We start from the raw sequence: 1,005,065 nt of genomic DNA on the forward strand, positions 1-1,005,065 counted from the left end.
TATCAGTCCATTTCAGATAGTACTCAAAAGCAATTTTATTTGAATTATTTCATATTTACTTGAATTAAACTGGAAAAAAAACAAACAAACATGAGCAGCCCATCAAACTCAAGTGTGTTCATTGTGGATGCATTTGGCTTTCAGTAACCGAAAACTCAACCAACAGTGGCTTAAACAAGTAAGGGGGTAATTTTTTTTCAGTTACTAGGATTTTTGGACATCAGCAGTCCAAGGCTAGTGTAGCTATCCAAGGATGTTGTGAATGATCCAGGCTCCTTCTAATTTCCTGCTTTCATTCTTGGCATGAGGCTTTTATCCTCATGGCCTCAAGATGGTTGCTCTTCTCCAGGCATTGCACCCTCATTCCAGGCAGGAAGAGAAAGAGGGGGAAGGAGAAGGCTGTACCAGCTGAGTCTGTCTACCACCACCACCATTATCGTCATCATTAATTTTTTAATTAGGAAAACAGAGTTTTCTAGGAACTCCACCTAACAGATGTCTGCCTACATTTCATTGGCTAGAACTGAGTTCTCTGGCCACTCCTAGCTACATGGGAGTCTGAGAAGGCATTTTTAACTGGGCATATTGCTTTCCTGACAAAATTGGTACAGGGACTGTAACTTCAGACTTAGCTTAGTGAAACAAAAGGAGTAGGTTTAAATACAAACACCAAATGAACAATAATACTGCTGGAACCAAGTCCGAGATACCCCCACTCCCTTTGCTCCATTCCTCTGTACTTATCTTTATTATCAGAGTTATACTTTGTTTAGATTCTTTTCTTTCAGCCTCTGGTACCTGTGGACTTCTTTTTTTTTTTTTTAATTTTTTTTAATGTTTTATTTATTTTTGAGACAGAGAGAGACAGAGCATGAGCAGGGGAGGGGCAGAGAGAGAGAGAGCGAGACACAGAATCCGAAGCAGGCTCCAGGCTCTGAGCTGTCAGCACAGAGCCCGACGCAGGGTTCTAACTCACGGACCGTGAGATCATGACCTGAGCCGAAGTCGGATGCCCAACCGACTGAGCCACCCAGGCGCCCCTGGACTTCTTGAGGGCAGGGCTGTGTTTTACTCAATATTGTATCCCAAGCACCTAGCACATTGCCTGGTATCCAGCAGGTAGAACACATATTACTATTCATTGTTTCGTGTATTTGTTATTTATTATTCATCTTTCTCAGCAAGGTGCTAAAACACTTTGAACCAAGTTTTATGACTTTCTTAAAATAAAAATCAATCAAAAGTATTATACTGGGTGAAAGAAGCTTTATACAAAAGAGAATATATGGTATGATTCCATTATATCTGGAGTTCTAGAACAGGCTAGGCTAACCCATAATGAAAAAAATCAGAACAGCCGTGTCCTCTTGGTCGAGCAGGTGTGGGTATTGACTGGGAAGAACAGGAGGGAACTTTCTGGGCTTGGTGATGATCTGTACCTTAGGCTTACACGGTTTAGACATTTACCAAAACTCAAAAAATGACATACAAGTATTTGTGCATTTCACTATACTTCAAGTTCACCTGAAAAAGGGAAAACAAATATCGGATTTCTGGTTAATGACACACAGGTTGGAGTGTTTAAGAATGAACTGTATAATGCCTGCAACTTACTTTGAAGAGAGGGAGAGAGAAGGATGAATGATTAGATGGATAGAAGGATAGAGAAGTTGATAGCCATGTAGTGGAATAAATGTAACATAATGTTAATTGTAGAATGTAGGAGGCGGATACATGGGTGTTCACAACTCCTACTTTTATGTATGTTTGGAATTTTTCAAAATCAAATATCGGGGGAAGAAAAGACCAGAAAAAACCCTCTGCCAACACTGAAGTAAGATTGATGAAGGATGCTGCATTGGTTAGGGCTGCTGTCACAAAGTACTACAAACTGGGGCAGTTCTTACATGGTAGCTCAGGCCTCCAAGCATGAGGGTTCCAGGGAATAAGGGGATTTTTTAATGACTCAGCCTCAGTAGTCAGAGTGTCACTGCTCCAGACTCCTTTGGGCAGAGCAATCACAAGCCCATCCAGATTTAAGTGGAGAGAACAGAGGAACACCCCGTCTTAATGGGAGAACTAGGAATTTGAGGTCACATTAAAAAAAAACAACACATTTTTAATGTCTATTTTTGAGAGAAAGAGCGTGAGAGGGGCAGAGAGAGAGAGGGAGACACAGAATCAGACGCAGGCTCTAGGCTCCAAGCTGTCAGCACAGAGGGCGACACAGGGCTTGGGCTCATGAGCGGTGAGATCATGACTTGAGCCCAAGTTGGACACCCAACCAACTGAGCCACCCAGGCGCCCCTCGAGGTCACATTTTAAAACCACCACCAATCTAGGGTTATCTGCCACCTAGCCCGTTTCTTTCAGGAGAAAAAGAGGAGGAAGACGTTTCTTATCTCTGCAAAGAGAATGAAACTGGGTGCTTACTCAGTAAACACATCGCTCTGTGACTTGCTTTGACTCGGGCAGGGAGGGCTTCCTTTGGCAGGAGCCGAAGCTAAGAGAGCCGGGAGACAGCAGGTCACAGCACTGGACGTGGCTACAGCTGATTCCACCCCCCCCCCCCCCCCCCCCCCCGCCGACCCTCCCCGCTTCTGCCCCATCTCAGTCCCTGACCTTTTGACTTTGAGTGTACCACCCACCCTTCCGTATGGTTCCTCCCATCACTGTTCCACCCAAACCTCCCGCCCTAGCCCTGGGTCTCCAGACAGAACAAACTCTCTTACTTGGGAACAATGGAAGCCTTTGTCATCTTTCCCTGCCTCGGGTGGGCCACCATCTGTATGAGAATCCAGATTACTCTTGCAGGCTGTGCTGGCGATTACCTCTGAGAATCTCTTCATACCAACGTCGCCTGGCAGGCTGGGGGTAAATCAGGGCTGCACAATGGGAAGAATGTTATCACGGTAAACCAGGACGGGCCGGGCTTGGCTCCGTTGCAGAAAACACACTTCACTCATGCAGAACACGCCAAATTGAAAAGATTGTGGGTTAATCAAATCCTTTTCTCCTCTGTTTTTATCAAACTCAAGAGGGGCTGGCCTATTAATTAGAAACGCTTTTTCATGTAAAACACGGGCACTTTGGAGATAAGGAGGGAAGACCCTTGATTCTACAGTCACAATGACGTTTTAGTTATTTCATTACAAGACGCCTCATTCACTACTGGCCCCATGGACACAGTGCAGACCTCCCATTGCTCTCCTGGAAACACTCCCTGAGACTCAGAAAGTTTCCTTGCCAGCAGACAAGGGCAAGGGTTTCTTTTCCTGAAGTCAGGAAGCATCGAAGACCTCACATTTCTATATACTGCCGGCAGAAAAATTGAGCACGCTTTTTATTTTGTGTTCTCCAATTATGGTAGCCACTAGCCCCATGTGGCTGTTTAAATTAAAATTAATTAAAATTTAAACTTTGCTTTCAAGTGCTCAATAGCAGCATTGTGGCTGGTGGCTCCTGTACCAGACAAGCACAGAGAGAGAATATTCCCATCATTGCAGAAAGCTCTATTGGACAGCACTGCGTCTCTCAGTGAGCTCACAAAACCTCCTATTTGTCATTTGGAAGCAATAAGAAGAGAATGTGAGGATGACTCAAGATGAGCCATCTCCTCTACCGGAAAAAGACAAGACCCCACTATATTTCTGTAGTGACTCTTGTCAGTGCCTCCTGTCTAGCACTATTCCCCTTCTTCTGGCAAAAGCAACCTCATTTTTTATGGGATGGAGACACCCCCTCCTCTCTGCTATTCACCCACTCTTGTATACACTCTTGGGTACAGGTGGAGCTGACCCATATGGAAGGCCCAGGACGTGAGCCTGAACAATTGGAATATTCTTTTCCCTTGGCCTTGGTGATCAGTTTAATCACATTGCCCCGATAGAAGTAAACTTTGGGACTTTGGCTGGAATCAGGGGGAAGAAGTGCTCTCTTCCTGTTGGGGTTGCCAAGGTGGTGGGATATAAGGCAGGAACTGCAAGTGGCCATCATACCTTATCCTGGATAAAGGCAGTCTGAAGATGACCCCACTGCAGAAGAAGGCAGAGCAGGGAAAGACAGGCACAGAAAGAGACTTGGTGACACCTGTCACCTCTTGGGTCCAGCTGTATTTGATGACAGAGCTAGCCTTCAACTTCCCAGTCACATGAAGCCATCATTATTAACACCTTGGTGCTGCTGATTGTTCCAAACCCTCTTCCAAATCCTCATACTTAGGCCTGTTTACACTGGGTTTCTGTGACTTACAACCAAAAGACTTCTGGCTAATCTATGCTCTGAGAATGGAGATCTATCTACAAAGGAAAAGGAGCTGTTTTTTGGTTTTGGTTTTGGTTTGTTTTTTCCCTTCTATTGACACGTTTCTAGTCCCAAGCTATTATTAAGATCTACTTCATGTGTTAGGAAGGTATTAGTTCCATATAGGTCTCCCTGCACCTACCTGGTTCCAGGTAGGCTCTAGCTTAATCATGAAGCTGCTGACTCAGGGGAGCCAGTTCCTTAGGCTGAGTCTACACCAATCAGATTCCCCCTTTCTTAAGAATTTGGATAAAGTTGGGGCATCTGGGTGGCTCAGTTGGTTAAGCATCTGACTTTGGCTCAAGTCATGATCTCACAGTTCATGAGTTTGAGCCCTGGATCAGGTCTGTGCTGACAGTGTGGAGCCTGCTTGGGATTCTCTCTCTCTCTCTCTCTCTCTCTCTCTCTCTCTCTCCCCCTCCTTCATTTGTGCTCTCTCTCTCAAAATAAATAAATAAACTTAAAAAAAAAGAATTTGGACAAAGTTGAAATGAAGACTGAGTTGGCGGTGGGGGGGCCACATCAGTGGGAGCACTAGACTGAATGGCCACTTTGGGTGCTGAAAGCCTCTAAAGGCTCTGCTCTCCCCTGTGCCTAAGACACATGTCCTTTTCATAACCCACACTGAACTTGAGCTAGTTAAAGCAGGTGTCTGTTCCTCACAACAAAATATGGCTGGTTAAGGGAGCTTGAAAGGTGTTGTATTTGGACCAAGCAATTTCATAGGAAATTATTTCCAGAAGGGGCCAAGGTATATGTGCAAAGATTTAGCTATGAGGATATTTAGGGCAATGCTTTTTATCCTACTAAGAAGTCGGGAAGAACCTGTTTACAATAATAGAGGCTCAGCTAAATGCCTTCTGAGACACGGTTTTAGGCACGTGGTAAATACTTTCTGAGGGAATGAATGAAATGTTAGGTAACCATAAATTTCTGCTGGAAAGAGGAACCTGTTAATGTGGAATATAGTCGTGAAAATATTAAATGAGAAAATGTTAAGAAATGATATACTCTGTATGATCTCATTAAAAGAGAAAATCACCATATGCTTGCATATGCATTGAAGAGCATTTGGAAGAATCATTAGCACCAAGGTGTGAATACTAATAGCTTCTGAGTAGGTGCAACTGTGGTTTTTGTTGTTGTTTCTAATGTTTTCTTGCTTGCTTGCTTCGTTTTCATTTCGATTTTTGGTAATGAATATTGCTCTCACTGTTAGAAAGTACCAGCCTTCTCCTCTCTTATATAAAATAGTCAAGGGGCATCTGGGTGGCTCAGTCGGTTAAGTGTCTGACTTCAGCTCAAGTCATGGTCTCACGGTTCATGAGTTCAAGACCCACTTTGGGTTTTCTGTCAGCACATAGCCGGCTTCAGATCCTCTTTCTGCCTCTCTCTGCCCCCCACTCACTTTCTCTTTCTCTCTCAAAAATAAATAAGCATTAAAAAAATCATCAAATGGTGATGTTTCTATTGAAAGAGTATTAAACCTTCAGGTGAGTTTAAGTTCTGGGACTACCAAGCAAGGATTCTCACTTGCTCCTAACAATCACTGGGTGAACAGCACTCTCAGAAAGGGGGTCTCCCCCACTTGCCTCCCATCTCCCTTCCCCCCATCACACCATGTGATTTGGGAGGAAGGCTGCCTGTCATGGTTAAGAACATAGACTCTGGAGTTTAAACTCATGCTCTACTACTTACTGGGTGTGAAATTTGGGGCAAGTTGCAGAACCTAGCTAGGCCTCAGTTTCCCCACCTGGAAAATGGGGATAATATGTATATATACAGCAGAAAGCTGCCAAAGGCTCCTATGAGTTGATGGCAGGTAAAGGTCCCTCTGTGCGAGCACAGAGCCAGATCTCTACAGACAATGCTATTGCCACTTGAAAATAGGGAGATAGGAACCTAAAATTCCTGGATGATCTGAAATTCTTAGATATATACCCCAAAGAACTGCAGACAGAGACTCAAGCAGATACTTGTATGCCAGTGTTCGCTGCAGCATTATTCTCTATAGCCAAAGGGTAGAAACAATCAAATGTCGGTAAAGTGTTGGATGGATAAACAAAATGTGGCATATCTAGACAATGGAATAATCTTCAGTCATAAAGAGGAAGGAAGCACTAACACTTGCAACAATGTGGATACACCTTGAAAACATGATGCTGGGTGAAAGTAGACACAAAAAACCACATGCTGTGCGATTACACTTACATGAAATGTCCGGAAGAGGCAAACCCATAGAGACAGTAAATTAGAGGCTATCAGGGGCTGAGGGGAGGGGAAGGGAGAAATTATTGCACAATGGGTACAGGGTTTTTATTTAAGGTGATGAAAATGTTTTGGAAATTGATAGTGGTGGCGGTTTCATAACATTGTGAATGTACTTAATACCACTAAAGTGTATCTACTTAAAAATGGCTAAACAGATTTCATGTTATATATATTTTGCCACAATGAAATTTAAAAAAAAAAATGGAGTAGGGGTGAATTCTGATTCCTGAATGCCTGCTTCAAATAACTCACATATCCTCTTTGGATTTCACATTCTGTTCAGTGACCAAATCGGCCCTGATTACCAAACGCAATCAGCACGTTAACTTACTTCCAAATCAGGCCCTAGAACCCTGGCCAGGGTTGGAATGGGGTAGAATTGCATGTTGCAGTCTCCCCATTCAAAGCAATCTTTATTGAACACCCACGATGTGCCAAGCACTGAGCCAGTTGCTAGAAATGAGGTCACTCACACCATGTCTGCCCTCCTGGAATTTATGTGCTAGATAAAAATTACTGCATGATCATTTTGGCCTTAGAGGAGGCATCAGGAGCTCTGATGACCTAGAGGAAAGGTCTTACTAACCTTCATGGGGGGCAGAGCGTAGTCCCAGGAGGTTTCCCCAGGAAAGTTGCCTTTACTCTAAAACCTGAAGAGTAAAGAGAACTAGCCAGAGACAGAGCCAGAAACCAGGTCAGGTCAAGACCTTTACCTGATGGAGCCCTATGTAGGGCTCAAAAGAGAAATAATACTACACAGCAAAATTAGTACAAGGGAACTCTAAAAAATGTGATTTCCTCTGTGTTCAATACTTTTTCAGCGAAAGATAAACATTGCAATTATTTCAAACACTTGGAGCATCTGCTTTGCTGGTGCCCTACATGTGAACTGAATCTTTTCACAGTGATCAGAAGAATATTCCAGAGGGAAGAGTCAGTTCAAAGGCTCAGAGGCAGAGTGGGCATGGCTTTTACAGGAACTTTTCAGTCCTTGAGTGGTGGGATCATAGCATGGGAGGGAAGAGCACCAGGTGTGAAACTGGATAGGAAAGCAGGGCCCAGTCATGAAGATTCCTTGCAGGCCATCTGAAGAGTTTCAACTTGATCTTCAAGGCCATAGAAAGTCACTGAGTTTAAGCTGGGAAATGATATGTCACAGTGTTTTTAGAAAGATCTTTCAGAGTTAACAAAATGAGATATTATTAGCCATAGTGGTTAGGGAAATTGCTTTAAAAAAAAAAAAAAAACCCTGCAGGCACAATTTTTAACTTGACAGTGTTTCATAGACATTCTGGAGTGGGTTTTTTTTTTTTAATTCATTATGCTGACACTAACTATCAAACCCCATTCCCTTGAGCTCAGCTGTGTTGTAGCTGAAAACTTGTTCAGTATGTTTACTCCACACACCACCCAATTTTCCAAATCTCTGCAAATTTGCCCTTAACAGTAAAATACTGGGTACAGAGCATCTTCCCACTCCACCCAAATTATCCCCCTTGGCGTGTGCTAACAGTCTGATGCTATGATAGCTGTTGTGATGGAAAAGATTGGAGCCATTTCTTATTTGTAAGCCTTTCTGGAGGAACTTGTGGGAGTTTTCTGTTGTAACTTTGTGGATATCACAGCACGGGGTCATTGGCAATTCATCAGCCCTCTGTAACAGGGGAGACTGGATATGCTGCAGTAACAAACATCTCTTAAGTCTTCATGGCTTACAACAACACAGGTTTATTTCTCACTCATGCTATATGTTGATCACGGGCATGTTCCATGTCTTCTTGTTGGGGTTCAGGCCAATGGAGTGGCCTCTATCTGGGACATCACTGGGCTTGTGGCAGAAGAGGAAAAAAACATGGTGAACCATGTTTGCTCTTAAAGCTTCTGCTGAAAAGAAATGTGAACTCGTCATCTCCCCAACATTTCACCTTCCCTCCATTGGCTGTCTTTCAGCCATTGTTAATATTATCCTGAGTAATTATAATGATAATGAAAAGAATTATGCTAAATCTCATTTACTGAGGACCTAATGAGTCCCAGACATTATGATAGTGCCTGCTGGGCCTCATCTGCTTTAATCTTATGCAATAGGTACTCTTATTCTCATCAATCCAAAGATAAGAAGATGGAAAGCTTTGTGAAGTTAAGAGATTTGCTTAAAATCAACAGCTAGTATGTGGGGAGAGTTTGGGTTCAAGGCCAGGCAGTCTCACTCCAGAGCCCACGTTCCCAGCTGCCATACCTTTGTTTCCTCCTTTTCATCAACTCCTCTCTCCTCCTTGACCTCTACACCCATTGATCATATTATTTTTGGTACCTATCACCTAATTTCTCTACTATCTTAAGCCCTATTACTTGTTGCCTGGACGATTGCAGTATCCTCTTAGGTGGTTTCTCAGCCTTGAGGCTTTGCCTCATCTTGGTCACACTGCCATATTTCTCTTCGGGAAGCATGGGATTGATCATGGTCCTCTTCTGCTCAAAAACCCCAGCGGATCCTCATTGTCTAGTAAAACAAGCTATAGCTTAGCATCCAAGGCCTCCATGTCTGACTTCAGCCTGTGGAATCCTGGTTTGTTGTTCTTCTGTGGCAGCTAGATTGGACTAATTGTGCTAAGAACATTATTTGCACTCTTACATCCATTCTTACAAATTCTCACCACCCCCACCCCCTAATTCCCACTGAAATTCTCCATTACTATTACTTGAGTATGAGTCTTATGAGTTAGCTTCCCATCAGGATCTTGAATTCTTATGGGAAGTCATATCATGATGGGGGAGGGCAAACCATAAAAGTAACTTAGTGTTCTGTGAAAATTAGTTGACAGAAGTAAAGAACACTTTTCTGCCAATAAAACAAAGCCAATAGGACAAAAGACAGAGAAAATGAGAAGTCTTATACTAACTTGCATTAGAGACTAGCCATCATGTATTTTTTTTAAATTAAGGTATAAATGTATAAAGAGCACATATCTTAAGTGTACAGTTCAATGAATGTTGGCAAATGTATACCCTTCTGTAACTGCTGCTCAGCTCAAGATACAGAACCTACCGAGCATCCCAGAAGGTTCCCTCAAGATACAGAACATGCCCAGCATCCCAGAAGGTTCCCTTGCCTCACTTGCCCATTAATACCCATCCCTACCTTACCAGAGGGAATTGTTATTTTAACTTTGATTCTTTTTCCTGTTCTTATCCTTCACGTAAATGAATTCATAGAGTGTCTGGTTTCTTTCACTCAACATAATTTCTGTCTCTCATAGTTTTCATTACTGCATAAAACATAAAATAATTTGCACAAACTTAAGAGAAAAAGTTAACATTGAAATGATGGTTTTCACCAAGAAAAGACATGGAGGACCCAAACCAATTTAGTACAATGAATCCCACCCCTGAAGCATGAGGATGCAATGATGAAAGGAACCAGAAGTTTGGCCCTCATTTAGTCCCAGGGCAAAGAAAACATTAGCACATTAAAACTTGTCCAAAGGAGGTTAAGGGTGGGAACTGGGTGGAGGAAAGGAAGGGGACTGAAGAAGGAGAGGTTTGTAGTTTGATGTAAAGCACATGTGTTTGGGGTCTTTTTAATTAAAAAAAATTTTTTTAAGTTTATTCTTGAGACAGAGAGAGAGAGAGAGCGCGGATGAGGGGCAGAGAGAGAAGGAGACAGAGAATCCCCAGCAGGCTCTGCACTGTCAGCACGGAGCCTGATGCAGAGCTCGAACTCATGAAACCGTGAGATCATGACCTGAGCAGAAACCAAGAGTCAGATGCTTCACTGTCTGAGCCACCCAGGCACCTCAGGGACTTTTTAAACATTACAGATCTGTAACTTTTCTTCCTGGCTCTCGTTGGGTCGGCATCTCTATAAATCATCACGTTGCCCAGGTGTCTGCAGGATCTAGGATTGGCCTCCTGACCACTGCCGTCACCCTGGAGATCTGGGGGAGGTGGGCAGGAGAAGGGAAAGCTTCCTGGGGATGTGGAAGTCCTTTCCCACCTTTGCAGCACCGTTCCTAGCACATGGCCCATAACAGGTGGGACTGTGTGACCCCAGAGTTATCCCCAACCAGGGAAGGAGCCAGAGTATTTATACTCCAATATCATCAGTTATTGGTTAAGAGCTGGATTCGGGATGGGGCATGGAAGAGAGGGGACAGGCCGTGTAATAAATTCCCAAGAACTTTAGGCGCTTCATGTGCTCAAGCTGAGAGAGTTCTGGAAATCTGCAGGCAGTCCTTGGTCAAAGAGAACAGATGCAGGCTGACAGGAGTGAAAGCACATGGCGAGATTGCATGCGTAAAAATGGAGAAGGGCTATGAAGGTATACAGGTGGAGCCCTGACAGCATCTGCTCCATCAGGGAAATGGGAATACACCAGTACGTGCCTCACGTGGTTGCCTTGAGGGTCACACGAGAACCTGCTTATAAGGCATTTAGCCGAGGTCCTGGCATGCAGTAAATGCTTGGTAACCGGCAGCCTACTCTTAACACCATATACCGAACTGATGATTTGCAGGAGTGGCACCTCCAGATGGACCCAGGGAAGAAGGTGGACATGAGACGTGGACTGTAAAGGAAAGCATGTAATCCCCAAATCCCCTGTGTTGCCCAATGACTGAAACAAGCTAGGGCACTTAATGCCTTCTGCATAGATCGTTATTTGGATGCTGTGATGGAAGGAACCAGAAGTTTGAGCCTAACTTAACCCCAGAGCAAGTAACACATTCAGACTTTCCCAAAAGAGGTTAAGGGTGGCAACAGAGTAGGGGGAAGAAAGGAGCTAGAGGAAGAGGGGTGGATTAGTCAGGGTTCTTTGGAACAACAGAACCAGTAGATACATAACAGGAGATTTGTCATCACATACTGGCTCACAAAATAATGGAGGCTGAGAAGTCCCATGATGTGCCATCTGCAAACCCAGCAAAACTGGTGGAGTCATTCAGCCCAAGTTCCGAGGCCTGAGAACCCAGGGAGCTGATGATTTAAATCCCAGTTGGAAGGCCTGAGAAGATGCATGTGATGTCTCAACTCTTGGAGTCAGGCAGGAAGCAAAAAAAGGGGCAAATTCCTCCTCCCTCTGCCTTTTTCTCTACTCAGGCCCTCAAAGGATGAAATGGCATCCCTCGACATGGGGGAGGACCATCTGCTTTTACTGAGCTCACTGATTCAGGTGATAATCTCATCAGGAAGTATCCTTACAGACTTACCCAGAAATCATGCTTCCTCAGCTTTCTGAGTGGCCCTCAGCCCAGTCATGTTGACACATAAAATTAACCATAACAGAGGGCTTTGTAGTCTTGTGTAAGGCATAAGTGTGAGTCTGACTCAAGGTCCTGGAATAGAGCATTTCCTTTACCTGAGCCCCCAGCTATCCTGGGTGGAGGACGGATACTGCAGCCAGAATGATGATCCGGGATGAGCGCTGGGGCAACGATGAGCAGGCCTTGTGAAGTGAATCCCAGCCCTGCTGTCCCCTGAGGTCCCCTACTTTTTGCAGGCTCATCAGAAGGCTGTGTCTCCTGCTCACTGGCTTGTTCTTAAGCATAAATGACAGTATTTCAGAGCTGAAATTACCAAAGAGGGACAAAGTTCAAAGATGGGGTTAGTTTCCTGGCTAATTTTATGGCATTGTGTCTGGAGGGTAATTATCATTAGGCTTGCAGAACTCATTGTAGTTCTTTACTATAAAACCCTCTATAGATCCGGAAGCTGCAATGGGAGACAGATGCCCCAGCATCCAGATGAGTGAACTGTCACACTCAGGGCCAAGCCTGGTGATGTGCACACAGTAGGCACTCACTATAAGCTTCTTCATTGGAAGAGAGAGCATGGACAAGAGAGAAGGAGACATGGACATGGGAAAGGGAGAGAATAGGGAAGAACAGATATGAGGAAGGAGTGAGGCAGAGACAGTGGTGGGCCCCACAGAGGGATGGGGGTCTCTGCTTACCTGGGGTGAGTGACTGTGGACCAGTGAGCCCAGGGACAGGTCTGTGAGCCCCAGGCCAATGGCTGCTCCACCTCCACTCCTCAGAAGCACAGACCTCTCCTGCCTCCTTGCAGAGCTGGCAACTCTGTCAGTTTCCTTTGAGGAAGCTTCCAGAATGAAGAAGCAGCTGCCCTGATCCACACCACTTTGAGACCTGTGACAGGTCAGTCCCCTCTCTGCGCCTTTGTTTCCTTCTCTGTACAATGGACATCAGGGGGCCCAGTCCCCCATTTCTTCTCAGCTTCCTATCTTACACTTGACCTACTTTATCCACTAACAATTCACAATTCTGCTGGCCCCTAAAGGCATTGTGGCCTGGGACCCCTGGTCCAGGACTTCCTAGTGTTTTTATTCTCTATTGAGTGAGTGTCAAAGTGTTATTTCTGAGCTCTATAGAGACAGGCATCTGATTCCTGACACCCCACATGGTATCTTGAGACACGTGCAAAGAGTAGTAGCAATGCTGCAGATTCTACACTAGAAACTTCTTAGCCTTTCTTTATTATTTGTTAGTTAATCAAATATCAAGAAGCTCTGTTATTTGGAAATATTGCCATGAAACAGAGAACACTCAGTTTGTTGGCTTTCCAATTCAAGAATCCTTTGGGATTCACTTCCTGGTTGGTTGGTGTTTATCTTCAAGTAGGTTTTGCAAAAAGGTCACACGACGGGGCCTGGGTGGCTCAGTTGGTTATGTGTCCGACTTCGGCTTAGGTCGTGATCTCACGGTACATGGGTTTGAGCCTCGAGTAGAACTCTGCTCTGACACACGGAGCCTGCTTGGGATTCTCTCTCTCTCTCTGCCCCTCCTCCACTTTTATGCTCTCTCTCTCAAAAATAAGTAAATGTTTAAAAAAAAAAAAAGGATCACATGAGTATTACATTTGTTGAGTCTTTATCTTAGAATGTCGTTATTTATTTATTTATTTATTTATTTATTTATTTATTTATGAGAAAAAGAGAGCTTGAGCAGGGAAGGCGCATAGAGAGAGGGAGGGAAAGAATCCCAAGCAGGGTCCACACCCAGTGCAGAGGTGAACATGGGGCTCGATCTCATAACTGTGAGATCAAGACCTGAGCCAAAACCAAGAGTTGGATGTTTAACCAACTGAGCCACCCAGGCGCCCCTAGAATGTCTTTTTGTTGCCTTGTCACACGAGTAATAATTTGAGTACATAATTACTGGGTCACATATTATCTCCTCTATAATTATGAGAACATTGTTTTAGCATTTCGGGTTGCATGTGAAGAATCTGATTTTTATTTTTCTCAGGTAACCTGTGTTTTGCAGCCTGGATCCTTGTAGGTTTTTCTGTCAAACATTGTCAAGGGTATGTCAATGTGTGTGGGAGCTTGTCTTTAAGATGGACACTATCAATTCCTTCCTTCCTTGTATGCATGTCTTTCCCAGATTGAGAAGTAGAATCTCTTTCTTCCTCCACTCCCTTGATATGGCCAACAGAGCAAAGTGAAAAAGACTTTGTGACTTCTGAGATTAGGTCATAAGAAAGTCTTAGGCTTTGTTTGGAGCCTCCTGGCATGTTCGCTCTGGAGGAAGCCAGCCACCATGTGAAAAGTCTAGTAACTTTGAGACTGCCATGCTGTGAGGAAGCTCAAGCTGGCCACACAGAGAGGATATATGAAGACAGAGACAGAGATGCTCAGCCAGGCTCCCAGTTGTTCTAGCCAGCCATTCCAACTCAGGCACCAGACATGCAAATGACCCAACTCCAGCCACCAACTGATCGCAAATGCATGAATGACCCTGAGTAAGAACACTCAGCGTAGCCCAGGGCACCCACAGATAATAAATTGATGGACTTTGTTAAAAAATGATAGATAACAAGAAATATATGCACTTAATTTTGCCCAAATAAATCCTTTCCTTTTAATAAATCCTTTTTTTCTGTATACTTGGGCCCTTTTCTCCTGACCCAGATGGCTTCCTCATTTTTGTCCTTGCTTGGTATTTGTCTTTAGTCCTGTTTTCCCCCTTTGTGACTACCCATTATTCTTAAGCTGCTCTATTCCTGAGTAATCTTTCTGGTCATAACTTTCACAGTCTTGCCCTTCTCCTCTTTATTCTGGAAGAGCTTCTCAAGTCTGTCTTCCATGCTACTGATTTTGGTTTTCTACAGGGTCAATTCTGTGCTTTAACTGCCTCCATGGGGGATTTAAATTCAGTCAGTGCAATTTTAGTTTTCTTTCTGCTTTTTCAGTTCTGTCCATACTGTCCTTAGAACTACCTGCTCCAATTTTTATTGAAAGTATGCCTTTTTCACATTGTATTTAGTATGCAAAACAAGTGTTCATTTTTTTCTTCTGGGACACGCAGCAATTTTTTTTCAGACGTAGGTTCTTCCTTTTAGGAAAGCGTTTCCTTTCCCTCGTTATGTACTGTTTTTTTCATATCCTCTGTTGATTTATTTTTGTTTATTCATTCTTGAATATGCTGGTCATTATCCAGGTCCTGTGCTTGCCAACAGACGGGGTGTGGGACTTGTCCTCAGTACCGCTCATGGTCCACTCTAGTACTGGCCGATCCCTGCTACCTTATCATCTACACCTGGAAAGGGAAGGTTTGTCTGTGTGACAGCCACCGCATGTGTCAACCAGGCATTCACGTGCTACACTGTGGCTGACTGATCATCTTGTCCCGCTGCACGATCAAATCGGTTCCTGGCCATAACGGGCTAAGGGAGAACATTAAAACTGCAACCCCTACCCTGTCTCTGTTCCTCCCTCACCTGTAACACTCCTGGAAGCTGTTCCTCTCAGGATATAAAATGCTTTTGACATTCTTTGCTCCATTTCCCCTGTCGTCCCCCGATTTTTGCCTTCTGGAAACTTCAGTCTCTAAATAGTAGAAGCATGGGCCAGCAAGAAGGAAGAGTATTTTGCCTACAGAATTGTCCCCTATACAGTGGAGAAAACTCCCTCCCCTCCTCACTACCTTGATTTTCTGGTTGGCACAGACTCTGGATCTCAGAGTCTGGGGTTGCAAGTGGGGAAGGAGTTGAGTATTTCCCTCCCTCCTTTTGTCCTGGAGGGGTGCCCTGTTTCAGACGATAAAACTTGAATAGGTTCCCGATTGTTTATCTCAATCCGGCTCCATCTGCCTTATATTTATGGAAATTCCTCCCAGATTCTGGCAACAGGCGCCTGTCAGTCTTGGGTGTCAGCACTGTGAGTTTTCAATTCTTGCTGCCTTCTTAGGTATTTTAGTGGAAAGCTGGGAAAATATGTCTCAGGGGCTGCTACTCTGGTGCCAGTTTAAATCAATGACACCCAACCTCTTCCTTTCACCTACTTTTTTACTCATTCACTCATTCACTCAAAAACATTCATAAAGCACCCAAAATGTACTGGATACTATGCCATGCACTGGGAATAAGGAGGTGAATTGAAGCTCCATCCGGCCCTTGAAAGGGACTATCTTTTGGAAGAAGCAGATTCATAATGACAGCATTAGTACAAGTGGTGTGTGGTGCTGAGACCTGTATAAACCAGAGAGGTTTGGTGACCTATACAAGGCTGCACAGTAAATTGGAGCAAGATCCAGAGAAGAGGCTGGTTCTCCTGGTTCACCAGTCCACATTGCTGCCACTGTGCCTCCCGGGCTCTTCCTTTCCCACCTTTCCTTTTCCAGTTTTCCCACTGCCAGAATGACCCATAGCCATTGTTCCCATCCTCATAGACATTGTTAAATTTTTTTAACGTGTATTTATTTTTGAGAGAGAGAGCACAAGTGAGGGAGGGGGAGAGAAAGAGACACACACACACAGAATCCGAAGCAGGCTCCAGGCTCTGAGCTGTCAGCACGGAGCCTGATGCGAGGCTGGAACCCACAAAATGTGAAATCATGACCTGAGCTGAAGTCAGACGCTCAACTGACTGAGCCACACAGGCACTCCCTTCATAGATATTTATATGTGGAGTTCTGTCTTCTCCCCAGCTCTCAGCCCAGTCCCTGGTCTTTCTCACCCTAGAGCTCCTTCCAGGCCATGAACATCTTGTTCCACAAATTAGAGGTATCCATAAGTCTCTGCTAACCCCTCCCAATTTGTGGCTTAACTCCTTTGCTTTTCTGCTTTGCCCAGAGAGTCCTTAGAGTGCACAGGGTGAAGTCTGCGGCTTCAATATCCAGAGAACCTGACTCAAAGCACTACTAGGCCTCCTCTTTGCTGTGTGCCCCTAGCCAGGTTGCTTACCGTCTCTTAACCTCCCGTCTTCACTTGTAAAACATGAATAAGAACACTGGAGTCCCTACTGAGATATTTAAATCAGCTTATTTAAATAAGCACTTAGCACAGTATTGAGCATATAGTAAGGGCTCAATAAATGATACCTGCCGTTATTGGTGTTACTGTAATTATTGCAAGTGTTTTTCCTGTTAGGTTATTTCTCCTGGAGGGAAGGGACTATGTCTTTTCCAGGCTGCCTCTCCAGCACCAACAATGTAAGCCACTGATAAATGTTGATTTGGTGTTTTGATTGACACATTTAAGTCCAATCAAGATGATCAGGCTGCACTCTCAATTGTAAGAAAGCAAACATGAAAAGAAAGTTGTAATCTAGTGGTTCCCAAAGTGAGATCCTTGAAACCCTAGTTTCCTTGTGCAAATCAATTTGGGAAACACTGACACCCCTCTCTTTCTGGAAAAGTCAAATGAAGCTTAGGATATTAAAGGCCCTGACGATTCCTGCATGAAAGAAACCCGTGGAACTTTGTTGTTCCCCTGTTGCCCAAACTTCATTGACCCATAAACTCTTTTCTTATGAGACATCTATTATCAGCTGTGCCTTGGATGCACATCTTTACTGAACCCCATCCTGTAGCTACCACCCTGGAGGAATATACCACCAATCTGATTGCCATTAGCAATATTTGGTAGGAGCTAAGTGCACATTCAATATATCCTCCATGAGGCACTGCTACAAAAAAGCTTTGCCAACATCTCTCACGAGGCCAGTAGCCTATGGGAAAACCGAAGGCACCATGACTTCTATCTTAACAACAGAGTAGGCATCAATGTGTATTTAAAAAAAATCCTCCATTTATTGTACAAACTACAATGCATAATTGGTTTTCTATAAGGACAGAATGGATATGGTTCATGTGCACTTACCAAAGGTTACTTGGAACAATGGGACATTTGCAAGTGACCTTGCTCTTATCATAGTCCCTTTCTAAACATCACACATCTTCGAGTTCCTGGCAGAATGACTGTTTTCCTTGTCTGGTAAGAAACATGACATGGAAAGTAAATATTTACTCTTTGCAAAAAATGTTATGGTCAAATAAGATCTGAGGACTCCCAGAATTCCCTCCTAGCATGGTAAGTTGGCTCAAGAGAGAGGCTTATTTCTCACACCTTCCTCCTCACACCCACGGCATCTCCAGCCCAACCAGTCATTTTTCAACTCGTGGCCTATGCCACATCTCTGCCTAGTTCTCTGCTTTTGCCATCACTGTTCTCTTGCCCAGAGCACCTTTCGCCTCACTACCAATAACCTCTACCACCAGACATTTATCACCTACTATGGGCCAGGCTCTGCTAGGAAGTTTACAACTATGACCTGATTTAATAGAAATTTAGGACCCCAATTGACTGATGGGGAAACTGAAGCATCAAGGGGTTACATAACATGCCCCTCTTTACACAGCTAGGCTGGGTGGAGCTGGGATCTGAACCTAGGAAGTTGGGGTCCAGATTCCCTGCATTTACCCTTAAGTGTTCCCAGTTGATTTTTGTTTTTATTGAGGTGAAATTCACACAACATGAAACCAACCATTATGGAGTGCGCGATTCAGTGGCATTGAACACATTCACAGTGTTGTGCAACCACCACCTCTATCTAGTTCCACAACATCTCATCACACCGAAAGGAACCCCTGTGCCCATTTAGCAGTCACTCCCCACCCGCCCCTCCCACAGCCGCTGGCACCCAGCCACCTGCATTCTCCTACTTATTTTGCCTGTCCTGTTGAGCAACCAGTTCCCTTTCTGGCACAGTGCCTCATTTTCCTGTGGGGAAATCATTCTTCCCTCACATACAAAACAGCCAGGACTTGGGTTCCTGCAGGATAGTAACTGAGTCTTGCTTACTTCTGCGTCCCCGGTGATCAGACCTGAGCACAATGCTTGTTGAAACAAGGCAAGCTGGAAGTTCCACCTTTTTCCACTTGTTCTTTGCCATCTATTGAATTTATTGAGGACCTACTATGTGCCACTGTGTGAATGCTCAGAATACCTCTAAGAGGAGGCAGAAAAGAATACCCCTCCTATACCGATGAGGCAACAGAGGCTCAGAAAGTGAAAAACATTTTTTTGTTTTTCCTCTGGGTCTTTCTGTTATTCCTCTTGCCTTGAAAACTCTTCCCCCAGAATTTTCTGCTGCTCTTGTCACTTCTCCCCTGTTTGTTTGGAGTCTGAGCTTGCCCCTGTGTTAAAAAAGCAGAAACCCAGCACACAAAGGAAATTCATGCCTTTGTCTTCCATAAAGCCCCAGGCTCCTTCGGACACCCAGCTCCTCTATTTTTGGCTGAGATTCTCTCAGCTTCAGGAGCCTCCTGCTAATTGGAGGCCTTGGTCTGCAGTTTGTGTGTCTTTGATGAATAAAAAATGGAGACACGAATTAATTATTACTTAATAAATTCAGTTTGGTTAACGACAATCTTTCAAAACATAAGGCCCCCAAGTTGGAGCCAGCCCACATGTCCGTCAGGGGGTGGCTGGTGAAGTTGGTGATGGCATGGTGGTGTGCCAGCGAGGGACATCTATAGGCACTGACGTGGAAAGATGGCCAGGACGTGGTGCAGGAAACAGAAAAGAAAATTGCAGAAGAATTTGGACAGCACAAACTCATTCTCTTAGAAGAGAAATGCACATGTGTGAGAACGTACATGTAGATGTATTCACAAAAATTCTAAAAGAACACTATTTTCAGGGGCGCCTGGGTGGCTCAGTCAGTCAAGTGTCCGACTTCGGCTTAGGTCTTGACCTCACAGTTCGTGGGTTTGAGCCTGGTGTCGGGCTCTGTGCTGACAGCTCAGAGCCTGGAGCGTGCTTCAGATTCTGTGTCTCCTTCTCTCTCTGCCCCATCCCCACTCCTCCTCTGTCTCTTTCTGTCTTAAAAAGAAATTAAAAAAAACATTTAAAAAATTAAAAAAAAATAAAAGGACACTATTTTCTTATTGTGCTAGGATGCACATAACAATTTGCCATCTCAACCATTTTTCAGTGTGCAGCTTAGTGGTATTAAATACATTCACGATGTTGTGTAATCATCACTACCATCCATCCTCAAAACTTTCATCTATAAAGCTGAAACTCTGTCCCTATTAAATACTAACTCCCTATTACCACCCCCACCCCCACCCCCTGATATCCACCATCCTATTTTCTGTCTCTATGATTTTAACTACTCTTGAGTACCTCCTGTAAGTGGAATCATACAGGATATCTTTTTTGTGCGTGGATTCTCCAGTTCAGCATAATATCATCAAGGCTCATCCACGTTATAGCATGTGGCAGAATTTCCTTAAAAAAATTTTTTTAATGTTTATTTTTGAGAGAGAGAGAGACAGAGCATGAGCAGGGGAGGGGCAGAGAGAGAGGGAGACACAGAATCCAAAGCAGGCTCCAGGCTCTGAGCTGTCAGCACAGAGCCTGACGCGGGGCTCGAACTCACGGACTGTGAGATCATGACCTGAGCCGAAGTTGGATGCTTAACGGACTGAGCCACCCAGGCGCCCCTCCTTCCTTTTTAAAAGCTGAATAATGTTCTATTGTATGGATATGCTACTTTGTGCTTATCCATCCCTCCACTAATGGACATCCACACTGCTTCTGCATATTAGCTATTGTGAATAACACTGCTAGGAACAGGGGAAAACGCCAAATTTTTAATGAAAACTAATATTTGTGTAAGAGGATAGAATTATGGGGAGTTTTTACTTCCCTTCCCTCACTGCAAATAATTCAATTACCAAATGTACAAAAATATCTAAAATCTAGAGAAAGCCCTGTCTCCTCATATGCATCTTACAGAAGTGTAGCCACAGTTTGGGGTATATTCTTTCACATGTTCTTCTCTGCACATGTGAACATATAATACACATATAAATACTTATAGAAAATGGAAACTGAATTGTAGAATTTTGCAAATTGCTCTGTGTACATTGTATTGTGGGCACCTTTCCAAGGCAGTTCATGGACATTTACTTCATTCTGTTTGACTGCTTCTTAATATTCCATTATTTATGTGCTACAGGTATATTTAACGAGTACTCAATTGTGTAAACTTGGCATTTAGGTTGTTTCCAGGTTTTGCCGTTATAAACTATGGTGTAACGAGTATCCTCGAACGGTTATCTTTGTACGAGTGAGTGTAACTAGTTTCAAGGCAAGTTCCCAGAAGCAAAAGTGTTGCTCCAAAGGGTATATACACTCTTAAAATGTGGCCAGGTATTGCCCAGTTGTCTTACAAGATAGTTTGCTCTGATTTACCCCCATCATTAGTATGGATGGGGAACACCTTTCCACACATTCTAAATTAACATCAGATAATCTTCCCCTTTTCAATTTAATAAAGACAAAGCTTATTACGGTTTCAATCTGTCGTCTTCAATTATGACTACAGTTGAATTTTTTAAGTTTAATGGCAAGTGGTTTTTCTTCCGCGAACATTTATATGTTTTGCTCACTTTTTGTTTAGTGGGGAGGCTTTTCTGTTTCCTTAAGGCATTCCCTTTCTACATGATGTCATGTGACTTTTTATTTCAACTAACAAGTTCAAGCCTACAATTCCTTATCTGAAACCCTTGGGGAAGATGTGTTTCAGAATTCAGAATCTGTTTGGTTCTTGGAAAGGCATCGGGGTCCATGTGGCTTATCTAACATTCCCAGGAAGTCTGGGGCAGCCCCGTTATACTCAAACACATTAATATTTCGCAGTGCAAAGTATAAACATTGCCACAAAGTGGGATGAATAAGGAATATAAATAGCCTCACATCCTTTCAATTCAGGTTTTGCCACCAAATGTGTTAGCAATGAAAACTCACAGTTTTCAGAGTTTTTTGGACTTTAGAATTTTGGCTAACAGGTTGTGGACCTGTTTCTATCACTTTCATTTGCAGGAAAAAAAATAGTAAAGATTACTTTTAAATTAAATAAATAAGGCTCATGCAGGGAAATTAACAGGCAAGGGCAAGATCAGGATTCCTTCTTCCATCTCTAGGCTTTGGGAGGATCTGGGCAGGTAGGATGAGGCATGGATGGTTATGTTAGCCTGAGCTCTTAGGGACAAGAGCACATAGATGCCCCTGTCACTGTCAGCTTTACCTAGCTACCTTCTACCTTCTCCCTTGCCCACTTTTTCCTCTTCCAGCCCAACGGCCCTAACCCCACCATGCATCCCATACTCCTCATGTCTGCCTCTTGTGCCCAGCCCAGCCAGGACCACCTTCCCAGCAGCCCCTTCTTTGGTGTGACTGCTGCATGCAGTTTCCTTTGCTCCACACTGGAATGCAGATGAAATTAATTCAGTCCCACGGAGTAGCCCAGCTGGAGGGGCTCTCACTTTCCCGCCATCCAAGAATGTAAGTCAGTGATTTCCATGAGGAGGCCCTGATGCTAATTCTTCCCCCAATATATAAAACCAGGTGCTTCCAGGAACTGTAAATATGAATCTACTTTAGGCTTTTAGAGCTACTGTGGCATTGAATAATCATAAAAGATACTTCTTCCGTGGAGATTTATGCCCTCCACGCACCCCCACCCCCAGTTCCCAACCGATAAAAAAACCATATTTTACCAAAATATATCTCCCATCAGCGGTCCTGGAACACCTCACTAACTGACTATATTTATTGGGAAATGATTCACATTAATTTCAGGCGTCATCCTAATATTATATTTATGACAGACTGTGTGAGCTCCGGCAAGGGCCCTTGCCTCGTTCCTGGCATACATTCTCTGTTTCTGCAAATACATATTGTAAACACTGCCTGGAGAGATAAAATCATAAAACCAAAATAGGTTATCTTTGGAAAATCTGTTAATCCTAATCAAATAAGACAACTGCTTGCCTGATTTGAGAAGCTGAGAGGCCGCGCCCAAGGTCTGTGGGGGTATTTCCCTTGGAACTTTCTTATTCCAAATCTCAACTCCCCCTCCCCCAAGATGTGATGTGACTTTTTCATGCTGGGGAGACCCTCACAGAGAAAGAAGTTTGGCTTACAAATCCTGCCAGTGAATACTTGCTTAATGAGCAGGAGAAACCAAAGGGAGAAAGGAGATCCAAACTGGGATAAAATGTAAGCAGGTTTGTCCAGTGAACCCGTCTTGTGTGGCCAGATGCAGCAAGTGTGGGTAGGAACCCAGACAGAGAAAATGCAAACTGTCTGCTCCTAAGGATATTATTACTTTGGACAAACCAGAGAAAGAGAAGAGAAGGGGCCATTCTTTAATGCCTGGAGAGAAAGACTTGAGGGTTTATAAGAATAGAGATCTAATATTTCATTTTTAATTGTAATCTGTGCAATGTGATGTACACACACACACACACACACACACACACACACACACACACCATTGCAGCTGTCATGTCCAGTAAAAGCTACTATCCAGGACAGCCTCCAGTGGCTGTTTTGGGGAAAAGAGACAAAGGGCTTTGTTCCACTTTGGGGCCATTGTAGTCTGATGCAGCTGTTTCTGCCTGTCCTCCATACATTCCTGAATCTGAGAACAGCACCCCTCACCCCTCCCTCACCACAATCCCAGCTCTTGGGTGAAGTCTACTTGAATCCTTGGCTCCAAGGATGGGCACATGACTTACCTGGCCAATCAGAGCATTCTATTCTACAATGATTGTTGTCAGCCTGGCCAGTTAGAGCTTGCTATCCTTCTGGCTATAGCAGTTGCCTCAGACTGGCACATAACTCGGGACTGGCTAATAAGAATAGGTCAGGGACTCCTGGGTGGCTCAGTTGGTTAAGGGTTTGGCTCTTGATTTCAGCTCAGGTCATGATCTCATGATTCATGGGACTGAGCCCCAAATTGGGCTCTGCACTGACAGTGTGGAAGCTGCTTGGGATTCTCTCTCTCCTTCTTTCTCTCCCTCTGCCCCTCCCCTGCTCACACTCACTCTCTTGTGTGCTTTCTCTCTCTCAAAATAAATAAACATTAAAAAATCTTTAAGCAAGAACAGCTCAGATACTTGGCCCCCGAGAGTGGTCCACAAAACGGCAGAGCTCAAAGCCAGGTTGAAGAAAGCCACTCCAGGATTTCTGCTGGAGTTTTAGGGATAAGAAAGACAAGCTTTCTTTTAGACTGGGACTTTTGAGGGGTGGGATGTAAACTTGAGCACCCAGTGCCTAGCAGGCATTTTGTCACCATGAGGGAGAACCCTCCTGGGAATAAAGACCATAGACGAAAATAGAGTGGAGTGATGGAAAGCCAGATTGCTAATGCTGATAAAGATGATGACAATAATTCTAATACTAATAATAGCTAACTCTTATATTGTGATACTCTTCTCTAGAAACTATACCTATAATGATTCATTTGGTCCTCTTAACTCTAGGATATAGGCACTTTTATTATTTCCATTTTATAGATGAGGAAATGGAGGCAGAGAGGTCACCCAGTAAGTGGTAGAGCCAGAATTTGAACCCAAGTTATCTGGTCCAAGTCCTTGTTCATAACTACTATGCAACACTCTACAAACATTTATTGAGAACTTACTGTGTGCCAGGCTGTGTGGGGATATGGAGATGATCCAGCCCTGATCCCTGGTCTCCAGGGATCTCTGATCCCAGGGTCCAGGAGGCACATCAGGAAAGCAGGCAGTCTGGCCCACTGGATGTGACCAAGAATGACTGTGGAAGCTGCCCTCAGCTTGTGACTGCTGCACCACCTGCTTCAATTTGCAGAGAGACTCATTCTCTTCAGGAGAGCAGCTCCAGCCCTAACAGTCCTTCAAAAATGTCAGTATTTTTAGCCTGGAGAGTTGGTAAGTTCAGTGGCAGATTGGAGAAAGGAGACTGTGCTCTGAGGAGAAGAAACATGAAGCCACAAGAAACTCTATTTCAGGAGGGGGGCTGGGCTCAAGGGAGGCCTGGTGGCTTCAGGGAGACACAAACAGAGAAGCCAGGCTGCTGGGCATCTGGAACTGGGAAGGAGAGTCACACGCAAAGAGCCTGGGCCTGGGCCTGGAACTTTCCCTGGTCCACTCCCAGGAGGGAATGAAAGTGCCACCTTCAAAGGTAAACACAGGAAGTAGCAGCAAGATGGCCAAGTAAGCACAAAACAGGGGAGGGGGCCCTTTAGTCATTCCACAAACTTATGTTGCTATTACCCTGGAGCCTGACATACATACCATCAGTGCTCAAAACATTATGTTGAATGAATGAGCACCCATTCCCTAAGGGAGCGTCCACGCTGGCTCAGGACTGTGCTAGAAGCCAGGAATACGAAGGAGACAGCATAGCCTCCGCCTTTATTAGATGGAAGTGGGACACTGTACAGTGATGTGGTCAAGACTACTGCAGTTTGGTAGCCTCCTGGGCTGTGGGCTTTCCGCAGGGGACCACTTAGCCCGTCTGCAAGGTCAAAGAAGGCTTCCTGGAGGAGGTGACCCTTGAATTAGAGGCTTGAAAGACCATCTAAAGGGAGCCAGGCAGAGAAGAGAGTCTAGTGCAAAGGCACAGAGGTGTATTGAGAAGAAAAATAAAATGAGAAATAACAAATTAGGGGCGCCTGTCTGGCTCAGTCAATAAAACATGTAACTCTTGATCTCTAAGTCATGAATTCAAGCCCCACATTTGGGGTACAGCTTACTTTAAAAAAAAAAGCTAAAAGAAATAGCAAATTAAGGGGTGCCTGGGTGGCTCAGTCAGTTAAACCTCTGCCTTTGACTCAGTTCATGACCTCATGGTTCGTGAGTTGGAGCCCCGCATCTGACTCTCTGCTGTTAGCGTGGAACCTGCTTCAGATCCTCTGTCTCCCTCTCTCTCTGCCCTTCCCCTGCTCATTCTATCTCTCTCTCTCAAAAATAAATAAATAAACTTAAAAAAAAAAAAAAGAAATAGCAAATTAAAATAACATCTCCCTTTTCTTGTGCCCTCTCTGAGGGCCAGGCACCATGCTAGGTATATAAAGGCCAGACCTCATTTAATCCTTCCAACATACACAGGGGGAAAGAGCTATTATAATCTCCAACTTACAGAGAGGAAATCTGGCTCCCAAAAGTTAAGGGCATGGACTCTGGAGCCAGGTGGCCCAGACTTGAATCCTGGCTTTGACACTTACCCACTGTGTCACTTGGGGCAGCGACTTTTCCCTGGGCCTGGGGTCCCCCATCTGTACAAGGGAGACAATAACAGTACCTATCTTGTTTAGGGTTGTTGTGGGAGTCATATCAATGGCTACAAGAAAAGTGCATAAAGTACTGCCCAGCATCGAATAATTGTTCAGTAAGTGTTGAATACATGAATGGAGACATGAATGAATGAAATTAGGGCTCAGAGAACTGTAATAACTTTCTAAGGCCACACAGAAAGCAAAACCAAGGTCAGAATTTGAATCCATGTGTGATTCTGGATTCTGAGCCTCTCTTCTTTATTGCCAACTGAGGGTTTAGTAAAATCAAATAGTGAGCAAAGTCATAATGCCTGAAGCTCCAACGTATGGATGGAGTGATTACCTCGTGCTGGGAGCTGGCCTGAGCGCTTCCCATGCATCATCTCCTCCCTTAGCCCCCACACAATCCCATGGGGCAGATCAGAATACTTTCTGCATTTTACAGATGAGGAAACTAAGGGTCAGAGGGACAATGAGACTTGCCTGGGCTGCATAAGTAGCAAGTGTCCAAGCTGGGATTTGACTCCAGCTCTGTATGGCCAATTCATGATCCAGGCACACACAAGCCATAAAGACATTGATAAATGATTGTGCTGGAATGCACAGGTGGCTCACACACTCCTCGTTCTGTTCTCACCACAGCCTTATGAAATAGCTGCTGGGTTGTCAGTCCCACTTTAGAGACGAGGAAACTGAGGCTGAGAGGCTAATTAATTTGCCCTTGTTAGCTGCAGTGCCCTGGGTACAGCAAGACTCAGGGGCAGATGGGCTATTCCTCAGACCAGCAGCCTCCAGACCTGAGCAAGCCATAGGCCCCAGCCCGCCATTTTCACAAACAGCCTCGCTGGGCCCAGCTAGGTCCAGAGCCCCTCTGTTCCTCCTCTCCTCTCACCGCCCCCCCTCACCCCCCTGCCCGGCTGACGCTACCAGCCATGTGCTCTGTTCTCTGCCCCTAAATGCAGTTCCATCCCTACAGCCACTGCAAATCATCTGTTTGCTGGTGCACACTCCTTTGGTCTCCAGCCCCCTGTCAGTTAATTCCAGGCTGATTTCCAGGTGGGTGGTCCACACTGAACACAGTTCCATGCAGGCAAGGGGCGGCTGCAGCAGTCAGCAAAGCCTCTGGGGCTTCAGTCAGTTTCAGGGCCCCACATCTGCTGGCCACAGCTAGCAGGCCTGGGAGAAGAAAGCCCCTTCACCTTGTTCCCCCACCCGCTTCCAAAACATGTCCCTGTCCATCCCCTGCTTTCCATTTTGCTGATGTTGTCACAGTCCACGCCAGTGGGATCCCTCACTTTGATGGCTGCAGCAGCCCCCCTCAGGTGTCCTGCTGTGATGCCTCTTCCCCTACCCTCTCTGCACAGAGTCCATTCTCCCCTGGTAGCCGCCCCTCAGCTCGGCTTAAAACCCACTAGTGCCACATACACTCAAGAGGATTGAAAAACAGGGACTCAAACAAATATTTGCACACTATGAACACTAGCTGAAAAGTGGAAATTACCCAAATGCCCATCAACACATGAGTGCAGAAACCAATTGTAGTCTGTCCACACAATGGAATGTGATTGAGCTGTAAGAAGGAACGATAGATGCTACACCCTGAATGAACCTTGACATTATGTTGAGTGACAGAGACCAGACACAAAAGGCCACATAGTGTATGATTTCCTATATGTGAGATATCCAGAATAGATAAATTCAAAGAGCCAGAAATCAGATCGGTGAATGCCAGGGACTGGGCAGAGGAGGAAATGGGGAGTGACTGCTAATGGGTATAGGGTTTCCATTTTAGGTGATGAAATGTTCTGGAACTGGATAGAAGTCGTCATACACATTGTAAATCTACTAAATGAGACTGATATTTACTTTTAAGTGGTTAATTGCTTTGGGACACCTGGGTGGCTCAGCCAGTTGAGTGTCCAACTTCGGCTGAGGTCGTGATCTCACGGTTTGTGAGTTCGAGCCCTCCGTCAGGCTCTCTGCTGTCACCACAGGGCCCACTTGGGATCTTCTGTCTCCCTTTCTCTCTGCCACTTCCCACCTGTGCGTACGCATGCATTCTCTCTCTCAAAAATAAACATTAAAAAAATAATTGTGTGTGTGGTATGTGTGCAAAAGTCTCCAAAATTTTTTGTTTTTACTGTGGTTACAAGATACATGAAATTTACAATTTTAACACATTTTCACCATTTCCATCACTCCCAAAAGAAACTCTGTACCGATTAAGCAGTCACTCTCCCTCCCCCCTCCCTCCAGCCCCTGACAACACTAATATACTTGCTGTTTCTATGGATTTGCCTATTCTGGACATTTCATATAAACAGAACCACAATATGTGATCTTTTGTGTCTGGCTTCTTTTACTTAGCATCATCTTTTCAAGGATGACCCATGCTGTAGCGTGAATCAGTGCTTCGCTCTTTTTTATGGCTGAATATTAGTCCATTATCTAAATAGACCACATTTTGTTTACTCATTAATCAACTGATGGACATTTGGGCTGTTCCCACATTTTGGCTACTGTGAATAGTGCTGCTATGAACATTCATATACACGTATTTGTTTGAATATCTGTTTTCCAGTTCTTTGGGGTAGCTACCTAGGAATGGAGTTGCTCATCATATAGTAACCTCACGTTGAACCTTGAGAACTGCCAAACTGTTTTCCACAGCAGCTGCACCATTTCACATTTCTCACCAGCAGTGTGTGAGGGCCTAGGGTGACTCTCAGGTTTAGATGCAATAATACACGTGGAAGCCTTATCCAGGGCTTGAAACATAGTAGGTGCTCCAAAAATATGAACAATTATGATTATTCTTGCTAACAATCAATACTATGCACCTCCTCTAGGCCAGGCCCTGGTAGGTGCTGAGGGTACAAAGATGAATACAAAATCATTCCTACTTTCAAGGAGCTCCTATTCACCTGAATGGCTTCTCTTCGGGCTCTTCGAGTAACTGGTTTGATTAACAGCAACAATAATAATAGCTACAAATCTAATGACCACTTATAACATGGCTGGCGCTGTATCAAGTTCTTTATTCATTTCCCTCATGTGACCCTCACAACAACCCGGGGTATTGGCAATATTATCATCCCCTTTTACAGAAGAGAAGGCTGAGTCTCCAGAGGGGGTGAATATGTCTGAGCTTCACGGCTGGCATTGAGCCAGGGTTTGAAGGTGAAGCCTGTGCCTTACCAACTGCCCTCTCGGGACTCAAAGGGTGAATCTGTTTACTCTTGATTTTGCCAAAATCCGAGAATTAACTCAATTTTGGCTTTTGCACAGACCCACCTGGATTCTAGCAATAGATTGCATCATGACAGGGGCCTCCAGTGGGCAACTTCTGGCACCAGTCCCAAGCCATAGTCAAGGCTGGGCCCTGAAAGGACAGTCTCTGTTGAGTTCAAGGGTTCAAGGGGCCACTTTTTAGACCCAAGACCAAAGAACAGGTGCTAAATTGCATTCAATTATTCCTCTCAGTCTGCAGGACTTTCCGTCAAAAGCACCACTCCCCAGCCCCCTACACCCTCACCGGCCACCAGCCACCTCCTTGGTGGCCCTGCCTTTTCATGCTTTCATCCTTCTTTGCCAGACTCCACCATCCAGTCTGTGTCCGGAAGAGCAACACCCGGTCTGCCTTCTGTGTTGCCCACACATCGATTCTAGGGGGGGTCAGGAGGGACTCTTTTTGCAGGACCCCAGTCTATATGGACTGCTGGGTGGGTTTCCATGAACCAGGATTCACACTGAATTTCTGGAACCTTCCAGATCAGCTGGTGGCTTCCCTAGCAGTGCCAGCGGGGGGGTCTGAAGTAACTGTGCTCAAGGCCACGTCCCCAGGCTGCAGGGCCAAACAGAGGCCAGGCACGGGGTCTGTGGGCCTGGGGGAACACCAGACACCACAGAATACACCCTAAGGCTCTGAACACCCCAGGAATGAGCCCCCTCCACCCCTGCAGCTTAGCTCCATCTCTTTACAGTGGCAGTTTCCACACTTGTGCTGTGTCCCTACAACAGCCATTTGAGCACCACATGTCAATGTATTTTGCCACATCCATGAACCACCTCTGTTGTCACTTATTTTACACTTTTTTCAAATTGACTCACTTTCCTTTTTTTTCACTTTTTTTTGAGATTCCTCTTTTTTAAGTTTATTTATTTATTTCGAGAGAGATCACGCAAGTGGGGGAGGGGCAGAGAGTGAGGGGAGAGAGAATCACAAGCAAGCTCTATGCTGTCAGTGCAGAGTCCAGCGCAGGGTTTGATCTCACAAAACATGAAATCAAATCAAGGGTCGGATGCTTAACCGACTGAGCCCCTTTTTTTTTCATTTTTAGTATGTATTTTGGAGAAGGAAACCGCATTGCTACTGTAAATGAAATAGCAATTTTCCTTTGCAGGAACAGAATATAACATGAAAATAAATACGTAAATATTCAGTTTTTAAATGTTTTAATGTTTAACTTGGCACAGTCTTATCCATAGTATCTCCCCCACAGGTTTCTTGCTAATTACAAAGGGAAAAAATTATAGTGCAGAAACCTGGCAGACATGCCCCCATTCCAAGAGGTCAGAGATTGCACCACCAATTGTCAATTTTAGGACAACTGGTGAAATTGGAACATGGAACCTGAAATTCAGATTCTAGAACTTCATTAATGTTAAGTTTCTCGAATGTGATAATTGTATGGTAATTACATAAGAGGATGACCTGGTTCTTAGGAGATACATACCGGACTGTGTGCGTAAAGGATTGTGGTAGTGACTGCATTAACACATAAATGGTTCATTGGGGAAAGTGTACACACACACACACACACACACACACACACACACAGAAATAAAGCAAATGTGGCAAAATGTCAGCATTTGGCAAATCTGGAGAAGTTCAGAGATTTCATTGCACCCTTCTTGCAACTCTTCTGTTACAATTTTTTTTTTTTCAAGTAAAAAGTTGTGAAAAATGTCTACTTGAGGAGAACAAAAGCAGCTCACACATCACAAGGGATGAGGGGGTCTCACACTTTGGGAAACACTATTCAGCTGGTACAATTTCTCCATCTCTAATTCTCTTTTCCCTCTTGTAGTTCTGACCTTCACAGCTCAGCCTCCTCCTAGATTCTGCCTACTCCTTCCCCTCTGAGAGATTCAGGGGCCACATCAGCATAGTAAAGATTCTGAAGAGTCCGGCAGCCACAAAAATACGTTGAATGCTTTTTGTTGGAGTGAGGGTCTACTGTTTGTTGAGTCTTCTATTTTTTTTTTAATTTTTTTAAAAATTTACATCCAAGTTAGCATATAATGCAATAATGATTTCAGGAGTAGAATGTTTGTTGAGCCTTTACCATGTCCCTAGTATGCTGAGAGCCCTAGGAGATGGATGCTGTTCATTTTACCCATTTTACAGATGAAGGAACCGAGGCTCAAAGAGGCAAAGTCACTCATCCAAGTCCTTATCCAAGAAAAGGAGGCTCTTAGGAAAACACAGAGCAGGGGTTGGGGTACCTTCCTTAATTGCCATGATATGACTGCTTTGGAAGTCACAAAACAATTATTGGAGGTAGTCTAGTGGCTGAGAATGGAGACTCTGGATTTAAATCTCTGATACTTGCTAGTTGTGTGCTCTGGAACAAGTCACTTACTTGTACCATGGGGGTGTGGTGGTGATTAAATAAATCAGTACATGGACAGTACAATACCTGGGAGAAATGGAGACTCAGAGAAGTTAAATGACTTGGCCAAGGACACAGAGGAAGTATCAGGCTCAGGGTTTGAACCCAGGCCTGGTAGACCCCAGAACCCTACCTATGATCCTGTCCTGTTGATCCTGAACTCTGGGTCTCTAGCTCACCTTCTGGTTCTGGTCTCCATTTGCTCCCAGATCACAGGCTCCTTTCCAGTTCCTCTTGCTGTAGTCAAGGCCTACAACATTGTCCTGATCTAGGGATGGCTCCAATCAGTCCTTACAAGGACAGGACATATTACTTCTGGGCCCTTTGCTTGGATCTCCAGCTCATATCCCACACTCAGCCTCAGTGGGGAAGATGAGTGTCCCTTACATGCCACTAAGGGAGTTTTAACTGCTGCTGAAGTTGACACATCCATTCACAAACCCATGGGTTACCAGAATGTTCCTCAGGCTCAGCCACCCGCATTCCTTCAAGTGAACTGGGCCACACTAAAGCCAGCCTGGGAGATATTTATTCAGAGAAAAAGAATAAAACAACAACAACGACAACAACAGGGTCAGAATCCATTTCAGCCTAACCGATATTTTACACAATTGGATACGTTTGACTAAACTAATACATATGTATGCAGACTGGTGCATTTCCATTCAAACCAATGTAAATTACCTTTGACCAATATATTTTCCTGGAAATCAATGCATTTTAACACGAGATAATATTTATGAAATTGAATTTTTTATTGAAGCTAATGCAATTCTATTCTATTTTATGCATTTTTATTAAACTAATGCATTTTAAATTAATCCATTGTATATTAAGTACAACAGACATTGGTACTTACAGTAAAATAATATATGCCCACTGAAATCAATACAGTTTCAAACCCTGGTGTCTTCCATTTAACTGAAGGATGTCAAGAATACGCAGCTATGAGTTCAGGGCATGTGAATGTGAAATTGTGTCTTTTCTTTCTTTTTTTTTCAAAATCATTATCACTTAAAAGATATTGTGCCTCAGGATATGGCCAGAGGCCCAAGGATTTAGAATTAATTCATGATTCTAACAGCCAACTCAACTGAACATCCCACTTGACTGACTTTTTGACCAAGTGGACTGGTGATTCTTAATCATGAGGGGTGACACAAGTCACTTGTCACTACTAATAAAATACTGAAGTTTGCAAACAATTTACTTTGGAAAAAAAGCAAATGTTTTGAATCCATCAGGGTGCCAGCAGGAAAAGATAATACAATCAAACTGGTATTTTGAGAGGAGTTTAATAAAGAAATTATTTATTAAGGTGAGAACAGGTTTAAGAAAAGCAACAGTGCAGCCCCTGGGACTAGTAACCTTGGGAGCTGTTACCATCTGGGCATTACTGGAACCTGGAGGGAGCAGCTAGCAGAGGGAGAGAGGAGCGGTGGCTCTCAGTAGAGAAACTCAGCCCCTTGGCATCCCACAGAGAGGGAGCTAGAAAAATAGATACCTGACCTTTCTCTACTCCCTCCTCATCTCCTGTTGACACTCTCCATTGGCCAAATCAACCAGAAGCCAGAGGATAAGGAAGCCCGTTGTTGTGGTCCTGGGGCAGCACAGAATAAACAGGAGAAAGGTAAAAAAGGATGAATCTGGACAGACAAAAAGAAGATACCCACATACCTACTGAGTGTTTATTATACATGATGTGCTTGCTCATATAATTCTTACAACACCCTATGAGGAAAACACTACTATTATTCCTATTTCCAGGATGGGGAAATTGAAGCTCAGAGAGATTAAGTGGGAGAGCTAGGGTTTGAACAGAAGTCCACCCACCTTTGTAGATGAAGGGAACAGTTTCTGGGAAAGAAAAGAAAATTTAATAAAAGAAGACAAGGTTCTCTTTTGCCCCATCATACCCTTTTCCTTCCTGCTTGGGACCGTGACATGAGAACCTGATGTCTGGAGCTGTGGCAGCCATCTTGTAACCACGAAGGGAGATATCACAAACACAATGAGTAGAGCAGGGCAGAAAGAACAAAGGTATCTGGGTTCTTGTTGATATTGTTGAGTCCCTAAACCAAGCCCAGAACCTCCTACCTTCAGGCTTCCTGCTAATTAACAATACACTCTTGTCTTTTAAGCCCAGTTTACTGGGTTTACTGTTACTTGCACAAGTAGCCTTCCTAACTGATACACCATTACTTATGTATTGCTTGAATTTTTAATAACGAATATGTAATTTCTTTGTTAAAAAACCCACAAAATCAAATAATAAATGCTTAACCACTCCCCTCATCCAACTGCACCAAACTGGTCATGGAATTTGTGTTTTTGCCCTTCAGGACAAAACCCAGATGCACATGATTTTTTAAGGCTGATTTCACAGACCTATTTTATTACATTTTATACAAGGTTTTTTGTTTTTTTTTTTTCATTATGCACATTTAGATGGCAGAACATCTTGAGCATATGCATCTCTGTATTCCCTCTTGCTGAGGACCCCATTTGCAGCTCTCACAAGGCACAGCACTGCTATTGTTCCATTTCCTGTGAGAGTCCCTTAAAAGCCTGCTCTCTCCCACCTCTATCAGTTCTCAATTCAGGGAAACTTCCAGGATTTCCACATCCAACCACAGACCATGAGGGTCTGGGGTGGGGGAAGGGAAGACCTCATGACATTTCCTAGAACTCTTAGTTGCCAAACAGCATCTTCCTTCTATGAGGGGAGAATTTTGTTCTCAATTTCCATCTTGCCCCCTTCTCTTTGAATACAGACTTGGAAGATTCTAGCACTTCGAGGGCTTTGGAAAATTTACTCCTCCCTCAAACACTTATGGTTGTGAGATTCCCTCATTTCATTCACTCACCCATTGCTTTAGTCCCAGTAAGCCTTAGTTTTATCATCTGGAATATGGGGTGATGCTAGGACTTAACTCAAGGGCTTGTGAGGGGAAGAGAGTTAAAACATGTGGAATGACTGGCACAGAGTAAAGGCTCAATAACTGCAGGCTCATGTAAATAGCAGAAGTGATATCATTGCTAACTCTTTGAGAGTCAATAAAAATTCTTAATGCATCCATTCATATCACAGCCAGCTTCCTCAGTGGCGGCTGTCCTTATCATGGAGAAATCTAGGTCATCCTAATGGATGATACTCATCAGCTTTGGATGAGTATCTCTTTTGTGAATCCATGTATAGCACTGATTAGCCAAGGAGATTCAATGGGGGTTAAGAACTTGGACATTAAAATCAGAGGGACCTGGGTACAAATCCCATCTCCACTTCCCAGCTGTGTGATCTTGGGCAGGTCCCTTTGTCACTCTGAGCCTCTCAGCATCATCATTTGGAAAATGGGACTAATAACGGCTGCCTCGTGAAGTAGTTGGAAGATTAAATGAGGTTATACATGGAAAACTCTGAACACAGGGCACTTAAGAGCATCTGCCATCTCTTTATAGCTGTCATTTTTTTTTCCTCTTGGCATGCACGGAAATAAGCATGGAGAGATGGATGCAAAGTTCTGTGGTCTACGTGCTATTCTGTTTCTAGAGACAGATGGAGAGAGGAAGAAAGAGCAAGGAGGTTATTGGTTGAGTTGGAAATTTCTTTTCTTAAGTAAAAGGGAGCTCAAAGTTTACAGAGAAGATAGAAGGGATCCATTATTAATATTTTAACATTGCTTTTAGATTCCAAACTCTTTGTGGGCTAAGACCCAGCTAATGAACCTTAGTATCCTGCACAGGACCTGGCGCTCAGCAGGTGCCCAATCAATGTTTGTTGCTCTAAATCCATCCCTGTATTAGTCAGCTTGGGCTGCCATAATAAAATACCATACATTTAAAACCAGGCATCTATTTTCTCACAGTTCCAGAAGCTGGATGTCTGAGATCGGGGTGCCAGCATGGTCAGGTCTGGTGAAAGCCCTCTTCCTGGTTTAAAGACAGCTTCCTTCTTGCTGTGTCCTCACATGGCAGAGAGGGAAAGAGAGAGAGAAAGCCAGCTCTGGTTGTCTATTCTTATGAAGGCATTAATCCCATCTTGGTCGCCCTACCCTCATGATCTCCTTTAAACCTAATTATCTCCCAAAGACACTGTATTAGGGTTAAGGCTTCAAAAATAAATGGGAGGGAAGCACAGTTCAGTCCATAGCAATCCCCTAACATTCTGTACTTCAGCTGCAAAGTAGACCAAACCTCAAGGTGAGAAATGTGGGTGAGCCTCATTTGGAGAGGGAGGTTAGGGAGTGAAAGAGTTTGGCGTGGGCATTATTAGGGAATCACAGACCCACCCATCCTCCTGGCACCCAGTGAGGGTTGGTGTAATGGCTAGGCATTCAGGGGCTGGAGTTCATGACTTGGATCCACTGCTATGACATCTAGTGTCTTACCCTTTCTGGGTGTAAGTTTCTCTCCCAGTAAAATTAAGACTGTAGGAAACAGTGTTACTTTTGCCCCAATGCCATTCCCCTTTCTTGTGAAAGCAGCCTCGGGGTTTTCTTTTGGCCAGTTTATGCCCTTGGCCTCCACTCTACCCCAGCTAGGGAACTGGGCGGGCCATCTGGGCCGCGTCTAGCAGAGTCAAGGTGATTGGCTCAGGCACAGGCATGTGGTCTCACCTAGACTAATGAGAATCTTCCCTAGGTTTTCTCTTTTCCCCGGGGACAAGAAGCTGGGAGGACGGAAGCTTGGGCTAATGGCAGCCATCTTTGCCACCGGAGGGAATATGTCTGTCTGAGGATGAAGCCAACACAGAAGAAATCAGGAGGAGAAATCCCAGAGAAGGAGGAGTGTCTGAAATTCAACCTCCAGGCTATGCCTGGGCCCATCACACCAGTTAAACTTTCCAGTTAAATAAGCTAATAAATTATTTTTGGCTTAGGCCAATTTCTGTTTCTGTCCATTGTCACCGGAAGCATGTGATTAACTCAAATGCATTGGCCAGAACTATTTCAGTATTTCCCACCTGTGCCGATGTCACCTGACTGTCTCAGGGTTGGGAAGATCTGCCCGCGCCACATTCCCTCGCAATGTCGAAGAGAATTGCAACGTGTCTGAATCCTCGCAGGTACCAGGAGCTGACACCTCCATTGACCCTCATAACACCCCCACGAGGGAGCCGAGCTGCTGTTCTCGTGGGTGATAGGCACTGTGGGTGCCCCGCCCCCCTCCTCTGCTACTCTGTCGGGAGCGGGCACGAGACTCAATTCGGGCCAATGAGATACGAGGAGAAACTTGCTGGGCGTGGCTTCTGGGCAAAGTCTCTTGAGCCCTCGAAGAAAACTTCCCGTCGACGTCGACGTCGACGTGGTGGAACTGCCGCCGCCATCTTGCTTCGCCCTGAGGAGGAGACCCCGAGGCGCCGCAGATTAAAGAGGTGGAAAGTACCAGCCTCCGGTGTTGAGCCGCCAAATCAGCCGCCTCGTGATGTGCTCCACCTCAGGACTCCCCGGTGTGTGAGAAAATTCTCGTCTTTCTGTCAATTTTGTGTCAAGATTTCCGTTATACTCAAAACCGTTGTGAGCAATACACTCCCATTTTATAGACGAAAGAGGTAATTTTCGAGAAAGGAAGTGACTTTCTCCCGATATATGGGCAAGATTATTTTGGTTGCAGGTGACGGAAACCCGACTCCGACAGCTTAAGGAAAAGGAATGTATAGACTCAGGTCGATTCAGAGTACGGGAGTAGACAAATGCCCCTCATGTGGTGAAAGCGTAAACTGAGGTAGAGTCGTACGGTATAAAGGCGTGAATTATGGATATGCCCATGACGGGCTAACTTCAGATGCGTTATGCCGAGCGAAGGGAGTCAGAGTCACGAGGCCACATACTGTGCGATTTCACTTATACGCCATTCTGGAAAAGACAGAACTTCACACACAGAAAACCGATCCGTGGTTTCCAGGAGGTTGGGGAGGAGAGCAGGGAGCCGCCTGTAGGGAGAACGTGGACTTTGGGGGCTGGGGTTAGAACTGTTCTGGATCTTGATTGTGGGGCCGGTGAAACGACTGTGTGTGTTTGTGAGAACTCACAGAACCACCGTAAAAAGGGAGAATTTCACTGTGTGTATATTATACTTTAAAAACATTACACTGAGGGGCGCCTGGGGGCCTCAGTCGGTTGAGCGTCTGACTTCGGCTCAGGTCATGATCTGACGGTCTGTGGGTTCGAGCGCCGCGTCGGGCTCTGTGCTGACAGCTCAGAGCCTGGAGCTCCCTTCCGATTCTGTGTCTCCTTCTCTCTCTGCGCTCCCCCACGTGTGCTCTGCCTCTCTCGGTTTATCAAAAAAATAAACGTAAAAAAAAAAATAAAAATAAAAACATTAAATTGAGAGTCCTAGGGTAGGATGGGGAGTTACTCCTTAATGGGTACAGAGTTTCTGTTTGGGGTGATGACAGCTTTTGGAAATAGTGGTGAGATGGTTGCATAACATTGTCAATGTAATGAATGCCAGTGAATTTTATGCTTATACATCGTTAAAATGGCATTTTACGGTAGATATATTTTACCACAATTTTTTTTTCTGTAGTGGACCTAATATTATATTAGTTTCAGGTGTGCAGCATAGTGACTTCACAAGTATATACATTACAAAATTCTCACCATGATAAGTGTAGTTACCATCTCTCACCACACTGAGTTATTATGATATTATGGCCTATGTATTGCCTATGCCGTACTTCCCATCCCATGACTTATTTATTTTATAACTAGAAGTTTGTAACTCTTAATCCTCTTCACCTTTTTCTCCTACTCCCTCTTCCCTTTCCCTCTGGCAACCACTACAATTTTTTTTTTTTTAAGTGGAAAATAAAGGTTCCAGGGATAGATTTCAGGCATGGCTGGATCCAGGACTCTCTCCATCTCTCAGGCTCTCTTTTCCACTGCCTTGGTTTTATTCCCAGCAGGCTTTCTTCAAGTGGTGACAAAGATGGCCTTGGGAAGTTCCAGGTATACCTGCTCTCAGATTAGCAATGCGAGCAGGAGAGAAGTGCTTATTTCCCAATAGTTCCTAAAACTATTGCATGATTGAGTCTCATTGGCTTGCCTTTGGACGTGAGCTTGCCCCTCAGCCAGTCACTTGGGCCAAGGGTCTAGAGTGCTCAGTTGGCCAGCCCTGGGTTATATGTCTACTCCTAGAGCTGGGGTGAGTATTCCCACCCAAACCCCTTGGAGGGAGAGTGGGGAGGGATGGATCTCAAAGAGAACCAAGGAGCTTTGCCAGCAGCCCCTACACCCAAGTTAAATGTTGAATGGCCCAGCCCCAATTCTCAGCCCGACATTTATGCAGGCTGTGCCATTCTGTCCTTACATTCTCTCCAGCAAAGCCCACGTAGGTACAACATACACTCATCATTCCATCCCTGGGTTTGCATAAAAACCCACGTCCACGAAGTAGCAACTGCAATGTTTTTCAATCACACAGCAAAGATATTTAAAAATATCACCCATATGTGTTTTAAATACAGGCAAATAGCTGGCAAGGCAGTCGGCTTCACACCCGCGTGCCATTCTGAGTTTTAATCTTCTCGTTTCCAACTCTCAAAATCACACGTTGAAGGCCAGACAAGCCCAGAACACTGCTAAGGCTGTGCGTCTACCCAGAATCTTCCCAACCTGCCCAGCCAGCTTTCTTTCCTGGTTGAGGAAATATCTATGATTCTGGGAAGGAAATTGGGGGCTCCTAGGTTTGAGCTGAATCATTTGCCCTCCACGGAAAATACAGAAGTGGAACCAAGAAATTTTTAGTGAAGTTTGAGGAAGTTTTCCAACCTCCTTCATGAAACCATCCTTAGGCAGTTTGGCCCGCACCAGCTTTCTCACTACCCCTCTGCCTGCCTGCCCATTGTGCTATCTATCTGGTATTAAATTCTTTAAAATCTGGCTTTGCTTATATGCAATCTTATAACTTGAGACTCCCCATATTTTCTCATCTTCCATATTTATACTTTCTCTTAATAACAAAAATAATATCCTTCCACTGTAAGTAACAGATAATTCCAACTCTAACTGGCTAAAGTTATAATAGGTTTTCTTTATCTTTTACAAGAAGTACAGAGGTAGGTGAGTCCAAGTTTGGTGTGATCAGTGGCTACATGACATCAGCTCTCTACCCTGGCATCCTCTGTGTGGTCTTTACCCTCAGCCTGCTTCCCCTCATGGCCTCAGTATGGCTGCCCCTATGCCAGGCATCACATCTAGGCACAGAATTGTCCACAGAAACCTTTCTTGTAAGCACTTCAGTAGATCTCCCCTCACATCTCATGGGCTAGAACTTAGTCACATGTCTACCCTAAGGCCAGACACCAAGAAGGGCAATGGGAGGAGCAGCACCAGCAAGAGAAAGAGGAGGACGAGGAGGAGGAAGGGAGGGTGTTGGGTCATAGGGGAGAAGAAATCAAAGAAATCTTGGGGAGCTTGTGTAATCTTTTCTTTATAATCTCTCGTGAGATTGGTGCACATTTTGCTGATTGCCTCTCTTCTCTTCCTAAATGCTCCCTCCTAGCCTCTCTGGCTGCTTCCCAATCTTTTTGCCACCTCACTGCATGGGCTTGACTAAGGCACCTTAGGTTTCACTAGTCCTGTCCACTCCCTGTCCGGGCTCATAGCCCATTATGTACAATCCTTAAATCCCCAAGACTCTGGAATATGAAAGTTTTTATTTTCATGTTTGCGCAAACATTTGACCACAAAATCCGCCCGGGACTGGTGCAATGTGTAGACTTAAAAAACCCACCCCACTTAATGTGAATAGTCAGACATTTTGCTGCAGGAATATTAATGTGCTGGGCCACACAATGCTGCCTAACCCTGAATATAATATACAATGTATGGTATTCTGAAAATCTGAGTGATTCTGAATTCCAAAATACATCTGGTCCCAAAGGATTTGGATAAAGTGGATTATAAAGTTTGATGATGAGTATCATCATTCCTTCCTCATACAGATGAGGAAGTGAGACTCAGGTAAGTTCAGTATCTTGCCTAAGTTTACATAGTGTGGCTTGGATTTAAACTTGGGACATCTAGTGTCAAAGCCAAGGCCATCACCTAACACAACTCTAATCTTTCACAGCCACATGCACAATTTTTTCTGTATCTATGTACCATATATTACTGTTTACTTAGTATTTTTCTCTAACCTAGCTCACTTTTTACTTAATTAAATGTCTTTGTAAAAGGGAACTTTCTATCACCATTCTAAATGGAAATTTGGCATCTCTTGCCATAAATAGAAAAGGGCTACATATAAATGCATGCATTTAAAACCATGAATGCACTCAGCCAGAGGAACTGAGCCTGAGACCTGTTGTCTATTTTAAAGGGAGATTTTGGGGGACGCCTGGGTGGCTTAGTTGGTTAAGCCTCTGACTTTTGATTTTGGCTCAGGTCATGATCTTGTGGTTTGTGTGTTTGACAGACTGCTTGGGATTCTCTCTCCCTCTCTCTCTACCCCTCCGCAGCTCATGCATGTGCTCTTTCTCTCTCTCTCAAATTAAATAAATAAATCTTAAAAATTTGTTTCAAAAAATAAACAAGTAAAAGGGCGATTTTTTTCCCAGAGACAGAGGTGTTATAGATGTGCTAGCACCTCACTGAGTCTTGGCCTTTAGAGTGATAGGAAAGACTGAGAGACATTTGAAAGATAGCCATCTTCCTCCCCATGGGACTTGAGGTTATAGAATGTTCTGTGAATGATCTAGAAATATCTGGAAGGTCATAGACACACTTTGGGATGTCCAGAGCTATGTAACTTGGGCCCAGCTCATAACCACCCCATGGTGTCCATGCGTGTGCTACCCACTTGCTACCCTTGGATGACAGACCCTATCCTCCGTGGCCCAGGCTTGGCTGATCAGCCCCTTCCCTTTCGCTTTTAGCCATTGACCCTGTAAGGATGTGCATCCAGAGCTACGAGAGGCCATGATGTCAGACTTGTGGACAGAGTAAAAAGAGCAAATTCAAGCTGACACCCAGACAAAATCAGACGAGAGGCAGGTTAACTGAAAAAGCCTTGACACAGTGACATGTGCTGATCCATAAGCTGCGCCAACCTGGAGGGTGCTGCGAAGAGCTTACAGGGGACATGTGTGATGGTCAGTTTGACGTGTCAGCTTGGCTAAATGAGAGTGCCCAATTATCCACACATTAATCTGGATATTGCTGTAAGGGTGTTTTGTGGATGTGATTGAAGTTTATAGTCAATTGACTAAGAGAGATTATTCTGTATCATCTGGGAGGGTCAGATTCAGTCAGCTGAAAGGCTGAAGAGCAGGGCTGAGACTTACCTGAAGAAAAGAAAATTCCTCCTGTGGACAGTAGCTTCCCCCTGGACTTTCAATCTGTTCTTCCTGATGGAAATCCTAAGAATTTCAGACTTGACTACTCAGCCCCACAACTGTATAAGCCAATTCTTTGCAATGAATCTCTTAGTATGTATGTCTCCTACTGGTTCAGTCTCTGGAGAGCCCTGACTGGTAACAGTAGCAAAGGAGAATTGTGTGGAAGGGTATGCATGTTTAGACCGTTTTAATAAGTAAATGTAACTGCCTTATGTTTCTTTCATTCTTTGCTACGTTAGAAAGGGTTCAATACCTTCCTGCCATCAAGAAAAAACAAATAGTTTTTGGTGGATTTGACCATCCCAGTTTATTGTGGAAGAAGAGGGGAGAAGAGAGATTGTACAGGACATCAAAGGCCTTAGTCTAGAACATGCTGTGAGCAGGGACTGCATCTCTTTTCAGCATGGATACTCCCACTTGCATGTGTGTTAACTACAAAAATGAGCACTCAAGTACAATAGCTTCTTTCTTGCCCTCCTCAACACTCTTATTTTGGGGGACCCCAAGGCACCTTGCTTTAAGAAAACTGACATTTGGAAATTGGAACTTACCCAAATAATCAAACCGTCATCTTCAACAATTACTGGGTACTCACTGTGCAACAGGTATATTCACTACGTGACTTTACACCCTCACAGTAGCCCTGAAAGGAAACCGAGGCTCAGAAAAATGAAATGTTCCCAGGGCCACATGCTAAGTGGCACACAGCAGGTTTAGCACTGGCTTTTGTCGTAAGACCAAACAATGAGTCCTTAAACAATATACAGTGTAGTGTTGCCTGCATTTAAATTTTACATAAATAGTATTGTACTATTTGTATTCTGCAACTTGTTTTCTTTAAGAAGTGTTACTATGAGAATCGCCCATGTTGAATAGTGTGGTTCTGAATCATTATTTCCCCCATTTATAGATTTCCATTGTGTGAATACAGTACAGTTTATTTTATCCAGTCTACTATTGATGGGCATTTGGATTGTTACCTTTTCCCTTTGTTTTTGTTTGTTTTGTTCTTTTACTGTTATGAGCACTCTTCTGTAAACAATCTTATAGAAAGATACAAATCATTTATATCCTGCTGGACGCACCCGGACAAGAGTTCCTGGTGAATATATCCCTAGGAATAGATTGGTGGGGCATGTGGCATGCGCCATGCATGTCTTCCACTTTGCTAGATTATGCGCAGTTGTTTTCTAAGCTAGTTGTACCGATTACACCAGCAGTGCATGAGGATTCCAGTTGCTCTGCATTTTTAATAACTGTTAGTATTATCTGGCTTCAAAATTTTGGCCAATCTGATGAGTGCATGATGGTATCACATTTTGGTATTAATTTGAATTTTTCCTAACTACTCTCGAGGCTTAGCTTTTCAGGTATTTATTGGCTGTTTGAGTGCCCTCTTCTATGAAATGCCTGTCTGGGGCTGTCACATGGAACGCTAGAAAGGAATCTCTTTAGGCAAGGCTATCTTAGGATATTTAAATCTTTGTTTCTTTTGAAGCATCAACTTGCCAAAGAAGTTGACATTCAAAACCTTAAAAAAGAGAAACAGGGTGAAGGCTAAAGGGAGGCTGAGGCAAAGGAAATGGGATTCTTCTCAGGTTCTCTCAGTGATGCCCCTCAAGAGTCAGCATTGAATGATGGATCACGTGACAGCTCCTGTTTCAACAGGATTTCTACTTTTCACAGTTCATATCTCCATGCCACCACTCTTGAGCCAAGAAGGGAGCAGCACTCCCCTTTTACAGGTGTGAAGAATGAGGTATGGAGGTGCTAGGTGGCATGCCCAAGGCCAGCCACATGGCATCATGACTGGCTGGCTGGGGTGCAAAGCCTGCTGGGGTCCCAAAACCCAGAACCACTGGTGGAGACCACCAAGAACACTTAGGAGGTCACCAGAGAACCTCACTTATAGGCCAAGGTGGGTCCTTTCAGAGCAGTTGGATGATCTAATGGGGGAACTCATCAGATTTCCAGGAGCTTGCAGTCTTAGGTCATGCTGAGAGCAACAGCCACATGGCATCCAAGCTGGATGATTGTGGGGAGAAATTGAAGTTGGTGAAACCACAGAACTAGCTCAGGAAGGGGTGCAGGGTCTGGCCTTTCAGTGGGACAGCACTAGGTCCACTTGCTCTAGTGATAATTAGGCCCCAGTGGCTCACGATATGGGATGTGTGTTTTGTAGCCATGGGATAATCCTTGTCAGATGTTCTTGGGTGAGAGCTGCTCTCCTCCATGTGTCATCCAGGAAGTCAGGCTCCTCCCTACCCTTGAGTCTTGTATCCTCCTCCTGGGGCCGGTGGGCTAGCCCAGGCATGTTCTTTCTACAGTGAAAAGCAACGGTGCAAGAGGGCAAGTGGAAACACAACATATCTTGAGATGTAGGTTCAGAACTGGCACACCAACAATTCCACTTCATTCTGTTGGCCAAAGCATATCATGTGGCCAAACTCAAACTCCAGAGAGGTTAAGCACCTGGATCTAAGCCACACAGCCAGGCAGCCACAGATTCAGGCCTCAGACATAAGCAATGCCACGTCAAAAAGTGACTCCTTTGTCACCGGTATCATCAGGCAGCCATTTCCCAGTGACTGACTTTTAAATAAAACACGGAGCACACAATTTCCTGTACCTAAACTCTCTTTTACATTCGTCTCTTGTCTGAGCCACCATCTGTCCCTCCACTCGGTGGTGATGCTTCAGCAGTGGGGTGAGGCCTCGCCAGCCAGGTTCCCTCCACCTTCATGCCTCTTAGCAACCTTCAACAGATGCAAGTTTTCTGACACAGGCTCCCATGATTAGCAGATGCTCTTTAATTAGCTTTATTTGCATTGCATTTGTTGCCTCCCTGAGATTATCTTAATTCCATAGTCCTCCAGGATACACATTTTGTATGTGGCCATTTGCCTCCCTGAGGATTGGGAGGAAGAATGGGACTGTGGGGGACTTGCTAGGGAGGACTTGCCCTGTAAAACCAGACTTCAGCACCTGAGAAAATTTCCAGACTAAGGAGAGGCCAGGAGGTTAGAGCTGATGGGACAGCTCTGTAGAATTAGGGAATGGGAGGTATCCAGAGGACTCTGCCTGGATCTTAACCCACTCTTTAGCTCTGTGACCCTGGGCAAGTTACATCATCTCTGTGCCTCAGTGTCCTCATCTGTAAGATGGGAATAATAATAATGTCTACCTCATGGGGTTGTTGTGACCTTAAATGAGTTAATTCCTAGAGAGGGCTTAGAATAGCACCTGGCACATAGTGATTAAATTATAGTTAGTTATAATTATATACCTATTATATGGACCTCCTGACAGTCATCTGTTACCCACCCCTCCAGATATCACTTGTTTCCCCCAAAAGTCACTGCTGACAATGGCAGTTGGCATTTGTGGAGCACTTACTGATGCCAGGCTCTTTGCGTGTGTTATCTCATTAATTCTCACCCCAACACTAAGAGGTCCCCACTGTATAGATAGGGAAACAGGTTGGACAAGGGAGTGACTTGCTCAAGGTCACATCTCAAAAGTGGCAGAACCAGGATTTGAATCAGAATTTAAACTGGGGTCCCTCTGATTCCAGCCCTGCTTCTATCACCCCTACACTATTCCTGTCTTTGGTCTGAGAGAAATGGAGACAGTAATGGACTTCACTTCCACGATGCAGTTTGCTTCTTCAATCACCTTGTTGGAAAGCCCCCACTTTACAGTTAATGAAAGCCATTTGGAGGAGAGTGACTTGCCCAAGGGCACACATCTAGGAAAGGGAGAGCCGTGAGTTTCATCTCCATTTATTTATTTATTTTAACACTTAACTCATTTTTGAGAGAGAGAGAGAGAACGTGAGTGGAAGAGGGGCAGAGAGGGGGGGAGACCGAATCCGAAGCAGGCTCCAGGCTCTGAGCTATTAGAGATCAAACCCACGAACCACGACATCATGACCTGAGTGGAAGTCAGATGCTTGATCGACAGCCACCCCAGGCATCCCAGTTGCATCTCCATTTACTCCCAAGTCTGACTTTAGGCTCATTCCACGCTGTCCGACCCTAAGATATATAGCAGTTGATTTTGTGCCCATGATGTCATTTGCTTCTTCCAAATACCTGTTTGAGGATTCTACCCTCATTTTATAGCTGAGCATACTGAGACTTGGGAGAGAAGCCAGCAAGTGGCAGAGAGGGGATTTAAGCTCCTTCCCCTGGACCCAGTGCTCTTTTCCCTGCCTTTGGCCAGGGAAATTGTTGCCCAGGGAAGGGAATAGGGGGAGAGAAGGCAACTCTAAAGGGGTAGGGGGTGCCCCAAAGTCTACCTTTGGACTCACTCTCTTATTGCCAGCCAGCCTGGTTGCTAATCAGAGCCTCTCAGGTCTCAGGGACGCTCAGGCTTGGAGTTGGGGTTGGTGTATACACCAAGTGTCCACCAGGTGGGGCTTTTGCCAAAGGCCGGGCTCCAGGAGGCCCCAGCAGAGGCCTTGCTGCCCCACCTTGGAAGGTAACAGCAGGCACACACAACCGCATGGATCTACACAGTATGCTTACCCGCGTGCACACATGGGCTATGTAAACCTGTGTGTGAGCACACAGATGTGTTCCAGAGAATCTGTTTATGGCTTGTGTTTAAATGTGCACGAATGGATGTGTGCATGTATGTGTGTGTATGCATGGTGTGCAGAGAAGTGTATGCAAACAATGTGAGAGCAAGCGTGTATACATGTGTGCACATATGTGCAAATATATATGTGTGTGTATGTGCACAAAAGGGAATGTGGTACATGGGTGGTAGTTTAGACCCTGGCCTGAGGTATTGAGGATCATTTTAGAATCTCTCTCCTATGCTGTTTTCAGAGGCAGGGTCTCGGACAGAAACTGAGATGACATCTCAGGGTCCCTGATGCCTGGCACATTTGCCAAAGACCCTGAAGGACCCCAAGGATTTGGAGCAGGAGAGCTCATGCAGGAGGGCTAGATTTGCGTCTTGAGTCATGGTGTTTGAATGTGGAGGGGTTGGAGGGGGAAGGGACTTTGCTCCTCCAGACACTGAGGGGTCCACAGAGGTTTCTGGGGTTGAAGGGATGGGAACCCAGCCTTCAAAGGAGAGCTTCTAGAGCCTTCATCTTGGGCCCCCTGAGCTTTAGAGCTGGAGACTGTAGGTGCAAGGGAGAGAGGGCTTTGGATTTCAGCCCTGACTGAGCCCCTCACCAGCTGGGAAATAAATTCAACAATTTAAAGTGGAGGTGCCTGTGTGGCTCAGTTGCTTGAGCATCTGGCTCTTGATTTCACCTTGGGTCATGATCTCAGGGTCGTGGGATCAAGCCCCATGTTGGGCTCTGTGCTGAGCCTGGAGCATGCTTGGGATTCTCTCCCTCCCTTTCTCTCCTCTTCCACTCCCCCCCATTTGCACACGCTCATTCTCTCTCTCTCAAACAAACAAACAAAAATTCAAAGTGAATTCAAAGCCCCACAGAAATTTAGAGGCCGCTGAGAAACAGAAGGGAAGGAAACAGAAGGGTGTTCAAGGTTAAGAACTTCAACCTTGACATCAAACAGAACAGGATTTGACCGCCAGCTCGGTTGCTTATAGGCTGGATGACCTTGGGCAAGTCACTTACCATCTCTGAGCCCCTATTTCCTCAGCTATTAAGGGGAGGAAATGGCAATACTTACCTCCAAGTGCTGTTACAAGGAGGAAATTAGATAATGGGCAGAGCGAGCCCAGCTTGTGGAAAGCAGACCATAAATGGCAGCATCACCATTATTTTCCTGTCTTGTGGGGACAAGTGGATCATCTTTTGATTTGTGGAACTCAAGAACTGAGAAATCAGAAGGTCCAAGGAGACTGAGAGAGTGGTAACTTAGGGACTGCTCCTGGGGCGACAGAGACCCCTGTTGGCTATGATTTGTCTGAATGGCATCTTCTAGAAGTACCTACATTTCCTTCCCTCCTGCCCTGAACAGCGGCAGCAGGAAAACCTAAAGCTGGGGTCATTAGTAGCAGGGCTACAAAGGGTGAGTTTTCCCACTCTGCTTCCAAGCCATTGTCCTATTGAGTGAACTAGGGCAAGCTATTCAGTTCTTCTGATCCTCAGCTTCCTTACTGGCAGAATGGGCACAGTGATGATAGAGGTGAGATTTAGGGAGAATGTTAGAGAGGTCCTCGGTGCATAGTAGGCACCACTATGACAGTGATGATGACAGTGCAGCAATAGAACAGGGACAAAATGAAAATTGTAAGCATTCATATCTCCCTGTTTCTCCAAAGGAGCAAAAGAATTCTTTTTTTTGTTTGTTTGTTTGGCTTCCTATTTTGCTGACTAGATGAAATGTGAGAACCTCAGATTTGAAGAAGGAGCAATGAGAGAGGGAGGAGGGTGGAAATGGAGGAAGAGAGAGAAGGCACTGGGGAAGACAGCAAATAAGAGTGAGTGATGAATGAGAGAAGATGGACGAGCAGTTTGAGGGGAGAGAAATTAAAAATAGAGACTGGAGTGGTTGCTTTAATGAAGGGAACTTCAGGGAAAGAAAGAAGCAAAAAGGATTGTTAAGGTGTTAAGTGCTCCGTGCCCTGCCCCTTAAGAAACCTGCAGTAACAACCTATACTCTTCATCAGGTTTTAGGGGTACAGTTTGTGGAATTTTATTTGGGCAGGTGGAGTGCCGGTAGGGGTGCTCCGTTCTTCTCAGGGCACAGGAAAGACCTATGGCTATCCTTGGGAGCTCATAGTCTTGGGAGCTGATGGAGTAATCAGCGTCCTAGTGGGCATGAAGCCAAATGGGGACACTCAAGCCAGATATGTGGGACCTGGGAGAGATGGAGAGCCAAATGTGTTCCCTTAATTCCGTGGTGTTTGTCTTGGAGGTCTTAGGTCCCTGTCTTGTTTGCACACTCCACTGCTAAAATAGGATGCAGAATTGGAAGGCCGGTTCCTGCCCAAGGGCCAGCTTCTCAGGGGCTCAGCAAAGCTGTGTGCCTGAAGAAGAGCCTGTACCAGTGCAAAGCAGAGTCCTAGAAACTCTAATTAGCTAATGTTTCTAAATCTCCTGGAAGCTGCCAAGTGCCAAGTGGTGTTTCATTCCGGGGGTGCTCAAAGAAAATTCAGTCCTAGTTCTGGCTATAGATACAGCTCTGAAAGGGACCCTTGGCTATTACATGAGCAGAGCTATTAGAAAGCTGAAAAAAACAAACAAACAAACAAACAAACAAAAAACCCAGACATGGCATAGTAAAGTGAGCTTAATAAGGATATAATTTTCAGTTAAACTGTTTTGTGCTATTGATTGTAAAAAAAAAAAAAAAAAAAAGGAACATGTTTTTTTCTTTAAATCCATAGTGTGCAGGTATCTCTACCTGGGGTTGATTTTTGTGTATGGTGTGAGGTAGGGATCTAATTCTATTTTTTTTCCCATATGGGTAGTTAGTTGGCCCAGCACCATATTGAAAATGAAGTCTGTCTTTTCCCCACTAGTTTATAATGCCAGCAACAAATGCCATGTATTTGTGTAAATCCATTCTATATTTGTGTAAATCTATTTCTAGGCTTGTAATTTTTTCCCCAGAGTCTATTTGTCCTTCTGCCTCGCTGTCTTTATTATTATAGCTTTATAATTAGTCTTAATATCTGATAGGAAAAATTCCCACATCTTATTATGCTTTAAATACCCTGACTATTCTTGGCCCTTGCATCTCCATAAAAAATTTAAGATGGGATTGTCATGTTCTGTGAAAAATCTTATTGGGATTTTGATTGGAATGGTCTTAAATTTACTGATTAATTTGGACAGAAATGACATCTTCACCATATTAAATCTTCCAGCTCATGAACATGGAATATCTCTCTATTTAGTCAGATCTTCTTTCATGGACATCTCAGATGGATGTGGTATTCTGTGGTGTCAGTCAGGGTCCCAGGAGAAAATAGATTCCCTCCCACCCCAGCCAAATGAAGATTCCTGATGATCATAAAAGAAATTAAGATAATGATGTGGAATTATAAGTGGCTTCTAAACACATTTTCCAGATCTAGTGTCTATTAACTATATGATACCGAGTATTTTTTAACTTTTTTCGAAGTATCACACTTTAAGCAGAGGTGGGATTATTGCATAATATTCTATAACCTGCTTCTGTTCACTTTACCTCATATCCTAGACATCACTTCACTTCAACACATATAAATAACATTTACATTTCTTAATAACCGAATAGTGTTCTGTGGCAGGTTAGGGTCCCAGAAGGTACACTCAGCTGGGATTTTTAAATGAGACTATTTACAGAGCCGTGGGCAGGAGAATGTTGAGGCACCCAGATGCTAACAGGTGGGGAAGCCATTTCCACCTCTGATCTGAAGGGGAGTGAGAAGGGAGAGAGCCCAGTGAGAGCAGAAAGACAACTTGACCAGGACTATGGCTGTAAAAGGACCTAACCACTGTCACAACTGCAGTCAAGTAGGGAGAACTGGAAAATAAATCCCCAATCTTTCTCTCCTCCCACCTTCTTATTGCCAAGCAGGGCCTTCCATTGGCCAAATCCAACTGGAAACCAGAGAGCAAGGGAGCCTGGGAGATGTAGTCCATGGAGGTCAGCTTCCTGGAGCATTGAGGGATGGGAGTGAATGGGGAAGGGGGGCAAACATGAGAGTAATCAGCACATTATGAATACACTATCATTTGTTTAACTTGTCCCCGACATTGGAGTGGAGTTAGGCAAAGGGAGCCTGTCCTTCTTGTGCTGTTCCTCTCCAGTTTGATTGATCAATCAGAGTTGGCACACGGTTAAGGCTGCAGCTCTTGCTTTCTGGGCATCTGCTTTTCCACCCATTTTTCTCCCATAAGAGACAGGGTAAGCTCAAGAGCCTCGGACCTGATGTGAGTGAACCTAGGTATCAGTCCTGGTTCTGCCCCTTCACAACCGTTTGACCATTTCTCTCTCAGGGCCTTAGTCTTTTCACCTGCAGTTTGGGAATGCAGATCCCTGCCCCATCCATTGTGAGGCCTATTACAATGATAGCCACTTGATAATTGCACATTTACATAGTGCTTCACATAGATTAAACTCATTTAATCATCATCATTTTGTACAATTATTAGCACCATTGTCCACCTGAGCAAAATGAGGCACAAAAAGGTAAAATAACTTAGTCAAGGCCACAGAGCTTCTAAGTGGCAGAGCTGGAATTCATATCCAGACAGTCTTATTCCAGAGTCTTGCTCCTAACAATATATTGTGCTAAAGATTTATTTATAAAGCATCCAACAACCAGTAGGTGCTTCATAATGGTAGTGGTTGACAGCATTGTGTCAGGAGTTTTGCACACAAGGAATTGGTGGTTTGGTCCTTATAGTCAGTCACTTCAGTCTCTGGATCTGGGACCTAACTATGAGCCTGCCTCCAGGAGTACACCCAGTGTCAGCCAGACACTCCCATATCCCTTACTCCTCTGCAAGGGCTCTCTAATGCTTCCAGATGAATTTGGAGTCTCCAGTTGTCTTTCTCCCTGCCTGGCAGCTGCGGTGGGCAGTGCAGAGCTACCGAAGGACATTTTCTTTTGTTTCAGCTTTGATGCTGGGGATTTCGCATATCATTATGTTCATGGCTAAGGACCTGCCATTATCTTCCCTGGGATTCTTACACAGTTTATGAATTTCCTAAAGGATCCGTCTCTCTGTCTGCTTCTGCTTTCAAGATAGTCTATCCCAAGCCACGCTCTGCTTCCTCTGGGGTGGAGAGAGGGTATCTTCTTTTCCATTGTAATTTTTTAAATACTCATCTTGATGTATATAGATCTTTGAGAATCAGGAATCAGCCAGGAACTTGTTTAAGTTTTTTATATCTGTGTGTGTGTGTGTGTGTGTGTGTGTGTGTGTGTTTATGTGTGTTTGAGGTAGAGAAAGTGTGTGCTAAGAATATGAAAAACAGCTTTTCACAAAAATATTTAATATTTTAGTCCTTTAGTTTTCAAATCCAAGGCTGATTGCTGAAAGAGTGTTTTCTGGTTTACCATCTTTCATTAAGAATCACCTATAATAATATAATTTCCCCAGCTAACTGTTTAGGGGGGTAAACACTTAACTGCTTAATTCATTATTGCTGAGCTTGAGACGGTAACAGATACCTTTGGAATATAAGCCCTCACATCTAATAAGGCACAGGCTCACAATGCGCTTGGAATATGGTGGGGAGAGACGGCTGAAATTTATTTTGTGAATAAAGCAATAAGCCACTAAGCAAAGCTAATATGTTTCGGCCCAGGCAGAAAGACACGATCATTCAGTATTTATGTAGCAACCCATTCCTCAGTGGGACTGCAAGTTTCTACCATTAAAATTGTCGGAATTCTTCAGAGACCCACTGCATTAAGTCATTTAAAAATATCACAGACTTAAAACAATCTGAATTATTGGATTTTCTTGCTGCTCTTCAGTAAGCATGTTTGCTGTGGCAATTTCCTGCTCGGTCAAAGGTGCAGCCTATGTCAGTCAGGAAAGTAGAAAAGTTCCATGCAGAATTTTTATTCTGAAGCCCAGTAGTCTATAACAGCTGAAACAAAGTCAGATATAAATTTATTTTTCTTTCTTTTAACTTTTTCTTTTGATATAATTTCAAATTCCCAGAAAGGTTGCAAGGAAAGTAGGAAGAATTTCTGTGTACACTTCATCTAGAATCCTCAAATGTTGCATTTTGTAACATTTGCTATATCATTCACTCTAGATAGATAGATATAAACAAATATATGCATGTTATTTTTGCCTGAACCGTTTGAGAATTAGTTGGAGACATGATGTCTGTTCTTTACCCCTAAATACTTCATGTTGTTCTCTAAAAACAAGGCTATTTTGTTATATAGCCACACACCAGGAAATCAACCAGGAAATTAACATTGATACAATCCCATTATCTAATCTATTGACTTTATTCTAAGTTTGCCATGGGCTCTAATTAATGCACTGTATAGTAAAAGAAAATCCAGATCATACGTTTTAATCACTTGTGGAGCCTCTTTTGCTTCTTTAATCTGGAATAGTTCCTTAGTCTTTCTGTGTGTTCCATGTGACATTGACATTTTTAAAAAGAATGGTCTATTTTGTAGAATTCTTCCTCCATTTGGGTTTGTCTAATATTTCTTCACAATTAGATTCAGATTATACACTTTTGGCAGGAATATCACAGAAGCAATGTTGTGTCCTTCTCGGTACATCATATCAGGAGGTACACAATGTCAATTTATTCCATGACTGCAAAGTCAGACATAAATTTAAAATAGTCTTTCATCAAAACCTTGGTTTGTTAAAAATTGCTTTGAAGGGTTTCACACTCACTCCAGATTCTCTATTACAGGTCTTTAAAAAACAGACTCAAAGACAAGGAAGCTGAAAGCTTTACAGATGCTCAGGAGGAACTGTAGCCATTAAAAAAATTGCAATGTGATAGTTATGAAATTTCCCTAAATTCATTTTGCAGAATGAGAGCTGTAATTTAAACGTGAAGTTATCGAGAGCTGAGATAAACCACACATCACGTGCAATTTAATCTGGCAAGGAAACAGGCCACTCAGAATTGCTAACTAGGCCTAATTCATTACATCTTGGTGAATGCTGTACTTTTGGTCTTAGGAGTCTTTCAAATTGCGCATTAATATATTTACCCAGGCCTCATGGAAAATGTATGGGGATGGTAACAGAAATACTGTATCCTTGTTTAAATCACATTACATTTTTTAAACAGCTCAAGTGATTGCTCAGAAAGATCACACCTTCTTCTGAAGCATTTATGAAACAATTATTTACATTACATTAAAAACTTTAATTGCCTTGAAGCACGTGCTCCGAGATACAAATATTGGAAAATCATCAAAAATATCCATCACAATTCTCTCTCCTTTACAACTCTTCTAAACTTTATCTTTTTTACAACCTTCTGTATTGATCTATTGTCCCAGACCAAGAGTGATGTCAGAAGTCCGAGCTGGGTCATAAAAAGAGAATATAATTTCCATTTGCTGTCTATAAAAGCATATCTTTGACCAGAGAAAAAGGGAGGAAATGCCCTTTTGTGGGAGAGGGGGAGGGTGGGGTGGGATTTGGCAGGGGATATGCCAGAGAAGGAGAGTGACCCCAAGGTCAGGAGCAGGAGGTGGGGTAAGTAGGTTGGTGATGGAGGGGTTTAGGGGGTCTGAGATCCTCCTAGGTGTGGGATGTTGGGAGGGGACTGGGAACCTCTAGCTTGCACAGAGGCAAAATGAAGGAAAAATGTAAAGGAAGAAACTTAGTCACCCCTATTGTCCAGGGTCAGAAATTGCAAAATACGGGAACCTCCCTCTAGCTAGGCTTAAGGCCATCTCCCAGAAGACCATCATAATAAAGGAGCCTCATACTGTAAAGGACCTGGGGTCCCCAGCTAGAAGGGCCCCTGAATAATAATGATAATAACACTAGCAGAAACATCTGTAGTCGCTGAGAATTCAAAGCCCCCACAGCAGGGCTAGGGCTCCCTCAACAGATCATAACAACAAATGCTAACCCATTCAACACAAAAGCCAACCCACTGCGGAGGGAAACGCGCTCCAGATATTTGGCTAAGAATCTCCTCCAAACAGTGAAACGGCCTCCCATTCTAAAGTTGTGAGGAGCCCTTATAATTAGACCCCCAAATAATAAGTTGTAAGAATTCCTGAAGCCCGCCCCCACCCCCTCGCCCTGCAGACTCCTGAGCTCTGGCTAAGGCGCCGCCCCCCAATAATAATCATAACAATAATGGCTTGGAAACTGCGCGCGGCAGTGGTGATGTTTCCCACGACTCAGTGGCGCCCCTGGGCGGCTCCCACCCGTCGGCAGGCAGGCTCCCACATGCCCGTCCGCCAGCGAGTCTTCTCGGCCCTACCTGCGGGCTGCTACCCTCCGATCCGAAGCTTAGCAGGCGGAGGAGCGGTGGCAGCCCGAGGCACGTGTTGTGTGTCCTCTGATTGCAAAAGAAAAAAAAATGCATCGCAAACTATTAACTTTTTTTTTAAGTATGCAATGTAGGGAGTGGGGGGTAGACAGGTGCGAAGCAGGGGGGTGTAGGCGCTCCTCTCGCCGGCCTCCCGCAGCACACCCCTCCCAAACTTCCCTTTGCATTGATCAGCACGTTACGTCAGTATTGATAAGTTTGCAAAAAGCCAAAGTCAAGTGCAATCGCGCGGCACACCGACCCCGGACTTGGGGGGGGAGATGCAGCGAGCGCTCCGCGGGCCCGGGAGCCGGCTGCAGGCAGGGCAGCGGCGGCGCCGTCGCCTCTCGAAGAGGCTGCCTCCCCCCCACCCTCCCCTCCCGCTCCATCCCCGGCCGCCTCCCCCGGGCGGGTGCCGAGCTCCCCGCCCGGCGCGCTCCGCCCGCGCCCTCCGGGGGTCGGGGGGGCGCACGGCTCCCGGGCCCGGCGGCGGCGGCGGCGGCGCGGCGGCGCCGAGGGGCAGCGGGTGGCAGGAGGCCGGGGGACGCCCAAGGGGCCCCGGGCGGTGGCGCTCAGGGCCCGAGCGGCCAGCGGCGGCCCCGGGGCTGGGGGGAGTCCAGCCCGGATATTGAGTGCAGCCATTGAGAAAAGCCAAACTCTTGTGTGTGTGCGCGTCTCGAATAGCCCCCAAGATGGCCGCCAATGTGGGATCGATGTTTCAATATTGGAAGCGATTTGATCTACGGCGACTCCAGGTTAGTGCGGGCAGTGCCGGCCGCGCGGCCGTGGGGAGCCCTGGGGCGCGCCCTGAGCGCATTGGGGAGGTCCCCGGGAGGGTGGGCGGGCGCCCCGGGGCGCCGGGCGGCGGCTGCTGGGGCTCGCTGGGGCTCGGCTGCCCGCTGCCCATCGATAGGTATTAGGAATTGATCTCGCCGCTGCTCTTTGTTCGGTTCAATCATCGATTAGCCGCCGCGACCATGGAGAAGCGCTAGTGAGCCCTCGGCCCAGGGAGCGAGCCGGCGGGAGAACGGCCGAGCGAGGCGCGGGGAAGGCAGAGGCTGCGGTCCCGGGCAGGGGGCTGCCGGCGGGACCCCCGGCAGCCCCCCTTGCTCTGCACTTTGCGCGCCTCCCAACTTCGCGGCGCCCGGGGAGGCCGCGGAGCGCGCCGCGTGCCGGTCCGCGCCCGGCTGGGGCTTGGGCGAGGGAGGGAGGGAGCTGGCGGGCAGGGAGGTGGAGGAGGAGGAGGAGAAGGAGAAGAGAGGAGGAGGCGGCTGGGGTTGGCGTGGAGGCGGCTCCGCGCCCCGCCGGCCGCCGGCACCTCCGCCGCCGCCTGCTTGGCTGCGCAGCCCGGACGCGCCGCCACCCAGGGGCTGCCGCTGTTGCCGCCGCAGCCACCATCGCCGGACTGGCCGCCTGCGCCGGCAGATCTCTCCTCGGTCGGGCCGGGTTCTTGGGGTTCGTCTTTGCTTCTTGCTTTTTCCCCCCTTCCACCTTCTTTCCAAGTCTAAATGGGGACGGGCGGTGGAGATGGGCCCGGGGCGCGCGCAAGTTTGCGCTGCAGCCTCGGGGGCCGTGGAGAGCTGGGAGCTGCGCAGAGCAGGTGACTCCCGGCTCTCGGGCCCATGGGAACTTTTAAATGGGAGATTCCCTCACTGTCTTCTGCCTTCTGCTTTCCCTCCCGCCACTCCCCCCTTTTCTTTTTTTCTCTCTTTTCTCTCTCTTTCCCCAGGGCTACTCCCTCCCAAACACCGGCACTTTATCCTTAGTCCACCCTTCTCTGGGAGGCTGTATGTCTCCCCCAGATTTGGGGGTGTTCTCCGCTGATACCCTAGGAGGTGGAGTGGAGGTGGAATCTCAGAGAACACCCGCTGGAGGTACAGCTCTAGCCTCCGTTCTTTCTGGGGTGCCCCAGGACGCTCCTGTCAAATCCCCCCAAACCCCAGAGTCTTGCAAAGTCTCGGCAGGCAGTGGCAACAAGGGGCGGGGAAGTGTTGCTGAGAACCAGGCGATTAGAACATCTTGCCTTGGCCTTGACATTCGCCTTAGAAGTGAGAGCATCAATCTGGAGATCAAAAGGGACCTCACTTTTTTCTTTTTTGAAAATCCGCTTGGAGATCTCCTTAAGTTTCTTCTGATAAGTCGTTCCTATACTCCCCTCCTCCTGGCTGGCCTCTTCCCAGCCCCCTCCTTCCTAACTCCCTACTCCCCACTCGCCCCCTCCCCCAGCCATTGAGCTGGAGAGAAAATCGGGGCACTCAAGCATGCAGTTAATAACTGCGAGTGCCTTGCAATTCCAGGTCCTCACTCGAGTTGGGGCTACAGTTTGGTGGCCAGCTGAGGCGGGCCAGGCTGTGAGCTCTGCTTGCTGGTTTAAATGATGCTAAAGTGGCCTTTCTGGAAGAGTGGGGGTGTGTGTGTGTGGGAGAGAGGAAGGGAGGGAAAGGGAGGGGGAGAGAGAGGGAAATAGAGAAGAGAGAGAGAGGGAGAGAGGGAGTTGGGCAGCCACATTGGGCTTGGCATGAAGGCCAATGGTAATCGTATTCCCTGCTAATGTTTGTAAATGAGACCGGGGCACGGCTGGGGGACAGCGTCTTTATTTATGATTGATGTTCTGTAACATAAGGAATGACAAGAACGTGGCAGACAAGAGGAGAGGAACCAGAAGGGCTGGCGAAAGCCCTTTGCAGGGTCCTATTGTTATTCTGGGCTGGAGAAAATTTCCGCGTCGAGATTTACAGCGCTGGTATTTGCTCCCGGTTGGCCAGAATGTCAGTTAACACAATTTTCATTAGATAACTCGTTTTCAATCCAGGGAGCTGGAACTGCAGTAGGGAGGGGTGGGTAGAGCTGGGGCTGGGTGCTGAGGGGTGGGTGCGGCTCCCAAGGGGCTGATTTCTGAGCTGGGGGAGGGGGTTTGAACCTCCCTTCCTTCTCCAGCTCTGGGGTCTAACATGGAGCTGTTGAGGTCACCCAAATCTTGACTCCATTTGGACTCCCATTGATCTAGGAACCCTTTGTTAGGGTGTTAGAAGATACTGAGGTGGCTGAGGTGGAAAAGCAAATTTGAACTGGAAACGATGAAGGTGGGAGATAGAGTCTTGTTCAGGTAAAGGGGAAATGGGGCCAACACCCCCACCCCCACAAGGGTGGGGGTGGGGGTGTTTATTAAGAAAATGGCTGGTGTGTCTGGCACAAAAGGAGAAGGCTCTCAGGGAAGGGGGTAAGCTCATTTACATGGATATTAAGTGTGGGGGGGTGTCCCTGAGGGAGTTTGAAAGGCTGCACACTTCTAGAGAGCAGAGAAATAAACGAGGCAAGCTGAGCCGCATGCAAACATTGAGACCCTCACATCTGCCACGGTCATCATGAAGTGTTCAGTGGCTCCGCGGCCCAAAAGTCCTGCAGCTTCCCCCCATATTCTCACTGATGGCATTTTTGTTGGAAACGGATTATGAGCCTAAGCACTTTTGCCTGGGATCATCTCTTGTGCATAATGCTAATGACTCCTATGCCACACTTTTATTTTCATTTTTTTCCCTTCCTCCTTTCCTCTTATAGGGGAGATAACCAGAAAGGAAAACTTCTGCTGGCTTGCTCTGAGATCCGGGTGGGAGAGGCGGGCCCCCACCCCAGGGCCTGTGCAGGCCGAGAGCTTTGAGCCCACTCATCACGCGGCCCAGCTGCCTGTGAGTGTGAGGAGGTGTGTGGCTTCAATTCTTGGTTGTTCAGGTTGAGTGGTTTCTCGAAGCCTGGTTGCTGAGCATTAAAGTGGCCGAGGCAGCAAAGGTGTCCTGTGTTCCCGGCCAGACCATGCTGCTGACGCCACCCCAATCCCAGCAAGAGAGGTGACCTTGTACCGACCCAGCATACAGCCCTCCGGAAGTATATATTTTTTCAAATATGGAAGCAGTCCAGTTATTCCTTATAGCGCTGTCTCTGAACACAGCAGTGCCGTTTCCCTAGGAGGGAAGTCAGTCAGCAAGTCTTAAGGACTTGTGACTGATGGCAAAGATGTTCTGACGTGTGGTACCCTATTCCAGGACCCCCGAAACTGCTTCCCCCTTTCCTTTCTCCCTTTTTTTTCCCTCTGCTGCTAGCAGTCCAGGAAATGAGAAGAAATAAAATTCTATCCCAAAGATAATGCTGGACATATTTCATTTGGTTATAAGATTGCTTTATGATGAACATTACTAATGCAGTATTTTTTTATGGCTTTTCTGTGTATAATCATTGTAACTGAATTCATACCTTTATGATTTTCTGCTTTACTTTGCCACTTTTTTTATGATGCTCCAGGTCCAGTCTCCCATGCTATCTTTTAATTTTTTTTTCCTTTAATAGTGCCAATCAAGCTAACCAAGAGTTAAGGGTGTCCAGTTGAAATGAGGGTGCCAATCCAAATTGACATCTGTGTTTTTTGGAGGAAAGAGATTGGCTAGAGAGACCACATAGTACAAGTTTCAGAGGAAGAGGTAAATTCTGCTTAGGGTTTGAGCATTCAGGGAGGAAGACTGACAGGGCAAGTGAGAGGCTGGACTTTTTTAAGGAGTTTGGAGAAACTTTTGGGAAGATGTTCATGGGAGATGGGGCTTGATGGAATGTTTTTGCCTGCTTAAAGTTTAGTAAAGAGCGTGGATGTGATTAAAATATTATAACCTTATGATATTCTGAAGTGCATAAATTTTACATATCAGCCACAGAGAGTTTAGACATCCATTAGAGTCTCTGACAGCTTGACTTATCTAAATGTGCTATCATTTAACAATGTGTCAAAATTCCTCTTTCTATAGATGACAGCAGTAAATAAGCTATCAGCCCTGTTGGCGGAATCCTAACTTTGGAAACTTCGCTGTAATAGAATTGCTGCTGGGGTGGGGAGCATGAGCAGACCAGGCTTGCCATAGCCTAGGGCCATAAGATGGGTTGGCATTAGGCAAGGGCTGTGGGTGGGTTGGAGGGGGGAGCACAGGGGGTGAGGGAAGATTTCTAATGGTAGTTCTGTAAGACCAAACAATTGGACAGCCCCCTGGACCCTTACAAATCCAACCAGTGGGTGACCCCATTCCATCTGCCTCTCCCATTCGTTGGAACCCACACCCCATGGGCCTTTTTTTGCAGAAGGAGCTAGAAACAGGTGTTAGAGAATTTATTTAAAGAACCTAGCAGTCTTTTCTGGGCATCCCCAAATTCTGAATTCTCAACTAGACAGAAATTGCTTCCCAAAGATGAGTTCTCTCTTTGCTAAAAGAAAAACAAGCAATGTCTCATCTCTGACCACCTTTGCTGTTTGAGGTCTTGAGGGTTTTTTTTTTTTTTTATAAAAAAAACCTGGATTCACTGTAGAAAATTGAGAAACCACAGACAAGCCTGAAAAAACAAATAAGCATCTGAGTAGGTTATTGCAGATGAACATGATGCTACTTTGACCAGAGGGAATAGCTTTTGTAGTGGTGATGGTGGTTTTTCTTGTATTCCTTCTCTCTCCCTCCTTCCCTTCTCTTCCTTCTCTTCTTCTTCTTCCTCCTCCTCTCTCCCATTAAAGAGAGGATTCTGTCTTTGAACTTGACATTTTGTCATGGTACTCTTTCTTCCAGCAGATGGGATTTTAAACACGAGCACCTTAGCTGGTGCTAAATTGGGTCCTGGATGTTGGTGGACATGGCTGTCCAAAAACTGTGGCTTTCTCTGCTGGTTCCTGAAAGGCTGAATTTCTGGTGGCTTCCAGTTATCTAATTCAGAGGCCCAGCCTGGCAGAGGTTGAGTGTGGGAAGGGGACTCAGGTGATGGCTTGCCTTTGTTCCTGGTCTTGGAATTCAGGGTCCAGTCTCCTGTTTGATTTTTCTCTCTGGGGTGTGCTCTTTATTTGTGACAGTGGTTTATATTGTAGTTGTCAGGGAAGGTGGAGATAGTTGGCAGAGGGGAAGGGCCCAAGAGCTTTTATCTTTATAGCCTCTGGCACTCATGGATGAATCACCGAACATCCCAAGTCTCCTGTTTCTTAATCCATCTCACAGGTCAGTTGTGCCCATCTGGTCTGCTGTACCAGGTCGTTGTAAAAGGTGAAGGGAGCTGACATACTTTGCATGACAGTTAAATGTATTGTCTTTTAATGACCTTGGGGCCCACTGTGCAGGTGATGGGGGACTTTTGGCCTTTTAAGCAGTTTTTGAGACAAGCAATTATGTGCAGGACAGAGTTCTTGGTTTCTAAGCCTTGATGAGCCATTCACAAAAATGACTTGTAGTGTTTTGCAGGATGTGGACAATATTCCCATTATATGTAGATTAAAATCCCAAGTCCTTTCCCCTGATTGCAAGGCTCCTCATGATCTGCACACACCCGACCCCCCCGGCACCCCCCCCCCCCCCCGGCCTTATCTCTCTGGCTTCATCTCCAGCCTCTCTCCCCTTATTCACTCTGCTGCAGTCACAATGGCCTTCTTTTTGCCCCTCAAACACATTGAGCACATTCCTACCTCAGGGCCTTTGCACTTGCAGTTCCCTCCACCTAATACTCTTTTCCTCCAGATCCTCCTATCCTCTTCTAGATCCTCCTGTGTCTAGCTCCTGCATTTCATTCAGTCTCAGCCCAAATATCAAGACCACTCAGCCTAAAGAAGGCTGAAGAAGCTTCTACAACCTCTTTTATCCTTTAATATGCAGATGTGCTTCTGTGTCTCTAAAGGAGGTGTTTCCCCTGAGGTTTTTGACCTCATAACCTTCTCAGGGTGTGGCATCTTTATACATTCTAGGAAATCATCTAGGTCTGCCATCAGAGGTGGCAAACTTTTTCTGCGCAAAGTCAGGTAATAATATACTTTAGGCTTTGTGGGCTGTATGGTCTCTGTTGTAAGTACTCCATTCTGTCATTGTAGCGTGAAACTAGCCGTAGACAGTGAGAATGGACAGGCATGGCTGTATTCCAGTAAAACCTTACAAAAAACATGCAGAGGGCTAGATTTGGCCTGAGCGCCATAGTTTGCTCACCTGGTCCTCTGGTTTTATGTGACGGCTGTTATTACTGGCTGTGGCATGACTGAAGTTTTACACTTTTCAGTTAAGACTATTAAGATGGATCAAAGTTAATTCTGTAAACTAGTTCTTTACTCTTTACCTCAAGAGGGAAGTATAAGGAGTAGGATGATGAGGGGCCCCTGCCTGACTTGCAGTCCTGGCACTATCACCTGCTAGCTGTGTAACTTTGGATGGATCACTTAACCTCTCTGACCCTTCCTGTCCTTGTTTTTAAATAGGACTGGGGTACCTGGGTGGCTCAGTTGGCTAAGCATCTGACTCTTGACCTCTGCTCAGGGTTGTGAGTTCGTGGCCCACATTGAGCTCTGTACTGGGCGTGGAGCCTACTTAAAATAAACAAATAAATGACATGGGATTAATAAATCTCCATCTTTTAGGTTGTTATTGAAGATTAAAGCAATTTGAACATGAAAGTGCTTAGCACAGTGCCAGGCACACAGTTACTGTTATGCAAGTGCTTTGCTTTTATTGTTGGTGGTATTTTCAGGTTGTGAGACAGGGGTGAAAAACCAAATAAACAGCAGCTCCTAGAACTTGCTGGCATTGCAAGCTGTTTCAGAGATTTCTGGGCAAGTTTTCTTTTCTTTCTTACTCTACTGGGGACTCACTGTATTAACACATTACTAATATTATATGTAATGTCTTATATTTTGGGAGCTTGACTACAGAGGTTGCAGACTGGGAGCTATGTCTGGCTCATGGATGTGTCTGTTTAAGTTAGTGCAGTATCTCAAAACACTTTTGTATAAGTTGTCAGCATTTAAAACACAGGTGATGTTACCTATGGAATCCAGATGTCCAGTGTCCCTTACAAATCAAGAGCTCTGGCCTCACTGGGCAGGGAGTGAAGACCTGGGAAGGGCATGTCTAGCAGAGGGAACAGCCAGCGCAAAGGGCCTGGGTGGAAGGTCTGCAGAAGGTTAGGCCAGCTGTAGAGGTCATGGGACGAGTCACAAGGAAGGTGGATGTCAAGGCTACTGGCTGCCTTTCTCTGAGTCCCTACTGTCAGAAGAGGCTGCATCTCCAGAAAAAAATGAAAGGCCCTTGACCAGCTCTATGAAGGTACATGATTAGGAAAGCACAGGGCCTGCTGTCTCTGCCTCTCAGTAGCTCAGGTATCCCCAAAGTGGGCCTGCGGCTGCCTCTCCCACCTTCCCAGTTCCTTTACTACCTACCCCCAACCCCAGCCTCTGCCATCCGCCAGTTCAGTCAAATGAAACAGCAATTCCAGGATATGCATTTGTCATTAAAGAGAAGGAAAGAAAGATAAAATCAATCCTTTGGCCTCTTTGGTCCAAGCTGGTCGTCTGCCCGAGACGCCCGGAGCCGAGCAGTGCTTAAGACTCTCCGAGCCGCCGTCGCTCAAACTGGATGGGGTGAATGGCTCCCCAGGAACCATTACGGTCAATTGACTTGTTCAGCCAGCTGTTTGGAGTGTGGGTGCTGTGGGCAGGGAGACCACAGGGGTCACCAGGGTGGCCCAGTTGGGGCCAGATTTCCCCGAGCAGGTGGTTGCTCAGAGGCCACTCTGCTGGGAGTGCATATTTGGGATGCCTGCTGTCTGTTTGTTATGAGCACCCATGGGTCCAGGTATCCGAGGGGTTGTGGCGTGGGCTGCAGAATCAAGCCTGGCACGCTCCTACTCCCAGAGACATTTAGTGTGGACTCCAGCCAGGTGGCCTGGGTTCAAGTCTCCGCTCTGCCATTTACCAGCTATATTACCTTGGGTAAATCACTTCTCTGAGCCTTAGTTTTCTCACATGTAAAATGGGGATAGTAGTATTATAACTTCCTTAAGGATCATTGTGAGGATTAAGTGAGTTAATGCATATGAAATGCTGAGATCTGTGCCCAGCATGTAGAAACTCTATATAATATTAACGATAATTGCTGTTGGCCTTTACTTTGCAAGTGTATATTCACTCATTCATGGTATAATTAATAATTATAACTAATAATTATATAAATAATGCTAATTAACAACAAATAGCATAAATATTGTAACCAATAATTATATACTGGAGATGTCATGGTGAACAAAGAAGGCAAAGTGACAGCTCTCACTGAGCCTGTAGACAGCAGGGAAGGTGGAGCACGGACAGACGGGTATGTAGTCACATGCTGGGGTTGAGTTCAGAGATTCTGAGATTATCCCTGGAAGAAGTGACCCTTCAGCTGAGATCTCAAGGATGGGTCAGGGAAAAGCATCCCAGCAGAGGGAATAACACGTGCTAAGATCCTGAGGTGGATGTAAGAATCGTGTGTGCAAAGAGCTGCAGGAGGGCCGTGAGGATGGATTGCACGAAGACTCTGAGTGGGTTGGCAGACCCACCCCTGTCCTCACTCTTGTCATCTGTCAACTGGGGGTAAGGATGGAGCATAAAAGAAGAAGATGTTGCTGTGTACATGGGTGGCTCAGAGTGAACGCTCTGTCAGTGGGCATTTTGTATGGGTATTGCTTTTATTTTTGTAACTAGATATTCAGCCCAATTTTTTATCTGTTGCAAAATGGCTGCCTCTGACTCCCTTCTCTTGTTTCTGTCTTGTGATTATTCACAGGGCAGCCAGGATTCAAATCGCAGCTCCGCTCCTTCCTAGCTGTGTGTCCTTGAGCAGCTTATTTCCCCTTTGTGAGCCTTGGTTTCCCCCTCTATAAGATGTGTATAGTAATAGTACTTTCCAGTGGTGCAGGACAATGTACCTTGCAGATCCCTGACTATAGGAAGTATGGCTGGCTGGTGCCCCAGGTGCTGTTCTTGGAGATCCAGCCCCAGCCAGGGACTGAGTGAAGTTCTAAAGCAGACCTGTTCCTGGGACACACAGGACTCCTCTGCTGGCTCCAGACTCCTCAGCAATCTAGGACAGTTCCACCAATCAATCTTCCTTCCCTCTCTTCTTCCCTCTGGCTCCTTCCTGCAGGCATAAGCATTGACCTGATAAATCTCTTTACCTCTTATTTTTTATTATTTTTTTAGAGTTTATTTATTTATTTATTTATTTAGAGAGAGCGCGCACGCGGGAGCATAGAGGTGTGAGCGGGGGAGGGGCCTAGAGAGAGGGAGAAAGAATCCTGAGCAGGCTCCACCCCATCAGCGCAGAGCACAGTGTGGGGCTCGATCACAAACTGAGATCACGACCTGAGCCGAAATGGAGTCGCTTCACCAACTAAACCATCTAGGCGCTCCTCTAATCCTGCCTTTATGTCTCCTTGGAGGATCACAGTCTCCAATAGGAAAGATGAAGTGAGATTTGAACATCTACTCAGTGCATGCTCCCCTCCGTACTCAGTTGGGGTACCTTCTGTGTCTCAGGAGCCTGGGGAGCTGTCACTCTCGCCATTGCCTCTTCCTGGTTGTTTGTTCTCACTGGCCCACAGGCTGCGCATGGTTAGCTCCCTTCTTCCCTGTGTCATCCTGCCATTATCTCTCCCTCTCATCTCCTGCCACTCTTCCCCTCTTTATTCAAGCCCCTCTGACCTCTTCACTGCTCTGTGAACATTCCAACCTCAAAGCCTTTGCACTTGTTCCCTCTATGTGGGAAACACTTTCCCAGACATCTCGATAGTTCTCTTTCATTCAGCCCTCTGCTTAACTATCACCTCTTCACAGAGGTCCTCCCTAACTTCTGTTTCCAAAATAGCCTCCCCGCGTCTCCTTAACCCCATCTGCTTTATCTAATGTGATATTACGTATTTATTTGTTATTTGTTTACTATCTGCCTCCCCCACCCTAGGGAGGGCAGGGAATAGTAAGTTTTCAGTCAATATTTGAATAATTGAGGGGATGAATGCCACAGGAAGGGTGATGTGGGGCAGCTGCCTTGACTCCACCTTGGGGAGTGGCCCTGGGAGACCCAGCTTCTCCTAGAACCCCAGCTGCTTCACCCATCACTGGCTCTTGAAAATCGCCTGCTCTTCGCCTGGGAATTGAGCACAGGCCTCAGGCCTGCAGTGAACTAGGGTTTATCTTTAGCTCCGTCAGTCTCGCTTTAGAAACTGGTGACCCCAATTCCAGCCTGGGAGGCTCCCATCCTAATTAATAAACCCATTAATTAATTGCCAGCAGGCTGTGGACCATTAACAGTGGTTTGGTGGCCTCAGTCACAGACAGCTCAAAGCTGGTCCCTACAGTCTGTGGGACAGCTGTTATGGGGGACACAAGATGGCCAGTTAACATTTTTGGACCCAGAAGACATCTTCTTCCAAAGCCTGATTCACAGGTCTACCTGATCAGCCCAGCAGGCATCAGAAAGGCACCAAGGTCTCTGGACAGCGACCTCAGAGTTGAGGGGGTTTCCTTCTCAGCATCTCCCAAGATCCCTACTTTATAATAAGGTAAGGCCAAGTCTCTCCTTTCCTTCTGTGGCCAGAGGACCCTGTCTGGGCCCCACTTTTTCTAAAATAGAGCTTCCCTGGGCTGTTGAGACAGGTCATTTGTTCATTCACGTGGTGAACATTACTCAGCACCTGCAGTGTCAGGTGCAGCATGAGGTGTTGAGGGCACAGCAGTGAACCAAACAAACCAAGTCCCTACCCTCATAAAGCTTCTATTTTATAATTGTTTGGAGACAGAAGTACTTTTCTTTAAGGATCTGAGAAGTAAAGAGGGACAACCCAGTACAAACACTTAGCCTAGGGCTGGACACACTATAAGCCTTTCTGAAATGGTGACAATCATTATCCTTATTAACAATGATGACAACAACAACAATAATTACAATGTGAAGGCGTTGCCTGTTGAATTTCAGGTGCCCTGAGAGCAACACCTGAAATGATTGAGCATGGGCGTCGAGCAGTCAGACCTCACTTTGGACCCTGGCCTTACTGTTTCCTAACTGGGAGGCCCTGGGCAACGTGACTAGGCTTTTCTAAACCTCAGTTTGCTCTTGTATAAGATGGGAATTAAATACAGCTTCTACCTCATAGAGACATTGTGAGGGTTTGATGAAGTGAAACATGAAAACCCTTAGCACAGGGCCTGGAACATGGTCATTCCCAAGAAACAGCTATTAATACCTTTATTATTATTGTTTTCATCATTGTTGTTTGTTATTCACCTCCTGGGCCTTACAGGCCAGTAGCCAGGTGGACTAGCTCCTTGCAGAGAAATCCTGGGTAGGACGTCAGGCCCCTCCAAATGCCACTTGGCTGGCCTTAGCAAGGCCAGACCTGGCTTTTGCAGGCTTTGGAGTGTCAGAAGGAAGGCCTGGCAGTTCTTTAGCAAATATCTTTATTGCATCCTAGACAATATTCAGAGCCCTTAACAAATAGTATCTCATTTAATTTTCACAACATCCCAGGAAGGGAAAACTACTACTGTCCCATTTTACAGCTAAGCAGACTGAGGCACAGAATGTTAAGTCCAAGGCCACATTGCCAGTAAAGAGAGAGTCTGGACTCAAGCCCAGGACCCAGGTCTTTTGGTCACTCACTCAAGTCCCTGCTCTTGACCCACTCCTGACTAGAGGTGCCTCTTCCAGAGCCCATTCTCCTCTTCCCTCTTCCCCACCCTGGGGTTCCCCATCTGTAGTCCCTACGCTTGTATTTTTTCCTTTATTTATTTTTTTAAACCTCTTAAAACACCTCACCACTGTCAACTCATAGAAATGAATCCAGGCCCGTAAGCCTGAGAGGCATGGGTGGGGTTGGGGGTGGGGATTTATTAATAACCAAGAAAGACTCCCTTCTCCTGGCCTGGAAAATGAGCGCCGCTCAGCCATCCATCCCCAGCCTGCCCACTGGAGTGCAGAGCCGCGTGGCGCGCCCTGTCGTCGGGCCTGCGTTCCACAAGATGGAATTCTCGGCCTGGGCTGATAATAAGCAGGTATTGATTGCTGCCTTGGTCATTATCAAGATTTATTTAGTCAATATGGCCTCCCCGGTCAATAAATTGTGTCGTTGATAAAGAAGGAAGGGTATAGACTTGTAGGCTTTATTAAAAAAGTTTTTTAGGTTTTTTTTCTTTCAGCAGCTAAGTCCAGCCCCCATTTCCGTGACCATATCAGCTACACTCTACATTTTGTATCTGGCTCCATAAGCTCTCTCCTTTCATGGTGGAACTTTCCCCTGTCACTGTGGTTTCTGGAAGCAAAGACTCAAGGCATGGCTGGGTCTGGAATGGCCCCTAGGAGACAGATGTCTCCTCACGTTTCTGTCTCCCACCCATTGCAGGCTGAGAGTCCAACTCCCTGGCTTGTCAGTGCCCCACTCTGTCATTTCCTTCTCACAACAACCTCTTGGAGTTGTTACCCTATTTTGCAGATAAGGAAACTGAGGCCCAGGGAGGTCTAGTCACTTGTCTAAGGTCATACAGGATTTGAATCCAGTCTGGCCAGTCTTTGCTCTGAACCTGACATATACTCAGCAAATAGCAAATATTTATCGAGCATGTGCTTTGGGCCCAGCACAGTGCCAGGTGCTGGGTGGGTATCGAGGGGCAGGCTGAACAAATACATGTGTCATTACAGAGACAGAACAGAGAAAAGAACTCATCAGAAGCTGAAATCAAGAGGAAGGAGGCACCTGTTTATTGCAGATGGTCACGGAGGGCCATGCTTAGTAGTTGACATTTAGGCTGAGACCTGAATGATGAGGAGACAGTCAGGTAAAATTGAGGCAGAAGAAACTTCATAGCTACAGAACGGCTTATGCCAAGGCCCTGAGGTGAGAATCTGCTTAGCATATGTAGGAACTGAAGGAAGGCCAGTGTGGCTGGGACAGGGTGGGCAAAGAAGGGAGGGTATAGGAGGAGATGAGCTCAGAGCAGGAAGGAGGGCCTTATGGACAATGGTAGGCGATTAGATTGAGCTGGATTCTGTTCTCAGGGAGGCTGAAAGATGTTGAGGGTTTGAAACGTCGGAGAAACAGGACCCAGTATATGTTTGGTTCCTACTGGGTTCAGCCTGATAGAGATCATTGAGGGAAGGGAGGGGATATTTGGAAAATAGGTAAAAGAGAATGTCCATGACAACTGATGTGTTATCTCTGCCCAGGGAAGATCTTGGTGATGGGAAGGCTTGGAGCACACAAGTGTTTTGAGGACTAGCACCATTCATTGGTGGGGAGTGGGAGAGAGGTATATGGGGACATGCCTGATGCCTCCCAACAAGGTGATGGTTGCTGCTTCGCCTGTGCAAGCAGCCAGCTGGTGTGGGTTTGGAGGCCTCTAAAGTGGCAGGTATGCAGTGGGCAAGTGGTGTTGTGTCCCCCTCTTCAGAAATAGAGTTGGTGCAAGGGGGGCCAGGGCTCAAGTTATGGTCTGAGAAGGGCTCTTTGCACACTGGCCTTGTGGAACTGGTTTTTAGCATGTTCCCAAGCGTTGCTCATTAGGAAGGACCATGAACAGGTGAGGTGACCCAAACCATATGAGGGTGCTGTGTCCAGCCATGTCTTAGGCTTCATATGTGGAGATGCTGTTGGGTCGAAGAAAGGTTGGATGTCTACCTGGGGGACTGTAGAGGATGTGGTCTGGAGTACAGAATAAAGAAGACTTTTTTCCCTCTAGTTTTCTCTAGTCTGTGAGCACCCATGTACTGGAAGTCTAGCAGGGAATGGGTGATTACCTGCCTACCATCCATCCACCATTCTTCCATCTCTTCATTCATAAGTTCGGTCACTTACCCATTTATATCCACCCACTCAGCAATTCATCCAGCTGTCTGCTTTCTCTTCCTACTCACTCCATCCATCCACCCATCCATCTGTCCACATCAACCCACCTGCCCATCTATCCATTCATCCCCTTAGCCACCCAGCAACCCATTATGCCCCAATCACTTCTGCCCTGGACTTTGGTCTCCAGTTTGCTTCCCTGTACTGACTCTGGCCTCTCCCACTCTTTTTTTTGGCACATTGACAGCTAGTGAAATTATTAAAAACCTGTTAAGAATCATTTACAGTCACTCCCCATTGCCTTTGGGGAAAAGGCCCCAATATGACCTTTCAGGCTCAGCACTGCTGACCCTGCCCACCATTCTTGGTTTAAAGTATTACAAGTTTTTTCTTGTTGATCTTCTGTCTAGTTGTTCTATCTACTGTTGAAAGGGAGATACTGAAGTTTCTATTATCGTTGAATTATCTGTCTTCCCCTTCATTTCAATCGATTTTGCTTCATGTGTTTTGGTACTATAATTAGTTGCATGTATGTTTTTAATTATTATATTTTCCTGATGAACTGACTCCTTTTTGCATTATAAATCTCTTTTTATCTCTAGTCACATTTTCTTTTGTTGTTGTTTTAAGGTCTATTTTGTCTGATGTCTGTATACCCACTCCTACTTTCTTATGATTGCTGTTTTATTTTCAATCTGTTTGTGTCTCTAAATTTAAAGTGTGTCTCCTGTAAGCAGCATATAATTGGATTTTGTTTTTTTTATCCAGTCTGAAAAATCTCTGTTTTTGATTGGATTTTTAATCCACTCACATTTAATATTATTATGATAGAGTTAGATTTATGTCTACCATTTTGCTTTTTGTTTCTTATATGTCTTTTTTTGTTCCTCTAGTCCTCTTTTCTACCTTTTCTTATGTTGAGTGAATATTTTTCATGTAGCACCTTTAATTTCATTAATGATTTTTAAACTATTTTTTAACTATTCTTTTGAGATTTTTGTTTTTTTAGTGGTTACACTAGGGTTTAACATATACATCTTAACCAGAATCAGCTCCAAATTTATACTAGTTTAGTGGTGCCTATGTGGCTTAGTTGGTTAAGCATCTGACTCTTGATTTCAGCTCAGGTCATGATCTCACAGTTCGTGAGTTCCAGCCCCACATTGGACTCTGTGCTGACAGTGCGGAGCCTGCTTGGGATTCTCTTTCTCCCTCTCCCCTGTTTGCATGCTCTCTCTCTCTTAAAATAAATAAATAAAAATAAACATTGAAAAAATATTTTTAAAAATTTATACTAGTTTAATTCTAGTATGTCCCCTGTTCTTTAGTTTGCTTTTATTTTTATTTAGTATGTCCTCTGTTCTTGACTTTGACCTTGAGCCACATTCCCTGTACTTTCCATATTGTAGATGTCTTCCTTCATTTTCCTCTTCACCACACCCCCCTGTACATGACCTGCTCCCCTCTGGTTGGGACACTTCCCACATGTCTGTCTGTCTTTCCTCTCAACCCCTACCCCATTAACTCTTCTTCTGCCCTGGGAGCTTGCCCAGTGTCATTTCCCTGGGCAGCTTCCCTGCTTCCCCTCTGAGATGGTGGACTCTCTACTGTACTTAGCCATGGCAGGTGTCAGACATAGCCCTGTGGATTATTAGTTTTGCCTGCCTCCTTCTGTGATCTCTAAGTTCCATGAGGGAACATACAGGTCAGCTTGTCTCCAGAACCTGGCAGCAGAGGGGTGAGCACATAGTAGGCTCTCAAAAAGTATCAGTAAAATGAACAGAGATGGATGTGAATGTAGTGCAACTATATTTATGTATTTACATGTGTACAGCTGCACCTTTACGTGTGCATATCTGAGTATGTCTGTGTGTCTTTGCACATTTATGTCAGTGTCTTTGTGTGTGTATCTTAGCATGTTTCTGTATGTGTGTGTGTCTCAGTGTGTGTCTTTGTGTTCTTCTGAGTGTCTTTGTGTGTCTGCACCTGCATGTAGGTGTCTGTGTGTGTGTGCTCATGAGTGTGTGAGTGTGTGTCTTTGTCCATGAGTGCACCTTATTGTGTATATGCGTACATTTGTGTGCTCATGTTCTCAGGCAAAAGCTCCTTTTAGCATCTCCTTGCCATGCAATTATTTTTTGACTAGTGTGATGTAGCATTTAATGATTTCCCCAAAGCTAAGCGTGGCCCCCCAAGTATTGATCCTGCTGCAGTGGAGGTTACTCGGGGTAATGCAGGGCCCGCTGGTGGACACTGCTTTCTCAGAATTGGCTGCTGCACCTGCCGTGTCTCTCCCAGCCCTAGCTTGATCCCTTAGAGGGAAAGACTGCAGACTGGTAGCTTGTTGCAGGGGCAGAGTGGGGCCCCCGCCAAACAGATTGGCTCCCCTCTCAGCACTGTGCAATGCAGCCAGGGGATTGCCCCTTTTCATGACTCAGTTTCTTTATCTGTGAAGTGGAGGTAGCAATAAGTCACCTCATGGGGTCATAGTGTGAAGGAAGTGAGATAATCCATGTGCAGGGCCCAGTACCAGGCTCTCCATAAACGTGTCATCTGATGTCATGCTTGCTCCCTGTTACCTCTCGCTTTGGTAGTGGGAGAGATGATTTGAGGCCATGGCATGGAGGCAAATGACTCAGGAACTCTCTTCAAGGGTCCCCTTCCAAATGACTTTTCTCGGGCTGTCCAAGGGCTGTGCACCTGCCCCAGTAAGAACAACTTGCTAGCCCACAGGTACTCAGAGAAGTTCAGAGGCTTCCCCTAGACATTCGCATTTCCCAAGTAGCAATGGGATTTTGCCCCAGGAGTTTCTGGCTTCTAGGAATCTTCCAGCTTCTTTCATGGCTCTCTGTCTTGCTCCCCACACCCTTTTCATCCTTCTTGTCCCCAAAATGCTGTTACTACACTGTCCAGTCTTTGCATTTCCTATTCCCTCTGCCTGGAACACTGTTCCCCTGTTCTGTCCCTGATTCTGGTGAATGGGATACCATCCTATCTCATGCCTGGACATCCTTGGCCTGGTCTCCTTTCCAGGCTGCCAGGTGATTCCCTGGTTCCTTGTTGGTCTGTTCCATCAGACGGCGAGCTCATTACTCTATATCACAGCTGCAGGAACTGATGTGGCACTTGGTGAACATTGAATGCCTAGCACCCTAATCAGATCACATTTTAAGACCTCAGATTCCTGGCTCTGTTCAGTGGAAGAGCAGGCATTCCTGAGCCTGCATTTCATGTAGGGCAACAATTAGTTGAGCTGGGTAAATGGGGGTGGGAGTGATTGTCCCATTGATGCTCTATGTGTTGCCCCCAGAGGTATGTAGGGACCAGCTGTGCCATCTTTGTGACTGGTGTGGAGGTGATTCTGCCTTTACTGGACTCATTGCAGCCATTCCAGAAAATTGGCAGAATTTACATGACCATTCAGGGATGAGAGGAGCTCTGAAGTTTTTTTTAATTATTATTATTATTAATATTTATTTATTTATTTACTTACTTAAAGTTTATTTATTTATTTTGAGAGAGAGAGAGAGAGAGAGAGAGAGAGAGAACGCACACGTGCACAAGCTAGGGAGGGGCATAGAGAGGAGAGAGAGAATCCCAAGCATGCTCTGTATCACCAGCACAGAGCCCAATGTGGGGCTCAAACCCATGAACCCTGAGATCATGACCTGAGCCAAAGTCAGATGCTTAACAAACTGACCCATCCAGGTGCTCCTATTTTATTTATTTTTAATTTAACAGATACTTATTAAGGGTGGCTATGTGCCAGGCACAACTCTTAGTGCTTACTTATTTAAATGACTTAATTCCCATAACAACCCTATGATGTAGATGCTATTAATGTCTCCATTTTGCAGAGAACGATGCTAAAGCATAGAGAGAGGTTAAGCGACTAACCCATGATCACTCAGCAGAGGCAGCCTGACTCCAGAGCCTGACTTTATAGGTCCTCCTGCCTCTTATTATTTCTGTGAATACCCAGAGTAGATACCATGCATAGTTAGCTATGTGCAGGTTTGTCTCCTTATGTGATAGTATTTTGCTCGTGGGCGGTGCTGGCTGGCAGGAGTAGGAGCCTGGGCCAGAATTCCTGGGAGTGGACACTGGCAAGCATTGGGATGGCAGGATCCCAAGGGGCAAGGTCAGAGCTGATGACTATGCCAGGGATTCTGGGAGGAGCCAGGTCTATTTCCTGTTCTTCACTTCTGGGAGTAGTTAGACCCTGGGCCTCTTGGGCCAGCAGCCTGGAAGCCTCTTTAAGCCAGTGCCATCCCTCAGAGGGCATCCTCCTCAGCCTCTGTGAACAAGGGGGTTGGTCCCACGGCCTGCGGCCTACTTTGTGAAATTCATCTCCGGAAGAAATTATTTCTGAGGATAGCAGAGCATCTTGGCATCTTGCGTTAGATGAGGTCTTCTGAGGCCTTCTGCCTCCCTAGAGTGGGAGGAAAGAAACCCAGGCCCAGCTCCTGCTTCCCACTTGGCTGCCACAGTGAGGCACTCTAAGGGAAGGCAGCTCCTCCAGCCCCCCAACCCCAGAGCTGCGTAAATGCTTCAGCTGCCCCATCAGTGCATGTTTTCTTGTGCCCTGCCTGGGATGGCCCCTTTAGTGGGTTAGGGCTGGTCTGGCAGCCAACAGTGAGTGGGCTTGGGCCAGAACCTAATTTGTTTCTCTGGGATGTATTGATGAGCTGCCCTAATTAAGCACCTTGTTAATGAGAATCAGATCACTTCACTGGGAGTTAGGTGGATCTGAGCTTGAGCTTGGCTCTGCAGTGAATCAGCCATGGGTCCTGGGCAGACCACTCAGCTGCATGGGGGTCTCAGTTTGTCTTCCATAGTGTAGGGCTTCCTCTGTTCTCTCCCCTCCACACCACTGTCTGCTGTATCCTTCCTGGCCCACATAGCGTGCGCTTGGAGAACTCAGGGGCTGTTGAGAGCTGCTTAAAGAGGCATAAGGCAGAAGCTAATGATGGTTTCCTGTTGAAGTTCTTGTCACAGGTGGTCATATCCATTGACCGTTTCTTATGCTAGGCCTTTTCGAGGAGTCTGTGAGGAAAGGGAGATAGGTGTTGAGGATGAAGGCAGTTCTTAAAATGTGGGCCTGTTTGTGTCTGTGTTAATGTGTCAGTCATTTATTGCTGTGTAATAAACCACTCCAAAACATAGTGGGGTAAACAACTGTTTATACTCACAGAATCTGTGAGTTAGGGAGTAAGATGGAGCCCAGCTGACTGCACTCTATGATGTCTGGGGCTTCAGCTGGGCAGATATTCAGAGTTTGGGGCTAACTCAACAAGTCACACATTTAGTGGTTGATACTGGCTGTCAGCTGGGACCTTCAACTATCAGCCAGAACACCAACATGTGGCCTCTCCATGTGGTCTGTCTGTGTAGGATACTTTGGGTTTCCTTATAATACAATGATCGGGTTCTAAGGGTGAGTGTCCTGAGAGAGCAAGGAGGGAGTAAAGGTGTTTTCATGATCTAGCCTTGGAAGTCGCATAGCATCACTTCCGTCTTTTCTGCTGGTCAAAGCAGTTACAAAGGATCACCCAGGTTCAAAGGGAGAAGCTGTAGACACCAGCACTCATTGGAACGAATGTCAAGGTCACAGTGCAAGAAGCATGTGTGTGATGAGAGATACTATGGTAGCAATCTTTGGGAAAAACTATCTGCTGCGGTAAAAATGGTCATAGTGATTCAGGGACAAGTGTGACAGACCGTGAAGAGACAGGAGGTTGTATGAGGAGGGTGGGTGTGACAGGAAATGGCCATATAGGGAGTAGGTGTGACCTGAGGTTGTGTGAAGGGAGTAGGTGTGTCAGAAATGACGGTGTGAGGGGAGTGGGCATGATGGGAAGAGCTTAACAGTGAGATCTGGGTTGGCCAGAGTCCACCATAATGGATATGAACCTCATGGTGGCTGTGCCATCTTTTCTCACTTTCCAAGCTGTCCCCTTGAAGACCTTGGATTGACCAGACTGATTCCAACATGGGGACCCAGGCCTCAGGTAGGCCAGGCCAGTGTCCTCTTTAATTGGCTCTGTCTTGCACCCTGCCCCAGCCTCCATCATCACCCTCTCTTCCTGTGGGCCCCCAGTCTCCCCACTCCAACCAGCAGCTTCCCATTCTTTCAGAAAGAGCGACTCCCACCTCAATAGCCTGGAAGCGCTCCAACTACCGTACTTTTCTTCAAATAAAAGCAGCTAATTAACATTATTCTTTAATTATTGCCTTTATCAACAAGGGGTCTGATTTGTACCAGCAGGATAGTTGCTTTCCCTTAAACTACCCAAGTGAATGCTTCAGTTCCTGGTGCTTTTGAAATGAATTTGATGTCATCTGCCCAGAGTCACTTAATGGGAACGCCTGGGTAATGACTGAACGCGCTAACTCCGTTAGCAGCCCTGGAAGCATGTAATTTGGCCCCTCAGGCAACAGCACTTTTGAAATCTCTGGATAGTTTTGAACTCTCTGTTCTTAATTAAATATGCAATTTTTCACGGTAACCAGGTTAATTCTTTTGTGTTGTGTTGTAATACTGTTAGGAATTTTCATAGTTCTTATTAAACATTATTCAGGCATTGTGAATTCCATAATTAAAAAAAATGAAAAGAACAAAGCTTGATTCACTCCTTTCTTTTCCCTGGCTAATTTATCAAATGAATTTTGCAAATTTTTCTTTCTGTCCCCAGACAGTGTGGCAAGTGTTTTAAAGGGGAAGGATTTAATTGCCCTGTAGGGATTGGCTGGTTATGAAGGATTTGGCTGTTTGATTAGTAAACCCAGTTGGGAATGGTCTAATGCTCCATGATCTTAAAAATTGTCTGATTGTACCCTCTCCAAGGAGGCTTCTCTTTTCGTTATGTAGAGCATCAACTTCACACAAGTGTGGTTATTAGGTAGTGAGGAAGGGGAGAGAAAAAGATCTGACTTTATTTTAAATTGGGGATCTTGGGAGGTTTTCTCCCCCCATTTCCCTGGCTGGGGAGGAAAGGAGAACACAGAGGAACAGAGACACAGAGATAGAGCAATTCTCAAACAGCAGGTACTAGAGAAGGTGGAGGGTGGCTGAGAGACTGAGACCTGAGGGGATGTTTTACTGCATCCTTGTAGATAATGGCGCTTGCCATGCTGGCCAGCTGGAGAGGTGGCTCATAAACTGAGGAGGCCCCTCTTTACAGGGGTTCTGAGTCAAGAGGGTTACTTTTCCCTTTCTGGAATTGGGCTTGGTATCTGAAAAAAATGTGCACAGCTCCACTGAGCATATTGGGTGGTAGGTGGAGAGGACATGCACCCCCAAATGTCCTAATAAGGACAGACCCCTATCAAGGGGGTTCTAGTTGGAGATAGCTGGCCCCTCCCAATGAAGGAGTAGGACCCTTGGCTGATTCCTTGACCTTTTTGTTTCCAGTGAGGGCCTCATTTATTGTGTCAGCTTTCCCCATCTGCAGAATGGGGCAGCTAATTCCAACCTCTTTTTACTTTCCTGGGTCCCCCCCAGTCTTAGCTTTCTGTATCTAGGGGTGGGTAGGCAGGATGTAAAGTTAGGAGAGGGTGGCAGGGGCCAGATCACATAGGGCCTTGAGGGCCACAGCATGGAAGTGAGATTTTCTTAAGGGCAAAGCTCCCTAGATATTAGAGAAAGGGAGGGATGATCTGGAAGGGATGTTACCAAAGAGAAAGTGGTTGGGGGTGGGGGCTGCTAGGACCAAGGACGAGGGGACATTTGTGCCAGAGGGTGGGCTCTGCCAAGCAGCCCCTCTGTTCCCTACCTGCCCCTTACCCAGACTTAGCGTCTTTAGCTCTGAGCTCTAGGAAGCTCCCTACTTTGGGGTCACCCCCCAGATGGTCTGACAGTTGGAGCTGGGGGAGAAGACATGGCTCACGCCTTCAGGGGTGCTCATGGGGCGGCACAGCAGTGGGTTTAAGCAGATGGTTGGGGTTTTCAAGAGAAGCCGGGAGCCTGGGTTTTATGAACATTCTTTAAAGATGTAAATGTGGGAAAGAAATTGAAAATGATAAATGCTGGGCAAACAGATCAAACCTATTCATAAGTGCCAGACAGGACCTGTGGCCCTTGGGTGTCCATGTCTGTTCCAGTGCTTACGGGAGCTCTAAACTAGTGAAAAGAATCATCTCAATATCCATTATATATGAACTACTTTCCTAGCACCAAACACTGTGCTGAGACCCCACCTCGTTTAATCTGCACAATTTGAGGAGGTAGGTGGAGTGAGTCTTATCTCCATTTCTCAGATGGGCAAGACTGAGGGTCAGAGAGTGATGCCAGGGATGTGAATCCTGGGCCTTGATTCCCAACTCGTGTGATCTTTGTGGCAGGTCGTAGGACTCCGTGTAGAAGGATCCCCAGGAAATCATGGCAGGGAGGTGGCAGTGACTTAGGTTACATGGCAATGCCTGTGTTTGATTCTGAGATTAAAATCAAGAGCCATAAACCCTGAGCTCCACCTTGAGTGATCTTTATAAGAAACCAAAATCGGGTCACCACACCCTCTCCTCTAGTTAAAAACTTTCAGAGACTCCCTGTTGCTTATAGGATGAAGTCCAAGCTTTTACCTTGCTTTACAAGGCCTGTTGTGATCACCTTCTCCCACTCTGGTCTGCCTCTACCATCTCATCTCGTACTAGATTTCCTTGCCTCCAACTCCCCCAGCCAGACTTAAACTGTTGTCTGACCCACAAATGCCTTATGCTTTCTTACTTCAGACCTTTGCAAATGCTGTTCCCCCTGCCTGGAACTCACTTGTTGTCACTCTACCAGACAAACGTCTCTTACATCTCTAATCTGGAAGGCTTTTCTGAACCTCCTGGCTGGATTAGGGGCTCCCCCATGATTATATCATAGTTCATTGAGATTGTTTGCCTTGTCTTTTTTATTTTAAGACCCCTGAGGGCAGTGTTTTTGTCTGTGTTGTTGACTCTTGTCACAGGCACAGAGCTTGGTACATATTAGAATCTTAATAAATATCTGTTGATGGCACCACGCTTCTGCTTGCTGCTCCCAGAAAGTTTTGGGAGCAGGTGTCTCACCCCTAAACTTTCTGGACTCCAGCAGGGAAGCAAGAGTTCAATTTGGTTTGAAGATGCTGAGAGGAGCAAGTTGTACTTCCCCCAGGCCCAGCCCGGCCTACAGCTCTGGGAAGGTCTGTTGGAGCCAGTGACCTCCCATGAAGTGAAGACAAGACAAGGCTCCTCCTCTGAGGGCCAAGGAAAGAGTTTGGCTGCTCCAAAGCAGAGAGAAGGAGGGCTGTCTCATCTCCTTTCCTCCCTATTATCAGCTTAATCCTTTGGGTGGCCAGGTGTCAGTGATAAGGATGAAGGTGAATGGCACAGTTATCTTCTTCCAAGAAGGGCTCGGCATTTTAGAAAGAAAGCAAATGGTGACACCTGCTGCTTCTTGGCTTTGGGATGCCGGGGCCTCCGGCCTGCCCTGCTGCCCCCTTCCCCCCTTCCCAGGGAGGCTCCGGGAGGTTTCTTCACTGTGGCCATGTGGATACCAGGCTTTGGTTGGGGAGACTCTGCTTGGTGAGCTACAGGCCAGTGGCATCCTCAGCCCCATGAACACACACATGCACTCACACATATTCACATGCACACACATGCACACACACACGGAGGAGGGAGGAGAAGCCATTTTCCTGGTCCTGCATCCCCAGGACCCATGCACACAACGGCACCATGGCTTCCCTTACTCTGCCTTCTTGTCTGTTTTCATTCCAGAGTTGTTAGGGGACCAAGAGGAGGTGAGGAAAGCTTTTTGGGTTGCAGGGTGGGCAGGGAGGCACAGACACAGAATCCTGTGACTGGAAGGAAAGGAAGGGATTTAAAAAATTAATTTTGTCTTGTGAAAGCCATGTTGCCACATTATTGGAGGGTTTTGAAAATACAGAAAAGAGGGAGGAAGAAGATGCCAAGAACACACCCCCTGTTAATGCTTCTGTGTGCTTCCATTTCCTCTGTCTCCCTGGTTTGCCATCATCAGTGTGTCCGATTCTATTTTGTGGTCTCTTCACTTAACATTGGCCTTTTCCACATCATTTTGCTGTCTTTAGAACAAGCGTTTTACCAGCCTAATATATTATGAAGCAAATGGATCATTCTCCCCTCAGCCAGACCTTGGGCATCTCCAGGTTTTTTTGCTTCTAAAACTCTGCAGTGATGGAAAACAAAAACGTGTTTCTGGTTTTATGTTCTTGGCCCTGTTCTTGGCAATGAGGGATGGAGGGCCTTGTGGCCAAGAACCTGTCTCCAAAGTTGGGAAGACAGGGTTCAAATTCTGCCATGTCATTGAGACTTCAGACCAGTGCCTTTCCATCTGTGCCTCGGCTTCCTCATCCATGAAATGGGTACCCTCCCTCTCAAGAGTAGTGTTAGGATTAAATGAGTAGATTTACCTGAAGTGTTTAACTGGGGACTGGCACATAGTAAGCACCTAGTAGGTGTTAGCATCTCTTTTGTAGCCACTGATGGGTCTGTCTTATTTGCTATTCTTCCTGCAGGGCTTGTGCTTGGCATGTAGTGGGTTCTTACTTAACCCTTGTTGAATGAATATGGTGGGCACATTCATACATAGGTGCTTTTCTGCCTGTGTCCGTGTCTGTTGGGAAATCTTGTGTGGAAATATAGATATGTGCACATACACACGTATACACACAAACACACAGAGCTAAACCAAGGGGAGGGCACACGGCTATTCTGGTTGGGGGTCTGTGAGTATTTTATTGTGATTAAATATTTATCTGGTGCTTGTAATGTGAGCATGGCACTTTGCAGTAGATAAAACAGGGCCATGTAGCAAAGCCCTGAAAAGCTATGGGGCTCAACTCAATGAAGAGGCAGCCAGTTGAAGCAGCAGACTGGGGAGGAGGCTGGGGGCTCAGGGAGTCATTCATTCCGTCAGTGATCCAGTCAGTCATCCATATTTCTCTGGCACCTGCTATGTGCCAGGTCCTGGGCCATGTGCTCGGGATGCCCTGGTGATCAACACGAATGTGCTGTCTGCCCTCATGGCACTGTTGGTCTCCATAGTGTTTAGAAGTAAAATCCCTTAAGAGACTGACATTAATCAAATAATCACACATATTTGAAATTACAAACCTTGCTGAGGGCTGTGGAGGAAATGAGCCAGGAATGATGAGATTGTATAACAGATTTAGTCTGGAAGTTAGGGAAGGACTCCTGAATTAGCCAAGAGGAGAGGGGCTGTCCAGGTAGAGGACAGGAGTAGCACATGCAAAGAGAGGTCCCAGGATGGAAGGACACACTTCTGGTTCCAGGAGGTGAAAGGTGGTCTGTATTGCTGGAACAGAAGGTGAGGGGCAGAGAGGTGGGGTATGGCTGTGGAGGGTAGACAGGGCTGGCTTCAGTGGGGCTCGTAGGTCTTGCTGAGGTTTTTATTCTGATCAGAAGGGAACAGTGGCTGGGGAGGGGAATTGAAGGGATGAAAGAGGAGGAGAATTGGAGGGCTCTTAAGGCCTAGAGCCTGGAGTGGGAGAGGTGGCTAGACAAGGAGGCTCAGCTGCTCCCACCACCATCTCCTAACTGAAGACTGTATGCCCTGCCTCTCCAGGCATTTATAAAATTCACCAGTCTACAGGATGGAGCAGGTCAAGGAAGGGATAATTTCCTGGGGCGAATGGCTAGGTGGTTGGGGAGGGCCTCAAATATATGCTTCCCTTCTGCCATTTATCATTTATCTAGGGGCTTGTGAAAAGAGAAAGATGCCCCATCTCCCACAAAATCCCACAAACCCCCAAATCTAACATTGCTCCAGGAATGCAGCCTGAGGGAACAAGTAGTTCTTTCCTCCAACATTGGTGTGTGTCTGAGTGTATGAAATGCCACGCTGCAACTCTAGACCCCGCCAGCATAGGGGGTCTGGGGTCTTCAGGGCTGTCAAGAGGAGGCACCTTCTCTCTCCACATCCCCAGTGAGGGCCAGCATAGCAGGGCCCGCCCTCTGCAAAATGGTGGGCTCTATTTCTCATCTGCTTTGTGTTCTGGTAACTTAAGCGTGGCCTGCCTTGGGGGCTGGAGTTTCTCAGGCAGGCTGGCTTCTGGAATGGTGGAATTCTGGATGAGAGGTTGGGAGGGAGGGAGTCCAGGGGAATTGGCGGCTGCCCGTATCACAGAATAGTGATATTCTGTGCCTCACACATTCTTATTAGCATTGTAATCACTCCAAAATACTGATTCATTATCATGCTCTGAGCTGCAGACTGAGGCAGTGGGGTTTAATAGTTCCATATGAACCATTCTGGGCTGTTGAGTAAATATTGCTCATTCTGAAAAATTGGGTAAATGTGTGTTTATGCTGGCAACGAACAAGGTACCAGCCAAGTAGGTAGTTGGTGTCTGGACTGGTGCCAGGTGAGGTTGTAGGGGACAAGGCCATGCTCACTCTCTAAGAAATACCCAGTTCATGTCTGGCTGGCCTTGGAGATACTCCTCTGGACATGGAGATTGGGATTAGTAATGGGGCTTTGCCCTGAAGTGCAGGTAGAAGGACCCTCATGTTTCTTGTGCATGTGGAAATGTTCCCAGGGTAGATAGGAAAGACCCTAGCCCTCCATGCTTGTATAGACAAGTGATTGGATTAAGAACTGGAGGGCTGGCTACTGCAGGTAGCAGGAGGTAGTTTGGCAGAGGTTAAGTATGCAGGTGAGTGGGTTCCACTCTGGGGTCCCTATTCTGCCACTTGCTAATTATGGGACCCTGGGCAAGTTATTTGACCCCTCTGTGGCCTCAGTTTTCTCTGTAAAATGGGGATAAAAGTACTTCCTCGTAGGGTTGTGTGGGACTTAAACAAGCATATACTTACAAAGTTCAAATGGTATCTGGCATTGTGTACAAGAAATGTTGTTAACATGATTCTGGTGTGGTGTGGAGCAATGTTATCCATTTGAAACTGGCCATTTCTGGGGTTCTTTGACTTTGAGAATCTCATGAAAGGTATGGATCTTCTCTTCCAGAACATGATAGAGACACATAGTATTTTGCATATAGTTTTGGGGGTTATTGGGTCCCCTAAACTATGAGCAATTTACTCCAAGTTAAGAGCTCTTGATCTCTGTTGTAGATCACCTTGTTGTAGAGTGGAAGTGAGTCATAGGCTCCAGAACCTTCTAGAACTCAGTTTTAGCCAAGACCTGGGTTTCATCCTGGCTCTGCTTCATATTTGCTGTGTAAAGTTAGGTAAGTGAAGAGACATCTCTGAACTTTAGTCTCATACTTGATGTGGAGCTCTTTATATGCAAAGGATTTGGACCATATGAATGAGGTACTTGATCCCAAAGCCTGGCAAACAGGCCCTCAGTAAATATCATCATCTTCAGTATTATCATTCTCTTTGATTGAAGACCTGAGAGTTGCTAAATGTAGGCTTTGCCCTTTAGTAATGTTTATAGTCTGTATATAATAATTCCATTGTCTGAAGTTCTTGGATCTGATCCTGCTGGTTGTTGTGTCTGTTAATTCTCACACACAGTAGACTGTTTCCCTGTGTATTTTGTAATTTTAGATTGAGAGCTCATCTTCAGTAGGATTGAATCTTTGGGGATTTAGGGTGGCCTGGATTCCCCCAGAGTAGAAGTCGGCAAACTTTTTCTGTAAAATGCCAGAACCTAAATAATCTTGGCTTTGCAAGCTGTAGTCCCTGCTGCATCTACTCGGCTCTGCTATTGTGCAAAAAAAAGCAGCCATAAATACATCAACTAATGAGTATGGCTGCATTTGGCCTGCAGGCAGGTGGGATTTGGCCCACAGGTCATAGTTCACTGACTCCTACTCCAGAGAGATCTTGTATTTGCTTTTGCATAATGTCCAGGGATATTACCAAAGGAGAATGATTTTTTTAATGTTAATTGCTTGGCTGAGAGTAGTAGTTCTCCAACTATGGTCCCTGGACCAACAGCATCTGGGAACTTACACATGAAAATTCTTGGGCCTCATCCTAGATCTTCCGAATCAGGAATCCTGGGGACTGAAACCTATTAATCTGTGTTTTAATAAGCCATCCAGGCAATTCTGATGCACACAAGTCTGAGAACTCCAAGGGTAGTATAAAATTGAACTTCAAACCCATGTGAGGGCAGACTCATGGTTACAAATTCTCAGGGGAGTCTACTTTTTGGTTATCCAATCTGGAGGCAAGGCTAAAACAGATCGAACTGTCTCCTCTTCTTCCTGTATTAGTGGACAGAAGTGCTCCGACCCACTCTCACTGAGGGTGCTGGACTATCAAGATGGGCACCTGTCCCACCCCTTCATTACCAAGGGCACTGAAGTTTCTGTTCACATACTTAGCAGTCTGATTTTGAGTATCCTCCTCACTTTTGCCCTTGGGAATTTTTCTTACTTTCTTACTGAACTGACCTATATATTGAAAGGGATGCTGGTATATTTTATCCAGCATTTTCAGGTGCTTTGTAGTGGAGAATATTTTCAGGTTATCTTTTCTCCCACATTATTAGACATAGAAGTCCTCTCGATGTAATGAAAGGTTGATTAGAATTCTTTAGAATGTCTGGCAGCACCATGCTTTATAGGTGAACTGATACTTGTCACTTGCCCTTGGGCTCAGGGCCCGCTTTTTCACTCCCAGGGACCAGAGGCTAAATATCTTCTGGGGATCTCTCCATCTTAACCTTTGCCCAGGGCTTGAATCCAATTCAGCCAACATTTGTTGAGCATCTACTGGTGCCAGGCCCCGGCTAGGGATGGAGGTTCAGCTATGTAGAGGTGACAAGTATCTGTGCTAGAGAATGCCACTCCATGGTCATTATACTTGGGGCCTTCCTGTATCCCAGCATGTAAATCCCTTTGTGCCACTCCAGGGGAGCTTAATGTTAAGTGTTTTACTCTGGGAGTCAGAATGGGGTCACGATTAAGAGCACTGGCTTTGAGTCCACTAGAAGAATGAGCTCAACTCTCAGCTCTGCCTCTTACAAGCTGTGTGATCTGGGGTGAGCCCCTGAACTTCTCTGAACATCAACTTTTCCAACTGGTAAAGTTGGGATGACAAAGGATTGCCAAAAGGAACCAATGAGATCATTCATGGAAGGTGCATGGCAGAGTACCTGGTACCTGGTGCACGTTCAATGAATGTTCCTTTTTGTGACCCAGATGGTCATAATGAGTCTGCTTCTCCTGATAATGGACTTGGAGAAATCAGCTTGGGGAGGTGACAAAGCCCTCAAGTGCTCACGGAATAGCATGAGGTCAGGCAGTGGGGCAGAGACCATTGCTCAGTGTATGTTGCATTATATACCTTAGCATTCCTATAGTGGCCTTCTTCATGCTTTCTGCCTCTTCCCCTCAATCATCTCACCCCACCCAGGGAGAGGAGATGCTGCTACCCATAGCACTCTGTCCCCCTGGCCATGTGATTAGTTCAGAGGGAAGTCACATGGCTCGGTCTGGACCAATCAGAGAGCTTCTCTGGGATTTTTCAATTAGAGCAAAGAGGGGAGTCTGTTTTCTCTCTAGCTGAAATTCTGGAAGGATGGAAGCCTAGAGCTATCTGTAGTTGGGGTTGCAGACAGCCCCATGGGGACAGAGTACAACCAGCCTGCAGAGAGGAGGCTGAGCCAAGATATGAGAAAAGACAGAAGGCTGGTTGAATCATTGTGGAGGCTGCCTTCTCCTCTCTCTCTTTATACTTTGATCACAGGTGCCCACTTTGTTGTTTTTTGTTGTTTTGTGTAAGCTCACTCAGATTAACTTTCCACTACCTACAATGAGAAACACCCCCAAAAAATCTCCCTGTGGAAGGTTCTGGAAACTTCTGGCCACTCCATTCCACATAACCAAATTTCTACAGAGGTGAACCAGACACATGTCATGTCTGCCACCGACCTGGTACGCTAGGTGGTGCAGGATGTGCCCGGTTGTTTGAAGAACATCATGTGGAGGACAAGGGGACAGAGGGAGGCCGCATGATGTGCCAGGACACAACCCTGGGCAGAACTCCATAGTCTGTGGTTTTTTGAACACTTTTTCCACAGGAACTTTTGGAGAGGGGCTGGGCAGTGATTTGGCCATGGTCATGTCAGTAAACCTCCCAGAGAAATAAGGTCCCACAAGAGTGTCAGCAGATGTGGACTGTTCCCATCTTCTGTGTCTTAGATTTACTTCAGGGGAGCCTGTTGGGACCCCCTAGCAGAGGTCATCTAGCTCTTCCCCAGTCATACCTGAGCCCAGAAGGTGGCTCATTGGGCCTGGATTTTGCCCATTTAAAGTGTGGCCCCTGGGGGCACCTGGGTGGCTCAGTCAGTTAAGCATCTGACTCTTGACTTTGGCTTAGGTCATGATCTCAGAGTTGTGAGATCAAGCCCTGCGTTCTCTCTTTCCCTCTCTCTCTGCCCCTCCCCTGCTTGCACACACTCTCTCTTTCTCACAATAAATTAGCCATCTAAAAATAAATACAGGTGCACCTAGGTGGCTCAGTCGGTTAAGCATCCGACTTTGGCTCAGGTTGTGGTCTCACAGTTCATGGGTTAGAGCCCCATGTCAGGCTTGGCACTGACCATGCGAAGCCTGCTTGGGATTCTCTTTCTCTCCTCTCTCTGCCCCTCTGCCACTCGTGCTTTCTCTCTCTCATAATAAACAAACTTAAAAAAAATAAAAATAAATAAAATATGGCCTGCAGACACCCACAAATTACCACAATGTCTTCCTGAGCCTGCTGCACCTGCTGATGTTGAGCACAGTTCTCCCCGCTCATCTTTAATCTCAAAAAAGATCATCTTGAAAAAGATTGTTTTGTGTGCAGTTTAGCCAAACGCCCCTTTTTCACATTTTTCCTGAGTTGCTCTCACGCCACCCCCCCCCCTTCCTTTTATTTCTTTCTTGGATTTGCTCTGGGGTTGGCTTCTTCCAACCAAAATAACTCTCACAATGCATGGCGCTTCCTGTGGGTGAATGACATCTGTATGAAAAGATGGCAAAGCTGGCCGATTTCTGTCCTTTGAAGACGCTTGTCAGCGAGTCGGTGCTGGAGTGTCAGACGTCACCCGGGGTGACTGTGGAGACGCCAGTAGCAGTGAGCTTTTTTCCAGAAAGCCTTCAGCCCAAACTTTAGGCTCTCCGGGGACCCAGGAGCAGCATCCATTTTCTGAAGAGATTAAAGGCGATGCTGGTTGGAGCAGCTGGTATTTTCTACTATGTTCCCAGCAGGGCCCTGCAGCAGTGCTTTGTAGCTCACCTGCTCTGCCTTTCCTGGTTCAACTCTGTTCCCTTCTTTGCTGACTTGTGTGCCTCCTCAGGGGTCTAGTAGCTCCAGGCAGACCCCTGAGAGGAGAAGGGAAGGGGTGCTGACATTGCCACCATGGCTTTCTTGTGGGAGGGGAGGGGGAAGATCCCAGGGTAAAGAATGTGGCTCATTCTGGGTTTAGATCCCAGCTCTCCGTCTGCACTGAGCCAATCCTGTCACTTCTCTGAGCCTCAGTTTTCCCATCTATAGAATAGTGTCATTGGGTTTAGCGAATACAACACAGGCAAAGCACTTCCTTAACGTGGTGCCTGGCACATAGTGCTTAATACATTTTAGCTGATGCACGCTTCCCCAGATGCTCCCTGGCTGAGCCTCCCTTATGGCCTGTGCACCAGCCATATTGAAGTTAGTGTGACTTCCAGAGAGCAACATTATTTCCCCTCCATGCTGTTTTCCTGTCCATAGTAGTTTTCCATACCTGGCCTGTCCAGTGGACTGCTATTCCTCTGTCAACATCCACCTCTCTTTTAAGTATTCACTGTTGGCAACACCTCCACCCCAACCAAGGTCGACCACAAACAAAGCCCTGCTTTATTTATATAGTGGTATTTTGTCCATATGCGTTTGTGTTCTATCAAGAACAAGTTCCCTGCCCCTGGGCCTCCTCACCCCCATACATTTTTGTTTCCTTTCTTCCTATAACCCCTCGTCCCTCTCTCTGTCAAAGTACAGTGCTGATTGCAATATCTAATTCAGGGAATGACAAACTCCCATGAGCAGAGGAGCAGACGGTAACATTAATGATGGATTCAATCCTGGGTAAGCAGAAGGAAGTTTGGTGGGGAAGTGGGGTGCTGGACAGGTGGGACGACGTGACCCTGCCCTGGGAAAACCAAATTGATTAAAACACTGGGCTGTGCAGGTGAGAGAGCCGGCTGCTGGCCAAGACTGTGAGCTCCTTGAAGTTAGGGATGCTCTTCCCTTGCCACCCCCAGTGTCCTGTGCTGTGGGGCAGTGACATATGGCAGGAGTCGGCAAATTTTTGATGAGTGAATAAATGCATTTGCTGTTGGCCTACTCACTCATTTAAAAAGTAAGACATATTCAGTGTGGCAATTCTAGAAAAAACTAATAAGCAAAAAGAAGAAAATAAACATCACCTGCTTCTGAGATAAATATTTATCACCATTTCTTTAGACTTTCTGTCTGTATGTAACATACAGAAAAGGACACAGATCAGATGTGCTCACCTTAACAAACTGTCACACACTGAACACGCCCATGGCATCATCACTCAGATTAACAAACAGAACGTCCCTGCCCTCCCCCCAGAAGTTGCATCATACTCCCTCTGGTCACTGCCAACCTGCCCCCCAAATGTGACCCATTCTGACTTCTAACAGCACACATTAGTTTTGCCTGTTTGTGAACTTTATGTAAAGAGACTCAGCCAGCACCTACTATTTTGTGTCTGGCTACTTTCACCAACTGTGTTCTGGAGATTCCCCCACGATGTTGTGTGCAGTTGTGGTTCATTCATTCTCGTTGCCATCTAGCATTATTTTGTGTGAGTAGACCACAATTTGTTCATTCATTTTCCTGTTGATGGGCATTTGGGTGGCTTCCAGTTTGGGGCTCCTACGAAGAGTACTGTTAGGAACGTTGGTGCATGATTGTCTCTTGGTGTACAGATGCACATATTTTTCTTGGGAATATATCAGGGTTTCTCCATCTTGCCACTGTTGACAATTGGGGCTGAATGATTCTTTGTTTTGGGGATTGTAAGGTGTTTAACAGCATCCCTGGCCTCTACCCACTAGATGATATTAGTGTCTCCCAACTTGTAACAATCAAAAGTGCCTCCAGGGATTGCCAGTGTCCCATAGGAGGGGGGGCAAAATCACCTCTGGTCGAAACTCAAGGGTATGTATCAAGGAGTGGAACTGCGGGGTTATAGGAAGGCATGTGCATAGCTTTAGTAAAGTGGTTGTACCAGCTTGCCCTTTCTGCCAGCTGTGTGTGACCTTCTGAATTTCTCTAATGCCTTTATATATAACTTATATATACATTTTATGGAATGAAACCATGCTGTAAATATTGCTCCACTTTATGCTAGATTACATGATCTAGTTTTTTCCCATTTATTCTCCCATTAGACAGTAGTGAAGTGATTGTCTATACTTAACTCTGGAATCTGACTTCCTCTAGTTTATAACCCAGCTCTGCCTTTCCAGCTGTGTGGCTTTAGCCAAGTGACTTCACTTCTCTGTGCCTCAGTTCCCTCTTCTGTCAAATAGGACAATAATATCTGCCTCTGTTATTTGGAGGATATTATTTGGATGATAAATACTTGGATATATACGTGAGTTAAGTAATATATATGAGGCCTGTGGAACAGGGCCTGCATGGCAAGTGCTGTGTTGATGGTTTCCTATCCATTTTAGAGGCTGTGTAAGATTCTCATGTGGATGAGCTACCGTTTACATCAGTAGTCCTTTGGTGTGGGATGGCAAGTGGTTTTTAGTTTGGGTTGCCAGATTCTGCAAAAAATAAAAATAATTCTGATGCCTAGTTCAATCTGAATTGCAGATAAACAACAAATGATATTTAAGTATAGCCCATACAATATTTGGGACGGACTTATACCACAAAATGTATGTTGTTCATCTGAATTCAAATTTATCCGAGAGTCCTGTATTTTATCTAACTGTCCTCTTAATTACAGTTTTTTTCTCTTTTGAGCATCACAGTAATTAGCATCCTGGAAACTACATCTTTGCACATAAATTGTGTTTCCCAAAGTTAGGTTCCCATTTGAATCACCTAGGGGTCTTGTTAAAGTGCACAATCTCCCTGCTACCCCACATCTTTTGAAATTGAATCTCCAACGCTGGGTTGAGAGCCTGAATTTTTCACCAAGGCCCCAGGTGACTCAGAACCAAGACTTTAGGGTTGCCCATGTTTGTGATGTGCTAAGTGGAAGGTGGAGCAGGAAAAACTCTTCCTTGCTGCCCCCTGCCTGGTCAGCTCTGCCCACCGGGTAAAGGTAAAGGGCCTGGCCTTGGCTAGCCTTTCCTGGGACTCTTCTGCCTAAGGCCTCCAGCCTGGGTCAGGAGTGGAAGGAGTGTCCTTACCTCATGCTGCCCCTCAAGCTCAGCTCAGAGCCTGCCCCCAGCTTTACAGGAAGTGACACCGAACTTTGGCAGCAGGAGGGATAGGTGGGGGTGGGGGTGTGGGCACTAGGACCAGCTGCATTGATTTCTGTCTGCAGTTCTTGGAAGGCCTGTCATGAGGAAAACAGACAGTGGATAAACAGTAAAGGCGGCATCAGTAGCAGGGAGGAGTTGCTTGGCCTGCGAGCCCATTTCAGCTCAAGGTGCCCAGCAGTTTCTGGCCAGCACTGTGAGGGGCATGGTGCCCCTTGGGCCCAAGCCCAAGCTCTCCAGAGATCCCACCATCTCCAGGTAAGGTTGGGGCTGGCCATGTGGCAGGGTCTGGGCTCTCAGAACTGCTGCCTGGCCAGAGCCTCAGGGACTCACGGTCCATTCATTCAGTCCCCATGGGTCTCCTCTGGTCCGGACTGGGCCAGGCTGGGCCTGAGGGCAGTGGTGGACAGAGGCGATGCCCACTGCTGGCTCCCATCCCCTCCCTGAGTCCTGCCTGCAGGAGCAGCTGCTCCTCTGACTTTGGAGGACAGATCTGATTTCTCGTTCATTGCAGCCACTCCAGGCACCCTTGGAGCCGCCAGGCCACAGTCAGCTGGGCAGGCCATCCTTGTCTCCTCAACTCAAAGCCACAAAATTACAGCTCAGACGGGATCAATATGATCAGGTCGAGGGGCCTTCAGAGGATGATTTTGCTTTGAGGAGAGGTCAGAGGGGCCGCAGGCTTATAAATATATTATTATTTAAGAGAGGATTCCTGGTGACCTATAAGAGTTTGTTGGCTGGGGAGTCAGCCTCTCTCTGACCTCCTGGGTGCTCTCTGAGGCAGAACCAAAGTGTCCAGGCAGTTTAGGCTGGAGTAGGTTAGGTGCTTCCCCTGCATTGAGGGGGTCCTCAGGTTTGGGTCTGAGGAGGGAGATAGTCACCTTCTTTCTACATCTGTTTGTTGCTGGCAGCTTGTGCTGGGCACAGTCATTTTGGGGGGAAGAACTGATCAAGCACATATTTTAATTATAGTGCTTTCTTTCTTTTTTCTTGAAGTGTTTGTTGTAGGCTGGACATTGTTGTAGACTGAAGGAATAGTGTTGTGACCAAGCCAGACGAGGGCCTTACCCTTCAGAGTTTGTAGTTTTCCTTATTCACCGTTATTGGAGAGGAACCCAGGGCTCAGAGAGGTGGAGTAACTTGCCCAAGATCACTCAGCAAGAGGCTCCTGACAACTTGAATTCTTGCTAGTAAGTGAAAAATAAATAGTCTCCACTTGATTAAGTGGGAAACTGAGTCTGAGTTAATAATGATGATGATAACAGCCAGCATTAACTGAGGGCTTACTGTGTACCAGGCACCATGCTAAGTGAGTTCCATGAAGTTGGTATTATCACCCCATTTTTTTTAAAGTTGTGAAAACTAAGGTTCAGAAAAGGGGATTCATGTTCCCCAAATCACACAGCTATCAATTGGCAGAACTGGGATTTGAACCCAGGACTTGGGCTTTGAGACTCAAACACTAAAGAGGCAGGTTGGAATCTTCACTTTCATAAAGGTCAGGCGTTTGGGTGGGAAGCATGCCATTGAGGAGGTGCCAATCCAGCTCTGACTTTATCGTACACTCCTCTAGGGAGCGCAGAACACGTGGCATAACAATAATATTAACAATAGCAACGGGTGCTGTCCATAGACCATTTGAGTAATTCCAGTATGCCCCTCACACAGGGATCACCTGGAGAACTTAAAATGCATAGTGGCTCTGTTATTCCCATTTGGCGAATGAGAAAGCTGAGAGGCTGAGAGACTGAGAGGGACTGAGTCACTTGCCTGTGATCACACAGCTACAAAGTGGCAGAGCCAGGATTGGAATGTGGCTTGCCTGCACAGCTCTCAGAGCCCTGCTGGCTCTGCTGGAGGCTGCTCCTCAGAGCCCATGGTGGTGTGTCCACTCCACCCAGGGTCTCACGGAAGCTCAGAGCAAGGAAGTGGCTTACCTCAGTCCCCTTCATCACTCAGCAGTGGTCTCGTTCTTCCAGTTCCCAGTCTGCTTCCAACCCTGCCTGAGACTTGCATTTTTCCCTCTGAAATCATCCTTTCTAATCAGGTCAGCTGTGGAATATGGGCCCCAAAATAATAATGCCAGTGCAGCCTTTGCTGCCACTGGATTTCCTGCTTGCTTAGCAGGATGGAAACTTTGGCATGGGTCTGTGTGTGTCCTTTAAAAAAAAAAAAACCCTTTATTTACTCTGCTCTTGTTTTTATAAGATATGACTCTTAACGAGGCTTTAATTCAAGGTCAAAGAGTCTAGAAGTTGGCAAGAAAGCCCATCGCCCCTCTGGGCCCTGCCAGACACATAAACAGCCAATGGCTGGCTTTTTTCATCTCCTCTTTTATACAGTCCCATTGCAACAGAGCTCTTCCTTGCACGAGGAGGTAAAATATTTGAACGGACTGTATTGCCTGTTCCTAACTGTTTGCCAATGCAGCCAGGCCCCCTCATCTTTGTTTATTTTTTCCTTTTCTGTAGTTCAAGGAAAATAATTTATTAACTTGGGAATTTAAGGATAATATTGTTCCCCAGCCCCACAGCCCCCTGAGGCCCAGGCCAGCCCTCCTGCTCTGCTTGGAGAGTTGAGAGTGGCTTTTCCGTCAAAGGCACAGCCACGGCAAGGCCCAGCCGGATGGAGCTAATGTATTCACAGTCATGATACGGAGACCCCAAGTGTCTGGAACCCTAGCCTCCCGGGACCAGCGGGGCCACGCCATCGACCTGAACCCCCTGGACTGCGCCCCTGTCTAAATCCATCAGGCTTGCTAGCCCCGGTCTTGGACCACTGAATAATTTACGGTCCCACGGAGCGGCGAGCAGCGGGTCACTGGAGTTCATGGGTTAATAACAGGTTTGGTTTTCGATGTCAGCAGCTCTCTTGATAACGTATGAAAGAATCCTATTCTGTTGATTAGATTTTGAAATGGATCAATTTTTAATCAGCCAAACACCTGACTCACTCAATAAGAGTTGCATTGTGGAGACAGGATGGAGGCCGGCTTTATTTACAAGAGTGTTTGTTTTTTGGGGGCCATACGCAAATTCCCACCCAGATCCCTCCTCCTGGAAGAAATTGACCAGATTATCTCCCACCTCAAATGGCAGCATTTGATTCACCTTCTGATTAGTTGGGAAATCCATGGGTCTGTTTAAGAGATAAGAACAGCAGCTAAAGGTTTGATTTAGTCATCCGTGGTTATTGATGGAAAAAGCATTTATTTGCCAATGGAGAAGTTTTGCTTAATGTAACAGCAAGAAGGAAGGGAGGAGACAAAGGGAGTCTGGGCAGTAGCTGGGAGTGGCAAAGGCAGTTTACCTTTGGAGGTAGCTGGGTTTCCAGCCCTGTTCACAGATTTTCAAAACAGTGGTACGGAGGGGGGCAAACGAGCACACTGGATGCATATAGCTTCACTGTGGAGGGGAGTTCTGATCATTTTATTTATCCATTGAGCCCACACTGTGTACCAGGCTCTGTGCTAGGCACCGGGATGAAGCCATTATTGAGACACAGCTCCTGCCCACATAGAGCGTATGTTCTGGTGAAGGACTAAGGCAGGCAGTGAAGAAGAAACAAGGTGTATAATGTCTGAAGTGCTATGAGGAAGCTCTGAAGGAAAATGACAAGAATACCTCATTTTGACTGTGGTCTAGGAAAGTCTCTGAGTGAAAAGAAATGGAAAGTGAGCACCAAGCAGGAAGGAGAGCAAGGGTGATGGCCTAGAAGCTGGCATGCTGGGGGAACCACTTAAGACCAGGTGGCAGGTGAGTGGATAACAGAGGGTGAGAGAGAAAGAGAGAGGGAGAGGGAGAAAGAGAGAAAGATAGAGGGAGAGAGAGAGAGAGAGAGAGAAGGGAGACTGGAAAGGTAAATGGGCTGCATTAGGTAGGGGAAGGACTTTGGGTTTTACCTGCAGTGCCGTGGGGAGCTCTGGAAAGGTTTTGAGCAAAGGAGTGGCTTGTTCAAGTTTTGCCTTAGAAAAGGTCACCCTGAGGAGAGTGGGCTGTAGGAATGGCAGAGTGCTGAGGGGTCTACTGCAGCCATGCAGTGAGCAGTTATAGGGGCGTAGGCCAGGGACACAGCGTGGCGTGAGGTGAAGGGGATGGGTTCTCCAATTCTGGTCCGTGGCCAGGTGGCTAAAGAAGGGGAGGTGGTGCTTGGGTCCTGGCCTGGCCTGATGAGGCCTGTGACCCTAAGCCTGCGGTAGCTTGGTCCCATGAGAGTGGATAACACTGCCCATCCTTGGACTGGTCCTCCAGACTTTTCCTCACACTGGAAAAGGTGGGAACAGGGTGGTACAGAGGTTGGGGACTTGGGCTGTGAAGTCATGTAGGTATGAGGGCTTCTAGTCACAGCACTGCCTTTTTTAAGCTAGTGACTTCAGACAAGTTGCTCTTTGCACATATAAGCAAGTGAGAATATTTCTTGGTCTAGAACTTTCTAGAAGGCCTCATAAGAAACTGCCATCAGTGATTGCCCCTGGCAATGGTGTGGGTGGGAGATTGACTTTCTCCTTTATAGCCTCTGAACTTGTAGCTCTGAACTTTTGCCATGGGCAAGTATTCTGGTCAAAATTGTCCACAGTGTTTGTGACACACTGTGACATTCATTGGGGTGGGCCTGCCGTGGCATTCAGAGCAAGGATTGGTGTTAGCACCCCTGCTTTATAGATGAGGCTCAGAGAGGGACAGCCGCTTGCCTACAGTCACACAGTTATACCTGATAGGCTCTGGCCCCTTCTTGGGCCCAGACCCCTCTCTCTTTCCAGCTCAGCTTGTCTTTCTTGTTGCTGTTGATTGAGGTCATGGATTTGGTAGGACTTGGAGGAGCTGGACTTTCCCGGCATGAGCAGTGATTTCTCATTCCCCAGTGCTCTGCTCCAAGAACCATCGATTGGGTGGCTTTATTTATTAGTTTAATCTTTGCACATCCCTTAGCACCGCTGTTCTTGTACCTGCATTGTCTGACTTTCAGGGTGGGGCAGAAGGGCCTACATGCACACCTGTGTGTGTGTCTCAGGCCTGGGAGTGTCCGTGTGGCTTTGGGACTGTGGGGGAGGATGCCTCACTTCCCAGCTGTCTTTGGTGACAAGGCAGGCTCTCACAAACATCTTAATCCAGGCATTGCATGCAGTAATTACTTGCTGAGGGATCTCAGTAGGAAGAGCCATCTGATCAAGTGCCAGAAGTCCTGGGGTCTAGTTCTGGCACATCTACTAGCTTGCTGTGTGACCTTGAGCAAGTGTGGTTTTTAGGATCTCAGTTCCTCATCTGTAAGATGGGAATAATGTTAATATCATCCCCTTGTTTCGAATAGGCGGGGCACACTCCAACCCCAGGACCTTTGCACTTGATGTTCCCTCTTTTCTCATTTGTCAGCATAGCTTCCTTCTTCACTGGTGCCATCATCACTCATAAGTTACCTTCTCAGGGATGCCTCCTCTGGCCACCCTAACCAAAATTTCACAACACACACACACTTAAACACATATCATTCCTTCCCTTTCTTCTTTTTGCTGCTATGTATTTTTTTCTGCCTTAGCACTTAACATGATTGATCATAGTGTATCTTTTAACCATTTATCTTGTTTACCGATTTCTCCTATTAAAATATCAGCTCCAGTAGGGCAGAGATTTTTGTTTGTTCTGCTCACTTCCTAGCATAAAATCAGCTTGGCACATAGTAGGTGATCAGCAATTAACTGTTGAAGGAGTGAATGAAGTAAATCAATGGAAGACACTTAGAACAGTGCCTGGTACATAGTAAGACTCAATAAACATGAGTTATTATTAGCTAATATTACCTCTAAGCTTTCCTTAGCCTCAGTTTCCTACCCATAAAATGGAGGTTCTGTTGATGATACAACTGTAGAGTTGTTGTGAAGTTTCAGTGATGTGGATACTGAGTTTGGTACAACTCCCAATATAGTAATTCTTTAATAGTGGAGCTATTATAGTTATAAGTACAAAATGAGTAACAAAGGCCCTCTGGCTATGGCAGCATTTCTGGGAAGTGGAGTTAGTGCCTGGGACCTGGAGATCAGCCCTCACCTCCCTGTGACTGGCCTGATTAACTACACACAGTGTGTGTGTGGGTGGGGGGGGGGGGGCACTATCTTCTGGTTGACCTAAGCTGCTATCTACCCAGTGTCCACTCAAGGTTTGCAAATGTCCATGATTCTAGCTTTCTCAAGGAAAATTCATTTGATTTTGCTTTCATGTTTTAAAAAGTGTGGGAGGTGTTTTTTAAGAAGGGAAAGACCAATTGATATTTAACATTCCAAGGAAGCATCTTCAGCACATTGCTATGTGGCTAAAAGCCAGTGCTGAGCAGCACATAGTGTGTGATTTTTGTAAATCCAAAAAACAGAGCCCACCCCGGCCAAGGGAATAAGATTTGTTCACTGGCTTAGGCCCAGGTCCTGAGCTTCACTCCCAGAGTGGAGGAGGGACTCCCGTTCAGGACTCTTAATTGCAAGCAGCAGAAATGGACTCAGCCCTCCACCAAGACTCATGTAAGGAGGGACCTTTCCACCCACAAGAAGGAGCTTCTGATGCTGCCTAGCCGAAAAGGCATGACAGATGTTCATAACAGTTGGGAGGAGTAGGATGGGATGGGGCGGGGATCCCCAGCTGAAAATAAGGAGTGACTGTTAGATGCATTGGGAATTGGTGCTAGGGCATTGGTCATCCACTATGTGGCCTGAGGCAGAAGTAAAAGCAGATTAGCAGATGCTGTCACCAGTCCCCTGGGACTTTTCAGTGTCCTCTGTCAGGTTTCCACTTGCTGATGATGCATCTCTGTGCCCTGGGGGATTTTGTCCAAAACCACAAGACCACTTTGCCTGAGAGACCAGAAGTGCTGGGATGTACCCCTGGGAGTAGCCCTCAATCTCAGGAATTGGCGAGTGAATACCCCAGCTCCCTCACCCCTGAGTGGAATAGTTCCTGGGTCTCTTTTGCACTTTTTTTTTTAGGTGGTGGAGATTATAGGTGATTTTTGCATTTGGCTTTCTTAAGGAGGTTTCTTAGGTTTCCAACATTGGGAATCTATTATTTTGAAATTGGCTCAGTCCTTTGAAATTGACCCATTGCAGAGAGCAGCGATGTCCTCAAAAAGGCTTGGGGGGTGGAGAGGGATTGCATGCAGCCTGGTAGCATCTCTGTTTCTGTTCACACTGTGGACAGAGCAGTTCAGGCTTCTTTCTGCATTGAGGTCAGGAGAAAGGGAAAAGTGGAAATCACAATGCATCATTTAAGGCAAAACTAAGACATTGGAATCAGTCCAATAAAAGGCTGATGGCCTGACCTGGTTTGCATTTGGGGAGTTTTCTGGATTTGAAACTTCAGTGGGAAAAGAGTTTTGAATTAGTTCAATATCTCTTGAACATCTGCTGTATGCCAAGTACTGTGCTGGGTACTTTTTGGGGAGAAATGAGTGAGACCAAGTTTTCCAGAATCTGAGAGAACCCACAAACAGCAGTGACCAAAGTGGACAAGGTGGCAGGTGGCCCAGGGGGAACTGAAGCCCTAGGAGCAGAGGAAAGACAGAGGTTAGATCAGTTGGGGAGCCTTGGAGAAAGGATGGGGCACTGATAGAAGCCTTGAAAGCTGGAAGGCTTGACAGGCTGACAGACGGAGGAGAGTACAGCATGGACAAGGGCCCAGAAGCATGAAGGCCAGGGCCAAGCCTGGAAGAGCGCTGAACAGGCCAGATTGGCTCATGTATGGAAGGGAGATGGGGAGTTAGGCTAGGAGAATGCAAGGTCCTGAATGTTAAGAGGGGCTGCTAGATAGCTTGGTGAGCCATGGGGAGCCGTAGAAGGTGTTTGAGCAGGAGAGTGAGATGCTTGGAGCTATGCTTAAAAGATTGTTTTTACCAAAAGATTTCTCAGCCTCAACACTATTGACATTTTGTACCATTTGGTTATGGGGGCTGTCCTGCGCATTGTAGGATGTTTAGCAGCATCCCTGGTCTCTACCCACTGCTTCTCTCCTAAATGTGACAACCAAAAATGTCTCCAGATATTGCCAAATGTCCCTTGGGGGGCCCAGTATCCCCAGCTGAGAACCACTGTGTCAGACTGAGTGGGAGCAGGGAGTCTAGCCAGAGTGTGTCCAGCATGCAGCTGAACAGTGATGCAACCCAGAAATAGGGCAGAAATGCAGAAGGAGGGCACACGTGCTCGAAGCCTTTGAGAACAGGAGGAGAAGGCCAGGGATTAGAAAGTCAAGGAGGCCATGGAGGAGAGAAATGTTGGAACCTGGTCTTCCAAGGGCCAGGACCCAAGGCCCAGGGCCTGATGGGTCTGTGGGGCTAGGTGAGGTGGGTAGAAGATGCTGGGGGAATCCACAGCCCGTGTGACTTGTAGTATCTCTAGGGCTTAACACAAAGTGGGTTCTCGGTAAGGGGGGAGGGTGTTGTTGAATGAATGAATGAATGAATGAATGAATGAATCAGTTATGAGGCATTTTATAAGGACTGTGGTTTAGGAGGGAGCTAAGAGACTATTTTCTGTGCCATTTAGTGAGTACCTACTGGGTGCACACAGGTGGGTCCTGGGCACCTGCATGGCTTCTGATCTCATAAAGATTATAGCCTAGGTGAGGAGGGGATGCTGAACAAGCAAATGCACAGATAATAAATAACGTGATTACAGATGGCGCTCAGTGCCAAGAAAGAGAATCATGAAGGAGTTTGTGTGTTGGGTGCCAAGGTTTGGGGGAGGTTCCCCCCGTGGGCTGCCATCGACAGGGTAGCCCACGTTCACCCCAGAGAATCTGCTCATTCAGGGTTGTTTTGGTGGGAGCAGAGCGACAAGCCACCAATGGTATGGGAGAACAGTGAGAGCAGACCAAACAACAGGACTATTTCCTTGAGTACTGGGCATAACCAGGGAAAGCTTCTTTGAGGAGCTGAGAACAGAAAGCTGAGTAGGAGTTTGCAGACGCAAGTGTGAGGGAACAGCATATGCAAAGGCATCATGGCTGTGCTTGACAGAGACCAGGGTTTATGGGGAGATAGAGCCTTGACCCATCTCCTTAAGTCCTACAAATAAATACGATTTCCCTCCTGGCCTCCGACAGTAAGGACCCAATTAGTGGGTTGGTGTGGTTGGTGGTGTCTGGGTGGTGAATGTTCTCAGAGCCCTGAGACGTAAGATTTTCTCCTTCCCTTTCCTCCCATTTCTATCCAGTCTGTGTTTCCAAGGGAGCAGGTGGAGGGACCCACAGATGCCCCCTTCCCCCCGACACCTTAGCACTTGGCAACCTGTGGATATTTTGAGAGTGTGATTTTTTAGTTCCCTCAGTGCACTGCTGGAGAGAGCAAACTTTTTCCCTTTTTTTTCTTTATAAGGCCGATTAAAAAAATTTTTTTCTTTTCCCCAGAGCAGGCCACCGGCTATTTCAGAAATAGTAAACAGGAGTCAGTGTCAGGGCATAAGTGGTCGGTTTTAATTAGAACATTAAAGTATTTTAACGCTTACACTTTATATTTTTGCGAACTTGATTATATAGCATTTTAAATACCTGTGAACATTTTAAGGACTCTTGGCGATGAATTATTTGCAATTTCACAGGAAACTTCTATTTTAAAAGCAAAATGGTATGCAAGTGGCTGTGGAGGCTTGGCAGTAGCAACTACACTGTATAATGAGGAACCACGTGATGGGGGGTTGGCAGACGGCCTGCCATTACCCAGGCTTCCTGGCGACCCCCTTCTGGAGAGGCTCCTGCTAGGTGCAAGGGATTCATGGAAGCCTCAGGGTCCAGCTCGGGTCCCCAGCACCTGAGGATTCTCCATCCCCAGAATGTGTTTCAAGCGTATCCCTCGATTTCTCCCTCTCTCTCTGCTACTTGGGGTGGCTGTGCCCCACCCAGCATTCAACTCTTAAAACACAAATCAGTCTTGCCACTCGGTTGCTCAGAAGCTTTCAGAGGAAAGTCAAGGCTCTCATTAGAGTCTGCAGGCCGTGTGCATTCGGCCCTGCTGACCTAGCCCCATCTCTTCCTGCTGTCCCTCATGTCACCACAGCCCAGCCATACAGGCCTCTCACCATCCTTTTTTGCTCTGAATGTTATTGAGTGTCTGCTATGTGCCAAGCATTGTTCTGGACACTGGTGACGTAGCAGGGAACGGGCCAGCAGAATTCCTTGCCTTTGTGGGGCTGCCGTGCTAGTCAAGGGAGACAGGTGGCAAGGAAACAGATGGATACCAAGTGTGAAAGGATGGGGAGGGGTGCTGGTTTTGACGGGGGTTGGCGGGGGATCGGGAGTGGCGGGGATTAAGATGGGATTAGGAGGTGACATTTAAAGGCTTCCATTGAAATGGGAGGGCAAGCCAGTGGTGTGCTAGAGTTGGCTTGTGCAGCCTCATGAGAGCCAATTGCCCCCATCTCTTCCCAGCTCCTATTTGGTGACATCTGGTTAGTTGCTTGAATTCTGCCATGTTGGGAGTATTTACACCATGGAAATGGTAGATGTCACCAATTAGGGCTTTTTTTTCCAGAGAGCTGCTTGTTAAGTACTTATCAGCACACATCTGGAGTAGGTCATGCAGAAAGCCTGGGAGGTGTTCCATTCCCCCATAGGGAATGTGTTTGGAAGACATGAGGAACATTATGAATGGGACTGAGTGAGTAACAGGGAATGTGAATGAAGACCAAGCCAGAGAGTTCCTTAAATGTTTTTGGTTTCTGAAATAGTCTAAGCTTGTTTGTGCCCCAGGAACTTTGCACATGCTATTCCTCTGCCCAGGATGCTCTTCCCATGGCTGGTTAAATCAATTCCCATCTCCTCCAAGAGAAGCCTTTCCCAACCAGTTTTGCTAAAGTACATTTACCCCTTTATTCTTATATCAGCACCCTCTGGTCCCTTTCCTGGTATTTGTTTCAATTTGTAATTGGATATTGGGTTTATTGAGTTAGAGTCTGTTTCCCCCGTTGAAGTGTAAACTCTGAGAAGTCTTCTTGCTCCCTGCTGTCTTCCCATCTTCTAGGAAGGGCCCACACAGAACAGATGTTCAGTGCATTATTGTCAAATAAGTGAATGTTGATTGGAAGCTTTTTCTGTGCCCAGCATTGGTGTGAGAGATGTGTTAATCACGTGAGGTCAGAAATCAGGAACGGAAGCAGCTGACAGAGAAGTCAGTTCCTACTTTGTGCCCAAGCTGATTCTGGTAGCATAATTCCTAGGTCCCTTCTACTTAACCTGGAAGAACACAGCAGCAAGTTGAGGCCTCTCTAATAATGGGCACAGTAATCGTCCCCCAGCTGCCAACCCCTGCCAGTGAGAAAGAACAAGCTGTCTGCTCCTGCTGAAGACTTTGGAGACATTGGAGTTTAAATATTCCTATTATATCATGGATGGCATTTTTATTGTCACAAGAGCAATGGGTGTCAGGAGTTCAGGACTTAAGATGAAGCTCATTTCATGATGGATAAAGTACCAGTAGGGCATCTGGGACCCTGTGGCCAAAGGTGCATTGAGGAGAGAAACATTTTGGTCACAGGGAATAGGTTTGGCTGACCTGATTATTTCATTTTACAATGATGAGAGCTTAGAACAGTGATTGAGGTGATCAGCACTTAGGTCTCTCATAGTTAATGAGGAACTGTCCAATTTATATTGGAGACAGTTACTGCCCAGGGCCCCTAATGAAGTGTGTGGTATGCGAGAGAGGAAGACCCTTAACATCACAGAAGTGGGTGTGGATAAAAGGGGAAGATTTAGTCCATTGTTTAGTCCATTGTTTAGTCCATCAGAGCACCTCCCTCTGTCCTTGAGGGTTCAAATCCTGCCCCTGTTTTTCTCAGCTGTATGCTCTTTGGCAGGTTGCTTAGCCTGTTGTAATTCAGTTTCCCCTCCTGTAAAATGGGCTAATAGTGCAGTTGTCTCAGGGAGTAATTTATGGCTTAGGAGGATTTAAAGTGATGATGTATGTGATAAATCTCAGAACAATGCAGAACATGGTAAACACTCAAGAAATGTTACTGTTATTTGAGCTGTCAGATAATGGTATTGGTGCTTCCAAAGCCTGTGAAATGGGAACATTGTAGGCTTATTCCAGTATAACAAGACCTTCTTAAAGAAGATACCCTGAAAAAAGTTTCTACAGAATTTTCTGGCTCTTCATCTTGAGGCAATGCAGGTTTAACCAGAAGGTAATGTATTCAAGTGCTTAGCACTTGACCCAGCTTATGGGAGCAGCCACTAATTTTATCATTAATCAGAGAACTTTGTCCATTTCTGTGTGTATTACTGTAGACTTTGCTAGAAGTTATCTGCCCAGTTTTTCAGTTTTGTATTACTGGAGAGGGCAAGAATCTGTGTCTCATTTGCTGCTCTGTCCTTGGTGCCGAGAAAGCACCTGCACATAGTAGATGCTAAATAAATATTTGTTGAATGAATGAAATTATATGCCTATAGGGGTTTAAAACTGAAAGGCTGTATCCCAGAGAAATGAAAACTTAAACTCACACAAAAACTTGCACATGAGTGTTCACAGCAGCTTTATTCATAATAGTCCTAAAATAGCAACCCAGATGTTGTTCAGCAGGTCAGTGGTTGAGCAAACCGTGGTATAGCCATACCATGGAACACTATTCAGCAATCAAAAGGAATTAACTATCGATACACTAACAACTTGGATGAATCTTGAAGGAATTCTGCTGAGTGAAAAAAGTCTGTCCCCAAAAAGATGACATACTGGATGATTCTATTTACATAGCATTCTTGAGAAGACAAAGAGAAATGGAGAACAGATTAGTGGTTATAGAAATGGAGATCAAATTAGGGATGGGAACAGGGAGGGAAGCAGGTGTGGTTATAAAAGGGCAACATGAGGGACCCTTGTGATGATGGAAATGTTCTGTATCTTGACTGTATCAATGTCAGTTCCTGGTTGTGACTGACTACGTACTACAGTTTTGTAAGTTATTACCATGGGAGAAAGTGAACGAAAGGTACAGGAGATAGATCTCTGTACTCTTTGTTACGATTACATGTGAGTCTACAGTGATCTCACAATAAAACGTTCAATTGTTAAAAAGTGAAGGACTAAATGCGTTTCATTAAATATTAAAAATACAGTGGCCTTAACCCCTACTATGTGACACATTAACTCAAATCTTTTCAACAGCTGAGTGAAGTAGGTGGATGTGATGTCACCATTTTATAGGGAAGGAAACAGTCTCAGAGAGGTTAAAGGACTTGTCTGAAGACACACAGCAGGCAGATGGTAGAGATGAGACTCAAACCTGGGAGTGTCTGGCCCCAAACCCTGAGTTCTTTCCCCTAGTCATGCAGCTCTGAGTCTCTGTGGTTTGGATGCTGAGCAGAACCAAGAAGCTTACCTCCCTTGTGCATCGTCATATGATATCTGACCACGTAGTTGGGCACCGTAGATGATCTCTTAAGTGACTGACAACTCTGTAAGGAAGAAATAGCCAAGAGTCTGCCTGGGTTTCCTGCCTGACTGCTCCTGAATGACCTGCTGACCTCAGGGGTCACGATCCTTTCCCAGCTCCCCTTCTTTGCCTTATACAAGGATGTCAAAGTATTCATTTTTGGTGTTTTTGTGCCCATTTTACTGTTGGGGAGACTAAGGCACAGGACAGAAAAGGAAACTGGGGGTTATTTCAAGTGGAACAAGTGTGGCCTCTCCAGCTCTAGCACTCTCGGGTGGTGATCATAGTTCCTTTGATTGGTCTTGCACATTTGCTGTTCCCAGGACATCTTCTGCCTGTGATGCGGTGGCCTCGGGCACAGGTTCTGCAGGTAAAATCTGGCAGTGTTGAGGTCAAGTGTTTGCTCTGTAGATCACCAGACTTTGGCCTAGGACAAGTGTTTTCTCTTCTCCAAACCTCACTTTTATCATTTGAGAGTGGGATAATAATGAGGATTAAATAAGAAAACAGGTAACACTTTGTAGGGAACAAAAATCACTGGCAGTATCTGAGGTCTAATCGGGAACTCTGATCTGTCTACCTTGAGGCTCAGAGCTCTGAGCAGAGTATGCTAAGAGGAGCAAAGTTCCCTCCCTAGATGAGTTTCCCTGACATGGCTCCTTGGGGCCTGTGTTCTTCTCCACCTGAGTTGTGCTTAGCTTTTGGTTTCATGAGCAGGATGGCACATGCTTTAATAGGGGCCACCCAGAGCTCTGATCTGGGAGGCATCCTGCAGGAGACACCACTTAAGCTGAGAGCTGAAAGATGACAGTGTTGCCAGGTGAGTAAGAGGAAGGAGAGGGAAGGGCATTCCAGGGAAAGAGAACAGCAGATGCAAAGACTCAAGAGTCAGAAAGTTCGTGTGCTTTGGGGAAGCTGTAACCAGGGCATGAATGCTTGAGCATTAAATAGGCCCAAAGCAGAACCCAGTCAGTCTGGCCCTCAGTCTCCTCTGTTAAAACAGCCCAAAGTAGGCTGGAGGGATCCCAGGGGGCTCGTGGCCAGGTGAGGAATTTAGACTTCATCTTGAGGACAAAGGGGAGCCATGGAGGGTTTAAACAGAGGGGTGTGATACAGCTAGACATACACTTGACAAAAGTGGCTCTGGCTGCTGTGTGGAGTGGAGGGATGTGGAGGCTGGGAGGCCAGGGTGGAGGCCGCTGCAGCATCTTGGTGAGCAATCATGGGGGACTGGAACAGGGTTGTGGGAGTGCATCTCAGTAGAAGTGCATGAATTCAGGACATTTGTCTATGTGGAATTGACAGAGCTCAGCAAGGGACCAGATGAGGGAGCATCTTGGGTGAGCCAGATTTCTTACTTGGGTTCTAGGCTAGACCACTTGGAGGAGGCCCCTTTATCTCTCTATTCCATGGTCTCATCTGTAAAATAGGGGTAATCTCCATCTCCCCATCTCTTGGCATCTTTGGCCTCAGTGAGGGTCAAATAAAATGTTCCTTAAGGTGTTGCCTCACAATAAGCAACAAAAATCCCCAATTCCAAACCTCACCCAGAGGCCATGATATCCCCAGGGGGACGTGATGTTAAAGACACAACTCCCTTATTTTGTCCATTGGTTTTCCAAAGTGCCACAACTTGATCAGCTTAACACACATATGCCAACTATTGTTTTTTCTTTTCTTTTCTTTCTTTTAATGGTAAAGACCGGCTTTGGGCTCTCCTCCCTTCTTATGCTTATCTCACGAGATGTGCTGAGAAACAGTATCATCACCAAACAGCAGGTTCCAGAGCAAGCATGAACCAGCATTTATGGAGCACCTACTGTGTGCCGAGTCCTTCCTGTTTGTTAACCTCCTTTTTCTTCCGGATTAGGAGTGATGGAGTCCAACAGACCTATATGTCTGTCTGTGCCACATTCTAGCTAACTCCAGCCACTGCCAGCCTTAGTTCACACATCTGTGTAAGGGATCACTCTAGACTCACCTCAAAAGGTGGCTGAATAAGATAGTGAGCCCACTCTGGACAGGGACCAGGTGACTGGGCAGAGTGCCTGGTACAGAGAATGGCCTCAGTAAGAGGCAGCTGGCAATAAATAACCCGTAAGGCTAGCCTTGCTGTTCCTGTTTGCAGGAAGGAAATGAGATTTACAGCCCCAAAGCCACCATAGTGGATATCCTGACTCAGCCATGTCCTTTCCAGGAAGGCCTGGAGGAGACACAGCTGGGATTATCACTGGCCAAGGTCAAATGTGACTGGATGGTCTATGTTCCTCGCTGTGTTAGCTCCTTGAGAAACAATGAGGACACTGAGGGGTATGAGTTGGGCCACCTTGTCCTGGTTGCCCAGCCAAGAGGGCCCATTTTTATTCTCACCCCAGCCAGTTTGGAACCTTCTAAAAGCCTAGACAGTTGTTGCCCACAGTTCTGTACACATTCTATAGAATAGGCACTGTATTAATTTCCATGACAAAGTGCCATGAACTGGGGGCTTAAAACAACAGAAGTGTATTCAGTCATGGTTCTGGAGTCCAGAAGTCTGAAATCAAGGTGGCAGCAGGGCCGTGCTCCATCCCAAGGCTGTGGGGGAGGATCCTTCCTTGCCCCTTCTGCCTCCTAGTAGCTGCTGGCAGTCCTTGGCTTTCCTTGGCTTGTGGCTGCATCGCTCCAGTTTCTGCCTCCCTAGTCACATGGCTGTCTTCTCTGTGTGTCTGTCCTCTTTTTCATTAGAGTTAAGGCTCACCCTAACCCAGTATGACCTCATCTTTACTAATTACATCCGCAAAGATCTATTTCCCAATGAAGTCACAGTATGAGGTTCCAAATGGACATGAATTTTAGGGTATCCTATTCTTCCCAGTACAAACTTCCTTTAGAAAATGTTGAGAGTATCCTTTTCACTCTGATCTTTGTGTGGAGTTCTGTGAGGAAGTGAGGAAGAGGTATGGGAATGACTCTCCTGCCCCCTCACTCCCCCCCCCCCCCCACCCCCATGGCCAGGAAGTATTAGTCCTAAGTGTGAAGCTGACAGCAAAGCTGAGCCCTGAAGTCTTTGTTGCAGTCAGCCAGTGGGGAAGAGGAGCAGAAGCTTCTGAGTGGGGCTGAGCTGAGGTCTGGGGCCGTTCATGCTTCCTTGGTCTTCGACAACTTGTTCTTCCCCGAGCCTCAATTTTCCACTCTGAAAATTGGGGATAGTAACAGCACCTTCCCTACTAATTGTGAAGACACCACATATATGATTTTAATGCTAGAGACTGCCAAGTCAAGGCCTTATTGTTTGGACAGAGAATCTGGGGCTGGGAAGATGGCTGTGACCTTAAGTGGTTGGCCTAGAATCAGGGCTGGCTGTGCTGCTCCAAGAACACTGCTTCCTCCTATCAAATCCAGCCCTAGTCTCTGCCAGCACTTGGCTAGGAGGGTCTGAGCCCTTTAACAGTAGAATTTAATGAGTATGAATGTAGAAGTCCATCTTCTCAGTGACCCTGTGAGGCATAGACTGCTGCAAATCCCCACTTTACAGAAAAGGAGACTGAGGCTCAGGCAAATTTAAGTTACCTGCCCAAGACTACACAGCTAAAGGTGGTGGAGCTGAGATTCAAGTACAGGTACATTCAAGTCCACTTTCTTGATTCCCTTTCCCTCTCTTAGGCTCCTCCATGCCTCAGCTTCCCCATCTCTAAAATGGCATGTCCTCCAGGTTCCCAGCTTAGAGGATCCTTCCTCCGGCAGAACTGCGCTGAGTCCAAGGCCCAAAGGGTTATATAAACCCTCATTTGCCCAGGAGGGTGTCTCAGCTTCCCCGTCTCCTGTCCCTCACACCACAGCAACTTGAGATTTTTACACAGACGGGAACTGTGTGTGGGGTGGTGAGCGAGCAAGTGTGTGTGTTTGTGTGTGTGTGTGTTTGCAACAAATATTTTATAATAGACAAGCCTCGTCTGCCACTTCTAAAAGTAGTGAAAAAAAAAATACTTTGAGAAAGTAAAAATAACCCAGAGCCTGAGTCACTGGAGTCATTGAACTCAGCCAGAACTGGCTACTCTAGCTGTGAGTGCTTGGGCACACTGAAGGGCAGTGGGTCAGGGCCAGAAATTTGGGGGTGGACACCTGGGCTTTTAGGGGAAAAGTCCCAGTGGTTATTTTGCAGGTGAAATGATTGTCCATCCACCCTTTTTTCCCCACGCATTAGGAAATGTCTCCCTGAAATGCTGTGTCTTCTTTCTCTTTTAAAAGTGACTTGACAATTGATAATTTTGCCCTAGTGACGGGCACCTTAGAGCTTTTATTTCTTAGAGGCCAAACATTGATGTTGTGTGAAATGGGAGCTTGGTGGAGCTTTTGTGCGGATCTCAAGCTTCCTGAAAAATTTATTTACTGTGACTGTGATCCGCAGGAGCGAATTGATGTTTATCTATAGCCGTTCACGCCAGCAAAGAGGGGAAAAATGCATAACTGCACTTTCCTCGGAGGTCTTGCGAGGCTGTTTAAATAAGTATCTAATAGTGAACTTTCAATAGCAGACAGGCAGCTTGATGGACAGGGTACAGTGTATTATTAACCATAAGCAGGCTTAATCTTTCCCCCATGTTTTAGAAGAAGCTTTATAACCTTCTGGCCAAGGAATTCATGAGAACCAGGTATTTGAAGCTAAGCAAAATTATCCTGGCCGTTCCAGTGGCAGAATCGATAATTCTGAGAGCCGCATGAAGGAGGGGAACCAGAGGCTGCAGCTGGGCCCCGAGCAAGCAGCTCCGGCCACCTCCTTGTGGCCAGAAGGTCAGGAGAAGTTTACAGGGGCCTAGAGCTGGCAGGGCGAGGCAAGGATCATGCCGGGAGCCTGGCTTTCCTGCCAGGTAAGTAACTTCTGTTGCCTTCATCTTGGAGGGTCCGTGGGGATGTGTGTCTTCCCGTTGGGCCCTGGTTACGACAGCGCCCAGCCATCTGGTGGCACCCACCATTTTTAATAGAAAGGATTTATGTGATTGTCCAATGAATGTCTGTTTTGCTCCTCTGTACAGAAGTCTTGTGTAACCAGGAGGGCTTTCTTGATCTCTGGGAGAAGGTGAACTCTCTTTTTTATGAAGTCCTCTCCTAGTCACCCAGCTGGCCTCATCACCCTCGGTAGTGATAGAGCCTTCAGTGTCTGTCTTACCCCCATTAGCTGGTCAGCCGCAAGAGCACAGGGACTCATCATGTTCACCACAGTATCCCCAGCCCTGAACACTACCTGGAGTTTCTTACAGGCTTGGCCACTCTTTGTTGAACGATTGGTGTGGGTTTTGTGAGGAGGAAAGTGTTGTGGTTAAGAACATAAAGGTCAGATAACCTTGGAATCAAATTCTGGTCTGTTACCTGCTGTGTGTACTCAGGCAAGGGGCTTGCCCTCTCTCGGTCTTTGTTTCCTGGTGTGTAAGATGGGTTACTGGGGGAGATGACTTTACCATTTTAAATCTCAGTTTCCTGTTTATAAAATAAGCATAACGATGCTACCTTCCTGAAGAGACTACTGAGGAGTAAAGGAGAGAATGCTGGTGGAGGAGCTAGCGTATAAGGTCCAGTATAAAGCTGGTGTTCAGAAGTTACGGCTGTTACTGTTATTAATGTTTTATTAATATTACTTTTGCTCTCGAGGCACCTGGGTGGCTCAGTCAGCTGAGCATCCAACTTCGGCTCAGGTCATGATCTCATGGTTCGTGGGCTCGAGCCCCGTGTCGGGCTCTGTGCTGACAGCTTGGAGCCCGGAGCCTGCTTCAGATTCTGTGTCTGCTTCTCTCTCTGCCCCTCCCCCACTTGCGCTGTCTCCCTGTGTCTCTCAAAAATAAATAAATGTAAAAAAGATTTTAAAAAATATTACTCTTGCTCTCCATGACCCAAGGGAAGTCATAGCCTCTGTCCATTTTGTCTGCTTTGAGCACCGTTGCCCCCTTTCAGGGTCTCAAAGCCATCATGGGGGAACATGCTCAGGCCTGTGCGGAGTCAGGAAATGCTGGTCTAAAGTGCTTGGCACTGGAAGTGGCCTGGGATAAGCCCACCCCCACCACCCCCATAAACTGTGGGAGCTCTCTGCTCAGTGCTGGAGCTGTGATCTGCCTCCAGAGCTCAGGCCCTGAGCCCCCAACCCCCCAGGGTGGTGCAAGGGTGCAGGGGCTGAGAAATTTCACATCCCCCAGAACCAGATAGAGCTGGCAGCAAATTGGGGGCAGGAGGCAGTACAAGGGGCTTGGCGACACCTGACAAGAATGGCTTATGGATGAGTGACAGCCCCTGGATTATCTGAGCCACTGAGCGTGCTCTTCCCGACCCAGCGCTTGTCGTACCCACCCCCCCCCCACCCCCCGCCCCCAGTGTGGAGAATCAGGAGCTGCCAGGCCCTCAGAGCATTATCATTACCGGAGGCTGGTTAGCACTCTTGTCGCTGCCTGGGGAGTATAAAGGGGAGCCTTTCTCGGTGAGTATAGGAGGGTGTGGGGGAACCACAGTGTCAAGTTCCCTAACTGCCTGGGCTAAGGCTCTTTGTTTGCCCTAGACTCCTCTCTTCCCCGCTGGCCTTTCTTCCTGCTTTCCAGAAGCTAGTTAGGTTTGCCCAAATTATCATCATAATGCCCCTAATGTGTGGAGCAGAGTAGGAGGCCAGGCCCCATGCTGGGTGTTTCCTGTGTGGGACCTCAGGAGTTTTTATTACTTGCACACACTTTCTAGATGAGGGAACTGAGGCTCAGAGAGGTGAAGTCACTTACCCAAGGCCACGTGGCATTCTCAGCACGTGTCCCTCTTCTATGATGTTTTAATTTCCCGCTTCTGAGCCCAGCTGCATGTCCGGCTTTGGAAGGCAAGGCCAGTTTAGCCCCCGGGCTGGTTTATGAGCGGAGCTGGAGTTATTCAGGAGACGCAGCCAGAGGTAGTGGGGGGCAGCAAAGGTCTTGCCTTCAGAAAGCAAGTCTGTTTCTTCAAGATAAAGTATCAGGTCCTAAAAGTAGGGTCTTGCCAACCCATTGGGCAGAGAGGATCCTGTACTGAGGATCTTTTCTGTCTCCTTTTTAGGGTCCCATCTGTCTTTAAAAGCCTACACAGCCTGCCTCATGCTAACCCTGTCCTGACTCCTGCTGTGACAGAGCTCCAGGAAAGTGATGGGGTTGGGGCACGGGTAGGGGAATGTGACACAGGACATGGGACTCAGACCCATGTTGTTCTGGGCTGAGTGTGAGAGTCTCAGATACTCTCTGAGATGATCCCTATCATGACCTCTCTGCTTCCTGTGTCATCTCTGAGGGACCTTCCCCACCACACTGCTCATATGCTGATCCCTAAGCCCTCTATCTCCAGACCGGAGCATGAGGAGTTAGGGAGCAGAGGCATCTGGATCTCTCCTTTTGGCTTGGTTTATTAGAAACAAACTAATATGAGAGCTTATAGCAAGGCACGAGGCCACAGGGAAGCTTAAAAATTATATTCATCACAGCAGTAATCACTAATACATATTAATGTGCCTACTCTGGGCCAGATCTGCAGAGCCCCTGGTTAAATAAGATGGGACTCCTACTCTTAAGAGGGTCACCAGGGAGAGATGACCACCCATGACAGCATAAGATGGAGGTTTTCTGTGGCACAGGATATATACTATACAGGTTCACAGAGAGCCAGGAGCTGGGAAGGAGCACCAAAGGAAATGCTTGCAGCAGGTCTGGAAAAATGAGTTTTCCAGGCAAGGAATTAGGGTAGCCATTCTACACCAGGGAACAGCATCAGGCATCGGGAACAGCATGGGCACTGGCACGAGAGGTTGAGAACCAGGGGCATTGAAGACTGGTGAGTCATTTAATTGGAGATCAAGGTGAGCTTGGAGCGGGTGGTAGGTTTCAGGTCAGGCCTCCTGGGCCACTGGGTTCAGTTTGGGCTTTTCCTGGAGACTCAGGGTGAGGATTCTGGGGGGTCAGTTCTAAGAGGTACAGGAAGCCTGTGACAGGATCCATTACCCTTTGCGAGGAGCCCTCAGGTCACTGCAGGGAGGAAGGATTGTCAAGGTAACAACTGTCAGGGAGTTTGGTTGGGGGGAGCTCCTGCTACCATCTAGACCTGTATCTTAAGGGGGCCTGGGCCTGGCAGTGGCCCTGGGGCTGCCCAGGAGAAGACCAACGTAAGGACATTTCAAAGGGAGATTCAAGAGGCCCTGGAGGGAGGCTGCTGTGAGCCATCTGCTGACATTTCTTTTTCCCACCCCATGTTTTTATGCTTGGGATCTGTGGAGCCTCAGTTGGTAATACAGTGATGTGTAAACAGTTGGCAATGGCTGGAGGGGGCTGTACCCCCAGCCCCAGGGCAGAGCATACACGAGGTGGGAGCTAATGTCATGTCCTGTCTATAACAAGGACTTACCTAGGTCTCCCTTTCCTGGTTTCTCTGTGTGATTCCAGAGGAAGAAGACCACAAGCCACACCTTTGCCAGCATGAACTGTTTGTTCATGTATTCATTCAGCATCCACCTATTGGGCTTATGCTGTGCCCCGTGTGGGGAGACCTGGCGAGTATGGCATATTGCTCCCTGCCCTTGGGGAGCTCCTAGTCATAGCCACCGGAGACAGACTGCAGACAGGCAGGTGAAACCAGCCTGTGAAAAGCTGTCCCCTAAGCGGGGAGCCCAGGAGCCTGTGGGAGCTGAGGAGAGGCGCTCAACAAAATCTGGGAGGCTGAGAATGCTCCTGGGAGGAGGCTGCCTGCATTATAGCTCAGTGAAGGTAGGAACTTGGCTGCCCCCTTCAGTATGGGATCCTCAGACCCCAGCAATGTGGGATGAAGTGACTAGGAAGCTGAGACCTGAAGGAGAACCAGGCACAGCTCTAGGGAAGAGACTGGAAAGTGTATTCTAGGAGGAGGGAACTGTGGGGCCAAAGGCCTGGAGGTGGGCTTTGCGGAAATCACCTGTCGAGAGTGCCTGGGACCTCAAGGGTGAGCAAGAGCTGTGGGGCAAGAGCTGAGGCTTGAGGCTAGATGCTACATTTTAGGGTCTGGGCCTCTGAGCTCATACAAGTAGCTCACTTTTCCCCCAGACTAGCGTGTGGTTTCCCTTCTCCCTTAAGCCCTCACCAAGCCTGGAAATTGGATTGGGTCACTACCAGAAGGTGTGAGCTGAGACTTGAGTTTGCAGGCAGGGTGAGTTGTGGAGAATGGCACCCCAGTTCACACCGAGCCCCTTGTTTGTTGGGGGGGGCAGACCCACCATTTGAAAGCTGCCTTTCTCATTGTGTGGTGCTCATATTGGAGGGCAGGATTGGATTCTCAGGGGTCCTGGCTGGAGTGAGAGAGAGTTCTTCAGGGGAAGTTTGGAGGTATCTCTTTGCTTTATCCTGTGTGCCCTTCCTGGGATCCCATGAAGATGGTATAAAGTAACACCCAGGTGGCCTGCAGGTCCCCAGGTCGCACTCATCGCACAGGGTGACTTGCACACGTGGGGTTCAAAGCCTGGGACCCTGCACCCCCTCACCACCCAGGGCGGCCTGCAGGAGGCCCAGCAGGCGAGTACCGTCTGGCTAGCTGGAGAGCCAAAGAGGTAATGCTAATGTCTTTTAAAATTAGAATGAAAATGTTTATTGCAGAGAGCAGAACCTGCGTCAGCGCGGAGTCCTGTGGGAAGGGGACTGCTTTATCGCAGCCTTTCGGTTTTATTTTTGCACATTCGCTTTTTATTTGCTGTTGGTGCTGCTTGACAGGCCCTTAGTGTGGGCTCAGCTGCCAGGCCAGGGCTGGAAGGACAGCACTGCCGCCTCGCCTGTGTCTGGACAGTCCTGCCCAGGGTGAGTGGCAGGGTCTGCCTTCGGGTGGGAGATCTTCGGGATGTGAAAGCAGGAGGCTGTGACTTGAGTGTGTGTGTGTGTGTGTGCGCGTCCTGCCCAGTGTGTGTACCTGTGCGGGTCCCTGTGTGTTTTTCTCTGTGTGCATTGTGGCTCTGGGGGGTTGTCCACATGCAAGAGCAAGTGCGAGTCTTTGCGTGTGTCTGTTCTTGAGTTGTGTGTGTCCTTCTGTGTCTTTATGTGTCATGTCCGTGGGTGTGGTTGGGTGTGGCTGGGTATGGGTCTGGACAGGTTTCTCTGGGACTCTGCCTGTCATTTTCTGTGTGTGGATGTATTTCAGCATCTTGGAGGGGCACAGGAATGTGTGATCATGGGTCCCTATGCCTGTGTGTGGGGATGTGCACATGAGCTGGAGGAAAGTGTGTGTACATGTGAGTGTGTGGGAATGCATTTGAACATGTGGGTTTGTACAGAGGAGTGTATCACATGGGGGGGTATGTTGTATGAGGGCATGTGTGCATGTGAGAGCATGTTGTGTGTGAGCACGCATTGTGTGTGAGAGTGTGAGCCATGCTATGTGTGGGTGTACATGTGTGAGAGAATGTATGAGAATGTGTGTCATGCATATGTTGCATGTGAGAGCATGTGTGATGCTCTCCTGTCCTCTTGCATATGGAGCCCCCGGCAGAGCCATCCTTGGGTAATAGCCTGTCAGGAACCTCCCTGGGTTTGAGAACACAGCACTGCAATGCCATCGACAGACAGCCAGGCTCCCCGCTGGCCTCAACGTGGGTCAGAGACTCCGGAAACCTCCAGATGCCTATGAGGATTGTGCCATTTTTAACCCACCCTGCTCCAACTGGTGTTTTGACAAACTTTACCTCTGCAGCTTTGGCCATACAAACAATGGGTGTCTTGTTTCCAGAAGGGGTGCTGCTTTCTAAATATAAAGTTACTTTATGGTACAGAATGTGCTTTTCAAGGCACACCTGCACCCAACAATGGGAGCCCCTGGTAGACAATTGCTGACCTGGCCTGGAGCAGGCTGGTACCCTGGGCTTGGTTCCCCTGAGCTGGGTGGTAGGGACCCTGGCCACAGCCCAGATGGCCACACTGCATGATGCACTAAACTCTCCCACCCACATGACGTAACCTGCCACGATCGTTTCTCTGGGGCAGAGAACTCAAGCCCTGCAGGGAACTTGGTGGCTGTTGGGCTTCTCGTGGGGTCAGGGGAGCCTCCTTTCAATCCCAGTCCCCATCTGGCTCACCTTCCTATCACTGGGCTTTGTCTTTTGTGGTATCACTCTCTGCAAGATGAAGCAACTGGTGTGGAGGAGTCAGATTTTACAGAGTAGAAACAGATGCAGTGCAAAATTTAATGCGATCAGGAACCAGTTCTGAATGCAGATCTGAAGCCTGGCTTCAAATGCTGTGTGGTCTTGAGCATGTTTCTCAGCTTCTCTGAGCCTCAGTCGTCTTGTCTGCAAAGTGGGAAGTGTGACAGTGGCAACCTCAAGGCTGTCTCTCACCTGTTTCCTTTCTTGAACACGGCAGATTTGTATGGGCTGAACAGCCTGGGTCCAGTGTGTCCCTCCTGTGTGTGATTGTGGACAAGTCATTTTGTCTGTGCCTCAGTTTTCTAATCTGTAAAATTGATTTAATAATAGTAACTACTGCATGGAGTGTTGTGAGGGTTAAATTCCTTACCTTACATAAAAGGTTAGAGTGAGTGCTATAGAGCGTGAGCTATTGTTATTTCTGGAATGCCTGAATCCAGATTAAAACATCCCGTCAGCACACAATATCATCATCATCTTTTTTTTTTTTTTAAACACAACTTGTAACCTACTCTTTCTGCAGCCTTGCCCAGCTCTATGTTGTCAGGCAGCTGCTATGTGCCAGGCACCAGGCTGGGAATGCCAGGGGGGATATGGAATGGGTTATAGGGCGCATGTCCTGTGTGGGTGGGCTGGGCCACATGCTATGCTCATCTTTCCTCCATCGATTTGGCAAGCAGGTACAGACTTGGGTTAAGTCACTCTGGGCAGTAGCCAGGGGCAGGAGCCAGCCGGCAAGAGAGCCACCTGGCAGTTCTCCCTGCCAGGGTGGATCCAGCAGGCTTTGGGCACCCAAAACTGTTTTGTGCACTTGTCAAAAGGCGACTGGCATTTGAGCATCAGTGGCAGACAGCAGAGGGAGAGCCGCATATGGAGGGGAATTTCCGCTGAGCTTGGCCCTGCACGGTGCCCTGAGCCCACCTGCCTTAAACCATGTCAGACACACTGATGATGAAATAGCCAGTCTAGCCTGGAGAAGCCCTTCACACGGGCAAGGCCATGTGCTAAAACACTTTGCATGCATTATCTCATCTAGCCTTTGTAGAAACCCCTTGAAGTAGGTCCTACTTATTTCTAAATTAATAAAAAAGAAAGCAGAGGCTTGGAGATGTTTTGGAATCTTCCAGATCTGTGTAGAAATCCTACTTCCTCCAGTTTCTGTGTGACTTTGGGCTACTTACCTCTCTGAGCCTCCAGTTTCTCCCTGCTTAGGGTTGTAGCAAGGATTCAATGAAACAGTATAGCTAAAACGTTTAGCTTGGCATCTGGCATGATAAATGGTTTTTTTAAAGGTTGGTGTTATTACCATTTTATCTTTTTGCAAGGGAACATTCCTTGCCAGTATAACAGAGATATCGACAAGACTCAACTTTGATGCCTTGATGTTTATGGGGGTGGGTGGGGGGGATCATTTTTTAGGAGTTTAAAATGTTTTATTATTATTGACAACAGATAAGTTTTGAGTTTCCTGCCTAGCAGAGATACTACTCTTATCTTGAGGGTCTTATTGGCTTGTGGGGGGGTGAAGCCTCTTCTTTTTCATGGAAAAGAAACCCCCCTAGGTTTTGCCCCTGTGCCCAGTCCTGTAACCAGACTCATTCAGACACTGAGCAAAAGGTCTGGTGTGTAATAGTGTTCAACACACATTTGTTGGATGAGTGGATGGATTGTGCTCTTGAGCTTTACTGCAGCTAAAGAAGAGATTGGATTCAAGTGCAATCTGGTAGCTTCCCACAGAAGGAGGGGGCCTGATCTGGACATCTCTCCTCCAGCAGAGAACACTTTGCAGAGCTGTGGGTGCCTGGAACATCTCCTAGAGTTAATCACCTAACTGTGATTGTGATGGCCAGAGGTAGAGGAACTGGCAGAAAATTGAGACATTATCACACGACTCCCAAGACCAGGGGATGGGTTTGAGGCAGTGAATGTGACCTCGACAGACAGGTGGTGCACTGACTGTGGGGCGGTGGGAGAGCGTCATTCATCCATTCAATGAATGTTTCTGTGCTCAGTGCCCAAATGCCTGGAGACACTTTGTGGGACAAAGTGAAAGAGAAGAACAGATGCATGAATCTCAAATAGGCTTTTCAGGGACTGTGCCACAGTGAGAGAGAATCAGGGGCACTCTCTACTGTAATGGGTACAATTCTTGTGGTTGTATGTGAGAGACACTCACCTGGAAACAGCTTACACAAAAAAAGGATTTTTATTGGCTCACATGACCTGAAAGTTTCAAGTCACTAGCTTCAGGCATGGCGGTATCCAGCTGTTCAAATGATGTTATTCATCCTGTTCATCTCCTGGTTCAGCTTTCCTCCATGTGAGTGCACTTTGTTCTCAGCCAGGATTTCCTCCTGGTACCTCTGTTTCGCTAGTGTGACAATTCCCAGGGAAAGAAATCACCTTTTTCCCAGTAGCTCTAGCAAAAGTCCCAGGATCCACTATACTTGAACGACCTTAGGTCCATGCACTTGCCCAAATGTGTCCTCCTCCTCTTTTCCACCTATCTCAAACCTTCCTGCCCTTGAAATCCTGCCTGAGTGCTAAGCTACCACCAAGAGCCTCTGTTTCTTTTCGCCTTATTGTCTTTTGTATTTTTTCTCTGTCTTAGGGCATCTTTTTTTCCTGCTTTGTATCTAATTCAGCTGTGTCCTACCTGCACTGTGTTCATATCAGGCCAGGGTCCCTAGCAGACCAGAGGTTCATTTCTTGCCTTTCTTCCCCACCCACCCCACCATACCTAACATAAGAGATACGATAGGTGCCTAATAAGTGCTTATTGATGGATTTGGGGCATTAAGAAGTATTTAATTTAGAAGCCAAACCTCAGGATGGCTGATGGGCGTCATGGGTCAACAGGGTCCAAAGGGAACCCCAGGAAATGAGCCCATTCACTTTTGTTTGGGTCCCGAAGCCTGGACCTCACCCAGGCCAGTTGGGGAGGTGGGAAAGGGGGAAGGAGCCCAATTCAGAGGCCAGGCTTTCCCAGTTTCAAATCCCAGCTCTATGTCCTCTGGCTTGTGATGTGGGGCAAGTTGCTTCACCTTGGTGTGCTACCAGTTCCTCATCTGTAAAATAAGATAATTCACACAATGCATTTAAGGAAAGGACCCATCCCACAGTGAGTGCTCGTTAACTTCACCATTATCAGTACTATTAACTGCTGTGCTGTTTTTAGAATCATTGATAGAAAGGAGGATTATAGGGGCACCTGGGTGGCTCACTCAGTTAAGCGTCCTACTCTTGATTTCGGCTCAGGTCATGATTTCATGGGGTCAAGCCCTGTTGGGATTCTCTTTCCCTCTCTCTCTACCCCTCCCCTGTTCGAGCTCGTGTTGCACGTGTTCTCTCCCCCCCCCCCATAATAAATAAATAAACATTTTTAAAAATAAATAAAGGTATTGGGGGAGGTTTAAAAAAGGGGGATTATAAACTCAATACCTGTTTAACAGGAGGAAACAGCAGCCCAGTGAGCTTCAGAGACACCCCAAGATTACAGAAGGGATGGACCTCTGCCATACTTCTACTTCAGCCCTTGCTGTTCACCTTGGCTGTCCTTTTGGGGACCACCTGAGCTTGCAGCCTGCTGTGGCCCTCAGAGAATGTCGTTGCATCTTTAAAAGGAAGGAGAGGGAGTGTGGGAGCCATATGGCTCTTACAGAAGGTGAATGGGACCTCAGCCTTGGTGGCTTCTTTTGAAACATTGTGCTTCTCCTGGCCAGGTTTTCACTGCCACATCTTGTGACCTGCTGTCCTCTAAGTAGCTGCTTTTGGCCAGTTAGCCCTGTGAGCAGCTCATCACTGCCCCCCAAATAGACCTGGGAGCCACGCTGAGGGTCGGGTGGTCTCCACGGGGCTCAGGGCCCTGCACTGAGATGCACCTGCTGCCCCTGCACACTGCGCTGTGCCCTTCTGTGTAAAGATGCATCATCTACTCTTCTCCCCAGGCAGTCTTATTTCTTTCTGCCACCTCAGAAATATTTGGGGGTGATTAAAAGGAAATGTTCTTTTAACTGTAATGAAATGGGGTTTGGGGGTTTTGGAATAATCAGCTGTGGCCTCGGGGGCTGATGCTGCTTGATTTGATAACCGAGTTGATGGGCAATGAGTATTGATTTCTCTCCCCCTCTTCCTAGGAAGGTGACTCAGTGAAGGGGAGATGTTTTGAAATTCAGGAGAGGGCTACTGTGAGAAGCCAGAAAGCTGTGTGCCTGTGTGTATACACTCACACGTATACCACTCTGTTTCTCCTTCCACGGCCTGTTACTCATGACCTCCAGGAAATGGGACATGCGGGTTCCCACCTGAATGGACACTCATCGGGAGTAGAGTAAGGGCTTTGGAGCCACATAGACCCAAGGTGAAGTCTGTCTCTGTTGTCTCCTGGCTAGGGGACCTTGCACAAGTGGCTTCACCTCTTTGTGACTCAGTTTTCTTGTCTGTAAAGTGGAGAGAACAGTAATACTTGCTGCATGGAGTTGTTCAGAGGATTGGGAATTTCTCTTGGTGGTAATTAATGGCAGCTCCGATTACAGTGATGATATTAGCAACTGATAATTTGTATTACTTGCTGATAGACAGAGGAGCAAGGTGCCATGGGAGCACCAAGGAGGAGGTGATGGATTTTGATGGAGAAAATCCCGAAGCCTTCTAAGAGAAGGGCCTTGAATGACAGCGCTTCTGACGTGACAGAAAGGGGCAGGGGTGAACAACACTTCTGTATCAGGAATTGATAGACCCAAAGTCAGGGAGGTATGGAAGCTTCTGGTGAGATGTGGAACCAGCTGCTGTCCAGTGTGGCCCAGAGAGGCGAGGGGGACAAGGAGGGGCGGGGATGTGGTAGAAGGGTTGTTCCAGCAAGTCAGATGAAATGGGTAATGGATGAGCTCAGTGCATCACATTTGTCCCATTTGAAATTCAGAAGCAGTGATAACATGTAACACCCCCTCCCCCTTCACGCTTTGGTTGAGCATTAATTACGTGCTAGGCATTGTGCTAAGTGTTGACTTACACCATCTCATTGAATCTGCACCTTTCCCTCATTTTACAGGTCGGGAAACTGAGGCCCTTTGTAACATCTACTGGTACACTCAAACGTATAGCTTCTGGTGACTGTCATCCCGTCCCTTGCATCAAGGTCTGGTGTGACCAGGCAGTCTTCCAGTTCTGTGGCCAAGCCTGCAGACCCCTCACACAGCCCACTTACTATACGTGGGCTGTTCAAGTCCTTGGGTCACATAAGTTTCTCCTCTGTGGGAACTTTTTGGGCGTTTGACTGGGGCACATACATCCTTCCTCAAGATTCCCTGCCTAATTCAGTCAGGCGAAGATGTCATGTAGACGTCACTTACAATTCTTTTCTCCATGTTCCCTGCTGAGTTCTTTTGTTGCCTCTGGGAGTTCTGGCGGGGAGTTCCTGGGGAGAGTTCTGGGGGAGCTGTGGGCTTCCCCTGGGCAGGGCCTGATGTTGCAGCTGCCACGGTATTTCCTACATTTGCCCTGGCTCGGGGAAGTTTAGAGGATAGGGGCATCTGCCCTGGCAGGTGGGATGCTCATTCTCTAGGTAGGGGCCAGAGGGTGCAGGGAGCCAAAAGGTCTGGGTTGGAGCCTGTAATATCTGAAATTAAAAATAGACAAAGATGAAAAACAAATAAATGATATTCTACACAAAACCCCTTCGTGCCAAGCAGTGCCAAAGGCATTGACAATGCAGGGATGTCCCTGTCCTTGGGGGGATCATCTGGGCAGCACAGGATCTACCCACCTCAAGGCTAAATTCAACTCCAAGGATCCTTGTCAGACCATCCCCTCCTACCAGATTCATTCAGTGTAATGGAGAAGCCAGTGATTCTAGAAGACCCCACAAGATAAATGAGGAGAATTTAGATGGAAGTAGCATCTACTGTCTACCAGACACCCGCTGTATGAGCTTGACATTCCCCAGTGAGTCTCGCAGCACTGACCCATTTCACATATGGGGAAACTGAGACAGGGAGCAGTTCTGTACTTGCCCACAGTCTCTGAGGAAGTGGCTAAGCTGGGATCTGAACCCAGTGCTCTGTAACTTGCATTTACAGACCACCCCCTTGCATTTACAAATGGGGAAACCGAGGCCCAGAAAAGGAGTGGGACTAGCTTGCTTTTCAGAACCCATATCTGCAACCATTGGTTACCTCGTGGGTTGGTGGGAGAGAGGGTTAAGTTGGCTGTAAACCCATGAAACAGAGGAAAATAGAAAACAAAGTATGATTAAGTGCTAAACGCAGTGGCACAGCCGATGGGCAAGCTATTCTTGGCCGCTGTTTCAGGAGGTGCCTGAGTGTCAGAAGCAGGTAGTCCTCAGCTTATGAGGCCACATTCATGTCAGTTTCTTTGCTTTTTGGAACATGAGCACAGTAACCATCTTTGGGGGAAATGTTTCCATGCCTGCCGTGGAGTAAACCGGGGGACGGGGATATACTAGAGGGGCCTTGCAAGAGGTTGGTGTGAGGTCTAGGGAGGCCTAGCAATTATCTAAAATTTGGCAGCTGTTGTAGAAATGTCTCTTAACGTCATGGGGTAGGGAGACCTGCACAGGGCTGGGTATCAGGGGACTGGGTTCTGTGAGGGATCTAAGGCCAGTGACTTCCTCCTGCCTTTTGATCTTCATTCCTTCATCTCTAAAACAGGTGGTGACTGAAGCTTCCATGCGTTTAGGCAAATGCATTGTGTACCTGTTTGGCCAGGCTCAAGGGGAAAGAGTTCTGGGATCAATTAACATGCTTGGTAAAGGTGCTGGCAGTAGTGGTGGTGTGAATGCCATTCATCCATTTATTCATTCAGCAGGCACTTCTTGAATGCCAACTGTGTGACAGGCGCTGGAGACAGAGCAGGAAACAAAGCAGGCATGGGCTGTGCCCCATGGAGATTTCAGTCTGATGGACACAGGACAAAGGTGTGTGTGTGATCAGATCACCCCTGGATTCTCAACATCTAGTGTTTACCTAGCACTCCTGTGTCCTCAGGTATTTATTGACTGGACAAATAAATGAGCCAAATGCAGATGAACATGTAATTAAAAAGAGTAATAAAAATTGCATGAGAAAAGAAGGGAATGGTGAAGGGAAAACAGTGATTCCCTCTGATAAGAAAGTGCCTTTGGTGCAGAGGACCCATGAGCCAGGGAGAGAGGATGCATTCAGCAAAGGAGCCACGGGTGAATTTGTATTTCTGAGTGCTGTAAAGTAAGAGTTGTTGTGAAATGCTGTCTTGAGGGAACCTCCTGAGATAAGGCAGCTGGGGAAGGCTTCACATTTAACTTATTTAAACATTTTATTTTTTAACTTTATAGTTTAAAATAGTTTCAAAAATATTTACAAAAGTTGCAAAAATAGAACAAAGAATTCCCCATATCCCCTTTACCCAGATTCCCTAAATGTTAACATTCAGCATACCCACAGAACAATTACAAAATCAGGAAATTAACATTGACACAACACTATAGTCTTGTGTGCTGATTTTACCCAAATTTTGTCAGTTTCCCACTGTCTTTTTGTGGCCCAAGGTCCAGTTCTGGATCATGCATTGTATTAGTTGTCATGTCCTTTTAGTCTCCTTTAATCTGGAACAGATTCAAGTGCATGTACGTAAGTTGGTCCAGAGTGAATCCTAGGATTTTCACTACAACTACTGGGAAAGAGGTGATTTCTTTCCCTAGGAGTTGGCAAGCTGGTCAAACAGAGTTTCCAAGGGAAACCCTGGCTGAGAACAAAGCCACTCACACAGAAGAAAGCTGAGCCAGGAGATGAACAAGAGGAGATAACATGGTTTGAGCAGCTGGATACAGCCATGCCTGAAGCTAGATGACCTGGCATTTTCAGGTCATGTGAGCCAGTACAAATCCTTTGTTTGTTTGTTTGTTTAAGCTGGTTATTATTCATTGAACTATTTATTCAGTGAGTATCTCTGTGCTCAGTGCTGGGATGCAGGGAGATTCCCTGTGGGACCAAGTGAAAAAGGAGGCCTGTTTAATGTGTGAATCTTGAATAGACTTCTTAGGGACTGTGTCATAGTGAGGGGGAATCTGGGGCCACTCTTTACTACAATGGACAGAACTCTTGTGATTGTACGACCTTGACACTTTTTGATGAGAACTGGACATTTATTGTATTTGTAGATTGTCCTTTGATTTGGGAATGTAGGATGTTCACTCATGGATGTAGGATGTTTACTCATATTTACCTCAGGTTATGTGTTTTTGGCAGAAATGCCACCAGAATGATCTTGTGCCCTTCTCAGTGCATCATATCAGGAGGCACATGATATCCATTTGTCCCATTACTGGTGGTGTGAATTTGGTCACTTGCCTAAGGTGAGGTCTGCTGGGAATCTCCACTGTGAAGTTATTATTTTTCCCTTCATAATTAATAAGTATCTTGTGGGGAAATACTTTGAGACAATGTAAATAAATATTGTGTTACTCATCATTCTTTTGCCCACTATTTTTAGCATCTGTTGATGTTTCTTGCCTGAAACAATTATTGCTGTGGTGTTTGCCAAATGGTGATTTTCTCTTTCTATCATCACTTCTGCATTTATCAGTTGAAGAGCTTTTCTTTCTCGCTCCTTTGTTTATCCAATTATTTATTTATATCACTAGGGACTTACAGATTCATATTTTATTCTGTGTCCTCCTTCCTCTCTGTCCCCTGGCTTTCCTCCCCCAGTCTCTCCCCTTTCTTTCTGTCCCAGCCTCCTGCTCTCCCTCTTTCCTTTCCTCTCTTTTTTTCTTGCTGGAGCAGCCAGGCTATTTGTCCCAACGAGTTTCCCTCCACTGACTCTGGCTGAGCATGTCCCTGTGGTGTCATTTAACACTCTGTTCCATCACCTGGGTCTCCTGCGAACTGGAGCAGTAGCCCCAGAGGCTTGATCAGATATTGGTTCAATATTTTTGGCAAGTCCACATCACGGGTGGCAGTATGCCCTATCATCAAGAGGCACACGAGGTCTGGATGTCTCCCTTTCTTTGACATTGAGATTGATCAGTGGGTTCAGGAGCTGTCAGCCTAATCCATCCATTGTCAAGTTCCCTATCAGCTCTTCATCCACTGGGTTTCATGCCCACTGATGATCATTGCCTAGGTCCATTAATTCATTAAAGGTTGCAAAATGTTCATACATTGACTCTGTCTCTCTCTTTCTTAACTGGAAGATGTCTCTACAGAGAAACCGCCCCTCATCAATGATTTGCTGAAGGAAAGTGTGTCCAGAAAAGGAAAAATAAATGTTTCATTCTTTCCCTTTATTTGCTAGTTTTAAAAATGAAGAGTTGGTTCACTGGCATCCTCTAAAAGGGACCAATGAGAGGGTTTTTTTGTTTGTTTGTTTTTTGTTTTTATCATTATAAAGCCACGGGTGCAAGCATAATTGAAGTGTTTTCATCCATTTAAGTTCTTATCCTTATTTATACTCTCTGATGGGACATGGGCCTGGCATGGGGGCCTCTGCACGTCGGCTTCTGAATCCTTTGGATTCCTCCCATGATCTTGCACAGCCTTCTTTCTTTCCAGGAAGACAAGATGTCCCAGACTCATCCTGTACATTTCCCATTTCACCTGTGGACTCAGCTGTGGGAGTCCTGGATTCTTTTAGTGGAAAATGGTATTTAAACATCGCAGTCTGGGTGCTGAATGAATGAGTATACAAAATATCTCAAACAATGCATCTGGGGACCTTTTCAGTGTCCACAGTGGATGGGATGGTAGGGAAAGGGAAAGGCAGTGGTTTTGAACTTGGATCTCATCTCTTTCCCAACCCTGTCCCAGGTTAATGACCCCACTAGGAGCCTTTTACTCACTTTTACTCCTTTCCCCAAACTTCTTCATCTAGGAAACAAGGGTGGGTCTCGTCAGTCTCCAGCCCATCCCCTTACTTGAGATTGGCATTTTCTTGGGGAAGGTCTTTGAGGTCAGAGAACCCTTAGAAGAGTGAGGCCACTTTTGCCCATGGATCTCTGTTTGCATCCTCCCATGCTTTGTTTAACACTCAAAGTGATATGACTTAGCAAAGGAGGATTGTCACTGCAATTTCCCTCTTTGCGTCTTTGGGAGGTGGCGGTGGGGTGGTTTGGGGGAGGCAAGGAGAGTTCACTGAAGGACCATCAAATACAGACCAGACAAATGATAGATAATATCCCTTCGCCAGAGCAACTTAAAAATTAATATGGGCCCCTGAGTGTTATCCTTGCCTTTATCTGAGCAGCCTGAATGTCTGTGTTTGAGATTAAAACTCACATTTCATTTTTATATGCTGTGCTTAATCCAATAATGATTTCATGTTACAAACAGCAATAATATCTTTCAGCATAGTTAATCAGAATAGACTTAATGCTGTCACTATTTATTAACCTTTGTTGAAAAGCAAGAAGTTTCTCTCTAATCTGTGATTGTTGGTCTTGTCAGGCTCTATCAAGTGAAAAAACAGTTTTGGCATTCATTAAAACGGTGCGAATCCTGAAATGACAATTGGAGCCGGATGGTATTTGGTGCATGAAATCTTCGTTGCGTTCACCAGGATAACTGAGAAGGCTGGGGAGGCGCAAAGGGGGGAACCCACGTATTCAAAAGACTGTTTTATCCCTGAGTTCCTCTTGGATAAAGAAACTGTTCGTGTGAATTGGGAGAGTGGGGTAGAGGATGGGCCACAGGTAAGGGGAGGGTTTGAGCCTGTTGATGCCTCTCACCAAAGAACTCATCGTTAGTTCAAGGCAGTGGCTTTGAACTTGGATCCCAGACACCTCATCACTTTCCCAACCCTGTCCCAGGTTAATGACCTACTGAAAACCATTTATTTACTTGTACTCCTTTCTCCCAGATTCTTCGTTTGGAAGACAACAAGGGTGGGTCTCCCCATCTCTAAGACTCACAATGAGTTGGAGTCTGGTTGAGGGAGTCCATTGAAACAGTACAGCAGCCATGAGATGTCAGTATGGGACTCAGATTTCCACTTCACTGGAATCCTTTTGACAAGAGATCTCAGTCAGCAGTCCTCAAACTTTGGTGTGCATAAGACTTTCCTGGAGAGCTTCTCTCACTTCTGGGGGAGTCAGAAGGCCTGGAGTGCCCTGGGTTTTGGCATGTCTTCAAAGTTCCCAGCTGATGCTGATGCCATTGGTCCAGAGACCACCCTATGAATAGCACCAAGGGCTTCATGGTTTGGGGTTTTCTGAACCATACCAGGACATCATCACTGGATCATTGACCGATGACTTTAGCTGGTGGCCTAATTGGAAGGTTTTGTCTGAGGGCTATGGTGTTTCTTAGAATGGCAGGGCTGGATGTCTTAGCCTAGGGCAGGCAAGCAAAAGGCATTCTTACTCTCCCAACAGATATGACAGTGGTCTTTCCTCATTGTTACTTCTCTGAAACAGACAAATTGAGCCAGTGCTTCTCAAACTTTAACATGAGCGTGGATCACCTCAGGATCTTGTTTAAATATTGATTCTGATTCACTGGGACTTAGGTGAGGTCTAAGATTCTGCATTTCTAGCAGACTCCCAGGTGATGCTGAGCTACCTTTGTGGACCACACTTTGAATAGCAGGGCTCCATCGAATAGCAAGAAAACCCGTGACAGGGTTAGCCAACTCCTGTGCCTTCTTGGATTTGAATTACAGAGTGTAAGCCTTGCTAAATCTGCCAAGGATTTTTAAAGAGACTTTACCTTTAAAAAAAAAAAAAAAGGGGTGGTTTTCCATTTGCTAAAGCTTCTTCCAAAGGCAAATGGCTCTCTCCAGGGGCTTGCTTTTCCTTTTTTCCCCTCGAAGGACCCTCAGACATCTTTCCTAGGAAGTCCCTATTGGGTCTTTACCTTCCAAAGATGATTCAGAGAAAAATCTAATCCATCAAAGAGGTCCTGGTGCTGGGAAGTGTGGAGGAATATTCCACTAAACAAATATAATGATTGTTCAGGATTGGGTGGGGGTGGACGAGGTTGGTGGCCAGGTGATCTCTCCTCTCATAAGAAGGAGAGTCCACTTGGGTATCAAGCAGCACAATGAGTTTTTGCCCATGTAAACGGGAGGTGAGCAGGTGCTGTTAATTATTTAGGAAGAATTAAGCAGTCTGGGTGGGTGGGTTTTATGCTCTGTTTAGTAATAAAGGTTGCTGCAGAAAGGAATTTTAAAATTCAGTATTCTCATTTGCCTCATCTTGCAAAGAAGCTGAGCCTCGGTTTGACTGGTGGGAGCATCTGGAATTAATGAACCAGCCTCTTACAGTGCAGAAATCAATGTTTGCTGCATTAATTGCACGATGCTGAAACCCCACTTTTTATTTCTGACTCACAGAGCCATGGCCTAAGAAATCTCTCTTAAGCGGTGTTCTGGGGCTTCACTGTTGCCTTCATCTGTCTGGGCATGGGGAAGGGACTGCTTCTTCATTGTGGGCTTGTAACACAGGGAGACAAGGGGACATGGGGAAACTTAGGACAAGCTGTGTGCTTTGGAGAACTCAAAGGGGCAGAACTTAAGGATCTTGAGCAGCTGGGCACTGTCCAGACTTGCATCTCCTGAGTTTCCAGCTCATCATTTCCTTCAGGTTAAATAAGGTTTATTAAGGAATGTCTGTTTTTCAGCTGGACAAATGTCCCTTGCCTCTCTTGCTTTTCCCACATGTTAACCCTTTTTGAATATACACAACCTTGACCCAAGATGTAGTTTGGCCACCACTTTGGGCAGAATACCCAAGGAAGTGGCATTTGAGCCATGTTTGGAAGGAACAAATAGCTTGTAAGAGAGGGAGGGTGGGAGAGATGGAGGGACAGAAATAAGACCGTTCCTGGCAGAGGAAGCAGCATGAACAAAGGCCCCGAGGCAGAGAGGTCCTGGACTAGAGCCAGCTAGAGTGGAGGGGAGAGCCAGGGAGAATGAATGGGTAGAGAAGGGCTTGGAGAGAGCCTGGGAAGGTGTTTTAAGGCCTTGAACATCTGGCTAAGAACTTTTAATTCCCTCTAGTAGTGGTGGGGAACATGGCAAAATGCTAAAGTAGGAGATAAGAATACCAGTGAAGTTTTATTTTTAATTTACATGAGGTAATTTTTTTGTTTTAATACTCAGTCCTATGAGCTTTGATCACAATCTGAATATGGAACAATTTCCTCACTCCCTAAAATTTCCTTATGCTGTTCCCTTATATTCAGACTCTTTACCCACCCTCTACACTTGGCAACCACTGTTCTGTTCTCTGTCTCTGTAGCTTTGCCCTTTTCAGAATGTCCTATAAATGGAATGATGCAGGCTATATAGATGTAGATACAGATATAGACATAAAACTCCATACAGTTTCTTAAAAGAATCTAGCTTCTTTCCTTTAATGCAGTATATTTGAGATTTCTCCATGTTGCTCTGTGCATCAGAACTTTGTTACTTTCCATTGCTGAGTAGTACTCCATCGTATGGTTATATCACAGTTTTTTTATTAATTCACCTGCTGGAGGATGTTAGAGTTGTTTGCAGTTTCTGGCAGTTATGAGTAAAGCTGCTATAAACATTTGCATAGAGGTTTTTGTGTGAGTATAGTTTTTATCTCTCTAGGGTAAATATGCGGGGGTGGGATTGCTTGCTGATTTGATAAATCTATATTTAACTTTTTAAGAGGCTGCCTAAATTTTTTTCTAAAGTGGCTGTGCCATTTGCATTCCTGCCAGTAATGTGTAAGATTTCCAGTTGTTCCACATGCTCATCAACTGTTGGTATATAAGGGGCTTTTTCTTTTTCAATTTTAGCCATTCTAATAGATGTGTAGTGGTATTCCATTGTGATTTTAATTTATATTTCTCTGATGGCTTAATGATGTCAAGCTCTTTTCATGTCTTATTTGCTATGTGTATATCTGTTTTGGTCATATATCTGGTCATAGTTTGCCCATTTTTAATTGGGTTGTTAAGTTTTGAGAATTCTCTGTATTTTCTGGAGGTAAGTCCTTTGTGGATACATGAGTTGCAAATATTTTCTCCCAGCCTGCAACTTGTCTTTTCATCTCTGAAGGGGCAGGTTTTCTAACAAAGATCCCTGCATCAGGTGGTGTTTCTAGCCCTGCCATTCTCTTCCTCACTACCACATGCCAGCCATGCTGACCTTCTTTCAGTGCCCCCCCCACCCCCCAAGAAAATTAAACTCTTTCCTTCTCCAGGGCCTTGTGTCCTGCTGTGTCCACTGTCTGGAATATTCTTTTCCCTGTGTCCCATGAAATCTTGCCTACTCCCAAATCATGCATCTATTCTCATATATGTTTTTTAGAAGCTTTGTTGTTTTGGGGCTCCTGGGTGGCTCAGTCAGTTGAGGGTTCAACTTTGTCTTAGGTCATAATCTCAGTTTGTGGGTTTGAGCCCCATGTTGGGCTTTGCACTGGCAGCACAGAGTCTGCTTCAGATTCTCTGTCTCTTTCTCTCTCTGCCCCTCCCCTGCTCATGCTGTCTCTCAAAAATGAATAAACATTAAAAAAATTTTTTTTAAAGCTTTGTTGTTTTAGTATCCATGTTTAGATCTCTGATTCATCTCAAATTAATTTTTTCTTATGGTGTGAGGTAGAGATTTGAGAGTCATTTCCTCCCCACGTGGATATCCCATTATTCCAGCACCATTTGTTTAAATGAATTTCCTTTTCCCTTTAGATTGCTTTGATGCCTTTCTTCAAAAATCAAATAAGCATCTATGTGTGGATCTGTTTCTGGGCTTTTTATTCTGTTTAATTGGTCAATATGTCTATCTTTAAGCAATACCATACTTTATTGATTATGTCTTCACAGTAAGTTTTGAAGTCAGTAAGTTTTTCTGTTTCAAGATTTCTTCAGATATTCTATGTCCTTTGAATTTTCATATAAATTTTAGAATTGGCTTGTCAGTTTTTACAAAAACAGAAACAAAATCTCCTGGGAGTTTGATTGGGACCCTAGATCAATTTAGAGAGAATAAAATTTCTAAACACTGTTGAGCTTTCCAATCCATGAACATGGTATATCTCCATTTTCTTTCTCCAGCTCTTCCTTTAGCTTATTTCTATTCTTATTTTCAGGGGCCATCTCCTGAAGGAGGTCTTTGTTGCCCCTGATTAGGTGATGTAGCTCCTGTTGTACTCTCTGGTGCCCCCTCTTCTTCTTCTTCGCACTAATCACAGTGGTAATAATTATTTGCACAATTATCTATTTTATGTCTGTCTCCCTCTACTAGATGATAAGTGCCATAAGGGCAGGCATCAGGTCTGCCTTGTTCACAGACTGACACACAGTAAGCTTTCAATAAAGATTTATATATCTTTATTTATATATCTTCAGTAAAGACTTATAAATGAATAAATGCCTTCTTGTTCTTATGACATAGATCTACAGGTCACTGACTGTTGTCATTTACAATTTGATGCACACCTTGGTCTCTGCTTGATAACGGAGAAACCAAGTCCTAATCCTCCAAACACTTTCTAGGCCTTCTGCCTAACTCTTAGTTCCTGCTGACATCCAGTGTATGTTAAGAACTTATGTTTACTTGACAGGTGGATGTGTATAATTATGATTAAAAAAAATGAAAATTTCAGGTAATGACTATAATACAGAGGATTAATTTATTTGGGGTAAAAGGGTATTGCTTTCACTGCATCAGTTGGAGCATTTGAAAAATCAGTGGCAGAATCATGATTGGATCAGGCTGTGCTCATAATTAGGAAATGCCAAGGCCTAGAAAAAGTTGGGAAGTGGTGAAAACAGTGATGAAATTAAGAACCTCTTTTTTTTTTTTTTTTGTAAGGTTTAAGAAGTTGGAAGTTGAGGGGCAGTGTATTAACTAATTGGTTTGTGGATGTCACTTGTATATATAGATTTCATTCTGCATTTTGATTATAAGTTGATACGTAGGCCCTGGTGTTAATTAAATCCCCGGGGTAAGCATTTCTAAGGAAGACTTTAGGAAGAACTTTCTGAGAAGGAATGAAATTGTTCAGACAAGTGGACAAGGCATGTAGTAGAACGTCAGTGATTCAGAGCAAGATGAGGGAGAAAGATATGCAAGAATGTAGACTCCTCTGCACTCTCTCATTTTACTTGCACAACAGCCTGGAAAAGCAAGAGCAAATATGATCATTGTTATTATTTCCATATCACAGATCACAAGCTGAGGTTCAGAGAACTGACGTGATTTGCTTGAGATTACAGATCTAGTCAGTAGCAGATTCAGCTGTAGGTTTTGGACAGTTAATACCATACATTGTTCCCTGCATCTTGCCAGTGAGCCAACACTAGTTAAAGTTTCCTGTTAAAGACATTTGATCCAGGTTGAGGATAGGGTGAGAGTTTTGGGGTGACATTTGTGGTTTTGGAGACTATGGAGATGTGCTTAATAGTAGCAATGAATGCCATTTATGTAGCCATGTATCAGTTAGTATAGTCTATATCATATTGTAATAACAAAAGATTCACAAATTTCAATGGCTTAACACAGCAAAGGCATGTTTCTTGCTCACCTGATGTCCAGTGATTTCATATCCATTGTGGATGGGCATTGGGGTTCTGCTCATCACAGTTATTCAAGAACTCAGACTAATGCACTGCTATAGAGCTTGTTGTGGCAACAATAAAATGCTCCATCCTGGAAGTGACACATCACTTCTGCTTTCAGTTCATTGGCCAAAACTAGTCATATGATCTTGCTCAATCACAAATAGCCAAGGAAGTGGATACTACCTTGTGCACAGAAGTATTTGGCAGATAGCATTAATGACTGCCATACATGCCCAAGCAACAAGTACTTCATCTAATCCTACACAAACATGGAAGATAAGAATGAGACTAAAGTTTATTGATTATTTACCATGTGCCATATACTGTTTATCTCGAAAAGAACATTTAATCCCTACATCTGGTAGATACTATAGTTATCTCCATTTTATAGATGAGGAAACTAAAGTTCAGAAAGGTAAGTTACTTGCTCAAGGTCGCACAGTAGGAAGTGGTGGAGCCAGTATTTGAACCAAAGCTGCCTTGGCTGCAGAGCCCATATTGTCATGACCCCATTGGAAAGGTGAAAAATCTGAGGCTCAGGAAATGAACCAACATGCCCCAGGTCATCCTGCCAGGAAGCAGCGAGCCTTACTTCCTCTTACCTTACCATGTTTGCCATGCGGATTCTGTTGGCAGCTACCAGCTCTCTCCCTCTCCTCATTGCTTTCCTGTATAGACAACTCCAAACTCTTAGCTGTGTGAGTCCCTGAAGTGACTATTGTGCTAGCCCATGAGAGCCGAAGGTTACATTCCCAGGGCTTTTGCAAGACATTATTGAAAGTAAACTTACACAAACTTACTCTAGGTAAATAAATTATATTTATTTCAAACCAAGATAATAAATACTCAAAACTCCTCACTGACTAATTACTTTGCTATTATTTGCTCTGAAGTTTACTTACATCTGTCACATCTGTATAGAGGAAATACTACATAATGATGTGCTATTGTGCATCTCTTCCTGGTTCTGCATTCAGTTATGTCCAGTGGTAGGTCGAAAATGGCCATAGTGTGAATATGATTTATACCACAGAAATCAGCAAGCGCGAACAATCAGGGCTTTTTTTTTTTTTTTTTCCCAGTTGTTAAACATCCTCTAGCATCCCACTGCCTGCAGCCTGCCTGCTTTCCCCATTGGGCAGCACCATCAACGCCAGTCCAGGACCAGCCGGCCCTGCCAGTGGTTCAGTGCTGCTGCATTGAACTAACAGTCTACATTCATCCTTGGCTGTCCGTTGGAATTACCTAAGAGAGCTTTGAAAAATACAGATTTTCTACAAGACCCACCATCAGGGGATCTGATTTAATTGGTCTGGTGTGTGGCCCTGGGCATGAGGATTTTTTAAAGCTTTCCAGCTCTAGCCAAAATAGAGATTTATAGCTCTAAGCAAACCCAATGTGTGAAAAACCTGAGCCACCAAAGAAAACCTGGAGGATGGGTCATTTAATTCTAGAAAGCTTTCTTGATTTTCCCAACAGTATTCTGTAAAGAACACTACAGGGCAGGAGATGGCAAACTTTATCTTTAGAAGCCAGATAGTAAATATTTTTCACTTTGTGGGCCATATGGTCTGTGTCTCAGAATTCAGCTCTGTACTAGTGTGAAAGCAGCCATAAGCAAGATGTTAAAGAATGAACATGCCTGAGTGCTAGTAAACTTGAGTTACAAGATGAGGTGAGCCAGATTTGACCCATGAGCCATAGTTTGCCAACCCGTTTGTGGTGTTTCTTTGAATGGTGGCCATGCCTGTGCAAAGAGTTCTTAAAATTTGTGCATACAATCACTTTGAATGTTCCCACCAAGCTAACAAGTGGAGTACTTCTCCAATCCCCTAAAATTCTTTTAAGTTTTAATTGTTCTCTCTTGTCTGATAGGCAAAAATCTCCCATTGCCAGATAGTTCTTTTAAGGTGAGGATCCCTTCTGTCTTGTTCTCCTGACATAGTACTTGACCCTTGGGCCCCACTTAACAAATACTTGTTGGATGAACACATTGGTCAAATAAATAACATTTCCAGGGCACTGGATGGCTCAGTCAGTTGGGCATCTGACTCTTGTTACCAGCTCAGGTCATGATCTCGAGATTTGTGGGATCAAGCCCTGTGTCAGGCTCTGCACTGACAACACAGAGCCTGCTTGGGATTCTCTCTCTCTCTCTCTCTCTCTCTCGCCCTCCCTCATTTGCTCTCTCTCTCTCTCTCTCAAAATAAGTGAATAGACATTAAAAAACTAAATAACTTTTACTGTTTTTTTTTTTAACAAAAACATTATAGAGAATTTCAGATGTCCATAAAGAGAGAAAATAGTGTGGGAAATCACACACCCATCTCACAAGTCCAGCGCTGCATTGAATTTGCTTGCTTGGTTGAGCTTCTCTAAATTCCACAAGGCCTGGGACCATCTCCATTATCTTGTATATTGCTGTATGCCCTGGTGCTGTGAACAGGGTTAGGCATGCAGTAGGTGTTCAGTGAATATTGTTGGATAAATGAAAGAGTGAATGAATGACAAGCTGGTGCATTTAGATGCGATTTATAGACTCTTAGCAAGTTCACTAGCAATTGCATAGTGAACTTGTAATACTGTGGGGTAAATCATGACTCCTTCCACTTAAAACAACAAGTTGTCATGCCTCAGCATCTACAGGGGATATCAGAATCCCTGGAGATCTTAACTCTGTTGGTTCCCAGGCCCCCCCTGCTAGGTGTTGGGCTGTTGAGGAGACTGACATGTGGGGAAGCCTGGTAGAATCTAGCTCCCACCCACCCCAACACTGCCCAGTGCTCCTTTGACACTTTAGCGTCTTGAGAGGAAGGGAGTGACCACAAAAAAACTGGTCTAGTTTAAACTAACCCTTTAAAAGTTACCAGGCTTACTGGAGATTAGCTTAGAGAAAATATGTCGGGGGTCTGCTTTGATTTGCAATTTGAGATAAATGTAGGAAACGTGTTTTTGCTTCCTGGGAGAGGATTATGTTGCTTTGCAAGTTGGGTCTTTGTCACTTTTGATTTTAGAACACTTACTCATGCTTCTACTAATGAGCAAAAACCAAACCACACTGAAACCTGCCCAGGAGGTCCTGCTGTCTCAGAAACCCAAAGTATTCTTTTTTCCACTGAACTCCTACGTCTGGATTCCTGCCTGTCACCTACCAGACTTTTAAGGGTTCGTTCTGCTCTTGGGCTGCATCAACACTGCTGGTTTATTTCAGATATAAACAAATCTTGTTAAAATTGTTTAAAAACACAAAACAAAAAACCCTAACTTAGTACCTTATGTTTTGGGGTAAATTGTTCTTTATCATACTGATTTAACGTGGAATGTAGCCAGTGCTCAGGTAACCTTTATAAATCACCTGGTAGTCCTCAACCAGGGTGGCAGTAAACTTGGTCAGATTTCAGCTTCAGTAAACATAATCATGGAGCTTAAAATGGAAGGCAGAAAATGAAATAAATGTATTTCCTATAAATAATTCCTTCTTACTTTCCCTGTCCACTAATTGGTCTGTTAAGAGAGGCAGGGTTTTAAGAAAATTTTCCCAATTGAAAAACATTTGTGTAAGTTACAACCCATGGTTGCTTTAATTAGAGGTGTCATTATAGGTATGAATCAGACACCCCTTGAATTGGCGTCCCAGATTCTTAGGTTTACTCTTTGCACGACTGGCAGTGAACCCCTTCCACTGATATTTTAAAAATATGTGCTCTTTCCAGGTGCTATATGTTCCTCAAAAACAAATCACTACTGGGTGAGTAAATCACATTTCTGCAGCTAATATCAAAACACCGTCCTCCATCCTACATGCAGTCCCCTGCTGGAAGTTTCTGGTTGGACTGCCTGAGTGCTCTGGGCTCTAAATATAGCCTTAAAAAGAAGATTATGGCCCGTCCACTTGGGACTGCTAAAAAGCCTTTCACAATAACTCTTGAAAGCCTGATGCCTTTAATCCTTAACTTTAATTTAAAGAAATCTCAACTTATATTCCATTTCCCACATTCTCCCTCCTCCCACCGTTGTCCTCCCCTACAAATCTGTTAATTTCCCCCCTTCCGTTAGTGAGGAGTAAGACTCTACAGTATAGTAGCTTCTGGAGCAAAGATGGGCTAAGCTGCTTTAATTTCTTGCCAGGATGTTTTTATAGAAGAAAATCAAGTCAACACTCAAGAGTATACACAGCCCTTTACAGAGATAGGGAGAATTAATCAAGCCAGAAAGTTCAGAATATAAAAAGGGGGGGTGGGGTGGTAGGAAGGATGTTTCATCAAACTGAACTGCTCTGGGAGATGCAAAGATAAAAGGATTTCCCTCTCCAAGTGCCTTAAATATTGGCAGGCTGTGGGGTCAAGATTTTTTCTTTTGTTGTTATGGAAAGCCATACAGATAATTAATGCTGTTGAAAGAAGATTGTTCTGTTGGCGTCTGTGAGGCTGGCCCCCCAGTCTGGGATCTTCTGGAAAGAAACAAGTCAGGGAAAAAGTTATGTACCGGGGGAGATCTTGCCAATTTACACCAGCAATAAATAATGTCCGAAGAGCAAACAGCCACTGGCTAGTTCCTCGTGGCTGCAGATACTTGATAGGGGGACACAAGTCAGTGTTAGCAGTGAACTTTAAATGGAGTGGAGGACCCATGTACCCACCCCAGTGTGTCCCAGACTTCTTCTTTTAAACAATAATTATTTAAGAAAGGAAGTTGCAACGGAAGCCCAGGAAGGTTATACATCGGCTTTGATATTTGCAGTTTTTATTTTTACCTATACGGACAGCCTTTGCTTTAATTTAATGAGCAGGAAATGTTTGATCCCTTCCTTGGATGTCAGATGCAGCTGTGGGATCTGGGAGTCCTGACCAGCCCTACTGGCCCCCAGGAACCTTCTTTGCCTCTGGCTGACCCAGTCCTGAAGGAACTGAGGGAAACAACCCCAGAGTAATAACAGGAATAACTAATGTTCACTCGGCACTCAGAATGTGCCAGATCTCATGCACTTTGTATACATTAGCTCCCTTAATCCTTATAAGACCCATGGAGAGTGGTGCTATTTTTGGTCCCATTGTGCATGTAAGGAAACTGAGGATCAGCAGAGTGAAGCTCACAGTAGCAGATGTCAGAACCGGGATTTGAACCTTGGCAGCCTGGTGCCTGTTGATGCTTTTTTTTTTTAATTGAGGTGAAATTCATGTAACATAAAATTAATGATTTTAAAGTGAATAATTCAGTGGCATTTAGTACATTCACAGTGTTGTACAACCACCACATCTATCTAGTTCCAAAACCTTTTTATCACCCCAGAAGGAAACTCCATACCCATCAGCAGTCACTCTCCATTTGCCCCTCCTCCCAGTTGTTTTGGAAGGGAGCTATGTTGGTGTGTGTTCGGGCACTTCTAGCTTTTAGTCCTGGATGCAGAGAACATCCATCCATCCATCCATCCATCCATCCATTCAATGAATCCATTCATTCAGCAAAGGTATTTTAAGCACTAATTTTGTGGCAGACACTGTGCCAGACACTGGAGGTGCATTGGTGAATACACTCATGGTCCCCACACTTGAAGCCTCACAGTCTAGAGATGGAGGACACACGTGAGGCAGAAACTGCAAATTCAAATTCCTGCAAGTGTCTAGTAGGTAAGATTAATGAGGGAGGAGGAGCAGATGCAAGACTACAGGGAGTGCTAGAGACTGTAGCTAATTAACTAGAGAGTGGATTCTGAAGCTAATTAACGATTGCCAGGCAGGAGTGCAAGCACAGTGTGGTCAGATCTCCTTAGTTTTAAAATTTTTTCTAGGGGCACCTGGGTGGCTCAGTCGATTGAGCGTCCGACATCAGCTCAGGTCATGATCTCATAGTTTGTGAGTCCGAGACGCACATCGGGCTCTGTGCTCACAGCTCATAGCCTGGAGCCTGCTTGGGATCTGTGTCTCCCTCCCTCTCTGCTCCTCCCCTGCTCATGCTCTGTGTCTCCCTCTCTCTCTCAAAAATAAATAAACATTAAAAAAATTTTTTTTTAATTTTTTTTAAGTTTATTTATTTATTTTGAGAGAGAGAACACAAGCAAGGGAGGGACAGAGAGAAGGAGAGATAGAATCCCAAGCAGACTCTGCACCATCAGCCCAGAGCCTGATGAGGGGCTCAAACTCACAAACTGTGAGATCACGACCTGAGCCGAGATCAAGAGTCGGACACTTAACCAATTGTGCCACCCAGGTGCCCCAGATCTCCCTATTTTTAAAAAGCAACTGGAAATGTGGATCTTTGTATAAGGCCCTTGATATTTAAGATACAGCAGAAACTAAACAAAACACATTTACAAAGGCCAAATGGGCCACCAGGTTATAAACTATGTTAGGATTCTCCAGAGAAAGAGAATGTGTATGTCTGTGTGTGTGTGTGTGTGTGTGTGTGTGTGTATAAAAGACATTTATTATAAGAAGTTGGCTCACAACATGATGAAGGCTGAGAAGTCCCAAAATCTGCAGATGGCAAGCAGGAGACCCGGGAGATCCATTGGTGTAATTCCAGTCCAAATCCAAAGGCCTGAGAACCAGAAGAGCCAACAGCTTAAGTTCCAGTCTGTAAGCCAATAGGCTTAAGACCCAAGAAGAGCCAGTGTTTTAGGCTGAATTTGAAGAAAAAAGCCAGTGTCCCAGTTCAACACTCAGGTAGGGGGAGTTCCCCTTACTAGCCAGAATGTGGGCCTTTTGTTTTGGTCAGCCCTCCAACTGATTGAACAAGGCCCACCCACCCTTGTGAGGCAGTCAGCTTCACTCAGTCTACCAATTCAAATATTAATTGTATCCAAAACACCCTCACAGACACACCCAGAATAATGTTTGATTGAATATCTGGGCATCCAGTCAAATTATGATAAAAATTAACCATCATAAGTCCACCCCTTGTCAACGTGGCACCATACACATTTCCTTTAAACCATATTTAATCTCCAAATAAAGGTAATAACAAGGTCATAATTCCATATAATATGACACAGCTATCTTGTACACAACCAAATATGCACTAATCCCTTCCCTAGAAGAGGAAGTAAAGTTGTAGGTGAGGTTTACTCTTCTCTTGTTCCGAGCCACACTCAAAACCAGAAGCTTTTTAGGTCACTTGGTAAATTGGCCAGAGTACTACGCCCACATGAGGAGTGTGCTGCCTCCAGAATCTAAAGAGACACTAGACATTGTGCCCTTTTATTTGGCTGTAAGAAAGGGGCCAAATGTAACAATTATCCTTCACCTTAGATAAGATACATCAACATGCCCCACACTACTGGACCCCTAGAAATTTCACTGAGAAAGAAGACCCCTGGATTAAAAAAAAATTTTTTTTAATGTTTTTATTTATTTTTAAGAGAGAGAGCGCGTGCGTGGGGGAGGGGCAGAGAGAGAGGAAGACAGAATCTGAAGCAGGCCTCAGGCTCCATGTCAGCACAGAGCCTGACGTGGGGCTCAAACTCACGAACCTTGAGATCATGACCTGAGCTGAAGTCAGACACTTAACCGACTGAGCCACCCAGGCACCTGGATTTTTGTCAGATTTTATTTTCCACCCTCTGACACAGAGGTCTTACCAATAAGTGTAGAGTATTGCCACTTCTTGCTCATTAGATCCAGTTAGCATAATGTCATCAATGTAATGAATCGGTGTGAAATCTTGTGCAAGATTCCTGCAAACTGAATTATGACATAGGGCTGGAGAGTTGATATGCCCCTGAGGTAGGACAGTAAAGGTGTATTGCTTGCCTTTTCAGCTGAAAGCAAACTGCTTCTGGTGGGCCTTATTAATAGGTATGGAGAAAAAGCATTTTCCAGATCAATAGCTGCATACCAGGTACCAGGGGATGTGTTAATTTGCTCAAACAATGAAACCACATCTGGTACAGCAGCTGCAATTGGGAGTCACTGCCTGGTTAAGCTTACAATAATCCACTATCCTTCTCCAAGATCCATCCGCCTCTGCACAGGCCATATAGGCAAACCGAATGGGGATATGGCAGGAATCACCACCCTGCATCTTTCAAATCCTTGAAGATGGCATCTCTGCAGTCCTGCCTATATTGCTATATTGCTTTGGATTTACTACTTTTCTAGGTAGACGCAGTTCCATTGGCTTCCACTTGGCCTTTCCCACTATAATTGCCCTCACTCCATAGGTTAGGGAGCCAGTGAGGGGATTCTGCCAGCTGCTTATTATATCTATTCCAACTATGTGTTCTAGGACAGATGGGTTTGGGAACCACTAGGTTCACTGAGACAGGCCTGAGCTAAAATTCCATCGATCACCAGACCTACATAAGCCCCTACTCTGACGGTGGAACCTAATGACAGTTTGGCTCTCCTGGAATTAGTGTCAGAGCCAGTATCCAGTAGTCCCCAAAAGGTCTGATTATTTTCTTTTCCTTGTGTGTAGTCACCCTGGTGAAAAGGCCAAAGGGTCCCTTTAGGGAAAGCTAGGAGAAAGATTTCACAGTATAGATTTTCAGTAGTATGCCAGAGTCCTTCCTCAAGAGGACTTAGGCTCCCTTTCATTCAAGGGATTCTGGGTCTGTAAACTGGCTCAAGTCTGGGAATTGATTGAGAGGCTGTGACTCTCTCTGTTTTTATGATTTGGGTTAGACTTGTGTTAACTTGACCTAAAATAAAACTTTCTGTTTACACAGATCAAGTTAGAATTTAGTTAAGTTTCCCATCTGTTGCACTTCTAGGAACACCACCATAGTCCGGGTGAGCCACACTATTCTGATTGTAGCTTTGACTCTGCTGTCCATTACAGTAACCACACTCATCTTGCCTTTGGTGGTTGAGTGCCATCACTTGGCCTTTGCTGCACTGGGATCCAGTTATTCCCATTGCATTCATGATTCCCAATTCGGTGACTACAGTTACCACTGTGAGGTTTGCCCTTCAGAGACCAGCGATCGCAGAGCTCCTCAAGATTGCCAGGGCGCCCCTTCCAAATTCATTTCTCACAGCTGAAGTGCAAAGTGTGTCTTCTGAACCTTCCCAGGGTGGGTGTGTAGGTTTTAAATGACAAATCCACTCTAACATTCCAGTCTCCTTAAGCCTTTGAATCTCTTCCACTACATTAAACTAAGGCAAGTCTGGCATTTCCAGTTCACTCACTGTGGGCCACTTTCTGGTCCACTTTTCAACCAGCCAACCAACCAATTAGAGCCCTTTCTGACTCCCCAAGCTGCAACATGGAATCTAGAATCTGTTTAGTAAGCCCCTGTCAATAAACTTGGCCTGATCCAACTTTATGTACCTTCCACCATCGTACCACATTCTTAATTTCCATTCCCACATACATTCCTGAGATTTCTGTCTGTATAAATTAGAAATCTCAAGTAGTTCTTTTGGAGTTTGGCACACCTCTTCATGGGTCACAACTTTGTACCTCACCTTTGGAGGCCTGTCGGGACTTGAGCCTAGTTATAGGTCTAGGAGCAAAGAGGGGTGGTGGAGGCAGGTCCTGGGGAGAGTTAGCTTTGCCTCAAATGACACCTGCTTCAGGGGAGGCCATTACTGATTCCTTAGGCATTGCAGGGTTGATCCCCTCAGATAAGGGAGAAGCCATTGCCACTGTGGGCAAGGAGGTCCTCTTTCAAAAGCAAAGAAGCCTCATCAGAATTTAGGGGCTCAGGGTACCTGGGTGACTCAGTCGGTTGAGTGTCCAACTCTTGATTTCGCCTCGGATCATGATCCCAGGGTCGTGGGATCGAGCCCCACATCAGGCTCAGCACTGAGCATGGAGCCTGCTTAAGATTCTCTCTCTCTCTCTCTCTCTCTCTCTCTCTCTCTCTCTCTCTCTCTCTCCCTCCCTCCCTCTGCCACTCTCCCCCACTTGTGCTGTCTGCTGGGGAGTTCACCTTGCGTTGTAATTCAGCATGTCGCAGGATGAAAATTTGGAGGTTGATTTTCAGCAATCTCAGCCCTGCAGCCACAGGCTTTACGGGTCTCCTTCTGGGAGCACATAGAAGCTTTCAGATCATTTATGTGGTGCTTGAGCTGGGAATTCAAATCCCTGAGCTCATCCTTTTCTTTCCCACTTTGTCTGGCAATATTAGGAGCAACTAACTCATCTCATTATAATTCATTATTTTGCCCAAAATATTGAAAGTATTATGTATACAGTCATTCAGATCCCTGCTTCTTAGAAGTGGTTGATTAGGAGTACCCAGTGGTGATATTTTGTGTCCCTCTATTTTCAGATCACACCATGGACTATCAGTGTTCTTTTGACCTCTGGAAATAGAGTCATTAGAGTCCTTAAATCTAATCGGGTTAGTCAGCCAGTTCTGGGAAGCCCAGTGTCAATTCAGAAAACTCAACTTTAAAATTCTGTTTATTTAGAACCACACTCAGTACCAAAATCTGCATTCTGCTTCTCCAGAGAAATAGATCCATCCAACAGGAAGTGTGTGTGTGTGTGTGTATGTGTGTGTGTGTGTGTGTGTGTGCGCGTGCACGCGCGCACATGCGTGCACGTGTGTGTTTGTGTGTACATGTGTGTACACAGATTTATTATAAGGAATTGGCTCATGGAATAACAGAGACTGAGAGACCCCACAAGATGGAGACCCAGGAGAGCTGATGGTGTAGTTGAACCAAATATGTCCAGAGTGATGCAGACTCTGATAGAGATGTAAAGGAAATGTCTGGGGAGATCAACTGAAGTCTGCTTGGAGAAGTCAGGAAGGGCTCCCTGGAGGAGGTGATACTTGAACTGTGTGTTGTGAAGGATAAGGAAGGGTTTGCAGGAAAATTAGGTGGGAAAGGGAACTCCTGGCATAAAGAACATGCATGCTTGGGTTCCTACAGCTAGTTCAGTGTGACCTAAGTGCAAGAATCAGTGTGGGGACATGATAGGGACACATGGGGACAGTGAGGTAGGCAGGCCACCCTGAAGGGCACAGGAGCTAGCTAGGGCTTTGAGCAGGGGAGTGTCAGTGTATACTAGAAAAACTGCTCTGGGAGTTGTTTCTTGAACACCTGCTGTGTGCCAGGCCCTGGGTTTTCAGTGGTGAGAACAGAGGAGGTCCCTCCTGGAGCTGAGATTCTAGAGGGAGAGTAAGACCATACATGATGGAAAAGTGAAATATGTGGTCACTCTGTGGTAATAAGTGACATGGGAAGGGAGATGGGGGTGACCGGGTGTGTGTGTTGGCGGAGTGGAGTCAGAGTAGAGCTAATGTGGTTTTAAATAGGGGATCATTGAGAAGGTGACTTTGGGGCCTTTGAAGGATTTGAATATGGCAGCCACGAGGATCTCTTGGAGAAAGCATTCCTGGTAGAGAGAACCACCAATGTGTTATGTAAAATGACACAGCCACTATGAGAAACAGTTTAGTGGTTTCTCAGTAAGTTAAACATAGAATTGCCATATAACCCAGCAATTCCACTCCCAGGAATGTACCCAAAAGAATTGAAACAGCTGTTCAAACAAAAACATGCATGTGAATGTTCATAGCAACATTATTCACAACAACCAAAAGATGGAAACAACAGTGTCCATCAACAGACAAATGGATAAACAAAACATGGTCTATTCATACGGGGGAATATGATTCAGCCATAAAAGGGAATAAAGTATTGATACAAGCTACAACATGGGTGAACTTTGAAAATAGTATGCTAGATTAAAGAAGCCAGTCAGGGGCACCTGGGTGGCTCAGTCGTTTAAGCATCCAACTTCGGCTCAGGTCATGATCTCCCAGTTCATGAGTTCAAGCCCCACGTTGGGCTCTGTGCTGACAGCTCAGAGCCTGGAATCTGCTTTGGATTATGTGTCTCCCTCTTTCTCTCTGTCCCTCCCCCACTTGTGCTGTCTGTCTGTCTCTCTCTCTCTGTCTCTCTCTCTCTCTGTCTCTCTCAAAAATAAATAAACATTAAAAAAAATTAAAGAAGCCAGTCATAAAAAGCCACAGAGTGTATGATTTCATTTCCACAAAATGTCCAGAATAGACAAATCCACTGGGACAGAATGCAGGGTTGCCAGGGGCTGGGGGGAAGAGGAAATGGGAAATGAGTGCTTACTGGGTTTGGGGGTGATAAAAATGATCTGGAACTAGATAGAGGTGATTATTGTACAACACTATGAATGTACTAAATGACACTGAATGAAACACTTGAAAATGATTCAAATGTTAAATTTTATGTTATATGTACTTTACCACAGTTAGTGCCTATTGAAGGGAGGGCGAGGAAGCTGGTGTGCATAGAGCCCGGATAAAGACTTTAGCTTTTACTACCAGTAAGCTGGGAGCCCTGGAAGGCTGGAGCAGAATAGTGAAGTCATGGACTTGAGTGCTGGCTCTAGCTGCCTTTGGAGAATAGCCTCAAGGGATTGTGGGTAGGAGACCCATGGAGAGGCTATTGTAGCCATTCATACATGTGGTGAGGGGGATGAGAAGACAGTGGAGAGGGTGAGAAGGGATGAAATTTCTAGCTATAATTTAAAAGTCGGGAATGAATGAATGAATGAATGAATGAATGAATGAATGTCGAGCCAATAGGATTTGCTGATGGGCTGCACGTAAGATGTGAGAGAATGAGAGGCATCTGGGGTAATTCTAAGATTTTAGCCTGAGCCAAGGGAAGGATGAAGCTGCCCTTTCCTGAGATGGAAGCACCTGGGAGAGGACTAGGTAAGTGTATGGAGGAGATCAGCAGCTCAGCTTGGGGCCATGGATTTATGGGTGAGCAGGGCAGGTGTACCAACCTTGCCAGAGCTGAGGACAGCCAAGGTCTGGTGGTGAGGGGAGCAGGCCTGCATTGAGTGGCCTCAGGCAAAGCTGCAAGGGCAGTGGGGTCAGAGAGTTTTGCATCCAAAAATAAAGTGATAGGAACTTTATCAAGCCCTCATCGGGAAGAAGGTGCTGAGCTCTTTCCTGTGTCATTTCATTTAATTGACACAGTGACCCCTTGAGCTTGCAACAGTTGTTAACCCATTTTACAGGTGGGTGTGGAAGGCTCAGAGAAGAGACTTGCCCAAGGTCACGCAGCATGTAAGTGGCTGGCTGGTATTTAACCTCCCGGAATCTGGTTCCAGGACCCAGCACTTGTTTTTCAGGAGGTCTGTCATCCAGGGCAAGAGCCAACACATTTGAAGGCAATGCAGGAATTTGCAGGTTTTTGCTGTCAGGTGGGTGGGAAGGGGGTCAGGATTTGGTCTAAGAATTCTCTGCTTAAGGGGTGCCTGGGTGGCTCAGTTGGCTTAAGTGTCTGAGTTTGGCTCAGGTCATGATCCTGTGGCTCGTGGGTTTAAGCCCCACATCAGGCTCTCTGCTGTCAGCACGGAGTCCGCATTGGTTCCTATCTCCCTCTCTCTCTCTGTCCCTCCCCAGCTCGTGCTTTCTTCTCTATCTCAGAAATAAATAAAACATCAAAAAATATTTTTAAAAAAATCCCCTGCTTAAACTAAGGCAGTGGGGGCAGCTCAGGGCCAGAGGTGAGAGACTTTGGTCCAAGGCAGTCCCATTGCCCTCCTCCTTATTCTGCTGATATTATTATAATTGTTGTTATTATCAAGTTGAATTAAAGTCCATCACTTTGGGAAAGGGAAAATTCTGGAAGGGAAATCACCAAAACTTCAGTAGAGGTTGTTCCTGGGTGATGAGGTTTTTCAAAAGTTTTTATAGTGGAAAATTTTAGACATCCACAGAAACAGAAAAAAATACAATGAATCCCCTTGTCCCAGTCACCCAGTACCAACTGTTACCAGCATCCTGCTGTTCTGGTCTCGTTTATCCAACTGTCTCCCTCCACTTTTTTTTTTTCTAGAATATTCTGAAGAAAATCTCATAGGTGGTGGTGGATTTTAAGTGATCATTATTTTTGATTCATCTGGATTTCCTAGTTTGTGTAGAGAGATTTGTATTTTCTGTTGGCTTTAAAACTCGCTGAACTTTTAAGGTGCCCAATCTCTGGGCACCTCTGCTTCCTCGTCTGTAAAATGGGCCTGCTAACAGGAGTCAGTGAGTTCATCTCTGTAACACATGCCACAGCATAGGTACTGCTGTTTGCATTATTATTTTGAATGAAGTATATTTTTTAAGGCGCAGATTCTGCTTTGGGGCTCTTGACCACAATGTGAGCTGCTCTGCTCAGAACCACCATCCCCTTGCCCTCTCAGTCTGCCCCACGTGTCAGGTACATACACATGACACAGTGAGAGCCCAGGCTCTGTGCCCCTGGCTGGGAGACCCTGTGCTGGCGCTCAGCTTCTCAGTTTCCACATCTGTATGTTGAGATTGTTGCGGCACCCATAGGGCTGCCCCGTAGGCTGCTTTGCATGGATGGAAGGAACTAGTGTGAATAAAGGTACAACGCTTGGCATACGGTAATTGTTGATTGGCACCCGCTCTCTAGACTTTGTTTGGGGATGAGAATGGGGCCAGGGCAAGAATGAGGTGTGGAGCCACCAGCCAGTGGAACAAGCTCTGGCCACCATACCATACAGTCAGGTCACCTGGGTTCAGCCCTGCTGTGACATTTGAGACAAGTGTCCTGACCTCCCTGGGCACCCACGTGAAAGGCTCTAGCCTGGGCTATAGAAAGCCACAGAGGTTGGGGCTGCAGCTGCCGGGACTCCTGCACCCCTCTTTTCCTCCCCTCCCCTAACAGCAGCCACAGCCAGGCAGGCTGGCCGGCGGGAGGGGCTTGGCATGAGGACCAGCAGATGCCAGTCTCGCTCTGTGCACAGATGTATCTGCCAGTTTCTGATGGGGAGAAGCGATCTGGGAGTCGCTCACTTCATTGATAATTAAATTCAAATTAAGAGAGATTTGCATTTATCAAAAGCCTGTTTGACAAGGTGTCACTGTTCCCATCCAGCACCCAGGCAGGCGCTGGGGAGCCTGGGGAGTGGGCAAGGGGAGGTGCAGCTTCGTGAAGATAGGGAGGGAGCGATGGGTAGGGGCAGGGAAACGGGAAGAACAACAGAGGGCCTGTCAGCCCTTCCTTATCACAGAGGGTCATGGCTCAGTGGTAAATGGGATGAAACACTGTGTGGCCTTCATCAGACTGCTTAACCTTTCTGAACCTCACTTCTACACGGTAGCCCCCAGGGGCTCCTTCCAAAGAGATGGACTGCTGTTTGGCATTGGGTTAGGCTAGGAATCCCCAACCCTGCCACCCTTCTCGGCTGGAAGCCGGAGGGCCACAGATCTACGGGGATTGTTGGTGGTGCCCCCCAGCTCCCCTCCTCAGCTAGTGCTGCCAGCTGCTGGTGAGTTGGCTGATGGTAGCTCCCTGCTGTTTCCTTGCCAGGGGATTCTCAGCCTCCAGGAGTGCTTGCCCAGACACGTTCTGTCCCACCCCGCTCTGGGGGCTGACCAACTGATTCAGGGGACCAACAGCCCTGCCCCCTTCCTTCCAGGCAGGACTGTCCTATGGTACCATTCACCCTTCAGAGCTCCCCCTCTGAACCCACCTCTCTGCCCAGCTTCTGCCCCTGCCCCTGCCTGCCTCCCTCACTCCCTTCAGCTTCCTTCTGAGTGTCTTCCTTCCATGAGTCATCTGTATAAGAATCCCCACCTCAGGTTCTGTTTGTAGAGCACCTAACTCAGGAAAGAACTTAGTCTGGGCTCAAGTCCTGTCTTCAGTGTTGTGTGATCTCCAGCAGGCTGTCAGCCTCCCTGAGCCACATGGGGCACATGAGGATAAGATAGGCCCCACATCTGGGATGCCTGGGTGGCTCAGTCAGTTAGGTGTCTGACTCTTGATTTCAGCTCAGGTCATGATCTCATGGTCATGGGATTGAGCCCCATGTCAGGCTCCACGCTGTCAGAATTCCTGCTTGGGATTCTCTCTCTCCCCTTCTCTCTGTCTGCCCCTCCCCTCTGTCTTGCATGCACATGCTCTCAGTCTCTCAAAATAAATAAATAAGCATCCAAAAAAAAAAAAAAAAAGGCCCCACTTCTTAGGGTTCTTTTCTAGGATCACAGAAAATTGTGGATGTGACATCCCTTCTTGTCAACTGGAGGCTCTCTTCAGAGACGAAAAGGATCCTGTTGGTCTGAGGGGTCCAAGTGTGCTTGGTAGGAGGAGAGTGGAGAGGTTTTGGGGAGCAGAAAAGAGAGAGGTATGTGCTGGGACATTTTCTGCCTCCCTGGGTTGGGATAGGCTACAGAGAGTGGACGTTGCAGGCCTGGTAAGAAAAGAATAGCAAATGGCATTTGTGGCAAAGAGAACTACACGGGCAGAGCCTGGGGGTGAGATACCCAGAGAAGGTCGTGGAGGTGGAGCGTCAAGTCAGGTTAGGGGTTCAGTGGGAGAGGGAGGTGGGCAAGGCCATGAGATTGTGATGGGTGGCCCAGACTTTGTCTTGAGTGCAGTAGGGGCCATGGCTGGGTTTTGAGCAGGAAGTAGTACTGTGTTTTAGATTTTAGAAGGGAATTTAGATTTTAGACATCTTGGTAGAGGCATCCCTCCTTCTGCTCCTTGAGGGAGATACTCTTTGTGGTTAAGTGAGCAGACTTTGGATACAGACACCTATGCCTGCCACTTCTTGTTCAAGAACCAGATAAAGTATTTGCCTTTTCCTCAGTTTCCCCACCTGTAAAATGGGCATGATGCTATCTCCTTGGGGCAAATAAGACTATTATACAAATGACTGACATTTGCTGGCCTGCTGCATGGAGAAGAGTTTAGAGGGGCCCAGCATGGAGGTGGGAGCCCAAGGAGAAGCTGGGCCCATGATCCAGGTGAGACATTGTAAAGGGCCCAGTGAACACAGCTGTGAGGATGGGGGTGCACAGTGGGGAGATTCAAGAGATGTCTAGGTAGCAGAATGTTGGGGATTTAGTGACAGATATACAGAAGAGAGAGCGATGGTCAAGGACAACTCCTAGCATTGGAGGCCTAGGTAGGGGATGGAGTCCTTCCTGAGATGCAGCAATGTCCTCACACCCCTTGGAATCCTCCAGGTAAGGAGGTCAGTGCTCATGTTGGGGAGCAGTATAACCTTCACTTGCTGTGTGATTATGGGCACATAATCTCTTCATCTCTGGTCCTTATTTGGTCATCTAAACAATTGTAACATCCCTCCTGCCACTGACCGTCAAAGCGTCTATGTGGTAGGCAAGATAAAGAAATGTCATCACCATGGATATTTCTCTAAGGAAGTGAAGTCTGGCTGTAGCAAGAAACACCAAAGTCAGACTCCAGAAGGAACAGTCTATATAGTGGGTCTCTGGGCAGTTGTGAAATTCCCGTCCCTGGGAGACCCAGTGATCCAGGAAAGGAGCCCCTGGACACCTGGTTCAGCAGCAGGGTTATGTTCGGAAATACTGGCTGTTGAGGTCCTTGTTACTGAAATTGTTGCCTTTCAAGCTCTGCGTTGGGGCAAAGCCTCTGGATCCTCCAACGGTGCTCTTCTGTGGCAGTGGGAGGTCCTGGCTTTATCTGATCTATTTCCCCCCCTCATCTCAAGACCAGCCGAATTGCTTCTCCTTCCTTGGGAGGCTGTTGTATTGTGGCAAAGAAAACCTGCTATAAGAAAATCTGTTATACAAAGTGGATAAACAAAGGGATGGCTGTAAGCATTGCACAGGCTCATCCATTCCTTCCACAGTGTTTAGCTTCCCAAGGTCATTTCAAAAGGATAAGATTTGAGAAGAATGGTTTCCTGTAAGAAACTGCCTACTGTGTTAAAGGCATGGGCCCACCTTCATTCTGCTGAAGGGTTGTTCATAGTTACAAGTCCTAGGTGTCAAAATCAGACAGACTTGGGTTCAAATCTTGACTCTGCTTTGAATTAGCTGTGTGACCTTAGGTAAGTCACTTGACCTCTCTGAACCTCCATTTTCTTAAATGTAAAATGCAAATTTTACACAGGAGTTGGGAGAAGCAGTGAGGTGGTCTTGGAGCCAAGTCTAGAGTAAATGTCAGTATTTGGCATTTCCAGTAACTTCTCTGTTCTTTTCATCCCTATTCTGGTTCAGCTCCCTGTCCCTCACCTTGCTCCTTGTAGAAAATTTTCTAGTCTTGAAATGGTCTTTGTCAGCTGTGCTTACAAAAGCAGCAGAAGAGTTGGGGTGAGCTGGAAATGTACTCAACAACTTCCGAGCACCCATGTAGGGCTTTCGAGGGGCCCGATTTCCTGAGCAGAGGAGCAAGAACAGCAAGTCCAGGATTGTGTTGATCGGGGACAGTTGGTATGGAGGCAAGTCTCACTTTCCCATCAATACTGTAGATTGAGCTGGCAGCAAAGAGATTTTTGGAGTTTTACTGAGGCTTTTCTTAAAAAAAAAAAAAAAGGTTTATAATACAACCTGTCAAATTGAGAAGTCCCTCTTGATACAGAAAAATGTATACAGAAGGTAATTTTGGTTTCCCAGCCATGGTGAAGGCAGGTCTTCAGAAGTAGTCAGCTATCAGCTTTGTGGCTGGGTGTGCCCTCCTCTTTCATATTAATAGGTTTCATCCAGTTGATGGTCTCTATTTACCCACAAAAACAAAAAACAAAAACAAAAAACAAAACAAAACAAAACCGCCACAGCTAAATATAGCCCCTGCACAGGTAGCCTGAGACGGTCTTAAGTTAGGGGAACAAGGAGGGCAGGATTAGGGTGGAGATTTTGTGCATAATTGGAATTGTGAGAATTTGCAGTTCTTGTCCTACTTGGCTGGGGCTCCAGGGCTGCAGAGATCTCTGAAGTGACCTCAAAAGCTGTGTGACCTTGGGTGGGTTATACCTCCTCTCTGAGCTTCAGTGTTCTCCTCTATAAAGTGGCATCATATCTTTTTATGATGTTTCAGGTTTGACTTCCATGGCTCAGTTTTCCACCTGGGTACAGTGCCTGAGAAGTGAGTAGGATCCTGTGACACCTGTGGGACATATTTCTCCATTTTCATTTTTATCATCTCAAGAGATGAAAGGAGGTATTACATGAAGGGAGATCTTCTTTGTTGGTTGCCAAGCCTTGATTTCTTAGATCCTTAGAATTAAAATTATAACTTAAACCTGTATCTTAGGTACAAATTAGGGCTCAGGTGCGCTTAGTTCAATGATCTCCCCCCCCCCCATCACACACAGACACACTTGTCTTGGTAGAAGTGTCCTTCCTTCTCTCTTCAAAGGAGACAATCTTTTTTTTTTTTTTTTTAAGTAGGCTCCACACCCAATGTGGGGCTCAAACTCACGAACCTGAGATCAAGAGGCTCGCGCTCTACTGACTGAGCCAGCCAGGCGCTCTGCAAGGGAGACCATCTTTTGTAATTATTAAGTGAGCAGGCTCTGGACACAGATACCTGTACCTGCCACTTGTTTGATAACCCAGGTTAAGTGTTTTCTTTCTCCAAGCCTCAGTTTCCCTATCTGTAAAAGAGGCATGTTACCATCTCCTTGGGCTAAATGAGATGATAATAAAAATATTTATTGAGGACTTGCTCTCTTTTTGGCCTTGTGCTAAGTAAGCATCATCTAAGTATCTAAGTAAGTATCTAAGAACAGTCCTGTGAGATGGGTACCTATATTATCCTCATCTTTCAGGTGGGGGAAACTGAGGCTCATAGTGGTAAAGTAATTTTCTCCAGGTCACATAGCAAGTACATAGCAGAGTTTAAGTCCCAGCTCTGGGCAATTTCAAAGTCTGGGCCCTTGAGCTCCCCAAGTTATGTGACCTCCTAATAAATGTCAAGGTCTCAGCTCCATGCCTGGTATGTAGTAAGCACCCAGTAAATGTTGGCTGCAGTGACCATGGCAACGGTGGTGATGCTTGGGCAACCTTTGCTTGGGGGCAGGGGGACAGAATGGAGGATGGATTTCCCGGCGAGTTCTATCATGAATTCATAAATTTCCATCAGATTTCCAAATGGGAAGTCTCACACTGAGATGAGCCACATGCAAAGTACAGCCTTCCCATCTAGAATAAAAGGGATATATTTATATATACACGCTCACACTTTGGTATCTCAGAAGCCAGGCAGAATATTGTAAAGCAATGTACAATGGCATAAAATATCGTCCCAATTTAATCCATCTATCTAGTGTTCCATCTAATTACTATATTAGAAAAGTCTTCAGACCATGTATTGAACATTATAAATGGGAATAAAATGATTCTGGTAATGGCTTAATAAAACAGGTGAGGTAGCTCCGTCTGTCTGCCTGTATCCTTGGACCATGGCCAGATTGATTTGTCAGGGAAGGGGGAAAAAAAAAGAAAGAAAAGAAATGGGCTTGTGTTGTTGCACTTTGGAGATTGTCTCCATTAGGGGCCTTTGATTTTATTCTTGTTTTTCCTGATGAGAAGTGGTTATCGGTTCCTTTTGTTAACAGCAAAATATGTAGAACTGATGGAAAAACTGACAGCAGCCGTTTCATATTTTATAAAGCCGCTCCCAGCTTGTAATTTGCCGGTTGGGATGAATTGAGGAAGTCTGAAACTCCTGGTGAATTTGCAGATGATGGCTGCAGTCTTGTCTGAGGGCATGTGTAACCGTCGGGGTTTAGCTGCTCTGAGAAGCCGCACATGGGGGAGGTAGAGGGAGCCCAGGGTCAAGAAATTATATACCAACCATTTGGAACTAGAGTTCACCAGGCAGAGGAGATCTGGGCCTTTTGTACATCAAACGGTCTTTCTTTGTGCCTAGATAGGTGTTTGCTTTTTCAGAATCTCTGAGGCTTTCAATATAAATCATAAGATGACTTTCCCTTCTTCTCTCTCTCCAAATGCTCATTGTCTTTATACCTTGAGTCCTTGTTCCCTTTCCTTAAAACTGCCATTGCTATTCAGACTTGACACATCTCGGTCTGAATTTGCTCCTGGCTTTGGGGCTGGTAACCAGCAACTAGTGACAGGTGAGCCACACTAGCCATAGTTGTATATCCCTCTCCCCTTCTGAGACACTGCACCATGATGAAGGAGAAAAAAACACCCCTTCCCCCAAGTGCCATGCTTTTTTCCAGCCCCAATCTCTAATTTCTTGCTCCAAGTAGACTAATATGCGGGTGTCGGAGGTTAAATTCCAGTGCACCTAGGAGGTGCCCATCCTTCACAGAGGTCTAGCATTCACACCAGGCGTCATCTGCGTTGTCATGGCTACACGGGCCCAGGACCCCAGAGACGGGAGCGCAGAATTAATGGCAGTCCCGAGTAAAGGATTCCTGTCTTGGCGAGGTTGATGGATTACATTGATGTACCATTTGTCATACTGTAATTGTTCTGGCAAATGTAATACCCACTAGTATAAACATTGTACTGCTTTGCTAATAAAACCCAAAATAGGAAGAGAAAGGATGATACAGTGTTATGCTCACTTAAAGAGACAATGCCTCCTTTCCAAGTTGGAGCCCACTTCTTCTTCCAGAAGCCTCGGCACCTGATGCCTTCTCCATCGATGTGCACACATGTGCTAAGCAGCTGTCCAGCACCCACCTTTCCAGCATGTGTGGTGTGGCATGTGTGTGCAGACATATTCTCTATGTCTCCCTCTCTATCAGCATCTCCCGTGATTCCTCTTCTTGAGGGTTTCATCCAGTCCAGCTGGGGACTGACTGATGAGTTATTGCTCAAAATCTCCTTGTGTTTCCTTGGTGACTGCCTGGCATCCCTGATGGAGGCTGTTTGTCCAAATTGACTTGGCATTCAAGGCTCTGCTCTAGCACAGCCACTGCTTCCGGGAAGTCTTACCTGACCAGCCCACCTTCACTGAGCTCACATCTCTCAGGCCTGTGTGACTCATCTGGTGCCCGTTCTGCCTTATGATCCCTCTCTTTAGATTGTGAGGTCCTTGAAGGGCTATTCCTGTAAGTAATGCACTCAGCTGCAAGTAACTGGAAACTCAGCCAGTGATGCCTTAAACTTATGGGTGTATTTTTTTTTTAAGAAACTTTATTTTAGGACACCTGGGTGGCTCAGTCAAGCGGCTGACTTCAGTTCAGGTCATGATCCTGAGGTTCATGAGTTCAAGCCCCGCATCAGGCTCTCTGCCTCTCTGCTGCTCATGCACACATACTGTTTCAAAAATAAACATTAAAAAATGTTTTTAAATTAAAAAATAAAGAAACCTTATTTTTAGAGCAGTTTTTCATTCACAGAAAAATTGAGCAGAAAGAACAGAGTTCCCATATGCTCTCTGTGCCCCACCCATATGTGTAGTCCCCTCCACATCAGCATTCCTCACCAGAGTGGTGCATTTGTTATACTTGATGAACCTACATTGGCACATCGTCACCCCAGATCCACAATTTCCATCAGGGTTCACTCTTGGTGTTGTATATTCTGTATATTTGGACAAATGTACAATGACATGTATCTACCATTAGAATACCATATAGAGTATTTTCACCACCGTAAAAAATCTTGTGTGCTCTGCCCGTTCATCCTTCCCTCCTGCTAACCCCTGACAACCCCTAATCTTTTTACTGCCTCCATGATTTTGCCTTTTCCAGAATGTCCTATAGTTGAAATCATACAGTATGTAGCCTTTTCAGATTGGCGTCTTTTACTTAATAATATGCCATTAAGTTTCTTCCATGTCTTTACATTACTTGATAGTTTTTGGTTTTTTTTTTTTTTTTAGCACTGAATAATACTCCATTGTCTGGGTACACCACAGTTTATCTACTTACCAACTAAAGGGCACCTTGAGGGTTTGTTTTTCTCACATAACAAAGTTCACAGATATGCAACCCTCAGTCTTTTCATTCCACCATGTTGGCTTCCCCCTTCACAGCTGTAAGATGGCCTCTTCCCCTCCAGGTCTCATATCTGCAGGCCAGGAAGGAAAAGAAGGGAAAGCCAAAGGGACAGAGGGCAAAAGGTTTTCTTACAGTGAAGATTTTACCTTTGAATTCAGGAAGTTGAGCCCTCTTCAGGGACATCTAATCTTCATCTCGTTGTCCAGGACTCTGATTGGCCACGTGTAGCTGCAAGGGAGGCTGGGAAATGAGACCCTGTAGCTTTCCATTCTCTGGTAGAAGGTGGTGTTATGGTTGAATTCTGTCTCTTCAAAATTCATATGTTGGAGTCCTAACCCCCAATACCTCAGAATGTGGCTATATTTGGAGATAGGTAATTACCTTGACCTAAAAGGTAGTTAAGTTAAAATGAGGTCATAGGGGTAAGCCCTAATCCAGTGTGACTGGGGTCTTATAAGGAGAGGAGATTAGGACAAGCATACATGTACAGAGGGAGGACCATGTGAAGACACAGGGGAAAGACAGCTATCTACATGCCAAAGGGAGAGGCCTCAGAGGAAGCCAACCCTGCCAACATCGTGATCTAAAACTTCTAGCTTCCAGAATTGTGAGAAAAGAATTTTCTGTTTAAGCCACCCAGTCTGTGGTATTTTGTTGTGGCGGCCCTAGCAAACAAGTGCAGGTGGTAAAGGGGAAGGGGTTTGGAATAACTTTTGGGGGAGCAGTCTATAATGCCTGCCACAGGTGGCTTCTCTTATCATCCCATTTTACAGTCAGGGTCAGTAACAAGTTCAGTGCTACATGGAAGTCTAGTATAATGATCAGAGTTTTGACTCACCCCCTCTGGGTTTGAATCCCAGCTCCACCACTAACAATTCTGTGCAACATTGATAGAATTGCTTCTGCCCCTGAGGCTCAGTTTTGCCTTCTATAAAATGGGGCTGACGATAGCTCTGGTCTCCCAGGGCTGATATGAGAGTTATAAATGAGGTGAACTATGGGAGTTATCTACAGAGTGCCCAGGGTGTAACAACCATTTAGTCTGTGCTCACAGAGGTGGCATTGGGGCCAGATCTGTCTGATTCCCAGGCCTAGCATTCTGTTTCCCTGGGAAGGTGGCCTGATCAGAGCAGCACAAAAACGCCTGGGATTTATGCCCCCATGATCCACTCACTGTGTCTGTCCCCACAGCCTGAAGTACTTCCACCATGCTCTCTCTGCCCAGAGAAGCCCCCTCTTCCCTGGCACACCCACATCTGGAGTGAGGGGCTAAGCAGAAGCCTAAGGCCCTCTCACTCTCCCAGCTCTTGATTCCAGCTCTTGGAGGCTGGGGGCCCCGATTCCTAGATCACATGGAGCCAGGTTTGGTAACAGACCCTGGCACTGAGAGGAGACAGTATGAAAATAGACAATGTGCCCACTTGGAACTGAGCACCTACAAGACTGTCATGGTTGGGGGGGGGTCACCTGGCAGAGGAGTGGGGAGGCATAGCTGCTGGCCTGGAGAAGACCCCTGAGATACTGTAGCCAAAGGTGGTGTAAAAGGCCCAGGTAGGGGCATCTGGGTGGCTCAGTTGACTAACTGTCCAACTCTTGATTTCGGCTCAGGTCATGACCTCACAGTTCATGGGTTCAAGCCCCACATCGGGATTCATTCTCTCTCTCTCTCTCTCTCTCTCTCCCTCTCCCTCTCTCTCCCTCTCTCTCTCTCCCTCTCCCTCCCTCCCTCTCTGCTCCTTCCCTGCTTGTTCTCTTTCTCTCCTCCTGCCCCCACCTCTATCTCAAAATAAATAAATAAACTTAAAAGAAGAAACAAAAGGCCCAGGTAGACATGTCCAGAAAGGTGATATATCCAGTAGGGCTTGGTTGAGTGAGACTTTTGGGTGGTGCAGATCCTTGAACACATTCTCCACCCAGGACCTGATCCTTGGCCTGTCCCTAAAAAGTACTTCTTCCAATTCAGTGGTGCATCTGCTGTGGAAAACAGTATGACAGCTCCTCAAAACATTAAAAATAGAATTACCGTATAATCCAGCAATTCCGCTTCTGTATATACACCCAAAAGAATTGAAAGCAGGGACTTGAATAGATATTTCTACACCCATTTTCACAGCAGCATTGTTTACAATAGCCAAAAGTTAGAAGCATCCTAAGCGTCCATCAACAGATGAATGGATAAACAACTGTGGTCTGTTCATATAGTGGAATATTATACAGCCTTCAAAAGGAAGGCAATCATGACAAATGTAATATGGATGAATCTTGAGGACATTAAGCCAAGTATAATAAGCCAGTCGTAAAAGGATAGATACTATATGATTCTGCTGTATCATACTGTATGGTATGATACATACTTACCCAAAAGGAGTCAAATTCACAGAGACAGAAAGTGGAATGGTGGTTGCCAGGGGCTGGGGAGTCAGTATTTTATGGGTGCCGAGTTTCTGTTTTGCAAGATGAAAAAGTCTTGGAGTTGGATGGTGGTGATGGCTGCACAACTAATGCCATTCAACTGTACACTTAAAAAGGGTTGAAAATGGTAAATTTTATGTTATGTGTATTTTACTACAATAAAAATACTACTGCTTTCGTTACCGCTGCTACTACTGATACTAGTGATAATAAATGATGTGGCACTGCATACTTAACACAGAATATCTCATGTAATCCTCCCAATAACCCTAAGTAGATACTGTTAACAAGTAGTTAAGGACTGTACTGAGGTTCAGAGAGGTTAATACATTTGTCCAAGGTCACACAGCTAGCAAATGGCTGAACTGAGCCTTGAAAACACAGGTCTGTCTGTCCAAAACCCAGTCTCTCAACCATACCTAGACTGCCCCACACTTTGATTAAAGCACAGTTGAACTTGACACTATTGACATTTTGGGTTGGTTGTGTAGCAGCATCCTGGTCTCCCTCCACTAGATGCCAACAACACACACTTCCCACCCCTCAAAGGGAGATGGCCAAAGATGTCTCCAGATATTACCAAATGTCCCCCATGGGGCAAGGTCACCCCAGTTAAACCCACTGGTTTAACAGGGGCCTCTTGGCAGCACAGAGGATATTGGACAGTTGCCGTCGCTCTCACCAAGGTGGATTCGCCAGCCTGCAAGTAGCAGATGTTCAAGCTGCTGCTCACAGGCTTGTGAGAGCCCACATTTTAAAGCTACATCAGTGGCTGGAAATTAGCTTGTGCACAAAAGATCACTGGGGCGGGAGGGGGGGGTCATAAATGCTTTCTTTGCCTGTTAAAAAGATTTTTTTCACAGGGGACCCCCCACTGCCTGCACCCCCTCACCCTTAAACTGCCCAGACAGCTTGAACATCCCTTTTGGCATAAGGCTGGCCCACCTTTACTTGTAGCTTGAGCATTGTTCATTTGTAAGATGGTTCATATTAGCAGGAAAATGTCCACACAGGCCTGGGTACGTCCATACATGGTCCATACATGCACATAGTGGAATTATAGCCTTTCAGTGAAAGGTGCCAGGACACTTTGTTGGATGAATAAAGAAAGTGGTAGAATAGGATCCCGTTTTTGAGAATAATTCTACCTATGAATGTACATGTCAGTTGATGCATAGAGAAAAGCCCAGAGCGGACCAACGGTTTTGTTCCTATCTGTAGCCCCAGTGGCACAGCACACAGTAGGTGCTTAATCATTATTGATAGCTGAATCAGAGTGGAAAGACTGGGCTGTCAAACTTTCTTCTTTGTGTGCTTTTCCATCATTTGAATTTTTTATAGTGAGCGTATATTAACTTTGTGGCTAAAGGAAAAAAAAAAAACTTCCCCCAAAGAAAGGAAATTAAAAAAATAAAATTATGCCTTGAACTTGCTTAGCTCTTCCCTTCCTTCTACAGAGCTCAAAACCCACGTGCCCATCTTGCCTGAGCCATGGGAAGAAACAAGCTTGTGCTTTATGGTCCTTGTTTAGTCATGCATGATAACATTGGACTCCTGAAGAAAGCTGCTTCTTTATTTATTTCTCTCACTTTGGTTTTTCCCTTGGGCTTTTGAAGGGGGAATAAACCAACAGGCACTGGGTGTGGACAAGAAGGCAGTTAGAGAAGGGCTTGGGCCCTGGAAAATTCAGTCTTGCCGCTGCACCTCAGGTGGGAGGCCGAGGGCCGGACCAAGTGACCTTTAGGTGGGGGAGGGAGCTTCCATTCCTGTGACTTTCTTTCTCTGTGGCTTCAAGATCCTTCCAGAGCTGCCCAAGCACTTGGAGGAGGTGGGGAGCATATGGAGGTCAGAGAGGAAGAACAAGGAATAGATCAGGGGAGGGGGCGGGGGAGCAAGTTTCAGGACCACAAAGAAGAGGGGTATGTCATCTTTATGTGCAGTGATGGAAGAGGGTGAAGAAACACCCCCACCCCCACCCCCACCCCAGCCTTCTGATTTCCAAATATTCGAAAGGCCTTTGAGTTTATACAGTTGCATCTCAGATGTTTTTTAAAGTTTACAACTGACCCGATTTGTAGAAAAAGATAAACACCCTTCCTATGTTTGGAGTCATATGTAATTTTTATCTCTTGACCTTTAAATGTAAGCAGCAGTAAAATGAAGAACTATTGCAGTCATTTAACACTCTGGCTGTACTAACTGGTTCCTGCCTGAGAACCGTGGTTTTAAATTGGCTAATGCAGAATACTTGCAGAGCTAATAATAATTCAGATTACTCCTGTCAGCTATTCCGGTTTCATGGGTAATTTAGTAGTTGAATAAATTTTTAAAAAAATTCATTCGTTACCATGCACTGTTATGAATCAGTAGATGGTTTACCATTGGCAGCAGTAACTGTAAGAAGATTTAAATTGCTACTGAAAAGGATTTGAGTGAAGGTAATGTTTTATAATGTTCTAAGCCATATGCACTACTTTCAGGCCTCATCAGTTTTACATTGATTCCTAGTGAAGTGTTTAATTGCATCATGAATGCAATATAATTCAGTTCTTTCTGCTAATATGGTATATATCTCAAAGTGATATACAGCACTGACAGGGAGAATTCGCAGTTTCGTCCGGATTTGGGAGGGCAGTGAGAATTGGGCGCCTACTGGATGCATGGAGAGCAGGCGGCAGAGGGGGAGGCTACAGTCTGGTGCCATCTTGCTAAGACTGGGTGGGAGGGGGTGTCATGAGCTTGTGTGGGGAGGGGGAGGCTGTGTTGTCACCAGCCCTCAATGCTGACGGCCAGCCAGAGAGGCGTCTGGTGCTGTAGGCCTTCCCTAGGAGGGCAGGGAGATCTCCTAGTGGGCTTACTAGTCACATAAGGCTGGCCAAGCCCACTCCCGCCGTCAAATGCTCATGGATTTCGCCTGGCCATCTCACTGGCCGTTTCTAAGTGGTTATCAGAAATTGGGTTTTCTGGGGCACCTGGGTGGCCCAGTTGCTTAAGCCTCTGACTCTTGATTTCGGCTCAGGTCGTGATCTCATGGTTCATGAGTTCAAGCCCCACATCAGGCTCTGTGCTGACAGTGTGGTGCCTGCTTGAGAGTCCCCCTCTCCCTCGCTCTCTGCCCCTCCCACACATGCATGTGCATACTTGCTCATGTTCGCCAGCCTTCTCTCTTCCCTCTCAAAATAAATAAATAAACATTAAAAAATAATTAACACAAATTAGCCTCAGATACTATTGATGGCTGCCTTCAACTGGGAACCACTTGATATCTTGGTTCTGAATTTTTTTTAAAGTATGTTTCAGTGCATTCATTTGCTCAGGCTGCCATAACAAAGTACCACAGACCAGGTGGCTTCAACAACAGAAATTTATTTTCTCACAGTCCTGGAGTTTGAGATCAAGGTGTCAACAGCGTTGATTGCTTTTGAGGGCTCTCTCCTTGGCTTGCAGGTGGCCATCTTTGTGTTCACCAGGCAGTTCTCCTTCTATGCCTGTCTGTGTCCAGATTTCCCCTTTCTCTAAGGACATCAGTCATATTGGACTAGGGACCTCATTTTAACTTGATCGCCTCTGGAAAGACCCTATGTCCAAATAAGATCACATTCTGAGACAATGAGGGTTAGTACTCCAACATAGGAATTTTGGAGGACACAGTTCAGCCCCATAACACCCTGTATAGAAAGAAGGCGCGCGCGCGCGCGCGCGTGTGTGTGTGTGTGTGTGTGACTGTGGCAGGGTGGATGAGGGCTCTCAGTGAAGGGAACAAGGGAACAGTGCTAACTGCACTCTAATCAGAAGGCTCTTTCTGTCAACCCCTGTGAATGATGTGAAAGTCAGACTTGCTTGTCACGTCAATCCCTTCTCCAGCAGGACCTTAAAATCAGAGTTCATGCATTTTCAGATATCTGATTATTGTGCAGCCACAAAGCAAACGCCTAGGACCCGGGGCTCCCCCCTCAGCCTGGCGCCTCGATGTAATCAGAGCCTCCTTTTTATCCCCACTCTTGAGGAAGGCCAGCCAGGCCACCTTTTTGATCATTGTAACCTTGATGCAGAAGAATAATTTATCCATGCCCCCGGACAAGGAAATTGCAAAATATTATTTATGAAGGTGAGCCGACACGTCGTAATTCTGGCCCTGCATTTCTGGATGTGGCTGGCCAAGATGGGGGAAATGTGGGTGATGTTTGATAATAAAATGGGACAGTGTACCCATGAGATACAGGTGTGGGAGGAGCAGGGAGTCAGGCATCCCACAAGAGAGATTTCAGGGAATGAGAATTACTCTAGAAGCTGACCCAAACTGCCTTTCCATGGACTCTCAGGTCAGAAGTGGAAGGAGAAAAGTCTCCAGGATATAGAGGCTGGTGTGAGAGGGGATACTGAACAGCACTGTGGGCAGAGAAAGTCACGGGGATCTTCTTTTGAGGATTGTGACCTTGGTTTGGGGAACTTGGGAGGTTTGCAGTACAGTGGTTATGAGCCCTGGTTTTGGAGCTAGCCAGCCTTGAGTTTGAGTCCTGGTTGTCTATAGCTTTCTTTGTAGTTTTGTGACATTGAGCAAGTTAGGTCACTTTTCTGAACCTGTTTGTTCATCTGTACAATAGGATTAATAACAAATCAACCCAAGTGTTGCCTCGAGAGTAACATGAGATAATGCAGGTAAAATGTAACTGTCTTTTCAGTGGGCCTGACTCCTTACCTAGCAGCAATTAAGTTGAGTGTCTAAGGATGCAGCTCTGGAGCCAGATAGCTCTTAGACCTTAGACTAGCCACTTCATCTCTCTGAACTTGCATTTTCCTCATCTATCAAATGGGCACAAAAAAGATTACAATTTCGTAGGGTCCTCTTAAGGGTTGAATGACTGAATGGAAGGAGAGCATTTAACAGTGCTTGTCTCATAGTAAATGCTCAGTAAATGTTGGCCATTAATATAAGTTCCTAGGACATAGTTCTTGGCAGTCTTTCTTCTGAGAAGCCGTTCCCAACCTTGACTCGGATTTAGAGGCAGCCTGTCTCCCATCTGCCAATGCTGTCCTGTCGAACAACATGCTTAATTTAAAAATCCAAATGGATTTGCATTCCTTATGATTTGAAAAAGTGCTCTGAGCACTGAGAAGTGCCCCATAAGGGGGCAGAATATATGTTCCCCGGGGGAACCACTGCAGCATCTGTCCACCACAGAGGAGATGGCAGACCCCAGCAGACCCCAACATCTCTGACTGCCCAACTCACAGACCGGTTGTGGCAACTAAGCACCACGACTCTTAGGCATCAGCCGTGGGAAGTTCAGCCCAGTAAATGTTTTGCAGTCTCTCAGCAATTTGGGGTTCTACCAAATTAGCGTTTGGTATTGAATTAGTATTCATTTTCTCTAATATGATATAAAAGTATAATCACATTAGTGACTTTTATAGCATATTAGATTATACATTTGGAACACGTCCCCGCCTGAAGCAGCTTTAGGCAAAAAAAAAAAAAAAAAAAAAAGTCCCGCCAACAACAATAACAAGCAAACCATCTTCCACCCTGGCTCGCAAGCCCGGGCTTTTCCAGCTGGGCTGCAGCAACCTGGATAGAAAATTCTCTGCTCTCTGCCTCCTGGTCCCTACAGAGAAAGAATTTTCATTCCACCGCCATGATTTGTGAAGCATTGAATTTAAGACCTTAATAGTCGTTCCAAATGAATGTTTCTTTAATCCCGGGGCAGAAACGCAGGCTGTGGTTGAGATGTAATTAATAGCACTAATTACTCTTCTCTCCCTCCATCCACTTTTCCTCCTGCCAGCATCCCCGTTCCCCAAGAAACCTGGCAGGAACACCAGAAATATTCACCTTTTGCTCCAAAATGTCCCTGGACAGAGAAACCAGGGCTCACCCCAATAATGGCTCTCTGTTTTGAAAGATTTTCCTTCTGCCTCCCAATGGTTCCTCTAGTTCTGGGACTCCTGGGCCTTCCAGAAGTTTAGATTTTTTAGGACCTGTTTCCAGCCATCATGGTGACTCAGCCAGTTGTGAAGGGTGATGTCCTAAGGAGACAGCAGCACATGGCCTGACTTTCCTGAGCATTTTTCTCTGGACTGTAACCTCATTGATGCATTGGTTCAAACATAGATGATGTTGCTTACAGACTCCCCAGGGTGCCTGCCTTCAGAGGGACCCCATCAAACCATTTTTCACTACAAAGAATAAAGGATGAAATTTTTTTTCTACGTGTAATGAAAGCAAGTAAACTGGTCAGGAGAGCTAAAATGATTTATTTATACATTGCCTCGTTCCCAAATAATTGAAGGCTGGGTAGACTCACCCGGATAGGCTTTGAACGTAGGTTGCATCTTGCATGCGAACTCTGAGAATTCAGCTGTAGTAGCTTCCTGGAATGTCACATTGAGAAAGATTCTTAGACCACATTCCAGATCAGCAAAAGAGAGTCTCATTCAGTCTATAAACATCTGATGTGCCAGGCACTGCTGTAGGCACCAGTGCCACTGCCTCCAACTGGGTAGCCAAAATCCCTCCCCTAAAAGATTCACATTCCAGTTGGGAGAAGCTGACAAAAAATACCAATAAAGCCAGGTCATGCAGGGCTTGAGCACAGGAGAGAGTTGGCACATCCTATTCTAATTGCAATGGAAAGCCATTGGAGGATTTTTAATAGGGAAGTGCCAGTATCTGGTTTATGTTTAAAAGATAAAAGCTTTTTTAAAAACAATCACTCTGGGAAAGGAGACAGGGGGGAGAAGTTAGAAGGAAAGGTTCAAGGTTTTTGCAGGTGTCTGAACAAGGAATGGTGGGGGATGAGTAACAATTGATTTGATTTGAACTCTATTGTAGAGATCCAGCTGACCAAATGGGCAATCCATTAGTAATGTCTGCCACAGACGTGAGAGGTGACAGTGAGCACTTGGATGCTATATTTGCCATCTCTATAAGTCATTTTTAGGCTGGTGAAGGGAGCTAGAGAGGATGAAAGGGTCACTCAGAGATAGTAATCCATGGCTTTAGTAACAGCTACAGATATTCCAGGGAAATTTGAAGGAGAATATTCACTGACTGTCCTTGCAGACATTATGGGGAACTTAGGCATAAGATGCCATATTGTCTTAACTAGAGATTGTCCAGGGATCAGTAAAGCAAATGGGACCTTCAAAAGACCAATATTAGACCAAATCCCTGTAGAGATGTGCAGAGGACCAACATGATTCCATAGAGACATACTCAAGGAGGTTCAAAGAGAAGAAGCTAGGCAGAAAGCCATCAGTGGAAACAGTTAATAGGAAAACAGGTTTTAATTATCTCAGGTGAAAACAGAGGATCAGAGACAATCCCCTCTTCTCTCCACCCTACAAATAGGAAGGACTCAGCAGTGTTGGTGGGGGGCAAGAAGATAAATAGCAAATAACCAACTGGTGGCCCCTTTGGGTTGTTTTCTCCTTCTCCTCTTCCCCTTCTCCCACCTCCTCCCCACTCCTCCTCTAAAGCTCTGTCTTCTCTTAAGATCAGACACTTGGCGAAAGTCAGTCATCATGTGATTTAGCAGGGTGAAAAGTCAGCTTGGCATTGGGCAAGGAACTGGATTTGGAGAGGGAAGAGCCACTTGAAAAGCCTGGAGCACCTACATGATGCTGCAAGACTGCAGTATGGGGAGCCCCGTGAATCCTGTTACAAAATATTTTTAAACCATTCAGAATAAGGGAAATTTGGTGAGATTATGATACTGAACAGGGCTCTATGTGTAATGTATAACTTTCTATTTTTAAAAAAGGTATGAGGACAGGCTTTGTGGTTATAGTCCAGTCTCTTCAACATCCATTCCTAGGAAGAGTCTAGAAAAACTGTTAAACTATAGTCTCTGTCCTTGTGCCCTTGATTCTCACAGTTGGCTGTGTGGCTTCAGGAGCATCCAGCCCTAGACAAACTTAATTTCCTTCTTTGACACAGGCTGGCCATGAAGATAGAGGGTGCAGGAAATAGGACCCACATGAGGCCTCTACCCCAGCCCCTTCCCCTCAAGCCTGGAGCGAGTCATGCAGACCCCTGGCTCTCAAACCCAACTGATGTTTGGACCCCTTGCTCCTACCCAGAAAGGTGCTGACAGCACCCACCTGGGAACTCAGCCTGGCCTCTCGAGCCAGAATGCTGGGCCAGCTTGGAGAACCCCTGGAGTATCCTATTTTAAAATACTAATTTTCAAGGATACATTACTCTATAAGCAATATACACATCATCTTTTAAACTGAGACATTAAAGATGAGCATAGAGTGAATGGTAAATCTCCTCAACTTGTAGCCCCCTTTTGTCTGCTCCGCATTTATTTGTTTTTCCAGGACACTTTAACCATAGACAAGCATACAAGTATAGCCCCTTATTAAAGTAGAAAAGAGATTAGGGGATTATTCCTTCCTTCCTTCAATACTTATAAAGTGCCTACTGTATGCTGGGTGCTGAGAATATAGCAATGAACAAAAGAAAAATTGTCTTTCAGGATATGAACAGTCTAGGAGAGGGCTGGGGGGAACTGATGAGAAACATAAACAAATAGAATAAAAGAATCGCATATTGTGGTCCTACAAAGCAAATCAACAACGTGCCATGGTAGAGCAGCAGGGGAAGGGGGTATTTAATGGATTATGAAATATAAGGAGTCTGCCATGGAAAGAGGTGTGTGTCTGGATGTGAGGTGTGTTTTCGGTGTCTGGGTAGTGTAGGATGTATCTGGGTACGTGTGTTTTTATCTCTGTGTCTGGGTGTGTGCTTCTTTACCCCTGTGAATATCTGAGTGTCTGGGTTTGTGTGTGTGTCTGCATGTGCACGTGTGTGTGGATCTTATCAGAGAGGGTTGTTCTGGGACTGAGAGCTCTTGTGACCAGAGCCAGTGGAGGTTGGAAGTGCAGGGGGAGAGCAGAGCTACACTTAGCTGTGCAGGCTCCTTAGCTACATGGGGGGGTCTGGGTTTTTGACTCAGTACCCACAGAACTGACAGAAGGCCATCCAAAAGCATTATTAGGGATCTCTCTGAAACAGTATTATGGGGGCAAGCACATGGCCTGGAGGAGGCTGGGTGGGGGTGGAGAATGGTTTGGGCTTCACTAAAAGTGGAGGTGAGGGGGCTCACTGGTAGGTGATTTAATGTGGCAGAATGGAATGAATGGAAATGCCTCCCGGGCTCCTGGCCTGAGCATCTGGATGGATGTACCACCTTTTCCTGAGATGGGGAAGATGCTGGGAGAAAGAGTGAGGAGCAGACAGGAGCCCAGGGTTCCTTCTTGGCCATGGCAGATCTGAAATGGCCTCCCAGAGGGATGTCAGTTCTTCAGGGGGGTGGGCCATTGGAGCTCAGAGTCCTGTGGCCTGGAAGTGAGTCCTGGGCTGGGTCCTTAGAGGACCTGGCCATGTCCAAGGACCAGCTAGACCACCTTTCCCTGGCTCTGAGGCCCTGAGCAGAGCATCGAAGGCCCCCATCAGTTATGTTAGCACAGCCCTGGGGGGGTACTGATGCAAGAAACCATTAGAGGGATGTCTGCTCTGGGGACCTGGCCCCAAACCTTAGCAGCAGGGAGCTGTTTGGAGCTGGGGTATTTGTGGGCCTGGGTCTCCCAGCATCCGAGCTATGGAACAGTAGATCACCTCCCCAGAGGCTGGGACAGGCTTCCCAGAGGCCAGTTTCTGTTACCCTTAGCTCAGAAAGTAAAGGTACATTGCATTGCTAAGATGATCATCTCTTGTGTGCCTTGGTTGAACGTAATCTTTAAAAGCTAGAGCTGATCCTTTCGTAGTTCTTAAGCATGATGATTGGGTGTTCACACTGTTATGTGACACGTGCCTCCCTCAAATCTTGTTAAGACCTTGTCCCATTACCCATCTGACATAAGAAAAAGAAAAAAGCTAAAGCTGCTGAGCATTTTACTGTGTCAGTCCTAACGACCCATAAGCTGAGTTGATCCTCACAACAACCCCTAAGGCAAGTTCTGCAATGATTCCCATTATACAGGTCAGGAAACTGAGGCTCAGCAAAGTCGTGGTTGCACAGCAGTTCGTAGACAGGATTTGAAACTAAGCCAGTCTAACCGCAAAGCCCGTTTTCTTAGTTTTCACATGCTGTGCCAAACGCTTGCTATAAGTTATCTCTTAAAGTCACAGGTACTCTTCAATGGGGTTACCATTGTACCCATTTTGCAGAGGGGGAAACTGAGGCTCAGAGAGAGGAAACACCTGGGTCAGGATCACACAGCTTTTAAGTGGCAGCACCAGAATTTGAACGCAAGGATATAAGAAACCCTGAACTTTCTTTTGAATATGGGACATGCCTCTGACTACCAACCCCTGCCTCCCTGTCTCTGCTGGCAGTAAAGGTCTCTCATCCCCCCAGCCCAAAGTGTCCCAATGACCCACTGAGGGCAGGAGACAAGACTCCATCCTTGGGGCTGCCTCAGCAACGTCCTAGGCAGGGCTTTACAAATTAATGAGAAACATCAGAGGTTCGTGGGCTCCTTAGATTATGATGGGACCTGATAAGACCCCATCTCAGTGGGTTTATCACTGGAGTTCCTGCCTGGAGCCCTTGGTGGGCAGGGGCTGGCACTCATGTTGGACTTAAGTAGCGTTAAAGCCCCTACTTCTGGGACATGAAGTCTAAGCCAGCTCATGGGGGTTTGGGCCACTCTGTCCACTGGGAGACCCCAGTGATTCATTAGGACAGTTCTTTCCATCAGAGCATTGATGGGACAACGCTAAACAGCTCATGAGCAGTGGGGACCCGGTGTGGGATTCACCATTCACTTTAGCATTTATACTTCAGAAAATACGTGTGCACGCATGTGTGGGTGTGTTTCCAACCAGTAGTTGGAAAATCACACCCTGATTTAGAAAATCTACCTACTGAAGCTTCCAGAAGACCCTTGTTTGATTAGCAGAGCTGTTAAGAGTATGGGATTTGGGGTCATGCTACTGAATTCACAACCCAGCTCTGTTGCTTGCTGGCTGCCTGGCCTTGAGCTTGACTGCTCTTAACCTCTTCAGTTTTAAGTTTTCCCACCTCAATGCATATTTGAAGAAACAAACGAGTGCCTAGAACTGAATCTGGTATAAGCTGTGCACTCAGTTTATGTTAGCTAAGTGCTACAATTGTTGCAATTGCAGTCTAAAATAAGTTTTTCTGGAAAGGGGCAGATAGTAAACATTTATGCTTTACAGGCCATGTGGTTTTTAACTACTAATCTCTGCCACTGTAACAGGAAAGCAATCATGGACAATATAATATGTACATGTGTAGATGTGGTTTCATCCCAATAAAACTTCCCTGTGACTTATGTATGAACATGGTGGGGAGAAAAGTCATTTTTCTTCTGGGAGAATGCGACCCTGGGAAAGCCAGACCTGGTGAGAAAGAAGAACACCTCAGAGGGAAACAGGGCTAAGAGAAAGAAATCAAACCTTGTCAATATTGTTTGAGCTGCTGGATCTAGCCATGCCTGAAGCTACTCCTGCATTGTTCAGATAGGTGAGCAACAGTTTCCCTTTTATGCTTAGGCTACTTTGAGTTGGGATTCTGCTGCTTACAACCAAGAGTCCTAAATTATCTAAGCCTCTGCCCCAGTCGGGTATAACTACTTACCTGCTGGTATCTACTGACTCACTCCCACTCTTCCCTGCCAGGATCAAGTTTATGACACTACCCAAGAGCATCCTTTAGTCACAAATATATAACTTTCTTTTCCTGTGGGGGCTTAAATAGTTTCATTTTCAAGGTTACAAAATCCTTAGCAAGTAGGTGACTTCATTTTCATAAACTTTAGTCCTCTCCTGTAAAATGAAGTTAATCACTGGACCAGTGATTAGGGTGTGTTAAAAGGGTTAATATTTATAAATGCTTGGAACAGTCCCTTGTACCTACTAAGTACTACCTAAGTATCTGCTGTTGCTACTACCTGGAAACGGAGCTCACAGATTCTAGGCATTTTCCTGACAGATGAAGGAGACTATCAGGCAGGGATTGGTCTTTCCATATTCCCAGCACCGGTGCAGGCCTCGTATTGAGTGGGCACTTGGTATTTGTTGAATAAGAGTTAGAACAAGACAAGGCAGTCATGGAGAGTGGAAGTGAGAGACCCGCATGGATTGCGGCAAACTCTGAGGTGTTTGTGATTAGGAGTCAAGCTGTAATTGCTTCGGGGATTTATAAAACCTTGAGACACGGAGGAATGTTAGGGGACGCACAAGCAATTTAGGGATTTGAGTGTTTGGGATTTAGGCCTTAGCTACTTAAAGTGTGGTCCACCATGGACCAGTATCAGCATCACTTGAATGCCTGTTGAGAAAGGCAGGGACTCGGCCCCACACCGGACCTCTGGAGTCAGAATCTGCACTTCGACAAGATCCTGGGTGATTCTCGTGTGCATTAAAGTTTGAGAAGTGGAGAGGACAGGCAGATGCTGCGGACGTGGTCTCTGTGTCTTGAGGGGCTGCTTATGGAGGTGAGGATGTGGGGCATGTGGGCCTGTCAGCTGTTTTGTTAGGAATGCGTGCTGGCCTCTGCCCTTTGGCACAGTGGGTCACACCTGCCCAGACACACTGCTGGCCCGGTAAGTGGTCTCTGACGTTGCCGCACAGTGGTTTGAGAAAACTACCACCCAGCTTCACTTCTTAAAAGTAAAATGAAAGGTTCCTTGTCCTTCACTCAAACAGTCCCTGCTTTGTAGTCTTGCTAACTTTGTGCAAACAGTAACAGCAATCAGCGATATGTAGCTTGTGATATCATACATGTTGTGATTTCTTTTTCCTGATCCTCTTTTATCAACTTAATCCTGACGAAATGTGGATGACTTCTTAAAAATCTTCTCAAGGTGTCTGGCTGTCTGTGGTGGGGAGGTCATGGCGGGGGCCAGGTCAGGGTGGGCACGGTGGGTGTGACTGCAGGAGGATCCACAGAACCAGAGCAGAGACACCTCACCAGGAAAGTGGCCTCCAGATTGAACAGAGGTGGGCACAGGTTTGAGGGGGAGGACACACACTCACTATCACCCATCTTTACCAAAAACTGAGTATTGTGCTAAACGAAGGTTAGGGACTGGGCCACGTGCAGAGAGCGAGCTTCAAAATCCACATGACCTGGGTCCAAATCATAGTGCTGCTGCAGCCTGCTGACTGTGTCATCTCAGGCAAGGAAGTTTGTGTCTCTGAGCCTTGCTATCCTTGTCTAGAAAATGGAGCTAAAATATCGCTGACCTCATAGGGGATGTAGAGTCAGTGAATGCAGTGGTGACCAGAGCTGGCTGCTAAGAACCAGCTGTTCTTCCCAGTTCTAGGTGTAGGGTGACGTCACACTGGGAGCTAGAAGTTGACCATGGTAGAAGAATTTACACACAGAAATGGTACACATCAAAACTTCTCTTTTTTTTTCCCCAGAGAACTGGTTGTTAAGCATTTACCAGCACGCTACTTGTTAAATGACAAGTTGTATTTAAATTGCTATGCGCAATGCTTGGTAGTAGTGGTTATTACTATTATTAATTATAGAACCACAGGGCACCTCCTTGGCTCAGTTAAGCATCTGCCTTTGGCTCAGGTCACGATCTCACAGCTCATGAGTTCGAGCCCCACATGGGGCTCTGTGCTGACAGCTCAGAGCCTGGAACCTGCTTCAGATTCTGTCTCTGTATGTCTCTGTTCCTCTCCTGCTTGCGCGCTCTCTCTCTCTCTCTCTCTCTCTCTCTCTCTCTGTCAAAAATAAACATTAAGAAATTTAATTATAGGACCCTAATATTATATAAATATTAGGGTGGTTTCATGATTGGACATTCCATGTGCTGACTCTGCATTTATTTTAACTGCTTAGAGGCCTTTTCTGCTAATCCTCTGGTCCCTAGCCCTGTCCTGGATAGCTGATATTATTAGTCAGCTGAGTTCCAGATAGATGAAGTATCTTACAGGTGCCCCAAATGAACATTTATTGAGCATGGACTAAATGCCAGGTGTTAGGAAAGCACTTTTCATATATGATCTCATTTAATCCCCCAACAACTCTGTGAGGCAGAAACTGTTATAAATCACACTGTGTAGGCACAGATGGGGCTCATAGAAGTTAGGTGACACAGGTTGCACAGCTGCTCAGTTGAAGGTGCTGGGCTTTGAACCCACGCATTTAACTCCGGAGGCTGTGATTTCACCAGGTAGATCCTAGAGGTTAAATGTGGAGGGGGCAGGTGCTTGGGTCCTTGGGGTGTGGACCCTCCTTCTTGCTGGGAGGCTTTGGGGATGGGGGTGGGCAGGGTCGAGAAGTCCTGACTGTGTCCGCTTGGCTGATGGCAAACAGTCCGATTTTACTAGATGTGTGCAGGCCGGGTTCTGATTGGCAAGAGGATGTCTCTGTTGGAAGGGAATCTTGGCCACTTGCCTCTTGGCAGCAGGCTCTTGGCTACCACGTGGGCTGCCATGCTGAAGCAGTGAGAATTATTCGGCAACCTTGCCTGGGATAGTTTACAGTGGGCTGGGGGCTCTGCCAGTCTCTCAGACAGGCTGGCAGAGAGAGCAAGAAAGTGAGCGCTGCCACAGAGAAGCCCACACTCAGCTTCTTCGCTGTTCTTCTGCCCCTGTCTGTCTCCATCTCTTGCCATCCCTCAGCCTCTCCCTCTGCCAGGACTTAAGGAGCCAGTAGTACGACAGGTGGTTTGGCAGCAAGGGAAACGACGTCTCCTGTCCCCACAGGCCTGCATTCCCTCAGCTCTACTAAAACTTGAGGCCTTTTGCTTCCATGGCTCCCAGTTTGCCTGAAGATGAAGTTCAGACTCCTTGGTTTGGCTTGAAGACTTCTCATGGTATGACCCCTGCCTCCCGGTTCTTCATCATGCCTCCACAGGAGAGACTCAGCTTCTTGTTTTTTCACAGTGTCTAGCCCAGAGCTCACTCAGAACATGTGGTTGAACTTGACTTACTTTGGGATTTGCATTCCTCGCCATGACTGTGTCTTAAGGCTGATTTTTCACATGCCAAGTGCTATGCAAGCTTCTAAATATTTTCTGTTCATATCTCATTGACTCATAACAACCTCACAGGTAGGCCCTGTTTTTTCCCCCATTTTACAGAGTAGGAAACTGTGACACTGAGAGATTTAAATTACATGACCAAGATCATCCAGCTAGGACATGGCAGTGATAGATTTGAACCCAAGTCAGTCCAGAGCTCAAGCAGGCTCCAGTGGGATTTTCCTTAAACCACTTTGTGAGAGCCTGTCACCAGTTCAGTGTCATCACCCCCATCCCCGGCGGCCTTGTCAGCACAACAGCCCGCTTTGCTGGCTTCTCACATCGCCCTAGCTCTGCTGTGTCTACACATCCTTGATGAATTAACCTTGGCAATGCCAGCCTTGCCTTGTCACACCAATAAAGTTAGTGCTTCAGAGAACTAGGTTGTGGAAGGTATAATGGACCCCTCTCTCTACCTGTCTCTTTTTTCCTGCAGATTCCAGGGTTCCTTGGATGTTTAGGAGAAGAGCCAGAATGTTCCTTATGGGAGTAGGGTGGGTGTGGAAACAGGAGAGACCCCCACATTGGTTCCTTCTAAGGGAGACCTCCTCCTTTGGGGAGACCCAAATCTCATTCCATCTGTCGAGAGTGGCCTGTGTGACTCTGCTCACCAGGGGCTTGATTGTCTCAGCATGCCACCACATTGCTCAACAACAGGACGACATTCCTGTACCAAGGCAGAGGGGAGTCGGATTGCGGTAGAATTCTCCATCAGACTGTGTCATATTCGGATTGCATTGTGTTAGGAGTTGTTTCCACTAATGTGATGAGAAAGTTGCTAATCTGAGAAGACTCCTGCATTGTATTAGGGAAAACAAATATTAATGTGATGCGATGGGAAGTGGCTAATAAGAAACTAAGTTGCTAATATGACACGATGGATGGATCGGTGGGAGGAATTTGGGTCGGGTGCTTGAACTTTTCTGGAATGTGTGATGGGCAGGGCCAGAGGAGGGCAAAATGGCAGGAACGTCGTGTTACAGTCACTCAGAAGTAAGGCTCCATATCTGAGCCTCTTCCTCCCCCACCACACCCAGACCCTCACCCCTGTACTGTGTTGAATAGTGTCCCCCAAAAGCTCTCATCCATGCAGAACCTGAGAATATGACCTTATTTGAAAAGAGTCTCTGCAGATATAATAAGATGAGGTCATACCGCATCAGAGTGGGCCCTGAATCCAATGACTGGTGTGTGAGGAGAGGACACATAGGGAGAAGGCCCTGTGACTATGGAGGTAGAGATGGGAGCGGTGCAGCCCCAAGCCAAGCAAAGCCCAGGACAGCTGACCGCCACCAGAGGCTGGAAGGAGCCAGGAAGCCTCCTCCCCAAGAGCCTTCAGAGGGAGCGCGGCCCTGCCAACAGCTGACTTTCAGACTCCCGGCCTCTAGAACTGTGAGAGAATAAATTTCTGTTGTTTTAAGGCCCCCATTGATGGTACTCTGTTATGGTGGCCTGAGGACACTAGCCCCAACCCCTTTCCCAGTAACACCCTCAAAAAGGAGAGGCAGGTTCGGCAACATCCCTCTAACTCAGAGACAGCAAAGCAGCTTTGGGGGGGTTCCTCCAGCCCCAGGGCTGGCCTGGCTGCTTGACCAGACCCAGGGGCAAAGGCTTGCTATCTTTTTCTGCTTTGTTCTTTGCTTAAAGGAAAGAAGCCTCCTCGTTCGCAGGGCGGTTGGCATATGGGCTCCACAGCCTGCTTCGCGGCACGTTAATATGTGATTAAAGGGGTCTTAAAACACCCATTAGTCCCCCTCTGGTATCTAATAGTGCTTTTGGATTTAGAACAGAATATTATTTACTCATTAGCTGATAATAGATCCAGAGTACACGCCATATATATGGGGACAATTATTAGAACGTGGGTCTGCACAGAAACCTGGTTCTGCTGCTGTGGCCGGTGGCAAGACAGCAGGGCCCAGAGGGCAGTGGGGTGAGGGGTGCAAAGTGACCCATGGGCCCTCCAAGGAAAATAGAGAGCCTGCTAGATAGAGGTTGTCTGTGGTGGCTTGCTGCGGATGGAAGCAAATTCCAGGTACAGACGGTGGGGGGGCACTTGAATGCCTCAGTGGAAGGGGAGGGATTGGTGGTGGTTAGAATTTGAGGTAATCAGTTCCAAGAATTGGGGTGCCAACAATAGCAGGCCCCCACAGTGGTGAAGGATTGAACCTGAGCTTTGGGCCTAAGCCTCCCAGGATGAGATTATTAGTCACATGGCAGCCACCCCCAGAATCACAGAAGTGGGGTGACGTGCCCAGGACACACAGCTGGTAAGTGGCTGCAGTGGAAGCAAACCCAGCTCTTCTGATGACCAGACCTGGGTTCTTTCCAACACTTCTTTGTACCCGCTGCAGAAACTTCTTGGTAATTCAAAGTTTCCCTGTCTCCAATGGGAAGAGGCACTTTAACACTGTTTCCTATAATGTTTTGTTTGTTGGAAAGGCGAAAATAGTGGCAGATTGTCCCTCTACAGCGTTTGGGTCCTTGATCTACGGCCAAATGCACTAGAAAGGCTTGGGTGGAGGGAAACAGAATGGAAAGGAGTGTAAATGCCGTGGGAGTTGTTTGGGCATCTCCCAGGAAGCAAGAGGAGGCCCTGGTGAAGGATCAAGGAGTCACAAGATCAGGCCTGTGTCTGGGATCAGCAACTCTGGTGGAGGTCTGAAAATCAGTGGAGGAGGAGGGAAGAGGCAGGGAGAGGCCCGCAAGAGGTTTCACGGTAGCCCTGGTGAAGCCTCACGGGTCTGAACCAGCAGGTGGCAGTAGTATCAGAAGGAGGGAATGGATGCTGGGATACCCCCATCCATAGCGGACATCACAGGTCTCAGTGGCTGGTTTGACTTAGGGGTAAAGAAGATAGCAAAGTCAAGACAACCCCCAGTTTGATGGACAGAGTACAGTGTGTGGGAAGGAAAGTCTCCAGTTTGATAAGCCTGATTTTCAGGTCATCGGTTTGTAGTGATTCTGTGAGTAAATGCATGAACCTCTTATGATGAAAGGCACAGCATAAGCCTGCAGTACAAGCACCAAAGATAGGACTGAGAAAGCACTGAAAAACCTTGCCTTTAACTCAGACTCGTCTAGGCTTTTCTCAGACACGCCAGATGGAAAGACAAGCCGGGCTTGTATGAAGGTGGAGAGGTCTTTCTCCAGCCCAGTGCAAGCAGTTTGAGACTTTCTGCCTCCTGGTTTCCTGTGCAGGGGCAGGTAAGCCTCCACCCATGTCCCTGTTTTTCACAGGTGGCCAGGGGGGTTTATATTGAACACATACAGGAAAGGAGCAGGGTGCCCTCTCTGGTGAGTCGTTTCATCATGTGCCCACAGAGACACTGAAGAAGTCAGAGATGTTTCCAGCAAGGTCACAACTAGAGGCCAGACATAACCTATGTGTATTGCCCGAATGAAGAATAGGGCTCCCTGATGAAAGCTTAGCAGGTCTCTCCCCACTTCCCTGGGAAGGAGCCAGAGAGAAAGCAGAGCTTGGCAAGTTTGTCCTTTGGTCCATCTTCTCTAGATGCGTGGGTCTACACCTCAGCTAGATAAATAACCAAATAAGTAAACCACTTCCCAGTGGGTGTGTGGCATATGCGTGAGTGTATGTGTGTTTGTGTCTGTATGTGTGTGTTTTAATAAAGCTCACCATGAGCCAGATATCAATTTCTGTCAGAGAGACGCAGAGCATCTGAACCAGAACTAAATAAAAATAAACATTAAACAATTATTGGAATTTAGGTTTATTTAAAAAATCAGCAGGGTTGAGGGAACAAGCCACCCATTAGCGAGGCAGAACTATCGGGCCTTTTAACAACCCGCTGGTTCTTGGCTGCCAGGGAGATTTGGGCTGTACAAGCTGTGGAAACTCCGGATCCTATTGATTAAAGATGATGCGGTAACAGGCCAATTATATCGTCGTGGCTGCTTGCAGTGCTGGCCGACGCTGGCTACCCATTTGTCTTTACAGAAACGGCTTTGTTTGGGGGGCTCTGGGAGGGCAGTTCAGTGTCCCCATCCTGAGCAAAGTATTCTTCCTCCTCTGGTCCCTGCAGTTGGTAGAGGCTCCAATGCCCGAGCTCTCCCGGATTCTTGCATTTTTCTCCTCCCTGTCCCCTCCACAGACATCCATAGTTCATAAGGAACCTGTGTCTTGTCAACCAAATCAATGCAAATAACCGGTGAGCGTTTCTCGACTTTTCAGTAATAATTGATCTTCCCAGAACTGATAGCATTTGGAAAACATAAGTAAGGAGAGCAGCAGCGAGCCAGATGTCCACGTTAAGAGAATATAATTGCTCTGAGTTATAGGAAAGGAAGTGATTTCCCTTCTAACTTTAGCTCCAAGAGAGCAGAACAAACTGCCATGGAGCATCAAGAAGCTTCCAGTAAACTCAGGGCTTCATACAGACTCCGTCTCTCAGCCTGTAGATTCAGACGACTGTGGGACAGGGATCTTCCAAGCTGACAGGCAGATTTCCTGCTTGCAATTTTGTCAGTCTCTGGGTTTTTATTTGGAAGCTTTCTGCACAGTCACTGTTGGGGAAGGAGAGAGAGGTTTGCTGTTCTTCCAGGGGGTGGTCCAGTTTAGCCACTGTGCTGTTCATCCACCGGATGGGAATCTCCTCTCTGCTGGTTTGCCTTCCCCCCTCCCCCGCCTTCTTTCTAATTTGATGGTCATTTCCAGGCACTGCTGTAATTGGTCCCTGACTCGACTGGAGTGATATTTAGAAGGTCAGACGTCAGATGGGGTTGGGGGTATTCTATGGATTGGTGGATGGCGAATAGGATTCCCAGGGTTGTTTTCTTTATGAACGTCTATCATTCTTCCGGGATGCCTTCATTTGTTCTCCATGCATTTATTTATCTGTTCATCCAACACATAGCTACTGAGCACTTGTTCTCTGCCAGGCACAATTACTTGCTGGGGCACATTGGTACCTGCCCTCATGGAGGAAGCTTCTAGTCTAGCTATGAAGAGACACAGACGTGAAACAATTAATTATTACATCATAATTGCAGTAGTGCTTCATAGAAATAAGGAGCAGGGAGTGGGGACCCATGACAGTAAGAACCTGACCTTATTTTGGGGGTGCTGGTCTTAAGGAAGTAATGCCTAAACTGAACCTTGACACAGGGGGTAGGACTGACCTAGGCCAGTGGTTCTCAGACTTGAGTGTGCATCAGAATCGGCCGGAGGAGGACTGGTTGAAAAGATTGCTGGGCATCGCCCCAGAGTTTCTGATTTATCAGGTCTGGAGCTGGTCTAAGAATTTACATTTCTAATAAGGTCCCAGGTAACACTGCTGCTGCTGTTGTCTAAGGACCACACTTTGGGAACCACCAAAGTAGGCAAAAGACTGGAAGGAGAGGGCGTCCAGGTAGTGGGAATTGTGGAAGCAAAGGCCATATAGTTGGCTTGGCACTTTCCAGGCCCAGAATAAGGGGCAGAATGGTAGGAGCAAAGTAAAGAGGACTGTGGAGAGATGTGCTAGAGGAAAGCATAGGGTCCTGGCCCCATAGGGCTTGCAGGCTGACCTGGAAAGTTTGGATTTTATCTGAAATTGGACGGGAAGCCTGGGCAGGTTTTAAGCAGGAAAGTGCCAGCATCCAGTTTGTATCTTGAAATCCTCTCTCTGGCTGCCAAGGCAGGAAGGGGATGGTGGAAGAGTGGTTTGCATGAAGCCAGGGAACCTCACGAAGAGGCTATGCAGGTATCCAGCTGGGAATTGGAGGTCGCTAGACCCGCTGGTGTCACTGGGCATGGAAAGCATGGACATGTCTGAGAGTGTTTGAGTCCAGGCATCCCCTTCCTGGAAAGCCTTCCGGATCAGTTTGAATCCACCCATCAATCCCTGAAACCTGATTTCTTACCTGAAGAAGTCATATGTTGACACTGACCTTATCAGTTCCTTGAGGGCAGGTCTGTGTGTGTCATATCTGCTCACACACTGAGGCATGGTTGGATAACAACAAATACCTTATCATAATTGGCAGGTCATGAACATTTGTTTACCAGCTAGGGTCACATCTGTTACCTCATTGGATTTTCCAAATACCCTGAGCAAAAGGTGGAATTGAACCCATTTTTCAAATGAGGCAAATTGAGGTTCAGAAAGGACAGGAGATGCTCCCAAGTTCACCCAGCTGAACTGAAAGAAAGGCAAGATTCTCACTCAGGCCCAGAGTGCCCTCTGGTGAACAGACTAAAGGAGCCATGACACCTCAACCTTTAGACAGTCACCAAATTTCCCTTAGTAAGTATCAAGGGCCTTACTCAAGGTGACAGGGCCAGTCCACCAGAAATATTAAATAGGTATAGAAGAAATTGGCATTTTTTTTGGAAATAAAAAATGGTCAAATAGCAGTTTCCTATAGTTCAACCTAAAACAAAGCATGCAGGGGAAATGTTGCATTTCTAGAAAATTCTGCTGCAGCATGAAGGATAGGAGTTGCAACGTAGTCTAAATTGTCTCTGAAAGCAGCTTCCCACACACACGGAAGCTGATGAGGGGGCCGTACAGGGATGCAGCATCTTAGAATCAGTCTATAATGCAATCAATTTTGTATATCCCTGGTGAAACAGCAACATTTATTTAACGTCTTTTATAGAGCAGCTGAGTTTTATCACAAATCACATTCCATTTCTATTCAGCTGGGACTCCTTGAAGGCTAAAATGCACTTACTTTTCTCGGAGGAAATTTACCAATTCCTCAATAAAGACCCATTTGCCTCTGTATGTAAAATTGACACATTTATTGAATATTAAACATTTAAGGTTTTTTACCCAGCTCCCCCACCCCCTCACCCACACCTTTTTCCACTTTTCCACAAAGCTTCCCAGTCATTAGGGAGTTCCTCAAAGTGGCAAGAAATGGGTATTTTCGTGCAGAAATGGCTGACATTTAAATTTGGGTCATTCTTATCAGTGGGAAATGGTCAAGTTATGTCATAAATGTATAGGGCGACATCCAGTGCCTCGGAGCAGCCCCTTTAAGCCCTGTGCTTTTCCCCTGTCATTGTGGCTGGCTTGGTAGTCTTGGTCACGCAGCAGTACTGTGTTGAGTTTGCGACAAAAGTTTTTTTGTCCATACTTGTAACGTTTGCAGAAGGCAGGGGCAGCCTCCCTGACAATAAATTGTGCTAATTAGCATGAGGGCCTATTAATAAAGCGAGTTTTCTTTCATCCATGTTCCTGAATGGTCGGGGACATAATTAAAGTGTGCGCTTGGGACAATGTCTTTTCACTGCCGGTTGCAGTGTTTTTGTTTAAAAAAATAAGCAGGGGGCTGGGCCATTTAGGGAACTTGTTTTTGTGTCCTTAACATGGGAGAGGGCTGAACTGTTGAACTTAGGTCTCAAATGCTGGGTCCAGATTTTCTGACTGATTCTAAATCAAGGCAGTGATAAGTCGGGTGGGTCCTTGGCCCTGGGGTTGGGGCTGTGCTTTCAGAGTGAAAGGAGAATTGTTGTATTTGAGGAGTATCTTCCAAATGAGGTTGAAAACCCGCCAGACACGGGTTTTGAACTGGTAACTTGCCCTCTTCCCAGCTTTGTGAGCTCAGACAGGTGATTTACCTCTTTCCACCTCAGGCAGCGTTAAATGAGATAATCCATGGAAGGTTCCAGAAGGAACCTCAAACTTCATTGCTGTCCTGGGAACTTCATCCAGTGTCAGGTTTGTATGGAAAAAGAAAGGTCATTGCATCCAGCTCCCTGTTCTAGGCTTGATTTCCCTTCCACAGAGCCCAGCAGTTAACCATTTACGCGGGGAATCCTTTAAGGACTGGGAACTCACTTATCGCTATCAGGGCTGTCTTCCTTACGGTGACCTGAAACCTGCTTGTGTGTAACTTCCTCTGCCCATAGGGGTCTGAGCTCCTCTCCTGTTTTTCAAATATGTAAAGGTGCCCCTTCTCTGAGTCTTCTGTTCTCCAGGGTAAATTTCCCCCCAGCTCTGGGTGTCTCAACCTCACACACGACCGACATTTTGGACCATATAATTCCTTGTTATGGGCTGTTCTTTGCATTGTTAGATGGTTAGCAACACCACTGGCCTCTACCAGCTAGATGCCAGCAGTAGCACCCTCCAGTGTGATGACAGTGCAGAAGTATCTCTAGACCTTGCCAGATGTGCCCTGGAGGCCAAAATCACCCACCCACCCCACCCCCCCCCCCACACACACACACAAACACATTGAGAAGCATTGTTCTAGAGTTTCTGGTTCTCCCCATCCTGGATGCCTGCTAAAGGCATGACACCTCACCTAGGAGGCTTTCACATCCTTACGTTTGAATCCCCTCTGGCATGTCAGCATTCCTGTGGTTTCTGCCTCTGAAATGTTTTTGGTGCCGCTGGGAGCAGAGCCCACTTTTGCCTGGCACAAGCTGAAGCTGAAAACCCAAAAGCAAACATCAGGAGAAACCAAAATAAAATCATGCATTTTTTTTTTTTTTTTTTTTTTGTGTCTGCAGCTGTCTCTGCAAAAGGCACATACCACCAGGACTGGAGGGTGACTGGGCCTTCCTTGTTAGAACCTCTCTTTTGAGAACAGGAATGATAAGGTCTGAATGTATCCCATAACTTTGATCTGAACGGGCAGAGCCACCTTTTCAGAACAGAAGGTCAGTGAAGGTTTCTCACTGCAGCTGGTTCCAGGTCTGGGTTAGCATTCTGGCCTTGCCACTGACTGACTACACCTTGGAACCTCAGTTTCCTCATCTGTGTAATGGGTATAAAAGCAACACTGTCTCAAAGGGTTGTTGCCACGATTCAAAGAATTGACTCATGTGAAGTGTCCAGTGAATAGTAATCAACCAATAAATAAGAGCTACTATTTTGTGTTATTGCTGTTGTTTGCAAATAAGAAACACACATCCAAGGAATGAGAATAATTCACTTAAAGTCAACTGGCAGGTCAGTGTGAAAACATTGGGTTGAGCGTCTTTTTTCTGAAAACTCCAGGGTTTTTTGCAAAGTCTGTCTGTGCATATGAGGAGATTCGAAGATGATCCATTTTATGTGATTCTCACCCCATTAACAGCCCGCGGTTTTGCCAGAATATCCTCTTTTCACTTTCATTTTAAAAACCAGCCAGTGTAATAAATCTTGCCCCGAAATCTCAGCAGCACATCTTGGCTGGAGTGTATGATAAATCTAATATACTGTGGCCTCTCTGTATGAGATACCCCTTCACAAATCTGTATTTTTGGTGGACAGCCCCATGGTCTGGCAGGATTATGATTTGCTCTTGGTTTGACAAGTCCAGCCCTCTGACTGGGTTATCTTTGTTTCACAACTTCCATGGCTCCAGCGTGGACCCATGACCCCATCCCCTCTCTGTAACCTTTCCTTCCTTCCTTCCTTCCTTCCTTCCTTCCTTCCTTCCTTCCTCCCTCTCCCTCTCTTGCTCTCCTTCTCTCTCTTTCCTACAAAACCACAGATTTAGCTACCCACCCCTGTCCCCATGTTTCAAACAGGGAACATACTTAGAACTGGACCTGAATTTGAAGAGTACACATCTGGAAAGGGAAAAGGACACTGGAAATTCAACATGTACCTGGATTCTTTTCATGGGGAGTTGGAGCACCCCATGGTTCTGCCACATGGTTCTGCCACATGTGGACCATGTTGCCTTGAGGGACACTGAAAAGGCAGGGGTCCCCACTTTGATCATTCAACATTTCTTAAGTGCCTACTCTGTGGCTGGGTATACAAAGGTGAATAGAGTTGGGTACAATGGGAGAAGTAGACGTTTATGATATGGTTACCTTGTAACAAAGTCAAATTATTTATGCCTGTGCTGAGGGTTCTGACTGGGAAATGCAGGGGCTCTGGAGCCCCAGCAGAACATTCCTGAAGAAGTAGCATCTTGGAAATGGTGGGCATTTACCAGGCTCAGGAAAGAGCTCAGGCTCTGAGGCAGGGAAGGACACAAGGAGATCAGTGGTCACTGCAGGGAGACTGAGAGGGAAGCTGGGCAAAGCCTGTGCAGGAAGTTTCTCTGACTGCCTAGTAATAGTGGAACCTGGGAGCCTTGTGAGGACCTGTGAACTCCCCTCGTCTCCTCCCCTCCTGGCAAGGCCCCTGGGAGGCCAGGAAATAGCCCTCAAAGGCTTCAAGGACTGTGGAATGTATGTTAGTCCTAGCTCCACCCCTACTGATCTGCTTAAATCACTTTCTCTCTCTGAGCCTCAGTTTCCTCATCTATAAAATGGTAGTAATAACAATAAGCCCTCCTCCCTGGACAGGTGTTACAAAGATAAATCAAGAGAATGCATATAAGGTGCACAGATCAGAGATCAGTTTCTGGCATTAAATAAGTACCCAAGAGGGGTGCCTGGGTGGCTCAGTCAGTTAAGCATCCGACCGTTGATTTCAGCTTAGGTCATGATCTCACTGTTTGTGGTTTTAAGCCCCGCATCAGGCTCTGTGCTGAGAGTATGGAGCCTCTTGGGATCCCCTCTCTCTCTCTCTCTCTCTCTGCCCCTCCCCTACTCTCTAAAATAAAATAAAATAAAATAAAATAAAATAAAATAAAATAGGACCCAAGAAATGTTAACGATTAATTCTGTTTACTAGCATTGTGACTTGGGAAGACTAAGTTTATCTCTTTGGGTCTCAGTTTCCTAATCTGCAAAATGGGGATGATAATTATACAACTGGAATAAATGAGTTTGAACAGTGACTGGCGTAGAATTTGGGCTAATAGCATTGGCTGTTACCACTGCTACTATTACTGTTGTTGTTGTTGTTGTTCTTGTTGTTGTTACTATTCTATTTCTTGTAGCTTCACATATCATGTGGTTGATCTTCAGGGGGCCCGTGATTTTTATCCTCGTTCTGAATGCCACCATGTTAGACATGTCTCCCCAACTGTTCCCCTCCACCATGTGCTCCACCTTCCAGACCCTCTCATGTGCCCCACTGCATCCCACACAGAATTCCAGCCCCACAGCCTGCCACCCACTGGCCCAGCTGTCTCATGACCCTCTTGAGTCAGTGTTCTCCCTCCTCTTGGACACTGAGCTCATCCAAATGAGAAGGATCCTAAGGGACCCTTGTGATCACTCATTGAAGAGGACCTTTTCTGCACCACAGCAGACCCCGGAGATGGGTATCATCAGCCCCACTTGGCAGGTGGGGAAACTGCGGCACAGAGGGGAACCATCATGCTCTCAGTCTTTCTGGTACTTGCAGGCTGCTCGCCACTGCAGAAGCATGCACTCCCCTCCTTTCCCCTCCTCTGCTTTCACAGAGGCCAAAATGCCGTCTTCCAATACATCTCTCCTCGGGCTCATGACAAGAACAGATCTTTTTAAAGAGATAGAAACAAATTTTGCAGATCCTTGAGAGTTGATTCTCTCATCCCTGGAGTCTGCAGACCTCTGCCAAAGAAGCCTTGACATGTGGCATTCAAATCTGGGCCATGAGATGATCTTCCAGCTGCCAGCTATCTCTGAAGAAGAGAATCTGGGCCTTCACCACAGACCAAGTTATAATTTCTTTGGATTAGTGTCAACATGGAAGAGCAAAAGGAATAGTCCAAGGGACCCTAGTTTGAAAAAATGCTGCATTTGGCTGGCATATTCCAGAACTTTCTTCATCTCTGTCTTGCAGGATCCAGAACAAAGGTCTGGTGGAATGGAGGCCTCCCAGGCCTCCCTTTCTTGGACCTCTCAGCCCTTACATGGCTGGGTTCTGGGGAAAACAGTCCTCACCCAGCCTTCCTGGGCACTGGGGCCACCTCGTCTCCTTGAAGTGAGAAGGCCAATGGGCGAGGCTCTTCCGTGTTATTGAGGGAAGAAATACAGCCCAGAACCCTTTCTGTAAAAGTAACCTCCCGGCTCCTCCTTTATGGGTGAGGCAAAGTGCTTAAAATGCTTAGGGGGAATAAACAGCTTTTAATGAAGTTACATTGCCACATAATGGGCATCATAAAATTGCCTTCATACTGCAGGGTCCCAGGATGGCATTTATTATCGACTGTGCCGGAACAGCCTTTGCAGAGCTCCGGTAGCTGCAGAGAGAAGACTGCAAAAGTCTCCTTAAATTACCTGATTGAAATAACCGGCGGAATATTCCGTGGGGCCGCCGCGTGCCAGGGAAGCCGCCTTTGGGGTGGTCTGTCAGAGGCGGTTTGCGCATTCTGAAGAACACAGGAGTTTCATTGCAGCAAAACAGATGTTCATCTTGTTTCTCCATCGGCTGTTTGATGAGAAATTTATTGCTCTTCCGCTGGGCAGGAGCCCCTCTCGGCTGTGGAGTCTATTAGGCAAGCCAGCAGCTGGCAGGAAGCCAAGGTGAGGCTGTTTTGATGAAACCCATGAAAAGCCTTGGCTTGGAGGCGCCGGTAATAATGCACTGGCTAGACTCTCCTGATTGGGCCATTGATTGGCCTGATTTGATTTATTGATCAATACCCTCAAATTTGGCGTCTGAGAAGCTGCACTAATCTTTAACTGTTGTGAACATCTCTACCTGCTGGAGAATTAGACCCTGATAAGGAATGTATGAAAGGAATCGGGGCTTATCTTAATCACACACCGGGCCCCAGCACTGCCCGCGCCGGCAAGGGCCCCAGTGCACCGCGCCCCATCGCCAGGCAGGCTGGCGCAGATCTATAAATTGATGGAATTCAAAGCCTCCAGCATCGATTACCGTTATAACAAACAGTGGTGCACAGAATGTCTGATTATTTTTAGACAAAGATTCTGTTCTCTCAGCAGCAATTTTGCTGAGGCTGTCACTGTGTCAGATGTCTACTGTTGATTGCAATTAGATGCAATACAAAAAAAAATTAAACTATCTGTATCCTTAGTCTTATTTCCAGTTATTAAATCTCTCTCTTTGTTTGCCGTTTCCTCATGATATCTACAGCTGGATGAAATATTTGGTTGGCAGGAGAAATCCTTGTAATTCAGCAGGGGTGCAGTGGCCCGCCGGCTCATTGGATTATCTCTGATGGGGTACACATAATCTCAGGGGAAGGGAAGTTGAGTGTGTGTGTGTGTCGGGTGTTATATCTGTTTAAAAGTGTACAGTGTGAAGGCTTGATGCAAAAAAACGTTTCAGGGCAAGGTGGGGTATAAAAAGCAATCTCCAAAGCTCTCCAGAATGCCTGTATTTTTAGTTCTCCTTGTTTCATTCCACATCAGGCAGGTCCTAACCAGGGATGCATCCCCATTGATGAGTGGGGAGGGAGGGAAGGTTATCCAAGCAACCGAGCTCAAAGGTTGGCGCCACTTGAAATAATTAATTCCTCCAAACAGAGACCGCACTTGGGACCCCTTCCGCACTCAATCATACCTGAAGAGCAGGCTCCAGGTAATTGTGGGTATGAACAAATTAGGCATTCCCTTTTACATGCAGCGCAGCGGCCAGCATCCTGGCGTTGGGCACGTGCATCCATCATCTTGGCGCTCTCCAGTTGATCTCTCATCTCAGAGCCATTAGCCCCAGCGTCCTTGATGGTGGAACAGCTGTAAACCTGAGACCATCGTGGGGTGGCCGAGTCTGATGATTCGTTATTTGATGGGATGGGGAAAAAGGCTCAGGCGCCAGTGCCAAGGCCTCCCAGTTCCCAGAAGCCAGCTCTGCTTGGAATTGGCAGCTGCCAGCTAATTTTAGAAAGTTCATAGTGGAGGATGGTCTAAGCTCCCCGAGGGCAGGGCAGAGGTCGGTAATAGGCAGAATAACACCTGCCCCAGATCCTATGCCAAGCACTTCCTTCTAGATGCACCTTTCTCCTTCAAGCTGCCCGATTACCTTAGGAAGTTGGTAATAACTATACCTGTTAATAGATGCAGAAACTGAGGCTCCCAGGCAGTGGGTGGCTTCCCCAAGATTACAGAGCTAAGAAGTGGCGAGGCTGAAAGTCAAGTTCAGGTTGGTTTCTGGAGTCTTGGCTCTCAGCCTCAGTGGAGAATACTCAATAAATATCTGTTGAATGAATGAATGAATGAATGAATGAATGAATGAATTATGCATGTACCTCCAGTGGGGACTCCACTGGGCACTTGGATAGCCAAGGATGGCAGGCCATCTTTCCAGGGGAGAAAGAAGAAACCAGAACTATAGAAATTTCAATGATCTCCATGGGGAGACCTGGTGTTTGGGCTTCCAGGACTCCTGGGAACAGCTTCTGCTTTATCCTTATGGGCACAGAGTTGTGCCCAGGCTCCAATTCCTTCAGTTAGAGGAACAAGTTTGAGGTCACCAGGAAGCTTCCATGCAAAGAAATCTCAGGGCTGAGAGGTCCATCAGTAGGAAGGGGCAATAATGGGGTCTCGGAGGCAGGAAGAGCTCATTGATCACCTGGCTGGGAGCCAGTCAACCTCTGACCAGGATAACACACTGGTTAAGAGCTTGAACCCTGAAGTCAGGTAGACCTTGGTTCAAAGCCCAGCATCATCACATTCTTAGCTCTGTGTGACCTTGGGCAAGCAATTGAACCTCTCTGGGCTGCACTTCCCCAGTCCTCAAATAGGGCTGATAATAAGACCTCGCTATCCAGGTGACTGTGAGGATGAAGTGAGGTAATACATGTCAGCCCAGACAGTGTGCCTGGCACAGGCTGTTTGATGGCGATGACCATCAGTCTAAGGCATTCAGAAACACCCAGCAGCCACCATGGACATTTGTGACCAACAAGCTCATTTGGCTCAAGAAGAATTCCAGGCCAAGGAAAGAGGTGTCAAGTAACTTCTCTGAAATCACAGAGCAATCTTCCTTGTCACCTATTCACCCTCTTCTGGGCATATTCCCATTGTGCGTGCCCCTCCCCTTTTTCCCTTTCACATCCCTGCTGCCCCGACACTCTGATAAAAGTGTGCCTAGTAGTCTCGGCATAGTTGTGGGGACAGGCAGTCCCTCATGTGGTTGGTGGGAGAGACAATCAATGCGGTGCCATTGGAGGGCAGGCTGGCAGCCTCTATCACATTTACAAATGTGTCTGCCCTGTGACCTGGTCCTTCTCTACCTGAGAAATTACCCTCTGACATAACCCACACAGGGGCACCAAGATGAATGTCTTCATACATTGGTGCAGTGTGGCATGGGTAGTAATAGCTAGAGCCCAGAAATAACCTAAGTGTCCATGAGTGAGGGACCAGCTGCATAAAATAAGGCACCTCCACACAGAGTACTCTGTGGCTGTAAAAACGAAGCCAGATGCTCTTTACGTACCGATGAAAGGAGCAGGCAAGATAAATTCAGTGAAAATGGCAAGTTGCAGAACATGGTACGTAGCATGCTGTATCTGAGTAAAACAAAAGAAGAGAAAGGTTATTCTTGCTTGTGTGCTTGAATATGAATAGAATATCTTTGAAAGGACACAGAATGATGGTGGGCACCTCTGATAGAACAGATAGAACACTGTTGAATATTAAACCTTTCTGTGCTGTTGCAGGTTTTATCATATGCAAAGATTACTTTAGCAGGGTGAAAATTTCCCTACTTAAAGAAATTAGTATAATGGAAGAACCTAGATTCTTAGAATCAGACTTAGGAGGAAATACCGGCTCTGTTACTTACTGGCTGCTGACTTTAGATAAGCAATAGCAACCCTCTATGCCTCAGTTTTCTCGTCTGTAAAATGGTGACAGTGTGAGGTGATGACAGGTGGAGGTGAGATTGTGCACGTAAACCTATAAGCTGGTCTGTGCCGTCCACAGATATTAGCGGGTATTGTTACAGCCGTGAGGCTGAAAGGAGGCAATGTTGATGGCAGTGCTGGGCACAGAGCTCTCTGTGGCAGCACCAGCCCCGGTCTCATGGGCCAGGTGCTGAGGATGGAGGCGGCTCCCTGTGCCCCTCAGGGGACACCCCCCGACACACACACACACATACTGAGTGAAGTCCCTGAACCCATTCACCTGGAAGGCTTGGTAGCAGAATCCTCTTCAGAGGCCTAGCTCCTGACGCTCACAGCTCCTGTAATGAGGCCTGATCACCAGCTTAGCCCAGAGAGGAGGGACAGGACAGGAGCTTGACCAGCTGCTGCCCACATGGCTGCCATGAAGGGGCAGTTAGGTAGTTGTTTCTCTCTCCCCCTCCATGTCTGTCCCTCTCTCTCCCACTGTAATATGCCCTCTGCTACTCTCCCTGTATCTCTTTCTCTCCCTCTCTTTCTCAGTCTCTGTTCCCTCTCAGTGAAAGGCTCTTCCCCCAGATAGCCATTTGTTTGGATTCTCCACCCTCTTTAAGTCTTTCCCAAAAAGTCATCTTTTCCATGTGGCTTCCCCTGGCCATTCTGTGCAAAATTGCCATTCATCCCAACCCTCGCCCTTCTTCACCCCCTTCCCTGCTTTTTTTTTTCCTCTCTCTCCATCTCCACACTTAAAAGCACTTTAGTGACTCCCATTGCTCTTGAGGGTAAAGATCTGGGTAGGGATTGGGGTGCCTTGCCCCCACCAACAACCCTTAGAGAAGGCTATCCTCCTCCAAGTCGATGGTGCCCAGAGTTGCCTCTATACAAGACCAGCTGGGTGGGTCATCTGAGCATCAGTCAGCAAGTCTCCTACACAGCGTCTGTCCACACTGGACTCTAGCTGGAATTGTCTTCCATAGCCCCCTCTTCAAGTGACAGGCTTGGCCTGCTCTTCTCCACTGGGCTCAGCTGCAAACATACATCCTGGAGGTAGGGAGCACAGTAGTTAGAGTGGTAAGACCTTGTGCAGGTCACGCCCCTCGCTGAGCCTTCTTTGGCTGCAACTATAAAATAGAGAGAGTCACACCCACCTAACGGGTATTTGTGGGCCCTGCCTCCTGGAAGTCTTCCTGCTGGCTAGCACCACAGGCCTGGCTCAGGGCTTTGGCCACATGCTCCCCTGGTGCCCCAGCTTCTTACCACAATGCCGTTGATCCTTGTGTCTGTTCAAAGCGGGCAGAGGGCTATAACTCAGTGCTGGAGCCCGGCTGCCTAATTTTCAAATCCCAGTACTGGCGCTCACTTGCTGTGTGCTCTTGGTCAAGTAAGTTGACCTCTCTTTCTTTAGCTCCCTTGTGTATGAAACAGAGAGAATAATACCACCTTACAGAGTTGTGAGGATGAAATGAGCTAACATGGAAAGCACCTGGAACAGTGTCTGGCACCAAAGTAGGCTTTCGGTATGTGTTTGGTGGAATGAGTGAGTGTTGTCAGGATTCGACGGGGTAACTCACGGCTCCTCAGGGGCTGCCAGATGGCGATGGTCTAATTCTATTATTCCTTACTGTTATTTAGCTGGAATGTATCTAATGAGAGAAACTTCTACTCCTCTGCTGTTTGGTCACCCCAGGGTGCAGTTTGCACTTTAGTAAAGGCAAGATGCAAGCTTGATTCTTTCCTTTTATTTACCAGATTTCACAGCAATGAGTTGGTTTCCCAGAATCCTCCAGAGTGACCAGTAAAGGTTTTTATTTTATAGTATGAACTCAGATTTAAACCTCTTTGATAGATTCAGTCCATTGCAATTACTTTCCTTCTTTATTCTCAAATCATCCTACCTCTTACCCATGAGAGCGTCCTAGTCCCAGTGGTCTTGACAGTGGCCTGCCATTAGGGAATCACAGCCCATTTGCACAGAATCCTGTGAGGCAGGTGGGCAGGACAGGCATTGACAATGTGGAGCTAGGCATGCTCAGGTCTGGGTTCAGCCTCTGATTCTGCACATTTCTGGCACTACAGCGAGCCTTCTAAGCCTCAATTTATGCATCTATGAAATGGACTTAATAACAGTGAACGGCATCATGTATGTTAAGCCTTCACCACAGGGCTTTGCACACAGTAAGTGACCAGTATATAAGATGACCTGTGGGAAAGCCTTGCACAGCGCCTTCCTGCCAGTTTGCAGGAAAGAAATGTTCCTTTCTGCGTTTTTGATGGAAGGTTTCTAGGGGTCTCTAGACCCTCTTCACCCTCAAAGTTGGGGCAGGATTTCTCAAAGGACATAGTAAAAGATCTTACCTATGTCACACTTTCTAATGAAACTTGCGAACGAGAGAAAGAAAAAATTATTTATAGAAGTTATTGTCCTGCCCTCTAATATAGCTTATCACTTCCAGGGCTGAGCCCTCAGGGGAGGGCTGAGGCCCCTGAAAAGCCATTTCTAGCCTTTTTTGTGGGGCCCCTGTGACCCCCGGGACCTTAGTGAAATCCCCCTCCCCCCGCTTCCCTGGCCCTTTCTCAGGTTGGCTAAGGACGCCAGGATCCACAGAGCCAGTCACCCCACAACCTAAAAGCCATCAATCAGATATTTTCACTGAGTCACTCTGTTTTTAAACTTGGCCTTTCTGTCTCATTTTCTTATGTCCCTCAAGGACATATTTTCAAAACTTTAACAGTAGGCCAACCAAACTGTGCCACAGCCATTAAAATCAATGACAACTGCATGACAGGAGGTGCCTGGGAATGCTTTGTAAATATGTCTTTTAGCACTTGAGCCCGCCTCTTGCCTTGTTCCTTTGGCAGGTATTTATTGAGCACCTGCTGCATGCACCTTTTTGAAGGGATGTTCTACCTCAGTAAATAGATTACTAACTCAAAGTATCCATAGCGTCAGAAACAAAGAGCAGATGAGAAATGATGAAGAAGGAAGAGGATTATGGAGCATAGGGGTTGAAGCAGTGGGAGGGAGGGCCAGCTCTGTGTCTTCTGCCCAAGGAGGAAAACATTGCATGTGCCAGGTGTCATTACAGCCAGGACACAACACTGAATCAGACAGACATGGTCCCTGCCATCAACGTTGTGCAGGGGAGATGGCAAGAAGCAAACAGAGGCATATCAGGAGCACTGTGAAGGAAGCCACCAGGGGCCAAAAGAGAATAAGAACAGAGTCTCATTTAGTCCTGACAGTCAGGGAAGGCCTGAAGAAGCGGTTGTAGGAAAATTTAGGGGAAGAGAAGTCCATGCAAGGGGGAATAGCAGGTGCAAAGGCACTGAGGTAGTCAAATGTTTGGCCAGCGAAAGAGTGGCTAGATCATAGAGAGCAGGAGGCATGAGGACAGAGAGGTGGCAGGGCCTGACCACACTGTGCTCGCTGGCCCTGGGTAGAATCTGGGACATCAGCATCAGAATCAGTGGGAAATCATGGGAGAATTTTCAGCCTCGGAGTGATGGGATCTTATTCATGTTTGTGAAAACACTCTTGGGTGCTGTGGTAGAACTGATTGTTGGGAGGGAGAGGCAACAGGAAGTCCCTGACTGGCCACTGCACCAGTCTAGGCGAGCAATGATTAGGACATGGTGGCAGCGGAGATGGCAAGAGTGGGCAGATTCCAGAATATTTTGGACAGCAAGAAAAGAGCTGGTCCTCTCTCCCCTTAGCTCTCTCCCTCTTCCTACCTCATCCTCCCAGAACACTCATTCAGAGAAGTGCACAAATCATAAGTATACAGCTGGACAAATTGCCACAACTGAACACACCCGTGGAACCAGCACTGAGATCAAGAAACAGAATATTCTCAGCCACCCAAAAGTGTCCTTTGTACCCCTTCCTATCACTACCCCCCAGATATAACCACTCTCTTGACTTCTAACCACACAAATTCATTGTGCCTGTTTTCATACCTTATATAAATGGAATCATACAGTGTGTGATCTTCTACATCTGGCTTCTTTTGCTTTACATTTGTAAGATTTATCAATACTGTTGTTTGTCTTTGTAGTTCATTGATGCTCGTGGCTGTAGTATTCCACTGGGTAAATATATATTTCAAATTTATTTATACATTCTATTGTTAATAGACATTTGGATTGTTTCCAGTTGGGGCTATTATGAATAGTGCTTCTATGAATGTTCCAGACCAGCACTTCTCAAACTTTACTGTACTCATGAATCAACTAGTGATCTTGTAGAGCTACAGACCCCAATGTAGTAGGTCTGGAGTGGCTCCTGAGTTTTTTGCATTTGACACAAGTTCTCATTAAAGCCGTGCTGCTGGCCCATGACCATACTTTGAAAAGCAAGGCTTTATTTTGCTGAACATATTTCTCTGAGGTATGTATACCCAGGAGTGGAATTGCTGGGCCACAGGGCGGCATGTTTAGCTTTAGTAAACACTGCCAGGTAGTTTTTCACTTGACACGTGCACCGTGTAGGCCAGTTCCAGTTGCCCCACATTCTCGGTATACTTGGTATTGTCTGCCTTTCATTTTAGCCATTCAGTTGTGTGTGTAGAGGTATCTTGTTGTGGCTTAAATTTGCATTCCCCTGATGACTACTGAGGCTGAGCATCTTCTCATGTGCTCATTACAGTTAGAATCTCCTCTTCTGGGGGAAGTGCTGGTTCAAGTGTCTTGACCATTTTTCTATTAAGTCATCCCTCTTTTTCTTAATGAAGTTTTAGGAGTTTTTGATTCTGGACACAGTCCTTTATTAGGTAAAGTGCACATTCCTCCTCCTGCTCTGTGGCCTTTCCTTTGCAGTCTTATTTCACTCGTTCTTTTTAATTCAACAATTATCACTCAGGACTTGCAGGGAATGGAGACAGATTCCCACTCTGTCCAACAAAACCAAGTTAGAGTCTGTTACCTGAAGGATCATCCTTTCATCTTCTTGCTCATTCACACGCTCACACTCCTGTCACTGACCTTCCAAAGGGAGGGCCTTTCCCCGCATTCATGGTAGACATTCTTCTGCCTGCCCCCACCCTCTGAAGCTGCTCAAATCGGGATGTGCACTCAACCCTGCTATTCCTTTGACCTCTGATTTTTTTGGCCACTAGATTAGTTCTTTTTTTTCTCTTTTCTTTTCTTTTTTTTTTTTTTTTTTTTTTTTTTTTTTACCATCCAGGGAATTGCCTGGCATTGTCAGCCAGTCATCTGACCCTTTGTATCTTCAGAAAGAAGCACCTCTGAAGGTGGTGGATCCCAGCCCCACATCCTGGAGGAGTCCAGGCGAAAGAGGGGCAGGTAGGCTGTGTGTGTCCATGTGCATTGCTCGTGAGCCTGACTTAACTCTCCATCTGCTTAAGAGACTTCAGCCTTGCACTTGCTGTGCCCCTGCAGCCTAGTGCGCGGCTTTTAGTCTGGTGTGTGCATTGGACCCAACACCCTCTGGGGTCTCTCCCCACACTACTACTCAGGTCCGCATGCTCACCCCGCCACCTCCTCTAGCCAACCACTCACTGCCTTCACTCCCTGCCCCTGCAGCGCTGTGAGGGAGAGTCCCGGTGTCACAGATTCACGAGGAACCATGCTTCTAGGAATCAAGGGCCTTGTTTCTCCTGCCCCATAGCAGCACTCTACAACAAACAGCGAGGAGCCAGGCCTGCAGCTGCCGAAGCCAGCCTGTGCAGGTTTAAACAGCGCCAGCCTTGGGCAAATGCGGGGCAAGTGCTGACTTGCCAAGGCTGCAGTTTCCCCAACTCTACAGCAGGGATAACAGTGGTATTTAGCTAGTGGGGCTGTTGGGAAGGCTACATGATGTAATAAATGGGAGAAGCTAAGAAGGTGTCCAGTCCACAGTGGACTTAGGTAGCCATCTGCTGTTCTTGATTGTTGTTATCGTTACTGTGTTGTTAGGATCCTCAGGCACACTTGGTGCCATCATCTCTCTTCTCACCTGCTGAGATCTGCCATGTCTTTCCTCACCGCTGGGCCTTTGGACTTGCTGTTCCTTCTGCTTGGAGTGTGCTTCCCCTGTTCTCCACCTGGGGACCCCCACTCTTGATTCACTCCCCAGGGCCAGCACTATCGCCTTCCTTTGGGAGACCCCCATGACTTCCTAGCACTGGTACAGGTCCTGAGACAACAAAAGTCTGAAAACTATTGTGTTAAATGAAAAAATGAATGAGTGAGTGAAGACAAGAATGAGTGAATGAATCAATGAGTGGGTGAATGAATGAATGCAGTGTGTGCTAAGGAGTTTGAGACCTGGCCTGTCTTTAAGGGATGGTGATTAGGGAACAGCATCCTGGTGGCCCTGTGGAGAATGGGTTGAGGGAAGAGGGAGAGGATGCAAATGTCCGGCGGGGGGGGGGGGGGGGGGGGCGGGTCATGGGATTACCCAGGCTGTTCATCATGGCCTCCAAACATGCTTTGACTCGGCATAGGCATCCCTGGCACGGCCAACAACTGACTCTTCCAAAGGTGTTTTCTACAGTGGAACAATTTGAAATAATTAGAACTTTACAGAATGTCTTTAAACACGCTAGTAATGGGTATAAGAAAACACTTGTGAAGTATAATCAGTTATTAGCAGCTGATCAATTATCCTCATGGATAGCTGGGTGGGGGGAAAGGAGAAGCAATAATAAGCCCCTTGATTAACTAATTTGAATATCTTTGGAGAACAAATTCTGAAATTTCTTTCTATTTTCTCCCTGCCATTGTAATGGCCGCACATCTGCTAGAAAAAAGCGGGATGCAAATGGTAATGAGCGTTTTGCTGTGAACCCGCTCCTTGGCTCCTTGTTTGGGATCCTGGAAGGAAGGAACTGGAGGTGTGGGGATGGTGAGCAGGCTGGGCCTGGGAACCTAATGCTGGCTGGAGGGCAGAGTTCGTGGTCAGCCCTACCTTGTGGCTTAGCTTGTGCCTCCCACCCCCATAGAATGTTGAGATGGGAGGGAAGCTGATTCCCACGAGCAGGTGGCACAAACTGGGGACACTCATCTGAAAAGCCACATAGATCCTCCTAAAGACCTGCTAGGGTCAGCTGGGCCTGGGGCAGTCCCAGGACAGAGTGGACAGTGAAATAAACCTACATTCTGGATGCTGCTCTCAGCCTTGGGCTCCTCCCCAACTTCTTTGGGCTTATACAAGGTGGGGTTGATGAATCTGGCCAGTATTAAAGACCCCCTCATCTCCAGGGATCTCTCATTTCAGGACAGCATGGACATGTCACACCAATGGTCACATGGCTTGCAATCACTTTGTGGTTAAAGCAAGGCTCTAGAGCCAGACTCCTGGCTTGAAGTCAGCCCTGGCACCTCAGTTGTGTGACCTTGGGCAAATGACTTAACCTTTCTGTGCCTCCATGTGCTCCTCTCTAAAAGATAAATAACAGTGCCTGTCTCACAGGGTTGTTTCAGCACAGGGCCATGAACATCATAAACGCACTGTAAATGTAAGTCATCGTTGTTATTATTCTCTCCATCCCATGTAATTAACAGGCTAGACCCGAGTTTGCAAACTGGCAGGCCAAGGTCCAAATTCCCCAGTAAATCTGTTTTGTTTGGCACAGACTGCATTGTTAAATTTTTTTCTGAATTTGTTGCCAACAATTAAAAATCGGGGGATTTTCAAATTAAAAATCTGGATTCGGGCTCTTTTGTAGAATCAGACTCTCTCACCCTCCTGGGCCCACAATCCCATGTGACACCAGCCAGAGCTGAATATTGCTGCCCATTTTCACATGCCCCCCACCCCTTCATTCCTTAATACTATCTGAGTTCTGCTGGGAACTAGTCAGCACATTTGAATGAATGAGCATTCAAATGAGAGTCTGACTTAATAGGGCAAGACCCTCAGCACCTAGGTGGTCTTGCCTGAGAGAGAGCAGAAAACGAACCTTGGTTGTGTTTGCCCTTTGAGATCCCCGCCTTCCCGTGTCCTCCCAACTCTTGAAGAAAGTCCTTTTCTCTGCCTTCTTCCCCTCCCCCACCTACTCCTGCTCCCAACCCTTTCACTTGGGATGTTCTGGACACCCTTACACAGAGGTGTTGAAATGCTCACCTTGAGCAGCCAGACTGAAGCCCAGGACACCAGACAAAACCACATACCATCCCATGGCCAGCATCTGTAGCCACTGTTCCACGTTCCTCTCATTCAGACAAGATCTTTTTTATATTTAGTTTGAAGCTGTTCCAAAAAAGCCTCTGAAATCACCTTTAAAATTCCTCCCTCCTCCTCCTGCCCAACAACTTTTTTTTTTCCCCTCTCCTGACTGTTCTATCGCTTAAAAATGGCTTAACCAATTTGGGCTATTTTTAGAAAAATGCCTGGCATGTTGGCTGACAACCTGTATTCTAAGTTTCAACCTGATACAGAAAAGACAGAGTTTATAAACCCCAAGGGGGGAGGGGGGAAGAAATGCACAAAACATTGCTTTAGAATAGAAATCATCTGAAACTGACCCCATGGGTCCCGGCCAGGCCGGCAAGGTGTCAGGTGACACAAGGGAGGGAAACCAGCTACCTGCTCAAGATTTCAAGGGCACAGAATGGAATTTGTTCTTCCGAGCTTCCACAAGCATTGCTGGGAAAACTGGATGCTGCATACTGTGGATTTTAAGAGGCAAGACAGACACGAGTTTGAACCCTGGTTCTGCCATACTCTGTCCTTGGGCCAGCGTAGTACCTTCTATGAGCTCTCAGTTTTGCTATCTGTCGTATGGGGATCCTAGTAACCACATCTGGTAAAATGCTGACCATGGGGCCTGACACCCAGTGACTTGTCCATAAATGTCTGTTAGTGTCGCGATGGTCCAGTACTAAAATGAAGAGAGCTCCAAAAAGAAAGCTCCCATGAGCTTTATGATTATAAATGGTAGCTTTCCCTACTTCTTGATTTCTTTTGAGTTCTTAAAGACCACTGTATTGAGGTATAGTTCATATAAAATAAAATATATAAATATAAAATAAAATATAAAATAAAATTCAGCTATTGTACATGTACATTTCAGTGGTTTCTAGTATTTATAGAGTTGTGCAGCCATCACCACAATCCAATTTTAGAACGTTTCCATTGCCCCCAAAAAGGTCTTTTGTGCCCTTATTGTTACTTCCTGATTCCACTCCTAGCCCCAGGACACCATGAATCTATTTTCTGTGTCTATAGATTTGCCTTTTCTGGCCTTTTCATATAAATAGGATCATACAGTATGTGGTCTTGGGGTCAGCTTTTTTCACTTAATATTGTTTCCAGTGTTCATCCATGTTATAACAGGTATGAGTACTCTGTTCTTTTTTATTGCTAAATAATATTCTGTTGTATAGATAGACCACACTTTGTTTACCATTCATCATCAGTTGATGGACAGTTGTGTTGTTTCCACTTTCTGGCTATTGTGAATAGTGCTGCTCTGAATTCACATGTGCTTGTCTTTGCGTGAACATGTATTTTTAATTCTCTTCGGTAGGGGAGTGAAATTACTGGGTCATACGACAAATTTATGTTTAACTCTTTAAGAGACTGCAAATTGTCTTCCAAATGCATTCCCGCCAGCAGTATTTGGGCATTCCAGTTACTCCACATCCTTACCAGCATTTGTGTCTTCTTGAGATTTGAGTATGTATTTTTGGTCCCTGGTTTCACTCAGATTTTGACCTGGGAATTCTGGGAGCTGCTGGAGCTTGAAGAGATGAATGGCAGGTGGGGGTTGGGGGTGGGGGAATGGGATGCATGGGACAAAACTGCACAGCTTAGATGTTACAAAGCAGCACTTGTCCAATAGAACTTTCTATGATAATATAAATGATGTATATGTGAACTGTCCAATATGGTAGCCATTAGCACTTGTGTTTATTAAGCACTTGACATATGGCTTGTTGAACTGAGGAATTGAATTTGTAATTGTATTTCATCCAAATTACTTTAGATATACCGAATTTACATAATCACAGGAAGCAAGTGACTACCATGTTAGCACAGTTCTGGAAGTTCAAGATCATTGCTCAGTATACTTTAGGTCCTTGATGAATCTTTCTGAGAAATGGCAGCGTTCAGCTCTGTTAATCACAGATAGCTGAGATATGCATGGGGCTTGGGGGTTACATATCTGCATGTGTCCTGGAATATCATGTCTAGATAGTGCACAGTACCTCAGGATAGAGAGGAAAGTGCCAGAAGTTGCTCTGGGGATTTAGGTCAAGTATACTGTGGGATCAGGAAAAGAGTATGAATGGTCTCTGGAGCCAAAAGGACCCAGGTTCAAATCCCAGCCCTGTCACTTGAACCAAGTCTGTGACCTGGGACAGGTGACCTATCCTCTCTGAGCTTCAGTTCCCTCATCTGAAAAATGGAGTATTGACATCACTTTTGAAGAACTGTTGTAATGCTCAAAGAAGAATGAATATAAATCCCCTAGCACAGTGTATGCAACTGAGTACATGCAGAAAAATATCAGCTTCTGTTATTGTTATCTTTATTCTTGTTACTCAGCCTGGTCCCCAGGTCTATGTAAATACTATGTAAGTCCTGACTCTACCTCCTCTTCCATGAAAGCTAAGATGCTAGACTGTCAGTACCACACAGGCAGTGAGTGATCTTGTACCTGGCACAGAGTAGGTGCTCAAGTACATGTTTGATGAATGAATGAATGAATGAATGAATGGATGGATGGATGGATGACATTGGCTTTAAGTGAGCAGAATGTAAACAACATGAAGGTTCCTTGTGTTGAGGAGAAAAAAATTTTACTCTACCCTTTAAGGTTCTTCTGGCTGGTGTAAGAATCAAATTGACAGCCAGATTAACAGGAGAAAAACAAGCAAAAGTTTAATAACATGTATACTTCCTGTATACATGGGGAACACCCCGGAATACTGAGTAATTCCCTGAATATCCAAAGCCATCACCTTAAATATCTTCAGCTAAAAACAAAGATGTTGGGGGGGGGATGGGAGAGGTAGTGGTGAGGAATCAATTATGAGAGGGGAGGTGACCAGGAAAAGCTCAGTAAAGGAAAATGAGCCTGTTATGCATTGCAGATTTATGTTCCTGCTTTCTCCACTGATAAGTTTCTAGAGATCGAGAGTCATCCCCCTCTTCCTGGTACTGAAACAGAGACACCCTTACAACTAGAGATTTCCCTTATAAGTGTAAATATCTCTTACAAAAGGGTAACTTGTACTCGGTTTTCAGACCTTCTCTTGTGTCTTCAGTTTCTTAAAAATAATCAGCCTAAAATAATCAGTATGCCAAAGAGGCATATCGTGGGGTGGCAAACTTTGCTTCCTTGCATCTAAAAGAACACTCCCCTTCAGAAAGTGTGGCTTAGGGGCACCTGGGTGGCTCAGTCAGTTAAGCGTCCAACTTTGGCTCAGGTCATGATCTCATGGTTCATGAGTTCGAGCCCCCCGTTGGGCTCTGTGCTGACAGCCTGGAGCCTGCTTTGGATTCTGTGTCTCCCTCTCTCTCCACCCTCCCCTACTTACGCAGTCTGTCTCTCAAAAATAAATAAACATTAAAAAAAATTAAAAAAAAAAAAAGAAAGTGTGGCTTGACAACAATACCAGGTTCAGTGTCAGCAGTGGCCTGTTTTGCATGAGGACAGAGATGGCTTTCCCATCCTTGGACAAGCACGTCATCTCAGCAGGAATGCACCTGCACTATAGGCCACTCTAGAATCACCCAAGGTAGGTGTGGAATGGGTGAGCTCTGGCCAGTCAGCCAGGCCAGACCCATCTCCTGCCACCAGCCCGGCAGGTTTGTCTGGGGGACAAACTGCTAGTTCCATCTCATTAATCCTGAATTTTCTCCCACCCTTGCTTTTCCTTGCCTTTTCCTCCTAATTCTTATCACTCTTTCTTTCCTGCCTCTAGGTCCCAAAGTAAGTTATTTCCATTCTTACGGAATTGTTATTTTTGTTTTGTGTGAAATATTTTGTAGTTATCAAAGCCTTTTCATATGTGTTATATTCATCTGAAGCACAAGGAAACTCAGGTAAACACTCATTCAAGAAATATCCAGGGACATCTGGCTGGCTCAGTTGGTGGATCATGCATGGGACTCTTGGTCTCAGGGTTGTGGGTTCAAGCCCCACATTGGGTGTAGAAATTACTTAAAATCTTGAAAGAAAGAAAGAAAGAGAGAGAGAGAGAGAGAGAGAGAAGGAAGGAGGGAGGGAGGGAGGGAGGGAGGGAAGGAAGGAAGGAAGGAAGGAAGGAAGGAAGGAAGGAAGGAAGGAAGGAAGGAAGGAAGAAAAATGTCCATTAAGCTTTGCTCTACACCAAACACAGGCCTAGGTGCTGGGAATACTAAGAACAAAACAAACCAAGTTCCTACCCTCCTAGAGCTTTTAGTCTTGGAGACGAGGCTGATAATAAAATGTGCAAATAAGCTTATCTTTGCAAAAGATGATGTATGCTATGTGGAAGAAGAGCAAGGAGGGGGTGGATCTACTTTAAAATTTGGGGGAGTAGGTGCGGGGAGGATCCCACTGAGAAGATGCAGGAGTGGGGGGATGGGAATGGATTACAGATAAAGGGAACAGGCTCTTGTAAATGCCTGTGGTGGGGTAAAGTCTAGTGCACTGGAAAACTCAAAATGCCTAGAGTTGGGGAGAGATGTCCCCCCCACATAAGGCCTTAAGCATTGGCTGGACTCTATAGGCCCCAGTGAGGAGTCTGTATTCTAATCTAAGTCCATGGCAGATAAGTTATGGAAGAGTTTCAAGCCAGGGAGAGAGAAGAACTGATTCACATTTTGAACAGCTCACTCCAGCTGCTGCTTGGAAATGGGACTGTAGCAGGTAAGGGTGGGAGCAGGGAGAGAAGGAAGGAGGCCCCAGAAATAGTCTAGGCGAGGGATGGTGGCAGCTTGGACGAAGGCGGCACCGGGGGTGGTTATTATTTCTGGGCAGTTAGAGCTATTTAAGATATTTGGCTGGGATTCATTTAGTATTTTTATTATCCTCATGCTACAGGTGGGGAAACTGAGGCACAGATCGATGCAGTAACTTGCCTGGGTCAGAGCTAGCAAGTACAGCACGCAAGATCTGAACCCAGGGCTGCATGGCTGCTGCAAGGCCAGGGCTCCACACTGCTCCTTAGTACTCTTACTTCTAGGTGGCTCAGCTTGATGTCCATCCCCCATCTGTCCAGATCAAATGATGCTCACAAAGCATCGTCCCCATTTTACAGATCAGGAAGTTGAGGCTCAGTCATTAGGATTTCCCAGCTAGAGAGTAGCAGAATTAGGATTCAAACCCAGACCACATTCCTAACTAGGTCTTCATCTTGGTCCAGTGCTGGGAAAATGTGTGTCCTGGGTCCTGGGCTCCTCTAGGCTCTGGAAAACAAAAGTAGACAAGATAAGCAAGGAGGAGGAGGGAAAGGGGTCCACAGTCTCTAGTCTAGGACAGGCCCGTCTGTCATTCTCTAGTTTCCTCTTAGTAAATACAGTAAAAATCCGCTTCTGTACAGACTCTGTGTCTTTTGGTAGAGGGAAATTCTGTTCTGCCTCAAAGTACAGAGATAAAGTCTCCTCTGATGTGGAGAGGGAACATTTGGGGAGAAAGGTCTTATCAGTGTTGTTTTTGAAAATGGCTTTTGTGGTTTGGGGACAGAGCAGGATACCCTGTCTTGCAGTGAGGGTCTGAGTTTCATCTTGGAACTTTCCCCATCAGGTCAGTGCCTGCCTCATGCAGGTGTCTCTCTATCACTTTACTTATGGTGCCAAGGAGGCAGCCGGGGGTCCCTGGTGCAGTTTCAGGTAATTAAAGTCAGCTTGGTGGGAATTTCACATTAATGTTAATAATAAACATTTTAATGAAATACAGGGATGTAAAAAGAGATGTTGATTTCAAAAAGTTGTTTTTCCTCTTCCTCTCCCTCCCCTCTTTCTTCCCTTTTATACTTTCCATTCTGGAAGTGGAAGAATTGTATATTAGTACCCTACACAGTTTGGTGTTGAAATAAGACCTGAACCCTGAACAGAAAGCAGCCAATTAGATTGTTTATTGAGGTGTTGGCAGTCTTGGACAGGGGATTTAGTTGAGGGGTCATCTGAATAGTAGGAGGCTTGCGGGGACACTCAGGTGATTCTGCTTACGCAGGCCCCCTTCAATCAGGACCTCCTTCCTGGAGGTGGCATCTCAAGTAAATAAATATCTTTCAATCCTAAAAAGAACAGCCACACTATATGGAATGCAGCCAAAGGATGGCTGGCCTTCAGAGATGTCCCTGGGAGTCAGGTACACCAGCAGAATGGGGGGTGGTGGGGGCAGGGTGCATTTACTTTGAACTCTGGCTCCCTCTTCCTCCTACCACCCTACAAAATATTTTTCTTTGAAAATGTTTCCATCTTCACATTTACAAACTAGACTCCACCGGGCATTTATTAACACTAATTCCTCCCATTTGTTTAGGAAGAAATTGTATCTATAAATTTCTTCAGGTCCTCCCAGCAAGCCCTGGAGATATCTTGCCTTTATTTAACCAATGAAACAGTGGGGCAGCAGGAGGTCTGACACTTGCCAAAGTCAACAGCAAGTTAGGGGATGAGCCAGTGTAGGGCCCAAGGATTCCTGGTGTGAATTACCCTAACCATGCCCAGCTGCCCCCATTTGAGCACTCTCTCCCTCTATCTTGCTTTCAGCCCCCCAGTTGCTGAGTAGCATCAATTCCTTTCCAATAAGTCCTGAAAATCCGTCACCTCTCTCTCCTATCCATTGTCCCCAGTCATCCTTGCCTACCTGGCAGGTGGCGGAAGTTGGTGTATCTGCTCTCCCAGCCCCCAGTCTCTTTCTCCTGCCAGTGTGGCTTTCCAGACTTGCTCGAAGCAAGTGCCCTCCTCTGCTTCAACAGCTTTCTCTTGTTCCTAATTGCTTTTTCCTTTAATATCATGGCTTTCCGACCCCAGTTCCCATTAGTCCATAATATGCTTCCAGGTGGTCCCCATCACAGTCTGGGTTTTCCATGCCCCACACCTTTGCCCATGGGTCTTCCTCCCCAGGTGCCTTCCCCCAGATGCCAGCACCCAGGAACTGTTAGCTGCAGCTTTCTCCAACGCGCTTCCCTTAGGATACCTGTGCTTTTGTGTGCCTGTCGTCTTCCACCACTGAGCTGCGTGAGACTCCTAGAACCCCACCTAACGTACAACAGGCCCTCAATAAAGGCTTCCTTCTCCACCTGGATTAAATACACCTGTCATGGGGTGCTTGGGTGGCTCAGTCGGTTAAGTGTCTGACTTCGGCTCAGGTCATGATCTCATGGTTCGTGGGTTCGAGCCCCGCATCAGACTCTTTGCTGAACGCTTGCTCAGAGCCTGGAGCCCACTTCAGATTCTGTGTTTCCTTTTCTGTCTCTGCCTCTCCTCCGCTGGCGCGCTCTCTCACTCTGTCTCTCAAAAATAAATAAATTAAAAAAAAAAAGAAAAATTAAATACATCTATCATCATTTTAGCACTGTACATCAGTGAATTTTTCCAGAGCTTTCTTTTTTTTTAATGTTTATTTTGAGAGCACACACAAGTTGGGGAAGGGCAGAGAGACCGGGAGAGAGAGAAGCCCAAGCAGGCTCTACACTGTCAGCACAGAGCCTGACCCAGGGCTTGATCTCATGGTTCATGAGATCATGACCCAAGTCGAAGCCAAGAGTCAGATGCTTAGCAGACTGAACCCCTTTCCAGAGCTTTCTAAGGTTCCCACAGACCTTTCTACACCCAGTACACCCCCACTTCAAAAGAGAGGCTGCTCAGAAAAATGAATTTGAGAATGATTTTGAAAATGGCACAGACTTTAGAGGAGGTACCATGGTTTGGAAAGAGGGTTTCAGGTTCGAGACCCAGCTTTGCTTTTGCCTGACAGTGATGAGAGACATCATTCTTTGAGACTTGTTTTCCCCATCTGCAGGAGACAAGCTGAACCAAGACATGAAAAATGACACCACATAGTAAGCACTTAGTTCCTGTGGTGTGATGAGTCATCACCACTATGGCCAGTAGCAAGTGCCTGGCACATAGTAGGTGCTTCATAAACACTTGACTGAATGAATGAATGAATGATTACTTGATGTGATTCCCCCTTTTTAAGAGAGGAGGGTGGAGTACAAAGATCAGCTGTCTGGCCACCTCACCCAACCGGACCAGCTGTGTTAGGCCTAAGAAAGGGGCCCTAGGGGTCCCTGACTCTTGACCTGATACCGCCAGAGTGACGACTACTTTATTTTCCTGGTGCTGTGAGGTTTTACATTCTGAGAACTCCGGAATATAAAGCAGCAATCAAGGGCAGAAGGAAGTGATCGGATGTGGCTCCCGGTTCGTGGCAAGATAATCAGGTATTTGATTGGCATCCTCTCTTAAGGACAGCCACCTCCAGGTCCTGCCTGCTACAAGAGCTGGCTTGTTTTCCTGCCTGATGTTTAGGAGTGGGGGTGGAGCCCTGAAGGTGGGGCAGGGCACTGAGTAGGGGACAACTATAGCAGGGAGGGTGTTTGGGTCCAGAGTTGGCCAGTCCATCTTTCATTTGTTCATTTATGTGTACATTCATTTATTCAACAAATATTGAGCACCTACAAATGAGCCAAGCATTGAGGATCCATCTGTGACCCAAACAGACAAAGTTGTGTCCTTCTGGAGCTGACATCAGAGGGGGGTGGGCATTGGAAACAGGCAATAAACAAATAGAGAAGTAAGTACATAAATGTGTCGATAACAAGTGGCATGGAAAAAAATAAGCAGAGAGAGGGACAGGTGAAGTAAGAAGAAGATGCTTGCTATTTTGAATAGTATAATGAGACAGGTGAGAAGGTGATATAAGAACCTAGACCAGAGGAGGCAAAGGAAAGAACCATGTGGGATTCTGAAAAAAATGGCATTGGGGGCAGAAGGAACAGCCAGTGCAAAGACCCTGTGGCAAGAATGTGTTTGATGTGTTGAAGAGCCAGCAAGGACCCCACATGGCTGGAGTAGAGTGAGCAAAGCAGAAATAGAAGGAAGTGAGACTGAGATGAATCACATGGAGCCATGATGTTATGGTGAGCACTTTGGTCTTGGCTCCGAATTGGTGGGAGCAATGGAAAAGTTTTGAGCAGAGGAGGGCCAGGATATGACTTAGATTTAACAGCATTCCTGTGGCTGCTGGATGGGGAAGGGACTGAGGATGACAGTATGGAGCCCAGTGAGAAGGCTTCTTTGGTCACCCAGGCAGGCAATGATAATGTCCAGGTCCAGGGTGACAGCAGTAGAGAAGATGAGAAATGGTTAGATCAAGCTGACAGGATTTGCTGATGAGAGCAACATCCCCACTCCAGCCCTGGGCCTCATCCCGATACCAGGGCATGGAAAGTTGCCACTCCCTTGGCGCGTTAGGGCTGGCATTGGCTCCAGCCCAAGCAACACCCTAGGCCGCTGAGCACCCAACCACTTCTTGCAGCCTAGACCCCCTGCCAACCACAAGCCTTTCATACTGCCTGCCCCACCAAGAAGGGGTGAATGCTATGACTCCATTTAACAGTGGTAAACCTAGATGCACAGAGGCCAAGGGTCTGCCCAAGCTCACAGAGCCAGTAGGCTAGAATGTCCGAACTTGAACCCACTCTGCCTGCCAAATGTCACTTGTTGGCCTGACTCCAACTAAAAGCAAATTGCCACCTGGATTTTCTGGAAGCCAGAGCTGTGAGCACTGCTAGGAGGGCCTGATGGACTGCAGTCATAATTGTCTGTGCTCCCTATGTGACCCATCACTCCATGCGGGCAGGATCTGGGTCTGGCTTGTCCTAGGCAATGTTGTAGGTGTTTAAATAATAGTTGAGTGAATGAGTACAAAGGGATGATGGATGGATGGATGGATGGATGGATGGATGGACGGACGAACAGATGGATGGAGAGACTGATTAAGCCCAGCCAGACTTCTGGTCTTCAGGCCACTTGAGTCCTTATTGACGACAGACAGGTCAGAGAAAGTTTGCCCTCTCAGTATCTGGAGGAAAGAATCCAGAAAGACATAAGTTCAAGTCCCCATGACGCCACTTCCCAGCCATGTGACCTTGGATGAGAGGCTTTGTCTCTCTGCAGGTACTATGTGTAAAATGGCACCTTGCATCATAGACCATTCATTTGCTCTCCCAACAGATGTTTCTAGAGGATCCACTGTGTGCCAAGCACCATTGGGAGAATTAAATGAAATTTTGTGTGCCAATTAGCATTGACTTCGTATATGTATAGTAAGCCGTCTGTTGGGCAGTTATTATATTATTGTTATCACTGCACTGGGAGTTACTAAGAAGTGTTGGCAGCCTCACCCACACACCCAGGCCTCGAGGTTTGGCCACATTCTCCTTAATGGGCTCTTTGACCTGAATATGAACTGTCTATCACCCCCAGCCCAGCTGATGGAATGCAGTAAAGCTAGCTTGGCTGGGAACTGTTTCTCTTAGGCACCACCCCTTGCCCCAGCCTCGGATAATTGGCCCGATACATCTTGGCATCTGAAATTTACATACGGTGCAGGGAGTGATGGATGGCTCTGGTAACCGGGCTGTCTCTCAGCTGCGGCTCAGTTATCCATCTCGGTGGGCTGCAGAGCCATCCGTCTTGTCTCCTTGTTCGTGGCAGGCCGGCATGTACCCTCCATCCCAGGTCATCCCGCAGCACCTCCCGGAGCTGGCCTCTGAGGCCCCTCTGAAGGCAGCACTCCCACCATACCCCCACAGCATCCCCTGAAACCTTTGTGTTCAACCTGAGACTCTGATGGCCAAGCTCTAAATAACTCCATGGACCAGAGATGCAGAATGAGACATTTGGCGTGCACAAAGAGGGTCCCGCCTTGCTTCTGCCACAGAGGACTTCTCATACTTATATCTGCTAACAGTCATTCATTCACAAATGTTTACTGAGTGCCTACTATGCACCTGGCACTAGGCTAGAACCCCTGGCTATGGCTGTGAACGACACAGGCACAGTCCCCACCCTAAGGGACTGACATTCCATTGGAGGGTGTGAACGCTGAAGATCCTAGACATTCTGCCAAGCACTTGACCCACTTGCAATCTGGTTCTCAAAGGATCTTTATAATAACCCTATGGGCACAAATTTTTGTCCCCATTTTACAGACACAGAAACTAAGTTTGAGTCATTTGTCCAAGGCCACACTGCTAGTGAAGTGTCAAAGCCAGATTTGGATGTAGGTCTGTGGTCTCTAAACCATGTCATTGTTTCCCAGATAGACCAGGCTCTTTCAGAGCTTCTGACATAGCATTGTTTCATTCACTCATTCATTTGACCAACAAACATTTCTAGAGTACCTACTATGTATCAGGAACTGTTCATGGAGTTTTCATCATCACAAATAAAATAAGTGAAATACAGTGTGTTTGATAGTGATACATTTTAAGGAGAATAAAACTAAAGACAGGAATAGGGAGACCAGTTAGGAGATTATTGCAACAATCCCATTCTCTCTGCCTGGGATGCTTAGCTTCTATCTGACACACTCATCCTTCTGGACCCAGGTCAAATGCTCCCATCTTGGTGACCTGTCCCCCGAGTTATAGGAAGTCACCTTGTCTCTGTGTTCCCATTGTACTTTATTCATACTTCTTATATTTTACTTAGGCACACAGTGTTGGAATTGACCTGTCTTCTCCACTGCACTGTGAACTCTTCAAGGACAGGGACTGTGTTGGTTGGTTACTGTATACCAGTACCTGGCACTGTACCTGCCACAGAATTGTGGCTAAGTAATTTGTTGGCTGAATAATTGGATGGAAGTGGATGGATGATTAATTAGATGGATTTTGGATGGATAAGTGGATAAATAGATAGGTGATTGGATGGATGTGGGATAAAGGGTTTCCATCTTAGGTAACACCTACTGGGTACTGGCAGCCCCTGCCCAAGTTGAGAACCATTAGAAGAGATAGATAAAACTCTACCTCTCCCTTACCCCATTAGTTTCCATACCCCCTCAGGCAATACAGGATATATAAGGGTTTCACTCATCTAAGCCTACATTGGAGGTAATGTCTCAACATGATGGTCTTTGTTCCCTTTTACCAGAATTATTTATGTCCTAGCTTGTTTACTTTGGTTTCTGAGCTCTTGTAGGATGCAGGCCATATCTGATTCATTGCTGCCCTCCCCTTATTCCAATGCCTAGCACGCTGGAGATCATGGATGGATGACGGACAGGGGAGTGGATGGATGAGGGTCCAACGTCTCTAATTGGATCTCCCTACAGTAAAGAGAAAGCAGAGTTCCATGTGTGTTTTGAGGGTAGTTGGTGACTGTATTACAAGTCATAACCACTGCTCATCCTGGTTTTCCAAGCCTGGCCTAGAATCTCAAGCATCACTTCAGCCATATATCCTTATAAGAGATAATGTACATAAAGTACTTCATACGCTCCATAAATATTAAAATAAATATACTAATAGGAACTCATAAATGTTAGCTATGAGCTCTTGTTTTCTATAAGGACCTTCTGTGTAAGATTTCATTTTAAGACAGGTTCTAGGGCTTTAAAAAATAAAATCTGATAATGTTTTATCATATATTTTCTGACAGGCAAAATACCAGAAAAGATTAGCAGAGGCACAGTGGAGATGCCTGGACTTGGAAGGGAAGGTCCATGAAGCCCTCCTGGAAGGGGGGACATTTAAGCTGAGACAAACTGATGAGTAAGATCAGCACAAAGAATGAGATCATCTGAGCAGAGGGAATGAAGTCTGTGGGGCCGTAGAATTGGGAAACCCTGGTGCATTTGGATTCCTGCAAGGAATTCAGTCTGGCTGGGAAGGAAAGGAGAGCAGAAGATGGGAGGGGCTGACAGGGACCCAGTGACACCTGAGGTCCTCACTTCCTTAATCCCTGATCCCCAACAATAACTGCATTCTTTTTAGAAGGTCTCTTTTCGGAGTTGGTTTTGGGGGGGCATGTCTGAGTGTGGGGTTGTCTTTGGAGCTGAGAAGAGTGTGCACATATGATGAGGGAACTGACATGCATATACACATGTGATCTCTTATGTGTTTCCCCTGTGAGAACATAGCATCTAGTCGGGAGCTGTGTATGTAGTTGACACTTTAGGATCAGGTGTTAAATTTCAAAACCAAGTATTCTTGTAAGATTCCCCTTCCCTCTTTCATGAAGAACATGGGTTAACTGAGAATGTTCAACCTGCCTCCCTGTAGATAACCACAGTTTTCCTTCCCTACCCCAGACCCACCACCTTTCTCCCTGAGGAAATGCAACCTCTTATGCAGCTGTGTGACTTGGGCAGGTAGTCTAGGCTATGTTTCAGTTTCCTCGTCTTTAAAATGGCAGAATCGGGGGCACGTGGATGGCTCAGTCGGTTAAGCATCTGACTCTTGATTTGGGCTCAGATCATGATCTCATGGTTCGCGAATTCAAGCCCCATGTCGGGCTCTGCACTGACAGTGCGGAGCCTGCTTGAGATTCTCCCTCTCCCTCTCTCTCTGCCCCTCCCCTTCCTGCTTTCTGTGTCTCTCTCAAAATAAATAAAGTTTAAAAAAAATTGAAATGGCAGAGTCAGATTCAATTGATTTTTGCTAAAGTGTGGTACATACACTTACTGATGGACATGAGATGATTGTAAGCAATAAGTAGACCTGACTTTAGAAGGATCAACTCATGTCAGGAGGAACAGTTATTCCTTCTCAGTGCTCTTCCATCCCTTCTCCTTCTAACTAGAAGAAAGTCAGCCTGGTGCTACACTCCTTTTAACACCTCTCTAATATTTGGTGGTCTCCTTTTATAACAAAGAAAGATAGCAATGCTTTGTTTTCATTGTAATTTATTTCAGTGGCTACCATCTGTTTATGACCTAGGATTCTCTAGTGATAAAAAATTTTCCTTTTCAAATGCACTTATTCAGGTTAAAAAGAAGGGGAGGAAGTCATCATGAAGGTCAAGAACAGGCAAATTTTATCTGTGATGCTAGGATCAGAATAATGGCCACCTTTAGGCTGTACTCAAAAAGAGGAGGTACCAGGGATCCTTCAAAGGTGCTAGGAACGAACATGAACATTCTATATCTTGATCTGGGCAGTGGTTGCAAGGTGTAAAAATTCAGTCTTAAAATTGAACTTAAAGCTATACATACCTCAATCAAAAAGAAAGAGTCAATTTGAAGATAAATATTAAATAAATAGTGATTCACGTGGAATATCAATATGGCAAATGCATGCCAGAAGGGTATGTATGATTGAAGTTTGGACAGTGATGGACTGGACAACCTCAAAGTTTCCTTCTGGTTCATACATTCTGAGACTCTGAGTGCTTTGGAGGTCTAACTCTCACGTTTGTCCAGCATACTGGAGTGCAGACCCTCTCAGAGCTAGGGGCACTCGCCAGGCAATGGACACAGTGGGCTGGTGGTTTCCATCTTCCCCAGAAGAGCCCTTCCTCCCCAACCCAGCTTCTTCCTGCTGTGCCTCGTCCTGGGTGCAGCTCAATCCCCACTTCCTTTTTCTCTGCGCATTGGCCCGAGCCTCAGCTGCATCCATCATCTGCTTCAAGCTCATTAAAATTATTTCTTTTTAGTTGCAAATGGGCTGTTTATGATGATCATTATTTGAATGGTCTGCGCCGGGCTCCGGGCTGTCTGTCTGCTGCTGATGGCAGGTTAATCAGATGAGTCTCCTCCCGGCCTGGGCCTGGTCCAAAGTCTGGGGCTGTGTTAATCATGGCTCCCCTAGGGCTGGGGGCTGAGGGCCAGCGGGGGGAGAGGAACCGAGTTCTGCTTGATCATCAAAGGAGAGGCCCTGCTAGCTGTGTATGTGTGCAGTGGCTCAGACACTCGTTTCTAAAATTCACCTTTAGACCAATGCTGGCTTATGCTTACGGGAGTTTTTCCCGTCCCTTCAAAATAAATATAGTGCTGTGAGCCTTTTTATTTTAGGTGTATTTATTTTAAAAGACTCTTGTTGATTCTGTTGTTGGCCCTCTTGCTTTGTTAATGTTCAAATATCCCATCTTTTAGGGTGAGAGGAGGTTGTTTTTAATGTTTTTCTTTGATGCAGTAAAACTTGGCCATACGCTGTTGGTCCTTTATTTATTTGTTTATTTATTTTTGGTGAGATTTTTATTGACCTGTGAAATCCAGAACTCTTAGAATCACTGATCTAGCAGGATGTTTTCTGAGCTCTCAGTTTATCTAAAAAAGCAGAATAGTATCAGCCAGTATGTCTTGAACACTTGGTACTGTGCTTAATGGTTTATACAACTACAGCATTTAAAACAAGCTCCCCGAATATCCCCCAGCCAGTGGGGAAGTGGAGCAGAAGCCCTATGAAGAGCCAGGCATTACAATTTTGCCTTTATTATCCACCAAGGGGATAATCCACACCTGAACTATTAGAATTGACTGTAATTTATTTCTTAGTCCCTGCTTGAATCACCTAGTAGACACATTAATGTGCTTGTTACATGAGATAATGTATGTAAGGAGCTTAGCATGGTGCCTGACATATGTAAGCACCCAATGAATGGTAATTATGATTATTATTTACTATTACTATTGTTATTGATGGTGTTGTTGTTAGTGAGCTTACCAAGGAAACGTGGCGAGAATTCAGGGTTGAACGATGAGCATGGAAGCAGGCAAAGTTGAGAAGAACATGGATATTGTTTGTTCTTCTAGGGCTCAACAGGACACCATGAGCTGGGCTTGCAGTAGGGCTGGGCCTGGGGGTTTGCCGATGTTCCTTGGCCTGGTCTTGCCTCTGCTGTGTCTGCAGTAGAGAGATTTACACCCACCAGCAGCCTAGGAGGTTGTGGTGAAGGGCCCCAGTGCAGCCACACAGCATAATTATCTGGTAGAACACGTCAAGTCATTGGACTTATCCTGCTGTGAAATTTCTTCTCAGAGCCTGGATTTCATGTTTTAACTGAGGAGTCCAAGTCCAGCACCAACCAGGTATATTGGTTGCTGTGGTGTGGTGTGGGGAGGGGCAGTGTCCCAGAGATTAGAACATAGTGTCAGATACATGATAATCCAAAATCAAGTGATGTCAACACAAGTCACAGCTCTGCTTGTCCTACAGCAATGTAAAAATCCCATATTTGTCTTCAAGACAGATGAGAAAACCTAAAGAAAACTGAGAGCATTCTGTCCACCTGGCTGCACCACTTGGTTGGATTTTATCTACATTTGATCAGTCCTTTTCCTACAAACACAGACTTCTCTCTGGTCACTCAGTATTTTGATTGTGTTTGATTGTGTTTTCTTTATTGGAAACTATGATTATTTTAAAATAATGATAAATCAGAAGTCTCCTTTTTTTCTTCTGTCACTTTGGTAGACTGTCAGAAACTGTTTCTGTTTCTGTCTCTCCTAATGATACCTTCTTCCTCACCTGACTCAAAATTCCATGAAGTGTTTGTACTGGAAGCTCCAGTGCCTTTAAGTTGATGTACCTAGTGCTGTGGCATTGGATTGACTTCAGCACCTTGGAGAGCACCGCATTTCCCATTCCTTTGCCCCTCTATTTTAATCTCTGCTTTTATGCCTTGACCTTCTCTCTTCTAGTCCCATGGTTTTCCAACGAGGTTAGACATTTCTCCAGAAATAGAAATTCCCTTGCCAATTTCTCCCTAAGGCACCATAGGCAGAGACAGTTATGCTGGGCTTAGGGTAGGCTCTCCAGCCTCCAATGGGTATGAGGTTTATGGTGCTATGGTGAACTGCTATAGAGCAGATTTACCGACTCAGACACGATATAAGACAATTACCATGCATTTCGTCTCTTACAGGGAAAAGGATTTGCAGCGGGTTAATAGTACTTTTATTTCATTATCTAATGGTAAAAGTGTTTCATTGTGTGTGCAAGATGAATGCATATTAGCGATGACAAATGGGGTCTTTCAACACGGTGCCGGGCCTCATCATACATATGTTAGATTAAAGAGTTCACCCTAGAAATACACTCTTGCATCTGCGTGTGTGTTTTTAATAAATCTGATTGCAGAAATTTATTGCATCACCGGATTTAGGAAATTATGGGGCTTGATTGCTGCAAATATAATCGGGTGATATATACAGAAATGCTCCTCGAGTTATGGTCCAGAAAAAAAGCCCATCTCAGGATGGTGCAAGAAAGCAGCAGACCACATAAACAGCATTTCTTGAATTATGCAAATGAAATCCATGACAACTCATGGTGAATTGTACTCCCCTTGTGAAACTGCCACCGTTAAAGTGAAGAAAGCGGAGAGAGGGGTGATCAAATATACATGTACGACCAGCAGATATTGTCTGTGATGTGTGTAAGCTGGGGTGGCCCCTCCTTCCATCCCTCACTCTCTTTTTTTCCTGAATGGTACATCCTGTAAAAACCTGGTCTGGCTCCTTCATTGCACATAAGCAGCCAAGGCACCTTCCAATCCATTTCTTCTGAATCCAGGAGTCTTCAGTGAAATATTTCTTATACTTGAAGTGAACCTTAAATGATTTACTGCAGAATACACAAAAGGTCAGCTTGCTTCTTATTGGCACCTTCATTTTTCCAAAATCTACTGAAATTAAAAAGCCATCTATATCTTAAAAGGCGTATTTATGAACCCTTAAGTGTAAGTAAGTCATAGTTGGAACAGTTCCCACCTCTGATATATGAAAGCTGTCGACAGCACTTTCTTACACTATAATATGCCCATACAATATGCCGCACTTTACTATTTTGACACGGTTTGGAGATGTTTTCTACAGTTACTGACAAGCTTATGCCATCACTCCTTTGGAAATTTAAGAGGTGGGGCAGGGGGGTTGGGGAGAGGTATAAAAAAAATAGCTCCACCCAACTTTATGGGAGATTATTGATCTTCCGATGAGCAAAAAAAAGCTGTCCTGGATTTTTTTCAGTTACATCCCCAGTTTTGTAAATTATTCATTTGTGCCAGGAGTCAATATCCTGTCTTTTCTCAGCTTTGTAAATTAAGAAAACTTGTTCAGAATGCTGTTTTGTATGATGATTAAAAAGGAAGAGGAGGGGGAAAAAATCTTTTTCTTTTCTCTCTCTCTGTCTCTCTGTCTCTCTGTCTCTCTGTCTCTCTCTCTCTCTTTTTTTTTTTTTTTTTATTGTTTCAGAAGGAGCTTAATTCCGTCGCTTCCGAGCTGTCTGCACGGCAGGAGGAGAGTGAACATTCTCATAAACATTTAATTGAACTCCGCCGGGAATTTAAGAAAAATGTACCTGAGGTACAGTATATTTGCCGTTATAGAATTAACTCAGTAGGAATGCAGAGTTTTCCCTGTTCAAACTATATTTTGGAAACTGTAGACATAAGTGACTAACAAGAAAAGAAGCTAATTAGCCACGAAGAAAAAATTACAGCCCCCAACCTTTGGGTGTTTCTTGCTCTAGTGGTGCTCAGCGGTGCTGTCTAAAGTGAGGGCACGTTGCTTCTCCATTGAAGTTACTCTTTCTGAGGTTCTCTAAAACATCCATTCCCCACCCCCACCCCCGCCCACATTCATATCTAGTCAAACACCTGGCCTTGACAGCAAAGACAATGTCTCTAGGGTTCTTGATTTTATTTTACTTTTCCATTGGTGTCTGGGAGAGGACAGCTATAGGCTTCCCTACCCTCTCTGGGCCTTCCCTCAATCTCCTCTGAAACTGCCTCCCACTGACATAAACAGGCCTCATTCTTCCCCTTCACCTCTTGCCTTGTAGCTCCACCCATCTGCTCTGCCTTTCCCAGCTGACTTGAAGTGGTCCAGATAATGACAAGTCCCCTCCCCCCACCCCCCATACCATAAGGCCCCCCCCCAAGGGAAGAGACTAGAATGGACTTGTTTTTGTTCTTTACAGGGGTGAATGTGTTAATTCTTTTACTTTCTCTATCAGGCCCCCTGTTGCTGCTCACATTTAAAAAAAAAAAATGGAATAAACACGATAGGAAAAATAAAGCCTTCTGATTGCATATAATGTCATCAAGGATGTGACACATCAGAGCCACTATGGGAAACAGAGACCTGACTGCCCCCAAAGCCAGTTGTGCTTCTCTGTGTCATCAGAGATTAATAGTTGACCTCTATGTCCTAACCTACTCAAGTGGCCTGGATCTTGGAGGAGGGTTGGGCAGCAGCTGGCAATTCTGGAAGTATCAGACCTGGAAATATTGATCCCAGTCTGCCTGTTAGAATCACCCAGGAGTTCTGTTGCCACCTTGCTGATGGAGGGAGGGGGCCATGGAAAGATGGAGAAGAGGCAGGCCTACCCAGGAATCGGGCTACATGAGCACAGAGGGTTCGGGTCTTCTAGCTGTGAAATCTTCCTCACACAAGTCATAAGTATGTTCGGTTCTTGAAAGCAAGAAGAAGAAGTAGGCTGCAGCTAGAACCTGCCCATGGAGCGATTAGGGAAGGAATCTTAGGTTTGAGAGCTGAGGGAGGGTGCTCCAAGAGAAGGGGCAGCAATCTCAGATCCAAGTGTCTCCCATGTTGCGGCTTCAGAAGGCCAAGTCAAGTCCTTGGTTTGACTCCTGGAGCTAGGAAGGCATAGGTAATGCTGAGCATCCTTTGTTTCCCTCTAAGAACAGATAGTGGCTTATTATTTAAACTGATTTTCTGCCTAGAAAGAGGACACCAGAAGCTTCACCTCTGACTCTCCATTCTGTGGGAAGCAGAGATGAAATGGCCCTAGATCTTCCCAGCCCTACATGCTTTCTCTCCGGTCAGCACAAACCCTCCATCTCATCTTCCTCCCCGGGGGCCACATGGGAGCCCCCCGGGTGATGAGGGAAATCCAGGCCAGGTTTTAAGCCTCGGAGTTCGGCTTACATAATTTCAATACTGCATAATTATGCAATTATGTAATTAGAAGGAATAAGTTTCCATTCCTATTATAGTCGCGCCTCTGAAAATTCTCATTTTTGGAACTAGTCTCTCCTGATGGGGAGAGTCATGCCAAGGCTTTATTTAAGAACATCATCTGGCTGGTGCCCAACTCACCTCCTGCTGGTGCCTGTGCTCAGCTTCCCCCCCTAAGGGTGAAGCATACAGGACAAGGAGCTTCTAGAAATGGTCAGCATTGGCCCAAAGTTGGCCCTCAGATTTGAATCCCTTAAACGCTCTCAAGTGTGCCGACAGCTGGTTTGGGTTGTCTGTTGACCTGCATTCAGATGATAGCTGAGCCACTCGCGCACTGTGAGACTTGAGCAAGCCAGCCCCTCTCAGCGCCTTGGTCTCCCCTTCTGGAAATTCAGGGGACTGGAGAGATGGTTTCTGAGGCCCCTTCCAGCACTAATGTTTCCTGAACCTGGACCAGAGGTTTCCTACTGGTGTGTTTTATTTGGTCTGTAAACTCAAGTTTTACAGTAAGTTTACCAACGTTTAACATCTCAGAAGATTTCACCCAAAACCTCAAATTTCCAGTACCTTTTGAGATTCTTTGGTAGATCTGGTCACACAGAGGCTCATGCCCACATGGCAGTCACCAGCTGGAGCTGAACAACTGCCACCCCCATCACACAGTGCTTGAGTTCTCCCAAGATTTGCCACGGGACCTCCCAGCCTGCCTCCCTCATGTCCACTTCCCCCTGGCCTCTGTGGACATTTGAGTTCACAACGTGGGACCTAGGTTTTTGTGCATTTCCTTTTCCATGGCTCAGCCCATGCACCCCATAGTTCCTTGTGATCAAATCCGCTAGATAGATTCACATGAACTCCTGTGTGCTTCCTGAAGATCCCCAGCATGCCATCACTATATCACTGGCTCTGAGGAGCCCTGGGAAACACCCAATCAGTGAGGAGGGGTGCCCAGGACCCAGAAGAGAGATAATTTCCAGGGACAGTAGCACAACCTTATTTCGTAATTAAGGGATTTATTCTTCACCTAAACTTAAGTATCTTGTGCCCACGTCTTCCTTTCCACTTCTCCCCACTGCCCCTCTCTCCCCCACACTCTTGAGCCCTTCACATTTCCTCCTTCCATGGGAGTTTCTTGTGGGCCATGGCTGACAGCAGTCATGGAATCACCAGTGGGTCTCAGAGGAAACTGAAGCATTTAGGGTTGGAATCTTGCAACACTAGGTTCTAAAAGGCCTCCCTCTTGTGTGCTGGGGAGAATTCACAGCAGCCAAGCAGGGAAGCCCTTGGGGCTGGGAACCTCAAGGCAAGGTCGTTTGTGAAAGACAGGAAATTGGGGTCCAGAAGTAGGATGCTCCCTTCTGAAGATAGCCCACTGCCATAAAGTTTATTAAACATTCACAGAGCCCTTCCTCTGATCTGGGCACCATGGAGGTGCCCCTGCCAAGTTCCCAAAAGCTGCACATTCTGGTGAAGAAGGAGAGACAAGTACAGAAGTTATGTTGCTAAAATGCAAAGTGAAGTGTTTGCCAGAGAGGGGCAGTTGGGTGAGGGGAAGCAGAGATGGCCACCTGGAAGAGACAGCCCTGAGCAAATGCTTCAAGGACAGAGGTTTTTATGAAGAGACTTCAGTGACATGGTGCTGAGTGTGGAGAGTTGAGGCCACCTGTCCATCCCCCCCGCCAATCCCCCACTCCAAAGAGTGTCACATGATGCACCACCAATCCCCATGAGTACTTTGCATAAAAGAGTATTCCACGATCAGATCTATTTGGGAAATGCTATTTCCTTCCCCCTCTTCCAGAAATGCACAAGGTGCATTATACTAAAGGTTCCAAAAAGTCTTGCAGGGAAGAAACTTGATGTTGGACTTTCTTTCCCAGTCTGATTTGGCTTGGCACCATGTGTGTGTGTATGTGTGAGTGTATCTGTGTGTAGGTGTATATATGAGAAACCCTTATGAAATCCCACAGATGCACATCCCACGGGACACATTTGGGAAATGCTGACCTAGGGGACAACAGTGCACTGCAAGCAGGGGCCATGGGGGTATCCCACCTGGCACTGTAGTGAACTCTTCGCTGATCTCTTTTTCAGGAAATCAGAGAGATGGTGGCTCCTGTATTAAAAAGCTTCCAAGCTGAGGTAAGACCCAAGGCCAATGGCATGTCACAAAAACATTCCCTGGTTCCCTCTCCTGTCCCACCTGGAATTGCCAGAGGAGGCCAGCAGCCTCTGGAAGCTTGGGAGAAACCTGCCTACCCCCATTGCAAACTCTGCCCCATTCTCTCTGGATCAGCCAATGGTGACATAGTAAGAATGGGTTCTCCATTCTGTTTGATGGGATTCCAGTGTCTGATCCCAAGAAATCTCCCTCTTCCTAGACTTTGTCCAGCCTTACACCAGCTCTGCTATACATAGTATCTGTGACCTTGAATGAACCACCTCACCTTCCAGGCTTGGTTTCCCATTTTTTAAATCAAGAGGTTTGTCTTCAGTGACCTTTGCTGTCCCCGGGCATTCTGCTCTGCTTTGATTCTCTAAGGCAGTCTTACAGATAAGTCCAAACAGTTACCAGCCCACCCTGAAATCCTCTCTACTGACCCACCATCTGAGTATAAAATCAACACTGTTCATGTTCTTTCCTGACAACCCACCAGACCCTGTTCCTTTGGCAGCAGCTGAGCTGTCTTCAGCCAGTTGTTTCTCTTGCCTTCCTGGAGCCCTGTGATGAGGCCAAACCTCCTCCATTTCTCCTCTTGACTTGACTTTGTGACCAGGATTCTGAGAATGTCCACTTGTCCTGCGGGCAAGGGAGGCGGGCTAGGAAGAGAATGGAATTACACTGAGGCAGGGTAGTGGAAGGGGAAGCTGTTTGTCAAATGTTCCATCTTTAGGGGGCTCTTCTCAGTCTCCCCTGGATTTAGGCAGGACCTTGGAAGGGCTGGCCCTTCTCAGAACTCTCCGATGGTGATGCATTTTAAGTCTGTCATCCGCCAAGCGCCACATTACTTTAAATCTGTCTCTTTGGAACCGCGTAAGCGCATAAGGCAATATTAAAGTAAACAATAACTGGATTTACACAAATGTCGCTGATTTCCATATTTTTCATCCCTTCATTTTATTACTGAGTTGACTGATGTGCTTATTTATTTATAGGGCCATCCAGTATTGATTCATTTGGTTGTGAGGTGCCTGAGCTGAAGGGGGAAAAACAAACCAGAAAGAAGACCAATAATGTTGGGAATTTGTTGTCATGGCTTTGTGTTTTTTTAAAAAAAGAGGTTCCCATCTGCCAAGCCCTGGTCCCATGAGGGATGCTCAGCACACAAGACCTCTCAGGCAGCTGATTTCTCTGCCCAGCCTGAAGACAGGCACTGAGCAGCGCTTTTTCAGCTGTTCCCTTGCTTGGGCTGTGGGCGGAGCTTCTCTTAGCCACTTAGAGCCTCAGTTTCCCTATCTGTTCATGGGAATAAAGACACTCCAGACGTTTTTGTGTTGTTTTATGGACTAACTGAGATATATTGCAGGGAAGGGTTTTAATGTAATGCCTAGCACATTGAAAGCTACTGGGTGATAAAGAGCAGACTCTGGAGCCAACCTGGGTTTGAACCCTAACCTCTGCCAGTTCCTCACTGTTTGACCTTATGCAGGTTACTTAACCTCTCGGTGCTTTTGTTTCCTTATCTGTAAAACTGGGTAATAATTGTACCTCCTTCATAGGGTTGTGATTGAGGAAGAGCAAAGTTAATGCCCATGGAGTGCTTAGAACATAGCCTTATGTTGGTAGTCCTGGTTATTTTATTATTCCTGTTATCAGTCACCTCCAGTACAGGTTTATTTGGCCTCTGCTATGCATGGGCTGGAATCTGCCTCTTTCCTAAGTGGGTGTTCAAGGCTTTTTTCCAGAAGAAGGGGGCTTTCTGTCCCTGTAGGAAGCAGGTGTGACTTACATCATTTTTTCCATAGGAGAAAGAGTTCAGTGTTTCGTTTGGATGATGATCCAGAAAACAATCAGTGCAGTATGGCAGAAAGCATGTACAAATCAGACTGAGGCAGGCCTAGCTTCAGTCTCAGCACTGCTGCTTACCTAGCTGTGTGGCTAGGGAGAGGTTCCTTAACCTCTCTGAACTGCAGCTTTCCTCCTCTGGCAAATGGAAGTTAATAGTAAAGATTCAAAGAACTAAGGGTGGAGGCAGTTGACACAGCGCCTGGTACACTGTTGGTACCCAGTAACTTACAGAGGGAGAGAAGGTTTTAGTTGGTCCAAAAGGGAAGACAAAGCTGAATTCTCATTTCTAAATTCATGTGGCATGTTGAATTCACACTGTTTTAATAGCTGAGGATCTCCAAATAACTACGTTAATTTTCTTAAGAGGGCTTTCCATCGTCCCTTTAATGTACCAAAAAGACTACATTTATCTGGAGTTTTATTCTTGAAACCCCTGCTTTCCTCATGATCTATTGACTAATCCATTGCAGCCGCCATGTCCCTCCCTGCGCCTCCAGGGAGAAACGCCGCCAAAGAAAGGTGTTAATAAAAAGCATCTTCGTCTTCGTCCAGAACAAACTGCTCATGCACAAGCCGTTCATAATCCAAATTTGATTTTCATTTTAATTTTTTTAATGAGGGTTCATCCTTTATGCCACTTCCCTCTCCCGATCCACCAGGCTCCAGGCTCAGAGCGGAGAATTCCCAAGAGGGCATTAATCACCTCCCAGGAATATTCCCTGAGGCAAACACCATCTCAAGTCACATAAAGTAGCCCATAAAACGCCGGGGCTGAATATTCCTTCTTTCCCAGTATGGGCCTCTTGTTGAAATATAACATGTTCAAGTTCATTCTTTAATTTCATTTCACCAGCCCTGGTATATACTGAATCTGGGCATCCTTTTTATCTTTTTATTCTGTATATGTGTGGGCTTTTTTTTTTCTTTTTTCTTTTTTCTTTTTTCTTTTTCTTTTTCTTTTTCTTTTTCTTTTTCTTTTTCTTTTTCTTTTTCTTTTGTGTGTGTGTGTGTGTGTGTGTGTGTGTGTGTGTGTGTGCATGCGTATGCGTGTGCTGGTGGGAGGGGTGCAGAGAGGAAGTGAATTTGCCCTGCTGTGAATCAAGGAAGCTTTTTCTCTCTGCCTTGATTGCTTAAAGGACAGCCTTGATTCCCCCTGCTCAGGGAAACAAAGACAGCCAGAGAAGGTGGCTTAATGGAGACAGCTTGAAATGGCCAAAGTTTGAATATCCTTGCGCTCAGAGAAAAGAGCAAGACGAAAGCCCCGCTAATTACAAAAGTTGCTTTATGAAAGATAATTCAAAGCAATAATTTAGCAAACATAATCAAGTCGCACAGATGGGGTTGTTGATGGATGGATTGCAACATGCAATTAGCAGCTCTTGCAGTTACATATCATTAACCCTCCGAGCACAAAAATTATTTTCTCATTATTAGTTGAAAAGGTAAAATTAAGCTGACTAGACAGTAAAGGAACAAACTACAATTAATTACCTTCATTTATTACAGTCATTATTTTAAACTTATTTTTACTTGGAGAGAGAGATGAAAACATCTAAATTAAAAGTTTTGTTATGCTAAACCAGAGGTGAAACTTTTCTAAGGAGTGTGTGTACTGGCCCAGCCAGGAAGATGGCAGGGCCACTGTGAGATTTTTTTCTCTCTGCTTCCTTCTTCTTCCACCAGGAAGGACATGTAGCCTGAATGATGGAAAACCCTTTGGTTGAGTTGGAACAGACACATTAACCTGGGCCTGATGGAAACACTTCAGTTTGGGAACCACGGGGGCTGATGCAGAGCCTCTAATCTCCAGGGGAGACAGGAGAGCATGGCCATCAGACGTCCAGGGTCTGAGTTCCACCTGAACACTGACAAACTTATGTGACTTTGGCCAAGTGACTTCATGTCTCCGAGCCACTGTTTCCTCCACTGTGACAGCTCATAGGATTGCATGAGGTTCAGTGAAATCCTCTGTCAGGTGGCTGACGAGTCTGATTCTCATTGTGGTGGGTGTGTTTGGTGGCATAGGGCCAAGATATTCTCTCTCTGTTCTGTCAAGGTCTGAGGGAGCTTGTGTGGCATGACCCCCTTCTAGGAGCTTAGAAACGAGACCAAGGTGCCACTTGTGAGAGACATATTCATCATCTGTTGAGTCCATGCAATCATGCGTTCACTCAACAAACCTTTACTGAAGCCCTACTGCATTCCAGGTGGTATTCTAGATGCTGGGCCTAGTGAGGGTCACGACCTCGCAGTTAACTAGACACCTGTTGATGTGGGGAGGGCAAGTATTTGTGCAAGCCCCAGAAGGGCCTCCTTTCTGCTTGGAGCCTTGCAGGTCCACTTAACAGATACTTGTGAAGCACCTACTATGTGCCGGGCTCCAAGTGAAAGCTGTGGAAGGCCCAAAGATGGTGAGACACCATCTATGCCCTCAAGGAATGTCACTAGGAGTTCGGTCCCTATGATTGAAATAATGTCCAGGAGTCATGTCAAGAGCTCACGGGAGACCTCTTAGTTTCCTCTTAGGACTTCTGCTTCTTTTCTGAGCTTCACGTTCACACTCATCCCCTGCATAACTACAATGTGTCTGGCATTACCCCCTCAAGAAGTGGAGCCTGTGTCTTCCATTCTTTGAGTCTGGGCCTGTGTCCACTTCAGTCACTAGAATGTGGTGGAGGTGACCCTCTTCCAGTACCAGCTGGAGGTCTTCGCTGGACTGGTGATTCTGCCTCCTGCTGCTTGCAGCCCAACCTTCGTGTAAGAAGTGTGACTTGCCCGCGACCACTCTGCTGTGAGAAGCCCACCCTGTACAGAGGGGGCCTGGGGGATGACGCTCCACGTGGGTGAGAGGGGCTAGGAGCACTAAGGTACCAGGCGTGAGTCAGGGAGCCACGCTGGCCATCCAGCCCAGTGGAGCCATCAGGCCAGTGCGGCTGAGCTGCCATCTGGCTGTGGACTGCCTGAGAAATAACAAGAGAACTGCCCAGCTGAGCCCCATCAGCCCACAGAGCCATGAGAGACAATAAGAAGTCATTGTTTTGAGCCACACCATTTTGGAGCAGCTGGTTACACAGCAACAGATCACCAGAACAGCCAGGATCTACAGACTGCCAGTTCTTTCCCTCTTTCCCCAGATCCTCAGCTCCCTTCTCCCTTTCTCCTCTCCCCTCCTTCTCTCTTCACCTTCTCCCTTTTCTCCTCCACCTCAGCTCCCTTCTCTCAGCCTTTTGTCAGATTTCCGCCCTCTCCAGACATCTTCCCCCAGCACCAAGTTCTTAGGCCTTCATCCCTTCCGAGTGCGGCCATCTCCCCTCACTCCAGAGGGAGAGTTCTGGGTGCTCCTGGAGCAGAAGCCAGGGCACACAGAAGGCACACCGCCTGCTCAGCTTCAGGCCTGGCATTGCCCTGCAGATGCCCAGGGGGGAGGGTCAACAGTTTGGATGATTTTGTCTCTTCTCCTTGTGTTTCTTCTGATGGGATTGGGGCACAACTCTGAGACAAACCCCAATGGCTAAAGGTCAGAGCAGATGGAAGGTCTGTTTGCAGAGGAGCAGAAAGGTAGTGGTGAAACAGGGATTTGCAAGGAAGCAAAAGGTGGAGTCTCGCTGCCTCCCCTGTAGGCCATTTAGGTGGCAAAGCAAAGCCCGGTGCCCCCCAGCTTGACAGCTCCACCTCGGTGAGTGTTTGTTGGCTGAGTTGATGACTCAACCAGTCAGCCAACCAACCAACAAATGGATGTATTTAACTCTAGTCCAGTTAGATGTCCTCCACTGTGCCATCTGTCAAATGGGATGGGGACGCTTTTCCCCCTGGTTCACATGGGTTTCGGGGGTGCCACCATGGTTGGAGATGTAAGATATCATAACCTGCTGTAGTTTGAAGCCTTACAGACCCTTCCCTGCAGACTTCACCCAGCCAAAGGTGCCCAACACTCTCTACCCTGAGTGCCTCTCACTTTCATGATGGGCAGAGAGCTGGGAATTCTCTTCTTTTGACCACATCCACCTACCAGGATCTTGTGATTGATCAGACCCAGGCCAGGATGCCCACAGTGCCCCTTCCTGATCTGGGTATCACTAAGCCTCATTGCCCACTGTTGTCAGTAAGCAGCCAGGCTTGGCACCGAAGGTGGGCCTTGCCTTTGTTAGAGAAGCCTCCCGAGGTGACTTTTATTGCATGCTACTATATACTGCATACTTTCTAATGGTTATATCATGTGTTTTTCATAAGATTTCTAATCAGGGAGAGGTTCTGTGATTAGTCCCTTTTACAGATGAGGAAACTGAGGCACAGAGAGGAGAGGACCAGCATTTTATCTAGAGCCCAAGTCTGTACCTGAGGCAGGAAAAGAAGCTAGGGGGCATGGATTCAGGCCCAGGAAGGTGGTGTGGGATCAGAAAAGTCCTTAGGGCAGAAACCCAAGGCCAGTGGGCCCCAGCATTATCTGGCCCCTGCCTGCCGCTCACCTCGAGCAGCAGGCAGCCTAACTTGTTCCTAGCTCAGAGTGTTTGTACTTGCTATTCCCTCTGCCTAGAATGCTCTCCCTGGACCATCTTTTTGCCTGATTCACTCCTTTCAAGTGTCAGATCCTCGGGGAATAAGGAAGCCCTCCCTGACCAACCCTGCACCCTGGTCAGTCTTGGACACAGCTCCTCCCACCCCTGCCACCTTTCACAGCACAGCCCTTGTACTTGTCCACCATGACACTTAGTGTAAGTCATCTTTACAGGCGCCAGATCATTCAAGGCCTTGGGGCTACTTTAAGGGCTTTGGCTGTGACTCTGAATTAGGTGAGAGCCATAGGAGACTTTATAGTAGAGGGGGGACCAGGTCTGACTCAGGTTTCAGTAGGATCCCTCCAACTGCTAATCAGATGGCATGGAGGCACGGTGACTGAGAGGAGGGGGCTGTACCCCTCTTACACCACCTCCATCCAGTGCCCAGAGCCTGAGGTCATCATTGGCTTTGACATTGTCTGTTCCAGCCCTGAAAACTGGGGATCATTTTTCCCTCCCAGGCAGTCATGGGCAAGGAAGGGAGTCCTAACCCAGGACAAGATTCTGAACAGGTCAATCTGTGTTCCTGCAGGCAAGCTGCCTGAGAAAGACATGGAGGGGGACCTCACAGTTCAGATCACCTGAGACAGACATGTGTCTTCCTACCTAGGCCACAACCCCCCAGCCCTACGTGCCATGTCCTAATTTGGTCCCTGTGCTCCCCTTTGTTTTGCACGTGCCTACAGGACTCCTGCCATTCCCTTTGAGCTGAAGTTTAATTTCAGGGCCTTTTTTTTTTCTTTTTGCCTTTTTACATTATTTGCTTGTCCAGCTATTTTTGATGTCTTAACTCTCTTGCTCCCCAAACTACCCTTTCTCAGTGGCTCCCAGCACTGTCATGACCATCCTTTGTAAGTGAGGCCTCCTTAGGGTGACAACTGACATTAGACACATGTAGTCCTGACCAGCCAGTAAGACCAGGAGGAAATTGCCTTGCTGACCAGAAGGACCCACGGGAAAGACAAGCACTGGGGGCAAGCATAGGTTCTAGAGCCAGGTTGGCGCTGGCTTGCATCCTAGCTCTCTGCTTCCTGGCTGTGTGACCCTGGGCAAGTCACTAAATCTCTCTGGGCCTTGGTTTTCTTGTTTTCTAAGTGGAGATAATAATAGTACCCACCTCATAGGGTGCATGTGAGGATTAATTGAGTCAATACATGAAAAACCCCAGGAGCAAAGCCCAGCATATGTAGTGAGTGCTCCTTGAACTTAAGTTGGCATTTCAAGTGGACGAGTTGAGACTTGTCTCATCACATTTATTCCTCCCACAAGCCTCATGAGTAGGCTTCTGGTCTCACCCATTTCTCGGGTGAGGTAACTGAGACTCAGCAGCCAGCATGTGGTGGTGAATAGCTCAGTCTGGATTTTTAGCCAGCAAAGTTTTTTGAGCCTTTAGTAAAGCCTCTCACATTTCACTGCCTCTCAGCGACACAGTGAGAGAGGTGCTGCTGGTATCGTCCCCTCTTACAGGTGAGAAATTGGGGCTCAGAGAGGTTGGCCGCTGGTCTAAGCTCACACAGCTCTTCACCCACAGAGCAGAGTCTGGAAGATGGAAACCTCAGTTTGGAGGGCTAAACAGAGGCATGGCGGTACAGGAAACACCAAGGATGTGGACTCTAGATTGAAGGCCAGAATTGGACATTTGCAGGTGGTTAGGGCTGGGGAGGACCTCATCACTCAGCCGGATGCATGCCTTTCAGATGTGACTTTGCTGAGCTTTTTCAGACAGAATCCACCAGGGAAGCCCAGCCCATAAAGGGAGCTGGGATTCAAACCCAGGTCTGCACACTCAGCCCAGAACTTGGCGTATAGAAGTGGCTCTGTAAACAGGGTGTCGCTCGCAAGATGCAATGAGAGGGACTTCTGTCCCTCCCACTGCCCCCAGCTTGCACATGTACACACACTCTCTCTACTCCCTCCTCTTTGATGACTTAATAACTTTGATGGCACAAGTCTCCTTGGCTTCCATAATGAGTCTTGCCCCTTTGGTTTTACCCTGACCAGCTTGGGGTAAAACTTAGAATGAGCTGAACATCCTTCTGAATTTAATATTAAGAACCCACCAAAGCATCATTGAGCCTGTCACGCTGCATTACAACCAAATTAAGAACCAGCAGCGATCCTCTTTCATTCGGTATCATATGCCTTATAAAGTAAATTATTAATGCTTTTTTCCCCCCAGTTAAGCAGTTATTTGCAGTTGTTCCGGGTATTTCTCATTAGAAATAACATCATCTAAAGAACGATATTGATTGATTTTTTTTAATCTTGGAATCATGGACGTGAATCACATATTTATATGACATTCCCTTTAACTAGAATTCTCATGCTTTATTTTTATATTATTGATCTTTTTGACACGAATTGCTTTTTGGCCTTGTGTGAACGTTGTAAGCTTTCCGCCTGCAGAGGAATGGGTCGGCGTCTGGGCCAGGCTGGGAAGAGTGATCGCTCCAGCGGTGTGGCGGTAACATTCCCGCACATTTAACAACAATTAGTCTATGCTGACGCCATGGTAGGCTTTCGTGTATGAAAATTTACAAGCCTTTTAATGGACTGCATTATGGAAGGCCATGCGGGGCCAGTCGGCGGGGAGGTGAGGCCGCCAGGCGCGCATCCATCTCGTGGCGCTGTCAGCCAAGTGTCTGTTAGCGCTCATGTCTGCCTGGGGGTGGCAGGGAGCAAAGCAGAAGCTACCGCAGCCGCTAGCCCACAACACCAGCAGTCACTCCTGCATCCATCCAGTAGATCTTTGTTGAGCACCTACTATGTGCCAGGCATGGATGGTGCAAGATGCCGGGGCTGAGGTGGTGAGCATTCTTATTCACTCATGTTCAGAATACAGTTGAGCACCTGCTGTCTGCCAGGAACAATGCTAAGCACGCACAGTGAGAGGGTGAACACAAATTACTTATTCATCAGGCGCCCTTGGTGGAGTGGAGATGACAGAAACCTAGATTTGCACCTGGGTTCAAATCCCAGCTGTGTCCTTTGGCGCGGTTTTTAGTTTCCCTGACTGTAAAATAGGGATGGTAACAGTCCCCACCCCCAGGGAGGCTGGGAGGATCCATGCAGATAAAGAGCTTGATGTGGGGTAAACCTCCCAGAGGCGGGACTGTAGAATCATGATCATTTAGTGTTGTTGCCCTTTACTCTCCAGCCAGCAGTCCCTAGAACACCTATGCACACCCCTGCTTCCCTTTTCAGTTCCACTGAGACCTTCACTCCACAGCAGACACTTATTTGGCACTTGTTGTGTACCAGGGTGGGTGCCAGGCTCTAGAGATATGGCAGTGAGCACCCCAGGTTCTGTTCCTCATGACACTCACGGCCTAGTGGGAGAGACATACAGATGGACACACACCCCTTGGTGCCGCTGACAGTCACGGCTGTGATTGAGTTTCACATGACCAGAATGTGGAATGGGAGAGATTAAACTAGCCCACTCATTCCCTCATTCAAAAACTATTTCCTGAGCGTCTGCTATGTGCAGACCCTGTTCGGGGCCCTCGGGACACTACAGGTTACAAGAGAGACAGGGCCTGTGTCCCTGGGGAGCTCAGAGTACATTGGGGCACAAGGCACATTTGCATCGTACACATAAATTACTTGAAAGGCAGCATAGTGCAGTGGTTAAGAGCACAGTTCTGGAGCCAGACAGCCTGGGTTCAAACCTCTGCTCTGCGGCTTGCTAATTGTATGACCTGGGGCAAGTTATTTTTCTCTCTGTGCACCTTGATTCCTTCATCTGTAAATGGGACTCTTTATAGTCCCTATCTTACAAGGTAAGTGTGAGGATCAATTGAAGTTATAGATGGAAAGGTTTAAAATAATGGTGCAAAGAAAGTGGAGATGGGTATCAGAGGCTAAGCCCTGACCGTGGTTATGGCGACGAGTCTGATTCTGATTCTAAAATCATCCAGCAGTGTATTAACTAACTACAGACATGCTGAATGCTGCCAAGGCAAAATGCAGTTGCACCCAAAAGGCCCCATGCTTGCCTTCCCTTTGTTCTAGCTCAGAGGGCTGAACTGCATGACCCCCTAGGGTTATTATTACCATGGTGGGGCCCTTGAAGTGCCATCCCCAAGTTTAGGTACTACAGCAGGAACATTCCTGGATGTGAGTGTCCTCTGTGAGGTGAGCCCTGCAGGAGGCCCTCATCACAGTATCACAGTCAGCCCCTCCTTTTGCCCTGAGTGGCAGGAATGAGGCCCAGAGAGGGTAAGAAACCCCCCTAGGGTCACACAGCCAAGAAAAGGACCCGGATGCATTTTCAGGTCCATGTAATCCCCATACCTAGAGTGGCCTCAGTCAGGCAGCTAATGAAAGCAAAAACACTGGATTTGGAGTCTCGAAAAACTGGGTCCAAGCCCCACCACTGCCTCTTGGCTGTGGGACCTTGGGCAGGTCACTTCACCAGCCTCAGGCTCTTGCCCTGTAAAATGGGTTCTTATAATGCCCACCTTGTTTGTTCGGGGGGAAGGTGGGAGAGACAGGCAGATCACCACATGGTCACCAAGCATAAAGGAAACCGTTTCCTCTAAGTAACTGGCAGCATCCTTCCATCTAAGGCTTTGCTATTTAAAGTGTGGTCCATGGACCAGCAGCATCTGCATCACCTGGGTAGAAATGCAGTCTTGGCCTCCCAACATCCTCCCCCAGATCTCCTGAATCAGAATCTGCAGTTGAACAAGGTGCTTTAGTGTGATTTGCATGCACACTGAAGTTTGAGATGTTCAACCTTAGATCAGCCCAATGGCTTTCAACCCTGACTGCCCAGAGGGATCTCCTGAGGGCTTTAAAAAAAAAAAAAAAAACACTGAGACCTGGGTCTCACCCCAGAGAGGCCAGCATTCTTGGTCTGGTATGAGGCTTGGGCATCAGGATTTTAAAAGCTTCTGCTGGAATTCTAGCGTTTGAGGAGTTCTGCCCTAGAAGCTTACCATCTACTGGAGAAGCCAGACACATGGAAATAACCAGTGGTGTGCTGATAAATACTGAACAACAGGCAGGGGTGGGGGTGGGGGAGGGAGGTATTTGGATCATCTCCCGCTTTCCATGGTGTAAATACTTCCACTGTGGCCAATTTCAAGCTGCCAACATGGAATTGGGAAGACATGCACAGTGGCACTCATGTAGTATCTCACCACGCAGATGTAATAGATGTAAGGAACCTCAGAGCACAGAGAGTAGTGAAATGTAATCAAATAATTAGGAAGTAGTGAGTACTGAATATGTATTTCCTTTTTTCCCCCAATTTTTTTTGGCAAAATACATGTAACTTCAAGTTTATACCGTCTGAACCATTTTTAAGTGTAGAGTTCAGTGGCATTAAGTACGTTCACACTGTTGTGTAACCATCACCACCATCCATTTCCGTAACTTTTTCCATCTTCCCAAACTAAAACTCCATACCCATTAAGACAATAACTCCCCATTCCCCACCCCTGGCAACCACCATTCTTGTTTCTGAATCTCATTTTGGCTACCCTAAGTAATTTATAGAAGTGGAATCATGCAGTCGTTGTAGACTTTTTGTGGCTGGCTAATTTCGTTCAGCGTAACGTCCTCAAGATTCTTCCATTTGTGGTATCATTATTTTTAATATAAATTATTTATTATAATTGTAGGTTCATTTGATTTAATTTTTAATAATGGCTATGTTTAACAACCAGCTTGCAAAATTCCTGAAAATTTAGCAGTCGGCTTTTGCAAGCTGCTACAGGCCAGCCCCTAGCACACCACTAGAAATAATCCTTGTACCACGTGAGAACAGAGTCACAAATGGCAGGCTTTAGAGGTCAGCAAACTATGGCCCTTGGGCCACAGCCTGTTTTTATAAATAAAGTTCTATAGGAACATAGCCATGCTCATTCATTTATATGTTGTCTGTAGCTGCTTTCCTATCACAACAGCAGAGTTCAGTAATTGCAACAGAACCTGCAAAGCCAAAAATATTTATTATCTGGCCCTTTGCTGGAGTAGTTTGCTGACCCCTGCTTTTAGGTGTACAGGGTGTAGAAGAGAGTAAATTGACTTATTCATTTATTTAGTCGGCAAACATTTACAGAGCACCTTCTGTGTGCCAGGCACTGTTCCAGGTACAGGTGCAAAGAAGACAAAGTCCATCCCCTCCCAGAGGTGACCTTCTGAGGGAAGACAGACATAATTCAGGTGCTCACACAACAAGTAAATATAGTATGATTACCATCTGCAGAAGGAGCTGTGACAGGGAACTTCATGGGGCTATGAGAGCATCCTGGGATGTCAGGGAGGGCTTCCAGGAGGAAATGAATTATGAACTAAAGCAAGAGTAGGAATGTTAAGATGTGGCTAAAACTCTAGGAAAGGAGGAATGGTATTCCAGGTAAAAGAAACAGTATGTGCAAACGCCCTGAGGCAGGAAGGAAGTGAGACTTTCGTGGGCTAAAAGCCAGGGAGAGGTATCCTAAGTGCCCAGGCCCTCACCTGTGCCCTGGCCTCTGTCACCCCCAGATTCACCCTGCCAAGCACATCATCACCTTGAACTAGGCTCACCCTGGCACACTGGCACCCATTACCTCCCCACCCTCAAAGGCCACTTCCTAAAGTCTCCTCTCTTTCCACTCTCCTGGCGCTAGAGCCCACACTACAACAGACAAAGGTCTCTCATTTACTTCTCCTCTGAGGTTTAAAACTCCTGCCCTGTAATAAAATTATTCCCAGCACAAGAACAAAATAATAACAATTAAAATGCATAAAATCAAATATTAGTAGAGACCAGCAAAGATTAAGATTATCCAAATCCTATGTCCCAGAACCAACCAGGGACCCTGCCCTGAGACCCAGGGACTGAGACACAGAGATGAGGCCAGGGGACAGGAGGATATTTCCATTGATTGAGCACCTACCGGGTGCCACACTCAAGGCTGGTTGTCTGATATCTGGGATGTTGTGGAGTACTCTAGAGAATTCTAAAATAGAGATGATTGCATTTCTTTTATAAGGAGGAGACTGAGACTCAGAGGTTGAGACATCGTGATCAGCTAGCCACCAAGTAGAAGACCTGGAATTTGAACCCATGTGGGTCTGCATGAGTCCTCGTGGGCTCATTCCTGCAGCAACATGGAACACAGTTGGAGATTCTTTCTCACTCACATCACAATCTAGTGCTGGTTGATGGGGGATGGGGACTGTTCAATGCAGTCATTCAGGGATCCAGACATCTCATGTCGTCTGGCTCTGCCCTCCACTGTATCCTGGAGTCCCCTTCGTTTGGTTGATACAGGAGGGGGTGGAGAAAACATGGCGGGTCTCGGGAAGTTTTCAAGGTCCAGACCCGGAAGTGGCCACATTATTTTTGCCCACATTCCTTTGGCCGGAACTCAATTATAACACTATATACAATTTCAAGGGAGGCTGAAAATAGAGTCTACCATTGTGTGCCTAAGGCGGGGAGAAAAACCCAGGATTATGTGAGCATATAACTCTGCTGCACTGTGGACTCCCTGCTTGATGGAGCACCTCCCTCATTAGCTGTTGGCAAACAGGATAGAGCCCAGAAAACAGCTTTCTACACAGTAGGCCCATACGTTTTGGACAGATGAGCAGAAGATGGAATTCATGGGCCTGCCAAATCCAGGGGTGCAGCAAATCAAGAGCAAGGAAGCATTTTAATGGTTTGTCCGGTGTTATATCCTATCGTGCATCCTGTTCTGTGCTGGACTGGCTAAGGAAAGAAGTGAGCTCTGTCCAACAAGAAGGCCAGGTCATCCATTAGCAGCCCGCATTCACTGTTCACTAAGAAATAAAGCAAATGTGAAGTAGGAGGAAAACGTCCTACATGTGCCATGGAGAAAGTGATTATTTTGTAGGCAGGCAATAGAGAAGACTTCCCAGAGGAGGTGAAGTCCCCACTCAGGTTAGGAAGACGGATAGAATGGAACACGGAGGATGAGATGTGGCGGTAAGAGCACAGGCCTTGGCATCAGGCAGATTTGGGTTTGAGCCCCAGTTTGGTCACTGGAGAGGTGATCTTGGGCAAGTCACTTACCCTCATTCCAAGCTTCAGTTTCCTTATCAATAAAATGGTGCCTACTGTACAGGTTTGTCATTATGTTTAAATGAGATGGTCGCTTAGCTAAGTGCATAGCACACAGAAAGCTTAAAATGAAGAGTAACCATTCCTCAATGGCTGTTGAGCAGGCAATGCCACTAAACCTATCTGGAGCTACAATATGCAGAGATTGGAGGAGAAGACAAGGCTAGGAAACACATTTGGGTGTGACAGAGGGGCCCTGAATGCCAAGCTGAGTCTGTGCTTTGTTTCATGGGCAGAGGAGGTGCCACAGAGTCCCTTTTGGTATATAAGGACAGCAGCACCAGAAGCCTTTTCTAGAAAGACCCCTCTAGAGGTGTGTGAGGTAGAGAGGGTTGATTCAAGATTCTAGATTTGGGGCATTTGAGACATAAAACAACGGTGTCCTGGCCTGAGGCAGGGGCAGGAAAGTGGCAAAGACAAGCCTGGTGTGAAAGAGCTTGGAAGTGGGGCCCAGTCTTGACGCGACAGATGGAGATAGAAGCTCTGGAGGGCAACAGGGTGTGACCCCCGTTAGAGAAAGAGGTGGAGGCAGAGCTGGTTTTGGGATCTTGGGAAAACAAGCCCCGTTGGTTTGAACACCCAGCTTCTAGGAGCCAGGGACCTCTGGACTCAACCCCAGCTCTGCCTCTCACCAGCGGTGTGATCTTGAGCAGGTGACCTGCCCTCCCATGCCTCATCTCCTTCACCTGGAAAATGAGGATAATTTTTGTCCCTCCCTAAAAGGGTTGTTGCCAGAGGATTCCATAAGACTATGCCTAGCACATGGTAGGTGTTCAACAAATGGTCCCTTTTATCCCCATCCTTTTTCCTATTGAGTCAGACCAAAAACTGGATTAAGAAAGGATGGATGCTGGACCAGCAGGTTCCTCAGAAACTCTGCAGGCTGTGAGGATACTATTACTAATAACAACATCAGTAACCACAGCAGCTGCCAAACCCCCCTATGTGCTCAGTATGTGCCAGACATTCTTCTAGACTCTCTACAAGTACTGGCCTTTAACATCATTGCTACAACCCTCTGGGATAGAGATTGTTTTGTGCCTATTGTAGAGATGAGCATACTGAGGCATGAAGTCTAAACAACTAGGAGATTGGGTGAACAGCCCAGGAGCTTCAGTTTATGAAGATCAGATCTTTCTGGGAGGTGTACTCCGGACACCAGTCCCAGCTATTAACCCCTTGCCCTGGGGTGAGACGGGAGAGAGAGCATCTCAAAGAAGACAAAGGGTTAGAGGTTGCAGCCTGATTGATATTGGTTCAAGAGAAATGCCCAGATTTTATTTTATGGTCTACTTAATTGTGTGAGACCTGGATTCACATTCTGATCTTCCACTTGACTAGCATCTGTTTTTAATGTTTATTTATTTTGAGAGAGAGAGAGAGAGAACGAGTGGGAGAAGAGCAGAGAGAGAAGTAGAGAGAGAATCCCAAGCAGTCTCTGTGCTGTCAGCACGGAGCCCAACACAGGGCTCAATCCCATGAACCATGAGATCATGACTTGAGCCAAAAATCGAGAGTCGGATGCCTAACCAATTGACGACCCAGGCACCCCTAGCGTCTTTTTTTTTTTTAATATTTTTTATTTTTGAGAGAGAGAGAGCACAAGCGGGGGAGGGACAGAGAGAGGGAGACACAGAATCCAAAGCAGGCTCCAGGCTCTGAGCTGTCGGCACAGAGCCCAACGTGGGGCTCAAACCCATGAACTGTGAGATCATGACCTGAGCTGAAGTTGGATGCTGAACCGACTGAGCCACCCAGGTGCCCCACCCCTAGCATCTTTGAGTTATAAAAAGTGTTTTAAATCTCTGTGCTTTAATTTTCTTTCCTATAATAATTGCGAAGATAATTGACAAATAATTGCCAAAAAAAAAAAAAAAAAACATTGCCTTGTAAAAGCAGCAAAACCTTTCCATCATCCAAGACAAGGAAAGCTCATTGTGTTCATTCCTGTCTTCCTGACAGCTTGACTCTGAGTTATCCTGGACAGAGAGCTGTTGTGCAGGGCTTCTGAGCCTTTGCACATTCTGTTCCCTTCTCCCAGAATGCTTTTCCTCCATAAGCTCCCAGGCAAATCCCTGCTTGTCCTTCAAGGCTCCACCCAAATGTGACCTTGGCTGTGAGACTTTCTGGTCCTCCAGGTCCCTATCCTCACCTGTGTCCCCTAGGCCGTTCTGCCACCCCCTCTGGATGGGCCTCTTTCATTAGACAGGGATGTGGTTTTGACATCTCTGTCTCTCCCGGAAATGAGGTATCACAGAATCCAGCTCCATTGTTTTCCAGATTAATTTACCCAGTGCTCTCTGCCAGCAGCCCAGGTGAGCTCTTAAGAAGGCAGACACGTGACAGGCCTCTCTGCTTATAACCCTCCAGTAACTTCCAGGGAACCTGGAATGAAATCCAGACCTCTGACCACCACCAGTGAGGCCTTCTGCCACTCATCCTGTAGCTTCTCTCTCATCCGGTCCCCTTCCCTCTTTGCATCCTTTACGCACTTTCTTGAAAGCATGCTCTCTCCACCTCAAGGCCTTTGCACCTGCTCTTCCCTCTGCTTGATGCTCTCTCCCCACCTATTTTGTCTGCTTAATGCAGGGGCTCTCAACCTCAGCACATCTGACATTTGGGGCCAGATAATTCTGTGTTGCGAGGGCTGTCCTCTGCATTGTAGACTGTTGAGTAGTAGCCCTGACCTCCACCTATTTGATGCCAGTAGTATCCCTCTCCTCAGGTGGACAGCCAGAAGTGTTTCCAGACAGTGTGCCCTGAGGGGCACAATTGCTGAGAACCACTGACATAAGGCCTACACGTCTTTCAGATTGCTGTTCAAATGTCACTTTCTCAGGAGAGGCTCTGTGACTTCCCAAATTTAATCAAGCCTCCTTATTACATACGCTCATGGCATCCTACACAATATTTAGCCTGACATATATATATATAATATATATATAATATATATATATATTATATATATATATATATATATAATTATATTCAAATAATGCTTGTTGCTCCCTAACCAAAGGAAAGAGGGCGCACTTTGTAGACTATTTTGTTCCCAGGTCCAACACAGAGCCTGACACACAATCGTTGCCACATAAGTATTTATTACATGAATGTTGACATATAGTAATATTGGCAAACATTGCTATGGTGGTTTCCATGTTCCAGGCAGCATTCTAAGCACTTTACAGATACCAGTTCATTATTCCTCATGACCACCTATGGGGCAGATGCTATCAAAATTTTACAAATGAGAGGAATGAGGCACAGAGAGGTTAGGTAACTTGCCCAAGGTCACACTGCTCATCAGAGGCAGAAACAAGATTTGCACCCAGGCAGTCTGACTCCAGAGTCATTTACTTTAACCATTATTTACTAAGCACCTACTATGTGCCAAGCAATGGGGATATAGCAATGAGTAAGAGGTACATAACGTGTGTGTGTGTGTGTGTGTGTGTATGTATGCAGGTATCCCACTCAGTTCCAGAAAGGTGGCTCTGTTTACAGGTGCAGACACAGAGATGCTGAGATGCTGAGCAAGGTCACACGGCCAGTTGGCAGCAGAACACCTCTCTGTTCCAGGCCTTACATGCTTACACGTCCATGGGTAGGGACACTTTGACAATTTAACCAGTCAATTATAATAATATTTTTCTCCTGGAATGTTTAAACAAAAAAAAAGTTGGCTTGCCAAGGTATAATCATGGCTCAGAGGCCAACCTGACATTAGTTATTAATTAGGCCATTATGCATTCCACAGTGATAATTGCTTTGCTGCAAAGTCACCAAGCATGAAACGGACCCGGCACAGAAACGCAATCTATCAATCTGAGAAGTCGCAGCCTAGTTGTGTTCTCTCACCTTGAGTCGGGTGTACACCATAGCAGGAAACAAAAAGAAATTAATGATACATCGATAGGCAATAGCAAGCCAGACCCTTCCCAGTCCCACCCCAGGAGATCAGATGCCTGGGCTCAGGGACAGCATCTGAGTGAGGTTTTATCAGTGAAAATGGCCATTTCTCTTTGATCTCCTAGACGGTAGAAATCTGTTCATCTCCTTTCCTTTTTTTTTTTTTTCACCTTGTTATTTAGGAGGAGAGGAAAAAAGCCATCTCTCTGCCATCTGTTTGCCTCGCCTGTTGCTTTTTGTAATGAGTAGGGTGGGGGCACAGCAACACCGGGGCTTCCTGGGCCATCAGGAGTAATCCCGTATGTCTGTGTTCTGTCTCAGTCTAGGTCTTGGTGGGGGAGGGAAGGAAACCCCCAGCCCCTTCTGAGCCCTGGAGTGGGAGGCGTTGGTGTTGAGGGCAGCTGGAGGCCCGTTTTTAGAGAAAGCCTTAGAGTGCAAAAAACAAACATCCACTCAAGCTAGCCTTCACAAAGAGAATTTATTACTACGTTAGCTGCGATGATATTTATGAGACATCTGTTGTATGCCAGACACACAGTTGTGCCATTTAATCCTTATAGGAGTCTATAAGGAAAGAATTGGTATTCTCCCCATTTTACAGAAGAAACTGAGGCTCATCAAGTTGAGGTGACTTGCCCAGAGTCCTTCAGCTAGTGATGGAGCTGGGATTTGAACCCAAGTTCATGAGCACAGCACTCTCCTGAGACCACATGAGAGGCCAGAGAAAGCACAGCTGGACTGCCCAGAGGTGGACAAGGAACCAGGTGAGCCAAGAAGCAAGGAGGGCACTTCTGCTGCAAGGGGCAGAGTCCCTTATCCTTCCCGCTCCCTAGGCTGGCTTTCTTGCACATGTTAGAAAGTGGCACCTGTTACAGCCATCTCAGCCTCCGGGTTCACCCCACAGTCACTGAAGCTCAGACAAATCAAAATCAACCAGTCTCAAATTCAAACTCCTGGGGTAATGAAGATCATTAGCCTAGCTTGTGACCAGTGTCAGCCGGGTGCAGTCAGCTGTGGACAGGAAGATGCCTCAGTACACCATCAGCCGCTGTGGCCCATCTCAGGTAGAAGAAAGACCATAGACTAGCCAGCTGGCTCTCAGGCCTCATCCAGCCTCTTACCAGTTTTGTCCATCCATGCTTCCCACCACCCGCCTCTCCCTCTTACCTTACCCCTTCACATCGTGGAGCCACTGCTAGGTTCCTGCAGGTGTTTGTGGTTTTGCTCTTGGAGGAATGGTAGAGTGATTCTCAGCAAAACAGAGAGGGAAGACAGGTGTCTACCTCGGGGTGTAGAAAGCCCTGAAAGTGTGCAGATCTCCACCACCCTAATCATCTATGTATTTTGCCCCAAAGTCAAGACAAAGAAAATCATGCAGCTGAGAATGAATTGCTCCTAGTTCTTGCCCATCAGAGCCAGGCTCTGTTGCCATTTTGTTTCATTCTTTCACGTGATTTGCCTACACCAAGACCTTACATACCCCCTAGGTTCTCTGTGGAAGGAGAGTCAAAACCAGCAAGCCCTGCTCCAATATTTGAGAGTTGACTTCCAATCCAAACAAGACGGCAGCCAAGACTGGATGAAAACTTCCCCCGTTGGCTCAGCTTCTCCATGGCACCTCCAGCCCACGTTGCAGTCTCCAACCGGGCCCATGAGGGCCAGGGGGAGCAGTTTGCTGTTTCTGTGACACATTGACCACCAGAGCTTGGGATGGCCCGCTTACCTGGACCACCCCTTAAATTAAGCGATCACACTGAAATGTTCCTGACTTTTTAGCAAACTCAGCTACACAGCCTCTTGGGAAGTTCTTCTCAGAAGCTGACTCCTTGTAGTGTGAAGGAAGACTTGGATGTCTCCTTCTAAATGTTTCCAAGGTACAAGGTGGGGAGACCTTGACATTGCGAAAAGTAGTGAGAAGACCATATTCTCCTATCCATACCTTCTTCTCTTAATGGGGGAAGGCATAATCATTCATCAATTCAACAAATATTTGTTGGACTTCTACTACATTCCAGACGCTATTTTAAGCAGTGACCAAAATATTCTTGTAGGGTATGACAGATTGATAACAGTCTGCTGTTTGTGGAGAACCTGTTCACTGTGATTTAGACCCAGCTGCATTTATTCATTATCTTATTTAATCCTTCTAACATAGTTACTATTATTATCACCATTTACAGAGGAGGAAACTACTACTTGGAAAGGTTAGGTGACTTTTGTAAAGTCACAATAGCAAGTAGGTAGTGGAACTGCATCCAGCTGGTATCCTTCTAGACCAGGGACTGGCAAATTACAGCCCACTGACCCAATCCAGCTGGCTGCCTATTTTTGTAAATAAAGTTTTATTGCACACAACCATGCGCATTCACCAGGGCAGAGTTCAGTAGTTGCAACAGAGACCATTTGTCCCACAGAGCCAAAAATATTTACTCTCTGGCTCTTTACAGAAAAAGTTTGCTGATCTGTGTTCTAGATCAGACTTGTAAATTTCAGGTGTTCAAATTTGGCTCCAAGAATGTGTATCTTCCTACAATCATTTCTTTCTTTCTCCTTCCTTCCCTCTCTTCTTCTCTGTCTTCCTTTTACTCTTTAGTATGGAAAAATTCAAAACCACAAAAACAAAGCAAATAAAATAATGAGTCATGTGGACCCAGTTTCAACAACTGTTGGCTCATAGGCACTTGCCTCTCACACCTCTGGATTATTTTGAGGCAAGCCCAATTCATTGGATCATTTCACTTCTAAATATTTTAGTGCATACATCTAAAAAATAAAAAAACCTTTTCAAACATTACTACAGTATCATCTTACATTTTTTTAACAGTTTTTAAATTGAGATGTTATTGACACGTAGCTTTATATTCATTTCAGGTGTGCTATGTGTAGCTATTGCTAAGAGATGACCACAATTAGGTGTAGTTAATGTGCATAACACACATGGTTACTCTTTTGTTTAACAGTAGTTTCTTATTATCATCCAATATCCAGGCAATGCTTCAGTGTCCCTGATTGGCTCCTCAGTTTTAAAAAAAAATTTTTGATCCATATCAGGACTCATCCAGGACCCACACATTGGGATTGGTTGATGTACCTCCTAGTATGGCAACCCAGCTGTCCTGGTTGGACTGGGATACAGAACTTCTGGGTTGTAAAGCTGGGAAGGACCTGAGGTATAAAACTTTTGGGGCTAAAACCGGGAAAGCCCCAGGCAAACTGCGACAAGTTGGTCACACTACTTCTGCTAATCTGTAAACTCCCTTTCCATCCCGCACCTTTGTGTGTGTGTGTGTGTGTGTGTGTGTGTGTGTGTGTGTGTGTGTGTGTGATTTATATGTGGGAGTAGTTGGACCACTTTTCCTGAAGACTCCCTGCTCACTGCTGGTTGCCAGCTCCTGATACGTCTCCAGCAAGGCCACTGTACTCGTTATCCCAGGAGTTTGAGTTTGAGATCAGTTGAGAAGCTGAGAAAGCCGGCCTAGAGAGAGAACAGGATGACGGACTTTGCCCCTTGCAGCAGAAGTGCCCTCCTTGCTTCTGGGCTCTTCTGGTCCTTGTTCACCTCTGGGCAGCCCAGCTGCGCTTTTTCTGGCCTCTCATGTGGTCTCAGGAGAATGCCGTGCTCATAAGCTTGGGTTCAAATCCCAGCTCCACCACTAGCTGAGGGACTCTGGACAAGTCTCCTCACCTCTAGCTGAGATTTTTCTGATTGTGTCACCAGGTGTGGTCTAATTTGCCCCTCTGTGCCCTGTGTTTTGCTATGCACAAGCAGTTGGACTAGAGGCTTGGTCACATTCAGGTTCTGTGTTTTTTGATAAGTCTTTTCATAGGTGGTGCTAGGTGCTTCCATCACAAGGTACATAACGTATCTCCCAGTCAATCCCAGGGCGGGGTGGGATCAGCTGGAGGCAGGGACCAGTTTGATCAGTGACAAGCCTGGTATGGCTGCCTAGGGACACCTAAACCCCCTCCCCCAGTATGTCAGGAAACCTCAGCCAATGTCCTCTGATAGTTAACATTCATCATTAATAATGGAAGCGGAAACCAAGAGATTTCATAGCTGTGCAAGGTAATTAAATTATTTACATGAATCTAGTCTCACTTGATTATTTCCACGTTTCCCACCAAACATATGCCTTTCTCTCATTTGCTGCCATCCTAGGCTCTCAGCTGGGAGGATGAGGGTTGTGGGGGCTTCACAAGGGCTGCTTGCCTTTGAGAAAACAGCAAAGAATATGGGGTTCCCCATCTGAGCCCCCTTCCCCTGATAAATGGAAGTGCTTCTCCCAACAAAGCACAGGGGATACAGCAACTTTTTTCATTTCTAACCTAAGGTGAACTGTTTTTTATATTTTGTCCCCAATAAATCATGTTGTTTCCAAGTTTTGTCATATGGGATAGTGGGAGGCGAAGAGGGGAACAGAAAAATTGCTTCCATTAAATTGATGCTGTTAGTGCTCCTGGCAAAGAGAGAATGAGAGAAACAGGGGAGAGAGCATTTGAACTAAAAGGTTTGCTCTGGCATTTTGTGCCAGGTACTAGGAGATGATGTTAGGAGAGAGGAAAAGAAGCTCGTCTCCCCGCCCTCAACACTGGGTGCCTTCTGTTTGTGCCCAGGTACCTGGTAAGGTTCCCAGTAGAGTAGGGGGACAGTCTGGGGGCAGGGTGCCATTTTATACCCCAAAGCAGAGATACAAACAGAGATACAGGGGCCTTACAGTTAAGCTGCATGAGCAATGCAGGCACAGCTGAGATGACAGGGGGGAGACTGAGGCAAGCCTGGGCTCTGTGTGCCACCTAAAGAGTGGCCTCCGGCCAGCTCTAGCAGACTGGAAAAGTCGGGTTTTGCAGCATATAATGGAGGCTGAGAGCACAAACTTGGAAGCCAAGCTACCTGTCTCCAGATCTGCTCTGCCCACTCTCCTTGCTGTGTGACCCTGGGGAAGTCTCTTGACTTCTCTGTGCCTCTGCTTCCTTATCTGAGGACTAGAAATGATAATTTCACCTACCACTGATGTGCTGGAGAGACTCATACAGTGCACTCCTTCATCGGTGATATTGGTAGCTTGAAATCTGCCACTATGGGAATATTTATGCCATGGAAATGAACAGGGCCTTTACCAGCATATCACTGCACCTACAGTACAGGGCTTTTATGAGGATTTTTAGACTTCGTGTGTGTAAAGCACTAAGAACAGTGGCCAGCACACTAAGTGCTCAGTAAATATTCACTGTTTTCTTTATGGTCTTATTATGCAGGAATGTGAGTACACTGTGGCCACGTTTTCTGATTTTTCCAGACAAGCTAGAAATCTCGATTTTTATGTAAAGTCTCCTGATTTTTAAATGTTGGCTAAAAATGAACATTTTTTTAAACCTGAACAAAACCACGTTCATAAGGGGATTTGAACCATGGGCCCCCTGTTTGCAGCCTTGGACTCGGAGGGAGGGGCAATGAGTATCATCTGATTACACCAGGCGGTTTCTCACCTCCCACCTTGACACACACCAGCTTCTCCCTCTACTGCAGATCAACATCCTGCTCATCTTTTGTGAGCCAGTGTCTCCTCCTTGAAGCCCTCCTCTAGTGCCCCTGCAAGATAAACCACTCTCTCCTTGACTCTCTCCTCAAAATGCTGCTTGCTTTCTGCCCTTTTCCATAGTCTCTCTCTCTCTCTCTCTCACTGTAGGACTCGTGGGCTGGGACTGGGGCATATCCTCTCCACATTGTGCATGGCACATTGAAGATCATAATAATTAATAACAGTAGAATCAACATCTATTAAGCATTGTCTGTTTGCCAGCCTGTGAGCTAAGCAATTATAACGCATATCAGACACCTTTAATCCTTACCATAACCCTGAGATGTGGAAACAAAGGCTCAGAGAAGGCCAGTGGCTGCCCAGGGCCACAGAGAAGTGAGGGGGGCTGGGAATGGAATCCGCCTACTTCAGGAAGCCGAGCAGCAGCTGAGAACCGCAGCCCCTGGCTACACAAACGGGGCAGCAGACAGAGTGGTGCCCTGAGTGTCCAGCTGAGGTTCTCATGGGCCTGTCTCGAGCCACACTCCTCAGAGACATCCAGAAAGGACACTGCTATATTTAAAAGCCTAGGCAGGGTGGCGCTTCGTGACATTTGGGTGGCCGCCTCTCCATAAAGAGCATGTATGCTCTTTTAACTCTGCTCTTCTGAGCTGGCATTTTGGAGAACTTGCATAGTCTCCCCTCTCACGGCCACCTGGGACCCCTGCAGTCCTCTCTCTAGGGTCATGGATGCCAAGGCACATGGCTGATTGAGCTCAGGGGCCAAGTCAGGGTCATCAAGCCAGCTCAGAAGGCAACAGCTATCATTTGAGTCTGGCACACTGACCCCTGGACCACTCTTTGTTTCAGAGGCTGCTTGTTGTTTCTGAGGGGCAGGCTAGGGTGATTCTTGGCATCCCTGACCCTCTGCCCGCACTGGCAATTTGGCTTCGGCCCTCACGTTCCAGTGGCTCCCACCTCCCCACATTCCCCATGGAAAGCACCAATTTCTAACACTGTTGGAACCCTTCGCCCAGAAATCCCAAGAGCCATCTGTGACTTAACCACCCTAATTCCGTATTAACAGTGAACGAAGCATATCTTTTAACTGCTGGTGTCTCCACACCCAAGCTGGTCTCTAGGTGGAGAAAGGAGGCAGAGAGAGGTCAAGGAAGGATGTTCATTTATCCACCCCATGCGCATTCATTAAGTGCTAGCTAATTGGATCCCCCCACAGCTCTTCATATCATTGTACCCATTTTACATTTATGAAAGCTGAGACTCTGAAAGCTGAGTGACTTTCTCAAAGTCACACAGCCAAGACACAGGTTTCAGACCCCGGTCCCTGAGACTTGCCCATGTGCTCTCTGGCCCTTCCTTGAAGCCACAGGCCTCTATTAAACCTCTGCTGCATGTGCCCCCTTGCTCTCCTCTCCCCTCACTCACCCCTTTCTCTCCAGGGCCCACTTTGCTTCACCACTCCCACCACAATACACAGAAAGCCCTGCTAGGTGTTTCTCGACCATGCCTACAAGTTTTTCACCACCAGGAAAGTAGAATCATCCAGATACTCTAAATGGCCTCTTTTCTCTGAGCCCAGGCGGACTTGAGTGGGAGGGCCTAACCATTCTGTATCTATTCCATGGAGGGCTCATACAAAGATCTTGTTGCAGTTTGGAAAGGCAGTTTGCCAGCTCTGTGGAGCTGCCTGGAAGTGAGAAGGAGGACGAGTATGGGACACTCCTCTCATCACTCCTGATTTTCATCAGGACTGCAAAATCCCTATTTGAAGGGGCAGAGAGGAGGTAGGAAGCTGACAGAACTCAAGAAGAATGTGGCGAAGACAAGGCAAGGAGAAAAGGGATGTCTGTCTAGGACAGAGAGAAAACGCTGGTGTTTATGGAGGTCCAGATAGGCCCACACCTGTACTGCAGGAGCACGGGAGGCTGCGGTGAATTGCAGACCCCCAGCCTGTCTCGACAGAAGACAGCTAGTTGGCTCCAGGCGGTGGTTGGTTGTCAGTGGAAACGTGGGCCCAGGGTAGCCAGATACTCTGATTTTCCAAGAGAAGCCAGTAATTTGGATCTCTTCTGGTTTTTAAATGCTGGCTCAATATATATGCACATATTTTCATGCTCACAGTACTTTATGGAGGTGTAATTTACATACGGTAAAATGCACAAATCTTAAGTATGTAACTTGATGAATTTTGATGGCTCAAATATTTTTAAAACACTACAGGGTCCAAGAAAATATGTCCTTGGGGTGCAACTGGCCCTAGACCCCATCGTTCATGACCCCTAGTTTAATGCACTGTGTGACACCCATGAGCGAGGTGGAATTCTTACACACAACTATATCCCATGGACAAGGGGAAAGACTTTGGGTGGGAATGCAGTGAAAACCCCATTACTCTCATAGCTAAGGGCACGGGCTCTGGAGCCCAGGGTATGAATCCTAGCTTTGCCACTTGCTGTGTGACTTCAGACAAATTACTTCACCTCTCTGATGTCTTGTTTTCACCACCAATACAATCAGAAGGATAATGACACTGACCTCCTAGAGCTGTTGTATGGATTAAATAAGCAAATGTGTTAAACACTGAACAGGGCCTGGCACATAAGTAACTGCTTGATACATGTTCACTACTGTCCTTTTTTTTTTTTTTAATAGACTTTTTTAGAGCAGCTTTAGTTAGGTTTAGAGAGAATTTGAGCAGAAAGTATAGAGCTCTCATATACTGTCTTCCCTCCCCCAACCAGCCTGTTTCCCCTAACATCTTCCATCAATGCGGTACATTCGTTACAATTGCTGAACCGATATTGATAGACTGAAGTCTGTCCTTTACATTAGGAATCACTCTTTGTGTTGTACATTCTATAGGTTTTGACAAATGCATAACGTGTATCCACCATCATACATAATAGTTTCGCTGTTATTTTAAATCAAAAATCTTTGTTAGTCCGCAGGGCTACTTTAGAGAAAGACCGGCTGTGTCTTATGAATAACTTCTGGTGGGCTGGCAAGAACCCCATTTTTTACTCTCCCACTCAGAAAGTGCAGCACATTCAGGCGAAATAAGGGAACATTTTAGAGGTGAACCTGAGTCTGTTCCAATTTACCCATGATGGAAGCTACTCTCCCACCTCAGGTCGGGAGTCACACAAATTCCCTGCCACACAGGTGGCCCTGAGTCCAAAGATCCCATTCGCGCTCCAGCTGGGCCCTTCCTGTGTGACTTGGAGCCACTGTATCAGCCTCTCTCGGCCTCTGAAACAACGATCCTCCCTGCCCAGGGCCACCCCTGGGAGTGTGTGGAGGCTCAGATGCACCAATTTCTATGAAAGGTCTTTGTAAATTATGAAAAGCTCTAGATTAAATTTGGAAGTATTATGATTATAATCAGTTAGGCAGTAAAACGGAGCTGTTGTGAAGCAAGTCTGGCCTTCAAAGGCTGAGCCACAAGTCAGTTGCATGCAGGGGCTCCGTGACAGTCGTCCATGGCTTGTCCCTCTGGGGTGAAGTAGCCAGAAAGTCAGACACACAGCTGGAGCCTGCCTTTAGCTAGAACAGCAAGGCCGAGCCAGGGCACCCACTCCTGGGTTGCTTCTGCTTTCATAGCCTGCCAGCCAAATGCCAATCAGCACGGAGCTACGTTTGTGGTATCTGCAGCTCCCAAAAGAGGAAATTGGACACAGATGCTTCCAGCGCCCATGAGAATGAATTTCAATCATCCAGCTTCATCCACTGGCCACACCCTGGGCAGGACAAGGAAACATAACTTCTGTCCTGCCCTCACATATATACGGCCTTGATAATAAGCTTTTTGGTGTGTTATATGAGCATACAGTTGATTTTTTTAATACTCCAAAGCAAAATTTATTTATAAGGCACTAAAGAAAGCCTCCTGTCCCTTTTATGCTGGGAGCCCTCCGAAGAGAAGTGGAATTGTGTATTCGCTGCTAAAAAAAGCCCTGGCTTATACAATTTTAACAATAGAAAAATGATCTTTGTGCTCCAGTGCATGGATGCTTAAAGGAAAACAGGCAGTCTGTTCAGGTGGCTGGTGAATTACAAATGAGTGGTTCGCCTTTGTTTTGAGTGACAAGCAATTTAAATGCAGTCTTACGTGGAGGCCTGGAAATTCTTTTCCCCACGAGAGAGAGAGAGCACAAGAGGAAAAGGAAAAAGAAAAAAAGCTTCCTTTTTGAACTGAGAGATTATATTAGTTGCCACTGAGCAGAGGTGAGAAGTTGGAACTTCATTTGATAATTATAAAATCAGTAGTTTGAGATTGGACGTAATTGATGATTATACTGTTGCTAATAGCCAGCTTGCCAGCCTGCACTTGTGGGACATTTCATTTTTGCGCTGCTTCCAAGCCATGAAAACCAGCCCGGCGTGGGGCGCCGCTCATGAGATCTCAGGGAGCCTGACATAAATGCGTTTGGGGGCCTGTATTATGTTGGATAAAAAGTGTTCATTAATGCCGACATTTGAAAACACTTTCCTCTGTGCCTTATTTTTAGCCTGGGAATAATTACAAATATTAGAATAAAATTGCACAGTGTTTTTCTCCCCTGCCTCGTCCTCTCCCAGCAGGTCCACCCCTCAGTCAGAGCCTGGGTGGGTTCCTAGGCCTTGCACTTCCTTTGATTAAAATACCAGTGGGGTGGGGTATCAGTGTGTGGAGAGGAGGGTGTCTGTCTGTCTGTTTAGGTGAATTAGAGCCGTTGCACAACCAAGTAGGAAGAGAACTTAAGCCCAGCACCTTCGCTTTACAGATGGGGAACTTGAGACTCAGGGAGAGGGTGAGACTTGCTCAAAGATGACTAGAGACTCAAGGTGCCAGCTGAAACCAGCACCTGGCTCTGCTCACTCTCAGGTTCAGCTTCTCCTGTTTCCTTCCCTGATGTTGACTTCCCCAGGACAAGTGCCAGTACCACTCCTCTGGAGTGGATCCCGGGCCTCTGTCCCCTTCTACCTTGGGCTACTCGGTTACTTCATCAGAGAGCCTGCAAGGGACCTCTACAGAGCCTCTGAGATCACAGCTCAGTTTGGGCTACCTGGGGGGCACCATGCTCCATCATCATTCTTTTTTTTTTTTTTTAATGTTTATTTATTATTTTTGAGAGAGAGCAGGGGAGGAGGCGGGGTGATACAGAGGCTCCAAAGCGAGCTCTGCGCTGACAGCAAAGAGCCCAATGCAGGACTCAAACTCACGAACTGTGAGATCAGGTCATGTCCTGAGCAGAAGTCAGATGCTTAAGCCACTGAGCCACCCAGGTACCCCTCTCCATCATCCTTCTTGATTAGGGGTTTTATTTATGTTTGTGATTTGTAAGGATTAGCTCAGAGAGCCTTTTAAATTACCTCCTTATCTCATTCGTTCATTCGTGTTTTTTTTTTATTTTTTTTAATGTTTATTTATTTTTGAGAGAGACAGAGACAGAATGCAAGTGGGTTAAGAGGCAGAGAGAGACGGAGACACAGAATGTGAAGCAGGCTCCAGGCTCTGAGCTGTCAGCACAGAGCCCAACGCAGGGCTCGAACTCACGAGCCGTGAGATCATGACCTGAGCTGAAGTCGGACGCTCAACCGACTGAGCCACCCAGGCGTCCCTGTTTGTTCATTTAATTAGTGTTGGTTTAGTGCCCACACCCGGCCTGGCCTGGCCTGGCCTGGCCTGGCCTGCAGAGGAAGGAAAAATATCACAGCAGTGGCCATTTAAGATCATCCAGTTGTTCATGCCCCAGACTGTGGAGTCTTCCTGACTTCCCGTTACGTCTCACCACCGCCACATTGCCTCTGTATTCCTAAGGAGCAAATCTGGTGGTTCAAATTCAAATTCATGCAGACCCGAGCATTTCTCCCCCTTCCACTGCCACCACCCTGCTCTGAGCTGCCATCTTGCTCACCCAGACTATTACAGTAGCCACCTCTCTGCCCTCCTTGCTTCCACCCCAGCCAGCCTCAGTCATTCTCCACACAACAGTCAGAGGGATCCTGTTAAAACATTTATCAAATCATGTCCCTTTCTCTGCTCAAAACCCTATCATGGTTTCTCATCCCCCACAGAGGAAAAAAGTCCCAAGACATCACAGTGGCCTGCAAGGTTCTAACCCTGCCCTTTACCTCCCTGACCTCCTTTCCTTCTCTTCCCTTTCACTCACTTTCTCCCACTATACTGGCCTCTTCACTGTTACTCAAACAAGCCAAACACACTTGTGCCCCAGGGCCTTTGCACCTGCTTTTCTCACTGCCTGGAATACTATCCTTCCTCCAGATCACTGCACAACTTACTCCCAAGGCCTTCCTTGGCCCTGCTAGGCAGCACACACCCTGCCCCAGACTCCTATCCCTCTCCTTGCTTTAGTTGCCTCCCCTTAGATCATTTTCAGACATTCTATACTATGACTTATTTTATTGCCCACCTCTGCCTTGAGAGTGTCAGCTCCTCAAGGGTACAGGTTCGATTCAGTCTTGCTTGGTGCTGAATGCCCAGTGCCTAGAACAGCCCGGTCTTTAAGAGGTGGTCTAAAAGGAAGGACTGCCACTTCCACTGGTTTCTCTCCAGCCTTAGGATCACCCCCAAGGATGACACATAAACACTGAGCTCGTTTTTCAGCAGTCATTTACTGAGCACCTGCTGTGTGCAAGGTTGCATGAAGGGGACACAGCAATGAACAGGTAGACAGACTCTCCCATGGTGGGACTCACACCTAACAGTTGGCCAACCCCAGGTTGAGAAGGTAGCTTTTGGAGCTGGACAAGCGTAGGAATGACTCCTCGGAAAGGGATGACTCACCCCACCTGTGCATTCAATGGAAACCAGCTGGGGTTAAAAGTATAACCTGCTGCAAGAGGACTGGTTTCTGAAATCTCAAACCTCTGCTGTTGAACAGCTGCTTTCCCCTTTGGCATCTGTCACATGGCCCCCATTAATGCAACCATTTGTCCATCCTCTTGGTAAAAGGGCCCAGCCTGCTGGTTTATTCCCACCTCCTGTCAAAGTAATATTTTAGTCCCCAAGAAGGCAAATTGCCCAAACCCTGGGCCTCCCTGGAGAGCTGCTGTATCCTTGGCTGCTTTTTAAACTCTTTGTGCCTCAGTTTCCCATATTTCCTTCTATGGGAATAACCATAGAGCCCACCTATCTTAGTTCAAGCTAATAGAATACCACAGACTGGGTCTCTGAAACAAAAGACTTTTATTTTCCTGTGGTTCTGGAGGCAGGAAGTCCAAGATCCATGGTGATGGCGGGGTTAGTTTCTGCTTGGCCTATATAGACAGCTGCCTTCTCACTCTGTTCCTCAGTGCTCCTCCAGCCCTGGGGTCTCTTCCTCTTCTTGTAAGGACATTAGTTCTGGGGTGCCAGGCTGGCTCAGTTGGCAGAGCATGTGACACTTGATCTCAAGGTCACAAGTCTGAGCCCCACACTGGGGAAACAAGATTACATTAAACATTTTTTTTGAATCTTTAAGAAAAAAAAGGACATTAGTCCTATAGGATTAGGGACTTGCCATTTTGACCTCATTTAACTTTAAATACCTCTTTAAAGTCCCTGTCACCAAATACAGTCACATTGGAGGTTAGGGCTTCAACATACGGATTCAGGGGAACACAGTTCAGTCTGTAACACCACCTCATGGGAGTTTGGCAAGGATCAAGTGAGTTAATGCATGTAAAGCACCCAATATGTATTTGAGGGACTTGGGGAGGAGGCAGGATGATTCTCCTTGGGCATGCACATAGTAGGTGCTCAGTAAATACCACCTGTTACTGTCATAGTTACTGAGCTCCTGCCTGTGTCCATCACTGTTGCAGGTTCAGGCACTGAGGGGAGAATCTAGAAGCTGTACTTTCTAGAGTGGGAGGCAGGGGGGGGTGTCTCAGATCTCAAGCATGGAATTTGAATTAGTGACTTACACCTGAGGATTCAAAATAGTAACATGTGGCCAGATACATTAATTCTGTTCCATCCTGTCAGGATCTAGAAATATCTGGTGCTGGCTCCTAAGCTGCTAGATGAGGCCTCTCCAGAATCCCCATGACCCTCGCGGAGTGCCCCCACCTCAGAAGGCCAGAGTGTGTCAGCCTTCTGCCCCCCATCCAGGCAGGAGCTGAGAAAGCGCAGATCAACAATAGCCAACAAAAATAAGAGTCAAACTCTTATTTCTTATTTAAGCCCCGACATTAAATTGTAATTTTCATTTGCTCTGCCACATCAATGATTTATAGCAGACAGAGCGTTAGCGCTCAACCCGGGAAAGGAGCTCCCAACAGACACACCGTGTGAGGCGGGAGAATCAGCTTCTGCTGAAGAGCTGGATGCTCGGCTCCTCCTGGCTTCCCAGTCCCCTAACCACCTAGCTCCTCCAGCTCTTTCAGAGAGTCCAGCCGCCTCCACAAACCCCCCGCTAGGGTCAGTCCCAAGCAGGGGTTAGAAGTGTGGGCTTTGAAGACCAGCTAAGCTGAATCTGAGGCCCAGCTCCCACATGGTGTGGCCTTCTCCCTTCCGTGCCTCAGCGTCTTCATCCATCAAATGGGAGGTGACACCACCTCCTCAGAGTTACGATTAAATGAGATAATACGTGTCCGACACTTAACACAGTGCCTAACACAGAGTTAGTGCTTAGTAGTCACTGTTATTATTAGTGTTAATAACTCTTATACCAGCCCAACAGGATACGTGTTATCCCATTTTACAGGTGGTAGAAAATCAGAATATTACTCTAAAGTAAAGGGATCTATCACACAGACTCTTATCTTAGAATCACGTATAAGCCTTCTGGATAGTCTAGCCAAAGCCCTGTGTGCAACTCTCCCTGAGTGTCTTGACAGTCTCACAGATACGTGGTCATATACTGGATGCCTCTCCTGATGGGGAGCTCAGTGTCTCATAATGTGGCCCATTTTGAGAACTTAGAGCTTTCTAAGACTGCGTCCCCTTGAAATGTCCACCCTCCTCTCACCCCTGGTCCACTCCTACCTATGGAATATTTATGGCTCAGAATGAATGCATCTATTTCTCTCGACACAATAGCCACAAGGATCTTTAGCTGGTTATAGACTGTTCTTATGTGTGTCCCCCTGAGTCTGCTCCTCTCTCTTGACTAAATGCACCCCGCACCCCTCCCCACCTTCAGCCTCCACCTTGTCCCGAGTCAGGAGTTTATCTCCGAATCACTTTTCAAGTCTGTTCTTTTGTCCCCCTCTCCAGCAGCCCCCTGGACCTGGGCACCAACACCTACCCCAGACCCTGCACCCTGCCCGGAGCAGCCACCACAGTGAGCAGATTACTCCCCCATTCACAGCTGCCGGGTTTCTTCTGCCCTTCGTTCTCCACATGCCCCTGCCCCCCCTCATTCTCCATGCACCCCCCTCCACTGTTAGTGCTCCCCTTGGGTTCTGTGCCCCCACCCCTTGCTCCCCCTTCATTCTGACCCCTGGTTCCATGCTTCCCCCGATGTCTGTGCCTCCCTGACTCTCCATGACCCCCTTCTGTGTTCTTCCCTCAGTGACCATGAACACTGCAGCTCTCCGCACCCCTGGCTCTCCGGGCCTCCTTCCTCTCTGTGCCTCCACCCATTCTTCCTACCCCTCCTTGCTCCCTATGCAGCCCCTCAGATTTGCACACAAGGCCTCCAGAGGGAGAACCAGGCCTCAGAGAGCATTAAAGGGCACCCCCCACCCCTCGCCATCCCGAGCTGATGCCTTTTTCCCCAGATCTCCTGCCTTCTGCGTCCTCCTCAGAGGTGCTGATCCTGAGATCTTTGGAGCACCCACCTCCTCCCAATTGCCCATAAGGCTTCAGTTTCTCCCAGAATCCTGCCATATCAAACACACCCACCCTATCTCCCAGAACCACTGCACACTACCCTCCCTGGAGCCCAGGACCCAGTGGTAAAAGAAAGCTGTTTTCCAAGTGTGTTCCACAGAACCTTAGTTTCCAGGTTTATTCTCTGAAGGGAAAAGTTCTGTGGCCTGAATGCATTTGGGAAAACACTGGGCTAAGCTGAGTTAAAGGGGACTTTTTCCTACAGCTCTTGTCTGAGCGTCCATTCTGTACATACGCAGGCAGAAAGTGTGTGCAGACTTAGCCACAGGTCCTCCTTGTCATGGCCAGGGGACTGTGCAACATGCTTTGGGAAGCACTCGTTTCTAGTTTAAGCCTGAGCCCTGGAGTGAGAGGACTCTGGGCCGCCTCTGCCATTAACTGGTTCTCTCAGTTGGCCAAGTGATTTGGCCTCCCTGAACCTCAGTTTCTTCCTCTGAAGAATGGGGGCATAACAGTGCTCACATCTGAGCACCGGGGTAGCCGGGGGGGGGGGGGGGGGGGAGAGATTCCAAAGATAAGGCACTGAGCGCTGAATAAGGATTCAGCTTCCGAAAGCTCTGACCATTCTTTGTAGAGAGCTTGGACAGAGAAGTTCTTGATAACCAGTAGATGTTGTCACCACTAGCTCGGATAGCTTATGGAAGCTCAGCCTCGAGAGGCCCCTGAATTTGCCACTTTTAACCACTTGACAGACGAGAGCTAAGTGGCTAGAACAGGCTTTTGCCTCTCCCTTGACTTAACTGGTTCCGCACCTGTTATTTTCATACTCGGGGGACCAAACACATTTTCACCCTCGTATTACAGCGGGTGGTGTAAATGCCACGTGCTCCATCAGATGCTGAGCTATTTCTGATGGTGACCTTCTTGGTGTCTGTAGCTGGCCGCCACCTCCTCCTCCTCCTCCTTCTCCAGATGGCCTTCAAAGATCTGCCTGTCACAAGCCAAATCTGTCATTCTGGACACTTTCTCCCGCCCTTCTGTGTGGTAGGGCCCCGCCATGAGGCAGAGACACATGGCCTTTTATTTGTGCCAAGCTCACCTGTCTGGGCACATGGGTGAAATGCACTAGAGTTGCAGACTTTGGAAAACACATCCTGTGTGATTGGAAGAAGATTTAATTAACTGCTTTATCAGAAAGCTTTTTGCCAACTTCTATGGGACCCTTTGCCACATGTTAGCTCATTCCTCCCCAGCAGCTTCTTGCCAAATGGCGATCATTCTTCCCACTTGATGGATCAACAAACTGAGACCAAGAGATTAATGACATTAGGCCCAGCACCGGATCGGGCTCTAATGCTATTAGGAATTTTGACCTGGTATTCTGGAAACAAAGTCATTGCTCTAAAACAAGACTGAACAGGCAGGGCATCCCCATGGCTACTGTCTTCAAGTCATATTTACTGTGGGAAGTCCTAAACTTGAACTGATTAAAACTGAGGGCTGTTCCAAGATGTTTTTAGATCTCTGCTTTTGAAAATACTATCTAGCCATTAGATGAGTCTCTGAAGCAGGGATCAGCAAACATTTGTATGAAGCACCAGATAGTAAATATTTTTTTATTTTATTTTATTTTATTTTATTTTATTTTATTTTATTTTAAGTAATCTGTACCCTCAACATGGGGCTCAAACTCATGACCCTGAGATCTACTGACTCTACTGACTGTGCCAGCCAAGCACCCCAAATATTTTTTATTTTACAGCCAGAGTCTTAGTCACAACTAGGAGCTCAGCCATTATAGCATGAAAGCAACTGTAGACAATAAATAAAAGAATGGCTGCAACTGTAATCCAATAAAACTTTATTTACACAAACAGGTGAAGGGCCAGAATCGGACTAAGGACCATAGTTTACCACCCCTTGATTTAGACCAACACTGTCCTGTAGAAATGTAATGCAAGCCCCATATGTAATCTAAATTTTTGAATAGCTACATTAAAAAGTAAAAAGAAACAGGTGAATTTAATTTTAATAATATATTTTACTTAACCCAGTATGTACAATGTCATCATTTTAACATAAAATGGGTATAAAAAATTAGATATTTTACAACCTTTGTTCATCCTAAGACTTGGAAATCCCATATTTTACACTTACAGCCCATCTGAATTTGGAATAGTCACATTTCAAAGTGCTCAGTCACCACATGTGCTAGTGGCTACTATATTGGACAGTGTAGCTCTAATGGGCAGACCAATAGTATAAGGAGACAGTCACACAGATAAATAACACTCCCCTACAAACTGATAAGCACCATGAGCAGAAAGCAGAGGTTACTATAGGCAAGGACAGGGAAACATTAAAGGAATCTTCTGGCACTTGCCTCACCCCTGCCAGAGTTCCTTTTTAGAAGTCAGTGGAACATTCTTAGACTTTTCCCCAAACCCCATTCACCACACATGCTCAGCATGGATGACTGTAAAATGAAGCATTCAGACTTTGCGGTCTGATCTTTGATAATTTTCCATCTAGGGATCAGGAAATGAATTGCTTCCATTTCTCATGGCTTTTCCTGGGCTGCAGATCAGCAGCACAGCAGTCCGTGTCTTGGTACAGCCATAGATGATGTCATAAGATTGCACGTGGAGTCTGAGTGACTATCCCCACTGGCTGAGGGTTTTTCTATCCAGGAGAAAGGGGCCAGCATCTGGATTCAGAGTAGGAATTTGAACCCCCAGACCTGGCATGAATCCTGCTCTGCCATTTACCTACTGGGTGATCTTTGGCAAGTTATTCAGTGTCTCTGATCCTCAGTTTCCTCATCTGCATAGTGGGGATAATGACCTTCAATGATTGGTGTGTCCGTGGGGAGAGATGATCGTGGATAGTAAGAGCATCCGGGACATGGTAAATGCTGAATGTTATAATTTTATTATTATTTTATTAGCCCATCAAGGATGCCCCCCCAAACTCTGAATTAATTGTTCCCTCATCACATTAGAAACTCCAGCGTTTGCATCACCTCGTCTCTTATTATGGTTCCCCTTGGGTGTAGCTGTGTCTCCCACTTAGCTCTGAGTTCCCAGAACAGAAACTGTGTCTTGTCCATCTCAGCAAAAACTAAAATCTACCTGCACTTGGTAGATTTTCTACCTTTCCTAGATTCTGGAACATTCTTTATGTTTACCATTGCCTTTTCTTTTCCAGGAGACAGTTCCTAATGTTCCACCCACCAAACTGGGTCACCCCTCTCAAAGTGGGGTCACCCTCCCCACTTACACACTCTCAAAGCCCCCTTGTACATTTCCTTCGAAGCATTTAGCACTTGTAGTTAATGAGTTATCTGGAGTATCTGCTTTGATGTCAATCTCCCCACTGGACTGTGAGTCCCATGAGGGTAGGACTCAAGTCTGCATTATTCATCACTGAGTTCTCAGCCCACGGTGCTTGGCACATAGCAGGTGCTCAGGAAATATTTGCTGAATGAATGAAAGACTGTCATTCACTCTGGAATTTAAAAGACCAGAGACTAGGGGCACCTGAGTAGTTCAGTTGGTTGAGCATCTGACTTCAGCTCAAGTCATGATGTCACAGTTCGTGAGTTCACAGCTCACGTCAGGCTCCATGCTGACAGTTCAGAGCCTGGAGCCTGCTTCAGATTCTCTCTCTCTCTCTCTCTCTCTTTCTCTCTCTGTCTCTCAAATTAAGATAAAACATTAAAAATTAAAAAAAAAATACTGGAGGCCGTTCTCAGAATAACAGCAAGAGACTTAAGGAACTTTTGATACTGACCTTTTTGAAATCATTTGCTCAGGGCGCCTGGGTGGCTCGGTCAGTTGGGCATCTGACTTTGGTTCAGGTCATGATCTCACAGTTTGTGAGTTCGAGCTGCATATCAGGCTTGCTCCTGTGAGTGTAGAGCCCACTCTGGATCTTCTGTCCCCTTCTCTGTGCCCCTCCCCTGCTTGCACTCTCCCTCTCAAAAATAAATAAACATTTAAAAAAATAACGCTTATAAAAAAATAATAAAACAAAATCATTTACTCAACATGAACCATACATTTCCCTCTACCTCTTAAATAATGAATTCTCTGTGGACCTTGTAAAACCTTCAAGCTATGCTGTCCAATAGAAATATAATGTGATCCATGGATGTACTTTTACATGTTGTAGTACCTTCATTGAAAAACAAGTACAAGGAAACAGGTGAAATGAATTTTAATAAAAAATTTTATTTGACCCAGAATATCCAAAATGTTATCACTTCAACATGTAATCAATATAAAAAATGCCGATGAGCTGTTGTACATTTTTTTTTATTATTATTTCTACTAAGTCTTTGAAACCCTGTGTGTATTTTGCACTCACACCACATCTCAATTTGGACTTGGCCACATTTCGAGTACTCAGTAGCCACATGTGATTTCTGGCTGCCATATTGGAAGCTTTAGGGGAACCTCTGTGGTTTTTGAATTCTTCCCAGTGTGCTGTGTGTGGAGGCAGGGCCTTCTCAGGTGGTCTTTGTATCACACCAGATAAGTGCACCTGAGGCTGATCATCCGGCGCTGGACAGAACCTGTCCCCATTAACAGGCAAGAAGGAAGGGGTCGGTCATACCAAGAGGTGACATATATGCGACTTAATGCATCCCATGAGTTTTACAAAGGGCGTTACATGTGTTAAGTCATTTGATCCTCCAGCAAGGGAGGGTGTGATGTTATTATCCTCATTTTACAGAGGAGGAAGTAGAGACATAGGGATTGAAATGACCTATCTGCTCCAGGACACAAAGACAGTAAGTAGTGGGGCTGGAATTTGAACCCAGGTGACCTGATCCCAAAGCCTGTGCCTTAGTTGGCCACTTCTTTGAATGAACTGTCTCAGAATTGGCCCCTCTCATTTCCAGGATGGCATCACAGGCAGGACCTTGAGTTGGTGCAACCCGCTTAGATTTGTTCATTCAGCAAATTCTGTTGAGTACCTTCTGTGCACCAGACAATGTACTCACAGAGCTCACATCGAGGGAAGGAATTTGATCACAGACACTCCTCCAAATGACATCACTGGGATTCAGAAGAAAAGCGCAACTTTGCAAGAGGGTGATTTACAAGTGGATATTCCCCATAGATTCATCATTGAAGAAGTTGGCACCAGAGGGAGAGGTATATCAGTATCAGAGAATAAGGATGTTCCAGTCCAAAGGGGGATACCCAGCCCTGAATATTCCCAAGGATGTAGGGATGGCGGCCTGTGGATAAGAAGCTCGCTCTAGCCATGTGCTGGGATGACCCAGGACTATGCCAAGGGGACTGGCTACCAAGAGCCAGCATCAAGGCCACTGTGAGGCCAGAGCTCAGAATTCGTAGCCAGGAGCAGAGAGGGATGAGATGGCACTATGTCCCAGAAATGTCTTGCTGAAATTCATCTTATGGAACCTCACCGGCAGAGTGAAGAAAGTCTGTGAGCAAGAGAACAAATGCATGAATGAACTCTTCACCACTGGGTCATTCAGCCATTTGTGTTTTCATCAGTCAGGAATCATGTGTTGAGTTATTTGCCATCTTATGAGAGCTTTAACAATTTCTCTTTAATTCTCAGTAGCTAGGAATGTTCCCCAGATGTGTCCCACTTTCCCCCAGAACATGTGTCATATTTGAATCTCCAGCATTACCCTTTAATAACAGCGATAATAATAATAGCTGTTAGTAAAATACTCTGTTGCAGGCCCTGTGCTAAACACTTAACATGCAGCTTCATTCAGTCCCCATAAGAGGCCTGGGAGGCCTATTTATAGGAGGTTCTAGTTTTCACCCATTTTCCAGCTGAGGAAACTGAGGATCAGAGAGGGCCAGTGATGTGCCCAAGGTCATACAGCTAGGATCCAGTACGGCCAGGATTTGAATGTGGACTTTCTTTTTTTTATTTTTTAAGTGTCTTTATTTATTTTGAGAGAGAGAGAGAGAGAGCACAAGCTGGGGAGGGGCAGAGAGAAGGAGAGACACAATCCCAAGCAGGCTCCACCCTGTTAGCGCAGATCCCAGTGCGGGGCTCGAACTCACATACTGTGAGATCATGACCTGAGGTGAGATCAAGAGTCAGATGCTTAACCAACTGCACTACCCAGGCACCCTTGAACCTGGACTTTGTAATCTCTACACTTTTGACTTTCATTTCCCCTCCTCCTCCCCATCCCATGTTTGCAGATACAGAAAATGATCCTATTTTCTTCTAGACTCAGATGCCATGATTACACATGACTCTTTCTCTTGTTTCCAAAGGTGGTGGCCCTTAGTAAGAGAAGTCAGGAGGCCGAGGCAGCTTTCCTGAGCGTTTACAAGCAATTAATTGAAGCACCAGGTAAGAAACACTTGGCTTCCATTAACTGAATAATTCATGACAAGAAACAGCCAGCCATTAGGTCATTACACAGGGACCGTCCGTCAGTGGGATCTAAGAACAGGCCAAGATGCCTGGGTTAGGCTAGGCCCTGCACAGGTGAGGCTTGTAGGGGTGAGACGGCCCACAGTCTGGCGTGACATGTCCCCACACACTCCTCCACCTTCCCCCACCACCTTCCAGTATTAGCCAGGGAGCTAGATCTCCCACCTGGACCTTCTTGGGGAGCCACATGTCTTGACTGCCAGAACCCCCATCCCATTGCCACGAAGGACAGAGGGTGCCAGAGGAAAGACCTCAAAATGTTTCCCCAACCTCAAAAACTTTATGTTCAGCGACAGCCAAACCCAAAAGAACCCGTACTTGTGTGACTCTATTACATAAAATATGAAGAGGGGAAACAACCCAAGTGTGCCTCAGCGGGTGACTAGCTAAACTGGTTCATCCATACAGTGGAATACGAGTTAGCCATAAAAAGGAACAAAGCCCTGACACCTGCTATACCGTGGATGACCCTCAAAAACATGACGTTCGGTGAAAGAAGCCAGACACAAGGTCACATAATGTAAGATTCCACACATACCGGGATGTCATAAATGGGCAAATCTGTTAGAGACAGATCTCAGATTGGTGGTTACCAGGGGCTGGGGCGGAGGCGGGGGTGACTGTGGGTATGGGGCCTCCTTTTGGGGGGATAAAAATGTTCTAGAACTAGATAGAGGTGGTGGTTGCACAGCATCGTGAATGTCCAGTGGCCACTGAGTTGTTCACTTTAAAATGGTAAATTGTATGTTCTAGAAAGTTCACCTCAACTAAAAAAATTAACCTGTACTGTTAGAAGTCAGGAGAGTGATTTCTGTTGGAAGAGGGCGATAGTTCCTATCAGGGGCCTCTGGGGGCCAGAGATGCTGTTTCTTGATCTCGGTGTCAATCACAGAGCAGTGAGCAGTTTAAGAACATTGAGCTGTTCACCTAAGACATACAGATACATTTCTGTAAAAAGTTTCCCTTTTCCAAAATGGCCCATCCTATGCCACCTTCTCATTCCTTGACTCAGAAAAGGAAGCCCATAGAAGTGTAGTGATTTGCTTAACAACAGTGGGTCTGGGAGGGACTCTCTGTGCTAACTCCCTCCACCCAGACAGCCCCCCAGGCCTTTCCGGGCCCCTCCACACAGCCCCAGGAATCGGTACTATCTGGTGATTGGGGCTGGGGTTTATGAAGAGGAAAATGAAATCCCAACTAAGCCAAGCCATGGATAAGACAAAATCATTTCTACCCGAGGTCAAGGTCGTTTGTGGAAGCTTTGTGTTCATGGGGTGAGAAGGTCCCTCACTCCATCTGTCGTGGGCAACCACAGTAGCTTGAGTAGTGTCCTCTCCAAATTTACGTCCACCCTGAACCTCAGAATATGATCATATTTGGAAGCAGGGTCTTTGCATATGTAATTAGTTAAGGATCTTGAGATGAGACCATCTGGATATGACTAGCATCCTTATAGGAGGAAGAGAAGACACAGAGAGACAAGGGAAGAAAGCCAGGTGTAGACAGAGGCACAGGTTGGAGTGATGTGGCCCCAAGTCCAGGAATTCTTGAGGCCACTAGGAACTGGAAGAGGCGAGAAGGATCCTCCCCTGTGGCCCTTCAGTGGGAGCAGGGCCCCGTTGACACCTCAATTTCAGACTTCTGGCCTCCAGAGCTGTGAAAGAGTAAATACCTGCTGCTTCCAGTCACCCAGTTGGTGGCACTTTTTCACGGCAGCCCTAGGCAACTGACACAGCAGTGCTGACTTAAGGCTGTCCCTCATGTCCCATGGTCTAGGAGAAGAGGGAATCCTTCAGCCTGTTTACTCAAAGTGTGGTCCCCCTGCAAGCTGGTTGGAAATCCAGCACCTCAGGCCCCAGTCAGCTTCTGCATTTTCACAAGCTCCCTGAGCCCTGTGAACATGTCAGAGTTTAAAAAGTACTCCCCCTGGGGTGCCTGGGTGGGTCAGTCAGTTAAGCATCTGACTCTTGGCTTTGGCTCAGGTCATGATCTCACAGTCATGGGATCAAGCCCCACATCTTGCTGTGCACTGAGCATGCAGCTTGCTTAAGATTCTCTCCCCCTCTCTTTGCCCCTCCCCTGCTTGCTCGCGCTCGCTCTCTCTCTCTCTCTCTCTCTCTCTCTCTGCTCTCTGTCTCAAATTGATAGATAGATAGATAGATAGATAGATAGATAGATAGATAGGTAGGTAGACAGACAGCAAGCACTTACCTGGAAAAGAGATTGTTCTGCCCTCTGTGTGTTACAAGCCCCAGGGAACAGATCAACCAGTCCCCTTCACTGGGGTACAAAGAGGTTGAGTCTGATGCCCGAGGAGCAGCGAGGCTCAGGTCTCAGCACATTCAACAAATATTTCCAGAATGTCTGCTCTGTGTGACAACTTGCCTACACAAGGGAGTCTGTGTTCATTTACTAAGGCTACTGTAACAAGTGGGGGACTTCAAACAACAGATATTTATTGTCTCATAGTTCTGGAAGCCAGAAATCCAAAATTAAGGTCCCTCTAGGGGAGGGGCTCTTCCTTAACCTCTTGCAGCTTCTTGAAGCTCCGGATGTCCCTTGGCTTGTGGCCATATCATTCCAGTTTGTACCTCTGTCTTCACATGGCCCCTCCTCCATATGTCTGGGTCCCAAACCTTCAGCTCCTTATAAGGACACTGGTCATTGGATTTAGGGCCCACCCAGGCAATCCAGGATGATCTTCTACCAAGATCCTTAACTTAATTACATCTACAAAGATCCATTTCCCAAATAAGGTCACATTCACAGGCTCCAGGCTTTAGGGCATGGATATATGTTGGGGGCCACCATTCATGTAGAGGCATGTGCATACTACAAACACCCTCCTTGCCCTGGTCCTGCCCTCTAGTCCCAGGAGAGCAGAATGCTGCGTGGGTCTTCTCAATGAGGATGTTTCAGCAGCAAGAATGGCTGAGGCTGGACCATATGGCCCTTAGGGCTCTACACCCACTATGGGGACATGGCTGTGGGGCAAGAGGCCTAGACAGCCATGTCCACAGCCCCAGCAGGTGTCACCCTCACTGAGGACCATACCAGGCATGTGGCTGAGAGGCCCCATTCATGGCAGGCACTTTGCTTATGTCTCTGCTCTCATCAGAGGTATCTGGGAAAATCATGGGAAAATAAACCCTCTTAATTTCCATCATTCTTCAGTCTTTAAGGTCTCCGTGACTAATGACTTTGGAGAGTGACCCACAGCAGACCCCACAGATGTCTCCCAGGAGTTCCCACACAAGGCTCATCCTCTGGGCCTCATATACCTCCCCTGTAGCATCAAGGGCAGCACTGAGACAGGCTTGTTTTCCAGGCTCCAGGCTAGACTCAGGGTGGAATCCTACCTGGACCACTTACTCGCTGGGTGACTGTAGACAAATTAGTTCGCCTTCTGAATCTCAGCCTCTTCTTGTAGAAATTGGGGACTGAGCTATTCTCATCATCATGTATGTGTCTGGCTTCCCTAGAAGTGAAATTCTCTAAGCCTGGGACTGAGTCATACTGAATTTGTATACCCAGAATCTGGTACCCAGTAAGTACCTAATAATTGTTGTAAATCACATGTTGATTTACTCAGAGAGCATTTATCAAGTACCTGCCATGTGCCTGGTACTTGCTAGACACTGCAGACCTAGCCGTGAGCCTGCAGATGCAAATCCGGCCTTCAGGGAGCTTGCATTCCGGTGGCAGTGGTGACCACATCATCGCTCGAATGATCATCGCTAGTGGCAAACCTCGGGGAGCACCAGCAAGTCTAGTGCTTGAGGGCGAGGAGAGGCTATGGCCCTTGCTTGTCAAAGAGCCGTTAATTCCGGGGTTCACTTTACACAATCACAGGGCCACAGTGCCAGCCAGGGACTGTGAGAGGTCCCAGGACTGGTGCGGAGCTTTCCAGAAGGCCCTCATGCCCTCTTGCCCTCTCCCCAAAGGGTCGTTCCAAGTCTGGTGCTGACTCCACACGTCTAATTTCCCAACTCTGCTCCCCAGAAGTGGAGAGGCGAGGGAGACGCACGTCCCTAGCTGTCACTGAGTTGGAGAAAAGGAGCCTTAACTGATGGAGACATACCGTTCGAACGGCCCCTTTAGGGGCTCTAATTCATTTTCGAGACATTTAAGAATAACAAAATGTTTTAATGATTTCTTAGGGGAATTAGGAAGACATATTTTTGTTCTCATTAAATTTTATCCTCAGACACAAGAACCAAATGTCAGATGTGTTTTTGGTGCTCGGAGCTTCCCTGCTCGCTATCCCCCCCACACACACACACTGCTCCAACCCCCTCCAGAAAAATAACACTCCTAGAAAATTTGCCAGGATGCACACTCTCCTGTTTTTATATTTCTTGACAGGCAAATTATTTGTCGAAATACTTTCCACCCCCCTCCAAAGCCACACAAGTCCTGATTCAACATTTTTGTTTTGAATGACTGCTGCCAACACAAATCTTTGGCAGAGAATGCGATATGGCGTGATTGCTCAGCAAGTATTTTGATAAGTGTGCAGCCTGTATGTCTGTAATTACGAAAGAAAACCGTAAATCTTTTGGATATTGTTCACACAGATGTGGCGTGAAGTGAGAAAAAAAGCAGTAAAACGTGTTAAAAGCATAATTAATGTCATTGTTGTGGAGGATGATTTGATTTAAACCTTTCTGACTTCTGTATCGGTGGCGGCTGATTTCTTTATCACGCTCACAGTCACTAGGTACCGACCTGAGCTTCACAAAGCTAACTTGTTAACTGAGTGATTAGTTAAAAGGAAAAGGAAAAAAAAAAAAAGGAAAGAAAGAAAAAAATGAAAAAAAAAGGAAACAAGGAGAGAGCAAGTAAGAGGGCAGGCAGAGGAACACTGCTGAAGAGATAAGAAGAGAGAGGTGAGTGCCCCAAAATGTTTTTTCTGCTTTACTTTGGTTTTTAAAAATCCAGTGCAGGAGATGGCAGCTCCTGACAGGCGTTTCTCTCCCTGCTGCTTCTTTCAGGAGGCAAGTCTGGTCAGCTTAGGTGCTCAAGCTGCAGGGTCACACACAGCTGGGTAGGACTCCCAGCTTGGTGGTTTTGAGCTGTGTGACCTTGGGCAAGGGCCCACACCTCTCTGAGCTCTGATTTCTATGTCTTTAGCAGAAAGATAATACTAGAACCTACTCACCATTTGACATAGGATTCACCATGCTAGGCATGAAAGCATTTGGCAGGGTTTAATAACCAGCCCATTGTAAAGCTGGCATCAGAATGTAAGTTACATGGATCACAGGTCTTTGCTGATAATCTCAAGGCTCTGTCATTTATCGAGGACATGAGGTGAGCAGTTTAGGCAACAGAGTTACTAAGTCTGGAATAGGAAAATGTTTTATGGTGTTTAGGGTTTGAAAAAAATTTTCCCCAATTATAAAAGCCACATATGCACAACTGTCAACTTCAGAAAATACAGAAAGGTAGAAAGAAGGCAAACTACCTACTGGAGAAGCAGTGGGAACACCTCTTCTTTCTGATCTTTTCCCTGCGTATTTTTTCAAAACGGTCGTTCATTCTGCTTGTACCATTTTGAATCGTCCTTCCTTTTACTAAACCAACATGAGCATCTGTATTTCCCTGTGTTATTAAAAGTCCTGGGTAACTTTGGTTCATCGTGTGTAATGGTCTCTTGTGTGACTGTGCTGTAACTTACTGGACCCCCTCTCCAACATTGGGCATTTAGGGTGCTCTGGAATGCACAGCTTACTGGTACTGTGCTATAGTTCTGAGGACAAGGAAGAAAACTTGGGAAGGAAAATATATCATAGCCACGCATTGACCACAAACCCAGGATCAGTGATCAGAAAGAATAAGAATTTTTTTCTCCTTTTTGATTTATTTTGTGCTCATTCATTTATTAGTTACACTAAATATCTTTTCATATGTTATGAACCACTCATATTCTTTTGTGAATCACCCATTCATGTACATGCAACCCATTTTTCTGTCAGATCATTTTCTTAATGATTTGTAGACACTCTTTGTATATTAGGGATAATAACCTTTGTCCTGATAAACATGTCTCCTACCTTTCCCCCCTAGTTTGCCTTTTGTTTGTAATCTCTTGTGTATGATACATAGCAGGCATTCAAAAAATATTTGCAGAAAGCAGGGAATCTTACCAAACCTTTGCTTTATGGCTTCTGGATTTCATGTCATACTTTTAAAACCCCTTCTTGATTAAAGGTTATAGGGGCTTTTTTAGTACTTTTGTGATCTTAATTTTTAAAAATATGAATCTGAACCATCTGAAATATAGGTTGATGGAAGTAGTGAAGGAGGTTAAGATTTTAGCTGTGCATTTGTCCTAAATGACTTGTTCTACCGCCATCTAGTGGATAAGCCACTTTCACAAATATAGGAAACAAGGATTTTAGTGTAATGAGAAACTGTTGTTTCTGCTTGCTCTCACTTCCTTCCCTTTCTCCCTGAATACGCCTCTGCTCACTTGATCCGGTAGGGAACAAGGCCAGATTTTCCCTAAAATGGTAGTTAACTTTAGAAGGTATTACCCCACCATCTCCTGCCACACCTTGGCCCTTGCCACTTCCTCTGTCAGAAGTGCTCTCTCCCCACGGCCACCTGTCTGACTTTCACTACTCCTGGTAACTAAGGACTAGAAGAAGATTAAATGGAAGCATCTGGCATGACGCTGGTACCCAGTAGGTGCTCAATACATGGCTGTTCCCTTTCAGAAGGAAAGACAGGCATTTCAGCTGTGGCTTTTCACCAGTTCACTCTCTGAGCACCTTCTAGTGCTGAGCCCTATGGGAATTCAAGCTTGAAGCTTCCTCTGCCCCCAGAGACTCGAAATCTGGCAGGGACAACATAACCCAAAGACAGATGGCCAGAACACCCAGCAGAAAAAGGGCTCCAAGGCAGGACAGCCAAAGAAGACACTCTTTGAACTTGGTTCTAAAGCGTAAGCTACCATCATTGTGTGGCTGTTTCTCGGGCGCTTCCTGTGTGTCAGACAGTGAGCCCAGCCCCCAACAGAAACGAGTTCATGATCCCCAAAGCCCCCTTGGCAGTAGGTACCACCGTCCTGTCCCATTGTGTAGCTGAGAAAATGTCGGCTCAGAGACTTTACCCAAGGTCACACAGCAGAGAGTGGTAGAGCCTAAATCCTGACGCTTGGCTCCTAAGCCAGCTGAGGTTTAATTTAAAAATTGATGGGCTGCCTGGGTGGTTCAGTAGGTTGAGCATCTGACTCTTCATTTCGGCTCAGGTCATGATCCCAGGGTCATGGGAGCAAGCCCTGCATCAGGCTCAGCACTGAGCATGGAGCCTGCTTAAGATTCTCTGTCTCCTTCCTCTGCCCCTCTTCTCCGCTCGTGCTCTCTCTCTCTAAACTAAAAATAATAAAAATTAAAAGGATCTGGACAAAACCATTGGAGGTTTGACCTCCAGAGAGAGTGACAAACAGCCAAGTGTCTTTGTTGCCAGTAGATTGGGAGGTTCTAGACTAAGAGGGTGAGCCCTTTGCTGAAATGCAATGTGTTACCCGAAAGAGGAACAAGTTAACCCCCAGTGGCCAAGAACTCCTTGTTCTTCTGGCCCCGGGCTCCAAATCCTGGTACTTTCACTGAGGGGAAACGGAGTCACAGAGCTCCGAATTCAGGGAACAGAGTGATGTGAGGAGGAGCACCAGCAGGACTCCAGGCTGACGGACCCGCCTACAGAGCAGGACCAATCCCCCGTTCTGTGCCTCCCATTTCATACTGCGCTCGATCCTCTGTTTCCTCATTTGTAAAATATGGATAATGATCTTATCTAATTATAGGCCAGTTGATGCATTTGGAGAGAATGGAGAGCCCTTAGCATGGCGCCTGGCACAGAGTAGTAGCCCCATGCAATTCATTGAGCACCTACTGTTTGCCAGGCACTCCACTCACGACCAGGAGCACAGTGTTAAGCAAAACACACTGTCCCTGGGAGGAGGTGGGCACAAAAAACAAACAAACAAACAAACAAACAAAAATACACAGTATCTAGAATTTGTCTAGAATTTGTGAAACTCAGGATATGGGAACTTTGTTTTTATTCTAATGGGAATGGCTTTGAGTCCTAGCTCTGCTGCTCCTGGCTGGGTGACCTTGCTTGAGTAACTGGTTCTGCCTCTCAGCCTGTCTCCTGTTCTGGAGAAGCACACTTACCTCCTGGTACCTCTGAAAGGATTAAGCATGGTGAAGAGTGTAAAAGTCCTGTGAGTGTCTGGCACCTAGTAAGTGCTCAGTAAACAGTAACTGCAGTTATGTTGCTAGTGTTGTGATTACCACCACCACCCCGTGCCAAGAAGGAAGACCTTCTCCAGCCCCTCTGTCCATGCTTAAGCCAGAAGACCCCCAAAGCAGCCGGTGGAGGGAAGAGGGGGTGGGCGGACACATGGCTCACGGCTTCGTGTAAGGGTCCTACGCCCCATCTGCTATGGAAGAGTTAAGATTAAAGGATCAAAGTTAGTCTCGCTGCTGCCGCCAATAGCCTGAGCCTCCCACCCATGCAGGCGCCCAGAGCCTGGGCCCAGATGGGAGAAGGCTTCTGTCTCAAAGATATTTTGGAGGGGCACACGCATACTTCTGCATATATGTGTTTCTAAACAGCCTCTCGGACAGCCTTCGCGGCTCCAGCTTTCCTAAAAAAAGCTCCGAATGCCACTTTCCTTCAGATGGACACAGTGGGAGGAATGAGACAGCTTTTCCTATCTCCCCAGCTCCCCCCCCCCCCCCCCCCCCCCCCCCGCCAACCCCATAGACACTTTCCGAAAAAACACCAACAGCATCAGCTAGTGGTAGAAGATGGAATAGATGATGTTTTAACCATCTCCTTCGACAACGCCTTTGGAAAGCCTGGTGTGGTATTAAAATATTACAGATCCGTTGACAGTATTCTCTAAGGGATTAGATCCAATGTAACCAAAATGAATTAGTCATTCTATTAAGCAGTTTATGCATAAAGAGCAGGTTGATGGCTGTAAGACAAAGGCACCCCACTTTCTGACGACGTTCCCCCTCCCTGCACGCCCGGCAGGACCTGCCCCCTCGGATGGTTCACATTTGATCTTCTGTGTCTGCCAGCGTGCTCAATTAATCCAAAAGATTTGTTGTAGTCAAACATTTCTGATTCCGGGTCCCCTGTTTTGGGCTTTTTCATTCAGGTTGGATCTAAGGCCGTTTGATTCCCAATGCCGCTGCCCTCATCTATATATCGACTGTCTGTATGTCGCAGGAGTGAAGTGGGGAGTCCCGGCCCGGCTCTGGGCAGCTGCGTGTCTTGGCTGAAAGGTCTCGGGTGGAAGTGCTGAGCCCGGCAGAAACCGGGGCTCCCTGGCTCCAAAGGAGGAGTTGTGGGGATGTTTTGTCACTTTCCCGGACACCAGGGTATGAGGCTTGCCAGATGCCAGAGAGGGGGACACAGGTCGCTTTGGAGATTGGGGGCTGGGTGGGACCCAGTGCTTCCCCAGGTGAGGTCGCTTGACATAGGGAGCAGCTTCAGTGTACCTGGCACAGCACTGAAACTTTGAACACATAGCATGCCAGCTGTCACCTTCCTACTTCCTTCTAGATGAAGTTGTCGTCAGGTGCCAGAGCATCTTAAACACCTATGGAATGCCTGTGAATCTCCCCTTTTAACCAAGGGAGATCCAGCCTTGGGCAGAAATGGCATCTAACTAGAATTTAACAACATCAGTTTTCTTGTTTGTTTTCTATGTGTTTATTTTTTTAAGTTTTTATCTGTTTATTTATTTATTTTTAGTAATCTCTATACCCAGCGTGGGTATAGAGAACTCATGACCCCGAGATCAAGAGTTGCATGCTTTTCTGACTGAGCCAGCCAGGCGCCCCCTCTTTATGTTTATTTTTTATGATTTAAAGCACCTCCTGGTTATGATGCAGGGTCCCAATTATGTTTACAATAATGTAACAGGATATTCCTTTAAAGTATTTTTAAGTTAAAAAACACTGAGTTACAGGAGTGCCTGGATGGTTTAGTCAGTCGGTTAGGTGTCCGACTCTTGATTTTGGCTCAGGTCATGATCCCAGGGTCGTGGGATCAAGCCCCGTGTCAGGCTCCATGCTGAACGTGAAGCTTGCTTGAGATTCTGTCTCTCTGGACGCCTGGGTGGCTCAATTAAGCATCTAGGTTTTTCTCAGGTCATGATCTCACGGTTCGTGGGTTCGAGCCCTGCGTCAGGCTCTCTGCTTCAGATCTTCTGTCTCCCTCTATCTCTGCCCACCCCCCCCTCAAAAATAAATAAACATTTTTTAAAAAGATTCTTGGGGCACCTCAGTGGCTCAGTTGGTTAAGTGTCTGACTTTGGCTCAGGTCATGATCTCACAGTTCATTGAGTTCAAGCCCCGCATGAGGCTCTGTGCTGACAGCTCGGAGCCTGGAACTTGCTTCTGATTCTGTGTCTCCCTCTCTCTCTGCTTCTCCTCTGCTCACACTCTGTCTCTGTCTCTCTCTCTCTCTCTCTCTCTCTCAAAAACAAACATTAAAAAAAAAGATTCTCTCTCTGTCCCTCTCCCCCACTCATTCTCTCTCTTAAAAAAAATTTTTTTAATTAAAAAAAAATTAAAAATTCTGAGTCGCATAAGGACAAATGTTAGGTTGGTAATCTTTTAGGGGCAGGTGGATGCAGCAGTTGTGAAGTGAGTATGCCAGTGCCTGGCATTTGGATTGCACTAGGTTCAAATTCAGCTCTGCCTTTTTCTAGCTTGGTGACCTTACTAGGCCTCAGTTTTTTCATCTGGAAGATGGGGATATAAGCATCCCTCAGGTGATTGTTTTGAAGATTAAATGAGATGTAAATATATGCAAAGCGCCTGGCATACGTGAGTGGAGGGGTGAGGAAATATCAGTTCCCTGGAGCTTCTGACTAAAGATACTGGCAGGGCGTCTTATCTACCCCATGTCCTAGCTTCCCAGATATGGGTGCCCCACCCATTCCAGGATTGATGGTAGCTGGAATTTGGGGAACAAAGACCAGAAACTAGTGTTTGGAGAGCCAGAGTCTGCTCTGAACCCACCTACCACCCTCGGCAGCAACACGCAGACCAGCCTACAGGGAAGGGGGGTGAAGCTGGCACCAAAAGTCCCCAGACATTGCCAGCCTCTCTCAGCCCCACATTCTCATCTGTAAAATTGGTCAGTTGTTGTGAAGGTCGAGCTAAGTTGTGTTTCTAGGAAAGTAACTGGGGCAGGGGGCAGCTGGTCATAAGGGTCTACTACCCTTTCTCAGACTAATGGGGCCTGTATCTCCCAGTGCTTCCTCATTTCCTTCGAGGTTCTGTTCAAATGTCCACTCCTTCAAGAAGCCTTCCCTGACCAGCCTGCCTCAATTAGCACCATTCCCCCACCACACATGTCAGGCCACTCTCTGCCCTGACCCTGCCTTATTTTTCTTCTCTACCCACTTACTGCCATTGGTTTATTTGTCCTTTGTCCATCTATCCTCTCTAGAATGTCAACCCCAGGAAGGCAGAAATTCCCTCTTATTCACTGCTCTATCTCCAGGGCTCGGAAACTTCTCTGGCAGACAGCATATGCTCAGAAAACAATTGGCAAGTGAAGTAATAGTGTCTGACACATAGTAGGTGCTCAGTAAAAATGTACTGGTGAGGGGCGCCTGGGCGGCTCAGTCGGTTAAGCATCCAGCTCCTGACTTCAGTTCCGGTCATGACCTCACGTTTCTGCTCTGGTAGTGTGGAGCCTGCTTGGGATTGTCTCTCTCTCTCTCTCTCTCTCTCTCTCTCTCTCTCTGCCCCTCCCCCGCTCACGTGCTCTGTGTCTCTCAAATAATCTTTCCAAAAAATGTAGTTATGAATATATGGCTGCATTAGAAACTATTCGTTTCCTGATGTTGCTATAATAAATAGCCACAAACTTAGAAGCTGAAAACAACCTGCATTTACTGAGCACCTACTATGTGAAAAGCCATAGCAGGGCCCCAAGGGGAAAGAGAAGACTGAGGAATGAAAGCAAGATGCCCCCAGTTCCCCGCGACTGTCAGGTTCTCTGAGGAACCTCTTCCAAACATTTTAAAGATCTGTTGTCACTTCTCTCTCTTTCAATTTGTGTTTGTAAGAGCAGCCAGTGACATTTAGCTGATGGATCGAACCATGCTGTTGGATAAAGTAAGCGGGAAACCCTTGGATTTGCCAGCCACCACAGCCAAGCCTTTTACCTACGTGTAATTTGGCAATCTTCCAGTCGTCTGGATGCTAGTAATTTTTTTCCTCCCTAACTCAACCCCAGCAGTACAGCTCAGGGCTCTGTGATTTCTCCCAGATCGGGGAGGTGGGAAGAAATGGGTTTCCCACACACCGTAAAATCTAAGAATTCCCACTATGCACCAGCAGGGAGGAAATAAAGGGTAGAAGATGCCCAGGGAAGTATGACACCATCATTGCTGTGTGCTTTTCAGACACAGATCCTCCTGAAGCCATAGCCCAATGCCTCCACAGTTGGGGTGGATAAACCCGCAGGAGAGTGAGAGCCCAGGAGCTGCTGCTTCCTCTTACACAATGGGCTTGTTCCCTGGGTGCCAGGTGAAATGGGTACAGCAGGAGAGAAGTACTACGTTTAGACTTCAGTGAGGACTTCCTTCCTTTGGGACTTGGAGTCTGGGCAGCCCCTCAGTCCTGCCTCTCTCACAGTTGGTATCCAGTCAGTTACCATGTATTATGGGTTGAATTGTGTGCCCCAAAAAGACATGTGGAGGTCTTAACCTCTGGTACCCATGAATGTGACCTTATTTAGAAACAGGGACTTTGCAGATAGAATCAAGTTAAGAAGGGGTCGTTAGGTGGACCCTAATCCAGTATGCTGGTGTCCTTAGAAGAGGAGAGAAAGAGACACAGAGGAGAAGGCCATATGATGACAGAGCCAAAGCCAAGGAACTACAAGCCAAGGATTACCAGCAACACCAGAAGCTGGGAGAAAGGCATGGAACAGACGGAGAGAGCACAGTTCTGTCAACAGACTTGGGATTTCTGTCCTCCAGAGCATGATGCATTAGTTTTCTGGGGCTGCCATACCAAATCACCACAGACTATGTAGTAAAGCCACGGAAATGTACACTCTCAGTTCTGGAGGCCAGAAGTCCAAAATTGTTGGCAGGGTCAGTTCCTTCTGGAGACTCTGAGGGAGAATCTGTTCCACTTGTCTCTCCTACTTCTGGCGGTAGCAGGCCATCCTGGGCTGGTAGACGTATCACTTCAGTCCCTGCCTCCGTCCTCTCTGTGTGTCTCTCTCTGTGTCGTCTTTTCTTCGGAGGACACCAGTTATTGGATTAGACAACCCTAACCCAGTGGACCTCATCTTAACTTGAGTTCTTCTGCAAAGACCCTATTCTAAATAAGGTCAAGTTCAAGGGGCACCTGGCTGGCTCAGTCAGTAGAGCACATGACTCTTGATCTCGGAGTTGAAAGTTTGATCCCCGTTTTGGGTGTAGAGATTACTTAAAACATAAAGTCTTTAAATAAGGTCAAGTTCCAAAGTTCTGGATGGACATGAATTTGGGGGGGACACTATTCAACCTAGTACACTGATAGGAAGAACTATCAGTTCCTCCTGTCTGCCTCTGGAATCTGAACACTCTCCCCACCCACTTCAGCCACCTCCCTGATCTCAGCTGCTTGGACCTTCACAGTTGCCTCCCCTCTGGCTCCCTCTACAGCTGATTTTTCACACAGCAGCTTGGATGAGCCTTTGAAAAAGGCAAATGGAACATGTCACTTTCCACTGTCCTTAGGATAAATCCCCATCCATATCCTTGTGACTGGGATATCAGTTATACACAGACAAGGCATCACCGTGCCCCCCACAGATGCTCAACAAGCTCGTGCCGAGTGAAGCCTGTACATGGACTTGTATGTACCCCACCCCCACCCCGTGAGCTCTAACCACTCCAGACTCATCACTGGACAATGCCAGCACCATACTGTGTGCTTCAATTCACATCCACAGGCCCTGCAGATTCTAGCAGCAGCTCCACAGGGGAGGCACTGTGGCTGTCCCCATTTGACAGATGGGAAAACCAAGGGTCCAAGAGGAGAAAGAGTAGTCACATATTGGTTTGGGTCCCATGGAAGCAGACCGATGCTAAGATGGCATTAGATATGCAAGAGGTGATGGGGGAGATGCCTATGTAGGATGAAGAAGAGGAAGAGGAGGAGGCAGGGAGAGCCTTTAGATGGCAGTGCTGATCCGAACCTGGAGGGGAGGAGGAAGGAGGCTTGGTGGGAGGAACCTCAAAGAAAGTCCCAGCTAGGCTGACAGGCAGCCCCAAAGCAAGATGTACTAGTCTGCTCAGGCTGCTGTAATGATACCACAGACCAGGTGGCCTAGACAAAAGAAATGTATTTCTCACAGTTCTGGTGGCCGGAAGTCCAAGATCAAGGTGCCAACAGAGCTGGCTTCTGGTGAGAGCTCTCCTCCTGGTTGCAGATGGCTGCCTTTGCTGTCTTCACATGGCTTTTGGTCTGTGCACATGCAGAGAGAAAGAGAGCTCTGGTGTCTTCCTCTCCACATAAGGACACCGCCCTGTGGGATTAGAGCTCCAACTTTATGTCCTCACTCAACCCTAATTACCTCCTTAAAGGCCCTGTCTCCAGGTACAGCCACATCAGGGGTTAGGGCTTCAACACATAGATTTGGGGAGACACCGTTCAGTCCACGATACAAGAGTTGCCTGTTCCAGCATCAGCAGGAGTGGCCTAGCTCTGCAACCACTGTCGGGCCCAGTTGAGGGGAGCAGCCCCAGGCAAGCATGGCCTCTGAGCTGATGCCACAGCAGATGGCAAGTGCAGCATGTGGTATGTCACCAGCTTCTTGCAGGAGGTTTCCACGGCTGCCACAAGTCATAATTATAAGCATAAAGGCAGCACTCACTCAGCCTGCTGGGGGCCAGGCATTGTCATGGGGCTCGGCGTGCTCCCGGAATCCCTGCACAGCCTCTACTGTAGATCCTGTTATCCCCATTTTACTGACGGGGAAACTGAGACACACAGTGCCTAAGTGGCTTTCTCTGTAGATGTCACAGCAGGCTGATCCTCAGCCTCCCAGCCTGGCCCCCTCTCCCTTTGTCTGAGGCTGCTTTGGGAATTCACAACATTCATACCTCTTATGTCAAGTTAACCTGTGAAGATGTTTGAAATTATCTTTCTGCCTGTAGATCCTAGCTCTAAGGGATAAGCCCAGGGCCAAAAGCACTCACTTCGGCAGGACTCCATCCCTGTCTGATTGATATATGGTGTTGAAACACATGTAATAGGAATTTGAGCGGCGAAGAACCCAGAGACCTCTGGTGCTTTAGTTAAGGTCACACAGCAAGCCAACAGCAAAGCCAAGAACAGAGCCCTCATGGGTGCCTGGATGGCTCAGTCAGCTGAGTGTCCCAACTCTTGATTTCAGCTCAGGTCATGATCCCAGGATCATGGGATCCAGCCCTGCATCAGGCTGTGCAATGAGCGTGGAGCCTACTTAAGATTCTTTCTGTCTCTCTCTCTCTCTCTCTCCCTCTGCCCCTCTCCCCCATTCGTATGCACACTCTTTCTCTCTAGAAAGAAAGGAAGAGAGAAAGAAAAGAAAAAGACGAATAGAGCCCTCAGCCTCATGCTCCTGGCTAGAAGTAAAAACTTCCTATGCCCTGCCTCAAGGCAGTTTGGCCTACTTACTACAAAGAATGGCCTGGTACCCTGAGCTCAAATCCCACCTCTGCCACTTCTGAGCTAGGTGACCTTTGGCACATGGCATCTCTTCTCTGGGCCTTTATTTTCTTGTCTGAAAAATGGGGAATAGCAGCATCTACCTTACTGGGCCTCACCTTGGGGAAATGACTTCACCCTGCCCCCTGTGCCTCAGCTTCTCTGTCTAAAATGGGAACATAGTGCTGTGGTGAAGTTTGAAGGAATTCTAATGCATGCAGAGTGCTTTGGTTGTTAGATTCGGTCACAGCCTAATACCCCCTGCCACTTTCTCCCCTCAAACTGGGAACCAGAAAGGAAGTGTGGGAAGAGGAGGCCCAACGGCCTGTCCCAGTCCTGCCACCAACTCGCTGGCCAACTTCAGGGAAGTCACAGGACCCCCACTTTAGCCCCTCTGTGCCCTGGGGTGGGGAGCGTTGGACCCTTTCAGTCCCTCCCCAGTATGACTTTCCATGATGGAATTTTTGGGTCCCAGAGGACAGTTTAAAGGAGGATTATTGGATTCTGCATCTCCCAGGGGCTGATAAGAGCATATGAGGCCCTGCCAGTCCCGAGACTCCACAGAGCATTTACCATGCAGACAGCTGACCTCCAGGTCACAAGACCAGGCGTGCTGCCTCCTCTCAGGTAATAGCAGCAGCCTTGTCACATTTACCAAGCCCAGCTATGCACCTAGCACTGAAAATCTATCTACGTTCTCTCTTCCAAACATCACAACCACACCCTACACACGTGGCCCCATTTTACAGATGAGAAAATAGAAAATGGAGGCTCTGAGAGGTTGACTAACTGTCCAAAGTTACTGGCCAATTTGGAGCCAGAATCTTCCCAAAAGTAATTCCAAGGAATTAGGAACTGTTGTATTTTTCCACTTTATTAGTGGGGAAACAGGGCTCAAGGCTCCTTGGGATTTGGACCCAGAGCTGGGCTTCAGATTCTGTGAGCTTAACCACTATGTCCTACCTTGTACCAGCAAACAAAGGCAAAAAGCCAGAGCCTTAAAATCTGCTGAACATGTGTTGAATGGGGATCCAGCCAACCCTGGTCCTCTAGCCTCTCCTCCAGGGGCCCACCTGAGGTCAGCTTCCCCTGGATGGAGTGCGCAAAGCAGCAAGGAGTGACCCACAGGGCCCCCAAGCAGAATGAAGTGTCAATACCTGATCCCTGGAAATGGGGCGGATGATACCCTTTATCACCCAAGTGTAATTATTTGGCTTGGGCAGGCTCGTGGCCAGCAGGCCCCCAAGCCACGAGCTGGATCTTTTCCATCTTCTTGGAACCAGAGTGAGCCCTCCATGGCCCGCTCGGAGCTGCACCCTCCCGTGTTTATCTAACTTCCCTGACCTCGGCAAGTGCTTGTCGCCTTTCTCTTCCTTTCTGAAAAACCAGGACACAATAGGAAGCATTTTCTTGAACTTATTAAAAAATCCAGACTTGTAAATTAATTTGTCCGTGTTGTACAAAGGCAGTGCAGATGGACTCATTAGCATGCACACAACAAATAATTATAGATGAATTTTTAGCTGGCCTGCCTAATGCGCTTGCTGGGTTAATTATGTCAATGTATAATTACATCAGCCCGGGGAGACATAATGGCATACCCCGCTGAGCAGGCCCTGCCTAATGACGGGGCGTGGGGGGAGTGCTGACAGACGAAAGACGGCAGCGTTCCCGCGCACCTGCGTACCTAGGCACAAACGCCCACTGTCAGAGCCTCCCGCCACCTAAGCAAACAGGGGTGGGAGGGGGTGAGGGAGAGGGATAAAACGCAGAGGCGACCTTGTTCCAGCCGGACCTGAAGGCTCCTATGTATAGGCACTGCCCCGTTTCTTCCATCAGCAGATGTTTATTGAGTCAGGTTGTGTGGCAGACTTCGTTCACCCACGAGGGGTCCAGAGGGGAGCAAAGTCAGATGCAGTCCCAGTCCTCCCTTGTGGAGTTTGCAGTCCAGTGGGTGATAATTAGGTGGACTTGCTAATCAATGAGAAGTGTAACTAAAATGAGAGCTGTGAAGGAAAGGCGCAGGCAGCTGAGAGAGCTCCTATTGGAGGAATGACTGGTCAAGGCAGGCTTCCTGGAAGAAGTGGCATTTGAGTTGCAATATGAAAGGTGATTAAGCATTAACTAGCTGAAAGAGGTTAAAGAGACAGGGTGTTCCTGGCAGAGGCTCTTTCTTGTACAAAGACTCCACAGTAGGGAGGTACATTTGAGGGACTAAGAGAAAGCCAGTGTGACTAGAGCTCAGAAAGACAGGAATAGCCAGGGCTTCTATTTGTTCCAGATGACCAAATGCCAGTCGCTGTGTTGAGCACTTTATGTGCATGGATCCTCATCCCAGCCTTATGAGGTCAGAACTTTTTTTTTTTTAATTTTTTTTTAACACTTATTTATTTTTGAGACAGACAGAGACAGAGCATGAACGGGGGAGGGGCAGAGAGAGAGGGAAACACAGAATCGGAAGCAGGCTCCAGGCTCTGAGCCGTCAGCCCAGAGCCCGACTCGGGGCTCGAACTCACGGACCGTAACATCGTGACCTAAGTTGAAGTCGGATGCTTAACCGACTGAGCCACCCAGGCACCCCATGAGGTCGGAACTTTTATGGTGAGGCACAGAGAGGTAGGGTTGCTTGCCGGAGTCACCCAGCAATCCTAAAAAGCAAGTACGGGATTAGACCAGGACCCAGGATCCATGCTCTTAATCCCGCTGCACCCCCGCAGAGAACAGTGGCTGAGCGGGTGGTGGCAGGAGACTCCAGGAGAGTGAACAGCAAGAGAGAGGGCATTTGAAAGGACTGTGGACCAGACCCAGGCCCCTTTGTCTGGGGCAAAGAGGCTCTGGCTTTCCTGGGCCCCCATGAATACCCACCTGGGCTGCTGGGTTGGAAATGTCCACATCTCTGGGACAGGAAGCCTTTGCGGCATCTGAGAAAGAGACCCAGACTTGAAACTCACCTCTGCCCTTCAAGTCACCTGGCTTCCCTGAGCTGGTTTCCTCATCTGTGAAAATGAGTTGGATCCAAGCCAGCCTCCGGGGGATGCTGGGAGCATCACGGGAGCCCATGCCCGTGAACAGCTTTGTAGCCTAGAAGATGCCACACCAACCTCTGGCATTACCCGGGTGTTTGTAGTACCTGCCGAGGGTGGGGAGTGGGGAAAGTCACGTGGAAGAAGTGCTGGCGTCTAGATCTGAAGGAAGAGGAAGTGCTTCCTAGATGACAGGGTGGGGAGGGAAACAATTCCAGGCAGAAGGACCTACACATTCCTCATCTTTTAGCTATTGAGAAATTGGGGGGTATCTTACATCCAGGGATGTATTTCACCCCCAGAAAAGCCATTGTTCAGTCAACCTCACGTGCAACAAATGGTGGTGTGTTGGTCCAGGTGCACTGAGAGGTACCGCCAAGGATTAGATAGGTAGGTAGGTGGATGGTATTGAGGAAACACAGGGGAAGAAAAATGGGGAGGGAGGTGGGAGAAGTGTCAGAGGAAGGAGAGGCAGGGAACTGGATGGCAGCATCCACACAGGACGGCCTGAGCAGTCTGTGCAGTGCTGAGCAGGCCCTGGGGGAGTCCTTGGTGCTCAGAGCAGTCCCGTGGCCCTCAGGAGTCGGCCCCATCCTGGCTGCCTGCAGGCCTTGTCTTAGAAGACTGGCCTCACGATGGATTTCAGAGTGAGGTCCTCGTTTAATGACCTCCTGTGGTTGGAGGCACGCAAGACAGTCGCATGGCCGCCACAGATGGCACCATGGAATCCAGAAAATGCACTTGCTGTGACAGTTATCATCGTTAGTAGTATTCCAGGTGGGCAGGACACGCATGCCCCTGGGGATGGCACACGCTCCACTGAAAGGGTACCTGAAGTAGACGGCTCCCTCATAAAGCAGAAATTCTACATTGGTCTCCTAAGCCATCAGAGCAACTCCAGAAGGCTCTTGTGCATGGTCCCCTCCATGCCAGCATCCTGAGAGGGACCCCCCAGGCCCTGCGGGCTTAGCCTGGGCAGCCCTCAGCCCTCAGGGCCCCCACCACTCCCGTGCTCCTCTCTCTGTGTGTGCAGACCCTGTGCCTGTGTTTGAGGCAGCGCGCGGCCTAGACGACAGACTGCAGCCCCCCAGCTTCGACCCCAGCGGGCAGCCGCGGCGAGACCTCCACACTTCGTGGAAGAGGCACCCCGAGCTCCTTGGCCCTAAAGGTACTGATAAGGCCTTTCACGGGATGTCCATAATGAAAAAACAGGCTGTGGATCTTCAACAGCCAACCTTGGCCGCCTTTGGAGGTGTCGGGGGGCAAGGAACTCAACTTTATCATTTTAGATGTAGGATGGGTTATGGGTACGTCGCTGCAGAAACAAACCAACGCGAAATCCCAGAAGCTTAATATATTTGAAGGGTGGGAAGTTGGAGAGGATGCTCCATGGAGTCACTCGGGCAACCCAGCTGTGGTGGTCCCACCATCTTCAACACATGACATCCAGAGTCACAGTGACTGTGGACAACTTGCCAACAGGCAAAGAAAAAATGTGGAGGGTCATACTGAGGTTTATGGATCCAGGCTCAGAAGCGGCCCGATTCACTTCCACAGCCACTTGTCATTGGCCAAAACTCATTCATATGGCCACACCCAGTTGCAAAGGAGCCTGGAAAATCTATTCTGTGCCCAGGAGTAGAGGGAAACAGGATATGAATACAGCACTGTCTCAGCACCAGATAAGACAAGTCAAAAGACTAGAAAAGCTAAAAATATAGTTTAGGTATACATATATTGTGATAAAAATGTTTAAAATCAAGAAAATGATGAACAAAATTCATCATGGTGGTTACCTCTGGCAGGCGAGGTAGAAGGTCTCCATGGGGAGAAGCAAATGTGCACTTGAAAGCTCTTGGTAGCCATCTAAAGGTGTTCATTGAGCTTCAAGCCCAGCACTGTCATAGGCACTGGGGACATAGCCAGGAGCAAAACAGACAAAAATCCTTGCCCTCGTGGCACTGACCTTATAGAGGAGAGACTGACTGTCAACCAATAAATGTTAAATATATAGTATTTCACATGGTGAGAAAGATTAGGAGGAAAATTAAGCAGAGAAGAGTCAGGTTTAGGGATACTTGTCCAAGGAATAAATGAGGAGGATTCACCTCAAAATTCAGCAAGATTACCTTCTCTCTCTTTTTTTTTTTTTTTTTTTTTTTTTTTTTTTTTTTTTTTGGTAAAGGGCCAGAGAGTAAATATTTCAGGCTTTGTAGGCTTTCTGTTACAGCTACTAAACACTGTTAAAAAAAAAAAAAAAGCCATAAAACATAAATGAGTGGGTGTGGCTATATTCCAGTAACACTTCATAAACAGAACAGGCAGTGGGCCAGATTTGGTCCAAGGGCTGTCTTTGCAGAACCCTGGTCTACCTCCTAGAGTTGTGGAGAAGATAATGGCCTGAGGCATGCCAAATCAAAGTTTGACTGCTGTGGCACACTCCCAATTTCACAGCCCCCTCCCATCCCCCCAGTGCCTAGTGGACACCTGCTATATGCCTAGTCCTGGGCAGAGTCTTCTGGGGAAGATTTATGGTGACTAAAATACAGCACTTTTGCCAACTCTCTTCCCGTACCCAGAATGCCCTTCCAGCCTCCCTGACAAGCCAGCTTGTCCCTCTAGGTGCCTCTAGGGTTTGAACTTCCTTCTATCAAATAATAGTAGTTGTGGGAACTGCCTCTTCAGAGCATTTGCTCTGTGCCAGGTGCCTTTCACACAGTGTCCCACTGTCATCTTATATCAACCTTCTGAGGTACCACTGGCCCCATTTTACAAAGGGGTAACTGAATCTCAGAAGCAACAGGTGGCCAAGCAGGGATTCAAACCAAGGGCTCTTGCCCTTGGCCCTAGGCTATGTCTCTCCTTGAGAGTACTTGTTACTCTGCATCGTAAGGGTCAGACCTTGTTTGTTTGTTCACTTCTGTGGCCTCAGCCCCTGGAATATTCCCAGTGTATGTGTGCGTGTGTAAGAACGAGCCAGGCCCTGACTGCTCTGTCAGGCCCTCACTCTGCACACTGCCCAGCCCTGCACTCACCCTGCTGTGCCAGGCTCACAGTAGGAGTTTAACAACCAGGACTGAACTTAACTGACTGAGGCCCAAGGGCAGGAGCCCAGATTTTGGAATTCTTGAGACATCCACGCTTGATGGCCGGCCCTTGAGCAGCCTTTCTCTCCATGAAAAATTCAGTACCAAAGGCACACACTGATCCCCTACAGGAGCCACCAGGGGCTTGCAAAGGTAGAACTGATGTGGGCCCTGCCCAGGGGCACCTGCAGGTGAGGTCAGCTATGACTGAGCATCTGAGTATGTGCCACCACCTACGGAGAGGGGAAGTTAAACCTAGAGTTACCCCATGGCCCGGCCATTTCACTCCTAGGTAATATATACTCCAAAGAACTGAAAACAGCTCAAACAGAAACGCATGTGCACATATTCACAGCAGGGCTATTCACAACAACCAAAGGTGAAAACAACCCAAATGTCTACCAGCAGATGAATGGGAAAACATTTATGACATATCCGTAAAATGGAATATTATTTAACCATAAAAACAAACCTAGATGAACCTCAAAACAGTTTGCTAAGTGAAAGAAGCCAGACACAACAGGACATACATTATGTGTGATTCCAGTGATATGAAATATCCAGGATATGCAAATCCCCACGGACAGAAAGCAGATTAGTGGTTGCCAAGGGCTGGGGGAGGGGGAAAAGGCGTGACTGCTTAATGGGGACAGGTTTCCTTTTGGGGTGATGACAGTGTTCTGGAATTAGTGCTAAGGGTTGCACAATACTGTGAATGTACTAAATGTCACTGAATTGTATACTTCAAAATGGTTAAAACGGTGAATTTCATGTTATGTATACTTGCCCATGACTCTTAAAAAAGTAAGAAGGCCAAGGAGGCTAGAACAGGTCCAAGAGGGCAAAGGAAGCACCTGGGCCTGCTGTCTGAGGCTGGCACTATGGGGACTTGACTTTTGTGCACACACACCCCCCACGGCTACAACCCAGCCGACCATGTGATGGCAGGTCTCCACAGCCGCACTCTCTCTAACACTCGAGTTTGAGAAATCAACTCTTATCCCAGCACTGCCAATCTGTCCAGTTTGCAGAAGGCGGCTCTGGCTGCCATGTCGCTTCCAGCGATGGGCGGTTTTCCCTCTTTTCCTCCCTCCAGAGCAGAGAGAGGGGACGTCTCCGGCCGGACCCACGCTGACCGAGGGGAGCCGCCTCCCAGGCATTCCTGGCAAAGCCCTCCTGACAGAAACTTTGCTGCAGAGAAATGAGGCAGAGAAACAAAAGTGAGTGGGGAGGAACAGGCGGGGCCCTGCTGCCCCACCTGGCTGGGAGGTGGGACCATCAGGGAATCTGGATTCAGGTTGGAGATAGAGATCCAGGCCTGGTTCAGTGGCCAGCCCTGGGCAGGTCACATCACCTGTCTGAGCTTCAGTTTTCCCAGCTGGGAAATGGGATCAATGGTGGTATATTAGGCAGGGTTCCCCAGAGAAATAAAACTGGAAGGATTTTTTATTTTAATTAATTAAGACGTGTATTTCAAGGACTTAGTTCACACAGTTGGGGCTGGCAAGTCTGAATTGGTAGAGCTAACCAGCAGGCTGGAAACTGTCAGGCGGGAGTCAGTGCTGCAGTCTGGCGGCAGAATTCTTCCTCAGTTTTATTTTTAAGACTTGCAACTGGTTGGATGAGGCCCACCCACAGTATTGAGATTATTCTCCTTTACTTAACGCCAGCTGACTGCAGATGTTAACCCCATCTGCAGAATACATTCACAGCAACCCTGAGATTCGTGTGTGATTGGACAACTGGGTGCCAAAGCCTGATCAGGTGGGCAGGCCATATCAACTCCTAGTCTCCGGTCAGAATGAATGTATGCACTTAGCTCAGTGCTCACTGGGAATATGTCAGTAGATGGTTGCCCTTACAGCTGATGTGGGAGCAGTAATACCTGGATTATTATAATTTCTGGATTCTTGGGGCTTTTCTAGGCCAGTTTCATGGTGGTCATTACATTTAGCCTTTCATTCACTTATTCCTTTATTCATTCATTCCATGTACTTATGGGACCACCTGCTGTGTGTCAAGCACTGATCTAGGGACACAGCAGTGAACAAATGGACAAACCTCCCTGCCCTCCTGGAGTTTACCTTCTCATGAGGAAGACACAAGTTAAACAAGATAAAGTCTGCTACATGAAGATAAGGGTCGTGAAGGAAAAGAAAGCAGAGAAGGGGGGATGACACTGAGGCTGAAGTTTTAAATAGGGTATAAGGGGAGGCCTCACTGAGAAGGTGAGGAAAGCCCTGAGAGGGTGGGGGTGAAACTTGAAGATATATAGGGGAAGAATGTTCTACGCAGAGGGGACAGCCAGTGCAAAGGCCCTAAGGTAGAAACATGCCTGGTGTGTTTGACCAGCAAGGAGATGAATGTGGCTGGAGTGGTTTGAGTGAGACACCCACTTTGCCAATGTGTAACACACACCTCACCCTCAGTGAGAGGGTGAGGGTGTAGGATCAGAGGTAAAGTTCCTTCTCTAGAGTCTCTGATTCAGACAACATAAGACCCAAGCTTTGTATAAACCTTCCCCCAGTCCAGCTAGGGCCCCTGTTTCTCTGCTGAGACACTTGTATCACACCTAAGCTCTAGGCTATAGTGGGCTGGATGACCATCCCCAACTCCTGACACAGAGAAGGGAAAAAATGCCTCCCCGGGGACAGGAATAGTAACTAATGATATTGAGGGAACACTGGGTACCAGGCATCATACTGAAGGTGTTTCACAACACTCACAGAGGCAAACCCCACTAGAAACCTTATTGTACAGATGAGGAAACTGAGGCCCAGAGAGGCAAAGCCACTACCTGATGTAGGTCCACCCAAATGCTGCCACACAGTCAGCAAAACAGCAAAGTGGCCAAATGCCTGAACGTCACGTTGAAGGACCCTGTAAAAAGGCAGGGGTGTAGATTACAGAGAACAGGTGAGAGGGGTAGGAAGACAGGAGGGCCACCTTGGGGACCCAGGCAGGGCCCATCCACACAGGCACGAGCAGAGCCATTCTGAGCAGGCCCAGTCTCTCTGCAGGGGCCTTCAAGAAGTACAAATCACTTTGGCAGCCAGACTGGGGGAGGCAGAGGAAAAGATCAAAGTCCTACATTCAGGTATGTATCTGGCATGTGTTCCCTGGCCCCGTGCAGCTCCCCAGCCCCGTCAGACCAGGAGGAGGAGGAGAAGGGGACAGTGACACTGTGAACACAGGCTCAGGTATTCTAGAATCAGGAAGGCAAGAGGGGAATTTGGGAAGGAAGTGGAAGTGGACCCAGTGGGGGGTCCGAGCCCCGTCCCCAGAGGCCATAATGCCGTGGAGAGAGGCCTTGAGAAGTAGAATTAAATCAGGGGTGGCAAAGGCAGTGCCTGTAGGGGCCAGACACACAAACAAGCAGCCAGATTAGGGAAAGCCGTAGGAAAGGGTGGGATCTGGAGCAAACTAGAGGACCTGGGCCTTGACTAAGAGATGGCCACTGCTGAGCACCAGCCAGCCACTGCCATATGGCCCAATGTCACCAAGATTTTTTGGAGATTCAGAAATCTGGAATTTTATGAGAAATCTCCCATTTATTATAATATACACATATCCGTTGACTTCATTGCTCCTCCCTGTCCCCCTCACCTGCCAGGTCCAGACCTCGGGATGGGTGAGCTCATGGATGGATGGCTCCACCCAGGTCCTGGAGTGACCTAAGCATGTTGGGTAGCTCATACCCAAGGCCATGGGATAGACAGACCCCTACCACTTGCCTGGGTCCCCTGAGCTTCATAAACTCCTAGAGGGTGATCTCATCTGCCCTCCGACTGGCTTGAAGCCCCTCCAAGGGCAGGAAGCTCTACCTATCACTGGTTCTAAAGACCTTCAAAAGAAAGGTCTTCCTTCACTACCTTGAACCTCATTCTACTTTCTGGGCCCTGCAGCAGGAGTGGGTTCCTGGGGAAAGCAGGGGGCACTTCACCCTGGCTCTTTACTTTTTCCCAGCGTTAAAGGCCACACAGACAGAGCTGTTGGAACTGCGGCGGAAATACGATGAGGAGGCAGCATCCAAGTAAGTGAACACCCTGCTGAGGTATGCCTCCTCCCTCTGACCCTCCCAGACATGCCTCTTCCCTCTGACCCTCTCAAATATGCCTTCTCTTTCTGAGTCTTCTCCCTCTGACTCACCGCCGGAAGCACCTGTTTCTTTAAGCACCCTGTGTTCCCCACCCCCATAGGCACACAGCTGTTCACCAGTCATTTGCTGTGCCATTCATGCACCACAGAGTATACATGACATTCTGGGTCGTGGCGGAGCAGGGTCTGCTGGGCAGGGGCCTCCCCATCACCCCAACCTCCTAGGACTGTCTTCACCACAGCAACCCAGGCCAATCCTCAGCCGAGTGTCATTCACTTAAATTACTCTGGACTCAACGTGGCCATAAGACATCACTTATTCCACAAACACTTATTTAGCACCTACTGTTTACCCAGTGCTGTGTTGGGTCCCTGGAAGAAACATCAGAACGTGGCCCTGACCCCAGCTAAAGAGAAGAGACAGATGATAACTGATGATATACAGTGATAAATTCGCTCCTTCACAGATACTGTTGAGCACTTACTGTATGCTCGGCCCTGTTCTGGGCACCTGGTGAACACTAAGAAGGGAAGAACTGAGAGCAGAGAGCAGCAAGAGAGAATAACAGGGAGGGCGGGTCCTATTACCCAGGGTAGTCACGGAGGACTTCCCTAAGGAGATGACCTTCAGAATGCAACCCAAAAACGAGAAGGAGATGACCACGTGAAGAATGCAATGCCGGGTTGAGTGCTGGCGGCAGGGGGACAGCTTGCACGGAAGAAGGCCCCAAACATGCCTAAAGCATGCGCGGCTTAGAGTCACCAGATACTCCCCGCAGGCCTCTTGTGTCCCCCACCCCACACTCAGCCGAGAGGCAGCCAAGGTGGATGAGGCCTGTCCTGGCCCCCTCGATGCTGGCAATCTGGGGGTTGGAGGGCGACCACCCTGGGGGTAAGTTGAGAGAGGCCTCCCAGGAGGACACTTTAGAGCTAGGTTTTAAAATTTTCTTTTCTTTTTTTTTTTTCTACTCCCACCAATTTTAATACAAAAGGCTGGAGGGCACGGTGGTGGGAGGGGGGCAGGCATCCAGCAGGGGCCGGGCCGCCAGTGCCAGCACAGCAGTGACCTTGCAGATCCTGGATGCCTGCTCTCTTCGTTTCCACACCAGTTTGAAGTGGTTTGTCATACGCTTCCTGCACGACATTTTCTTCTCTATCCTTGAAACTGGATTACTGTGGCTTCCTGGTGGCATAAAACTTTTTGCAGTGTTTTATACCCTTGGAAATATTGCTGCATTAGCCAGTACGTGCTTTTTTTTTTTCTTTAATTTTATTTTATTTTTAATTTACATCCAAATTAGTTAGCATATAGTGCAACAATGATTTCAAGACTAGGTTCCTTAATGCCCCTTCCCCATTTAGCCCATCCCCCTCCCACAACCCCTCCACCAACCCCCAGTTTGTTCTCTATATTTAAGAGTCTCTTCTGTTTTGTCCCCCTCCCTGTTTTTATATTATTTTTGTTTCCCTTCCCTTATGTTCATCTGTTTTGTCTCAAAGTCCTCATATCAGTGAAGTCATATGATATTTGTCTTTCTCTGACTGACTAATTTCACTTAGCATAATACCCTCCAGTTCCATCCACATAGTTGCCAATGGCAAGATTCCATTCTTTTTGATTGCTGAGTAATACTCCATTGTATATATATACCACATCTTTTTTACCCATTCATCCGTCGATGGACATCTGGGCTCTTTCCATACTTTGGCTCTTGTCGATAGTGCTGCTATAAACATTGGGGTGCACGTGTCCCTTCAAAACAGCACACCTGTTTCCCTTGGATAAACACCTAGTAGTGCAATTGCTGGGTCGTAGGGTAGTTGTATTTTTAGTTTTTTGAGGAACCTCCATACTGTTTTCCAGAGTGGCTGCACCAGCTTGCACTCCCATCTTTTTTTTTTTTTTTTAATGTTTTATCTTAGAGAGAGAGCTCGTGTGTGAGCAGGGAAAAGGCAGAGAAAGAAGGACACAGATGATCCGAAGTGTCAGCTTTGTGCTGACAGCGGTGAGCCCGATGCAGGGCTCAAACTCATGAACTGTGAGATCATGACCTGAGCTGAAGTCAGATGCTTAACTGACTGAGCCTCCCAGGTGCCCCAGAGCTGGGCTTTAAAGCTCAGGGTCCTGTTCTCTTAAGGAAGGGGATCCTGGGTAGAAGGCCCAGCAGGGGCAAACACCTGGTAGCTCTGTGGACAGCTTAAGAGAATGGACCCCTGGGGGAGGCGGGAGGCCAGGCTGCCCGGAAGGGGCGCAGTGCTGAGGCCCTGTTCCCATTCCCCCAGAGCCTGAGCTCTTTTCCTCCCAGCCTGGTTTCTCTCCAGTAGGAAGGGTAGGGGGGGCAGCCTCCTCAGCCTTCCATTGCAAGACCCTTAGGTTCAGGCAGGGGCTGGGGCTATCAGCCTGGTGGCTGCCGGAAGCCCTTCTCAGGGTCTTATCTTTCTGTCTCAGGGCAGATGAAGTCGGCCTGATCATGACCAACTTGGAGAAGGCTAATCAGGTGAGAAGACGTGTGCCAGGGTGGGGGTCTCGGGTGAAGGGGGAAAGGGACTGAACCCAATCAACATGTATCGAACCGTGTGCCATGCTGAGTGCTAGGGCTGGGAGATGTTTGGGACCCTGAGCTCCCAGAAGAAGGAGGGGGGATGCTGGCAGAACACTCAGAAATAGGGTGACTCAGGCAGCAACAGTCAGGGAAGGGGCACCTGACCAGACACAAGGGTCAGGGAAGAAGACGTCCTGGAGGAAGGGCCATGTTGCTGACACCTGTCGAATAAATTGAAAATGTAGAGGGATGGCATTCCAGGCCAGGGAACAGCCTGGGTAAAGGCCAGGAGGCTGCCTACAGAGAAAAGCCGGTGCCCTTCCCCGGTGGCTGCTGTGCAGGTGACATTTTCCAGGTGTCTCCAGACAGCAGGAGGAAGGCAGCAGAGCAGTGACTGGTGAGCCCAGCCTGCAGGCCAAGCTGGGCGGTGGGTCTGTCCCAACCAGACTGTATGAGGAACCATGTTCCACAGAGCCTGGGGTGGTGACAAGGGACAAGCCCTAGCGGCTTCTTTCCCTCCCTCCCCACCAGGGGCCTCCTGCAGCCTTCTCACTTGATCCCAGCCACACCAGCTGAGCACTGAGTGGACCCAAACTTCCTTGGGGCCCCATCTTCTAGTCCCAGCCCGGGTCCTTAAAAGCCCTTTAACCTCTACGAGTCCCCGTTATCACTTACGTAGAAAGGGTCCTGCGCTCTGCCTTCTGGCCTCAGATGTGTTGCTGTCTGGTAGACAAAGCTGGCAAGACTCTGAAAGGAGGCGAGGTGTGGCCATGGGGTCTTGTCTGGAGTCTCAAGGGCCCAACACATCTCTACTTGCCCCCGGGTCCCTGCAGTGCCAGCAGCCAGGGACATGGCCAAGAGGGGCCAGCAGGATGACAGAGCAAGTGGTCATTTCCCCAGAGGAGCACACTTTGCAGCTGGGTCCTGAAGCCCAGGGGCCGTTCTCTGGAGGAAAGGCATTCCAGGAGAAGGCACAGCAGGAGCAAAGGCCCAGAGGATGGCTGTGCAGGCATAAGGGCAGCCCTGCTCCCGCCTGTAGAGGAAACTTAGAAAAGGGTAGCATTCGTAGGGTGATGTTTTTGAATAGGCAATACATTTACATAGTTCAAAACTCAAAAAGTTTGAACTCCCTTCTCCCTCCCCAACTTGGCTCTCCGGTTCCCCTCCCCCTGGCAGCCTCTCTTACCTATTTCTAAGGTCCCTTCTAGAGATCCATTCACAAGCCCATGAATCTATCTACTTTTACCCCTTTTTAAAACACAAACTATAATATATACTATACCCACCCTTCTGAGCCTTATTTTTTCCGTGTGTATATCTTAGAACTCATTCCATATCTGTATAAAAGTAGTCCGTCTGTTTTACTGCCTGTAGCATTGTAGTACATGGACGCACTGTCTCCCAACCCAGGGATGGCAGACTTTCCGTAAAGGGTCAGAGCCTAAGTATGTTTAGGTACGCGGGTCTCTGACACAGCTGTTCAGCTTCGCTGTATGTGAAAGCGCAGACGGTATGCAAGTGAATGAGTGTGGCTGTGTACTAGAAAAATTTAATTTACGAAACAGGCATCAGGCTGCAGTTTGCCCACCGTGGTCTAACCAGTCCCCCGTTGATGAAGATTTATGGTATTTCCAATCCTTTACCATCATCATCGGTACCACAGTGAACGCCCTTGCACGGATATCTTTTCACACGTGCGTGAGCCACGTGTGAATTTACATAGGGTAAATTCTTAGAAGTGGAATTACTGGGCTGAGGATCTGTGCGTTTTTATTTGACAGATGTGGCCAAACTGCCCCCACCCCACCGTGAAATTGTACCAATTTACACTCACTGTAGCAAGTTAAAAGAGGTCCTGTTTCCTTATAGCTCGCCAGTATTGTGTGTCATCAAACTTTTGGATCTTTGCCCGTCAAGTAGGCTCGAGAACAAAGCTCTTAGAGTAGTTTGGATAGGAAACAATTTTTTTAATGTTTCTTTTCTGAGTTTAAAAGTAAAACTTCATTATAGAAATTATGGAGAAGAAAATAAATGTCATCATATTAGGGTTTTTTAAATCTGTATTAATATTATCCAGAATGTGAACAAGAGGATTCTGGAGCAGAGCAGGTTGATATTACTAGTAATAACCCTGCCAGTTCGCCCCAGTTCTTACCCCTGAGGTGACAAGAATCAGCACCCCGCATGCACCAGAGTTTGTACTGTGGGCAAGGAAACCCCTCCCCCCACCATGTGACTCTGGGTCGTTATATAGGAGAGGAACTTTCTGAGAGAGGGAGAAAACTACCTCCCAAGTGCCAGTATGAACAGAAGGGTGAGGATCCTGGGTTCTTCACATGTGGAGTGCAAATGCTTCTCTCCAGGGGAAGATAAGACTGGTAGGTTTCTAGCAACTTTAAACCCAGCTTTCCAACCCAGGGGATGTCATCCGCCATTGACATGTAGACACATGCCTTCAGAGAGGTAAATCCCTCTGCAGTTCTTCCTGGCTAATCAGTCACAAGCTGATTTCCAGGCTTGTCATTTTGCCCACATCCTAAATTTCAGTCAGACTTGCTTGGAAAGCCCAAACTGTGCGGAAACATAAAAGTATTTCTCTACAGCCCCACACACCCAAAACCTTTGCCAAAACAAAACTGTCTTGAACCATTTCTGTAACAAGGCAGGATACCAGTAAGTAAATGAACAAATCCGTTAAAAAAATAAATTACCAAAATGTGAACATGGATGTGTGTGGGTCTCCATGTGCATATAATAGGCATAGCATCTTAATTGCCAAGGTCAGCGTGTAAGTCAACCATAATCAGTATAACCTGCACCACCAGCTGAGGGAAAAAATAGTCACAGCTCTTCCAGTTTTAGTAAAGTTAACCAATTACTGACACATTTATATGTGTCAAGCACCTGGCTAAGATACCTAATGAGCTGTATTTTACCAGATCACTTACTTTGCAAAACAACCCTAGAAGGTAGTTACTTTTATCATCCCCATTTTACAAATAGGGAAACTGAGGCTGGGCAGATGAAGTCTCTTGCCTAAGGTCACACAACCAGGGAGTGACAAAGTACAGATTTCTTTCTAAAGCCACAAGGCTACATTGTTAACTCTTGGAGTCTCTCTTCCAGGCTTTTTTCTTAGAAATTTTTGAGGAGTTAAGATCTACCATAGACCCAGTTCAGTAAACTGGCATTCTGATTTAGATGTATTTCGGAACACCTCTGCAGTAGATGTATTTCATTGCCCCATTTCACAAGAGGAAAACTGAGACCCAGAGAGGGGAAGTGACTTGCCCAAGGGCCTGCCACAGCTCATGGAAGCCACCTCTGCAGACCCTCCATCCAGGCCCCATTCCATGCTAGGTGACATGGGAGCTGGAGACAAAGGCCCAGCCCTGCCTGAGGCATGCAGAGTGATGGCAGAGGGCCATGGTGGGATCCAGGATGGCCCTGTTCACCTCTTAACTGCGCTTGCCCCAATTCTCCCCCCCCCACCACCACCCGCAGCGAGCTGAGGCTGCCCAGCGGGAGGTAGAAAGTCTTCGAGAACAACTCGCCTCAGTCAACAGCTCTATCCGCCTGGCCTGCTGCTCCCCCCAGGGACCCAGTGGGGTAAGGATGGTGGGAGAGTCAGAGGGAAAGGTTGGGAAACGCCGTGTTGGTGAGTATGAATATGTGGATGACGTCTTGTGAGTCAGTCATGTGCATCTGTGTGAAATTATGCACATGACTGTATGTGGATACAGTGGGCATAGCATTGCCCAGGTCAATGCATAGTTTACTATAATTACTATGACTTGCTTTACCAGCCGACGGTCAAATTACAGCCAGAGCTCTCTTCAAGCTCAGGCTTCCATATGTGATTAATAGGAAGTCCAGCATCCTCCTTTGGAGGCCGTTCTTTACTCCAAATTGTCCAAAAATGCCAGCAACTTACTCAGGCCAAAGAGGACCATTTCTATTGACAGATGCCTGGCAAGAATGGGTGGGAGGGAGGTAATTGGAGCTGTAGAGTGGCGGTGCGGTTTGGCGGTTGCCACCAGGTGTCGCTATTGACCACTGGTTCTCAATTCCTGCCAGACCGCAGTGGGACCGCTTAACTTGAGATGGGAGACTGACACTCCCGTCAGCCCTTAGTTCCGAAAACATGATTCCAGGAGGGCTTCCCAGACAGCCACGTGCTACAAAGAACCAGTCTTTAGTCGTCAACCTTGAGGTTCCTGTGTTAAGCCTGCTTAGTTAGTGCATCTTTTTCTTTCCTCCTGGTTGGTGCCCCTCTGGGGTCCTGGAGTCATAGAGATATCATTCAGAGCCACCCCAACCTACCCTTCTGTCGTGTGTTAAGGTCTCCATTTCAAGACACCTGGCTGGCTCAGTCAGTAGAGCAGCTCTTGATCTCAGGGTAGTGAGTTCAAGCCCTATGTTGGGCATGGAGCCTACATTAAAAAAAAAAAAAAAAAAAAGAATCTCCATTGCTCCTCTCCCAGAAAGCCTCGGGTTTCTTCTGTAAGCTGGTCCACCTTCTTTCCAGATCTCTGCATACCAAGGGACTAGATTCCCAATTCCTTACATAATAACGGGTCTGCTCCAGGGTGATTTGCAGTCTCCACCCATGAACCTGAAATGGCCAGCATGGTTTTCACTTCAGCCGACACCCTGGTACATAGACCGGTGTGCCTGTGTCTGTCTTTCTGTTTAAAGATTGGAATATGTCTCCATGAACATGTGTTACTATGAATGTGTGTGTCTGTTGGTGGCCTTTGGGCAAATAACTGTATCCTTAATCTAACTGTGCCTCGGTTTCCTCATCTGTACAAGTAAGACCTGGACCTGCCTTGTAGAGCTATTGGGAGGATTACACGTAAAGTACCTAAAACAGGGCTTACCCTGTAGTCTCTGCTCAGTGGATATTTGATGATATTATTCGTAGTAGTAGTAGTAGGTTTGGGGTGTGTCTGAGGTGTTTTTGCCCACGGCTCATGTGATCTCTGAGCACATACGTGTCTCTGTGTGTCACAGTGACATGTCCATCTGAGTATATCTCTTTAATACCTGGGTATTTCTGTGTGTCTGCATGTCAGCAGGAGGACTCCAGCAGGTCCTTGTGTCAGTGTGTGCTATGTCTGTAGGTGTGTCCCCCTGTGTCTGTGTCCCAGGAGGCAGTGTGTATATGGCAATGTGCCTGTATATCTGTACAACACAAAGAGTGAGCACAAGAGAGGCTGAAGGCAAGAGAGCTCATGAGGACACCTCAGAACGAATTTGCCAGTGGTTCTTAATTAACCCCCGTGGAACCCAGCAAATGCCTGTGCTAATCAGCCATAGGGAATTTTGCCGGTTTGGAGGGTGAGTTTTTCTGAGCACAACAGTGGCGCTCGATGCTAATTAACTTAATGTGTTAATGGCATCCGCTTCCTGTTTTAATTGGCATTTATCTCCCTGGAAGAATAGCCAGTATTGGTAGTGGTAGGTTGTGTTTTCTGTTTTGTTTTGTTTTGTTTTGTTTTGTTTTGTTTTGTTTTTTCTAACGCTTCTTAGATTCATTTGTAACTGAGCTCAGGACCAGCCCGACTTCAGGCCCTCCCAAACATCAACCTCCTTTGTCTTTTTCCAGGACAAAGGGGCCATTTCCTAAAATCTGGAGGAGCCATGGGGCTTGGGGCTGAGGGCAGTAGCTGCAAGGTCTCACATCTAACCCTGAGGGTCTGCCTGGAATGGAGCGGAAACATCTCGCTGGGATAGGAACTGTGCCCAGTGTAGAAACCTAAACCTTTATCTGTGAGGTAACCTCTGCTGGGAATACCCAGTCCCTACCACTTCCTCACTGGGTATTGCCCTTTTTTTTTTTCGTTCCTTTTTAACAAATGTGTTCTGAAGTATAATATATATAAGAAAAAATGTGCTTATCAGCTTATCATAAGTGTATAGCATGTTGAGTTTTTCAGAGATACTGTAACCAGCAACCAGTTCAATAAGTAGAACATTTCCAACACCCAGAATAATGCCCTCCTGTGTTCCCATTCGGGGGCTACTCCCCAAGGGGAACCGCTCTCCTGACTTATAACAGCACAGCTGGGGTGTGCCTGTTTTCATTACCTGATCTTAATTGGAACACACACACACACACACACACACACACTTTTGTGTCTAGCTTCTTTCACTTCATAGTATATCCGAGAGAGTGATTCATGCCGGTGTTAGTAGTTGTAGATTATCCATTTTCAATGCTGTATAGTGTTCCGTTGTGTGGATGTACCACAACCTGTTCATCCATTCTCTGGTTGGAGGGCACTTGGAGGCATTTGGAGCCCAATTTGGGGCTGTTACAGAGAGAATTGCTATGAATATTCATCTTGGTGTTCACATGTGTATCTTGGTGCATAGATAGCTGCTTTTCCCTACACATACCAAGCAGAAACACGTCTGCCCTTGGTGAATGCTGCCAAGCGATTTTCCAAATCACTAACTTGTTCTTAAACTTCATCACAGTTTGGACCCATCTTTCTCCAGAAAACCTCCTCTGCCCATTCCCCCTCAGTTTGAATAATAGAGGGAAATCATCCAGGCTGGTAGGACTGGCCTGAGCAAAGGCTCAGAGGTAAGAAAGAGGAAAGCCAGAGCCTGTAAGGAGGAGCTGAGTCACTCTGGGGTGCGCGGCGTGGGGGCCATGCCATAGATGGATTTCCCATTCTGTTTGGGATTCAGGGGTGGAGCCCTGCAGCCCCCTGCCCCGCACCTCCCAGCCCCTCAAAGCCCCACTCTGTCCTCAGGATAAGGTGAACTTCGCGCTGTGCTCAGGCCCCCGGCTTGAGGCTGCCCTGGCCTCCAAGGATCGGGAGATCCTGCGGCTGCTGAAGGATGTGCAGCACCTCCAGAATTCTCTGCAGGAACTGGAGGAGACCTCTGCCAACCAGATTGCGGACCTGGAGCGGCAGCTCACGGCCAAGTCTGAAGCCATAGAGGTAGCCCTTGGGAGAGGAGGTGTGCAGATAGGATCTAGGCAGGGCATCCCCAGACAGAACGACGCGGACCAGCCTTGAACCATCTTTATTTTCTCCTCTAGAAGCTGGAAGAGAAGCTCCAGGCACAGTCTGACTATGAAGAAATTAAAACAGAGCTGAGGTACTCAGCAGAGGAGGGCTCCACAGAACCCCCAGCCCTCTTCCTTGGCAGTGCGGGGCCCTTGGCAAAGTGCATGATCTTCCTCCTCCCACCACACCCCATTTTGTGATGCCCTTGTCTCCTCTCCATGGCACCTTGGGTATCAAAATCTAACCATGCATGGCCCTTTGCCATCAAGAGCCACCTATTGGAGAGCACGCAGGGTAGCCTTGTGGTCAGTGCTGGGATCAGTGCCTTGTGATCAGGTTGGCTGGGACCCGCGAGTGTGGGAGTGGGTTAATGCAACACCTCTCCAGGTATCGATGGAACCGGTTCACAGGCCTGCTACTCAAGGCCTGTCGTTGCCCTGAGTCCAGTGTTATGTAGGGTCCACGGGGTGGGGCAGTTGTTCTCAATCGGGGAAGATGAGCTAGAGGAAGTATCTCTCAAGACCTCTCCCGAAGCCCCGAGAATGTGGCTGGCCTTGGACTCTCTCCACTTTCTCTGGCAGCATTCTGAAAGCCATGAAGCTGGCCTCTAGCACCTGCAGCCTCCCGCAGGTGAGTGTTCCCGCCACTGTCCCTGCGTTGCAAGCTGACCTTGAGAGCCGTCTGCCCACCATGCCCTCTCAGCCCAGCTTCTTGTCTCCTCAGGGCATGTCCAAGCCCGAAGACTCGTTGCTCATGGCAAAGGAGGCCTTCTTCCCCACGCAGAAATTCCTTCTGGAAAAGCCTGGTCTTCTGACCAGCCCTGGTAGGGGAGGCAGGATGCTCTTGGGGCCAAGGGGCCGGGGTGGGGGCTGTTTGTGGGCCTCTGGCCTTCTCCACTGCCTCCCATGCAAGCAGGAGAGTGATGGAGAAAAGGGTGCACATTGATCGAGCACCCGCTGTGTGCCTGGTGCTGAGCTGGGTGCTCTCCATGGCCAAGCCAGCTGGCAGTGTCCCGCACAGTGTCCACACTTGCCTTCCTCACACAGCTCACCCAGGCCCTCCCAAGGCCCTCCAAAAGGCTCCAACTCATCCCCGATCCTTGGTGAGCAGCAGGAAGAGGTCACAGGGCACAAGGAGGGCATTCACATTGCACCCCCCACAGCAGGCTGCTGGGAATGGCCTGTAGACACTGCTGTCTCCCCAGATCACCTCCTCAGCTCTTCTCCCCACACAGTGGCTCCGTGACTTTGTCGCCATGTGGCCCCAGCCAAGACTCTCTGTGCTGCCTCTGTTTCCTCATCTATAAAATGGGGTCAATAATGGATCCACTTTGTGGGTGCTGTTCACACGGGGAGTGCAAACACATAGGATGCCTAGGACGAGGAGGGCTGGAAGGCAGGCACCAGGAACGGGTATCCTGCTGAGGTGGGCATTGATCTGAACTCCCCACCTCGGGGCCAGGTGCTAGCACGTAACAAGTGCTCAATGAGTGTTCTTGATGGGGTGGGGGTGGCTGCCCAGAACTGGAATGTGGGCCAGGCCTGCACAGGTAGGGATTTCAGAATCAGAAGGGTAGCTTTTAGTACCGCTGGATGCCTATAACACTTCTCTCCCCCACCCTGCTGCCCTCTCTCCCCTCGTCCTCCCCCTGAATTTCTCCCTCATGTGTGTGTCTTTCTGTCTTACACTGTCTCTCTGCCTCCCACTTTCTATCTCTGTCTCTGTGCCTTTCTGTCCCTTTCTGCCTTTCACGCTGGCTCTGCCTCGCTGCCTCTCTCCATGTCTCCCCTGCGCATCCCTCTTATTTCCCTCCCCTGTGCATCCCATCTCCCCTGTGCATCTCTCTTATTTCTGTCTGTTTCCCTATCTGTTTCTCTGGTGTCACTCTCTGGGTGTCACTCTCATGATTTCTTTCCTTGTCTCTCTTCCTCTCTCTCTCTGTCCCTCTCTCTTTCTCTCTCTCTCTCTCTCTCCCCACCCCCATCACTGTCTGCTTCTGTCTTTCTCTCTGTCTCTCCTCTTTTCCTCCATCTGTCTCTCTTGGCATTCTAGAGGAGGACCCTTCAGAGGATGATTCCATCAAGGACTCCCTGGGCACAGAGCAGTCCTACCCATCGCCTCCACAGCTCCCGCCACCGCCAGGGCCTGAAGACCCACTGTCCCCCAGCCCTGGGCAGCCCCTGCTGGGCCCTGGCCTGGGCCCCGATGGCCCAAGGACTTTCTCATTGTCCCCCTTCCCCAGCCTGGCGTCTGGGGACAGACTGGCAGGGGACACACTGCTGTCCAAACATATGATGCCCCCGGCCACCTTCAAGGGGGAGGCGGGTGGCCTGCTGGTGTTCCCCCCAGCCTTCTATGGCACCAAGCCGCCCACGGCCCCTGCCACCCCAGCTCCTGGCCCTGAGCCACCCGGGGCCCCCGAGCCTGTAGATGGGGGTGGGGGCAGCACAGCTGGGGCAGGGGCCGGAACCGAGGAGGAGCAGCTGGACACGGCGGAGATTGCATTCCAGGTGAAGGAGCAGCTGCTCAAACACAACATCGGGCAGCGGGTGTTTGGCCACTATGTACTGGGGCTGTCACAGGGCTCGGTCAGCGAGATCCTGGCCCGGCCCAAGCCCTGGCGCAAGCTCACAGTGAAGGGCAAGGAGCCCTTCATCAAGATGAAGCAGTTCCTGTCGGATGAGCAGAACGTGCTGGCTCTGAGGACCATCCAGGTGCGGCAGCGAGGTGAGGGCCCATCCCGAGGTGAGGGGCTGGGGCCCAGCCTCCCCAGCCAAGCCCAGGGCAAAAGGCTGGCTGGGGGCTGAGAACACAGGCTCTGGGGTCATAGCCTAGTTCTGCCACCTCCCAGCTTTGTCACCTGGGGCAAATGACTTTGCCTGTCTGTGCCTCAGCCTCCCCCTTTATAAAATAACGAAATGTATCCTTGTCCCTCCTTCCTGGGGCCTTTGGCTACCTCTTGCTCCCCACATGGGCCTAATGGGACAGCTCAGGCTGATCATTGTGGGGAAAAGGCTGGGCCCAGGAGCTGCCCTGGCAGGTATTTCCTGAAGACCTCCAAGCCTCAGTTCACCCATCCATGAGATGGCCTGGGTTCCTGCCAACCTTGCCAGACTTGATTTTTAGGGTAATCCATGTGAATGGCCCAGGCTTTGACCTCATAAACACCTGAGTTTTGAGTTCCAGCTCTGCCATTCACCCACTGAGTGACATGCCTCAGTATCCCCATCTGTCCCCATCTGCCAGCTTCCTATGAGGGTTAAATGAGTATAAGCTACTTAGTACAGCACCTGGAACATAGTAACTGTTTGAGAACTGTTAGCTATGGTAGTGGCAGCCATCATTGTTATCATATTATTATTAATATTAATACTAATACTATTTCAAGTCAGAATCATTTGTAGATCCAGTTTGTTACACAGACTGGCTAAACAGCGGTCTTGCCACACGCACTCAAGGTCTGGCCTTCCCTCTCCCAGCCCTGGCCCTGGAGCCCTCGAGGGAGGAGGGGACCAACCCTTCACCCTGCCCAGCTCCAGGGACTGACCCCCAACATGCAGGTCCCCCTGACAGATGCCCCCTTGCCTCCCCCAGGCAGTATCACCCCAAGAATCCGCACACCAGAGACAGGCTCAGATGACGCCATCAAGAGCATCCTGGAACAGGCCAAGAAAGAGATCGAGTCCCAGAAAGGGGGTGAGTGTGACCACAGCAGGTGAGGCCTGAGGCCTCCAGGGACTGCCCAGAGCAGGAGGTAAGGCCTGGTCCACCTTCATCCACCACAGCGGGGATTCCGAGCAGGTCAGAACTGCTTTGCCAGCCAACCTGCACCAAGCAAGGTCTGGGCCTGGAAAGCACCAGGTCCAGGTTGGCACGGCAGCCACCAGCCATGTGTGACTATATCCATTCAAATTGTTTAAAGTTAAATAAAACTACAGCTTCAGTTCTTCAGCCTCACTGGCCACATTGCAAGGTGACAAGTGAGACGCCGTAGGAGACACCCAGTGACTGCTGCAGCACTGGTCTGGATTGTCCGGATGTCCTCAACTTTGAGGAGACACAGTGACCAGTAGTCACACAGGAGCTTGTCAAGAACAACGCTCTAAGCCTCACCCTCCTTCCTGCACCTCCTCCACTTTCTAGTTCCCAAGAAGACCCTGTTTTCCTGCCTTCCTCCTACCTCCCAGACTGCACCTTCTACACTTTCCCAGGGCCCTATATTAGCCTCCTCGTGCTACTGTTCGGCCACAGACTCGGTGGCTAAAAACAACACAGTTTATTCTCTCACAGTCCCAAAGGCCACAGTCAGCCTCACTGGGCTAGAGTCAAGGTGTCAGCAGGGCTGTGTTCCCTCTAGAGGCTCCAGGGAGAATCCATTTCCTTACCTTCTCGAGCTTCTGGAGGCGCCCACATTCCTTGCTTCACGGCCCCTCCTGCATCCTCAAACCCAGCATCATAGCATCTTCCTCTCTGTCTCTGATCCTCCTACTTCCTCTCACAAGCACCCTTGTGATGATGTGGGGCCCACCCACAGAACCCAGGATCTCAAGACCCCTAACTTAATCACATTTGCAAGTCCCCTTTGCTGTGTGAAGTCACGGTTCGGGTCCCAGGGACTGGGACGTGAGTGCCTTTGGGAGACCCTCATTTAGCCTACCAGAGTGTACATTCTCCATCAGCCCCTCAAACGCAGGGTGCCCCCCAGGCCCTCTGACTTTAGTCTGATGTTTCTTAGGTGAGTTGGTCCACTCCTGGAAGTTCCAACAACAGCCAAAACATCCCATCTCCGGGCCACACCTCTCTCGAGAGTTATGGAGCCATAAGCCAGCTGCTGGCTGGGAATGTCCACCAGGGTCCCGCACTGACATCGAAGAGTCAGTGTGTCTGAGACAGAACTCCCTCTCTGCACCCACCCTCCTCCCCCTCCCCGAACCCACCAGCTCAGGACTGGGAACCTGTCGAAGATGGTGCCTGACACCCAGGCGGGGTGAGAGGCTGTCCTGGACTGCCACCATCATCACTTGCTGGGACTGTTTCATTAGCCTCTTCACTGGTCTTGCCAGTGATATTCTAGGTCCCACTGCAGCCCATTCTCCACCCAGAGGCCAGAGAGATCTTTCTGGAGCATACACAGGGTCATGTCACTTCCACAGCTCCTCCCCATTGCCCTCAAGATAAAAATCCCAGATCCTCAGGGTGCCTGGGTGGCTCAGTTGATTGAGCCTCCAGTTCTTGGTTGCAGCTCAGGTCGTGATCTCAGAGTCGTGGGATTGAGCCCCATGCCCCTGGGTGGGCTCGCACTGTGTGTGGAGCCTGCTTGAGATTCTCTCTCTTTCCCTCTGCCCTTCTCCCCTACTTGCTTGCACTCTCTCTATAAAATAAATTTTTATTTTTTAATTAAAAAACCCCAGCTCCTCAACAAGGCCTACAGGCCCTATGGTCTTGACTCCTCCCAACCCCCAATCCTTCTCGAATGAAATGCTTATAGCCATGTCCATTCTCATGCTATTCCCTATGCCCCTAATGTTGTCCTCACCCCTGGCCAATTCACAATTCAACTCAGAAGTCACCTCATCCAGGAAACCCCCACCTCAATCCGGATGGAATGGATACTGATCCTCCTTGGACCCCCTATAATCACCTATATTGCTTGGTGCAGTGGAGCCAGAGTGGCCTGGCTGCAAATTTTGGCTCTGCTGTTTATTAGCTGTGTGACCTTGGAAAAGTTACTTAGCCTCTCTGTGCCTCCATTGTCTTACATTTAAAATAGGCACAGTATTAGTACTCCTTTCCTATTGTTGTGTGAGGATCTTGTGTGAGAATAGGACTGGCAAGCACTCAGCCTGAGGGCCTGGCATGTCGAAGGTGCCCCTGAAGATCCAGCCATCATCATAGTTAACATCGTCATTATTTTTCTCTCTCTTGTTGCATTTGTTCATGTTACACATGCCTCTGCTGATATGTCTGTACTTCCTATCAGTCTGAGGGTTTTTTGCAGCCAGGGACCAACTTGCATCCCTGCACCCAGCACTGTGTAGCACAGCACAGTGTAGACTGTAGCGGACTTTGAACCTGATGCTGGCTTCCATGCTCCCGCTTTGTGGTGTCTGCTGCCCCCTGGTGGCACCTCCGAGCAAGTGTCTCGATTCCCAAGCCTCTGCTGCTGGAGAGCCAAGGGCCCTCCCCCTGCCTGGTCCCTGGGAGGGGCAGAGGATGCTTACCCTGCTAGGAGCCTACACTGCCCCATCCAAATAATCCACTGAGGCCCATCTATGTATACCTTAGTTTCTTTCTTCTTGATCGGCTCCTGTAGCAAGAGAGGCAGTCATTCAGTAAACATTGGTTAAGCACGTACTGCATACTGGAAACAGGTTACAGCTGTGAACGAGACACAATAGTGGAGTGAAAAGAACCATGAGAAAAAGACTAATAGAACTCTTCTATTAAACAACAGGACAGCTGAGACCAGAGAGGGAGAGATATACTCACAGTTACACAGAGGCCAAGGGAGAACCCAGGTCTCCTGGCTCCCTGTACAGTGCTCTCCCATGGGGGTGGAAGGGTCAGAAACAACACACAAGACAGCACGGAGATTAAAAAGGCAACATCACTGCAGAGCGGGCCAGCCAGGGGCGTTCCATGCAGGGTCTGTGAGGAGAGGGCAAGGGAAAAAGTGCCCGGGTTGTTGCCCCATGCCCCTGACAAGAGTGAAAGCAACTAACAGCCCCCCAGGGAGGAGACAAATATGGCTAACTGCTAGCTCGAGAGTTCTACTCTGGGAATTGAGGGAAATATCCAGGATGGGGACAAAGATTTATATACAAGCTATTCCTTTATCGTTGCTCACAGCAGTGACAAACTAGAAACAACCTAACTGTCCAGCAGTGGGGGATCAGGTAAATAAAGCAGAGACTATACCTTCACGTGGCATAGGCAGCCATGAAAGATAGAACTTCTCATCATAAGACAAAATACTCATGTTGATACTGGGTGGGGGCAAACCGGGCTACACTCCCACATCAAGTATGATCGCCCCATGTATGAAGTTAGAAAGCAGCCCAAAGGAAATACGTGAGGAGATTTCACGTGGTTGCCTTTGAGAGAGAGATCAAGGGGATTTTTCTTTTCATCTTAAGTTTTGCTTTCTTAACTGTCTGCAACAGGCATGCAGTACTCTTTTATTTTAATTGAGGCAAAATTTACTAACCGTTTTAAAGTGAACAATTCCATGGCATTTAGCATATTCACAATGTTGGGCAGCCACCACTGGATAGCATTCTGTTTGTGTGACCATGTCACTATTCATTATCCTTTCTGTTCTCCGTGAGCATTTGGGCTCATGCCATTATTTTGCTATTAGAGTAAGTGAAGCGGCTTATTTTGTGTGCTGTAGTGTTTTTCTTGTCTTTGACATTTGCATAGATGGATCTTAGCACATTTAAAAGACAGGTCTTTTTTTACGTTACATTTTCCCCATGAGCACTTTCTCTACATAGGCTAAAATCTCTGTCTACCTGGTTTGTGATGGCTGTCTAATAATTATTCTGCCATACGGACGGACCATAATTTATCCAACCCCCGATTGTTGGACACAGAGGTTGCTGCCAACGTTTTGCTGGCATAAACACAGGCATACCTCTTTTGAGTGCATTTCGTTGTGCTTTATAGATGTTGCTCTTGGTTTAAACTAAAGGTTTGTGGCAACCCTGTGTCAAGCAAGTCTGTCAGCAGCATTGTTCCAGCATTTACTCACTCGGTGTCTCTGTGTGACATTTGGGCAATTCTCTCAGTATTTCCAATGCTTTCATTATTACTCTATTTGTTATGATAATCTGTGGTCAGAGATTAGGGCTTCCTGAAAGCTCAGGTGATGGTTGGCATTTTTGAGTGATGAAGTATTTTTTAGTTAAGGTATGTACGTTGGGGTTTTTCTGAGGCATAATGCTGTTGCACACCAGGTAGACTACGGTGCAGCATAAACATAATTTTTGTATACACTCGGAAACCAAAAAATTCATTTGACTGGTTTTATTGCAGTATCTCCACAGTATCTCCAAAGTATACTTACACAGATGCCGTGAACATCTTTGCCCTTGAAACCATGCCCCTGACCGTGGGCCTCTGGCCACCCTGTCCTCCTCCCCACAGGTGAGTCCAAGAACTCCACGGCCCCACTGGGCATCACCAACGGCACAGCCCCCGCCAGCACCTCGGAAGATGCCATCAAGAACATTCTGGAGCAAGCGCGCCGCGAGATGCAGGCGCAACAGCAGGCCCTGCTGGAGATGGAGGCCGGCCCCCGGGGCCGCTCGGTGCCTCCCTCGCCCCCAGAGCGGCCCTCGCTGGCCACTGCGAGCCAGAATGGGGCTCCGACCTATGTCAAGCAGGAGGACAGCAGCGGTGGTGGTGGCGGCGGGGGAACCAGCAGCAGCGCCACACAGACCTCCCTCACGGTCTTGTCCCCTGCTGCCTTCGTGCAGAGCATCATCCGGAAGGTCAAGTCGGAGATTGGCGACGCCGGCTACTTCGACCACCACTGGGCCTCGGACCGTGGCCTGCTCAGCCGCCCCTACACCTCTGTCTCACCCTCCCTCTCCTCCTCCTCCTCCGGCTACTCCGGACAGCCCAACGGGCGGGCCTGGCCCCGTGGGGACGAGGCCCCCACGGCCCCCGAGGACGAAGCGGCGGGGGGCGAGGATGAGCCTCCCAGAGTGGGCGAGCTGAAGGCCGAAGGTGGCGTCCCCGAGGCGGGCAGCGGTGGGCGGCTGGCCTACTACCCAGCGTACGTGCCCCGCACACTGAAGCCTACCGTGCCGCCCCTGACCCCCGAGCAGTACGAGCTTTACATGTACCGGGAGGTGGATACACTGGAGCTGACGCGCCAGGTCAAGGAGAAGCTGGCCAAGAATGGAATCTGCCAGAGGATCTTTGGGGAGAAGGTGAAGATAGTGGGGCCCACGGGACCTGGGGCGGGTGGACCACCGGAGGACCCAGCCCCCAGTGTTCATGGTCTTGAAAAGACAGGTTGTGTGCATGAACAGGAACAAGGCAAAAGCAGAATTCAAACCCAGGTCTGCATGACCCCCAACCCTTTTTCCTGCATCCACTCGTCCCTGGGCCCTGTGGGAAGGGAGGGCTGGGCTGACATTCAGTTCTATGGTTGTTAAAGCAGTGAAATGCTTCCCTCTGGTTAGGAGTAGCCACTTACCTCTCCTCCTCCAGAACCCTCCGTTCCTCCCAGTGGTCCAGCCACTAAAGGGTTAAGGCTCAGCCCAGCCAGGGTTCCCCTGCAATACCAGTGGTTAAGTAGTTTTGAACATCACTTCTGCCCTTGGCAGAGGAGCAGGTCAAGAGTCAGGTGAGTTGAGAGGAGGAGGAATGACGTCAAGGGAAGACACCTCTTCCTAGAGGAGGGGGCTTTTGAGGGGGCTTAAAATCAAGAAGGATTCTTACACGTAGGGATATCTGGATGGGCACTGCCGATAGTGGGGGGGGAGTGGGGTGGGCACAGCACAGGCACACAGCAGGCACCTGGGAAATGAAGAACAAATCAAGGCAGCCCTGGCCTCCCAGGGAATCAGAGTGAACAGTGGGCCAAGTGTCCTGCAGAGAGGGAGGGAGGGGATGGCCGGGGTCCCAGGGGCCTGCCTCCCTACACTTCCTGCTCCGCCCATCCCCAGGTGCTGGGCCTGTCACAGGGCAGTGTGAGCGACATGCTGTCCCGGCCGAAGCCGTGGAGCAAGCTGACACAGAAGGGGCGAGAGCCCTTCATCCGCATGCAGCTGTGGCTCTCAGACCAGCTCGGCCAGGCCATCAGCCAGCAGCCCAGCGCCTCTCAGGGTGAGTGTGGTCGGGACCCTCTCGTGGGCTACTGCCAGTGTGCCCCTAGATGGTCTCCCTGCTTTTCGTCCTTCCTTCAACCAGAGGGATGACGTCTGCCCCGGTGGTTTTAAACTCTAGGTGGCGCCTAGGTGCCTACAGCAAGCGGAGAAAATCTTCTTTGGATGCAGAGCTGCCCTCCCATCCCCTGACCAGAATCACTGACTGATCTCTTTTTCCAAGCGACCCAGCATTCAGCCTCAGAATCCTTAGCACAGACATTTGGGCTGTTATCCATCCATTAATGATGCACAGGCAAGCTGGAGTCTGAATGTTGCCTGAGTGAGGAAACTGAGGCTCAGAGAGTTGCCCAAAGTCATAGAGCTAGAAATGGAAGGATGGAGTCAGGGGAGGGACTCTAGGAAGTCTAGGCTCCCTCTGCCATGATGAGCAGTGGGCAGGTCAGTCAGTCCTGGTGAAGTGCAGGGATCAACAAGAATGCTACCATAACACCAGGCAACAAAATCATCCCAGGAGATGGTGTTTATTTTAGAAGTTCGTGTCCACAAGACAAGACCGCACATTGTTGGAGCATTGGCTACAAGCCTATCGATTAAAATATCAAAAAGAGGGGCACCTGGCTGACTGAGTCGGTAGAGCAGGTGACTCTCGATCTCAGGGTCGTGAGTTCAAGCCCCATGCTGGGTGTAGAGCTTGCTTAAACAAAATGTTGGGGCACCTGAGTGGCTCAGTCGGTTAAGCGTCTGACTCTTGATTTTGGCTCAGGTCATGATGTCTTGGTTTGTGGGACTGAGCCCCGCATTAGGCTGCACACTGATAGCAGAGCCTGCTTGAGATTCTCTCTCCCTCTCTCTCTGCCCCTCTCCAATTGGCACATGCAATCTCTCTCTCACTCTCTATTAAAATAAGTAAACCTTTAAAAAAATTTTTTTAATGTCAAAAAGAGTCACCACTCACCAGCCTGGGAAGAGGGGTTCCACAGGGAAGGGGACCAGGAAGAGATCGGGAGGGGAGGGCTCTGGCTGGCTCTGTTACTTTTTTTTTTTTTTCTTCAGAGAGAGAGCGAGCACAAGTGGTGGAGAAGGGCAAAAGGGAGAGAGAGAGAATCTTAAGCAGGCTCCATTCTCAACGCGGAGTCCAATGCAGGGCTCAATCCCATGACCCTGGGATCATGACCTGAACCAAAATCAAGACTCAGGATGCTCAACCAACTGAGCCACCCAGGCATACCTGTTGCTTGCTCTTTGTCTTTAAAACAAACAGGGAGGGGAGCCTGGGTGGCTCAGTCGGTTAAGTGTCCGACTTCAGCTCAGGTCATGATCTCACGGTTCATGGGTTCGAGCCCCACATTAGGCTCTGTGCTGAAAGTTCAGAGCCTGGAGCCTACTCCAGATTCTGTGTCTCCCTCTCTCTCTGCTCCTCCTGCCCCCTCAAAAATAAACATAAAAAAAGTTGGGGAGAGGGGCGCATGGGTGGCTCAGTTGGTTAAGCATTAGACTCTTGGTTTCGACTCAGGTCATGATCTCAGGGTTCATGGGTTCAAGCCCCAGACTCTGTGCTGACGGCACACAGCCTGCTTGGGATTCGGTCTCCCTCTCTCTCTGCCCCTCCCCTGCTCGCTGTCTATCTCTCTCTTTCAAAAATAAACATTAAATTTTTTTTTTTTAAATAAAAAGAGGGAAATTTGAAGCAAATAACAGAGTGTTAACATCTATTTGGGTCATGGACCCAGGGAAGGGAAGGAGGATTTACATTTTCTTTTTTGTATATTTCTAGACTTTGAAATATTTTATAATTAAAATTTTAATTGAAAATGCCTGCCCCACCAGGCTGTTTTAAGAAGCACTCCAAGAGTTCTAATGACCGCTGCCGTTTGTCACACACACGGCTGAGCACCTGGTACTTTCATCTGTAATCCTCACGTCAGTCTTGACTGGAGGGACTGTTTGTCATTCCTACTTTCCAGAAGAAGAAATGGAGGGTCTGAGTAGGACAGTGATTTGCCCAAGGTCACCCGCTGGGTAGTGGCAGAGCCAAGCTTAGAACACAGGGCATTTAGCCATTAGGGTCCACAAGAGTGCCCACCCCAGAGCCCATACCTGTGGCAGAGTTCCCGTCCTTGTGCTGTGTTGTGTTGTATTTTAATTAGTTTTCTTATTCTGGTAAAATCGATATAACATAAAATTTACCATTTGAACCCCTTTTAAAGTGTATAATTCAGTGGCATTTATTACATTCACAATTTTACACAACCACCACCTCTGCCTAGCTCCAGGACATTCTCATCACTCCCAAGAAGAACCCTGTGCCCATTAAGCAGTCATGCCCACTCACCCCTCCCCCAGGCCCTGCAACCACGAATCTGCTTCCTGTCCGCATGGATTTGCCTCTTATCCATGGAATCGTACAATATGTGGCTTTTTGTGTCCGGCTTTCACTTAGCATATGTTTCCAAGGTACATCCAGGCTGTAGCATGTGTCAGTACTTCATTCCTTTTTATGGCCAAATGATATTTCCTTTAGACCACCTTTTGGCTACTGTGAATAATGTTGCCATGAACACCCATGTGCATGTTTTTGAACACCTGTTTCTGATTCCTTTCGCCGTATACCTCAGAGTGGAATTGCTGGGTCATATGATTTTTTTTTTAATGTTTTTATTTATTTTTGAGACAGAGAGAGACAGAGCATGAGCAGGGGAGGGGCAGAGAGAGAGGGAGACACAGAATCTGAAGCAGGCTCCAGGCTCTGAGCTGTCAGCCCAGAGCCCGACGTGGGGCTCGAACCCACACACTGTGAGATCATGACCTGAGCTGAAGTCGGGCGCTTAACCGACTGAGCCACCCAGGCGCCCCATATGATTATTTTTTTATAAAGTTTATCTATTTTGAGAGAGAGCGTGCACTCACATGCACGCATGGCAGAGAGAGAGGGAAAGAGAATCCCAAGCAGCCTTCATGCTGTCAGTATAAAGCCCAATGCGGGGCTCGAACTCATGAATGGTGAGATCATGACCTGAGCTGAAATCAAGAGTCGGACACTCAACCAACTAAGCCACCCAGGTGCCCTGGTTTTATGATAATTCTACGTTTAACTCGCTGAGGAGCTTCCAACCTGTTTTCCATAGCGACTGCACCATTTCACGTCCCAGCAGCAGTGTGGTGGGAGGGGTTCCTATTTCTCCACCTCCTCACCAACACCTGCTATTCTCCCTCTTTGTAGCCATCCCAGCGGGTGTGAATTGCTATCTCATTGCAGTTTGATCTGCATTTCCTCTATGTCTAATGGTTCTGGTTTTTAAAAATGTCTTTGTTGTGTAGGATAGGATTAGGCAAGGACAATCAAGAAAGGTGTTCCTCGTGGAGGAAACAGGACAAGCAAAAGCTAGGAGGATCATTCACAGATTGGGAAGGGAGTGAGGCCCAGTGAGCGTGGCCACCCCTGTCCCTCCACAGACCAGGAAGCCAGGGCCCAGGTTCATGGAAGCAGAGATGTGAGCAGTAGCTGCTGGCTTGACATGGTAGGGGGTGGCCGATCCAACCAAGGCCACCACCTGTCCACAACCTAGAGGCAGAAGAGGTATCCACTGCCCATAACGTCCCACAGAGTCCAGCCATCGGGTTGAGTATGAACCTGTTCCGGCCCCCATTTTGTCTTTGGCCCGGCGACCTGAGGGTGAGCTGCTTGCCAAAGGCAGGTTCCAAAGCATGGCCTCCCTCACACCAGCTGCCTGCCACAAAACCTGCTTCAAATCACCAGCCCTTCAGCAAAGCCCACAGTGGTGGGCATGGGTACATGTGTCTGAGGCTTCTCAGAATTCTCTAGCAGTTGAGGAAGCCCTGTTCTCCCCACATCGCCTCCGACTTTTCTCCGAGTCTCTCCGTGTCATCTTTTCTCTCCCCTCTCCCTTTTCTTGCTGCCTTTCTTACTGTCTCTTTGTCCCAGTCTCTCTCCCCGCATCGCCTTCTTTCTGCGTCCCTCTCTCCCACTCTATTCTGTGTCCTCCGTCATCTATCCCTCCTTCCATCTCTCCCTCACTGTCTCTCTTCATCGTAACCAATTGTCCCGTTTGCCCGGGGCATGGGACTTTCTGTACGACAACCAGGAAAGGCCTGGGCAGACAGACCAGGTGGTCACCTCCTCTCCCCACTCTGCCCCGCTCACATTCCTGTCCAGAGCCCCTGCTCAAGCCCCCGCCAACCTGACTGTCCGTGTCCAACCTCTCAGTGCTTTGTATTTAGTGTGTTCCTCCTGATAGAGTTGATTTCTGAATCTTTCAGTAATTTTGTCAGAAGCAGTCCTTGAAGTCAGAGTAGTCAGAAGAGGCCAGTGTTCTGCCTGGAGGCTGGCTGGTTTCAGGCTCATCATCTGGGTTGCCCTCCGTCTCCTCATCCCGCTCCCTCTCTGGTTGGAAAGCTGGCCCTTTAGGTGGGGATGCAGGTTTTCCAAGAGGCAGATGCCTTCGAAGACCCTAGATTCTCCTCCAGCGGAACCCAACCCCTCTCCCGTGGCAGCGAGGGAAGGACTCTTGAAACAGGCTCTTGCTTCCCCAGACTGGCCCTTCCCCACCAGCTTTGCCTCTCTGATGGTGACAGTGATGGGGGGGGGGGGGGGGACGTGTTAGCTCCAGCATCACGTTTGCCACCTGGATGACCAGGATCACCCCAGTTTGGGGGAGGCGGGGAGCAATAGTGTTCTCCTGACACCAGATACGGGCAGCCAGCCCCACAGGGCCGTGATGTCACCACTCAGAACTTGGAGGCTTCACTTTGCACCTTGCAGGGATAAGCAGAGGTCCTGACTCAAATTTATTCATTCAACAGGCTTCTGCCCAACACCTCCTTCTTCCCCAGGCTCCAGACTCACCCATGACTTACCTGTGGTCCCTGCCTCCAGGGGCTTGTCATGGATAAGAGGAGAGTGATTCAGGGACTGGGCTTTAGCAAGGTCATCCTACCCAACCTGTCTTCCACTTGGCTTTTCTAATATATATTCACACAAACATCTTTTGATAAATGAAAACTGTGGCTTATAAACTCACTTTTTAAATATGCCATTGTACTGTGGACATCATTTCAGCTTTGTTGAGATAAACTTGACATATTAACATTGTGGGAGTTTACATGATGATGATATATGGTGATGATATGATATGCCTATGTATTGTAAAATGTTTGCCACAGTAAGACTAGTTGCCGCATCCTTCGCCTCACGTAATTACCATTTTGTTGTTACGTTGGGAATAGTAAAGTCCCTCTTTCATAGGCAGTGTCGAGTATAAAATACTGGATTGTTAACCAGTCACCACACTGTACATTAGATCCCCAGAACTTACTCATCTTATGTGGACATCTTTTCATTATGTTGTTTTATGTTTATTTGTTTATTTTGAGAGAAAGAGAGCACAAGCAGGGGAGGGGCAGAGAGAGGGAGAGAGAGGATCCCAAGCAGGCTCTGTGCTGCCAGCACAGAGCTCGATGTGGGGCTCGATCCCACAAACTGTGGGATCATGACCTGAGCCGAAATCAAGAGTCGGACGCTTAACCTACTGAGCCACCCGGGCGCCCCTCATTATTTTTAATTGCTTCAGGAAATGACCATATTTTATTTTGCTGATCTCTGATGGTTGAGCTTAAAGGGGTTGCCAACTTATTTTTTTGTAACTTTTCATTTCCGAAGTAATTTCTAATTAACTGAAGAGTTGAAACAATAGAACAAGCTCTCTGTACCCCCGACACAGGCTCACCAACCGCTAATTTTGCCACATGTGCGCTCTTTCTCTCCCGACCATTTGAGGTATTAGTTGACAACATCATGTCCCTTTACCCCTAAATGCTTCAAAAAGTTTTTTCCCCCAGAATGAGAAAGAAATGTGACGATGATACAATACTGTTAAGGTAGCCCACCATCTATATTCAGGTTTCTTTGGTTGTCCCTATAATATCCTTCACATAATTTTTTAAAGTAAATTATATGCCCAGCATGGGGCTTGAACACAGAACCCCAAGATCAAGAGTCACGTGCTCTACCGACCGAGCCAGCCCGGCACCCCATCCTTTATAAAATGTTGTTTCTCCCTGTCTAGGATCAGATCCAGGACTCCTTGTATTTAGTTGTCGTGTCTCTTTAGTCTCTCAATTTGAACAATTCTTCTGCCTCTCTTTGTTTCCCAATTTTGACATTTTTGAAGCCAGTCATTTAATAGACTGTCTCAGTTCAGCTTTGTCCGATGCTTCCTTGTGCACTTTTAGGAGGAATATCACGGAACTGATGCTGTGTCCTTCTTCTCAGTACATGGCATCAGGAGGCATCAGTGTTCATTTGTCCTTTGATTGGCGATGTTAACTTTGATCATTTGGTTAAGGTGATGTCTGCCAAGTATCTATACTGAAGAGTTAACTACTTTTCCCTTTGTCATCAATGAGTGTTTTATACAGAAATACCTAGAGACCGTGTAAATACCCTACTCTTCATCAAATTTGTATTCACTAGTTTTTGCATCCAGGATGGTCCCTGCCTAAGATATTACTATTGTGGTTGCAAAATGGACTGTTGCCAACACTTGGCCCTAACAAACAAGCCATCCAAACCATATTTGTCTGTTCCAAATGGCAGTAACTGCCTTCTCTGTCTCTCTGTGGCCCACAGCCAGTCCCACGGAACCGAGGTCCTCGCCGTCCCCACCCCCTAGCCCCACGGAGCCGGAGAGGAGCTCCCAGGAGCCCTTGAGCCTGGCACTGGAGGGCAGCAAGGAGAACCAGCAGCCGGAGGGACGCTCCAGCTCCTCGCTGGGGGGGAAGGTGTACTCGGGCAGCCAGGCCACGGGGGGCATCCAGGAGATTGTGGCCATGTCCCCCGAGCTGGACACATACTCCATCACCAAGAGAGTCAAAGAGGTCCTCACAGACAACAATCTAGGTACAGCGTGGTGGGAATCAAGGATGCTGCCTCCTGCCTTGATTGGCTCTTATTTGCCTTAAGCAGAGTGTCCTCACTGAGATCCCAGGGCCCAGAGTCCAGCCTGCAGGTGCATCCAGGACTCTGACCTGGGTCGGGTCCCTAGAATAGGACAAAAGGGAGGTGAGGGCAGGTCTGACGTGACCTGAAATCCTCAGCCCACAGTTGACAGTGAGACTCTGGCACAATCCTGACCCAGTGCCGAGCCCCTTGCCCTCTGGGGATACAGGGGAGAAGCTGTCCTAGAACTCTTACATTCTTTGGATCACAAAATCCTCTGAGTCTCCAGTGCAGGTCATGCCCCTCTCCCAGAGGGGTGCACACGGACCCCAAATTTTTCACTGCAATTTCTATTATAAAAATAAGACATGTTCATTATTTTAAAATACCAAACAGTCCGGGGGGGGGGGAGCTAAAAAGTAAATAAAATTCCCCCAACCTCCCAATCATCCTCCACTGTTCTTATATCTTTGATACTTTCTGAAAACCTGCAAGAATATGTGTATACCTTATTTCTTCATTTTTTTCCCTATGTAGCCGAATTTATATACGTACTGTCCTATAATTTGCTTTTTAGAAATGAACACTGTTTTGTGGATGCCCTTCCACATTAGAATGATCAGACCCCCTGCAGTCTTTTTCCCTGTTGCAGACTGTTTCGGGCCAGGGATGCCCCACATTTTTTACCCAATTGATGGGCATCTTGGTTATCTCCAGTATCCCACCGCCTTTGAAACTACACCCGTGTGCATCTTTGTGCCTTTGAGCAAGTACAACTGGTGAATAGATCCCAGGCAGTGGAATTGCTGGATCAGAGAATATGCACATTGAAATTTTGATAGAATCTGTCAAATTGCTCTCTAATGAGGTGATACTAGTTTGTATGCATGAAGTTTTCAGACATGTTCAGGGAAGCTCCTACGAGGAAAGAAGGCCTAAATTATGAAAGCGTTTTTGTGGGTAGCTGTCGGGTCCCCTAACCCCAACCCCCTTTTTACAGAAAAGTCCCCTCCAGATTCACACCTGGTGTGGGTTCCCCGGTGTGTATGGTCCTTCCTTCTGAGTTAGTGGAGACATCCCCGGGTTCTCCTCTTTTTCTTGTCTCTTGAGAGCACTCTTCCCAGCCTGGGGGTAACAGGTTGCCCTCCCCTGTCCCTAGGGCAGCGGCTGTTTGGGGAGAGCATCCTGGGACTGACACAGGGCTCCGTGTCTGACCTGCTGTCCCGGCCCAAACCCTGGCACAAGCTGAGCCTGAAGGGACGGGAGCCCTTTGTGCGCATGCAGCTGTGGCTCAATGACCCCCATAATGTGGAGAAGCTGAGGGACATGAAGAAGCTGGAGAAGAAAGGTGAGCACTGGGTATTCCGGGTGTGACTACAGGCTTTCCCTTTGGAACCGTACGTAGTGGTAACACAGATAAACCCAGGGCCCCACCGATCCCACCTCAGCCTGGTGCGGGCTGCAAAAATAAAACAAAACAAAACAAAACACAGCAATCCCCCAGAATATAATTGAAAGCAATTAAAACATTTACTATATTTCCCGTGAAAATCCCAATACCTCCCCTCTCCCAGCATCCTTCCATACACCCAGAGCTGCTTCAAAGTCTTTGCCAGTCCCAACTGCATATTCCCCAGAATGCGCGCTCTCTCTCTCTCTCTCTCTCTCTCTCTCTGATCCCTCTTTGCCTATTACCCAGATTCTGAACAACAAAGCACAAAATTGGTCCAGCAAACAGGAGTCCTCCCTTGTGGGTGTGGAGGCGATTGCAGATTCTTACACTATATCCCTGAAAACATGAGCTGGCATTGAGCACCTGCCGCGTGCCCACCCAATCTCATGCTGTGCTGAAGGGATTCTAAAAAGCTCAAGGTTGGGAGATGAGCTACAAGGAACTGAAAAGTTGTCACCCAGGGCACCAAGGGCCCAGGGCCAAGCCAGGCTGTGAAGGGCACACGAGCTGTTGGCATCTGTCAACTTTGCAGTTGAGAGCTTGGCCTGCCACTTCCTGGCTGTGTGACGTTGGGCAAGTTAATCCCTCTCTCTGTGCCTCATTCGCCTTCATCTGAAAAATATAAAAGTCTCATTGCTGTGAGGATTAAAGTACATCCTCCATTCTGAAGTAGGCTTCGTTTTCTCCCCTACATTTTGACAATTTGAGGGTGCGACGTGCAATTACGGGGATGGTTTACATTAATGTCCTTCCCCGGCCCCCAAGACTGCAGTGACATTCAGTGACGCTTGTGTCAAGAGGACGCTGAGTAGCACCGGTTTTGAGCACTTCCTGGGAGGGCCCCGCTAAGCCCTCTGCATGCTTGACACCTGGGTGCTAACGGCCAGACTTAGAGGCAGGTGTGAGCAGACCGGCCTGGCCTCTCGGCAGAGGAAGAATGTGGAAGCATGTGGAAGCAGAGCGAGGAGGGGGAAGAGGATGAGAGAGTGTCAGCGGGCCCCTGAGTTTGGGGCACCAGCCTGCAGCCGCCCCCTCCCCTCGCCCCGTGTGCTTGCTGCCCCTGGGGGCTGGGCCTCGGGTCAGCCCCCCTCAGTGCTTCCTCCCCCGCCTGCCCCAGCCTACCTCAAGCGCAGGTACGGCCTCATTAGCACCGGCTCCGACAGCGAGTCTCCAGCCACCCGCTCCGAGTGCCCCAGCCCCTGCCTGCAGCCCCAGGACCTGAGCCTCCTGCAGATCAAGAAGCCCCGAGTGGTACTGGCGCCCGAGGAGAAGGAGGCGCTGAAGAAGGCCTACCAGCTGGAGCCCTACCCCTCCCAGCAGACCATCGAGCTCCTCTCCTTCCAGCTCAACCTCAAGACCAACACCGTCATCAACTGGTTCCACAACTACAGGTGCAGTACTGGGGCGTGCCCACCGGGAGGATGGCCCCATGCCAGGGCTGGGGGAGCCCAGCTGGGCCTCTGAGAGGCGGGGAGACCGTATTACCTAGGTGTTTAGATGCAGATCCAGGCAAACCTGGGTGTAAATCCCACCTCCACCATTTCCAGCTGTGAGAACCTGAGCAGATCACTTCACCTCCCTGAGTCTCAGTCTCCTGACCTATAAAATGGGAAACGTAGTGCGATCTGCTTCCTAGAGTTGTCCTGAGGATTCAGTGGGCTACCGTATTTACACAGAATACTGGCCACATGGTGTGGGGTAGGTGATGACATTGTTGTCACTGCCTTAATTACTCATCCGGTTTGCTCTGTGTCTGCCTCTGTGAAGGGACAAGGAATGGTATTTGGGGCACAAGCCTGAGGAGCCCTAACAGCCCACTGAGACTCGTGTCGGGGCCCTGATTGGGGCTCTCGGCCTCTCTCCCCGCAAGGCCAGAGGAACCTCTCTGGCAGCCCCTTAGCCTCCACCCTCCTGGAGGAGAGAGTGATTGCTGTTTCTATGACTGCCTCCCACTCGCCAGTCTCTAGTCTTGGGAGTCCCTGGCCTGCAGTGGTGGCTGGGCCTCCTGGGAGTTCAGTCCCAGGGCCGGCTGGGGGCATTGACTGGATTCAGTTCCTGAGTTCATTTCCTGAGTTCAGGGGAGAGCGCTGCGGAGAAGGCTTGGTGGAATTCTAGGGACCATCTTTGGGCCCCCTCCTCCCACCAAGCCTCCTGAGCAGGAAAGGTCTCTGGCGTCCGTGTTGTGCCAGACAGGAGAGTCTACCAATGTATTCCAGGGGCAGAGAGAAGGTGTCTTGCTCCCTAAGGAAGAAGAGGAAGGAGGAGCTTAGAAAGGTGAAACATTTGAAATCTCTGTCCACAGCCCCGACACAGGCATCACACAGACCTGAGTTTAGTTCCACCTTGGCCGTGTGCTCTTGGGCGAGTCACTCTATTTCTCTGAGTCTCATCCCTATTTTACAGATAAGGAACCTAATACTCACCCCACAATGCTGAATCAAGGATCCAATGAAAAACTTGAGGCATAAATATGTTGTTAAATATTACTGCTTATGATCTGGCTCAGACTTGGGGCCTCCCAAACAGCAAATGACATAGGTCCTTAAATCCTTATATCCCCTTTCCCTTCCTGGGGGATATGGGGATATCCTCTCCCCTCTTGTTCCCCACAGGAAGTGAGCACTCCACTTTTATCTAACATATTCATTCAACAAATAGTTAGCAATGTAAGCACAGTGATCCAGGATCTGGAGATACAGGGGTTCAAAGCCAATATCCCTGGCCTTATAGAGCTTAAAATTATGAACCAGACAGCGTTACTACAGTTTAATTGCTATAAAACAGGAAAGAATAAGGGGCTAAGGAAAAAGAGAATTCCGTCCAGGGAAGACTTCCCAGAAGAGGTGGCATTTGAGCTGGGTTTTGAAGGATGACAAGGAATTTGCACCAAGAAGCAGAGAGAATTACACTCCCAAAAGAAACTGCTCTCAAAGAGTTATAGAAGAATATATTGTTTCATTTGGTAAATGTTTATTGAGCACCTACTCTGTACCAGGCACTGAAGAAAACAAGACAGAGTCCTTGCCCTTAGCATCTCTTACAGACCAGCAGGGAAGGTCACTATTAAATGAGCACTCATATTAATGTATCATTACAAACTGCAGTGAACTCTGGGAAAGGTGAACAACAGGATGTTTTGAGAATAAATTACCAGGGAGACCCTGCTATAGATTTAAGAGTCAGGAATTTAAAAAAAAAAGGCGGGGGGGCACCTGGATGGCTCAGTCAGTTGAGCTTCCGCATTCAGCTCAGGTCATGATCTCGCGGTCTGTGAGTTCGAGCCCCGCTTCGGGCTCTGTGCTGACAGCTTGGAGCCTGGAGCCTGCTTCAGGTTATGTGTCTCCCTCCCTCTCTGCCCCTCCCCCACTCGCCCTCTGTCTCTCTCAAAAATAAACGTTAAAAAAAAGTTTTTTAAAGCAATTAAAAAAAATAGAAGAAAGAAAAAGAAAAAAGACTAGTTTATACTATGGTGTGAATGACTATTCGCCTCACATTTATATTTGAGCTACAGTTTGGAAGTTCTGATGATGGGACTTCAGGCACTGAGCCATTCTAACCCCCATCCGATCAATCCCACCTCAGTGGAAACCACTAGGGCTCTCCCTGGTCCCAGCAGCTATTCCTTCTAGAGGAGACTGAGGGTGAAGGTAGAGTCCCTTGAAAGGTGGGCAAGGCCACCTTTGTGGAGAGACTGGGGACTGAAGCAAATGACCCCTCACAGTCCTTCTAGGCCCAGGATCCTGGGATGGCGCTCCATCCCCAACCTGGGCAGGGAGCCAGGGAGGCAGGAGAGTATAGCCAGATAACTGGGTTCCCGGCCCAAATGCTCACTCTGTGAGCATGTGCCTCTCTGAGCCTTGTCTCCTGTATCTATAGGAATGAGACTAGTATCTCTCTCATGAGGTTATTATGAAAAATAAATGAAATAGTCTGCAAACAGTGTTTGGCCTGGTGCCTGATACATGATAAGCACCCATTATTATGATGTTTATAATTACAATTTAAATTGTTAGTATTATATATCAGTAACATGTAGTTTAATATAAATGGGCAGAGGGCCACAGCATTGAAGGTGCTGAGGAAGCCCTTTTGCTCTATGACCTTGGACAAGCCGTTCGACCTCTCTGACCCTCATTTGTCTTTAGGAAGATAATTGCTGGGGTTAGCCCCAGTCCAGGCTCTTCTTGCTCTCCAACATGTGTCAGACCAAGTTTCCCTCTGACAGCAGGGAAGCGGTTGAAGCAGGGAGAGAGAGAGAGCGAGCTCTGGACCGGAATTTGGGCTACCCAGGTTCTGGTCCTAGCTCTGCCGTGCGCACCGTGGTGGTCCAGACAAGTCACTCTCCACACTTCCCCTTCTGGGCTGACGTCTAAGAGTCCCTCCAGGAAGGAAGCAGAGAGTTGGGGCCACAAACTAGATCTGGGTTTGGCTTCAAGAAATACTCTAGACTGGTGCCGTCCAAAAGAAATATAATGCGAGCCACATGGCATTTAAAGTTTTCTGGGAGCCACATTAAAAAAATAAATAAAAAGAAACACACGAAATTAATTGTAATTTGTTTTATTTAGCCTAAATAACCATTTCAATGTGCAGTTAACATAAAAACGTAATTCATGAGACCTTCTACTTTTTTCGTAGGAAGCCTTCAAAATCCAGTGTGTATTTTCACCCTTAGAGCACATCTCAGTTCAGACTAGCCACGTTTCAAATGCTCAAGAGCCACGTGTGGCCAGTGGCTACTGTACTGGGCAGCACAGGTCTAGGTCATGAGCTTTGGGATCCAGCAGTCCTGAGTTCAAGCCCTGGCTCTGCTCCTTGCTGGCCGTGTGACCCGGAGCAGGTCGCTCAACATCTCGGAGGCTTGTTTCCTCCTCCGAGAAGTAGGAATAATAATAGCACCCGCTAGTAAGGTTGTTGACGGGGCTCACTCAGATGCCGCCTGCGAAGAAGCTTAGTGCTTAGTGAGCCCCTGGGGAAGTGGGTGGGGACAAAATGCCACTTGTCGGGATCGAATCTAGGGTTAGCCAGGTCCCCCGGCCAGCCCTTCGCTCACCGCCATCTCTGCCCCAGGTCCCGGATGCGCCGGGAGATGTTGGTGGAGGGGACCCAAGACGAACCAGACCTCGACCCTAGTGGGGGTCCCGGCGTCCTGCCACCAGGCCACTCCCGCCCAGACCCTACCCCACAGAGCCCTGACTCTGAGGCTGAGGACCAGAAGCCTCCTGTGAAGGAGCTGGAGCCTCAGGAGGGCTCTGAGGAGCGCGTCATACCCCCGACCACCCAGGACAAGGCCCAGGTGAGGATTAAGCAGGAACAGACTGAGGAGGATGCAGAGGAAGAGGCGGGAAACCAGCTCCGGGACCCAGGGGAGCCAGACGAAGGCCAAGGTTCCCCCAAAGAGGCGCATCCCGACCATCCGGGTAATGACAGACTCCCGAAAGTGGCCCCAGGGCTCCTCCTTCCAGGCGGGACCACTCCAGACTGCCCCTCACTGCAGCCCCCCCAGGAGAGCGAGGGTGGGGAGCGGCTACACCCGGACCCTCTGAGTTTTAAGTCGGTCTCCGAGTCCTCGCGCTGCAGCCTGGAGGTGTCGCTGAACTCACCCTCAGCCGCCTCCTCACCGGGCCTCATGATGTCTGTGTCACCTGTCCCCTCCTCCTCAGCCCCCATCTCCCCATCCCCACCCGGCGCCCCTCCCGCCAAAGTGCCGAGCGCCAGCCCCACTGCCGACACGGCTGGGGCCCTGCACCCCAGCGCCAAGGTGAACCCCAACTTGCAGCGGCGACACGAGAAGATGGCCAACCTGAACAGCATCATCTACCGGCTAGAGAGGGCCGCCAATCGGGAGGAGGCCTTGGAGTGGGAGTTCTGAAGGCGGCCGGGCGCACGAGGGCAGGGGGCACACGGGGGGCCGCCCTTCCCTCTCTCACTCGCTCTGCCAGGCAGGGTGGGGGAAGGAAGGGAGGAACTCGACCATCAAAATGTGGGCAGCAGTGTGATGCAGTTTACGTTTTCTGTCGTAACCCCAGTTCTGGGACGCGGCACAGGAGCGGGTGGGGCGTGTGCCACCACCGCCTCTCCTTGGCACCCGCCACCCCGCGGGGCGCCCCCTTCTCCACCCTGGCCTCTCTGCGGGAGGCACAAGCGATGTGGCACCACATTCTCACCTGGAAACTCCAAACTCTTTTAGAAAAATCAATATTTATAGACCTCTTTTAGATATTTTAATAAAGGATCCTTTGGAATTTATTCCCAGCCAATGCTGTTTTGATATTACAGAGAGTTATAAAATCAGGATGCGGTCACAACTGTTGCGAAGTATACATCGAAGTTGTGTCGTTTTTGCCACTAGATGAGATTAAAAGAAGACAATTGTTCAAAGCCATCACAAAACACTCTTAAGACTGACCAAAATTTAGATGACCCTTGAACTGCGGTCTTTTGCCACATCTGTCTGTGAGACACAGCACACTGCTACTGCCCTTCCAGAAACCGTGCTGAAAAGAGAAAGTCCAAAAGACTCTAAATGAAAACCTCAATGCCGTTGAGGATGTGTTTCATTCTGGTGGTCTGTTTTGCAACCTTGATAACACAGAACGTCCCGTGCCGTTGTAAGTGTTGTAGAGATGTGGGCTGTGGCCGGCCATCCTACCCGAGATGTGACCTGGTACAAAACAAACTACTTCTCCTCCCTCCAGTCAGAAGCCTGTGGGCCACGGAGGTCGGACACCCAGCCTGTCCATCTGTAGACGAGATGTGTTTCTGGATCCTTTGGAAAGCTGGGCGTGGGGTCAGGTGATTGGAGGGCAGCATTTGAGCCAGAGTGACCCTGTTCCCCAACCTGAATCGTGGCCACGGCACAGGAAGTTTCCCCACTGGCTTTCCAGAGCAGGACTGTGGCCACCATCTCTCCCTCCCTGTGTTTTAAGAAAATAATAGCGATGGTCGTCCCACGAGTGCCCAGCACCAAAAAGTAGATTCATCTATCTAGAGACCCCAGCCCTCCTTCTTGCCATCTTCTCTCTCAAGTTGACCCAGGTGCTGTTTCTGGAAGGCATCTGCAACTCCCAAGTCCAGAACAAAGCGAGAAGGTTGAGTTCATGGCATGGCCACCATACCCCAGCCTCTAAGTCTACCCTCCTGCCTCCCAGCGCACGACCTTTTGGGGAGCAAAGACTCCATCCCCCCAACTCGGAGAAGCCCTTCCTCTAGCATCTTCGTCGTCAGGGTCTCTGGCAGGAGAGTTCCCAGTTTGGATGGAACCGCCACCATGTTGGTTTTTGACTCTCTCCCTCTCTCTCTCTCTCTCTGTCTCTCTCCCGTTTTTATTTCTTTTCCTTTTTCAAACTGTCTGTGGGAAGGCTGAGTTGGTTGACTCCCCAGCTGAATCCAGAATGACGATGAAAAGGTGGCCATAATCGGTACCAATCCAATGCCAGGGGGAGACGGCTGGTGGGTCTCAAGGATGCAGCAAGCATTTCGAAACGAGGCCAGTAAAACCCAGTGATCAGAAGGGGACAATTGAGGGCTGTTCCAGAAATCTCAACTCTCATGCACCCAGCCCAGGCTGCAGTCTCCACACCAATCAGTGAAGAACAACGCAAACCCTGCAGGAAAACGTCCTTTTCCACACACCCAGGCTATGCATTGAAGAGTTTTCCACTGTATACATTTTTATCCAGAGGAAGGTATTTTTATATTTTGACAATAGGAAACAGTGACCAATTTTCAGAGTAATCAAATCTGGAACAAACGAAACGTCTCCTTTTAGCCACCGCCGCCCTGTCACAAGACAACCGTGAGGGAACACACCGCTTTCTACTGTCGAAACCCATCCAATATTGAAACCCAGGCTCACCCGTAGACTACAGATCTTAGAGGACTAAATCTGGCTTTTGTGTGACGGGATTTGATTAAGCACTTAGGATAGTCTTTTGAACACAGAAATCCTGTTGTACTTAAAGCTAGCAGACCCATGAACAACTTTGTCAGGTTCACGTCCTATAACGGTAAAAACAAAACAAAAACCCACAAAACCGTTTCTATGAGAGATTGATGAACTTTGTTTAAAATTTTAAAAACACGTTCTGTAAACGCGTCGCTCAATACAGAATTGTATAATAATGTCTGGGTGTCCTGCTTGCTTTGTTCTGCAGCTGGGGAGGCAAATTGGGGGTCCAGTCTGGCCCTCAGAGGCATTTTACAAAACAGTATTTTTTAAAACTGACCTTTTAATTAGCTTGCCACCATTAAAATATGGGGGCGTGTCACATAAAAACCTCAATTACCGGCTTCTCTTGGAAACTGTAGATCTGTCTGGCCACGCTGGACCAAAGTTCCAGTGTGACCGCAGCTAGCTGAGGAGCAGATCCCCCCCTTTAGACAGGACATTTGCCTGTGAACTGCGTCAGCCCTCACCTGTGCCACCTGCCTGGGTCCTATGGACATCTCTGTTGGTGATTGTGCTACGGGCTCCAGCAAAGGGAAATGGAAGGATTGGAATCCATTTTTCTCCTCAGTGCAGCAGGGTGGAATCAAGTTAAACTCTGCGGCCGAGATCATGCCCTGCCCCCAGATCAGTGGCCACAGGTCATGGCCCTACGACCAACCAGTTTACAAGCTGTGCCCACCTCAATGGAGTGAGTAGCAGGTGCCCCCCGCTTCCTGATAGGAAAATGCCAAGAGGAGCTTCCTAGTCACCAACACAGCATCGCCCCTATCCAAGCTGTATAACTAGGGCCTTGGTTTCCCCTTCTATGAAAATGGAATATCACAGCAGCAAGCTCAGAAGGTGATTATGAAGAATAATCATGCTTGTAAAATATGTAAGACTATATGGCACGTAAGGGCTCAATATTACTGTTATCATGATGAGGGAGGCGTTGCGTTCTTTCAACCTATGATTGTGAATCTGTGCATCAGGCTGCAGGAGGTTTGTTGTTTCTTGACCAGTAGCTTCAAGAGAGTCCCTGAAGTGGCATTACTCACCCATGAGCCAAGGCCACCTGGTGTCCCAAGACAGATCTTTGCTCTTTGTCTAGAAACCTTCTGTACGACCTTAAAGTGGGAATAAAATTGTTAATTGGTTAGGATAAGGAATTGCTCCAAACCCAGCAGGGTGGCCCCTAAGACACCCAAGCACCCCATCCAGGGAGGGTGGGCAGCATCAGGTAAGGCCATGGCCCCTATCCATGGATGTCCCAAGCTAGCCATTAAGGGTGACGTTTCAGGCGGTCCTGGCCTTTGCTCAGAGTTGGAGAGGAGAAGGATGAGAGTCGAGAGCTTGGGGCGAGGGGCCAGACCTCCTTATTTCAACCCTGGCTCCACCTGTCGGAGCTGTAGGACCTTAGGAAAGTGTCTAACCTGCTCTGTGCCTCGGTTTTCCAAGCTTTACAGTGGAAGTGACCGTAGTGGGACCTTCCCTGTAAGGTGGTTGTAAGGATTCAAGTTAAAGCCAAGGGCTGCCCCTTTGGACCCTCGGTTCACAGCTCTGGAAAAACAGAAGTCAGAAATCCCTAGGATGTGGCCCCGTGGTATAGTGGGGGCAGGAGAGGAGAAACCACATCTGACACACACTAGCCACCTAAGAACCCTCAGAAGCAGGTGCCCCCAGCCTCTGGGAACTAAAGCTCCATCCTGGGCCATCATCTTTGGTGTTGACATTGTCTGCAGTTGCTTCCCATCTGGAGTGGAAAATGCAGTAAAAACACAGAAATGTGGAATTCTGAACTAGGGAGTAAGGGCAAGTGGGGAGTGGAGAGACCAGAGAGGAAAGAGAAGGCGGGGAAGGCTTTGGAGGAAGGTGGTAATAGGTTTAGACCAGGGGACAGGGCAGAGCACAGAGCTGAGTTGGGGGCAATTTGGTGACCATTGATCTGGGTAATACGTATTTATTGAGTGCCTACTGTGTGCTCAGTGATTCAATGGCAGAAACATGGGTAACCATGAGTAGCATGAGTAATGGGGTCCAGGAAGGCTTCCTGGAGGAGAGGACATCTCCGGTGACACCTGAAATAGGAGTTAGAGGAGAAGCAAGGACAAGAACATGAGGAAATAGGTCCAAAGGAAGCTGGAATTTGAAGTTGGGGAGAAGGGAGGAAGAGGGATGAGGGTCAGATCCTGAAGCCCCCTGGAGCAAGGTGGGAAATATGCCTTTCTCGTGAGGGTACCCGGAGCCTTGGACGGTGTGAGGCAGGGGGTTGCTATGGTCAGACTTGCAGACTTAGGACGTTTGGAGGTTCCATCTGCCTGTGGAGGCAGCAAGCCAGAGGAGAGCTGCAGAGCCCAACCCCACCGTAGGCCCTGACCCTTGGGCCTCTGTGGTCCTTGCTTCCCACCCCTGCCCTCCTTTTGCTCCTAGTTCTGCATTGGGCCGGCAGCCCTACCTCCCGTCTCCTCCCAGTGAATGAACAAGCCGGACCTCACCTAGCTGATTGACCCATGCCTGCTAGGGTAGTTATTCTAGAGATCATTCTAAAGGCCAAGCTCTCCACAGCTAAAAGCACAGGGTATGTGTTGCCCTAGAAACTGGGCTGCCTTTGCAGGCGCCCTGGAGGCTGAAGTCACCCCTGCAAACCCAAGAGCAGGAGGGATGGGGCAGGGATCACCACCTTGAGCGACATTAGCCAAGGTGACTCCTCACCCCAGGTCAGTTTCCCCATCTGCCACAATGAAGGGATAAGACAGTTGGTTTTATGACCTTCTCCAGTCCCCCAGGGTTAGTTGTTAAAAGCACTGGCTTTTGGTTTGTCCGCTATCAGGTAATCAAAGGTCCTTCCATGAAAGTCCTCTTCCTTATCTGTAAAATGGACGAGATCATAATAGTATCTGCCTGTGTTTGTTGTCTGTTACCATATAACAATGCCAAAACTTAGTGGCTTGAAACAGTGAACATTTATCTCTCACTCTCCGCGGGTCAGGAATTTGGGAGTGGTGTCACTGGGTGGTGCTAGCTCCTGGGTCCCCCTGGAGGTCACCATTAAGCTGTCATCCGGGGCTGCAGTCATCTAAAGGCTGCTCTAGGGCTAGAAAATCTGCTTCCAAGATGGTGCTCTCCCATGACAGGCAGGCTGGTGCTGGCCATCCCTGGATGGCTTCAGTTCCTCTGTCAGGGCTGCTCATGCGTCCCCACAAATGGCAGCCAAGAGTGAGCAAGGCAGAGGCTGCAGTGTCTTCTGTGACCTAGATGTGCAAGCCCCACACGGGCCTGCTGTGATTCCGTGTGGGAGGGGACAACACAAAGGCGTGGACCCCAGGAGGCAAGGCCCACCAAGGCCCATCATGGGGGCTGGCTACTACACTGCCTTAGAAGTTTCTTTCAGGGGTGCCTGGGTGGCTCAGTCGGTTAAGCATCCAACTCCAGCCTGGGTCATGAATCAGGCTCTATGCCGACAGCTCAGAGCCTGAAGCCTGGTTCAGATTCTGTGTCCCCCCCCTCTCTCTGCCCCTCCCCTGCTCATGCTCTGTCTCTCTCTGTCTCTCAAAAATAAAAACTTAAAAAAAATTTTTTTAAGAAGTTTGAAGATTAAATGAGCATTTCCTAAGCTGTGCCCTAAAATCCCTGTTTTCTACTCAAAATGCAGCTTCCTAAACCCTGCCCCAACCTACTGACCCATAATTCCAGGAGCCAGGGCCCAGGAATCTGCATTTTAAGACCTACCCCCAGGTGACATAGGTGTCAGTAAATGGGAGGCAGTTCTACTTATTTCATTTTGTTGGCCCCACCGGTGTGCCAGGCTCCAGGAAAGATGCTGGTGAAACAGAAGAGCATAGGTGCACAGAACGAGCGTTCACTGGGCGTCTTGGCATAGGCTGGAACACTTGGGTTGAGAGGGATTTTGAGCCACTTAAAGATGTGCAAACAGTTTTTTGGGAAGATCCAGAGGAAACCCTGTGAAATCAGCCGGGCTTTGGACCGCTCCACCGTCTCTCTCTAAGGCTGCCTCACACCCAATTTAGTCTGTTCCCCCCAACTCAAAGTTCCCGGGACCCGGCCCGGCTCAGCTTGTGTCTGAGGACCAATTCCTGCCCAGGCAACCACAGGGAGGGAAGATTCAGGGGAGGCGGTGATTGGCATCTCAGAGCCACGCCCTGGGGGGCGCACCAGCCGCAGACCTGGTCCCTGCTGTCCAGGAGCTACGGCCTGAAGGCCCGGGTGCCCTGCCCTGGGTGCTTGACCCCACGACCAGAGAAACCATACAACAGTTCCCTCGGACCATGGAGGGAGTGCAGTGGCAGCGCCCACGGCACCCAAGTGCCTCCAGAGCTGCTCCGGGTTGGACAGCCAGACAGCAGCTGCACTGCCCCCAGCTGCGCTGGGCGGGGTGAGGCGGCTCTGACCCTCTGTCGGGAGTGGGCAACTGTTCCGAGGCCCTGAGTTCAAAGCAGTTCGTGGGCCCACCGTTTAAAGCGTCTTCATTAGAAAACACAAATTTGGAGCTGGGCTTAAGCAGTTTATCTTTTTTTTTTTTTTTTTTTTTTTTGAGAGTGTGTGTGTCAAGCAGGAGGGGGAGAGAGGGAGACAGAGAGAGAACGAATCTTAAGCAGAGGCTTCATGCTCGGCACAGAGCTGGACTCGGGGCTCAGTCTCACAATGGAGAGATCGTGACCTGAGCCGAAATCAAGAGTTGGATGCTTAGCTGACTGAGCCACCCAGGCTCCCCAAGCAGTGTTTCATTTTACTGCTGCTGAAGGTTTCTATTTAGATGCCAAGATTTTAGAAATTTCAGTATTTGTTCGCTCAGAAGAAGGGATGGAAGGCTTCCAGGGAAAGGATGTCACGGGAAATACCACTCCTGCACTAACCTTCACCCCACTGTGCTGACAGTAGCCCTATGTTGGATCACCTAGAGCCACACTCCTTAGAGGGGACAGCTGAAGTCACTCAAGCTTACCTGCTAGGAAGCCTCTGGCTGCGGATAACAAAAAAGTTTCCCTCAAAGCTCAGCATAATACACTCTAGTTCCATCCATGTTGTTGCCAATGGCAAGATTTCATTCTTTTTTATTGCCGAGTGGTATTCCATCGTATATATACGCCACATCTTTATCCATTTGTCAGTCAATGGACATTTGGGCTTTTTCCATACTTTGGCTATTGTTGATAGCGCTGCTATAAACATTGGGGGGCATGTGCCCCCTTCGAATCAGCATTTTTGTAGCCTTTGGATAAATACCTGGTACTGCAATTGCTGGGTCATATGGTAGTTCTATTTTTAATTTTTTGAGGAATTTCCATAGTGGCTCATAGTTTTCCAGAGTGGCTGCACCAGCTTGCATTCCCACCAACAATGCAAAAGAGATCCTCTTTCTCTGCATCCTCGCCAACATCTGTTGTTGCCTGAGTCGTTAATGTTCGCCATTCTGCCAGGTGTGAGGAGGTATCTCATTGTGGTTTCGATTTGTATTTCTCTCATGAGGGATGTTGAGCGTCTTTTCATGCGTGTGTTGGCCATCTGGCTGTCTTCTTTGGAAAAGTGTCTATTCATGTCTTCTGCCCATTTCTTCACTGGATTATTTGTTTTTTGGGTGTTGAGTTTGATAGGTTCTTTATAGATTTTGGACACTAACCCTTTATCTGATATGTCATTTGCAAATCTCTTCTCCCATTCTGTCAATTGCCTTTTAGTGTTGCTGATTGTTTCCTTTGCTGTGCAGAAGCTTTTTATCTTGATGAGGTCCCAATAGTTCTTGTTTTTATTTCCCTTGCCTCCAGAGACGCGTCTAGTAAGAAGTTGCTGTGACCGAGGTCAAAGAGGTTGCTGCCTGTTTTCTCCTCTAGGATTTTGATGGCTTCCTGTCTCACACTTAGGTCTTCCGTCCATTTTGAATTTATTTTTGTGTAGGTGTAAGAAAGTGGTCCCTTTCATCCTTCTCCATGTCACTGTCCAGTTTTCCCAGTACTATTTGCTGAAGAGACTGTCTTTTTTCCATTGGATATTCTCTTCCTGTTTTGTTGAAGATTAGTTGGCCGTACAGTTGTGGGTCCATTTCTGGGTTCTCTATTCTTTTCCATTGATCTGTGTGTCTGTTTTTGTGCCAGTACCATACTGTCTTAGTGATTACAGCTTTGTGATACAGCTTGAAGTACGGAATTGTGAAAAACAACTTTGGTTTTCTTTCTCAACATTACTTTGGTTATTCAGGGTCTTTTCTGGTTCCATACAAATTTTAGGATTGTTTGTTCTAGCTCTGTGAATAATGCTGGTGTTACCTGGATAGGGATTGCATTGAATGCGTAGATTACTTTGGGTAGTATTGACATTCTTCCTATCCAGGAGCATGGAATACTCTTCCATTTTTTGTGTGTGTCTTCTTCAATTTCTTTCATAAGCTTTCTCTAGTTTTCAGTGTACAGATTTTTTACCTCTTTGGTTAGATTTAGGTATCTTATGGTTTTAGCAGCTAAAGTTTAGCTGATCCCCGAAAGTTCAATGGGAGCAGTACAACTAACCATTTAGGGTGGATGGATATGGGCAACCGGCCTATAACTTCCAGCCTGATCACCCTCCTTGAGGTTCTCACCCCTACCCTAAGTGGCTTCTCAGAATATTTCCGCTGCATATATAACAGTATCCCCCACAAGGACTAAGGACAATTTCCTCTACTTTGTCATGCTTCTGGGATGTTTTAGTCATCCTTAGACCATGTGCCCCAAACATGCCCCGTCGGTCAAGAGGACACACTGACATATAATCAGGCGGGTGCCCAACACTTAGGTATTGACTGTCTCCCCTCCCCCTTTCAGTTGCTTGCAAGGAAACATTCCAGCCCTAAAAAGCCTAGCAGATGAGGGCACTCTTGTGACCCTCCCTCTTGGGGCTCTCTCCTGCTATTTCCCCCATCCTATACCCCAGGCCCTGCAGAGGTTGTGGTCACAAACACCACAGACGGCACCCTGACTCAGCTTGTGTGGGGAACCACTTCCCCAGCTCCCATGTCAGCTGTGGTCCCAGGAGAGGTGGGAGTAATTACTCAGCATACACAGAATGCTCACAGTGGCCTGATTCCCTGACCTTGATAGCTTTCATTTCTTATTCTTGAACTTGTCCTGTGGACCAAGGACTATAGGTTGCTCATCCTAAGCCACATTTTCCTAAATGTGCACAATTTTTCCAGGCTGGCAAGGGAGACATGTGACTCGGGTTCTGAATCCACGTTAGAGGACCTAGGGCCTAGTCCATCATGCTGGGTGACCTTGGGCCAGCCCCTTCCCATCTGTGAATCCCCCATTAGCCCAGCAAACAGGCTCCATGAGTCTAAGATACATAGCATGAGCACCACTACCGTGCTCATAGCAGACATCACTAATCAATTACAGAATCTTTCCCCCTGAACTAGCATTGGTTCCAGAATTCCCGGCACTCCAGGCCCCCGGGCAGGCACCACGAACGGATCAGTGAGCAGAGGCAGGTTCTGACTCTTCCGTTTGCCATCCCTGATGCCCCTCCCAACTGTCAGACCTTCAGCCCACTTGACTTTTAAATCCTCACCTTTCCCTCTGCCTTCTCTCCTCTCGGAAAAGGAACTTTACAACTCCCATCCCCCGTCAAATTCTAGGATTCGAGAGGTTTACATCCCTGCTCTGACACTTTTCAGCTATGTGAACTTAGCAGCTTTCTTAACCTGAGTCTCAGTTTCCTTATCTGTAAATGGAGTTGGTATCTACCATAACAGGTTGAGAATGTGCCTGGCAGGTATCGGGCATGGGGCACTCGGCACACACTAGTCACTTCTTTTGTGGGGCCTACTGTACCAGGCAAATCAATCAAAGATTTTGATGGGAAAAAAGGACACAATCAGCCATTACTTGACAACTTTTTATTTCAGCCTTTACATCCTCCTTCCAGGCTGCCAGATATCTCTGTCCCCACCCAACTACGGAGGCAGCCTGACCCCATCTTGTGCTTTTTTTTTGGGGGGGGGGGGGGGGTTGGCATTGTACCTTTATAGAGCTTGTACACCTGCACCAGGATTGGGGTCAACACCTCACCCCACCAGCTGGGTCTGGCCAGGACATGGGCTCTGGGCAGCTCGTGACCTCTGTGGAGACCCAGAATCTATGAACAAGAGCAGCCATCCCCCACCTCCACTACTCAGGACTCAGGGAGGAGGAGATGGGAGTGTACAAAGACCCCAGAGGCACCTGTCAGGAGAGCAGGACTTGCTGGGGAGAAGGTAGAGAACCTGGTGAGATTCTTGAGAGGTGCCTTTGTCTCCAACCAAGGCTCCTGGCCCTCTTCCTGGGGCCAGTGCCAACTGCCCCCCACCCCCAGCCAAGCCCAGAGCTGGGGCACCCCATCCCTTCCAACTAGCCAACAAGAAACAAAAGCAGCAAAAACTCCAAGCTCCATTGCTAGGGAAGAAAACCACCCTAAGTATTAAAAATTAAATTAAAACTGAAGCCCCAGTCAACTGAGCCAGCAGTGAGCTGGTGATTGCAGACACAGACAGCCCCCTTTCTTCCCGAAGCTCCAGGGTCTCCAAAGACAGCAGGAAAGGGCCTCAGGGCCAAGTCTGTCTGTACCCAAGAGAGACCGTCCGGGGAAATACAGGTTGGGGCATATGTGTCCTCAGGTCGTCCCCATTGTGGGGTACTGAGGACTGTAAACATAACCCAGCTTGAAGGCCGGGGGGGTGTCCCAGCCCCCCCGAGATTCTCCCTGGATGAAGAATGGCCACTGTGGTGAGTACAGTGAAACAGCAGTCGGCCTTGAAGCAAATCAAGACCTGGTCTCCCCATCAGAATATCGGGGGTGGAGGTGGGCTGGGGCTGTCATGGAGCGAGGGGGTTCCAGAAGCCAAACACAGCTTGGCAGCTGTTTCTTTGCTGTACCAGATCAGCACCCGGGCCTCTTCTGGGTGCTGAGTCAGCTCACAGCCACCCCTCCCTGGGGAAACCTGCTGGAAAGTCAGTTCAGGCCCCGGCTGCCTAGCCCAGGACTGGACGAGGCCAGGTGAGCGGAGAGGCCCCACCCCAGGCTCCGGCTCCAGGAGAAGCAGACGAAGGATGTGATTAAGGAGTGTCAGGAGGGCATGTGAGAACCGCCACAGGGACACGGACCTGGCCCAAGCCACAGGGCAGCTACTGCGCCAGGAGTACCTTCTCAAGGCCTGGCTGTCGCCCGGGGTAAAGTCCCGCCCGGCCCCACCCCAAGCCAAGAGCCCCTGGGACCGGGCAATCTCACCATGCGCGTCTCGCAATAAAACCTGCGCCTGTGCCACCTTCTGCAACTGCTGCTGGAGACGGCCAGGCGGCCTGGAGCAAAAGGAGGTCAAACCCAGGTGTGGGGTGGCACAGCCAAGGCTCTCTCTGTCCACGTCGTGGTCCAGTCAGGAGCCGCCGGGCCCAAGGCTGACGCAGGCATCGCCTTTCAGGCCACAGATCCTCATGTAGTCCCAGTCACCCCAGCGGGGGCCCGTTACCAGCAAGAGGCCTGGGCCGGGCGACTCCGGCGCGGCCTGGGGCTAGAGTTCCCCCGAAACCAGCCGTCGGGCTTCAGGAGGCTCCCCCAGGCCCTGGATCCTCCGTGGAATCGGGGGCGTGGCCCGTGCGGAGTCCCACCAGCCCTAAAGCAGCCCTCAGAACCCAGCGTCTTGTCAGAGCAGAGTCCCGGAGAGCGGGGCCACCGGACTTCCCTCGGGACCAGGCCTCCCGGTCTCTCTCCGGGCAGGGCCTGTGAGGCTGGGGCCCGCGTCTGGGGTCCGTCCAGAAACAGGCCCCCCACTCCGGCGACCTCAGGGCTGGGCCCGGCTCCTGAGCCACTGGCCCCTCAGCGCCCTCACCTCCTGCCCATACCACTCGTGTAGCCGGGCAAAGGAGGCCGCGTGGAGGGGCCCGTTGGGCGCCGAGGCCCGCCGCCGGGGGGGCAGGGGCGGGGGCACGGGGCCAGGCCGCGCGCCGGCGGGGGGCTCGGCACTCCACACGGCACAGCCGTTCTCCTTGGGCGGGAGCGCGCGGGGCCGGCGCGGGGGCAGCGGGCAGCCCCCCGCCCGCACGGCCGCCAGCTGCTGCTCCAGCTCGCGCACCACGAGCCGCAGGTAGTCGAAGCTGGCCCGCGACAGCGCCTTCACCCAGCCCTCCATGGCGGCCTGGCTCTCGGCGGCCAGCACGTAGGTGCGGGCCCGGGCGCCCGCGAAGCGCACGGCGAAGGCGAACTCCTCGGCGGCCTCCACCAGCTCCACCGTGCAGCCCTCCAGGATGATGACGCCCACGGGCTCGCGGCTGGCCGCGTCCTCGAAGTAGAAGAGCATGTTGCCGCGCAGCACGAACCAGCGGCGGTGGTAGGCCGCGTGCCGGCCGCCCTTCTTGTACAGGAAGCCCGCGTTGTCCACCGGGGCGTCGCAGGTGGCGTAGAAGGCTAGGCTGCGCTCGTTCAGCTTCATGGCGGCGGGGGCCGGGGCCTGTCCCCAACCAGCACAGCGGTTACTCACGCGGCCGGCCGCCGCCACCGGGTCACCCGGCGCCTCCCCCACCCCCCGCGCGCGGCCTGGCTGCCACCCTCCACGCCCCTCTTGCGCAGGCGAGGACGCTGAGGCTCCCCGGGCAGAGGCGGCCTGCCCCGGCTCACGCAGCTCTTCAGGAGCAGAGCCAGGGCCCAAACCCTGACCGGGCCCAGAGGCCGCCTCCAAAAGAATACTGTGGATGACTAGCGCATGCCAGGCGTTTTACAGATATTAACTCATTTAATCTCACAGCAAACCTCAGCTGGCAGGGACTAGCATCACCCCTGTTTGACCGATGGGGGAACAAAGGACAGAGAGGTTAGTCACTAGCAGAAGGGCACAAAGCAAGTTGGGCGGAACTGAAATTCAAACCCAGGCCTCGTCAGGCACTGCTGTTTTCATCATCCCCTGAAACCAGACCGGCTGTCTCTCTGTGGTCCCTTTCAGGTCCCAGCTCTGCTTTCATAACTCAGCTTTGACTTGCCTGGCCATGAAATGGGGATATGAACGGAACCTATTTCAGAGGGCTGCAGAGACTCCATTCATCAGACATTTATCAAGCACCTACTATGTGCCAGGTACTGTTCCAGGCACTAGGAATAGAGCAGTAACAAGATCGCTGCCCTTGTGGTACTGACATGCTGGTGGCAGGTGAGGAGGGCAGACAATTAACCAACAGGTGAAATGTCTGCCAGATGGTCTTCAGTGCTGTAGAAAATACATTGCAGGGAAGGGGCCAGGGTTTTAGGGACAAAAGGAATGTTTGATTTTAATGAGAGTCAGGAGAGTACTGAAAAGTAACATCTGAGCAGAGACCTGAAGAAGGTGAGGGACATACCAGGTTGAGGGAACAGCAAGTGCAAAGGCCCTGAGGTAGGAACCTGCTGCTGTGCATGAGGAACAGCCAGGAGGCCGGTGAGGCCAGAGCAGAGTGAGGAAAGGGAGAGGCAGAAAATGCTGTTATGAAATGATCCAGGTAAAGGGGACAGGGCTTGGCCCACACTTACAGGGAGGGGATGGGGAGAGCATCGTGTACTCACTTAAAGCAGAGGACTCTAATTCTATACATTTGGCCCAGTGATTTTTATCTACTTCCCTGAAAGAGTACATGATGGGGGCAACATTGGCCAGACAGGACTTATTGGGAGGTGGACTGTGGGCCCCCAACGTGGCCATACCTTCCCTGGGGGTTTTCCGTGGCCACTTCATTGGGGCTTCTGGATAGGACAGTAGCTATATTTTTCAAGAGACAGAGCATGTAAAGTCCCTGGATTGCAGAAGGTGCTCAATTAACATTCATTCCCCAGCCGGGGTGTTGCCTTACTCAGGGCTTGGAGGAATGAGGTATGGCTGGTGACTCTCCTGGGAGCATCTGGCCGTAGTGGGGCCAAGCCAGGCAATCAGAGCAGAGGGGGCAATTGCTTCCAACTGAATCCACCTCATCTAACTTGCGTGGGCAGTCAAGGAAGGCTTCCTGGAAGAGGCAACACAAGCTATGACTGACCTAGCAGCAGGGCCAAGGCCAGAGGCCCTGAAGGCTCAGGGTTTTTAATCCCTGCTCTGCCTACCTGACAGACTGCAGACACAGGCTGCCCTGCTCTAAGCCTCAGTTTCTCTCTCTGCAAAACAGGACTCATGCATTCTCCCCAACACCCCAACAACTCCATGTGGACCCTGGCTCCATTTCTCACAGGAACCATCCACCCTACTTGCCCCCATCTCCCTCCTACCTCTCAGGCCACCGCTTGCCTCCCTGCCCTCTGCTCAGTCTGGTCTCGGCTTGCTCTTCTCTGGGTTCAAATGTCAGCTCTGTAGTGTCCAGGATGCGTGACCCCGGGCAAGCGTTAAGCTTCTCTGGGCCTTTGTTTCCACATCTGAAAAATGGGACCATAACAGCACCTAAGTCAGGGTGTTGTGACAATGGCATAGTGACTATGTAGAAGGCACAGAGCATGGTGCCCGGCACACAGCACACACTCAGCAGTGGTAGCTGTAGATATTCTTCGCAGCCTTGCCAAATGCTCTCCTCAGCACTCCACCTCAGCAAATGGCTTTAGCTTCTCCCCTCACCGTCACTCTGCACCCATCAGGCCCAGTTGATTCCCATCCCCCGCAACCTCTTCCAAATCAGTGGCCTAATCTCTGCCCTCTACCACCTCCCCACTCTAGGTCTCTATTGTCACTCGCCCAGACAGCTGCAGTCACCTCCCGTCTCCCTGCTTCCACACTTGCCCCTTCCCTGTCTGTGTTCTTCAAGGTAAGAGCCAAACTCCCTCCTAGGCCCCTCCCCTGACCCCACTATAATCCATTCCCCACAGAGGGATCCTGTTAAGATAAGTCCAACCACACCCCTCCTCCACTATAAACTCTCCCATGGCTCCCTACTTGTCCCAGTATTAAATTTGGTCCTCCCCATGGCTTCCAAGTTCCCCTCCCCTGCCTCTCTCCCCCTTGCTCATTCAGCTCCAGCCACCTGGCCTCCTTGCTGTTCCTCAAACACAGCAGCCTTTGCCCCTCTGTCTGGACTGCCCTTCTCCTAGCTTCACATGGCTGACTTCTCATCCTTCAGTTTCAGCTTGACCATCACCTCCTCAGGGAAGCGGTCCCTGACCACCCTGTACACATGAGCCCCCACCCCCATCCCCCCTCACTCTCCTATACGCCAACCTGAAATTACCTGGGTTGTCTTTGCCTGTTCTAGGAGGGCAGAGGGCTTTTTGCCTGGATTCCAATGCCTGGCATGTAGTTGGTGCTCAAATACCTGTTGAATGAATCAGACGATTATCTTCTGAAACCCCTCAAAAGGGATCTTCTGATCCCTCCCATAAGAAGGGATCTATTCCTCAACCTGCACACATAGATGTGGAAAACGGAGACCGAGAGGTGAAGTAACTTGCCAAAGGCACAATGCTATACCCAGAGTCATATGCTCTAGGCAACCAGCACAAAGGGGCTGATTGGGGTCTCCTCACCCCATTGACAGCCAAGGAAGAGCAATTTACCTGATGCTCAGCAGCCCTCCTCCCGCTACTGCCCAAATGGGGCCAGCCTGGCCCAAGGTCACCAGCCAACCCTTGCCTCCTCCAGCCCAGTTAAAAGCGAGAGGGAAAGAAGCAGCAGGGGTGCGGGCTCTGGCCTCTGGGAGGTTCTGGTCACACACTTATCTCCTCACACTCATGCTGTTTTCCAGGAAGTTCAGAGTCCGCTATGGGCACTGCTGTTGATTCAACAGCCCATGGCCAGGCAGGAAGCTAGAGGGAGCCTGGCCTCCCTCTGGTTCCAGGGCCAAGCTGTCCCCTCGGCCTAAGACTGTCACTTCACTTTCGCCAGCCTCAGTTTCTTCATCTGCCAAATGGGCTGTGGAGTGGGTCCAATGGGCTAGAATGAGGAACACCCACTGGCAAACTATGGGAAAGGCACCAAAAGCACTGCCTCAGTGAGTCAGGCTGAGCCTGACTTATAAAATGAGAATATTAATATCCATCCCTCTGGGAAGGACTGAATAAATCCTGATAAGCCATTCTGCAAAATGTTTAGCAGGTAGTGAGCATTCAGGAAAGATGCTGTCCAAATGGCAAATAATTAGCTCACGGTCTCCAGGGACACAGCTGACCCAGAACCCAGGACTCTGGGGAAATTGAGGCATGGCAATTTGGCACACAATTCAAGAAGCCAGACCGCAGGTGCTGAGACTGAATCCAGCTGCCACAAGTGTCCCCTAACAGTGGGCATGGGGAACAGGGTGTGGCAGCTACAGGCAGAAAAAACGTGCGGAGAACCCTGCAGGGCGCCTGACCAGCGCTTCCCCGAGCAGGGCCACAGGGACGCCAGGACCCCCGCCCCAGGCTCTAGGCTGCCCCGCTGGTTCTCCAGGTCTGGCACTGTTCCCGGCTGCCCTCTGTCCCTTTGTGTCTGGTGTGTCCCTCAAAGAACATCCAGAGCCCCAGATGAGGTGGTCAACGGCAGAAGGTGGGAGCCAGAGTTCCGCCAGAGGCGGAGGCCCCTTATGGGGCAGGGGATCACCGGCCAAGTTCGGCCCGGGCAGCTGGGATCCCTAATGGGTAAATTACCAGTGACGTGGAATCGCAAATGAGCAGCTGTCCAGCAGAGGTCTCCCCAGACGGCCGGGGGACCCCGAGGCCCACGACGGCCCGAGCCTGGTCCCGCGTCCCCTTGCAGGGCCGCCCGTAGGTCCCCCCACCAGGCCGGCCTTACCTCGCGGAGCAACCTAGGGAGGCGGCGGCGGCAGCGGGACGGGATAAGCGGGGCCAAAGGCGACCCGGCCATGGCCCAGGACCCGCTCGGTGGCAGCGGCGGCGGCGCTTTGTCTCCGGGGCCGCCCGGCCGGCGCAGCCGCGGGAGAGCGCCACTCGGACGGAAGGAGGCGGGGACAGCCGGACTGTCCGCGACCCGCGGGCGCACCCCTTTAACCCTTCCCAACCCACCCTTGCCAGGCCCGCCCCCGCGTTCGTCCCACCCCCGGATTGGCCAGCCCCGGCTCGACACGCCTCCTGGGTTCGGCCCGCCCCCGTTGGCACTCCCCCAAACTACTCTTAAAGGGACCGCGACTAGTTCACGAACACTCCCCCTCCCCCCGCCTCCCGCCGTGCCTTATCCCAGAAAAGAGGCCTAGATCCCTGAGATGCCACGCGCTTCCATGGGTAAGGACAGAGGGCGGATTTGCCCGGAAAAAACCTCTGGGGTCTTGGGCGGGACCAGTCGTTGCAGCCCTAGGCCTGGAGTCAGAGCTCCTCCCTGGCTAGCGTTTGCTAGGTTTCGCAAATTTAACTCCCTGCTAAATCTGACAAACAGCTATGCTGAAAATTTGTAATTTATTTTAAAAATCTGAATACAGCACATTTTGGACGTTTTGACAAAGTCAGTAGAGGACTGTATTATATGCATAGGGTACCTGGCAACCCTACCCCTTGCCCCATTGAAGAGGGAAAGTTCACTGAATTGAGTTGGAAAGGCGTGAATTCAAGTCCCCCTGAGTCATTTATTTAATCACTGTGGGCCTTTGAGAAGTCACTTCACTTCTGTAGGCCTGTTTCCTCAACTGTAAAATAAAAACATTCATTGTATGTAAAATTCATGGCACACAGTAGGTGCTCTCCGCAAACAGGAACTGCTATTATTTTTGTTCCGCACAAAATAATACAGTTCTACCTCCCTGGACCTTTGTTTATTTCCTGCTCTTGCTGCCCCCTCCTCACCACCCTCCAGGCCTCAGTCATTGTCCAGTCCTGGCCTGAGGACAGGAGAAGAAACAGGACAGACCAGGATCATTTATTCATTCTATAGCCTCTTACTAAGCACCTACTGTGTGCCAGTCACTGTTCCTAAATCAGCCAACAAATGAGTTCTGGAAATGATTTGCACCTGGAAGACAATCAGCCACAGCAGTGGGGTAGAAAGAATGAGAGTGAGGTTTTAGACCTCAGAGAAAGTCAGAGAAAGTCTGACTGAGGAGCAGAGACCTGAATGAAGTGAGGGAGACCATTATCCCAGGCAAAGGAAACAGCCAAGTGCAAAGGCCTGAGATGGGACCATCCCAAGCCTGTTTGAAGCACAGAGAGCCGGCCAATTGGGGCTGGAATCAAGTGAGCAAGTGGAAGAATGGTAGGAAATGAGGTCAGAGAGTATTGGTAAAGCCCAGTTGCTTAGGGCCTTGGGGATCATAAGAAAGATTTATTTTGAGAAGCGTGGGGAGCCATGGGAGGGTTTTGAGAACATGAGAGTAACATTGTCTGTCTTAGGTTCAATATGGTCCCTGGCTGCTATGAGGAGGATGGAGTGATTGTAGGGAGCAAGGGTAGAGGCCAGGAGACCAGGGAGGATGCTATTTTGGTCGTCTAAGCAAGTGATGGTGGTGGCTTAGAGCAAAGCAGAGGCAGTGGAAGTGGAGAGGAGTGGTTGAATTCTGGAGCTTACCTGATAGTAAAACCAGCACAGAGGAAAGTAGGGCCAAAACCCACAGCCTGAAGAGAGACAGATACCTAATGGTATCTGATATTGGCCAAGCCCCTGAATCCAGCTGTTGCAGACGCCATCATAATTCTTCAGCAGGGAAAGGCAGGCTGGAATTTCCCCGAATGTAGACACTCACCAGATAAGGAATAGGCCAGGCACAAAGGAGTTTTGGTTTTGTGGGGAAAATCTCCCAGAGGTCTGTGCACCTTGGCTCTCAGAGCCCTTTCTGCTACATTTAGGTTTGGCATGGGTGAAAGAGGCAGAACTCGGAAAGCAAGAGCCCGACATCCTTTTTAAAAAATTCCTTATTATTTATTTTAATTTTAATTGAGATGAAAATCACATAACAAAAAGTTAACCATTTTATTTGTTTGTTTGTTTTATTTTATTTTTAAGTAATCTCTACACCCATCCTAGGGCTCAAACTCACAACCCCGAGATCAAGAGTTGCATCCTCCACCAACTGAGCCAGCTAGGCGACCCCAAAATTAACCATCTTAGAGTAAACAATATATAGCATGGTGACTAGTTGAAACACGGTTTGTGTAATTGAAATTTGCTAAGAGAGTTGAACTTAAATGTTATCACACACACACACACACACACACACACACACAATGAAACACATTGATCAATGTGTTAGAGGAATCCTTTCACAATATTTAAATATTTCAAAACATCAGTATGTATGCTTTAATATCTTACATTTTATTTGTCAGCTATACCTTAATAAAGCTGAAATAAATAAAAGTAAAAAGATACGGCTTCCAACTTTAAAAAGTCACCAGCACAAAATAAACAATTCAGTGAAATTGAGTACATTCATGATGTTGTATGTATAATCACCAACACTATCTAGTTGCAGAACATTTCTGTCACTCCAGAATAAAACCCCACATCCATCAGCAGTCACTCCCCGTTCTCCCCTCCTCCTAGCCCCTTGGCAACCATCAATCTACTTTCTTTTCTTTTCCCCCTGGAGGTAGTGTTGACACACAATGTTATATTAGTTTCAGGTGTACAACAGTGATTCAACAACTCTGTACTTCTGCTCTGTTCACCACAAGTGTAATCACCGCCTGTCACCGTGCAACACTGTTGTTTTTTTTAAGTTTATTTACTTATTTTGAGAAAGAGCTCGCGCATGCACACAGGCGAGGGGGCAAGGGGCAGAGAGAGAGGAAGAGAGGGGCCCCTGGGTGGCTCAGTTAAGCATCCGACTGCAGCTCAGGTCAGCGTTGGCCGCAGCGAACAGCTGAGCATCTTTGCAGCTGGGAATTGGGGAAGCTGGAGAAGGGGCCGTGGTTCAGAAGTCTGGAAAGGGGAATTGGAGAACCAGAACTGGGATGGCTGCCATCACCAGTCCTGATGATTTTACCTCCAAACCACGTCCGAGTCTGTCACTTCTCCATCTCTGCCACCACGTCCCCGTCCCAGGCCACCATCAGCTCTCACCAGGATGACTGCCGTAGCCTTCTCTCAGTCCCTCGTCTGCCCCTCCAGCCCCTGAACCTGAGTTCATTTTCCACTGAGGGAATCCTAGTAAAACTTAAGGCACACCAAGTTATGGGACCCTTCCGCTCAGAGCCTTTCCGTGGCTCCCCGCTGACTCAGGAGCAAGTCCACCACCTTCCTGTGAGTGACAAGGCCCTACTCGTCCTAGTCTCTGCCCACCCCCCCCCCACCCCTAGCGCTTAGATGCGTGGTTTCCTATCCCCACTCCCTCAGCTTCAGCCACCTGGCTTCCCTCTGCTCCCACAATGCACCATGCTCTGGGCCTCTGCACATGTGGCTCACTTCCAGGCCCCTCTCTCACATCCTCACTCAGCCATTGCCTCTTCCAGGCATGTGACCCCAAGCCCACCCCACTTAGTCCAATGCCTTTGTTTCCTCCAGTCATTCTTTCCAACATTTATCGAGCATGACTGTGTCCCAGGCACAAGGGATATAAGTTAAAAAGACAGACAAGGGGCACCTCGGTGGTTCGGTTGATTAAGCACCCAACTCTTGATTTAAGCTCAGATCATTATCTCATAATTCGTGAAACCAAGCCCCACATCAGGCTCTGTACTGACAGCTTGGAGCCTGCTTGGGAATCCCTCCCTCCCTTTCTTTCTCTGCCCCTCCCTCCCTCAAAATAAATAAAAATAAGCTTTGAAAATCACATTTTAAAAAATTAATTAAATAATTAAATTAAATTAAATTAAATTAAAATAAATTTAATTTAAAAAAAGGACATGTACATGCAAGTTCATAGCGGCAATATTCCCAATAACCAAAAGGTGAAAGCAATCCAAGTGTCCATCAGTGGGTGAATGGGCAGGGGCGCCTGGATGACTCAGTGGGTTAAGTGTCCAACTTCAGCTCAGGTCCTGATCTCACAGTTCATGAGTTTGAGCCCCTCATTGGGCTCTCTGCTGTCAGTGCAGAGCCTGCTTCAGATCCTCTGTCCCCCTCTCTCTCTGCCCCTACCATTCTCTCTCTCTTCCTCTCTCTCTCTCTTTCTCAAATAAATAAACATTAATGGGACACCCGGGTGGCTCAGTTGGTTGGGCATCTGACTTCAACTCAGGTCATGATCTCACAGTTTATGAGTTCAAGCCCCGCAGCAGGCTCTGTGCTGACAGCTTGAAGCCTGGAACCTGCTTCAGATTCTCTTTCTCTCTCTCTCTCTCTCTCTCTCTCTCTGCCCCTCCCCTGCTCATGCTCTGTCTCTCTCGCTCTCAAAAATAAAAACATTTTTTAAAAATTAAAAAATAACGAAATAAGTAAACACTAAAAAATGGATGATGGGTAAATAAAATATGGTACGTCCATTAAATGGAATATTACTCAGCCCTAAAAAGGAATGGAGTTCTGGGTCATCTGGCTGGCTCAGTTGGTAAAACACACAACTCTTGATCTTGGGGCTATAAGTTTGAGGCCATGTTGGGTGTAGAGATTACTTAAAAATAAAATATTTAAAAAACAAATAAAAATAAATAAAATGGTCAATTTTGTGCCATATGAATTTCACGTCAATAAATTGTTTTTAAAAGAGAGAGACGGGGACGTCTGAGCGGGTCAGTCAGTTAAGGTCTGACTTCGGCTCAGGTCGTGTTCTCATGGTTTGTGGGTTCAAGCCCCGCATCGGGCTCTGTGCTGACAGCTCAGAGCCTGGAGCCTGCTTTGGATTCTGTGTCTCTCTCTGTCTCTCTGCCCCTCCCCTGCTCACACTCTGTCTCTGTCTCTGTCTCTCAAAAATAACAAATAAATGTTAAAAAAAAATTTAATAATAAATAGAAAAGAAAAAAAGAGAGAGAGATAGACAAGTGCTCCTGCCCTCCCTTATCAGAGTGGGAAGAAAATGAAGCAACACTCATACAATACATTAGATGAAGTTAGCAGTCAAGGAAAAAAATAAGGAAAGGGCAGAACATAGGAATTGTGAATGACATTTTGCCATTTTAGCTTGGAGGAGCCAAGGAAGACCTCCCTGAGAAAGCGCTTTTCAGTAAAAACCTGAAGAAAATAAGGTCACAAGCCATGCAGATATCCAGAGGGAAAACCATTCCTGGCAGAGGGAACAGCACATGCAAAAGCTCAGAGGCAAGAAACATCAAAATGGCCAGTGTGGCTGGAGAAGAAAGAAAAGAAGAGAGGAGAGATGAGATCAGGAGGCCCATGGGTTTTTCTCAGAAGCCTAGGAGATGAGGAAGAACTCATAAGGAGGCAAAGGGGCACATGAAGTAGGAGAAGAAAAAAAAAAAACAGGAGAAATCAACTGTAGGCAGTGTACTTGGGTTTGATGACTCTGTGCCTAACCTGTGACACTATCCCAACCTCCGTTAGAAGATGGGTCCACGAGGGCAGGGAGTTTGGTCTGCTTTGCTCGCAGCGCCTGGCATAGTATTGGGCACATAGTAGGTGCTAGGTTGACTCAGGGCCTGAGCTGGTCCTCCTGTGAAGGTGCCCACGGGACCTGCCATCTTGTATCCAGATCTCGCCTCCCCTCCTTGGCTCCGTCACCAGCAGGGGAAGACCGAGCTCCAAGCTGGGGCCTGAGGCAGAGATTCTTTCCACGGCGGCTGCCCCACCCCAACAGTGGGCAGGACCAGCCAGCCCCAAGAAGGAACTGAAACTGTCCTTCACCACAGCACACTGGCCTGGCACACCGCGCACCCGGGGGCACGTCGGGGGAGGGGAGGGGGGTGACAAGAAGGGCTGGAGTCCCCGACTCCAAGGGCCCCTCCTCCCGTATATGTGCACCACCAGGCTGAGGCTGGGTCCTGAATGGGAGCGAATTTTGCCGAAGGCATAGAGACCTGGAAGGTCTTGCCAGTTCGCTCCATAGCATTGCCAACTCCTCTCCTCATCCCCTCCCTCTCGTATGGGGGCTCTCTTTCCTCCCTCCCCAAATCCTCTCCTGGTCGCTGACCCCCCAAATTCCTGAATCCTTTCTCCCAAGGATTTAAACCTCCTCTGAGTTTCACCTGCTCGTTAGTTAGTTAGTTAGTTAGTTAGTTAAAAGTAAGCTCAAAAAAAACACAAAGTAGCCTCCACACCCAACTTGGGACTTGAACTTGTGACCCTGAGAACAGACTAGAGTGTCTCGTAGTGCTCACCATTGTATCCCCAGTACCCGGAACAGTATCTGGCACATAGTAGGGGCTCAAGAGATCTCAGCCCAATGGGCAGAGTGTTTTCCTGCCCCTGAGGAGCCCCAGCTTCTTGCGGCCTGCCCGACACCCGGGACGCCACACTTCCAACCCCAGGACCACGTCCTTGCCTCCCGTTTCAGGCGGGAGAGGCCCACGAGGAAACTTTGTGGGGTAGGGTTCCTGGGAGGACCCACTGGTGTTCTTTGGCAGGAGTCCCTCAGTTGCTAAGTGGCTAAAAGCTGCACACAGACAGGCTTCAGCCGAAGAAGAATTGAGTGACTCACGTGGTGAAGAAGTCTGAGAATAACTGCTTTTCGGGTCTAGATGTAGACATTATCGTTAGGACTCTGTTTCTGTGCCTCTGAGTTTTGCTTTTCTCTGAGTGTATTCATTGAGGCAAGATCGCTCTCCAGAACCTCAGAGCCCATGTCCTCCCAGCTCTAAAATTTTAGAGTGGTATAAGACATTTTCTTATCGGACTGTTCTGCCTGAGCCTGGAATTGATTGTCCCTGGCCCTGTGGGTTCACCTGCCCGTCCCTGAACCGATCATTGGAGCAGGGACAGGAAGGTCAGCCCCAGGGGACATCCCGGACTGAGGCTGCTCGGAAAATCAGGTGCTGCCACCATAACAAGGGCAAGTCAGGCAACCACCCCGATGGCTTCCACTCGTGGGCAACGTCCCAAAGCTGAAGAGAGCCCAGCTTGGGACTCAGCTGCTCTCTGCACACCCCTCCGCCCTTAGCTTCCTACTTCTGCTTCTTCTAAGAGCATTGCTGAACACTTCCCTCCCTCCTCTCCTCCTCTCTGCCCCTCCTCTCCTTGGCCCTGTGGCTTCTGCTGCCTCAGAGAGGTGAAGTAACTCGCCCACGGTCACACAGCCAGCATATGTGGCAGAGTCCAGAGGCGTACCCAGGCAGCTGACCCCAGAGTCCTGCTCTTGGCCCAGGAGTAAGCCATGGCCAAGGTGGTCCCCCTAGCCCAGCCCCGGAGAGCCCTCAGGGGACGCTGCAGCCTCTGCCCTCAAGTTCATGCCTGCGCGGTGGCTCCATTCCTCCCTCCCCGGTAGCCACTTTCTACCCCTCTCTGTGTGTCTCCGGGTCTCACAGAAGGACCTGCCTGCCTTGTGGCCATCTGTGAGCAGGGAGCTCCCGCTTGACAACTGTCCCGCGGGTCCTCTGGCTCACCCTGAAGCCAGCTCAGTCGCCTGATGCTGGCAAGGCCACGTGGCCACAAGCATGGTCACCAGGGTCTCAGAGCCACCCCGGCTGGCCTGCAGATGAGGAGTGGCCCACACTCATGTCAGATCCTCTGGGACACCCCCAGCCTCTGCCACCCTGGGGGGAGGAGACCAACTTCCCAGCCTCCAGGAGCCCGTTTTGGGGTTAAGACTGACCTTTGGGGAATAGAGGAATAGAGAAGACACATCTCCAAAAGCCCTCCAAAGCTCACTCCTGTAACTAACGCTTTTTCTTTTTTTACATTAAAGAAAAATTGAGGTAAGAAACGCCTGGGTGGCTCAGTTAAGTGGCCAACTGGCTCGGGTCATGATCTCGTGGTCCGTAGGTTCAAGCCCCTTGTCAAGCTCTGTGTGGACAGCTCAGAGCCTAGAGCTGATTCTGTGTCTCCCTCTCTCTCTGGCCCTCCCCCACTCATGCTCAGTCTCTCTGTCTCTCTCTCTCTCTCAAAAATGAATAAACATTAAAAGAAATTGAGGTGAAATTCACACAACATAAAATCAATCATTTTAGAGTACAATTCAGTGGCATTTAACACATTCACAATGTACAACCACCACAGCCATCCAGTTCCAAAACATTTTCGTCCGCCCAGAAACAAGACCCCATACTCGTTAGCAGTCACTCCCCGCTCTGCCCACCCCCCCGCCGACCCCCTAGCAAACGCCGATCTGTTTTCTGTCTCTATAGATTTACCTCTTCTGCAGATTTCACATAAATGGAATTCACAATATGTGGCCGTCTGTGTCTGGCTTCCTTCACTCAGCACATTGTTTTTGTTGTTGTTTTGTTTGTTCTAAGTAATCTCCACGCCCGACGTGGGGCTCAAATTCACGACCCCGAGATCAAGAGTTGCAGGGTATCTTGACTGTGCCAGCCAGGCGCCCCTCACTCCGCATATCGTTTTGAGAGTCGCCCACGGCGTATCGAATGTCAGTTCTTCCTTTTCATGGCTGAAGATAGATCACATGTTGTTTGTCCATTCATCCACTGATGGACGTTTGGGTTGTTTCTACCTTTTGCCTGCTGTGGATACCGCTACTATGAACGTTCATATGCAAGTGTCTGAGTACCCGCCATCGATTCTTTTGACAACAGTTTGCTGCCTCTTTTAGTGTAGCCGTGGGAGGGTAGTATCACACTGTTCTCAGTCACCTGCTCCTCGGTGTAAAGGAAGGACTTGAGAACAGGTGGAGCTAACAGTAATCAGCATCACTGAGCGTCCCGGGCTACGTGCTGTACGCACAGAGCCTCATTTAATCTTCACAAATACTTTGTGAGGTAGGTACTAGCCTCATCCCCATTTCGCAGAGGAGGAAACTGAGATGTAGAGAGGTCAGACCAGCACGACGGGGGCAGAACCGAGGCTCCCGTAACAACTGCGTGCTTTGGAATCACCACCCACCAATGCTGGTTTAGGACCCTACTTTTCTTTTGGTCTCAACACAATATTTTGAAGCACCTAACGTGTGCAGGATTTGTGCTGCATGCCAGAGATTCAAAGGTGAGCCAACCATCAGCCTCACCCTCCAAGAGCTCAGAGTCTGGGGGGCATGCACACAGATGAATGAGTATTTGCACCACAAGGGACAAACCCCCGATCCCTCAGAGGTCTGACAGAGAGGACGCCAAAGGAGGCCAGAAGAGGCAACACCCTCAGGGAACAGGAGTAGACTTCAGGCACGGGTCGCATTTCAGGTGGTTTTGAAGGATGTGTAGGAGTTTGCCAAGCAGAGGAAAGGGAAAAGGAGTGTCAGGCAGTAAGACTAGCATGGGCAAAGTTCTGGAAATATTGAAGCAAAGAACAGAAAGAAGTCTGGTTTGGTTACAGCATAGCCAGAGCGTAGGACATTTGATACATTGTGGAGAGAGGAGATCGCTGAGGATGAGACTGTGAAGGAGCTTGGTGTGTCAGGGTGAGGTTTTGAATTTTAGTCAGAAGGTAATAGGAGCCTTGGAGGGTTTAGAGCAGGGGCGAGACATGGCACATAATCAAATTTGTGCCTTGGAAATTCAGAACAACAATAACAACGACAACAACAGCATTTATTGAGCACTTACCACGTGGCAGGGACTTTCACATGAATTATTTTAGCTTAATTTTCACTACAATCCTGTGAACTAGGTTCATCCCTTATTCATGTTTTACAGCTGAAGACACGGCTCAGAGAGCCCAAGTCACTCGCCCAGGGTGACCCAGGACTAAAGAAGCCAGCCATTAAACCATGTCCCCAATTCGTGTTCTCGACCTTGGTGGCCGTTTAATAGTGAACGGGAGGCATCAAACTTGGATCCCGGGAGGCTTCCAGGAAGGCTTGGCCCCATCCCAGGAGGAGGGGCCCAGCACTGGGCCTGCTAGACTGGGGTCCTCAAGGCTGCTCAGGAAGCCGCTCCCCAGCCCGCCATCACCCCCAAAGCGGCCACCGGGGGGCGCCAGAGCCCCGCGCAAGTCGGCCGCCACAGCCGAGGGCGCGGAGCTCGCGCCCCGGAAGCTCGTGCGCCCCACGCTGATCCTCGGGCAGGGGTGGGACCGCGGGAGTAACTAGATTGTGCGTCCTCTGCAGAGCCATTACGGCCTTTAATTACCAGGATTGGAAGTGAATAATTATCTGCGAGGCCTCAGGCCACTGAGTCACTTCCCCTCCAAAACCAGATTCCCTGGGCGGAAGAGGGGGCGGCTCGCAGCTTCCCAGGCCGGCCCAGGTGGGAGCCCTTGGGGTAGGCGCGGGGCTCAGCCGCAGCTGACGACCGTAGCCACGGTCAGAATTCTGGAGCCTAATTGCAAATGCCTGCGGGGCCACTTACCAGCCCTTGTGACTTGCACAGGCTACTTCACAGCTCTCTTGCCTGTTTCCTCCTCTGTCAAAAAAACTCCAAAAAACCAACATTCTTTCCTTCATACAGCTGTTAGGAAAATTAAATCGCGAACCCATGGAAAGCCCTCAAAATAGTGCCCACACATGATGCCCTAATAATGTCTAATTCTGCTAGGACTACCATTATTATCGTTACGCAGGGTGAGCCGGGGTTCTGCCATCAGATAGGCCTTGAGTGCAGACCACCTGCTTCAGTCGCTTTGTTGCGCGACTTTGGGAACACCATTTCACTGCCTTGTGCCTCAGATTCCTCATCTGAAAAAATGGGGAAATTCCTAGCAAACCGCTCACAATGGGGAGGATTACCTGTGATGGTCTCAGCGTGGTGCACACTTCCAGAAATGGAGTCCAGATTGTAAAAACTGTTCATCCTTTTCTTAGGCAAGAATTTGGGACAATGTGAGAGGCGAAGGCACTGGGAGGGCAGAAAAGGGAACCAAAGCGGAGGGAAGGAAGCAGAGGCACGGGTGGCCTCAGGCACCTGCGTTGGGCAGATGACTCCCCTTGGCCCAGGGATCCCGCCAGAGAGTTTTGACTGCCCAGGAGGAAAGAAGAAGGGCCCAGCTATATAATCCTTTTCTGGCCAAGGACCCTGTCTCCTGAATCTCCCAGCCTCAGTTGGGTCCTGATGGGTGGAGAAAGGGTTGGCTGGGCACACCCAAAGCCATCTTGAGTTCTGTATTAGTTTACTGTTGCTATGTAATAAGTTACTACCCGACGTAGTGGCCTGAAATGGTAAACATACACTATTTCATACAGTCAGAAATTTAGGAACAGCTTAGCTAGGTGCTTCTGGCTCAGGGTCTTTAATGGGGTTGTAGTCCAAACAGGGGCTGGGCTTCCCCTCATCTGAAGGCCTGACTGGGACTGGAGGGTGCTGGCAGGAGGCCTCAGTTCTTGCTATGTGGGCCTCTCATAAAGCTGCTTGAGTCTCCTCATGACGAGGTGGGAGAAAAAGACGCGGGGCCAGACAGAGATGGAAAGTGACAGCCACAGGGAGGATCTGTGTTAGGTTTGGTGGTCGGGGACCTCTGGGGAGTGAATGAAGGGAGGGATGGAAAGGAAAGATCTTGTGGAAGGGTTTTCTGGGCAGAGGGAATAGCCCGTGCAAAGGCTCTGAACTGGGAGCATGAAGGTGAGTTTGAGGGACAGTGAGGAGCCCAGTGTGTTCCAACTGTCATTTGCTGACTAACCGTCAGCATGTAGAGCATTCACTGAGCACATCTACTAGGGAGTCAGTGTCCCACACAATCTCCCTTCCCTTTGCCCAACTACTGTTATACCCATTTTACAGACTAGCGGCACTGAGGCTCAGAAAATGGAAGTCTCTTGCTAGAGGTCACACAGCCCAGGCCTGGGAAACTCCAGCCCCGGCTGTCTTATCCACTGGGGGAGAGGAGGGGGGGGCGCTTAAACCTTTAGTCCATTGCGTTCTGCCCCTGGCTGCCCCAAATTCACATCCTTTATGCACGCAAAGTGCATTTATTCCATCCCAATAGCCCCCAAATCTTAACTCATTCTAGCACCATTTCGAAAGTCTAAAGTCCAAAGTTTCACCTAAATCAGTTATGAGTGAGACTCAAATTCCTCTCTAGCTGTGAAAGCCAACGTGTTTCCAAAATACCGTGGTGGGACAGACGTTCCCATTCCAAAAGGGAGAAACAGGAAGGAAAGGAGAGACAGGACCCCGGCAAGTCTGAAGCCTTAAGGCTCCCAAATAATCCTTTTTGGCTAGCTGCCCTGCTGTGCAGGCACACTAGGGCTGTGGTCCCTCCTTCCAGACCCTCTGGGGTGGGGGATCCTGCCTTCTTGACACACTGAGGTGGTGCTCCGGCCCCCAAAGATTTGCTGGGTGGGGCTGGGCCCCTAAAGTTCTGTACTGCTCGCATGAGTGCTTTCAGCCCTCCGGGGCGGGAATCTCTGGAATCGGACACAGGAGGCTCTCCAGCCTGGAGTCATGATGGGGTCCTGCTCCTGGGACTCTGCTGGGCATTGACTTGGTGGGGGCTCTCTGCTGTGGCCCCGTGCCAGAGGTGGCCCACCGCCTGGGCTGTGCATGGGCAGCTCCTCCAAAATCTGGGTGGAGGCAGCCATACGTCCACAGATTTGCTGGGCACAGCACCCACCGCTGGAGGCCTTCTGGAGCCACAGTGGGGCAGTGGGTGGGGGGGGGGAGCCCGAAGCAGCAGCCCCTCCCTTGAAATCCTCCTGCCACCCAGACCCTTGGTGACCTTCAAAAGGTCTCTGGGGCCATTCTTCCAACGTCTTAGGTGCCCTCTGTAGCTCTCCTCTTCTAGGTCTCCAACAGAATCACCCTTAATGGTCTATTCAGGGCACCCCCAGACTCTCCCAGCCTCTACCCACATCACCCTGAGCCGAAGCTGTTTCTACACTTTTAGGTGTTTGTTAAAGCGGTTTCCACTTCTTAGTACCAACTTTCTGTCTTAGTCCATTCAGATTACTGTGACATAATAGCACGGGCTGTGTGGCTTTTTTTTTTTTTTTCAGTGTTTATTTATCTTTGAGACACAGAGACAAGCATGAGCACGAGGGGCGGGGCGGGGGCAGAGAGAGAGGGAGACAAAGAATCTGAAGCGGGCTCCAGGCTCCAGGCTGTCAGCACAGAGCCCGACGTGGGGCTTGAACCCACAAACCATGAGATCATGACCTGAACTGAAGTCGGATGCTTAACCAACTAAGTCACCCAGGCGCCCCCGGGCTGTGTGGCTTCTAAGCACCAGAAATGTATTTCTTATAGTTCTGGAGGCTGAGAAGCCCAAGATCAAGGCCCTGGCAGATTCAGCGTCTGGTGAAAGTCCCCTTTCTGGCTCATGGGTGGTGCCTTCTGGCTGTAACCTCTCCTGAGGGCAAAATCAGAGAGGGAGCTCTTTGGGGTCCCTTTTATAATCCCAAGCATGAAGGCTCTGCTCTCATGACCTGCTTGCCTCCCCAAGGCCCCACCTCTTAACACCATCACCTCGCGGGGTAGGATTTCAACGGGAGTTTTGAGGGGATATAAACATTTAGTCCACTGCACCAGCCATTGCCCAGCAAGGGGGCAGACCAGGCACCCAGGCCTCATCTCCACCTGTGGCCCACACTTTGTTCCCAGTAGGAAGAGGACAGGTCTGCAGAAGCACATTTCACGGATGTAGACGCCGAGGCCTCTACTCACTAGCTGGATGAGCTTAGGCGACAGTCTTTACTCCCAAGCTCAGTGTCCTCATCTGTAAAATGGGTGTAAGGGTCTGATGCCTACATAGCTGGTCACTGTGGCCGCCACTCTTCAAAACCACTCCTTGAGGGATGTACAACTCATATCCAATTACAGATTACAATCGACACTCCGTCGAGCATGTGGTATACACAACTGCGGTCCAAACTCCCATACCCTTACCCTAAGTTTTCTCATCAAATTCTCCCCCACAACCCGATGAAGTCAGCCCTGTGACCGTCCCCATTCTACAGATGAAGAAACTGACGCCCAGAGAGTCCAAGGGATCACCCAGTTAAGAGGATGCAGAGCACAGAATTCTAAACCTGTCTGGGTGAGTCCAGAGCCTTGGTTCTTTTTTTTAATGTTTATTTTTGAGAGAGAGCGAGACAAGAGTGTGAGTGGGGGAGGGGCAGAGAGAGGGAGACACAGACTCCGAAGCAGGCTCCAGGCTTCGAGTTGTCAGCACAGAGCGTGACGCGGGACTGGAACCCACAAACCGCGAGATCATGACCTGAGCCGAAGTTGGACGCTTAACCGACTGAGCCACCCAGGCGCCCCAGAGCCTTCGTTCTTAATTAGGGGTCTCCTCAGACAATGATGTTCTGTCTTTGAAGTAGGGAAATTCTTTTTTGTTAATTTGTTTATTTTGAGGGTGGGGAGGGACAGAGAGAGAGGGAGAGAGAGAGAGTCCTGAGTAGGGCTCCACCCTGTCAGCACAGAGCCCGATCTCACAAACCGTGAGACTGACTAAGCCACCCAGGTGCCTCTAAAGTGGGGAGACTCTGACCAGGGCTAATGACTTAACTTTTCAGTGCCTCTGTTTTCTCATGATAAAATGGAGAGAATAACAACAATAATAGGACCTAGCCCAGGGGTTTCACAAGACTGAAATGAGTTGACACGTGCACAAAACGTCCGAGCTGTGTCATTCACTACAGTGATGGCCGGCCACATGCGGCTGTTTAAATGTTAATTCGTTAACTTTACAGAAAGTCAAAATTCAGTTCCTCCGTGACAGGCACCACATTTCAAATGCTCAAGAGCCTCACGTGGCTAGTGATGAACATCTGGAACAAGTGCAGGTAGCACGTTGCCGTCACCTGTCAGCGCTGGGATAGAGCGATGCCTGACAGGAAGCAAGCCTCAAAAGCTGTTAATCATATTATCATTCATCCTAGATCATTAGCTATTATGATCACACTGTTATATCTATTACTGTGAATCCTATTCTAGCCTGTTGTTATTTTTCTATTTGTTATTTTTAATCCTGTAACTATGAAGTGTTAGTAGTCCTGCAACTGTAACTACAATTATATTATTATGCCACCTTGATTATTACATTTTTTATGGGGTGCCTGGGTGGCTCAGTGGGTCACGTGTCTGACTCTTGATTTCAGCTCAGGTCGTGATCTCATGGTTCCTGAGATCAAGCCCCGAATCAGGCTTTCTCGTTGACAGCATGGAGCCTGCTCGGGATTCTCCTTCTCCCTCTCTCACTGCCCCTCCCCAGCTCATGGTCACTTTAGTCCTCTATCAAAATAAGTAAATAAACTTAAAAAAAAAAAAAGACTTTTGATCTTCATTTAAAAAAAAATAAAGTTTAAGTGTGCCTGGGTGGCTCCCTCAGTGAAGTGTCCAGCCCTTGATTCTGCTCAGGTCATGACCTCACAGTTCGTGAGTTTGGGATTCTCTCTCTTTCCCTTTCTCTATGTCCCTCCCCTGCTCATGCGTGTTCTCTCTCTCTCAAAATAAATAAATTAATTAATTTAAAAAAATAAAAAATAAAATGAAATTTATTTTTTTTTTAGTAATCTCTACACCCAGGGTGTGGCTCAAACTCACGACCCCTGAGATCAGGAGTCTCAGGCTTTTCTGACCGATCCAGCCAGGCACCCCCATATTTATTATTCATCTTACTACTGTCCTAGTTTTAGTTTGTATTTATTGTTATTAATCCTGATACCATTAGCTACTATTATTACTATTAATCCTAGACCTGTTATTATATTTGTTGTCACTACTAATATCCTATTGTTATTTTATATTTACTATTAATTCTATAATAGCTAATAGTAACGTTTGTTTGTTTGTTTGTTTGTTTGTTTGAGAGAGGGAATGTGAGCAGGGGAAAGAGAAAGAAACTTCAGCAGGCTCCACATCCAGCACAACCCTGAGACCATGACCTGAGATGATTTTTTTTTTTAATTTTTTTTTAACGTTTATTTATTTTTGAGACAGAGAGAGACAGAGCATGAATGGGGGAGCGCCAGAGAGAGAGGGAGACACAGAATCTGAAACAGGCTCCAGGCTCTGAGCTGTCAGCACAGAGCCTGACGCGGGGCTCGAACTCACGAACCATGAACTCATGACCTGAGCCAAAGTCGGACGCTCAACCGACGCAGCCACCCAGGCGCCCCCTGACCTGAGATGATTAAGAGTCAGACACTCAGGGACGCCTGGGTCGGTTGGTCGTCAGACTTCGGCTCAGGTCATGATCTCGCAGTTTGTGAGCTCCAGCTCCGTGTGGGGCTCTGTGCTGACAGCTCAGAGCCTGGAGCCTGCCCGGGATTCTGTCTGCCTCTCTCTGCCCCTTCCTAGCTCATGCTCTGTCTCTCTCTGTGTCTTAAAAATAAATAAACGTTTTAAAAAATTAAAAAAAAGAAAGAAAAAAGAGTCGCTCAACCAACTGAAACACCAGGGGCCCCCTATTATTATTATTATTATTATTATTATTTATTTATTTATTTTACTCAGGGCTTATCATGGTAATCCCTATTATTATTTTTAATGAGACCTATTACCTATTGTTCATATTATCATTTTATTGTTACTGCTCCCATTATTATTAATTCTGTGCTGGTTATTGTTAATTCTGTGCTGGTTATTATTAATTCTGTGCTGTGTTATTGTTATTACTATCAGTTGTTAATATCACTGTTAACGGTATTAATAAGTGTTTACTAATGTTGTCAGTGGCTGCTGTTTCATTACTGTTATTAACGCGGAGAGTCTCCGGTCCCGGAACTTGGCAGCCAGTAGGCGCTCTCGCGGTCAGCGTGGGAGCAAGGGGGGCGGTGGGACCTGCTTGCCGAGACCATCTCACCGGCTTCCGGAGAATTCGGGGAATTCAGATAAACGTCTCACTTTGTGCCCCAGGGACCTGTGAAGTGGGAGGAGCCACGTGCAGCCAACAGTTCAGAGCTGGGGTGCGCTCAAATCTAGGGCAAGGCGACAGAAGTGGTGTTTGTTGTAAACCCTTTGGCTTTCTAAGGAAAAACAGGAACCGAGTGAGAAGTCTCAGTCGCGGAGAGCATTGAAATAATAAACTGGACTCTGGAGGGGACGCCTGGAGAGAAGAAATTAAGCGAGAAGGGAAACCACTTTGGGCCTCTGAGAAATCTGGCACGAGAGAAGGCTTGCACTGTGATTAAAAAGGGGAAGAACCACAAGTCTCCATTTAAGTCAGCAGAACTGCCGTCTGGGCAGTGAGAGGGAAAGTGCTTGTGGCTGGCAGATTTCAGCAACCATTTGACAACTGCTGTGTACCTGGTGCACCAGCTGGCAGCTGTGTGACTGCAGGCAAGTAACTGCTCTCTCTAGGCCTCAGTCTCTCCAGGTGTCTATATATAGAGATACTATTATGGAGTGATTGGTTTAGGCTTCCCTAATAACACCTCACCCCCCTTGTCCCAAATCCTCAGATGCTACGTGAACGTTACTGGCACACTTTTTAATTGGTCGCCAGCTCAAATCCAAAGCTCGACAGATCTTTCTGCTCAAAAACCCTCCATGGCTCCCTGTTGCCCATAGGATAATTCCCAAACTTGCCACCAGGATCTTCAAGTCTCTGTGTGATTGGCCTGACTTTCCAACTCCATCTCTTCCCATCTATGAGTGTAGGTATCACCACTGCCTTCTTGATTTTCCTCAAATGCCCCAAACTTTTTCCTACCTCGGGACCTTTGCACTCACTGTTCCTTTGGCCTGGAATGCCCTTCCAGAGCTTTATCATGCCCAGATGCTTCTTGCTATAGGATGGGGGAAAGGGGTGGTGTCAGCTCAAATGTTAGTTTCTCAGAAAGGTATTCCCCCAAGCCTCCAGTCTAAGCCCCTTCCTACTGTCTACCCTGTAATTGTTTTATCTTCCTCCCGATGCATTATCCCATTTATTTACGTACTTATGCTCCAGGTCCCCTCACCAGAGTGTCAGCTCCATGAGGGCAGGCATATTTGTGTCTGTCTTGTTTACTGCTGTGTCTCCAGCACCTAGAACAATGCCTGGCACACTGTAGGCTTTAACAAGTATTTGTGGAAAGCACGTTCATTGCTCGTTCCTTCACAGTTATGGGACTTCAAGTATCCTACAGCAGACCAACCCTGATCCCCATCCGGGTAGTCTGGAAATCCCCATCTTCTGGGGAACCCCTTTCTATAGCTCCAAGGGCAGAACCCAAGCCTGAGTAACACCCATGTAGCAGTGTTTTCCCTTGGGCAAAGCCCAACGGTAAGTGCTTTAATGCACTGACTCATTTAACCCTCACAGCAACCCAGTGGAGTGGGTACTCTTATTATTTCCATTTCATAGATGAGAAAATTGAGGTATGGAGAAGTCAAGTAATTTGCCCAAAGCTACTAAGAGGGGGAGGCAGCGGACTGGAGGAGTATGTTGTCTGGGAAGGGGTGATGAGGCTCCAGCAAGCTGGGGGCCTAATCGACTTGTTTCCTGTCGTGGGAGGGAGAGAAGAGCAGACATTCCTCTCTTCCCTCCCTCCCTCCTCTGTGTTGGAGGAAGGGCTGGCTGAGTGTATGCTCCACCTGAGACCACCCCACTGTCAACCTCACCCCATATAAGGCCTGTCGAGAAAATGAAAGCACGGGGGAGAGCAGACAGGGAAGCCCAGGGGGCACGGGTGCCAGCGGCCCGGGAGGACTTCCTGGAGAAAGATGCACTCCTGGGGTGGGGCCCGATAGTAGTGGCCCAAAAGAGGTCGGTCTCCACAGGCACCAACAGTGGCAGGAGCAGAACTGAGTGGGGACCGAACCTGAATGGGGTGGGGGTACTAGGGCCGTGGCGGGTCGGCTCAGCGGAGTCGCGGATAGTCGGGGCCGGGCGGGGTTGGGATCCTTCCCCCGGGGGTGATGAAAGCCGTGGTAGCTATTGCACGGACCGATCCCGAGCTTGCAGATAAGGCCTCCCAGGAGGGAGTCGCTGGGGCGCGCTCCTTCGAGGCCAAGAGACTCTGCCCAGCCCCGCCCCCAGGCCCGCCTTTCCTCCATCTGGCCCCGCCCCCGCAGCGCTGAGGCACCTGGGGGTCTGCAGGAGCTAGGTGGGTGGGACTAAGGTTGCCCCGCCCCTCGGTAGTTCATTCCCTTCTTTAGTCCTCGGGATGCGAACTCGGGTAGGCGAGGTGTGGGCGTGGCTCGGTAGGGCCCCGCCTCTTTCCAGGCTCGAGTTTGAGACCCCTGGACACGGTCGGCCGCGGCGGCGGAGGATTGATGGGCGGGGCCAGGTCCGACCCCGCCCTCAGGGGCTGTCCCCCTCCGGCCGATCTGGCTCTCGGGCGGGCAGGGGCGTGGTCTCCTGCAGCCCCGCCCCACTCTGGCCCCGCCTCCACCCTGGCCTCCCTCCCCCGTCGGGCTCCGCTTGCACAGCCGGTTCCTCTTTACATAACGGCGCGGGGCGGCATGGGCTCGGGCCACCGCCTCCGCCCGGCCGCCCGCCCGGACTGTCGCGGCCCGTGGTGGCGACGGCGGCGGCAGCAACAGCAAAGTTTCTCCGGTGGCGGCCCGGGGGCGCATCCCCCCGCAACTGTCAAGCGCTGGCGGCGGAAATGATGAGGCGCTGGCCATTTTCCGAGCCCGGGTTTCCTGCCTGAGCCCCGCTCAAGCGAGTCGCGAGCCAGGAGCCGGCGCGCGGGAGAGAACGCGCCCGGGGCGGGGGCCCGCCCGCCCCCTCGGGATTTCGGGGGGCCGGGGGCGCGCGACGCCATGGGCCGGCCGGGCCCGGACCCCCTCTGTCTCAGGTAAGCCCGCCTTTCCCAGCGCTCCTTCCTCTGGGGCTGGGAGGGCTTTAGTGGGGGAAGAGGAGGCCCCCTGTCCGGTTCTGCCCGGTGTCTGCGCACTCCCACAACAGCCTGAAATACTGCCCTGCCCCTAACCTGGATGGGGTGTTCAGGGGTGACCCTTCCCCAGCTCCTGCGACACTCTCCCCGCCGACACCCCCACCCACACACGTGTTGGGGATGTAATAGGGGAGGCAGTGGGAAGGCGCTGAGAGGGTATGGTTAATACCCCCAGTCTACCTTCTCTTAAAGTAGCCCGGTCAGTTGAGAGCAACAGTGCCCCCTCAACATGTGCCTGGGGAGGAGAGGTCTAGGGTCAAGTGCTTGGACCTTGAAAGTGAAAGTAGTCAACTAAGGCTATGAGGATGGAAGAGCCCTCTGGGAGTGGGGCCACCTGCCCCTGCCCCTCCCCACTCTCCCAGCCCAGGGCCATGTGCTAAGAGGGTATCTCTGGATGCTAGAAGCCCGCCTTCACAGTCCCCACGTCTCAGAGGTGGCCCAGGCCAGGTGCCCCCAAGCCACTGAGTCCAGAGTTTCACAGGGCTGGGAGCCCCACAGCTCAGGTCTCTTTGAGCTGGTGCCCTCACACCCCAGACCTGGAGCTCAGGTGAATCCTCCCATCAAAAAAAAAAAAAAAAAAGGATGCAGAGGAGGCCTTGTCTTATAGGTCAGCGTGCCTGGGAGGGTAATTTCAGAGGCCTTTAATGCCTGGTGCAGAAATCCCCTCCCTTCCCTCCCTCTGACCATGGGGGCTTTTGGGATGATGGGGACTGCATTTGAGGAACTGGGGAGGGGGGTTTGCCTGCCTGTCCTGCTTCTTTTTTTTTTTTTTTTCCTTCTTTAATTTCCTCATTCTCCTGTTTCTCTTCCCCATTCCCTGCCACGATGATGTAGGTGAGGAGGTCACTGCCTGCAGCTGGAGGCCTCCAGGGAGGGGCATGGCCAGGCCTGATTGAGTGGGAGGAAGTGAAATTGGGCTGCGGGTGGGGGCTTCGGAGCAGAGGGCCTGGCAAGATGATGTCTGTAGGGCCAAGGTCCAGCTTTGGGAGCAGGAGGGGCTGAGACTTGACCCACACCCCCCTTGCCTGGGAGATGAGCATCCCCTGACACCCACCAGCTGCCAGGCTCAGCTAGGGCAGCCAGCCCATCTTGCCTCCCTATTTAACGGTCCAGCTGTAGGGCCCCTGCCAGGCGATGGGCACATGGGTCTCCAGGGCTGTGGGCGCAAGTCCTGTCTGGATTTCCCATCACTGACCTGGCTGCCAGAGCGGAAACAGCTCCGGAGGCTCTCTGGGACCTGCGGGGGCTGGAGAGCCAGCCCAAATGGGGGGAGAGCAGGCAGAGGCCGCCTGGGCAGGCTGGGGTCAGCAGATGAGAGGCCAGGGCCCGCTTGGGAAGTTGGAAGGGTTTTTAACAGGCTCACTTTTTCTGAGCCTTTTCCCACAACCCTCCTCTGGGAGGGAAAATCCTTCTGAGCCAAAGGGTGAACATTCCTAGAACTTCTGTGGTCCCTGTGGGCCACAGAGGCAGCCAGCTGGGAAGGGGCTGGACTGAAGTACCAGCTGCTAGGGTCCGAGGACCTTCAGGGACTCAGCAGTGGAAGAGAAAGGTCCTGGAGGCTTAGGTTCCATTCTCCCGCTGCTTCTATCCAGCTGAAGGCATGGGCAAGTGACACCTGTGAGCCTCAGTTCCCCCCCCCCCCCCCCCTGTGTGAAATGGGATAATAACAGGTTTGTGGTAGGGATTGAATGAGCCAGTGTGTGCAAAGAATCTGCTACCTGGCAGGGAAAGGGTTCAATTACAGGTGGTGGTGGTGGTGATTTTTCATCGCTACCGTCATTAGCGTTATTGTTACTGGCTGGGAAATGCTTGTTCATCAGCATGCCTTGAATACCTCCGGCATGTGCAGCTCTGGGGTTTCCTGAGTCTTTGGGAGAAGAATCTGAAGACACAGGCGAGGATGAGGTGATGGGGCTTCTTGGCTATGAGGTCTTGCTTCCCTGTCCCAGCCTCAGTTTCCTCATCTGTCAAGTGGGTGTGATAATCGTACCTCATACTTAGGGTCTTTGGAACCATGTATGAGTGAATTCACAAAGTGTTTAGAACATTTTGATCAGGCGTAGTAGTAGTAAGAATGAGACTGTTGTTTGTTGTGGGTGTCAGCTCTGATTGTTTTCCTTCCTGATCCTCCTGACCCCCGTTCTTGTGAAGACTAGACTTGATCTTTCTCGGATAGATAGGAGTTTCTGATGCAAATCAGATTCTGTAGAACCACTCCAGATATAGTGGTAGCCCTACAGCAGGTCAACCTTTGCTTGCCCTTGGATATCTGGGCCCAGCAGTGCCACCCCAGGACACCCTCCACCTCCTGGATGGAGCCTCCCCAAGGGCAGGGATGGAGGTACTTGGAGGGACCTCCCAGTCCCAGGGCAGCCCACTTTGGCGGTGGGGGGTGGGGCGAGAGGCACATAAGGCACTCAGTGCTGGGCCTCACCTGATAATCGTAGATGGTATTAATATTATTAAATGAGAGGCCTCTCCTGTTAGATTCCCACCTCTCCCTGGTAGCAGCATGGCCTTTGGAGCCAAATCTGGGATCTGCCAGCTTCCAGCTGTGAGGCCTAGGGCAAGTTCCCTGACCTCTCTGGGCCTGATCTGCCCAATGGGGACCAAGAGTGCCGGCCTCTCCAGGGTAAGCCTGGAGTGTATGAGCCTGGCATAGTGTAGGGGCTTGAACCGTGTTGGCTATAATTGCCTATGGCTGTGTGCCCTTGGGTTTGTCCCTTAACCTCTCTGAGCTCCAATATCCTTCTCTATGACATGGGAGTACTAATGACTGCACAAGAGAATTGTGTTGAGAAGTGGCACACATAATGCCTGGCATGCAGTCGGTGCTCAATAAGTGTGAGCTACTGTTGTTAGTGCCCCAGAGGGGGCTGGCACTTAATTGCCAGGTTTTCCGGGAAAATGGTCTCAAGGGGCTCCCCGGGTGTTCAGCATCTTAGGCTGGGCAGGGCAGGAAGTAGCTTCCATCTGGCAGGTGCGAGAAGCCTGCCGTGGAGTCCAGAGGTGTAATACATGTTTCTTGTTCCCAGCCAGACCCTGTTCCCAGCTACCCGCCCTCCCTGAGGAAACTGAGGCGGGCAGGCTGCCCAGGGGAAGTGACTCAGCTGGGGTCACTCGCTGAGTCAGGCCTAATTGGACCCAGGAGCCCTGTGCCCCAGCTCCCTGACTTCCGGGGGCCTGCAGTCCCTTGGAAACTGGGCAGGTCCAAAGGCTACAGCTGGACACCCACTTACTTGGGCCCTGACCCCTGGGCAACCAGCATTCCTCAGTCGGGGCTCCGGGGTCCCACTGACCATCACTGGGCTTCTCGACCTGGTATTCTTCCCCCTCAGCAGGGGCAAGGGACACTTCCCCAGGAGAGCAAGTCCTCCTGGTGTCCCCCCAGCCCCGCCCCGACCGGAAACCCAGCAGCTGAGCAGATGGCTGGAAGATTTTTCCTCCCACGCCACCCTGTCAGGGGTCGGCAAGGGGGGCCGGGCTGCAGGCTTCCTCGGGAGCCAGGCCTGGAGCCCCTGGGGGCCTGTCCGGATGTGGGCCCCCACCCCGGTTGGGTAGGGGGGAGGCTGCCACTGCCCCATGTGTCTCCAGGGAGGCCTGGGAGGGAGGAAGTCTATGCCCTGCTCACCGGGAGCTGACTCACAGGGTGCCTGATGAGGTGCTAACCTTGGGGGGCTGGGGGACTGGAAACACGACTGGGGGGAGGTGGTCACAAAAGAGGGCCTTAGGCATGAGTCTGCCCTTGAGAGCTGGCACTCTGGTGTCCTCTCACAGGAGGACGGGTCCAGAGAAGGTGAGGAGCGAAAGGAGGGGTTCACCTCTCCTGATATTGCAGAGCAGCACCATTGTAGGGTATGGGGCTCCCTGAGAGGCTTTCCCCACGTCAGATTCTCACCCTTCTCTCCTCAACTCAGGGGCAGTTAAAGGAAGTCATGTGCTAGATGAGAGGGGGTGGGGCTGGAGAGGACTGCCCCTTCTTGGGGGGATAGTCCCTGGTTTTCTCCTGAAGCCCGGGTGGGGTGTGGGAGAGGGGGGTGTGACCAGGGTGTCAGGCCTGGCATGGGGACAGAGGACATTTCCTGTTCTGGCAGACTGTGCCAGCCTGATAAATGTCCCCAGGCACTAGGTGACCCCAGAGAGGGTGCATCAGGCCTCCACTGACTGCCTGATGATTTAGGACAGAACCCACCTCTCAGCCTCCCCAGGGCCTCAGAATCTGCACTCCCTACTTCCCAGGAGCTTCTCCACAGTCTAGACAGCCTGAATGGTGTGAAAGGGCAGCAGGCTGACTGCCCAGGGCTTCCTTGGGCGGGGGGTCTGGCCTGTTGGAGAAGTTGGTGCTGTAGATGGGAAGGACAAATGCTCCCTGTGGCCTGTAGTCAACCTGGAGTCCTCCCTGGAGGAGGTGTCCCCTATGAAGGTGTGAGACTTCCTGCCCAAACATCTGTGAGCTGGGGGAGGGTGGAAGCTCTGGACTGGCTCATTTTAACTTCGTTTACCACAATTTAAACTATCCTCCCCCTGCCTTGGCAGGTGAAGTCCCCACAGGTGGAGGAAGGCCTTCTCCGCACCTGGGCCTGCTAATTACACGGAAAATGTTAGCTTCCCCAGGTTCCATTATTACCCAGGGTGATTGGCTAGAGTAGAGGCTAATGAGCCTCAGTCTCTGGGGTCACGGGTTAGCGTGGGCCCCACAGCTCAGATTCCCTGCTTAGAGCCAGGATTCCCAGCTGTTCAGCGCCTCGTTTCTCACTGACTTGGTAGAGGCTCGAGCGTCCCTTAGGATGGATATGTGTTTGAACAGGGGACACCAAGCTTCGGCTAAGGCTTTAAGGCCCTCACCAGGTTGCCCTTAGCAGGCACTCTGGTGGACAGTTTTCCTGAACTGGGGGTCCTGAGAAGCAGATCTGCGCCACCCCCCCCCCCATGCCCCCACACTACTCTGGCACCCTAGGATGGGTGTGGAGACAGCCATCTCTATGTGTTTGTTTTGGGGACTTGGAGGGAAGGGGGCGCCAGGATTCGACCTTCCTGCTCCCACATAACATCATCCTCGTCCCTCACCCCACTGTGGGATTTGGGAAATCCTGGATCCCCACCTCCACACACATAGCTGGGAACTCCTTGCCCCAGAAGCCCAGGCTGAGCAGGTGGGAGGGACTCTGTGGATTTGCAGGCCCCTCTGTGTGGAATCTGTTCATTCCTCTGGCCACCCAGGCTTCCAGATGCTCTAGTGGGGGAGGGGGCGTAGAAATGCCCCAGAGACCCCTGTTCCCATCCTCCAGCCGAAGCCTGGGGTTCCTAGGAACATTCAGATGATTAATAAATGCTTTCTGCTAAGAGCTTTTCAGGCCCTGATCCCACAGTTGGTGTGATCTGATCAATTGCTTAGCACATAGTAAATGTTCAATAAATGGCTACCACCTGGGCTGAGGCCTGAGGAGGGGACCACCTTCCTGCGGCCTGGCTGCCCGCCCAGCCAGGAAACCTCCCAGGCGTGCCCCCCTCCCAGACATGGGCCACAGCTGAGTGCTCAGTGCTCTGACTGGTGATTTCCTGCCCAGAGCTCCTGCCTGGAGCCTCCTCTCCCCTGAGAAGGCCTTTTGTTTAGGCTCCCATGATGCTCCCTGCTGGCCCAGCCCTCAAGGCCAGGCTCCCCCTGTGGCTTCCATGGCTGCAGGCCTGATATTCTCTGACGCTGCTGCTCCTCTCTGCTGACAACAACAACAGCAGCAGCCACTTGTTTACTGAGTCCCAGCACCCCACAGACCTCAGTTCTCTGAATGCTCCTAGTAAATGCCGAGAGCTGAACCCTGACCCATTTTACAGATGGGGACATGGGCTCAGAGAGGCAAGCCCCCTTTCTGTGTCACACAGCAAAGAAGTGGTAGAGGCAGGATGAGAACCAGGGTTTGGTTGCTAGCTCCACCACGAGAGGTCCCCTGGATAGTGGGGGGTGCATCTTGGTGAGTTTCTCAGAGCCCCACAGCCCTTTCTGTTTGTCCATGTGGGTCAGGAGCATAGCTCCGAGAGCGTGACTATCAAACAGAAGCCCCCCTCAATCCCGGGAGTTCATTCATACAAGTAATATTTCTGTGACCAGGCCCTGGCAGGGTGAGCAGGAATGAGGTGGCCTCTCGACCCTCCAGGGGCAACCAGCCCAGGTTGAGGGTGCAGGGGACAGTGAGCAGTGTCACTCATGTATCAAGCAGCATCGCTCGCTAGCACAGCCAGCCAGGTTCTGATCCCAGCTCTGTGCCTCACAGGCTGTGTGACTCTGGGCAAGCTATTCTTCCCTTGCCTTGGTTTTTTATCTATAAAATGGACATATTTGTAGGACTCCCCCCCCCCCCCGCCCCCCCTTCAGGGGGGATTAGTGAATGGATTTGCAAAGTGTTTAGCACGGAGCAGGGCATGTGGAAAGCCAGCCATAGTGTCATTTATCATCATTTTTATTTTTAAATTGTTATTTCTAAAATTGAGATCTGATTGACATTAGTTTCAGGTATACAACATAATAACTAGACTTACTGTGATCATGTCACAACGTACAAAAATATTGAATCGTTGGTTTTAAGCTTCTACCCTGTGGCTATTTTCCTGACCACCTGGCAGGTTTGGAACCTGGACGGAGAAGCTAAGGCCTCCTGACTCCAGCAGGAGCTGAATGAGAACTTTATATCCCTTCCTCTGGATCTCACTCATTCTTTTTTTTTTTTTTTTAATGTTTATTTTTGAGAGAGAGCACGTGTGCGGGAAGGGCAAAGAGAGAGGGAGACGGAGAATCCGAAGCAGGCTCCACGCTTTCAACACAAAGCCTGACATGGGGCTCAAACCCATGAACCATGAGATCATGACCTGACCCACCCAGGCACCCCTGGATCTCGTTCATTCAATAACCGTTCACTGGGAAATGAGTCTTCCTCATGGTGCGCGTTCAGGCCCGGATCAGGCGTTTTGGGGGTGACTTCTGTGGGAGTTTCTAATTGCCAGCTGTGGGACCTCTCTGTGCTCCAGTTTCTCTAACTGTAAAGTGGGAGCAATTATAGGCCCTGCCTCCTAGGGCTGTCGTGAAGTTCGGGAGAGTTAATGCTTTAGGAAAATGCCTGATGTCCAGCAGGTGCTTGGAATACATTGCATTTCTGATGGGAGAGCTGTAGTGGGAAGTGTGGGGAGGAGGGCTGCCGGCCATCACCCGGGCGGTGAGGGACCGTGGATCAGGCACACTGTTCCCAGAAAACTCCTGTCAGAGTTTGGCCCTGCAGTTGGCACAGGGATTCCAGGCTGCACGGGTGGGGGTGGGAGTGGGGAGTGGCCCAGTGAGGGGGGTCGTTGATGGGCTCTGGCCACTGGGCATCTGCCAGAGGAGCCAGAGGTTGCAAATTCCGCTGACCTCTTGTTTTCATACATTCGTTCATTCAGCAGGCATTTGTTGAGCTCCTGCCGCATGCTAGGAACTGGGACCAGAGCAGGGAGCAGATTGTGAGGCTCACAGCCTGGTGGGGAGACAGCCACTAATTAAGTGATCATAGCTGTAAAGTGATAGCATGTGACCAGTGTGCTGAAGGACAAGTTCAGGACTTGACTCCATTGGTGGGCTCTGGGAAGCTGCCTTTTGTGTGCAGCTGAAAGCGGGCCATCGCCCAGAGGCAGCAGGCATGATGGGGGCAGATCATACAGGGTCTTGCAGGTGGGCAGGAGCTTGAGTCTGGAATCCGAGCACTCTCTGGGCCCCCTAACCTGGGAGGACAGTGCTTGCCTCACCTGTGTGGGGGCATGGGTTAACTGAGGACAAATCACACACACACATGCAGGTAACCCCCCTGCCCCTCGCTGCCCCACTTCAGCTACAGGGCGGGGGGGTTTTGGCAGAGTGTGGCGATCAAGGGCCTATGTGGCTCCTCTCCCTCCTGCCTGGCAGCTTTTACTAACTACTGTGTGCAAAGTGCTCACTGAATGTAGGTTTAGAGGACCTTGTGATGTGCAAAAATGTTGACTCTGTGCAGAGCGCCCTCCCCACTGACACCGTCTGGGGTGTCCTGCTGCATTTAGCTGCAGGGTCACCACGATGGCCTAGAGATGGCAGGGGCAGCCCTCATTGTTTTTGCAGCTTCCCAGCAGGTCTGCCCCACCTTGACCATGCACAGAGTCACAAGTAGAAGGGGCCTGTGCACTGGTGTGTGGCAGAAAGATCCTCAGTTTCCAGGTGCAGGTCTCTACCTTGAGAGTCTCTCAAGGACTCCTTATAACCATTTCATGAGGTGGGTACCATGGCGCTCCTCACTTGACAAACGAGGAATCTGGGGTTCAGAGAGGTCCGGTCATGTGAGAGTAGGCCCTTAGTAATAGGTTTTTGTGTGGGGAGGATAAGCAGCCATGGTTATGTGGTCCCCAGCAGGGGCCCAGGCCCAGTTGGAAGAAAAGACGGTACTGATGGTAATTAGAGAGGTCCGGGGTTCAGCACCTCGGACAGCAGAGGGTGGGGGGCTTCTGCCATTTTGATTGTGTGCCGCCAAAGAAGGAGCCATGGAGGTGGGAGAACGGAGCCCCAGTTGGGATGGCTGGGCAAGGATCTGCCTGTCCTGACATACCCCCATCAGAGCAGGAAACACCTTTGCACCCCTCTGTGAGTCTTGTTAATTGATTCCTTTGCATTCATTGTTTTATGTTTTTATTGACACCAATGATACACTCTCATTGTAATATTTAAATAATAATAACAGCCGGCCCTTAGTAGGCTTTTCCTAAGTCCTGAGGGTCTTTACATTTATTAACTCAATCCTCATGACACTCCTATGAGGCAGGTGCAATCATGTTCTAAGGCAGAGAAAAATCAATAACTCATCCAAAGTCACGTAACAAGTGGTGGTGCTGGCATCTGACATAGGCTCCGTGTTCTTAACCATATTTTCTAAAGACAAGTAGCAGCAATATTCCTTGGTTACTTTTCCCCCTGAAACTCCAATTCTAGTTCTTTCCTACAGATTTCTGTGGGAAACAATGTTTCTGGTGGGTTTCCTCCAGCCACACCTTTCTTGCCCACCACTTAAACACATTTATGTACACATAAAAAGTTGGCAGTTTGGTGTTGTGTGTGTTCATGTAAATTGGATCACAGAGTCTGCGTTGTTCCTTCGGGTGGTAGCATAGACCTCCCTCTACCTTTTCCACTTCTGCAGAATCTTCCAGCTGAGATGTATCACAGTGTACTTTACCAGTCTCTGACTGATGGGCATTTAAGTTGTATCTACTTTTTCCCTATTATATACATGGGGCAGAAAACATCTAGTAGGGGATTGTCCTGTAAGTGCCTCTCTGCACGTGTGAGCAAGCATTCTCTTGAATACTTGAGAGTGGAATTCCTGGGTCTGAAACCGAGCCTGCCAAGCAGCCTTCCAAAAAAGGCTGTATCTGTTAAGGATACCGGCAACGTCGTAGGGGAGTGCACATTTCGACGCATCTTCACCAGCACCGGGTATTAATGGTCGTTTTCAATTTTTGATGTCATGCCTGGTGAATAACGTGTCTCGCGGTGACGGGTTCAAGTAGTCGTGTGCCTGCTCACTTCTTTGTTGCCCACCCCACCGTGTCTTTCAGCCCGGCCGCCCCACTTCCGTCTCCGCCATGAACGGGCCCACCCTGCAGCCCTCCTCGGCCTCTTCTGCATCCGCCCCCTCCTCGTCGGCCGCGGCAGCGTCGCCGTCCCCGCGGGGCTGGAGCGAGTTCTGCGAGCTGCACGCGGTGGCCACGGCCCGGGAGCTGGCCCGGCAGTACTGGCTCTTCGCCCGCGAGCACCCGCATCACGCGCCGCTGCGCGCCGAGCTCGTGTCGCTGCAGTTCACCGACCTCTTCCAGCGCTACTTCTGCCGCGAGGTGCGCGACGGCTGGGCGCCCGGGCCGCCGGGGTCCCGGGCCGCGCCGCCTGCGCGCGACTACCGAGACACGGGCCGCGGGCCCCCGGCCAAGGCCGAGGCGTCCCCGGCCGAGTCGGGCCCCGGTCCCGCCGCCCCCGCGCTGCCCAAGGCCCGCAGCTCCGAGGAGCTGGCCCCGCCGCGACCGTCCGCCGCCTGCACCTTCCAGCACCTGCGCCACAGCCTCCGCCACATCTTGCGCCGCGGCTCGGCCGGGGAGCTGTCCGCCGCCGGGGCCGCGGGGGAGGCGGGCGAAGGCCCGGCGCGGCCCGGCCTGGCCAGGAAGCTCCTGCCCTGGAGCCTGGCCCGCGAGCCGCCGCCCGAGGCCCTCAAGGAGGCAGCGCTGCGCTACAGCCTGGCCGACGAAGCGTCCATGGACAGCGGGGCGCGCTGGCAGCGGGGGCGGCTGGCGCTGCGGCGCACCCGGGGCCCCGACGGCGGAGCGGACCGCGTGCTGGAGCTCTTCGACCCGCCCAAGGTAAGCTCCCCGCGCAGGGCGCTCAGAGGGGCGCGCGACGGTCCCGGCGGGCGGCCGCAGAGCACCCAGAGGAAAGCGGGCCTTTTGAAAAATGAAGTGTTTCTTTTAGACCATTTTGAATTTGCACAGAGGTTGCAAAGATCGTTCAGCTATACCCCACGTGCAGTTTTGTCTGTTAACGTCGTACGTTACTATGTGTTTGCATAACTGAGGCCCCCGCGTTGCTCACTACTGTGAACTGCGCAGTTCTTTAGATTTTGCGTTTCCCCTAATATCGCTTTGTTGGTTCCAGCACACCATATTCGATTCAGCTGTCGGGTCCCTTTTCATGTGCCTGACGGCTTTGACAGGTTCTACAGGCTTTCCTTGTTTCTGATGGCAGGTTTGAGGAGTACCGGGCAGGGATTTTGTACAACGTCCAGAGACACTGTATGTAGGTGTCATGTGGGCTGTGACAGGTTGGTCCACGTCCTTGAAAACCCTGGCCCAGACTGACCATGACAAATAGGAGCGTTTTTTTTTTTTAGGGGGTTCAAAACTGTCACTTGGATTCCTTTGCAAGTCCCATGATTTGTTGATGTCTTATTTCAAGTTTTAAAAATTTTGTGTGCGTTTTTTTTTCCTTTTCGACAACTTTGTTCAGCTGTGCAGTTGAGGCTGAAGGGTCAAGGTGTTCCACACACCTGACAAGTTCCATCTTTGACTCAGATGTATCAAGTTGATGAGACCACGTGGCTTTCACCTCATTCCTTTCTCTTTGTGGTTCTATTCTGCTTCCAGAGATGGCGCAAAGCCGATGTAATCTTAGCCCTTGGGGGTCAAGGTCTGAATGGAGAAGACTTAGTTATTCATTTAATAGATATTTATTGAGTACCTACTGTGTACCAGACAGATGCTGGTGCTGGGGAACTGGCATCTTAGTGAGAGCCGTTGAATAAACCTACAAAGGAACATGGAATTATAAATCATATATTGTGTTCTAAAGGAAAAGCAGTGGGGCCTCTGGGAGTACAACTGAGGGGCCCTAATTCAGGGGTTGGGATGGAGTGTTGGCAAGGAATCCTCTCATGTAAAGTACCTTTCTCTTTAAACTTCAGGGCAGCGTCCCGTGCATACACTGAAGCGGGTGGAGTGCATCTGAAGCCGCACCCATGTTGCCATGGTTGTGCACACCCAAGTGACCTAGCACCCAGGGGGGCTCCCTCCCACCTCCTCCGTGTCTGTAACCCCTCGGCCACCCCCTCCTTCCCCTGACTCCTACTCTGGGGATTCCAGTTTTCTGTTCTGGAACTGCACACACATGGAATCGTGCAGCATGTTGCCTTTTACGTCCGGCTCCTTTTGCTCCGCATGATGTTGTAGAGAGACTTGTCCGTGTGCATCAGTAGCTCATTTGTATGGATGTACCACAGTTAGCTTATCCATTCACCTGTTGATGGATATTTGGATTGTTTCTACTTTGGGACTTTTATGCTGTTATGAAAAGTTCTTTGTGTGCACATGTGCTCCATTCCTCTCCATTTCTCATTCCTCAAAGTGGCCTTGCTAGGCCATATGGTAAGTGCGTGCTTATGAGAAATTCATATACTTTTTCCAAAGTGGTTGCATGATCTTATGTCCCCACCAGCAGTGTATGAAAGTTGTTTTTTTTTTTTTTCCATTTCTAATGGATGTGTACTAGTTTCTCATTGCGGCTTTAATTTGCATTTCCCTGATGACTCATGAGGTTAAACACCTTTTCATAAGTTTATTGGCCACTGGAATGAACTCTGTTATGATGTGTGTGTTATTTTTATTGAGTTGTCTCTCCTTTTCTTATTGCTTTATAAGAGTTTTTATATATCTGGGATATATTTCCTTTTATTGCAAATATCATCTCCCACTCAGTGGGTTGCCTTTTTCTTCTTTAATGGAATCTTTTCATGAACAGATTTTTTTTTTTTTTTAATACTTATTTTGAGAGAGCGTGAGCCAGGGAGGGGCAAACTGAGAAGGAGAGAGAGAGAGTCCCAAGTGAGATCAGCACCTGAGCTGAAATCAAGAGTCTGAACGCTTAACCCACTGGGCCACCCAGGCACCCCCATGAACAGAAATTCTTACTTTTAATGAAGTCCAGTTTATTGATTGCTTTCCTTTATGGCTCGTGCTTTTTGTGTCCTATTTAAGAAATCTTTGCCTACTCAGGGTCATGAAAATCTTTTTAAAAAGCCTTTTCTTCTGGAAACTTTATTTTGGGGAGCCTTCACATTTTGGACCAAGATTGATCTCTAATTAGTTTTTATGTACAGTGTGAGGCAGGCGTCATGATTCTTCCAGGTGTTCCAACACTACTTGCCGATGTGACCATCTTTTCTTTGTTGGATTGCAATGCTGCTTTTATACTAAATAAAGGATAACCTGTGTGCTTCTGGAAGACTCTCCCTTATGTTCCATTGGCTCATGTGTCTCTCCTTAGGCTAACACCACACTGTCCTAATTGCCAAAGTTTCCTAGTGAGTTTTGAGCTAGTGACTTTTGGACCACAGTCTTTACTTAAATTAAAAAAAAAAAAAATTAATGTTTATTTATTTTTGAGAGAGAGAGACAGAGCATGAGCAGGGAGAGGGAAATACAGAATCTGTAGCAGGCTCCAGGCTCTGAGCTGTCGGCACAGAGCCCGACTCAAGTCTCAAACCCACCAACCGTGAGGTCATGACCTGAGCCAAAGTCACATGCTCAACCGACTGAGCCACCCAGGTGCTCCGAACCACAGTCTTAATCCTGAGTTAAGAATCTCTCAGTGTTGGGGCACCCGGCTGGCTCAGTCAGTAGAGCATGTGACTCTTAATCTCAGGGTCGTGAGTTCGAGTTGGGTGTAGAGATTAAAAACTAAATCTTAGAAAAATAATAATAATAAAAAAGACTGTCAGTGTTTCAGGCAGAGGGAACAGCATGGACAAAAGCCTTGAGATGGGTAAGCATTCTGTGTGCTTTGAAGAATGTGCTGGGAGCACAGGGAGGGAAGGTGGGGTATGGGGGGGTATGTGTGGTCAGAGGGGCACGTGAAGAGTTAGTGTTTTATGCCAAACACAATGGGAAGCTGTCGGAAAAACGCAAGTGCAGATAAAAACTCTTCTCATTGTTTTTAAAGTCTTGAGGTTATGGCACCATGAAAGGCAAATAGCGGCCCAAACACATGGTCTTATCTGTGTGACAGCATGGGGTTCCCTATAAAACTTCATTTTTAAAAACAATTTCTGGGGCGCTTGGCTGGCTTAGTCAGTGGGGCGTGTGACACTTGATCTTGGGGCTGTGAGTTCAAGCCCTACGTTGGGGGTAGAGACTACATTACAAAAAATTAAAAATCTTTAAACAATAAAAATAAATAAAAACTTTGTTTTTTGTTTATTTTGAGAGAGGGAGCACGAGTAGGAGAGGGGCAGAGAGAGAGAGAGAGAGAAAGAAGGAATCCCAAGGAGGCTTCATGCTGTCAGTGCAGAGTTTAGCATGGGGCTTGAACTCGCAAACTGTGAGATCATGACCTGAGCAGAAATCGAGAGTCAGATGCTCAACTTACTGAGCCACCCAGGCACCCCTAAGAAACAACTTCTGCTTAAAATAACCATCTTGGAAAGCCAGCTCTGGGGCCTTAGGCAAGTGACGTCACCTCTCTGAGCCTCAGTTTCCTCCTGTTTGCAATGGCACTGCTCATAGTTCCTGCCTTGTGGCACTGTTGTGTCAACAGAGAGTCCCTGGCACGTGGAGCACTCAGTGTCACTGATGGGTGACACCTGTAAGGACTTTGGGGCTGAGAACACACATTTATTTCCAGTGCTGGTCTGGGTTCTCAGTGTCCAACTGGCCCTGTCGAGGCTGCTGTTCTTCAGGAGCCCTGATGGTGGGGCCCCATTCAGAGGCCTTAGGGGCCAGAGGTGGTGTTCGGGCCCTGGTGAAGTCGAGCCTTGGGGTTCAGTCAGTGAGGTTGTGAGTTCAAGCCCTATGTCGGGGGTAGAGATTACATTTACTAAAAATGTAAAAATCTTTACATTTTAAACTTTTTCAAAATGTTTATTTATTTATTTTGAGAGGGAGCACGAGCTGGGCCTTGGGACTCTGTCCTAGGCTCAGTGGTCGCTCTGAGACCTGGAGGGTCTCCCACAAAGCAAACGGCCCTGGCAGGGCCCCTTCCGGCCCCTCCCCAAAGTATCTGTCTCGATGGAGCAGCCCAGCTCCAGCCGCTTCCCTTCCGACAGCTTCCCATTGTGTTTGGAACAGTCTGGGGGCTATTCCCGAATGTTCCCTGAATGACTTGGGGCATTTAGTCTCTGGGCTGAGGATACTTAGACTCTAAGTCTTGACTGAGTATGCCTGCCAGGTGGGTAGCCTCAATCTCTGACCCTGGAGTTGTTTATAGGAACAGCTTTAGACAGAAGGAAAAGGAAGGTTGAAGGTTTGGCAACCGGTGGGTGGTGGGTGGTTAAGGGCTTGAGCTCTGGATTCATACCCAAACTCTGTCACTAAGAGGGTGCCAGCGCCGGCCTGGGGAAGGCCCTGCTGCCCAAAGCAGGAAGAGGCTTGGAGGACCAGAACTGAGACAGCGCAGCCGCCCCGGGACACGGAATTAGGGCCTCAGCCAAGCAAATGTCCTCCCAAGTCTGAGGCCAGGTGTTCAGGGGCTCACGGGTCAGCTTCACCTCTGCCTCTGACCAGCTGTGTGACCCTGGTCGGCTTCTTCCCCACTCAGCCTCGGTCTGTTCATCTGTGAGCAGGGGTGATAGCAGTCGCCTCAAGGGGCATCGTGAGGGCTGCAGGCGGAGGGAGCTCCTTGCTAATGGGGGTGTAAGTGGAGGCCACAGTCAGGCTGCGGTGGGGGGAGGGAGGGTTGGAGGGTAGTTGGAGGAGACACCGGCTTTTTCCAGTGTCTAAAGATGGATAGAGAAGTCACAGCTTTCTCTGGTTTCAGTGGCATCCCTGCAGGTGGGCAGGAGATGGGCCTCCCTTCTGTGCTCTGGCCTTCAGGAAGAGACTGGGGATTGCTGCCACGTGGGGGGTGGTCACCGAAGGGCCTTTGGCAGGACGTGACACATGAGTGGGAAGAGGTGCCAGTCCCGGAAGATCTGGGTGCAGGAGTGCCAGGTCAATGAAATGGCAAGGGCAAAGGCCCTGGGTGGCCGCAAACCAGGAGACTTTAAAGAACAACCAAATGCCAGGGGCTGGAGTGGAGTGAACAAGAGGAGAGAAGGTTGGAAAGGTGCTGGGGCTGGGTTAGGTGGGGGCCTTGTGGCCACAGTAAGGACTTGGGAGTTTCTGTGAGCAGTGGGAGCCCTTGGAGGACTTGGGCCCCGTGGGCTGAGACGCTTGCCGGGACTACTCAGCAGTGGTGGTGGGCTGGAGGAACCCCCTTGGGGCCCCCTGTGCTCTTTAGGGCTGCCCATGGGGGATTGTGGCATGATTCTTCTCCTTCAGGACCCTCTAGTCTTCGTGGCAACTCATCTGTGGCAACCCCCCCCTCCTTGGGCGTGCCCAGGGTTGGGCTAGGATGGGGGGCAGCATATTACTACCTCGAATGGGCACCTACTGTGTGCCAGGCATTGCCCTAAACACTTGATCTCAAGTCCTTCCCGTGAGGTTGAGGCCACTGGCCCATCTGACAGGGAAGAAACTGAAGCTGGGAGGGGCAAAGGGACTCGCTCAGGGTCATGCAGCTGAGGAGGGTGGAACCCCGATCCCAAGGGGTTCCCACCTCAAAGCCCCCAGCCACGCTCTTCAGCTGGCTCCTTGAGCCACAGTGGGTAGAGTGTCAGCTCTCGGGCAGGTCAGGCCCGAGATGTGCCATCTACTCAGCAGTTGAATGGAAAAATATTTAAAAACAAAATGTAAACATTTCACAGAAGAATCCAGATTTCTGATTTCTCTTATGAAGTCCGTGGATCTGGCAGGGCAGGGCCAGCATCGAAAGAGTGACCCAGCCTGTGCTCTGCAGAGGAAGAGCCTGGCAGGAGGTGTGGAGGACCCAGGGGACGGAAGAGAGTACAGAAGCAGCCACCGGGCCAGGGGTGAAGCATGGCTAGGTTGGCTATGGCATGTGGGCCGACCCTTTGCTCTTTTGGGCCTCACTTCCCCCATATATCCAGGCTTGGGTTGGCAGAAATGGTCTCAAAGCCCCGCCAGGTCTGGGGGCTGAGCCTCAGTTTCTCTCATCTGTACAGCGGGGTGATGGCGTTCTAGCTACTCACCTTTTAGCCAACATTTATTTGGGACTTGTTCTATACCAGGGACCTTACCGACCTGGCTTTCCTGACAGCAGCCCTATGAGAGAACTACTGGGATTACCTACATTTCATAGATGGGGCAATACAGGTGAAGAAGGGGTAGGTGACTTGCCTGAGGTCACACAGATCTGGAGTGGCTGGGGTGGGATCAGAACCCAAGCTGCGTGTGGTGTGGACATGCAACCCAAGGTGCGTGTGGTGGTCCTTCCTTCAGAAGGACTTATGATTCCTGGGGGCTGTGTGTTTAACCAGTGGCCTCGTGTGGGTGGGGGGCATCTGTTTGGAGTTCTCAGACCAGGAAAGGCTCCCTGTGACCATCTTGTCTGGCGCCCTTTATACAGACGGGGACACTGAGGCCCAGAGGGGGCTGGCCAGTGTCCCCTTCACCCAGCACACTCTGCCCTTTGGTCTCTGCTCCCTGGCCTGGAGAAGAGGTAGAGGAAGGAGATGGGGGGACACCTCGGGGACTCAGCCCGTAGCTCTGAGCCCCCCACATGCACCACAGGCCATGAGCACCCCCAGGAGGAAGTGGTCTGGTTGGGAGTGGCTGGGCCACTAGACTTAGGGGGGGTCGCTGGGAGGGGGGGGCAGTTGGACATTATGGTTCAGGGCCATTCCCGCTCTGTTCCTTCTGAGCTGGATGGTCTTGGGCAAGTCACTCAGCCTTGCTGGGCCTCAGTTTCCTTATCTATAAGATGGGATGGCCACGACACCTGCCCCCAGGGTTGATGGTGTGGGAGAAGCCGTGGATATGGTATGTGTTGACTGGGTGGGCTGAGGGGCAGCCTCAGGCACGTGTCTCCAGGCAGCAGCCACTCCTGGGGTGCTTGGAAGCCCACCTGGCCCCACCCGCACACAGCACACAGTCCAGCGGGGACAGTCTGGGGGACCCAGTTTGTGGAAAGAGGCAACCAGGCCTCGGGCGCCCCCAGCTCCCCACCTGGGCCCGGGGTCTGTCCGGGAGGCAGAAATGCGGGTCGGGCAGTTCTCAGAGCCTGTGCAGCAGTAGGTGCTCATGCGAGCCTGAGTGACGGCCAGGCCCCTTCTCCCGGGCGCATCCCTATCAACCTATTGACCGCTTGCTGTGGTTCTTCAGGGTGGGGGTGGCACCGCACCCACTTTATAGTTGAGGATACCGGGGCTGGAAGAGGCAGAAGGAGCTACAGCGTGGACCCCAGGGGCCTGAACCCGGAGCCCGGGCCCCCGGAGTGTGGGAAAGAGGAAGCAGAGAGAAAGGGATGTCCGCCGGAGGCCTGGTGGTTTCCTCTCCGAGGCAGGAGGAAGAGGAGGAAGAGGAGGAGGGCCGGGCAGGAAGCGGCCAGGCGGGAGGGGCAGCCTCCTTTTGGCTCGGACAGACCTGGGTTTGAGTCCTGCCCCTGCCCCCTCTGGGCTGTGTGGCCTTGGGAAGGGCCCTGTGCCCACCACCCCCCCCGTGCCTCAGTTTCCTCAGATACTTCCTAAAACTAGCTGAGGGCTGGCCCCCACCTGTGGCGGTTCAGAGGGGTTAACTGAGCTTCCGCCTGTGCGGCACTCAAGTGTGCCCAGCACACCGTCATTGTTCATCAAAGCTTAGCTGCTGTGGTTATTGTCATTATTACTATTCTTATGATTTTGTTTGTTTTGAAAGAGCATGAGTGGGAGAGGGGCAGAGAGAGAGAGAGAGAGAGAGAGAGAGAGTATCCCAAGCAGGTTCCACGATGTCAGTGCAGAGCCTGACGTGGGGCTCAATCTGAGGCACCGTGAGATCGTGACCTGAGCTGAAATCAAGGGTTGGATGCTTAATTGACGGGGCCACCCAGGCGTCCCTGTTGTCATTATTTTTATTAGTTGTTTGCAACACAGCAGGCACCGCATCTGACACACCCCGTGGAATCACCACAAATGCTGTGAGGGGGGACAATGATGAAGCCATCTCATAGATGAGGAAACTGAGGCACAGAGAGGAAGAAAGGCTTTCCTAAGGCCACACAGCTGGGAAGAGGAAGAGCCAGGAACAGCACCTGTTGTGGGCCTGCCCTCAGCCCCCAGACAGGTGGAGAAACCACCCACCCTCCACTGACAGCCCAAAAGATCTTCTTGGGCCAGGCAGAGCCCCCGTGTCCCTATGGGGAGACAGCTGGGAGTTTTAGAGGCCGGTGGCGCCCCAGTCCTCCCCCTTCCCAGGACGACCAGAGGCAGAAGGCTCCCACGGTGAGAATGGGGTTCCTGTCCTGTTCTGCCTTGAGCTGCTTTGCGAACCTGGGCTGGTCCCCACCCCTCTCTTGAGCTGTGAAATGGGCAGCAAAGGGGCTTGATCTGGGACTGGTGGGGGAGGGAAGGAAGGGGTGGTGGTGAGCAGGGTTCCTGTGGGGGCCCCAAATGCACACGAAGATGCCCCCTATCTGCCCCTTACTGGGGTTCTGTGTAAGATCACTTTTGAAAAGTAGTCTGCCACTCAGAAGAAACCCCTGGCCTTATTGAAACTGTGGGCAGATGATATCGGCATGCTTCTTTTCAGCTCAAATTCTATGAGTCCACACACTAGAAAGTGCCCCCGAATCCAGCGGTGTGTGTGGGGGGGGGGGGGACTGACGTTGACTTATTCTCACCCCTTACTCCCAGCACTTTTGGGGGTGCTTCCACTGCCCTTCCTGCTCCCCAGGGCCTCTGTTTGCTTTCTCCAGCTTCTTGAAAGTGGGCCTTCTGTTTTCGTTTGAGGGATAGGGTGTTGGGACAAGACTGTCATCGTAGTCTGGGCTGTGAGCTTGGTAGCCAGGCAGAAGGGCAGGTAGACAGGTTTAGGTTCAGATCTTGGCTCTCGTGTCCTTGGTATGCGACTGTGGGTTGAGAGCCTCAGTTTTCCATTCTGGGAAATGGAATGTCAGTACTTGGCATTGCTGGGTGACTGAGTCAAAAGCAGGCTCGGCAAAGGCATGATATGTTTTCATCCAAGAGGTGGAAGAAGCAGCTTCCTGGGTAGGAAGTTGTCACATCCCAGAGGTGGGTCCCCAGGTGCCCTCCTGAGGATGGGCAGCGGCCTGTACTGGGCAGCAGCTGACAGCCCCAGCAAGCTAGTCAGGCCGCTGCTGGAAATCCCCCACCCGCTTCTTTGTGAATGGAAAAGGAAACCAAAACGCACAAAAAGAGATCTCTGCATTCTGAGCGGCTGGCCGTCAGTGGTGATGGTGGGGTGGGGGGTAGCTTCCTCCCCGAAGGCAGGAGGGGCCGCCTCAGCTTCCTTTTTGGGGCCCCACACCCCTTTTTCCTATCTCCCCTCCCTAACAGAAGAGGCCACTGTTTTGCTCAGGCCATGGACTCCCCTGACATCTCATGCTCCGGAACCAATGGGTGACGGCGTACGTGGGGGACGATTGAAGCAGCACCCGCCACCTGGCCTCTGGATCCTCCCTCACTTGTGGCCCATGCCCGGATCCTCCTATTACCTGCCTGGCTTGAATTCTGACTGGGGGGGGGGGGGCGTGTCTGAGGTCCACAACAGCAACCGAGAGAGAAACCTCACTCCAGGGAACGGTGTGGAACTGAGGGGCCCTGCTCTGTTTCATCTGAAATCTTCATGTCATCTAGGAAACTAATGTGCCGAGGGCCTCCACATTTGAGCTCCTAATTTCTGGTGTTGTTTTCTAATAATAAAGCTCATGGTAGAAACCATAGAGTGGTAACTGAAAACCACTCCCCATCCTGCTCTGAGACAACCAGCATTTCCATTTTGGTAGAAGTCTCTGTGACCTTTGTTCTTGCATTGCTTTTCTGACTTCTCCCCCAAATTGCAATTCCTTCAGCATTCAGCCATTCTGCATTCAACGCTTACCTCTGGAGCCCCTTCCGAGTGCCAGGCATGTGAGAAATATAGACAGAAACCTTCGGACAAAAGCCCAGCCCTTGTGAGGCTGACACTCTTCATTCTGCTTTGTTACCTGCTTTTCTTCTGCTTAGTATTTTTCTGAAATATTTTTCAAGAATGTCTTTTTCATACTGGCTGTGCAATATTTCATTTACACAGAGAGGCTGTGATGTATTTATTGAGACTCCTAATTCAGTCATTTCTAACCTCCCCGCTCGAATGCACAACTGTCGGACATCTTGTACGTAAATCTTGGTACCCATCTTTGATTGTTTCCTCAGGCTCAATTCCTAGAAAGGGAAGTGCTGAGTCGAAGGCTTTAAGAGTGCCTCTACAGGCTCGCTCGCTCGCTCTCTCTCTGAGCTTTACTGAGATACAACTTACAAGTATGTGAAATGAACTATTTAAAGAGTACAGTGGCTTTTAGTATGTTTACAGAGTTGTGCAACCATCACCATGATTTGCTTTTAGAACATTTTCATCATCTCAGAAGGAGACCTTGTACCCATTAGCAGTCCCCCCCTTCCATCCTCCCCGCCCTCAGCCCTGGGCAACCACAGATTTGCTTTCTGTCTCTATGGATTTGCCTGTTCAGTGCTTTTCAAATAAATGGAATCAGAGAATATGCTGTCTTCTGTGACCAGCCTGAAAGAAGCTGCTTGGCATAATTTCACTTAGCGTCATGTTTTCAAAGTTGATCCACGTCCTAGCAGGTGTTAGGACTCCATTCCTTTCTATGGCAAAGTAATATTCTATTACGTGGGTAGATGATATTTCATTTATCCATCCATCAGTGAATGGATGTTAAGGTGCTTCCACTTTCTGGCCGTTGTGAACAATCACGCATATGTTTTTATGTGGACATAATGTTTTCATTTCTCTTGGGTATCTATCTAGGAGTGGAATTTCTGGGTTATGTGATAATTCTGTGCTTAACGTTTTATTGCCAGACTGCTTTCCATGGCGGCTGCACCATTTCATGTTCCCACCGGCAAGGGCTCCCACTTCTCCACATGCTCACCAGCTCTTGTCTGTCTTTTTGCTTGTAACCATCCTAGTGGGAAGAGGTATCTCATATGGTTTTGATTTGCATTTCCCTGTTGGCCAATGATGCTGAGCATTTTCTTCATGTGCTTACTAGCCATTTCTAATGCTTCTGACTGATCCTTTTCAAACAGCCTTCCAGAAAGGTTATACCCATTTATCATCTTATTGCCAGAGGTGCCAACACTGGTTATTATTTTTAAAACCTTTGCCAACTTCTAGAGGGGAAGTTGTTATCTTGTCCTTTCTGATTACCGTGGAACTGACCATTTCTTTGTTTGTTTGGTTTTATTTTGTTTTTAGTTTAAAATTTTTTTTAACATTTATTTATTATTGAGAGACACAGAGAGACCGAGCATGAGCATGGGAGGGGCAGAGAAGAGGGGGAGACACAGAATCGAAAGCAGGCTCCAGGCTCTGGGCTGTCAGCACAGAGCCCAACGGGGGGCTCGAACTCACAAGCCACGAGATCATGACCTAAGTCGAAGTCAGATGCTTAACCGACTGAGCCACCCAGGCGCCCCTGACCATTCCTCTTTCTAAAAACCATTGAGCTATAAGTCACATGACATCTATGTTAAAGTGCAGTCCATTGGTTTGCACACACCATCACCACTAATATCAGAACATCTCCATCATCCTAGAAAGAAACTACCTATTTAGCAGTCAGTCTCAGTTCCTGTCCTCACCCTCCCTAGCCCCTGGCAACCACTAGTCTCCTTTGTGTCCTATGGATTTTGAACTGTTTCTCTTACATTTCTTGCTCATATACATTTTTCTGTGGCTTACAAGCCATTTACAGCAACGTCTGCCTTTTTCTTATTGATTTGCAAGAACTTTTTACATGGATATTAGCTGTCTCATGTTGCAAATATTTCCCTGGTTTGCCATTTGACTTTTGAATTTCAATCCTCAGGTTCTTCATTTCTGGAGGTTTTTAAGTCTACAGGGATCTTTCCCCTTACAGCCTTGTTCTTTGTCTTTTCTGCTTAAGGGGCTTCCCACCCTGAATCAGATAAATACTTGGGTTCTCTTCCAGTTTTGTCTTGGTTTTCTTTTTCACTTTTAATTATTTAATCCATCTGGTTTTTATTCTTTGTGGCTGGTGTGATTTCCTGTTGTTTTTCGGTGTCTGGGAGATGCTGCATGTGAAGGCGTATCACATAGAAAGCACTCGCTGAACGCTGGCTAGGGGTAATGCCACCAGGCCCTGTCCCGCCACGCTCACAAGGGTGGGGGTGGGGTGGGGGGAGCTCCCAGCGTGGTGGCGGCTGCAGCTGTGACCCGGCCGGCTTCTGGCTCCCGCCCTTGTTTCCGGCAGCTCCTGGGCTCGGAGCCCTCCTGGCGCCCCAGAGGCCCTCGCTTTCACCTCTCCTGAATCATCATTCTTAGAAGGCAGGCGGTGGGTCTCGCTGGGTGACCGGGGTCGAGCGCCCCTCTCCTCTGGTGTGCTCCTCCACCCGGCCCACGACAGAGGCTGCTTCTTAACCACGGCTTTTCCCACCCAGCCGGCATGGCGGACACGGGGCTCTGGCTGCAGCTGAAGCCTGTGACACTGGGATGAGGGGCTTCCCCCGACTGCTCCAACTTCACAGCAGGGCAGGCGGCTGCGGCCACCTCATCCAAGCCCCGGGGAGGGGGCTGGCCAGCTCCAGGACCCCTGGCCCCATGACACCTGCAGTGATCACCTGCAGTCTCCAGTGGGCCCATCAGCTTTCTTCGGGGCTCGTCCCCACAGTCTGCAGAGCACGCCCTCCGGGGCAGCAGGAAGGCCCAGCTGGGCAGTGTCTACTTTGATGGCACACCTGGACACGTGATGTGACCTCTTGAAGCTATGGCTTCCCCTTCTGTCTTGACCACAGCCTGGCACTCAAGGCTTGGGGTGTCCCTGGGGACCGAGGTGGAGCAAGCAGCACTGTGAGGGCAGGGCGTAGCCTGGGGCAAGGTGTGGATGGGGACAGAGTGCATGGGCCTTGGGGCTCTGAGCCCATGTGGGGGCAGGGAGGATTCCTGGCGGGGACTCTGGGAGCAGGATGTGGTTGTTCAAGGTGTGGGCTCATGGCAGCTGGTCTGCAGCGGTGGGGGGGATGGGAAGGGGTCTGGCTGGGCCCCAATGACCCTGCTCAGGACCGTCTCTGGGCCTGCTGAGTGCTCCCTGAGATGCCACTTCTGTCTGCAAGAATGTTCCAGGCCACCCAGGACATAAGTTGAATTGATTGAAGCTGGTTGCCAACCATCCTGTGACGTCCACCGACTCTTCACAGTGGCTCAGCTCCAGGGTATGGACAGTTGTTTATCCTAATCTGCCACCCTGAGAGCCAAGGGTTTTGGCTAGGATGGTGCCCTATGTGGAGGGCACAACTTGAGTACAGGTGTGGAAGGGAGAAAGCCCGGAGGTGTCAGCATGTAGCCCAGCTACTAAGGGTGGGGGGCCCTGGCTCCCTCCATTCCCATCCCTGCAAGGCCCTGTCCCAGGTGGTGTCGGGTGTGGTGACTTTTGTGACCTTAACGGGGGTGGGGGGGGGCAAGATCAGCTGATCAAGGTGCCGACGGTTTCACTTGTTCACTTATACCCACGAGCCGGTGCAGGGCACGCGGAACTTCCAAGGGTGGTTCCTCTTAAGCCATGCCCCCCCTAAACTTGGGTGTGGTCCCCCCATGGGCCGACCTCGCAGTGGAAGTTCACCCCCATCCTCACAGATGGTTGGTTCATCCGTGCTTGGCCACTCTTCATGAACCAGGGCACCCGCATCTCAGGAGGGGATCCAGTGAGTGTTAGGGGGATCCCAGACTGGTTCTGTGTGTTGGGGGTGCTGCCTCCCTCTGAATGGGATCTCCATGTCTGGGTGTTTGTCTCTGTCATGGGAGGTTGCTCTAGCATCTAAGAGGAGCTTTGTGTCCCTGTCATTGTGATTCTGTATAGGGGGTTGTCTCCATCTCTCTCAGAGGGGGCTCTGTGACTGTCACTGTGGATCTGGCATGTGGGGGGGACCCTTATTGGGGTTGAAGGGGAACTCATTCCAGGTGGGGCTTTAGACAGGCCCCCATCTCCTATCTCAGCATCGTTGGCCAATTATCCACACTATAGGGGCTCCTTAGGGCCTGTGAGGGTCTCAGAGTGGGGGAAGGGGAGGGCAGGTGATGGGGACTCTGTTCTTATAAACAGGGTTCTTACATTTGAGGGTCTTGTGTCACCAGAGGCTTGCTGGGGGGGGGGGGGGTGTCTCTGTTTCTGGCACTGGGGCAGGGATCCTGCTTGCCAGGTAAGGGGGGAAGCTGACTTGATCCATGTGGCTTTTCCAGAGCTTCTCCCATCCCTTTGCTGTTTCTCCTGAGAGAGGGCATAAGGCACAGGGGGCAGACCAAGTCGGGCAATCTGGCTCAGTCAACTGGGTGAGTCTGGGGGACTCCTGTGTACTCAGGCCACAAGCAGGGCCACTTACAGAAGCCCTGGTGGGTGGGTTCCATTTTCACCCCCATTTTACAGATGAGGAAGCAAAAACACAGGAAAGTGATTTATCCTGGTTCACCTGAGAAGTGGCTGAAGCAGGCATGGGAATGCCTTTAGCGGGGGGGTGGGGGGGGGGGTTGGGGCCCAAGGAAGGAAGTGACCTTCCAACATTTGTTCAGCCCCTGGAACTGGCTCATTGCCTTCAGTTTGCCCCCAAAGGAGCCAGGGAACAAGGGGTGTGAGATAACTCACCACACCCCACATGTGCCTCCGCGCCCCCGCATCTGAGGGCTGGGGCCCCAGGTGCCCACCCAGCTACTCAAGTCCCTCATCTGACAAACCCACTCCAAGCCCCTCCTCTGGGTCAGACCCGGTGCTGGGCCCCAGCTCAGAACAAGGTTTGGTGCCCTGTCCCCGCCCCCAGAGGAACTCCCAGTCAGATGGTGGGGGCGGCTGCCTCATCAGGAAGTCATGGCCAGGCCTGATAAGACCCGTGCTGAGGGAGAGGCACAGGAATCGCACTAACCACGACTTAGCGACCAGAGAAAGTTCCTTGGAGGAGGGGAGGCTTTCTCTGCCGAGGCCACAGTTTGGATCAGGCATCATGTTGCACATGCAGAGGGAGAACACAGGGGCTGGGAAGAACCGTCTGGATGGAGGTGGGCTCTGGAGCTAGACAGACAAGGGTCTGAGCCCCAGCTCTACACAGCTCCTCCTGAGGTCAGGGTCAAGTTCGTTTTGCCCCTCAGGCCCTCCACTTCTCCATCTGTAACTGGGGGGTTACAGTGCTGAGGTGGGGTGTCGCGTCTTCCTTTCGGCCAGTCCTCTGCCCCTGCCAGCTGCAGCCCTGGGAGGCCCAGCTCCTGTCCCCAACTGTCTGCATGTCCTCCAACCTCACTGCCTTGAAGTACCCGTCACTCCTGCACAGCCCCCCGGTTCCCAGCACTCAGCGATCCCTGGCAAATAAAAGGCCAGTGAGGAGTACTTGTGGGAAAGAAACTGAGCACCTACATTCTGCCTCACTGTGCTCGGTGCTGGGGATGCTGCGTGAACAAAACCAAGTCCCCACGAAGCCTGTTTCACAGGTTGACAAATGCAGGGAAGGGAGGAAAGGGGGCTATGTGGTTGTGACCGTGTATTTAAACACTGTGGTCAGGAAGGGGCTTCCTGAGATGGCAGTAAGGTTTGTGGGCCCATGGTGGACTGTCTCTCAGAGGAAGCAGCAGGTGCAGTGTGCTTGGTACACATAAGGTACACGTAAGAACGGTCACAGCCAGGGCGGCACTAGGACAGGACAATACACAAGGTTGGGAAAGTCACAAGGACTAGGTGGTGCAGGGCCTCGTAGGCAATGGTGAGGACTTGGGCCCCTCATCCTCTAGCGGGGCGCCCCGTGTGCACCTCCTCTGCCCCCAGCATTGGCCATTCTGTCTCTATGGGATGGACAGAGCCCAGTGCCTGGGAAGGAGGGACGGAGAGGGGAGGCGGGTGTGGCCTTCCCACCCAGCACTCCTCTCAGGCGCCAGCGGGTTTCAGATCCACCTCAGGCTCCTGTTAAAATGCAGACCTCAGGTTTCTTTCCAGAGGTCACAGGCCAGCTGGCTGTAATGCACCCTTTGTGTCATGACCAGTAACCCTGGAAGGTTTTCTTAGCCTTGGCACTGCCTTTGTGAAGTGGGGGACGGGACCAGCCTCGCGGGTGGCCATAGGAGCACAGAAGGCCCCCATCACTGTTCCTCATGCAGACTGATGGCCCAGAGCTGGGTGGCAAGGGTCTTCTCATGAGAGTATCACCATATCTAACGTTAAGGATTATCCTTTACAATGACCTTCCTACCTCCGTTCTTCAGTATGATGCTCTTTTCTGCGAAACTGGGAAAAAAATTTCAATGGCGGTGGCTTATTAATTAGTCCAGAGGCCACTGGTGGACAGCCTGGGCCCTAAGGCCTGGCACATAACACATGCTCACTAAAGGCGGGGGGGGGGGGGGGGGAGGGGGAGGCTGCCAGCATCATTTCTAGCCACAGCCAACTCCCCTGCCATCTTACGGATTTGGCTGTACCTTCTGGCCTCAGAGTGTTGGCTCTTGCTATTCTCTTAGCCTCCAATGCCTTTCCTTCCACCTTCTCCACTCTGTGGTGTTCAGCAAACATCTACAGCCACCTATTCTGGGCCCTGCTGAAGACAAAGATGGAAAAGGAGAGAGACCCTCCTGAGCTCACAGTGTGTAAGTGGGGAGATAGCTGTGTGAGCCAAATGCAGGCAGACACGGGGAGTAACAAGGAGGAAAGCTTCCTCAGGGAGGGGCCTTTTTGCTTCTGAGCAGATTGAATCTTTCTAAGGCCTGTGCTCATCCCTCAGGACCTTTCCCTACCCAGTGGAAGCACCTCTGCACACATTCTATCACCAGATTCTCATGGGAGATTAGTGGCATTGTTAGGTCTTACAAGTGTGAGGACAGGCTGGACAGGTACTATCTGTCCACAGAGAACAAGGCAGAGTTGAGATTCAGGGCCAAGACTAATTCCCAAGCCCTAGGATGAGAAGGTTGCTAGCTTCTGAATAGGACACTGGGTGGCTGAAGTCAGGGGAACATTTGGGTTCAACAGATTTCTCTGTGCTGGCACCGCTCAGAGCCTTAAGTGGACTGTGCATGGGATTCTCCATGCTCAAGAGGCTGCCCTCTCTTGGAGATCCCTCTTTGCACTGGCTGTCAGGTAGCTCAGAGATCTGTAAGAAGTGGAACCCTGTGTTCTAGCAGTTGTCTCCTTCCCAGTTGAGACCCCTATAACCAGACTTAAAATTGGGTGGGGGGGGGGGAATAAAACTGGGCCTTTTCTTTTTTTGGTATTTAGACTGGTGTTTTGATACCTATCGATAAGATTCAAATGAACATTTTTCCACAGTGATGTCTCATCCTTTGTTCATCTAGGCAACACCTACTCAGGCTCTGGGCAGGAAGTGGGTGGGGGGCGGCCCAGCCATCTCTGACCAGGATCTGGAATTTGCTCTGAGTCTTTAAGTTTTCAAGCCCTTATCCAAGACCACCTCCCATCCTCCCTCTTCCTGGGAGGTAAATGTCCCCACATTACTAAGGAGGAAACTGAGCTGTGGTTAGTGCCATGCCCAAGATTCCAGAGGGACTAAGTGGAGCCAGGACTTGTCTAGCCACCTCGAGCTGAGCTCCAGGCCAGAGATGCTGCCTAGAGGGCACCAGTGCTGTGGCATAAGTACAAGGCTTGGACCTAGATCTTCCTGTCCCGTTGCTGTCCTCTGTAGGAGAGGGGTGAGGGCCCTAAGTACTGGGAGAGAGAGAGGAGGCTGCCAGGGGACTGGTGTCATCTGATGGATTCCAGATGGTGGGATGCCTCTCCTCAAGGCTTGCACTGGATGGAAGCTTCTCCAGTGGCCAGGTAGGATGCAGTAGATGGGATGAGGCCATTGTGAGGGCCTGTACTGCCCACACCACTGGGCCCTCCATGCCAGGCTCTTTGCTACTTGGCTGTGAGTTAGGTGCTGTCTCCCCTTACACCTTCCCGTGGAGGGGGGAGGTTAAGCGCTGTGCTGGCCCAGCTAGCAGGTATGTTTCTATCAAGGTATTCAGCGTGAACTCCCTGGAACTTCTGATCTTGCCATTTGCACATCTCTGCCTTAGAACAAACCCAAACTGACCCCCACAGCCTCAAGAGTGCATGGAGACTTCTGGGGGCACTGCTGTCACTACCTCAATGTGTGACACAAGTTCCATCAGCCTCTGTAGGTGCCCCTGTGCTCCCCCCCCCCCCCCCCGGGGCCTTTGTGGTGAGGCCTCCAGGTGCCTGGGAGCTCAGCTATGCTCTTTGTAGCTGAGGGGAGGCCATGTTGTTTCTGTGGCCCTTCACTGCTTCCCCCACCTGTCTGTGTGGGTCCTCACCCTCTCCTTCATGTTGGTACCTGTCTCCTTTACTATAGTAGAAATTCTGTGTGAGTCAGGGACTGTGTAGTTCATTCCTGCTGAGAATGGGGGTACTGGCACCTGGAGTTCAGAGAGGGCTTGGGCCAGACCCTCTGCTGGGGTCTTGAACGAATGAATGGTGACAGGACTCATTCAGGGCAGTTGTTGGGACACGGCGGAGTGGGGTACAGCCTGTTACCTTGGAAGACTCTAGAAGGCCCAGCAATGCTGGTAGCCCCTGCCCCTTAGCACAGCAGGTCATGGGATAGTTTCCAGTGACAGTGTGAGGGAAAACAAGGCCTAGGGAGATAGGAAAGGTGTGGTTCCAATGGTCACTCCCAATCTGTCTAGGCAGATTTGAGCCCAAAAGTCCCACCAGTGGGGGCAAGGAAGCTCCTGGGTCAGTGGGAGTCGGGGAGGACAGGTAAACCCATATTGGTTGAGGCAAAAACGTCCATCGTACCCTCTAAAAGTCCAGGAGATGACAAACCTAGAGCCAGAATGGTGCAGCCTCATAGAAGCACTTGGAACTTTCTGCCTTGTTTTAATGTCCACTGAACAGACCAATTGTCCTCTGAGGGCTTACCTGCCCTCTGGCTCATTTATGTTCTTCATCTTTTAAAACAAACTCAGAGGTACTGGAGCAGCTCACTGTATTACCTGCATAATCACACTGAAATACATTTTATTTTAATACAAATTACATTCTCTTTTTCCTTTATCTTCATCAGGGCACTTACACAGGTAGGTCAGGTTACATATCAATTTCATTGCAGGATGGTAAGGAGCAGGTTACAAAGAGGTTCTGTAAGGTTGAAAGAATGCCAGGTGTTATCTCCAGGTCCTGGGCCCCTTGGAGGGGAAGGTGTAGTCCTGTGACACTGGAACACTACAGGCTTTATCCACCTTGGGCGACCTCAGACCCCAGTCTAGAAATCTAACAGCTCTGTATCAGGCCATTTTTTTCGCTTCCAATAGCTCCCCCAGTCGCCACACCTACCAACTGTGCGAGAAGAGAGCTACTATTAAGTATCTCTACTTTACGGCGGTGCCTGAGTGGCTCAGTCTGTGAAGCGTCCTACTCTTGATTTTGGCTCTTCATGATCTCATGGTTCATGAGACTGAGCTCCGTGTCAGACTCTGCTCTGACAGCATGGAGCCTGCTTGAGATTCTCTCTCCGCCTCCCCCACTTGCATGCCTGAAAATAAAAACTTAAGTCTAAGTATCTCTGCTTTACAGATGACAAAACTGGGGTGCCTGGTGGCTCAGTCGGTTAAGTGTCCAGCTGCAGCCCAGGTCACGATCTCACAGTTCGTGAGTTTGAGCCCCACGTCAGGCTCTGTGCTGACAGCTCAGTGTCTCCCTCACTCTCTGCCCCTCCCTGGCTCGTGCTCTCTCAAAAATAAACACCAAACAACAGCTGCCTGTCCAGGGTTATACAAGAGGAGGCAAGGACAGGACTGGATAGGACTGAACAGTAACACCTAGAAGGATAAGACAAGTATAAAGCCTAGATACAATCAGCTGTAGAAATGCCAGCCTTTTGGTGGGGACAATGTCAGAACTGATCTGTAGCTTTGCCTTTGAGCTTCCTAGCAGCCAAGGCAAAGAAAGAAATAGGTTATTCCCCTGGAGTCACAGTGGCCATTGGAAAGCTGCCAGCTTTGTGGATACTGGGAGCTGGAACTTACTCCCCAGTTGTGGGGGTGGGGCTATGTTGTGTTGACATGCGACTGCTTGTACCACAGTATCTGGAGCGGTGCAGCCATTTCAATCAAACTAACGCTCGGGTAGCTGCTAACACAGCCCAAACACACAGTTTGGGCTCAGCGCTCCATCCCGGTTCTGTCTCATCACACTGCTCAACCAGAAAGGCAGCCACTGGTCCTTCTACATACGACTAGTGCTCCCAAGTCCTGCTCTGGGGCCATCCAGCTAGGGCTGTGGCCACAGGCCGGGTTTATTCTGCCCCGTGCTCTCTCACTCGCCTCCAGCCTGGGCAGAGCCTCTGGCCTCTCCCCACCTCCAGACAGCACAATTTGATACATCAGCGCTGGGGTTCAGATCCTGGCTCTGCCCCTCGCTCTGTGGCTCCAAGCGCGACAACCGGGCTGGCTGGGGCAGCTCTCCCACAGGCTGCCTGAGAAGAGTCAGGAAGAACCCGTGTCATCGTAGCCAGTGGGCAGATGGGAGCCAGCATCTGTGCAGCCAGGGCTGGCTGTGGGTGAGGAGGGGGAATCCTCTCTTTACCACTGCCTGCCAGGTCAGCAGTTCCTCAGCTGCTGGGGAGAGTGCTGGCATGAAGGCCCCACATTCAGAGTGAAACCAGTGGCTTTGCTGGTTAATCTCAGCATTCACCCTGGGGCCAAGGCCCAGAGCAGAACCGAAAGGGAGACTAGGCCTGTTCCCCTCTTGGCCTGGCCTACTTCCTCCCAGTGATCCTGAGGGCCCAGAGCCAGTAGGGAGGCTTGGGGGCCAAGCAGAGCCAACTGCAAAAGGAGAAGGAAGGAAATAGCCTTGTACCTTACCCATTTTACAGAAGGGAAATAGAGGCTCTAAGAGGCTGGCTGTGAAAGCTGCCAGTCCTGCGCACTCTGGCACGCCCAGGGACCATGCAGGTACTGCACAAGACTCCTGTGTTCCCCACATGTCATGGGCTCCCATCCCAGGCTGAGAAATTGGGGTGTGGGGGAAAACTTGAAAGATAAAAACACCCTGGCTGGCACTGGTCACTTAGGGCTGGGATCGACTGAGCTTGCTCCCTCCTCTGTAACATCAGTCTGACGACGCAGTCCACCACGGGTAAGCGTCAGGGGCTCGGCTCCTAGCGTTGTCACTCCCCCCAGACTGCTGGGGGTGGGCCTGGATTGGGAAAGAGCCCCAGTCTGGCCAATCCTCTCCTGCCAGGCTGCTCCTTGCCTCCTTGTTCACCAGCGCTCCAGCGGGTGGGGAGGGGCTGAAGGCAGGTGGCCTGGCCCTAAAGATACCATCCTTCTATCGGAGACTCCTGGTGCCTGCATGTCTGAAGCAGTCACACGCACGGCCGTGGGTATGGGCTCTTGCCCTGCTTTCTGAAAAGGTAACTTCTGCCTGAGATGTGGAGGTCGGATTCCCCTCAAAGCCACAGCACCAAAAACTAGCCTTTGGGCCTGCCTCGTTTCTATCTCTCTGCCTCTGCCCCATGCTGGCTTGCTCAGCCTGGTCACCTGGATGTCTCCTGGCCCCAGGGGAAGAGAAGAGGTACTGGAGGCAGGGGCCCAGTTGGGTTTTCCCATCAATTCCCCCATCATCTCTGCCTTCTTCCTTCGTTCTCATCTGCTTTTGGCCTGTGCTGGGAGCAGCCATTGATCATCTCGTGACCCTGGAAAAACAATCTCATCAGTCTGATCACAAAGGGAAGAGGAGGAGATGCTGGCTCCCTGGAAACAGGCATCTGCCAAGGTCAGCTCCTGCCAGGTTGAGTCAGAAAAGGTGCTCTTGGTGGCAAAGCAGTAGGGGACCACCTCGCACGCACTCTGAATCCCTGTGTATGCTGGAGGTCATGGGAGCCTCCTGGGCCCAAGGTTTTGTGTCAGTTTCCAGCTGGTTGTAACTGGGGCCAGATTAGGCTTTGCCTCTTTAGGCATGTTGGCAGAGGCCCCAAGAGCCTGTGGCTAAGCTACTCTGCTACCCCTCCCCCAGCCCCCACACCCTGTAGCCAAACCCACCCCTCCTTATCCTCAGATTTGAAGGCAGGCAGATGTGGGAGTTTGAGGTTCTAGGCTGTATGCTGTGGACAGAGGTTAAAACCGATCTACCCTCTTTCAGGCAAATGACTTCACCTCCAAGAAATTGTGTTTCTTGTCTTTAAGATGTGGTGACATCATGGGTTTCCTATGGCTGATGTTTGGTCAGAAGCCTGCACTAATGGGGAACTGACGTGGGGCAGAGGGGAGAAGCTAAAGGCAGGATGATCACCCAAGCCCCTGGCAGTCAGCACCACACAGGGAAATGTGACTTGCATCGGATGTCCTCGTGTCCACTCTCCAGGTCTGTTTTGATGTGACCTGGCTGGATTCGGTGCTCTTTGTTCCACCAGTGGAAGGGGAGACAGATGTCAGCAGGCAAACACATGTCACAGCTGGAGTGTCCACAGGTTCAGGTCAAGAGGGCGTTGGCCCTCATCGCACTTTGGTTTCTGTAGGTCGCAGTGTTTAGGGGGTGAAGTCAGTGTTTAAGAGGCTATGGGAGAAGGGCCCTCGGCAGGCTTCTGCAAACCAGGATGCTAGGCCTTTCCCCAGGCCTGGCATCATGAGTGCTCACTTGGAAGCTAAGCCCCCGGGAAGACGGCAGAAACACACAGAGGCCTGGGTGGGTGAAGGGCCGTGAGGGACAAACCTCAAGTGTCCGCCTTGGTCTCCTACCTAGAGTTCAAAGCCCAAGCTACAGGCAACCTGCTCCAATATCCAGGAGGTCCGGCGATGCACACGCCTCGAGATGCCAGACAACCTCTACACCTTTGTCCTGAAGGTGAGTGACAGCTTTCCACACCCGGGGGGGGGGGGTCATACATACACACACCTGAGGCACCCACACACTCGCTGCTTTCCTCCCTACCAGGTGAAGGACCGGACTGACATCATCTTCGAGGTGGAGGACGAGCAGCAGCTGAATTCCTGGATGGCTGAGCTCCGGGAGTGCACAGGCCAAGGGTGAGGCCCCAGAACATAGGGCTCTACTCCTGGTGCAGCCTTTCCTGCTCCCCCGATCTACCCAGATCCTAACCTCAGCCTCTTCAGCAGGCTGGAGAGCACAGACCCAGAGACGCATATTCCCTCAGCCCTAGAGCCTGGCATGTCCAACTCTCCGGGGGGGAGCACAGATTCCCTGAACCAAGGTGAGTGGGTCTAGGCCTCTGTCTTCCATGTAAGTCAGAACCAGCTTTAGCCCAGGACATCAGGCACCCACAGGGGGCCATCATCCCCCATCTTGTCTACCAGGTGCTTCTCCTGGGGGGTTGCTGGACCCAACCTGTCAGAAAACAGATCACTTCCTGTCCTGCTACCCCTGGTTCCATGGCCCCATCTCCCGAGTGAAGGCAGCTCAGCTGGTTCAGCTGCAGGGTCCGGATGCTCATGGAGTGTTCCTGGTGCGGCAGAGTGAGACACGGCGCGGAGAGTATGTGCTCACGTTCAACTTCCAAGGCATAGCCAAGGTATGGGGCACGGCAGGCGGGCTGGTCCCCCTGCCCCCAGGTTGAAGGCCTGCAGTGGCCAGTGCCTGAGCCTACTGTACTCGCCCCCTGTAGCACCTGCGCCTGTCGCTGACCGAGCGGGGCCAGTGCCGAGTGCAGCACCTCCACTTCCCCTCTGTCGTGGACATGCTCCACCACTTCCAGCGCTCGCCCATCCCGCTTGAGTGCGGTGCTGCCTGTGACGTCCGCCTGTCCAGCTACGTGGTAGTCGTCTCCCAGCCACCAGGTGTGACCCTTGATAAAGGGGGTGGGCGGCAGAGGGTAAACGCTCGCTGCAACCCAGAGCCACAGCGATGGTTTTGTGTTCTTTCGACATTTAGCCCCTCTGTCACATTAAGACTGACAGCGCCGGTCTCTCTCTTGGTCACTTGTCCCCCAGGTTCCTCCAGCACTGTCCTGTTCCCTTTCTCCCTCGCTCACTGGGATTCGGAGCTGGGCCTTCCCCATCTCAATTCTTCTGGCTGTCCACGGGGGCTGGGCCCGGAGGGTCTCCCAGGCCGATCCTCTCCCCCAGAGCAGATATTCCACCTGGTGCCTTCACCTGAGGAACTGGCCAACAGCCTGCGGCACCTGGAGCCTGAACCCACCAGTCGAGCCCGGGACTCAGACTACGAAATGGACTCCTCCTCCCGGAGCCATCTCCGGGCCATAGACAACCAGTACACGCCTCTCTGACGGGCGGTGAGGAACCCTAGGCCTCACATGTGCCCCCGAGGAGCACAAGCAAGCGGAGATGTGAACTCGTGAATGTAACCTTCTTTCCTTCCTTCCAGAGAGAGATTTAAGGGCCACTGTTAACTGCTCATTCCAGTTTGGATGTGACCCTTCTATTAGGCCTGTTGAAGGGCCTCCTATAAGTTTTATCCATCCATCACCTGGCTTTCTCCTTATTGTTTACAGATGTAGTTCTTGTTCGCAGAGGCCGTGAGCTCCCACCCTGGGTCCCTAGGACCGGTCCCCATCCCTCTTATAGGAGGTGGTGGGGTGAGGGCCAGATCTGGCAGGCCAAACCTTGGTTCTCTTTTTCACTGACACTGTCACAGCTGATGACAGACTTTCGGGGGGGTGGGAGGGTCGTCAGGAAGCCCAAAACACTAACAAGCCCTGGATTCGCCTACGGTTTACCCATTGTGGCCTCGGTCCACGTGGAGGCCTGCCACTCCCTGTGCCGTAGGTGAACGCATCAATCCTGCTCCGACTCAGCTTCGGGACAAAGCTCAAGGTTAAAATGATTTTAAACACTTTACCTCAGATTAACTTGTCAAAGGATTCAGGTTTCAAAACTAAACCATTGCTTATTTTGTTGCACTCTTTAATACTCATGCGATTTTGCAGTCTGAGACAGCTATGCAAACCCTACTTGTTCCCAGTCTGAGCCAGCATGCCTGGCTTCTGTGTCTTTTGCATCCTCAGGACAGTCACCTGCTGCTGAGTAGCCACTGTCCTTCCTAAATGTGGAGGAGTGAAGTACGTCACCCTTTCAGGGAAATTCAGGCAACTACTGAAACAGGGTGGCAAGGAGGAATTCTACCCTGGTGCCTTAACGAACAAAAAAACTGGATTCTGGTTTACAGTAGCTTTATGGTTAAACCAGTTTACCCAAGGGGTGATAAGGGGCGAGGGAGGAGCAAGCAAAAAGGGAGGAAGGGCTCCTGGCCCCTTTCTTCTAAAAAATCCTTCACCACCAGGGCTGGCTCGGACCTCCCCCCCTCCCCCCCAAGCATCTAATGGCTGGCTCATAAACTATCCCGCAAGGTTTTGGGCTTGTTCTTGAGTCAAAATGGGAACTAGGAAATCTGGTGCCACAACTAGTGAGAAATTCCTTTAACAGCCCACACTCAGTGTTCCGTTCCAGCTGCTCGCTCCTTCATTTGAGGAGGAATGTGTGTGCGTACACACTTGGGCGCACATCTCCAACAGCTGGGGGGTGGGGTCCTGCAGTTAAATCTCCATCTATACTTGCCTTTCACCAGGGATAGAATTCACAGGGGGGCTGGCTCCTCCCAGAACTTTCAGGCGGAGGCTCAGAAACAAGGGGGCAGTGACAGAGTGGAGCCAGCTGCTCTGGGTGCCAGCAGAGACATTTGACACAGTCACCAGGCTGGCTTCTAGGAAACTGAGAGTTTAGCACAACTTAACATTTATAGACACATCACTCAGAAACTAAAGTTAAACCCTGGCCTACGACTAACTACTGCCCGCCTTATCTGGGGTGAGGGTTTGGTTTGCTCCCTCTAGCCATTCTCTGTGCTCCCAGAGGTCAGACCTCTGTTAAAAAAAAAAAAAAAAAACTGGGGGGGGGGGGGAAGCAGTCCCTCTTCACCACTTTAAAAACCAATGCTCCTGAGTGTTTTCACAGATCGCAAAGCAGATCCATTCCTGATCCAAATGAGCGGTCTGTTTCTAAGGACACTTTTCTTTCCTTTTCTACACAAGGCATGTTTCTCTAAGTAATGAATGCTAAGTGAGGTGTGATCCAGAAAAGTAAGCACTGTTCCTATTTCTCTTTTAAAAGAGAAAGCTCATTCTAGAAAATCAATGCTCACAAGTCACTGGTACAGATTTTCCCCTTGTCTGCACAGGAAAGGGGCCAAGTAGCCAACAACCCAAGTTTTTCCCCTCCCTGTAGCCAGAAGTGTAAACATCTGGGATGTGACCTCTTTAAGGTAGGGGCACTCACTCCTTAGCTTCTCACCATACAATTCTCAGGTTGATGCCAGGAGGCAAGCCAGGCACAGCCAACCAGCAGCTCTGACCCACTGGCTACAAAGGACAAGATCAGACTTCCGTGACAGATAACTGGGAGTCACCCACCTCCAGACTGCTTCGGTGTAAAGTGTTCAAGGAAAACGCTTCCTTTTTAAACATGTCTGAGTTGCCAGGACAGCTCAAATACCTCCTGAAAAAAAAGCCCCCTCGTGGCCTGGGAAGAAGTGACACTGAGCCAACACCTTTACTTTCTGCTAGAGCAGGTTCAGCTCGAGGGAAAGGCGCCCTGGGCTTGATGCCTTCACAGCCAATGAGCCAATGTCCCCGCCAGCCCATCGTGGTCACAGCATATCCCACCACCCTCCTCCTCCTGGCCCCGGTGTGACCGCTGCTGGCAGCGAGGAACCAACAGCCCCTACCGGGAGCCCAGGCTCTGAGTGCCAAAAGGACGGTAAGCATCATGACCCTCCAGTTATCTCCAATCACAAACAACAAGGATAGCCTGGCTGCTCCCAGCACCATCACTTCATTCTTCCGTCTTGAATCAACTTTTACAAACTAATAGTCACCAGCACCAAAGAATTAAGTCAACTAACCTGCCTTGAATTTTAGACCAGCAATCCATATGGCTTTATCTGGTATAAATCTTCTGCCTTTGATCATTTCTGGACCGTGTAGGAAAAAGGAATAGCAATCATTAAAATCTTAGGCCAGAGAACACTATTTTTACATAACAGTTTCTTTAACCTAAAATCAAGGCCTTGAACTCTTCCCTAAGTGTTGCCTGGGATTCCTTCACGCTTTTAATTCAGGGCTACATCTCTTATCGCACACGTCATGTGAGCTCCAACATCTCCCACAGGCTAGAGGAACTTGATAGTATAGTATCCACTGCCTCTTAACAAGGACACATCTGACATCCAGCGTTTGCTTGGAATAAGCAGCACATTGTAATGACAGAGTAAATGGATCCATTCTGTATCATCATAGGCAGAAAGTATTTGGCAAATTTTTATGTATTGTTTATGTACTGTACAAGTAACTTATTCTTGAATAATGCAGATTTTGCTATAATGTACAAACTGCTACACACGAATTAAAAAAAGTTTTCAGAATCTTGATTTGTTGCCACAATATTTAAAGCTCTATTATAACAGGACTGTGGTCTCTGCAAGACCCTTGCTCTGCTCAACTACTTGCTTTTCCCTTTGTCCTCCTCCCACAAATTTGGAACATTAGCAAATGCTTGTGAATCTACAGCAATAAGGTACTTTGTGCATCACTGCTTTTCAGCTCTCGGGATTTATCAGTTTCTTTTTAAGCAGTGTCTCCTGCCCTCTACTGGTAAAAGATGGGTGAATCAGGAAGACTTGTGACTAACAACACTCATTTGGGTTCAGGAGATATTAAAAAGGAAGCTTACAGAACCAGCGTCAGGCTGAGGATGTGGGATCTCAGTGCTGCCCAGCTCTGGCCAGCCTTCCTCCTTCTGGAGCGGACCTTTATCCACCAAAGAGAATGTCTCAGTCTTGTCTTTTTCTAGAGATACCTTGAACCAGAACTAAAGGTGAAGAAGAAAAGTCATTTGACAACTAACCTTCCAGGATTTAAGAAAGTACACTCAGCCCTCCTGCCTTGATATGAAGTATCCTATAACAGAAACATCTTAAGCTTGTACAAACACACACTAACTTGGTATCAGTTTTTAAAACTTTTTTTATTTTTTAATTTTTTTTAAGTTTTTATTTTATATTATCTACAAAGTAAAAGTTTTTTCCCTTAACTTAAAAGTTGAACCACTGTAGACAGTGATCACTTCATCAAACTTGATTTATAAATAATAACCCGTCATTTTGACGGTAAGAATTTACTGAACCTTTGTCAAGTTTAGTAAAAGGGCGTTCCAAGTCTTGATTTTTTTTTTTTTTTTTTTTTTTTTTTTTTAGCAGTAATAGCAGCAAGAATCAACTCTTGTTACTTCTTTTGCTAGCTGATGTGTTCATGACTTTCGAGGGTCATTAAAAAATAAATAACTTCCAGTTTCAGCAAGCAGAGCTGGGGTACTCGCGGGACTCTGAAACAGCATATGGAATTATGGAACAGCCCACAAGTTCCTAAATGCCTCTACTCGGTCCAAATATCTTCCACTGCAAGTGAACTGTTAGCATTCCTATTGGATGTTACAAGAAATCAACATATATTTTTTAAAAACAAAATAAATGAAATTCTAGTTTTCTGTGCTTCCAGTTGGTAGAAGCAGTAGAAGGGAGGAGGGAATTTGGCCTTTCGGTTCCTCCAGGGCAGCCTTACAACTGCTGTTGGTGGTGGGCTTGTACTGTAAAAAAGAAAAGTGAATATTTAAACAGGAAACTGGCAACACCACACATTAGCCTAGTGTCTCTGCAGCACACGACTGTAAACTATCCTCGTGCTACCTGAACAAGACTCAAAATTTAATCCACTCTTCCCCCTCCCATCTGCACCAAAAGGGGAAGGGGCAGGTGGGTGGGTAGAAACAAACCAGTCAGATGGAAAACCACTTCAGATAAAACTCCCAGAAGACTTGTTGCTCACGGGGTAGGAAAAAAAGGCCTTAACATACCCCCTCCCCAAATACCAGCCAAGCACCAGTATTGCTTTCAAAGTAACAGGTTAGACTGTGAAATATTGCCATGGCAGCCATCAAGTATTAGAGCACAATCACGGGGCATTCTCTCCCTGTCAGGGCACAGGCTGGAGCTAATGCTACACTCAAAACCAATCCACACACAGCACACTTTCTCATCAGTAGTATTCTCCAGAGCTACAATCAAACTCTGCCATGGTGGTAACCACCCCCGTCAGACTGGGGAGGGGGAGACTAAGGAAGGAAAACGCTGCCCTGTCCAGCCTCTTTAACAAGGAAGGCCAACTGAGTCCTAAGCATGCGTCAGCCACACAGAATGCTGCTGCTGCTTCTCATCAAGCCAAACCCTGTATACCATCAGAACACACACAGACTCAGCTCCTGGAAGCCTCAGGCCCTGACACTGAACTGATCGTCACAGTCCCTCCTGTGCACGCTCTGGCGGGTCTTGCTAGTTCTCAAATGCGGGGCTTGAAGCGCTGGCCCTGCCTGCCATTCGACCTGTGCGAGCAGAATGCTTTGGGGTGCCCGGCGGCCCCTGCACACACACGCCTCACCTGAAGGGTGCGTCATATAGGGGAAATGCGCTGTTGTCGAGACTGGAATGGGCTGTAGTGCACTTTGAGCGAGGGCGGCCTGGGGACCGCCGGGTGGCTGTGTCGTCATTAGCATCATTGGCGCATGGGCAGTTGGATGAGAAGGAACCATTCCTGACTGTACATGAGCCTGAAACAGAGAGCTCTTTTACGCATACAGGCAACATCTCCAGCTTAAACAACATGTCAACTGTGTTCCTTTCATTGGGCTGGTGGGGCAGGAAAGGCCGACAGGGGGGCCCTCAGGGCCCTTTTCTCTGAGCACATGCCCTAGTGGATCATCAAGTGACCTACTGACATGCTTCACCCTTCAGCGGGTCCAGGGAGGCTGAGGGAGCAGGCGCCTACTGAGCCTGAGTAAAAATAAGGGCTGCAACATCCTGGCCTTCAACATTTCTGATTGCTGGATTCTATGTATGTGGGGCAAGGTCATCACAAAGTTCAGACATCTGATCCAAGGGCAGCTTTCTCAACTTAATAGGAGGTGAGATGCAATGATGCTTCAGAATCTGGCTTCCAAGTGGGACCTGAAGTAGTTTAAAGACAACCTCCCTTTTAAATAGGAAAGCAGATAATAAGAGTAATCCATGGATTACTTAGCCCTCTCCTTGTCTGTCCCTCCCCTCTGCTTCCTGCCGGCACACCAGTACATCTCCGTGAAGAATGAGTCAGGGCAGCGAAAGACGTGCTGACCGAGCAGGAGGAGGAGGCTGCAGTAAATGGCGCCAGTGAAACGGGGAGGAGTAAAGTGAAATTATCTGGGCCAGACCTGTGTCCCGAAACTAAGTTATATGATAACGAGTGCAACCTGGTTTCACTGTCAAGTTGGAAAGGTTTCAGCCAGCCCAAATCACTGGATCCCAGCTCGGGGTGGGGGGAGTGGGGGGGGGGGGGGGACTTGGCAGGGCCAGGAAGAGCCCTCCTTTCCTGCCTCCCATACTGTGCACTGTTCTAGACCACAATAAGCCTTGAATGAAATGCTCTTTTTACTCTTACGTATTCAAATGGGCCCATGGCAGATCTGAACTTCCCCAAAGGGGTTAACCTTTTTCTCTTTCAGCACAAAAAACACAAAAGTGAGGTTTTAGGAACCCCAACTTACATGTAAATTCACATACCTACTTAGCCACCAGCCTCTGCTAGCCATCTACAGGACCCCAGCTCTCATGAAGCTCCTAATTCAGCCAAACCATGCTGGCCCACACCTGACCAAACTGGCTCCCCTCCCCACTATCAAAAGCAAATCATCCACTGCAGTGCGCCATACTACAGAACCCTCACTTGTGCAGAGGACGCCCAAACTTCCCAGAGCTGTCGAACTCTAGTTACAAGGTCGCATTCTGAGATTGAGCTCCAACTGAGTCACATCTTCAGCCCCCAGCACACCAGAGCCTCAGTGGTGCACTATCCAACATGAAATGGAGTTCAGTGAGGCAGTCTAGCTTAGACCTCCCCAAGAGAGTTCTGTTATGAAAGCGGCAAAAAAAGACATCAAATACAGCCAATTCACTCTGAACAGCTCCAGGGAGGGCCTCAAGGACAGCATTAGAGCCCAACTTCAGTGAAGCTCCTTATTAAGATAATCCAACTTGGCCCTTGATTGCACTGGACTTTTCTCAGCAGCTGATACAGCCAGCAACCATTGAGATGGCAAACCATACCCTTCAACCATTAGAGGCTTACACTGGAGGTGAGCTCCAAAGTGGCTCCCAGGCTGCTCTTTAAGAAAAGTGGGACATCTGAGTGCTTCCAACTTCTAGTTACACTGCACCAATGTAACAAGGCCAAGCCTTTTCAAGAAGTACAACATATGGTCAAAGTGGGTGTACCGACAGGCAAGGAAAACAAATGGAGAGATTTCTCCGAAACTCGTGTGACTAACATTCAAGCTGACAGGCCCAGGGTTGTCACCTTGGAGAGCTGAGAATTTGTGAAGGCCCACCCTCCCTGCCAGACTTCTCGTGTGTGTGTGTGTGTGTGTGTGTGTGTGTGTGTGTGTGTAAGAGAGAGAGAGAGACAGGGAGAGAGAGGGAGGGAAGGAGAAAAGAAAAGGAAGAATATATATATATATGATATATATATATCATATATATATCATATATATAACATGTACATACATAGCAGTGAAGCTATATAAACATAGCAAAGCAGACACAAGAAGGACTGGGTTGCATTCCAAAGTCAGAGATATTTTTAAGGTCTAAGATGGGAAACATTAAAGGACTGACCAATCAGCAACTTCACTGATCCCATTACAAAACCACACGAACATTCATTTAGGGCCAGATCACATGTATTTGAGCAGGAAAAGGGAGACAGGCAAATGGCATCACACACAGGGTTTCCTAGCTTGCAGAGCATATGGCTCCTTGCTGCTTATCTGATAACCTTCATATTCTACTTGGTCTTCAGAGAAAGTTGGCTAAAGCTGGTTTACCTGAGGTACATGGGCCATGTGGGGAGGATTGGTGTATGCCGGCTGAACATGAGAAGGATGAATCGTAAAGACGGTCTGTTGTGCTGTTGGGAAACTATTCTGTGGCGACTGCGTATTGGAGGCAGGGGTCATGGAAGGTGGGGTTGGTGCGAGCCCCGCGTGGTAAATGGCTGACTGCTGCTGTGGACTGGCCAGATGGAGCGCCTGGGCGGCCTGGTGCTGATGGTGCTGCAAAGCCACAAGAAAGAACTGAGAAAACCATTCTTGAATGAAAAGCAGTTAAGGTCACACACAAAGCTGAACTCTGCATATGAAAGCAGGCTCCACTGGGTCCATCCAAGATGAGGGGCAGTGGAAAGGACCAGAGAATGTGCAGGGTAGTAGGAGCATGGCTGGGGTGGGGGGTGGGCACCTCCGGTTCAGAGACACTCCTTTCTGGGCGCAAGTCCTTATAGCCCTCAGCCAAGCAGAGGTAAAACAATACCACTGCCCCAGGGAACTGAAAGATATCAAAGAGATCCTTAACTGCTCCCTTAACAAACACCACTGCAGAAGCTAACAGGAAAAAAACTCATTGTATAATCATCAGTAATGAAGTTAAAAAAAAAAAAAAAAAAAAGCCCAAGCATATTCCTTATGTGATGTTAAATTAGATTTTTCAATCAATATTTCCAAAACTTACCCAATCACCTTATTCTCAATATGTATCTTAACAGGACTTAACAGTAACAACAACAAAAAGCAAATCCCAGGAGCACAGCCTGCAGAGCTGTAGGCTGGCTCCAAGAGGCAGAGCTGCGGGGTGTTTTGATCGCGTGGTACTGAGCATTCTGCCCCGCACTGCACAGAACGCTCAGTAAACAAAATGAGGACACAATTCTACAAGACCTCGGAGTCTCTCCTTACCTGAACCGGACTGGGTGCAGGATGACTTCCACCATGTTGGCTTTGCTGCTGTCCGGTGGGAGTAGCTGAAGGCTGAGGATGTGGAGTGTGTGGGTGCAGGGTAGCATTAGGGTGCGCATACTGCTGAGCAAGGGAGCCAGTGGAAACTGAAGTGGAAGAAAAAGGGTGTGTACGGTCGACATCTAGGACAGTCTCCACTGCTCCCCTAAGCCTCATCAGCTGAGCTTTCATGATACTCAGTGTCTAACTTATGCTCTTTACCAAGCTATTTTACTCCATTTAAATCATCCATTTTCTTGAAAAAATAAGTGTGAAGTTATTACTTAACAATCAGACTAGCATTTATATAACACAGCTGTATACATTTTATGAAAATCTAATTAGTGTAAATTTACTCTTAAAACAGTCACTAGGTTCTCCTGAAAAAGCAACTTAAAAGCATAGGCAGAAATCATTCTCTCTCTCTTTTACACACACACACACACACACACACACACACACACACACACACACACACACACACTCTCTTTACCTCAAGGCCATCATCTGGCTAACCTCACCATGCTACTGCCCTGGAGTGGGCACAGTGTCCCAAGGCACTGACTGTATTGGGGCTGGGAGAAAGGGCTGGATAAGGTATGCGGCAAGGTCAGGGCTCTATTTTCAGGGCCAAATGACCACAGTCTCTCCCAGCTGATCACAGAAGTCACTCAGTTTATTCCCTGGGCCCTCCTTGCTCAAGGATCTCTCACCTTTGCTTTAAAAAATCTAGTAAATGGAATTACCTAAACTATGTGGAAAAATGAACTCCCTTCAAAGCATCCCAGTCTTTAGAAAGATTCTTACTAGCTAGAGTAACTTCAAAGAAAATATGACAGGCCACTTTAAGTAAAAATGTGTTCATTAAAGATAATCCAAAGCCAATCCTTTATGAATCTCAGCAAGGACCATACCTTGATACAAAACAGGGAGATTAGGCATAAATTCATTTGTGCACGTATTCCTAAAACAGCAATGTGAGAAGCAAAATCACAGTAAGATTAATTCATTGCTTCCAGTGACTACTGACAACACACTGATATAAATCTAACCATGAATGGCGATGAGCTGCGAAGTGTTCTCAAGATACATCCCCAGCAACAGGGGACTTCCAGACTTCTTCTCAAAGTCATCCTAAAATCCCTGAGAAGCTAAGCCCATTCACAGAAACAATCCCCAAATAGCTCCTCATATACCTCATACACACAGACATACAGGGGACTGACAGGGACAAACAAGCACTGATTTGAGATCAAGCACTCTACCTCTGGCAGTCTAAGAGGCATGACCGCCAAGAGTCACTAGCAGAGGTGGCACCAGGCATGTCCCGTGGAAACGTTATGCTAGGTTGAGGCACATGAAGCAATTCTGCAATGCTTGACACTGTAGGGCCAAAGGCCACCGACATGCCGGCCTAATTCGTTATCTCCCCAACTGTGTGTGTGTGTGTGTGTGTGTGTGTGTGTGTGTGTGTGTGTGTGTGTTTTAAAAGTAGGCTCTACACCCAACATGGGGTCTGAAATCACAATCCCAAGATCAAGAGTTGCATGCTCTACCTACTGAACCAGCCAGGTGCCCTATATATATGCACCTTTTAAAAGAGGGAAGGGCGAGGCAAAGAGCCAGTGCTAGGATCACCTGTGCATCCACTGCCAACACCAGAGTGGGCATTAATGAATATTCATGAATGCCCAGATTAAACGAAACACTTTGGTTTACACACTGAAAACATTTCCCTAATTATAAGAGTTAATACACACTGGAATATATTAATAAGGAAAATTGTGGCAAGATACTCTCTGGGTGTTTTTAGGAAGTCAGTGCCTGTCTTCTGAGAGTTGGGAAGAATGATGTGCTGATTTCCTTAACTCCACGGTCCCACAAGTCAATAAAAGTCAGTTAGTGTCTTTCTTCTAAATCATTTGCTTATTAGAAGGCCATTTTCCACTATCACATTCACTAGGCTAACTTTCAGAACCCCTCAAAGTGTCTAGATATTGACTTGGTCTAAAAGACTTGACATAAATTTTGAACCGGACTCTACTCCTGCAAAAATCTTACACTCATTTTTCAAATGTATTTTTAAATAACTAAAATAGCCACATGTGGCTGCTGATTAGGCAGCACAATTTATAGCATACTTTCACCATAGAAAGTTCTACTGGATAGTGACGTCTGAAATCATTCACATTCCTTTTCTTCCATCCTTCATCCCTCTTTTCTTTCTTCGTTTTCCTTTTTTTTTTTTTTTTAAAGTAATCTCCACCCCCAACATGGGGCTCCAACTTATGACCCAGAGATCAAGAGTAGCATGCTCCATAGCCTGAGCCAGCCAGGCACCCCTCGTGTTCCTTATTTTCAAACTACCAGCATTAAAATCCTCCACACACCCCAAGCTTCTGAAAGGTTTCATTTGTAACAATACTAAATCTATCCAGGGAGAAGCAATTCCTGAATCCCATATTCTATTTATGAGGTTTCATAAAGAGAGAGTACAGAATCTCAGAGTTTCTATTTTTTAAACTTTATTTATTCAAGAAATGTTTGTAGTTTTAATGACTTTCTAAGCAAAATTTTAAGGAACTAAAAACAATAAATAAATTCTAGCTGGGTGCTGTCTTACTAATTTTCCCACATAGAAACAGGACCTCACTAAGAGAATAATTATGTCTTTACGTCTCATAATGAAGTAATTCATCAATTTAAAAGGGTTAAAATCTTGAAATTATTTGGAAAAAATTAAAGATGAAATATGTCTTATTGTGCATTTTTAAAAGGAATCTCTGCGAGAGTACTTTACCAACAGTGAAAGGCTTTAAAGTAGAGTATTATATAATTTATAGCTCCTTTGCACTGACAGCACAAATACTTCAAGTAATCCAAACTGCGTGCATCTATACAGGTTTTGTTTAAAACACCCATCCTTTCCCTACCTAAGCACCAGCAAACTAGAATGCATCATAAGAAAAATCAAGGACATGTAAATATGCTTCATTAGCTGCAAATAAAACTTTTAAAAGTTTAATTAGAAATATTTTCCTCTGTTTATCTTCTTGCTTAAAAGATATCTGCTAACCAGTACCTCATCCAGGAACTCTTTTCCCATATTACATAGGAAAACTGGGTAGGTGACTGGGAAAAATGTGAAATCGATACTTTAATTCAATCTTTATGACAACAAAAATATGGTCTGGTTCCTCAAAAGGCCAGTTATGAAGGAGACAAAGAAAGACGGGATAGGAGGGACATTAAAAGGCTGACGGGGGAACAGGTGGAAGGGAAGAGAGAGCCAAGAGAAAGGAATCAAGATAGAATAAAACTGTAGAAGAAATCTACTGGAATCAGAGACGGGAGAAGTGGAGAGTGAAGAACAGTAAATGCCGGGCTTTACGGAGCTACGTCAAGCATTTAACTGCTTTTATTATCCATGCTTGCTAATTTAGCTGAGGAGTCCAAAAGGTAAAAATAAATGTTCTTCAAAACTCTGATTTACCTATTCATCAAACTTCTTATTTATAAAAATTGAGTTGCCTTCATGAAATCTGGATTAATGCAGGCTAATCAAAGAAGTATTGCTTTTTTTGGGTCAGACCTGGTCCAAAAGTTCCTCACTCATTGTGTTCCTTGATACAAATGTTTACAACTCTAAATACATGACTTGTCAAATCCTCATAACATTAACCACATTCTAAAATTTGTTTCCTAAGCCATGATCTTACTGAAGCCAGTTCAGTCAATAATGTTGTGCCTTTAATTTGTAACTAGGTTTTGTCATTTTGACCTTGGATGCACAAGTCATGAGAGATCACCAGCACTGCAACACTAAAAATGAAAACAAAATCTTCCAACTTTTAAACTTGATGTTAAATTCAGAAAAAAAGAAGTAAAGGAAAGCTGAACTCTTAAAAAGGGGTAAAATGCAACTAGACCAAACCATGGCAAAATGGCTTGTGGGGAGGGGGTGGTACAAGCAGCAACTTAAATTATAAATAGCAGCCCCACTGTTAGCTTCTTTTAAGAACTAATAATTCCTCTTAAGGGAAGTTATACTAAGGCAGTTAATACTTAGGTGTGATGATTAAGAAACTTTTAGCTACTTACCAGGAAACTGACTCCAAAATTATTAAACAGAGACAGTAAGATGGTGAGGATAACTACATTTGAGACCTCAAATTGAGTACATAATAAAATTAATTACTGAAACTGTTTTTTACATACTATTATCACATACAAAATTTCCCTTTAATGGTACAGATATACAGCAAGACTCCTTTTTAAAGAGCATCTATTAAAGGATTAAATTTGTTAACAATTCCTAGCACCAAATAAATAACAAGTACACACTTATTTTTGGATACCAAGTCATGGCATAGTTAATGAAAGCTTAAGTCAAAATGTTTTCTCAACACTTTTTAAAATCTGGCATTTAGTAGATTCAGACATTAAGTCTTTCTAAAGTAACCCAAAATTTAGTATCTAAAATTTTAATATTTAATATCCCTTAGAATATAATATTGCACATAAAGTTACTCATTACTGGCATACACTTCTGAAGGACTTCTGCAAATTAGTACCTTTCCTATCCAAATACCAAAAGTCCACGACTAGCCTTAAAAACTGCCCTACAAAATAAATTATGATGTACCCTACACGTTGATTTCCAAAAGAGAGCCCTGCCCAGACTTTCTCCATTTAGGAGCCATCGTTTATTTACCTTTTCACTGGTAGTGAGAGGGGCCAGTGCTGCCAAACAGAATCAAGCAGCTAGGTCATGCTTTCCTGGTGAAGCTCAAAACATCCTGGGTGTCTACCACTTGAGTATTTTAAACCTTCAGTCATGCAAAGACTGAAAAGACAGAAATGTTTCTTCCCTAAATTTTCAAACCTATTCAATTAAAAATCCTTATAAGGATAAATTTCTTCTAGCCAGGATACTGAAAAAGCCTAATATTTTAAGCTTTTTATACTAAGTTTGTGGCTTGGTTGAAAAAAAAGGAAAAAAAATGGATTTCTGGAGAAGTTTCTCTGAACAAGGAAAATATTAGGCATTTCCAAAACAGTCACATGTTTGCTTGGTATGCAAAAATTAATTTCTGAAGCAACTCAATTTTTTAATTAACTCCAGCTTTCTTAAGCTGGGTTATATTTCCTTTTTTTAAACTCTGAATTATTTACAAATATACATATTTTCAATGATTTTGTCTGGCACAAGGAAAATACTGCTCAACAAGTCTACTCCCTTAACATGTATTCTTTAAAAAGTGTTTTACTGTTCAATTAAAATTAGTATAAAAAACCCAACTCACTGGCAAAGTAGAAAGAAGGGCTTGTCTCCTTGTTGTATGGTAATTTGGGGCATGCTGAATTTGGGAAATAGAAAGGTAAATTAGCCTTTTGAGGTGTGCATTTTCCTAATTTTCTGGAAAGGTTGACATATTTATAAATTTCTTTTTGTATTCATGCATAAATCATTTTTCTTATTTTACAAGAGATGACAAGTACTTTAAACATTGCTACAAAATTAAACAAGATAGGGCTGAACCAAGAAACATTTTTCTTCTGTATTGATATGCTGAGTTCCACATGCTGACTTGTTTAAATGAATAAAATCATCTAATCGAAAGACCAACAAGGCATTCCACTGAATAACCTTAATAAAAATAATGTACCAGAATAAGAGAGTATTTACCAAGTTTAATTCAAAAGACTCAAACAGATTTGTAAATCATTATTAATAAAAACATCATTATTCTGTAAGATATTTATCAGGCATCTGGAAGTGAATCCCAAAACTTAAGAAAAAATAGTTAATATTAAACATGGGTGTGATATCATTTCTTATTAAAATGTCTACATAAATGGGGTGTAGGTACACTTGGAAGGATATGCACCAGAACGTTAACAGGTAATTATCAGGTGGAGGGATAACAGGTGCATTCTCAATCTTTTTGCCTCCTGTATTTTCTAATTTATCTGCATTAAACTACCAAAAACAAACTCAAAAAGGATTCTGGATCTAACTCTTCTTGATGGCTCTAGTTGGTAGAGAAAGTTTCATTACTACTATTTCTGAAAGGGAAAATGCCACTGCCCTAAAAGAAAATTAGGTGAATTACAAGACAAGATGTTAAAGAAACAAAAAGGAACTTCTTTCGTTACTCCTAAGAAAAACTTCTTAGGAGGGATGGGGCAATGATGAAAGTTAGATTAAAGTCAAAGAGATGAAGTTTTTGTGATCAAAATCCTTTCTAAGACAGCTAGAAAGAGAACAAGGTCAACAACTACTTAGAATGTATGATAACTCCTAACAATGTAACTGTTCAGTAATCTGTCGGCATACCAACCATCTGAAGATAACAATCAGTCTTTAGTCATTACTGTCCTTTCTATTCTCAAAGCCTTTTGCTATGGCCATCCACTTGGTAAGTGACAAAAAGGTGACACAGAACTGTTGCCAACATCTCGGTGCATATTCTTTTGTTTGCATAAAAATTTGAAAATGTTTAGATAGAACGGATCTTAACAATAAACATAATTCATACTAAAAACATTTGGTTCCTTTGGGAATATGAAATATAAACTGCTCGAGGGGTATGAGAGTAAAATTAGCATTTCTAAGCAACAAATATATCTTAAGTTTAAAATAATGTACTCTGAAAACATATCTATGTGTCTTTATCTGGCATAATTAAGATTTGGAAGATCTAAAATAACTGAAATAATTATTGAAGAATTAATGAATTTGCTTTAGTAGATTAAATTATGGCTTATACTTCATTTCCTACTGTTCTTTTTAGAGTATGGAGTACCCAAATGAGAACCCTGAGTAACCAGCAACAATCCTATGAAATCCAGAGCTTCACCCCAACCTGTCCCCTCATCAACAGATATCAATTAAATACAAGCCATGGAAATTGCAGGAGAGTAGTTCAGATCTGGCTGAGCAACTTTCTCCTGGCATTAAAAAAACTGGTCTTAATGACTAGTTCATTCCAGATTTCACTGGACATTAGGTCTAATGTTTTGTTTGCAGTATTTCTGATTTACCCATATTTCAATTGACTTCAGGGTCCAAGGCCAACTGCTTTTCAAATAGAAAAGTTTTGGGAAGGTAGTTATAAAACCATTAGTGTCTCAAATACAGTGTTTACTGTACAAGTGATTTCAAACCAACGAACATTCATCCAAAAGGAAAAACCAGATGCTGGCAGTGAGTGAACATATTGAGGAGAAAGATTCTTCTCAACATCACAGTATTACTACAATGTCTCAAAAGCATGGGTAACACAGACAGTTGTTCTCTAAAAGCAATGGAAATTTTAGTTCAAAAGTTTTAGATCTTATTCAAAGGGGAATATGCCAGAAAATGGGAGGAGAGAAATGTTTTCTCCACTTGTTAAATCATGATGTATTTATCAGAAATATATAAAAAAAAATCATAATGAACTTTTCACCTAAGCCTTTAGCAAACCAGAAAATTGTTGAAATAGATACAAATTGCATAAAAGCATACATGATGAGTCAATGGTGTCTTTTTATACATATTTAGTCCTGGTTAAGACAAGCCAATGACAAGCAATCATAACCAAAATCAGTCTGTTGATATACTTTTCAATTAAACTGTGAATGGGTTTCTTGTAAGAAAGTTTCCCAAAATGTAGCAATTACCTCATTTTAATTCAAAGAGAATAATCCACACTAGGAAGTTTTAAGTGATAATGTGGAAAATTAAGATCAGATTTAAGTTATTTTATAAAAACCATGCCTATGATCATGTAGATTTCCTACCATCGTGAACATATGCAATAGAAGCATGTCTCCAGGAAGTAAGCACGAGCAGGTTATAGGTGACAAGAAGGATGATTGCTGCTGCCTGAGTCCCACCTAGTCTTATGAACCTCTAAAATCAAGTGTCACCTGAAGTTAAAAAGGAGAAAATCTTTATTCTTAGTCATTAAAAAAGTTTTAAAAGGGTTAAGAACTGAAATGGCCATGTAATCACATGTAACTATGATTTCACTCTAAGAGTGGCACACTTTTTATCTGTATGAATGAACTTGAATTTCTCTCCTCACACTCTAAAAATTGAAACGCCAATGGGAAAACCTAACTGACCGCACAGGAGCGCTCAGGAAAGTTCACAACAAAATTTACATCTTAATGAAATCAGCACTAATTTAATGTGATTTTGAAAACTATAATATGGGTCAACTCAATGATTCTATATTACAAGATGCAAGTGGAAATCTTAAATTCTCAACAGTGAAAACCATATTATTTTAGTACTTCAGACACCTAAGTTGACCTGCACAAAGTTCTCCAGCCATAAAACTCAGATGGAGATTTCTGCTTATTATTCTTATATATACCATTTAATTATTTTATATAGGATACTTTTCTTCATTTTACCATTGCTTATGATGACTGTATTTAAAATGTGACTCATGTCTGGGGCGCCTGGGTGGCGCAGTCGGTTAAGCGTCCGACTTCAGCCAGGTCGCAATTTCGCGGTCCGGGAGTTCGAGCCCCACGTCAGGCTCTGGGCTGATGGCTCAGAGCCTGGAGCCTGTTTCCGATTCTGTGTCTCCCTCTCTCTCTGCCCCTCCCCCGTTCATGCTCTGTCTCTCTCTGTCCCAAAAATAAATAAACGTTGAAAAAAAAAATTTTTTTTAAATGTGACTCATGTCTAAAGCATATCTAATGTTAGACTATTTTGACCACTTAAAATACAGCATGAGGCAAAAACATACTTTTTAACATTTTAACATTTGTTAACATTTGTTAAAATGTTAACAAAGAGCAATAAAAATACGTAATGCCAGTAACTTCCAGGGGAAGAAGAGAAGCAGAATGTTTTCTTGCTGGAGAGTGCTTTCATTATGGTAAAACTTTCTTTTGTGCCTTAGGCAGGCCATGCCAAGTGGTGGTAATACTGATGAGGAAGAGGAAGAAGATGGCTTTCTCCACAAAAGATGCTTTCTGTTACACAAATCATTACGTTTCAGTTAAACTAAGGAGAAACATCTGAAGACAGAGGAGTTTTAGGAACAGATTTGCCAAAACTTATAGGAATGGGTTCATCTTTTCTTTAGATTCATGACCCTCAATGGCACAAGTTATTCTTAAAGTATCTTTTCAGAGGTTTAAAACAAATTAAGAATAGTCACACAAACTGAAAGAGACAAACAAAAGTCCTCCTACCATACATCGCATGCGTCTGCTCATGAGCCCCGTACTGAGTTGCTGAAGAAGACACTAAACCAGGCTGGGCATGTGCTGGTGGTGCCATCATTCTAGCATTACCCTGTATTACAGGACTATAGACATGAGGATGCTGTGTTCAAACAAAAAATAAAGAGAAAACATTAAACTATCAAATACAGTCAAGCAAATTTTAGTTAGATGTCTTAACTCCATGGTTTCCAGAAACAAGTCTGAAAATCCTAAAACTGTTTTTGGCTATTTCCTTTGAAATACGTTAACATTGATCAGCAATCTTATATGAAAAAGACCCCCCAAGTCCTTAGCTATCTACTTCACCATAACACACAGCACAACTATAAAGGAAAACCCCTTTACCATATTAAAAGTTAGAAGTTATTTAAATGGAACAAAAGTGAAGAGTTCGGTCATATCGGCCTTACCTGAGACTGATAATGTGGCACATGCTGAACAAGAGGCTGATTTGGAAACTGCTGAGGACTATAGGCAACATATTGTGTGGAATAAGCTGGTGGGGTGGCCACAATCGGTGGGCCTGCTGCTGAGGCTGGGTGCATCATGGTGCTCTGATGATGCTGGTCTTGCCGCTGTTGGGGCATATTTGGTACTGCAGAAAAGATGACTTAGTATTAGAAAAGAGCATCTCCAGAATCAAACACATGAACACGGTCCACGAGCCTGGGCATGATTGGACCCTCCTGCCTGCCTTTCCAATGCCATGCTATACCATTCCCTCCACTGCTGCAGCCACTCTGGGCTATTTTCCTGCCACACATGCTATTAGGCCTCAGTCACAAACACTGATTCTCGAAGCTCAGCTTGGACAACTCTGACTCATCCTTCAGGTGTCAGCCTGAAAGCAACTTCCTCACAGAGACCCTCTATAATGACCCCCAGATTTGATCAAATCCCTGCATCAGACTCTTACAGCACTATAAAATGTTTCTTTCATACTACTACTCAGATAACTCCTGTCTGATATGCCAAATTATGCCACTTGCTACAGAAAGGCATTAGACGTATACAAAGAAAAACAATAGTTCACAAAAGCCAATATAGAGCCAATACTAACCTTAACTCCATCTTAATTTCCTACCACTGAATTCTTACACAATTTCTTGCTTTCTCAAAACACAGCATCACATGCTATCACGTAGCAGATTTCTAAATAGCTCTTTTTTAAAAAATGTTTTTCGTCTTTTATTATTCCACCCAGATTTCTGCCTATGGTCCTCCTCCTGTTAAAATTCTAGTTAAGAATTCAACTCATGGGGTGCCTGGGTGGTTCAGTCAGTAGCGAATGCGATACTTAGGGTGTGAATTCGGATCCCACACTGGGTGCAGAAATTACTAAAAAAAAAGAAGAAGAAGAAGAAGGAGGAGGAGGAGGAGGAGGAGGAGGAGGAGGAGAAGAATTCAGCTCAACTGTTATCTCCTTTGTAGTATCTTTCCCAGTTTGCCCAAAAGAGCTAGCTGCATGTTTTGTGTATCTTTCCCTTGCATGTCTATTGTAACACTGATTGCTGTCTGTGATGGGTTTACGGAGTGATGTTAACAAAGCCACTTGAGGGAAGAACCATGAACCACTGCCCACAACAAGGTATGAGGCACAAAGAAGGTATAACTTGGCATCTTCATAAAATCACCAGAATTATACAAGTAACTACTAGTTTAGTGACAAAATTTGCTTTTTATTTTAAATATGTGAATTTTCTTAGTATACATTTAGGGGAGCTATATACCGTTTTATCTATTCAGAAAAGCCAGTATGAAAATGGGAAAAATGAAGATTGTAATAGCTTTCTGAATTTGATCTTCAGAGTCCACATATTTCTTTTTACAAATTTTACTTTATTTTAAAAGGTTTTATTTATTTTTGAGAGAGAGTGCATAAATGGGAAAGGAGCGGGCTGGGTGGGGCTAGGGAGGGACGGGGGGGCACAGGGACAGAGAATCCAAAGTGGGTTCCACGCTGTCAGCCTCAAGCCTAATGCAGGGCTCAAATTCATGAACCACAAGATCATGTCCTGAGTGAGCCAAAGTCGGACGCTCAACTGACTGAGCCACTTAGGCGCCCCTCCACATAATTTTTTTTAAGTTTATTTACTTATTTGGAGAGGGAGAGAGAGAGAGAGAGAGAGCGCGCGCGCGCGCACACTCGCAAGTGAGTGGAGGAGAGAGAGAGGGAGAGAGAATCCCAAGCAGGCTCCCCACTGACAGTGCAGAGCCTGATGCAGGGATCCATCTCACGAACTGTGAGAACATGACCTGAGCCCAAATCAAGCATCAGACACTTAACCAACTGAGCCACCGAGGTGCCCTGAGAATACCTGGGGTGTCTGGGTGGCTGTCAGTTGAATGTCCAACTTTGGCTCAGGTCATAACCTCAGGGTTTCACGAGTTCGAGTCTCACATGGGTTTGATGCTGTCGGCACAGAACCCACTACAGATCCTCTGATGCTGTCTCCCCCTCTGTGCCCCTCCCCTGCTCACGCTCTCCCTCTCAAAACTAAGTAAAACATTAAAAAGAAAAAGCCAATTCCTTTTAGTAAAGAAAAGCCACCCCAAATTCCTATAACATTTTTATCAAATGAAAGGTTCTCTAATTAAATTCACTAACTGAACTGAACCTTTTCACTATTTTTTGATATTTGATTATGACTCTCATATTAAAATTAGAAAGCCAGTCCAGTGTACAGTCTTAAGATTTAAAATTCTAGTTACACATACAGAAAATGTCTGAATACAATCTTTTATTTTTTATGTTTATTATGAGAGACAGAGAGAGAGAGACCAACCATGGTAGCAGGGCAGTGGAGGAGGTGCAAAGAGAAGGAGACACAATCTGAAGCAGGCTCCTGGCTCTGAGCTGCCAGCACAGAGGCTGATGCAGGGCTCCAACCTCATGAGCCGTGAGATCATGACCTGAGCCAAAGTCAGACACTTAACCAACTGAGCCACCTAGCCACCCCTACAATCTTTAAACATAAAAAATTCAATTATACAAAACAAAATCCTCCCTTCCACCGTCTGCATACCATTTTCTTCACTAATAGCAACCACTATCCTACTCATTTGCACATACGCATATGTATTTATACAGACATATACCTGAGTCTACAGTGTATATATTTTCCTTAAATTTAATCTACCTTAATATTAAATGATACCTGGGTGGCTTAGTCAGTTAAGTGTCCAACTCTTGAGTTCGGCTCAGGTCATGATCTCACAGTTCGTGAGTTCAAGCCCCCCAATGGGCTCTGCACTCATAGCACAGAATCTGCTTGGGATCCTGTCTCCCTCTCTCTCTCTGCCCCTCTCCCACTTGCTCTCGCTCTCTCTAAAAAAGATGGTAATGGAAATTCATACTCTGGATAGCAAAAAATAATTGCTAATTTTTAAAGGAGCGAATAATGGCACTATTAACTATGATTTTTAAAACAAAGAGTCTGTAACTCTTAAATATACACACTGAAATAGTGATAGGTGAAATTATATGATGTCTAGGATTGCTTCAAAATAATCCAGTGAAGGCAGGGTGTAAGACAGTGAGGATATGAATGACCATCACTGGTTGTGAGCTGATAAAGCCTTTCAAAAATGTTTCTAATAGACAGCCCAACATGAAATAATTTTTTAAAAATGACTTAAAGATGATAAACAAATGCAACTTGTAAACCTCATTTGGATCTTAACTGGAACAAATTAATTGTAAAAATATACATATATTTTAAAGATACCTAGAGAAATTTGAGGATATCAGGGAAGAACTGTTCATTCTATTTAGGGGTGATAATGGTACTTATAGGTGTTTTATTGTTTTAAGAGCCCTAATATTTCCAGAAAAATGAATTATTTACAGATAAAATGATATATCTGAGACATGCTTCAAAATAATCTAAAAGGGAAGGGATGTTATAGGTGAAACAAAATTGTCCTTGAGTGTATGATTTTCAAAAGTACTTGTATACTACTGTACTATTCTAACTGCTATATATATATTTTTTAATTTTCAATAAATAGGTTTTTAAAAAACTTATTTATTTTATTTTATTTTTTTAGTAGTCAAGATATGTATGAAGCTCAAAAATAAAGAAGAAAACCTGGGAGTGGCTGGATGAAAAAGCAGTCCTATCGGAGATAAGCACTCTAATAGAACAGAACAAAAAAACCCAGAAATAGACTCAACTGCACATGGGCCCTTAATATATGATAAAAAATAGTATTTCATATCAATTTGATCTCTGGCCATAATGGAATTTAAAATTCAAAAACAGAAATACATCTGGAAATATTCAAATATTTGGAAATTTCAACACAATGCCAAATAACCCACTGGTCAAAAAAGAAATTATAAGACAAAAAATATTCTGAATTGAGTAAAAATGAAAATACAACATAGTAAGTTTTGGGGATGCAGCTAAGACAATGATTAGAAATTTGTGGCTTTAAATACTTCTCTTAGAAAAGAAAGTTTGAAAATCGCCAACTGAAGCGACCACCCTAAGAAACTAGAAAAACTGCAAATTAAATCCAAAGAAAGCAAAAGAAATTAAGTGATAAAAAGCAAAAATCAACAAAATAGAAAATATAGAAAAAGCAATGAAACTAGAAGTGGTTCTCTAATGAGTCTCTAGCAAGACTGATCAAGAAAAAAAGGGAGAGAAACAAATTATTAGTACCAGAAATGAGATACAGAGCATCATTACAGAGACTATAGACATTAAAAAAATAAAGAAGGGGCACCGGGGTGGCTCAGTCAGTTAAGCGTCCAACTTCAGCTCAGGTCATGATCTCGCGGTTCGTGAGTTCAAGCCCCATGTCAGACTGTGTGCTAATAGCTCGGAGCCTGGAGCCTGCTTTGGATTCTGTGTCTCCCTCTCTATCTGCCCCCCACCCCCACTCACATTCTGTCTCTTCTCTCTCTCAAAAATACATAAACATTAAAAAAATAATAAAATAAAATAAAAATTATGACAACTTTAGGCTACTACATTGGTAAGTTAGACAAACGGCCACAATTAACTGGATAACAAAACGATACAAAGACATTACAAAGTAATGCAAACTACAGATCAATATCCCCTAAGAACACAGGTGAAAAACCTCCTAACCAAAACACTATCAAGTCAAATCCAGGAATGTGTAAAAAGGATAATACACTATGACTAATGTAAGTGGGATGCCAGGAACGCAAAGCTGGTTCAATTCACAAATAAATGTAATTCTTCAAAATAACAGCAAATCAGAAAAACTATATGATCATCGATCATCATAACAAAGTATTTAACAGAAGTCAATAGCCAACCATTCATGATAAAAAAAAAAAAAAAACCCTCAGCAAATTAGGAATCGAAACCACACCAAACGGTATGCAGGCATTCTTCAGAGATATCTAGGTTTGGTTCCAGACCACTTCAATAAAGTGAGTATCACAACAAAGTGAGTCAAGTGTGTTTTCTCATTTCCCATCGTTCTAAAAGTTATGTTTACACCATACTATAGCCTGTAAGTGCATAACAGCACTGTCTACAAAAAACAACATGCATACATTAAAAAATACTTGATTCCTAAAAAATGCCAACCATCATCTCAGCTTTCAGTGAGTTTGTAATCACTAATCACAGATCATATATATATGTACGTGTAAATATATATATGTGTGTGTATATATATATGTATATAAAACAAATAACGTAAACATTTAAAATAATGAGAATTACCAAAATATGACACAGAGACAAATGCTGAGCAAACGCTGTGGGAAAAATGAAGTCAACAGACTTAGACTTGCCTGACAAAGAGTTGCCACAAAACTTCACTTTATTTAAAAAAATAAATAAAAGGCAGTATCTGTGGAATGTAATAAAAGGGAGTATGCCTGTACCTAACAGTGTAAGATAATAATAACAGTGTAAGTAAGAACTCAGGATAAGTTCTTTATCCTAAGAATAGGAACATGGTAAGGATCACGTCACTTCTAGTCAGTAATGTATTAGAAGACTTAGCTAGTACAATAAAGCAAGAAAAAGATACAGTGATTACATTATGATGGTGTACACAGAAAATTCTAAGTCTAAAAAAAAAGCTACTAGAGGAGTGCCTGGGTGGCTCAGTCAGCTAAGTGCCCAACTTTGGCTCAGGTCATGATCTCATGGTTCATGGGTTTGAGCCCCGCACTGGGCTCTGTGCTGACAGCTCAGAACCTGAAGCCTGCTTCCTGCTTCAGATTCTGTGTCTCCCTCTCTCTGCCCTTCCCCCACTCGTGCACTCCATCTCAGTCTCAAGATAAATAAACCGACAAACATTTTTAAAAAGCTATAGAAACAATAAATGTGTTTAGCGAAGTGGTAAGACAAGACACAAGCTCAATATTAAAAAATCAAGTGTATCTCTATATACTTGGTAAACAATGTTAAAAAATTTTAAAACACTGAAACAATAGCATAAAAATATGAAATACTAAGTGATAAATTTAAGAAAATATATGCAAAACTTATACAATGAAAAAGACTACAAAACACCGGTGAAACTGAAGATCTAAATAAATGGGAGAGATATACCATGTTTCTGAACAGGAAAATTCAATATTGTTAAAGGGGGACACAATTCCCCTACAAACTGATCTTCAGATACAATGCAGAATTCCAAACTGGTTCTAAAATTTATTTGATAATACAAAGAACCTAGGGTACCTAAAACAAGTTTAACAAATAAAACCGGAGCACCTACATGAATTGATTTTAAAATTTATTATAAAGTAACAGCAATCAAGAAAGTGAATACTAGCATGAGGATAGACACACGGATCAATACAATAAAAATTAGTTCAGCAACAGACCACATATATATGGTCAACTGAATTCTGTGAAAATGCAGAGATAATAAGTAAAACAGAGGCTAGTGCTGAGAAAACTGAATATATGCATATACACATATGGGGAAAAATGAACTTCAACATAACCTCAAGCCCTACACAAAAATTAATTTCAGATTGATCATATACCTAATTTTGGAAAAGATAAAACATATTAAACTTCTAGAAGAAAATATAAAACTATTCACAATCTAGGGCAGGCAAAGAGTTCTTAGTAATGACACAAAAAAGTATGAGTGATAAGAGAACTTGATAAATGGGACTTCATCAAATTTAACACCAGCTCTTCAAATGAAAACCTGGCTGAAAGCAAGCCACAGACTGGGAGAAAATATTTGTAACACCCATTTCTGATAAAATACAATTATTAGTAGGAAAAGAAACCCAATGTGAACAAAGGGAAAAAATTTGAACACTTTTGCAAAAACTGACAGTCAATTAATGCATGAAAAAATTGCCCATGATCAGTAATCATTAGGGAAACACACTCTACAATCACAATGAGACACCACAACACACCCACTAGACTGGCCAGAATTAAAAAGAGATAATACCAAGTGTTGGCAAGAATGTAAAATATTTGTAACTCTCACACAACTCATCAGTTGGAATGTAAAATGATACAATCACTTTGGAAAACAACTGATCAGTTTCTTATTAATTTAAAATTGTACTTACCATACAACCCAAAAATCCCCATTCTAGGTGTTTAAGAAATGAAAGCAAATACTTATACAAACACCAGTACACAAATGCTCTTACAGCATGTTTATTCGTAATAGCCCAAAACTGGAAATAACCAAAATATTTATCAAACCTGTAACAAGTAAATTATAGTTTAATCATCAAAATGGAATGCTACTCAGCAATAAAAAAGAACTGATACAGGTGACAACATGAAATATTTTCAAATTATTATGCTGTTTAAACCAGATGCAAAAAACTATATACTATATAATTCCATTTATAAAAAAAATTCTAGAAAAGTCAAATCTAATCCATAGTAAGAGAAAGCAGGTCAATGGTTGCCTGAAGCCAGGGGTAGGTGAGTAGAGTTTGATAAAGAACAGACACAAAGCACAATCATTACACCTTGGTTGATGAGGCAATAACACATGGGTACAAGTAAATACAAATTCATCAAAATGTACACTTCAAAGGAATACATTTTATTGTATGCCAATTATAGAAAACAACTAATTTAAAAAATCTGGATAGCCATTTGGAATAAGATTAACTAGATTCCTCTTATACAGTATACATGATGACTTCTAAATAGATGAGAGATTTAAATGTTAAGAAAAGGAATCTGTATACATTCTGAAAGAAAATGCGTATAATTTCCTTCACTACATGAGTGGGGAAAAAACTATGAACCAAAAAATTCAAAGGTAAATCTGAGGAGAAAATTAGAAGACTTTTAAGGAAAAAAAAACATGAGAAAATCTTTGCAACCTTGGAGTATGCAAATTCAGGAAACCAAAGCATAAGCATATAAGAAAAACTGAAATAATGGTCTGCAAAATTTAAAACTTCTGTTCTTCCAAAGACATTTAAGAAAATAATCCACAGATTACAAAAAAAAAAAAAAAAAAAAAAGGTTTGAAATACACACATCAGAAAAAGGACCTGTATCTATCCATACTAATTCAATAGGACAACCAACCAATACAAAATGAAAAAAAAAAAAGAATGAGAAAAGCCTGATACACAAATATACAGTAATTTCTATGGAACAGATCTTAAAACAAAAAACCCTACAAGTGCAGAACAGTACATATAGTATGCTTCCTTTTTTACATGATGGAAGAAAACTGTTAACACAAAGATGCCATAACAATTTATTTTATTATTTTTAAAGTTTATTAGAGACAGAGACAGAGAGAGACAGAGAGAGACAGAGAGAGAGAGAGAGAGAGAGAGAGAGAACATGCAAGCATGAGCGTGCATGAGTGGGAGAGGGGCAGAGAGAAACCCAAGCAGGCTCTGTGCTGTCAGCACAGAGCCCAACGTGGCACTCAAACTCACGAACCATGAGATCATGACCTGAGTAAAATCAAGAGTTGGACACTTAAACCAACTGAGCCACCCAGGTGCCCCGTCATGACAATTTAATGAGGACACAGTCTTTTCAACAAATGGTGCTGGGGTATGTGGAAAACCACATGCAAAAGAATGAATTTGGATCCCTATCCTCATACCATGCACAAAAATTAACTCAGAATGGGGCACTCGGTTGGCTCGGTAGGAAGAGCAAGTGACTCTTGATCTCGGGGTCAGGAGTTTGAGCCCCATGTTGGAGTTAGAGATCACTTAAATGAATAAAACTTTAAAAAAATTAACTCAGAATGGATTATCAATCTAATAAATGTTGCAGCCAAACTATAAAACTCTTTAAAAGTCACAGTAAATCTTTGTGACTTTGGTTCAGACAATGGTTTTTCCTTAGATATAACACCAAAAGCATAAGCCACAACAATAAAAACACAAATGAATTTGCATCAAAATTAAAAACTTCTGTGCTTACAGGGTGCTTCTGGTGCTTGGGATTCTCTTTTTCCTTTCTCTGCCCCTTCCCACTCACATGCTCACACATGTATGCTCTTTCTGTGTCTCTCTCAAAATAAAATAAACTTAAAAAAAAATACCAGGGGTGCCCAGGTGGCTCTGTCTCAGTTGGCTGAGAGTCCGACTTCAGTTCAGGTCATGATCTCACAGTTGGTGAGTTTGAGCCCCGCATCGGTTCACTGCTGTCAGCACAGAGCCAGCTTCGGATCCTCTGTCCCCACCTCTTTCTGCCTCTCCCCTGCTCATTCACTCATTCAATCTCTCTCTCTCTCTCTCTCTCTCTCTCTCTCTAAACAATAAATACACATTTAAAAAGTAAAAAATAAAACGAAACTTTTGTGCTACAAAGGACACCATGAAGCAATTTTTAAAACTCTCATCAAATGGAAGTATTTGTAAATACTTTATCTGATAAAGGGTTTGTATACAGAGAGTATAAAGAACATCTACAATTCAATAATTAAAAGACAAATAACCGAGTTAAAAATTAGGTCAGGAATCTGAATAGACATTTTTCTACAGCGATATGCAAACAGCTGATAGGCACACAGAAAGATGCTCAATACCATCAGTCATTAGGGAAATGCAAATTAAAACCATGATGAGATACTTTAGAACCACTGAGATAGATATAACCAAAAAGACAATAGCAAGTATTGGCAAGAATGTGGAGAAACTGGGATCCTTGTACACTACTGATAGAAATATAAAATGATGCATACACTCCAACACAGTAATTTCACTCCAGGAGAAATAAAAACTTAAGTCTACACAAAAACTTGCATACAAATGTTCACGGCAGCATTACTCATAAGACTCAAGAGTGGCAGCAACCCAAAGAGGAATCAATTGATGAACGGATAAATAAGATGTGGTATATCCACACAATGGAATAGTATTTATCCATAAAAAGGAATGAAGTACTGATAAATGCTCCAACATGGATGAATTTTGAAAACATTTCACTAAGTAAAAGAAACAAGGCAGAAAAGCCTACATACAACATGTTTTCCCTCATACGAAATATCCAGAATAGGCAAATCTATAGAGAAAGCAAGCATATTATGCCTAGGGTATGAGAGTGTATACGCATGGGGAGGGGGAGGGGTAACTGCTAAAAGGTACAGGATTTCTTACTGGAGTGATAAAAATGGTCTTTTTTTTTTTTCTTTTTAAAAGTAATCTCTACAACCAATGTAAGTAAGGCTCAAACTCACAACTCCAAGATCAAGAGTCAATGCTCTACCAACCGAGCCAGCCAGGTACCCCAAAAATGTTCTAAAATGTGCTGTAGCAATGACTGGACAACTCTGATACGCTGAAAACCACTAAACTGTATACTTCAATGGGACGGATTTTATGGCATGTGAATTATATTTAAATAAAACGATTTTAAAAACATATATTTATAGAAAATGAATATTCACAAAAATAAACACTGTGAGGACAAACAGAAAATAATTTTAAACGATCATCTGCTGATGATTAAAAAAAAAAAAAATGATGCACCTACTAGAACAGAAGTGATTAGAGAAAGTACAAGTGGCAGAGAATGGGCTGGAAGCAAGACTTCTCCGAATGATCTCTTTATGTCATTCCACTTTGCAATCTTACAAATATTTTGCATATGCATAAAATTAAAATAATCAAAAAGCTATCCCTGACAAATGAAAACAAGTCCAATCAGATTGGTCTATCTATGTATCAAACCACTGACATGACTCAGTAACTCTGGAAGACAGTATTTTGGAAGTAGCAAAGACACCAACAGTTTCTCACTCAGAAAACTGGCACTTACACAATTCTTAATGAAACAGATAGTAAGGAAAAGTTAGACAACAAACATTTAAAGACTATTTTATACACATTGTAGTAAAATGAAACAGGCTCACCAAGATGGGCCCCTGCGATCCTGCCTCCTGGTATTCACACCCGTGTAGTCCCCTTCTACTGTTCCAGGTTGGCTTTGTGTAATCTACAGCATACTGCAGAAGTTATGTCACTTCCAAGATTAGGTTGTAAAACACACTGCAGCTTCCACTTAGATCAATTTCTCTCTGAATACTCATTCTGGGAGAAGCCAGCTGCCACGTTATGACCAGCACTATCCTGTCAACAACTCTGAATCTGGAAGTAGATTGTCCAGCCTCATTTAACCCTTCATATACTACAATTCTAACCAACATCTTGGCTGCAATTTCTTAAGAGACTCTGACGCAGAACCACCCAGTTAAACCGCTCCTGAATTTCTGACCCTCCTGAGATAATTTACGTTTATTGTTTTAGGCAGCTAAGACCTGTGATAATTTGTTAAAAGATAGATAAAAAGATAGGATTGGGCTATCACCACCTGAGCCCTTAATTTTACCAATACTCAGAATAAGACCAATATTGTGGACCTCCTGAATGATCTAATATAAAGCACTGATAATCATCTTAAATATTCTTACCTCTCTCCTACAAAAAAGTTAAACCTGAACTGAAGTACTCAATGCCATCACAAGGAGTAGAGACACAAATCTAGAATACGGGACATTCCTACATAACAACTGGTTCTTGCCACAAAGCAGTAACAGGAAAACAAAGAGAAAAGGAACTACAAAGACATGTAATAAATGTAATAATTTATAGATCAGGGGCATCTGGGTGGCTCAGTCGGTTAAGCGTCCGACTTTGGCTCAGGTCACGATCTCACTGTTCGTGGGTTCAAGCCCGTGTCGGGCTCTGTGCTGACAGCTCAGAGCCTGGAGCCTACTTCAGTTTCTGTGTCTGTCTGTCTGTCTGTCTCTCTGCCCCTCCCCCACTCATACTCTGTTTCTCTCAAAAATAAACATTAAAAAAATTTTTTTTAAATAAACAAAATAATGTATAGATATTTTGATCCATATTCAAAACAGATCAATTATAAAAAATATTTTTTTAAAAATGTCTATTTGTTTGGGGGTAGGGGTGGGGGTAGAGGCAGAGAGTCCGATTTGGGGCTCGACTTACAAACCAGGAGATCATGACCTAAGCTGAAGTTGGACACTTAACCAACCCAGTGCCCCTAAAAATGTGATTTTTGATCCAATCAGGATAATCGATTAGATAAATTTATTAGATGAAAGGGAATTACTGTTTATTTTATAAAGTGTGATAACACCACTCTGGCCATCTAAGAAAAAAAAGTCCATAATTCAGAAAGATATACAGTAAGTACATAGGAATAAAATGGCATGATGTCTGCGATTTACTTTTAATACTTCAGCAACAAAACAAAGCACCCTCAGGTAAATATGGCAAAAATCTTGATAACTGCCAAATGTGAATTATGGACAAACCCATTATCCGGTCACTTCCCATCTTCTGAGCATAGCATATGTTTATAGGTGCTGTTCTTGACATGTGCCTGTTCTCCCTTACTAGAAATGACCCTGCCTCCTGAAGATAAAGTGCCTCTCTCACACCAAGAGCCATACTGTACTATAACGCCATCTTAAAAAGAGGAAACATCCCTCTACTATGAAGATTCTGATGGTTTCTGAAGTGAGCTGGCCTCTGCTCAAAAAGAAATTCTGGATGGGGAGTAGGGATGGGGGTGGGGAACTGCAGGTTAGTATAAAATTCAGAGGTCAGCCAGATACCATATGTTTTCACTCTTATGTGGATCCTGAGAAACTTAACAGAAACCCATGGGGGAGGGGAAGGAAAAAAAAAAAAAAAAAGAGGTTAGAGTGGGAGAGAGCCAAAGCATAAGAGACTCTTAAAAACTGAGAACAAACTGAGGGTTGATGGGGGTGGGAGGGAGGGGAGGGTGGGTGATGGGTATTGAGGAGGGCACCTTTTGGGATGAGCACTGGGTGTTGTATGGAAACCATTTTGACAATAAATTTCATATATTGAAAAAAAATTTTAAAAAAAATTCAAAGGTCAGCAACTTGGTAAAATAATTTAACAAACACTCTTCAAAATTTAACATTGAAAACTTCAGAATTCAATTATTCTTTTCAAAGAATTATTGTGAACAATCCTAACTGATGAGCATTTCTCCTCTCCTAGTTTTGTTCATAAAAATGCACCTTAGGGTGCCTGGGTGGCTTAGTACATTAAGCATCTGACTTCAGCTCAGATTATGATCTCATGGTACATGAGTTCAAGCCCCGCACTGGGCTCTCTGCTGTCAGCAAAGAGCCTGCTTTGGATCTTCTGCCCCTCCGCTGCATGCACACTCTCTCTCTCAAAAATAAATACACATTAAAAAAAAATACATCTGAACACCTTAGGCAGTGTTGGGTACCACAAGTCAGCGTACAGGCTCATCAAAAGTCAAAGCTGAACCACAAATATTACTTAATTCATGCAGCATGCACACTTACAAGCAAACACAGGCAGGATTATTCTCACCTTTACCTGCTCTATATGTCTTGGCTTGATTCACTGGCATGGGCGTCATAGGTATAGGGTATAAAGGCTTGAGAGAATTAAAAAAAAAAAAAAAAAGAAAATTAGGCTCTTATGATAGTAAGAATATATTTTACTATTTTCTCTTACTGGTATATTGTTAGAGAGCTAGTTCTGAGGTCTCCTGGTTTGCCAGGAGTCATTAAAAAATAAAATCACACTCACACCTAAAAGGACAAACCCCAAACCAGTAAATCTAAACCATCTTTCTTTCTCACCAGAAAACATTCTCACATTTTATACTAAAAACATACCATGCCATCACATGCCTCCTCTTTTCAAGTATTTTTGTTTCGCCATCACTACCTCAAGTCACCCCATACCTAGAGAGCGCTTGGGGTCAAATACAAATAACTAGGGAGGGTAAGTGCACATTAAATTCTAGGACTTACTTGCACGCCTGGGCTCACTGGGACTGGATACATCATATTTGGTGCAAAACAGACAGGCTGAGTATAAACTGGAGCTGGCTGCTGATGACCCACCATAGATGGGCTAGGTTGTGCTTGAGGACGAGGTGAAGTTGGGGTGGTAGAAGGCTTTGGCTATAAAAATAAAAATCAACTATCTTCAGATGAAAAGCTATTATTGCAATCTGAAAACTGATCTTCTCATCTTTCTAAGATCTACTCACTTTTAATTAGTCCCTTTTAATGAAAAAAACTTTAGAAAATAAACTTCCATATGTTTAAAATAAAAGGAAAAAGTTATGTAGGAAATGAAATTTGCCAACTCATTTATTACAATAATTTGCCAACATCAATAATACTACTAAAAATGACAGCTTTTTAAGCACCTAAAAATAAGTGATCCTTAAGGAACTGGAGAAAGTTTTTAACATCTTTTAACATCTTTTTAACATCTTTTAACATCTTTTAACATCATTAACATCTTTTAACATCTTTAAAATTATTTTTAATTGTTTACTTATTTTTGAGAGACAGAGCGTGAGTGGGAGAGGGGTGGAGAGAAAGGGAGACACAGAATACGAAGCAGGCTCCAGGCTCTGAGCTGTCAGCACAGAGCCTGACATGGGGCTCGAACCCATGAGCCGCAAGATCACAACCTGAGCCAAAGTTGGACGCTTAACTGACAAAGCCACCCAGGCACCCCTAGAGTTTACTTAATTTTTGAGAGAGAGAGAGAGAGAGAAGAAAGAACAAGAGAGCCATCAGGGGTGGGGCAGAGAGAGAAGGACAGAGAATCCCAAGCAGGCTCTGCGATGTCAGCGCAGATCCCGATGTTGGGCTCAAACTCACAAACTGTGAGACCATGACCCGATCAAGAGTCAGATGCTTAACCAACTGAGCCACCCAGGTGCCCCTTGGAAAGTGTTTCTAAAAGTAAAGAAATATCTTCTTACAAATTTAATAGAATAATAGTTCATCTATAAACCTGAGAGCCTCGCTAGCCAGCCAGCGAGAAAGATTCAAAGATTTGCCCCAGATCACATCTAACTGATGACAAAACAAAACATGAATCTTTTCCATGGCTCAGAAGTATTCATAAATGACCACAGAAAAAGGAACAGAAACTACAGGTTTTTCAGCATCCTATAACTGACTTTAGATGGCAGGTATGGGGGAAATCCTACTACTACTACATTTATCATTTTCGAGACTAGATTACTTCAAAGAAAGAAACAAACTTACCTGAGAAAAGGAACGAGGGTTAAACTCCTTTGCATTAGGATTCAGTGTTGATTTTCTCACTTGCCTAAACCAGGGGAAAATTAAAAAGGGCCAGTAAAATCTGCATGGAACTTATGTTTCTCTCAAGTCTTCCATACCTGTTTTGTTAAACTGCTGAACATACATTAAACAATTCTTACTGAATCACTAATCCTCTTCATTAAAACATATGCACGAATTTCCCACTCTTTAATCTGATAAGGATCAGCCAAAAAGGGGCAACTAAAAAAAAAAATGTTAACATATAGTTCTTCTCTCAGAGGCAATCAACAAATATTTAAACTGATAAGACAAAATATTCCTAAAAGCAATCCCTAATACACCAATTCTCTAGCATGTGGGTTTGTTTTTTAAGATTTTATTTTTAAGTAACCTCTGCACCCAACATGGGGCTCAAACTCACAATCCCAAGATCAAGAGTCGCACCCTCTGCTGACTGAGCCAGCCAGGTGCCCCCTAGCATGCAGTATTTTCTAATGTGACAAAGCGTTTCCTCCGTGACATGCCTTGGGAAAAATCATGACTCTAAGAAATAAAAACTTTTGCTTCAAATTAAGCAGCAGCACTCTTTGATCAACAAGCCGCACTCCAAAAGTTCAGCTATAACTGGACTGTATGGAGACCAGAACAAATGAATTAACAGTGGTTAGCTTGGATTAGGTTCTGAGGCTAGCCCACAAAGATCCATTCAATTGATAACACACTGAATGTGCAGAATTAAGTTTATCTTAACAAATCTAACCATTAAGTAAAACACTGTTTATGATAGAAAACATGCTGAATTCCAAGTAGGGGCACCAGATACTTCTTCCTCTTCTCGGCAGTGACAGTTCCCGGTCTCAGCAGCAGAGCCAGGAGGTGGGTACTGACGAGCGGCCAGGGGACAGAATTCCCAAAAGCCACTAATTTTTCAACTCCTTGTACATTTACAGAAAAAAAACCTTTCTTAATTTAGTCTAGTTTTTGACCACGGGAAACAAAAATGGGGAAGGAAAAGAGAAGTGCAGAGTGCAAAGACCTGATTTACTTAAGACATCACTGGTTTAGCCCAGCTGTTTGTATCTTGAGGTCCACCTACAAAACAGGTCCAAATGTTCAGACAGATTCTTGAGCTGAAGGGCCCTGTACCCTTTAAGAAACATTTACGCAAATAACAGGATGTGCTCAATTCAAGGTCTACTCACTCAGCTGCATCTTTCTTCTCCTCTTTATCATCTTTATCTTGTTTGCATCCCGGACTGGAAGTCTGAACCCCTTGGGATGTGACCTCAGGTCCCCTCTTGTGCTCCGCATTACTGAGGACTGAAGGGGAAATGCTGGGACTGCTCGGTTTGCTGCTGCCACTGGTGCAATTGCTGCTGCTATTTTCAACGAAAGAATCCTTAGCATTTGGTTCAATTTTGTCTTTGACCAAATCTCTTGATTTTTCTCCCTCTCTATTTTTGTTTAGCAGTTGATCCATAGATTCAGAAGTAGAACTTGGCTGTAACTAAATAAAGGAAATAATTATGCTTAAATATTTTAAATAACTTTATAATGAATTTTCTCCATGAGTATAAGCAAACTAATATTTGTAAGCTTGAGATATACCGAATAAGGCTTTTTTCATTACTTTAAGAATGTTTTTATTATAAAGCAGTAATAGCAGAACACAATGTCTATGCAACACAACCATAGTCATCTAAGCACTCCAACGTCCTAAACTCAAAAGTTAAATACTTACTTCCTGCCTTCCCTGTGTCAGAAATTGTGCCTGCTCGGTATGGAAAACACAGAAGACCTCCTATCCTCGAACAGCCCATCACCTGGGAGAGACCAGATACTTAACAAAATGTGGTAAATGCTATGGGATCCTACAGGAAAAGCAACTTATAGAAAAAGGTTCTTCAGTGAAAGTCATCGAGTCTAAGGTAAAAAAGATTTGGTGGGGGGGAAGGGGGAGGGCGGGGAGTAGTAGTTTGGAAAATGGAATTGTCTAAGCTAAAGAAACAACATGCTTAAAAATCCAAGGGAAGAGAAGAAGACGGCTCCACACTGTGAAACAGAAAAGCACTACTGGCTGAAGCACAAATGCGTGGGTAAAGAAATGGCAAACTCACCGAAGAGGGACAAGATGATAAACTAACTTGAAAGCTACGTTAAGGACTCTAGCTTTTAATTCTCAGGAAAATGAGCAGTCACTGAAGAATTTTAAAGAGGTTTAGTACTGAGCAGATTTGTAGTTCACAAAGATGAACACAGTAGTCTTGCGGAAAATGAAATGGAGGGAGCCAAGTGAGCATATACAGCAACCGTTATGGAGGCTAGACTAAGTCCTGGGCCTGGACTCAAGAAGTAGTGGGCTGGGAAGCCAGAAGTAGGTGGATTCAAAGGGACACTGGACTAGACATGTTGGTCAGTTAGACCTTCTAACTTGTAAAGAAGGAAACTGCAAAATACAAGTACCATGAAGAAAAGCAGGAGACAAAAAATGTCAATGAAATAGTTGCTGAGGTTTTTAAGTTTGCCAGCCAGAAGAAAACAATGCTACCACCGTCCCAAGATGATTTAAGATGCCATACTCCAAAGAAAAGAGAGAGAAATAGATGAAGGAAATAACAAGAAAAAAAGAAGGAAAAAGGCACCACCTAAAAAGCTGAAGAGGCAAGGAGAATATAAGCAGCCGCTCCAAGCACCAAGAAGGGACTGCAAGGCTGAACAGACACAACCTATGTCTCAAGCCTTGAGACGGGCAAACAAATGTCAAAGTCTCACTCCTGAGGCTTGGCACGCAGCATTATGCATCTCAAGCTTCACTGCATCACCAATAGAGTTATAAAGTCCACAAGCAGCTCAGGGCAAAAGGTGATAGGAACATTTATTTACACCCGGTGGCAATTTAAGCCACAATATAGGCACTTAATGTTTAAGCCACCATTTGTTCACATAAATCTTTAGTAGAGGCTACCAACATAACAGACCAACTGTATACTGCATAAGATTCTTTGAGTATTTATAAGAGTCTCTGAGGCAAAAATAAGACTTCTGTTGTCGTATTTGTATAAAGGAAAATCTATCTATAATACTGTGGTTGGACACTGTTCTAAATGATTTACAAACTCATTCATTTAGCTGTTACAACAGACCTATGTGATATAGACACTATTATCACTACCTTACAAATGGGCAAACTAAGGCACAATTCATACTTTTGAGCATTCTGCTGTATTTCCTACCTGCAGTATAGTAAGTAAACCTAAGTGAAAACTGAAGACTTTTTCCCCAAAATTGAACTTTATCTTTTATTGAACTATAATTAATGTGTAACATTGTATCAGTTTCAGATGTACACCATATTCCTTCAATATATGTATATACTGCAAATTCAGTATGTCTAGTTAACAGCCGTTAAGTGCAGTTACAATTTTTTTTCTCTTATGACAAGAACTTTTAAGATTAACTCTTTTAGGGACTCCTGGGTGACTCAGTCAATTAAGTGTCCGACTTCAGCTCAGGTCATGATCTTGCAGTTCACGAGTTCGAGCCCCACATCAGGCTCTGTGCTGACAGCTCAGAGTTTAGAGCCTGCTTTGGATTCTGTGTGTGTGTGTGTGTGCGTGTGTGTGTGTGTCTGTCTGTCTCTGCCCCTCCCCCACTCACACTGTCTCTCTCAAAATAAATAAATATTTTTTAAAAAAAAGATCAGGGGCGCCTGGGTGGCTCAGTTGGTTAAGCGGCCGACTTCAGCTCAGGTCATGATCTCGCGGTCCGTGAGTTCGAGCCCCGCATCAGGCTCTGTGCTGACAGCTCAGAGCCTGGAGCCTGTTTCAGATTCTGTGTCTCCCTCTCTCTGACCCTCCCCCGTTCATGCTCTCTCTCTCTCTCTCTCTCTGTCTCAAAAATAAATAAATGTTAAAAAAAAAAATTTTTTTTAAATTAAAAAAAGATCAGCTCTTTTAGCAACTTTCAATCAAATACAATACAGTATTACTGACTGTAGTCACCATACTGAACATTACATCTCCTGATGTTAACTGTTATTTTATAACTGGACGTTTGTACCTTTTGACCCCATTCCCCATTTCACTGCCCCCTGGCCTATGGCAACCATCAACCTGTATGAGTTTTTTTTCTTTTCTTTCTTTATGATTTTACACACAAGTGAGATTATGCAATTATTTGTCTTTGTCTGACATTTCACTTAGCATAATGCCCTCAAGGTCCACCCATGGTCATGGCAAATGACAGGATCTCTTTCCTTTTTATGGCTGAATACTCTGTTACATAACGTGTGTGCATGTGCACATTTGTGTATATGTTATATAAAAATACATGTGTATCTGTGTGTGCTTACATATATACACACACAATTTTCTTTATCCGTGCATCCATTGATGGACACCTCGGTTGCTTCCATGTCTTGACTATGGTAAATAATGCTGCAATGAACATGGGGGCGCAGCTATCTTTTTCAGCTAGTATTTTCATTTCCTTGTATAATTACCCAGAAGTGAAATTGCTAGATCATATGGTAGTTCTATTTTTAATTTTTATTTTTGAAGAACTTCTAAACTGTTTCCTTAGTGGCTGAACCAACTTATGTTTCCACAAAAGGTGCACATCTTGGTCAGCATTTGTTACCTTCTTATCTTCTTGGTAATAGCCATTCTAAAAGAGTGAGGGGATACTTCATTGTGGTTTTGATTCGCACTTCCCTGGTGACTGGTGGTGAGCACCTGTTCATGGACCTGTTGGCTATCGGTGTCTTCTTTGGAAAAGTGTTTATTTAGACCCTCTGCCATTTTAAAATCCGTTTCCTTGTTCTTTTGCTACTGAGTTGTAGGAATTCTTTATGCATGCTGGATATTAATTCCATATCAGTTATGTGATTTGCAAATATTTCCTACATGCAGTAGGTTTCCTTTTCATTTTGTTGGTTTCCTTTGCCGTGTGTTATTTTTGCTCGTTACTTTTGATTTTGATGTCAAATCAAAAAATATTGCTGCCCACCACTGCCAATGTAAAGGAGCTTATGCCGAAGTCTTCTAGGAGGTTTTCTGGCTTGTTTGTTTTCACTTATTTTTGAGAGACAGAGAGAGAGAGCATGAGTCAGGGAGGGACTGAGAGACAGGGAAACACAGAATCTGAAGCAGGCTCCAGGCTCCCAGCTGTCAGCACAGAGCCCGACACTGGGCTCAAACCCACGAAACCGAGAGATCGTGACCTGAGCTGAAGTCAGATGCTTAACCGACTGAGTCACCCAGGCGCCCCTCTTCTAGGAGTTTTATGTTCAAGTCTTTAATCTATTTTGAATTAATTTTTGGGTATAGTGTTAGACAGTCCAGTCTTCCCAATACCATTTATGGATGAGACTGTCCCTTCCCCATCCTATATTCTTGGCTCCTGTCATAAATTAGTTCACCATATATGCATGGGTTTACTTCTGGGCTCTCTATTTCTATAACTGACCCATATGGCTGTTTTTACATCAGTAATATTCTTTATTACTGCAGCTTTATACATAGTTTGAAATCAGGAATGCCTCCAGCTTTCTTCTTCTTTCTCAAGATTGCTTTGGCCATTTGAAATCTATTGTAGTAACAAACAATTTTTTAGGATTGTTTATTCTGTTTCTGTGAAAAATGCCACTGGTATTTTGACAGGGACTACATTGAATCTATAGGTTGCTTTGGGCAGTATAAACATTTAATGGGAAAACTGAAATTCTTATGTGACTTAGAGAACAAGAAAATACTGATTGACAGTAAAATTCTCGATCATCTTTACTTTGCTAATAGGAATTAATATTTACTGAATAGACACTGTGGGTCATGTACTATGTTAAACACTACAGGTAGCATCTCATTTAATTCTCGTAAGAACACTATGAAATCGGTTCTACAATAATTCCATTTCAGCTTCAGAGAAGCAGATAACATGTTTCAATGTCATACTTATGATTTTGTAAAGGCAAGATTCAAACCAGATAGTCTACTTACTTCCAAACCTCGTACCATTAATCTGTAACAGATCAAATTACTAGCAATTCTTACACAAATAAAGCTATCAGCAACCTGCACACAGCTACATTAGATCCTGCAGATGGGTGTCAAGGAAAATGAACAGAAAAAACAAAACCACAGGGTACTCCTAATTCTGTCTCAATGAAAGACTACAGATGTTTGTGAACCACCACAGTTCAAGGCCAAGTGCATGTCATGAGGATGGCTCTGATGATTCATTCACAGAACACTATGCAGGACATGCAGGTATGCAGGACCCTATGCACTATGTAGGACACACTATGCATTAGATACTGTCCAATGCACTACTAGAAACTTGAACACACAGATGGCCAGGCCTTTCTTTTAACTAGCCATGTGACTCTGGGCAAATTATTTAACTTGTCTTTGCCTCAAAGAATAGAACCTACTTCAAAGGGATGTTAGGACACTAAAGGATTTATCACACAAGCACTTAGGACAGTGTATGACACATAGGAAATAATAAATGTAAACTAATAACGCTATTTTACCTTTAGAAAATTATAAGCTTACTCTCAAACATTCTTAATACTATTTCCTTGCTTTCCAGTATTCACTTATAGACCAGAAAATTACTTGTAAGAGACTTAATAATACATTCACACTTATTCAGGCCCCCAACAGAAGTAAGATTAGAAGTCCTAAAGACGTAGAATGCTAATCTTACAACTACCTGGAATTTAAGAGTCAAGTGTTAAAGATTGCAGGAAGTTGTGATCTAATAGTACAAGAACATTACGTAATGTTTTCTACTAAATGAAGTTGTAGGCTATTTAAAAATATACTAACTCTAGAGACACTGTGCTACTGACAAAAAGAGAGACATACAGATGTCATGGAGGAGAGTTCAGACTCCAGTAACGGAGCTTCCACAAGGGGACAAAGATTATTCAATTCAGTACCCTTTTAAGAGAAGGTGCTGAGACAAGAGAGAGCAACATGCAAAATAAATCTGGAAGCCTACCTCACACAATATTAAAAAATTACTCAAAAGAGATCACAGCCTCAAATGAAACTCTTAGAAGAAAATAAAAATAAATCTTTATGACTATGGATTAAGCCAAAGTTTCTAAGATATGACACCAAAAGCACACGCAATAAAAGAAAAGGAAGATAAAGTAGACTTCAACAAAATCAAAAGTTTTCAAGCTTCAAGGGTCAACATCAAGAAAGTGAAAAGACCAGCTACAGAATGGTAGAAGAAATTTAGAAACCGTGTATCTGATGTGAGACCTGTACACAGAACACATAAAAAAACTCTCACAACTTGATAATAAGACAACTCAGTTTTTAAAATGAATAGACATTTCTCTAAAAAAAGATCTACAAATGGCCAATGAGCACATAAAAAGATGCTCAACATCATCAGCCATCAGAGAAATGCAAATCAAAACCGCGATGAAATACCACAAGGATGGCTCTAATAACAAAGACAATAAGAAGTGTTGGTAAGGATGTAGAGAATCAGAAAATATCATATACTGCTGGTGGAAATGCAAAACAGTACAGTTGCTTTGGCAAACAGTCTGGAAGTTTTCCTCCACAGGCTAAAGACGGAGTTACCACAGGACCCAGGAATTCCAGTCTTAGGTATCTATAGCCAAGAGAAATGAAAATATAACTACACTACTGTTCATAGCAGCATTATTTATAATAGTCAAAACGTGGGAATAACTGAAAGAGACATCAACTGATGGATAAATGAAATGTGGTATATCCATACAATGGACTAGTATTTATCCATAAAACCAATGAAGTACTTCTAAATGGTGCAACATGGATGAGCTTTGAAAACATTACGCTAAGTGAAAGAAGCCGGACACAAAAGGCCACATATTACATGATTCCATTCATATGAAATGTCTACAACTGGCAACCGTATAGAGACAGAAAGTAAACTGTTCAGGACCTAGGGAAAGGTGGGGGGTTGGGGTGGGGGTTTAAAGCAAAAGAGTGACTGCTAAGAGCTATGGGGTTTCTTTTTGGGGCGAAGAAAAATGTTCTAAAATTAAGTGTGGTGATGGTTGTACAACTGTGAATATGCTAAAACCCACTGAATTGTACACTTTGTATGGCTAAATTGTATAACATGTAAATTATACCTCAATATAACTGCTACAAGAAATGTACTAACTCATATGCTCCAAAGTAAAAATGTTTTTTCCTTCATAACATAATAAATTAAATTCAAGTAAGAAGGGACCTGAATGTCTGACTGTAAAAAATGCTAAGGAAATGGGCAATTCCTATAGCATGAGCTCAATTTATAACAAACGGAAGATCATGCAAAATAGTATCCTCTCTTCTTCAGGAATCTACTCAATGACACAGTATCAAGAACTGCACTGGAAAGAAACCCTTCCCTCTGGCAGGAGGATGCAGCTGAGGCAGCCAAGTACACAGGAGGGCTTTAATTGTGTTGGAGGGCATGACATACTAAACCAGATATCTGGGCATTCAGTCATAATTCTTGGTGTCCCGTCCATGCATTAACTATAGCTTAAAAAATTAAAATTCACACCTATTAACAGCATTAAAGCTGAATAAATTGTGATAAAATATGATATGTAATATTTTGAATGGTGACAATAAAAATTAAGCTATCAGCAAAAATTTATTAATTTTTAGGAAGCCAACACAAGCTAGGAAAAGGCTGCCTTTTGATTTGACTCATCTCTTTGTAATTTTTTAAAAATGTTTTTATTATTTTTATTTTTGAGACAGAGGGACAGAGCACGAGTGGGGGAGAGGCAGAGACAAAGGGAGACACAGAATGTGAGACAGGTTCCAGGCTCTGAGCTGTCAGCACAGAGCCGGATGTGGGGCTCAAACCCATGAACTGTGAGATCGTGACCTGAGCCAAAGTCGGACGCTTAACTGACTGAGCCACCCAGGCGCCCCTGATTGATTCATCTCTTAAGACAGCCATTTTTTTCTAAGGCTAATCATCAGATCTTTTCCCTCTAAGGAGCTAAGTTTCAAGATGACCTCCTGAGTTGGTCTCAAAATATGACTTGAAATGCAAAATGTATTACTATGGTAAAGGCTGTAGAAAAGAATGCAATGGTCATCCAGGAGAGATTAGAGTATGTTAACAAGACCTAAGACAGAAATGGTTTTAGAGAAAGATTTCTATCACAATACATTTGTGCACAAAGTATAAATCTGCAACTACCTAAGAACACTGAGGTCCAGTCCATCATCCACTCGCCACATCAGGTAAATTAATGCCTCAGCTTTGCTCTACTCTTCGTTGAATAATGTAATCAAATGAACACCAAATAATAACTTATGTTATGATGGCTTCAAATGTCACAATTATATTCTCTTTCATTTGATATCTGTTTAGTTCTTATCATAGTACATGCTTTTAGTTACCTACTTAAAAGCATAGGCAAAGACAACTTGAAGAATGCTTAGCTTTCTACACACATCATTCGAGGTTTCTGGGTGTGCACATATTTTGTAAATGAAGGATATAAAAATTCTTAGGACATTAAAATCCTAACTCATTAATCAATAGTAACACTTACCCTAAAATCATTCTTAAACTTCTTTAAGTCATCAATCTGTTTTCTATGTTCAGAAACAATTGGGGATATACCTGTGAAATGTGGAACAGTTAAATACAGATTTACTGCAAATCTTTAACTTAAAATCCTTTTAGGAGGAGATACTAGAAATGAAAATAAGTTCTTTTATTCAATATATTAATCACAGATTTTGACATTGGTCAATTCATGCATTTAAATACACACAATCCTAAGAAAAAGTATTGACCAAAAACAATCTGTATTTGGCATGAGATCAGACATATCCTTCCTATTTCCAAGTTATACAGGAAGACTTTTTAAAGCTCTAACCTTTATTTTCAGTCTTTGAGAAGCTAGGTGATGTTTCACTGGGCTTCATATTTTCTTTATTCCCTGCAGGAGAATTCTGCCTCTGATCTTGAAGCCTGGAATCCTTAGCTAAAAAAAAAATACATTAAAAAAAAAAAGTAAAATGGGAAAATATTCAACAATTTTTATTTACTATAGTTTTTGGGAAAAAACATTTCCATTTAACCACAAGCTTTTCTCCTTTGCAGACCTATCAAACACCAGTAAGTTTATTTATATTAATAGCTACTACCCAAGAATGTCAGCCCTGTTAACAGACATTCAAGAATAACATTTATGAAATTAGTAGTATTACTTAAACAACTCCATTTATGTAAAATTTTAAATGTATACTCAAATATATACCTATGAATGGACATCGCATTTTTCATACAATTAACATTAAACTCTAACACTGAACCTCACAAATGACATTCTGGAGCTGGAAGCCCTTTCTTACATACCCTCAATAGATGGGGTAACAGCTCTATTGGATGCAGGACTGGCAGGTGTGGGAGATGCAGCTGGAACAGGCATAGCAACAGCTTCAGCTGGAATAATACCAGCTTGGGGAGAACCAAGAACTGGCCCAGGAGGAGTATTTCCAATACTGTTCTGTCTGGGAGACCTGGGTCTGTGAGTTTTAGGGGATAATCTTGGAACTAGAAGAAAGAGAAAAGTTATACGTTAAATTCTCAGCTCAAATGTCACTTCCTCAAAGAGGCTTCTTTGAAAATACAGGTTAACATAGTCCTAATTTGACCACCATCCCAATTACTCTTTATCCCATCACTCTGTTTTCTTTTCAGAAGTCTTACGGAATCGTGGTGGTGACTGAGAACACAAGTATCTGAAGAATGACAATAATTATTAATACCTAAGTACAAATGTAGTTTTTCCTTGTAAGTAAATATATTAATTCTAAAAGGAAGTACTTTAAATCACGTTAGATCCTGGAATTCTAAGACAAGATAAACACTACTTTTTAAGATGAAGTGAGAAGTCTCTTTAATAATGGGGTAGAGGTCCCAAAGAAATGGGCTTATTTGTTCCTCCTTCAAATAATAAACTCAAACACCTTTTGGCAGCTTGCAGCCAATCCTGTATGTTCTTTTTTTGCCTCTTCAAGAGCCACTTTGCAATAACTAAGAAAATTGGGGAACCAATTTAGCCAAAAGAGGAAGGTAATTCATGCTGGGATTCATACTCCACTTGAGCTCAAGTAAGCATCTAATAGGTTTCCTGTTCCATTATAAACTTATTTGTAGAACTCAAAGATTTAGAGAAAATGGTTCAATTCGCTTCACTCTAGTTGTTCTTTACATTTTGAAGTCATAGGATCATGGAAGGAAACTTCAACAACTGTCAATTTTCTAATAAGTATAAAAAAACAAACCTGTAACACTATTCTGCGTATAAATGTAACAACAGTTTTTATTGTTTCACTTCTATAATCATGTTGTTACTCTCAAATTCATCTCCAGATTCTAAGTAATGTCAAATAATTAATGGTACAACAGAAGAAATAGGTTTCTAGACCTTCCATTCTCTTGTTAAATGAATCATTTCCTTCTAATAACTACTATCTAATTTCTAACTAGATTATCCTAATTAATATCTAATTTCTAAGATCTAAAATCTAATTTCTTTTGGTTTTCTTTAAAGATCAAGGAAGAAAACAGAAGTACAAGGGAATTTACAATAAAATTATACATACATGATTCTGAGCAATATATATCAACTAAAGCATTCAGCAGAGTCTGGAGATCTTTCTGGTTAAGTTTAAACATCTTTTTTCTTGGGGGCACTTGGGTGGCTCATTCAGTTAAGCATCTGACTCTTGTGTTTCAGCTCAGGTCATGATCTTATGGTTTTGTCAGTTCAAGCCCCGCACTGGACTCTGTGCTGTTGGCATGAAACCTGCTTGGGATTCTCTCCCCTCCCCCTTGCCCCTCCTCCACTTGTGCTGTCTCTCTCAAAATAAATAAACTTAAAACATTTTTTAAAAATAAAGATCTTTTTTCTTTTTAAAAATTTTTAAATGTTTATTTTTGACAGAGAAAGAGACAGAGAGAGAGACAGACAGACAGAGCATGAGTGGGGGAGGGGCAGAGAGAGAGGGAGACACAGAATCAAGCAGGCTCCAGGCTCAAGGGTTGTCAGCACAGAGCCCAACGAGGGGCCCAAACTCACGGACTGCGAGATCATGACCTGAGCTGAAGTCAGGGGCTCAACCAATTGAGCCACCCAGGTGCCCCAAGATCTTTTTTCTTTTAAAGATTCTATGTGCTGATTAAGATAGATGATAAAAAAAACAAAAACAAAAACAAAAACAAAACAAAAAACCTCTATCACTGCGTGCTCTAACTCTCCACAGTTATGGAAGCAAACATTAAATTAACTGTAAGTTCTTATCAAAGAGTATTTTTTATAATTTTATAACTGCTGTCAGCACATTCCTCAGGCTAATCACAGATAAAACTTGGGCCCCTTGAGTTATGTTTGATATTCTTCATAAGGGAAATACAATCAGAAATTAGTGCCATATACACATGCTATTAAAACACAAAGCAGGCGCCTGCGGGGCTCAGTCAGTTAAGTGCCAACTTCGGCTAAGGTCATGATCTCGCAGTTTGTGAGTTCATGCCCTGCATTGGGCTCTGTGCTGACAGCGTGGAGCCTGGAGCCTGCTTTGGATTCTGTGTCTCCCTCTCTCTCTCTGCCCCTCTTCGGCTCACATACTCTCTGTCTCTCTCTCTCTCTCAAAAATAAGTAAATGTTAGAAAAAAAATTTTCTTTAATTTTAGAAACACATAGCACGGTGAGCCCAGATGTTTGTGGAATGAATCTGTGGACAAAACTGCTAAGAAGGTAGGAAATATGGTCCCTCATACTGTATTTGCTTTATATTTGAGTGGTACTTTATAAAACTATGAATTATGTTCATACTTACAAATCTCATATGAATCTTATCACAAGTCCATAAAGTAGAACAGGCAGAAATTAACCCACTGACAAAACTGAAACTCAGAATGATCACATGTTTTGCTCTAACATATAGTGAGTGGTGGAGCCCTTTTTACATGCAGAATTACAAAATGAACACTGTCATTATGTTCCAAGCCAAGTGTTACCTACCCCCGCTGACCACTGATGACCATGTGCCCCCCGCAGGACTGGTCCTTGCTGCTGGAGGAGCAGCTGCTTCACTTGGTGGAGTATGGGATACAAATTCTAGGCCACTGGAAATGGAACCCCTCCCAGCAGAAACTCTGTGATTTCGAGGGTGTCGCTGGGCCTTTGGGGACATCCTCGGAGGCCCTAAGAAAGGAATAGTGAACATCACATAAATGATACAACGTCCATCAGTACAACTTTTCTGCTAAACACATATACCCCATTCATTCACACACACACACACACACATCTCTCTCTCTCTACTTTCTCCTTGGTTATAAAAGAATGAACAAAAACAAAAACAAAACAACGTATTTTTGGCCATATTCTTTCAGAATTATTTTGTGGAATGCCATAGGTTTTATAAATAAATTTTATATTATTTCCCTTTATTTTTAAAGGAAGGGAGGGATGAAGCTGACATAAGAAATCAAAGAGATGTCATAACTTTTCAAAGACTTTTGGCAATTTGTTTAATCTATATCCATTACTTGTAGGCATATAAAAATAAAAACAATAAAATGTTAACAGAAGTTATGGTTACCTAAGTTTTATTTTACCACACACTTTTAGCTTTTCCCCTCAAATTTTCTGTATTATTTCTAAAATCAGAAAAAAAAATTTTAAATAAAAGACTACTGATCCCTATATGCTTTTATACTATGGAAACATATCTACACACCTTTCTTAAATTTCTATAAAATCTTAGTTTATCTACCTCTTCTGCCATGGTAATAAATTTTACAAGCCATGCCTTAAAGCAGTCTTCACCTGTAAGCAGTTTCTCATACTTAACCAGGCTATGAGCTGAAAATTCTACTGAAAAGACCTGAAACACTAGAATAATTGACATTTGGAGAAGAAATTTTGCACTATATAAATTGTCAAAATTCTAGGTCGTTAATTCTGTCAACCCATTTGTGATTTCTATTTCTAAAAAGTCTACTCTGCAGTCGAACAAAACAATCAGGTGAAAACAGTAGACAGACTTGCTCTCAGTAGAGAAGCCAGACAGTGCTAACACTCAGTAAAACTCACTGTTAATGTCAAAGCCAATCTTCACCCTCACCTTGCTGTTGAACTCTTTAGAATGTCAAACAAATTTGTGTTCTCAGTAGGAATTTACCCATGGACACAATGTTAAAAAGAAATGTTAATGTTATATATCATAGTTTTCAACTAGAGAAGTGATTTACATAAAAAAAATTGAATTACGAATTGGGTAACTGTGTATCTATATATATATTTTTTACACCCATTTAGAGAAAAAGAACAAGAAGGCTAATTGGTATAGCGCAATGAAATCAAACTCTTAACTTGCAAAAAAATTCATTCTTTTTGATAATACATAAAATACAGAAACAAAATGTACTCTCCTATACTAAATACACAAAACCATTGTATTTAATATTTAGTGGTTTTACTTGTGAAGTTCACACTTTAAAAATGCTTCAGTGTCATCTAACTACATGACTGGAAAACGGTTTAATTGAAACTAGTTAAAAAGAAAAATTGGATAATGTAGCAGCCTCTCAATATGCAGAGGGTGTACTTCTGCCCGAATAGTCAGTCCATAAGCAGTCCTGACAATTTACTGTGGTGAAGATGTACGTACTCACTAGTGAGTCCTGTTTTTACTCAAACAATGCATCCCAACAAATACTTCAATAGATTTTAACTTCTTGTTTAGTGGCCACCATTACAGGCACTTTTGTGCAAGGAAGTCACCTTGAAAATCAGTGCAACATGCTGTTCAAGGTTAGCTACTTTAGTCAAGATCCCATGACCTCCGTCTTGCCTAGATGGCAACAGTTTATTAAAAAGCAGCCAACATAGTTTTCTCCAGGGAAGCACTGCCAGAAAACTGTATTAGTTTCAACAGTAACTGTATCAACTGCGATTTTAATGAACAAAGCAGATCAAAATTCTAACACAAATACTCTGAAATAAACATCAAAAGGAGTTATTCAGAAAACAGGTCTTTAACATATGCACTGCATTTATATTAAAATGTGACCTTCCTACAATACCTCCATGTATTTGCTACATAGCAACAGAGGGTATAGCATCAAATATTGCATGAAAACTACAGGTTTGTTTTGTTTTGTTTTTGACAAGGGCACATGGTTTTTATTAACAACTTTATCTTAGATCAAGGACTTCTTCCAGATTAGACTTTCACTAGAAAATATTATGACACTAATTTTCTTAAATCCCCCAAACATAAGACCAATCTCCATATTATAATCTAAGAGTAAACACACGAAGGCAACTACATGGACTGTCCCTCTCAAAAAGGACCTCTAAACCACCATTCCTGCCTATGGCCAACAGGTAGGTTCACTAGTACCTTGGCCAAGTAACTGTAAAATAATAGGTTCTTTTTTATCATTATTTTATTTTTTATGATAGCTTCTACAGTAAGGCCAAGACTGGGTAAAGAAAGTTCACTGTTTATCATTAGCCACTGTTTACATTGCATATTGAGAGGGACAGAAACCTGGAGTAGACCTTCTGGGGCTGTAAAAGAGCATCATTACCAGGCAGAGATTAAAGCCTCATTCTTACAATCCAGGACAGTTCATTGCTTCACACAGTATTTACCACATTTCTCATGAACAAAAGGTTAATAGAAATAGTTTTAATAAACTAAAGTTAAAACACGGAAATTATAGGTTATTAAATAATGAAGAGGAAACTATTTTGTAATTATAAACTCACATAGGAGTTAAACAAAGACAAACAAAAACATGAACAAATTGTGGTATTGTACCTTCTGAAGACATGCGTTTAGGCATAGTAGAGACAGGAGCTGGAGAACCATGAGCAGAGGGGTGAGACGGGGGTCTGGATGGCCGCGAGGGGGGCCTGGAGGGCGGCCGTGTAGGGGTGGCTGCCCGAGGTGGAAGAGAGTTGGGACCTGACTGGTAGCGAGAAGGTGGGCGAGAGGAAGGAGATGGGCAAGGCGATGGCCAGGGAACACCTGACAGAACAAATGATATGAAGGAAAGTATAAAAACTAAAGAAAAAAATGAGGGAAAAAAGTAAACAGAAAAAAAAGTAAAATGACAAAAATGATTTCTTGTACATTTTAACCCTTTGAGGACAGTCATTTGATTTGTGATAAGTTTTAGCATAACTTAACTGACATAAATTCACATTTTACTTTAACCTCCTTAAAATTAAGTCTCTTTAAATGAACACACGTTCCCAAAGGGTTAATTAGGATCTACACATACTATTGAAGAAGACAGTTAAGACTTTCAGCCTATTAATCCTGGTTCTATAACTGTTTCTCAGTAATCAATCATTAAAAGGAATATAACATAAACTAGATAATTTCACACAATAAATCACAAAACTCAGGAAAATAAGATTATTTACTATATTAGTTTTAGCTTTTGAAACATGAAAATAAGCAGCAGCTATTATATCCCATTAAAAATACTGGTTTTTTTATAACCATCTGTGATTTTCATCTAGTTTATACTTGAAGACTCAGTTTGAAATCTCATCAAGCAAGTCCATTTTAAGTAGAAATAAACCATTACTACTATTTTTTGAGTCACAGGAGTGACAAAGGTTAATATTCATTGCCTTTTCAAGAAAACATTCCAATCTTAACAAATTAGAAAAAAGAAGGGGGACCTGCTAAATAATTTATGCAGTAAACACTTATTTAAGAGACTGCTTAATAAACAATGCAACTACAGAGCAGTCATCACCAAATAAAGTGACACTGAGGGACAGGCACAGGTAAAGATACAGCTAATGTGTAACATTACATAGCACACAGCACTTACCTTAATCTTAGGAAACAGTCCAGGTCTCCTCTCCATAGGGTTCCACACACTTGAGTATCATACATTTCCTAGCCCCCTTCAGGTTTTTTACTTGGAAATTCTGTTCATAAACAACTAAAATTCTTTACTCAGTGAGCAAAGAAATTTCATCCCCAATAGTAAGTACAGAAAATACTCAAGAGTGTTTATTTGGAGAGGAATTCTGGAGAAAGACTCAACAGAAACAACTGAAATTGGAAACTCAGTGTTCTCTACTTTCCGTTTTAGCTTTCCAAACTTGAATACCTTAAACTGAACGTCTACTTTGTTCCCCGGGTGAGTAAAGTAGTATTGCTATTGTATTTCCCTGTGGCCTAAAACACTGCTGTCCAGTATCCCAGACTCACACGGAAGATCCACAACCTAGGATTTAGAGGTAGAGCGGAAAAATATCTTCTTGCTAAAGATGCAAGTCTCCTTCACTTTACTTCTGCTAAACTAGAATATCCATCCTTAAACTAAGAGTTGTTCTTATCGTTTATTTAAGCACATTTCTTTCTTCACCTTCTTCACATGACTCTTGGTCATGTCTTGTACAGCAAGTTACCTCAAATCCTTTCTTGAAGTAAGCAGAATATAAATGTATAAACAGTTTATGAAAATGAACCTGTATTAACCACTGAGTGTTTCACACAGACTAGGATTTTCCATATAAACTGTGTCTAAATCATTTTATCATCCAGGGTTTTAAAAAATTGAGAACCTACCCAAAGTTTCCAATTTCTTTATACGTGGAGTGTTTTTTGGCCAACTGAGTATCTTTGGCTAAATTTAGCACTTTATCATAACATGTGAGAATCTCATCATACTCAATACAGTATATGCCAAAGACTTATACAAATTTTACTAATTTGATATCCACAAAAGCAAATTTTAAATAGTTTTGAAGTAAAAACTACTCCACAGAAATCACTGAAGGTGTGCATGCTCTTACCAATTATACTAAACTTAAATACTTAGAAAACTATGTATCTGATCACTGACATTGACAAATTTGGTCAAAATACTTGCCTCCATTAACTACTCTTTGGTCTGAACCAGAATTCGGGTTGAAATCTGAAGTGTGAGAGGTGGATCTTGACGGCATGGAGCCCGATCCAGGCTGGCCCATACGCGGTGAATTCTGTCTCCCACTTCCCCAGGATATGACTTCTCTGTTTCTTTGTCCAGGAGGAATATATTTATTTTCCCTGAAAATGAGAGATCCTCTAAATCATTTTATCCTAATAGATATCAGGCCAATGAAACAAATTGAAAAGTAATTTAGGCAGAAGTGAATGCTTGTTATAAAAAGGTTAAACACTAAACCAAACTGTCTCACTCCCAAACACCCCTATTCTTCCATGTTACCCTCAGGTCTAGCCTCTAGCCTTTCCTTTTCTCTCAGATTCTCCTCCTAAGCAAAAAAGTTTAACAAGTGTATTCATTCTTATCCTACTTGGCCTCTAGACGGCGGATTCTGATATCAAATGTGGTCTGTCTTCTTGAAACTTTCTGTGTCCTTGCTTTCTCTATTTTGTTTCCTCTTGGTCTGTGGCTAGTCATTGGATTTTCATTCAATACCAGCAATACTGATGAATCCTAAAATCCACACTGCCAGTCCCACAGTCGCAAAATCTCCCACTGAACAACACTTTAATTCCAATCTTCAGACTCTAAGTTGTGTCTTCAAGAATTTATATCTTATTCTATCAGGTATGTAGCAGATGGTTCTCAACACGTGTTTACGAATTAAATCTATCTAAGGCTTGCGAGCCCCTCAACTGCAATAAATTGAACAAATAAGCTCACTCTATCTCCCCTCACACTTGCTCTATGTTTTACCAGTACAAACATCAATCAACTTAGTTATCAAATAAACCTTAGGGTCAACTGGTTTTTCTAACCTTTCTATCGCCAGCCCTGGCCTAGGTGGTTACCAAGTTCTCACACTTGAACAATTTCAATACACTAACTAGTCTCCCTGTTTCAACCAACTCTCAAATGTCCCAGAGTTCATTCACACCATCCCCTGCCTACAGGGTGCTCTTTAACATGACACAAAGTCCTTCACTACCTCAGTTCCTATCACCAGATGCCAACACTGCACCCCCAACAGCACCCTGTATTCCAGACATACAAAATAACCAGCCTCGTCCCCAGCTGGCTAGGTTCTTTCATGTGTCTTTTCACCATGCAAGGAATGCCCCTCTCATACTTCTCTCTGGGCAGTAGACACATGTACTATCTTATCACAAAACATCACCTCCTCTGTGACGCGTTCTCGGACTCCACAGTTACGTGGTAGGCCATCCTCACTCTGGATATTCTTAATACTTTGAACACACCTCTAATCTAGCAAATCCTAGCGATCTGTTACTATGCTCTGTGCACCCCCACCCCTATCTAATCACTGTGTTTTAAGCAGCTCTTCCAAACCTTGGTTTGCTCATCACTGTATTTCCAACACTTGGCTTCGTAAAGCTCAATGCTCAAAAAATATTTTCCAAAATTACTATAATCTTTTCTCTAACAGAATCTTAAACCAATTCCACTTGTATTCTCTACCTAAGCTATATTAAAGGAAGATGAAATATAATAATAATAATACACCTTCTCACACAGACCTTGAGTTGTGTATCCAAAATACTGCATCATGATTTCCTTTAAATACCTAGTGTTTATGCTGTGGCCCTCACGTTCACTCGAATTTCTCTGAACTGCTGTGTATTTTTCTTCTTCACTCCTATCATCATTTTCCAGGGCCACTCGGGCTTTGTACTGGGCACTTGATTCAATTTCTTCTGCTAACTGGTTTGCCCTTGCTTCTCGTTTTAAAAATTCTTCTGAGTTATCCCTTTCTAAGGGTACCCTGAAACGTGAGGAAAAGAAAAAGCAAAGTGAGTATTTTAAAGTCACAGTTTATAGAACTGTCCCAAAACACTATTAAGAAAGTTGAGAGGGGCGCCTGGGTGGCGCAGTCGGTTAAGCGTCCGACTTCAGCCAGGTCACGATCTCGCGGTCCGTGAGTTCAAGCCCCGCGTCAGGCTCTGGGCTGATGGCTCAGAGCCTGGAGCCTGTTTCCGATTCTGTGTCTCCCTCTCTCTCTGCCCCTCCCCCGTTCATGCTCTGTCTCTCTCTGTCCCAAAAATAAATAAACGTTGAAAAAAAATTAAAAAAAAAAAAAAAGCTGAGAGCTTGAAATACGGGTAAAACTATAAAAGAATTACACTGATCTACTTATGTATAAATCAAAATTAGCTTTTTTTTCGGTTTCACGTTTCCCTAGAGGAATGTAACATTTCCAAAACTGGTTAAATTGACTACTGCCCCATAACATCTATACTTGCAAATTCAGAGTTTTTACAGCATTAAAAAAAAAAAAATTATCTAGAGCATAAAATTAGGTTATATGTAAACTAAATGTATTCCATTTTAATGAGAATTTATCAGCCTAGGTAGTGACAGGATTAATTCTTTCACATAATTGTTTAAACTAAAACCCAACAGAAATACTTATTTATTCAACATGCTAACATAAGCTGATGAAAATCAAAGACAAATTCGCTCAAAAAAGTCAATTTTCTAAACTTACGTATATGAAGATAAACTGCTATCATATGTAGACACTACACCATAATTTTCTTCATTATATCGAAACATATCATTGGGATCCCATCCATTAGACTAGAAGAAAATAAAGTTCATTTTTCAAAATGACAAAGTATTTCTCTTCTTTAAGTACAATTAATATCCTACATTAACACTATCTATCATATATAACAGCAAAATCTAGCTAATTAAAAAACAGGCAAAAACTTTCTTTAAAAACGTTTTAAGAAAAAATTTTTCTTCTATATATCACCCCTTACAAAGTGGCAAATGACTATATAAAACAATTATTTCAGACAATATTTGTAAAAGTTTAGAACATTTCAAGTTACTTCATAAAACGTAAGCATTCAGGTCAGAATTCTTTCCCTACTCCTTAACAGCCATCTTTCTATAGGGCAAATACCTGAGACCTTCTTGAGTTGACTGATCATGAGATCTACGAGGGATAAAGGATGCTTTCTGATAGCCAAAAATACTTCCAGAGTTTCGGGGGAAGAAGGGAATAAGCCAAAGCTTTCACTGCTGCATCCCTAATTCAAGGTGTGAGCATGGTACCAGATCCTGGCCATCCTCCCCTTTTCCCTGGGTATGCTCGAAGAGACAGCAGCATGAGAGAGTAAACACACAATCACTGTGCAAAGTCACAAGAGCTGGGTTTTAGAACTGGTCTCAACATTAACAGCTTCTATGGGTCCTGAGCAAAGGGCTCAGTATGCTAACCTGTAACCTCAGTGTAGATAACTCTACACTTCTATGAGGAAACTACCATTCTCAAAAGCTAGCCTGCATTCTTTAATCTGTAAGAATCAACCAACTGGGGACAGAGGCTGCAAGAATCTTCACTAGTGAATATTAATGCCTAGATAGTCATTTCACTAATGTTGCAACCCCTTCAACGTTTAAAGTCTGAATGGCGTAAAGGGACAAAATAGAGTGCATGATCCTTATCCATCTCAGAAAGAGGACACAGCATCATCCCAGTATTTCTGATGGCAACTTTAATACTAAAGCTTGCCTCTGAAGGCACCCATCAATCTTGGGTCCTTCTGTGCTACTCCAGGCATGACTATTCTGTAATACCACCAATCAAGCAACTGCTTGAGGCTAACATATGTGGGCTGGAGATCAGTTACATATAGAGGCTTTAAAACTGCGTAAGTAGTATATGTTCCAGATAAAAAATCTAAACTGTGCAGAAGGATATCCAGTAAATAGTAAAAGTCTTCTGGGGTGCCTAGGTGGCTCAGGTGGTTGAGTGTCCAACTCTTGATTTCAGCTCAGATCATGATCCCATGGTTCATGAGCTTGAGCCCTGTGTCAGGCTCTGCGCTTAAAACTTAAAAAAAAACAACTATGGGGCACCTGAGTGGCGCAGTCGGTTGAGCGTCTGACTTCAGCTTAGGTCATGATCTCACGGTTTTTGAGTTCGAGCCCTGCGTCAGGCTCTGTGCTGACAGCTTGGAGCCTGGAGCCTACTTCGGATTCTGTGTCTCCCTCTCTCTCTACCCCTCCCCTGCTCATGCTCTGTCTCTCTCTCTCTCTCTCTCTCAAAAATGAATAAACTTTAAAAAAAAAAAATTAAAAAAAAAAAACTTAAACTCTCAAAAAAAAAGTTGAAGTCTTCTAATCCCAATGTCTATAGATAACTATGTAAACTCACTACGTATCTCAATAGTGAGTACCTCTTCCTCAGACAAGAAGCCTAAGAGTCATACTTTGACCTCACCTCTAGGTAAAGTCAACAATTAAGACACCCCTTTCTTAGGCTGCCTTCTTCTGTAAAGCTTTCAAAGCAAAACATGCCAGTATTTCCAGTTTCCCATACTTCCCAATTTAAATTTGTAAGTTGCTTGTTATGATTTACTTTAAAAACATAGAAATAATTCCTAAATGTGGGGAGAAGTCTCTGTTTAGACAAAAAAACTGCTGCTTTAAATACCTTCGCTACAATGATGACAATATACTTCAATTAAAACTAAATGATAGGAGGTCACACCATATCACATGACATGACCACAGTCTGATACTAAGCAAAAAGATTTTACTTACTACGTCGTTTTCCAAAGCCTCCAGTTCCTCACTGGTAGTGAGTTCACCTGCATCCCAGGGCTCCAGGTCCTTCTCTTTGTGTTCACCATTCACTTTAGCACTGATAGCAGAGTCAGTAAAAGCATCTGCAGAAGATGGACTTAGTTGAAAGATCATACAGCCAGACAACAGGCTACACTAATACATACATACATTATCAACAAAGAGGTATGTGAAAAGTAATTATGAAATAGAAAGAATAGCATTAATGGTATGCTTTCAGAGATATAATGCTTCTAATACCATCATCTTCAAAAAACTTTCAGTGAAGGTATGTTCCCAAATAATTTTAAGCCATATGAAGTATGTTTTAAGGTATTCACACAAGTCATTATATTAAAAATAATTACTGTACTTTGTGTTTCAGAAGTGATCCAGAAGATCTCTATCAATCCAACCTGAAGTAGGATTTTTGTTTAATGGATCCATTAATTAGATACAATCTCAGAGCTGCAGCCAAACATATGAAAATATTTTAACTTCTGAATCCAAGTCTACATGCAGAGGGCAATATCCTAACATACTCTCGCCATTAGTAACTGAAGCCAAACCCTTCACAGAAGTGACCAAACCCTTCACAGAATCCATTTTTCCCTGTAACTCTGTTACAAAATTCAGGCCCCACAGTGTCACCTATCCCCAGAAGGTTCAGGTGGCAGGCCTATGTACCTGGACTTCCCACCAACATTTTCTCACTCTTTGTGCTCTCTCCTCCTCTGACTAATGTTAATGAGGAGCACTAGCTTGTGAGAGCATTACTATGCTCAGCTGACAGGAAATATCTAGTAGCTGCTGTCCAGTGAAGAAAATTTTTCTCTAGATAGGTGTTAGGACCAGGTAAGTAAAAGTCTACTTGGGCAACAATAGTATGGGGAAATGCTTTGAAGATACAGGCTTGCGCTTAAATGGCTGGGCCCACAGGGTTATCACCTAGCACAGGGCTAGGGAATCACACTTTTCTGCTACAAGATACTAGCTCCCAGTCACTATGCCTTCACCCTTACTATAAGCTGCCACCAAGGAGTTGGAAAAGGAAGTATCAACAGCGGTGTCTCTTAAAAGAGAAAATTCCAGAGGAATTTTTTTTATTTGGTACGATTTCTATAACGGTCATTGGCTCCCCAGTGGGCAAGGTGATTCCAAAGAAATTCGAGCCAGCCAATTTAGGCATGGCACTACAAGCCCAGTGTCACTACTAGCTCTTACCTCCTCTCATCCCAAACTAGGGATGGATGGGTGTGTGTGCGTGCACACCAGGAAATAAAAGCATAACTGCACCTGTGGGCTTAGCTGCCAGCTCTTGCAGCAGCGTAGCTCCTATTACTAGCAATTACAAGAGCTAAGAGCATAACGGGGGGGATCCCAACAACAGCACGCCTTAGCTAGGAGTGGGACAGAGCATCCACCAGAAGATGAGCGCACCTTGGAAAAGCTCTCTAAGAGGGTCTAACAGAATGCTGCTGTCCTCATAATGACACCTTCAGATGGAAGACACTAATGGTCCCAAAAACTTGGCCTTACATGACATTCACCTGATACAAGCCATATTCTATATCACCTTATGGTTGCACGAATTCTTGGTAAAAATTAATTTTGCCAGTAAAACTTCAAGAGAACGTCATAACTTCCTGGACTTACTGAAATTCCCTATTTTCTCGCAAAAACAGAACAGAAAACTATAATACAGGAAAATTCAAGCCAGTCATGTCCTGTTTTGCAGTAAGCAATACGATTATTACGATTATTAACTTATACTGCTGATCCTATTCATGTTTTAATTCCACTAGTTTTTTGAAAGGCATCTGCTTCAGTGCATAAAGCATTTACTTACATGGCAACCCAGAACTGAAGATGATACTCTTTTTATTCAAGAAATTAAAGCTCAAAGCAGCAAGAGATATTTTTACAGAACCACATAAATGGACTTATTCTCACAGAAGTGCACGTGTGTGTCTGTCAAAGTGTTCAGGAAAGACAAGGACTGAGTCAAGCTGTCCTCAAATTGAAAAATGTGTTCTTATCAGTATTATCCTACACAAAACCAAAAGGGACCCAATGTGGAAAAGCAAGCATCTAACACTTTACTGAACCAAGTTTTAATCTGCTGATCACAATTTTAGGCTGTATTAAGAGTCCATTAATAAGTAACCGATTTTTTTTCAATACTGTATTGTTATCTTAAATCTGTTTACCGATCATGTAAAAGGAGTAAACTACTCGCATGTTGTTACTTAGCATGACAGTTTTCTTTCAAGGCAGAAAGGGGGAAAAGGAAACACAAAAGTTGTGTTTCTCTTAATACTGATATTTCTTGCTTTTAAATCCTCCTCAAAAGAAAGTCCTTTTTTATTTAAGGTTTGTTTATCTGAGACAGAGTGAACCTGTGAGCAGGGCAGGGGCAGGGGAGATCTAGAGAGAGGGAGAGGGAGGGAGAATCCCAAGCAGGCTCCCCACAGTCAGAGCAGATCCCAACATGGGCTCCAACTCACGAATCAGGAGACCATGACATGAGCCAAACTCAAGAGTCGGTAAAGCATCCAACTTCAGCTCAGGTCAAGATCTCATAGTTCATGAGTTCGAGCCCTGCGTCAGGCTCTGTGCAGACAGCTCAAAGCCTAGAGCCTACTTCAGATCCTGTCTCCCTCTCCTTCTGCCCCTTCCCTGTTCACACTCGGTCTCTCTCTCTCTTTCTCTCCCCCTCAAAAATAAACATTAAAAAAAAAAAAAACCCACCCAGGCACCACAGAAAGTCCCTTTTTAAAGACGAGTAAAGAGTTTAGAGGAAGATGTAAAAAAGATGAACAGAAGTAGAGAGCACAAAAATGAAGCTACAGTGTTAGGATACTGGGGAAAACCCTGGTCATAAACACCATATTTCAGGCCAACACTCTATTATTATCAGCTACAAGGAGGCAAGGCCTGGATATTTCATTCTACACTGTGAACAATATCTAATACTGTAAATTCTGAAAATTCAATGTTTGGATTTTTTGAGACAGTGTGTGCATGCGTGCACAGCTGCAAGCAGGAAAGGGGCAGAGGGAAAGGGAGAGACAGAATCTCAAGCAGGCTTCACACACAGAGCAGAGCTTGATGGCGGGGCTCAATCTCACAACTGTGAGATCATAACCTGACCCAAAATCAAGAGTCAGACACCTGACTAACTGTGAGCCACTCAGGCGCCCATGTTTGGATTTTTGAAAAAACAATGTTGGTATTAAATAGTAAAATGTTGTAGCCAGGATTTCTGCAAAGTTTGGAAAATTAATTGTCTATAATCTAATCGCAACTGTGGCAATTTGCATGCAGATTTTTCCAATGTCATGTGAGAGTATATTAATTTTCCATTACCCTCTATGGTAAGAAACATAAGCATTATAAAAGCAAGATGCAAGAATACAAAGAGGCTGTCAGAAAAATGTTACCTGTTTCTGAAGGAACTACAGGCATAGAAAGAAAAAAAGAAAAACAATAAAAATTATCAGATAAGATAATAAAAGTTTAAATTCTTCATGTACGTCATTCCCTGCCTTATACACATTCAGTTTACCAAAAGCTCTAGACTAGAGGGGAAAAGGGTATACATGTACCTCCCTCTGACACACACACACCTGCAAACCCCTCTATGTTACCCCCACAGCGATGGGCTCTCAAAACCTTCCCTTCTCATTCTGGGCAGAAACCTAGTCACCCTGGGCCAGTGGTGCCACCTGGTGGTAATAATAAAGAAGTGTTTTGGGACGCCTGGGTGGCTCAGTCAGTTAAGCCTCCGACTCCTGGTTTCGGATCAGGTGATGATCTCATGGTTTCCTGAGGTTTCCTGAGTTCAAGTCCCACATCTCTGTGCTGATGGCACAGAGCCTGCTTGGGATTCTCTCTCTCCTTCTCTCTCTGTCCCTCCCCTACTCATGCTGTTTTTGTCTCTCTCAAAAATAAAAATAAACTTTAAAAAATAAATTAAAAAAAAAAGAAGAAGAAAGAAGTGTTTCAACCAAAGCACCACCTCTCTCCTGAGTATCCCTCAGTCCCACACCCAGGAAATACCATATAAGCTCTGCTCCTCAGTTCTTCCTCTTTTACCTCCCAATTATGATTCTTAAAAATCACTCCAAGTTGTCTGAGACCTTTTTAAAGGATCAGAATAATAGCGAAATAAGTGAAATGCTAGTGACACATTACGAATAAATATAAATTTATTAAAACCACATGATGACATAAAACTAGATGAAATTTAAAAATCATTACCAGACTTAATTAACATCAGTAATAGTCAAATGTGCTTCCACAAGTCTTCGCCAAACCCCTAGGCTGCCCATTTCATCTCTCAACTAAATCTGCTTTTTCTCACTGAAGTTCTAGATCAATTTTTTAAAATTTATTCCAATGCTATTGTTCTGTTTTCATCAATTAAGAATACTGTGACATTTTTTTCGAGAACTTTGAAAAAATTATTCTCACCATATACCATCTGTTGTATGTGGACCATTTTACGCAGCGTATCAGTTACAGTGGATGCCATCCTGGAAACTGAGAGGCCATTTATTCATTCTTAACATTTACTGAGTACCTACAGTGTCTTAGTCACTGACTTTGGAGAGGCTAGGGCCTAAGACACAATCCCTGCCTTTTCCTGAAGGAGCTCCCAAGTGTAGGAGAGTAGTTACAGACATGAAGCAAATCTTTTAGAATCTAATGTAAAAAGTACTAAAATTTAAGTTCTGAGGAATAAAAGGCTGTGGCTTTACAAGTGACAGCTGATCTATGCCTTCAAAAACACAAAGCAGGAATTAAGTAGGGGGAAGTAGAGGGTTAGCTCTAAGATAGACTTGAATATCACTAAGATAAAAATTTTCCAAATTGTACACTAGTCCACAGACCTCCCCAGGGTAGTGGAATTGGAAGCCAGAGGCAGATTACATTTTTTTTTTTTTTTTTTTACATTCCTCTGTTCTATATGACTTTTTATACTATAAGCATATACTAAACCACATAATACATAACATTAAAGAACAGTACAAAGAAACAAGATGGAGAATGAAACTGGACCCTAAACAAAAATAACTCAAAATGGATTAGGGATCTAAATGTGGGACCTGAAACCCTAAAAATCCTAGAAGAGAGCACAGGCAATAATTTCTCTGACAATGACAAAAGCAAAATAAACTATTGGGACCACATCAAAATAGCGGAAACAGAATCAGAGGAAACAAACAACAAAACTAAAACAGAACCTACTGAGTAGAAGGTATTTGCAAAAACCCTATCCAGTAAAAAGTATCCAAAATAGGGGGGCCTGGGTGGCTCAGTTGGTTAAGGGTGCGACTTCGGCTCAGATCATGATCTTGCAGTTTGTGGGTTTTTTTTTTTTTTTTAACGTTTATTTATTTTTGAGACAGAGAGAGACAGAGCATGAACGGGGGAGGGTCAGAGAGAGGGAGACACAGAATCCGAAATAGGCTCCAGGCTCTGAGCAGTCAGCACAGAGCCTGACGTGGGGCTCGAACTCACGGACCACGAGATCGTGACCTGAGCCGAAGTCGGACGCTTAACCGACTGAGCCACCCAGGCGCCCCAGTTTGTGGGTTTGAGCCCTGTGTCAGGCTCTGTGCTGACAGCTCAGAGCCTGGAGGCTGCTTCAGATTCTGTGTCTCCCTCTCTCTCTGCCCCTCCCCTGCTCACACACTGTCTCTCTTAAAAATAAACATTAAAGGGGCACCTGGGTGGCTCAGTCGGTTAAGCGTCCGACTTCAACTCAGGTCACGATCTCACGGTCCGTGAGTTCGAGCCCCGCGTCGGGCTCTGGGCTGATGGCTCAGAGCCTGGAGCCTGCTTCGGATTCTGTGTCTCCCTCTCTCTCTGCCCCTCCCCCATTCATGCTCTGTCTCTCTCTGTCTCAAAAATAAGTAACGTTAAAAAAAAAATTTTTAAATAAACATTAAAAAAAAATTTTTTTTAAGTATCCAAAATAATAAAGAATTTCTACAACTCAACGCCAAAAAAACAAAACAAAACAAAAACACAAAAAACAAAACAAAAAAAAAATGGGCAGAGGGGCACCTGGGTGGCTTAGTCAGTTGAGCATCCAAATCTTCATCTCAGCTCAGGTCATGATCCCAGGGTCGTGGGATTGAGCTCTACAGATTCTCTCTCCCCCTCTCTCTGCCCCTCCCCTACTCATCCTCTCTAAAATAAAAAAACAAAATTTTTAAAAAAGGGCAGAAAACATGGACATTTCTCCAAAGACGACATAGAGATAGCCAAAGACACATGAAAAGATGCTCAACATCACACATTATCAGGGAAATGCAAATCAAAAACCACAATGAGATATCACCTCATACCTTCAGAATGGCTAAAATTAATACCACAAGAAACAACAAGTGATGGCAAGGATGTGAAGAATCCTTGAGCACTTTTTGTTTTTTTAGTAATCCCTACATGCAAAGTGGGGCTCAAACTCCAGACCCCAAGATCAAAAGTCACACGCTCCACCAACTGAGCCAGCCAGGCACCGTCCCTTTCTTTAAATAAAAAAATAAACAAATAGATAAATAAATAAATTTCTTATTTAAAATCCTTGTGTACTGTTGGGAATGCAAACTGGTGCAGCCACTGTGAAAACCAGTGTGGAGCTTCCCCCAAAACTTTAAAATAAAATTACCATACAATACAGTAATTCCGCTACTGGGTATTTACTCAAAAGAATATGAAAACACTAAATCAAAAAGATACATGTGCCTGTTTATTGCAGCATTATTTACAATAACCAAATTATGGAAACAGCCCAGTGTCTACTGATACATGAATGGATAAAGAGGTGGTATATACAATGGAATATTATTTAACCATAAAAAGAATGAATTGCCATTTGCAACAACATGGATGGATCTAGAGAGTATAATGCTGAGTGAAAAAAGTCAGAGAAAGATAAATATCATATGATTTCACCCATACATGGAATTTAAGAAACAAATGAAACAAAGGAAAAAAAAGAGAGAGAGAGAAAGACACAAACCAAGAAAAGACTCTTAACTACAGACAACTGATGGTTACTACAAAGGAGGTGGGTCGGGGAGGGTGAATGGGTGAAACGGTGATGGGGATTAAGAGAACATTTACCATGATGAGCAATGAGTAATGTATAGAAGTGCTGAATTACTATATTGTACATGTATATCGAATATAACACTGTATGTTAACCATATTGGAATTAAAGTTTAAAACACACAGACACACACACACACAAAACAACAATCAATCAATCAATAGTAGTGTTCCCTGATTATCCCAAATCTTCAAGTAACAAAAATGATTACACAAAGACTACACATACTAGAGGTTAAGGCATTAGTTATATTTTATAAAATACTGAGGTTTTTATCTACATATATTTCTGCAAAGTATTAAAACAAGATACATGTTAGAAAAGAAAAAAAAAAAAAACAGAAACGAGATGGGGATAATGAACACAGCAAGGGGCCAAGATGTGTGCACAGGCACAACAAACTAAGGAGACAAATGGAGGCGTTCTCAGGCAAGAGGGAGAAAAAGGAGTAAGAGAGAAATTCAAAGGGGGGTGGGGAGGGCCTAGCTGGCTCAGTCATTAGAGCATGTGATTCTTCATCTTGGGGTCCTGAGTTCAAGCCCCACATTGGGCACACAGCTTACTTAAAAAATAATAAAATAATAATGAGAGAAATGCAAGGAGATGGGGCACAGGGAACCTTTATCTAGATTAGGGATTCTTAACCTTTCTTTTATCCATGGATCCCCCTTAGCATTTGGGGGGAGCCTATGGATTTAAATGCATAAAATAAATCGGAAATCAAAAGAGATCAAATATAATGAAATGTAGGCATCAAAATCTGAAAATCCAAATCAGTGCAAGAGTAATACACATGCTTCTTTATTAATGCATTAATCTATAAGATCTAACAGCAAATTTAATACTATAATTTTCAAAAGGTGAGGAGCATAATATGTCAAGATGTCTACATCTATACAAGTGATATGAAATTAACTGAGTTCTACAAGTCCTAAAGTCACAGATACTGCTAATACTAATGATTTGTTAATGGAAAAGAAATGCTAAATTTCTTTTTTGCTTGATTGTAAGTAATCTCTACACCCCAGGTGGGGCTCGAACTCATGACCCCGAGATCAAGAGTCACATGTTCCACTGACTGAGCCAGCCAGGCACCCAGAAATGCTAAATTTCAATCAGAAACTAGTGAAAACAAAGATGTAATATTTTTTCCCATCCAAGTTTATCAATGCCCTGAATCCTCTCCATGAACCATTTGGGAATCCATGGATCCAGGTTAAGGACTCTGCCTATATGCTCTGAAAAGCAAGAAGAAAGAACATTCTGTGATAGATAAAGGAAATGAGGTGACAGAGTAAGGAATCAAAAAGGGTGATCATAGGGGTGCCTGGGTGGCTCAGTCAGTTAAGCATCCAACTTCGGTTCACTTGAACCGAAGATCATGACTTCATGGTCTCACGGTTTGTGAGTTCGAGCCCCGCATCGGGCTCTGTGCTGACAGCTCGGAGCCTGGAGCCTACTTCGGATTCTATGTCTCCTTCTCTCTCTGCCCCTCCCCAACTTGTGCTCTATGTCTCTCAAAAAAATAAATAAATAAATGTAAAAAAAATTTTTTTTTAAAAAAAGGGGGTGATAAAGGTGGCAGAAACAGGTTTAAAAAAAAAAAAAAAAAAAAGATGGCCATGGAAAGGTCAGAGTCCTAAAAGGGACAGGAAAAAAGGGAGTAGAAGAGTAAAGGTTAAGCTGACCATGATCAGAGCAGACCCGGGGGGGGGGGCGGGGGGGGGGGGCGGGGAGGCGGGGGGGCGGTGGGGCACCATGAAAGAAAAGCAGTTACAGATGATGACAAAGTCATGAAAGCAGATGGCTAAAATAAGATAGAAATGAAAGGTACTGAATAATATAGCTTAGGAGACATAGGTTTACATAGGAATAGTGTTCTGTTCCAAATGACCAACCTGAGAATTAATTCTTACAACATCTACCATTGCAAAAACATCTGAAGGTATCAGGGTCCCAGCCACAAAACCATGGGAAACTTGAATGCATTTCAAAGGTTTATACTCTTCCGTTCTAAACACCAATCGGCTACAGTTATAAAATACACCAGACAACAGCACTTGCCCACTAAAAAATGCAGCACCAGATACATTCCATTATGAATGACCACAACTATTTCCTAATTTTAATTCTGGGCATATCAAACAGAATATTTAATATTTAAAATGCTAAAGGGTGCATGAGTCAGTTTAGAGTCCAACTCTTGGTTTCAGCTCAGGTCATGACCTCACGGTTCTTGAGTTCGAGCCCAGCATCAGGCTCTGCACTGACAGTGTAGATGGACCCTACTTGGGATTCTCTCACCCCACCTCTCTCTCTCTGCCCTTTCCCTGCTCTCTCTCTCTTTCAAAATAAGTAATTATGTTTTTTAAATGCTATAAGTAGTTTATCTGATATACCACGGAGATGACATTGTATTACCACAAAATTCAAGTCTTTGAGGTTAGATAGATCCATAGAAAGTCAGCCCCAAAGTTTTTTCTTTACCTGGAAAATTTGGGAGAGACAACAAACTGGGAAGAGCTAATACAAATTATTAAAAATAAAATATACCTCATCCTGACTTCAAATGTGGCAGGGTCAGGACAAGAAACAAGGATCTCTCTCTGCAATGCACATACCACCCCCCACCGAAAGAAGCAACAAAGCCATCTCTACTTGTATCTTCTTGTGCCAGCAGCTGAAATTCTCAACCAAACATCTGTCTTTCAAAGTCTTTTGTGGAGAGATGCCTGAGTGGCTCAAGTCAGTTAAGCATCCAACTTTGGCTCAGGTCATAATCTCAAGGTTTGAGGGTTCAAGCCCTGCGTTGGGCTCTATGTTGACAGCTGGGAGCCAAAAGCCTGCTTTGGATTCCGTGTCTCCTTCTCTCTCTCTGCTCTTCCCCCACTCGTGCTCGGTCTCTGTCGCTCTCAAAAATGAATAAATAAAAAAAAAAAATTTTTAGGGGTGTCTGGGTGGCTCCATCAGCTGAGCGTCTGACTTCAGCTCAGATCATCACTCATGAGTTCGAGCCCCACATCAGGCTCTCTGCTGTCAACATGGAACCCGCTTCGGTCTCCTGTCTCCCTCTCTCTGCCCCTCCCCAGCTCATGCTTTCTGTCTCAAAAATAAATAAAACATCTTTAAAAAAAAATTTTTAAGAGGTAAAAAAAAAAAAAAAAAGTGTTTTCTGTATGGGTGTCTAGCTGGCTCAGTAAGTGGAGCATATGACTTTTCAATCTTGGGGTTCTGAGCTTATGCGCCATGTTGGGTATAGAGATTACTTAAAAATAAAATCTTAATTTAAAAAAAGTCTTGTTTAATAAAATAAAATACAAAGTGGCAAAACTGTGACTTTCCAGTAGATGGAGAGGCTAACATAAGGAAGAACACACTGGTCCACAGTCACGTGACACCCAACAACATCGTACAGGATAGGACATACCAACACAACAAAATTAACAGAAGGCCAACCACTTGTATCCCTAAATCTTATACAAAATTTTAAGTCATTTAAAAATAATTTCCTACTATAATAGAAAAGGATGTCATTTTTTCAAACAGAGAAGAACCAATTAATCCTATCTTTGCCTCTAGGGCACTGAGCAAGGAAAATGAGTTTTGTGACCCACAAGCAGAAAGGGGGGTGTTTTTACCCTGGTTAGCACAAAAATAAAAATAAATGATTCTCTAAGGTATGGTATCTTTTAATCTTACCGTTTCAAACTCAAGTTGATTTGATACTACTCTTCACAAATGAATACATTGTATACACTGATATAAATCCAAATACATATGCATTTCTAACACACCCAATACGAAAAGCAAATTAATTATTTTAAAATAACTTCAAATAGACTGTATGTATGTATGTTTTAATACTTAACTCCCTTACCTGTGTTTCTGTCTTTTCTCACTTGTGTAAGAATCATTTGGGCCTTATGTTAAAGTTAACACTTAGGATTTTGTTTTTTATATTTTAAAAGAAAATTAAAATGCCTAGAAGGATATTAAGATTGCCTAGAAGCAATCTTCTATAAGAAAAATATAATCTGGATATGTCATGTTGTCGGAAAGCCATTTTTAGATTTGGCTAGAAACAACTGCTTTCTTGAATTTCCTGAAAATCAGTGGTAATTCCAGTTTCTAATAGTCTTATGGCAATATGTCTAAGTAAGGAAAAAACAAAACTAGCTTTCCTCTGATTTGAATGTAGTAAGTATAATAAAATTTTTTAAATATCAATTGGGAAATAAATATATGTTGGGTACCACCTTCTATCTGTACAACATAATGCTAGCCACCATGGGGAGTACACATCCCTAGTTCTATAAACTATGTTTCTAAACTGCAGAAAATTATAATGCATTAGGAGAAAAAAGATGTCACACACAGAGTATAGGAATGCTGAGTATTCGGTACATGAGGTAAACAACTGGCTCTCCAACTTTGTTCCATGAACCTTATGATTTCTTAAGGGTACCTCAACAGACAAAAGGAAAGCTGGATAAGTCAAGGTTCTAGGACACCACCCCCTTCCCAACTTTCCTCTCACCACTACTTTGTTGCAAACATGTTCAACGTGACATTTCATTGGAGGCAGGGGAAAACAAACTACTGTGCTATAAATAAAACAGTACATTTTAGTAGTCGGGGGCACCTGGGTGGCTCAGTTGGTTTAACATCTGACTCTCAGTTTCCCCTCAGGTTGTGAATCCAAGGTTGTGGGGCTGAGCCAGGCGACAGGCTCCGCATTGAGTATGGAGGCTGCTTAGGATTCTCTCTCTCTCTCTCTCTCTCTCTCTCTCTCTCCCCGCTCCCCTCTGTCCCTTTCCACCCGGTCTCTCTCTCTCTCTCTTACACTAAGATAAAAAAAGGGGCACTTGAGTGGCTCAGTCGGTTAAACGTCCAACTTCGGCTCAGGTCATGATCTCACAGTTCGTGAGTTCGAGCCCCGCGTTGGGTTCTGGGCTGACAGCTCAGAGCCTGGAGCCTGCTTCAGATTCTGTGTCTCCTCTGTCTGCCCCTCCATTGCTTGCACGCTGTCTCTTGCACTGTCTCAAAAATAAATATTTTTTAAAAAATTTTTAATAAAAAAAGAAAAAGAAAAAAGAGAAGTTCCCCTGGGAAGGGCCCTGAATGTTAAGGTATAGCATCTCAACTTTATTTTGTAAGCAACAGGGGATACTGTAGATTTTTAAGAAATGAAAATAAAAGCAATGCTTAAGAATTTCTTTGTGCTAATGTCCAAGACTGACTGGAAGTGACAGGATCTGGAAGGAAGTTAACTAGGAAATTACAGTAATGTTTGGATACAAACTATCCAGGGAAACAGAAAGGAAGAAAAGAATGAGGATGTGACATTATCAAGGAAAAGTTTACAAAGCAAGGTAAAAGGAAGAAAACAGTAACTTTCTTCCCAAACATAAGCCAAAATAGTCCTTGTGTCTGTTATTTCACTACAAGCAGTTCAAGAAAAAGGAGGGATGGAAAAGATGGGACTACTTCGGAAGTGTACTATGAGCTAAAAGGATAAATCCAGCTCAGCTTACATAGTCTCTGAGACTCACTCTAGACTAGATATGTTAGGTTGTCCACTCTTACTTATCATTTGCTTCAAAGGAAAGAAAGTTTTGGCTTTTATCTCCAAAAGTTGTTTTATAAAATACTGTTACTTTGAAACACAACAAATATCTGACCCTCTAAGATATTAACTACAAAGTTGTTTTGGTTATTACAGACAAGGAATTTTACAAAGCAGACGTGCATAAATGGCATAATCAGTGGAAAGTTAATAAATAAGTAATACTGAAGCAGAACAGACAAGCTCAAAGTATGTTCTCACTTAAAGCTCAAAATTTAGTGTCTATCCTACTAAGAGTCAAAAGAAAGATTTACATTAGGTATAAAGACTGTAAAACAATACTGTTCTCATCTGAAAACGAGAAACAATTTTTAAATTCCATTTACAATAACAAATTCCATTTTGGATTTTTTTTAATGTTTATATTTGAGAGATACAGAGTATGAGCAAGGGAGGGGCAGAGAAAGAGGGGGACACAGAATTAGAAGCAGGCTCCAGGTTCTGAGCTGCCAGCACAGAGCTCGAACCCACAAACTGTGAGATCATGACCTGAGCTGAAGTCGAAGGCCTCACTGACTGAGCCACCCGGCCACCCCCATTTCGGATATTTTTTATCCAAAAAAATAGAATACTTAGGAATAAAGCTATCAAGAGAAGCGTGAACCTTGTACACTGGTAACTACAAAACATTTCTGAAGAAAATTAAAGATGACCTAAATAAATGGAAAGATGTATTATGAACAGCCAATCTTGAAAAAAAACATACTTGGAAGATTGACACTTGAATTCAAAACTTACTCAAAGGTACAGTAATCAAAACAGTATAATACTGGCATAAGGACAGATAATACAAATCTGTGGGATATCACTGAGAGTCCAGAAATAAATCTTTACATTTATAATCAATGTAACTTCAACAACAAAGGTGCCAAGACAGTTCAATGGGAAAAAGAACAGTCTTTTCAAAATACCGTACTTGGATATGCACATGTAAAAAACCATGAAGCTGGAGCCCTACCTCAGACTTCATGTAAAAATTAACTCAAAATGGATCAGACACCTAAATATGAGAGCTAAAACTATAAAAATCTTACAGGAAAGCAGAGGAACAAATCTTCATAATCTCAGAGTAAGCAACTTGCTTAGATAGGACACAAAAAGCACAAACAACAACAAAGAAAACAAAGATAAACTGGACTTCATCCAAACCGAAACCTTCTGTGCTTTAAAGGACACCAGCAAAAAAGTGAAAAGACAACCCGCATAATGGGGAAAACATATCATGTCTGATAAGGGGATGAATGGTATCCAGAATATTTAAGGAATTCTTACAACTTAGTAATAAAAGATAATCTAATTTAAAATGTGGGCAAAGATCTGTATAGACCTTCTTCCAAAGGAGATAAGCACATGAAAAGATTCACATCATTAATCACTACAGAAATGCAAAACAAAACCACATGAGATACTACTTCACAACCACCCACCAGGATAGCTGTAATAAAAAAGACAGACAACTGCTGATGAAGGGATGGAAAAACTGGAGCCCTCATACTGCTGATGGGATGGTAAAATGACACAGCCACTCTCAAAAACCATCCCAGCAGTTCCCTTAAAAGGTTAAACTTTGAGTTCTCACATATGTCCGAGCAATTTCACTCCTAAGTACATGCTCAAAAGAAATGAAAACAAAATATCCACACAAAAATCAGAACATCAATGATCCCAGCAGAATTATTCATGACAATCAAAAAGTAGAAATATATGAAATGTCCATCAACTGATAAATGCATAACTAAAATGTAGTATACCCAGAATGGACCTAAAAAGCATTACACTAAGTAAAATAAATCAGAGAAAAACAAGTACCATATGATTTCACTTTCATGTGGAGTATAAAAGACAAAACAAATGAACAAACACAAACAAAATAAAAACGGGGCGGGGCGGGGGGGGAGTGGCCTGGGTGGCATAGTCGGTTAAGCGTCCAACTCTTGATCTCGGCTCAGGTCATGGTCTCACGGTTCTTGAGTTCAAGCCTCGCATCGGGCTCTGCACTGGTATTGCAGAGCTTGGGATTCTGCCTCTACTTCTCTCTGACCCTCCTCCACTTGTGCTCTCTCTCTCTCTCTCTCTCTCTCAAAATAAACTTTAAAATTTTTTTTCAAAAAAAACCCAAAAAACGGGCACCTGGGTGGCTCAGTCAGTTGAGCATCCAACTTCAGCTCAGGTCATGACTGTACAGTTCATGGGTTCGAGCCCTGCGTCAGGCTCCGCGCTGACAGTTGACAGCTCAGAGCCTGGAGCCTGCTTTGGATTCTCTGTCTCCCTCTCCTTCTGCCCCTCCCTCCCTCTCTCTCTCTCAATCTCTCTCAAAAATAAGTAAACATTAAAAAAAGGGGTTTTTTTGTTTTGTTTTGTTTTTAACAAAAAAACAGAAAGCTAAACACAGAGAACAAACTGGTGGTTGCCAGTGGGGAGGTAAGGAAAGCACACAATAGATAAAGGGGATTAAGAGTCTCAAACTTCAAGTTATAAAATAAGTCACAGAGATGAGAAGTACAGCATAGGGAATATAGTCAATAATATTGTAACAATGTATGAGGACAGATGGTGACTACACGATACCTGTCATGGCAAGCACTGGGTAATGTACACAATTGTTGAAATCAATGTGAGGTACGTGAAATTGATATAACATTGTATGCTATTTATATGCCAATAAAAATGTAGTATACCCATACAATGGATTATTATTTGGCAATGAAAAGATTCACTGATACGTGGATGGATGAACCTTAAACACATATACTAAGTGAAACAAGCCTGTCACAAAAGGCCACATATTGTATGACTCTATCTTTTTAAAATTTTTTATGTTTATTTATTTATTTTGAGAGAGAGGGAGAGAGCACAAGCAGGGGAGGGGCAGAGAGAGGAGAAAGAGAATCTCAAGCAGGTTCTGCACGGTCAGCACAGAGCCCAATGTTGGGCTTGAACTCACAAACCATGAGATCATGAACGGAGCTGAAACCAAGAGTCGGAGGCTTAACAGACTGAGCCACCCAGGTGCCCCTTTCTCTGATTCTATTACTATGCAATATCCACAATGGGCAAACCCACAAAGACAGAAAGATTAGTAGTCGTCCAGGGCTGGGGAGGTTGGAACCAAGTAGGGACTGACTGCTAAAGGGTGTGGGGCTTTTCAGAGTGAAGATATTCTAAAATTAACTGTAGTGACAGATTCTATGAATATACTAAAAAAAACCGAATTGTGCAATTTAAACGAACTATAATGTATGTGAATTATGTATCAATAAAACTGTTATTAAGAAAAATCCAAGGGGTGCTTGGGTGGCTCAGTCGGTTAAGCGTCCGACTTCGGCTCAGGTCATGATCTCTCAGTTCATGAGTTCAAGCCCCGCGTCGGACTCTGTGCTGACAGCTCAGAGCCTGGAGCCTGTTTCAGTTTCTGTGTCTCCCTCTCTCTCTCTGACCCTCCCCCATTCATGCTCTGTCTCTCTCTGTCTCAAAAATAAATAAACTTAAAAAAAAAAAAAAGAAAAAAAGAAAAAAAAAAGAAAAATCCAATATTGCTCTCAACAGTCCAAAAAATGAGGACTAGGTCACCCTGGTCCCCTCCCCAAAATTACCTTACCAAAAGGCAACTCAAAACCTGGAGATATTTCAGGGCTTGAAATCTTTTATTTCCACAATGCTGTCTTGTGACTCAGCAATGAGGGAAAATGCCAGTATTTAAATAGATAAATCTTTACTTCTTGGCAAAACTATGTGGCCAAAGGGGACAGAAGATACACTTTCTGGGAAACTTCAGGATAGTCAGGACCCTGCACTGCCATGTCCTGACCTTAACCCAGGCACGCAGTTCAAGAGATGACACAGAAGCAGGAGCTTCCTGGTGTTCAGGATTTGGGGCTTGATGCCTACTGTACTGACAGTTCAAAATAATACAACTACCAACAGGAACAAAACTTCAAGCGAGGAACACATTCATTTTTGTCTAACTTTAGTTGAACAGGCATTCATTTTGACAACTTTCAAGTAACACTGGTCACAAAACAGGCAACTGCTTATTCTGTCAGGCCTATTGCTCTGCATCCAAATCTATGAATGCACATTTGACTGGTAATAATGTATCAAACCAGTGATCCTATTATCATCTGTTTTATGTTAACCTGAAATAAAGTACCTAAATAATGTCTTTGCACATTATCTTGTTTAAAGCTAGTAGTAAAATACAGACTTTCTTACAGACAGTGCTTATTGATCTCAGAAACTGAATCATAACTGGTGACTTAAGGCTGTAGTCATTTCTTCTCTTTTGAAATGACAACCAAATGGTAAAATCAGAAAAACTTCAAGGCTACAAAGCCTCAAATTCCTTTAAAAGAAAAATTACATAAATCAGATTTTATTGTGGACATAATTCACTTTTAGCATCTGATAGCATTTACTCATATGGAAATAAAGACTGCATTGCTGTAAAAGCTACTTTGGAAAGACTGAAAATGAATGTCATCCACTTAAAAGCATAGCGACACACTTTATAATACAAAGACTACACAACTTCAAAATGCAGCCTTAAAAAAAAAAAAGACAGGGGGAGGTCTCTTCTTACTGATCACTATATGCAACTATGAAAAAAAAAGTCATTATTCTCTGTTCTCTGACAACAAAATTATATGGCCTAGAGTAGTACTTACTTTTTAACTGTGATTTCCATAAAAATTTCTGAGTCCCAGAACTCAAAGTAAATTTACCACTCAAGGAAAAAATGACAGAACCTTAGCAAGAAAATGGAGATGGAGACTATCAGAAAGCTGCAGCAGGTAAGATCTAAAGGATATCAACTTCAAAAGTGCAAATACAGTGGAAAGAAAGCAGCGATAACACGCTTTCTGAAACACAGTAAGCCACCTAAAAAAAAAATTCTTTCCTGAGCAAAAAGCAGCTCCAAGGAAAAGGATAGTATATCATGTTGGGAGTCTTTAGTTTCAGTCCAAACATCACCTACTGTATTAAAACTAAATTAATAAATATTAAAATAACAGACTCTATGGTTTTCTAGTTAGAACCAAACCAAGCCTGGGGCCTCTGGGTGACTCAGGTGGTTGAGTGTCCAACTCTTGATTTCAGCTCAGGTCAAGATCCCAGGATCATGGGATTGAGCCCTGCACTGGGCTCCTCACTGAGCACAGAGCCTGCTTAAGATTCTCTCTGTCTCTCTCTCCCCCTTGCCCCCTTTCCCCAGCTTGTGTGCTCTCTCTCTCTCTCTCTTTCTCTCTCTCAAAAAAAGAAAAAGAAAAAAGAAAACAAACCACCCCAATCGTTTTCTTTTGTTCTTTTCTGAGATCTGGCCCAAGTACCCTTTTGACCAAAGTCTGGAAAGAATGAACTGATATGAAAAAGCAAACCCTGGGGTGCCTGGGTGGCTGAGTCAGTTAAGCGTCCGACTTCCGTTCAGGTCATATCTCACAGTTCGTGAGTTTGAGTCCTGCATTGGGCCCTCTGCTGTCAGCACAGAGCCCAGCATAGATCCTCTGTCCCCCCCCCCCCTTTTTTTGCCCCTCCCCTGCTCATGCTCGCTCTCTCTCAAAAATAAATAAACATTAAAAATTAGAAGAAGCAGCAGCAGCAGCAGCACACCCTAAATACCATTCTTGTTAAACACAGCTTGCAATTTAATTTGTCTCTGTCCCACATATGGAGCCCAATAGATAAGCCTAGAATGTAAGTAGGAAACAGGACAATCTCAATCAATGCAACATTTAGAAAGTGTACAGGGTATAGGGCTTCCACAATAAATGGCCCTAAAAATGCTTCTGATGCTACAGTATTTGAACAAAAGTTTAAAGTGCTTAGAGTCAGTAGCTCTATGTAACACTAATTTATGCCAAAATACATTAATGATGAAGAAACCTCACATTCTTCTTACATAAAATGATTATATTTTTTAAATCCCTGAGAGAAAAATATATACAACTTAAATATTAAAAAAGCAGTTCTTGGGGCACCTGGGTGGCTCAGTTAAGCGTCTGACTTCAGCTCAGGTCATGATCTCACAGCTTGTGGGTTCGAGCCCCGTGTCAGGCTCTGTGCTGACAGCTCGGAGCCTGGAGCCTGCTTCAGATTCTGTGTCTCCCTCTCTCTGCCCTTCCCCCACTCATGCTCTGTCTCTCTCTCTCTCTCTCAATAATAAACAAACATTAAAAATTTTTCAAAAAAAAAAAAGCAGTTCTTACTTTCCTGATTAATAAACCCTATAAAACGTATATATTGGATTCTCTAAACTTCAGGCAAAATATTTTTAAGATAAAATATTTCATCTTATTTTTACTAACCCACTACATAACATAAAAACACTGCAACTGGTAACATAACATTTGAGAAGCAATTTTCTTAAAAATCTAAATATGGAGAAAAATGGGACTGAAATTTTCAGAAATTTTACCATTTAAAACACTACTGTAGAAGACTTAAAAATCAATCAAGCATCAGCAATAAAAATTTAAACCCAGAAACCGTATTTCTTTGAAAGATCTAAATGAAGGAGCGCCTGGGGCGCCTGGGTGGCTCAGTCGGTTGAGCGTCCGACTTCGGCTCAGGTCATGATCTCGCGGTTCGTGAGTTCAGGCCCCGCGTCGGGCTCTGTGCTGACAGCTCAGAGCCTGGAGTCTGCTTCGGATTCTGTGTCTCTCTCTCTCTGCCCTCCCCCATTCATGCTCTGTCTCTCTCTGTCTCAGAAATAAACATTAAAAAAAAATTTTTTTTTTTTTTTTTTTTTTAATAAATGAAGGAGCACCTGAGTGGCTCAGTCAGTTAAGCATCCAACTCTCGGTTTTGGCTCAGGTCAGATCTCATGGTTTGTGGGTTCAAGCCCTGAGTTGGGCTGTGCTGACAGCGTGGAACCTGCTTGGGATTCTCTCTCTCCCTTTCTCTCTGCCCCTCCCCTGCTGTTTCGTGCTTGTGTTCTCTCTCTTATAAAATAAATAAATTTTGAAAAGATCTAAATGAATATCAATAGTCAAGACTCCACACAATCAAATGCACACCAGATTCTACAGCAAAGCGTGATAAATATAACACAGAACTAGATAAAATGGAAACCCACTACGTAAGGCTTGTTTCGCTTAAAACTTGAGGTGACAGATTCCACAGAATGCAACATTTCTATTTCTCATATTATCTCCAAAAGAGATCAAAAGAAACTCTAACAAGATGCCAATAGAAAGATACTTTGTGGAGGGGGGTATCAGGATGGTGACACAGTTTTCAGCTTCTTCATTAGGCTCCTGGTTCTGAGCTCCATTTTGACAGGGGAGGAGGAGTCTTAAACTCTGCCATCAGAAAGAATGAAACGGGTCTAATCACTGTTAGAGCAATTTCTTTTACAAAAGGTACTGTTTTCATCTCAAAAGTTAGAGAGAAAGGAAAATGGAAAGATTTTGTCGAAAACCTGGGGGCGGGGGGAGTAAATTCAGAAATATTCAGGAAGCAAAAAAACAGAATTTGGGAACTGAACTGCCATTACTATTCAATATTCTTTTAACAACTTAATTTTACAGCGAAGTGTTGAGAAATAAAGAAAAAGTTGGTAAATAAAACTAATTCCAATTCTTACAGCTGTACAAACACCTTTCTGTTTTGTTGGCAAATATATAAACTGTCCTTATGTAAATTAGAACAACTGTTCAAGTGCACATGCTCTTAAAACTCTCTTGATCTGGGTAAAAAAGCAATTTCTATTTACAGTCAAATGGAATAGAAATTAAAATGCAGATCATTTATCCACATTCCCTCACTGTCCTGCTTTATTACTACTTTTTACATATGTGCTATTCCTGAGACTTAACGGAGACCATACAGAGCAAGAGAAAAAATAAAACTAAAAGCAGACAGTAACTAACTGGGTATACCAGCATTACAGAATACTGCCAAGTAAACGGTCTTCCTGGACTTATTTGAATTACCTACTAGACAGCTCAAAAATGCTACTTGTTTTGACTTAAACGGTCCCCACTAACAGAGTGTAAGTTGTTTTCTGACTATCATGTGCCAGTAATTAATCTTGCTCACTTTTCCCATTTAGCAAGCTGACAGATTAAAAATCGTTATTACTTTGAAACTGCACTTCTTTGATTACCAGTGAGGTGGACTACCTTTCCATACGTTTACTGGCCATCTGTAAAACTTCTTTTATTTGATTTTCCCCAGTTTGCAGCATGTCTTCTAAAATTTTTTTTTAATTTTTTTTTTTTAATGTTTATTTTTAAGAGAGAGACAGTGTGAGAGAGGAAGGGGCAGAGAGAGAGGGAGACCAGAATCTGAAGCAGGATCCAGGCTCTGAGCTGTCAGCCCAGAACCCGATGCGGGACTTAAACTCATGGCCCCAAGATCAAGACCTGAGCTGAGATTAAGAGTCAGATGCTTAACCGACTGAGCCACCCAGGCACCCCTCATGTCTTCTAAAATTTATGATACTTTTAGACACATCTAAGTCTTGCAAAAATTTTTGCTTTGGTGGTCATGCTTATAACATCCTTCCCCATCTCAAAATGATATAAATTCACAAATTTGCTCTCGAATTTCTACATGATGGGGTTTTTTTAATTACTTCTTTTTAACCATTTAGGGTTTATTTTGATGATGGGTATGAAATAGGCATCTAATTCCCCCCAATTGTACCAACACCATTTCCTAAATAATCCACCTTTACCATAGATTTAAAGTGTTATCTTTATCATATATTAACAAAACACCCATATGAATTTCCTCTGTTTTAGATTCTCTATTTTTTGCCACTATGACAACTATGTTTTAATGCTAATACATTTTAATGTTTGGTAGGGCAAGTCCTCCCTTCATGAGTCTTGTAGAAAAAATTTTCCCAAATTCTTCTGTTAATAAATGTTACCTTATAAACGTAAGAATTATTTTCTCACTTTCTATAAAGATAAAGATGTTATCTTTAGCGATTACGTTGAGGAAAAAAGACAACTTTCAAGTGTTACATATTTCCACTCAACGTACGGCACGTTTTCTCCATTTAGTAAAATCTTTTATGTCCTTCAGCAGTGTTTTCATAAAAAATCTTCAGCCTATTCACATGTACTATGTTTGTCTCTACATTCTTCTAAGTTCTGTTCCTATTGAGAATGTTCTCCTTTTGTATCAGTAGCTGATTAATGACGTTGAACAGTGACCAGTAATGTCCATATGTATCTTAAGTCAGACCTTCCTCTTATTAGTACTAAACAATATTTTTATTTTGTTTATCTAAATAAAATCCTATTTTATTCTAGTGGTTTTGTTAGCTTTTTATTTTTACTTATTTATTTTAGTTTGTTTATTTATTGTGAGAGAGAGAGAAAGAGCGTGTGTGAGCACAAGAGGGGCAGAGAAAGAGGGGGAGAGAAACAGAATCCCAAGCAAGCTCTGCACTGTCAGCACAGAGCCCAATGTGGGGCCTGAACTCACAAACTGTGAGATCATGACCTGAGCTGAAACCAAGAGTCGAACACTTAACCAACTGAGCCCACCCAGGTGCCCCTATTTTGTTTTTAATAAATGAAGAATTATTGTTTTGACCTTGGCATACACATGGAAGAATACAGCAGAGTTTCCATATGCTCTAAAAACATATAAAGAAATGAAATTTTAATAAATCAGATATTTTAATAAACATGCAATATTTCCCTATTGTACTTCAAACTACTCCATTTAGTGTTTCATCACCCATTCTATATCTGTTTATCACCTGTTCTACTGTATCTGTTTGTTTGTTTTCATCACCTGTTCCACTATATATATATATATATATATATATATTTTTTTTTTTTTTTAAACTCAATAATCTCTGTATAAATCTCCATACTGGCCTCAGTAAATGCGAGTTTCCACTTAACTACTTGGCCCCAGTATGGGCACACATCCTTCTCTCACTAGCCCACAGCAAAGCTGAAACAGTAAACTCTCTAATGGTTCAGTTTTAACAGAAGAGTATTAAAACAGTTACTCAGCAGGCTCACTAAAAAACTAGTCCAAAGCCCACAGGCCCACACCAACTTCTTTACAGCGCTTTCCTGCACAGTTCCTTGGATAGCCCCCGGCCAAGACCACCTGCTTATCCATCACCCCATCTGCCTACCCACCACAGGGCCTACCCTCCCTCCTGCCACAGGGCAGGCTGTTGATCTTGAGCACTTGTTCAACTTTACAGCTGCTTGCCTGTCCAACATTAGCACCTCCTGCCCATCTACAGAGCCTACTGCCCTACTAGAACACCACCCACGAATGAATTTAGAGCACATTTAAATTGATCCTCAGAATTTAAGTCTTCCCAGGTCACAGGCAGCTGAGATTTGTCTCTTCTTAGATATAACTGACATGGCATTCCTAATATCATGCCCTTCAGAAGAGATAATTCTCTGTTACTCGTAGGACCTTGCCCTATAGAGCTACAGGACAACCACATGAGAACACAACAGTGCCACACCAGAATAAAATAATCTGTATGACTTTCTCACTACCCTCTTATCACATATTCACAGTCCAACTTCTTCCAACTACTACAACCAATACAATTCTTCATGTCTCTGAACTCTATTTGGAATTCAATGCCACTAATTTTAACATTCCACTTTTCTTGAATTCCTTCACATGCCTTGGTATCTCCAACTGCGAAAATGCCTGGAGCGGAGCTTCTTAATATGGAGTACATGAACTCCCTAGGGAACTGTGAACACTACAGAATTAAGTGTAAAAGTCCATGTGCACAGTTTTTTCTAGGGTGAGGGTATACAGTTTCACTAAGTTCTCAAAAGGGACCCAAAATAGATTAAGTCTTGAATTTCTCTGTACTGTCTATAGCAACAAGCACAGCAACGAACACAATCCAGAGCTCAATAAGTATTTGCTGGCAGGCTGTATATGTAAGACTGCTTCTAGTTTTCTCACTCTTTTTTTTTTTTTTTTTTAACATTTATTTATTTTTGAGACAGAGAGAGACAGAGCATGAGCAGGGGAGGGTCAGATAGAGAGGGAGGCACAGAATCTGAAACAGGCTCCAGGCTCCGAGCTGTCAGCACAGAGCCCGACGTGGGGCTTGAACTCACGGACTGCAAGATCATGACCTGAGCCGAAGTCGGCCGCTTAACCGACTGAGCCACCCAGGCGCCCCATAGTTTTCTCACTCTTTACATAACATAGTTGTTTTTTTTTAAGTATGTGTAAGTCCTAATTTCATTCACTCAAAACAGACATTTACAATTGTGCCTGTCCTATGCACAGAAATACTATACTAGGCTCCAAGGATTAAAAAAAATTCTACAAAGCTCAAAGTATAATAGGGGAGAAACGTAATTATAATACAACGTGGTGTAAAGGCAATATACAAAGATAGGCTTATATATGGTAACTGAGTAAGCAATAGGCTTATATATGGTAACTGAAATTAGCAGAGTATAAAACAACTGATACACGGTAAGAGCAGTGGGCAAAGAAACAAACACTGGGAACACAAACACATTTAAGAGCACTTTAACAGATATAAAGTCCAAGAATGAGCACAGAAGGAATGATGAATAAAACACATGAGAAACAGAAGAGCAGCTTTCTGAAGGACGAAATCAACAGTGCCAAAATCAATATTAAGTCTGAAAAAGAGTACAGAGGACCTATGAATGAGGCGTTACTGGTAGCCCCAGAAGCTTGTAAGTTGTGAATATAAAAGGCAGATTACCATGCGATGAGTCCGTAGAAACTAAGAGTCAAGAAGTTTGAGTAAGAAAGGAAGACAGGATAGTAAGTAAGAAGAGTCCAGGACAAAAAGGAATTCTTTTCAGGAACAGAGGGACTTGAATAGGTTTTTGGGCTAACGCGAAGGAGCAACTAGAGAGGAAGAGGTTGAAGAGTCTGGAAACAGAGGTGACAGAAAAGAGCAAGAACCCAGGAATGGTGGAACACAGTCAAAAGCATGACTGGAGGAGTTGAGATTGAACAGGAAGTGAAATATCCCACCTACTAAAACCAAAGGAAAGAGAGTAATGATGGCAAGGGGAAGATAAAGTTGTAGGTAAGGGAGGGGGCAAATAGTTGAGGATGGAGATCATTCCCGGTAACTTAATTTTCTCATATGTGATTTTTCACTTATTGTGACAAAAGAGCTGGAAAGAAAGTGATTCTTCAAACTAAATCCAATTCAAATGGTCACAAATAAGGAATTAATGAAATTACACAATATTAGATTAGAGTCAAAGCATGAGTTTAGAGACAAAGTATATTCTATGTTATTTCACCAAAGACAATACAGTACGTATTTCTGATCAGCCCTAACAGACCAAATGTAGCAGGAAAAAAGATCTAGGACAAGAATTGGCAAGATTTTTAAAGGACCAGGTAATAAATATTGTTTGGCTTTGCAAGCCATATAGTCTCTTATTCCAACCACTCAACTCTATCCCTGTAGCATGAAAGCAGCCACACACAGCACAAAAATAAGCAGGTATATTGTGTTACAATAAAATTTTATTTACCAATGAGTGAATCTGGCCTACAGGCCTGAAGTTTGCTGGCCTCTGTTCTCTAGACTGAGAACGCTTTTAAGGAAATGAAGCAGTAGAAAGAAGTGTAAGTTAGGAGAATGAAGAAAGACGAGCAGCCAGAACTAAAATGTAGTTGAGATATTAAAGAGCAAAATATGAGAAAAGCAGCAAAAGAAAAAGCAGAAAGAGAATGAAGGAGAAAATCAAGTGAGAAAGGAAAACTGGAAACAGGAAAGTAAAAAATGAGTAGAGATCATACGCCAATTCCAAAGCAGAAAGATGCAGAGACAAAAAGCAGCTGAATGCCCTACAAAATAGCAAAATGAAGAGGGGAAAATAAGAGCATCCCATATCTGTCTGCAATGGAATTCAGATAACGGATAAAACACACACTAATTTTCCAGTGATAACCTGACAGTCTAATTGTGGGTGTGCAAAAGGAATCCACAGCTTACAAAATGCAGAGTTACTCTTCATTTTGCCCACAACTCAAACTGGTAACATGTATAGCATTCAAGAGATCACATGAAACTTACCCATCATACCATAAAAAACAGATCAATTATTTCTAGGCCTTTTATTCCCTTGCATATGTGTACAAATGTGACAACTTTAAAAACCTAGTAAAACAAAAAAACTTACTAAAATCAGTAGTATTAAGAAGTTAAAAGCCATACTAACTTAACTTTTAAAAGTTTCCCCAAAAATAAAGCCAAAGATTTTAAAAAGAAAAGAATCTTGAATAATCTGCATATTTATACTATACAGGAATTTTGTTTACTTTTGGCTTTGTGGGGAAATCCCTTAAGGTAAATGCAGGCTTATTCTGACTAAGCTAAACAACAAATGAGACCACATAATTTATGTCACAATAGTACAGCGTTCAAGAACATGAGTTGGGGGGTTAGAAGCTGCTAGGTTTGTGTCTTCACTTTACCAAGTTACTTAATCATGTCTTAATTTTTTGTAATTAATGAACCATGCCAATTAATTACCCTAAAAAGTTTTTTCTATACTAATAGCATCTCCAAAATAATATTTATAGAAGACAAGGATAGTATTAATACTATCTTCCAGGACAGTATTAAGAATCTGGCTTAAGAGACCTGAAATCCTTCAGGCACCTGGGTGGTTCAGTGGGTTAAGCGTCCGACTTCAGCTCAGGTCATGATCCCACAGCTCATGAGTTCAAGCCCCACGCTGGGCTCTGTGCTAACAAGCTCAGAGCCTGGAGCCTGCTTCAGATTCTGTGTCTCCCTCTCTCTGCGCCTCCCCCACTCACACTGTCTTTCTCTCTTAAATGAATGTTTAAAAAAAAGAGAGAGAGAGAGAGAGAGAGAGAGAGAGAGAGACCTGAAATCCTCAACACATGACTTAATACTATTTTCAGGATACCATGCACTGGACACAATTGTGTAATTCACTAAACCACTACAGTCTTTAAATAAAATACCTGAAATTACTCCACTATGGGATGTCCTCATCAAGAAAACTATATTTTTATGTATAGCAAAATACATCCATCCCGTTATGAGTGTACTGAACAGTGTCAAAGTTGTCGCTCTGATCTTTTTTCTTGGCTTTCTACAATGAATACAAATTACCTAAGAAATAAAGACATGATAAAATAATAAAATAAAATAAAAAATTTAAGACATTAATTTTGAAGAGGATCAAAGAATGGGATGCCACAGATATTTCCAAGTAACATTTATCTTTCCAAATTTAGGAAATGCTAATTCACTTTAAGAACAAAAGACAAAGCGTATTGTAAATGGCTATTAGCTAAATGGCCTGGTACCCAACAGAGTAAGGAACATTTTGTTGTTGTTGTGACCAATACTTTTTCCAGAGTGCTATGTACTACTAGATTCAACTAAAACTGTATTTTCCCTTTCAGCTTATTATCCAAAGTCAATTTTTAAATTTAAAACAGTGAAATACTTCAACAGTATAAGCATAAATATAATTTTGTGGTCCTAGGCATAAATAAGATCAACTCCAAAGGCAGCAACGAAAAAAAGACTTGTTTCCTTGTATGGGCCATTGAAGGACTCTTAGACAAAGAGTTGTAAATCAGAGACACAGACATTTGAGAAGGTACAAAAACAGAACACAGTGCTTTCTCCAGCACTGCAAACCGTTACAGGTACCTAGCACTGCTAGCTTCTGAAAAAACAAGCTAACTATAGGTGAGAACCTTAAGAGGTCCAAAGGAAAGGCTTTAACTTTCTGGTGGCTTGTAATTTCTAAAAAACAATGCAGCATAATGAGCGCAACAAAAATGAATGATGAAAATCAAAAACTGTGGGGAGTTACAACTCACAATGGAATTGACTATAGAATCTGACCAGAAAAAATCAATTTAAGAATTTTTCAGCCAAGGGACCCCTGGGTGGCTCAGTCGATTAAGCGTCCTACTTCAGCTCAGGTCATGATCTCACAGTTCGTGAGTTCGAGCCCCACTTCGGCTGTCAGCTCAGAGCGTGCTACAGATTCTGTGTCTCCCTCTCTCTCTCTACCCCTCCCCCATTTGTGTACCTGCGCTCTCGCTGTCTCACACTCTCTCTCAAAAATAAACATTAAAAAAAAAAGGTTAGAGCCAAGTTCAAAATTGCCAAGAGCCTTTCAATGTGATACTAAACACTCAGCACTGCATATACTCTCCAAATGAGTAACAGTAATTCCCATATTTTCCTCCTCAATGGACATTTGAAGTGGACCAAATTTTAATATGTCATCCCTTTTAGTTTTTCAAAACAGTCCCATACTCTGAATGTTTTATTATTTTTTTAATATAATTTGTTATCAAACTGGCTAACATACAGTGTGTAAAGATGTACTCTTGGTTTGGGGGTAGATTCCTGTGGTTCATCGCTTACATATAACACCCAGTGCTCATCCCAACAAGTGCCCTCCTCAATGCCCATCACCCATTCTCTCCTCTCCTCCACCCCTCCTGAATGTTTTCTTAAATACGCACGTTCTACTTATCTTTTTCATCTTCATTAAGCCATTGTTTTTCTATCCATAGCTCTCTGCCCGTTCTCTCTTAGTCCTATGTTATTTCCAGGTCATAAAACTATAACATTTATGGAACTATAAGCATGATAAAACTATATATGTGTTATTTATAAGCATCTTAAAATGAAAAGTTTATGAACTGAAGGCCAAATGAGACAAGAAATTTCAGTTGAGTATAATCAGTAGCATTCTTGACCATGAAACTATAGACTGAAAATCCCTTACAAACTTTAACAGAACACAAACTCTCATGATTTATCCTAAAGTATCAAGGAATCTTCCTCTGAAGTTTTAAATATTTTCCAACAAAAATGCATTAAAATTCCCATTTGTCCTAATCAGGTTACTCTAAAAAAAAAAAAAAAAAGTCTGTATAATCAATGCATAAAGTCTTTGAATAAATCTTATAAACCATGACACATATTTAGGAAATCAAAATTCACCTCTTCTTGCATAACTGGAGTCCATGTCTTTAAACTGTACCACAACAAAGTCTGAACACTTGAACAAAATACTCTCCATTATTTCTTCACGTTTTGGCCCCGAACTGGATTCCATACTTTTCTCATGTGCAGCATCAAGCACCAAATCACACTAAAATGAGAAGCATGAGTAAATATTCAAAACACTTATAAAATATAACAATTCTTCAGCATATCAAGGTACTATTTCTTAAATGCCCTTGACAAAAATAATCTATCTCAAGAGAATCTTATAATCATACCTTTTTCTCAGAAATATGACCTATTATCTATTCCATCATTCAAAATACTTCTCACCTACAAGTTGGTCCCTGCTACCATTGTCTGTCTTAAGTAAACTAATGGTGATAAAGAATAGAATAATGAACCACTCAATCCCTCTTCAGGTCCACAATGCTTGAAAAGGTCAAGATACTGTAATAAGCCCACAAAGCAAGTTTGATTATACAAAATAGTTTATAAAATAATCAGTATTTGAAACTGAAGAGCAAAATCTAAGTGGTAAAGTAACTAAACGTGAAAATGTGACAAACATGTCCACATAACTATAAATTATTAAATCAGAAACTAACAGACACCGTCAGGAAGCCATACAAACATACAGCAGTTAATGATTCATGGGGTTTTACATTCAACAAAAAGAGAAAAGAGTAAAAATTACCTTAGGACTGTAGGTTTTAAAAACTCCTTCATATATACCTCCGTTTTTCACTTGTACTTCACATTTGGATCCCTAAAAACATACAATTAATTTATCAAAGAAACAGTGTGCTCGCCAGTCTCGAGGGACAGTTGCTTTCATTTTATTTTTTATATAGCTCATCAGGCTTCATTCAACATATTAGGTATTTACTGATAGAACAATAAAAAATTTTAAAACATTAACAATACACTGAATTCTCAAAATTCCTCAGGAGGCCCTGCTCAGAGTTTGCAGTATGAATTTAAATACTGAAGGTAAGTATTTCTGACTCTGGTTCTATTAAGTGACAAAATAATGCACTAAAGACAATCATCTACTACTATTATTTTGTACATAGTAGGGTTAACAAGAATGCTTTTATAGTGAGTCACGATAGCTTGGATGGAGTTCTGTTTTTTCTAAATAATCCTGATTGTGACCTAAGAAATGATACTGTGAGAATCATTCATCTACATTTCAACACCATGAAATTACTTTATTGCACTACGCGCCAGGCAGTCTCTCCCCAATAATCTGGTAACTTACAACAACTGATGTAAGTATATGAACCATCCTCATATTTGCATAGATTCCATCAAAAGAAATCTGGAATTTTAAGAAAAAAATATTAGCCATCAGTATTTATCCTTCTGTATACATATTAGAGTTAACATTTAATTTGTTACAAAATGTTTAATTAGCTTTATAATACCTTACGTGCATTAAAGAAAGATTTACTTAACTACAATCTTTTGTTTCCTTAGAGAACAGAGGCTTAAGTTTTCAAAAGTGAAATCAGTCATACCATCTAACAGTGTTTTGACTATACATGACACAAAAAAGCAAAAGTGAACTTCCATATATGAGAAAAGACAAAACCACAAATATTGGGGAGTAAAGGGAGGCGGGTTCACTACAAAGTGGCAGGAGTGATTTTTCAAAGTGAGAGAAATGTCCCATTATCTTGACTGTGGTGGTGGTTACACAATCGTATGCATCAAAACTCACAGACCTGTACACTAAATAGGTTTAACTATATGTAAATAAATAAATGGGGTGGAGGGGTCTTTTGCAGAAGACGCTGCACTATGTTCCCTCAGCACATATCCATCAATCATGGATTTTTTCATTGATAAAAGTTCTAAATTTTAAAACCAGAAGGCTCTTTCCAAGGGAGAAAAATGGAACGAACTAAAAGCACATTAATTCAAAACCAAACACCCAAAGAACTCTGCAACTCCAGTCCTGGTGTTCCATTGATCTTTTTTAGGCATTACGCATTTAGATTTGCCTTTAGCCATTTATAAAACAACAAATAACTTATTAGGCAAGAAAAATACTATTAACAGATAATTTTATATTTTTCATATAAAATCATCTCACAAAACAACATATATAGCTAATAATTTTATACCAAACAGTACTGAAGTATAAAAGTTATAAGAGGGGTGCCTATGTGGCTCAGTCAGTTAACCGTCCAACTTCAGCTCAGGTCATGATCTCACAGTCTGTGAGTTTGAGTCCCCCCGTCAGCCTCTCTGCTGTCAGCACAGAGCCTGCTTCGGATCCTCTGTCCCCTCACTCTCCGGCCCCCTACATTGCTCGTTTTCTCTCTCTCTCTCTCCTCTCTTCTCTCTCTCTCTCGCTCACTCACTCACTCACTCACTCAAAAATAAACATTAAAATTTTCTTTGGGCGCCTGGGTGGTTCAGTCTGTTAAACATCTGACTTCAGCTCAGGACATGATCTCACAGTTCATGAGTTCGAGCCCCGTGTCAGGCCCTGTGTTGACAGCACGGAGCCTGGAGCCTGGAGCCTGCTTCGGATTCTGTGTCTCCCTCTCTCTCTCTACCCCTCCCTCACAGTCTGTCTCACTTTCTCTCTCAAAAATAAAAAAAAAATTTTAACGTTGCCAGATATAAAATTCAAGAAAAAGGATTTTTTTTTTACCTTGGCTTTGGTCCACCGGTTCAGAAATCACATTTTCATTACCAATTTTTCCAACCAACTAACATTAAAGTTACTCACCGTAGATTGAGGCAGTCCTTTGCTGTTTCGACCTCTGAAAAAATTAAATACTATGTTTATTAAGTTCAACAGGCTAAACATACTAAAAAAAAATTTTCAAATTTAAATTTCATTCAAATAAAGCATAATTCCATTCAAATAAAGCATAGGCAATCCATGGGTAAGGCTCATCTAATATTAACTATAAAGGCTACCTAAGTATGGTTCTCTCTGTGTTTGCTGGCTCAGAGGCCCAGAAAAGATATGGGTCATGGCAGGGAGGAAGGAAGAAATAATGTGAACATGATCAAAATAAAACAAAGTACAAATAAAAATAGCCTACTGGAAAAAATAACCAATACTAAATAATCTTTACTCCAAAAGTAACCTCTCACTCTGTTGGAGAAAACTACTTGGGAATAAAATATAAATTCTATTCCTGATTTAACTGACATATTGACTGACATCAAAGTCACTTCCCATCTTTTCCCCCTGGTCTCTAAATACAGGCACTATGTTTACAAGTGCAGAAAAACACTTGAAAATAAGTTAAATCATTCAGAGCACTTCCCTTTCTAAATAATAAGTACCTCTGTCAGTATCTATGTAATAAGTGTCTTTCCTTGCCAACCCCCTACCTCTGAAACAATGCCGTACACCAAAGTCAGCTGCCAAGTAATTTCTAGTAAGGTAGACAATATTGTCAAGTGAGTTTAGTTATAGAGCATAACACGACCTAAGGCTTGTTCCAATGGAAAAGATTAGGCCCTTTATGAAATGATATAAACATTGAGTGAAATTCTATATTCCTCAGAAATATTAGTTACTCTGGAATTATAGGACTGGAATCTCATTTTAATAAAATAACCATGATACTCAAGCCACAAATTTAAAACATTCAAAGAGAAGTACAATTCAGGTCTGAAGAGTCTACCAGTATGAATGGTGCCAATTCCCAGTAAAATAGCACTGATCTTAGAACTCCAAGGACAGGATTGGTTTGCTCTCCAACCCAATCACTCTCTCTCATCTAGAAATTAACATCTGACCACAACACCTCTGAAATTCTTTCCATTTCTAACATTCTGATTCCGTAACTCTTTGCTTCACACATAGCACTGAGAGAGAAATTACTAAAGTCTAATAAGGAAGAGAACTAATAATAATAGTAACTAATACTTACTACAAAAACCAGACCCTATGGTAAGCACTATGTGCAATCTCTTACCCTTCACTTTACAGGTGAGGAAACCAAACCTTAGTTAATTATCTTGACCAAAATCCTCTAGTTCATGAGCAGGAGAGCTGGTATTGTAACCAGGTGACCCGAAGTCTAGGCCTTTCATTTCTAGATTATACTGCCTCTCTAAAACTGCGTCACAAGGAATAAACTACCTTCACAATTAAACCTAATCAAATTTCTAAATTTTTTCAAATAAATTCATTTCATTTGAATTTATTGGGGTTTTCTATTTATTTGTAGCCTGTAATTAAAGGCTATATAAAATGGCTAAAAATCTTGCTTAGGGTTACCTTATCTTAGTGGTTGCTGAGATGCCACAGTTAAGATACAAATGCCACCAATTCAGTACCCATAAATTCACCTGCATCCCCATAAAGCGATTTAAAAGAATTTAAAGACTTCTGTGAGGTGGGACTTCTATATTTTTATTGATTATACAATTACATCTTTGACTAATAAAGAGCAACCAGGTTTGACAACCTGGTTTACTTAGTAGAACAAATCATGCTTGGGCTTGGGCTGAGAGCAATACCAAGAGGTACGGAGTATAGAAACCACTGATTTTCACTGACCAAACCCAGTGGTGGAATAACCAAGGGAAATGTTAGCATACCATAGGAGCATTCTCTGAAACTTATGCTAAAAGTTTAAATTCATTCTTGTTTTTTCTTTTGGGATCCATTTAGAGATGCTCCACTTTTAATTTTTTTTTTAGTATTTTGGAACAAAGAAAGTTAATGTTTCATATAGTTACAAAAACTAAATTTCAAAAAAGCCAAGATCATATTCTAGTCCTAAACATACCTATGATTAGATGAATATTTCACAAAACAATCATATCCAGGATTATATGCTTTCAATAGTTATTGAATATCAAGTTAATATGTGATTCAAAATGCCAAGTTAATATAAAGAAATTTTAAAGAGTAACAGTAGTTTATATTGCTTCAAACTAATACAGGAAGGAGGAAATAGCTGGGGTTGTAAATAAGACTGGCTTGAGTTAATAACTGTTGAGACGAGGTGACAGGTGTGCAGGGCTTCATTTTTATCATTCTGCATGTTTTTCACAATTTCTTTAGGTTAAAAAAAAAAAAGTACCTTCTGATATGATGCAATTGGAGCCTGGATTTAATCAAGACCTACTAGTTTACGGGAAACAGGGTGTAGAAGAATATATTAACTGATACCATGAGGTTACAAATCCGTTAAACCCAGAATGTGGTATTTTTTTTTTTAAGTTTATTTATTTGAGAGAGAAACAGAGAGAGCCTGCAAGTGCGACCAGGGGAGGGGCAGAGAGAGAGGGAGAGAAAGAATCCCAAGCAGGCTCTGCACCTGGGGCTCGAACTCACCAACCTTGAGATCATGACCTGAGCCAAAATCAAGAGTCAGGTGCTTAACCCACTGAGCTACCCAAGCGCCCCAGAATGTGGTAAATTTGACCTAACAAAAGATGGGTTATGCAACAAATAAATGGCATGAGAAGAAAAAAACAGTGTAGAGGGAGGGAAATTATAAATTTAAAGACACATAAATCAAAAGCAAAGTGTAGCTTCTCAATTTCAACACTTACTATAAAGCTACAGTAATCAGAATAGTGTGGTGCTGGCATAAGGACAAACATAAAATCCAATGAAATAGAATAGAGAGCCCAGAAATAAACCCTCACATATATGGTGAAACTTTACAACTTAAATCATACACAAAAATTAACCCAAAATGGGTCAAAGATGTAAATTTAAGAGCTACCACTATGAAATTCTTAGAAGAAAACACAGGAGAAAAGTCTTTGTGACTTTAAACTTAGCAATGATTTAACTGTGACACCAAAATGCATAAACATTAAAAAAAATACCAAAAATTATTTCATCAAAGTTAAAAGCTCTTATGCAAAGGATTATCAGTTATCAGAGTAAAGACACCACTTTTCAGAGTAAGATATGTACATTTCATGTATCTGATAATCCAGAATACATAAACAACTACAATTCATTAACAACAAAAAAACATACAACCCAATTCAAAAATGGACAAAAGACTTGAATAGACATTTCTCCAAAGAAACTATACAGTTAGCCCATAAGCACATGAAAAGATGTTCAACATCACTAGTCATCAGGAAAGGTGCAAATCAAAATCACAATGAGCTACCACTTCACCCCCACTATGAAAGCTATTATAAAAAAGACAGAAAATCACAAGTGCTGGAAAAATGTGGAGAAACTGGAACCCATGTGTACTACCTGTGGGAATGTAAAATGTTATAGCTGCTGTGGAAGATAGTATGGCAGTCTCCCAAAATTTAAACAGAATTGGGGCACCTGGGTGGCTCAGTCAGTTAAGTGTCCGACTTCAGCTCAGGTCATGATCTCACCATTCATGAGTTCGAGCCCCACATCAGGCTCTATGCTGATAGCTCAGAGCCTGGAGCCTGCTTCAAAAAATCTCTCTCTCTCTCTCTCTCTCTCTCTCTCTCTCTCTCTCCCTCCCTCCCTCCCTCCCTCCCTCCCCGCCTTCCCTGCTCATGCTCTCTCAAAAATAAACATTAAAAATTAAAAAAATATTAAACAGAATTATCCTATGATCCAGCAATACCACTCCTGAATCCATACCCAAAATAACTCAAAGCATGGATCTGAACAGATATTTGTACATCAATGTTCAGAGTAGCATTATTTACAATAGCCAAAAGGTGGAAAAACCCAAATGTCCACTGGCAAATGATAAACACAAGGTGGTACATCCATACAATAGAATATTTTTCAGCCTTAAAAACAAATGAAGTTCTGACACATACAAGGATGAACACATGCTAAGTGAAAAGAAGCCACATACACAAAAGGACAACTATTGTATGACTCTACTTATAGGAGGCATATAGTGTAGTCAAATTCATAGACACAAAAAGTAGACTGGTGAATACCAGGAGCTAAGGATGGCTGGGATAGGGAGCAAATGCTTAGTGGGTAAAGGGATTCCTTCTGGGATATTTTGGAACTTAATAGAGGAGGCAGGAGCACAACAAAGTGAAGGTACTTCGGTCCCCTGAACTACACATTTAAAAATGGTTACAAAGGTTAACTTTTATGCGATGTACATTTTACCACAATTAAAAAGGGGGGAGGGCCACACCTCAGTGGGTTAAGCATCTGACTTCTGCTCAGGTCATGATCTCATGGTTCATGAGTTGGAGCCCCACGTGGGGCTCTGTGCTGACAGCTCAGAACCTGGAGCCTGCTTCTGATTCTGTGTCTCCCTCTCCCTCTGCCCCTGCCCCTCCCCCATTCTCTCTCTCTCTCTCCCCCCCCTTCTCTCAAAAATAAACAAACATTTAAAAAAAAAAAAAAAAGATAAGCTCAGATTCTCTTCCCGGCGGAAATTCATTTGCAACAGCATGTAGAGAAGTTCATGCCAAAGGGTGCCCTCAAAAACAGTGGAGTTTGTAGTCAAAGGCTACCATAGGAGACTGATAGAATCACTGCAGACACAGGCTTAAGTGAATAAAAAAACAAGATCCAACCATACACAGTCTATAAGAGAGGAATTTTAGATTTAAAGATACAAAGAGACTGAAAGGAAAAGGATGGAAAAGGAAATATTGTAAGAACAGCACATACAAGAAAGCTGCAGTGGCTGTACAATTATCTAACGAAACAGAAGTGTTACTAGAAAGAGGGACATTTAAAAAAATTTTTTTAGTGTTTATTTTTGAGAGAGACAGAGTGGGAGTGTGGAAGGGGCAGAGAGAGAGAGACATACACAGAAAATCCGAAGCAGGCTTCATGTTCTGAGCTGTCAGCACAGAGCCAGAAGCGGGGCCCAAACCCACAAGCCATGGGATCGTGACTTGAGCCAAAGTTGGACGCTTAACCGACTGAGCCACCCAGGTGCCCCAAGAGGGACATTTTATGATAAAAGGGTCAATCCATCATGAAGAAGACAGAGACATTCATCTGGACTCTGTGCCCTTTCACATAACTCCTAGGTTATAAAGATGAACTCCTCACAGAAATTATCTGTGCCATCCTAATACTGAGCTCTCTGCTCCTTCACCTCAAGCCCCATCTCCTTGTCATCCTGTCAACCCGACAAGTGAATTCCAACTAATAAAGGTAGAAGGAATGACATTATTAAAAGGTTACAATTTGGTAGCCACTTAAACTGTTTCACACAAAAATAACCAATGGATGCTAAATCTAGTAAAACAGAAACAGGATATTTATATAGTTATAAAGCAACTCCCCACAAGATACTGATTAATGACAAAGTGAAAAATAATTTTCTAGTAAAGAAGTCTAGCAGATCTAGAGCGCCAGGCTGGCTTAGTCAGTAGAGCATGCGACTCTTGATCACAACTCTTAGTCGTTGAGTTTGAGCCCCACAATGGGGGTAGAGATTACTTAAAAAATTAAAGAAATCAGAAAAAAGGAAAACCTATCTGTTCCTTGCCAAGTCATCCAAGTTAACAGTGTACCAGCAATGGGACAAATATGCACATCATGTACCTGCCCCAAATCATGCAATAAGAACACGGCAAATCTGGTATTCTTGCTAAGAAGGCACAATCAGAATCTAAATCATGAGGAAAGAGAGAAACCCCAGTTAAGGGACATTCTACAAAATAACCTGTAATCTTCAAAAGCATCAAGTCATAAAAGACAAAGATTAAGGAACTAGTTTAGATTAAAGGAAACCAAAAAGACATGACAACTGAATGTAACATATAATCCCAGATTGGTTCCTGGGCCATCAAAAGAGTATTCTGTTTTGCTGTAGAGAACATCAGAACAACGAGTGAAATCTGAATAAGGTCTATAGATAACAGTCTGTCACAACATTAATTTTCTCATTTTGACAAATGTACTGTAGTTTTGAAAGAGAATGTCCTTGTTATTAGGAAATGTACTCTAAATTATTTAGGGCTAAGGAGCACCATGTCTCCCATACGTTTAATAAAATAATTTTAATTTTATAACAAATTATATATGTGTATCTTAATTTAACAGAGAAAAAATTAAAAAGTAAATATTACATAAAGAATGAAGGTGAAGGGTATAGAATTATTTGTAATATCATTGCAGCTTTTCTATATATCTAAAATTATACACTTTTTTAAATTAGGAACTCTACATGATTTATTAACTTCTACTTTACCGTCCAAAATGTCTTTAATGTCTTATAATAGAAAAACTCAATCCTACACAGCCTTGAAACTCAAATGTCATGACATCCCAATCAAATACACACAGTACTCTCTAGACTGAAACTCCTGGGTTTCAACACCCATTCATTCATGCCCTTGGCCAAAAGCTCCTGGATGAATAAAACCTAAACAACAAAGATTGGCACATAGTATCTTACACGTCTTTGTACTGCTTACCAAAATCAGCAAAAAGGAACCGTAGCTCACGTATGATATACACTTAATAAATATCTAATGAATAAATGTGCCCAAAGTAGAAAGAAAAAGATGGAGAAAGATTTCAAAGTAATCATTACATAAATCAATGGTCAGCAAACTACAGCCCACAACCTGTTTTTGTTGAGATTCTGAGTTAAGTATGGTTTTTAAGGAGAGAGGGAGAGAGGGAGGAAGGGAGGAAGGGGGAGGGGAGGGAAGAAGAAAAGCCAAGAATATGCAACAGAGAAGTTATATGGCCCATAATGTCTAAAACACTTACTATCTGAGTCATTTCAAGAAAGATCTGCCAACCTCTGCACTGAAAAAAAAATGTGGCTGCAATGTCAACAACTACAATTTTAAAAATAAAGTCTACTGCTGCTTTACATGAGCCATTATTTCTAAAACAAATTTCTTGGAGCATCTAGATGGCTCAGTCGGTTGAGCATCCAACTCTTGATTTCGGTTCAGGTCCTGACCTCATGGTTCATGGGATCCAGCCCCCAAGCTGGGCTCCATGGTGGCGCAGAGCTCTCTCTCCCTCGTGCTCTCTCAAAAAAAATAAATATTTAAAACAAATTTTTTGACAGTTTATTAAATACTTTCTTCATGGAAGCTTAATGTACACATAACTGAGAAATGTCAAAGTGTTCTTATTCTCATTTAATTATCTTTAAGCTTTACAATGGAATTGATGTTGATCCACCTTTTGAAAAATCAAGGTATTTTACTAATGTGCCTCTGATGATAATGAGCAAGTTCTACAAAGTTAGGGACTTTGTACTGATCACTGAATCAAAAGCACCTAGCATAAAATAAGAGGTAAATGGTAGATTAAAATGGATGACATATCAACTTGTGAATCTCACGAGAATCTTGATTAGAATTATAAAAAAATAAAATGGGGGCGCCTGGGTGATTCTGTCAGTTAAGTGTCCGACTTTGGTCATGATCTCATGGGTCATGGGTCATGAGTTCAAGTTCTGCACTGGGCTCTCTGCTGTCAGCGCAGAGCCTGCTCTGGATCCTCAGTCTCTCTCCCTCTCTGCCCCTCCCCCATTAGCGCTCACTTGCTCAAAAGCTCTCTCTCTCTCAAAAATAAGTAAACATCACAAAAAATAATAAATAAATAAAATGAAGAGACACTAGAACTGGAAGTTCTGGCTTAGGCAATATCAAGGCAAGACTAGACAGAGAAAAGGAAAACTGTCTTTAATAATAAAGATAGTATGATCATTTAGGCAGAAAATCCTAAGAGAATCTACCAAAAAGCTACTAGAAACAAAAGCTTGGCAAGGCTAACTCAAAACGTATCAATGACCTAATCACAAAAGAGTTAAGTATAACTTTTAACAGAAAATATGGGAGAAACTCTCTATGATCTTTGGTTAGACAAAAATTTTCAAACAGAAAAAAATGCAAACCATAAAAGCAAAAAATTGACAAATTAGATTTCATCCAATTTTCAAGTATTCTGTCCTTTGAAAGACTGTTAAGAAAATTAAGTCGGGGCGCCTGGGTGGCTCAGTCGGTTAAGCGTCAGACTTCAGCTCAGGTCATGATCTCACAGTTTGTGAGTTCAAGCTCCACATCGGGCTCTGTGCTGACAGCTCAGAGCCTGGAGCCTGCTTCAGATTTTGTGTCCCTCTCTCTCTCTACCTCTCCTCCACTTGTACTCTGTCTCTCTCAAAGACAAATTAACATTAAAAATTAAAAAAAAAAAGAAAATTAAGTCAACCCACAGACAAGGTAACATTTGCAAAATGTTATGTCTGATAATAACCTTATACCCAGAATTACAAAGAACTCAAAGAACTTATTAATAAGAAGATAAATAGCTCAATAAGCAGGCAAAAGACTTACACAGTCATTTAAGCAAGTAGACTTAGCTGATAAAATTAAAGACTGATAATACCAACAACTAGCAAGGAGGCCAAGCAGCTGAAACTCTCACACACCACTGGTGGGAATGGAAAATGGCACAGCCATTTTGGAAAACAGTTTGACATTTTCTTATGAAGTCAAACAGACTTATACAACCCCACTCCCAGGTACGTATTCAAAAGTAATGAATGTGAATGTTCAGAGCTGGTTTCTTCAAAATAGCCAAAAAGTGAAAACAGCCCAAATGTCTATTACCTGATAAATGAATAAACCGCAGTAGTGCATCCTGAATAGTGGAATACTCCTCAGTAATAAAGTTACAAATTACTGATACATGCTACACACAGCATGGATGAATTTCAAAAGCACTGTGATAAATTAAAGAAGCTAGACACAAAAATAATCCATAATCCCATTTATATGACATTCTGGAAAGGCAAATCTATACAGAAATCAAATCAGTGACTGCCAGGGGCTAAGGGAGAAGAAAGGATATTTATTATAAAAGTACAGAGGGAACTTTACAGGGTGGTATCTGAATTGTGGTAGTGATTACGTGACTATACATTTGCCAAAACTCAAAGAACTTTACACTGCATAGGATGAGTTTACTGCATGTAAACTATACCTTAAACTTGCCACTCCCCAAACTAAAGGCAGAGCCAAAAAGAAACTCCTAAAACATACCTAAAAAAGGTTAAATTTTACTATATGTAAATTGTAACAAAATTAATCTGAGGCTAAAAATTCATTACGTTGCACATAAAATTGGTGAATTTTACTGTATGTACACTATACTTCAGTAAAGCAGATTATTTTTTAAGAGACACACAATTGGAAAAATTTGAAATGACTAGACATTACATAATACTAAAGAATTAAGGGGTGCCTGCGTGGCTCAGTCGGTTAAGTGTCCGACTTGGGCTCAGGTCATGATCGCGGCTCTTGAGTTCAAGCCCCACAATGGGCTCTGTGCTGACAGCTGGAAGCTTGGAGCCTGCTTCAGATTGTGTGTCTCCCTCTCTCTCTGCCCCTCCCCTTCTCTCTCTCTCAAAAAAGTAACATTGAAAAAAATTTTTAAAAAAAGTCACAAGCTCTACTGACTGAGCCAGCCAGGTGCCTTGCCCCCAAGTGTGATGTTTTTAAAACTTTCATTCTCTTAGAGAAATATATATATTGAAATATTTACAGAAGAAATGATACATCAGGAATTCAAAATGAGAACCTAATCAAGATAGTATGCTCCTGACATACGGATAAAAGAACAATGAAATAGCAACAGTCCAAAAATAAACTCTTACATTTATAGTCAAATGATTTTTGAAAAGAGAACCAAGACAACTTACTGAGAAAAGAATAGTCTTTTCAACAGAGCTGAGACAACTGGATATCCACATGTAAAAGAATGCGGTTGGACTCCTACCTTACAACATATATAAGTTAATTCAAAATGGATCAAATACTTAAATGTAAAGGCTAAAACTCTAAAACTCTTACAAGAAAAAAAATTGGGGTAAATCTTCAAGACCTTGGATTTGGCAATGGATTCTTAGATATGACACTAAAGGCACAATCAACAGACGAAAAAATAAATGGGACTTGATCAAAATCAGAAATTTGGGGTGCCTGACTAGTCAGTAGGGCAGGTGATTCGATCAGAGGGTTTTGTTTTCAAGCCCCACATTGGGCCTAGAGCTTACTTAAGGCGGGGGGAGGGATCAAAAAAATTTTTGTTGCAAAAGGACATCACCAATAGCAACACACACACACACACACACACACACACACACACACACACACACACAAATATGAAGAAACTATGGATAAATTACAGAGGAGATTGCAGATATTCCCAACCCAGGAAACCAAAAGCACTAGGACTTTAGAGTGCAGTGCTTAAAAACAGAGGGCATACCAAAACCCAAAGGTCTACTCTACTTTTCAGACAACTCGGTTTCAAATCCCAGGTCAGCCACTTACAGTGACCCCAGGAAGGTTACTTAATCACTTTGGTCCCCAGTTTTCTTATCTGTAAAACGGAAATAAGTCAGGTCACAGGGTTGTGGAGGATCAAGTAAGAGAATATGAAAAATGTACACACACACAGACACACTCTCATTTGGTCAAAACTTATTACATTGTACATTTTACAATGTGGGACTCATTTTATGTCAATTAAACTTCATTAAAGGTGTAAAATAAACACTCTAGCACAGAGGAAGCACTCAAAAATTTTAGTTTTTTTAACTTTATATTTAACAAATATCTGTTGAATGAGCCAGATGAACACAGCCTTGCCTTCAGGCAACTTACACTTTAGAGGTTATTCTAGGACAAAGTTTAAAATGTGCTATTTTCATATGTATATTTTATCTGTTTCATTCACCACTTGAATAAGTAAAATACATATACAAACAACCCAAGAACACTCCTGATAATTGAAACACATTAAATAATCTAGCTAGAAAAAAATTTCTTCCCTTATTGTTTCAAAATCCTGGGGATGGGGGAGGAATATGCAATTTCTATTGGTAGTGCCCTCCACAACGTAATTATAGAACTTTTTATTTCTTCATTTTTCATCATTCTTGCTTTCATTACTATTCTTCAACACTATCTATAGATGTCATTTACTAGTTTCTATAACTTTCAACAGGCCTGGATAACTTATACAATCCAAGTATTTCATGGATACAGATTTCTAGAACCTGACTAGTTGTTTGGATGTAACTAATATTCTTTGGCACAGTTAGAAAGACATACCTGCTAACCCCTTTCCAGTAAAGGTGTAATAATACTCTTCTCAGATACTGACACAGCCAACTGCTTATTATTTAGATTTCGATTTAAATGTTCCATCCTCAGAAAAGCCTGTCCTGACCATATTATCAAAAGTCGCTCCCCAACCATTATTATATCACCGTTTTCATACTTTAGTAATATTTAATGAATGATAGCACTTAATATCTGAAATTCTATTATGTGTTCAACCAACTTACTTTCTGTTTCTGTCCACTTCCCACTCCCAGAATATAAACTCCATGGGGGCAAACACTTCTGTCTCCTTCACCACTGTGTGCCCAGGGCTTAACAGAGGCTGGCATACAGTAAATATTATAAATTGTTGAATAAATTAAGTATATTAAGTATACAGTACAATTTATGTGAATTATGACAAATACCAACTAATTCGATTTGCTTATATAGTACAAAAAAACTACAGTTGTCAGGAGAAAGGACAACTAAAAACTAGAAATGTAATTCCAGCTCTTACAGTTAACTCACTTAGGTGAGTCATTTTCTTCTAACCATTTCAATTTTTTTTACTAGAAAGGGAAACTCTATTAACTAATACTTATTGGATAATGATATCCACACTGAAAAAATGAGTCAAGGCGGCAGTAGGGGGTAGGCCACGACAAACCCAAACACTAAAGCTAGGGTTTTTTTTCTTTTTAGCAAACTAAGGTGGACCAGCAACTCTAAATTCACACAACTGCCAGATTAATCCAGTCATATAATCATCTAGAACCACTGTTTCAAAACAACTACCATCCCCATAAGAACTAATTTCTCTACAACCTGCTCGTCAAAATATATACAAATAAATAACCTAAGACCCTACTCTGACCCTATCGCTTCCTAGCTCTGTGACCTTAACCTCGTAACTTCAGCTCATTGTGTCTCAATTTCAACATTATAAAATGGTGATAAAGTTAGTACCTTTAAACATTTTTTTTTTAACATTTATTCATTTTTTGACAGAGACAGAGCATGAGCAGGGGAGGGGCAGAGAGAGAGGGAGACACAGAATCTGAAGCAGGCTCCAGGCTCTGAACTGACAGCACAGAGCCCGACGTGGGGCTAGAACTCACAGACCTTGAGATCATGACCTGAAGCCAGACGTTAACCAACTGAGCCACCCAGGCGCCCCTAAAGTCAGTACCTTTAAAAACAAGAAAAGAAAAAAAAAAAACAGCATCTTCACATAAGGCTATAAAAAATTCAGTGATATTCATAAGGACAGCCTGGCTTAAGAACAATGCCTGGCATACTAAATAAATGCTTGATCATTGTTAGCTAACACAATTATTTTCCTTATATTACAACACAAATTAAACTTGTAAAAAAAAAAACCTCTTCATATAAAGTTTTACTTAAGAGGAAGGGATAAGGGACATGGCCATAACATAAAGCCAGGCACATTGAGATATGAGCTACACCCACCAAGAGACTCAGATAAAAAGGAATTTTAGGACTCAAGTCCAGTGCTGTTCAACAAAACTTTCTATAATGATAAAAAAAAAAAAAAAAATTCTGTATCTGTGCTGCCTAATATGGTAGCCATTAAGTACACGTGATGGCTGAGCACGTGAAATATGGCTAGTGTGACTGAGGACTGAATTTTTATTTTAATTAACTTAAATTTAAATTTAAATAGCCTGGGCGGCTCAGTCAGTTAAGTGTCCGACTTCAGCTCAGGTCATGATCTCACGGTCTGTGAGTTCGAGCCCTGCATCGGGCTCTGTGCTGACAGCTCAGGGCCAGGAGCCAGCTTCAGATTCTGTGTCTCCCTCTCTCTCTGCCCGTCCCCTGCTCACACTCTGTCTCTCTCTGTCTCAAAAATAAATACAAACATTAAAAAAAAAATTTCTTTTTAATTCTAAGTTTAAATAAATAAATAAATAAATAAATTTAAATAGCCATGTGGAGAGTAGCCACCAGCTGCAATCCTCTCCTTGAGCTTCTTCAGACACTGGCCCTATGAATCTTCGAAAGCATTCATCCCCTCCATTGCACCAGAAGTGTTTCCATGTAGTGAACTCAATGAAGTCTCTGTCCCAATGTTTTAGCCATTGGTCATTAATCTTTCCCAGGGCCTCAAAACAACTTTAATCCCCTTTCAAAGACAACAAGTGATAATGAGGAAAAGGGAACTACAGGTGAAAAAAGGTAAGCCATTTACTGATAACTGCTAAAGCTAAGTGACAGCTATGTAGGACAGCTATGTTCTATTTTTATATATGTTAAAACTCTCTATTAAAAAATTTCTCATTTGTATTTAAAAAAAACATTTTTTTTTAACATTTATTCACCTTTCAGAGACAGAGAGAAACAGAGGGTGAGCGGGGGGGCAGGGGACAGTGAGAGAGGGAGATACAGAATCCAAAGCAGGCTCCAGGTTCTGAGCCGTCAGCACAGAGTCCGACACGGGGCTTGAACCCATGAACCGCGAGACCATGACCTGAGCTGGAGTTGGACACTTAACCGACTGAGCCACCCAGGCGCCCCTCATTTGTATTTATTTCAAACTCACTTCATTTCTTCTCTAACTACAAGGGCTTCCAAATCTGTCTCTCTGCTTTCAGCAAGTACCACCCCTCCATTTCTTCCACCACACTGTAAATCATATCTTTCTACACACACGTTTATAGCATCTTCTGCTTTAGCACAAACTTCCTATCCTAGAACTTCCTCTTCTCTTCCATGGCCTCACTGAAAACTACTCACCATTCCTCAAGATCCATCTCAACACCCTGGGTCTTTTTCAAGGATTTTTTCTTCACCACCCACCCAAGGCAGTCATTCCCTCCCTTCTCAGTGCTACCAGTTTACACTCTGCATGCCTGCCCTTCCTACTCTACCGAATAACCTGGAAGCAAAGAGGTTTCATTCATCTTAAGTTTTTTATTCTAATTTCAGCTAGTTAACAGTGTTAGTTTCAGAAATGTAACAGTGATTCAACAATTGTTTGTTTATCTTTTTAATTTTTTTTAATGTTTATTTTGAGACACACACACACACACACAAACACAGGAGGGAGGAACAGAGAGAATCCCAAGCAGGTTCCGCCATTGTCAACACAGAGCCTGAAGCAGGGCTTGATCCCACGAACCACAAGATCATGACCTGAGCGGAAACCAAGGGTTGGACACTTAACATTCTGAGCCACGCAGGTGCTCCTTGTTCATCTTTTAACTGTTCTAGTCTCACAGCTTCAAACTTACACTGAATTAATGAACAGTATACATACACAAGCTCAACAAAATGCTGAAGAGCATCCACTCATCCAGCACTAACCCAAACCTACCAACAAGCACTTTGCAACCTTACCTTGCTCATGCAGTTTCTACTGATTTCCAAACATGCTATAACAGTTAAAAGTTACACTTACTATATGCCAGGCATTTATTTAAGCATTCTACATACATAATTCATTTAATTCCCATCATCCCCATTTCACAGAGGAAGAAGCTCAACCACAAATAAAATACCCTGCCTTATGTCACAAAGTAAGGAGGTGGTGTGCTAAACAAATTGTTGTATGACTTTGGACATGTCATTTAAAGTTTCTGCTCTTGTGTGAAACAAAGAGGATGAGTCATGATGATCTGAAACACAAGCTTCCAATTCTAAAATTCAAATTTGTGGGAAGGGAATAGGATGCCAAACAGAAGGAATACTGGTTTGTGTAAAGAAAATAGTAATTTCAGGCATTCTCCATAAAATAGTTTGAGGGAAAATGTCAATCTTTATTCTTGCAGTTAACTACAGAAAAACATGGAATAAGTTCTCAATTAAGAAAACTAACATATGGGACAAGCTAAGTTCTACAAGAATTAATAAAAAGAAAAATAAGTGAGAATATGTTTCAATGGAAGACCTGGGCTAGATCTTAGAGGATCTAAGGATGACAATGAGGAGAAGTATGAGGGTGTGGAAAAGCAGAAAAATGATGGAAGAGCAGGCAGGAAATGAAGGCTGAGCTTGGTACCTGCAGAGGTGATGAGAAGGAGACCATACTGATTTAAATGGACCATGCTTTGAAGAGCTGATGGAAAACAGGATCAAAAAGATAAAATGAGGCTTTATTAGCTGCCCGGCAAATGTCCTGTTTTTAAATGGCCCAGAGCTAAGAATGATTTTTACATTTTTAAAGAGCCTGTGTGTGTGTGTGTGTGTGTGCATGTATATGCCAAAAAGACTGTATATGGCATGCAAAGCTTTGATTATCTGGCTCCTTAAAGAAAAAGTTTGCTAACCCCTAGGACAGATCATGGAAAGCCTTGAAGGTGAAGAGGACCTTGGGCTTGGGAGCAGGGTGATTTTTGAACAACCAAAGAAGAGTTTAAGTCTAACAGCAAAAGGTAGGCTAGATTAAACTGGTGGGCAAAAAGTAATGTGCTGCAGTAATTAAAAATAAAATGTTATGATCGTCTAACATGACTGGCCCATGCAAATAACTGAACCAAGAATTTCAATTTCCCTAAAGTCAAAGAGGATAGCAACCATTTCCTCAACTATTCGTCCTTTCTGAAAGACTAATGTGTGCTGAAGTCTTATTCAGTGTGTCCTATAGCCCCAGGGCTATGCAGCCTCTAACAAGACCAAGAGAGAGTGGAGAACTGGGTTCTACACTCTTATTTTCATATAGAAACGTTAAGTGGTGTTTGGGTTCTTAGATCAAGCCACAAACACCTCCTCAACCCATGATATAGTACGATACTACTTAGTTCAAATTAATTATGGGTTACAATCGACAATCTGATAAAATAGGCAGGTACAGAATACTAACCACCATTTATAACATTATTTCCAAACTTTGAAGAAAAAAAAAAAATCACAGATTTTGGATCCAGACTCATTTACAAATAAAGAGAACTGCCAGGGCTAAGGTCTGGATAACTGAAGCCATTTTATGGCTAACAATTATAACCAAATGGTTTTCATTGATTTTTATCAGTTCTGTCATAGAGCTATACTAGAAGCCGGGGAGCACAGTTACTAAAAGTTAAAGCTTTGGGGCGGCTGGGTGGCTCAGTCGGTTAAGCATCTGACTCTTGATTTCGGCTCAGGTCATGATCCCAAGGTTGTGGGATCAAGCCCCATGTTGGGCTCTGCACTGAGAGTGGAGCCTGCTTAGGATTCTCTCACTGTCTCCTTTTGCCCCTCTCCCCCCACTCACGCGTTCTCTCGCACTCTCTCTAAGGCAAAAAAAAAAAAAGTAAAAACAAATAAATAAAGGATATATATATACACGTAATGCATTAGGCACAGTGTCTGAAATCTAATAGGTACAGAATAAATGGGAACTATCATTTTATAAATAGAAAGTTCGCCATAAACTGTTTCCACATCACAGATACCTATACTTTTTTCAGAAAAATGGCTACTACTCACCACTTGGCTCAGAAATGCTAGTTTTCTCCTAATGTATTTTATATAGGAAAAAAGGTTTTATAAACAGAAGCTCTTATTTATTCTCTGACCTTTTAGACTGGGTTAAAAATATGCAGACTTCCTATAACATTTACAGACTGAATAACTAAATTCTGTCACAAATGCAAATTCTCATTTTCTTCCCCATTGTTCATCCTAAGGAGCCTCTGAACTGCAAGCTAATGACTCAAATTCCTGATAAATCAAAGTAAGAAACTAATTTTAACATTCCTTAAATCCATTACCAGTTTTCCTCTGTTCTCACTTGCATACCTTTTCAGAGATCCTAATTACAACAATATTAAGTCATTCCATCGTTGTTCCCTTTTAGCTGAGTAAATTTAAACACGTACTTACTTAGCTTCTCTGGGCCTCAGTTTCCACACAGGTAAAATGTGACAGGGCAACAGATTACCTAACAGGACTGCGTGATAATCAAGTTAAGAAAAAAATACATATACTTTACTTATTTATACTTATACTAAATGAATATGCCCTAGCAGAAAAGGAAGCTCAAGGTGAGTTCCACTAGTAACTTTTCCCCCTCTTTCCTTTATGACCGTAATCAGCTTTCACAAGCTTAGACAACAAGGATTCTCAAACCTACTGATTTCTGTGGCTAGCCAGTGGCTACCCCTAAAGCATTACAAGGAGTAAACAGCAACATACTAGACTACTCAGGGCACCTAGCTGGCTCAGGTGGTTAAGCCTGCAACTCTTGATCTCAGGGTTTTGAGTTCAAGCCCTACGTTGGGTGTAGAGCTTACTTAATTAAAAAAAAAAAAAATACTGGGGAACCTGGGTGGCTCAGTGGGTTGAGCATCCAACCCGATTTCCACTCAGGTCATGATCCCAGTATTGTGGAATGGAGCCCCACGTTGGGCTCTGCACTGAGTGTGGAGCCTGCATAAGATGCTCTCTCTCCCTCTGCCCCTCTCCCCAGTTCACACTCTCTCCAAAATAAAATAAACAAACAAACTAGATTACTAAAAAAGTATAGACAAGAGGGCCTATCTTCTCTTTCAATTTGTTTTAATGTTTATTTTTTGAGAGAGAGAGAAAGAGAGAGCGCGAATCAGGGACGGGCGGAGAGAGAGGGAGACACAGGAATCCTAACCAGGCTCCAGGATCCAAGCTGTCAGCACAGAGGCTGATTCGGGGCTTGAACTCCCAAACTGCAAGATCATGACCTGAGTCTAAGTCAGACGCTTAAGCGCCCAGGCACCCAAAGAGGGCCTATCTTCTGATGAAACCAGTATGTTTTCTTCTCCTTATCTAAAAGACTGCTTTCCAATATTTTATAAGATAGAAGCAAGCATCAGCAACTCAAACATATTATGAGGGAGCAGTTTGAACTTTCTGCCTTGTCTCCCCTACTCCAGGAAGGAAGAGACTTCATCTGGCTTGTTCTCTACTGTATCCCCAGAACCTGACAAACAGGAAATACTCAAAAGAATAGTTTAACTTTGGTATGCCTATAAAACAAATATCATGTTCCTTGACAGCAAACTCATCTGCTTAACAATGAAACCAAGGCTCATACAGTCAATACACAATTTATCACTTACTATGCTTGTTAAGTTATACTAGGGACTTGTCTCTGTCCTCAAGATGCTCTAAAATAAACCTAGAAGGCAATGCAAATACAGAAACTTTTACTTCCAAACAAGTGAGATCACAAATAGTTTCTTTTCACCCAAGAGGATATATAAATGGCGAACAAGCACAGGAAAAGAAGTTCAATATCATTAGGTATCAAGGAAATGTAAGTTCAAACCACAATGAAATACCAATACACAGCCACTAGAATGGCTGAAATTAAAGATTAACATACCAAGTATTGCCAAGAATTAGAGCAATTAATAAAAATCCCATACACGGCTGAGGGGAAAAATAGGACAGGCATTTTAACAAACAGTTTGCCAATTACTTTTAAAACTAAATTGTCATACAACTCAGCAATCCCATTTCTATGTATTTAACCAAGAAAAATGAAATCACTATGACCACACAAAATCTGTACACAAATATTCATAGCAGCTTTATTCATAATAGCCAAAAACTGCAACTTGTCCAACACCTGATGAACAAAACTCTGGGAAAGAGGGGCGCCTGGGTGGCTCAGTGGGTGGAGCATCTGACTTCTGCTCAGGTCATGATCTTGCAGTTTGAGAGTTGGAGACCTGCGTCGGGCTCTGTGCTGACCACTCCAAGTCTGGAGCCTGCTTAGGATTCTGTATCTCCCTCTCTGCCCCTCCCCTGTTCGTGCTCTGTCTCTCTCAAATATAAAATAAAACACACACACACACACACACACACACACACACACACACACACACACACACTATGGGGAAGAAAGTACTATTACACGCAGTAACACAAAAGAATCTCAAAGCATTATGGTATGTGAGAGAAGCCAATCACAAAACGCTTGTATTCTGTATGGATCCATCTGTATGACATTCTAGAAAAGATAAAACTATGATGACAGGAAAAAGATCAGTAATTGCCAGGGTTAGAGGAAGGGGAATGACTGATAAAAGGCACGAGGAAATTTTATGGAGTGATAGTATAATTATGATGGTGGCTCCAAGACTTTAAGTTTGTCAAAACTCAAGAGCTATACGCTAAAAAGGGGGAACTTCATGTAAATCATATTTTAATATATCTAATTAAAAATATAATCTACCACAACAAGGATTAACTAAATCTACCACAATAAGGATTAACTAAATCCTGTCTAGCAATCTGAACTAAATCACAGTGCACTGAACAACAAATTTTTTTAAGTTTCTTGTGTATTATCCATGTGTCTGGACAGGAGGACCACATATGAACATTCCACTAGGCATCATTTCCCAAAAGATAACTTTCTCTGAAGAGACTTCTCCGATACCATGGGAGGCAGCCGAGACCCTACATGCAAGGACTGTGTGTCGGGGGCACTATCTGCAAGTCTTGACTGGGGTTCCAGCAGTAGCACCGTCACTATGTTAGCCTTCTCCCAAATTAGCACCATTAGCTGTGAACTTCCAGGTTTTTCCATTTCATCTATTAATTCTCTTTATCTTTGGTGGATTATTACTGACTAGACGTGGTACTTTTTGTTCTCTCTCCTTCAGAATAACCCATCCTGTCCCAACCCATCATTTTCCTAATACTCTATTTTTTTTCATCTCTCATCTTTTTCAATTTTAAGAAATCTCTCACCCAATTGTGAGGCTTGAACTCACTGCCCTGAAGTCAAGAGTCACATGCTCTTCTGACTAGGGCAGCCAGTGCCCCAATCTCTCATTTCCACCATAGTTAAATGTGTTCTTCCGACCGGCACTGTCAATACTCACTGCTGCTGCACTTGTTGAATGAAAATGACAGCTTTAGGAATAATAAACTAAGTTTAAATACAGTAAACACAGAAAATTTACAAATAACAGGGATGGTGGACTATGAAATGAACATAAACAACCAGGAAAAAAAACCAAAACACCTCACTTTTGTTCTAGGAAGTAGCTTTGCTCCTATCTGAGTCCATTCTAAGGAGAAAGTTTGTGAGGGGAGGAGTTGCTACACTTAAATACAAGGCCCTGTGTGTTCAATACCACAGGAATGACACCTGCCAAAAAAGCTACATCAGCACAGGAGGAACCACATTTTCCCAAGGTACATACAGTGAGACACTACAAGAGAAGATCTGGGCTGAGCCATTAAAGACTATGTTTAAGAGGATGAAGAGGACTACACTGGCATAATCTGCTTTACCTGGAGAATAAATACAGTGTACACAATCTGTAAAGGGACCTGGCTATCAGGCCAAATAGTCTGGATTTGATTCAGCTAATAATGAGAGCCGCTAAGTTTCTCAGTAGAAATGGAACATAATGAAAACGTTTGGGGAAGAGTCTTAGGGCCGTGGAGTATGGATGAAGTGTCTGGACATAGAGAGACCAACTGGGATGCTTGCTAAGCTACAGTGAGTAGATACCCTCTGGCGCCCATGATATAAAGACTCACCTCACCTCCTTCTCTATCCACATTTCTTCCCCAAGACTAAATGAAATCTCAGAATGCTCTACATAACACTCTAATCTATCAGAATTGGCATACAAAGTGAAACCTACTTGCCATGTAGGATAAGGATCGAACAGGATAGTCACAGAAGAAAGGAAAGGAATGACTGGTAGAAACACTACAGAGGAACTTCATTTAAAAGGACTCAAGAGGGAAACAAAAATAATACAAAAACAGGGAGGGGGACAAAAGAGATTCATAAATATGGAGAACAAACTGAGGGTTGCTGGAGGGGTTGTGGGAGGGGGGATGGGCTAAATGGGTAAGGAGCCTTAAGGAATTTACTCCTGAAACCATTGCTTCACTATATACTAATATGGATGTAAATTTTAAAAAATAAAAAAAAAGTTAAATTATTTAAAAAAAAAAAAAAAAAGGACTGAAGAGGGGTGCCTGGGTGGTTCAGTCGCATAAGCACCCGACTTCGGCTCAAGTCATAATCTCATAGTTTGTGAGTTCGAGCCCCGCGTCGGGCTCTGAGCTGTCAGCACAGCTCAGAGCCCGGAGCCTGCTTCAGATTCTGTGTCTCCGTCTCTCTCTGCCCTCCCCTGCTTGCACTCTCTGTCTCTCTCTCTCTCTCTCTCTCAAAAATAAACATTAAAATTTTCTTTAAAATAATAAAATAAGTAAATAAATAAATGAATAAAAGGACTGAAGAGGGGCACCTGGGTGGCTCAGTGGTTAAAAGTCTGACTCTTCAGGTCATGAACTCATGGTTTGCGGGTTTGAGACCCACATGGCTATGCACTGGTGATGTAGAGCCAGCTTGCAATTCGGTCTCTCCCTCTCTCTGCCCCTCCCTCACTCATTCTCTCTGAGACTCTTTCTCAAAATAAATAAACTAAAAACAAAGGACTGAAGAAAAAAAATGATAAAAGGACTGAAGAGACACTTTCACTTGAAACATATGAAACAAAACAAAAAAGAACAAAAGTAGAGTAAAAGCTTTGCTAACTGAAAAACTTAGACAATGATTTTTTTCTGGATAGATGGATCTTTTCTTACATTACTGAATAAACACCAAATTTTGAAAACAAGTCTTAAGAAATCTTATTAGTACCACTATTTGTACACCTGAAACTAACACTGCATGTTAACTAACTGCAATTTAAATAAAAACTTAAAAAGAAATTAAAAAAAAAAAAGAAATAGATATTAGAAAGAAAAGGGAACAAGATTCTAAAGCCAGCCATGCAGCCAATGATGGGAGAACTCTAGCAAATAAGCTCTGTGGCCTTAGTTTCCTCACGTGTAAAGAAGAATGAGAACTAAAAATCCACCAGGGCCACTTCCAACTCCAAATCTGTATGATTCTAAACAACTGAGACCTGAGCACCTGGGTGGCTCAGTCAGTTGAGTGTTTGACTCTTGATTTCTGCTCAGGTCATGATTATTCCAGGGTCGTAAGATCAAGCCCCATGTGGGGCTCTGCACCGGGCAAGGAGCCTGCTTAAGATTCTCTCTCCCTGTGCCCTCTGTCCTTCCCTCCCCCTACAATCTTTCTAAAAAAAAAAAAAGGGCGGGTGGTGTCTGGGAGGCTCAGCTGGTTGAGCATCCAACTCTGGTTCAGGTCATGATCTCACGGTTCTTCAGTTCAAGCCCTGAATCAGGCTTTGCATTCAGTGCAGAGCCTGCTTGGGATTCTCTCTCCCTCTCTGCCCCTGTCCCCCACCCACCTCTCTCAAAACAAACAAACAAACAAACATACTAAGAGTTTACTATGTACCAAGAATGGAATGTAACAGAAATTTAGTAATCTCACTTTTTAAGGTACTCTTTTCCCCTTTTAATAAAGAAACAGAGCACAAGAGTGAGTGACTTGCCCCAATCATTCAAACACCTCACCTACAGCCAAGCACTGCTCCAGAAGATTGGTACACAGTAGCAAACAAAATCAAGTTTCTGCCCACACAGAGCTTAAATTTTAGTTACCAAGGGGTAAACCCTGATTCTACCCTAGACTGAAGTTAGCAGATTAAATAAAGGATGCCCCATTAAATCTGAATTTCAGGTAAATGAATAATTTTGTCCCATGCAATGTGGGACACACTATACTTTAGTATTAGTCACTGTTGATACAAGTTCAGCTGAGCATCCTATATTTTTATTTGCTAATTCTGGCAACCCCAGCTTAGATATAACTACAAAACCCTTCCTCAATCCTTTTACTGTATCTCAATGTCTCTAATCAGTGACATCAACAAAGTATTACATTGTACATTGTAATACAGTATATATACGTTAACTCAAACAGAAGTTAACAATGCAATGCATTCTAGTATCTTCTACTCTTTTTCATTTTTCTAAAAATGCTTGTCATGACCCACTAGAGTGATTTTACACTTTATTAAGGGGTCATGACCTACAGTTCGAAAAACATAAAAAGCAATTTAACTTTGTCTTAGGTCACTATTATGAGCACATCAACTAACAACACTGTGCTATGAAATAGTAATGATTCGGTCTACTAAGGCAAAGAATTGTAACTAAAAGCCAAATGAAATATTCTTTAGTTCTCATGTCTGTTTTTTGTAATTCTCTCATCTCTTAACTTTCTGTCATGCTATTTTTATTTCTCACTGCTGTCATTGTGTTTGCCTCTAAAAGTTTTGCCTTTCTATTGCTGGCAATGTGTAAATCATGTAAAGTAAAAGCAAATAAACTCTGAAAGAGGCCATGAAGAACTCGTCCTTTCTATAATCTCCACAAGCTTCAATGTAAAAACTGTAGGTCGTGTCTTTACTTAATTATCAAGTATATTTCAGTAATGAAAATAACTACACAATCTCCACAAAAAAAAGTTTTTGAGACCCAAAAGAAAAATGCACAATTTAGTACAAAACTAGCTTTTTCTTTAACTAAAACTATAATCAAGATTAATTTTGACTATTTACAAAGATTACTGCTAAAAATATTGTTTGATTCATAAAACGCATTAAGAACATAGAGGCAATCAAAAGTATTTGACCACTGACAAAACTGTTAGATAAAGCATCTCATGGTAATATTCTTAAAAGAATACAACATTCTGAAGTTTCTATATACTTAATAAAAGTAAGTCACATTCATTATTACATCACCGACAAGTTTCATACCACAAACTGATGGGATTTACAAAGACACCATCATAGAATTCCATTTTATCCAGTTCCCAAAATGCAGTTAGCTATTAAACATGGTATGAAATTGTTATTTTACAGCCACTTCAAGGCTAATACTATAAGCAATTCACATTAGAATATTTTTAAACTAAAAGGGATACCAGGGGCGCCTGGCTAGCTCAGTCCGTGGAACATGCGACTCTTTAATCTCAGGGCTGTGGGTTTGAGCCCCAAGATGGGTGTAGAGATTACTTAAAAACAAAACCTTAAAAATATAAAAATAAATAAGGGGCACCTGAGTGGCTCAGTCAGTTAAGTGTCTGACTTCGGCTCAGGTCATGATCTCAGGGTTTGTGAGTTTGAACCACAAGTCAGGCTGTGCTGACAGCTCGAAGCCTGGAGCCTGCTTCAGATTCTGTGTCTCCCTCTCTCTCTTCCTGATCAGCGTTCTCTCTCTCTCTCAAAAATAAATAAATATTAAAAAAAAGTCTAAAAACGTAAAAATAAATTAAAAGCAATTTCAGGGGTGCCTGGGTGGCTCAGTTGGTCCAGCGTCCAACTTCAGTTCAGGTTCTCACAGTTCTCACGGTTCATGAGTTCAAGCCCGAGAGTTCATGCAAGCCCCACGTCAGGCTCTGTGCTGATAGCGTGGAGCCTGCTTTGAGTTCTGTGTCTCCCTCTTTCTCTGCCCCTACCCCACTCATGCTCTTTCTCTCAAAAATGAATAAACTTTAAATAAAAACAAAAATTTTTTAAGGAATTTCAGATTTTCAGGTGACCACAACTGAAAATAATTTTCAGCAAATAAAACCTGAGGTTAATAGTTTTGACAAATTTTCATAAGCAACCCCAGACTCATAATACCAAGCCATTAAAAATAATACAACCAAGGACTTAACATTTAAGTCGATTTCATACCACATATGCACAAAATTACACGTATTTTTTAAAAAGATAAAGAACCAGACCTTCTATTTTACCGAGCCAAACCTCAAGGTTACAAAAAGATATCTTGAAGGTCAAGGACTGCCTGTGGTTGTCGCATTCTGTAAAATGCACAGCATGATCTTGTTTACGTCTAGGTCTGTGTTTATTTAAAGAGAGGGATATAATAAAATTCTACAAATAAGTTGCTTTGGGCAAGTCCCCTAACTTTTCGAAACTTAGGGTTTTTTCTCTTCCACTTTAAAATAAGATTTTCTGTTATTTCTTCATCCTCCTCTAAAATTCTAGAGTTTTAGGAGAGAAACATTCTTTTAAGCTTATTTATTTATTTTGAGATACAGAGAGAGTGTGAGCTGGGGAGGGGCAGAGAGAATCCCAAGCAGGCTCTGCAGGGAGCCCTGCCTTGGGGCTGGAAACCTTTAGGTCATGAGCTGAGCCAAATCAAGAGTCAGATACTTTACCAACTGAGCCACCCAGGCGTGAGGGAAATATTTTAAAAGACAATATATACTGTTGAATCCAAAACAGTATGTACCATTTGATTCCATCTTGTTTATCATATATATGTTTATAAAATGTCTGAAAAGATGAACTCCAAACTTCCAACAGTAGCTACTCAAAGAAAGATTGTGGATGATTTTAAAGAAGTTTGGGCTTTCTTTTTGATTCTCAGCAATCTTTTCTACAATGAGTATTTACAACTTACTATTTTTCAAATTATAAGAGGCAGAACTTTCAGATATAAATGAGGCAGTACCTGTAACAAGACTGTTTCTCTACTAATTTCAAGAATAAATCTGTTCCGGGGTGCCTAGGTGGAACAGTTAAGTGTCCAAGTCTTGACTTCGGCTCAGGTCATGATCTCATGGTTCGCAGGATTGAGCCCTGCATCAGGCTCTGTACTGACAGCACAGAGCCTGCTTGGGATTCTCTCTCCTTCCCTTCTCTCTCTCTCTCACAAAATTAAACAAACAAAAAGACTAAATCTATTCTGTTGAGTCAACATGGATGGACCTACAGAGTATTATGCTAAGTGAAATAAGTCAGAGAGAGAAAGACAAATACCATATGATTCCACTCTTAAATGAAATCTTGAAAAAAATGAATAAACAAAAAGCAGAATCAGAACTATGAATATAGAGAATAAACTGACAGTTCCGGGGGGAAGGGGGGGAAATGAAGTCAGTCACAGGAATAAAAAGAGCATAAGGAAAACAGTCGATGACATTTTAATAGTGATGCAATGGGACAGATGGTAGCTATACTTGTGGTGAACACAGCATAATGCATAAACATATCAAATCACTAAGTTGTACACCTCAAACTAATGTGACATTATGTGTCAACTATGCTCCAATTTTTTTAAAAAGGTAAAAAAAGAAAAAGAAGAAACCCGTTCTGGACACTGGTTCAAATACATCTCTTATCTCCATTATACTCAGGCAGCTTAAGATCCCCTGCAGATCAGCGACCACATTCTCTACAAATCTTCCTATCACAAAGTATGAAATTTTATACATATATTAAATATATATAAGAGATATAAAAATCTCTTGAATTAATTGGCGTTTTAAATAACAGGGAAGTGGTTCATGACACCACTGCCTACAAAACTGAAAATCTGCTTTGTTTGGCAAGCACCTCAATGGAAAATACTACTATTGTACGAAGAACATTCAAAAGCATAAGACACTCTTTTTGAGTAGAAAAATATACTTTAAGGATATCAGAAAACACATTAAGATACAGCTCGAACTTCTCCCAAGCATAAGTAATGCAAGGAAACATTAGGAGTTCAAAATTAAAATTTTGAACGTTAAAATTCTAGATTAAGATGCTACAACCTTTCAAAGGCTTGATACCAGCTTCACATTCACTGATGAGTAAATTTTCTGACAAAAACATCCCTATTTTTTAAGACTAACATCTAAGGAAGCAAAAAGACCTCAAGAGAAAAGAGCTTTCTACTTTTTTTATTTTAGTAACACTCTTGCTAAAAAAGACCACTGTATTGACCTAAAACATTGGTAGGGTAACAGTCATAGATGACCCAGATATGCTTCACAACAAACCAAAAACCAAACAAACAGAAACAAGTACTTCCACTTAAAAAGATACAGTAGCAGCCAGGCCTGTTAATAAACTCTATTTACATGTCCACCAAAGTTGTCACCTTCATTTGAAATAGCTACAAAATCAGGGTTTTGTTCAGGCTCAACTCTTTATAGGATACCAAAATACTATCACTACCCAAAATAGAAAATTTTAACTCCAGGGAAAAAAATCTTCTAAAAAACTTAACACCTTTTTCAAGGTATAAAAACACACTTTGCTCGGGGCACCTGGGTGGCTCAGTCAGTTAAAGCATCGGACTTTGGCTCAGGCATGATCTCACCGTTTGTGAGTTCAAGCCCTGCATCAGGCTCTTGAGCTGACAGCTTGGAGCCTGAAACTTGCTTCTGATTCTGTGTCTTCCTCTGTCTGCCCCTCCCCTGCTCACCCTCTCTCTCAAAAATAAACATTTAAAAAAATTTTTTTTGATTAAAAAAACAAAAACAAAAACACTTTGCTCTTGTCTAAGGAAATCCTCAGCATCCCAGAGACTGGAAAGCAAGTGCTTTCTGGTGAATGCACTAACCTGCCGTCCTGGACCTGAGCTGTGGCCTCCAGCCCAGCTATCCCTCTCCTGCAGACTTGGCTTCCCCCACAGCCATTTCTCTGTTCTAATGGAGTGTTGCACAGCCTTTAGTCAATTGGAAACGTTTGTAGTAAGAACCAAGGACCGGTTTTCTCTCTGACATCTATGAATGCCTTAACCTCCTTTATTCTACATTCTTAAGTCCTAGTTAAGTATTCTTTTGAGAAGGAGCAGGGGAAGGGGCAGAGAATCCCAAGCAGGCTCTGCTCTGGCAGCTCAGCCCACCTCAGCCCAATGCAGAGGATCATGACCTGAGCTGAAACCAAGAGTTCACATGCTTAACCGACTAAGCCACCCAGGCACTGCAGTGCCCTATTAGCCTTACATCTCTCAACGGTGAAACAGTTCAATGAAATAAGAAATAACCAGGAAAAAATAAGAATTACAAAATAAAAATACACTTTGCCATGGTAAAAGTAAATTCTAACACAGCTATAGGACCAAAAACAATTTTTTTTTTAAAAATCAGTTCCTCCTTTAAGTCAAAACATATGGCTATTGAATAGTTATGATATGAGTTAACATCCCCTGTGTAAAATTATAACGGTCTAATTAGACATGGAAAATACACCATGAAGGTTTTGACTTTTCAAATGCAGTATCTTTAAGCAACTACAGGATTACTTTTTTGACAAAGATAGACAATTTGATGTAGGTGTTTGCCCAACTTAAAAAGTGTATTTTTTCTCTAGGTACTGAGAATGAAAATTAAGCCAATTAGGTTAAAATAAATAAGCCCAGTAGAAAACCAAAAATGTACACCTTTCAATAAATAGCCTTCTATAGCTCACCTCTGATGACCTAAATGCCAATTAATTTTTTTTGGTCCAACTACAAATTTCGTTATTATCAATACACACGTAAAAGAATGAATTAATAAAGGATGATGCAGTTTAAACCTTATAAATTACAAATGGGGCCATATGACTAATCTAGATCAAAAGCAAATGGCTAACTACCTCACCTTCAAAACTTTGTTCAAATGTTACCTGCTCAAAGAAGCCTTGCCAACCCATTTAAAACTGCATCCCACTTCCTTTCCCCACATTCCCATATTATACCCTTAATCTGCTCTCCTCTAATCCCCCATAGCTCCTACCTAATATCAGATCTAGTGTGCTAATTTAATGTCTCTTGTTTATTGTCTGGTTCATTACGTTAAATTGTAAACACCAGAAAAGCAGCTATCTTTGTTTTATTCACTGGCATATCCCAAGCACTTATAACTGCTAACTGCCTGTACGTAGATTTTCAATAGTTTTATATGTTCAATGATGTCAAAGTTTTTAGGCTCTTCTAAGAAATATTTTAAAAGATGAGTATCTTGCAAATATTTAAGTGGAACATGATGAAAAATTACACTATATTGCAGCATAATTTCCAAGTTGCAATGCCTTCAGAGAAAGAAGCAATGAAAGTACTAAGCTGAAAATTACTAAAATAAGTTTTTATTCACATTTAATCCTGTATCCAAAGAAACTGTAATGTTATATTATTTAGGATTGGGAATGGGGTAACAGAATTGTAAACCCATTATTTTTTTAAATAGGGAAGAAAATGTGGGAGTAGAAGAGATATGGGTTAGCCAGTGATAATTCCCAATAGTGCCATGAAATTATATAAAAGTTAACAAAGATAGCTTGGTCATTGGCTAACAACTAATAAAAAATACTTTTAGATGAATAAGGGAGATTAACAACAACAAAAGCTTCAGAACAAGTTTCTCAGAACTTTCATTCCTCTACTTAGTAACTGAATCTTTGGAAGTATGAGCACAATAGATAAACCATGTATCCTCATTAGTGTTAACAGTTACTGTTTTCAAAGCATCTTCCCATATATTATTTCATTAAGTCCTCAGAGAAACCAAATTCAAACTCAAGTATAAATAATCAGGTAGCTAACAAAAGCACTTAATAACGTATTCACTTGACAGTAAGTGCAACTTTTCCCTTGAAAATCCCCCACAGTGTTTGACAAAGAAACCATTCTATAGAAGAGCCACCTTCTTGGCAATGGAAACTAATACAAGTCTTCTGAAGAGTAATATGGCACAGCTAGCAAGAGCCATAAAAATCTTGAAGCCCTTTGACCTAGTAAAAACCACTCCTGGGAACTTTCTCTAAGGCAATAATTAGACTGAAGCCAAAAGCTATTAGTATAAAGATGTTTACTGCACCACTATCTAGCATAGTAAAGGTGGAAACCCAAATTCCAACAATAGAATGGTTAACCAAAAACCTAAAAAAAGTTTGTAAGACAATGCTAAGGAGAAAAAAACAACACAAATAACATACATAAGTGCTAAAGCCACATAAACATGAAAATGTAAAAGGCAAAAATAAGAATTAGATTAATGCAGACTTTAATATCATGGGTATGTTGTTCTAATATAAAACCACCTTCTAAAACATACATTGACAATTGAAGACAGAATAAATTTTTGAAAGCCATGAAAATCCACTATTCAAGTTAAAAAAAAAAAAGTCAAATATGATGAAATGTTATTTAAAGACGACATGTGAATTTCTAGACATTCAAGAATATTTTACTACTTTTCAACATGTCAAACCCAAAGCTGCATTTTCTTTCCTCACCTTTGGCCCCAGACACGTATTTTAACTGCTGATACACACAAACGTAATGTGAGGAGACTCTAGAAATTGTAATTAATTTACAAAGAACCCAGGAACAATAGTTCAAAATCAAAAGGAATTCTGCAAGTACCTTTAAAATCCTGTATAAGAAGAAAAACATCTCTTACCTATCAAAATGAGTTAAGGGCCAGAACCTATGTCTCAAATAAAAGAACTTAAAGCAAGGAAGAATTTAAATTAACCTTGGACGTTCGTCAAGCCTCAAGAAACAGAAAAAGATCTTTGGTACTAAAACATTCCATATTTTTTTGATCACTTAAGCCACTCCGGAACAAATTCTTTATTATTAAATTTTTAAGCCTAAGGAGAGCTGATGCAACTTAAAAGCGCAAGTATTATTTTTCAATTATTTGAACAAGCTGAATATACCTGCCAAATTTCTGCGACCTAAGAAAAAAAAGGTACCCTTTTCAATGAAAATTAGGTACAAAATTTTTCCGTTTTTCACCATGGATGCCAGTGAAAAAGGGAAACGGAATTACAGAACCCTAAGTGAAAGAGCTGGGAAAATAAGCACTTCATCTGAACTAGCTGGACTAGGTTAACGTTTGTGGGTGGTTCAGAGAAGGGGCGACTCCGGGTGTGTGGGTAGGGTAGAAGTAAGAAAACCAATGTTGGCCCTTCCCCCTCCCTAGAAGGAAGCACAATTCCTTAAAAACCAGCTCTGATTCATCTTGACGGATAACTTCTCCTATCATAAATGAGAATTCTCTGGAAAGAGATGGCTGAAAACCTGTTTTCAAAAAGAAAACTCAGTGCGTGAAATTAAAAAAAAAAAAAAAAAAATCCTCTTACCCCACCTTCTAAAGCCCAGGATGTCTGTCTAGGGGGGACCCTCGTCGTCGAATCTGCCAACCCCGCCTAGGCCTAACGAAGGCACGGTAGTGCCGGCAACACGGATGGGCTCGGGGCACAAGGGAAATGGTCTTGCGTGCCCTTGGTGAGCTCTGGCGGCACTCCCCAAGTTAAGGACACTGGCCACAATGGAATGGAGTCTATTGACATTTGCTGCCCCGTTTGAACACTAAGCATTTTTTCTTAGTTCGTGAAACACGAACTGACAACCACCACCACCACCACCCCCCCCACACACACACACCCCCAACAGGCCTTCCCGCACAAACACACCCTCCGGAGTCAGACCCGGTTAACTGAGACAACACAGAGATCCTAGTCCCTACCACAAACCTAGGTGCATGGTGGGGGAAACGGGGAGACGACGCAAGTAAACACCTGCATTTCTGCCTTTAGGAACCCCACCACGTCCCCAGCTGCAATCCCTCTCCGCTCGAAATTTCAAAAATTGGGGTGAGGGCTGGGAAAAATGCACCGTGCCCGCTCCCTGCCACCCACCACCATCCCCTTATGTCCCCAATCTGGCCTGGACTTCTGACGCACGCCTGGGTCCGGCCCTCGCCCACCACTATTCAAAGGCGCCTTCTCCTCGGCGGCCTCGAAACAGCAATGCGGATCGGCCACCACCCGCGGCGGAGAGGCCTTGCGGGGGAAGGAGGGAGGCCGGGAGGAGGCCGGGAGGGGGCCGGGCACTCCCCCACCCCTTCCTCAGGTGGGGGAGGGCGGAACGCTGCGGGAGACTGCACGGAGCCCGACGATTCCAGAGGCGTCCGGGAGCCCCCGCCGCCGTGTTAGATTTAAATGCGGAGGGGTGCGGGGGGCCACTACCCGCCTCAATCCGGTTCTTCGACCTTTCCCAGGGCAGAGAGTGGGGGTGCTTAGGGGCGCTCCACAGACCCTACTGATTCCAGATGAGCCCCGTGGCTACCCCTTTAACGGACAGGGGGGACGCTGCCCTAACTTTCCCCCCTCCCTCGTTATTCCCCAATGGGGGAGTTGGCAAGTTTCGAGAGGCTGAACCAAAACCTAAAGACCATTCCACGTTAATATTTAAGCCGCGGGGTGGGGGCGCTGCCCAAGCATCCCCTCCATGTTGGGGTTAAAGGAGGAACAGAGACTGACAAATGCTGAGACCTGTGAATCCCTCCCAAACACTTAAATGGAGAGGGGGAGGCTGCCCAGTCCTTCCATCTTGACCGTTTGGGGGAGGGGATGGGGATGTTGCTGGAGACTGGACACGACCTGACATTCCCGGAGGGATCCCGCAGCGGCCCCCACCCAAACCCCCGGGCTCCAGAGGGGAGTGGGAGCCCCACCCCCACTGCGGGCCCCCAGCCCACCCCACCAAGCCAGGCCGGTCACGGGGCGGGGACGACGGTGTGGGCCGCGGGGGAGGGGACGCGAGGCCCAGGCTCGTCCAGGCCTGGAGCGGAGGGGGCTGGGGCGCGACACCCACCTGCCCAGGCCGGGCCGCCCGCCGCCTGCGCTCGCCGCCGCCACCGAGGAGGAGGAAGCCACTGCCGAAGACGACGAGATTGAGGACGGCGACGGCGCGGTGGCGGGCGACGTGAGAAGGCCGCCGCTGCCGCCGGGCTTACGGGCATTGGCAGCCGCGGGCGGCTGCTGCTGCTGCTGCTGCTGTTGCTGCTGGGGCTTCAGCGACATGGTGAGAGGCCCATACACCGGCCCGCACGCCGGGCGGGGACAGCCGGGAGCCGGGCGCGCCGAAGAGACGCCGGAGCGCGGCGGGGACGCGCGGGCGCCGAGCGGGGAGGCGCGGGATGGCGCGGCCGGGGGGGCGCCCGGGCCGGCGAGAGGGAGAAGGAGAACGACGAAGGGGCGGGGAGGCCCGCTGAAACCGAGGAGCCGCCGGGAGCCGGGCAGGGACGCGCCGCCGCCGTTGCCGTTGCTACCAAAACAGTCTGAGGCGGAGGGAGGCGAGCGCTGCCCGGAGGGAGGGGGGCCGGGGCCGGGCGGGGGAGGGGCGGCGGAGGGATACGGGCCCGGAGCCGCGCCGCCGCCGCCGCCCCGCCCGCCCCGCCGCGCCGGCCGCGGGAGCGAGCGCCGCCCGGGCCACCTGGCCGCGGCGAAGCGGCGTGGCTCGATGGCCGCTGCGGGGCCCCGAGGAGCTGCGGCCGCCGAGCGCATCGGGGGTCGGGCACACAGAGACGCCGCGTGGCGACACCGGGTGGGCGCGGTGGTGCGGGAAGGGGACTCTTTACCGGAAGTCGGAAGGGTCGGACGGAAGCAGAACGTGAGACGACCCCGGGGCCGGGAGGGACACGTGAGGAGCGGGCGCCGCGCTGGGCCGCATTCGCGGGGGTCGGGTGAGGGCCCGGCGGCCGGCCCGGCCCAGATCCGCCCTCCTCGAGGCGGGTCTGCCCTTCGGGAGGGCGTGTCTGTCTTCGCCCTCGGGGCCGGCCTAGTCTAGAGGACGGGAGGGAAGTGTTTCTTCCCCGCCCCCCCAGTAATCTTTCAGTGTTTTCAGACTGCTGGGAGAGTCCGTGTTTACCCCCACCTGATGCAACCTCCAGCATGGACTGCGAGTCCTTTCAGGGCGGAGACTGTCTTGCTACGTAAGAAGCATCTAGAACACAAGCATCCCATAGTTGTCTTTGTATCCCCAGCACCTGGCACACAGTGGGTTCTCACCGCGTTACTGGATGACTAAAGGCAGTCCTTTTTTTTCCCTGCCAAGACTAGCAAGTTTGGAGTCGAGCAACCTCCCTGGGCCACCCACATCTGGTTACCTTTACCCTACTTTTTCCACCCCAGCAACATAGTAGCCAGAAAGCTCTTTTGGGTATCTGACCTTCATTTGAACCCATTTTCCCTCACTTGAACTTCTTTTTTTCCTTATTCATGAGACTCAAAAGGAAATGTACGTGATTGGTAGAGCTATGGATAATGGGGTCTCCCCGTGGTGGAAACAGAGCAGACCTCACAAGAATGTGCGAACTTTAGACCTTGACCCCTTTAGAGGTTTTACTTTAACTTAGATTCCTAGCCAGCACAGTAGTCCATTTTTTAAGTGTTGCAATTAAACTGGAAGCAAACATAATTTTTTTGAGTGAAGAATCTAGGCTTTTAAGTAAAATTACTTAAGGAAATGATAGGGGGGAAAACACCAAAATTCCCCCTCAACTTACCAGAATTGTCAGATAAAGGTAAAGACATAGAAAAACTTGGGAGAACGATTAAGCCACAAGTCTCCAGTAACCAAATGGAAATTAATCTCCTAGATAGTCCAGGCAAAAATTATTATATTCTACAAGTATGTGAAATGTAGGAAATCAGCTTTATCTCCCATCTGAAGTAAAAAGAAGGTTGACAAGAAAAAGAAAACTATTCTTTTAAGCCAACAGTTGCAAAATCCTTTAAAATTTAACCCAAAGGAAATTGAGATAAAAAAAAAAAAAAAAACAACAGAGGAGAGGGGGAAAAAAATAGAAGGACCATAATAGAAATACAATCAACTTTCTCTGGTTTAATGATTTGATAGTTAACCATGTCTGGAACCAAGATCCCAGAATTAAGTCTTAGGACCAAACTGCAGACAGGTGGGAGACTGAAGGGAGTGGAATAAGAAAACCTGAAGCTGACAGCTGAACTTGATTTGGTTTAGGCTTAAGAAATCTCCAAGTTTTCACCCACTATCGTTGAAAATAGATTTAACAATTTATTGAGGTATAATTTTCATATTATAAAATTTACCCATTTTGTTTACAAACCAATGATTCTCAGTAAATCCACAGAGTTATGCAACCATCACCATTAATTTCGGAACATTTCCATCACCCCAAAAGGATCCTTACACCCATTTGCACTTACTCCTGGTTCCCATTCTCAGCACCAACAACCACTAATCTACTTTCATCAGATTTATCTATTCTAGACATATCCATATAAATGGAATATAACAATAGGTGGTCTTTCACTTAGCATAATGTTTTGGAGGTTTATCTATGTCATAGCATGTATCAATGTTTAATTACTTATTATCACTGAGTAGTATCCCATTGTATGGATGTATCACATTTCCCGTATCTCCTCACCAGTTGGTGGACTTTTAGTTGTTTCAAGTTGGGGGCTATTATGAATACTACCACTATGAACATTTGCAAAGTATGTCTTCATGTGGATACATGTTTTCATCTCTCTTGAACAGATGCCTAAAAATGGAATGTTGGGTGGTATTGCAAATTTATATTTAACTCTTATCTTTTTTAAGATTTTGTTTTTTTAAGTAATCTCTACACTCAACATAGGGCTCAAACTCACAATCCTGAGATCAAGAGTTGCATGCTCTACCAACTGAGCCAGTCAGGCACCCCTATATTTAACTTTTTAAAGATACTATCAAACTCTTTTCCAAAGTGACTCTGCCATTTTACATCCACACCTGGAATGTTTGAGGGTTTATCATTAAAATCCCACTTCTGCTTTTATATTAAAATGGAAACCAAGAGAACCTTTACCATCGAGTCTGTTTTGTACACACACCCCTTTTTTATTTGCTGAAGGAAGATCACCACCCAAAACCAAGGATGTGTTTTATTGCAAAGCTTTCACCTAAATTCTGGACATCTAAAGATGTGGCTATTTAACAGCAACTGTGACATCACTTCAGGGGGCTTAAGCTTTCAATGTAAATGTCAGGCGGCCACTGGGTGGCTCAGTTGGTAAAGCGTCTGACTCGATTTCGGTTCAGGTCATGATCTCATGGTCAGTGTGGAGTCCTCTTAAGATTCTCTCTCCTCCCCCCCCCCCCTTTGCCTCTGTTTCTCCTTTTCTCTCTCCCTCTCTCTCTCTCTTTCCCCTCTCTTTCTCTCAAAAACAAACAAAAAAAAACCAGTTTTTTTTTAACAAATGTAAATAACAGGATAATGCACCTGAAGACAAATGGTGTGGTAGGCAGCCTGTAAGATGACCCCACGCAATCCTGTTCTCCTGGGGTTCAGACCCCATGAAAGCTCTACCACTTGAATTTCCACTGGACCTACTGGCTTCCTTCAACCAAAAAGTTTGAAAAAAGTATGGGCTTCCAATTCCGAGATTAGGTTATAAAAAGACTGTGGCTTTTGTTTGGGATGGTCTTCTCTCACTCATTTGTCTGAAGGAAGCTAGCTGCCATGTTGTGAACTACCCTACGAAGAGGCCTACATGGCAAGGAATTGTTGTGTATGAGCACAGCAGTGAGGACCTGATGGCTGCCAACAGCCATGTGGGGAGCTTGGAAGTGGATCATCCCCCAATCCAGACTTCATGTGGCTACAGCCCTGATCAAAGCATCTTAATAGGCTTTGTTAGAGACCCTGAGCTAGAGGTGCTCAGTTTAGCCACACCAGATTCCCAACCCTTTTGTTGTTTCAGTCAATAAGTCCCGGCGTAATTTGTCATGCAGCAAAAGACAACCAATACAGATGACCAAAAAAGTGCATTTCCTATGATTTCCATGTGCGTTCAGAATTCTTTAAAGGGGTGCCTGGCTGGCTGAGTTAGTGGAGCATACGACTCTTGATCTCAGGGTTGTGAGTTTGAGCCCCATGTTGAATGTAGAGATTACTTAAAAATAAAATCTTTAAAATTAAAAATAATTCTTTAAAAACAAATGCTGAAATCAGATATATTATATCCAATAGAATGTAAATTTTTGAATGCTTCCCAAATGACTTTCAGGCAGCCATTTAAACCAAACCAACAAGTGTCACTGGAGAGTTGTCATCAAAGACAATGAAGAACATTGTCCCAAAGGAGTTCTGAGATTGAGAAATATTGCTAAAATTTAAACTTCAAAAATAATTGTTACCATTCCAACCACTATTTCAGAAATGAAAAGAGTATCAAGTGAGGAGGCATATAGGGAGAGCCTTTCAAACTTGGGAATCTAGTCCTGTGAATTCTATACTTGCTTTTTGATTTTCAATGACCCTTCAGTGAGCCACAGGGCCCTTTAATTTTCATCACTTCACTGATTAATCAAGTCTGAGGATTTGGGGAGGAAAAACTGATGTAACCACGCAAAGCAGAAATGCAAAGAGCGATTTGCTATCTCTCAGAACAGCAGCACACATCAGATGATCCAGTATTTCCAGTAATTCATTTTTCTGCAATCATTTCTTTTCAGCTCTCTTCATTGGATCATGTTTAATGTATGATGATACATTATTCACTCAATACTCTTGATTTCACTTTCAAAAGCATGAAAATTAATTCAAATCAAAACTAACATGCACCCCCCAAAAATCCATCCTCTTCAAGTTTTTGCATAGACCAATCCTCATTTTAAAAAAAGAGAGAGAGCAGATGTAATTTCAAAAATAGGACCATGGCTAATTAAACCAGTGTTTTTTTCTAACCATGGTTACTCAGAATTCTTAGAGGCTAATCTATTTGTAGACACTCCAGGAATCCCAAAAGACTAAAAGCAATAAAAAAAAAAAAAAAAGAAAAAGAAAGAAAGAAAGAAAGAGAAAAAGTGTATGGTGTGGAGTGCTTCCAGGAGGGCATTATTTATACACCTCGTGTGCAAAGTAACAACTTTCCCATAGATTTGAAAAAACAGAGGTGGGGGGGTGCCAAAATAGTAGGGAACACAGCAACATTATCTGAAAAGCTTTTAAATGAGTCTTTCCTTCACACAAGCACACTTCTGGTTGTTAAGTTGCTCATTTTGTTTTACCTTGTGGGACAGAATAATGATGCGGTGACATTATTCACGAAGCAAAAGCTGGAGGCCAGCTGAAATAGACACAGAAGAAAGAATTCTTTACTCTTCATTGGAATTGCTTCCACTGCGCAGAGCCAGAAATTTAAAGAAACTCAGCCTTTTGTTTTTCCTCATTTCTCTCTTTTTGTTTTCATTCCCCCCCTTGTTTGGGTGAATTTTGTGGGCAGCCTGTTGTTCCAGCGGCCAGATTTATGGAAACCAGAGATTTGAAGCATGCACCATTTGGAGAATTGCAGGAGGGGATTTAAAATTGATGTGTGCAGCAACACTGACAGCTGAAGTGGGCATTAGCATGGGAGCTTGTTAAGTTTGCTACAAGATACTAGGAACCCTACAATAGAGCCCCCAGAGGGATCAGACTATAATTAATACTAGCTAGCACTGCTGACCTATCATCCTAAAATGAAGACTTGGATTCTTATTCCAGAGTGGAATCAGATACCAGCTTAACAATACTCCCTGTCTTGCCTAAGCCCCCATATTACCAAAACGATTTATTTTCCATAAGGTAGGCCTGGACTAGAGAATGAGGATGATAATAATTGCAGGTCCTTATATAGCATTCACTATGGGCCAGCTCTGTTCTAAGTGCTTTTTTTTTTTTAATATTTTTTTAATGTTTACTTATTTTTGAGAGAGAGAGAGTGTGAGCGGGGAAGGGGCAGAGAGAGAGGGAGACACAGAATCTGAAGAAGGCTCCAGGGTCCAAGCTGTTAGCACAGAGCCCGATGTGGGGCTCGAACTCATGAACCAAGAGATCATGACCTGAGCCAAAGTTGAATGCTTAACCGACTGAGCCATCCAGGTGCCCCCTAAGTGCTTTCTACGTAAGGACTCATGTAATCCTCACAATACCCACTGATTCTTAATGGAAAGGGAGAATTTTGCACTGCCTCCTCCCGGCCCCGGGGGACATTTGGAAATGTCTAGAGATATCCTTGGTTGTCACAATTGAAGAGTAAATGCGGGGTGCCTGGGTGGCTCAGTCGGTTAAGTGTCTGACTTCAGCTCAGGTCATGATCTCATGGTTTGTGAGTTCGAGCCCCGTGTCACGCTCTGTGCTGACAGCTCAGAGCCTGGAGCCTGCTTCGGATTCTGGGTCTCCTTCTCTTTCTGCCCTTCCTTCACTCGTGCTCTGTCTCTCTCTCTCTCCCATAAATCAACATTTAAAAAACCTTTTGAAGAGTAAATGTTACTGGCGTGCTGTGAGTGAGGCCAGGGATGCTGCTAAACACACTACAGTGCATAGGACAACTCCCCTCCCCCACAAAGAATTATCCCCCTCCAAATGTCAGTAGGGCCAAGGTTGGTAGAGAAACCCTGAATAGCCCTGCGAAGTAGATAGGATTATTATTGCCATGTGACAGATGGGGAGACTGAGGCACAAAAAGTTTAAGTCGTTTTGCCTATGGCCACATTCATTAAATGTTAGAGCTAGGATCGGAACCCAGGCAGTGGCAGTCTGCCCGCAACATCTGGTCTCTAAACCTCTCTCCTATATAAAATAGTGAACGCCTAAGAGGGCTCTCTGAGAAAAACAAACTTTTCTTCTTGGTTTCATCAAAGGCAAGGTTCTGGTGACCTGGCAGCACTACCGACTGCCCGTCGCTGGATTAGAGAGAGAAGGGACGAATGTTAAAAGTCCCCATCTACAGCTGGCAGAGCCCATTAACACTGAAACTGCCCCTTTCCTCTGGCCCAACAAAGGTGGAGAGATGAACGCGCGAGGATGACCCCCGCAGTGCTGTTTGAAACAGAGAACAGAAGCCCCATCAGCAGGGAGCAGTCAGATGCCTCATAGAGTATCCTAAACGCAGCGGAAGATGCAATATTCTCAGCTGTTCAGTGAGAAAGAGGCAGAGCTTCACACTGATCCAAAAGGATCTTTAAAACCTGTTGTTTAAAAAAAGAAAAAAAAACAAAACAGGTAACCATGGGAGGCGACAGATACTAATTCACTGGATTATGGGAACCATTTCACAGTGTCTACATAGATCAAACCATCACCTTGTCTACTTTAAATATATTGCTTTTTATTTGCCAATTATTCTTCAGTAAAGCCAGGGGGGTGGGCGGAACTTGTGAAGCCAAAAGCAGAAGATTGTAAAACAACAACAACAAAAAAAAAACAATTCATAAAAAAATGTGTAGATGGTCTTGTATGGTATACACTTACTTGTGTTAAACAAGTATATATCATATCATATCATACATTATATTATATATATTTTTTTACCTGTGTTTATATGCATACATCTAAATTAGATGGGGCAGGGGAGAAGGAAACTATACTTTATATCTTTTGCACTGTTGGAAATTTCATTTTTGAAAATTTCTTATCATGTGCACATATTACCTTTTATTAAAAAAATAACAATAGAATATTAGGGCATCAGCAAGAGTAACTACTGTTTACATAACACTTCATAGTTTACAAAGAACTTTTATCTGTAGGATTTCCTTTGGTGCCCCCACCATTACAGAGATGGTGACACCAGGGCAGAGAAGTGGCCTGAGCCACCTCAGGTCACTTACTGCTGACTCCTTCACATCCTTCTCTTTCCCACTTCCCAAAGTAAGATCAATTACTGTCCCTACCACTTTAGTTTTGTTTTATTCAACCACAAACTGTCCTTCTCAAACTCTAGGCAGTAAATTCTGGTTCCCATAGAAAGAGAAAAAAAAAGACTAGTTTCAGGAGTTTTTCACCCCCACCCCCTATCCCTTTCTGCCACATTTATATTGTTTTCTGCTGAAATGCTAGCTCAACTAAATAGATGAACTAGGGATCAGGTAGACCCGTTCACCTCCAGCACCTACAGAGTCAGTCTGTAATAGGCACTTAATAAACCTGAGCTCACTTGATTTGGTAGAGAATAGTTCCCAGTTTATACATGTTTGCTCTTTTGGACCTACAATGGCATATGCTTCTTATTTAGACCTGCTAATGACTACCAGCCATGGGCCAGAATGGTGGGGCCAACATCCAAGGCCACCCCCTAATGACCCAAGCATTTCCAGGCAGTGAGGGGGCAGTCAGACAATTAGGCTGCTTTACCCATGTGTTTCCATCACACGTGGTTTGGGCAGAGTTTTTCATTCACTCACTGGATAAAGCTTACTTCTCTTCCAGTTAATAGCTTGTGATGCGACCTTATAGGCATTCGGGAAAGTGTCAGTCTAGAGACGCTTCATCAGAGACGCTGAAGCCAGGAAACCACAAGGGGCCTCCTGGGGAACTACTCTTAGTCACCAGACTCCAGCAGCCTGGAGGAAGTTATTGCTGAGGCCCTATGAGAGCTGGATTCACTCTCCTATGATCAGGACTCCCGTTCTCTTCCATTGCACATGTGGCTCATTTCTGTCCTCAGTGTGTCAATACAGAACAAGCGTTCAGGTAGCAAATAAGCAGTGGATTGGCTTCTGATATCCTGAAAATGACTCAGGAATCCTGTTGCTGCAATTTCTGATAATCTTAACACATTATTTTGTTGTTGTTGTTGTTGTTGTTATTGTTATAAGCCTTTTTAAGAACATACTAAATGTTTGTGTATTGGTTAGCATTTGCTGTGTAACAAACTACCTCCAACATAGTGGCTTAAAACAACAAACTTTTTTTTCCCTTAAAGTTCTGTGGGTTGGCTGAACAATTCTTCTTTTCTGGGCTGACTCAATTGGAGTTGGATGGTCTAGGATGGCCTCACTGACATTGCTGGCAGTTGGCTCTAGGTCAGCTGGAGTGGATCAAGACAACTTGGCCAGTATCTCTAATCATCCCATAGACTGGCCTAGACTCATTCACATGGTGGTGGTCACACAGGTCCCAAGAGCAGCAAGGAAAGGCAAGCCCTAATGCACAGGCACTCTTCATATCTCTTCTTGTGTCACATTTTTTAAAAAGCTTATTTATTTCAAGAGAGAGAGCATGCATACATGAGCACAGGTGCGAGTGGGGGAGGGGCAGAGAGAGAGGGAGGGAGAGAGAATCACAAGCAGGCTCCACTCTGTCAATGTAGAGCCCGATGTAGGGCTCACTCTCATGAACTGTGAGATCATGGCCTGAGCCAAAATCAAGAGTCAGTCGCTTAACCAACTGAGTCACCCAGGTGCCCCTGTGTCACATTTTCTAATGTCACATTAGTCAAAGCCAAGTCCAGATTTGAGAGCTGGTGAAATAGCAAGCTGCAAAATTATTTTGCAAAGGACAGGTCAAAGGGAGGGAAGGAAAGATTTTTTGTGGCCCTTTTTTGTAATCTATCACAATCAGGGATGGGATAATTTGAAAATCTATTTAAACCTCATTCGGGGCGCCTGGGTGGCTCAGTCGGTTGGGCGTCCGACTTCAGCTCAGGTCACGATCTCGCGGTCCGTGAGTTCGAGCCCCGTGTCGGGCTCTGGGCTGATGGCTCAGAGCCTGGAGCCTGCTTCCGATTCTGTGTCTCCCTCTCTCTCTGCCCCTCCCCCATTCATGCTCTGTCTCTCTCTGTCCCAAAAATAAATAAACGTTAAAAAAATTTTTTTAAACCTCATTATTATTTTTTCTTTTGCACGATGACTTCCAGTATTCAGAAGAAAGCTGAGAAACCTACCTTAACAATCTGATGACTTCCAAACCTCCAGATTCTTGGTCATCTCACTCAAGACTGCTAGAAGCGTCCTGATGAAAACAGCACCATGTGTATTTTCTGCAAAGCTGGTTATGATGGTTAATCTTATGTGTCAGCTTGACTGGGCAATGGGATGCCCAGATATAGCTGGTTAAACATTATTTCTGGGATGTGTCTGGGAGGGGGTTTCCAGAAAAGATTACCACTTGAGTTGGTAGATTAAGTAAAGCAGATTGTCCTCTCCACTGTGTGTGGGCATCATCCAGTTCACTGAGGACTGAGAACAAACATGCAGAAGAAGGGAGAATCCTCTGGCTGACCAGTTGAGCTGGGTCCTTGGTCTTCTGCCCTCAGACTGGCACTTAACATCATCAGTGCTCCTTGTTCTCAGGCATTCAGACTTGAAATTGAATTACACTGCCAGCTTTCCTGGGTCTCCAACTTGCAGATGGCAGATTGTGGGACTTTTTAGCCTTTATAATTACATGAGCCAATTCCTTATAATAAATCTCTCTACATACGGATAGACGTATCTCTTGTTGGTTCTGTTTCTCTGGACCCTAGCTAACACACTGACTGGTTCTCCAGAAATGCAATCACATGACCTTAGGAAGGTCATCCTCATTATCCTTCATTGACAATGAAGGCTGCACTAGATGTTCTCAGGTTGCAAGGGAACATTTTTTTTTAATGATTTTTAAGTAATCTCTATACCCAACGTGGGGCTCGGACCCACGAGCCTGAGATCCAGAGTCACATACTCCAGCGACTTAGCCAGTCAGACACCTGCAAGGGAACTTTCAGAGGTTATGTTGCCAGAAAGGAGAATAGGCCACATGCTGAATGGCCCAACCCCTGCTCGTAGAGATAAGATGGCTAGGCATGGGCCTGAAGCTTTCTGCTTTCATCCGGATTTTTGATATGGTCTGTGAGATGATGATTTTCAACTTTTCCTCTTCATAGGCCTGGTGAAACCCTTTGATCTCATTTTTATTGGGCAATATTATTGTACCATTTTACAAACACACCATTCATTCCAGCCTGACCTTAATAGCCTTTCCTTTCCCCCCAGGCCTTAAAGGGCATTCGAGCAGAATACTCAACAAGTTAGATGTGAAAAGGGGGAAGGCATATAGTAAGTTCTTGAAAATGTCCAAATAAATGAAGGCCGGGAAAAGAGGGAGAGAGAATGAAGGCAAATGAATGAAAAGAATCTGTTAATTTAGCACTTTTCCTAAGATGGCCAACTTGGACTTTTCTTTTAACAGCTTTGTTGAGATATAATTCACATTCTCTGTAATTCACTCATTTCAAATGTGTACAATTCAGTGGTTTTTAATATATTTACAGAGCTGTCAACCATCACCACAGTATAATTTTAGAACATTTCATCATCCCAAAAGGAAATCCCATAACCATTAGCAATCACTCCCCGTTCCCCCTTCCCCAGCCCCTGGCAACCACTAATCTACTTTCTGCCACTTGGGCTATTTCTTTTTCTTGTGACAAAATATACATAACCTAAAATTTACCATCATAACGATTTTTGAGTATGCAGTTTTTGGCATCAAGTACATTCACATTGTTATGCAACCACCATCATCCATCTCCAGAACGTTTTCATCTTCCAAACTGAAACTCTGTCCTCATGAAACGCTAATTCCCAGGGTGCCTGGGTGGCTCAGTCTGTTAAGCGTCCGACTTCGGCTCAGGTCACGATCTCACGGTTCGTAAGTTGGAGCCCCGTGTCGGGCTCTGTGCTGACGGCTCAGAGCCTGGAGCCTCCTTCAAATTCTGTGTCTCCCTCTCTCTCACTCTGTCTCAAAAATAAACGTTAAAAAAACAACAACAGGGGCACCTGGGTGGCTCAGTCGGTTAAGCGTCCGACTTCGGCTCAGGTCACGATCTCGTGGTCCGTGAGTTCGAGCCCCACGTTGGGCTCTGTGCTGACAGCTCAGAGCCTGGAGCCTGTTTCGGGTTCTGTGTCTCCCTCTCTCTCTGACCCTCCCCCGTTCATACTCTGTCTCTCTCTGTCTCAAAAATAAATAAACATTAAAAAAAAAAACAATAACAACAACAGCACTAATTCCCCATTTCCTCCCTCCCCACAGCCCCTTGTACTTTCCGTCTCTATGAATTTGACGACTTTAAGTACCTCATATAAGCGGAATCACACAACATTTGTCTTTTTGTGTCTGGCTTCTTTCATTTACCATAATGTCTTCAAGGTTCGTCCATGTTGTAGCCTACTGCAGAATTCCCTTCCTTTTTAAGGCTGAATAATTTTCCAGTGGATGGACGGACTACATTTAAACGTGGGCTATTTCATGCCAAGCTTTGGAAGTCGTTTTTTTTTGTAGCCTGGCCTCTGGTAGAGAAGTAATGGGCCCATTCTCATTCCTCTCCACCCCCTTCCAAATGAAAAATAAGAGTTTGTTGAGCTTATCCCTCCGTATTGGCCCAGAGGGAAAGAAAAGCAAGAGGCTGTGGGAAAGGGAGTAGCAACAGGTACGTCGGGGGCCTGTGCCTATGTGTCTCCTTGAGGGCCCTGCCCTTCTGACCTTTTTCACCTCAGGCCTAAAGAGGCTGTGGGTGTCCTGGCATGTGGAGTCCTGAGCGAGTGTTTTGTGCCACCTTCTGCGGACAGACAGAAGGTAAGAGGCTCGCCTAGAATGACAACCACCAGGCTGGGCTGGTGCCAACTTGGACTGTGGGAAAGCCCTAGGTAGCCAGGAACTGAGGCAGTAGGTCCACAACTTCTCAAAGCCTCGCCAAAGCCCAGTGTTCCCTGCTGCAGCTCAGGGAATAGCCTCTGTGCACCGCGTGTAGACAGGCTGACCTGAGTTTGCACAAGCACGTTCACATATTGTCACTTATTCTTTGGAACACTGACATCCTGGGGCACTTCCATGGGGCATTCCCCCCTCCCCCCTCTACCCCCTTTATCTACTTTGTGCTAATATTGGAGCGGAGTGACCAGAAACATACAGTAATCATAACCCGCCTTTTCCATTGCGGATGATAAGGGAGCACCAACGAACCAAACCATCCTGTGCTAGGAATTCACACAACAAAGGACAAGAGTTGATATTTATCGGGGGTGATGAAAAAGTGTTAGAAATAGATAGTTGTGATGGTTGCAGAACACGGTGCATGCAATTAATGCCAATGAACTGTACATTTAAGAACAGTTAAAATGGGGGGGCTCCTGGGTGGCTCGGTCAGTTGGGTGTCCAACTTCAGCTCAGGTCATGATCTTGAGGTTCGGGAGCTGTGCTGACAGCTCAGAGCCTGGAGCCTGCTTCAGATTCTGTGTCTCCCTCTCTCTGCAACATTCCCCCCCCCCCCCAACTAGTGCTCCGTCTCTCAAAAATAAATAAATGTTAAAAAAAATTAATGGTTAAATGGTACATTTTATGTATATTTTACCATAATAAAAAAAAGTAGCAATAAATAATAAACTACCGGCAGATGGCTTTGAAGCTAAGAGAACATGAGACATATTCTTAGATTATTTGATAAACCCTAAGGGGTTCAATTCAAAGTTCAGGAGCAGCGGACACATCCACAGAAACATTATTTGCGCTTGTAGAAATGTCCACTGTTCTTTTTTTTTATTTTTTATTTTTTTAGTGTTTATTTATTTTGAGAGACAGAGAGAGAGAGTGAGCAGGGGAGGGACAGAGAGAGAGGGAGACAGAAAATCCCAGGCAGGCTCAGCGCTGTCAGCAGGGAATCTGACATGGGGCTCAAACTCACAAACTGTGAGATCATGACCCAAGCCGAAATCAAGAGTCAGATGCTCAACCCACTGAGCCACTGATGCCACTTAGGCATCCAGAAAATATCACTGTTCTAATAGATGGTCCATATTCTATGTAGATCTTATAGTCTCTTTCCTCCTGAGGAACATCCCCAGTGCTCTGCTCTCTTCTGGCTCATTCTCTTCAGCAAACCAACATGCTGTGATACCTCTCATCCTTTTTTTAATTTTAAATTTATTTTTATTTACTGTTATTTTATTAAGTAAACTCTACACCCAACATGGGACTTGAACTCATGACCCAGATATCAAGAGTTGCGTGACCTACCTACTGAGTCAGCCAAGGGCCCCTAAATATATCTTTCTTTTTTTAATTTAATTTTTGATGTTTAAAATTTATGTATTTATTTTTCTAAGTAAACTATTACCTCTCATCTTTGCAAAAGTAATCCTCCCTTTAAAAAAATTTTTTTTCTAAAGTTTTATTTATTTGAGAGAGAGAGAGCATGAGCAGGGGAGGGGCAGAAAGAATCCCAAGCAGGTTCCACATTGTCAGTGCAGAACCTGACACGGGGCTCGAACTCACAAACCGCGAGGTCATGACCGGAGCCGAAATCAAGAGTCGGATGCTTAACCGACCGAGCTGCACAGGCACCCCAAAAGTAATCCTCTCTTGATGCTCACCTGCTTGGGGCTACCTCCTTCTTCCCGCCCTGCCCCCACCTCCCCTTCCTCCACTCCCCTTTCCTCCCGAGCCCCGCCTCTTCAAAGAAACACTTTCCTCAATGTCTGCCATGGCTGCCGCACTGCAGAATCCCACAGCCAGTTGTCCTCCGTCTGCTTTCTGGCTTTATCAGCAGACTTCATCCTGGGTGGCCACTGCCTCCTTCTGGAGACACTCCTGCCACCTGGCTCCCTGCCCTGGACTCTCTCCTGCTCCCCTGCCCCCACTGGCACCCTGTCACCTTCCTAACCTCCTCGGCATGGCCACGCGCCTTCTTTCAGCCCTCTAAACTCCCACACGGGCTCATCCAGCCCAGCGCACCCCAATTCTGGGCAGACACCCCCTCCCCCAGCCCGGGCCCTGGTGACCCGCAGGCTGCTGTCCCGACCTCTCCCGCAGCGGGTCCCAGGACTTCTCGGGTTAGCTCGGCCCCCTCTCCCCGGTGCCTGCACCCCAGAAATGTCTACCTCCAGCCTTCCCGAGCTCAGATAAGACAGCAACAGCAACGAGCGCAGAGGCGTCCTCGTCCTCCGCCGGCTTTTCCTCACTGCCCGCCTCTAATACTCCACGCTCAGGTGTGCCCCTTTCTCCCACCTGGGGACTCACACCCTCCTCCCAGCTGCATTCTCTCCCGTGCTTGCTCAGGCCCCATGTGTCTCCTTGCTTCCACTCTTACCCCACTGAGTCTATTTTCCAAACGACGTCCAGAGTCATCCTTTAAAAGCACAAGTCATAACATGCAGCTCCCCTACTAAAAACACTCATGTGGCTTTCCCGTCAGAATAAACGCTTACACACTTACCTTGACTTACTAGGTCCGAAGCATCTGGCCCTTCACTACCTCTTCAGTCTTCCACTCTTCTGCTTGCTCATCCCAGGCCACACACTCTGCCTCCTTGATAGTCTTCCAGCATGCCGAGTACAGCCCCACCTTCACCTCAGGGCCTTTGCACTTGCTGTTCCCTCTTCCTGGAATGCCCTTTCCACAGGTGTACACATGGCTCAGTCCTTCACCTTATTTGGATCTTTGGGCTCATTTTGGATCCTTCTTAGTAGAGAAGGCTTCCCTGAGTACCCTGTTGTGTACAACAGCACCTTACCTCATCTCTGTACCCCCATAATCTGCTTTATTTTTCTTCCTACCACTTATCACCACTAGATATATATTTGGTGACTTTTTTTTAAGTTTGTATTTATTCATTTAATCTCCATACCCAACACAAGGCTTGAACTCACAGTACCCTAAGATCAAGAGTCACATGCTCTTCCGAATGAGCCAAACAGGTGCCCCATATGTGTTTTGTTATTTATTTATTTTTATTTATTTTATTTTAGAAAGAGGTAGCAAGGGAGAGGGGCAGAGGAAGAAAGAGAGAGAATCTTTTTTTTTTTTTTTAACATTTATTTATTTTTGAGACAGAGAATGAATGGGGGAGGGACAGAGAGACAGGGAGACACAGAATCCAAAGCAGGCTCCAGGCTCTGAGCCATCAGCCCAGAGCCCGATGCGGGGCTCGCACTCACGGACCGCAAGATCGTGACCTGAGTTGAAGTCAGATGCTTAACCGACTGAACCACCCAGGCGCCCCAGAAAGAGAGAGAATCTTAAGCAGGCTCCACACTCAGCCCGATGCAAGGCTTGATTCCACAACCCTGGGATCATGACCTGAGCTGAAATCAAGATGCTTAACTGAACCACCCAGGTGTCCTATATGTGTTGTGTTTTATAAATGCATTCCTGGGGGGCACCTGTCTGGATCAGTCAGTAGGGCATGTGACTCTTGATCTTGGGGTCATGAGACTGAGCACCATAGAGAGGTAATAGATGCTGGGCATAGAGATTACTTAAAAAAAATAAATTAGGGGCCCCTGGGTGGCTCAGTCAGTTAAGCATCTGACTTCGGCTCAGGTCGTGATCTCACGGTCCATGAGTTCGAGCCCCACGTCGGGCTCTGTGCTGACAGCTCGGAGCCTGGAGCCTGCTTCTGTTTCTGTGTCTCCCTCTCTCTCTGCCCCTCCCCCGTCCATGCTCTCTGCCTTTCAAAAATGAATAAATGTTAAAAAATTTAAAAAATAAAAAATAAATTAAATAAATGCACTCCTGGACAACCACGGAAATGGATAACAAGATAAAAGAGATATACAGTTGACCCTTGAACAATGCAGCGGTTGGGGTGCCAACCCCGGCTGAAAATCCACATATGACTTTTGACTCCTCAAAAACTTTATTGATGGCCAAATGTTCACTGGAAGCCTTAACAGTAACATAAAGAGTTAGTTAACACATATTTTGTAGGCGATATGTATTATATACCGTATTCTTACAATAAATTAAGCTAGAGAAAAGTGTTATTATAAGGAAGAGAAAATACATTGACTACGCTATATTTATTGGAAAAAAAAATCCACATATAAGTGGACCCACTTAGTTCAAACCCATGTTGTTCAAAGGTCAATTGTATTTGTACATCTATCTATATCTATATCTATATATCTACATCTATATCTATGCCTATATAAACACAGACAACACAGCAAATTCAACATAAATGAATCCAGATATATCTGTAGATAGATATCAAAGGGATCCATATTTTGGGGGCACCTGGGTGGCTCCATCAGTTAAGCATCTGACTTCTGCTCAGGTCGTGATCTCATGGTTCGTGAGTTCGAGTCCTGTGTCAGGCTCTGTGCTGACAGCTCAGAGCCTGGAGCCTGCTCGGATTCTGTATCTCCCTCTCTTTGTCCCTTCCCCGCTTGTGCTCTCTCTCTCTCTCTCTCTCTCTCTCTCTCAAAAATAAATAAACATTAAAAAGAAAGATATCCATCATATGACTTCACTCATATGAGGACTTTAAGATATAAAACAGATGAACATAAGGTAAGGGAAACAAAAATAACATAAAAACAGGGAGGGGGACAAAACATAAGAGACTCTTAAATACAGAGAACAAACTGAGGGTTGCTAGAAGGACTGTGGGTGGGGGGATGGGCTAAATGGGTCAGGGGCATTTAGGAATCTACTCCTGAAATCATTGTTGCACCATATGCTAACCAACTTGGATGTAAATTAAAAAAATAAATTTAAAAAAGGTATCCACATTTTATAGATAGGCAGATAAATACACATATTGGATCTATCTGATTTCTTACGGCTCATTTCCATTAAACTCTTCTGATCATGGTTAAATGGATACAAATACATATCATAGACTGGCTTCTGGCTGTTTTCTTTTTTTCTGCTTTGCTCAGTTGTGACAAGGAGACCACAATGCTTTCCACTTTTCTGGTAGTTATTTAGGAGCCTGGCTCAACGTTGTCAATGTGAGTTTCCACTGTTCTTCTTTGGCTGGTTTTGAAGCACATTTTAGTGAATTTAATCTCCTAAGAGCATTTACAAGGGTAGTTCCACCCTCAAATTGTTCAAAAGCCAATTCTTAATTAGAATAGATGAAGGCTAGTAGAAGCTTAGTTTGCTTTTATGTTCTTTTTTTTTAAAACTGATTTTATTTTATTTACTTTTTTTAAGTAGGCTTCACAGCTAGTATATAGCCCAACGCAGGGCTTGAACTGACAACCCTGAGATCAAGACCTGAACAGAGATCAAGAGTCAGATGCTTAACTGATTGAGCCACCCAGGCACCCCCATTTCTTTCTTTCTTTCTCTTTCTTTCTTTCTTTCTTTTTTTAAAAAATTTTTTAATGTTTATTTATTTTTGAGAGAGAGAGAGAGAGAGAGAGCGTGGGGGGGGGGGGGGAGCAGAGAGAGAGAGAGGGAGACACAGAATCCAAAGCAGGTTCCAGGCTCTGAGCTGTCAGCACAGATCCTGATGCGGGGCTCGAACCCACGAACCATGAGATCATGACCTAAGCCGAAGTTGGACACTCAACCAGCTGAGCCACCCAGGCACCCCTCTTTCTTTTTTTTAAGAAAAATCAAATGTAAGATTTTCACCCTGTTGATCTGAAATAATTAGGTAATTAATGGGCACCTCTAAAATCTCCTTTGCCATTTCAAACCCACTAGGGTGGCCACACTGAAAACAATGGAAAATAACAAGTGTTGGCAAGGATATGAAGAAATTGAAACCCTCACACATTGCTGGTGAGAATGTAAAATGATATAGCTGTTTTAGAAAACAGTTTGTCATTCATCAGGAGTTAAACATGGAAGCACCATATGACTCAGCATTTTCATTCCTAGGTGTATACCCCTCCAAGATTGAAAACAGACACTCAAAATAGTATGTGTACATGCATGTTCATAACAGCACTATTTGTGATAGCCAAAAAGTGGGAGCATCCCATATGTCTATAACTGGGTGAATGGATAAACAAACAAACAAGAAAAAAAAATATATATATATATAACCGTACAATGGAATATTCAGTCGTAAAAAAGAATGAGGTTCTGGGGTGCCTGGGTGGCTCAGTCAGCTAAGTGTCTGACTCTTGGTTTTGGCTCAGGTCATGATCTCACAGTTCATGAGTTTGAGCCCTGCATTGGGCACTGTCCTGACAGTGTGGAGCCTGCTTGGGATTCTCTCTCTTCCTCTCTCCTCTCTGCCCTTTCCCTGCTCTCTCTCTCTCTAAAAAAAAAAAAAAAAAAAAAAAAGGTTGGGGGGAGGGCACCTGGGTGGCTCAGTCGGTTAAGCATCTTACTTCGGCTCAGGTCATGATCTCACAGTCTGTGAGTTTAAGCCCCACATCCGGCTCTGTGCTGGCAGCTCAGAGTTCGGATTCTGTGCCTGCCTCTCTCTCTGCCACCCCCCACCACCGCCTTGCTCTCTCTCAAAAATAAATAAACATTAACAAATTATAAAAAAAAAAAAAAAAGGAATGAGGTTCTGATATACACCATCATGAATGAACTTCAAAACCATGATGCTAAGTGAAAGAAGCCAGACACAAAAGGTCACATATTGTATGATTCCATTTATATAAAATGTCCAGAGTAGGTAAATCCATAGAGACAGAAAGTAGATTGGTGGTTGCCAGGGACTGGGGGGACGGGGGGATGGAGAGTGACTCCTAATGGGTCCAGTGTTGCTTTTGGGGGGGCGGGGAGTATGTAAACATGTTGGGACTAGACAGAGGTGATAGTTGCACAGCATCGTAAATGTACTAAATGCCACTGAATGGCTCACTTTAAAATGGTTAATTTTAATTGTATATGAATTTCACTTCAATTAAAAATAAAACTGTTTAGGCTTCATGTTAGATCCTTTAATTAGCGCAACCTTGACTTTCATTATGAAATAGTTAGCATTTTTGCAAAGACTCAGTGATAAAAAGGATTATTGTGTCTCTGTAGAGAACACAAATTACAAAATTTCTAGGGCAGAGGGGACAAAACAGGGTTCCAAGTCAGAAAGGAAACTCCATTCATCTTATTCTTTCTCTTCTTTTGGTAAATATATACCACTAAAGGATCTGGGACTTAATTAAGTATTAAACGTAGCTCCTCTTCCTTTGAAACCTCTTCCCTGCCTTCCCAGTTACTCACCGCTGAGTAACCCCCTACTGCTGGTGCCACACTGGCGCCCATTCTTCCCTTTCTCCCAGAATACCGATTCTGTTGAGGCATCTCCCTTCCCCCAAGCAGCCCTGAGCCTCAAGGAAGCTGAGCCCGGCCCCAGAAGTGACTAACCTTAAAATAATCCACTCCCCTTACTAGTGACTGGTTCAGGTATCACCATGTGACCCCAATCTCATGAATGAGATGTTAGGGGGACGTTTGGTGGGATGGTAGTTTAAAAACTATGCCCCACAAATCCTCTGATAGGCCTCCCTTTGAGAAGTGAAGCCCGGGGTGCCTGGCTGGCTCAGTAGGGAGAGCATGCCACCCTTGATCTCGAGGTCATGAGTTCAAGCCCCATGTGTGGCATAGAGTTTACTTAAAATTGAAAAAGAAGAAGGAGGAGGAGGAGGAGAAAGAGAAGAGGAAGAAATGAAGCTTAACTCTAGTCCCCTTGTGACTGCGATGGACTTAGTGACTAGCTTCAAACACACAATATGGTGGAAGCAATGGTATGTCACTTCCAGAATGAGGTTATTGAAAAGCTTTTGGCTTTCATCTTGGGCTGGCGCTTTTGCTTTCTCTTCCTCAGACAACTGACTCAGGCAGAAGCCAGCTACCGTGTCATGAGGACACTCAGGCAGTTTATGGAGACCCCCGTGTAGCAAGAACCAAAGTCTCCTATAACAGCCAGGGAGGAACTGAGGCCAGCCAGGTGAGCTTGTGAGTGAGACTGAGAAGAACAGATGTCATCCTTGTCCAATAAAAATCATACCCACCCCTCCCCATGAGTCTCCATTTCGAGTGGCACAACAGCCTTGCACAAACTGGCTGAAGAATGTATTAGGCTTGGGGACCCAGTCCCTCACCATCTCTCAGCTCTGTTATCATCCGTGTTGACTACATTCCCAGGCAGGTCCTCCTTACGTGGTAGTCAAAATGCTCCCTACAGCTCCAAGCTTTCATTCTGCAGCTTGGCAATCCCCGAAGACAGGATTACGGCAAAATTCCCATGGCCAATGCTCATTGGGCAGGAAACTGTCACGTGTTCTTTTATTAACCTATCACTGTGGCCAGGGGCTAAGAACATGCTGGTTGACCAGGCCTGAGTCACATGACTACTTCCAGAGTAGGGACAGGCGACGGCCCAAGAAATGGGAGACAGTTCCCCAAGGGAAAACTTGCACTTGGGAGCAGAGAGTGAAAGCAACAGACTTCCACCTGTCAATGTCTTTTACTGCCTCCTGTAAACATGTCCAAGTGTCCCCCAACCTGGAAATGAAACATGACATCTTGCAACTCCCTCAAGCTTTTTGCCGATTACTCCCCTTCCTTTTGCCACCAAACTTCTAGTCCACAATGGCCACTCCACTTCCTGACTTTTTGTGCCCTCCTCAGTCCTGGATAACAAGGCTTCCAGCCCCACCAGTCCACCCAAAGTGCTCTGGCAGTGGTCACCGATGCTCCAATGCCCAGTGCAGTGGCCTTTCTTCCAAGCTGCCCTGCTTGGCCTCTTGGCCCCATGCTAAACCGCTGACCGTGGTTCCCCACTCCCACAATAAGACAGGTTTCCGGACATCCTACCAACGGGCCCCTCCCCTGACCTTTCAGGCAGCTCTTTCTCGGTCTCTTTCACTCCTGCCCCATTTGTCACTGTCCTCCAAGCTATGTCTTAAGCCTTCGTGTCGTCTTACATCTATACCGTCTTAGACATTCTTCGCTATATCCAGAGTCTTGGCCATGCCCATATGACAATGAATCCCCGGAGCTGTCCTGTTGTCAGCTCCAGACCTGTCTTGCCAGCTGCCTACTGTCCATTTCCACCTCAACATCCTGCAGAAAGAACCTTTAGACTCATGTGTGTCCCAGATGACATTCATTACCCCTCCCCTTCCTGGCCAGCCTAAGTTCCCTCCCAACTTCCGACTGTCTGGGGTTGAAAGCCAGTTCTACTCTTTGCTAGCCAGGTAGCCACGGGCAAGTTCTTTCACTTTTCTGTGTCCCGGTTTCCTTATCTATGAAATGGAAATGGTGACAGTACCTACTTTGTAGGGTTGGCTGAGGATGTTTTTTGGTAATACTTGTCAAGTGCTTGGCACACGGCTTGGCATGTGGTTAGTGGTTTGGTATCAGGCAGAGAGGTGAAGCAGAACCGAAATGGGAAAGAAGCCCCTGCCCTGGGCACGGTGATGGGCATGAACGTTCTATTGATTACAGTTAAATGGAACTCTTTCCTCTCCCTCTGCAATGCTGTTCCTCAGCTCTTAAGAGCATCGTGCACGTAGCTGTGCACCACCACGTGGGTGCACGCACCACCATGCTGTCTCCCTCCCCACCTCATGCTCACTGATCTGGCCTTTGGGACCTGGAAACAACGTCCTTATCTCTTTCCACCTTTCCGTCCCCACTGGCCTAACACAGAGCCGTTGTCTCTCACCTGAGCTTCTAAAAAGCCTCCCTGGCCTCCAGTCTCTGCTCCCCACCTGCCCCACCCCACCTGTCCTTCTTATGACCACAGCGGAGTTTTCTAAGACACCCACCTAATCCTGCTGCCCTTATGAGTCTCTCGTTTCCCGGTCCTGTAGGCGATGACATCTAAATTTCTTAGTGATAGACAAGGCCCTCATAACCTGTTCTCTTTCCATCAACCACCCTACCTGTATCCGTTTCCTACTGCATTGCTTCTTTAACAAGTTGCCGCAAATTTAGCAGATTGAAACCACACACATTTATCATCTTACAGTTACAGAGGCCAGAAGTTCACAACGAGTCTTATGGGGCTAACTAACTTCAAGGTGTTAGCCTGCCTGGTTTCTTCTGGAGGCTCTCGGGGAGACTCTGTTCCTCGTCTTTTCTTCTCTATGCTGTTCACATTCCTTGGCTTGTGGCCCCACATTGCCTTTTCTCCCTCTGTTTTTATTGCCACACCACCTCCTACCCACTCTGGTCTCTGCCGCCCACTGATAAGGATTTTTGGGGTTGCATTTAGGCCTCAGCTGGGTAATTCAGGATAACCTCCCCATCTTAAGATCATCTGCACTGTCCCTTCTGCCATATAAAGTAATGCACACAAGTTCAGGGGATCAGGATGTGGATATCTTTGAGGGCCCACCACTGTACCCAAACATGTGACACCCCCACTTTAGCCAGCTGGGACTCCCCTGACGCTCTCAGGACCCACCAGCCACTTCCTCCCCTCTGCTCCTTTGCTCTTGCTCTTTCCTCTGCTGAATGACTGGCCCACCCCTTTCCACCTGCCCATCTCCGTACTTTAATTTCTAGGCTTAGCTCAAATGGCACTTCTCTTTTGTAGCTTTCCTTAATCACCACTACCGGAAGAATGAAGTGCACTCTTTCTCATGTTCCCAGAGCATAGCAACTTATGACATACAAACAATATCTGGTTTACACATCTGATCACTTACTCAACAGTGAAGTCCGTAGGAGTAGGGACTTCTGCTTGATTGTCTTTATTGCCCCAGCTCCTAACGCATAGCTCATGGCACTTAACAGGTGCAAAAAGGCATTTCGTGAGTCCAAAAGCAGTTAGTGAAATTCACTAAGATTCTTGAAGTCCCGGTTTGTAGTGGGAAGGCTTTATGATAGATGTCAGTAGTTCCATCCACCAGGCCCTGCATTCCTGAGCCCCCCTCGTGTGCATAACAGCTCCCTTCCTTCCTTTGGGGAGTTTTATCTTCCCACACAAGGTGGTCACGGTCACATTGCCTTAAAGCCCACAGAGCTGGGGCCCATGGCATAGGTATATCCGGTCAGAGTCAGAGTGGTTGTCCCAGACGGGGGCATGTTGCCCAGACTGGGCTAAAGAAAATGAAGTCATGGGATTCTACATGGAAGCTGGAGAGAGAAGGTGCTGGTGAGCCAGGGGGAGGTCCTGCCCTCCTCATCAGCCTCCACCTTGGGGAAGCCTGCATACAGACAGGAGAGTGAGGTCAACTTGGAGGAAAACTGAGCTCTGGGTGGTTAGTGAGCTGGGCCGATGTGTGACCCCAGTCCCCAAGGCCAGCCCCACCCTTGGACTTCCCTTGACAAGAGCTAAGCAATGCACCCCCCCCCACCTTTTTTTTTTTTTTTTTTTTTGCTTCTGTCAGTTGGGGTTGGATATTTGACTTGTGCCTGAATGAATCTCGACAAATACAGGCTGTAACTTGTAAGGCTTCGTGGTCTAATTCTTTGCACTGTGTAGAGACCTAGCTATATGACTGTAGTGTGGGTGGGTAGCTTCCAAGTCCGGTGTGCAGGAAACAGAAGGTAAAGTAGTGAATTCATCTCCTTGACAAATACTTTGGGATGATATGCGATGTGAGGGAAGACACTGAAGGGATAACACTGGCCTCTTTCAATGGCAGAAAATCGGGAGAACTGGATTAAGAAAGACAAAGGTGCAGGGTAGGGAGGATGGAATTTACTGGCTTATGTAGCTGCAAGGTCTAAGACTAGGGCTCATTTCTGGCACAGCTGGATCCAGGGGCCCTCAGACAGAGACATCAGGGATTGGTCCCTCTCCATTTCTCCCCCGTTCTTTGTGCTGTGTCGATTTTATGTTCGAGTGGTCTCCTTCCACACCGCAAAAGAGATGGCCACCAGCAGCCCCACATTCACTTATTACCAGCAAAGAAGGAATGTGAAGTGTATAGAGGGCAGTAAGGTTAGACAGAGTTAGAGACTATCAATCAGGAATGCTGTAAGTCCCTACGAATGGGACTTAAGTGATAAAGGCTTATTTGTTGCAAGAATTAGCTGTCTGGAGGTAAGCAAGTCCAGTGTTGGCTTGGTGGTTCAACCATGTCATCAAGAACCAGGTTCTTTCTCTCTTTCTGCTCTTCCATTCGCAGCATGCCTATAACGTTGTTCCTCTGGATCAGAGAATGGCAGCTGTGACAGCCTCACACAGTGGCCTTCTGAGAAGGAAGAAAAGAAGAAAGGAAGGAGGCAGGAGAAGAGGAACTTTCTCATTTTCACCTTTTTTTTTATTTCAGGGGGTAAACTCTTTCCAGAAATCCCCAGCACACGTCCCTCTCCATCTCATTGACCATAATCTAGTCATAATCTAGTCACCATCCCTGACCCTGACCTCTTGCATAGCAGAATAAGATTCCTATGATTGGCTACAGCCAATTATGATTCTTCCATTTGCTAAGAGAGCAGCGCAATTGTGCACATGCTCACCCTCTTTGAGCTTCCAGGGTGGTGAGGCCCACCCCTGGTCTTGGGAACTGAACCGTGGTTGGCCTCGTGGAACGTGAGAGCAAGTCTCTTGGAGGGCTTCTGGATCAGGTCTTTGGTGAGGTTGTTAAGCCACTCATTTAGCCAATCCAGGACTTGGCCTACCTCCATTCTCACTGCGGGAGATACAGCCCTCATGGTGTGAGCCACGTTCAGTTGGGATTCTGTTACTTGTAGCTGAAGGCGTCTCACAGATACATTCCTCTAACTCTGGCGGAATGTGCTCAAGGCAGTTTTCTCCAGACTTGCTTTAGCGCTCCAAAGATACAGGCCACAGGAGAGGCCAGTCCACTCTGTCCTTCCAAGGTCCATCTCAATTGCCATCTTGTCCCTAAAGCCATCGCTGACGTGCGCAGTCACAATCACCCTGCCCTCTCCCAAACCCCTCAGACATTTTGTGCGCTCTTCCTGTTGCCCTTCCCAATTCACTCAGCAGGTGTTTATTAAAGCCCTGTACGTTCTAGGGGAGGTGCTAGGTGCTGGCATTTTACAGGTGAAGTTGCCCCTTGCCTGCCTTCGATCATGCAAAGCGTGCTTGGTTTTACTCTGCCTGACCTTTGTGCATTCATTCATTCATTCATTCTGACAGTCCAGTGTTGAGGGGCTCCTCTGGGCTAGGCCTTGTGCGGATTAAGGAAAATGGCCCCCACCTTCAAAATGCATATCGTCTAGCCAGGGGACAGTGACAGAGATAAGCACAGGGACCACCAGGAAGCAGGACAGGGACCACTAACACAGGCTGGGGGAGAGCGAGAGCAGGGAAAACGCTAACACAGAGACCACTACTTGTGCCCATTGAGCCGAACTAAGCACCAGGTCCTTTAATCCTCCCACAAATCTTCTGAGGGGCACGTGCTACTACTGTCTCCATTTTGGAGATGAAGTCACTGCTCAGAGATGTCACATAACTTTCCCTGGATCACACAGCCAGGCAGTGGCAGAGCTGGGGTTTGAACCCAGGCCCGGGCACAAATTTCTGCACTGCACTGCCTGTCCAGGTGGCAGGGGGCAGGGGAAAATACTTGCCAGATCTCTGCTTGCAGTGAGAGGCCTTGAGCACATCCTTCCTGCAGGGTCTCAGAAGGAACCACCCCTGTAGTCACCTCGGTCTTGGACTTTTAGCCTCCAGACCGCAAGACAATACATTTCTGTTGTCTAAGCCTTTGAGCTTGTGGCCCTTTGTTACGGCTGTGTTAGCTTATGAATATATACCCTGTGTAGGTCTCAATGGAGCTGGGAAGTAGTGACAGGGAGGGAGAGTACTGTGAGATGAGACTAGAAAGGCAGGTCAGGGCCAGATCACGCAAGATCTTATTCTAAGATCCAGGAAAACCACGCGTGGGTTTTATAAACGTCCTAAGTGGGGGCGGGGAGGCAATGCTGTGTCACAGATGCTTTGGAAGGGGGCAGGAGTAACAGTGGAAAGACCAGCAAGGAAGCCACTGCATTGTCCAGGTGAGAGAAGATGGTGGCTTGGACAGAGTTTGTTCTGCAGACATCTGGGGGATCTGTGGATGGCTGGGGAGGGGAGAGAGGGAGGAATCAAGGGCGATTTCCGGCTCGAGTTACTGGATCGCTGAGGATGGTTCTTACTCCAAGACAAAAGACCAGAGCTGGGGGTAGAGCTAGATTTGTGGGGGAGAATGGAAGCATTCCTTTCAAACGCAAGAAGGTATGTGTGTATGCAACATCCCAACAGAAACATTGAGCAAGCCGATGGGGCTGTGAGTCTGGAGCTCAGAGCAGGATCCATGCCAGAGATAGAAATCTGGGGATCTCACTGCATCAAGATGGTCTTTCAAACCACAGGAATTGGTGAGGTCACCTAGAGAGAGGAGAAGGAAGAGAAAGGCCGGGACCCAGCCCTGAGAATCCCTCTCCTGAGGGCTGGGGGAGATGAGCAGGGATGACTCATGATTACTGATGTGTAGAGAACCCATGGCCTGGGGGAGCCAGGCTACTCCTGGGGATGAGAAAAGCCTTAGCGAGGACATGGTAAGTAGTCAGGTGGACTGCCGGAATGGGAAATGGCCAGGGAGGAGAGAGCAGCTGTCAGACCCGTGTGTCAGTTTCCTAGGGTAACAAAGAGCCACAAACTGGGGGGCTTAGGACAATAGAAGTTGATTCCCTCATAGTTCTGGAGGCAAGTCTGAATCAAGCATTTTTTTTGTACAGCATCAACCATGAAGCCTCTGTGACTATCCCTACCTACAGTAGCCCTTCCCTCCCATCCCCTTACACTATTTCTTCCTAGCACTTACGGTTATCTGAAATCCCATACAGTTTCATTTGTTTTTAGGGCAGCAATGACTGGGACTGTTGTATTTGCTGCTATATCCCTCGAATCCTGATTGTGTCTGGCACTTAGTAGGCCCTCACGTAATTACCGAGAGAACAAATAAACCTAGAGAAACAATACGCATGGGAAACACCAGAAGAAACAACTCAAAGAGTTCAGTGTTCATGGTTTCCTCTGTTGATAAGAATACTTTTAATTTTCCTCTCTATATTTTTCTGCTTTAAAAATAAAACATCTGGGGCACCTAGGTGGCTCCGTCAGTTGAGCATCTGACTTCAGCTCAGGTCATGATCTCGCAGTTTGTGGGTTCAAGCCCCGCATCGGGCTCTGTGCTGACAGCTCAGAGCCTGGAGCCTGCTTCGGATTCTATGTCTACCGCTGTCTCTGCCCTTCCCATGCTCATGCTCATGCTCTGTCTCTCTCTCTCTCTCTCAAAAATAAATAAACATTAAAAAAATAATAAAAATAAAAATAAAACATCCTGGGGCACCTGGGTGGCTCAGTTGGTTAAGCATTTGACTCTTGATTTGGGCTCAGGTCATGATCTCACAGTTAGTGAATTTGAGCCCCATGTCTAGCTCCGTGCTGTCAGTATGGAGCCTGCTTGGGATTCTCCCTCTCTCTCTCTCTCTCTCTCTCTCTCATTTCTCTGCCCCTCCCCCACTTGTGCTCTCTCTCTCAAAATAAATAAATAAACTTAAAAAATAAAAAAATAAATAAAACATCCTATTTTGGGGGGGAGATAGAAATGCTCTACATCTTGGTTTGAATGGTGATTACACGGATGTGGACAACTGTCAAAACTCATCCAACTGAACGCTTGAGAGCTGCATTCTATTATATGCTAATTACACCTCAAAAATAAAAACCATATAAATAATACATGTGTCTATCTTAAAATATAATGCTCTTGCAATTGTCTTATAGAATTTAAAATATATAATTGTAAATAGGATAACAGGTATTGAATCTAGATTCTAAATTATATTTGGTTATTTTTTTTTTTTTTTTAATATTTTTTGGGGGGGGGGAGGGGCCAAGAGAGAGAAGGGGACAGAGGATCCAAAGCAGGCTCCACGCTGACAAGCAGAGAGCCTGACACGGAGCTCGAACTCACGAACCATGAGATCACGATGCTTAATCGGCTGAGCCACACAGGTGCCCCTGACTTGCTGTAACATTAATAAAAAAGAAGAAGAAGACAGAAAAAGTTCTGGGAAGACCTCCACACGTGGACACATACAGACCAGTCTATACCTGCGAAATTAACACCGCTTTGTAACATACCCCTGTAGTTTATAAAAATTTTGTTCTAGGCTTTCTCTTTCCTCTGTTTATTCTGTAACAAACTGAAGCCACAAGTTAAGCTGATCCCTGCAGAATCTAAAGTTTCCGGTTAGCCTGTTTATTCCTGTTTGACTGTGCCTCTGGGGGCAGTAACTGAGTCTACATTCTCAAAGAAGGGACTCCTTAGAGTCTAGATAGTTTTGTTCCAGAAGCAACTTTTCCAGCTGGGGAAGCACCCTGGCTTCCATGAAGCTCCATATAAAAGAACTGAGACGTCAGCGTAAATGGTTTGTGTGGACTGGGCCCCAAGCCTCCCCAGAGTGAAGGGGCCACAACAGGCAGTCGGAATGAAGTGATTTCCCAAAGCCAGCCCTTGGGTGGAGGGGGAAAACCACTGGCGTGGTTTTCTTCCTCCTTCTTTATCAGCTCTGGCTCAGGCCCCGCTGAAGTGGGAGAGGAGACAGGGAGAAGTTAGAAAGTTCCAGGAGGAGAGGGGGAGGCTTGCAGAGGGTGGGCGTACTGGACTGTTTCACTCACACCAACATGGTCTCCACTCGGTACTCGGCTCCTTTCCCAAAGCAACCACAACACAGGTTCTGTCCCCAAGTTCCAGAGTTAGAGGGGGGCAGTAGAGCAGAGTAGGTGAGGAGCCCAGATTTTGGACTCAGGCGATGCTGGGATTGAGCACTGCCCTCTTCAGGGGTCAGCTACACAACCTCAGCCAACGCTGGCCAGTCCTGAACTGTCTCCTACTGGGCCTCGGTTTCTTGATTTGTACAATGGGGTAACTGCACCTACCTCACCAGGCTGGCCTCGAGGACTGAATGGAATAGTACGTGCAAAGTACTCAGCACAGCAACTGTGGTCAGCAGGAATTGAACTAGCCCTTGGAATCAAGGGCAGAGCTTGCTTCCACCTCTAATGCTCAGCAAGTGCAGGAGAAGTCTCTAATTCTGCACTTCTAATTCTCTATCAGCTTTGGGTCCTACCAAAGAAAACAGGGATTCTGGGTCTGCCCCTCTGGATTGCCTCTTTGGTGCTGGAAAAGAGGTTTCTCCCGGGGATGTTCTTCTAGGTTTTTCCAAGTCCCCTTGGGCTCACACAAGCCAACAGTAACACAATCAGGGTTCTTAGCGTCAATTACCTCCCTTCTCACAAGAATGTTATCTCAGCAGGTGAAAAGAAAACTGTTTTTAAGAGTTCACCAAAAAGCCGTCTCCTGAGGGCTCCAAGAGAAGAGAGGCAGGGCTCAGTGTAAGTTATCTTTCTCGGGATTATTCTGGTTCTGAAAAGCAGTGGGACATTCTTATTTATAAGTGTGAGGGGAACGGGGGCCGCAGGGAACGGAGAACCCAGCGTATAGGAAGAAAGTAAGGGAAGAGAGCTTTAGCGTTGCTCTGGCCAAACAGAGCTAGGAATCTCGCCAAAGGGAGAGTGTGCGATTGGCAGCAACCGAGAGATCCTGTATGGACTTTTAGGAAAGATTCTGGGCCACAGCACAGGGCCTCCTCCGTCGGGGCCAGGAGAGTTCTGGCAGCAGCCCCCCCCCCCCCCCCCCGCCCAGGCATGTTCCCACATAATTGAAGTCGAATGTGCTGGGCGGGGGAGGGTAGATGGAGGAGGCCTCTGAGTTCCTGGCTGCACAATCTCTGTGTTCTGCAGTTGGCCCTGTTTGGGATCAAAGCCAGTTAGTGTTGATTTTCTGCAGCATGGAAACAAATGCAACAAAGCTGTTTTCCTGAGGCATGCATTTTGCAAAGAGGATTTGAGGTTGTTTCCCCCCCCCCCCCCCCGAAGGACAGGTGGGGCCAGGAGGTGGGAAAGTTGTGTGACGTGGCTCTTCTATTGCTGTCTCTTCTGCAGACGGTTTTGGGCTCATAGTTTCCGTGTGAGCACAAACTAATCAGTTAGAATGTGTGAGTGGGCATGGCCACGGCTAAGGCTCAGTCTTTCACGAAAGATAGTTCCTGGAAGATGCTGCTGGAGGACCCTCTGGCTGTGTGTGATAAGTCACAATTTGTTTGCTCTCCTGCTGGAGTGTTTCCAGATCAGTTCTCCTCTTCCTCCTAAAATTTTCCATGGACTCTTCTTCACTTCTAGATCTGTGATCTTGTTCTTTTGCCCCAGAAATTAGTTTGAGTTCCTTCTTTCCAGTTAGTACCAAAGTCTTTTGATGCTAACCATTATATTAATGATGTAAAGTGATACAGGCAAGTTTCTCAAGTGGTGGAGGGAGACACATTGTCTTAATGGCGCTCAACTGCCCCCAGGCCTCTAGGGAAGGTCTGGACTCTTGGCCCATTGGGCCATAACCAAGGGATTGAGAATTTACAATCAGGAATTGAGAGGGCTGAAGGAAGTCTCAGTGCACTTTTTTTTTTTTTTAAATAGGTTTCATGCCCAGCGCACGTGGGGCTTGAACTTACCACCCCGAGAGAGCAAGACCTGAGCTGAGATCAAGAGTCAGACGCTCAACCAACTGAGCCACCCAGGCCCCCCCAACACCATTCCTTTTTAAATGAGGAAACAGACGTACAGGGAGATTTGGTCTGGGATCTACTGCTCCTTCCAGACCAAAGATGGCAAAAGACATCTCCACAGAGGCCAGGTCAAACATCTCTGCATTTATTTTGAGGCTGGATCTAAAAGGAGTTTGGGGCCAGGGGATTTAGAACCCGGTCTGAAAAGAAGCAAAGCTGCTTTAGTTCACTTAGTGCGCGTGGTAATTAGCCTTGGAGTAACAAATGTTATCTGCACCAGCGCAGCTCCGTGCCAAGTACCAAAACCACATTTTCCAGATGATTCCAATGAGAAGTTTCTGACCCGAAGCAATTCAACATTAGGCCCCAAAGACCACAATCATCTTGTACAAAACAGCAGATTGTTCATTTCTCCCTGGCCTTCTTTAATGCATTGAGAATGCAAAATCCAGATTAAGAACCAATTGCGGCGCCCCTTTCGTGCTCACCTAAGCTTCCAGAATTATAATAAGAGACTGCTCAATGTTGGTGAAAAGCATATGAGCTAACATGCTGCTGAGGTAGTTTTGGCTTCTGGGAGTACAGCTTTCAAAATGAATGTCTAACAGAACCTCATATTGTTAAGTGCCTGAGCATTCCGGGGAGGGCGCGAGTCCCGGGGAGGCCGGGTAAAAAGGGTTACCAGTAAGCGGTAAATGGTTACTATTACCTTTAAGTGATGAAAACAAGGCATGAAAGGGTTGATTATAACATTAATCGGGATAAAGAGGCCACAACCCCTCCCCAAAAATAAAAGGTAAAAAATAAAAGAAGCTTTATGTAACTTCCCTGAGGTCTCCTAATGCACCAATGCAAAAATATTTTTTGTTTGCTCCAGGGTGACTAAAGCGAAGTGCTTGGGGGTGAAAATGAACTTCATGTTACACAGGATGAGACACTTGGCTTTGGCTCCAGGACAAAATGGTGGGGGGTGGGGGGGAGGGTTCCTGAAAGGAAAGGCTTTTCTTCCTATTACTACTTCACACTTTTCCTTTTCACTTCACTTCACTCTTTTAACTTCATATATATATATATATATATACGTACGTATATATAAAATACGTACATACGTATATAAAATATATAAAATAAAAAAAACAAAAAAAACCCCCATATATATATGGGTTATATATATATATATATATATATATATACGTATATATATACATAATGGGTTATATATATATATATATATATACGTATATATATACATATATATATATATATACGTACGTATTTATATATATATACGTATATATATATATATAACCCATACATATATGGGTTTTTTTTTTTTGGTTTTTTTATTTTTTAATTTGAGAAAAAGAGAGGGAGAGAGAGAATCCCAAGCAGGCTCCACGCACAGCATGAAGCCCGATGCGGGCTCGATCCCACACCATGACCCTGGGATCATGACCTGAGCCGAAATTGAGTCCGATGCTCAACTGAGCCACCCAGAAGCCCCTAAAATTTTTAACTTTAAAAGCTACATCTGTTGGTGTGGACACTATACAGATATCCTGGAACTCCCACTTCCAGAACCTTCATGGGCACAAGTGAAAAGGACTGGCCAGAAAGCAGAGGCCTGTCGGAGAACACTTGGTGGCTTCCTAAACTCGCTTAAGGTGATGGCCAGGTCTCTGAGTAGTTTAGATGTCCCCCAGCACCATTAAGGAGCAGGAGCTGGGTCTTGAGAGACTCCTGAAAAATTTCCCTTCTGCTGCCAAGAAAGAAATTAACGCAGCAGAATTCACCGCGGCAGTTAATTCAGCTTTATCCTGGAGAAAATGAAATAGCTTTCCTCAAATGGGAGAGTGGCTTTCCTTTTTTAGATAAGCCCATTGACTTCATTGCGGGAGCCCAAGCTTGCCACCAGCCCAAGCTACGTGGCAGAACGCACAGCAGCCAAATCAAGGATGGTATTTGTAACTTGTGTATCCCGACTGTACCAGGAGAGGGGTTTCCAAGTGATGACAGAAGGTTGTTCATTCGTGATTTGCCAAGTCCTCTACATTCAACTGGCTGGCTGTTTCAATTCATTTCTCAGCCCTTTTGCTTAGGACAACCTACCTCCCCGTGCAAGCGTGGAGTGGGTAGTTGCTTCAGGGCCTTGTCTTACCCAGTGTATCCTAACAAGTCACATTTGGGACAGTTTCAAAAAATAAAACCACCTTGGCTTGCTAGAAGGCCTGGTAAAAAGTCTCAGGCCTACCTACACGTTGATTGCTTTGCATTTGTAAGAGTTGTGTGCCGGGTCTCATCCTATCTTGACCCTTTAAATTCAGATAATTTTCCTTATTCTATATTTGGTTCAGCTACTTTTTATTAGTTTGGGAAGCTGGAGCAAAGGGGGGTAGGAAGATGAATAATCTAGCTGCTCACTATATTGTTGAGGGGATGGTTTTCGTGCTGTTTTAAAATTCAGGTCATTGACACCTTCTTAGGTTATTTAGATACAAGCTCCCAAGCAAATGTCAACCAGTGAGACACAAATTTCACACGGGGCAGAATCATTTCAAAGTTCGGTTATTTTAATGCAATTTCATTGTTCAAGGTAGTACGGATATCTTAAGTGGTTCATTTCCATCCTGAAGAAAATACTAACAGTTTCTATCTTATGTAATTTTGTCAAAATCAAACATGACTCTTTGACCTTTTTCAAAAACACTTTCTTTATGTATCTTGATAAGATGCTTTTTCTGGAAAACATTTTTAAACCTTCAAGTAGTTTGGAAACATTTGCCTATTTGCTCATTCCTCTGGGCACAGCCTTTCAGGGCACTTATCCCACCTGTACTGAAAACCTCTGTTCCCCCAGCTGGTGGTGGGGCTGCTTGGTGGAGGTGATCATGGGAAAATGAGGAACGAGCAAGCTTTGTAAACTACTTCTAATTCTTGTAATTAGTATGCTACGATCCACCCCAGCTTCTGCAAGGTCAGACATGCAAGACAAGTACTTGGCCAAAAAAGCAGGATTCTAACTAGTGTAAAAATAGATTTTAAATAAAATAGAATCTCTATAGGAAAGAGAATTAGGTTACACTTTACATTCCCACTCTTGCTTTAAGGTGTCTGTATATGTAAGTCCAAGGGGCACTTCCGGAGTTGGTCTGCCCTAAGTAGAATTTGAGAATGTCTGAGTACATTCATTTCGCAAAGTTACAGGTGAGGGTTTCTGGGAAATGCTCCAGCGCATCCCACAAAAATGGATGGTGATTAGCAATACAGTTTGTGTGCTAACAAGGAACACGAAGGACATTTACGCCAAAGGGGATGAGGCCTAACCATAGGCTAAAAACAATTCTAAAATGTGACCATTGGAAAACTCTGGCTAATTCTAAAGCAGAAAACAAAACCCATCATTTCAGGGTCCAGCTACCCCTTCTGGAAGCTGAATTCCAACACGGGTCTTCCTTTAACTTGGCTTAATTACTGCGTATTATGAATTACTTGACGTTAAGGTTTCTAGAGAAAGTACACAGCCCCTCTGTTGGCTCACAACGAGCACTGCACGACTGTTTTAAAGGGGCCCTGTTAAAATTTTAATTTTCAGATTTAGAAACAGCCTTTGGTTGTATCTTGAAAGCATAACTGAAAATCTGCCCAAGCTCCCTCTAGCCACAACCTGAGCATGCAGCCCAATCTTTTGTAAACATTCAGAAAACACTGATCCTAGCAAAATACACAATCAGCTAGTCAGAGGCCTCGCTGCCCATTTTCACATGGATGATAAATCCGCTTGCTGATTCTTGCTAGATGCTAGGAAATCCACTTTGAGATCGGAGTCTTAGAGCAACCATTCAGCCTCCTCTTTACTTGAGGTTCATAATGTGGCCTGGAGTCATCGAAAATAAACAAAGTAGAAGCACCACCATTTTCCCTACACTGAGTCTGCTCAGCCTGCCCCAGGGTTGTTTGTTTTTCCTGGCTAGTCCTAGAGCAAAAGAAGGCTGCTGTGACAGGCTAGTGACTAAAGGTTTACAGGCCCAGCCTCTTTTCATATGACATTCAACCAATTCTTCTTCCCAGACGCAGGGAGGGGATGACAAGGACGTCAGACTAACACCGGGGAGTTTTCATAAATCCTCAGCGGCCAGTGCAAACCTCTCTTTAAAGCAGCTGCTAGACCTCACGTAACGTTACCTTTGAGGTTACAAAAAAAAATTCGACATCTTAAACCGACCCCAGACCTGAACGTCAGATACACGGACTCAATAAATACAACGGAAAAATGCACAGCAGAGCTGGGGCTTCTATCAAGTAGGAAGGCAAAATGGTCATTAGAATGTCTGAGGTTAGTGAACTACTACAGTTGAAAACAGCAGCCACCTTCTAAAACACGGCCCATCTCCATCGGCGCTCCTAGTCAGCAACCCCCTACGTTTATCACACCACACGCCAGCAAATGAAAGATCCAAACAACTGAGGCTCGGTCCTCACTTGTACTTATTTAAGGTCCGCCCTCACATTTAGCTGAAGCCCCAGCACACCCTCACTGCGCCAGGGAAACCAGTCTCAGGGACATCTGTTTCTCAGAAGGTCACTTGCCCCTCTTGCTGCGGCCTTTCCTGGAGGGCAGCTTCCCGCTGCCCCCCGAAGAGGGGGCGCTGGAGGCTGAGGCCATGGCGATGTTTATCTGTCCCTCCTGGATTTCCTGCCGGGTCTCAGCAGGCAGGTGGTTGATCTTCTGCTGTGTCTCCAGGTAGAACATGACGTCACGCAACTGCTCCTGGATCTCGGTGATCTGCAGATCCTTCTGGTCGCAGGTTTCCTTCAACACCCTCTCCTCCTCCTTCAGTTTGTTCTGCAGGAGGACTTGGTTGGCACGCAAACACTTGTTCATTTCCTGCTCCTCTCTGAGCTCTGTGGTGAGTTTGGCCACTTTTGTGTTTAGCTGAGTGCACCTTTTGCAAAACAAAGGAAGACAAAAGCATGTTTTTTCATTTGCCGACACAGTCCACTCTCTGCTCTGGGATTGAACAGAGGCGCTGTGATCTCAGAATCCATTTAGGGACTGGACTCCTCCCTCCTGTGGCGGAGGGAGACTGCCACCACAGTCTCCACTGTGCTGCCACTGCGACTGCTCTACGAAGCAAGGATTCAGCTCTAGTCAGCGGCGTAACAGTTTTTCTAAGTCTCAGAAATTTTTCAATAGTGTAAATGACTCTATGATTCATGGTGAAACTTCTACTGCTCCTTTGTTTTGCAGTCTGTGGTTAAATAGATGGCTTACAGATAACAGCTACGATAAAGAAGTTATGAGGAAAAGTGACATTCTTGGAGAGTCAAGTGCTCTGACCTCACTGCATTTACTGGAGAAGAGTTTTCAAGAATAGGGAGTGCCTTATTCTTGATGCTCAATCTTACTCACAAGGCAAGAATTACAAATTAAAGCATCACTGGATATACCATTTTTATGTATCGGAATGCCAAAGAGCTCAACCGTGGGAAAAGAGGAACTTCCCCGCGTTGGCACTGGAGTGCGAACTGGTACAAACTCTTCGGAAGTCAGCGTGGCAGTAACTCTAAAAACCACAATTTCACATGCCCTCTGACATACCTATTCTAGGAACTCATCCAATAAAATATATTCGAGACTGCACTAAAAGAAACATGGAGAAAAATGCCCATTGCACCATAGTTTATATTAGTCTAAGACTTGAGACAACTTTAAATGTCTATCAATAGGGGACCGGTTAAAATTATTAGGGAACCTCCATACAATGCAATACCATGCAGCCGTTACAAGTGTCAGTATGAAAAAAAAAAAATCTCAGAAACGGAATATTTTACCAAACAGAATACCTAATATTATTCTATTTTTCTAGAAAAAAAGATATGTGAGACATTCAAATGGGTACAACAAAAGATGTGGAAGAGTAAATATTGACTGGTACCATCAATGAATAGTGGTAATCTCTAGATAGCAAAATCTACAGCCTGGAAGAAAACTTCCAATTTTAATTCTTTAATACAGTTGAATTTGTTAGGGAGCTGAAAGTATAGAATATTTTAATTTCTATTAATCCTGTAGTGTTGCTTTTAGAACAGTTTAAAAAAAGAAAAAAACCTATGGGGCGCCTGGCTGGTTGTCAGTAGAGCATGAGACTCTTTTTTTTTTCCCAACGTTTATTTATTTTTGGGACAGAGAGAGACAGAGCATGAACGGGGGAGGGGCAGAGAGAGAGGGAGACACAGAATCGGAAACAGGCTCCAGGCTCCGAGCCATCAGCCCAGAGCCCGACGCGGGGCTGGAACTCACGGACCGCGAGATCGTGACCTGGCTGAAGTCGGACGCTTAACCGACTGCGCCACCCAGGCGCCCCGCATGAGACTCTTAATCTCAGGGCTGTTGAGTTCAAGCCCCACGTTGGGTATAGAGATTCCTTAAAAAATAAGATATTTAAGAGTGTGAGGAAAGAAATTAAAAAAAAGAAAATATTTAAAAGAAAAAAAAACCTCTGGTGGAGAGTCTTGTGGGTGATGAAAAAATTTTGAAACAGATGATGGTGACAGTAGCAGGATGCTGTGAATGCCACTTAGCGCCACTGAATTATACACTTTGAATAGGACAAATTTTGTTATATAGATTTTACCACAATACAAAGAAAAACTATTAAAATAACTTTTGACAGTGGGGAAAACAGGTGAAGGGTACATGGAAACTCTTTGCACTATCTTAGCAACCTCTGTAAACCTGAATTTATTCCAGAATGAAGGTTTCTTCAAAAAAAAAAAAAAAAAAAAAGCTCTTAAAAATTCTCCTTATTTTTCATCCACTGTCTGGAAGTAAAAAGCCAATTATTTTTGTGAATATACTTAAACTAGAAAGGTAATTTCCATGAGCAGCAACTATCCCCCCCATATCACAGTAGTAGAGTATGTTCTTGCCATGCTGTTCTTGAATTTTTTCCTCCATATTCAACAACTCTGGCCTTTAATTCCTGCCCAAGGCCAGAATACACACCATGTCCGGCTCAGACCTATTCTCTCTCCTGCCAGTTCTCAGCCACCATGGCTCCGAGAAGCTGCAGCTCTGAGCACAAGGGAACCGCCCTCTACAGGCAACAGTGGAAGATATCTGCACATACAGCGAGCACAGACATCAGCAGAGAGCTCTGCATTCCACACGGCACCCATCTGGCATGTAATGCTGTCGTTTTTAATCAACAGGAAGTCACAGTAAGTTTGCTCCATAAATAGGGAGACCCCTGAAAACCTAGTGATAGGCACCCTTGAAAAGGAAAGCGTGTTCATAGGAATGGAGGAGATTACCTGTAAAAATGAAATAGCTAAGTTAAAGAAGAGACCAATTACACCTACTTTCTTTCCACAGACTGCTTTTCTTTTAGGAGATCATTTAGTCTGTGCTCCAGATTGTCACATTTCTCAATCGTTTCTTTAAATTTGGTCTTCATGTTGTTAATCTGGAAGAGCAAACGGAGATCAGTTTCACTTCAAAGAGGCATAGTTTTGTGGGGTCTCTGGGGCTAACTTCACAAGCGTTTTTTCAATGACCTGTCTGTAACTTTGATAAACCAAACTAAGAAAAGGTGAGATCATTTGAAGGAACTTCTGTAACAGAAATAAACATTTTGAGAAATGCTTTTTTTTACCCCTTACTGTTTCTCTATACAAGGATGAACAACGGATCACAGCTAAACGGCAAGTGAAACTGCTCAGAAGTAAAGAGTGAGCTTCAGGCAGTAAGGCAGGAGACAGTCTGTCAGAGGCCAGACCAGAGCCTCTTCTTAACTCACCACGTTTTTTTCCTCCTGAGATCACATTCCAAAAATTACTAACCAAATAATCTAACAAACTAATCTAATCCAAGAAAATTGTAATAATGGATTTTAACTGTTTGGGTCCCTACCCCCCAAAAAAACCTCATTATTAAATTTTCTCAGGTACCATGAAGCCACATGGAACATAAGCAGTTCTTGTTTTGAGTTAATTTATAAATGCAATATAGAGAGAACGAATTCATGTTACATTGTCTTATAAACTGAAGAGAATTTTAAAATTCTGGCGTATTACGTGTCAGAAACCAAGAGTCTGTTGAAGTCTAGCTAAGCAGACATTAGATTCAGTCAGGTGTGACGATCTACCCAACTGAGAAATGCCTCACCTCTACCAGTCTGAGGACACAGGGAGAAGACTGGATGGGAAGTAGTGAGGCTGGGTGGATCGTGAGGCAGTAATAGCTGAAAGGGCAGGAGCTGAAAGGGACTGAGAATTTAAATCCTATGGCCCAAGCACCAGCCAGATGTTTTGTAAGCAGTATCTCCTTTGTATCTGATAAAAAGCCAGAGACTTCAGTGTGTCAACTTTATCAACAGGCTTACGGAAAGGTGAGGCAATATGCCCAAGGTTACCCAGCTAGAGCATGGTGGGTCTGGGACTGGACCCAAGTTCTAAACCTCTCTGTACTACATTGCAGGCCATAGCTGTACGGCAAAGGAAAAATGAGCTTTAGGCATTCGTTAGGGAATGCAGTTAATCCTAAAGGGACTTAAAAGGCAGAGAGAACCCTAAGCTTAGCTCTCAAGGGTCTGCATGAAGCACTTTAGGTACCCCCCCCGTGGAAACGCCTAGTACTGAGGCTGTGTTTTGAGTGTTCCTCCTAGGGACTCAGGACTTGACACCAAGTGGCAGTAACCAGAGCTCGTCCTCCTGAGTGCTGTCGGAGGCATGTCCTTCCCATGTGTGCTCTAACTAAGCCCCATTCAGAACCGGTACAGCAAGCGACCCTGAGTTCCTCTGGAAAGGCACCTCCACCACTTGGAAGGTTCTGATAAAAACTACATCAACAACTTTGAACTGAAGATCTTTTTTGTTTTTTTGACGTTTTTATTAATTTTTGAGAGACAGAGTACGAGCGGAGGAGGGGCAGAGAGGGAGGGAGACACACAATCCGAAGCAGGCTCCAGGATCCGAGCTGTCAGCACAGAGCCCGACGTGGGGCTTGAACCCACCAACCGCGAGATCGTGACCTGAGCCGAAGTCGGACGTTCAACTGACTGAGCCATCCAGGCGCCCCTGAACTAAAGGTTTTAAAGCTGGTGTTAAGCCTTCATTTGAGAACCTTGATTTCTCCTCATTTGTAGGCATACCCAGAAACTGGGGCCAACGGGCCTGACATATGTGTGAGCCTGGCCCTGCCTGCTTAATTCCAGGATAACCCTAGCTACCACACAGATGAGACCTGAGCCTGGCTCTGCAGTCCCTTTCTGAAGATCTAGTTATGCCAGGGACTCACAAAATTACTAAAATAATCATTTAAGGATTTATTTGTTTCATTGTTGTTATCTTATTTCAGAGAGAGAAAGTACGCATGCACAAGCCCATGTGCCTACATGGGGGAAGGAGGCAGAGGGGAAGAGACTCTTAAGGAGGTTCCGCACTCAGTGCAGAGCCCAACATACTGAGGTCGATCCTACGACCCTGGGATCATGACCTGAGCTGAAATTAAGAGTCGGACGCTCAGCTGACTGAGCCATCCGGGCACCCCAATTATTCAAAAAATTGAAAAGCCTGTATTACTACTAAGAGGATCAGTGAATTATGAACACTGTCCCTAGAACCTGAGAAAGGTTCTTGGAACTCCCATTCTATGTGAACCCTCAGGAGCTCACTGGTTTTCAAAATGCTTTCTTTGGAACCGTCAGGGTCCCTTGTACCTGCTGGAGACGATGGGAAAACCAAGCAGGTGAAGTTCTGGGCCCTCCATCTGGGTTTCCACCAAAAACACACCACTTTCCTCTTCTACCTGGTGGAGGAGTGAGTGGCATCTTCTTTCAAGGATTTCGCTAAATTTGAAAACCTGTGTCCTAGACAAACAAAGCATCACGGGAACCACCGAAGCTCTAACACCTCAGCCTGATTTTCTTCTCTTCAATTTTGAAGGGCTCAGCACCATCTTGGTGCCACAGAAGCCCACACGCAGCTCCTCAAAGCAGCTGTTCCCAAGGTGACAAACCAACTGGCTGACTCAAATTACAAGTCCTCATGTACATACTTCTATTTTTTTAATGGAATTGCTCAAGGCGTAGAAAACCTGATTGAATTAACAAACAAATCTCTTCCCAATCAAAAATACCAAAATACTCAAGTCTTTAAATCCAAGTTTTCTTTTTTCAGGGTACATAGCAGGTATTTTGTTTCTTCCTATATTTAGTATAATACAGAGCTCGGCATACAATTTTAATACATTCTTTTCGATTTGGTAACCCTAGGTGAGAGTGTATGTTGGCTTCCCTCCCTTTCTTAAATAATGCTCAGCTGACAGCATTTGCAACAGCATATTTTTGCCTCTTCCTTTTCCTCATTTTGACTAATTTCATTCTCTTTGTGGTCTAGAATTTCTTGTTGCCTGACACTGCCTTCAGGGGCTATGTCTGTAATATAATGATGATGATTCATGTTTTTAACCACTTCTCTCTGGAATCCTGATCTAAAGTTAGATTACTGGGGTGAGCCGACTGATTCCAAATTCTTGTTTTCTTTCTTCTCTCCGCCACTGCCCCCCACCCAGGCTTTATTGAGATATAACTGACATATGACAAAGGTTTCTTTTTAGAGGCAAAACAATTCTCTATCTCTGTATCAGCCTAAGAATGATTCCAGCATTCCTTTTTTCTTGTATTCTGCCTTCTCCCATCCCAACATCAGATAGCCCTGCCATGTGGCACGTCAGCAGCAGTCCAGACAGAAACTTACTTCCTCTGCTGTGTCCTTCTCTATCCGAACTATCTTGTTTTCCCAGTAGATTCGTTGAGATTCCAACTGGCTTGTTAGTAAATACGAATACTAAAAACAGAGAACAGACACCAACACATAAATCACTGTAGTTTCTGAATTTCAGTTAAAACCTGACTTTTATTTATTTTTATTAAAAAAACCAAAACCTGACTTTTAATGCCCTACAGAAGAGTAAATACAATCATTAGAACATGTATTACATCTTGGTTATTCTCTGCTCAACAAATCATGGGAATACAGAGATGTCAATTACACTCCTGACCTGAGGCTTACAATCTAGTCTGGACAAGAAAGCAGAGAAATGTACATTAGCAAATAAGTTTCTGTTCAAGCTAATTTTTTAAAATAATTTTTTAAGTTTATTTATTTATTATTGAGAGAGAGAGAGAGAGAGAGAGAGAGAGAGAGCACAAGCTGGGGAGAGGCAGAGAGAGAGCGAGACAGAATCCAAAGCAGGCTCCCGGGTCCCAGCTGTCAGCACAGAGCCCCACATGGGGCCTGAACCCGCAGACTGTGAGATAATGACCTAAGCCAAAGTCACACACCCTACCGACTGAGCCACCCAGGTGTCCCATCAAGCTAATTTTAAGAAGAACCCCAAGATTTTTAAATCAAAGTATTAAATCAGCTCACCCCCCTCTAGGAAGCTGTCCCTGTCCCTCCCAGCCTAGGATTAAGCACCCCTCTCAGCTCCCTTAGTATAGTGCCTGTCATTAACAGCACTTAGGATGCTAGCACTTAATCACCAGATCTCCCTGACTAGAATATGAACTCTTCGAAAGTGAGGGTTCTAACTTTATTTCTGTAGCCTCAGTGCCTGGCACATGCTGGATGTCAGGAAATGTTTGCTACCTGACTGCATGAATGAATGAACAACATGAATGAATGTGTAACTACTGAGAAAGGATAGATGGCTTATGACAGTAGGGTCTGGGAGGACATCTGAGAGAAGGAGAGATATGGGAGGGCTCTCAACAGAGAGGTGGAGGAGACAGGTAAAGACAGAGATCGGATTCCAGAGAACTACTGGACCCAGATGTGAGCTGTGGACATTTAGGATCTCTTCAAGATGAAGGAGTAACATCAATGAGGCTAGGGTGCAAGGTATGGGCAGATGGGGCCTATAGAAGGCCCGGGGGCATCATACTGAGAAATGTGGGCCGTGGAGTAGCAACATGACATCTGCATTTCAGAAAAACCATTCTAAAAGATTAAAAGGAGATCTGAATGTGCTTGTAAGCTAGAGAAGAGAAGGAAGGTACAACAGGGAGAAAGGACAGATGGGAGAATGTGTGTGTGCCCCTAGAACGTACACTCCACGAGGGCAGGGAGTCTGTTCAATGCTGCATTCCCAGCACCAAGAAGACTGGCCCACAGACAGCAGCCCTCAATAAACATTTGTTGAATGAATATACCTAGAATTAATGTGGAAGGGTTACTTCTAAAAACTTAATGTAAAAGGTTTAAACTTTTTCATATCAATACAATTAATCGTAAAAACATCAGCCTTATCTTAAGCCATTCTACTCAATCTATTAGACCATAAAACTCCGGAGATGACCAAGCTTTCAAATATCCATTTCCTCCCAAGGCTAAGCTATTTGTTTTTAAATTTTATTTTAACATTTATTTACTTTTGAGAGAGAGGGAGAGACACAGCACAAGCAAGGGAGTAGCAGAGAAAGGGGGAGACACAGAATCTGAAGCAGGCTCCAGGCTGTCAGCACAGAGCCCGGCGCGGGGCTTGAACTCACAGACCGTGAGACTCTTAACCAACTGAGCCACCCAGGCACCCCTAAGCTATTTGTTTTTAAAGCAATCAGATTGAAATTAATACAAAACAAGACTCATTTTAAACTCTCCCTTCATTATCGTAACGTTTACAATATACTAATTTTATAGTAGGTGGGATTTACTACTACAGTGAAAAATCAGACTGTGCTAATTTTGTTGTTTCTTCAACTATATATGAATACTCCCAAATGGCTTTAGACATACATATGTAAACATCAAACTCATAAAATACATACTTTGAGTATGTAAGCGTCTACTTCATAAAATGTCCAAGACATGTAAAAAAGCTTCCTGGGCATGGAAGGGTGCTACTGGGGTTTCCTCATTCTGACCTGCTCGGTTTCCAACTGCTACTGTGATGCCAACAGGAAGATTCTTAACTTTCAGTTTTATTGCAGCTAGAGAACCACCTTAACATTGAGCTTGAGACAATGAGAAACATCCCATTCAAAATAGTAAGACACAGTGAAGCGTAGACTTCCAAAGAAGAAAATTAGATAGAATAAAAGTATTTTAATAATCCTCCACAGCAATGATAGAACTTTAAAAAAAAGTTGGCATACAGAAATAAATGGCAAGAGTAAAAGCCCAAGCCACTTTTTAAGGTAGGATAGTAAAAAGCAGTACAAAAAGGTACTTAGTAATTACTAACAAAGTATCTTACCTCTAACTGTAAGGCATCTATTTTCTCTTCCTGGCAAGTATCACCCTCACATTCATATTGTACTATTTTTCCATCTGTTTTACTTGCAACCAATCGATGGACATAATTATCTAAAGAAAAGAATGAATCAGTCAATCAAGGCTTGTTTCTTTAGAATGAAAAGGATCTGCATATACTTTCAACTTGGCCAGAATTTTTGTTTTTACAGGTCTAAATTAAATGCCTTGCAATACTTCTGTACAAGTGAGCTAACTCACTTGAATTTAAGAGTCAGAGGGCAAGTATAGAAGTATTAACTCTCTTTATAATGTGTAATTCAGGCCATTTGCAGGAAATAGTGTGCTATGGGGCACCCTGAGAATTCAAGTTTGCCACAGCAGTCAGGAAGATTTCAAGCTGTGAGAGAAGAGGAAGAGGAGAGGTTCTAAGGGAGACATGTTCATGCAGAATGAATCCAAATTAGAAAACAAGAATGGCCTTCACCTCCAGCATAGTCCCAGACTCGATGGTTGGTAAGCTGCATGGCATATGTGTGCTGGGTTTCCTCAAAGTGCTTATAAGCATGTCGACTTACATATCGTCCACATCCTATGTGGCCACATATTAAACAAATCCAAAGGTTCTGCCAAGGAGAAGACAACATCTTAATTAGTTGTACAAAAACACATGACCTGGCTCACTCAGAGTGGGAAAGGCCCTGACACAGAATGAAGGTGAATTGTTTCTACAGGAGTTTTGAATAAATATGTGTTTGAAATGCAAAAAGCAAGGGTGCTTTTATGGGTCATTTTCTCCCTCTGGTTTTTTAAGGAACTCTAGGGAAATGGCAAGACAAATATTCATAATTTATCAGTAAAAGCCTAGTCTTTTTCAAAAAACAAAAAATAAAAGCACAGAGATTTTTGCTTCAGAGTGTAAAATAACGTATTCATATTTCTTGCATGACCTTAGACAAAAGAAAACAAAAGCATCAGTCTGAAAAAGAATTTAAAAGAATTTAAGGCACACAGGGCAAAAGAAATCCCCAGAGCATTAAAGCTGTGTTCATTATTCTTTCCCACCAGCCATTACTTACTTCCTGAACGCCACACTCAAAACACTTATTCTCTTCTACTGGCTCTGGAGTCTGGCAGTATCGGCACACAGGACACCTGTGCAGGACACCGAAAGTAACAGCACAGATCAAATACAAAAGAGAGTCGTTACAGAACCAAAAGTCAAAAACCATATTTTAAATCTTCTGTCTCTCACGTACTGTCTGTTACAATTCATCATAACTAAGGATATCACTCAAAGATATTTGCAAACAAAATGAAAAAAATAAACAAAAAACAAAACAGAACTCCCAAAATCTTGATAAAGGAGAAAAAAAGGGAGGAATCTTGATCTGCTTCATACCTTTTTTCACTCTTCTGTCTAAAGCTTAACCAAAGAACTAAATATGTGCAGGTTAGAATTAGGGATGTTAAGATAAGCTATGAATTTTATGTCTGGTTATCCATAAAGTATTTTTTTACTTCAAACAATCTACCTTACCTCCATTTCCCAAAGATCTAAATCACTCAAAATGTACCCTGTCCTCTCTAGATTGCTCCTAAGAGTTAGAACTAAAATCTGTAATAAATTTCACCCCCATCAAAAAAGTTGGTATATTTCCTGAAATGCACATGATATTTCACCATACAATGAACATGTGGAAGAGGATACCAGTGCTAAGTACTCAAGTTTCAATTTACAAAAAGCCAATAAAAATGGCACTGAAGCTAAACCCACAGAAACAAGAGGAGAAAGGTAGATGGACACCATGGGCTGCGGGGACGGCGCAGTAGGGAGATGTTGGTCAAAGGGTACAGGATCCAATTATACCAGATGAATCAATTCTGGAAAACCGGTTCACATCAATGTGAGTATAGTTGACAATATTGTATTGTTTTTGAAATTTTCTAAGAAGACAGACTTTGGGTGTTCTCACCACACACACACAGGAAAAAAGGAAACTGGTAAAGAGGTTGATAGATACATGCTGATTGGCTTGTTTGTGAATATTTCATAATGTATATATATGTTGAGTCATCAGGTTGTACATTAAACATTTTTTTAAATGTTTATTTATTTTTGAGAGAGAGAGAGACAGAGAGAGACCGAGTGTAAGCAAGGGAGGGGCAGAGAGAGGGAGACACAGAATCCAAGCAGGCTCCAGGCTCTGAGCTGTCAGCACAGAGCCCAACACGGGGCTTGAACCCACAGATTGTGAGATCATGACATGAGCTGAAGTTGGATGCTCAACTGACTGAGCAGCCCAGGTGCCCCATGTACATTTTAAATATATACAATTTTTTTTTTTAAGTAAACTTGGGGTACCTGGCTGCTTAATCAGTGGAGCATGCGTCTCTTCATATCAAGGTCATGAGTTCGAGCTCCACATTGGGGATAGAGGTTACTTTTTAAAAAGATGTTATTTATTATTTTTTAAGTAATCTCTACCCCCAATGTGGGGCTTGAACTCAAGACCCTGAGATCAACAGTTGTATGCTCTAGTGACTGAGCCAGCCAGGTGCCCCTAAATACATACAATTTTTGGTGATCAGTTATAGTTTGATAAAGCTGGGGGGAAAAGGCATTTAAAAATCCATTAATGCTTTTCTCTTATTCTCAAGAGAAAGTAACACTAAGTACCAGTCATGAATATTTTCATCAGGCAGGCAAAGATGATAGAAAATGGGTTATAGTTGAAGCTAACCGTGAATCGGCACCAAGAAGAAAGAATGCTTAAGATACACCTCACATCCAATTTGTTACCCAACTGAGTAAATGAAACCAAGAAAAGGAAATAAGCAGGAAGAACATGAAGTTCCTATCACAAATGAGGAGTTTCTATCTGCATTTCCTAAGAGAAAGCTAAATGATCTAGTCTATCTCTGTTTAGTATCAAAAGAGAAGCCAGACACACACCCTGACATTTAGAGCAGTATTATCAATAATGGCCACATTATGGAAGCAGCCCAAGTGTCCACCAATAGATGAATGGAGAAAGAAGATGTGGTATATATATATATACAATGGAATACAACTCGGCCATAAAAGAGAATGAAACCTTGTCATTTGCAATGACCTGGATGGAGCTAGAGAGTATTATGCTAAGTGAAGTCAGTCAGAAAAGATAAATACCATATGATTTCACTCATACGTGGAATTTAAGAAACAAAACAAATGAGCAAAGAGGAAAAGAGAAGAGAGAGAGAGACAAACCAAGAAACAGACACCTAACTATAGAGAACAACCTGATGGTTAACAGAGGGGACGGTGATGGTGGTTAAGGAGTACACGGATGAGCATCAGGTGTTGCATGGGAATGCTGAATCATATTGCACACTTGAAACCAACATTACACCGTATGTTAACTCTCTGGAATTAAAATTGTTTTTTAATGTTTATTTATTTTCAAGAGACATAGAGAGGCAGAGAGAGAGGGAGACAGAGGATCCAAAGTGGGCTCTGTGCCGACAGCAAAGAGCCTAATAACGCAAGGCTCAAATTCATGAACTGTGAGATCATGACCTGAGCTGAAGTTGGACACTTAACCAACTGAGCCACCCAGGCACCCTTTTTTCTTTAAAAAATCTTAATGTTTATTTATTTTTGAGAGAAAGAGAGAGGGAGAGAGAAATCACTGGAATTAAAATTTTTTTTTAATGTTATTTATGAGAGAGAGCATGCACACAGTGCGGGGAGGGGCAGAGAGAGTGAAGGAGACACAGAATACGAAACAGGCTCCAGGCTGAGCTGTCAGCACAGAGCCTGTCAGGGGGCCTGAACTCAGGATCAGCGAGACCATACCCTGAGCCAAAACCCTAGAGTCAGATGCTCAACCGACTGAGCCACCCAGGTGCCCAGGGACTAGAACTCACTGGAATTTAAATAAAAACTTTTAAAAGAAGCTGGAAGACAAATTTGCAGAAACAAGAATGACAGCTGTAGTGAGCAGCACACAGCCATTTTTTTAAAAAAATCACAACACTGATCATTTTATTATTTATTATTATTATTATTATTATTTTGAGAGAGAGACAGTGAAGACACAAGTGAGTGAGAGGCAGAGAGAGAAGCGGGGCTCACTTGAAGCAGTGCTTGAACTCACAAACCGTGAGATCATAACCTGAGCCGAAGACAGATGCTTAACCAACTGAACCACACAGGCGCCCCAAGCAGCAAGCAGTTTTGTCAAAGGTACAAACTAGCTCTGTCACTCCTTCGATCTGTGTGGCAGCTGTGGTAGTGGTTGGATTAAAAAACAATATGGTGCTTGGATGGCTCAGTCAGTTAAGCATTTGACTCTTGATCTTGGCTCAGATCATGATCCCAGGGTCATGGGATTGAGCCCCGTGTCGGGCTGTGTTGAGTGTGGAGCCTGCTTAGGATTCTCTCTCTCTCTTTCTCTCCTTCCCTCTCCTTCTCTCCTTGCTTATGCTCTCTCTTAAAAAAAAAAAAAAAAAAAAAAAAAAAAAAAAAGCATAGAAAAGCATAGTGTATTTACTGAGAAAGGAGTCCTTAAAACGTGCCTGGGTGGCTCAGTTGGTTAAGCGTCTGACTCTTGGTTTTGACTCAGGGCATGATCTCGCAGTTTGCTGAGGTCAAGCATTGGGTTCTGTGCTGGCAGTGCAGAGTCTGCTTGGGATTCTCAGTCTCCCTCTCTCTCTCTGCCCCCCCCGCCCACCCCTGCTCATTCCCATTCTCTCTCTCTCAAATAGATAAATTTTTTTTAATTAAACAATAAATTAATTCTGCAATCTTATTTCCTACATTATGCCAGAATGAGCTTTCTGGAATGTTAAGGATGATCCCTGAGAATTAAAAAGAGAAAAGGGAAAAAAAATTACAAAAATCACCTTACTGGTATTATATATGTAGTATTCTATGACATACCATCTCATTGATTAAAAGATGATTAACAGTTTATTAAACCCTTCCTTCCCCTTCAAAAATAACTTTTGAGTTGTCATCTTATCTTCCTGAGGAGACATTTGGGGAAACCTTCCCAGAATATCCTTCTCTGACATCTGCGTGTGTCAAAAAACTACCCTCCAAGACTTGGTACCAATGCTGCCTTCTCCACGCAGCCCTTCTTGGCCACCCTCAGTGGGGAAACCAACTCTACTCTCTCCAGTTTCTACCTTGAATTGGATTGCAGTTATGCACAGGTGTAAACTCCCTTAGCTGGCTGAAGCTCCCTGTGGAGGATCTACGTTTGATTCTCTCCCTTCCACCCCTAGCACTATTCGGTGCATATTATACTGAGGGCGGAAACTTACTTGCTGAAAGAACTGTGTGTTTTTGAGGATAGCCGTGAGGCTTGTCTATACAGACGGCTGAATTCCAGTCCCAGTTCTGGCCTTCTCTGCAGGATGCTCTCAACATGCTATGTTTCATGTCTGGGTCTCAGTTACCTCCTCTGTAAAATGAGGAGGCTGGACAATATGGTCCCTGAGCCAACTTCTAACTTTAAAATGCTACGCTCCTGGGGCAGTTAACCTGCACTGAGAGTTGAACTGTAGTGGTAGGGAACAAAGAAGCGTCCAGAACTTAAACGGTGTAGCAGACAGACACAAGGACACAAGATACAGATAAATACTTTATGGAGTGCGTCCATTTCAGTGGGGCTTTTTTCAAGGGAAAACCCAGGGTTTATTTGCTCAAGGGTATTTTCTGAGCTCCTTACAATGCGCCAGGTCTCCTGCTAGGTAAGGGCACAGCAGTGAACAAGCCAGACAAGGTCCCTGCTCTGTGAAAGCTGGAATTCTTCTGGTCACTTGGGGGTGGAGAACAGATTCCTCTACATGTTCACCTTCCTAACTTCTGGGCTTTGCCACGTGATCTTGCCCTTCCCATGCGCATCCCCACCCTCACAATGCCTTCTCTCAGGTCCCCCTCTTTCCTTGGTTAACGTCTCCTCATCCTCCTGGAGACTGCACTTCTCAGGCAGCCCTGGCTGTTATCAGGGCTCTACTTCCCTAGTCACAACGCTGCACACTGCTCCTCTGTAACACCTGTTACAGCTGTGACTGCACATTCATTTGTACGATTATTGGATTCTGTGCCTTCCTTCCTCTCTCTACTGGGAAACCCAGGCCACTGTCTGATTTACTCGTCTAGCTAAGTCCCATAGCACAGTTTACAAAGGGAGGAACAACCCTTGATTTATAATAAAACGAAACAGAACAAAACAAAGCAACAAAAAAACGTGGTACAACTTACCCCTTAGTTCTTTGCCTGTGCTATGCCACCCTACAAACAAGGCCTCTATTGCACTGGGAAACAGGAAGGTGTGGCATGTGTGTGCTTCATACTTAGTGACTGCTATTACCACTGGCCACTGAGCCCTCAACAACACGCTAAATTGAAAATGTGAGACTACTACTATAGCCCAATTGGTAAGAAAGCCAGAGGAAATGGTAAACATCAAGTGCAAGTGATAAATGAGACTTCAGACTTAGATTTCATTTGTGTATAGGAGCCTCAAAGCTAAGCTTTCCTACGCCCCCCCCCCCACCCCCATTCTCTGGCTTTTGGAAGCAAACAATTCATGCTGCTTTTGGAAACTCCACAAGGATTTTGAATCAGCATACTAAGAAGGACGTGGTCTAAGGATGCTGAATCAGCATACTAAGAAGGACGTGGTCTAAGGATGCTGATTCCCATGTGAACAGAGGAAAGTGAAGAAAAATGGAAGGCCCTTCCGTGTGACCCCTTCACCTTTGTAGTGCCCAGGTGTATAAAGTCAAGCACTCAGAATGGCTCATTTTTGGTGGTGGCTGTTTTTAATTCTGGGAAAGGGTGGTAACAGGCTTTGGCAGGGTGAGAAATTAGCTCTACACTCACGTGGTGTCGTCCCAACGCTGCAGGCACTGGCTGTGGAAGCTGTGGTTACATAACGTGGTGAGGATGCCATTCACAGACTCGTCCATGCGCTCCAGACACACCGTGCACTTGGGGAGCTCCGTCAGGTCCATCACGGGGAGGCTGGCACCCTACAGGGAAATACCTCACATAAGCCTGACTCTTCCTCCACAGTCCTAAGAGATCTGTTTTTGACTAACTAGTTTACTTGTTGCTTTCTGACTCCTGGTAGGATGTTTTCAACATTTCTTCTCTGTGCAAGTAGTTTAAATCGGTAAGATTTTCATTCATACAACAAATATTGACTGAGCACCCTTTATACTCATAGCACTGTGGACATGGTGGAGAACAAGCACACAAAGACCCCTGCCCTCATGGAGCTGATACTCTGGAAAGAGAGACTAGCTGCCAAAAGCTTAACAGAGAATCTCAAATGTTACCAGACTCCAAGCTCTACTTCTAAGGGTATGGAACTCTAACAACGTAAGTGAATAAAAGCAGCCAAGTAGAAATAGGACTGACTGATTTTTCCACAGAGTAAATGAAAACGTAGCACTTCCTACTACGTGATAATAGCATCAACAACACTGGTTTATTTATTCATTTGACACACACTTATTGAGTCCTTGCTATGTAGGCCAGACACTGTTCTAAGTTTGGAACAATAGTGAGCAAAGCAGATTCACCAGATCCCAAAGCACAAGGTCAGGCCTTGTCCTCATAGAGCTTAAAATCTGGTAGAGAGGCAAAAGTCAAATTTACGAAAAAGTTAATTACCAGTGGTCATAACTGCTATGTAAGAAAAGTACAGGAATCTATAATAGGGTGTGAAATCGGGGGCATAACGGTCTGTGGTCAAGAAAGGCACCCCACCCCCACCCCCGCCACCGCGATGTCTCCCTTGAGCCCTGCCAGCTGTAAAGTGAGCAGGAATTCTTGAAGCAAAGATGAGACATACATGTAAGGACATGCTGAGAAAAATCACATTAATCTATGGTCCCTGAAGAGTAGCTTTCTATAGGAAATCTCTCAAGAAGCCGTATTCATTTAGAGAAAACAATCTCCTAAACTGAAGCCTTACATAGCACCTGGCACAAAGGAAGCCTGACTTTATCATCAGTCAATTTTTATTTTACCTAACCTAATGATAGAACAATCAAACCTGAATTTCTTTCTATCAAGCTGATTTCAAGGTAAAAAGACCTTTAGGTCTCCTTTAAAAGAAAGGAAATCTTAAAAATATAACAGAGTTGAATCTACTTTCTTTAGAAGATGATTTAAGTGAGCTGAGCACATTTTGTAGGAAGAGGTCCCACAGACGATGGCAAACCAGAGCAATTACAAACTGTTACCTAAACAGAGTTAAGGATCAGGACAGGGATTAAGGGTTGATATTTGAAGAAAAACACTTTAGAACATTCCTATCACCCTAAAAAGAAACCTTGTACTCATTGCAATCACTCTTCATTCCTCTCTTTCCCCATATATATCTATACCTATATCCATATCTATATATCTATACATGTATATATGTTATGTACATTCTCATATATATATATTCTTGTATAGAACATATATGCAAAATATAAGAATGATGCACACTTACATCTTCAGATTTTAGTACTTCAGCCCTTTCCACATACACCAACTGGCAAACATCATCTTCTATCGAGTTGAACTGGCGGCCGTTGCACGCCATATAAAAACTATCTGCGTCGGCCTAGGTATACCAATGGAGAAAAGGAAAAAATTAAGAGAGATATCCTGAAAACATGCTTTTATTCAAGATGCATAGCTTCAATTATTCTCTTCATCAGCGTTTAAAATTTATACTTAGGAGAGAAAGCAACTGTCAAAAGTACCATCTACGGAAGCAGGAAGCAGGTTCATAGGTGAGTCAAACTGTGTAAGTCAATATCCCGCATCTCTACAATGTTTCCTGATACATCACAATCTCACTTAAACCAGCAGAAGCTGCTGAAGTGCAAAAGCTGACAGCCAGTATGACTTTAATATTCAACCAACAACAGTCATCATTTCCCTTGATATCAGTATTTTTTTCCTCAAGTCAAGACTTTCTCAGCAGCTAAAAGCAAACACTTATTTTTGCAAAACTTAGAACTCAATCATAACTGATCGATTGTTAGCAAAGAGTTCTTTTTAAAAAAACATCAGCATCTATGTTAGGGAGAGTAAAGGACCACAGGTACTGGTATGGAGGAAAAAGCCAACTCCTTCTCTTCAATAAGCCAATAATACATCATAGATAAGGATCCCATTGGGAGGTTTTAAACAACCTAGTGTATAATATTAAAAGCAAAACCTTTGACCAAAATCAAGAGGTTTAAGATGAACCAGTCTTTAAAATACAAATGGTCTTATTCCTTGAGGCGGAAGATAGACTCAGGGGAAACAGTCCCCTGTAGGTAAGGCTGCAAAGGCACCTGTGCATTTGTGAATATGAACACAAGTAAACCAAACCTTCTAGTGTAGCCTTAACAGAAAATAACAAAGACATAATTTCCGTTTTTAAACACAGCAATTTTTAGAGGCATCTGAAAGGCCGAGGTTTGTCTAGATCTTACTCCCACACAGGCATTAACCCAAACACAGGAAGTTGTGTGCTTTGGCCCTACCAATGTAGACAAGTGCGCAGGGCGGGGGAGTTGTCCTACAAAAGGAAATGCCACTTTGTCAGCCTCTAGGATGAGATTCAAGTCTGTACCAGGCAAGAGTCTTGCCTGTCTACCTTCATAGGATTCTGAACCTTATAGCAAAAGATTGCAAGCTTCTTGGCACCTTTTAATTTCACTCCAATGATGTAACTCAAGTGTGGATTCTTGATTATTTATGTTTTCTTAATATGACCAAATGAACTAAGCAGCTGAGGAAGGATAATCAATTCTGAACACAGATTTTGATTTTTTTTTTTTTTTTGGAGGGCGGGAGTGGGAGCTTCCTTTTCAGGAAACAACTGTATTGGGTACAGTGCATTTTAACTTCAAAAAAAAAAAAAATATTTTTTTTAAAGGCTCTGAGCTGTCAGCACAGAGCCAAATGTGGGGCCTGAACTCACGACCCGTGAGATCATGACCTGAGCCCAAGTCAGATGCTTAACCGACTGAGCCACCGGGTGCCCCTAACTTCAAAATGTTAAGAGCCGGTTCTTGGACAATAAATCTCTTAACTACTAAGAGGCAACCTAAAATGGCTTCCCCCGTTCTTCAAGAGCAACGTCTTTTTCTTCAAATGCTTTGGATGAGTAAGCAGCACAGTGAGCAATTGGATTTGTGTACTGAGGGAAGTGACCACTGAAAGTGAGGGCCACAGGTCAGCTTTCCAGGGCCTCAAGCACCACCAGGAGCTGGCTACACGTGTGCCAGCTGAGGAAAGGCAGACTCCTCCTCAGACCTCCAGCTCTGTGAATGCTTGCTACGTGACCGAGCTTTCTCAGAGGAAGGGTCAGTTTGTGAGCATGTGACAAAATCTACTTAACACCAGACAAGCGATTCTTTTCTTGAGGGAGTTGTGTATCCATGACAAGGAAATATATGTTTTGAACACATAGATCTCTTTCTTTAAAATCTCGGTATTGGAAATGTAGCTTCGCTCGTTTGAATATTCACTAAGCACCCAGCATGTGCCAGGCACGGTGCTATGTGCTAGGACCAGAGTAAAGAACAAAATACACATGGTTCCTACTTCAGCCCACCGCTGAAATGCACAAAACAAAAGCCTGAAACTAACTGCAAAAAACACAGAAGAAACAGCTCTTTTATTTAAAATGCTTGCATTGTATAGAGCCCAACATTTTTAAGAAGCCCAGTTTGGGTTTGTTGATTTTTTTTTTTTTTTTGAGTCCTTTGTTCTAATTGTTCTGTTCCCAGGATAAACTTTGAAAAAGAAAAACCCATTATGATCAAGGTTCCTTTACTGTCACAGTGATCAAAACTATAGTGTGGAAAATATATTTTTGCTTCTCAAAAGATGGGTCTCCTAGGCTGTCCCAAGCATGCAAATGAAAGTGAGCCAACACACTCTACAGAGAGCTTCTCTCTCCTTTTCGGTCTTCAGGCACTACAAAACTTGACCCCCTCCAGCCTTCCTGTGTTCTGATGAATTACAAATTCCTTACCCGAAGACTAAGTTTTCTGACGGTCACGGTACAACCACGTAAACGTTATCACTCTAGAACTACAGCATAACGCTGAGGCCAAAAGAAGTTCAAGAGCTTATAGGAGATACAGAGAATTACTCTTTTTAAAAATTCTCTGGTGAAAAAAACCCCAAAAATTCTCTGGTGAGAAAAAGAAAGGAATAAGAATACAGTTAGCTTCCCAGGCTACAGAGTCTGGCTGTCTGTGTTTGAAATCTAACTCCTGACACTTAATTGGCTTTGGGCAAGTGACTTATCCATGTGTGTTTCCTCAATTATAAAAGATGAAACTAACAACACCTAGCTCATAGCATTGTTGAGAGGACAAGGAGCTAATATGTGAAAACCACTTATGTGGCCTGGCATCTAGTAAGTGCTTAATAGTTTTTACCTTTTGACTGTTTTTTCGCTAGGGCCCAGTATTAATTTAACAACTTCAAGTCTTATACCAGGAAAGTGTTTTTAGAACTCAGAAAATCCCTGAAAGGATGAGCCTCAGACCCTAAGATCCAACATCAGCAATAAACAGTACAACTCATGATTCTCAGATCAAGGGTACTATCTCCATGGGGAAGGGCCACCACACTGTTTCATTTGTCTCAGAACTAATAACCGTGAACTTGGGCCACCAAATCTGGTTAAAAGACAGGTGGAGAGACTGCAGAAGTACAAAGAAATCCATTAACAGTAGTTTCCACAGCATTACCTGCACACCACAAAGGGGTGGCCCTTGCTATAGTTTGTGGGTTTATCAGACTTCAGACTATTTAAAAGGTCTAATAAAGCTCTTAAACGTTCTTCCCCAATCGGTGACTTTTCCTGTGTTACTTGCCGATCTCCCTCAATTGTTAAGTAGGAGCTATAACTAAAATATTGCCATTACAATTTCTTACCAACAGTGACTATCTCCCTTTCCCCACACTTTCATCCAGTCCTACTGGAAGAAGCATATGCCCTAGGATTAAAGTGAGGCCTCAAATCTCAGTTCAGTCACTGGGGGCAATCTACTAACTTCTCTCTGCAGTCAGTTTCGTTTGTCAAACAAGGATAATAACAGTACTTATCTACTTCACAGGGCTGTAGTGAGGACTACAGGAGATAATACACGTTAAGCACTTGGTGCAACGAGTGGTGTAGAATTAAGCAGTCAGTAAGACTGCACATTATCACATTATCCTTCGTATTACATGTGCTACCAGATTTAAAAGGTACCACTTGCTCACTGTTTGCAAAGCTCCTCAGTGACCATAGAAGGTCTCCCGACAGTCAGTGAACACAGCTGTTTAAGTGCTTTTCCATTTTCACTGTCACCTTGTGAAGTCTAAGTCTGCATGCAGGAAGGTTCATTATTTTAAATGTCTCACTTCGATGGTGGGGTATTCTGTAAAGGTTAAAGGTAACAATCACGTACCCTCTTGTACACAGAGTGCTACACTAAGGGTTCTCTTTCTGTGGCCCACAGAACAGGCCCAAACATAATGCAGCCCTCACTTCTCTTAATTTCCTCCCCATGGCCAACGAATGACTGCTACTGCCGTCAACTCTGGATTTCTGCAATGAGGAAGGAGAGGACAAGTGGGCTTCGTGTCACGGCTCCCTTTCACCCACAGATCTTGGTAACTGGTCAGAGGCAATGGCAAATGATCAAAAGGCACACCCACTCTTTGTCAATCTGTAAGCCAGAACTGTTGATCTGGGGCAAATTCAAGAAGGCTGTTTCCTAATGAGGTGAGAAAGAAGTAACTTTTGACAGAGCTGCATTTCTAAACCTAATGAATGGACAAATGTAACAGCCATTAAAAATAACAACAACAAATTAAAACCTATGGATAGGATGGCACTTAAATAACTTGGATAATACCTAAAGCTTATCTTATTTTCATATTCATACAAATATGAATGCATACGCTTCACAATGAACATATAAAACCAAGAGAATATTTTCCCAACACCTTTATAACTATGGCCCCCGGAAAATGTTGCTGAATGCAACAAATGAAATCTGTAATAATGTGCAAGTACTTTTCAAAACAAAAAATATCACCATCCTTTCACTGCTTCTCTCTGTGGCAGTGATTTTCAAGCAGAACTCTAAAGCATCTTTGATACTTCAAGGAACATCCCCAAATATGTCACCAACATAAATATAAAATGGATTTTATTTTCTAAAATGTGCCAAATAATTTTTAAAAGGGGAATGAAAAAAGCAGGGGCACAGTGTCATAGTGGCAAATAAGAATATGGTATCAGTTTCAAAAAGTTTGGGATCTACTGCTCTACTGGAATAGTTACTACTGGATAAATAAAATACAACCCTAGATTTCATACCCAATCCGCTCTATAAAAAATTATGGGTATGAATTAGCATTGTGTGTCTGCTAATGAATTTAGAAGGGTTTCTAGAATGACAACAATACCCTCAAAGATAGGTATATATCAAGAGTCTTAAGTGCAAAATGCTGTAAATCACACACGGCTAGTATCACACAGTTTCAAAAACACAGTTTCTGTGGCAAAGAGATTTTTAATATCTTAACTTTTACCTGTGCACTAAACTTTATCAGCACCATATATTGATTTGGAGTAGAGTCTCTGATGATTTTCATTTGTTCAATTACTTCATTAAATGGGGCGACAAACTTCATAAGGTCATGACTGGTCATTGTAGCAGGGACTGTGAGAATACACAGCATGGCACTGCGCCTCACATCTTCTTTTAAGGAGGTCATCTTACTAATAAGACAATAATTAGACTGTCTTGAATAGATGAGGTATGGTTAGTTCAGACAACACTAATTAGACAACTTTTATGTCCAAGAAAATAGAAAAAAATAAACCTTGTATTAGTTCACAGATCAATTTAAACAGAGTGTTATAATACCTGAAAACACACGACCTGGGTAAAAGCAGAATCCCTTCAACATACCTGCAATAGAGCTTACGGTAAGCTTTGAAATGGCCTATATTACATCCACCACTGAAATTTTTAGTCTTCAGTTAAAAGCTTGTTACGCTTATAAATCTGCAGTTTGTGTTTTATTCTCATTAGCTTTTCAACAATAATCTCTCATTAGGTAACTTAGAAGCACAACTCTGTTTTTCTTTTCTTCTTCATTTTTAAATTTTAAAATCACTATTCTGGAAGTTAAAGAGAACTGCCCCCACGAAGGAAGAGAGGTGGCCAGAGTAAGTTTCAATCTACAAGCTAATGGGCAACTCCAACTATGGACTTCTCTCAAGGGGTTTAGAAGAGAAGAGAGTTCTAAATGTAAGAAAGAATTCAGAACTAGGAAGACGTGACTCTGAAGATTACAGAAAGTGTTGTTGGGTAGGAAGAGCTGGAAGAGAGGAAAAGAAAAAAACCTCCTGCAATGCAATTTGCTTCTGAAATGCTGCAAATTCACTTCAACAGCTGTGCTCCAAAATGGTGACCCGAGTGTCCACTGTCTCCCAGTGGGGACCTAGCAAACACGTTAGGACAAGGACAGGCTTTAAAGAGATCAGCTACCAATTATCCAAGGGGCTGATAACCCAGATTATTGATTATCTAGCCAAATGCTTCCTTTCCTTTGGCTTGTTATATGTTTTGTTTGGACCACAAAAAAAGGGTAAAAAGAGATGATGACATTGTAATCCATTAACTGACTTATCAACTTCTTTAGTAAAGATTTGGTGGGGATAGGAGGGCACAATGATGTTATGAATCATTTATAATTTTTCTTCCTCTTTTTATCTTTCTTTCTTTCAGTTTTCCAATCATCTTGCATGCCTACCTTCTCAGGGAATATTTTCTTAAGTATTTTCTCAAGTGTATCTGCATATTTCTTCTATGAGAAGAAACTATGACCCAATCTATATGATTAACCAAATATAAAACATCTAAGAATTCTCTAATACACAATATATGAAAGTACTATGCTTTTGAACCTTAAAATATCCACTTCCCTTCAGGGCAAGACATTTTTCACTGCCCTAAGACAAAAAACAGACCAACTCAAAAGGAAAAGGTTTTTTCTTACTTTGTCTTGTATAGATGCATAATACCATGAACTATTTCAACTGATGGGTTTCCACTAAAGAACGAAATCTGGTCTGGAAGCTGTTTGGATGGAGAATCGGGAGCAGCGTTTATGCATTCTATACTTTGATCTTTACTTCTCTGTGCAGTGAGAGATGCTTCTGAAGACTTCCTTTCTTCCATTGTGGCTTTCAGCTCATCTTTCACAAATCAAAAATTAGCAGATTATAAACTGATAGGAAATAGGTGGAAGGATTCTAATTAGGTTAAAATTTTGAGTCAGAAAAATAAACTTGGACAGAGAAACTGTAATGAATTGCGGTAAGAAATGTATTTACACCACAGTCAAGTTTGGGGGATCGCCTAAACTTAAAAGCACTCTTTATCCCATAAAAATTTCATTGACACCCACTGAAACTTAAGGACGGCTCTTACACTTGGCAGCACCGTAATAAAAGCAGGCGTCTTCCATCATGTGCTCCTAAGTGGGACATTCAGGGCTATTAATTTTGAAAACCAAACCTACCAGTTCTGACCATCTTCATACTGGAGACGTAGCATACATCCAGGCTCTGGGTTGGAGGGAGCTGAAAGGGCGTGTGCGGGGGGCGGGAGACACAACATGCTTATCTAGATTCGTTCGTGATCTGCCACTAACCTAGATGGCAAGTAGCTCTCCTCACCGAATAAAGCTGTCAACCCATGTTGTTAGTATTAATTTAGGAGAAATATTTGGAGAGGCTAAAATCTGGCTTGACAACCTCAAGTAAGGCACACAGGTAGTGAAAGATAAAAGTATGCTAGAGGTCAAAATCATGGGCTCATTGAATGACATGTATAAAACAGGCAACCATGAGCTTATGTTACATGAGTTTAGGGTTTTAGAAAGCATACCTGGGTTGGACTTCATGGTCTCAATGATCATATCTGTCATTTCTCGACGACCAAGATGCTGATGTATGATTGCTGCTTTTTCCCCTGGTGACTTCCCTTCTAAAGAGGCTACAGCTGAAGCTAGTGTCTTCTTTTTGATCTCCTCATCAGACATTTCCCCGGCTAAAGAACACATGAATGATTAATATCCGATAATAAAACAAGCTCTTCTCCACTTTCAATGTATCCATCAAAAACCTTCCTTTTCCTCTCTGCTGCCCTCCCCCAAGATATTCAGATGCCTTTGTGGTGTCCATCCCACTCACCTCTGGGGCTCCTTAGTGCCCAGCAGACAGTCAATAAACTCCCAGTGCAATAAATTGAGAAATGCAGGGTTGTCATAGTGAAATCATGCACTTTAAAGCATATCAACAAGAACAGGAGCTTTAGAGAGTTCAAGAGTGATTATGCCAAGACAAACCAACACTTTCAGTAATCTCCGGTAAAGTGAAACTGTGTTGAGCTCCAAATGAAGGTATCAAGTCCATTAATAAACAAAAATTTCAAAAACCTTTAGCAGTAGTCTTCTTAAACACCCTAAGTTAGCCTCATGCCATGCATCATACCATGAAAATCTGTGATCACGGTCTTAAATCAATGAAACACACAAAAATGGGAAAGGAGCTTGGGAGACTCGATTGAAATATCCTTAATACAAGTTCTATCAGAGTAGGAGCCAGGCCTGTTTAGCCCACCGCTGTATCCCCAGCACTTACACGACAGTGCCTAGCACACAGTGCAAGCTCTTTAAAGTTTTGTTGAATCAATGAATAACCCATTTAGAGATGTATATGTGCCTAATATCAATTAAGCTGACTTTCAGAACTCAGAGAGATCACTTGTAGTCTTTGAAAGGTGCTTGTAACCCATTAAATCCTATTCAATTTTTAAATTGCAGCTCCAAAATTCACACACTCAAGTTAGTTTCCAAGGACACCATATCTACCTGCCCTATGTCCCCTCCTCAAACCAAAGAGATCCTCGTGTAATACCTTTCCAAACTCTTCCTTTCCTTCACAGCTGTTTTCCCACTTGTAATTCTACAATTACTTAATAATAATTCTGCAGTACTATAATTCTGCAATTATTTAATTCATCTCTCCCCATTGAGCTGCCGGAGCCATTACAGCAGGGACCATGTCTGATTCTGCAAACAACTAAAGTTCCAGCAGATGGTGAGCATTCAGTGATTTCTTCTTGAATAACTGTTACTGTTAGGTAATTGCTTAAGGTTCAAGAAACGCAGTCATAGTTGCATTCGCCACGAAGCAGACTGTGTGGCTGGTAACGAACAGCTCAGACTCTCAAGTCCAGCTCTAAGTTAGAATCCCAGTTTTACCACCTACAGATAATTGTGGGCAAGTCATTCAACCACTGGGCTTCAGTTTCCCAATCTGTAAAAGGGGCATACCACCCATCTACGTAACAGGACTGTTGTACAGATAATTAAAGATAACACATACAAGGTGCTTAGTACAGTGCTGGGACATAGGAAGTGTACTCATTTTAGTTATTACTATGGCTGCAGGGCGCCTAAAGATATCCTTCCAAAGAGGAACGATTTAATTAAACCACAAACCGTCAGCATCTCTGGGATGCAGTCGCTGCCTTCACAAAGCCTAGAGGAAAGTAACTTACAAAACTTGACTCTAACCCCGGGTGGAGAGGGCGACGTGCCAGGTATAAAGGGTGCCCGTGGGAAGGCACCAGGAGGGATGGGCCGGGAAGAGCTTCCCAGAGATGACATCCGGCCTATTTAGCATGGGTGGAGTAAGAGGAATCTCAACCACCTCTCAGCTTCTTCCTGAGACAAAGACCCTCGCCACCGCCTTTCGCCGGGGCTAGACGGAAGGCTGCGAGGCCGCGGGACTCACCCGCGGCGCTGAAGCCGAAGCCGGCGGGGACGGGCGAGTGTTCCGCAAGCTCCAGTCGGATGACAACCAGTGACACACTCATAGGGCAGGCGCTGGCCGGCGCGGGCCCCGGCGGGCTCAGGCGAGGCTAGGAGGCGAGCCGAGAGGTCAAGAGGTCCAGAGTCGGCAGCGCAGCCACCGCCTCAGCGCCGGCGCCGCTGCCTCGGTAGCAGCAGCTCCGCGCGCAACCAGCCGAGCCACAACAACCTTCACTTCCGCCTCCCGGCTGCCGTCGTCGACCCGCGGGGTTACGCATGCGCGGATCAGCGCGCGCTCCGATTGGATGGGGAAGCGGGCACGTGACTGGCGTGACGGCGCGGAGGTGAGTCTGCGCTCCGGAGGAGATCTCGAAGAGGTTGGGAAGGAGGAACGTTCCGAAGACTGAGGGCAGTGGCTGCCGCGTTAGGCCGATCGGTGGGTTTGCGCCCAGGCCCGAGTTTACCTACGCGAGAGGCATTGCCCTCAGCCTACTTCAGCCGACGGCGAGGGGTCTTCGGCTCCGCGAGCTTTCCGAATTGTCCGAGGAACTGTTAGCCATATGGCGAGCTCTTGCCTTTGTTATGTTTCACCACTCGCTCTAGCGCTAGTGGAGTTGTTTTGTGTTAGCCACACGTTACAGATAGGCATGCTAAAGCTCAGAGAGGTGAATCCGTTTCTCTGAAGGCGCTTGAGGAATAGGGACTCGATTGCAGTGTTTCTGACTCTGTCTAGGGCGGTGGCCTGGTTACGTGCGCGGTGCTGGAGCTAGATCTGGGCCCTACTCTCCGCCGCATCACTTCACAAATGTTTACTGAGAGCCTAAGCATGAGAGCCTAAGCACTGGTGGGGTAATGGGATATTTTCGTGAATAAGATAAACAGAAATAGTTCCTGTTATGGAATCGACCTTGATCAGTGAGTTGTGTGACCTTGAGCTAGGTGTTGCGTAAAACTAGGATATTACACAGCCGTGAGTATTAAATGAATAGAGCCTGTGGCTCTTTATCACTTTTCTTAGATTCATCTTTGTTTTCCAGTACGTCAGACTGCCTTTAGCGTATAGACATTAAGACATACAGACCTACATAGCACATACATGACAGAATGCTATTCCAAGCGTATGCTATAAAGACATCTAAGATGTGTCACAGCATGTCCTGGACACATGTAGGGATGTGAACGATATATGCGTATAACAGGACCACATGACATATGTCTACATAGCTTGTGACTGCACGCTGTCACCTTTCAATATACTCTCTCTGTCAGGGTTTCTCAATCTTTGCACTATTAACATTTTGAGTCCTGATCATTTTTTGTGGTGTGTGTGTGTGTGTGTGTGTCCTATACTTTATAGGATGTTTGCTGGCATCCTTGTCTTGACCCACTAGCATTTCCCCCCCCCCACAAGTGGTGACAACTCACAATGTCTGGGTACATTGCCAAATGTTCCCTTAGGACCAAAATCACCCCCTGTTAAGAATTGCTGTGAAAATGCATATATGTATTCACATAGTATATGCATATAACATGCAAGATCTGTGGACTTTTTATAATTATTACAGTAGTAGATAATAGTGTGTCACGTACTAACTTGAGTGCTTTACATACTTTATTTCATGCAGTAGTAACAACAACTGTATGAAACCGTTGTATAATTATTCCCATTTACAGAGGAGGAACCTGAATCCCAGCAAGAGAAACTGGCTCAGGCTCTTACACTTAGTAAGTGGCTGAGCTAGAATTCATACCCAGGCAATCTGATTCTAGAGCCAACACTCAAGCCTCTTTACTAAACCATCTTAGCATGTGACAACACATACTGTGTGTGCATGTTTATAAAAGCATAAATTAAGTAGCAAATCTACATTATCATACTAATCTCATTGTTCTGAAAGTCACGGAGAAGACAAATACTCCCCGTGTTACAGAAAAAAGATGCCAGTCCCAGAGAACTAGAATCGTTAGTTAGCAATGGGCAAGTTGGGCTTGTAACAGTTCTTTGTGGCTATCCGCCGTGAAACCTGTCCCCTGCCTTCTCCAATTCTCTGATTTATCCAGTTTATTCATTCTTCCAGCTCATTTATGCTGGGCACCTGCTATGTGTCTAGATGCTGTGCTAAGCCCCAGGGGATGGATATACACAAGGATGAAATATGTACAAAGATGAAACGGCAAGATACGCCTTGCCGTAAGAAGCTTACAATTACAGGAGCAGATAGGTGTGCAAACAGTTGCTGTGTAATGGGGTAAATGCTCTGGTGAAGGTATGGAGAAGAAGCAATAGGAGTTTAAAAAAAAAAAAAAGTAGTGCCAGAAAGTGCCTGGGAAAAGAAAAAAGCCCCCGGGGTGCCTGACTGGCTCAGCCGGTAGAACGTGAGATTCTTGAATTCAAGCTCCACGTTGAGTGTGGAGCCTATTAAAAAAAGAAAAATTTTTAAAAGAAAAGCCTCTGCAGAGGAGGTAAAGGTAAAACTGAGGCTGTGAGGTAAAAATCAGTGGAAGTTTACCGGCAGATGAAGCAGGGAGAGATGTTACAGTCAGTGGACAGGTACCACAGCCTGGAGGGATCAGAAATCAGTGTTTTGCTGCTCTGAAGAGAGTGTTGGGAAGTGGCTAGGACAGAACCATCATCTCTAGTTGGAAGGAATAAGCAAGCTGGTCATGGGAGCATTGCCCATTCATCCATTAGTATCCTCAGTTAAGATGAAAGTCAGCCCTTCAGGCCCCAGAGACACTTTTCATCTCTGTTAAGCCCTGACACAAAACGTTTTGACGCTTTTAGTAGCCTATAAATAAACTCCTTCCATCATAAACTTTGGCCTTGGCATAGGAACATAAGTAAAACTGAAAATGCAAATCAATCTTTAAGTTTTTCATTTCAAAATTCCACCCCCCACCCCCAGTTCAGCAAATGTCCAGTTACAGGAAAAACACATTGTATCATCTTGAAGATTTACTGCTTAAGAATCCTCTCTTTAGAGTCTTACATAGCTTGTTGAATCCTTATGGAGGCACTGAAGTGGCTCCCGTAAATTTACAGACTGTCTTACCAACGTTTTTAATAAGCTTTTAAACTATAGAAAAAGCATACGCACAAAAAGTGTAAACATTTTCATGAGAAACTGACAGCAAATAGAATTTGCTTTAATTATTAAAAAAAAATTTCTTTTTAATGTTTGTTTATTTTTGAGACAGAGAGAGACAGAGTGCAAGTGGGGGAGGGGCAGAGAGAGAGGGAGACACAGAATCTGAAACAGACTCCAGGCTCTGAGCTGTCAGCACAGAGCCCGATGCGGGGCTCGAACCCGAGAACTGTGAGATCGTGACCTGAGCCGAAGTCAGACGCTTAACCAACTGAGCCACCCAGGCGCCCCTGCTTTAATTATTTTTTTATCCTAGCTTTTTATTTCAGACATACAGAAAAGTTGAAAGAATATTACACTGTGTCTAGATGGTATATAAGAGTGACCTCTCATATGCTTTTCATCATCTGGCTTTCACCTAAATAGACTAATAACATTTTGCCATATTTGGATTATCTCTATATCTATATATGTGTAAGTGTATATACATATGTATGTGTTATATGTATATGACTCCCCCCCCCCCCGAACTTTTTGACAGTACGTTTAGAAAAGAAGCAAATGGGGGCTCCTGGGTGGTTCAGTCCGTTGAGCATCTGACTTAACCTCACGTCATTATCTTGTGGTTCGTGAGTTCAAGCCCCACATTGGGCTTGCTGCTGTCAGCACAGAGCCTGCTTCAAATCCTCTGTCCCTCTCTCTCTCTCTGCTTCTCCCCCACTTGCACTCTCTCAAAAATAAATAAAACATTTAAAAAAGAGGCAAATGGAGAACAGTTAGCCTGTTGCAGCGAAGTGTAGGAGGGCTGCTGGAGTGATGGAGGCACCCTAAGTGCTAGGAGGAGGGCAGTACTGGGTATCCTTTTACTGACTTCTCGTCGGTCTTTTCTGGTAGCCAGAAGAGGTTTCATGAAGGAAGTGATGGGTAAACTAGAGCCTAAAGGACAATTTGGAATTAGCCAGGTAACAGGTGGAAAGGAGCAGCCCAGGGCAAGGAAGCAGCATAGGCCAAGGTGTGGTAGCTGGACGAGAACATCATGGGTCTGAGGAAGCGGCATGTAGATTTGCATGTCCACATCATCTGGATTAAGGTTGAAAGAGAGTTGCTACCCAAAGTCAGGGGCAGATCTAGAGGGCCTCTTGAGGAAGGTTAAAGAGTTTGTCTTGAGGGCAGTGGGGGAGCCACTGAAAATGTTATTTTATGTATTTATTTTTTTAATGTTTATTTATTTTGAGAGAGAGAGAGAGAGAGGAGAGAAAATCCCAAGCAGGCTTCACGATCAGCATAGAGCCCAATGCAGGGCTCGATCTCATGGTTGTGAGATCATGACCTGAGCTGAAATCAAGAGTTGGACGCTTAATCGACTGAGCCACCCAGGCATCCTGCCATTGAAATTTTTATTTTATTAAAAAAATTTTTTTAATCTTTATTTTTGAGAGAGAGACAGAGTGTGAGCGGGGAGGAAGAGAGAGGGAGACACAGAATTCAAAGCAGGCTCCAGGCTCTGAGCTGTCAGCACAGAGCCCCATGTGGGGCTTGAACTCACAGAGTGCGAGATCGTGACCCGAGCCAAAGTCAGATGTGCAACTGACTGAGCCACCCAGGTGCTCCACTACCACTGAAAATTTTAAGTGGCATTAGGAGGTGGCCACATTTACAGTTTTGAAAGAGCACTCTTACTCTGTTTGAAGGGTGAAGAATGAAGAGGGGGTTTGAGAAGAGGCAGGGGAACCTGTTAAGCTGTTGCAATGATCTGTGGGCAAGTTCATCGGTGGGTAGTAAGTGGAGAGAGGTAGACAGCAGCTTTCAGGAGGAAGAGTTGACAGTACAGAGCATCTAGTTTCGCCCCAGGTGGGGGACTGGGAGAAGTCAGGGGTGAATCCCAGTTTTCTAGCTTGAGCAGGTAGCTGAATGGTGGAGCCCTTTACTGAGCTAAGGAACTGAGAAAAAGGAGGAGTCAGGGAGGGTTCAGTTCTGGTTGTGGTTTGAAGTGTTTGCTGGAGATCAGTGGAGATGCCAAGTTGGCACACCTGAGCTCTAAGATGGTGGACTGGACTGGGGGCAACGAAGGCGAGCTGTGCCCTGTGTCTTCTCCTGCAGTCTTGGCCTCAACATGTACATAAGAAGGCTCTTCCAGTTGTCACAACTCCAGCAGCCTCGGAGGGCAGCCTTCCTGAAGCACATCCAGGGCAAGCACCAGGGATCCAGGCACTGGACACATTCTGGAGGCGGCCCCTACAGAGCGGTGATTTTTGATATGGGTGGAGTTCTCATTCCTTCTCCAGGGAGAGTGGCTGCAGGTGAGCTCTTTATTCTGTTTCACTTTTGGAGACTAGGCTGGGGGTGGAGGGGAATGAAGTGAGGTAAGGGGAGACAGAGGAAGATTTGGGCAGGGGGAGATACTCTGGCTCTTAAATTCCAAGCACCACTTTGTGGCTGAGTATTTTGAGTAAATTATTCAACTTCTCTGAGTCTTTATTTTCATTTTGTTATCAAGTTAAGGCTAATAGGGGTGCCTGGGTGGTTCAGTAGATTGAGTGTCTGACTCTTGGTTTCAGCTCAGGTCATGATCTCATGGTTCGTGACATTGAGCCTGGCATTGGGCTCTGTCTCTCAAAATAAATGAATAAAATTTAAATTAAGGCTAATTATGGTACTTACCTCTTTGGGATTTGGGGAGAGTTGAATGAAATGATTACAGAAGACACTTGCGTAGCACAGTGAGTGCTTATCTCAACTTCAATTCCCAATTCATGATGAGCTGCCATTGTTGTTGTTGTTATTGGTATTGGTAGAATTTAACTACCTTTCTCTGAGAACTGTGCTGCTTGCCTGAGAAACCTGCTTTATGTCCTTCAAGATCAAACCTCTAGTCTCTGATCCTTTATCAGCCCCTCCTGGTTTACTTTTTTCCTTACTCAGTTCAACTGACTTGCATTGGATTAATTTTTTTTTTTTTTACATGTATTTATTTTTGAGAGACAGAGAGACAGAGCGCAAGCTGGGGAGGGGCAGAGAGAGAGAAGGAGACACAGAATCAGAAGCAGGCTTTAGGCTCCGAGCTGTCAGCAGCACAGAGCCCGACACGGGGCTGGAACCCACGAACCGTGAGATCATGACCTAAGCCGAAGTCGGACGGGACGCTTAACTGACTGAGCCACCCAGGCGTCCCGCATTGGATTAATTTTGGCCTCAAGTGTTAGGAAACCTAACAGAACAGTGACCGAAACAAGATCAAAGTTTCTTTCTTTGGCACATGAAAGCTCAGGTGTGTGGTAGGGGGCTAGTATGTTGCTCGGTGATATCAGGCACTCAGGTTGTGTCTATTGTATTGCTCTGCTGCAAATACTCTTCATTTTCAGTTTCACCTCCTGATCTATCTTGGCTGCATTACCTCCTGCCATCACATTCTCATTCCAGCCAGCAGGAATAAAAAAGGGCCAAAGAGCTGACCTCTATGGTAGCTGGTTGGGCGATTCTCCATGCTAAACCAACCCAAGTACAGGTTTTATATGTCCCTGGGTAAAAAAAAATTACTATTGACGTTAAACATGAAACAGTTATTTAACCAGCAAAAATGAGTTTGGGAATAGCGGAGAATTGCAATTTGGGACAAGCTAGCTTTGGTCAAAACCATAGGCTAGTCCAACAAACAAAGGAGAGGAACATTTTATGGAGAAGGAGGAGGAAGTTGGGAGGGCTTGTTTTGAACAAAAGTCCATTGGAGAAAGGCAGGAGTTCATGGTGATGATGGTTTCTCATTAGCCGAGCTGGTGGGGTAGTCAGTTCAGCATACATCTTTTTTCCTGTTGGGGCCAGTAATTCACCATCCTTTCCTGTTGGAGATTCTTCTGTTGGTGTCTGTCATTGACGGAGTTGGAAGGGCGTGCGAGCTCCCCCTTCTGGCGTCCTGACTTCATTTTAGTGAGGTTTTCCTTTTCACGTTACCCAGCTAAGCAAACTGACTTGGTGAGCAATTTTTTAGCTCCTGCTGCAGCTGGTCCCTCAGCCTCCCTATTCCTCTGCTCATATTCCTCTGGCATTTGCCACAGGGCTGTTCCAACCTCCCAGCAGTCTCCTACTCCCCCCACCCAAGCCTTCATACTTGGAAGACAGCTGAATCTCTTCTTTTACAGAAAACAAAGATCACTGGACAGGAGTCTTCTCAGCTTTCTCCAGAACATCTTGAGAACCTATTCGCTTTACTCCCTCTGCTTCGGCCCAGGTTCAGGACCCTACCGTCTCCTACCTGCACCATCACATGAACCTCCTAACTCTTCTCTCTGCCTCTGGCCCTCTGGGTTTTGTACCACCTTCCATGCAGCCCCCAGAGTTACATTTCTGAGATGCGGATCCCATCCCTTCCCTCCCTTGCTTCAAATCCTCGAGTGCCTGTGCTTTGTCCCTTAGATTAAGCCCAGAAGCTTTCGCTTGGTATCCAAGGCCTCTTGCAAATTAGCCCTCGTGTCCATGTACCATAGCATTTCCCACATTTCAGCCTCTGTGGACTGCTTGATGTTCTTTAAATTTGCCGAACACCTTTACACTCCTGTGTCTTTGCAAGTTCTCTCCCCTCTGCTGGCAGCCACCCTTCCCTGCCTCCTCTGCCTGTTCAAATCCTACTTGTACTTTTGATGGTGACCTAAACAGTATATTACTTGGCACAGTGCCTGGAGTATTTTGCACACTCAATAAATCTTGTGGTGGTTATTAATATTGATTTTAAGACTTCTTGGGGCACCTGGGTGACTCAGTTGGTTAAGTGTCCAACTTTGGTTTGGGTCATGATCTCATAGTTTGTGGTTTCAAGCCCTGCATTGGGCTCTGCACTAACAGTGCAGAGCCTACTTGGGATTTTCTCTGTCTCCCTCTCTCTGCCCGTACCCTGTGCATGCTCATGTGCGCGCTCTCTCTCTCCCCCTCTCTTAAAAATAAATAAACTTAAAAAACAAACAAACAAACAACTACAAAAAAACGACTTCTTTTCTGTGAAAGCCTCTCTGACTTCCTCCCTGGGTAGAGTGTCCCTGTCTAGCATGTTCCCAGGTCAGTTCATCCTTTATCAAGGTATGTTTTAGGTAGCAAGCTTTTTGTATAAAGGGTTAAGTAGGCTTTGCAAGCCACACAATCTGTCACAATTGCTCAATTCTCCTGTTGGAGCAAGAAAACAGTGATAGACAGTAGTACATGAATACAAAAGCAGATAGGAGACAGATTTGGTTCCCAGGCCGTATTTTGCATATCCTTGGTCTAGTTTATACACCTGTATGGTATTCCATTCTATGGATGTATCAAAGTTGATGTAACAAGCGATTTACTAACATGTGTTTAAATTCCTGGCTCTTTTCATCATAAGCAATTCTGCACAAACAGCCTTGTTCATAATCTTTGCTGACTTTTATAAATATATATGTGGGAGAAATTCCTAGAAGTGGAATTACTACATCAAACGTATATTTAAAATTTTGCTCTCCATAGAGGTTGTTCTTCTTTCCACTCCCATCAACAGTCTACAAGAGTGCCAGTTTCCTTACATGCTTGCCAATTCTGAGACCATAAAAAATGTTACACATTTTAGTTCTCAAATTAAATAAGTAGGATTATTTGCATTGAGCTTTAAGTCTTGCTATTCTCAAAGAACATGTATCAAATTAGTAACATTGATTATTTCTAAGGGAGATTGCTTGTCATTTAACTTTCTTTTTTATACTTTTCTATATTGTCAAATATTTTCAATGCATAGGCCCTACTTTATCAAAACAAAATAAATGTGTAAAGTATATTATGTCTTAGAAATACTTACGATTGCTACATATATATTTGCCCCATAGCAGCTATATTTTAGAAAGAAAACACACAACTTGGTACAAGAAAAAGCAGCCTCTGTCCAAAGACTCCCCGTACACACAAATGCTGATCCATCCACTGCCTGAACTTCTTATGGATAGAAATCGTCTTTAGGGGCGCCTGGGTGGCTCAGTTGGTTGAGCATCCAACTCTTGATTTTGGCTCAGGTCATGATCTTACTGTTCATGAGTTCGAGCCCTGTGTCGGGCTCTGTGCTGACAGTGTGGAGCCTGCCTGGGATTCTCTCTCTGTCTCTGCCCCTTGCTCACACTCTCCTTCCACCCCTCAAGAATAAAAATAAACATTAAAAAAAAAAAAAGGAAAATTTCTTCTTTATTCCGCAAAGACCGCATCCCCCAAGTGAATGTTTCAGCGTAGCAGTTCTGGTGCCACAGAGGATGACTCCAGTTTACAAAATGAAGGGCCTGTTTTGGTGTGCTGTCCGAACGTGGCTTATTACGCTTGTGTTTTCTTACTACGTGCCAGGAGTGTATGAGCGACCTGAGGTACATGAGGCAGCTGATGAGAGCAGGGAAGAAAATGCATAATGCAGTGTCCAGAGTCATGTCAAGTAGAGGGTAAGGACCTGATGCTTAACAGCAGTGTCCCCTCCATATCACTGTTGCCTTGGGGTCTAAGACTGAGATTTTGCGTTTCCTCAGTTTCTCCTAATTCCCGTGAGAATCCCCCCCTGGGACCACAGCAGCGTCGCAGGGACTGGTGGTAATTCCCCTGAGCTTTCCAAACCCCAGCCATCTCTGAATGTATTTCACTTATTGCAAATTTTAATTCCTATAGAATGGGAGCTACAAAATGATATCCCTCCTGGAACTATACTGCAGGCCTTTATCTCAGGTGGTGAAAAGGGGCCCTGGATGAAATTTATGAGGGGAGAGATAACAACAGAGGATTTCTTACAGCAATTTGGGAGACTTTGCTCTGAAATCGTGAGTGATAAACATACTTGAATTTACATATTCTTTCTGCCTAGAGTTTGGGTGCAATACTCAGCTATTAAGTTGGTTAAACTGCAAATAAGTGAAAACCTAATAATCCATTTGAATTAAAAAAACTTTTTAAATTTATTCATTTGGGAGAGAGAGAAAGAGAACAAGCAAGGGAGGGGCACAAAAGGAGGGGGCCTGAGGATCCAAAGCAGGCTGTGTGCTGACAGCAGAGAGCTCGATGTGGAGCTTGAATTTACAAGCCATGAGATCATGACCTGAGTTGGGACGCTTAACCGACTGAGCCACCCAGGTGCCCCGCCATTTTTAAGTTTTTAATGCATTTCTTCCATCCCCAGGTACTGAACTTTAACTACATATATCTAAAAGTATGTGCCTCCCCCACTCATGCTCTGTGTCTCTTTTTCAAAAACAAACATTAAAAAAAGTCTTTAAATGAATGTACATAATGCCGCTCAACTGCACACTTAAAGTGGTCGAAATAGTACGTTGTATGTGATGTATGTTTTTTTAAAGATTTTATTATTTTTTTGTGTTTGAGAGAGAGAGAGAGAGAGAGAGACAGAGCATGAGCAGGGGAGGGGCAGAGAGAGAGGGAGACACAGAATCCGAAGCAGGCTCCAGGCTCTGAGCTGTCAGCACACAGCCTGACACAGGGTTTGAACTCCTGCACCCCGAGATCATGACCTAAGCCAATGTTGGATGCTTAATTGACTGAGTCACCCAACTGCCCCTATGTTACGTATATTTTACCACAATTTCAAATAGGTATATAAAACTTTGTGCTAAGTGAAAGAAAGAAGTCAGTCAAAAAGACCACAGATTGTATGATTCCATTGATATGAAATGTCTAAGACAGGGAAATCAATAGAAATAGAAACTTAGATTAGTGATTTTCTAGGACTGAGAGTATTGGGAATGGGGGGGGGTAGAATGGAACGTGACTGCCAATATATATGGAGTTTCTTTTCAAGGTGATGAAAATGTTCTAAAATTGATTGTGGTGATGGTTACACAACTGTGAATATATTAAAAATTTTGAATTTTACAGTTTATGGGTGAATTGTGTGGTATGTGAATTGTATCTCAAGAAAGCTGTTCCGTAGTGTGTATGTGTGTGTTTGTATAAAAGAGCAGACCTGCCTTTGCAAATGTTTGAAATATGGTAACAGTTTCCAAAACCCACGTAGATTGAATTTAAAAATGAAAAGTGGGTCAGAAGCTGAAGTTCACAATACGAAATCATTACATGTCTTCTGGATCATTAAGAATTAAATTATAGGGTCGTCTGGGTGGCTCAGTCGGTTAAGTGTTTCACTCTATTTCAGCTCAGGTCATGATCTCACAGTTCATGAGTTTGAGCCCTGCATTGAGCTCTGTGCTGACAGTGCAGAGCCTACTTGGGATTCTCTCTCTGCGTGTGTGTGTTCTCTGTTTCAAAACAAATAAATTTTTAAAAAAGAATGAAATGATACCTGCTTAATATACTTTTAGCTTAAGTTGTCCTTGGATATTCTGATGCTCTTTAAAATTGCCAATCCATGGGGTGCCTGGGTGGCTCAGTCAGTTAAGCATCTAACTCTGGATCTCAGCTCAGGTTATGATCTCACAGTTTGTGGGTTTGAGCCCCACACTGGTCTCTGTGCTGACAGTTCAGAGCCTGGGAGCCTACTTCAAATTCTGTGTGTGTGTCTCTCTCTGCCCCCTACCCCCACCCCACTTGTGCACGCGCTCTCTCTCTCTCTCTCTCTCTCAAAAACCAATACGTAAACATTTAAAAATAAATAAGTAAAATTGCCAATCCATGACTGAAATAAAGAATTCATTTAACTGGACTATTGATATAAATAGCTCCATTCCCTCACCACTGTCACCTGAAGTTACTTTTTACAACCTTGTATGTGAAGTTCTGCACCGGGGCTGAGGGACAATTCCTTTAGGTAGCAAATCAAACGAGGTAGCAGTAGGAAGACAGGAAGCCGTGTTTTTCTCTGTTGGTCATAAGCTGTTCCTCCTACTCTTAATTATTGCTGCCTCTCCTTTCCCCTCCCCCACTTTTAGTCAAAGACCTCCGTACCTGTGGGCTCCTTTCTCTCCCTGCTGACCAGTGAGCAACTGGCGAAGCAGTTCCCAGTGATGACTGAGGCCATAACTCAAATTCGGGCAAAAGGCCTTCGGACTGCAGTCTTGAGCAATAATTTTTATCTTCCCAACGGGAAAAGCTTTTTGCCCCTGGACCGGAAACAGTTTGATGTGGTAAGCTTGAAGTAATCCAAAACTATCAAAACAGAGTCTCTGTCCTTGCTTTAGGATGCATCATTAAACACTGCCTCGTAGCAGGTCTTGAGTGAATGGGTTTCCTTAGTCAGTCTAACTTGACTAAATTAGACTTAGACCTAACAGGATGAAAAGAGGACTTCTAAAACATCTCTGAGCTCTCAGCAAGGTCCAGCATTTATGGTCTTTGATAACTGGTTGAAACCTCAGCTTTAGAGACTCTTTCATGTTCTGGGTTTGAACCTTATTCGTCACATAGCTCACAAACTTCCGTCAGCCCTCACATCTAAAGGGACCTTTGACCTTATCTCTTCAAAGACCAACCATGTTGGGGTGTCTAGGTGCTCAGTCAGCAGAGTGTACAACTCTTGATCCCAGGATCGTGAGTTTGAGTCCCAGATTGGGTGTAGAGATAACTTAAGTAAATATTTATTAAAAAGAAAAAAAAAAAAGACCAGTGATGTTGCCCTTTATTTCTGTGGCATTAATCCTGAGACCAGTGCTATCCAATAAAACTTACTGCAGTAATGGAAATGTCCAATATGGTTGTTTCTAGTCACATATGGCTATTAAGCCCTTGAAATGTGGCTGGTGTCACTAACAACTGAATTTTATTTCATTTTTATTAGTTTAAATGTAAATAATCACATATGGCTGGTGGTTACTATATTGAATCGCCCAGTGCTAGACCATCAAACTGCCCTGAGAACATACTGAGTGAAAGATGGTCTTCTGTGCCAGGAGGTTACTCCTATAAACGATTCCCCATTTCCCCAAGAGAGAAATAGATTATCATCCTGGGACAGATACGAATTATTCGTAGCTGACTTGCTTAAACTTCAGTTAGAAAGTAGATTCTTACTGAGCAGTTACTGCGCGCTGGCCACTGACTACACGTGAAGGGATACTGTGGCAAATGTGACAGACACGGTCTTTGCCCCACAGAGTACGCACCTGCTACATTTCAGGTGCTCACTCACCACGTGCGGCTAGTGGCTACTATACTGGACAGCATATACAGCGTTTCCATCATTCTGAAAAGTTCTATTGGATAGTGCTATTTTAGAACATAAAATCTAGTAAAATTGACAGGTGGAAATTCAGAGGGCAAATGTTGGAAATGAACCTCTCAGCCTAGTGCTGTTTTCACCTCCCACATCCTCCTTCCTTCCTATAGAAAGCCTGTCAGAGATAGAGTCCTGTCCCCTCTGTACACCTTGTCTAGCTCCCCACCTGCTTTGATTGTTGTTTTCCCCGTGGGACACAAACAGCGCTCTTCCAAGCCCCCTCCCCTCCGAGTGCTCCGGGACTTCAGCCAGATTCAATCCTGTCTCTGCAGCTTGCTAGCCAGGTGATCACGGGCGGTGGCTTTGCTTCCTTGAACCTCAGTTTCTTCCTCTTTAATTCAGGAATAGCAATTTCTTTGTTGTAGGGTCGCTGCGTGCATCCCACAGAATTATGCATGCAAAGCTCTCTGCATGGTCCTGGCACATGGTCAGTATTCAGTACGTTTTGGTTATTTTCAGAGTGCAGTGCAGCTATAGGAATGATATCTTCATCTAGACAAATTAAATTGTCCAGGCTCACGTTCAGCCCTTCAAATGAAGCTACAATTTAAAAGACCTATGAGTTTCTTTAAAAAAAAAAAAAAAATGGACTTGTTTATTCAGACTTCACAGGCATTTTGGCATGTGCTTTCCAGGAGTTTTCTGATGGGTTTTCGTATTTTAGGTCTGCAGAAGACCTGGAGTTTTAAAAACATTTCATCAAGGGCAAGGGTTTAGATTTTTGTTCTCTAAAGCACACGCGCGCACACATACATAGATGTTTTGATAGAATAAAGATAGTGTAAGCAATCTGTGATCTCTGTCAACATTAGAGGCTGAACTCTTAAACCAGTATTATAGGAATCTGTCTCGGCTTCAAAATGTTTTTCCATCTAATTTTTTTCAGTTAAAAATATTTTTACATTTTTTTATTGTAAAAACCCACATAACATAAAAGTTACCATCATAACCATGTTTAAAGTGTTCAGTTCAGTAGCGTTAAGTATATTCACATTGTTAAGAACTACATCTCCAGGACTTTTTCAACTTGCAAAATAGAACAGAAAGAGAAGGCCAGGGATCTTATCAAACTTAAATCTGGAGAATTTTTTCACTTCCCCAATACAGTGACCCTCAACATAGTCCCTCAGGAGAGATGCCTGCTTGTGAGAACTTGGCTCACTGGGCTCACCACCCCCTCTGTCTGTCTCAGCCAGCACAGCTGTGTTGTTCTCCCGCAGTGTGGACACTGGTCTGTGTCTGAAACACCCAGTTTCTCTGGTACCCACTACTGATGTTTTCTTTACACGGAGCTTTGTCTTTTTTAGTTCATTCGGCTCCTTAAGAGACAGGGAAGATTAAATAGAGTGGTCCAATTTATTTAGGATATTTATTTTCCTGAAAGGGCAGTTCTCACCCAACCCTGAATAATGCAAATGTAGAGTAGAGGGAGGGGTTTGTCCTTGGTTTTGGAGAGCCTGAGTCCTTCCTGGAGTGAGCATGGATTGAGTTCTATTTTCAGGGCAGACCAGAGGGTGTCAGTTACAAGCTTCTGTGGCTGTTTTAGGCCCACTTTATAGGAGATTAAGCCCCGGGAACAGTGTAAGAGGACCTGCAGGTTGATGGATCAGAGGTTGCCTGGCACTGGGTCCGGTTTTGCAGGGTTTCATCTGGACCCTCTGAAGCATACCCACCCCCCACCCTCCGCCCCCCACTGCATTTCCAGACCAGATACACAGTGGAAGTGAGGTTGTCAGGACACAGGAAGCTCTTTGCGTGAAAGGAACAGTACTTTGCCATGAACAGTCTCTTTGGGGTCTGTTCTCCCATGGGATTTATATAAGTTGAGGATGGCTGTTTTGCTTTTTAATTTCTGAAATACAGACATTAAGGTCATGTGCCTTTTGTAGTTAGTAAACAGTGCTGCCTTTTTTAAAAAAAAAATTTTTTTTTAATGTTTATTTTTGAGAGAGGGAGAGAGAGAGCACGAGCTGGGGATGGGCAGAGAGGGAGACAGAGGATCCAAAGTAGGATCTGCACCGACAGCAGAGAGCCCGATGTGGGGCTCAAACCCACGAACCAACCATGAGATCATGACTTGAGCCGAAGTCGGGCACTCAACTGACTGAGCCACCCAGGTGCCCCTCCCTTCTTTCTGAAAAAATGGCGAAGTAGAAATCTACAGCTCTTCTGTGTAGCCACAATATTTAACATTAGCAAAATGCTAACATCATTTTGGAACCACTCAACTTTCATTTAATGTTCTCAACACCGCTAAGATAGGTAAGATAGCTATTAGCATCCCCACTTTGCCGATGATGACATTGAGGCCCATTGTGGCTTCGCTGTGTGTGTGCAAGGTCGCTGTTTCTGAACCAGAACTTTGGTTTTCTGAGCTTGCCCCCAGCTAGTAACCCAGTATTACCATATCTCCAACTTTAAAAAACAACATCATTTTATATCATAACACTCTGAAGTTACTTATTATAACAAATCTCAACGGTCTTCCTATTATTCTTTTAAAAAATATGCCAGTATGCATGTGGGAGCACCACCTTTTAGAGACACTCATCTCTCATCCCCGTCCCTTGCTCAGGTCGTGGAGTCCTGCCTAGAAGGTGTCTGTAAGCCAGACCCCAGGATATACAAGCTGTGCTTGGAGCGGCTTGGCCTGCCGCCTTCTGAGTCCATCTTTCTTGATGATCTTGGACCGAATCTAAAAGCGGCTGCCAGCCTTGGCATTCACACCATAAAGGTAATGATCACTATTTTTTGAACCCCTGCTGTGCTCTAGGCACTAGCATAAGCATTTCTAAGCTTGTCCTGTTAACAATCATAGTTGTGTTTAGTGGTTTTCCACCATGTTGCTATGGTCTTCTTTTTTATTAATTTTAGGATATTTACATGACGAGCCACTCTATTTTTTTTTTCAACGTTTATTTATTTTTTTGGGGGGACAGAGAGAGACAGAGCATGAATGGGGGAGGGGCAGAGAGAGAGGGAGACACAGAATCGGAAACAGGCTCCAGGCTCCGAGCCATCAGCCCAGAGCCCAACGCGGGGCTCAAACTCACGGACCGCGAGATTGCGACCTGGCTGAAGTCGGACGCTCAACCGACTGCACCACCCAGGCGCCCCGAGCCACTCTATTTTTGAAAGGAAGTAAGACAGACACTAAGAAGGCAGTTTGAGAAAAGAATTGTGCAAGGAGGTGAATGGCAGGCTTAAGACATTTGGGATGGCAGCTAGGCTGTCCCTGTGACACCGTTCTGGGTGGGGAGCCGGCAGCTACCAGCCACACGGACCGCCCAGGTCATGGCTGTGAAGCACAAGAAGCCACCTGAGAGGACGTCTCTGTCCAGCTTCCTGTGTTTGGGTTTCCATTATGAAGCTGATGGGCCATAGGGACAGGGTTGATGCTGCAGCACAGTATCATGCCCTCCTGGCATGAAGGAGCATCGTGGACTCTTAACTGGCACTCTTCCCAGCCAATAAGAAAGTTTAGTGTGGTTAAGAATTAAATGAGAAGAGCAAAGTCTTTATACAGCTTCCTCATTAGCTGAATATCTTGGCCTCCAAAGTCCTTGCTCAGAAACGTGACTTCTTGGATATTTTCCTCTAAAAAACTGCCCTTTTAGAGAACAGACAGGAGGCCAGGTCAGGGTTGACTGATGGTACATGTTCAGTCTTCTCTTTGAAACCAGGTTGATGACCCAGAAACTGCAGTAAAGGAATTAGAAACCCGTTTGGGTTTTACGTTGAGAATGGTTGTTCCAAACACTTGCCCCATGAGAAAGACAATGGACATTCCACGAGGTTCCTTGGAGAAGTACCTTAAAGACTTACTGGGGTCCCAAAGCACAGGTATTTAAATTTCTGCTTTTTGCCAACTCTTTCAAGGCTAGGCCTTCAGTCTGGTTCTCACTTTCAAACCCTAGTGGAATATGCTGGAGACAGAGGCTGTGTGGTGAGGAAAACAGCCATGGAGCTCAGTGGATCTGAGTGCAGCTTTCAGTTTTGCTTGGGGAAAAGCATGAACCCCAAAAGTACACTCACCCTCTCTTCCACCCGAGAGCGTGGTGTGGCAGGGATCGCCTGGGATCTGGAGACTGTGTACGTGCCCAGGGGTGTTTGAGTGTGTCTAAATGTTTTGAGATGACAGCCTGTTTTGTGGAGGTGACTTAAGAAGCTGCATAAATTTACAGTGTGACAAGTTGTCTCCATCTCTTCAAAGGCCCCTCTTTGATTCTTCATATTCCTCTCTCAGAAAAATAGGTGCCTCGGGGGCCTTGGAAGACATTTCCACCTGGTGATAAGGTTTTGCCTCACCCATTTAATCCTTGAAGACTTTTTGCGTGGAGCTCCACTTATGTTTTCCAGAGATTGGATTGTTCTTAGGGCCTCTGCAAAGCTGAGGGGTCCCTTCTGAGCAGGCCAGCTCCAGCTAACTCAGGCAAATGCCAGTTTCTTGCTCTTCTGACCAAGTGAAACGAATCTGTGTCCAGAGTTCAGTCTTGTTATGAAGCTGAAGGTTAATTAGGATGTTCCTGAGCGGGAGCCACGGATTTGAGCCCCTTGGGGTGGGAGAGAGCATCTCAGGGAAGCACTCAGCTCAAGCTACAGGCCTCCGCGGAAGCTCCTCCCAGCCGTCACGCCAGTCTCAGGCGTGGTTTGGCCGAGTGTGAACTGAGGGATGCACAAGGGCGCTTTTCATCCTCAGGCTTAAAGCATTCCATTTTAGCATGGTGGGTTGCCATGACCGTGCTTGTGGTTGATAAACAGAACTGAAAAGCTTTTCTTCGTGGAGCGGGAGTTGGCAAGAAAGACAAAACTGGACACCTGCACAAAGTGAAGATGATTGTGGTGTAAATGGAGTGGCCTTTGCCACACTGTAGTGGACCTGGGCTGGCACAGTAGGCCTGGGGCTCCATCACTTCTGGTGCCCAAGTCGGAGGTGCATCCCTAATCAGAATGTCCTGCATCCCAAATGAGGTACTTGTTAGAGAGCAGGAATGCCCAGCTCTATCCTTCCGAACTACTGTCGTTATCTTTGTTTTCAAACTTGCAGGCCCATTGGAACTCCTTCAGTTTGATCATGGGCAGTCAAATCCAACCTACTACATCAGGCTAGCTAACCACCAGCTGGTTCTACGGAAGAAGCCCCCGGGGACACTCCTTCCATCCTCCCATGCAGTGGAGAGGGAGTTTAGGTAACTTCTCAGAGCTGGGGTGTGCTCCCCTCCATCCTCCACAGCTCAGCCCTGAGCTGACAAGTCAGCTCTCCATCAGACTGCCTTGAGACATTTAATGTATGTATGCATGTATGAATTTCCAAAATTATCTCAAATAAGAACATGTAACCTAATTTTATTCAGAAGTTTGTTTTCTCTTTTCTGTACCTGAACCTGTAGGAAACTAGACCTTTTTGGAACCTCTGGTGGAAAAAGCATTATTGGAATACTCATTAGTCTCACCTTTTAGTCTTAAAGACTAAGACCTTTAGTCTTATAAACAGTGTATCAGTGGGGCTGAGGCCAAAACAAGCATGGCATTGAGTTGGTAATTGTTGAAACTGGCTACATGGGGGTTTGTTTTATGAATCTCTTCTCATAGATGTCTGAAATTTTCCATAATAAAATATGTAAAATAATAATGGGTTGCATTACAGCCCATCCCAAATAAAATAGTTTCTTTTGAAAGTAGGAAAATTTAAACATAGCAGGTTGAAAAAAAAACCTAGCTCCAAATTCTTTGAAACTGAGATGAAAATTCTGGATGGTCTCCAGAGTGGGGGTTACTTTCCTGGAAGCCTTTCTCTTCCTCTGCTTCCTTCTTCCTTCCAGCCCATTATGTTCTGTAGAAGGAATGTTGCAGAGTAGTAAGGAAAATGTGACTTTGGCTCTTGGTCCCTTCTTGTTCTCACTGTTTACTGTTTCTTCTTCGGACTTTTTAGTTCCTAGAATCTGACTTCTCCAAGTATTGCAGGCAATGGTGACTGAGAATTATGAAGCTTTAGGGGTCTTCAGAGGAGAAAACCTGTAGCTATTTCTGAACATTTATATATGTACCCACATAGTAGCAGGTTTGTATTTAGAGGAAAGAAACCCTAAAAGTGTGAAACCCCCACTCTATTCTCATGCATCCTGCTTGTGAACTCTGACCATTCCCAGGGGTACTGAGGAGTTCTGGAGGGCTGTGGTGACATTCCAAAAATCCAGGAATGCAGAGAATTTCCATTTTAGTAAAGGAATAAAATGGGCATTTGAAGATGAAATGTAATATAGTATCTGCTTATAAAATGCTAAATGTTGGGGGGGGGCGCGCCTGGGTGGCTCAGTTGGTTAAGTGTCCCACTTCGGCTCAGGTCATGATCTTGTGGTTCACGAGTTCGAGCCCCGCGTCGGGCTCTGTGCTGACAGGTCGGAGCGTGGAGCCTGCTTCAGATTCTGTGTCTCCCTCTCTTTCTGACCCTCCCCCCGTTCATGCTCTCTCTCTGTCTCAAAAATAAATAAATGTTAAAAAAAAAAATGTTAAATGTAGGGGCACCTGGGTGACTTAGTCAGTTAAGCATCTGACTTTGGCTCAGGTCATGATCTCATAGTTTGTGAGTTCTAACCCTGTGTTGGGCTCTGTGCTGACAGCTCAGGGCCTGGAGCCTGCTTCAGATTCTGTGTGTGTGTGTGTGTGTGTGTGTGTGTGTGTGTGTCTTTCTTTCTCTGCCCCTCCCCTGCTCACACTCTTTCTCTCAAAAATAAATAAACATTAAAATGCCAAAGGTAAATCTGAACAACTTTGGGAATTTTGGAAAACAGCATGATACAATTTATTAAAAACTTCATTGTAGTCACACTTTGAGATCTAACAATTCCAGTTAGAGGAATGTCTCTTTAAAAAATAATTCTAAATAGGGAAAACAGCTTTATGCAGTAATATGGTCACCACAATGTTGTTTTAATAAAAAATTGCAAACACCCAAAAGGTACAATAATCAGGAGATGATTAAACCTTGGTCTATCTACTTGTTGCCATAACAACAATAATAGTAATAGCTGACATTTACTGAGCATTTAGTATGTGCCAGGCACTGCAGTAAATGTTTTGGATGTATTGTTAACCCAAAGCATTCTCACAACAACTCATGATATGTTACTATTATGGTCCCCATTTTATAGGTGAGAGAAGCGAGGATTAAAGAGGTTAAGCGGTATCTCCAGGGACACACAACTAGCTGTGAGTGACGGAGTTGGGCATCATACCTGGGAGGCAGTAGGATTTCACAGCCCAGCTTTAATGATTGTGCTATTAGTGTAGCCAATAATATGCCTGACACAAAAATGCCATGATAAAATTTTAACGTGATAAAAACAGATAGAAACCACATATAGTTCTATCCTGTTTTTTTGTTTTGTTTTTTAAAGATTTTATTTTTAAGTAATCTTTACACCCAACCTGGGGCTCAAACCCACAACCCCAAGATCAAGAGTCACACACTGTACCAGCTGAGCCAGCCAGGCACCGCCTATTTTTTTTTTTTTAAAGACTTGTGCACTGAAACAAAAATATTAGAAAAGAACACAACATTATTTACCATGGTCATGTTGGACCAGCATGTTTCTGTTCCTCAACTGTAAGCAACAGAAACCCACCTAGACTGACTTAAGTCTTCATTTTTAAAAAAGGAAGAAGAGTAAAATTTATTGACGTCACAATTTAAATCTTTCAGGCATAACCAGATCCAAGGGCCCATATAACGTCACCAGGACTCACTCATTTTCTCTCTCTCTTCATCTCTCCACTCTTCTTTCCTCTGTAACCTCAGTGAATGTTCCAGCATACCTCCTGAGATTTGACTCATTGGCCCAATGTGTTGTCTGGGGTCAGGAGGATGCACTATTCAGATTGGCCAAATCTGGGTCTTGTGCCCATCCTTGGGACCAGGGTTTGCATCAGTCCCACCCAGACCATGTGGACTGACGGTGGGGGAGAGCGGTTTCCTAAAGGAAAGCCCAGGTATGTTATCAGAACTTGAAGCAAGGAAAGGACACCAGGCAGGCAAAAAGCAGGAGCCAGTTACTGGTGATAAGACTGAGTAATTATTGGGGCGCCTGGGTGGCTCAGTCGGTTGAGCGACCGACTTCGGCTCAGGTCATGATCTCGCAGTTTGTGAGTTCGAGCCCCGCATCAGGCTCTGTGCTGACAGCTCAGAGCCTGGAGCCTACTTCAAATTCTATGTCTCCCCCTCTCTCTACCCCTCCCCTGCTCATGCTCTGTGTCTCTCTGTCTCTCAATAATAAACATTAAAAAAAATTTTTTTTAATGAAGAAAAAAGACTGAGTAATTATTTTTCTATTTAAAACATGAAAAAATTTCTTCCTTAAGTGATTTATAAAATTTACCAGTAAACCCATCAGGGACTGGAGTTTTTAGGAAAAGGTTTTTTGATTATGGATTCAATTTATAAATATTGGGTTATTTGGATATTTTATTTCATCCTGTTTTAGTTTTGGTAAGTCATAATTTGCAAGGAATTTGTCCATTTGTCTAATCTATCAAATTTATTGTTCATGATATTCTTTTATTATCCTTTTAATGTATATAGGATCTGTAGTGATTTTCCCTCTTTTTCATGATATTGAGTGATAATTTGTTCTTTCTCTCATTAGTCTATTTAGGGATTTATCAACTGTTTTCAAAGAAGAGTGTTTCACTTTATTAAATCTTTCTGTTTTCTGTCTCATTTATTTCTGTTCTATCTTTATTCCTTTCCATCTACTTACTCTGGGCTTATTTTTTCCTTTATAGTGTAACTGATTTAAAGTCTTTTTACAAGTATTTAAAGTTATACGTTACTTTCTAAGCACTTCTGTATCTCACAAATTTTGACATGTTGTATTTTTTTTTCAACGGTTTTTTTTTGGTTTTTTTTTTTTATTTATTTTTGGGACAGAGAGAGACAGAGCATGAATGGGGGAGGGGCAGAGAGAGAGGGAGACACAATCGGAAACAGGCTCCAGGCTCCGAGCCATCAGCCCAGAGCCTGACGCGGGGCTCGAACTCACGGACCGCGAGATCGTGACCTGGCTGAAGTCGGACGCTTAACCGACTGCGCCACCCAGGTGCCCCGCACATGTTGTATTTTTTATTGTTATTACAGTTTAAAATATTTTCTAATTTCCCTCGTAATATCTTGTTTGACCCATGGCTTATATGAAAGTGTGTTCTTTAATTTGCAAATATTTGAGCTTTTTTAAAAAATGTTTTATTTATTTAAGTAATCTACACCTCACATGGGGCTCAAACTCACAACCCTGAGATCAAGAGCTGCATGATCTTCCGATCAAGCCGGCCAGGCACCCCTCAAATATTTGAGCTTTTTCTACGTGTCATAAATTAATGATTTTTAGTTTAATACCATTGAGATCTTAGAAATACTGTTTAAGATTTCCGTTACTTAATCGTATGAACCAGCATATGATTTATCTTGGTGAACGTACTGTGTGTACTTCAAAAGAATGTGTATCCTGCCCTTGTTGAGTATTGAGGGAATGGCCATCAGGTCAAGTCGTTGGTAGTTATCACTTGGAACTTTGTCTTACTGTTTTTTGTTCTAGTTCCATCAGTTACTGATAAAGGGGTACTGTAGTCTCAACTATGATTGTGGATTTGTCCGTTTCTCTCTGTAATTCTGATTGTTTTTCTTTCATTTTGAAGTCCTGTTATGAGGCATGTACACATTTATGATTGCAATATCTTCCTGATGGATTAATTCTTGTATCATCTGGAAATGTCCCTCTGCTTCTGGTAGTACTCTTTGTCTTAAAGTGTCCTTTCTCTGATATTAATGTGGCTATTTCTTAAAAAAAATTTTTTTTAACATTTATTCGTTTTTGAGAGACAAAGAGAGAGAGAATGTGAGTGGAGGAGGGTCAGAGAGACACAGAATCAGAAGTAGGCTCCAGGCTCTGAGCTGTTAGCACAGAGCCCGACGCAGGGCTCAAACTCACAGACCATGAGATCATGACCTGAGCTGAAGTTGGCCGCCTAACCGACTGGGCCACCCAGGTGCTCCTTTCCCTATGTTTTTATATATAAAGAATGTCTCCTGTAGACAGCATGTAGCTAGGTCTTGCTTTTCTGTGCAATACAACAATCTCTGTCTCAACTGAAATGTTTAGTCTAATCAATATAATGTAACTATTGATATATTTGACTTAAGTCCATAATTTTGCTATTTGGTTTTTGTTTCTTCCATCTGTTGTTTGTTCTTCTTGCATACTTCGGGGTCAATTGGATATTTTTTAGAATTCTGTTTTAATTCCTGTGTACACTAATTTTAATTCAGAAAAATAATTTCAAGAAAATCTCATCAATTCAGCCAGCATTTTCATTCATTTTTCTTTATTCTGGCAGGATAATGAAAGCCCTTGGAAATGCTGGGGTGCCTGTCCCCAGAGTTCTTGACCTCTGTGAAGACTCAGGGTAATGATGAGATTTATTTATTTATTTTTAAATGTTTATTTATTTATTTGGCGGGGAGGGGCAGAGACTGAGGGAGAGAGAGAATTCCAAGCAGGCTCTGCACTCACCGGGGCTCAATCTCACAAACCGTGAGATCATGACCTAAGCCAAAATCAAGAGCCATATGCTTTAACCCACTGAGCCATCCAGGTGCTTCCAGATTGATTGATTGATTGACTGATTTGTTTTAATGTTTATTTATTTTTGAGAGAGAGAGGGAGAGAGAGCAAGTGGGGCAGAGGCAGAGAGAGAGAGAGGGAGACAAAGAATCCGAAGCAGGGTCCAGGCTCTGGGCTGTCAGCATAGAGCCCGATGCGGGGCTCGAACTCACAAACTGTGAGATCATGATATGAGCTGAAGTCAGACGCTTAACCGACTGAGCCACGCAGACGCCACTGGATTTATTTATTTATTTATTTATTTATTTATTTATTTATTTATTTTTAAACCTTTCTTAACGTTTATTTTATTTTTGAGACAGAGAGAGACAGAGCATGAACGGGGGAGGGGCAGAGAGAGAGGGAGACACAGAATCAGAAGCAGGCTCCAGGCTCTGAGCCATCAGCCCAGAGCCTGACACGGGGCTCGAACTCACGGACCGTGAGATCGTGACCTGAGCTGAAGTCGGACGCTTAACCGACTGAGCCACCCAGGCGCCCCTGGATTTATTTTTTATTACATATTCAAACTACAGAAGAGAAAAGCCCATCTAGTTGCTCAGATCCCAGTTTGTTAGAATGAAGACAAATAAAATGTGGATGGGAGAGAAGAAAGACTTTAGAGCATTCCCACCCCCCTACCCCCCCCCCCCCCCGCCCCAAGAGCTCACAGATCTGTAAGTTATCCTGAAAGATGAAGAAATATTTGCTTTTGTGAGAATTGGATCCACCTAGCTTCATGTTTGTTTTTGTTAATCTTATTGTGGTCCTTCTAAGTTGTTTTTAAACTGCTTTGCAATAACCTTTTTGAATTTTTTTTTGTCCCACCTATTTAATTATGAACATTTTGAAACATAGAAAAGTTGAAAGAAAAAGTAGCATAAAGAGTTCTTATCTAGATTAAAATGTTGCTAACATTTTGCCATATTTGCCTTCTGTATGAATATATGTATGTTTACATATGTGTATAGGTGTATGATATAAATAATTTTATATAATTGTAATTACACACTCTAATAATTTTATACATTTTATAAATATATTTCCTTTTTCTATATATATTTTTAGCTGAATCTTTTGAAGTAAGTTGCATACCCCTCCTAGAAATAAAGACATTTTCTTTCATAATCAAAGCAGCATTATTACACTTAAGATAATTAATAATTTAATAATAAATTTAAGTTCTAGCCCATGGTCAAATCAGGATAAACAGTTTTAATGGTAGAATTTTCAAAACAAGTTTTTAGAACAGTCAACTGATTTCTAGTAATGTCTAGCCTCCTCTCAATATGCTTTCCTACATTATCACTCTTAAACTCCATTCCATAGCTTCCCCAAGTGGACCTAATGGAAGAGAGGTATGTGGCAAGGATGTATAGACAGGGCTGTGTGTGTGGACTGGTTTGGGGATGGGGTGCTTCTAACCTGTGTTCGTGTACGAAGGAGAAAGGAAACATCCCTGGGCCTGAACTCCTTCCTCAGTTCTTGGAATGAACACACAGGACCGTTAGAGCAATACCATGACTAACAGCCTGCCATGTTATGAGCTGGGCCACTGAAACATCCTGTCTGTGTCCCTCCCAGGGTCATCGGTACTCCTTTCTATCTGATGGAGTACTGCCCAGGCCTCATCTACAGAGACCCCTCTCTGCCAGGCTTGGAGCCCACCCAGAGGAGGGCCATTTACACTGCCATGAACAGAGTCTTGTGCAAAATTCACAGCGTGGACCTCAACGCTACAGGCCTAGAAGACTACGCGAAACATGGTGAGCACAAGGCCATTTGTCTTTCATGCTGATAGTTTCCTTATGGTGCCCCTGGTTTTAGGATTTGCGTGATGTCAGGTTGTTCACGCACCTAGTGTTTGCTAAATGTGATGTGGGCTTCATAGCCTCCTGCTGGGAAATCCAGTTACATTTTAATGGAGGTGTCACTTACCTAGAATACGATGTTCTATCCTTGGGTACATCCCTTCATGGACTACAGAATCTCTCTTCCCTGCAACTTTATCATGCTAGACCATTTTAATCTTTCTTTTTTCTGATACCAGCCAGGAGTATTTAAGATACTTTTTTCTGTTTTTTACTCTTTCCCCTAAATATTCTTTTCAACAGGGATAGACTTTTAAAATGCCATTATGCCAAGGTATTTTGTTTGCAGAGTTTGTTTCTGCTTGTTTTTTGTTTTTTTTTTTTAATGTTTATTTTTGAGAGAGAGAAAGAGAGCAAGTACGAGGGAGGGGCAGAGAGAGAGGGGGACAGAGGATCCGGAGCGGGTTCCTCACTGACAGCAGAGAGTGGGGCTTGAACTCAAGAACTGTGAGATCATGACCTGAGCTGAGGTCTGATGCTTAACCCACTGAGCCACCGAAGTGCCCTCTGCTTGTTTTTTAATGTCTGAGCGTACCAGTTGCTCTTCATCCTCATTGTTATTGTCTGCTTTTGCTTTGCTTTCCCTTTTTTTTTTTTTTGTTTTTGAAGTCAGGTGTATTGAAGTGTAGATTTTATGAATTTGACAGGCACACACAATTTTAAAACCACTGTCACAAATGTCTCCGTTCTTTTGCATGCACAAACTTTAGCACAAGCCAAAGAATTTCACTCTTTCTGACTTGGAAAGTACAAGAGTATTATTTGACTCTTGACCAGTATGTATTCTTGGCTGTAGTCAAAAAGAATCTCTCAGCGAAGCTGTATTTTCTTCTTTCTCTGCTTTTAGCCTAAATGTGCCTCTTTTCTGTAGGACCACATCAAAGGCTATAGTATGTGTCCAGTGTATATCAACTTCCTACCGTTTCTGCCAAAGTACCTAAAGTTCCACCTCTCCACGGGCACATGATCTGAGTCCCTACTCAGATCACTCTGAGACACTTAGCTACAACAGAGCAGGCCTGCTGACCTCCTAGCCCATACTGAGGGAGTTCTTCATCCCTTCCAAGTACAGCGGGCTCCGTATCATCCCCTGTGGGTTCCCCTCCACCTTGGTAGTCTCATTTGGAAATAAAAATGTGTTGTTTATCTGAAATTCAAATTTAAGTGGGTATTTTTTTTTAATGTTTATTTATTTATTTTGAGAGAGCACACACCTGCATGAGTGGGTGAGCGGCAGAGGGAGTGAGAGAGAGAGAGATTGAGAATCTCAAGCAGGCTCCATGCTGTCGGTGCAGAGTCCCCGAACGTGGGGCTCAATCCCATGAGAGCCATGAGATCATGACCTGAGCTGAAATCAAGAGTTGGCCGCTTAACCAACTGAGCCACCCAGGCACCCTGGATATCCTGTATTTTATCTGGCAGCCCTACTCACCAGTAAAAGGGCAAGTGGGCAAAGAACAACCCTTGTTGCCCATATTGATCCATTGTTTCAAGATGGAAAGAGCATTGGAGAAGTTGGATGCTAATTTATCAGCGACCTCGGGCAAGTCACATTACCTCCTCATAGTTTTCTCAATAGTAAAGGTTTGGTGTGAAAAAAAAAAAAAAAAAAAAGGCCTGTGCTGCCTCCCTCACAGGGCTGATCTGAAAAGCAAATGAGGTGGCAGCTGTCCCGGTGCTTTGAATGAAGATAAAGCCTTAGGCAAATGAAGTAGTGGGCAGTGTAACATCCTGTCCTAGAGCGAGAACAGCTTATGGAAGAGCCTCTCCCATGTGCTGTCTGAATGGATCCTGTGCCTTTTATTTTATTTTATTTTATTTTATTTTATTTTATTTTATTTTATTTTATTTTATTTTATTTTAAACGTTTATTTTTGAGAGAGTGCAGGCAGGGGAGGGGCAGAGAGAAGGGGACAGAGGATCCATCCGCTCAACCAACTGAGCCACCCAGGTGCCCCCTGTGCCTTTAAAGTAGACTATTTTGACGTTTTTTCCACTGACCTCTTAGCATCAAGAGACAAAGCAGAAATCTGATGTGATTTCATGTGATCTAAGGGCCAGCATCCCAGGCCACTGGCTATGTTTTGAGTCTGAAAGCATAAAGCAGTTTCGTCATGCTTCAGGTTCACTGATCCAGCTACAGGCACACTAGATTCTTCTTTTCAAAAAAACCCTGCAATTTCTCTGGTTATGTCAGGAATCCAGCTGCTTGGCAGGGCATTGGCTATAAATAGATAGTACCATTTGTGTAAAGAGCAGTATATTTGAATTAATTTACATATTCAAATACATTTAAATATTTGCTGGCACAAGTGAATATCTCCAAAAGAATACCTAAGAAGCTGGTCACGTGGGTTGCCTTGGGGGAGGAAAAGAGCTGAATGGCTGGGCGGAGGGGTGGGAAAAAGATTACTGTTTGCCCTTTTGTCCAAGCCATGTGAATGTGTTATCTATTCAAAAGAACACATTTAAATTTGTAAAAACACAAAAGAAAGACTGAGAGAGCACACAAACAGGATTTCGAATCAAGAGGGACTTTTGACAAAGATCCTTCAGGTGCAGTCCAATTACCACAAAGAACCTTTTCACCACCCAGGACCTGCAGGGAGCACATAATCCTCCTTCCTTATCCCAGGGGGGCAGTCTGCTTCAGGAAGGATGTTTCAGCCCTTTGGCAGGCCTGAGAGAGACCAGCGGCCAGCAGAGCTAGAGACACAGGGGCAGCTGCATCTGCTTCCCGTGAAAATGGAACGTGTGCAGCACTGGACTGGTGTGTGTGAGGGGCGGGAGGTCCCAAATCCACATCGGAGGTTTTCCTGAAGGGCTCCTTTCACAAAGGCTCAGCTCCTGTGAGTTTTGTATTTGACTTCTTAGCATGATAATTTTCAAACTTACAGAAACATGAAATAGTACAATGAATAACTACACATGCCCGCTACTGATTTTAACAATGCTGAACTTTTGCCATATTCACTTTTCTCTTTCCTTCTCCCGCTTCTTCTGTTTGTCTCTCTCCCTATATATAAATATATTTAACAAAGTTGTAGAGACCCTAACACTTAACTCCTAAATACTTTATGCATTTCCTTAAAAATAAGGACATTCTCCGATACTATTATCACATCCAAGAAAATTAAAAATTTTCCCAGAATATCTAAAACCCAATCCATATTCAGATAGACTTCATCAGTTATCCCCTTATATCTTTTATAAATGAGTCCCCCTCCCCATATCAGGATCTGATCAAGGAATCTAGAACAGCACCCCTACCCCCCACCTGTTTTTTTGACACCAAGTCAGGGAGCGCTTGGGTGGCTCAGTTGGTTAAGCATCCAACTCTTAATTTTGGCTCAGGTCACGATCCCATAGTTGTGAGATCAAGCCTGGAGCTTGCTTAAGATATTCTCTCTCTCTCTCTCTCTGTCTCTCAAGGAAAAAAAAAAAGACCAAGTCAGTTGTCTTATATATTTGTCTTGATTATTTCCTTATGGTTTACTTTACTCTATTTCCTATAATTCTGAAAACTAGAAGTTAGTTCTAAAGGCTTGATTTGTTTTGGATTAAATTCCTGTGGATTTTGATCTCCACCTCTCATGACCCAAATAGATTTTCCAAAGGGCTCATGTCTGGATGCCCCAACTGTGAGTGGACTGCACAGAAGGAGCTTGACGTCTCTATCCTTATCTTCAAACCCTTCAGCCTCTGGGGACCATTGCTCTTTCAGATGAGGGATGAGGGCTTGGCTTAGATCCAGGGACCTGACACATTTATTAATTTTTAGTTATATTAATAGTGACAATTAATAATGATCAATTGACAATAACCGGGACAATGATGCCACCATTCATGGAGCAGCCTTCTGTGCAGCTAAGTATCTGGCATGTTCTGTATGGATTTCTGTTAGCCTTCACAACAGTCTTGTGGAATTTAGGTGTCAATATATTCCTATAGAAGAAGCAAATGAGGCTCAGAGAAGTTAAATCAATTGAAGACCTTGACTGTGAGCTGAGTTGACTCCAGAACTCCTTCCAGTGTCCTGGTCCCAGATATAACTTGCAAGTTCCTCAACTTTGGTATCTCTTGGGTTTCTTAGCAAACAACTGAATAATGATAGCAAATACTCATGTAGTAGTATTACATGCCAGGAACATTTCCAGGGGCCTTTACACATTTTATCCTCCCAACAACTCTCTGAGGAACATCTCACTGACGAGGAAAAACTGAGGCACAGAGAGGTTAAGTCACCTGTCTGAGATCAGAAAGATAGAGAATGGCAGAGCTGGGAACCATACCGAGGCAGCCCAGCCCCAGACTCCATGCTCTTAGCCAACCACTGTTGTTTAGCCAACAAGGGATTTTTTAAAGGCTGTTAGGAAGCTTGTAGGATGTCTGAGAGGGCCAGGAATCAGGCTTGCAGGCCATGTGGCTGGAAACAGTACCCAGATCACACTGAAATCCAGCCACAGCGGCAGGAGCATCACATGAGAAACTCCTAGGTCATCAGAAGGTGATACCACATGGCACAAAAACAGACACTCAGATCAATGGAACAGAATAGAGAACCCAGAAATGGACCCACAAACGTATGGCCAACTAATCTCTGACAAGGCAGGAAAGAATATCCAATGGAAAAAAGACAGTCTTTTCAGCAAGTGGTGCTGGGAAAACTGGACAGCAGAAGAATGAACCTGGGCCACTTTCTTACACCATACACAAAAATAAACTCACAATGGATGAAAGACTTCAATGTAAGACAGGAAGCCATCAAAATCCTCGAGGAGAAAGCAGGCAAAAATCTCTTTAACCTCAGCTGCAGCAACTTCTTACTCAACACGTCTCCAGAGGCAACGGAAACAAAAACAAAAATGAACTATTGGGACTTCATCAAAATAAAAAGCTTCTGCACAGCGAAGGAAACAATCAGCAAAACTAAAAGGCAACTAATGGAATGGGAGGAGATATATCAGATAAGGGGTTAGGATCTAAAATCTATAGAGAACTTATCAAACTCAACACCGAAAAAACAAGTAAACCAGTGAAGAAATGGGCAAAAGACATGAATGGACACTTCTCCAAAGAAGACATCCAGATGACCAACCGACACATGAAAAAATGCTCAACATCACTCATCATCAGGGAAATACACATCAAAACCACACTGAGATACCACCTCACACCTGTCAGAATGACTGACATTAACAACTCAGGCAATGACAGATGTTGGCGAGGATGCGGAGAAAAAGGTTCTGTTTTGCACTGCTGGTGGGAATGCAAACTGGTGCGGCCACTCCAGAAAATAATATGGAGGTTCCTCCAAAAGTTAAAAATAGAACTATCCTATGACCCAGCAATTGCACTACTAGGTATTTATCCAAGGAATATAGGGGGGCTGTTTCAAAGGGACACATGCACCCCAATGTTTATAGCGGCTCTATTGACAATAGCCAAAGTATGGAAAGAGCCCAAATGTCCATTGATACATAAATGGATAAAGAAGATGTGCTGTGTGTGTGTGTATATATATATATATATATATATATATATATATATATGAGATGCAGTATTACTCGGCAATCAAAAAGAATGAAATCTTGCCATTTGCAACTGTGTGGATGGAACTGGAGGGTATTATGCTAAGTGAAATTAGCCAGTCAGAGAAAGACAAATATCATATGACTTCAATCATTGGAGGACTTTAAGAGACAAAACAGATGAACATAAAGGAAGGGAAGCAAACATAATATAAAAACAGGGAAGGAGACAAAACATGAGAGACTCTTAAACATAGAGAACAAACAGAGGGGGAGGAGGGGTTGCTGGAGGGGTTGTGAGAGGGGGGATGGGCTAACTGGGTAAGGGGCTTAAGGGATCTACTCCTGAAATCATTGTTGCACCATATGCTCACTAACTTGGATGTAAATTATTAAAAAAAAAAAAAAAAAAAGTAAAGATAAAATAATAAAAGAAAATAAAATTAAAAAAAAAGAAGATGATACCACAGAGCATTAACAAGGCTTTCACTGTTTTGGTTACCTTGTGGAACTTTTGGAGGATGTTAGAGTGGCATGCCATGTTCTCATTCTCTTTCCCTCAGGGGACTATATTTCACATCAGGTGCAAACCTGGATTAAGCACTATCGAGCCTCAGAAACCAGCAGCATCCCGGCGATGGAGAGGCTCATCCAATGGCTGCCGCACCATCTTCCCAGGCAACAGAAGACCACACTGGTGCATGGGGACTTCAGGTAGGCATGGCTGTGAGGAGGAGTGAATACCTAGACGTGGAAAATGACGGGCAGGGCCCTTGAAGCGGAAATCAAACAGCTAGTCCGAACCCAATTTACAGTTGAGAATTACTTCTTCACAGAGGATCTCCTTGTGCGTGCCCTTTTAAGGCATGGTTTCTCCACCTCGGCCTCTTGACATTTGGGGCCAGAAAATTCGTTATGATGGGGGGCTGTTCTGTGCAACAGTGGGAGTTATTACAGCCCCTAGGTTTGAAAGTGCAAGTGTGTGCTCCAGTTATTACGACTGCATAAAAGACTCCTCCCAGACCGCATGGCTGTAAACAACGATGGCAGTTACTTTGCTCACGAAATCTGTCTGGGGACAGGATAGCTGGTTTCAACTGGGGAGGCTGTCAGGTTGGGGGCTGGACTCTCCTGAAGGCTCACTCACATGCCTGGCACTGGGGCAGAGAAGACTGAGCTGGGCTCCCTGGGCCTCTCTTTGGTCTCCCACGTGGTCCCTCCAGCATAGCAGCTTCTGGGCAGCTGGACTCCTTACCTAAGTGGCTCAGGGCTGCAAACGTGTGTGTTCCAAGAGAGAGGGCTGACTGGGAGGGAGCTGGTCACCTTTTCTGAGCTGGGCTCTAGAGTCTCTTAGCATGACTTCCACCTGCATTATATTTGTCAGAAGCCAGTTGCCTCAAGCAGCAAAGCATTAGACTCTTCCTTTTGTGTAAGAAGTGTCAGAATGTACAGACCTGTTTTAAATCCATCAGAGGGAAGGAGGAAGTACGAGAACCCAGAGAGGTCACTCTGTGGAGAGGGCTCCTGGACCACAGCTCTTATGGCCCTTGGGAGAGGAATATAGTGTCCCTCACCTATCTGCCTCCTTCTCGTCTCCTGCTGATGTCCTCATTGGCTGAGCCCACCTGAGCCATAGGGCAAGGGAGCCAGTGGACGTGGGCACTGAGGGGTTCATAGGGTGGGGAGTGCATTTGCAGGGGCAAATGGAAGACACCCAGCACAGAACACACCCCTAGCACTCAGTTTCCTTAGAGCTGTCTTTCCATTCCTTTTGTGGCTTATTCAGGCTGGACAACCTGCTGTTCCATCCAGAAAAGGCCGAGGTGCTTGCCGTCCTTGACTGGGAACTCTCTACCTTAGGCGACCCCCTTGTGGACGTGGCCTCCAGCTGCCTGGCTCACTACTTGCCATCCAGTTTTCCCGGGTCCCTGCTGCGAGGTAGGAACAGCTGAAGGAGAAGAGGGAACAGGGCAGCTCCATTCTCAAAGCACCTGAGGCACAGAAGTAACCGTGATCGGTTGGTGCATGAAATTGAGGTCCTGGTGGTTTGGCTGGAAAATGCATTCCTGCCAGTGGAGGGAAATATGTGTAGATGTATTTTAAGCGAGAAGGATGTGTGCATAGGCCCCTCCTATGTTTTTACTCAACTAATTTCTATCCAATTTTCTAAATAAAAAATACAAATTTATTTTAAAATGTTAGAGCCAACACAATAGCCAAAGTATGAAAAGAGCCCAAATGTCCATCGATGGAGGAATGGATAAAGAAGATGTGGCATATCTATACAATGGAGTATTACTCGGCAATCAAAAAGAATGAAATGTTGCATTTGCAACTATGTGGATAGAACTGGAGGCTATTATGCTAAGTGAAATTAGTCAGTCAGAGAAAGACAAAAATCATATGACTTCACTCATATGAGGACTTTAAGAGACAAAACAGATGAACATAAGGGAAGGGAAACAAAAATCATATAAAAACAGGGAGGGGGACAAAACAGAAGAGACTCTTAAATATAGAGAACAAACTGAGGGTTACTGGAGGGGCTGTGCGAGGGGGGATGGGCTAAATGGGGAAGGGGCACTAAGGAATCTACTCCTGAAATCATTGTTGCACTATATACTAACTAATTTGGATGTCAATTTAAAAAAATAAAAAATTAAAATAAAATGTTAGAGCCAACAAATAACAAAAGGAAAAGTTAAAATCATCAATAGTCCCAGAGATGAGCACTGCCAACATTTTCATCTTTTGGTGTGTGTACATACATTTGTTTAAATGAAAATGTGATTCTATGATTTTATGGCCTGTTTTTTTTTTCACTTAATTACTTGTTTTTATGCCATTAAGTATTTCTTCTACAGCATCATTTTTAATGATGAAATAGGATTTTTTTGAATAGAATTAATTTAATCAAGACATTTGACAAATGTCTTAAGACAAATATCTCAGTATCTCATTTGGATATTTAATTTTGTTTTCAATTTTTCTTTTATACTACCTCCCCCCAACCCTCACAAAAAAAGGCAGTGAACATCTTTGTAGGAGTATCTTTGCCTATATTATAAGGTATACTCCGAACAAAGTCCCAGGAACAAAATATATTACATGCTTCTAAGCCATGAAAATGTTACCATTGAAGGAAATCAGTACACATTTCTGATTTGTTGTAATTATTTTTTTCAAAATTTGGCAGGATCTTTCTTTCAATGCCATTTTTTATCAAACGGCAGATGGAAAATCATACGCATCCACCCTGAACTGTGGCCCAGGTGGAAGTGGAGGCCCCTCATTCCCTCCACTACTGCCAATTTAGTCTGAAACTTTTAAGGGCCAATTTGTGAATAGCTTCGTGCCAGGATCCCAGCCATGTGGGGGCGGAAGAGCTGTTGAAATAAGGAGCTGACCCTGTGAATTAGTTGTAAAACTCGTTTCCAAGGCAGGAAGTGATTTTCATAATTCAGATACCTGCAGCCACAAGGGAGTGTGTGGTCACTGCCCAGACATGGCTCTGTCTGTCGCCTCAGGTTTCAGTGACTGTGATTTCACTCAGCTGGGAATCCCTACTGCAGAGGAGTATTTCAGGATGTACTGTCTTCACTCGGGGATCTCTCCTACTGAGAACTGGAACTTCTACATGGCCTTCTGCTTTTTCCGCATGGCCGCGATCCTGCAGGGAGTCTACAAGCGCTCGCTCACAGGTAACGGGTGGCTTAGGAGAGCCTGCCTGAGGGTCTGAGTCCCAACCACTCAGCTTCTCCCCCTAGAAACCCTCCTGTGACCAATTTGGCCAGAATTCTACAATATTCAGTTAACTCAACCATCTGTCATTAATAGCATATACATATATATGTATTCTTAAATTTTTTTTAACGTTTATTTATTTTTGAGAGAGACAGACAGAGTGCAAGCAGGGGAGGGGCAGAGAGAGAGAGAGGGAGACAGAATCCGAAGCAGGCTGCAGGCTCTGAGCTGTCAGCACAGAGCTGGACATGGCACTCGAGCTCACGGACCACAATATCATGACCAGAGCTGAAGTTGAATGCTTAACCGACCGAGCCACCCAGGCGCCCCTATATGTATTCTTTAAAATATTTAAACTTAAAAAAATTTTTTTAATGTTTATTTTGAGAGAGAGAGTGTGCACATGTGCAGGCGCGAGGGGCAGAGGGAGAGAGAGAGAAAGAGAGACAGAGAGACAGAGACAGAAAATCCCAAGCAGGCTCCACACTGCCAGCACACAGCCCAATGTGGGGCTCCAACTCACGAACCGTGAGGCCATGACCTGAGCCAAAATCAAGAATCGGACGCTTAACCAACTGAGCCACACCCAGGCGCCCCAAACTTTAAAAAATTATTAACATAACATACAATTTTTTAAGAAAAAACTTACATAAGAATTCAGTCATAATACAAAATTATTTTCCTTTTTTCTCAGTACTGTTTCTTAAACATAAACACCACCCTTAAAAGTTTCATGGGTCCCCCAATTTGTTCTGTGTATCTATCTTCTCTCTTTCTCCAAGTTTCATAAAAATGTGATCATCCTACATGTATTTTTAGTACCTTCATTTTTAATTTTTTATGCTTAAGAATTCCTATGAAATATTTATATGTGTGTATATGTAGGATATGATATGTGTGTATATATAGCATATATACATATATATATAATTATTATAGATATATACTTTACAACAACATAAGGTACATTCCTTGCTTTTATTTTCACTTATTTTAATTTTCACAATATTTCATAGAGACCTTCCCATATGAATATGTACAGATATACATCATTGTTTTTGATTTCTATAGTATGTCCCATTGTATGGATGTAGTGTAATTTATTTAACCCATTCTCTTATCAATATATCTTTGGATTATTTGCACATTTTAGCAAACACAGATAGTGGTTCGTGAACACCCTCTTCTGCACATGCGTGAATAAACCCAAAGGATAAATTCCCAGAATTAGAATTGCTAAGTTAAAGTATGTGCATTTTAATTTTTTGTACATGTTGCCAAATCCCAGTAAGAGGTTTGCTGAAGGAAGAAAAAAGATTATGTGTCTTCTTTGATGGTGCTCTTACATACATCGGAAAATGCTTTACTGAACTAGCTTGGAGTTCTAGATTATATCTTGTCTGTCTGAGCTTCTGGGAAGAAAAGTTCATCGTTGCTACTCAGAACTGACGGTTGAATTGAATGTGTATATAAATGTACCATCTATCTATCTATCTATCTATCTATCTATCTATGTAAACACTCTAGTATTAATTTTAGATCTTGCAGGATAGTAAATGAAATCATCTATATCCTAAATTATTTAAGATGATAGAAAAGCAGGTTATAGTTTGTTTCCTATGTAGAAAGGAACAGCAGAACGCAGACAGAACCCGCCAAAAAGTCCTAGAAATAGTGACTAACCCAGTAGCATTCTGTACTCCTAGTTTTCGCCATGTCATCATCTCTAAATTCCATTCCCACCGGAAGGAGCCAGGACCGTGTTCAGGTCTAGGGCAGGCAATCTACAGATGAACCTGGAACACCTTGTCATATAGTAGGCTGTTGAAGACTACTCGGGTCATATCTAAAGGACTCAGGAGCCAGCTCTCATGGGCTCCTAGTTGCTAATGACAGGACACTTTGACCACCAGTAAGGATGAACTGAAATGGATGGGGAACACATCAAGTATGTTTAAATCCATGAGTAAAGAGTGACACTAAACCAGAGTCAAAGTCTCACTCACAAATTATGTGTCAGGCTAACAAAATAACTGAGGGAAAGTTTCTCTCTAGGGAAGTAGCTCAGACAGAATGACAGAATTAGCGTATCACCAGTTTTCCACCCCTCTACATTAATGGGTCCAGAAAATAAGTATCCGTGGTGCTAATGTCAGCAAGAGAGAAACAGCCAGACATTACATACCTCCTGATGCTTCCCCAAAAGTCAGACCTGGATCTGACCGAGCCGTAGTGCTAACTACCAGCTTACAGGAAACAGAGGGTCAGAGGAGCACGTTCAACATCAGCACTGAGGCACAGCCACTCACAACATCCAGATTTGGGGACACTTCAGTTTCTTCAACAAATGAATGTCAGGGGGGAAAAGAAAAGATGAAAAGGGAACCTATAGATTGAAAGGGACTTAAAAGACACATCAGCCAGTTACAGTGTTTGGATCTTATTTAGATCCCTATTTGAAAAAACAAATTATAAAAAAATTTATGCGATAGTGAAATTTGAATTCTGACTGGATAGTTAGTGATATTGGAGTCATAGTTATTTTATTTTTATTTTTTTATTTGAGAGAAGAGAACACACATCAGTGGGGGGAGAGGAGCAGAGGTGGAGAGAGAATCTTTTTTTTAAGTGTGTTTTTTTTTCATGTTTATTTATTATTAAGAGACAGAGAGACAGAGCATGAGCAGTGGAGGGGCAGAGAGAGGGGGAGACACAGAATCCGAAGCAGGGTCCAGGCTCTGAGCTGTCAGCACAGAGCCCAACACGGGGCTCTAACTCACAAACTGTGAGATCGTGACCCGAGCCAAAGTTGGTTGCCTAACCACTTTGCCTAACCACACCCAGGCGCCCTAAGTGAGTTTATTTTTGAGAGAGAGTGTACATGTGTGCACATGCGTGTGGGGGAGGAGTGAGGGAGAGAGAGAGAGAGAGAGAGAGACAATCCCAAGCAGACTCCACACTCAGCAAGAGCTTGATACAGGGCTCGATCCCATGACCCTGGGATCATGACCTGAGCTCAAATCAAGAGTTGGACATTCAACCGGCTGAGCGTCCCAGTTAACTGTTTTTTAAGAGTGATGATGGTACTGTGTGCTTTTAAGTGCTATTAGACATAAATGAAATATTTACAGATGGCATGATCTAATGTTTGGGATTTACTTCAGAAAAATCTAAGGCAGTGAGGATGGGGATGACAGAGAATGAAACAAGATTGGCCATACTTTGATGACTGTTTAAGCTGAGTGGTAGACACTTCCAGATTCCTTAAACCCTTCACTCTATTTTTATATATCTTTGAAAGTTTCCAAAATTAAGACAAAAGTCAAGTAGAGAGAAACCCAGCAGTGGGTTTGCTAGTACAACGGGAACATCTTAGCTTCCAGGTCATCGACATCCTAAGCTTGGCGGCCACCTGTCGTCCTCAGCCAGGTTCCCGTATTCTAATGAGAAAGGCAGTTGGAGTAGGGGAATTGATCGTTCATTCACAAGGATCTGAACCTCTGCCAAGCCAGGTACTAGGAACTAGCAGTACAAAGTCGTGAGCAAAACAATGTTCAGAGAAAAATCGGCACCCAGATGACTTCTAGTTTCACCCGCCCTGATCTGACGACAGGGGTCTCAATAAACAGGAATTCTCGAAAACCATATTTTTGCCTCCTCCAGAGAGCATTAGTTCTGACCAACCATTTCCCAAATTTTGTTAGGGCTTCGCAATGAAAGCTAACCAGAAATATTTAATCAAGCAGAAGGGCTGTTGGGTCCATCAGGTGACGAACAGGCCTGACTGCCTGTAGACATTTTCTAGACGACTACTGTGTTCTCACTGGATCCTGTTCCAGTGCCTGGGGATAAGCTGAGTGGACTCGGAATGATCTCTTCTGGAGTCTCGACACCTGTAAACCCCATTGGTATTGCCGCCAATGGGCCTAACAGGAAGCCATTTGACAGTTTCCAAGGTCCTGTGTGCCACTGGCTTGGCTTCACGCTTCCCTCGGCTCGGAGGTAAAACACTCCAGCACACAGGAATACACATGTGCTGTCCTTACACGACTGCGTTCCTCCGATCCTGTTGGCGCTCCTTCCCCTCCCACCCGGGAAGCCAGCCAGACACACAGAGGAAGTGACGTAGTTTTCTCACATAAAACCGGGAATCCGTTTTTTGAAGAACAGTGTAATAATGTTACACGAGGGGAAGAAGAAACCCGGCTCCACGAATGCAAATATTATTTCTGTCTAAAAGCATTTTCCTGTTTGAAGAAGGGAGGAACTTGGTATTGCCCTGGAAGGTGGGGTTTGGAGAAGGAGCATTTGTTTCAAAGGCATTCTCGGTGGTGTTAGCTCATCACTGGGTGGGGAAGGGGGGAACCATGCCCAGAGCTGGGGGCGGGGGCCTCTGATTTATAGTCGGCATGTGGGTGCTGACATTTAGGTTTCCGGTAGACGGCTGCTGAAATTCGAGAATGGAAGAAGTGCTTGTGACCACAGCTTAGGAGGCTGCAGTCTCCTCTGCTGAGACGACATGTGGGAAAAGACACAGAAGTAATGATAGCTTTAAGTCAGCCCAGGCTCTTATCGGCGACTTTCCGAGAGACAGAGCAGCACTCTGAGAGAGAGATCGACTTAAGGAGAGGAAAATGAAGAGAGCGCTTCATATTCTCTGCTAGGAAAAGGAAGTCATTATGAAGAGCAGTGAGTTCAAGGGGGTTCTTGCTTGCACATGGCATGTGCAGTCAGAGTAACGGGCTGGGGAGATGCAGCCACTCATGAGAGAGTGCGCATCTGCCCTCACTGCCCTCACAGTGACTCAGGGAAGGGGGCTGTCTGGTTCCCGACTGCCCCCCTCCCCACCCCCCCCAGGGCCTGGGTCCATGACCGCCCCCGGAAGGTGCTGAGTAAAGACTTGTCTGGCGGCCTGCCTTCTCTGCTATGTAGCACATGGATTTGGCTCCTGATCTGTAAGAATAGCATAATATCTTTAACACCAAAGCTTCGTGAAAATGGCTCTTTGGGGAAATTGGCTGTGGCAGGGACCAGAAGAAAAATAGGCCTCTGCAAAGATCTATTTATCGATACAAAGAGAATGAGGAAAACACAGTCTTTTTAGAATATGGAAATGCTAAAAATAATCTAGGAGCGTTGGCTGTGAAGAAGCTCACTATAAGGAGACAATATACACGCTTCATGCGGGGATCTCGGATGCAGTTCACTGAATGCAAGAAGCCACAGTGAAAAGACTGCACACCCTATGATGTGTGTATTTACGTGACATTCCGGAAAAAGCCAACTAGGGAAACAGAGATTTAAAAGGGGGTGGGGCGCCTGGGTGGCTCAGTCGGTTAAGCGTCTGTCTCTTGATTTTGGCTCAGGTCATGATCCCAGGGTCATGAGATCGAGCCCCTTGTCAGGCTCTGCACTGCACGTGGAGCCTACTTAAGATTCTCTCTCCTTCTTTCTCTGCCTCTCTCTCTCTCTCTCTCTCTCTCTCAAAGAAACAGAGATCACTGTTGCCAGGGGCTGGGGCAAAGGGTTGTGTACAAAGGGACACCATGGAAATTTGGGGATGATGGACATATTTTGTATCTTGATGGCAGTGCTGGTTACCTGACTAAACTCACAGAACTATACACTTTTATAAAGAGGGTGTATATACACCGTACTTCAATTTAAAAAAATTTTTACTTTTTAAAAGTCTTGATGCACGTATTAAAAGAAAAAAAAAAAGCAAGCAGTGAGCGCATAAGTGGAGTGAGTTCTGCAGGGCTGACACTGGCCTTCATCTGCACAGAGTGGTGTCCAGAGATCTGTCGTTAACCTGGTCCCTGGGGATGGTTGTTACTGGTTTTGCAGCAAGAGCAGTCGGTCTAAGATAATGCAGGGCTTTCGATAGCCCCCTGGCGACAGCACAAGTGACTGGGGGTGTCCCTGGCTTCATTTATTGCCTTGACGGAAAGAAGAGGTAAAGAGCAGGGAGCAGTCCAGATGAGCCTGACTCCTGGCTCCAAGCCCACTGCTGTCAGCTTGTCTACGCTTCCTAAGACCCAGATTCTTTCTGTAACGTGGGGATTAAAAGCATCATAATGCTTCGGGAATTCGATGAGCTATAATAATCCACGCAGAGCGCTTAGCACTGTGTCTGGTATATGGCCAAGTGCTCAGCAAATGGTAGTGGCTGCTGACGGCATTCTTATTAAGGGTTGTTTGGGAGTAATCACTGTTTTTCTTTGCTTCTGCTTAGGGCAAGCAAGCTTTGTGGACACCGAACAAAGTGGAAAACTGCCTGAATTTATGTCTAACCTGGCATGGGATTTTGCCATCAAAGAAGGGTTCCGGGTTTTCAAAGAGATGCCAGCCACGAAACCGTCAATGAGGTCCTATCACACTCAGGCTGGTCACAGTCCCTGCCGAGCACCTCAGGCGTGAGCAGTTATATCCCCTTTACAGAATCTTCCCTGGCTCATGCCTCAAAGGGAACTCTGGTTCTCTCTCCAGGGGGCCTTTCCCCACCAGTCAGGGAGCTGTATCAGTGACTAAAGCCATGACATGTGTACCCCGCTGAGTCAGAGCTTATGGAGTCACCAAGCCTCAGCAGAGGGATGGACCGCTTCCCTGCTGATTGAATATCTCAATGGAAAGCAGCGTATTGAGAGTTGGTAAGATGTCATTAACATGGTGGAACCCCAGCTCATTGACCAGACACGTCTGTTCCCCTCCTTAGCAGTGAAGAGACAAGAGGGCTGTAAAGAATTATCTTTGTTTTTCATCATCATCAGGAAAAGCTAGCTCTAGATTACTTGGTTTCCACTTCATTGCTTTCTCTGTGTGACCGTGTCATGGCCAGATACCTCAGCCCAGGCACAGGAACACCAGGTCTGTGGTTCATGCCCCCAGGACAGGCGGGCTTATTTTGTGCATATGTGAATTATGTAAATTTGAAACACGGTGATATAAAATACATCAGTTAATAAAGCCTCTTATTTTTAAAAGGTTTAATTACTTATTTTCAGAGAGAGAGAGAGAGAGAGAGAGAGAAACCTTGCACATACAGGGGAGGGCAAAGAGAGGGAGAGAGAATCACAAGAGTCTCCATGCTCTCAGTGCAGAGCCTGACGTGGGGCTCAATCCCATGAATCGTGAGGTCATGACCTGAGCCGAAACCAAGAGTCAGATGCTCAACTGCCTGAGTCACCCAGGTGCCCCAATAAAGTCTCTTTAAAGAACCCATAATGTCAAAAGTAAAGGGCTAAAGTCAACTGTAAACTGTTTCAGCCATTGAACAGAGTGACACTACTTTAGCTGATAATGGAAATACCTGCTTGTTCTTTGTCAGGGTGAGTCTTGGCTTGTGTTAGTTTTTAAGTTATTTGAGATCTTTAGGAGCACACATTTTGCAGCCATCATCTTTTTTTTCTTTTAATTTGTTTTTAACGTTTATTTTTGGAGAGAGAGACAGAGACAGAGTGCATTTCCTTTTCCAATGCTTCCGTGCCCTTGATAGAGAGAGACGGAGAGAGAGAGACGTGCCCTTTTGAGAGAGAGAGAGACAGAGACAGAGCATGAGCCAGGGAGGGACAGAGAGAGGGAGACACAGAGTCCGAAGTAGGTTCCAGGCTCTGAGATGTCAGCACAGAGCCCAAAAAGGGGCTCAACCATGAGATCATGACCTGAGCTGAAGTCGGACAATTAACCGACTGAGCCAGCCAGGCGCCCCAACCATCATCTACTTTTTAAGAAAATGGCATTATCACTTTTTTTCTGGTTACAAACCTATTGCAAAACCACCAAAGCTCAAACATGACGAGAGTAAGAAGAGTTCATAACATAGAAAGAGCTCTCTAAAATCCCTTGCCCTCTGAGATCATCGCTGTCAACAGCTCGGCGTGTTAGGCTCCCAGCTGCTTTTCTCTATTACATACCAACATATCATTCCTATGTTGTAATGGGATTGTTGTATACATTTGAATCTCCCACTTGCTTATTTAATTTAATGACATGTCAGTGCCTGGAGATGGACCTTCTAGGGTTTCTGCAGTGTGGGTGTACGTAATTTGTCTACCCTCCCCCTGGCTGAGGGATCCCATTGGTGTCTCAGTAGGCTAGGTCACTGGATCACTTAAGCAGGGAAGGACATTAGCTAGCTGCTGACATGGATAAGGAGGCTGAAGACCCAGCTTTAGAAGCCAAGGGAAGGCAGGCTGCAGAGGGTGTAGCCAAGGCTGTCATAAAAGCAGCCAGCTGGCTGGGAGATCTCAGGAAGCTTCCTCAGGACCCCAACTCAAAACTTTTAGATGGGAATTTTCAGCTGGCCGGGGAGCAGGGGAGTAGGTCTCATGGCCTCGCCTTTATTGCCTGGAAGCAGGGAGAAGGAGGGCATGTCTGGCCCCCTTTACTTTCTGCAGTAGGAGACTATACCTTGATCTCACTAAAATTTATGTAATGAAGGAGTCCTCCAGAATAAGAAGCGGGTTTGGATCCTTTGCAAGCAAGGTGCATTGAATGCTCTCACATACCTCTGTGTACATTTGTTTCTACAACAGGATAAATTCTTTGAAGTAAAAATACTGTCCAAGAATGAGACTATTTAGTGTTTTAATAAACATTGCCAAGGGTTTTTTTTTTTCAGATTTAAAAATTTTTAAGTAATCTCTACATCCAACATGGGGCTCAAACTCACAACCCCGAGATCAAGAGTCACACGCTCCACCGACTGAGCTCTCCAGGCGCCCCAAATATTGCCAACTTTTGATCACAAAGGTGCTTACTGCTCTAGGCTCCCATCATTAACGTGTGAATTGCCTCTCCCCTCCATGGCTGGCCAGAACATTTCAGGCTCTCACATGTGATGTAAGCCCATCAAGGGCATGGAAGCATTGGAAAAGGAAATGCGCACACAGCAAACACCTCCAGACTCTAAAAGGAATGCTGAGGAAAAACCGAGATTAGGGATCATTTTACTTCCAGTTATACCTGAATGGGAACATCGTGGAGATTGTGGGCAAAGCAGTGAAACTGTAGCTCAAGGCTTTTACCCCAAGTGTGGTCACTCCCGTAAATGGGAAGACATACGTAGCCATTTACGGTGTATTTCACAAATCCTGTGAGGTAAGCATTGTTAACCTCGATTTACAAGTAAGGAAATGGATGTGTCCAGGAACACAGCTAGGAATAACAGCGCCTGGATTCATGTCCAGATCTGCTGGGCTCAAATTCTGTGGGTCCCCCCACACAAACACAGGGAGATGATTAGATCCATTTCCTTATTCTTTCTCTTCAGAACTCCTGTGTTTTTCTCCTGCCCTATCCTGCTTTATTTGTTCAATAAATCTGCCCTTTTTCTCCTTGGTAATTGCACTCTGAGCTAATCAGCTTAATACAAACAATGAGACGAGTGCAGGTACGGATCCCGGAAGTACGTCATTAGACCAGGCTCCGTATAAATGCAAAAGCCAGGCCAGCTGGTGTCCTCCCAGTGAGAAGTGATGCTCATTATATTCACAATCGCTAACATTTAGTGCAGCCTGTCTGCTTCTGTGTCAGACACTTTGTATTCTACAGGTCATCTCAGATAATCTTTTTTTTTAAGTTTATTTGTTTATTTAGAGCAGGGGCAGACAGAAGGGAGAGAGGGAATCACTGTCCGCGCAGAGCTCGATGCAGGGCTCGAACCCACGAACCATGAGATCGTGACCTGAGCCAAAATCGAGAGTCAGATGCTTAACTGAGCCACCCAGGTGCCCCTCATCTCATTTCATCTTTACGGCAACCCAGATGAGTGGGCGTTGTGGACACTGATTGGGTTTGGGCAGCCTAGTGTTCATTCTTCTTTCTCGGTACAGCACCCCAGTTTCATTCGGGGGCATTCCTTCCCCTCCTTTGGATACAGTGGCAGAACTGTCAGTCCGGGTGCCAGCCCAGCCCTCCTTGGGCAAGAAGTGGGCACATGAGCCAAGCTAGCCCAGCCAGGCTCTCTGGAATTGGGAGAATGAACAGTATTTTCAAGAAAAAAACTTGGCACTTGCTCATTCCATAGCAGTGGGGCCCCGGCAGGACTGCTGAGTATCCTGTCCTGTGTGACCCTCTAGGGTACCTGGATCCCTGTTTATTTCTGAGCTTCATTCTCTAACCTGAGCTCCTGGTAACCTTTACACTCAGTTCTTTTTCCCCCCTTAGTTAGCCACAGTCAGTCTCTATTGCTACAACTCAATAGTCCTGACTGATAGGTGGGTAGTCATGTCCCATTTCACAGATGGAGAAACTGATCCCGTGGCTTGCCCAGCCAGGTGTGGCAGGGCTGACTCTGAACCAGGTAGTCTGACTGAAGGCCAGAGTTCCTGAACCCCAGGCTAGACTTCCTAGTTACTTGCCCGGGAGCTATGTTGAAAATTCTGGGGTTACTTGTCCAGGGAACAAAACTGCCCCTCAAAGGAAGCTGGTTCAGGGGCTGTCCCCACGCACCACATCACAGCAGCCACATATACTGGGCTTCTGTGAGTCTTCGGCCCCCACAGTTCCTTCTCTGTCATCTTTCAACAAAGGAGGTCCATGGCGGGGCTTCTGGAAGAACTTCCATGAGGGTGTCAGAGGGCAACTTGACTCGGAGGGAGCCCTTGCTCACACTTCCAGGGTATTTGAAGTTTTGAATATGGACATGGGAGTCACTATTATGCCTTCTCTTCTTGTCAGATACTTAATTGTTCTGCTCCAGATACATGGAGCTTCTGGTGCAATATGGCCCCAGGAGCAAACCCACTGACCAATACTGTCACTAGAAGGGAAGGCTGGCTCCTATTTTGCTATGACCCAGCCCCTGGCACCTGCTTGGGGCACCACCCCCTGGAGCTCTTCCTCATCAGACCAGATCCCTGTGGGGCCCCTCTGGGTGCAGGGAGCTGGGGTGGGGCTGGGTGGGAGGTTGAGAAGGGGGATGGGGAGGGGGGCCCTACCAGCTCTAGGCCGGCATGCTCTCGGGGTGCCTAATTAGTTCTCTTCCGTCCTAGAGGAGGGGGGTTTCCATGTAACAGATGGTCACAAGGGATGGATCTTGGGCATTTGGCCTGCAATTCATTTTTCAGTGACACTTCCATGGGTCTATTGATAAGTGCATATCTGCCCTGCTGTTGCCTGGGAAACAGGATGCAAAGGAGATTCTGTCTCTTCGCTCCCAGCAGAGGCAGCAAACCCTTCCTCAGTGCCACCCCCCCCAACCCTGCTGTGAGATCAGGTGCTACATCACAGCAGCTAGTGATAATCCAGCCCTTCATCATGCAGGAACTTTGCAGGGCCCTCTTTAAATGCTGTATGCACCTCACCTCCCAGGAGGTACAAATTGCCATCCCTGTCTTACAGAGGGGAAAACTAAGACCAGGAAGTGACTTGAGTCACTTGCCTAAGGTACTAGCCCCCCGCTCGCATGTAAACCCGGAGTGAAGGGTTGGCCTGATTCGGAACCCTGTGCCCATTATGTTGATGGAGCCCGTGGGGACAGCAGGACAGGTTGCCAGTGATAAAGTAGCAGCTTTCAGCCTCTTGTGTCTGAATTATATTTTCAACTCTACATGGTTTTAAAAAAAAATGTTTTTTTAATTGCTCTCATGATGTTGGATTCCTTCCTCACTGGGACGAAAACCAATAGCTCTCACTTCTGGTCAGGAACCTGCACGTACTCATCTGATTATGTGAAGTCTTAATGAGCTCGATCTGCTTGCTGGCATTGGCTCTCCTGGGCCAGGACTGCGTCTGCAAAGAGAGCCGAGGGCCCCGGGTGCCAGATGAGAGGGTCTGCCTCTCTCCTTTCCCTGGATCCCCGCTGCCAACTCGGTGTGTTTATGGGAAAAATAGACCCGCGTGCCCCAAGCCACTGGCTTCATGCTCTTGGTTCCCACGATACCCCGGGGACAAAAATCATCCCGTCTCTGACACAGTCTGGGCTAGAGAACGCTCCAGGTTAGCACCCGGGAGCAGCTCGCCTCTGTGTGTGGGTCTGGCCTGGGGAAGCGGCTCTGGGCAGCCCGTGCTCTGGCTCAGGACACGAAACCTCCAAGGGTATGATGACATTGGGAGGGTCACACGCTCCTGCATGTGATCTCCATACGTGAATATCAACTGCCAGGCAAATTTCAGACAGGTATTCACACTCTTTCTTCCCTTTTCTGAACTTAGAGGATAAGCAAGAATCTGAGGTGAGGAGGCCACACAGGACAGAGAAGTGCACTCTGCAAACCTTGTCTTCTAGGTCCCAGCGGACCGCTGACCTCCGGGCCTGGAGCGCCTCCCACAGAGCCTCTTTCTCTCCACTAACAGTATTCACATTTTAATTTTCAGTGTTTCCAGAGGATCACTACAGTGGTAGTCACACCCCACCAAGGAGTTTCAGTTCAAGGTAGAGTGATAACGTTTTAGAGAAGGAATGGCAAAATATGCGTGTAACATTATAAATCTGTGATTTATTGTCCCTCTTTAATAGGCTCCTTCCTACCCTCCCTTCCCCTTCAACCATGTCCCAGTTAGAAGGCTGAGTAAAGGACAGGACTGTTGCCAGCAGGTGACCTGAACTGAGGCAAGGGATAAACACACCCAAGGGAAACAGGCAGACAGACTGCTCAGTGGGAATCGCCTGGGGGTTTCAGTGGCCACGGTGGGTGAAGTCCCGTTTGAGCAGAGGGGACATGCCTGAGGAGAATACTGGTCAGGCTGGGCTTCGAGATTACCCAGAGAGGACTGAATCCCAGCAGCATCCACTGACGCATGCGGCTAACTGGGTACTTAGGGAGGGTCCTGGCGCTCAGGAAAGCCCACACTGAGTGCTTTCGTGTGTGCCCGCTCTGACCCAGAGCCACCTGTCTGTTTTGCCATTGGACCTCAAATCCTCACTGTTTTCTGAGAGCACTTAGCAGGTGAAACGAGATGATGTTCTTGCCAAGAAGCTGCGACCCTGTCTTTGCTTTGCATCTGTTACTTTTGAAGTTGGAAATTCAGAGCAGAATGGGTCTCAGTCTGTCGAGGTGATCAGAAGGAAAAGGCCAGCCTCTATGGCAGCGGAGGGCAAGTTCCAAGGTCCAAAGGGTCATGGGCTGGTGAGGACCACTTCTGCTCCTAGCTTATCTTCAAAATTCAGACACCAGAGAGAACCCATATTGGTGGTTTTTGTCCCTGGGGTTCTAGTGTCTAGCCCTAAATCACCCTTCTTGCCCAGCGTGTCCACAGAAAACTTTATTCTTTGATCCCCTCCAAGGTTGGAAGCCCACACAAAAGACAGAGCTATTGCTGGGAATGGTAATTCAAATCAGTGGCAGCGGTTTCACAAAAATGAAGCAAACCCTTGAGACCGAACAGACGTCTCACAGGAATCTCTGTACCAAGAATAAAAGGCCGTCCAATGTGTTTGGACTACCGAGCAAACCTTCTATGATTCACACCTGTTTGAGTTGAAGCTGACGAGTTCTTTTTTCTTTCAAAAGAAAGTGCTCCTCACAACTCAACACCAAAAACCCACAAATAATCCAATTAAAAATGGACAGAAGACATGAACGGATATCTTTCCCAAGAAGACATCCAGGTGGCCAAGAGACACATTAAAAGATGCTCAACACCACGGGAAATGCAAATCCAAATCACAATGTGATATCACCTCGCACCTCTCAGAATGGCTAAAATCAACAACACAAGAAACAACAGGTGTTGGCAAGGATGCGGAGAAAGGGGAATCCTCTTGCACTGTTGGTGGGAATGCACACTGGTGCAGTCGCTGTGGAAAACAGTATGGAGGTTCCTCAAAAAATTAAAAATAGAACTACCCTATGATCCAGTAATCACACAACTGGGTATTTACCCAAAGAATACAGAAACACTAATTCAAAGGGATACATGCCCCCCTATGTTTTATAGCAGCAGTATTTACAATAGCCAAACTATGGAAGCAGCCCAAGTGTCCATTGACTGATGAATGGATATAGAAGATGTGGTGTATATATACAACGGGATATTATTCAGCCATAAAAAGAATGAAATCTTGCCATTTGCAATGGACAGAGCTAGAGAGTATAATGCTCAGAGAAATCAGTCAGAGAAAGACAAATACCATATAAGTTCACTCATATGTGAAATTTAAGAAACAAAACAAAGGAAAAAGACAGATAGAGAGACAAACCAAGAAACAGACTCTTAACTATAGAGAACAAACTGATGGTTACCAGAGAGGAGGTGGGTGGGTGGGGGGATGAGTGTAATAGGTGATGGGGATTAAAGAGTACACTTATCAAGGGGCATCTGGTTGGCTCAGTTGGCAGAGCACGTGACTCTCCATCTTGAGGTCATGAGTTTAAGCCCCATGTTAGGCATGGAGCCTAATTAAAAAAGAAAAGAGTTCACATCATGATGAGCACTGTGTAATGTATGGAATTGCTGAATCACTATATTGTGCACCTGAAATTAATGTAACACTGTATGAGAATATCCTGGAATTAAAACGAGAAAAAAACACAAACAAAAAGATAAAGAAAAGAAAGTGCTCCTCTCTAAGGGCTCAGGTATGGTACTTCAGCCCCATCCTGTGCTGAAACTCAGACCAGCCTTCCCACAGAGCTGTTTGATCACACATGTCAGAAGTCTTCAGAAGGGGCACAGCACCAACATGGCAGTTCAACTCCTAGGAGTGGGCATGAGGGAATAAACAGGAGTCAACAAAAGATGTGACAATAGAGGGTTCACTTCAACACTGATTGTAAAAGCAAAATGTTGGGAACAACCTATAAGGAGATCAACTGGAGGCTGGTCAGGTAAATCCAAGTATGAGCTGCAGTGAAATTCCAAAATGATGCTGGAGGAACCTATTTCTTGACAAAGATGTTCACTATATGCTCTTAAATGGGAAAAAAAGCAGGCTACAAAGCAATATATAGAGTATGATCCCATTTTTGTAAAAAAATATATATATGTGTGTGTGTGTGTGTGTGTGTGTGTGTGTGTGTATGCATACAAAAAGTCTAGAAGGACATCCACCAAGTAACTAGAAGGGACTAGATGATTGGTATATTCTTATTTTCTCCCATAAAAAAACAAGGTTTAATTTATTTATTTGTTTAAGTAATCTCTATACCCAACATGGGTCTTGAACTCACAACCCTGAGATCAAGAGTCATAGGCTCTTCCAACTGAGCCATCTGGGCACCCCTTTCTCTTTTTTTATTTGAAAAGTATACTTTTTCTACCATGAGATACATTATTTGTGTAATTGTTTTTAGTTTTAAAAAAGAGAAAAAATTAAAAAAAAAAAAAAGAATCCCTTACAACCTTTTCTAATTGCTTGTGAGTTTCAGGCTCTAGAATCCCCACTGCAATAACCGACCACCAGGGGGCTCTGGCACTCCAACCTTGCTCCCAAGTGCCCTGCGGAGGTGAAGCTGGGCCACAGTGAGAGTGGGCATACTCCCCAGCCTGTGAGGAGCCCACAGTCACTACCTCATTTCCAGAACGTCTGGGCCAGATGCCAGTTCAGATCTAAAAACACTGTTCCAGGGGTGTCTGGGTGGCTCAGTCGGTTAAGCGTCCGACTTCGGCTCCGGTCATGATCTCAGGGTTGAGCCCGCGTCAAGCTCTGTGCTGCTGACAGCTAGGAACCTGGAGCCCACTTCAGATTCTGTGTCTCCCTCTCACTCTCTCTGCCCCTCCCCTGCTCACACTCTGTCTGTCTCTCTCTCTTAAAAATAAACATTAAAAAAAAATTTTTTTAAACACTGTTAGGCCTGGCAGCCAGGCCTGCCCAGAGGGGGCTGAACCGCTGGAGGAAAGGGATTCCTGGAAGTAATTTGTGCAGCCACCATGGTGACTAGCTCCACAGTGCATGTGAATATTGCCTGTGTCTGGATCTTCTCCCTGAAAACTGCCTGTGTGTGCCTCCACTATCTCCTCTGCAGGGCACCGGTGCCACGCCCACGGGCTGCCTCTCCTGTGTCCAAGGGTGAAGTCCGCAAGGCCTACGGGAAGCCCCTGGCAGACATCCATCGCCCGGTGGCTCGTGGAGATGCAGCCTGCCCGGCTGCTGGGGCAGAAAGCCGCCCACCTCATGGATGTGGCAGGGGATAAGACGAGAGGCTGAGGGGCCCCACGGATAATAAGGGCTTAGGCTGGGGTGAGGGAATCCATCCTGGGAATCTTAGACATTGACTCTTCCTTCCCCATTCAGGAAATCATGGAGAAAAAGCTTGGCTCCTTGACACTAATAACTTTGCTTTAATTCTGCTTGGAAGTATTTAGGCAGCTTTTCAAAACTGGAAAAGGGACAATTAAAGAGTTCTGAACTTTCTGTTTACTGGCCTGGTGAACTTCTGTCCAAGACAATGGGCCAATGCGTCCACGTGCCCCCCTGCCTCCCTGCCCCCTTATGCCTACTTTAGCTGTGTCCAGCCTGGACTTCCAGGCCTTGTTGGTGCAGTGTCAGGCAAACCGCACCAACAAAGGAACTAACCAAAAGAGAAGATTTATTTTCAAGCATGACATGATTCCTTAAGCAGATCTTTCCGAGAACTTCTCATGGGCAGGCACGATGCCCACATTGACCCTTCCTTCTCCAGCTCTTCACGGGGCAGCCTCTGCCCCTTAGCTGAGAGGCCTCAGTGGTTGGGGAGGGCAGCCCAGGCTCGAGTTCCTGGTTCCCCGGCACTCTTGTGCCAGATACGGAGGAGGCTCTCAGGGGCCTCCCTCGAACGCCCGACCCAGGGCAGATCCTTGTGGCTCAGTTCCCCAGAGTCCTGGCTGGCCGTAGGCCATTGTCAGGTTGGAGACCGAGCTGGCTGTGACCCTGAGGGAAGCATGTGCCCCTCCATGTGCTGCCTTCTGTGTGTGCTGGTGGTGCTCCCTGTCATCTGGGGAAAACATCCACATTCCCACGTTTCCAAGCCTGTCCTTGGCTAAGCACTTGCTCACACAACATCCTGAGTCACCCTCGCAGTCACCACCACTGAGGCCTCCACCCCATCTCACTAGATGCTGGGCATACCCCACGCACCAGGCAGGGGCTGCCTTACAGAGCTTGTGGTCCAGCGGACCTCAGGTCTCTCCTCTGAGCTGTTGTTTCTACTCCTCGTAAAACTGATTTTTCTTCCAAGCGGTCTGCCCTCAGGTTGTGCCCTTCTAACCACATCTCCTCGTCCTTGCAGGCTGCAGCTTTTCTTTTTAATTTTTTTTAATGTTTATTTATTTTTGAGAGGGAGAGAGAGAAAGAGCACGGGCGTGCGCGCAAGTGGGGGAGGGGCAGAGAAAGAGGGAGACACAGACTCTGAAGCAGGCTCCAGGCTCTGAGCTGTCAGCACAGAGCCTGACACGGGGCTCGAACTCACGAACCTTGAGATCATGACCTGAGCCGAAGTCAGAGGCTTAACCAACTGAGCCACCCAAGCACCCCAGGAGGCTGCAGCTTTAGATATTGCCATGATGAAGGTGGTAGTCTTGTCCTAGGCCTACCAGGTGGCTGATGGCACTATTCCGGTGAGCACAGACTGTGGACTGCTGGCTCGTTTGAACTTCTCTTGCCTTCAGCTGCCCAACATGTAAACTCGGTCCGCTGCTTATTGTGACACGATCACTACGCATGTGATTTCTGTTTCCCCCTGGAACCAACCCTAAAAGGGAGACCCACTCCTACCCCATTTAATATGAGGAAACAGAGGCACAGAAAAATGAAATGACTTGTCTAGGTCACTCAGCCTGCAAGTATCTGATCTCAGATTTTTGGGAACCTAGGTCCTCATTACAACAAAGCCTGGCCTCCTAATCATTCAGTGATGCCTCCTTCCCAAATCTTAACCTGGAGATTTCCTGGCATCAGAAGTCACCTAGTGGAGTGGATTTGGGGAGTCTGGTGTCCATGGGGATGGCAGGTGTGGCCCCACCTGAAGTTTTCCAGAACATTAGTTATCATGCAGGTGTCAGACATCCCTAGGAAAACAGCTGTTATGAGCGGTTCTGAGCCATTACGAGCAGGCCCTTGTTCCTGGGGCCCTCGGATAGGGGCTTACCCAGGGTTCCTCCTTCCCGCCTTGGGTCTTCCAGGCCTTCGGAGGAGCAGGGCTGAGCACTAACTACCTCTCGGCTCAGTTCTTCGCCGGGGCCCCTGTGCTGCACTTTGCCAACAGCCTTGATGAGGTGCAGCGGGCAGCGGTGGCCAAGGTGGAGTCTAAGTGCCGTCTTCACGTCAGCAGGACTGTAGCAACGGGACCTGTGTTGTTGTGCCTGCAGTGCCCAAAACTTTAGGGGACGTGCCCTGAAAGGTGTGGTATGTGTGATTCTTGCACCCTGCCCGGCAGCTCCATCCTGGGACAGTCACTGTGAACTCAACCTTTTTGGGGCCCCACAGAAGACATTTCTGTGACTTTGCTGTTTCAGGCAAGGAGGAAGGGGATTCCCTGTGAGCTGAATGGGTTTCATACAGAGCCTGGAAAGCTGGGTACCAGACTGCGTGCCAGACTGGGAAGTCGATGCCTCCTTTCTGTCTGGCAGTAGGGTGTAAAGGCTGTGGGAATCTGGACAAATATTAGGAGCCCTGCTGAGGCAGTGTGACTGTGAGCTTCCTGCCCCTTAGCGTCCTCCCCAGCAAGCATGGGGCAGCCATCACTGGCCACAGCCTAAGGACCCAGGGCTACAGCACTCCTGGGAAAATGAAATGAACCAAAATCATGAAGCCACTGGCATCTGATTTTCTTCGTTTGAATGTCCATGGCCCAGAACACTAATTAAGACAATATTTTGGAAAGGGACACAAAAGAGGAAAAAAGTACATCAGAGAGACTTTGTGAATGTTCGTTCTCAAAAGGAATTGAGAATAAAGGTTCATGCCACAGTCCCTCTGTCTCTGTGCATCAGTCCCATCCTGACACTTGTATTTATGTAGGATCCTACCGAGTGCATTGGCCTCTACACATGGGGCATGCAGATGTTGTGACCTCTGGTAGATCCTGGATCAGCCACCTCACTGACACTCATGTAAATGTCACCAAAGGAATAAGCTTTCTGTGTGTGAGGACCCCTGCAACTTCCACACATTTCCATCTGCTTCAGAGTCACATGGTATTTGGGGGGAGGGGAGATGGCAGGTGACATGACATCACAATTAAGAGAGCAATATCCTCCTCTTGGGGAAAAGTAGAAATGCTCACCTGCTTGAGGTCTGAGTTCTTTGAGACATAGGTGAGCCGTGAGCCCAGCTGGCATGCAGAAATAAGCCACTGGCTATTCGGACCCAGTCTGCTAATCATAATTTGTGATGATGTGACCAACAGCTACCTTCCCCTTTTCAGGTTGGTCCAGATGGGTAGGGACTGCCTGCCTGATCAGCTGCATTGCAGACTTGACCTCCAGTAGGGCAGTGCTTTACCCAAGAGAGTGTCTGCCAGCTAGAGCCCGGGCTGTGCCATCAGTCTATTGGAGAGTCTTGGGTGGCTTGTGAAAGGGCTCCCCAGACATTTTTGCCCCAGCAGTCTGGGGAGGCAAGCCCTTCTCAACCACACTGCTTGCTTCTCATGAAAGGTCAAGTTCAATTCAGACACCCAAACCAACTACCATTACAACACTAGCCACCCTGGCAAACAATCTTTTGTAGATGCTGGCAGGGTTCTAGCATAGCCCGAATCCTTGCCTCCAGCCACAGGAGGGAGGAGGTCATTTTAAAAAAGGAAGTGCCGGGGCGCCTGGGTGGCTCAGTCAGTTAAGCAGCCGACTTCGGCTCAGGTCATGATCTCACGGTCCGTGAGTTCGAGCCCCGCGTCTGGCTCTGTGCTGACAGCTCAGAGCCCGGAGCCTGTTTCAGATTCTGTGTCTCCCTCTCTCTCTGACCCTCCCCCGTTCATGCTCTGTCTCTCTCTGTCTCAAAAATAAATAAACGTTAAAAAAAAAAATTTAAAAAAAAAGGAAGTGCCAAAAAAAAAAAAAAAAGGAAGTGCCTTGGCTAGTGGCTTGGCCTATCACATGGCCCTCAGAATTTCTCTCATGGTCTCCGAAGCTAACCTTGCTTGTTAAGGGATGAAAATACAAGCCGTGCTATGGGATGGCCTCACGTCTCCCTCAGATACTCTGCTGCAAAGGCTGGAGGCACTCAGGCAGGACCCTAAATGCAGCCCAAAGAATGACAAGTCATGGAAGTCTCTGAGACAGAACCTCCAGCAGCCCCTCACTCGGAGGCTCCAGTGCTATTAGAAATCCCACTCACCAACGTTAACTGCATCCTGACTCTGGGCCTGGCATGGTCTAGCCCTTGGGGCATGTTCAGGTAAACAAAACAGGAGTTCACATCTCACTGGAGGATGGCAGTGAGTATCCCAAGACCGTGGTGGGTGATGTGGTAGGCACGGTTGGGCAGTTGGATGGTTGGGGCTCTTGGGAGCTCGTTCCAGAAGATGCATTTGAGCCACTGCTGCATGACAAGAACAGGCAGGCAAGGGTACTCCAGAAGAAGAAGGGGCAAATGCAGAGGCCCTGGTGAGCAGCCCGGTATGTCTGGGGTAAGGAGCAGAGCCAATAGAAATGTCATATTACACGGGGCCTCAAGGCCTTGGTCAGGAGTTTGGCAATGATTCTAAATGTGACAAAGTGGTGAGTTTAGAAAGTGGTGTGATGTGGCTTGATTTGAGTTTTAAAGAGATCCTTCTGTTCTCCAAAGTTCCCCAGGATGAAGAAAGAATAAAGGAAAATTATAGCTGGCTTAAAGTTCCCTAACACTGCACACAGCTCTAAAAGAACCACCTGTGAAAATTAAAAAAAAAAAAAAAAAAAAAAAAGGAAGTGGGGGCAGGGCCTTAAGAAGAGACAGAGCAAAGGATCCAAAGAATATAGGAAATCTAATCTGGTGCTAATTTGATGTTTTTTCCACCTTCAACAAACAATCGACACTTCTACTAGGCCAAATGTACTAACTAATGGCATGATGCTCTCAGCCCTGTGCTTCTCAGGAGTGGGAGTCAATGTGTGGTTGTGGGTGTGTGTTTGGGCATGAACAAGCTTGGCATGGTAATGATAGTACCTGACCAGTTTTACTTGTGGCATACTAAACACCTTGCCATCATCCCTACGTGGCTGGACCTGTCTTCTCAGCTGTGGGAAAGGGAGAAACACGTGATCATAATAGCCGACGATTTTTCCTTCTCACAGCAATATTCTATCCAGGGCAACTGAACACGTACTCCTCTGTTCCTCTCTTGACAAGCACTGGGGGCTGGATTTCTGTAGGGCTGGACCCTCCCTAGCGATCCAGTGGCAGTCAGATGTCCACACGGTTCCACCAGGACTGACAACTGAGGCAGGGGCTTTGAGGCCTCCCTGTTCTGCCTCCTCCTCATTCTCCCTGCAGCAACTCGTGGGCTTGGCACCCACAGGCTGCCTGTGCTCTCCCAAGCCCTGATTTTGGATACTGTCAGATCATTCCAGAATAATCACAAAGAAGCTGAAAGAAAGACTGAATCCCAGGCAATTGGCCTGGCTGGCCCCCCCCCCCCCCCCCCCCCAGCTCAAGACAGCAGCTGGAAATGATCTCACAGGCTCTGTGATCTCCATCACATACCCCATCTGAGAGTCCTCACTGGTGGCTCAGAGATGGCCCATGTCCGTCAGCACCCGGGGCTCCAGAGCTCCCCAGGGATGACTGGGCATGCCAGGGCCATGTTGCCACTTGCCCCTCTGCAGCCACAGTGAAACCCTGTGGAAGCCCAGGGCTGAAGCAATGGTTGAACACCTCTGAGACATCTTAGTTGGTATTTACACCGCCCTCTGTGCTGCCACATGGCTACAGACTTGTATCCTCTGTCAGTCTCGCTATGGTATGAGTATCAGAGCGCACAGATGGAGGAGTCCCAGACTCCAGCAACCATCATAATAGCCGACGATTTTTCCTGGGGTCCAAACCTGTGATCTGTTGGACAAGTACTCTGGAAGCAGAGTTTCTTTTGACCAAGATGGCTGAGTAGAGAAATGGCTTCTGGGAATTCTGTATCATAGCAGCACTATATAGATAACACAGCATAAAGAGCTGTCAAAGATCACCTGGTCACCCAGGGTCACCTGGGTGGCTCTGTCAGTGGAGTGTCTGATTTCGACTCAGGTCATGATCTCACAGTTCGTGGGTTTGAGCCCCACAACTGGCTGGGCTCTGTGCTGACAGCTCAGAGCCTGGAGCCTGTTTCAGATTCTGTGTCTCCCTCTCTCTGACCCTCCCCCATTCATGCTCTGTCTCTCTCTGTCTCAAAAATAAATAAACATTAAAAAAAATAAAAAATAAAAAATAATCTGAGGGGCGTGTGGGTGGCTCAGTGGGTTGAGCAACAGGTCATGGTCTCCTAATCCTTGGGATCAAGTACCCCGTGTTGGACTCTGCGCTGACAGTGAGAAGCCTGCTTGACATTCTCTCTCTCTCCCACTCTGCCCCTCCCCCACTTGCTCTCTCTCTGTCTCAAAATAAATAAACAGTAAAAAAAAAATAAAAAAATAATAAAACAAAAGATAATCTGAGTGGAAGAGCCTTTCTAGGCATGACATAAAAGCCAGAGACATAAAAGAAAACACTGGAGAGGGGCACCTGGCTGGCTCAGTCGGAAGAACGTGCAACTCTTGATCTTGGAGTTGTGGGTTGGAGCCCCACGTTGGGTGTGGAGATTACTTAAATAAGTAAATAAACTTAAAAAAAAAAAAAACCAAAACAGTGGACAGCCCCTCCTACAACAACAACAACAAAACCTTTAAGACAAAAACAAAACCAAAGAAGGCATAAGCTAAGTAAAAAGATCAATGATGATGACAGAAAATATTTGGATCATATATGAAATGACCAAATGTTCATTGCATTGATATATAGAAAGCAGCTAGAAATCAGTTTTAAAGAAACCAACAACAATCCAATAAAAAACTGAGCAAGGTACCTGAATGGTTCATTTGTAGCAGAGGAAGAATGCAGGACTTCATACAGGCAAAGATGTTCAAGCTCACTCCTAGGAAGGGAAATGCAAATTAATGCGAGAGTGAATTGCTACTTTTCACCTATATGATTAATAAAGCTTTAAAAAGTCTGATAAATTGTATTGCTGAGGGTGTGAGGAAACTCATATGTGACGGCGTGGGGCAGTTGTAAGTTAATCAAGCCTCTACAGAGGGTAATACAGCAATATCTAAAGTAAACCCTGGAACAACACAGGAGTTAGGAGTGTAGATCCCCCTACAGAGTCAAAAATCCACATGTAACTTTTGACTCCCCCAGCACTTAACTATTAATAGCCCACTGTTGACCAGAAGACTTATTGATGACATAAAGAGTCAATTGACACATATTTTGTATGTTATATGTATTATGTACTGCATTCATACAATAAAGTAGGATACAGAAAATGTTAAGAAAATCATAAGGAAAAGAAAATATATTTACAGTACTGTAAAAAATCTGCATCTAAAGTGGACTTGCACGGTTCAAACCCGTGTTGTTCAAGAGCCGATGTGTAAATTTAAATTGTAAATATCCTTTATCAGCTCCATTTCTACAAATTTCCCAAGTAAGTCAAAGATACACATTTTGGCATTGTTTATAATGGCCCGAGATTGGAAACAACCTAAAAATCCATCCTTGGGGAATTCATTAAATAAAAATGGTACATGAATCCAGTGGAATTCTGTGTAACTGTTTAAGAGCATGGAGACACCTTCCTTGTGTGAGGGTGAAGAACCATCTCCCACACGTATTATTAGGTGAAAAAAACAGGATGTCTTGAAGAAAGGAAGGTGGCGGCCTGAGGGCTGCTTTCAGAAAAGAGTGCGGTTCACTTTTCAGTTTATCTCTGCAGCTGATCTCCAAACCTATTGCCCCCTCTTCCTGGGCACACAGCTCATTTTCCAGACTCCTTTATCTGGAGGAATGGCCAAGCGACTAAATTCTAGCCAGTAAACAGGCTCAGCCATAAAAACTCCCTATGTGCCATCTTTAACGCATTTTTCTCCTCTGGGTGTCTGAAATGACGCTGAGCTCCCCAGTGACTTTGGGAATCACGTCTGAACATCAGAGTCATACAAAGAAAAGAGCCTGGGTCCCTGGGCTTCTGTCTGGAGGGGAACATCTGTGTGAGACTCGAAGTGAATTGGGACTGTATTGTGTTTGGTTACTGGAACTCCGTGGCATATCTGTTATAGCAGCTCTGTTAATTATTTACCCTTTTGATACCATGTTAGCTCTTCAAAGCAAAGCAAAGCAAAGCAAAGCAAAACACACACACACACACACACACACACACACACACTGTGAGTCTCCTTCAGACCTTAGATCAACAACTTTGCCTGGTATTTAATCCCTGGTCAACCTCTTCAGCTTCCGCTCCAGGGGCAAGAGCCTCAACAGCAAGGCAGACACCTGCAGGTTTCTTCACCTCCTCCTCCTGCTTTTGTTGGTATTATCTGGTTGAAATGCACACATCTGACCCTGCGTCCATCCCCCTTCCTAGCAAACCTCCTCTGATTCCTCCCTGTTCTCCCCACTGTCCTGCTCCAGAATGTCCCCTGAATGAAACAGTTTGCAAAACCCTTGCCACCCCGCCCCGCTCTCTTGTCCATTCTCCACAGAATGAGAAACGAGTTCACAGAAGTTACACCACTGCCTGTAAGACCTTCTGAAAACAATTCGGGTCTCACGGGTCACTTAAAAGCCGTGCTCTCTGCTCCAACCCTGTATTCACCCTGTTTCCTTCACATTCCTCACCCCTTTCTGAAATTACTTCGTGTTTGGTTTAAGGTCGGTGTCTCTCCCCTTTAGAGTAGCCCCCAGAAGTCAGGGCCAGGGTCGCTCCGGATCAGGCCCGTCCACATCAGGGTTAGGGCACACATTAGGGGGTCCATGCGCGCTGAGTTCGCAAGGTCGGGTGAGTCCACACATCCGGCGCGCACGCGGGGGCCAGTAGCGGTGCACCAAGGGGTGCGGAGCAGGGATCAGCCCAGGGCCTAGGGTGGGAGGGGGAGGGGGAGGGGGTGGGCCGCGGGGCAGCTCCGCCAGGAACCCGGGGGAGGTGGCAGACACGCCCCCCCCTCGGCCCCTCCTCGCGCCTGCCCATTGGCGGCCGCGCCAGGGGCGGGGAGAGGTCGCGGTCGCCGTGACCCCCTTCTCCCCCCACCGCCCCAGCCGGCAGCCTTGTCCCAGTTGCCCGCGCAACGTCTCGCGCGCCCGCTCCCGCCGCAGCATGTTCCGCGCCGCTGCCAGTCTCGGGCCCCGCCTGGGCCGCCGCCTCCTGTCGGCCGCCGCCACCCAGGCGGTACCGGCCCCCAACCAGCAGCCTGAAGTCCTCTTCAACCAGGTGAGGCCGTTGGCCCCGGGGCTTTGTTTTCTCGCGGAGACGGCGCTCGCCGGCTGGGAAGGCTCTGGGCCTCTTCGGGCTCCAGTTTACCCAGTTGGGGCTCGAGGGGTTTGCTGCGCTTGATCTTTACGCACACCTTCCCTCCCCGCTAGCGTTTTGGCCCCTTCACCGCCTCTGGCAGCCCCCGCCCCCCGTTTCATTATCCAGATGTGACTTCGGCCACTTACTTGTTTTCGTCCGGCCGCCGGCCGCTTTCCTGCGCCAGTTCTCTTGGTTCCATTTTCTCGCCCACCCCCCCCCCCAACCCCCCCATCCCTCCCGGCCTCTTAGTCGCCGCGGTGTCTGCACAGGGCCTTCGCCACCCACCCGGACGACATGTCCACCAAAGTCCCTCTTAGCAGGAGCTTTTCTGTCTTTTCCGTGGTTATTTCTGAATCCTTAATTCTTGCCCGCGTCCAAGGAAGTCCGAACGGAAAAACAAAAGGAAAAGGCCCTTTTCAGCCAAAGTTCACCCATTCGCTAAGGAAAAGGCAAGGCCGCAGGGCGGGGAGAGCCCATGTCCACTGCTGGGAACTGGGAAAGGGTGCGGGGACTCGCGCCTCCGGGGTGCAGTCCCCAAAGGGTGTCCGCGCCTTCCAAGGAGCTGGCTTTCTTCCAGCAAACCAGGAGAGGCTTTCCTGGGTAACACTGATTCCCAGAGGCCAATTTCTTGCTCGAGCAGGACTCTGGAATATTTTCTCTTTTGATCTTTGAGTTTGGGTAAAGTGCTGGAATTCACAGAGAAGGAAATGATTATGAAAAGAGTTTGTGTTGTAGGTGCAGCAAACTGCCCTTCTGTGAACCTGAGTTTCTTCCGAAAAGTGGAAGTGGGTCAGAGGGCAACCCCGGGGCCTCATGCGCTTGGTAAGCACTTAAGAGCAGTAACAGCTCCCGTGCTCTGTGCACAGCTTTTGCACCTGCCGCCGTTTTGTTGTACCGCTCAAGCCTTAAAACAGCCGAGTTAGGTGGGTACCGTGATCGAAGACGTTTTACAGGTGAACAAACAAGGTTGAGCTGCAGAGAGGTTTCATGGGCTGCCCAGTGTCAAAGTTGGGGTTCACATCTAGAATCCCAAGAGAAAGCCTCTACCCAGAACATTCTGTGCTACTACAGAATGCAACTCAGGGTTGGAACTCAGGGGTCACTGCTGATTTAGGGTGCTGTAGAGCCAGTCCCTGGCCAACTCACTTTCAGCTGCGGACCTGCTTGTCTGGCCCGGAGCGGGGCTGCAGATCTGTGCACAGGTGGTGGCTAAAGGCTCAGCTGTATGTTGGGAGGAGTGTTACAAATGGTCACTTTGGCGAGGCAATAGAAACAAGAGATAAAACTCCTTTTGCATCACACAGGCCCCAAATGCAGCAGCTCTTGTTCTTTCGGTAGGCTGCCTAATGAGGAGCTAATGCTTGGAAGACTTGAACATCAAAAAGATCATGCAGAAATATCCTTCAGGGAAAATTGTCAGCCTCCCAAGCCTTTGTGGGCATGAGATCTAATTAAGATCTGCCTTCTCTGTGGTCACGTGGAGGTGAGGGAATGGCCTTCAAATGTACATGCATGTGGCACTTGTAGATAGCACGATTCCTGCTCTCCAGATTCAGTCTGGGGATGTAAGTTGGGGGGAGAAGAGTGAAATCTCCCCACAGCTGCTTTTCTTTATCACATTTTTTGAGATCATAAAAGTAACATTTGCTCACTGCAAAAATGCTGAGTACTGTAAAACTTCTCCCAGACCCCATTCCACTCTCTCCAAGAGCACTGTTAACACATAGGTATGTGATCTTGTATTTTCTGTGTGTGTGTGCGCGCGCATGCACCAGATTTTTTTTTTTTTACATAAATGAGATGCTAGCACTTACTGTACTGAAGCACTGTCTCATTGAACAGTGTACCTGACTTATCTTTCTCAATTAGTACATTTATATCTTGTTTATTCTTCCCAAAGGTTGCAAAGCATCCCACCATGCTGGAACTGGCTATTCTTAAAGTTCCTTGGGCTGTTTTCAGTGTTAAGTTGTTGCCAACCTGCTGGCAAGCATGCCAAAGCCTTATGTGAAAAATCTGTCTCTAGGAGCCAGGGGCTCTAAGTACAAAGTAGATCATATTCCTGGACATTTCTCCGAGGTGTTGCTGGATCCTTTAAGTTCATTCAACTATTCTGGAGTTGAGTTTCCCAAAAAGGAGTTCTTCCGACAGGCGGTTTTCTTGCCAAGGGCATCTGCGGGGAGGGGAGGTGTTTGGGCTTTTGGGGGAAATGTCGTATTTCAGGCTTGTTGGGTCTCATCTGGATGGGTAAGAGGGGTCAGACAACAGGTCTTCTCCTTGTCACCTATTTTTCTCAATCTGAAAGAAGTTGAGGGGGGTGGTTTGGTCCACCTTCCTGGGGTCCTCTTGCCTCTACTTGTCTTGGGTGAGGCTGCAGGGTGGGGTAGATTTACTGGTTGGGTTAGGACGATTTCAGGACACATTCCCCTTCCTCAACTCATAAGCAGGGACCTGTAGGGGAAACTGATTGATGGCCAGGTTTCTTGAAGACCAACATTTCTTATTCTTGGCAGTTTCGGGGACACATCTCTGTCAATAAACTGATTTTCATTTTTCATTCTTCTTTTCTTTCCTGACTTGGAGAGTAATTAAGATCTCCGAAGACAACTTAAAGGAAAACCCAAGGGACTGTGGCTTCAGCAAAGTTACCTCTCTGGATGGAGTGTGACTAATACTTCTATCTTCAACATCACCAATTCGTGTTGGTTGATAATAAAATGCCCCGAGTTAAGCTCTGTGGATTTTATTTATTTATTTATTTTTAAAATTTTTTGTTTAACGTTTATTTATTTTTGAGACAGAGAGAGACAGAGCATGAATGGGGGAGGGTCAGAGAGAGAGGGAGACACAGAATCTGAAACAGGCTCCAGGCTCTGAGCTGAGCCCGACGCGGGGCTCGAACTCATGGACCGCGAGATCATGACCTGAGCCGAAGTCGGATGCTTAACTGACTGAGCCACCCAGGCACCCCAAGCTCTGTGGATTTTAAAAGCTCTTGAAGTCAAGCCGCACTGATTTTCACCAGATACTGTGGGGACTTGTCTTCCCAATGTTAGACCCCAGTGCCGGGCGTGCCCGGTGTAGGATCTGATCTCTCGTTTTTGCTTCTCCGTGCTTGTGGTGTCCCTCTGTTTGTGGGAGTCTCGCCAGAGGTTTGGTGCCCGTGTCTCTGCCCTTCCTGCCCTTTTCAGTATGGCCTCCTCTTTATGACAAACTGTGGAAGGTCTGTTCTACCAGTCTTCCGGTCGTTTTCAGAGTTAGTTGAATAGATGTAGCTGTTCTCTTGGTATGTCTGTGGGACAGGGTGAGCTCAGGATCCTCCTACTCCGCCGTCTTCCTGACTCCCCACGTTGGTTGATAATAATGAAGAAGAGAATATTGTTAGATACCATGTTATGCTCTGGACTCAGACTGCCTGCCACCCGTTAGTGCTGACTTGGGCAGGTTCATTCATTCAACAGACATTTCCTGAGCACTCCCAGTTCCAATAAACAAAACAGACAGGAATCCCTGCCTGTGGGAAGTTTGTGGCCTGGATGGTGGAGACAGACAAATAAGGGAAATGCATAATGTGGCCAAGGCAATCAGTGCTGTGGAGAAAAATACAGCAGGGAACAGGGCGATATGGAGGGTGGTACAGAGCTGAGCTCTGTACCTCAGCTACCACACCTGTACAATGGGGTAAAAATCCCATCGACATCATAGATAGGGTTGCTGTGAGGATGCAGTGGGGTCATCCTGATACAGCCCTTAGCAAATGCCCGGCTCATGGCTCCCTGTGCCTCCCTATTTATTTAGCCGTAAATAAAAGCTGTGAGAACAGTGATGCTGTTGAGCTTACAAGATGATGCGATGTAACTCCATTGTGTGGGTGCTGTTGTAGTTGTAACGTGTTTTCTGAAGGGTTGAGTTAGGTTGTGGGGAAGCTGAAATGGGGGCTTGGGGTGAATTAAGTTTGTGTCTTCTATTCTTAGCTTCTTGACCACAACACTCAGGAACTAAAGGGAGAACTGACAAGGAAATTAAGAAAGGATCTCCCTATTATACAGAATTTTCTGATTACAATATTAATACATCCTCAGTACAAGAAGTCAAACATTACAGAGGTCTATGAGGCAGAAACTCACTGGAAATATATATAGGCATGCACAGATGTTCATTGGCACATAGTTTATATGGGCAAAAAACTCAGGAAGCCAGCTTGCCATCCATAGGGAGGCAGATGAACAGCATATGTTATAGTTACAGGGAGGAATCATTCAATGCATGTGCTAGTTACAGGAATTAGCTAGAGCTGTATGAATAATGGGCCTGAAAAACAATGAATGTTTCGGCAGGGGGGGGGGGGGAATGAAACTAATTAAAATTACCCCAAACTTTACATTGAATGTGAATAGACCTATCTCCATATAAAATGTATAAAAATGTACAGGAAGGAAAAGCTCATTGGTGTGAGGGCGGTGAGTGCCAGGGGTGAGGGGGTCGGGTGGGGGGGGAGGGGTGCTGCATAGGGAATTTGCTGGCAGGCAGTGACCGTAGGGAACTTTGGCTTTCTTTAAATATTTTGTTTCTTTAAAAGTAAGTAACCCGTAAGCAAACATAAAAAGAAGAAAGAAAGTGACAGGCCTCTGATTATCTCATACCTGCAGATAATCACTGCTAACAGGTAGAATATATACAGAATAGGAATTTGGTTTTCCTTGTTTTCCTTGGGAGATTCTTACATAATGAGCTAAAACCTGTGTTGGGGTAGGCAGTGGTTTGAAGTGGCTTTTATGCTGAATGAATCAAGTGAAATATCTCCACAGTGATCATACTGGTTTTATTGCTTGGGTAGGAGGTTTTACGATCTTTTGTAGAAATAATAGATTCAGGCAACCCAGAGAATTAGAGGATTTTACCAGACCTACCTAGATTCTTCTGCTTTTAACAACAGTTCTGTTATGAATGAATACAAATGCTTCTCATTACCTCCTGCCTCCCCAGAATCTGTGGGAACACACTGAGTTACAGGTGACTGGGCTCCAAGAAAGTTTATGGTACTGAGGTCAAGTTGAAAGGACAGGTATGTGTGTTGTGGACATGTGTACGTTTCCCCCGATTGAATAATCATGGTTACTGATCACTTAGGATCTTTCGGGCCCTGTGCTGAGGACACGTAACTACGTTTTCACCTTTCATCCCTCCGGCAACTGTACGAACCAGGTATCGTAGTACCTCATCTTGCAGATGAGGAAACTGAGACTCAGGGAGGTCATGTTCACATTAAGTAGTAAGTATGAAACCAAGGTCCAACTCTGACATGCATGCCCTTAGCCACATGCTGTGCTGCCCATGACCAGGCCCTGTGGTCAAACAAGGATGTAGATATTCACATCTTTGTAATATCGTGACTTGGAATATTTGAAATTAGGAGGGAGGTGCCGTGTTTGTGTTCACATGTGTATACCCAGCACCTAGCACCGAAATCAGAATATAATTGCTGCTTAGTAAATATTTATTGAAGGCATGAATGGTTGCCATTTATGAAACTGTGTTTGTAATTTCGTGTTCCAGGAGCAAGGAATGGAAACGCAGTATTTCCACTTAGGGAGGGGTATTTTCAGAGCATTTGGGAATTAATGTGAATAAGGATGTGGGGACATGCAGGGAGTGCTAAAATTATCCAACAAGGGAAGTGATTGCAGCAAGATAGGGGTTTGCCAAACCATAAGCCCAAAGAATACCAACAAATTGAAACCATGCCTGCATGGCAGACAGTCCATAGTAGAACCAAGCCTCCCATCGTGGAAGTGGTGAAAAAAAATCCAGGAACCCATAAGGAAAGACCCTGGGAGGGGCGCCTGGGTGGCTCAGTCGGTTAAGCATCTGACTTCGGTTCAGGTCATGATCTCACGATTTGTGAGTTTGAGCCCCACATCAGGCTCTGTGTTGACAGCTCAGAGCCTGGAGCCTGATTCAGATTCTGTGTCTCCCTCTTTCTCTCTCCCTTCCTCGCTCTCTCTCTGTCTCTCTCAAAAATAAATAAACATTTTAAAAAAAAATTAAAAAAAAAAAAAAAAGACCCTGGGAGCTGAGGAGGGGAGGAGAGGGCTGGGATCAGGAGCCAGAATGTCTCCAGCAAGTCTAAGGGAGGTCGCTGCCCTTGACCTTAATTCTAAATTGACCCTGAGGTTTCTAGAGGATTATGTGGAGAAACGTGAATGTGTGTGGCATTCAGTGTTTGTCTTGAACTTATTTTCTCAGGATCTTGTAATAGAAAAGATAGCATCTGCTCTCTATCGGACATGAGTTACCTAACTGCCACTGAAAAGCAAATGCCAGCACGAGTCTCCCCAAGACAGAGAACCACCCCATCTGCTCCCTCACCCTTGGGGAAAGTAACATATTCCAGGGATGCAGATTTCCCAGGTAACAGATCCCCAGTTCTTTCATCCATCAAAGCATCCTGTCTCCTTAAACTGGAGCTACTGAACACCATTTAACCTCTTACCGGAGACTTTGGGCAGATTATGACTGTCCACTGCCATGGGGTGGAGGTGGCTTTGAAATAGTGCTCTGTCTTCACCTTGGTTAAGCCTCTTCCCTGGGGTCCCACCTCTGCTGTCCCTGCCCCAACTTCTAGGCACTCACCACACCACCCAAGTTTCTGGATGCGGCCAAGGATCGTGTAATCCTCTAACTCAGCAGTTTTGGCGTCTGTAAAGTAATCTGTCCCAAGTTCACAAAGGTACACGTCCAAGGATGTTTGCTGCAGCAGCATCGTTGGGAATAGTGGAAACTGTCCTGAAAGTGCACGCGTAGGAAATGGTTATGTAAACTGTGGAGGAATGCTGTGTTGCTTAAAATAATGGAGCCATCTGGTTATGGAGTAATGTGAGAAAAGCAAGTTAAGAAATGGAGAGCCGATGATCTCCACACAGCATGGGGGCTCACACATGTGTCCTGTACTCTCTGCACCCCTAACACCAGCACAGCCGCCTGCACACGGCAGGGGTGGGATCCAGAGCCCCCTCTGCTGTCCTGCCCCCTCACTCTGCAGCCAGGGGGCCCCTTTGGTTCCTCCTATCCCCAAGCTCTTCCTTCAGGCGCCCCCCCTCAGGTGCCATCTGACTTCCTGGTCTGTTCCTCACTGTCGCCTGTTTGTTTCTGCTTCTCGCTTTGTCTGTGGGCTTGTAGATTGTGTCTCTCCTCCCCAGGACTTTTTAGCTCAAGGAGCCAGGATGCTTTTTCACTCAGTGCTCAGCATGGTGATGGCACTCTGTTAAAACTTTCGACTGCGTGGATGATGAATCCCAACTTACACAAAACGAAGGGAGATGTGTCTGTTAAAATGTGTAGAAAATAAAGCATGTTGGGGTGCCTGGGTGGCTCAGTTGGTTGGGCGGCCGACTTCGGCTCAGGTCATGATCTCGCAGTCCGTGAGTTCGAGCCCCACGTCGGGCTCTGTGCTGACAGCTCAGAGCCTGGAGCCTGTTTCAGATTCTGTGTCTCCCTCTCTCTGACCCTCCCTCATTCATGCTCTGTCTCTCTCTGTCTCAAAAATAAATAAACGTTAAAAAAAAAAAAATTAAAAAAAAAAAAAGAAAAGAAAGCATGTTGATGGAAAAGCTCTATGAGTTTTGCCAGCAGTCCAGATTCAAAGTGTCAGCTCCTAATGTCACTGGGATATCACTCTGCATATTGCTCTGCTTCCAGAAACTCGCATAAGGAAATGTGAGCTGGGAGAGCCCCATCCCCCATCCCCACCCCCCAGGCTTAACAGTTAAGCCTGTTAGAGAAGTGAAGCTTTGGGTTTTGGGCCAGGAGGTTATGAAACATTTGGCCTGATGTCTGCCCTCATGCTTACATAAATGAAATTGCTGTGAGGCTCTCCTCACTTGAAGCAAAACTATGGCAGAGGCCCATCCGTCCCCATTGGGGGGCAGGTCAGGGAGGCCACTGATGTCTGGCTCTAGGAAGAGGGAAATGGGAATTCTAAACAGAAGGAAGATTCTAGGTTCCTGCTAGGCAGATTCTGGCTTATTTGATCAGTTAGAAGGCAGGATGGATTGTTGAAAATTCAACAGCGGAAAGTGACCCAGCAAATTCAGGGCTTTGAAAGGCAAACAGGTGCCAGGGAGTGGTCTTCCCAGGGTCCTAGTCTAAGATTCGGGGGACAGGGAGGAGGGGGTGAGGACTAGGAGAGCAGCTGACTGGCCCACTCTCTGCTCTCTACTTCCTGATCTTTGCAAAATGACAATTAAAACTTTTTCAGGACAAACTAATTTAGTATGTCGCGGTACAGGAAATAATACAAATCCCAAAAATCTTTAACCTGAGAGCACCACAGGATCTAGAGTAATGTTGCAGTGACTGCTGTGGTAAGATCCACTGTGTGCGGGCGGGCTCCTGGCTTAGGGGCTTTACACCCCTTGATGCATTTAATCCTCACACATCCGCCCCCACACACCTTCTCCCCAGGGACCCATGAAGCAATCTGGAAGCCCAAGGTCACAGCAGATGAGGGGCAGAGCCGAGATTCGAGATTCTGTGTGGCTTAGAGGTTGGTGCATTTTACACCACCCAGAATAAAACCTCAAAATCAAACCCGCTGTTGGCCTGTATGTAAACCGTGAAGATGGAGATTAAGAAACAAGAGTTCTGGCCTCCTTGAAGGCAGACCTGGGCTCTGACTGGAGGAAGCCGGTTCTCAGGGAAGCACTTATGCAGGGTGTGGCCAGCCGTGGCCGTGTCCAACTTGAACTCACAGTCACCCAGAATTCTTTTTGCCACATCCCTTCCCTCCACTGGAAACTACCCATTGCCTGCTTCTCGGCAATAAAGGTCTCAATTCCCTCCAGATTAACGATCAACCAACTAATGCAAAACCAACCACACGAACATACTTCCAGAGACTCCAGCTGATGTTTACCTGTGTGCTCCTGCCAGATGCCAAGAGCCTCTTACTTAGGTGCACAGCTGCAGATTCCACCAAAAGACCAAATTTGAGCCTGGGAACGTGACCCCTGGTGGACCTTTCCTAACCGGCTTCTTCCTGCGCCCACTCCCACCGGCACCAGCATTGCACACTTAACTCCATGCGAAGCTCGGTACATATGCTTGAAGCCCTCACGTGCCTCGTAATGAGGGCCACTGCAATGATTCCCACTCTGCAGACGAGGAAGCAAAAGCAATGCCTTGCCCCGTGCGACACAACAAGGATCAAAAGAGCCCGGATTCAGGGGGCCTGGGTGGCTCAGTCGGTTGAGTACCCGACTTCGGCTCAGGTCATGATCTCGCCGTTCCTGAGTTTGAGCCCGGCACCAGGCTCTGTGCTGACAGCTCAGAGCCTGGAACCTGTTTCAGATTCTGTGTCTCCCTCTCTGTGCCCTTCCCCCGCTCATGCTCTGTCTCTCTCCCTCAAAAAAAAAAACAAAAAACATTAAAAAAAAAGTTAAAAAAAAAAAAAAGAGCCCGGATTCATCTGGTGCTCGTCCTGACCTTGCTCTTGACCACAAGGTTGGGCCAGACCTCCCCGGAGCCTGCTGGTCCTGAAATCTCTGGCCCTGGCATGAACCAGACTCCACGCTTTGCTTGGTGGCCTGGTCTCGTTTGTGGTCCTGGACTGTGGCCCAGAGTAACTGGAGATGACTCCCCAGGGTCCTAAGCCAGGCCATTTTGGGATGCTGGGGCCAAGGAGAGCCCTTGAGGAAGGAAGGCACAGTGGCCTTGGACTGACGGTCACCCTGACTGTGACATTTACGCAGTCCTGGGAAAGTGACAAAATACCCCCTCCCCTCACCACACCAGTTTCCCCAGCCTGCAGGAGAACAGCTTGCTGTGAGATTTCTTCCCTGTTCTCCCCTGAGGCCATCAGCTGGCTCGTAGAAGCAGAGAGAAAATTCTGGCACTTAATTAAGCAGCTTTGGGCAAGGTCCTTTCTCTGAGTGAATGGAGAGGCTTCCATCTCCCTGCCACTGACTTCATAAAACCATGTGGTCTTTCTCCACTTGGTTGCTGTTAGACCTCCCAACAGCGAAAACAGAAAACAGCGGCTGCTGCCAGGCGCTGAACTGAGGGCTTCGCAGGACCCACACTCCTTCTCTGACCCCATCTCCTAGCACTTCTTCTTGGTTCACCAGTAACTCTGGCCACTTTTGTTTTTTCTCAAATGCACCAGACTAATTCCTACCCCAGGGCCTTTGCACTTGCAGTTCCTACCGCCTGGACTGCTTATCCTCCCATTCTTCCTGTGGCTGGCTCCTTTTCATCAGTCAGGGCTCCGGTGAAATATCTGCTCCTCAGACCCACCCGACCATCCCAGCCGAAGTTCCCTCTCTTCCCCCACTTCAGGACCCTCTCTGTATCCTCATTTTCTCCTGTGCACCTACCACTGCAATCTGAGGTTGCCTTGTGTATCTGATTGCTTCTCTACTGTCTGTGCCCACCAGAACACCAGCTCCCGTGAGAGAGAGGTCCTTACTGGGTTGGGTTTCCACTGTGTCCTCAGCCTTGGAGCAGGGCCCGTTGTTGGTGTTCACTAAATATTTACTGAATAACAGCCCTGTGCTGTAGTGTGGTAGAGGAAACATGGTTGCAAATTCTTTGCTGCTCCTCTCAAGGTGAAGGCTCCTTCCCCTCCCCAAGGTCCGGACTGGGCCTGTGACTCACACTGCCCAGTGGAGTTTGGTGGCAGAAACAAGGCCTTGTGAGCGCAGAGCCCTCCTGCACACCCAGTCCCGGGTACCTTTGCCCTGCAAGCCCCTACATGAGCCCAGCTGAGCCCTGTGCAGCTGAGCGCAGTCAGTGGGCATGACTGTAAGAAAATAACAAGTCGTGTGAGCCACTTGAGTTGTGAGATGTGACCCAACAATGGAGACAGATAATTGATAAGGTAGGAGTGCATTCCCTTCATTTCCCAGATCAGGGAAACCAAGGCCAAGAACTCACCCCAAGTCCCTTGGCAGAGTGGGCATTCCAACTTGGTGGTCCCCAAGGCTGGGCTTTAAACCTCATGCCACATCACTCTGAGAGGCTAATTCAGGTTTGTTCTGATGTTTTGGTTTTTTTTTAAAATTGCTGGTTCTCAGCACTGGGTTGAGAGCTGGTCCTGAGAACTTTCTTCCTTCTCTCTGTAGATCTTCATAAACAATGAGTGGCACGATGCTGTCAGCAGGAAAACATTCCCCACCGTCAATCCATCCACTGGAGAAGTCATCTGTCAGGTAGCTGAAGGAGACAAGGTGAGAATTGGTGACTTACCCTCAGGACATGGGTGGGCAAGGATGGCTTATTATTTTTAAGTTAGACAGCAAGCAAACAGGGTCAAGGAGCAGAGGCAGAGAGAGAGAGGGAGAGAGAGAGAGAGGGAGAGGGAGAGGGAGAGAGAGTCTCAAGCAGGCTCCACACTCAGCGCGGAGCTCAACGCAGGGCTCAATCCCATAACCCTGGGATCATTACCCGAGCCAAAACCAAGAGCTGGATGCTTAACCAACTGAGCCACCCAGGCATCCCTAAGTATGTTTAATATTAATGAGAACCATGCTCCCAGCCTCCTGATATACATTTCCCTATACGAAAAATGCTAGCTGTGTTATTTTACAGCTTCCCCAAGAAGGGGGAAGCTAGTTAAACCTTCACTTGGGGGACACTGCCAGTCATCTCAGAAGGGATGGTTATTGGCTGGGCTTGCTTTCTTAGCAGGAGGGGGGAAATGATCAAATTCTAAGCACTGGCCCCTGAATGACTCTCTCCAGAACACTTTTGTGGACTCTGAAATGAAAATACAGAAACGGTTGGGGTGCCTGGGTGGCTCAGTCAGTTAAGCATCTGACTCTTGGTTTTGGCTCAAGTCATGATCTCACGGTTTGTGAGTTTGAGTCCCACATCGGGCTCTGTGCTGATAGCACGGAGCCTGCTTGGGATGCTCTCTCTCCCTCTCTCTCTGCCTCTCTCCCACTCTCAAGGTAAAAAACATTAAAAAAAAATGAAGATATAGATCTAAAATATTCATATACTCTCTTAAAAAAGTAAAAAAAGAAAATACAGAAACAGAAACGGAAACTGTCAGGGTCCTCATTTCCTCCATGACTTCTGGAAGGGAGAATCTGAAGCTTGTCAGGCAGAGAGCCCTCCGTGGTGGGGAGGGACTGTTTGGGGCAGGTTTCCACACAGGCATTGACTGAAGCCCCCTGGGTGTTGCTTGGCAGCAGGGTGCGTGGTAATTGGAGGCAGTTTTCACCGAGAAGGCCTGAGCTGCCCTGGTGGGTGTTTTCCAGGAAGATGTAGACAAGGCAGTAAAGGCTGCCCGGGACGCCTTCCAGTGGGGCTCACCCTGGCGCCGCATGGACGCATCCGATAGGGGCCGCCTGCTGAACCGCCTGGCTGATCTGATTGAGCGGGACCGGACCTACCTGGCAGTGAGTTCTCAGCCCCCTCCTCTCTCATCCCACATGGTGAATGGGCTTCTCACGGACAGCTGGGAAGGGGGTTGCATTGCTGACATGTAACTGGTCAGAATGGCATAGGCTGGACACCTTTGGGATACACCCCTGTACCACCCCTGTACCAACCAGCCTCTCAGTGTCTCCTATGATGGCTAAGAAAGGAGGAGACTGGGAGAGGGAGAGGGGAGCCACAGGGGAGCCTTCCCAGAGACCCCCAGGGATGGACACTGTTCTCACAGCCCCTCCGTATGGCAGGCCTTCTTTCTGGCTGCCAGAAGCAGAAGAAACCAGAAGGCAACATCCTTGCCTCTCCCCAATCCAATCTGCAAAGAGCAGCCAAAGTGAACCTTCTAGAAAGTAAATTATACCATGGTCTCAAGCCTTCCATGGCATCCTCTATATCCTTAGGATAAACTCCTGTTCTCTCAACGTGGTCTATAAGGCCCTGCCAGGTCTGACTCCGTCTCCCAACTCATGCCGGACTATGCCCCCCCCCACCGCCGCCTACAGCTCAGCTCACCAGCCTTCCCTCAACTTCCCGACTGCTAGGCTTCTTTGAGGCATCAGGGCCTTTGCACATGCTGTTCCTTCTGCTTGGGGTGCTCTTCCCTTTGTCATCAGTTGTACCTTTCCCTTTGCCTAGTTACCTCCTACATGTCCTTCCAGTTTCACCCTAAAGGGTGCTTCTCAGACTGGGCTGGGCAGGCTGGTTTCCCCTTTCTAGCTCGTGACTGATGATTCGCACCATTACCAACACTGGCACTTTGCTCTCTCAGCTCCCATGTGAGTCTCTTATTCCCAGCAAGGGCTCAGATGTGGCTTACAGCAGAACCTGGAAACGTGTGCTTGTTGGTGCACCATTCCCTCCCCACCCCTCACTTTCCTGTCTTTGGAGAGGGAGAGGCGATGGGCCAGAAATGCCACGGCATTCCATGGCACGAAGTGGCCGTCAGCCCTGATCCATGCTGAGCTTCAGTGCTGGTCGTCCCCTACTGCGAGTGCTGTAAGGCAGTCCTGTGCCTGCAGTTCTGTGCTCATCGTTCTCTCTTCTCAGGCCTTGGAGACGCTGGATAACGGCAAGCCCTACGTCATCTCCTACCTGGTGGATTTGGACATGGTCCTTAAATGCCTCCGGTATGGGCTCGGGCTTCCTGTTCTTTGCTCTGGCTGTGCCACAGGGGAGCAAGTGTTGCGGGGGGGAGAAATAGAATGATAATGTGTAAAAGGATCACAGGAGTTGGAGAAACATGTTCTATGAGACTCTGTCTTATGAGAAAATCCCTCGATTTCAAAACTGTAATTTACTCATAAGCATTTTCTCTTCCTTCTTGAGGCAGTTTTGGTAATTTGTACGTTAGTTGGAATTTGCCCATTTTATGTAGGTTATCTTGTCTGTTGGCTACAATTGTTCACATTCTCTTACACATTCTCTTATCTGGCGATGTCCCTGCTTTCATTTGTGATTTCAGTTGTTTGTGTCTTCTACCTTTTTTTCTTAGTCTAGCAAATGCTTTGTCAGTTTGGTGACTTCTGGAAAGAACCCACTTTTGGTTTTGTTGATTTCCTCTGTTGTTTTCCTGTTCTCGATTTCATCTGTCTCTGTTCTGGTCTTTATTATTTCCTTCTTGCTGGCTTTGGGTTTAGTTTAATCAAACATCCTAATGACCAAGAAATGCAGGCTGAGGAATAAGAGCTTTGTGAGGGTCCTTTGCGTTGTAGCTTAACAAGTAGACTCAGCCTACCTTGGGCACTGTGGAGAGTTGGGGGTCTTGAATCCAGAAGGTCGCTGAGCATCACCACGGCGCATCTTGGCCCTCTTGCTTCATCCTTCTCTCGATTACCTCTCGCCTCCTTCAGGGCCAGGCTGTGTGCTGGAGGCCGGCTTTCCGCACCTGGGCTTGCTTCCGTATGCGTGATCCTACCAGACTACACCGCAATCCCTTAGTCCAAATGCCGAATTCCTGCCAAGTGCCAAAGTCTAATGCCAGACTCAGGGGCCAGATGCCACCCTGATTGGCTGGCCTTGAATCTGATCAGTTGTGGTCCGGGTGGACAGATCATTGTGCACGGGGGGACTGCTCCCCCTATGACGCTGGGGACAAAGAGGGGAAGAAGCAGTGCCAGAAAAGTGGGGGTTGTACAACATGATGGGTTCTCAACCAGGGTAGTCACATCTCCCAGGTGACAGCTGGCAATGTCTGGAGACATTTTTGGTTGTCACAGCATGGGGGGAAGGGTGCTGCTGGCATCTAGCACGCAGCGGCCAGGGATGCTGCTAAAAATCCTACAGTGCACAGCACAGCCTGCACATCAAAGAGTTTTCCAGTCCCAAATGACAGGAGTGGCAAGATTAGAACACTCTGCAAGGGTGTCCCAGAGAGAGCAGCCTGCTGAATCTTGGGCAGAGTCCCATGCCTTCCTGATTTTAGGAATATGCCTTTGTGCTGATTAAGTAACCGTTCTGAGGCCTGAAAACCCATGTAATACAGGCTAGTGGGAAGGGAGCGGCCGTGCCTTCCCTTGTATAGATTGGTAACTCCCTGGCTGCCTTTCTCCCCAGGTTCACAGACCTGTGTTCAAAGCCAGGTCAGCCTGGGGCTCAGATTCTCCCTGGCAGTCACATTTATTTCAAAACTCTTCCTGTTACCGCACGTTCCATCTTTCCCCTTCTCTCGTTTTTCCTACTGCCCTGAAAACTTAATCATTATGTACTGGAAACACACTGCTCCTTTCTCCCCCGCTCTAATCTGCTGGGCTTTTCTGTCCCCTGTGTCCCTGTGCATCTAGGTGGTAAACTTTCCAAGGGGTTGGGCCAGTTGAGGATTTGTTTCTGGTGGCTGTTCCCCCAGCCTTAGTTTGGGGCTCCGCATACAGGAAGTACCAGCTGTTGCATAGGTGTGCACCTTCTCTACCAGACTCAGTCCATGGCTCTCATGCTAATCTGTGGTGCTGGGCTGGTTTATTTCTTAAAAATACAGATTCCTGGGACTCCCCAGCGCTCCAGATTGAGTAGGTTGGAAGTGGGTGCCGGGAATGTGGTGTTTTTTACAAGCAACCTAGGTGATTCTGAGGTTTAGAGGTTAGTTACCCAGAGTGGATTACTGTGCCCCTTGAAGCTATTTAAGTGTTTCTGGAAATAAGCCAAGAGTAAGAGCAATTACCAGAAAGACTTAATTGGGTCTGAATCTTCTCTTTCTGCCAGGGTTCACAGGGGTCCCTGACTGTCATTGATTAAGCTTGGATTTTTCTTTTTTTTTAAGTTATTATGCTGGCTGGGCTGATAAGTACCATGGGAAAACCATTCCCATCGATGGGGACTTCTTCAGTTATACCCGCCATGAACCTGTCGGGGTGTGCGGGCAGATCATTCCGGTGAGTGCCAGCTTCATAATAAACAAATGAAGGTTTATCAGGAATGCCTTGAGATGCAGCGATCCCAACAGGCTAATTACAAAGGCGGGGGGTGTCTGCGGGGTGATGTCAGAGGGTGGCCTGGGTGGTGGCTAAGAACACAGGCTTTAAAAAGCCAACCAGCACTGCCATCCGTGGCAAATCCTTTATCCCAAGACTCGGTTTCCTTACCTGAAAAGCGGAAGGGACACTCAGCACAGAGCCTAGTATGGAGAAAGCTCTAACGAGCATGAGTCACTGTGTTCTGGTCCACCTGCTGTGTCCATCCGTCTGAAACTCACAATTGAGTCGTGGGGGTAGCTCCAGGGGCTCAGAGATGCCAGTGCTGCTTCTATGACCTGGGCTGCCGCTTTCATGGGCCACTGCAGCCGTCAGCTGAGGTTCCAGGAGCGGCTGTTTTTTCTTGCAGTGGAACTTCCCGCTCCTGATGCAAGCCTGGAAACTGGGCCCAGCCCTGGCGACCGGAAACGTGGTTGTGATGAAGGTGGCTGAGCAGACTCCACTCACCGCCCTCTACGTGGCCAACCTCATTAAGGAGGTGTGTGGTTTGTGTCTGTCTTGACCTCTGAATGCCCTTGTACAGACTTGCTCCTGGGGGGGGGGGGGGGGGCGGTGCTTAGGAGGGCGGGTATTTGTAGAGCAGGGACCAAGCCCTCCCCAACCCCCACACCTCATCACAGATCAGCCAAAATGGCCCCTCTCACCTTATATCTACGATAGTTTCACTGCCAGACCCCTTTGAAGAATGAAAATTTTTCTAAGTGAATGCCACTGAGAAGAGGCAACAGCCACAGGGTACTCCCAATAGCAGGTTCTCTGCCGTGCCATTTGGAATTCCTGAGCAGTACCCCACAAGACTGGCATCTGCTTACTCGGGTACCAGGCAGGCTGCATTAGTCTCTCTGGGAGGGGTGTTTGTCTTTCTGTCCAAACCCTTTGGAGCAGGAGAATGATTCCAAGTGTCCCTGGCTGTTTGCATATAGGCTGGCTTTCCCCCTGGTGTGGTCAATATTATCCCTGGATTTGGTCCCACAGCTGGGGCTGCCATCGCCTCCCATCAGGATGTGGACAAAGTAGCCTTCACGGGCTCCACTGAGGTAAGACATCACCAGGATCTCAAGCGTGTGGTACATTTGACCCAAGTTCCCACTGTCCTCAAGGATGCAGCATTGAAGATTAGCCTCTGGGTGATGCATGGTGGGGGGTCCCCCAAGACTGCCTCTGAGTAGCTTGAGCGAGGGCAGTGACTGTCAGAGTGGAGCCCTTCATGGGTTGGTTGACGCTCTGGATGCTGTTTCAGGGCCAGCATCATGCATGGAATAAAGAGGCCGAATTCGTGACTGCCTGCCCAGCCCCTCAGCTGTGTCAGGCTCCTTGACCAGCACTGCCCTGACAGTTACAGAGCATGGGCTTCAGAAAGACAGGAGTTCCAATCCCAGCCTCACCATTGTGACATGGGGTGATTCACTGAATGTCTTTGGGGCTCCATTTGTTGTCTTTGAAATGAGGATGGCAATATCTAGGCAGTAGAGGCGGTTTGTATGGTGTAGTGGGAAAGATGATGTGCTTCGGAGTCTTACTGTTCCAGTAGCACTTGCCAGCTGTGTGACCATGGGCAAGTCATTTAGTCTGCCACGGCCTCCGCCTCATCTGTAAAATGGGGAGGAGAATGGCACCCATCTCCTAGGATGGGAACCAGTAAGATGAAGTTTATCAAGTGCTGGGCAAAGGTCTGGCTCAGAGCAAGTGCTCAATAAGTGAATGAATGAATGAATGAATGAGCAAGGGGATTATGCTGCTCTGTGCCAGGCCCTGGAGAAGCAGGGTGTCTGGGGATTCCCTACACATCATCTCCTTCGAAGCAGGGACAGAATTCCTTCTAAAGAGGAACTTTTTCCTCTCCTTGAATTCTTGGGAGGGTTCAGTGCATGACTTCAGAGAAGGCACACTGAATAATGTAATGAACATGCTCTTCAGACAGTTCCTCCTGAGAAAAAGACACCTTCAAATATTCAGTCTGTACGCAGTGATGGCAATGCCGGGAGGGCAGAAATGATGCCGAGGTAATACAGTCCCAGTTCTTTGTTTGCTTTGTTAGTGCCTACATTTATGCCTCAATCTTGAGAATCTTGCAGAGGGGACGGTTTCCTGACAGAGATGCATGTGTTCATTCAAATAGGTTCAGGGCGGCTTTGTGCCAGGCTCTGGGAATAAGGAGGTGAGAAGTATCCCACCCTTGCCCTCACAGAGTATGCCATGGGCTGGGGGACCACCCTCACAACACTGTGGGAAGGAGACAGGATAATGGTTCGAACTGGTGATGGATTCACGCTGCCTGAGTATGAGTTCTAATGCCACATTTACCACTTAGGGCAAGTGACTTGACCACTCTGAGCCGTAGTGCCCACATTTCTAAATCAAGGAAAAGAGTCCTGTCTGTCTTTGAGGTCACTGAGAGGATTGAACTTACAAACACAAAGCACTCGGCACAGTGTCTGGTTTGTAGGCAGTGCTCAGCATGTAGAAGCCACACAGTAGTGACTCTGCTCATGTGGTCACAGTCACTGTCATCTTAGGAGCTCAGAGACATGGGGCAGCAGGGGTAAGTGAATAGATTTGGTGAAATTCTCCTGGTCTCTTGTAATCCAGCTGCTCCCTCAAGTTGTGGGATCCTTCGGCCTGTGTCCAGGAGAGCATGTGGTTCTTTTTTTCCTGCTATCGAGAGCTTGTCTGGGTCTCTGCTTCCGCACAGGTTGGCCACCTGATCCAGATTGCTGCAGGGAGCAGTAACCTCAAGAGAGTGACCCTGGAGCTGGGGGGAAAGAGCCCCAATATCATTATGTCGGATGCAGACAGTAAGTCTTCTGGGAGGAGGAGGTGTGGGGTGAAGGCAGCCGCTGACTGTCCATACTGTGGTTCCAGTCACTTCTATGAGCGTCAGCACCCACTGGACTCGGTTTCTGGCCCCCGGGCCCAGGATCAAAGTCAGAGTCTACAGTGTGGCCCTCCAGCCCGCATGACCCGGTTTCTCCCTGGCTTCTCCCCTCTTTGCTCCGTCACCCAGCCGAGCTGGGCTGCTCCGTTTCCAACCCTACTGCACACTTTCTCTTGGGCCAGACTGCTCTTCCTCCATTTCTTCCCTTTTCCTGGTCCTGCCTGGCGCCCCAGTTTGCCTTCCCCGAGTGCTGTAGGCTGGCTGGGTCAGTCCTCCCACCGCCCTCGTCTGTTACCACGGAGGGCTGTGACTGTGTGCTGGGTGTCCACACCCCAAGAAGGGAGAGATCAGGTCTGTCTTGTGGGCACAGGGTCCTATTGGTGGCGTGAACAGGTTAAGGGGGCAGGCAGCCCCTGGGGCAAGGTTTGTCCTCTGTCTCTTCTCATGGTTGCCTTTCTGCCCCCCCAGTGAACTGGGCCGTGGAGCAGGCCCACTTTGCCCTGTTCTTCAACCAGGGCCAGTGCTGCTGTGCGGGCTCCCGGACCTTTGTGCAAGAAGATGTTTATGCTGAGTTTGTGGAGCGGAGTGTCGCCCGGGCCAAGTCTCGTGTAGTTGGGAACCCCTTTGACAGCCAGACGGAGCAGGGGCCACAGGTGAGCCCAGCTGCTACAGGTGGGTCAGGGTGTCCAGAGTTAGCATGGAGAAGCAGCAAAGGTCTCAAATTCAGAGGCAGGCAGCCTTGGCTTCAAGTCTCAGTTCTGCCGTGTACCAGCTGTGTGTCCCTGGGAAGCCACATACCCTCTCTGAGCCACTGTTTGCTCATCCATAATGACCACCTTTCCTGACTCACAGGCTGGCTTTGAAGTGGAAATCAGTAATAGAAAGCAATATGTAAATTTCTTACACATAATAAGTACCAGAAATGTCTGTGTAAAAAGGAATGCATGTTGGGGTGCCTGGGTGGCTCAGTTGATTAGGCATCTTACTGTTGATTTCGGCTCAGGTCATGATCTCACGGGTTCATTAGATCGAGCCCCGAATCGGGCTCAGTGCTGACAGCATGGAGCCTGTTTGGGATTCTTAGTCTCCCTGTGTCTCTGTCCCTCCCCTGCTCTCATTTTCTCTCTCTCAAAAAAAGACCTTGGCCAACCATAAAAATGCATCTACTAAAAGGACACACAGGTATCTGTTAACCATAGTTATCTTTGGGGAGTGGGACAGAGGGCCATGGCATGGGTAGCAGAGGGACTTTATTTCACTTTATACTCTTCTGAGCTATTTGGTTTAAACAAACATGTGTATGTATGTATGTGTGTGTGTGTGTATATATATATATATATATATTTTTTTTTTTTTTAACCAGGAACATGTATTCATTTTAACCAATAAAACTATAGTCAATAATAATTACAACAAAAAAATTATAGTGCCTCTGCCCACCATTTCCTCTCATATCCTGGGCCTTTTTCCAGCATTATCCTTAGACCCAGCCTGTCCCGGGCTCTCTCTCCACAGGGTCATGCACTGGCCTCCCCCAGAAGTGAGGAGTCCACAGGGTCAGGGGTGCTCCTGGCTCCCACAGGTCCCTGCGCCCACTTCTGGGGTCCACGCGTGCCTTTCTGCAGGCCCCATCCCCCTGAAGGTGTGTGCTGCTGGTGTCCACTCACCAGGCTCCAGGGCTGGCCAAGGCAGTCTTTTTTTCCTCCTTTTATTAACAGACAATTTTTTAGAGCCATTTAGGGTTATAGAAACATGGGCAGAAAGTACGGCGTTCTCATACACCTCTTCACTCCCCCAGCCCACGCCCCTGGTTTCCCTGATTCTTGACCTTGACCTCTTGCACTCGTGTGGTACATTTGTTGTAGCTGATGAGCCAATGTGATATATTATTGTTAACTAAAGAACGTAGTTTACCTTTGGGTTCACTCTTGGTGTTGCATTCTGTGGGTGTGGACAAAGGTATAAAGACTGTATCCACCGGCCCAGTATCATACAGAATAGTTCCAATGCCCTAAAATTCCCCTGTGCTCCACCTATTCATGCCTTCTGTACCCGCAACCCTAGGCAACCACCGATCTTTTTACTGTCCCTGTTTTGCCTTTTCCAGAATGTTCTACAGCTGGAATCATACAGTATATAACCTTTACAGATTGGCTTCTTTTACTTAACAGTGTGCATTTAGCTTTCCTCCGTGTCTTTTTGTGACTTGATAGCTTATTCCCTTTTATGGCTGAATAATATACCATTGTATAGATATATCGCATTTTCTTTATCTAGTCATCTGCTGATGGGTACTTGGGTTGTTTCTACTTTTCAGCTATTGTGAATAGTGCTGCTATGAATCCCAACATCTCTTTTTCTCTCTCGTTTTTCTTTGTAGTTTGTGGCTATCTAATTAGTAGGGAGGGTAATACAAACTTGTATAGAAATTTTAATAAGTGTTTAAAGGAAAAAATAAGACTCCCGTGGCCCCCTTCCATGTCCTTTCCCCATAGATAACCCCCCTGTTACATTTTTGTATGTTTAACAAAAATAGGTTGTATTTATTGTTGATGTATTTATTGTTCCAGTTTTAGTCTATGTGCTGCCAAAGCAAGCACGTGTATTTTTCTTACTATTTTAAATTCTTAGTAACCTCAGAGTTGGAAAATAAACGATGGGTTGGTTTGATATGCATTTCTTTGAGGGCTTAATGAGGCTGGTCGAACCTTTTCTTATGTTTTTTGGCCCTTTGTAGTTCCTCCCTGTGCCTTGCTTATTCCTAAGCTTGGCCCATTGTCCCACTGCCTGTGCACTTAGAAGCCTGAAGTAGGAGAGGGCTGGCCCTAGCGTCTCTGAAATTTGGGTCTTCTTCCCGCCCCTGCAGGTGGACAAAACTCAGTTTCAGAAGGTCCTCGGTTATATCAAATCTGGGAAGGAGGAGGGGGCGAAGCTGCTGTGTGGTGGAGGGGCGGCTGCTGACCGTGGCTACTTCATCCAGCCCACTGTGTTCGGAGATGTGCAAGACGGCATGACCATCGCCAAGGAGGAGGTTAGCATGGGGCCAGCACTCTGGGGAATGTTTTTAGGAGAAATAGACATTTAAGTCTGGTATCTTCATACCATGATCCTTCTGCTGGCTTTAGGCTGTGCCTAAGACAAATTATTTACAACTCCATCTGATCTGGTCACTCTCCTCTTCCACCTCCACCCACTGTTGGGGAGAACTTCCAAATTTCCTTGCATGGCCTCCAGGCCCTTTGTGTTCTGCTCCCTGTGAGCCAGGAGTCAAGGAATGATTTTGCTCAGCCCTTTTATGATCTTCATATAAGCAGGACAGTGGACTAGACCAAAGGGCTGTGACTTCCTCACACGGCAAGATTCCCGATTATCTCCCCCTCGGCACTCATTTTGAGCACAGGGCAGCAGCTCTGTCTCATTCATTCATTCGCTTCACAAGTATTTATTGAATGCCTACTATGTGCCAGGCTCTTTACAGACCCTGGAGATCCAGAGGTATTCCAAGACGTGTTCCCTGCCCTCATGGGGTTCACACGTGCTCCGCTTCCCTCGGATTAAGCCTCTTAGCAGCTTTATGCAGGGAAAGTATTTCCCCTTTCATATATAATTCAAAATAAAATAATATTAAAATGCAAAATCAGGGTAAGAAAGTCCAACAGAGTTCTGCCTCTTTTTCCATCATGACTACTTTGATGCCTTTTCTGAAATCTCAAATATCAATTTTCCAGAAGGGCTGGGGGGTGCCTCCCCTTTACCAGTTCCACGATGCCCCATCTCACAGCCCTGCTCCAACCATGATGAGCTCCTGGCACTCTTCTCCCACCCGTCTTGACACTCACCAGGCAGTCCTGGAATCAGCCATTTCTTCAAGAAGTCCTGCTTCCTATTAGTGGAAGCACGAGGATGGGCACTGGGTGTGCTTATGCCTGGAACTCCATTTCCCTCCTCCCTGCTCCCCACCTGCATGCTGGTTGGGCCAGTTTCTGTTCCTGTTGTATCACAGCTTGGCTGTCACTTCTGGGAAGCCTCCCCTGATACCCCTCCTCTGCACTCAGTCAGGCTGGGAGCTCCTGTGGGCTCCCATCACACTGCCGGTTAATGGTTGCCTTCAAACCATCGATTACATCAGGATCGCTTCTAGTCCCCTCCTTCCAGTGCCCTGCCCTGATAGGGCTGACAGTGGCCACACCTGGACAGCAGCAAGCACACCTGGCCCCCATGTCTTGGTTTTTGAATCTCATTCTCCACTAAAGAGAACCGGGATTCCTTGAAGAAATGGTTTATGCCAGGAACAGGTCAGGGAAAGTACAAGATGAACCTGGATGTCTTGAGAGCACAGACACTGTTCTGTTCACAGTTACTTCTTCAGCTTCTGGCGTGTGCCTTGCTGAACAACTGATACAAATTCTTTGAAACTAAATCTACATATAACATGCCAGGAACCCCTGCCTTGCAGGATTGTTTAGAAATAAGATAGGCTATGTTAAGCACGTGGTGTATAGAAGGTAACCAATCCCCATTAGCTTTCTTACATTTGTGTTTCACTGAGCTTGGGAACTGTTGTCTCCCTGTGGAACTGTTGGGGTATCTCTGGGGGCTTGAGCAATCATCTGCTCAGCACTGGAAAGCTGCATAGCTGGTTTCCATGTCTGCCCCACCCTTCCACTGTCCACTCTTGTACTACAGATCTTTGGGCCAGTGATGCAGATCCTGAAGTTCAAGACCATAGAGGAGGTCATTGGGAGAGCCAACAATTCCAAGTATGGGCTGGCTGCAGCTGTCTTCACCAAGGACTTGGACAAGGCCAATTATCTGTCCCAAGCCCTCCAGGCTGGCACTGTGTGGTAAGAGCCTCCTAGCAGCCCCTTACAGCTCAGGCAGGGATCCCCAAGCCAGGGTTTTTTGGAATTTAGTGCTCACATCCCAGAATTTGGGATGCTGGGCTCAGTTCCTCCTGGGTCAGGGTGTGGTATAGCAGACAGAGATTTCCCATCCCCTCTCCTCTAGGAGATTAAACTTCCCTCCAGTACATAGGCCCATGCAGCTTTGTTCTTGGGCAAGCAGATGGATGACTGGGGGCTCCTTACTAAGCTGAACAAGAGTAGGAGATCAGAGCTGAGTGTCTGCACCTATGTAATAGTGGTCTTAAGAGCTAAGCACCTACTTCACACCCACTAGGATGGCTGTTATTTAAAAAAAAACAAAACAGTGTTAATGAGGATGTAGAGAAATTTGAACCTTCGCATATTGCTGGTGGGAATGTAAAATGTTGCCGCCATTATGGAAGACAGTCTGGCAGCTCCTCAGTGAGTTAGATGTAGAATTACCATAGGACCCAGCAATTCTACTCCTAGGCATATACCCAAGAGAAAGAAAAGCATACATCCACACAAGAAAGTGTATCCGAATGTTCATACTAGATTACTGACAATATCCAAAAGGTGGAAACCACCTAGATGTCCATCAGCTGATGAATGGATATATAAAATGTCTAGCCACACAATGAAGTATCATTGAGGCATAAAAAGGAATAAAGTGCTGATACTACCACCACTGATGAAGTGGTTCATCTATTCTATAAACATAGATGAACCTTGAAAATGTGATACTAAGGGAAAGAAGCCAGACACAAAAGGCCACATGTTGTGTGAATCCATTTATATAAAATGTCCAGAACAGACACATCCATAGAGACAGAAAGTAGATTAGGACTTCCAGGGGCTGGAGAGCAGGGGAATGGGGAATAACTGCTTATTGGGTAAAGGGTTCTTTTTGGGGTGATAGAAGTCTTCTGGAATTAGATAGAGGTGATGGTTACACAACACTGAATCTGCTATAATCCACTGAATTGTGTAAAGTGGTGATTTTAAATTCAATTAAAATTTAATTTTTAAGAACTGCAAAAAGAGCTTAGCATCTAATTAGCAAAAATTACTCATTAAAATGGGAAGCTATCATGTGGTGCTCCCTGTTCCTGACATTCATCTGTGACCACATCACAAGGATGACGACTTATGGCTTTATTTCATGTGGTTTGCTGTTGGCTCCTACACGGCTGGTTATTACTATGGTTCTACCCATCCATTTTCCCTCCATAACACTTCAGGGAAATTCAGGAGGTCTGAGGGGTATGACACATATCTCCCAACAGTTACTTCTGAAATAATGTTTCAAATTATAGGGTCAACTGCTATGATGTGTTTGGGGCCCAGTCACCGTTCGGAGGCTACAAGATGTCCGGGAATGGCCGGGAGCTAGGAGAGTATGGGCTGCAGGCATACACTGAAGTGAAAACGGTGAGTATGGGCGCCCTCTCAGCTCTCCCTCACGCTAGACTCCATCACTACTTGTTACTAGTTTCTGGTTTTAAGCCACGGAAGCCACAGAAGAGGGTGAAGACCCAGTGTTTGCTGTGTCTTGTGAGAAATAACTTGGGACTCGGCCACCACTACACCTACATAGTCCTTTGCTAGGCTTTGTTATACGTCAAGTTCTGCAAGACTTGAAAGGAAGGAAAGATCCTGTGGTCCAAAGCAGTGGGGAAAGACTTCTAATGAGAATCAGGCTGTGAGGCATTAGACGCCAAGGGCCATAAATATTCCCAATATCCTTTGATTTCATAATGTGTCAATGATAGGAATAGAGCCGGAGGAGCTAATCAGAAGTACAAGGAAAGTATTAATCCTTAAATATTTATCACCGCATTAGCTCTCAAAGATGAAAAAGTCAGATGTGACTAAATGCCCAATAAATTATGGAACACCCAAATCATGGTGTACTAAGTAGCCGGTAAAAATATTTTTATAGGATATCAGACTTGGAACATCATCATCCCTTAAAATGAAAAGGCAGGATACAAAGTAATACATGCAATATAAGCCCAGTTTAAAGGCTATATATAATTTAAAGGTACTCACATACCTTTATTTACTATGGAAAAAAAGGCACCAAAGTGAAAATAATTTTCTCTACAGTGGACATTAATTATAGTTTAACCAGGAAACAAACTCACAAGTAATATTTAAAGAAAAGAGAAATGGGCTGAGTAGGGCCTTCCCAGGATTGGGAAAGAGAAGGTTCAGGGCAAGCAAACCAGCCAGGGGGAGCAGAGTGAGAAGGGCAGACAGCGGTCTCACTACTCAGTTTAGTAAGCCACAACTTGTGTTCTCAAAGCTCACTGGAATAAAATCAACACGTTTCCTTGTTTATTTAAAATTGTCCCATATACACAAGAGGTGAGACCCAGGTTTGAACCTACAGACGTTGGTCTATAACTGCTCCTCAAAATGATGATGGGATTACTTAGGTGTGGTGTAGGGGGTGCTAGGACTGGGACCCGGGAGCTGCAGTATCTAAGGACCGACTGGAGGTTGGGGGGAGAGCCCAAGAAGAGGCTTGAGTTGAGGTGGTTCATGCTGGAATCCAAGTGTAAGCTGCTGACACAGGAGGCCTAGGGCGCTGGGGTGTTGGAGAGAATGGGAAGTAGCAGGACTTGATGGCTGGAGGGTTAGCGGCTGCAGGTGAAGGCGGCAAAGCTGGTTCATCCAGTGCCGGGCCCTAGGCTTTGTGCTCATGATAAAGATCCCCGTACTTTGAGCTTTGGGAACTCAAGTGATGCTCCTAACAAGATTAGGCTCAAAAACGTTTCAGAAGTCTGAGGTTGCCTGGGGCACTGCCAAGAAAATGTCTTCTTTTGAACTCGTATTTACTGGGTGATTACTTGGTGCCAGAATCTGCTAGACTTCCTTATGCACATTATCTCATTCAGTGCTCACAACAACCCCATGAAAGAGAACCGTTATCCCATCTTACAGATTAGGAAGCAGGGCACACAGAGGTGAAGTACTTGCCCAGGAAGGGATAAAGCTGGGATTTGACCCCAAATCCATCTGAATCTGGAATCTTTCCACTTGACACATTGAGGCACCTGCGAGCTTTAGCACGTTATATTTTTCCTTACTTTGATTCTTTTTGAGGAAAACACGGATCTAGATCAAGGTCTCTCAACCCCAGCACTACGGACATTTGGGGTCGGGTCATTGTTTGTTTTGGGGCATCCTGTGCAGGGTAGGATGTTCATTGAGCATTCCTGACTTCCACCTACTAGATGCCACAGCAGCTCCACCCTCTTCTGCCCCACGGCAATCAAAAATGAGTGGGTGACGGGGAGGCAGGGAGTGATGTCACACAGAACGTAGCCCTGGCTGTGTTCCTGGGACTGGCCAGTGGCCATCAAGATGTCAGAGTGAAGAAAGCCCTTGTGCTCATCCTTGGCCACACCCTGCTGAGAGCGCCTATAGATCAGAGGGAAGCATGAAGATTTAACAGCTGCTCTGTACCCCTCTTACAGGTCACGATCAAAGTGCCTCAGAAGAACTCCTGAAGAACTGTGCCAACTTCCCCACTCATCCAGCAGTGGAGAGATCAAGGACATCGGCAGCAAAACCAAGGAAATGACCTTGCCTGCTAAAAGTCTCAAAAAAGAAATTCTCCCACAAAATCTCTTGACCAAGAAAGTCCCAGAATTTGAATTGATAAATGGGGTGGGCGTGAGGCAAAGAGTATGTGGGAAGCCCTTTAAACTGCAACAGTACTGCTAGCTTTCAGGCTGATTTTTCCAAACTAGATTCGAGTGTCTCATCCTGTCCATCTGATACACTTCTGTAACTCGCCTTAAATGGGGGCACAAAAAGCCATTGTTGACACTTGTACTAACAAGTCAGAGCAACAGCTAGCATCTTGCTTTGTATTCTGGCCTCAAATTCATTAAAAACAATGCTGCTGTTCACTTTTCGGTTAGTTCTGTGTCCATCTCAGTAACCTAAGGAAATACTACCACATAGGGATGTTGTCCCCTCCTTGTGTGTGTCACACCATATACGACTACCGCCCTTCCCTGACTGTGGGTAAATAGCTTTTGTTTCCATCCTGTCAGCCTGTGGCAGGCCCTGTGCTAGGCACCAGGGAAGTCACCTAAACAGGACTCCCAGCCCCTGCCCTCAGCGAGGGGACAGTAAACCAGGAAAGAGACACTTGACATCCAGGATTAGTTCTCTGTATTTTAGGTTAAAAAACTTGGTTACATTAAATGAGACAGATTCATGCTGACAAATTTCATGAGATTAATTTGGAAATGAGATGTCTATTTATTCATCTTAGGTGAAGTCTGGATTTCTGGTAACCAGACCCTGTGGATCTCCTGTCCAGAACACTGCCTTGCTTTATTCACGGGACCTGGCAAATTAGTAATTAGTAAATTAGGAATCTGAATATTTCCTGATGCACAATGGAGTGGGAGCAAAAAGCTGAATGAGTTGTAGTAGTTTGTGAAGTTTGTGATCATGTTTGGGGTCACAGATTACTTTAACAATTTGAAGAAAATCTGATTATCTCCTAAGGAAAAGACACCTTCTATATAATTTTTGCAGACCGTGTCAGGAATGGTGGAGCACACTGACTGACCCCTCTCTTATTTCACTCAAGCTAAGCCACATCTTAGGAAACGATCCCTATTCACTAAAGACTAAGTTGACTTATCTGAAGAGTGCTTCATAATTTTTATCATATATGCATATACCTGTATCATGTATGTTTTTCTTTAAACTGACTTTTATTTAGATAAAAACATTTAAACACCTTATTTCCAAAAAAAAAAAAACCACCTTATTTCCATACGTAAAAAAAAGCTGCTTTTAACTGCTGTGATTCAAAGGCATTATAAGAAAGATGAAAGCAAAACAACGTCCCTAAATTGAAAATAAGAAAATACAAGTAAACTTACACACACACACACACACACACACACACACAAATCTAATTCCACAATTGTCCATACCTGAAATAAGTGTGCCATGAGGAGAAGACTTAAGATTTTATGACCGTCAGCAGTAACACTCCACTTCTTGTTGCTTCAAGATGAGGTGGGGTTCACTGTCAATAAAATGATTCTGCATTTTAGCTTTGATGCTAACCAGCAACAACGGTGTCATGACACAGGAACCTGGAGGTGAAGGGCAAAGCTCGGACCCCTCCCCGTTCTCCCATCCTGCTCTTCGGCCTCCCAGGCTGAGGACTGCGTGCGGTGCGTCGGGATAGGCTGGTCAGCGGAAGCATCTGTCCCTGCCCTCACAGCACGTGTGCTCCATCTACCCCGGGACGGTGGCATTAAACATAGGGACATGGTAGGAAGAGGGTGTTCTCAGAGTGTGAACAGGGGGATGGTTGGCCTACGCTGGGCCTGGTGGAGGAAAAGGTCCAGCCCCTTCACACTACACGTTTGTCCGTTATAAACATTTATCACGGACTGCTAACTGCTGCTGGTGACGCACACAGCACGGTGTGTGAGACACACTTCTACTTCCACGGGATCTGGTGACAAAAGACTCTGAAGCTATGATGAGAATACAGTACAGATACCGGTGCAACCACCGTGATAAGGTAATGACTTGAGGAAGGACAGGAAGGGCCCCTGCTGACTGCAGGCAATGGAGAACGCTGCCTAGAGGCTGCTCACACTGTATTTTTGTGTTTTCCAGGCTTCTTGCCAGAGATCCAGTCCCTGAAGGGTTGAGCCTGGGTTATTTCCCTGTCATTTACGTGCCTTCTTGAAGTGGGAGTACCACTCCCTTCTGATCAATATTTACCCTAAGCTATAATAAAGGCATGTGAAAGTCTGATTTTCAAAGGTGAAAACATGACTCCTGAACAAATATAAAATGAACACAGGTCAGAACTTTACTCATTAATTAGTGAGGGAACCAGTAAGATGAAGGAGGTTCAAAACTCACATTGAACTGGCTGTTGGTGGGCCTTTTAGTAAACGGATATGAGAGCAAGGTTGCTGGGTTAGATACAAAACTGGGTCATGTTTTCCAGAGGAAGAAAGAAGTAAACATGAGCATTTTGTTTTGACCAGCTAGAAATCGTCCGCATAAATCTACAGGCCGCTTCATAGAGTGTGAGTTCTCAATTATTAAAGAGCAAGTTCAAAGAGTGCTATAATCTAGGGCAGAGGTAGCAAGCTTTTTTCTGTAAGAGGACCAGATAAACATATGCTAGACCTTGAAGGCTAGGAGACCTATCTCTGTCACATATTCTTTTGTTGTTGGTGGTGTATTTCTGTTCTTCACAAGCCTTTAAAAATGGAAAAAACAAAACAAAACCATTGTTACCTTGAGGGCAGGGGCCCATAAGGTCTGGATTTGGCCCCTGGCCATAGTTTGCTGACCTTTGTCCTAGAGAACAGAAGATCATCGGGTGGGGCTGTTAAACCTGGTTTTGGCAGGATGTTGAAAGGATATATTGATCTTCCTGCCAAATTTGCAAGTTTTGGATAATTTACAAACATGTAATCATTAAAACAAAGTTTGCCCGTGTACCAACTGAAATCATCCCCGTAACACCACTGCTGGGCAAAGCTCGTTTCGGGAAACAGGATTACTGTTCCCACCAGCTCCAAGGCTGTCCCTCCAGAAATTCAGATTGAACAAATTACTAACCTTTGGTTCACTGCTTCTTAGGTATAACTAAAATAAGGTTTGAGAACTGCCTAAGCCAAGCTGGGCGGGTGCATGAGGAGCCTTGAGATTGCCACCCGCCTAACAGCAACACTTTCACAAAGTATGCTGGCTGGTGTGGGAAACAAAGGCAGAAGGAAATGGCAGGTTTAAAATTAAATTTCATTATAACCTGCAGCCCATTGACAAATACTTGAGGCAGGCAGAGCAAAAGGTTTTTCCAGGAACTCCCTACTGTCTTACTGCTAATGCTTTGCTAGAGGGAAAAACAGCCTTAGCTTGCCAATAGCTAGGCCTCCAGGATCCTGGGAGTCTAATTTAGCATATGAAAATCTCATTGGAAACTTCCCCTGGACTTTACCTCCCCCAACTCCATAGTATATAACCAGTCTCTCCTCACGGTCCTGGGGCAGCTCTTCCTGCCCACGGGTCCTGTTCCCGTGCTTTAATAAAATCACCTTTTTGCACCAAAGATGTCTCAAGAATTCTTTCTTGGCCATCGGCTCCGGACCCCACGAACCCCCCATCATCCTAAAATGTCATCACTGGCCATTTGTTAAAATCTTTTAAAGTTTACTTTTTTCCATTCATCCCTTCCTTGTTTTAGTAAGTCATTAGGAGCACGTTTCCTAGGCCAGGTAGTGTGCGAGGCAACTGCTTCTGCAGTGAGCAAGCTGGGCACGTTACCGGCCCCCAGTGCTTCCAGTCCAGTGATAATGAAATAAGTGAGTACAATAAAGTGAAGTGTCACAATAGGATGACAGACATCCCCAGATCATGGGATTATACTGTTGGGGGCTTGCATCGCTCTCCACAGACTAAACACACTTCGAATGTTCGTTTTTACAGGTTAGAAGGAACAATGATTAGGGACTGTGGAAGCAAAGCTAAGGTTTATTTAGCTACTTTGGTGTCTCTTTCACTGAGTTACAAGGTTCTGACTCTTCCGAAACTCCTTGATTTGTTCCTAGTCCACATGTGGGTTAGGCAAAAATAGTTAAAACAAGAATAAAAGTTAATTTTTCCCTCGGGTAAGAAAAAGTCCAGAGGTAGGCAGTGAAGGGCTGGTAAAATGAACCCACAAAGTCTTTAAGGGACCTGGGCTCTTACTATTGTAATGTTCCATCATCCCTATGGTATGGTATGGTATGGTATGGTATGGTATGGCCCTCATCCTCAAGGATGAGGATGTGGCTGCTTACATTCCAGCCATCACATCAACATTCCAGGTAGCAGGATGGTTAAAAGGATAAAGAAAGGTGGTACCCTACTCCCTATAAGGAGACATCCCAGGGGTTGCACACAATACTTCCATGTATATCTCTTTGGACAAAATTTAGACACATGGCCACATCGAGCAGCAAAGAAGGATGAGGCACATTGTCTTTTAACTGGGTATTGGTGTGCCTAGCTAAAACTGAAGTTTTTAATTCTAAAGAAGAAAAGGAAAATGGATTTGGGGCAAATAGCAATCCCTACCATGATGTGAAACACGACCCTGTGATTTGACAGTCACCAAGACAATGCCTTCTTTTCAATATTCTCTAAGCTAAAGGAAATTCCTCTTTACTCAAGATTTAGAGCGATGCCTTTCCTGTGCCTAACCTTGGACCAGCCTACTCCAAATCTCATGATGTAGCGTGAGATTACTTCTGGGAAGGCTTTCTATACAATGTACCGGTTAACAATATTTTAGTTACAAGTGTCAGGAAACCAAATTCCAACCAGTGTGGAAATAGATGGCTCCCATATTCCAAAATGCCGGGATCATGGTTTTGCCATGGCTTGATACAGAAGTTTGAAAAGTTTTCATCTCTTGGCTCTACCTCTGCCACATGGGCTTTATTTTCAGCCCATTCCTGTTTTAGTTCTGGTGAGTCTGGATCCTTAGAAGAGCCAAGTGCCCTCAAGAACTCTAGCCAGGCTCAAACCCACTGGCTAGGAGAAAGCCCCCTTTTGAAGGCCTCCTGCAAGGACCCTGAGGTTCATGCTGATCGGTTCCATTGATGTGACACCCCACACCTCCCCTGACCAATCACAGTGGCCAGAGGGGTGAAACGTGGTGATTCACTTAGACCTGAGTCATAATGGTCCACCCTTGTAGCCAGGAGTGGAACCTATCTAGTCCACCTGGGCTAAGAATGAGAGAGGAGTAGATCCCCAAAAGAAAACTGGGGAAGTCTCTTCCACAGACTGGAAAGTTCTCTTGGAGTTATCATCAGTCTTTTAGTACTTCAAACAATGTTGCCAAGAACGGTTTGAAGAATGAATTGAAAAAAAAAGAGAGAGAAATACAAAGTTTCTTGCCCCTGGAGTCCTGTGAATCAAACTCACTGCAATTTTAAGAGAATCCTCTCTTTAAACCAATGAAAAACAAGGAAATGCTAGCCATGAAGACATGTCTATAATGTTGATGCTGACATCCTAGACACTTAATTATCTCCTTGTGTTTTTACTGACAGGAACCAATTAGAACCATAAGTAGATGTCTGAACAAAAAGCAAAGTTCTCAGGTTAGAAACAACCTGATCTCTTTGGGTATTTGGATATGGATCAGTCACAGGAGTATTGGGTATAAAGCTGCTGCTCCTGCCTTTAGTCTTGCCAAGTGCCCAAGAGGAAATGCTCCACCTCTGGGTGAATAAAGTACATAAACTTGAACTTTTCGCATAGCCTGGAGAACTGGGCTGATGAGGTGGGTTTTTTTTTTTTTTAAGTACAGGCGCCACCTGGTGGGTAATAAGTACAACTACACTGCCATCCTCTCCAAGAGCTGACAGACCTACCTGCCAAGGTCCTTCAAAGAAGGTGTTACAACTGTACACGGCCTACACCTGGCAGGCAATGCAATGAGGGAATCAAGAGGCCAGGGTCACATACTCCAAATAATTGAAAACACGGACTCCAGCAAAAACTTATACATTAATGTTGACAAAAGTACTATTCATAGCAGCCAAAAGGTGGAAATGATGTAAATGTCCATCAACAGATAAAAGGATAAACAAAATGTGGTCTATACACGTAATGGAATGTATTCAATCATGAAAATAAACAAAGCACCGACACATGCTGCAATGTGGATGAACCTCAAAAACATGATGCTGACAGAAAGAAGCCAGACACTGAAGGCCACACAGTGGAAGATTCCATATACATGACATGCCCAGAATGGGCAAGTCCATAGAGAAAGAAAGTAGACTAGTGGATGCCAAGGGCTGGGAATTGGGGAGTGACTACTTAATGGGTATGGGGCTTCCTTTTGGGGTGATAAAGATGGGAACTGGACAGTGATGATTGATGGCTGCACATCACTGTGAGCGTAAGAAACGCCACAGAATTGTTTACTTTAAAATGGCCCGCTTTATGCTATGTGACTTTCACTTCAATTAAGGAAATAAAGCAGCCTAAATAAACAAATACATAAAGCAGCCAGAGTGTCAGAGCTGTTTGGGGTAACTCAGGCAAGCCACATACCCTCTGGGCCTCCACTTCTCATAACCCTGGTGGTTCCTTCCAGCCCTCGGGCAGCAATTCTGTGAGGGGTAAAAGGGAACTGATATTTACTTATTCACATTGATTTTATTATCCTTTTTTGAAAAGGAAATACACATGGTAAAAAAAAATCAGTGAGGAGCTCCTGGGTGGCTCAGTCAATTAAGCGTCTGACCCTTGATTTCAGCTCAGGTCTTGATCTCAGGGTTGTGAGTTCAAGCCCCTTGTTGGCTCCACGCTGGGTGTGGCACCTACTTAAAAAACCAATCAATCAATCAATCAATCAATCAGTGAAATATAAATCTGGCTCCCAATATTGTGGTCCCAAGAAGAAATATTTAAGTGCCAGCTGATGCTGATGCTGTTGGTCTGGGGGTCACACTTAATAAGAGAGGGACCAGAACTTCCTTCAGAAAGATTTGTGTTTGCTTTTTATTTTGAAGTTGTTTCAAATTTACAGAAGCTTTAGGAATAGTACAACAAGGGGCGCCTGGGTGGCTTAGTAAGTTGAGCGTCCGACTTCAGCTCAGGTCATGATCTCACGGTTCGTGGGTTCAAGCCCCGCATATGGCTCTGTGCTGACAGCTCAGAGCCTGGAGCTTGCTTTGGTTTCTGTGTCTCCTTCTCTCTCTGCCCCTCCCCAACTCACGCACTGTCTCACTCTGTCTCTCAAAAACAAATGTAAAAAATAATAAATGTAAAAAAAATTGTTTTAATAAAAAGTTTATTTTTTTATTTTATTATTTTTTTTAATATATGAAATTTATTGTCAAATTGGTTTCCATACAACACCCAGTGCTCATCCCAAAAGGTGCCCTCCTCAATACCCATCACCCACCCTCCCCTCCCTCCCACCCCCCATCAACCCTCAGTTTGTTCTCAGTTTTTAACAGTCTCTTATGCTTTGGCTCTCTCCCACTCTAACCTCTTTTTTTTTTTTTTTCCTTCCCCTCCCCCATGGGTTTCTGTTAAGTTTCTCAGGATCCATGTAAGAGTGAAACCTATGGTATCTGTCTTTCTCTGTATGGCTTATTTCACTTAGCATCACACTCTCCAGTTCCATCCACGTTGCTACAAAAGGCCATATTTCATTTTTTCTCATTGCCACGTAGTATTCCATTGTGTATATAAACCACAATTTCTTTATCCATTCATCAGTTGATGGACATTCAGGCTCTTTCCATAATTTGGCTATTGTTGAGAGTGCTGCTATAAACATTGGGGTCCAAGTGCCCCTATGCATCAGTACTCCTGTATCCCTTGGATAAATTCCTAGCAGTGCTATTGCTGGGTCATAGGGTAGGTCTATTTTTAATTTTCTGAGGAACCTCCACACTGCTTTCCAGAGCGGCTGCACCAATTTGCATTCCCACCAACAGTGCAAGAGGGTTCCCGTTTCTCCACCTCCTCTCCAGCATCTATAGTCTCCTGATTTGTTCATTTTGGCCACTCTGACTGGCGTGAGGTGATATCTGAGTGTGGTTTTGATTTGTATTTCCCTGATAAGGAGCGACGTTGAACATCTTTTCATGTGCCTGTTGGCCATCCGGATGTCTTCTTTAGAGAAGTGTCTATTCATGTTTTCTGCCCATTTCTTCACTGGGTTATTTGTTTTTCGGGTGTGGAGTTTGGTGAGCTCTTTATAGATTTTGGATACTAGCCCTTTGTCCGATATGTCATTTGCAAATATCTTTTCCCATTCCGTTGGTTGCCCTTTAGTTTTGTTGGTTGTTTCCTTTGCTGTGCAGAAGCTTTTTATCTTCATAAGGTCCCAGTAATTCACTTTTGCTTTTAATTCCCTTGCCTTTGGGGATGTGTCGAGTAAGAGATTGCTACAGCTGAGGTCAGAGAGGTCTTTTCCTGCTTTCTCCTCTAAGGTTTTGATGGTTTCCTGTCTCACATTCAGGTCCTTTATGCATTTTGAGTTTATTTTTGTGAATGGTGTGAGAAAGTGGTCTAGTTTCAACCTTCTGCATGTTGCTGTCCAGTTCTCCCAGCACCATTTGTTAAAGAGACTGTCTTTTTTCCATTGGATGTTCTTTCCTGCTTTGTCAAAGATGAGTTGGCCATACGTTTGTGGGTCTAGTTCTGGGGTTTCTATTCTATTCCATTGGTCTATGTGTCTGTTTTTGTGCCAAATAAAAAGTTTAAAAAATAGTACAAGCTCTCATATACTTAAAAAAATTTTTTTAATGTTTACTTATTTTTGAGAGAGAGACAGACAGAGTGTGAGCAGGGAAGGGCAGAGTGAGAGGGAGACACAGGATCCAAAGCAGGTTCCAGGCCCTGAGCTGTCAGCATAGAGCGTGATGTGGGGCTCAAACTCAAAAACCACGAGTTCATGACCTCAGCCAAAGCAGACATTTAACCGACTGAGCCAGCCAGGCATGCGCCCCAGCTCCCATATACTTTTGACCCAGATTCAACCACATTTAGCATTTTCCCCATTTGGCTGTCACTCCTCCCCCCACTTCTCACCTCCTATATAGATTTCCTTTGTGACTGGACCTTCTATGAGTAGGTTGCAGGCAGCACGCCCATTTGTCTCTTACTACTTTATTGCATTTGAATTTTTACCTTGCATATGGTCTTCCATAACCACGGTTCAGTTATGTACTATTTGGGAAATTTAATTGGATACACATTGATACAATGCTTGTGGGAGCTTTTGACAACACCGGCAACATCTGAGGGACAGGATTATCCTGGGGGAGGCGGGTGACATTTCCTGGACCTACTCTGCCTAATTGGAGACTCTCACACACTAGCTATGGAACAAGAGGGCCCTCACCCAACCATGATGGCCCCCTGATCTCAGACTTCCAGTCTCCAGAACCGAGAGAAATATATTTCCACTGTTTGTAAGCCACTTAGTCTGTGGCATTTTATTATTTTATTACAGCAGCCAGAACAGACCAAGACAGGACCACACCTTTACTCATTTCTGATTCCTACTGACTCCTCTCTTCAGTGCCATTGCTAGGGGTGGGGGTAAGCATAGCAGTTCTGTTTATTACCTAGTGATGATGATGATGATGATGATGATGATGATGATGACAAAAACGGAAAGCTTAACAGTTCATATACCTGTAAGGGTCATATACCTCTACATTTGAGGCAATCCCTGTCTCATTTCTCAGCTGGAAAGTGGGAATCACGGCTGTCGAGGGAGATGCTACAATTCTTTAGGAAGTGTGCCTTACCAGAATCCCATTTAGAATTCCATTTGGGCTTCATACCAACTGAAGTTGCTGTTTAATGAGTGTAGTTTCCGTTTTGCAAGATGAAAAAGTTGTGGAGATGGACTCTATGGCAATGCAAGTATACTTAAACGTACTAAGCTACACACTTAGAAATGGTTAAGATGGTAAATTTTATGTTAGACATTTTTTTACCACAGTAAGAAAAGGTTTTTTTAAAAATTTTTTTTAATGTTTATTTATTCTTGAGAGAGAGACAGAGTTCGAGGTGGGGGAGGGACAGAGAGAGAGGGAGGCACAGAATCCAAAGCAGGCTCCGGGATCTGAGCTGTCAGCACAGAGCCCGATGCAGGGCTCGAACCCACAAACCGTGAGATCATGACCTGAGCTGAGGTCAGACGCTCAACCGAGTGAGCCACCCAGGCACCCCAGAAAATAGTTTTTTAAAAAGGCCACCAAGTGAGACATTTGAAAAGCTGTCCTAGGAGAGAGATGATGTTTCTGTGGCTCCCAAAGGAGAGCACGATGCCATCAGCAAACAGAGAAGGAGGCCATTGGGAGTCCTCTCACAATGGGCAGGAAGGACTGCACGAGGGACAGTTCAGGCTGGGTTAGGGGAAGTGTCCCAGCAAGGCCTGAGGAGCCCCAGCAGGGATGCTGTGGAAATGCAGCGCAGGACTGCAGGCAGAGGGTTGGCCTTGATTGCTGGGGTCCCTTCCAACTCTGAGAGGCTGAAGGATTTCAGCTGAGTTAAGTTCAGCAAATGCTAGAATTTTCCATTCACAGACTGTAAAATTTTATTATGATGTATTTGAAGTTTAGGTAAACACACACACACACAAACCAGTGTGTGCTTTCATACTTGTAGGAGAATATAACTTGGTACGACCTTGTTGATAGAAATCCACTGCTAAAATGTATCAAGAATATAACTGGACAAGTGTGAAAAACATGCTATTACTATTTGTAACAGCAGAAAACATCAAACTTAAATGTCCATTAAAAAAAAATAGTGTCTTGGGGGCATCTGGGTGGCTTAGTCGGTTAAGTCTCCATATTCGGCACAGGTCATGATCTCGCTGCCCAGTCTGAGCCCTGCATCCAGCTCTGCGCTGACAACTCAGATCCTAGAGCCTCCTTCGGATTCTGTGTCTCCATCTCTCTCTGCCCCTCCCTAGCTTGTGTTCTCTCTCTCTCTCTCTCTCTCTCTCTCAAAAATAAGTAAACATTAAAAAAAATGATTCCAAAACCAGGCAAACACCCCACTAAACTACAGACCAATTTCCCTGATGAACATGGATGCAAAAATCCTCAACAAGATAATAGCCAACCAGATCCAGCAAAAGAATTAAAAGAATTATTCACCATGACCAAATGGGATTTATACCTGGGATGCAGAGCTGGTTCAATATCTGCAAAACAGTGTGATTCATCACATCAATAAAAGAAAGGACAAGGGCCACATGATCCTCTCAATAGATGCAGAGAAAGCATTTGACAAAATACAGCATCCTTTCTTGATAAAAACCCTCAAGAAATTAGGGATAGAAAGATATATCTTAAGACCATAAAAGCTATATATGAAAGACCCACCGCTAATATCATCCTCAATGGGGAAAAACAGAGCTTTCCCCCTAAGGACAGGAACATGACAGGGATTTCCACTCTCACCACTGTTATTCAACACAGTACTGGAAGTCCTAGCCTCAACAATCAGACACAAAAAGGAATAAAAGGCAGCCAAATCTGCCAGGAGGAAGTCAAACTTACACTCTTCTCAGGTGACTCTATATGGAAATACTCTATATGGAAAACCCAAAAGAGTCCACCAAAAAACTGCTAGAACTGGTCCATGAATTCACCAAAGTCGTGGGATATAAAATCAATGTACAGAAGTCAGTTGCATCTCTATACACCAATAATGAAGCACCAGAAAGAGAAATTAAGGAATCGATCCCACTCATAATTGCACCAAAACCCATAAAATACCTAGGAATAAATCAAACCAAAGAGTTGAAAATTTTATACATTGAAAACTATAGAAAGCTTATGAAAGAAATTGAAGAAGACACCACAAAAAGGAAAAAGATTCCATGCTCCTGGATAGGAAGAACAAATATTGTTAAAATGTCAATACTGCCCAAAGCAATCTACATATTCAATGCAATCCCTATCAAAATAATACCAGCATTCTTCACAGAGCTATAACAAACAATCCTAAAATTTGTATGGAACCAGAAAAGAACCGAATAGCTAAACAATCCTGGAAAAGAAAACCAAAGCTAGAGGCATCACAATCCCGGACTTTAAGATGTATTACAAAGCGAAAATCATCAAGACAGTATGGTACTGGCGCAAAAACAGACATATAGATCAATGAAACAGAATAGAGAACCCAGAAATGGACCCATAAATGTATGGCCAGCTAATCTTTGACAAAGCAGGAAAGAATATCCAATGGAATAAAGACAGTCTCTTCAGCAAATGGTGCTGGGAAAACTGGACAGCGACATGCAGAAGAACGAACCTGGACCACTTTCTTACACCATACACAAAAATAAACTCAAAATGGATGAAAGACCTCAATGTAAGACAGGAAGCCATCAAAATCCTAGAAGAGAAAGCAGGCAAAAAGCTCTTTGACCTCAGCCGCAGCAACTTCTTATTCAACACGTCTCCAGAGGCAAGGGAAACAAAAGCAAAATGAATTATTGGGACCTCAGCAAGATAAAATGCTTCTGCACAGCAAAGGAAACAAAGAGCAAAACTAAAAGGCAACCGACGGAATGGGAAAAGATATTTGCAAACAACATATCAGATAAAGGGTTAGCATCCAAAATCTATAAAGAACTTATCAAACTCAACACCGAAAAAACAAATAGTCCAGTGAAGAAATGGACAGAAGACATGAATAGAACTTTTCCAAAGAAGACATCCAGCTGGCTAAGAGACACATGAAAAAATGCTCCACATCACTCATCAGGGAAATACAAATCAAAACCACAATGAGATACCACCCCACACCTTTCAGAATGGCTAAAATGAACAACCCAGGCAACAACAGATGTTGGTGAGGATGTGGAGAAAGAGAATCTCTTTTGCACTGCTGGTGGGAATGCAAACTGGTGCAGCCACTCTGGAAAACAATATGGAGTTTCCTCAAAAAGTTAAAAATAGAACTACCCTATGACCCAGCAATTGCACTACTAGGTATTTATCCAAGGGATACAGGTGTGTTGTTTTGAAGACACACATGCTTCCCAATGTTTATAGCAGCACTGTCGACAAGAGCCAAAGTGTGGAAAGAGCCCCAATGTCCATCGATGGATGGATGGACAAAGAAGATGTGGCATACACCCCCCCCCACACACACACACACTGGAATATTACTCGGCAATCAAAAGGAATGAAATCTTGCCATTTGCAACAACATGGATAGAACTAGATGGTATTATGCCAAGCGAAATTGGTCAGAGAGAGACAAATATATGACTTCACTCACATGTGGAATTTAAGATACAAAACAGATGAACGTAAGGGAAGGGAAGCAAAAATAATATAAAATCAGGGAGGGGGACAAAACATAAGAGACTCTTAAATATAAAAAAACAACTGAGCGTTGCTGGAGGGGTTGTGGGTTGGGGAATGGGTTGCTAAGGGGCACTAAGGAAGACACTTGCTGGGATAAGCACTGGGTGTTATACACAGGGGATGAATCACTGGAATCTACTCCTGAAATCATTATTGCAGTATATGCTAACTTGGATGTAAATTTAAAAAAATTAATAAACAAAACAAAACAGTGACTGAGCCTGGGTGGCTCAGTCAGTTGAATCTCCAACTCTTGATTTCGGCTCAAGTCATGATCCCTGGATCGTGGGATTGAGCCCGCATTTGGACTTCCTCCTGAGTGTGGAGCCTGCTTACAAGTCAGTCAGTCTCTCTCTCTCTCTCTTTCCCCCTTTGCCCTTCTCCCCCACTCATGCTCTCTCTAAAAAAACAAACAAACAAAAACAAAAACACCAGTGACCACTTGGTGGCATTCTGAGACACCACTCTAAGCAAAAGGGAGATGTTTGGGGAAGGATATGGGGCAGGAAGTGTAGTGAGACAGGAATACTGCTCCTTTCTGCTTCTTTCCACAGTTGTCTCCTCTCTCTGCAGGCTGGCTTTCCCCACTTTAATATTCAGACAGACAATGTCTGAGACAATGACTGCCTCAGACTGGACAACATAACCCATGACTGGCTTAACGTTCCAGTCTCAATTCCCAGGAGCCTCCGCTGGGCCCAATTTGGGTCAGATGTCCATTCCTGAGCCAGTTGGCTGTGGCCGGGGGATGGGGTCACATGGCACTCGCTTGTAGTTAGGTCCATCACTTAGGCAGGGGCTGTTGAGTGATGGGTGCCCTGGAGGTGTCTATACCCACTCATCAGTGAGATCTACAACCAGCACCTTCTAAGATCACCAGGCAGCTTCTAAGCAATGCAGAATCCCAGGTTCCACCCCACACCTAATAAATCAGAATCTGTATTTTTACAAGGTCCTCAGTGGTCAGTATGTCCATTCAATTTGACAGACACTGGTTTATCACAAGAAAGGAAGGTTGGCTCCCATTTCCTTCCTTCCTTCCTTCCTTCCTTCCTTCCTTCCTTCCTTCCTTCCTTCCTTCCTTCCCTCCCTCCCTCCCTCCCTCCCTCCCACCTTTCCTCCCTTCCTTACTGAAACAGTTTTATCACTGTATATCACACATACCATACAATTCACCTATTTAAAGTGCATACCTCCCATTTGTTAGTATGTTCAGAGAATTGTGTATCTATCACCACAGCTGATTGTAGGACATTTTCATTGTCCTAAAAAGAAACCCATACCCCTTGGCTTTCATCTCCCAATCCCTTCCCACCACCCTCTTCCTCCCCAGCAATCACTAATCTACTTTGTCTCTAGAGATTTGCCTGTTCTGGGCATTTCATATAAATGGAGTCATATGGTATGGGGCTTCTTCTGTCTGACTTCTTTCACTTTAGTGTAATGTTTTCAAGATTTATGCACAGTGTAGCATGTCTCAGTACCTCAGGCCTTTGTATTGCTGAATACTATTCCAGCATAGGGACAGATCACATTTTGTTTATCCATTAACCTGCTGTGTCTACTTTTTGGCTATTATAAATCATGCTGCTAAGAACATTCATGCACAAGCTTTTGAGTGGACGTGTTTTCATTCTCTTGGGTTAGATTTCCATTTTTGTAGGAAAAAAAATTGCATAACAAACTCAGATGTGGCTGGGCCATGCTGGGCAACTTCTGATATTGCCCAGCGCTAGTCTTGAAACAGGACTCAGAATTGCGTAGATCTTCTCCAAAGCAAATACATGCCTGCAAGCAAACTTTACTGAAGCTTTTTGGAGGCACAAGGGGGAGTGACACATCACACAGGGTTCGAACTATCAGTCCAGTCCTTTCCCACCCTCAACATGCATCCTCTCCTGGAGATCATCCCCTTTCCCTAGCCCAGGACTTTCCTTTTTTTCTCTTGTTCTTAACTCTCCATGACCCCTCTCTCCCTCCCTCCCTGCACTCCGCTGCCTCATCCTTTTCTAACACACAGCAAAGCATCTGGGTACAATCTGCACCCTCTCACCCACCCTCCACCTTGGTCAGCAAATCAAGGACCTTCCTTGGAGAGCAGCGGTGGTTGTAAATGATAAGTCATCTTCCTGCCAAAAAATTGTAGCTCCTGCTGGTCTGCACGTGCCTGATCATCTCATAACAAACACACATTTACAAGTGCATATAAAAATATGTGAAGAACACAAAATTGTGTGTCAATGATAAACCTTTACTTTCTGTTATGCAATCCTTCATTAATTATTAATTAAGAGAAGAATTTCCTTTATCCGGAATGTGTGGTATCTTACTATTTTTTACTTGTTCTACTACAAGCATCTTTCATTTCAGTGCATATAACAGGCGTTTTGTTCTTTTCAACAGCTACACTATTACTTAAGATAGATATATATATATGCAATTGAATAAGCCTCTATTAATGGATATTCAGGTAATATTGCTTTTATAACCACTACACAAAATAGGGAGAATTTAATTTTGAGAATCATAGTTAAAAAAAGAAGACACCAGGGCACCTGGGTGGCTCAGTGAGTTAGGCGTCAGCTTAGGTCGTGATCTCACGGTTTGTGGGTTCGAGCCCCATGTCAGGCGCTCTGCACCTTCCATGTGTGCGTGTGCGCTCTCTCTCAAAAATAAACATTAAAAAATTATACACATATATGTATAATTATATATAAAACTTATATATATATATAAAATTACACATGTAAAAGACACCACCGCAACAGAAAACCAGTGTCCCCGTGGGTTTCTCCTGCCCATCATCAGTTTACTACAATTTTCATGTAACCTGAAGGAAGAGCCCCCCTGGAGTGCGAGGATTAGTAGGCCTCTGGGCATTAGTCATTTCCATAAAAGGGAGCAAAGCATTTGTGTTCTGATGATGAGTCGTCCACCAGTCTCTAACCGCCCAGAGGGATTTCATGACTTGTCCAAACTAGAGCAGAGCTTGATCACAGCGGAGGGCCGGCTATCCTGTGGATCGGATAACCCCAAAACTCTCTTGAGCGCTGAATCCTGCAGCTTCTTGTTCATTTTACTTGCTCCAGCAAACATGCTGTCGGACCCGTTACTCACCACAATGTCTTGTATCATCAATGCTAGTCCCTAGCTCATGGCTCCTCTGGAATGGTACTCAGAGCTCATTTGCATCAGGACCCTGTTATTCTCCTCCTAGCCCCATGTGCACGGCTTCCTCCTTTTAACGACCTTGTACTTAGCCCAGACCTCTATATATTGCCTACATGACGCTGTACTTGATCTGTTTCCCTCTGTTTAGACTGTGAACCCTCCAATAGTAGAGACCAATGTATCTAGAATAGGTGCTCAATGAATGTGTGTTACATGGCCTGAAGTGACATATAACACATTGTACGGGGGTGCCACTGAAGGACTGCATTATTCTAAAGTCAGGAACATGGGCCTGGGACATGGAGACATGGAAAATGGCCTCTCAAGATTGAAGAGGGACATTCGAACCCTGCTAGTCAACGGTTGGGTCTTAAACCAGAAGCATCGACCTCACTCGGGTACTTGTTAGAAATACAGAATCTCAAGCCCCAGCTCAGCCAGAGTGAACTCGAATGTGCATTTGAATAAGATCCCCAGGGGATTTGTCTGCACCTTAAAGTTTTAGAAGTACGGAACCAGAAGAGGTGCTGCCAGGCCTTCAGACCAAATGACTTATTCTCGTCCTGAGTAGGTGACGAGGCTCTTGAGGAAGGCACAGTAAGCAGCACACTGTAGCAACCCTTGCCTCAGCCATGTCAATAGGAGCTTGGGCGGGAAGTGGGGCTATGGCCAGAATCGGGTTGGTCCTCAGTTCCAGGATGAGCTGCCACTTCACCGGATGGATGATCCAGCCCACTGCTGGGCACACAGTAGGTCCTCAAGAAATATTTTATGTATGAATTACTGAAGATGGATTAAGCCTAGTTAATCTCTCTTAGTCTGTTTCCTCATCAGTAAAATGGGAACGATAATAATCACCATGCCCACCTCTAAGGGCTGTTAGGAGGTTAAATGAGATAAGGTAGGTGAAGGTTACCATAGAGGTGTTAGTTCCTATCACAGAATAAAGTGTGGGTATCTGAAGAGTTTGGAAAGGAGGTAAGCTGTGTTTCACCCAATGCCAGGTGCCATTACAGGTGCCATGCTGGGGGCAGGTAAATGCAAACTTGGTTTCAGAGAAGGGCAGCAGGAAAGAATTAACAAAGGCTTCCTCTGTTAGTGAGTTCGTAGGGAATTTCCACTTTCTGCATTAACCCCCGAACTGTTCAACTCTTAAAAACTAATGACATACACAGTGCTTCTGAAATGGGAAAATAAACTCCACTAGAGGGAAAAGATAGGGGAGAGGGATAAAGGCTGTATGGTTTCCAACTACTTTTTGGTCTCAAATCTTCACAGGCTCCACTTGGAATGAGAGCTATACCAAGCCACCAGGGGAAAAGAAAGCAAACACACTTCCCTGGCAATTGCTCAAGCAGACTATCCAGTAAGTCAGATGACTATAAACCTTTCAGACTCAGAAGTCCACCACCCTTGTTCTAAGCACTTAGGAAATTCATGTAGCGGCCTGGGTCTGTTAATACTTTAAGTGGACTAAAAAAATTTTTTAATGTTTATTTTTGAGATAGAGACAGAGCATGAGTGGTGGAGGGGCACAGAGAGAGAGAGAGAGAGAGAGAGAGAGAGAGAGAGAGAGAGAGAATCTGAGCTCTGAGGTGTCAGCTCAGAGCCTGATACAGGGCTCAAACTCACAGACCACGAGAGCATGACCTGAGCCGAAGATGGACATTTAGCTGACTGAGCCACCCAGGTGCCCCATAAGAGGACCTTTAAAAAAAAAGTTTTTAAAATTTAAGTGATCTCTATACCCGATGTGGGGCTTGAACTCATGACTCTGAGATCAAGAGTTGCATGCTCTTCTGACTGAGCCAGCTAGGCGCCCCTTTAAGTGGACTTCTGTGTTAAGAAATAATTCAGTTTAGGGGCGCCTGGGTGGCTCAGTCGGTTGAGCTTCCGACTTTGGCTCAGGTCCTGATCTCCCAGTCAGTGAGTTCCAGCCCCGCGTCGGGCTCGCTCTGTGCTGACAGCTCAGAGCCTGGAGCCTGCTTTGGATTCTATGTCTCCCTCTCCCTCTGGCCCTCCCCCATTCATGCTCTGTCTCTCTCTGTCTCAAAAATAAATAAGCATTAAAAAAATTAAAAAAGGAATTAAAAAAAGAAATAATTCAGTTTAAAAAGGAAAGATCCTTTTGAGAGTAATGGGGTGATTGTATTGTTTTTTGTTTTTGTCTTTTTTTTTAATAGGGTCAAATTTACATAACATAAAATTGACCACTGATCATTTTAAACTGCAATTTGGTGGCATTTAGCACATTCTCAATGCTGTGCAACCACCACCTCTATCTAATTTTAAAACATTTTCACTACCCCAAAAGGGAATTCTGTATCAAGGAAGCAGTTACTCTCAATTCCCTTCTCCACCCGGCCCCTGGCAACCACTGTCCACTTTTTGTCTCTATGGATTTTGCCTGTTCTGGAAATTTCATATGAATGAAATCACACAGAATGTGACTTTTTGTTCTGGCTTCTTTCATTCGGCATCACGTCTTCGAGGTTTACCCACACCGTAGCATGAATCAGTGCTTCATTCCTTTTTCTGACTGAATAATATTCATTATATAGATATATATCACATTTCGTTCATCCACTCATCTGTTAATGGACACCCGGATGTTTCCATCTTTGGCCACTGAATACCGTTGCTATGAACATTCGTTTACAAAGATTTGTTTGCATACCTATTTTTGATTCCTTGGGGTATACATCTAGGAAAGAATTGCTGGAGCAGATGGTAATTCTATGTTTAGCTTTCGGAGGAGCCGCCGAACTGTTCTCCACAGTAGCTGTAAATCAATCATCTTATGCTCTCGCCAGTATAAAATGTTTGAGAACGTACAAGCGTTCCAGTTTTGCCACATCCCCACCAACCCTTGCCAAACAGGGTTACTCTTCTGAAACTGCTGATTAAGGGCACTTGTGCATCAGAGAAAATGACATGTGGTGACAGGTTGACTGCAGGTTCTCATCCATCCACCCCTACATTTCAGTCATTGAGCCCCTACCAGTAAGTACCCTTTAACCCCTTTCCTCCCAGTGTGCTCAGTCCTAGTAAATCACCCCTGCCCCCTGGGTTGCTTGTGCCCTTGGATAACCTGGGTATTACCCTTTCCACTGCCTGCCCCTGCATCCCCCACATCCAATCCGTCACTGACTCCTGCTGATTCCACATGGAAAATACATCTCAGATCTATTCGCTTCTCCCTGCTGTCTGCTGTCATCATCCCAGTCCAGGCTACCATGACCTCTGACCTGCATGTCTCTTCTTTTTAACCACCTGTTATCGGTTACTTATTGCTACATAACAGATTACTACAAATGTAGAAGCTTAAAACAACCCACATTTTTTTAAAGTAATCTTTACACCTTAATGGGGAGCTCAGACTCAACCTCATAACAATCAAGGTGCTGGCTGGGGTTGTAGTTATCTCATGGCTCAACTGGGGGAGGATCCACTTCCCAGTTACTTATTCACATGGCTCTTGGCAGGGCTCAGGGCCTGTGGGCTGTGGGCTGTTGGCCAGAGACATCAGCCAACATGGTTCTTTGCTATGTGGACTACTCTATAAGGTAGCACACAACATGGCAGCTGACTTCCTTCAGAGCAAATGAGCAAAAGAGTGAGAGGGAGTCCCAGACAGAAGGCACAGTGTCTTTGTAACCTAATCCTAGAAGAGATATTGCATCACTTTGCTATATTCTGTTAATGAAAAGCAATCACTGGTTCCAGGCCACCTTTAAGAGGCGGGGGCTATTGCACAAAGGTATCACGAGGCGCCGTGTTAGAGGCTACCCACTACAAGCTGTCATCTGGAAGCCAGTGATTCATGTCCTTCCCACATGCAAAATGTACTCTCTCCCTTTGAAGGGTTTCAAAACCCTCATCCCACTACAGCATCAGCAGGAAGTCCACAATCTCAAAACTAAATCAAGTCTAGGTGAAATCCCGTAAGTATAGTTTCTGAAGTACATTTCTTCAAGCACAGATCCTTTCGATCTGTCGACTTATGAAAATTAAGGAGACAAATTATTTGCCTCCCCCGCCCCCCCAACACTCAACATACTATGGTGGGACCAGGCTAGGACGACAGCGATGGACATTCTTGTTCAAGGGTGGGGAAGTGAGAGGCACAAAGGAGTCACTGGTACATAGTACGTCTGAATCTAGCTGGGCAAATGTTGGAAACTCCCTGATGAGTTCTCAGAGCCTGAGAATAATTATCCATGGCTCTTGGCTCCACTCTGAGTCATCCTATTTCATAAGAAGTAGCACATATGTGTAGCTGAGCAGCTCTCTCAGTCTGCTTCCTGCCAGAATTCTGGAGGTCTGAAGGCCTCTTTTCATCCTGTACGGTTTCTCCTTCAGTCCAAGGGTCCAAATACAACTCATTCAAGAACTTTGTGGGATTCCTGGGAACCTTATAGGTAGTTCACACCATTAGACCACAGCCACACCCGCAAATATCCCTGAAAAAAGTCCTCTCCCTTCAACTCCTGCTGTGAGTGCTGCGGAACAATGACCTTAAGCTTCCTAGAGGCCTTAGGTTTGACTGAGAGGATCTGAGAGATGAATCCTGAATATCTATAAAGGATCTTTTCCAGAAGATTGAATAGGCTTCTGAGATTCCATCTTTAATGGTCTGAGGTCTTAACAAATTATATAGTCACATCTCCTACTTTACCTTTGGGCCATGTTACGGTCCCTACCAAATTTATATGTTGAAGCTCCAACTCCACTGCGATATTTGGAGGTGGGGCCTTTGGGTAGTTATTAGGTTTAGATGAGGTCAAGAGGGGGCACCTGGGTGGCTCAGTTGGTTAAGTGTCTGACTTTGGCTCAGGTCAAGATTTCATGGTTCATGAGTTCAAGCCCACGTCCGGCTCTGTGCTGACAGCTCAGAGCCTGGTGCCTGCTTTGGATTCTGTGTCTCCCTCTCTCTCTGCCCCTCACCCACTCGTTCTCTCTCTCTCTCTCTCTCTCTCTTAAAAATAAACATTTAAAAATTTTTTACAAATTAGATGAGGTCATGGAAAGGGGGTGCCATGATGGGATTAGTATCCTTATAAGAAAAGGAAGAGACTAGAGGTTCCTCTCTACCACACATCAAGAGGGTGCTCACCTGCAAGCCAGGAAGAGGGCCTCACCAGGAACCAAATCTGCCAGCACCTTGATCTTGGACTTCCTAGCCTCCAGAACTGTGAGGAATGTCTGTCTGTTTTTAAGATGCCCAGTCTACGGTATTTTGTTATAGCAGATTTTGGCACTGAGAAATAAGGCTGCTGCTGTAACAAATCCCTAAAAACATGGAAGTGGCTTTGAAACTGGGTGGGTGGGTAATGGGTAGAAGCCAGAAGAGTTTGGGGGTACGTGCTGGAGATGTGGGTGGAAAGGTCCATTTTGGTGGGGCATTAAAGGAAATGGGGAACATATTGTTGGACAATGGAGAAAAAAAAAGGTGGTCTTTGTTGCAAAGTGGCAAAGAACGTGGCCAAACTATGTCCTAGTGCTTTTGGAAGACAGAACTTGTGAGCAATGAAACTGGATATTTAGCAGAAATTTCTAAGCAGCATTTGAAGAGCAGCTTGGTTCCTTCTGACTGCATATGATAAAATGTGAGAGGAAAAAGATGAACCTAAGAAGGAATTGTTAAACCAAAACAGACCAGAACTTTTTAAAAATTTGGAAAATTCTCAGCCTGTCCATATTGCAAAAATTTAGAAAGTGTGTTTGGAAGAGAACACTGAAGGATGTGGCTGGACTATCATGTGACAGACGTTATTGGATTATAGGAGCAGAAACACTGCCTGCTTGAACTGAAGGGAACTGAGACAGGAAGAAACGAAGGAGGCTTCTGGACTTCTTAGATTCTACCAAAGAGGGCAAAAAAGCTAACTTGCTGTGAATGTGCACTATTCTTCGAGAGGACGATTCCAGAGGTAATTCAGAAATCATCAGGGCCGATGGCTTGGTTCCAACAGGCTAGAGAGGCTTCATCTGGGGTTTGGTGGCAGGGCTACAACCCCAGTGGGTCCAGAGGAGAGTGTATCAAACCAAAGAAGATTATTTTCCAGCCTTAAAATCTACTGGTATTTGCGTTGTTAGGTTTTGGACCTGCTTGCGACCCAGCACCCCTTTCCTCCTTCTGATTTCTCCCTTTTGGAATGGGAACGGCTATCCTACACATGTGCTACCACTGTATTTTGGAAGCACGTAACTAACTTATTTGATTTCACACGTCCACAGCTAAAGAGGAATTTTGTTTCAAGATGCATCACACCTATAGTCTCATCCACATCTGATTTAGATATTTACATCCTTTGGACATTGGAGCTGATGTAGGAGGTTTAATTTTTGAGGCTGTTGAAATGGAATGAATGTATTTTGCCTGCAAGGAATTGAATTTGGTGGGGACAGGTATTTTGTTACAGCAGCCTGAACTAAGACAGACCACATTTTCCTTACAGTGCTCTGGATTTGATCCTTGCTTCACAGCCACTGCTAAATTTTAGCACTGGCTGCCATCTAGAGAGACTAAAAATTTCAAAACAAGCAAGTCCTGGCTCCTTCCTGTTTAATAATCTGCTTCTCTTCTCATGTTTTACTACAAGGAGCAAGAAGAAACCAGGCAGCACCTCCTGCTTGGAAACTGCCTTACGAGATCACCAACTTCACTGGGAACATTAGTTCTTTCCACACAATTGCCGATGTCAGTGTTGCCAAACCTTGTGCTACTTCAAAACCAGGATCCTCTTTCCTCCAGTTTCCAAAAACATTCCTTACTTCCTTTTCAGCCCTCATTCACAGCATCTTCAAAGTTCAGATTTCAGATAGTTCATCTCAAAATTCAGTTTGTTCAAGATAATTTAAGCTTTCTCTAACTCACTCCTCAAAATCTTTCCAGCCTCTGTGCACTGTCTGGTTCTCAGCGACTCCCACATTATAGGTAGTTGTCATGGCAGCCTCCCACTTCCAGGCACCAAACTCCGTATTAGTTATCTATGCTGCATGACAAATCACCCCCAAACTTAGTGCCCTAAAAACCTTTTTTATCTTAGTTTCTGTGGGTCAGGAATTTGGACACAGCTTAGCTGGGTGCCTCTTCCTGGCAAGAAGGCTGCAATCATCTCAAGGCTCAAATGAGGAAGGATCCATTCTAAGGTCATTTATGTGGTCTTTGGCAGGCCTTGCGTTCTCACTGGCAGTTGGCAAAAGACATTAGTTCCTTGATATGTAGACTCCTATACTGGGCAACTATCGTGGGCTGATTAGTATCCTCCCCTCCAAATTCATGTTTACATGGAACCTCAGAATCTTGACCTCTTTGTAGATGTAATTAAGATAAAAACTATACTGGATTAAGGTGGGCCCTAAATCCAATGACTAGTGTCCTCCTAAGAGGAGAGGACACAGAGAAGAATATGTGAAGACAGAGGCAGATACTGGAGCAATACATTCCCTATTGGCCAAGGAATGTCAAGGACTGCCAGGAGCCACCAGAAGGTAGAAGAGGTAAAGGATTGAACCTTAGAGCCTTTAGAGGGGGCACGGTCCTCCCAACATATGGATTTCAGACATTTGGCATCTAGAATTGTGAGAAAATAAATGTGTTTGTTTTAAGCCACCCAGTTTGTGGGAACTTATTATGAAAGCCCCAGGAAACGAATAAAGTAACTCACATTTGAGCTGGCATCCTTCAGAGCAAATGAAGAAGAGAGTAAGAGAGTGCCCAAGAGAGAAGCCAAAGTCCTTCTGTAACGTAATCTCGGACATGACATCCCATTATTAGAAGCAAGTCATTAGATCCTTCAAGCAGGGTGAGGGGATTACACAAGACCATGAATACCAAGGGATAGGCGTCACTGATGACTACCTTAGAGGCTTACTACCACAGCCATTTCCCCAGCAAAAAAATGAAGGAAACCTCTCCTTTGGGTTCTGCCTTCTCCATTCATTGATTCCTTCAGCAAATATTTATTAAATATCTGCAGTGGGCTGAGTATTGAGGATGTGGTCAATAATACAAATAAGATTCCGTCCCTTGAGATTATTTACAGTCTAGTTGGAGAGAGACCACTAAAGAATAAGAAACAATAAATATATAAATAAAAACTACGAGATGAGTATAAGGAAGTAAGTTATGAGACAATAGGAATATCTGATTTAGACTGGGGACAAGACTTAATCCTGTCTTCCTGATAAAGTGGTATTTAGCATGTGGTTGAAGAGGGGCACCTAGGTGGGTCAGTCGGTTAAACCGGCTGACTTTGGCCCAGGTCATGATCTCATGGTTCGTGAGTTTGAGCCACATGTTGGGCTTTGTGCTGACAGCTCAGAGCCTAGTTTGCTTCAGATCCTGTGTCTCTCTCTCTCTGTCTCTCTAAAATAAATAAACATTAAAAAAAAAAGAAGAATGTGGCTGAAGAATATGTAAGAAAAAAAAAGAACTTGTACAAATTAGGCTGTGTGTGTGTGTGTGTGTTGGGAGGGGAGAGGGAAAGCACATGTAGGTAATAGTCGAGAAGTTAAGCTGCTAGACTCAGTGTTTGAGGCTACGGACCTCTCTTCTTCATCTCTGCATCTTTATTATGTAGCACAGTGCCTGGCACAGAGAGGCACCCGATAAATTACTACTCAATCAATGAATGAATAAAACCAAGGCATCTTTGATTTCCTGTTATGGATAATATCAATTCATTTAGAAATTTCCTCCCAATGTTCACTGATGGATCACTGTTCTTAATTGGATTACAGGCAGCACAGGCAAAGTTGCTATTACAAAAAGACTCGAATACATGAAAGCTCAAAACAATAAAGGTTTATTTCTGTTTCTCATAGAACAGTCCTGGGTGGACACATAGGTCAATGGGGGCAAATGTTCTCCACTTAGGAATCTTCCATCTTGAGGCTGTGCCTTCTCCAGAACCAGAATCGTCCAGCTGGCAGGGTAAGTAGGAGCACCTGTTGACGAATTTTCTGGGCCAAGCCTGGAAACTGGGCACATCTCTTCTGTACACTTTCCGTTGGGGAGAGCACAGGCACGTGGCCACACCTACTTTAGGGGGCTGAGGAATGTACTGTAGGCATATGGCCAATAAAGATGACAATCAGGTCTGCACCACAACTTGACTTATCCTCTGGGATAGCGCACAAAACCCTCAAATTAACCTCGACAGAAAAAAACCTGTGGATTCCCCACCCTCAGCCTCATCAAACCTTTCATTCACTGAATGGCACCATCATCCATCCGGTTGCTGAAGACAGACTCCTGGAAGTTATTCTGGATTCATTTCTTATTCTTACTTTCTACGTTGAATCCTTCAGGAAATACCGGCAACTGTACTCCCAAAACATACCGTAAATCCATCTACCTGATCTTTGCTGCTACCTCCTTAGTTCGAGCATCAAATAATCTCTCATCTGGATTGTTCCAATCACCTCTTAATAGCTCTCCATGTCTCCACTCTTGCTTGCCCATAGTTCTCTATCTAGCAGAGTGATCTTTCGAAACATAACTTTGATCACATCACTCTTCAGTTTAAAATCTTTCAGTGACATAAAATAAAACTCAAAGTCATTACTATGAACCTCAAGGTGTATGATACAGCCCTGTCCACCTCTCCAGTCTCATCCTTTATCGTTCTGTCCTTTTACTCCATCTGCTCCAGCTACAACGAACTTTTTGCTGCTCCTCGAACATTATTTAGCTTATTTCCGCCTTAAGATTTTTGCACTTGCTGTTCCATATGCCCAGAAATCTCCTCCTCAGATTTCCAACAGACAGCTCCTTCTCATTCCTCAGAGGTCTCAGCTTCAATGTTACCTCATGGGAGACCTTCCCTGATCATCTACTAGGAAAAGTCCCCACAACCAGTTATTCTCTTACCTCAGCATCCTGTTCACTTTCTTCTTAGCATCTACAAACTCAGTGCTGTCCCCTGTTCACTTGCTGCTTAGCTCTCCTGAAAGTGAGATCCACTGAGCAAGGACGGGCTCTTGATCCTATTGCTTCCCAAGTGTTGAGTAGGCCTGGTACAGATGCCGCTCACTATCTAAGTGAACGAATGAAGAACCACCAAGCGGTGATCAGCCAAAAGCTCCTACAAGGCCCTCCGGTAGGTTGCTGGTGTAGCGTTAGGAGCACAAACTTGGCGTCCAATTCTGACCTGACCACGTCTCAGCTATGGCAAGTGAGTTCGATTCTCTGAGACTTAGTTACCTAATCTGCAAACGGGGGATAAGAACATACTTACCTCGCAGCGTCAAATGCTTACTTCGTAAAGAAGAAAGAAACTGATGGAGAAAAAGAGCTTTACGTAAAGTTAACCCTCCGAATATACAACTATTATTGCTGTTATTACACACAACTCTGTTCTCTTACCTCTGGACCTGCCAGGGACCTCTGTTTCCTCTTGCTCATCACGAGCCCAAACTCCCGGCTCCTTCGCGTGGGCCGTTACCTGCGGGACGAACCTTCTGGCCGGCGCCGAGAGCGGAGAGAGAACTCGAACGCCGCTCGAATCAGGTGGTGTACACCAATGGCCCCGCCCCGTCGGGGCCCCCGACCCATTACGTCATTAGCACGGCGCCAGCGTTGCGGAGGGCCCGGGGGCCTGTCCCGAGTGTGGCGCTGCTTGGGGAGGCCCTGGCGGACGCCTGCGAATCAGCTGCGTGGTTTGGGGGCGCTCGGAAACCCCAGCGGACGTCGGCGAGGGGTGCGTGGAGCCGTGGGGGCACGGAGTCGGGCGGCCGGAGGGGCGGCCCGGAGCTCAGGCGGGGCACAGCGCCGGCGGGCGGGCGGCCGGCGGGGCTGCCCGGCGCGGGTGTCCCGGCGATGTGTGGCGCTGAAGCGGCAGCGGCAGCGGGAGCGGCAGCGGCGGCGGCGGCGGGCTCGGCCTTGGCTTCGCGGAGGTGCCGGCGGCGGAGACGGAGGCGCAGGTTCCTCATTAGGACCTGGCGAGCCCGGGCCTAATCGGCGGCCCCGCGAGGCCTCTGCACAGCGCCCCGGACGGGGACCCTCCCCGCCTCGCCCTGCCCCGGGAGCCTGCCTCCCCGGCTGGGGATGAAGCCGGGAGGCGTCCGCGCGGGGCCCAGCACAAAGGCTTGTCCCCGGGGGCCGCCGCCGCCAGCCTAGAGCCACCCGCCGAAGCCGAGCCGGCGCCAGGGCCCTCATCCCCTCCGGTCCCTGGGGGCGGCGGCTGCCGGTCTCCCCGAGGCCCAGGGGCCCTAGCGCCGAGCTCCTCGCACCCTCGGCTGCGGTGGGACCCGGCACTTGCGCAGCCTCCGCCGCCCCCGGCCGTAGAGACCCCACGGAGCATGTCCGAGGAGAACGACATGGAGAAAGCCATCAAGGTAAGGGGGAGATGCCCCCTTCCTCCCCGCTCTGTCCCTGTGGCATTCATCTGGGCTCAGCCTCAGAAAGCGGAGAGAACTTGAAGCGAGAGATACCAGCGACTGTCGGGTTTCGATTTTCCCGGATTCCGTGGACTGCGTTTTACAGCCCTGGGGCGAATGGTTTGTGTATGTATAGGGAGGGATGTCCGACTCCCTCTGACTTTTCTGGTTAAAGCAGGGATGTGATTTGCGCTCAGCTAAAACGGAAGGTGAGTGGCGTGGAGATACTTGATATGAGTGGGACGGAGGGGGCCCTACTACACTTTCGATCACCCCCCAAGTGCCGCCAGTATTTGTTTCCGGATGATCTGCTACAGTACTTGGAGAGTTGGACTTTACCCATCGCTCTCGAATTGTTTGAAACCAGCCTCCTGGAAACCTGCAGGTTCAGAAGGAGGTGGTCCGCCTTCTTACAAAATCCGTCTTTTGGCAAATACTTGTTCTTTTGCGTTTGTTGCCTCTCTTTTTCCTCTTCCCTCCCCTCCTAGGCAGCATTTAATTTATTGAAGAAGAGCTAATGGTGTCCCGTGACTTACTGCTGTGTTAACAACAAAACAAATATGTGTGTTCTAAAATGACCCAAATAAAATGAAAAGTTTTTTAAAAATCTGTTTTTTACTCTTTGTTTTTGTAAAAACCACAAAACAAACAGGCAAACTTTGAGGTACTAATAGTTAGAAAGTTATTATCTAGCTGTAGCTTGGAAATTAGTCTTGTGTAAGTTGAACATTGAAGCGTAAAGTTTGATATGCATTATTTACTTATATTGCAGTATTAAGTCAGAGCATTTATGAATTTTCATTTTCTGTGGTGCCTGGCTGGCTCAGTTGGAAGAGCGTGCAACTCTTGATCTTGGGGTTGTGAGTTCACACCCCACCTTGGGTGTAGAGATTACTAAAAAATAAATCTTAAAAAAAAAAAAAAAAAAGAATTTCATTTTCCCTTGAAGGACAGGCATCCATTGGCAACTTGGAGTTATTTTCCCCTTCAGAACACACTTATAAAGTTACACTTCTAACAGTTTTTGTTTTGTTTTGTTTGGTGTAGTAAAGTTTATAGAAATCAGTCATTCCAAAGAAACTTAACCTTTTAAAGGAGGCATGAAAATATACACATTAAGGAAGATCAAATTTTACCACAAAAAATGTTCTAAAACACTGCATTTTTGTGGGAGGGGGTTGGATTTTATTAGTACAGGGTCAGGAATGGTTACCTAAAGTTTTATGACTGGGTTGTGAATCAGAGCATATGCGGCAGATTTTTAAATTCAAGTCTTGTCTGGTTTGTGCCAGGTGCTGTCTTAGGCACAAGTGGTACAAAGCCAAACTTCTAAATGTCCCTGCCTCTCATGCAGTTTATAGTCTAGATGGTGGAGTTAGGTAAAACAAAAACAAAAACAAAAACACAACACACTGCAAGTGGTTATAATTAAGTATAAAAAGGGTGGGGAGTACTATATTAGGAAAAGTAGTCAGGAGAGGCCTCTCTGAGGAAGTGACATTTGTGTGGAGCTCTGAAGGCAATGAGGGAGCAAACCTCCACTGTCTTGGGGAAGAATATTCCAGGTAGTGGGAACAGCAGATAAAAAGGCTCTGAGGTACGTTCAAGTCTTGTGTGATCCAGGAAAAGCAAGGTGAATGCATTGGGTCAACATACATTATGTTTTATTTATTATTTTTTTAAATGTTTACTTATTTTTGAGATGGAGACAGAGGGGAGGGGCAGAAAGAGAGGGAGACACAGAATCTGAAACAGGCTCCAGGCTCTGAGCTGTCAGCGCAGAGCCAGATGCAGGGCTTGAACCTACGAACCGAACCGTGAGATCATGACCTGAGGCGAAGTTGAATGCTTAACTGACTCAGCCACCCAGGCACCCCAGCATGGATTACGTTTTAGAGAGGTGATGGGAAGCTAGAGCTCAGAGGGACTTGTAGACCATTGTAAGCACTTTGGCTTTGACCTTGAATAGAAGAGGACCTCTGTGGAGTTTCTAACAGAAGAGGGACTTCTAGTGGGTAAATATATAAATGGGAGGCAACGTTACATAGTGGTTACAATAGTTTATGTAGACTAATGGATTAAAACATCAGCCTTAGGTGCCTCCTTAGCGCAGTAGGTAGCACGTCAGTCTCATAAAACCTCAGCCTTGCCATTCATTAGCTCTGTCCTTGAGTAAATCCTTTTACTTCTGTCCCTGAGTTTGCTCATTCCTAGAAATGAGATAAAAACACTCCATAGGGTTTGTGAGGATTTGATGAGCAAATATTTCTAAATGTGCTTAAAATAATAACTAACATTTAGTAAGAATTTGATGAATGTTGGCTCATAGCAACTAAACAGTCGTTTTAGAAAGTTACCATTTCTTGGTCACTATTGCCCAAGTTAATTTTCTTAAAATATTTTAGCTTTTCTTCATGTACTTGATAGGTCATTGATGAGTCTTCCTACTAATTTGTGTCCATCCAGTACAAATAAGTGGAGTTGAAAATATCTGATCTGACTTCCAGTACTGAGTAGGGTATACTCCCTTGGAAGCAAGCCAGCATCACAATAAATAAAACTTCTGGTCTGTAACATTGTGCTGTATTCATTATTTTGCTTTCTTGAGGATGTCCCTCATTGGTGAGGACTGAGACCTCTAGAGTTCAGCTGGAAAAGCTGTTGTCCTGGACTCTTAAACTTCTGCCTGACTACCTAAGAGCGGTCCAATTAGACTTTAACATCTCATCTTATTACTCTTCAGAATAATTAGGATACGGCCAAGGCAACAACCATAGCCTCTGTCTTCTCATTTCTGTCTCTTCTCCCATAGCCCTATGGCTTCACTATTCCTAAGGCACTTAACTAAACCTGGAGAATGAGCATTTGGGGGTTAGATACTGTCTTGCATATATGTCTTTTATTGTATATGGAAGAGTTCTTAATATTTGATGAACTAGTGAAAATTCATTTCCTTAGTTTTAAAAATGTTTTTTTAATTTCAGTATAATTTACATACCATAAAATTAACTCAGTGTAAGTGTATACTTGAAGAATTGTTAATAAACTTACAGAGTTGTGCAACTGTCATCACAATCCAGTTTTAGAGTATTTCTATCCCCCCCTAGAAAGTTCTTTTTGCCTCTCTGTAGTCCTACTCTACTCCCACTTGCCACTCCAGATGATCATTGATCTGTTTTCTGTCACTTGTTTTGAGAAATTCCAAATTAATGAAATTGTATATAATATGTAGTGTTATGTGTTTGGCTTCTTAAAATACTTAATAAGGTTCATCCATGTTAGTGCATGCATTGAGTTTATTTCTTTTTACTTGTTGAGTAGTCTTTATTGTTTATTCATCCCCAGTTGATGGGCATTTAGGTTATTTTTGAATTTTAGCTATTATGAACAAAATGATAAATACAACTTGCCCATGCAAGTTTTTGTGTAAACATTTGTTTTAATTCCTTCTGGGTAAATACCTTGGTATGGAATTACTAGGTAATTTTACGTATGGTAAGTTTATGTTTAACTTTTTAAGAAATTGCAAAACTTTTCCAAAGTAGCTTTACCAATATTCATTCCTACCGGTAGTATTTGAGTGGTTTGGGCCATTTTTGTTTGTTTGTTTTTACCCTCCTCACAAATATTTGGTATTGTCAGTCTTTCTATCTTAGCTATTCTAATGGTAGTGTAGTAGTATCTGATTGTGGTTTTAATGTGCATTTCCCTAATGACTCATATTGTTGAACAACTTTTCATGTGTTTATTTGCCATTTGTGTATCTTTTCTGGTGAAATGTCTATTCAAATCATTTGCCCATTTTTAAATTGGGTTATTTGTCTTATTATTGAGTTGCAAGGGTTCTTCATATACTCTGAATAAAACCTAATTCTAATGCTGTTGAGTATCTTTTCACGTGTTTGCCATTCGTGTATTTTTTTTTCCTATTTAACTATTAAAATCTTTTGCCCATTTTTATTTTATTTTTAATTTTTTAAAATGTTTATTTTTGAGGGAGAGAGAGAGTGAGAGCACACAAGCAGGGGAGGAGTAGAGGGAGGGAGACAGAGGATCTGAAGTGGGCTCTGTGCTGACAGCAGAGAGCCTGATGTGGGGCTTGAACTCATGGGCTGTGAGATCATGACCTGAGCTGAATTCAGATGCTTAACTGACTGAACCACCCAAGAGCCCCTTGCCCATTTTTAAATTGTTTGTCTTATTACTGAGTTGTAAGAGTTCTTTATAAACTCTGAATAAAAGTGATTTATCAGACATAGATCTGCAAATATTTTTTCCCAGTATATGTCTTGGCTTTTCACTTTTTAATGGTTTTTACTTTGATGAAGTCCAGTGTATCTTTTTTGTTTTTCTTTTTCTTTTCTTTGATGGATTGTGCTTATGGTGTCATAGCTAAGAAATCTTTGTCTAGTTCAGGTTATAAGATTTTTTCAACTATATTTCCTTCTAGAAGTTTTATAGTTTTTAGTTATTTATTTAGATCTGATATCCACTTTGAGTTAACTTTTGTCTTTGGTGTTACATAAGGGTCTAAGGTTTTGTTTGTTTGTCTTTAACATGGATATCCAGTTGTTCCAGGACAGTTTGTTCAAAACACTGTCTTTTTGCCTATTGAATTACTTTGGTACTTTTTTTGAGAATCAGTTGATCATGGTGTGTGAGTTTTTTTCTGGATTCTCTGTTTTGTTCTATTGATCAATATGACTGTCCTCATACCAGTATCATCTTTATTACTGAAGCTTTATAGTAAATTTCCAAAATTGGGTAGTGTGAGAGCCAATTTGATTTTTCTTTTTCAAAATTAAGTTGGCTATTCAAGTTCTTTGTATTTCCAAATAAATTTTAGAATCAGCTTGTTTATTTCTACAAAAACGTGTGCTGGGATTTTGATAGAGGTTCCATTGAATCTATAGGTCAATTTGGGGACAGTTGCTATCTTAACAATATTGTCTTCTAATCCATGAACATGGTATAGCTCTCCATTTCATTAGGGCTTCTCCCATTTATCTTCGTGATGTATTTGTAGTTTTCAGTGTATAAATCTTACACTTTTTAGCAAATTTATTCCTAAATATTTTATTCTTTATGATGCTGTTAAGAATTGTTAAATTTTATTTTTTGGATTGTTTGTCATTAGTGTAGAGAAAGGCAGTTTATTTCTGTATTTTGATATTGTGTTTTGCATCTTTACCACATTTGCTAAGTTCTAGATTTTTTTGTGTGTGTGTAGGTTCTTTAGGATTTTCCATATATAAAAATCATGTCTTCAGCAAATAAATACCGTTTTACTTCTTCCTTTACAGGATGCATGCTCTTAATTTTGTTTTCTTGCCTTATTCTGTGGGTAGAACCTCAGGTACAGTGTTGAATGAAAGTGGCAAAAGTGGACATCTTGCCTTGTTCCTGATCTCAGGGGGAAAGCATTAAAGACTTATTGCTAAGTAAGTGGTTTTGTAGACATCCTTTGTCCAATTGAGTTTTCTTCTATTCCTTGTTTGCCGAGAATTTTTATCAGGATTAGGTGTTGAATTTTTGTTAAATTCTTTTTCTTCACCTATTGAGTTGATTATATAGTTTTTGTTCTTTATTCTTACTATGGTGTATTAATTGAGTAACATTAATTGAGTTTCAGATATTAAACCAATTTTGCATTCTTGGTATAAACCTCACCTAGTCTGATGTAAAGTTATTCTTACATGTTTCTGTATTCACTTTGCTAATTTTGCTGAGGATTTTTGCATTTTTATTCATGAGAGATAAAGGCCTATAGTTTTCTTGTGATGCCTTTGTCTAGCTTTGGTATGAGGGAAATACTTGCTTCTGAATGAGTTTGGGAAGTTATATCCTCCTCTGTTTTCTGGAAGAGTTTGTGCAGAGGCTTGATATCATTTCATTAAGTAGGGGGCAGTTTTTGCCTCTTGTGAGGCATTTGGCAGTGTCTGGAGACATTACAGTTGTTCAGTGTGGGTAGGGGATGCTTGTAGTATCTAGCAGGTAGAGGCCAGGAATGCTCCTGAACATCTTAGCAATGCACAGGACAACCTCACAACAAAGAACTATTGGTTCATAATGTCAGTGATACTGAGGTTGAGAAACCATGCTTTAAATGATTTGGTAGAATTTACCACTGAAGCTATGTGGGCCTAGCCTTTACTTTGTGGGAAGACTTTTTGTTTTGTTTTGTTATTAATTCAGTTTCTTGTTATAGTTTTATTCAGATTTTCTATCTCTTCTTGAGTGAGTTTTGGTAATTTATGTCTTTCTAGGAATTTGGCCATTTCATCTGGTGGTCTGATTTGCTGGCATAAAGTTGTTTATGGTGATCCTTTATAATGCTTTGATTCCTGTAAGGTTGATTGTGATGTCTCCTATTTCTTTTTTTTTTAATTTTTTTTATTTTTTTTAATGTTTATTTTTGAGAGAGATACAGAGCATTTGAGAGAGATACAGAGAGATACAGAGAGATACAGAGAGATACAGAGCAGGGGAGGGGCAGAGAGAGAGGGAGACACAGAATCCGAAGCAGGCTCTGAGCTGTCAGCACAGAGCCCGACGTGGGGATCGAACGCTCAACCAACTGAGCCACCCAGGCACCCCCTCCTCTTTCATTTCTAATATTAATCATTTGTGGGGTTTTTTTCCTTCTCAGTCTAAATAAAGTTTTGTTAATTTTGATATCTTGAGGAATTAACTATTGGTTTTCATTGATTTTTCTCTATTTTCTGTCTTCTGTTTTATTGATTTCTGCTCTAATTTTTATTATTTCTTTCTGCTTGCTTGTTTTGACTATATATATAAGTTTATTTATTTTGAGAGAGGGTGAAAAAGTGTGTGTGGGGGGAGGGGCAGAGAGAGAAAGGAAGAAATAGAATCCCAAGCAGGCTCCACTCAGTGCAGAGCCCAACGGGGCTTGATTACATGACTGTGAGATCACAACCTGAGCCTATATCGAGTCAGATGTTCAACAGACTGATCCATCCAGGTACCCCAAGTATATATTTTTTTCCTGCTAGTTTTTCAAAATAAAAGCTTAGGTTATTGATTTGTGATCTTTCTTATGTAGAGATTTATAGCTATAAATTTCCATCTAAACACCACTTTAGCTGCACATAATAAATTTTAGCATACATACAGCCCCCTCACAGCCACGGTTTTGCTTTCCATGGTTTCAGTTATCTGTGGCCAACCATGGTCGGGAAGCAGACAATCCTTTTGAATCATCAGAAGGTCAGTAGTAGCCTAATGCTTTGTCACAATGCTTCCCGTCATTCATCTTACTTCATCTCATCGTACAGGCACTTTATCATCTCACATCATCACAACAAGAGGAAGGGTGAGTATGGTAGAATACGATATTTTCTGAAAGAGAGAGAGAGAGAGAGAGAGCACGTTAACATGACTTTTATTACAGTATATTGTTATAATTGTTTTATTTGATTATTAATTATTGTTAGTCTCTTACTGTGCCTAATTTATAAACTATAATGTATAATGTTAAGCTATATACATTATAACTAAATTATTAAATTTTATCATAGGTATGTAGAGGAAAAACATTAGGATTTGGTACTGTCCTGTGGTTTCAGGTATCCCCTGGGAGTCTTGGAATGTATCCTCCACAGACAAGGGAAGACTACTGTATTGTTTTTATTTTCATTCAGATCAAAATATTTTTTAAAAAATTTTTCTAATTTTTCTTGTTTCTTCTTTGACCCATTGATTATTTAGAAGTGTTATGTGAATTTTGAACTTTTTTGAATTTTGAATTTTTTTTTGAATTTTTCAAATTTCCCAAATTTCCTTGTTGATTTATAGCTTAATTCCATTGTAGTTGAAGAACTTTATCTATTCAGTTTAAAAAAATTTATGGAGACTTATGATCTAGCATATGGTTTATCCTGAAGAATAGAATGCTGTGTTCTGTAGATGTCAGGTCAAATTGGTTGACAGTGTTATCTTCTACTACAAGTTTTTCTTGCTGATTTTCTGTCTAGCTTTTCTGTTATTGAGAGTGGCAGTATTAGAATCTCCAACTATTATTTTGAATTGTCTATTTTCCTCTTATATTCTGTCAAATTGTGCTTCATGTATTTTTGGATTCTACTGTTAGGTGCCTGCATATATGTTTATAATCATCCTATCTGAATTGACCTTTTCATCATTATAAAAAGTGCTTCTCTTTCTTTATTAACATCTTTTGATCTATCTATCTATCTATCTATCTATCTATTTAAATTAAAGTTGGTTAACATACAGAGTAGTATTGGTTTTAGGAGTAGAACCCAGTGATTCATCACTTACATATAACACCCAACAAGTGCCCTCCTTAATGCCCATTACCCATTTATCTCATCCCCCACCCACCATCCCTCTAACAACCCTCAGTTTGATCTCTGTACTTAAGAGTCTCTTATGGTTTGCCTCCTTCTCTGTTTTTATCTTATTTTTCCTCCCCTTCCCCTGTGTTTTATCTGTTGTGTTTCCTAAATTCCACATATGAGTGAAATCATGAGAATTTGTCTCTCTCTGCCTAACTTATTTCACTTAGCAAATGTATTCTAGTTCCAACCATACTGTCACAACATCTTTTGTTTTAAAGTCTATTTTGTCTATTGTCTGTATAGCTACTTCAGCTCTCTTGTAGTTACTCATGGTATATCTTTTTCCATCCTTTTACTTTTTTCCCCATTTAAAAAATCGTGATAAAATTAGACATAAAATTTACCATCTTAACCATTTTTAAGGTGCACTTCACTGGCATTAAATACAGTTCTAATGTGCAGCTATCATCACCATCCATCCCCATAATTCTTTTGCTCTTGTAAAACTGAAACTGTCTCCTTCCCCCCCAGACTCTACCAACTATCCATCTACTTTCTGTCTATAATATTGACTACTCTGAGCACCTCAGAAAAACGGAATCATAAAGTATTTGTCTTTTTGTGACTGACTTATTTCTCTTAGCATAATATTTTCAAGGTTTATCATATTGTAGCATATTACTTTCTTTTCTTTTACTTTTTAAGGCTGAATGATATTCCATTGTATGTATATGGACATTTAGGTCCCTTCCATATTTTAGCTATTGTGAATAGTACTGTTATAAACATAGATGTACAAATACCTCTTGAAGATCTTGTTTTCATTTCTTTTGAGTATATAGACAGAAGTTGACTTGCTGGATCATATGGGAATTCTAGTTTTAATTTTTTTGAGGAGCTACCATACTGTTTTCCACAGTAGTTGTACCATTGTACATTCCCATCAGTAGTGCATAAGGGTTCCAGTTTCTCCATGTCTTTGCCAATACTTGTTATTTTCTGTTTTTGTGTTTTGTTTTTTGCCTTTTTTTTCTTTTTGATAGTAGCTATCCTAATGGGTGTGAGGTTGTATCTGATTGAATTTTGATTTGCGTTTTCTTCATGATTAGTGATGCTGAGCATCTTTTCATGTGTTTATTGGCTGTTTTTATATCTTTGGGAAAATGTCTATTCAAATTCTTTGCCCATTTTTTGAATCAGGTTGTTTGGTTTTTTTTGTTGAGTTTTAGGTGTTCTCTATATTCTGGATAGTAATCCCTTATCACACACTTGATCTGCAAATATTTTCTCCTATTATGTGGGTTGCCTTTTTACTCTATTAATAGTGTTTTTTGATACACAAAATTTTTCAATTTTCATAGTTATCTTGTCTAGTTTTTTTTTTGTTGCCTGTTCCTTTGATGTCCTATCCAAGGAATCATTGCCAAAGACAGTGTTATGAAACTCGTGTCCTAAGAGTTTTATTGTCTTAGGTCTTACATTAAGCTCTTTGATCTATTTTGAGTTTTGGTATATGGGGTTAAGGGTCCAACTTTGTTCTTTTGCATGTGGATACCCAGTTTTCCCAGCACAATTTGTTGAAGAGCCTAAATGTCCCATCAACTGACGAATGGATAAAGAAGATGTGGTTTATATACACAATGGAATACTACTTGGCAATGAGAAAGAATGAAATCTGGCCATTTGCAGCAACGTGAATGGAACTGGAGGGTATTAGGCTAAGTGAAATAAGTCAGAGAAAGATAGATACCATATGTTTTCACTCATATATAGATCTTCAGAAACTTAACAGAAGACCATGAGGGAGGGGAAGGGGGAAAAAAATTTACAGAGAGGGAGGGAGGCAAACCATAAGAGACTCTTGGATACTGAGAACAGAGGGTTGGTGGGGGCTCTGGGGAGAAGGGAAAGTGGGTGATGGGCATTGAGGAGGGCACTTGTTGGGATGAGTACTGGGTGTTGTATGGAAACCAGTTTGACAATAAATTATATTATAAAAAATTTAAAAAAATAAAAGTTTTACTTCACTAGTAATCAAAAAAAAAAAAAGTCTGAGCAGAAAAAAAAAAAAAACTGGGCCGCAAAGACATGTGGAGGTGATGGCTATTCTAATCTTATTTTATATGCTTGCATATTAATTGGGCAGAAGCTCTATTTTCATCTCTGAACTTAGCCTAATGTCTGGCACATATCAACTGCTCAATGAATGTGTGTTACATGGACAGATATTCTGTTCCCATATACTGGGAATTGGGAGTCTGTTAGATTTTCATTGCAACAAAACAATTTGAATGTCTCATGAGTTTTAGCCCAATTTCTCAAGGTCTGAATTTGGTTTCCTTTTCTTCCTTTGGAACCCTAAAAAATGAATTTTAGCCTACCACAACTTTAATATGTGGCTTTCTTGCCTGAGCATATGGCAATAGAAGCTTAACATATAGTGATTAGACAGGAATTCCATAAAAACTATAGAGGCTATGTCTGGAACCACTGAAAACTATTAAAAGTATAATAAAACAAGTGAAAACTATAAAAAAATATAGTTACCCAATGAATATGACAATATCTTTATATTCAAAATGATGCCATTGAAAATTAGATCAATTTACTACTCACTACTACCTTATTTGAACTTTTAAGTCTCAATTTATTCAATAGATAACAATTTACTGTTATTCCAACAATTTGACCAACTTGTTCAAGAGCATAGGCCACTGGTCATGGAAGCATATATCAGACCAGTCTTTCTGGAAGCTCAGAAAAGGTACCTGACCATTTTAGCAAGTGATATTTAGTAGTGAAGTATTTTGAAAGAATGTCTTCCTTTCACACTCCCCCCAAAAAACATTGAGTATCTACTCAAATGGACCTTGTAGATGAGCTGAAGAATTTCTTCTCCTCCTAATGTGTTTGCTTTCTCTTTTGCTGGAAAACAGTGCCTAACTTAGTCATTTAGACAAAATACCTAATTATAAAACCAAAAGAATGCAAAGCTCTGCTTATCGGTTTCTCTTAGAAGATGAGGTGTTGAGTGATAAGGTTTTCTGTTGTCCACCCTGCTTAATTTTCAGCTTTTTAATTGGAGAATCATTTTCTGCCCCCACCCTTTTCTATTTTAATAGGAAACCTCCATTTTAGAGGAATACAATATCAATTGGACTCAGAAGCTGGGAGCTGGAATTAGTGGTCCAGTTAGGTAAGAGACCCACATGCAAACTATGGCAAAGTTGCTCTGAGGAAGGCCATTTGACCTACATTGGCCATTAGAAACAGCAAGTGTGCCACATTTGTGAAATATCTTTAACAAGTTGAGGTATTTATGTTAGGCTTTTTCTCATCCATTTAGAAATCTAATTGAGCCACATGGTCTGTAATGTAGAATCATTTAAGATACTGAGGTTGCGGAGCTACTCTTGAGAGTCGCCTATAGCCAGCAGAGGCCATTATTCCTTCCTTGGCCATCCTCAGGTTGCTTTCACATGGCGCGGGAGTTGAGGCTTGTGCAGGGTGGGTGAGATGGCTTTTCTGCCTCTCCACCTGCTAGCCCTAGGGGCAAGTTTATTTGGATGCATCTGGATATATTCTTGATTAGAAGTACAATTCTAAGGGGGCACCCAAGTGGCTCAGTCAGTTAGGTGTCTGACTCTTGATTTCGGCTCAGGTCATGATCTTATGTTTTGTGAGATTGAGCCCTGTGTTGGGCTCTGTGCTGGCAGCGTGGAGCCTGCTTGGGATTCTCTTTCTCCCTCTCTTTCTGCCTGTCCCCTGCTCGTGCTCTCTTTCTCTCAAAATAAATAAGTAAACATTAAAAAAAAGTACAGTTCTAAAAGAACTTGTTAAATTAGTTTTCACTGTTAATAGATGATTTCTGATTGAATTTTTTTCCTCCAAATCTAGAGTCTGTGTGAAGAAATCTACTCAAGAACGGTTTGCACTGAAAATTCTTTTTGATCGTCCAAAAGCTAGAAATGAGGTATGGCCCTTTGGTGCCTTGATTTGCCTAAGTATTGGAAGTGCCTAAGAATTATTCTTTTTACAAGTAAGGCAGAGAATACAGAGATGCACAAAGAATTTTATATCCATATTTACCCCTTTTCCCTATTCATGTTATCATTTTAAAGTGGTCCCATATCTATCAGTGCCAAAGGCTGATAGAGTCTTATTTCCTTTCAACTCCCTCTTGTTCTTTTTCAGTTAATATAGTTTTTGTGCCCTGAACTGTTCAGGTTTACCTCAGCTTATACTTATTGGACAAGGTCCCTGAAGAGTGGAGAATGGTGAATAGTGTCTTGTAAGTGCTGTAGGAGGGCTGTGACGATGTGTTTCTAGTTTTAAAAAAAACACCTTTGTTTTAAATCACCCAGATGTTGTGATGACATGTTAGGAATATGTACAATGGAGGACATACTCTTTTGCTTAGAGATGTATGAATAATTTCTGAAACAAAATGAGTTATTTGCCAGATTTTTCATTTGCTAATAGATGGGGCAGCAGAAAGTAAATTTGTTGGTGAGGTGAATCTTTGTTCTCTTTAAGGTACGTCTGCACATGATGTGTGCCACACACCCAAATATAGTTCAAATTATTGAAGTGTTTGCTAACAGTGTACAGTTTCCTCATGAGTCCAGCCCCAGGTAAGACTACATAGGGGTCATCTCCTCATATCCACCTCTCCACATGTAGGCCAAGGTGTAGTGGGGTTTTCCTCTCTTTTGTGCTCTCTCTCCCCCTCCCCCTTTCTCTCCTTCCTTCCTTCCTTCCTTCCTTCCTTCCTTCCTTCCCCCCCCCCTCCCTCCCTCCCTCCCTCCCTCCCTCCTTCCCTTCCTCTTTCCTCCTTTTAGTTTGGAAAATTTCAAACATTTGTAAAAGCAGACAGAATTATTCAGTGAATCCCCAGGTACCCATCATGCAAACTCAACAGTTACCAACTCATTGCCAGTCTTGTTTTATCTATGCCCCACCTACTCTCTGGGGCCCCCTGATTATTGTGATTACTTTCTCTTAAAAAAAAAAAAAAAAGGTAATGTGGAATTAAAACATTCTATTTCAAATTAGTGAAAGAGGACCAAATATTACTAGGCACTGTCTTTGAAGTTGATATGGCAAAAAGCCCTTATAGCTTAGTCTGACATTGCTTTTAAAGGAAGAAATCAACATTATTCTTTTAGCTGCCAAATATTTGGCAAACCCATTGAGTGGCATTCCAGGTGTCTTCCAGGGAATTCAAAGTTAAATAAGGTATGGTTTCTACTGGGGGTACTGAGATGTAAACCTGTCATCATAGCAATGTGATAGGCACCAAGGAGAGGCATCCATAAAATACTTTGAGCTTATAAAGGAGAGGAGAGCTGCTAACTGTAGGCTAGGGAGACAAGGTGTCTCACACAGTGGTTATGTCGGGGCTAGGACTTGAAGAGGATGGGTAGGAGTCTTCTGGGTGGACAAAGAAGATGGATTTGTGAAAACAAATGGGAAATCAAATGATTGTTTCTTACAACTGTGCTCTGTTGGTGAAAGCATTTGGATGGAAACTGGAAGCATGTACATCAAAGAATGGTAACCAGAATTCTGATTTTTTTTCTTTTTGACACCATAAGAATTTTTGCTTTTTTTTTTTTTGTAGCTGTGTAGCCTTGTCCAGCTGTCCTGCTGGGTATGCTGTGGGTCACATGGAAAACTAGTGTAGTGGGGACAGGAGTGGAGAGAGAGAGACAGAGAGAGAGACACGGATATAGATACAGTCACAGACAGACACAGAATGAGAGTGAATTACCAGGGTGGCCCAACAGCAGCCAAGTGACTTGAAATTCATGTTCTACACAAAGTCATACTCTGTTTTCGATACATTTTCCATCTAGCTGCCCTAAATATGATACAAAACATGTCACTTAATATATCACCCCCCCTTTAACATCTAGTAATAACAAGTACAGTATCTTCAAAAGGATCATTGTCTTCAAAACTTAATTATTTTACTCCCATTTTAGCTTAGAAAATTTTAGGTGTGGGCTATTTCTTATTCATAGTGTCTAGTTGGTAGTGACAAGGGTCCACTTAGAGGGGTGTGGGCGGGTCAGACTTAGGAAGCAGTTATTACACATTTGGTACATGAGGCATCTTTAGGTTAGCTACTTGATGTTTCAGGTTTTTTTTTTTTTTTTAACTTAACAAAATCAAATGCTTTCAAACAGGGCTCGACTCTTAATTGTAATGGAGATGATGGAAGGGGGAGAGCTATTTCACAGAATCAGCCAGCACCGGCACTTTACAGAGAAGCAAGCCAGCCAAGTAACAAAGCAGGCAAGTTAACCCCGGGTACCAATCAAACTGCCAACAATGTTGGTTAACAAGCACAATTTCATTGGGGGGAATAAAAGAAAGCTTGAAGAAAAGCTCTATTTGATCTCTCATTGCCTGCTTTGTTATGTAATCAGAAAAGATGCTTTGACAGGAGAAATGTGACCCCTTTTATGCTTTGGTGGGGAGCACTGTATTTTTAAGTGGTTGTCAATTGCTTGTCTATTATAAGATTTAAATACACTCTGGAAGGAAGGTAATTTTTTAATTCCTTTTTAGACTGTAGCTATTAAACATGTAGTGTCTAAGCACTATTGTTGGACTTGGAGATAAATTGCTACTGATAACACCTGAAAGATTGTATGGTATAAAAATATGTTCTAAGATGATTGTATACAAGACACTTTGCTTTTGAGTCACCTTATCAGATTTTCATAGAATTCTAAGGTCTTTCTAATTCTGGGTTATTCCTGATTATAGTCTATTTTGACATCATGTTTTATTGCTACAGAAATGATTTATGTCACAAACAATACTAGGAATCTAACTGAAATTACCTCTTGAAGAGGTGAAAAGCTAGACTCTCAAGGCTTATCTTCAGGCCAAGCAAGCAAGGCAAAAAGCAGGAAGCACAGCCTAATTGGTTCTTAATAAAAAAATTATTCCAAATTTTCCATGAGCCTCAAGCATTTTTTTTTTCACTTGTAGCAAGAATTACTATCAAACTCTACTTACTGGGCCAGAGACCCTTGCGGTGTTAGCGGAAGACTTGACCCTCTTATAGCACACTACCTATGCTTGTGAGTGCAAACCACAGCCAGCAGCCTCAAATCCAAGCTCTACCAATGTGAAGGAGCCTCACGCATTATTAGAAGCCTCCTTTCTGGTAGGGAGGAACTGATATTTGGAATGCCAAGGACAATTCCATACTGAGAACTAAAAAACAGGTAGAATTTGTTCTCTCTATTTAATTTTAAAAAATACACCTCGTATTTTTCAAATATTTTAAATCTTAGGATGTGCTCTGATAATCTTCTGTAAAACAAAAACCCTTCAAACCCACTTAAATAGGTGACATTTCATTTCAACAAATGGGATGAGCAAATTGGAACATCTGGTGGAAAAATCCAGTTAGCTGCTTTCTATTTTTCTCGAAGGCAGAGCTTGGAGTTGAGCCCCCTGGAGAGTGCAGTTCCCTTCTGAGCCAGGTGTTAGTGGCCACTGCCCTGCTGGGCAACACCCAACCCTACGAAGGCTGCCTGGCACAGCGCTTACTCTGCAGCCCCGTTGCATCTCAGATGAGTGGAATTGGAAGCATTTCATTCTTCCCATTTCATACAGGATTTAACCATCAGTTTACTTTGACAAAAGAAGTGTGTTACTGTTGTATTTTCCTCTTTGTTTAATAAAATACAGGTTGCACTTAAACTAAGTTTAATTCATTTCTATTCCTTGGTACCCAAAGTCTTACTTAATTTCTGCTTTAAAACTGAAAACTGACCGCAGTTGTAACTGACTTAATTAAGGATCTTTTTTTTTTTTTTTTTTTTTTTTAAACATCCTGAGTTCTCTAAACCAGGAGCATTAAAGAGCTGTCTTTTCTAAGATGTGGTTGCTCCACTGTCCTTTTCCAGATAGCTTTGGCTCTACAGCACTGTCACCTGTTAAACATTGCTCACAGAGACCTCAAGCCTGAAAATCTGCTCTTCAAGGATAACTCTTTGGTGAGATGACTTGTTTTGCTGCATTTTAGTGCTGCCACGCTCAGCATAGTTCAGGAATGGGTGTGTAGGTGTGTTATGTGTTTGGAGTGCTCTGAATCCATGGTGAGGAGGCTTTAAGCTGAAGTGCTTCAGGCAGCCTACTTTCCCCACTTGTTTCCTTGCTAGAGGCTCAGAGAAATTCTACTGTACCCCTGGCATTGATAATTTTGGATGGTACTGATAATGCATTTGTAAGACTTAAGATTTTGGATATTATTTGGAGGTACTTTGGGAAGGGGCAGTAATCTATATGCTGTTAAAAATTACCTTCAGGCGTAATGGTTATATTTGCTGTTAATTTTGATCAGGTGTTTTTTCCTCTCCTGTCTCACCCCTTGCCCTGTGTACCATGTCCCACCAAATAAGTTGCTCTGGCTATCTTGAAGCTGATGGTAAAAGTGAAATCGCACCCTGGATCGAAAAGAGATGATGGGCCAGTAGATAGAGTCAGGGGGCACTTGGCTAAGATTTTTTTTTTTCTTTTGGCTAAAATCTTGATTTTAGTACTGCAAATTACCAGTCATGAAACAAGGCCAACTGTGAGTGGGCAGAAATTCTTTACCTCTGTATTACTAAGAAAGATTCTTCAGTATGAATCATTGTCTTCAGATGTGAGGACATGCTATTCATAGGCTCAGGTGTTAGTCAGAAACCCATGAGTGAGAGCTCAAGGTAATATGTCTTCCACTTGGATTTTCCTTTAGTGTTTACTGAGAACTCTGGAGCAATGACTTCCATTTGCTTTATTTTAGGATGCCCCAGTGAAGTTGTGTGACTTTGGGTTTGCCAAAATTGACCAAGGTGACTTGATGACACCCCAATTCACCCCTTATTATGTAGCACCTCAGGTAAGTGTTTGCTGTTTCTGCCACAGGATGTATCACCATGCTGTCTATAGACTCACATTTCTTCTCTTCTGCAGCACAAGCAGGTGTGTATTACAAATGGGAAAGGGAGAACTCAGCTTCAGAAACCTACAGTCTGCTTAATTAGGTGCAGGCATTTTATTCTCTTAAAATCAACTTCTTGGGGCGCCTGGGTGGCTCAGTTGGCTAAGTGTCTGACTTTGGCTCAGGTCATGATCTCATGGTTTGTGAGTTCAAACCCCACATCGGGCTCTGTGCTGACAGCTCGGAGCCTGGAGCCTGCTTTGGATTCTGTGTTTCCCTCTCTCTCTACCCTTCCCCGACTCGTGCTCTGTCTCTCTCTCAAAAATAAATAAACATTAAAAACAATTTTAAAAATTTTTTAATTAAGAAATAAAATCAATAAAATTTTAAATTAAAAAATAAATTCAACTTCTTTTAAAATCATGGTTTGATGTACAATTAAAAAAACTCCTACTTTAAGTGTAGTTTGATGAGCTTTGACACAGATACTCCTGCATAATTACTACCACAATCAAGATATAAAATATTTCCATCACTTCAGAAGCTCTTGTGAACCTTTGTAGTCAGTCTGCTCCCAGCTTAACCCCTGGCTCCAGGAAAGCACTGATCTGCTTTCTGTCATCATGGGTTAGTTTTGCCGGTTATAGAAATTCATATGAATGGAACTCGTGTACCTGTTGTATTTCACTTCTTTTGCTTAGCGTGTGTTTGAAATTCATCCATGTTGCTGCACATAGCATCAGTTCCTTTTTCTTGTTAAGTAGTATTCTATAATAGGACTAAGCCATGTTTTGTTTATCCATTCACTGACTGATGGCTATTTTGGATTGTTTCCTTTTTGGACTATAATGAAGAAAGCTGCTGGGAACATTCATTTACAAATTTGGGGGGACATCTTTTCCAAAATGGTTGTACCATTTTACATATTCACCAGTTAAAGAGTTTCGGTTGCTTCATGTTCTTACCAACTTATGTTACGCTTTATAATCTCAGTCTTTCTGGTAGGTCCACGGTATTACTTCATTATGGATTTGATTATAGCATTTTCTTAATGGCTACTGTTGAGTGCTTTTTCATGTGTTTGTTGGACATTCTATTGTGAAATATGTGTACACCATTCTCTTGTAAAGTATGTGTACAAATCTCTTGCCCTTTTTTGGTTGGTTTTATAATTGAGGTATAAAAAGTTCTTACTATTTTCTGGATACAAGTTCTTTGTTGTATATGTATATTACTTTTTATTGCTACCATGACAAATTGCCACAAACTTAGTGGCTTGAAACAACACATTTATTATCTCAAAGTTTTGGAGGTTAGAAGTCTGAAATGGTTCACGATGTTGGCAGGACTGTGTTCCTTCTGGAATCTCTAGGGGAGAATTCATTCCCTTGCCTTTTCCAGCTTTGTGAGGTGCCTTGCATTCTTTGGCTGGTAGCCTCTTCTTCCGTTTTCAAAGCCAGTAGTATGGCATCTTCCAGTTTCTCTGATTTTGACACTCTTGCTTCCCATTTATAATTGTGATTACATTAGACACACCCAGATAATCCAGGATAGTCTCCCATCTCAACATCCTTCATTTAAATATATATATTTTTTAACGTTTATTTATTTTTGAGACAGAGAAAGACAGAGCATGAACGGGGGAGGGTAGAGAGAGGGAGACACAGAATCTGAAGCAGGCTCCAGGCTCTGAGCTGTCCACACAGAGGCCGACGCGGGGCTCAAACTCACAGACCATGAGACCATGACCAGAGCTGAAGTCAGATGCTTAACTGACTGAGCCTCCCAGGCGCCCCACAACATCCTTCATTTAATAAAATCTGCAAAGTCCCTTTGCTCTGTAGGGTAACATATTCACAGGCTTCAGGGATTAGGACATGGAAATCTTTGGGGAGCTATTATTCTGCCTACCACATATATATTATGAATATTTCTCTCAGACTGTGGCTTGCATTTCAGTTTTCTTAATGGTCTTTTGAAGAGCAGCAGTTTTTTGTTCTTATTTAAAAAATTTTTTAAAATTTGTTGGGTGAAACCATTTCCACCTCTCCCACATGCATGCGTGCATATGCACACATGCGCACCACACTGTTCCACCCCAGTAAGCTAAGCAGCCACCTAGTGGAGAATGGAGCCATTACACTAAGTCCTGCCTAAGTGCGCTCTCCAAGCATATCCCCTAGAAAAACAGCATAAGGCATTCCACCTGCTTAGTGTATGGACTATGGAAGGCTTCATAGTTTCAGTTCTGGGGTAAACTGGATGTAACTTCATTCGGGTTTCATTCTGTTTGCTGGTTCATTTATTTGTTCGTTTTATTTGCTTCTGTTTTTGCTTAAATGTTTCCTTTTTTCTTTTTCCTTTTCTTCCTCATTCTTGAATACAGAAAGAAAATTTTATTTTTTATTTTTATTCTTTCATTTTTTATTTAAAAAGTTTTTTTTATTTCTCTTTCATTTTATTTCATTTTATTCTATTTTATTACATTAAGTTTTTTTAATTTTTAAATTTTTTCTTATCTTTTTTTTCTTTTATCCTTTCCTTTTTTTTCTCTGTTCTATCAAGCTTCTGTCAACAAGCAGACCAAAACACACTTAGGATCTAGCTTCCTTTATTTGATTTTTGTTTTGTTTTAAAATTTTTACTTTTCATCTTTTACTTTATTAATTTTTTTCTTCCTCCAAAATGACAAAACGAAGGAATTCACCCCAAAAGAAAGAAGAGGAAGAAATGACAGCCAGGGGCTTAATCAACACAGATATAAGCAAGATGTCTGAACTAGAATTTAGAGCCACGATAATAAGAATACCAACTGGGGTTGAAAACGTCATAGAATCCTTTTCTGTGGATATAAAAAAAATAAAATCTAGTCAGGAAGAAATTAAAATGTGATAACTGAGACGCAATCTTGAATGAATGCCATAACGGCAAGGATGGATGAAGTAGAGCAACGAATCAGCGATTTAGATGACCAGATTATAGACTAATGAAGCAGAAAAAAAAGAGGGAAACAAAGGCAAAGGAGCATGATACAAGGCTTAGAGAACTCAGTGACTTATTAAAAAGGAATAACATCTGAATCATAGGAGTCCCAGAAGATGAAGAGAGAAAAAGGGGCAGGAGTTTTATGTGAGCAAATTATGGTGGAAGACTTTCCTAATCTGGGAAGGACACAGACATCAAAATCCAAGAAGCACAGGAACTCCCATTAGATTCAACAAAACCCGACCATCACCAAGGCGTATCATAATCAAATTCACAAAATACACAGACAAGAAAGAATTATGAAAGCAGCAAAGAAAAAAAAAGTCCTTAACTATAAGGGAAGACAAATCAGGCTTGCAGCAGACCTATCCACAGAAACTTGGCAGGCCAAAAAAGAGTGGCAGGTATATTCAATATGCTGATTCGGAAAAATATGTAGCCAAGAATTCTTTATCCAGCAAAGCTGTCATTTAGAATAGAAGGAGAGATAAAGTGTTTCCCAGACAAAAACTAAAGGAGTTTGTGACCACTAAACCAGCCCTGCAAGAAATTGTAAGGGGGACTTTTGTGTGGAGAAAAGACAAAACAGAAAAGACCAAAAGCAACAAAGACTAGAAAGGACTAGAGAGCACCATCAGAAATACCAACTCAATAGGCAACTGAATGGTGCTAAATTCGTATCTTTCAGTACACTAAATGCTCCAATCAAAAGATATAGGGTATCAGAATGGACAAGAAAACAAGACCCATCTGTATGCTGCTTATAAGAGACTCATTTTGGACCTAAAGACACCTGTAGATTGAAAGTAAGGGGATGGAGAATGATCTATCATGCTAATGGTTCTCAAAAGAAAGCTGGTGTAGCCATACTTATATCAGACAAACTAGATTTTAAAATAAAGACTGTAGCAAGAGATGAAGAAGGGCATTATATCATAATTAAGAGATAGACATCCACCAAGAAGATCTAACAATGGTAAATACTTATACCCCCAATATGGAAGCACCCAAATATATAAATCAATTAATCACAAACATAAACTCATTGATAATAATACCGTAATAGTAGGAGACTTCAACACTCCACTTATAGCAATGGGCAGATCATCTAAGCAGAAAATCAACAAGGAAACAATGGCACTGAATGACACACTGGACCAGATGGACTTAACAGATATATTCAGAACATTTCATCCTAAAGCAGCAGAATACAGGCATTCTTCTTGAGTGCACATGGAACATTCTCCAAATAGATCACACACTGGCTCACAAACCAGCCCTCAATAAGTACAAAAAGATAGAGATCATACCTTGCATATTTTCAGATCACAGCACTATCAAACTCGAAATCAACCACAAGAAAAAATTTGGAAAGAACACGAATACTTAGAGATTAAAGAACATCCTACTCAATAATGAATGTGTTAACCAAGAAATTAAAAATACATAGAAGCCAATGAAAATGAAAACACGACAACCCACAACCTCTGGGATGTAGCAAAGGCAGTCATAAGAGGGAGGTATATAGGAATCCAGGCCTTCCTAAAGGAGGAAGAAAGGTCTCAATTATACAACCTAACCTTACACCTAAAAGAGCTGGAAAAAGAACAGCAAATAAAGCCCAAAACCAGCAGAAGAAGGGAAATAATAAAAATTAGGGTAGAAATAAATTATATCAAAATCAGAAAAATGGTAGAACAGATCGATGAAACCAGGAGCTGTTTTAAACAATTAACAAAATTGATAATCCCCTAGCCAGACTGATCAAAAAGAAAAAGGAAAGGACCCCAATAAACAAAATCATGAATGAAAGAGGAGAGATCACAACCAACACTGCAGAAATACAAATGATAATAAGAATATTATGAGCGATCATATGCCAACAAATTGGGCAATTTGAAAGAAATGGACAAATTTCTAGAAACATATAAACGCCAAAACTGAAATAGGAAGAAATAGAAAATTTGAACAGACCCATAACCAGTAAAGAAATGGAATCAGTAATCAAAAATCTCTGAACAAACAAGAGTCCAGGGCCAGATGGCTTTCCAGGGGAATTCTACCAAACATTTAAAGAAGAGTTAACACCTATTCTTTTGAAGCTGTTCCAAAAAATAGAAATGGAAGGAAAACTTCCAAACTCATTCTGTGAAGCCAGCATTACCTTGATTCCAAAACCAGACAAAGACCCCAATTAAAGGAGAACTATAGACCAATTTCCCTGATGAACATGGATGTAAAAATTCTCAACAAGATACTAGCCAACTGGATCCAACAATACATTAAAAGAATTATACTCACCATGATCAAGTGGGATTTATTCCTGGGATGCAGGAATAAATTTGTGCAATATCCACATATCAATCAATGTGATACATCATATTAGTAAAAGAAAGGACAAGCACCACATGATCCTCTCCATAGATGCTGAAAAGCATTTGACAAAATACAGCACTGTTTCTTGATAAAAACCCTCAAAAAAGTAGGGATAGACAGATCATACCTCAAGGTCATAAAGGCCACGTATGAAAGACCCACTGCTAATATCATCCTCAATGGGATAAAACTGAGAGCGTTCCTCTAAGGACAGGAGCACGACAGGGATGTCCACTCTCACCACTGTAAATCAACATAGTGTTGGAAGTCCTAGCCTCAGCAATCAGACAACAGAAAGAAATAAAAGGCATAAATCGGCAAAGAGGAAGTCAAACTTTCACTCTTTGCAGACAACACGATACTCTAAGTAGAAAACCCAAAGGACTCCACCAAAAAAACTGCTAGAACTGATTCATGAGTTCATCAAAGTCGCAGGATATAAAATCAATGTACAGGTTGGTTGCATTTCTATACACCAATAATGAAGCAGCAGAAGGAGAAATCAAGGAATTGATCCTATTCACAGTTGTACCAAAAACCATAAAATACCTTGGAATAAACCTAACCAAAGAGGTGAAAAATCTATACACTGAAAGCTATAGAAAGCTTATGAAAGAAATTGAAGACGACACACAAGAAAATGGAAAAATATTCCACACTCAATGAATTGGAAGAACAAATACTGTTAAAATGTCGATACTATGAAAGCAATCTACATATTCAATGCAATCCCTATCAAAATAACACCAGCATTCTTCACAGAGCTAGAACAAACAATCCTAAAATTTGTATGGAACAGAAAAGACCCTGAATAGCCAAAGCAATCCTGAGAAAGAAAACCAAAGCTGGAGGCATCACAATTCCGGACGTCAAGTTGTATTACAAAGCTGTAATCATCAGGACAGTATGCCACTGGCCCCAAAACACTCAGATCAATGGAACAGATTAGAGAACCCAGAAATAGACCCACAAATGTATGGCCAACTAATCTTTGACAAAGCAAGAAAGAATATCCAATGGAAAAAAAGACAGTCTCTTTGGCAAATGGTTTTGGGAAAACTGGACAGCGACATGCAGAAGAACAAACCTGGACCACTTTCTTACACCATACACAAAAATAAACCTAAAATGGATGAAAGACCTAAATGTAAGACAGGAAGCCATCAAAATCCTAGAAGAGAAAGCAGGCAAAAAGCTCTTTGACCTCGGCTGCAGCAACTTCTTACTCAACACATCTCCAGAGGCAAGGGAAACAAAAGCAAAAATGAACTATTGGGACCTCATCAAGATAAAAAGCTTCTGCACGGCGAAGGAAACAATCAGTAAAACTAAAAGACAACCAACGGAATGGGAGAAGATATTTGCAAATGACATATCAGATAAAGGATTAATATCCCAAACATATAAAGAACTTATCAAACTCAACACCCAAAAAAATAAATAATCCAGTGAAGAAATGGGCAAAAGACATGAATAGACACTTCTTCAAAGAAGACATCCAGATGGCCAACCAACACGTGAAAAAATGCTCAACATCTGTCATCATCAGGGAAGTACAAATCAAAACCACAATGAGATACCACCTCACACCTGTCAGAATGGCTAACATTAACAATTCAGGCAACGACAGATGTTGGCGAGGATGCAGAGAAAGAGGATCTCTTCTGCATCGTTGGTGGCAATGCAAGCTGGTGCAGCCGCTCTGGAAAACAGTATGGAGGTTCCTCAAAAAATTAAAAACAGAACTACCCTACGACCCAGCAATTGCACTACTAGGTATTTATCCAAGGGATGCAGGTATGCTGTTTTGCAGGGGCACATGCACCCCAATGTTTATATTGACAATAGCCAAAGTGTGGAAAGAACCCAAATGTCCATTGATGGATGAATGGATAAAGATATATACACAACACATACATATATATAATGGAGTATTACTAGGCAATCAAAAAGAATGAAATCTTGCCATTTGCAGCTATGTGAATGGAACTAGAGGGTATTATGCTAAGCGAAATTGGTCAGTCAGAGGAAGACAAGTATCATATGACTTCAAGTATCATCAAACAGATGAACATAGGGAAAGGGAAGCAAAAATAATATAAAAACAGGGAGGGGGACAAAACGTAAGAGACTCTTAAATATAGAGAAAAAAACAGGGTTGCTGGGGGGGTTATGAGAGGGGGGATGGGCTAAATGGGTAAGGGGCATTAAGGAATCTACTCCTGAAATCATTGTTGCACTAACAATGCAACTAAATACGCTAACTTGGATGTAAATTAAAAAATAAATAGATAGGTAGATACGTATTTTAGAGTTTTCATTGTAGAAAATGTTTAATGATTCAGTCAGTTTAAAAATACAGATCTATTTATTGAAGTTTTGTATATATTTTTTAATCTTTTAAAATGTTTATTTACTTTTGAGAGAGAGACAGAATGCGAGTGGGGAGGGGCAGAGAGTAAGGGAGACACAGAATCTGAAGCAGGCTCCAGGCTTCGAGCTGTCAGCACAAAGCCTGATGCGGGGCTTGAACCCATGAACCTGAGCCAGAGTCAAACACTTAACCACCGCCACCCAGGAGCCTCATGTTTATTTATTTTTAATGTTACTTCTCCACCATTAGCTTTGGCCTTGCCTATGCACTGTGTGCCTCAGAGGGGCTCTCAATTCACAGTCTTCTCTAGCACTAGATTGTGCTTGCCAGCCTGGTGGAGGGTGTTGGCAGAAACAGGTATCTTTTTCTGAACCAGCCTCAGTCTTGTGCAGGTCCTGTTGAGTATCTGGTGGAAGTCTGTGCAGAAGCGTCTGTGAGTGGTGCAAACTCCCCTTTTTTCTATGGTTCCTACAGGGTCTTCTAGCCCTCATGCTAGCCCACACTTTGCCTTTAGCAATTTGCTAAAAATTTAGCTGAATTCTTTTTACTCATATGGCATGCTATAATGCTCCCTCCTGGCTTGTCATAGGTGAGCCAGTTTTCACATCTTGCTTCTTACTGGAAGGGCCTTTCTTTAGAATGCAGAATATTTCATTGTCTTGAGACCTCTGATCTCTAATAGGTTCAAGAAAAGTGATGATTTTGTAGTTTAGCTTTTCCTTGCTGTTAGGATGGGAGTAACACTCCAGCTTTCTACATCCTAGATCCTAATCGGGTCTCAGAAATTTGACTGTGGTGTAGGTGTTTGTTTGTTTGTTTCCTACTAGGGGTTTATTGAGTTCCTTGGATCCGTCAGTTTATGGTGTTTATCAGTTTAGGACAATTTTCAGACATTTCTTCAAATATTTTTCTGCTTGTCCTCTCTCTGCCTTTTTCCAAAGACTCCAGTTACATGTAGGTTAGATCACACACAGAGCATTAAAGGTTCTGTTTTGTTTTGTTTTTTTAAGATTTTATTTTTAAGTAATCTCTACGCCCAAGGTAGGGCTTGAATTCCCAACCCCGAGATCAAGAGTTTCATGGTCCATCCATCGACTGAGCCAGCCAGACACTCCGTGATCTTTTTGGTTTTTTTTCATCTTTTTTTCTCTCTCTTTCACTTTGGCCAAATTCTGTTACTATGATTTGGATTTCACTACTCTTTTCTTCTGCATTGTCTAATCTGTGAATTTCTTCATTTCTGATTTACTTAATGTTTATTTATTTATTTTGAGAGAGAGTGAGTGAGCAGGGAAGGGGCAGAGAGAGCAAGAGCGAGAGAATCTCAAGCAGGCTCTACACTGCCAGTGCAGAGCTCAATGCAGGGCTCAAACCCACGAATGGTGAGATCATGAGCTGAGCCGAAACCAAAAGTTGGATGTACAACCAACTGAGCCACCCAGGTGCCCCACATTTCTGACTTACATCATCTGTTTCTTTTCTTATTTCATGTTTATGTTTACCTTTAAGTACCTCAACATACGTAATAAAATCTTTGCTGATTGCACCACCCTTGTCATTTCTGAGTCTGCTTTTATGACTGACTTTTTTCCTTGGTTACAGATCACATTTCCTGGTTATGGATTACATTTTCCTGCTTCTTTGCATGTTGAAGAAATTTTTATTGGGTGCTGGATGTTATATTATGTTGGTGAATGTCTGGGTTTTGTTGTCATTTAAAAATGTTTACAAACAGGGACGCCTGGATGGCTTAGATGGTTAAGCGTCTGACTTCGGCTCAGGTCATGATCTCACGGTTCATGAGTTTGAGCCCTGTGTCAGGCTCTGTGCTGACAGCTCAGAGCCTGGGGCCTGCTTCAGATTCTGTGTCTCCCTCTCCCTCTACTCCTCTCCCACTCGCATTCTGTGCCTCTTTCAAAAATAAACGTTAAAAAAAAATTTTTTTTTTAAGAAAAGTATATAAAAAGATTGTTTTGGTGAGTGGTAAGTTACATGCAGGTCCACTTGGTTGTCTTGAAACTTGCTTTGCAATTCTTCCAGGGTGAGTCTAGATGAGGCCTTATTCTCGGGTTACCTCAGCCCTGCTACCTAGAGGAAAACTTCTGGTCCTCTATTGATGCCCCAGATGATCAATAAGTCTCTTTACCTTGGCTAGTTGGACCTCAGGTATCTCCTAGACTTCTGCAACATCTGGGAATTATTCAGCTTATAGATCCCGAGTAGTTGTTCTAGTAGCTGGTTGCTTCTCTGGTCTCACAGAGTCTTGCTGTACCATCCCAAAGATCAAAGGGATCCTCATGCAGGTTTTTGCGTACCTTCCCCACAGTTGGTAGTCTGCTCCACAAATTTTGGCCACACTACTGAACTCCTGTGAGCCCTCTGTACCCTGCTTAGCATCTCTCCCTGCACTGCATTCTAGAAAATGCTTCTTGACAGATCATATGGATTACCACATTTGCTTGCTATCTCTCAGGGTTTGCTGACCTGTGTTGTATATTATTCAGTGTCAGAAAACAGTTTTCTCTCATATCTTTTTTGTTAAGATAAGAAGGAATCTTTTAATTTTTTTATCTTTTCTTAGAGAGAGAGAGAGCATGAGCAGTGGGGAGAGGGACAAAGGGAGAGAGAGAATCTCAAGCAGGCTTCATGCCTTGACACAGGGCTCCATCCTATGACCCAGGGATCATGAGCTGAGCCAAAATCTACAATTGGATGCTTAGCTGACTGAACCACCCAGATGCCCCACTTTCTCTTATATCTTGTCCAATGTTCAAGTTGTGTGTGGTGGGAAAGAAAGTTGTACTGGTTAATCCATCATGGCCAGAGTGTTGTATTTTTTTTACATAGCTGATACTTCTTCTTTTCAAGGTTTATTTTACCAAAGAAGCCCTCTTTAAGGGGAAAAAAAAATTATTGAAATATAATTGATACATGATAAACTATACATATTTAAATTACATAATTTGTAAGTTTTAATATATATATTTATATAATCTCATTAAACCATCACCACAATCAAGGTAGTGAACATATCCATCACCCTCGAAAGTTTTAGCGTACTCCTTGGTAATCTTTCCCTGTCTCTCTTCTTGTCCTCTCATTCCCAGGCAACCAGTGATCTGCTTTCTGTCATTATAGATTATTTGCATTTTCTGCAGATTTATGTGTAAAGTAGCACATCATCCAGTATTTTCAGTTTTGGGTGTTTTCTTTCACTCAGTGTAATTACATGTTGTTACATGTATCAGTAAATAGTTTAGTTGTTTTTACTGCTAATAAGTATTCCATTATGTTGGTGTATCTTGATTTGTTTGTCCATTCATCTATTGGTGGATATGTGGTTGTTTCAGTTTTGGGCTATTACAAATAAAGCTCTTATAAACATTTGTGTACAAGTTTTTGTACAAAATTATTTCCTTTTCTCTTGGATAAATACCTAGAAGTGGAATAGCTAGATCATTATTTACAACCTGACTGTTCCAGAGTGGTTGTACGATTTTACATCCACATCAGCAGTGTCTGAGAGTGTAAGGTGTCCACACTCTTACCAGCATTTGGTATGGGCAGTCTTTTATTATTATTTTTAAGTTAACTTATTTATTGAGGGAGTTGGGGGAGAAGGCAACGAGAGAGGGAGAGAGAGAATCCCAATCAGGCTCCACCCTCGAACCCATTAACCTGTGAAATTGTGATCTGAGCCAAAATCAAGAGTCAGATGCTTAATCAACTGAGCCAATCAGGCGCCCTGGGCAGTCTTTTTTAGTGGGCATGCAGTGGTATTTCATTGTGCTTTTAATTTGCATATGCCTAATGACTAAATGATGTTGAGCATCTTTTCATGGTGCTTCTTTGCCTTTTGTATATTTTCTTTGGTGAAGCATCTGTTCAAATCTTTTTCCCATTTTAATTTTAATTTAATTTAATTATTTTTATTTATTTATTTAATTTTGAGAGAGAGAGAGAGAGAGAGAGAGAGAGAGCGTGAGTGGGGAGGGGCAGAGAGAGGCGGAAGAGTGAGAATCCCAAACAGGCTCCACACTGTCAGCACAGAACCCAACATGGTGGGGCTCAAACCCACAGACCATGAGATTATGACCTAAACTGAAATCAAGAGTTGGTCGCTCAACTAACTGAGCCACCCAGGTGCCCCACCCCATTTTTAAAATTGTGTTGTTTTCTTATTGCCGAATTTGAGAATTCTTTATGTATTCTGGATATAAGTCCTTTATCAGATATATGCTTTGGAAAGATTTTCTTCCAGTTTGTGGCTTATCTTTTCATTCTCTTAACAGTGTCTTTTGAAGAGCAAAAGATTTTAATTTTGGTGAAAGCCAATTTATCAATTTTTAAAAATGTTTCATGGACTCAGCTTTTGGTCTCCTATGTAAGAAATCTTTGTCTAACCCAAGATCACCCAAGATCTCCTCATACAAGTTTTATAGTTTCAAGCTTTACATTTAGGTGTGTGATCCATTTTGATATAATTTTTGTGTAATGCATGAGTATGGATCCACATTAATTTTTTAGCATTTGTGTATCCAGTTCTGGTGCCCTTTGTTGAAAAGGCTATCTTTTCTTCGTTGCATTGCTTTTGAGCCTTTGTCAATGATCAGTTGAATGTACATGTGTGGGTTTAATTTTGGATTATCTGTTCTGTTCCAGTGATCTGCTTGTCTTTAACAAGTACTGTACTGTCTTGATTACTGTGACTTTATAATAATTATATAATATAATAATTATTTTATAATACTATAAAATAAGGTAGTGTTAGCCAACTTTGTTCTTTTTCATAGTTGTATTAGCTATTTTAATTTCTTTACATTTCCATATGAACTTAGAGTCAGCTATTAAATTCTACAAAAAAGTTTGTTGGAATTTTGACTAGGGTTCTTTTAGAAGTATGGTTCAATGTAGGGGCACTGACACCCAAACAATACCGAGCCTTCTGATCCATAAGCAGGCTGTATTGCTCCATTTTTTTTTTTTTGCCTTTAGTTTTTCTTAACAACATTTGTGTAGTTTTCAGTGTATAGGTCTTTCCCATCTTTGTTAGATTTATCCTTACTGTTTTTTGTGCTATTATAAACAGTATTTTCTTTTTCAGGTTTAATTAATTCGCTTTATTTCTCTTGTGTAAGAACACTGTGTGGTGACCATAGCTGGAGCCTGAGTTCTCTGCATGGAGACTCTCTGATGTGGTCAAGATGGTCAGTGAATTCCTGACAGGGAGACTTGGTGAACACAGTCTCTTTCCAGAGTGTCAGGGGGAAGGCAGCTATAGATCTTGGAGATGACATCGAAGATTGCTTTGGCCAAGTTGCCCCAGGTGACATTGCAGCCCCTGGCCGAGGTGTGGCAGCTGTCATCAACACCTGCCATCAGCAGCTTCATGGGCATGGGGGTCTGGGTGTGCAAGGGAAGCAGACCAGCACAGAGTTGCATCATCCTGTCACTTTCAAGTAATCTGTGGGGTGTGCCAGTATTGTTCCCCCAGGGGTCTCCCTGCCCAGGACAATGGAGAGCTTGGCCAGGATGATGGCCCCATGGTTACCTCTTTGGAACACTTAACACCCAGACCTACATGACTGCTATAGTCCTTGAAGGCAACAAGTACCTCAAACCTGATCCACTGGCCAGCGCTGGTCTGCTTTTATACAGGCATAAGGGAATGTCTGTGTCTCCAGGAAAAATACATGATCTCAGATGCCTTGATGGGCAGGAAGAAGAGTTCAGTCTCTTTTAAGGACTTGATCTTCATGTCCTTGACCTGGGCAAATACTGATAAATTGTCGGTTGTAAGAGGGGTAAAAGGTTTTTGACAGTTTGTGTTTTACAGAAGTTGTTGTTGTTGTTGTTAATTATTGACCGCCAGTGTCTACCCTCTTCAGCCTTCCAGCATTCTTTCTCAAGTTGTAGGTCGTTGCTGTGGTTTTCAATAAATTGTCCCCTTTGGTCTGACTCTGACAGGTACTGGAGGCGCAGAGAAGGCATCAGAAGGAGAAATCTGGCATCATACCTACCTCACCAACACCCTACACTTACAACAAGGTAGGGGAAGAGATACTTGCCTTCACCCCTCAGGTGTAGCCCCTCTTCTGTGAGGTGTTTGTGGCTCTTTGGGAATGTGGCTAATTCCATTCTTATCCCTTAATAATATTCCTGCCCAAAAAGCTGGCAGCAGCCACACATGCAGAAGAGTACTTGGAATTCAAGTTTTTGTCTGCTGAAATATGAAATAAGGTTCTTAGCAATTGAGGTTTTGTAGCAGGAACCAAGGGCGATGGTTGCCTGTAGGTTATTTATTTGGGTAACTGTATAGTCCACTGACCACATTTAAAAGACATGGTTGTCTTGCTTTTTTGAGGTGGAGGCCGTTTCTGAGAATGTTCCATGGCCATTCTTTCTTACCCAAAAATACTGAACTTAGAACAGTGTCTGTGACACACAGCATGTGTTCCTGGTACTATCACAGTTCTCAGTCTGTAGTCTAGGCATCAGGATCTCTGCTCTAAAGCACAAGAATATTAGGGCCTTTTAAAACAGGTCCTGGAGTCACTGAGTAGATCAGAAAAAAAAATGATGCTGCTTGGGGACTCATGGCTGAATGTAGATGACAGAGAAGAACTTGGGTGTGGTAAAAAGGCAGTAGGCCAGCTCTTCTTGGGTCCCACACCTTAGAGGGTGCCACGTATTCCTATAGTGTCTGCACACATGTACACACAGACATACGTATGAAAGAACACACAGGGACCTCTGCCACTCATGACCCTGTGCTTCGCACTGTCACTGGCACAGTGTAACCAGAACCTTGAACATCTGTTTTCATGATTAACACTCGTCAGTCCCCAAGTAATTACTGCTCCACATCTTGGTCTTACAGACTCAAAACCACAGGCAGCTCTGCTCTTATGGGGTGACAGTTTGAGGGCTGTGCTGATTACGGCATCAGACTCAGAAACTGCTTCCTGCTTCTTGATGCAGGCAGGAAGTGAGGGGTAGAAGCACTCAGATGACATTGATCCACTTGCTAAAATCTCGGCATGAATGCAGTGAATTCTTGTGTGATATATTATTTTGTGGTGCTATTTTTTTCTTCTTTTCCTGTTCCATTTTGTAAACCCTGTGGTGCTCATGAATTAGCATGGGATTCATAAAAACTATGCACTGTACATGAGTAGCATGTTGAAATAATAAACAGCTTTTGAATAATAAACATTACTTTTAAACGTGTATGTAAGTTCGTCTAGAGACAATCTTTATATTGGCAACTAAATGAACACTGAATGCTACATTTGCAAATAATATTTTCACAAAAATATATAATAAGATACAATTAAATTTTTAGAAGTTAAACATATCAACCTCAATTTTATTTTATTTTTTTTAACGTTTATTTATTTTTGAGACAGAGAGAGACAGAGCATGAACGGGGGTGGGGCAGAGAGAGAGGGAGACACAGAATGGGAAGCAGGCTGCAGGCTCTGAGCCATCAGCCCAGAGCCCGACGTGGGGCTCGAACTCACGGACCACGAGATTGTGACCTGAGCTGAAGTTGGACGCTTAACCGACTGAGCCACCCAGGCGCCCTATCAACCTCAATTTTAAAAAGTAGTATCAGTTTCTTCATGTGGAAAGGGAGGGATTTGAATTATTTTTAAGATTCTTTTCACTTCTATAATTTTTTAATTATGTTCTATAGCATGGGTCATGCCATCTATGAATACCCATTAGTATGATGCCAAAACATGGGTGGGAGTACCTGAGACACCCCATTTTCCAAGCTTTTCTCAGCAGGATGCAGCTGTGGTATGGCGAGAGCATGTGGCCTCAGTGGCAGGCTCCCTGGGCTGCCTCTCTCAGGCAGACACTGCTTTTGTCCTGCAATTCAAGACAGGCTTGAATTGGAGCCTCTGAGGACCCAGGTTCTGAGGCAGGTAGAGCTGCATTTAACTAAATTAGGAGTGTTTTATTAATGATCATGTTGTGACTATTGCCCATGAAGGCACCTTAACACCTACAGACAAAGTAGTTCGTGGCAATTTTCTTTCTTTCCAAAGATCTTCCCCAAGAATGGTGTATGGTCTGGCGCATGGGTGCAATGAGTCATCAAAGGAATGCTTTTAGACCTCCTGTTCTTCCTCTACTGTCTCTTTCTGATCTGTGTCAAACTGCTTTGGGTTTTGATGAAATGACTTGTGCTATATTATAGGGTCAACCTGCCTGTGTCCTAGCTACTTGGTTCCTGTACCCTCAACCTTGCCCAGGTTGACCTAGCACATGTTTCCCAACCAGCTGGTTTATATCTGTTACGTCTGTAGCTGGAGATGAAGTGTCGTACACCTGTACCCAAGGCTCAGCTAGTAGCTTGGGCCTGAGCAATGAGAATAAAATTGACTGTTTATTTCACCCTAGACTGGCCTTGTGTGCTGGTGTGTATATATGTAGCAGTGGTGGCATATAAAACATATGGAGAGAAAGGTTAGTTCCCTTAAGACTTCCTGAAACTTTTCCAGTCTCTATTAAGTGATTTTTGGAGATACCAGCCTGTGTATTTTAGGGGCTGTCTCTGGGCTGGTCCTGGGGGCTTTATTTTGGGGCTGTACCTCTGCTCATAAGTGACTATTTTCTTTTTCCTTTCAGAGCTGTGACCTGTGGTCCCTAGGGGTGATTATCTACGTGATGTTATGTGGATACCCTCCTTTTTACTCCAAACACCACAGCCGGACTATCCCAAAGGATATGCGGAGAAAGATCATGACAGGCAGTTTTGAGTTCCCAGAAGAAGAGTGGAGCCAGATCTCGGAGATGGCCAAAGATGTTGTGAGGAAGTGAGTCCCCATGCTGCAGGGTGGGGAGGCCAAGGAGGCCTAAGGTGGTGGAGCACAAGGGAAAAGTCATTGGTTTCCCAGGCATGTTCCTTCCTGTTTGCACATCATAGAATTCTCATCCCTGCGGTCTGAGATGAGAGCTCTGCATTTCCACCTTGATGAAAATGGAGCTTTGCTCCCACCTGCTGCATTCTTAGAATTTGTCCTCAGGGATGTGAACCCAGGTCCCTCGGTAGCTACTGTCTCTGTGAACATTAATTTAGGACCTTAAGTGGTAAGCCCTGTGGTGTGCCCTTCCTGCATGTTAGCCAGTTACGTGGAAAAGACGTGGCATCAGGAACTGAACTCAGGGGCTAAGATGACAATGACACTTTGGCTTTTCATTCTTTGGCTGCTGGGGGTATGCGGCTGATTGTGTAGGCCTCTAGACTCCCCACTGCTGAGATAGATTTAGAAGATTTAGTCCTAGTGACTGGGTGAGGGAGACTTGACAGAGTCCTTTGGTAGCTGAAGGACTAGGTAAGAAGTCAGACCTAAATTTGAGGTGTATTTGCCTTTCCTGCCCGCCTGTGTGGGAGGCCCAGTTGCCTGGGATTTGGGCACTCTTCCAGCATTCCTACTGCTTTGTGTTCACTGAGCAATTTTCCCTCTTTTGGTTTCAGTTTCTTCATCTGTAATGCGATGAAGATAGGCATTAACGGGGCAGTGCCCGGGAGCTGTCTCCTGACACCACAGCCATTTCTCTGTGGAGATTACTCCCTTTCAAAAGTGAGCTTATCCCACTGGTTAAGGATCTATGTATATAAAGGGGGACTAGTTTCTAAAATCTGTAAGTAAAACTTCTTAGGAGGGCGGAGGGCAGAGGCAATGTTTACAGCATCATTTGTCTTCCCATGCTGTTTCCACACTGTATTCTCAGCTGCTTAACCAAAACATCAGTATCCTCTAAGTGATTCTTTGTCAGTTCTGTAGAATATATTTCCTGTCCCTAGAGTGACACTGATTATCTTCTTTCAGCTTCGGGATTCTTTTCTTCCTTTTTCTTTTTTCTTTTCTCTTCTCTTCTCTTCTCTTCTCTTCTCTTCTCTTCTCTTCTCTTCTCTTCTCTTCTCTTCTCTTCTCCTCTCCTCTCCTCTCCTCTCCTCTCCTCTCCTCTCCTCTCCTCTCCTCTCCTCTCCTCTCCTCTCCTCTCCTCCCCCTTCCCCTTCTCCTTCCCCTTCCCCTTCCCCTTCCCTTTCCCTTTCTTTTCCCTATGTTTGTTTGTTTGTTTGTTTTTGAGGCGGGGGAAGGGGCAGAGTGAGGGGGAGAGAAAAAATCCCTAGCAGGCTCCGCACTATCAATGCAGAGCCCGATGCGGGGCTCACACCCACAAACCGTGAGATCATACATGACCTGAGCTGAAATCAAGAGTCGGATGCTTAACTGACTGAGCCACCCAGGCGCCCCTTGGATTCTTTTCTAAATAATCCTTTCTTTAGAATCTGAAGCTGTTTGTTCAGAATGACCCAGAGGTTGCAGAGAACCTGAAAGAGCAAGTGCACGTGTTGTCCTGACTCTGACATTTATAGTGGGAGGATACGTAGTTGGAAGGAGGGGCTGTAAAAAGCCTAGGAAACATGCTGAAGTGAGCTAAGAGTTGCATCAGCATGAACAGACAAGATGTAAAGAAGTACGATCAAAATGCAGATGGTACATAGCAATACATTCAGCTTAGAAGGAAATGCCTTCCCCTCTCAGAAACTCTAAATTTTTAGCTTTTGAATGTTTTTGGAATAAAGGGTTCATACGGTTACATCTGTCAGTTTTATCACAAGTAGCAACCTGGATTTTCATTACTAAATGACCCTCTTTGTAGCCACTATCAGCCAAAAGAGCACTTTGAGTCCCATTTGGAAATTGGAGCCTGCTGTCCTAAAAAACATGAATGTGGAGATTCAAGTCTCAGGAACTATAAGCTGTATGTGGGCTTATTGAACCTAGAACTCAGTCTGAAGTATCACTGGATTAAGCCTTTTCCTGTCTTTTTTATCTCACTCTGTCTAGTATAGAAAGGACTAGCAAAGGACAACAGTGCCCTCACAACTAGTGGCTAGGGACTAGAACCCCACCCCTTCCTGCAGATGGAAAGCCTAAGCTTGTAGGAGTTTGTAGAAAGTCAGAAGCTGGAGCTGGTAAGAACCAGACCCAGGAACTTCCTGGCCTTCTGGAAGCAACTATGCACAGCACCCTGTTGGCCTTTTCTCCACAGGCTCTTAAAGGTCAAACCAGAGGAAAGACTTACCATCGAGGGCGTGTTGGACCACCCATGGCTCAACTCGACAGAGGCCTTGGATAATGTGCTACCCTCTGCTCAGCTGATGATGGATAAGGTTTTGAATGATGCTTACTTTGTTTACCAAAAAGGCTTTGTTGAGAAGGAATGCTGGGACAAAGTTCAGCGAGGGCTCAAAGCGGAGCAATACAGAGAACTCAGTCTTTACCAGAGAGGTGTCCCTGCTTTCCTGAAAGTCAGGATCTGAAATAAAAACTTCTTTGCATAAAAGACCAGATCAGGGCCCAGTGAATACACACTAAAGGAAAACCCAAATCCTTCATATTTGTGCTGTGGGGTTGAAGGGCACATAGTACTGTGAGACACCCTCCCTTCCCCTGAGGGGTTTAAACAAGACTGGTTGGAAAGACCAATTTACCTGAAACAAGGAGGGAACATTTCAGACATCAGAGCTTTGCATGCTACATTTTCTATGAATGCTGTGGGAATTCAGAAAAAGAGAACATCTTTGAAGGGGTGTAACTAGGGAAGAGTTCCCAAAGAGAAGGCAACCCTCCCATATTTTAATTACTGCATGGCAGTTTTTAACCGGTTCATGGGTTTAGCCATGAGCTGCCTCAAAGAATATGAGCAGACAGCATAAGTACCCAAGTGTGGGGAACACCAGGAGCAAACAATTACAGACCGAAGTGCCTGAGTGGGAAAAATCACCTAGCTTATTAATGGGAAGTCTGGGAGACATCTGTGGCGGGGCCAGGCTTTGAAAGTACACAGAGGAGCTTAAGTCTTAGTAGCGCATAACTGAGGGGCCTTTGTAAATTTGGGGGAAGATATTTGCCACAGGGAAGGTATTTAGGGATGGTCAGCCAGACTTGCAGACTTGCCAACCTAAGACTTCTGCAGTCATCTGCAAGCTGAGGGGCAACTCTAGGAGCAGAGAAGTAGAGACATGAATAGACTCTATTTTCTGAGACAAATTTCTACAGTTTTTGATGACTTAGTAGATATTAAGGGGACAACGGGTGTCATATCTAGTGATACCATTGACAAATAGAGGGAAATCAGGAACAAAGCTGGTTTAGGTCAAGGCAAGTCTGTTAGATTTTAGATACTGTTTAGATGGACATGTAAATGAATGAGATGTGTTGTGTGGGACTATAGTGTAGTTGAGAGGTAAAGGCAGTGATGCAGACGTGAGTTTTACCCACTTAGAAGGCACGGGGTTGAAGTGTGAGAAAGGGTAAGGGAATAATAGGAAAAAAATTTTCAGTCTTCCCTTAGTTTTGGTGGAGTATGGGAAAGAAAGGGCTGGAAAGAACAGAGTTCTTTGCCATATCTGATTTTGTGTCGTTGTCCTCCTGGTTTAAATATGTCCAGTAGTCCAGAATTGGTTTGATCAGTCCAAAATCCTGAGATAATTTAAATCGGCACATGGGGGTTATAGTGTGGCTTTCCTCAAGATCTTGGGATTGAAGAAATAAGATTGCTTTCTGGAGTTACTTTAGACTTAGTGTATAATGAAGCCAAATAAGGATATGCAGAATCTTCCCAATGAGAAAGAGTGGCCCCTAGGCCTCTAAGATGGAACTGCAAGGTGACAGACCATATATTCCCATTTTTGAAGAAATAATGGGGTCATGATGTAGGTTGGCTAACTCTGAAGTGCAGAAAAATGGCCACATATATAGATGTTGGATAGTGTCCATCTAAGCCCTGCCTAGGAGATGGAGTCTGAGCTGACAACCTTGAGCTATTCTCGTCTTTTTGATTGGGCCATCACTGATAAGGGTGATGTGAGGATCCAGTGGAGTTTAGCCAAGGCCAGCTATTATAGTTCCCTTAAATGAGTTCAAACTCTACCTGATATAATTGCATGCTTAACAGGGAACTACTTTTTAAAACTATCAAATTTTATTGTTGAAATTCAAATGGTACAGAGGTATATAAAATAAAAAGCATAAATTCCTTTTCATTCCCCTGGCCTCAGTCTCACCCTTCAGAGATGAGGTAATCTATGGCTTAATGTATCCTTACTGATCTTATTTTGTGGAGACACACACACACTCACAGTTTGGCCTGTTTAAAAATATAAACATGGGATCATCTTGTTCTTAGAAAGCTTTCTGCTGATTATTTATCTTCCTTAATTGGTCTGCCCATAGTAGGAGCCGGCACTGGTCACAAAGACACAGACTTCAAAAGTTCTAGACTCCATTGACAGTTATTTCTCATTGTAAATTAATTGACTGGCTTATAGATCAGTTTCTGATGATCTACCATGCTTATCGTATGAAGTAGTTGGGGTTCTGAGCCATCAGGGCTGAAATGATTGTCTACACTGTGGGGGCAGTGAATAAATGCCACTACAGGAGACTTCTCAGGCAGCAGCTTACCAGCCTTTCCCCTGATGGCCACGAGTGCCTCTCTTTACACTTGCTCTTGCCAGTGACTGTGAACATAAGTCTTGTTAGCACTTCTTACTTGCATTTCTGTCCACACGCAGGGAAGAAGAGCTAGCTGTTGTATGGCCCTTGGTTTGCCTGGTATTCCCTGGGCTTGCCAATCCGTGGGGAAGAATGCTCTGGCTTATCAAAATTTGTATACTGCCAGCATAACAGTGAAACTACCTTCTTAGTTCTTTGAGCTTCTCCTTCCTACTCTCTTAGATTGGCTCTTTAGGTGCCTTGAAGTGAGTGTGAAAACTGATGACAGTGTTTACATTCAGGCGGTGGTTGCAGGAATCCAGCAGGCTCATGCAGAACAGTTGGCCAACATGAGAATCCAGGATCTGAAAGTCAGCCTCAAACCCCTGCACTCTGTGAACAACCCCATTCTGAGAAAAAGGAAATTACTCGGGTAACTAAGCTTATTTTGTGGATTCTCCATGGTTGGTGTGCCTGAGTGCAGGATTGGGAGAGGTCAGCCAGGGGTCTGCCCTTTTTCTACCTCTTAAGAGGGTGGAAAGGATGGCTTGTTAAATAGCATGAGGAGGTGGAGACACTCTATAGTTAATCATTTATCTGAAAAATGTGCTGCCTTATCTTTAGAGTAAACAGCTGTGGAGAGTTGGTTTTTGAGGTTTCACCTTGTTATTACCTCTCTCCCAAACTTTTAAAGCACCAAGCCAAAGGACGGTGTTTATATCCACGACCGTGAAAATGGAGCCGAGGATTCAAATGTTGCCTTGGAAAAGCTCCGAGATGTGATTGCTCAGTGTATTCTCCCCCAGGCTGGTAAAGGTCACGCCATTTACCAATGTTCCGTGTGTGTGAGTGTGAGTGTGTGTGTGTGCACGTGCTCACATGCACATGACAGAAGGAGTGGTTTAATTTGAGGCTGTCTGTTTCATCTTTGTGTTGTAAGAAAATAATTATATAAATTATTTAAATTGTAAATTTATATAAATTATTATGTAATTTTATATATGTATAAATCTGTGCCCACTAAAAAGAGAAGGCAGTGGGAACTCAGAAAGGTGGTAAGTTTCGTCCCTCTTTTGGTTTTCTGTGAAACTGCTAGTTGACGTCTAATTGCCCGCGTCTGGTGCAGCATGCAGTTTTGTGTTTTCTTAGTTTGTTAACGAGGGCACAGGATAGAAGATGAACGGAAAATGGGGATAGGGTCAGGATCAGCTTGTGAAGGTCAGGAACGTTTCTGGAGCCTTTAGAGTACAAGGCCGTCATTAACTTGTGGATATAAAGAGAATACCTCCCAAGTTCAGAAGTGACCCCTGCTGCTACTTGTATCATGGGCAGAGTGTGACTCGTGCATGTCTCCTTTTGAGTGACAGCTTTCTTTTAATACACTCACTGGGGTGTCATGGACTCTCCTCAGCAGATGAATGAGAGGCTTCAAGTAGTAGACCAGAAAACCATCCAGATTTCTTGGGTTTTAAGAGAACTCCCAGGGTGTACCGTGGCTTCCAAAGTAAGAAATGAGCCTAGGACAAAGAGGTGGTCCCCTCAGCCTTGCTCTCCCTTCGTCGTTTGGTCTCTTAGGTTAACCAGGTATTCTTGCTCAGCAGCAGAGTCTGACTCTGCCTGTTTCCCATACCCCAGTGCTAACACCCTGGGGCCACGAGAGGAGTTGTGTGAGGCTGTCAGAATAAGAGTTCAGAGCCCAGAAGTGGCCTCCATATAAGGTAGGGACTAGTAGTCACAACAGCGTCTGTGAAAGTTTGCCCCTTAACTCACCACTTCTCAACAAGCTGGACATCATGTCCTTCCGTCTCTGACACTTCACATCCCATGATGCCACAGGAAAACGCAACTTCTTCTTCATCTTTATTAATAGGAGAGAATGAAGATGAAAAGCTGAATGAAGTAATGCAGGAGGCTTGGAAGTATAACCGGGAATGCAAACTCCTAAGAGATACTCTGCAAAGCTTCAGTTGGAATGGTAGGAAACTTACTTCTCCCTTTCTCCATGAACACAGAGAAGTCATTACATGTGGAACATGGAGGATGTCTGGGGGCTGAGCTGGGGCTGTTTTGAGGGGAAGTGAGGCTAGAAAGTGAGTGGAGTACTCTGGGATGGGGTTAGTCCTGCTTAACTGCACAGGCATGGACGTCCAGCCCTCTCACTTGCTTTCCAGAGTTCAGATGAACTTTGTGCTGCAGATTCCACACTGCAGAGCCCCAGTCTCACACCCCTTGGGTACCTTACTGGATCCCTGTTAACAATTTCACTCCAAACGTTTGGAGACTGACCTTTTTTTTTGTGCATTTCAGGTCGTGGATTCACAGATAAAGTGGATCGACTAAAACTGGCAGAAATTGTGAAGCAAGTGATAGAAGAACAAACCATGTCCCATGAATCCCAATAATGATGGCTTCAGACTTTTTTTTTAACAATTTGAAAAATTATTCTTTAATGTATAAAGTAATTTTTATGTAAATTAATAAATCATAATTTCATTTCCACATTACTTAAAGACGCTGTATAGATTTAAATACAGAACTTACTCATAGTATAGTTCATTTGTTTGTAAGAAAAGCTCAGTTCCTAGAGATATACTATTACTCTAGGACTGTTTTCTCATATGTTTGTAAGATGATAGATGGTATTGTCAACAAGATTGTTTTATTTGTAATAAAGTATACAAAAACCATTTGTCAGTGATAGACAAAGGGCCGACGATACTGACCTGTCTGTTCAGTAAACATCTGAATCAAGTACTGTGGAATCTGGGCTCACTCACCCTGTGTATTTGCTTTCTGCACCATCGGTAGATTAGCTCTGGTGCCAAACAGATTTTTGTGGATCCATATTGCAGACTGCCTGCTGGAACCCACAGGATGCCAACTCCCATGATAGAAGAGGCAAGGAGCTGAGGCCTCATTTCTCTTGTCCCTAATTCCTTAGAGAAAAGTGGTAACATTTCTCTTTTTTGGGGGTCAGATCTTTTCAAAGGTATGGGGGGTTTCTTACATCTAACAAGATTTCGAGTTTATTCTTTTCATGTAGAACCAGAGCTTCATTCTGCTCCTCTAAGGTCCTGCTCAGTCCTCTTCCCTTCCCCACAGGCCTCACCAAGCTCTGTTGCTGCTGCTTCCGTTTTTCTGTTTTCCTGGCCCTTTTTATCAGATAATTTTTCTGAGAAAGTTACATATCATGTAAACTAGACTACTGGATTAGCATCTAAAATGGTCCAGTTTTTTCTTCTAAAGCTGCCCTTTTACTCTCTGATATTTCAGCCTGCGCTTCGTGTTGGCATCCCCAGGCTACGTCTGTTTCGTTCAGTGCCCTTCATTTTCAGGAAGGGTGGTTTTCGGCCAGAGATCAACTGTTTGAATGGAAAACAAGGCTGGATGCTTTTTTAGTTTTCTGTTGTGCACACGAGCTTCCATAACAAACTGTTATTTGTTTGTGTGTTTGGCCGTTTTTGGCGGGTGCCTGTGTTGGTGAATAGAAGGGCTAACAGGCAAACTCCAGTTCACAGAGCAGAGGAAGATGGTCGCAGGTGCAATTCTTCACTTTTGTCCTGTCACATTCTCTTCGATCAAAACTGACCTCACAGAGCTCACTTCTTTTCTTATGATTTGTCCACCTTGCTGAGCATGTCCTCAGGATGACATTTGGTTAGTATGCATCACATGTATGTGACTGACTGGAAATACATGATAAAAACACAAAGCATCTTATAAGGATTACCTTGTCATATTGGGTAATAGATGCTTTTAACGGTAAGGCTCCCTAATCTTAGGTGACTAATAACTGTTGTAAATGGATACCCTGTAAGGAGAATTCAGTGCTTTTAAATACGGCAAAATCAAAGAGTTAGGCAGCAGAGAAAAACAAAGTGTTTTCTTATTTGTTGACCAGAAGACTTAGCTGAGAGTTGAATTAAGGGTTGAATTAAGTTACTGTTTTTTTAGTGAAATGCAGTCTTACAAATCGCTTACTGCAATCAGGAAAAATGCTGCACTTATTTCTAGAAGAACAGAATGAATGTTCACCTGTTGTTTTTCTCAGGGCAGAGGTATTGGCTGGAGGAAGGAAGGCCATAGTTAACTCTGTTACTCTTTTTTTTTCAGAGTAAATACTGGTATGCCCAGTCTACCATTAACTTCTTGATTTGTTATTAAGGTACCTTCCAAAGGCTCTGGATGATTTTTTTTTTCCTTTAGCATGTGGTGAATTTTAGGCATGATCTAAAAGGACATCTACAATAGTGCTTCCTTTTACTCTAAGCAACAGTTGCCCACATTTTAGTCACACCGGGCCGAATTAATCTGGCCCCCAAAAGAAGCGCTGCGTCCACATATGCCCACATGGGAGAGCTCCATGCTGGAAGCTGGTGAATACCCTGGAGGACAGTCTAGCTGTTGTAATGCAAAAGTGGGTCTTACTTTGGACCCCTGACAGAACAGTAGTTCCCAAAGGACGCAGCACTGTTTGTGGTCTTCAAAGTGGAATTTCGTTCGTGGGGTTTGTAGGCCAGTAGCAAATTCTGTTTTGGTATGCCAGTCAGGTCTCCTAATAAAGCAAATTTCACATGTAACTGGATGTGAAACAAAATCAGCTTCGTCTCTTCCTACCTCTAAATGCCTCTACCTGCAGGCAGTTCACATTGTAAGGACAGTTCTTGTAGGCAGGAGGTTAGAGTCTCCAGTTTTCCCACATGATTTGCTAACCCTCTGTTTAACCAAAACCATTACTTACCACTCAAATGCCTATAGACTTTAACATAGTTATAAATCTGCTTGATGTAAAACAATTTGTGTATCTTTCCGGTTAAGTGTATAAGCATAGGAAAATACCTGCCAGATACCTGTCTGAAACGTAGGAGGATAGCTTTTTAGCTTTTTAAAGCTAGAAATAGGTACGCTTTTTAGGGGCACCTAGCTGGCTCATCAGTGGAGTGTGCCACTCTTGATCTTGTGTGATGAGTTCAAGCCCCACACTGGGCATAGAGCCTACTTAAGAAGTGAAAAAAATTTTTTCTCTAAATAGATAACTTTTTAAGAAGAGTTTGTTGTATTCATGTGAGAAAGAACAAATTGAAGGGATTATTGGTTAAAGAACTCAAATGATCTAAATCAGACCTTGTCTGTGAACACGTATATGTGTATGTATTAAAGAAAATGTGTTTCAATTTAAAAACTGAAAACTTGGATACACTTAGCTTTAATTATATTTCTATTTATTTAAAAAGTAGTAGTGTTCTTTTATTATTGATTTGGTTCTTTTATCCCACAAAATGACTCAATTTGTCCTACATGTTTGGTTAAAATACAGGGAAATACCTTAAATTTGTATTAATTTCCAAATTATATAATTGGAAGAGGCTTTCTTCTCTTATATAAAATAAGAAATCTAGCTAGAAATCATCTTACCTTATTTGCTATAAATTTCTTAATATTTGCTAGATGCTAATGATGCCAGATGCTAATGATAAATTTTATCATCTGTATTAGGAATTAAATATAATTGAGGTGACCTGCTCTCCTGCTCACATCTGAGATCTTGTGGTACCGAACCATTCCTTTTTGAACTAGATAGGGCATATCTCCATTGTTGAGTGTTAGTTGTAGTCATAACCCTTACTTCAAAGGTTTTATATTGTAAACGTTTGACTTGATATAAAATTATTTCTATGCAAGATAAAATATGCACGGTCTTATTTTAGTTCATCTTAGAATGCACAGGAGAATAACTATGCAAAGAATGTGGATAGATAGTGCTTTTTCTCCCTTTCAATTTTGTACTGCAAAATACCCCAGGAAATTGACACAAAACCAAATCCAAAGACTTACACAGACAGTACAGTTCAATTTTAGTGAAAAGAGTGAAGAAATCTTCAAAAAAATTCTTACAGACTCCAGTTTTTATTTTCTTGGTGAAATGGTAACTAGATACCTACTTAGTTTGTTTTTGTGTTGGGTCTGTTGGGAGGAACTGAATGTTGATCCTCCTCACTTACATATTTCCATGGTAAAACTGAGCTCATTTCATTTGTCACTTAATATGTGCATTAGGAAAACTTCATAGCAGAAAAAAATATGTTTATATGCAGATATAAAATGTCTAAACTGAATGTGTAATGAACAAAGGCTGACAAAGGAGGCTTGGGCTGCGAAACAGTATCCTGAATGCTACAGAAATGGGGATGGGAGGCATGGGTAACAGAGAAATTTGTCCTGTTCAGAGATCCCCAAAGGATCCCTGTCCCCTCCCCCCAACCTCCTGCCAGAATGTTGGATTTCAAAGAATGAACAGATTAACGGATATCAGGAGTAGTGTGGCCTGGGTTGAGAATAAGGATAATTTGCCTGAGTTATAGTACTGGCTGGATCATTACAGTCTGCCCACATGGCATCTCTCTGTGAGGACAAAGGGAACTTACCCAAGGAACGTTAAAGCTACTGCTGTTGGAAGGAAGTCATATGGTAAGGGAACTAGAAAAGGCCAAGAGCAAGTAGAAATACAGTCCCTAAGTCTGTAACCCAGGAGCCGGACAGCAGCCATCCCTAAGGGAGCCAGCCCAGATCTGGGGCTGATACTTGAGTCTCTGAGGCTCAACATGCTAGGCAGAGCTGCTGCTGTAGGACGGAAGCCCTGCAGTGCCAACTGATTCACAATGGCTGTTTCAGTGGCAGCCTCTTTGAGAAACCCTGCCTCTATACTGTCATCATGGAAAAACCAAGGGGCCTCAAAAGAGGGTAAGGTAAAGTTTCAGATTTGGGCTCAGCAGAAGAGGAACTTGAGGCTGGGGCAAGTGCCAGAACCCTCGTGTGTCAGATTGGGGATTGTGCTGCTGTTGGTGATTTTCCTGCCAAGCATGTACTGTGACCTGGGATCTGTATATTACTCTTCTTATGAAACAGTCATCCCCAAGAGCCTGACAGTCAAGGGAAGGGAAGACCCAGTGGAAAAGGCATCCTATATGCTCTTAATGCAGGGCCAGAAATGGATGATTCACCTGAAGGCGAAGAGAGACTGTTTTGTGAAGGACTTTCCAGTCTTCAGCTACCACGGTGGCGTCCTGGGGCAAGAAATGCCTTTCATCTCACATGACTGTCACTATGAAGGCTACATAGAAGGAGTCCCGGGTTCTTTTGTTTCTCTCAACACCTGTTCAGGCCTCAGGGGCATCCTGATTAAGGAGGGGAAACCCTATGGCATTAAGCCCAAGGACACTTCGAAACGCTCTGAACATGTGTTGTACACGATGGCACACCAAGCTCGAGTCTCCTGTGGGGTCACTTCCAAAGGCAGCCAAGTGGCGCCTGCCAGCCGGCAGCAGGGGAGCAGGAAGCCTCACAGTCCACAGGCACCGTCCTCCTTTTGGTCACACACCAAGTACGTGGAGATGTTTGTCGTGGTCAACAACCAGCGGTTCCAAATGTGGGGCAGTGACGTCAGTGAGGCAGTCCAGAGGGTCATGGACATCACCGCTCTGGCCAACAGCTTCACCAGGGGGATAAACACAGAGGTGGTGCTGGCTGGAATGGAGATTTGGACCGAGGGGGACCTCATAGAAGTCCCGGCGGACTTGCAAGTTACACTCGGGAATTTCAACAGCTGGAGGCAGGAGAAGCTCTCCCGTCGTGTGAAGCACGATGTTGCCCACATGATCGTTGGACATCGTCCTGAAGGAGACGTGGGACAGGCATTTCTCAGTGGTGCCTGTTCAAGTGGCTTTGCGGCAGCCGTTGAGTCCTTCCATCATGAAGACGTCCTCCTGTTTGCAGCGCTCATGGCCCACGAGCTTGGGCACAACTTGGGTATTCGGCACGACCACTCGGCCTGCGCTTGTAGAGATAAACGCTTGTGCCTCATGCGTGAAAATATCACCAAAGAAGGTGGCTTCAGCAACTGCAGCTCTGATTACTTCTACCAGTTCCTCCGGGAACACAAAGGGGGCTGCCTATTTAACAAGCCTCGGCCCCAACATCGCCTGCGTAGGAATGCAGAGTGTGGAAATGGTGTGTTGGAGGACAGTGAGGAGTGTGACTGCGGACCTGACTGTGGTGATCACCGGTGCTGTGACCAAACATGTAGGCTGAAGGAGCATGCACAGTGTAGTGACGGACTATGCTGTTCTGATTGCCAGTTGAGACATAAGGGATTCATGTGTCGTCCTGCTCTTGGAGAGTGTGACCTCCCTGAATATTGTGATGGTACCTCCGGAGAATGCCCCATAGACCGCTATAAGCAAGATGGCACATTGTGTGACAGAATTCACTATTGTTTTGGCGGCCGGTGTAAGAACCCTGATAATCAATGTGTGGATATATATGGGTCCCCTGCAAGGTCTGCCCCAGAACACTGTTATATTTCCATGAACACCAAAGGAGACCGGTTTGGGAACTGTGGCTTGTGGGCCTCGTCTAGGACAGAGTATGTTAATTGCTCTGATGATCATATATTTTGTGGGAAACTTATATGTACAAATATTAGACGGATACCAGCAATCAAACCCCACCATACTCTGATCCAGGTACCTCACAAAGATGACTGGTGCTGGAGCATGGATGCCTATAACATGACTGACATCCCCGATGATGGAGAGGTGCACAACGGCACTCTTTGTGCCCCACACAAAGTCTGCATGAATTACTCCTGCACTGATCATGTCGTGCTCCACTACGACTGTGAACCTAATGAAATGTGTAATGGGAGAGGAGTCTGCAACAATTTAAGGCACTGTCATTGTGAGGCTGGCTATGCACCCCCTGACTGCAAAGCTGCAGGAAATGGGGGTAGTGTGGACAGTGGCCCTCCTGGAAAGCCACATGATGGAAATCCAAGTGAAGATGAAAGCAGAAGTCATAGTGTTTCTCGTAGTAAGTCTGGCAGAGGTTGTGAGAATGAAGATGAAAGCAAAGGCCTTTCCAGGATGGTGTACTTATTCGCCTTATTTCTTTTAATAGTATTTTTAAGTCTGATTATTGGTGCCATTATTGGGGCTGGAAAGGAGAGATCACAGTGCCAACAAAAGGTTCTAGAAGATACTCAAGAAACTGTACCAGAAACAGAAGTAGGCAGATTAGAGGAAGAACCAGGGGGAAAAATGAGTAGTGACAGGAAGAAGGCGAGTATAGCAAATACCTGAATCATTAGGTGGAATAGAGGCTCAGTGGAGCAAACATGAAGTTTACACTGACGGCTGCAGGCCCTGACAGGAAGTCTACAGCCTGTGGAAAGGTAAACTGTGCGAGGAGGACTTTTCTTCTTCAACTTCGTCACTGGTTATCTATGCATATGTAAAATCACTTATAAAAATATTTCAAATTTTCATTTTCACATTTTATGAAGCATTTAAATTAAACTTTTCTCATGAAATATTCAGATAAATATATTGCCTTAGTAGGTCCAGTTTCTGAGTAATCTGTCTTTTATGGATATAATCTTCCACCTATTTTACTGGGTGTACAGCATTATTCATGCTTATATATATTGCAGTCCCAGGCTTTTTCACCCCACTTAAAACTACACATTATGTTAGAAAGTTGGTTATACGTCCATTGTTCTAATTTGCCCTATGAAGTTTATTCATGAAATGAAACGATTTTAAATTAGTAAGTAAGTAAATATATGTGTTCAAACAATACATCACTTTAGGCTTTATATGGCCTATAACCTGGATGTCCTTTAGTTTTGCAGTTTCTTGAAAGAGCTCCATTTAATTCAGGATGGTATGATTAGTCTGGTTGGGGTAAATGGGCCAGAGGTGGGCAACCTAGCCAAGAAGCAATCTTGACCAGTGCTCAGTTAAAATACCCATTTTACCTTTTTCTATTTTCTGCTTTATTAAAAATATTTGTTTCTCAATTCCTTTATTAAGTTAATACCTGTTGAGTGAGTGTAGAAAGGAACAGAGCTTTAAGTGGTACTTAATTGTAAAGACAGCACAAACACATTTAATAACTACATAATCCAATAGCACAAGACACTGTGTAAAACACTTTGCATTCCTTGCCTTAATTTTATCTTCCCATCTACACTCTGAGACCTCCATCTGCTACATGAGGAAACAGACATCACAGAGTTCGGGTGGAACCTGTGTCCTGCCTCAGGTACGACGGAATCTACATTCCCCCCTGCTTCATGAACCTTTCCTTCAGTAAAAAAAGTGACCAGAACAACCATCAGTATGTCCTCAATTGCCCAGAACATGGCTTCTTCCTCAGTGACTCTAACGAAACAAAACCTTTACGGGATGGATGCTGATTGCTGTCACGAACCTACCACGTTGTGTAGTCATTACTGATGAAAAGTGCCTTTACCCCATTACATCCTGACCTCCTGGAGTGGCAGGTTCATATCCTACTCAGCTTGAGGTCTCAGCTCATTGTAGGTGCTCAGTAAATGTTGACCAAGTGAAGGACTTAGCCAGAACCAACCTTAAAATAGGAGGGTAACTTCTATGGATGGCACTGGCCAAAACCTTGCTCAGGTGCAGTGTTGCTGCTACAGGTCTAGCGTTCTGAGCCTCAGGGAAGTTCCTGAGCATCAGTCCCTGCCGACACTTTTGCTGAGTCCCTCTTCTAACTGCTTGACCTACGTGAGCGGGAAAGAGCAGACAAAGGAAGGGATAAGACCTGATTTCTGCTTTTTAGAAGCTTACATTAATTACTTTTGGTGGAACAAAACTAAACGTCAGGGGAAAATTCAAAATCACGACTTCAGGTATGTAAGATTCCAGGTCATGAGATTTGCTGGTAACCGAATCTCAGAGTGTTTTATGACAGATCAGGATTTGCGGTGAAAACGTACCATTAATTAGTAGTGAGCTGAGAGCTTTGGGAACAAGGGCAGACTGGGTAAATGAAGGCCCCCACATGTAAACTTGTGGTTAGAGACTTTTGAAAAAGATGTGGAGGATTTCTGCTGAAAAGCACTTCAGTGGAGAACAGGAGGGATGACATTCCTAACTGCACGTGTGATGGGGACTATGATAAAAGGTAAAAAGCATCACATATTTTTGCTAGGTTCTCAAGGATAAGGGAGTCATGATTTACGTATGGGGTGATTACGCTTAGCTAATTAAATGGTGTTCTTAAAAGACCAAAAGTCAGATGGAAAATCAAGAATCAATCAATAAAACCTATTTAAAACTTCACAATGTTTGACAACAAAATGTACAAAAAATTAGCAGTACAGAAGTGGTAGGTAGAATAGGCTATTTTTAGTTGCTGTCCTTATGATCGCAAGACGAGGTTGAAGGCAGGGAACAAAGGTTAGGACAGGCTATTCGAATGAACTTCCTCTGAAAAACTGATAGAAAATGGGACATGTTTCTAACTGCCAGGTAGATCTTAAGAAGTGTGGAACCCCCAAATTCCAGGGATTAAAGGTTGGGGTTCTTTAGGATCTGCTGTAGAAGGGAGGTGACCAATTTTAAGAGAGGAGGTAGGGGCACTCTGGTTTGAGGTTCAGCGTTCTGCATTTTGTGTGATTGTTTCTACAAAGCCCACTCTTTCACCGGATTCCCTCCCCCAGCATGTTTGGGGGATTCTGAGGAAGGCTTGATTACGTGTTCCAGTGATCTCTGTTGGTAGTCACTCATGACCCAGCCAGCTGTAGCCCCAAGAGATTCTGACAGTGACTCCTTGCCGTCCTTCACCTGCCTTCCCTGGGTGGCTATTGTCCTCTCTGTGCTCCCTAAGACTGGTGGAGACCAAGACCCTTCCCTTAGTTTCCCAAAGCACAGCTAAGTCCAGGCTCTAGATTTTTATCCAGACTTAGAGGGAGCAAAAGGAAACTTAATATGGAAAAGAATGCACTCGGATGTGGCATTAATGTTCGTGGAGTCCAGAGGTCATGTCTCTTCCTCCCTGGGTGACTTGGATAGGTGCTCTCTTTCTTTGGATGCCCCCAACCTGACATCTTTCTTCATCCATGCAGGAGTACTCTGGGGAATATCCTCACAACTTGGACTCAAACACCAACCTCTCCTCTGGGGCTCAGCTGAAGGAAAAATAAAAGATTTACCTTCAACACAGGTGACATTATCAACCTCACAGGGATGCAGTTCTGCACTAAGTAACGTTTTGCCCTGGTTTGCAATGTTTCTTGACACCGTATTAAAAATTGAAATAAAAACTTCCAGTGTTTACAAACTTAATTTCAGAACAGAATGTTGCTGTTTCCTTTGGGCAAATATGCTCATTGGAATGTTTTCTCAAAACCAAGGTAGACTTCTTCCAAGAATGTTTGCAAAATGCTGACTTTTTAAAATTAATACTCCCCCTGCTTCTGGGCATTTATCTTTAAACAGTTTTGGACTAGGAAAGGAAAGGAAAAAAGGTCCATACCACTTCTGCTATTTAATAAAATTATGCAAGTTTTACGTGAGGAGGTTATGCTGCAAGGAAATGCATGAGGGTAAGCAAGGTGTTGGGTTAGTATGTGAATGACAAAGCCATGGGGACTCTTCTCACAGTTAGAAAACTATATTTAACATATCTACAAAAGAAACAGCAGAGATGGAATCATGGCTGACCAAGTGTTTACAAGCACCTGCCCGTTTTACTGCTGTAAACTACTTAACCAGGTTTCTTAAGGCCTTCCTAAGCTTCTACAGACACTGATCTTGTCACCACAGTCTGGAGTTCAGGAACTTCCACTGCTCTGTCGTTTTCTAGAGCAGATGTAAACCTGGTGTGGCATTAAAGGGCCGTGACAATTGGGTCCTCCTGTCCTTTGTCTCCTATGACTTTTGAAAACATGCATGCCCTCCTTCCTCACCTCAGTATGTCTGACAGGAAGGACCCGTGTCCTCACTACATGCCATGGCCACTTCCCACTCTGGGCTTTTGATTCCACCAAATGACCTTACTCTTCCCCACCCCTGCTTGGTTCAACCATCACAGCTCCGGACAGGCTCTTGAAACTGCTCCAGCAAACCTTTCTCTACTTTTCTGAAGAAAACATGGGTTCTCTCTGAGGATACTCATGGAAAGAACTAAGAGGGGAGTCAGTATGAAACAGACCATCAAGTGATGGTTTTCTACAGAACAGCAGTACCCATCCTTGTCCTTCCTTGAGTGAAATCTCCGATTAGTACTTTCAGCACAAGAAATGTGTTTACTCAGGTGACATGTTCTCAGAATCTCAAATTCTGGAGGTATTCATGCATTAGTAGAGAAATGGAAAAAAAGCCGTGTGAGACACAAAGGAGTGAGCTTCGAAGCCGCGACATTTCTTCTAGTAACGCGTTTCCAGTGGCTGAATAATCACAAGCAGGGTGTCAGTGCAGACAATTTCGCATGAAAAAGGTGCAGGAGAGAAGGCCCTCCCTCATGCCGTCCACTGACCCCTTTTCCACCCAAAGCCTTCCTTTATGGTCCATAGGTAAGCTAGGCCAGTAGAAAAATACAGCTATGCAATTAAGTATGTGAAATAAAGCAAAGGCTACCAATTCAGTGCTTTGTAAAAATAAGAATAGACCCCAACTTGGAGGTAACTGATGTGTCAGGATTTAAGAAAAGCCCACAGACAGGAATCTATAAAACTTTTGCAACAAAATGATACCAGTACATCAGATCCCCCAACTATTCAGAGTCTCTCCTGAAGTATTTACATTTTCTATCACAATATGAACCTAGAAAAAGAAACCATTAGTTTTATTCATGATTTTTTCCAAAACAGATACAATTTTTAAAAAATGTTTGTTTATTTTTGAGAGAGAGAAAGAGACAGACTGAGAGCAGGGGAGGGGCACAGAGAGAGGGAGACACAGAATCTGAAGCGGGCTCCAGGCTCCGCGCTGTCAGCACAGAGCCTGATGTGGGGCTCCATCTCACAAACTGTGAGGTTGTGACCTGAGCCAACGTCGGACACTTAACCGAATGAGCCACTCGGGCGCCCCCAAAACAGATACAATTTTTAATCATCTTTCTTGTCATGTTTGCCATTTTGATGACCAATGTAAATGTCTAGTAGTGTTTTACAAAACAATTTAAGCATAAGAGAAAACAATAGGCTACCTTTCCTAAGCACTGTGAGAGTTCTCTTCTCCTCCTTGGATGCTAAGAGCATGAGTGCCGTGTAAGCATTGAGTCCTGTGTTCTCCTAGCCTAATAAATCCAACCAGGAAGAACTTTCTGAGGGTAAACAGTAACTTTTTTTTTAAAAAGAAGAAAGTCGGGGCACCTGGTTGGCTCAGTGGCTTAACTAAGCATCTGACTTCGGCTCAGGTCATAATCTCACGGTCTGTGAGTTTGAGCCCCTTTTTGGGCTCTGTGCTGACCGCTCAGAGTCTGGAGCATGCTTCAGTTTCTGCATCTCTGTCTCTCTCTGCCCCTTCCCCGCTTACTCTCTGTCTCTGTCTCTCTCAAAAATAAATAAACATTAAAAATTTTTTAAATAAATAAATAAAAGAAGAAAGTCACCTTTCTTCTTATCGAGGGGGCTTTCACATTCCGTGTCCCTAAATCCTAAGCATTACATTCTAACTCACTGGTCTTGAACAGGAAACCTCACTTCCTTGGGCCTGGGTTTCTGCCTCAGTATGATGACCCACAAAGGCTACCTCTCACAGAACGGTTGAGAGATTAAGTTCGGTAATGTGTGTGTGTGCTGGTATCCAGTGCAGTGCTTGGCATACAGCGGGTGCTCGAATAAACACCGAGAAGATCTAACATCAACTGTGACAATGGCTGTAAGACTCTATTAATTGTACGTTGTTCCACAACGGTAAGGTCTGTCCACTCCTGAGTCATAATACTGAATTTCCTTTATACCTATGGCATTCTGACATACCCTATATATGGTCATTTGCAAACATATTCTACTTCCTCTACTAAACTGCAAATCTTGGGATGAGGAGGAATAAGATTTGGCTAATGTGGCAATCACTGCCTTGGGCCCAGTCCTTACCCACGTAAGACTGGTAAGGACTTTATTCTTTTCCTTAGACCCCTCTCAAGACCATAGTGGCATTAAAACAGTCTTGCTTCTTGGATCCTAAGTCACGGATTCTAGCCTTCTCCTTCTTCTGACTGTATCCTCAATCCTTAAAGTGCAAATGGCTCGGGATGGACCAAATTGGCACATTTGAGCCTTGCTGTCCAAGCCCAAGGCTTTTTATAGAATTCTAATTTTACTATTAAACTGACACGTGTCACTTCTCCCCATCCATCCATTCATTCATTCATTGTCTCACTCGTTCATTCGTTCCACCACTAGTGAGTCTTTACCTATGAACTGTACTACCAGTACAATAGACATGGCAGTAAATAAGACAAAGCCCCAGATCCCATGGAAATTTTAAAAAATTGTGAACCCAGCACAAACAAAAGGATAACGACATGATGTGCCAGGTTATAATCTGTGTGATGGAACAAAATGAAGCAGGGCAAGGGGAAGTAGAGTGATGTCAGGGTGGACTGTTATATGAAGGCAGTGGTCAGAGAAGACCTGTGTGAGAAGGTGACATTTGAGGAGAGACAGGTAGAAAGTAAGGGCAAGGGCGCCTGGGTGGCTCAGTCGGTTAAGCATCTGACTTCAGCTCGAGTCATCATCTTATAGTCTGTGCGTTCAAGCCCCCTGCCGGGCTCTGTGCTGACAGCTCGGAGCCTGGAGCCTGCTTCGGATTCTGTGTCTCCCTCTCTCTGCCCCTCCCCTGCTCGCTCTCAGTCTCTCTCTCTCAAAAATGAACACAACTTTTTCAAAAAAGAAGGTGACAGCTGAAGCTCAGCAGGTATCAGGGGAAGAACAAACCTGGCAGAGGGAAGTCTAGGTGGAAAGGTCCTGAGATGGCAGCATGCTTGGCATGTTTGAAGAACAGCAGGGAGGTCAGCATTATCTGGACACAATGAGCATGGTGGAGAGTAGCAGTTGAGGGCTGTGGGTGGAGACAGATCACATGAAGACTTGGTAAGCATTGGTAAGGAGTTATGTTTTCTATTCAGTGGAGATGGGAAGCATGGAGGGGCTTCAGCAAAGGAGTGACCAGAGCGGAGAAGTACTGAAGGATCACTCCATATGCTACATGATCAAGGAACAGGCAGGGGTAGGGCGATGAGCCACTGCGTGAGCAGAGAATCCTTACAGACCTTGGGATTTGCCAAGTGGGAGATATCAGAGGCTTTGAGGATGGTGGTTGAAGTGTCAGTGGTGAGAAGAGGCTAGAGTCTGGGAGGATTATGAGGTAGAGCTCAAAGGATTTGCCGTGGGAGCAGATGTAGAGTGTGAGACAAAGGCGGGAAGGACAACCCCAGTGGCTCCGCCCTGAGCAACTGCAAGAACAGAGTTGCCATTTACTGAGGGGCAGAGGAGTGTACAAAGAGCAGCCGTTGCACATGTTTAGTTTGAGATGCCTATTACACACCTAAGCGGGCATGCCAGCAGGCAGCGAGAGGACTGGGTCGAGAAGTCAGGAGGGAAGTCAGCCACAGATGTATATTTGAGAGTTGTCAGTATGGAGATGATATCCAAGCTAGGGACAGGCTGACACTGTCCTGGGAGTGCTCTAGGGAGACAGCAGCTAGAGAAAGGAACAGATCTGAGGACTGGGTGAGGACTTAGCTCCAGGACATTCCATGTGTAGGTGTTGATAAGATGAGGATTCAGGAAAGAAGTGGGAGAAGTGGCTGGTATGGTAGGGCTACCACCAGGAGAGAGCACTGTCCTGAAAACCAAGCAAGAACGTGTTTCTGGGAGAGTTTTACACTTCAAGCCCAGTCCACCCGCAAATTCTCTTGGCTCTATCATCAACATATATCCAGAATATGACCTCTTATCACCACCGCCCCCACCCCACTCTCCAGTGCACTGCAAGCCATCATCTACTCCCTCTTGGCCAACTGTAGAGTCTCTAGCTGGTCTCTCTGCTTCCACCCTGGTTCCCCTCAATAGCCTACTCTCCACCCAGCGGGCAGGGTGATTGTTTTAAAAGGCAAGGCAGAACATACCCATCATCTTTTAAATGCTGTCAATAGGCCCGTAAGGTGAGGACGGAGTGGTGATCGTTTGATTTGACAACGGAGAGTTACCCATTGGTATCCGGGAGCAGAGCAGTTTGGATGGATGGGTGGGAATGAAAGCTCATTCTACTGGAGTCAAGATGTAAAGGATGAGTCAAACAAACATCCGTGGAAGTGTTCAATGTCATCAGTATTCAGAGAAATACAGATTTGATAGCCACAAAGAGATATCACCACACACCCAAGATTGACTATATAAAACTGAAAACTCCAAGTATTGCTGCGGAACAGTGGAAACGCTCATAAACTGCTTCAGAAATGTACACAGCCGTGCTGCTTTTAAATAGCACTTTTTATTGTCTAGTTACATTCATTGTCTCAAGTACCCTGTAACTTAGCTATTTTACTCCTAGGCAAATACCCTAGAACTTGCTGCTTATTTGCATCATGTTACTGGACAAAAATGGTCATAGAAGCACTCTTCATAGTATTCCCAAAGAAAAGAACCCTGTGTTCACAGATAATACAGTGAATGTTGTGACTGATCCACAAAGAGAAATGCAAGTGTAGAACAACGTGGAAAGGAATGAGCTATGGCGGCACCCAAAAAGAGTAAGTGTAAACTCAAATACCATGTGGAGCAAAAGAGGCCAGCCACACTGCATTCCTATGAATTCACAGGAAGTTAAGAGGTAAAACAGGAAGATTTCCAAAAGGTTAAAGCAGGGTCCCCCCCAAGTCCCCTCCTCCATAAAGGTAGTCACAACACAGGCAAAAACAGTCAAAATCAATTTTTCGCCAGTATGAAAATTAATCCAAGACAGAACCATGTGAAGCCGGTTTGTTCAAAAACAGAAACAGTAAAGCAGCCAAATCTTGGTTAGAGCAGTGAACTCTGTGAAGTTTTAATTGCCCTAGTCCCATATCCCCCTTCTCCCTCAGGTCCCCACTAGCCTTGAAACACCACATCCTATCAACAGCAGTAGCTGTGAAAACAGGCGGCCTAGCACCCAGTGTAAGGGGCAGAACAGTTTGGAACTTCTTCAAAGGCCTCATGGCCATAGAACTGTTACTAACTTACACATCTGGCACTTCCCCAGAAAATCCCCATTCACAGGACCTGTCTTGCTATCAACTCTTAGAAGAAAACAGAAGGCAAAAGTTTCACGGCACTGGATTTGGCAAAGATTTTCCCAACTAATGACACCAAAGGCACAGAAAACAACAACAAAAAAAGACAAAATGGACTTCAAGAAAATTTTTAGATCTTGTGCATCAAAAAACACTATTAACACAGTAAAAAGGCTACTCACAGAATGGAAGGAAATATTTGCAAGTCAAGTATCTGAGAAGGGATTAACATCCAGAATATACAGAGAAGCTCCTAAAACTCAACAACTATAAAATCAACAACCTGATTCAAAGAATGGGCCAAGGACTCGAAAAGACATGTCTGCAAAGAAGATACACCAATGGCCTACATCGCCAATCATTAGGGAAATGCAAATCAAAAGTCCACTGAGGTACCACCTCATACCCATGAGGATGGCTACTGTCAAAAAACCCAGAAAAGAGCAAGTGCTGGAGAGGATGTGGAGCAACTTGGAACCCACGTGTGCTATCAGTGACAACGTAAAATGATACAGCCACTGCGGAACACAGTGTCGCGGTTCCTCAAAAGATCGGAAATAGAATTGCTGTATGATCCGGCAATTCCACTTCTGGGCATATACCCGAAAGAGCTGAAAGCAGGGTCTGGAAGAGATATTTGTATGTCATGTGCTTAGCAGCACTATTCACAGTGGCTAAAACACGGAAGCAACTTAAGTGTCCACCGACGGCGACGAACGGATAAGCAAAATGTGGTATACACATATACAATGTAACACCCTTAGAAAGAAAAAATATTTCTACTCACCATTAGAAAGAAAAAATATTCTGACGCATGCTACAACACAGATGGACCTTGGGGACATTACGCTAAGTGAAATAAGCCAGTCCCCCAAAGACAAATACTGTTGTGATTCCACTCACAGGAATTACTCAGAGTAGTCACAATCACAGACACAGAAAGTAGAATGGTGGTTGCGAGGGGATGGAGGCAAGGAGACCCTGGGGATGTATAGTTTACTGACTATGGAGTTTCAGTCAAAAGACGAAAAGAGTCCCGGAGATCGATAGTGGTGGCGGCAGCACAACATTATGGATGCATTTAAAACCAGTGAAGTGTGTCCTTAAAACCGGTAAAATTCATGTTCTGTGTGTTTTAATGCATTAGGAAAAAAAGAAGAAGAAAAATGAAATAGCCGTCCGCTCGGAGAGAAACACAGCACTGAGGAAGTGAAAAGACAGCCCACGGGATGGGAGAGAATACTTGCAAATCATCTACGTGATAGGGACTAATGCCCAGACAATATTAAGAACTCTCACAAGTCAAGGAGAAAGACACCCAATTTTAAAAGGGTATGGGATGTGAAGAGACATTTCTCCAAAGAAGAAATAAATGACCAATAAGAATACGAAGGGGGCTGTGCAATATTACTAATTATCAGAAAAGTGCAAATCAAAACTACAACGAGATACCAGTTTACATCCACTAGGATGGCTAAAATCAAAAGGACAGGCAGGAATGAATGTCAGAGGATGTGGAGAAACTGGAATCCTCACTTACTGCTGCCAGGAATGTAAAATTGTGTAGCTGCTTTAGAAAACAGTTGGGCCATTCCTCAAAAGGCTAAACACAGACTTAACATACGACCGAGCACCTCCACTCCCAAGAACCTACCCAAGGCAAATGAAAACATTTGTCCATGCAAAAACTTGTACTCAAATGACCATAGCAGCAGGATTATTCACAATAGCCAAAAAGTGGACACAATCAAAATGGTCATCGACTGATGGGTCAAAAAATAAAATGCGGTAAATACTCATTCAAAAAGCATGCGTAATTTGGCCAAAACGCAATGAGGAGGTACGGACACATATTACAACATGGCTCATCCTTGACAAGATGCGAGGTGAAACAAGGGAGTCACAGAAAACCACACGGGTAGAAAGTCCATTGCTATGAAATGCCCGGAACAGACAGTCATAGAGCTGGAAAGTACACTAGTGGTGGCCAGGGGCTCAGGGGAGGGGAGAGTGGGGAGGGACTGATAATGAATACGAGAGCTTTCCTTGGAGGGTGAGGAAAATGTTCCAAACTCGACTGTGGTGATGCCTGCATAATTTTCTGAACATACTACAAACCACTGAATTGTACTCTTTAAACTATGTGAGTTGTAGCTCAATAAAGGTGTCACTAAAAGACAAGTAAACTAAATTCCACAATTCTGGGATGCCTATTTAGGAAGCAAAACAATTTTTTAAGAAGTGAGAAAGGAGTTACCAAAAGAGAGAGGATCATGGTTCTCTCTGGAGCAGGAGGGTTTGTGATTGGCAATGAATGGTAAATGGGCGACTTCTGTGGAGCTAAAACTGTTGATTACTTCAGTGGAGTTGTACACACACAGCTATTTCTCTCCCTGAGTGAAATATATGTAACATCAGCCATCTTAACTGTTTTTCAGTGTACAGTTTGGTGGCATTAAATACATTCACACTGTTGGACAACTGTCACCACCACCCATTTACAGAACTTTTCATCATCCCAAGCTGCAGGTCTGCACCCATTAAACAAGAACTCCCCCATTACTCTTTTCCCCAGCTCCCGGTCACCTCTATTCTACTTTCTGTCTCTTGAACTTGACTCTTTGAGGAACCTCATATAAATGTAATCATAACATAGTTGTCCTTTTGTATCTGGCTCAGCTGTTCTCTTTTTAGTAACTCGCAGTAAAATACATTCATGTTTCATACACGTGTAGTGTTTGTGCTGTAATTCAAAGGAAAACATTTTGGAAAAGAAAGTTAGTGATGCAGGTTGGAACAGAATGTTTACACACCCTTTCAAAAAAGTTTCCTTGTGAAACAGAGAAGAGAACCTGGATGTGACTGGGCAGTGATGTGAACTGAGAAGGATGGTTTCATAAAAGTGAGATATTACAGCACATAGTGAGATAGGATACAATGGACAAACAGATGTTTAAGGTGTAAAAGAGAGAAGGGACCACTGGAAAAGTGAAGCCCATGAGAAACAGAATGCGAAGGTGACTCTAGATACAAACAGAGGGATAGGCCTCAGAGTGGAGCATGGACAATTTATCCACTACAGTAGGAGGAAAATCTAGGTACAGGTGGGCTCACCTGGCTTCTACATGTGGAAGTTCCCTTTCGATTGCTTCCATTTTCTCAGTGAAATGTGAGGCAAGAAGAAATTAGGGTGACCTGACCGGTGAAATGTAGGAAGAGGTACACATTGAGATCACAAATGTGCCATTAGTCAGCATGGTTGTGAGTTTTCCTGAAGACACTTTCAGCCATTCAGGGCAGGTGTTCAGCAAGTACAAACGAATAACATGCAACAGATGAGACATCAATCACAGCACCCATACCTGGGAGTCATTTATTCACTCAGTAAATAATTCTTGTTCATCTACTCTTGGACAAGCACTCTTCTAGACCTGAGGGTATAAAGGTGAACAAACAGAAGTGGTCACTGGACATGTAGAGGCCACATTCTAACACAGGGGAGACTTTTAGGATACCTAGTTCACAGCGGGCATAACCTTAGCATCATGCCATATGTCAGGGCCATCCTGAGAAGGGTGTGGGCCTGGACTCACCCACTGACATGCCCATGATACTCACACTCGCACATAAGAGGAGGCTGCTCTGTTGGCCTCTCCCATACACACTTTTGGACAGTGTCATAAACAGAACTTGAGGAACCGAGCTTTGAAGATGTTAAAACATAGGCGTATTGACCCGTGCCCCATGGGTCGCCAGCCCACTTGGGTCTATCCTGCGGCACAGGCCCACCACCCCATTTGCCTTAGCGAACAGACTGGCCTGGGAGATGTGCACGTCACTATAATGCCTCACTGAGGGATAAAGGACACTCTGAGTTATGACGTCCATGTGTTACAGAGCAAGAGGTTTAGAAGAGGGTAAGTGAGCAACAGAGGGTGCCCACCAAAGATGTCTAAGCCCCCTGGTCTGGAACACTTGGAGTTAGTCAAGCAACGGACAACAGGAGGGGTGGGGGCGGGGCGTTCCGTGTGGCACAGTTGAAGGAGGCATGCAGGTTTTGTTTCCACTCTCAAGGGATGGTCTTGCGTTTTAGAGTTCACAGCCCTTCGTGATTACATCACTCCACGGTGTCAAAAGGACCGTAGCCACGGAGCACCGAAGCTGATGCTGTGGAAGGAAGTCACAGAGAAAGGACGCTATCTGAAGGATTACAGAGAGATCAGAGAGACTGGAAAGGACACAGCCAGAGGCTGTGCCTCTCAGAAGTAGGCAGCAGCCAGCCACCCTTCCTACAGCCAGCATAGATCTGGAGCTAATGCCTTGACTCCATAATGCCAGACTCCCATGTGAGGGTCGGCGTGTCAGGGAAGGCTGCTAATGGACACAGGCCGCACACCATCAACCGATTCACAATGGCCATGCCAGTGGCAGCCTCTGTGAGACACTCTGCCTCCTCCTTGTCTTCGCTACAGAAATACCAAGTGGTTACACATGAGGCTGGCAGAGCGCTTCCGACTCGGGCTCCCCAAATGAAGGGCTCGAGGTGGGCACTAGTGGTGCCGGGACCTCCGTGTGTCAGGTTGGGGATCATGCTAGCGTTGGCGTTGATTTTCCTGCCAAGCATGTACTGTGACCTGGGATCTGTATATTACTCTTCTTATGAAACAGTCATCCCCAAGAGCCTGACAGTCAAGGGAAGGGAAGACCCAGTGGAAAAGGCATCCTATATGCTCTTAATGCAGGGCCAGAAATGGATGATTCACCTGAAGGCAAAGAGAGACTGTTTTGTGAAGGACTTTCCAGTCTTCAGCTACCACGGTGGCGTCCTGGGGCAAGAAATGCCTTTCATCTCACATGACTGTCACTATGAAGGCTACATAGAAGGAGTCCCGGGTTCTTTTGTTTCTCTCAACACCTGTTCAGGCCTCAGGGGCATCCTGATTAAGGAGGGGAAACCCTATGGCATTAAGCCCAAGGACACTTCGAAACGCTCTGAACATGTGTTGTACACGATGGCACACCAAGCTCGAGTCTCCTGTGGGGTCACTTCCAAAGGCAGCCAAGTGGCGCCTGCCAGCCGGCAGCAGGGGAGCAGGAAGCCTCACAGTCCACAGGCACCGTCCTCCTTTTGGTCACACACCAAGTACGTGGAGATGTTTGTCGTGGTCAACAACCAGCGGTTCCAAATGTGGGGCAGTGACGTCAGTGAGGCAGTCCAGAGGGTCATGGACATCACCGCTCTGGCCAACAGCTTCACCAGGGGGATAAACACAGAGGTGGTGCTGGCTGGAATGGAGATTTGGACCGAGGGGGACCTCATAGAAGTCCCGGCGGACTTGCAAGTTACACTCGGGAATTTCAACAGCTGGAGGCAGGAGAAGCTCTCCCGTCGTGTGAAGCACGATGTTGCCCACATGATCGTTGGACATCGTCCTGAAGGAGACGTGGGACAGGCATTTCTCAGTGGTGCCTGTTCAAGTGGCTTTGCGGCAGCCGTTGAGTCCTTCCATCATGAAGACGTCCTCCTGTTTGCAGCGCTCATGGCCCACGAGCTTGGGCACAACTTGGGTATTCGGCACGACCACTCGGCCTGCGCTTGTAGAGATAAACGCTTGTGCCTCATGCGTGAAAATATCACCAAAGAAGGTGGCTTCAGCAACTGCAGCTCTGATTACTTCTACCAGTTCCTCCGGGAACACAAAGGGGGCTGCCTATTTAACAAGCCTCGGCCCCAACATCGCCTGCGTAGGAATGCAGAGTGTGGAAATGGTGTGTTGGAGGACAGTGAGGAGTGTGACTGTGGACCTGACTGTGGTGATCACCGGTGCTGTGACCAAACATGTAGGCTGAAGGAAAATGCAAAGTGTAGTCCTGGACCCTGCTGTAATGAAACATGTGGATTTGCAGAAAAGGGATTCATATGTCGTCCTGCTCTTGGAGAGTGTGACCTTCCTGAATATTGTGATGGTACGACTGCAATATGCCCCCACGACACATACAAGCAAGATGGTACAACTTGTGAAAGAGTTCACTATTGTGTTCAGGGTGTGTGCAGGACCCCGGATATTCAATGTCTACATGTCTTTGGGTACCCTGCAAGGTCTGCCCCAGAAGACTGTTACATTTCCATGAACACCAAAGGAGACCGATTTGGAAACTGTGGCTTTCCCACATCACCTAGGTCAGAATACATTAAATGTGAGGATGAAAACATATATTGTGGGAAAATCATATGTACAAATATTAAACATGTACCAGAAATTAAACCTAATCAAACAATGATTCAGGTCCCTCATAAAGATGATTTCTGCTGGAGCATGGATGTCTATGACATTACTGATATCCCTGATAATGGATATGTGCACATTGGCACTCTTTGTGCCCCAGAGAAAATCTGTATGAATCGCTCCTGCACTGATCATGCTGTGCTCAACTACGACTGTGAACCGAAAGAAATGTGTAATGGGAGAGGAGTTTGCAACAATTTAAAGCACTGCCATTGTGAGGCTGGCTATGCACCCCCCAACTGCAAAACTGCAGGAAATGGGGGTAGTGTGGACAGTGGCTCTCCTAGTGCACCACACCCAGGTGAAACTCAAAACACTACCACTGTTCACAAAGATAAAGAAAATTTCTCAGACTATTTGCTCATATTACTCCTGATACTTTTGGGCACAGTATTGATAATTGTTTGTGTCATCATCCTTCGTAAATGTACAAAAGAAGCTCATCCAGAACCCACAGAAAAGGGTCCAGAAAAGGCTGTGGTAAAGCCCCCAGAGCCTGAAATACCTGCTGCAGAAAAGGCAGCTGAAGAGCCTCCATCAGAAGAGAAAGAGAAAGAGAAAGAGGAAGAGGAAGAGGAAGAGGAAGAGGAAGAGGAAGAGAAAGAGAAAGAGAAAGAGGAAGAGGAGGAAGAGGAAGAGGAAGAGGAGGAATCAGAGCCATAAGAGGGAGGAAGAAGTCAAATATATCAAACATCTCAAGCACTGAGTGGGAATGAAAGGCTCAGGGATGTATAGGTGAAGTGGGAATTGATAGCTCCAGTGGCTCTAACTAGAATTATTCAGTCCGTAAAAATATACTAATGTAGGAGCAGGGATTCATCTGCTTTTATTATTCATTTTAGTAACTGAGGTTTTATTTATTTAATATAGTAAATGTTTTACTACTTCTTACTTTTCCACGTTTCATTTGAACCCTTCATATGCATCTATAGACATCATTGTCTGCCTTGGGCCATTTTTTTCCATTCACCAGGAACTTTTTTAGGACACGTCATCTTTCATGTAAGCTGTTTGACATACATTACCACATGTACCTACATTTATTATTTTCACTTGTTTTTTCATTGCAATACCACTACATATTATGAGGACAGTTTTTAATGTGAGCAATTTGCCCTATAAATGTGCATTCAGAAAACGAGGAGTGTTTAAATCCAAAAATAAATAAAACTTTATTCAGATTATACATCTCTTCAGATTCCACTTGGCATAATTATTGAGTCTACTTTGTTCTGGGACTCTGTGGGATGTGCTATACCTGGTAAACCAGAAGACCCTGATTGTCAAGGGGCAAGTGTTGAAGTCATGTACCTTATCAAATCTGGCAGATGTTTAATATGACATATGTATATACAATTTATTACTTCCTGGTATTTCCAAGACCTTCCTATAGCCATCCTCACTCTTTATCGAAAAGGTTTCATTTCTTTTTCTTTTAGAGAAGCTTTCATAGCATTTCCTCTGTACTAATCTTCATGGGATGAATTTCAGATCTCCAAATATCTCATGTCTGATGAACATCATGTAGACTTAGCAAACTCTATTTATACTAATTTTATAATGGTATAGAGGCCCCTACCACAGTGCTAAGTATATGTACAAAACTAAAATTTTGTCTATTTTTAAAATTTATTGAAACTAATAACTTGTTGACTGACATCTGAAGCAATCTCTCCAATTACAGGTAATGGAGCTTAGAGGTGGTAGATATAACTTGGTGAAGACAGCACAAAGCAAGTGTAATATTAATGCTATTCATTCTGTGCTAGGAACTGTATTAAATACTTTGCATTCATTGTCTCAACTTAATCCTCCCAACTTCCCTATGAAACCTCCATCTTGTTCATGAGGAAGCAAAGAAAATTTGCTCTAGATCTGGTTAAGTAGTAGAACCTGTATCTTTCCTCAGGTATGACTCAGTCTCCATTTTCCATTTCTTCATGAGCTTTTTCCTGTGGTAAAAAGTGATGGGGAAGACACTCAATAGGTATATGCCCCTAATTGACCTCTATTATGAATTCCAAAATTGTGTAATCATTATTGATGAAAATGTCTTTTCTCCTATTACATCCTGACATCATGGAATGGTCATCTTATTTAGTGTTGATTGTAGATGCTTAATAAATGTTTATCCAGTGAATAATTAAATGGTGCTAACCATAAAATATAGGGCCAGATTCATTCCCTGGGCAGAAGGTCTCTTGCTACTCCTTAACACAAGTGAAATCTAGACACAATATCGATTGCTAAACATTTATAAATTGTCAAGTAATCAAAAGTTTATAAAATCTCAAATTCCAGCAAATGAAGTTTAAACCAGATTATGATAGTCTATGGTAGGGCAGGTGGCCAGTTTTAATGTGGGCAGGAGAAAGCAGATGTAACTTGGGCTATGAAATCTCTGTGTTCCAAGGGTCCGAGTTTCTTGTAAAGCTCAGGTGACAATTCCGCATTGTGTGTACTCTAGAAAGCACACCTTTTCACCTGACTCCCCTCCCCATCTGAGGGATTCTGACGAATACTTGTAGCACTATCCAATAATCTGTGTCAGTAGTCAACAGACAGCTGCTTTCCTAAAACTTCTGATGGTGACCTGCTTCTATATTTTGCCCATCTTTCCTGGTCAACTATTGTCCTTTCTGTGCTGCCTTAGGCGAGCGGAGACCCAGGCCCTTCCCTTAGTTCCTCAGAGCACAGCTCCATCCAGGCTCTACATTTTTATCTACATTTGTGGTTGAGGGGAACAAAGAGAAATTATAATATGGAAAAGAAAAACATTTGGATGCTGCAGATATGTATTAATGTTTCTAAGAGTCCAGGGGTCATGCCCAACTGGTGACCTGGATAGGCCATCTCTCTCCTTTTTGACCTGACCTAACATCCTTTATGGTTCCTGTAGGAGTGCTTGTGATAATATCCTCATTACTTGGAATCAGATTCCACCACATTCTCTGGCGCCCAGTGAGAAGGGGAAAAAATTTTTTTTTAATGACAACTGAAAACCTAGATCACGTCATCATAACCTCACATGAACACAGAACAGAGACAAAGCATGAAATTAGTTTGACAAAAATTTAGCTTTTTTATATGTTCAAACTTCATTTCTTAAGCTTATTTTTTATTTTTATTGATATACAATTGACATAACATTAGTTTCAGGTGTACAACACAGTAATTTGTATTTGGATATATTTCGAAATGATTATCACAATAAGCTAACATACATCACCACACATAATTTTTTTTCTTATGAGAACCTGTAAGTTCTACTTTCTTAGCAACTTTCAAATATATAACACAGTATTAGTCATCATACTGTATATTATATCCCCAGGACTTATTTATTCTATGATTGAAAAGTCTGTATCTCTTGACTGCCTTCACCCATTTCACCAATCCCTTCATCCCCTGCCTCTGGAAACTTTTCATTTGTTCTTTGTATCTATGAGGTATTTCTGGTTTTTGTTTGTTTTTAGATTCCACATGTATTTGAGAATATATGATATTGGTCTTTCTCTACGGACTTATTTCAAATTCTGTCAAGGTCCATCCATGTTGTTACATATGGCAAATTTCTTTTTCTTGTTGAATGAATATATATATATATATATATATATATATAATACTCCTTTATATATAGTAGATAAACATACATATATATTTTCACATTTTCTTTATCCATTCATCCACTGATAACACTTAGGTAGCTTCCATGTCTTGGCTATTGTCAATAATGCTGCAGTGAACATGAAGGTACAGGTATCTTTTCAAGTTAGTGTTTTGTTTCCTTTGGATAGCCAATAGTGGAATTACTAAATCATATAGTAGTTCTATTTTTAACTTTTTTGAGAAAATGCCATAGTGTTTTCCATAGTGGATGCACCAATTTACATTCCCACAAATAGCGCACAAGGGGTCCCTTTTGTCCACATCCTCACCAACACTTGTTAGTTCATGCATTTTTGATAATAACCATTCTAACAGGTGTAGGGTGATATCTCAGTGTAGCTTTGATTTGCATTTCCCTGATGATGAGTGATACTGAGCTCCTTTTCATGAACCTGTTGGCCACCTGTATGGCCTTTAAAAAATTTTTAACGTTTATTCATTTTTGAAAGAGGGAGAAAGAACAGGAGCGGGAGAGTGGCAGAGAAAAGGAGACAGACACAGAATCCAAAGCAGGCCCCAGGCTTCAAGCTGTCAGCACAGAGCTGGAAGCAGGGCTCTAAATCAAGAGCCAGGAGACCATGACCTGAGCCAAAGCCGGACGCTTAACCGACTGACCCACCCAGGTGCTCCTATGTTTTTATATATATAAACATATATATATATAAATAAATATATATAAATACATATACAAATATACATACATATATAGAGAGAGCGTGTGTGCACGTGCACCTGCATGCACACGAGCAGGAGAGGGGCAGAGAGAATGGGAGAGAGAATTCAAAGCAGGCACCACACATTCAGCACAGAGCCCCAATTCCACAAACATGGAGATCATGACCTGAGCAAAATCAAGAGTCAGACGCTTAACCAACTAAGTCACCCAGATGTCCCCTGGTAGGTCTTCTTTGGAAAAATGTCTATTCAGATCCTCTTCCCATTTTTTGATTGGGTTGTTTTACTGCTTTTTAGTCGTATGAGTTCTTTACATGTTTTGGATATTAACTCCTTATTAAATACATGATTTGCAAGTATTTTCTCCCATTCAGTAGTTGATGATTTCATTCTGTTGATGATTTCTTTTGCTATGGAAACTTTTAGTTTGATGTAGTTTCAGCTGTTTATTTTTGCTTTTGTTGCCTTTGCTTTTGGTGTCAGATCCAAAAAAGCACTACCAAGACCAATGTCAAGAAGCTTATTGCCTATGTTTTCTTCTAGGAGTTGTATGGTTTCAGGTCTTATGTTCAAATCTTTAATCAATTTTAAGTTAATTTTTGTGTATGGGTATGATAGTGGTCCAGCTTCATTCTTTTGCATGTGGCTGTACAGTTGTCCCAACATCATTTAAGAGACTGTCCTTTCCCCATTGCCTATTTGTGGCTTTACTGTCCTAAATTAATTGCCTATATGTGTGAGTTTATTTCTGGGCTTTCTATTCTGTTCCATTGACCTATGTGTCTGTTTTTATGCCAATGCCATACGGTTTTGATTACTAAGCTTTTGTAATATAGTTTGAAATCAGAAAGTGTGATGCTTCCAACTTTGTTCTTCTTTCTTAAGATTGTTTTGGTTACTTTTGTGGTTCCACACAAATTTTAGGGTATTTATTCTATTTCTACATAAAAATACTGTGAAATTTTTGTAGGAACTGAACTGAATCTGTAGATTTCTTTGGATAGTATGGGCATTTTAACAATATTAATTCTTGGGGCACCTGGGTGGCTCAGTCAGTTAAGCATCCAACTTCTGCTCAGGTCATGATCTCGCGGCTCATGGGTTTGAGCCCTGCGTCAGGCTCTGTGCTGACAGCTCGGAGCCTGGAGCCTGCTTCAGATTCTGTGTCTCCCTCTCTCTCTGCCTGTTCTGCTTCTCTCAAAAATAAACATTAAAAAAATAAACAATATGAATTCTTCCAACCCATAAGCATGAAGTATCTTTCCATTTCTTTGTGTCTTCCTCAATGTCTTCCATCAGCGTCTTACAGTTTTCAATTACAGGTCTTTCACCTCCTTGGTTAAATTTATTCCTAGGTATTTTATTCTTTTTGAGGCAATTGTAAATGGGGCTCTTAATTTTTCTGATAGTTCATTATTAGTGTATAGAAACACAACTGATTTTGTATATTGATTTTGCATCCTGCAACTTGACTGAATTCACTTACTAGTTCTAAATTTTCTGTTGGAGTCTTTATTACTTATTATTAATAATGTTTAAACTTTACAGCCAACATGGGGCTTGAACTCACAACCCTGAGATCAAGAGTCTCATGCTCTACTGACTGAGCCAGCCAGGCACCCTAGTGGAGTCTTTATATGTCATCTGCAAGTAGTGAGGCTTTACTTCTTCCTCTCTGGATGCCTTTTATTTTTCTTGCCCCATTTCTCTGGCTAGGATTTCCAATACTATGTTGAATAAAAGTGGTTAGAGTCGGTATCCTTGTCTTGTTCCTGATCTTAGAGGAAAAGTGTTCAGATTTTTATCACTGTGTATGATGTTATTAGTTGTGGGCTGAAACTACATTCCTGAGTAGAATTTTGTCATTTAGGGTGGGGTATTGATCAAAAGTCTCACTAAAATGTTTTCATAAAGTGAAATTTAAAAAAAGCAATCTTCCTCCACCAATGAAAATGCTTAACAACTTTAAAATAAGTTTTCACCCTGCTTCTAGACATACAGCTATCAAAATTTTTAAACTTAAAAAAAAATTTTAATGTTTACTTATTTTTGTAATGAGTGTGAGAGTGTGAGTGGGGGAGGGGAAGAGAGAGAGAGAGAGGGAGGCACAGAATCTGAAACAGGCTCCAGGCTCTGAGCTGCCCACGCAGAGCCTGACACAGGGCTCGAACTCAGGAACAGCAAGATCATGACCTAGGCCAAAGTTGGATGCTTAACCGACTGAGCCATCCAGGCACCCCTGAGCTTCTTTATCAATCCCTTCATTATATATGTCTTATGGCTCTAGGTGATTACTGTGAATGGGAAAATGAATCTTCCATTACCTTTCCCCATAAATATGCACAATCTACCACCTTATGTCCTGTTATGAAAAAATCATTCTATTCCAGAGACTGCCGGGGAGAGAAGCTAAACAGTTTGACCTTGATCTTACCTCTGAAATAGATCCTGTATCTTTGAAACCTATGACATAACTGTAATTATAGACATTTCAAATTATCAGTTTTTGTTTAATCAGAGGGGGATGCAAAATTTGCCTTTGTAGGAGAACCTTTTAGTGAGGTTTTATTTTAAAGGTCAAACTCAAGGCCTGTTCTTCATTAGAGTGGTTGAGACAAGACTGATTATACAGCTTGACTAAACTTATAAATGAGTGGTCTTCCATGCAGGCAAAGTTACATTCTTATAGAATTCGTTGTAATGTTGATCATTGAGAAGGAAGGATTTTGTGAGAGAAAAGTTGGAAGTTGGGGACTTGGGCTTTGTATAAAAGGGTGCAGGTAAAAGACTGAGGCATGAGAATGTCTGAAGGTACCCCAACCCCCACCCCGGAGGGGTAGCCTCTGTGAAGTCTCGAAGCATTGATGTCAAGCATCCATTATCCCCTGATTTCTGAACGGTAATCCCTGCTATTTTCAGAAAGCTTAGACCAAATACTTTTACAAAATGAAATCATATCCTATATGCTCCTTTTATTTTGGACTCCCTCCCTTTAGTAAGATGCTCTCTTGACTTATTTCGCTTACCATATTCTCTTCCACGCCCTTGACTGACTGCAGTTCTCCCACTTTATTCTTAGAAATCACTGCTAACCTGGTGTACAACTTTCCACATTCTTTTCCATAGTCCTATAATTAGATATAAATGTTTTAGGGGTAATCTTTTTAAAATGACCTCATGTTATCTACATTCCTTTGAATCTTGCTTTTATCTGCATAGTGGCAGGCTCACCAAGTCATTCTGTGCATTTCTAAACCACTCTTTGTCATGACTGCACAGTATTCCATGGTATGTTGCTAACGATATTCTATAGTTAACACAATCGTTTAAAACATTTTTTTTACATTTATTTATTTTTGAGACAGAGAGAGACAGAGTGTGAGCAGGGGAGGGGCAGGGAGAGAGGGAGACATAGAAGCAGAAGCAGGCTCCAGGCTCCGAGCTGTCAGTACAGAGCCCAACACGGGGCTCGAGCCCACGAACTGTGAAATCATGACCTGAGCCAAAGTTGGACACTTAACTGACTGAGCCACCCAGGTACCCCTCAACCATTTTCAATAGACAGACATGAATTTTGTACCCAGGGTTGTTGTTTTTAGCCATTATAAGTAATACTGCCAACAAAATCCATCCAGGATTTTCTTCTGGGTCCTATTCTTTACCTGTGCTGTCTTCCCATTATTCCTTTCTCTTTTCCACCACTCTTATTGGCAGAATTCTTCTCTCAGTAACAACTGACAGGCTAGTTCTGGAAACTTAAACCAAGTGAGAAGCACCTCCCAGTATCCTGCTTCAGACAAGCCTGTTGCTTGCTTGAGTTAATTCAAACTTTGGCTGCTTGGATCCCACTTGGTTCAGAGAAACAGTAACTCTACAGCTACAATTCATTGTTAGCAGTGGATGAGGCAGAGGAGATTTATGGGAACCTGCCCCTCTCCTATATGGCCTTGCAGAGGTAGCCTCAGAAGACATTTCTCAATGAAAAAAAAATCAATGTTTTTTCCCAGATATGACATTACAGGTTTAGGAATAGTCTGTTGGGGCTTTGGATCTTCTGCCCCAAGCCTACTGCCCCTTGAATTCACTAAAATGAATCTAAACTTCATATACAGAGATAGCACTTCCCATACCACTGTCCAACTCTAGGTCTAATTAGAGAGGTTGGCCAAAGCACTTGGGACTTTGAAGTCATAGAAATGTGGGTTTGAATCTCTACTCATCTTTCTTAGCTTTGAGTTTGGATAACATTTTTACCCTATGAACGTCAGGTTTTTTTCAACCATAAATTGAACACATCATACATACCTTGCAGGGTTACCATGAGGATTGCTAGTATGTAAAACTTTTAGACTACTGTTCAGAACAAAATATGCAATAAATATTTGTTCAGGTTACCATTGTTTTCCTTTGTTACATCTCATATTAGCAAATTAGGCCGTTGTAGGGTAAATCCTTCTCATCCCACATCCCCTCAATGTCTATAAGTTATAAACCCCAGAAATTCCTATTCAGGATGTACCTCTGAAATGAGGACCCAGCTTATGCTTTACAAAAATTCACCTAAATTTAACTAGTTTAAAGTGTCTTCTTCTGTGTAATACTTATTTTCTTAAATAAATATTTCATGAAAAAAAAACTTGTCAGGAAGAAGAGGGAACTGGTAGAGTGGGCAGGATAAGAATCTTCAAAGAGGAAAGTGAGGAACTGTGTTAGCATCAGGCAATGTGGTTCTGCCTAGAGCTTGGTGGTAAATAAAATGTGCTATCACCATACAATGGACCATTACTTAGTAATAAAAAGGAAAGTAATAGTGATACATACTATATAGTACAGGAGAACCTTGAAAAACATTGTGCTAAATGAAAAAAGCCAGTCACAGAAGGTCACATATTACATGATTTCATCTATATTTACATCTAGAATAGGCAAATCCATAAAGAAAGGAAGAAGCTGATGGAAGAGAATGAGGAGTGACTGCTACTGAACACAGGTTTCTTTCTAGAGTGATAAAAATGTTCTAAAATGAGATTATGATGATGGCTGCACAATCTGTAAATAAGCTTTAAATGGGTGAATTTTATAGTATATTAATTATACATCAGTAAAGCTATCTAAATTTTTTTTAAATGTTTATTTGAGAGTGAGAGAGACAGACAGAGCATGAGCAGGGGAGGGGCAGAGAGAGAGGGAGACAAAGAATCTGAAGCAAGCAAGCTCCAAGCTCTGAGCTGTCAGCACAGAGCCCGAAGTGGAGCTCGAACCCATGAACCACGAGATCATGACCTGAGCCGAAGTTGGACGCTTAAATTACTGAGCCACCCACGTGCCCCTAAAGCTATTTTTTAAAGTTTAAAACATTAAATATAGGGCTAAATCCCTGTTCATCACTACTTCTGATCTTCCCAGTCCTCCCTATTGGGAACAATTATTATCAGTATGGTCTATTTTTAGGTAGAAAACATAAGGTTTTATGTACATAAATGTATGTGTAATAGTATTATGCTTTAAAAATTCATTTTGGGGGTGCCTGGGTAGCTCAGTCAGTTGAGTGTCTGACTCTTGATTTCGGCTTTGGTCTTGATCCCAGGGTTGTGGGATCGAGCCTCTCATTGGGCTCTCCACTGAGGGTGCAGCCTGCTTGAGGTTCTCTCTCTCTTTGTCTCTCTCTCTCTCTCCCTCCCTCCCTCCGTCCTCTTCCCTGCTTGCGCTCTATAAGAAACAAACAAACAAACAAACAAATAAATAACTCATTTTGTTTTGGAGATGGGTCCACGAGCTCTTCAAAGGAAATGCTTTGGTGGGATCTTGGGCATTTTAATGCTTACTATATTTGATGTGATTCAAATAAAGCAGCATCAAGGTATTTGAAGAAAGACACTATCATTTCTGCAAAGGATTTCACGCCTGGCTAATTCACTGGGCCTCTATAATGGGTCAAATATTCTTGATTACATAGTAAGAATTTTGCTATACTCTCCTGCAATTAAAAAAAAAAAACTTTTTGGAAAAAAACATGCATGGGAAAGGGGAAACCCTAGGAAAGTTCTCAGTTAAGGCAAACTGAAGAAGTAATGATATTTTGTATTTGCATTGATTGCACTTTTTACTTTGCAAAGCATTTCTAGAAATGCTGTTGAATAATCAACAAAACTCAGATACTGTTATTTCCACACTACAAAAAAGAAGCTGATGCTTAGATTAAATGACAAAAACAACAATTTGCAAATAACCAAACCGGGACTTGAATTCAAGTTTTCTAGGTTTAAAAAAAAAGACAACTTTTTGAGCAAGGCTCCATATCACAGTCCATGGAAAAAATTATTTACCATAGGATGTAACATTCTATTTTTTAATGATTAGGAAACAAATTTACATATGACAAAAGAAGGGAGATTTGCACAAAGTGGCAGCAGCACTTCAGTTTTTCACAGTCTCCTCAAATCACCACATAAAAAATGCCAAAGCACTAGGATGGTAAAATCAAAACCTACAAACAACAGCAACAAAAGGTGATAAGGCATCGACAAACCCCCAAGTATGGGTAGATGAGGACAAACTATTGACAGCTGTTAAGACCCAAGTGGTATTAGTATCTGTCAGAGAGAAAGCAGAGAAGAGTAATGAGATGTCTACTTGGCCCCACAAAAGGAAATACCCTAACTACCAAACAGATATTCTGGGAAGCAGAGTGAGCCAATTTGCAGAAAAAGCACCTGAAACTGGAAAGGGTTTCTGACACCTCAATTTTGGGGAGAATGCAAGAGGTCAACTGTAAGGTGGGGACATACCAGAGAAGTCTAAGGACTACGAGTTTTTAAAATTAAACTTCCAGGACAAAGTCTCACACTGGGGAGAATCTACTGGAAGTAATTCAAATGGACTAGGACAAAAAGGCAAAGAAAATAGATTTTAAGTGGAAATACCTTCCCTATTTCAATGATTAAAATGCTATTTGCAATTAAAAATAGACCTACCCTATGACCCAGCAATAGCACTGCTAGGAATTTACCCAAGGGATACAGGAGTGCTGATGCATAGGGGCACTTGTACCCCAATGTTTATAGCAGCACTTTCAACAGTAGCCAGATTATGGAAAGAGCCTAAATGTCCATCAACTGACGAGTGGATAAAGAAATTGTGGTTTATATACACAATGGAATACTACGTGGCAATGAGAAAGAATGAAATATGGCCTTTTGTAGCAACGTGGATGGAACTGGAGAGTGTTACGCTAAGTGAAATAAGTCATACAGAGAACGACAGATACCATATGTTTTCACTCTTATGTGGATCCTGAGAAACTTAGCAGAAGACCATGGGGGAGCAGAGGGGAAAAAAAAAAAAAGAGGTTAGAGAGGGAGAGAGCCAAAGCATAAGAGACTGTTAAAAACTGAGAACAAACTGAGGGTAGATGGGGGGTGGGAGGGAGGGGAAGGTGGGTGATGGGCATTGAGGAGGGCACCTTTTGGGATAAGCACTGGGTGTTTTATGGAAACCAATTTGACAATAGATTTGATATTAAAAAAAAGCTATTTGCTATTAGATTTTGGTAAACAGTCTTTACTATGTTTATGTAATATCTTTGTATTCCATTAAAGTTTTTTTAAACTAATTTTATTTATTTATTTGGAGAGAGAGGGAAAGAGAGAGAGTGAAAGGCAGAGAGGGAGGAGCATAGAGAGAATCCTAAGCAGGCTCCAAGCTTAGCGCTGGAGCCCAATGCGGGGCTCACAGTCTGTGAGATCATGACCTGAACTGAGATCAAGAGCCAGACACCCAACTGACTGAGCCACCCAGGCACCCCTCCCATGAAAATTTTAAAAATAGGAATAGTTGGTGAATTTTAACAACATTTTTGGTAGATAGTCTTAGGTTCATTTTTTTCTCCTTTAAGCTTTTGTGTCATGGATTATGATGATGCATTTATTAAAAAGTGAAACTCATGCTTATGTTTCTAGCATAAATTCTTTTTAAATCTAAATTCAAGTCAGTTAACATATAGTGCAGTATTTGTTTCAAGAGTAGAATTCAGTGATTCATCACTTACGTATAATACCGAGTGCTCATCCCAACAAGTGACCTCCCTTAATGCCCATCACCCATTTAGCCCATTCCTCCCCTCATCCCCTCCAGCCACCCTGAGTTCTCTGTATTTAAGAGTCTTTTATGGTTTGTCCCCTTTTCCGTTTTTATCTTATTTTTCCTTCCCTTTCCCTATACTCATGTTTTGTTTCTTGAATTCCACATATGAATGAAATCACATTTGTGCTTCTCTTACTTATTTTGCCTAGCATAATACATTCTAGCTCCATCCATATTGTTGTAAATGGCAAGATTTCATGTTTTTTTATCATCAAATTATATAATAATATATAATATTCCATTATACATACACACACACACACACATACACACACCCCACATCTTCTTTATCCATTCATCAGTCAATGCACATTTGGGCTCTTTCCATAATTTGGCTAGTTGATAGCACTGCTATAGGCACGGCAGCACATGTGCCCCTCAGCATTTTTGTATCCTTTCTATAACTTCCTAGTAGTGTACTTGCTGGGTCGCAGGGTAGTTCTATTTTTAACTTTTTGAGAAACCTCTATACTATTTTCTGGAGTGGCTGCACCAGTTTGCATTCCCAGCAAGTATGCAAAAGGGTTCCCCTTTCTCTGCATCCTTGCCAATGTCTGTTGTTTCCTGAGCTGTTAATTTTAGCCATTCTGACAGCTGTGAGGTGGTATCTCATTGTAGTTTTGATTTGTATTTCCCTGATGATGAATGATGTTGAGCATCTTTTCATGTGTCTGTTAGCCATCTGGATGTCTTCTTTGGAGAAGTGTCTATTCATGTCTTCTGTCCATTTCTTCACTGGATTATTTGTTTTTTGGGTGTTGAGTTCTTTATAGATTTTAGATACTAACCCTTTATCTGATATGTCATTTGCAAATGTCTTCTCCCACTCCATTGGTTGCCTTTTTATTTTGATAACTGTTTCCTTCACTGTGCAGAAGATTTTTATCTTGATGAGGTCCCAATAGTGCATTTTTGCTTTTGTTTCCCTTGCCTCCAGATGTGTTGAGTAAGAAGTTGCTGTGGCCAAGGTCAAAGAGGTTGCTGCCTATTTTCTCCTCTAAGACTTTGATGGTTTCCTGTTTTACATTTAGATCTTTCATTTATTTTGAATTTATTTTTGTGTATGGTGTTAAGGAAGTGCTGTCCAGGTTCATTCTTCTGCATGTCGCTGGCCAGTTTTCCCACACCATTTGCTGTAGAGATGGTCTTTTTTCCACTGGATATTCCTTCCTGTTTTGTCGAAGATTAGTTGGCCAGCCATTTGTGGGTCTACTTCTGTATTTTCTATTCTGTTCCATTGATCTATGTGTCTGCTTTCATGGCATAAATTCTTTTTGAGCATGGTATTTTCCTCCAATATACAAGATTCCATTTTTGATACATCTTTTTGCTTGTGTCTACATTCAGAATAAGTGAGATTATCTCTGCCTTTAAAAAATGCCATCTTTATCAAGTTGGGGTATTATGATTACATTAATTCCATACAGAACCTTCCATATTTTCCTTTAGATTTTCAAATTTAGTGAAAACAAATTTGCACAAATATATTTGTAGTTTCAAATCTCTTCTGTACCCATATCATACATTCCTAAATTATTCATTTTTTTATTGTGGTAACAACACATGAAATCTACCTTTTTAATAAAATTTTAAGTACTTTACATTATTGTTGACTATAGATATAATGTTGTACAGATTTCCAGAACTTATTCACCCTGCTTAACTGAAACTTTATTAATATATCTCCATTCCCCAGCCTGTGACAATCACCATTCTACTTTTTTGATTCTATGCATTTGGCTTAGATACCTCGTATAAGTGGAATTATGCAGTATCTTTCTGTGATTCCCCTATTTTATTTGGCATAATGTCCTCAAGGTTCATCTATGTTTTCACATATTGCAGGACTTCCTTACTTTTTAAGATTGAATAGTATTCTGTGGTACATACATGCAGATTTTATCTGTTCAACATTGTTTCTACATCTTGGCTATGGTAAACTTGGCTACAATGAACATGGGAATGCTAGTGTCTCTTTGTGATCCTTATTTCAATTGTTTAAATAAGTGCTATAAATGGGATTGCTGGATTGTAGGATAGTTCCTTTTTAGTTGTTTTGAGGAATCTCGATATTGTTTTTTATAGCGGTCATACTGTTTTCCATTCCCACCAACAGTGTGCAAGGCAGCTAATTTTAACAAATCCTAACACTGTTTTTTTGATAATAGCCATCCCAACAGCTATGAGGGGATATCTCACTGTAGTTCTGATTTACGTTTCCCTGATAATTATAATGTTGAACATTTTTTCATACATTTGTTGGCCATCTGTATGTCTTCTTTGAAGTATGTCTATCCAAGTCCTTAGCCCATTTTATAATTGGGATATTAACTTTGCTACTGAGTTGTAGGAGTTCCTTATATATTTTGGAGATGAACTCCTTAACAGGTATCAGGTTTGCAAATAATCTCTCCCACTCTGAAACCTGACTTTTCATTCTGTTGATTGTTTGCTGTACAGAAGCTTTTTAGCTTGATGTAGTCCCACTAATTTTTATTTTTGTTGTTTGTGCTTTTGATAGTATATCCATGAAATCATTTCAATGTCATGAAGCTTTTTCTAGGAGGTGTACAGTTTCAGGTATTAAAGTCTTTAATTCATTTTGAGTTGATTTTTGTGTATGGTGCACTTGAGAAGAATGTATATTCTGCCCCCCGTTAGGTTCAATGCTCTGATATGTCTATTAGGTCCATTTGGTCTATATTAAGTCCTCTGTTTCTTTATTGATACTCTACCTGGATGTCCTACCCATTATTGAAAGTGGAATATAATGGGGCGCCTGGGTGGCTCAGTTGGTTAAACGTCCGACTTGGGCTCAGGTCGTGACCTCACAATTCGTGAGTTCGAGCCCCACATTGGGCTCTGTGCTGACAGCTCAGAGCCTGGAGCCTGCTTCAGATTCTGTGCCTCCCTCTCTCCCTGGCCCTCCCTTATTCACACACACACACACACACACACTCTCTCTCTCTCTCTCTCTCTCTCTGTCTCTCTCAAAAATAAACATAAAAAAAAAAGAAAGTGAGATATTGAAGTCCCCTATTATTAGTACAGTAAAACCTTGGTTTGCAAGCAAAATTCATTCTGGAAGCATGCTCGTAATCCAAAGCACTTGTATATCAAAGCATATTTCCCCATAAGAAATAATGGAAACTGAGATGATTCATTCCACAACCCCAAAATATTCATATAAAAATGATTACAATTCTGTAATATAATACAAAATGATAAAGAAAATATAAAATGTAAGGAAAAATAAACAGATTAACCTGCACTTACCTTTGAAAACCTTCTTGGCTGGTGTGAGGGAGACAAGAGAGAGTAGGGTTATTGTGTAGTATGACTTTCACTACCATTAATGGATATTGACTACAGTACAGTATTAATAAACTTGTCATATACTGTATTTAATGTAAGTGGCAATAAGGCAGCATAGGAAAGGGTCAATAACTGCAGGCAGCCTGACCCACAATGAAGCCAAGCGTTCCTAAGCTTACTCTTATATGGAAAAGCAAAGGAATGTCTATAGGTGCTTTGAAGTGACAAAAAAAAAATACACTAATGCTGGCTGTGGGCACCTTCCAATGTTCTGAAAAATCATTGATTTCTGCCAAACACCATGGCTTGAGACCAAGCGTCTGAGCATGGGAGACAATCTCCCACAATCCCTCAGCAAATGAGAGAGACAGAGAGACAGAGAGAACAACCTTTGGCTCAGTGGTGATCATGTCACATGTGGCATTACGTACTACTTGTATTGCAAGACATCACTCGGTTATCAAGTTGAAATTTATTAGAAATGTTTGCTCATCTTGTGGGACACTCACTGAACAAGTTAATTGCAATCCAAGGTTTTACTGTATATTGTTATCTGCTCCATTCAGTTCTGCCCATATTTGCTTTATATATTTAGGGGCTATTAGATTTTGGTAAACAGTCTTTACTATGTTTTTGTAGTATCTTTGTATTCCCATGAAATGTCAGAGGCATATATAATTGTTCTCTCTTCCTGGTGGATTACTCCTTTTATCATTATATAATGTCCTTGTCTCTTGTGGCTATCCTGACTTAAAGTCTATTTTGTCTGACCTAAGTATAGTCACCTTTGTTCTCTTTGAACTATCATTTGCATAGAATCTTCTCCCATCCCTTCACTTTCAGCCTATGTGTGTCCATAAATCTGAAGTGAGTTTCTTACAGAGTCTTGTTTTTTTAATCCATCCAGCCACTTTACATCTTCTGGTTGGGAAATTTAATCTATTTATATTTAATGTAATTATCAATAGGGAAGGATTTAGTATTGCCATTTTGCTGTTTTCTGGTAGTTTTATGGTTACTTCGTCTGCCTTTTTCCTTTCTTGTCTTCCTTTCCATTTTACTGATTTTTTTGATATTGATATGCTTTAACTACTTTCTTTTTTCTTTTGTAAATTCTATTGGTAATTTTTGTGGTTACCTTGGGGCTCACACAAAATATAGTTATAAGGGTCTATTTTAAGCTGATAACAACTTAAGCTTAATCACATTAAAAAAAATCAACATTTTAACTTCTACCCCACTTGCTACTTTGTTATTATTGTCATAATTAGCATCTATTCATATTGTGTATTTTGTAATATATTTTGTTACTTTCAATACTTTTATCTTTCAATTTTTATGCTAGAATTAAAAGCAATTTATTTACCATCATTAAAGTAATACAGTATTCTGTATTTGTCTATATATTTGCCTTTACCAATGAGTTTCATATTTTCTTAGGCCATTGTGTTGATTTTTAGCATCATTTCAACTTGAAGAACTCCCTTTATCATTTCTTTCAAGGCAGTTATAGTAGTGATTAACTCCTTCAACCTTTGTTTAGAAAATTCTTTATCTCTTCATTTTGGGGGGATAATTTTGCCAGGTAAAGTAGCCTTGGTTGGCAGGGGTTTTTTTCTTTCAGTTTGAATATATCATGCAATTCTGTTCTAGCCTACAAACTTTCTGCTGAAAAAAGCCAATGAGAGTCATAAATGTCCCCTCTTATATGACAAGTTGCTTTTCTCTGATTTCAAAATTTTCTGTCTTTGGCTTTTGACAATTTGATTAAAGCATGTCTCAATGTGGCTGTTTTTGGAGTCCTCCTGTTTGGTGTTCTCTAGAGTCTTCATGGATCTGTACACATCCATTTCCTTCCCCAGATCTGTGAATTTTCCAGCCTCTATTTCTTTGAGTAAGCTTTCTAGTCCTTTTATTTACTTTTTTTTTTCTGTCCTTCTGGGACTCCTATAATGTGTATATTGCTCTGCTTTATGATATCCTTTAAATCCCTGAACTTTCATTTTCTTTTCTTTTTTTCTTTTTGCTCCTCTGACTGAATTATTTCCAATGATTTCTTTTTGAGTTCACTTGTCTGCTTGATCTCAGGTCATGATCTCACAGTTCATGAGTTTGAGTCGCACATCAGGTGAGCTCGAGCCCCACTTCAGGGGAGCTTGTGCCCTGCTTTGGGTGAGCACAAGCCCCGCTTCTGGTGAGCACGAACCCCACGAACCTCACTTCGGGTGAGCACAAACCCCAATTAAGGTAAGACACAAGCCCCGGGTGAGCCCCACCTCCTCTTTCTCTCTCTTTCTCTGCCTCTTGCTCACTTGAGCCCTCTTTCTAAAAAAAATTGTTTTAATAAATAAAACTTCCTCTTAAATTATGTTTTTATCAGCTGTTTGTTACAGTTCTTTTTTAATTTTTGTTTTTATTTTAGAGACACAGACTATGCACATGAGCAGGGGTGGGGAAGACAGGGGGTGGGGAGAGAGAGAGAAAGGGAGTGAGAGAGAGAGAGAGGAAGAAGAAGAGAGAGAATCCCAAGCAGACTCCTCACTCAGCATGGAGCTTGTTGTGGGACTCAATTCCACAACTCTCAGATCATGACCTGAGCCAAAATCAAGAGTCAGATGCTTAACCTACTGAGCCACTCAGGCGTCCCTCCTTATATTTCTAATAGTTTAAATGTGTTTGGCAGTCATGTTGGTATTAGAAAAAAAAGTATTGAAATAATTCATAGGAAATTGCAAATATAACATAAAAAGGTCATATATACTTTTCACTGAGTTTCTCCCCTCTGATACAGAAGAGTGTCACAACCGGGACATCGACACTGAAACAATGTGAAGAGTTCTATGCCATTTTATCATGTGTAGATTTCTGTAACCACCACCACAATCAAGATAGAGGACTATGCTATCACCACAAAGATCTCATTCATACCACCCCTCTATATAGTCACTCCACCATTCCTAACCCCTGGCAACCACTAATATCTTTTCCATCTCTAATACTGTCATTTCAAAAATGTTACACAAACAGAATCATATGGTCTCTAACCTTTTGATATTGCTTTTTTCACTCACCTTAATGTCCTTGAGATCCTGCTAAGTTGTTTTGTGGCTCAATGTTTCGTCCCTTTTTGATGCTAATACATAATATGGACTTAACACAGTTTAACCTTTCACCTATTGAGGAACACTTTGGTTGCTTCCAGTTTTTGGCTATTAGAAATAAAGCTTCTGTAATTATTTATGTACAGATTTTTATGCAGACATACATTTTCATTTCTCTGGGATAAATATCCAGAACCATAATTGCTAAGTCATGCCATTTGCTTAGTTTTTTAAAGAAACTACTTGTTTTCCAGAGTTGCTATACAATTTTACACTCCTATCAGAAATGTATGAAAGATCTAGTTTCTCTGCGTCCTCATCAACATTTGGCATGGTCCCTATTTTTCAAATTTTAGCTGTTCTGATAGGTCTGTAATGATCTCTTGGGGGTCTTAATTGCATTCCTCTAATGCCTACTAATGTTAAACATCTTTTCATGGGCTTATCTGCTATTCATATATCCTGTTCAGTGAAATGTCTCTTCATCTTTTGCCCATTCTCTAACTGGATTGTTGAGTAATTAGAATTCTTTATATATTCTAGATGAGTCTTTTATCAGATATATGGTCTATAAATATTTTCTCCCAGTTTATAGCATGTCTTTTCATACTCTTAACAGGATCTCTTCTAAATTAAGAATTTTTTTTTTTTTTTAGCTTTGATGAGGTCCAATTTATGGATTTCTTTTATGGATCACACTTTTGGTATCACGTTTAAGAATTCCTCCCCAAGTCCTAAAGATGTTCTATATTTTCTCCAAAAAAGTTTCATGGTTTTATATTTTATATTTAAGTCTATGACCCATTTAGGAGTGATTTTTGTATAAAATGTGAGGTTTAGCTTGAGGTCATTTTTTTGTCTATGTATGTCTAATTTTCCAGCATCATATGTTGAAAAGACGGTCTTTCATCTATGCAATTGCTTTTGCCTCTCTGTCAAAAATTAGTTGGCCATACATGTGTGAGTTCTCTTTTCTGTTTGATTGATCTGTGTATCTGTCTCATCACCAATACCACACAGTCTTCAAATTGAATATACTGGTTCCTTTCATGTTATTCTCCAAAATTGTATTTTTTAATTTTTTTTAAATTTATTTATTTTTAGATAGAGAACATGAGTGGGAGAGGGGCAGAGAGAAGGGACAGAAAATCCCAAGCAGGCTCTGTGCCATCAACTCAGAGCCTGATGAGGGGCTCAAACTCACGAACTGTGAGATCATGACCTAAGCTGAAATCAAGAGTTGAATGCTTAACCGAATGAACCACCCAGGCGCCACTTCTTGGAAATTACTTTAACTTTTCTAGCTCCTTTGCCTTTTAGAAAATTTATATTTACATAAATATATTTAATATATATTTTATACGTATATACATAAGTCAGCATGTTGTACAGTTTAATATATATGTGATTTTATTCATGAATTATACCTTTAAAAAGCTGGGGAAAAAGGTTAGGGAGAAAAAAGACCAAAAGCTTGATAGAGAAAGGGGGAAGGACATGAAGAGATAACTATTAAAAGATATAAAAACGGCCTTAAACATATTCAAACATGTTCAAATTCATTCAAAATTAGAAAAATAAAACTTAAACAACAGTAAGATGCCACTTCTTACCTATTTGGTGAAAATTAAAATTTATGAAACGGTAACATAACTCTGTTACTTACAATGTGGGAAAATAGGCACTCTAATACATTGCTAGTGGGAATGCAACTGGCAAAACCCTTCCGAAGGGGACTTTGGCAATATCAAACAAAGCTACATATGCAGTTAGCTTTGGGCACTGCCTTCCAATTTTGGAGGAACTTGCCTCCACAAAAATACATATGTGTAAGATTATTTGTTGATGTACTGGTGTAATTTCAAAATAATGTAAACAACTGAAAAGCCCACACACAGGAGAGTGATTAAATAAATTATATCCACAATATGGATACTATGCACCAGTAAAAGAGAGAGAGAGAATGAGGAAGATTTCATTGACCTGCTATGGAAATAATTTATAGGATGTAACTTTAAAAAGGAAAGTGGAAAATGTTATGCTACCTTTACATAATAAAGAAGAGGCTATAAGAAAATATACATGTATCTGTTAATTTGTGCAGGAAGAAATACAGGAAAAATAAACTTGAGTACTATTAGGATTGGTGGCTGGTAACTGGATGGAAAGAAGTAGGATACAGGAACAGATTAAAGGCTCAAGGAGGTGTACTTTTGGGTACATTGTTGGGATAGTACTGAGTTTTAGAATCATGGTAATATTTCACATGTCCCCCAAATACTCATCATCATCCAAAATGTGAGGGCAAACCCAAAGTGAAATACAAATAGTAACATATGAACTTAACTGTATCCAAAAGGAATAATATCATCAGACAGGATAGTTCTAGATACAGAAGTACTAACTGAAATAATTTTGGAAAACATTATTTTGACCTCATACCATTCTCCAGTTCATATATCTGTTTTTCTTTTCTTTTAAAAAAATTTTTTTAAACATTTATTTATTATTGAGAGAGAGAGAGAGACAGAGCATGAACATGGGAGGGGAAGAGGAGACACAGAATATGAAGCAGGCTCCAGGCTCTGAGCTGTCAGCACAGAACCTGACATGGGGCTTGAACCCACAAACCACGAGATCATGACCTGAGTTGAAGTCGGACGCTCAACTGACTGAGCCACCCAGGCACCCCCATATACCTGCTTTTCAGAGAGGCATGGATTAGTTATTCTAAAAACACTTTTCATGTATTCTAGGAAGAAAGCAATAAACGTATCATGAGAAAGAAAGACAGAAAGAAAGACAGAGAAAGAAAGAAGAAAAGAAAGAAAGAAAGAAAGAAAGAAAGAAAGAAAGAAAGAAAGAAAGAGAAAGAAAAGGACTGAGGGTTTGAAAAGGGCTGTAGAGTACAGAGTAGGGAATGATGCAAAATGCATTCAACAGCAGAGGCCTGTGACCTACCCAGAGATCCACAAACCCCTGCTCCTGAAACCTTTGGTTTCAATGACTCAAAAGAACAATGAATGACAGGAGGGGAAGACTGTCCCATGAGGATTATGACTAGGACTAAAGGAAGAAGGTTGTATCTTTTTCTTTCCTTGGGGCTTGATGCTGAGTAACAGTATTGGCAGGATCTCTGAAAGTTTCCTCTCCTTGGTATACTCCTCTATAAAGACAACAGGAGTTCAGCTAAGCAGCAAAATTGTTGTGCTTTGATGAGGGTTACAAAGTAAGGACACTACTGAGAAGACAGAGCAAAACAAGAGTAGGAGGAGGCACAATCAAATAGCAGATGTCATCATGTGATGTTCAGGCTTGGGGCAGCTATCCTTCTGACAGGCAGCAAAGCTTTGAGCTTTGGCCAAACAACTGTGTCGTGGACAAAGATCTGGATCTTGGGGAACGCAACTGAGACAGAAGTGCAGGATCATTAGTTGCTTCAACTGGGCCATGACAATGACAACCCTAGTTATTTTGCCTCCCTTCTGCCGTTTCCTCTATGAAATCAAATGGTCATTGATAAGGTTGAGGGATATTTGTCAAGAACTTCTCTGTTTATAAACATCAAAATGAAAAACTAAGCTTGGATTATGCCTTTTATTCAGGACGACTGGGTATTCAGAGGGTGACCTGCATTCTCTTGGTATTATCTGCACTTGCTGGGCTATAAAGGGAATCCTGACCTTACATGACATTGTCTTTGGCATCAAACCTATATACACTTCAAAGAATTTTGAGCATATGGTTTTCAGCATATCTTTAAAATCAGGTTAGTCTTATGTGGTCAGTGGAGATGAACAAGAGGAGCTCTTAACCACTTCACAATTTCACAGCAAAATAGAACCCTCCTCGTTTCCAATGTCCTAAATGTAGTCACTTCCCAAGTATGCAGAAATGTTTACTGTGGTTGACAACAAGCAGTTCCAAATGTGGAATAATGTTACCAAGACAACACAGATGGTAATGGATGTTCATGCTATGGTTAACTGGTACATGAAGGAAGTAAATGTGACAGTATTACTTACTGGGTTAAAGATATGGACACAGAGAAACCAGAAAATCTCCCTGAATTTGTAAGAAACACTTCAAATTTTTAACTGCTAGACAGACTGGCATCTTTTGAGAAGGGTGAAGCATAATGTTACTCATATGATCATTAAGCCAAAGTCTTGGGAACTACGAGGACCATGCATTTCTTAATGTTATCTGCAGTGCTGAGAATGCAACCAGTACTGAATCCTTATCTCATGAAAATATACCACATTTCACAGCTTTTGTGGCTCATGAGCTTGGCCAAAACTTGGGAATGAAGCATGACCATGTGGCCTGCAAGTGTCATAGCCAGAACCTCTGCCCTATGCATGAATTTCTTACTGTAGATATGGGCTTCAGCAACTGCAGCTTTGACAACTTCCACCAGCTGTTGTACAAGCACTGAGGGAACTGTCTGTTTAATAAACCTGAGCTCCAAAGCTCCTTTGGAAAGCCATTTTGTAAAAAAAAAAAAAAAAAAAAAAAAAAAAAAAGACAATAGATAAAGGAAAAGAATGTGATTGTGGCAGTGACTGTTAGAAGGATCATTGTTGTCTGCCCTCATGTCAGCTGAAGAAAGGTTCAGACTGCACACTTGGATCCTTCTCCAAAACCTGCATATTTCTAAAGGTAGAAAGTGCTGCCTCAGTGTAGATGAGTGTGACCTCCCAGAACACAGTAATGGCACCTCAAGGTGGTGCCAGACAGATATCTACCAGCAAGACAGCACACCTTAAAAAGAACAAGGTTACTGTTAGTAGGACTGGTGTTAAAGCACAGAGAATCAGTGTGTTAAAATCTTTGGAAAGGGCACAAAGGTTGCCTAGAAAGTTGATATCATTACCCGAATACCAAGAGTGGCAGGTTTAGAAACTGTGGCAGTGAATCTAAAGGGATGGTTAAGATCTTCATTAACTGCAAGGCCAAAGATGCAAAATGTGAAAAGCTGCTGACTGAACTGAAAAACATCAAACACCCAGTTCCCCATGTGGGACATGTGGTATTGGAATGCACAGTTTTTTGAAGCCACAGACAGAATTGATGACAGGGAGATGAAGGATGGTACTCAAAGTGGTCCACAGAAAATCTATATTAATCAAACCTGCTTAGATAAAACCACTATACTCCATTATGACTACAGCCTGGACAAGTGTCATGGAGGGGTATTTGCAACAATTTTAAGAACTGCCACTATATCTGTCTATACCCTTCCTACATGTGAATCTGAAGGTTATGGGGACAGTTTGAATAGTGGCCCAGTTCTACATGTCCCCTCTGATTCTCAGTATGATAAAAAGCTGATAATACTAATCTGGATCTTGCCTAGCCTTTTACAATTCCTCATTCCTACTATCTATTTATTTGCTTACATCTATAGAAGATGTAAGACCAGTGTCAATTTAAAAATTCATCAGAGAAGCAAGATGAACTTGACAAACATTTGATAATTACCCTCTTTCTGGTAATAAAGCCAAATATGAAGTGACACTAAAAGGACTTTTTAACAATTGGACTCTGTAGTTCTGGTGTCCCTCAAGGTCTATGGAAACAGGAATTCTTTCTTTTTTCCATCTGTCTCTTCAAATGTCAAATACTTATTCATTTTTAAATTAAAAGAGGTTAAAGCAGCTCCCTTGGTGAAGCAATCTTTCCTGTTCTGTGCTATCCAGAAATCAGGTCTCCAGAGCTCTGGGGCAATGAGAGGCCTCAAGATGTGATTTTTTTTTTTAATGTTTAAGCTGTTACTGTGAGCTCCCTAACATTTCTGTAGAGAGTTCCTTTGGAACGATCTCTGGAACTTACATTTCAGAGCATCGTCTAATCCCCCACTGTAATCTACTCTGTAAATGTTCTCTAATCTTAAGGATTTTTCCTTGGACAAACCAAAGGAGTATAACAGGTGAGAAGCATCTGATTATTAACTCTAGGTGTTGTAGTTGATTCTCATTCCAGCCACTTTGTCCACTTGGCTTTCCTCCTTCTTTGGGCATCAAAGTATATGATGCCCTGGCCTCAGACTTGTTCATGACTTAACTGGAGAGACCAAACATCACTTGTATAGTTAAAGAAACGGATTAGACATTCCTACTATGAATGTGACTCTGCAGGCTGGAAATCTTTTCTTTCCCAAAAGGTTCAAATTCTCCTTACCAGCCATTCATTCACCTGTTCGTTCATTTTTTTTTCTATAAACATACATTTAGCACTTAGCAGTAGGTCGAACCATGTAAAATTGATATTAGGCCTTCTTCACCTATAAAAATGGCAAGTTCACATGGTTCAACCTAATTCTATGTTCAGGCACTATGAAACCTATCTTTGGACTTCTGCTTATAAATGGAGTTGAGAGTTTTTCATATCTAAAGTTTCTTTTAATCCTGATTTCTCTTAAATCTTATTATCCTCTGTAACTTCGTAAGATTGGCCTTAATTTTCTAGAGCAGATGGTCCCTACTGTTGAGACTTGAAACAGCACTGAGCAAATAACAGAGTAGGATGTGCCTGAGGATCCCACGGTCACTTTTTTGGTAGTTATTGTCTTTGTTTCTTCTGAGTCTCAGAAACCTTCAAAGAACAGAAACCCAGGATTTTCTTTGTCTGGTCTTAGAGTAACAATACTGGCAAAATCTGAGCAAGTTGTTGTATGTCACCCTACTTCCCCCACAATCACAGAGTAGAGAGCCTGGAAAGGGCACATATAAATAATAACCTAGAATTTATCTACAAGAGATTTAAACAAATCTAATATTCACTGAGGTAATAGGAGTCCATTTCATAGGACAGTGGCTTCACCTCTCTGAATAAGACTTTGAGAATCACAAGTGAATCTGAGAATACTGGAGAGATCCTGCCCAATTCAATGAGAAAAGCCACTAACCACGCACTACATCCTCTTTCCCTTCCATAGTTCAAGGCATGGTTGGAAAAGACTGGAGATGTTCCCCAACACTCTTCCCAATCCATTAGTGTGGAATAACTCCGGTTCCTGGATGTTCCAGTATTACAGTTTCAAAGAATGGTGGAGGGCTGGTAGCAAAAGCAAGGGTAGACTCCATTGTATCTAGGCCCCTGCTATAGAATCTCTTCTGTGAGCATAATAATGGTGTTTGGGTGTCTGCATCACGCCGAGCCTCTTGCTTTAGTTGGTAGAACTTGTACTGTGTCCAGCCATATATTCCACAGTTGAGCAGACCCTGGGATGATGCTGTTAGAGCCTGGAGGAGATGAAGGGGTGATGGAGCCCATCCTTCAGGTTTTCAGAGATCCAGGAGTAGTCCCCATTCCCCTTATTTATAAAGCATTGTTACATTTCCTCTATCTCAAACATCAAGATCTGGTGTCAGTTTTTTATATTTTTCTAGCTCTTCCTAATAAACTCACTCTTCACACTGTATCTCGTCATGGATGACAGAGTTGGTCAGATTTCTTGGCATAAACATAAGGAAAATGAACTGGTTTCAATGCCCTTCCTTGTTACTTCCATTTCCCAGGTTAGGCTTGAGAAAACTGCCCTATCAGTATAGTCAGATAGCCCAAAAAGCCTTCTTAAATCTGATAAAAGAGGGAAAGAGAGAATCATTCTATTTCTGCATTCGTCTTTCCCCATTTACCTAGAATAGCTAATTTACCCCATTCAGTTCACTCTGATGGGACAGAATCATGTCACTATCAGTGTTTCACAAAAACATTATCTAGTAGATCTTGTTTTTTTGTTACGTATCCCTTAAAAACTATCAATAAAATGAAGCTGACCAGAGATACATATGCTCTGAAATGCATGGCAGCACTTTCACCAAAGTATCTACCTCAGCTGTGAGGAAAATTTCACATTCTTCATAAATATAAAGAATACATTTTCTCTTTTGCAATGTTGAAATAAATGTGCTAAGGCAAAAAAAAATTGTGCTTACTGAGTAATGGCAGTGTAAGAGAACAGAGTAAGAGGGTATAAAAACAGATGTGGAAGGTGTTACCTGGAGAACACAGAGGGCCATGTGAAGCTTCGTGTTCTGTGGCTTAGTCAACTTCATGATTATCAGAATGACAGCTGTGAAAACACAAAGTATGAATCTTGTTGACAACCCTGCCCTCTAAGCATAAAATTGTCCAGTATACATGCCTAAGCACTGTGAGAAATACAGCCATAGGCATAATGAAGACTAGGACTGAGATTAACCAGTTCCATAAACCACTGGGCCTCCAATCTCCAACTTTTATTCCTCATTGACTAACCTTTGCAGGTTATTAGTGTAGCAATGATGGTAAGGCACACTACAGGAAGATAAGTTACACTTCTTAGCATTTCAGAATTTACCAAGCTTTTTTATAAACATTATCCAATCTGATCCTCACTACACTTTGTGTAGTAGGAAGGGCAGGTGTTAAGATCTCTGAGCTCTGTCAGGACATTTTCTCTCTTACTGGATTGCATCTCATGTCTAATTACCATAATTTCTAAAACATAAGAAGAAAAACAAGAAAGTTGGGGAAACTTGATATATGAGTGGGACAAACATAAGTTCTACAGTTGGACAGGAATTTTACAAGTTGCAGTCACCCTTACTGGTAAGACCACTTTGCTTGATCAGAACCCAATAGCTGCCCTCATTATTACCCAGCTTTTTCCATTAAGATACCCACCGGGGCCCCAGCAGCAAAAGAAGGCCACTGGATAGAAGCGCACTCGCTGTTCCACGATGTGAATCACTGCCCACTGTTCGGTCCCCAGAAAGCCAGTCGATTTCACAAACTTCTTATATAGGGTCTGGGTTTGGATGAGTAAGACCTAAACATGGGTACAGCAGTTGAGTAGCTTTGCCAGAGGCTTGGTAAAACTTCCCAGGTGTGGCCTCCTATCATTGTAGAGGGATCACTTCTCTTGGGATCTGACAGCAAGAAAACTCATTCTCCTGTCTTTACCATTAGAGACGTGTCTTAGAGACCTGGCTTCTTCTGAGAGAAAATTATCTTCAGGGTGAACTTCTGGTTGGCCAGGAAATGGACAAATAAACCTGTGTTTATCATATTCCATATATAAACATTACATCAACACTCAGGCTTTTTTTTTTTTTTTTTCCTGACTGAGGCTAATCACCATATATGCACGGGAAGTTAAAGTTAAGATCTACCCAGACCCTCTTAAAACACTTTACTAGAGATTATGTTAGAAAGCATTCTGTACTTAATACCCTTAAAATAAATACTTGAGCACTGTGGCTGGGCTTAAATTCTCAACTCTAAGAAAAAAAAAAATTTAGGAAGTCTTATTGTCCTTAGATGGAAAATACCATTTCCCCCTTCTTTTGGGGGGTTATCTGAATAAGGTTAAGCTCATGGAATACAAATCAGTTTAGATTTCCAAAGTGCTTTTTGTGGGGAGTAAATTAAGTAATAATCTTGGTAACAAATCTGACCAAATCTAAAATTTTCCCAAATAATCCAGACCCACTCTCTAAGTGAACAAGTCAATTACTTAATTAAGTTTAGCCACGTAGTTTCCTTTCCCCACAGACACTGGAATCAAAAGGCAGCTTTTACTTATTTAGGAATATTTTCAACTACTAGAATCAGTTCTGATTCTGAATGCCCACTGAAGCTTAGGCTATTCTAAAGAAGCAAGATTCTCCAGGATGCCAGGCTCTGGGATACCTGACTCTCTTGTCAATTAGTTCTAAATGTAGATTATCAAAACCATCTTAATATAAAGTAACCATTTTGCCCTCTTTACATAGTTGCTGATTTGAACTAAGCTATCCCCCTAACTTATTTTTAAATTGTCAAAGGAAATTCTCTGCAATTATATTTGGTTCACATGTTCCAGCTGTGCTAGCAAAATAAAACATCTCTGTAGGATAAATTTGGTCTGCAGGCAGATAGTTTGTAATCCTTGAATTAGCATATGAAGAAAGGAAAAAATGATACTGAAAAGTAGATATGGCAAATACAAAGGCATATTCACTTGTGTACTGATTTTATACTAGGCAGTTACATGTAAATAACATATTGTCCCATAGCTAATTATTTTAATTGTACATCATTCTGGTGATGTCAAATGAGTATTTAGTAACTGCTTAAGCCACTTAGCACTTTAACCCCAGTCAGACACAGCATATATGCATTTACACCCAATAAATAATTGAGAAAAGAAAACTCCTTTGTTATTTGGAAAATTATCAAATTAAATCAAAGCATATTTCCTATTTCTGGAGTGTTATCCTGTATAAAGGATATACTTGACACATACTAATCTTCTGGTTTGGTTTTCCATGAGGATCCACAGGAACATATATTAGTTCTAGGGTGAGCATAATTATCACATAATTAATACAGGCTCTTTCCCCATTAATCATTTAATCTTGAGAAATCCAAAAGCTGAGGTAGTAATTAAAGTATCAGTATCTCTTAGCTACTTTCTTAGATCTAGAACTTTAGGAAATGCCTCTCCATCCCATTTTTCCCAGTCCCTAGGAATACTGCTGCATCCCTCCCAATCTTCCCTTTCTGTCCATAAAGGCAGGTAGCACCATACCACAATAGCAAGGAGGCTGAGGAGAAAGCTGGTCAGGAAAATGGTGATCCCATAAAAATAAAGTGTGGTACAGACTGATGTGTTGACAGAAGGCAGTTCAGCCATGGGTGACGGTGGTGAATACATCAGAATACACCTAGGAAGAGAATCAATGGACAGGAACACTGCTAAAGATGCAGAGAGATACCCACATTTGGTGCAACAAAATTTACTAAGTATGCAATTTTACTTATCATTTTGCTAACCCTTTCCCATAACCCCTTATTCTTTCTGATAGACACATTATCTTCTAGTATCTTTGTGTTATATTTCTACTTATGTATTTTTTGCCTTGACTATACCTTGCTCTATAGACTACACCAAGGTACCATAGAACCTTGTTCCAAATACAAACAACTTGGCCAAAGTATACGTAGAAAGTCTTTTCCATCTCTATATATGGAAAAGAAAAGGTGTAGTCTACCATGAAAATGATAGATCTGGTCCTTGCTTACCTGTGGCTCTGACTGAAGTTGCGGAAACATTCACTGACATTGCCCAGACAGAATACAGGTATCATCAACAGCAGAGGTATCAGGCTGGGAGGAAAAAAAAAACTTATCACCCTAATATTCAGACATTTTTATTCCCTTTCCCCTTTGCAAAATACTCTGTTCTTCTCCTAACTCTATCACTCCACCACTCTCCACAAATATGTGTGTGTACATATGTGTATGTGTGTGTGTGTGTGTGTGTATAAATTCTTCAAGAAAAATACCTCAAAAGCCTTACAAATACTCCTTAACCAATTGCTAAGTGGAGTGGAGAATGCATTTCATACCTAAATTAATGAAATCTAACATTGTCAGAGAGTCTCTGGGCATGGGTCAAAGTGAAAGGAAAAATCTAACAAGGAGTTCTGTGCTCACTTTCTATGACAACCAGGAATAACTTCATTCTCATCAGCCTCTTCCTGGGAGCTTTTTGAAAGCATACATTTAAATAACCAATTACCTATCCAGCTAATTATAGCCAGCTCTCTGTAAGAGGAAAAGACCCAAAAATAAAAGTTAAAAATTCTAACATCAACTCTGATATGACCACTGTTTTAGGTAAAATCCAGACCTTTCCTGGGCTTAATAGTTGTAAGACTCTCACCCAATGTTATAAAGGTGGGTAAGATTTTGACAGCCTTCTATTACAACTCTTTATGATATAAAAAGGAATTAGAAGTCTAAAGACTTAAAGGCAAATATTTGTTGATAGTCACATAGAGTTGATGGCAAAACTGAGGCTAAAATTCAAAACTGTAACTTCAAACTGCTTGCCTATTCTATCTGGGAATATGGTACCAATGATAATATATTTGTTGCTTCCAAGTCAGTAAAGTTCTATGAGGACCTAGGAGTTATACAGTCAATGGAAATAAAGGGCACTGTCCTCCTATTTGCTCCAACCTGGACCACAGAATAATGAGAGTCTATACCTAGCCAGAAAGTAAAGCAAAAACCTTACCTTGACAAAATGATGGCTATTTGACCAACATGACAAGTATAATCTACAACCTGTGAAAAGAATAAATGTGAGTAAAGTTTTAGAATATTGCCAATCATGGGGCGCCTGGGTGGCTCAGTCGGTTGAGCATCTGACTTCAGCTCAGGTCATGTTCTCACAGCTCGTGAGTTCAAGCCCCGCATCGGGCTCTGTGCGGACAGCTCAGAGCCTGGAGCCTGCTTCTGCTTCTGTCTCTCTCTCTCTCTCTCTGCCCCTAACCCACTTGCATTCTGTCTCTGTCTCTCTCAAAAATAAATAAACATTAAAAAAAAAAGAATATTGTTGATCATAATATACTAAATATCAGGTCATCACTTACCACTTGATAGAGCAAAAATTCCCAAGAGCTACCTTGGTTGTGTCAAGCAATGTTTGCTACAAAATTCAATTAAATAGATAGTTCCTTAGCATTGGCAATAAGAGAATTGTGTTTGAATTACTATATTCTAAAAAGTATAACAACAATAGCCACAAAGAGAGCCTGAGGGAAGTAGCTTGATATAAGACTTGGATACAACAAATTCTCCTAAGAAGAAAGGTAAATAAGAAATCACACAGTACTCCTCCATTTTCTAATAATAGTTCAATCCTCTTCTCTTTAGATCCAGGGAGGTGTGGACTTTTCAGACCTTATGGGTGGAGCAGAAATCCGTGTATAAGATCACCAGCAGAAAACTTAATAAGCCATGATTAGCATAATAGAGGGGGGTCAAATAAGCCCTTTAGATATAACACCTGTCACACTCTAAAAGAAAGAGCATTTCAAAAACCCCCAATTGTGTTAGACACTGAAAAATAACTTAACAGAACTTAAGAGCATTTCAAAAACCCCCAATTGTGTTAGACACTGAAAAATAACTTAACAGAAGAACTTCTACCCACTAGAAGTTTATGGTAGAAGACTTTGAACAGATCACCTTAAAGTGAGACCAGAATAGAAAACAAGCTTTTTTCTGTTCTGAGGTAAGAGATCATATTATCTTCTAGAATGGCATTGTTAGGGATCAATAAACATTAAGTGAGCAATTAATCAGTAATCAGAGATGGGTAATTGATGTGCCCTAAAAACTATAGATCAGGAACAGCAAATGATTTCAAGTAAGACAGCCAATGCTGACTTTAAGTAAAAGGAGAAATAAGTAAAATTAGTCTTTGGTGACCTTTTCCACCCATGTCCCTTCTCTTTTTATTCTATCCTCTATGAATCAGACTAACCTGTGTTTAATTCTTGTTCTTATATTTATGTTAATGAATCTCTGATAAAAAACTTACTGATATGGGGTACGTGGGTGGCTCAGTCAGTTGAGTATCCAACTCTTGATCTCAGCTTGGGGCTCCATCTCATGAAGGTTAAGTATCTGATTCTTGATTCTGGCTCAGGTCATGATCTCACGGTGTGTAAGATCAAACCCCGCAGGGCTCTGTGCTGACAGCGCTGAACTTGCTTTGGATTCTCTCCCTTCCTCTCTGCCCCTCCCTTGCTCATGTGCACACACAAACACACACACACACACTCTCTCTCTCTCTCTCTCTCTCACTCAAAATAAATATACATTAAAAAAAAAAACCTTACTGATAACAGTTTAGGGCACAAGTCTTGCTAGGATATTTAAAAGAGAATTCAAAATGAAAAAAACATTTTCAAGGCTCCTGATATAAAGCTATGACAGAATAAAAGGCAGTGGGGTTAAAATTTGGGGCTAGGGTTTGTCTTCTCATGCCATGGCATGAGTTATAAAGTACAGTATGTGCATTTCCATGGACAAAAAATGGTAGAATGCTATATATATATAAGAGCTAATTTTATGTCTCTCCCTCCCTTTCTTTCAAAGATTAATTTATTCTCCTGACAGGAACCCAAGCCTCAGAAAAATATCTCTCCTTGTTCCCATTCTCGGCTTCTGGTCTCATTATGGTAAGTTTTTTAGAGAATTCCTCTTTAGCCAAATAACTTTTCCCAAATTGCAGTCTCTTAGCTTGTGAGTGAATGAACCTCACATACCAAAGTTGAAATACTACCCATATAAGGCTGTAGAACTTTTTAGACATTCATGTGCTTGAGGGAGAGAAATGAATTATTTTTTTGCAGTATCTTCCAGCTCTAGGATTCTAGGATTATGTAGACAAACACGTAAAAGGACATAATATCCATAGCCATTACTAAATTGTAGGGAGCTGAGAAACTATACAAGTTTAAAATACAGAAGATCAATTATAAGCATTGACTTACCAGATGTAAACAAGAGAAAAAACCACCAGAACAGAGTACTGTGTTACACAATATGGTAAACACTAACCACATGTGGTTAAAATTAAAATTAAATTAAATAATTCAGTTCCTCAATCACACCAGCCACATTTCAAGTGCTCAACAGCCACTGGTTAATGGCTACTGAACTGGACAGTGCATGAAATATTTTGATCACTGCAGAAAGTTCTATTGAACAGGGCTTGGATACACTATAATATCTTGTTCAGGATGCTAACTAAGGTCTCTTCACATTAAGTTTTCAATGATTTCCTCACTGCCCATTCTCCTTCCAGCAAAAAAGAAAAAAGAGAAAAGTTTTCAAAGCATTCTATGCTCTCAATCTTCTCCAACAACATATATCTAGGACAAGGCTAGAAAAATGCAAGAAACATATCTTCTTTAGAAACCAGTCAGATGAACATCCCCAAAGGCAAGGGAATTAAAAGCAAAAGTGAATTACTGGGACCTTATGAAGACAAAAAGCTTCTGCACAGCAAAGGAAACAACCAACAAAACTAAAAGGCAACCAACGGAATAGGAAAAGATATTTGCAAATGACATATCGGACAAAGGGCTAGTATCCAAAATCTATAAAGAGCTCACCAAACTCCACACCCGAAAAACAAATAACCCAGTGAAGAAATGGGCAGAAAACATGAATAGACACTTCTCTAAAGAAGACATCCGGATGGCCAACAGGCACATGAAAAGATGTTCAACGTCGCTCCTTATCAGGGAAATACAAATCAAAACCACACTCAGATATCACCTCACGCCAGTCAGAGTGGCCAAAATGAACAAATCAGGAGACTATAGATGCTGGAGAGGAGGTGGAGAAACGGGAACCCTCTTGCACTGTTGGTGGGAATACAAATTGGTGCAGCCGCTCTGGAAAGCAGTGTGGAGGTTCCTCAGAAAATTAAAAATAGACCTACCCTATGACCCAGCAATAGCACTGCTAGGAATTTATCCAAGGGATACAGGAGTACTGATGCATAGGGGCACTTGTACCCCAATGTTTATAGCAGCACTCTCAACAATAGCCAAATTATGGAAAGAGCCTAAATGTCCATCAACGGATGAATGGATAAAGAAATTGTGGTTTATATACACAATGGAATACTACGTGGCAATGAGAAAAAATGAAATATGGCCTTTTGTAGCAACGTGGATGGAACTGGAGAGTGTGATGCTAAGTGAAATAAGCCATACAGAGAAAGACAGATACCATATGGTTTCACTCTTATGTGGATCCTGAGAAACTTAACAGAAACCCATGGGGGAGGGGAAGGAAAAAAAAAAAAAAAAAGAGGTTAGAGTGGGAGAGAGCCAAAGCATAAGAGACTGTTAAAAACTGAGAACAAACTGAGGGTTGATGGGGGGTGGGAGGGAGGGGAGGGTGGGTGATGGGTATTGAGGAGGGCACCTTTTGGGATGAGCACTGGGTGTTGTATGGAAACCAATTTGACAATAAATTTCATATATTAAAAAAAAAAAAAAAAGAAACCAGTCAGATGAGGATTTAGAGTATCACAGCATTTTGGAGCTATAAGTGACATTAAAGATCACAGAGACCAATGCTTCATTTTATGGAAAACTGAGACCGAAGAAAAGGAGATGATGTGCTCAAGATCAGAAAGGAGACAAATGATAGAACTGCATCTAGAAGACAGATTTCCTGATTCACCCTCAAATCTCTTTTGACAATGGAATAGTACCATTTACTCATTCAACAAATTTTTATTGAGTTTCATCATGTGCATGACAGTATACCAACTTTCATTTAGTCTACAACTGATCTGTAGGAGCTAGAGAAAGGTATGTAGGGAGGTTTTCCAGATTCAATTACTCCATGATGCTCTTAAACAAAAATTCCTCTTCAAAAAAAAAAAAAAAAAAAACCCACAACAGGGGCACCCATCTGTCTCATTGGTGGAGTGTGAGACTCTTAACTTTGGGGTTGTAGGTTCAAGCCCCATGCTGGGTGTAGAGATTACCAAAAAATAAAATCTTAAAAAAAACACACAGCATAATGGATACTGTAAGAAATAAGAAAACTGGAATACTTAGTAAGATTTGTATAGGAAGATTAAAATGTATAATGACAGTCAAAGAAATGAAAATGGCTAGGTCGCCTGGGTGGTTCAGTCAGTTAAGGGTCCAACTCTTGATTTTGGCTCAAGTTATCATCTCACAGTTGTGAGATTGAGTCTTGTGATGGACTCCATGCTGAGCGTGGAACCTGCTTAAGATTCTCTCTCTCCCTCTCCCTCTGCCCTTCCCCTGCTCTTTCTCAAAAGAAAAAAAAATGAAATGAAAATGGCTAACATCATAAAAATGTCTTCTAAGATCACTTAGTGATATACTGATAGAATCGAAAATAAGAAACTGAGTGTACTATACAATGGAATACTATTCAACACTAAAAAAAGAATGAATTACTTATGTATGCTATGATGGGTAAACTTCAAAAGTATGCTAAGTGAAATAAACCAGATACAACAGACTATATATTGGATGATACTACCTATATGAAATGTCTAGAAAAGGAAAATGCATAGAGTCAGAAAGTACATTAACTGTTGTCTAGTGCAGGGGGCGGGCAGGAAATTAACAATAAATGGTCATGAAGAATTTGGGGTGAAGAAAATATTCTAGAACTTATTTATGATCACTATTATACAAGCTGGTAAGTCTGCTTTAAAAGTCATTGGATTGTACACTTGAAATAATAAATTATCTGATAGGTAAAAATATGCATGCATACATGCACACACACACACAAAATCCAGATGCACTGACTTAGAGTTCTCCTCTCTTTTGTAAGTGTAATACTAGACAATGCCCCAAACTCCCTCTGAACCAAAGGAGGAAAACTATTCCCTGGATCTACCTTGTTTTCTGATGGCCACACATTAACTCCTCTGCCCTTCTGCAAACTGTATCTGTTATCCACACATACTGAAGCAATACAGCCAAGCAGAACACTCTCCCTTTCCAGTACCTGTAGCCCAAATCCCATGTTAGCAAACTAAGCACTTTCCCTGACTCTACCTAAGATCTTATTCTCTACTCTAACAACAATGATGAATTAGCATAGAGCCAATAAGGATTTCCCTTACTTGATGGAACCAGGCAATAATGACAGTACTGTAAATAATGTTTCCTATAATCAAAACCTTTTTATTTTTTTGGTAGCAAGAGAGAAGAAAAAAATCTTGTCAATAGAACGGAAACTCTGTGAGAACATGATTTTTCTTTTATTAACCTCCATGAATTCACCTAGCCAGTGCAGATTGCTTACACTGTTTATCAAGGATATATAGGTTTATTTTAGCATATTGTTAACTGTTAGCTCTGAATAAAACTCACCAGTGCAAATGTGTTCTGTCCACTCTGGTTGTGTCTCATCCTCAGCTCTTTGTACAGATACCAGATGTAATTGACGGTGTAAAAAGATGAGGAAATGTAGAATATCTAGGTGGAAATCAAAACAACTCATAACTGTCGCACTCTGATTTCTTTCAGTTTATTACATTATTTTCTACTATAAAAATCCTACCTTAATGGTCTATTAGTAACTTACCATCTAATATCCATTACATGCAAAACTGGGCCATGTCTGGGAATTCTACCCAGGCCTGCCTAATATATGTCCCAGATTCCTTATTTTATCCTTTTGACTGTTTAGAGGAACCACACCATTATCCACACCCTCTCACCCAACTGTTCCACTTTTATGAAGATATCTTAGAATACTTTTTCTATTTTATTTTTTAATTGGAAAGACCATACTGATTTCCATTTCTAATAATGATAGCCTAGGCTATATGAACCAAATTTCCCATTAAAAACTTTAAACATGCTGGATAAAAGAGTTTTTAAATCCTTAAAAGCATCAAAGAACTGGGAAGATATAGCAAGGAATCAACAGGACAAAATCCAAGAGTAAAAATTTCTGCTCCCATCTCTGATGAAGTAACAGAATTTTCCTTGCATCCTAAAAACTAAAAGTTGGGAAAAATATATGAAACACTTGGTTTTCAAACATTAGATAATAATCAGTACAGAAGTGTAATCCCTGAAAGAAGAAAAACAAACAAGTGCCCCAGCTCACTGGCAAGGTAGGGGGTGGTGGTGAGGGGAACATGTGCAATGAGGGAGAATCCAAATGGATGGGCTGTCTTGGTGAGTGAAGAGACAGTTCAGAGTTGGACAGGCCTAGGCAGCTATAGTATATGAAGCAGATTATCAGAGAAGAGGTACCCACACAGAGATACAGTGCTCTGGAAATTTGCAGAGGTACCCTCAAGTCCTTGATTAAGTATTTATATACGCATGTGAGATCGAAAACCATGAAGAGCAGGAACAAAACCACCAAAGAGCAGGGTGCCTGGGTGGCTCAGCCTGTTAGGTATCTGACTTTTGATCTCAGCTCAGGTCATGATCTCAGGGTTGTAAGTTCAAGCCCTGTGTTGGGCTGTGCGCTGGGTGTGGAGCCTACTAAAAACAAAAACAAAAACCCACCGTAGAGAAATAGGTGGAACAGTCTTCAAAGGAATAAATTTGTGTTTTTATCAGCCAGAGTAGAAAGACTTCCTAAGACATAAGCAGAAAATGAAAGTACTATAGAATAAGGTAGAATCATAAGATGAGTATTTCCTGGGGCACTTGGGTGGCTCAGTCAGTAAGTGTTTGACTCTTGATTTTGGCTCAAGTCATGATCTCACGATTTGTGAGTTCAAGCCCTGCACTGGGCTGTGGAGAGCCTGTTTGGGACTGTCTCTCTCCCTTTTTCTCTGCCTTTCCCCTGCTCTTTCTCTCTGAATAAATAAACTTCAAAGAAGAAGAAGAAGAAGAAGAAGGAGGGGGAGGAGGAGGAGGAGGAGGAGGAGGAGGAGGAGGAGGAGGAGTATTGCCTCACTAATGGCACCAAATTAGTTGTACATGAGAGACTGCTCTAATGAAAGTTTAAAGGAAGCCTTACAAAAATAATCCTTGAAAGGATCCCACAGATTCAGAGTTAGCTACATCCAAGAACAAAACCAAATTTAAAGGAATATATATATATATATCTAATAATCAACAATGTAAAATCTGTAATGTCTAACATCTAATAAAATATTATAAATCATGGTTGGCTTGTGAGCTCCACTGAAGAGCCTGAGGTTGGGCCACTGCTGCCTGCCGTCAGCTCCTGGTCCTGGCTCCTCAGTGGTGGGCAACGTTTAGTCGGCCCATGGAGATCGCACCAGCACTGCTGAGCCCTGGTTCCCTGAGGTGGCAGCATGCCTGGCCCTCTGCCTGGCTCCACATAAGATCAGATTATGCAAGAATATGAGACAAAGCCAACAAGCGAGGTGTCATGAAGCTTTCTTGCATATATAGGTACCAGGTTTGACCTGAAGAGATGGCTGCTGTATATTTTGCAGCTGGTTTTATATCACATTTCAGCTCCAACTTTGCATCCTAAGAACACTTAAACATTTCTGCAGGTCTATTTTATAGAACTTGAAAGACCTTAAAACTTTCTGGTTGCCATAAGTGTATCTTTCTTTTCTACTCATCAGTAAACATCTGTGACCTACTGTGATAGATTTTCCAAACAAAACGTTTAGCAGTTTAGCAAAGTAGGCCCTCTGTGGCACTCAACAAATGGAGTTTCCCCAAGCACAATTCTGTAAGAAGTATGTGTGTGTTTGTGTAAGTGTGTATTTTAAATTATTATTTAATATTGTGAAAAAAATTTTGATATCAGGGATTCTGGCTGTGAACTTGATGCACAATAATTGTGGTCAAAAATATTTGCTGGTCTACAGAAAATCACTAATGTTTTGTGACCATATAAGTTGTAACGGTGGGTTGTTCTATGTGTAGCTATTATTGTTAAATAGAGGGACTGTTTCCAGGCACAGAATATGAATCATAAGTTAGGATGGATATTAGATACGATTATAATCACATAGCAAAGGTCTGTGGTCCTAATTCTACAAATGCATGGTCAGGAATTAGGACAAACTGGATGGAGATGGACCATTTAACAAATGGACTCTGCCTAGTTGTGTTGAAAAATACTTTGCCTCCATGCCTTAAAATACCCATGTGGAATCTGTGCTCCTCTCATTCACACAAAGAGCTCCCTGAACACTGAACCTCTAAAAACAAAAGGCCTCAGGGCGCTTGGGTGGCTCAGTCGGTTAAGCATCTGACTTCGGCTCAGGTCATGATCTCATGGCTGGTGAGTTCGAGACCCACGTGTGCTGACAGCTCAGAGCCTGGAGCCTGTTTCAGATTCTGTGTCCTCCCCTCTCTCTGCCCCTCCCTCGCTTGCACTCTCTCTCTTTCCCTCTCAAAAACAAATAATAAACATTAAACATTTTTCAAAATAAAAAAAAGAAGAAAAAGTCTCCCTTAGGTCTGGGCCAACCACTCCCACCCACCACCCTCCCCTTGTCCTGCACTGCTGCTTGGGAGAAGCCAGTTCACCTCTGTATCTGTCATTAAAAACAGAATTTGGATTTTCTGGTCAAGTTTCCCCAAATTCTTTTTAAGAGGTGCCATGTTCAACTGCTTGATCTTTGTTTTAGCAAACCCCTGCCCAAACTTGCTTGCAGACTATTCTTCACCTTGTTTCCAAGGTTGAGGAAAAGAAAGCAGTCTCTGTTTTGAGGAGGTGGAAGTATACGTTTTTTATTTGTTCAGGACCACATTTTGTAAAATGTGGTCACTTTGTCCTTTATTATTGTTTCTGGAAAATAAGTTTTATTAAAATTGTTTGTCTGAATATAGAATAGTTTTATTAATTAGGGCTTATTTTGAAAAATTCTGAGTTCAATTCAGATGTATGCCAGTACCTTTCAAAGTAAGGTAATACTCAGAGACAGCTGTTCTGACCATATGATTTAGAGAAATTTCTGGACTATTCATATTCTAAGATTCCTTATTAATGAATGTCTAACTTAAATGTAGCCAAAAACTGCACCATTATTCTTTGTACATTTTCATTATATAATGTTAATGAGCTTACTTTCAAACAAATAAAATACTTAAGCTATTTGTTTACCTTGCCTTCTTAAAAAAAATATTATAAATGATGCAATGAAGCAGGAAAATATGGCCCACAACCAAGAGAAAAATTAATCAATGGAAACAGACACAGAAATGACAGATTATGAAAATAAGTAGATAAAAAATGTTAATGATATACTTTATATGTCCAAAAAGAAAGTGTGAGCATGACAAGTAGAGAAATAGAAGAGATAAAAAAGACCCAATTTGAAATTCCAGAGATGAAAAATATATGAAGTTTAATTATGACAAAGTAGAAACTGCAAAAGAAAAGATTAGCAAACTTAAAGATACAGAAATAGAAAATATCTAAAATGAAAGACTGAGAGAAAAACACACTTAAAAAAATGAACAAACCCTCAGTTTGCTGTGAGACAATATCAAGAAGGCTAATTAATACACATAGAACTGGAATTCCAGGAGTAGAGAGGCAAGGAGAAACAAAATATGTTTGAATAAATAACCATTTTTTTTCAAATTTAATGAAAATATAAAGCATAAGAAACATGGAAAAAAACATACCAAGATACATTATCATCAAATTAACGAAAATCCGTGATAAACAGAAAACAACAAAAGCATTCAGGGTAAAAAGCCATATTATGTACACAGGACCAAAGATAATAATGACATCACACTTCTTATAAGAAATAATACAATCCAGAAAACACAGGCATATCTTTAAGGTAACTTTAATAAGAAAAAAAATGTCAACCTCGAATTCTATACACGTCAAAAACACCTTTAAAAACCAAGGACATGGGAATGCAAGCCGGTGCAGCCACTCTGGAAAACAGCATAGAGGTTCCTCAAAAAACTAAAAATAGAACTACCCTACCACCCAGCAATTGCACCACTAGGCATTTATCCACAGGATACAAGTGTGCTGTTTTGAAGGGACACATGCACCCCCATGTTTATAGCAGCACTATCAACAATAGCCAACGTGTGGAAAGAGCCCAAATGTCCATCGATGGATGAGTGGATAAAGAAAATGTGGTATATATATATACAGTGGAGTATTACCAATCAAAAAGAATGAAATCTTGCCATTTGCAACTATGCGGATGGAACTGGAGGGTATTATGCTAAGTGAAATTAGTCAGAGAAAGACAAAAATCATATGACTTCACTCATATGAGGACTTTAAGAGACAAAACAGATGAACATAAGGGAGGGGAAACAAAAATCATACAAAAACAGGGAGGGGGACAAAACAGAAGACACTCATGAATATGGAGAACAAACGGAGGGTTACTGGAGTAGTTGTGGGAGGGGGGATGGGCTAAATGGGTAAGAGGCACTAAGGAATCTACTCCTGAAATCATTGTAGCACTATATGCTAACTAATTTGGATGTAAATTTTAAAAATAAAAAAATAAAAAATAAATTTAAATAAATTAAAAAAAAAAACACGGACAAAAGTTAAGGGCTTCTGCAGACAGACAAAAGCTGAGAGAATACACTGAAGCAGACCATTACTATAAGAAGTGTTAAAGGAAGTCATTCCGGAAAAAACGTGATAACAGAAATTTGAATCTATACAAAGAAATTAAGAGTACCAAAAATGGGAATAGTTTGGTGCTTCCTTAAATAATTAAACAGAATTACCATACAATTCAGCAATTTCATTCGTAGGTACACAACTCAAAGAACTGAAAACAAATAAACAACTACATGTATACCTGTGATCATAAAAGCACTGAGAATAATAGCCAAAAAGTGGAAATAGCCCAAATGTCCATAAACATATGAATGGATAAATAAACTGTGATATATCCATACAATGAAATACTATTCAGCCATAAAAAGGAGTGAAAGACTGATACATGCTGCATGGATGACCCTTCAAAACATTATGCTAAGTGAATAAAACCAGACAAAAGGTCACATTTTGTTTGTTTTTTTTAATTTTTTTTTTAACATTTATTTATTTTTGAGACAGAGAGAGAGCATGAACAGGGGAGGGTCAGAGAGAGGGAGACACAGAATCCGAAACAGGCTCCAGGCTCCGAGCTGTCAGCACAGAGCCCGACGCGGGGCTCGAACTCACGGACCGCGAGATCATGACCTGAGCCGAAGTCGGCCACTTAACCGACTGAGCCACCCAGGCGCCCCAAAAGGTCACATTTTGAATGATTCTATTAATACAAAGCATCCAGAATAGATATACCCATAGAGACTAAACTCAGATTGGTGGTTTCCATATAGGCAAAATGGGGAGAAATTGCTTAACGAGAAAGGGGTTTTACACTGGAATGACAGAAATGTTTTGGAACTATATAAAGATGGGGGTTTCACCACACTGTTGAATGTACTATTACCACTGAACTGTTCACTTTAAAATGGTCAATTTTAGGGGCACCTGGGTGGCTCAGTCGGTTAAGCATTCGACTTCGGCTCAGGTCATGATCTTTTACCTCCACGGGTTCAAGCCCTGCATTGGGCTCTGTGCTGACAGCTCAGAATCTGGAGCCTGCTTTGGAATCTGTGTCTCCCTCTCTCTCTCTGTCTCTCCCCCACTGATGCTCTGCCTCCCTCTCAAAAATAGACATTAAAATTAATTAATTAATTAATTAATTTTAAAAAATGGTCAATTTTATCTTACATGAACTGCATCTCAATAAATTGCTTAAAAATTTTTTTGGGCATGAGAGGATCCTGATGAAGATGGTAGAATAGGAGGATCCTGAGCTCCCCTCTCACTGACACACCAAAGCTACTCTACAAACAAAGCAACTGTCTGAGAACAATCTGAAGATTAGTAGAACAGTTCGTCCATACCTGAAGATATAAAGAAAAAGCCATATCAATAAAAATTGGAGGGGAAGAGACACGGACTGGTCAGGACTCACACCCTCAGCATAGTGACCCACAGTAGGAAGGATGTCACAGGTATGGAGGTCCTCCCTGAGGAGCAAGGGGTTTAAACACCACATTGGACACTACCTGCCCTGGGGACCAGCACCAGGAAGACAAGCCCCCAGTGCAGAGCCCAAAGCTAGGCATGAACTCAATGGCCCTGAGATCAAGACCTGAGCTGAGATCAAGAATCAGATGCTTAGGAGCACCTGGGTGGCTCAGTCAGTTGAGCATCTGACTCTTGATTTTGGCTTAGGTCATGATCCCAGTATTGTGGGATGGAGCCCTGTGTCAGGCTCTGTTCTGAGCAAGGAGCCTGCTTAGGATTCCCTCTCTCTGCTCCTCCCCCCAACCTTGCACTCATGCTCTCTCAAATAAAGAGAGAGAGAGAGAGAGAGTCAGACACTTAACTGACTGAGCCACCCAAGCACCCCAGGGCTGCAGTTTTAAAAGAACCTGGGCCATATATGAAGATTTATTGACTAATTTTAGGGCAGGTGATGGAAGGATGGAATCTATAGGAACTTTCTCTAGGAATGGAAATGCTGGTAAATGTCATTATTCTTGCCCTCCTTTGATCTAGCTAGCCCAACTCCGGTGGGCACCTGTTCTGACACTCTCCACCTACCTTGCAAGCACTGCTCAACCAACCTCAACATTCCCCTGTGGACATGCCCCACCCAACCCACCTGCCACAGCAGGTGCCCCCTCCAAAGCAGCTCCTGCCAGGGATGGGACTGGCTCCACCTACCAGTTACTCACAACACTTGTGGCTGGGCCCTGCATGCAGCTACACCTGGGGCTAGCCTCAACCACCAGCATACCCACAGCAGCCACAGCCAGGCCTTTAAGCCAGTTGTGCCAGGGACCAATCCTGCATACCATGCACCCATAGCAGTAATGGGCCAGCTACAACAGAAGGGCACGTACAGCCTATACAAAAGACATCCCTGGAGCACCTGGTTCTGGTGACCAGAGAGGAATGTGTTTCTGGGCCCAAAGGATGCCCTCTACATAAGGCCACTGCATCAAGACCAAGAGGCACAGCAGGTCTACATAATACAGAGAAACAAACACTGAGAACCAGGTAAAATGAGGAGACAGAAGAATATGTTCTAAATGAAAGAACAAGACAAAACCTCAGCAAAACAACTAAATGAAATGGAAATAAGCACTCCACATGATAAAAAGTTCAAAGTAATGGTCATTAAGATGCTCACTGAACTTGGGAGAATAAACACAGTGATAATTTATAGAAAATATTAAAAAAACAATCAAAGATGAAGAATACAATAACTGAAATGCAAACTAGAGGGAATCAACAGCAGATAAGAACATGCAGAATGTATCAACAATCTGTTAGAGGGTAGGAGAAATCATCCTAGCTGAACAAAAAGAAAAAAGAAAAATGAGGATAGTTTTAAAAAACATTACACAGAAAAAGAAAAATGAGGATAGTTTAAGGGACCTCTGGGTAACATTGAGTATACTAACATTCACATTATAGTGGTCTCAGAAAAACAGAGAAAGAAGCAGAAAACTTAAAGACTTCCCTCACCTGAGGAAGGAAACAAACATCCAAGTCCAGGAAGCAAAGAGCACCCCAAGCAAAATGAATCCAAAGAAGTCCACATCAAGACACATAATAATTTAAACAGAGAATTAAGCAGAATCTTAAAAGCAGTAAGAAAAAACCAACTAGTTAGTTACATAAAAGGGACCACTCATAAGACTATTAGCTGACTTTTCAAGCAATAACTTTGTAGGCCAGAAGAGAGTGACATGATATGTATATTCAAAGTGTTAAAAGGAAAAAAAACTACAACCAAGAATACTCCATCTAGCAAGATTATCATTCAGAATTGAAAAATAAAGAATTTCACAAAAAAAGTAGTTCATCACCATTAAACCAACCTTTCAAAGAAATGTTATAGGACCTTCTTTAAGGGGAAAAGAAAAGGCCATAACTGGAAGGAAATTATGAAAGAAAAAAATCTTATTGCTAAAAGCAAACATAGTAAAGGTAGTGGATCAATCACTTATAAACCTAATATGAAGGTTAAAACACTAAAGCAGTAAAATCAACTATATCTAAAATAGTTAAGGGATACACAAAATAAGAAGATATAAAATGTGACATCAAATACATAAAACAGGGAGGCAAGTAAAAACATAGTGCTTTTAGAATGTGTTTGAACTTAAGTGATCATTAACTTAAAATAAACTGCTATATACATAGGATATTATATATGAATCTTAAGGTAACCACAAACCAAACCCTAGAATAGACACACAGAAAGGAATCCAAACCTAACACTAAAGAAAAACATCAAATCACAAAGGAAGAAAGTAAGAGATGAAGAAAGGAATGAAGAACTACCAAAATATATTGAGGAATGCCTAAATATATAAAGCAATTATTAAAAGATCTTAAAGGAGAAATAAGGACCAATACAATAATAAAGGGGACTCCAATACCCCACTTTCAACAATGGAGAGATAATACAAACAGAGGATCAATGAGGAAACACTGGACTTGAATTACACTTTAGTCCAAATGGACCTAACAGACATATACAGAACATTCCATCCAACAGTAGCAGAATATACATCCTTTTCAAGTGCACTTGGAATATTCTCCAGAATGGATCAAATATTAGGTCACAAAACAAGTCTTAACAAATTTAAGAAGACTGAAATCATATCAAGTATCTTTTCCAATCACAATGATATGAAACTAGAAATCAGTAACAAGAGGGAAATCGTAAAATTCCCAAATATGTGGAAACTAAACAACACACTACTGAACAATGCAGCAAAGAAAATGTCAAAAGACAAATTTAAAAATATCTTGAGACCAATGCAAAAAGAAACACAACATATCAAAACTTATGGGATACAGTAAAAACAGTTCTAAGAAGTTTAGAGCAATAAATGCCTACATAAAGAAAAATGAATATCTCAACCTAAGTTTACACCTCAAGAAACTAGAAAAAGAACAAACCAAGCCCAATAGTAGAAGGAAGGAAATAACAAGATTTGAGCCGAAATAAATTAAATAGAGGATGAGGGGCGCCTGGGTGGCTCAGTCAGTTGAGCGTCCGACTTCAGCTCAGGTCACGATCTTGCGGTCCGTGAGTTCGAGCCCTGCATCGGGCTCTGGGCTGATGGCCCAGAGCCTGGAGCCTGCTTCCGATTCTGAGTCTCCCTCTCTCTCTGCCCCTCCCCCGTTCATGCTCTGTCTCTCTCTGTCTCAAAAATAAATAAATGTTAAATAAATAAATAAATAAATAGAGGATGAAAAACAATAAAAATATCAACAAAACTGAGCTTTTTATGAATCTAAACAAAACGGACAAACTTTTACCTAGACTAAAACAAAAGGAGAAAAGATTCAAGTAAATAAAATCTGAAACTTAAGAGGAGACATTACACAAGAATAAAAGGCATGGTACAAGAAATACAGTCAATGATACTGTAATAGCATTGTATGGTGACAGATACTAGCTATACTCACAGTAAGCACAGCATAATGTATAGAGATGTTGAGTCACTATGATGTATACCTGAATCCAATGTAACACTGTGTGTCAACTACAGTCAAAAACATTTTCTTCAGTGATTTTGATCAGCTTTATTGGAAAATATTATGGAAGTTTTGGCAATTGTACATTATTTGATAAAAATATTGTTAACATGGAGTGCCTCGGTGGCTCAGTTGGTTGGGTGTCCAACTCTTGACTTCAGCTAGGGTCCTAAGGTCGTGGGATCAAGCCCCATATCAGGCTCTGCACTGAGTGTGGAGACTGCTTGAGATTCTCTCTTTCTCCCTGCCTCTGCCCCTTTCCCCAACTCATGCTAGCTTTCTCACCCTCTCTCTTTAAAATTAAAAAAAAATTAGGGGTGCCTGGATGGCTCAGTTGGTTAAGCATCCACCTTTGGCTCAGGTCATGATATCACAGTTCGTGAGTTCAAGCCCCACATGTGCTCTGTGCTGGCAGCTCAGAGCCTGGAGCCTGTTTCAGATTCTGTCTATTTCTCTCTCTCAAAAATAAACATTAAAAAAATTTTCTTTCAATTTTTTAATGTTACTAACAGATAATGAACTGGGTAATAGGACAAAAGGATCATTGATCCAATAACATTTAATTACCATTTTTTTACTGTCAAAAAAAGAAAAAGAAAGGAAAGACATTACAACCAATACCACAGAAATACAAAAGATCCTAAAAGGCTATTATAAACAATTATACACCTACAAATTGAATAGCATAGAAGAAATGGATAAATTCCTAGAAATATACAAATTATCATGACTGAACCTGAACAGAACAATAATGAGTAAGACACAGAATCCATAACTATCAACCTCCCAACAAAGAAAAGTTCAAGACCATTCAGTTTCACTGTTGAATTCTACCAAACATTTGAAAAGAAAATAATGTGAAATCTTCTCAAACTCTTCCAAAAAATTTCAAGAGGATGGAATACTTTTAGGAGGCCAATATTATCCTGTTGAAAGCCAGACAAAAACACTACTAGACAAGAAAATCCCAGGCCAATATCCCTGATGAACAGAGATGCAAAAATCTTCAACAAAATACCAGCAAACAAAATTCAACAGAACATTAAATCATATCATATCATAAAGCAGATCATATGCCATTACCATGTGGGATTTATTCCTGGAATGCAAGGATGTTTCAACATATGCAAATCAATAAATGTGATACACCACTGCTGAGAGCTTACCTAAGCTACTCCATGGCACTGCTGCCTTGGCCTCCATTTTGTTGAACCAATGCATCTGCAATATCCTTAAACTGACACTAGCCCCCTCAGGTGAGTGCATGTCCTTGACAGTAGTCCACAGAGTAACAGTAAATGTAAGTTCCTGATATGATCTCCCCAGTAGCCCTTGTGACCAACAGTATCCCCTGCCTCCCAGCACCAGTGTGCTTTATGTGCTCCTTGGATAATACCTCCATGGGCTTATGAAAATTCTGTTCCTTTGGTTTGAATTGGTTGATCTGGACCTAGCCTAGGCACCCCAAAGCATTCCACCCACAGACCCAGATCCTGCCTCTCTGTCTACAGTCAGTCCTTGACCTTGCCATGTGGCCCCTTAAAGAGGGATGTACACTTCCACTGTGCTCCACTTAACAAATTTAACAAAGTTATAACAAGTACATAAACAGAACAAAGTAATCACATGATCGCCTCAACTACATTAAAAACATTTAACAGAATTCAGCATCCTTTCATAATAAAAACTCTCAACAAATTAGATATAAAAGAAATGTACTTCAAAACAATAAAAACCATATATGACAAGCCCACAGCTAACATCATTACTTAGCAGTGAAAATCTGAAAGCTTTTCTTCTAAAATCGGAATAAGACAAGGATGTTGCCTCTTGCCACTCCTATTCAACACTGCACTGGAAGTCCTAGCCAGAGCAGTTAGGCAAGAAAAAGAAATAAAAGACATCCAAATTGGAAAGGAAGAAGTAAAATTGTTTCTGTTTGCAGATGACATGATCTCTTACATAGAAAATGTCAAGAACTCCATAAAAAACTTTTAGAATAAACAAATTCAGTAAAGCTACAGGATACAAAACCAACCTACAAAAATCAGCTGTGTTTCTAAATACAAACAACAAACTATATGAAAAGAAGTTTAAAAAACAAACTAATTTACAATAGCATCAAAAATAATAAAATAGTTAGGGGCACCTGGGTGGCTCATTTGGTTAAGCATCCGACTTTGGTTCCAGTCATGATCTATTTGTGAGTTCGAGCCCCATGCTGGACTCTGCTATCAGCCTAAAGCCTGCTTCAGATCCTTTGTCTCCCACTCTCTCTCTCAAAATTAAAAGAAACATTAAAAAAAGAAAGAAATTGCTATTAAAATAATAATAATAATAATAATAAAGGAATAAATTTACCCAAGGAGATGAAAGATCTGTGCACCAAAAACTTCAAAACATTGATTAAATAAACTGAAGACACACATAAATGGAAAGATATCCTGTGTTCATGGATTGGAAGAATTAAGGTTGTTCAAATGTCCATACTACCCAAAACAAACTACAGGTCCAATCCCTATCAAAATTCCAATGGCATTTTTTCTTTTTTTTAGAGAGAGAGCACAAGCTGGGAAGAGGGGCAGAAGGAGAGAGAGAGAGAGAGAGAGAGAGAGAGAGAGAGAATCTTAAGCAGACTCTGTGCTCAGTGCAGAGTCTAATGCAGAGCTCGATCCCATGACCTTGGGATCATGACCTGAGTCGAAATCCAGAGTTTTGGATACTAAACCGATTAAGCCACCCAGGCGCCCTTCCAATGGCTTTTTTTTTTTTTTTGAGAAAAATGGAAACACAAAAGTCCTTGAATAGCAACAGCAATCTCAAGCAAGAACAAAAATGGATGCATCACATTTCTTGATTTCATATTATGTCACAAAGCTATAGTAGGCAAAATAATATGGTATGGTAAGCAAAATAATGCTTATTGCAATTGCTATAGTATGGTATAGTAAGCAAAATAATATGGAATAAAAACAGACATATAAGGGGGGCCTAGGTGGCTCAGTTGGTTAAGCAACCGACTTCAGCTCAGGTCATGATCTCGCAGTTTGTGTGTTCGAGCCCCGCGTCGAGCTCTGTGCTGACAGCTCAGAGCCTGGAGCCTACTTCAGATTCTATGTCTCCCCCTCTCTCTGCCCCTCCCCTGCTTATGCTCTGTGTCCCTCTGTCTCTCAATAACAAATAAATGTTAAAAAAAAAAAAAAACAGACATATAAGACAAAAAAACCAGAATTAAGAATCCAGAAATAAACTTAACCATACATAGTCAACTAATCTTTGACAAAGGAAACAATGGAGAAAAGATAATCTCTTCAATATAGGGTGATGGCAAAACGAAATATCCACATTAAAAAAAAAAAAAAGAGGGGCGCCTGGGTGGCTCAGTCGGTTGGGCGGCCGACTTCGGCTCAGGTCATGATCTCGTGGTCTGTGAGTTCGGGCCCCGCGTCGGGCTCTGTGCTGACAGCTCGGAGCCTGGAGCCTGTTTCAGATTCTGTGTCTCCCTCTCTCTGACCCTCCCCCGTTCATGCTCTGTCTCTCTCTGTCTCAAAAATAAACGTTAAAAAAATTTTTTTTAAATAAAAAAAAAAAAGAAATTGGATCCTTATACTATACACAAAAGTCAACTCAAAATGGATTAAAGACTTAAATGTATGACCTAAAATTCTAAGCTCCCAGAAGAAAACACAAGGGAAAATGTTTGAGACTAGTTTTGGCAATGAATTTTGCATATGACACTGTAAGCACAGGCAATAAAACAAAGATAAACAAGTGAGACTACATCAAACTAAAAAGCTTCTGCACAACAAAGGAAACCAATAAAAAAGCAACCTACATAATGGAATTAAATATTTGCAAAACCTGTATCTAATAAGGGGTTAACATCCAAAATATGTAAGAACTCATACAACACAAGAGCAATAACATAACATCACATCACATCACAACACAACACAACACAACACAACACAACACAACACAACACAACATAACATAACATAACATAACATAACCTGATTTAAAAATGGGCAAAGGACCTGAACAGACATTTTTCCAAAGCAGGCATACAAATGGCTACCAGGTGTATGAAAAACTACTCAACCTCACTAATCATCATGGAAATGCAAATAAAACCACAGACATCACCTCATACCTGTTAGAATGGCTACTATAAAAAAGTCAAAGAAGGGCGCCTGGGTGGCTCTGTCGGTTAAGCGTCCGACTTTGGCTCAGGTCATGATCTCACGGTTCGTGAGTTCAAGCCCCACATTGGGCTCTGTGCTGACAGCTCAGAGCCTGGAGCCTGCTTCGGATGCTGTGTCTCCCTCTCTCTCTGCTCCTCCCCCGCTCATGCTCTGTCTTTCTCTCTCCTTCAAAAAAAAAAAAAAAAGTCAAAGATAACAAGTATTGGCAAGGATGTGGAGAAAAGGGAATCCTTATATATACTATTGGAGGAAACGTACAGCCACTATGAATAACGACATGGAGAGTTACCATATGATCAGCAATCTCACTTCTGGGAATATATGCAAAGGAAAGAAAACAACGATCCCAAAGAGATACTGGCACTGTAGCACTATTCCCAATAGCCAAGATATGGAAACAACTTAAATATGTGTCAGTGGATAAAAAAAGAAAATGTGATTACACACACACGACTTTTGATTAAAGGTGACAAAAAAAGAGAGAGAAAAATAGAGACCTGACAGAAATCAACTGAACCAAGTGATCAAAATTAACAATACCAGCAATGAGATGTATTCATAAAACATGCCTCCTGAGATGATGTCCTGAGAAGCATGTGATGCTACTTCTGTGATATTCTATGATATTCTTGCTAAAATGTATAAACTGAATTTAAACATGAGCAAGTTAGACAAACCAAACTGAATGACACTATAGAGTAACCTGCTAGTACTCTTCAAAAAACATCAATATTAGGGGTGCTGGGTGGTTCAGTCAGCTGAGCATCTGACTTCAGCTCAGGTCATGATCTCATGGTTCATGAGTTCAAGCCCCATGTTGGGCTCTGTGATGACAGCTCAGAGTCTGGAGCCTGCCTCAGATTCTGTGTCACGCTCATTCTCTGCCCCTACCCCACTCACACTCTGTGTGTATCTCTCTCAAAAATAAAATAAACATCAAAAATATTTTTTTAAAAAACATCAATGTTAAGAAAAACTGAGGAACTGTCCCAGATTAAATGAGATTAAGGAAATATGAAAACTAAACGTAATGTGAGGCTCTGGATGGGATCCTGGACCAAAAAAGACATTAATGGGGGGGGGGTGGTAATCAGGAGACAATGAATAAAATCTGTAGGTTAAATAACATTACATAATCAGATTACACGTTGTTTTCAAGTATACATGGAACACTTTACAAGATGGATCACATATCAAGCCACAAAACAATTCTCAATGAATTTAGGATTAAAATTTTATAATTTATGTTCTCTGAGAACAATAAAATTATATTACAAATTAGTAACAAAAATAAATCTGGAAAATCAACAAATATTTGGAGGCTACAAACACTCTTCTAAATAACCCATGGATGAAAGAGGAAATTATAAGATAAATCAGAAAATATGTTGAGTTGAATAAAAATGAAAGTACTGGACACCAAAATTTGTGAGATGCAGCTATCATAATGTTTACAGGGAAAATTGTAACTTTAAATGTTTACATAAAAAATTTTAAAGGGTTTAAAATCAATATTCTAAGTTTCCACCTTAAGAAGCTAAAATAAAAGAACCCAAATTAAGTAGAAAGAAAATAACAGAGTAGGAATCAATAAAATAGAAAATAAACCAACTGAAATAATCGGTGAAACCAAAACATGGTTCTTTAGAAATATCAGTAAAACTGGTAATCATTTAAACTAAGATCAAGAAAGAAATACAGTAGAATTGGATTACCAATATTAAGAATGATAAGGAAGCTACCACCACAGATCCTAAAGACATTAAAATTTTTTAATGTTATTAATAAGTTTATGCCAGTAAATTCTACATTGTAAATGAAACTGGAAAATATCTTAAATAAAACAAATTACAAAAAATTACACAAGAGGAAATAATACACTTTTCATAAGTAAACATCTTTCCACAAAGAAAGGCCCAGGTGCAGATAGCTTCACTGGTAAACTATAGCAAACATTTAAGGAAGAAATTACAAAGTATTGCATAAATGCTTTCAGAAGAAAAAAAGAGGAGGCAACACTACACAGCTTATCTTCATGAACAGAGAATTATCCTGATTACAAAACCTAACAGAGATAGTATCAAAGACAAAGAAAGAAAACTATGGAGCAATATGAACATAGATACAAAGCACTACCAACTGAACACATCAATAAATAAAAAGGAATACATAAGGAACAAGTTAGTTAGTCTGAGTAATGAAGGATAAATTGAAATTCAAAGTCAATCAATGAAATAACAGTAAGTTACTACTTTACACCTACTAGAATGGGTATAATCAGAAAGACAGATGTAATAACAAGAGTTGGCAAGGATGGAGTCATTGGAACTCTCATACACTACTGATCAGGATATAAGACAATTGGTCACTTTGGAAAATTGGAAGTTCCTCAAAAGGTTCAACACAGAGTTACCATATGACCTTGCAAATGCACTCTTAGGTATATATCCAAGAGAAATGAAAACATGTCCACACAAAAACTTATACACAAACATTCAGAGCAGCACTGTTTATAACAGCCAAAAAGTGCAAACAACTCAAAAGTCCATCACCATTCAAGGGATTATCCAGCAATAAAAAGGAATTAAGTATTAATACGTGCCACAACACACATTACGAACTTTGAATATTGAAATATTATGAACCTTGAGGACATTATTGTCAGTGAAAGAAGTCAGTCATAAAGGACCACATATTGTAGGACTTCATTTATATGGAATGTATGATTCCATTTACATGAAATGTCCAGGATAGGCAAAATTTTAAAGACAGGATGTATAGTAGTGGTTACCTACTGCTGGAAGAACAAGGGGACTGGATGGTGATGAATAAGAAGTGTGGGGTTTTGAGGTAATAAAAATATTCAAAAATTAATTGTGATGATAGTTTCACAACTCTGTGAATATACTAAAAGCCACTGAATTGCACACGTTAAATGTGTAAGTTACATATCAATAAGTTGTTTTATCAATAAGATTGATAAACTTTATCCAGATTGCTCAAGAAAAGGCAGAAGGAAAACAGATTACCAATATCAAAAGTGAGAGAGGTGGTATCAGTACATATCTTACAGCTATTTTTAACAATTATAGGGAGGAGTGCCTGGGGGGCTCAGTCAGTTAATCAACCAACTCTTGATTGTGGCTCAGGTCATGATCTCACAGTTCGTGAGATCCAGCCCCACACTGGACTCTGTCCTGACAGCACGGAGCCTGCTTGGGATTCTCTCTTTCTGCCCTTCTCTCTCCCTCTCTATCTCAGAATAAAGAAATAATTTTTTTAAAAATGATACGGGAATGTAATTAACAACTTTATGCTAATAAATCCTACAACTCAGATGAAATAGAAGTTCATTGAAAGAACGTGCAACTCCTTGAAAGATGCAAACTACCAAATTTTAATCAAGAAGAAAAAGATAACCAAGAATAGCTCTATATTTAACATAGAAATTAAATTCTTGGTATAAAATTCCCACAAAATAAACTCAAGTTCCAGATGGCTTCACTAGTGAATTCTACCAAATATTTAAGGAAGAAAGAAATAATAACAATCCTATTCAAACACTTCCAGAAAATTGAAGAGAAAGAAATGCTTCCAAACTCATTCTAAAAGGCCACAAATACACTGATAAGAAAACCAAAGACTTGTCAAACAAGGAAAACTAGACTAATATTTATCATGAATACTGATGTAAAAAAATTCTTTATAAAATTTTAGCAACTCACATCCAACAACATAAAAAAAGAACAAAATGTCAAGATCAAGTAGGGTTTATCCCAGGAATACAAGGTTGCTTTAACATTTGAAAATCAATCAGTCTAATTAATCATATTAACGAAGTGAAAAAGAAAAACTAATTAAAAAAACAACAACACAAATGTCCATCCTAAGTAGAATGCACAAATAACTTATGATAGAGGCAGACTAAGGAATATAACAATGGAAATTAGTAATAAAACTAGAGCTACAAACAACATGAATTACACAAATATGATGCTGCATATAACAGAATCAAGACAAAAGAATATAAATAGTATAATTCCATTTATATTAAGCTTAAAAATAGACAAAATTAAACTATATATTTTAGAGATGCAAACACAGAAGGTAAAACCACAAAGAAAGTAAGGATATCATCACATCAGGGTAGTGGGTTTGGGTTACTTCTGGAAAGAGGGAACCATCTGTCCCTGGTTTGTTACTTGGCTCCTTTGTGCAAAGGAGCACAAAGAAAGCTTTCGAGGTGTAGTCAATGTTATATTTCTTGACCTGTATGGCAGCTACATAAATACTATTTCACAATTATCAGTTAACTCATACTCTAAGTGTTATGCACTTTCTTATGTATATTTCAAAGTTTCAAAGTTGTAAGGCAAAGAAACATTATTAAATAAAGCTTCCCCCTGCACAACTCCCTGTATCCAAATCTTAAACTCCTAAGTAAGCTATGTTCTTTTTCATCTTATTTTCCAATCCTTGTCCACATGCATACACATTTTTAGTGTATGTGCTACTGAAGCGAGTGCTCACATGCATACACATTTTTAAATAATTGCCATCCTAGGGAGGATTCAAAGATGGTGGAATAGGAAGCACCAGGAATCTGTCATCCCACCTAAACAATAATGCACTGGCAGAATCTGTCCGATACAACTATTTTGAAACACTGGAACCTACTGAAGGCTTGCCGCTTTCCAGGGAAGGCATGGATGGCAAATTGTGGTTTGTTTCCATCATTTTCAGCTCCTACCACAATAACAGCAATCCATCCACCAACCTCAGCCCTGTGGGCAGGCAGGTGTGAAAGTGTTCCTGGAGCAGGCTGCATATAGCTTGCAGGAACCAGGTGGGCAAAAAAGACCTTGTATGTACTTCAAATCCCAGAGATCTGTGCTCTGAGCACTGATAGCACTATTATAATCACAGAGGTGCAGATAAAGAGGTGGGTGGCCATTGTTTCCACACCTCTCCCATTGTTGCAAGCCCCCCACCTCCAGCTGAAGTGATATGCAGGGAACTAAACAGTCTGAACCTTCTAATTCTCCCTTCATTTTTCTGTTTTTTCCCCATTGAAGGGATAGAGAATAAAGACCAGGACATCCAAAAGCACCTAGCATATAAGGAGAAAATTAGAAAGTGACCACACACTCTCTCTCTCTCAAAAATAAATAAACATTAAAACATAAATAAAGTGACCACACATACCTGAGGAAATGTGGAGGCTCAAAAAAGACCTGAAAAAAACCTTAAGTTTACACCTCAGGCTGATTCCTGATACAGAAACAGCCTACAATAAAAACAAAAACAATAACTAAAACAGAATTACCGTATTATCCAGCATGTGGTTTGTTTCCATCATTTTCAGCTCCTACCACAATAACAGCAATCCATCCACCAACCTCAGCCCTGTGGGCAGGCAGGTGTGAAAGTGTTCCTGGATACATACACAATTCCATTTCTGGATATATACAGAAAAGTATTGAAAGCAGTGACTCAAAGAGGTATCTGTACACTCACATTCAGAGCAGCATTATTCACAAGAACTAAAACATGGAAGCAACCCAAGTGTCCATCAATGGATGAATAGATAAGCAAAATGTGGTACACACACACACACACACACACACACACACAATGAAATATTATTCAGCCTTAAAAAGGAAGGAAATTCTGCAATATGCTACATCATGGATGAGCCTCGGAGACATTAGACTAAGTGAAATAAGCCAGTCACAAAAAGACAAATACTACATGATTCCACTTATATGAGGTATGCAGAGTATTCACAATCACAGAGACAGAAAGTAGAATAGTAGTGGCTGCCAGAGGCTGAAGAAAGGAAAATGCAGAATTAATGCTTAATGGGTACACAGTTTCAGTTTTACAAGATGAAAAAAGATGAAGAGAGTTATGGAGATGGGTGGTGATGGTGGTTGTACAACATTATTAATGTATTTGACACCACTGAACTGTACACTTAAAAATGGTTGTGGTGGTAAATTTTACATAGGTTTCTACAATAAAAAATACGGGGGGAAATGCCATCACTCTGCATATGACAGTTAATAGTCTCCTTTTTCATATCTAATATTTAAAAAATAGGAAGTTATTCATTCTAAAATGGACTTTGGGTTTTTTGTGTGGGTTTTTTGTCTGCCAAATACCATTTCCCCTTTCTTCCAATAACAGCATGTCAATTTCATTATGTGGAATTATGTCACCTAGATTATGTGTAGTCTTGGTGAGCCTGTCACCAAGCCTGTCCCTTAGTTCCCTAAGTCAAGGATGGACTCAAAACCTAAACAGACCAATTAGAGGGGCACCTGGGTGGCTCAGTGGTTAAGCATCTGACTTGGGCTCAGGTCATGGTCTTATGGTTCGTGAGTCTGAGCCCTGCATTGGGCTCTGTGCTGACAGCTCGGAGCCTGGAGCCTGCTTCAGATTCTGTGTCTCCCTCTCTCTCTGCCCCTCCCTCACTCACACTCTGTCTCTCTCTCAAAAATAAATAAACATTTAAATAAACAACCAAACAAACTGGAATCTTTCTCCTAGGACTCCTCAATCTTGAGGAGCATGGGCACAGGCAACGCCCATTTATTTCAGCTAGGGTAACCTGAAGAAACTGTGAATTAATTTAGGCTACCTACATCCCTGAAACTATCCTGTTTCTGCCTCTCCTGTGCAAGGTTCTATAGAGTTCCTTAGATTCTGTATTCCAATTTGCATCTTTCCAGTAAATTCTCTCTTTAAGATAGCCAGAGTCTCTTTCTCTGTGTTACAATGAGTAACCCTAATACATACTCCTATGCTTCCAACTGAGAGGGAATTGGTCCTAAAACCCTTTGGACAAATAGTTTCCTATTTTCTCAAAAGGAAAAATAACTGTCAGAATATCCTCCTTTTATTGAACTAAGACACAAGTAATTTCTAACCACTGGACTTAATTATATGCATGAATGTAAGATGAGCCTTCAAATATTGAAGTTAATTACTGTAAAACTGTTACATCTTCTCTGTTGTATCACATTGAACATCTTTTTATGTGCTTATCAGCCATCTTATCTTCTTCAGAGAAATGTCTCTATCAAATCATTTGCCCATTTTAAAAATTAGGTTTTTTTAATTGAATTACAAGAATTCTTTATATATTGTATATACAAGTCCCTTATCACACATACAATTTGCAAATATCTTCTCTTGGTTTGTGAGCTGACTTTTCATTCATTTCTTAAACATGTTATTTGAAGCACAAAGGCTTTGATTTTTATAAAGTCCAACTTATCAGCCTTCTTTTATTGTGTTTTTAGTATAATATCTAAGAAATCATGGCCTAATCCAAGACCACAAAAATTTACTTCTATGTTTTCTCTAAGAGTTTTATTGTTTTAGCTCCTACATTTTAGGCCTGTAATCCACTCTGAGTTAATTCTTCTGTATACTCTAAGGTAAATTCAATCTTTTGCATGTAGATATCCAGTTGACTAAACACAACTTAATAAAAGGGCTATGGTTCCCCATTGAATTGTTTTAGCCACTTTATCAAAAATCAATTGTTCCAAAGTGTTAAGGTTTATTTCTGGACTCTCAGCTCCATTCCACTGACATACATGTCAATCTTTATACCAGTACTACACTGTCTTAATGAAACTTTGTAGTTTTTTTAATGTTTATTTATGAGAGAGAGAGAGGAATAGAGCAAGGGAGACAGAGAATCCCAAGCATGCCCCATGCTGTCAGCACAGAGCCCAACACAGGCAAGAGAAACTAGTTTTTTTAAATAATTATTTTAATTTTAGAGTGTGTGTGCGAGTGGGGTAAAGGGGCAAGGGAGAGAGAATCTTTTTTTTTTTTTTTACTATTTTTTTACTTTATTATATTTGGCAATAGTACAAAGGATAGGGTGGGAATAAGGCTATACTGCAGTAAGAAAATTTTAATAGGTGGTAACTTAAATCATATGAATAAACAGAACCGCAAATGGTAAGAAGGTTAATAAACGGAACCAAAATGGTAGAAGGTTAATATAACTCTAGAAATGTTTGTTTCCCCGTTTCTTCTCTTAGCTTTCATTAAGACATTACAGAAACATTAATTGTAACAATGCATTGTTAGGTTCTAATATACAGAGATGTAGTATGTGTAAAAAACAGCACAAAAAGGAAAAGGAGAGTGGGTGGAACTATATAGGACTAATCTCACTGGAATTAAGTTAGTATAAATGTTGCATCTGAGGCAGAACCTTTGCTCTATTATTAGTGGCTGAGTAGGAAAAAGAAACCTCTGTTCTCTTAGCTGCATTTGTCTGAAACAGAGCACTGGGCTGGAAAGGATGAAAGATGTTGGCAGTCTTCCCATGCCCCTCCTGGAGAGAAACTGTAGCCCCACACCAGGAGCTGGGTGGGAAGCAAGTTTCCACCTTCTTGGCCACACCCACTCACAATAAAACACCTAGAGTAGAGCTTTCATCACACAAATCTGAGAGGAGGATGGAAACAAGTCATGTGTCAAATGCCAATGACTCACTGTTCTTATTAAGACTTAGTAGGGGCGCCTGGGTGGCGCAGTCGGTTGAGTGTCCGACTTCAGCCAGGTCATGATCTCGCGGTCCATGAGTTCGAGCCCCGTGTCGGGCTCTGGGCTGACAGCTCAGAGCCTGGAGCCTGTTTCTGATTCTGTGTCTCCCTCTCTCTCTCTGCCCCTCCCCCGTTTATGCTCTGTCTCTCTCTGTCCCAAAAATAAATAAACGTTGAAAAAAAAAAAAAGACTTAGTAAATTTTCTTGAATATTTGTCTATTTGTTATATGTCCATAGGACAATTTCCAGGGACTTTACATGGTTGTTTTTTAATAATTTTCAGACTTAAATAGCTGTTTCACTGGGCAGAGGGTGTTTCAACTTCACCTTTCCAGAAGTCCTGCCTTTGCAATATACGTATTTTTAAATCTCTCTCTTTTTAAAATTCATTTATTTATTTTGAGAGAGAGACAGAGCAGAGCACAAGCAGGGGAGGGTCAGAGAGAGAGGGAGAGAATCCCAAGCAGGCTCCGCACTGTCAGCACAGAGCCGGATGCAAGACTCAAACTCACGAACAGGGAGATTGTGATCTGAACCAAAATCAAGAGCTGGACACTTAAACAACTGAGCCATCCAGGCGCCCCTTAAATCTCTTTTAACTGTCAGTTTCCCCTTCCATCTTTTTGGATTTTTTTAATTATTTATTTACGGAAGTCATATTTTTTTAATCCCATAATCTTCCACATTCTGGATTTTTCTGATTCCATCTGTATGGTACAGTTTATCATATTTTTCTGTCTCTGTATTTCCTGTATATTGATGGTTAGATATATATCACCACCTCATTAGATCAAACTCAGGTTTTGTCTTTTTTGTTTTGTTCTGGCCAGTAATACTTCATAGTTTTTGGTCTGTTCTTCCTTCAAGGAACACATAGTATCAAATAGCTTTCCTGCATATAATATAAACAGCTCTCAATGTTCAATACTTATACCCTTGGGGATCATTACTTTGAAAGAATGGATACTTTCCCACTATTTGCATGCACCATTATTTATTTAATTATTCCTTAACTGGCAGATATTTGAGTTCCAACTTTCTGCTATTAAAAAAAATTATATATGAACATCCTTGCAATTCTTTGCCCAGATGTGCACATATTTCTGTAGAACAGATTCCTGGAAGTAAAACCGCTACAAGATATGAAAACTTATTATTTTTTTTAAAAATGCTTATTTATTTTTGAGAGCGTGCAAGTACAGGAGGGGCAGAGACAGGGAGACAGAGGATTCGAAGTTGGCTCTTTGCTGATAGCAGTGAGCCGGAGGTGGGGCTTGAGCTCATGAACTTCAAGATCATGACCTGAGCCAAAGTCGGATGCTCAACTGACTGAGCCAGCCAGGTGCCCCCAAAATTTATCATTTTGAGAGATACTGCCAAATTGCCTACCAAAATTTTTTGCCAGTTGATATTACCAGCAACTATGCCTGTTTTTTTCACATTGTCAACAACTCGCATTATCTTTTAAATTTTTGCCATCTTATTATTTTAATTTATACTTTAATTATTAGGGGAATTGAGCATATGTTCATTTATTGGCCTTTGTATTTCTTCTGGAAATTTCCCATTTACTTATTTTGTGGATCAAATTACTTGATCTCTTGCAAAGCCCACCAAGCTCAACCAATCAAACTCACATGATTACTGTAAGCCATGTTTTGCACTGAAAGGGTACAGACCAGGAGACAGTGTACCAACAGGGCAGCATCAGGCATTTCTCTCCATTAAAAGTTCCTGCACTTCAAGAGCTAGTCACAGACTTTTCAAAAGTAACAGCTTAAGTATCCGGGGACATGATTACATTGTCATTATCAAAATGTGACAGCCACCTTGGCTTATGTCCCAAGCAGGAACAAATACAGTCCATTAATTTAGCTTCCATTATCTCTATCAGGAACATGCCTAATTCTGAGATTCACCATATCCAGAGAAGCATAAAAGTATAACTTCCAAACAAGTATTTACACTTTATTTACACTCTTCCTAGTTTAGGTATATTTTATCTATCAAAGGTCATTTTTTACTATAAGCAGTGTTGCCTGGTAACACAACTGATGTTCCATCTTACTGGGTTTCTACTGAAAGTTAATCCAAAGTCAAATTTGACCCCAGAGACAGAGAAAGGAATTTTTCTTAACACTTTACCCACACCTCTCTAAGCCTCAGTTTCCTCATATATAAAACAAAAATGAAAATTTCTACCTTTACAGAATTACTATAAAAATTACATTAAATAATACATATAAAGTACTTTTTGTAGTCCACAGCACATAGTTTAAGCATTCAAAAAATAGTCATTATTTACAGGAGTTTGCAAAGCCCTACAGTAACATTTAAATAATACTAACAGAGAAGCTATTTTTAAAAATAACAGAGAAGGCAACAGACATCAGTGAGTCACAAAAATTTGGGATGTAGGCTCAGTGTTATAAAACAGATCAGTGGCAAGAATTTGGGTGACTGATGTAAGAGTTCACATTAAAACAGCCTGCACAGGATCACAGTAAAGTGCCAGGTCCCCATCTTTCAGTGGCTAACCATAAAGTCATTATCTAGATTTGCACTGTCCAACAGAAGAGTTACTGTATGCATGTGGCTATTTAGATATAAAGTAATAAATATTAAATATAATTAAAAATATAGGTATACCTCATTTTATTGTGCTTTAGTTTACAGCTCTTTACAAATATTGCATCTTTTAAAAATTGAAGGTTTGTGGAAACCCTGTGTCAAGCAAGTCTATTGACACCATTTTTCCAATATCATTTGTGTACTTCATGTGTCTCCATTACATTCTGGTAATCCTCTGAAGATTTCAAACTTGTTCATTATTACCATATTTGTTATGGTGATCTATGATTTTTGATGTTACTACTGCAATTATTTTGGGGCCCCAAAAAACATACCCATATAAGATAGTGAACTTAATTGATAAACTCTGTATGCTGACTGCTGTAGCAACTGGCAATTCCCTGGTCTCTCTCCCTTTCCTTAGTCCTCCCTATTCTCTGAGACACAACAATTTTGAAATTAGGCCTATCAATAACCCTACAATGGCCTCTAAGTGTTCAACTGAAAGAAAGAGTAGTATGTCTCTCACTTTAAACCAAAAGCTAGAAATGATTAAGCTCAGTGAGGAAGGCATGGCGAAAGCCAAGACAGGCCAAAAGCTAGGCCTCTCATACCAATTAGCCAAGTTGTGAATGAAAAGGAAAAAATCTTGAAGGAAATCAGAAGTGCTATACCAGTGAACACACAAATGATAAGAAAGTGAAACAATCTTATTGCTAATACAGAAAGAGTTTCAGTGATCTAGACAGAAGATTAAACCAACCACAACAATGCCGTATGATAAACCTAATCTGCAGCAAGGCCCTAACTCTCTTCAATTCTATGAAGGCTGAGAGAGGTGAAGAAGCTATAGCAGAAAACTTTAAAGCCAGCAAAAGAAGCCACCTCCAGAACATAAAAGTGCACGGTGAAACAGTAAGTGCTGATTATAAGCTGTAGCATGTTATCCATGAGATCCAGCTAGGATAATTAATAAAGATGGCTATACTAAATTACAAATTTTCAATATAGATGAAATAGCCTTATACTGGAAGAAGATGCCATCTAGGACTTTCATAGAGAGAAGAAGTCAATCCCTGGCTTTAAAGCTTCGAAGGACAGGTTAACTTTCTTGTTAAGGGCTAAAGCAGCTGGTGACTTTAAGTTGAAGCCAACGCTTATTTATCATTCAGAAAAAATCCTACGACCCTGAAGAATCATGCTAAATCTACTCTGCTTGTGCTCTAGAAATGGAAAAACAGAGCCTGGATGACAGCACATCTGTTTACAACATGGTTTACTGCATATTTTGGGCCCACTGCTGAGGCTGAGACCTCCTGCTCAGAAAAATAAGACTCCTTTCAAAATATTACTGCTCATTGACAATGTACTGGGTCACTCAAGAGTTCTGATAGGAATGTACGATGAAACTAACACTGTTTTCATGCCTGGTAACACAATATCCATTCTGCAGCCTATGAATCAAGGAGTAACTTAGACTTTTAAGTTTATTATTTAAGAAATGTATTTCATAAAGTTATAGCTGCCACAGTTGGTGACTTCTCTGTCAGATCTGGGCAAAGTACAATGAAACCCTTTGGAAAGGATCCGCCATTCTAGATAACATTAAAAACATCTGTGATGCATGGGAGGAGGTCAAAATATCAAGTTAACAGGAGTTTGGAAGAAGCTGACTCCAACCCTCATGTACAGCTTTGAGGTGTTTAAGACTGCAGTGGAGGAAGTACTGCAGATGTGTACTGCAAAAGAACCAGAAGCGGAGCCTGAAGATGTGACTGAATTTCTGGATTCTCATGATCAAACTTTAAAGGATGTGTGCTCCAGATTATAGTATAATGACTGGCACATCATAAACACTCAAAAAATGTTCATCTAATAACTGAGTTCCTTCCAAGGCCATAGATACATGCAAGTTTATTTTTTAGAAAAAATCTGTAGAGCGGCACCTGTATGGCTCAGGCAGCTAAACGTCCAACTTTGGCTCCTCAGGTCATGATCTCGTGGTTCAGGAGTTCGAGCCCCACATCAGGCTCTGTCTGACAGGCTCAGAGCCTGGGGTCTGCTTCGGATTCTGTGTGTGTGTCTCTCTCTCTGCCCCTCCCCTGCTTGCTCTCTCTCTCTCTCTCAAAAATAAATAAACAGTAAAAAAATTTTTTTTAATCTGTAGAGAAAAATCCCCAGAACTTTCCCACCATTACTAAGGTGAACATGTGAGAGAAGTGGTGGTCTATAGTAGGGAGTAGTATCCTCTAATTACATGGCTCTCCAACACTGGCAGTAAAATTTGAAACGTGATCTGATTCCTTTGTCTTCTCTCTCCTCTTGTTGCCACTTAAAGAGACTGACAATTCCATGCCAAGGAAACAAGTTTTAAGAAGGAATAGGTATCCATTATATACAGTGGAACCATAAAAAAAAAACGAAACCTTGTCATTTGTAATGACATGGATGGATCTAGAGACTACTATGCTAAGTGAAATAAGTCAGTCAGAGAAAGACAAATACTATATGAGATCAAAACAAAAAGGCAAAGAGGGGGAGAGGGAAAGGGAAAGGAAGGAGAAAGGGAAAGGGAGAGGGGGGGAAGGAGGGAGAGGGAGAGGGAGAGGGAGGGGGGGGGAGAGAGAGAGAGAGAGAGAGAGAGAGAGAGAGAGAGAGAAACTAAGAAATACTCTTTATTTTTTTTTCAATATATGAAATTTATTGTCAAAATGGTTTCCATACAACACCCAGTGCTCATCCCAAAAGGTGCCCTCCTCAATACCCATCACCCACCCTCCCCTCCCTCCCACCCCCCATCAACCCTCAGTTTGTTCTCAGTTTTTAACAGTCTCTTATGCTTTGGCTCTCTCCCACTCTAACCTCTTTTTTTTTCCTTCCCCTCCCCCATGGGTTTCTGTTAAGTTTCTCAGGATCCACATAAGAGTGAAAACATATGGTATCTGTCTTTCTCTGTATGGCTTATTTCACTTAGCATCACACTCTCCAGTTCCATCCATGTTGCTACAAAGGGCCATATTTCGTTCTTTCTCATTGCCTTGTAGTACTCCATTGTGTATATAAACCACAATTTCTTTATCCATTCATCCGTTGATGGACATTTAGGCTCTTTCCATAATTTGGCTATTGTTGAGAGTGCTGCTATAAACATTGGGGTACAAGTGCCCCTATGCATCAGTACTCCTGTATCCCTTGGGTAAATTCCTAGCAGTGCTATTGCTGGGTCATAGGTTTAGGTCTATTTTTAATTTTCTGAGGAACCTCCACACTGTTTTCCAGAGTGGCTGCACCAATTTGCATTCCCACCAACAGTGCAAGAGGGTTCCCGTTTCTCCACATCCTCTCCAGCATCTATAGTCTCCTGATTTGTTCATTTCGGCCACTCTGACTGGCGTGAGGTGATATCTGACTGTGGTTTTGATTTGTATTTCCCTGATAAGGAGCGACATTGAGCATCTTTTCATGTGCCTGTTGGCCATCCGGATGTCTTCTTTAGAGAAGTGTCTATTCATGTTTTCTGCCCATTTCTTCACTGGGTTATTTGTTTTTCGGGTGTGGAGTTTGGTGAGCTCTTCATAGATTTTAGATACTAGCCCTTTGTCCGATATGTCATTTGCAAATATCTTTTCCCATTTTGTTTGTTGCCTTTTAGTTTAGTTTCCTTTGCTGTGCAGAAGCTTTTTATCATCATAAGGTCCCAGTAATTCATTTTTGCTTTTAATTCCCTTGCCTTTGGGGATGTGTCGAGTAAGAGATTGCTACGGCTGAGGTCAGAGAGGTCTTTTCCTGCTTTCTCCTCTAGGGTTTTGATGGTTTCCTGTCTCACATTCAGGTCCTTTATCCATTTTGAGTTTATTTTTATGAATGGTGTGAGAAAGTGATCTAGTTTCAGCCTTCTGCATGTTGCTGTCCAGTTCTCCCAGCACCATTTGTTAAAGAGTCTGTCTTTTTTCCATTGGATGTTCTTTCCTGCTTTGTCAAAGATTAGTTGGCCAGAAATAGACTCTTTAAACTATAGAGAATAAACTGATGGTTGGTTACCAGAGGGGAGGGGGTAAAGGAAGGGATGAAGTAAATGATGAGGATTAAGGAGTGCACTTGTGATGGATGAGCACGGAGTGATGTATGGAAGCATTGAATCACTACATTGTATACCTGAAACTAATATAACACTGTGTGTTAATTAACTTAAATAAAAACTCAAAAACAAAAAAAGAAGGAACAGGTCATTTTATTTAAGCCCAGTAGGGGGAACCAGGATGTCGTTATATCTGACAGACTCCTCCACCCTCACACTAGATATGTAAACATTCTAAATCAGACCTTTCTTGGAGCTTTCAGATTTAAAAATTTGCTAAAGCCTGAGAGTATTGCTGTTAATAACCTTGACAATTATGACTAATGTTAACATTATTCAATATCAAACAGAGGTGACTATAAATTTATCATTTTAACTACTTTGTATTCTTTTGAGAAACTTGCAACTCATCAAATCCATCATCTTTATTCTCCTAAAATCTCAGTCAGGCAAACAGTTATTGAATGACTACCATGGTACCATGTTACCATATCTGTAACAGGAAAGACGACTAATAACCTTCTACTCAATCTTATATTTGTAGAATACTTTATAACTAAAAGAACTTTTACATATATACTGACATTTCATCCTATATTTGTGATGAAAAAACTAAAACTAGTATTTTAATTTCTTTTAATGTTTATTTATTTTTGAGACAGAGAGAGACAGAGTGCGAGCAGGGGAGGAGCAAAGAGAGAGAGGGAGACACAGAATCTGAAACAGGGGCCAAGCCCTGAGCTGTCAGCACAGAGCTTGACACGGGGCTCGAACCTCCGAACCACAAGATCATGACCTGAGCCAAAGTCAGATGCTTAACCAACTGAGCCACCCAGGCGCCCCCAAAACTAGTATTTTAACGTGACTTATTTATAGTCTGTTAAGTGTCAGAAACAATTTGCTTCTATTATTAAATTAGTAAAAAATTAACGTAAGAAATTATTTGCCCGAAAAATCCTGTACACCAGCCGAAACAGATCCAAAAGGTAACTCCAAAGTCTTGGTTTTCAACCAGACCGACTTCCTTCCTTCCTTCCTTCTTTCCTTCTTTCCTTCCTTTATTTCTTTATTAAAGTTTTATTTATTTCCGAAGGAGAGAGAGACAGAGCATGAGCGGAGGAGGGGCAGAGAGAGAGACACACACATAGAATCTGAAGCAGGCTCCAGGCTCTGAGCTGTCAGCACAGAGACCAACATGGGGCTCAAACTCACAAACTGCAAGATGACGACCTGAGCCGAAGTCGGACGCTCAACTGACTGAGATACCCAGGCGCCCCTTATTTATTTTTGTTGAGTCCTGAGACTACATGATCTCAATAACTTATTAGTTCATTCTTATACAAAATGAGGATGCCTAAATCTCAAATGTGGTTTTCTACTTCTTTGTAAAATTGTCTTGAAAAGATGGCAGCTCAAGCTTACCATAGAAACAGAAACAGAGTACAATCTAGTATAAAAATACTCTCAGATGGGGCACATGGGTGGCTCAGTTGGTTGAGCATCTGACTTCGGCTCAGGTCATGATCTCGTGGTTCGTGAGTTCGAGTCCCATGTCAGGCTCTGTGCTGACAGCTCAGAGCCTGGAGCCTGCTTTGGATTCTGGGTATCCCTCTCTCTTGGTCCCTCCCCTGCTTGCACTCTGTCTCTCCCTCTCAAAAATAAATATACATTAAAAAAATTTTTTTAATACTCTCAGATGACATTTTTTGAACAAACTCATTCTTGCCTCTATGCAAACAGAATCCATTTTCTGAGCAGCAGAAAATAAGATGAGAGAACTCCACTCTAAAGTAGAGTCAAGACATCCTAAAACACTTAAAATGACTGATAAAGCTATTTCTATTCCATGCAGCTGGGGTACAAGGGATTTTTGCTATTGTTGTTATGAATACTTACCTTGGGGTGCCTGGGTAGCTCAGTCGGCTAACCATCTGTCTGACTTTGGCTCAGGTCATGATCTCACAGCTCGTGAATTCAAGCCCTGCTTCAGGTTCTGTGCTTACAGCTGCACACTTCAGGCTCTGTGCTTACAGCTGCACAGAGCCTGCAGCCTGCTTCAGGTTCTGTCTCTGGCTCTCTCTACCCTTCCCCCTGCTCAGGCTCTGTCACTCTCTAATATAAATAAACATTTAAAAAATTAAAAAAATAAAAAAGAATACTTACCCCTAACAAAGGGGATGTGTCATGACACAAATCTGCCCTGTCACAGATCAGACATGGTGCCATGGCATCAATCAGATGTTGGTTAGTAAACCATGGCTAAAAGAGGTAAATGCTAGCCAAAGTGGGCTAGCATCAGAAATCTACCCATGGAGAAGGCCTTAGTGCCTCTAAGCATAGAATTAAATCCAGGGAGGTCAGCTATCAATTAACAAAAGTTTATTTGAGCTCCTTTTATATTTAAACCAATAAAAGACCCTAAAAATCACAATAATAATGTTATATAAAAGCCCAACCACTGTACAATTTAGGTCTTGGAGTTAGGCAAGCTAAGTCCAAAAGGTCAGAAAGGCAGTGAGAATATATTAACAAGCAAATACCATGAAGTCTAATCTTAGATAAAAGAATTTGTTTCATAGACTGCTTCCTACCAGACAAATTCAGAAAGTAATAGATCAGTAAGTATGGGGTGGAAACACAAGGACTGCAGGTAGATTCTGTTCTTAAGGAGATAAGGAGATATCCTGTTTTACCTCCAAAGATAATGACAATAAGAACAGTAATATTCTATGGGCAAGAACTTTGCATTTGTTACTTAATTTAATCTTCATGACAACCCTGATAATCCTATCCTTATTCTTATCTTACATGGGAAAACGAAGACTTAGAAAAGTTAACTTGCTGGGGTGCCTGGGTGGCTCTGTCGGTTAAGCTCAGGTCATGATCTTGAGATTTGTGAGTTCAAGCCCCATATCGGGCTTTGTGCTGACAGCTCAGAGCCTGGAGCCTGTTTTGCATTCTGTGTCTCCCTCTCTCTCTGCCACTCCCCTGCTCGTGCTCTGTCTGTCTCTCTCTCTCAAAAATAAACAAACATTAAAAAAAATTTTAAAAAGAAAAGAAAAGTTAACTTGCTTAAAAATCACACAGTTAACAGGTACCAGAGCTGGGATTTAAACCCAGATATTTTTGACTCCAAGCTCTATGTTTTAACTCCAAGCCACAAACTTCATGTCATTTGCAATCCAAACTGGTATAAAGTCCCTGACTAGCATATTCTTCTAGGAAATGAAACTTGGTTCATTCACTGAGAAATGATGACTGCTGACCCTTCAACCTGTGTCAAAATAAACACTAGGATAGCCAAGAGTAAATAGGGAAGCAGACTGGGGCAGTGTCTGGCATTGTCATTTTTCCCTTATTTCTCCAAAGCAGTTATCTCTGATAAACTGTACAGAGATACTCTGTACAGCAATACTCCTAGACCCTTCTGGAAAAAGCATGGAATTTGTTCCTGATACCAGGATTGATCTGGAGGACAATCATACACAACCAAATTAATCCTTTTGGTAAATATCTAATCATCTAACAGAATTAAAAATTCTCAGCATCTTGGGCTACAGATCAGATTCCATCTTTCAGAGCCAGATGCTGTAGGCTAGACAAAGCCTTCTGATTCCAATGTTGTTCTGGCACTCTGATATCTATCTATTGGCTGGCAGAGTTCACACACACACACACACACACACACACACACACAGCATTTGGAAAGTCCCATATCTCAATTTATTAATCAAAAAATGAAATACATTTCTGATGGCCTAATTCTCAAACTCACTTTGCTTCTCAGGTAAGTTCCATAACAAATGACTAGCTCTTGGTAAATGATTGATTTCTTCTGTTCCAGTTCACTGAAGACACATAAATGTGCCAGAGCTTTACTGAGCCAGTTCTCACCCCTGACCAGCTCTGGGTCTCCTACTCTTTTCATTATCTAAATCAGGCAGGAACTCAGTAACTGCAGGAACATAATCAAGTAATATTATAAGAGATGAATATTGACTCTAGCATGCATTCCACACCCACCCCAGTAGAGAAGGAAAAGCTCAAAACAAAACAAAAAATCCTCGTGTCCTTAAAGCTTTAACATCCTAAACCTGGAAAGGACTTTGAAATCCTATATAGTACAATAATTTCCAAATGCTAGTTTAGAAATTAATGCTGATCCCTGACAAAATAGTCATTGGCCTATGAAATATTGAGAAAAACATAGGTGATATAATCTTTTCATATGGCTAAATCTACTAATTTAAAGAGTCCGTCCTCTAGTTGGAGATAATATTTTGCCTAGTTTTTTTAGTATGAATTATTTCTTTTATAAAATTAAGTAGTAGTTGTTTTTAAAGTATTCTTAATTTAGCAAAAATAGAAGGTTAGCAACAGTATGACAACTCACACATCTCTCTTTAGTTTTACTCATCTGTAAAATCCTTAAGTCTAAAGCCACTGAACCACTTATCTCGTCTATCACCTGGCCTTCGTAAAAAGTAGCAAATCCTTTTCACACAGATGAAAATTTTACCACATTTGATGGGGAAACACCAAACTGATCCTAATGATTTATTCCTGCATAATTATCCTTAAGGTTTCCACCCAAACTAAATTTTTTTCCTACTACTGCCCAAGTCCATTTTCTTTCATTCTGCTTCCGTGGAAATAACTACTATGTTCTAGAAATCATGGCATCAGTTTTCATAAGGATTTTTTCTAAAAGCGTCTCCCTGCTCAAAGAATGAAACTGGAAATCTAGATTCAGGAAGTTGTATATCTTATTTATTTAGATCAGGTGACTAATCCTTTCCTTACTATGACTCTTGGAAAATCTAGGACCTCTTCATCTGTTCGTGCAAAGAAGGAGTGCCCCACCTTCTCCCACTCCCAATTTTTTTTCTCAAGAACCAGCTAGAGGAGAATTTGGAAAAGTAGAGATATTTAACCTGAAGTAGAAGAACTGTGAAAATCAGGGGTAGAAAAGAGAGGTAAACTTTTACTTTTCACTTGTATACCCTATGTATACAAAAAACATGTATTTTAATTTTTATTAAGAACATGTATTCATTTTATAAACTATAAAAAATTTGAATGTAGAAAAACTAAAAAATGAAAATGTTCCATTTTTAAGGAAAGTATGTATTTCTGTCTTAGTCTCCAGGTCCCTAAAAAGTATTAAACTAGGTACCAAGATGCGCTAGTAACATGGAGAGAGAAAGAAAAAAAAGAGTCAAGTTTGGGTTTGTTCTTGTGACATAATAAATACATGTTTGGTATCTGCCCCCCGGTTCCTGACACAGAGCTCCCAAAACCCTTGGAATTTCCTGAGTGATGGCAGTGATAGAAGAAGCATCTTAAACAGAGCTCCTAAATCCCTTGAAATTTCCTGGGTCATAGGAGCATCTTTTGTTCTAATAAGGTGATTCTTAGTGAGCTCCTGGATAGCTTTAGGATAGAGACTGGTTGCCAGGGAGATCAAACCATGACTTGAGGCTTACAAGTTTAGCCCTACCCACCTCCATCCCCTAGGGTGAGGAGAGGGGCTAAAGGTCCAATTAATAATTGATCATGCGAGGGTTGCCTGGGTGGTTCAGTCGGTTAAGCATCCAACTTCAGGTCAGGTCATGATCTCATGGTTGGTAGGATCGAACCCTGCATAAGGCTCTGCACGGACAGCTCAGAGCCTGGAGCCTACTTCAAATTCTGTGTCTCCCTCTCTCTCTGTCCCTCCCCCACTTGTGCTCTCTCTCTCTCTCTCTCAAAAATAAATAAATAAACAAACATTTAAAAAAATGGTCACGCCTACATGATGAAGCCTCCATAAAAACTACAGGACTCAGCTTCTGGGCTGATGAATATATTCATGTACTAGGATGGTGGCACACCCCAACTCCACAGGGACAGAAGCTCTTGTACTCAGGACCCTTTTGGACTTATGTATTTCTTTACCTGGCTGATCTGGCTATTCATCTGTATCCTTAATTATATCCTTTATAATAAACTGGTAAATGTAAGCATTTCACTGAGTTCTGAGCTGTTATAGCAAATTATCAAACCTGAGGAGGAGGTCATGGGAACTCCCACTGATGGCCAAGTCAAACAGAAGTGTGGGTAATGTGGGGACCCAATACTTACAGTTTGTTTCTGAAGTGTTGGGTAGTCTTGTGGAACTGAGCACTTAACCTATGGGATCTGTGCTAACTTCAGGTGGTGTCAGAATTAAATCATAGGACACCTAGTTGGTGTCTAGGAAGTTGGGGAATTCGCTGGTGTCAGAACAATACATTTGGTGTCAGAGTATTATGAGTAAAGAAACAATTTTCCTTAATCTTTTCAGTAAAATAATAGAATAATCAATTATGACATCTCATTCCCAGCTCTAAAGCAAGAGAAAATAGAAAATAGTTCCTACTAACTCAGTAAGGGAAAAGGTAAAGGTCAGCCCTGAAGATCTATTTAAAAATGTTCTCATCTTAATTTGTCTAAAAAGAAATTTAGCTTATGGTACCAGACTGAAAGTGATCTCTTCAGGGACTTAGAAACTAACTCTAGGAACCTTTGATTCTATAAAACTGATGCCTGGATGTGCTGTCAAGTTAAAGAGATCAACAGAAATGGATTATCAGAAGATCAATATAGGCTATATTTTAACATGGCTCTGCATATTTATCTAGGGCTAGTGAAAAACTGTATTTAAGCAAGACTTAAAACGTTTCAGGCTTTGGTATTAGTTTTAAAATGGAGAATTCAGAGACAAGAGTCTTGCTGTATGCTTAGCACCTTAACTCTTAGAAGAGGTGTTGAACTACATAAAATGCAGTTCTAGTTTGGCATTGGCTAAGATCACCTAATCTCTAGTTCAGGGTAATTTCTACAATTTTTATTTTTATTTTTAAAGTTTGTTTATTTTGAGAGGGAGAGAGAGAGACAGACAGACAGACAGACAGACAATGAGCCAGGGAGGGGAAGGAAGAGAAAGAGAGAGAGAGAGAGAGAGAGAGAGAGAGAGAGAGAATATGAATGAATCCTAAGCAGGCTTCATGCTGTCAGCATGGAGCCAGATGTGGGGCTCGAACTCACAAACCATGAGATTATGACCTGAGCTGAAATGAAAAACTGGACGCTTAACTGACTGAGCCACCTAGGTGCCTTTAACCTGGTTCTTTTCTTTATTTTGACTGCTTCTACAGTTAGAGCATATTTTCTCTTCTCATAACCTATCTTGGGCCTATGAGATTTTTTTTTTAAGTTTATTTATTTATTTTGAGAGAGAGAGAGAGGGAACAAGCACAAGCAGGGAAGGGGCAGAAAAGGAAAGACAGAATCCCAAGCACCATCAGCGCAGAGCCCAGTGTGGGGCTCAAACTCACAAACTGTAAGATCTTGACATGAGCTGAGATCAACAGTCAGAGGTTTAATTGACTGCGCCACCCAGGCGCCCCAGGGCCTAGGAGCTTTTAATAAATGACTGATTCCTTCTGTTCCAGTTCAGTGAAATGACATAAAGGTGCTGCAGCTGTATTGAGCCAATTCTCCTTCCTAACCAGCTCTGAGTATCCTGTATCTAGCCAAAACATCTAGAGTATCTTGGCTATTTCCAAACCGATTTTGGGAGAAGGAGGCTCTAATGTATTAACAGATCAGCACAGTCAACCAATCTTGTCAGACAGAAGTTTCAAAAATTTCTCTCCCTAAGAAACTATCCAAAAAACAAGATTTTTGAAACCTTTCAAAACTGAGTAATAAATTGAATCTACTTTCAGGACTGGGAAGAAGCAACCATTCTTGATACAGTACTTAGTTTAATGATCTTAATTCCCTTGCTCAAACAGAAAAATTCATAAAACCAGCATACATTCATACAGAACTTTTAATTTTACTTAAATATGTACACTTATTTAATACTTCAAAATTTTACTTAAATATGTACACTTATTTAATACTTCAAAAACTTCTATGAAATAGATTCAATTAGCAAAAATGATGGTCATTTTACAGAAACAAAACGAAACAAAGGATACTAACCAAAGGACTTCCTCAAAGTCGTATGGATTCTCAACAGCAAAATGAAAAATCAGGTCTCCTAACTTTGGGTCTACAGGTTTAACCTGGTACCCAAAGTACAGTGTTCCTATGAAAACTTTTGTAAGCTGAAATAGTGTAAAGTGAAGAAATAATTACCATTAATTTATATGGAAAAATTTTTTAGTGTTCCCAGGCACACTTAAGATCTTCCGATATCCCTGCTAATGAACATATCTTGCTAATGGATGTACAAAATAAACTGAGATTAAAGCACAAATGCTCACATACACAGTTCAAAGTTAGGGCAGCTTGATGCTGACCTGCTGAATGTATTCCCAGGGAAAGAACTTGGTGGTGTCACTCTCTCTGGTTGGAGTACACACAGCCTCTATAATGGCTTGCTGCAAAACAACACTGAATGCTATTTTCACTTTTTGCCTTTTTTCACAAAAGCAAAATTCCTCCTTTGGATTTCCTTTATTTTCTTTTGGTTATCAAAAACAGGTATTCATGTAGATCTTTTGTAAAAGCAAAATGGTTTAACACAAATTTTTGAGAAGTGGGGGATACTTGTATTTCATTCTCTCCTAAAGCTGAATAAAAGGACCAATTGAAATATTTCATCTGAATTGTGGCCCTCAATTTAAAGAAAAGACCCAAGTTAGGGGCACCTGAGTGGCTCAGTGAGTTAAGTGTCCAACTCTTGATTTCAGCTCAGGTCATAATCTCATGGTTCATGAATTCTACCCCCACCTTGGACTCCACACTGACTGACAGTGCAGAGATTTTGGATTTTCTCTCTCCCTCTCTCTCTGCCCTTCCCCTTCTCTCTCTCTCTCTCTCTCTCTCTCTCTCAAAAAAAAAAAAAAAATAAACATGGGGCTTGAACTCATGAACTGTGAGGTCACGACCCAAGCCAAAATTAAGAATCATCTGATTCATGGGGTGCCTGGCTGGCTCAGTCAGTTGAGCCTTTGAGTTTGGTTCAGGTCATGATGATGTGCTGACAGCTTAGAGCCTGGAGTCTGCTTCAGATTCTGTGTCTCCCTCTCTCTCTGTCCTACCCCTGCTTGTGCTCTCTTCTCTCCTCTCTCTCAAAAATAAACATTAAAACAACAACAAAAAAAGAGTCATCTAACTCTTAACTGACTGAGCCACCCAGGTGCCTCCCCCTTTTATTAGAGTCTTTTTTTTATTTTGAGAGAGAGAGAGAGAGAGAGCGCGCACACATGAGCGTGCATGGTGGAGGGACACAGAGAGAGGAACAGGAGAGAGAATCCCAAGCCGGCTTCACACCGCCAACGCAGAGCCCCACACGGGGTTCGATCTCATGACTGTGAGATCATGACCTGAACCAAAATCAAGAGTCAGACGCTTAACCAGCTGAGCCACCCAGGTGCCTGTATTCCATATTTTTAATAAGTAGAAACATGAAAGATATTTTTTAAAAGACCTAATTTGAGATGCCAAAGATAAAAACTATAATGGATGAAACTTAAAAATATACAGATTAAACACTGCAGAAGAAATGACTAATGAATTTTAAGGCGTAACAGTAGAAAATACCCAAAATGAAAAAAAAGCAAAAAAAGAATCCAAAAATTAAAAAAGCATCAATGAACTGTGGGAAACCTTTAAGCAGCTTAATACATAGGTAATAGGATGCCTGAAAAGTAATGGAAGTGGTGGGCAAAAGGGAAACAGAAAACATACTTGAAGGTAACGGACAAAAGCTTTCCAAATTTGACAAAGACCATAAACTCATAGATTCAAAACTTAATTAATCCCAGGAAAAAGAAATATGAGGAAAATGATGCCAAGACCCGTAATGATTAAATTGTTCATTTTTAATAGAAAATCTTAAAAGCAACCAGAGAAAAAAAGATGCACAGAGAAACAAAGATAATAATATTATCATATTTCTTAAAGGAAACAAAGGCAAAACAGACACATTCAAACATACAAAAGCAGACTCACAACACAAGAAATGTTAAAGAGTTTGCTTCAGGCAGAAGAAAAATGGTATCACACAAAAATCTGAATCTAGACAAAAGAATGAAGAATACTGGAAATAAAAAGCAGAAAAGATTTTTTTCTTACTACTTAAATCTCTAATGATAATTAACTGAGCAAATATAATAATTTATATTATAATTATAATTGTGGGCTTTATAATATACATATAAAAAAATACGAGACAATAGCATAAAGGCCAGGAGAGGAGAAATGAAAGTATTCTAGTGTAAGATTCTCACCCAATATGTGAGAAGATATAGCACTTGAAGTTAAACTATGGTAAGTTAAAATGTGTACTATGAACCCTGTAACATAACCACTAAAGTAACACAACAAAAAGTTTTAGCTAATAGGCCAATAAAGGAGATAAAAGGTAATAATAAAATATAGTATATTAATCCAAAAAAGGCAGAAAAAGAAAGAAAAGGGAACAAAGAACAGAAAACAAACAGCAAAATGATAGATTCAAACACAACAGTATAAATCAAAATAAATGTAAGTGGCCTAAAAAACACAAATAAAAGGCAGACACTGTTGAACTGGATAAAATAGTAAGAACTAAATATATGCTGTCTATAAAAAGTGTATATTAAATAAAAATACATAAATAATTATAATTTACAAGGAAGAAGATACACCGTACTAATGATAATTGAAAAGAAAAGTGAAATGACTACATACATATCAGAAAAAAAGTAGATTTCATAGCAAAGACTATTACCAAGGATAAAGGTCATTTCATCATGACATCTGGTTCATTTAATTAAGAGAGCATAAAAATCTTAAATTTTTATGCCTCTATAAGAGAACTTCAAAATACATGAAGCAAAAATTAATAGAACTGGAATGAGAAATAGACAAACCCACAATTATTATCAGAAATATCACTATCACTCAGTAATGAATACAATAAGTAGAAAGAAAATCACTAAGAATTTAGTGGACTCAACAACATTATCAACCAACCTGACACAATCAACATGTATAGAACATTGTACTGAACAGTAGAATACATCCTAAAATCCGTATGTAAACTCCAGGGGCCCTGAGATTGTTTTAGCTAAAACAATCGTTAACATTTTTTTTCTTTGAAAAAAAATTTTTTTTTAATGTTTATTTATTTTTGAGACAGAGAGAGAGCATGAACGGGGGAGGGTGAGAGAGAGAGGGAGACACAGAATCTAAAGCAGACTCCAGGCTCTGAGCTGTCAGCACAGAGCCCGACGCGGGGCTCGAACTCACGGACCATGAGATCATGACCTGAGCCAAAGTTAGACGCTCAACCGACTGAGCCACCCAGGCGCCCCTTTTTTTTCTTTGAGAGAGAGAGAGAATATGTGTGCATGTGAGTGGGGGAGAGGAAGTGGGAGAGAGAGAATTTTGAGCAGCCTCCATGACCAGCCTCATGACTATGAGATCATGACCTGAGCTGAAATAAAGAATCGGACACTTAACTAAGTCACCCAAGAACCCCAAGAACAAAGTTGGTAGACTGACACTTCCTAATTTCAAAACTTAGTATAAAGTGACAGTAATCAGAACAATGTGGTACTGGCTTAAAGACAAACATATAGGGGTGCCTGGGTGGCTCAGTCAGTTAAGCATCCAACTCTTGGTTTTGGCTCAGCTCATGATCTCATGGCTTTGTGAGTTCAAGCCCCACACTGGGCTCTGTGCCAACAGTGTCAGCACTGAATCCTACTTGGGATTCTTTCTCTCCCTCTCTCTATCCCTCCCCAACTCATGCTCTGTCTCTCTCAAAATAAATAAACTTAAAAAAAAAAAAGACATACAGAATTAATGAATCTGAATAGAGAGCCTGGAATAAACTGTCACGTGTAAATCAAAAGATTTTAAAGCAGAGTGGCAAGATGATTTAATGTGGAAAGGACAGTCATTTCCAAATGCACACGAATGAAGACGTACCCTCATCTTACCATATACGAAGATGTATTCAAAATAGATCAAAGACCTAAACCTAAGAGGTAAAACTATAAAACTCCCAGAAGAAGACATAGGGCAAAAGCTTCCTGATGCTGGACTTGGTAATGATTTCTTGAATAAAACATCGAAAGCACAGGAACCAAAGAAATAATAAATTGGATTACATCAAAATTAAACTTTTCTGCACATGAAAAGATACAATCTACAGAGTGAAAAGGCAACCTATGAGAGAATGGGAGAAAATATTTGCAAATCATACATTTGATAAAGAGTTAATACTCATTATATATAAAGAACTCCTATAATTTAACAAAAAAAAACCCATTTTAAAAATGGACACAGAACTTAAACAGGCATTTCTCCAAAGAAAATATATAAATGGCCAATAAGCACATGACAAGATATTTAACATCATTAATATCACTAATCTTTAAATACACACCAAAACCAAAATGATATGCCACTTTACTCTCATTAGGATGGCTATGAAAGAAAGAAAGAAAGAAAGAAAGAAAGACCAGAAAACAAGTATTAATATGGATGTGGAGAAATTAGGACAGTTATGCAGTGGAACTATAAAATGATGACACCATAATACAGTGGTTCTTCAAAAAATTAAACATAGAATTACCATTTGATCCAGCAATTCTACTTCACATACTCAAAAGAAGAGCAAAGACTGAAACATGTATCTGTATACCCATGTTCACAGGAACATTACGTAGAATAGCCAAAAGATGGAAGCAACTCAAGGTTCCACTGATGGATGAATAAATAAATAAAATGTGGTACATTCATGCAACAGCATATTATTCAGCCTTACAAAGTAATGGAATTCTGACACATGCTACAACATGGATGAGCACTGAAGACATTAGGCTAAGTGACATAAGCTAGACACAAAAGGACAAATATTGTATGATTTCACTGATATGAAGTAACTAGAATGGTCAAATTACTAGAGAAAGTAAAATGGTTGGGGCTTGGTGAGAGAAGTGGAATCACTAGAAAGAGAGTTTCAGTTTGGAATGACGAAAGTTTCAGGAGATGGATGGAGGTGATATTACATAACAATGTGAATGTACCACTGAACTGTACATTTTTAAATGTTCAGGATGGTAAATTTTATGCTGTGTTTTTTACCACAATTTTTAAAAAAATTAATGATCAAAATGGTAAGTTTTATGTTATGTATATTTTATCACAATAGCTAGTGTGTTTTAGCCCTCTACAGCCCATCCCTCCCATTGATTACAAACAAAAATTCTGGGAAAATTATAAAAATCAACTTCTGGAAGACTCTGAAAAGTAAACAAAATCAAACATGGGAGTCATACATGGAGAAGTAAACTTCACAAAAGTGAGCTTTCCAAATTTTTTTTCTCTCGCTTTCTTATAGCTTTTCCTCAAGTGTGCACCCCAATCATGATACTTCTCAATGAAGAACCTAAAACTCTAATAGAAACCTATCTTTTAGGCCACCAGAGAAGGTCCCCCTTCAGGCAGGAAAGTGTGGGGGGAATCCCAAAAGTGACAGAGCCAGAAAAGCAGATGTCCTAATTCTGTGTATGATGCCATATAAGTCTCAACCTAACCCCTACAATGTGCATGCACATGACAGCCCAAAACCAGCATAGTTAAAGTTTACAGAACTAGACTAAGATTTGAACCACAAGAGCCTATGCTAAATAGCATTCACAATGTCCAAGATGAAATCCTAAATTACTTGACATACGAGAAATTTGTCACCCATTATCATGGGAGAAGACAATCAATAAACACCAACTCAGAAATGAGCCAGATACTGGAAATACCCAACAAGTATTTTAAAAAGCAACTATTATTATTATTCATATGCTCCATGAGGTAAAGGAAAATACACTTGAAATGATTTTGGGGGATGATGGAAAATAGAAATGTTTGTTATCTTGATTACGGTAATGAATTGACAGGGGTATACATAAAAAAGATCAAATTGTACACTTTAAATATATGTTGTTCAGAAGCAGCTGGGTGGCTCAGTTGGTTGAATGGCTGACTCTTGATTTCGGCTCAGGTCATGAATTCTATGCAGATTTTTTTTACTTCCAAAACTATATCATTTCCTTATCTGAGGAAACAATACAATGTTACTCTATTTATGATGTATTAGGAGGATTGAATAAAGTATGTTTCTATGACACTGAAATTCATATGAGATAGTTAACATATATTAGTACCTGGATTTCATACCACCAATTACATGTTATTTCCTACTAAACTGAAAGAAATTTTCCCTCTAGTTACAAATCCTAAAGGGAATACCTAGCAATGAGTACAGACTTTTTAACCTCTACTTTTTCATATAGCAAGTCTGAGAAATACAGAAGAAACATTATATATACAGATGGTACTGCGTGGGTTAATCCACTGATAAAATCTGTGAAAGATCTATAACCCAAACATCATGATCTGTAATATTTCCCAAAGCCAATGTTTACTCTATTCCTTTAATAAAAAACATGCATTAATCTCAAAAGATACTGTTAAAGAATGTTTCATTACATGGAAATACATTCACAATATGTTGGATATGTTGGATAACAAAAGCAAATTACAGAAAGTATTAATGTCTTCTTTTGTTTTAAAATGCATATACCTACAGAGAAAAAGATTGAAAAGATCTATACTAAAATATTAAAGAGTGATTATGTCTGGGTGATTTTAATTATCTTTTTGCTTCTCTGAATTTTCCGCATTTTCTATGATAAGTAGTGTTTGTTTTTTTTTTTTAATACGGAAAACAATAAGAGCTATTGTTTCAAAGTCTAACAATAAACAGAGGGGTCCTACTTCCCAAGATGGACTATCTTTGCTTTTTATTTAGGTATGAGTATTCTTGTCTTACAAGATACAATCACAGTGTAGGACCACTCACCTGTCCAACTGCTTGCAGATTATAGCAAACAATGTCCTTATTGGCTGCTGAAGTTCCATAGAGAAGTGCCTCAATGAGCCGGCATATCCCCAGGAGGAGGTCAGAAAAGCTCATATAAAAGAGTGGCCTTATCTGTCAAAGCAACAAGAGCTTCATTTCATAAATGATGTAGCCAAGAGCATGTAACAATCAATTATTTTTGTGTTACACCTTTCTAGTAGAAACGTGGGCATCATTTATCTGGGGCCTCTGCCCATTGGCTGACTGTGGAGAGTGTAAAGGAATACTCCAGGCAGGAAGGAATCTGTAATTGCAACTATCCCAAATGCCCTGGAATCAGAGTACTCATGGATAGATTAGCATGGGAACTTCTTCCTCACAAGGAATACATATTCCTTCCTCAGATTTAGGGTGAAAGGAAAGAATGGACAGATGAAAAATTCTGCAATGGAGACACACCACAAATAGAAAATTAAAAGTGCTCTAGTTGCATAGCCAACATCTTCTAATAGTAGGAAATGAGATCATCAGCTGAGTGTCTAGGGATATTGTTGAGGACTTAAAGAAAATAAAAACAGGGTTTTTTAAATCTTAAGTTTAATTTACATTTGTTTTATTCTTTACTGAAAAATTATAAGATATTTAAAGCATGCAGTGTGATTTCTGTTCATATATGTATACATTGTGAAAGCATTTCCCCAAGTTAACATCTCCATCACCACACATATTTCCTTTTTTTTTTTTTTTTTTGGTGAGAACATTTAAGTTCTATTCTCTTAGCAAATTTCAATTATATAACAACAATAGTCACCACACTACACATTAGATCCTCAGGCCTTATTCACCTTATTTCATCAATGAAAACTCAGAGTGGAAAAAAATACCAGTATGAATTGTGTATGCTGTCTCTCAATTTCTGTCCCCCTCAGTGAAGTCTGTCTTTGTCACTTTTTTTTAATGTTTTATCTATTTATTTTTGAGAAAGAGAGAGAGAACATACATGGAGAGGGGCAGAGAGAAAGAGGAAGACACAGAATCTGAAGCAGGCTACAGGCTCTGAGCTGTCAGTGCAGAGCCTGATGTGGGGCTCAAATCCACAAACCAGAGATCATGACCTTAGCTGAAGTCGGATGCTTAACCAACAAAGCCACCCAGGTGCCCCTCTTTGTCACTTTCTAGTATCCTTTCCCTTTTCGCCTCCCTACTCCCACTTTTCTAAAAAAACATTTGGTTCTCCTACAGATAAAATTGTAAAATGTTCATTGAGAGACATCAAAAAAGATCTACAACAGTGAAGAAATATACCATGCTCATGGATTTTAAGATGGAAAATTACAAAAATGTTGGTTCTCCCTAAATTGATATACAGATTAAATGCAATCTCAGCTATACCTCAACATATCTTCTCATGGAACTTGACAAGTTGGCTCTACATCTGATACAGAAATACAAACTATCAAGATAACTATGACATTCTTGACAAAAAAGGAGAAAGGTGACTTGTCCTACACGTCAAAATTTAATATAAATCTAGAGTGCAGATACTGTGGCACTAGCACAAGGATAGACAAATAGACAAATGGAACAGAATACAGAGCTCAAACAAATCTAAGCATATATGTAGATTTTTGATACATGATGGAGATAGCTTTTTTAAAACACTTTTATATCATTATTATTATTATTATTATTATTATTATTATTATAGTAATCTCTACACCCAATGGTGTAGAGACTTGAACTCATAACCCTGAGATCAAGAGTCACAAAGTCTACCAACTGAGCCAGCCATACACCCCATGAGATGGTGAAAGGATAGTGTTTTCAAAATATGATGTTGGAACAACTGGGAATCTATATAGATAAAAATAAAACTGGACCCCTACTTTCTTTTTTTTTTTAATGTATTTATTCTTGAAAAAGAGAAGGAGTGAGCACGTGAGCAGGGGAGGGGCAGAGAGAGAAAAGGAAAGAGAGAATCCCAAGCAGGCTCCACACTGACAGCATAGAGACCGATATAGGGCTTGAACTCATGAACCATGAGATCATGACCTAAGCTGAAATCAAGAGTTGGACACTTAAATGACTGAGCCACCCAGGTGCCCCAAACCCCTACTTTCTATCTCACATACTCAAAAAGTAAGTTCCAACTGGATTAAACACCTAAATATGAAAGGCAAAAACCATAAAAAAATTTTTTTTAGATAACAGAGGAGAATGTCTTTAATTTCTGGCCAGAAAGTTTTCCACACAAAACAAAAAGGCTCTAAAGGATAAAAATCCAACCTGCTAAAAAGAAAAATGTATCGGGGCGCCTGGGTGGCTCAGTCGGTTGAGTGTCCAACTTCGGCTCAGGTCATGATCTCACGGTTCGTGAGTTCGAGCCCCGCATCGGACTCTGTGCTGACAGCTCAGAGCCTGGAGCCTGTTTCAGATTCTGTGTCTCCCTCTTTCTCTGACCCTCCGCTGTTCATGCTCTCTCTCTGTCTCAAAAATAAATAAATGTTAAAAAAAGTTATAAAAAATTTTAAAAAAAAAGAAAAATGTATCAAAGGACACTATAAAGAAAGTAAAAAGAGGGGCGCCTAGTGTGGAGCCTACTTAAGAAAAAGAAAGTGAAAAGACATGACACAAAATGGGAGAAAATATTTGCAACACATAAAACTGACAAAGGACCAGCATCAAAACAATATGAAAAACAAAAACAAAACAAAACAAAACCTCTTAGAAAGCAATAAAAAATATATACATAGAAAACAATGGGCAAAAGATTTGGACAGGTGCTTAACAGGAAGTCCAAATGGTCATAAATATATGAAAATATGCCTAACCTCATTAGTAATCAAGGAAATGAAAATTAAATTCACGGTAAGAAAAAATTATATATTCATGGCAAAAATCTTTTAGGTCTGACAATATTAAGTATTAATGGAAACATGAAGCAACCGGGTAAAGACCCTTCTAGCAGAACCATTTGGAAAAAGTTTGGTTTATCTAGGAGACATGCATCTCCTATAACAATTCCATTATTAGGTAAATACACTAGAGAAATGTGTGCATGTATGCACCAGAAGACATATACAAGATTGTTTATAGCAACCTAGATACATAAATTGTGGTAAATTCATAATACAAAATGCTAAACACCAATGAAAATGAAATGAACCAGAACTATACATAACATGGGTAAATCTCACAAATAATACTGACAAAAAACAGCAAACCACAAAACAATATATATATTAAAAAACATATACAGTATTAATCCATTTATAAGAAGTTCAAAAACAAGCTGAACTAAATTGTTTAGAAATACATACATTACTGACAAAACTGTAAATAAAAACAAAGAAATTAAGATCCCAAAAGTCTGGATAGTGGTTACCTCCAGAGGTGAGGAAGAAAATTATAACCAGTAAGGTGCACAGGTTTGTTTTGGGGTATAGGCAATTTCTATTTCTTCTCCTTAGTGGTTATAATCATTCTTTAAACAATACATACATGTTTTATGAATTCTAATTTACATCTGATATATATCAAAATAAAAAGTAAATTAAAAATTTTTTAAAGTTATCATCATATACTACTCAATATAAAAACCAATCTCAGCTGTACAAAAGGGAATTTTTCTCATAACCCTCTTCCAAACGAGAGGAAAGCTAAGATACTAATACGCTGGAAAGAGAAGTAAATGGTCAAGTTGCTTTGGCAAACAGAAACAAAAACAAGTGAAATAACATTTTAAATTATATTTAATAAATATCAGATGTGATTATTATTTTAACCATATATAGCCTTTGCTCTGGGTAAGCCTGCTAAAATTGTATCCAGATGGCACATTCATAGATTCTACTGGCCCATGACCTCCCACAAGTTTATAACTGTTAATGGGTAAAAAATTAAAACTGAACACAAACTCTGGAAGAGAAAATCAGCCAACAGGCTTTTGTGAGCAAGAATGTAATTTTATTTATGGTTATTGATGCAATAAATAGCCTTATATAGAGAGAACTGTTTGCCATTAAAGCATACCTCAAGTCTTTGGCAGGGAAATGGATAAAAAGAGGTTTATATATTTTCACTCATGATTACAAAACCATGAGTTCTAGTAACAGGAGATAAAATCAGTCACAAACAACAAAAATTAACTGAGTACCCATTGTTGAAATCAAGAAAAATTTCACCCTGCCTGTGTTTCATGTCAAAGGTAATACAAAGAAAAGTACGGTGTAACCCATGGTTTAAGGAAAAGTACAATCAGCACAATGTGTGGTAATACAGAAGACACAAAAAAGCATAAGACATAGTCCTAAATATGAAAGCAAAAACTCTTTTAAGAAAACATGCCTAATTTGAACCTAATTAAATCAAGAGCAGGATAAGAGGTGAAGAGGGGAGGAAACGCTCTGAATGAAAGGCTTTCCCTGGTGAGATCAAAGACTTAAAACAGTTCTTATTAACACTCTTCTAAAACTGCTTCCCAATATTTCTATTCAAGTGAAATCAACAGAATATCAAAAGTGATCCTTAGGGGTGCCTGGGTGGCTCAGTCAGTTAAGCGTCTGACTCTAGATTTTGGCTTGGGTCATGATCTCATGGTTAGCGAATTCGAGGCCTGCATTGGGCTTCTCACTGGGCCTGTGTGGACGCCTAACCAACTCAGCCACCCTGGAGCCCCTTGAGTGTTTTTTAACATTGGCTGGCCTGGGCCACTTTCTTCTCTCTTCAGGTTGCCTCTCTTGAGTCACTGTTTTATCAGCTAGTTCCCTCAAAGGTTCCCCATGGATTTTTCCAGTTTACTGTATTTGTTTTTAACTTAATAGACTATTTTTGTCTTTTTCATATTAGCCTTTCATTTTATGCTGTTAAAAATGTTCTTTGGTGAAGAATAAAGGAATACAGTGGAAAATGACTAACATTCTTAACCTGGAAAAATTGGAATGTTTCCTACACCAAGAAAACAGAATGTGTGGGAACCAGTGAACTAGTGATTGCTAAAGTCCTTTAGGCTCAGGTTGTGTGAAAGGTATAAGAACTAAAGCCAGAGAAACTAAAGGTCACATCCTAGGCCAAACTACAGGTCATATCTTTATAAAGCTCCAACCCACTATCATGTGAGAGGTCACCTTTAGAGCAGTGGTTCTCAGCCAGGAGCTATTGTGCCTCCTCCAGGAGACATCTGGCAATATTTGAAGATATTTTGGTTTTTACAATCCCAGGGGTGGGGGGAGGAGATTAGCTTCTAGCTAGTGGGTAAAGTTTGGTAAACATCCTAATTTGCAGAACAACCTCCCATAAAAAATATTCATCCAGCCAAACAGATCAATAATGCAGAGACGGAGAATCTCTGTTTAGCTCTCTCTACTATGTAACTAATGCGTTACTGATTTAAACACATATCAATTCAAATTTCAGCAAAGGAGAGAAACATTAGGGAAATCTGAATCATGGGAAGATGTGTGGCCTAAAATTACTTTGGCAGACAATGACAATATAGTATCAAGACTTCCATTTTCTAGTTTTACTTACAGAGTCACATTCTACATCTGAAATTTAAAACTCTATCTTCATTAGGTATCATACTTCAGTGGTTTAAAAAGTATATATGGTGAAAGGCTTTGGAAGAAGGCAATCCTGTACTCAAATTCTGGCTTTAACAACTTCCTGGCTATAAGACCTTAGTAAAGTCCCTCAACCTTACTAGGATTCCATTTCCTCACTATAAAATCAGATTAGTAATATGTACCTCACAAAGTTGTTTTAAGGATTGAATGGAAAATGTATTTAAAATTGCGTATCTGTCTAGAATATAATAAATAATAAACATAATGTTTACTTTGAAAGGGGACTGTAGTTAAGAGTTGGGCTTCTGAGGGGCACCTGGGTGGCTCAGTTAGTTGAGCATCCAACTTTGGCTCAGGTCATGACATCATGGTTCACGAGTTCAAACCCTGCATTGGGCTTGCAGCCCGCTTTGGATTCTCTGTCCCCCTCTCTCTGTGTCCCTCCCCCACTCATGCTCTCTCAAAAATAAACAAACATTTAAAAAAAAAGTTGGGACTTTTGAAAATCTCTGTTCTGCTACTTACTGTGAAACATGAACAAATTATTTCATAACTTTGAGCCTCAATTCCTTCATCGGTAAAATGGAGCTATTACCATTATTCTCATGGGAGAGTGGTGAGGGCCAATAAGATAAAGTTTGTGAAGCACCCAGCTTAGAACTCAGAAAGTGTTCAACATACAAAGCTATTTTGATTATTAAAGTGGACCAATAAAACCTGACATTTTCCACATGCAAAAGCTCTCCCATATATGTCCTGAACTACATTTTGTCTAATTTTCTGCCATTTGGCCTGGGTAGAGAAACAGTATTCACATTTCTCTTAAAATCTTTTTTTTTTAACGTTTATTTTTATTTTTGAGACAGAGAAAGACAGAGCATGAATGGGGGAGGGTCAGAGATAGAGGGAGACAGAAACTGAAATAGGCTCCAGGCTCTGAGCTGTCAGCACAGAGTCCGACGCGGGGCTCGAATTCATGAACCGTGAGATCATGACCTGAGCTGAAGTCGGACGCTCAACCGACTGAGCCACCCAGGCGCCCCTGTTAAAATCTTTTTGTAGCTAGGAAATACATCACTCTTCCTAGTCCTCTCTCAATCAGGAAGGTTTTTTGTTTGTCAGTTGTACCTCAATAACAGGAAGATTTTTTACTTGATCTTTTTGGTATAAATAATTTTACATAAGATGTATTGTAATTTCCTAGAAGGCCTGAACAGCAAAACTAGTATCTTTTGTACAACAAAGTCTCTGAACTATTTCCTAGCTCCATTAACAATTTTACCAAGATATCAATATCAGAAAACTCACCTCTTGACAGGACCCTACTGTGCTTAGAGTTAATATAGGCTTCACACAGCACTCTGTTTCCTTAACTTTAATAATCAATGCATAGCAAAGAAAAAAAATGCACATTTAGTAGGCAATCTCTCCACAGTCAGTTACAGTTAAAAACAATTACTTAGAAGAAAAGGGAAAACTATTGACTGTGCCTAAAATATCAATGGGTGGCTCAGGCGGTTGAGCGTCTAACTCCTGATTTTGGCTCAGGTCATGATCTCACAGTTTGTGAATTTGGGGGCTGTGTTCATGCTGACAGTGCAGAACCTGCTTGGAATTCTTTCTCTCCCTCTCTCTCTGCCCTTCCCCAACTTGCACGTGCAGGGGGCTCTCTCTCTCTCTCTCTCAAAATAAATAAATAAAACTTTTTTAAAAAGTAAAATATCTCAATGTATCATAATGACAAATTTACAAGTAATTCATAGAATTATTCCATTATTTACAGGTGACATTTCTCTTATTTATTTCAAAGTCTTAACTCCCGGAGTGCCTCGATGGCTCAGTCGGTTAAGCATCAGACTTCAGCTCAGGTCATGATCTTGTGGTCTGTGAGTTCCAGCTCCGCATCAGGCTCTGTGCTGACAGCTCAGAGCCTGGAGCCTGCCTCAGGTTCTGTGTCTCCCTCTTTCTCTGCCCCTCCCCAACTTATGCTCTGTCTCTCTTTCTCTCTCAAAAAAACAAACGAACATCAAAGGCTAAGTCACTAAAAGTTCAAATCCACCACAAAAAGAGACTGCTCACCTCAGGAGATTTCTGTATATTCTGGAATACAGCAGAGGCAATAAGTGAACTTGAACCTATAACACTGACAGATAGAAGGTGATCATTAAAACAGGACTACTGGGGCACCTTCATCTTTGCTAATAATTTTTTACAGCTTTATTGATATATAATAGGTGCAAAATAAGCTGCACATTTTTCTAAAATATGAAACGCTTCATGAATTTGTGTGTCATCCTTGTGTAGGGGCCATGCTACTCTCTTCTGTTTCATTCCAATTCTTAGTACATGTGCTGCCAAAGCAAGCACTTTGCTACTGACTTTGCAAATCAATCCTAAGTCCTTTGACTTTCAGATGTTATCTCTCAATCTGCTTTTTTTGTTGTTGTTGACGCTACATGTTATGAATCAGAAAATGTCAACATGGTGGGGCACCTGTGGGGCTCAGTTGGTTGAGCATCCAACTTTGGCTCAGATCGTGATCTCACAGTTCGTGAGTTCAAGCCCAGTGTCAGTCTCTCTGCTGTCAGCGTAGGCCCGCTTTGGATCCTCTGTCCCACTCTCTCTCTGCCCCTCCCCTGCATGCACACATATGCATGCTCTCTCTCATAAAAAGTAAATACATAAAACATTAAGAAAATGTCAACATGGTAAAGAACAGCATTTCTCTCTTAAGAGTATAAACAAATACCTAGGGGAAAAAAGTAGAAAACTTCAGAATTCTACAGTTTTGCTTACAATAAAGTTATAGTACATGAGATTAAATAAACCTACCTCAGAGTAGCCATAACAAATTGTATCCACTGTATTGCAGAGAAAATCTAAATAAAAACAAAGTGAGAATAAAATTAAGTCTTTTACATTTAAGATTCAACCTTACTCCATTTTCACTGTTTATTAAATATCTGTGCAGAGCAAACTCTTCAGTGCCTATCAAAATACCCTACGGGTCTGAGAATGAGTAGAAAGGCCCCTGGAAAGGCAGGGTGGCTCCTTATTTACTCTCTTATTGCTCCATCTCTGGGAACCAGTAAGATAAAAAGAATAGAGAGGTGGATACAAAATGACTAAATGTAAAGAGAACTGGATGAGAAAATCTACAAAGGAAAGAACAAAATGGAGAAGAGGTAGATAAGGTTAAATTTTGAGAGAGAAGAGATAGATGTGCAAAAAGAATGGGTAATAGGAAAAGCAAACAAATACTAAATAGAGTTGATGGACAGCTACACAGAGAGAAAATAGAATAGTAAGCAATAAAAAATGGGAAGAAAAAAGTTAATAGTCAAGAGATACTGTGAGTGAGAAATACAAAACAAGGAGGAAGAAACGGGAAGCAAAAAAAGGAAAGGGACAACTTCTAGGCTTACCAAGTCCCAACTGTCCTCCAGAATGCTAGCCTCCAGCCGGAAGGCCATAGGGACTTCAGCCCCAGCTATGCTTAACGAACGTGATCCTTCTCAGGTTCTGAGTCCCTAAACACTGAACTGGTGGCTCCACCCCTAGCCCAGCTGGGCTCCTCCCTACCCAATCCAGCCCTGTATCTTGAGGACAAGGAGAGAAGGTGGCGACAAGTGGAGGAGAAAGCCAAGCAGAAAGAACAAAAATAGAAAGAGCAGGTGACAAGGAAACAAAGTTCTAAAAAGCATTAGGAATTGTAAGAAGGGGCAAGAGGCAGGAATGATAAAAAATAGAATGAGTCATAATGAAAAGATAAATAGAGCTGCAAGAGAGAAATGGAACAGAACAAAGAGAAAAATAAGGAAGAAGAGAGATCTGCTTAAAGCTTGCCATGTTTAGGGACAAAAGCCTGTGGCAGAAAAGGGAGACTGTATATTGAAGCGACCAATAAATTTTTAGTAATACCAAGAAAAGCTGTGAAGAGAAGTTGTTGTTAATATCTCATAGTTAATAGTAACATCTTAAATATTCTATACCAAAAATTCCCACCAGAAATACATTAAGTTACATGATTCATTTAATATACTTATATTTACATATCAACTCTGTGCAAAACATTATGCTACAGAAGCTATAAAGACAAGAGACAGACCAAGACTTCCAGGAGCTTATAATACAGTAGGAAAAATGGCCTTTATACCAAAATCTCAAATTATCTGATTAAAAAAAATACACTGTCGTTTGAACCAATTTGGAAGAACTGGTGAAATTTGGACAAAGACTAGAGTACAGAGAAAGCAGAGAAGGAAGACCATTTCATTTATGTAACCATTTACATTTCATCTAAGCATACTTTCATACATTCTACAAATATTAACTGATAACATAAATTGGATCATTTGCATGGGTTCAGTAATTTAAACTGATTCTTTTATTCAAGTGAGGTTAAGAATCTAGTGTGGAGTAGAAGAAGGGATATCATTAAATAGGTTCTGATGGGAAACTGTTAAGTGGAGGTACGCTCTAACCACTTTGCTTAAATTATTAGATAAACAAATTTAAAAAAATACAAGTAAATTTCTGGATCAAAAATCCCTACCATAAGGTCTCAGAGAGTGTTCTGAGGCCTCTAATCATACATCTATCTAATAAGGGTGAGGGAACTAATGACAGTCTCACCAAGTGATAAGAGAATGCTTTTAGACAAAGGACTCTTGTCTCAATCAAGAACAAATCTCAAATTGTTTGGCAAACAGCCATGCCAAATCAGTCTGCTGCTCTTGACATAACGATTTTTCTCTTTTGGCATTTCTTCTAAAATGTCTTATGCCACTGACCAAATTCCCATTCAGGGATTTACTTTTCCATTTTTCTCTCTAAATTAGCCCCCTGCTTTTTGTATATTAAGCAGTGTTCCCCCTTGAAATGTCTTTGGAAATATAATCTTCCCATCTTCCTTTTCTGCAAGGGCTAATCCACGCACAAATGAAGCGGGTGGTACTTATTTTTAGTTTTCTCTTTTTACTTAGTTTCTTAGTAAGTTCAAATATATCACAGCTCAGGGAGCCTGGGTGGCTCAGTCAGTTAAGCTTCCAACTCTTAGTTTTGGCTCAGGTCATGATCTCACAGTTCATGGGACTGAGCCCAGTGTCGGAGCCCGCTTCGGATTCTCTCTCTACCCCTACCCTGATTGCACGTGTGCACACCTTCATGCACTCTCTCTCTCAAAATAAATAAGCATTTTTTTAAAAAATACATCACAGCTCACTTAATGTAATGGGCTGCTACATTTTATAAATCAAATTAACAGATATTCATTAAACCTCTACCATGAGCAAGTTACTACTGTGGATACAAAGTCAAGAAAAACACTTACCTAGTAAAATATTTTTATTTTAAATATAGTTTAAAAAACTGTATTTAAAGATTTCTAGTATTAATAGCTACCAATTATCAAGTACTTTCTATGGGTAAGGCTTTATGCTAAGCATTTTATTTTTTTTTTCAAATGTTTATTTTTTAGAGAGAGAGAGAGAGGGAGGGGCAGAAAGAGAGGAGGACAGATGATTCAAAGCGGGCTTTGCACTGAGAGCAGAGAGCCTGATGCGGGCCTTGAACCCACGAACCATAAGATCATGACTTGAGCCGAAATTGAACATTCAACCAACTGAGCCACCCAGGCGCCCCTCTATGCTAAGCATTTTAATCCTCAACACAACCTTTGAGGTAAGTAATAGTCCCATGAAAAAAAATTTTTTTAGTAGGCTCTACTCCCAATGTGGGGCTTGAACTTACAACAGCAAGATCAAGACTCACAAGCTCTACCAAATGAGCTAGCCAGGCACCCGAGTAATATTCCCATTTTTCAGATGAAGAAACTGAGGCTTAAAGAAGTCACTTCCCTTTGGGGGTGCCTGGGTGGCTCAGTCAGTTGTGTGTCTGACTCTTGATTTTGGCTTAGATCATCATCTCAAGTTTCATGGGATCAAGCCCCACATTTGGCTCTGCCCTACAGTGCAGACCCTGCTTGTGATTCAGTCTCTCCTTCTTTCTATACCCCTCCCCCCAACAAAATAAACTTAAAAAAAAAAAGGTTGACAATAGTCTGTGCTTTGCTATCCTGCCTGCCACTTCCTTGCAGTGTATTCAATGAACTTTTATCTCCTAAAAAAAAAAAAAAAGAAACCACTTCCCAATGGTTACAAAGTTATCATGTGGTAATACCAATATTCAAATTCAGTTATTCTGACTTCATAGTTCTCACATAACCCATACAATATTCTAACAGAGACCTGGTTAATAAGAAGGCAGGAAAAGATAATTTCAAAAAATTATTGTGACATTGAGGAAGCTCTTTTATTAGGCAATTGCTTCTTAGATATGACTACAAATGCATAAGGAAAAAAAGAAATAATACATTGGTCTTTTGGTCTTTATTAAAATTGTTTAAAAATGTTTGTGCTTCAAAGGATACCATCAAGAAAGTGAAAAGACAATCCACAGGAAAAAAATATATTTATAAAGCACGTATCTGATAAGGGACTTACACTGAGAATATAAAAAACAACTCCTACAATTCAATAATAAAAATACAACCCAATTTAAAAAAGGGCAAAGGTTTTAAATAGACATTTCTCCCCCCAAATAAAAAAATGACTAAAATCACATGAAAAGATGATTAACACCATAAACCATCAGGGAAATACAAATTAAGAGGCACCTGGGTGGCTCAGTCGGTAAGCATCTGACTTCGACTCAGGTCACAATCTCATGGTTTGTGGGTTTGAGCCCCACATCAGACAGCTCAGAGCCTGGAACCTGCTTCCAATTCTGTCTCTCTCTCTCTCAAAAATAAATAAACATTAAAAAGAACTTTAAAAAAAAAAAAGAAGTAAAAATTAAAATCACAATGAGATGCTGGGGTGCCTGGGTGGCTCAGCTGGTTAAACGTCTGACTCCTGATCTCAGCTCAGGTCTTGATCTCAGGGTCATGAGTTCAAGTCTTTGCTGGGCTCCACGCAGGGAGTGAAGCCTACTTGAAAAAAAAAAAAATCACAATGAGATGCTATTTCACACCTACCAGAATAGCTATAATAAAAAAGATAGAGAACAGCAAATGTTGATGAAAATGTGGAGAAAGAGAAACCCTTATACACTGCTGGAGAGAATGTAAAGTACTGCAGCCACTTTGGCTGTTCCTCAAAAGGTTAAACATATACTATATTACTCAGCTCCTAGGTATAAACTCAGTTCTACGTCTAGGTATACACCCAAGAGAAATTAAACATATGTCCACACAAAAACTTGGACACAAATATTCATAACAGTGTTATTCATAAAAGAAAAAAGGTAGAAACAACACAAATGTTCCATCAACTGGTAAATGGATAAAATATAGTATATCCATATAATGAAATGTTAGTCAGCGATTAAAAGAAGTACTGATGCATTTTACAACATGATGAACCTTGAAAACATTATGCTAAATGAAAGAAGTCCATCACAAAAGACCACAAATTGTATGATTCCATTCATATGAAATATCCAAAATAAGCAAATTTACAGACACAAAGTACATTAGTAGTTGCCTAGGACTAAGAAGGTAATTTGAGAGAAAATGGGAAGCGACTGCTGATGGGCAAGAGACTTTTTAGGGTGACAAAAATATTCTAAAATTAAGATAGCGGTGATGGTTGCACACTTTATGAATATGCTAAAACCCAGTGAATTGTACACTTTAAAGTTTATTTATTTTGAGAGAGAGAGAGAGAGAGAGAGCGAGCGCACATGAGTGGGGGTGGGGCAGAGAAAGAGAGAGGAAGAGAGAGAATCCCAAGCAGGCTCTGCACTGCCAGTGCAGAGCCTGACATGGGGTTCAAACCCACAAACCGTGAGATCAAGACCTGAGTCAAAATCAAGAGTTGGACGCTCAACTGACTGAGCCACCCAGACACCCCTGAATTGTATACTTTAAAAGGATGAATTGTAAATAGGCGAATTTTAGAGGAACACAGTAAATATCCCATTGCTGAAATTCATTGTGTAATGATTAACGGATAACATGTTTCTGTCTTTCCTACTGAAAAGAAAAATATTTAGAACAAAAAGTGTAAAACAAACACTGTAAGAGGGAACTGACGATAAAGATTATAAGAGAGCACCTGACTACTCTAAATGAATCCACCACTCCTGGTTTGAACAAATTATACTCTAGGACTCTGATAAAACTTGCTGGTTAAATGGGAAAAAAAAGCAGTCTCTTCAGCAAATGGTGCTGGGAAAACTGGCCAATGACATGCAGAAGAATGGAACTGGACCACTTTCTTACACCATACACAAAAATAAATTCAAAATGGATGAAAGACCTAAACATAAGACAGGAAACCATCAAAATCCTGGAGGAGAAAACAGGCAGCAACTGCTTTGAACTGGCCACAGAAACTTCTTACTAGATGTGTCTCTTGAGACAAGGGAAACAAAAGCAAAAATGAACTACTGGGACCTCATCAAGATAAAAAGCTTCTGCCCAATAAAGGAAACAATCAACAAAACTAAAAGGCAACAGATGGAATGAAAGAAGATATTTGCAAATGACATATTGGATAAAGTGTTAGTATCCAAAATGTATAAAGAATTTGTCGAACTCAACACCCAAAAAACAAATAATCCTGTGAAGAAATGAGCAGAAGACATGAATAGACATGTTTCCAAAGAAGACATCCAGATGGCTAACACACACATGAAAAGATGCTCAACGTCATTCATCTTCACGGAAATACAAATCAAAACTACAATGAGATACCACCTCACACCTGTCAGAATAGCTAAAATTAACTCATGCAACAACAGATATTGGTGAGGATGTGGAGAAAGGGGAGCCCTGTTGTACTGTTGATGGGAATGCAAACTGGTACAGCCACTCTGGAAAACAGTATGAAGATTCCTCAAAAAAATAAATAAAAATAGAACTACCCCACAACTCAGCAATTGCACTACTAAGTATTTACCCAAAGGATACAAAAATGCTGATTCGAAGGGGTACATGCATCCTAATGTTTACAGCAGCACAATCAACAATAGCCAAATTATGGAAAAGAGCCCAAACATCCACTGATCAATGGATAAAGAAGATGTGCTATATAAACACAAAGGAATATTATTCAGCAATCAAAAAGAATGAAATCTTACCATTTGCAACAACATGGATGGGAACTAGAGTGTATTATGCTAAACGAGATAAGTCAGAGAAACACAAGCATCATATGATTTCACTCATATGTGGAATTTAAGAAACAAAACAGATGCACATACAGAAAGGAAAAGAAAAATAAAGTACGATAAAAAAACAGAGAAAGAGGCAAGCCATAAGAGATTCTTAAATACAGAGAACAAACAGGATTGCTAGAGATGAGGTGGGGGGGGGATGGGCTAAATGGGTGTTGGGACATTAAGGAGGGCACTTGTTGGGATGAGCACTGGGTATTATACGTAAAAGATGAATCACTAAATTCTACCCTTGAAACCAATACTACACTATATGCTAGCTAACTTGAATTTTAATTAACAACAACAACAAAAACCCTGGGGTGCCTGGGTGGCTCAGTCGGTTGAGCATCCAACTTCGGCTCAGGTCATAATCTTTCAGTCTGTGAGTTCCAGACCCACATCAGGCTTGCTGCTGTCAGTGCAGAGCCTATTTTGGATCCTCTATCCCCTCCACCTCTGCCCCTTCCCCACTTGTGCTCCCTCTCTCTCAAAAATAAATAAACCTTGAACAAAGAAACTTTCAGGTTAACCCAATAAACCACTGAATGAAATCTGAGTTTGCGTAAAAATAGGGAAATTGCTAGGAATTGTAGAAAACTGGTGATAACTCAATTTTTAATTTTTACAAGGAGAAAGGATGGTGGAATCTGCAAACCCTAAGTCAAAGACCTCAGCATTGGGGCGCCTGAGTGACTCCATTAGTTAAGTGTCTGACTCTTGGTTTCAGCTCAGGTCATGATCTCACAGTTCATGAGCTCGAGCCCCACATCAGGCTCTAACAGCACAGAGCCTGTTTGGGATTCTCTCTCTCCCCCTGTCTCTGCCCCTCCCCTGCTCACTTGCTCTCTCTCTCAAAATAAATAAACTTAAAAAATTAAAAAAAAAAAGATCTCAGTACTGAACCCAAGTAAGATTCTAGAATGAACTATTCAAAAGGTGTGCTTTTTAAACAATTTTTTAAAAAAGTAACCACTAAAACAGAATGGATTCACAAAAAAAAATCATGCCAGACTCACCCTAACCCCTTTGGATACAATTACCATAGTATATATGGGATTTTGACAAAGCTTTTGATGAAAAAATTTCTTGATACAAAAATAAGGAAATATAGATAAAATGGAAGCATAATTAATGGCATTTGTTGCACAAATAAGCCTCAGGGAGTGTTAACTAATTGATCAATATCAACTTAGAAATGACTTCTGGGGCTCTTGGGTGGTCAGTTGGTTTAAGTGTCCAACTCTTGATTTTGGCTCAGGTTCTGGAGATTGAGCCCTGCATCAGGCTGTGTGCTGACAGCACGGAGTCTGCTTGGGATTCTCTCTCTCCCCTCCCCCTCTCTGCTCCTTCCCCATTCATGCTCTCTCTAAAAAAAAAAAAAAAAAAAAAAAAAAAAAGACTTCTAGTGGAGTGAATCAGCATTCTGACTTGGCACAGTTCTGTAAAACACTTTCATCAATAACTTCAAAGGAAATATAGCGGGCATATTTATCAAGTTGTGTGGGTGTGTTATTCACTGTTGCATAACAACAGTAGGTCAGGACCTTCTGTAGGTCAGGAGTCCAAGTATAGCTTAGTCGGGTCCTCTGTTTCAGTATCTGTCACAAGGCTGTAATCAAGATACCAACCAGGGCTGGGTCTCATCTGAAGGCTCAAACGGGGAAGGATCTGTTTTCAAGTTTACAAAGTTGGTCTAATTCAGTTTCTTGAGAGTTGTTGGTCTAATGGCCTAAATTCCAAACTAATTGTTGTTGGCAAAATGCTTCACTCAGTTCTTTGCCATGTGGATTTCTGCAAGATGCCCTCCCAGCAAGATGGAAGTCAGAACTTTCTGTAATGAAGTCACTGAAGTGACATTCCATCACCTTTCCTATAGTCTACTGACCACATATCTTGCCAACAGTCAAGAGAAAGGATTAGATGAGAGTGTGAATACCAAAAGGCAGGGACTATTAGAGTCTATCTTAGGGTTTGCCACATGTATCCATCCAATATGTCTAGTACTTTTCCAATTCAGATCATTTGTAATAGCTATTCCCCCTGTCTGAAATGTTCTTCCCCTAGATAATCACATGACTGGCTCCTTCTCATCCTTCAAGTATCGGCTTAAACGTCATTACCTCAGAGATGTACTATTTATCAAACTCCACAATATCTTGTTTACTTGTGCTGTTTCGCCCTAGCAGACTATGTCTTTGGGCACAGGCAACTGATGTTGTCTCATTCACCCCAATATCTCACATACCTAAAAGAGTGCCTACAACAGGCACTCAGTATTTATTAAATGAATGTACTCAAGTTGTGAGAGATAGAGGACAGATTTAAGATCTATCTAATAAGATCTGAATACTTTAAAATAATGAGTTTTATTTAATAAAAGTTAATAGAAATAAATTTAAGTATACTGTCCTTGCATCTAAAACACCAACTGGACAAAGATCAGGATGAAAAAGTAGCAAAGCATTTTACTTTAAAAATCTTGAGTGGTTCTATCTAGTAAAAATATTAGTCATATATGTGATGTAAAAGTTTCTAGAGACCACATTAAAAAAACAAAAGATGAAATTAATTTTAATAAATTTTACTTAAATATCCAAATTTCATCATTTCAACATACAATATAAAAAAATCACTGAGATAGTTTACATTCATAACTTTGTACTTTGAAATTCAGTGTGTATTTTACTCTCAAAACAACATCTCAATTCAGAGTAGCCACATTTCAAGAGCTTAGTAGCTACATGTGATATTATAAATGGCACTTTTATTTAGACTCTTTGATTTAGAACTAGATTTTGCAGGCTCTTGGATTTGGATTTAATCCTACAGAAATGCCACTATAAACTTCCATGACCAAGCAAATTTCCAAGAAAAAAAATATGACATAATAACGATTAATAGCTACTCTTTAAGTAAAAATATACCTTATAGCAGGTACCATTGTAAATGCTTTACATGTACTAACTAATTTTATCCACTCCTAATCCTATGAAGTATTATTATCATTCCTATTTTACATGCTAATATTGTTAAGTAATAACATGTTGGCAGTGTGCGGGAAAGATTAAAAAGGGGAAGAAACTGGCAAGAGCTAGGATACCTTTATTTACTTATTTATATCCCACTTTGACACAGAGAACATTTCAGGTGGCTTACAGGAGTACATAAAACAAAATAACATGAATTCAAAGTGGGACAAAAGAACAAAAACATCTTTTTTGAAATGATGTGATCTATGGATGTTAAAATCTCTATGATTTTTTTTAATGTTACTTCATTGAAAAAACAGTATTAAAATAATAGAAATCCCAAATAAAGTTTCCTACAATCTCATCATATACTCATAACAATGTTTTATTTATTGATGTTACTTTAAGTTCTTGTCCCTATATTCAATTTCTACATATTAGTAGTAATTCTACAGCTAGTATTTTATATTCTATGTTTTTCTGAACATTATTCCATAGTAATTTTTTTCCTTTTGTCTTATTTTCTTTCCATTCCATTGGGACTATAACAAATGCTAAAAGCCTAAAATATTTCTCTACATTTTTCTCTATACTTGTTAAAATATATCCAAACAGGGAAAAGGGAGGCAGCAGCTCTTTGGGTCACTGGAAGCATGCACCAAGGAAAGGCAAATGAAATCCAAAACCACCCCTCAGGTGACAGCAACTGCCCTGATAAGACCTCTCACCAGTCCAAAACACCCACATCATTTGAGCTAAACCTGATGGACTATGGAGTGACCCACATTTGCCTTTACCTCATTATAATACTAAAATCTCTGCCCAAAAAGGTGCCTCAGCCTTATTTACATAACATACAATATATGTACAGGCATTTTTCATTAAGGTGTATGCACCATTTTATGCCCACCTCTACAAATTATAAGGTTTCCCTATTTATTCATCCTGGGGTGCCTGGCTGGCTCAGTTGGAAGAGTATGTGACTCTTGATCTTGGGTTCATGAGTTCAAGCCCCGTGTTGAGTGTACAGATTACTAAAAAAAATAAAAACCAAATAAATAAATAAACAAAAAAACCAAACAAACAAAATATACATACATACATCCTAACCCTAAACAAAAGGTACCCATTTATGGGAATGCAAACTGGTGCAGCCACTCTGGAAAACAGTATGGAGGTTCCTCAAAAAACTAAAACTAGAACTACCCTACCACCCAGCAATTGCACTACTAGGCATTTATCCATGAGATACAGGTGTGCATGCACCCCCATGTTTACAGCAGCACTATCAACAATAGCCAAAGCATGGAAAGAGCCCAAATGTCCATCGATGGATGAATGGATAAAGATGGGACAGACACACACACACAAAATGGAGTGTTACTAGGCTCTCAAAAGAATGAAATCTTGCCATTTGCAACTATGTAACTGGAACTGGAGGGTATTATGCTAAGTGAAATTAGTCAGAGAAAGACAAAAATCATATGACTTCATTCATAGGAGGACTTTAAGAGACAAAACAGATGAACATGAGGGAGGGGAAACAAAAATAAAAACAGGGAGGGGGACAAAACAGAAGAGACTCAAATATGGAGAACAAACTGAGGGTTATTGGAGGGGTTGTGGGAGGGGGGATGGGCTAAATGGGTAAGGGGCATTAAAGAATCTACTCCTGAAATGACTGTTTCACTATATGCTAATTTGGATGTAAATTTTAAAAAATAAAAAATAAAATTAAAATAAATAAATTGCAAATACTTTCTAAATCAGGAAAAGAAAAAAGGTACCCATTTACCCTTAGGAAGTCACAGCTTTGAAAGCTATTTCCATGATCTCCTTATTTGCTGCAAATAAGATTACTTTGTGCAAAAACAAAAGAAACAAAACCATACCCAAATACATACATACGTGTGTGTGTGTGTGTATATATATATATATATGTACATATATATACATATATATGTGTGTGTGTATAGGAGCTGTTGTTATGGTTGTAGGGTTTTAAAAATGGGATGATATATTTCTGTATACATTTCTTTTCTCATCTAGTATCTCAAAGAAATAGTTCTCATTCTGATAGCTGTGTAATATTCTACATAAGATCATTTACCCAGGGGCTCCTAGCTGACTCAGTCAGCAGAGCATGCGACTCTGGATCTTGGGGTCTTGGGTTCAGGCCCCACGTTGGGCAGGGAGCCTACTTAAAAAAGATCATTTATTCAACACTTCCTGTCATAGACATGCCGAGTTGTTTTCTTCTTCCTCCTCTTCCTCCTCCTCCTCCTCCCCCTCCTCTTCTTCTTCTTCTTTGCTTCTGCAAACAATGCTGCAATAAACATTCCTAACCTCTTATGTATCACCTCCTTCTCTGCTGATTTTGTTACTATGGGATAGGTTCCAGAGTACAATTCTTTTAGTTCTCAAATATTTTAAGTTCTTTCTCACCCTAGAACCTTTGCACATGCTGTTTTCTTGTCCTAAAATGTTTCCTAACACACAATCTGCAGTTTCATATTTATTCATAATTATTTAAGGTCTTTCTTATCACACAAGTTTAAGTTCCTTGACAGCTGAATCCTATCCATCCTTTAGGTCTTTTTTTTTTTTCCATCCTTTAGGTCTTAGCTCACATGTACTTGATTGTAGAGGTTTTCCACGAACTCCAATCCCAATTGATCCCCCGTCATATTTTCTCTTAGGCCCTCAACTTTTCTTTCTAGAGTTATCACAATTTGTAATTATATATTTATTTGCGTGATTATTTAATGTTGGTCTCCCCAACTAGGTCTGCAGGGAGCACATCTATCTTGTTCACCAGTGTAACCCTGATCCTCAAAAGAGTGTATGGCACATGAAAGCTGTAAACAGTTGTTTAATACTGAAAGAATTCTTTTTTTTAATATTTAAATAATTCTTTTAAAAAATATTTTTAAACATATTTTTTAAAAATTGTATTATTTTGAGAGAGACAGTGCAAGTAGGGGGAAGTACAGAGAGGGAGGGACAGAGAGAATCCCAAGCAGGCTCCGACTGCCAGCGCAGAGCCCAACGCGGGGCTCAAACTCATGAACCACGAGATCATGACCTGAGCCAAAGTTGGATGCTCCTAAATATTGAAAGAATTCTTAAAAAAATTTTTTTTTACTGATGAATGGATAAAGAAATTGTGGTTTGTATACACAATGGAATACTACGTGGCAATGAGAAAGAATGAAATATGGCCTTTTGTAGCAACATGGATGGAACTGGAAAGGGTTATGCTAAGTGAAATATGTCATACAGAGAAGGACAGATACCATATGTTTGCACTCTTATGTGGATCCTGAGAAACTTAACAGAAGACCATGGGGGAGGGGAAGGAAAAAAAAAAGAGGTTAGAGAGGGAGGGAGCCAAAACATAAGAGACTCTTAAAAACTGAGAACAAATTGAGGGTTGATGGGGGGTGGGAGGGAGGGTAGGGTGGGTGATGGGTATTGAGGAGGGCACCTGTTGGGATGAGCACTGGGTGTTGTATGGAAACCAATCTGACAACAAATTTCATATTTAAAAAAAAATTAAAAATAAAAGAAATAAAAAATAAAAACAATAAAAAAAAAACACAAGAAGCAATGTACCGAAAAGAATAACTGATTTGCCACCAACGATTGTTTATGGAAATGTGGTGAAGGAGAGATGGTGTTTGGTGGAAAACTCCACAGACCTTGATACCTGCTATGCCCACAGACCTCATCTCATGATGTGAGTACAAGCAGTTCTGTCTTCATATATCTGCCATGTCTGAGCCACAGAATTCCCTACTCTAGCCCCAAATGATTAGTCCTTGAGCAAGGGGAAGTCCAGTCAGGTGCCTAGGAAATGGTGTGGTCTGAAACTGCCCAATGGGGTGCTCCATATTGAATGGTGACAAGCTGAGCCTATCAAATGTAAGATGCCCACAGAGAAGAGAGGAGTAGCAAGATGGTCCATTCTAGAGTAATACAAGATGCCTAGGAAAACAGGAGTTACCATTGTGCCTCAAGCAATTGGAAGTGTCCAGGTTTCAGTTCCTTGAGGCTGTTCTACATTCTAATGTTGGTGATCTAAAGGACTGTATGCCTGTTCAGATAGTTCCATGAACTATCTTCCTGAATTCCATGTGTATTGTTAGAGTAAGTCCATAATGGCTAAGGAGATCTCGGCACACCTCCTCTTTGCAACCTGAAAGAAACAGACTATTACAGACTTTAGCTGTAAATGGGTATTATACATGTAACTGTTGGGTAAAAAGGGGGGGGGACTTATCCATGCTAATGAACCAACTTTTAAAATTATTAATATTGCCCCTGCAAACCTGCTTTGTGGATTATCTCTTCTGTATACCTTGGATAAAATCTAGGACAGAATACATAATTTTTCTGATCATTCTTAAGAAGTCTTCCATCATTTCTATCAAAAAAAAATTTTTTTTAAGGTTTATTCATTTCTCAGAGACAGGGAGACAGGGCGTAAGCAGGGGAGGGGCAGAGAGAGAGAGAGAGAGAGAGAGAGAGACAGAATCTGAAACAGGCTCCAGGCTCTGAGCTGTCCACATAGAGCCTGATGCAGGCCTCGAACTCATGGACCACGAGATCATGACCTGAGCTGAAGTTGGATGCTTAACCAACTGAGCCATCCAGGTGCCCCAATATTGAAAGAATTCTTAAAGGAGGACAGGGATTGAAGAAAATCATTCCTTCAATAACAATTTTTAACAGATGAAATCTGCTTTGTGTTCACTAGACAATTATAGTGTTCATCTATGTCAAAGGAACTAGTGTTAACACCAACAAAAATTCACAAGAGCAGAACAATTAGCTCTAAGGAATGGCATATCTCTGAAGAACAGTATGAGGTCTAAGGAAAGAACGTAGTAAAGGCCAATGGAATTTTGAGAGATAACCATGGAATAGTTTCTCTCTCATTGATTGATTTATTCACCGAACAATTATTTACTGAGCGCCCACCTATGCCAGACAGGGGGTTGTAGTAGCTAACCTAAACAGTCAAAAACATAAAGACAAATCCAGCCCTCATGGGAAGCAGATAAGAAAAATAAGCAAATTATATTGTATATTAATAAGCTAAAAAGTGCTATGGAGAAAAAAGACAGAAGGGAGATAGAAAGCAAGGAGGAGCATGGAGCAAGGAGGAAAGGAGGAAAGAAAGGAGGAAGGAGCAATTTCTTAAAGGATGGTCAGGATAGATCTTAGGAAGTTTGAGCCAAGACTTAGGGAAGTTAAGGACTCAGCCATATGAATATCTTAAAGAAAAGTGTTTTAGAGGGAGAAAGCTAGTACAAAGGTCCTGAGGCAGGAATATGCCTTGTGTATATAAGGAATAGCAGAGAAATCAATGAGACTGGGGACTCTGGCTTGATGATATAGAAAAAAGATTGATATTTATTAGTTGCCTTTAGCAGATGGTACTTTTTTCCATACTCCAGGTGCTACACTGAGTCACATGACACTCATTTAACATGAGTTAATGAGGGCACACTCATTTAACATGACTTGTCTCTTCTTCCCTACCTCTATACAATACCCAGGGTGAGCCTCTTGATTTTTGACATCAGTTTCAACTGTGGGATTTTATAACTTCCCAAATACGGACAATTATACCTGGCTTATTTGTGTAATTTGTTGTCAGGGTCCTGAAGCTAAGAATATAATCAAATTTTAAAATAATTGGGACCAGGGCACTACTAAAAGGAAGCATTGAGACAATTATTACATTGCATGGAATTATTACAATTCATAGCAAGGGACTGATACTTCCCTCTCCAACCAATCCTCTTCCGTCACTTTTTCCAAAACCTACTTCAAAACTATGACTATAAAGTCATTCCTGATGAATCATACCAACTAGGTGTACCCAAAGCTTTTACATATTCAGAAGTGAATAATTTAAAAAGTCTAAATGTCTTATAAAGGGTTATAAAAAAACTCTTAAAGTCTCCTTATTTTGTACAGGACAAAACAGAAAATTCTTAAGTTTGATTTGCGAGACTCTCCCCTACCGGGGCTTAAAACTGTCTTACTAAGTAGTGTTTTGAGAACTCCCTCCAACCAAGATGGTTTTCAGTCTCCCCAAACTGTCATGAATTGTTCCCACTCTGTTTCATTTGTTCTCCACCTAAAATGTTCTTTCTCCCAGGGTATCTGGGTGGCTCAGTCAGTTTAAGCATCCAACTCTTGATTTCAGCTCAGGTCACGATCTCACAATTGTGAGACTGAGCCCAGAATCAAGCTCCATGCTCAGCATGGAGCCTGCCTGGGATTCTCTCTCCCTCTCTCTGCCCCTCCCCCGCTTGTTCTTTCTCTCAAAATAAATAAACTCTAAAAAAAGTGTTCTTTCTTCCACGGCTTAACTGTTTCCACTTCCTACATGAAGCCTTCTTTAACCAGCTCATAATTTTCCCCTCCTCTTCAATCATTTGTCTATGTAGCTCATTTTTTTTTTTTTTTGAAAGAGAGCAAGCACACATGTCCTTGTGCAAGGCGGGGTGGGGACTGAGGTTAGAAGGAGAGAGAGAATCGTAAGCAGGTTCCATGGGGGTCGATCTCACCACCATAAATAAGATCATGACCTGAGTCAAAATCAAGAGTCAGATACTTGGGGTGCCTGGATGGCTCAGTCGGTTGAGCATGGACTCTCATTTTAGGCTTAGGTGTTAATATCATGGTTCCTGAGTTCTAGCCCCACACTGGGCTCTGTCCTGATGGCGTGGAGCCTGCTTGGGATTTTCTCTGCCCCTCCCCCACTCACACTTTCTCCCTCTCTCAATATAAACTTAAAGAAAAAAAAAGTCGAACGTTTAACCAACTGAGACACCAGGTGCCCCTATGTAGCTCATTTTAACTTACTAGGGCAAATTCAAAATAAATTTTTCCAAACCTCCCCCAAACACCCCACACACACATTCGACTTTCTTTCAAAATTTCTATGCAAACTGGTTGCCCATGATTGGATCCTATGATTTTTGATGACCATTTTATACATATACATTTATTGAACATATACAATGGTTAACATGGTGCTAAGTCCCTCACAACGCGTTATGTAATTTATTCTCATTTCACATCCATTTGTTCACCAAGTCTTGTGAATTCCAACCTTCCTTCTAATTGTGTCCTATTTCTGAACCTTAACCTATCCCACCTCCACTATTGCAAAGGACCCTTACTAGTCTCTCTGCCTTCAACCTTCTCCCTTCCCACCCATTCCCTTCACTCCTAAATGACAGCAAATCTGACTTCACTCTCCTGGTTAACACCTGCGGTGGCACCAAACCCTTCAGTTTGATGAGACCCTTTGCAACACTGGCCAGTTTACCTTTACAGATTCATGTTTTTCCTCTTTCTAGAAATATCCTTTGGTGTCTGCCTTGTAAATGCCTACTCTTCTTTCACGATCCAGTTCAAAAGTCATTTCCTGTCTGCAACTTACCCCGACATTCCTGAGCAGGACTAAGTGAACAAGGTAACGGTTATGTAACTATTGCTCGGTCTCCTCCTCCCCAAAACTGTGAATTCGTTCAGACCAGAGCTGTCTCGTTCATCTCTATTTTGTATTCCCACAACCCAAACCAGAAGCTGGTGTAAACCATGCCCTGAACAAGTATCTATTGAATAGAATCATTAGGACTTGTTTTTGTTTGTTTTTAATTCTCAGGAGACTGGGATATGCATAGCTGGGCAGTACTCAACTTTCAGTAAAGTCTATTTTTATAGGAGCCTGGGCTTCGCCGCTGAGGCAGTCGGTCACCAGAGTAGGCACCTGGGCAGGGCTCAGGAGTGGCTCCGACGGCCATGCTGACGCACAGCCTCGTCTGCTTGGCCTACTCGAGTCCTGGTTGAGGGAGGTGGCAGAGCATGACCAACCGCCTGAGGGTGGTAGCACAAACTGACATACCAACCTAAAGTACTGGCGGGTCCCAACTGACTGCCCAACGCGCCACAATCAGGAAGAAACGATGGCCGGCCTCCTCATCTTCGAAGAAGAGTAAAGAGAGAGAACTACGAGCAGCAGCAAGACGCTAAGCACGCGGTTCGTGCCTCTCCTCACGCCAAGGACGACGGGAAAAGGGCTGGCTGGCTGCGAGCCTCGCCGAGTACGCGTGCGCGGAGTCTCTTTTTCCACCACCCACGCTCTCCACGGCCCCCTCGGCCAGTCACACGCGGCCCCGCCCCCTCGCCCTCGGCCTGCTCGAGCTTCGCCGAGTGCGCGCGCGCGCGCGCGGCAGCCCCATCTCCCCGCCCCTCACGTGGCCCCTCCCTCTCACCCTAGGCCGGCTGGAGCCTCTCGGGCTGTCCACGTGCGCGCTTCCGAGCCAGCCCTGCAAGTCACGTGACTCCCGACTCTGCGTTTTCTCCACTACAGCCTTCCCAGCTCCTACTGCCAGAATTCGGCGTTATGGCTGCAGGCCTGCCCCGCGCCGCTTCTCTCTCCCCACTGTTTCCTCTTCTCCTGTTCCTCCTGCTCCTCTCCGCCCCGCATGGCGGTAGCGGCCTGCACACCAAGGGCGCCCTTCCCCTGGATACAATCACTTTCTACAAGGTAACGGGGCCGGAGGAATCGCGCGCAGGTGCAGCTTCAAGCTAGTAATGGAGCGCACCTCCGTGGGGAAGGAGACAGGGCTGGCGGAGGGTGGTCTGTAGGGACGATCCGCCAACGTAAAGGGATGGTGGACTTTGGGCCGGGCCGTATCACGACCATGGGGTCCAGGGTCCCCGCACACCCTTGCCTTTGCAGTATTTGTACTTCCTCTTTTGCAAAAGAGCTAAGGAGATGCAGTCACGGGAACAAGCTGCCCCTTCCCCTCACCTAGGGGGAGAGGGCGGTGCCGGGCGAGATCCAATCCTCGAGACCCAAGTGGGAGGCCGGGAGGGCGGTGCGAGGCGGACGCCACCCGGCTCTGGGCTGAAGGAGGAGGGAGTGGGGGGGCAGTGGTTGAAAACTCCGCGTGTTACCTGGCATTTCTGTGCCCCTCCTCTCTTGGTGTGGCGTGCAGCCTGTTTTGTAGTATGCAAACAGTGTCCGGATGTCCTGTGTTTTGAAGAGCGCAAGCGTTAAGAATAAGGGAACTCTGGGGCCGCCTGGGTGGCTCAGTCAGTTAAACTCAGGTCATGATCCCATGGTTCACCAGTTCCAGCCCCACTCGTGCTTCCAGCTCAGAGCCTGGAGCCTGCCTCAGGGTCTGTGTCTCCCTCTCTCCCTCTCTGCGCCTCCCCACCCGTACTCTGTCTCTCCAAGATAAACAAAACATTTTTAAAAATTAAAAAAGAAGAATAAGGGAACTCTAGGGAATATCTTGGGCCTGGGCACATAGTGAGTAAAATAGGGTCAAGATGTGGAAGGATTAGCCTGGGTAAATGGATGTTGGAGGCTGAATGTATTCCCAACTCCCTCTTGCACCCATCTTCACACACTGGCACCTTTCAACTTCACCTACGAGACGGGCATACTAAGCATTGAGAGAGAAGCCATTCATTTTATTTTTTTAATTTGTACCCGTTGCTGGGAAGGGAAACCATTTTTGGTTTCTACTTTTGTAGAGTTCTAAATCTGTCGCAAGTGGTTGAACTCTTTCTATTCTCAAAAGAGTTCCTTGTCCTGGATTTGGCACCTGTGGCCTATTCAAGAACTTAAAAGTGTAGGTATGGCTGGTTGATTGTAAGGCACACCCCACAGCACCTCATGCTTTGGGGTTCTTTATTAGCAAAGTTATACCCCACTCCCCAAATGCGGGAATGGGATAATATCACAGACCAAGTGTGACTCAGAGGGAAATTTTGCGCTGTGAAGTTAACAGTATTTCCTAATCAGTCGGTGCCTCTCTGTCTTTATTGCTACCACCCTGGTCTCAGCTGTCATTACAGAAGTCTTCTGGCTGGTCTCCGTCTTTAGCCTCTACTCTCATCTCCTAACCATTCTCCTTTTTGTCCCCTCTGCTTCCAGCCATACATGCCTTCTGTCCTTTGAATATTCCTAGCCCATTACTGATGTAGGCCCTTTGCCCTGGCAGTTTCTTCTGACTAGAACATTCTTTGCCCAATCTTTGAAAGGTTGGTTGCTTCTCATCATTCAGGCTTAGGTTAAATATTACCTTCTCAGAGTCCTGCCTTGAGTTCCCCTCCCCCCATCCAAAGTGCCAGTCACGTTAGTTTGATTTCTCTGTAGAGCTCTCATCATTGACTTCCCACCCCCCCCCCCGGCTATTTTGTCATCTCCTGCACCAGAATGTTATATGTTTATGAAGAACTGCATTGTCTGTGTTTTCACGGATCATCTGTACAACCTAGCAGGTTACCTGTCACATGGAAGATAATTGTTGAATGAATGAACAAATGTGTTCTCCAGTCCCTTTCTAGATCTCTCTTCCATCACTGAACAGAAGAGGTGCTTCCTGGTAATACATCCAAGGGCCTTGTTCTGTGCTTTGTCTTTCAGCAGTTTCCAGTGTCTTCTTTTGTTTCTTGCCCTTCACCATCATTAGAGATAAGAAACCCTCCATGCTTTTTTTACTGCTGTGTTAACTATCACACGATAGGCCCTTGGTACGTTTTTATTCAATGAATGAATGAATGATGAATTCTTCTGTACCTTAAAGAACCAAGTTGCCTAAATATAGGGTATGGTGGAGTCAGTTCTTCAAGGATGAAGAAAGGACACAGATTTCTAAAGCAATTAAGAGATACAGCATGACTAATGAAAAGGAAAAAAATACACTGTGCAAATGTATGCCATTCAAAACCATTGTGCCTATGGCTAAAAATGGTAAAAGATGAAGACCTTTCAATTATGTTTCAGTGTTAGACCACTGTACACTTATTAATATTATTCCATAATACAAATGTAGGCCCCTTGAAGGTAGGGATCCTGTGCCATGCTTTTTAAATATTTTTCCCCCGGACATATGTAGCATCTGCTACCGTAGCCTTCTCTAGTTGTGTTCATTTATCAGATATTTTCAGAGCATCTGCCACATTCCAGGCACTCTTGGGCACTAGGGATATAACAGAGAACAAGTCAGATAAGGTCCTTATTCTCATAAATGTACATTCTAGTGGAGAGAACAGACAACAAACATGCAGGTAAGAATTTTAGAGGGTGATTAATGCAGTGAAGAAAGAGGAGGCCTCTCCATTAGGGGGGACGTCTGAACTGAGCTTTGAATGATAGACATCCTGGAAGGAATTGGGGAAAGGGTATTCTAGCTAGCGGAGACAACACCTAAAAAGGCCCTAAGTGGGAATTAGTTTGTTGTGTTGAACTGAAATAAGGCCAGTTGGGCCAGAGGGATGTGGTCTGATTTATATTTTAAGGCTTCGCTGCTTTTAGGCCCTCAGAACTCACATTTTGGGGGTCAGTGACCACTTAAAAGGTGAGCTGTTCTAATAGCTTCTCCCTCCTTTCCTTGGGTCCCTGGGCAGTGTTAAATATTTTTTAAAAGCTAAAACCAAATGGATATCAACACACAAAGAGGAATAAGGACTAATAAAATTTGGAATGATGCCAGCTTGACTTAATTATGACAGCAATAGCCTGTGATGAAAAAGACCTGAACTGATCACTTTGATTAGAAAAAAGTTGGAGAAGGCAGTTTGTTAGATAAAATCTGTGCATTGGGAGAAACCATCAAAAGAAAGATTTTGAGGAGTCCTCTAAAACTTAAATGTAGAATTACTATATATGACCATCATTTCCACTCCTAGGTATATACCCAAAAGAAATGAAAACAGGCATTCAATACACATTTGTACATGAATGTTTATAACACCACTATTCACAAATAGCCAAAAGGTGGAAACAACCCAATGTCCATCACCTGATAAATAAATAAAATGTGGCGCATCCATACAATGGAATATTATTTGCCCACCAAAAGGAATGAAATACCAATCGATGCTACAACATGGATGAACCTTGAAAACATTATGCTGAGTGAAAGAAGCCAGGCACACAAGGCTACATGTTGTATGATTCCATCAGAGTAGACATCATAGAGGAAAAAAGGCAGATAAGTGGTTGCTGTGTCTTAGAGGGAAGGAGGGATGGGAAATGACTGCTTCAGATGTGTGGGTATGTGATTCTTTTCAGGTGATGAAAATGTTCTGGAATAGATACTAGCACGCTGTTAGTGGACTGAATCCCACTAAATTGTACACTTTAAAATGATGAGTTTTGTGTGATGGGAATTTTACCACAATTAAAGATCTTGACCCTGACAGTTTAGGACCTGGTGATCTAGCCAAAGGGAACTGTGATCTATGGAGGAGACATTGTCCTAAGCCTGGCCTCTCAGCAACTTCCTGTGAGCCCTGACATTGCAGAGTTCAGACTCAGAGCTCCCTAGCTGAAGCACCTCTGTGGTGCCAAGCCCTTTACAGATGGTTGTTGGTTTTTATCAGATTTCTGGTTCATTGTTTACTGAAAAAGGCTGTTTGGGATGATGGGCATGACAGGGAACCACATAGTGTTTTCTAAGGGTTTCCTTAACCTTACCAAAAAGGCCACTGGAAGAGAAGGCCTTAATACATCTACAGCTTTGTTTATTCCTTCTTTTTAATGTTTATTTATTTTGAGGGGGGAGGGGCAGAGAGAGTGGAAGGGAGAGAATCCCACAGTGCAGAGCCCAAAGTGGGGCTCAGTCTCACAGACTGTGAGATCATGACCTGAACGGAAATCAAGAGTCAGACACTTAACCGACTGAGCCACCCAGGCACCTGTACAGCTTTGTTTATTCTAAGCTGGGTTGTATATGTCTTTGATTACTGTGAACCAGTACCTAGTGGGGTACCCAAAACCAGTAAATTGTTAAATGAATCAATGGGTGGGTGAATAAATCAATCAATTGGGTGGGTGAATGAATGAATGAATGAATGAATATAAGTGTGCAAGTCCTGGTCTCCCTTGCAGGCTTGGTTTCCACTTTGTTTCTTAAACAGAGGTCCCTTGAGAAAGGGTATTAGCCCCAAAGGTCCCTGGAATCCCGAACTTGCTCAGCTCTCTATGCCCTCAGGTCATTCCCAAAAGCAAGTTCGTCTTGGTGAAGTTCGACACCCAGTACCCCTATGGTGAGAAGCAGGATGAGTTCAAGCGTCTGGCTGAAAACTCGGCCTCCAGCGATGATCTCTTGGTGGCGGAAGTGGGGATCTCAGGTATGGACAAGTTCAGCATGACTGTGGAGGGCAGAAGGGGAGGAAGCTGGGAATTACTTCCCTCCACGTAGGTGTAATATCTAACACTTTTCTGTCTGAGCCACACATGAGTGTAAGTGGGGTCATGGCCCTCAAGAATCTGGTACCCATGGCAGGCTTAGCTTGAACAGATTCTGATACCACAGAACCTCAGTTCATCCTTGCAGGTGTCCAAGGTTAGAGAATCCCTCATCCTTCACCCTCCACCCCACACTGACATTAAATTGCATCTGAGAACTTGGAGTTCTCCTTGCAGGGGACTGTGGTCAGGGGGGTGCCAGTCTTCCTAGGGTCTGCATAGTAACTTCTTCCATCTTCTTTTCAGTTCTTTTTTTATCGGAACTATTGAGTTTTGGCCTTAGCTGAAATCCATCAGAGCTACCGCTAAATCAAGGACAGCTCCCAACCACAGTGACTACTCTAATAGTTGCCAGCATATAGTGGTTTACAGTTTGTAAAGGTGTGCACAGACAATGCATTAAAAAATATATTTTTTTAATGTTTATTTTTGAGAGAGTGAGTGCGTGCAAGTGGGGTAGAGGCAGAAAGAGAAGGAGACACAGAATCCGAAGCGGGCTCCAGGCTCTAAGCTGTTGGCACAGAGGCTGACACGGGGCTTGAACCCACAAACCTTGAGATCATGACCTGAGCTGAAGTCGGGTGCCCAACCGACTAAGCCACCCAAGCGCCCCCAGACAGTGCATTTTTAATCTTCACTTGAACCCTGCCTAAAAAATGAGACACATTTCCTGTTTTTATACTTGAGGAAAACTGAAGCTCAAGGAACTCCACCTAAGTATCTATTCCCAAGTGCGGAGGGTTCTTCCCTCTCTCCACTTCCTTCCAGGTTGGATGCCTCTGTTCCCTAATAAGCTTGAGAGTCTGGTCCTAGGTAGAGATTGTTAGCACACTTTTCCAGGGCAGTCAGTCAATTCTTTTTTTTTCTTTTTTTCTCTGTCAGATTGGTTTCCATACAACACCCAGTGCTCATCCCAACAAGTGTCAATTCTGACTCAGCTGCAATTCCACTCCTTTGGGGCTTTTACCAAGAGAAGAATAGCAGCTGACATTTATCAAACATTTACTGTGTGCCAGGCCACTAAGTGTTTTATGTGTATCTTGTGACAACTCTATGACAAAAGTACCGTGACTCCTATTCTTCATGCTTTGAGTACCTTGCTCAAGACTGTAGAGTTTGAAGTGATAGAACAAGGACTGGAACCCTACACTTCCTATACTACTGCCCAGTAATAAGCAGCCTTGACCATTTCTTTTTGGCATCAGCCTTTGGGACTGCCACTGCCTGTTAGGAAGGACATAGCAAATACTAACAGCTACCACGTATTGCACACTCTGTCAGGTTAAGTGCACGTTTCCCTTCGTTGGGTCTTCCCAGAACCTCTCATGTGTGGGGGACTCTGTCTGTTATCTACCACACGTTCCCCTTTTGGACTAAGGTCCAGCCAGAATGGCCTTTGCAATCCTTCAGTATACCCAGCTCATTCCTGCCTCAGAGCTTTGCAGCTGCAGCATTTCCTACCTGAGACGTTTTTCCTGGATCATCATGTGTCTGCCTCCTTGAAACTTTGGTCCTTCAGCTCATATCATGTCCACAGAAAGGCCTTCCAAGACCACCCAAAGTAGGTCTTCTTACCTACTTTCACATCATCCCATTTTATCATGGCCCTGATCATGTTTATCATCTCTCTTCTCACTCTTAAGCGTACATAAGCTCTTTGCGATCACAGAGCTTATTACTCTTAGCCACAACCAGATCTGTAGCACTTAGAACAGGACATGGCACGTAGTGGGCATAGAATAAGTATTCAGAAGGATTCCCATATTTCAGGTGAGGAAAGTGAAATTCAGAGAGGCTAAATGACTTGATTAATGCCATATGGCTAGAAGTAGCCAAGGAGGAATTTAAACACAACCAGGATCCTTCTTGCTGTCAACTCAGATGGGCCTCATAGCAGTTTCCTGCCCTGTATTCCTCATGGTCTTGCTCCTCATATCTGGTTTCTGTTCACAGATTATGGTGATAAGCTAAATATGGAGCTGAGTGAGAAATACAAGCTGGACAAAGAGAACTACCCAGTCTTCTACCTCTTCCGTGATGGGGACTTTGAGAACCCAGTCCTGTATAGTGGGGCGGTTAAGGTTGGAGCTATCCAGCGCTGGCTAAAGGGTCAAGGAGTCTACCTAGGTATGCCTGGTTGCCTGCCTGTATATGATGCCCTTGCCGGGGAGTTCATCAGGGCCTCAGGTGTGGAGGCCCGCCAGGCCCTCTTGAAGCAGGGACAGGACAATCTCGCAAATGTGAAAGAGACTGAGAAGAAGTGGGCCGAGCAGTATCTGAAGATCATGGGGAAAGTCTTAGACCAAGGTGAGGACTTTCCAGTGTCAGAAATGAGCCGGATCACCAAGCTGATTGAGAAGAACAAGATGAGTGATGGGAAGAAGGAGGAGCTCCAGAAGAGCTTAAACATCTTGACTGCTTTCCAGAAGAAGGGGGCCGAAAAGGAGGAGCTGTAAAAAGGCACTCCAGGTTTTCCAGGGTTTGGTGGGGGTGGGGAGGGGAGTTATTTGCTGGCCATGAGACTATCCTGGGATATAAGAGAGTGGTGGGGAAAGTGGCACCAAGCCAGAAATCTGAGCATACTCAGACATTGATGCTGATGTGACCATGCTTGGGATATCCCTACAGCCAGTCTGTGTACACCTGGAACACTTAGCAGATAGGCTTATTAAATTACCCCTCAGAAGGAATGGGTGCTGTAAAGAAGAGTGTACGGTCCAGGTCCTTGACAGGTGTAATTCTGACCCAATTAAAGTTTCTGTGTTTTGGTTAAGTGGACCTAAAGCCATTCAGTTTTCTTTCACAAATTATACTTTGGCCTGTGACCTGCTTTCTCCTTTGAATTTATTTTTTAATCTAAGCTGGTATGGACTCCACTCTACCAGGATAACAGACTATCCTGGTAACACTGGAAACCGGTGGAAACTGGCTCAAGGCCTACCTTTATTACTTTCCACTGGCGTTCAAACTCAGGTGCACCAATTGTGGGTGGCAAAATGCGTTGTCCTTTTTCTGGTCCTTAAAGTGGAAATAGCAACATTAATGAAGTTCAGTGTAGTAATTTTCTATACTCCATGAAAAACATAGAGTAAATTCTTAGGTTTACTGATATAATTGGATGTTGTAGGGTTTTTTTGTTTTTTTTGTGTGTTTTTTGGGGGGGAGCAAGAGCAAGAGAACACGTGTAAGCAGGGGAGGGACAGAGGGAGAGAATCTTAAGTAGGCTCCATACTCAGTGCCGACTGTGATTCGGGGCTCAATCTGCACCATGAGATAACTTGAGCTGGAATTAAGAGTGGTACACTTGGGGTACCTGGATGCCTCAGCTGGTTAAGTGTTGAACTCTTGATTTTGGCTCAGGTCGCAATCTCAAGGTTCATGAGATTAAGCCCCATGTTGGGCTCTGCACTGACAGTGTGGAGCCTGCTTGGGATTCTCCCTCTTTCTTGCTCTCAAAATGATAAACATTAAAAAAAGAATTGGACACATAACCAGCTGAGCCACCCAGGCACCCCAGTATGGGTTTTTTAAGAATTGGTTTAGATAGCTAAATGATATAATTTCTAATTTGAAAGTTTTTAAAAAAAATTTTTTTTTTACATTTATTTATTTTTGAGAGACAGAGCGTGAGCAGGGGAGGGGCAGAGAGAGAGGGAGACATAGAATCTGAAGCAGGCTCCAGGCTCCAAGCTGTCAGCACAGAGCCCGATGGGAGCTCGAACTCACAAACCGCGAGATCATGACCTGAGCCGATGTCGGACGCTTAACCAACTGAGCCACCCAGGTGCCCCCTTTTTTTTTTTTAAAAAAAAGGGGAGTGTTTTCCAGTTTTCCATCTAAACTACTTTGTCACTGTCAGTTACCTGGTAAGTACCAGCTTTAAAAAAGCAGAGTGGGAGCACATGGAACTGACTCAGATCTGTTCTCAGGAGTGATAAGCAATTATCTGCAATGGTAAGCTTCATGATAACATCCCCACTTTCATATTTAACTATTTGTAAATGTTAAAGTGCAGCCCCTAAAATATTATTGAAGCCACACAAAGAAATTTAAGTTGAACAGAGTTAGCAAATAAAACCTTAACTTGTGTTCTTCCCTTTTAGCCAGGTTGGTATTGAAAGTCATCAGAAACAAAGAATACAGGAAAATCCATGTGTTGAATCAGATTAACAAAAACAATTGTGGTAGCTTATGCTCACAACTAAAACCAACTAAGGAAAAGATGTTCAGACCTAAACTCCTGCCTATAGCACAGGTGCTCTCAACATTCAACAAATGAATGTAACTGTATATATTTGGCCCAATAATTTCAATATTTCTCCTGCTTATTATTTCATTCTACTTGAAAATTTCGGAAGATCTTTTTGGATGCTTCTCACTGATAAACTTGCTTTAGCTGTTATAGTTGTTTCTCATCTAAAACAGGTTCACTTCCAAAGAACTAAGTATTCACGGTCTTATGGGAAATACAGTAAAACAAATGGCAGGTAGAGAGAGAACTCTAAAACTAAATGCATCCACGGTCCCTGAATATGATCTCATCTTGTCAGTTGTGAAAGGAAAGGTGGCAGCACATCAATGGGTATTTCATTGGATGGGTCCAGACTGAGTATCATAAGCTTAGGGTCTCGAGTTGAAGAAACATGAGCTATTGGGCAGGGCTAGATAATCCTATCAGAGGTTTTTTGTATCAAATATTTTTTTTAATGTTTTTTATTTGAGAGAGAGGGAGAAAGAATCCCAAGCAGACTCCACACTGTCAGCACAGAGCCCGATGCAGGGCTCAATCCCACAAACCCTGAGATCATGACCTGAGCCGCAATCAAGAGTCAGATACTCAACTGAATGAGCCACCCAGGCGCCTGTATCGAACATTTTTCATTAAAGATGGGTGGCTCGGGTTGAGTGTCCAGCTCTTGATTTTGGCTTGGGTCATTATCTTGCAGTTGTGGGTTCATGCCCCGTATCGGGCTCCATGCTGTCAGCTGCTTGGGATTCTCTCTGACCCTCCCTCTTTTGCACTCTCTCTCAAAATAAACTTTAAAACATAAAGATGGGCCCTTTTCTAGTTTTGAGTCTGAAGTGATTTGCATATGCCACATAAGTTAAATTTTCCCTGACACTTGGGTCAAATGGATTCCTTCTCTTTTCTTTAATTAAATAATATTGTGGCTCAAATGCTGCTAATCAGGTTGTAATGGAGGCTATGGAATGGCTTCCCAGAGTCAAACAAATTACAATATCAAGGGAATTTGCAGGTAAGTTGGTTAAGCAAATGAGACCTTGAATCCAACATAAGAACCTGGTTCCAAGGAACTTGTAAGTTATCTCAAATAGTCCTTGGTAATTTGTGCCACCAGAAAAGTTGGCATCAGACTTGGTCTGGAAAGATTGATTGTTCCAAGATAGAATCTGAGAATTTGAACTTAGCCATCAAGACTAAGAAGAGCAGACTTGGGGATGGGGGTGGTCTAGATTTCACCTCATTTCATCAATGCTTAAGAATTTGAATCTTGTGCTCACTTCAGCACATTTACGAAAGGGTTTGAATTTTACCCACCCCCTAACCTGCTAGGTAGTCTTAGGTAGTAGCCTTCTCTGTGGTAACTTTTTCTCATATGTGAAATAGTACATTGTGGAGAAATCCACTTTTACTGGGATATATGGAAGCTGGAAGTTGCAGGAAAGCTCTGTGCTCCAACAGCATAAACTGCTATAAGTATCCCACAAATAATTTTTTTCAATTTATTTTTTAATTTACATCCAAATCAGTTAGCATAGAGTACAATTATTTCAGTAGATTCCTTAGTGCCCCTTACCCATTTAGTCCATCCCCCTCCCACAACCACTCCAGTACCCCTGTTTTTTCTCCATATTTAGGAGTCTCTTCTGTTTTGTCCCCCCTGTTTTTACATTTTTGTTTCCCTTCCCTTATGTTCACGTTTTGTCTCTTAAAGTCCTCATATGAATGAAGTCATGATATTTGTCTTTCTCTGACTAATTTCACTTAGCATAACACCCTCTAGTTCCATCCCCATAGTTGCAAATGGCAAGATTGCATTCTTTTTGATTGCCGAGTAATACTCCATGGTACATATGTATACCACATCTTCTTTATCCATTCATCCATTGACGGACATTTGGGCTCTTTCCATACTTGGCTATTGTTGGTAGTGCTGCTATAAACATGGGGGTGCATATGTCCCTCTGAAACAGCATACCTGTATCCCTTGGATAAATACCTAGTAGTGCAATTGCTGGGTGGTAGGGTAGTTCTATTTTTAGTTTTTTGAGGAACCTCCATACTGTTTTCCAGAGTGGCTGCACCAGCTTACATTCCCACCACGAATAATTTTTATAAATATTTGGCTCATGGTTGTTTACCTTCCAGTTATTACTATGAAATACATCTCTGCATCGAGGCAGTGACAGCATCTAAAAAAAAAAAGAACAAGAAAAAAGTATAAACCTGAGCCCACCTTTTAGGTAAGGTTGAAAGTGGCAGTGAGGTATATCCAATTACACACCTTTTGTTAAAAGGGAAACAGCATCGGGATGGAGTAGCAGGCGAAAACATTTTTCTTAGGGCCCAGACAAGGGCATTTAATATTACTGGACACAAAGGAAACTAGGAGCTCCTCTTTCCACTGTATTGTCAGTGTGTGTCAACTTTGGATCCCAGCCTATGGGCCCAAGTGCTTGGATAAATCATGTCATCAGTTTGCCTGAAATCTTCTAGTAATTTCCCGCTAACTTTAGAAATCTCATTCCTTCCCCTGACTAAAAAGTTAAGATTGCTCTGGATCCCCCTGCCCCCAACTGTATTTTCTACCTCAGTTCCTTCCCCCTTTCCATTCCTTTAAACCCAGCACTTGAGCCCATTTTTCCCCCCAGTCATTGAAACATGGTCAGTAGTTCCTGCCATGGGGCCTCTCCACTTGAGTTCCCTTTTTGGTGGCTGACTCTTCATCAGTCGGGTCAGAGGGCTCTACTCATGATTCAGGTTATCACATATCCTGACTTACTTAAAACAGGGCTTACAAACTAAGGTTTATATTTCTTATATTCTCCTCCACCTTGGCCACTAACTGGGACATATGCTATCATTTACCATTCTATCAACACAGCCTAAAGTGGAATCTGGCACATTGTAAAGAAGCATTCAATTCATATATGCTGAATTCATGAATGCTAGCATGAGGTACTATTTTTAAACAAAAAGACTAGTAGCCTTGAAATAAAAATTTTAAATTCACAAATAGTACAATTTTGCCGAGGAATGTAACTCTCAGTACAAAACTGAGATGAATTACACCATTTAAAAGGTTGTGGCTTCAGGGCACCTGTAAGTCAGTGGAACATGTGACTCTTGCTTTCAGGGTTGTGAGTTCAAGCCCCACGTTGGGTATAGAGATTACTTAAAATCTTAAAAAAAAAAAAAAAAAAAGTTGTGGCTTCTAGGAATCTGAACAGAAATGACCCAGGCAGGTAGGCAACTTAAGATGGAAGTGTTTATATAAATTAACCCATCTAGTTTAATTTGCTATGTATGCTTCACGTAGTACTGAAGAAGGAAGAATATATACTTCCCATATTAATAAATGACATCAAATAAGTAGGAAGAGTTTCAATAACAAGGCCATAGATACATTGAAACCCCTTTTTATATTAAAAGTTTAAATGAAAGACAAATCCAGGTTGAACATAGTGATTGCAAAATATAATGCAATTTTGAACAATTAAAATTATGAAAATATACAAAAATGATGGGCAACACAGCTACGCATTTGTACATTTTCCATTATGTGGAGGACACTAAAGATTTCTCTATGTTTTATCCACATCAGATAAATGATTTAAACCAAATGTTTGCTTTGGAGAGTCTTAACTTAGGATCTCAGTAGTATAAAAAGCAGTAATTTTTCAGTCTGTAAACAGTAGTCGTGTTTTTTCTTTTTTTTAAATATCAATTTACCACACAAAAACAAACACAACAACAACAAAAAAAAACCCACACAAACCAAAAACAGCAGCAGCAGCAATGGGTTATTTGGGAATTCTCTTCAAATACCAATGACATACAATTGCTGGAGAGGGTGCTTTTTACTCATGTAAGAATATATATATATATATATTTTTTTTTTTAACTGTACACAATTTATAGTGCATAACAGTTTCCAAAAGAACAGATCAATAAAAGATATTGGCCATTTCTGCATAATTTCATTCTTTTTACAATTATCTCAAAATGTAAGAGGTTGGATCTAATTGAAATGCTACATTTAGTAGGAAAATCAGCAAGTAACAAAAGAAGCATAACCTCGACGTAACATTATTTGTCACTAAAACCAGTAGAGGTCCCAGGTGCCCCTAGGCAAAAGACTAGTTAGGTAGACCACTGGAGTCAAGCACTGTCCCTGAGGACCAAAGCCAGCTCACTGAGCACACATATGCTAGATTGACCATGGTCAGTTAATAGACTTGTTTCATAGAGCATTTCTATTTCTATGTACAGTATTTTTGGATATTCAAAGAAGCATCATTTCAAGAACACATGTCATACACACATCCCCCACCCCCATACACACACCAAGTTCCATCTAAATAGGCAATAGTTTTACAAAATTATGATATGTTGTCCTTAAATTAGATTTGGAATCAATTAGAACTTTCAGTTCATCTTGTTCAAGGCAGTTCTTCCTTTTGGGATGGGGTATGACGGCTGTGGATACCAACTTAGATCAAAAAATAACTTCTTGAAACTACTTGATGGACTAGGATTTCCAGCAAGTCTTATTTTGAACAGATAATTTTGTAATTTTCTAAAAAATTTCCTTGGAAGTTTAAACAGCTATTTATCATCCTATCAAATTGTGAATCTAAGAAAGTCAAGATGAGGGGACAAAATACAATTGTTTTGCATACAGAGATTTTCTGAGCTCTCTTTTGTTGCTTTTAAAAGAAAAAAAGTATCACGTTTCACTGGAGAAGCATTGGAAATGACCTGTAAGGTCGTCAAGACCAATCAGTCCTCCATCAGATGCTTGAATTTCCTCATCAAACTCATGTCTTTGCTCTTACAGAATTATTAACTTAATGGTATTTGAGTAACAAAGACCAAAAACAGAAGCACAGATTCAAACACAAAAACTTATCAAAGTAATTGTATAAACTGTATAACATTTTCAAGAGCAATGTTTATCCTTTCTGTCAGACCGACCTCTGAAGCTACAGTCTTGGGGAGCTCCAGGTGTACAATGTAAACACCACCCTGGTGCAATTCTCAAGTTTGAAGAAAGCAGACTGAAAGTCAAACCCAATGGATAACATTTCTTTTGCCAGCCTAAAACTTAAAACCTAGATTAAGTCCATAATATACATTCCTTCCTTCCGTCCTCCCCAAACTCCCCACTTAAAAAACACTAAAGTATTAAATCTTTATTTTCAAGCATATATATATATATATATATATATATGCTTGAAAATATATATGTAAAAGCATATACATATATATATATCTCACAAAACCAATGACACTGGTATTAGACTCGCCTGCATAAATTATGTACACCTCTCTTCTTTAAAACAGTGATTCCCATCTTTCCCAAAGATGGATGAAAGACAGCAAGCTAGTACTCAGCAGGACCGTAAGTGGCCTGCACTGCTTTCCCCTCCGTACAGCCATAAGTTAACACAAGCCTATTTGTGATTTAACTCTCACAGGAGCTAGGATGGGGATGTCTTGGCTATTAGACTATTAAGCCAAACACTTGAGTGCCTGTGGTCTTCTGAGGGGCACCCTTCACTGACAGGTGCCTATGCCAAATTTCATCTGAGGCCCTTTGGGTACGTGCTTTGGATTCTGTGGGAGCAAAGCAGCTGAGGAAACCTCAAAACTAAACTAATGTGGAAAGGAAAGAGGGCCTGCTCCCAGCCATGGTCCCCCTCCACTGCTTTCTGCTTCCTAAGGCTCAAGAACCAGACCAAACACCCACTGCTATAATGGTAGGGCCATTCAGCTGCTCTGAGGTCAATGCTTTATGCTTAATTTCTATTGCTGCTTTTATAGGACACCCCCCCCCCCACCAGATGTTTCTGGCGATGGAAGGAAAGAAGAAAAGTGGGGTTCTCTTGTGGCTGCCATATGCATATGAACATGTATAAAAAGTGGTCAAACCCAGATAAGGGTCCTGCTTCCGGTTTATATACAATAATTTAATCAGTTGTATACATTTAATACCTAAAAAATTAATTCACAATCAAAGTCCTTCATGCATTTTATGAGGAAGTTCTGGATTAAAATGATGGTCAACCAGATGTCGCTTTTGCCTGGGAAGATGATGTCATTTTCTGCTGCAGAGTCATTGATGCCTGTGGTTCACACTTGCTTAAATTTTTAGTTTCTTTGTGGTCTCCAGTCTTTTCTTCAGCAGCTCACCAATTTCCAGCAGTGAGTGTAGATAACTGCTTTGCACCTTCCCTTGCACAGTCTTTGAAAATTTTCTCTCTTCCTACAAACGAGACAAGAATTAGTGGTCTTGCTCTGAAAGCATTCTCCCAGATTATAGTTCCTCTCACAGATGTTAAAACTACCAATGGTGCTCCTGGATGGCTCTGTTGGTAGAGCATCAGACTTCTGCTCAGGTCATGGTCTTGCGGTTTGTGAGTCTGAGCCCTGCACCGGGCTCACTGCTATCAGCACAGAGCCTACTTCGGATCCTCTGCCCCCTCTCTCTACCTCTCCGCCACTTATGCACTCTCTCTCAAAAATAAATACACATTAAAAAAAAAAATTACCATTACCTTTGGTCTCATGGCAAGTTTCATCAGAATACAGTGGGTCATTTTCAGTTTCAAAAAATGCAAAGAAGGCTAAAGCTCATCAGAGATGTACATTTTTCCATGTGATTGTTCACTAACGCTATTACTTTAGCTTTACTTTTTTTTTAAATTTTTAATGTTTATTTATTTTTGTTTTTTTTTAATTTTTTTTTTAACATTTTTATTTATTTTTCAGACAGAGAGAGACAGAGCATGAACGGGGGAGGGTCAGAGAGAGGGAGACACAGAATCCGAAACAGGCTCCAGGCTCTGAGCTGTCAGCCCAGAGCCCAACGTGGGGCTCGAACTCACGGACCGTGAGATCGTGACCTGAGCTGAAGTCGGACGCTTAACCGACTGAGCCACCCAGGCGCCCCTGTGTTTATTTTTGAGGGAGAGAAACAGAGTGTGAGTGAGGGAGGAGCAGAAAGAGAGGGAGACGCAGAATCCGAAGCAGGCTCTAGGATCGGAGGTGTCAGCACAGAGCCTGACATAGGGCTCTAACTCATGAACTGTGAGATCATGACCTAAGCCAAAGTCAGATGCTTAAACTGACTGAGCCACCCAGGAGCCTCTAGCATTATTATTTTTAATTCTTCCATCAGTATTCTCTGTTTTTTTTTCAACGTTTATTTATTTTTGGGACAGAGAGAGACAGAGCATGAACGGGGGAGGGGCAGAGAGAGAGGGAGACACAGAATCGGAAACAGGCTCCAGGCTCCGAGCCATCAGCCCAGAACCTGACACAGGGCTCGAACTCATGGACCACGAGATCGTGACCTGGCTGAAGTCGGACGCTTAACCGACTGCGCCACCCAGGCGCCCCTCTCTGTTTTAATTATACAAAGTGAAAAAACTGAGATTTCCGATTATTATCTTTCATATAGAAAAAAGGTAGAAAATTTATTACTAAGTAGTTTGAACATAAAATCACTAATATTTTGTTATGGGCTACACAAAATGGAAAAATTAATATTTCTGATTATTTCATCAGAAAACAAAAATGGAAATTTATTATTAATTTGGACATTATCATATCCACTTCTTAAAAGCATCAAATTTACCTCTGCCACCTTTTCTAGCGATAATATTGATAGGTCTCCCTCTATATTGACAAAGTCCATTGGTTCCACAGACCAAACAGCTTAAAAAAAAAAAAAAAAAACAAGAACAAAGCTTTCTGAGACCTACTCAAATATGTGAGTTAAATACTTGCTGCACATTTTACAAAAAATAAAGGGATGGAATGTTCAAACAGAGAAAAAAGGAGGCTGGCTAAGAACTAATCAGGCTTACATGAAATTGGCAGTATTGCAAAACCCTGAAGAAATCAGGTAAGCATACCTTATAGCTAAATAATACTACTACTCGAGACCTAATCTATCTTGGAAGTACACATGTGCATAAGAGAAGGTATATAAAATACATTTCATTCAGTACTGTAGTAAAAGTAAATATATATAAACAACCTAAGGGGCACCTGGGTGGTTTAGTCAGTTAAGTGTCTACCTCTTGATCTGGGTTCAGGTCATGATCTCACAGTTGTGAGATCAAGACCCATGCTGGGTGTGGAGACTGCTTGAGATTCTCCCTCTTCCTCTGCCCCTCCCCTACTTGCTCTCATGTGCTCCCTCTCTCTCTCAAAAAAACAAAAAAACTAAAATATCCAATGGCTATGATGCACTCATATTTGAATGTCATACAGTTGTTTAAAAGAAGCCTTAACAAATCTCTTGAATATAAGGTTAAGTGAAAAAAAAGCCAAGTTTCAGAATAAAACAATGTATCATTTACTTTCAAAAACCTAACAGCTATTAGCGTATATTTTAAGGTTACATTAAAAGGTCTAGTCACAGACCAGTTTCAGTGGATACCCCTACGGAAGAGGAAAAGAACCAGGACTGGAGATGGTAGTCCAGAGGCCTTATGGATAGTTGTTTCAAGTTTAGAAAGAAAAGAAGGAAAGAGGGACGCCTGGGTGGCTCAGTCTGTTAAGTGGCCAACTTTGACTCGGGTCATGATCTTGCGGTTCATGAGTTCGAGCCCCACGTGGGCTCTGTGTTGACAGCTCAGAGCCTGCTTTGGATTCTGTGTCTCCCTCTCTCTGGCCCTCCCCTTATCACACTCTATGTCTCTCTCTCTCTCTCTCTCTCTCTCAAAAATAAATACATTAAAAAATAAAGAAAGAATAAAGAAATAAACCTAGTGGAAACTGAATTAAAAAAAAATTTGTTTTTACCCTAAAGATAAATAGCACTATATGGATCCTATATTTGGTGGCTGATGCTGCTCAGTATATGTATCATGACTTCAACAAAAATAGGCAATATAAGGCCATTATTATTTTGCTCACTATAATCCTATAAAATAAGTATTATGATTTTCATTATAAAGATAAAGAAACTGAGGCCCAGAGAGGGTAAGCGACTTTCCCAAGGTCAAAAGATGAGGACAGAGTCAAGGCTCGAAAAATCTAAAGTAGCCCAAAGTTAAAGATAACCTTTAGAATACTCAAAATGAGGGGCGCCTGGGTGGCTCAGTTGGTTAAGTGTCCAACTTCAGCTCAGGTCATGATCTCGCGGTCCGTGAGTTGGAGCCCCACGTTGGGCTCTGTGCTGACAGCTCAGAGCCTGGAGCCTGCTTCAGATTCTGTGTCTCCCTCTCTCTCTGACCCTCCCCCATTCATGCTCTTTCTCTGTCTCAAAAATAAATAAACAGTAAAAAAAAAAAAAAAATTAAAAAAAATAGAATACTCAAAATGATCAATCTTATTCCTCATGTCAGAGGGCAGACAGATCCTTTAACAACAACCACACAACCATCAACAGTGGCCTACTGTGCCTGTCATCTTTGTAGCGGACAGTCCTTCCCACATACCATGTGCTCTAGCTCTGCCAACGGACTCATGGTGCCCCACACAATTTACCTTTCTGCCTCTGCTCTGTGCCTTCTGTTTCAGATTCCTTTCATCCATTCCAGTCTGCCTACTGAAAACTTACTAATCCTTAAATGTCCCCTCTCCAGTGAGACTCTTTCTGGCCCGTTCCATTTCTGTGCATATATCATATCTCCAATTTAAAGTAGTTTTTGAATATATCTCTCTAAAGCCAGGTTTTTCGATCACTGTATTTCTATGAGCATTTACCCAACAACAGCGAGCTCAATAAAACTGTATTTATCTGCTTATTAACATTCTCAAAGATACCCAGCAAAGCCCAACCACATGAAGCAATGTGACATTCTTTCAAGTTTGTGACCTTTAAGATTATTATTGCTGATTGCCTACAGTCTCTTACCAGCGAGAGAGAAGTATCTTCTAAAATAAGTTCTTCAAGTTTAAGTGCAATTAGATGTGTTTCAAGCCCTTTAATGTGATCCACAACATTGGAAATTAAAGTCTGAAGCCCAGTAACGTAGTCTTGGAAACTGGTAAAGATTGGTGGCTGGAAAAGAGATTTTTTAAAAGATGAAAGATTATCAAACATATTTCCTTCACTCATATCGCATAAGCTATATTAACTTCATGCTATAGTTTTACTTAATGCTATAAATAGTAACAGGGATGGATACAGTTTTGGATATTAAGACAGTCTCTCTAAAGCAAGGTAAATTTAATTGGCACCAAATAATGCTAATTCAGAAACAATGACAAGCATTTTTTTAAATGGGGAACTAGAGATGGAAAAACCAACAGAAAATATCTTAGTTGGTTATTACTCAACTTTACGCTGGTACTCTTCTGGAACACTAAAGAAGATGAAAGAAACCAAAACTTCATTTCTCTATATGTCACTGAGATTTCCTCTAATGTTAACAACAGAAATATAACAGAAATAAGACTTTTCTAAGTTCTAATAGAAAACATAATGGGAGACAACAGCCAAGAAAATTCTGAAAAAGAATGGTTATGTAGAATTTGCCCTCATATACATTAGAGTAGATCATAAAGTTACATGAAATCCAGATAGTATGGATATATAAGTAAGGTGATAAAAAAGTGAAAAGAAACAGATCCTAAGATAAAACTGAAGAATATAAGGGAATTTAAATGAATTTAAGGGATGCCTGGGGTGGCTCAGTCAGTTAAGCAACCAGCTCTTGGTATTGGCCCAGGTCATTATCCCAGAGTCATGGGTTTGAGCACCACATGAGGGCTCCAAGCTGAGAATGGAGCCTGCTTGGGATTCTCAATCTCTCTCTCTCTCTCTCTCTCTCTCTCTCTCTCTCTGCCGCTTCCCTACTTGCACACACACGTGAGCTCTCACTCTCAAAACAAAACAACAACAAAAAAAAACCCACATAAAATAATAATAAATATTAAATAAAAATAAATCAATAATAAAACAAAACAGGGGTACCTGGCTGGCTCAGTTAGTAGAGCATGTGACTCTTGATCTCAGGGTTGTAAGTTTGAGCTCCACACTGGGTATAAAGATTACTTAAAAATAACATCTTTTAAAAAATAAATTAAGTGAATTAAATAGTTAAGTACCAAAATAAATTCCAGGTAGATTTAAACTTAACTTTAAAAAATCCACCCAAGTACCAGAAGAAAATTTAGGTAATGGTTCATGTAATCATAACTGAAAAGGCCTTTCTAAACATTACACCAAGCTAAGAACTATTAAAAAAAATATTTTTAGGGGTGCTGAGTGGCTCAGTGGGTTAAGCATCTGACTTTGGCTCAGGTTATGATCTCACAGCTTGGAAGTTCCAGCCTGTGTGGAGCTTTGTGCTAATACCTCAGAGCCTGGAGCCTGCTTCAGATCCTGTCTCTGTCTCTCTCTGTGCCCCTCCCCTGCTCACACACTGTCTCTCTCCTTCTCTCTCTCTCTCAAATATAAACATTAAAATATATATATATAATTACTATGTTGACCAAAAAAAATACTCAAAAGACAAATGAAAAGAAAAATTTGCATCAGATAGGATATAGAGTAACATTATTAAGACCTGAATAGCTCAAAACACATCAAGAGAAAAAATATTACTACCACAACAGGAAATCTGGGCAAAAAGATGAACAAAAAAGACATCAAAGAAATCCCAGAAACATATGACAAAATTCAAAAATCAGACAAACACAAGGAACCTGGCCAATCAATTAGTAAGGCTAGCCTTTGACTCAAGAAGTTTTCCTTGAAGGTTCAACATTTTTTCTTTTTTTAAAGTAAACTCTACACCCAATGTGGGGCTTGAACTCACAATCCTGAGATCAAGAGTCATGCATTCCTCCAACTGAGCCAGTCAGGCACTGCCCCACCCCCCCAACCCTCCACTCAATTTTTTTTAAATGCAAATGAGAAAACAGGGAATACCAATGTTTCATCATATAACCATTTAAAGTAATGAGATACAACTACGTATCTCCTGAAGAGATGCCCAGATAACCTGTTAAATGAAAACAAACACAAACAGACAAGTTGCAGAACCTCCCATAGAGCATAATTCTGGTTTGTTTGCAGTGGCAATTACTGGTCGGTGGGAATATGGGTGGTCTTCATTTTATTCACACCTTTAGGTTACTTTGATGATCAGAAATATACAAAAGCTATTCTCATTTTTAGAAACTAGAAAAGCAATAACTATAACCCACCTCCATCCCAATCCAAATACGAAAAAGCTATTTGACACAGTTGAAGAGCACAGGCTTTCATCAGAAGAGAAAGTAACAGAGCAACTCTGTTCTATGCCATCAAACTTAACACTCATGATATGTTAAATTACATTGGGAAAAAAAAGGACAGGTTTCTTCATTACATCCTGCTCCAAACAGAACTACCCTTTGTTTCTGAATGAATAGAAACATCCAGCAAAGCAGTGTCAAATCTAAAGAATTCCTGAATTGTTACTGAATTATGCAGGAAGTCAAAATTACTACTAAAACCATCAACATTAAAAAAAAAATCAACATTTTCAAATGACAATGGTTGCTATGTTGCTACAGTGAACAAAAATCTCCCACCTAGGATAAATGCAAACATTAATAAAATAGCATATCCTGCACAGAATGAATCCTAAATAATTTTCCTTATGAAAAGGATACAATTTATATTAATGTTTTACGCATTCAAAAACTAAATCAATCAAGATGGGAAGACACTACAAAACTGAATAGAAAGAGAAATAAATGAACTTTATTTATATCACACTAATAATCTCAGTTTTTAATTCCAGTGTTTCTGCAGAGTACTGCAACTGTCTATATTAACTGGAACATATTCTTTTTTAAAAAATATTTATTTATAGGTACCTGGGTGGCTCAGTCGGTGGAGTGTTCGACTTTGGCTCAGGTCATGATCTCGTGGTCTGTGTGTTCAAGTCCCAGGCTCTGTGCTGACAGCTCAGAGCCTGGAGCCTGCTTCTGATTTTGTGTCCCCCTTTCTCTCTGCCTCTCCCCCACTCATTCTCATACTCATTCTCATTCTCTGTCTCTCTCTCTCTCAAAGAAAAATATTAAAAAAATTTTTTTTTAAAGGATGATACTCAAGGGGTGCCTGGGTGGCTCAGTCCGTTGAACATCTGACTCGACTTCAGCTCAGATCATGATCTCATGGTTCATAGGATCGAGCCCATCATTGGACGAGAATTCTCTCTCCCCCTCCCCCGCTTCTGTGTGTTCCCACGCATGCTCACGCTCTCTCGCTCTCTTTCTCTCTCTCCCTCAAAATAAATATTTAAAAAGCAAACAAAAAAGAATGATATTCAAATAGATGGTGATACTTAAAAATATACATACAAATATATATATGAATGGGTGTGGGACAGCTCTACCAAAAATGCCAACCAATACATGATAAAAGGATTGACAGAATTTTTAAAAATCACCAGTGTGGAACCATAACTTTAATAAATGATTATGCAAGTTAGACTTAACAGATGTTAAAACCAGCAGATGAAAGGCTGGCAGGTAATAGGATATTCACGATCTCAAAGTATTGTCCCATGGATGACTTATTAATCACAGGGTAGGAAAGGCACCTTTACAATGAAGAAATCCATAGACACTTCCTTTATCAAATAATTTCATCTGAGATCACCAATAATGGGACTTAACATGAGTGCCCCCTGACTTAATTTGCTAAAAAGGAAATAGCATCTATATTTAACCTAAACCCAAGGAAACAATAAGCCAAATTCAGATTGTAAGACATTCTACCAAAAACTGAGCTAGACCGTTGAACAATAAAGATAAACAAAAGACTAAGGAAGGTGAAAGGAGGGTAAAAAGACATGGTAACTAAAAGCCATGTCAGATACTTAACAGGATCCCAGTATTTTGAAAAGGACTATAATAAAGAACACAATTGGGTAAGTGGGGAAATCTGAATACAGACATTATAACAGGAATGCATCAGTATTAAATGTCTTAGGTATGAAAATTTCTTCAGTACTGTGATTCTGTAGGAGACTGTATCACAGTCTGTACTTTTCTTTTAAACGGTTCAACAAACAAGAGGTTGGGACAGATGACAGAATGAGAGAAAGATAAAGGAGATGTGGCAAATGTGGAAATTAAGACATTTCTAAGTTATAACTAAGCCAAGAAAGAAATCATAATTAAAATCAGAAAATATTTTGGGCGTGGTGTTAACAAGTGTCAAGTAAGGATATCTGAGTGTTATCATGCTGGTCTTTAAGCTTTTCTGTAGGTGTGTAATTTAAAAAAAGAGAAAAAAGCTTGACAGAGAAAATGAATGTACACAGGATCCTAAGGTCTCCTTCAATATGCAAGAAAACAGTGAAAATTAAAAGCTGCACGCAGCCAAGTTATTGTGTTTTCTGTTATTACCATGATGATGCTGGTTTCTTTTTTCTTCTTTTTCTTTTTCTGTAGATTTAATTTGTATGGTCGCAAGACACTCTCACAGTAACTGGACACCCAAAGGATAATAGAAATAGTCTGAAAGAGGAAAAACCGCAAATTCATCAATAACAGTTCAAAGTTATGGATTAAATAATCCTTGCCAACGGTGCTGTGCAAATCCCTTCAAGGTCTCCTCTAGCTCATTACAGATTAGAGTGATCAGATTCATTTCTACAATCACCACACAGACCCAGAAGACCTTCATCTGAATACTGCTCAGAATACTATGATTGCTTCAATCTTTAGCCTTCCTTCTAGCTCTCCCAGCTCTAAACCCATCCTCTACTCTATCCAGCTTCCTTTTAAATTTGTAGCAATTTATTAACATCTTTTTCACTCAAGTGAAAGGTCCAAATTCCTAGGCATGGAAGCCAAAGGTTCTTTACAATATGCCTCTCCTCACCCACTTCCCCGATTAAGGTATTACCTCACCTGCAAATCTTAAACTTAAATATAAACAGAAATCTCCCTAGTTGGTCAGTGCATTTCTTCTTTGTCGTAACTTAGGTGTTTACACCTATGCTTCTTCTCTGCTACAGAGTGTGCATGTACATATACATGCAGTTATGACTGATTTGTTCAGAGGCTTATACGCTTACACTGTGCCAGTTACCAGAACAGACTAGGAGGAGGAAAATAAACGTGACAAAAATAAGATAATGGATTATACGTGTTTGTAATCCTTCTCTTCTCTCTGGTTAAAAAAGAGTTGCTAAATCAGGGCCCAGATTCTCCTTCACAATGCAGAATCTTAGTAATTGGTAACAGCAACAAATTTAAAAAGCTAGTGGAATTAACTTAAAGTACGTAATAGTTAAGTCAAAAAAGAAAACGAACAGAGAACAGACAGATTTGGAGTGAACCTGAGGAATTTTTAAACATTGGTAAAGCAAATTACAAGTTTTATTCATTATCAACAAAACCTTCCTGGTATGCGTGGAAGGACCACGTTCAAAAAAATGATTTAAACTGCTTTTCAGTTAACAAAAGGTGGGGGCGAGATATTAAATTACAGGTATAAGGTGCCTATTTACCTGTTCATTTTTTAAAAATTAATCCTTCACTCTAAGGAAAATCAAGTTTTTCTGGAAGGGAACAAAACTTACCTCAACAAAGAAGACTAGATTCTCTAAAAGAGCAGGATGCGTTTTCAAGTTACCATCTTTAACTTCTAAGAGGTCACCTTTACATTTACTGAAGACATCTGAAAACAAAAATATTTTATTGTTTTATATAGCTTTTGTTTCAATGCTATTTTTTAGAAACACTATATACACTCTAAGAAAGAATAAGCAAATATAGTAAATATAAAAGCTTAATCCAGAAGCTTTTCTCCCCCACGTGAACCAAACAACAAAGAATATCTATTTTAAGCTTTTTTTTTTTTTTATGATTTTATTTTTAAGTAATCTCTATATCCAAGGTGGGGTTCAAACTCACAACCGCCAGATCAAGAGTTGCATGTTCTACCAACTGAGCCAGCAAAGCGCCCCTATTTTAAGCTCTTTAAAAAGCCATGTAACTACTGCTCTGTTGTCTTCAAAATATAAAAAGTGGCCTTATAAACTATGTGTTCTAGAGTCTAAACACCAGCTAGCCTTTCCACAAACAGACCGTTGTCACAATAAAATTAAGACTCCAAGTGAATGATATAGAAGAATGTGTGCCATTATGGACCAAAAGACCAAAGTGCATGGTAGAAATTCACCTTCATAGTAAATACTACATTTTATTCTCAGGATCTTGATCTTTTAATTATCATTCTGCATTTGGGCAATAAAATAAAAGACCACTTAGGTTCTTGAAAAGAAAGACCCTCAGATTTAAAATACATATATATACATGGGGCACCTTGCTGGCTCAGTCCCATTGAGCTTCCAACTTCTGGTTTCAGCTCAGGTCATCATCTCACAGTTCATGGGTTCCAACCCCATGGCGGGCTTCACACTCACAGCATGGGAACCTGCTTGGGATTCTTTCTCCCTCTCTCTCTCTGCCCCTCCCCTCGCTTGTGCACATGCACTCCTCTCTCTCAAAATAAACTAACAACAAAAAGAGATTCCTGTTTTTGTTTTTAAAAAAAAGTAAAGGGGGAGAAGATGGTGGCGTAGGAGGATGCTGGGCTCACCGCATCCTGTGGATCACTTAGATTCCACCCACACCTGCCTAAATAACCCAGAAAACCGCCAGAAGACTAGCAGAACGGATTCTCTGGAGCCAAGCGCAGATGAAAGGACCACGGAAGAGGGTAGGAAGGGCGGCAGGCAGTGCGCGCTACATGGACTGGCGGGAGGGAGCCGGGGCGGAGGGGCAGCCCGCCAACCAAGCAGAGGCCCCGAGTCTGGCTGGCAAAAGCGGAGGGGCCGGACGGAGTATGTTCTCACAGCGAGCGAGAGGGACTTAACATCTGGGAGGTTATAAGTTAACAGCTCTGCTTGGAGAGCGGGAGGGCTGGAGGACAACGGGAGGGAGAGTTGTTGAGCCCCGGACGACAGAGCTCAGCTTGGCGGGGAACAAAGGCGCTCGCCAGCGCCATCTCCCTCGCCCATCCCCCAGCCAAAATCCCAAAGGGAACCGGTTCCTGTCAGGGAACTTGCTTGCACCCCACAAACACCCAACGCTGTGCTCCTGTGGATCCACCCCTCCGGCGGCAGCGGGTCTGACTCCCTCCCAGTGCCGCAGGGCACCTCCCGAAGCGGATCACCAAAGGATAAGCAAGCTGAGCCTGCCCCTCCCGCCCCCATGCACCTTGCCGATCCACCCCAGCTAATATGCCAGATCCCCAGCACCACAAGCCTGGCAGTGTGCAAGTAGCCCAGACGGGCCACATCCCGCCCCTAGGAGAGGGGAAGAGAAGGTACACCAGTCTGACTGTGGCCCCAGCGGTGGGCTGGGCGCAGACATCAGGTCTGACTGCGGCCCCGCCCACCAACCCAAGTTATTCAAGACAGCACAGGGGAAGTGCTCTGCAGTCCCGCACCACTCCAGGGACTATCCAAAATGACGAAACGGAAGAATTCCCCTCAAAAGAATCTGCAGGAAATAACAACAGCTAACGAACTGATCAAGAAGGATTTAAACAATGTAACAGAAAGTGAATTTAGAATAATAGTCATAAAATTAATCGCTGGGCTTGAAAACAGTATAGAGGACAGCAGAGAATCTATTGCTACAGAGAACAAGGGACTAAGGAACAGCCAGGAGGAGCTAAAAAATGCTATAAATGGGCTGCAAAATAAAATGGAGACAACCACGGCTCGGATTGATGAGGCAGAGGAGAGAATAGGGGAACTAGAAGGTAAAATTATGGAAAAAGAGGAAGCTGAGAAAAAGAGACATAAAAAAATCCAGGAGTATGAGGGGAAAATTAGAGAACTAAGTGATGCACTAAAGAAAAATAATCGGGCGCCTGGGTGGCTCAGTCGGTTAAGCGTCCGACTTTGGCTCAGGTCACGATCTCACGGTCCGTGAGTTCGAGCCCCACATCGGGCTCTGTGCTGACAGCTCAGAGCCTGGAGCCCATTTCAGATTCTGTGTCTCCGTCTCTCTCTGCCCCTCCCCTATTCATTCTCTCTGTCTCAAAAATAAATAAATGTTAAAAAAAAATTAAAAAAAAAAAGAAAAAGAAAAATAATCTATGCATAATTGGTATTCCAGAGGAGGAAGAGAGAGGGAAAGGTGCTGAAGGTGTACTTGAAGAAATAATAGCTGACAAGTTCCCTGATCTGGGGAAGGAAAAAGGCTTTGAAATCCAAGAGGCAGAGAGAACTCCCTTCAGAGGAAACTTGAATCGATCTTCTGCACGACATATCATAGTGAAACTGGCAAAATACAAGGATAAAGAGAAAATTCTGAAAGCAGCTATCTGAAAGGGATAAACGTGCTCTAACATATAAAGGGAGACCTATAAGACTCGTCGTGACGGATCTCTCTACTGAAACTTGGCAGGCCAGAAAGGAATGGCAGGAAATCTTCAATGTGATGAACAGAAAAAATATGCAGCTGAGAATCCTTTAGCTAGGAAATCTGTCATTTAGAACAAAAGGAGAGATAAAGGTGTTCCCAAACAAACAAAAACTGAAGGAATTCGTCACCACTAAACCAGCCCTACAAGAGATCCTAAGGGGGATCCTGTGAGACAAAGTACCAGAGACATTGCTACAAGCATGAAACCTACAGACATCACAATGACTCTAAACCCATATCTTTCTATAATAACACTGAATGTAAATGGACTAAATGTGCCAACCAAAAGACATAGGGTATCAGAATGGATAAAAAAACAAGACCCATCTATTTGCTGTCTACAAGAGACTCATTTTAGACCTGAGGACGCCTTCCGATGAAAGTGAGGGGATGGAGAACTATTTATCATGCTACTGGAAGTCAAAAGAAAGCTGGAGTAGCCATACTTATATCAGACAAACTAGACTTTAAATTAAAGGCTGTAATAAGAGATGAAGAAGGGTATTATATAATAATTACAGGGTCCATCCATCAGGAAGAGCTAACAATTATAAATGTCTATGCGCCGAATACAGGAGCCCCCAAATATATAAAACAATTGCTCACAAACATAAGCAACCTTATTGATAAGAATGTGGTAATCGCAGGGGACTTTAACACTCTATTTACAGAAATGGATAGACCATCTAGACACACGGTCAATAAAGAAACAAGGGCCCTGAATGATACATTGGATCAGATGGACTTGACAGATATATTTAGAACTCTGCATCCCAAAGCAACAGAATATACTTTCTTCTCGAGTGCACATGGAACATTCTCCAAGACAGATTACATGCAGGGTCACAAAACAGCCCTTCATAAGTATACAAGAATTGAGATCATACCATGCATACTTTCAGACCACAATGCTATGAAGCTTGAAATCAACCACAGGAAAAAGTCTGGAAAACCTCCAAAAGCATGGAGGTTAAAAAACACCCTACTAAAGAATGAATGGGTCAACCAGGTAATTAGAGAAGAAATTTAAAAATATATGGAAACAAACGAAAATGAAAATACAACAATCCAAATGCTCTGGGATGCAGCGAAGGCAGTCCTGAGAGGGAAATACATTGCAATCCAGGCCTATCTCAAGAAACAAGAAAAATCCCAAATATAAAATCTAACAGCACACCTAAAGGAAATAGAACCAGAACAGCAAAGACAGCCTAAACCCAGCAGAAGAAGAGAAATAATAAAGATCAGAGCAGAAATAAACAATATAGAATCTAAAAAAACTGTAGAGCAGATCAATGAAACCAAGAGTTGGTTTTTTGAAAAAAAAACAAAAAACAAAAAACAAAAAACAAAAAACCAAAATTGATAAACCTCTAGCCAGGCTTCTCAAAAAGAAAAGGGAGATGACCCAAATAGATAAAATCATAAATGAAAATGGAATTACTACAACCAATCCCTCAGATTATCAGGGAATACTATGAAAAATTATATGCCAACAAACTGGACAACCTGGAAGAAATGGACAAATTCCTCAACACCCACACACTTCCAAAACTCAATCAGGAGGAAATAGAAAGCTTGAACAGACCCAGAACCAGCAAGGAAATTGAATCGGTTATCAAAAATCTCCCAACAAATAAGAGTCCAGGACCAGATGGCTTCCGAGGGGAGTTCTACCAGACGTTTAAAACAGAGATAATACCTATCCTTCTCAAGCTATTCCAAAAAAATAGAAAGGGAAGGAAAACTTCCAGACTCATTCTATGAAGCCAGTATTACTTTGATTCCTAAACCAGACAGAGACCCAGTAAAAAAGAGAACTACAGGCCAATATCCCTGATGAATATGGATGCAAAAATTCTCAATAAGATACTAGCAAATCGAATTCAACAGCATATAAAAAGAATTATTCACCATGATCAAGTGGGATTCATTCCTGGGCTGCAGGGCTGGTTCAACATTCGCAATCAATCAACGTGATACATCACATTAATAAAAGAAAAGATAAGAACCATATGATCCTGGCAATCGATGCAGAAAAAGCATCTGACAAAATTCAGCATCCTTTCTTAATAAAAACCCTCGAGAAAGTCAGGATAGAAGGAACATACTTAAACATCATAAAAGCCATTTATGAAAAGCCCACAGCTAACATCATCCTCAATGGGGAAAAACTGAAAGCTTTTTCCCTGAGATCAGGAACACGACAGGGATGTCCACTCTCACCGCTGTTGTTTAACATAGTGTTGGAAGTGCTAGCATCAGCAATCAGACAACAAAAGGAAATCAAAGGCATCAAAATTGGCAAAGATGAAGTTAAGCTTTCACTTTTTGCAGATGACATGGTATTATACATGGAAAATCAGATAGACTCCACCAAAAGTCTGCTAGAACTGATACGTGAATTTAGCAAAGTTGCAGGATACAAAATCAATGTACAGAAATCAGTTGCATTCTTATACACTACTAATGAAGCAACAGAAGACAAATAAAGAAATTGATCCCATTCACAATTGCACCAAGAAGCATAAAATACCTAGGGATAAATCTAACCAAAGATGTAAAAGATCTGTATGCCGAAAACGATAGAAAGCTTATGAAGGAAATTGAAGAAGACAAAGAAATGGAAAAACATTCTGTGCTCATGGATTGGAAGAATAAATATTGTTAAAATGTCAATACTATCCAAAGCTATCTACACATTCAACGCAATCCCAATCAAAATTGCACCAGCAGTCTTCTCGAAGCTAGAACAAGCAATCCTAAAATTCATATGGAACCACAAAAGGCCCCGAATAGCCAAAGTAATTTTGAAAAAGACCAAAGCAGGAGGCATCACAATCCCAGACTTTAGCCTCTACTACAAAACTGTAATCATCAAGACAGTATGGTATTGGCACAAAAACAGACACATAGACCAATGGAATAGAAACCCCAGAACTAGACCCACAAACGTATGGCCAACTAATCTTTGACAAAGCCGGAAAGAATATCCAATGCTAAAAAGACAGTCTCTTTAACAAATGGTGCTGGGAGAACTGGACAGCAACATGCAGAAGGCTGAAACTAGACCACTTGCTCACACTATTCACAAAAATAAACTCAAAATGGATAAAGGACCTGAATGTGAGACAGGAAACCATCAAAACCCTAGAGGAGAAAGCAGGAAAAGACCTCTCTGACCTCAGCCGTAGCCATTTCTTACTTGACACATCCCCAAAGGCAAGGGAATTAAAAGCAAAAGTGAACTACTGGGACCTCATGAAGATAAAAAGCTTCTGCACAGCAAAGGAAACAACCAACAAAACTAAAAGGCAACCAACGGAATGGGAAAAGATATTTGCAAATGACATATCGGACAAGGGGCTAGTATCCAAAAATCTATAAAGAGCTCACCAAACTCCACACCCGAAAAACAAATCCAGTGAAGAAATGGGCAGAAAACATGAATAGACACTTCTCTAAAGAAGACATCCGGATGGCCAACAGGCACATGAAAAGATGCTCAACGTCGCTCCTCATCAGGGAAATACAAATCAAAACCACATGCAGATATCACCTCACGCCAGTCACGCCAGTCTCCAAATCAGGAGACTATAGATGCTGGAGAGGATATAGAGAAACGGGAACCCTCTTGCACTGTTGGTGGGAATGCAAATTGGTACAGCTGCTCTGGAAAACAGTGTGGAGGTTCCTCAAAAAATTAAAAATAGACCTACCCTATGAACCCAGCAGTAGCACTGCTAGGAATTTACCCAAGGGACACAGGAGTACTGATGCATAGGGGCACTTGTACCCCAATGTTTATAGCAGCACTCTCAACAATAGCCAAATTATGGAAAGAGCCTAAATGTCTATCAACTGATGAATGGATAAAGAAATTGTGGTTTAAATGCACAATGGAGTACTACGTGGCAATGAGAAAGAATGAAATATGGCCCTTTGTAGCAACCTGGATGGAACTGGAGAGTGTGATGCTAAGTGAAATAAGCCATACAGAGAAAGACAGATACCATATGGTTTCACTCTTATGTGGATCCTGAGAAACTTAACAGAAACCCATGGGGGAGGGGAAGGAAAAAAAAAAAAAAAAGAGGTTAGAGTGGGAGAGAGCCAAAGCATAAGAGACTGTTAAAAACTGAGAACAAACTGAGGGTTGATGGGGGGTGGGAGGGAGGGGAGGGTGGGTGATGGGTATTGAGGAGGGCACCTTTTGGGATGAGCGCTCAGTGTTGTATGGAAATCATTTTGACAATAAATTTCATATATTGAAAAAATAAAAATAAAAAATTAAAAAAAATGTTTTTAATTGCATATATGTATCCTTTTCACCAACAATTCCATTTCTAGGAATTTAATCCCAAAGAAATACTGAAGTAAGTACCCAAACATTTATGTCCCAAGATGTTCATTTCAGCACTGTTATAAATACAGTTATATGGGGCGCCTGGGTGGCTCCGTCAGTTAAGCATCCAACTCGATTTGGACTCAGGTCATGATCTCATGGTTGTGAGATAAAGCCCCTCATCGGGCTCCACACTGAGTGTGGAGCCTGCTTGGGATTCTTTCCCTCTCTTCCTGCCCCTCCCTGGGTCATGCTCTCTCTCTCAAAATAAATAAACATTAAAAAAAAATAGTTATAAATAACTCAAACTTAGTACACTGATAGAATACTGTGGATATTATATGCAACTGACATGGTTAAGTGTCCAAGACAACAGAAAATTAAAATCAGAAAAGCATGTATTATACCTTTTCATATGTTAAATAAAAATCACTAGTATGTATTTCCACATACACGTGGATGACTGTTTAGGGGGCATCTAGCTAGGAGTATCAACTCCAAAGTGTTACTTACCTTGTAAGTAACAGTACTTACTTCTCTGGGGAAATGAGGCTGGGAAAGGGAGAAAGACCACTTGTGTACTGTATCATAATAGGTTATCTATTACTTTTATAGTCGAAACTTTTTAAAATTAAAAACAAGTCTTTCAAAATACCGTAAGTATGCATTATTATTTTCAAGTTATTATTTGCAACTCTTGCAAGTTTCTACTAAAACTTGAGTGTCAGACAACATGATAAAACATGGAAATCCACAATCAGAATGCTTACCTTTTAATTGTTCTAGTAAAGTCTTAAGACTATTCTCTACTCGCTCCTGGATCTCCACTGTATCCTCTAAACAGAAAAGAAAAAAAAAAGAAAAAGAAAAAGAAAAACTTTCAATTCATTTTGCTAGGAAGAAAAAAGCAAGATCAACACCTATAAGCAACTCATGGGCAAGGACATTTTCTTTTCTCTTAAGACTCATAGGCCTCAAATTCTATTACTGAGAGACAAAGAAAAAGATGAAGAAAAGGAAAAATAGAAGAAAGGCATTAATTATCTATCAAGAGCAATACCTCAAATTGTCTAGGAAGAATTAAAATCTATGTGCTTCAAATACTCTCAAATACTTATAGACAGAATCTACAAAATTTATATTTGGCCGGGGGGGTGGGGTGTGGGGAGGGGGGAAATCTATGGAATATGTGTGATTCTCACTGGGTTAAGGAAAAAACTTTTCTCCACAAAGCTTAGTAAAGAATTCAATCTGAAATCCAACAATATTTCAACAAATTAAGGATTTCTTCAACTTCTGGACCTAACAAGTGATTTGAAAGAGGAAAAGGACTTAAATTTCTAAAACATTACTCTGTTACCTATGAATGTACCTTGTTGGATATTAAACCAGATATTTCCAGAATAGATTCTACCTCCTCTCAATCTGTCTAAATATGTGAGGTTATAAATATTTTGTTACATTTACTAGGTTTTCAATGGCAATGCGAGTAAATACTCGCAAAAATGTATACTTACCTAAACCACTGGTGTCCAGCTCATAAATATCACTAACAAGATAAAAAGAACTGGTCTGACACTGAGAACAGCCAGAACTGAAGAATCCACCCATTCTGGTGGGTACAGGACCAAGGAAAGGATACTGGAAAAAAGGGAGGGAAAGTAATGTCCTTTAAATCCACCTAAATTTATATAAAACAAGAAAACGGGACTACAACTACTAAAGTCTATCTCAGTGATTAAGTTGCAAACCACTTATCATCAAACTAATCACTAAGTCATTACAGTGAAAACAGAAGCTCTGCATTAATTTGTTGATAGCTATTACAAATTTACCATCACAAATGAAGCTATTTTGTTTATCCTCATTATCCAGTTTGGATAGTGAGGAAGCCTCTGCAATTCAAGTGTCATAAATACTGGAACAAAATACTGTTCTCTACTATCCCCCCCAACCCAAATTCCTATTTATTAAAAAGACAGTCATAGATTATTGTAGATTTGATGGTAAATACTGTTGATACCTGAATTTCTTTCTCAATAAATCGCTTTCCTGTCTCCATAGCCAACTCCAGCTGTTGAAGGAGTAAACGAAAAATATCAATCCGGGAGGACACGCCATTTTCAGTGGTCTTTTCTGAGTTCCTTGGCTCCACAGGATGATTAAGACTTGGAAGTCCACTGATCAGCCTCAATGTTAAGGAACGGATTCTTAACCACATGGTCTCCTCCTCCAAGGAAAGTTTCTTATGTTCTTCAGAAACATCCCTTAAAAAGAAAGATCCCCAACCCATCCATTTTAGTTAATGTGTTGCCATCTTTCAAAGTTCACATTCATCAATCACAATGCCTTTGAACGCTGCCAGCATTTGTCTACTAACTGAATGATCTCAGACAAACCCAAATCGCCCAAGTCTCCATTTCAGCATCAATAAAATGGGAGCGGTAACCTACCTAACAGGTCATTTTTTCCCCTTAAGGGAGACTTCTAATAACAACAAAATATGTATCACATATTTGAAATTCAAATGACAGAAAACTGAAAAATAAAAGGGAAATGTGCCCTGATAACCAAACACCTGCAATATTAACAAACTTGGTATGGGTCACCTGGGTGGCTCAGTCAGTTAAGCATCTGACTTTGGTTCAGGTCATGATCTCATGGTTTGTGAGTTCCAGCCCTGCATCAGGCTCTGTGCTGTCAGCACAGAACAGGCTTCAGATCCTCTGTTCACCCCCCTTTCCACCCTCCCCTCTCTCTGCCCCTCCCTGCTTGCACTCCCTCAAAAATAAATAAAAATATTAAAAAAAAAAAAGCTTGGTATGCATCCTTTCAGACTCTTACAACACAGATATTATGTATACAACTGCAACTAAAAATATTTATATAATTTAACACATTTTAAATAAGATGGGTTCACAATATTTATACTATTTTGCAAACTGTATCTTTTTCTTTCTTTTCTGCAGAAAAGAATTCACACAACAAGCCAACTTACAAGGCTGACCTGTAGCTGGTATCTAGGAACTTGGCACTCCAACCATTCCCTAAATGGTAAGAGCGGCTCACTGTGCCTAAACTGTTTGTACAAACCATATGGTCTATGGTGAACACCTACTTTCCTTCTGGGAGTCTGGAATATTGGCACGTACTACACAGGGGGTGCCTACATAACCAGCTAGTAAAAATCTTGGGCACCAAATCTGAAATGGGCTTCTCTGAGCAGAAACACTGCACATGCATCATTGCATTTTTCACTGCTAAAGAAAGGAGCACACTGATATGTCTCCTCACAGGAGAGAGACAGCATTGGAAGTCTGTGCATGGAGTTTTCCAGATTCTGTGTCTTTTTCCCTTGCTAATCCTGTCATGTATCCTTCTGTTATAATAAACCTTAGCTGTGATGACAACCAAAAGTGGAATCTTATGAAGCCTAGCAAAAATACGTTTTACTGTAAATGTATTTTCTCCTCCTTATGATTTTCTTTATATTTTCTTTCTCTAGCTTACTTTATTGTAAAAACACAGTATATGATACACATGACATACAAAATATGTGTTGCTCAATTGTTTGTGTTATTGGTAAGGCTTTCGGTCAATAGTAGGCTATTAGTAGTTAAGTTTCTGGGGAGTTAAAAGTTAACACATGGATTTTTGACTGTGTAAGGGGGTCAGTGCCCCAACCCTGCACTGTTAAAGGGTCAACTGTATAGAGAACTACCTCATATACATAACTCTGCATGCTTTTGCACTTACTTCCTTAGGTTGTACTTTCCTAGAAGTAGATCTGCTGAATTAAATGGGATATGGAATTTTCAATCTTTTTTTTTTTTCCTGAACAAGTATAAAAAAGGTCATATAGAAACAACAAAAGAAAAGGTTAATTTGGGGTAGAGTGGAGCCAGGGAATCAGAAATGGGAGAACAAAGTGGCCACCAGGGAGGGTGAAAAATAGTTCCTGCCAGGATTCTGGTTCACAATTCTTGCCTTCAGCACAGGAGCAGGCAGCATCCCCCAATGCTAAGACCCATATCTTTCCCCTAGCTCACAGCCGGAGTCCCTAGATGCATCAGAGCCAGAGGAGAAGGCTGAGGACTGCTGGGAGCTACAGATCAGCCCAGGGCCACTGGCCCATGGGCATCAAAAAATATTAGATATGCTTAATAAAGGCTCAGCCCAGGATCTGTGCAGCCTGCAGAACATTTGGAATTTTCAATCTTAATACAGATCACTAAAATTCCCTATAGGAAGATTATATATAAAGTTTTACCATCATGACAATGTACAACAACCATTTTCCCTACAACCTTGCTGACCACAAGCATTAATCTTTTTTATCTTTGTCCAATAGTTGTTTTTTTTTTTTTTTTTTTTTTTAATTTTAATTTTAGAAAGAGAGAGCGTGCAAGGGGAGAGGAGAGAGAATCCCAAGCAGGCTCCATATTCAGTGTGGAGCCCAACATGGGGCTCAACCCCATGACCCAGGGATCATGACCGGAGCCAAAATCAAGAGTAGGACCCTCAACCGACGGAGTCACCCAGGTGCCCCGGGAGAACTCTTAATAAATCAATAAGAAGATAACTAAAAAACAAATTGGACTTGTGCTCGCTTCGGCAGCACACATACTGAAATTGGTACGATGCAGAGAAGATTAGCACGGCCCCTGCACAAGGATGCCACGCAAATTCATGAAGCTTCAGTATCTTTAGGAGCACTAAAGAATCTACTCCTGAAATCACTGTTACACTACATGCTAACTAATCTGGATGTAAATTTAAAAAAATAATAAAATTAAATTAAATTTAATTTTTAAAAAAACCCAAATTGGACTTAACAAGTTCAATGAAATGCACTGTATGGGGATTAAAAAAAAAAAAAAATCTTTAACTATTGGACAGGGGCACCTGAGCACCTGACTCTTGATTTCAGCTCAGGTCATGATCCCAGAGTCATGGGGTCAAGCCCCAGGTCAGGCTCCACACTCAATATGGAGCCTGCTTAAGATCCACTCCCTCTCTCCCTCTCCCTGGCTTGCACTCTCAAAAAAAATTAAAAAAAAACCCAAACTTTAAAAAGATTTCTCCTTGTATGTGAAAGATATTAATATATATGAAGAAATTTACCGATTTACCACATACCTTTAGAACTTGTTAACAAATTTACTTCTATATAGAAGGCTAATATTTACAGAGATCAAATCCTTTATGTTTCCAGGTTTGATGTAATGCTAAGAAAGGCTTTCCCTAACCACTTAAAAATATTTTTATATTTTCTTATAGATTCTCTAAGGAGTTTTAGCACATGACCTTTGATCCATCTGGAATCTGTTTTTATGTATGCTATGAAGGAAAATCTAATTTTTATATTAGTCAATAATCCAACATAGGAATGAGATTCATTTTCCTCCTTTGGCTTACTTATATCTTCGTATCCATATAATAACCATGTTATTATATTTGTGTAAAAAAAGATGTTTGTTTTTTTTTTTTTTTAACTGTTAGATTCATCCTAATTCTGCAAAAATAAATGCTTGGGGTTAAATTCCAGTTACCTATCTTTTGGATCCCAGCTGAAGAAAACATTTAAGTCCCTGTTGTCTCGCAAGGCTTCCCATGGAATGTCATCTTCTTCTGGCCGAAGATTCATTGATTTTATACTTTCTGCTAAACTGGTTGATCTGTGATATAGAAATTTATTTATGTATTATTTCAATAGTAAACCAGCCATGAAAACATATTAGCCACAACTTTGTTTTACTAGAAAGAAAGGAAAAGAAACAGGAAGGAAGGGAGGTAGAAGGATTTACTATTAAGAGGTAAAAGCTCACAGAAGGTGACATAGAACCAAGCCCACCTATATCATGTTGGCCTACTACACAGCAAGAGAAAGGGTCTGGAAGCTCAAATAAAATAAAGTGGATCAGCATTAATTCCTGAAATCTCATGTTCACAGGGGAAGGGGAACTTTTTAAAAATTACATGGACTAGGGTGAGGACCACCACCTGGCTGGCTTCTGTACGGAACATGAAATGGTGCCGGCAGCACCCGATCATTACCCATGCCACACAGTGAGTTATTTCCCCTTTCTTCTCTGTCCCTACCAAATTTCTCTCTCACTCTCTCTTTTTTTCTTTCCATTTTTCCTTATCTTAGGTCTACCAATATCACCCATTAGCCAATGGTTCTTAGGATCTGATCTAATCCCTTAGTTCCTTTTTAGCTCTTATGCAATACTTACATATTTGCTTCAAGTAGAAGGTCTAACAACATCCGTTCAGTACGGACTTGTGCAAAATGAAGAGAATTATTCAGCCTGTTCCTAAAAGCGATAAACTCTGGGATCTTCTCAAATGCACCATATTTGTAAGCTTGAATAATATATTCTGAGGTCTGGGAAGGAAAGATATCACCTCGGTATAAATATCTCATATATCAGGCAAAGGAAGGCAAACCTTGTCATGCAAAACAAAACACTCACACTAAAATTAAGATATGAAATCTAATCTCTAAAGGTCACCAAGTAGAATATCAGCTATTAAAAACATTATTTTTCTTCTTTCCTATACCAGAATCATATGTGTTCTTTACTACTACTACTTGTAATAATACCCAGCTGCTGCTACCACCAGACACTTTCTCTTAGCAGTTATGTCTTTCAATTCAATAGGACTGGAGGTTGCCACGTCAGTCAAAAATTTGGTTAGTGCCATTGTGGAAGGGATATTACTCCATGTTTTTCTGCATCTAAGATAAACTGTGTTTTATACAAAAGTTCCAAAAACACCGGGAATAATATAACCACCCACAATCAACCCAAATAAAAATCACCCTCCTTCAGAAAAGACAGGCTGCTCCCTGGTTTTGTTTATTTCTAAATACTATATGTCACAAACATAGGGCATATATGCATTACAACAGGATAGAAGACAACAAAAAAGGACCCATAAAAATTCATCAGAATCCATTATGAGGACAGAAAGACTGCAAGAACCAGGTTTTTTATCCATCCAAACTACATAAGACCAATGCTGAAAAATTCCATGAACAAGTAAGTGAAGGGAACACTCACCACATGCACTTTAATTTTCAATTAATACATATGTACAGATGAAATGTTGTGAACAGAGGCAAGAAAAAGAACTCTCAACAGAAATTCTGGCACAACAGAAGAAAATCTCAGGAAAGAACATTTCATGGGTGTGGGCCTATGCCATCAGGATCACAAGTCAGGAGGGCACCCTTTTGGGCCACGGAAAATGTTATGCTCAAAACAGATATCTGCCCCAAAGATCCTTTCTAGAAAAGCCAGTCTTTTTAAACACAGCCTCAGTCAGCTCTGCCCCCATCTCCATTATGACTGAATAATTTGCCCAGTAGGAAAATAGGCCAATAGTTCAACAACATACCCTCTGATACACAGCCTCGCAGGGTTCATTTCAGGCCGCGGGATTGCGCCACGGGCGCTAATTCAACTGCATTCGATGCGGCTTTTAAACCCCATGGGACACCTCGGCGAGCTGTTTGCCTGCAGTATCTGGAGAAATTAAAGACGGACGGACACAAGAAAATTAAAAAGATTACTTGTGATCCTGCAGGTTTAAAGAAGGACTATCCAAAAAAGCTCAAGTGTACCTTCTAGCTTGATTAAAGGACAGTGATATGCCCCATCAAGAAGAGGCCAGGATGCTCTAAACACAAATGCCTATCCAAAGGCCTCATGGCTAGGAGAAAGCAAGGTTTACCAGAAGCCCTTGCAATAGGAATTTACAGCTTGAAAAAACCAGCTGCTTGGGAACGTGTGATCCGGCAGTTAATGGGGATAAAAATATGACTCTGGGGACTCCAATCAAATTTATCAATTACAGTTCCAAAATATGCTGATTAAAGAAAAGAACCCAAGTTTACGAAGTACAGAGGTGTTTTAATTTGAGTGGTCCATGGACTACCACTACTGAAAAAAAGATAATAGCTTTTAAAAAAGAAAAATAAGGGGCAACAAAAAGGAAACGTAGTCCTTTTAACAAACTGAGAAAGTAACTGTAGTTCTCTGGCTTCTGTTTTTAAGACAGTCCTCCTTTAATGCTGCAGCAAAGTATCGCTGCAGAGCTAGCAAAGGACCTGGGCATCTTCCAATAAGACCGAGCCTGGGGAAGTTCTATGATTGGAAAAAACAACCCCTACTGGAACTGCAGGCAAAACTGGAAGCCACAGGCACTTGAAAAACTTCTGACTATCAGAGAATGTTGTCCGTACCTATTTCTACTCATTTATGCACCAATGAGGCTAGTTATATCCCATATGGATTCCTGAAATGAACCCTGGTCACTGTAAAAATTAGCAAAATAGGTGGACATCAAACCCTAAATAATCATCTTCTTGAATACTTATGTTAGACTTTTCAAGGGAAATTATTTTTAAATACAAACAAGTAAGCAACTTTTGGAGATAAGAAAATCTGACTCTAATTCTCATATTGTAAAAATCTACTCCAAAGTAAGATGACAGCAACAATGATGACCTTTCCAGAAAGAAAATCCCTGTGTAGACCTTCCCAATGTAACTTTCAACCTCATAGCACAAAGCCTTACAAAGCAGAACGCTGGATTTTCCATTGAAGGATTAAATGTGTTCTTTCAAGAGCAAGCTGGGAATTGAAACACATCAGTCACCCAAGAAAAAACCATCTGGGGATCTCAAAAACTCCCAAGAATAAAAATCAGAACACAGAGCTTTAGCTTTCCAGAGATATTTCTAATACTATTAGGTTTAACACAACACTACAATCATGCTCTTTCTTACCCTCCAAGTCCTATAGAAAACAGTCCACACCACAGTCTCCATTTCCCTATTTTGGGACTCAGGCTAGGCATTAAGGTTGAGGGTACATTTTACTTGCTGTATTGGTTTTTGCTTTTGCCTCTAGGACCCCCCAAAGATTATCTATTTTAGTATGATTAAGTAAGTTCTTTCTTCTTAGTAGTAATAAAAATAAATTCCAAGTAGAGAGTCTTACTTAGTCCCAGATCAATAAAATGATCAGGTTCAGCATCACATATATTCAGATGAATTAGTCACTCCTGCCACACACAACCATCAGCAAAACATCAAAGATAAAAAAAAGTCACTAAGAACAACATACCCTTCTCAAATCACTCCTAAGGATATCTCCCTTCCTATAACAATAACTTGAGTTGTTGTTTTGGAGTTGCTGTTTTCTTTTCAAAACAACTCTTTAGATACAGTATTTGTGGGGGGGAAACTAAAGCTTAATTTTCATTAGTATAAAATAACATACATTATTGACCAAATCATGAATCATATAGTGCTTCTTGAATGCTGGATGATTAAACTGGAGTAAAACCAGCCTCCAGGCTTGGAATAATCCCTTATTTACCCCCAACTGCCACCTCAGAGCTATTTGAGAACAAAACTTTGAAAAGGCATCATTAGTCAATCTTCCTTAGAAATAAGGAATGACAGCCAGATTAATGAGATTTAAGAAACCCTTTGATTTTTTTTTTTTTTTTTTGAGTTAATGCAACTTCTTAAAAACTGGGAAAGGGCAATCACAGATACTTCAATACACAGTGCAAACAGAGATTTATAACTCAACTGCCTACTTGTGCCAGGATACTTTAGAAACCCAAGGTCCTAGAGATGCCCTCGGATCTCTAAGCCAGGCCAGCACCTTCTAAGCAGCATGTTCAGATGCTGATGCCTACACTTCCCTCTCTTCCTGATTAGGAGCTATGACACAAAATGAAGTCTGAACAAAGATACCACCAATCACTGTGGTGGAAAAATGCCATTTGGGGGAGGGGAATAGAGCTTAAAAGCCAAATGATGCACAGCTCACCACCCCTTGCTACACCAGCCTTCTAGGCCTTGCCCTGAGGCTTGTCAGGACATAATTATTGCAAGCTGACAACAATAAACCTATATTCCATTGTTCAGAAATGCTTCTGCCCTGCCTTCTATTTAATACAAAGCTAAAGAATTCAATGGAAGATAGATTAGCCAAAGCTGTTACAGTTATGAAAGGGTTTTTTATTTAAAAAAATCCTCATGACTGTTTGCCAAGAACCACCCCCAAAACCGGCTTCCTGGTCAAGTTCCTTAGTTGCTCTTAGACCGTGAACACAGAAAGCTATGGGTAGATATCTGGCATGGCCAAATTCCAGATGATGAGTCTTAGAAGCACATGAGAACAAAGCAGGCAATGACCATCCTCAAGACGTGCCTTCTTTCTCCTATGTTCTGGGTGGTTTTGCGCAGCTGGTTGACTGACTAGAAACCATATAAAACTTCTGCTTAACTGACAAGTGGAGATCAAGTCTGCTTGCAGTGAAAAATATGGCGCAAATCCCATCCTTTCATTATGGCACATAGCTCTACCTTATTTATTGCTACTTTTAAAAACATACTATTGACAAAAGTTTCTTGAAATGTCCTTCAATTGGTCAATTTCATAATTCTAAGAAAATACAAGTGCACTGGCTACTGGCAAAGGGCACAGTGGTTATAAACTTTAGAAACAAATAAAGGTAACAGAGAGCAGCTGCTACTGCAGAATCTTCCATGGCATCCCAGGCTATGAACTCTTTATGGGCTAGGTCTTACACCCTTAGAAAAAATTTCATAGACAGGGTGCTTGGGTGGCTCAGTCAGTTAAGCATACAACTCTTGATTTCAGTTCAAGTCATGATCTCCTGGTTGAAAGATCAAGCCCCGCATCAGGCTCCACGCTGAGCATAGAGCCTGCTTGGGATTCTCTCTCTCGGTCCCTCCCCTGCTCGCTCTGTCTCTCAAAATAAATAAATAAACTTCAAAAAATAAAATAATAAGGGGCGTCTGGGTGGCTCAGTAGGTTAAGCATCCAACATTGGCTCAGGTCATGATCTCATGGTTCACGAGTTAGAGCCCTGCATCAGGCTCTCTGCTGTCAGCACAGAGTCTGCTTCAGATCCTCTGTCCCCCTCTCTCTCTGCCCCTCCCCGACTTGTGCTCTTTTTCTTTCTCTCTCAAGTAAATATTTTAAAAATTCTTTTTAAAAAAAAGGATGCAGTCTTTTAAAAAAATAAAAAGTAAAATAAAATAAATACATGAAATAACTTTTTTTTTTTTTTTTTTTAAAGGAATTAAAAGACAGGCGCCCTGGGTGGTGCAGTCGGCTGAGTGTCTGACTCTTGATTTCAGCTCAGGTCACGATCTCACAGGTCCGTGGGTTCAGGCCCCACGTTGGGCGCTGTACTGATAGCACGGAGTCTGCTTGGGATTCTCTCTCTCTCCCTCTCAAAATAAATAAATAAATGTTAAAAAAAGAGAGAAATTAAAAGACAAATCTAGGAAGAATACCACTTTGTAGTCTGTTAACACCTAGTTTTAATTGCACCTTTGCATGGATTCTATTAAACACACCCATTCTAGCAACCACAAAGAACTCTTTACCTCTACCTAACAGCCATGGCGAGTATGCTATGGCCTAAGGGCACTGGCAAGTATGCATGGCACACTTCAACATGTGTACCCACCACACGAGGGAAGATGTTCTCTGAATCGTGTGCATTCAGCGGGCAAGGTCATATTTTTAAAAAGTATTTTTCACTTACATCTTTCTGGTTGGAGTGGAAAAACCTGAGCGCGAAGTTACAGGATTGGGATGCAGCAGCATACTGACCTAGGGACTCGGCATATCGGGTCAAAAGATAGCTAGGTCAGAAGGAAAGAAAAAAAAAAACCATGTTATACTTACCCACTTCTAGTATCAAACACTGTATTTCAAATTACTATAGCAGAGACATAGCTAGGCACACAGAAAAGTTAAAACATCCTGCCACATAAATTATCTAATTCATGGAATCAAAAAACATTTTTTTTAAAGAGCAAAGTCAATTCAGTTTTGTGGGAGACCTAAAGTTCTATGCCATGCTTTCTTATACTCAGATGATTAATGGGACACAAGGGATAAAGAAAATATACCCTTGATTCATCACAAAGAATAATCAAAATACACATTCAAAGAAGCTCTAAGGTAGGGGCACCTAGGTGGCTCTATTGGTTAAGTGTCTGACTTCGGCTCAGGTCACATCTCACAGTCCATGAGTTTGAGCCCCATGTTGTGTTCTATGCAGACAGCTCAGAGCCTAGAGACTGCTTTGGATTCTGGGTCTCCCTTGCTCTCTGCCGCTCCCCAACTCATGCTCCGTTTCTGTCTCTCAAAAATAAACATTAAAAAAAAATACTGAGGGACACCTGGGTGACTCGGTCGGTTAAGGGTCCGACTAACGGCTCAGGTCATGATCTCATGGTTCGTGGGTTCGAGCCCCGCATCAGGCTCTGTGCTGATAGCTCAGAACCTGGAGCCTGCTTCAGATTCTGTGTTTCCCTCTCTCTCTGCCTCTCCCCCATTTACACTCTGTCTACCCTCTCAAAAATAAACAAACATTAAAACAAACAAAAAAACCAGGTGCCTGGGTGGCTCAGTAGGTTGGGTGTCCGACTTCGGCTCAGGTTGTGCTCTCACGGTTTGTGAGTTCAAGCCCCGCGTCAGGCTCCGTACTGACAGCTCAGAGCCTGGAGCCTGCTTCAGATTCTGTGTCTCTCTTTCTCTGCCCCACCCTCGCTTGCACTCTGCCTGTCTCTCAAAAATGAATAAATGTAAAAAAAATTTTTTTTTACAAAAAAACCCCTTCATTAAAGAAAAAGAATCTCTGAGGTCAACAAATGAAGTACATGTGTAAATCTCAAATGCAAAGCAGAAGTCAAGACTTCAAGACAACGTGTGCTAAGAAAAAGTGTTCAAAGTATATAGTTGTTTGCTATCTCTGGGGAAAACTTTCTTGCCTTTTCTAAATTGTGCAAATTTTAAAATTACCACAAGATGCTGGAAGATATAAAAATCTTTCTGCTTTGCAATAGGCCATATAATGGGGGATTACTTAATCTAAAAAGCTTAATAACAGAAACAACTCTGTTGCTAAACTCTAAAAGTCCAAGTTCCATGTAGAAGGACCCCACCATAGTGTAGCTGGCTGCTCGGTATTCAGAGTATATACTACCAACCCAATGGTGTCATGCTGGATATGCTTAGCATCAAGGCTGGAGTACAGATCCACCACTGGTTCAAATGCACCCAGTACACAGTAGATTCGAACAAGCAGCAATTTGAATTGAGCGTTGGAAGGGCTGTGGATTAATCCCTCTTCCAGCAAAGTCAGGGCCTGCCACACAGCAGTCTCATCACCTAGAATCAAAATGTAACAGCATTATCCACAGTGCTTAACAAAGGGAGGTTTCTCACAAACAAAAGACAAAACTTACTGATGTATCACCCCCCCTAGCTATTTAAAGAATGAGTTTAGGTGTCTGAGAACAAATTTTAGATACATACCTATAAGCAAAATCAGGAATTTCCCTGAATAGAGTCTCTCAACAGTTATCTCACAGTTCTTAATCATGCATCTACAAAAGTGATGCCAACATTAAGCTGCAAGGTCTTATGAAGAAAGTTACGGAATCTCAGAGAATCCTAGATGCTGAGAAGAGATAGACTCTGAAGGAGAACTAGAGTCCACCAACCTTCTCGGTACAAGATTTTCTCTATAAGATTCCAGACAGATGCTCTCACTACACATCATTTTTCTTCCATATGTAACTCTACTATTTGAATGTCAAGTGATACTTGAATAAAACTGTTCACTAATAATCAGACTAATATGACACATTTTTTTTTGTTTGGCCTTCAAAAGGCTCCATGCATCAAGAGTCTTAAAGACCAAGTAACTTCTGTTTTGTGTACCAAAGAAAATATGAAATAAAGATTTATATACAAAAATATTCACTGTACTAATAATGGGGGGACGAGGAAATAAGTTATAGTAAAACCCACACATGGAAAACACCATGCAGCCATGTGACATTAATGAAGAGTTTTTAGTATTAAGGATAAATACTTATTAATGTTCAGTAAAACACACACAGTTAAAATTAGTGTGAAGAAATGATATTCAGTCTGCAAAACATGCACAGAGAGAGAAGGAAATATGCCAAAATATCAGAGTGCCTTTTGGAAGCTGGAAATGGAAGATTAAAATAAACTGTTCTCCAAAATTTGTATAAGCTATTTTTATAGTCAGCAAAAACCTAAACTGAAACTAAAACTTGGGGTGCCTGGGTGGCTCAGTCGGTTGAGCGTCAGACTCTTGACGCTCCGTTGTGGGATTGAGCCCTGCATCCAGCTCTACGCTGAGCGTGAAGCCTGCTTAAGATTTTTGTTCTCTTTCTTTCTTTCTCTCTCTCTCTCTCTCCCCCCGTCGCCTCTCTCTCCCACTCGTGCTCTTTCTAAAATAAAAATAAAAAAATAAAACTTAAAAAAAATTTAAAGTAAAAGCTCCATGAATTGAGCTTTTAAAATTATATCCTATAGGCTTTTTTTTTAAGAGAGAAGAAACAAGATATAATCGACAATTGGAGCTTTAGATAAATATCATGCATAATCCTAACCAAACTATACACACCTATAATCTATGCAAACTACCATTATGATCTTAGTGTACTGCCTCTGGGCTGGAATTACTTTACATGGTAGTAATCACAACCTGCACCCAATTTTCTGTTCTGCTCTTTGCTTTTAAAGTGTTTTCTGATGTTCCTACATGATCTTCACAATCATAATTTTATTGAATTTAACACTCACTGACCTAAACTCTGGAACAACACTAAATTTAAGGGTCACAGATAGTTCCTGCCCTCAAGAAGCTCAGAAGTGAGTAGAAGAGACGGCTGGACAATTATAATGGAATAAATAATTTTAAGAAGTTCCAGTTATTCAAAGATAACTAGTATTAAAAAAAGATCTCCTTGGGGCACCTGGGTAGCTCAGTAGGTTGAGCATCCAACGTAGGCTCAGGTCATGATTTTTTTTTTCAAAAATTTTTAAATATTTATTTTTGAGAGAGAGAGAGAGAGAGAGCAAGTAGAGAAGGGGCAGAGAGTGAGGGAGACACAGAATCTTAAGTAGGCTCCAGGTTCTGAGATGTCATCACAGAGCCCGATGCAGGGCTTGAACTCAAGAACCGCAAGATCATGACCGGAGCCGGAACCAGATGGTTAACCTACTGAGCCACCCAGGTCATGATCTTGCCGTTCCTATGTTCAGGCTCACTGCTGTCAGCCGGTCAATGTGGAGCCCGCTTCGGATCCCCTGTCCCCCTCTCTTGCCACCCCTTCCCCACTTGCCCTCTCTCAAAAACCAAAACCAAAAACAAAACATTTAAAAAAAGATCTCCTTAAGATGGAAACAAAATTTTAAATAGGGGAAAAAAGGCTTAATTCTCATCTATTAAATCAAATGTCATAAAGACGTTTTTTACTTTATTTGCCAAATTTAGGCTGTAATTATAGCTTTATGCAAATTCTTCACCAAATCAAAAGAGCATCAAGGATTGATGAGTTTTAAGGCAAAATTTTTCCTTCTTTTTTTTTTTTTAAAGTAATCTTTTCACCCATTGTGGGGCTTGAAGTCATGACCCCGAGATCAAGAGTCACATGCTCTTCCGACTGAGCCAGCCAGGTACTCCAGGACAAAATTTTTCTAACTAAATGTTGTAACATAACAAAATGATATTACGTTCTGGGATATAATAACGTACAGCATGGTGACTATAGTTAACAATTCCGTACTGTATACTCGAAAGCTGCTAAGCGAGAAGATATTAGTTCTCATTCCAAAGAAAAACAATCTGTGACTATGAGGTGATCCACGTTCACTAAATTTACGGTGATAATCATTTCATGGTAGACATATCAAATCATTACATTACATATCTTAAGCTAGTACAAAGTAGTATGCCAATCACATATCAATAAAACTGGAGGGGAAAAAATGACATGCTTAACTCCATATTTTACTTTTGCTGAATCATAAAGAAATGCTTTTCTGCAAAATATTTGACAGCGTCAATGTATTCAAGTGTTCTTCTTAATCTTTCACATTCAAATCAGTCTCTTTCAACATCCTCACCAAATTTCCATAGATTTCTAATCTCTGCCAGATCCACGTTAGACAATGACTATGCCTCTGATTGGAACACTTCAGTATCATTTTCACCTTCAACAATCCTTGCATCTTTATTATATTGGCAATTTTCCAATGTATTTACACTGTATGATTATGGAAAATTTGCCTAACTTCTTTCTCTCTGCCCTGTCTTTCCCTCATCTATAAAACTGCAACAATCTTAACAGTATTATTATGAGGTTTAAATGAGCTAATTCATATAAGACACTTTCAAGTACCTGATGATCAACAAACGTTAGCTATTATTATATGGGCAGACACACTGCTCAAAGAAACAAGAGATTAGCAAAGCCACAGTCTCTTACGAGCAAGAATGGATGCTAGGGGTAAGTGGGGAAAGGTATCTTATCTGAGTAGGGACCAAATTACTGAGTGGTCAGTTCATTAATGATGTTTTATTACATCCCTATGCACACTCACAATTCTGAGCCTCGGATGACAAGTCTGATAAAAAGGATTTCACCCCCATCTCTGCTGCAATACAGTGCAAGAAGTGCTAGCACAGAGGCACACACAACGTCCTACAAAGCTCAGAAGGGGCATAAAATCCGCAATGGGTACGGGGGTAAAATCAAGACAGGCTTGTCAGAGGCACTGTTTGAGTAAAAGTTAGATGAAGAGAGTAAGAAAGTTATTTCAAAGAGAGGCACCACAGCGTTCACTAATAGTAGCAAACCAACCAACCAACAAACAAAACACAGTAGATACAGGCTGTAAGTAACCTAAGAATTTGGAGATAGAGGCAGAGGCCAGATCGTAAAGAGCACTGTAAACTACCCTAAAAAGGTTGATCTTTATCCCCAGGAAAACAGGTACCTCTGAAGGATTTTAAGCAGGAGGATGATGGAATCAAAATCAAGTGCTCCACGAAACGACCCCCGAGGGCAGGGGTTTTATCTATATTGCACAGTGCTGTCTCCTGGGCCTTTTGTTTCTTGTGCAGTTTATTCTCGTGAATATGCAACAAGTACCTAAGTTTTTCCCCAAAAAAACTGCTCATAAAAGAAAATGTCAGGAGTGAGCCCTAAAAAAAATGAATCATCTTTTTCATGCTCAATGATACATGACGCCTCCTTCAGCATGGACTGTATTTTTGTCTTAAATAGGCTAATTAGAACTATTCCAAAAAAAGTGCATTCTCCTACATATATATTTTTTAAGTGAATAAAAAGGGCTATTCCGTTCCATGGGCCTATACATCTATCTCTGAAACAGTTTCTCCGTATTTTAATTACTGTAACTTTGTAATTCGCACTTCAGTCATTATTCACTATATTTAGAAATGTTTAAAAACAGAAAAGACAGAGAAGAAATAACAAGTGTTGGCAAGGATGTGGAGAAAAAGGACCCCTCGTGCCCTGCTGGTGGGAATATAAGTTGGTGCAGCCACTGTGGAAAGCAGTGTGGAGGTTCCTTAAATAATCAGAAATATCACACAATTCAGTAATTCCACTACTGGGTATTACCAAAAGAAAACGAAAACACCAATTCAAAAGGATATATGCACCCCCATGTTTACTGCAGCATTATTTACAACAGCCAAGGTATGGAAGCAAACCAAGTGTCCGTCAATAGATGAATGGATAAAGAAGATGTGGTGTACACACACACACACACGAATATTATTCAGCCATAGAAAGGAATGAGATCTTGCCATTTCACAACAACATGGATGGACCTACAGTGTATCATGCTAAATAAGTCAGAGAAGACAAATCCCATATGATTTCACTTATATGTGGAATCTAAAACATAAAACAAACCAAGCATAAACAGACCCATAAATACACAGAACTGGTGGTTGTCAGGGGGAATGGCAAAAAGAGGGAGTGGGAGGTACAGGCTTCCTGTCCTGGAATGAATAGGGACAGGGGTGAAAGGCACAGGATAGAAAATACAGGCAATGGTACTGTAATAGTGCTGTATGGGGACACACAGTAGCTACATTTATAGCATGATATACAAAATTATTGAATCACTGTGTTGTACACTTGAAATTAATGTGTCAATTATATTTCAATTTAAAACATTTTTAAAATAAAAACGGGCAACTGGGAGGTTCAGTCGGTTAAGCATCTGACTCTTGATTTTGGCTCAGGACATGATCTCACCGTTTCCTAAGTTCCAGCCCCACATCAGGAGCCTGCCTGGACCAGCATGGAGCCTGCTTGGGATTCTCTGCTGGTTTCCCTCTCTCTGCCCCTCCCTCACTCGTGCTGTGTGTCTCTCTCAAAATAAACATTTTAATAAATAAAATAATAAAAATAAGAACATATATGCATTGATTTAAAAGATTATCCTGATTAGAGAGAGAGGGATATCTGGGGATGGGTTCTTTTAGAAGCACCCTGGACAACGTCAAAGAAGAAAAACCTAAAAGCATAAATAAAATTCTTGGATTACATAATTAGTCTCAGGATTTATAATCAATAAAAACAAAGCATAAAGTTAAATTGAAATCACTGTTCCTTACCTGTTTCTCTCCATATATCAATAAGCACATGGACAGCAAGGAGACAGTAATAGTCTGAAAACTGCAATTCGGTTTTCAAACAGGATTTCCCTGTAGGGAAAAAATCCCATATTTGTATTTTAACATTTGTGCAACTATCACTGCCCCAAAGGAGTTTTTTTAAAGCAGGAAAGTGACAGGAGAGGTAAGATAAAGAGAGGAAATGAAAGTAATAAGATTAGCATAAATACCAGAAGAAAATATAAGTCATGAATCAAAAGATTCAAAATAAGGTAAGGCCACACTCAGCTGGACCAGAAGAAAGCGTTCCAGAACAAAGGTGGTATCTGAAATGACCCCAAAGGGAGAGAAGCAAGATTTGGAAGGAGGGTTCAGGTTAAGAAAAGACCAGAAGCCAGGGGCCAGTAAAACTAAAGTAATAGTATGCTCATTACTTCACTTAATGATTTAGAATACAGTTAGAGAAATACTGATGTCATCTGGTCAGATAACTTATATTTTATCACATGTATCTAGCAATCTAAAGATCATCTATTTCTAAACTACATTTTTACTTCACAATTAACAACATTCCTTTAGTGCAATTTCAGTCTATGTATTAAAAATACTAAGGCCTATAAAAGCAGAAAAAGTGACAATTACCATAAACTCCATGTAATTCATAGGAGCCCCAATGTGATAGCTCAATCAGGAAGAATATGGACAACTATAATCACTTAAAACTCCAAACTTAAGAAAGGCTTTACATTAGGACAGTCTTCCCACCTGACAAAATATCCTCCTTGCCAAACTCATTACAACAAGGTGCTCCAGGTGATTAAAAAAAAGGTCTTCTAAAACTTAGCAAATCAGGGAACAACTGCACACTTTGAAAGGCTGCTCACCAAATTCCAGTCCATGCTGGTACCTTAACATCAATTCTCTGACCACACTCTGTTTCTGATTTTTATCCAGAGTGTGGTACAAGCCAAGTAACCTCGTCAGCTGCACCACACATAAATGTTGCTGCAGAGCTCTGATGTCGGCAGGCAGTGCCAACTTATCCTCTGTTGGTGTCGACAAAGGAACAACTCCAAGTAATTGATTAATAAACTGCAAAGTAGAAAAAAAGGAGCACAGATCTCAAAACAGAACTAGTCTCTGGTAGGCATTAACAAATTAAACATTAACAAATGTTGAAATGGTCTAGAAAAAGACATCAAGGAAAAAGTACAAATTAAAACCCCTTTAGTAGATCATTTTCTATCTACCAAAATTAAACAAAAAAAATTTCTTTTTTTCTTTTAATGTTTATTTATTTTTGAGAGAGAGAGAGAGAGAGACAGAGTTCTAGTGGGGAGGGGCAGAGAGAGAGAGAGAGAGAGAGTGAGAGAGAGAGGAGACACAGAATCTGAAGCAGGCTCCAGGCTCCAAGCTATCAGCACAGAGCCCAATGCGGGGCTTAAACCCACAAACCATGAGATCATGACCCGAGCTGAAGTCGGACACTTAACCAACTGAGCCACCCAGGTGCCCCTAAAACAAAAAAAATTTCTAACAGCACATAATGCTGGTAAAATGCCAATAAAAATAGTACACTCATTCACTGCTGGCCACAAGTATTGGTCAATACCAGGTACTATACTAACTAAAAGATTAAAAGAAATGTGAAAATGAGGCACCCAGCTGGCTCAGTCGGTTGAGCGTCCAACCTCAGCTCAGGTCGTGATCTCATGGTTCATCAGTTCGAGTCCCACGTCGGGCTCTCTGTTGTCAGCACAGAGTCCACTTCAGATCCTCTGTCCCCCTCTCTCTCTGTCCCTCCCCTGCTCACACTCTCTCTTGCTCTCTCATAAATAAAAAATAAACATTAAAAAAAAAGAATTGCGAAAAGGTTTCATAAATTACAGCATATCAACATACTATATAGTGTGGCAATGAAAAGTTTAATTAGGAAACTGCAAAGAGCACAGTACCAAAAACAAAATTGATATACGAGTAAATTCTTAAAGAAAACGTTACACACTGAGAGGAATAGTTATGTCATATCAGTGGCCTTAACTTGCTTTTTAATTGTTGTATTCTGACATAATTATGGATTTGATGCAGTTGTAAGAAATAATACAGAGAGATCCCATGTACCTTTCTCATCCAGTTTCTCCCAATGGTAACACCTTGTATTAAAATGTTTTTAATTCCAGGGACACCTGGGTGGCCCAGTTGGTTAAGCATCGGACTTCAGCTCAAGTCGTGATCTCATGGTTCGTGAGTTCGAGACCCATGTTGGACTCTGTGCTACCAGTTCAGAGCCTGGAGCCTGCTTCACATTCTGTGACTCCCTCTCTCTCTGCCTCTCCCCTGCTCACATTCTGTCTCTCTGCCTCTCAAAAAATAAACGTTAAAAAAAAATTTTAATGTGTTTGAATCTTTAAATTTGGAATTAAAAAAACATGTATCATTCCCATTACACGTTATTAAACATGGGCTTACTACTCACTGCCAAAATCCTATTAAGGTGACAACAAAACATCAAACCACAAGGATCACGAACATGTGAAAAGCACACAGCAAACAAACACTAACAGGATTTCAAAGATAAAAAGCAGCAGAAGGGCAGGTGTCAAGTGCTAACCGATGCACAGGGCAGAAATCTAACACACACAAGGGGCAGCAAGTCTATTCCTGACACAGAACCTTAGAAGGCAGAAATTCAGGGCCCCAGAAAGCCCAAGTGTTGGTGGGATTGAAATGGAAGAACAATTAAATTCCATCTAAGAAGTCTGACTGCTCCCTAGCTCATAGACTGACTTCCTAAACCCAGCAGATGCCTGTAGGTATGCTCCCAAGGAGAAGCTGAACCAGAGGCACTATAGATTCACAGACAACAGGTATAGCTAGAAATGGGGATAAAGTGCTATTTTTAATTGTCTGAGGAAACTCCACAGTTTTCCACAGTGGCTACACCAGCTTGCATTCCCACCAACAGTGCACAAGGGTTCTTTATTCTCCACCTCCTCACCTATCATGTGATCCAGGAATCGCACTACTGGGTATCTACCCAAATACAAAAACACCAATTCAAAACGATATATGCACTACTATGTTTATTACAGCATTACTTACAATAGCTAAATTATGGAAGCACCCCAAGTGTCCATTGACACACAATGGATTACTGAGCCACAAAAAAGAATGAAATCTTGCCATTTCCAACTACATGGATAGAGCCAGAGAGTACAATGCTAAGAGAAATAAGTCAGAGAAAGACTAATACTGCCTGATTTCACTCATGTGGAATTTAAGAAAGAAAACAAACGAACAAAGGGGAAGAAAAAAGAGACAAACCAAAAAACAGTCTTAACTATAGAGAACTGATGGCTCCCAGAGGGAAGGTGGGTAGGGGGAATGGGTGAAACAGGTGAAGGGGATAACAAGTACACTTATGATAAACACTGATTAATGTAAAGAATTGATGAATCATTATATTGTACACCTGAAACTAATTTAACACTGTATATAAACTATACTGGAATTAAAATTAAATAAATAAAAAGATAAAATCTCTGTATTAGGAAAGGAAAGGAAAGGGAAAAGAAAAAAAACGAAACAAGGACAAAGTGAAACTCCATTATTCGGTGATGTGCACCCTGGCCCCCACCCCCCAACTCCCAACCAGATCCCAGAATGCCACCTGCCAAATGTTTGAGACACCAAACACAGACGATGGCAAACAGGCTCCGTGAAAAGTATTTCTAGGGGCACCTGGGTGTCTCAGTTGGCTGATTTCAGCTCAGGTCACAATCTCATGGTTCATGAGATCGAGCTCCGAGTCAGGCTCTGCACTGACAGCACGGAGTATGCCTAGGATTCTCTCCCTCCCTCCCTCTCTGTCCCTCCCCTGCTGGTGCTCTGTCTCTCTCTCTCTCTCTCTCTCTCAAAATAAACAAACATGAAAAAATAAACAAAGATAAATAAACATGAAAAAAAATTTTTTTTAAGAATTTCAAGGGGCGCCTGGGTGGCTTAGTCAATTAAGCGTCTGACTGGCTCAGGTCATGATCTCATGGTTCATGGGTTTGAGCCCCATGTCGGGCTCTGTGCTGACAGCTTGCTCAGAGCCTGGAGCCTGCTTCGGATTCTGTGTCTCCTTCTTTTTATGCCCCTCCCTTGCTCATACTCCGTCTCTCTCTGTCTCTCAAAAATAAATAAATGTTAAAAAAAAAATAGTAAAATAAAAAAATAAAGTATTTCTGAGGTGAGGGGCAGGGGATGGAGGAGGTTTGGGGGAGAACAGAACATATTACCACCTCATGTATTAAACTAACAGAGTTTTATACTTGTATGGTTCTGTCCAATTGACTGGGGTGAATCAAACAAAACAATCTTAACTCCGAGAAAGAAAGTTGTTTGAGAAAGGTAATCTCCGTATACAAAGTGGCTCAGCCTTCGGTCATAAAAATATAAATTCTGAATAATGACTGAACTAAACTGGGGAGAAAGTATGTAAGAAGAGAAGGGAGATGTTGTAAATGAGATGATCATCTTCAGTGGTGGGGCTCCAACAGATGAAGACTATGACTATAAAAATAAACGAATACCTGGACAAGTCTATAACTTAGAAATACGGAGGTAAATAACAGAAGAAACAGGAGTTGAGTGATTTGCCTGTAGAGCGCCAGAACCAGGGTGAAGGTGGCAAAGAGCTACTGCTGTTTTTCAACAAAAGCCTTCTAGTACTACCTGGCTTTTTAACTTTATACATGTAATATATTTTACACAAATAAAAATTAAAGTAAAATAAACCACCCCCCTCCCCACGCTGTGCAGTTTCACATCTGTAACAATTTTGCTTCAATTTATCTCCAATTGTATGAAATTTAATTATTATGATCAGGTAATCATTTGCAACAAAGAAACTAAAGCACTGGTCTCCATGCTTTTGATTAAATGCCTGTATAGCTTCTACTGCCAGCTGTTCCACTGTTGTAAACCATTTTATATATTAGTGATGTTTACTATTAATGCCTTCTTTAGGGAATGCTTAAAGAATCTTCCAAATAGGTTTTGTCATAAAAGAATACATTCATTCTTTATTTCAGTCTGTATAGTTTTACTACTGTACAAAAAGCTTCTTTAAAAACTGGAATCATATGTTTAGCTTAAAATTCCAAGGCAAAGAAAACAAAAGATAAAAACATCACCCTGGTTGAGCCACTTCAAGATAACTGGATTCAATGGCCTACTTTAAAAGCATTTGGCTCCTAATTAATTGGAACTACAGTTCTCAGCCTGAACTTTACTCAAACAGTTTAATCCTCTGACAAATACACTGCTGAGTAGCAGGATTTTTAGCTATTGAAGTCATCCTACATTTAAGAAGTTTTGGCAGCAAAATTACCCCTCAATGAAAAATTTAAGTGGAATTACAAATTCATTGCAACAGCTCCACATCCTTTGTCTCACAGAACAAAGACTACCTATCACTGACAGTATCCCAGCATTTCTAGAGGGTTCCTCTCCACAGATTATTAATATATGAGGTCATGTGAGGTGACCTAAGATTTTCAAACATAACCAACAGAGTAGATCTCCTTGTACTAGATTTATGTTAGCAAAACTTTATGAATCTCAGCTGAAAGCCATTTAAGGTTTCCTCTAATGCAGTCCCATCATTTAGTGCTTCAACTTACAAGATGGGAAGGACACTAAGATCAATTGTTCCAAATCTTAGCACTTACACATAATACATGCAACAAACATTAACTGAAGGCCTGTCCCATGTGGTTCTCCCATGTGATTCTAGATTCTGCTTAAATCCCACCAGCGCCATGAAACTCACACACTACATTTTTAGAGAATTCTATTAAAAAAAAATCTATTTTTCACCGGCCAAATTCCAAGTTCCCTGTAACAATTTCCTGCTGGTCTCAATTCTCGTCCGCTTTTTATAAGGGAGCTTTTCAAATATGAGAAAAGGACTCTGTCCTCATCAGACCAAACCTCTCTCTTCCACTCAACTATTTCTCTCTCATACGTTTTCACGTCCTCCTACAACCCAGGATCCAGTTTCTGGACTAATTACAATTGTAAATGTAATTAATTGTAATTAATCCAGAAACTTCTAAAGCTTGGCCTGAGCCCTGTAACATGGTGCTCCAAGAATAGCTTTACTAAATCAAAGAGAATGGTGAGCCTCATTTCATAACTAAATACAAACCACTGGCGACTTATCAGTTTGGGAAAACACTGCTCCATCTGCCCTAGATGTGTCACCTCAAGACTGCCAAGTATCAAACCTGATGGACTGAAGACATGACTCACCAAACATAGTCTAGTCACCTCCACTATGGGAGGTGACAGAAGGCTTTCTGAGAGAACAGGTGGTGGCACCCCTGCAATAGGAAGGCTTCCAACCTTCACTAATTACAGAGGCACTAATGAGTAAAGCCGACCAGAGTCACAGACTTTCTTTATACATGCCAGTATTTCTTTACGTGGTGCTCTCTCCTACTCTACATACACTGTCCTTCCAATTGATAGAATGCTCCAGCTGCCCGTTACCAGGGATACTCTGGATAAATGTTGCCATGGATGAGGAGTCTAAAGACAAGGTTCTCCATCTCATTATGTAACAATCTTACATTGGTTCATTCACATCAAAAACTCCCAATATATGACAACTAACCACAGTGTGGTACTCTAGATTAGATCGCAGAACAGAAAAAGGATATTAATGGGAAAACTGCAGAAATCTAGATAAAATCTAGAGGTTATAGTAATGTACCAATGTCAGTTTCTTAGTTGTTGACAAGTGTACCATGGTAATTTAAGATGTTAACAAGGTAGGTGAAGGGTGTAGTGTAATTTTCTGCACTATCCAAGTGGGTTTTCTGTAAATTGAAAAGTATTCCAAAATAAATGCATCGAAATGTAAAATTTTGCTCTTCAAAGGATCCTGTTAAAGGACGAAAAGACAAGCTACAGACTGGGAGAAAACGTGAAACCACATATCTGACAAAGGACTTGTATATAGAATAGTTAAACTCTCAAAACTCAACAGTAAAAACACAAAACCAACTAGAAAACAAGCAAAAGATAGAAAAACACATCTCAATGAGAATATAAAGATGGCAAATAAGCACATGAAAAGATGTTAAACATCACTAACCATTAGGAAAATACACATTAAAACCATTATAAAATATCACTACACACCTATGAGAATGGCTAAAATTAAAAAAAAGTGACAACACTAAGTGCTGATGAGAACGCAGAGAAACTGAATCACTCATACACTGCTAAGAGGAATTTAAAATGGTACAGTCACCATGAAAAAGTTTGGTCATATCTTAAAAAAAAAAAAAAGACTAAACATGCAGCTATCTTGCTCTACTGGTCATTTTCCTCAGAAAAATGAAGGCTTAAGTTCACACAAAAAACCTGCACACAAATGTTCACAGAAGCTCTATTTGTAACAGCCAAAAACAGGAAACTGTATGTCCTTCAACAGGTTAAAGAAATGGTGGCACATCCATAACACAGAACACTATTCAGCAATACAAAAGACTGAACTAGTAATACATGTAACATGGATGAATCTCCAGAGAATTATGCTGAGAGGAAAAAGGGCCAATCTGAAAATGTTACATATAATATGATTCAGATTCAGCTATATAACATTCTCAAAATAACAAAATTACAGAAATAGAAGACATTATTGTGGTTGCCGGGGGAGGGGGTGAAAGCAGGAGAGAGAGCTGCAGGGAAAAGTTTGCAGGTAAAAAAGGCAGCCACCGAATCTGGTGGTGAAGCTGTTCTGTATCCTGACTCTAGTGGAGGTCACCGAATCCACTGCACTACATACCACACTAAACACACATGTAAGGTACCACACGTACACACACATAAATGTCACAGTGAAATCTGAAAAAGGTCAATGGATTGTATCTATGTCAATTTCCTAATTAAGTTATTATACTGTAGTTATGCAAGATGTTACCACTGGGGCAAAATGGGAAGGAGTATAAAGAGATCTCTGTATTATTTCTTACAACTACGTATAAATCTACAATTATCTCAAAACACACATACACACACACACACACACTACAAAACAAAAAAGATAATCCAATTATCTTCCTTGTGGCTTAACAAGAAATCATGTCTTCATCTGATAGCACCTAGAGTCCCTGCTTGCTAGAGCAGTTATCTTGATATCTAGCATCCACCAACTTACATACAGTTACCCTTGTTACCCTCAATACAAGCACCCAACAGGATTCTGAAGTATACTTACTTTTGTACACTGTGTAGCAGGCAAGAGGTCAACAAACACCTTGAGGTCTGTAAAACAGCAAGGCTTATCCCCAAACTTTTTAAAATACTGGAACATTAATTCTTCTGGATCACCTAAGAGAGAAAACAAAAATCAATAAATTAACTCAAGGACTGAAATAATTTTTATATTAAGAGGTATGATTTGAAAAATATTTATTTCAATTAAATAAAAATTCTGCTTGAGTGCTTAAATGAGAATGGCAGTGAGGGCTGGAGGATGGCTTGCCCATTTAAAACTCAACAAACACTTTAAAAAGAAGTTGAATCTTACAAAATCAGCTTACATGTTATTACATGCAGGAAACATGACGCTTTCCATTGAATTAAAGTTTAAATAGCTAAAAAGTTTTCATTAAAGTTTAAATAAAGACTTAAGTTTATAAACAAACATTAAACAAGCACGTTTCTTTCCACAGTTCCTGAAATACGTACCAAATATTAAATAAATGTTAACTAAGTGGAAGGGAATGTTTAACAGGCACACCAACGGAGAGAAAATAAATGAGGAGAGTCACAAGCCAGTAACTCCAACAAGATCATTCACTATGGAAAATTTAAACCTGGATCTGCAGAAAGCTACCAGTTCCTTTTATTTTTCCTCACATTAAAAACAAAATAATAGGGGCACCTGGGTGGCTCCGTCAGTTGAGCATCCGACTTCAGCTCAAGTCATGATCTCACAGTTTCTGAGTTCAAGCCCCACATCAGGCTCACTGCTGTCAGTACAGAGCCCACTTCAGATCCTCCTTCCCCCCCTCTCTCTTTCCCTACCTGCTGGCACTGTTTCAAAACTACATAAACATTAAAATAATAATAATAATAATAATAATAATAATAATAATAATAGTAAGATACTCTCAAACTGAACTAGATTTAAGCAGCAGAGATTTTGGGGGCACCTGGGTGGCTCTGTTGTTAAGTCAGCATCCAACTTTTTTCCTTTTTTAATATTTACTTATTTTGGGGAGAGCACCAGCGGGGGAGGGGCAGAGAGAGGGTGACAGAGGATCCAAAGCAGGCTCTGTGCTGACAGGCTGACAGCAGCAAGCCTGATGTGGGGCTTGAACTCACAAACTGCAAGATCATGACCTGAGCCGAAGTCACTCAATGGACTGAGCCACCAAGGTGCCCCAACCATCGGACTCTTGATTTCAGACTTTTGATTTCAGTTCAGGTCATGATCCCAGGGTTGTAAGATCAAGCCCCAATTCAGGCTCTGAGCTGACAGTGCAGAGCCTGCTTGGGATTCTCTCTCTCCCCTTCCCCGCCCCTTCCCTGCTAGCGTTCTCTCTCTCTCAAAATAAACATTTTTTTAAAAAATTAAAATAAGAAACATAGAATTTTAACCTGGAATTTCGGTAAGATTTTAGGTCTTGGTTCCTATTCACAATTCTGGGAACAGAAGTCCATGGCTTTCATCAGATTCTCATAGGACTATAATCCAAGTCACTAAGAATCACTCACTCGTCTGGGTAAAAAACATTTTGTGCAGAAGCCCCTGGCTGGCTCAGTCGGTACAGCATGCAACTCCTGATCTCAGGGTCATGAGTTCAAGCCCCCTGTTGGAGGTAGAGTTTACTTCAAAAAGAATTTGGGGTAGACTAGACAAAGTCACAAATTTCTGGGGCACCTGGGTGGCTCAGTGTCCAACTGATTTCAGCTCAGGTCATGATGATTTCACGGTCTGTGGAATCAAGCCCCACATTAGACTCTGTAATGACAACACAGAGCCTGCTTGGGATTCTCTCTCCCTCTCTCTCTGCTCCTCCCTGGCTCGCATGCATGTGCATACTCTCACTCTCACTCTCTCTCTGTCACAAAAAATAAATAAATAAATTTTAAAAAGTCACAAATTTCTAACATGAAGGCTGGTGAGAGGGAAGAGAAAGACAAGAGATAGATACAGCCAAGTGTCAATGCAGATCCAAACTTTTCTATCCAGCTTTGGGAAAAAAGCAATTCTTTGGAATCTATCTCAACATTTTGCAGAGGGTCACATGAAAATTTTCATTTGCATTTCTGGAAATAACGGAGACTAAGGTTCCTTAAGTAGACCTAAAGAAGTCAACATGGAATTCAAAACTGGTTGTGAGAGGTGCACCTGGGTAGCTGAGTCGGTTGAGCGTCTGATTCTAGACTACAGCTCAGGTCATGATCCCAAGGTCATAGAATCAAGCCCTGTGTCAGGCTCCACTCTGAATGTGGAGCCTGCTTAAGATTCTCTTTCTCGGGGATCCTGGGTGGCTCAGTCAGTTAAGCGTCCAACTTTGGTTCAGGTCATGATCTCGCAGTTCGTGGGTTCAAGCCCCACATCGGGTTCTGTGCTGACAGCTAAGAGTCTGGAGCCTTCTTTGGATTCTGTGTTCCCCTCTCTCTGCCCCACCCCCTCTCACGTGCACACACGTTCCCTCTCTCTCTCTCAAAAATAAATAAGCATTTAAAAAAAAAGAACCATTTTCAGGGTGCTGGGGTGGCTCAGTTGGTTAAGCATCTGACTTCGGCACAGGTCACAACCACACAGTTTATCAGTTGGAGCCCTGCATCAAGCTCTCTGCTGTCAGCTTCAGATCCTCTGTCCCCCTCTCTCCGTCCCTTCCCCACTTGTGCATTCTCTCAATTAAAAAAAAAAAAAAATTTTTTTTTTCAGGTACCTAGGTGACTCAGTTGGTTAAGTGTCTAACTCAGGTTCGGCTTGGGTCACAATCTCACGTTTCATGAGATGGAGCCCCACAATGTGCTCTGTGGTGACAGCACAGAGCCTGCTTGGGATTCTCTCTCCCTGTCTCTCTTTGCCCCTCCTCATGCTCACACAAATGTGCTCTCTCTCAAAATAAATAAATAATCATTTTTAAAAAAGGCATTTTCAAATAAACATCTAAGCACTTCATCAAATTTCCTGAAGGCATTTCTTCATGCTTTACTGTCCAAATCATGTTTTTTCTCCTATCTTGTCATTGTCCTTGCAAATTTTCTCTTTAACTGTTAATTGCTCTAACTCCACCAGATGTTGTTTTGTCAATTGTTTTCTGAGCGCTTGGAGATTTTCAAGAAACTTTCCATCCTCTTCATGAAATCTTGAAACTTTTACAAAACTGGTTATTTTACTTTGAAACTGATTTTGACATTAATGTCAGGTCAAAAAGAATGCCTGAAAAAGACTCTGGTGGAATAGGAAGAGATGCTAATGTTAAGTCAAGTTGAAGATGTGATCGAGGGCTAATTTTATCAGTAATCCATTTGTTAGTAAATATTTTCATGTTATGAAGATGTCTGCTTCCCAAACATGACGGCATCATCGTAGACCTCACATAATGAATACTGCACTTGGGTATGGAAGGCATCCCTGCATCTTCTCCAGGGTTCCCAAATAATATTAGGGTTTCTTACCTAGTTTGTACTCATCATTAAAACCTTGACGTCTTAAACGTCTAATCAGTTCCAGTTTAGCAAGATGTGGTCCTCGGAGATGGCGGGAACTTTTAGATTCTTCTGTTATCCGATCTTCTATAAATTTCACAGCTTCTTCTGCAGAATAATGGACTTCTCCTTCTAAAGAGCTAGGTGTAAACACATGAAAAAGGTATTTTGTGCCTCTACTGTCTGTCCCAAAACTTAAAGTGAAGCCAAATTGATTTCAAAAAACAAATTAAAAAATAAAAAGCATTCTGATAATTATAAAATAACATGGGGGCAAAAGAGAACTAGGCGCACATTCTGACAGGTAACATGGGATATGATTACTCCCAATTTTGGCATCTGATTACTACACAGTGACTAACTACCTATACCTCTTTCTTAAAAAGACAAGGGATCACTTTATATATATCAAATATCACCTAATAAAAAGTCTAAGCAAATTTTACTTTACTGCTTGAATGAAGGCTAAGAAAATTTAGATGATTTAGTTAATATTACAAAGTAAGCACAAGCTCATCAGCATCTTAAATCCTGCTTATGTATTCACTTTTCAAAAAGATTCCATTCATGTTTATTATGGTATTATCTGTAATATCAAAAAAAAAAAAAGGAAATCAGCAACAATCCAAGTGTCCATCAGTCCATCCACAAGAGACACGTTAAATGAATTACAGTACATCTCTAAAATGGGAGTTCTCTTAAGTCACTAAAAAAGAATGAAACAGATCTCTATGTACCAAAAATGGAAAAATGCCCAAGATATATTTTAAGGGAGAAAATACCAAGTTGCAAACCACTAATATGATTGCATTTTTATGTTAAATAAGGGGAATAATTATGTTAGTATATGGACAGAAATAAATCTAGAAGAAAAAACTCTAAACTGCCATCAAGAGTTATCTCTGGGGGCACCTGGCTGGCTCAATTAGCAAAGCATGTGACTCCTGATCTTGGGGTCGGGGTCATGAGTTCAAGCCCCACACTGAACAGAGAGCTCACTTCAAAAAAAAAAAAAAAGGAAGAGAGAGAGAAAGAAAGAGAGAGAGAGAGAGAGAGAGAGAGAGATTGCTCTCTGGATCAATTATAACTCAATAAAAGTGGAAAAAGGTAAAAAAAAATGTTATTTCTGGGATGGTAGGATAATCAGGAACTAACACTTTCTACACCATATATTTCTCCACTAGTTTAACATTTTTACAATGAACATATTTTACAATAAAAAAAATGAAAAATCTTATTTTGAAAGGGATACACTATTGAGACTGAAAAAGAGAATTCGATTAGGCTTCCAATGAAATCCTTTTGCTACAATGTGCTAAAAAGTGCCACTGGAATTCAGGAATCAACTTACTGTTCACCTTCAGCAGGAGGAGTCCAGGCCTCTTCAATCAGTCGAAACACAGAATCGAAATAAGTCAGATAGAACTGCCAATCATCTGAGCTAAAATCAGATTGAATGGTGCACACAGGATTAAACCCAAGTTGTGACAAGTCTGCCCTAAGAACCATAATACTCAACTTACTTTCTATATTTTAGTCTTTACAAGGAGAAGCCCACCCTTCCAAGTTTCCCTAAAAGGGCAACTCCAGAGGCATTTTTCCAAGTAAAAAACTTTTAAGGAACTGTCATTTCCTTCAATGAAATGACCAGATCCAGAAAACAAATGCTCCTAAAACACCCATATTAGCACTTCCCCAAAACAGGGCCGTGGGATGGGGTGTTGGGGAGGGGAAGGTGTGTCTTTTAGACCAATACTGAATTTAACAAATTAATGATTTTCAGCATTCATTCTCAAGACCTAATACTCAGCATCCTGGTGGTGTAAGTACGATTATACCTCTTTACTGAAAGATGAAGGCTCATCAAAAACTTTTAAAAATACCTAAAACACACTACTACAAGATTTCACTTTATGCCCGGACAACATAAAAGACAACCAAAAAAAAAAAGAAAGAAAGAAAGAAAAGCAGTAGTGCAAACTGAGAGCCCTGCTACAGTCTCATAGTCCAAAGAGAAGCCTCTACTCACTTTTTCAGTAAGAGGCGCCTGGAAAGGGCATTACACTCTGGCCACCTGCTCAGCTTCTTGTACATAGCCATGCATTTATTTTCCCGACTCTGAATCTCACTTGTCAACTTCTCTACAATTAAAAGTTATAAAAATTGGTAAGCTGGGTTCACTTCTGCTCAGAAATCAGAATAAAGTCCAAACACAAGAAGAAAAATGTTGCATTTTCTTATTCATTCTATGAGAAATGGGACCACAGTTAGATATAAACTATTATCTTATTAAAGATTATTTTGCTGAAAAAAGTACATTTCTGATACTAAACATTTTATTATCACTTTTTCTATAAAATACAAGGATCACGAATGTATTGAAGTGAGGATCTCGTATATGGGATAAACTTGTAAAACAGAAAAAGCATCTAGGGACTAGTATAGCTGATCCACAGACAGGCTTCCCATCTATACATATAGTTCCCAAACATTGAATGAGCTTGAACTGGAATGGAATGTGCAAGGTAAAATATTAGAAATACAAAAATAAATAGAGCTAGGAACAGAAAAACTACAACTATTATTTCTGACCAAATTAAATTTGCCTTGACCTTTTAGAGCAGCTCAGCAGATTACATATACCAATAATTACATTATGAGTTTCCTACAGGGAATCTTCATTTTAACAACCATACGATTATAATCCAGCTGGGTAAAACCAGAAAGGCTGACTTACATCCATCTGCAAGGAGGCTGAAGTTAGAGAATAAGTAACATTAAGACAACAACAGGGGCACCTGAATGGCTCAGTCGGTTATAAGCATCCGACTTCAGCTTAGGTCATTATCTCATGGTTCATGGGTTCGAGCCCTGCTGACAGCCCAGACCCCACTTCAGATGCTTTGTCCCTCCCCCCCACCCTCTCTCTCTCTCTGCCCCTCTCCCACTCTCTCATTGAAAAAAAATTTTTTTGGTAGGGCATCTGGGTGGTTCAGTTGGTTAAGCATCCAACTTTGGCTCAGGTCATGATCTCACGGTTCGTGAGTTCGAGCCCCGTGTCGGGCTCTGTGCTGACGACTCAGAGCCTTGAGCCTGCTTCGGATTCTGTGTCTCCCTCTCTCACTGCCCCTCCCCCATTCTCTCTCTCTCTCTCTCTCTCTCTCTCTCAAAAATACACATTAAATGGGGAGCCTGGGTGGCGCAGTCGGTTAAGCGTCCGACTTCAGCCAGGTCACAATCTCGCGGTCCGTGAGTTCGGGCCCCACGTCAGGCTCTGGGCTGATGGCTCAGAGCCTGGAGCCTGTTTCCGATTCTGTGTCTCCCTCTCTCTCTGCCCCTTCCCCGTTCATGCTCTGTCTCTCTCTGTCCCAAAAATAAACATTGGAAAAAAAAAAAATACACATTAAAAAAAAAGAAAAAATTTTTAAACCAACAAAACTTCCATTTTATATAATTCAGGTAGTTAACTATCAGTTAGTGTTACAGTTTTATGGCCACACAGGCTAGTAAAGGATATACACACTTGTATAAAATAAGGTTTTTTAATGACTATTCCTAATAAGAGATCTGAGGCTACTCTTCTACAGTTAGCTTCTCCCAATCACTGTAAAGGCACAACTAAAAACCATGTTTGTCAAAACACTGCACTTCCAGGAATTTAAATGTTTGGGAACCTAAATCTCTTTCACAAACACCCCAAAAAGAGGAATGGTTAGATCAATCTATGGGGTTCATACAAATCAGTTTTCCAACAAAAAGGGAAGAAGTATTTTCACAATAATGGAAGAAAGCTAACTTCTTTAACGCACAAAGGGCTCTTGCAAATCATTAAGATTAACCACATTTTTAGAAATAGGAAAACGATAAGGAAAAGCAGTTCAAAGAAAATATCAATGGCTTTTAAACAAATTAAAAAGTAATTATCCTTCCTCAGAATTAAATAAAAATTGTAAGATATGTTTTATCTATCACAATGAAAAACATTAACAAGTCTGAAATAGGGGCGCATGGCTGGCTCAGTCTGTAGAGCATGCAACTCTTGATATCAGGATCGTGAGTTCGAGCCGCATGTTGGGCGTAGAGCTTTCTTTAAAAAAAAAAAGTTTGAAGTAACAGCTTAAAAATACAGGTTATTAAGTATACAAAGAAACATACCCTCTCACATGATGAAAGTAAATACAGCAGGTGGGAATGCACACCCCATAGCCTCTTGTAGGGTAATCTGGTTTGTAACAAGGTGTTCCTTGCAAATAGTCATCAAAGGCTGGTTATGTAAATTGTCTACATTTATAGTATGGAACACTGGACAGTCACTAAAGGGAGTGAGGTAGCGAGGTATAGCTCTAAGACACACTTAAGTTAAAAAAAAAAAAAAAAAAGGTACAGTGGGGCATTGGGTGGCTCAGTTCCTTAAGCCTCCGACTTCGGCTCAGGTCATGATCTCACCATTAGTGAGTTCGAGCCCTGCACTGGGCTCTGTGCTGACAGCTCAGAGCCTGGAGCCTGCTTCGGATTCTGTGTCTCCCTCTCTCTCTGCCCCACCCCTGCTCACACTCTGTCTCTATCTCTCTCTCTCTTTCCCTCTCTCTCTTGAAAATAAACATTTAAAAAAAGGTTTTTTTAAAATAGGTAACAGTACACAGAGCAGAAGTCACAAAATCAAATCCTTGATAGGATAGGCAGGTAAACAAAGAAAAAAAATTTGCACCCAGGGTACAAATCCTGACTACAGGTATTAACATTTAAAAATATTAAAGAGGGGTGCCTGGGTGGCCTGGTTAGTTAAGCATCTGACTCTCACTTTCGGCTCAGTTCATGATGGCGCAGTTCATGAAATTGAGCCCTACGTCAGACTCTGGACTCTGGGCTCTGTACTGACAGTGTGCAGCCTGCTTGGGATTCTCTCTCTCCCTCTCTCTCTGCCCCTTCCCCACTCATGCTCTCACTCCCAAAATAAATAAATATTAAAAAAAAAAAAAGAAAAAAGTTTTTGAATAAAAACATTGTGCTCAGTAAGAGTACTCTATTAGCTTAGGTACAGTATGTTCTCGTTTGTGACTTGAACAAACTGGGGCGAGTTGGGAGGAGGGGAAAGTACATCTTTAGAAAGATATACAGGGGGCACCTGGGTGGCTCAGTCACTTAAGCCTCTGACTTCGGCTCAGGTCATGACCTCACAGTTCGTGGGTTCGAGCCCCGCGTTGGGCTCTGTGCTGACAGCTCAGAGCCTGGAGCCTGCTTTGGATTCTGTGTCTCCCTCTCTCTCTCTGCCCCTCCCCCACTCATGCTCTGTCTCTGTCTCAAAAATAAATGAAAACATTTTAAAAAATTAAAATTTAAAATTTTAATTAAAATTTAAAATTTAATTAAAATTTTTAATGTTTTTATTTATTTTTGAGACAGAGAGAGAGTGAGCGAGCATGAGTGGGAGAGGGGCAGAGAGAGAGAGGGAGACAGAATCCGAAGCAGGCTCCAGTCTCCGAGGTGTCAGCGCAGAGCCCGACGCGGGGCTCGAACCCACGAACTGTGAGGTCATGACCCAAGCCGAAGTCGGAGGCTTAAGTGACCGAGCCACCCAGGCGCCCCAAACATTAAAAAAAACGTTGAAAAATTTTTTTTAATTAAAAAAAAAGAAGGACATACAGAACAAATGACTGGCAAAGAACTTTGAGGGCAAAGGGTTAGAGGTCATACTCTTTCTGACATCTTCAATTTTCTTAATTCCTAAATTATTTCCAATTCAAAAATATTTTTAAAAAGTAAATATACAACATACAGAAAAATCTATATGAACATAAAATGACCACCGTGATTGTTTTTTTTAATGTCTTGATATCTTTACTTTTCTGTATAAGGAGAAATTTTTCCACAATTAAGTATTTTGCATGTTTAAATAAGAAAAAAAAGAAAACTTTAAAAATTACCTCCTAATTTTCCTCTGATAACATCTAAGGCTTCCTGGTACTTTCCCAAACGTTCCAGGATCATATAATAAAGTTCAACCTTACAGAAAAAACAAACAAGAAATGCAGCCAATGAAACTTCTCAATAAAATCATTTGCATGCTTTCAAAAGTTACCTAACAGAAAAGAACACTATCTTCAAATGAGATGACATTAGCAGTAACAATGTTCGGATACCTAAGCTAGGTACTTCCAAAGCTTCCTTTTACACAAGAGGCAAGAATGAGGCCCAGCTCTCTAACTGGAATAAGACAGCAGTTTACAATACTGTAGCATCACATAGTAGCAATATCAAATCATGGGAATACAAAAGGAGGGCTTCCACTACTCACTTCAGCTTCAGCTTCTATCTTGTCCTCTTTCACCATTTTTTCTACCATTCTCTCAGCGAGGGGCAGAAACATCGTTTTTGAGAGGTTTTCATCCTGTGCCGATATAGACTGTAGGAGAAAAAAATAAATGTTCTATTCTAATTTCTCTCCTGCTTGCACTATTTATATTATTACCAGGCAGACCATTACTGGGACCCCAGCACATATTTATCACTCCACTATGTCCAATATCAGACCTAATTTGAACTTGCCACGAAGATACATTACAGAGTGGTTTGCCTTAGAAGAGATTTCTTTTAATAAAGATTTATTATCCTATATATTTTTGACATACTGAGTTTCCACAATATGGCCTAACTTTTAAATAGGTTATTCATACATTTTTCTAGAACTATATTAAGAAGCAGTAGGTATGCCTACACTGTTTATTACATGTAAGGGGTATCATCAGTTGTTTGAAGAGAAAAGCCTTTCAAGTGTCTTTTTTTTTTTTTTTAAGATTTTATTTATGTAATCTCTACACCCAACAAGAATTGCATGCTCCACCAACTGAGCCGGCCAGGTGCCCCTATCAGATGTCTTTTTGAAATGTTCACATATTAAAGGGAAAACTCCAATTCCTTCTATTTTACACAGCATAGTAGCTTGGATAATTAAGATGATCTTAGATTGACAATTAAAATCAATGCATATTAATAATTTTAACATTGCCTGAGATTCTGCTCAAACCTCAGTACTCAAAGTAGCTATTATGCTTATCTCACAGATAAACTAAGAGATTCCCCAACGGCTCTCTAAGACATATGCTGAAGCCAGTATATGAATGCAGACCTGTCTGAACCCAGAGTCTTTCTGTTCTGAACTGCTACATTTTAACTCCTTCCTCCCCATCTTCTCTTATACCCTATCTCCTTTTAGTCCTTACAGTAGCTCTGGGAGATGAGCATCTCCCTTCTGCAAAAGAGGAAACTGAGGCTCAAAAACCAGAATTGATAGAACGAGGCCATCCAGTTCAATAACTTGTACACTAACAAACAATACTGTTTTAAAGACAAACGTCAAGTCAAAATATCAAATAATTCGAGTCTCATATTTGATCAAATAACCCAGTAATAGATCTAAGATTCAGGGGAAATACAGTCTGTGCTCCACACAAATAAACCAATATACCAACTCATAAGGAATAAATGCCAAAACTCCCCAACTCAAAAAGTCAACTGACAATATGGAAAGTCCCTATTTGACACATGCTATAACACATTACCCAAGATGTTCAGAAGACAAATTAGGACAACAGCTATATACAAAAATAAAAACAAATCTCAATTCCATTCTGAATACCATACTCACTTGCATAATTAAGCTCATCACAGACCAAAAGTAGTAAGGGTTTTTGGGGACAATCTTATATAGAGCCATGCCAGCCTGAAAGACAGAGAGCCATAAATAATTTAGAAAACGTCACACAGAGGGCAATTAATGATCTAGATATGTGGCAAGAAGTTCCTAGGAGAATAGCAACACATCTACATATCCCAGTTACTATAAATGCCTATTGACTTGATGAATATTCTCTAGTAGATAGCAATATAAGTAATCACAAAGGTGAAATTTCACAACATCAGAAATATTTCACCTTTTGAACCAGATTTCTTCAAATTAAAGCCCAGTATTTTTGGAAAATATAGCAATCCAATATGGTTCCGGTAGACTACTGACAAACACAAAATTTGGCTTATGAATGTACACCAAAAAACTTTACTAAAGGCACTGCACTAACCAGTTATAGTAAAACAAATTTAAAAATCCAGACAGTATATTTAAATTTTAAAATTAGAAAAGTTTTCTCTGACATTATTCAAAAAACAGTAATTCTTAGGTTAGGAAAATAATCAGGTTCTCCCAAGATACCATTAACTAGAACTGAACTCTTTCATTGTGAAATGTATAATATGAAATACTTAAAGCAGGGACATGGCAAGAAGGAATAAAGTAGATCTACTCATGCATAACTGAGAATCCTCCCATAATTAGCCAATTAGTAATCAATGCCAAGAAATCAGTCAGCTAGTTATTACAGTTACTATTTTATGTTTTTTTAATGTTTTGCCTATCTTCAACCCACTTGAAAAAGTACACAGAGACTCTATTAAGTGGAAGGAAATGTCTATTCCTGCCAATGATAGAAAGATTGAGACTTGGTCCCAAATGCATTTAGAAGCTAGAGACAGAGATAAGACAAATATTTAAATGACTAAAATATACACTTGGCAAAAAAAAATGTCCTATACAACAAAAACATCATATCTTTTATTTCCAAAAAAAAAAAGGCAAGTTGTTTATTCCTTTCTTTAAGGGAAAGTAGGGAAGGGAACTTTATCAATAAAGCCTTCTTCAAATAGCAGTCTTCCAAATGAACCTTGAAGGACAAACAGTATGTCTACAGGCAAAGATGGAGGTAAGGATACAAATATACAAATACAAACATTTGGGGTGAGTGGGTAAGTAAGTGAATCAATTCTAAGTAGGAGTAAAATGAATCTGAACAAAAATATTAAAGAAAAAAAAAGACATATTGACAAGAAGAAATAGGACATTTGGCTAAAAATAAGGATTAAGAGGACTAGTAGGGAAATGGGGCTGAAAAGTAACTGAGATACCCTTATTGTGAAGCACTCAAAAATCAGGCTGTTACAGAGTAAAAGAGTAATAGGTACACATCTACACTCTTCTAAGAACATATTTTAACTGGACCATGAAGAAAGAAAATAGAAAGAGATGAGGTAATGAGGAACTACACCAGGATGAGGTACATCAAATAGAAAAGAGACCTCAAAGACAATGTGGAGGAAGAGTCAAGATAATGTAGAAACAATATGATGTACAGGTTTAGAAGAATCTAAGATAGCTTAAGGTTTCAGCTTCTAACACCAAACTCTGGAGGAATTGAATGAAAAGTGCTAGAAAATCTATTTTACCTGATCATTTGGGGAAGGAAAACATTTTTATAATGACATGCAGAAATAAAAAGTAGAATATAAAATATGAATTTTTAACACAAAACATAAGAAAAAAATTCCATGCCCATAACCTACTATCTTGCCGACACTTATATTCTGCTGATACAGGAAACTTTTGACGATAGACAAGTTTAAAAAACATGGCTATGAATTGGTGACTCAGAATATGGAAATGTGAAAGAAAAGAGAAAAAAGAGTAAAGACAAAAGGATAGCAATGTCATTTACAGAAAAAGAAAGTCCAATCACCATATGAACATCTAGCAACTCTTCATTCAAGATGATTTTTTTTTTAAGTTTATTTATTTTGAGAGAGTGAGCAAGAAGGGCAGAGAGAGAATCCCAAGAAGGCTCCATACTGCCAGCACAGAGCCCAATACAGGGCTCGAACTCACGAACCAAGAGATCGTGACCTGAGCTGAAATCCAGAGTTAGATGCTTAATCAACTGAACCACCCAGGCTCCCCCAAGATGATTTCAAATATTGCCTGCCAGGGATGTCATTTGGGTCAGTAAAAGTCCTGAAGTTTTCTGATTCCTTAGCTTCCCTCCCTTCTACCTCCACCAGGTTAATCATTTGTGTTTTTTTGACAAAAATTTATTGTGCAGATGCTATTCTAGGCACTGAGGATTCAGCAGTGAACAAAATAAAAACTCTCACCCTCATAAAACTTGACATTTAATTTGTAAACTATTTATTATCCCAGACTGACATACCATTTTCAATATAATCCTACATGTATACTAAGAAATTATAACTACCTTAAGCAGCAAAAAAGGTAAAATTAGACATTTCATTCTAAAACATTTAACACTAGAATGCTCCATTCTTCCAATATATTAGAATAATGTAAAAACAAGCTATAGCTACAATATATTAAAGATCCAAAACTGTTAAGCCACATCAAAGCAGTGGCTCCAAAGAGCAAGATGCAGAAGTATGTCTATCTTTGGCCACATGTAAAGTCAAACTATAAAAAACAAAATCCATTCAAGTGGCAGATTATTTACCTTAATATTGTTGTTGTATGAACTTAGCCTTTTGTTATTTTTTTGTATGTGTATATGTATTTCAAAAACATATTGTGGTATCATAATATTAACATGTACTTTAAAAGGGGGGGGGGGGCGGTGCGCCTGAATGGCTCAGTCAGTTGAGAGTCTGGCTCTTGGTTTCAGCTCAAGCCATGATCCCATGGTTCTTGAGTTCGAGCCCCACATCAGGCTCTGTGTGGATGGCGCAGAGCCTGCTTGGGAGTCCCTCTCTCTCTGCCCCTCCCCTGCTCACACTCTCTCTCAGAATAATAAAAACTTAAAAAAAAAAAAAAAAAAGAAAGAAATTAAAAGAAAGAAAAGTATCTATAGGCCTGTATCCTGCCTGGTAACATTTTGGTTACATAACCTTACAGATATATCCTTTAAGGAACCATAGATGTGAAGGGAATAGAGGGGAAGGCCATTTTACAACTTTTTACCCATTAACATATATTAGGAACATCTTTCTGTGTCAACAAAGACATACAGTACTATTTGAGAGGAGTGGGATGTTGCATTTTACCATTAATATTTAATATATTTTAAACATAATCCTAGAAATAAAAATACTAAACTTATATATATTATGTACATATACATATATACACATATCTGTGTGTATATATATATGTATGTGTACATGTCTGTATATATATATATGTCAGTTGCCAATTTTAAAATATATGCCCACTTTACATTAAAAGAAAAATTACAATCTCTGAATTATTTTTCATGAGAATAAACTCCATCAGTAAATAAAACTTCTTCAAAGAATCGTATCTGGGGAATAAAATTTTTCCAATTTAAAAACTTGCATATAAGCAAATACGAAGATTAATTTTATGGAGAAAGGATTTATTTTAATATAGGATCTTCCACCCTCCCTAACTCATCCATTGTTATAGTCTGATACTTCAAGTAAAGAGTAAGACAAAGACCCAGGTAAGAAAGCTTTGTTTTCTGAAGAAATTGTACCCACAAACAAAACATTTCTAAAATAAATACTAGCTTGACATCATAACTGTCTATGGGCTTAACAGTTTCATTCCTCTGGGATGATGACTTTACCCACCCACTAGTCCAAATGTATCCACATGAGGCTTCTTCATATGTCTACAAGGAACATCTAAAATGTATCAAGTGGCAAATAAGCTGCCTTTTGCAAAAAAGACAAGTATTCCAAACAGTGGGGATTTTTCCCAGGTGAATTTAAAAATTTCAGCAGGCTACAAAGAAAATTAAATTTATAAATTAGATGTAAACTTTCTTTTTCTTTAAGATTTTATTTTTAAGTAATCTCTATAAGGAACATGGGGCTCAAAATCACAACCCAAAGATCAAGAGTCACAGGCTCTACCGACTGAGCCAGCCAGATGCCCCTAAATGTAAACATTAAAGTTTGCCTTTCTATAGTCTGTTCATTTTTTATTCTGGGATTTCTGTCCATTTTCTGAAAATATAACAGCAATTTCATGCAGTGGGACAATCTGAAGCCAACGTACCAGAATAAAAAATGCTATCAGGCCACAAAAGAACAATCAGATTTCCCCTAAGAAAATGCTTAAAGAACTTGAATAACAGTTCATCCTTAAAACATACAAAGAAAACACATGCCTGATCTCCACACACAAATACATAGATTCAGTATTACACACATATGCAAACACACACATGCACCCACACACTCCTACAACTAAATCACATTTAAAGAAATTTTAGTCTCTAATAGCAAATCCCACAACCCAGGATAAAGTTACCTGTTGCATTTTCTTGTATTCGCCCACTCTGGCATAAGCCATGAAGAGGTGAGAGTGATACTCCTCACTATTGGGAACTTTCTTCACAGCTGCCTCATAAAGTTTTGTAACTAACTCCGCTAGAATAAAGAGAAATAAGATAGTCTTTAATTATTGAAGTATATCTTAAATCTTAACAGCATTTAATTTCTTCCCCCTTTGGAGGATACGATGTCTCCTACCATTAAGGAAGAAGAAAGTACTTGTTTTGCCTCATCCGATCATTACTCTTCTCTTGGTTAGGCATTATTCAATGAAGCACGGAATAGCTCAGGCCTCCCCTAACACACTTACAATATACAAGACCCTCCACAATCTAGCCTCTCTCTCCTTCCTAATTCTTTCCCCCAGCACTTTATGTTCTAGCCACACCAAACTATTTGTAGTTCCACTAGACTCCCTGTGCTCTATCATACCTCCATGCCTTTACTCTGCTCCCCATGCCTAAATTCACCTTTCCTCTCTTTTCTACTCAATGAACATCATCCAAAACCCAACTCAAATGTAATCCTCTCTACAAGGAATTGTGCAAGTTCAAATGTAATCCTTCCCTGAGCACCATCTGTGCTCCTCTACTCAGTTTGATTACTGCTCCCCTCTGCCATCTTTAAATCTTTGTAAGTCTCTTATAACATTTATTAACATATAATGTAGTATACAGTTTATTGACCAATTTCCCTTTATTTTAACTGAGCTCTATGCCCAACATGGGGCTTGAACTCATGACCCTGAGATCAAGAGCCATATGCTGTACCAACTGAGCCAGCCAGGCACCCATGAATTTCCCCTTACAGACTGTGAGTAACACAAGGGCAGAGAGAGCATCTTTAATCTTTGCTTCTGATATAATACTTCTCATAGAAAAACATTCAACCAGGGATGCCTGGGTGGCTCAGTCGGTTGAGCGTCCAACTTCGGCTCAGGTCATGATCTCGCAGTCTGTGAGTTCAAGCCCTGGGTCAGGCTCTGTGCTAACAGCTCAGAGCCTGGAGCCTACTTCAGATTTTGTGTCTCCCTCTCTCTCTCTGCCCCTCCCCCGCTCATGCTCGCTCGCGCGCTCTCTCTCTCTCTCTCTCTCTAATAAACATTAAAAAAAATTCAACCATATTTGTGAGATAAATGATTTTTAAAAAACACTGGGAGGGGCGCCTGGGTGGCTCAGTCAGTTGAGCGTCCGACTTCGGCTCAGGTCACGATCTCGCGGTCCGTGAGTTCGAGCCCCGCGTCAGGCTCTGGGCTGATGGCTCAGAGCCTGGAGCCTGCTTCTGATTCTGTGTCTCCCTCTCTCTCTGCCCCTGCCCCGTTCATGCTGTCTCTCTCTGTCTCAAAAATAAATAAATGTTAAAAAAAAAAAATTTTTTTAATAAAAAAAAAAACAAAACAGTGGGAGAGAATCCATTATCTCTAAATCAACATAATCCCTATAATCAAATACAATACCTCAACTCTTAAGTTTTATCTTTTATAAAAATGAAAAACAAAACTAAAATGTAACATTTTCTGCCCACTAGGTTGGCAAAAATTTTATTTTTTCCAGCTTTACTGAGGAATAACTGATGAATAAAAACTATATTTTAAGGTCTACAACATGATGATTTGATGGCAAAACTTTTAATTTTTTTTTAACGTTTACTTTTGAGAGAGAGAGAGACAGAGACAGCATTAACAAGGCAATGGTGGCAGAGAGGGAGAGAGGCAGACACAGAATCCAAAGCAGGCTCCAGGCTCTAAGCTGTCAGCACACAGTGAGATGTGGGGCTTGAATTCGTGAACTTTGAGATCATGATCTGAGCCAAAGTCGGACGGTCAACCAACTGAGCCGCCCAGGTGCCCCTGATGGCAAAACTTTTAAAGTCTAAGAATAGCAAGTGTTAACAAGGATGTGGAACAACTTGGAACTCTTATACACCGGTATTAGGAGAGTAAATTTGGAAAACAAGGTGACGTTATTTTTCTTCATCTTTAAGCTGAACATACACACACCCTAGGACTTAGTATCTCTACTTCTAGACTGCAGTCCCCGAGAAAAATGTTTTGTGATAGTAAAAATGAATGAACTAAAAGTATGTATATATTAGATGAAACATGCAACTCACAGAACATACACAGTATGAATACATTTATATTAAGTTCTAATTAATATGGTATTACTATATTAACAATTATATCAATATAATAACTTCTATTAATAAGTAACTTATTAACTAAGTTATAATAAATAATAATAAAGTAAGAAATTGACAAAGTATTACTTAGACAAATGTGATAAAGATGTTTTTAAAAGCAAGACAATAAAATATATTCAGGAAAGCCAATACATCTTGGAAGGTAAAAAAGAAGTAAGACTGATGAAGAACACACAGGAAGCATCTTAGTATTAAGTTGGTTGGTAGGTCCATGAATGTTCATTATTCCACATCAAAAATACGTACTTCTATAATATGTATTATGGAAGATATGTATTATTACATAGTAAAAGATCTGAGAAATCAACAGTGAGAAACTTTACAGGTGAAATGGTAGACTATCTAGAATAGGCTTACAAATAATCTGGGAGGGGGATGAGATATAGATAAAATTGGCCATGTGACAATGACTGCTAAATGTGGGTAAGGAGTACAATGGGACTTATTATGCTATTCTGGTTTTATTTATGTTTGAAATTTTCCATATCAAATAGTAAAAAAGGGTAACTCTTCCATTTAATAAGTCAAAATGCCACAAACTGACCTCAATTCCTCATTCCAATTCAAGGATCTTAATACATGCAAAATATCTTTTCTGCCAGGGCATCTGGGTGGGCCAGTTGGTTGAGCATCAGACTTCACCTCAGGTCATGATCTCACGGTTCAGGAGTTCAAGCCCACATCAGGCTTGCTGCTGTCAGCTTGGAGCCCACTTTGGATCCTCTGCCCCACTCCCCCCTTGCTCTCTCTCAAAAATAAATAAATGTTAAAAAAAATAAAATTGAACATCCTTTTTGCCTACAGTCTTTGTAAATCATGGTTAATGCATTATTTTACCTATTGCCATCCACTCAACTCATGAGTGATCAGTAAAACAGAAAAATAAAGAACTCAATCAAAAATAACCAAAAACTCAGGGTGCCTCATGGCTCAGTTGGTTAACCATCTAACTTCAGCTCAAGCCAGGATCTCACAGCTCTTGGATTTGAACCCCGAGTCAGGATCTGTGCTGACAGCTCAGAGCCTAGAGACTGCTTTAGATTCTGTGTCTCCCTCTCTCTGCCTCTCCCCAGCTCTCGCATGTGCATTTTCTCTCTCTCTCTCGGTCTCAAAAATAAATAAACATTAAAAAAAATTTAAGAAGTAACCAAAACCTTAAGCTCAGGTTTAAAAACAATGAAAAAGAAGGGGCACTCGGGTGGCTCAGTCAGCTGAGCATCCAACTTCGGCTCAGGTTGTGATCTAACAGTTCGTGAGTTTAAGCCCCACATTGGGCTTGCTGCTGTCAACACAGAGCCTACTTTGGATCCTCTGTCCCCTTCTTTCTCTGCCCCTCCCCAGCTTGCTCTCTCTCTCAAAATAAATAAGACATTAAAAAAATAACGAAAGTAATAAAACAATAAAAACGAGAAACATACGTCGATGCATCTCCCGATAGAGAATAGTCAGTGCCTGCAGCGAGTTGTCATCTGTGGGTTCAAGGGCCGCCACCTCCTGTGCCAAGGTGAAGGCTTCCTCTTGCTTTCCAGTTCTCTGTAGACCAATTGCCTTTAAAACCTGATACAAAAGAAAGACAAATTGATTTTAAAAGGACAGAAAAGAAAATATGAACAAAACAAGGTGAATTCAAAAACACAACATAAGTTGTAAGGTATGCCTAGGTCTAATCAAGTAAACCATATTTTACCAAAAATATCAACAAATCAAGATTCTTTCCTAGTTTCATATTAAGATGTAACGACACTGTTTAAAAAAAAGTCTGTCAAAATAGTATAATTAAGTTAGCTATATCCAAAGAAATAAACAGCTAGCTTGTAATTAAATACTATTTATGGCATTTAAGTAATCAGAAAAACAAATGTCTTCAAGGGGAGCCCAGCTGGCTTAGTCAGTAGAGCATATGACTCTTGACCTCAGGGCTGTGAGTTCAAGCCCCATGTTAGGTATAGACATTACTTAAAAATTAAATCTTTAGGGGTAGTGGGTGGCTCAGTCGGCTGAGCATCCAACTTCCACTCAGGTCATGATCTCACAGTTCATGAGCTCAAGTCCCACGTCAGGTTCACTGCTGTCAGCTCAGAGCCTACTTGCTGGCTTGCTTCTGATCCTCTGTCCCCCTTTCTCTCTGCCCTTCCCCCACTCATCCTCTCTCCCTCCCTCCCTCTGTCTCCCTCAAAACTGAAGAGACATTTTTAAAAAAATTAATTAATTAACATCAGCTCAGGTCACAATCTCACCATTCATGGGGTCAAGCCCCACATTGGGCTTTGCACTGACAGCACAGAGTCTGCTTTAGATTCTGTCTCCCTCTCTCTCTGCCCCTCCCCTGCTCACGGTCTCTCAAAAACAAACAAAAAATAATAATAAAATAAAATCTTTAAAAAAAAAAATACCCTGGGGGGGGGGGGAACCCTGAACAGTGTCACTAAAAGGATTAAACATCTTTTTCTTTTTAAGATTACAATATATAATCCACCAAATATGTAAGTCAAGGGCAAATGAATTTACCTTAGCACAATGAAGATCCTTATGTTTCTTCAACAATTTATCTGCTTGCTGAATTGCCATTTTATTATTACCATTATCAAGATAATCTACGAAAACAAATTACGATAGTTATTATATTCCTTCAAAAGATAGGAAAAATGTATAGGCTGTCATCAGATGTTTCATAAAGTATCTTAATTCAGTATCAAAAACATCATGGTGCTAATTTTAACTCTAAATGGTTAGGATGATCCAGAATACAATCTTATATTCCTATAGTCATCTCTCAGACCTGTTATAAAAATTGAGTTAAGTAAAAATAGGAATCAATTATTATCCAAAAGTCTAACAAAAGCAAAGATTAATTTCAAGATTAAGATCTAAAAGAAAATGAGAGGTGCCTGAGTGGCTCAATTGGTTTAGCATGTGACTTCGGCTCAGGTCATTATCTCACATCTCAGGAGTTCAAGCCCCATGTCTGGCTCTGTACTGACAGCTCAGAGCCTGGACTGACAGTTCAGAGCCTGGAGCCTGCTTCAGGTGTGTGTGTGTGTGTGTGTGTGTGTGTGTGTCTCAAAAATAAACATTTAAAAACATATAAAAAATAAAATGAAAAGAAAAGAAGTGTCATAAATGGGAAATGGAGGTAGCTGTCAATTCTAAATACAGAAAGATGACTTAAACACAAGCCAGTTCACAACCTATTACTACTATTACACCAAGTCCCTCTTTGCTCATCAAGGTCCCAAATCAGGGTAGGAGCAGATGAGGCACAGATAACTCAAAATAAATTATGGATCAAATGCTGGTGAGTACATGGAGCATCAGTGCCTCTCACCCAGTACTACTGGGAATGTAAATGGTACACACACCTTGAAAACAGTTTGCCAGGTTCTTCACACACTAAACATACTACTCTGCCTTAAGATCCAGCAATCGTGCTCCTTGGTCTCTACCCAAATAAGCTGAAAACTTACCTCCACACAAAAGCCTGCACACAAATGTTTATGGCAGCTTGATTCATAACTACCAAGTCTTGGAAGCAGCCAAGATGTCCTTCAATGGGCCAATGGATAATCAAAATGTGGTACATCCATACAATGGAATATTATCCAGCAATAAAAAGAAATGAGCTATCAAGGCACAAAAAAACAAGAAGGATCTTCAAAATGCATATTGCTAAGTGAAAGAAGCCAATCTGAGGGGCGCCTGGGTGGCTTCATCAGTTAAGCGTCTGACTTCAGCTCAGGTCATGGTCTCACAGTCTGTGAGTTCGAGCCCCGCATTGGGCTCTGTGCTGACAGCTCACAGCCTGGAGCCTGCTTCAGATTCTGTGTCTCCCTCTCTCTCTCAAAAATAAATAAAACTTGAAAAAAAATTAAAAAAAAAAAAGCCAATCTGACAAGGCTACATACTATATGATTCCAACTATAAGGCATTCTAAAGAAGGCAAAAATTATAGAGACAGTGAAACAATCAATGGTTGCCAGAGGCTGGGGGAGAGATGAATGGGTGGAGCACAGGGGATTTTTAAGGCAGGGAAACCATTCTATATGATACCATAATGATGGATATAGGTCATCATACTTTTGTCAAAACCCACAGAAGGTACGACACAAAGAATGAACCCTAATGTAAATTAGAAAACCATAAACATGAGTTAAAAATAAACTATCCAATATATTGGGGCACCTGGATAGTTCAGTCAGTTAAGCATCTGACACTTCATCTCAGCTCAGGTCATGATCTCACAGTTCCTAAGTTTGAGCCCTGCATTGGGCTCTGCACTGACAGGGCAGAGCCTGTTTGCAATTCTGTCTCTCCGTCTCTCTGCTCCTCCCTGCTTGCACTCTTTCTCTCTCAGAATAAATAATCTTTAAAAAAGAATAATAAGCTATCATATTGGCTCAGCAACTGAAACAAAGTACCACACTGAATCAAGATATTAACAACAGGGGAAACTGAGGGTAGAGGTGGGAGTGTGGGGATATACAGGAACTCTACTTTTTCACTCATTTTTCTACAACCCTAAAACTGCTCTAACAAATATAGCATATTAATAAAATGTGTGTGCGCGTGTGTGTGTGTATATATGTATATAAAAGGAAAGTGAGAAGTGTTACAAGTGGGAAACAGGGTGGTAGCTGTCAATTCTAAATATAGAAAGATGACTGAACAGAGGCCAGTTCGCAATCTACTACCTCTAATAGTACCTCTCCGTCCATCAAGGTCCCAAATCAGCATAGGGACAAAGAAAGCATAAACAACTCAAAATAATCTATGGCCCTGGTGGCCCAGAGTTTCCCAAGTAACAGAAATAGACTATCATTTTACCTAATAAATTCAATTTTTCTTCAATGAATACTTTACTAAAACTGAAAACAGTCACATGAACACGAGTTTCTTCTCTTCAGACCTTCTTCAATCCATGTAACACTGATGAGCACCAAGAATTCTTAGGTGAAAAAATTAAGAAGCTTTATACTCTGGGGGCACATGGGTGGCTCAGTTGGTTGGGCGTCCAACTCTTGGTTTTGGCTCAGGTCATGATCTCACAGTTCGTGAGTTTGAACCCCGCAATGGGCTCCACGCTGATAGCTGCTTGGGATTCTCTCTCTCCTCCTCTCTGCCCCTCCCCTGATCGTGTGCTCTCTCCCTCTCAAAATAAATAAATACACTTAAAAAAAAGCAGCTTTACTCTGCAGGGAATCTAGAAAGGAAGATCAAAAACTTTCAGGCCTCTGATCAAACACTCAGATGGAGAGACTAAAGAACTAACTAACTAAATAAATAAATAAATGCATACAATCTTGGCCTGAATACCCAAATATCTAACACCAGTTTTCTTAAATAGCTCAGCCAATATGCCACCATTTGTCCTCACAGAATACCTGACAAGAGACATTTCACCTCAATAAAGGACACTTTCTCTTCCTAAAAACTTGATGCTGATCTCTTTCTGAGTCAGTTCCAAATCACTTCTGACTCATTCCTGCAAGACTCTAGGTTCATAGGGCATACCCTGAAGCCTTCTCCAACAGTAATTAAATGTCCTTGACGAGGGGCACCTGGGTGCTCAGTAGGTTGAGCATCCAACTTCAGCTCAGGTCAGGATCTAGAGGTTTTCGAGCCCCGTATCAGGCTCGCTGCTGTCAGCCTGTCAGGGCAGAGCCCACTTCGGATCCTCTGTCCCCCTCTCTCTGCCCCTCCCCTGCTTGCACTCTCCAAAAAATAAATAAATATTAAAAAATAAAAAATCCTTGATGAGACCCCAGGTCTGAGGATCGGCCCATAAATGGATGAGACCAGAAGTCGGGACTAGAAGGGTATTCAACTTTTCCCTCAGTCCCTACCTGCCCATGCCCACTTCTCTGGAAATGATTTCCACTACCTCTGCTGCAGGGGGATGATTAGATGACCATATCTAGAGCTCATAACTACACCAAATGAGGTGGATATTTAACCAAAGGGTAACTCAGGTTTCTCCCTGGTAATCTATAACTGCATCACTGAGTCACAAAGCCAGTCAGAAAGCTATAGAGAAACCACATTTGGAAGGCAATAAATATTCTGAGTCTGACATTACCAGTCACAATTTCCATTTTGAAGGAGCCTTAGGGGATGCAAAGTGGTTGATGGAGAGTGAAGAAAAGGAGTTATCTCTTGCCTCTTCATTTACATAACTTTTATAAAAGAATTTAAAATGTCACTTTATCAAAAGATTGGGAGCAGGGCAGTGCTGATTAACTTAAGCTTGCAGGAAGAGGTCACATCTTGGTGTGGGCCAAGCCAACATGTTGGGCCCTGGGTAAACTGATGAGTAAGGAGGAAAAAACTAGTCTGAAGAACCAAGCTGAAAATAAACACACACAGATAAAAATAAAGATGAAAATCTGGAAAAAAAGCCTTAGATCCTGACAGCTCTCCAGTTTCCATCAGCCCCTGAACACTACATTCCTACTCTAAGATCCCACTGGGACTTATAGCAACCTCTTCCTTGAGCTTGTGTCAATGAGTTTCTTCTGCTCCTTGCACCCAAAACAGTTTTAACTAAGACACTCCTCTACATTCAGCCAGTCTGCTGTCAGACTCCCCCTTCCTGGATGGTGAGGTGGGAAAAGTCTATTTTCATTCTACATTACTAACTCTGGAATATAAATTATTTAGCCCTTGGAGCTAACAGGCCAATAAATATGATATCCTAAGTCTGTCTTTTTAGTAAGTTGTTTTAAAATTTACTCAAGGGTAACTGTGGTTTTTGACCTTGAGGACTGGTGTTGTTCCTATAATAACAGGAGTTAAGCCGGGGCGCCTGGGTGGCTCAGTCGGTTGAGCAGCCGACTTCAGCTCAGGTTATCTCACATTTCATGAGTTTGAGCCCCACATCGGGCTCTGTGCTGACAGCTCGGAGCCTGGATCCTGCTTCAGATCTGTATCCCCCTCTCTCTCTGCCCCTAACTCACTCGCATTCTGTCTCTGTCTCTCTCAAAAGTAAATAAGCAGTAAAAAATAATAAAAATTTTTAAAAAAAATAATAATAAGAGTTAAGCCAAAATCAGCCATTTACAAATCAGGCCTAGGAAACAAGATAATGATGCATTAAGTGAAAGCAAAGTTTTCAAAGAATGGGTGCCATCCTCAGTGACATGTTTTTTAAGCTGCCCTTGCAGTCAGCACTAGATGACGCAGTGAGAAACCAGACCTGTTCCAATGTTTCCCTTATATTAAGGAGACCGTCTCAGTTCAGTGTTAGCCTGTCACTTCTTTAGTATTTTTTTTTTAAGATTTTCAAGTAACCTCTACACCTAATATGGGGCTTGAACCCACAACCCTAAGATCAAGAGTCACATCTCCACCAACTGAGGCCGCCAAGAACCCCACTTCTTTAATACTTTCTAATGTTTTTTAATGACGAAGGAAAGACCTCGAACTCAGAGTTTCACAAAAGTATCAGAATCTAGTAAAGACTCCAACACCATTGTATTGTTTTCATCTTACTTATTTTGTGGCTTTTTTTTCTCAGCACAAGCGACAGGTCCTCCGTTAAGGATAATGATATACATTATTTTTAAATAACTTTAAGTTAGGGGCGCCTGGGTGGCTCAGTCAGTTAAGCCTCTGACTTCAGCTCAGGTCATGATCTAGATAGAGGTCTGTGAGTTTGAGCTCCACCTCGGGCTCTGTGCTGACAGCTCAGAGCCTGGAGCCTGCTTCACATTCTGTCTCCCACTCTCTCTGTCCTTCTGCTTGTGCTCTGTCTTGCTCTGTCTCTCAAAAGTAAATAAATGTTAAAAAAATTTTTTTAATAACTTTAAGTTAAAAATCAACTTAGAAAAAACTATTAAATACGTAATAGTATAGATAATACTATAATAGAGCTGGAATCATCAAATGGGGTAGAAAAATGAAACAAATTTGGGAAACAATGAGTCAAATCATTGGCAAGAGACTATCAAAAAGACTATCAAAGATATTGCTCCAATTTAGAAAAAAAGACTGAATACAACATAACTCCATCGTTTTTTCTTCAGTTTATTTATTTTGAGAGAGAAAGTGCAAGCACGAGTGGGGAGAGGTAAGAGAGGTAAGACAGAATCCCAAGTAAGCTCCACACTGTCAGCATGAGCCCAATGTGGGCCTCGATCCCATGAACCAGATCATGACCTGAACCAGAACCAAGAGTCGGATAACCAACTGAGTCACTCAAGGCACCTAAACATAGCCCCACCTTTAAATTACAATGTCCTTGGGGGCACCTGGGTGGCTCAGTTGGTTAAGCGCCTAACTTCAGCTCAGATCATGATCTCGCAGTCCATGGGTTTGAGCCCCGAATCGGGCTCTGTGCTGACGGTTCAGAGCCTGGAGCCTGCTTCAGATTCTCTCCCTCTCTCTCTGCCCCTCCCCCACTCATGCTCTGTATCTCTCTCTCTCAGAAATAAACATTAATAAAATAATTAATTACAATGTCCTTTGCTTAAAATCCTAAATGTTTTAGGCTAGAAGACTTGCTTTTACCAAGAGTACAAATTGTAGGTGAAACATTCTTTGAGTCAACAAACTTTTGTTAAATATGTACTAAGTGCAAGACTGCAGGAAAGGTTAAATTTAAAAATGAACGATGCGGGTGCCTGGGTGGCTCAGTCAGTTAAGCGTCTGACTTCAGCTCAGGTCATGATCTCACAGTTCAGAAGTTAGAGCCCCACATCGGGCTCTGCACTAACAACATGGGGCCTGCTTGGGATTCTCTCTCCCTCTCTCTCTGCCCCTCCCTGACTCATGCTTTCTCTCTCTCTCTCAAAATAAACTTAAATTTTAAAAAATAAATAAAAATGAATAATAGCTCCTGATTACCTCACAGTCTACATTTGCCCCCCCTCCCCCCTTAGCCTATTTCTCCCAATCTTTTTAGGGGCATCTGCCTGGCTCAGTTGGTAGAGCATGTGATTCTTGATCCCAGGGTCATGAGTTCAAGTCTCATGCTGGGTGTGGACCCTACCTAATTAAAAAAAGGTGGGGGGACTATCCTTTTAAAATGCAAGCCTGATCACCCCACTCTCCTAGTTAATCTCTTTGGTGCTTCTCACTGTCTTTAAAACAAATTTCAAAATTCTTTTTTTTAATTTTTTAACACTTATTTATTTTTTGAGAGACAGAGAGAGCATGAGCAGGAGAGGGGCAGTAATACATTCCGAAGCAGACTTCAGGCTCCGAGCTGTCAGCACAGAGCCCAACACGGGGCTCAAACTCCCAAACCGCAAGATCACGACCTGAACTGAAGTCAGATGCTTAACCGACTGAGCCACCCAGGAGAACAAACTTCAAAATTCTTAAAATAGCTTACAATGCTGAGTTTGTCTACCCATGTAGCCTCATCTCACCAATCTCTACACTGCGACCACGCAAGCCTTTTCTTAGGTCCTCAAGTGTAACAAGCTCCTTTTTACACACTCACTGCCTGACTAACCTCTACTCTTCTTAAAATGTCACTTCCACAGAGAACCTGTTCTTGTCTTGTCCCCAATGGCTGAGATGCACATTTGTATGCACTCATGGGAACCTATATTGTTCCCTCAAAGCCCTTAACACAAATGTATTGATTATGTGTAACATTATCTTTTAAAATTCTATTGAAAAAAAAAAAAACCAAAACTGTTGAAACCGCAAGCTTCTTGAAAGCTGAAACCATGTCTATGCTGTGCTATTTGGTACTCATTCACTCCCCGAATCTACATTGTGCCTAGCACATACTGGGCTCTCAATAAATAAGCTGAATGAAGAAAGGAATACATAAATTAACGAACTGCATGGGGCGGGGTGGGGGCGGGCGGAGAAAAAGACAATCTTCTAGAAATTGAGGTAATGTATCAGGGAAATGAGAGATATATGCATGCAAAGTGACCACAACAGGATGTTCAAAGAACCAAGTATTAGCGATGGCTTCATTCTATTAAAAGTTTTTGCAAAATCTTGCTGCACACCACTAGCATGGAGCCTGATGTGGCGCTCAAACCTATGAACCATGAGACCTGAACCAAAATCCAGAGTCAGATGCTTAACCGACTGAGTCACCCAGGCACCCCTCAACTAATTTTTTAAATAACAAAAATTGTGCAAGTGATGGTAAAAAAAAAAAAATCCAAATAGTTCATAAGAGCATAACATGAAAAGCATTAGTCTATAAATCTTGCCCTATGCTCTATGTTCTACTCTATGTATTCTTTTAAGAATTTTCTGTGCAGGGGAGCCTGGGTGGCTCATCAGTTAAGTGTCTGATTTCAGCTCAGGTCATGATCTCATGGTTCGCAGGTTCGAGCCCCCATGTCAGGCTCTGTCTGACAACTCAGAGCCTGGAGCCTGCTTCCAATTCTGTGTCTCTCTGTCTCTCTCTCTGCCCCTCTCCCACCTCTCCTCAAAAATACATAAATGTTAAAAAAAAAAAAAAAAAGAATTTTCTGTGCATTAAAATATTTTCACGTTTGTTTATTTTGAGAGAGAAAGAGCACATGAAAAGGAGAGGGGTGCAGAGAGAATCCCAAGTGGGCTCTGTGCTGATAGCCGAAATCAAGAGTCAGCTGTTTAACCAACCGAGCCACCTGAGAGCCCCTGTGCATTAAAATCTTTAAGTCTAAAATGCTTTTAGAGGGGCATCTGGCTGGCTCAGTCCGTTGAGCATCTGACTTCAGCTCAGGTCATAATCTCGAGATTCCCAAGTTGGAGCCCCGTGTCAGCACAGAGCCCACTTCAGATCCTCTGTTCCCCCCTCTCTCTGCCCCTCCCCCACTTGCCTGCACACGCATACTCTCACTCTCTCTCTCAAAAATAAATATTTAAGAAAATGAATTAATTAAAAATTTTTTAATATTTAATTTTTTTTAACATTTATTCATTTTTGAGAGTGAGAGAGACAGAGCATGAGTGGGGGAGGGGCAGAGAGAATGGAAGAGACAGAATCCGAAGCAGGCTCCAGCACAGAGCCCGACGCAGGGCTTGAACTCACACACCACGAGATCATGACCTGAGCTGAAATCGGACGCCCAACTGACTGAGCCACCCAGGCGCCCCATGAATTAAGTAAATTAAATTAAATTAAATTAAATTAAATGCTTTTAGAATGTAGAGATCTAAGTCAGAGCTTTTTAAATGGTCATAATAATTTCCAAACAGTAGAAAAGAGGTTGTGCCAAGTGACTCTTCTACAAAAAGGCAAGATGGTCTTCAGTCCCCAAGATGCCCTGCCATTCCTGGGGGAAAACAGGACACAACTCGCGAGCTAACAATGCCCAACAGAAGATTCAGAATAAATACCACATTCGACTGAGGACTCAGGAGCATTTACTAATGAACTACATCAGAATAATTACCTGGAGTTGGCCAGGCACCAAAGGGAAACATAGTAACTCACCAAAGAAGTGATTATCATTCAGGAAACACAGCTAGGAAGTATATTATACCTGATCCAGACTACAGCAAGACTGGAAGCCAGTAGGACAGATTAGAACAAAAGATATTGCACCCGGAAAGTAAATATAAATGTGTATGTGCATTCAAAGGATATGGGAAACTTTTTTTCTTTGAAACTTCCCTATTTTGCAATTGCTGACCTAGTAATTCCTGATTTCTACACAAATTTATGACGTGCCATATATGACCATCACTTCCACCCCACTTGTTCCCCTAACCACTAAAAACAGTTTAAAATTAATAATAATGGTACAAGAAAGCACTGGGGCTCACCAAGTCACATGAGAATACAAAATCTGTGAAAAACCACACAGCACAGGAGAGTAATTTTAGCAAAAGAAAAACGAATGAAATAGGTGCTCTAGTAAGGTCAGGGGTGGTTTTCAAACACCAAAAATACAATACCTAAACTTACCAATTTATGAGTAATGAGATGCACTCTGAAGATGTTTCAACTAATGAAATTTCTGAAAACTTATTCCAAACCTAGACACTGAAAATATAAATTTAACCCACATCTCAACTGACCACAATTTCACAGTTAATCACCCATACAGCCCTGTCCACTTTTACCCTAAACCGTATTCAGCAAGAGCTGAGGTCACAGGCAAGTTTCCAACAGTTGTAAAATGCTAAAACGTTGGCAGTATAAACAGTGCTATACAAAGATAGTGATGCTGCTAATTCTGAACTCAGTGAAGAACTGGGCTCTCAGTGACAATGCCTATGTTCAAATCCCAGATCTGCAACTTAATAACTGCGACTCTGAGCAAGTTAATCTCTGACCTTTAGTTTACCACTATAATTACAATAATCTTACTACCTAATAGGACAGTTAGCATACAAATAAGCACTCAATTAATCCTGACAGTTGTTGAACTTCTGACTGATGGACAAGCACTACCTATCAAGCATAAGCTTTTCATTTACCAGCTAATAAACCTCTGAATTCAAGGAACAAGAGTGGTTAGGGACTAATATATTTAAACACAAAAACAGGGGCTGTCCAAAGTCTGGAAGTCAAAAGTCAAAAGTGCTGAAGACAGGGACAGTTGGTAACCTCTCTTTTCCTATTCCTGCCAGTTTATATTAATTGCTTTGGAATTCTTTTTTTTTTTTTTTAATTTTTTTTTAATGTTTATTTTTGAGAGAGAGAGAGCATGCGAGCAGGGGAAGGGCAAAGGAAGGGGAAGACACAGAATCAGGTTCCAGGGTGAGCTGTCAGCACAGAGCCCGATGGCGGGGCTCGAACTCACAAACAGTGAGATCATGACCTGAGCCGAAGTCAGACGCTCAACCGATTGAGCCACCCAGGCGCCCCAATTGCTCTGGAATTCTTAAAGAAAGCTTCTTCTAATCCTCTCCCATGTAACTATAACAAAAGCTACATAATTCCAGCTTCAGTTTGGAAAATATGACCTGTCACTTCTGGTTAACATATCCTAATGGTTAGCAACGCGAAATGGACATGGTTTATCTTACTGGGTAGTTCAAAACACTGTTATTTCTAAATAACTTATGGGACACCAAAAGCATTTTCTTTGGGCCTCAACAACAATTTTTGAAATCCAATTATTTTTAAAAGTACTGAATCTTTTTTAGTTTAAAGGCGGGAGGTGGGGGGGGGTGCTGACTGTTAAGTAGGAAGAGCATGTGATTCTTGATCTTGGGGTTGTGAGTTTGAGCCCCATGATGGGTGTAGAGATTACTTAAATAAATAAATAAAACTTAAAAAAAAAAAAAGTCCGGGGCGCCTGGGTGGCTCAGTCAGGTTGAGCATCCAACTCTTGACTTCGGCTCAGGTCATGATCTCATGATTTGAGTCTGAGCCCTACGTTTCGGGCTCTGTGCTAACGGTCCAGAGCCTGCTTGGGATTCTCTCTCTCCTCTCTCAAAAATAAATAAATAAACTTAAAAAAAAAAAAAAAGTCCACAGGCAGCTGCTGCTGCATAGAGTTTTTTAATAAGCCAGAAATTGTGAGCCCTGCCTGGACTCAGTTCCTATCTTCAATCACCTCATTTCAACCCTGCCCTCTGAATGAATATACATATACCAGAGGGTATGATAACATGCACCAACGGGAAATTGTTGCAAACAGAGTCCTATCTCTGCCACTCGCCACCTGTGTGACTTTTGGCAAGTCAGTGTCTTCAGCTCAAAGTGAGGTACCTTCTAGCAGTGGTTAAGAGAGTGAGCCTAGGACAGCCCACAGGAGTTAAGATTCTAGCTCCATCAAATGTGACCTGAATAACCTTAGGCAAATAATTACACATCAACAATGCCCTATCTTCCTCATCCGTGGGGGAAAGGGGGGAGGGGCATTGTGGGACTGGAAAAAACTTCCCACCTCATAAGAATGTGTACAAATTAAATGAGATAACCCATATGAAGGGTCAATGACAGAGAATGACATAATTACCCGTCTATACACATCAGCTATCATTTCCCATCTCACAGGATTGTTGCTAGAATCAAATGAGATGTGAGAGTAAATCAGTATACAAATTATAAAAGCAGGACCAACTGTGCCAGAAATAAAGTTGCCCCTCCCCGAAAAACCTTGAATGGTCTCAGCCATGGGGAGAAACCTCTATTTAGTTAACATCTACACTATAGACGCAAGGTCTAGTTTGGCAATACCACTGACCTTGAAGCCTTCCTCACCATTAACTGAGACCAGCCATCTATGAGAAGAGCTGCAAAAAGGGCCACTGTCCAATTACAGAACAACTCGGTTATTGAAAAGGCATTTCCCCTGACTCAAATCTGTCGATTTTTCCCAACCGGGGTATCAGAATGACTTCAAGGTCTGCAAGCCTGCGGGGCTGAGGTAAGCGTTATGGAGGGGGAACCACTTAGCAAGCAGAAGGCAAGCTGCAGAGAAAACCAAAGAAGCTGCAGAAAGGAAAAGCCCTGCAGCAGCCCTGCATGCCCCTCTGACATGAGTTATCACAGTCTTCTCACCGTTATTTTGGGCCCAAGACCCCTTCCTAAGCCCCGCCGCTGCCTCCCACGTGCGCCCAGAGCAGCTGTTTCTCCACCAAAGAGCTCTAGATAGGGAGCCTCGAAGCCGGGCCTGCTCCAGACTCGATCGGGGTGACCTTACGCCAGCCCCTTCCCCTCGTTGGACCTGTTTCTCCATGTGCATCGAGCACCGCTAGTCACAACCCCCTAAGCCCGCTTCCCGTAAGTAAAAAGTCTTTAGTGAGGAATTTTCCCTCAAGCAGAACGTCGCACCCTCACGCCGGAGCCAGCTTCCACCTGGCTCGGGATCCACCTGAGATCTTGGGTCTTCCTTGGCACAACGCAGCCTACGGGCAGCGCAGGTCTCTGTGAGAGTAAGTCCCTCACAGAGCCTGCATGCCGGGCCATCTCCGCTGACCTGCCGCCGTCTGGACCACGCCGCTGCCACCTTACGGCTTAGGAAGGCCCGGCCGGCGCCTACGCGAGGCCCGTGGCTGCGGCCTAGAGGCCCGCGCGGTCAGTCCCCAGCGCCCTACAGCTCCGCGCCCGCCCCCTCCGCGCCCCTCCTGGACCTTTGCCCCGGCCTCAACAGCCCTCGATACGTCCGGCCAACTACCGGGCTGGCCCCAGGCACTCACCGTAAATGGGCCGGAGGCGCCTGTCGTTAGGGTCCTGCACATGGCCCCGCGTCGCCATGATGACAAGCGCAGAACCGCAGTGCGCACGCGTGGGGCAGGCCCCCGGGAAGGGGCTGTTAAAGGGCCAGCGCCGATCTCGCTCTTCTATCGCGATAGTCGCGGAGCTGCGACAAAAGGCGCCTGCGCGGAAAGGGAAGCCCCACCCCCACCCCCTATCCCCCACCCGCGGATCCCTGTGGGTACCGCAGTGCTGTCTTCTATAGGAAACTTCTCTCAATTGTGCTGATGGAATCAACCTGGCTGGAAGAAGCAGCTATTGGTATTGAAATCCCTTCCGAGTCAAGTACTGAGTAGCGAGGAAAGGAGAGGAAAACTGTTGATCAAAGTTGGGGCTCGGCTGCTCCTGCTTGTCGTATTTATCCTCTGTACCCGAAGGAGGAACAGTTAGACTTGTCTGAGTAATTGTTGGGGAACCGGGAACTCCTCTGGGTGAGTGACCCAGGGGACAGTAGGGGAAGGGGGTGATCAGGGGCACCTGGCTGGCTCAGTCCGGTAGAGCATGCGACTCTTGATCTGGGGCGAGGGGGTGGGATTGGGAGTTCAAGACCCACGTTGGGCACCGAGCTGACTTAAAAAAAAAAAAAAAAAAAAAAGGGAGGGGGCTTATCAACAATAAAATCTGCCTGAGAAGTTCAAGATCCCTTCATCCCTCGCATGGGGCTCAGCCAGCTAAGAAGCGTCCTAGATTAATACTAAACCAATCGGTTTGTCAATTGCACCTTAATAAAACTGGAGGGAAACAGTAATTCAAATCATACAATACATAGTTACTGACTGCCTATTATGTGCCACCTTCAGTTTTAGGCACGGAAGCCACATCAGTAAATAGACAAAGATTTCATAGAGCTTTACTTGTAGTGGAAGAGACACAAATAAAATAGTATATTAGGTGGTGATGAATGATTCTGAGAAAAAACAGGGACTGGGGAGTGAAAGTGGGAGACAATTTTTTTATGTGTATAATGTGGTCAGGGAAAGCCTAGCTGAAAAAGTGACAATTGTCAAAGACTGGGAGCGGGAGGGGCTCCTCGGTGGCTCAGCTGGTTGAGCGACCAATTTTTTTTTTAAGTTTATTTATTTTGAGATAGAGAGGAGAGGGGCAGAGAGACATAGAGTCTCAAGCAGGTTCCACACTGTCAGCACAGAACCTGATGCTGCCTGGAGCCCACAGTCCGTGAGATCATGACCCAAGCTGAAATCAAGAGTCAGACGCTTAATAGACTGAGTGACCCAGGCACCCCTTGAGCAACCAACTCTTGATTTCCGCTGGAGTCATGATCCCATGGTTCATGGGTTCGAGCCCCACATCCAACTCTGCATTGACAGAGCAGAGCCTGCTTGGGATTTTCTCCCTTTCTTTCTGGCCCTTCCCCATTCTTCTCTCTCTCTCTCTCTCTCTCTCTCTCTCTCTCTCTCTCTGTCTCTCTCTCCAAAATAAATAAATATTTAAAAGCCTTGGAGTGCGGGGCATCTGGGTGGCTCAGTGTGTTAAGTGTCCAACTTCAGCTCAGGTCATGATCTCACCGTCAAGAGTTCCAGCCCCGCGTTGGGCTCTGTGCTGACAGTTCAGAGCCTGGAGCCTGCTTCGGATTCTGTCTCTCTCTCTCTGCCCTACCCCCACTTGTGCTCGCTCTCTCTCTCTCTCTCTCTCTCTCTCAAAAGTGAATAAACCTTAAAAAAAATTTTTTTTAAAGACTTGGAGTGGGAGAGGGAGGGAGCCACTTAGGTGTGCCAAGCTCATTAGGGTCATAACCTAATGCCACACTAGTCACTATGATTCGAACTCAGGTCTTTCTGAGTAGAGTCAGCCCCTGCACTACAGCTGGGGTTGACCCCTTCTACTGGTGTTCCTTCCCTCTCCCTTTCGGGGCTTTTTAGTGTCCAAGAAAATGATTCTTCAACTTCAGTGCATATCAGAATCCCTTGGGGAACTTGATAAACATTTCCTGGATTCTACTCCCAGAGGTTCTAATTCAATCTGAGGACCACTCTTTGAAAAATACCAATTAAAGGATATAGATCAAAAGTCATTATTTACTTTTTTTTTTTGAAAGATTTTATTTTTAAGTAAACTGTACACCCAGTGTGGGGCTCGAACTTAAAACCCTGAGATCCAGGGATGCCTGGGTGGCTCAGTCGGTTAAACACCAGACTTTGGCTCCGGTCATGATCTCATGGTTCGTGGATTCGAGCCCCGTGTCGGGCTCTGGGCTGACAGCTCAGAGCCTGGAGCCTAATTCGGATTCTTTGTCTCCCTCTCTCTCTTTGCCCCTTCTTGGCTCACTCTGTCTCTCTCTCTCTCTCAAAAATAAATAAACATTAAAAATGTTTAAAAAATTAAATTAAATTAAATTAAAAAAAACCCCTGAGATCAATAGCCACACACTTTACTGACAACCCACAGGTGCCCCTCAAAAGTCTCTAGAATCCACCGTAACAGCAAGTTAACAACTGCTATTAAATTTATTATTTTTTTTAATGTTTATTTCTTTTTGAGAGAGTGTAAGCTGGGGCGGGGGGGAGGGGGTGGTTAACAGAGCATCTGAAGCGAGCTCTGCACTGACAGCGACAAGCACCTTGTGGGGCTTGAACTCATGAACCTCGAGTCATGACCTGAGCCGAAGTTGGATGCTGAACCGAATAAACCACCCAGGCACCCCATGACGATTGCTATTAAAATACATGCCTAGAAAAAAAACCTAATGATAATAGTAACAATAATAATAGTGTGAATTTATTGAGCACTTATGTTGCAGAGACTGTGCTAAGCTCTTTCACGTGTATCTTCTCATTTCAGTCTTACAAACTGGTGGAATAGGTATCATTTTGATCTTCATTTTAAAATGAGAATTTGGTGGGCACCTGGGTGGTTCAGTCGGTTGAGTGTCTGACTCTTGGTTTCAGCTCACGGTTTGTGAGATCAAGCCCCGAGCTGGGTTCACGCTGACAGTGTGGAGCCTGCTTGGGATTCTCTCTCTCTACCTCTCCCCTGCTCTCTCTCTTTCTCAAAATAAAAATAAACATTAAAAAAGGTGCTAATTTTTTTTTTAATTTAAAAAAAATAATAGGGACGCCTGGGTGGCTCAGTTGGTTGAGCGTCTGACTTCAACTCAGGTCATGATCTCACGGTCTGTGGGTTCGAGCCCCGCGTCGGGCTCTGTGCTGACAGCTCAGAGCCTGGAGCCTGCTTCTGATTCTGTGTCTCCCTCTCTCTCTGCCTCTCCCACACTGTCACTTTGTCTCACTCTGTCTCTCAAAAATAAACAAATGTAAAAAAAATTTTTTTTTAATAATAATAAAATGAGAATTGGGGAGGAAGAAATGAAAAATTTGGCACATAGAGATATTAGATAGTTTGCCCAAGGTCATACAGTAAGTCTGTGGTGAAATCCACACTCTGGAATTACTAATTTCCAAAGAGTTAAGTATAGAAAAGGAAACATAATAACTTCACAGTTAAGAAACTTGGTAAAAACTACCTTAACTAAGTGATCAAAGTTAACATTACCAGTAATAATTCATGTTCATATCATATACCTTCAATATGAGATGATGAAAAAGGAACTTCACTTCTGTAGAATTTTTGCAGGAAACCCATAAACCCAGAGTAATCATGAGGAAAACATTAAACAAATCTAATTTGAGTGACATTCTACAAGATATCTGACCAGTACTCTTCAAAACTGTCAAGGTCATGAAAACTAAGGAAACAGAAAAACTCACAGGTCAGAGGAAACTAAGGAGACATGCCAACTAAAGTAATGTGAGATCCTGGGACAGAAAAAGGGCATTAGTGGAAAAACAGTTGAAATTCAAATAAAGTCTAGAGTTGAGTTAATAGTTTGTGCTAATGTCGGCCTCTTGTACACTGGTAATGTAAGATGTTAACATTAATGAAAACCAAAAAAAAAACTGAGCAAGGAGTATATAAACTTTACCATCTTTTCAACTTTTCTGTAAATCTAAAATTACTACAAAATAAAAGATGTTTTTTTAAGCAATCTCTATGCCCAATGTGAGGCTTGCACTCACAACCCTGAGATCAAGTGTCACATGCTCTACTGACTGAGCCAGTCAGGCACCCCACAAAATATTTTAAATGCACCATTTTTTAATGTTTTATTTATTTGTGTGTGTGTAAGAGAGAGAGAGAGAGCAAGCAGGGAAGGGACAGAGAGCAAGGGGGACAGACGATCCAAAGCAGGCTCTGTGCTGACAGCAGTGAGCCTGATGCGGGGCTCAAACTCATTAACCGTGAGATTATGACTTGAGCCAAAGTCGATCGCTCAACCAACTGAACCACCCAGGTGCCCCGTAAATGCATCATCTTTAATAACTGAGGAGAGCTATTTATTCAAAACCAAATGTATGGGAAACTCTCGGCCTAACTGTATCCCAAGGCTAGCTAAAAGAGAAGATTCCAGTAGCAAGTGCGTAGAGAAATTCTTACTGAGAATGGGAGGCTCTCAAACAAAGATATAGTCTGTGATCTGTGTGGAAAATCATTCCTAATGCTGAGGAGGCTTTAAAATACTCCAGGTAGGGGTGCCTGGCCGGCTCAGTCAGTAGTGTGTGAGTCTTGATCTCTGGGTTGTAAGTTTGAACCCCATGTTGGGTGTAGAGATTATTTAAAAATAAAAATCTTTTTTTAATGTTTATTTGTTTTTGAGAGAGAGAGCAAGGGAGGGGCAGAAAGAGGGAGAGAGAATCCCAAGCAGGCTCCTCACTGTCAGTGCAGAGCCTGACGTGGGGCTCAAACTCACAAACTGCCAGATCATGACCTGAGCTGAATTGAGAGTTCAACGCTTAACCAACTGAGCCACTCAGGTGCCCCCAAAATAAAAATCTTTAAAAAATAAATAAATAAATAAAATACTGCAAATAGGTTGGCATTATGGGTATGTGGTTTTTTCCTAGGTCAGTGTGGTCCCCCATTAGCAGTATCAGCAGCATCTGGGAACTTGTTAGAAATGCAAATTCTGGGGCATCTGGGTGGCTCAGTCTGTTGAGCGTCCGACTTCAGCTCAGGTCATGATCTTGTGGTCTATGAATTCGAGCCCCATGTCAGGCTCTGAGCTGTCATCACAGTTCAGAGCCTGGAGCCTGCTTCAGATTCTGTGTCTCCCTCTCTGTCTGCCCCTCCCCTGCTCACGCTCTGTTTCTGTCTCTCTAAAAAAATAAATAAATAAACATTAAAAAAAAAAAAAAAAGAGGGGCACCTGGGTGGCTCAGTCAGTTGAGCATCTGACTTCGGCTCAGGTCATGATCTCATGGTTTGTGAGTTCAAGCCCCGCATCGGGCTCTGTGCTGACAGCTTGGAGCCTGGAGCCTGCTTCAGATCTGTGTCTCCCTCTTTGTCTGCCCTCCCTTACTCACCTTGTCTCTCTCTCTCTCAAAAATAAATAAACATTTTAAAAAAAGAGAAAGAAATATAAATTCTTAGGCACTGCCCCGGACCTACTGAATCAGAAACTCTATGAGTGGGGCCCAGCCATCTGTGTTGTTATAAATCCTCTAGTGAATCAGATCCAGACAAAAGTTGAATTCTTTGGCTTTAGATCAGAGGTAGGCAGACTATGACCAATAGGCCAAATCTAGCTTTCTACCAGTTTTTGTACAACCTGTAAGCTAAGAATGGTTTTAACTATTTATTTTTGTTTTTTAATTAGAGAGAGAGCATGAGCAAGGGAGAGAGGAGGAGAGAGAGAGAGAGAGAGAGAGAGAGAGAGAGAGAGAGAGAGAGAGAGTCTCAAGCATGTTCCATGCTCTGCATGGAGCCTGACACTGGGCTCGATCCCATGACTCTGGGATCATGACCTAAGCCGACATCGAGTCAGACACTCAACCGACTGGCCCACCCAGGTGCGTTGGTTTTTACATTTCTTAATGGCTGGGAATAATATCAACAGAAGAATAATACTTCATAATGTGAAAATTATATAAAATCCAAAGGTCAATGTGCATAAAGAAAATTCTGTAGAACACAGACACATCTATTTATGTATTGTCTATAGCTGCTTTGGCGCTACAAAAGCAGAGTTGAGTAGTTGCAACAGAGACCCAACAGTGACCCAACAAGGCTAAAACATTTTCTGTCTGGTCCTTTACAGAATAAGTTTGTTGAACCCTGATCTAGAGTAATGAAAGAAATTTAAATACTCCCAGGATAGAATGTCAGGTAAAATAAAATGCAATATTTGGGAGTATTAATACTAAAATTATATTCATTGTTTGTCTGAAATTTATGTTTAACCAGATATCCTATATTTTTATTTGCTAAATCTGGCAACCCTATCCCAAGGAGGAATCCATGCTCCCCAAATCATGCTAACCAGCAAGAGTGGAGGGTGAGAGCCTAGGTAAACTGACTGCAGGATTATTCTGAGATGATTTGGCCAGGTAGGACCAGGCTGAGGTTGGGCTTGGAAAGGAGAGAGGAGGGAGGAGGGCTGGGGCTCATCTTTGGTGTAAATGAAAGAGCTGGTGAGTCACCTGCATTTTAAGAATTTCCCAGAATGGAAAAATACAGCACCTTCAAGTAGGGGCACATAGGAGGCTTCTGGCCAGGACTGTGGTTACTCAGATACATTCTCAGATTACCTTTGTTGGCCTTGCCCCAGAAGAACACTGTCAGGCTCAGTACCCTGTTCCCTGCACTTGGCAAAGCCAGGGCGTTATGGACCTCTCAAACCGAGGCCTCTAGATCCTTGAGTCACTGTTCTGGGTGGAATGTGTTTCCCTCCACCCCAAAAGCCTCTTTGGCATCCAAGTAGGATGAATTGGCCTTTCTTATTTCCCATTCCTACCCCATGTCCTCAGCACCTAAGGCTGAAGCAGTGACCTGGCTCTGGGCTTGTCCTTACCTGCTCCTGCCTGAGAGGCAGCCTCCACACCCTTTGGCAGACCTAAATCATTTCAGGTAACAAAGGAGATGACCCCCACGGGAGCCAAAAGCCCATCTTTTGTGCTGTACAAGTTGGAACTCAAAATTTTTAGAGCCAACGTTACATTATGAGGAAATGCTTGGCATACAGCAGGTGCTCATTCAATGGTAGTTTCCATTTTCTTGACCTAGAAAAAGGGGGTACGCCCTTCATTCTTGTCATATTTGGTGGCAGATTTGCTCTGGTGAGAAACTCTTGTTTAAGGGCATGAGACACATAAGTGCGTTGTGCCTGAAAGCTGGGTGACATGGCATTGGGGGACTGGTTGTACTGGTTGTGGGTGTCTCCACCCAATGACTTTTCTAATTTTTCTTTGTTTTTATTTTCCCATCTGGATGGATATGTTACTTTCCTTTTTTAGGTTTATTTATTTATTTTTTAGTAATCTCTGCACCCACTGTGGGGCTTGAACTCACAACCCAGAAATTAAGAGTCACATGCTGTTCCGACTAAGCCAGCCAGGTGCCCCTTGATGGACATGTTTCAATACCTAATCCTAATCCTTCATGGAATAAAAGTGCTATATTTCAGTTTTCACAGTTGATTCCCTGCACTTTGACAGTAGAATAAAACAGCAATTCTGGCTCTGAAATCAAACAGGCTTGGGTCCAAACACTTACTTAGCATAAAAAAGGCCAAAAGTACAAAGCAGGCACAGAATTAAAGGTAGAGTTCAAGACAAAGAAACACAGAACCTGGAGATAAGAGTTGGGAGAACCAGGGTCATGGTCTTGGTTAGGCCAGTAATTCGCTGTATAACCCTGGGCCTCACTCATTTTCCTCATCAGGAAAAGAAAGGTCTGAGGCCTCCTAGCTCTTTAATCCATCCCAGCACTTCCAATTCTGTCCACCAGGGGGCACACGAATGCCAAATTGCCCAGCCCAGTTTCCAAATTCGGAAAGAATGGATCTCATTTTGTTTTTTTACATTTATATATTTTTAAGATGGATTTCATTTTAATATTTTTTTAAGGTAAGCTCTATAACCAATTTGAGGCATGAATTCACAACTCTGAGATCAAGAGTCATATGCTCTACCAACTGAGCCAGCCAGGTGCTCATTTTAATTACTTTTTTAATAAAACAAAGCAAATATGAATATATGAATGTGAACTTTTTGTGAGCTATCTCTATCATTTTTATACCAATTTTATTGAAATATGACTTCCATACCATAAAATTCACCCGTTTTAAGTGCACAATTCAATGATTTTTAGTACATTTACAGAGTTGTGGAACCATTCCAATAATCAGATTTTAGAACATTTCCATCACCCTAATAATATCCTTCTATAAACTATATTTTTTAATTTAAAAAAATGTTCAAATGTTTCAAGATCTGAGAGAGTACCCGTGTATACATATTACACAGTTCTAACAAACATTAACATTTTGCAAGCATAGAGATTTGATATTGGACATACAATTCTTTATCTCTCCCCCTCCCTACTTCTCCAGAGATAACCACTATTATGCTATTGGCAGGTATTTTTCCTTCCATGTTTTAATATTTTTATTGCATATGTATATATGCATGAACAATATATGATAGTTTTGCTTTCTTTAAAAATTCCATGTTATCATACTATTCATCTGCTTCTGTTAAGTTGTTCTTTTCACCTAACATTGGAATCAGTATTCCCTAATAGCACCTCGCAAAGGTTGTACCAGTTTATATTCCCACAACCAGTATGTAGAAATGCCAATTTCCCTTGCCACACAGTGTGCTCTCAAACTTTTGTATCTTTGACAATCTCACAGTGAAAAGTGATATCTCAGTGTAATTCTAACTCATGTTTCTCAGGTTATGAATGATATTTAGCATATTTTCATCTGTTTAAGACCAATTGGTAATGCATTTTCTTTTATCAACCTGGTCATGTCCTGTTTCCATTTTTTTTCAGATTGTTAGTCTTTTGTTATTAATTTATAGTCACCCTTTATATATTAAGGAAATTAGCCTTATGCCATAAACAGGTGTTTCACATATTTTTTCCAGTGTATTGTTTGCTTTTTCATTTGGGAGACATGGGTTGTTTTATAGTGAAGAAATGTTTTATTTTTTGTAGCATTTCCCCACTCCACTATTATTTTAAAATTCCTTTGTTAGTTCTCCTGGTATTTTTATGGTTTTGTTTTTAAAATTTAAGTCCTTGATCAATTTGGACTTTATTTCGGTATGAATAATGACACAGGGTTCCAGTCTTATTTTATCTTTTCCAGTTGCTCCAAACCTCATTTATTGAATAATCCATCTTTTTCACAAAGCACACAATGCCATCTTTATCGTGTATTAAATTTCCATATGCACTTCTGTCTAGTCATGGAACAGTTTACAGGCTCCCTTCAAGGGCAGGTCAAAGCTGGGGGCCCCAAAGAAGGAATTTGCCAAGCTCGCTGGATTCTGTGTTCTAAATCTGGACTTGCTCTATTCAGCCTCTGAGTTGCTGAACTCTGGGGAGAGCCTTGTTAGCTGCATTTGGCTGCTTGGATGCCAAAAAGTTGGCCCTTGGTTTAAAATGAAGGAGCCTCTGGAAAAAAAAAAAATTAAGGAGCCTCTAGGAAATAATGCAGTTTCCTGCTGTGTGGTCAATTTTCTGGTAAGATAAAGCATAAGAGATAATAGAGTAAAACCAGTCAGGAAATTCACTGACTGATTCTAAATTTTTTTTAACGTTTATTTATTTTTGAGAGAGAAAGAGAGAGACAGCGCAAGCGGGGAGGGGCAGAGAGAGAGGGAGACACACAATCCAAAGCAGGCTCCAGGCTCTGAGCTGTCAGCACAGACCCCAATGTGGGGCTCGAACTCATAAACCATGAGATCATGACCTGAGCTGAAGTCAGGCATTTAACCCAATGAGCCACCCAGGCACCCCTAATTCTAAAATTTGTATGCAGGTGCAAATGACCTAAAATAGCCAAGATAATCTTGAAAAAGAGGAACACAGGAGGAGGATTTAAAAAAATTTTTTTAATGTTTATTTTTGAGAGAGAGGCAGAGACAGAGCAGGAGCAGAGGAAGGGCAGAGAGAGAGGGAGGGACACACAGACTTTGAAGCAGGCTGTAGGCTCTGAGCTGTCAGCACAGAGCCCGACACAGGACTCGAACTCATGAACCATGAGATCATGACCTGAGCTGAAGTTGGACGCTTGACCAACTGAGCCACCCAGGCGCCCCAGGAGGAGGATTTTATATTACCAGATTTCAAGACTTATGTTAAAGCTATAATCATTAAGATAGTGCGATATTGGCTTAAGATAGACAAACAGATTAGTAGAACAAAGAGTCCAGAAATAGATTCCTACATGGATGGTCACTGGATTTATGACAAAGGCCCAAGTAAAATTTAATAGAAAAAAATCTTCACCTCAAAACAAACAAAAAAACTCTTTACCCCTACCTCATGCCGTTCACAAATATTAATTCAAGATGGGTCGTAGACCTAAATGTAAAAGGTAAAACAATAGGGCTTCTAGAAGAAAACAGGAAAATACCTTTGTGGTGAGGTAGGCAAGGATTTCTTAAGTTGGCATAAAAGCATTACTCATAATAGGTAATTCTTGACTTTATTCAACATTTACTGCGTGCCTACTGTGTGCCCCACCCTATGCTAGGTGCCAGCTATGCCCATGAAAAAAAAAAGTCTGCCCAGTCTTCCAGGAACTGGTTCAGTACTGTTGCGGAACCAGGCTGGAACACTGGCAGAAAAAATGAGTGACACTCAGAGATCTTGGTGGATTGGAGATTTATTTAACACCGGTGGACTCAGAGGAGACTGTTTCTCCAAAGATCTGAGCCCCGAATGCAAGTGGGAAGGGTAATTTATAGTTGTCAGCTTCCACATCCATGGTGGGTTTTCGCGCACATGGCAAACAGGGCAGGAAGAACCCGGAAGAGGGGTCTCTAAGCTAGAGGCCAGAGCTTGTTTTAGTCCCATCAGCCATCTTTGGTGCAGTACTTTATTCATTTCTCCAACAGTACAATGGGACAGACAGGTGCCTGCTTGGACAACAATACTGCAGCTTTCCAGGGGTTCTGGGATAATCACAGGAAGCAATAGGAACCAGAGGAGAGGCACCTTACACAGAGTTCTGGAAAGATTTCTAGGAATATGTGACATTAAAACTAAGCTTTGAAGGATGAGGGAAATCAAATGGGTTGTAGCAGAAAGAAACAGTATTTGAGAAGTCCTAGTGGGGCAAGGGTGGATAGGTAAAGCTGCAAGATACTCAGTTTGGTGGGAGCAGGTGGATGGGACTGGATATGGTTTCAAGAATATGTCTGTGTTATTGATTTTCCTTTAATTGATCACTTAAGCCAGAGGGTTCTCTAACTTCATTGAGCATAAGAATCACCCACAAACTTCTAAAATGAATATTCAGGGACCCCACCACAGAAATTTGTATCTAATAGGTGGGGAGTGGGCCTGGGCACTTGCATTTTTACAAGCATTTTCCCTGCCCCAAAGGATGCTAATCCTGCCAGCCCTCAAACAACCCTCTGAAAAATACAATTTAAGCATTAATGTTTTTCCCTCTAGGAAATGAGAAGTACTTTCCTAGGCAGCATCAGGGTGAGAGAACTGAGAGGTTTTCTGGAAAAGCAGACCACAACGCAAGTGAGCCTAAGATGTCTCCTCCTCTCAACACTAGAAGGGCACTGTGCAAGCATCAAAGGGATGAGGAAGCCATCAGGCAAAGGGAGCAGCAGCTTCTGGGAATTCTGCCTAGTAAACCAGGCACTCGAAAATTTCCCAGCATGCTCTGAGAACTCAGGTACAATCTCCATTCTTCTTATGAATATGTATGAGTATCCAGTTGTCAGCTGAGTTTCCTAGCCACGCCCTTCCCCCACCCCACCCCCACTTCAGAATTGACAAAATGATGTAAACATTCTGGGGCCTGGCACCTTGCTGAGGAAATTGGTTTTTAGCAGTGATTTCACAAGTATTCCTCTAGCAGTAGATGAATATACTTGTGACCATGTGCAAAGTAGCAAACAAAGTGGATGTTTAAAGCCCTCCCTGAAAGTCCTACCTCCATCAACAGGGTAAATATGTGTGATGAGTGCCCTTCCTGGGGCAGATACTGTGGGTTGCCTCCCTAATAGCTACGTTCCACCCCCTTACCCACAAGTAGAGGCCCTATTTCCTCTTTCCAGCTTATCAGTTGTCTAAGCCCCTCTTGGTAACCATCAAGTGACAGGCTAATGACATCTCCTGGGGTCACTAAGAAATATAAGAAGATAGAATCCCAAGACTTGCAGGTGGAAAAAAAAGTGAAACAAAGTGTAAATACTTGAAAATCAACTCTCAAGAACTGGAAATATTTATAGGCACATACGTGGCTGGAACTTTTTTTTTATGTTTATTTATTTTGAGAGAGAGAGAGAGAGAGAGAGAGAGAGACCATGCGAGAGAGTGTGCTGAAGCAGGGGAGGGGCAGAGAGAAACCCAAGAAGCCTCCAGGCTGTCAGCCCAGGCGCAGAGCTCAATGTGTGAGATCACGACCTGAGGCAAAATCAAGAGTTGGATGCTTAACCACCCAGGTGCCCCCAGTGACTGGAACTTTTTTTTTTTTTAATGTTTGTTTACTTTTGAGAGAGAGAGAGAGAGAGAAAGGCAGAGGCCGAGCATGAGCAGGGGAGGGGCAGAGAGAGAGAGAGAGGGAGACAGAATCTGAAGCAGACTCCAGGCTCTGAGCTGTCAGCACAGAGCCAGGTGCAGGGCTCGAACTCATGAGCCGAAAGATCATGATCTGAGCCAAAGTCGGATGCTTAACTGAGTCACCCAGGCGCCCCTGGCTAGAACTTTTAATAAGCAAAAGCTAGGGGTGCCTGGCTGGCTCAGTCAGTAGAGCATGTGACTCTCGATCTTGGGGTTGTGAGTTCGAGCTCCATGTTGGGTATAGAGATTACTTAAAAATAAGGGGTGCCTGGGTGGCTCAATTGGTTGTATGTCTGACTCTTGATTTCTGCTCAGGTCTTGATCTCACTCTTCTTGGATTCAAGCCCTTTGTCCAGCTCTGCACTGATAACACAGAGCCTACTTGAGATTCTCTATCTCCCTCTCTCTCTTCCCCTCCCCCCTCTCTCTCAAAATAAACTTTAAAAATAAAAATAAAATAAAATCTTGGGGCACCTGGGTGGCTCAGTCAGTTGAGTGTCTGATTCTTGGTTTTGCCTCGAGTCATGATCTCACCGTTCGTTAGTCTAAGCCCCACATTAGGCTCTGTGCTGCTTCTGCAGAGCCTGCTTGGGATTTCCTTTCTCCCTTACTCTCTGCCCCTCCCTTGCTCTCTCTCAAAATAAATAAACATAAAAAAAAAACTAAAATAAATAAATAAAATCTTTAATGAGAAAAAGCTAAATAAATGCATATTACACAACTCAGCCTAGCAATTCCATTCTTGGCTGTACACCTAATGGAAATAAGTGGTGAAGCACCTGGCTGGCTCAGTCGGTAGAACATGCAGCTCTTAATCTCAGAGTCGTGAGTTCAAGCCCCGCATCAGGCATGGAGCCTAGTTAAAATTGAAAAAAGAAATGAATGTCGTGTATTTTTTGTAATGTTTATTTATTTTTGAGACAGAGAGAGAGAGAGCCTGAAGGAGAGGGGCAGACAGAGAGGGGGACAGAGGATCCCAAGCAGGCTCTATTCTGACAGCAAAAAGCCTGGAGCCTGCTTTGATTTCTCTGTATCCCTCTCTTTCTGCCCCTCCCCTGCTCATGGTCTCTCTCTCTCTCTCTCTCTCTCTCTCTCTCTCTCTCTCTCTCAAAAATAAACATTTAGGGGCACCTGGGTGGTTCAGTTGGTTGAGCGTCCAACTTCAGCTCAGGTCATGATCTCACGGTTTGTGAGTTCGAGCCCCGCGTCGGGCTCTGTGCTGTCAGCTCGGAGCCTGGAACCTGCTTCAGATTCTGTGTCTCCTTCTCTCTCTGCCCCTCCCCCACTTGTGCTCTGTCTCTCTATCTCTCAAAAATAAATAAATGTTAAAAAAATAAATAAAAAACATCTAAAAAAAGAGTAGGGGTGCCTGGGTGGCCCAGTCGGTTAAGCATCTGACTTCAGCTCAGGTCATGATTGCGCGGTTTGTGACTTCGAGCCCGGCGTTGGGCTCTGTGCTGACAGCTCGGAGCCTGGAGCCCGCTTCAGATTGTGTCTCCCTCTCTCTCTCTGCCCCTCCCCTGCTCACGCTCTGTTTCTCTCTCAAAAGTAAATAAACATTTTAAAAAAATTAAAAAGTAAAAAAATTAAAAAGAGTAGAATGAGTTAATAGATTGTAATATATACTATAAATAATATACTATATACTGTCATATACTATAATTAATAAATTGTGGAATGCTATACAGCAATGAAAATGAACACTCTAAGGCTACATGTAAGACCATGGGTGAATACAACAATCAAAATATTGCATGAAAGAAGTCAGGCAGAAAAGAGTGTATAGTGGTCATTCTATTTACATGATGTTCAGGAACAGGCAAAAACTATTCATAAGTAGTAGAAGTCAGAAGACTGGTTACCCAGTGGATGTGAACAGATAGGGATGCAGTGTAAAGGAACTTTCTGGTGCTAGAAATCTTCTATTTCTTGATCTGGGTGGTAGTAGCATGGGCATACACATATGTAAAAATTCACTGTGCAAACACCACTCCCAGGTGGAATTTCTCCTAGGAAAATGAAAATATATGTCCACACAAAAATTTGTATGCAAATATTCACAGCAGCATTATGAATAAAAGACAAAAGTAGAAACAACCCTTAATTAGTTTGCTAGAGCTACCATAACAAAGTACTACAGACCAGTCAGCCTAAACAACAGAAAGTGATGTTCTCACAGTTCTGGAGGGGAAAGTCTGAGATCAAGGTCTCAGCCTAATTGGTATCCTCTGAGGCCTGTCTCATTGGCTGGTAGATGGCTGTCTTCTCCCTGTATCTTGACATGGTCTTCTTTCAGTGTGTCTGTGTCCTAATCTCCTCTTGTTCTGAAGACACATTGACAGCAGTCACATTGGATGACCCTACTGTCATCATTTTACTCAATTACCTCCTTGGAGATGCTATCTTCAAATACAATCACATTCTGAGGTACTAGGGGATTAGGACTTACACATAGGAACTTTTGAAGGACACACTGATGAACAGATAAATAAAATCTGGTCATATCCACTACAATGGAATATCATTCAGCTGTAAAAAGAAATGAAGGACTGATCCATGCTACAACATGGGTGAACCTTGAAAACATATCATGCTAAGTGAAAGAAGCCAGACACAAAAGTGTACATATTATATAATTCCATTCATGTGAAATGTCCAGGATAGGCAAATCTGGGAAGACACAAAGGAGATTAGTGGTCACCAGGTCAGGAGCCATGATAAGGGAAAAATAGGGGGTGACTATTCACAATCCCCAAGAGTTGTTTGGGGATGGCAAAAATATTCTAGAATTAATGGGCACCTGGCTGGCTCAGTCAGTAGAGCATGAGATTCTTGGTGTCAGGGTTGTAAATTTGAGCCTCACAGTGGGTGTAGAGATTACTTAAAAATAAAATCTTATGAGAGTACCTGCCTGGCTCAATTGGTAGAGTATGTGATTCTTGATCTCAGGGTTGTGAGTTTAAGCTCCGTGTTAGGCATGGAGCCTACTTTAAAATAAAATCTTTAAAAAAAAAATTCTGGTGCGCCTGGGTGGCTGTCATTTGATTGTCCAACTCTTGATTTGAGCTCAAATCATGATCTCTTGATTCGTGAGTTTGAGCCTGTGCTGACAGTGCAGAGCCTGCTTGAGATTCTCTCTTTTTCTGCCCCCCCCTCAAAAATAAATAAACATTTTTGAAAAAAAAAACGTATTCTAGAATTAGATTTTGGTCATGATTGTACAACTTCGTGAATATGCTAAAAACCACAAAACACTTTAAATGGGTGAATTGTATGATACATGAACTATATCTCAATAAAGCTGTTATAAATCATACATTTCATGGTACACTTAAGATTTATGCACTTTATTGTGTTTGATGATACCCTAATACACATTAGAACAAGACAATGGTAGTCCCTTCCTCCAGAGGTATTTGAGATGAGTGGAGAGGGAGAAGGTGTTGGGGATGGTGTTTGCTGAGATGCCAGGGAGCCAGGGACTCACTCCCTGCCAAGTTGCCCCTTGCTGCATCCATAACAGTGACAGGAAGATCCAGCAAGAAGGGGGGGTTGGCCAGTGACCTAAAAGACAGATGGAGCTGGAGGACAGCTGAGCAAGGTGCAAAGAAGGCTGGGATGCTCCAAAAGAGAGAAATGGAATTCAATTAAACGAAAACATATTTTGTTTTGGCCCAAACTAACTTTTAATGTCTATCATGAAGCAGCCCACAAAGAAAACCATCAGGACTCCAAACTAGAGATAACTATCAGAAACACCTTGATGTAATTCCACAAGTATGAATTAATTGCCTTCTATGTGTCAGAGACTGTGCTGGGCACCAGGCCAGGAATATGTGACTCCAGGCACTGCTGAGAAGCAAACATGGGAGGAAGGAAAGAGGTTGGCTACTGGAGACACAAGGAAAAGCTGCTTTCGGTTAGGGAAAATCCCTAGACAGGGCAGGGGCTGTGGCTGAGGGAGCAGAGGACTATGGGGAATTAAGGGGGTCCAGGACAGGGGCTGTGGGGAAATGTTGGGGATAGGGTCCCTTCAGGCTTCTCAGACTAGGTAGGTGACAGCTTTGGCCAGAAGAGAGGGATTCCCTGCCCCCATCCTGGCTGGGACCTGAGTTTGGCCGAGCTGGGAAGGATAAGGCAACACCTATCCCCAGGGCTCTATTAAAATTCCGCTACAGCTGGAGAAACAGCACTGAAGGGGAACTGCATCTAATCCTCTTTTCCCAATAGTCTCCTAGTAAAACAGGAGCCAGGTCTTCCTCAGATCTCGTCTAAATCCTTTCTACTGCCGCTGTAATCACCACAATCCTGCCTGCCTCTTTGGGTCAGAAATAAAATGTTGGTAAACTTTTTTTTTTCTTTCCCTGCTGGATATAGGCAAGAAAAAATAAGACACCCCCAGGGAGTTAAGGCAAGTTTCAGCTTGTCATTCTTACTTTATCCTGCCCTGGGTGATGTTGTCTCCCACTGTAAAGCCTGAATTCAGAAGAATGTCTGGATTTCCTAAGCAAGGGAAGAAAGTTTTTCCCAGGAGACAGGACCACTATTCTTCTGTTTATTTATTGAAAATGTATTTATACCAAGTTGGCAAGTATGTGGAACGACTACAGTGCTCATACACTGCTGGTGGGAATGTTAAATGGTATCATCGCTTTGGAAAACAGTTGGGCAGTTTCTTGTAAAATTGAAACATAGACTTACCATGTGATCCAGCAGTTCCACTCCTAAGTATTTATCCAAAAGAAATAAAAACATGCCCTGCCAACAGACTTGTACAGAATGTTCATAGCAGCTTATCCATATTAGCCAAAAGCTGGAATCAACTCTACTGTCCATCAACACAAATTATGGTATATCCATGTGATAGAATGCTTCTAGGCAATAAAAGGAAATGAGTTACTGATGTGATCAACAGTGTGGATGAACCTCAAAAACATGCTGAGTGAAAGAAACCTGGGGGCACCTGGGTGGCTTAGTCGGTTAGGTGTCTGCCTTTTGTTGATTTCTGCTCAGGACATGATCACACAGTTTGTGAGATGGAGCCCCATATAGGGCCCCGTGCTGACAGCCTGGAGTCTGTTGGAATTCTCTCCCTCTTTCCTTCTCTTTCTGCCCCTCCCTTCCTTGTGCACGCGCTCTCTCTCTCTCTCTCTCTCTCTCAAAATAAATAAACTTAAAAAAAAAAAAAGAGGGGCGCCTGGGTGGCTCAGTCGGTTCAGCGTCCGACTTCGGCTCAGGTCATGATCTCACGGTCCGTGAGTTAAAGCCCCGCGTGGGGATCTGTGCTGACAGCTCAGAGCCTGGAGTCTGTTTCAGATTCTGTGTCTCCCTCTCTCTCTGACCCTCCCCCGTTCATGCTCTGTCTCTCCCTGTCTCAAAAATAAATAAACGTTAAGAAAAAAATAAAAAAAAAAAAAAAGGGGGCACTTGGGTGGCTCAGTCGGTTAAGTGTCCAACTTCGGCTCAGGTCATGATCTCACAGTTCATGAGTTCAAGCCTGGTGTCACCCTCTGTGCTGACAACTTGGAGCCTGAAGCCTGCTTCAGATTCTGTGTCTCCTTCTCTCACTGCCCCTCCCCTGCTTACACTCTGTCTCTCTTTCTCTCTCAAAAATAAATAAACATTAAAAAAGAAAAACATGCCATAGATCATTCAATAAGGCATACAAAGCAGTCATCAAGTCTGAAAATCTGGCTTATGTCTCTCCCATCAATACATTGTATGCAAGCCAGGAGCACAGAAAGAGATATGGATTCATTTTTTTCCCCCTGCTTTCAAAAATAAACCACTTGCAAAATTATTTAATGGAAAGAGGTCAAAGTCCTTGTAAGCCCAACCTTTTCGAGTCCATCACTGGGAATGGATTATTCCTCCAATTTATTTCTAAGCCTATTCTAACATACTACTAGATAGTTTAATTTACTAATATTGTTAATATTGTATTTACAAGTATAGAATCCTACTAATTTGGTTTTCAACTTTCTTTTCATAAAAGAAAATATTTTGCATTATCTTTCCATACTTGATTCTTTTTACTTTTTGTATGGATGGTTCCATTGAAGTATAATTTATTTAATTGGTCTCCTTTTGAGGGACCATTTGTCACTATTTTTCATTCCTGAAAACATTAATAGGCATCCCTGTAATTACATAGCATGAGTATTTCTACATATAAGTTGGCTTCCTGTAAGTTTCTTGGTTAAGTTGCTTGGTCAAAAGGATAATAGTGTTGTTGTTGTTTTTTTAAGTTTATTTATTTATTTTGAGAGAGAGAGAGAGAGAGAGAGAACACACACAAGTGGGGAAGGGGCAGAGAGAGAGAGGGAGAGAGGGAGAGAGAGAATCCCAAGCAGGGTCTGTCCCACCAGTGCAGAGCTTGATGTGGGGTTGGAACTCATGAACCTTGAGAAAAGGCCTAATACTTTTAAGGAGGGGAAAAATTACTCCCCTTCTTTTGCTGTGGCCACAGGATCTGTGGATGGGAGAAGGAAATATATTCGCAGAGATTCAGGTTTTTATAATGCTTTTTTTTTTAGACAAGATTATCAATTACAAGACACAAAACTCTGTGATTTATTGAAAATGTTAAATCCTATTTCGTTTACAGGATTGCTGGAAAGTGTTGTTATAAATTTTTTCTAACATTTATTTTTGAGGGCGGGGGCAGAGAGAGAGGGAGACACAGAACCTGAAGGAGGCTCCTGGCTCTGAGCTGTCAGCACAGAGCCTGACATAGGGCTTGAACTCATTTGGGGCTGGAACTCACGAACTGTGAGATCATGACCGGCGCTGAAGTCAGATGCTTATTCAACTGAGCCACCCAGGCGCCCCTGGAGAGTGTTGTTATAAATTGAGTAACATTTTGTGGGGCAGTTTGAGATAGGAATCACTACTATAACACTCTTTCTATGGAAAAATCTGTTTCAAAGTTCAGAAGAAACCTATTTACAAAGTTCACTGCAGGCAGAGACTGCACCTAATTAGTTGCTGTGACTCAAAGATTCTCTGAACACCCACTGTAGGTTGGGTGGTCTTATACCTAACCGGGCTTCTCTCCTAAAGCATGTGTTCTGTTGTCAGTCTCAGCTGGGTGTACTTATTCAATTCTGATGCTAACCTTCTGGAGTTAGGACCCGGCTACACAGGTTTAAGGGCTCCGTTCCTGTGATATGGTGATATAATAAGAAATAAGTGTTTGGTCTTTGCCCTAGTTCCTGGCCCAAGAACTTCTAAAACTTTGAAATTCCCTGAGAAATTTGTCTTTTGTTGTTCAGTATAAGTAAGCTCCTTTCAACCATATGAGAGTTTATGCTCATGAGGTGACTCTTAGTGAGCCCCTAGGCGATTTCAGGATGGAAGCTAGTTTCCAGGACAACTAACATTGTGAATAGAGAGTTGGAAATTTCAGCCCCACACCACTCCTCCACTCTTGCCTCTGGGGAAAGGAAAAGGGCTGGAGGTTGAGTTAATCACCAATGGCCAATGGTTTAATCCATCATGCCTATGTAATGGAACCTTCATAAAAACCCTAAACTATGGAGTTTGGAGAGCCTCTGGTTTGGTAAATGCATCCATCTGCCAGGAGGGTGGCACACCTTAACTCTACTAACACAGAAGCTCCTATGGTCAGGACCCATCGCAGACCTTGCCCTGCTATTATCTATACCTTTTATAATATCCTTTACAACTAACTACTAAATGTAAGTATAGTGTTTCCCTGAGTTCTGTGGGCCATTATAGAACCTGAGGAGAGGGTTGTGGGAACCTCTGATTTATAACAAGTTGGTCAGAAGTACAGGTAACAACATGAACTTGGGACTGGCATCTGAAGTGAGTGTGTGTGTGGGGGGGGGGGGCGGATCTTGTGGGTCTGAGCCCTTAACTTGTAAGATCTGATGCGAACTCCAGGTATTTAGGGTCAGAATTGAATTAAACTGTAGGATACCCAGCTGAAGTCTGGAGGGTTGAAGGATTGGTTGTTGATGTGAGAAAAAAATCTACACATTTGTTGCCAGAACTTAATTGCTGTGAGTGAAAAACAGATCTTAGTGGTCCCAACAAGACTGCCCTCATTGCAATCGCCAGCCACACTTTAGGGGTCCCCAGGCCAACTGAAGTTCTGACTAACTGGCTGTAAATTCAGGGTTTTTCATGACTCCCTTAGATTTGACAATTCACTAGAATGACCCACAGAACTCAGAAAACCATTGGCCATTGGTGATTAACTCAACCTCCAGCCCTTTTCCTTTCCCCAGAGGCAAGAGTAGAGGAGTGGTGTGGGGCTGAAATTTTTCCAACTCTCTATTCACAATGTTAGTTGTCCTGGCAACTAGGTCCCATCCTGAAGTCACCTAGGGGCTCACCAAGAGTCACCTCATGAGCATAAACTCTCATATGGTTGAAAGGAGCTTATACTGAACAACAAAAGACAATTTTCTCATGGAATTTCAAAGTTTTAGAAGCTCTTGGGCCAGGATACAGATCAGAAACAGCCAAATGAAGAGACACATCAGGTTCATTCTAGGGGAACAATGCAAAGCTTCTGTGCCTTCTTCCTGTGGAGTAAGGATGTATCTCCTGGTATATCAGTATGTTCACCAACCAGGAAGCTCCCTCGAGCCTAGGTGTTCAGAGCTTTTGTTGGGGTTTTATTACCATAGGCAGGATTGATTAAATCATTGGTCAGGTGATTAATTAAACTCAATATCCAGAGCCCTCCCCTCCTCAGAAGGGTAAAGGTCCGATCTTCTGATCAAGTGCCTGGGTCTTTCTGGTGACCAGCCCACCATTCTGAAGCTACATAGGGGCACACCTTGAGTCACTACTACCAAAACAAAGACACTCTTGTCACTCAGGAAATCCCATTCTTTTGAAGCTCTGGGCCAGGATCCAGTGACAAAAACTACATCCATTCTTTTTAAAACTTAGGGGCATCTGGGTGGCTCAGTCAGTTAAGCATCTGACTTCGGCTCAGGTCGTGATCTCGTGGTCCATGAGTTCAAGCCCTACATGGGGGCTCTGTGCTGACAGCTCAGAGCCTAGAGCCTGCTTTGGATTCTGTGTCTCCCTCTCTCTCTGCCCCTCCCCACTTGTGCTCTCTCTCCCTCAAAAATAAACAAATATTAAAAAAAATTATTTATTCGAATTATTTGTACACACATATATATTGATTTACAAATATATACAATTTGTTGTTGGCAGATACATTCTTTCAGGTGCCGCAGTGTGTATCATACTTTGTCATTGCCACTGGGCCTGTCTCCAGGATAAGCTCTGGGAAGGCAGAAGCTCATCCTGTTGTTTGCCACTGAAGCTCTAGAATCTTATTTGGGGCCTGTCACATAGGGTACACTCTATACATTTGCTGAGCAAATCAATGAGGCTGGCACTGAGGTAGTTTTAGACTTCAGATATTGCTTATGCTGTATTAAAAAATGACATTTCACAGCCAAAATGTCTATCAGTAGAGAACTAGTTGAATATATCAGGGTTTGTTCATACAACGGAGTTACCATCAAAAAAGATTGAAGCTGCTCTAGGTAGATGTGCTAATAATGGATAGATCTCTAAGACATATTATGTAGTATTACAAACAAAAGTTAAGGTGCAGAACAATATTGAGTGGTATGTTCTCTTTAACATATACTACAAAGTGTTTAAGTCTTAAGCATTCAGCTTAGTGGCTATTTTCCAATACATCTGTATTTACCACTTTGAAGATTGAGATCTAGAACATCTCCAGGACTTGGAAATCTTTCTCAGATTCCCCTACAGTCCATACCCTTCAGATGGAACCATTATTCTGACTTCTCTCACTTTAGATTAATTTTGCCTGTTTTTGAACTTTATATCTTTGGAATCACACATAACATACTGCCTATTTAAACTAAATATTCTATCCTGTTACAAATAAATAATGCTTTGTAACTTGCTTTTCCTACATAGCATGATATCACGAACATTTTGCAATTAAAATTTGCAATAAAGGGCCGCTTGGGTGGCTCAGTTGGTTAAGCATCTGACTTCAGCTCAGGTCATGAACTAGCGATTTGGTGGGTTCCAGCCCTGCATCGGGCTCTGTACTGACAGCTCAGAGCCTGGAGCCTGCTTTGGATTCTGTGTCCCCTTCTCCCTCTCTGTTCCTCCCCTGCTGACACCCTCTCTCTCTCTCTCTCTCTCTCTCTCAAAAATAAATAAAAATTTAAAACATTTAAAAAATCTGCAATAAAAATCATGGTTTTAAATTGCATTGTGGATAGTATATTCTTGGTTATATTTAAATATTTATTATTTTTCTTTTCTTTTCTTTTCTTTTTTTTTTTTATTCATGAGGGAAGAGGACTTCAGAGTATCCATAACAGGCAGCAGGTGAGAAACTGGGGAGTCAAACCTGCGACTCAGATGCTCCCTCTTCCACTGCAAAATGCTAAGTGTTCAAATACGTATAGAGCCTTGCAGAGGTCTTGCACAGGGCATTATAATAGCAACAAGAATGACTAATAAGTATTAATGGCTCATGACAAGAGAACAAATGCTATTAATTATCCTAATATTTTAGGCGTATTGGTAATGTTTGTGCAGTATTATTCATGCAAATATTATTAGCCTGTGTCAGGGGCAGTCGTTGGGCCCACAGAACCAGGGTCACAGCTCAGAGCTCAGCTGCTCATCCCAGATGTGCAGGGGCTGGGACTTGCAGGGATTCACCCCGGTGGAGCTCTGAGGCGCCAATGGGCGCGTAGGAGGCGGAGCCCTGGGAGCGACAGCGGTGCCACCCAATGGGCCGACAGCTGGGGCCGTCTGTGGCCAATGGGCGCGCTCCTCCGCGAGGTCGGAAGTGGTGAGGCAGCTCCGGGGGCCGTTGTTCAGTGCGGGGGCCGAGTGAGGCGGCTCTGTGAGTCCGTGACTAGCGGGTCCGCTGCAAGTCCTTGCTCTCGTCTCGGGTGAGTGTAGCGGTGGCCCGCGCCTTGGGAGCCTCCTGTGGCCTCCGGTTAGGGAGGAGGCCGGCATCCTGACGGCGGGGTGTGTGGGCGAGGGGACTGTGGGCCCCCGGGGGTCGCGGCCGTAAGGAGAAAGACGGCCATGCCGCCGCGTCTCCTCAGGCCAGTGGGGGAGGCCGCGCGCTGTCCTCAGGGAACCGGAGCCTAGACAGCCCCCGGCGGCGCCGCCCCTCGGAGGCCTGGGCCCGGGCGTCTGGGAAGTGGGCGTCGTCCGGAGCGCCACTGTGGGCACCGCGCCCCGGGCGGAGCCGCGAGTGTGTGTGGGGGGGCGGGGGGTCGCGTTAGCCTAGTTGCCGGCTCTAGTCCCCCCTCCGACCAACCGTGCGGCGGCTGTCTCCCCTCACTTCTGCTTTCGCGGGCTCCGAAATGGGATAATGACTTTCACCTCCTGGGGCTGTGGTCTGAAGGAGAAGAGAACGTGGAGAGCGTTTAGGATTATCAGAGGCACAGTAAATGTTAACCGCTGTTATTTGCGAAGCTGATGCCCTCTCCATGCCCCATCCCCGAACTCCCGGGCCTCCCCGGGTGAAGGGGCGGTTGGAAACCGCCTCCTGGGTCTGGACTCTGAGGGGGCAGCTGCCCCCCCCCCCCCCGCCCCGCCCAATGCCTAAGAAGGGGGCTCCTTCTAAGGTCGAAGAGTTGCCATAGCAGAGCACTTCGTGCATTCGCTCATCTGCTCCGTACAACGACCCTTTGAAGTATTGTCACTTGTCTGCCTGAGGAATTTGAGGCCCAGAAAGGTTAAGTCCCGTGTCTCCTGAAGGTCAGGACCGGAGCTCGACCCTCAGGGGGGCCCCGCTCTGAGCCCTGCACGCCACCCCCATTCTCCTTGCCGACAGAGGGCACTTTCCGCATCCGAGGCTCTGGTCTTGGATTAGTTTCTAGAGGGCACCTAGAAACAGTCAGACCGCCCTTAGAGAAGTATCTCGTCTTGACGCTTTGGGACCGTGATTTGTTTTCACAGATACGTGCTTCCTATCCCTCCTTTACATTTCCTATCAGAGCGGTTAGCTTGACTCATGTAACTCCCTAATTTAAAACCCATCAGTGGTTTACCTTTGGGCTTGGAATATAATCCAGTACCCTTTCTGCTCTGTTTGATAAGGCCTTGAATCATTCCCCTTTTTCATTATGCTCTTCCAGAGCTACCTTTACTTTCTCTTTCAGTGCCTTTGAGGCCCTCTGCCTGATTGGGTTTTTCCCCCACGCCCGTCCTCCTACTTCCTTTTCACACTTCAGGTCTTAGTTTAAATGTCATCTTCTCAGAAAGTTCTCCCATCACCCTTATCTAAAGTAGACTCCCTTCATCTCCATTTGTCTGCTACCTACTTTTCCATAGAAATGCTCAATGTATATCCGTTTCTTTATTTTTCTCCATTATTAAGTTGATCTGTTAGATCAGGCAGTATATATTTCTTGAATTTGTAAAGTGTTCTTAGTGCCTGGGCCCAGTGTGTGGCACACAGCATCTCAGTATGTTGAATGAGTATGTGCTTTGAAAAGTGAGTTAGTTCTTTTAGAACCGTCAGATCCATCAAAGAAAGAGCCCTTTCGGGGCAGTGTTTAAGACCATTTTTGTGTCACTGTAAATCTGAAGTAAATAGTGATAAAAAAAAAATTGCCAGCACTTTGCTCTCTGTGCTGACATCTTGTTTAAAAAGAAGGAAAAACTTTACAGTGCACAAACCCAGCAGACATTCTCAGCTAAGGGTCGAAGTTAACATCATCTATAATAATAAGATTGTTGACATCATGTGCCTTCTGATATAATGCACTGACAATGAGCGCGACATCAGTTCTGTGGTATTCTTGCTAAAGATGTGTTAGCCATGAGAAAACATCAAACAAACTCAAACTGAAGGGAATTCTACAAAATACCTAGCCAGGACACTTAACAAGGTTCTGAAAGATGAAAAACTAAATATCGTAGATCAAAGGAGATTAAGGAGAAATAACTATATGCCCTATGTGACCCTGGATTGGATCTTGAACAAGAAAAAGGGAATTAGTGGGATGATTCATGAATATGATCTATAGGTTTATTAATATTGTGTTAGTTTCCTGCACTTGATAATTTTACTGTGGTTGTTTAAAATGTATTGGGTGAAGGGTATACAGGAGTTTTTTTGGTGCTGTTTTTGCAAGTCAAATTATTTTACAATGAAAATTAAAAAATAAAAAGGTAAAATCCAAGGGTATGAGCTATTAAATAAAATGCTTTAATGTACTGGTTTTGGTAACATTTTTCTGGGTACTTGTGTTTTGCTTTTGTGTTTTGCATGTCATCCTAAAAGCAGAAACGAAATTGAAAGTTTACACTTCTTCCTTTATAGTTTTCAGGAAGAGCTAAAGATGGCTGAATTTCTAGATGACCAGGACACTCAACTGTGTGACAACTGGTAAGAGATTAAATCTAGGAAATGTTATTGGAATGAGAACAAACTTGCTTCTGTAAAGGGTTGGTTTATTTACTGGCAGGTTAAAATTGAGACCACATATGTTGTGGAAATATATGGGACTAAAGCCTTTTTAACAATTTTATATAACATTGTTTTATTAATTTGAGAAGATGGTGGGTTCAGATAGTGTAGAGAAATGACTATAGAGTGATGTGATGCAGCTGGGAGTCTGGAGCTCTGGTGCCTGCCTTTAGTTAATGACTTGGCAAATGACCCCACTGACTGTTTTTGGAGCTTCACTTTTCTGATGTATAAATCAGCAAATTTATTTTTTGTCTTTCTGAAAAACATCAGACTTTTAAATTTTTATTTTTTTTAAATTTATTTTTATTTTTTTAGGTAGGCACTGCCCTACTTAACTCACAACCTTTAGACCTGAGATCAAGAGTCCCATGCTCTACCGACTAAGCCAGCCAGGCGCCCCTCATACATTTTTAAAAAGATACTAAAAATATAATGCAATGTCTGGAGTAGATGAGTGTTTTTCAGATGTGTTGCAAAGATTTCCCTGTGTGGCTACAGTGGCTTTCTTGGGGATGATTGGGAAGAGGTTTAGTGAGCTTGGCTCTACATCTAACAGTGAGAGCAGTTCAACCAGAGCCACTCAACTTTTTATAAAGGATTTTGCCGAAGGAATGTTCCCCCACTTAAAAAAAAAAAAAAAAAAAAAGTCTGGGTAAAGTCTTCGGCAGTCCAGCTTAATCATTATCACTTCGTGATTCCAGAACTGTTTGTGAAGACTGGGTGTAGTCTTGAATATTAAACTTTGTTTTGGCATGTGTAACCCACGTGAGTGACATGAAAGAGCAGCTTTTTCTTCCTGAAATGAAACTTAGAAGTGTAGCTAATAATTTCTTGAGAATTTGGTATTTTAGTGACATATAAGTGCTCTTATGGAATGCTGAAGAAAAAAAGCTATGTTTAACTTAACGAAATTAAGGGAAGTGTAGAAGGGGAGAGATGTTGAATAAGGAAAATAGTTTGACTCAGATTGATGGAAGGTTCGAGCCACCTAACAACAATTTTATTTTTTTATCGCCTCTTTCAATTTTTGCTCAGGGCTTTCAGCAAAACTAGGATATAATCAGAGCAACTGCTGATTGCAGTATTCCTTCCCTGAACAGAATTAAGATTCATTTCTAAGAGGGCGCTTGCTTTATGGGGCATTTTTTTCCTACTATGCCATTATCACTTTCTGCCAATTTAAAAACTACTTGAGCTTTGTGTTTCACATATGCCATTACTGTTAATGAAACAATCAGTTATGCTAATAATCACAAGAAAATATTGTGATTATGTAAGAAAACATACTGGCAGTGTCATCAGTTACGATACTCTTTATAAGTCCACTTCAATTTGAAGGAATCTCAAGGCCAGGACAATATATAAATAACTATGCTAAGGGAGTTTAAAAAAAAAAAGGGTAAGTTAATGGAAAGCTAATGAAAAGAGGGTTATTCAAAGCCAAAGCAATTTATTTAAAGAAAAAAGATTAGCATGGAAGGGTGACTAAACCAGCACAGGCCTCTCATCTAAGTAACCTTATTTGAATTCCAGGTTTAAAATTTTTGTTTTTAGAGCCATATTTCTATAGTTCCTTAAGAAAAGTTAAGATAATCTTTAACGTGTGAGCTGCTGGAGTGCCTTGCCTGACTGGCTCAGTTGGTAGAGCATGCAACTCTTGATCTTGGGGCCCTGAGTTTGAGCCCCACATTGGACATAGAATATACTAAAAATAATAAAAAATTTAAAAAGTTAAAAATGTGAGCTGCCCTTAGATCCACTAGACCAGTAAAAAGAGTAGTTTGTTATTGAAGATGTTTTTTGCATGTTATCTCCCTTCTCTGATTGTGGGGAGTAGTTCTAGGGAACAGGAACTTCAGTGTTAGAAGGCTTTGACTTTTAGGGGCACCTGGCTGGCTCAGTTGGAAGAGCATGCGACTCTTGATCTCAGGATCATGAGTTCAGGCCTCACATTGGGTGTAGAGATTACTAAAACCAATGAAAAAAAAGGGAGGGAGGCGCCTAGGTGACTCAGTCGGTTAAGCATCTGACCTTGGCTCAGGTCATGATCTCAGTTCGTGAGTTCTAGCCCCTCATCAGGTGAGCTTGAACCCCACTTCGGGTGAGGCCTGCTTTTCTCTCTCTCTCTCTCTCTCTCTCAAAAAGCAAACAAAAAGGCTTAGACTTTTATTTTTGTATGTATTAAAGAATTGATTTCTAGCTTGTGTTTAGCATTTAGAAGGCTGATGGGAATTTTTCTGGAACCTTGGCTTGCCTTTCAGTCACTTCTATCTAAAATAAAATTTTAGGGGTGCCTGGGTAGCTCAGTTGGTTGAACATCCGACCTCGGCTCAGGCCATGATCTTGCGGTTCATGAGTTTAAGCCACCATGTTGGGCTTGCTGCTGTCAGTGCAGAGTCAGCTTCGGATCCTCTGACCCCTCTCTCTAACCCTCCCCCATTTGAATGCTCTCTCAAAAATAAACAAACATTTAAAATAAAATGAGGGGCACCTGGGTGGCTCAGTCAGTTAAGCGTCTGACTCTTAATTTCAGCTCAGATCATGATCTCAGTTTGTGAGATTGAGCCCCGCGTTGGGCTCTGCGCTGACCACAAGGAACCTTGGGATTCTCTCTCTCTCTGTCTCCATCTCTTCCTCGATTGTTCTCTCTCTCAAAATAAATAAACTTTAAAAAATCAAATAAAATGAAATTTCATCTTTAACTTGCTAGTTCCTCCATCCTTAAGGCTTTTTAGCAGTTTTATTTAGATATGGAATTGTGTTCTCATTTTCTTACTTAAAACATCGTGTTTTTTATCTGTAGGTAGAAAGCAACCATATTGGTATTTTGTCTGGTTGGAATGTTTGGTGTGACTATCTTGGCAGTTAAATTAATTTTTTATTTTTATTTTTTTTAAATGTTTCTTTTTATTATTTTTTTTAACATGTATTTATTTTTGAGAGACCAAGAGAGACCGAGTATGAGCAGGGGAGGGGCAGAGAGAGAAGGAAACACAGAATTCAAAGCAGGCTGCAGGCTCTGAGCTACCAGCACAGAGCCCGACATGGGGCTTGAACTCACAAACCACGAGATCATGACCTGAGCTGAAGTCGGACACTTAACTGACTGAGCCACCCAGGCACCCCCAAAAATGTTTATTTTTGAGAGAGAGAAAGAGCATGAGTGGGAGAGAGGCAGAGAGAGAAGGGGACAGAGGATCTGAAGTGGGCTCTGTGCCGATAACAGTGAGCCTGCCATGGGGTCTCAAACTCCAGCCATGAGATTATGACCTGAGCTGAAGTTGGAGGCTTAACTGACTGAGCCACCCAGGTGCCCCAAAAAGAAAATTATTTTTAAAATTATGAATTTCAGCAGTAATTATTAGCTTAATTTTTTGTGGCATTTGTACATGTATGATTTGCAATCATGATATAGCTCTACTTTCATTTTGTTGTACATATTTAACATAGCCATTAACTTACTTAGACGTTTTTAGTGTTTTTTTTAAATCATTTTATCACACTAATGAAAATCTTCATAATCCCAAGAGTGAGATTACGTCGTTAAAGACTGTATTATGGTCCTAGAAACACATTTTCAGGCTATTTTTAAGCAGTTTACAGTATCACTGGTGATGTATTAGAATATTAGTTTCACAACATATTTAATGGTAGAATTTACTAATTTTTAACTTTTGTTAATTTAATAGGTTTAGATGATAACTTTGATTTATAGCTCCTTCTATATATTTTAATATTCTCTAGTTGAAAAAAATAAAACTGAATTAAAACTACTGGTTTCCTTAGAAAGCTAGGAATTTTAGAGAAATAGGGGAAATTAAATCTTTCAAGACATTGGTAGTTTCTTTATCCATTTGAGTTTCCTTCCCATCTCACAGTTGATTACCTTCCAGTTTCTCTATAAGAGCTGCCTTAATAATTCCACCATTCGGTAAAAATGAATTTGCATTTATTTGGTGTCTTGGTCTTTCAGACTAGGAGTATGACTGTCGCTGGAGACACATCAGTCATCCTACTTTAAAATGTTTTTTACACTATGGTTGGAGATTAAAACTATGTAAAAGAGAATTAAGCTGTCTATATTTCAGTGTGGAAGAGAATTCCTATAGTACTTAGCTTTGGAGGTGAAATAGGATATTAAAGATTTCTTGTATAGGGACGCCTGGGTGGCTCAGTTGGTTAAGCGTCCAACTTTGGCTCAGGTCATGATTTCGCAGTTTGTGAGTTCAAGCCCTGCATCGGGTTCCGTGCTGACAGCTGGAGCCTGCTTCAGATTCTGTCTCCTTTCTCTCTGCCCCTCCCCTGCTCACACTCTGTCTCTGTCTCTCTCAAAAATAAACAAACACTAAAAAAAAACTTCTAAAAAAGATTTCTTGTATAATTGTCATTATTTATTGTGTTCAGTATTTTTCGGAAATTTTAATCTAGGTGACATTATTTTTTCTTTTAAAGTTTGAGAGAGAGAACGCTCGCAAGCACATGCTCACAGAAGGGCAGACTCCCTGCTGTCAGTGCCCCTCGGAGCCCCACTCGGGGCTCAGTCCCACTAACTGTCAGATTATGACCTCAGCCGAAATCAAGACTCAGACTTTTAACTGACTGAGCCACCCAGGCACCCCCATAGACACATTTTCTAAATACAATTTTTAGCTAGACTAAAATTGGGAGTTTTCTGATGGTCACATCCAAATGACAAAGTAAAGACTTTATTTTTTAATATTTTTTTAAGGAAAAAAATTTTGAAGTTTATTTATTTTGAGAGAGAAAGCACAAGTTGGGGAGGAGCAGGGAGAGAGGGGGAGAGAGAGAATCCCAAGCAGGCTCTACACTGTTAGTGCAGAGCCTAATGAGGGGCTCTAACTCACAAACCATGAGATCATGACCTGAGCTGAAGTTGGACACTTAATTGCTTGAGCCACCTGGGCACCCCAAGACTTTTTAAAAATTTATTTCTTTTGAGAGAGAGGCATGGGCACGAGTTAGGGAGGGGCAGAGAGGGAGGGAGAGAGAGGGAATCCCAAGCAGGCCCTGCACTGTCAGTACAGAGCCCGACGCAGGCTCAAACTCGTGAACCATGAGATCATGACCTGAGCCAAAATCAAGAGTCAGACGCTCAACTGACTGAGCCACCCAGGCACCCCTAGATAGGATATTTAATTGGATTCCTTAAACTAAAAGAGAATGGCAAAAAGTGAGTGAGGAGACAAGATTGGGGGAAGGGATTCAGGACTTCATTTTTGTACAGTTCTGCAGTGAACTTTATATCAACAAGGACAGAGAGCATGTTCCTGACTAGTATCTAGCCCACTTTGAAAGGCATCTGGGATATAAGGGAGGCAGTTTTTTCCTTCTTTCTTTCTTTCTTTCTTTCTTTCTTTCTTTCTTTCTTTCTTTCTTTCTTTCTTTCAGCTTATTTATTTTGAGAGAGAGAGTGCAAGTAGGGGTAGGGGCAGAGAAGAGAGAGAGTGAAAGAGAATCTCAAGCAGGCTCTGCACTGCCAGCATAGAGCCTGATGAGGGGTTCTAGTTTCTGAACCGTGAGATCACGACCTAAGCTGAACTCAGCTGCCCAACCAACTGAGCCACACAGGTGCCCCAGGGAGGCAGTTTTCTGTTCCCCACTGGCTATCCCAATGCTGGCATCTGCTCTTTTTGGTTTGACTTTTAGTGGAATAAAGTCTAATGAGATTAAACCTACCTCAGACTGAGAGTGAAAATAAATGGTAGGCTGTTTTGTTCTGTTTTTTTTTGTTTTTGTTTTTAAACAATCCTGGAGTGTATCATTGTGCTTGGGATCATGGATGGTTTTAGAAAAGCCTAGCTTGGGGCACCTCGGTGGCAGTCAGTTGAGTGTCCGACTTTGACTCAGGTCATGATCTCATGGTTCGTGAGTTTGAGCCCCACATTGGACTCGCTGCTGTCAGCGCGCAGAGTCCGCCCCAGATCTTCTGTCTCCCTCTGTCTGCTTCTCCCCTGCTTGTGCTCTCAAAAATAAATAAACATTTATCAATGTTTATTTATTTTTGGGACAGAGAGAGACAGAGCATGAACGGGGGAGGGGCAGAGAGAGAGGGAGACACAGAATCGGAAACAGGCTCTAGGCTCTGAGCCATCAGCGCAGAGCCTGACGCAGGGCTCGAACTCACAGACCGCGAGATCATGACCTGGCTGAAGTCGGACGCTTAACCGACTGCGCCACCCAGGCGCCCCAATAAACATTTAAAAAACAATAGAGAAGCGCAGCTCATTTCTTGGTGTCTGACTTCATGTTGCTGGCTTTGATTAGCTCTGGCATGTAGAAAGTGAGGCTGAGCTTGTAAAGGTAGTACATAGTACTGATAACTCATTGTTGTGCAGAAGACTCAAAACTTTCAGGACTTCTTGAAAAGCAGGGATAGTAACAATCTTAAGAGCTTATAATAGACTAGATTTACTAAAGAGAAGTAATGGAGACTAAAGATCAGACAAGCCAGATTTCCATGTGATACCACTGTGCAGAAGTCAGTAATGCTTGTCTTTCACTTTGATCTGTTTCTGTAGCAAGAAAGAAATTCCTGTGTTTAATTTTACCATCCATGAGATCCACTGTCAAAGGAACATTGGTATGTGTCCTATCTGCAAGGAACCGTTTCCCAAATCTGACATGGAGAGTCACATGGATACAGAACATTGTCAGGTGAACCACCCAAGTACTCAAATGTTCATAAATGTATTATACTTGCTGTTTTGCAGTAGCAAGTGATTATGTTGTCACAAAGCCAATTTATTGTCACTTCTTATCATAGGTGACCTGCAAATGTAATAAGAAGTTGGAGAAGAGGCAATTAAAGAAGCATGAGGTTAGTTTTCCTGCACCATGAAGAGAGTGCATTATCATAGGGCCAACATTACTGAGATTACTGACCTAAAAGCGTTTTATTTACAATTTCAAAATAAGTATGAAAGTTTTGTCCTTCATCTGCTGAGTATGTATACTCTTGGGGTCATCTTCATTGGTAATTCCTGGTTTATTCAATCAATTTAAAGCCAGCGCTATACAAATGTGCAGATTAGAGAAATCAGTGTCTTTCTGAAGAACAGCCTGTTTTCCTCATTACCAGGTATGTAAGAGATTGGAATGGTAAAGGGAAATTAGGCTGGTGTAACTTTGACAAACATATCTGAATTGGTATGCTTTTGCTATTTGCTCCTGGGCGCCTCTGATTTTAGGTTACTTTGTAATGTGTGCACAAAATGATGATAGGGTGGCTGAGTAGATTCCTTTTAAGAATTTCTTTCCCTCTGTAGAACCTGGTGACAGGGACCAAGAGGGAAGCTGTGACTCTTAAATGCATAGAAAAGCATGGCAGGCAAAGCTAGGGCTGGAAGAGAATATTGAAGTAAATATATATTTTTGGCTTTCCTTGCCCTGATTAAAACATAGGCTCTCTTAGATCTGCATATTAACTGCCTCATTACCCTGTGTTGCAGGAAACTGAGTGTCCTTTACGGCTTGCCCTTTGCCAGCACTGTGATTTGGAACTTTCTGTTCTCAAACTGAAGGACCATGAAGATTACTGTGGTGCCCGGACGGAGTTATGTGGCAATTGTGGGCGCAATGTCCTGGTGAAAGATCTGAAGACTCATCCTGAAGTTTGTGGGAGAGACGGAGAGGAAAAAAGAGATGAGGTTGCCATGCCTCCTAATGCATATGATGAGTCTTGGGGTCAAGATGGAATCTGGATTGCATCCCAGCTCCTCAGACAAATTGAGGCTCTGGACCCACCTATGAGGCTACCCCGAAGACCGCTGAGGGCCTTTGACTTGGACCTTTTCCATAGTAGGACTACCAACCAAAGGAACATGACAGCCCATTTTCCAATTCAGAATAATCTATGTGAGTTGTGTTTGGTTTAGAAAACTGGAATGGAATGGTGGGGCGCCTGGGTGGCTCAGTCGGTTGAGCGGCCGACTTCGGCTCAGGTCATGATCTCGCGGTCCATGAGTTCAAGCCCCGCGTCAGGCTCTGTGCTGACAGCTCAGAGCCTGGAGCCCGTTTCAGATTCTGTGTCTCCCTCTCTCTGACCCTCCCCCATTCGTGCTCTGTCTCTCTCTGTCTCAAAAATAAATAAACATTAAAAAAAAATTAAAAAAAAAAAAAGCTGGAATGGTGTCAGAATCTCAGGGCAAATGGGAAGAGTGCTTTGGGGGCAAATAGATCTTAATTATAGAAACCTGATTGGGTCGCCTGAATCGCTCAGTTAGTTGGGCATCCAACTCTTGATTTTGCCTCATGGTGATCTCACAGTTCGTGGGATTGAGCCCCATGTAGAGCTTTGTGCTGGCAGTGTGGAGCCTGCTTGGGATGCTCTTTCTCTCCCTCTCTGTTTGCCCCTTCCCTGCTTGCGTGCATGCGTGCTCTTTCTCCTTCAAAATAAACATTAAACTGCAATCAGGTTTCTATTTATTTAGGTAACATTAAGAAGAATAACTTTCCTATAGATGGGAAACAGTAGAAACTCTTTGCTGTTGGATTACTGTTGGATTACAGCTAGGGTTGATGATAATGATAACAATGACAGTGACGGTGCTGTTAATAGCTAATATTTACTGAGTATACCTGATGTGCTTCAGGCATTTGTAAAGTGCTTTATATGTATTAACTGATTTAGTTGTCATAAGCAGTCTTTTGAGGGTAGGTAAGTGGCAGAGCTGGGACCTGAATTCAAGCAATCTGACGCCATGCTTCAAACCATTCTGCTATAGTGCGAGAATATATAAAATGTTAAGCATGGTGCTTGTTTCATAATTATAGTTCAATAATATTGGGTATTAATAAGAGTTTCATGCTCTACCAACTGAGCTAGCTGGACACCCATTGTATTGGGTATTAATAAAACAAAATAATAGTGGAGACTTTTATCACAGCAGACTTAATATTTGGAGTCCTATGAGAACAGGAAGGCTAGGCCTCTTTTGTTCCTGCATAGATGCCTGTAAACCTTGAATAGTTGCTCGGCATGGACTTGAGCTGAGGGGTAGCAACATCTCTAATGTATTTTGAGTACTGTTTTATTTTTTTCTCCCATCCAGTGGAAGAACAAGAAAGGCAGGAAAGGAATAGAACCCGGCAGCCCCCAAAAGAGGGTGGTGAAGATAGTGCAAACCTGGACTTCATGTTGGCCCTAAGTCTGCAAAATGAAGGGCAGGCCCACAGCATGGCTGAGCAGGACTTCTGGAGGGCTGTATGTGGTGCAGACCAGTCCCTTGAAGGTCCCAATGCTCTGAATGACATAAAGGGTAGGTTTGTTTATTCTGCACTAGTCTCTGTCTCTACAGGTTTTTTTTGTCTAACACCATATAATTTATATAAAATTGTAAGTTTTCCATCAGATAAGATTTGCCTTTTTTGTTTTGCTTTCCCCAACTTTTTATTCATAGAAATTGTCAGAATAGTACAGTTCCTATCTATATACCCCTTGTTTATATTTGACAGTTTTAGTGTTTTCCATTTATTTTATGTATTTTTATTTCTACCCCTGAATCATTTGAGAATAAGTTGCAGACATAACATTTTATCCCTAAATACTTCAGCATGTATCTTAAAAACAAGGGTATTCTATGTAAACACAATACAAATACCACTCTCAGGAAATTTAACAGAGGTTCCCGACTTATACATAATGTTCTTTGGAGCTTTTTTGTTTTCAAAATCCAGGATTATACGTTGTGTTCTTTTTAGGTTAATTTAGTTTAGCCCCCTCCACCTGTCTTTTTTTTTTTCTTTCTTTCTTTCAGTGCATTGGTACTTTTGAAGAGTCCAGGGCAGTTGTTTTGCAGAATATTTCTTTCCTAATTTAGATTTGTCTGATTGTTTTCCCATGTTTAGATTCAGGTTACACAGTTTTGGCAGAATTGCTATGTTGGTGATGCTGTCCTTCTCAAGATGTCAGTTTATCCTATTATTCATTAAAATGAAGTCTGTCAGGTACCTTCATTATATGGATAGCTTTTATCTTTATAATAGCTACATGCAGATTGTTATTTTGAGATTGTGGGGGAATGAGATCTTTACACCATCTTTTATTTAGTAGTTTTTTCTATTCACTAAGGTTTCTTGCTTGAATCAGGTACAACTGACAATTGTGCAATAGTGATTTTGTTTTTATCCTTTGTTCTAAATAGTTATGATTCTATAAAGAACTTTGCTCCCCTCCCTGCCTGCATTTAAAAACAATTCTGGGGGCACTTGGGTGTCTCAGTTGGTTAAGTGCCTGACTCTTGATTTTGAATCAGGTCATGATCTCACAGTTCGTGGAGATCAAGCCCATGATGGGCTCCACACTGGGCACAGAGCCTGCTTAAGATTCTCTTTCACCCTCTCCCTCTCCCCTACTTGCTCGCATATGCTTGCTCACTCTCTCTCAAAACACAGAAACAAACAACTTTTAAAATAAAAATAAAAATTCTGGGACACCTGGCTGGTTCAGTCGGTAGAGTGTACGAGTCTTGATCTCTGGGTTGTGAGTTCAAGCCCCATGTTGGATGTAGAGGTTCCTAAAAAAAATAAATAAAACTAAACTTTTAAAAACAAAAGTTGGGGGGCACCTGGGTGGCTCAGTCCGTTGAACATCTGACTTCGGCTCAGGTCACGATCTCACATTTCGTTAGTTTGAGCCCCACACCAGGTTCTCTGCTGTCAGCATGTAGCTGGCTTCCGATCCCCTCTCACCCTTTCTCTCTGCCCCACCCCCTCTTGCACTGTCTCTCAAAAATAAAAAATAAATAAACATTTAAATAAAAATAGGGGCGCCTGGGTGGCTTAGTTGGTTAAGCATCTGACCAGCTCAGGTCATGATCTCACAGTCCTTGAGTTCAAGCCCCACGTTGGGCTCTGTGCTGACAGCTCACAGCCTGGAGCCTGCTTCGGATTCTTTGTCTCCCTCTGTCTCTGCCCCTCCCCTGCTTGTATTCTGTATCTCTCTCTCTCTCTAAAGAAAATAAACATTATTTATTTAAACATTTTTTATCCCCCCCCCCCCGATCTTTATTTTTTTAGAATTTTTTTTAACATTTATTTATTGAGAGAGAGACACTGAGCATGGGCAAGGAAGGGGCAGAGAGAGGGGGAGACACAGAATGCAAAGCAGGCTTCAGGCTCTGAGCTGTCAGCACAGAGCCCGATACGGGGCTCGAACTCATAAACTGCAAGATCATGACCTGAGCTGAAGTCGGACGCTCAACCGACCGAGCCACCCAGGCGCCCACTCCCCCACCCCCAATTTTTTAAATAAAAATAAAAGTTGGATTGTGTTCAGTAAACCATCACTTTGGGTCTCTAGTTTGGAGAACAGTATATTTGAGGGATGCATGTCCTACATATTTAAAACGCTTGAGTTGTAAGAGATTTTGGGGACCTAAAATTACACAGCTGTCAGCTATGAGTTTTCTTCATACCACTGTATGAATAGTGACTCCAAGAATAGTAGGATAATTCTTAACATTTTGTTCATTTGGATAAAATAGGAATTGGTCCTGGTTAAAAGAGGTAAATGGTAGAGTGTCGTATGCCTTGCTTAAAGGAAGTAAATGGTAGTGTTAATAGAAACTTGGATAGGTGTTGATGTATTTTTCCTTTTAAAAAATTTTTGTAGTTTCTAATAAGTTAATTTAAAAAATAGGGGTGCCTGGGTGGCTCAGTCGGTTGAGCCTCTGACTTCGGCTGAGGCCATGATATCATGGTTCGTGAGTTCGAGCCCCACGTTGGGCTCTGTGCGGACAGCTCAGAGCTTGGAGCCTGCTTTGGATTCTGTGTTTCCCTCTCTCCCTCCCTCCCTCTCCCTCCCTTTCTCTCTCTCTCTCTCTCTCTCTCTCTCTGCCTACCCCTCCCCTGCTCACACTTTTTCTCTCTCAAAAATAAGTAAGCATTAAAAAAATTCTTTTTAATAGTAAATATATGTAAAATAATTTGTTTTTATGATCTACTCTAGATAGTGACTGGTTAACATGTAAATTCATGTAAATTCAAAGATTGAATAAAGGGATGAGTCTGGCTCCTTAGAGGGTGATGTCCCCACAGATTGGAAAAACACTATTTTAGGCTGTATTTTCTTCCTTAAGAAAATGTTCTTTGTATTATAGAAGGTTTTTTCAACTGAAGTATAGTTGACATTAAGTTAGTTTCAGGTGTACAACCTAGTGATGCAACAATTATATACATTATGAAATGTTTACTACAGTAAGTGTATTACAAGTTATTAACTATATTCCCTATGTTATACTTTCCATCCCTGTGAGTAGAGAATATTAAAACAATTTGCATATGTAATAAAAATGATTGTGTATAAATCAAATAGGTGAATTGCATTATATGTAAATTATATCCCAATCTGTTAAAGAAGAAAGGTAAAAATAATTTAAAAAAATTAATGTTGTAAAAGAGTGTAAGAGGGAGTTTAAATTTTGTCTTTACCCACTGAAAACAGTCTCCTGGTTCTCCCCCGAGGTTACCACTTTCAGCAGGTAATTAGGTGACCTTATAGTCCTTGTGTATAAAAGGATGTGAATGTGTAATATGAGATTGTTTAAAAGCTGGTTTCATTAGAGAGGCATCCTGCATTTTGGGGAGCAGTACAAGGCTTCCCATTGTAATGTTTAGCTTTGAATTCTTTTCATTTCAACAACCTTTTATGGTATGCTGATACCTTTGATTTCTTTTTTTTTTTTTTCTTTACATTTTATTCATTTTCGAGAGAGAGAGAGAGCACAAGTGGGGGAGAGGCAGAGAGAGAGGGAGACACAGAATCCAAAGCAGGCTCCAGGCTCTGAGCTGTCAGCACAGAGCCTGACGCAGGGCTCAAACTCACAAACCATGAGATCATGACCTGAGCCTAAGTTGGATGCTTAACCGACCGAGCTACCCAGGGCCCCACGTTTGATTTGTTTTTTACCTAATAGTTGCTGTTTCTTCCCTTAGGAAAATGCCCTAGCCCCAAAGAAAGCCTTTTCCAAACTCTGAGCAGTATCTTTTTTTTAAACTTTATTTATCTTGAGAGAGCGAAAGAGCGTGCACGTGTGCACACGTGAGCATGGTAGGGGCAGACAGAGAGAGAATCCCAAGCAGGGTCTGTGCTATCAGTGTGGAGCCTGACTTGGGGCTCCATCTCATGAACTGTGAGATCATGACCTGAGCCAAAACCAAGAGTCGCACACTTACCTGGACGCTTAACCAACTAAGCCACCCAGGCACACCTAAGCAGCGTCTTTTAATGTGAGTCTCCTTGTCAACTGTTCAGACTTGACTTTCATGGTATGGAAGAAAGTAAGATGCAGTAGCATAGTAGTCACAAGTGAAGACTGGGTTCAGTGTAGTTTCCTTTATTTTCTCCTTTCTTGGTTATTTATTAGATTGTTTTATTGACTTTTGTTTGCTTGTTTCATTCCATTTTTCCTCTCGTATGGAATTTATATTCTCTGTCGCTATTCTTGTCATGGTTGCCCTGGAAATTTCAACATGTTTATTTTAACAAAGACTGAATCTTAGTGATAAAGTTCTCCCAATTAATACAGTGCCCTCAGAATTAGGATTATCCATTTATGACTTAAAAATTACTGGGGTGCCTGGGTGGCTTAGGTTAGGCGTCTGACTTCGGCTCAGGTCATGATCTTACAAGTGCATGTGTTTGAGCCCCGTGTCAGGCTCTGTGCTGACAGCTCAGAGCCTGGAGCCTGCTTCCGATTCTGTATCTGCCTCTCTGTCTGTCCTTCCCCCGCTTGCACTCTGTCTCTCTCTCTCTCAAAAATAAATAAATGTTAATTTTTTTTTTTTTTTTTTAATTACTGATGTGGGGGCACCTGGGTGGCTCCATCAGTTAAGCCTCTGACTTTTGCTCAGGTAATGAGCTTGCAGTATGTGTTCGAGCCCCATGTTGGGCTCTGTGTAGACAGCTCAGCCTGGAGCCTGCTTCAGATTCTGTATGCCCCTCCCCCAATAAACATTAAAAAAAACCCAAAAACCGATGTGTTAGTGTTCTCTCTTATTTTCTTTTTGACATCATGATGTAGGCATTTCTTGTTTTATATACTCATTATATTTATTTGTACTTATTACGTGTTTACCTTTTTTTTTTTTTTTTTTTGCTCACCCATTCTTGCATGTTTCTCAGAACTTCCTTCTAGGATAAATTTCTTCCTAAGGTATATTCTTTGGAAATTCTATTGGAAGTGTCTATTGAGTGTAAATTCTGTATTTTTGTTTGTCTGAAAATATCTTTATTTTTTTTATGTGATAGTTTCTCTGGTAATAACAATTCTAGCTTGCCAATTATTTTGTCTTCATTCTTGGAAGATATTCTATTTCTTGGCTTCTGTTGTTGGCTATAGAGAAGTCATCTATTAGTGTTATTTCTATAAGCTTTCCTTTTTTTTAATTTCAATAACTTTTTTTAAATTTCTGTAACTTTCTTTTCTGTCTGGCTGATTTTAAGATCTTTTTGGCTTTTAGGTTATGCAGTTTCTCTGGCTTTACATCTCTTGGGTTTTGCTAGCTTTCCTGATTTGTATTTTTCATCTATATGGAAAATTGTTATCTGTTACTTTGTTGATTATTGCTTGTCTTCCATTCTTTGTAGTCTCTTCATTTTCTTTTTTCTTTCTTTCTTTTTTAAAGTAAGCTTTATGCCCAGTGTGGGGCTTGTACTCATGACCCCAAAATCAAGAGTTGCATGCTCTACCAACTGAGCCAGCCGGGCACCCCGTTTGTAGTCTTCTCTTGAATTCTGTTTAGATGTGTTAGTTTTTGCTCTGTCCTCCCTGTTTCTTACATTTTCTGTTTCTTTATCCTCTGTAGGGCATTCTGGGCAACTTCTTAACTGTCTGCTTTCTAATCTGTTGTTCAATATGTCCATTGAGGTTTTCACTTCAGTGATTATATAGTTTTCATTTATTCTATTTGAGTTCCATTTGGTTCTTTTTTCTTCAGTGTGTCTTCTCGTATTTTAAATAATCTCTTATATCTGGGATAGTCCTAATTCCATTTTAAACATAGCTTTAAACATTTTTAAATATACGTATTTTTCTGTAGTGTCTGAAAATATATCTGAAGTCTTTTTTTTTTTTTTTTTTTTTTGCTATTTGTTGTTTCTGCTGTCATGGTGGCTTGCTGCCTCCTGCATGTGTGCACATGTGTTTTAACAGTTTTTCTGCCGTGTTCTCCTAAGAGTATTTATATGTGCTTCTGGCAGGTGCCTAGCGATACTACTGACTGAGATAATTTTAAATTGAATTTTAGGTTGGCTTGGGTTTTTAAGAATTATAAACATGAATTTATATAAAACCAGAAGTGTAGATTCTAGACTCAAACCCATGTAAAGGCCAAACTTAGTTACTGTTTCTTGGTGGAGACTTCTTTCTCCTACCCAGAGTGAAGACCTAGGTCGTCCTCTCATTGTTCACCCTCCAGTTCAGCAGTTTTGCCGAAGCTGTTGTGTTTGGGGAATCCTGGGCTTGATATTTATTTGCCCTCTTAAGTTACTTTTATTGAGCATCTTTTTTTTTTTTTTTTTTTTGGTATTTTGTACTGGGAGAGTTTTGCTTGTTTGTTTTCATTTTATTCTTGAGAGAGAGAAAGAGAGCGTGTGCGCTTGAATGCATGAGAGTGGGGGAGGGGCAGAGAGAGAGGGAGACACAGAATCTGAAGTAGGTTCCAGACTTTGAGCTGTCAGCACAGAGCCCAAGTTGGGACTCAAACTCATGAATGGTGAGATCATGACCTGAGCCGAAGTCCGATGCTTAACTGACTGAGCCACCCAGGTGCCCCTGGGAGAGTTTTTCAGGATATTTGTCTTTCAGTCATAAGCAGGCCTCAACTTACTGATCTGTAAAATGAGAGTAATGTCGGATCTCCATAAGTTTTCTTGGGGGACAGAAATACTGCACAGAAGCCTTTAGATTAGTGCCTAGAGTTAGTACACATTTGAATTCTTCCTTAATTAAAGTAGTGGGTAAGTAATCACTTTATTCCTCCTTAATTAGAGTAGTGGGTAAGTAATCACTTTATTCCTACTCAGGAAATGGTGACAAAGAAATCTCTTTTTTCATAGTGGAAGTTTTTTTTGCCTAGCGCCTGTCTCTTAGATAGTTTCCCTTTGAGGATTTATAGCCCCACAAATTGCTATATATAAGAAATGTCAAAGGAAGTTGGACTTTTATACAAAACTTCACAAGGGAGATAAAAGGTTGAATTGAGTTTGTTTTTGTTCATTGAGTCTGACTGTATGGCCTGATACCTAGGTACGGCTGACCGGACCATGTTGCCTTGTGAATTCTGTGAGGAGCTCTACCCAGAGGAACTGCTGATTGACCATCAGGTGTGTTGTGAATTACTTGAGGAATATGTGCAGGCCATCGTTGGTGTTGTAGACCACATGAGATCTTGAGCAAACTATTTTAATGCACCTGTGGCAGAAGTGGCAACTATATTTCTTAACATGGCATGACTGACCTACAGATTTGAAAACTCTGCCTTGTTCCCTCTTGGAAAAAGTAATGTTCATTCCAGCAGGCCCGCTTGCTCCTCCCATTCTGTGGTCACTAGTGTACATCTCTACTGACCCATCTTATAAGCTGGTCTCATCTCATGCCACATTTTGATGTATTGGAGGCGTACTGAAGTCCTTGCAGTTCCCTGGAAGGGTTAAGAGTCTTTTTTGCACTTGACTTTTTCTGCCTGCAAGGTGTGTGGCCATCCATCCTGTCTCCCCAACACACTCCACAGTGCAGACTCCTTGCTCATGGACTTAGTTCTCACATGACTTTCAGGAAACTATCCTAAGTTCTGAAGGCTAGGTCAGAAGTCCCACTCTTTGAAAGTGCTGTGCCTGCTTCTCTTTTAGCCTGTCACCCTGTGGTATGGGCTCCTGATGCCCTGTTGGTCTGCACCACTAGGCTGAGTTTTTTGAGGATGTTCTGTGTTTTCCTAGCTACTGAATCTCTCAATACCTGGTATATGAAAGGTGTCATATTCTTTTTGAATGGTTGAAAGTTCTTGAGCCATTTAGGAATGGTTAGAGAATAGCCTTTGTGTTTGAGGATTACCTGGTGGAGGGAACCATTTTTCTTCCCACAGTCTTGCTGTCTCTGATTTGGGATTTCCATAACTATTAAGTAATCCCTGTGCTCTAGGTGGAACATATGTGCCCCCTCCATAAGTGGAATAGTAACAGTATTTGAATACATCCAGTTTTTGTCTTGGGAGCAGCATAAGAAAACCCGTTAATAGGGATAACAGCCTCTCTTATTCTGTGGTTGTGGGGAGAATCTCCAATCTTTTCAACTTAAAAAGAATAATCAAAAACAACCCGCCCCCCCAAAAAATAAAAAGAATAATCACTGGGGTGCTTGGCTGGCTCAGTTGGTAGAGAGGTGACTGTTGATCTCAGGTTTATAAATTCAAGCCCCATGTTGGGTGTAGAGATTACTTAAAAATAAAATCTTTTTTTTTTTTTTTTTGAAATGTATTTAATCTCTATACCCAACATAGGGCTTGAACTCATGACCCCAAGATCAAGAGTCAGATATTCTGACTGAGCCAGCCAGGAACCCCAAAAATGAAATATCTAAAGAAAAAATAACATGAACACAGTAAAAAAAAATACAAAACAGCAGAAATATTAAAAATAAGAGTGTTTCATCTGCATTTGCCCTAACTCACCCTTTTTAGTCTCTCTCCCCAGTATTAAGCATTATTAACATTTTGTGACTTTTAGATAATGATTTAGGAATGTAGTGTTTTCCTTAACTTCTGCTTTTTTTTTTTTTTTTAATCTATGTTTTTTGAGACAGACAAGCTGTAACCCTTCCTGTGCCTTACCTTCACTCAGTATGGGCAGCACTCCCCCCAAAGAGGTGGAGAACCCTGATGTCATCTTCCAAAAGTTTTTGCAGCAGGCTGCAAGTAACCAGTTAGACTCTTTGATGGGCCTGAGCAATTCACCCCCTGTAGAGGATAGCATCATCATCCCGTGTGAATTCTGTGGGGTACAGCTGGAGGAGGAGGTGCTGTTCCATCACCAGGTAAGCGTCTCTAGAGGACCTGTCCACTTCATTCCATGCAGATCCTCTGAGTAAACCTGAGACTTTTAGAACTGAGAATGCTTCTTTAACTTTTCAGTTGCATGTAAACCTGACCTGGCTATTGGCCATGCCCTGTTCTGTGAATTATCAAAGGGGTTTACTACCTCAGGCTTTCAGACATTCTCTACCTCTGTCAACTAAAACCATAATGTCATTAGCTGAGGACCTAGGAGCCAGGACTCCATTTAAACAAGCATCCTGGACCTGCCAAAAAGATTTTGATGCGAGGTTCCCTGAGATCACTGACCAACATTTTATTTTTGACAAGGCAGTTTCTTCCTTTTGGTGGCATTTGAGTCTCTAATTCCAGGAGACCTGAAGGTCTGGTTCTGGCTTTACCTTTATGTTTGACCTTGGATAGGTTCTGTCCCTTCACTGGGGATGTCTGTAAATGAGGGAATTAGACTAGACAGTCTAAAGTTCTTTTTCAGGAGCTCCTACATGGCTTAGTTGGTTAAGCGTTCCACATCGGCTCAGGTCATGATCTTGGCGGTTTGTGAGTTCGAGCCCCACGACGGGCTCTGTGCTGACAGTTCAGAGCCTGGAACCTGTTTCAGATTCTGTGTCTCCCTCTCTCTCTGCCCCTTCCCCACTTGTGCTCTGTCTCCTCCCTCCCTCTCTCTCTCTCTCTCTCTCTCTCTCTCTCTCTCTCAAAAATAAGTAAACATTTGAAAATAAATAAAGTGCTTTTTCAGCTTTGCAGTCTAGGATTCCAACCTGTTGGTAAAAAATATATTCTCTGTCTAGTCTTGTTTGTTATGAGAAGCTACTCCTGGAGCTGTGTTCAGCGTCATTTATGTAGTTGGTCTGATATAGCTGTTGCTAGAACAGGACACGTTTCTATAAGAAAGCATCTGCTTTTGGATCAAGCAGTACATAAGTAACTGCTTGTTGTCTCCAAGGAGATACTATGAAAGAAGTAACCGTGTATATCCTCTTTGATCAAAGTATTGATGTGCTTTTCTGGGTTCCTGAGATCAACCCTTCCCTTATCCTAGTAGAAATCAGAGTGCTTCTCTTAGTGCCTTAGGTGCTAATGGGAATGATTGAGCCATTCCAGATGTGTTTCCTCTTAGTCCTGGGCCCTTTTTCACGGTGGTTGTTGAAGTTGTATCTGTCTCCTCCCTCCCCCCATAAGGTGTGTTTGCCCAACCTGCCATTCCTTCCTTTCCTCCTGTTGTTCCCTCTCTTAGGGTTAACTCAATTCTGAAGTACAAATTCTGTTTTTTCTTGTCAGGACCAGTGTGACCAACGTCCAGCCACAGCAAACAACCATGTGACGGAGGGGATTCCTAGACAGGATTTCCAGCATCCAGAGACTTCACCAGAGCTGCCCAAGCGGCGTGTCAGACACCAGGGTATTAGCCAGGGCTGAGCCAAGGCCACAGGTCTGCTGCTGGCTCAGGCCTGCTTACCACTTGTCATCTGCTACTCTAACATGGGGGTTACCTGAATTCTGAATTCCCAAGCACAGTAGGATCTCACTGGGGTCTCTCTTGAGGCTAGTTGTGGTCCCATGTTAGACTGAGCTGTCTCAAGTGTATTATAGGGTAATGGCTTTGGGGACAGCCATGAGAAAGGCTCGTCAGTGCTTATTCAGCTGTAGGTCTTCTATCTGTGCAGTTGATAATTTGGAAATAATTTTCAGATCTTACTGTGTCTACACTGGGTCCCTGTTTCTAGTTTAGGGTACTCAAGTTCATTAGTAATAATATTATTTAGGAACCTCATGTCTGGGGGTCCTTGGATGGCTGTCGGTTAAGTGTCCAACTTTGGCTCAGGTCATGATCTCATGGCTTGTGAGTTCAAGCCCTGCTTCAGGCTCTACTGTCAGCGCAGAACCTGCTTCTGATCCTCTGTCTCTGTCTTTCTCTACCCCTCCCCCATTAGAGCACATGCACACCCTCAAAAATAGACATTAAAAAAAAACCCAAAAACCCGCATGACTAGGCAAGTAAGCTGTTTTTTAAACCTAACCATTACAAAGCTAATTACAAATTATTCGAGGTTTGCTGGCACACCATTGTTGAATAGTCAGGAAGACTGTGTTTGAGGACCCAGGTAATAAGTGTGGACAAAATAAGTCAGGACCCAAACCTGTCCTGAAGATGTGGGTTCCAGCAGTCTTTAGGGCTAAGGCAGTTCTCTTCTACCCAGAATTCTATTATTCCTGCCCCAAATCCAGCACTAATAGCAAGAGTAGGCTTTTCCCTAAAACTGGTGCTTTTTTCTCTTCTCAGGAGATCTGTCTTCTGGTTACATGGATGATATCAAGCAGGAAATGGCTAAAGGGCCCAGTTACCCTCTTCCCCCCAGCAGACCCATTAACAATATGACAGCTACCTGTAACCGACTGTCAACATCCACATCAAGCCCCAGACCTGGGTGCCAGCCCAGTCCTCCTCGCATACTGAAGCTCAACAACTTAGACAGCCAAGACAGCCGGGGGCGGAATCGAAACAGCCATAACTCGGCCATGGCCACTGGACATGCTCCAGTGATTCACCCGGTGCGAAATCTCTACCCAGAAAACCTCGTACCCTCCTTCCCCCGTGGGCCTTCCGGGAGATACGGAGCAAGGTAAGAATCAGTAGCCCAGGAGTGGAGCTTGGGAATAGCTCGGGAGAACATAGTGGGAGTGTGTGGACTTTTGTGTGTATTGTGACCTGATTCCAAAATGTTCTTTTACTATTGGTGGGTTTTCCGCTGTTCATTTGTTTGGTCTGCTGGCGGAAAGCTGCTTTTGTCTGGTTCCAGCTGTTTTTGTTCTCTCCCGAGTTTTCTGACTTTCGTTCAGCAACCTCTCAGGTACTAGTTTCCAATCCTTCTCTTTCAGTGGTAGGAGTGAGGGTGGCAGGAACTCGCGGGTCACCTCCACAGCCGCCACCTACCGCAACAGAACTGCAAAGGTAATTGGGGATCCAGCCCATGATGCTCAGCTAGGACTCAGAAATGGGTGGAACTGGTGTGGTTCTTGAAGTCAGAGGTGAGCGGTCAGGCATTCGTGGCCAAAGGGCTGTTCTTTTGGCTTTGGATGAGGAGGTTTCCATAGAAGTTTGACATCTCCAGGGCTCTAAAGGAGGAGGACTGCTTTTTCACTTCCTGCTTTCTACTTTGTGTTCTGTTGTTCAGGCAAAAACCCCCAAGCAGCAGGGAGCTGGGGATGCAGAGGAGGAAGAAGAGGAGGAGTAATGGCGTCGGCAAAGAACCTGCACGTTGGTTCCATCTTCTCTGCACAGCAGCACTTGCCGCAGTTCAGGCCCCACCTCTTGGGCTCTATGGGCAGGGGAGATTTTACAGATTTTAACTTTTTCTAGGTTATGGCCATTTTGTGTCTTTTGAGATTGTGCTGTGGGAGTTTGAAGGTTTGGGGGAGGGTTAGCAGGGAGGCTGTTGAGAAATGTTTCAGCTTTAGCTGCTGCCTGCCTTTTGGCCTCACAGAAATACAGTGTATGGCCTCTCAGCCCACCAGGGCTCCGTCTTTTGACATACTATTACCACTGCTTCTTGGTGCTGTATGGTCCTGGTGGAAAGAGGAGAGAAAAGGTTCTGGAAACCTGGTACTCACCAGTGGAGTGATTCTCTTCCCTGCTGGGGCCTCGATCTGGGAACTTTTAGGTAACCTCTCCTGTGTACTGGCCCTCCACACTCTAGAATTTGGGCCTCTGGTATGTATGGAGGCACCTGGTAGAGTGTTCAGGCCAGTTGCAATATATGTTAGGAACAAGGCTTTTGGAGATGAGTTGAGCTAGAGGTGAGCGCACTAGAGGCTTTGTTTTAATCTGCTTCTTCGGCATTTGGCATAACTGCCTTCTGTTTCTGGTGGGGAGCACGGCTCCTTTTTCTTTACTGCCTTCGGCTGGAGAAGGCTGGGGGCTCCCTGTTGCCACCAGGGCCATGCTGGGCTCTGCTGGGATCAGGCCTGAGGCCTAAGCTCCGTGGCTTGCTCTGAAAACCAAGTATCAGAGCCCCCTTCCCCTCTTTTTATTTTACTACTACCACCACTACTACTACTATTATTAACATCCTTGTAATAGAAATAAAGTTTGTACTTGGAGTTCAGTGGAGTCTTGTGGTTCCTTCTCCTTTGCCCTCTGTAGAGACCTGAGGGAAGACAGAGTAGGCGAGAGTCGGCCCTGAGTATGGGGAAAGGTGAGCAGGACTAGGCTTTCTCTGTGCTTCCTGGAGCCCTAGCAGTTCTAGCATAAGCTGCTTCTCAGAGCCAGACATTCATTATATAGTTTTCTATTGGCTTTCAAAGAAACTGGCAGTTTCTGCAGCTCTGGTTGTGATTTGGCATGGGGGCGGAGTTGCCTCCAACTGAATCGAGAAAGGCAGATTCCTTAAAAGCCTCTTTTCTCATAGCGGTTGAGTCTTAGTAGAATTATTCATTACCCTTCAGCACCTCACAGTTTGCATGGGACCTCAGGTCATTTTGAGCTCATTTGTTTTTCCCCTCACAACCTAGTGGGGGTGGGGAAAGAGGGAAAAATTGTCCCTTTTCATAGGTAAAAAGGAGTGACCTGCATAAGGCTATGCAGATAATTCACAGCAGTGCTAGGACTCAAATCCAGGTCTGAGCTATTCTGAGAGAAACAAGCTAGATTAGAAAAAAGAATATATAACTATAGGGATTTTTTTGTATATTATATGTCAGTTAAAATCAGTCCATTAGCTCAGAGACCTTCTTGTGTCAGGTGAAAGAAGCTGGAAAGACTGAGAGACTTGTACCATTTCTGGCATGATTGAAAATCCCCCTGGAGGGGGTGGGTGGTACCTGAGTAACTCCGTCGGTTAAGTGTCCAACTTTGGTTCAGGTCATGATCTCATGGTTTGTGAGTTTGAGTCCCGCATCAGGCTCTGTGCTGACATCTCAGAGCCTGGAGCCTCCTTCGGATTCTGTGTCTCCCTCTCTCTCTCTGTCCCTCCCTGGCTTGTAAGTGCTTGCACGTGCACTCTCTCCCTTTCTAAAAAAATAAACATTAAAAAAAATAGAAAAAAACTCTCTTTCTCTCCCCCCCCCCCCCCCCACTGCCCATCTCCTTCTCGTGTTCTCTCTCTCTTTCTCAAATTAAAAAAAAAAAAAAAAGTCACTAACACTCATACCTTCTACTCCCATTCAACATCTCCAGGCTTTCACCTTGTTTCTACTCACTCACTGTGGGCAACCAATCTTACTAGTTTCTGTTTTATTCACTTTTCTCCCCCTAAACTGTCTTCTTGTTTCTTTTTGCCAAAATAACCAAACACATGTGTATGTTCTTATTTTTTTTCTCTTACACCAGAGGTAGCATATTATACTCTTGAACTTTGATTTTTTCACTTAATAACATATTCTCAAGATTACCTCTTTGTATATATGTCAGTTATGCCTCAATTTAAAAAACCGCTTCATTGTGTGGATGTACTGTGTTTTATTCTATGTATGTTGCTTAGGTTGTTTTCAAAATCTTATTATTAAAAATAATGTTTCAGTGAATAAATTTGTTTCCTTATTTGTGATAAGCAGAATTTTAAGTTGGCCCTGAAGATTCCGGATTCCTGGTGTACATGGTATATATGTAATGTTCATTTACATGGTGTACATGTAATTCCTTCCCCTTGGATGTTGGCAGGACTGTGAATATGATTGATATAGTATGACAAAACTATGAAGGTGTAAATAAAGCCTCAAATCAGTTGGCTCTGAATGAATAAAGGATCATTCTGAGTGGGCCTGACCTAATCAGATGAGCCCTTAAAAAGGGATTGTGAGAAATAGACCAATTTCTTAAAAACCGTAAATAAGTATGATACAGTTTATCAGTTTTAACAGATATAGCTATTCAGGTTTTCTGTTTCTTCTTGAGTGAACTTTGGTATTGTCTTTCAAAGAATTTGTCCATTTCAGTAAGTTAATTTATTGGCATAAAGGTGTTCATAATATAACCTTATTTGAAAATATCTGTAAAATCTGTAGTGATGTCACTTCTCTCATTTTTTGATGTTGATCATTTGTTTTCTCTTTTCCCGATCTGTTTGGCTAGAGCAGAGATCCTCAAACTTTTTCTTTCTTAAAAGGCCAAATAGTCAATATTTAGGCCATATAGTCCGAATTGCAATTACTCGGCAATGCTGTTAGAGAGTAAACACAGCTCTATGGGTGAGGCTTCCAGTGAGACTTTATTTACAAAAACAAGCAGCTAGATTATGAGCCATAGCATGGCAACCCTGAGTTAGAGATTTATCAGTTATATTGATCTCAAAAAAATCAACTTGGGTTCCATTGATTCCCTTTACTGGTTTTCTGTTTCCATTTCATTGTTTTCCATTCTGATCTTTTGTTTTTTCTTCGATTCTGATCTTTATTTGCTTTCTTCTGCTTACTTTGAGCTTCTTTCTTGTTTAGTTTAAGGTCAAAGCTGAGATCATTCATTTGAGACCTTTCTTTTTTTGTAATATAAGTGTTTGGTGCTATAAATTTCCCTAAGAACTGCTTTACCTGTGTTTCATATACTTTGGTGTCTTTTTGGTTTCATCCAGTTCAGAATACATTGATTTCTTTATCCTCTGGGCTATTAGTTTATACTATTTGGATATTTTCCAGATTTTTTTTAATTTTATTTATTTTGAGAGAGAGAGAGTGTAAACACACACGATTGGGTAAGGGGCAGAGAGAGAATCCGAAGCAGGCTCTGCACTGTGAGCATGGAGCCTGATGTGAGGCTTGGGGCTCAAACTCACAAACCCTGATATCATGAGCTGAAATCAAGAGTTAGATACTTAATGGCCAACTAAACTTTGACAAAGCAGGAAAGAATATCCAATGGAATAAAGACAGTCTCTTCAGCAAATGGTGTTGGAAAACTGGACAGTGACATGCAGAAAAATGAACCTGGACCACTGTCTTACACCATACACAAAAATAAACTCAAAATGGATGAAAGACCTAAATGTAAGACAGGAAGCCATCAAAATCCTAGAGGAGAAGGCAGGCAAAAACCTCTTTGACCTCAGCCACAGCAACTTCTTACTCAACACGTCTCCAGAGGCAAGGGAAACAAAAGCAAAAATGAACTGCTGGGACCTCATCAACATAAAAAGCTTCCGCACAGTGAAGGAAACAATCAGCAAAACGAAAAGGCAACCAACAGAATGAGAGAAGATATTTGCAAACGACATATCAGGTAAAGGGTTAGTATCCAAAATCTGTAAAGAACATATCAAACTCAACACCCAAAAAACAAATAATCCAGTGAAGAAATAGGCAAAAGACATGAATAGACAATTCTCCAAAGAAGACATCCAGATGGCTAACAGACACATGAAAAAATGCTCAATATCATTCATCAATCAGGAAAATACAAATAAAAAGCACAATGAGATACCACTTTACCTGTCAGAATGGCTAAAATGAACAACATAGGCAATGACAGATGTTGGTGAGAATGCAGAGAAAGAGGATCTCTTTTGCACTGCTGGTGGGAATGCAAAGTGGTGCAGCCACTCTGGAAAACAGTATGGAGTTTTCTCAAAAAATTAAAAATTGATCTAGCCTACAACCCAGAAATTGCACTACTAGGTACTTATCCATACAGGTGTGCTGTTTCAAAAGGGCACGTGCTCCCTAATGTTTATAGCAGTGCTGTCGACAATAGCCAAAGTATGGAAAGAGTCCAAATGTCCATCGACAGATGAATGGATAAAGAAGATGTGGTACACGTGCGTGCACACACATGCACACACACAAGTATTACTTGGCAATCAAAAAGTGAAATCTTGCTATCTGCAACAACATAGATGGAACTAGAGTGTATTATGCTAAGTGAAATTAGAGAAAGACAATACATGATTTCACTCGTGTGGAATTTCAGATTCAAAACAGATGGGGTGCCTGGGTGGCTCAGTTGGTTCAGTGGCCAACTTCGGCTCAGGTCATGATCTCACTGGTTTGTGAGTTTGAGTTTGTCAGGCTCTTTGCTGCTAGCTTGGAGCCTGGAGCCTGCAGCCTGCTTTGGATTCTGTGTCTCCCTCTCTCTCTGCCCCTCCCTCACTTACACTCTCTCTCTCTCTCTCTCTCAAAAATAAACATTAATTTTTTAAAGATTCAAAACAGATGAACATAAGAGAAGCAAAAATAATAAAAAAACAGGGAGGGGAACAAAACACAAGAGACTCTTAAATATAGAGAACAAACTGAGGGTTGCTGGGGGGGTTATGGGTGGGGGGATGGGCTAAGTGGGCAAGGGGCATTAAGGAGGAGACTCGGGATAAGCACTGGATATGTAGGGGATGAATCATTGGATTTTACTCTTGAAATCATTGCGCTATATGCTAACTACCTTGTTTGTAAATTTAAAAATTAAAAAGTTGGACACTTAACTGACTGAACCACCCAGGCACTCTAGATTTTTTTTCAAGATGTCAAAATTGAGTGTTTTAATTCATAGTGGTAATTATATGTTTACCTTATTATTTTTTAATATTAAATTTATTGTCAAGTTGGTTTCCATACAACACCCAATGCTCATACCAAAAGGTGCCCTCCTCAATACCCATCACCCACCTTCCCCTCCCTCCCACCCTTGTTTTTGTTTTTTTTTAAGTTTAATCTTTACATCCAATGTGGGGCTTGAACTCACAACCCTGGGATCAAGAATCACATGCTCTTATGACTGAGCCAGCCAGCTGCCCCCAGATTTGTTATTGATTACTAATTTTCTAGTGGTCAGAGAACATAATTTGTATGAACTGAATCTCTTCAAATTTATTGAGGTTTGTTTTATCCTTAGAATATTCTCCAGGCCATAAATGTCCTGTATGTACTTGAAAAGAATGTGCATTGTATTTTGGTTAGATGGAATATTATATAAATGACAGGTAGGTCAAATTGGTTGGTAGTGTTGTTCAAGCTTTTATATTACTGATGTTCTGTTTACTTGTTCTCTTAATTATTGGGGGATGGGGGATAGTTCTTTTTGAAATCTGTATTGTAATTGAAGATTATTTTTCCTTATGATTCTGTAATTGCTTCATTCTTTTGAAGCCTTGTTATTAGATGTATAAATGCCTAAGATAGTTATGTTCTTGTTTGGCTTTTTTATTATTATGAAATGACCTTCTTTGTAATATTTGCTCTGAGATACACTTTGATATTAAGATAGCAATATTAACATTCTTCAGCTTTCTGCTGATTTGTGTTGGCATAGTATATCTTTTTCCATCCTTTTACTTTTATCCTATTTTTGTTTACATATTTACATTGGTTTTCTCAGAGGCAGCATATAGTTGGGGTTTTTGTTTTTGAGCCAGTCTGAGGAGTTTGTCTTTTAATTTGGGTGTGTCAACCATTTACATTTAATGTAATTATTGATATGGTTGGGTTTAGAATACTTTTTTTTTCTTTTAACTAGTCTCCACACCCAATGTGGCTTGAACTCAAGACCCTGAGATTAAGAGTCACATGCTACCGACTGAGCCAGCCGGATGCCCTGATAGTTGAGTTTAAATAAATCTTTTTGCTATTTATCTTTTGTGTTCTATGTGCCTTTTTTCTCTTTTTTTTTTTTTTTGCTTTCTTTTAATACTTCTTATGATTCCATTTATCTCTTTTGTTGGCCTATTAGTTTTAACTTTATTGTATTATTTAAGTAGTTGTTTTAGGGTTTATAGTACATACACCTCTGATTTATCACAGTTTACCTTTAAGTAATATTGTGCTACTTCATGATTGGTATTACAATAACATATTTAATTTATTTCCTCCTAGCCTTTGTGCCATTGTCATATATTTATTTTTTAATTTATTTATTTTGGTGGGGGGGAGGGGCAGAGAGTGAGAGAGAGAGAATCCCAAGCAGGCTCTACAGTGTCAGTGAGGAGACCAACGTAGGGTTCAAACTGGGAGATCATGACCTGAGGTGAAATCAAGAGTCAGATGCTTAACCGACTGAGCTACCTAGGTGCTCCTCCCCTCCATTTCTTTATTCATCATAAATCCCCAATACCTTGTTGTTTTGTTTAAGTACTCAATTATCTATTAGGGGCACCTGGGTGGCTCAGTCGATTGAGCGTCCAACTTTGGTTCAGGTCATGATCTCCTGGTTTGTGAGTTCAAGCCCCGCATCGGGCTCCGTGCTGACAGCTTGGAGCCTGCTTTGGATTCTGTGTCTCCCTCTCTCCCTGCCCCTCCTCGACTCATGCTTGTGTGTGCTCACTCGTTCTCTCTCAAAAATAAACATTAAAAAAATTTTTTAAGTCAATGATCTTTTAAAGACTTAAACATGTCTTTTATATTTACCCATGTAGTTAATATTTTTGTATTTTTTTTCTTTGTGCAGACCCAGATTCCCACATGGTATCATTTTCCTTTTGTGTGAAGGACTTTGTTGTAGTGCAAGTTAGCCTGTGTTCTTGCAGCTTTTCTATGTCTGAAAAGGTCTTTATTTCTTCTTCACTTTTAAAAAATTGTGGTAAAATACATCTAATGAAATTCAACATTAAAAAAATGTTTATTTTTGAAGGGGGGTGCAGGGAGGGGCAGAGAGAGGACAGATTATCTGAAGCAGGCTCTGCGCCAACAGCATAGATGTTGGGCTTGAATTTATGAACTGTGAGATCATGACCCCAGCCGAAGTCGGACGTTTAACTGACTAAGCTACATAGGTGCCCCAAAACTTAACATTTCAATTATTTTAAAGTATACAATTAGGTGTCCTTAAATCCATTCACAGTGTTGTGCAATCATCACCACTACTTGTTCAGGAATTTTAATCTTTAAAGGAAATCGCATACCCATTAAGCACTCCCTCCCTAAGCAGTAACCTGATTTGTCTCTAGGTACTTGCCTATTTTCTCCTTCACTATTTGAAAGGTATAGAATTCTAGGTTGATAGCTTTTCCCCTCCCAATACTTTAGATATGTTACTCTGCTGTCTCCTTGCTTGCATTGGTTCTACTGAGAAATCTACCATCCTTATCTTTGTTCTTCTGTACAGAATGTGTCTTTGTGGGGGTTGTTTTTAAGATTTATCACTGATTTTATACAATTAGATTGTGATGCACCTTTGTATGGTTCTGTGACATCAAGTACATTCATTGTTCTACAACCATCACCACCGCTGTTTCTTGTGCTTTAGGTTCATTAAGCTTCTTACATCTTTGTAGTTTTTAAGTAAATTTGGAAAAAGTTCCAGCTGTTATCTCAAGATTTTTCCTCATTTTTCTTCTCTTTGGGGGATTATTCTCCTATATTATAGGCCAAATGAAGTGCCATATCTTACTGACACTCCTCACTTTTTTGGATTCTTTTGTTTTCAGATGGGTCATTTGTGTGCTTCCAAAGTCACTGAAACCTTCTGCAGTCTAATCTGTTGCTAATCTATCCAGTTTTCATCTCAGACATTGAAGTTTCTATCTCTAGATATTCAGTTTGTGTTGTTTATATTTTCCATGGTTCTACCTAACATGTTCATTGTTTTTTTTTCCCCTAGCTTCGTAAACCTTTTGTATACAGTAATAACTGTTTTAATGCTCTTGCCTGCGAATTCTATCATTTGTATAATTTCTGGGTCAGTTGCAGTTGATTTTTCTGGGTGCTATTTTGTTGTTTCTTTGCATGTCTGGTGGTTTTTTTTATTGGATGCCAGACATTCTGAATTTTACCTACTTGCATGCTGGGTATTTTTGTATTACTTGTTTGTTTCTAAAGTAGGCTCCATGCTAGGCATGGAGCTTGAACTCACAACCCTGAGATCAAGAATTGGACGCCCAACAAACTGAGCCACCCAGGTGTCCCATGTATTTCCTGTATTTTTGAGCTTTGTTTTTATATGTGGTCACTTGGAGACAGCTTGATCCTTCTGGGTCAAACTTTTAAGCTTTATTAGGTGGGACCTGAACAGGAATTAGGGCTAATTTTACTTCACTACTAAGGCAAAACCAAAGTCCCACAAATTACAAAGTTTTCTACATTGGCTAGTGGGAATAGGAACTACTTCCTGTTCTTTGCCAGCTCTAATCCTTTTGGCTGGTTCTTTTCCCCGCCTCTGGCAGTTTCCTTATATGCTTGAGCTTATCAGTACTCAGTTGAATACTTGAGGACTCTCAAGAGATCTACAGAGTTCTCTGTAAGTCTCTTCCTCTTTAGTACTCTGCCTTGCAAACTAGCTGCCTTTATTTCCTTTCATGCTTTGTTTTCTGAACTCTAGGAGACTGTTGAGTTTGACTTTGGGTTTCCCCTCCTCTTGCTGCTCTCTGAAAACTATCCAGACCATAAGCTGAGGCAATGGTAGGGCCCACCATATTTATTTTCTCTTCTCAGTTTTTTTATTGCTTGTTTTGAGAACCATACATATGTTAGGTTTTTTATTTTAGTTGTTGTGATAGGGAAATCTGGCTTCTGTTCATTTATTGTGATTAGAATTAGAAGTGTCTTGAAGGTGTTATCTTTCTAGTTTGTTATAAAGCCTGATGCCATTCTGATTTACGTGTAATTTTTCCCCTTGAAGCTTTTTAGGATGTCTGTCCCTGGTATTTTTAAATTTCCCCATGTTGTAAAGTGGTGTGGATTCTTTTTCTATTCAAAGAGCTGGATACTTATCATTTTGTCTGGAACTTGTGACATTCTGTTTTTCAGAATTTTCTTATATTTTGGTTATGTCTCCTGTTTTCTCTTTGCAGAACTCCAGTGATAGTAGGGTAGACCGTCTTAGACTGATCCCTTTTTCCTTTAAAAATTTTTTTTAATGTTTATTTTTGAGAAAGAGAGTGCAAGATGGGGAGGGGCAGGGAGAGAGGCAGACACAGTCTGAAGCAGGCTCCAGGCTCTGAGCTGTCAGCACAGAACCCGAAGCGGGGCTCCAAATCACACGCTGTGAGATCATTACCTGAGCTGAAGTCCTGTGCTCAACCGACTGAGCCACCCAGGTGCTCCTTTTTCTTTTCATATTTTTTGCCCTATGGGAGATTTCTTCAACTTTATCCTTTCATCTTTATATTAAATGGATTTCTGATATTTCCCAAACCTTTTATTCTTTCCCACAGCCTTTTCTCTCCTTAAGGGATGCAGTGATTTTTTTTAAGTTTATTATTTACAAGAGCAAGTAAGAGAGAGAATCCCAAGGAGGCTCTGCACTGCTAGCATGGAGCCTGATGCAGGACTCGATCTCATGAAACAGGAGATCATGACCGGAGCTGAAAATCAACAGTCAGATGTCTGAGTCATCCAGGCACACCAAGATTTTAAGTAATCTCTGCAGCCAATGTGGGAATTGAACTCACAACCCCGAGATCAAGAGTCACACACTCTACCGAGCCAGCCAGGTGTCCCCGAAGTAACTTTTTCTTTTTTGTAAGAT

General features: G+C 43.8%; 14 protein-coding genes, 5 long non-coding RNA genes and 4 other non-coding genes across 82 annotated transcripts; 13 read left to right on the top strand and 10 right to left on the bottom strand.

Annotated features, from left to right (window-relative positions):
- The first annotated feature begins 36,895 nt into the window (after positions 1 to 36,895).
- CUX2 (cut like homeobox 2) lies at positions 36,896 to 318,656 on the top strand. Of its 11 annotated transcripts, XM_027044202.2 has the most exons (23): positions 55,357 to 55,613; positions 212,748 to 212,858; positions 216,570 to 216,617; positions 256,608 to 256,686; positions 276,561 to 276,695; positions 279,710 to 279,833; positions 281,634 to 281,710; positions 282,580 to 282,646; positions 285,161 to 285,209; positions 288,759 to 288,863; positions 292,022 to 292,213; positions 292,315 to 292,373; positions 292,864 to 292,912; positions 292,985 to 293,105; positions 294,335 to 295,009; positions 295,877 to 295,978; positions 300,431 to 301,221; positions 301,963 to 302,122; positions 308,771 to 309,040; positions 310,239 to 310,427; positions 311,650 to 311,923; positions 315,603 to 315,828; positions 316,812 to 318,656. In XM_027044202.2, the coding sequence occupies exons 1-23, from the start codon at positions 55,551 to 55,553 to the stop codon at positions 316,932 to 316,934; spliced, it is 4,089 nt and encodes a 1,362-aa protein (XP_026900003.1). In that variant the 5' UTR covers positions 55,357 to 55,550; the 3' UTR covers positions 316,935 to 318,656. The 11 variants fall into 11 exon arrangements, with proteins under 11 accessions (XP_026899999.1, XP_026900002.1, XP_026900003.1 ...); XM_027044198.2 differs by lacking the exon at positions 55,357 to 55,613 and adding an exon at positions 36,896 to 37,054 and having other exon boundaries at positions 315,603 to 318,656; XM_027044194.2 differs by having other exon boundaries at positions 315,603 to 318,656.
- On the top strand, positions 165,814 to 165,917 carry LOC113595197 (small nucleolar RNA U13). Its single transcript, XR_003415686.1, has one exon. It is a non-coding gene; the product is annotated as a small nucleolar RNA U13 (small nucleolar RNA).
- Positions 318,224 to 321,900, bottom strand: LOC128312460 (uncharacterized). Its single transcript, XR_008291822.1, has 3 exons — positions 321,175 to 321,900; positions 319,393 to 319,589; positions 318,224 to 318,275 (listed from the first exon to the last, which is right to left on the bottom strand). It is a non-coding gene; the product is annotated as an uncharacterized LOC128312460 (long non-coding RNA).
- A 4,433-nt stretch (positions 321,901 to 326,333) lies between these two features.
- PHETA1 (PH domain containing endocytic trafficking adaptor 1) lies at positions 326,334 to 333,393 on the bottom strand. Of its 5 annotated transcripts, none has more exons than XM_027044205.2 (5): positions 333,191 to 333,393; positions 332,148 to 332,380; positions 331,653 to 331,736; positions 330,706 to 330,849; positions 326,334 to 328,933 (listed from the first exon to the last, which is right to left on the bottom strand). In XM_027044205.2, exon 5 carries the CDS (start codon positions 328,913 to 328,915, stop codon positions 328,268 to 328,270), a length of 648 nt encoding a protein of 215 aa, XP_026900006.2. In that variant the 5' UTR covers positions 328,916 to 328,933; positions 330,706 to 330,849; positions 331,653 to 331,736; positions 332,148 to 332,380; positions 333,191 to 333,393; the 3' UTR covers positions 326,334 to 328,267. The 5 variants fall into 5 exon arrangements, with proteins under 5 accessions (XP_026900006.2, XP_026900005.2, XP_026900004.2 ...); XM_027044204.2 differs by having other exon boundaries at positions 332,136 to 332,380; XM_027044203.2 differs by lacking the exon at positions 332,148 to 332,380 and having other exon boundaries at positions 333,191 to 333,392.
- Positions 333,394 to 352,806: 19,413 nt separating this feature from the next.
- Positions 352,807 to 388,061, top strand: SH2B3 (SH2B adaptor protein 3). 3 transcript variants are annotated; one of them, XM_027044384.2, is made up of 8 exons: positions 352,807 to 352,940; positions 362,640 to 363,431; positions 386,362 to 386,463; positions 386,554 to 386,645; positions 386,736 to 386,830; positions 386,934 to 387,148; positions 387,242 to 387,413; positions 387,567 to 388,061. In XM_027044384.2, exons 2-8 carry the CDS (start codon positions 362,667 to 362,669, stop codon positions 387,860 to 387,862), a joined length of 1,737 nt encoding a protein of 578 aa, XP_026900185.1. In that variant the 5' UTR covers positions 352,807 to 352,940; positions 362,640 to 362,666; the 3' UTR covers positions 387,863 to 388,061. The 3 variants fall into 3 exon arrangements, with proteins under 3 accessions (XP_026900185.1, XP_053061760.1, XP_053061761.1); XM_053205785.1 differs by having other exon boundaries at positions 386,362 to 386,645; XM_053205786.1 differs by lacking the exon at positions 387,242 to 387,413 and having other exon boundaries at positions 386,362 to 386,645.
- Positions 382,602 to 508,680, bottom strand: ATXN2 (ataxin 2). 19 transcript variants are annotated; one of them, XR_008291515.1, is made up of 29 exons: positions 507,864 to 508,375; positions 475,354 to 475,387; positions 473,872 to 473,931; positions 473,305 to 473,376; positions 472,605 to 472,755; positions 447,329 to 447,343; positions 443,865 to 443,989; positions 441,796 to 441,887; positions 440,875 to 441,072; positions 439,233 to 439,411; positions 437,153 to 437,362; positions 434,341 to 434,523; positions 431,667 to 431,864; positions 431,185 to 431,292; positions 430,855 to 430,925; positions 422,483 to 422,787; positions 421,260 to 421,323; positions 420,000 to 420,152; positions 419,551 to 419,617; positions 406,145 to 406,329; positions 405,702 to 405,834; positions 401,807 to 401,860; positions 396,462 to 396,607; positions 395,556 to 395,783; positions 393,080 to 393,248; positions 391,320 to 391,457; positions 390,493 to 390,561; positions 385,161 to 385,315; positions 382,602 to 382,758 (listed from the first exon to the last, which is right to left on the bottom strand). XR_008291515.1 is itself a non-coding variant. In XM_053205781.1 (26 exons), exons 1-26 carry the CDS (start codon positions 508,070 to 508,072, stop codon positions 390,556 to 390,558), a joined length of 3,384 nt encoding a protein of 1,127 aa, XP_053061756.1. In that variant the 5' UTR covers positions 508,073 to 508,375; the 3' UTR covers positions 389,487 to 390,555. The 19 variants fall into 19 exon arrangements, 13 of the variants coding, with proteins under 13 accessions (XP_053061756.1, XP_053061755.1, XP_053061759.1 ...); XR_008291516.1 differs by lacking the exon at positions 385,161 to 385,315; XR_008291517.1 differs by lacking the exons at positions 382,602 to 382,758; positions 385,161 to 385,315 and adding an exon at positions 388,641 to 389,455.
- Positions 507,941 to 518,270, top strand: LOC128312362 (uncharacterized). The gene is made up of 2 exons (XR_008291521.1): positions 507,941 to 508,073; positions 517,700 to 518,270. It is a non-coding gene; the product is annotated as an uncharacterized LOC128312362 (long non-coding RNA).
- A 23,337-nt stretch (positions 518,271 to 541,607) lies between these two features.
- Positions 541,608 to 570,334, bottom strand: BRAP (BRCA1 associated protein). Its single transcript, XM_027044300.2, has 12 exons — positions 570,193 to 570,334; positions 568,280 to 568,441; positions 567,387 to 567,585; positions 565,911 to 566,100; positions 560,818 to 560,931; positions 559,194 to 559,342; positions 553,393 to 553,468; positions 552,801 to 552,939; positions 552,318 to 552,427; positions 549,818 to 549,907; positions 546,422 to 546,525; positions 541,608 to 544,002 (listed from the first exon to the last, which is right to left on the bottom strand). The coding sequence occupies exons 1-12, from the start codon at positions 570,272 to 570,274 to the stop codon at positions 543,639 to 543,641; spliced, it is 1,779 nt and encodes a 592-aa protein (XP_026900101.1). The 5' UTR covers positions 570,275 to 570,334; the 3' UTR covers positions 541,608 to 543,638.
- A 50-nt stretch (positions 570,335 to 570,384) lies between these two features.
- On the top strand, positions 570,385 to 621,535 carry ACAD10 (acyl-CoA dehydrogenase family member 10). Of its 3 annotated transcripts, none has more exons than XM_027044298.2 (13): positions 570,385 to 570,553; positions 575,396 to 575,595; positions 579,941 to 580,089; positions 582,169 to 582,363; positions 586,027 to 586,185; positions 587,135 to 587,294; positions 588,499 to 588,640; positions 593,841 to 593,909; positions 595,691 to 595,872; positions 602,072 to 602,222; positions 603,295 to 603,446; positions 605,036 to 605,209; positions 621,161 to 621,535. In XM_027044298.2, exons 1-13 carry the CDS (start codon positions 570,486 to 570,488, stop codon positions 621,340 to 621,342), a joined length of 1,983 nt encoding a protein of 660 aa, XP_026900099.1. In that variant the 5' UTR covers positions 570,385 to 570,485; the 3' UTR covers positions 621,343 to 621,535. The 3 variants fall into 3 exon arrangements, with proteins under 3 accessions (XP_026900099.1, XP_026900098.2, XP_026900100.2); XM_027044297.2 differs by lacking the exon at positions 621,161 to 621,535 and adding an exon at positions 611,488 to 612,235; XM_027044299.2 differs by lacking the exons at positions 593,841 to 593,909; positions 621,161 to 621,535 and adding an exon at positions 611,488 to 612,235.
- Positions 621,536 to 630,349: 8,814 nt separating this feature from the next.
- ALDH2 (aldehyde dehydrogenase 2 family member) lies at positions 630,350 to 658,193 on the top strand. Its single transcript, XM_027043830.2, has 13 exons — positions 630,350 to 630,550; positions 641,752 to 641,856; positions 642,892 to 643,032; positions 644,114 to 644,193; positions 646,320 to 646,431; positions 646,880 to 647,008; positions 647,454 to 647,567; positions 649,223 to 649,325; positions 649,874 to 650,058; positions 652,272 to 652,436; positions 654,092 to 654,249; positions 655,587 to 655,701; positions 657,756 to 658,193. The coding sequence occupies exons 1-13, from the start codon at positions 630,437 to 630,439 to the stop codon at positions 657,786 to 657,788; spliced, it is 1,554 nt and encodes a 517-aa protein (XP_026899631.1). The 5' UTR covers positions 630,350 to 630,436; the 3' UTR covers positions 657,789 to 658,193.
- LOC128312335 (uncharacterized) lies at positions 633,790 to 642,896 on the bottom strand. Its single transcript, XR_008291455.1, has 2 exons — positions 641,564 to 642,896; positions 633,790 to 633,968 (listed from the first exon to the last, which is right to left on the bottom strand). It is a non-coding gene; the product is annotated as an uncharacterized LOC128312335 (long non-coding RNA).
- Positions 658,194 to 683,172: 24,979 nt separating the features above from the next.
- LOC106982102 (uncharacterized) lies at positions 683,173 to 684,886 on the bottom strand. Of its 2 annotated transcripts, none has more exons than XR_001431309.3 (2): positions 684,751 to 684,886; positions 683,173 to 684,593 (listed from the first exon to the last, which is right to left on the bottom strand). It is a non-coding gene; the product is annotated as an uncharacterized LOC106982102 (long non-coding RNA). The 2 variants fall into 2 exon arrangements; XR_003415517.2 differs by having other exon boundaries at positions 683,173 to 684,421; positions 684,751 to 684,872.
- A 6-nt stretch (positions 684,887 to 684,892) lies between these two features.
- Positions 684,893 to 726,981, top strand: MAPKAPK5 (MAPK activated protein kinase 5). Of its 5 annotated transcripts, none has more exons than XM_053205660.1 (14): positions 684,893 to 685,084; positions 697,207 to 697,280; positions 697,982 to 698,057; positions 698,621 to 698,718; positions 700,276 to 700,388; positions 702,020 to 702,105; positions 702,897 to 702,992; positions 716,737 to 716,817; positions 719,410 to 719,597; positions 721,846 to 721,966; positions 724,595 to 724,725; positions 724,987 to 725,102; positions 726,163 to 726,267; positions 726,600 to 726,981. In XM_053205660.1, exons 1-14 carry the CDS (start codon positions 684,908 to 684,910, stop codon positions 726,692 to 726,694), a joined length of 1,557 nt encoding a protein of 518 aa, XP_053061635.1. In that variant the 5' UTR covers positions 684,893 to 684,907; the 3' UTR covers positions 726,695 to 726,981. The 5 variants fall into 5 exon arrangements, with proteins under 5 accessions (XP_053061635.1, XP_053061637.1, XP_053061638.1 ...); XM_053205664.1 differs by having other exon boundaries at positions 684,908 to 685,084; positions 724,987 to 725,108; XM_053205661.1 differs by lacking the exon at positions 684,893 to 685,084 and adding an exon at positions 685,200 to 685,721 and having other exon boundaries at positions 724,987 to 725,108.
- On the bottom strand, positions 692,225 to 855,922 carry TMEM116 (transmembrane protein 116). 17 transcript variants are annotated; one of them, XM_053205667.1, is made up of 13 exons: positions 838,737 to 838,846; positions 838,144 to 838,190; positions 837,391 to 837,454; positions 829,748 to 829,879; positions 785,286 to 785,390; positions 779,624 to 779,673; positions 778,624 to 778,707; positions 778,130 to 778,265; positions 776,242 to 776,386; positions 775,575 to 775,648; positions 740,044 to 740,167; positions 726,063 to 726,150; positions 692,225 to 693,122 (listed from the first exon to the last, which is right to left on the bottom strand). In XM_053205667.1, coding segments are annotated over exons 1-13 (1,098 nt in total). In that variant the 5' UTR covers positions 838,785 to 838,846; the 3' UTR covers positions 692,225 to 693,121. The 17 variants fall into 17 exon arrangements, with proteins under 17 accessions (XP_053061642.1, XP_053061645.1, XP_026899640.1 ...); XM_053205666.1 differs by lacking the exon at positions 692,225 to 693,122 and adding an exon at positions 718,505 to 718,647; XM_053205670.1 differs by lacking the exon at positions 740,044 to 740,167.
- Positions 701,082 to 701,235, bottom strand: LOC113595195 (small nucleolar RNA SNORA62/SNORA6 family). The gene has a single exon (XR_003415684.1). It is a non-coding gene; the product is annotated as a small nucleolar RNA SNORA62/SNORA6 family (small nucleolar RNA).
- Positions 730,822 to 733,429, top strand: LOC128312334 (disintegrin and metalloproteinase domain-containing protein 1-like). Its single transcript, XM_053205659.1, has one exon. It carries the CDS (start codon positions 730,952 to 730,954, stop codon positions 733,427 to 733,429), a length of 2,478 nt encoding a protein of 825 aa, XP_053061634.1. The 5' UTR covers positions 730,822 to 730,951.
- LOC128312333 (disintegrin and metalloproteinase domain-containing protein 1a-like) lies at positions 746,384 to 749,834 on the top strand. The gene has a single exon (XM_053205658.1). The coding sequence runs from the start codon at positions 746,711 to 746,713 to the stop codon at positions 749,327 to 749,329; it is 2,619 nt and encodes an 872-aa protein (XP_053061633.1). The 5' UTR covers positions 746,384 to 746,710; the 3' UTR covers positions 749,330 to 749,834.
- Positions 837,571 to 837,678, bottom strand: LOC113595186 (U6 spliceosomal RNA). Its single transcript, XR_003415676.1, has one exon. It is a non-coding gene; the product is annotated as a U6 spliceosomal RNA (small nuclear RNA).
- Positions 855,923 to 855,933: 11 nt separating the features above from the next.
- ERP29 (endoplasmic reticulum protein 29) lies at positions 855,934 to 863,577 on the top strand. The gene is made up of 3 exons (XM_027043840.2): positions 855,934 to 856,077; positions 860,543 to 860,681; positions 862,753 to 863,577. Exons 1-3 carry the CDS (start codon positions 855,934 to 855,936, stop codon positions 863,253 to 863,255), a joined length of 786 nt encoding a protein of 261 aa, XP_026899641.1. The 3' UTR covers positions 863,256 to 863,577.
- A 4,868-nt stretch (positions 863,578 to 868,445) lies between these two features.
- On the bottom strand, positions 868,446 to 947,599 carry NAA25 (N-alpha-acetyltransferase 25, NatB auxiliary subunit). Of its 2 annotated transcripts, none has more exons than XM_027044337.2 (24): positions 947,466 to 947,599; positions 934,923 to 935,008; positions 933,833 to 933,971; positions 930,190 to 930,308; positions 925,729 to 925,803; positions 924,379 to 924,486; positions 924,008 to 924,086; positions 920,113 to 920,224; positions 919,435 to 919,524; positions 918,054 to 918,223; positions 914,626 to 914,738; positions 907,235 to 907,442; positions 906,351 to 906,440; positions 900,862 to 901,042; positions 899,409 to 899,508; positions 894,038 to 894,189; positions 893,351 to 893,476; positions 889,822 to 890,065; positions 889,316 to 889,439; positions 888,569 to 888,634; positions 880,594 to 880,691; positions 879,413 to 879,523; positions 874,917 to 875,063; positions 868,446 to 871,310 (listed from the first exon to the last, which is right to left on the bottom strand). In XM_027044337.2, exons 1-24 carry the CDS (start codon positions 947,521 to 947,523, stop codon positions 871,188 to 871,190), a joined length of 2,919 nt encoding a protein of 972 aa, XP_026900138.1. In that variant the 5' UTR covers positions 947,524 to 947,599; the 3' UTR covers positions 868,446 to 871,187. The 2 variants fall into 2 exon arrangements, with proteins under 2 accessions (XP_026900138.1, XP_053062733.1); XM_053206758.1 differs by lacking the exon at positions 947,466 to 947,599 and adding an exon at positions 935,879 to 939,965.
- LOC113595185 (U6 spliceosomal RNA) lies at positions 892,401 to 892,507 on the top strand. The gene has a single exon (XR_003415675.1). It is a non-coding gene; the product is annotated as a U6 spliceosomal RNA (small nuclear RNA).
- Positions 947,600 to 947,680: 81 nt separating the features above from the next.
- Positions 947,681 to 961,240, top strand: LOC128312308 (uncharacterized). The gene is made up of 3 exons (XR_008291395.1): positions 947,681 to 947,954; positions 959,011 to 959,245; positions 960,451 to 961,240. It is a non-coding gene; the product is annotated as an uncharacterized LOC128312308 (long non-coding RNA).
- Positions 961,241 to 970,942: 9,702 nt separating this feature from the next.
- TRAFD1 (TRAF-type zinc finger domain containing 1) lies at positions 970,943 to 995,790 on the top strand. 2 transcript variants are annotated; one of them, XM_053205507.1, is made up of 12 exons: positions 970,943 to 971,068; positions 973,455 to 973,534; positions 980,158 to 980,293; positions 980,403 to 980,456; positions 981,088 to 981,493; positions 982,690 to 982,896; positions 989,887 to 989,963; positions 991,438 to 991,668; positions 992,966 to 993,086; positions 993,969 to 994,308; positions 994,565 to 994,637; positions 994,861 to 995,790. In XM_053205507.1, the coding sequence occupies exons 2-12, from the start codon at positions 973,488 to 973,490 to the stop codon at positions 994,918 to 994,920; spliced, it is 1,752 nt and encodes a 583-aa protein (XP_053061482.1). In that variant the 5' UTR covers positions 970,943 to 971,068; positions 973,455 to 973,487; the 3' UTR covers positions 994,921 to 995,790. The 2 variants fall into 2 exon arrangements, with proteins under 2 accessions (XP_053061482.1, XP_026899674.1); XM_027043873.1 differs by having other exon boundaries at positions 970,957 to 971,078; positions 973,469 to 973,534.
- The last annotated feature ends 9,275 nt before the right edge of the window (positions 995,791 to 1,005,065 follow it).

The sequence above is a fragment of the Acinonyx jubatus genome, chromosome D3 (assembly GCF_027475565.1).
Source record: "Acinonyx jubatus isolate Ajub_Pintada_27869175 chromosome D3, VMU_Ajub_asm_v1.0, whole genome shotgun sequence".
Taxonomy (NCBI): Eukaryota; Metazoa; Chordata; class Mammalia; order Carnivora; family Felidae; genus Acinonyx; species Acinonyx jubatus.

Coding starts and splice junctions, on each gene's coding strand:
- TMEM116 (XM_027043835.2), bottom strand. CDS start 838,784: ATGGCCTTCCGGCTGGAGGCTAGCATTCTGGAGGACAGTTGGGACTTG. Junction 829,880..837,390: donor ATATACAGAAATCTCCTGAG/GTGAGCAGTCTC, acceptor TTGCTTTGACAG/ATAAGGCCACTCTTTTATAT. Junction 785,391..829,747: donor ATCTGCAAGCAGTTGGACAG/GTGAGTGGTCCT, acceptor ATTTCCACCTAG/ATATTCTACATTTCCTCATC.
- BRAP (XM_027044300.2), bottom strand. CDS start 570,274: ATGAGTGTGTCACTGGTTGTCATCCGACTGGAGCTTGCGGAACACTCG. Junction 567,586..568,279: donor GACCATGAAGTCCAACCCAG/GTATGCTTTCTA, acceptor GATTTGTGAAAG/ATGAGCTGAAAGCCACAATG. Junction 566,101..567,386: donor ATGCATCTATACAAGACAAA/GTAAGAAAAAAC, acceptor TTGTCTTATTAG/TAAGATGACCTCCTTAAAAG.
- PHETA1 (XM_027044205.2), bottom strand. CDS start 328,915: ATGAAGCTGAACGAGCGCAGCCTAGCCTTCTACGCCACCTGCGACGCC.
- ACAD10 (XM_027044297.2), top strand. CDS start 570,486: ATGCGCGGATCAGCGCGCGCTCCGATTGGATGGGGAAGCGGGCACGTG. Junction 586,186..587,134: donor TTGGCATTCACACCATAAAG/GTAATGATCACT, acceptor CTTTGAAACCAG/GTTGATGACCCAGAAACTGC. Junction 605,210..611,487: donor CTACAAGCGCTCGCTCACAG/GTAACGGGTGGC, acceptor GCTTCTGCTTAG/GGCAAGCAAGCTTTGTGGAC.
- TRAFD1 (XM_053205507.1), top strand. CDS start 973,488: ATGGCTGAATTTCTAGATGACCAGGACACTCAACTGTGTGACAACTG. Junction 981,494..982,689: donor TCCAATTCAGAATAATCTAT/GTGAGTTGTGTT, acceptor TCTCCCATCCAG/TGGAAGAACAAGAAAGGCAG. Junction 994,309..994,564: donor TCCGGGAGATACGGAGCAAG/GTAAGAATCAGT, acceptor CTTCTCTTTCAG/TGGTAGGAGTGAGGGTGGCA.
- ERP29 (XM_027043840.2), top strand. CDS start 855,934: ATGGCTGCAGGCCTGCCCCGCGCCGCTTCTCTCTCCCCACTGTTTCCT. Junction 856,078..860,542: donor ATACAATCACTTTCTACAAG/GTAACGGGGCCG, acceptor CTATGCCCTCAG/GTCATTCCCAAAAGCAAGTT. Junction 860,682..862,752: donor GGCGGAAGTGGGGATCTCAG/GTATGGACAAGT, acceptor TTCTGTTCACAG/ATTATGGTGATAAGCTAAAT.
- LOC128312334 (XM_053205659.1), top strand. CDS start 730,952: ATGGCTGTTTCAGTGGCAGCCTCTTTGAGAAACCCTGCCTCTATACTG.
- ATXN2 (XM_053205775.1), bottom strand. CDS start 508,072: ATGTCGCTGAAGCCCCAGCAGCAACAGCAGCAGCAGCAGCAGCAGCCG. Junction 431,293..431,666: donor TGTTACCCCATCTATTGAGG/GTATGTAAGAAA, acceptor TTTTTTTTTTAG/CTAAGGATTCCAGGCTTCAA. Junction 393,249..395,555: donor ACATGGCCCATGTACCTCAG/GTAAACCAGCTT, acceptor TCTCTGTTTCAG/GCTCATGTACAGTCAGGAAT.
- SH2B3 (XM_053205785.1), top strand. CDS start 362,667: ATGAACGGGCCCACCCTGCAGCCCTCCTCGGCCTCTTCTGCATCCGCC. Junction 363,432..386,361: donor AGCTCTTCGACCCGCCCAAG/GTAAGCTCCCCG, acceptor TCTCCTACCTAG/AGTTCAAAGCCCAAGCTACA. Junction 386,646..386,735: donor CGGGAGTGCACAGGCCAAGG/GTGAGGCCCCAG, acceptor CCTCTTCAGCAG/GCTGGAGAGCACAGACCCAG.
- MAPKAPK5 (XM_053205664.1), top strand. CDS start 684,908: ATGGCCCCGCCCCGTCGGGGCCCCCGACCCATTACGTCATTAGCACGG. Junction 702,993..716,736: donor CTTATTATGTAGCACCTCAG/GTAAGTGTTTGC, acceptor TGACTCTGACAG/GTACTGGAGGCGCAGAGAAG. Junction 724,726..724,986: donor AGAAAAAGGAAATTACTCGG/GTAACTAAGCTT, acceptor AAACTTTTAAAG/CACCAAGCCAAAGGACGGTG.
- ALDH2 (XM_027043830.2), top strand. CDS start 630,437: ATGTTCCGCGCCGCTGCCAGTCTCGGGCCCCGCCTGGGCCGCCGCCTC. Junction 643,033..644,113: donor GGGACCGGACCTACCTGGCA/GTGAGTTCTCAG, acceptor CTCTCTTCTCAG/GCCTTGGAGACGCTGGATAA. Junction 649,326..649,873: donor CATTATGTCGGATGCAGACA/GTAAGTCTTCTG, acceptor CTGCCCCCCCAG/TGAACTGGGCCGTGGAGCAG.
- LOC128312333 (XM_053205658.1), top strand. CDS start 746,711: ATGCCAGACTCCCATGTGAGGGTCGGCGTGTCAGGGAAGGCTGCTAAT.
- NAA25 (XM_027044337.2), bottom strand. CDS start 947,523: ATGGCGACGCGGGGCCATGTGCAGGACCCTAACGACAGGCGCCTCCGG. Junction 920,225..924,007: donor TATCAGAGGAAAATTAGGAG/GTAATTTTTAAA, acceptor TTTTAATTGTAG/AGAAGTTGACAAGTGAGATT. Junction 919,525..920,112: donor AGGCGCCTCTTACTGAAAAA/GTGAGTAGAGGC, acceptor ATCTGATTTTAG/CTCAGATGATTGGCAGTTCT.
- CUX2 (XM_027044194.2), top strand. CDS start 55,551: ATGGCCGCCAATGTGGGATCGATGTTTCAATATTGGAAGCGATTTGAT. Junction 292,214..292,314: donor CCAAGTCTGAAGCCATAGAG/GTAGCCCTTGGG, acceptor TTTCTCCTCTAG/AAGCTGGAAGAGAAGCTCCA. Junction 293,106..294,334: donor TGGTCTTCTGACCAGCCCTG/GTAGGGGAGGCA, acceptor TTGGCATTCTAG/AGGAGGACCCTTCAGAGGAT.